At 37.3% G+C, this 1,153,433-nt stretch overlaps 1 protein-coding gene, 1 non-coding gene and 3 pseudogenes across 14 annotated transcripts; 3 read left to right on the top strand and 2 right to left on the bottom strand.

The window, feature by feature from the left end:
• Positions 1-194,629: 194,629 nt before the first annotated feature.
• ADGRL3 (adhesion G protein-coupled receptor L3) lies at positions 194,630-965,185 on the bottom strand. Of its 13 annotated transcripts, none has more exons than XM_036335141.1 (27): positions 965,020-965,185; positions 896,510-896,674; positions 802,760-802,828; positions 696,618-696,843; positions 671,219-671,422; positions 599,083-599,296; positions 530,083-530,192; positions 487,770-487,784; positions 484,848-485,648; positions 427,142-427,222; positions 336,616-336,918; positions 334,315-334,418; positions 326,654-326,839; positions 324,507-324,545; positions 303,669-303,852; positions 302,381-302,503; positions 298,679-298,887; positions 297,817-297,993; positions 281,677-281,886; positions 278,342-278,562; positions 266,732-266,798; positions 265,051-265,142; positions 240,756-240,782; positions 238,035-238,203; positions 230,403-230,528; positions 220,371-220,467; positions 194,630-197,047 (listed from the first exon to the last, which is right to left on the bottom strand). In XM_036335141.1, the coding sequence occupies exons 4-27, from the start codon at positions 696,670-696,672 to the stop codon at positions 196,245-196,247; spliced, it is 4,617 nt and encodes a 1,538-aa protein (XP_036191034.1). In that variant the 5' UTR covers positions 696,673-696,843; positions 802,760-802,828; positions 896,510-896,674; positions 965,020-965,185; the 3' UTR covers positions 194,630-196,244. The 13 variants fall into 13 exon arrangements, with proteins under 13 accessions (XP_036191034.1, XP_036191026.1, XP_036191110.1 ...); XM_036335236.1 differs by lacking the exon at positions 896,510-896,674 and adding an exon at positions 198,905-198,956 and having other exon boundaries at positions 196,854-197,047; XM_036335133.1 differs by lacking the exon at positions 896,510-896,674.
• LOC118660869 lies at positions 605,591-605,772 on the top strand. Its single transcript, XR_004969067.1, has one exon. It is a non-coding gene; the product is annotated as a U2 spliceosomal RNA (small nuclear RNA).
• LOC118660698 lies at positions 768,728-780,838 on the top strand (annotated as a pseudogene).
• A 90,165-nt stretch (positions 965,186-1,055,350) lies between the features above and the next one.
• On the bottom strand, positions 1,055,351-1,056,485 carry LOC118660688 (annotated as a pseudogene).
• Positions 1,056,486-1,073,028: 16,543 nt separating this feature from the next.
• On the top strand, positions 1,073,029-1,079,153 carry LOC118660681 (annotated as a pseudogene).
• Positions 1,079,154-1,153,433: the final 74,280 nt, after the last annotated feature.

Raw genomic sequence — 1,153,433 nt, 5'->3', positions numbered from 1 at the left:
GGCAACCAATCGATATGTCTCTCTCACACATGGATAGTCTGTCTTTCCCTCTCTTCCACTCTCTCTTAAAAAAATAAAAAATAAATCAATAACCAATAGAAAAATATCCTCAGGTGAGGATTAAATAAAACAGAGAGGGAGAGAGAGAGATAAGGCCAAACAGAGGCTAAACAATTCATAACTCAGAAATTTTCTTCAGAAAACTAATTGTGAATGTACTCCACAAAAATGAGGGAGAAAATTAGTAAAGAGGGAGTGAATTCAGAAAACAACAGAGGCAATACCAGTAAAAGGAGAGAGAGAGAGAGAGAGAGAGAGAGAGAGAGAGAGAGAGAGAGAGAGAGAGAGAGAGGAGATGACAATATGTGAAATAAGCTAAAGGACAAACAGTTCAAAGTAGAGCAGGAGAACCAAGTATTCTGACAATACTTTCTGATATAAGAAAATTAAATGGATAGAATATCTGATGAACATTTTCAATTCTATCACAGAATTTAGGGAAAAATTATAGATAGAATGAATAGAAAACTAAGCAAATGAAAAACAAAGTGTTATTGACAATATTAAAAAACTGAAATGTAAAATAAAAAGAAAATAATCATAGTACATGGTACTAGTATATCTCAGTTGAAAAAAATATGCAGTTTTTTGTTTGTTTGTTTGTTTGTTTGTTTGTTTTTTTAATGACTATTAACCAAAAATTGTGGTATAAGTATATTAGAACAATAGGAGGTAAAGTTTTATATATAGAGGAAGGGATGAAGACAGATAAATTTTTATTTTGCATTAGAGAACATTACTTTTTAAACCTACTTTTTAAATCTTAAACTTCCAACAAATATTGTAAGCCTTGTAAACAAAGCATTCAGACTTTCCCAATATCTATTGCACCATCTAATCCCAAAGACTTGACATTCTATGTAAATCCACAAAAGTAAAGTGAATTTCAAATGAATCCCAAACCAGAAAAAATATTTTAGATTTCTTTTCATTCAAAAATTCATTAGGTGTAGTGTACTATACTTACAAATGTTTATATAATTTTACCATGAAATACCAATTACATTATTGTTCTGCAGCAAAAACAATCACCCAAATGAACACAAAAATACTGACATAGTTCTAGTTTATTATACTGTCTTTCACTTGCTTTGTGTGGAAAGATTGCCTGGAATTATTTAAAAGATTTGTAATTTCTCTAAAATAGGGTGGGCACATATGCATCTTGAACTTGATGAAATATTTTTGAAACATGACAAAAATCAAATGTATGAATTTTAAAAAGAAAGAACTATTTGTATTTGCATGTTATTTAGAAACTAGAGGCCCAGTGCACTAAATTCGTTCATGAGAGGGGTCCCTCATTCTGGCCTGCATCCTCTCATAATCTGGGACCCCTGGCTCTTAACTGCTGGCCTGCCTGCCTTCCTGATTGCCCCTAACCACTCTGCCCACTTACCTCATCACCCCTAACAACTCACCTGCCTGCCTGATCACCCCTAACTGCCTCTGCCTGCCTGCCTGATTGCCCCTAACCTCTGCCTCTGCCTCGGCCCCCGCCACTGCAGCTTCATCCAGAAGGACATGCCATTCTATTTATCCTCTGTGCACACCATGAATACAAATATTTATCATATTATGTTGAATTCTTTTAGGTTTTATTAATAACTAGAGGCCCAGTGCATGAAATTTGTGCACTGGAGGGGGGGTCTCTCAGCCTGTCCTGTGCCCTCTCGCAGTCTGGGAGCCCTTGGGGAATGTCTGACTGATGGCTTAGGCCCACTCCCTGTTGCAGTTGAACACCCTTAGTGCTGCCGCGGAGGCAGAAGAGTCTCCTGCCACTGCCGCTGTGCTCACCAACTGTGAGCCTGGCTTCTGGCTGAGTGGCACTCCCCCTGTGGGAGCACACTGACCATCAGGGGGCAGCTCCTGCGTTGAGCGTCTGCCCCCTGGTGGTCAGTGTGCATCATAGCAACTGGTCGTTCTGCAGTTTGGTCAATTTGCATATTAGCCTTTTATTATATAAGATTTTTTCACCTTTGTCAAAAAATGTTGTCAAGTTCTATTGTTTTTTTTAATTCATTATAAATCCTTTATGAAATGATTGATTAACATTTCCACTGATACTTATAAAGGTGCATTTAAATGTCTGAAGTTCATTATTGAGACAATGATAGAGTGACTCTTAATTATGTTACCTACAATTATTACAATGTAGTGGATAGGAATGTGAATTCTGGAGTTTAGTAGCCTAAGTTCAAATTCAAGTTCGATGACTGCTAACAGTGTGACAGCAAGTAATTTAAACTACTTTTTTTTTTTTTGCTATATAAAAAATTATATATAGTCTTATTTTTGCTATATAAAAAATTAGGTTTGAATTGTACTTTGAATTGTATTTTGTCTCATAAGAACATATTGATATCTGCTTGTATAGTTATTTTCTTTATTTTTCATTCTGAATTTGCTTTATGTATTCTTTGCATTTTAGCTTTCCGTGTCACTGTTGTTGTGTTTTGTTGTTATTACTAGAAAATTTATTTCAAGTTCACATTTTCCATTGCTATGATTAGTCTTTTTTTCATTTTTTAATTTATTTTATTTTATTTTAATAACATGGCCTGACAGAGATGTTGTGATGATTAAATAAATGCATTTAAAGTACTTAAAATAGTGTATGGCATATATGATATTTATATAAAGACATGATATTTGTTATTTCAGTTTTACTTTCATGAGCCATAAAAACCTAGGCAACATTTCTTAGTAAAATAAAGTTTTTGCCGCCTCTGTTCTCCAAAATTTCTCTTTCCTCTTATATATTTTGATATTCTCATATGTTCTCTTGTACTTTATAGTGCCATAGAGCTATAGCTTGCTTGTGGTCTATACTGTTTATAAATATAAAAGGCCATCTTTTTTTCAATTTAATGTTTTCTACTTTGAATTGTATTTTGTCTCATAAGAACATATTGATATCTGCTTGTATAGTTATTTTCTTTATTTTTCATTCTGAATTTGCTTTATGTATTCTTTGCATTTTAGCTTTCCGTGTCACTGTTGTTGTGTTTTGTTGTTATTACTAGAAAATTTATTTCAAGTTCACATTTTCCATTGCTATGATTAGTCTTTTTTTCATTTTTTAATTTATTTTATTTTATTTTTTTACAGCAAGCCTTTCTCTTCCTCTGTTTTTATTTTTTATTTTTTTTATTGCTTAAAAGTATTACAAAGGGTATTACATATGTGTCTTTTTTTTTTCCCCCGCCCTTGACAATCCCCTGCCCTCCCCTACCCCCCAGTGTCTTATGTCCATTGGTTATGCTTATATGCATGCATACAAGTCCTTCGGTTGATCTCTTACCCCACTCCCTCCTGCCCCCCAACCCTCCCCGGCCTTCCCGCTGTTGTTTGACAACCTGTTTGAGGCAGCTCTGCCTCTGTATCTGTTATTGTTCAAAAGTTTATAATGGTCTCTATTATCCATGAATGAGTGAGATCATGTGGTATTTTTCCTTCACTGACTGGCTTATTTCACTTAGCATAATACTCTCCAGTTCCATCCATGCCATTGCAAATGGTAAGAGTTCCTTCTTTGTTACAGCAGCATAGTATTCCATCGTGTAGATGTACCACAGTTTTCTAATCCATTCTTCTCCAGATGGGCACTTAGGCTGCTTCCAGATCTTAGCTATGGTGAATTGTGCTGCTATGAACATATGGGTGCATATATCCTTACTGATTGGTGTTTCTGGTTTCTTGGGATATATTCCTAGAAGTGGGATCACTGGGTCAAATGGAAGTTCCATTTTTAGTTTTTTGAGGAAACTCCATACTGTCTTCCATAGTGGCTGCACCAGTCTGCATTTCCACCAGCAGTGCACGAGTGTTCCTTTTTCTCCACATCCTCTCCAGCACTTGTCGTTTGTTGATTTGTTGATGATAGCCAGTCTGACAGGTGTGAGATGGTACCTCATTGTTGTTTTGATTTGCATGTCTTGGATGAGTAGTGACTTTGAGCATGTTTTCATATGTCTCTTGGCTTTCTGAATGTCCTCTTTTGAAAGGTGTCTATTTAGGTACATATGTGTCCTTATCCTCCCACTGCCCCCACCCCTCCACTCATGCCTTCACCCCCCTTGTGTCTATGTTCATTGGTTGGGCTTATATGCATGCATACAAGTCCTTTGGTTGATCTCTCCCCCTTACCCCCACCCTCTCCTACCTTCCCTCTGAGATTTGATGGTCTGATTGATACTTTTCTGTCTCTTTTCATCAGTTTATGTTGTTCATTATATTCTGCAAGGGACTAAATCCAAGAATACACTTTCTGTGTCATTTTAAAAGTAGCCCTGTACACATCACATAGATGAATTTTGCTTTGGAACCTACTCCAAGGAACTTTTTGTTGCATAAACAAGATTAACTGTTTACATTTATTGACAAAGCTAACCCATTTCTTCTACTTCTGTATTTTATTTACTTGCTATATTTGGGGATTCCTTGCTACTTGTTCATTACATGTGTTTTTCTCTGTGTATAGTGTTTTCTTGGATTTTCTTATTTTTGTGATTTATATTATATTAGAGTCCCGGTGCACGTATCCATGCACTGGTAGGTCCCTCAACCTGACCTGTGGGGATCAGATTGAAACAGGCTTTCTGGCATTCTCTGAGCTGGTCCTGAATTGTGAGTGGGTGGTTCTTGGGTAACGCACCCCGGAATCTGGCTCCCTTCTCTCTACTTTTGGGTGCATCATCTGAGAACTGCAGTTGCCAACTCACTGCAGCTTAGCAGCTCCTGCATTGAGCATCTGCCCCCTGGTGGTCATTGCACATTATAGCTACCGATAGGATGATCAGACGGTCGCTTAGGCTTTTATATACATAGATGCATGCTATTTTTACTTTTAAGAGGACTTATGGTTAAGTATTAAATTTATGTTTACATTTATAATTCTCAAGTTGTCACCAAAAGTGAAAGAGTATCCTGCTTCTCTGGGAATGATGAAGAAATTAATTGTAAGTTTCTCATTTCTGTATATATTATCTGGTATTTTATTAACATTTTTACATTTTGTGTATTTTTTTTCTCTCAAAAATTTTGAAATTTATGTTTTGGGTTGATGTAATTTTTCTCAACACAATAACATATACAATAATTATTATTTTAAAAATATCTTTATATCTGAAATTAGTTTCTACTTCAAACTCCCATTTCAAACTGAACCTAGACCTTTTCAAGTAAACTCAGTAATTTCTGAAGTTTACTAATAATTTCAATTTTAAAATCTGTTATTAGAGAATTGTCCTTTACCTTTTCCATGGGATGACACCTAGGAGTAGAATTTAAGGAGGGCAGCAGGCTTATATGGTACCCTGCATCAGGAACAAGCTGTCTCTGGGAGCCATTGAAATCTGTTATTTTTTGAATCAGGACTTCTCTACCTAGAGACCACGTGCTACCATTTCTGTTCCCTCACCATGGCAGAGCAGTGTAATGCAACTCCAGAACACTGGTCACTTTTTGGGCACCACTTGAGAAGTGAGGAGATATTGCATTTGGGTTCTCAAATCCCCACCCTCTCAAAGCTTCTACACCAGAAATTTAAAAAGTCCATTTTAAAAAGCTAAGTCTCAAAAAATTTTATGGCCTGCTCTTTTCACGAGTTTTTCAGTCACCGAGGCCTAGGTACTCAAGTTTCCAGAAAGTGTGGTATAAATATCACATGGGAATGCAAATACCAGGAGCAAAAAATATAACATCAAAAAATTAACTCAGTCACTATTTTAATAATATATTTACAAAAATGTACTGATTTAAGTCTACTTAATTTTTCAGAAGTTATTGCAAGTCCTTTTGTATAGTGATAATTGTGCAATTATCACTATTTGTTTGTGTTTAATTGATTTATTTTAACATTATATTAGTGCTATATTCTATAAGTGAGAAGTTATAGAATATTTTTCACCTCTAAGATCTTTGTAGTCTGCTAATTTACCTTCTATAGCTATATGGACCGAGAATTCAGTCTCTAAACCAAATACATTGTCACAAAAAGTGAGCTACGGTCCTATATGTTTTATGCATTTATAGGCCAAATAAAAAAGATAATTTATGTATAAAAATACATTGAATAATTGTTAAGAAAAACCAAAAGATAGAATCTCTGGCCACTCTTAGACAATGTCCCTTTATTAAGCTTGAAGTACCCACAATAATTACATACATTTTAAAATGTTACTCTGTTTAATGAAAAAGATTAAAAATACAGATTGTGACTATAACCAAGTTTTTGAGTTAGTTCCACTTACATCCATGGACACATTTAAATTTTACATTATTGCAGAAATAAATTGTCAAGCTTAGAAAGTCCATAGTGAATTTTTGCCCAAATAATTTTTCCTTATAAATTGATCAAAATTTCCGGTATGGCTAGTGTGTAATGCTGCAAATAACAAATAGACATAGACCTTCCAATTCCACCTGTCCTAAATGGAGTTATGGAGTTATGATTGAATGCTATCACTGCTATCAGTTCCAAAAATGTATCAGACATTTTCCTCTATTTGAAGGACACAATTGTAAGCAAAAACCATTTTGTCTACCTTCATAAAGGTGAGAGCCCCAGATCTGCTCAAATGTATAGAAGATGACAAAATGGAAAAGAAAAATGTTCTGAGGGCTGAAACAAATGTGGTAATGTTTCAGTGCCTTTAACATTGTTTTTGGAGAATTAAGGGTCTACTCATAGTATATTACTTTATAAAATAATGCTCATTGTCCCATAATCACAACATATGAAAATATTTAGAGGTGTTAAACACCATGAATGGATTTGTTATTTATTTTTCAGTGTTATATTACCGATTATTCTTTATTTTTATCTTATTTATCATTTCCATAGGAAATTGGACATGTGTTCTCATTTCAACCTCTAATAAGGAAATTTATGTTTTTATTTGTTAAATTTTTAAAAATCACAGAATTTTTATTTAAAATTGTATAAATGTTTCTGAGCTTTTATAAGAAAAATGTGATAAGTGTTCAGCAAGGAAGTGGCATTATTTACTATTTCTCATCATCATTAAAATTTATTGAAGTCTTAAATGTGCATACAGCTGTGTGACACAGTAATTTTCATTTGAAAAGTTACTATAGTACATGAGGTTTAAATTTGGCTAATTGTAAAAATTATCTTTTAAAAATATATATTTTTATTGATTTCAGAGAAGAAGGGGAGGGAGAGAGAGATAGAAACATCAATGATGAGAGAGAATCATTGATAAGCTGCCTGCTGCATGTCCCCTACTGGGGATTGAGCTGGCAACCGGAGTATGTGCCCCAACTGGGAATGGAACCATGACCTCCTGGTTCATCGATCGACATTCAACCACTGAGCCACGCTGGCCAGGCAGAATTCTCTTTTAAGAGATTTGATAAATTGATTTTAAAATTTCTTAATTTTTAATATCCCGTTGAGGGCATATGACATTAATTTGTTTTAAGTAATACTATCATATTCAATAAAAATTATTTTTAGCAAATAATTTGTTACTCAATACCATTAATGGGGCCCATATTTGAGTCAGAAATGTTACTGGCTATAAATTATAGCAGAATCTATTCACAAATAACCAAATAAATATTTATCAGAAATAACAAGAAGTCTAAAGATAGGTATTTCCAAGGTTAGTTCAATGCCTCAGTTTCACCAAGATCTAGAGCCGTTATACTCTATCATTTTCAGAAAACTGGCTTTGTGTTTTCAGGCTGTGGTTTCATGGTTGCAAGATTAGTATTACATCTCTGTATGACATCCTCAAACAATAGCATCCAAAGAAGAAAGGAAGTTAAGATGCTACCCTCACAGTACTATCTTTTTAATCAAGGAGAATTATCAGCCTTGGCCAGTTTGCTCAGTGGATAGAGAGTAGGTCTGTGAACTGAAAGGTTTGCTACTCAGTTGCAGGATCGATCCCCCATCAAGGTCCCTGTGAGAGGCAACCAATGATGTGTCTCTCTCACATTGATGTTTCTCTCTGATTCTCCCTTTCCCTTCCAATCTCTAAAAAATCAATGGAAAAATATCCTCGGATGAGGATTGAGAGATTGAGAGAGAGAGAGGGAGAGAGAGAGAGAGAGAGAGAGAGAGAGAGAGAGAGAGAATATCAGATGCCTTGTGTGTGCGCATATACAGGTTTTACACACACACACACACACACACACACACACACACACACATACACACACACACACACATTTTTGCTTTATCTTTTTAGTGGAGTTATAGCCTAGCTTTACTGTAAGAGAGGCTGGAAAGTGATAACCTGACATCCAGCCATGATAATGAGAGGAGAAGATTGGCAAGAAGTAAAAAGGGGAAAGGAAATGGTTAGATTGTCAAGGCAGAGTGTCTGGCATTTTATTACTGCATCAAATATCAGCACTGAAATTATTTTTAAAGTTAATATATCAAAGAATTGAATGGATTAAGGATTGAATTATCAGAATATAGATACTGTGGGCTTTTAACTTATTATTTGGAAGACAAAATGTAATGTTGAGAAAATGAAAACCAAATTCTCACAGTTATAAGTAAACATATCTAAAGGATTATTCTTAATAATGTTAACAAGTTTAGGTGTAAAATGCATTAACTATCATATCCCCCAAAAGACCATAACAAATCTGTCATTCAAACAAAGCTATATTTATTAGTGTTGACTGGAAGGGTGAATACTACTTTGTAAGAATTTTAACTGCATTGCAAAAGAGGGAGATCAAGGAAAGATACTTACACAGTTTGGGAGAACAGGTTAAAGGTTCAAGACAAGAAATTGATTGGTATTGAGCATAGTTTATGGCCTAATAGTTTAGAATTGGTGGGCATGGCAAGGTGAGGATTTTGATGAGTAAAATGTTATATGACATGTGAACTCTTTGCACCAGCGATCGTTCTGTTTTCCTGATCGGAGAGCTATTTGCCCAGAGGAACAAACTGTTTGCCCAGAGAAATTGATTTACAGCAATTTCCTAAAGTAAACAGTAAAGTTTCGTGTGTGTGTGTGTGTGTTTTATTTACACTCCTATCTTCCTGGAAAATAATTTCCTGGAACAAAAAATTGGGCCATAACGTCATAGGTAGCCACAGTTCTGTATCCCCCCTTGTAATTAGTTTCATGCCTTTGCTAGACAACAAATCAATATCATCTGGGAGCATGATCACTCGGATCAATTCTTTGTAGAGTATGATCACACAAGTTTCTGGTTGTAGTGATTTCAATCTTTAGAAAGCTTAGGTTTTCCTATTGTTTTTGTGGTATGATTGCTTGGGGACAGTGGCTGTATATTAGCATTTTAGACTCTGGAGATCACACATTTGAGTACTGCAACATAGCAAATACTAAGAAAGATTATCAAAGTTGTTATGCCCTAGCTGGTTTGGCTCAGTAGATAGAGCATCAGCCTGTACACAGAAGGGTCCCAAGATCCGTTCTGGTCAAGAGCATGTACCTAGGTTGCAGGCCTCATCCCTGGCACTGGTCAAGGAGGCAACCAATTAACGTGTCTCTCTCACATCAATGTTTCTCTCTCTCTGTCTGCCCCCTCCCTTCCACTCTCTCTAAAAATCAAAGTAAAAATATCCTCAGGTGAGGATTAACAACAACAACAAAAATTTTTAGGTTTTGTTTTTTCTTGTAGGCTAGGAGCTAAGAGTGCCCAAATTAAACCAAGAGAGCAGATCCTTTCATCAATTTAAAAAGTTCATAGAGCAAAATTTTTAGGACTAACCAAATCATATTTATTATCTTATGTGTATATCATGTATGCATATATATATATCTTATGGGCTGAATTGTGTTTCCCCACAAATTCATATGTTGAAGTCCTAACCACTGTGACTACATTGTGAGATAGGACTGTTAAAGTGGTAACTAAATTAAAATGAGCTCATCAAATATGACCAATGTCTTTACAAGAAGAGGAGATTCAAACACAGACACAGAGGGAAGACCATGTCAAAACACAGGAAGAAGGTGACCACCTACCAAACACGAAGAGAGGTCTCAGAAAATATCAACTCTTTTTACACTGTGATCTTGAACTTCTAGCCTCCAGAATAGTGAAAAAATAAATTTATGTTACTTAAATCACCCAGTCTCTAGTATTTTGTTATAGCAGGCCTAATTAATATAATATATTAACACTTTTGCATAACTCTTGAACCAGGTATCATCAAATAGTTTATGTTTGCCAGTCCGCATTCCCACCAACAGTGCATGAGTGTTCCCTTTTCTCCGCATCCTCTCCAGCATTTGTCGTTTGTTGATTTGTTGATGATAGCCAGTCTGACTGGCGTGAGATGATACCTCATTCTTGTTTTTATTTGCATCTCTCGGATGATTAGTGACTTTGAGCATGTTTTCATATGTCTCTTGGCTTTCTGAATGTCCTCTTTTGAAAAGTGTCTATTTAGGTCCTTTGCCCATTTTTTGATTGGATTGTTTATCTTCCTTTTATGGAGTTTCCTCAAAAAGTTAAAAATGGAACTCCCATTTGACCCAGTGATCCCACTTCCAGGAATATATCCCAAGAAACCAGAAACACCAATCAGAAAGGATATATTCATCCCTATGTTCATAGCAGCACAATTTACCACAGCGAATATCTGGAAACAACCTAAGTGCCCATCAGCAGATGAATGGATTAGAAAACTGTGGTACATCTACACAATGGAATACTATGCTGCTGTAAAAAAGAAGGAATTCTTACCATTTGCAACAGCATGGATGGAACTGGAGAGCATTATGCTAAGTGAAATAAGCCAGTCAATGAAAGAAAAATACCACATGATCTCACTCATTTATGGATAATAAAGACCATTATAAACTGATGAACAAAAATAGATACAGAGGAAGAGCAGCATCGAACAGACTGTCAAACTACAGCAGGAAGGCTGGGAAGAGTTGGGGAGCAGGAGGGGGGATCAGAGATCAACTGAAGGACTTGTATGCATGCATATAAGCATAACCAATGGACATAATACACTGGGCAGTAGGGAAGGCCAGGGAAATGTCAAGGGGCGGGGGAAAGGAGATATATGTAATACTCTTTGTAATACTTTAAGCAAAAAAACAAAATTTAAAAAATTCTATAAAAAACAATAAAAATAAAAAACAGTGATACATCTACACAGTGGAATACTACACTGCAGTAAAAAAGAATGAGTTCTTACCATTTGCAACAGCATGGATGGAACTGGAGAGCATTATGCTAAGTGAAATAAGCCAGTCACAGAAAGATAAATACCAGATGATCTCACTCATTTATGGAATATAATGAACAACATAAACTGATGAACAAAAACAGACCCAGAGACAGAGAATCATCGATTAGACCAGCCTTGTGAAAACTACGGCCTGCGGGCTGGATCCAGCCCGTTTGAAATGAATAAAACTATTGAAAAAAAAGACCGTACCCCTTTATGTAATGATGTTTACTTTGAATTTATATTAGTTCACACAAACACTCCATCCATGCTTTTGTTCCGGCCCTCTGGTCCAGTTTAAGAACCCATTGTGGCCCTCGATCAAAAAATTTGCCCACCCCTGGATTAGACCGTCAAACCTCAGAGGGAAGGTAGGAGAGGGTGGGGGTAAGGGGAAGAGATCAACCAAAGAACTTATATACAAGTATATAGGCTTAACCAATGGACACAGACAACAGGGGGGTGAGGGCATAAGTGGAGGGGGGGTAGGGGGTAACGTGGGAATAAGGATACATATGTAATAACTTAATCAATAAAAATATTAAATAAATAAATAAATAAATAAAATGTGTTTTATCCTCAAAAAAATAGTTTATGTTCATTTCTAATTTTAGCTAAAATAACCAAGTTTTTGTTTTTTCCAAATGAACTAAAAAAAAATAAAAAAAATGGTAGCTGCCCTAGCTGGTTTGGCTCAGTGGATAGAGCCTTGGCCTGTGGAATGAAGAGTCCCAGGTTCAATTTCGGTCAAGGGCACATGCTTGGGTTGCGGGCTTGATCCCCATTAGGGGACGTGCAGGAGGCAACTGATGAATGATTCTCTCTCATCATTGATGTTTCTATCTCTTTCTCTCGCCCTTCCTCCCTGAAATCAATAAAGATATATTTTTAAAAAAAAACAAAAATGGTAGAAATCCCAAAAAATGTTTTTTCATAAGCAGAAATCTGTTAAATTAATACGTTTTAAGGTAGAGATTTTAAAGGTAATTCTACATATTTTTACTATACAGACATTCTATAAAACATAAAAATAAAAAAGGATAGATATAAGCAATAATTAATGTTTTACATGTTTTTCCTCTTAAAGATTGTCCAAGTATCCAATGATTAAATTATTAATTCAATAAAATATTGCTCTAAAATCTAAACGTTAAGTAATGATATAGAAATTAAAATTAAGTGAATGAATTAAGTCTATATGATTGGTAACATTGTAAATATTCATTAAACACTTGTTATTCATTATTATGAGTTCTTTTAGTAAGTAAAATTGTATATTTTTTAATATTAAAACAATTTGTGGAAACACAGATGACATATATTTTATATATCATATGTATAATTTTAAAATGTAATACATAAAATAAAATTTTTGAAAGTTCAACTCAGAAGTTGTTAAATTCAAGGCATGTACTAATTAAATATTGTGCTAACGTGTGATGGTAAAATCAAGGAAGCAATATAAAGTTTAAACTAAAATTAAAATAACCTTAAGAGTTTTCTCTCTTGTTCTCAAATATCACATGAGCTCAGGATTTTTATAGTCCCAACAGCATTGTATGAAATATCTAGTTTCTCTGAATCCTCATCAGCATTTGGTAGGTCACTAATTTTAATTTTAGCTCTTCCAATAGGTATGTAGGGATATGTCATTTTGGTTGAGATTTGGCTAATGGCTAGTGATGTTGAACATTTTTTTCATGTATTTATTTGCCATCCCTATATTCTTTTGAGTGAAATGTTTCCTTGTTTCCTCATGTTCTTTGCCCATTTTCTAATCAAAATGGTTATTTTGGTGGTGTTTTTGTTTTGTTTTGTTTCCTGTTAAGTTTTAAGAGGTCTTTGTACATGCTAGACATGAATCTTTGTCATTAATGTATTTTGCAAATATTTTATCAGTCTGCAGCTTGTCTTTTAACCATCTTAGCAGAATATCAGAGCAAATGGTTTTAATTTTTATAAAGTCCAGATAATCAAATATTTTTTATGGATCACTAGAGGCCCACTGCATGAAATCCATGCAAGGGCTTGGCCCTCACAGCCATGGCAGCTTGCCTTGGCCCTCACAGCCCCGGCTTCATCTGGAAGGTCATCCGGAAGGACGTACGGAAGGTCATTTCTGCTGTCTGGTCTATTTAGCATATTATGCTTTTATTATTATAGATCCTTTCAGTTTCATGTCTAAGAACACTTTACCAAGTCCTAGTTTTTTTCTTATGTAATCTTCTCATAGTTTTATAGTTTTGAATTATCTACATTTCTACTTTGAGTTAGTCTTTGAATAAAGTGTTAAATGTGGATCAAGGTTCATTTTTTGGTTTGTGCCATGAATGTTTAATTACTTCAGCACCATTTGTTGAAAAGGTGACCTTTTCTCTATTGGATTGCTATTGCATCTTTACCAAAATTTAAATCTTTATTTGTGTGGGTCTATTCCTGGGCCTAAAGTGCATTTAAATAAATTACTGGAATTGGCCATATTAATTTTCCCACTAGTTTTGTTGTTCTGGTATAAATTTGTAATTTCTGTGTTTTATTCACATAATCTTTTAAGACTATTAAAACTGTAAAATTTACAATCATTTTCTAATATAACCTGTTTCACATTAATAAAAAGAACATTTGAGCATTAAAATTTATTTTAAATGTTTATTTAAACTTTCTTTCTTGATTATTCTTCCATCCAAATAATAAAATAGAAATTATATCCTACATCATTAGATTATATGCACAATCTATGAAAGATCTGTTCTCTAATTAGACAAAATATTCAAAAAATTGATTGGGAAAGCTTTCCTACTGTACTAGATATCATTTGGAACATCATAATTAAATACTAGAAATGAGCTATTGTTGAAATGAAAAGACTGTCTAAATGAATAATCTTTAGTTACACAATCTTCACAAAGTTTAAACATTGGTCAGAAAATGTTGGCCTTATAAAAATAATTTGAAATGTAATATCTTCCCATTTAATTCTCTATACAAAATTAGACTAAGAGGAAAGAGAAATGACTTCACTGATGTGACCTAATGTTTGTCATGTAGAATTACCTGCAGCCTCAATTTTGCTGATTTCAGAGCGTGAACTATATTTTGAGTAAAACTGCTATATTTTACTCAACAAATCTGCTATTGATAGAGGTTTGCAATCTTTACTGTTTAACAATGCTGCAGATATTTGTATTTTTGCCAGTATATATACTGAATAGATACCTAGATATGGGGTTGTAGGGCCCAAGAGTACTGCATATGCAATTATGCTAGACATTGCCAAATTCTCTGGCATTAGGGATGTTCTATTTTGCATTTCAACCAGCAATGTTTTAGGATGTTTGCTTCCCCACAGCTTTCACAACAGAATAGATTGTCAAACTTTTGGATTTTAGCCTAACAGTTGAGAAATACCACCTCAATGTAGTTTTTCTTTGCATTTATCTTATTATATGTTAGATTAAACATACAGATAACTTTATGCTGTCACGGTATTAAGCAATAATTTTTGGTTACAAAAACCTATGTCTGAACGACTTTGGATTTTGTAATGTTAAGCTTTGCATTTAGCTTTTCCTCTTCTTCCTTTTTTTCATGTGTGGCAAAGGTAAACTCGATTTTCCCTTCATTTAGGAAGCCCTGTGAAAGCCTGGGGTAGCCAGGGAGAGTTCTAATGGAAATCTGGTACAGAACTGGCAACCTAGGAAAATTTTGTTTAAGTATGCACTGAGAACTACCCAGTCTTTTACTACTTTTAGAATAGCAGATCCCAGAGGTTGGGTAGTCAAGGCTTGATTTACTTTGGACAACTCAGTGGGTCAGAAGAATCCTTGAAAATCACAAGGCTAAGATATTGCATGCCACTCTGAGGAAGAAAGATGGATGGTGTTCCCTGAAGACTTGAAAATGGCTGCTGGTTTAGACTTCGGGTATCCCAACTATTGTTTTTCAATGGAAGCACAATGTATGTTTTCCTCATGCCTATCCCATGTGAGGTTATGAATCAGCTCCTAAGGATATAAAATGATGGTGTCTTTGTGCTGAGAGGCACTAGAGCACAGTGGTTACATGTGTGAATTCTGGAGTGAGATTCTTAAATTTGGGTGATTTTCAGGCAAGTTATTTTAATTTCACTGTACCTCAGTTACTTCATCTGAATATTGTTAATATTAACTGAAAATATTTAGAAAATGCTTAAAATGACACCTCACACATAGTGTATAGTTAATATTAGCCATGATTATTTAAAATAGACCCCATCTTTTACTTTTTCCCTGTAATAATGTGCATCTTCTCTTCACTTTTCTAACATTCCCAGTTCAATTCCTAAGGCCGGGTACAGAAAATCTTCCCTGATCACCTTGAAAAGGGTATCAGTACATATATAATCCTGTTTTTCTTGGTAAATGAAGATTGTGCTTAATGAAATAACCACTTTTTTAGCTATGTAATCATTTCTGTGTCATTAATTAGCTGTGCATCCAGAATAAATGACTCACTATCTGGAGGTTTTAATTTATTCACTTACATAATGTGGGAGTTTATTTTTAAAGCCCATCATACCTATAAAACATCATCATTAATTCATTGTCTTGACATAAAAAATATGCTTTATTGTTAATCAGCTTTATGAAAAATTAGAAAACAATTCAAATATAGTCAAATACTCCCTACCTACTGAAAATCTGGCATTTAGTTACCGCTAATTCTTGGGTTTGGAGGAAATTTTAGGTCTCAAGTTTATAGTCCACTGAGCTTAAAGTTAATTAGAGAGTATTTAAGATTTAAGTGCTATATTTACAGAACTAGCAATTCTCTTTAGAAAACATACCCCAATTGGGTTTGCCACACATGGCAATCAGATAATTTTGTCTAAAATGGGGGAGGGAAAAGCAAGATATAGAACATTTCCAGCACCTCAGTAGGCTTCCTCATGTCCCACTCAGTCCATATACCTCCAAAGGAAATGCCTATTATACAATTACAGACAATCTTCTGCTCATTCTTGAACTTAATATAACTGGAGTCATACAACATGGACACTTGTAATTGGCTCCTTTCACTCAACCTTATATCTAGATGAGTCATTTATGTTGGTATATGTTATGATATTTCATTGTTTTTATTTGTTTCCAAAATGGAAAATACAATTATAATCTAAACATCTATTTTATAAACATACCACAATTTATTTATTCTTTCCATTGATGGATTGTTGCATTGTTTCCAGTTTGAAAGCACGTATGAATAAAACTGCTGCTAGCATTCTTATATATATCCTTTGATGTTCAAATACACTTATTTCTCTTGGGTCAGTAATTAGAAGTGGGATGGCTAGGCCTTATGAAACACATATATTCAGTTTTAATAAATATTGCCGAGAGATTTCCAAATGGGTCATGCCAATTTACACCCACCATCAATGCATGAACATGTCTGTATGAAACTGCCACAATAATCTGCCTGAACTACCTATAATAATCTTCAAACTGATCTCTCTTCTTCAACACTTGGCTTTCTACCATCTATTTTGTTACACAACACTCAGAAAAACAACAGTCTATGCCAGGCAGCCTGAATGACAGATGAATGATTACTCTGACACATGTTTCTGTAAAAGAGAGGGCTAAGGGACTGCTTGGCTATAGGAACCAGTCATGTTCACCTGCCTCCTTAGGCTTTTATTGTAATGACAGCTTGAACTAAAATTACCTATTAGATACTATCAGTAGCGTAAGTATCCTTGAGAAGACACATGCATCTGCAGTGTCTTTTAAGCAAGGACATCTAAAGACTAAACATAAAGATTCCAGTAAAACATACCAGGGCTCAGACTTGTTTGGAAAAGTCAAGGCAGGGGCAGCCGCCTTTGGCCCTTTGGCAAGTCCCCCTAGAGGCCACTGACCTTTTGGAGGTTCCTCCTTATAGACTTTCCAACCAAGTCCCATGCTTCCCCACAAGTCTACCCGAGGAATTAATATTTGAGCATATATATCCATGAAGAGAAAAAGAACCTGTGTGAATAATGGGTAAAAGGGAAACAAATGTAAAAAATCTGAGGCCATCTCATGTCTAACATACTTGAGGAAGACAAGGAGGCCTTTGAGGTTGGTGGGAAGTGAGTATGAAAGAAACGATATGAGAGATGAGATCAGAGTGGTAGTCAGGGTCCAGATGCAGGCCATAGTGAAAATTTTGGAATATTTCTGAATGTGATGGGAAGCCACTGGACATTTTTTAACATGGGACTTACATTAAATGACATTATTTTTAACTCTAAAGACCATGCTTTTATTATTATTATTTCAAAGAGGAAGGGAGAGATAGAGAAAGATAGAAACATCAATGATGAGAGAGAATCATTGATCAGCTACCTCCTCCTGCACATCCCTACTGGGGATTGAACTCACAACTCGGCACCTTTTAGTCCACAGGCCAACACTCTATCCACTGAGCCAAACCAGCAAGGGCCCAAAGACCATGCTTTTTAAAGTAATTTTATATCTGCTATGGTTTCCTCCCCCATGTTAGTTAAATAAATTAGCATTTTCAACTTATCACTATTAATCAGTAGTCCTTTAAAAATGAAAGGGATGAAAGAAGAAAAAAAAGATTGTGGTTATGGAAAATTACCATGAATAGTTTACTGAAAGGGATTAACTTTTGTATTTTTCTCTCATATCAAGCTGGGCAATTACTATGGCTATGGCTCTAATTTCAGTGGAGATTATTAAAATAAAAAAACTTTCTAAAGAATTGTCCCAAAGTGGATTTTCAAAACAATTCTGTGGATTATAAATAACTTTTACTGAAAGTTTGAATTTGTAACTGCTACAGATTCAGGTGGCCTTTCTCTAAATTGTCAGAATACATTCCCCCTGTAAATTCCCACCTGGGCTCTTGGTCAGCAGTTCTTAGAATTTCCTGATTTCCAAAACTGGAAAGTACTTAAAAATAATTTATAGAGTTAAAAAGTTTGTCCTAAAGTTTATGTGGGAAGGAAATCTTTCAAAACAGCCAGGAAAACGTTTAAAAAGAAAGACTTGCTGAAGTGATTAGCCCTGCCAGAAATTAAAGCACGCCTAAAACCTCTGCAATTAAAGCAGTGTGGTGTGGAAGCCCAAATAGAAAATAGGCTAGTGCAATCAAATGGAAATTCCAGAAATAGGCTCAAGTGCATATGAAACCTTTATATGATAAAGGTGACATCTCAAGTTACTGGGGCAAAAAATAAAGTGACTAAAAGAACAATAGTAATAATTTCCGGTTCCCCTTCATACCTGAAACACTTACTTTTTTAGGGTAGAACTTACAATTTTTAAAGCTCCTCAACTACCAGTCTGACACAGATGCTATGTTTCCGATTGCTATGGTCACAAATTACTGCAAAGCTAGTGGCTTAAAGCAAAAGAAATGCATTAACTTACTGTTCTGGTGGTCAGAAGTCTGGATGTTAGAAGTTCTAAAATCCTGACTAAACCACTTCGGCCTATGATTCCATCCTTACATCTTCCTCTTCGACGCTGACCCTCCTGTCTCCCTTTTATAAGGATACTTGTGACTACATTGGAGCCACCTGAATAATCTCCCCATCTTCAAATCCTTAAATTAATCCACTAGCAGTAAAACATTCACAGATTTCAAGGATTAGGATGGATAGCTAGCAGAGTGAAATCTCTTGGGATGTGTTGTTTTGGTTGAAGTATGTAAAGAAAATCTGACATTACAAAAATATGCAGTTAAGGAAGGAAAACACTCTCCCCACCAGACCCATCACCATCCTTGGAGCACTTTAGAAATTCACTGGTGTGAAGGAAATTTACACAGAATTAAGATTAAGAATTATAGGATGCCTTGCCCTAGACGGTTTGGCTCACTGGATAGAGCGTCGGCCTGGGGACTGAAGGGCACCAGGTTCGATTCCGGTCAGGGGCATGTACCTTGGTTGCGGGCACATCCCCAGTAGGGGGTGTGCAGGAGGCAGCTGATCGATGCTTCTCTCTCATCGATGTTTCTAACTCTCTATCTCTCTCCCCTTCCTCTCTTTAAAAAATCAATAAAATATATACTTTAAAAAAAAGAATTATAGGATGCCTTCATTTAGAAGGGAAAAATACAAAAGCAGGAGAAAAATGAGGATAATAGGAGAAAAAAAAGGAAAACAGTCAGAAAAAGGAAGAAAGTAAAAATGGAAGAGTAGACGATAAGGAGACAAAAAGAAAGAAGGAAACTCAGGTGGAAAAAGAGAAAAAAGGGGGGAAATAAGGACAGGGAACAAAAGGAAGTGATGGATACTGCAGAAGAAAATAACCATTGCATTAGATACACTAGAGATATTGAAGAATAAGCATAACATTATAGAACTTAATCAAAGTAATGGAGTTACCAGAAGATTTCAGCAATATTAAATGCCAGAGAAATCTCAAGTGTTTCAGGAAAGACTAATTGATTTGGTGACAAATATTATAATTATTATTATTATAATCAATATTTGTTATCAGTTTCCCTCAGACATAAGTTCCTAAAATGGAATAAAAATAACAAAAAAATAAAATGGCATTTGGCAGAGTTAAGATATAAGGATAAGTAGATTTTAAACTACATTTAATTATATTTTAATTAATTTAAAATGTTCAGTTTCAATTAAAGAGTTGTACATTGCAATTGCTCAGTGAGTAAACTGAAAATAATTTGGCACAACTTCAATATCCAATAATATGGGTTTAATTGAGGTGTAAAATTAAATGTCCAACAAGAGGGAATTAATTGGAGCATACTAAATGTTTTTCACACCTAACCATAAAATGAAAACACAGTCAAACAAGCAGAAGGGAAAGAATTGTTTTATAATGAATTATAATTTTGAGGTATAAATCACCAAGATTCCCACAAATTCACTTATTTTCTCTTTATAGTAAATTTTATTTTTAGGTTAACTCTAAGTTTTCCTTATCACAAATGCTATACTTAGTTCATAAATAAGTGAAAAAGTCATAAAAAAATCACGTGCACCCAGATACTGTCATGTATGCAGACACCACCACTTACAAAATCTTGATGTTTAAATTTCCAAATCCTATCCTATGTTTAAGTAAGTTTTATTTATTTTGGGTACACTACTATATTTGAAGCATTCAATCAATTGTGGAACCTTTAAAGTGTTCCATCCAAACAAACAAATAATATAAATTAAAATAATAATCATAATAATAAATAAAGTATTCTACCCAAGACACTATTGTTAATGTTGCTCCACTCAGAATACGTCAGTTTTCCAACTGAAGTCTTACTGTTTACTATTAAAATTGGCCCAAGTGTTTTATGTTATAAATAGTGTGTGAATAATGGACAAAATTGATTAGAAAAAGTTCAAAATTGAGGTAAATTTTAAAATAAACTAAAATAAATAAAGATCCAGAAAAATTTACAAAAACCACCTTGTAATACATCAAAATTGCCAATGCTTAAAACACTAGTAAATAAAACTCTATTCTCAACAGAAATTATCATGGTTATCAATTTGTTTTCTTTTAAATTGCTTTAGGGAATTAGCCAGGGAAAGAGTCAGGAAGCTGGAAGAAAAGCAAAAATTAACTTCACAATCCTGTTCTCTCCCAGGGACTGAAACAAATGATTTCTCCAGGAAATAGATTTATAGGGAAATAAGTTACATTCTACCAGTCACCAGATTTTATTCTTTTAACCTATGGGCCTTAACAATTAACCCTTACAAATTAAAAGCTGGGATGTGGCTGTGCCCCTGCATGGAGGAGACCACTATTCTCTCAGGTTAGTCCTAATATAATAACCCCATACCAAATACATGCATTTTTAAATATCATCCTGGGACTACTTGATGTGGGGTTAGCTTTCGCCTCAATAAAATATTACATTAAGTCAAAATAATATACAAAATTAATTTCAAGTCTATACTATCCCCACAGGCAAATAAAGTAAATAAAGTAAAATCGCTTCCTAGAATAAGTTCTACCTAAATATTACACCTTGTCACAAAGACTGATATAACTTACTTGAAATTTGGTAATCAGCTCAATGATGGCAGAAATACACCCCAAAGAACACAAATATTTAAATGTCTGACATTATAATGCTATTCATTTCTCTCCCCTTTATCAAAGTCCAGGAAGAAGTTAAAGTTCAAAATTTAATTCCACTTCAAAATTACTAAAATTTCAAGAAATAAATTCCACATTTACCCTCTTCAGTTTCTTTCTCTGCTCACTCTCTGCCAGAGGGGTCTCATGGAATCCCAGGTAATTATTATCTTAATTGGTTTTCCCAGAAATATAAAAAAAAGCTCTTTCAGGCTCTAAAGTTGAATTAATGGAACCCCAATCTATTTATATTTTTGATGATAAATAAGGATCTTAGAACAACAGTGCCTGGCACATACGAAGAATGATCAATAAAATTATTATTACTATTGTATGTATGTACTGTTGTATCTAACGAATATTTAATAACTACAAGGAGTGCCATTGTTATACCAGCCCTATACTCACAAAATTTAGAGAATACAAGAAATTCTCAAGTGTTTATAAGTGATATTACATTCTTTTTTTTTTCTTTTTATCCTCACCCAAGGATATTTTTTCATTGATTTTTAGAGAGCGTGGAAGAGAGAGGGAAAGACAGAGAGAAATAGTAATGTGAAAGAAACACATCAATTGGTTGCATTGTGCATGCACGCAGACCAGGGCCTGGGCCCGGGAGGATCCTGCAACCGAGTTACTTGCCCTCGACCCAAATCAAACCCAGGACATGTGCTAAACTGGCAAGGACATATTACATTCTTAGTGTTATCCATACTGTGTACGAAAGTTGCCAAAGGTTCCTGTTATTGGAGGTTCAGACCACCAAGATACTATGAATAGAGGAAAATTCTTTTTTTTGTTTCACTTCAGCAGGGTGCTAATTAGCCTATGCAGACTGATGGAGCATATGGCCTGTAAGTTTACTATCAACGGGTAGAACAAGTGGTAATTGTCACCGTGTTTACCCTATATGAGGAGGTGGGGAAGGTAGGATGGATCAAACCATTTTTCTGACTTCTTTCCTGGAAATTAACGTTTGTGATGACCTGTCTTCATGTAAAATGTGGATGTCTGCAGTGGGGATGCCCATAGTCCGGGGTCTTACATGGTTTAAGTTCCCTGCTCTCCTACCTGGTATTTTAACACACTTACCATTGCTTCTGTCTCTGCAAATTGCTTAGCCCTGGGAAACCAGCCGACTAAAGAAAAGTTTCTCCTCACTCTATTTTTCCCCAGCTGGAAAATTACCCTCAGCAGCATCTTCAATCAAAAGCACATCTGATCCTTTGGAAACATGTGCCTTGAAATTCTTAAGAGGACCATAAACCTACCTCAGAAATTGTCCTTTTGACAAATTTTCCATTTTCCATACCTTGAATAACTTCTAGTACTTTAACAGTAGCAGACACATTTTGTTTTGCCAATACGTTTTTCCGCTTTAATGGAATATGGCCCTAGTGTTCTGTGTTTTTTGTTGTTGTTGTTGTTCAGCAGATTTTAATCTTCCTAAGTTGTCTCTTTTCTTCTTTCCTAAGTGTACTTTGATTTTTTATTCTTGCTCTTGGATCAAGATATTATTTTTAAAATTATTGTTACTATTTAATGCATAACTAACCCAGGACGAGACTTCATCTGTTAATGTGCTGCCCGGTTTCCCTTTAGTGTATTTTGTGTTCCCTATGTCTTTCCTTTGTGTCCTAATTACATATATTTTCCTGAGGTGCTATTGAAGGATCTTGTCATATTGAAACTAATCTAAAAATAAGATATGTAAATATTATCTTCTCAGGCTCCTTTCAAATCTATCCTATTTTTTTTCTTTCCATGTTAATGTGTCCCATTGCTCAATAGAGGATTAGCCCAAGTGCTTTAATTAACTTCATGTTTAACAGGGAGCCTCTCAGTACTTCTTGGATCCAGGCTTTCTCCAGGGCATTGCTCCAGGTTGTTCCAGGAGGGCAGGCCTCTTCTTTTTTGTTAGGTTTCTCTGACTCAAGTCAACCTAGTAATCACTCACATATTGCTGCCCTTATAATGCCATTTTAAAAGCAGTAAGTTCTCAGTAAATCTGCTAGAACAGGGGCTCTATAAAGGGCAGGAATTTTTGTCTTCTTTTTTTTCTGTGAGGTATTGAAAGTGCTTAAGAAAGCATTTTTTAAATGAATAAATAAATCTATATTTTTAGCCTGTCATATAGATTTAGTTTGGCTTCAATAACCTCTCCTCCTTTTAAGTATGTTTCTCATGTACTCCTTGATACTTCCCCGGTGTGCTTGCGGCTGTTTCCAGAGTTAAAATAATGTCCCAGGCTTTATTCCTCTAACATCTTCAAATTTCTCTGGTGTTTCACGTTCTTATACTGTTTTGGTGCCAACAGACTCTCCACCAACAAAGCACCGCACATGTGAGCTTTCTTTACTGACTTTGACCTTGGGGTGGGGGGTAATGTCATTCTAAGTTTCTCCAACCCCTTTAAAATGGAAGCAATATGTCCATAGAAATAGAAACCCCCTTTCTATTTATCTATTCATTAATAAATATTTACAACTCCTCTATGGTTGAATATGCTCACTGGATCCTGAAGGCCACATCCGTGGTCAGGGCTTATATAATAATAAATCAAACATGATTTGAAACTATGTATTAGGGGAGAGATGGGGTGGCCCTCCAACTGGTGACAGACCACATAAATACAGGAAGTTATCTACTTTACCGTGTTTTTTTTCCTTTAGTCCTGACCATAACTAATGGCAAGATTAAGTGGAACAATGATTTTATGGTTTTGGCTACTGACTGAATACACCAATTAATGTTCAACACCAACATTCTGAGGCAAAGCCTTCCTGCTCTAGCAAAGCTCTCATGCTCTAACGCTCTGTACCCATGGGGACACATAGTTTGTCTTTGAGGTTTAAAGCCACAGCTTGTATGCTTTGTTGAGAAAGTACAGGGAGGAAAAGGTCCCCCAACAGCCAGTGTATACAAAGCCTGTGTACTGCTCCCTTTGAGGCAAACTTCAGTAAGACTCTCTTTTCTTGGTTCTCTGATCCCTGGCTTGGTGGCACCTTCTTAAGTTACCTCTGTTACTCAAGGTCAGCCACAGAGGCGTGGCTAATTGCCTTGGCTAAAAACAGCCATCATTCTCTCTCCCTTTGAAAAACACTACCCTGAATCTTACCACTGAGTACTTAGAAATGTCATATGTATTTATTTATCTAACTGATATTTCTGAGCACAGCCTAAATTACTGGCAGTGCTTTAGGTGCTAGAATTGAAAAGGTTCACAAAAGCCACATGGTTCAGGCCAGCCACGAAGCAGACATTAAATAAATAATAACACAAACAATTAGATATAGTATTTTGTCAGTTTTAAAACATATGTCTTCCACATTTTATTGTACTTCACCATTCTATTGTGTCTTAACAATCAATGGTGTTTTACAATTTCTGAATGCCAGCCAGGCAGCAGTCATCATACAGTTGTCATTGTCAGCATGCGACTGAGCTGTCCACTGTTGGCACTTAGTTTAAATTATGTGTATTGTTTCAAACACACTGGTGAATTTCAGTGACATTTTAAATGCCTCCAAAAGGTAACACAACTTTTCCTCCTGGAATTAAAAATGTTAATTTGAGAGAGAGAGAGAGAGAGAGAGAGAGAGAGAGAGAGGGAGAGAGAGAGAGAGAGAGAGAGAGAACAGGGTAAGGTTGTGTAAGTATAGTATAAGGGAAAATGATGTAGTTAATAGTCAGATCATGATAGTAGCCTATAGGCTATCTTAGTGAATTTTAATTTTATTCTAAATATAATGGTAAACCATTGAAATATTTTTATCAGGTAAATAACATGATCCAGTTTGCATTTGAAAAGATCAGTCTGTCTGCATGGTGTAAGCTGATTACGAAACAATACCGGAAGGGAAACCACTTAAGAACCTACTAACAATGTAGGATGGCGGAGTAGAGTAGAGACTGGAAAAAGGTCTCTACAATTTGGAATATATTTGAAGGTAAATCTATGGGATTTGATGATGAACTGAATTTAGGTGGAGAGAAAAAGGAAAGTGACTCCCAGATTTCTAGATTGAACAGTTGAGTATATGATTTACTAAGGGATATATTTTGTAAGATGGATAAGACTGGAGGAATGTTAAGACTAGAGTCCACTTGCAAACCAAAGACAAGAATACCTGTGGAAAACTTACTACTCCTTATGTCAGTTGGGGCAGTTAGGAGACAGAAGCTACACTGCTTATTGGAAAAAAGAAATGGAATTTTAATATAAATAATTGTTAACCAGTAAAACATGGTTAACTACTAAAAGTAATGAGGATGTTAAGGGGATCTAGAAGCAGTCAGTAGGTGAATAGGTAAGAGAAAGCAGCTGCTAGTCCTAGGGCTGAGGATAAAAAATGATGAGGAATAAAAAAGAACTAAGAACTCTGAGACACCACAGCCAATGTTGAGATTCAAACTTTTGGGAAGAGAGCGTATGGTTGCCACGGGGGATGCACAGCCTGCCAGTGATGAGGGAACTTGTTAGAGGGTTTGGGCTGACAATAGTTTGTAGAAGCAATCAACTTTCAGGGCGTGGGCAGACTGGAGCCTTCACAAGGGCTGTTGGTGGGAGAACATGGCCTGTGGGTACAGTAGGAACTTTTCTGTGCAGGCCTTTAGAGCCCCAGGCTCAATAATAAGAAGGGAGACCTTGGACTTGGAAAGCCTCTTCCTACTGCTATCATCTTGCAGTCACTCCAGTGCCCTCTGCTGATGAACCATAACATTTTGCAGGATGGCAAAGAATTAACATATATCCCAACTCCATTATCACAAAGCAAGGTAAACAAGAGTAAATTTGGAGCTGAAAGACAATGAATTACATGTTAATTCTTTTGATAACTGTAGATATGTTACTTTATTTAGTCTACCCTACTTAGGGGACTGTTTGAAAATAATGCTTTCTTTAACTAACAATTATTGACAGACTAGAGGCCTGGTGCATGAAATTTATGCACAGTGGGGGGGGGGGTGTCCCTTCAGCCCAGCCTGCACCCTCTCCAATATGGGATCCCTCTCACAATCCAGAACTGCTGGCTCCCAACTACTCACCTACCTGCCTGACTATTCCCCCCTAGCCGCTTCTGCCTGCCACCCGATCACCCCTTAACCACTCCCCTGCCAGCCTGATCAATGCCTAACTGCTCCCCTGCTGGCCTGATTGCCCCTAACTGCCCTCCCCTGCCAGCCTGGTTGCCCCCAACTAACCTCCCCTGCAGGCCTTGTCCCCCACAACTGCCCTCCCATGCAGGCCTGGTCCCTCACAACTGCCCTCTCCTGCTGGCCTGGTCATGCCCAACTCCCCTCCCCCACAGGCCTGGTCCCCCCCAACTCCCCTTCCCTGCGGGCCATCTTGTGTCCACATGGGGGTGGCCATCTTGTGTGTTGGAGTGATGGTCAATTTGCATATTACCTCTTTATTATATAGAATGTCAAATAAAACTCAGACATAATTACTATAATAAGTGGGGTGGTTACATTATAAGTTTAAAAATGTTGAATCACTATATTGTACACCTGAAACTAATATAACTAATATAATATTGTATTCCAACTCTATGTATATTAAAAATCAATTAAGTTATCAATTAATCAATTAATTAAAAGAACAGCTCTGGACATTGGTAGGGAAAGACTTTATTAGAGAAAATTATTGAAGAGGGAAAGGGCCATTGTAATGGGAGGAAGGGCTATTGCATTGGGAGAGAGCTCTGACCAGAAGATCTTCAAGTGTCTCAAAAGTCAGGTGAAAAAAGGTTCTTTTCTTTATAAGACGTAAAGAAGGCTAAAAGCAGTGGAGGTGGGGGAGAAAAGGAAAGGAGATAATACAGCAGAAAATGTTTTATTCTGAGGCCTCAACAATAACTTGGAAATAGCTGTTAAGGAAGGTGGTGTTCTGGTTATGGCTGAGGGTATGCCAATGTTTGGGGGCCTGAGGGAAGGAGAGAAACTTAACCAAAGTTTGGTTAAGGAGCATTTTGTTCAGATTGATCAGCTGGACAAGTAGTTTAGCTAATCATCTGTAGGGTCTGTGTCTGGTCTTGTCATAGGTAAACCAGGAAGTACCATGAGTCATTTCTAAGGCATGTGGGGAGGGATGTTCTCAGAGTAAGGCCTTTTCAGATACACAGAAGGGCTGAGGGATCCCATTAACCTTCACGGTTCCAGGAGCACAAGGCTCCGTTAAAGTTTCACATTATCACCACTGACTTGCATGTAAAAAAACATTGTTCTTTTCAGGATTGTTTCTATAATAAACAAATAAACCACTTGTCTTAATTCTTCCTATTCAGCAAATACAAAGTCTAAAGGCTAAAATAAGCAAAATGGCCTCTTCAAATTACCTAAACCGTATAGTCCAAAAAACACAAGAGAAAACAAAAGGCTAGAAGAACAAAATTAAACAGTAAGGCTTGCATATGAAAGCATCTTTTTGTACCAGATTTTAACCAAAAGGACTGGAAGCTAAAGTATTACATAGTCCTTAGGCAAACACTGACATTGCTTATACAAAACAATATAAGAAAATAAATTTGTCATTGGAACTAAGAAAAATAAAAAAGAAAATAAAGTGTGGAGTTTAACAAAAGGAGCTTCTTAACTTACTCGTCCATTGCTAGAAGGCTGAAAGGCAAAGGGATGGTGTACTTCCATGTCTCTCTTTTTGCTGTGCTTTCACTGGCAGAACAGAACAGAGAAAGCCTGAACTGCAACTATTTAGAAGTCTATATCTATCACATGCTGTCAGTATCAGAGTGTTATTATGAATATTTCAGTATAAAATGCCAATGTGAGTAATGTAATAACAATGAAAATGTTGATGAAAGTAATGTTAACAATGATGATGAGAGTACAAAAGAGCTCATGCCCTCAGAAGGCCATAATCTGAACAGGGAAGAAGAGATTTCATCATCAGGCCACAAGCGAATGTAATATTAGTTCTTATTTTTCTGTTATTTTATTTATTTTAAATGCATATCAATTTAAACTCTCATTGATGGGAAAGACAATATCTTTTTTACCGAGAAAGGTTATTGCAATGGAGAATTAACTTCATTTGTGAAGCCTTTTATAATTTCAGGTTATTCTTAAATCATCCCTTTCAACTACTCTCGTAAGGAGATAAACTCAATGTCATGCTTTAAGAGACAATTAATTTTTAAAGTCAGAAAGATATAAAAAGGCATGCGGCTGCCCTGAGAGAATTTTTTTTATTACTCTGCCTTATAGAAAGTTCCAAGTTTAAAATTAAAGGTATGTCTGTAGTATTATCAAAATATTTAAAGTCACAAACTATACTAGTAAATTAGCCAGAAAAAAATGATACAATTAACCTCTCCTTGTCTAATTGTCGGTAGTAGGCTTTTATTCTGTGTGATTGCAAACCATAAAGAACTTGCCTTCTTCTCCTTTATCATTGCAATTAACCATACAAACTCAAATGCACTGATTAATCAGTAGCAAAGACAGAGCCCTGCCCCAGGTTGCGGGGAACATGGTCCATCCTCAGTGACGACCTAACTCTACACCCTCACCCAGACAACACTCAAATAAGAGTATTGCTGCAGTCAATTTCTGAGAATTGTATTAGCTTCCATACTTCATTTACTGGTTATTCCAGCACATTTTAATAACTTATCTTGCTTTAATATTCTTTTAAATAGGTAGCACTTATTCCTTAGTGCATTCTTCCATTCTCCTAAAGAAATTACCACTAAATAACACACATCTTTCATAAATCTTCAGCCCTGGCTGGGTGGCTCAGGTAGTTGGAGCATCATCCCATACACCAAAAGGTTGTGGGTTTGATTCCTAGACAGGATACATGCTTAGGTTTGGGTTTGATCTCTGGTCAGGGCATGTATGGGAGGCAACTAATCAATATTTCTCTCTTACCTCTCTCTCTCCTTCTCCCTAAAAATCAGTAAACATACTTTGGGTAAGGATTTTTTAACAAATAAGATAAAATTCCAGTTTATTCTCCCAGTCTAATGTGCAACTAACCCATGTCCACACAGCAACAACACACCTTGGAATTATTTTTAGTTACAAATGCATCTTGGTTTGAATATACAGACTAGTGTATAGTAAGTTTCAGTATTCACCACATTGTAGATAAATTTATTTTTCCACAAGGAAATCAGTGAAGAGAGTAGGAAGCTACTAATAAGGAGCATAGAGGACTGAAGTAGGATCTTAGAAAAGTTGAATTTTTTAAATATAGGAACAGAGCCCTCCCCAAATAACTTGTAACAACTGCAGTTTGATGAGGAGAAAGTTACAAAACGAACACTGAATGGAAGTTCTCAAACTTCTGATTGAGAGAGGTTGAGTGAAGAGAATTTTGTGTGGGTCAAAGAAGGTGAGGTAGTAGTAGTAGGTAAAAGTGTGAAGTAATGGCTGTAAGACAGGAAATATAACAGAGCGAATTCAAAGCAGTCATTTTTGTCTGAAACCTTGTAATGGCCTTTGCCGATCCCAAAGTTGTGTATCTGTGCACACTGAGCCACTCTGATGTGATCCAATTGACTCAAATGGATCATTCATTCTTTTATAGTTCTGGCCTAGATAGTCCATACCAAATTTTATTGAGCAAACCCAACATTTCATCATTAAAACAACTTCAGAGGAAGGAAAGAATATATTATGCATTCATGAGTATAGTAGTCAAAATTGTTAAGTGCCTAGTAATCTGTTAGGATGAAATGTGCTACAGAATGTAAGCCCATCATTTACATAAATAGATTACATCTACAATTGGTTTGCAAAAGTTTCTTAAGAGATTTCCACCTCTTAATTATTTTCTCTGAGCTCCTTCTTGCAATAACCATTCATTATTGACAACACTGTAATGCAATTCTTTTTTCCCATAAAGGGTTTTATTGATTTAACTAGGAAAACACAGTAACTCAGAGATCCATGGAGAAGCTTCCATAATGATAAAGAGAAAGCAAGCAAAAAGTAAAAAAACAACAACAGATAATTAAATGCAAGTAGCAAACAAGCAATCATGCTCTCTCTTGTGTATTTTGCACACAAAAAGAGGGGTCTTCCAAGTGTAGATAAAATGAAAAGGATGCTCACTTCAGTGGCTCCTTTATTTTCCTTTATTTTATTCTAAACGGTACCTTAACAGAGATTGCAAATACTACTAACAGGAGAGTTGACTGGAAATAAAATCTCTAGGCGGTACATGTTTGTACACATGGACTACAACTCAGTTATTTGAAGCATGAGGTTATTGAGTCAAAGTCTCTCCAGGAGTGTTATTGGGAAAATGATACTCTTCTTGAATGGATCTCATTAATGGAAGAAATCAAGCTTAGCAAGTTATTTCTGGTTGAAGTACACACACAAAAAAAGAGAGTAGATCATATTGATGATGAGTTTTTTGGTTTTGTAGGTTGGTTTGTTGTTTTTTTTTTTGGAGGGGGGTTAAAATTGGCTAGATAGAACAAACAAAATTTTATGTTGATATTTCAAAGCTTTCTACAGATTTTGTTGGTTTGCTAAGAATATATATATATTTTTTTACTGTTGCTATGAATTTTCAGTGCAAATCAAGGGAAAAAAATGAGGGAAAAGAATGATTTCTCTGAGAGGGTAAAGATTAAGGAAGCACAGTTTATACTAAAGTGAGAAATTCCCTGAAGGTTGTTTTTTATTTTCTTGTTTGTTGTTATTGTGTTTTTGCTTTTTAAGAATACATAAGGTAGGAGTTAACAGAACCGTTAAAGATTTAAAAGAGGGCAAACTTCAAACCCATTATTTAGTTTATTATAATTTGTCTCACTTATTCTGAGATTTTGTACTTAGTGTACCCACTATTGCATAAATTCACTTTAGAATTTTTACCTCTATTGATCTTATTATGATAACTTGCACCTTTTCCACACTTGATATTAGCATGCTTAATTAGTAAACAATCTGAGCATACTGATGTTTAATATTATGTAGGTAGTATCTGGATTTCAGATAAGACCAAAAACATGGTATATCTCTTACAAGACAAAAAATCTTGAGGTTAATGAACTCGAAGGAAATATTTTCTGCAGTTTCTGTTCAAAGTCTAAGATCTAAAATCACTCCAATATAAGGAGTTTAAGATTCCCTCTGCAATTTAAATTGATATGCCACACAATATAAAAATGGCCTACATGGCTTCATTGATTTCTACAGCATGCAAACAAAATTGTGGCCAATTACAATTTGTACAAGTTAAAAAGGACAATAATTTTCTTCTCATCTAAAGATGGTTAAGCAAGAATTTGAATGCCCTTGTCGTCTTTCTAACAGTTGTAAATAACTAATATGGCTTTGGAAGGAATCTTGGAAATCATCCAGTCTACCTCTTACTTTCTTACTTTTTTGTTTAAACATGTAAAGCCAAGTCAGGAGAGACTGAGCAACTTGCCTGTTACTCAAGGAAGGACTAAAAGTCAGGTCTCTTGATTACTAAATTCAGACTTCTTTCTACTTAGTGTTTTGCCTTTTCACAAATTATTGTTGGAACTTCAATCCTGCTCCTCACCTTTTTTTTCCCCCTTCTGACAGTTTTATGCATATTTCTTTCACAGCCCATTATCGCTGATGCATTTATTACCACATACCTCAGTGTTTTATAGGCAGCCTCAAATATTTAAGGCAGATTCATTTGGTAATGCTTTGACAGTTTTTCAATAAAGAAAAAGACAGCGGTGGAGGTACAAACCTGTGCTATTAAAAACAGGGCAGCGGGACTATCAAGTTTAAACTACTTTTGATGGCTTCTAATAGGAAGCCTTGTCAGAACAGTGGGAACCCAAATTCTGATTGATTAGTGTGGTCTGGTACATCATAGCTGACTGCCTTAGACCAAGGGTCTGTGTTCATACTGTCTGTGTGTTACTGATGTCTGTCAAAATGTGGTCACACGATTGCTGTTCTGCCACCATCACAAAAATTATGTGATAATTTTTATAAGAGTTTCCCAGGGAACAAACATTTTCAATAAAAAAAAACCTGTGACAGTGGCATGCAATATTTCCAGAATACTGTTCTGTTTACCTACTTATTTTTTTTAGCAATTGTCTTCTAATATGTTTCTACTTTCGCATTTTTCATGTTCTCCACCACCATGTCTACAACAGGAGGAATGTTGAGATTTGGTAAATGTGTTTTATGGTTTTGGTTGTCATTTTGTTTCTGGGAAATATCTGATAATGCGGAGAACAGAGCACTCTACAATTGTTTTTCCTAGGTTTTTTCCTCTCCAAACGTCAACATTTTGTTTCCTTTTTAAAAGCTATGCAAACTCTAATATATAAAGAAAATCCGGTTGTATACATAGTATTCAGGATGCAGTTCTGTTATTCTAACCCCAAAAGTTACTTTATAAATTGTTTACACTTATTTTTGCTTAATTGGTTCCTGTTTTCTTTACTTGTAGTTCTCATGTTGAGTTTAAAAGACAGCAAATACCAAAAAGTCTGAAAAGGAGGCAATTGTTACTTAGAGAGTATTACTTACCAGAGTAATTTATGTACTGGTACTGATCCTAGCTCCTCAAATCAATTCTATCAATGGTGAAGACTTTCATGTGTTCAACAGGATCAATTAGGCCTTAGTGCAGATACATCTCATCCTTCCAAAGTATTTAATATTCATCAATGAGATGCAAATTTAGACAGCTGGCTATCTTCCTAGCATTTTTAATACTTTTACAAATACATTTTACAAATGCTTTAGAGGCAAAACTCATCTGCCAGTCATAATTAAGTTCTCTACTTTACAATACACAACTGTAAGCATGTAATGTATTCATATGTAATATTGACTAGATGGAATTTACCTCTTGGGGATATTGTTTATCTGGTTTTGCCCACTTTAAGTACAAAAGTTTGGTTGTAATAGAGAAATTCCACCTAAATCAAGTTATTTTCTAACTTAATCACTTTATGAAGACAAGGATTAACTGAAACAATATAGATTATGACTATTTAAAATAATATATATATATATATATATATATATATATATACACATATATAGCAGTGTGTGTGTGTGTGTGTGTGTGTGTGTGTGATATTTAGAAAATTATCACATCCATTTTCATTTTCTCAGTAAGGAAACTTATTGATTCTTAACTGGTGGTGTTTAGCTCATTCTCCTTATTCTGTCCTAGTTATGGATTTCTCTATGACTGTTTCAAAGCAGGTTACAGTTTCAAACAGGTTATATATTGCCTCAGGCTGTTTGCATTACGCTATGTGCTTTTTATTTTAGGAGTTTTATTACCATTTGAAAACCTATCTGTTGAAATGACAGAAAACAAGTGCCACTTCTTAAAAAGCTGCTGTAGTCAAAGGACTCTGAAGACTGAGCGAGCATGCCATTCCTCTGCGCCTTTCTCCATGATGGAGAAGGGGAAGGGAGGGCAGGGCTGACATGATTGCGCCTCTGCAGAAAGGAATCAGAGGTACTTACTGCTATCCTTGAGTGACAGTCAAGTGAAACCTGCCTGATCTCCTGAGATGAGTGGCAGCAATGTAGGCATCTTGGCGGAGTCTCTGGTATAGCACATAAAAGATGGCAGGGTGTATGAAGACAATGCTAAAAGGCCACAGGTCACAATCTAATTGAAGAGTTCTTCAGGCATACCTAGCATAGAGGGGTATAACCCTTTACCTTCAAAGGATCATGCTGGTTTCTTCTGGGAATTAGAGCCTAGTCAGACTTCATGCATTACAGATAATTAAGGCTCAGTCATGGCCATATGTGGAAGTCATAACAAAAATGTAACAGAACTCAGAGAAACATAACAAGGTAAATTCACAGAAATATAGAAGGTAGACTTACTTGTCATTTTTTTTGTTAGCCCCTCAGGTTTTCTTGGACAATTAAGCAAGAAGAAAGCCCTACAAGAATACTACCATAATTCCAAAGATGAGCGGAATTTAATTCCATTTAAGCATTAATTAAACAAATGAGACTCGCGTGTAATTCAGAAACCAATATTATTCTTCCCTCCTCGATGCTCATCTAAATCAATTCATAGATCTAGTTCTTTCCTGTCCCTGAGTGAAATCTTGGATAGGCCCTAAAAACTTATCTCTTGACTTCAGATAATAAACGTTCTCTGTTCACTGTTTTTTACCAGCCTAATTTCATTTATATCATTAAAATGTCCATGCTATGTACTAGTAATAGTCAGAATTCTTAATTACATTTATGTTTCTCTCCTTCCCTGACTTGATGTTAGTAGGAAGGTCTTAAATGACTAGTACTGTCATGAGGATCATGGCATACTCTGGACCGGGTAGGTATTTAAAGCTTCTTTCATGGAGCAGTATTATGGTTCTCTGGATTCTCCCCCATTATTTGAGGTGTCTTACACTCTTGGACAGTGTCTAAGACAATCTGATACTGGCTTTCTCTTTGTATATGGCCTATATTTGGTCAACAGGAAACGTATAGCCTTGACTTGTTGTGTTGGGAGTGACAATGCAGTTACTTTCCTCATGCAGCACTCTATCTGCTGCTACAGGCCATTTCAGACAGCCTTTTGGCTCTATTTTTTTTTAAAGAGGAAAATATGTTCAGATATGCATGTGATAGCATAGAAGTCCCCTATGCTCCCAGACTGCACCTACTATTAATCAAGACCCACACACTTGACTTGAAGTGAGATAAAGCATGGTCTCCCTTCCTCGTTTTTAAATCAATAGAAGCCTCTCCTAAGAAATGTTCCCTATAATTCCCAAGAACAACCTGTGAGCTTGAGGTAGACCTTGAACTAAGGATTTCAGAATGGAGCCTTGGCCTCTTCAGTTGCATGTGAAGCATAAGTGTCTAGCTGGCATCTCATTTTGGAATGTTGGAGCCCTTGCCACCTGACATTTCATTCTTGGTCTTCTGCAATCACTTGGACATTCTGGTACATAGACATATAACCAAATACTAAAGGCCTAATGCACGAAATTCATGCAAGGGCCTTAGCCCTTGCAGCTGCAGCAGCTTGCCTTGGACCTCGCAGCCTCAGTTTCGTCCGAAAGGTTGTCCAGAAAGACATCTGGAAAGTCGTTCAGCTGTCCGGTCTAATTAGCATATTAACGCTTTTATTATCTCTTATATAAAAGGCCCGTGGTCATCACACTGTAACGCCATCATGACCAAAGGAGCAGCAGCTCTCATGGCGGGCGGGGCAGGGCATGAGGTACTAGCAGCGGAGAGCTACTAGCAGCAGAGAGCTATGAGAGGCAGAGGGCTACCAGTGGCAGAGGGCAGGGCAGTAAGCTACCAGCGGTGATGGGCAGGGCAGTCAGCTGAGGCAAGCAGAAGCGAGTTACTCCTGCACAATTTCGTGCATGCTGGGCCTCTAGTTATAGATAAGAGCACTCATACCTTAAATCAGTAGAACTAGTCATACCAGTTTTCTTTCTTCCAGTATTTTATCCAAAATGGTGGCTGCCAATTTACTCAACTAAAAAGAGTGACTGGGTATTTTGCTCTCTTTAACCTCAGCTTTCTTGTTTTGTTTGTGTTTATTACAAGCTATATTCTTTCTTCCCTAGTCAGTATTCTTATTGCCATTACAGTATTGCCTGCTGTGATGATGATAGAGATGCTTACATTCCTTTGGCAAAAGATTCTTACTTGAGGTCTGTAATAGGCTGAATTACCTTCCTTAAAAATGTATATGTTGAAGTTCTAACCCCTGGTACCATAAAATGTGACTATATTTGGAGAAAGAACTTTTAAAGAGGTAATTGAAGTTAAACGAAGTCACTTGGGTGGACTCTAGTCCACTATAACTAGTGTCCTTATAAAAAGAGAAGACTTGGACACAGACAGGCACAGCAGAAAGACCATGTAAAGACACAGAGAGAAGAAAGGTACCTACAAGCAAAAGAGAACGGCCTCAGGCTAAACCAACCCTGCTGACACCTTGATCTTGAATTTCTAGCCTCCAAAACTGTGAGACGATCATTTCTGTTATTGAAGCCATTCAGCTGTGGTATTTTGTTATGGCAGCCCTAACGAACTAATACAAGGTCCAAGCAGAAAACACATCCACATCGGCCAGAAATAGATATCATGGCATTGTTTTGTGTAAGTCCATTAAAATAGCCTTCTTTCTCTCTTAGCTTTCACATTACAGAAATTCAGGAAGGGCTGTTATTTATCATTTCAAACTAATTACCATACAGCTATGACAGCAGTGAGTACTCATGTATACCAATATTTTCTCTTAAAGAAAAAAGGAAGACATTTTACTATGAATAAGGTGTATTTTTGAAAAGACAAAAAAAAATGATTTCTATTAAATTAAGGTATTTGTGTTAAGATGTGTGTAATGTAGAAATGTGAAAGAAGAAAATAAAGGTTTATGCTGGGGTCCAACCCCAGCTGGTCCAGGGGTCCCCAAAGGTGTGGACGGAGTCGGTGAAGAAGGAATGACACGGAGACAGCGTTCAGTTGATCAGCAGCCTAGCCAGGATCCCTAGCCAGGATCTCCAGCCAAGTTCTGGTCTGGATCTCCAGTGAAGTTCTGGTTTGCATCTCCAGCCAGGTTCTGTGTCCATGTTCTCTTGCTAGGTTCTCCAGGTTCTCCAGCCAGGTTCTGTAGCCATGTTCCCTCACCAGGTTCTCCAGCCAGGTTCAGGCACCAGGTTCTAGTCAGGTTCTCTTGCCATGTTCTATCCAGGTTCTGTAGCCAGGTTCTGTCTCTAGGATCTTCAGCCAGGTCCTCTCGCTAGGTTCTGTAGGTTCTGTATCTAGGTTCTGTGGTAGGTTCTGTGTGTCTAGGTTCTGTGTCCTGTTGTCTTGTTACATCTGTATTTATACCAGTTGATTTAATCCTATCAATCTCTATTCCAAAGGTTAGGGCGTTTCTTATCTCCATTCCAGGGAGTAAAGATTATGTAGCTTAAGCATGATTGTTCGTAGTTAAAGTGATTAATTACCCGCCTGGCACTTAGTTAAGGGGTTTTATTCCCTCCCTAACTTCAGGGGAAAATCCCTACCTGGGGAAACAACCTTTCTCAGAGAGGTGACCTTGGTTAAAACACATAGTAGCAAGAAGGTGAGCAAACATATTAAGAACAGTATGCCATATATGCCAGGTCCCTTGAAACAGCAAGGATGGACTGGCTCCTGGCAGGTTTAACCATTCAATTGCTGTTTAAATTGTGTATAATATATAAATAATAAGTTGAATGAGGATGTTTTCTAATTTCATGTATTTGATTAATTACAAATGTCTACACAGATTGAAATAAGATTTTTATTTAAATATATTGGTTTGTGTGGAAATGGCTCAGTTTTACTTTCAACAGGTAAGAAAATAGAGTAAATTGGTTTTTGCCACCTTTTTGATAATAGTAAAGATAAATTGTAAATAAATAATTCATGTCAACAAGTAATTCTCTTATCTGAAAGAAGTATTTCATTCCTTCATATATTCAAAGATAGCATATCCAGCAAGTGATCAATTAAGGTATTGAATTAACATTAACTAAAATAAAACCAATTATTTATTTGAGTCAAGAAAAGTTATAATACATTTTATCCCTAAGAATAAAGGCAATTATTCCTTTAAAACAGCTCATAGAATTTAAATAAAGATCTAGTTCTGGCATATAAAATCTATTTATTTCATGAATAATAATAATGAAATTAAAGAACAAGACACTAAATATACATTATCAATTTTCTTATATATTTTTCTGTATCTTCTCTGTGTTAAGGACATTTTATTTTTCTAATGGCAAACATTATTAGAATTCAAAAACAATCATTTCATGTTCATTTTAAAGATAAGAATCCTCTTCTGGAAATAGTGATTTTTATCATAATTGATCCTCCTTGAGATCAATTGCTCTGTTAAGGTAACATTTGTTTAAGTAAGGTCAGACCTTTTAAAGATCTATGAATATTCAATTTGATTTAAGTGGTTTTCTTTTCCAAAATGTAATGATTTCTAAGTAGCTATTAGACTTTTTCCCAGTTGTTGAAATAAAATATGTTCACCTAGACACTCTAAGAATAAATAGAAACCTGAGAACTGTAGAAACCTCTTGGATGGCAGCAAAGCAATAAAATATATTAAGCTCAAATACACTATTGGGAAGAACACAGTAACAAAACTTGAAAGTAGACTAACAGATTTATATATCTTACTAGAGGCCCAGTGCACGAATTTGTGCATAGGTGGGTCCGGCCGGCCCACCCCAATGGGGGCCAATTGGGCCAACCCAGCCGGGGGAGGGGTCATGAGAGGTTGGCCGGCTGTCCTTGTCCCCAATTGGGGGAGGCAATCAAGAGAGGGTAGGCCGGGGGAGGGGCCACGGGAGGTTTGCCAGAAGGCCCTCAATTGGGCCGGTTGGCCAGCCACAGTGCGCGTCATAGAGACCAGTCATTCCAGTTGTTAAAGTCATTCTGGTGTTCCAGTCACTTGGCTTTTATATATATAGATATGTTTTATAAGTACATCAGGACAATGTACTGGATTGATCTATCAAACTTATGATTAAAGTCATGACTTTATATTACCCATGTTGGTGAAGTAATCCACATTATAGATGTGCCAATCTAAAGAAAACCCATCAAGATAGTGTAAAAAGACTTGCCAATTATAAGTCCTCTACGAATTAAACTTAAGGGGTTTTTTGTTTGTTTGTTTGTTTTTTGCAAATGCTGGTGCTTAATTATACTATACTATCAACAAAATATTTCCCAGTTAATGATTTCTTTTAACTTGAACTCCATTGCCCAGTAACTGGCTTGTCATCTATGTCATCTTTCTTTATCACTTTTATTTTAAAAATGTTTCTGAATGTTCAGGTGCTTTCTATGGTATTTTGCCGGGGTCCAGCCCCAGCAGGTCCAGGGGTCCCCAAAGGTGTGGACGGAGTCGGCGAAGAAGAAATGAAACGGAGACAGCGTTCAGTTGATCAGCAGCCTAGCCAGGATCTCCAGCCAGGATCTCCAGCCAAGTTCTGGTCTGGATCTCCAGCGAAGTTCTGCTTAGGATCTCCAGCCAGGTTCTGTGTCCATGTTCTCTTGCTAGGTTCTCCAGGTTCTCCAGCCAGGTTCTGTAGCCATGTTCCCTCGCTAGGTTCTTCAGCCAGGTTCTGTCCAGGTTCTCCAGCCAGGTTCAGGCACCAGGTTCTAGTCAGGTTCTCTTGCCAATTTCTGTAGTCAGGTTCAGTCCCGGATCTTTTGCCATGTTCTCTCCAGCGAAGTTCTTCTGTCTGGGTAGGTTCTGTCTTCTTACATCTGTATTTATACCAGTTGATTCAATCCTATCAATCTCTATTCCAAAGGTTAGGGTGATTCTTATCTCCATTCCAGGGAGTAAAGATTATGTAGCTTAAGCATGATTGTTCGTACTTAAAGTGATTAATTACCCACCTGGCACTTAGTTAAGAGGTTTTATTCCCTTCCTAACTTCAGGGGAAAATCCCTACCTGGGGAAACAACCTTTCTCAGAGACCTTGGTTAAAACACATAGTGCCAAGAAGGTGAGCAAACATATTAAGAACAGTATGCCATATATGCCAGGTCCCTTGAAACAGCAAGGATGGACCAGCTCCCAGCAGTATTTTAACAGTGAGAAAGTTTTAAAATTCTAACAAATTTATCAGTCTTATTCTTGTGACATAATTTTCAGTGAGAAAGCTCAAAAAAATCTTTCTGACTTGAAATCAGCTAATTACCAGAGTTTACTAAATTTTTTAATTCATTGTTTCTTGTTTACTAAATTTTTTAATTCATTGTTTCTTATTTGTTTGCATATATATTAACTCTTAATACTTTAATTCACCTGGAATTTGGGTGTTTGGGATATGACAATGGTCTAACTTGATAGCTGTTTGAAAACCACTTTCCCATGTGTTTATTGGAAATTGTACTTTATTCCTAATAGTTTATAATGTCTTTATTATGTACTATTTATGTGATAAGTACAATCCTATCTAATAAAAGAGAAACATGGTAATTAGCCGTACCTCTGCTACCCTTCCCATTGGCTAATCAGGGTGATATGCAAATTAACTGCCAGACAAGATGGCGGCCGACAGTCAGGCAGCTTGAAGCGAACATGAGGCTTGCTTCTGCAGTGACGGAGGACTCCAACATTCCCCACCTGCCACTGCCGGCCTCTGAGCTTGCAGTTTGAAACATTGTTACAAATATAGAAGCTAAACAAAACCCAAGAAACCTGCTTTCAGCCAGCGGGGATCTCAGAGCTGGAGTTGTAACAGTGTTTCGATTATAAAACCCAAACAAACCAGATACCTGCTTTCAGCAGTGGAGGCCTAAGAGCTGGAGCCAAGCCTCAGAGCTAAAGCTGGCCCAGAATAAAAAAAAAAAAGAAAAAAAGGAGCAGCTGGGAGCTTCAGTCACCCGCCAGCCTGAAAACAGCCCTCAGCCCCTCACCCAGACTGGCCAGGCACCCCAGTGGGGACCCCCACCCTGAAGGGTGTGTGACCAGCTGCAAACAGCCATCATCCCCTCATCCAGGCTGGCCAGGCACCCTAGTGGGGACCCCCACCCTGAAGGGTGTGTGACCAGCTGCAAACAGCCATCATCCCCTCATCCAGGCTGGCCAGGCACCCTAGTGGGGACCCCCACCCTGATTCAGGACACCCTTCAGGGCAAACCAGACAGCCCCCACCCGTGGACCTGGCCTCTATCCTATATAGTAAAAGGATAATATGCCTCCCAGCACCGGGATCAGCGGAGCCGCGAGGCCTCCCGGCACCGGGATCAGCGTGACAGGGGGCAGCGCCCAAACCCCCTGATCGCCCTGTGTCTCTGTGTGTGACAGGGGGAGGGGCCACAACCTCCCTATCCGCCCTGCTCTGTTCGTGACAGGGGAAAGCGCCCCAAACCCCTGATCAGCCCTGCTCTGTGCCTGATAGGGGGGAGCTCCCCAAACCCCTGATCACCCTGCAGCTCTGTGTGTGACAGGGTGTGGCGCCCCAACCCCCCCCCCCTCGGGCCCTGCTCTGTGTGTGACGGGGTAGAGCCATAACCTCCCCATCGGTCCTGCCCTGAGTGTGAGAGTGGCGGCGCCCCAACCCCCTGATCGGCCCTGCTCTGTGGGTGATAGAGGGTGGCGCCCCAACCGCCCCCCATGGGCCCTGCTCTGTGTGTGACGGGGTAGAGCCATAACATCCCCATCCGCCCTGCCCTGAGTGTGACAGGGGGCAGTGCCCCAACTCCCCTATCGGCCCTACTCTGTAAGTGACAGGGGGGAGCTCCTCAACCCCCTGATCAGCCCTGCTCTGTGCATGACAGGGGGGAGTTCCCCAATCCCCTGATGGGCCCTGCTCTGTGCGTGACAGGGGGTGGCGCTGCAACCTCCCCATCAACCCTGCCTTGAGTGTGACAGGGGGCAGCGCCCCAATCCCCCAATCGGCCCTACCCTGAGCGTGACTGAGGGTGGCATCACAACCTCCCGATCTGCCCTGCTCTGTGCATGACAGGGGGCAGCGCCCAAACTCCCCAATCGGCCCTGCTCTGAGCCCGACCAGGGGCTGCACCTAGGGATTGGGCCTGCCCTCTGGACCCCGGGAGCAGGCCTAAGCCATCAGGTCATTATCTCCCGAGGTGTCCTAGACTTCGAGAGGGCACAGGCCGGGCTGAGGAACACTCCCCCACTCTCCCCCAAGTGCACAAATTTTTGTGCACCGGGCCTCTAGTATATATATATTCTAATTTGTTTTATGACAATTTGTTCTTTTCTATTGATCTGGCATCTAATTTTTGTTATTTTCATAATTGCATTAGTTTGTTTTTAATAGCATAATAACATATTTTTATATCTTGTAGGGCAAGTAATACTTGTTATAATTTTTAAAATCTTAATATTTTGTTCTTATACTTTTGAGAATCAAATTGAAAAGTAAAAACACATTGGCATTTCATTGGCTTTAAGCTAAACCAATAAATTAATTTGAGAATAATGGATTTTTAAAAACCACTCTATTTTGCATCCAAAATGTGGTATAATCACTAATTATTAAAACCTTTCCTTCCATTTCTCAGTTGCTTTGTGTAAAGAACTTCAAACTGATATTATGCATTTTTTAGAGTAATCTCTAAGTATTTATGGTTTATTTTTGGTAGTCCTTCTTAATGTTTTGCACATATCAACTTCTGAGTGTAGCTGGCATATAAAAATGAATTTGGATTTTGTGTATCTGTCTTAAACATAATCAACATATCAAATGTTTTTATTATATCCAAGAATTTTTAGTTGCTTCTCTTTGGTATTCTAACATTAAATATAGCAGAGACTACTTTTGTCCTACCCAATGGTCCTCCCCATCTCCCTTACTAAGAGATTCTTATTTATTTATTTATTTATTTATTTATTTATTTATTTATTTATATTAATCCTCACCCAAGGATATTTTTCCATTGATTGTGGTTTTTTTTTAGAGAGAGTGGTAGGGAAGGAGGGTGGGGCAAAGAGAGAGAGAGAGAGAGAGAGAGAGAGAGAGAGAGAGAGAAAGTTAAACATTGATGTGAGAAAGACACATGGATGGATTGGTTGCCTCCCACATTCACTGAAACTGGGTTAAGGATTGAACCTACACCTCATGTATGTTCCCTTGACCAGGAATCAAACCTGTGACCCTTTAGTAAATAGGTCAATGCTCTAACCACTTAGAAACACCAGCCAAGGCCCTAATTTTATATGATGTATCAATGAAACTTTTAAAACTGTCTATCAGCCTCACTTGGAGAGCAGAAATGATCATGGGACATATCTGTGTAAATAGAAATTCTTAGACAGACTTTATAGGAAAAATAGTTAAATAGCAGAGCAGACTCACCTAGCCCTGATCTTTTTTAATTGTTATACTGACCCTTCTTGTTTAGGGTAGACAATGATAATTGGGGTCCAGTAGCTATCTTGAAAACAAGAACAATAATCTTGCTCTAAGAAAGACTGAGCAAAAAATAGAAGGAAATTCATTCTCTAATGATATTAGGAAACTAATACCAACACTCATCTTCCTACCTCCAATATTCTTTTATGTGCAGAAATAATAATAATAATAAATTCTCATTTTGTGTAAGCCATTGTTTTTCAGGTCTCTCAGCTGAAATGCGATTTCAAACAAATACAATAACCCTATCTTTCTAAATAATGAAAAATGTTTTACTACTTACTATGCACAATCTTACAACATTCACAAGATTTTACGGACCATCCTATATAATAAATGCCTCATATGCAAATCGACCAAACAGCAGACCGACTAGTGGAATGACTGATTGCTATGATGCTCACTGACCACCAGGGGGTAGACGCTCAATGCAGGGGCTTCCCCCAGCCTGCAAGCCCCAGGGCAGCCAAGGTGGGGGCCAGCAGGGGCCCCTCCAGTCGCCCACAGAGAGAGGCAACTGGCAGTGGCAGCAGGGCGATCAGGGGGCAGGGCTGGCTGGTGAGCGGGCAACGACACCCCCTGAACACCCCACCCATCACCTCCAAGGAGGGTGCCAGCGGGCCCCCCCCAAGCACCCTGCTGGTCACCCCACAGAGGGAAGTGACCAGTGGTGGCAGTGGGGGGCAGGGCCAATGAGCAGGCAGTGCCAGCAGGGGCCCCCTAATCACCCCACCAGTTGCCCCACAAATGATCCTGATCACCAGCCAGCCCTAGGGACCCTACACATGCACAAATTTCATACACCAGGCCTCCAGTGTTAAATAATAATGGTGACAGCTTTTTGGATCTAGAACATATTTCCAATTTTATTTGAGTCTTGCCTTACTATATACTAATCCCCAATATTTAACATATTTTGGTTCATGTTCTGGTGCACATTCTTAGAATTGGTAGGTTCCTATATTTGTTGCCATACCCAATCCGAAGGCATTGGCTCTCTCTTGCAGAGGTCACACTATTCATTGGTACTCAAAATGATTGCAATGATCTCACTTTGACCCTTCTTTCACTTAACTGCAGTCAGTGTAAAGGAAAGTAACACAGGGCATCATGCTGGAGAATGAGGTGTTCCTTATAATAGTCCATTCAATGGTTTGGAAGTTACACAGACGTCTACTACTATTTGAAGTTTAAAAATAAGTTGCTGAAAGAAAATTAAAACCTGTGATCATAATGTGAAAAATTGAATCAAGTAAGTGAGATAAAAGCTAGCGTTTAGCCTTTTATGAAAAGGCTTCAGGAAATTATATGTGGTCATGAAAATATTATGTTTCAAAAGACCCTTTCAAAAGAATAGTACAAAACTATCTTTGGAGGCACTTTTGTGATTATAAAAGAGAATTATTCCCTATAGAACAATGAACTTAGCATGGCTAAAATGGGAAAATCATTTTTTTACACATAAGTGCTTCTATAATTATCAATAAGAGCAAATATTAAAGTGCATAACAGAAAAATCCCTCAATCAGATAATAAAGCCATTCAGAACTATGGTCTGAAAAATATGAATTTCAATTCAATATCGGATGTACTGTAACTCTCAATCAGCTGCCATAAAATAAATGTAATAATAATTTTATTGTAAGTAAAGAGGTATGATAAAATTATAAGAACCAACTAAAATTACATAACACATTAAGCAATGCATGAAGCCATAGTTTGTTTAGGGAAATAATGATTAAAAGACTATAAATAATAAGAAATTATAGTGGCTAATTATATACATAGAAATGTGATACATGGAGTATTTATAGCAGTTAAAATTTTGTATCAAAAACTAGTTTATTTTCATTTACGTTGAATACTTTTTTCCTGTCCCTCATGAGGACATTGAATAAAAAGAACACTATACTGCAATCTCCAATGTTAAAATAATTCTGTACCAGTGTCAGAAAGAAAGGAGAGGGGAAGACTAGTGATTATGTGTGAATTAAGAAAACTGACTTTTCTCCTCTCAGATACGGAAGAATTAAACTAATCTGAAAATTAGTGAGAAGAGTTGTGATAAGAAATAGGTGAGAGTCCATGTAGTGCTATCTTCTGCTCAAATCTACTCCATCACACTGTTGTCCTCAGCTCCTGCCAGGGAAGAGAAGAAAGGCAAAAATAGACATAAAAAAGAATGTGACCCTGGGAAAGTTATCTGCTGAGTACAGAGAGACAGAATTGGAGTCTGGTGACTTGGGAGATTTAATCTTGCCACCTAGCTGTCTCTCAGTTTGTTGGCCTTGCAGTCTAGTTCTGCATATGATTGAAGACAGCATCCACATTACCAGCCATCTTCAAATGCCCACTCAACACAATGCCCACAGGAAATGTGTCTCTTTTTTCAGAAATCTTCAGTCTACTTCCTTTCATATCTCAATATGAGAATTGTTTCTTATGTCCAGCGCTGGTTTTTTTTGTCGTTGTTGTTGTTGTTGTTGTTTTTCTTATATCCAGAATGTGTTCTTATGTCCAACACCAATGCAATTATTCTGAAGAATGAAATCATGAAGATAGGCCTAAGCCACTGGGGCAAATTATACATTGAGTCATGTCCCAGGGTAGGTGTCTCAGTGAGTTTTGTGTTTGTTTTTTTTTTTCAATAAAATGCTAGTAAACAATGGAATTACAGTAGTAATATTTACTGCCACTAGATCTCATAATAATGATTTGTCTTCCCATGTTGCTTGTCTATGGATACATGCAACTGTAAGACAGATATGCCCTGGCCACTCACAGTTATTCCTCACTCTAAAGAAATAATTTGGCTTGCTGACTGTACCAAAGAAAGATAGGAAGATGCTGTTACAGCCTAGGTACTCCTGAAGCCAGCTTTGTCAAACAACCTCCTCTAAGGACTTTTCCCAGGAGAGTATGTACAAGGTGGGATAGAAAGTAAAAATAACCGTATGAGCTTATTAGGTGGGCCAATATCAAACGTTTTCCAAAACAGAGCTCTAGTAAGGGCTAAATAAAAATCATAAGTAAAGGAAAAAAGAGGCTTCTCTCTAGCTTTAATTTTAAGCAAAAGTACTGGATTTTACCATGTTCTGGTCAGCTCTGTGCTGCAAAAACTTGAAGCTTTGACAAGATTCTTAGAGAGCGCAGCCAGTGTGGCTTAGAGGTTGAGCATCAACCCATAAACCAGGAGGTTTCTGATTTGATTCCCAGCCAGGGCACATGTGCTGGTTGCAGACTAGATCCCCAGTTGGGGTGGGGGTGGGGTGCTGGAGGCAAACGATTGATGTTTCTCTCTCATCTATGTTTCTCTCTGTCCTTCTCCTTTCCTCTCTCTATAAAATCAATTTAAAAAAACATTTAAAAATATTCTTAGAAAGAAAGCATGAATGCCATTAATTCTATACTTTATAAATGTAGGAATATGTATTTAGCTACCATATGTCATTGGATCTAAGAAGCCATTAATTTAAATATACAGTTATTTCACATAGCACTAAGAAAATAAAACTACACTCAGAAAAAAAACTACCAATTAAATCATGACATCATTATCAAGAACTGTAAAGGGAATAAGATTTTACTCTATTTGGAACCTAACAAGTAGATGATAGATGAAGGACAGTTTGTTATTTACCACAACAGCCTGAGCCACACACAGTATCAGCATTCTTATGTTAATTCATTAATTGCCAATTCCCAAAGGACAACATAAAGAGGATCATATGACACCTGTTCACCTAGTGGGCTACGTTACCATAGAGGAACTCTGAGTAATGGAACCTAAACTTTTTATAATGGGTAGTCATTTACTTGACAGCCATGTGATACAGGTAATTTTTAGACCTCATAACCAAACATATATGTTATTTATAATATGATGGCAATAATTCCCAGCTCATCAGATTTTGATCCTTAAATAAAATAAAATGTATAAATGTATGTGCAGGGTAACAGGCACATCACAACAGCATTTAATAAATGTAAGTTTTCTTTTTTTCCATATTTTCTCCTGTCAAATAGACACTTTCCAATTGCTACACTCTAACTCCCCAAATTCCATGTCCACTAGCCGCTTCAAATTTGACTTTCTCTTAACAGGGAAAGATGTGGAATTCCAAAATTACAGATATTGTTAATAAATACTTTCCCTTTGTAAAGTGCTGAAAGAAGAGCAGAATAGGTGGGTTTGAGAATATAAGTGAGTCAACGAATAAAAGGAATATGGGCAAATGGGGAAAAACATTCAGAAAGTAAAACTGGACTCATGAAAGACAAATGTAGTTTATTTTTCAATTTAGATGAGCCCAAACTAGCAACCACCCACATAATCCTATCTTAGCAATGCAGTTTCCTCTATATAACCTCTTTTATCATGTAAGACATGGAAAATTTTTTGCCCAAATTCAACCAGGAATAATTGGGAAATTCCTAACTTAGACTAAAGACATTAATTAACTCAACTAACCAAATGCTCTGTTAACAAGCACAGTGAAATGATAAGTGAGTGAAAGATTGAGTAAATAAATAAACAAATAATTAAGTACAATTTTGTACTTTAGCCTATAAATATTTTATCACAATTTGGAAAATATGTTGTGTTTCTGTCTGAATGCTAGGTATATTTTTTAGTATTTCTGTTTACTATGTCTTATCAAGTTCAGTAGTCTTGAAATAATTAGGAAACATTTCAAAGAAATATGGATCATTTCTAGTCAAATTTTAAATTTCATAATTAAGTAGCTGTTCCATAATTTTTAAAATGTTCACCCCAAATTGATTATATTTTGAATGCAATCTTACATATATCCAAGTTATGAGTTTATTAAACTAAAAGCATAAGGTTGGTGATTTGTTTTATCCCCCTTTATCATTTACATTTGGTGCAAACCCAGAATATCATTTCTTGTTACCTTTTTCTACAATATCCTCTTCTAACAAAAAATATTTCTAGTAGTCTAAAATATTGCTAAATGTCATTTATTTCTACTTTTTCTAATAAATCATCTATTCTGCACCACAGAAAGTAACCTTTTATAATGGGCAACAGCTGTATTTAGAATCTCAATGGTACATTTACAGAAATATGCCACAATAAAATGTCTTTATTCATATATAATATTATAAATACATTGGGAAAAGACTTTAAATAACTAGTCCAATCTTTGTTCGTTATACTCAGCAATGTTTTATGGAATTTTTGAGGAAGTCACTAAGAGTCATAAAAAGTATCATTCATAACTATAGAAACTTTGAACATAAGATTATTTATTCTGAACATAAATGGTGCCCTCAGTTTTTATATATCAGTTGTAGTCTTTGATTATAGTTATGACCTTTCTAGAAAATAAGAAAATGATGCCTCCAATTAATGTTTTCCTTGTTATTTTGTAAATCCATATATTTCCATTATTTTCTTTTTTTCTTTATTGATTAAGGTATTAGAAATCTTCATAAAACTCCGATCTCTAGTGATATACTATCTGTATCCCCTTTTATTTTCTACTAGTATTTCCATCTCTGTCCGTCAGTTATTCTTTAACACAGCCATTCAAAATGGATTTCTTTCTATTTCAACATTGTGCAGTCCAAGAGGGCACAGGTTCCTGTCAATATGGCAATAAAAGAAAATGAAGTAAAGGAGCAGGAAAACACTCGCACATACACACACACACACACACACACATACATAAAACACAGGCATCCACACAAAGTCACAAGCACAGGAGACAATATCAAAAGTAGTCACAGAAAAATTAGTTGTGTTACATCCCCTTCCCCAATATTAAAAATGCCACACTTAGTTGCCTCCTCTCACTAACTAAATACATCCTCAGGCAGCGTGTATGTCAGATGGAGAGGGTGACGAATTGACAGCTTCTACATCAAAAGGTGAGAGAAGGCAATGAGTATATGCTGGCCTATGGCAATAGTAAGAAACTCTTAAGCCAGCCCAGGTAGACACCCTCATGAAAAGGTGCTTAAGGTTTCCCAGATGAAATGCAGGCTAGCCTGATAAGTCCCTGCTGTGAAAGCCACAGCCAGCACAGTCCACAGTTGCTGCTCACAAGGTAGCTGCCTCATCTGTTCTTGTCAGAAGGACAGCACTTCCTTGAACAGAGGCTTACGGAGGGTTTCACTTGAGCACAGAGACAAGTGATGTCTTTATACTCAGTTCCTTCAGGAAGCTGTGGTGTTAGATATCTGGCTTCATTTTCCTAAATAATTCAGGAAAGTAATTTCAAATGGCACTATGTATAAAAGTAAGCATTTAATAGTATTTAAAACTAACTCTGGCCCTGGTCAGGTAGCTCAGTTGGTTAGAGCATCATGCCCATATGCCAAGGTTGCAGATTGGATCCCCAGTCAGGGCAATACAAGAATCAACCAATGAATGAATAAATAAGTGGAACAACAAATCTCTCTCTCTCTCTCTCTCTCTCTCTCTCTCTCTCTCTCTCACACACACACACACACACACACACACACACACACACGTCTAGAACCACTTACAATGTGATAGTTATAATAAATGTAAAAGCACAATAGCATGCTAGGTAGATTCTAGTCAATGAATTATCTTATTTCTTTTTCTGCCTTTTAACCAACTGGAAAGTAATGTACGTCCCTCTATTTTACTATTTCTTCCCTTCTTCCTTCCTATATTTTTCTTCCTTCCTTCCTTCCTTCCTTCCTTCCTTCCTTCCTTCCTTCCTTCCTTCCTTCTTTCCTTCCTTCCTTCCTTCCTCCCTCCCTCCCTCCCTCCCTCCCTCCCTCCCTCCCTCCCTCTCCCTTTCTTTATTTTTCTTTCAAAAAATGTTTCCTTAGCTAAAATAAATTATCAGGATTATTTTAGAAATGCTGCATCCTATAGTTCCCCATTGCATATCCATAATAAATATATACATATTAAAATCTAATATTCCTGAGGTGACAAAATTTATCTCTTTTTATTTAACCCAGCATTTTCCAAACAGACACAACCTGAAAATTGTCAGTATATAATGTCAATATCTAACTAAAGATGATTCAAGAAATGCATGTGGGGACCATGATCAGAGAACTCTAAATATAATTTGCTAATGTAAATGCCTGAACAAATAGCAGCATGTGTTGCCAAATGTTTTGTAAGGAGAACGTGTGTGTGAGTGTGTGTGTGTGTGTGTGTGTGTGTGTGTGTGTGTAGACAACTTTCTATTACCTATTTTAGTGAAGATACAAAAACAGTTAAGGCACTTCTTATGTACTTTTTAATATAAAGTGTCATTTTTTACATAGTAAAATTTATTGTAATTATTACTTTACCTATTTCACTAACTGTTAGATAATTATACACTGATTTTATCTGGAAAAATTCGTATATGTGTTTGTGTATGTGTATGTGTATATGTGTATGTTCACATTGATTTGTCTGCATGTACCTATATATAAATTCACATTGAAGTTTACCTATGACAAAGTGGTAAAGATAAAAATGCTGAAGCTTGTAAAGACACATAAAGGCTATAAAAGATTGGAAGAAAGCTGAGGTTGCAGGCTGCTGCTTTGAGCTGTGGAGGTGCTAGCTATATAAATAATGTTGAAAGATTTCTCCTTTTATACAAATAAAAGGATCAGTGATGCTAGAGGTTCCTGGTACCAGAGCCATAATATAACAAGGCCAAGACTGACGGGTTGATATCAATGCCCTTTGACCAATTAAAACCAGAGCAATGTGGATGGACCAGAAAGATCAAACGATGTTATTCAAAGGGCATCATTGTACTAGTAAGCCTGGAATGTAAAGGGCAGGAGCCATGAAGATCAAGGCTGCTGTCTTCTGACCAGCCTGTCTGCCGCTGCCTTTTTGAGGCAGCCTAGATCTGTACAGAACTAAGTCTCCTCTAGGTGACCTTGCAAGAGGGCTAGCACAGTCACTTTGACTTGGTTGTCTTCACTTTAGACTAAAGTTGTGCAAATTTTAGGAAATTTACTTATTAAGAGGCCAGAGTTTTAGAACAAAATGAATGTACATTAAATATATTTTATGTACCCAATTGCCACCTAATTGATTTATCACAATGCAAAATTACATTTCTTCTCAAAATTACATTTCTTCTCAAGTTATTTTTACTCTTTGGCTTGTGAAAATGATAGGTTGTATAGTCTAGTTCAGGGGTCCTCAAACTACGGCCCGCGGGCCACATGCAAATACAAATATTGTATTTGTTCCCATTTTGGTTTTTTTACTTCAAAATAAGATATGTGCAGTGTGCATAGGAATTTGTTCATAGATTTTTTTTTTTGAATTATAGCCCGGCCCTCCAACGGTCTGAGGCCCCCTGTTTAAAAAGTTTGAGGACCCCTGGTCTAGTTTGATTATACCTAGAAAAGCAGACAGGAGTTTAAGAAACAGAGGCTAGAACTTTCTATACTAATAAAAGCCTAGGTGGCCCTTGCACCCTTGCATGATGCCTTCACGTCATCACAAGATGGCCGCCCCCACGTTGTCATAAGATGGCCAGCACAAGATGGCCGCGACAAGATGGCCAGCATGAGAGGGCAGTTGTGGGCAATCAGGTCAGCAGGGGAGGGCAGTTGGGGGTGACCAGGCCCGCAGGGGAGGGCAGTTGGGGGTGACCAGGCCAGCAGGGGAGGGCAGTTGGGGGTGAGATCAGTCCAGCAGGGGAGATGTTAGGGGGCAATCAGGCAGGGAGTGGTTAGGAACCATCAGTCCCAGATTGTGAGAGGTATGTCTGAGGGGTCTCAGATTGGAGAGGGTGTAGGCTGGGCTGAGGGGACCCCCTCACACACAAACTTCATGTATCGGGCCTCTAGTACTGTAATATTGTCCTTATGGAACATATTTCTAGATATGATATTCCTTTGAGATGATATTCCTATGATATGATATGATAACAAACATTTATTATCTCATAATCTTTAAGGGTTAGAGATTCAAGAGTAACATAGCTGGGCCCTGGCCAGTGTTTCTAAGTGGTTAGAGTGTAGGCCCTCAGATAAAAGGGTCATGGGTTCAATTCCCAGGTGAGGGCACATAGCTCAGTTGCAGGTTCAAGCCTTGGCCTTTTTGGGGGCACATGTGGGAGGCAACCAGTAAATGTGCCTCTTTCACATCAATGTTTCTCTCTCTTTCCCCACTCCTCCATCCCTTCCACTCTCTCTCTCTACAAGATCAATGAAAAAAATATCCTCCAGTGACTACAAAATGGTAGTTATAAAATTGTCATGGGTATTCAAAGTACAACACAGGGAATATAGTTAATAATCCTATATAATAAAAGGCTAATATGCAAATTGTCCCCTCACCTGGGAGTTCGACCATGGGGTGGGGCTGGCCAGCCAACTGACCGTGGCCCCACTCCCTGGCCTGCCCCACCCCTGATCGGCACCCCCACCCTGATCAGGGGCAGGAACTGCCCACCTACTGTCTTTGGCCCCTCCTCCTGACCAGCTCAGCCAGATCAGCCCTGATCAGGGTAGGCCATGCCCCACCCATGCATGAATTCCTGCATCGGGCCTCTAGTATTCTAATAACTATGTATGGTATCAGCTGGGTATGAGATTTATTGGGATAATCGCTTAGTAAGTTATATAATGCCTAATCACAGGGGTGTACACCTAAAACTAGCACAAAATTTTATGTCAACTGTAATTGAAAAATAAAAAAGATTAAATAAGAAAAAAAAAGACATGAAAGTTGGACTTCTCCCAGAATAAGCAATATAATAGAGTGAGAGAGGGCACCCAAGACAGAAACCATAGACTTCTTATAACCAAATTTCAGAAATGACTACCCATCACTTCTCCTTATAGTCTATTAATCAGAAATGAGTCAATTTAAGAATATCTCACAGTCAAAGGGACAGAATTACACAAGAGTGTGAATACCAGTGAGGCCCACTGGGGCAATCACAGTGGCTGCCTACTACATAAGAGGAATTAAGTGGGTTCTCAAAGAGTTAACTGACTTGATCTTTAGAACCCAGATCCCTTGACAAGTCTGCATTCAAGTGTCTATTTCTAGGAATAAAGTATGGCTGCTTAACATTTTCAGACAGTAATTTTGGGGCATGATCTTAAAACTAATTGTTATAAGTAATATCTAATAAGTGAAAAATATGGGAAGTATTGGGTATGATAAACACAAGACATGATTCTTTGAATTTATCATAGTGAAAATTTAAGGTTTCTAAATGGTAACAACAAATGCAATTTTTAAATTCTTTGCTACATGATATAATATAGTGATATCCATATTCATAAATAGTGGTAATTGAATGTATGCTCACATCTTTGGTACTGACATCAATTGTTCAAAATTCCCCCATCAGGAGTCAAACAGTTATTTTGAAAATAGATACTGTATCACTGCAACAGACACTGAGTTCATCACCTTTACTGTATTTTGAGAGAGCATCTGGTTCAATTCCAGTTGTCCCAATGCAATGTCATAAAAATGCTCTTAGAAGTCATTTGGTCTAGTGGTCATTACATTTATTATTTTAGTGCCTGTTCTGGGGAAAGGGTGGGCTAGTCAGAGTGAATAGGAAATGCAAAAACCCTGAAGTAGAAGCATAATTAGCAAGTTTGTGCAAGTAGCAAAGATGCCCCGAAGCCAGCTAGAACAAAGCAAGCAAGAGGAGATGGAAAGGATGACATCAGAGAGATGGTAAGGAGAAGGGGCACCTCACATAGAGGTGATATGAGATACCATATGGGGCAGGTGGTATGGGGTGTAAGCAATACAGAATACCATCAAGGAGTCACTGAGCACAGAAGTGACCTGATTTTACTTATCTTTTTTAAAAGGATTATTCCAGCTGCTCTGTTGAGAACAGAATGTAAGATAACAAAAGGGACCATTTGGGAGGTTATTGCAATAGCATAGGTGGAAAATGATAATGGTTTTGAACATGGTGATTAGCTGTGAGGATAGTAGGAAATGTCAGACTTTTGAAACTAGAAACAGGAAGACTTGAGTCAGATATGGGCTGTGAGTAAAAGAGAGGAATAAAGGTGATTCTAATATCATTATTTTAGTAGCAAGATCTTTTCTTCAATTAAAACACTTTTAACAAGTAGGAGCAAAGTGTTTGAAGCAGGGGTATTGTGCTCATATCCTTCACTCAAGGCACCGTTTTGCCCCTGATGTCACTCTGAGAACCTGAGAGTTTCTGAGTTTGAAAAGCACTTGTAATAGGTACATATTTCTCCATCTACATATGTATGTTTTAAACTATATACTTAGTTTCAAACTTTCATCCAAGTGATTGCCAAAAATATACTGTTATCTTATTCAACCTCAGATGAACAGTGATTTTAGGTTATAATCACACAGTTGAGGATTACAACTTTTTTTATTGCTTTAAAGTATTTCATATAGTATTACATATGTCTCCTTTTTTCCCCATTGACCTCCACCCGGCCACTCCCACCCCCAGCACATTCCCTTCCCCCTACCCCCCCCCCCCTCAGTGTCTGTGTCCCTTAGTTATGCTTATATGCATGCATACAAGTCCTTTGGCTGATCCCTTAACCACAGCCCCACCCATCACTCTGAGAACCTGAGAGTTTCTGAGTTTGAAAAGCACTTGTAATAGGTACATATTTCTCACTGAGGTTTGGCAGTCTGTTTGATGCTTCTCTGTCTCTGGATCTGTTTTTGTTTACCAGTTTATGTTATATATTATATTCCACAAATGAGTGAGATCATGTGATATTTATCTTTCACTGACTGGCTTATTTCACTTAGCATAATGCTCTCCAGGTCCATCCATGCTGTTTCGAATGGTAAGAGTTCTTTCTTTTTTACAGCAGCATAGTATTCCATTATGAAGATGTACCACTGTTTTTTAATACACTCATCTATTTATATTGTTTTCAAATCTTAGTTATTATAAATTATGCTTCTATGAACATAGGGGTGCATATGTACTTTCTGATTGGCGTTTCTGGTTTCTTGGGATATATTCCTAGAAGTAGGATTACTGGGTCAAATGGGAGTTACATTTTTAATTTTTTGAGGAAACTCCATACTATTTTCCTTAGTGGCTGCACCAGTCTGCATTCCCATCAGAAGTACACCAGGGTTCCTTTTTCTATACATCCTCTCCAGCACATGTCATTTATTGATTTGTTGATGATAGCCACCCTGACAGGTGTGAGATGATATCTTATTATCATTTTGATTTGCATCTCTCGGATGATTAGTAAATAAGGACTGTCCTGGGACAACTAGACTATGTAATTACCCTACGTCCACTTCTTAGAACCATCTACCTTCCTTTGTTCTCATGCCATAATGGCCTAGTGAATATCTGCAAGACTGCTGTTTTCCAGACAAATTTAGTGAGCATGGCTTCTTTAAACTCAGAGATACTAAACTTATCTGGCATTTTTAATATAAAAAATGTGAATGCTAATACCCAAGAGTTGAGGGGTTAGAGCACAGACTCTCTACCTTCAATGGGGTCTACTCTCACTTCCCATCATTGCCAGAAGTTTATTCTCATATAGTGTGGGTCAGTTCACCCAGTACCTTAGTGTTTGGGTGCTATATAATAAATACCATAGACTGGTGGCTATAAACAACAGATATTATTTCTCACAATTCTGGAATCTGAAAGGTCCAAGGTCAAAGCAGATTTGGTGTCTGGTGAGAGCTCACTTCCTGATTCATAGATGGCCCCTTCTAGCTATTACATCACATGACAGAAGGGGCAAGGCAGCTGGCTGAGATCTCGTTTATAAGGGCACTAATCCCACTGATGAGGGCTCCACCCCCATTACCCTCATACCTTTGAGTTACTTAGATAACCTCCAAATACTATCACATTGACAGGATTTAGCATATGGATTTTGGAGGACACATTCAGTGTGTAGCATCCAAATCTCTTAATTTTAACTATGCACTATTACTGAAAAGTTAAACGTGTGCTGTTTCTATTCACTGGTTTGGCAATTGTACCATGTGAGCAACTGTGACCTCATGACTCAAATGGGCTCATGCATGGGATTAAAAGGAGAGTAGGGCGGAGTAAAAACACCGTAGAAATGTATACTATCATTCACTTAACATTGATCAAACAACCATTTTATAGATGACATTGCTTATATCCCAGGCCACATAGCTAGGAAATAGCAAAGTTGGAACCACAAATCAGTTCTCCTAATGCTTCCTCTACTAGACTTAATTCTTTGACATACTTTTAAAAGGACTGAATTTGAAACTTACCCTCTCCTTAGGATAGTAAATCAAAACAAAGTTTGTTGTTCTTGCCTCCAAACTCCCACCATATAATATTGTTTCAAGGTTTTAAATTCCTATGCTTTATAATAAGAACAAGAGCTTGAGATAAATGCAACTGTCTACTTGCTCTCAGTATATGTCAATTTCTTGATTTAAGAAACTAAAATTTGCCGAAACCGGTTTGGCTCAGTGGATAGAGCGTCGGCCTGCAGACTGAAAGGTCCTGGGTTCGATTCCGGTCAAGGGCATGTACCTGGGTTGCGGGCACATCCCCAGTGGGAGGTGTGCAGGAGGCAGCTGATCGATGTTTCTCTCTCATCGATGTTTCTAACTCTCTATCTCTCTCCCTTCCTCTCTGTAAAAAATCAATAAAATATATTAAAAAAAAATAATAATAAAATAAAAATCATTTAAAAAAAAGAAAAAAAAAGAAACTAAAATTTATCTTATATCATTGTTTTAAAGGCTACTATAAAATATGTAGTAAAATAATGCAATCATTAGTGTAAGTGGAAAAAAAATCTCTTTTTTAATTCTTTATTGTTAAAAGTATTACATAAGTCTCCTTTTCCCAAAATTGACCTCTCCCCAGCCTCCCCTTCTCTCCCCAGCACCTGCCCTCCTCCCTGCCCCCAGTCTGTGTCCATTGGTTATGCTCATATGCATGCACACAAGTCCTTTAGTTGACCTCTTACCCCCTTACCCCCCGCCTTCTCTCATAGGTTGGACAGTCTGTTCAATGCTTCAATGACCCTGGTTCTATTTTTGCTCATTGGTTTATGTTATTCATTATATTCCTCTAATGAGTGAGATCATGTGATATTTATCTTTCTTTGACTGACTAATTTTGCTTAGCACAATGCTCTCCAGTTTCATTCATGCTGTCACAAATGGTAGGAATTCCTTCTTTTTTACAGCAGCAGAGTATTCCATTGTGTAGATGAGGTACCATCTCACACCTGTCAGAATGGCTATCATCAACAAATCAACAAATGACAAGTGTTGGCGAGGATGTGGAGAAAAAGGAACACTCGTGCACTGCTGTTGGGAATGCAGACTGGTGCAGTCACTGTGGAAGGAAAACAGTATGGCGTTTCCTCAAAAAACTAAAAATGGAACTTCCATTTGATCCAGTGATCCCACTTCTAGGAATATATCCCAAGAAAGCAGAAATACCGATCAGAAAGGATATATGTTCATAGCAGCACAATTTATAGTTAAAATTTGGAAACAGCCTAAATTCCCATCAGCAGATGAGTAGATTAGGATATCTTTATATAAGTTAATATTGTTATAACCATAATGATTTCAGAGATCTATTCAATCCTCAAAATTATAGGAGTTTTATAACTTACGGGCTATAGTGAAATAGATCCACCACCTTACACTGAATTTCAGAAGCTTAAATGTGCAAAACCTTGACATTCTTTAAATTGGTGGCATGTTGGGATAATTAAAGATTTATACAGTTCCATTTATAAACTGACTGTTAACCAATAAGGATCAATTAGGAACATGCTTTGTTTCAAAATATAGATGAATACCAAGGTAAAGCTAGAGGACCCAAGATATAGGACATCAAAAGAAAATAACTCATTTTGTAAATATGAAAAAATAATCTAAGGATAAAACTAAACTTACATTCATATAAATTCCTAAATTCTTACTTATGAGTATATTTAATTTAATTCAAAATGTTTTTTTGATTTTCTTTGAATCTACATAAACAGTAAGAATAGAAAAAAATGTTAAATTGACCAATTGAATTTCCCTATTATGAATAACTTTGCTAACTACCTACTAAAAACGATATGATTAAAAGGTAAAGAAAAGTTAACTATTTCAAATTCATTTACTTATTCATATGTTCATTCATTTGAAAAATTTTTGTTTTAGAATCTGCTATTGCTTAGGTCATATTTTATCTGGGCTAAAGTAGTAAACAGTACAGAATAGCTTAGAATATAATAAGGGAGCTACTTATTTTTAAAAAATATATTTTTATTGATTTCAGGGAGAAAGGAAAAGGAAACAGAGATAGAAACATCAATGATGAGAGAAAATCACTGTTTGGCTGCCTCCTTCACGCCCCCTACTGGGGACAGCAACCTGGGCATGTGCCCTGACCAGTAATTTAACTGTGACCTCCTGGTTCATAGGTTGATGCTCAACCACTGAGCCATATCAGCTGGGCTAATTAGGGATCTATTTAAATAAATTTTTAAGAAATTATTTTTAAAATATAAAGTGGTCTTGAAATATGTAAAAAATAAATAAAATGGGTGAGTAGATAGAATATTAAAGGTGGTAGTGAGGGGGGTGTGCTATTTCAAATGCGGTAGGGCTGGTTTCCTAAAGAAGAACTTAAGTCGGGGATTAATATTCAAAAGACTTATTTAGGAAGTGTTCTCAGGAGAAGGGAAAGACTCAAAGTGGATAAAGTAGAAGTAGAAAGCATAATGAATATGTGGTCTCAGCTAAAGATTAGCTTTGGTCTGATCCCACGGGAAAGCTGGAGGACAACAACTCACCCACAGACATGGCTTCACGTCCTTGCCAGTCAGTGAATGGCTAGTGATTTTTTTATTTACTATCTTGATCAGAGGCTAGATTTTCAGAGCTTCTTCTGGACTTTCTTTCTGGCTCTTACTCCAAGGTCAAGGAAGAAATGTAACGGTTGTGCCAATAGCTAAATATATCCATTTAGACGCCAGAGAAATGAGCATAGACTGGGTCAAAGTGGGTCCAGTGGACCCCCTGTAAGATGGACCTGAGCTCTTTTTATTACCTGATCATATGCATACTTCCTCTAACAGGGAAGCCATGGTAACACTTTGGATCCCAAATATCAGTATCAACTGAGACCCTGCATCCATGAGTCCCCTAAAGATCTATTATTCCCTTTTCTCTATAGTTACCCAAAGAAATGACCATATGACATTTAAGGTCATAGAGCACAATGACCTTAAATGTGCTCTACTGTTAAGGGAGGGAACAGGTAGATTACTTCTGTTCAAGCCATGATTTCTAGGTCTTGGAGTTGGCTCATGTCTAGCAACTAAGCAATTGATCATGACTTTCCAGGTGAACTCCACTCTGCTTGCCCATTCGTGATCTTCCAGTTATGTATTAAGTAGTAATCTGTTAGCTGCTTATCTATCTTGTTCCAAGAAGGATAGATGCCTTCACATCTCATCAAAAGCCACCTGCCATCTAAATTTATTTTTAAGAATTTTACGTTCTACCAATGCTACATAATTAATGTTACTAAATGATGTTTATGTGACCATTTTATTTCAACATACCACTTAATATTTTTAAAATAGAAAATTATTTTCTTTAATAAAGAATGAACATCTAGACATAATGTTAGGCACTGTGCTAGGCGTAGTGTTGATTTAGAACTAGAAGGGTTGCATTTGATTTCTGTGGCAGTTTTGAGGACCAGAGACAAATTCTCTCAGTCTTAGTTTTCCCAGTCTTTACTATGAAAACAAAATATTTGCTCTCCATTACTTATCTGTTTTGAAGTTTAAATTAAATATATAGGGTGTCCCAGAAAATGTATACACACACTTTGAATAATGATAAAGGTAGTGTTTATTAAAATGCATTTCACTTTCAAAATTCAGCCATCTGCTGTTAAAGTTTGTATACATTTTTTGGAACATCCTGTATTTTTTTGAAAAACATAAAAGCCCTATGTACATACATTTACATAATTGCCTTCAGTTGAGCAGATGTCTCCAGTGTGTTCTATTTCAGAATATATATGTTTATATACATATTAATACATAAATGATGACATAAGTTAGAACATTAAAATGATTTGTTCTATTGATAATTTTCTGCTAAAAACCATTTTGTTAGCTCATAGAAGAATGTTACGTTTTTACCCACTTTTTAAAATGTGCTCTACTGTGATAGTCCTAAAATAAAAACCTTTTTTTTGGCTGAAATTTAAAACTGGCCTTTCCAATACATGACTTTTCTTGCTTCCGAAAAGGCCTCCTTATAAAAACTACAAAGGATTCTCACACTTCAAATAGTTCCCTCAGACATTTTGATAAGTGTAAATGAATTTTTTAATCTTCTGGCGCATTCATATGCCTTACAGATATGTCCCTGGCTAAGAAAATCACATCAACGTCTATAAGAGGAATCTGTCCACTAACAGCTGCTATATTGCTTCCAGTGCCTCAAGTGCTTTTCCCAGCTGCCATTTCATTCTTCCTAGAGAGCTTTTATGTTGCAAACTTCAAGTTAGAAGAGCATCTCTTATTACAGCTGTTCAGGAGTGTCTTCCTTCTGACAAACTCCACTGCCTAGGACTTGGGACTTGAATGAGAAAACAGTCATTGAGTTGCTTTCAAGTTAACTTGTCAGGAAGAAAGTTTCGCTGGGAGGGGGACGGGAGAAGGAGAGAGGAAGGGTTTGAGAGAGGTTTACAGGAGCAACTTGTTTCTGTGTTAGAGGTAGAATTAACTTTTTCGCCCAGAGCATCTAAGGAAATATTACTGAGGCATGTTTTTCAACAATATTTGCTCCGAGGAACCTGAAGGGTAGATGGGAAATGGAAGAATTCAATCTGAACATTGCCCAGTGGTACAATTCAAAGTTCTCATCTATGAATCATGTCCTCTCATAAGTTCAGTTTAGAATATCAGATTTTTAAAAAGATAACACAAAGCAGTCTACAATGCTATGGTTTAATCATCTGAATTAAAATAACATAATTACATAGAGCAAAAACATACCTTGAGCTTGGCATTTGATATTTTGTGTTACCTCTACTGTTATTTTTATTTTATCTTAATGAGGCATGGATAAAAGAGGTAAATTCTACAGGTTACCAGGTTTCCTTTTTTTCTCCAAGCATCAGGCATTTTATTTCAGTGCCTTGCCTTCAATTTCTTTTTATCATTATGAAAGTGTATTCATTTTAAAGATCTTCTAGTTTAATAGGTATGCACTTCAGAGGGATTTCTGGAATGGGTTTTCTACCAGAAACGTAATTTATCACATTGAGGACTGTCTCTCAAACTAAAAAGGAAACTGGTACATAAACTTTCTCAAAGAACCCTTAGTATTTGAAAGTGCAGTCTTCAAATTAAGACAGATACAGTTTAAGTAGTTAAACAATGTCAGATGCAGGGACTAACAGGTGTGTACATTTCATCCAAACTATGTTTTGAAACTGGCTGATTTCATTGGCACACTGTAGTAAAGCATTTGTAAAGTTTAAACCTAGCCATGCGAAGCGGTTCTTAACCTGTGGGTTGCGACTTCTTTGGGGGTCGAATGACCCTTTCACAGGGGTCTCCTAAGACAATCAGAAAACACATAGATAATTACATATTGTTTTTGTGATTAATCACTATGCTTTAATTATGTTCAATTTGTAACAATGAAATTGGGGGTCACCACAACATGAGGAACTGTATTAAAGGGTCGAGGCATTAGGAAGGTTGAGAACCACTGCTTTAATGTAACCAGAAGTGCTACTTTTATTTTACGATGCATGTACTCATTACAGATACATTCTAATTTAAGAAATCCAGCTTTCTAAGTATTTATGTATTTTTACAAACAAAAATAATATGTAAGTGGTAAATATGAAATCTATTTACTAAAATGTTCTATTTTTTAAAAAATATTTTAATAAAAATTGACTTTATAACCAAGTTTATACCAAGATTTTAGGAATATATAGATATTTTTTCCATAAATTCATTTTTTTAATCCTCACCTGAGGATATATTTAGAAAGAGGGAGGGAGAGAGAAAGAGTAAGGGGGGAGAAACAGCAATGTGAGGGAGAAACATCCATCAGTTGCTCCAGCACACACCCCTACCAGGGATAGAACCTGAAACCTAGGTATGTGCCCTTTTGGTGTCTGGGATGATGCTCCAACCAACTGAGCCACCCAGCCAGGGCAGGAATGTTAAGGACTGTGTCCAATGTATAAGTTCATGAAAAGCTAGCATTTAAAATGGGTCAGTATGGAAGGCTTGAGGGGAATTTCTGCACCTGTTTTTGTGTCTTAAGTGCCAAATTATGATTTGTAAACATGCAATTGATGGGAGGCTGGACAAAACACTGCAGAATGTGTTGATGGGCTTCCTGAGCCTTCATGGCCATTCCAGTTGTGCAGAAACTACTGCCTTATGCAGGGCTATGGCACCATATGCTGAACCCTAGGTCTAGGCCTCTCCAGAACTTCATTCATTCGTGTTAATACAGACTCATCAAGCACCTCCCATTGGCTATACTGTATGTGATATGAATACAGCAGCTAACAGAATAGTCTTTTCCTCAAGGAACTTCATTCTATGGGAATTTTTCTTTTCCTTTTTTCCCCTTTTTGTTTTCCCTTAATGCAGCGGTTCTCAACCTGTGGGTCGCGACCCCTTTGGGGGTCGAATGACCCTTTCACAGGGGTTGCCTAAGACCATCGGAAAACACATATATAATTACATATTGTTTTTGTGATTAATCACTATACTTTAATTATGTTCAATTTGTAACAATGAAATTGGGAGTCACCACAACATGAGGAACTGTATTAAAGGGTCGCGGCATTAGAAAGGTTGAGAACCACTGCCTTAATGTAAACAAATATTTCAGGTAAGTGCTATCAAGAGTAAATTCAATAAATAAATAAAATCTATCCTCAATGTTTTTTTAAAAAAAAGAAGAATATTAAGCAATGGTGGGCATAGAGACTAACTTTGGGTTGAGGAGTAGGAAATTATTGTTAAATACCATGTCAGAGAAAGCCTCACTGAGGAAAGAAGTAGGAAGAGAGATGGAGTGAGCCACACCAAGATCTGAAAGAGTCCCTTTTCCAGGAAAGGTAAACAACACAGTAAAGGAAGAGGAGATGATAAGAGACCATAAACTTAGATCACATCAGTGGAATCCTGTGAACCATGATTTCTAGTTTTAGTTTTCTCTAGGTGCAAAGGAAAAACATTTTCTTGAATTGTTTAAGAAAGGGTTAAAAATGATGACATTTAAAATTAAAAGCAAACAAAAATCATGTGAGTGAAACAAAATTTTGAGCATTCCCCAGGGCTATAAGCAAATTGATAGCAGGAATAATAGCTAGGGTCTTTGTTTTTGCATCTCCATTGGCCAGCACAGTCCTACATATAATGGCAATTACTCAATCGCTGTATGTTTAATTGCTGATTTCAAAGAAGTTATGAAAATAATCCACAGAAGGCAACCTTAAACCTACTCCTGGTGGTGTCCTAGTTTTTTTAGGAAAGTTTTAAACTGTTGGTCTACTTCTAATTGGGCAAATAAAGTCAATAGTCAAATATATTTGGTTTACCAAAGATTTCCTGTGGGAGGAGTATAATTTCAGTAATGGTGCATTACTTCGACCCACATAGTCTGAAAGGTAAACTTTCTCCTCAGGGGCAACAAGGCAATTTCTTTATACTCACAAAAGCAGCATGATTTGCAAGTATGACTTTCTAACACTTTCACTCACAGTCCACAGAAGACTTGATCTGCTCAATATATACTTTATTTAAAGGGATACAATAGTAATACAAAGACTTCTAAAGAACTGAGCACTCTTAAGACAGAGGAACAAAGAGTACCAGCATTTTTTGTAGTAATCATATAGTCAAAGACTCTATCTAAAATAAAGGGTAATTTCACCCGAAACTTATTATTTGACTAAATGTTTACAAACTTGGACCAGTTTCTGATGAAGCTGATAGCATATATTTAGAAATGATAGGTTTTTAGCACAGTCATTACACAGGCATTCTTTCTTCTGGGAGTGTTTTGAATATGAGTTTCTTTTTCATGCTTCACTCACTTTCAATCACTTTCCACTTTCATTGTTTGGAGAAGAAAGCTCTAATTCATCACCACATGCAATTTACAACGTTGATGTTTGGGTGGACATTTTATTTTTTCTCTCAAAATGTACACACACACACACACACACACACACCGCTGCAGGGTCTACCGTCTTTGAAAGCAATCTCCTAATGATAGCTACCAGCTCTGTTATCAGTCAGAAATGTGGTGACAGCATCTCAGCTCCAGAAAGCATTCTCTGTGTCAGAGAGACTGTCCTTTCTCTCTTCCTTTTCGGTTAATTTGGTCGCTGTGCTTCAGTTTTTCAATTTATCCCAGTTGTTAGTTTATACAATAGATCAGCATCTTTCAAGTGTCTCTTTGTATCAGGCAAGGTGAAAAAAATACAAGCGGTGACCTGATTCTTGAGATCAAAAATATAGAAAACGATACAGTATAGAAAATGATAGAAACAGAAGACGAAAATGTTGAAGATACCAAAAGGATTATAATTAAGGAAAACTTAGGGATAATTACTCTGTCATTAATCCCTGATCTATTAAAAATTGATATGTATTAGAAGAATGGATTCCATAATCTAAGCATTTATTCAGTAACTACAGCCCTCTTGAATGCCTACCACGTGTCATGCTCAACAATAGTGCTACATTTCAAGCAGTGAGCAAGACAGGCTTCCTATTTCTTAAGAAGCTTGTATTTCAGTAGTATATTTACTGGGGAAAAAATGTAATTCCAATTTAATGAGAGAAACATTATCACGGGAGAAGTGTGGGTTAATTAAACAGACAAAAAAAATGTTTTGTGTCGTACCTTAAAGATTTGAAGTGATACCTAAACTGAGACCTTAACTATGAATAAGATTCTTAGCTGAAAGGGCTCCAGGCTAAAATGTCACCATGTACAAAGTACCAGAGGTAAGAAGGAATATGGTCTTTCTCGAGAAATACAAGCTTGGTTGATCTGGCTGAAGCATGGAGTATAAAGGGTGAGCAAGAAAAGAAAAGGATGGACAGGCTAACAGAGGACAGAAGTACAGAAGTAGGTAGAAATTATATTAAATCATGAAGAGAACTTCATTCAATCCCGTGGTCAATGGGAAATGCTGAAGAGTTTATGCAAAGATCATTCTGGGTGTTAAATTGAGGAAGGGTTGGAAGGAATTAAAATTAGGAGGAATGGCAGAAATGCTAATTTAAAATTTTCCTTAGTATTCTGGCCAAGATATATACTAGTATAAATTAATATATTCATAATGCAACTGGAGAAAAGATGATAGATTGGATGGATATTTAGGAGAGAGTGAAAAAAATTATTTTCTCAGGAAAATTCATTAAATATCAGTAGAGTGAAGAGTTATGACTGATTCCCAGATTCTTGCCATTCTTGCAGGTAACACAAGTTACCAGTCAATATAAAACAAACCCTCTTTTCATAGAATATACTATTTCCCTAGTCACTTAGAGTACTTTTTAGAGTTTATCATTGTTTTGTTCCCTTCAATATGTTGAAGCTCTTTGCATATAGCCTTTTAAAGAGGTAATTGAAGTTAAATGAAGGAACAGGGTGTGCCCTGGTTCAATACAACTGCTTTCCTTATAAGAAAATGAGATTAGGAGCTACAGAGTGATACTATACGGAGAAGATGGCCATTTGCAAAACAAGAAGAGAGGCATCAGGAAAAATCAAACCTGCTCACATTTTGATTTTGGACTTCCACCTGCCAATTCCCCCTAGAACTGTGAGAAAATGAATTTTTGATGTTGAAGCCACCCAGTTTGTGATATTTTGTTATAGGAGTTCTAGCAAACTTAACACACCCTAAACCAGAATTTATCTAAAGACCAAAGTTACCATAAGTACATAAGAAAAGTATTGCATTTCTCAGAGATCATGCTGAAGCTCAGCTAGTTCACATGCTAAAAACACACCTGTTAAGGAAGAATAGCAGATACTATTATACAAAATTTATTTCTCAGTTAATGCCACTACAAGTAATTTCAGAATTTGTTCAATCAAGCCAATGGATACTGTTCCAGGAAAGTAATCATAAGAAATTGGGTTATTTAGCCCAGTAAAAACTATTCAATTGATGATCTCATGAAGAGATTATGACATAGTTGGCTTAAGAATGGTGTCCCTCTCCATCTCCATCAGCCCCCTAGAAAGCCCAATACACCTGTACTCTAAGAAAAAATAACAAGCTTCCTAAATAAACATAAGTTCAATAAGTCCACTGATGTATCTTCCCACAACATTTCTGGCCCTAAGATTAATTTGCAAAACCTCTATTCCCACCATGAATCTCCTACAAACTTTTAAAGTTTTCCTTGTTTCCTGGTGGCTATAGCAGTTTAAATAGTATTTGTTTCTGAAATTATAAACAAAATAGAGGCCCAGTGTACAAAATTTGTGCACTGGGGGGTGGGGGTCCCTCAGCCCAGCCTGCCCCCCTCACAGTCTGGGAGCCCTCAGGGGATGTCTTACTGATGGCTAAGGCCCACTTCCCACAGAGAGCGGGCCTAAGCCACAGTCTGGCTGCAGAGGCTCAGAGCAGGTGCCCCGTGTGTGAGTGTGTGAGTGTGTGTGTGTGTGTGTGTGTGTGTGTGTGTGTGTCCGCTGAGAGCCTGCCCCCAGCCATGCCATGGAGGCTCAGAGCAGGCGCCCCATGTATGTTTGTGCGTGTCCACTGGGGGCCTGTCCCCAGCCACACCGCACAGGCTGGGAGCACGCGCCCTGTGTGTGTGTGTGTGTCCTCTGGGGGCCTGCCACAGAGGCTCGGAGCACGCGCCCCTCTGTGTTGATCTCGCAGGCTCTGAGGGAGCCCGGCCCTTCCTCCTGAGCCGATTGTGACTTCATTTGCATATTACATATATATAATGGAGTCTTGACTTCATTTGCATTATATATATATATATATATATATATATATATATATATATATATATCAGCATCTCATTTGAATAGTCACAATATTCTTCAATGAGCTACATAATTTATACCCATGATTTCAACTGTCAGTAATTCATAATTATGGGGAATTAAGGCTCACATATAAGAATATATTTTTGCATGGAACAGACTGATATCTCAGATGGGGGAGAGAATAACAGGAAGAGGTTAACCAAAGAATTTATATACTTTATGAGTAGCCCATGGGCACAGACAATAGTGTGGTGAAGGCCTGGGGTGAGGTAAGGGCTAGGTGGAGGGGAATAAAGGGGGAGAAAATGGGGAACATTGGTAATACTGTTAATAATTATATAGATAGATATAGATAAAGAGTCTCTTTCTGTTTTTATTGATGAGAGAGAGAGAGAGAGAGAGAGAGAGAGAGAGAGAGAGAGAGAGAGAAATCATTGATTGGTTGTCTTCCATAAGTGCCCCAATCAGGGATAGAACCCTAAACCTAAGTATGTGCCCTGACCAGGAACTGAATCCACTACCTTTTGTTGTGTAGGATGACACTCCAACCAACTGAGTCACACTGGCCAGGGCTAAAAATATATACTTAATTTTTTAAAAATAATATTTTCTTTCAAAGAGTTATATACTATATACAGAATTTTCTACAATGTTTGCACTATTTGCTAAAAGCAAGTATAACTAGGAATTATGGTCTCTTGGATCAGAAGCACTGAATTTATAGCCTTTCTTCAAGTATACTTTGAAAATAAAAATGTGGTGACAGCCGAAACCGGTTTGGCTCAGTGGATAGAGCGTCGGCCTGCGGACTGAGAGGTCCCAGGTTCGATTCCGGTCAAGGGCATGTACCTGGGTTGCAGGCATATCCCCAGTGGGAGATGTGCAGGAGGCAGCTGATCGATGATTCTCTCTCATCGATGTTTCTAACTCTATCTCTCTCCTTTCCTCTCTGTAAAAAAATCAATAAAATATATTTTAAAAAAAAATGTGGTGACAATAAAATTTGTAGAAGATGTCTTTAAAAGAATTTTCCATACCAAAACCTGAAATATTTTAGGTTTATTTATTATGTGGAAATAGAATAACAAGCAATGAGAAAAATCCTTTCTCTGTATTCTTAAAATACATTTTACCATTTTTAGAACATTTTCTATGTTTTGATTTTAAAACAGTTATTTGCAACTGTCTTATGTCCCCTAATGTATTATAGTAACTTGAGAGAATTACCATAAATTGTATGTTTTGATTTCTACATTGTATCACTCAAAATCACTCATGTACAATATATACTTCCAGATTGGATGAGACCAAATATACTCATATATCTGAAAATAAAAAGATTTTCTATAGAGAGCCTGAGGATTCCAGAGAGACTACAGAAATATACTTAGTATTATTCATGTCAGTTCAAAAATGAACCACACACTCCAACTAGTCTTCATCATTGATGTAATTTTTATCAGGTAGCTATTGCTGAGAAATAAACTAAGCTGAAAGTACATTGAAGTAAAAAAGTCCACAATGAGTTTTTATTCTTTTTAAACCATTAGCATCAAAGAACAAGTTCAATGGCATTACTCCAGGCTTGAAAGGAGGTATATTAGCTTTGAAAAAGATAGTTCCACAGGAATCATTTTATAAAACCAGTGCAACTAAAAATGTAATACTATTCAACAAATCTAAAACAAAGAAAACGTTGAAAACTGCTTGCATTAAATAATCTCGTCTTTTTCCAAATTAGTGGCTCAGAAAGGCTCATGGAAAATAAATTTAGGGCTCCAAACTACTGTTTAGTGGTGGTAAGAATTTCTGTCCTGTTCCATACTGCTTCCCCAGGTCTAAGTCACTGAGTGATTTTGTGTGTGTATGCATACAAAATGGTTGTAGAATGGGGCTGGCGTGACTCAGTGGTTGAACATTGACCTATGAACCAGAAGGTCTCAGGTTCAATTCCCAGTCAGGGCACATGCCCAGGTTGCAAGTTTGATCCCTAGCGGGGAGTGTGCAGGAAGCAGCCAATCAATGATTCTCTCTCATCACTGATGTTTCTATCTCTTTCTCCCTCGCCCTCTCTGAACTCAATCAATTTATACTAGTATATAGTACTAGAGGCCCGATGCACAAAATTCATGCAAGGGGTTCAGACCTCACAGCGATGGCACTTGCCTCAGCCCTCACAGTCCCAGCTTTGTCCCAAAGGTCGTTCAGCTGTCCAGTCTAATTAGCATATTATACTTTTATTATTATAGATGCTTATAAGTTTATAAGCATAACCAATGGACACTGATAATAGGCAGGTGAAGGCATGGTCTGGGGGAGGGCAGGGGCAGGCTGGGAGAGGACAATGGGGGAAAAGGGAACATATGTAATACTTTCAACAATAAAGAATTTTTAAAAATGGTGGTGGAGCCGAAACCGGTTTGGTTCAGTGGATAGAGTGTCGGCCTGCGGACTGAAGGGTCCCGGGTTTGATTCCGGTCAAGGGCATGTACCTGGGTTGCGGGGACATCCCCAGTAGGAGATGTGCAGGAGGCAGCTGATCGATGTTTCTCTCTCATCGATGTTTCTAACTCTCTATCTCTCTCCCTCCCTCTCTGTAAAAAATCAATAAAATATATAAAAAAAAATGGTGGTGGAAATAAAAGTGGATAACAAAATAAAAATGATAGCAATGCAAAAATTATTTTACTGTTAATGTGACAGTTGTGTGACATCTTCAAAATACAGAAATATAGACATTTGATATGCAAACAATGATATCAAGGCCATGTCAATTAATCCAGAAATTTATGAGTACTTGGGTTGATGGAATTCTTATCCTGAGATACATGGTGGGCTCTCAAATATTGGCCCCAATACATTCAGATATTTGGTTTATTTGGTGCGGCATAGTAAGTTGAAGAGAGAAGAAAGCATAAAATATAGCAAGAAATAGAGCTTGCGCTGAAACCGGTTTGGCTCAGTGGATAGAGCGTCGGCCTGCGGATTGAAGGGTCCCGGGTTCGATTCCGGTCAGGGGCATGTGCCTGGGTTGCGGGCACATCCCCAGTGGGAGATGTGCGGGAGGTGGCTGATCGATGTTTCTCTCTCATCGATGTTTCTGGCTCTCTATCTCTCTCCCTTTCTCTCTGTAAAAAATCAATAAAATATATTTAAAAAAAAAAAAGAAATAGAGCTTGCATGACATGAAGCATTAGAAAATAAAAAATGAGAAAAATGAGGACAATTCACAGACCCTACAGAGAATCTTGAGGTTCCACAGAGAAAGGAGTTCTATGCACTAATAAGGCATGTGTGGAAGAGTGTAACTAGGGGTCAGGAGATGGAAAGCAAAATCAAGGTTATGGCATTTAGGAGACTGTTCATGGGCACCAGCCACTATACAGATTATGTAGAATTTAAAATACCAAATCCCTCTAGCTCCAAGAATTCTGGACATGCTCTAATATTATTAACTTACAAACTGTTTTCTTGCAGAAGCTCACAGAAGTTTTATATTGATGTGAGATGAATTTGCAATTTTGTTTCTGAAACCTCATGCTATTAAAACAACCAATGCACATAGCCTCTTGTCAATGTTCACTTATTCCCATATCAGATATTATATCATATACTAGTATAAGATTTTCCAACATCTCAATGTTCTGCATTTCTTTGACTTTTATAAATATTACTAGCTCACAAGAACAGTGCCACATAAGCAAATGGCAACAGATAACACATTCAATGTAAGCAGTTTGTGCTTTAAATGGGAATATTCGATATAGCTAATTAACCAGTGATTGCGTTTTTAGGATATGTCAGTAGAATACTTTCATGTATAAAAATTAACCAGGTGCCCAGCTAGTGTGGCTCAGTAGTTGAACATGGACCCATGAACCAGAAGGTCACAGTTCAATTCCCTGTCAGGGCTCATGCCTGGTTGTGGACTCGATCCCCCATAGGGAGTGGGCAGGAGGCAGCTAATCCATGATGTTTTTCTCTCATTCTCTCATCAATGTTTCTATCTCTCTATCCCTCTTCCTCCTCTCTCTAAAAATCAATAAAATATATTTTTAAGTTTTTAAAACTAACCTGGCAATAGTGTTCTCCTTTTACTCTTACAAATATGTTCAATTTGCGACTGGAGGTATGGCCCAGGTAGTGTAGCTCAGTGGTTGAGCATCAAACTATGAATCAGAAGATCATGGTTTGATTCCCAGTCAGGGCACATGCCCGAGTTGTGGGCTTGATCACCAGTAGGGTGTGTACAGCAGGCAGCTGATCAATGATTCACACTCATCATTGGTGTTTCTATCTCTCTCTCCCTCTCTTTTCCTCTCTGGAAAAAAAAAATTATATATATATATATATATATATATATATATATATATATGAGAGAGAGAGAGAGAGAGAGAGAGAGAGAGAGAGAGAGAGAGAGAGACTGGAGGTATAAAGATTGAGTTTTATAATGATTCAATTGTGGCTTCTTTTTAGAAGACCAACAAAAACATGACTTAAAGAAACCAAAACACATCCCTAGTTTCTAAAATTAAGATTTTAAAATAGATTGTAATCCTTGAACTTCAAAAACCCTTTATGTTTGGCTTACCATTGCACAGCTGTACAATTGGCATAGATTTTTCTCAATGAGATGTGGTACCATCACAGATGGCAGAGTTTAAGGGCTTGTCTTGCACAGAGAGTAGGTGTTAGAATCACAGTGCTGTACATTTCTGCTAACCAGCATGAGCTTTTTCTTCTTGCAAATCAACCAGGTGATAATTTGAAAATTTTGCACCTGTATTGGCACCTGCAACAATATTTGTCACAAAGTTTAAATAACAATATGCTCCCGGTTTGCATCTTTGTAGTTTGCATGCAATGCTGATGTTTATGGGGCCTCACTTATTACATTAGTAACAAAATCAATACAAGATCTAGTGTACACACACACATGCACATAACTACACGCACACTACATAAGAAGGAATAATTTTATTTTCTAAGCAGATGCCAAGTTTCAGCTACTTTCACTATTTACTTAGATTTTTTTTTCCCCCCTCAAAGGTCCACAAAGGAGATTCACAACTTTTATCAAATGTTTGAAAATGATTCAGACCATTTTCCTTCACAGGAAAATTCTGCACCTTGGATTTGCTTCCTAAATAATTGTCACTTGAGTTTTACTTCAGAGATTTGGACATTTTCCCCGAAAGTATTGTTTTTAAGTGAGAACCATTGGATTTTATATGAGTAATAGATGTACCACTACAAATTCAACTCGACAGTGTACAGAGGCATATATTTTATCCCCTTTGTTATGCTAGAATAGTATACAACATTGTTGATATTTTATTAGATAACTAGAGGCCCGATGCACAAAATGTATGCAAGGGGCTCGGCCCTTGAAGCCACCGCGGCTTGCCTTGGCCCTTGAAGACCCAGCTTCGTCCAGAAGGTCCTCCAGAAGGACATCTGGTCTAATTAGCATATTATGCTTTTATTATTATAGATATGACCAGCTGTAGCATTGACACACTAAATTCAAAGCTGTAAAATTTCTGTAATATCTTTAATAAACTAAAATATTTTCAATTTACTATATTCTGTTTCCCTTAATGCAAAATTCCTTTACTGGCATTAAAATAGAAAGTCTCTCCATCAATTCAGACATACTTCCTATTACTCTGCGATGCCCACGACTGCTTTGGACAAGTAATTTTACCTTGCTGGTGTTAAAATAAGTGCTCTTCTACTTCTGACCTTGATCTGGATTCCACTTCACTTTGGGAATTTACTAACTACCTTCTCTAGGAACCCAAACATCACACTTTTGATAATCCATGCATGTAAATGATACACAATTCCAATAAGAAGTGAATAAGCAAATCAAGAAACATTGCTAATAATAAATGTTCCAATTATCTAATCTTTTCATGTCATATGATTACAGAAAAATTAAAATGTTACAAAATAAAATCTTGTGTAGGTTCAAAGCCTCTTAAAGAAATACCTCAGTAAAGAAAATTGCTAGCATTTTATTGTATACTGACATAGGTTAGAACCTGTGAAAACATAAATAATTTAGCTTTAAAGTGAAGCATTGGGTATGAATGAATATTGTTGCAGGTGCCTATTATTTTCACACTAATTTAAATCAATAGCTGCTTCAGTCTCAGTTGCTAGTCCAGTCCACCCAGGGCAGCCTCAGAATGACAGCTCCCAACTCTAGGACAGCTGGGCTCATTAGCTTTCATGATGTCTTGGCATGTTTATTCACCCTGGGAGAAGTTCTCAGAAAATTTCCTAAGGACAGTTTTGCAGAACATTTGATTAAAGAATGTCTTTTCTTTTGATCTAACGTCTCCCCTTCCTCAGATGAAAGATGAACTTGGAGAGTTGATGGGGTTGCCACACAGGAGAAGGTCGGAGAGAAACGGAACGGATGGGAAGGAGCTTGTATAAAATTAGTGGAAACAAGTGATGAATGGTCTTATATTAAGAGTACCTAGTTTCACCCTAGCCTCGCCAGTTTGGTTCAGTGGATGAAGCGTTGGCCTGCAGACCAAAGGGCCTCAGGTTCGATTCCAGTCAAGGTCACGTAACTCAGTTGCAGGTTCCTCCCTGGCCGGGGCTCATGCAGGGGGCAACCAATTGATGTATCTCTCTCACATTGCTATTTCTCTCTGTCTTTCCCTCTCTCTTACACTCTCTGTAAAAAACCAACAGAAAAATATCTTCTGGTGAGGATTTTAAAAAAATAAAGAGTACTTAGTTTCAAGGTTGACGGAGTCAAAAAGACAATAGGTGGGGGGAAGAAATTCAAAAGGAGAATGGAGTTACTAACGGATAACACACCAACTAAAACAATTTGCGTGTTTTTTTATAATTAAAAGTAGCATGGTATAGCAGGTCTATAATAATGAAAGTAGTATGACAATCATTACTTCAGAAATTATCCTTAAGAATCCAAGCCCTAAGAAAATAGCTTAGTCTATGCTAACTTTGAAGAGGTGAGCCCTGGATTAGAGGCCTTTCAGAGTCTCTCTTTTTTGAGGGGAGGTGAATTGAATCCCCATTTAAGTTGACAGGTGGAGGTTAAGAGAACTCTAATCCAAAAACTCTGTGAATACACTTGAATGTGCGGATTCTACAAACATTTAATCACATTAATGAATTCAATACAGCTGTATGTGTCAAACTCTGCTGGTGCAGGACTGGGGTTGAGTCTGGCTTGCGCTGAGAGTAGCTCTATTGAGCATCCTTTTTAAAAAAGTTCTTTGAATTATATTTCTCCTCTATTGTTCCCAGGCCTTCAGTAAAATCTTGTTAAACATTACAAGCTATTCTCCGTGATTCCCATGGGGAACTGAAAATCCAGCTTTCTCCCCAAACTTAAAGTAGTTTGGACCAGCAACAGTCACCTGGGAGAAGTTAGTCTTAAGACAAAGGATGGATGACGTGATACAAAGCACATAGTAAACTGTGAGTGGAGTGGAGATCAGGATCCTAGGGCCAGGTGGCTGCTTAATGTGGCAATGACAGAAAGATGTACAGGCATACTCCAGAGATACTGCGGGTTTGGTTCCAGACCACGTCATAAAGCAAATAGAGTGAGTCACACACATTTTTTGGTTTTCCAGTACATATAAAAGTTATATTTACACTATATTGCAGTATATTAAGTGTAAAATAGCATTATGTCTTAAAAAAAATGTACATACCTTAATTTAAAAAGACATTCTTGCTAAAAATGCTAAGGATCATGTGAGACTTCAGAGACTTGTAATTTTTTTGCTGGTGGTAGGTCTTGCCTTGATGCTTATGGCTGCTGACTGATCAGGGTGGTGGTTGCTGAAGGTTAGGGTGGCTGTGGCAATTTCTTAAAGAAAGACAAAGAGTCATATCAATGGAACTCTTCCTTTCATGAGTGATCTCTCTGTAATATGCAATGCTGTTTGATGGCATTTTATACATAGTAGAACTTCTTTCAAAATTGGGATCAATTTGTTCAAACCCTGGCACTGTTTTATCAACCAAGTATATGTAATATTCTAAATCCTTTGTTGTTATTTCAGCAGTCTTCACAGCATCTTTACCAAGAGTAGATTCGGCCTCAAGATAGTACTTTCTGCCCTAGCTGGTTTGGCTCAGTGGATAGAGCATCAGCCTGCAGACTGAAGGGTCCCCAGTAGAGGGCGTGTAAGAGTCAGCCAATCAATGATTCTTTCTCATCATTGATGCTTCCATCTCTCTCTCCTTCTCCCTTCCTCTCTGAAATCAATCAATATATATATATATATATATATATATATATATATATATATATATATATAATTTAAAGATAGTACTTTCTTTGCTCATCCATAAAACAACTCCTCGTTTGTTAAAGTTTTATGATGAGATTGCAGCAATTCAATCATATCTTGGGCTCCACTTCTAATTCTAGTTCTCTTGCTATTTCCACCACATCTGCAGTTGCGTCCTCCACCAAAGTCTTGAACCCCTCAAAGTCATCCATGAGGGTTGGAATCAGCACCTTTCAAATTCCTGTTAATGTGGATATGTTCATCTCTTCCCATGAATAATGAATGCTCTTAATGGCATCTAGAATGGTGCATCCTTTCCAGAAGGTTTTCAATTTAATTTGCCCAGATGCATCAGAGGAATCACTATCCATGGCAGCTATAGCCTTGCAAAATGCCTTTCTTAAATAATGAGACTTTAAAGTCAAAATTATCCCGTGACCTGTGGGCTGCAGAACGGATGTTGTGCTAGCAGACATGAACACACCATTAATCTTATACATCTCCATCCATGCTCTTGGATGTCCAGGTTCATTGTCAATGAACAGTAATATTTTGAAAGAAATCTTTTTTTTTTTTTCTGAACAGTGGGTCACAACAGTGGGCTTAAAATGTTCAGTTAACTACATTATAAACAGGTGTACTGTTATCTAGGCTTTGTTGTTCTGTTTATAGAACATGGGCAGAGTAGATTCAGCATCAATCTTAAGGGCCCTAGGATTTCTGAATGGTAAATAAGCATTGGCTTCAATTTAAAGTCACTAACCATGTGAGCCCCTAATACGAGAATCAGCATGCCCTTTGATATTTTGAAGCCAGGCATTGACTTCTCCAAGCTATGCAAGTCCTAGATGACATCTTCTTCCAATACAAGGCTGTTTCGTCTACATTGAAAATCTGTTTAGGGCAGCCTCCTTCATTAATTGTCTTAGCTAGATCTTCTGGATAACTTGCTGCTGCCTCTACATCAACACTCACTGCTTTACCTTACACTTTTACGTTATGGAGATGGCTCTTTCCTTACACCTCATGGACCAACCTGTGCTAACTTCATACTTTTATTCTGCATGTTCCCCTCCTCCCTCAGCCTTCATAGAATTGAAGAGAGTTAGGGTCTTGATTCTGGAATAGGCTTTGGCTTAGGGCAGTGGTCGGCAAACCACAGCTCGCGAGCCACATGTGGCTCTTTGGCCCCTTGAGTGTGCCTCTTCCACAAAATACCACGTGCGGGCGCACACGTACGGGAACATTGTGGAGTGAAAGAAGATGTAGTGTAGAGGATTGAGAAAGGTATGTTGAGATGGTTTGGTCATATAGAGAGGATGAACGAAAGGAGATAGACGAAACAAGTATACAAGACGAGTGTGGATGGGAGAGTTGGAAGGGGTCGACCTCCGCGAACGTACCTCAATCAGATTGAGGACGTTTTTAGCAAAGGCCAGCATAGGAGTACTCTAATTAAGTTAATAACAATGTACTTACCTATACAGTTTAAGTTTTAAAAATTTGGCTCTCAAAAGAAATTTCACTCATTGTACTGTTGATACTTAGCTCTGTTGACTAATGAGTTTGCCGACCACTAGCTTAGGGGAATGTTGTAGCTGGTTTGATGGTCTACTCAGACCACTATAACTTTCTCCACATGAACAATAAAGCTCTTCCGTTTTCTTATCATTTGTGTTTTCATGGGAGTAGCACTTTAATTTCTTCAAGAGCTTTTCCTTTGCATTCACAACTTGGCTAAGAGTTTGGCACAAGAGATATAGCTTTCAGCCTCTCTCGGCTTTCAACATGCCTTCCTCAGTAAGCATCATCATTTCCAGTGTTTGAGTTAAAGTGAGAGATGTGCAACTCTTCCTTTACTTGAGCACTTAAAGGCCATTGTAAAATTATTAATTGGTCTCATCTCAATATCGTTGTGTTTCAGGGAATAGAGAGGCCCAAGGAGAAGGAGAGACCAGGGAATGGCCATTTGGTGAAGCAGTCAGAACACACACATTTATCAATTAAGGTCACCATCTTATATGGATGTGGTTCTTGGTGCTCCAAAACAATTACAATATTAACATCAAATATAACAAATATGAGAATGTAATATATGACATACAAATATGTATGACACCAAGTGTAACAATATAATACACATAAAGCATCATAATATAAATATTTGAAATATTGTATGACTTATAAAAATTGACACAAAGTGAGTAAATGCTTTTGGAAAAATGGTATCAATAGACTTGTTTGATGCAGGATTGCCACACCTTCAATTTTTAAAATACACAATATCTGCAAAGTGAAATAAAGTTAAGTGCAATAAATGAGGTCTGCCTGTATATACAGTCCTTGAAGATTGCTGGAAGTTCTAAAGTAGGATAATCTGGTTTAAAGCCTGGATATTATGTACTCAGGTGGAATTCTGGCTACAGACTGTGCATTAGAGGGAAAGGTCATCTGACATATTATCAACTAGCCAGCATTATCTTTAGATTAATAATAACTGCACATACAATTATATGCTATACATATTAATAACTGCATACATAATAATTATATATACTATGAATGTGTTAATATTATTAAAGAGTAAATGGGTCTAAGACTTATTTTCATTTTGGTACATTCTACAGTATAATATTCCAAGGCTTAAAAATCTTTAAAGGTTACATTGATCTCAAACTAAGTAACTGTAGTTATGTATCTAATGCTTTTTCTCAGTAAACTACTTAAACATAAAGTCATTATTTCACAAGTGCCTAAATGATCTCCTGCTATTCAGTGGAGGGAAACTGATTCACCTTAGTAGCAAATCTAGAATTAAATCTGACCATTATTCTTGGACTCTATGTGAACCTGGGCTGTGCATAGGTGAGCAAGTGCAGCAAGGAGACAAGGACAAAAAACAAACAAACAAAAAAACCCAGAGGAAATCAAATAAAGAAGAGTTTCCTCCACTTCAGACACCAGCGCAACTCTAGGCACATGGACTCTACTCTGGACACCCCGTCAGACGTGTATGCACATAGGAAATAACATGTTATGTTCCCCACCTTTAAAAAAAAAGTTATGTAACTTACACATTACTTCAGAAGGAATAGAACTCTAGAGGAAATTTTATAGTTATTCTTAAGAAAAAAGTGATAGGAGAGTTCTTACCTAAAATTTTGTTGGTAAGGACTGTAATACCATGCATCCCCCACCCCCGCTTTGGCTACACAGTGTTTCAAGAAAATGCAATGCATTTAAAATAAAATATACTATCACCTATGCCTATCATATATGTTACTAGTTTTGTGTTTTGAGGTACATTTTCTAAATGTTTATTTTAGGAATCTTGCAAATCAATAAACCAATAAATTAAGGATTGGGATATTTCTGTGCTTGTAAGATAAATATATGATCCAGTTATAATTATTAAGGTAAATTAGAGTTGCTTCACAAATGCTAAAAATAAAATTGACTGGTTAATGTTTTAATAAGTTCATAGTTATTACCATGTGTGTAGCAACTGATGTGACAGAATTACCACTATTATAACTTAATAAAATAAAGTTATACGTTCTTAAGACTATAAATTTTATTCTAACAAATTCATTCTAGGAATCAGTGTAACTCTAATTTTTGCCAGCAGTCATATAAATGCTAAGACTTTAAAAGTTGTGAATCTTAAATTAAATCCTTAAAACATGTTTTCATCTAACGTACCTCAACAAGGCAGGTAGTTAAATGCATTTCCTTTCACTTGAAAAAACTGAATCCATTTAGAAAAGGGGGTTTCAAATGAGAAGGACATGTGTTCAACAAATGTGGAGAATGAATGAATGAATGAATATATCCAATTGACAGTGAATTATTCTAAATATAAAGAGATATAAAAGTCTAATTTTTAATCTTACTGTGTTCATTTATTTTCAGTGGCAGTTCAGTATAACTTTAACCCTTTGTTGAGAACTAAAATTCATATTTTAAAATGACTTATCTTAAAGTTTAATTTATAACTTCACAAATAGCTTACATACTACTCTACAAAAAAATACCCTCATTACAATTTTTTACAATTATATTATTTTGTAATGTCCTAAAGAGAATATAACATAATAGTATATTATCATATAACCCACAAATGTTCCAAATTCTAGCTGTGAGCTCCATTGGTTAAGAAAAAAAAACATTATTTCCCATGTCCCTCACTTAAACAAAGGTTCTCATTGAATCTGATGTTTCAAATAACACACTTGACAATTTTATTGTTGTCTGTGATAAGAGTGCAACTCAAACAAAACAAATGTCCTTTGCTGCCAAAGACAAGGATATCTCATGTCTTGAATACCATTGCTGACAGGAAATTGCTAGCACCAGTTTGAAATAGGGATTTCGGGAAGGCTTCTTGACAAACTACATTTTTTTAAAATTGTCCATCAATCAAAGAAGGAAAAAATTCTTTGGATGAAATGTTAAGTCTTTCAACACATGCATATGGTTCTGCCAACTATTCTGCAGGCAAAGAGAGCCCAGGAATAGTGTAATCAGAAGGACACATTTTGAAAAACTTAACATGTTTCACTCATTTTGTTGAAATATTGCTAATTAAATCACATGTAATAAAATGAAACTCTATGGAAACATGCATGGCAACTACAACTTTAAATCATGTTGGTTAAACGGCATGGCAAAACATGTCAACTAAACTGGAAATCAATAAACTTTGACTGTGTTAAGTTTTTAAATGTAAACAGAATGCATAATGTATGCATGTAAATAAAATGCATGTGATAAATAAATCACCCAAGTAATTTAAAGAGCACATACTAGGAAGACAGCTGTGGAATGTTTTCTCCACATTCAGCGTAACTGATGTCTTATGTTATCTGGGGTGAAATCTCAATTGACTGACAACTGATTATCCAGGTACTTTTGCTTCCAGAGCAACAAGATGTTTTGTTGCATTTTCTTTCCTTTGCACCTTGCCATAGTCTTTTTATCAAGATAGACTGTTGCAAGTGTGCTCAGCTCATTTTGAAGAAGAAAAGTCTCCACTTTTCAATTGCCTTTGGGATGTGGAAAGAAAATTAATTAAATGTATTCATATATTATTGACTATAAGACTTGGATGTCATTATTTACATGTCTCAAAATATGGCTACATTTCACAAAGGAAAATGTGATTAATGAAACAAATCTTAGCCCATGAGAAGTGAAGTGAAAAAGTAGTTGCTCATAAATGAGTAGGATTTTATCAATAATCCTTGGTAGCCCATCCTATGGTAAGTTATTGCAGAACTCATATATATATTTCATGATAAAAAGATATACAGTAAAAACAGGAGAAAATATCGTATTACTTTGTGTCTGAAATTAATAGAATAAGAACATAAAGATTTAGGAAGCATTTGTATGTTTTGGGCTCTGAGTAAGTGAGGTGTTGGATGAATTGGCTAACAAAGAGCCTATGCTTAAACCTGTAACAGAACTGGAAAAATACTGTCACTAATGGAGAAAAAGGGCAGAGGCTTTACATCTTCCCTGTATTCCATCTCACTGTGAAGTCAATGGAGTGAGAAATATAGGCAAGCACAAAGATTCATGACTGAGAACCTACTGAGAAACAGTTTAACATCTTAGAAAGAACAGAGAAGGCATCCCTAGTCATTAATTATAGAAATGTCACAACAAAAAGCATTGCATGGAGCCTGTCAGCCACCAAACTGGTAGCATTTAGCCGGAGGCAATACTACGTAGGACTCAGCTGAGATTTGGGTGTCAGACAGCATAGGCTCTTTTTCTGGTTCTGTCACTCCAATGTTTTGTAATCTTGGCAAACTCAATTAATCTTTCTTCGCCTTCATGTCTCCATATTGACAAATGGAGCTAATCACGACAGTACTGGAGTATACCTGTGCCTGCGCGTCAATTTCTGCTGCATTAGATGCTGCACTGATGAACCTTGTATATTGACTTACAATAACTTCCTCCAAGTCATCAATGGATTAAAATCACCATGGTACTCCATTACTTACTGATAGTCTCTTAAGATCGCAAAGTAAAGATCTGCTCAACGTCATGACATTGGAAGTTTTACAGTAAAGTTAAAAGGTATGTACTTCCAGTTCTTCTAGGAAAAGGAAAGGAGATCCATGATTTGCCAAAAAATAAAAAATGAATTCTATCTGACAGCCACACTAGGTGAACAAGTTCAAATTTTACAGAAAAGCTAATATAGAGCTTTTTCCCTCCCCTTTTCTATTCTAACAAAAATATTTGAATGGTACTGGCTAGAATTTCTTTTTTAAAATATATATTTATATTTATATCAGAGAGGAAGGGAGAGGGAGAGAGAGTAAGAAACATCAATGATGAGAGAGAATCATGGATTGGCTGCCTCCTGCACCATCCTATTGGGGATCGAGTCTGCAACTGGGGCATGTGCCCTGACTGGGAATCAAACCCTGACCTTCTGGTTCACAGGTCAACACTCAAACACTGAGCCACACTGGCCAGGCACTAGAATTTCTTGCTGCAGGGTGCTGATAGAACTTTATATGCAATTTCTGGATATTTATATCTATAATGAAAGCTATTTCTTATGAAAGCAAGCCTCATTCTACACTTAGAACATATGACTTGATTTTTTAATGATATCTAAGAAATATTTGCAATTTTTCTAATTAATTCTAATAATTCAAATAAAGAAAAAACAATAAAAAATTAAGGAAGGTATATTTTATTGTTATTAAATGCTGAAAAGGCCAAATTGTTTATATTATTACTAGAGGCCCAGTGCACAAAATTCATGAACTCGGGGTGGGGGGGTGGGGGGGTGGGGGGGGAGGGTGTCCTTCAGCCCGGCCCGCAACCTCTCGCAATCTGGGGGCCCTTGGAAGATGTCCGACTGGAAGCTGGCAGTAGAACATCCTTAGCACTACTGCCACTGCACTCGCCAGCCTGGCTTCTGGCTGAGCGGCACACCCCCAATGGGAGTGCACTGACCACCAGGGGGCAGCTCCTGCATTGAGTATCTGCCCCCTGGTGGTGAGTGCGTGTCATAGTGACCAGTCGTTCTGCTGTTTGGTGGATTTGCATATTAGCCTTTTATTATATAGGATAGTCAGACTTATTCTAGCAAATACGTAAAAAGTCATAATACTAACAATTATGCTCTATGCCTCTCAGATGCCCCTAGGACTTCCTTCTGTTCTGCAAACACCTCAGACAAGTTTCCACTTCTAAACTTTGCACTTGATATTACGTTGGATGGTATGCTCTTCCTATGAATGCTCAGGTAGCTAAATATAGTCATCATTCAGATTTCAGGCAAAGGCCATCTTTTCAGAGTCATTGCTGACCACCCTATTCCGAGTCCCTGCCCCAGTCACCTTCTATCACACGACAGTGTTTATGTCCTTTAGAGAACTTATTGCTCTCAAAAATTACCTTTCTTAAGTTCCTGGTTACATAGTTATATCTGTTTCCAGTACAGTCCAGCCAATATAGAACATATGTCTCAAGGTTATCCAGGATTAGAGTGGGAAGATTCTAGATTTAATTGCTTGTGGCCTTTTTTTAAAAATTTTTTTTTAGAGATAAGGATGCTTAGGACCCATTTATCTTCAGAGCTTTCAATCTTATATTCTATTTTAGAACACTGGAGAAGTTCCACATAGCTTATATTTTCATTGCTATTTAACACAAACTAATCTGCAATCATGAACAGGTGAGCTAGATGTGAGATACAGGGCATAGCTTTCCTCATTGCACTGAGAAAACACATCTCATTCCAATTATATATTAATTTATGTTTACAGAGAAAAAAATGTTCTGAACTAATGGCAGAGATTCAAATTTCAGATCAACTAAAGCCAAAGGTAAATGAATAATTGTGTTGGCATCCTGTTAATAGTTTACTTATTTAACTGTAATGTTCAATAGTGTAAAAATATATAAATAGCTTTTTATGTAGATATAACAAATTTTCAAAGTACTTGAGTATGTTAAAGTTAAATAAACTTTTAATAAAAATATCCTTCTCACTTGGCAATTAGTAGATTTACTTCTATCTTTCATTTCTTCCCCCAAAACAATTAGATTCATTGGCTTAAGTGTTTTGTTGTTATGTTTGGTTATGTTTTTTCTTTAGACAAGCAGAACCCAAGTCTTAGGAAGTCAGCAAATTAGAAGGGTTGAAGGGACCTGAGTATGCTCTTTCCATCTCTCATATCTTCTTCTTTCTGATAATGTGCTTAAATAATTTTTTCAACATCTCTGCCATCTCTTCTACTCAGGCTACCTGAAAGAAAGAAGATGACTGCCAACAGTCCTTTACATTCACACAAAAAGTCCCTTACATTCTCGGTCACATGGAGAGAGACAAAATTTCAATGTCTTTTTTTATCTCTCTCCATTTCTTTAGCCCAACTCCAAATTCTTCTTACTCTCCATCCAACCCTCACCCCCACCTCCACCTCTGCAAAAGTTCTTGGGTTGCCTTTTCATTGTCCATTACCCAACCCTGGATCAACCAAAAGAACTCAGCAATGAATTCTCTATACAGTTAAGGGATTCTTTTGATTAGTAGTATGATTCCCCAAGGATATAGTGGGTCAAGATGATGAACCTGGTATGCCTTCCTGAGGTATCTGGACACTTAACAGGAGGTAATTCAGTGTCATTTAAGGCTTTCTATCTTAAGTTTGGCAGTATCATATCTGTTTTGTAACAAAAATTAGTTGAAGAGGAGAGAATCGTTTTAGAGATACAAATACTGGAGATAAGCACCAGAATCAGGAGGCTATTTTAATAGTTCAGAACACAGATGCTGATTTTCTAACATGAAGCAGTGTCAGTGAGGTTGTGATCAGAGCGGACAAATTTGAAAGGTATTTCAGGAATAATATTGATAAGGCTCAATGAGTGATTTAAAAAGTTAATGGACATTGCTGATAATCAGACTCAGGGTAAATCCCTCCCATTGACGTTCTAACAGTAATCAAGGCTCAGCTACAACAGGAGAGTATACACACCCCACACAGGGGAGGGGGCCCACCTCAAGTCCCCAGCTTGTATGCCTGGGGAGGCTGTGCCACTGGTCCTCACAGAACACCTCTAACATAAGGCCACTCGCCCAAGCCCAAGAGACGTAGCAGCTCTTTCTAACACATGGAAACAAACACAGGGGGGCTGCCAAAATGAGGAGACAAAGAAACATGTCCCAAATAAAAGAACAGAACAAACTCCAAAACAAGAATTAAACAACATGGAGACAAGCAATGTATCATGCTGTAAATGTTTCCTTCCACGTCCCATGGTTCAGGGTTCAGGATCTGGAAGAAAAGCCGCACACAAATGAGAGAAAAGACAAGAGATAATTTGGAAATATTAGGGGACCAGGCAGGGTAAGTCCAACTCAGGAGGAAGGATTTCCAGTGGTGCTCAGGCCGGGTCAACCTTTTATTGATTTGGGATATACCCATAGCCCTTAGGCAGGCAATTTCCAGTAACAGGCAGACTAGCCCATCAGCAAGGATTTACATAATAATAAATGGGGAAGTTGCTTCAGCTACCACTGTCTGGACTAGCAATGGGTGCACAGCCCTGCCCTTTGCAAGGGCTTCAAGGATCACCAGCCTTCTGGGTTCCTTGTCCACACCCTCTGCTAGTGAAGACAATAGGCGGTCTCCCACAGTATTAGATGCATAAAAAATCAAATCTCTGCAAAAATTGCAAAAAGTCACACAAATTCAATGCATTATTACTATTACAATTCTGTAAACTTATGTTTCTATTAGTGGTATGTTATATTTGCAAGAGAATAACATAAAGTTATATATATATATCATTTATATATATATTATATATATCAAATATACATTATATAATTTTACTTAAAAATTAACTTATTTCTATAAGATTGCCCTTTGGTACATCTGAAAAATGGCTTTACCCAATAAAGAGTCCATTTGGGCAGAATTTATATGTATTAAAATGAAGTTCTGTTTCAAAAGAATCTTCATATACCTTGAAATCACATTTTACCATTATTTATAAGTGAAATGTGCATTTTAACTAAAAGTACTGATTTCTCCCTTTAGAGAGAGAGAGAGAAAAAAAAGAGAAAGCAACTTAATTTCTTGGAATAGTTTTCACACACCATTGAGTATTAAATTGATGACAATTGATTTCTACTCACTTGATTGTATCCATGTCAAGGTAAGTCTAGCCAGCCTCACCTCTAACTTACTCATTCCCCTAAGCTTTAACGAACTGATTCTTCCTAATAGAAAATTATGCCTATGTAAGGAAATCAATCATTCTTCATGAGGTATGGGCTTGCATTTACTTGTCTGGATCGAGAAGTCTGACGATAATGGGCCATTAAGAACTGTGCTTCCTAGCCACAAAATAGCATGAAGTTTACTGGCAAAGAATGAGTTTTTAGATAAGAATGAAAATCTTAAGAGGGTCAACTTGTTTATAATTCACTTGGAAGACTGCCCTTCCTTTAAAGCCCCACAGTGACAGAGTTGCTTATTTTTACTTCAGAAAATTATTTTAAACTAGGACTATACATTTATGCCGTTACAGACACTGGAAATTTCTCATGAAAAAACAAACAAATTCATCTCTGATTATACATTTTAGCATTAGATTAATAGCCTAAAGCTGTAATGAAAGAAAGAAAATGTGTCTTTGTAAAGTTAATGTCAATTGTATCCAAAATCTGGAGAAAAGTGTAACTAAACATTTAGAGCAGAGTTCTACTTGATTGTTCTCCTCCCCAAACTAAGCAACATATTAGAATTGATAGTTTACTAAAAATTTTTTTAAAAAAAGAAGAAACAATCTTCCATTCCCACTTAAACTCAGCCTTTTGCAAAAGAGAGAGAGAGAGAGAGAGAGAGAGAGAGAGAGAGCATGTGACCTTACAGTTCTAGAAAATTGCTATTGTGAACATGTTTCTCCTCTGTTAGAGCTCTGTCTCTAAGGTCCCCTCTATCTGTGACTTACTATTAACTGTGAACTTAAGATGACCATACTGCAGAGTCATCAAAACAACTCAGGGATTACTTACTTATCAAGAGAATAGTGTATATGAAAACTCACCTGCTACTCTAGAAGCACATGAAGTCAAGCCCTTTGTTCCCCAGACCAGCACAATACCTCGGTCTATGATAGCCTGTTTGTGGAACACTTTCTCTTTAATTACTCTTTTCTCTTTTCAGGCTCAGACCACTCAGAAGCAGCTGCACAATACCTAGATGCTCTTTTTCAGAGAGGCTATTTATTTACGGGGAGGGAAGGCTAACTACACCAATGGGAACAGTTGGCGGGAGATTTGCATCTCACCTGTGCAAGTTAGCCTGGTAGAATCAGGTTTCCCTCTTTCTCAAACTGTCCTACACCTGACAAAGTGACCTGCATTTTGGCAGCTGTTCCTTCAATTTAAACCCTCTAGCAAAAGGCAAATGCCCTTTGAATACAAAGCAAAAAGCAAAAGACATTAGAAGGTACCCAAAAGTTAGCTTTCATTTCTCTTTCTATTGTAGTGTGTTGAAATGGATATAGTTAAAGAGAATAAAGCATTAGACTTTTGCAGTTGAGAAGGCTTTCTGCTGTTATTGGTGAAGGGGATAGACAACCTTCTCTGTGGCTCATGATTGTTTTAAATGAATAATGACTGCTTTCAAAGGTTTCTAGCTAACAGCTATTCTTTGTTAATGAGCTATTGTTATGTGTAATGGACAGTGTCTTATCTGCATTTCTAAGCCCCAGATCCATGGTTTGAATTTATTTTCAAAAGTGTTTTTTTTTACTTTCTCAATAAATCCTTTTTTTATAATTTCATAAATATAAAGTGACACACAGATGGTAAATATAGGACCATAATTTTGTGGGTGAGGAAGCTAAATCCTATGTGCAGATTAGGGATTTTAGAATCCCAGCTGTTGATTCAGCTGCCACAGCAAAAATCTCTCAAATGTGGTATTAGTGGTAGTGACTAGGTGCTGAGCTCACTCATCACTCCTGCATCCAAGAGTGACCTGGGGTGACCCCAATTTGAAAACCAACTTATTAGTAAAGTATCTGTTGCCTGAAGAACAGGATTATATCACTTTCCACGCCTTGACCTCACTCAAAACCTGTGCCAAGTCCAAGGAGAAATCACTTTTCCAAGTCACACAGGAAGGCATCTAACAAATACCACTTAAGCTAAAATCCCTTAAGATAAGGTGCATGAGAGCAAGGACTTAGCCGTTTTGTCCGGTGCTTTATCCCTGTCTAGGTTAACAATGCCTTAAAAGAATCTGTTTGGGATTGGGAAGCTGGGAGATTTATTACTCATTTTCAGGACAAACCAAGTATTTTTCAACATTGGGGTTTGGTTTCTTTTTGAATGTAGTACCCTAGTTGAGCTGAGGCAGAAGCTGCAAGCTTAGTGCATGAGGATGCTTATTCTTTTCTTTTTTAATATATATATATATAGTTATTGATTTCAGAGAGGAAGGGAGAGGGAGGGATAGATAGAAACATCAATGACGAGAGAGAATCATTGATCAGCTACCTCCTGCACACCCCATACTGGGGATGGAGCTTGCAACCTGGGCATTTGCCCTGACCAGGAATCGAACTGTGACCTCCTGGTGCATAGGTTGATGCCCAACCATTGAGCCATGCTGGCCAGGCAGGATGATTATTCTTTATACTAATGAAAACAGGAAGAAAGAAAAACATTTTCCAAAATTATAAAATCATTACAGCATGTTTACTTCTGAAACTTTTCCCCCTTTAGTGTTATAACCATTCATATCTGCCAAAATAAAAAAAAAAAAAATGTTAACTATCAACAGAAAAAAATTTTAGCCATAAGAATGGAAAGACAAATTGCATTCAGCTAGAGAAAGAAATTCTATATTTGGGGCATGACTTACCTGGCGCGGTCAGTGTGTGTTTTAATGTTGGAAAGGTCCTAAGTAATTAGATGTGCACAATAGACAGTCTTATACAAAAGACTGCACTTTTTAATTGCTCACTTATTGGAGACATGCTGAGGTGGCAAAGAAGTTCTTGCATATCTTTTAAAGTAAAAGTGAAAAGTTAATAAAATATGTTTTTTTTAATGGAAGTAGGTCTTCTACAGCTGAAATAATTAGCATTTACCTATACAGGCAAATCATACCCATCTCTCTCACCTTGTCCAATTACCTGAAAATCTCTTTTCAAATTTCCATGACTATTTTAATTCACTCATTTACTAGATTTTTGTGGAGAACCTATAGTGCGTGAGGTGCTTAGCTAATCACTGGACATAGTGAAGAATAAGACCTATATATGTTTCTGTTCTAATATAATTTCTGATATAAGGAGAAAGGAAGAGCTGTCCAATATAAAATTGCTTTGACAACGGAGCGAGTGAATGGATGGACTAATGAATACATGTCAATTTTGATAAAACAATGAATGTTTAAAAGTAAAAAAAAAAATAGAAGGCCATGAAAAGAATAATAGGGAGACTATATGATCTGCAGGTGAGGAAGGCTTCCTGGCAAAAGTGACATTTAATAAGGAACCAGGTGATGCATAGGGTTGACCAGGTGACGAGGCGAGGGAAGCACAGTCCAGCAAGAGGAGACAAGCTCAGGGGGTTGAGGCCAATGGAAGAAAAGTTACAAAGTTTGCACAAAAAAATTATTGCTCTTTCAGAAAAATGTTATATATTTAAACCTGTAAATTTCATGTAAAGATGGGACTTGCCCAGTAAAGATTTCTGCTGCTTGAACAATTCTCAACAGTCTTCAAACCCTCAAGATGTTTCTTTACATAATTCCTAAAGAAATCTTATTTATGTAAAAACAAAAACTAAAAGCAAACATAAAACAGCTTCTACTCCCCATGGGATGACTAACCAAGTATGATATTTTACATGGACTCTGATCCTGAATTCTGTTTGGGAAATTGTAGTTAACATAAGTGAAATTAGGATGGCTTTGTTTTTTAGGACTGATGTTGAAAATTATAAGCTGTTCTCAGAAAACCTACAGAAGAAGCCACACATTCTATACATATATAATTGTAGGGCTTAATTTATAAGACAGACTTGACAAATGAAAAATAGAGAGGCTATCTCTGTTTACTTTTCCAGAGATATAAATGATTTGTATTCTTATATCCATTCAAATTTTCTCTATATGTAGTGCATGTCTACTATCTACTATGCCTTATGCTTTAAACTGGAATTGGAAAAATGATTAATAACCAGTACTAGCCTTCTATTAAGAGGAGAGCTGAACTATCTAAAAACTCAAAACCTTCTTAAACCATCTTGATGTTTTTATCAGTGAAATTAGTATTATAATTCCTCTACATGTGGTTAATATAGATTGTTAAAACCTATTATAAAGAAAAGCACAGAGGCAAAGAAGGGAGAACCTGGTAGAGGAGGTGGTACAATAATTTAGTCATGAAGAAGGATTTGTCAGGAGCCTAAATGGAGATTACATGTTTTATGCAGAAAGAATAGCATGAAGCCACAGAGGTGGGTGGAAAACATGGAACATCGCAGTAAGAATAAGCCAGGGGAGACTGCATCTATGTAATGAAGACAGAAGGAAACTAGGCAATTATATCCTTTACCAAGATATTGACAAGAGATAAATCACAGAGATATGTCCACAGACACAATTCTACTTTTTAAAAGGCATTCATTCCGTTTGGCATTATTTTCCACATTGTAAAGGAGAGTTTCGAGTTTCAAAAGTTTCTCCCTTCATGTGCCACAAGTATCCTGAGTCCCAATCCACAAATATTACCATGGATATAAATTTTGACTGTTAGGTTTTATTACATCACGCTAATCCTAATGAACCCTTTCAAGCTTTGCTTATAGGGTGTTTCTAAAGTGGGGGAGGGGAGAAGAGAGGTTAGTTTAGGGCAGTGGTTCTCAACCTTGGCTGCACATTAGAATCACCTGGGAATCTTTTTAAAATCCTGATTTCTGGGCCTCACCCTCCGGAAATTCTGTTTCTTTGTTAGTAATGTTGTGGCCTCACCCCATAACAAAGAAACAGAATTTCCGGAGGATGAGGCCCAGAAATCAGGATTTTAAAAAGATTCCCAGGTGATTCTAATGTGCAGCCAAGGTTGAGAACCACTGGTTTAGGGGATAGTGGATTGGCTATGACTTATAATTTGAAAATGTAGATGTAAAGTGTTACACACAAATTAGCTGCTTGGAAGGGGGAAAAGAGAGCAGACATTGCCTTAAGGTCAGTCTGATTCCAGGCGAGGTTGGATACGGGATTCCTGAGTGTTTCTCAAGGACCAGATGTGTGCTGTATATAAGACAGAGGTGTCTTAAATTGCACCCATGAGGACCTCCTGGAAGTGTGCTATCAGCCTACAAGAAGTAATATATGTGGGATAGACCGACAAAGGAGGGCAGTTGGCAGCTAGAGAAAAATGCATAAACGATATTATACATGCATAATAAAATGTTTCCAAGAAAGGGGTCTTCAAAATGCCTACAGAATTTCCTGCAATAGAAAAGTTTTAAGCACCTGTGAGTCCCAGAGCACACAAAACCATCCCCTAGAGCAGTGGTTCTCAACCTTCCTAATGCCGCAACCCTTTAATACAGTTCCTCATGTTGTGGTGACCCCCAATTTCATTGTTACAAATTGAACATAATTAAAGCACACTGATTTATCACAAAAACAATATGTATTATATATGTGTTTTCTGATGGTCTTAAGCGACCCCTGTGAAAGGGTCGTTCGACCCCCAAAGGGGTCGTGACCCACAGGTTGAGAACTGCTCTAGAGTATCATCTAGGTTATACTAATACTCATAGTAATTATAGCTAATAATATAGAGGGCTTAACATTTGCCAGATACTGTTCACACACACACACACACACACACACACACACACACACACACACAGTCACGTATGCCTGTATCCTCTTTCATCTGTTTCAAGATGCCCACATTCTCACTTCATAACCTTTCTGAAATCTGGCTGCATCTTACAATCAGTGTGATGCTGATTCGCTAGTAGCGAATGGCACTGTCTGTACATACCTGTATTTCATAGTCCCTATGGCATGACTTGACAACTGCTCCTCTAAACAACTTAATCAATACACTATTTTAAGGATTTTTCAAGAAAAAAATATGACTCCTGATTTTTTCTACCAGTAAAACTCCAAGTAAAACCTCTTCCCCCAACAAGGGGGGCATAGAAAGGTTTTTTGCAGGGTCTTTATCCTGCATCCATTGTTCAAGGGCTTTACCTCAAATCCAGCTGTGCTTCTTTCTCAGGACCCAGTGAAGGCTTCCCAGAGCAGTGCCCTGGCTTGAGCCTGAGTGTAAAAGTCACCACTGCCAGCCTAGTTATTTACACAGAGAAGAGAGAGAGGCAGCTCTTTAAGGAATCACTGTGCTGATTGCTCCCTGGCCCACTCTCATTTGTACTTGTTGATTTTGGCCTTGAAATTGCTAAAGAAGATCTATGCTTATGTCTACGGCCCAGGGGCCACAGTTTTCTTTTGTTTCTCCTTCAGTATTATTACTTGGTTTCTTATCTCTAGGAATCCCTTTACCCTTGTGTTGCTCTGGTAGAAACTTTTCTTGACCTCTAATGATAATAGTCTTTATTTGGGGGAGGGGGTTGTTAAGGTTTTCCTGTAATTTCAGTAGAATCCTCAGGGATGAGAATATAATTGCCTGAGCCTAGTATTCAGAGATTCTTTCAAATGGTTGGGTTCAGCCAGAGAGATATATTTTTCAAGTAGTTGCAGTCATTCACAAAAATATAATTACTGGGTTTATGAAAGAATTTGAATGGCTATTGCCTAGATTCAGCTGAAATCATTCAAATATTTTAGAATTTTAAATTTTTTGTGTGCAGAGATATTGATGGGAAGTAGAGCTATTTTTCCATTTTCTATGAATTGAAGGAAAATTAAAAGTACCTTTTGAATCTATCACATACTTGGGAACATCAGATTCCTTTAACTTCTTTCAAAAAAAAAAATGGAAGAAGAGGGGAGCCTCATTATTGGCTACGAACTGGAGATAGAAAAGAGGAAGCCAGGGCCACCTTCTCTGTCTCTTCTGAACGCACTTCCTCTCAAACACGACTTTTCTGCTCCTCCTTAGTTTTCTTTTACATGTGGCTTGGCTGCCGCAGGCTCCACCTCTACTGAACCTTGCCATTTGGGAACTCGCAGATAAAATCTAGCGGTTTTCATATCATTTATTGTGTTTTCTTTCCTCTGTCTCCTGAAAAAGGCTAATAATCATATGAGATTAGGGGTAGTTGTGGCACAGTTCAAGAACTAACTCAGATGTTCAGCCAGTCATTAAACCTCCAAGCCTCTTTCTTTTCCTGTAAAATGAGATTAGTAAGAAATTTCACAGGGAGAGGTTAGGATCACATGTGTATTAAAACAGATGGGGGGTATTATAAAATCTGTATAAAGCTTGGTTCTTATTATTAATTGGAAAAAATTCTCTTTTATAGTCATAGATAACATCATCTGGCCAAAAACTTAATTTAATATAAATTAAAAACATGGAAAAAAGGACTTTTTTTTCCTTTAACAATTTGAACATAATACAACAAAATTCAAAATATATATCCACTACCTTAGGAAAAAAATACCTGTCATTGTTGAAAATTGCTGGTTCCACTTTCTCACTAGAAAGCTAAGCAAAAAAGGTATACACAGGTCAGATATAACAGGCTAAAAAAAATTATAAATAACCAGACCAGGCCAAGGGATTTGCTTTCTATAGAACAGTCTTTCCACCACTGAAAAGTGAACTTGTTCAGAAGTTCAGAAGTTCAGTTCAGCTAAGCACCCCGAAAATTTGGCAGTTGATCCACATGTTATTTGAGCCTTTAGAGCACATATAATTAGGCTGAAAATCTCATTAAAACAGGATCACTGTCTGATACTATTTCCATGAATTTTGCCTCTCAATATAGACATAACAGAGGACTAGAAACATATGTAAAAGTAATTGATGAAAATTACTCACATTTTTTTAAAATGCAGGACAAGACTAAAGTTGGATCATGCTCAGGTATTAAGTTCAAGTTGTTTGAAATGTATTCCCACATGGCAGTTCAAGGGGGTGAAAAGTGAATGGTTCAGGTGATGTCTTTCTCCTGAAATGAATTGTGAAAGCAGATTACAACAGCCAAGTAAAGAAAACCACAAATTTTTTCACACAAGAATTGTCATTATCCCTGTATAATATTGAAGAATACAGGCTTAGGCAAAAGTAGGTTTACAATTGTATGTGAAATAGTTTATTTTTGTATTATTATTTATTATTGTATTATTTTCCATGCCAACAACTATAAAACTACTTTTGCCCAAGCCTGTATATACATATATACATGTGGGATACTAATCTTCTTATAGGCTGGTGAAGATCTGCTTGGTCAAAGGTTCAAACATTTTTAAAACAGAAATTGTACTGTCTTTAAATAGACATCAGCTAATTTGATTCTTATCTTCATTCAACTGAGAACAACAGGCTTTCCAATGTAGCATATAAATTTAAATATCCCCTCTTCCCAAATAGCATAACAACATGTCACTATCAGTGATTTCATTTTATAACACATACAGAATAACACAACCTTCAAAAAGTCAAAAGAGTGCTCCCAAGTCTATGCAAACTCTGTGAACTCTATCACTGCCTCATTTCCTAAAAGAGAGAAATAGTCCATCTGTGTCAGGTTTTATTTTCTCATATTATTTTATTCATCATCAGCCTACCCTTTGATAAAAAGGGTTGCAGATCATGCATATCCTATGTAATAAAAGCCTAATATACAAATCAACCAAACGGTTGGAACAAGCAGAGCTATGACATGCACTGACCACCAGGGGGCAGACGCTCAGTGCGGGAGCTGCTCCCAGACTGCAGGCCCCAGGCCAGTCAAGGCAGTTGCCACCCACTTCACCCACCCCCCTGATTGCCCCGCCAGTCGCCTCCTATGAAGGGAGAGGACCGGCGGTGGTGGCAGGGGTCAGGGCTGGTGAGCAGGTGGCACCAGGCTGGCCAAGACAGGTGCCAGCAGGAGCCCCTGATCGTCCCACCAGTCACCTCACAGATCAGCCCTGATAGCCAGCCAGGTCTAGGAACCCTACCCATGCACAAATTTTGTGCACCGGGCCTCTAGTAAGTGATAAATACTATTAAAATGTGCTGCAGATAAAACAACTCTAAGTACAAAACCTACAACTTGAAGTCAAGCTTTATTTCTTTTTATTTAAAATATATTTTGGTATACATATATTTATGTTATTTAGATACATGCATATATATCTCCCCATCCAAAACAAGAGGGGTGGGCGTAGAGACAGAAACAGAGAGACCGGCAGAGATAGAGAGAGACAAGCAAAGACAGAGAGAGACAGGTAAAGACAGAGAGAGAGATTCTTGTTATTTGTCCACTCCAACTTACTTGGATAAATGTATTAGTATACTAGTGAACAAATAAATCTTATAAGGTTAAACAAAAAAACTGCAATTCTTCCTATTAGATATTCCAAGGTAGAGATGGTAGCACCATAGTCATCAAGTCTCCAACTTTCTTTTCCCTTTTGCTTCAAAATCCTGCTTCTGATCTTGAGGAAGTCATATTCCTTGGGATCAAAAAAGTCTCAGGGATTAAAATTTCTTGTTAAAAATGTTCTTTTCCATAAAAAATATAAGTGCATATCTGACCCTTATCTTGTATTTAAAGAGATTTTTTTCACAAGCCATTTTCAAGATGTCATCCTGTATATTTTGATTACCACCTAATTCAATAATACTCTTTGAGTTGGAAACTAAAATCAAGTAATCTGACACATAAGGTGCTACCAAGGGTAAGAAAGAAAATCTGTACTCTAAACTTCAGCTCTTTAGGCAGGCAGGGGGCAAAAACTACCTGACTCTTAAACAATTTGTTTCTGAATCATTTTACACAACTCAGTAAAAATGTGGTATTTCTTCAACAAATTAAAAATTAATACAATTTTTATAGAAGAAAAAAAAAATCACTGAATAAAGAAACCTAGACAAGCTTTTCCAAAATCACTTAAAATAAGAAACAAAATAATGATGGAACAGAGAGAAATAACCTCACCTATGTAGTCTTAATACAGAAAGCACACTCTCTCTATATATATATAAGACAACCTGTAGGCTTTTAGAAATCTACCAGATACAATCACTATGGAAAGCAGTATGGTGATTCTTCAAAAATTTAAGAATATAACTACCATGTGACTCAGCAATTCCTCTCCTGGGTATATTCCCTTGAAATCATATATTCCCAAAGATATATGTACCCCTATGTTCATTGCAGCATTAGTCATGGTGGCCAAGACACGGAAACAACCAAAGTGTCCTGCGATAGAGGACTGGATAAAGAAGATGTGGCACATATACACAATGGAAGACTACTCAGCCATAACAAAGGATGAAATACTGCCATCTGCAACACCATGGATGGAAACCTTGAGAATATTGTGCTACGTGAAATTAATCAGTCGGAAAAAGCTAAGAACCATATGATTTCATTCATATGTGGAATATAAAACTGAAACTCATGAACACAAACAGCAGTGTGGTGGTTGCCAGAAGGAAGTGGGTGAAGGGAGAAGGGGTCCTAATACATGGTGACGGGAGGAGATTTGCCTTTGCTGTGATGGGTACATGGTACAATATACAGATCTTGTAATATAGAAACCCACTCCTGAAACATGTTCATGTTGACCAATGTCACCCCAATAAATTTAATGAAAGAAAGAAAGAAAGAAAGAAAGAAAGAAAGAAAGAAAGAAAGAAAGAAAGAAAGAAAGAAAGAAAGATACCAGGGTATGATGTTCCTCAAGGCATATTTTAAATGGGCATTTGGCCTGAAATTTATGTGTAGTACAAATTCTACTCCATTTAATAATTCCTTGATGTTATTTAAACTGTCAAAGTCATTCACATATAATTTATTTTTAAAAATGTCTTTTAAGAATAAGGAAATTATCTGGATGTTGTTATTCTTTGATTCATAACACCATTGCAAATTTTAGATACAGTTGGCTGTCGATCTCTAAGCACTAGCAAAAAGGGCCCTAAGATGAGAAAAAGTCAACCAAAGGACTTGTATGCATGAATATGAGCATAACCAATGGACACAGACAGGTGGGGAAGGGGAAGAGAGTATGTGCTGGAGGGTGGGGGCGGCCGAGGAGAGGCCAATGGGGGGAAAAGGAGACTTATGTAATACTTTAAACAATAAAGAATTTAAATTAGAGAGAGAGAGAGAGAGAGAGAGAGAGAGAGAGAGAGAGAGAGAGAGTATACAGAGCCAGAACTGGCTCTTAAAAGATTATGAGAATGTTTCATGTTGGAGGTCCATATCTACTCATATCAATACCGAAAATAAAGAAATGGCCTAAATATCATTTTGATTTTCTAGCGATTCTAATATTATCCTTTATATCACTTGTAGGACACATCAAATACTATATTCAGTTCAACCATTAAAACCATCACCTCATCTTAAATCTCCCTCAATTGTTTTAACTATATTGTTTTCAAAAGAAAAAATTAAATTTCCTTAACTATTGAACACAGTCTCTGAGGAAAGCAGATAATTCTTACCCATCCTCATTTCAAAAACTGCCTTTCTATTGAATTTAGCTACAAAAGATGAAAACAATATCTGGGAAATTACATAGCAAAAGTGATGCTCTGTTTTTCTTTTATGATAACTGATGTCTTCTTTGCAGATGCCCTAGAAATCCTACTGCAGTACAGGCCTTAAACTGACACCTGTTAGAGACAGCCAGCCCCGCCAATTAACAAATCTTATTGCTGCTAAATCCTGGCCGCCGACCTATATTTCTGTAGAAAAGAGCCTCCAGAAATCTCATGAATTGCTTTCTCCTCAGAGGGCAAGAGAAATGAACCTCTATGTTAGCTGAAAGACAATATTAAACAGCTGCTCACAAGTCTCTCTCCAAAAGCACTTGATTTCTGTAATAAACAGAATTAAATTATGTCCTTTTTTGGTCCTAAACAACAGGGCTGGGCTTTAAAATGTAGACCAGGCACATAAAACACCACTGTAAAATCTAGCCTCTATCATAAATAGGGCAGTCTAGGGAAATTCCAGATTGAAACTGTAAGCCAAAGCTTATTAACCATCCACTTTAGAAGGACAAAGGCACGTTTTAATTATTATCTTTCTTTATTCCTGGCAAAAAAAATTAAAATACAACTTTTTATTTGAAAAAACAACAGGTCCCTTCCTTCCTCCCTTCCTTCCTTCCTTCCTTCCTTCCTTCCTTCCTTCCTTCCTTCCTTCCTTCCTTCCTTCTTTTCTTTTTTCTTTCTTTTTTTTGGGGGGGGGGGTGGTGCTAATTTGGGATGAATATAAAATTAAAATTGCCATTCTTGATTAAATGCTAACACATGTCATTTGTGCCAAAGTGGCTTTATACTGTGTACCAGCCCCATCAATTAAAATCCATACATAGAAGGGAGCAGTTGAGTAGCCAGTGAGCAGAGTAGAGAATTTCTTTTCTTTCATGCGTAATCCCTGCTGGTGACATGAGTGTACACAAACTCCAGTGAGAATAGCTATATCGTTTCTAGACTCCTCACACCTGGCGGAAACCCTTGGAGGCCCAGACACTGTTTTGCTCTGTGTGCTCTGAAGGCATCAGAACTGAGCCCTAACCTCTATACAACTAGGGCACAATTCCTTTAGTCTATTTATTTTAAGTATTCCCTCTTCAAATACTTGAATGAAAGAAAGCGCTAGAAAGCAGAGAAACAAAGGCAGAAATCCAAGAATAAATATTTGAATGTCAAGAGGCCGGAAGACTGGATATTTTGGAAGTCCTTTCTATTGTTTGTTTCTTTTCTCTTTAATTGTGAATAGATTCCACCCTAACTTTCTAAACTGCAAGAGAAATACAATAGTAATTTAAGATTACAAACCTGCACAAGCATTATGCCTCTCGGATTCCTCACCCAGGTGTGAGCCTAATAAAGGCTAAAGAAAAATACCGTTCTACATGGGAACCTGGCCATTCAGGGACAAACACCAGACTGTAAAGTGACCAGATTATTAGTCTGGACCATCTGAACAAATGAAAAGATTGCCTTTGATGGAATCTAGTTGCTTAATAGTTAAAAACTAATGGTTTTAGGTGCTCCCCAATTCACTCAAAATGTGTTTAAATCAGTTACTGAGTATCTTTGGCCTGATTAGCAATGAGAAGAAATCAAGGCAAACATTTACAAGTATATGTTTTAAAAATATAAACTTATTTTTACAAAATAATATGCATCACTAACATCCAAAAGTCAATAATAAGAACTGGGACTTACCAATCACTGAACAAAGAATAAAAACAGTAGTCTCAAACTATTAAAATTATTTTAAATAAAAAATAATGTTCTAAAAGTCATAATGTGATATACACTCTAACATTATTGGTGAAATTGAGAATTTTCTCTTGTTATTGTTGTTTTATTGAGCAGAAATACTTTGAAATTTTTTTAAAAAAATTCTGTAACACTATTTCAGAAATTTCAAGTGGTGATATTGAGAATCTCCTAATCTATTTTTTTCTATCATAAAGATAATTGAAAAAAATAAAGTATTTTATCAAATAATTATAAAATTAAAAATAGTATGAAAACTTACTAGATATTCTAAAAATAAATATTCAGATTGAATTAATTCAGTGTCATACATATATACAAGTGTACATATGTATATCATTGTTTTTCTAGATTGTTTGTCCTTTGAGTTCCATTATGTTTCAGAAGCATATGGTAAATAAATAGAAACAAATGGAAAAAAATTATGTTATCTATGTGTCCAGAAGTATGAGTACACATGCACACATATGTGCACAACAAACACGTGTTATATGTTTATATGTGATTAGTAAGCATTTGGGTTACAGATCATTTTGTATGGACAATGAGAGGTATTGCTCAAAATTCTTCCCATTAGGATATTTATTCTTCCCCACTGTCTTTCAGGAACATCCCTGAGGACTACTGTAACACTGCAGAGGTTCATTTTTCTTATATACCATGGGAATGATCTCTGAACCAACCAAGCTCAATTTTTTTCTTCCTCTGTGAATTAGTCATTGAAAACTTCTTATGAGATCACAAGTATGAATTAACAGATAGATGAACTGACTTGAAGTTGGAGGGTTAGTAGACATCCCTAAATTTACCGCTTAGTATATCAGGTGCCACCCAGGACATGATGGTAGCTCCTCTTCCAAATCAAACTCTTAAATAGATGCTTCTATTGGAAGAACCTTCTAATTCCATGAACTAGTTTCAAGGGAGCCTGGGAAAATAAATTGCTGGGATCTTCTTTAAGAAGACAGGACTGAAAAGGAAGAAAATTTCCCTAAACACGAGGAGTGTTCAAAATGTGGTGGGCAGCTAATCAGTATGAAAAATGGTCATTGTGCCATAACCATAGATCCTGGATGCAAATGGAATGGCATATAATTGAAGATATTGGAAGCAAAAAATCAAATAAGAACTCATTACTTACTTTTTGTAGAAGATAGTGGTAAACAAGACAAAACCTCAGATTTTCTGATCTGGACTATTCTCTCAAAGGAAGTTCCATCAGAGGGAGTAATGCCTTTATCCCTCTTATTTATTTATTGACAGCATATGCCATGATGACTTCACTGCTAAGCACTAAAGGTAGAACAGTGAGCTTGCATTTCAATAGGAAAGCTTAAAGAATCACATAATTTGAAGTCAGACAGGGCTTTATGATATAGACCTTCAACACACAGCCAAACATAAGCCAGTCCCAGAAATGAGGCAGATCTTTGCTGACTGAATAAAAGTGAGCAATGACAGCAAAATTAGAGATAAAAAGAATGAAACATAGAATATCATTTAAAATAATAGAATTTTTATGCCATTATTAAAGTAAGTTTGTTCAGAAATTAGTTATATTGAGTGATCCTACTTTCTAATCCAGCGGTTTTCAACCTGTGGGTTGCAACCCCTTTGGGGGTTGAACGACCCTTTCACAGGGGTCGCCTAAGACCATTGGAAAACACATATATAGTTACATATTGTTTTTGTGATTAATCACTATGCTTTAATTATGTTCAATTTGTAACAATGAAAATACATCCTGCATATCAGATATTTACATTACGATTCATAACAGTAGCAAAATTACAGTTATGAAGTATCAACGAAAATAATTTTATGGTTGGAGGTCACCACAACATGAGGAACTTTATTAAAAGGGTCACGGCATTAAGAAGGTTGAGAACCACTGTTCTAATCCATTCACTAATAGTAATTAAATAGCTTAAGGAGATTTCTTGGTCCTTTCTGTCCTCTAATATTCTGTATGCTTTGCTTCTGCAGTGGTTAACAGTCAGAAAAGATGAAAAATAAAGTGAAAATGACAGTCATTTATTTGTACTCAACAAATTCCAAGTTGACAAATTATTTCCAGGCCAGGCTTCCAGTCATGTAAATTTTTTTTTTTTTTTCTGGCTGAAGTTATTTTTAAAAGCACAATATCAGGCATCACTGTTTTATGCATGTATGCATATGTGTATGTATGTATGTATTGCTTGTGAACTTTTTCTAATCTATCATATTGAGGTATTGAGGATATAATTTACAAACAGTAAAAATCACCCATTTTAGGTGTACAGTTCTATGAGTTCTTTTAAATGTACATACATATGCAAGAACCATCACAATCAAGATATAGAGTGTGTTCATCACCTTAAAGTAATCCTTTCTTTCTCAATATCTCCCTGGACTCCTAGTCATCTGTGTTTTTTGTTTTGTTTTTTCACATAAAAAAGCTAACATTTGTATTTTAAGCTTCTAAATAGAATTTTCCTTGTCTCTCCTTCTCTCTAACCTTCTCATAAAACCTTACAACAGCTTTCACAAGGTTAAACTCATTCTGAATTTGACCAAACTTCATTATGTATAAATTCTTATATTCATATACATCAAGTATTACTGAGAATTTACTTTGTGTCAGGCTTATACTTAGCCCCAGTCTCAGAATATGGTGCTAAAAAAATTAGACACATTCTTTGTCTTGATGTAGATTATAATCAAAGTTGCTTAAATTTACTCTAAACCAGACCCAATCCAATTAAACCTACTGAATCTAATACATCATGTACAATTATAACACTTCAAAATGGCAAATCTGTTTTAGCTGTACAGAAACTCCAAGTATTTTACATTTGTAAAATTAAAAATCCTATCTAATAAGAGTAATATGCAAATTGACCATCACTCCAACACACAAGATGGCCGCCCCCATGTGGACACAAGATGGCCAGCAGGGGAGGGCAGTTGTGGGTGATCAGGCCTGCAGGAGGGCAGTTGGGGGAACCAAGCCTGCAGGGGAGGACAGTTAGGGGTGACCAGGCTGGCAGGGAAGGGCAATTAGGGGCAATCGGGCTGGCAAGGGAGCAGTTAGGCGTGGATCAGGCTGGCAGGGGAGTGGTTAGGGGGTGATCAGGCTGACAGGCAGGCAAGTGGTTGGGAGCCATCAGTCCTGGATTGGAGAGGGTGCAGGCTGGGCTGAGGGACACACCCCCTGTGCATGAATTTCATGCACCAGGCCTCTAGTATATAATAAGTAAGTACTTATACAAATCATAATTGCATATTGATTAAATACATTTTTCATATTTTATTTACTGACTTCATTAAATATTTGAATGAGTTGAAGAATTATGATTTGTATACATACACAAAAGAACAATTTTGAAAGCTAGTCCTAGAATCTTTTTTTTTTTCATTGAAAATAATTAACAAAATTCAGTATATGGCAGAAAAACACTTCCACCAACATCTCTTGATGTTCTTCTCAGTATCTGCCAATGATTCCCAAGCTCTTCTGTTATTTCTCATAATGTTCTGACATTTAAAAAAAAAACTTTTAAAAACTAAACTTTTTAATAAATGTCTTTCTTCTCTGAGGAAAAAAAAAAAAAAAGTAAAATCAATTCTACAACAAAATATAGACATGGCTCAAATGAATGTGTGCAAGCCAGGGAGCAAAACAGGCACAGTCTGTGTATTACGTGTTACTCAATGAAATAGAAATGGACGATAAAGTGAATGAAAAAAGTATACAAGCAAATATGGAATACAGCCAAAGAGCTGGTAAATGGAAGGTTGTAATTAAGCAGGCACCTAGTGGATTAGAGGAAATGAGACTGCTGCTGCTGTGTTTCTGCTGCCAGCACAGAACGCATTTTAACTCAAAATAGTCAACAGCCTACCAAGAGGACTGTAATTATATATTTTTAAATTTATTTCATATGCTATGATTGCAGGCGAGATAGTCAACAAAAATTGAGAAAACTGCATGCTATCAATGATATTAAGTTTGATAAGAATGTCTATGTGAAGAAGAGTTATTAAATTTTAAGTTAAAAAGTTAGATTGTGTATTTGTTTTAATTCCAGTCATACGGCATTTAGTCAAAGCCTTCCAGATAGGAATCAAAAGGTAAATATGTGAAGAATTTCATTGCCAGCATCCTGCACAAGAAACATCTGGCATCATAATCCTAAAATAACATAGAGAGAGAGCAAACGCCTTGAGATGAATATATGAATTCAAGGCATCTCAAGCTAGAGCATCTACATTTTGAAGTAACCCAGTTTCCCTAGAAACTTTGATTGAGACCAGCTTTCAGGGAAACTATAACCTCAAAGGAAGTTTTCAGAGAATGTTCTATTAGCTCCCCTTCCCCTTCTTGCACTGTCCTCCTCATATCAACCCTTCCACCAGCCAACACATCTAAACTCCTATTTAGTCATCTACTTACTATGAGCTCTCTCAGCTCTAGATCCCCATAATATTCCCCAAATTGGCTTCAGTTTACTAGTCTTAATGCCAGAAACAAATCTGAAAACTTAAATACATAGTCTTTATATGCTACCTGTTCTAAAGAACATCTACTTACAGCAAGTGATATTACAACTACAGATTGCAGAGTAAAGGATAACTAAGGCAAAGTCTGGAAAAAAAATTTAGAAATCAATGCCTTCTTGCATAATTTATTTTTTTTCTTGTCCCAAATTATGTTATAGCTTTATCTGCTTCCTTTTCCTCTGCTTGTTCTAACACCAATTGCTGTGGATTGGGAATTCTGATTCAAGACTCTTTAAAAATAGATAGAATAAGTCAGTCTGTCACCATCAAATGGCTTAACATCTACTGTAGGCCATGAGTACCTACAGCTCTTAGATTAAATGCTCATTTAGTTTTTCACAAAATCTTGCATAATTAAAAGTATCAAGAGGTTTGCAAATCAATACAATTGAGATGTAATACTATTCAACATAAAGGAAAATAATTAAGAATCATCTCAGTTACTCTGAAGTGTTTAGATGTGTGATTATTTGGTTAAACCTATAGGTAGTTGAATATGAACTAGTTGAATAGCCATTGACAGAAAAAGAAAAATACTTGCTTTAGAAAATGAAAGCACTTTTGTTATAATTCAATCAACCAAGCTGTTACTGAACACTTAAAATTATATAATATTAAAGTTAGAAGGCATTTTTGGGGATGATTTAACTAAATGCTTTCATTTAAAATATGAACTTGAGTCCTTGAGATATGAAGCAATTTGCATAGGGTAACAGAACAAATCAAAGGCAGAAGACTATGTCTCCCAGTTTTCAAAACAGCATCTTTTCTTGACAGCAATTAAAATGAAAGGTTTTACTCTTGTTCAACATAGCACTGAAAGTACTAGCGATAGCAATCTGACAAGAAGAAGCAAAAGGCATCCAAATTGGAAAGGAGGAAGTAAAAATGTCATTATTCCCAGGAGACATGAGGTTATATACAGAAAACCCTAGACTCCATAAAGAAACTACTAGATCAAACAAATTAATTTGGCAAAGTTGCAGGATACAAAATTAATATTCAGAAATTGGTGGCATTTTTCTATACTAATAATGAACTATCAGGAAGAGAAATTAAGAAAATTATCCCATTAACTACTACAACACACAAAAAGTAAGATATCTAAGAATGCATTTAACAAGGAGGTAAAAGACCTATACTCAGAAAATTATAAGATACTGAAGAAAGAAGTTGAGAAAAATATAAATAAGTGGAAGGATATACCATGTTCATGGGTAGGAAAAATGGACATCATTAAAATGACCATACTACCCAAAGCAATCTACAGATTCAACACAATTCCTATTAAAATACCAATGGTATATCTCACAGATCTAGAACAAATATTTCAAAAATTTATATGGAACCAGAAAAGACCCTGAAAAAAATATATATATATATTGGTTAATTCTCACCAAGGATATTTTTTTTCTATTGATTTTTAGGACAATGCATAGGAAGGGAGAGGGAGAAACAGAAAAAGAGAGAAACATAGATGTGAGAGAGACACATCGATTGGTTGCCTCCTCCATGTGCCCCAGGGGCACAGGAATTGATCCTGCAACCTAAGTCCCTTGACTGGAATCGAACCTGGTACCCTTCAGTCTGTAGGCTGATGCTCCAACCACTGAGCCAAACTGGCTAGAGCATCTCATGTCTCTTCTTTAAGGGCACTAACCCCACTCACAAGGGCTCCACTGATCTCTAGGTTTAAATTATACAGGGTTATATTAAAATTATTTTAAATCTATATTTTATACATTAATCTTATTTTTACTAATGAACATATTTTTCTAAATGTAAGGCATAATACCATATTTAATAAAATATAAGTTACCTCTAATTCTATTTTATGTTTCATGCAGAAAAAAATGTACCCAATTTTAATTAATGAATGTCATTGATTGTAAGATGCCTCCAGGTTTCAGAGATGTTAAAAATGTGAAAAAGTTCATCTTAGAATCAATGAATTATGGTATTTCTTTTTATATTAGACATGAGAAATTGCTTTTACTTCAGATAAATGAATACATGAAATATTAGGTCTTGGAGTCTTTGCCATTTTTCTGTTATTTTCCAAGAACTGAATTCACTTTCCTTCAGAAATTCACACACTTGTACCAAAATTTATTATAGACCTATTACTTCCAAAAGATTATTTTAACATGTCTGACCTTATCCTGCAAGCTTCCAACCTTCTTCTTGCTGAAAATGATATCTCAGGACCTGAGTCTACCCACTCTAGGAGGTAGTGAAAAATGGAGGAGAGGCCAAGTAGCCTGCAAAGTGTACAATTAATCATATTCATTCTCTGATTTCTTAGGTGTGGAATCCTACCTTCTGGTGTATTTGCACTGGTTCTCTTTGAAGTCTAGAACTGAGGTATATGTCAGACCACTTCTACCTAATACGAGTTTTTGGTTCTGTCTCTCTTCCCCAACCTTATGTTAAGGTAAAAGCCTGCTATATCTTGATCAAAGCTTTTGCTTCAATCCAGTGCTATCACTATGCTTCTGATTCATCTTTGCCAGAGCTATCAATAATACCAACATTAACTGTAGGGCTGGCAACATTTTTATTTGAAACAAGGTTTTTGGATATGATAGAGTGTCCTCGTTTCCTCATAAGATGTATTTCATATTATTATCTCCATTGAAATAAACCAAAGGTCAAAAGTCAGCGTGCTGCCCTGACTGGGTGGCTCAGTTGGTTGGAAGGTCATTCTGATTCTGCACCAAAGGGTTTCAGGTTTGATTCTAGTTCAGGGCACACACCCAGGTTATGCATTTGATCCCCTTTAGGAGAGTGCATAGGAGGCAACCTGCTGATCTCTCTCTCTCTCTCTCTCTCTCTCTCTCTCTCTCTCTCTCTCTCTTTCTCATCAATTAAAAAAATAAAATAAAAAAGAAGTCAGTGTGCCAAGAGAAACCCGAAGAAGACTGAAGATGTTAAAGTACTCAGAGCACAAAGCCATACCAACATTTTGCTAGTTTTCAGACAGAAATCACTTGTGAGAATGTTGACAGGAGTTAGGCTCATTTGTGTTTTTATATCTTTGCTTTGCCAAATGCTTAGGAAAGTCATTTGACTGATGACGTCTATTCAACTCATCAGATGTGTAAATAAAAGAAAAATTTTATTTCAATCTGAAGTGTATCCTTGAACAAAGGAGAGCAATTAATTAGATAATTACCTTTCAATGTGGTTAAAAACATAAATATTATACATGACTTGGGCACTAGCTTTTGTAATGAATACTTGAATAATGGATAAGAGTTTGTGACATATCCAAGCAAAACTAAATCCCACAAGTGATAAGCAAATTCATAGACATAAAAAGCTTTTCAAAGTCTGAGCAATTAACTTGAACAATCAATTAGAAGAAAAATGTATAATTTTCCACAGTATCACATTTATCTAATAATGGAAATATACTAAGTATCTTAAAAGTTGAAAGGTGTCAATACCAACACAAAATTTTTATATGTTAGATCTTACACAACTATGATTTCAGCTTTTATATGCATGCATGTGCTTTACAATTTTCAAAATCACAATAGTACTTGTTAATTCTAAAACTACAGAGTGGGGCAAAAGTAGGTTAGTAGTTGTGAGTATGTAAAAGTTTTTTTCTTGTATTATTAGTAATTAATCATTGTATTATTTTCCATATGAACAACCATAAACCTACTTTTGTCAAACCCTGTGTACACATATGTATGTGTATAAAGTCTATGCTCATTATTCTCAGATTTTATATTTGCATTCACCTACTTGCTAAAATTTATTTGTTACCCCATCCCCCGCCCCCCACCGCGCACCAGTCAATACTCACAGCACTTTGGCTGTCATTTACAGACATACTCATGCCCAGGACAGTGACAATTTTCAGCTGCTGGACGTTCACATTGCCAGCAGAGACTGAATGAGATGACACTGCCTTTTTGTTTCAGCTCTCAGACTGCAAATGAGTGTCTTTTTCACAGTTTATTTCACACCACGTTTTCTGCATTTTTGTACTTTTTGTTGGTGGTTTAGCTATTTAAAAAGTCCCCCACCCAGAGTGCCAAAATATTCCTAAGGGCGAGAAGGTTGTGATGTGCCTTACTGAGAAAATACCTTCCTTCAGGCATGAGTTACAGTGCTGTTGGCTGTGAGTTCAGTATTAATGAATAACAATCTACATTAAATAGGATGTCTTTAAACAGAACTACAAGTAAAACCAGGTTATATATTGATCAGCTGATGAAAATGTGACCAGAGGCTCACAGGAACTTAACCTTGTGTTTTTGCCTAGGTACAAGCCCTAGTAGTTACGAATTCGGTGTTTAGGGAGACTTTTTAGAACATAAATACCAAGCATAACAAGAATCAACTGTCTGTATATTATGGAATGCCAAGTTTAGAGGACATCTGTTTTTATTTAGTTTCCCATCATCCAAAGTTTCTTCTTACTTGGTGGAGGGTATGCCCCCACTGTTTAAGCTCAATTGTAGTGTAAATTGGCAAGCTGAAGGGAATCAGATCTTGGCTCTCCATAGCCTTGGCAGCAAGGGTACAGGCACCTGAATATTTCATTGAGCTTTGGATGTGAGGACAAAAGCGTGGTTTTTAATATCATCTCAGGAGGCAACTTTTAGCAGCCCCAGTGTTCGGTCATGGAGACCAGACTAGACAACTTTGCAATGTGACCAGAACTGAGAATCCTGATGCTTCCTTGTTTCCAATAAATTTCTTTCCTGATAAGTTAGCCAGATCTTGTTTTTGCGGCTTACAAACCAGAATCCAAACTGATGTAACTATTATGTGCCAACTGTTTTGCCAATACTATCAAATTATAATAAAAATCCATATGAAGTTGGGATTATTGTAGAAAATGGAAAACATGTAAAGTAAATATGTTTTACCCAAAAGTTTATTGTCTTGTGTCTACCCTTAATCTAATATTTAATCAAAATTACAGTGGAGAAAACCAGGATTATTAAATGGTGTTTTAGATATTTTAAAAGATTAATAAGTACTCAATAAAACTATAAAAAAGATGCTAAAGGCGTAGAGTTACCTAAAACTAGGATCTAGATTTTAAACCATTTCACTAATAAATTGATCTTAATTTTCACTGCCTTAGAAAGATCTTTCAAAATTTTTTACCTCTCTATGATGTTCTGAACTTTAGAGTTTAACATTTTCTTCTGCAGGACATAATTTAATTGCTTTTCAACTCCATCAAAATGGATAAAAATATATCTAATTAGGAATTAAAAATTAATAAAGCCACTGTTTTACAGATTTTTTTACAGATATAAGTTTAAATAATTTGATATTGGTTGGCCACAGACAATTCAGTCTTTATAGGGTTATTCTCCTGGTATAAGGCATGAAGCCTTTCTTTATACTCTCTCTACATGCCTTCATGTCAAGTATCTGAAACCGCCCAAAACATGCAGGCTTTAGTTAATTCTTCTCTTTTACAAACTACTCAGTCCCATGGTGCTCTGGGGTTTGTTTTGTTTATTTCATTTCCACATTTCAGAAGTGTTGAATAATAAAACTGTTTTCACAGATTATATTACCCCAAAACTGTTTAGCTATACTTGCAATTTCTCTCACTTCTTAAAAATGACAGTTCCCGGTCCCTCATGTTGAAGTGTTAAAGGCCCCGGGGGAAGAAATAAGAGCTTTGCTACTCCTAGATGAAGCCCATCACTGAAAACAATAAGAAACACTCCTCACAGGTTGGAAATACAACTGTCAGGTCCTGGAAAGAGCAGTCATCAACCCCACCTGAGAAGCACAGCTGACACAGACCCAAAAGAGCCTGGTGGGTGCTGAATGTCTTGGCAGCTTCTACACACGACATCCCTGGGTGTTTGTAAACCCAGGAGCACACCAAGCCATTACAGAAATATGTAAGCCTTCGAACCAAACCTGTTAAAGTTACAACAGGAAATGTACCTAGAAACACAGTGACCATCCACATTGTCAAGGCTCTGCTTCATCCTATCAACACTCTCCTGATCCTGTCATTTAGATCAATGGGCCAAACACTGTGTCCTCACAATAATGCCACTAATGAGGTAGAGAAGGCATATTTATCACCATTTGATGCTGGGGAGTTGAGAAAAATCTTGCTCAGGATTGTACAAGAAAATCAAAGGAAAGTGCATTCTCTTCTCTTTGTTTTTTGTTTGTTTGTTTGTTTTTTTCAGGTTAATGCCACTTGTTTCTAATTCAAAGGATAAAATAATTGTGCTTTCCATAAGATTACAAAAGACCAGGGTAAGATTGACTATGAAGCCAATACACCTTCAACATCAGGGCCCTCACTAGAGTACATCTCTTCCAAACACATCCCAGTGGTTATGTGTCTATAATTTTGTACTTTATCGCTTCTCGGCCTTTTGGCTAAGATCAAGTGTATAATTTTGTACTTTACTTCTTCAAAAGGACTCCCAAAATTTTACAACCCACAGAATTTGTACTTACCACCCTGCCTAAAATCCTTCCATCTGATGGACATGGAACGAAACAAACATAAACAAACCTACATGCCATTAATTAGTATTTGTGGAATAAATCAGCCCTCATAATATAAAGATACATTTTTAAAAAATATAACCTTTTAAATATAGACAATATCTTTGGAGGGATAGTAAAAGAGTGAAATCTATTATAATCATAACTAGAGGCCCCAACGCACGAAATTCGTGCAAGAGGCTCGGCTCTCATCCCCTTTGTCTGGAGGTTGTCCAGAAGGTCATCCAGGAGGTTGTTAGGCTGTCTGGTATAATTAGCATATTATGCTTTTATTATTATAGATGAGAAACAAAGCTGTAGGTGTATATAACAAACATTCTCAAGTCCGTTCAGGACTCTTCTCTGATTTTAACCGATTAGTTCCATTTAAGTAGAAAACAACATGCTTCAGGTATATGGTAACAATACATAGGTTTTATATTTGGGTACATTAGCCTTCTATCATAAATCCTTGCTATTAGCTCTTAAGAAGACTTCAAACTGGCATTTCTTTATGTGATTGTGCTACTAGTTTTTGTTTATCTCTAAGACTTTCGAATAACATCTATGAATGCCTATATATTTGCCATTGTGCCTGCAAAGCACAGTAACCCATTATATGGGGAACTTGTCATTCTGAGACAAAGTATTATGCGAAACCCGAATTCTCCTGCTCCGTCTGCAGTGACTTGACAACCTTTGATGTGCTCACTAAGCCTCCCCTGACCAGCCCGTGATTTAAAAAGTGGTAACACGGACCAAGACAGAGCTCCACTGAACAGCATGTCGTTTGCTCACAGAGGATAAACTAAAAGGAGTTTTAGAAAATGTGTTCATGGTTTTGTGTGCGCAAATTCAATCTTTTTCTCTCCATCCTCCCAAACCCAAAATAAACAAGCAGAATCCAGCTTTGTTCTGGCACTTTTTCCAAATATTGTCTGTCCCCGCCTCTGTTTTTCTTTCCCAATTCCACACTTGTTAAATAGAGTAGGACTGCAAGTGCAAAATGAAGAAAATCTAATTCTTGTTTTGTGTGAAGCTCTGGGCCAGATGAGTAAACATCCCATCCACACAGGGAATGAAATAAATGTCTCTGAAACGTGTGCATGATGGCGGCCCTTTCTATTCCGTTGTATTTTATTGCTTTACCTATTGACTTGAGCATATTAATGCTCATGCATTTAATGTCTTGCACAGATAAGAGCATTAGGCTGAAAGAATGAAATTAAAAACTACTTTCACACATAAAGTATAATAATGCCAGTCTCTCACTTTTTTCTACCTCACCTTACTATTTTTTTTCAAAGGCTAAGAAACTAGCAGTAGAAAGAAAATGTTATTATTAGGAAACACCACACATATGTGGGCTGTTCTTCTGTCTTTAAAGAATGTGAGACAGAAGCAAGAAGTAAGAAGCAAGTTTCCTATTAGTCCCCATAGACCAAAGTGATGAATGGAGTCCAAATACATTCCTTGTATAATATTACAGTTTCTGGCCCCCAGCTCAACCTTTTCTTTGTCTATGAACAGACTGAATTTTTCTTGTTTATTATTCAAATTGTGAAAATATTCTGAAATTTAAAAAGGAAAAATTTGATTGCTCACCAAATATGTTGCAGACCATTTTAATTTTTTATAAATAGCTAGATAACTATTTTAAATGACAACATGTGTATCTCTGATCTCTTTGGCTCTTTCTCCAGCAACGTGTCTCTGTCTCTTTATTCTGCTTTCTGCAAAAACACTTAGAAATTTTCATTTAAAAAAACTGGATTTGCTCAAAGCAGCAAAAAAGATATTGGGAGAGATGGGCATATAAGATGTGTCATCTAAGCTATGAAACTTAATAAATAATATCAAAACTTAGTAGAGGGAAAGATTTGAGTCAGCTACCCTGGCAATTTACAGCACATTACCCACAATGCCTGGTACTTGGAATAGTATTTAAGAAGTCATCATGATTACATAGGAAAGAATAAAAAGAAAACCCTAACAAATACCCAATCAAAAATCTTGAATCAAACCTGTGGTAATCACCTATTAGGTTGTGCTGAGAAGGGCTTTTCCATGCTGTTTGTACACAAATGCTAAAAAAGAACATGAAACAAAGGTAATTTTGTCAAACAATAAGGGCTTGCATTTTAGTGCAAAGGCAGGCCTCTGCAGAGCCATCAGACAGATTCCTGGAGTGGAATAATTAAGTTTGAGATTGCTGGAGGAGACGGCAATGGTATTTTAGTTGATAGCCTCAAAGCCAAGGGGAACCATTAAAATGAAATAAGTGAAATTGTGTCAGTTCCTTGTAGGCCAAGTACCTGAGTGACGTCACTATCATCAAGGTCACATACTTAGATGATACCAGGCTCAATTTAATAATAGCAGAATTTCAGACAGCCTTTCTGCCATACAGAGTAAGCAGTGCTCTATGGGAAAGGGACCTGATTTAAAAAAAAAAAAAAAAGCCTTTAAAGGAAAAACATTAATTAAAGAATCATTTGGGAGTTGAAAGAGCTGATAAACAGTCATGAAAAAGTCACTCAAATCTGAAATTAAATCCCAGATAGCTGAATTCATGTAGACAGCAATTTCACAGTGTGACTTCTAGACAGTCTGTGTCTAAAAGTTAGTTGTCTCATCTCCAGTAGGAGAAGTGGGGGACATGGCAGCATGGAGTCATGAGGTTTGACCCTGGATGACAAAGTCTCAGTAGTATAAGTGGACCCAAATTCTTCTGAAAATCACTAAGCTTCAAAATGAACTCTGTTATAACCTGAAATAGTATGGCACACACATGAAGCATTAAGCATTCATGTTGTAATCTTTTTAATAGTGGAAATGATGGGAACTAAAATATTTTCATTGTAAGCTAAGTGCTATTAGACTCCATCATCTCTTCATCAATGGCAAAGTTAAAAAAAATTAGTCTGATGCGTAAAAAATGAATCAGTTATCAATATGAGTACTTATCGCCTAGATTCTATTTAAACAGCACATCCAGTATGATGAATAAGCAGGAAATGAGACACGAAAAAACCAACATTTTTTTTTTGCTCTCCTACCATCCCTTTAAGCTTTCCTCAATATAGAACATCTTCTTGTAGCCTTGGATGGAAGTTCAATTAAATCCTGAGGCTTTTTTGCACATTTTTAGGGTATAAATCACAATATTACTTTAACTTGCAAGTACTATTTCAGTTTAGTAATTAGAATATCCACTGTAAGAAACTCAAAACATCCCCATCTTGATGTATAGTAGCTTTAAATCTCTTCCTTCCCCCCAAATAAAAGTTCAAGGGTGGTGGGTCAGGGTTGGTGCCTGATGCTCCTGCTATCTACTACTGGCTCCTCTCTTCCTTCACTTGTACGTGGCTATTTGGCTCCTTAGCAGATTTATTTGAAGGGTTAGCTTTTTGCTCTCTGAGCAAAGTAGACCAGTGAACCTGGGTGCCCTTGGTGCCCCTAGCCGTTCATTAAAGCTGAATCTCATGATCTTTATTTTATGTGTTTGGGATGACTCCCTGTTCCTCCTCTTGTCTGAAATTCCCTTTTTCTGGGTTGCTCTGTCCCTACTGCATGTGGGCTCTTATGACCCTTCTTCCCTAATCCCTTCTTCCCTTCTGCCCCCTTCTCTCACCAAAACAAAACAAAAAACAACCTGATAGCATGGCCTACTTCTGGTTTACCAGAAACAATGCTATGTCCCTTGCCTTGACAAGCCTGGAGAGGGTGGGTATCCCAATGGAGTCACCAAAGCTGTCATTCAGGCCTTCTCTCTTTCTCTGGATTTCCTCAGAACACATTCTGCTTTACCTTCCTTTGTTGTGGTCAGGCATAAGTAATCAAAGTTTCCTGACTGTTTCAGAGGTCTTCAACCGAGAGCCTACATGTTCACCCTTTTCAAACTTGGGATTGGAAAGCAACTTCCCTTCCAATGCCTCTCCTTCAAAAGAGGATGGACCAGCCAACAGGGTAACAGTTCTCTCCAAAGAAATATAAATATAAATATATATAGTAATTATGTAGTGGATGTTCATTACATTTTATTTGGGAACTGGAGAACATTACTTCTTTTTCCATTCATTTCCCTAACTGTTAGAACTAGGTAAGTAATGGATGTTTTAGCTCTTTTAAAAAAACTATTTACTGATTTTGTTTTTTTAGAGAGAGAAGAAGAGACAGAGAGAGATAGTGACCTGGTGTCCCACTCACTTTGCATTCACTGGTTGATTCTTGTATGTGCCCTGACGGGGCTCAAACCTACAATCTTAGTTTATTGGACAATGAGCTGACTAGGGTCAAAGAAATACCTTTACTAATCTCTTTTCTAAAATCCTCTCATGAGATTGTGATCCCCTTGTATATTCTCTAAGTATATGAAAGTGTTAAAGAAATAAAAGAATAGATTCTTAATGTTTCTTTTAAAATCTCCATGGGTAGATTTATCTCACACTCATTTGGACATCTGATATCATCAAAATAGAGTCTAGGTTGACACTGAAGTGGGAAGAATGCATTCCTATCACATACCCTGGAGTCCTATAAACGTCATGTTATCTTTGACTAGAGATAAGCTTGTTAAGCTTACTAAATTTGACTAGAGGTAAGCTTATTAAGCTTACTAAATTAAATCATTAGAATGCACAAATGAAATGTATAACTGTCAAGAATGTCATTCAGATGGTGTCAAATGACTTGGAAATGAAGTGGAACTAGTCTTTATTTGAGCAGAGCCTGTCAAAACCAATAGTGCTAGTGCATTTTTTAATAACCAAAGTAATGTATTGCCTCTATCAGTTAAAGGGCAGGATAATTCATTTATTCAGTGAAACATTTAAAATGGAGGGGAAATTAAGTATTTTCCTGTAGAATTATACAGAGGCAGAAAACTGAGGTTTTAGGGAATCTTAAGGTTTGGAAAATCACAGATCATCAGATTTTAGAATTTGGTAATACCTAATGGGCCACACACACACACACACACACTCAAAGTCACAAACACACATGCATACACACACACAAACAGATGCTTAAAATATTGCATACAATTTCAGCCTTGAACTCTAGGTTAAGCACCCCTGCGGGACACAATAGTTATAGGCTTCTTCAAGCCAGGTTGCTACCTTGTGGAGCAATTTTTGTGTTATATAATACTGTGGTTAAATCATCTGCCAAGCCAACCTTTGTTAGTGGATCCCTTTAATATAGTTCAAAATAGAAACATTTATGAATAGCAATATGAAGGTATTCCTCCTGGATTGTACTACTGCTCATACATAGTGTCAACCTGGGCTTTATTTCAATTTCCAAAGACATCATAAAACTTTATGAAGGAATCAAAAATAATATGAAAATACAAAATAAGGAGAAAGAAGATAGAGAAATGCTAAACTGAAAAACAATGTTAACCAATTCAATAAATGTAATTAAATATTAAAATGTCAATTTTTAAAATTAAAAAAAATGTAAATTAATTGTTTCAGAATAATTTCAGAATAATGGAGAAAAATGACAAGTATAAATTCTGTCATTCTGCACTCTATATTCCTCACAACATCTATATTACCTCTTGAATGTATCAGGTATTTACCACATACTTGCCGAGTAAGAAAGCTGTTAGTTTAAATTTTTGGTAGAAATTGCTGTCTTATTTTTTTCAGTCTTATCTCTTATTTTTCAGTTGTAATGAAAGGGATTTAAATAAATGAGCAAATAGGAAGATTCATTTATAGATAAAAAGGAGAAAATAACTGAAAAGGAAAAGATCAGATAATTGGCTTCCTGCAATTTTATGTCACCTATAATCTCTTTGGGAAAATTTTATGACAAGTGACACGATTATCTTACATAATGAGAATTTTCTCTATAATATATGCACACACATATATATATTTGACCTCATTCTATGAAACATCCATGAATATCTCATTAATATTTTCACCTTTTCCAGCAAGTGCTCACTAATTAGAATTTCAATTAGAAAGATAAAACATTTGAAAATTAAATGATGTATTCTCTTTATAATGTTGGAAATGCTTTACTATTTTACAATGAGTTTATTCAATTTATTAGTTCAAATTTTAAAATCTCCCTAGTCTTGCCCTAGCTGGTGTTGCTCAGTGGTTAAAGGGTTGGTCCATACACCTAAGGGTAGTGGGGTTGATTCCAGATCAAGAGCACATACTTGGGCTGCAGATTTAATCCCCACTCTAGTCAGGACATGTGTAGGAGGCAACCAATCGATGCTTCTCTCTCACATTGATGCCTTTTTCCTCTCTCTCTCTCTCTTTTCCTCCTTCCCTCCCTCGCTTCCCCTCACTCTCTAAAAAGTCAATGGGGGAAAAAAGTCAATGGAAAAAATATCCTTGGATGAGGATTAACAAAAAACTAAAAGAGAATCTCCTCAGTCCCTTAAACATTTTAATCATGACAAAAAAATAATTTTGTGTGTATCTCTCTATATAAAAGGCTAATATGCTAAGTGTCCCTCCACCTGTCCAACCAGTCGCTATGACACATACTGACCACCAGGGGCAGATGCTCAATTCAGGAGCTATCCAACTGCAGTGACTTGGCAGTGGTGGTTCTCAGGTGACACACCCCAAAACCAGAAAGGAGGGAGCCCAATTCCTTGCAGGGCCAAGTAATTTCATTCCACCTGTGACCATGGGTTCTGTTGTTGCTGGGGCACTGTTGCCTTGAATCTGGTTTACTATACACTTGTGTTTGCGTTCCACACCCTGTACAACAGCAACTTTGCAGAGTGCACTCTCACACTCCAGGACCCATTGGGGGATGTCGGAGAGACATTTTTGGCCGATCCCCACAGGCCAGGCCGAGGGATGACCGAGCTCACTCCACAGACAATGGGGAAGGACCATGGGAGATTGGCTCCAGGGTATGTCTGGCCCATCTCGCCCAGTCCTGCCCGTGCCAGCTACCTTCTAATTAATTTCCTTTCAACTTGCACTCAGTCACTAGTCTAAAAATATCCATAGATAATATTTAGGAAGTTGTACTTCTTTCATATTAAGTCTAGAATTGAAAACTATATCTGTTCATCAAACCATCGAATGAACAGGTTCCCTGGCAGTTGGTCTCAGGCTGAAGTTTTCACCATGTTACAAGTAAGATTAGATTATTTCAGAGCCTTAGTGACTCAGAAAAATATATAGTTTTTTAGTCAAGATAGCAGAGTAAGAAAATGTTACGGTTGCCTCCTCAAACAACCACATCAAAATTACAACTACCTTACTGAACAACCATCATGGAGAATCACCTGAAGACTAGCTGGACAGAACTCCTATAACTAAGGATATAGAGAAGAAGCTAAGTTGAAACTGATAGGAGGGGCAGAGACATGGAATGTGCAGGCCCCACACTCATAGTGCAGAGGTCCCTCCTGAGGAGTTAGGAATCCCAGCCCCACACCAGGCTCCCCAGCCAGGGAAGAAAAGTCCCCATAACTTCTTGGCTCAAGCTGCACATTTTTCTAAAATCTCTTAATGGTTCACCACTCCCCCCCCCCCGCCCCCCAACAAGCAGCGTTTGGACTCAGAGTGCCCCATACCACTCAGTTCTCAGCTTAGCCTCTCCCAGATGCCTTCAAGTCTAGCACAGATGGCAATCATTGGCAGATCACTTTGTAACTTCTACCAGGTGGGACTGAGCTGGGCACAGACAACAGCTGACCTTAAAATGCACCAGAGCACCTCCCAAGAGGCCCCAGAACCAACAAACCCAGTGGCCAGCTTCAGACCACAATTGACTACCACTCAACCACCACCACAAAACACATCCAAAGGGCAGAGTCAGCAGGCACCAGAACCCTGCTAAAGCAAATCCCACTCGAGGCAGTCAGCCCTGCATGGTAGCCCTGGTCATTCCCCACAGCCTGTCAGCCTGAGGGTCAATCCCTGCTACTGACATCATAACAGCAATTGAAGTTCAACTCAACAGGAAGGCACACTTACCCCACAAAAGGGACACACCTGGAAGACCCAGCTCAGGTAACCAGGGAGATTGTGTCACTGGGCCCCACTGGACACCTACTACATAAGGCTACTTTGCCAAGACCGAGAGACATAGCAGATCTACTTAATACATAGAAACAAAGACACAGGGAGGCACCACAAATGTAGAGACAATGAACCATTTCCCAAATGAAAGAACAGGAAAACACTCCAGAAAAAGAACTAAACAAAAGGGAGACAAGCAATCTACCAGATCCAGAGTTCAAAACTCTGGTTAAAGTATGCACAATGAGCTCAAGGGAAGAGTAGCTGAACTCAGTGGGAACTTTAACAAAGAGGAAGGAAACACAAAAATTGAGATAGGAAACTTAAAAAAAAAAAGTCAGAAATGAAGAATACACTAACTAAAATGAATAATATAATAGAGAGAATGAACAATAGGTAGACAAAGCAGAGGATTGAGTCAGCAATTTGGAAAATGAGGCAGCAGAAAACACCCAATTAGAACAGCAAAAAGAAAAAACAATTAAAAAACTAAGGATAGTTTAAGGCACCTCTGGGACATCAATCTACCGACATTTACATCCTCCTAGGGTAGAAGAAAAAAAGAGAGAGCAAGGGATTGAAAACCAATTTGAAGAAATAATAATGGAAAACTTTCCTAACCTAGTGAAGGAAATAGACATACAAGTCCAGGAAACACATAGAGGCCCAAATAAGATGAACCCAAAGAGGCCCACACCAAGACACAACATCATTAAAATGGCAAATATTAGCCCTGGTCGATTTGGCTTAGTGGATAGAGCATCAGCCTGTGGACTAAAGGGCCCCAGGTCCAATTTCCAGTCAGGGCACATGCCCAAGTTGCAGGCTCCATCCCCAGTAGGGGGCGTGCATAAGGCAGTCCATCAGTGATTCTTTCTCATCATTGATGTTTCTCTCTCTCTCTTCCTCTCCCTTCCTCTCTGAAATAAATAAAAATATATATTTTAAAAAGTGAAAATATTAAATACAAAGAGACAATCTTAGAAGCATCAAGAGAAAAGCAGTTATTTGTCCATGATGGCGCTTCTGTAAGACTATCAACTGATTTCTCAACAGAAACTTTGCAGGCCAGAGAGATTGGCAGTAAATATTCAAAGTGATGAAAAGCAAGGACCTACAACCCAAATTATTTTACCCAATAAAGCTGTCATTTAGAATTGACGAAGAGATACAGTTTTCCAGATAAGAAAAAGCTTAAGGAGCCCAGATGGTGTGGCTCAGTGGTTGATCATTGACCTATGAACCAGGATGTCATGGTTTAATTCCCTATCAGGGCACATGCCTGAGTTGCAGCCTCCATCCCCAGTGGAGGCATGCAGGAGGCAGCTGATCAATGATTCTCTCTCATCACTGATGTTTCTATCTCTTTCTCCATCTCCCTTCCTTTCTAAAATCAAAAGACATAGGATTGCTGAATGAATAAGAAAACAAGATCCATTCATATGCTGCCTACAAGAGACCCACTTCAGCCCTAACCGGTTTGGCTCAGTGGATAAAGCATCGGCCTGCAGACTCAAGGGTCCCATGTTCGATTTCGGTCAAGGGCATGTACCTTGGTTGTGGGCACATCCCCAGTAGGGGCTGTGCAGGAGGCAGCCAATCGATGTTTCTTTCTCATCGATGTTTCTAGCTCTCTATCCCTCTCCCTTCCTCTCTGTAAAAAATCAAATATATATATATATATATATATATATATATATAGAGAGAGAGAGAGAGAGAGAGAGAGAGAGAGAGAGAGAGACCCACTTCAGATCAAAAGACACACACAGTCTGAAAGTAAAAGGATGAAAAAAGATATTTCATGGAAATGGACATGGAAAAAAATTGGGGTACCACATTTCTATCAGACAAAAATGAACTTTAAAAGCAAGGCTACAACAAGAGATAAGAAAAGATTATTTCAAAATGATAAAGGGATCAATCCAAGGAGAGGATATAACACGTAATCATTTATGCACCCAATATAGGAGCACCTAAATATATAAAGCAAATATTGACAGAAAAAAATATTATAGTCTTGGGACAATGACATGATAAAGGAAATAGGAGGTATATACACCAGGGAATAGGTGACAATCCATAGATGTACATATACATGTAATCTGGAATTCTGATGACCTTTGGAAGTTTATCATTTTTGGCAGTGGGCATACATCTGTGCTATCAAACCAAGTTTCTCTTTATATAGCAAATATTTTGTAATGCATGCTTTACCACCCAAGAATGAAGATAATAGATATGTAGATCTACATAAACATCACTTTTTTAACAAAAGCTATAGAATGCCCCATCTTTAATTTAAATATAACTCATAAGAAAGAAATTTATTAGAAAAAAATCTGAAGTTCATCATGTACACTCTTAGGCACACTACACAAGAAGATTTCATGAAATAGTCAGGTGTTTGGGACTCTATCTGTATGATCATATAAATATAAGAGCACAAATGCTGCCTGATTCAGGGGTGAAGCATTCAGAACTCAAGATAAATACCATATGATTTCACTTCTATGAGGGAGCTAATGAAAAAACTAAACTAACAAAACAGAAACAGACTCATAGATGCAGAGAACACACTGACAGCTGTCAGAGGGAAGGGAGTGAAGCGGGGCTGGGTGAAAAAGGTGAAGGGATTAAGAAAAAAATGAAACCTCATAGACAATAGTATGGTGATTACCAGAGGGAAAGGGAGGTGGGAGAAGGTAGGAGAGGCTAAAGGGGGAATAAGTGGTGATAGAAGGAGAGTTGACTTGGGGTGATGAACACACAATGCAATATGTGGATGAGGTATTATAGAATTGTACCCCAGAAACCTATATAATTTATTAACCAATGTCATCCCAATAAATCCAATTTAAAAAAACAACAACACTCAAGTTCTCTGAATAACTTGCTGTTGTTAAAATGACTTTCTGAAAGGGTGACTGATACTAGATATGTTGGGTAAAACTCTAAATAAAATAAAGTTCAAATACACAGTAATTTTTATTTCTGGAAAAAATTATCTTTATAAAATTATGCAAAAAAGTTGACAATATTTCTCTACCAAAACAGAATTGAGTTTCTATTTGAATAAATATGAACAGATTTTTTTCTGGATGAATGCCCTATGTATCATTTGAAAATTATGTAGGACAAAGGACGATTGCATATACAATATTTCCGGTCCATTTTCACTAGAAAGTCTAGAATTACCCTCTCTCAATCATTATGAAAAGGAAAAAATGCATGGACAATTACATATGAAATGGAAATTAAAGACCATTTGGCATCTATGTTAGTAACTGGCTTCAAGACCTACTATGATTGGTTTGGCAAATGATGTCAATACCTCAGGTGGTATTACACTCTTTTTTTTTTTCCTTCTTTTTTTGTTAATCCTCACCAAAGGATATTTTTCCATTGATTTTTATAGAAAATGGAAGGGAGGGAGGGAGAGAGAGAGAGAGAGAGAGAGAGAGAGAGAGAGAGATATCAATGTAAGAGAGACATGTCAATCGGTTGCCTCCCGCACACGCCCCAACCAGGGCCGGGATCAAGCTTGAAACTGAGATGTATGTGCCTTTGACCAGAATGGAATCCGGGACCCTTCAGTCTGAGGGTCGACACTCTATCCACTGAGGCAAACCAGCGAGGGTGATATTGCACTCTTAACCTGATCTCAGCCCCCATTCACAAAGACTGTTTCCTCCATTTACTTTCCCTTCTAGCTCCTAAAATAATTAGTTAAAAAATCCCTGGTGTTAGTTCAATCTATAATTTTACAAGAAAGTAAATTGAAGAGTTAAGTTGGACATTAAATAGTGAAAGCAAACCTTGATAATTGCTTTTTCACATTATAGATCCAAATCCACAAACTTAACAGCAACTAGTGTAGGGATATCATGCTAAGCACATGTAACTGGACTGAGTAAAATGCCTTCCAATGCCCAAGAATCAGTGACTGGGGTCCAAAGTTGAAGACAAAGACATACTAACTACCCAACATTTTAAAAAGAGCTGGTCAACAGTTAAGGTTAAACCTGTCTGCCTCTACAGTGGGGAGCAAGATAGAAATGTACATTGGGTTGTTTTTTGTTTGTTTGTTTTTGTAGAAACTGTAAGCTCTTAGAGTTCAGGGGACTAGAATAGAATTTCTGAACTATCTTGCCAGTGCACCATATATGAAGACTGACCTCAAGGTAAGAGGATGACAGCAGCCAAATTTTTGGATTTACTTGCTGCTACAGGGGTTAAGAAGAAGAGGGAAAGTTGAACTTAAGTTTGGCCTTCAATTTCAGAGAAATTACAGTGGGAGATTCCCTAAGAATCTCTTATGAGCTCACATATGCAACCTAATAGAATATTTGGATGTCCGCAGATAGAAGCAACAGGATGAGTCTGTATTTTTTTTATAAGGCTTCCATAAAAAATTACCACAAACCAGGTGGCTTAAATCAACAGAAATAAATTAGCAACAGTTCAAGAATCCATAAGACCAAAGTCAAGTTGGTTGAAGTGTGTATTCCTTCTCCAGGATCTGAGGAAGAATTTATTTTTACTTTCTGGTGGCTTCCAGAATTCTTGATTTTCCTTGACATGTAGATACAAAACTCCAATCTCTCTTTCCATCTTTACATGGCCTTTTTCTCTGTATGGTTCTGTGTTTTCTCCTTTTTTTTTCTTTTTGTTTTAAATATATTTTTATTGATTTCAGAGATGAAGGAAGAGGAAGAGATAGAAACATCAATGATGAGAGAGAATCATTGACCGGCTATCTCTTGCAAGCCCCACACTGGGGATCAAGCCCATGTGCCCTGACTGGGAATTGAATCATGACTTGGTTCATAGGTTGATACTCAACCACTGCGCCACACCGGTGGGCTACTTTATTTCTTTTATGATGACAATTGTCATTGGATTGAGAGACTACTGTAAATGCAGGATGATGTCATCTTGAGATCTTTAAATTAATTACATCTTTAAAAATACTACTTCCAAAGATGGTTATATTTGAGGGTACCAGGATCTTAGGACTTGATATCTTTTGGGGGTCACTATCAACAACTGACATCTGTTCAGAGAAGCTCTAGCCAATAAGAGGAAATTCATTACTTCCCACTTAAATATATGTTTTTATTGATTTTTTAATTAATTAATTAATTTATTTATTTTTATTTATTTTTATTTATTTTTAAATCTTTATTGTTCAGATTATTACATTTGTTCCTCTTTTTTTCCCCCCCATAACTCCCCTCCTCCCAGTTCCCGCCCCACCCTCCGCCCTCACTCCCCACCCACTGTCCTCATCCATAGGTGCACGATTTTTGTCCAGTCTCTTCCCGCATCTCCCACACCCCTTTCCCCCCCAGGAATAGTCAGTCCATTCCCTTTCTATGTCCCTGATTCTATTATAATCACCAGTTCATTCTGTTCATCAGATTATTTATTCACTTGATTCTTAGATTCACTTGTTGATAGATGCATATTTGTTGTTCATAATTTGTATCTTTACCTTTTTCTTCCTCTTCCTCTTCTTAAAGGATACCTTTCAGCATTTCATATAATCCTGGTTTGGTGGTGATGAACTCCTTTAGCTTTTCCTTATCTGTGAAGCTCTTTATCTGACCTTCAATTCTGAATGATAGCTTTGCTGGATAAAGTAATCTTGGTTGTAGGTTCTTGGTATTCATCACTTTGAATATTTCTTGCCACTCCCTTCTGGCCTGCAAAGTTTCTGTTGAGAAATCAGCTGACAGTCGTATGGGTATTCCCTTGTAGGTAACTGAGTTTCTTTCTCTTGCTGTTTTTAAGATTCTCTCTTTATCTTTTGCTCTTGGCATTTTAATTATGATGTGTCTTGGTGTAGTCCTCTTTGGATTCCTTTTGTTTGGGGTTCTCCGCGCTTCTTGGACCTGTAAGTCCATTTCTTTCACCAGGTGGGGGAAGTTTTCTGTCATTATTTCTTCAAATAGGTTTTCAATATCTTGGTCTCTCTCATCTTCTGGCACCCCTATAATTCTGATGTTGGTACGCTTGAAGCTGTCCCAGAGGCTCCTTACACTATCCTCGCATTTTTGGATTCTTTTTTCATTTTGCTTTTCCGGTTGGGTGTTTTTTGCTTCCTCCCATTTCAAATCATTGACTTGATTCTTGCGCTCCTCTGGTCTGCTGTCGGGAGTCTGTATAATATTCGTTATTTCAGTCCGTGTATGCTTAATTTCTAGTTGGTTCCCCAATATAAGATCGAGGGTCTTATTAGTTTTCTTGTAGATCTCATTAAGTTTATCGGCGGCTTCTAAACAGTTCTTGAGAGACCTTAAAAGTGTGGTTCTGAACTCTATATCTTCCATTGACAATTTTGTCCTGTTTCTTTGTCTCCGCATTTTGTTATGCTTCCTTGGTGCACCCCCTAGTGGTCTTTGTTCGCAGTCTTATAGTTAAATCTTGATTGTTGTAGCTAATTCCAGGGAGGGTTTGACCTCCAGGCCAAGTGGCTATGAGAATCAGCTGTGTCAGCAGTGAGAGAACTTCTGTCCTCTAGGGAGGTGCTAATCTGGCGTTTGCCTGAGGCTATCCGGCAAATGCCTCTGTGCAGGGCTTGGGCGGGGCGGGTCGCACAGGATCAACAGGGTGGGCCGGAGAGAGCAGTTATGGCAGCTCTCAGTCCTGTCCCCAGGGGCTCTGCCTCTCTGAGTCCCAGCACCCACTGCAAAGCTTGGAGAGAAAGCTGCACTCGCTCTGACCGAAGCCAGACAGTCCCGCTTCTCCCGTTTGAGTCTGGGTCCCTAGAGACTCGCCTGTATCTGGAGCTCAGAGTCTGCGACTCCCTCCCGATTGAAAACGCCAACTGCGCCCTCCGCCGCCAGCCCGCTCCGCGCACTCCGCACCTCAGAATTTGACTTCAGCACTGCGCCTCCTCTGAGTGTCCGTATGCGTTTCTCTTTCCTCCTAGTTGTAGGACTTCCACTCAGCCAGCGTTCCTGTGGTTCTGGGTGATGTCCCTTCCGTTTTTTGGTTTCACTTTTGGAGTAGTTGTTCAAAGCAGCAAACTCCGGCGTTAACCTATGCCGCCATCTTGGTTCTCTGATTTTTTTTTTTAAAGAGAGAAAGGGAGAGGGATAGAGAAATAGAAACACTGATGAGAGAGAAGCATCATCGATTAGCTCCCTTCTGCATGCTCCCTATTGGGAATCTAGCCCACAACTCGGGCATGTGCACTGACCAGGAATCAAACCAGTGAGCTCTTGGTTCATGGGTCCATGCTCAAACATTGAGCCACACCAGCTGAACTCATTACTTCCCACTTAAATAATGACTGCTTTTGTCCCTTAAGCTTTACCCCTAATTCCTGACAGAGAAAATTTTGGACCTGGAAGAGAGAGGTGGAAGATGTATCCCAGAACCAGACTATCCCAGTCGGTGCTCCCTGAAGGTCCTAGAGCCTGAATCTGGTCTACTCTAAGTAAAGGTGAGGAGATGAAATTTAAATAGAGTTTGAGGTTCAATTTTTGAACTGGACTGGTTTGCATAAGTAAGACTGGTCCACTTATGTGCAGTGTATTTTTTCAATAAATACCTGTAATGTTTCTATTCATGGTTATATATAATTTTTTGTTGTTGTTAATCCTCACCTGAGGTATTTTTTTCCCATTGATTTTTAGACAGAGTGGAAGAAAGGGGGAGTGACAAAGAAAGTAACTTCCATGTGAGAGAGAGACAGCAACTGGTTGCCTCCTGCACACCCCTTGATTGGGCCTGAGGATAGAGTCTACACCTAGGTACATGTCCTTGACGGGAATCAAACCCAATCCCCTTCAGTCCAAGGGCTCTATCCACTGAGCCAAACCAGTTAGGACTCTCTCAGATATTATGTAAAGAACAAGAAATGAAAATTTGTTATAGCCTTGATTGAAGAAAAATAAAATTAGCTTTATGTTTTTTTAAGAAATTGAATTTAGAAAGCACAGCAAACTGGTTACATAAACCTTGAATAGTTTAAATAAACATTTGATCTTTGGACAACAGTTTTGAATTGTGCAGGTCCACTTATGTGCAGTGTATTTTTTCAATAAATACCTGTAATGTTTCTATTCATGCTTAGGAATCTGCAGTTGTTATTGTATATAGGGAACTGGAGCAAATGTGGATTTTGGTATCTGCAGGAGTTCCTGGAACCAATCCCACTCAGATCCCCAAAGACAAGTTTGGGAACAGTCAAAATTTATATGTGGGTTTTTGATTGTATGGGGGTCAGCGCCCCTAACACCTAGCATTGTTCAGGAGTCAGCTGTATATATATATATATATATATATATATATATAAATATATATATATATATATATATATATATATATATATATATATTTTAAATGTTTGAAAAGAGTAGTCAAATTGGAGGTGGATAAGGCAGGGCACCAGTGATCAGATGCTCTCTGTGCATGAATTAAACCTCTTGTCCAGGACTGGAACTTGGCCTGATGTATTATCATCTCTTTCTTGAATGATGTATTTTAAAATTTATCAATATGTCCTTTCTCCTATGTCTATTGATATGTTTTGCATGACTATATGAATACATGGTATCTTAGAATAAGGATTTGTAGTAGTCTAAGCTAACATTTGCATGTTACATTTTATGGCTAGAATTTGTGAAAAATGACTAGAAAGTGATTAAAGAGCACATGAAATGCATCTCAAGTTTTCAAAATATAACTTAAGCTCATCTTTGAATAAGTGTAAAAGGCTGAAATTAGTAATAATTGAATATTTTTTTTTACTGGATAAAAGTCTCACATCATCTAATTGGAAAAAATCCATTGGAATCTAAATCAAATTAAATTAAACTCAATTACATTAAGTCTTAATTACCTATATATTACTGTGAGCAGTATCAAGATGTCAAAAGACACAGATCCTGTTTTCATAGAGATTAAAAGCTAATTGGGGAGATTAGATTTGAAAAAAATGAAGAAATTAGATACCAGTGTGGAATATTTTATAAAGGGTATTTGTAAGACAAAAAGTAATATAGGATTTCAGATGAGAGAGGGTTAAAGAGGGTTATTCAGGAAGTCTTCTTTGAAGAAGTGGGATTGAAGGATAGAAGATTATAGGGAGGCACTGCCAGGTGATAGAATCACATTGGAAATGTAGATTCATTCCCCAAATATCACATTAATCAAGAATTCAGCCCAGCTTGTGTGGCTCAGTGGTTGAGCATCAATCTATAAACCAGGAGGTCACTGTTCCATTCCCAGTCAGGGCTCATTCCATGCCTGGGTTGTGTGCTTAATCTCCAGTGCAGGCCAAGCAGGAGGCAGCTGATAGATGGTTCTCTCTCTCATCATTGATGTTACTATCATTCTCTCATTCTCCCTTACTCTCTGAAATAAATTTAAAAATATATATATTTTTAAAAGAATTGAGTATTTCAAAATGCAAATAAAGATTAACACTTTGAAATTATATTAGTCTCATTTTAGAGTCTGGCATGTTTACCAATATATTAAAACTTGGCCCAGTGCACGAATTCATGCACCAGTGGGGTCCCTCAGCCTGGTCTATGGGATCAGGCCAAAACCAGCTCTCTGACATCCCCCAAGGGGTCGTGGATTGTAAGAGGGTGCAGGCCAGGCCGAGGGACCCCACCAGTGCACAATTGGGGGCCGGTGATGGACGTGGGAGTTTGGACAGCCGGGGAGGGACAGTGGGAGGTCTCCAGGGCATGTCCAGCCTGTCTCATTCAGTCCCAATCAGCCAAACCTCAACAGCAAGCTAACCTACTAGTCGGAGTGTCTGCCCACTGGTGGTCAGTGATTGTCATAGTGAGCAGTTGAGCAGCCTTAGCATATCATTAGTATATTATGCTTTGATTGGTTGAATGGATGACCAGATGATCTAACACTTAGCATATTAGGCTTTTATTATATAGGATGTACTCAAAGACACCATGCTCTATTTAGGGAAAAATAATTATTGAACAATTCTTCCAGAATTTTTATTTTTAAAATATTGCATTGGAAAAGTATTAGGAGTATGGGAGAACTTCCATTAATAAATCTCCTGAGATATTTCAAAGGCACTGAATTTTGAGTAACAATGAACCCATATTAAAAAATATATATATATAAGTCAAATTTTCAATTGAGATGTGTAAAAGACTTCAAATAATTATATTATACTAGTGGCCTGGTGCACAAAATTCATGCATGGGGGGCAGGGCTTCCCTCAGCCCAGCCTGCACCCTCCCTAATCGGGGACCCCTTAGGGGATGTCCACAAGGATTGGGCCTAAACCGGCAGTCAGACATACCTCTCACAATCTGGGACCACTGGCTCCTAACTGCTCACCTGCCTGCCTTCCTGATCACCCCTAACTGCCTCTACCTTGGCCCCCACCACCATGGCTTTGTCCAGAAGGAAGTTGGACATCTGGAAAATGGCTGGTCAACCCAGTCTAATTAGCATATTACCTTTTTATTAGTATAGATAGATTATATAGGATAGGATTGCTTAAATGGTGGGGGGGAAGCCTTTTTCAGCAGGAGGAGATGCTCTTGGCAGACAAAAACACATAATCTCTATATCTGGACTGATAGCCAGCCATATGCACTATATTGCCAAACCAGTCATTAAAAATTGAACCGCTTTCTTACACCTTACACCAAACAGCTGTTGCCCTTAAAACCCCTCCTCAGCCCCCACCTTAGGTTCTGCCTTCACAGTTCACCCAAATTTGGTTCTAATTGGTCAGTTTTTATGCCAGTCAGCATCAAAAGCTCCGCCTCCTAGGCAGCCATTGGCTCCTGCAGTTCATCCAGATTTGGTTCTGATTGGTAGGTTTCTAGGCCAGTCAGCATCTCTAGGCCTATCTCTCGGCCTGATCAGAGAGGTGGGGCTCATCAGCAGCCGCACCTAGGCTGCTGGCAAGTGGGCTGAACTGCTGATCTCTCCCTGAGAGGTCAACAGTACAGCCCACTCGCCAGTCCCCGCCCACTGGAGCCTGCTGCGCACACAGCCTGGCGTTCCGTTGAGCCTTCTGTCGTTTTGGATGTTATGGACCCTGGGTTTTTATATATTAGGATATATATTAATTTATTTTTCTTAAACTAAGAGATTTTATACAAAATTTTGAATTTTTTTTTTTAGGTTTTAAAAAAATTGATTTTGAGAGAAAGAGGAGAGAAGAGGGAGAGAGACAGGGAGAAATATCTATGTGAGAGAAGAACGTTGACCAGCTACCTTCTGCACACCTCCTACTACAGACTGAGCCCACAGCCCGGACCTGTGTATGTGATGACACCCAATCAACTGAGCCCACTGGCCTGGGACAAAATGTGGCCAGTTTAATATATATTCTTATTACCCATGTGGTATTCATAACACTCCTACTATTTATGGCTCTTCTTCCTCTATCTATCTACTAATCCCAGCAACAAACTTCCCTGTCACCTTCCGTGGCCTTGTTTGTCATTTGAGAGCTAATTAATACTTACAGGCTCATTATTATGAGCTTTATAGGAAACTATGCCAAAATTACAATTGAAACCTATTTCTGGTTAAGTGACTAAGAGTTCATGTTTATTTAACCAAAAAATATTTTAAAAACTAGTATTGATAAATATTTACCAGGGGTAAATAAACATTTTATGGAGCCAAAAACTCATGATTTGGGGGACTTCATTTAAGAAAAAATACACTTAGATTTTTCAAAAAGCTAATTATAAACATAAAATTGAGCAGCAAAAGTACTTCTATTAGTTAACTGTCTGATACTTTTGTACACCTTTCTTGCATAGTCTGAAAATTATATAAAATTAATGTTATTAAGACTTAAAAATTTTTTCTAGGTTATATTGACCTATATAGTTGTGTAATCAAGTTATTCTTATATTGTTTGAATGATAACAGAATATGCCACCCCCAAATATGCCTCTTTGGCATAAGTATTATTTTGAGCTGAATGCTTTGAGAAACAGCAGACACAAAAGAAGCTCTATAATAAGAAAGGAGAAGTTATTCTTTTGAAAGGGAAATTTACATTTATAAATGTAATCTTTATTTGTAAGAATGTCTCCATCTCCATTCCAGGAAGAGAAGGATGCCTTTAAATCACAAGAGAATCTTATCAATAGAGAAGGCACTAACTTAAATCTGCATAACAAACCTTATCCTTGTTCACTGAGCTTTTCCTGTTAATCTCCCCATAACTGGCCTTTCCTCCACACCACACTCCTAGGCCCCCAAATACACCTGTGTTTCTACTATTTTTAGCTGAAGGTAGTATTTAAGCCTGAGTTCAAAGCCGTCTCAGAAAGTTATTCCCTTTTTCATGGGTATCTTCCATGTATATATAAGGTATGCATGTTAATAACAGTGTTTGTTTTTCTCTTATTGATCTGTTTTTTATTATAGGCAGTCTCAGAGACTCAGAAGGATAGAAGAAAATTATTTTTCTTTCCCTACATCTCTAGTCTTTATTTTTCTACAATAGTATATTCAAAAATACTATCAAATGTCATGCTTACCAACCCCTATGAAACATCTCCCTCCTTCCATTTTTACTTCCCATGTTCCAATATTTAGGAGGGCATGGCAGTGTCAAGAGAGGCTGAAGTAAGAAGGCATGCACTTATGTCTTCATTCAGGGGTATCTTCATTCTTAAAATAAATGAATGAATAAATGAGTGGAATTCCATTTAACATTTAATGATGTTCAACATATTCTAAGCCAGTGGTTCTCAACCTCCCTAATGCCGCGACCCTTTAATACAGTTCCTCATGTTGTGGTGACCCTCAATTTCATTGTTACAAATTGAACGTAATTAAAGCATAGTGATTAATCACAAAAACAATATGTAATTATATATGTGTTTTCTGATGGTCTTAGGCGACCCCTGTGAAAGGGTCATTCTACCCCCAAAGGGGTTGCGACCCACAGGTTGAGAACCTCTGTTAAGCACTTAGGCTGAATTCCCTCAGTATTAAATTGTTCCTTTTTATTATTTCAGATTGTCTTTCTTAATCAAAATAGTCTGTTGCTGAAGAGTCTTAACCGGTTCTTATTATTGATTTGTAGCCCACTTCTTCACCTGGCACAGTGCCTAGAGCATAGCAGGTACTCAATGCTTTTTATACATTGTTTCTTCAGCTGCCCCTAAGAGCCCTTTAAAAGTGCAAAAATCATATATTTTTGTGATTACTTCTTATTCTTACATCACTTTTACTGAACTCATAAATGTAATATTATTTAAGAGATGCAGTTGACAAAAATGACATAATATGTGGCTCCTTCAACTATGGGCAGCCACGTATGATGCTCTTATGTGTGTTTCAGACACAGAAGGGCTGAAATAGAGCACACAAAAATGGGTATTTGTAATTATCAGGTATCTGGTGATGTGTTGCCACATTCCATCACACATCACATATATTGCCCTTGTTCATTTATGTTTTTTCATCCTCTCACATGTTTTGGTAGGCTACATACCCACAAAGCATTCCTTTATTTGACCTTTTCACTTTCTAGTTCAAAACTAAAACAATGTAGAAGAGGCATAATAAAAAGAAAATTGAATAGGTAAACATAAAATCCCAGATCCAGGGCATTCTCCAACTTTGATTGTTTTTCTCTTCCGCAATGACAAAAAGAGCATTATAATCAATATGCATAAATATTGGACAAACAGAACTTGTCTAACCTGACTGTGAAATTTAGTCAGCTTTAATGGGGACTCATGACAATGACACAGCTTCCTTATGTATCATAGACTTAAAATACTGCCAACTGCACTTTTACTGAGTCTGTAAGTCATGTGTTGAGCAGATGAAGGTGAAGGATTCTATCAATTTTATTCTACTTTTTCCTTGCCCTCTACATTGCACATCTTTGAATAGATTTTTCAAATAATTTTACTGAAATGAGGACTCTTAGAGTTCCCTCTGGCAGACCTATAAATCACATACTTTAATAGAGACTTCTATTTTCTGGCCCTTCTCTATTTTTCTATTAGTTTGCACATAAGATTTTGTTGTCTACCTCTCACTTCCATGAAATATAAAATTCTATCCCTAAGCACCGTGTTCTGATTTTCTTCTGGATCAGCTAGTTTAGCGCTTTACTTTTGTCATGAGAGTAACAATAATTTATCTTGTACTTCTATCCACTGCTGCTTCTGAACTTGCAAAATTTTCTCTTTCTCTTACAGACTGCATGCCTATAATACCAATGATCAAAAAACCCTTTCTCTAAGCCTGCTCGCTAACAAAGCAATTGGTAGGCCAAATGATGCAACTTATGATAAATGGTCAAGTGTTTTAGAGTTGTTATCCATATAAAACAAAGAACTCTTCAGATGACCTTGTAGAAAACTCAATACCAGCAAAGGAATAAATAAATTTAATTGCCAAATCCACACTTTGGAAAATAAAGGGGCAGAGGAGACTGAACCATAGACATAACACTGCAGACTTCATGTGGTCATTAGATGAGCTTCACTCCTGCAGTTATCCCCTCTCCTGTTTTCCACAGCGATTCTTGTGACATGTAGTGCATACCACTGGCAAAGGGAATCTGCAGGAGGCATTGGCAGCAAAAGCAATCATCCTGAATAGTCCACAAATAAGATGAGTGTCTTATAAAAATAATCTAAGTTGGTGGCTGATGCATAGATTTCAGCCCTGAAATGTGGCAGAGACCTATTGGTGTGATTTTTTTTTTTAATAATGAGAAAGATGTTAAAAGCAAATTTGAGCCAATGCATAGCAGAGGAAACACATTTTGTAGGATGATTTATTTGACTCTATTTAAATACATGATAAATTAGAAATCTGAAGGAGTTATTTGGCAGATTTTCTGGGAAAAGAAAAAGAACTGCGTATTATAAAATAGAGACAAGTTCTTTTCTAAGAATAGCAACTTTCAAACTCAAAACAATTATTTTTTTTAATTTAAAAGTACAAGCATAAGATCCAATGGAACGTTTTAATATCTTAGTAAAACGTGAATTATGCCAAGAAGAGAATGTGGGCTCTTTTTAAACATTTAGCCAAAAAATTTTACATTCAGATGGATTCAGAACAGCATCCTATTACCACCCTATTATTATTTGAATCACTGCTTCATTATTAGAATTGTATCCTGTGGCTAAAATCCACATCCTCTTAGAATTTTAATACGCAAAAAATATTTTAAAATACTTAATTCTTTACCATTCTTACTCCAACCACATTCACTGTCAACCTAGAGGACTCATGTGGTGACACTCTATGTCCCAATTTCAATCTTAGTCACAAAGGGAAACCTAATTCTGTCACCATTTAATGATAGACAGATAATTGTGTACTCATTTGACCTTTTCCATGGTTTCCTGTTTGATTAGCAGGCTATTCCTGTTCCCTTACAATAAAAGGTAAAATGGATTTAGCCAGTCAGAATTCAGAATATTTAAGCAGCTAAGGCCTAACAGCCCACTGCTGGCATGTAACACAGACATTAAAATTCTAATGACTCATTTCCCTGTCACAGATGAGAAAAGGAATGGAAATAGACATAACATGGATTGTTCTTCTGAAACTAATTATAACAGGAATTTGAGATGGTAAAGACTTCATCCATTCATGTAAGTCAGTGTTTCTTTTAGTTTGTTTAGCCCTTGGGTTTTACCAAATTTTAGGTTTTCTGAGCATTTGAATCAGGCTAGCTTAGCGCTCAGTATTAAAATAGATATTTCTAAGATGAAAGAACAGAGTTGTGAGAAAGAATGATAAAAGGAAGGTTATAGACAAAGGTATACCCTCCTTATTGGAGGCATAATTTAAAACTTTATTTTAAAAAGAAATCATATTCTAAGAAAAAAAGAATCATTTGGATGACAAATGTATATCTATACAAGACATTTCCTTTAATTTTTTTGTGTTGGCATAATATAATCTCAGATATAAACTATTTTTATCCTACACTATAGGAAATAAGTCAAAATATTCCAATAAACATATTTCTTGAATTTAGGGGAGGTGCTTTGCAAGGTGTAGTGATATCACAGTGACTAAATAGAGCATATTTCCTGTCTTCTTGGAGCCCATAATCAAGTTAATAAAAAAGACAGTAACCAAATGATCACACAAAAATATGATATTGCCACTATAACAGCTAATATGGAGGATACCAGAATATGTCACCCCAAAAGATGCCTATCTAGCATACTTTCAACTAAAGGCCACGGAAGACCAGCAGAGAGAGGAAAGGCTCTAAAAACAAGGCATGAGTTTCCTTTTGTAAAGGAAATTTCCATTTATAAGAGAAATTCCACCGGTAAACTGTGTCTCCCTCTCCTAAATCAGGAAAAGGAGGACTCTGAACAACTCTTATGAATGAAGAAGGTATTGCACCCACTGACTCAAATCTGCATAATAAATTATACTAAGAAAAACCTCATTGCCCTGGCTGGTGTGGCTCAGTTGGTTGGAACATTCTCCAGTCCAGTCCATCAAAAAGCAGTGGGTTCCATTCCCAGTCAGGGCACATACCCAGTTTTTGAATTTGATCTCCTGCCACAGTGCATAGAAGAGGCAATTTATTGATGTTTCTCTATCACATCAATGTTTCCCTCTCTCTCCCTCTTCCTTTCTCTAAAATCAGTTTTTTAAAAGACATATCCTTGCCCTAACTGGTTTGGCTCAGTGGATAGAGCATCAGCCAGACTGAAGGCTCCTGGGTTCAATTCCGGTCAAGGGCCTGTACCTTGGTTGCAGGCACAACCCCAGTGGGGAGTGTGCAGGAGGCAGCTGAATAGATGTTTCTCTCTCATCGATGTTTCTAACTCTCTATCCCTCTCCCTTCCTCTCTGTAAAAAATCAATAATATATATATTTTTTTAAAAAGACATATCTTTGAGGGTGACTTTTCCTGGTCACCCACCTTCCCAAAAGCCTAAGACCCTTTTTCCTTTGTTTTAGCCTAGGCTAGTATAGAAGTCTAAGTTCTACATTTGATCTTAGCCAAAAGTCTGAGAAGCAATGAAGTCTAAGTTCTAAACCTTTTCGGTTACATGCCCCTGAGTGCTCTCATGTATAGTTTATATGCACCACACCCTTGTTAATAAACCTCCCTGTTTTTCTCTTAATACTCTGTCTTTGGATAGCCTCATTTACAGAGTCCCGGCTAGCGAACCTAATTCTAATCGAGGAAAATATTTTCCTACCCTACAAATGTGTCAGTGAGGCAGGTTAGTAAGAAGCTAGGAAAATACCTTGGCAAGAGGAATGGGAAAACTGAGACAGATAGAGGAACAAACTGCTGGAGCAATTTATAGCCAGATAATAAATGCAATGTCTTATCTTTCCTAAACAAGGACACTTAGGAGCAAATAGTTTACATATTCTAGACATCCTGGGGCAGCCTCCCCTGGGTCCAGTCCCACTTCAGTGACATTCTTTGAAGGTGAAACTGACTCTATGCTCTCACTTCAGTACATCACCATGTTAAAGAGCGCGCCTGGAAAGCTGATGACTATTCTGCTGAGTTCCTCCTCCCCTAGGATTCCCACCTGAAGAAGAAGGACAAAAGCCCTCAAAACAAATGATGTCATGCACCCTCCTAGGAGTGTACCCCTACCTTTCTCTGGGGCACATACTTTAAAAAAAAATCCCTTACCGGTTTGGCTCAGTGAATAGAGCATCGGCCAAGGACTGAAGAAGGGGTCCGGAATGTGATTCCAGTCAAGGGCATGTACCTTGGTTGCAGCTTGATCCCCAATAGGGAGCGTGCAGGAGGCAGCTGATCAATGTTTCACTCTCATCAATGTTTTTAACACTCTATCCCTCTCCCTTCCTCTCTATAAAAATCAGTTATATATATATATATATATATATATATATATATATATATATATATATATGTATATATATATTTAAAAAAACAACAAAACTCTGGGGGCCCCTATGGGTCTTGCAACCAGGGGAACAGCAGTTAGCAAAGTCCCTGAACCTGTCCCCAAGGCCCCTTTTCTCTGACTTTTCAGTGAGCCAGAGCAGCCCCGCCAAGGCTCCCTCCTGTTGCTTCTTCTATCCTAAACCCATCCTTGTCTCACTGCCCCCAGCTTTAATGAACATGCTCTCAGAATCACCTGCCTCGTGCTGTGAAACCTTGCCTGCATGAAGTCAAAAGCGCACACACCGCTGGCTGGCCTGAGGCAGACCTGCTCCTGCCTGGCCCCTGTCCAATAACATAGGGAGGCACACAGTGGTTATGAGAACTTATAATGTGTAATGACCAAGGTGGGAAGTCCTGGCAATGGCGTGGCCAAGGAAGTGGTGACTGACAGAGAAAGGAAGGAGAGGGAGATTTAACTAGTGTAGGGGAGGGAGGACTCCTAGTAGAGGGAACTGTCTCTGAAAAGGCAAGGACAGGAGGAGAGAGCCTGGTAGTTCAAGGAAATGACAGATTGATGCCGTTGTAAAAGACTGAGGAGAAGGATGTTGCAAGATTTGGAGGGGAAAAGGCCAAAAAATAATATGCAAGGCTTGGTATCTTATATCCCTTTTTAATTATTTTGGCCTTTTAAAGAAGAACGAAATGGGTGTGTGTGTGTGTGTGTGTGTGTGTGTGTGTGTGTGTGTGTGTATCTGTATAATTAGATTTCTCTTTAAAGTACTTTATTGGGTAGAATGGGTTGGTAGGCAGTAATGCAACTGGAGATAAGAGGTGCCTGGTAAGGGAGCTGGAGCCGATGAGAAAGAAGTTAGGGATACAGGTTATTAAGCACTGAAAAGTTCACAACTACTGTCTAAAACTGAAAGGGAATTAAATAGATTTAGCAACAACATGTCATATCCCAAGAAATTAGAAACACCAATCAGAAAGGATATATGCACCCCTATGTTCATAGCAGCACAATTTACAATAGCTAAGATTTGGGAACAGCCTAAGTGCCCATCAGCAGATGAGTGGATTAAAAAACTGTGGTACATCTACATAATGGAATATACCATGCTGCTGTAAAAAGAAAGAACTTTTACCATTGGAAACAGCATGGATGGAACTGGAGAGCATTATGCCAAGCGAAATAAGCCAGTCTGAGAAAGATGAGTATCACATATCTCACTCATTTGTGGAATATAATGAACAACATAAACTGATGAACAAAAATAGATCCAGAGACAGAGAAGCATGGAACGGACCATTAAACTTCAGAGGAAAGGCAGGGGAGGGTGGGAGGAGGGTAAGAGATCAACCAAAGGACTTGTATGCATGCATATAAGCCTAAGCAATGGACACAGACAGCATGTGCTGGGGTGGGGGTGGGGGGGCGTGTGGGAGCAGCTGGGGAAAGGTCAATGGGGGAAAAAGGAGACATATGTAATACTTTAAACAATAAAGAATTTAAGTTAAAAAAAAGAAAAGACATGGCAGCCTGGCCAGTGTGGCTCAGTAGTTGAGCATTGACACATACACCAGGAGATCACCGGTTTGATTTACGGTCAGTACACATGCCGGAGTTGTGGGCTGGATCCCCAGTGAGGAGTGTGCAGGAGGCAGCTGATCAATGTTGATGTTTCTCTCTCATCAATGTTTTTATCTCTCTCTTCTTCCTTCCTGTCCCTCTAAAATCAATAAAAATACATATTAAAAAATTAAAAGACATGACAGTTGTGAAATTTAATATACAGATGATGCTGATAAAAAATAAACGATACAATAAATAAAAGTGAGAATTATTTCACCATTCATATTATCTCTTTTACTCATCACCACTTTTCCATGAAGTGGAATGTCTTGCTTTTTATTTCACATTCACATATGAGGAAGTTCAACTTGAGAAAAGTAAAGTGTCTGACCCATGGTTACCCAGATAAAGAGTAGCACAGATAGATTCTGACTCTAAGTTTGAGGCCTGTTTAATAACTTGTTTGAAATAACTTTTTTTGATCGATTGGTTGCTTAGTTTTATTTACTATTATCTTTATTTTACATTTTCAAACTTGCTTAGAAAGGCCAATATCATTGTGAATAGATACAACAAATATGACATCCTTGCTTGCTACTGATCTTAGCAGTAAACTTTCAGTATTACAACATTCTGATGTTGTCTATAGAGTTTTTATAAATTCCCTTTGTCAGTTTGAGGCAGTTCCCTTCTATTTATAGTTTATGGGTTTTTTAGATTTCTTTATTGATTAAGGTATTACATATGTGAAATAACTTTGCTGGTTGTTGAGGTAAACCATTAGAATTCTTTTTGACCCAATAAGTAGTCCATTTTTTGAGAATGAATTATTGTCATGATTCTTCTCTCCTCATTATACCAACACACTTGCCATACACCTCTTTGTGGGTGTGTTTCAGCACCCCTTGATTTTAGGCTTGGTCAAATAACTTCTTTTGACCAAGGGCGAATGAGCAGAACTAACAATGTAGCAATGCCAAGCCTGGACCTTAGGGGGTCACACATTTTTGTGCTTATTAACTTGCACGTTTGCCAGTGCGGTCAGAGGAAGAGACACACACCTCTGGTTACCTCTCTGACACAAGGAGAATGAAAGACACCGCAGCGGGGCCACCCAGTGCCTCAGTCCTTCACTTAGAACTAGGATGCCAGTCACCACTGCCATCTAGTCAGGTCCCACTGAGACCAGCCAAGCCCCAGGTGACAAACTGACGCTGAGGAATAAATTAGTGTTCTTTTAATTCACTGAATTTTGTTGTGGTTTTGTACCGAGCATTAACACCATTTCTCAGAATCTTTAATACGCTGAGATTCTGAGGATCCCTCCTTTGGAGGACTGCTTCTTTAAACCAGGATTGGGAAATGCCAAATTAGAATAAGATCTATCAATCAGAAATATTACGTTTTCCCTACATTTCTCTAAGTTCAATACTCCTTAATTTTTGTGGGCAGCCATGAGTTTAGTAATGTATGGCATATGTTATAAGGTGTTGGATGGGACATTTCCTATCAACTTGAAGTTCTTGGCTAAACCTCCAAAGCTGCAGACAGTATGTGATATTTTACTCCCACATTCAAAGAAAGCTACAAACACAGGAAACAGAATTTACAGACATGATTTAAATGCTCCTTTAACTATCAACTACCATTACCACTTTCAATCTCTGTTAAAAATGACTGGAAGTCTCCTTGAGAAAATTGCTTAAAGAAAATATAAGAGTAGAGAATGGTGTGTCCTCTCTCTTTCCTTGTTCTGTGTCTCCATCAAGTGAGGAGAAGTGCCCAAAAGAATCGTTCATAATAACGAGTTATCTATAAGGGGGAAGGCTAATATCTTTCTCACTGTCTGGATCTTATGCTTGCTGACCAGCAAATCTCCTAATGACATAGGGCATGAGAGAATTCTTAGGAAAAACTGACACAAGTCCCCAGGATTTGGGGGGTTTTGTGAAGAGAAAGACTGGTATACACTTCTTTTGGGAAAGTCAGAGAATAGGATGTTAGCCTTGGTAAACTTCATGACAAGGTGAAGGGAGAAGACAGTACAGGAAGCAGGCAGCCCTACAGCATTTTGAGGAGCCAGGAGGCATGAGTTACCTTGGGCTATGAGGATGCCATTGTGGGTCAGCAGGCTTGATCTGCACTGTGGACAGAGGAACAAAATTAAGACAAGAGTGGAAAGAGACCGGTCAAAAAGCAGGACCTGTTGTGTGTGAGCCGACATAAACTCATGGACGCCTGACGTGACAGAGTACACTGACAACCAGATTACAGCAGCATCCAACCATTAAAACATTTGCTCTAATTCTTTATTACATTCAAATCCTATTTTGGAAATACATCAAAAGGATTGAGAAAGAGCTGGGTGGAGGGAGGTGGGGGAGACAAGGCTTCATCTCTACTGCAGTTACCAGACCACAGATTTGATGTGAAGAGTTGAGGAAAGCTTTGAAATTTATTTAAGATCAGATAGACTTTTTATAGTTGACAGGAACTGTATACAGCTACAAGACCTGCCAGAGATACTGTCATCAGGGAGAAAGGGGAGTCTATATCAGAAGACAACAAAGGGCAAAGAATAATGAATAAAGCTGTTCATTTACTGCACTTCATTAAGTTAAACCATTTAAAAAGGTAGCTGTATATATGTATGTATGTATGCATGTATACATGTGTGTATGAATTAATATCACCTGTATGATAAATAATTTGGCCTTTCCCCAAAATAGTCTGGCCTCTGCCTTCAGCTTCTACGCAATAATCTGTTTTGTTTACAATGGAGGACTGGTCACACTGGATCTCAGTGTAGAGCTGAACATGCTAGAAAGACCAATCCTGTGGACTGGAATAGAGATTTTTTTGTCACATGTTATCAGTTGACCAGGTTTTATGGATTAAATGTCTGTGTCCCCCACAAAATACATTTTTTAATATATTTTATTGACTTCTTTACAGAGAGGAAGGGAGAGGGATAAAGAGTTAGAAACATTGATTAGAGAGAAACATTGATCAGCTGCCTCTTGCACACACCCTACTGGGGATGTGCCCGCAACCAAGTCACATGCCCTTGACCGGAATCAAACTTGGGACCCTTCAGTCCTCAGGCCAGCGCTCTATCCACTGAGCCAAACCAGTTAGGGCAGCCCCACAAAATACATTTGTTGAAGCCTTAGCTCTTAATGTGATGGCATTTGGAGATGAGGTTTTGGGGGAGGTGATTTGGGTAATACCCCATCTATGGTAGTTTGTTATGGCAGTCCAGGCAGATAATACACTTAATAACTGACCTAAACTACATGGGAATCCAGTCAGGGAAGCCTCAGTGAAAATTGTGGACACTGCCAAGAGAGAACTCGATTGGGAGACAACAGAAGCTTCATGTTTGGTACCCTCATAGACTCCGCACTGTGCATATCTTCCCCTGGCTAATTTTTATCTGTATTCTTTCCCTGTAATAATCTGTGACTATGAATATGCAAGCTTTCACTGAGTTCTTTCTAGCATATTACTGACATTGAGGGTGGTTTTGATTACCCCCCAAACTTTCAGTTGATAGTCTTGGGCAGACTTAGCAGGCTGGGGGACTATGTCCTCAAACCTCACAGTTTGGTTAACTCTGGTAGCACCTGAGAATTAATGTTTGTTAAGTTTAATTGAATTCATATACATTAAGTCATGTTGTCCATACAATTTATCTAATTGTTTAACACATTAAAAGGTATATATTTATGATTTGTAAAAGTAATACAGATAGACCCAAATTTAAAAACAAATTAATACATGTCATTTTAGGAAATTTTAGGTTATAGAACAGAATATAATTAAGAAAATAAAAATCATCCATAATCACATCACCCAGATATATGCAACATGAGTATGTTAACATATTAGTGTATTAACTTATATACTCTTGGTCACCTGAGAGAATATTATTATGATCACACTGTTCAGCAGAATGGTTGCAACTACTTTCCAGGCACAGCTGCTTTTCTGGCTCCAGCGATATCATCATGTCCGAGTCTCTTTCTTTGCTTACTTGCTCTGCTCTTATTTCACCATATGTGTTCTCTATTTTCCACACTGTGGCAAGATGGCCGCAGTCACTCCAATGTCCATATTCTCAGGTTTATGTTCAGTGGAAAAGCCCCCAGAAAGACCCTAACATCTGAATAGATCCTCTTAGGTCACATGCCCAACCTTGAACTACAGATTGGCTTGAGCCCAGATCACATGCTTCACCATTAGGGTTTGGGGTGCAGTCCACAAATAAATGTCAAGGCCTGTTGTTATAGAAGAGGGGGAAATCACTGCTGTAGAATTCAAGCAAAAAAATATGTTTATCAGATGTTTATCAGAATATAATTATAGACTATTGCTATTTCTCAGTGAGATATTTCCAAACTTTGCCTTAGGATTTCTGTGTGTGTGTGTGTGTGTGTGTGTGTGTTTTCTGTTTTTTAAGATTTTAAAATTGTAAACTATTTGCCATAATTCTTAAAAATATAAATTATTTCATTTTCCACATACATTCAATTTGACTAATTCTGTGTATATAATTTTTCTAAGAGACATAAATGGCCATTTTTTATAATTCCTTTCAATTGTTTTGTGCTTTTAAAAGTCCTCCCTGTAATACAATAAAAGATTATTCATTGTTTCATGTGTTGCTTATTATTTTGTTTTTGTTTTTTCATTTTGATTTGCTTTGTAGTATTTGTGAATAGTAATTTCATGATCCTCTGTATAGCATACAAAGAAACACGCATTGGCATGCGGAAAGAGTACTTCATATCTTTCTGAAATTGACCTGCCTAGTTTTCTCTGTTTCAAAATGCAGACAACTGTGTAAACTGTTTATATCCTTTAAGAAAAATTAAAGAATTCTGTCACACTCTAGAAACCCAAGAATCATACTTCCCCCACATTATTTGCAAAGACTAGCAGTGAGCATACAGAGTTTACCAATTTCCATTGCAAGGGAATGAATTCCTAATGACTGCGTTGTGGTCATGTCTGATACAATTTGACAGTATAAGGTCATTCCTCAGAAGGGAGAGAAAATAATCTTTTGGATAAATTTTCTCTCATCTCCTAGTTATGAAAGCTTTTACCCTGCATTTTTCTTATTTGGATTTACTCATAATTTAACACATTGCAATATTCTGCAATCACACCTGAAAACAACCGTGGAAAGAGATGAAGAAAGAAGCGGAGTAGGAAAATGTTGCCTCATTGTCTCTAACAAGACCATCACCTCCATCACCTCTTAAATAGCAGAAGGAAACTGCCAGGAATCTCTCAGCTAAAAGATTCCAAGGGGCTTCACCAAAATGCTGTACTCTCCTAAATATCTAGACTTTCTGACCAATTTTTAGTCATATATTTCTTTTTCTCAACTTGTGACCTGTGAGAATCAGCACCATCTAATTCTATGGGAGGGATTGAGAAACAAATCCAATAAACTGTTAAATAATAATGATTTAATTAAAAGTGTAAACATGCAACAAGAGCTTGATTGAAGGGCCATATCTGAGTACACAATAAACTTTAGTTTATAAACTCTTTCAATACAAGAATTAAGAGTCTTCTTAGAAAACTGTAAATGGACCCTAAAGTTTGACAGTTAAACTTAGAAACTATCAAAAATCTATATGAGCCCTAACTGGTTTGGCTCAGTGGATAGAGCATCGGCCTGCAGACTGAAGGGTCCCAGGTTCAATTCCGGTCAAGGGCATGTACCTTGGTTGCGGGCACATCCCCAGTGGGGAGTGTGCAGGAGGCAGCTGATCGATGTTTCTCTCTCATCGATGTTTCTAACTCTCTATCCTTTTTACTCCTCTCTGTAAAAAATCAATATAAAATATATTAAAATTTTTTAAAAAGAATCTATAGGAGAGGCACCAGGGACTCCTCTATTTCTCTGATTCACGCCAACATCCACATTCAAGCATCACATACTGTGGCATCTACCTCTTAAATGATTCTTAAACGTTACTCTTTCAAAATTGCCATTTTAGGATGAAGCCACCATCACGACTCAATTGTATTTCTATGGTAGGTTCCACACTGCCTCGCTCAGTCCATCTTTAATTTTGCCATGTGCCTTTTATTCATTGCGAAATGTGTGGAAGGATAATTTTGCTAAACACCAATCTTAAAATAGCACTCTACTTTAAGGGTGCTCTTTACTGTTAATATAAAATCCAACCTTCTTAAATGACTCTCAAGGTTCTCAGGATCTGGCTGAGCTCCCCAGTCTCCTCTCTTCCCATTCTCCTGTCTTACCCAATGCTTCAGCCGTTCATGAATTCACTCAGAACTGCACAGATGCCATACTCTCTCTAATTCTCCAAGTCTTTACTATAGGCTCTTCTTTCCTCTTTAAACACTGGACTCTCCCTGCAGCCACCAATCCTGTCCTCTCTTGCACTTCATTAGTCTAAAGAGAACTGATATTTTAAGTCTTGCCCTACAGAACATTTTCTCTAAGACCCCTCCTCAGACTCTCCAAATTAGGGTTAGTTGCCTCTCCCCTGTGTTCCCATCTATAGCACATTGAATGTCATATTTTCAGGCATACCCTACTGAATTATAATTACTTATTTTCTTTTCACCTGTCACACTTAATTAAAAACATTTTGTCCAGAGATTGTGGCTTTCATGTTCACCAACACAGCTCTGATGTATAGTAGGTTTTTAATAATTACACATGTCCTGGCTGAACAGAGAACTCACCATGTGTTTGGCAAATAGAAAGGTTTCATCTTAAATCTATGTCAATGAGGCGGCTGATGGTAATGTCCTTCAATTTAGCCAAAGGAAATTTGCTTGAAGTGCCTTGTGAGGGAAGGTTGTAAGAGACATTTAGATGTCAATTAATCAGAGTGTACAATATTAGTTAAAAAAAGACAACAAAGAAAAAATAGAATATCTGTGGGTAGAGAAGGGCTCAGAACTGGGATCAAATCATTAGAGTGATGATGAGAGAAAGGAGTTGGGCATGTCATCTGTGTTGAGGACTCATGGTGAGTGGAATGAACCCAGTTGCCAGGGACAGAGCTGAGATGCATAGTACCAACATGTCAATGATACAGGAAAATGCCAAGAGTGAAAATCAGGAAAGGCATGAAAGAAGATTTAAAACTGTCATGGAATACAGAGGTGTCTTCTTAGGATCATGTGAGGAAAAGAAATTTGGGATGAACCTGGAATCCCAGTGATGCCACTAGGTGAAGCTCAGAGACAAAAACCATTTCTGCCTTTGTCATCCACATTCTTTGAATAACATATCACACAATAGTATGGCTTTGAGGGGAGAAAATGATATCTATGTGCATAACTATAACTTGGCTATATTTCACAATAATATAACTGTTAGTTAGCATTTACTTAGAACCAGGCAAGATAAAAAGTACTTTGTATGCATCAACTCATTTGCATTAGGCTGAATAATGGCTGCTAAATTTATCTATATCCTAATCTTCAGAACCTTTGACTATTTCCTAGCCTGGCAAAAAAAGGGCGGGGAAAAGAGGGCGTAGAATTTTCAATTCAATTCAATTCAATCAAGTATCTTGAGATGAAAGATGCAGCTGGCCACTAGAAGCTGAGGTAAAAACAACAACAACAACCAAAAAAATAACCACAAAACACACACACACACACACACACACACACACACACACACACACACACAGATTTTCCCCTCAGAGCCTCCAGAAAGAATCAATCCTGTTGACACCTTGGTTTTATTCTAGTGAAACTGATTTAGGACTTGTGAGTAGAACCATAAAAGGATACCTATGTGTCGTTTTATGTCACTAAGTTGGTGGTAATTAGTTATTGCAGCAACAGGAAACTGATCCACCACTTAGTTCTCATGATCACAAACTATTATCAGAAGCACAGGAAAGTGATGTAAGCTGACAGCATTATCCAATCCAGACAGTTTGATTCCAATCTCTTGCCCTTTGCTACTACACTGTATTCCATAGTGGGAAAACTGACTTGCCCAGTATATACCTATGCTTGATCTAACCAAACGTGGGTTTTTGATTAAACAATGTCATAAGAATTCAAAAACAGAAACTTTTGGAAAACTTTGGAAATGGTATCAGCTATTTTTAAGCTTTAGTTTTGTTGGGTCCGAGCCCCTCTGCCAGGGACTGGACCTCCTTCAATACCGGGTATTAGACGGAGATGCCATGAGAAGTTGTGGATATACTAGTATAAGAGAGTCTTTATTTTAGGAGCCAGTGGCCATGTAGCCATTGTCACGACAGGAGCTATTAGACAAAGCAGTTCTTCAAAGCAAAGTCCCATACAGTAGCCTTACACCAGCTAGGTAACAATACATCTTTCCTACAAAGTAGCAGTAGCCTCCAACACAGGAGCTGTACAGGAGCCATCCTTAGAGATCAGCCTCCCTAAGCAGCTGCCTCCGACCTGGCTACCTGCTGGTCAGTAACATTCTTTAATACTAACTTAGACAAAAGAGGCTTCTTGCCAAGTAGTGACCTCAGCCTTTGGGGTTATAGAAGGGCACGCTTGCACAGTGTACATGCAATAAGATAGCTGTGTCCTTGCTTCTTGCACCTGGGTATAGCAAAGTAACCTTGAACACCCTGACTAGGATTCCCACGTGCAAAGTGGCCTTGAACATCCAGCACACTCTAGACAGGGCCCTCACAAGTTTCCAGCTTGTTTCCTATAATGAAATAAATACTTCTATTGTATTAAAGATTTTGGAGAACCGTCATAAGACCTAGTCAATCATTAGTTCTTGTAATCACATCATCATAGTCACACAAATAATATGCTCTATTGTCATTAACACATGATTCCGTTCCTTGGGGGGAGGGGGCGGTGGGGAGTATAAAGAAAGCTCCAAATGTGCATAGTTGAGTCTTAGAGACTTGAACGTACAAGTTAGCAGACATGAACTTTAGCGGCAGGTTTGTTTCTTCGAGTATAACCTTAAACAAGCAACATAACCTCTTTTGATTCCCTTATCTGTAACATGAGATAACACATGCCCTATCACAGATTCTATGAGTCTGTGATTCAATTTGTTACTCAAGCCTGTTAGTGACACTGGATTTTTCCATATAAGATGTTATATTCTGCCCTGTCCTAACATGCTGCTTAAAGTATGTTTCTAAACAGAAACTCATCCCGGTGACCCATTTATAACTGCTCTGCCTTTTGGGAGCTGTGATTTAGCAGCAACTGAGGCATTTTAGGGCCATTATATAGAGAGCCAAAATTTAGTAGAGGCAGTCAGGAAGCATTTATTGATTATGTAATATCTGCTCAATACTTTTGCATATTATCTTTTTAATTCTTAAAATACCCTTCAAAACAAGTATATCCTACTAATTTAATAGATGAAAAATTTGTCATTTGTGAATAATGACAGTTTTATGTCTTCTTTTCCAATTTGGATACCTTTTATTTCTTCTTCTTGTCTAATTGCTATGGCTAGCACTTCCAGTACTATGTCAAACAGGAGTGGTGAAAGTGGGCATCCCTGTCTCATTCTTGTTCCTAGGTAAAATGGTTTTAGTTTTTGCCCATTGAGTATGATGTTGGCTGTAGGTTTGTCATATAAGGCTTTTATTATGTTGAGGTATTTTGCTAAGATTTGGAAACAACCTAAGTGCCCATTAGGAGATGCATGGATTAAAAAACTGTGGTACATCTACACAATGGAATACTATGCTGCTGTGAAAAAAAGAGAATTCTTACCATTTGCAACAGCATGAATGGAACTGGAGAACATTATGCTAAGCGAAATAAGCCAGTCAGAGAAAGATAAGTATCACACGATCTCGCTCATTTGTGGAAAATAATGAACAACATAAACTGATGAACAAAAACAGATCCAGAGACAAAGTATCATCAATCAGACCGTCAATCCTCAGAGGGAAGGTAGGGGAAGGTGGGGGTAGGGGGGAGAGATCAACCAATGGATTTATATGCATACATATAAGCCAAACCAATGGACACAGACATCAAGGGTGTGAGGGCATGAGTGGGGGAGAGTTGGGGGGGGGGGAAATAGGATGGTAAGGACACACATGTAATACCTTAATCAATAAAGAAAAAAATAAAAAGGAAAAGAAAAAAGAGGATAAAATCTAAACTTTCAAACTTAAAAAAAAACACAAGTTGTCAGAGATACTCAGTGATTTAACAAAGATTTTTTAAGTGATAAAATGTCTTGATCCCAAATCTTTGCTTTTTCCATAATTCCATATTATATATATATATATATATACATATATATATATATATATATATGGCCTAAGCAACCATTATGACCAGTTGACCAAACAACTGGTTGACCTGTCACTATGACACGCCACTGACACTCAATGCAGGAGCTGCCCCCTGGTGGTCAGTGCGCTCCCACAGCCAACTTCCCATGGACAGCCAACGTCCCATGGTCCCTCCCCCCAGACTGGGCGAGACGGCCCCAATCAATCCTGATTGCTTGCCAGGCCCAGGAACCCCACCTGTGCATGATTTTGTGCACCAGACCTCTAGTATCCTATCTAATAAAAGAGAAACATGGTAATTGGCGTAATACCGCTACCCTTCCCACTGGCTAATCAGGGAGCTATGCAAATTAACTGCCAGCCAAGATAGCAGCCAGCAGCCAGGCAGCTTGAAACTAACATGAGGCTTGCTTGCTTCAGTGACAGAGGACTCCAACGTTCCCCGCCTGCCACTGCCAGCCTCTAAACTGCAGCTCTAAGCAACTATGTAACAAATATAGAAGCTAAACAAAACCCCAGAAACCTGCTTTAGTCAGCCGGGCTTCAGCCAGCAGGATCGCAACATTGGAAGCAAAGGCCAGAAACCTACTTTCAGCAGCGGAGGCCTAAGAGCTGGAGCCAAGCCTCAAAGCTAAAGCTGGCCCAGAATAAAAAAAAAAAGAAAAAAGAAAAAAAGGAGCGGTTGGGAGCTTCAGTCACCCACCAGCCTGAAAACAGTCCTCAGCCCCTCACCCAGACTGGCCAGGCACCCCAGTGGGGACCCCCACCTTGAAGGGTGTGTGACCAGCTGCAAACAGCCATCATCTGCTCACCCAGGCTGGCCAGGCACCCCAGTGGGGACTCACACCCTGATCCAGGACACCCTTCAGGGCAAACCAGCCAGCACCCACCCGTGCACCAGGCCTCTACCCTATATAGTAAAAGGGTAATATGCCTCCCAGCACCAGGATCAGCGGAGCCGCGAGGCCTTCCGGCACCGGGATCAGCATGACAGGGGGCAGTGCCCAAACCCCCTGATTGCCCTGTGGCTCTGTGTGTGACAGGAGGCGGTGCCACAACCTCCCTATCCACCCTGCTCTGTTCGTGACAGGGGAAGGCGCCCCAACCCCCTGATCAGCCTGCTCTGTGCCTTGTAGGGGAGAGATCCCCAACCCCCTGATCACCCTGCAGCTCTGTGTGTGACAGGGTGTGGCGCCCCAACCCCCCCACCCCCCTACAGGCCCTGCTCTGTATGTGACAGGGTAGAGCCATAACCTTCCCATTGGCCCTGCCCTGAGTGTGAGAGTGGCAGCGCCCCAACCCCCTGAACGGCCCTGCTCTGTGGGTGACAGGGTACAGAGCCCCAACCCCCTGATTGGCCCTGCTCTGTGCGTGACAGGGGGAAGTGCCCCAACCCCCTGATTGGCCCTGCTCTGTGCGTGACAGGGGGTGGCGCCACAACCTCCCCATCGACCCTGCCTTGAGTGTGACAGGGGACGGTGCCCCAACCCCCCAATCGGCCCTACCCTGAGCGTGACTGAGGGTGGCATCACAACCTCCTGATCGCCCTGCTCTGTGCATGACAGGGGGTGGCGCCCCAACTCCCCAATTGGCCCTGCTCTGAGCCCGACCAGGGGCTGCACCTAGGGATTGGGCCTGCCCTCTGCCACCCAGGAGCAGGCCTAAGCCAGCAGGTCGTTATCTCCCGAGGGGTCCCAGACTGCGAGAGGGCACAGGACGGGCTGAGGGACCCTCCTCCCCCGCCGAGTGCAGAAATTTTTGTGCACCGGGCCTCTAGTCATATATAAAAGTAATAATGGCTTCTATATATTAAGAACTATAGAAAATTATATTTTCTTCACTATATAGTCACACAAAATATATACCCCATTCTACATGTCCTTATAACATAATGGAAAACCTTCCCATCAATAGGTGAGGTTCATTGTATCTGGGCACTCTACTTATGGGTACTCTAACCAAAAGAGCATGATTTTATGCCTTCTGAGAGCAGACTCCCTAACGGATGCAGCTTCCATTTGGCACTCTCAGGACACATGCTTAAAACCCACCATGCTGGGATGAAGCCTAAACTAGCCTCATTTGCAGAGGCTCATGTGGAGAGGTACTGAGGCCTCCAGGTGGCAGCTGGCATCAATTCTAGATGTATGAGTTCATTTCTTTAGGTAATTCCAGCCTCCAGCTTCAAGTTTCCCAGCTCAAACCAAGGCCATTGCAGAGCAGATACAAACAAATCATCTCCACTGTGCTTTGTCTAAATTTTGAGCCTACAGTGCCCATGAATGTGTTTTACATTTTTAAGTTTTGGGAGATTTGTTAGGAAGGCCTAATAACAAATAAGTGTCTATCATATACATAGTACCTTAAAACTTTCCCATTTTACAGAAGTGAAAACAGGCTCAGAGAGATCATAGGATTCGCCCTGAGTGACATAATTAGTACAGATATTGAGATTAAAACTCAGGCTGTTTTTGTTTTGTTTCATTTTTCAAAACCCACACTCCATTCACTATACCATCTATCTCCTAAAAATATCGCAATTGGAAGTTGTTAGACTTTATGGATATACTCACCAGTCTACAAAATAAACCACATTTTAATATGATATTACATTTATGATATTTGATAAGTGCAAAACCATTCTATATATGCAATCTGGTATATCAACAAACCGAAGCACATAATATGCTTTTAGGAGACCACATTATTTCCAGCACATTTATATCTTGTACATATTTTATCAGTTTCATTGACTTTAAGGTATATTTTTATTTTGTTATTTTACATTGAAATATTGGTTTTTATAAACTTTTGAGGGTTTTAGCTTTCACAAGAAATAAAGCAATTAATAATTTAATGTAGCAATCAATCTATAATAGTAAAAGTGTAATATGCAAATCAACCGAACGGCCGAACAGCAAAACCATCCGGACGACCACGGTATGACACATACTGGCACCAGGCCAGCCAAGGCAGTTGTGATGCAATTGGTCAGGGGGGCCCCGCCATCACCCCATGATCGCCCCACAGGGGGAGGCCCAGGCCACCAGCCAGAAGGGCAATCAATTGGGGGTGGGGGTGGCAGCGGTTGCGGGCAGTGCCAGGCCAAGGCGAGTGTGGTCAGGGGGGTGGGGCCGGCTGCCGGCAGCCAGGGGAAGTCTGGGTCCCAGCAGCCAGAGGGAAGCCCAGGTGCTGGTAGCCAGAGGGAAGCCAGTGCCGGCAACTGGGGAAAGAAAGGCTTATTCTTGCATGAATTTCGTGCATCGGGCCTCTAGTCCTATATAATAAAACCCTAATATGCAAATCGACCGATCAGTGGAACAAATGGTCGCTATGATGCGCACTGACCACCAGGGGGCAGACGCTCGATGCAGGAACTGCCCCTTAGTGGTCAGTGCGCTCCCACAGGGCTAGTGCCACTCAGCCAGAAGCCGGGCTCACAGCTGGTGAGCGCAGGAGAAGTGGCAGGAGCCTCTCCCACCTCTGCTGCAGGTGGGTAGTAAGGAGAGAGGGGTCCCAGACTGCGAGAGCCTCAGACTGCAAGAGGGATGTCTGACTGCTGACTTAGCCCCGATCCCCCTGGTTTCTATTTCTTTCTCCCTCTCCCTTCCTCTCTGAAATCAATAAAAATATCTTTTTTAAAAAGTTCTTAATCTTTTGTTTAAATTGCAATATTGTTTTCATTTTTCTTGTACTTTAAGGGTAGTTTATTATAAACAGCTCTTTCTTTTAAAAATGAAGTCACTAAAACACTAAGCCAACCCCAAAATAATATTTTGTTCTGGTTATTTATTTTAAATAGTTCCTCATAATATGTCTTTTGCATTTCCTCATTGAAACCTGACTATTAAAAAAAAAAATTTAAACCTCTTTGGAAATAGGTCAATAATTTTACTGTGAGATTAAATGTTGATCTTCCTGGCTTTAAATGTGAACAAATATAAATGATGGTATACAGACTCTCTAAATCTTTGTTATGCCATATCAATTATAATACATAGGCCTTTTTCTTTAAAAAGAGGAAGGCATTTGCCTTAGAGTAAATCAAGTGTTTTGATTGGTGCAACAGATATTTGAAACTTGTTTGAAGATGTTGTGCCTTTTAGTAGTAATTTAATGAATTCAAGTGCCAGCTAACTTCCTCAGAAATTTTGTCATTGATAGAATCTGGTTAACAATGAATGAAATGGCAGGAGATTTTAATCCAAACATATGTTTCTAATAACACTCTTGTGTATGCAGTGCAGTGTTTTCAATGAGATGAGGTATTCTGGTGACATCATTCTTTAAATTCACTTTAGGTAAACCAGATGGTTGAATGTGTATGCAGTAAGAATACTGTTAAACTGTCCTAGAGAGAATAGTTTAATCATCTTTAAGAATGTCACTAATACCCAGCATGTGCATTTTTTAATGGATATTTATATTGAAAAAACTGATGTCTCAAAATCTGTTTCAGATAATTCTCAATTAAACTAAGTGATAGAAGTTGCAGTTAAAAATAAAAGTCTTGAAAACTACAATCTATACTAATAAAAGGGCAAAATGCTAATTAGACCAGACATCCTTCCAAACATCATTCCAGACAAAGCCACAGTGGTGGGGGCCAAGGCAGAGGTGATTAGGGGTGACCAGGCTGGCAGGGGAGAAGAGTTAGGGGTGACCAGGCCAGCAGGCACAGTGGTTAGGAGCAATCAGGCAGGCAAGCAGGTGAGAGATTAGGAGCCAACCCTCCCAGATTGCGAGAGGGATGTCCCACTGCTGGTTTAGACCCAATCCCACAGAAATCGGACATCCCCCTAGGGGTCCCTGATTGGAGAGGGTGCAGGCCAGGCTGAGGGAACCCCCCCAACCCCATGCACAAATTTTGTGCACCGGGCCTCTAGTTAAGATATGACATGTTACATACTAGTTAGCGATTTTTTTGCCATACTACAAAATCAATAGCATTAAAATTTATACCACCCTACAAATATTGTAAATAGTTATATTTGTATGTCTAAAAAGAAAAAGAAAAGAAAGGCTAAAAAGGTTTATAGGTGAAACAAACAGAAAGAGAGAAAACAGGGAAAAAGAGAAAAGGAGAAGCAGAACTCCAGTAGTTTCTATGGTGCAATAGTTAGCACTACAGACTCTGAAAAATAAATCTTGTCTCTGTGGCTTTCTTATGCATTCTATATACACAGTGTCATGGGAAGACATTAGCTTCTTATGATGATGTAATAAGTCTAATTGAGGTTGGAGATGGAGGGATCAAAGTAAATTGAATTGATACAATAAAGAAGAAAAGTAAAAATAAATGCTAAATTTGATACTTGAGATTTCTATCAATGCCATTTGGATCAAAAGCAAATCATAATTAATGATTTGCTTTAGATCCTACCCAGTGAGTGTCCTCCCACCCTGAAACTATTGAAACATTAGAAAGTTAAGCAGAAGAAAATATATGAATTCAGAAGAGATTTAAAAAAGAAAGTGCATCCTTTAATTGTTGAATGTAAAAGGGAATTAACAGTATTTTAATTACACAAAGTTAAAATAAGTTTGAATTCATAGTCCAAACAATGAGCTAAATTTTACTTTTCTGAGGGTATTGTCAATTCCTAGTTAATCTCACATAAAATACAAAGTAATAATTAAAACATTTTGAGTGAACAATCTATCTTCAGACTCTGAAAACTACCCAGAATGTTAGAATGCTATTATTTACCAGTGTATCAGATGTCTTTAATCCCATAGTAATATTAAAGTTTTGTGGTATCTCAACTTGAGGTAAAAAATAGAATAAAGCTCAAATTATCTTCATTATTGAAGGAGGAATAACTTTCCTGATGATAATTCTGGAAGAAGGAACTGAACAACATCAGGTTTTTGGCAACTTTTTTGCTTCCATTTTATCTGCACTGGAGGGAGGCATGTATTCCAGTCTATTTGCTTTCTCATTCATAAGGGATAAGGAAAGAGATCTGGTCTGTCCACTCTGAGACTGTGCAATCTCCCATTATTGGGGTGAGATAGTCTAATAGAGAGATGGATTATTTTTTTAAGAGGAAGGGAGAGGGAGAGATATAAATATCAATGATGAGAGAAAGTCATTGATTGGCTGCCTCCTGCACACCCCACACTGGGGCTTGAACCCACAACCCAGGCATGTACTCCAGACCAGGAATCAAACCATGACCTCCTGGTTCATTAGATCGACACTCAACCACTGAGCCATGCCTTCTGGGCCAGAGATGGGTTATTAATATGCCAATTTACACTTATATCTGATTCACCTTTCCCATTTAGTCATGAGATAAATGAATGTGACTTTTTGCTCTTTGTTTCCTCTAAGTCTCTCTCTCAGTTGCTTCCAAACTTGAGAAAAGAATAAAACTTGACAGAGACATTAAAGGATATTTGCAAAGTTGTTTAAAATTAATTTTTATGAAATCCAGGATTGCCTTTATGTTTATAGAAAAGCATAAATTAACCAAAGTACTTCTAACCTGGAAGTTCTGACCTCTAAAATGCTGCATGGATTATCTGTGAAAATGTAATATTGAATTAGGAAATCAGGAAGCTAAACTCTATTTCTGGAAGGAAGCTCTGCAAAAATATATATAAACATCATCAAACAATGTCTTCCATGTTGACTTTTCTCTGCTTACCTGTTTCTGACACAGCATATATTCAGTGGTGTAAGATTACATGAAGTCAACCCAAACAAAGGATCAAGGTGAAAACTACAAATGGAGTTTATAACCAAATATAAGCAATGCATATTATTTTCTAGAAGGACACTGAATAGCAATAACTATCTAACCCAAACTAGCCACAGGCTGACCAAAAAAGAAAGCTTCACCCCCCAACTCCCTGCCCCCAAGAGGTTAGATAGAATAAAATTGTTTCCAAAAGCAACATGGGAAAACTTGCTTCATGAACCTAATGAAATTAAATAAGGATGAACATAAAATCAGGTAAATAATGATAATAATTAATACTTACTTATGTTAACTATACAGCAAGACATTAATTTTCTCTTTTAATACTCCCAACCCTAAAATAATTGCAATTATTGTTTCTACTTTTCAGACAGGGAAATGAGGCTTAGGAAGCTGATGTAAGTAGCTCAAGTATATAAAAGTAGAAGAGGTTGAACTTGAATTCAAAACCAAGTCAGTCCAACTCCGTATTGCAAGCTCAAGTTAATATGTATACTACAGTGATAAAAGCAAAAATAGAAAACCTAGCTAAAAACAATGATATTTGTAAAAATTTAGTTATGGTAGATCACAATCTGAATATAACTAAGTGTAAACCAGAAACATTTATGTAAATTATTTAGCAAAGTTTTTGGCATGTAATAAACATTAATAACAATTAACTAATATTTTACTCCAGGAAAATTAAAGTATGTGATACCTGAGAGTTCGGTATTTTTGTTACCTTAAACATCTTCACCAAGGTTACCTGGATTACTTATTTCCATCTGAATTGTCCAGTGAACTTTTTTTTTGTAATTACCATAATATGCCATAGCAGTAAAATTAGAAATATTACAAACACATTGTCAGTGGCTTTATTATTCTATGTTTCATATGTAAAATTGGAACTATTGGCTCAAATTATTAGGATCTGAAACTTAAATTGTTTGATTTTTTTCATATGTGGGAATAAAATTTGTCGTGATCTACACACTCTCAGATTCCCTTTTTACTTACATTACATATATATGTATATATATAATGAAATATATGTCATATATATGGCAGGTAATAGGGATTCTGCCAAGGGTTAACACAGGAAATTAAAGCATTGTATCTAGTTAGGAATAAAATGTACCTTGAAATCAAACCTATATTTTATGCCTCTGGTCCTGATTTTTTGACAGACTGGAACCACCACCGTTTTAATTTTTAGCGTGTACACACATCACCTGAGGATCTTCTTAAATGTCAATACTCATTTTTAAGGGATCGGTTGGGGCTGAGAGTCTAAATTGCTAACAAGCACCCTGATAGTACCAATGATGTTGTCCCAATGACCAAACATTGAATAACAAAGAGTTAGAAAATGCAGCCTCTGAACATACACAAGAGACACTTACTATATTGTCTTCCAGGATCTCTTTTCTGGAAACATTCCTCTCTCTCTCTCTCTCTCTCTCTCTCTCTCTCTCTCTCTCTCTCTCTCTCCATCAACAATGGCAGCCATCATGATCTCACACTGGATCACCATTCACACTCCTGCAGGTGAGCCCTTAACTCAACCAATCAGTTCCTTCTCAAATATTGAGAACTGAGACGCAGAGAAAGTCAATTTAGCATTTCTCAATTACCTCATCACTTTACATATATTCCAGAGCAAGTGTTGGTGGTCTTTTTCTACCTAGAGGCAGGGAAGAAAAAACTATTCTGCAAATAAAGGAGAAAAATAAAACACCATATTCGGAGAGAAATAGACATGAGAGGCACCAAGAGAGTAGCTTAATGGATTCTTTAGCGTGTTTCCCTTCAGTTTCTATTCCCATGGCTCAGGTGTATTGCTGCTCTAATAAATTACCTCTTTGCTCAAGCTGAAGGGGTTTCTATTTCATACAACCTAAGGAGTGCTAACTTTATACTTTAAAGTATAATGTACTTTATCTTTGGGCATTTAAAAGCACATGAGTTTGGGAATCATAATCACAGCCTCATTTATGAGAAGTGCTAAAAATCTGTGCTAAGCAGGCACAAGTGTATATATAATAACATATATCACACACATGCACATTATTCTAATGAAATTTCACATCCAATATATTATTTCGGTACATCTGTTACTTTAGAATTTGGTTCTAAATAAATAAAGATAGCTATCATTAGACTTACAGATGTGCAATGATAGAAAAATCTATTAAGTAACATATGAGTGAATATTATATTTCCATAATATGAGCAAACTGCCTCTAAAAATTTATTCATTTCCCTTTCAGCTACTTGGTAGTTAATTACAATGATGAAAAATCTTATATTAAAGACATATGTTGATTGTTAACAAAAGCACCAGAATGGCATTTTCCTTTAGATAAAGGTATTTTAAATTACTCTGATGCTTACATTATTATGCACAGGATCCATTCATATTTAGTGCTTAAAGGTTTAGCCTGATGAAGCAAAATGTTTGCAAATAAGCAATGCCATAAAAACATCTCCAGTTTTTGGGCTCTAGCCAAATAAACTTCCTGTAAACATTCAGTGATAAAATTCTATAACTGAATAGAATTTAACCTTAAATCTTCAACTGAATCCACACATTTGTAGCAATCAGGTCATTTCATTAACTCAGGTGTTATAAAACTATCACAGAAACTAGGATCTGAAGAAAATATCAGGCTTCCTACTACTCAAGTATTTAGACTAACTTCAATGCCAACTCAAAGTATGGTTGTTAATCCTAAACATAACAATAACACTATTCATATGCACTTAATGAAAAAATAGAAATAAATGACTATTCTAAGAGGAAGGGAGACACAAATCCAGGCTTTGTAAGGGCCAGTAGTTTATTTAAATTGGGGTCCTCTCTCTAAAAAAATAAAGAATAAAGAATGAAAAATTAGGTATAAAATTTAACATTTATTAGAATGAGAAAAGAAATTATAATAAATTCCAAGTTTTAAAAGAACTGATAAACACCATAAACCAAAATAAGTAAACATATAAAACTTTTTGAGATTTTCTTTTGGACAAATCTATATCACAGTACTTCCTATATTTGTTGGCTGCATACTTTTTTATTGCTCTTCATACAATAACAATTTTTGAAATTTTTTAGTAAACAGAATAGAAATACAATTCCTATTTTTTAAACATGACTGAAATTTTAAAATTGTAAGTATAGAAAGTTTCAGCTTTATGCCTTATTATTCTAATATGCAGATTTTAAAATTATTTTTATCAACATTAAAAACACCTCTCAGAACTTGTTTCATATCTGAGCTGTGAGATTTCATGGCATTTAAAATATTATTGTACAAGAAAGTAATATTAAAAAATTATATACGTATTTACCAAATGATTGTTGATAGCCTTATTATGTGGTATATTTTATGATATCTTCATCAATGTTCATATTTTGGGTCATATTAGCAGAAACAAATTTTTATCTGAGCTACTTCATCTGGAACTTAAAGGACAAGATGAATCAAATATACTAATACTAGAGGCCCGGTGCATGAAATTCGTGCACAGGGGTGGGGGTCCCCTCAGTCCAAGTGCACCCTGTCCAATCTGGGAGCCCTCAGGGGATATCCTACTGATAGCTTAGGCCCACTCCCTGTGGTTCTCTGCTCTCTGCAGGGCCTGCCTGCTCAACGCTGTGGCCACGGGCAAGCAGGGCCTGCTGTCTGCTCTCTGCGAGGCCTGCTTGCGGGCTCAGCACTGGTAGGATTGAAATTACTGGAGGACTCCTGGGGGTGGGTCTGGCTGTACCACCTGCCTGCCGCAACCCCGGTGGGGCTGAGGGAACTGGGCACTGCCACCTTGTGGCTATGGGTGTTGCCATCTTTATGACTGAGTGATGGTCAATTTGCATATTCCCTCTTTATTAGATAGGATGTGCTCCCATATGTTGAGATGCAAAGAATATGAAACTGAACATACTGAAGTACTTATTTATATCATGTTTATAGGTTAGAAAACACAGGTAGTCTAACAGATTTTATTGTGTAAGATACTTAAAAAAAGTGTATATTTATAATTGTACATGTGAATTACTGAGTATCATGTGAATTACTGAGTAACATGTGAATTACTGATTCAGTGAATTACCTGACAGGAGAGGGCTTCTGTTTTTACTATGCATCAAGAAGAACCAAATCCTCTGTTTGTAATTTTAAATCTCTTTGATTGGAAGAAGTTCCCCCAGATAAATTGCTGCACTCATAATTTTCAAGACTTCGTTCTCCTCCATTTCACACACACTTTTGATGCCAGGTACTGTGCGACAAGTTCATATGGCAGTTCAGCTTCAGGGCCATAAGTTCTGTGTCATGACGCAAGGTGAGTCAGCACGATGCACAGTCCCAGGATTCCTGGAAGGCATTCCTACATGGCAAACAAGAATTAAGTATCCAGAAAATGGAGTCTATAAGTCACATTAACATATCCTTCAACACCTAAAATACTTATCACATTAGCTGAGTCCCAAAATTCCCATGGCCACTGCATTGCCACTCATCAGAAGGGGATGTATGGCAGAGGAAAAGCTGAGTAGAAAAAGTAGCAATCATAAACAATTACAGTCAAGATATCTTAGACTGCAAATTTAACCAAACGTATAACCAATGAATGCATCACTAGGACCTTTCCAAGGGCCTTTTACTTGTAAAATAAACATCTAGAATTGGAAAATAGAGAAGGTGAAAGTAAAACAATTCTTAAAAAGTTAAAACCAGCCAACTTTTAAAATATATATATATATTTCTTTATTGATTTCAGAGAGAAGGGAGAGGAAAGAGAGAGAGATAGAAACATCAATGATGAGAGAGAATCATTGATCTACTGCCTCCTGCACCTCCCCCCCCCTCCAGGGATCGAGCCTGCAACCCAGGCATGTGCCCTTGGCCAGGATCGAACCTGGGACCCCTCAGTCCGCAGGATGACGCTCTATCCACTGAGCCAAGCTGGCTAGGGAAACCAGCCAACTTTTTAATCAAACAAAGCTGGCATAGCTGTATACATACTAGACAAATAGACTTCAAATAAAAAAAGTACAGGGAAAGGTAGTTATTCATGATAAAAGGTAAAACTTCCCAGAAAGGTATAACCATTTTAATTTAATGAATTTTTTATATTTAGGTAATATAATCTTAAAATGTGATAGGAAAAAATAAACTTCTGAGATATAATTTTCATCTATACTAATAAAAGGGTAATATGCTAATTAGACCGGATGTCTTCCGGACAAAGCCACAGTGCAGGGCTGAGGCAGAGGTAGTTAAGGGTGATCAGGCCAGCAGGGGAGAGCAGTTAGGGGGATTATGCAGGCAGGGGAGCAGTTAGGGACATCAGGCAGGCAGGCAGAGCGGTTAGGAGCCAGGGGTCCCAGATTGCAAGAGGGATGTCCAACTTCTGGTTTAAGCCCGAAACTGGCAGTTGGACATTCCCCGAGGGGTCCCAGATTGGAGAGGGAGCAGGCCGGGCTGAGGGACCACCCCCCTTGCATGAATTTTGTGCACCAAGCCTCTAGTATAACATAAAGATCACCTGTCTAAACTATACAATCTAGTGGTTTTTAATGTTCATAGAACTGTGCAAACATAGCCACTATCTAATTTCAAATATTTTAAATGTGATTCCATTTAAATACCATTCAAAAATAGGCAAAACAACATTATGCTTTTTAGGGATGCACAAACAAGTGATGAAGCTGTAAAGAAGAGACAAGAGTTGAAAGAAAGAGATAAAGCAAGAAAGAACATAGAATAGGTATATGAGTTACTGTCATGCTTCTAATTCTTAACTTGAGTATTGGTTAAATGTGTATTTGCTTTATAATTATTCCTTAAACTATACATTTTAAGAATACTTCTGTAACTGTGATATATTTTTAAATGTGTATAAGTAATAATGTGTAGGATTGCATTGTCAGGAAAAAGCCTCTTAAAAGGGAGGGCATGTGCAATCACTGGTTGACCAAGTGAGGAAATAGCAGTAACATACAACCGATTTTCACCAGATACTCATTTAATGAAGTGACTTGCGTGACTAATTAGAAAATGGACTGGTTTCAGCACCATGAAGTTTATTTGGTAGGTGAAGGAACCTGAGTATTATGTTTAATTGTTTAGTTTTATTAATTACATTTGTTTCCCATAAAATATTACAGAGTTCTTCATCTTGCCACTCTTTGAATGCAAAAGTAATATTTCATAACATATCTATGTTGTCTCAGGTTTTATTCCTCCTCAGAGTATAAAAGTGGGTTACCTAGTAGATGCTGGGTATATATTGGAATGAATACCACATTTGCACAGAAACCTGTGTTACATAATGACTTTCTGTCATCTAATCTCTTTTATCCAGAGTTAGGCTAGATACACAAGCTCATCCAAGACAATTTAAAAATATTTTATTTTAATTAAGACTGGTCTCCTTAATGAAGAATGTGTCCTCCGTACTTCAAAGTCACCTCCTGTCAAAAACTTGCCATTCAACACAGAATAAGGACATGTGGCGTGTCTTCTTCCTAAAGGTAGTACTCACGTGCCCTGGCATGAGCACCACAAATTCAATTCTATTGAAAGTAATGAAGTAGGAATGTCAGTACAATTATCTGCAAACAGTTTGTGTCTGCCCAGGCTTTTTCCCAGGTCAGGGACTAACTGCTACAGGCTAATAAAATTTCTGTGCAGCCGTTGCATGGTGTCTGTGTGGACTTTAACTCACAGCTGGCATTTTTTCCCAAACAGAACCCCCAAAGTTCTACCTCAAAGATGATTTGGGTCTGAAAATGACTTACTAGCAATGAAGTAGACAGTGGCCAATCTGCAATATTCAGAGAGACTTAAAAAACATTAACTTTTTACAATGCGGCTGTGGCAATCATGGAATTGGAGATAGGCTGTCGGTTTTTTACTAAATGTATGACCTGGAGCAGTTTACTTAGATTCTCTGTGTCCTGGCTTCCTCAAATATAACCAGGGGAAAGAGTATTAGGTTGTGCCTGTAACCTATGTGAATATTAAATGAGATAAAACTTGTACAGCATTTAGTTCAGGATTGGTCATACAGTGTTTAATAAATGTAAGCTATAGTCAAGTAATAGTAAAAATTGAGAAGATATTGACCAAATTTTAATTCATGCATATAGATGTAATTTTATTGATAATAAGTTATAAATATGTTTCTCTTCTTCTATGACTCTCTATCATGCAGCTAAGCCAGAATGGCAGAATCAGTGCAGAGAGGAGAGTGGTAGACAGACTACTAAGATGAACTCTAATGACTCCTGCCCCCTGTTACTCATGTCCTGTTAACGATACCCCCACTTGCTGCAGGGTGAACCATTTCTAATGAGTCAAATCCAGCAACGGTGATGGGATGGTACTGCCAAAACTAAATTAAGATCTGACCATTTGCTAGCACACCTTTTCTTGTCTTCTTGCTTGCTTGTTTGCTCTGCTGAAGCAGACTGCTGTAGAGAAGTGCAAGAGGCAATGAGTTGAGGACAGCTTCTGACCAGCAGAGGTTGAATGACCAAGGCCCTAAATCCTGCCAACAACCTGGTGAGCGGGCTTGGAAGTAGATCCTTACTCAGTTGAACCTTACAGTAACCGTGATCCTGGCTGACACCTTGATTGCAACTTGAAGCAGAACACCCAGACTAGCTTCACATGGATCCCCGACTTACTGATACTGTGAGATAATAAATATTCTTGGTTTAAGCGGCTGAGTTTCAGAGTAACATTTGATGCAGCTATAAATAACTATTATAAAGAGAAAGAATGTGAAACTGAGATATGTTTTCTAATATATCAGATAATCTTTAGAGGGGAATTAGGGAACATGAGTTAGGAGTTAGGACAGTGATGGTGAACCTTTTGAGCTCGGCGTGTCAGCATTTTGAAAAACCCTAACTAAACTCTGGTGCCGTGTCACCTATGGAAATTTTTTGATATTTGAAACCATAGTAAAACAAAGATTTATATTTTCTATATTTATTTTATATATTTAAATGCCATTTAACAAAGAAAAATCAACCAAAAACATGAGTTCGCGTGTCACCTCTGACACACGTGTGATAGGTTTGCCATCACCGAGTTAGGACTTTTCTATAAAAACTTCAAATGCAACTGTTTTGTAGGAGATACAATACTTACAGTTATTTTTAAAATATAAATATTGCTTCTATTTCTTTTTAAGCATTCATCTCCCATAAAATAGATGCAACTAAAAATTATTTTAGATATTGTCTCTGTGCCCCGCTGATATACTTATTATATTAAAAATCACTACTTTTGTGGATTTAAAAAGCTTTATCAAGATTTATATATGATTTTCTGAAGGGAAATTGACAATACAAAAGGATAACAATAGGATATTAAGCAATAAGCTCTTAAGTCCAGAAACAAAGTAATTTATCTTTGTAGCTTTAGCAGTTAGCACAAAACCTAGCACATAGAACACATCACAGATTATTTTCCTGCTGAATGAAAACAATTGGGTTTTTATGAAAGAAGAACTATGTCAATAGAGGACAAATTTTGGAGCTAAGCAGATTTTATTTCAAATGCTGCCTCTGCCCACCCCAGCTATGTGACCTCAGGCATGCCACTTATTTCCTAAGAAAGTCAAAATTATAGCTAAATTTCTGATAGAAAAAATAAAATAAATGTGTTGAGAGGGGCATAGTTTATATAAATTAAAACATATTTTAAAGATAGTAATTTAAAATAGATGTTGGTAAAAGAGTAAGCAGACAAAATGAATCAGAATTAAATGCCCATTAGACAATCCAAGAGCATTTTCATAATTTGAGTGATAAACATGGGATTTCAAATCATTGAAGAAAACAGAGAACTTTTGGGTAATAGAATGCTTAAATAACAGGTTATTTATAAAACACAAAATATATTGAATAATTATGAAACATGAACTGCTATATTAAAATGTTCTAAATAATCTAATTTATTAATATATTAAAATAATAAACCAACACAAATAAGACCACCACTCTGTTATAAATGTTTTGAAAGTATATAAAGTATTAATTCATAGGAAAAGAAACACATATAATTGCCCAACACATCCATAATAAAAGCTTCTCTCTTAAGTTGCAACCACAAAAGACAATATGAAATAGTGACCTACAACTGTTCACTTGTTCGACCACCAAAGATTAAAAGTAATGATAATATTTAACATTAGCCTTAGTGTAGGAAAACAAATGTCATAAACTCCAGGTGACAGTACAATGACTAAGGTTTTCATGAGGGAAATTTACCACTCTCTGTCAAAATTAAACATTCACACACTCACTCTGTTAAAAAATTCTGAAAAGATGCTTTCAGTGGCATAATGTTGGACCTTCCAAAACCCCATCATAACAACAGACACAGAAACTAGCATAGCAAAACCAAAACATCACATCTAGCAACTACAATAAAAATGACAGGGAATCTCCATGCACTGCAAAATACAAGCAGATGGGAATAAACCACCAATAGCTATAAAAGTGCTGTGTACAGCTTCTATTGGAGGGTTAGGAATTAAGCAAATGGGCATCTGGATGAAAGGAGAATCCCCGAATTCCACAGATTTTCACCCGAAAGCACAGCAGCTGAAAGCGAAAGAGTTTTTCTTACATTACAAATCCTGAGTGCACGAATTCCATGGTAAGTTTTGACAGGATAAAGTAGTCTAATTTCTGTAAATGCCAGGGCTGACCAGCAGTCCCTGAGCGACAGATGAACAGAGGACTCTGACACAGTTTCACTGTGGGGGAGAGGGTAAGGGGCCACCTGGCTGAAGAAGCCAGGCAGCCTCAATTGTCTGCTGTGTTAGGCTTTTATTGGGATTTTTATCTTTAGATACAATCAGTAGGGTGAGTATTCTTGGGAGGACACATGTGTTTACATTATCCTCTAGGCAAGGCCATCCAGGGATCAAGCAGAAGGATTCTAGTAAACACCAGGGGTCTTTATATGCACAGACTTGTTTGGAAAGATCAAGGAATAATTAGGGGTGCCACCTCGACATTCCCCTAAGTCTCCCCTTAGTCAGAATTCCAATAAACAGGGCAGGCATCCTTCCACACACTTCCCTTTTCTCAGAATGTCCTCCTTACAAACTTTCCAACCAAGTTTCATGTGCTCCTCAACATGTAAACATTTAAAACTACTAGTCAAACCTTCCACCTAGGACCAAGTCCCACAACAGGAAGGAATTGTTGGGAACAGAATCCAAGTTGAGTGGGACAGGGGCAAAGAAAAGAGAAGGTCCAAGTAAAAATAGAAGAGGAGGACCAGATCAGGAGAGTTCAGAAAGGATGAAATCATAACACAAAGGGGCCCTAGAATTATGAAGCTAGAAAAAATATTCTGACCCACCTCTCCCTTCTAAAAGTTCAGAAAAATGAATTTCACATAGAAATGGGCTACAGGAAATGCCTGGTTTGAAACCCATACAGTTCTTGGAAGTAACAAAAGAATGTAAAGCAAGAAACCTTCTGTAGACATGAAAGGAGGCTTTTAGAAAAGGTGAAAATTATAACCTCAACATTTTAAATGAAGACATAAACATTTGATAGAAATTATGAAAGAACAATATAGATCAGAATTTTGAAAGTTCAAATAAAGTGAATGAACTTAGAAAAAATATTTAAAAAGAAATTCAGTAATGTAAAACAATTATAAAGTGTATGTGAGCTACTAAAGAGATGATTTCTTCAAAGAAATACAAATAAAAAGTGAAAATTTTTAAATGGGAAAAAAGCAGTAAGAAATTTTGAGGGGAAGGACATAAAAATATATAAAAGTTTCAATATATTTATAATAGTAATCCCCAAGGAAATATAACAATAAAATGAAATAGAAATTTGAAGAACAAATATCTATAAATGTTAAGGCCTAGTTACTCATGAGGAAAAGAAAATCAGATTGTCATCAGATTTCCAAAGCAGTACTTTATGCCAAAAGAAAAAGGGGTAACATATTTACCATATGTTACATACCCAAGAAAGCAAATGTGAGTTAATAATTTCTTATACCCAAACTGTCTTTCAACTTTTTTTTGAACATCTATGAACTCAGCATACACTATTCCTTTGAATCCTTACTGAAAATCTATTACAAAATAAGCTTCAGGTAATGAAAATGACTGGAAAGCCGAGCCGGTGTGGCTCCATGGTTCAGCATCAACCTATGAACTGGGAAGTCATGGTTTGATTCCTGGTCAAGCACATGCCTGGGTGTCAGGCTCAATCCCCAGTAGGGGGCTTGCAGGAGGCAGCCTATCAATGATTCTCTCTTGTGATGTTTCTATCTCTCCTTCTCCCTTCTAATCTCTGAAATCAATAAAAATATATTTTTTTTAAAAAAAGAAAATGCTGGAAATATACCAATGTACATATTGATGTTATTATCAATGTGATTATCATTTGCTACTAAGACCACAAGATGAGAGACAACCAGACATTATTTGATTCCATAGGTGAAGTAAATATCACCTATGAAAAAGTCTTGCCAAACCATTGTAACTGGATCCAACTATTATTATAGAGAAAATTCAAGGAATGGAGGAATCTGGCAATAAACATCACAGTGATTCATCAAGCAAAATCCAGATTGTTCTAAATTTCACAGAGCAAACAACATTTTTTTATAAATATAAAAGGAAAAAAAGCAAGAAGAAAAAGACTTAAACAAACCTAATCATTCTTGATGTTTGAACTATATCTGGTTACTGATTCTAACAAACTACAAAAGAACTGGCAATTGAAAATACGAACTCTGACTGGATATTTGAGTATTTTAAAAGAATTATTCTTTAATTTTAAGGTGTGAGGATTTTAAAAGACGTATTCTTTAATTTTAAAATGCTTTCACAGTTATATTTAAGCTAAAACAGTAGATATCTCTTAGACATTAAAATGTATGTGGACAAAATGACATGATTTACTTCACACAAAAAATGTGAATAATAAAAAGAATTTTCCTCAACAGAAAATGGGTAGGAGATGGATGAGGATATAGAGGAGACAACTCTGGCCCATTGTTGCTAATGTTTGAAGATGGATGGGATTTCATATTTATCTGTCTATTTTAGTATATATTTAAACCATTTCATAACTAGTTAACATGCACTCACTTTGACTTGGCAATTATACTTCCAGGAATTTATCTACAGATACACTTAAGTATAAAAAATTTATGTAAAATACAGTTAACTTAAACTGGAAATTGAACCTGTTTGAAAATGTACTGTTATAAAAATTATATTAACATCTATGTTTTGCAGGAAGCTGTCTGTGGACTACTTATAATGTAAAAAAAATGGTTGTATAACCCAAAATTATTTTTCATTAGTAACATATTAAATATGTATATATAAAGATCAAAAATATAATTATATAAAGTGTGTATATAAATGTATGTAAACATAGATATATGTGTATGTGATAATATATATATACAAGCAGAAATATATATTGGCCTACCCCTAGAAAGTGTTTAGAAGAATGTGCACCAAATTGATATCAGTGGCAAATTTGATAAAATACTATTTAAAATATTTTCATTATTGCTTATCCATTCATTTGCTCATTCATTCAACAAATATTTATTTAGCACCTACTATATATTTTGTATTACTCCAGGTACTAGGAATACATGAATGAATAACATAGGCATAAATCGCTACCCTCATCAATATAATAAAAGCCTAAGCGGCCATTATGGTGGAACCACCAGCATGACAGGTCACTGTGATACACACTGACCACCATGGGTCAGACACTCAATGCAAGAGCTGCCCCCTGGTGGTCAGCGTATTCCCACAGGGGGAGCGTTGCTCAGCCAGAAGCCTCATGGCTCATGGCTGGTGAGCACAGCGGCAGTGGTGGGAGCCTCTCTCACCTCCTTGACAGCACTAAGGAACAGTGAGCCAGCCAAGCATTATGGGCAGTAAGGAGTGAGTGGTCCCAGACTGCAAGTGGGCACAGGCCAGGCTGAGGGACACCCCCCGCCCCCTGAGTGCACGAATTTTGTGCACTGGCCTCTAGTGGATATATAACCTGGAGAGACAAATAATATGTCAAATAAATAAATAAATAATATAGTATGTCATGAAAAAAATTAAACAAAGAAAAAATGGAAGAGATTCCTAGATTTTTAGATAGGTTGGCCAGCAGAAGTCTCACCGAGAAAGTGTGGGAAGCAACCAAGTATTTCCTTGGGAAGGAACTCTGCCATAGAGGGCCCAGCAATTGCAAAGTCCTCTAGCAGCAGCACACTTCTGTTTTCGAGGACTAGCAAGGAGAACAGTGTGGCAGAGAGGAGAGAATGAAGGGAAGAGTGTAAGAAGTGAGTTCAGAGGGAATAGGGTGCCTGATCAAGTCTTAGTAAGGACTTATTTTTTACACTGAAGAGGCCATCAGATGTTTTCTGTTTGTTTGTTTTTTTGTTTTGTTTTGTTTTGCAATGCTAGCTTTGGGAATTGTTCTTATGTAGTTATCTTGTTGTGATTTATAAGTAAGGATTGCTTTCATATGAAAATACTTATAAAAAGACATCTGCAGTTGACTTCATTTAATTTGGAAGTCTGACCATTTCCAGAAAAGTAAAACACTAGCTTGGCTGCAATTGACAGTCATCTGCTTAAGAAGCTATCAAATCAAACCTTGAGTCATCTTTAAGTACTTATGTGTTTATCTCTGTTAATCTTCATTGTTTTTTTCTTGTAACCACTTGCTAAATCTAGTTTCTTCACTCTCCATTACATCTAATTATACTCTTCTTGCTTGCTCTTCTTAATTCCAAGAAGTGGAGGTGCCTGTATGTGGGCAAAAGATGGAGAGTATAGATACATACAGAAATGTCTATCATGTGATTTTACCAATAAGATAATTACTCATCATCTACTAGTGGCACGGTGCACAAATTTGTGCACATTGAAAGGAAATTAATTAGAATAAATATTTGAATATCGCTATTCAACCTTTCTCTATAATAGAAGGGTCAACCAAATTCATGATCAACAATGACAGATGGAAAACACAAACATGTGATTGGCACCAGCGAGAGCTTATATGTATTGCGCATACACGAGTCAATTTAGCCTTTTATAGATATAGAATAAACTTGCTTAATTAGACCTGCTTTATGATTTAGCTAAACTTTCTCCAGCCCAGTGAAGCACCCCAACTTCTCTTTCAGGTAAATGTCAGCAACACAGCAGTAAATATCAATACAAAGAAGATTGTTATTGTAGATCATGCAGGGAGAACAAAGGGTAAAATATTTAACTGCAACAGTGTTTGACTATATTCTGTGCAGTGAGAAAATCTGAAGTCATTTTTAAGACCCACCATTTCTTTCTTTTCAGTTGGGTCAAGTTTCTAAGCTTTCTAAACCTCCATTTTCGGGCTAATGAAAAGAAAATAGGATTCCACCAGGTCTCTTATCTACCTACTCCAGGACTTCTGTGAGGATCAAATGAGATGAGTCATGGGAAAATGTTTCACAGACATTTGGTTAAAGTGTAAAATGTTTGCACCTGGCTATAAAGCAAGTCATGTTCCTAGGCTGAAGAAACTCCAAGGAAGCAAGTCACTAGGGAGAGGAAGCCAGGCATTGCTACATGATGTCATTACCTGGCACCCACAGCCACCATTTCCAGGCTGGGCTGGGCTGTGGGCCACATTTTGTGCCATGGGGTCTCGGCAGCGTCAGCAGCAATTTGGTAGGGTGTCACTCTTGGGTGGTGGCAGGGCCTGTGTCCCACCTGGGGGAAGCCGAGTGTTGCTTTGTGGGCACCAGGTCTGTGGTGTGGTTTCTCTGTAAATGGCCAGTGCACATCATGGAAGCTCCTGCATTGAGCGTCTACCCCCTGGCGGTCAGTGCACGTCATAGCGACCGGTCGAACAGGCACTTAGCATATTAGACTTTTATGTAGAGATAGATAAGTGGTATATAACTCTAGTTAGTGTGTCATGTGTTACTCGAACTCAGGTCTTACAACAAAATGACATGGCTTTATCAAGAGAAAATTTAAATCACCTATGTGGCCATTGCTTCCTTTATAGGATGGATCCCACAGCATTTGTTAAATAGCTGCCACTGTTTGGCCCTTGCTAAGCCTTATCTAGTGCTGGTTTCTAATTGAGTAGTTAAGTGTTGGTATAGACAGTTTTTATGCTGCATGAGTCAAGAAAGAAAAGAAAGATTTGTGTTGCTATCAGGTTCTAATTGAAGTACACTTTACTATCTTTTGACTAAGTACTTCATTGCCATTTTCATAATGATTACAACCTTGAGAGGAAGCTCTTCTGAAACTGCAGGCTAGTAATGAGGAATCATGCAGTGTTGGAACTAAATGATAGCTTATATTTCCCCCACAATAATATATAATCCATGAAGAGACTAGAATTTGTAAAAATGGGTCCTTGCTGCAGTTTAACATTGAAATGTAAAGCCGTGTCACTCTTACATTGTGTTTTTTATAAAAGAAACAACAAAACACACACACACACACACACACACACACACACACACACACACACACAAAAACAGCATTATGATTACCTCTTCCCACTTTGGTCAAAAAAATAAAAATTATAATTTTAGTTGATACACTGCTCTATCAATTGGGAATTATGTTTAGCTTCATGTGACAGAAATGGCCAAACAACTATGACTAAAACAAGATTGCAATTTATTTTTGCTCAGGTAAATAAAGTCTGAACGTGGACAATTCTGGGTCACACAGAAATTGCACACTCAGCAGAAACCTCTGCTCCCTCTGTCTTTTGGCTTGACCTTGCCATCTTTAATATATAGATTTCCGTTTCAAGGTTGCTTGATGGTCCAAGATGGATGTTGGAGTTCTAACTATCATTCCAGTTATATTCTAACAAGAATGAAGAGGACGAGGAAGAAGGTAAAAGACACCACCCCGCTGAGGCAGCCCCATTTAAGAAAACTTCCCAGAAATGTTAGCAACCAGATTCATGTAAGGACTAAGTGGTTCTCATGAATTTCATAATACTCTGTACTGCTCATAGTAAACTCCATCAACAAATCAACAAACGACAAGTGCTGGAGAGGATGTGGAGAAAAAGGAACACTTGTGCACTGCTGGTGGGAATGCAGACTGGTGCAGCCACTATGGAAGACAGTATGGAGTTTCCTCAAAAAACTACAAATGGAACTACCATTTGACCCTGTGATCCCACTTCTAGGAATATATCCCAAGAAACCAGAAACACCAATCAGAAAGGATATATGCACCCCTATGTTCATAGCAGCACAATTCACCATAGCTAAGATCTGGAAACAGCCTAAGTGCCCATCAGTAGATGAATGGATTAGAAAACTGTGGTACATCTACACGATGGAATACTATGCTGCTCTAAAAAGGAAGGAACTCTTACCATTTGCAACGTCATGGATGGAACTGGAGAGCATTATGCTAAGTGAAATAAGCCAGTCAATGAAGGAAAAATACCACATGATCTCACTCATTCATGGATAATAGAGACCATTATAAACTTTTGAACAATAATAGATACAGAGGCAGAGCTGCCTCAAACAGATTGTCAAACTGCAGCAGGAAGGCCGGGGAGGGTTGCGGGGCAGGAGGTAGGGGGGTAAGAGATCAACTAAAGGACTTGTATGCATGCATAGAAGCATAACCAGTGGACATAAGACATTGGGGGATAGGGGAGGCTAGGGGACTGTCTAGGGCGGGGGGATAAAATGGACACATATGTAATACCCTTTGTAATACTTTAAGCAATAAAAAAAAAAAATGTAAAACTTGTTTGTATTATTTGTGGAGGCTCAAACTTGTGAAGGTTAAATACTATGAATTTCCATTTGTTCTGCATTTTTATTCTGAAAAGAAAGCTTGCTTTGCCCATTTCTTTTTTTTTTTTTGCCCATTTCTTATTTAAAAAACTTGTAACCAATAATGAACTCACAGAAAGAGAAAGTAAAAAAAAAAAAATCACATTCACCATTGCACCAAAAAAATTAAGATACCTAGGAATAAACTTAACTAAAAAGGTAAAAGACCTGTACTCAGAAAACTATAGGACATTGAAAAAAGAGATAGAGGAAGACATAAACAAATGGACGAACATACCATGTTCATAGATTGGTAGAATCAACATCATTAAAATGCCCATACTACCCAAAGCAATCTATAGATTCAATGCAATCCCCATTAAAATACCAATGGCATATTTCAAAGATCTAGAACAAACTCTCCAAAAATTCATCTGGAATAAAAAAAAAAAAAGACCCCAAATAGCCACAGCAATCCTGAGAAAGAAGAACAAAGTTGGAGGGATCACAATACCAGATATCAAGCTATATTACCAAGCCACAGTTCTCAAAGCTGCCTGCTCCTAACACAAGAACAGACATTTGGCCCAATGGAACAGAACAAAGAATGCAGAAATCAACCAAAGCCATTAGGCTCAATTAATATTTGACAAAGGAGGCAAGAGCATACAATTGAGTCAAGATAGTCTCTTCAAAAAATAGTGCTGGAAAATTTGGTCAGATACAAGAAAAAAATAAAACTAGATCACCAACTTATACCATACGCAAAAACAAACTCAAATGGCTAAAGGACTCAAATGTAAGAGGGGAAACCATACAAATCCTACAAGACTCCATAGGCAGCAAAATAGAAGACATATGTCGTAGCAATATCTTTACTGACACAGCTCCTAGGGCAATAGAGAAAATAAACAAATGAGACTACACCAAAATAAAAAGCTTCTGCACAGCAAAAGAAACCATCAATAAAACAACAAGAAAGTCCACTGCATGGGAGAACATATTTGCCAATGCTATTTCAGATAAGGGTTTAATCTCCAAAATTTACAGAGAACTCATACAACTTAACAAAATGAAGATAAATGATCCAATAAAAAAATGGGCAAAGAACCTAAGTAGATACTGTTCGAAAAAGGACATACAGAAGGCCCAGAGACATATGAAAACATGTCCAAAGTCACTAGTCATCTGAGAGTTGCAAATTAAAACAACAATGAGGTGCCATCTCACACCCTTTAGAATGGCTATCATCAATAAATCAACAAATGACAAGTGCTGGTGAGGATGTGGAGAAAAAGGAACCCTCGTGCACTGCTGGTGGGAATGCAGACTGCTGCAGCCACTGTGGAAGACAGTATGGAGTTTCCTCAAGAAGTTAAAAATGGAACTCCCATTTGACCCAGTAATCCCACTTCTAGGACTATATCCCAAGAAACCAGAAACACCAATCAGAAAGGATATACTGTATGCACCCCTATGTTCAAAGCAGCACAATTTACCATAGCTAAGATTTGGAAACAACCTAAGTGCCCATCAGCAGATAAGTGGATTAAAAAACTATGGTATATATACACAATGGAATACTAAGCTGCTATAAAAAAGAAGGAACTTTTACCATTTGCAACAGCATGGATGGAATTGGAGAGCATTATGCTAAGCAAATTAAGCCAGCTGGACAAAGATAAATATCACATGATCTCACTCATATGTGGAATATAATGATCAACAAAATTTGATGAACAAAAATAGCCCCAGAGACAAATGGCGGGGGGGAGGGGGGAGGTTAGATAGCAACCAAAGGACTTGTATGCATGATCTTAGCATAACCAATGGACACAGACACTGAGACAGTGGGGTCTTGCCCAGGGTGGGAATGGTGGGGGAGATCAATAGGGGAAAAAGGAGACATATGTAAAACTTTAGACAATAAAAAAACAACCTTTTGTAAATCCAGTTGACTAATGGGATCTATATGAAGTTAGCTATGTCTGAAAGCCCTTCTCCCACAAAATACTGTATAAGAGAACTGTATAAATACAGTGTGCATGTAGTAGTTAACTCTACCCTCTTTGTAAGCTAATGCAATTGTGAGTCACCCATTTATATCTTAATTTTTAATCATGTCAGTTCTTGAATGAGTATCTCCCTAGCCTGCTGATTTCTTTTTTTTTTCTAAAGAAAGTGGGTGGAAAAATTAATTTAGACATTTGTTTGCAATAAAAAGAACCCATTAATAAAAACAAAACACAACTTTCCAGAAACGATATTACCAATAGTTTCTACCTATAGCTCTTTTATCACCTCTAGCTATAATAAAGAATTAGTAATATAGACTTTTAGTTGGGCAAATTGCAACCTTAACACAATATCAGAGTTTTATTAGTAACTAGAGACCCAGTGTATGAAAGTCATGCACGGGGGAATGGGGGGTGGGGGGTGGGGGTGGGGATTAGGGTCCCTCAACCCGGCTTGCACCCTCTCACAATCCAAGAACTTTCAGGGGCTGTCCAACTGCCAGTTTAGGCCCGATCTGCAGTGGAATCCCACTGCGAATCGGGCCTAAACCGGCAGTTGGACATCCCTCTAGCAATCCAGGACCACTGGCTCTTAACTGCTTGCCTGCCTGCCTGATCACCCCTAACCACTCTGCCTGCCTGCCTGATTGCTCCTAACCACTCCCTGGGGGGCGGGGCCAGCCTGGGGGAGAGGCCATGGTGTTCTGGTTTCTGGTCATTCTGGTTGTTCTACTGTTTCAGTCATTGGGCTTTTATTATATAGGATAACTTTATTTATACACATTTTATGTACGTCAGGCACATATGGGTACCACAAGTTCTAAGTGACTTTAATAGATTAATTTGTTTTCATATGAGGTAGATAAAATTGTAATTCATGTTTTGCAGATGAAGCAACTGAGGCACTGAGGGTTAAATAACTTACCTACAATCAGAAATTAGGCAAGATTTGAAACATGAATTTCTATTTCTGGAGTGTGTATCCCTAACTGCTAAACACAGGTTGTCAACCTTTTCTTAAAAAAGGGCAGTTACTCAATATTTTAGACTTGCTAGACAAAAATTCTCTATCCAACTATCCAACTCTATCCTTATAACTCAGAAGCAGCCATAGGCGACACTAAATGTATGGGCGTGGCTGTGCTCGAATAACAGCTACAGGCCATGTGTTACTTATCCCCAGCAAATGTGGATCCTGCCTCAAAGAGGGACAACAGTGGCTGGGTAGGTAATATGCACTTGTTTATTCACTAATGACAGTCAATCCTCTCCACCATCTCACTTTTATAATTGGGCCTGATTAAGATCCTGCTGATCAGGAACTAGGTTTAGAAATCGATGGATCATGGGCATGGTAATGAATCTCTAATGTTATTGCTAATTTGATTTCCTTCTTTTAAATCCCATCATTTATCCTCTTAATGTAGCAGTTTATGCTATATCTGAGGAGGCTCACATTGGCGGTTATTATACCCAAGCTTCTGCGAATCTTAGAGAAATCTTTATAGAAATGCATTTGAATTTGTTTAATCTAGTCTCCTGAGTTAACTTGATACACAGAAAGGCCTCTTTCCCCTCCTCTACATATACAATATCTCAAGGAACATAAGTTTATCAGAATAGTTTGGGAAACACTGACTTAAGTCTCCAGGTAACTTCCTAATGCTTCAGTGCTGTGGAAATGTCATCATGCTAGAGATTCATGCTATGAAACCTTGATAACTTTTTCTAAACTTTTCAAACAAAAAGTGTAACATAAACATCACCTTACTGGGGAACCTCTAAGCTTACTTTGAGCTCAGGTCTTTCTTTCTTTCTTTTTATTTTTAATTTCTTTTGAGGAACTACAATGTGGAAAGTTATCAAAGGCTTTGCCTCTAGTCCAGTGGTTCTCAACCTTCTGGCCCTTTAAATACAGTTCCTCATGTCGTGACCCAACCATAAAATTATTTTCGTTGCTACTTCATAACTGCAATGTTGCTACTGTTATGAATCATAATGTAAATATCTGATATGCTGGATGGTCTTAGGTGACCCCTGTGAAAGGGTCGTTCGAGCGACCAACAGGTTGAGAACCGCTGCGTCTAGTACTATGTGTCTCAGTTTTTAACACAGTCAACATTCTCTGGCCTAGATTTTGGCAGAAAAAATAACCTTGGCAGGATGTGTGGGGAGGAAAAAAAAAAAAAAGACCATTACTTATAAGCCACCCTCTACATTCTTCCATTTCCCTGTTACTTTCCTTCCCCAAACCGGCTTAATATAGTTTGGGGATCAAGTTAAAGTTCTCAGTGGATCCCTATAAGGTTTATTACAAAGGTGATCAGATAAGAGCAGTCTAATAAAATGCAGGGCAGGTCGTCCATCTTCTCATTTCAAAAAAATATTTATAGAATCCCTAGGATGGGCAATGCACTGTTCTGGGCATGGTGTTAAGTGATTGTGAAAAATCTGGAAATAATTATCTGGCTAAGCTGTTTCTATCTAGCAGTAGTTATGTATTTATTAGTCCACCAGCTGTAATGGTGTGCTGTATACTTAATATGTGGTAGTAAATAAATATCTAATGGGATAATTAAATCTCAATAGGGACATAATTGCTGGATGGCATTCTAAAACTCTGGAGACATCAGAGCTTCAGCTCATTTAATCAAAAAGGTTTTATTATTTGCATAGGCAGCAGCTTGTATTTTCCCTGTAAAGGATGGTCTTTACAGTACCTATTTTCTGTACTAGTCACATCAGGATTTATTTGTAGTACAATGTGCTTAGTTACAATAGTCTTGAGAGTTATAATCCTTTTAAGCACTCCCGTCTCTTGAAACCATTTCCAAACACTTTGGGCATGCAGACTATATAAATCCCAAGTGTAACTTAATCCTCAATATTCTGGTTTGTTCTTCAAGTTGTTATTCCTCTGAGAAAAGTGAAAGTACTGCGTATGTTGATTTTGTATGTTGTTAGCATTTATGTAGGATGATGAGAAATGGTTGATCATTCTATCACCTTAAAAACATTCAGTTTCTGAAATCATGCTTTAATATAAAGCCTATCTATATTAACCAAAGAATTGGAATATTTTTTTAATGAACAAGTTGCACATGTCTGAAATCTAGGCTTTTGCATCTAGCAAACTTTCAATAAAGTATTATTATTCAATTAAAATTTAAACTTGGCAAAAGTTAATCTTAGCTGTAGTTAAATCACAATTAAGCTTTAATTATCCTAATGAAAGATTTGTATCATTTCCTTATGAGGGTCTCACCTGTAACTTGTTTTAAATTAAATCTACTGGAAAGAATAAGTAATTCCTTCTGATGTATGTCCAAGTCTCTGCATCTCAGATTTGGAACACTCCAAGCTACTTTTTTTTTTGTTTTAAATGAGAGCACTCAAATAATTTTTATTTTTGTCTGGCTTTTTTATTTTTTTTCTGGAAATGCTTCAAAGTAAAAAATAAAAAAATTAGTGGCACTTCTAGTTTGTTTTTTTCACAGAAATCTCAGTAATCACTTCCACTTAGAATAAACCTGAAGATACCAATAAATATAGCAAAACTCTACAAACATAGGGATCATGGAGTCGAAGAGGCAGAAATGTAATTATTTTTTGCTTCTAATGTTCTTTTGGAAGAGTTGGAAATCTTATGGTATTATTATGTAAAGGGCTGGCCATTCTGTATATGCATTTTTTTTTAATCCTCACCCAAAGAGAGATACATTGATTAGTTGCCCCCCCTCCCCCCACCAGGGTGGGGGAACTTGCATCTGAGGTACTCGCCCTTGACCAGAATCGAATCTGGGAACCTGGGACCCTTTGGTCTGGAGGTCAATACTCTAATCACTGGACAAAACCCACCAGGGCAGGGCTGGGTCATCTTCTTGTCTCAAAGAATGTGGCAGAATAAAAGGATGTGGCAGGCCCCCGGAGTATGTTGCATAAAAATACCTCCTCAACTCTTCATGAACTTGGGGGGAAATGCTAAGGTTCATTTTTTGTTTTGTTGTTAGAATGTGTGTGTGTGTGTGTGTGTGTGTGTGTGTGTGTGTGTGTATATATATATATGGTATATTTTATTGATTTTTTACAGAGAGGAAGGGAGAGGGATAGAGAGTTAGAAACATTGATGAGAGAGAAACATGGATCAGCTGCCTCCTGCACACCCCCTACTGGGGATGTGCCCGTAACCAAGGTACATGCCCTTGACCGGAATCGAACCTGGGACCCTTCAGTCCGTAGGCCGATGCTTTATCCACTGAGCCAAACCAGTCAGAGCAGAATTGTATATATTTTGTTCACTTTTTTTTCCTCCCAATAATTATGTGCACGTGTAGGCATGTGCATGCATGTGTCTGTGTTGGAAGATAAGATGAGCCATCCATATTCAAATAAAATGCTTGAGTGCAACGGTATGCCTTGAGAAAAGTCCCCACAATTTTATCTGAAGACTGTCTCTAACTGGTGGCAGCATCTTTCTTTGAAATGTTTTCTTTTATGTAGATGTATGTATTGTATTGGGGTGTGTCCATTAGTTCAGAGCCTTCAGGCTTGGTGAGAATAACAGCTTTTCTAGCTATCACTTGCTAATCCTGGCTTAAACCTAATAGCATTTCTACCCTTTTATCAGAAAGACTTTTCATCAAAACCAATTTAATTATCTTTCCAAGGACACATAAGTGTTTAGAGAAAAAAAAGGCCTTTCTTTACTTGCAATTTTCAAACTTACAGAGTGAAATTCAGGACCTTGGTAGGAGAGAAAAATGTGTAGAACTAAACATTCAATTCTAGGTTTCTAATATTAACAACTAAGGCTTAGTAAGGAGATGATAGAATGTAATTGTAACCAATGGAAATGGGCTGCTCTGTAATAGATTGAATTGTGAGGTTAATACTTGGCTTTTGATTAGCATTACACTGGTGAGATAGAAATGGAACCGAGTAAAGATAAACAAAAAGTGAAGGTCATTTGGATGTGAAGCCTGGTTTAGATATAAAGAGTGAATTTTAAAAGGCTCGTGTTTCAGATAGACTGAGAAAACTGACGTACTATAAGGATTGAAAGAACGGATACTAACAACTGTGTGTCCATCCACCCTTTCCCTCAAGCCAGTTTCTGTTGCGATTTCGCTGCCCTAGTTGGAGATATGACAAGTGACCTAAGGTCTGTCAATCCTGGTACTCAATCCCCTCAGCAAAACTGGTCTAGGGTAAGGTATCAGAACCAAGCAAGGTGACCCGAATCCTTTATTGTGATCTTTCTAACCAGAGAGCTCTTTCCTATTCTCATGGAGCTATTTGGTTGCAAGTTCAAAGCTGCTGCCAAACATGACTCTATCTACAAAAAGACTTTCCCTGTAGCAAGAACAGGGAACAGTTCTTGTGCAGTTATTATGTGTCAGGCGCTGTTCCAAACATTTTAGTAACTCATGATTTTAACTCTATTATCCCAATGACTCTACTTGGTACCTGTTGTTATTCTCACGCTAAAGAAGAAACTGAGATACAGAAAGGAACTTGCTCAAAATCACAAGGATAGAGGATGGGGATGGGGTGGGTTGGGGAGCAAGCTTTTAACTCGCACAGTCTAGATTCACAGTCTGTCCACTTACCTGCCATAAAGTACTGCCTCTCAGGAGAAGAAAAATTCAGCTAGCACACAGGGAAAAAGAAATAAGTTACAGAGAAAGTCTTTACTGTGTTATTGTCCAGATTTCCTTAGTCTTGGCCTCATCTTTTTCCTCCATGATTGCGTTGATAAATCCCATTAAAATATTTGATGTTTTTCATTTGTTTAGCTTGTTTGAGTTATGGTTCTGAGAGGGCTAATTTGAAACACAGGCAGATAGGACAGGGGTCCAGTGGAAAACAAACACAGATAAAACACAGGCAGGGGCAGACACAGCAGTTTGAGCCAGCCTATCCACAGGAACCAACAAGCAGAAATAATAAAATGTTTTTGGACACAGAGCAGGAGGCATGAGAATACAAGGGAGTGCCTGCAGCAACAAGGTGTACAAACGCACAGAAACATAGAAAGTTCAGGTTTGTTACTGGCCAGAACAATGAGGGAATCAATCAGGTGACAACACAGGTAGGCATAGAGCAGGCTTGTAGCACATATATACCCCTGGAATACAAGGCTTACAGGGCAGGCAGCCCACTATTGGGCCCTCCTTCCTTTGAGGGGAATCTGAACATGCTTCTAATAAATGTCCCACACTTTTGCTTAAATCTTCTGGTCCGCCAAGCTCAATCTTCTGTGTTGCGAGACACAACCCCGGGGGAAAAATCCCTTGGCTCACACTTCCAGTTATCAGTTCTACTATTTAAAACCTAAGAATCTGGAAAAATACTCTAATAAGAGAGGGGAAATTGGATCATACATGAGACAGACATATATATCTGACAGATATGTATATCAACAACAACATAGTAGAGAATGTGCTGATCAGGAAACACTGATCCAAGAATTAGCCTCAGCAAGAATAAGGTATGACACTGAACAAGCACATGTCCTCTGGAGTCCTTAGTTTATTGTCTGTGAAGTAAAGGGATTGGACTAAATTATTTCAAGGGTTGTTTGAGGTCTGCACTTCTGTGAATTTACACTGTGCAGAGAAAACACAAATGACTTAGGGGTGGAAAAGTCCAGAGATATGGATGAATATGACCTAGAAAAAAAATAAAAACCTGGTTAAGCGCTGAGTGAGGCAAAGGTGGACCTGGGAATATTAAGAGAAAGAAGGTAAACCAGGGAAAGGGTTGTCTGATGAGTAAATCTCAAGATTGAGTGAGAACTTTGGGTGGTGAACACGAACTACAATATACGGATGATGCATTATAGAATTGTACACATGAAACGTATATAATTTTATTAACCAATGTCATCCCTATTAAATTCAATTAGAAAAGAAAAAGAATGAGAAGATCCTGCTGATCTATGGAGCAAAGAAAGATCAAATAAGATATAATTGACCCTGTGGCACACAGAAACCAAGAGGGGAAGTGTAATGCTAAGATTAAATGTAAGAGAAAGACTGAAAATGAAACTGATAGGTAGGAAAGATTTTAAAAGTGTTAAGAGTTATCTTATTTCTATGAGATTGGAATGAGGTTAGCCTGGATTTGAGAGAGACTGGTCCCGGATGTGGTTAGATGGAGGTGAACATTGGCTAGAGGAGAAGAAAGATGAAGTGTAACTCTGTGAAAAAATAATAGGAAAGAATATTATTCATGCTTAGCTCAGTAAGTAATATACAGCAATTATGCATACAAAGTGGGATGAATGATATAAACATTTTTTCTGTTCCCTTAGAAAATATTTTTTACCATGACATAACTGAAGTAGTTATCATAAAAAAAGTAAAGCTCTGTATTCAGCTAAAATATGAGTGTCATCCCTGGCTCAGTGGATAGAGCGTCAACCTGCGGACTCAAGGGTCCCAGGTTCAATTCCGGTCAAGGGCATGTGCCTTGGTTGCGGGCACATCCCCAGTAGGGAGCGTGCAGGAGGCAGCTGATCGATGTTTCTCTCTCATTGATGTTTCTAACTCTCTATCCCTCTCCCCTCCTCTCTGTAAAAAAAATCAATAAAATATATTTAAAAATATAAAATAAAACCTGAGTGTCAGATATTAGCATTTATAACTTGTATAGCAGAGAGAGATGACATATAAATGGCACAACAGTTGATCATTTCCCCTTGTGGACCTTTACCCTGACCACAGCATACAAAAGCAATCCATCATGGAACTCTTTCTTATTTATCTTGGGTGAAACCTACTGAAGACAGTGCTCCAAACAGACATTACCACTGGACCAGCTGTCACTAGAGTAAAAACGATTTGTCATTCCATCAGTCTACCCATGAAAGTTGTGCTAAGTAATTAGATAACATAGATGTATTATTTCTATGTGTTATTGCTGACCACTGAAAAAGACTAGTAGGTGTGAGAATCCAGGAGAAGTGGTTTTTGTAGCTAATGAATTGTTACTGGTTTCTCTCTTCCCTTCCATGGGCTCCTCCATACTATATCTATTTAGAGCAACTTTTAAGAATCGTCATTAGTCATTTACTAAAACTTAAAGAATGTGAATCAGATGGCATACAAAGCTAAACTGGGAGTCATACTGAAGAAACTCCATTTATTATTTATTATGCATTTTGGATAATAAATAAAAAGATTGTCCTTCATCAATTTACAGCTTCACTCTATGGATTTACAGGCAATTAATTTTAAAAACAGCAGAATTTGGGATAGCTGTGACCCTGTGTTACATACCAACTAGGTATATGGTCTGATAACAGTCAAATATCCAAGGAAAACTTGAAGAGGTTTTTGTTCCATGTAAATAATTCCTGATATCTGTTTGTGAATTCTGTCTCATGTAAAATGAATCACTAACTTATTACTATGATAATATTCATGGATCTTTGCTGGGGTCCGACCCAGCAGGTCCAGGGGTCCCCAAAGGTGTGGACGGAGTCGGCGAAGAAGGAATGACACGGAGGCAGCGTTCAGTTGATCAGCAGCCTTGCCAGGATCTCTAGCCACAATCTCCAGCCAAGTTCTGTGTCCATGTTCTCTTGCTAGGTTCTCCAGGTTCTCCAGCCAGGTTCTGTCACCAGGTTCTAGTCAGGTTCTCTTGCCATGTTCTATCCAGGTTCTGTAGCCAGGTTCTGTCTCTAGGTTCTTCAGCCAGGTTCTCTCGCTAGGTTCTGTCTCTAGGTTCTGAGGCCAGTTTCTGTCCAGGATCTTTTGCCATGTTCTGTCTCTAGGTTCTGTGTAAGGTTCTGGTCTAGGTTCTGTGCCTCTTGGTTCTGTCTTCCAAGTTCTGTCTTCTAAGTTCTGTCTTCTAAGTTCTGTGTCTTGCTGTCTTGTTACATCTGTATTTATACCAGTTGATTCAATCCTATCAATCTCTATTACAAAGGTTAGGGCGTTTCTTATCTCCATTCCAGGGAGTAAAGATTATGTAGCTTAAGCATGATTGTTCATAGTTAAAGTGATTAATTACCCTCCTGGCACTTAGTTAAGAGGTTTTATTCCCTCCCTAACTTCAGGGGAATATCCCTACCTGGGGAAACAACCTTTCTCAGAGACCTTGGTTAAAACACATAGTGCCAAGAAGGTGAGCAAACATATTAAGAACAGTATACCATATATGCCAGGTTTTTTGAAACAGCAAGCATGGACTGGCTCCCGGCAAATTCCCCCTTTTTTATTTTTTAAAAGCAGGCATTAAAAAGAAAAACCCGAAATGCTCTATTGTATCCACTTTAAGAGTAGGATTGGCGCTTTCCGCTATTACCTGAGTCCTGATCTATCACCCCAGGGAGAGCTTGCCAATCCTGCACTTTCCCAGGGTGGAAAGGCTGCAGTGGGGTTAAGGATAAGGCTCCTTGGGCTTACCTCCTCCCATGCCTTTACATTTACCTTTCCTTCCTCAGAAAAGCATGGACATACTTCTTGTATAAAACGTTCTGTCTGACTGGGAGTAACCTTAATTCCTCTGCTAGCAAGCATATGTGTTAAAAGATCAATACAGTGTCTTATTTCTTTAGACTCAGTATGGCACATCTTCTTAATCTAAAGATCAATACAGAGTCTTCTTTCTTTGGACTCAGTATGGCACATCTTCTCAATCTAAGTTCTGTACTATCCACCTTCTTACCCTACTTATCCTCTATAGGGGGGTCTGCAGTACCCTGGTGGAGTCCTATCCATCCCGAGTGTGGGGTTCTCAATGGGGGGAGGGGGGCTTACCTGGGGAATCCTGTTCCAGGGCTTCCCAAAGGTGTGGACGGAGTCGGCGAAGACTATCCACCCTCTTCCTATGGTGGAGTCCTATCCATCCCGAGAGTGGGGCTTACCTAGGGGTCCCTGTTCGGGCGCCAGATGCTGGGGTCCAACCCCAGCAGGTCCAGGGGTCCCCAAAGGTGTGGACGGAGTCAGCGAAGAAGGAATGACACGGAGAGGGCGTTCAGATGATCATCATAGCGAGGTTCTCTAGCCAAGTTCTGGTCAGGATCTCCAGTGAAGTTCTGGTTAGGATCTCCAGCCAGGTTCTGTGTCCATGTTCTCTTGCTAGGTTCTCCAGCAAGGTTCCCCAGGTTCCCCAGCCAGGTTCGGTCACCAGATTCCATAGCCAGGTTCTTCAGCCAGGTTCTGGCTAGGTTCTCCAACCAAGTTCTGTTGCCAGTTTCTGTCCAGGATCTTTTGTCATGTTCTCTCCAGCGAAGTTCTTCTGTCTCTAGGTTCTGTGTAGGTTCTGTCTTCTAAGTTCTGTCTTCTAAGTTCTGTCTTCTAAGTTCTGTGTCTTGCTGTCTTGTTACATCTGTATTTATACTAGTTGATTCAATCCTATCAATCTCGATTACAAAGGTTAGGGCGTTTCTTATCTCCATTCCAGGGAGTAAAGATTATGTAGCTTAAGCATGATTGTTCATAGTTAAAGTGATTAATTACCCTCCTGGCACTTAGTTAAGAGGTTTTATTCCCTCCCTAACTTCAGGGGAAAATCCCTACCTGGGGAAACAACCTTTCTCAGAGACCTTGGTTAAAACACATAGTGCCAAGAAGGTGAGCAAACATATTAAGAACAGTATGCCATATATGCTAGGTCCCTTGAAACAGCAAGCATGGACCGGCTCCCGGCAGATCTTGAAAATGGTGATAGAAACTCAGATGATTTGAACAAGAATTTTTGTTCTATGAATTAAATAATGAAAACTGCATTTAGGTGATTAGCTAGACTCATCAGAGGATAAGAAATTTTCTATATCAGGCGTTCCTATATATCTTTCATACTTTAAAAAAAGTTTTATAATATTTTAAGAATATTTAAACATGATTAATGCAAATGTTTACCCAATAGTTATTAAATAGCTACCTCTGTGATTCTCAGCCCAAACTGCACATTAAATTACCTGTGGCTTTTAAAATTACTTATACTTGGGTGTCATGCCCAGAGATTCTGTTTCAACTGGTATGAAGTGAGGCATGGGCTATTTTTTTATTTTTTTTGGTATTTTTATGAGAGTTTATTTGAGCCAAAGTGATGACACATGCTGGGGACCTAGATTTCAAATGCTCCTGAGAATGATAGTTTTGCAGCTTCTTTTATGAATTTGAAATTAAGTACAGAATGTAAAGAAGATTACATGGAGTTGGGAGGAAGCAAGGTAGCTGTTGGATTACAGGTTAGTTAAGATTATGTGCTCTCTTGAGGTTTTTGCTTATTTCAAAGGTGTGTTAACCTAGATACACAAACAGTGGCCAGGGCTGGCTTAAGGCAAAGAACAGGCTTTTACTAAAGAAATGATATCCCTGGGGTGTGACTACCCACTATGATCTGCACAGTTAAGAATTTATGATCAGATTACCCAGTGAAGTTATTTCCATAGAACCCCTTTTTTTCATCCACAGTTCTTTCTTTTGTTCATAAATCAACTTGAATCAGGCAACACGGACCAATCATTTGGTCAGATAGTGTGGTCTCACAGTGCTAGTAAGGCTCATTCCTAGGAAGTCTCAGTAGGGATAGGGCAATACTGTAACCCTGAGATCTGAGTTAAGGCTGAATTTTTCAAAAAAGGGAAGGATTAAAAAAAAAAAAGGAAGTATTGTCCGCCTGGGTGGCTCAGTTAGTTGAGTGTCACCCTGTACACCAAAAGGTTATGAGTTCAATTTAAACAAGGCATGTGGCCTGCCGGCCGAGAGTTTGACATGCTTGCTATACACCAAAAGGTTGTGAGTTCAGTTCCTGGTCAGGGCACATACCTAGGTTGTGGGTTTGATCCCCAGACAGGGTGTGTATGGGGGTAGGGGGAGCTGATCAGTGTTTCTCTTGCACATTGATTTCTCTCTCTCTTCTTCTCTCTCTAAAATCAATAAAAAATATCCTTGGGTGAGAATTACAAGATAATAAATAAATAAATAAATAAATAAATAAATAAATAAATAAATAAATAAATGGAAGGGAAGGGAAGGTAAATGCAAGACAATTGGGTCTTAATGGCCTTCACTGTAAAAAACACTCTGGATCATTTCTATCTTTTGAACTACCATAATCTGAGGTTTGCCTTCTGTCTCACTTTTCTGTATTTGGCATTTAGTATAACATTTACATAAACCACAAAAAAAAGTATTAACAGTTATCCTCAGTAATGATACAGTTGGATAATATAGAAGAACCCAAAGAACAAATATAATGATTATTATGACTAATATCATTAGCAGGTAAAGATAATCAAACAATTGGTTTCTGAGTTCAACATTGTTCTGTAGGTGTGCAGGCCTTGGGATGTCTTGGGATAGCTGTCTGCCTCTGATATCAGTGACTTCTCATCCTCAATGAGTCTCTGATGTCCATAGACAGGGGTAGATGTCCATCTGTAGTTAGACGCCTGATAAGGGCCTTTCCAATGAGGTTGCAAAGGGTCTTTTATTTGATGTCATTTCCAATAAACAAAATCCCCAGGTGACATTTAAGGTCTTTGTCTTCTGGGATCTCACTGTAAAAGGAAGCAGTTACCAACTTGGCATTTTCTTGAAGTGACTCTATCAAACAAACCTTGGCAATAGTGTAAGATGTTTCCTTTCAATCATGTCTGCTCATAAATTCCTTCACCAAATTTCAGCTTAAATCTACTGTGATGTATAAAAGAATGCAAAAACAAAAAAAGATGAGGGTTTTCAGGGAGCAAGGAAGAACCAAGTGGCAGACTTGGATTTCAGATAGATTGATTTTTTTTTTTTTACCTATACAATATACACTAGAAATTTTCATCACTTATTTTATAATGTTTCCCATGTAATTTAAAGTCTTTTGAGGGTGTTCCAGGGATATTTTTGAAAGACCACAAAAATATTCCTAAATATGAAATTTTAACCTTTAAAACCTCAATGTCTAATAAAAACTAAGAAGTAATCAATTAGCCTTTTTGGAAGATATATGAAGAAATCTTATAACCTCTAGAAACATATTTTATAGACATCAACGTCAATTATTAAGATGGGATGATTTTTGTAAAACCCAAATAAAATAAAGGCATGTATGTTTTACTTAAACCAATAAACTTAAGCTAGCTTTTATTTACTGAAGATTCATCCTAGACCACATGAAATTGAAAAGTATTTGAATTAGTTTCTAATGCCATTTTTTTCATTGATTTTTATAGAGAGAAAAGAAGGTAGAGGACAAGAGAGAAAGATAGAGATAGAGAGACACTGATTTGTTGTTCTACTTATTTATATATTCATTGGTTGCTTCCTGTATGTGCCCTGACCAGAGATTGAACCCACAACTATGGCATATTGGGATGATGCTCTAACTAACTGAGCTTCCAGGCCAGGGCTAAATTAGTTTCTATATTTCTGAGAATTTAAAAATACCCAATGGAGAAATTTCACCTGTGCAATTCTCTGAGAACATATAGACATACACAGAGAGATACAAACAGGGAACAGTTGTAGCCAAGTTTTGTTTTGGGGGCATTTTACAATTTATATCCATCCTTAACAAGTCAAGTTCCAAATGACCTTCCCAGTTTTAAAATAAGGACAGCCATTTTTAACACCTCAAGGAATGGGGTTAACACCTAACCAACATCATAGGTAGATTCATTTAACTAAATACTTTCTCTTTTTAAAATCATAAATATTATACTAGTAAATGTGAGACAGTTGCTAATGGTGTTTTCCCCCATTAATTCTGCCTGATTTTATAGCCAGCTTGTTCTAACTGTGCACAGGATCAGCTGTGTTACCCATCTTCGTCACTCCCTATTTGGGGTCTGAATCAGCTGTCATCACCCCATTGGCTATTCAGGATGGAAAAGCCAGTGTTCTTTTCTCTGACAGAGCTAAAGAGAGTTCAGTCTCTCATTTAACCAGCAAAAATTTTGCTCAGACTCTCAGTAAGCAATCCAATTAAAAGTTTAAATTAAAAACAGCAACCTTTTTTTTTTTTTTTTTTACTTTTGCCCTCTGGGTTATCTCTACTCTTAACCACTTTGACAATTTTCTAAGAACAGCTCAAAGGAAAGGCCTGCTATTTAAAGCAAGGAGGCCCAGAATTCTGAGAAAGACTCACCCAACTTCACCTGATGCAAAGCGTGGAGCCGGTGGGACATAGTGTGCCCTGACTTGTACCTAGCACCGGTCTGGTCTGCAAGGCGGTCCTGGTTGGGCTTCTTCAGGACCCTGCTGACCACGCCAAGTAAGTGTCCATGTAAAAATGTCCAAACCTATAGAGAATTTTTATGAGTTTATTTGAGCCAAACTGACATATGTGGGGAAATAAGATCTCAAATGCTTCCATACACACACACACACACACACACACACACACACACACACACACACAGTGGCCAGATTATTATGACCACCTGACGTTTGTAGGCAAATTAGAATTTGATTTAGAGGTATATTATTATTCTCTAACCATTATGTGTACAGTGGTGGGGTAGGGGGGCTTTAATATAAACAAGACGATGCATATACACAGAGTCTATTCAGTACTAATACAGAATTTGTTTAAGAATTTTCTGGATGAGAATTCCATGTATGTCAAATATAGTATATATCATGTACAAAATAGACATGGTATTTAATTTAGATTTGAGAAACCTTATTCTTAGAAAAATAATTTGTTCAAGCACCCCTCTATCTCTTTCTTTTTCAAATGCCTAGTAAAATGAACATTAAACTTTGAGCTCCTTAGAAGCAGGCTCCATGTTTTTGCAATATTTCCTTGAATGCCAGTTTTCTCCCCGTATTTAAATGAAAAGGGATGGGTTAATTTCTTCTCAACTAATCATTTAGTTGATGCAATAAAACATGGTTAAAAAGAATAAAATGGACTTTAGACCAAGAGATTTTGGGTTCAAAACTCACTAGCTCCATGACTGAATCTAAATTTAAATTTCTTCTGTAAAGTGAACATGAGGAAATCAATTTCACCATATTATTGGGAAGGTTACATGAAGCAATGCAACATGCCAGGCACATCCTAGCGAGGCACTGCTGAGCTGGAAGACTTCAGAATATTGAGTATATAACGCCTACCTTGGTGATATACTGATACTTACTGTGACCTTATGGAAAGAATGGCATTTCAGAGCAGGGATCTCTGAACTCTCTTTTGGAACAGAAGTTCATTGGTGACGGACTGTCCTCCCCAGTTTGAGATGAGGAGAAATAAGATCAGGCAGCAGATATAAGATTACATTTGACTATACCTCATTAGGGGCAAACAGTAAATTCTCAGTTTAACTTCCTATCTTCCTGAAATGAATTAGCCTTAGAGACACCCTGGATCACAGTAGTTCCAAAAAACATAAAGAAAAAAGAGGCCTCACATTTTATTTTCAATATATGGAGAGGAGGGTGGTAGGGTGTGAAGAGTGAGGAAATATATTAGAAGTCCATGTTTCAGTTAGCATCTGGAAGTTTGAAACACTGTCCCAAAAGCAAAATTTTGGTACTACCATATAATAACAGTGACTACATCACTTATTGTTTACTGACATTTTTTATTGAGTTTTTTAGCTCATGATTTTACATGTGATTGTACAGAGCATTTAAGAAAAAAATGGTTGGAAAGGTTGTACAAGGGAAAAAAATGCAGTAGATTGAAATCTGTAGGTGTATAAGATTAATGCTATGTGTAAATATATGAGAATGGTTAAAAGAACAAAGCCTGCAATAGCTATAATAGCTTAATTAGTTGTTAGTTTTAAAAATAAAGTACCATTAAAAAAAAGAGATATATCTTGAATTAGATTTAATGCTTGAGTGGGAAAACAGTATGAAAAACCTTTGCAAATTATCCTACTTTCCAATGCATTCATAGAAGCCAAATGAAAGGAAATCAAGCTCTTTCTACAATTGTCCTCAATTTTATAGTTCAGAGGCAAAGATACTGTTACAATATACAAAAAGGACTTGTTTACAAATGAGCACTTTCTGATTGTCCAGAGCTGTTTCAAGACATAGCATCTTGTATTACTTAGGATGGTAAAGGAAACCTTTATTCTCAAACGAGGCAAGAAAACCAACTTCAAATGTGTTTTCCTCATCTTTCTTAATTTATAATGTCATCCAAAACATAAGCATTGTGACAACTTGAAATTCAAGGCATTAAAAATATGCTCTGGAGGCCTAGGCAGTGGTCAGCATGAGGACACTGTTCCAGTCTCTGTATTCCGAATTCCATCCCCAAAGACCTCTACCTACTATTATAGAGTTGATGATATTCATGAATTTTGCCAAACATTTTTAGAGGTCAACCATACATTTTATTTTGAAGCCAGGATCTTATCACCAGCTTTACCTTGAAAAGAGGAATTCTTAACTTTAAAAGCTACTTTAGGTATGAATTTTAAACATCTTTCCTTGCAAATGCAGTGTAAAATTCTGCCATCTTGTGCCTTTGAGACAACCTTAAATATCTTTAAAATTTTAAATCCTCTGATATTGGACTAACCCTAAATCTTTATTAACCTCTCTCTTAGATTACCGAGTAAAACATTCTCATTTTAAAATTACTCATTCTGAATGACAGTTTATCCAAATTAGGTCCTTAGAAGTCGGCTTTACTTTCCTCTTCGTTCAGGCTCTTTCCTTTAGCATTCTAGAGTGAAGAAGCACTGGGAATACTTTTAGACACATTTGGATTATGGAGTACTCTGGTAGCATATCATGTGTACAACTGCCTGTAGAATTTAATAAAGTGACTATAATAATTGAATAGAAAGAACTTGAGAGTAATATTTTCAGTAGTGTAATTATCTGTTCAGCTTCAAAGTAATATTCTTATATATAATGAATTATCTGATAATATGAATATTGCTTGGTTGTGAATTATTTTGCACAATGTACATAATTCCAAGTTAATATTAATTTAATGTTTATTAGAAAGACTCATAATAAAGCTCTAAAAGGTACAAAGCTACAAGTCGCATTAACTGTGTTGGTGTACAATAGAGTAAGCAGATTAGAGGGTGAAAGTGAATTGAGGCAAAAATACTTATATATAAGGAACATTGATAAAATATTCATATTTCCTTCAGAGAGGGTGTCACTAGACAAGAAATATCTAGGATGTTAAAAGTGTTTAGGGTTTCCAGTGGAATCAGCAAGGTAAGATTATAATATGATGAACTCCAATTTTATTTTTTCAAAACATCAATAGCATTTGGTACAGTGTTTAAGATTTTTATCACTCTAAATTATTTCATTATTTTTTTCCTGGAAATGTTTTATCTGGAACTCTAACTTAGGACCTGCTACCTTACCATAAATTTGCCAACTTGATTCTGCTCCTCTTCTGTTCGTATTGTGATGGAAAAGATTTGGTTACCACAATAGAGCTTTTTCTCATATTGTCTTCTTGGACCTCATATATAAATCAAAGTTCTCCTTTCACATGACTTCTTAAAAATCATAGTTTGCATTTAACTTTGAAATACTCCAATGGGACATGAATTAAATGAGAAAGATTTGGGTGACATAATATTAACAGAGAGAAAGAAACACTAAAACATAGTTGCTATAAAGACACTTGAATAATAACTTACAGGTCTTAGATGTTAAAGTGCAGACTTTTAATTTTTTTTCAAAAAGAGGAAATAGCAATAACTTTATTTCAAATGACAATATGCAAAACCATAAAAACTACTTTCTTTATTGCAAAAATCATAAAGTTTGTGATGTTGTAAATCAGCTGTTTCCTCTGCAAGCTGTAAATAAAAGGAATCAGAGTAGGTAGGTATGTATACAGTTGAAAGTTAAAAAATGATATCCCTTTTAAAGCAAAGAGGAAGTAATCGGGTTAATTAGGAAACAGAAAAGATTCCTTTTATGGCCTAAGCAGGAAATAAGCAGCTACGAACACTTTTTAATTTCTACTAGCCTAAATAATAATTTAAATATTTAACAATATTTTTCAGATGGTTTAAAAAGGACATAATTGCTAATTACAAAATTAAATTTATAGTTGGGATCCATGACATTTATTTTATGAGCTGAAAGGAGTTTCTCACTTAGAATTCATTTGCACAAAAATGCTTTCAGAAGCTATTTTGCAATGTTGCTGCTTCACTCTCACGCTCCCATGTTCCTAATTTATGGCTGTGTAGAAGTCTAACCTATATGTAAAGTATTAGGAATGCATAGTAATTATTTATATGGTAAGTTATAGTTATAAATTACTAAACATGAACTAATTAAACCTTAATACCTTGGCACTACTACAATATTCTGGGAAGAGCATACATATTACTTTATCTCAAGTATTTTTGTTAGAGAAGAAAGGACATTCTTGTCAATATTTTCAGAATTGCTCAAAATTAAATTAGGAGTTGACTTCTTTTTCTCCCTCTCTAAATTTGAATTGACATGCATAGTAGCTCTGTACTGTTTTGTTTTTTTTCCCTGCCTCAAACATCCTAAGCAATGGCACTTTGGTACAGTACTGAGGGGCAGCTTCTAAAAACTAATTATCCTTTCACTAATAGGAGATGATGATTAATTTGGAGTTGGTCTTTAGACAATCCAAAAAATATTTTTCCTCTTCCTTTTGGACTCTACAATAATAAGAAAGTCAGTCTTTAAAGTTTTTAATGCCATTTTTTAAAGTGAGGAAACTGGTCAGTGGTTCAAACATGTGTAGGGGGAAAAAGTCTAAAATTATTGCCCAAAATTAAGTCTATGGGTCCTTTGTAAATATAAATTAAGTCTATGGGTCCTTTGTAAATATTAATAATTTGCTCATATGCTTACCTCCATTATCATGAAAAGTCTCATCACACTTATTCAGTTAAAAAAGGTAATCTGAAAAATTTTCATCGATATGTCAACATTTTTAGATTAATGGGAATTTAAAAAATACAGATCATAAACTACATTTTAATTTAGAGTCATTGTGAAATTTTTTTATAGGAAGTTAAGGGTATTTCTATTACCTGCATTTGATTAATTTTCCTCGTTATTTTTACTTCAATATATTTGTTCTCATGCCAGTTCTTTTTTTGTCATTATTATTTTAGCATAGCAATTTATTATTCAATTATCATGTTTTTAATTTTAATAATGTGGAAACAAAGAGGGATGATAAAAAATTTCATTGGAACTTCAACCTACTTCTTCTTCACAAAACTTAGATTTCTCCATAAATATTATTATTTAGGAACATGAACTATGCAATATTCCCACAGTTTCTGAATCAACTAAACATGCAGTCAGTTAATGCCCTGATAAGTTATCATGTGAAATAGACCTTAGAGAGAAAAACAAATTCAAGTCTAAAATGTTATTAGAACATTATTTCTCTAGGAAATAATAATTGGTTTGTTTTTATTGGCATAACTTTTACAGCTATCAGATAATGTGTATATCTGTTTGATGCAAATCTACTTCTTAATGGAAAATCAGATAAACACATCAAAAATATGCAGATAATGTCATGAATGTTACAGGGTATTAAAAATATCAACCAAAGGTGGTAAAAAAAAAGGCATCTTTTAAAATTATTAATTTATCAATAGTTACATATGAAAATGTACATAAAAAAGATTCAAGTTCAGGAATGCAATTCTTGCTAGTGTAAAGAGGACTAAATGAGTATGTTAGATATACACAGATTTCTATAGAAATGGATAGTTAACTCCTTTATCCACTCACTGTTTGTTTTTATTATAGTCACATAAAACTTGGGGGAACAATCTCTTCTTGTGACAGTCTCAGGATCTTAAGTCTTTTCTGGTTTACTCTAAAAGCCAGTTATGATGTATGAGAGTTCAAAAATCTTACCCTTTCATCTTAGGAACTTGGTAGTAACTGACAGTACAGAATGGCTTTCTGCTCCCCTTTATGCATTCAAGTGATTTTCTTCAACTTGGTCTATGGAGAGCTGGGGGCGGGGAGTAGAGCGGCGGGGGCTACCTGCTTCAAATTTCCATATAATGAAACACAAAAGATAGCGGGCAGGGAGGTAGTAGCAACATTAGACAATCAGAATTGGCAGCATCAGCAAGCTGGATTTGAGGTAGTTTCCCCATTGATCTTGAAACTAGCTTCTTAATGACAGAGTTGCTCTCATATAGATTACTGTTGGGTTGGCAAAACAAGCATAAGTATCCATAACCTACAGACCACATGAAGTTACCTTAAACATGTCTAACAAGGGTTCTTTCATTACCAAATGTATTCTATGTCCCAAATAGATTAACCACCTTTCAGGTGCTAATGTCGCCATAGTGTGGCATGAGAAAACTTCATCATGTGAAATAGACCTCAGAGAGAAAAACAAATTCAAGTCTAAAAATGTTATTACAACATTATTTCACTAGAAAATAATAATTGGTAAAATATAGAGTCAACCAAAGGTGGTAAAAAAACAAGGCATCTTTTAAATTCTGTTAAAGCTTGTGGTTAACTTCTGTTAAAGCTTGTGGTTCTCCTACAATTTAAAGAAAATATGTAGACTTAAAAAATACTCTGGTCAAGTGACTAAAAAGGAAGGATGCATAAGATATCTTGAGGTGATATAAGGTTAGGATGTACTCTGACCCAGCACAAAACGTTTCCTTTTGTCATATATTTTAAAACTATAGATTACTGGCTATTCTCTAAACTATTCCTTCACATCTTCATTTAAGAAATCAATTTATAGGTGGTAGGTGTTTAGGTTTGGGAGAAATGAAAAGGAAAAAGAAATCACCAAGATATTACATACTGCAAGAGAAATAATAATTTGGCAAATTCATTCTAGCTTTAAAATTAGCATTAAAATGTCTTATACTACCATTACAAAATGGATATTCTCTTTGCTGTTACTCTGTTATTTTGCCAGTTGAGTGAATTTAAATTTCTAACATCAAAATGGAGTTTACAAGGAAGGAAATTATATGATCCACCTCCACTCCCCCCAATTTAATACTTAAATCTCTGATTGAATTGGCTTTTATAATAAGCTCAAGAGACTGTAGCTGCTTTAAAAATAAGCACATAGTAACCTATATATTAACGTGCTCAAAAGTAAGTTATGCATCTTATTTTGGCCAACATAAACATGCCCATCCCATTTTTCTGGTTTACTCTGTCTGCAAAAACTGTGTAATTTTGTGCTTAAGTTATTCATTCCAGCAGATTAATTTCTTTTGCCTGGCTCATTTGGGCCATAGAGGATTAGGAAAAGTTTGTATACTGAAAACAGAAGGAAAGAAAGGTGAGAAAAATAAAAAGAATAATTAATCAATCATATAGTACATACATCAATACAATATCTACTAAATCTCAATCAGTTGTTTATTGGTTGGCAAACAAGTTTCACTTTTACAACAAATATTAGTAATGAGGTCATCCAACTTTGAGACCATACAAAATGGATCGTAAATTTAAAAAGAAAATTATATGTGCTGCTAATTTACCTCTTGTATTCCTATATTACTTAAAATCCTGTCAAATAAATAAATGTTCCTGTTAGCAAACAGAAGATTTTTTTTAATCACTTAAAAATAACTTGACCTTTTGATTCTTACTACAAGGGGTGAATTTCCTTTAAAATTGGTAGTGCAGGTGCCCACTTGTGGATCAGACTGAGCATTCAGCACTTTAATGCCTATGGGATACCATGTTTTGTTTTTTGTTTTCACATGCAGAAGCCCCACTAGTTCTATTGACATCTCTTGACTTCTAGAACCATAGCTACTGTCATGGTGATGAATCGCTTGCCAAATATGCTTGCATTACAACAGATGTGCACCGTAAACATAAAAGTTTGTCCTGCTCTAATTTGCAAAAATGCTCTTGGAAATATTCTGACTGAATAAAGATATATAGTGCGGAAGGAAGTCTAATTTTATTTATTTTATTTTTTTTGTAAAAAATAATTTGTTTGCATTACTAGAAAATGATTCTTATAAAGTGATAGTTCATTTATTATTTATTTTATTATTTATTTATTTTTTTTTTTTGCCCGGTGACATTTTAAAGAAAATAGGCAAAAAAGAAAGAAGAAAAAAGGAAAGAAAAAAAAAATGAAGAAAGAAAGAAAACAAAAGCATAAGGAAGGAAACTTTGCTCTCTTACTGGTAGACAAACTTGCAAGACCAGCACGAAAGAAAAAGAAAATGTATCTCTTTTTTTTTCTTTTCTTTTTTTTGCACTACATTAACAGGACTCAAATTCTGGAGGAACAGAAAGCAGACTATATGTGCAATGCTAGTATCTGTACATTACATAGAAATTGTTCAATTTTTTTCTGCCATTAGTTTTATCATCCGTTAATACAGCAAATCATAAAATATGCATCTAGCATATAATTCTAGAATTCCCCTCCGTTTCGTTATTAATTGTGTTGTTTGATTTTTGTATACCACAGCTATTCCTGCTGTGGTGAACTCAGGTGGTGAGTGACTAAAAACCACTATGTGATTCAGTTTTGCTTTGCTTTTATGTTTGTTTGTGCAGCACTCCAATCTAGACGCAGCATTGTTACTAATTTCAAACAACTCTTCCGGCCTTTCAGAAAAAAAATCAGGTCCTTGTCATTATAGTAACAGAGCATCAGAGATGTTAGAACAAACACAACATGATCAACAAGGCCACAAGGAGCGCCATTTTCTTCATATCTCGTTCATTAACATAATGAAGTCTCCATCTGAGGGGGGGAAGGGCAGGAAAGGACAGGGCACAGGGGGGGTTCAGCAGTGACCTTTCTCCCCTGGGCTGACCTAAAAATCCCAGTTTAAAAAAAAAAAGAAAAAAAAAAAGGTCTGACAGTCCGCGGTTGTCATTCCAGAACAGCATAGAGACTGAGGAGTACACATCCTTCCCACCGCTGGCAGCAGCTCGGGCGGCCCAGCAGGTGCGCGCGGCTCGGTTGGCGTCCATTCTGTCCCCTCTATAGGCTCGTGACCAGGTGAGCAGGTCCTTTGGAGCTGCCCTCGGGCGGCGTCCCGTCTTTGTTGGGAGGGACGATAAAGCCATCGCTGCTCCCGCGACCCAGCTGGTAGTAGGTGTGCAGCTGGTGGATGTGGTTTCGGGAGCCCAGGTTTGGCATGCTTTTGTAGTAAACATCTTCGGCATCGCCCCCCTTGGCCGGCGGGGGTTCGGTCTGGGTGCTGGTGGTCACACTCTCGGCGGCGGGCACCCCGGCCAGGGCGGGCATGCTGGTGTAGCGCGAGTCCCTGTGGGGCGACGGCAGCTCTTCTGTGTGCTCGTTGGTTAGCAAAGGGAAGAAGCTCTCGCTGTGGTCTTGGGGGATCCGCCTTCGCGGGTAGTGGTGTGGCTGGTGGTTCTCCGCGGAGTAGAGCCGTGGGGGCAGTAAGGGGGCGTCCGATTCCTCATGAATGAGTTCCAGGCCCAGACTCTCCTCGTGGCTGAAGGAGGCGGCGTCATCCAGGACGATGGCGTCCGCTTCGCTCCCCCCGCCGCCCAGGTTGTTCACCAGCTTGTTCATCAGATTCCGGTTCTGCTCGCAGGAGCGCTCGTGGCTGTTCAGGTAGGAAGGGATGTAGTTGGAAGTGAGTTCCTTCAGGATCTTTTTCTCCAGGGCGGTCTCGTTGTGGTTGTAGCCTCGGTCTATGATTTGCACACAGTTGCTCAGGTATTCGCCGCTGGCGATGCTGTAGCTGTTGGCATGGTTACCATTCAGTGGTAGAGTATCCATGACACTTGTATCCCTGGCATTGTTCAGAAGCCCCTCTGAAAGAAATTACAAGACACTATGACATTGCTATCCAGTGGGCCATAGAACACACACAAACACAAAAGCAGAAACATAGCACTGTGAAGCATGTATAAATTGCTAGCATTTTTAATTAAGTATAAAATGTTTGGAAGTAAAATACACTAATTTAATGTACACATCTATATATACTTGGACAATTGATAGAAATCTTATAAATGGAAAAGAACTATTTAAAATTAATCTTAAAACGAAAAAAAAAATCTATGAATTTGCAATTTACACACAAACACTGCCTAAACTTATTTGAAGCCTATTTAATTACAATTTTGGGGGGCGAGGGAGCAAAACTTTGGTATAGTCATTCATAACTTTCAATTTATACACATCAAAATCAATTCAGTAATTAGTTACCTTTAATTTTACATGTTGTCTTAACATTGGAATAGGTATAGTAGTAACATAATTCCTGTGTGGTACTTTGAATATACTGGTCCAAGTAAATGAATCAAGTGCTTTCTAATAACTTGATATATAATTCTGTAATATTAAAAGTAATTCCTACATACAAAACCACAAAAGGATTATGTTAAATTTGTCAGAATGATGTAGTCATAAAATAATGTTTAGTCAAATGAGTTGCACATAGGAACTTTCAAAAGAAAAATATTTGTCTTTACTTTCTACTTTTTTTTTCTGCTATAAGCACTTTGGTTTCTATTATAGATTAACCCATTAGTAATTATTTAGGGTCATTAAGATAATAATACAAAAGAATTTGATCTGGTTCCTAAAAACATAGTGTGAAAATTAAAGTTTCCATTTCATAATGAGTGATTACTTTGTGTTATATATTAAACTTTAGGCTTAAGAAGAGATTGATTAAACATTGTATTCTGGAAAGAAACAGCTATAGTGAAATAAATTTGACCACATGCTTATTCAAGGTTTTTGCATTCTCTTGAATGAACAGAAATCCAAGATCTATAATTCCATAAATCTCTTCAAATGCAACCACAAAAGAAAATCAAACACAAACATTCGACCAATAGTGGTAAATAAGAAACGGTATTGCTTTACAGAACAATTAATTGAATAATTCATTAACTTCTCAATGTACTGCTAACTTGTGAAAATATAGCATTCATTCTATATCTGTGACGCAATTGTTTATCAAAACTGAACTATTTCACTGCTGGTTTCAATAAAGTGTCCCAAATTGGTCAATTTTTAGATAGACATCTGATGGATACTCTGTGTTCAAGTAACATGGTTTTCTAAAACAGCAGTGCATAAAATACATTAAAAAGCAGCCATCACAGACATAGGGTGAAGCAATTTATTTTCATGTTATACGCTATCTTGTAGACAAATCCACAATGTTAAGGAAAAAAAAGTAAATGCTTTTTAAAGGGCCGTATGTGATGGGTGATGGCTGCTGCAGAGGCTGCTATGGTAGGCTTGATGGTTATGGTCGCGTGACTGATGCATTGAAACATGTTTATTATTTCTGTTGTCAATGCATTAGGTACGAGTTGAAAACAGCCATAGTAAAATTAAAGTGGGCATGTTGCATATGACATATATTGGTATGATGAAATGTACTAATAAAAATTAAAAGTTTATGAATTAGCAAAAATAAATGCTTAATTTAAAAACAATTTAACTCACACAAACATTACATGAGACTTAACAACTATGTTGATTATGTGACACAGTAAAAGAATCAGACAACAAAAGCGTCTAATCTCTATTAACATATATTTATATAAGTCAATTCATAGGTTCTTTAGTTTTTAAATTGTGAGATGAACTGTTTTTAATAACTACATCATCTATATGTGATGCAATAAAAGTGAACTAAAAAAAATTACATTTGATATGCAATGTTTAGCTTTACTCCCATACTTGTCTCTCTGTAGGGCTCTAAACGACAGCATGAAGAAAAGGAAAGAAAAAACAACAAGTAAGCTTACAGCGACAGTAGAAGAAACATGAGTAAAAAGCAAATTGATGATATGCAGAAAAAAGAGTCAAAGGAAATAATTTCCACTGCCCCCAAATTCATGAGTCTGTGTTACATGGTTTATCATAATTAAAAATACTGAAATGTTAGTCAGAAAATAAAAACCCCACCTTAACACATGCTAGTAAAATGAGTCTTTAATAAGCGTTTTCTACAGTTTGTAAATTTCAAACAAATACACTTTTTTTTTAAAGTTGAGATTATCACACCAACCAAGGAAAATAACTATTTGAGGGCAAGCCATGAATATTTCCATAATTACATTTTAATATTATATATATGTGTGTGTGTGTGTATTTATGTATTTTAGAAAATACCTGCTTCTAAGAAATGTTATTTAACTTTAAAATTTTTCAGCAAAATTATAAAGCTTTTAGCTTATATACAGAGAGGCTATAGTTGAAGGTTTTCATAATTTTTCCCATATTTATTTTCTCTTTGCATGTACAAAGATTATCTTTCCCCTACTGTATCTATATAAATGATTATTATCATTTGTAAATAATACTGATCAATACTGTCATTTCTGGAGCTCATATTCAAAAGTTGTATAACTATGGAGAAAGAAAAAAGGTTAAATCCAATCATTATTCTGTATCAAGAAAATGTGAGGGAGCGGGGGAATACCACCATCAATATAATTTTCTTCTGGGTTGCTGCACAATCATATGCAATCAAACATTTTTGAACTGGTCCATTAAAAACAATCCTAGTGAAATCATGTTTCTAAAAAACCCCATATTTTAATCAGGTCAAAAGAACTGCTCTTTGTGATTCTGTTTACAGGAAGGTTAAATCATCATCACACACACAAATACTCCTGCAAATTCACTGGGCTAGATCATTTCAAGAGATTCTGGCTTGTTAGAATTTAACCACTGCTTTAGAAATAAGGTGTGTGTACTTTAAATGTTTATTTGGTTCTCAGCAAAAGACCAACAATATTTCAAAATGCAGAGGAATTTCTTTTAAATTTTCAAAATAGCTTTAAAAGGGGGAACTGGAAATAGAAAGCCAGACCAGTAAAGCAGAGGGTAATTGTTTGTAGGTTCATTATAGCTCCCTCCTTAAGTGACAGAATTTTAGAACTAGGAAGCACATGAAAGATAAGTTCAATCCCTGCTTCTCAGAGATGAGGAAACTGCAGCCAAGAGAGGCTGAGCCTTACCTAACTACCCTGCAAGGAGTGGCAGAACTGGGACCAGAAAGGAAATCTGGATTTGCTCTGGATACTGCCATCTCGTTCTCTTCACATCTGCCTTGGGCTTTGAATATTTATTTATATATTTTATAATATGACCTTGTATCCTTACCAACTATAATGTATAATGTATTCTTCGCTATATCCCAACCTAAGGATATAACTGTCTTTAAAGTTTTAGAATTGAATTAAATTACTTTAAAATGTACATTATTTTAGAAAATCATGAATTCCTCTCTATATTATGTTGTGTTGACAGGTTTATGTATAATGAAATTGGTCTAACAAAAATTGAATTGTCCAATATTGACAAAAAGATAATGGTCCAGAAATACTATGCATAAAGTTTTAAATATTTCCAAAGACAATCTAAGTCCAACTCATCTTTATTAATAACAATAAGCTTCAGTACCACTATAAACACATCTTTACATATTTTAAATAAAGGCATTACAAACAAAAATGGGTACTTTAAATATGAATGCTTCTTTGCTTGGATGGAATTGGTGCAACTGAATCAGAGGACCCATAGAACAGAATTAAGTGGTACTTCAACATAAACCACTCCAGTACATACCGAGCCACCTATATTTCATGTAAGATTTCACCTTGCCAGTAAGAAAATAAGTGCATTCATCTGAAAGCATAAGATTAGTAGCAAATGACAATCACCAAGATTTATTTTGGGTCAATTGTAAAAAGAATTATTTTAAGCACTACCATAGTTTATTAACATCTTAAAAATATTTAAACATCAAATAGCTGAACAATTCCACTTCTGACTCTGAAAAACATGAATAAAATTATTTGCTATCTTATCATTAAGGAAATTCAGTAGAATTGATTTAGTTTACTGGCATAAACCACAAATCCATTCAGAAGAATCCTTTGTGTACTTATTGATGATCTTAATAACAATATCCAGTAATAAATTCCACAGAAATAAACTTTAAATATATATATATATATATATATATATATTATTATTTTAACTTTTGCATCATGGGAATTTCATTTTGATAGTATTTACGGAAGTGTTTCATCCTTAGAAAAATCTCCTAATTTGGGATAGCAATAAAAAGAAAATAAGTCAAGAAAGCAGATATTAAATCAGGAAAAAAACTATAGAATGATAATTATTAAATTTTTCATTATATAAGACACCAGAAACTATATTAGAATAATAAAAATTGAAACAAAATGCTATCTACATTTGTTGCTAGTTTTAAAACAACTTCCAACATTTCTTTGTGTGAATAATGTAGAATAGATTTAATTTGCAGATATGCTGTAAATCTTCATTTAACATCACTCAAAACTTACTGTCAGCACACTTTAAAATGTTTATGATGACACAGTTATCTGTCACATAGCCCAAATTTTTAAAAAGGCCGTTATGAGGTCTGCTAAACTGTTCTGCCAAACCACATCTGGTGCCTTTGGCAAAATATACTTTATTGAATGCTACAATGAAATAGGAACATTGACAAATGAGAGAAAATTTACGGGGGGGGGAGGGGGTGACTATGAAGAAGGACCTAGAAACTATCTCACATTGATGGCATTGAGTTATTTTCCTAGGGAAATAGAGGACTAAAAGAAGACAGGTTAGCTGCTTTCAAGTATTGAAAGGACTGCAACAGAGAGCAGAATGCTTTGCTCTTTGCTCTTGAGGGCAAATCTAAGCATCATGACCAGAGGCAAATTTCAGCTAGGTGGAAGGAAAAGAATACATACAACAAATGGAGAATTCAACAGTTAAATGCAGTTGACCATTGAACGCCATGGGTTTGAACTGTGTGGGTCCACATATAAATGATTTTTTAAAGTAAATACTGTAAATATGATTTTCATAATAACATTTCCTTTTCTCTAGCTTTATTGTAAGACTACAATATTTGATACAACATACACACTAAGAGTTAATAGCTTGTGTATGTAATTGCTAATGCTTGTAGAAAACAGGAGGCTATTAGCAGTTAAGTTTTAGGGGTATCAAAAGTTATATGCAGATTTTGACTGCATAGGGGGTTGGGCACTCCTAACTCCTCTTGTTCAAGAGTCACTGTATATGAAATCCTGAGCGGGGAAGGGTCATATTAGGGAAAGCACTTCAGCAATGTCATGAGGAGGACCTAATGAACCTATTCCTTCTTTTGATTCTAAAATTCTATGCTTCTTGGATACATGGGCCTTAAAGGAGCAATAAAATGTAACGTTTGCTTAATTATTTTATCCTATTGACAAACAATTTGACTGTATTCCTGAAGTCACTTCTGGATTACTGACTTTGGTATTTAGAAATAATTTAAAAGCATCATTTTTATTTGGCAAGGTCACCTGGAAAGGTCAGATGGTTTTAGATACCCAATGGCCATGCTGAAGCAAAGATACTTTTCTGGAATGGGCATTCACACCAAATTTTAGCCACTCATGCCCCTACTCATTTACCTCTGACTGAGAAGGTAAAATAAACCAAAGCCTCCCACAAAGATTCTCACGGAGGATTAATATACATTTTATTCAAAATCGCCTGGAAATGTTAAATACTCCTAATCTATCACATCTAACTTGAAGGAATCTCGGACGTCTCTGTCTATAGTGAATTTTCTTTCAAATATAATTTTAAATAAGTGCATCTGACTAGGATTATAAAGCTTTTATTTGAATATTATTTTCTTGTGGTCTCTTTACATATGATATATGGATATTTTCAATGTCTTGTCTTTAATATTATAAATTGTTTTAAGAGATTTATGCTTTTTGTTTGCTAAACAATAATTTTTAAAAAGATTATAAATTAATTTTTAGAGAGGGAGGAAGGAAGAGGGAGAGAGATAAGGAAACATTGATGTGAGAGCAGAGCATCAGACGGCTACCTCCAGTCCCAGGAATCGAACCAGCAACCTTTCATTGCACAGGATGATGCCCAACCAACTGAGCCATACTGGCCAGGGCGCAATTAAATTTTATGTCATTTAAAACCAGAGAATGTAAAGGAACCATATTCAAAAGGCTTGTTTTTAACAATAGAAAAAGGATTCGGGGACCTTCATGAACCAGCTCATAGGGACCATATAAAGCTAGGGTAGATCCTGAATTGCTACTGTTCAGTTCACTGTTCTTTCTTCCATGTTTAATGTAATTTTCCCTGGAGCCCACATGAATGCTTTCATCAGTACTGAAGCTTTGTGCCTAAAGTGTGCTTCATTGTATAACAGAATATGATTATTATTAATCTTATAACATTAAGACTAGTGGTTCAAGTGTTCCTTTATCTTACTTACCTTAGGTAAATATTGCATTTCTCAAAATCAATCAACAACAAGAAAAGTACTGACAAGCCACAATACGTTTTATCACTTTACAAAGAAACAAACACATATTGATGAATCAAGCATTTGTTTATCAGAAGAAAGGAATCCATTTCTTACTATGAAAAAAACCTAAGGAAAATGGAAAATAAAAGCACCAAGAGAGGTGGAAGGTGAAAGGAATCTGTGTGTCTGCTTCCAAAAGAAAGAAAAGGCAGGAGGAAGGAAAGAAAAATAGAATGTGGCCATAAAAGCTACATAAAATGGGACTCTGACTTGAAAAAAATTAAGATAAACTCCAGCACACCTTGTGCGTTGTACATGCTGACAGAAGGGTTGTTACAGACCGCCGGTTCCCCAAGCAATGTATTATAGGGATTGTTAGTACCATGCGGACGAAGCAGAGCATTGCTTATAAGATGATTAGCCATGGCTCCTGGAGCAGCCCCATAGAAAGACAGAGAAAAAAACAGGTCAATCAGGCAAATGTGTTTGAAAAAAAGAAAGGAAACATTTAGAATGACAACAGTTGATATAGTCCTGATTACAGGCAGGCAGCTAATTAGACTGAAAACTATATGCCGCTAAAGCACACGTTTCCAACAATGCACATATCCAAGTCAATGGGGAAGAAATAAAATGACTAACAATGTTGATTAAGCCACATTTAGGGTGCTCTCTTTTCCAAAGAATAAGCAAGTATATATTCCCATGCTTGCTAAAAGTAAATTAAAATAAAGCAAAATACAATCTTCCATACAAACAAATCATAAAATAAAGTTGAAAAAAAGTTAAAAACAAAGAAAGAAAAGCTAAAATTAAACAAACATCCCCTCAGTCACAGAAGCCACTGGGTTGTTTTCAATGAAAGTAAAAAAGAATAAAGGCAACATTTAAAACACTCATTTGGAGAGCAGTTGTTGACACAACAGAAGAATTTGACATTTTTTAAAATTTTAAAAAGAGCCATTATTTAAATTGAAATAAAATAAAATAATAACTCTTATTAGTACACCATAGCATACTAATTGGGTGAACTGACAAATATGATAAAATGATAATATAAGTATTATTTTAAAAACATTAACTTCATGGTATCAAGTATAATTATATTTTCCATTTTCCAACTGGTTGTTTGGACTTTGGCAAAGCAAAGTAACAAAACTAGATTCTTCCAACTCTTAGTTTCTAACATAACATCAGTATGAGTTGCAACCTCCCACCCTCCAAGCCATTTAACAATGAAGCAAAAAATCACAGGATCGGTTTTATTAAATATAATTAGGGCATGTATGGAAATGATAGACAGAATGTGTATTTATGGTAGATGATGAAGAAAGAAAAAAATGACTGAGGAAAGGAAAACACAAGTTGTATAGGAATAGGTTCAACACACTAGTATATGCTAATTTAAATATACATATATATTAGAGAATGAAAATATAATCTATAGATGAGGAGAAATATTTGCAAACAAACTTACAAATATTTACAATCCAACAAAGAGCTAGTATATAGAATATAGAAAGAACTCTCAAAGTCAACAATAAAAAAAACAACCAATAACACACACACACACACACACACAGACAACACTTTAATTGGAAATGGGCCAAAAGGATAAAGAGACATTTCTTGGAAGAGGATATAAAGATGGCATACTTAAAATAAAATGCTTAAAATAAAAATGGTGACAATATCAAATGATGGCAAGGATGAAGAGAAACTGAATCTCTCATATTTTGCTGGTGGGATTGTAAAACAGTATAGCTACTCTGGAAAATGGTTTGGCAGTTTCTTATAAAACTAAAAGTACAATTACCATACCATCTCCCCAGTTGTACCCTTGGACTTTTATCCCAGAGAAATGAAACTGATATTTATAGAAAAACCTGTATATGAACGTTAATGGCAGACTCATTTGTTATAGCCCATAATGGGAAACAGCCAAGATGTCCTTCAACTGTGGACAGGTTAAACAGTCTGTGATGCATTCATACCATGGAACACTACTCAGCAATAAAAAAGAACAAATTATTGATACCATATTAAAGTGCATGAATCCGTAGGGAATACTACTGAGTAAAAAAGATAATCTTAAAGGTTATATACTGTATGATTCAGTTATATACATAACATTCTTGAAATGGCAAAATTACAAAATGGAGAACAGATTAGTGATTGCAAGGGGTTCGAAATGGAAGGGGGTATCAGTGGGTATGGTCATACAAGGGCAACATGAGGCATCTTGTGGTAATAGAACTACTCTGGATCTTGATTTGGTGGTGTATACAAAAACTTACTCTTGTGGTAGAATTGCATAGAACTAAACACACACACACACACACACACACACACAAATACAATTAAATACAAGAAATATTGAAGAAATCTGAATCAGATGGGTAGATTGTATTAATGTCAATATCCTAGATGTGATATTGTAGCATAGTTTTACAAGATATTTATTGAGGGAAACCCAATTGAAAGTAGATGATCTCCGTATTATTTCATATAACAGCAAGTGAATCCACAATGATCCTATATAATAAAAGCATAGTATGCAAATTGTCCCCTCAACCTGGAATTCGTCCAGGAGTTTGACCAGGGGGCCGGGCCAGCAGGGAGAAGGGAGGAACCCTATCAGTGCACGAATTTTGTGTACTGGGCCTCTAGTCTCAAAATAAGAAGTAATCGATATTGAATGAATAAACAAAAACATTTAGTCATTTGTAGAAAATGGCAAAAAAGGAGAAGGGAAAATTTGGCCTGGGAGTTTTAACTTTTTTGAAATTATAGCTCTTTCCCACATAGTAAATTCTTAGTCATAAAGCAAATATTTTAACCTCAAAATTGGATAGTGAACACCTTTTGATTTAAAGGACAATATAACTTATCAGATCTCTAGAGCTGGAAAATTTCACGAAATAAGCCATGTGTTTGCATCTTACACAGCCATAATGGGCGACATGCAGTCATAGCTGGAGATCCACCTGTGTTCTGTTAAATTCAAAACCACATAAGAACTTAGAAAAATAACTTAAAACTTAAACATGTTTGTTTTTATTGTTGCTATTAAGGACCCTTTTCTGATAGAAACAGAAGCATACTTTAAGTTGCTTTCTTACTATTGTTCACTTTTATACTTCACCCATCATTTGAAACCAAAGTAATTAATGTCACTGAAACTAACTTTAGTCCTGTAAATGGAGAGTTATAATTCAAGTGAGGGCTCAGTCACAGGAAATCCAAGTAGAATATGAAGTTTGATAATTCATGTTTCGCAAGAAGTATAGTTAGTTACCAATAACCTCTATGGGTTTGCTAGTTCAAAGGAGAGATATGTTGGAGTAAGCAAACAATTGTTCCTCATTTGATTCACTTGGTGAAAGAATTCAATCCTTTTTCATGCTTTACGGACACTCAGGGCTTTCTAGGAAAATTGCACTTTCTGTCTCCAGCCAAAACAAGTGCAATTTGGAGTTATTACCACAGGGTCCCTGCATTCCCCACTCACATTTAGGCATGTCCATGACACCTTGAAAGGTGACACTTATGTGCTTAAAACAACAACAACAATAATAATAAAAACATCTTGTTGCCAATGCCCCGATCTCTTACCCCCAAACTTGCACAGAACCTGTCTTGCGCTGCCTTTTATGTGCAGTTACTTTGGTCTTTTCTCTAGAGCTGCACTGCATTTTGCTTGCCTGTTGAAGTCTATTCTGTTTGTTTCTGGTTGTTTCCCCAATTTACTCAGGTCTCTTTGAATTCCGACTGCAGTTTTCCAAGGTTCTGTCCACGCTGTCTATTGCTCTTCCCTCCAACTAACTTCTGATTTGTAAACTTCCCTTCTAATAGCTGTGAAATCGCTGAAGACTTCCAAGAAGATCAGTGTTTACAGACTATCTGTCACTGTTTTTCAGCTGCAAAGTTAAGCTTATTGGTTAAGTCAATTTGAAGATGTAAGTAAGTTACTGCTGGGGGTGGGGAGGAAGAAAGTTACAACCCTACTTATGTGAGAGAATGTTTATGTGCTAATTTCACTGGAATGTAAGCCCCAGGAAAACGGGGAGGACTAGGTATTTTTTCATTGTTCAATTGTCCAGAATAGTCCCTAGATCTCTATGAAAATTTGCTTTAATAAGGAAAACACTTATGTGAACTCTATGGCATGGAGGGAATCTAAAACAAAAGTCATTTTATGAACTATGAATAGTCTTATAATTTGAGTACTTTTTTTTAGCAGCGTCAATTATGCAGTTCCTAATGTCATTTATTTCCTTCTAACATTATACCAGGTACTATAATATTGAAACATTTAAAGCAGAAATAAACACTCATGACTGTCTAGGGCAGGGGGATAAAATGGACACATATGTAATACCCTTTGTAATACTTTAAGCAATAAAAAAAAGAAAGAAATAAATAAACACTCAATACTAATTGTAGATAATAAGTAGGGTGGGGAAAAACCCATGACTCAAAACATAAAGCTCAAATTGGGCAAAAAAAGCTGAAAGCTCAAAGTGGCTATGTAAAAATAGTTGTTCCTTAATTATCTGACTCACTACATCCTGGCTATAGTCTACTCATACCTGCTTATTTGCTGTAAGAAACAAGGGTTAGTTCTTTAATAAAATTATGGAAAAGGAATTCACACTGAATTTCATTATACACAAATCACCAACAAAGCTGCCAACAGAAGGTCTACAACAAAATCTTTTATTTCTGATGCCAGTGTAATACAACGCAAATGGGACTTTTAGAGTCCATATGAAAAACTTACGACTGTTTTTTTCTGAAAGTCAAACCCTAAAGCTACTGGTAAAGATTACATGTAAAATCATAGCCATTTTTAAAAATATATATTTTATTGATTTTTACAGAGAGAAAGGGAGAGGGATAGAGTTAGAAACGTCGATGAGAGAGAAACATTGATCAGCTGCCTCCTGCATGCCCCCTATTGGGGATTGAGCCCACAACCAAAGTACATGCCCTTTACCGGAATGGAACCAGAAACCCTTCTTCAGTCCACGGGCTGATGCTCTATCCATTGAGCCAAACCGGTTAAGGCCATAGTCATTTTTAAGAAGAGTGTTTTTGTGTGTGTCTTTTATTTTGAGAGAGAGAGAGAGAGAGAGAGAGAGAGAGAGAGAGAGAGAGAGAGAGAGAGAGAGAGCCATCTGTTGCCTTCCATACACACTGGAATGAGGATGGGACCTGCAGCAACCTAGGTACATGCCCTCATGGGGAAATGAACCCGAAACCTTTTGGTCTACAGGACAACACTTCAACCAACAGAGCTGCCCGGCCAGGGTGAGTCTTTTTCTTTTTTCTTTTATTTCTTTGTACATGAAGATAGAGGCTGATGAAAACATTTTTGAATGACTGAAATCTGAATGAAATAATGATTACACTCTTTTCAAATGTATAGTTTTACCACAAAACTGTTACATGTCTTTCCGCATGAAAATAGGTGTTTTGACATTGGGAGGCTCTGAATGACAGCACCTTCTAGGCCAGTTCAGTGTGACACATATAATTGAGGACTGAGAAAAGTATCTAAGGCAGATGGCTGTGCTTTAAAATGATGAAGTAAAGAACAGATCTGAAGAAAGATGACAGTTGGACCTCACCTGAATCTGTATTATATCATTCAGAAACATAATTCCAGCAACATTTCTTCCTGACAGCAGGCTAACAAAGGTGTACTGAAAATCTCTTAAAATAACTTGAATTATCATTCTGCTCTGCTCCTCACACTTCATTAAAAAAACAACAACAAACAAACATACTTACATTCTTATTTGATCACACGGAATGGGCCAAATTTTGTATTTTAAGACTGCAGTGATCTAATGAACCAAATCAATACAGCCATTTTTTTAGCAGTCACATATAAATATGCCTCAATATTCAAATTCTTGTAATTTATAAATATATAGGATGGTCAATGTTCTGTTTTTCCTCAATAAAACACTTTTAATCGGCCAATTATTTCTTCCTTAAGATACATTATCCTTCATTCCATTCCCTCTTGGTTCCCTCTCCCTTGATTTGATGCTTTTCTTTTATGGAGTCGTTTTCATTATATATACATTGGCTGATATACTTAAATCACAGTTATAGATAAAGCGGAGTTATGATTAAATAATGCCTCTGCTTTTGACTTCACACCTTAATTTTGGCCCATAGTGGAGACTTTATTTTGTGCAAGTAAATACAGGTGGGGCAAACGTGGGTTTATAGCTGTGGGTACATGAAACACAGAGCTTATTCTTGTATTATTTTCCATACGAACATTTTTGTTTTTCTATGTAACAAAAAATCTACTGAAAGACAGTGCAAGCAATGATTAGTTAAATTGTAAAGGTCTTTTTATAAAACAGAAACAGCCATTAAATCAAGACTGAGTTGTTTATAATAAAACTAACAGAATCTTCACGCTGTACTTAAAAGTTACATAAAGTGCCCTGCTGGCGTGGCTCAGTGGTTGAACACTGACCTATGAACCAGGAGGCCACAGTTCAATTCCCGGTCAGGGCACATGCCTGGGTTGCAGGCTAGATTTCCTGTGTGGGGCGTGCAGGAGGCAGCCCATCAGTGATTCTCTCTCATTATTGATATTTCTCTCTCTCCCTCTCCCTTCCTCTCTGAAATCAATAAAAAAATATATATTTTTTAAAAAGTTAAAGTAACTTTAAAAACCAGAGAAACCATAGTTTTGTATTTTTTACTCTTTGTATTCAAACAATTGATTCAATTACAGTGTCAAGGAAGAAATATTTTCTTGAAAGCCAAGAACTCTTTCATCATTTTTTCTGAAGTCATAAATTGAAGAGATGACACCTTGATTTATCACACTGTGTACTTTCAATAACCAACAAGTTTGCTATTAAAATTTAATCAACCAGCCTATTAAATTTTTTCCAAATGATTCTGAAATACTTTAGCTTCTTTTAATAGATAATTCATTCACTGGGGATCTATTAATATGGATTTCAATGACATGTTTTCTCCAGAGTACAGATTGGGTTATTGTTAGTTCAATAAAAAATGAAATATGCTGAATCCAGAGGTGTTGCCTCTATTTTAATATATAAATTCAGAGCTTTAGAGTTGTGAACCCTAGAGATTATCTACTCTATTCTTTGTTTTGAACTAACTGTCTTTATACTTGTCTTTTTGTCCAGACACATACATTTTTCTACAATAAATACTTAAAAGTGAAATTACTGGGTCCTATATTAACATATTTTCAAAATGCTACTGAATGTGTTTGTACCAATTCACACTTCCATGAACAGTATATATTTCTCAGATTCTAGGTAGGACTTGATATTGTCAGACTGACATTTTTGTCAATTATATAGTGTTATACATTGCATTACCATTTACCAAAGAGATGAGATAATGTTTCACATGTTTATTGGCCATAAGGATTTCCTATTCTGTGAATTGCTTGTTCTTATCTTTTGCTGATACATACATATACATATATATATATATACACACACACACACACACACACACATATATATATATAGTTGTTGAATTTCATTTATCAATTTTTAAACATTCTTTTATTAAAATATCTTTTTATTGATTTCAGAGAGGAAGGGAGAGGGAGAGAGAGATAGAAACATCAATGATGAGAGAGAATCATTGATGGCTGCCTCCTGCATGCCCCTCATGGGGATCGAGCCCGCAACCCAGACATATGCCCTTGACCAGAATCAAACTCGGGACCCTTCAGTCCACAGGCTGATACTCTATCCACTGATATTTTGTTTGTTAATCTGGGTTGTTTATACTTTCTCCAAATATTTCTTTGTCATAATACTGACCATAAAGAATACTGAACCTAAAGATAACGGGCCAAGTTTCTTTAACCACAGGCAATATAGCAGTAAATCACAATTATTTTAAGTAAGAATATAGTATATAGTATGTGTATGTGGTCAATCCCACAGCTGTATTTACTTGTAAGTCACATATTGCTTATGCATTTTTGCTGAATAAAATAAAACTCAGAACAAAGAAAAGTATACTAACTATTTAACAATATAAAACAACATGAAGAAAATATAACTTTTCATATAATTCTCTGCCCCTGTATTGGCATACTGTCTTATACTGTGCCAATTATATAAGGTTACATGCAGAAGGTCTAGCCTGGCCAAAGTTTGAATTTTAAATTTGAAAAAAGTATGTCTGAGCAAAGTAGATATGAATTAAAATAAGGTGTCTGTGAATAAAGATATTCTTGACAATCTTGTTCAGAGAAGACTTATATAATCATAATCAAATCTGTTCTATTTAGACTGAGGATGTTTTGGGAAACTTAAATTGTTTCTATTTTTTCTATATTGAGATTAACTATCTTCCTTCAATCCTCTCAAATCTTAATTAAGTAGTGGGGTTCTGAGGCTGTAAATTACTTTCTATGAATGTGATGGGTAACTTGTCTTAGTTTTTAAAGCACCCTCATTCCTTGATGATACACTATGATGAAGCCTATTTTGAAAATCGTAGGAGAACTTATCACATAAGCATTTACTTTCAATAGCATGCAGTACATAAAGGTGAGCTATACAAAGTGCAAGCCTTTGTATGCAATTCCTAAGGTACCTTTTTAATTGAATACTACATAATTATTGATAATAGCAACTTATCTTTTTTCTAAATGTAGATTCTTCCAATTTTGTTAAATGTAGATCCTCCTTTCACATTTTATTTTTTATGTAATTGAATTAATTTCTATGCACTTTTAAAAATATCAGATATAAGTTAATATATTTCTTAGGAAAAATAATTTGAAAAGTAATCTCTCTCTTAACTTTGGAAATTATATACCATTTATATCATCATAACCTTTATGTTTATACTACAGTAAGAACATTTTTTCAGATGATTAGGTTTTGTTTTTAAATTTTGAGTTATAATACATGTCCATTTTATTAAAACCAAATTAGCACATAAAAGTAATAAGAAGTTTAATATTTAACATTATCACTATCTATTTGAAATCAGCTCAAATAGATTTTCTACTTGTTCTAGGCATTGCTATGTTGTCCTGACAGAGAACATAGTTTTAAGAAATATACGTTCATGAGCACAATGATCTGGGAAAAGTTGTATCTTTGACTCTATTACTAAGTGATTATAGGCAGAAGTTATTTACCTGATTTATTAACAGAATCTCTTTCCTAATTAAAATGTTCATCCTTTTACTGAAGTATAATGAATTAAGAATTAAGATAAAAGGATTCTACCAACACCTTGATAGCATCCAGGAAAGAATAATTATAAAATTCTTCTTGCAACCTAAGTCTTGCAATTGAACAATAATGTATAATAATTCAGCATCCTCCACATCAAATAGTTGTATAAAAGTAATATGTATTGGCCAATCTATCTCCCCATATATGCATAGTATTTTATTTTATAAATATATTTCTATTGATTTCAGAGAGGAAGGGAGAGGGAGAAAAAGAGAAACCAATGATGAGAATCACTGATCAGCTGCCTCATGCCAGCCCCTACTGGGGATTGAGCTTGCAACCAGGGCATGCCCTGACCCAGAATTGAACTGTTTATAGGTTGATGCTCGACCACTGAGAAACAATGGCCGGGCTCGCCACAATATTCTAAAGCTCCCCCCCTACCCCCTCAAAAAAATGAATACGATAAAACCACACTAAAGGACTGTACTTAGCAAACAAAACTAGTGAAAGGAAAATAAGAAGTTAAGATATGAATAATTGTGCTGCTAATAATATCTTATATCCATGTGAGATGTTAAAAATAATTTTGAAATAATTCTTGGAAAATTTCTTTATTCTAAGCTTCAGCAACCTTCACGAGAAACTGTTATCATAAAAAAAGAATAAAATGTTTTGTTATCATGAGTAGGGCTTTGTGGTCAGAAAACCTTGTTTGGAATCTAGACTTTGCCCTTTACTAGCCATGTGATCTTGGACAAGTTACCAAAAACCCCAACTTCTTCATGGATATAAAGAAAATGGATAATGAATAATGGACAGTGTGCAATATATAAATGATAGCTGTGCAGGCCAAAGAAGAAATCCCTAATTTACCAAGTACTATAAAAGGACATATTGTATTCTATTAGAGAAAATAATACTAGTAATTTCTGATGATAAAGTTGGAGTATTCACATTAAGTTCTAAAAAATATGATATTTTTGAAAAATTATATGCTTCATAACTTATATGAAACAACAGTAATATTTCAAAATTAAGTAGAAATGTCCCATAGCACTATATTTAGAGGTTAACAGGATATCTCATGTAGCTTGTTTGATGATGAAGAGGTAAGAGATAACTGCCAATTATACAAATGACAATAAGGTAATAAACCCTAAAATGAGAAATCTATGCTACATAAAGAATTCTCTTTGTGAAGGAAATAATAAAAGTAATAATAATTTTTATTGTGTAATTGGCTGTGAGAGGCTGGATGATTTGAAAAATATGTATCGAAGAGAAAATTAAAAGCAAAGCACTAGAAGGACACACTGGGCAAGCATTTAAAAGTTTTTTCTTTTTCAGTTTCTGCTAATAAATTATAGCAAGAACATTTGCCTCTGACTAGAAATCAATATTTTGTATATTTCATTTCTCAATGGAGAGTTCATTCTGAAAATTATTTCATCTCCTTCAGTTAGAAATCAGGATAGTTATAGCATTGCTTAATTATCTTGTTGACACAGCATCTTACTTAAGATCTGTACTTATTTTGCTTTTGTGCTAATAAACTGATTTTTCTAACACAGATTTCCTTATTGTACATTTTCTGGTTGTCTTTATTGATGACATGTACAAAGGAAAGAAATTAACAGGGAGCACGGTTGCTTCATTTGTAAATCAAGAAAATAAAGGTAAAAGAATACTAAATATAATGACAAATTTCAAATAAAAAATGTATACATGCCATAGGATACTTACTATATTTGCATTCATCATCATAATACTTGCTCATAACAAAAATTTATTATATAGGCCAATCTGATATGTTAACTATGCAAAGTACTCTTAGGCACATCATTAATTGCTGTTAAAAAATTCACAAATAGGTGTCAGATTATATTAGGATCTAATTAATATTTACAAACAAGGATTTTATAATCCTTCAAAAGAGCAAGGCTTTGGAGCGATATGGCATATATCACTCATATAAACCAAACTATATTTACTGACATTAATAAAGTGCAGTGAATGAATATGAGTGTGTCACCCTAGTAGCTTTAATTTACAGAAATCATTAATCACCGTGAAACACCACTTATACTTTTCATTTGTATTTTCTTTAAAACCATAAAAACAAAATATGCTTAGTAGCTTGAATATTAATGAGGTGGCAGGTGATTTATTGTGGAGTTTCTTCTGTCTCAGTGACCAACCTCCCGGGAAAGACAATACAGGCTCTGAGAAGACATGAGTTTAAAACAGGAATGAGTCGCAGTCCTGCTCTGCTACAGAACTGGGTATTTAGCAGAGCTGTCTGAATTAACCTAGTGTTCTTGGAGGGTAGGAGAGGGTTTGAAGGAAGAGAAGACAGTGTTTGCTTATATCATTATCTAAGGTAGGGAGGAGAAATATTTTACCTTTTTTTCCTAAATGCTAAAACATGGTTACAAATCAAAAGTGAAAAGTACAACTAAAGCATATGTAATTTGCATTTAATTTCTGATTTAGAAGAGATGACTCAGTTTTATCAGCTTATTTCTTTTTGTTAGCCTCAAGGGTAGCGCCATCTTAGGTAAATTATTATTTCTTTTACTTGGCATTCAGATAACAACCTCATTCCTCCCACCTATTACTAGAAAATAAAGATTAAAAAAAGAAAGGAAACCTTTGGGAGCAAATGATAAATTTTAACATCTGATTACTTGAGAGTACTGGCAAGAACCAGTTATTAGGTGTAGAAACAGAAGTAAATTTCTGAATAAAAGAATAATAACAATAATACTTATGTTCCAGGCACTGTTGTAACCAAATAACACATATTAAGTAACTTAGTAGTCTCAGGGCCCTCATTGAGGGGGTATTACTTAGGTCCCTATTGTATAGACATTGAGAAGTTAAGCAATTTACCAAAATCACTGGGTTCAGGCTCCATTCTCAAAACTATTGTACATAACTGCAGTGAGTAAGACAACTACTTGCAAATGTCTATTTGATGGCAGCTTTCCCCGTTGTATTGATAATGTTTCTAACAAGTGAGGTCCCCTTTGAGTAGGTAGTGTGCCACTGAGAGTCAAAATGTACCTTAAAAATTTACAAAAAGATTGTCACAGGCCATCATAATTTTACTGATTACATAAGCTTACTGAGAATGCATGTACAGGTGAATATGACTCTGAACCTCTAGAGCAGCGGTTATCAACCTGTGGGTCGCGCACAATGAAAATACATCCTGCATATCAGATATTTACATTACGATTCATAACAGTAGCAAAATTACAGTTATGAAGTAGCAACAAAAATAATTTTATGGTTGGCGGTCAACACAACATGAGGAACTGTATTAAAGGGTCGCGGCATTAGGAAGGTTGAGAACCACTACTAGAGGAAATGTATTAGCTTTAATAAAGAAGTGCTACCCATCAATAGATCAGTCTTCTGCCATATAGCAAATTTGGCTTAAATAAATTCAGCATTAGTGGTCAGTTCACCATGTATAAAAATCTGAATTGCGTTGTGTGGGAAGTTGATGAGATGGAGGATGGGAAGTGGGGGAAAATAAAAACCCATAATGCTAACCAAGCCATTGTTCTAAAATAAGAAATGCCTTTTTGCTAAATCTGCCACTCAGATGGGGCATATTTTTGCAATAAATCTACAGCTGGGTTGGGGTGAAGGCACCTTTTTATAATTCACTCAACTATAACATACTGATAAGTAGTTACATAGCAAAACTGGATTTTAAACTGACATTTCTGATGTTGATTCAACTAATTAAATAAAAAATGGGTATTACTATTATGTTATTCATGATGAAATAAAGCCTACTAAAGTTTAATTTTAGAAAATATTCCAATTTCTACACAGATCTACAAAAAGAGTGGAAATATTTAACAATTACTTGAAGTACCAGAGAACTTTCTCAGGAGATACTTCATTTGTGGGTCTAACTTATGTTTCAGGGGCATAATCTAAATTGTTCAAGATGAGATTTGGCCAGCAGACACTGAGGGTAGGGGATACAGGTGTACAAGATTACTCTGCCTACAAATTGTTTCTATTATTACCAGTAATTTGGAGTTGCTAGAAATTTGGATTAGGTTTCCAATAGACCTGACAGGATCTTGGGGATAAAGGACTAACTTTAAGGTGCATGAAATAGTAAATATTCAAATGAACAAATGAATAAACCCTAATGTGGGGTTCGTGAAAACTTGGTTTGGATCAGAAGTAACCTTACTTGAAACTTTGTAATTTACAATCATCTTGGGGCTCTTGCAAAACTCTTGATATCTGTGTATATAGTGGCATGACCTCAAGAAGTTCTGGATCTGTGTGAGTGTACAGCGTTGTAGCAATCAAGTTGGCAGGGGGAAAATATTTGAAAATATATAGGGAATATTCAGAAAACATCTTCATAAATATAGCTATTCTAAAGACAAATGTAGTAGACAGTTTTAAAGAGATGCGGTGTCCAAATAACAAAATCCCAAAGAGAATATATAAGAATGAGTACACAAGTTGAAAATGATTAATAAATCTTCCAAGGTTTCCTATGATTTCAAGGAGTAAAATCCTATTAGTAATCACGTCTATCTCATTTGGAAATTTAAATCAGACATGTCAGATGTAACATGTTGGTTCAAGAATAGAATATTAGAAATGGTTTTTAAAAATAAAAACTACTGAGAAGGGATCCTGCACGGCATGGTAAATACTTTATCCTTAATGGATCACAGAGATGATAATGATGGTTTCTTGTTTAGAATAATACTTTTCAAACAATTATTTTTTTGATGAATTAGGCAGTGGTATGAATAGGAAAGAAAACCTACAGTGAAAATAGGGTTAATTTTAGACAATGTTTTGTGGTTTTCAAGGGCCAGATCTGTTGTAAAGGCAAAAATAAGAGATTTAAACTACCTAACTTAGAAAGGGAAATTTAAAAATTGCTAGTTATAAGAAACTAAGAATGAATGGGAAGTTAGAATATATGAAGATGTAAAGATGCAGGACCTAATTTTTTTAAATAATAGAGAATGTAATCTTTTGAATAAACAGAGGTGAATAATTATGTTGCTGAGGTGACTGAAGTGTTTATCTGGAAAGTGAATCTTGGATGCCACCTACCTAAATATGATACACACGCCTGAATGCAGGGAAGATAGGACCCTGGGAAATAAGACAAGATTAAAGAAGGAGGTTAAAGACTATCTTCAGAGATATAATATGAAGAAATAAAATTTTAAAGTACTCCCCTCATCTAAGGTAAAAAATAGTGAGAGGAGAATAAAACGAGGAGTTTCTGACTTGGGGACTAGAAAATTAATATAGGAAATCAAGAAGATCACTGTGATGTCTGCCACCATGAAAGTCACTGAGTGAAAGGAAGAATATATATCCTGAAGGAAAAGATCACTGCCTGCACACACTTCAAATCATAAATTTAATGTCACTCTCTCCCAAAGTCATCATTAAAGTAACTTATCGGCTGTCACAAGAAATTTTATACTTTCCTCAATAACTTTAAGAAATATCTTTAAAAACTAAATATTGTAAACACAGATTTAAACAGATGATCAGTCAATATAAAGTATTATTTTCTTTAAATATAGTTCAAATTGATCCAGTCATTTATATTTTATATATTCCAACTTGATAAAATTCTTGAGAAGGAACTAAAATGGCACAGCAATATTATACTGGTTAATGCAACTGACCTTAAAAATCAAGGTCATAAAATATGCATTTAGAAAGTTTTTGCTAAAAGTTACATACCTTACTATTTTTTATATAAATTTAGATCATGATGATAGGCAAAATAGTTTTACATATTTTATCCATCTTCACAGCAGGCAAACAAACAGTGCACCATTAAAATCATATTATCTCATGTTTTATTTAAACAACAATTATTCTATGGTTTCTATAATCATTACATGTAAGATACTTCTAATAATAAATCTTATTAATAAGGATAGCTTTTTTTCTAGGAGCATACCTATAAATTTTCTATACATGAGATTATTATAAAATTAAAGAAAATATTTCACTATGGAAGCAAATTAGTTCCTAAACTTTGGAGGCGTTTTTAAGTCATTTGTGTCCTGTAATTTCAAAGCTGGTCAAAAAGTTTGAGTATTCATATCTAAACACATTTTTACAAACTAACCATTAAAATTACAAATTCAATGTTAAAAGAAGAATATCTGAGCAATATTATGTAAATCAATATACTACAACAAATAAAAATAAACTAAGAATGAAACAAAATACAAGAAGGGATTTGTTTTATTTTAATTTATTTTCTTCATATTTGAAGGTATATTTGTACTCGCTGTTCTTATTTAAGCAAAAGAGATATAGAATACTTAATATTATCACTCGATGATAGTTACTATATCACTGCCAAGTAACGTATGAAAATCAGTTAAGGTTATATATAACATGGATCCCTGTAACAAATTCAACTTGGACACTACATATCCTAAATTATTTTATATTAATAGGGTGCAATTTACTTGAGAAAAAGTAATTTCAAAGCAGGAACATCTGAATCTTTCTTAATCATAAGCCATAACTGTGTTAACTTATTTGTTTCTAAGTAGCATTTAATGTGACAAAAAACTGACAGAAACATGTTTAGACCAAACTAATAATCCTAGTTTGGTAAGAAAAAATAATAATGTGGATCATAAAAATAAGTTCTGAATATATGCATCAGAAATGTCTTTTTTAGGATGGAGACATTTTTGGAATAAACTTATACAATCACCACCTTCCCAGATAAAACTATATTGTATTCTAAATATTTTCTTGCACTGACTAGTGTATTCTAGCTCTCCACAAATAATGCATCTATGCATTTTTATTGTAGTCAATTTAATTCTAATCACTTGCACACATGCACTATATGAGAGAGTAAGAAAGAGAATACAAAATAAATCAACCATAAACAAAACGGTAGATTAAGTGAAGTTCATTTAAAAAAAAACACCTAAATTATGACCTAGAAACATTTTTACTGAAGCACACACATAGAATAATCATAACATATACATATATGTATATATAAAGATCTTTAAATATCCAATATTATCTGAATAAGGTTTTTAGATATTAAGATGTGATTTTTTTCCCCTCCAAATACACAGGTTGCCTTAAGTATGTATTAGACAGTATATTTTTACTTCCACAAAGACTATGAAAGTGCTCTATACCTGGGACAATGTGGAACTCTATGATGCTTAGCAGACTATATAGCCACATAATTGCTCATTTTCACTGCTTCCAACGAGGCCTGACAGCTCACCAGTTTATAGCAGTGGCGGATGACTAGAAAAAGAAAGTTCTTGTTTTCTAACTTCCTTTCAAAAAAGATTTCCTGAAAATTCAGGATGGAAAAAAAGGCTAATGAATAATGGAACACACTGCTACTACACTCAACCAGGTTTTATATCTTTGCAATATTCCTATCACATGGAGAAAGGTCCAGAAGTTACAAAAAAAAAAAAAAAAGGCAATGCATTTAATAACTTCTTACAGTAACCACAACTATAATAAATATGAAAAATAATTTCTAATTACCTCTGTTGAGTGACGCTGAACTGTTTATATCTCCAGTAATGAAGGAAGACTCTGACTGCTTTCGGACAGTGTCATTCCACATTCTACGAATTCGGCTCTTGATGGGGGAAAAGGAAAAGGAAATAAACTCTCCAAGTAGTGAATTCTCACAAAGATCATTTTTTTTTCTTTCTTAATTATACGAGACCTTTGTTTCTGGCATCTGGCAAATATACAACATCTATATGCTGGCAGTACAGTGGCATGAGAACATCCGAAAATAAATCAATGATAATAATTTGTTCTTTTCCTATCTAATAAAAGAGTAATGTGCAAATTGACCATCACTCCAACACACAAGATGGCCGCTCCCATGTAGACACAAGATGGCCAGCAGGGGAGGGCAGTTGTGGGCAACCAGGCCTTCAGGGGAGGGCAGTTAGGGGCAACCAGGCCTGCAGCTGAGGGCAGTTAGAGGCAACCAGGCGGGCAGGGGAGCAATTAGGCATTGATTAGGCTGGTTGCCTAATTAGGGGAGTGGATAGGGGGCAATCGGGCAGGCAGGCAGGTGAGCGGTTGGGAGACAGCCTAAATGGGCAGTCAAACATCCCTCGAAAGTCCCAGATTGGAAAGGGTGCAGGCTGGGCTGAGGGACAACCCCCCCCCCCCGTGCACAAATTTCATGCACCAGGCCTCTAGTTAACTATAATTCTAAGTGCCTATACACAAAACAATTATAATTGTGAAAAGGAATAAATTTAACATACTATTCCAATTTAAACATGTTGAAAATATATAGAAATGTTCTTGACACAGTTAGAATTTAATAATTTTAGTTTCCAAGGCAAAACAAATTATTTTTATTGTAATTTTAATGGGAATGGGATATTTAAATATCTATTACATTGTCAGTTTTATTAAAAAAAATATTTAGTTCATGAATTAAAAATCTTGTAAGAAAGAGTTTGGTAAGAAACATAGAATATTATTAAGATTCTACTGAACTTAATTAACATTTCCATTTATTTGTAAGAAGACCAATGTAATTTTAAAGGTTACATACTATCCTGACGTTTCTTTTTTAAGAAAGAGATAAAGGAAGTTGATTTACCCTTATTCAGTGTTTCACAGTAGGAAGTTTTATAGAGAACTAAAAATTCTTACATCATTATTTATGTTCTGAAATGCAAAATTCTAAGGGTTGGATAATTCAATAAAGCAATGTGGTATTTTCCCATTTTGGAGGTATTATTTTTCTGGTTTATTTATTTTGTTATCTTATTGAGTTAGAGATCAAAAGAGTATTAACAATCTTGGGAGGAGTAAACAAAATCTTTCAGAAGTGTTTCCAGGGATGAAATAGTTATAAGCACTATTTATTACTACTGCCAGTGGTGAAACCAAGCTCACAAATGGGTTATGTTCCAAATATATTTGCACTCCTTGAATAATGGGAGTACCTAATCTTAAAAATTGGTTTTGTGAATCTTGGGACATGTTTATTCTTCAGGAGTATCATCTATAATGTTATAAAGGTCAGCAAACACACACACACATATACAGCAAAGCTAATTTTAATAAAAAGCATAATAAGAAAACTGGTGCAGGATTTGAGACCCTGATGACTTGAGAATATTTTTACTGGAAAATATTTCAAGGCTTCAAATTGAAATATTGAGAAGGAATATTAAGAACATTGGTTTTATTAGTTAATTAATTAAATATTAAGTACTCTCTACTATATGCAAAATACTAACCTAGGAAGTACAAAGGGGAAAAGCAAACCCAAAATGTCTAATCATGTATCCACAAATCTCCATAGAAGCATTAATTACTACAGCTCAAAACTATAAACAACCCAATGACTATCAGTGGTAGGATAAATGAATAAATTATAGAATAATACACAGCAGTGAAGTAAAAAAAAAAGGAATATAGCCTACTGTAGCAATGTAGATATCTGAGAAAAGAGATGTCATGTGAATCAGTATCAAACATATGCAAAACAAAATGTAATGTTAAATGTTAGGATAATTGTTATATTTGGAAGTGAATGATTGAGAAGGGTTCAAAGGGTTTCTAAGGTACTCCCAAGATGATATTATTCGACTGGGAAGGCATAAGTTTTGTGGACTTTTGTGACTATCTGTTATACTCCATAACTTTAAAAAAATTAGAATGTGCACATAATAAGGGCATATGTCCTTGTCTAGAAACACTGAGGATACGACATTGAAGAAGTGACATCTTAACTGAGAGTTGACAAAATTGTGATTTGTTAGGTGACTTCTAAATGAGCTGTACCCATTATCTCATCTTCTCTTAGTCTCTTCTACCTGGGCTAGCCACACCTATTCTTCAGCATTCCTTACGATGCCAAACAAGCCTCTGCTTTAGGACTTGGTAAACCTGTTTCTTCTGCCATATACAGGTATGGGTAGCTCCATCAATTTTAAGGCTTTGCTCAAAAATTTTCTCCTTCAAGAGACCTAACTCATGACTACCTTATTTAGAACTAGAGGCCCGATGCACGAAATTCATGCATGGGTAGGGTCCCTAGGCCTGGCCGGAGATCAAGGCTAATCTCTGGGGCAACTGGCAGGGCAATGGGGAGGCCCCTGCTGGCACCCGCATTGGCTGGCCTGGCGTTGCCCACTTGCTGGCCCCGCCCACACCTGCTGCCACCAGTCACCTCCCTCTGCGGGGATCATGCCTAAACCAGCAGTTGGACATCCCTCTCCCAATCCAGGACGCTGCATGCACCAGTGACCATACTTTTCATACAGGTGAAAAGCATCTTGCTCTTGTATGGGCAGCTACATTTTTTTGCCTTGATTATAAAAATTAGTACAAAACATGATCCTTCTGAGGCAGCAGTACCAGTTTCAGAAAAACTAAAGCAGAGAGAAGTTAAGTAATTGGCATTGTCACACAGTTATAAATGTCAGAATCAGGGCTGACCACAAAATGTGCAAGCCAGAGTCCATGCATGTCATCGCTGCATCATCCTGTTTTTTCAGTGTTAGAGTAGCCTTGCCAGGTTTTAATTTTTAAATCTAAGAGTTTGTTCCCAATATATAGGGTAGGAACCCTAGGCCTGGCCAGTGACCAGGGCCAATCTGTGGAGTGACCGACGGGCAGGGTTATCAGGAGGCCCCTGCTGGCACCTGCCTTGGCTGGCAGCTTGGCACCACATGCTCGCTGGCCCCACCCCCACCATCACTCCTGGTTTCCTCCCTTTGTTGGGTGACTGTTGGGTGGGGCAATCGGGGGCCCCCCCGTTGGCACCCACCTTGGCTGGTGGTCTGGTGCCACCTGCTGGCCAGTTCCGCCCCCTGATCACCACTGCCAGTCGCCTCTCTCTTGGGGGGCAGATGCTCAATGCAGGTGGGGGCATCTCCTGCATTGAACATCTGCCCCCTGGTGGTCAGTGTGTGTCATAGCAACTGGTCATTCCTCTGGTCATTCCACTGTTCAGTCGGTTTGTATGTTAGGGTTTTATTATATAGGATTGTATTCCAGGTACTCAACTCTACTATCACCTCCCATAGACATTACCATTTACTATAATACTACACATTATAATAATGTACTTGTTTCTTATATTTAACTAGAGACCCCGTGCATGAAATTTGTGCATGGGTAGGGTCCCTAGTGGCTGCCAGCTGCCGGCTGGAGCCTTCCTTCCCTCCTCACCACCTCTGATCGTCAGCGAACATCATAGCGAGCAATCGAACTCCCAGTTGGTCGAACTCCCGAGGGATACTTTGCATATTAGGCTTTTATATATATATATGTTCAACATCTAATGTCTAATATCTACATTATACAAGGGTGGGCAAAAGTATGTTTACAGTTGTGAGTGTGCAAAACAGTTTTTCTTATGTTACTATTAATTTATTGCATTATTTTCCATACAAATTAATCTACATTTGCCTACCATTGTATTGGAGGAACTACCAAAACAGAATTTTGGTTTTTCTGTTAACTGATGTATCACACAATTGAAATAATGCCTGGTACATGATAAATATTATATGTGGATATATAGAATGTATAGTTTATATAAATTCTCTCTGTGTTCTAGGCTATGCTATGAATTTTTCATGTATTCACTCCTTGAGACCTCAGAAGAATTCCTTGAGGTAGGTAGTCTTTTATTCATTGGAAATCTAAGGTTCAGAGGTTAATTAACATGTCCAATGTCACAGACCTAATAAGTGGAATAACCTGTATTTGAACTCAGTTATTTGGCTCCTGTTCTAGGAAATTAACAACTCACTCTACTATATAAAATAAGAGTTGAATAGGAACAGAAGAAAAGGGAAAAGTATTGCATGGCAGAGGAAAAAGTATATGGTATATGACATAAATCCAACACTTAAAGTTCATGGAACTTATGAAGCCTTAGAATATGGAGGTAAAAAAAGCAACTCACAGAAGACTACGTGTAGTAAGGTATTGCTTAAAAGAAAGATTTTACACACATATTTTAAAACTAGCGGCCCAGTGCACAAAAATTTGTGCACTCAGGGACGGTCCCTCAGCTTGGCCTATGCCCCCTTGCAGTCTGGGACCCCTCGGAGGATGTCCATTTACTGGCTTAGGCCCATTCCCTGGGGGATAGGGCCCAGGTAGGCAGTCAGACATCCCTCTGGCAGACCGGCAGCCCTCGGGGGATGTCCACTTACCAGCAGGGAGCAGACCGAAGCTGCAGTTGGACATCCTTAGTGCTGCTGAGGAGGCGAGAGAGGCTCCTGCCACCACCGCTGTGCTTGCAGCAATCAGCCTGGCTTGTGGCTGAGCAGAGCGCCCCCTGTGGGAGTGCACTGACCACCAGGGGACAGCTCCTGAATTGAGCATCTGCCCCCTGGTGGTCAGTGTGTGTCATAGTGACCAGTCATTCCCAGTCGTTCTGCTATTAGGGTCAATTTGCATATTATCCTTTTATTATATAGGATAGAGGACTGGTGCATGGGTGGGGGCCAGCTGGTTTGCCCTGAAGGGTGTCCCAGATCAGGGTGGCGGTCCCGCTGGGGTGCCTGGCCAGCCTGGGTGAGGGGCTGATGGCTGTTTGCAGGCTGGCCAAGCCCCCCAGCGATGGAAGCTCTCAGCTTCTCCTTTTTTTCTTTCTTTTTTTTGTTCTGGGACTTATTTATCTTCTATAATTGAAACTTTGTTGCCTTGAGTGGAGCTCAGAGCTGGCCGCGGCAGGCGGGTAGCTTGGCTTCCTCCATCACTGGAGCAACCAAGCATCCTGCTTTTTCCAGCTCTGTGGCTGCTGGCCGCCACTTGGTTGGGTTAATTTGCACAAGGTCGTTCTGATTGGCTGGTGGGTGTGGCTTAAGGTGTAGCAAAGGTATGGTCAATTTGCATGTTTGTCTTTTATTAGTGTAGATATGTTTTTATTGAATTTAGAGAGAGAGATAGAAGGAGGGGGAGAGAGAGAAACATTGATCAGTTGCCACCCATACACACTTGGCTGGGGAGACCCAACCCACAACCTGGGCATGTGTGCAAATCAGTAACCTTTTAATGCATGGGGCGACTCTCAACCAAGTGGGCCACATTGGCCAGGGATTAAAAGAAAAATTTTATTTTATTCTTTTAAAATATATTTTTATTGATTTCAGAGAGGAAGGGAGAGGGAGAGAGATATAGAAACATCAATGATGAGAGGGAATCATTGATTGGTTGCCTTCAGCACACTCCCTACTGGGGATCCCAGGCATGTGCTCTTGACCGGAATCGAACCTGGGACCCTTCAGTCCACAAGCCAACACTCTATTCACTGAGTCAAACCGGCTAGGGCAAAAGAAAGATTTAAAAAAGTTATACTAAACAATATCTATTTTGGGGAGAGGAAAAACTATTAGAATAAGTCAAGGAAATGAAAAGCAAAAGTTAGAAGTTTTTCTCTGGTGAAATGGCATAAGGATTGGTTAAGAAGAGGTCTCAAGAAGGGGCAAATATATGGGACATGTTCTATTTCCTAACTTGGATGTTGAGTTCACAAATGTTCATTTTATTACTATGCTTCACAATTTAATAAATGTTATATACATTTTAATGTGTCAAATCATATAATAAGTTATTAATTCACCTAAAAAAGTCAATAAAATAAATAAAATATAAATGACAACAATTAAAAGAAGGTCAAAGTGGGAAGGACAACAGCTCAACCCATAGTTTTTACACACACGCGCACGCACGCACACATACACACACACACACACTCTCACACCAAACCTAAATACATCTCAGTGAATACATGTTTATGTGATTATGGGTACTGCCAAACTTTTATTTATTTATTTTTAAATATAAGAAGGAAAGAGAAATAGATACATCAATGATGAGAGATAATCATTGACTGGTTGCCTCCTGCATGCCCCACACTGGGGATTGAGCCTGCAACCCAGGCATGTGCCCTGACGGGGAATCAAATCATGACATTCTGGTTCATAGTTCAATATTCAACCACTGAGCCACACTGACAGGGCAGTATTGCCAAACTTTTAAAAGTGATTAGCCAGGGTGTAGATATAGGGGAGTAACTGGTGTGTAGTATTTTCACATTTTAGTCTTTTCAATGGATTTCCCTCCATTATCTACCTAGTATCCACATTATTTTTATTACATGTGGATGATATCCTGTCACTTACTTTTCTAAATCATCCCATTGGCTTTCTAAAGTAATCTGAATAAGATCTAAACTTACATGTGCTTACAAATACCCATGAGTCTGTCTTTACCCTTCTCCTTTGAATTCATCTCCCAATCACTTTGTCATTCACTTTAACCAATGGCATTCCTTCTATTCTGGAATTTCCAAGTTCTCCCCTACCTTATGGGCTTTGTATTAGATGTTCCAACATCTGGAATTCTTTCCCCCTGAGCTCCCTTCCTGTCATTCAGAATCTTGGCATACACATCATTTTCCAAAATAGTCTTCTTCAGCACTGAATCCAAGAAGCCACCTGGACATTAGGCATCTGTTGGTTTTTTGGCTTGTTAATAAATTTTCTCGCCTCCACTACTAGAATTGAAGCTTCCCAATCACAGGGGAAGTTATTTGTCATTTAACCATTTTTTATTATATGTGGATGTATCTCCAAAGCTTAGAAGATTGCTTGGCATTCTACAGGAGACACTCAATATTTCTCAATAATATATATATATATAACTATTTTAGAAGTTCTATGATGTGAAAAGGCATCCATACTCCTAAAACTTACCTTAACATCAGTATTTTAGATTTTTCTTATGAAAGGTCAGTTAATATAAAATATGTTTATTACTTTTACTTAAACATACTGGATTTAAGTAACTTTCATTTTATGTTGGGTCGGAGTGTCATTGTTAATTAGAATTAGTATTACATTATGCATAGGAATATAATGCATGGTTTTTAGTCAAGATTAGAATTGTGATGTTAAAATTATAAAAGTGAAAGAATATGATACAACTTTAAAATACATATCTGTAATAATGACACTAATAAATGGTAGCTGCTCCAGTTTATTGAGCACACAAAATTTGTTTTAAATATTTTGTATTCATTAGCTCAGTATTCCTAACAACATAAGAAATCAGTATTATTACCACTGCTTTACAGATGAAAAAACTGCGAGTTCAATGATATTAAGTAACTTGTGTCAGAGCAGATATATGGCAAGGATAATATTGACACCATGATCTACCCAGCTACCAAGTTAACGATTACTCTATTGAGCTGCATTGCTCTATCTTATAGCTTAGAAGTATTGCTAAACACTGCACAACATTGTTGTAATATAATAAATGAAAGTCCCCAATAGCGTGTTTTCTTAATGGCAAATTTCAATAAAACGACTACAGGATGATGGTTGGTGAACTCAATTATATGAAAAGCCTGCAGGACCTAACCAAGCTGGATGATATACAGAAACTCAGCAATTTCAATTTAAAAGTTGTGGAAAAGATTACTACAAAAAGAGGAGGCAGGGACAATCAGGTTGACAATAAAAGCATATTATTATAAGGGACTTGTGCTGGAAGCATCATTAGGTGTGCCCCAACTCTTACGTGAGACTTCAGATTTCTAACTGGAAAGTTTCTAGTTCTAAACTAAGATATCTCAGCCCATCTAGTTGCAACATCTGGTCCCCTAACTTACAACCCTAATAAGGCATAGAAATAATACGACAAATCAAATTCAAATGACTAATAATTGTGTATTATATCTATATAATAAAAGCCTAAGTGACCATTACCATGGAACAGCCAGAATGACCAGTTGCTATGATGCGCAATGACCACCAGGGGGCAGACGCTCAATGCAGGAGCTGCCCCCTGGTATTCCGTGTGCTTCCACAGGGGGAGCGCCGCTCAGACAGAAGCCAGGCTCATAGCTGGCGAGCACAGCAGAGGTGGCAGGAGCCTCTCCCGCCTCCAATGCAGGTGGGCGGAAGGAGCAAGGGGTCCTGGACTACAAGAGGGCGCAGGCCAGGCTGAGGGATCCCCCAAATGCACAAATTTCGTGCAATGGGCCCCCAGTGTAGGAATATTTCATGATCATAATATATGGTTAATTTAAGTGATAAGATAGTCTCATCGGTTAGAGAGTTACATTAGTTCTAAAATTTTTAGTTTGAAATTTTAGATTGATATTAGATGTGTGGTTTTATTTGTAAGTTAAAAGAGGATTTCATTAGTTTGAGGAAAGTACTTATGAGAAAGTTCAAGTGCTAGTTAGGTGTGTACAACTGTACAGTGGATCTGTATGAGAGAATCAGATATATTAAATTTGTAAATGATATTTAATGGTTACAAGGGTAGCCCAGCTGCACGGCTCGGTGGTTGAGCATCAACCTATGAATCAGGAGGCTGAGGCTCAATTCCCTTTCAGAACACATACCCAGGTTGTGGGCTCAATCCCCACTGTGGGACATGCAGGAGGCAGCTGATCAATGATTCTCTCTCATCATTGATGTTTCTATCTCTCTCTCCTTTCCCTTCCTCTTTGAAATCAATAAAAATATATTTGTAGGTTATAAGGATATTTTTCCTAAGTGTATGAATTAAACTGTTTAGGGAAATTTAATCTGCTAACTTTATAAACCAATTAAGTAATAATCAAAGAAAAAACGAAGTGATCTTTCTTAACATTATATAAAATTACCAAATTTACAAATAATAATTAGATTTATAGGTTGAGCTAAAAGAGTTAAGAAAATACTGTCTTTATCTATAACTTTATTTAAATTCAAGTCTTCAGAAAATTTTAATCAACAACACTGAAAACATGATTGTTTCTCCCACTGAATAATGCAATCTTAAAAATATTAGCCTGCTAGTCTGAACCCAAACCCAAGCATGACCCACATAATGCTAGGTCTTTTATCTAACTGGCCATTCTAGTCTCCTGAAGTTGCTGAAATTTCTACATAATAACCATTAGACTAACACTGTGGCCTGGGACAAATGGTTGACAGGTTACCTAAAAGTTTGCAGTTTCCCTGGTGAAGGACAGTGCAGCTACTCTATCTAGTGTTGGGCTGATGGCAGTAGCATTTAGACTAGTTTAAATAAGAAAGCTGTTTCAGTATCCTTCCCTCCCCTGACAAGTTCTTCAAGTAATCTGCCAACAACACATTATGAGTTATAACTGTTTTTACTAAGCATACCATTTAATAAGTAAATACTTTTAGTATGTGATAGAGAATTATTACATTGGCTTAAAGAAGCAATTAACTCAAGAATCACATATGTAAAATATGAATGTTTTTAGAATTTTGGTTGAAATGCCCAATTCCTTTCCCACCTCTGTACTCACTCCACTGAACCAATTTGAAACCATTAATTGTTACACAAACTTAGACCCTACATTTCATGATTTTATTGCAATTTTGGTTTCTTAAATTTTTGTCATAATCATGCCTGTTTGAGATACAATAAAAGGTGATGTGTTAAACACTTGGGATAGAAAATAGAGCTGATCAAGAAAGGGCGGCATTCCATAACAAAATATAGGTGAAAGGTATTTCATTTTAATTAATAAATATGGTTTACCTGTGAGCCTGTGGAGTAGCGTCCAGGAGTTCGAGAACCAGATGTTTTCCCTGAGCCAATGGAACTCTCTGTACTTTTGCCACTACAGCAATGTGTCCGCAGGCATTTCCCGTACTCTTTTCGTACCTAGCCAATTAAACAGTAACCTCTATTAGTAAGTCATTCATTTCAGCTAGGAACTATGGTATAAAATACATGAGTATTATTTTTAGATAACATAATTATTTCTTTGCCATATAGACACAAGAAAGTCTGTTCAGCATATTTTTACAATATAAAATAATGATATTGATACCATTTAACTTGAAATTTTGCTTAGAGACTTTTAAAACACACACTTCCAAACACACCATAACAATATACCTCTTAGATCAAAGAACCAAAATGTAAGACTCCTCTAGATGCTATTTTAGGCTCATAAATTTGATATGAAGTACCCTATTGGTGCAACTGGCTTTACCCAAAAGTCTAGCAAGGAACTTATATAGAGAGAAGTGGGGGCGGAGAAAGGGAGGGAGAGAGTGAGAGAAAGAGAGCAGAGAGAAAAAGTGTTTAAAGATAGCAAAAAGGAATGCATTAGGCTTAAGCATTTTTAAAAATTTTAAAAAATGAGTTCAAAGAGAGACAGAGAGAGGGAGAGCGGGGTAGAAACATCAGTGATGAGAGAGAATCATTGATTGGCTTCTTCCTGCACATCCCCTACTAGGGATCAAGCCTGAACTCCAGGCCTGTGTCCTGACCAGGAATGGAATCCTCATGGGCCCACGTTCAACCATTGAGCCCTACTGGCCGAGCAAGCATTTCTTTTACATGTACTATATTTCTTTGGAGTTTATTTCTCCTAAAATATCAAATTTGCAACTTCAGAATATAAGATTCAAAATATTTAAAATGCATTTTCTTGAAATAGTTCTATTCAATAATCACAGAGAAATATGGTTGCTTTTCTTTATAGCACTGATGATTAAATTCTTAATCCAGTTATAGTATAAAACACAGGAAAAAAGGAGAAAATATTTTTAAATGGATGTTTTCAAACAGTAAACTATTATATCAATTATTTGGGGGGAAAATTTTATCATGTTAAAAATTTTTATTATTGCCTACTTAATCAAACATAACACACAAAAATTAACAATAACTGCCCTAAATCATACCTCCACTACCAACATCAACAAAAATAATCCCAACCATGTGTCCATTAACTAAAACACATTCTGGGACATGTTACTGGTTGGCTATACATACATAAATTTATATTCATTACGAAGTAACACGGTACATATGTTCTTCTTAGCTCTTTATATACTGACTTCACATGAGTTCATCTTTCCATAACTTGTGACAATGTAATATTCCAATCTAATTTTATTTCAAAGTAATTATAAATATATACTTTTTGAAGACTGTTATTTATAATAAAAAAAAAACAAAAAGGAAAGTGAATGATATATTAAAATTAGTCATAAAAACTAAAACATGATACCTTAATATTCTAGTTTTATTCTAGTACAGATTTAGCAAATTAGGGAAAGAATGAACTCAGCTTTGGTTGAAGAACTTACATGTATGGAATGACTATTTTGAGATAGGAACAAGAATATGGAGTCAGGTGAGTCAAAACATGGAGTGCCTGCTGTACCAAGCAGCGGACCAAGAAAGACTTCTCAGAACAGAGTACTTCTGAGAAACTCTTCAAAAGATAGGTTGGGATTAGCCAGTTTAGAGGATTAGGTTGAAAGAAAGGATAGATAAAAGAGACAAAGGCATTCTAAGTGTTGAGGAGCATGTGAGCCAAACAGAGAGGCATGATATACTAATCTTTGAGGCCTTTCTCTGATATGAAATGCCAAATTACATGTCTTTAATATACTTAAGATTGTATTGGTCTGTTTTCTAATCAATCTCTTCCATGCTACATTTATTAATAATAAAAAATACTTATTTTGATTCAGTGTTTACCAGCCAATTCATATTTTGTTGATTTATTAAAGGAATAAGCTTTTGCCCACATACATGTGTATCCTGGATATGTGTGAGTTTTGAGGAGGGTGGAATAAAGATGCTTCTAATTTTTAATCACTAATTGACAGGAACTGTACTAGGCCCCTCCCTAATAATGACTCAGGAAAATAATTATTACCTACATTTTACAGATAAATACACTGGAAATGTTAAGTAATAAAAGTAAACTGAAAGAATAAAAAGGTTAAGAAATGTGCCTTATGTGAAAAGAGTCAAAATTTCATGGGTGTTCTGTGATCAGAAAGTTTCAGGAGACCATATTTCTAACATTAATATATAACCAAAGAAGGCATTATATATTATTAATATTATTATTAAAGAAATCTAATAGGGTTATTCCTTCTCTGTACCTGGAAAAAAAATAAAGACAACTGTTTTAATTAGATTTGAGAGACCTTAAAATAATCTCTACACAAAGGTAAGCACTATCAATTACAGTTTATTAATTTGAACTGAATTTATGAAGCATCTCCATGAACCTAAAGTTTGATAATAACCTACATCCTACTGTTTCTTTTTTCCTAATATACTCAGTTCCTAATTTTTCTTTTTAGAAGAGAAAGTATTTTTTTAATGAAGTGATTTAAATCTAAACAAATATTTTTGGAGAGAGAGAGAGAGAGAGAAGAGAAAAGAGAGAAGAGAGAGAAGAAAGAGAAACACTTCCCTTCTTATTACAAGGGCAGCAGTATTGTATAAGCCACAGGAATTCATCATGGACTATTTACATTTTCCAACAAAGGTTAAATGTTCTGAACTGATTATAGAGGTAATCAGCATAACAGGATACCTAGTGATGCCAAGTCCCACATTTCGCTATATTACTTACTGGACCATGTCCGTGAAATATTTTTCTTTAAATTACAATAAGAGTTGCTTTATAGTTCAATCATTTGCATTTTTTAATCTATTATTTCACATGACATTCCACCTTGCCCCAAGAAAATATGTTATTCTTTTAATGTGGGGTTGTTTTAGAATAAGAAGATGGGAAAGAGAATATGCTTTACCAATGGAGCATTTCTTTGATACACTTAAATCAGAAATAAAATAATTCTGAAACTCTGAGATGTAAGACATAATTTAATGCATAACAAAAGAAAAGGTGATAACTTTAATGTCATCAGTGGAAATACTAGTGACACAATCATGCAATCCATACACAGAAAAAAATGACAACTCAGCATTTGATTTTTGTTAATGAGTTGAACCCTATTAAAAATAGCTCAAAAATGAAATAGTCCACATTTCTCTAATGAAAATGTATGAGCAACTACATTAGCAAGGGAATATTTTTGAAATTCAATCAGATGGCTTAAGAAAAACCTCCAAAAAGAATTATTATTTTTAAAATATCCATACTACCCAAAACCATCTATAAATTAAATGCAATCTCTCTCAAAATTCCAATGGTATTTTTAACAGAGACAGAAAAAATATCCTCAAATTTTTACAGATCCACAAGAGACCCTTAGTAGCCAAAACAAATTTGAGAAAGAACAAAGAAAGAGGCATCACACTTCCTGATTTGAAACTATAATATAAAGCTATATTAATACAGTATGGTATTATCATAAAAATAGGCACATAGACCAACAGAATAGAGAGCCCAGAAATAAAACTTTGCATATACAGTCAACTAGTAATTGACAAGGAACCGAAGAATTCTCAATAGGAAAAGGACAATCTCTTCACTTAAATGATGATGGGAAAACCGGATAACCACATGCAGACAAATGAAATTGAATCCCTATCTTACACAACTCACCAAATTTAACTAACAATGGATTAAAGACAAACATAAGGCCTGAAACCATAAAACTCATAGAAAAAAACAACAACACATCGGAATAGCCCTGGATATTGGTCTTAGTAAATATTTTATGGCTAAGACAGCAAAAGCAAAAATTAATAAGTAGAACTACATCAAACTAAAATGCTTCTATCCAGCAAAAGAAGCAGTCACTAGCCCCGGCTGGGTAGCTGAGCTGGTTAGAGCATTGTCCCAATACATCCAAGCTGTGGGTTGGGTCCCTGATAAGGGCACACACAAGACTCAACCAATGAAGGCTTAAATAAATAGAACAACAAATTGATGTTTCTCTCTTTCTCTCTCTCTCCCTGACTCCCTCTCTCTCCATAAAAAAAGAAACAATCAACAAAATAAAAAGGCAATCTACAGAATGAAAGAAAATATTTTCAAATCACATATCTGATAAGGGGTTAACATCCAAAGTATATAAAGAACTCATACAAATCATTAGCAATTAAAAATGGACGGAGGTCACGGATAGTTATTGATCCTAAGAAGACATACAAATAGCCAGTATGAAAGATGCTCAACATCCCTAGTTAGGGAAATGCAAATTAAAACCACAATGAGACGTCACCTCACACTTGTTAGAATACTAAGCTTCTCAAAGATAGGGGATAAGTGTTGGTGAGGATATGGAGAAAAGGGAGCCTTCGTGCACTGTTGGTCAGAATGTAAATTGGCAGAGCCATGAAAAACAATATGGACGTTTCTCACCAATTAAAAATAGAACTACCATATGATCTAGCAATCCCACTTCTAGGTATTTATCCAAAGGAAATGAAGTCACAGTCTTGAAGAGATATTTGCACTCCCCTGTTTCCTGCAACACTATTCACAATAGCCAAGATATGGGAACAACCGAAGTGTCCATAAATGAATGAATGGATACTGCAATGCCGTGCATATATACACCGGAATATTTTTCAGCCATGAGGAAGAAGGAAATCCCGCCATTTGCAACAACATGGATGATCCTAGAGGGCATTATGCTAAGTGAACTAAGACAGAGATAGATACTGAAAGAGATAAATACTGTATGATCTCAAATGTGGAATCTAAAAAAGCTGACCTCATAGAAACATAGTAGAATGGTGGTAGCTAGAGGTCTGGGGTTGAAGAAATGTGCCAATGTGGGCCAAAGGCTACACACGTCTAGCTAGAAGATGAGTAAGTTTTGGGGATCTAATAGACAAGATGCTTATAGTAATGATACTCCACTGTATACGTGAGAGTTGCAAAGGGAGGACATCTTAAATGTTCTCACCACAAAAAAGAAATAGAAATTATGTGAGGTGATGGAGGTATTAGCTAACGCATTTCACAACACATATGTGTATCCAATGAACACACTGTAAACCTTACATTTATAGAATGTTACATCTCAATTTAAAAAAAGAATCAAAGAAAAATCTCCTAAGACCACTTCTGCAATTTCACAGAGAAGTACCTGGTTTGTGTTTTTACATTTTTTTTTCCCTTAGGGAGGACAATAATCCTGTGTTCTTTATGTTCTCTGATTTAGGCCATGTTCTTGATGCCAATAAAAATGCCACAAAAATTTAAAAATTTCAAACACAGAATGGATGAAAAAACAATATGCTATTATACATTATTATAAATCATGAAAGTATGTTTATATATAAGGATTTGACTATTTTATTCATGAAGGGCCAGGCAATCCGTATTTTAAGCTTTGTAACCCAAGAGGCAAAACTAAGAATGTTGTCACATTCTTATTTAAAATTTTAAATATAACCATTTAAAATGTAAAAGTCATTTTTGGTTGATGGGCTGTAAAATATTAAAGGCAGCTGAATACATTTGGCAAAAGAGCCGTAGTTCACTAAACTCTGTTCTAATGAATCATGAAATCGAACTTGACATATTTTTTGAAAATTTCAATGTTAAGTAAGTTAAATATATTAAAAACTCTAGACTTGGATTTGGGTTGTGAGGTTTAATATATCTACCTGGATATCAAACTCAATTTCTAGTTATATCAATGATGTGTATTTGCAAACACCCTTCTCAATTTTTGCTTTACATGCTATCAGTCCCTCAACTGAAAAATTTAAAGAGAGAGATATCTTTACTCTATTTTCCAAAGAAAAATTTTAGGTATTATCTCTTTCTTAGAAAAAAAATTCACATTTTGTCATTTCATTTTCAGACCCACCTCTCAATATCTCATAATTATTACCTCATGTTACACATGAGGAAACTGGGGCATGAAAGGTTAATTACCTTGCCCAAAGTCACAGAAGCTTTGAGAGGAGTAACTAGGATTCAGACATAGTCAGTCTTAGCTTTGTGCTCAAAACTATAAATACCACTTCTTTTTTAAATTTTCACCAGAAGATATTTTTTCCATTGGGTTTTAGAGAGAGTGGAAGGGAGGAGGAGAAGGAGGGAGAGGAGGGAGGGAGGGAGGGAGGGAGGGAGGGAGAGAGAGAGAGAGAGAGAGAGAGAGAGAGAGAGAGAGAGAGAGAGAGAGAGAGAGAGAAAGAAAGGGAAAGGAAGGAAGGAAGGAAGAAAGAGAGAAAGAAAGAAACATCGATGTGAGAGAAATACATTGATTGATTGCCTCCTTCATGAGCATGAACCAGGGTCAGAGACTGAACCTGCAACCCAGGTACTTGCCCTTGACCGAGAATTGAACCTGTGACCCTTCAATGTGCAGGCTGATGCTCTATCCACTGATCAATCTACACTGGCCAGGTCAAATATCACATTTTTAATAGAGTTAAAGAGTATAAGATGAGATAATCAATATTGAGATTAAAAAAATTCAACAAAAGTATTTAGTTGCTAAAATTAACTTTGGAAATGAATATTTTAGGTCCTTGTAGATGTGAAAGAAAAAATCACAAAGTAGACCAGTATAAAATTAAATATTGCATCCTAATCATCCTACTCCTAGATTTTATAAAACATGTTTTTAAAGAAAAGAAGTACAGAGACCATTACTAAGTACTACATTATTTTTAAAAAATATAAATATTGCCCTAGCTAGTTTGGCTCAATGGGTAGAGCATTGGCCTGAGGACTGAAGGGTCCTGGATTTGATTACAGCCAAGGGCACATGACCAGGTTGTGGGCTCCATCCCCAGGAGGGGGCGTGCAGGAGGCAAGCTATCAATGATTCTCTCTCATCATTGATGTTTCTATCTCTTTTTCCCTTTCCCTCACTGAAATAATAAAAATATATTTAAAAATATATAAATATTATTTTATCATGAAATTTTTGTATTTTCTAGTATATAAAAACTAGTTTTTAAAGAAACTAAAAAATATATATTTTCTACGCTATGCCACATATATGTGTGTGTGTGTGTATATATATATATATATATATATATATATATATATATATATATATATATATATATATATATATAATGTGTGTATGTATACACATACCATACCTCTATAACATCTTAGAAAAGCTACTTCCTATGATACAAATTCCATGTATCTGCCAATAAAAATATTAGTATTTATTGGGAAAAAAACCAAAACAGAACTATAAGTTCCAGTCTACAAGAATACAATTTTTGTTCAGTGTCCAAATCAAACTATATTTTGATTTTTTTTCAGTTAAACACATTCACCAACTATTGTGCTTATATTTTGTGCCTGTTTTGTCTTTATTATTTAAAAAATTAAATCAATGAAGTAACATACTTCTTAGAGGAAAACATCAAGAATGATTTGTTATGGTTGCTTTGCTATCATATCTTGCTTTGCTAAGATATAGGCCATTTATTCTGAAATAGAGAATTCTAGCTTACCTTCTTTTGTAAAACACAATGGAAAATGAATATAAACATTCCTTGTAGAGAATTGAAAATAGTGAAGAGATATGCCATGATGACTGTGCTTTCATTAATATACATGAGTCCAAAGGCCCAGGTCAATCCTAACAGGCAGAGAAGAGCTATTGCACCTATAACCCATGACCTGTAGAGAGAAGAAAAAATTAAGGGTTATCAAATCATTGGTTTTTAATGAACACAATCATATCATATCAAGAAAACTGACACTGAAAAAATGTTACAGAAAGTTCTATTGACAGAAAATGCAAGACAGGTGGTATAAGTACTTTAAGATTTTTATGGAGATACGAGTTTTCAAGTTTGAGGAGTTATACATGAAAATGTTATGAACACAGATATTCATTTAAGCAAAAGCAGACTGGCACTATTAGATTTTTCATGTATTTTCAGCACATAGGTAAATGATATGGGGATGTAATTATGAATGGCAAGGGAGAAAAAAGCCTATAAAGCTATGATAGTCTCCACTGGTCTCATTGGTATAAAAACATCTGTTTGATTGGACTCTTTCCATTCGTGCTTCATCTGATATACTTTTACCCCATTTTTCCATATTTCCTCTTTTTCCATAAAATTTTTAGTGTTTACTGATAAAAGCAGAACTATTATTAGAAGGAACCAGTATATGGAATACATGTATGAATTTTAAAAGGTCTATTAGCATATATATATAATATATATATAATATATATATATTATATATTACTTTGGGCTAGATTTCAGAAATCAGGCAACTGGCAGCTTTGTTGAACAGAAGCTTAAAGGCTCAGGCACCTCCATCTCTTTGAAGTGTCTGTGAACTCAGGGGAGAAAATGAAGCTGAGAATGGGGATGGAGTGGTATGAACAAAGTAGTCTAGAATGAAAGACAAATTCCCAGTCTCACTCCATTCCCTAGTTTCCTCCAAGCTGCCATCCGCAATAGTAATCAACGGGTAGCAAAAGTCCACATATTTGTGCTTATGTGTTATGTATTTACTATCAGCATAGAATGAGTACTTCCAATAGATAGGAATCCAATAACTGAAAATGTAATCCTTCTCAACTCCCCTCTAAGAACATAGGAGACTAGGACCAACACAGTCTATATCGCTGTACACTCATGAGCTAGCCCTCTCTTCTCTTTCCCAGCAGCATACCTTCCTCGAATAGGGCACATTAATAGTTCTTTCCACCAGGCTGCTATCCTCCACTTACACTAAGAAAGAACTATTTACTGGGATTAAAACTTTGCAAAATGAAGGGGTAAAAACTCACATATGTTTGCCATAAGCTGAAGCTGGGTCTAATGAACTTTTCAGAGAACTGAATCTTAAGAAAGATATGGTCCCAAGTAGTCAAATATGATTGAAATCTTATTCAAATTAATCTCAAACATTTACCTTTTTGTTTACAACATGAGCCACTATATTTCAGATTTAAAGATCCACTAAATTTAACATGTGTTATTTAAAACATTAACATTCTTTTTTTTTTCATTAAATTGCCTTATTATAAAATATGTAATGATGCCTTTATAATTAAGGAGCTATTTAGCATTAACATTCTTAAATAAAGAATAAAGGAAGCTTGCAATTGTATGTGTCATGCTTATATGGTTTAGAAAACATCTTAGACATTTATATTTTAATCTACAATTTAGATCCAGATATGGGAACTTTCAAGGTAAACTCTCAGCCTCTTACAGACATTGGAAAAAGGAAAAATGGGACGAATTGCCATTAAATCAGGCAAAATGCTACTTTGATTCAGAAATAAAATGATAGAATAAAATACTCAAGTCAGCTATTATCCACTAGAAAACACATTATGGGCCCAACAGTTAATAAGATAAAACTGCAATGAGCCCAATTTCTAAAGAAAAAAAAATAAGCAAGAGCATGAAGAAATAAGTGAAATGGCATTGGAGAAAATGAAAACAAAGGACTCTTCACCAGAAGAACAAACTGAAAGTCCGGAACAAGGTCACCAAGAGGTAGCCAATTTTATGGCTGGTGTTACAGGACATGTAATTTTAAAATGTTCAAATGAGAAAAGCCCAAATATGAACATTTATGTTTACTTTTATTTGATTAGTACAGACTTGTAGCTTTGCTTCAGAAATTTAAAAACTATATTTATAAAAAACGAGATCATTAATCAAGTGACATGTGTCAAACTGAAAGAGATAATATCGCAAATGTAAAATTTAATTTTTCAAGAGGGCATTGTTTCCCTTTTTGGACAGTTAAAATAGAAAGTCATTAATATCAATTGCAATTGGGTAGTTTCATACCCATAGATCATTTTAAAGATACACTACTAAATCGCAAAGTAATTTTAGATGAATGATGTCCAACCAAACAACAGAAATGAGGACACACGGTACAGAGGAACACATCACAATGAAGGGAGACAGCTTTCAAGAGTCTGTACCACATGAGTTACTAATACTGTGGCACTGAATTCAGATGATATCCAATTAAAAAGGTGAAGCAGATATTTTTTTTTGGCAGTACACCTGCAGCATATGAATTCTGCAAAGAAGTTGTATGCCTGAGTTTTTTCCTGCACAGTTTGCTCTTCTGCCTCTATGTGAATGACAGAAGCTCTAATGAATTTTCAGTACGGATCTGACAGCTGGTTCATGGGACCACACTGATAAATGGGATTTATCAGCCATTCAGGTCATTCTTACTTGATGAAGGGTCTGTTATCCTCATAGCTAAAGAATGCATAGACATAAAGACAAGAACACCAACATTAGCATTTTATGACAAAGAATTTCATATGAAAAATATCCTCCTGGTCCCCAAAGGCCTCTGTCCCCCACCTCCCTAAGGGGCATCATAACCTTCCCTTTATATCCAAAAGGTAAATCCTAAAATGACCATGAGAACTTAAATAACAAGGAATAAAGTCAATTTAACAAAACTGTAATATCCCTTATGAGACTGAGAAATTCCATTTTTTTTCATCCTGTGCTCATATTACTTGTGACTTGACAGAGACATTTATTTCTTAGAGATCGCATTTCTCTAGAGAATGAGAAATCTTATGAGCAATCTGAAAAAGGCTTAAGGGCGTACTTAAAAAGAGAGATTCCATGTCACCTAAAGATATCCTTATTCTGTAATATTAGTGGGTGAGATTACTTAATTATGGACAGTATGCACCTAAGTAATTTTAACTTGCAGATAACTGACCTGTCTTAAATCTGAACATTACAGCTCTTTGAAAATAATTGATCCTGACTATTTTAGAATTCTTTCTGTTAGTTTACCAAGAAAATTTTTGAATAATCTTGTGTGGTAATAGGAGCAAACATACAGCACCTGTTCATTATTACTTATATTTACTAATTTATTATCATTCTGATAAAATAAGCCCCAGTGCTAGATTAGCAAAGATAAGGAACATTGTGGATCATCATTTTACAAACACAGAAGCTGCTCAGTGAATTGCAAGAGAAAAGGAAGAAAAACTGTCTGCTTTTTTATCATACCTCTTGCCAGAGGCAATAGTTTCTGATATTATGCATATACAAATAAGCTTTTGGAAAGGCCTCAACTGTGATGCATTTTGAATAAAGAGGACTACTGATGAAAACCTCCCTCTCCAGAAAAATAAAACAGTAAATAATGGAGTGAGAGCTAGAGATTTGAAGCCAGTTTGCCTGGGATTTACATCCTAGCTCAGCCATGTACCATCTAGGCAACATTTTAACCAGTAGTTTTGTCAGTTTATGCATCTACGAAATGGTGATAATTATAATCTAACTTTCTTGTGATAATGAAATGATATATTATACATAAAGTGCTAGAACAGTGCCTGACACATATGTGCTGTGCTCAGTAAATATTAAATAGTGGTTATATTTTTAAAGCTACAGTCGCACTGAAAATATAGAATTTCTCCCCCAAAGAATAAAGCACCAAATAATAAATGTTGAGTATCTAAATCGATTTGAGGACATTTTAGGAGTATTATCATGCAGTAAAAGAGATGTGGTGGAAATGAGTTTGTGGATGGCACAGGCAGTGGCTGTGCTGTCTAATATGGCAAGTACTGGCCACATGGGTTTATTTAGAGCTCAATTCATTAAAATGAAATAAAGTTTAAGGTTCTGATCCTGAGTCACACTGATCACATTACAATTATTCAAAAGCTTCCATAGCTGCCATACTGTCCTCACAGAAACTTCTAATGGGCAATGCTGGACTAGGACACTAAACAAAAAATTTTGGCAAGAAAATGAAATTCCAAGAGATATTTAAATAATGCCATGGATGTGTGAAAGATAAAGAGAAGTGTTTCTAAGAATTGATCATATTGAACAGTTGTGAACTGTGCCTATAGCAACACGGAAAATTTATAGAAAATAACGTGCTATTTATTCCATTGCATGCATTCTCATCGCATCAGTATATCCCATCTGTGATGCCAAGTTCATGATTGGAATGGCTCTTTCTACCTTAATTTGTATAGTACAATGGCAAGCAAAGAAATTTACAGAAGTTAGCATATAGAAATACATACCAAAATGCTCTACAAATCTGTATTAAGCTATGTAAATATTTCAAAAAATAGAATACAATACTTGCACAGTGAGATGTTTTACCTTTAATGTATAATATCAAAAAGAGAGACATCTGGGTGCAATTCAGCAATTTTTGTTGGCATTTGTGGGGATCATCCTGTTGTACCAGTCAATAACAAATATTGTAAATCCACCTCCACCTACAATTGGCTATAGCCATGTATATAAGTAGTGTCCACTGGGATGTGAAGAGAAGTGAATTGTGACATTTTTGGGTCTTGCTAATTAAAGGACTGGAATTGGGCTTCCCTTGCCACTTTTTCCTTCCCCCTTTACTAGAAGAAAGTGACAGTAGAGCCTCAGCCCTATCAATTGAAACTGTCCATTGATGTGGAGCCACGATGTTAGATTTAGACCACCTCCTTCTAAAGTCTTATAAAATAAGGTTGCCGAAACCGGTTTGGCTCAGTAGATAGAGCATCGGCCTGCGGACTGAAAGGTCCCAGGTTCGATTCCGGTCAAGGGCATGTACCTTGGTTGCAGGCACATCCCCAGTAGGGGGTGTGCAGGAGGCAGCTGATCAATGTTTCTCTCTCATCGAGGTTTCTAACTCTCTATTCCTCTCCCTTCCTCTTTGTAAAATATCAATAAAATATATTTTTAAAAAATAAGGTTAAGGTGCTATATTTTAGAGTATTTTTACAGTGGCTTAGCCTGTAATAATTAATAAAGCATTTAATTTTATCTTTTAGCTATATAAAATTCCAAATTAATATTCCATATAAATATTCATGCTAATGGAAAAAATCCATTCATTACTATTACTTCCAGTGTGACATAAATAATATACAATGCTTCATATTCTGAAGATCACTAAAGATTATCCATAATATGTCAGAGCCTTCCATCATTTTGTCAGATATTTTATTGGCTTAGAGAATCTACCTTTATGTCTCTCCATCAAATCCAAATTAAATTGATTGTAATTTTGCCACCAATTATGCTGGCAAAGCTATACACTCTTGATTCATTATTTTAATTCTAAAAAAGAAGTATCTATCTTAAAACTAGTTTATCAAGCTAAGTAATTTTCATTCTGATTTACCAATGCAGGTCAACTGAAATAAAAATCTCATTTCAGGATATATGACTAAATCATTTTTACTTCAGCTTTTCAAAGATTTTATAAAAATATTGACACAAAGGCCTAAGATGCTCTTAGTAGATGATAACAGAAACTTACATGTTATAATTTATAATAGGTAATTTGCTGAAAATAAAATAACCTGTATATACAATTTTGAAGAAACAAATAAAACAGTGCCTTCTTTGGCAAATACATTTTTCTTCTGTGAAACATTTTATTTTATTATTATTAACATCTAAAATTAATAACTATTTAAATATTAATTTCACATAATTTCTTTAAAAGTGACAATTAGAATGAAAATTAAAAATTCTATGGGTCTCTGCATAGATAATAATTATGCATATCTATATATATATAAAGAAGTAATATGCAAATGAGGTTGGACTCCATAACGGTCATGACCAGCTCAGGAGGAGGGGCTGGGCGTGGCCCAAGCCTGAGAGAACAACACACAGGCATGGCCCGGAGCCTGAGGATCAACACAGAGGGGCGCCTGCTCCAAGCCTTTGCGGCGTGGCTGGGGGCAGGCCCTCCGCAAACACACATACACACACACACACACACACACACACACACACACACACACACACACACGGGGCACCTGCTCTAAGACTCGGTAGCCAGACGGGGAGTGGGCCTAAGCCATCAGTAGGACATCCCCTGAGGGCTCCCAGACTGTGAGAGGGGACAGGCTGGGCTGAGGGACCCCCATCCAGTGCATGAATTTTGTGCACCAGGCCTCTAGTATTTATATATTTTATAACAATTCAAAAGCACAAAAAGGGGTTATTGACATCTATCCCCAGGGAAGCATAGCTCAAAATACATCTTTAAGAGAATAGATTTTTTTACTAAAATATTAATTCATAAATTGATACTATGATGTAAAGACTCATAGTATAGCATATCAATATTGACAGATGATAAAGGGACAGGATCGAGTTCGTTATACAATATACTTTCTCTAACTTTAAGAGTTAAAATATTATTTTTCTGAATCTAACATTTATTATAAAGGAGATATGTTATTTTAAGTGGCTTAACACTTTTTTTATTATATTTCCTTCTATTATATCTAGATAGAATAGCTAAATGGGTAAAAATAATAAGATGGGTAAAAAGAAAAGTGAGATGGGTAAGGTTTGGTGTGAAGAAAGATGAGGTGATGAGAGGCATATTTGCATATTTAATCCTCAAGCCAAAAGATCTGGTCACTGATGAGTCACAACAGGTGAAGAAAAATGAATGGCTTTTGGCTCAAGAAGATTTGTTGATCCCATCAATTCAAGATTAATACACTCTTGGGTCCTCTGGAATTGCTGGGGAATTAGCTAACTGGTTTGTTGAGGAGCAAGAAAGAGCGATATCATGATATATATCAATTAGTGTACAAATATTTCCAGGTTCACGGTGCAGCTGAATTTACTTTTCCTGGTATAAAACGAATTATATCAAAGGGATAAAGACATTTCACTTGAATTTGGTATGGGTAGAATGATATAGGCCCATCAGCAGATGAGTGGATTAAAAAACTGTGGTACATCTACAGAATGGAATACTACACTGAAGTAAACAAAAAAAAAAAAGGAAGGAATTCTTACCATTTGCAAATGCATGGATGGAACTAGAAAGCATTATGCTAAGTGAAATAAGCCAGTCAGAGAAAGATAAATAACACATGATCTCACTTATTTGTGGAACATAATGAATGACATAAACTGACGAACAAAAACAGATCCACAGACAGAGAAGCATCAATCAGACCGTCAAACCTTAGAGGGAAGGTAAGGAAGGGTGGGGGTAAGGGGGAGAGATCAACCAAAGGACTTGTATGGATGCAAAGAAGCCTAACCAATGGACACAGACAACAGGTAGGTGAGGGCATGAGTGGGGGGGTGGGGGGCATTGTGGGGGATAAGGACACATACTGGTATGTAATACCTTAATCAATAAAGAAAAAAAAAAGAATGATGAAGGTAATATGGGTGAGCTTCTCAAGATAAAATTATTCTTTATTCTTCAAAGAAGGAAGAAAGGCAATAAATACTTATGTATCTGTCTGTTGAGGGGGATTTCCCTATTGCCCCTCAATCAATAATGAGCCTCCCAACCTGAGGACTAAGAGGGTTCAGTTAACCATATCCTAAAAGGAGTCAGAAGCAACTCAAGTTAATAGACTTCACTTAGAAGTTATCTCTGAGACCTTGCTTTGCCATACTACCCAGGGGTCTGGGAGAGTAAAGACAAGGTCCTTTCGTACTGCAAAGGTCACAGAATATCTGAAACAGAGGAAAGAGGAAGGAAAGAAACACCTTACTTACACTAATCCTCCAGCCACAAATTTCAGCAGGCAATGGAGAAAGGGTGTTTTAATGGATGTTATTCAAGTTTCAAATTGGTCAGGCATTTACTAATCAGAATAGACTGGCAAAGTAGCAACATCTAAGGTAGTATTAAGAAATTTGCTGCCCAGTGGTTAAGAGATATTTAAGATAATACAGCTATAGGAGTAGTGATCAAAGAAAAAACCTAAACATTTTATGTTTGCACCTCACTGTGAGGAAAATGTTCAATTAGCAACATGATAGAAATCCTGACTGCTTTATATTTCTTTCAAATGCATTTTATATTACTGGGACTATACCACCCTAAAATTACATTATTAATTTCCACCCTCTCTCCTTTTTAGCCACTATAAGAAGATTAAAAGAAAAAGTCATTTGGAATATAATTCAGCATTGCTGAAGAAAATGTGAATTATGTTTCACTATGGTCATATGCTTAAATAACTAAATATTAAATATATTAAAAATTCTTAGAAAAATACGAAAGTCGTAACATTAATGTAAAAGTTATAAACAGAGAAGATGATTATATTTCAACTCTGGATTTTATTGATATTAAATATTACTACTAAAAGCTATATAGTGATACATTTTGTTCATATGAAATTTATTAAGAGAATAAAATGAAGCAAATAAATAAAAATGACAAAATATATTACAAACATTCTCATTCCAATGCCTCAATGTCCTGATAATAATATTACAGATTTGAGAGTACACACCAATATTAAATTTTTAATCACAGATTTCACACTGCTGATGAACTGGATATCTGAAATTGGGCAGAATTGAGTATAATAAGTCAGAATCAATAAATACTAAATTAATGACTGATAAAACTTTAATTATATTATATCCACAACTCAAAGTTATGCAAGTTTTTATGACTCAAAAATATGGATAAAGAACTAATTTATATATAAAGAGGTATCAATTATAAGAATGAATAATCCGTTATTATACTGTATGTAGACAGCTACAAACTTATTATAATTTAGTACCTCCATACATTATAAAATGGATTGGTAGGTTTCATGAAAATAAGATATACAATTTTAGAATCTGATGTTGCAAGCAAATAATATCACTTTATGATGATTAATATTAATATCTGAAAAATAGTTTATCATAGTGACTGGATTCATGGACTTCTGAATCAGCTTGTCTGAGCTTTAATGCCAGCTGAGTGTTTTACTAACTCTGCAACCTTGGGATAATTATTTAACCGCTCTGAGCCTCTAATTCCTCCTTTGTGAAATGAGGATAAATACAGAACTTTCTTCATAGAGCTGTTGTGTATATTCAGTAAAAGGGCTTGCACCTTTATTGAATATACACAAAAATAAGCAAATACACACAAATTTAATATGCAAAAATACTATAGAAATATTTGCTATTATAACTTATGTTGTATATTGGTCTTCTGACCTTAAAAAGGGACTATGGGGAAAAATACAAACATTCTATAATTAGGTTTCCTTTTAAGTGTGTTGGAAATTCATATATCAAGTAGAAGTCCAAAGAGGAAGAATGAGTCACTGCCTCTTTCTCAAATGATCTTTAATATTTACATTTAAAAAGCCTCAGATTATATAATGTTTCGTTGTAAGATTTCTTTAAGTTTAGTAAATGCTACGAATTTTTACATTCTCAAATGAAATGAGGTATACCCAGATTCCCAATGAACATTAAATTAGAAACCCAGGTTTTTCTGGATTACATGAAAAATCTAAATTTAATTCATGAACACAGTGTATCCTGAGTGTCAAAAAGTCCACTAAGTTACTGCAATGTTTTTCTAAATGTAATCATTTGACCATAAAGTAAGGGGGGAAAGAAGACATCAAATCATATAGTAACAGTTCATTAAAATTCATTAAGAGGTAAATGTTCTAAAATTGAACTTCATTAATATTTTTCCTTATGAGTTTTTGAACATTTGAAACCTTGAATAAAAACATGAAATAACTGGCAATATATCTATATGAAGAATAAAGTTGTATTTTTTTTCAAAAATTGTCTGATGATCAAAAAAAACTGTGACTTTAGTGAACATTTCAAAATCTATAAAATATTATCAACATGTTGACATATTTACTTATTAATACTTATAATCAGAATCACAATAATTCCTAGCTCATTATTAACAGGCCAATATTTTATAGACTTATATCAAGTCTCAGAATTCACTGACACTTCAGAACACATGACTACAGAGCTGATAAAATGGGGTCATTGGAATGCAGAGATTGATGTACTTTAACAAATATATTACATTCTTTCATGATTTATTTTTTCAACTTAGAAGATGCAGAAACTTTTACATTAAGAAAAATAAGTCAGGAAGTTAATAACTTTTTTTTGTATTTTTGCTGACTGTGCTTTGACGGTTGAACTGCTGTTAAAATCTTTCTCATACCATACGGTATCATCACCCCTCGTTTCCACAACTTGTAACAAAAACATTAATCATACCCCATCTGTGAATAAACACCTTATTATAAACTACTTATAAGAATAACTAAAACATAAAAGAACATGACTATTTAAAACATGTCATTACTTACTAAAGATTCCAATAGATGGAACCAAGAAAGGACCTGAAACACAATTGGAAGCAGACACGTTTCATTTAATTTTGGATAAATAACTCAGCCTTAGTTTACTCGCCTCCACAATGAATAAAGTAATCTCAATAGCATCTTTTTAGGGTTGAATGGAACTAAGAAAAGGTTAGTCTATAACCCTTAGGTTATCATTAATTAGTAAGAGCTATTGAAGAGAACTCTGAATTCTTGAACCTATCATTCAGATGAACAGCGAAAATCCACTGTAAAGAAGTCTTCTGCATAGATCAGTGGTTCTTAACCTTCCTAATGCCGCGACCCTTTAATACAGTTCCTCATGTTGTGGTGACCCCCAACCATAAAATTATTTTTGTTGTTATTTCATAACTATAATTTTGCTACTGATATGAATCGTAATGTAAAATATCTGATATGCAGGATGTGTTTTCATTGTTACAAATTGAACATAAAGCATAGTGATTAATCACAAAAACAATATGTAATTATATATGTGTTGTCCGATGGTCTTTGGCGACCCCTGTGAAAGGGTCATTCGACCCCCAAAGGGATCGCGACCCACAGGTTGAGAACCGCTGGCATAGATGGTGCACAAAAGCATAGATGGTGCGAAAAGCAATGGGAAAAATATCCTCAAGTGAGGATTAATAGAAAACAAACAAACAAAGCTTTAAATAGCAAAATAACAAATCTTAAATTAGTCACATTTTAGGCCAAAGGGCAACCTCAATAAAGTACTAAGAATCAGCATCAATCAGAATGTATACTCTGATGAGTGAAATTAAATTAGAAATCAATAATAAAATATGCATACATATCTGTCTGCTGCTACATTCTACCAAAGTCCCCAGCCTCAATACATTTTACAATATGCTTTTTAATATTCAAGTAACAAATAATCCTTTCCTCATATAGGTTAAAACTAAATAGAAAAGAAAAAAAAACAATTTAAGAGATTACTAGATAAGTGTAGTTTAAGGAATAAAAATAAAATATAAGAATATTTTACTTAAGAACTTAATAAAAATCCTATATAAGCTGCTAAATAGCATCATAAAATGGTACATAAATATCAGGATTAAGATTTATCCCATAATGGTAAGAAATATATCAGAAGAACTTTAACAACTGATTCTGAAATTTATGTGAAAGAATAGTAAAAGTCCATGAGTATAAAGCAATTTTGAAAGACAATCTAAATGGAAGGACTTATTCTACCAAATATTAAACATATTCTGGTGATAATGTGGTAATAGTAGAGGAATAAAGTCTATGTCCATGGAACAGAAGAGAGTGTGCATAAACAAATTCCATAGAGTATAGCATGGCAGCACAGTTCTGGAGAAAAAAAATTATTTAGGAAATGATGTTGGAAATTTGTCTCATTACATAAAGAAAACAAAATGTCTTCCAAAGAGATTAAAGTTCTTGAATTGTAAAACTCTAAGACAAATAAAAGAAACTATCTATACTAATAAAAGGGTAATATGCTAATTAGACTGGACATCTTCCGGACATCCTTCTGGACAAAGCCATGGTGGCAGAGGCCGAGGCAGAGATAGTTAGGGGTGATCATGCCAGTAGCGGGGAGCAGTTAGGGGGTAATCAGGCTGGCAGGCAGAGGTAGTTAGGGGCGATCAGGCTGGCAGGCAGGTGAGCAGTAGGAGCCAGCGGTCTTGAATTGTAAGAGGGATGTGTGACTGCAGGATCGGGTCTCAACTGGCAGTCAGACATCCCCCGAGGGGTCCTGGATTGGAGAGGGTGCAGGCCGGGCTGAGGGACTGCCACCCGCCCCCACCTCCCCAGTGCACGAACTTCATGCACCAGGCCTCTAGTTAGAAATAAAATGAAATAAAGGAAAAAATTTTTTTTCACTCCTAGTTTAAAAGGATTGTTAAAAGACCTCAAAAGCATATACCATAAAGGGAAATGTTGATTATTTAAATTCATATATTTCCCTTTAACAAAGAAAAAATTAACAGAAATATGACACTCTGAGAGATGATGTATGCAATGGCAAAAGCATTCAAATTGTTTATCAACAAGTAAAAGGGAAAGAAAGTACAGGAAAGCTAACAGAAAAAAAATGGAAACATTCAGAAAAGATAGAAAATCTAGTAGAAACAAATGGGCATAATAATTTTACTAGAAGAGCTCTTGTATCAACTGAGATGTTGCATGTTTGCTATTTCATTATATTGCATTATGACATATCTGGCAATTTTAGAAACTTTCTATAGCTAATGGAACAAGATGTGATAAATTCAAAGAGGGCAGAAAAATCAGAGAACTGCATTGACAATGACTAGGACAGAGAAATATGCCATTTCTTAACTATTACATTTTGGTATATATATTAATATCCATTAATGTCAATTCTAGTGCTGATAAATTTTTACTTTTTATGCTCATGGCTTGTTTACTTAATCACATAATTAAAAAGTTTTAAATTATAACCTTAGACTATCAATCTAAGTTCCAGAATTCAGAGGAGTTTTGTGTTAGCACATTGAAGTGTCATTTAAAATCTCAACTTTCCACATTATTCTAGAACATATACTGAAATAGCACATTTATAAAATAACAGGGCCTTTGATGACAGACCTTTTAAAAATACATAATTATATGTAATGCGAAAAACCAACAATTGGTACTCAGCAAAGAGAAAATTAGATTAGGGAAATTTTCAAGTTTGGATTGAGCAGCTCAAGACACCTAACATTCCACTCTACTGTCTGCACTTTTTAATTACAAGTTCAATGATTTAATACATAGTCTTTTAGGCAAAGTAACTATGACTTACATGCTTTCACCAATTTTAATATGAGGTAAAGAAAATAATACTATCTAATAAAGAGGGAATATGCTAATTGATGCCCCACCCTCAAAGATGGCAGTGCCCAGGGCCAATAAGGATGGAATATGCTAATTGACTGCCCCACTCTCAAAGATGGCAGAACCCACAGCCAATAAGGAGGGAATATGTTAATTTACTGCCATGCTCTCAAAGATGGCAGTGCCCAGTCCCCTCAGCCCCACTGGGTGGCAGGCGGCATGTGGTAAGGCTGTAGACCCCAGTCCCCTCAGCCACCCAGACGCCCAGGGCTGGCTTGCGGCGCAGGCAAGGCTTGGATGGCGGCTGCCCAGCCGATGCCTGAGGTGCAGGCAAGCCTTGGATGGTGACTGCCCAGCCGCCTAGGGCCGGCCCAAGGCGCAGGCAAGCCTTGGATGGCAATTTCCCAGTTGCCCAGGGCCACCTGAGACTCAGGTAACCAGGGCTGTCCGAGGCTTGTGCTGCCAGCAGCAGAGGTGTGATGGCAGGTCACCTTCCCTTGATCGCCGTGTTGCCTCCCTGAGGGCTCCTGGATTGTGAGAGGGGGCAGGCCAGGCTGAGGGACCCCTCCTCCAGTGCATGAATTTTTATACACTGGGCCTCTAGTATTTCATAACAAAGAAACACTTCTGTTAGAAAGCACTTCTAGAAAATAGGAATGATAAAAGTTAAAGTCTGAAACGTGTTACCTTTTTGTTGTTTTTACTTAAATGTGGTATTCCCTTGGTATTAGGGCATCCAGAGTAAGTTAAGTTTTTAGCCCATTTGAGTAGCTTATGACCTTAATTTACCAATCGGGGATGATCTATTTATGACCTTTAATCATAGAGCCTGAGCTATAATATCTTGCTATTTTTTAGAATTTTTTGGAGTTAATAAGTATCTAAAGCAGAGTATAAATAGTGTTGTCACCCAACTAGGGGACCTGGGTAGAATGTTATTGACAAAGATGGCAATTAACAGTGAGAAAATACTAAGAAAATAATTGATTACAGGTTATTTCTTCCATTTATTCTCATATTTCTTTGTATATCTCTTAATCTAATCCAACTTTCCACCATATCCCTTCCCTAAAAATTCCATCTTGTCCTTTGAATTCACAGTCCAATATCAACAAATCCACCTACATTCTAAATTTCATCCATGACTGTTTTTTTTCACCTTCAAGCTCTAAGTGAAAAATTTCCCCTGATGATAGTGTTTTCCCTGAAGATTACACAAACTCTAGTATTAGTTCTGTCACAACTTTCAGAGAGTAGAAGTGCCATTACCAAAACTCAATTTACTCTTTCTCAGGAGGCCGTAGGATCTACACTGGCCAATGAGGAAAGTATTAACATGAAGGGGGTCATGTATAGTGAAAAATGGAGAGACAGAAGAGCATTTACAGAAGGTCTAGAGATGTTAGCAGATACCCAAAATAAGAAGGAATAAAAGGTGGTAGCAAATACCTTGATGGCAGGAACCTCAGAGGAGCTGGATAAAAATTGGCTTATGTATTGAATAAATGATATACCTGAAAATAATTCAAAAGTGATTCAAATTCCTTTATTTATATTTGGAATCTATAGTTCCAAATTACTCATTCCTTGTGTAATTATTTATGAGCTGAAACTATATTAAATTCAATATGTTAAAGTGAATGAAATCATTTTAGGATAATATTTGTTTTGCCCATAGTGTGTCGGATTTAATTTTACAAAATAAAATTAAATGAGGTTTTATTAAATATATTTATTTATACTTAATAAAACAGAAGTTTGAACTTTATTGAAATGTTTAAAATCCAAGGAAAATAAATAGCAATTACTTTTAAAAATAAACAAAAAAGATAACTTAGTTTTAAAAATTTTTTATCTCAAAATCATAACTATTATGGCTCCTCCATTAATTTTTAAAAATTATATAAATAAGCAATACAAAACACTCAAATGAGTCATACCTCACAAAGGATTTGGAGACAAATGAGTTATAGTAATTAAATGTTCTCATTTTCATAAGACTTCATTAAATTTTCATTATGTAGCTACCCATAGTAGTACATTCACAATAGAAAATTTGACTTGATTTTGTAACACTTTTTCAGGAGTTAGAAATATAGGATAACTCTTTCAGAAAAATGATATACTTAGATTTTTCTCTCTAATATGTTTATGAACATAGTATCTACCTAAGCCATTAAAAAAAAAAACCCCAAAAAACCCCACCTTACATTCATTATACCAATGTCAAAAAATTCAAAATTGCTATGGTATAATGAAAAATAAATATTTGGTCTGTGTCCCTGTTTCCTGGCACTGGGCTCCTAAAATGCCTGGAATCTTCTAAGTAATTAGAGTCTTTTGTATGCTAATGAAAAATGGGGAGGGAGACCCCATTGGTGTGCTCCGTAGTTGAGAGTCTACCCATGAACCAGAAGGTCATGGTTGATTCCTAATCAGGGCATATGCCCAGGTTACAGGCTTAATCCTTAGTAGAGGGCATGCAGGAAGCAGCCAATCAATGATTTTCTCAAATCATTGATGTATCTTTCTCCTTCACCCTTCCTCTCTGAAATCAATAAAAATATATATTAAAAAAAAAGAAAAAAAAGAATAATGACCCCCTGCCCTGGTGCCTGCCAATCAATCAGTGGAGACCTAGGCCCTGAAAGGACACACCTGGAAAGCTACTGAATATTCTACTGAGATCTTCCCCTGGGACCTCCCCTAAAATCTCCACCCTAAAAACCCTTAAGGTGGAGGGCCCAGTGTGCTCTCCCTCCCAGGAGCATGCCCATACCTTTCACTTACCCTTCCCCCTCCATGCCCCAGGCACATTACCATTAGCTTCCTCATTCCCAAGCTCCAAGGGCCCTTCCTTTATCTCTATAACTTGTTTCCTATACCCATTTATTCTAGGAATTACTTTTTCTTCCTCTATGATTTACCAAATAAATGTTCTCTTACAGTTTGGGTCTTGGCTCTGAATTCTTTCATAGCCATGATGATACAACTGGGTTCATTATTTTATTTATTTATTTTATTTTATTATTTTATTTTTTATTTATTTTATTTTCTTGTTTAAGGTATTACAAATAGTAGTACATATGTCCCCTCTTATTTTCCCCACTGACCTCCCCCCGACCCCCGTGTCTGTTGGTTGTGCTTATATGCATGTATACAAGTCCTTCAGTTGCTCTCTTACCCCCCACAACCCTCCCCTACCTTCCCGTTGTAGTTTGACAGTCTGTTCAATGCTTCTTTGCCTCTATCTATTTTTGTTCAACAGTTTAAATGTTCTTTATATTCCACAAATGAATGAGACATCTGGTATTTATCTTTCACTGAATGGCTTATTTCACTTAGCACAATACTCTCCAGTTCCATCCATGCTGTTGCAAATGGTAAGAATTCCTTCTTTTTTATATCAGCGTAGTATTCCATTGTGTAAATGTACCACAGTTTTCTAATCCACTCATCTGCTGATGGGCATTTAGGCTGTTTCCAAATCATAGCTATTGTAAATTGTGCTGCTATGAATATAGGGGTTCATCTTAACAGAAACATACATTCTATTGACTAGTGAGAGAAACAGTCTGGCTGAAAAATCACTGTCTCAATACTTTGCATCCACATTTGGTCTATGTCCCTGTATACCACTTTTACTATTAGTACTTTTTCAATCATCGTACTCTGTTTTATGTTTAAAAAAAAATATATATCACAATGCCAAATTTAAAAAAAAAACCCCAGAATGTGAAAATGTGCCACTATAGAAAACTAGAGGCCCAATGCATGAAATTCATGGTGGGGAGGGGATCCCTGAGCCCAGCCTGCACCCTCTCATAATCTGGGACCCCACGGGGGATGTCCAACTGCCGGTTTAGGCCCGATTGGGCAGTCGGACATCCCTCTTGCAATCCAGGACCCCTAGCTCCTAACTTCCCACTTGCTTGCTCCTTACCACTTGGCTCGCTGCTCCTTAGTGCTGCTGCAGAGGCAGGAGAGGCTCCTGCCACCGCCTCTGCACTCACCAGCTGTGAGCCCGGCTTTCTGGTTGAGCGATGCTCCCCCTGTGGGAGTGCACTGACCACCAGGGGGCAGCTTCTGCATTGAGCGTCTGCCCCCTGGTGGTCAGTGTGCATCATAACAATCAGTCATTCTGCTGTTCAGTCGTTCCACTGTTCAGTTGATTTGCATATTAGGGTTTTATTATCCTATATAATAAAGAGGTAATATGCAAATTGGCAATCATGCCCTCACACAAGATGGCCGTCCCCATGTGACCAAAGATGGCCACCACAAGATGGCCGACAGGGGAGGGCAGCTGTGGGCGATCAGGCCAGCAGATGAGGGCAGTTGTGGGAGACCAGGCTGGCAGGGGAAGGCAGTTGGGGGGGACCAGGCCTGTAGCGGAGGGCAGTTAGGGGTTAGTGGGCCAGCAGGGGAGGGCAGTTGGGGGCGACCAGGCCGGCGGGGGAGCAGTTAGGCTTTGATCAGGCTGGCAGGCAGAAGCGGTTAGGGGGTGATCAGGCAGGCAGGCAGGCGAGTGGTTGGAAGCCAGCATTCCTGGATTATGAGAGGGATGTCTGACTGCTGGTTTAGGCTTGATCCCACACCTAAACCAGCAGTTGGACATCTGTCGAGGGGCCCCAGATTGGAGAGGGTGCAGGCTGGGCTGAGGGACCACCCCCCCCCCCGCCCCCCAGTGCACAAATTTCATGCACCGGGCCTCTAGTATAGAATAATAAAAATAGATAAAAATAAATCAATGCTGAAAATAAAATATAAAAAAACACTAAACATAAAAATTATGAATAAAACAAAATAGAACAAATACAATTTCTATACTGATAACTCCAAACTTAAATCTCCAGCTTTCACTATTCCAACCGCCTACTCAACATGTGCAATGCAATGTTTAGTAAGTCTTTCAGAGCTATGTTGCAAAAAAAAAAAATCTTTTCTGATCAAACCCTAATGTGTATTTCCCTACAGTTTTCACATTTCAGTAATAACATCTCACTCTTCCAGTACTCCAAGCCCAAAATCTTGGAATTGAACTCCACCCCTTTCTCTCATAGTCTATGTAAAATAAATTAGCTAATTTTGTATGTTCTACTTTCAAAATATATACAAAATTTTAGCACTTCTCATTTATTAAATAAATTATTGAATAATTAAAGGATAAAAATAATATCAAAACTTATTAATTAAAAATTAACCCCTAGCTGGTTTGGCTCAATGGAAAGAGCAATGGCCTGCAGACTGAAGAGTCCTGAGTTCAATTCCGGTCCAGGGCACATGCCCAGGTTGCAGGCTTGGTCCCCAGTGGGGGACATGAAGGAGGCAGCTGAGCAATGACTTTTTCTTATCACTGATCTTTCTATTTCTCACTCCCTTCCTCTCTGAAATCAATAAAAATAAGTATTAAAATTAAATAAAATATGTAAACTATATGAAACATAAATCTTATTTATTTAAAATTATCCTCATATTTCTTCCACTCATAAAAATTGGCACATAACCATTTTGGGGGGAAAAAACTAGAGTCTTATGAACAGTTAATTTAGGTTAATTCTGCTGTTGTGTGTACAAATACTTAAGAAATGTTGGTTTCATAAAAAGTTCTGATTATCAAGCTTTCCCAAAGTCTGAATGTGCATTTTCTGTAGAATATAAGGACATCTGAGTCCAAGCCACATATATTGAATGAAGGAGCTGCTGGTTTGTTTTGTTTTTATTATAAAGAAAAATTATTTTTCCTACAGGTATTGTTTTAGCCTTTCTCAATCTTAGATGAATATTGATTCTCCTAAATCTGATATAAACCTAATTATGTTGTGAAAAAACAATTATTTGATCTTAAGGTACAATGCACAATTCCAGTGTGCTGTGACAGTCATCCTTCTAACTTGTTTTTCCAATGTCAGCTCCGACCATATGAAGTACATTGAATACAGTGATACATAAAACACCTGGTTTCTAGAAAGGTTATATGAGGATTTGGATGCACTTTAAAGGAAAAGCCTAAAAAAAAAGAGATCACTCCTTTTATATTTCAGAAAACTTAGAGCTACAAACTAAATAGCATGATACGATGAGATTTGTAACAACACTTGCAGAATTCTCAGATTTGTGAACCAATAACTAGAATTTATCTTCCAATAAAATGATTGTTAAATGTTGAAATTAGGTTAATCAGCATAGGACTAACTATTACCTAAAAAAGATCTTAACTTGTTTGAAGCAAACGTAATGATGTCATAACAACACACAGAGCTTCAAAAAGTGCTATCTGGATTATATTACACTTCAAATACACCTGGATCATTTATGATAAAAGCTATGGCATATTTCCAGTGATATTTACCCACAGACCAAGGAAATGGAAGAAGACTGGAGAAAATGAGATAACAGACAGATAATATTCATTTTCATTATTAACCACTAGAAGCCCGGTTCACAACATTCGTGCACTTAGGGGAGGGGGGTCCCTCAGCCTGGCCTGTGCCCTTTCGCAATCGGGAACTCTCAGAGGATGTCCGACTGAGCGGGCCTACGCTGTCAGTTGGACATCCGTAGTGCTGCGCAGGAGACAGGTCACTGCACTTGCCAGCCATGAGCCTGGTTTGTGGTTGAACAGCGCTCCCCCTGTGGGAGTGCACTGACCACCAGGGGGCAGTTCTTGCATTGAGCATCTGACCCCTGGTGGTCAGTGTGCATCATAATGACCAGTCGTTCTGCTGTTCGGTCTTTTTGCATATTACCCTTTTATTCTATAGGATTATTTTATCTATCCTATATAATAAAAACTTAATATGCAAATCGACCAAACAGTGGAACGACGAGCAGAATGACCGGTCACTATTATGCACACTGACCACCAGGGGGCAGACGCTCAATGCAGGTGCTGCCTTCTGGTGGTCAGTGCTCTCTCACAGGGGGAGTGCCACTCAGCCAATAGCCAGACTCTCAGCTGGTGAGCACAACAGTGGTGGCAGGAGCCTCTCCTTGGTCTGCTGCAGGCAGGTGGTAAGGACCGATGGGTCCTGGATTGTGAGAGCCCCAAACTGTGAGAGGGATGTCTGACTATGAGAGGGATGTCTTAGGCCTGGGATCAGGCCTAAGCCAGTAGGCGGACATCCCCCAAGGGGTCCTGGACTGAGAGAGGGTGCAGGCCAGGCTGAGGGACCCCTTCGGTGCACAAAGCCTATAGTATATAAAATAATTTGAAATCTGTGAAATTTTCATTTGAATTTAGAATTTGGTGATGAGAGGTAAACTATTATATAATCAATTGAATGGAAATGTAAGCTATATTTTTAAAACTCTGCATGGATTATACAGATTATATTGAACTTCCTTTTAAAAGTGGAAATTTATATTTCAGAATTTTATATTACTAGCTAATATTTTGAAAAAAAAATCAAGACAGTATTAAAATATTTTTGTGAAAATTAATCTAGAAAACTATGAAGTGGATGAATATTTTTATTAAATACAACTTAGAACTAGATGTATTGCCGGGGTCCAGCCCCGGGGGCCCAGGGGTTCTCAAAGGTGTGGACGGAGTTGGCGAAGAATGTTTTACACGGAGACAGCGTTCAAAACTCTCTAGCTTTCCTTAGTCTCCGTGGATCTTCCTGTGCCTGGCTGAGGCCACAGAGAAAGATCCGGAGGCAAGCTGAGCCTTTATTTTATAGTCAGAGGTAAACAAGGTAGTGGTTACCAAAGTTACACTGTTCTTGTGAGTTTCACTTGTTTTGGCCACTTCCTGCACTTCCCTCAGCCCATTAGCTTCCCAGATAAGATCTAGGGAGCCTCATAAGGTCAAGCCTAATTATGCTAAGAGGACTGTGCCCTCTAAGCTGGGAATTGTTTGTGACTTTACCAACAGGTCAGCCCGAGGCTTAACCCTATATCAGCTCCCCACAATGTATGTTTCTCATAAAGGTTCACACTCTTATTAGGATACTAGTAGCCCTGCGCATGAATCCCCCTGTGCCAGTAGCTTGCTGCCACACTTCTGCAGCTCCCCCCGCCTCCCCTCATAGCTTGCTGCCCTGCCCCCTCCTGTAGCTTTCTGCTGCCTGCTTGTAGCTCACTGCTCCACCCTCCTGCTGATCCAGTCATGATGCGGTCAGTTGTTAGGCTTCATGGCGTAACGACTATTTGCATATTATATCTTTATTATATAGGATTACTCTGACTGCAGTATAAAGATGATACATTGTGAAAAGCAGGCTATATATTAAGATATTATAATAAGTGCTTATATATGATATATAATGTACAACAATTATAATCATATTCATATAAAGTAGAAATATTAAAATATTCTTGGGAGATTGTTGCAGTTTTCAAGATTATATCAATTCGCTTTTCTGCCTTCATATTTAAAACCCTATCATCCTTAACTTTGTAAGGAACTAATGTAATACTAGTCAAGCTGAATGGAATTCTGACTTAACTATTTCTACCAATATTTAGACGCAGTCCTCAAAATAAAACTTAGCTTCCAGAGGAACAGAACAAGTTATTATGGACACTGGTAAGCTGAAACATTTCCTATTCATTCCTGAAGGTATTCAGAAGCCATCTTAGAACTCTTTTCATCCTGTATGTATCCAAGTTCATCGAGGACACTTCTTTTTCTTTTTTTTCTTCATAACTAACTACAGAACTTGCTATTTATTAATCAAGTGAGTATTTCACGCCTGGAGCCAATTTTTCATAATACCATAAATTTGGCTTTAATAAAAAAAAAGATTCATGTCATGCATATTCTTAATGATGCCATATGGTAAGCAGAGCCAGTCAAATTTTAATGGGATTTTGATAAGGAGTTGAACAAATTTCATGATGCAAAGCACAAAGAGCAAAGGCAGCAAGCAATATATTTCCACATAGCGAGGTTAAAAATAATGAAACCATCCTATCCAGGCACTAGATTGCATGCTGTATGCTTTACACATATGATCATATTTAATTATTGCACAACTCTAATTAAGTAGATACAATTATTCCCAATTCAGAGGAGATACTGAGACCGCAAGCCATGATGTAACTTGCAAGGTCATATAATCATTACAAAACTGAACAGAAATTCAAATCCAAGTGTGTCTGACACTAAAGTTATTCCTCCTCTCTAATGTCTTCCTTTAGCAAATAAAAGCCCAGGGAAGAAAGAAGGAAAGTGAAAGGTGTTTCTTTCAATCATGTGACAATGTGTTTGCTGACCCATCGCTCCGGTAAAACCTAAGTTAGGAGGGGAGACCAGAAATCAAAGGAAAACATGACCAGGCCAAAATCTGACGTCTGGATACAGAAGTCAGTCCATGGGAAAAAGCTAAGGGAGAGGTACAGAGAAGGCAAGTCTAGAAGATTCCTTGTCCCTCCATACAGGCACCAATTTTCTTTCTTAGCTCTAAAAACCTTTATCATTAATTTTTATTCTTCAAAAACACTTGTGATATTATTAGATATATTTTCCAAGAGTAGATGTAGTTGATAACTACAGAAACGTCAATTTTTATTTTGAAGGTAAATTTCAAGAATGCCCTAAATGCTCCTCAAGAATTAAAGTTTATATATCCTAACACTTCAGTGATACCATCAGTTCATTTTGATAACAAGTCAGTCATTGTTTTATTTATATTTACATATAGATTTTCAAAATTAAGTTAGATTTTTGCTATGATTACTCTAAGCTCCAATTTCAACTAGTCAGAAATTCAACCAAAAATTCAAATGATTGGAATTATTTTATTCTTCCAAATATAATTACCTAGTTTGATTAAAAAAAGAGACAAAGGACAAATAAACAAACATCAAGTAGAAATGTATTGTTTAATTTTAATTACTTTTTTAGTGAAATTAGAAAATTGGCATACCTCATTTCCTTTTTAATCACATTACATAATTCACTCTATTTGTTTATTAATTTTTTCCAGAGTATAGTTTTAGTATAGTAATGAGCATGCCAAATAAATGTTGTATACTTAACATCAAAATGCGTTTATTATGATGACAGTGAAGTAAATTTAGAATTAAAAAGTAATTAAATTAGTTTTTAAAATGATAATTAAGGTAAATTGAAGTCAGCCAGGCACAGTGTTTGGGAAGAGAGCATTTGGAGAAACACATCAGGGATAAAACCTGAAGCCAAGAAGAACACATCTAGAATGGCCAGAGGGGCACACGGCTTAAAAAGCAGCTGAAGAAAGAAAGGGGCAACCAGATAGGGAACGCTTAGAGGGCCATGGTAGAGGGTCTGGACTTTCATGTAAAAATAACAGGAAGCCTAATGGGGGGATGAGGACACATTTGTAATACCTTAATTAATAATAATAATAATAATAATAATAATAATAATAATAATAATAAAATAACAGGAAGCCATTGAAGAGTTTTACTCAAGAAAGTTGCATGGTCAGATTTAAACTTTTCAAGAAATCACTCTAGCTGATCAAGGCAGGGGCAAGAAACAATATGGGAAGGAAGTTAGGTGACTAGAGCAGTGGCTCTGTAGAAGTTGATGGTGTCCTAAAAGGAAATGTTGGCAGTGAATTAGGTAAAGGAGATAATAACTAGGTGTGAAATAACATGTATAGTAAAAGCAATAAAGAGTTGATAAATGAAGGAATTGTTTTAAAAAGATAACAACTTTGACAAGGCCTAATAGGTATTCTTTGCTCTTAATAAACTAAACAAAATGATCGTATTCATCACTTAATAAAATTACAAAAATCAAAAGCAAGTAAACATTATTAACTTTTATGCTATCACCCATGTACTAAAAAAAATACTTTTCAGATGAACCATGTTTATTTATACCTTTAAAATAAATAGTCTCACATCAAACATACCATTTACAAATATAAATCCTTACTTTTTAAAAAAAAAATCAATTTCCAGGTTTTGCATTTTGCTTAATGTTCAAAATCATTATTATTTTCCTTAAACTCTTCTATCTTTTCCGTATTTAATTATGCCCTGCTGATTTCTTTATAAGCAATTCTTAAATAGCTAATATATTTTAAATAAAAATGAAACATCCTTTAGCTTCTGGAAAGTTCTACGAAATATTTTCTTCTTATCTCTCTTCCATAGTCCCTTATATCCTGCAGATGACCATCTTTCCTACTTCATAGAGGAGAATAGCCAGAAATCCCTCAATTTACTGCCCTTCTCTGGTCCCACCACAGGTCGACATCACACTTATTACCTATTTCATCCAGTCTCAGTGGAAAGGGTCCTCCTCCCTGGCTTCAGGTAACTCTGGCCCCATGTTCTCATGAAATCTCATGCAGCGGCACTGCGGGATCACTGTTCCAGTTCTCATTCCCTACAATTCCTCAAGTCACAACTCGAACAAAAATCCGCTTTCTTATATTTCAGACCATTCAGTTCTTTGTTCTTTCCCATTAGCATATCCATGTTGATGTTTCTTCCATCTTAAAACCACCTGCCATAGCCTTTCTAACAAGCTACCCAATTCCTCTTTGCTTTATTGACTTTTTAAAAGGCATCATCAAAGGCTGTTTATATTCCTCTGCTTATGTGATGTTTGGGTATGCTTCATTATGATGCCCATTTTAAATAGGACAGGAAAGCTCAGGAAGGTTAAATAAACTTTCCAAAGTATGACACAGTTTGGATAGAATTCTAATCGAGGTATTCTTATTTAAGGCTTTACTTAGCAATATAAATCTTGATGCTATCAGTGCCATTAAATGTAATTCTTCCCTTTACTTTTATTTTTTTAAAGAGTAATATCATAAAGATTTGATCCATATTTTACTTAAAGGAACACATGTGAATAATGAGAGTACAAATTAATATGTGATTATTCTAAGTACATGACCTTTTACTGATTTTTAACCTGTTAAAAGCTATTACATAAATATCAATGCATTTTTTGTTTTTTTATGGTAATACTTTTAAAAAATAATAAAAGATAAAGTATTACTAGTATATTGTTTTATTCTACAGAATAATAGATTAAAGATGTTGTAATTTATACTAAGGTGAGTAAAAGCATGATATGATAAAGAAAACATATTTTATTTAATTTACCCAAATTCAATTTTATCAGGATCAAATAGTTCAAGGAATTAACACTACATTTTAGAAGGGTAGTCTAATTGTACATAAATCAACAACATAATAACTATTATCTCAACTAAGTAATATTAAGACTTACATAAGACTATTGCTTACAGTAGATAATTCCTAGTTTGCTCTGGTATATATTATGATTTTCTAATTATTTAGCTATCCTTTTCAACTAATTTAGACAGATTATTGCTTCAACAAAAGTAACCATTTAATGTCAATACACCTTTGTCACTAAAGTCTTTCAAGTGTTCATTTATTCTGTAAACATTCAGTGAGGATCTACTATGGGCAAGGAACTATGGTCAGGCACTCAATGTAGGAAGATGGAGAATGGGTGACACAGTTGCTAGCTGAGGTAGTTCCAGGAGAATGTCGGTAGCACATGAACATTACTAGTAACCTCAGGAAACCTCTGAAAGTACATTCATTTAAATATAAACATTTAACCAAGTGAACATATAGGCAAATTATATACAAACGCAATTTAATACGTCATATATATTAATGACTAAAGTACATCTAACATTCCTGTCTTTCTCAAATGTCATAGACTCTAAAGGAACAAGATACCTTCTTTGGTGATACAGAAGAACCACATTTCTTTTCAGAAAATGTAAATCTGCTTCTTCATATAAAGGAAGTACTACTAGTGTGGAAAGTACCATGAATATTTTCCTATCTCTGCACGGCTAGGGTTTTCTGAACATAGACAAGTGGAATTTGGGTTAAAAGTCAAACCTGGGAAGTTAAAAGATGACTGAGTGACTGAACAGAGAGTGAGAGGCATCTGGAAGGATCTACCTCCCAGGAGGTAAAGACGTTAACATTTCAAAAGATGGGGGGGGGGGGGGGGGCGTGTTTAAGCCCAAGGCCATAGATTTATATTCCAAAGGGTTTTACATTAGGAAGCTGAGGTTTCTCTTCCCCTCTCAGGAGAGGAGGAGAGCATCTGTCTAGCAGCTCCTATGTAAATGCCCAGGTTGCTAACCAGGGGCTCTTCTCCGTGGGGTAGGATCTCCCTTCTGCTACTGGCAGAGGCCACCATCTGCCTCTCTTCGCGTTGCTCTGAAGGGGGCATGGAATGCTAAGAAGGGATGTGCTTATTGCTCTAAGTGAAATAATAGTCTGCCTGGATCCAGAAACCTCATAGTTGCCTTCAGAACAAAATAAATAAATGTACATATTGAAATCTTATGCTGTAAATCAGAGCTTGGGGTTGGTGGTGGGGGGGGATAGTTTCTTTGAAGACAGAGCTTCATTATACTCATTTTCAGGCAGATCAAGTTACCTTAATAGTCAATAAATGATCTTATTCAGCAAAAACAACACACTGATTTTCATCATTTTGTCATAAGATTTCAGTGCAATTAAAAGCAAGGGGAGTTTAGTGTACCAAAGGAAGGCAGCCTAAAGAAACAAAGAGAAAAACCACTTACTTGATATTATCAAGACAGCCCGATTCAGGTTTCAGAATGGCAGTATGATGAAACATTTTATATAACGCAATCCCAAGGAAGATTACATTAAGCTGGAATGTAAAAGGTACTGTTATGTAGCACAACTGGACTAGAAAAGAAGTACGTCTATTCAAAATAACAGATGAGTTGCTCTGGGAAATTAGCTCTCACTACACTTTTAAAGGAATTGGATCGTAGATGATTGCTTAGTCTTTTAATAAAGGCAAGAAGCCAGTCTGGGGATTGGAATACCAAGGAGGTACAAAGCACTGTTATGCCAAGTACACACAAATACTAAAATTGATCTGTTTTTGAACCACCAGATAAAAAAAAATAGAAAATTCTGGTTAAATTATGATATTAAAACCAACTAGGCTTAAGGTAGTGGGAACCTCCAATGAGGGTGTTATATTACTGGAGCCAGAGAGAGCTCCAGTACATGATTTAAAACAATACAAAACAAAAAGCTCCAGTGTAAATTCTATATATCATATATACATAAACTGTATAGAAAACCACATGTCAAATTGTCCTTGATCACCTGATTTGTTTATATATTTCAGAACTTGGGATTGGTGGGACTAGGGAAATCCAATTCTAAGCCCCACCTCTAAGAAGTTCTTTTCTGAATAATACGGGGTTATGATCTTTTATTGAATTCAAAAAGTCTGGAAAGTAAAAGGTTAAAAAATTCATTTGGTAACCAAAAAGCCTAGCCCCAACAGAACCCATTTGGTGGCAGAACCTGATGTGAATGGACATAAGGATCTTCATGTCTTTATTCTATTTGATCCTGCTGAATTACTACTGTTTGGTTTCAGAGTCTTGCCTACTCCCTACTGTGAGTACTGGATGCTATGTTTGATTTGGAGCAACTGCTTATTTCCCACTAGGGATAATATATAATATGCAATACAGGTACCATATAACCTTGATAACGTTTGAAAAATGTCTGAATTTCAAAATATACCTGGCCCAAAGGATTTCAGAAAATGAGTTGTAGACTGAGACTTTATTAAAAGTCAAAAGGCTATTTTTTTCAAGAAACAGATTGCAACTTTTTATTTTAAATTGTTGTTTGTAAATGATTCTAACAATTATATCTAACTGAGGAGAAATAATTTCTATTTGAAATCAAGATATTATGCATCTAAAATAAAAAAAAGAAGGTATGACCGTGGAATGCTTGTTTGTGCCTTTTTATATAAAATCATTTTACATTATAAAGTTTTTAAGATTTATATAGTTAAAAAAAACTATAAGGAATAGTAAGATATTTTGCCACTTTCTAATTTCTGGTTTCATTCATAATTCAAATTATCCAAATGAAAATGAATGGAGATGTAACGTTGGTCAAACTTAAAGTCATCACTTTTCAAAATCTACAAAACCAAATGGATTATGTTAGATCAGGCTCCTCAGAAACCGTAGCAGTACATAAACTTGAAAATGCATGTTTTCTTCTCGCAATGGTTTTGATTACATATTTTACAAGTAGAAAAGTAGACTATAATGAGTGTCTAATTGCTTGAGTTTATGGGGTCAAATAAGTACAGGCTTTCCACAAATTAATCTATGTAAATTAAAGATAGTCAGTATAGGGATAGTAACAGTTTCATTTCTTGAACTGGAAAACACATAGTTAATTAGGAGTTCTTACCATAATTATCAAGGTCGCTGGTCCTATAAAACTCCAAATGAAGTAGGTGTCAAGTCGGAGCCAACATCTGCAATGAAACACAAGGGAGAGAAGGCATTCAAGGACTGGGTATGGGACATACATCAAGAGTGAGCGAGTGACAGAGAAGAATGTGAGCTGCACAGCATTCCACTGGGAGAGAGGAAATATTACATTGCTTGTTCATTTAAATGCTGAATTACGTGCCCAATTTCTGACAGCACTATTGATGGAGTAAGATAATTACCCCTGGAGGAAGCAGAAAAAATGGCACTGGGCCTATTTGCTAAGGCCTTTTGTCTGTCATAGAAACCTTAAAAAAAAAAAAGAAAAAAGAAAGGAAAAAGAAAAAGAAAGAGCCATACACATAGTCTTTAAATCGAGTAGCCTTAAGCTATCCTTTTCTCTTCAATTATGGTGCTACATAACCTGTCTATCAGCTGTCAGGCAAAGTGACATTTTCCTGTCAAGAAGATCTCAGGAAATTCGGTACAAAGGAGAAATAAAATTGGTATCAGAAGATTGAAGTTTAATTAGGTTGGGCAGCCAACCTTTGAGAGTTCTTGAATCTTCAAAAGTGCATTGTTACTGCTAGTGCTTCTGGGGTTGCAAATGATCCTTAGCATCCCATGAAGTTGATTCATGACCCAAAAGTAAATTATTAATCACTTAATTTCAGCTACATTTAATACTCCCCCAATTCGTAAAGCCTCTGGGAAATTACATTTTCATTCTCCAGGATGACAGGAAGACAAAATGGAAGTGACTAGCTATGAGAAAGATTAATGTAAATTTTGAACAAATTACATTTGATGTTAAAAATCATATCGTGAATTATTTGCCATTTTTCTATATTTGAGCCATGATTTAAAAATAAAATAGCTCCAGTTGAAACTATTAAAGAGTGATTTGCTAAGTGGTCTAAAACTGCAAGTCTGAAGTATGTAATATAGTGTGGGTTTGAGTTTTTTTTTTTTTTTTAATAAAAATGTTATTTAAATCTCAGGAATAATGGAATACTAAGAAAAGCTATGAAGAAAGGAATTTGTAAATGTCCATCAATAGAGGAATAGGTAAATAAAATATTTTTAATTCATATGGTGCAATGTTACAAAACAGTTAAAAGGGAAGACAGAGCTCTTTATATCAATAGGATAGGTCACAATAATAATTTTTTTTAATTTAAGTTCTTTATTGTTTAATGTATTACATAAGTCTCCTTTGTCCCCCATTGACCTCTCCCCGGCCACCCCCAACTCCCAGCACATGCCCTCATTCCCATATCCTATCTGTGTCCATTGGTTATGCTCATATGCATGCATTCAAGTCCTTAAATTTAAGTGAAAAAGTAACATGAATAATTTATACCACATAGCTTTGAAATGTATATATACATGCCTAAAGGAATACATTTTTGACAGATTCATATATGTATGTAATATTCTTTTAATTGAAGGGAGAAAAAATAACCAAACTCATTTAGTAGTTGCCTCTCACATGAGAGTAGAGAGGATTAGATAGAAGTGGACCAAAGGGACTTTAGCCATATGTTTTATTTTAATAATTCCTGAAAGCAATGTGCCAAAATTCTAATAGTTTTAACATCTGAGTGATAGGGGCCCAGACAGTGTGGCTAAGTGGTTGAGTGTCAACCTAGGAACCCAGGAGGTCACAGTTTGATTCCTGGTCAGGGCACATGCCCGGGTTGCGGGCTCGATCCCCCATGGGGGTTGTGCAGGAAGCATTCAATCAATGATTCTCTCTCATCACTGATGTTTCTCTCTCTCTCTCCCCCTCTCCCTTCCTCTCTGAAATCAATTAAAATATATTTTAAAAACATTTTTTTCTGGACTTTTAATTTATAAAAGGTTCAAAGCTACACTTTTAAGCAAAATAAATAAATAAATAAATAATACCCATATTCCCTGAAAAAATCCATTTCAAAACAATAAAATATAGCCACCTTCTATTGGACAAGGACACATATGTAATATCTTAATCAATAAAAATATATTTAAAAAAAATATATGTAATCTAATTTTAATAGAAGTATAATATTTATACTCCAATAAGAAACTGACTACAACTTCATGTTTTTACACAGATAATTTCTCTATTTAAAATAGACATAATAATCCTATTTGAAAAAAATACTATTAGGGAAACAATCAATACTTAAACTATCAGCCATTATTTTCTTTGAGTAATTGGTAATCTTTTGTTGTGCTGTTGCTCAACAAATTGGGCCACAGAAAATAAGAGTGTCGTGCTGCCAATGAGCAGAAACAAACCAGAGAATGTAAGGTTGAAATATGAACACTGTCTTCATTCTGATAGAGGCTGGTTTGTCACCACCCTAATAAAGGTGGGCACAGGCAGTGGGGAGGCAGGAGGGGGAATATTTATGGGTCCCTAAGTTCTCAACAAAGACCATTTTTTCCCCCTCAAGACAAGAACAATAGAGGACAAGGCATAAGGCATGGACTTTCTCCCAGATTAAAAAACACACACATATACACACCAGGAATGTTGTTGAAATTATAACATGATACAATGCTAATGTTACATTTAAGAATGAATGTCAATTGTACCTGGTACAGACCCTGTCTTTTGTAGGTAGAACAAGTTTTTGACACCTAATCTGAGAACTAAAATACATTTTTAGCCAATTCTTTCTAAAGGAAAATGTTTCAAGAACTTCTGAAAAAGTTATTCTGAAATTTAACAACTTTTTAGGGAAAAAAAATTAACTTACATTATTACAGAGTATCTTGGCCTAAGTAGGGATTTTCAAATTATAAATAATCTCACTAAATGTTTTCTTAATATGAAATATTGTAAATTTTAATCAAATAATTAAATGTTATCATTATAATGCTTTACTTTTAAAAAAAACAGTCTCAGCTTAGCAAATGCTTTTTCTGGAAATTTATATGCTTTTGGCATAGTGATCTCTAAATGTGGAAGTGAAATCACTTTAGAAGTTGTTATTTTTATCCTTTAAGAATATTCTTCAGCCCTGACCCATTTGGCTCAGTGGATAGAGCGTCGGCCTGCGGACTGACGGTTCCCAGGTTCGATTCCAGTCAAGGGCATGTACCTTGGTTGCGGGCACATCCCCAGTGGGGGGTGTGCAGGAGGCAGCTGATCGATGTTTCTCTCTCATCGATATTTCTAACTCTCTATCCCTCTCCTTTCCTCTCTGTAAAATATCAATAAAATATTTTTTTTTTAAAAAAAAAGAATATTCTTCAACATCTATTTGCTACGATAGGTTTAAATTCCCTTTGGAATCGAGCAGTGGACGAGGCAGTATGAAACACTTTGAATGCGTTGAGAAAATCGTCCTTCCCTGAGTGCTGCCTGGGCTTCCCTATCTTCTGAAAGGCCTTGTGGCAAGGATCCCTTTTCTAATTTGATTGCCATATGGCCACACCTGCTGTTGTTTTTGGCCACATGCTGGCTTTCTCAAAGCTTTCTGTATTTCCTCTCTTTCCTATTAACTACCTTAACAGTTTGTATGATTCCCTGTGCGAAGGAAGTGCATATTACCTGCATAGTATGTAACACTGAGGTGTATGTTACATGCCTGGGCACATATATCTCATTTCATAGAATTATATAAGCACAGGCCATTCAATGTCACTTGGATGCAAGGCAAAAACACCGGTTAAGGCAAGACAAGGCCAGATTAGTAAAATGAAAACTAGAGGAATTACTTACTGAAATAAGCACAATAAAGACCAGCTTGCAAATGGCCAGATAGACCTGCTGTTAAAGAATAGGATTTATCTGAAATTTGCCTTTATCCACTAAGTTGCATTTAATTTGTTAAATAATTCACTTTAATAGGCCATTCTTGTTTAATTTTTAAGATGTCTATTTCTTTTTAAAAAGAAATTCAGCCATGTGTATAATCTATAATTTATGTTTACATAGTAGTACATGTCAAGTGAGATGACTTGAAGTTGGAAATAACATGTTTATTTGAAGCAATTGATAAAAGAAAATTTTTTATGATACCAGATATATTCCAGAATTCAAAGGAGCACTTGTCATATACATAACCTTAAGTTTTCAAAAAATGTGGTCTAATACAAAAATGTCATTAAAATTATTTTTGTAGCATTTTTAAAATTATGAAAGCAGCATATATTATTATATATGATGAATTCTTACTGCATTAACACAAGTGTATTATTTTATTACTCTAAAGAAATGGAGCTAATTCACAAGGATTAATTATTATTTTTTCCAGAATTATTCTCCTTCCAAAATAAATAAACTTCATTACAAATTAAATGGTAAAGACGTTGATATCTGGATTAATCTATAAAAATGTCAATACTAATCCTGCAAATACCACCTTCATATTTACTCAAAATGGAGAAAAATTAAATAATGAATCAAATTAAGTTCTCAAAACAAAACAAAAAGTCATATTTCTAAAGTTTATTCTCTTCTACTAGTTAACTACATCTCACCATTTTATTATCATAAATCATTTATGATTCTGTGTTTAGAAAAATGGTTAGGCCAATTACCCCATTTACATACATATAAATGTCACCCAAAACATCTGTTTTACAATGCTTTTAGGTACTAGTTACAGAATGTCATTCCTTCTTCAAAGTTAGCATGTTTAATATGGTACCATTAAGATGCTTTGAAACATTGTATTTTCTTGCCTGTTTAAAACACTCATCAAAGTAAACATCTGACTATGGCCAGTTTTTCTGATGTAATGTAAATTAGCAATGGTATTTGTTTCATCTTCTATAGGACCCTAAATCACAAACTACACTATCCTTGGTGAGTATCAAATGTACCCACTAACCAATTTTTGGTTAGTATTAGACAATGAATTTATAAGGCTTAATTATATTAGGTTGTTCATAAGATGTGTAAAGTAAATTACCTTTTTGTCTATAGTAGATGCAGATCTCTATATTTGTACCTCATATATAGGGCAAGATTTAGAGAGAAAAAGAGGGAATCAAGCTAATTGGGGTCAGAAAGAAGGAAGAGAAGAGTAAAAGTGACAGATACATACTTGAAGCAAAATTACTTGAGTTTTGTTAATCCTCACCCAAGGATATTTTTCCCTTGATTTTTTTTTCTTTCTTTCTTTCTTTTTTTTTTTTTTAGGGAGAGTGGAAGAGAGAGGGAAAGACAGAGAGAAACGTTGATGTGAGAGAAACATAAGCCTAAAGCCTGGGCCTGGGAGAAGCCTGCAACTAAGGTATGTGCCCTTGAGCTAAATAGAATTTGGGAGCCCTTGGTCCATAAGCCAACGTTCTATTCACTGAACCAAATTGGCTAGGGCTGTTAGAAGAATTTTTTAAATGTCATTTTCTTCACAGCACACGCAGGTATCACCTTGAAATACTTTGTGAACAAGTGCATGAACTGGAACAAAGGTTGGCAGAGTGATGAAGGAACAGAGTGTGATCAGCAGTAGGTCAAGACCAGCATTTGTGGTCCGGCTACAGTTTTGGGTCCTAGAATTCAAAACTAGCTCCTATACATCAAATATAGATTATGCTATCTTCATGTCCCAACATGTTATTTTAAAAAACACACACAAGGATTTCATTATTTCTCCAGCAAAATAATCCTACATTTTTATGGTGGACTACAAAGGTAAGAATAGGACTCTCTTAAAATTTGTTAACAGTAAATGTTGGAATTATTCCGATAGTCCCATGTGGTTTAAATTAACGTTCAACTTTATGGCCAATACCTAAATGTAAATAACAAGACAGCAGTCCTGATATTCTCTGACACAGTTCTCATATGGGTAACTTCTTAATACAGAAAATTATGCCTAACCAACAATTCTTATATATGATGGTATTTTTACGTCCATCCATAGGGTTCCTAGATGCTAAAATGGTGTTACAATAAGACCTCAATCTCTATTACACATATACATAAAACATGCTGTTGGCCTTTAATAAAACAACATAGAAACAGGCAGCTGCACTCCTCACATATATACTGAATGATTTTCTTGATATATTTCAATAAAAAATACTTCTCCATCATCTGTACTATTTCCCACTGGCCAAGCTAGATTCGAAGATATCTGGTGATAATATATCAACAAGGTAGATGTTTCACATCAATGAAATGTTATAAGACTAGTTTACATCATATAATAATATGCTTAGAGAAATATTCCAAATGAATATATACTTTTCTATGAGTGGCTTGCAGTGCTTAGAAATTGTGAAATGTATTAAATAAAGCTGTGCATACAGCTTGTAGATAAGTTCAATGTTCCTTGGCTAGGATCTTTCTTGAATACTACTATAATCTAGTATTTTTAAAAATCAATAATCACTTTTCTATCAAATGACTATGCTACTTAGATAATGAAGTGAAAATAAACATTGAGAGCTACCTTTTTTTAGAGCCGTTCTTAAGTTAGTGAGCTGGGGAGACAAATCTGACTTAATAGATGATTTATAACACTTTTCACATCATAAAATTTGATTTCAATTGTTTTTAAGAGCTCGGCTATGCTTTTAGTCCTCAAGGATGTTCTGATCCGTTATAAATGTTCATGACCTAATCGACATCTTTCAGAAACTCCTAACCAATTTTCGAGCCCGTATGTTACCTCTTTGGCTATTATTCGGGCTTTAGTTCTTTCTAGCATGCCCCTTCCATGGAATCTATGTCCAGTCCTTTTCCAGTCTACCCATCACATTAACCACTGCTCTTTCAGTTACATATTTAGATTACAAGGTAAGTGCTATAAACTATAAATTTGATTTTTTTATTTAAAAAAATTAGCTATTCAAACTGTTTGCATTTTGTGGCAATACTGAGGTAACTAAATGAACTGATAGTTTTCAGGTCATAAAATGAAAGTATTTAGCACTGAATTTCAAAATCTGTCCTGTTTGAATTATTGCAAAGTCAGTGCAGGCCTATGTCTTCTCACAGTACCATATTAGGTGGATTCACTCAGTAAAAGAAAGATACACAAACAAATAAAATGGAATGCCAATTATTAATAGTATGATTTAGACCTGTGGTCCACTTTATGGGATTTTAAAAAAATTATTTTGTAGGTGTCTGATTATTGTGATTAAATGTTATTCTGAGTACATTCTCAATAATAATATCAGCACAGCTAAAAATATTTCATTAAGCAACAGCAGAAAATAATAGTAAGAATCTCTTACAAGCAATGCGAATTGATGGCAAACTATGCAACTTCTCAAAATCACATTATGTATTATTTGTATCTCAATACGTGTTTTGTACATAATAATCAATTCAAAAGCCCTAATAACATTTCAGAGTGAAACATATCCTAACCAATCAGCCAAATGGAATAAGATAGTTCCACTATCTGTATCAAAAAATATTAACTTAACCTACAAAAACAATTTTATCTCCTACCATTGATATGATTTTCTACTTTTTAGAAATGTAAGCTATTATCATTATTAAAGATCTCAGAGAAAAAAACCTCACTGTCAGTATAACAAAATACAATTATGTACATTAAGAGTAGAAAAAGGGGCCAAGACCGGTTTGGCTCAGTGGATAGAGCATCGGCCTGGGGACTGAAAGGTCCCGGGTTCGATTCCGGTCAAGGGCATGTACCTTGGTTGCGGGCACATCCCCAGTGGGGAGTGTGCAGGAGGCAGCTGGTCGATGTTTCTCTCTCATTGATGTTTCTGGCTCTCTATCTCTCTCCTTTCCTCTCTGTAAAAACGCAATAAAATATATTTAAAAAAAAGAAAAAAAAAAAGAGTAGAAAAAGGGAAGACATATCTATTATTTAGATTACTGTAATATATTGAATAGTTTTCTTCTCTATGCATTCAAAGCAGTTGAGACTAAGGAGTAAAATATTAACAATAATGAAATTCTAAAAATAAATGAAATAGACTTTCAAGGCATAAAAATCATTAACCTTAAGAAAAATGTACAGAAAATGACTGATAATATGTGTCTGAATTCTTGCTAATTCCAGCTTATTTAAGACTGTGAAGTATACACATTTGTGATAAAAATTCCATGTGGCACATAGGAACACTGGCAAAAACCCCCAAAAACCTCAAGAGAGTAGAGTTACATAAAAAACAAAATCATGTGAAGATGAATAAGCAGGGAGTGAAAAATGCCATTTGAAATGAACAGAAGCTGGAACAACAAAGACAGATTTAATAATAAGGAACAAGATATATATGCAGACGGCCTTCAAGTTGTGTAAAAATTCCTTGCTTACATCTTTCTTTGGGAAGATTCTTGATTAAACTCCTGATGGAACATGATCTGCTCATTTCAGATCCTCACGTAAATGAAAATGACTGAATGATGTTTCTGTTTTCAATACCTGCTTCCTCAACGGGCGAAGCAGCAGTGCCCAGACACTGGGCTGCATGAATTCCCACAGGGTGGAAGTTAAACAGCGCCTCCATGTGTTCTAAAGGTTCTTCTGTGGACAGTTTATTTAAAAGGTGTAATGGACACATTAAGTGTCCTATGCCTGCGTGTGATAGAATGTTAATGCAATTTTCCCTACCCTTTTCTTTCCTCGACCCTCCCTTTTATCTTTAACTGTTTTGCTTTTCTTTGGTTTGGGAAAAATCGTAATTACGAGCCCGAACTATTATTAAAGCTTGTTTTAAATCAGTGCCTGGGAAATAAATTAGCCTCTATTCCCACACAGTAATAATGTCAGTAAATGAAGGCTTCCAGTTATGGTGCAGGAAATTAAAGCAGTGATGGCCAAAGCTTTAACAAAGTCACAAGGGACTTCACATTATTGATTCTAAGAAAAGATAGATTCCTACTCTCCAGAAAATGACATCTATCTCAAAATAAATGACTAAAACACAAAGCAAACAAGGTGAGTCAGTTCCCTAACAGGAAAATTTGAAAATATCCAAAGAGAAAAAAATCAACATAAAATATAAGTAAGAGCAAATCAGTAACTACAAAAGAACAAAACTGAATGACTTAAACACAATATTTGGAGTAGTATATGGTGACAAATAAGTATATCATTAAATTTAATATCTTAGAGAGAAAATATGTTAATTAAAAGGTTAAATTCTATGACCTAAAAGGAGTTACTGCTAATGGGTTTATTTTAGGGGTGATGAAAATATTCTAAAATTAGGTAGCAATGTTGAATACATAATACAGTGAATGTACTAAAAACAATTGAAGAGTGAATTTTATAGTATGTAAATTATATCAACAAAGGTGATTAAAAAAAAAAATCCTGTGATCTAAAGTTAAATTAAAAAAGAATTGCTGCCCTAGCTGGTTTGGCTCAGTGGATAGAGCCTCGGCCTGCAGACTGAAGCATTCTGGGTTTGATTCCGGTCAAGGGCACATGCCCGTGTTGCAGGCTCGATCCCCAGTAGGAGGTGTGCAGGAGGCAGCCAATCGATGATTCTCCCTCATCATTGATGTGTGGGGTTTTTTTTTCTCTCTCCCTCTCCCTTCCTCTCTGAAATCAATAAAAATATGTATAAAAAGAATTGCTATTAGTTACATTTAGACAAATAGCTTTCTATAGCCTGTCATTGTACCCAAGAAGAAAATTCAACAGACGTGAAATGGTCTTCTTTTAATCGAATTGTTGGTGTCTCTGCACCAATATATATTCTGTTTTAACTACGCTCCCAATAACTCTGTAGTCCTCTTCTCATTATTCCCTCCTTAAGAATCCTTTCTTCTGAGAAGCGACCTGCTTTATCACCAGCATATTCAGGCTGCTGATTGATGCTGAAAAGGCATAAAATTTAGCTTATTAACTTCCGAAAAACTGATGTCATCTAACTTCACCCGGTCCTTCACTATTGCTTAAAAATCTTTTTCTTAATGTCTAACTGGCTCCTTACACATTTTTTGTAGTGTTCACTTCAAAGCTTTCAGATCTCCTGTCCTGTCAACATGACCTCACCTGATCACTCAGCAAAAATCAGCATTGCCTACTTGGTAAGAAGAAAAGTTCTTCCACTTCAAAACTGACCTTATAGGGTGGGAGGCAACTGTAGGTTTACAGTTGTTCATATGAAAAATAATACAAAAAAGAATAAATAATAATACAAGAATAAACTCTTTCGCTGAATCAGAACTGTAAACCTACGTTTGCCCCACCCCGTGTGTGTTCTTTACTTCTCATTCACCTCAGAATAGAGGGTTCATCTTATTTCAAAAACATCCTAGTTTAGTGGAAATAAACTTGACTTGTTTTGTCACACGTCTGCCACTATCAAGCTCTATAACTATGGGCAAGGCAATGAACTTATCTGGTCCTTAATTGTTTTCATCTGTAAAATTATTATCTTGGACTTGGGTAATAGAAAAGACACTTTCAGTACTAAATCAAGCTTTTCCTCATCTTATATCCAATCTTAGACTTTTCTACCCCTCTAGAACCTTCCCTTTCACTCAGCCCATACACACACACACACACACACACACATTATAAATGAGGCATAAGATATTTTGTCTAGGAATCTCCTCTTATCAGCATGATGCTTCTCACCCTTAGACAAGGTTAGGACTTCATTTTTAAAAAATCTTTATTACTATTATCACCTGAGTTAATATTTTCACTATTTCTCAATCAAACTTCTTCAGGGTGCAGATAATACTATGAAGGCTACTTTTTACTGACTTATCTCTTTTCACACTTTCCAATTTGGCCTCTGCTTTTAGCACTTTATCAAAATAGTTGCTGCAAAGGTCAAATGATTTTTCCTCACTGCTTATCCTATTTGAGTTATCTTTGACATAAAACACTATGGTTTTGAAACACCATCTTGAAACTTCTCATTTTCCCTGACCCCGATCTTGTGGTTTTCTTTCTAAGGCTCTGGTCACCTGTTATCTTTTCTCTTTTTATTTTCAATTTTCAATCCTCAACCCAGGTATTCATCAAAGATCTACCTTGGTCACACTTCTAAGTTTTTCCTATTGAAATTTTCATTCATGCTCAGGATGCCAACTGTTAAACTGATGTGGATTACAAAACTATTTTTCACTGAGCTCCTTGCCAGTATGCTGGACATCTCTACATGTATCTCTCGCCAATTTGAAGTTACAGTGAATATGCAATTCATCACTATATCCCAATACCCACCTAGGGAAAAATGTAGACTCCCTATGTTACCATAGTCTTTCTTCCTGTTAATGACATAATTATCTCTCCAGTGACTAGAACTGACATGCCTGGAAGAAGAGAAGCCATCAATATCAGGGACGGCACTGCCCTCTGAAAACACAGTTTAATAGAGCTAGTTCTTCATGACAAATGAAGTCTTGATGCTCTAAAAAATATTAAAGTAATGCTCTTCTTATAATTACTCAAGGTTATGATTTACATTTGAAAAAGTTCTGCTGTTTGAAAACCGCATCATACTGATTCTCGGGGCTATTTTTTTTTCTTCTTACAAAAATTCAAACCATGAATTGAATTATCCCCATTTGCTTCTCCAGTTCCTTCATGTATTCTTGTGAGCTGATAAAAAGACCTTAGCTTCCAAGAAAATTCTGTTATTTCAAGTAGATTTACAAGGAAAGAAAAAAAGAAAGAAAACAGCAACTCACACTTTATCTGTTCCATAACTCCTGTAGTCTACCGCAGCCGACACAGCCACAATGAGCGCGGGCATACCGTAGCCCACCAAGTAGAAGTACTTCCTGCGTGAGTGTTCGCTCTCAAACACCTCCACCAGCATGATGTAGAGTTGCACGCCCTCCAGGAACATCCAGGTGAAGGCGGCCAAGAAGAAGAAGTGTAAAAGGGCAGCAAACACCGCACAGGCAATCTAGGAAGAGGAACCAAATGGTTGAGTCAAATTACTACTAAATAAAATATTAGAAACTGCCGTAAAATTAAAATAAATATTTATCAATATTGCAGTGAAAATATAGGTCTGCCAAAGAATAACTTGGGTAAGATTCTTAAAACTCCGATATTAAAACCTAATGAAATATAACCTATCTTTGAAAACTATAGTTAACATTTTACTAATGGCTGAGAGATGACAGCCTAGCATTATAATAAAGATTATAATATTTAGGGAAAAGTTCTAAGAGCCTACTGATAATTATTGTTGAGATTAATCTAAAGATTTCAAAATAAACCTCAGAAATTTCTTCTCTTGGCTATAATTATGTATGCACTAATGTTTTAATTGCTAGAAAAATACTAAAAACAAGGCGAAAAGTTCTTAAAATTTAATAGTATAATTAATTACAGCATTTTATAATTGATTATTCATTCATTACTGTTACTTCTATTTTTTTATATTTTCTTGATATTTTACAGAGAGAAAGGGAGAGAGAGAGGCATAGAGAGTTAGAAACATCAATTCAGCTGCCTCCTGCACACTCCCTACTGGGGATGTGCCCGCAACCAAGGTACATGCCCTTGATCGGAATCGAACCTGGGACACTTCAGTCCGCAGGCCAACACTCTATCCACTGAGCCAAACCAGTTAGGGCACTATTACTTCTAATTTATTTCTTCCCTGTCTTGTTTCAGAAAGGACCTATGGTAGCATTGGGAAATTCATGCTACATAGGTGTATAATTGGATCAGGTCAAAATAATATTCCGCAAGTGCTTTTTCTCTCAGGTTTCTGTTATTGTACTAAATGTTAGTTTAGATAAGCTTGGTCAAAAAAGGCAGCCAATAGTTCAAAACTGCTTGAACTACTTTCTTTGGCATGTTTTATTTTTATTTATTTATTTTTAAAAATACATATTTACTTTATTTTTAATCCTCATCCAAGGATATGTTTATTGATTTTTAGAGCAAGGGAGGGAGAAACATTGATACGTTGCCTCACATATGGGCTGCAACCAGGGATCGAACTGGCAACCTAGGTATGTGCCCCAATGGGAAATCGAACTGCCACCTTTTAGTGTATGGGATGAGGTTCCAACCAACTGTGCCACCCAACCAGGGCTCTTTGGCATATTATGTAAGGTACTACAAGTTTCAGCTGACCACATATTAATTTTATGTCAGTTCCGGAAGTTTTCACTCCTTTGGGGATCTTCATTTCTTATAAAAGCCCTAACTAAAATCTATAGCTCCTACTAGAAAGGGGCAACAAATTTATAGAAATTATCAAATTAGTATGGATTCAATGATGAGTATGGTCCTTGAGAATGAGACAAGGTAAGTCAATTTCTTTGGAGTAGAGAGGTGACAGTGAGAGGGAGATGAGGCAGTCAAATGTCAGAGGGCTAGAGAGAAAGCAGAGCCTACCCACTGTGCGGGATGCAGGAGAGGACAGCAGTCCAGCAACAAGAATACAGGCAAGTTGGGCTGAGCTGGATCCCACTCAGGGTTTCATTTTAATCATTGTTATTTATGCTCTTTGTCAGAAATTAGTTTTATTCAGTATGCAACATTTAGTAAAATTTAACAAGAATAAGGCTTCTAAATGAAAAGAAATAATGGTGTTTGAAGTGCAGGTTAAGAAGAAATAAAATGATTTCTTTATGGAAAATAAAACAGTTTTCCATTTCTTGCTTTTTAGAGTTAGAACTTCAACTATTAATTTTTGTTAACAGGCTGCTTTACTTTCAGGGTGAAAGAAATGTGTAGCTTAATTGCTTATTCACATGTATGGTTTATGGGAAAAGCTGTCACATTTGTATATGATAACCAATAAAAAGTATAATCAGCATAATTGTCCCCTTTACAGCCATTAATCATGAATGTGTAATCACAAATACAAGTGCATTTTTATTGTAAAGTACTCCATACATACCAGAAAACAGCATCAAGTGAATGAATTATTGATTATGCTTAGTCCGAGTTTTCTAAAAAAGAGTTTTCTTCTCATTTGCAGTTTTAGTCCTGAGAACAAACTTTCCTTATGTGCAAGGGCCTCACAAAAAATTGTAACTGGGCATGAAGTCCGTTTAATATATTAGCTATTATCTGTTATTCATATTTTCTTTTTGGTTTTACCAAGAACAATTGGCTAGTACAGTCCTTTTTTTTCCACCCTCCTTCCCTTCCTCACTACCTTTCTGTCTTAATATGATTAAATGTAGGTAGTAGTAAAGTATGAAGTTGGCACTTAGAGATGTGAACAGAACTTGAGCAAATATGAAGTGTCAAACAAAATTTGGGAAGAGTTAGATATTCTGCCCTAACCGGTTTGGCTCAGTGGACAGAGCGTCGGCCTGCGGACTGAAGAGTCCCAGGTTCGATTCCAGTCAAGGGCATGTACCTCGGTTGTGGGCACATCCCCAGTGGGGAGTGTGCAGGAGGCAGCTAATCAATGTTTCTCTCTCATTGATGTTTCTAACTCTCTATCCCTCTCCCTTCCTCTCTGTAAAAAATCAATAAAATATTTTTTTTTTTTAAAAAAAAGAGTTAGATATTCTAAAAATTACCTACAGTTTGAACTATTTTCCAAAATATGTCAATTAGAAAAACTCATTTAGGCATACCATTTATTTTATTTTATTTTTTTATTGCTTAAAGTATTTAGGCATGCCATTTTTAATATAATATCCATCGCTTTTAAATAAAAGTATATTATAAACTTCAAAAAATAATAATTATATCTGTTAGAAATGATACCCCTCCATTCCCCAAAACATTTTACTTAACGTTCTTAATATTCAGCTCTGTAGTTTTTAAAAAGGCGGGGAGGCTATTAAAGAGAGATAATTCTTGAGAAAGATAAGTTTATAAACAGAATTTCTGAAGAAATGTACATTCATACATGCATAACATTCGCTGCTTCTTTATGACATTGGGGTATGAAAAGGGGGGGGGGAAGTGAGTAAGATCTGAAAGTTAGTATCAATCTGAGATAATTGGAAGGGGGGTGTTTTCAAACACGAGTGTTTCCAGTCTTGGACAGCTGGAAGTGCAACATTCTTTACTCATGGCAATGGAAGCTGCTTACTGGTTGGTCAGTTCGGTTGATCCCAATCAGGAAGAGCAGTTCTGCTACAAAGAGGCTGATGCAGAGGTTCTTGTGGATGGTGTTACGGTCACTCTGGAGCCCGCGGAAAAAGCAAAATGTGAAGATGCAAATCAGGAGACAAACAAGGGACAGCAAAATTCCAACCCACGTGATCACATCCAGAAGAAGGTCATGGACCGCATCACTGTGCTGGAAACACAACAGAAAAGCCGTAAGTTGCATTTATGCATAACTGATTATAAAGAGTTATAAGGGCCTGAGGTATAATTTTAATAATTTACTAAATGTTCTCCACTTAGACAACGAATAAGACAAGTGTTTGGGTTTTCTTGTCCATAGGTAAAATATTATATATTCTCTCTGAGGTATACATCAGTTTGGTACTCAAGGATGTCAATAATGTTTACTACATACATTTTCAGAATATAAACACTAGTTAAAACACATCAACTTAAAGCTGGCCAAAGATTTCAAAAGAAAAAAAGCTTTTTGTGTTTTTTTTTAACCCATATCACTTTTTAGGCTAATTTTTTGACAACTCCTACTATGGAAATACTCTACTTCAAATTAAGCTATACACTTAACACAGTGGTATCTCAACTGAAATGCTTTTTTAATCATTGGGGGATTTTTACTAAAAAAATATAGTTCCTCTGTCCTACCTTTGTCCTATAAATACTTGATCAGAGTTTTCAAGATTGAGTTTATAAAAGTATGCATTTTTATAAAGATCCCCAGTTAATTCTGGTGAATGGCCAACATATGTGTACCATTTATTTAGTGGAAGATCTAAAAGAATGAGGACATTCCTGGATTTAAATCCATATTGAATGGCTTAAGGAGATCAGGAAGTTGGATCCTTGAAGGGGTTTGCATGAATAGAGCCTATTATATACAGATGGAATAGAAGTATTCAGAGTTACTATACCCAATAACAGCATAAGATAGATAGTAGTGCTTAGAAAAAGTAAAAGCTCATGAACACTTCTATATGAAACTGCATTTTCTTTCTCTATTAACATAGTCTATAAACTCCATACCTGTCATGTTCCTTAGTCTATCCACTATCTCATTTCTGTACTAGTTCTAAGGTTCAAACTCTATTTGTGCCCTATGGTAATATTTCTATCCTACGGTAATTTGCCTCCAGTAAAAACCACTTCTGTGAAGCTTTAGAATTTTAGTGGGCCAACACATCAGTACACCGAGATGGTGGAGCATAGGTGAGAAATGATCTATGACTGTCAAACCCTCTTTTCTTTATAGGTTTATTGAAAAATCTTAAAAGACCTAACTTTCATCAGCAGGGCAATGAATTAACAAATAATAGTTGATTTATAGAATGATAGTCTAAAGCAGTGGTTCTCAACCTTCCTAATGCCGTGACCCTTTAATACAGTTCCTCATGTTGTGGTGACCCCCAATTTCATTGTTACAAATTGAACATAATTAAAGCATAGTGATTAATCACAAAAACAATATGTAATTATATATGTGTTTTCCGATGGTCTTAGGCGACCCCTGTGAAAAGGTCGTTCGACCCCCAAAGGGGTCGCGACCCACAGGTTGAGAACCGCTGGTCTAAAGAGTAGTAGGAACTCAGTGTTCTGGATATATATATAGTCACACACATGTATACTTCTCAAAAATCTAATATTATATATTTTTAAATGTAAAATGATCTGTGCAGCATGATACTATCTATGTAAAATATCAAAATACATAAATCAATGTCATTTATTTTTATGGATATATGCCTCAATACTAAAATTAGAACACATGCATGGGAGATACCTATTTTAGTAGAAAGCAAAAAGATGTGTTTCTCATTGACACCTTTTTAAACTGTGTAATCATAAAAAATAGATTTTGATTTAGAATGGGAATTGCTTCATTTTGTTGTCTTCCACAATGTCATTTTTCCTCTAAATAAAGATAAATATCCAGGTTTTTCATTTTTACTTGTTTTTATTCAAACTTCACACTTTTATGTTTTATACAAACTTCATATATGGTTATTCTGAATGTGAAAATTCTTTTTACAACCAAGGTACTGTGCTGTAACCTGAATCATAGCACTTCTCATATTGCCAGATATGACTTCACAGTTGTTATTTGATTAAAAAAAAAAAAAAAAAAAAAAAAACTCTGCTAGAACACTGTCAATGAAACAGTTTTGAAATATTCCTGCATAACTCTAGATACATTTCTGGGAAGGAGCTCAAATCATGAAAGAAAACCACATGACATTCTGCTTTAGCTGAATTGTTCTCCAGGGGATACCACTAAAGTAGTGTTGGGTCTCTGATCGCTTAAATTACTTTTACTGTTTGAGAGTTGAGAGTGGTCCATGCTACCTGGTTCCCTGAACAGAGGCCTATTTGCTCTCTACTTTGACTCAAAGGAAAGATGCTGTGACTGAGTATCAAGCACCAACCTTCAGCACAGCAGTCTTCCATAATGGGGAAAATGGCAGATATAATACATTCTCAAATGTGTCCTAAAGACCAAAAATACTTAAAGGCGGGGAAAAAAGAATGAAGAAAAAACAAAAAAAGGAACCCAAAACTCCTCTTTTCTCTGAGTAGCTGCATTATTAGAAACGTATTTACTTTACTTGGTGCCTTCATAGGTCCTTCAAAACCCCCATGAAGTTATTAATAAAAGAATGCCAGATGCCAAAACATTGTACAAAAAGTACATAGCACTCAAAGAAAACAAAAAAGTCTAGTGATTAATTCAACTTTCAGATATGACTGTCTAGCTCAGAAAACATCACTACCAGCACCTTGTGTATACTATACTGGGATAGCAGCATTCTGAATGCAACCCACAACTAGAATGTTATTAGTAACACAGAGGGACAAGAACAATGGAGATGAAATGCCAATGAGAGGTGTTAATATAGCCTTCTTTATAATAGTCTGGCATAATAGAACTTCCAGGGGGCCAAGCTATGAAAAAAAAACCACACCCCCTTCAAGAGGATGGCCATTTGAATAAAACTCGTGGGTATAGTTTTAACAATGTGATCATGGATCAAGTACTGTTTTCCTATTTCCAAGGTTCCATGTTTGTGAGCACTATGCAACTCAATTCCCCATTACATAAACTGTATCCATTATGTGCCTTGAGATATTTTAATCTTATACCTTACTGATATTATTAATATACCTCACCACTCAGTGCTGGGCTGAACACATAAAAAATGCTTTAAAAATATTTGGGTTTGAATGATTACCATAATACCACTCAGACCAAGTTGCCTTGGAGCTAAATCCTCTAGGTCAGTATAGCTTTAGCAATCATTTAATTTCAAATGTTTAAAAAGGTATGGAAGATTATATGTCCAAACTGAGCCCCTAATCTTATCCTGTTTCACCACTCTCCACTTTCCAAATCTGCTCTTCCCTCTGTTTTCCCCATTTCAATAAAGACCAACTTCATTCTTTACAGTGTTCTGGCCAAAAACTTAGGAGTCACATCGATTCCTCTCTTTCACATACTATGTTCAGTCCATCAGAAGATCTGATTCTGACAGCTTCTCATCATCTCAACTGCACCAAATAGTCTCTTAATTGATCTCCCTACTTTATTAACTTCATGTCCCCCTTCTACATTCACCAGAACAGAGAGATTTTTAAAAAAATATGTAAGTCAAAGAATATGACTCATTGCTGAAATCACCAATGTCTCCATCCATCTCAAAAAAATAAAACCCAAAATCTTTACAAAGGTCTGCAACATACTATAACATCTGTACCCCTATGCCTAATTTCCCATGTTCCCCTTTATTCAGTTCATCCTACCCCAGTTGGTCTGCACTGTTCTTTGATTATATCAAACACATTCTAGCCACAGAGTTTTTTGCACTTGGTGTGCCCTGGGCCTAGAATGTTCTCCCAAAAGATATCTGAATGGTTTACTTGCTACCTTCCTCCAGTCCTTCATTCAAAGGTCACCTTCTCACAGAGGGTTTCCTGGTTCATCCTATCGAAAATTGCAAACAACTGCTCCCCATTCTGATTCTCTCCGTTAGTTTTCTAGAACTATTTTTTTCTCCTTAGCACATGCCTAAAGTATACATACTTACTGATATTTCTTGTTTATTGTCTGTGCCCTCCACTAGAAATATACTCTAAGAAAACAAGTTGTCTTATTGCCTGTGATTACCAATGTATCCCCAGCCCCTACCAAAAAAAAATGTCCACCACAAAGTGGATAAATAATGTGCTGACTCAAAAAATGAGTATCTCTTTAACTATACTTTTCTTCTATAATGGATTTAGATTATACACTAAAAGTTGCATCATGCTGCCCATTGTACAGTTTTGGGGACACTTGGTTCTTCAAGCACTGGCTCTAAAAATTTGAATAAAAGTTAAAGAAAATTAGAGCTAAAGAATAAGTTGTTACAATACTATCTTTCATATATGTTGAAATGTCAAGGTATCAAACAATTATGACAATAAAGGTAAAACTATTTATGGAAGCAAGAGGACTGTAGAGTAAATCTTAGCATCTAGAGACATGAATTTAACTTTGTCACTCCAATTTTGCAATTGCTACCTTGAACAAACTGCTTATTGCTTTGACTATGAGAAGCCTCAAACACATAGAGATAAAATAACTGAGGTTTCATGCTACTGTGATAAATATACCTTTAAGCACATTTAATGAAAATAAGACCAAATTCATAGAATAGGAAAATGTGGTTTTTGCCTCATGATTTACAAATAATTTAATGAGAGTTCACCAAGACTTTCTGTGGAAATCTGAATGCTTCTAACTTTATTGTCCAAAAATCAAGTCAGTAAACAATATGGAGAATGATATTTGAAATGGTTTTCATTTTAATTGCGTGTTTCCACATGGAACACAAACGATATGCATTCATTTTGGACCCCTCTGGATGGCTTATTCTTTTTTTAAAATACTTTTAGAAAGTTGCACTTTCCACACACTGGTAGAACTATCACCCTATAATAATTATTAACTCTGGGCCAGTAATGATTAAGAACCTGTTTTACTTTCTGCATAATAATATATTATTTTAATGTTGAGTCAAATTTGTTAAAGCACAGTAATATGAATTTTAATTTGCCTCTTAAACATATCTTGTTCTGAAATATTTGTAATATAGCTAAAATGAGGTGTGGTTTGTTTGTTTTTTCCTTTTTTGCAAACCTATGAACACTTGCTTTGCTACTAATGTATCAAATAAGCATTACTTCATTGGTTTGATTTGTGAATTTCACTGAAGCCAGTAAGGTTAGGAAAGACCTATTTTCTGAAAAATGTGACATGAATTCTGTGAAATAAGTTCCTAGCATTGCTCTGCATCTTGGGAACCATGTCATCAGACACACAGGCCACCCTCCAAATGCTTGGAAAAATAAAGGGCTCAATGGTCAGAGGAAATTTGGATTTACTTGTCAGAACAGGACAAAGTTCAAAGTTGGGTAACAGTAAGAACAATATGGCTACATTTCTTATAATTTTTATAGTAAATTAACCAAAAGAATTCAGCAACAATTTTCAAATTTGTGTCAAAGGGGGGGGGGGGAGGAGCAATCTAAATATATTCAGGCTTTAATTGCTAAGAGAGAAATACTGGCAAAGTAAGATCACATAAAAAAAAAATACATTTGTCCTCTGGATTTAATAAAAGGCATTCAGCAAATCCCTTTGACATCAGAAGCATAGCAGAGCATGACCTAAATTATTGAGATTTTTCTTGCTTTGAATTTTTTAAAATTTATTTTTATTGTTGACACTATTACAGATGTCCCCCATTTTCCACCCTCTTTGCCTACTTCCTCCCACCCCCCGCCCATCTCCCCCGGCCTTCACCACACTGTTGTCTGTGACCATGGACTATGCATATATGCTCTTTGGCTAATCTCTTTACCTTCTTCTATCCAGCCCTCCCACACCACTCCATTCTGAAGTCCCTCAGTCTGCTCCAGTGCTTCATGCTTATGGTTCTATTTGGTTCATCAGTTTATTTTTGGTTTGAATTTTTTAAAAAGTAAACTCTCACCAAATTTAGTGAACCAGATCTTGCAATATCCATAATGAAGGAAACAGAAAAGGAAATAGTAGAAAATGTGGGAATTTACTATCTTACAACAGCTGAGAATTAAATGCAGATACAGGTGGAAGAAAAAGATAGATTAAAGTTGGTAAAACAAAAAAATGATCACTCAGAAATTTCCAAAGGAAATGAGCGGATCAAGCAGTAAGTAAGAAAAAGATTATAGGGGTATCTCAAGTCTTACTTTTAAGTATCTGGGGTGAGGGAAAGAAATGAAACTATGCAGATAGAAAATTCCATTCTTAGCATTTCTAAGGTGAATACAGTGATGGATGATGAGGATGATGATTTTCAAAATGTCATATTCTATTAGGAGTGCTGATTTATTTTATTAGGGTACTCACTTAATCCTATAAAACACTATTATATACTACTAGAGCCCCGATGCACGAAGATTCGCGCAAGAATGGGCCTTCCTTCTTCCCCTGGCTGCCGGCACCACCTCCGCTCTGGCTGGAGCCTCCTTTCCGCCTTCCCTCCAGCCCGGAGCCACCTTTCTGTCTTCGTTCAGGCGCTAGAGCCACTTTTCCACCTTCCCATGCTGGCCAGAGGCCCAGGGCGGCTGGGACGGTGTGGAACGCCTGCGTCATTGCCATTTTGGATTTTGGATTTTGGATTAACTGTTGGGTTTTGTATCAAGACTGTACTGCTTTAATTTCTAACACTGTGATATTGTAATCATTTTTTCTAATAGCTCTATATAACTGAGAGTGACTATAATACAATAACATGATAATACTGAAAAAGAAGTTGAAACATATTTTATTTTAAAGATTCATGGAAGGACATATAAAACTGGGTTTGCAAGATAGCCAAAACAGAGCATACTGCACCACATGCAGGAATGACTTCGGGACCTGGCATGACAGAGAAGGTTGTGTGATTGTGCACACAGAGGCTGAATCTCACAAGTCTAGGATGAGACAGGCAAGTTTTTGTGAAATCAAAAGTTTTCTTTTTGTTGTTGTTGTTCGTGTGTGTGTGTGTGTGTGTGTGTGTGTGTGTGTGTGTGTGTTTAATCTTCCCCCCCAAAAAAACCACCAATGCTTAGTTGAAATTAATGGATTAATGGTGTGGGAAAACCTTGAGTAGACCACAAGAATAAATGTGCACTATTGTCTTGCTCCCTTAATTTTTCTATGTACCTGAGCAAAGTTACTTTTTTCTGGTCCAGAGGATGCATCTAAAATGCCCTGTGGGTAAACAAAAGGGGAAGATTTGATAACCAATATTTTGGCTCCTTATAATGTGAGCTGATTTCTCTCAGATCTTATGAAAGATCATGCTTTCTAAAGTATATCAAGTGATATGTTGAATCATAGCAACGAAATAATGTTTTCCTTAGCTCTTATGTACTTTAATGTGAAAAATAGAATTTCAAAGCAAAATGTTGTTAATACCTCGGTCAGCTATAAAGTAGATTTTGCCCATCTATCTGCATACTTAACAGATAATGCAAATGTAAATTTTGGAAAGTTCCATTGGGCCTATAATCCCTTTACATAAGAAAATGAACAGTTCATACCTACGCAGTGTCCTTTTATCTTATAGACAAGGCTCCTAAAAATGGGTGTGATTTGCTTACTTGTGATAATGAGGCTTAATAATGAAATTTTGGGGTTACTTTTCAGTTTCTACAAAATGTGAAGAAGTATTTAGCAGGCTTCCTAACTTTCTAGAAATGGAAGAAGACAGTCTCCTGAGACATGCGCCTCCAAAATTGCTATCATTGTCTAGCCATAGAAAAATGTTAAAATATTGGCCTTCTATAAAATCATAGTTCCAAAGTATGAGACGAGAAGAATTTATTTCTCTAATCTTAAAATATATGACAGGTGAAAATGAAGAAACAGATTACAGTAGAATAAATTTATATGCTGTTTCTCTAAAACCGTGTGATGAGCTCTGAATAGACTATACGGAACCTGGAAAAATGTGAATTGATTCTACTTGAGATGCATGAAGTTCTGTGTAGGTTCAGGACAAAAACTCATAAACAGAAAAGCATGACTTATTTTGGGGATGTAAGACTGTTTCTAGAATGTAGCACCAGAAAAAAAAAAAAAACAGTCAAGTTAAATAAGACTTTCTCATTTCTTTATTAAAACTGTAATTTATTTGAAATTTAATATAGACTTCATAATGCAAAATTACTTCAGTGCTTTTAAAACCATTTTTCCTGACAGTATTTTACTTTATGTTGACATCCAATATACTTGGAAGTATTTAAAAATGATGAACATTTTGGATATTGACAGACTATATGATGATTCCTAAATGCAAAAGAACTAATTGACAAACAGCTGGTTTACCAGAGCAAGCCTATAGATACAAAGTGGATGGCCATTTTTGGAGAGCTGGAAACTCATTCCTATAAGCCTGATACTATGAATTGTCATGATTAAGTAGTAATAACTTTATGCATATTAAATACACTTTTGATCTGGTAGTGCTATTTCCCAGTTGGCTCTATAAAAAGTTGATCACCCCAACTGGAGGCCAAATACTCCATGCTCTAAATAACTTCACTTATGGTGAAGAGGACCATAGATCCTCTTCTATATTACCTGTTGTGACCCCATTATACTAAGTTTCTTAGAATTGGACAGAGCTAGGCTTTCATGGGTAAAAATTTTCTTCACTATCCTTTTGAATACAGAAATTAGACCCAGTGGTTTTATTAAAACAAAGTTTACTAGGGATCATTCAGAAAACTTGATGGTTCTCAGACAAAATGGGTAATGTCTCCTGATACCAGTTTGGTAGATTGATTTTAATAATATTCAACTGATGCTTAATATGTGTGAGGTACTGAATAAAATATAATGTAGATATAAATATATACACACACGTATACAATCATGTACACACACCCATCCCATTTTTACTCCATATTCCATTTTCATTCCATTTTCCTCGCTAAAGCAATTTCAGGCATAAGAAAAAGGAATGGGGCCTAGGAATGGGAATAGTTGCTTGGTTTTCATTTTTCCATTTTCTTGAATAAACTTATTACATTTTAAACAGAGTGGGAATTTTCCAGATAAAAACCATGGGAACTTTATCTCACAGGCTTAAAAACAATAGGTAGGAGCCAAGATTAAATTTTACAAAACTAACACCTTAAAATTTCCACAGTTCCATGAATTGGACTTTTAAATTATCAAGTAACCAACCACAGAAGGTCTTTAAATAACAATGCTTACACTGTAAGGATACACAAAGTAAACGGGCAGTCCCCTGAATTGTTTATAACAACATAAGAAAAGTGGTTTAGTTCAGCCATATTTTTGTTCAAATGTTTTAAAAATATTATTTATATAGGTTCAACTTATTATCTGCTTAGAATGTTATATAAATAACTTTTGGGAAATCTAGCCTAATTCCTCTAGAGTTCAGTAGTTTTCCAATTTTATCACTTTATTTACTAGACACAGTGGAATGAGACAGGCTAGGGGAAAAAAAAAAATCAGTGAATACTATCCATGTTTAAAAATAAAAGGCCAAATTTTGTGACCTGGAACAAATAAAGTTAGTAAACACATCAACTTAGTAACAATTTAGTGCTTACTAAAAACAGTATAAGCATTTGAAAGTATTTTTAGAACATCAGGATGGAAAGGTTTCATTTGATTGATTGGTTGATTATATTTTCTTAAGCCTGGGTAAACTGGATGAGTAGAGCCATTACAGTTAAAATAATGAAAAAAGTATTTTAGTTGTTAGTTAAATCATGTCACTAATTAAGAAGCAACCCGACTAATGAAAGAGATTACTTCATATTGACTAATGATTGTACTTAAAATCAAATTTGGTGGTGCTGACCAATTTGGTGGTGCTGGAATTCACAATATCTATGTAACCAACATTTTGTAGAGTTGCGAAGTTATATGTCGTTATGATGATACTAGTGACCTGGTGCATGAAATTCACACACGGGAGAGGGGGATGCCCTCAGCCCAGCCTGCACCCTTTTCAATCGGGAACCCCTTGGGGGATGTTCTACTGCCGGTTTAGACCCCATTCCTATGCCAGTCAGTGTCAAAAGCTCTGCCTCCTAGGAAGCCATTGGCTCCTCACACTTCACTCAGATTTGGTTCTGATTGGTCGGTTTCTATGCCATTCAGCATCTCCAGGCCTATCTCTGGGCCTGATCAAAGAGGTGGGGCTGATCAGCAACCCCCATGGAGGCCCAGAGAGAAACAGAGGCCCAGCTGCTGGTGAAGCCCGGAGAAAAAGAGAGGCAACGGCTGATCAACATCTTCCACAGAGGCTGCGGATCAGACCCTGCCTCTCTCTTTGGGTCTCTCTCTGGGCCTGATCCACAGCCCCCTCAGCAGTCAGTGCTGGGTTGCCACGGTAACCCAGCACTGACTTCAGGTGTTAGGTCAAGCCTTCAGTCCTTGTGGATGTTACGACCCTGGCTCTTTATATATATAGATTTTGCTGTAAATCCATTATTTGACAATTTCATTGTAAGAAAAAAGTCTTGCTTTGAAAAATGAGGCAAAACACTAGCCTAAACTTCTCTCAGAAAACTCTTACCTTAATAGAGGTTGATAAATGATTATTTACTAGTAAAAACTCAATTAAATATTTTGACCTTGACAGTTAACTTCTCCTCCTCAAGCCCTACTAGGATCAGGAGCTCAAGGGCTTTGAGGAAGCAAATATGTGAATTTAAAAAATCATATTTTTAAAAAAGTCTATAATTCTTAATATAATTTTGTTATTCAATTCCTAAAATAATCCGGAGATAATGTTAGAAAAAATTTAATAGTGTCATCTCACCAATTAATGGGAAGAAGTAGTTCAGATAATTTGCCCAAGAATAAGAGGAATCCTAATCCTCAATGTCCTGATTTGTTATTCTTTTTTTTCTTTTTTTTTCTGATTTGTTATTCTTAGTCTGACTACCATTCAGATTATAAACTGGGCAAATAAATCATGATGACAATATCTACTGTGATGTGAATTAAATGCAATAGTGTAAGTAGACATTAAAAAAATTATATTCAGTCCTGACCGGGTGGCTTGATAGATTCTCCCTCATATCAATTTCTCTCTCTTTCTGTGCCTCTCTCTCTAAAAATCAATAAAAACATATCCTCAGGTGAGGATTTAAAAAAATAAAATATTCATTCCTATTATTACTAGACATGCTGGACCCTTCTGAGGGTTGAAGTCCTCATCTAATCTCCATTTTTTAGAATCTCCATAAACTGGATTACCTCTTTTTTTTAAATAAAATATAAAATATGCTGAAAAATATATGATGAAAACATAAAAATCCAGCCTTATTTATGTACTTCAACCCTGTCACTCTCATTTGCTTAAGCAGTGCTATCAATTCATCTAGAGAACCTTCCCTGACACTCAAGGTCAAGGCTATTTCCCACGTGTTTCCACATTATCCTCTGCTACAACAATAAGACATTTCTCACAAGATACTGATTTTGCTCATTACTTATCTATATTACTAATTATGTACTTGAGCTTTGCCTGTCACAAAGATGGTACTCAACTACTTAAGGAACAAATAAAGGATGGATGATGAAGTGTGGGAAACTGTTTATTGCCTTCACTATCTGATAAGCATAGACAGAGAACTCCCCAACCCCCCCCCCCCCCCCCCCCAAGGCTGGGTGCCTTTGAAGCCCTAGCAAAGCCCTGAGCTAGGCGCCACCTCTGTTTGTCCAGACAGTGGTAGCTGAAACTACTCCCCCATTTATTATTATGTAAATCCTTGCTGATGGGCTAGTCTGCTTGTTACTAGGGGGTCACCTGCCTAAGGGCTACTCCAGATCAATAAAGGATTGGAGCAGCCTGAGCATGGGTGGAAGTCCCTCTCCTTGAGTTGGACTTGCCCGCCTGGACCTCCAATATTGCAAAATTATCTCGTGTCTTTTTCTCTCATTTGTTGTGCGGCTCCTCTTTCAGGTACCGAACCCTACTCCACGCGGGTCGTGGAAGGAAACACTCGACAATGAAGCACAATGCTTTTTATGTTTTTAAATTGAGATTACTAAAACAAAGTTTTCAGATATGTTTCCACAGGTGCTTCTTAAATACAAAACTTTCAGTGTTCCTATATAATGTAACTTTAACCAAGTCATCAAACTTAGTAATTCCCATAAGGGACCTTCTGATGCCATGATAGGTATATTTAACAATTTGCTGAACAACAGAGAAATAAACCTGTAGATGATGCCCAATAATGGAAAGGTGTTTTTTATTTTCACTTGAGGATATTTTTCCATTGATTTCTAGAGAGAGTGGAAGAGAGAGGGAAAGACAGAAATATTGACGTGAAATAAACACATTGATTGGTTGCCTCCTGCATGCACCCTGACCAGGGGAGAAGCCTGCAACCGAGGTACGTGTCCTTGACTGGAATCGAACCCGGGACCCTTTGAAAAGGTTTTTAAATACCATAAATACTATTTCAGTTTAGTATAAAATCACATTACCTAAATATCTGTAATGATTATTTTTCTGTCTAAAAAAGAAGACAATTAGGTGTTCCTTAGACAACAGAAGTAGAGAGAGCTAAGAAGTTATTAACCAGCTGCGCTGCCACCTTGGAGTAGAAGCATCCCCTTCCTTCTTTTATCCCTAAGCTGACCTCGCTATAATCTCTCTCTCAGTACCACATTCAAAAATCAGTCTAAACACTTTGCTGCCTTGATAAACTATAAACTTGCTGAATCCCTGGGGCCTGGTGTGTGACGTGTTGTAGTCAGAAATTTTATAAAGGATGGAAAGCGTCTTTGAGAAGTGATACTGGAGCAAAGACTTGAAGGAGATGAGAAAGTTGGCCCTGTGACTGTGTGGTGGGGTAGGCGGAGGGAGACTTTCAGTTCCCACTACAACACCCTGATATGTTTATGGCATGATGATGAGGCTGGTGTGGCTGAAGCCAAGTGAGCAAAGGGAGGAACATAGGAAAGGAAGTCAAGAGATGATAATGCAGCTGGGTTTTGGATTCTGCTTTTACTGAGATAAGAAGTCCTTCAGATTGGATCAAAGATACGAACTACCTGGTTTGCATTTTTAAAGAGTGATAAAATTGCTTTTGAGAATGAATCAGAGGAGTGACACAGTCTGACTCACATTTTAAGAGTATCCTTCTGGCCATTATGCTGAGAATAAACTTAAGGGGACAAGGAGGAAAAAAAGGAGGACAACTAAGGGGCTGAACTGAAAAATAGAGATGGGATAGTGGCTTAAATCTAGGTGGCAGTAATGAAAATACTGAGAAGTGGTCAGATGCTGGATCTCGCAGGAACACTCCTAGGACTGGGTGTGAGTATGAGTGGGGGGGAAAAATAAAATATTTGGTTTGGGGTGAAGGCACCTGGAAGGACATCACTAAGAAGGAAAGGAATCAGATGAGAGAACACTGAAAGTGTAGTTCTATAATTGTGAACCTTACTAGAAGTCTAGGTGGACATATCAAGTCTGCAATTCAATCTGAGTCTCGGGTTAAGAAATGGAGATAGAAATCTGGGAATCATGAGATGACGTTTAGAGCCATATGACTAGACTACATGTAGAATTACACCTCAGACCAGAGCAACTATGAGAGGTCATGGAGATGAAAAAGAACAGCAAAGGAAGCTAAGAAAGACCAGTTGCTGAAGAAGGTAAGAAACAGGAGAGAATGATGTACTCAAGGCAAAGGGAAGAAAATGTGGCAGGAATGTGGTAAATGCAAATTGTCCATAAGTTGCTTCACTAAATGCATCCGACTCATCCTTTGGAGCAGCGTACTTTTTTGAAGAGCTGTCTCTGAGCAGGCCTGCCTTAGAGAGCTGATCCTCCTCTGTGTCCCCACACCACAGTGTTGACCTCAATTATAATATTTATCACAGTTAAGACTGCAGCTTCACTTCTCTGCATGAGTTCCTTAAGGGCCAGAAGCCTCCCTGTAATGTGGAATCTAGAAATATCTCTCTGGGAGACGGGGTAGGGGTGGGGGGAGGATTTATGTTTATTGAGAACCTACTGTGTAATAGGCAACTTGTCCATACCTTTACTCGGGTATTTAAAAAATGAAGGAAGTACTGAATGAACAGTAGAGGTCACATAGATAACAGATAAGGACAAATCAACACACAGGCAGAGCCCTGGAGTGAAGACCTGTGACTGGGGAACCACAGTGTAATAACAATAACTATCAAGATTACTCAGCTAACCCTTCTTGCTCCTTTTCCAAGATTGTCAACCAAATTCTCCAATATGATTTTGTTTCTGTTACAGATCAACTTGCAGAATTAGACAGTGAAACTGCCAACATAAATAACTGTTCAATTTGGCTACTGTATTTGTCACTCTGAGGAGTAAATTAGTGGTTTGTTTTAGACATTAGTCTAATGAAGGTTTGGCGAGTGTGTAACTTTTTGGACTTCTGCGTATAACCGGTCTGCTTGCATTCTGCTTTTCAAATGTCAAAATCAAGTTGTGAAATCAAAATGTGACCAACTTAGAGTATGTGATAAAAGAAATCCAGGACATACATACTGTGTGACTGACTGCTAAAGGAAAATATTGATTTCCATTTATTATATCTCTTGTTGACACAATAACGGTCACAGTAGGGATTCTTATATAATAGATGATTGGGTAGATGTTGTCATGCAATGAACTGAACAAAATGATATTTTGTTGTTGTTTCAAATGTGATCCATTTTTTTCTGAGTTTCAATTTATTCCCTAAGCTGAGAAACAGAATCCCAGAGCCATACTAACACATTCCACGTTTAAATCTAACATTTGGTAGTGCAGCCAAATTGCTAAGCTAGATCAATTTGTGATGCCCTGAGAAAATGTGCTTGCAGTAGTTTAAAGACCAAAATTTGAACTGTGCTGACACAGCTAAGGCAATTTACTCTTAAGGTGTAACTGGGCTTGCATTTGGTCTCCCTCTGGGATACTTGTACCATCTTTAAATTCAACAGTGTCAAAGAAAATTTTGGATGAAACTATTTGGATCAATGACAACAGGTAGATAAACCTTTGCTAGTTTTCCCTTTTTAAAATATGGTAGACAGCAATGCTTCCTCTATATTTATTGACACCAGGGAGATGAGAAGAGAATTCACAAGTATATAATTTCTTGTTAGCAACTCATCTATAAATCTCTGTAACCACATTAATCAGCACTTTGTATTTTTATGTCCTATGTATACCTGAAATCTAAATCCTCTTCACACCCACCATGACAGCCAGAGCTGTGCTGGGAATAGATCAATGCAGGCAAGTTAGTGATGTTCCCAACTTTGGAGACTACCAATCACATGGATTTTTCTTTAGGTTGGTGTCTTCTTGAATGGACAGAACCCATCACATGTGTTAGAATTGCTAAGTTCTTTGCATTACTGTGCATTGTGCTTAATGGCTGCTTCCCAAGAGTCATTCTAGTAGAATTTAAACCCACACATAGCTCCTTAGTCTTTAACATATCGTATCCCAGTTTCTAATCTCACCACACTGGCTTTTGGTTCTGGGGTCCTCTCTTGCCCTGTTCATGAGGTCTGACATTTATTCATACAATATAAAAGCAGGGGAGACTAAGGGAAATTTTATGAGCAAACTTTGATTTTTGATTTTAGGAACTACATTAATGGGAAAAAAAAGAAGAAGAAGAAGAAGGAGGAGGAGGAGGACGAGGAGGAGGAGGAGGAGGAGGAGGAGGAGAGGGGGAAGAGGAGGAGAAGGAGGGGAGAAGGAGGATGAGGAGGATGAGGAAGAAGAGGAGGAGGGGAGGAGGAGGATGAGGAAGAGGAGGAGGAGGAGGAGGGGAGGAGGAGGAGGGGGGGGAAGAGGAGGAGGAGGAGAAGGAGAAGAGTTATTCGAATCATCTGGGAGGATACGGATTGAAAACCAGAAAGTTCCTGAATAGAATCATTATGGAAGTGGAGAAACTCTAAAGTGAGCAGTGAGACTGATCCGTAGAGTTAAGACATTTTACAGTTAGTGTCCTGATTGTAAGCATTTTTATTTTATGGTATGTCTCCTACCTTAACTTCCACATGTGCCATCAGTACTGCAAAATTGGTTAGGTGGTTACAAGAGCATGTCGTATGTGTCTTATTTGTTGTCAGGAGCCGGCAGCCTTGAGTTGACCAATAACCCGTCATGGTGCGCTTGGAATAGCTCCAAAACGAACAGTTGGGGTTGAAATTTTCCTCGGACTGCTACAGGGTAAAAATAAAATCAATAAAGCCAATAACTACTTTATGATCACATAAATTAGGTAGACATTTTCTTTACATCAACACAACTTCATACTCTATTACAATTCTTGTGGAGATGTCTGCCAGTGTTTTCCTATGAAGTGGAACTCACCAAGTCTAAGCAAATTTGCTATTATCTATTCCCCCTGACTAGGGGTGAGTTTACTTTTCCAAATATTAATATTTAAGGAATACTTATACCAGTATTTCAGAATCACATCAATTCATTTCAAAGTAAAGTACATTGCAGAGTAAAAATAACTACTCTAATCAACTTCCAAAAGGCAGATGGTTTTTAGAAATCTTTGTTAAATTTACAATGCAATCTTAGTATAACAAAATTATATCTACACACAAAGATATAATTACTTATAGTATCCTATGTGAAACCATGTCCAGTTCAACTGAATATATTGCTAGCTCTTTGTAATATGGAGAAGCATTTATATATCTATCTATGAATATTTTATCATAAGCAATCTACATATTCAAGAAATATTCTCCTTTCTTATTTCAGAAAAAATTACCACTACCATATAATAGGCTTTGAATTGCTACGTATCAAATAATAATAAAATTTTAAAAAATTAATACACTTTGTGTTCTATATTTGTGGACAACTAAACTTAAGAAGCCATTTTCTTACCTTAATATGTTTAACAGTGAATACGACAGGATCAGCCAAATAAACCTTATTACTGAATTCTTTGTTTATTGCTGCTGTAATGACGGGCGAATTGACAATAACCGAATGATTGGTGGACATAGCTTCTGTTCCCAACTTCATGCTGGCATTCTCCGTGGACAAATAAGGACCCAAGTTGTTATATAAAACAAAGGCCACTCTGATCTCTCCTAAAATAAATGCAAATGTGAATTATAAATTGAGGAGAAACTCTGATTACTTTCTGTATGTTCTACTTAAATTAGATAGTTCTAATTAGATTGTAATCAAATCTGTATAATATATACTCACAACAACTTAAGAATTCATTTTAACCAAAGTGCCAAGTCATTCATTGGGAGAGGAAACTCAAAAGATGCTGAAAGAACTGCATATAAGTATTAAAAGAAATGAACCTCAATCCCTATCTCACTCCATACTCAAAGCTTAATTCAAGATGGATCACATACATACACATAAAAAGTAGAACATAAAACTTTCAGAACAAAATATAGAATATCTTTGTAATCTTGGGGAATGCAGACATGACTTGGTTAGGAACCCAAAAACACTAATCATAAGGGGAAAATGGTAAATTGATTTTTGTCAAAATTGAAATTTTATGTCTATCAAAATATAGCATTAAGAAAATGAATAGCCAAGCCACAGACTAGAAAAAAAAGTATGACTCATGAATACATAAAGCATGTCTGCTAATCAACAGCAAAAGAATAAATGCCACACTAAAATGGCAAAATATAAACAGAAACTTTGGAAAAAATAATATATGATAGGCTAAGCAACATGAAAAATTATCAACATCATTATTAATGAGGAAAGTAACTAAAACCACATCAAGATACCCTTTCATACCTACTAGCATCTCTAAAATGAAAAAAGACTGCCCACACTAATGCGGATAAGGATGGGGAACACTTGGAACTCTTGTGTGCTGCACACGGCTGGAAGAAGTATAAAGTCATTCAACTATTTAGACAAACATTTGGTAGGATTTTTTATAAATACATATCTACCCTTCCCAGATAAGTGAAAACATAAATTCATAAAACAAACAAACAAACATGTATAAGAATGTTGATAGCATCTTTATTCATAATAGCACCAAACTGGAAACAACTAAAAACCTATCAAAATGAGAAGAAATTATAGTATATTAACACAATGGAATATACTATGCATCAATAACGAACAAACTACTGACACATGGAGCATCATGACTGAATCCCAAAAATACTGAGTGAGAGAATCCCGACAGGAAAGAGTCCACAGTGTGTGACTCAGTTATAGAAAAGCTCGGAACAGGCAACAGTTGTCTACACAAATAGTAATGAAAAGAAAGTAGTTTCACCAGGTGGGGCAAGGGGTGAGCAGAACGGAAAGAGGCACCAGGGAATTTTCTGGGTAAAAGAAGAGATTCGTATCTTATATTTCAGAGGATAAGTACAACTGTCAAATTCATCTAGCTAAACACTTAAGGTTATGTGAATTATATTACATGTAAATTATATCTCAATTGCAGTAAAACATAAATACAAAGATTCAAAATTTTTATCTGTTTTAAAACTCAATTATGTTTTATTAAGGTAACTGTTTCCATACATCCTTCCACCTTACGTTTTCCCTATGACAATCCTCTGTAAAAGTAACCATCTTTTAATTTTTTTTTCCGTATTTCCTTTCTTAAAATAAGTCAAGTCTTCTATTATGAACTCATATTGGTCCAACAAGAGTCAGATATTGCCCTGACTACTAATGTTTTTAAGAAAAGGAAATATTGTAATTTATGACAACTTGGCTGAATCTTGAGAGCACTATGCTAAGTGAAATAAGTCAAACAGAGAAGGAATACTGTATGACCTCACTTACATGCAAAATCTTAGGATAAAAACAACTCATGGAACTGAAGGGTGGTTCCCAGAGGTGGGTGGTGGGGAAGAGAATAGAAGGGTGGGTAAAAGGGAGCAAAAGGTACAGTACGTGACTGTGGTTAATAACACTGTCTTGCCTCTTTTGGAAGTTGCTAAGAGTAAATTTTAAAAGTTCTCAAAAAAAAAAAACCAAACAAATTGTAACTGTGTGTTGATAGATGTTAACAAGATTTACTGTACTGTTCATTTTGCAATATATACAAATACCAAATCATTATGTTGTACACCTGAAACTAGTATAATGTTATATGTCAATTATATCTCAATAAAAATAAAGAATTGAGACTAGACTGTCTGGATCACAAGGTGCATGCTAAAGACAGGTGTGAAGTGGTGCACATGAGGCAGGAGGAAGTGGACCAGGTAATTACATGTGATAGAATTGGTTAAGTCATTTGATGTCATTCTAAATACAACTGGCAAGATTTATGTTTGGGGAAGAACCTCTGTCAACAGAATTTATGTTTGGGAGCAAGAGTAAAGGAGGGAAACCAGTTAGGAAGCTAATACAGGAATCTGATTTTGTTTTATATGAGATCTTATTGCTGCCTCAAATTTCACATTGTCAAATTAGCAACATAATAAAGATTTATAACTTCAGGCTTATAAGATTTCCAACACTTACAAAAAAATTTTGTTCGGCTGACAACAAACATAATTTGTTTTTCTTGAAATTATTTAATATGCTATTTAAAAAACAAAACAAAAATCTATTCACCCTTCAATCTGAAACCTTAGCTTTGAGTTAATCACTACGACTTGAAGTTATCTTACGATCACTAACAGGTTAAAGCAGCGGTTTTCAACCAGTGGGTCGTGACCCCTTTGGGGGTCGAACGACCCTTTCACATCGGAAAACACATATATAATTACATATGGTTTTTGTGATTAATCACTATGCTTTAATTATGTTCAATTTGTAACAATGAAAATACATCCTGCATATCAGATATTTACATTACGATTCATAACAGTAGCAAAATTACAGTTATGAAGTAGCAACGAAAATAATTTTATGGTTGGGGGTCACCACAACATGAGGAACTGTATTAAAGGGTCGCGGCATTAGGAAGGTTGAGAGCCACTGGGTTAAAGGTTCTCACTTCCTTGGACAAAAATAAATTCTTACATTAGTACTAGGGAGGCTTGATATATACTTTCTTTATGAGATTACTTATTTAATTTTCATCAAATTAAAATTATTAAGTGAATTTATCCCTGTTCACTACACTGACCTCTTTTACCAGTTCCATTCCCCAAAAGCACCAACTCACAGGAAATTTTGGTGAAAGAAAAACATAGACACACCCTCAAAATAAGTAACTAAGGAAAAAACATGTAATTTTAAAATTACAAGTAAAATTTTCATTACAAGTTTTTGAAAGCCAACCTGACAAGTTAGTAAGTTAGTCCTTTCAAGGAAAAAAAAATTATCTGGATTTGTTGTTCATTAATTTCCCTCATATTCAACTTTCTGACATTTTACTGATACTGAAAAGTAACAAAACACTTTCCAAATCTGAGAATTTTGTAGAACAAATATAATTCCTCTATTGTTGGTGCAGGCGACAGGAAGAGGAGGAAGTGCAGGAGGATGAGTACAGTGGATGAGAGGAGACAGACAGCAGATGAGAAGGAGATCAGGTTTTGAACAGCACATTTAAAATTCCAAGCCAAGAAGCAATGCATCGATAAGTTTAATTCTATCAAGCTTAACAAACAGATTCTAACCTACCATTTCGTCCATTTTGCTTTAAAGTATTTGCAGAAAGCTGGATGGTGCTTCCATGACCCATGGATTCTGGAAATTTTAAGTCTTCCAAGTTTCCTTCTGTGCTCAGCCTTGCAACTTCCAACTCTGTCAATGGCAAAGAGATATCAGCGCTTACTGAGAAATATTGCAAAGCTAAGGTGGTTTTCTAGATCACTGAAATAGTGCTGAAGTCAAAACACTGGAATTAATGTTCTATTTGTCATGCTTTATAGTAGTTCAACCTTTTATTTAGAAAGTATGATTTTATAATCATATGGTTTCTTCAAAATAAAGCAAATAAACAATGAATGTCAGGTAAATAAGAATTCAGATGTATCAGTTATAAAGTAAAAAAGAATTAAAATTCCAGCTCACATCTGTATACTTTGTCATTGACTTAAAGTTTATTTTTAAAATATTATCTTTATTTTATGAATTAGATATAAATACCTTTATAATCTAGAGCTGCAGTATTATATCAATATTGATCTATATTTAAATCTAATAAGTTTGAAACAGCTTTATCAATTCTTCTGAAATAAAACTATCAGCTACATCCCTATACACAATAAAAATAGATTTATACTCCTATGAGCCAATAACACAGTTATCAGAAATTGTTTTAACCCCTAACTTAATGAATGATTTCTTTACAGTATGTAATTCAGAGACACTTCCATTATGACTGAAGTAACCCATAAGCCCTGTCTTAGGAGGATAAATTTTTAAATAGTATTATATATATACATATATATACATATACAGTGGGGCCTTGACTTAAGAGTTTAATTCGTTCTGAGACTGAGCTCGTTAAGGAGCTCATTAAAGAGCTCGTTAACTCAAATTACTCTCTCAACTCAATGCAAAAAATTGGCCAAGAGGCAACTGGTATCTCAAAACACTCATTAGTCGGGACACTCGTAATTCAAGGCCCCACTGTGTGTGTGTGTGTGTGTGTGTGTGTGTGTGTGTGTGTGTGTGAGATTACTGTAAGTAATCACACACAAAGAAATATACATTAAAAAAAAAAATTAAATGAACCTCACTGTAAGTGATCCGAGGCTAATATACCCAATACTGGGATGTCCAAAGGAGGATAACACACATGATTATGAGGGCCCTTTCAGCCAATGACAGGTGATATCCTTTTAATGACAGAAAAAGAACAGAGTGCTATTCATAATATCTAGGCCACCACCGACACTTTTTTCTTTTCCCTCTTCTGCTGTCCAAGGGTCTCTGGCCCTTCTGTACAACAGAGGCCGCTTACGAATATTGTCTGTGTTCTCCCTGACGATGTCAGTCTTCAAAAGGTTATCAGCCAGCACAAAAGCACTCTCCTCCACGGTGTCAAGCAACATGGTGGCTGCACGGAGTTGATCGCTTGTCGTCAGGTCTCTCCACGCGTTCAAGGCTTGTGGCTGAAGGAGGTTGTTAACTGTCTCGACCATTGCCTACAAGAGGATGAACACAATGACAGAGGTCTCCAGTGAACCCGCGGAGCTGTCAGAAATCCAGGCGTACATGTTGCCCGGCAAGCAAGGATCAGAGGTGTGCGCGAGTTCAGTATTGTCCCAGCCTCCCCTGTGACATGCTGCAGCAGAAGTGTTCATTATTTTGTTCTGTAAAAACCCGAGCTGAGACTTTGCAAGGCAAGAGGAAAACCTGCTTTTGCTTTGAAAGGACAACAGATACAGCCATGCTTATTTCTTAGAATCAAAAGCAAGGCTTCAAGAAGACTTTAAATTATTTGGCTGGTGAACTGTTGGCAAGTAATTTAAACCAACACCTGTATCACATCTGCCACAGAAAACCATTTTTTTTCTATACATCACCATAAAACTAGATGCTGAACACAACAGAAATTAAGAGGATGCCTATAGATAGGCCAATAAAAGAATGTGTTGCCTATAGGTCGAGGCCTCACTGAGCAAATCAATTTTTTTCTTCGCCAGCTGGTAAAATGTCAGAATGGGGAAAATATCAAAGTATACATGCTCCCAGGGGCTTTGGCTCTGTTATGTGTGGAGAGAAACCTTCACAGTGTTTACTGTTGGGCAGGGGAATAAACAGTGGGAACTTGCTACGTAGGGCCCTCAGGTGTTTTTCCTTAAAAAAAGCAGCGGTAGGTACACTCACACATAGAGATAAAGCACCACATTTCACATGGCTTTATCCAAAAGAATCACCTCTGTAGTTATAACTTGTATATTTCCTGTGGTTAGCTTTATGCTCTAGGTTACAAAGAAAAAACAGTCCTCCCAGTAAGATCTGCTTAAGGTTTCATTCAAACATAGAGGATTGCAAAATAGAAAAATACAACATCTGAAGTTTGAAAGTGATCCTCCCTGAACCCTTTGATTATGAAATACCCATCTTTTCCAGAAATAAAAGTTGAATAAACAGCCAACACAAGCACTTTCTAGGCAGCACACAGGAGCTTTAAAACAGGCCTCCCATTATTGACAAGTTCGTAGAGGGGCTGGGAGAGATTGGAGAAACAGACACTGCATACACTGCAGTGTGTTCTGCTGGCTGGGGTTTTCATAGTAACCAAGGAACAACTGTTAAACATTCAGCTTCATAATGAAACACCTTGGCTGCCAATTAACACCAGCTTCAAAAACTCATTTGCCTTTTGATAAAAGTTGCTTTTCTTGATATTCTTCCCAGCTATTCCAAGTTCTGGCCAAAAATCTATTTCACTAGACTTTTATGTAATAGTCCTACGTGAGTACTATGCATCATTAAAAAAATTTTTTTTTCTCATGAGTCTAAGGAAGGGGAATTTTCACCTAGTGTGCTTAGCTCTGTCATTCTGAGTTTAAAACACGACCTGGAAGCCAGACAAAAGCATCTCCAGATCACAACAAAATGACCTGCTTTCCAGGAAGTTCTCTAACGCCAACGCCAACAGGATATGCCAGATAGGTTGGTGCCAGATAGAACAGAAACAAACAAAAATAAGTTCAGTATTTTCTAAAGCCAAATAGAGAACACCACTCTGTAGTACAAGGAAGTATTCTCTCTGGGATTGGATGATCCTCTGAATTAATTAGAAATGCTCTGAAAATCCCACATGCAACAGGAGTTATGCCTGTTCTTTCAGGAGCAGCCATTTTAACATTAGTCAATAATCCTACACTGATTCATTTTAACCTCACCCTAGGGAATATTTCTCTGAAGATAATAATATTTCTATTCTGGTCTTTATTACTTTTCATTTTTTAAATTAATAAACTAAAGAAAAGGAAACAAGTCTGATCAACTCAGAGAATGGGAGGGTATAGCAACATACGTATTAAATAGTTTGTAATGTGTGTTCAAAAGGCTTGAACAAACTAACCTGTTTTCTGCTAATGATACCCCTCAAGTAAGTAAATCTTAATGATAACATTATAATTAACACAACTTGTTTAAGCTTTCCAACGATTGCTGACATTTCCCGGTTACCAATTTAATGAAGGCCAATTAAATAGTCACAACTCACCAATGGTAAAAGGATATCTATATTTTGTTTTCCTATACATTTATACATTTATAAATTTTTACCCATAAATGATGATCTCTGATCAAAAAACATTTTGTCAAACTAGTCATTTACATAGCTTTTATAAGGTCAACACCATCTCTTTAAAAACAGGTTAATTTTAATTTTATTTGGTTACGAAGAAATGAGTCTAACTCAGTAGTTCTCAACCTTCTGGACCTTTAAATACAGTTCCTCATGTTGTGACCCAACCATAAAATTATTTTCACTGCTACTTCATAACTGTAATGTTGCTATTGTTATGAATTGTAATGTAAATATCTGATATGCAGGATGGTCTTAGGCGACCTCTGTGAAAGGGTCGTTTGACCGCCAAAGGGGTCGCGACCCACAGGTTGAGAACCGCTGGTCTAACTATATATAGAACCAAATTGAATGGGAAATGTTCAAGAAATTTAAAGTGAGGTACTGGGACATCATTTTAATGTTTAACAACTCTCACTGATTTCTCTTTGCTGTTATAAATATTTTTCTGACCTAAAATTTACATTCTAAATTTGGAAGAAAATAAGATCAGTCCAAAATTTATCTTAAGTAAATGTATATTCTCAATGTGTTGATATGAGGGAAAAAGTCACCTAATGGTTTGGACACTTACAGATTGAAATTACCTAAAATTTTGAGAAATAAATTTAATTAACAATGTCCTTGCCGGAAACTAAATACTAACTCACTTTATTATCTCTTTAAATATTTTTTTTACTTATTGCTTTTAGAGACAAACAGAGGAAGGGGGAGAGAGAGAGAGAGAGAGAGAGAGAGGAGAGAGAGAGAGGGAGAGAAACATCAATTTGTTGTTCCACTTACTTATGCATTCACTGATGATTCTTGTATGTGCCCTTATGGGGAATCAAACCCGCAACCTTGACATACTAGGACGATGTTCTAAACAACTGAATTACTGGGCCAGGGCTCATTATCTTTTAAAAATTACCAGCAAGTAAATAGGAAATGGGTGCTGGAAATTTGCATTCTACTTCTGCCACCAAAGTCAGTGTGCCTTCAGACAAATTTATGTTTTTTAACAAATCAACGAAGTGTCAACTACACAAGAAAATTAGTTTCATTATGTTTCAATATGAGGCTAGATAGGGACATCCACTATTAGGTTATACTATTCTCATGATACGTTTTATTGACTAGACTCTAAAGTGACTTTTGACTGTTTCTAAAAATCAAATATAAATTAGAAAGTGTCAAAAATCACTTCAATTCAAACCAAAATCATGGACATACCATATTCTTCTGGGCATATTTTTGCTTTACACAACATTATTGGACCTCTTATAATTATTCAGATCTTAAGCAAATCATTTGACTAGTTTTACTCATATAATTGTATGCTTGTTAACTCATTGTAAACTATATAACCACACTGTACTGTACATATTTCAAAAGGGGGAGGATTTAGTTGTTATAACTATTGTGAAACATTTGGGGAGAAAACTAGCTATATATCTTCCCCCAAACATCTGTTGTCATTATTTAAAGAGCATGTGCTTGTGAAATAGGCTGGGAGGCCTTTGCAAAAGTACATACAAGGATCTATGGTGAGAAACGCCAATGTCACTTCCTACCCAGGAGAGCAGTACATCTCACACGAGGCACGCAGGATCACCTGGGGACTCACCTATCCCTGGCCCTTCACTTGAAAACCAACAAACTTAAGATTCAAATCAAATGAATGCCTTGTGAAAAGATACATAACTTTACCACTGTTGAATTTTTCTAAAGACGAGCTTTTTAATCATAAGCTCATCCAGGTTTTAGCTCAAGTTACCAACTGCTCAATAAGGCCTTCCATTATCGGTATATCTAAAAAGAATCCCCCCACTATTAAATCTATCACTTGGTTTGTTTTCTCCGTACCATGTATTATTACCTGAAGTATCATAAATTTATTTTTTTAAATATAGTTTATTGATTTTTTACAGAGAGGAGGGGAGAGGGATAGAGAGTTAGAAACATCGATGAGAGAGGAACATCGATCAGCTGCCTCCTGCACACTCCCTACTGAGGATGGGCCTGCAACCAAGTTACATGCCCTTGACCGGAACTGAACCTGGGACCCTTGAGTCCCCAGATCGATGCTCTATCCGCTGAGCCAAACCGGTTAGGGCAAGTGCCATATATTTATTTATCAAATGACTATTTTAGATCTGTCCTTCAAGAAAAGTCTGGCTTTTGACTACCAGTGGTCAGCAAACTCATTAGTCAACAGAGCCAAATATCAATAGTACAACGATTAAAATTTCTTTTGAGAGCCAAATTTTTTACACTTAAACTATATAGGTAGGTACATTGTTATTAACTTAATTAGGGTACTCCTAAGGCTTAGGAAGAGCCATACGCAAGGGGCCAAAGAGCTGCATGTGGCTCACGAGCCACAGTTTGCCAACCACGGGACTAGACCATGATGTTCACAGGGAAGAGATCTTGTTCATTTGTGTTTTCCCTGGGGAAATTTTAGTGCCTGGAGATATTTTGGATATTCAATAAATGCCCACTAAACAGATAACCTACATTTACTATCAAATCATTAATGGCCTTATATACAATAAGAAAATTGAAAGCATTCTCTTCTAGATCTGGAACTTTTTGCCAGGTCTCCTAAGAAGTCTTCTGAAAGACTAAAGTGCTCAGATACACCACCATGGTATGGGAAGATAGCAAGCTGAATTAGAGGGAATTAAGGAGACAACCAGAGTTCAAGGAGAAAAGCAGAACCACACATTACTGTAGTTCATGTGGACCACTCTGCACAACAATATATTCCAAAATGTTAAGTGTATCAAAGCTCACTTTCAGTACAATTCAATGAGGTTTTATTAAATATGTAAGATATGTATGCTATGCAAAGAACTAGGGAATTCACCCTTTGATGAAAAGAGATGGAAAACGTACAGTGTACTCTCAGTTTGCCTAAGGGCCACAGGTCAGCACAAAATAGAGCTATAAACTTACAGCAAATGGAACAAAAGAGAAATTCTTGCTGAAGAGGATGAAGAAAAGATCCCAGAGGTGTTCGATTTTGAGTTAGACCCTAATAGATGAATAAACTTGACTTTATTATGATGAGGAAATTTGAGGCTAAAGGACATAAAAAGCAAGTTGATGATTTAAAAAAAAGGATAGAACCTGAGTAGGGTTTCGGATAAGGAAAATGTATGGTTCACAGAGTGTGAATATGGTAGAAAAATGGTAGGTAGAAGCCAGATCTTTGAAGAACTTCAGTATGATAAAATTTGGGGCATTACTATAGAAAATGTACTGTCATTAAAAATTTTTATGCAAAGTAGTTATATGTTTACAGCTCTCTTAAAGCAAAATTTCCTCTAAAAACATATCAAAGAATGATTGGAGAGCTGATATGAAGCCAAGAAAAATAACAAATTGGGAAATAAATTCTATATAAGCTCATTTTTTAACATTCTTATGTGTTAAAACAAAACAAAATTTTATAAATATGCAAAGTATTATTAGGCAGCCTATTAGAAAGTAAAGAACAATGATTTCGTATGAGTAGGTAAATTTAAATAATACATTGCTGGCATTCTTTTGAACACTGCCTAGAAATTTTATTTTACTCTTTATTTCCACATCTTTGTTTTTTGATGTATTCTCCAGAATGCAATATTTCTTTAACAATATACACTGAAATCATTTTGCTGAGCATTGTTTTTAGTTTTACTATATATTTTATATACAGTGCTCTTAAATATTTTTCTTCATGATAAAATCTCAGCATATGTAGAAAAAGAAAAAATAAGTTTTCAGGTGTCCTCTGCTCTTATCTCCTATTTTCTGACTATATTTATATATAGTTTATATTTAGTTATAATTGGAAAAAGTAAAAACAACTTTTCTCTTATTCTTCATTTTTTTAATTCTTGATATGAAGTTTATCTGTTGAGGATAAAATAAAATAGAGCACATGTTTAAAATCATTACTGAATAGGTACAGTGTACTTATGTTTAGATATTGATTCAAATAAAAATTTTAAAGGTTAAGTGTTGGAAGAGTCTTTAAAACAGTTTTGAACTTGCAGGTTTTTTTATTAGAAGTCAAGTTGAGTGACTGATATTTACACATTTGATCAATAAACCTAAGGTTCTTTTTATAATCATTGTCATTTAACATTATTAAGCATCTAAAAACTACTAATCTCTGAGCTCCCTTTTATATTACAGAGAAGTATTGGCATTTTCAAGTCTTAATTAAAATTAGATACAACTGACCTTAACATGATAAGAAGAACCTTTAACAGTGGAACAAGATAAAACTAAAATTTCACAGAAAACACTCTGTCTCTTCAAGAGACCTCTTGTTGTTTAAAAATGTATTATTTTCAGCAAGCTGTAATTGATTTATTTTATAAATCTCATGTAGATTTAAATTGATTGAATGCTGCCAAATAAATCTATATTGTGTTACAGGAATAAAATGGAGCTATAAACTTGATTCAAACCTCTTGCTAACTCAACATTCATTCAACAAATATTAACAAAGTGTCTTCAGTTGGAATGCTGAAAGATAGACAGATACATTCTTTCTCCCTCAAAATGATGACAATATAGAGAGGCCAGACAATTACACAAATAATTAAGATACAGCATGCCAGGCATTATAATAATGGAAACACAGGGTTCAAGCTCTGTCTTGGAAAGCTAATGAAGTATAATTCCAAACTTAAATTCCACATTACCTAGACAAGCAAGGGGTAGATCATGTGCTTATAGGTACAGCGGTGAGAGACAATAGGCACCTCAGAGGAATTGAAAACAATTCCTTACGGAAGAGCAAAGAGTGCAAAGGGTTCAATGGCTAGATTAGTGAGTGAAAGCTCACTTTCAAAGAGGCTTTCAAGCCATGTTAAGTAAGATACTTGCAATTCTTAAAGGTAACAAGTCACTGAAAATTAAAAGTAGGGAAGTGATATGTTATAATGGCTAATTTTTATTGAGTGTGTTCCAGACTCTCATCTGAATGTTTTCTATGCATCAATTCCTTTAATTTTGACAATAACTCAATGAGGTAGATATGATTATTATCCTTATCTTGCAGTGAGAAAATTGAGACACAGAGAAGTAATTTGCTAAAGGGTAATTAGCTAACATAAGGCAGAGCCAGGGTTAAAACCCATGCATTCTGGCTCTGCAGATGGAGAAATTTGATATTCCAAAGATATTTAAAATGATTTGTTGATTAATTAAAGTCAGTTGGAGAGAGCAATAAAAAAGTACGGTGCACAGAATTTGGAAATAGGCAATAAGGTGACACTTAAAATGGGAATAAAGGAAGAGGAGTAAATTTCCATTCATTAAAAGGTAGACAGTATAAGTGCATGTGGGGGAAGAGGGTGCTGAACATGATGAATTCAGAGTGCCTATTTTGAATGCAAAGGACTTGAAGGGTGCTGATTACAAAGGCCTAGATAAGCCTCGTCGGGGAGGAAAAACCTGATCTTTTCCTTGTTATGTTCTGTGACTGGGCCTGAGAATTAAGCTGACATGATACATTAACAGGAGAAAAGCACAAACATTTTATTTAATATTTTTATGTACACACAGGAACCTTCACAGGAAAAATGAAGACCTGAAGAATCGGGTTGGACTGATAGCTTATATACTTTTTAAAACAAAGAATGACAGATTGTGAAGTGGCAAGATAAATAAAAAAGGTTTAAGCTTCTAGCAGCAGTAAATTGTGGGAAAGTGACTAGAAAATACATAGGGGAATCAAATGGAAGATAAGAGTTATTTTAGTATGTTTGTTTTCAAAGATCCATTTTGGCTTTGACTGCCTGTCTCTGGTGATAAGAATGTTCTTTTCTTGCTGGTACGTGGGAAATTTTATGATCTGCTTTTAGACAGAAAGAGGGAGAATATCTACTGTTTCTCAATGGACTTCATCTCAAAATAATCAATGTACCAAAGTAGCATATTTTGGGGTAATGTTCTTAACCCCTTCTGCCTTCAGGTTACTCAAATATCTGACATCGAGCTTTAGGCATCATAAATTTATGTAAGCTTATTAAAGCCATCGATATGTCTGACATTTTCCAGATAAACTGAGTACAGGGAGAAGAACTGATGACCCAGAAATGCTAACAATAGGAGAAAAAATGCAGAAAGAATGGTTGACAACTGAGATGAAGAAAAAGTAGCTAGAACAACAGCATAGTATTACAGAAGTCACAGGAAAAGGGTTTCCATCAGTTTACAAATGAATTCAAACATAAAAGCATCCCCAAAGCCCTTCTTCTTTAAATAATAATAACACCAGATTTTTTTCTGGGTAACTGGTAGAATGATTGTAAAATAAAGAGAAAAACCACAGAAAAGTTTCTTTTGAAGGATAATCATTTCAGTGTTACGTATCTTTACTATGAAGTAGGACATTTTTTTCATTTAGTATGTCTTTTTGGTGTTTTTATTTTTATTTTTTTGAATATGTGCCAACATTGTTTTAAACACTTAGGATACAATTTAAACAAAGCTGAGAAAAATAAATCCTAAAACTAAACATTCTGGCAAGGAAATTAAAAAATAGACAGATGATAGCTAGCTAGATAGATAGACAACTAGATGATAGAGAGAGAGATAGATGATAGATAGATAGATAGATAGATAGATAGATAGATAGATAGATAGATAAAGAGATGATAGATAGAAGCTAAGTACCATGTAAAATAAAATTTAAGAAGGCGTGATAGAGAGATCTAGAGTCAGGGGAAGGATTGGGGAGAAGGTGGCCCATGATTTCATGTAAGATAATCCAGGTGAGCCTCAATGAAAAGATAACAGTTCAGAAAAGACAAAGTTGTTGATAGAGTTAGCCATGCAGATATGTGGAGCAGCTATTCCAATCAGATTGAACAATTGAATAAAAGTTGCCAAGTGAGCACATGCTCTGCATGCTCCAAATCCAAAGGAGACCACCTTTGGCTCAAACAGAAATAAACGAGGGTGGGATGATCCACATTAACCGAGTAGGTGAAGACTGCATGTAAAACTACTTTGCGGGTGGAGATTAGAAATTCAGTTATGGCCATGGAATGTTTGGGGGGCCTATTAGACAACAAAACAAAGATGTTGAGAAGTTAGCTTGAAAATTACTTTAGGAGTTCAGGAGAGTGGTCTGTTCTAGAGATAAAATGTGTGGGTCACAGGCAAACAGGTGGTGAGATCACCAAGGGAGTGACTGTACAAAGAGAAAACAAGAGGGTTAACCACTGAGCTAGAGGGCACTCCAACCTTACGGGTTTGGGAGCAGAGAAGGAACCAGCGGAGGAGGCTGGAAAAAAGCATCAAAATAGAAGGAAAATCAAGAGAATGAATCGTATCAAGGAAGAGGGGGTAAACAACTGTCAGATGCTTCTGACTGGTCAATAAAATGGACTGACAACCGACTCCTGAGTTTAGCAGCATGATGTCATTAATGGCCTCAACAAGTGCAGTTGCAGTAAAGTGGTGGGGGCAAAATACTGGGGAGGTGAATTTAAGGGAAAATGGGAGAGGGATTGGCAATAGAGAGTGTAGATGTGTTTTGAGGGTTTCTACTGCAATGGACATGCCAGTAGGCAATGAGAATGCAAGCCTGGTAAATGGTAAATGTTTAGAAGTCACTTTGTATTGCTAAGTACAATTTAAAAGGCCTTGAGGATATAGAAATAAAAGTAGCACTTTTCCTTCCCAAGGAGCTCAGAGATAGAAAAGTGAAGAGATATTAAAATAGTTTGATAATTGCTATAAGAAGAGGAAAACTGAGGGTGTTGTAAGTTCACATAAGAGGGCATTTATCCAGACTAACTGGGACTAAGAGTGCTTCCTTAGAGTAACTGACATATAAAGAGGGTGATGACAGATTAAGTCAAAATTACTGAGATTAAAGGATCAGAAAGGAGAAAAAAAAACTAGAAGTAATTTAAGCAAAATATATTACTTAATCTGAACTGCCAATACTTACGTGGTTTCGGAGTATAGAATCCAAGGATGTGGGAGGCAATGGTTAAAAGTGTGGGAAATCAACAAAAAAGAGTCAAACTCTCAAACACTATAGTCCTAAAAAGGAAATGTTTTCTTAAGGGAAAAAGAGAGTAATGGAGAGTCTTTGAGTGGGGTTACGTCATGATCAAACTTGCATTTTTAAAACATTATTCAGTAGTAGAGAGAAATGATTAACAGGAGAATTTCTAAATATGTAAAGAAGCTGGTTAATGTTTTTTTGAGCATCACCTACATGAAGGTGATAGCTGATGCTGTAAGAACGGATATCAGAGGAAAACTAAGCTTGCAACCAAAATAATCTTGCAAGAATATGTCATTTCCCTAGTTAACGTTCTTTAATGGCATTCAGAATCTTGACTCCTTTCCATAGTTTTCCTATCCTTGTATCCCCCTTCAACCGATTGCTTCAGGACACTGGCTTTCTTTCTATTTTCGGAACTCTCCAACCACTCCTCCTCAGCTGACCGCCTATGGTCTGGGCAACCTCTGATCCCAGAATGCTTTTCTGCAGATAGGCACATGGCTGATCCCGTAATGCCCAGACTCAGCTTAGCACATCTTCCCCGATAAACACAATCTAAAGTAACCAACTAGTCGCTTGAACTCACATGACTCTATCTTCATTTCTGCCATTATTTTATTTTATTAGTTTGATTGATTTACTGTCTATTTCCAGTTTGCTGAACTAGGATGTGAGTTCTGCAAGAGTAGAAAGCCTTTCTGTCTTCACTCCAGAATTGGTGCACCTTGAACAGTGCATGAAGTATGTCAGTGAATCAAAGAACATTTCTATGTTCTTCTTAAAGTATAGAGGTTAATTATTTTTTTAACGGAAAGAATATTTTCCTGACATTAAAAAGGATAAGCTTGTAGGGAAGTTAGAAAAACGATCACACCTAGAGGAGCCTAAGGAGACATGACGATTGTAATATTATGTATGTATGTAATGCCATGTGACATCTGGTGAGGATCCTAAAACAGAAAAAGGACTTGGGTAAAAACAAGGAAACCTGAATTAAAATATGCACTTTTAGCTAATAATAATATATCAATATTGATTAATTGCAATAAATGCACACCATAATATTAATTATAATAAATAAAATAAATTGTAATAAATGTAAATATGAATGTAAGCTATTAATAATTGAGAGAATTGTATGTATAAGGGGAATATATGAGAATTTTCTCTACTTTTCAGTCAATTTTTCTGAAACTCTAAAACTGTTCCAAACATATTCCTTAGTAAAGAAATAAAAAGTAAATGCTTATAAAGTGTTAAAAAATACAGAAGTATATAAATTAAAATCTGAAAATCTATATATGGAACAATAACTCCCACCTCACCCAAAAAGAATCACTTTGACAGTTTGTTGTATTCCCTCCAGACTGGTAAATATTTACACATACACACAAACAAATGCCATCACTATAATCATGCTGTTCACTGTTGATTTTTGCTTGCTTGTTTGTTTTTACTTCATAATATATCACACCCATCTTTCTAAGTCAATACAAGATCTACCTCATTCTCCCTGTGGCTCAAGAGTATTCTACTTTTTGGTGCAGCAGTTTACTCAATGGGTTTCCTACTGATGTTTTGTTGATATAAACCATGATACAGTCTACCTTGTGATCAGCTCTACATGTTGGTTCTTTTCAGTAGTGCAATGATACCTTATTTGCCACTAGCTAATCCCAAAGTTTTGTGTGTTTTTTTCTAGGCAAGAAGAACACTACCTTGTTATTGTATGGGAAAACTTATAAAGAAACATTACAAAAACATGGGATTGACTTAAAAAGTTTTCCCTGGTAGGATATCTAAGAGGCTGATAATGACTGCTTTGAAGGAGGAAGCTGAATGACCAGGAGAGAAGTGCAATGTAAAGTTGCACTATGGATCTCCCAGGGAATGCCACACAGACAGCACAATGTCAGTGACATGCCCCAGAGTTAGTAATGCAGTTTCCCTACTTTCTGGATTTTAAACCGTGTAAAAATGCTTTCTGAGAATGATTTGAAATATATATTTTTTAATTCTTTAAGCAAAATGATTGCCCTCGGAATATAACTAACTGAATAATTACAAACAATATTAATCTGTAGATAGGGTCCAAATGTAACCCTACGGCATAAATTATCTATGGTATGTTAGTACATCAAACCTGGATGAAGATATCTATCGGTATCATTAAATAAGAAAAAAGTATTTCTGGTTGCATGTACGAATGCTAGTTGTCCCATACTCTTACCATACACACAGAATCACTGGACACAATGCCCAGCTGCAAAGCTATACTTATTAATGTAGGGTTTAGCTGTGCAGAATGACAGTCCATGGGATATTGTCAGAAGTAGTTGGGTAAGACTTCTGTGAAGTTCTAAAAGAGATGCATCTTTGGTTACTTGTCATTCTCCTTCTTCATGCTCAGAGATTAGAATGAAGTGATGATTGTAACCTAAGTAGCTTCTTGTCACTGAGGATAGAAGACCCATGTGCTAAAGATAATAGAGCAGAAAAACATATAAAACTATTTTTAAATGTGTTTTCATGCTAATCCTGTACTGTCATGTCTGCATTTTTTTAAAATACTAGAGGCCCAGTGCAGGAAATTCATGCAGTCCGGTGGGAAGGGGGGGGGGTGTCCCTCAACCTGGCTTGCACCCTCTCACAGTCCAGGAGCCCTTGGGGGATGTCTGACTGATGGCTTAGGCCCACTCCCTGCAGAGGCAGGAGAGGCTCCCGCCACCGCCGTGAGCCTGGCTTCTGTTTGAGCAGCGCTCCCTTTTTGGGAGTACACTGACCACCAAGAGGCAGATCCTGCATTGAGCATCTGCCCCCTGATGGTCAGTGCACGTCATAGCGACGGGTCATTCCACTGTTCGGTTGATTTGCATATTAGCCTTTTATTATATAAGATATTTTTATTGATTTCAGAGAGGAAGAAAGAGGGAGAGAGAGATAGAAACATTAAAAATGAGAGAGACTCATTAGTTGGCTGCCTCCTGCATGCCCCGCACTGGGGACCGAGCCTGTGCAACCCAGGCATGTTCTCTTGACTGGAATCGAACCCGGGACCCTTCAGTCCACAGGCTGACACTCTATCCATTGAGCCAAAACAGCTAGGGCTGCATTTCTTTTTTATGTGTGAGGATAAAGCCCTGGTTTGTTCAAATGCCCACAGTTATGTTGTTACTACCAGCTGTACAAAATTCATACATTTGGTAAGGGAAAAATAGCAAAATTATAACTCTGTTGGGAGCAGTACTAAAATATCATTTGTTGGGTTCCAAGCCATCAGGCAACTACTTTGCTGCAAATTACCCCTTAAAATTTCCATTTCTTTTCTGACCTGTATCAGAAAAGTTAATGATACTTCCAGAAAGCAAGATCTTAAATCTGTAATACTATTTTTAATATCTTTTTTTTTTTGTATTCTGGTTAGCTATGTGATCATAAAGCTGTTAAAGTAATAGCAAAATAAATTGATGTATATTCTCATGTTTGCATAGAAATAATATCTATTTATATTCTATGTATTTAAAACTTTTCTGAAGATAGTAAACTCATGTTCAGAAAGTAAGGACCATTTGAATAGATTTTAAATAAAGTTTTACAATTAAGTAATGATCCAGCCTTTGATCAGGAATTTATAAGAGAGAAGAGTATACCAGCTGGTAAAAAGAAGTGAGAAAATACGTTTGTTTTAGATGAAATGTTTTATTTAAAAAACAGAAGAGCTTTCTTTTTTATTTTATCCTCATTAAATTACTTCCTGAAGCTTCTGAACAACTATGTATATACAAACAGAAGCCAGGATTTGTTTATTTATAGGAAATGTGCAAAACAGAAGAGACAGTCATAAATGACTTTGTAAAGCAGCCATCTTTGCCTGGCCTGACACATTAACTATGGAAATTTTAAGAAATTCCCAGAATGATTTTCCTTGCACGTCAAAGCAGGATTTCCATCACCAACATCTGTCATTGTCCTCTGGATTTATTTGAATCATTACATTTATAAACTGACCTGTCCGAACTCCTAAATAATACCTGTATAATTTACTATGCTTGCAGTACATATGGTTTTATAGACTTTTGAGTCAACAAATGCCTGATAACAGCATTTAACGACTATAACTTATAGAAGAAAATGATGACTTCTTGATCTAAAGAAAACTGGTTTGGATTTGTAGACAGAAGTCACTTTCTTTGATCTCAATGTCTTTTGGCAGTAGGTTCAGGGCTGAAGAAACATGCAGGGTGCAGATTTATATTTTCTCTCTTTCTGACACAAATCAAGTGCAGATTTCTCAAGCTGTGAAATATATTAAGTTCACATGGTTTTAACAAAGGGTTACCAAACCTCTAGAACCTGCTGTGATTCAAACTACTTTCAGATGTCCTTTTAATTATATTAAATGAAAGTTTGGGTTGGCTTTGATGCTTATGGGCAAACATTAAAATCTCTTGAAAGAGCTGCTAAGAGCACTCCCTGTTGCTGTAGTTAATATACTACATTGTATGCACACTGCTAGCCAATTTATTCTAGCCACTTTAACAAGGATAGCCAGCCTGACAGGCCACACTGAAGAGTATCACGAGTCAAGCAAAGCACAAATCATTAGAGCACTCCGAAAGTTGTTTGACATGCACCACGGAGCTCTTTGTCACACAGCCAATTAAGTGACCAAACAAGGAACTCGAAAATACTCATTAATTTCTTCGTAGCAGTATAAATGGAGGTTAGAATCCTTCTTGTCTTATACACCGAAGGCACACGAGTAAAACTGGCATAATTCAATTTGCACATTGTCAAAAGAGCAAGGAGCAACTTTGGTTCACAGTAAGTCTGGATTAAAGACATAAAAAAGGGGACAGATAGGTAAAAATGTTTAGAGAGCACATACAATAATAGATATCCAGGCCTTGGAATTTTTAAATTAATCAACAGTTAACATGACTTTTATCCTTGAAAAGCTGTATCAGCATTTCTGAGCAGATCCAGCAGCACTTGCCATCATGTCCTTCTCTGTGAAACCTGACCTTGAGTAGACTCCTGGAAGCCACCCTCTCCCGGTCTTCCTCCTTCCTTAAGGCTGCTCTTGGGTCTCTCTTGGGTTTCTCCTCTTCTCCCTGACTTCTTACTGTGACAGTGTCCTGGGGCTCAATCCTAGATTCTTTCCTCTTCTCTCCCTACACTCATTCCCTTGATGAATTCATCTAGAACGTTGGTTGTAAAGGCCATATAAGGTGAACATTACCAAATGCTTATTTCAGGCCTGACATTTCAGCTGAACTTAAAGCTTGTATATCTAACTGCATATTTAACATCTAGATTGCATGCATATCTAAGAGGAATCTCAAAGTTAACATGGCCCAAATAAAATTATGTTTGTGCCCTGCCCAATAGATAACAAATTAGAGCATCTCAGTATATGGTGCTTCATCCTTCACGCTGTTCAGACAAAATACTTTTTATCATTTTAAGTTCTCTCTTTTTGACACTTCATATATAATCCCTTAGCAAATCCTGTTTGTCCCATTTAAAAAAACAAACAAACAAAAAACAACAGAATGTGAATAATTATCTCAGCATCCCACACTCATATTCCACTCCAAGTGGTCAACCTGTTTCAGCCCTTAATTTTCCTGCTATAATCTACTCTCCACTTTTTAAACTTATCAGGTCATGTCATCCCTCTGGTCAGAAACCTACAGTGGTTTACATTGTTTTTCTGAATAAAAACCAAGTCCTCACAATGATCTATCAGACCTGGGGCCTTGTCACCCCAGAGAGTCATGCCCCCATTACCCACTTCTCCTTCACTCTTCTCTGGCTGCACTGGCCTCGTGGGACACCACAGGCATAGTTCCCCCTCAGAAACTTTTTTTCTTTCTGCTAGAATTTTCTTTTCTGCATATCTGCATAGTTCATTCCTTCACCTCCTTTAGAGGTTTGCTCAAATATCACCTCAGTGTTGTATTTCCTACTTTTGTAGGAGAGAAGAATTTGTTGCTCCAAAATATATTTCTCTAACATAATATTTTTTTTAAGCTGGTTATTTTTAAGAAATAGCAGACATAGGAGAAGCTCTGAAAACTGAGAAGAGACATTTACATTTATAAAGGAACTCTCTATTGTAAGGGTGTCTCCCTCTCTGTACCAGGAAGACAAGGATGACTCAATCTCTAGAAACTCTTATCCATGAAGAAAACAATTACTTAAATCTACATAGAAACCATGTCCTTGTCTACTGTGCTTTTCTTGGATACTTCCCATGACTGACTCTCCTATTGCTTTTAGCTGAGAATGGTATTTAAGGTGATGGTTTCAGCCATTTTGGTGAGTTACTCGGTTCTCCCATAGATACAGGATGTATACATGTTATTAAACTTTTGTTTTTCTATTGCTGATCTTTTTGACTTGATTATTAGACCAGCGAAGAACCTAGAAGGGTAGAAGAAAAAAATTCCCATCCCCACTCTTGTTTTTTTCTCCTTAGCATTTATCATCATGTCGCATACCATATATTTCTTATACTTAGTGTATTATTTATATTCTGCCACTAGAAATTTTACCGTAGGAAAGAGAGCAGGAGTTTTGCCTGTTATGTGCACTGTATTCCCATTACTGATACGTTTACTGGGCACATGTGCTCAACTATTAATTCTTGAATATTTTTGTTGTTACTAGTGTGTGATATTTTTCCAGTTGAAGATAGAGATTGTTTTGGCCCTGCTGGTACCTAGGAGAAAGATTTCTAGTGTATAATTAAGGTAAAACAAACAAAATGAATAAAAATAAAAAGAGCAAATTATAGTTCCAAATTGAAATTTAAAGAAGGGCTTGCTTCAAATACCTTGTAAGCTTTAAAGAACACACAGGCCATCTTCCTTTAAAAAAAATAGGAATGAAAGTAAGAAGAAAGGAAGTTAGAAAGGAAGGAAACCAGGTGTGTGCACACGGGCACGTGTGTGTGGACACAGGGGAAGATGGACACATGCTCAGTGAGTCAGGCTGACACAGGGAAACTGCCTGTCAGTCAAGCCTGGGACCATGGATTGGCTGGAGTAGGCAGGGCCACTGCAAGACAGCAAACATTTTGGAATATATAAGCCTCTAAACCAGTGGTTCTCAGCCTTCTGGCCCTTTAAATATAGTTCCCCATATTGTGACCCAACCATAAAATTATTTTCGATGCTACTTCATAACTGTAATGTTGCTACTGTGATGAATTGTAATGTAAATATCTGATATGCAGGATGGTCTTAGGCGACCCCTGTGAAAGGGTCGTTCTACCGCCAAAGGGATCGCGACCCACAGGTTGAGAACCGCTGCTCTAAACACAGGAATTCATTCTCTTGGCTTGTGGGGCTCTCTTGTTCCTGCTTCCTCACATTTGCCCTCAAGTTTCCTCCAGAGTGATGTGCCCTGCAGACCCCACATGCAACGGACTGGTGGACTGCAGCTGGGAACACAAGCTAAGCCAGCCTCATGCTGGACTGGGCCCGGCTCCAACATGGAGTGGAAACTCTGGACAGTGGCTCCGATTCCAGCTCTGCTATACTTCTTCCTTGGGGGAATGAAAGGAAATGGGTCCTTGGAAAGTAAGGGGGTTGAGTCCACAGAACTAAAGCTCTCTACAATACCTCATCCTCCCATGCAAGTTTCAAAAAAATTCCTTTTCTTGGGATATCACAAGAACCCCACTCCGACCAGCAACCGGGGTGGTGGAGGGTGGGGGATGACGGACGAGAACCTCTCCCCACTGATAAGAGATCTAGCTAATTCATAAAATAGACACTGTACCTCTAAAACATTGAAAACCAAATGGATTTAGATGGTCAAAATCAACCCTAGACGAGTATTATTTGCACAAGTGGAAAGGTCATGTTTTTAAGAATCTCAATGACTAAACAATCATATATTTGTAAATCTAATACATAAAGTGCTTCAAGTGTATTTCATATCTATTTTATAGAGAGCTCAAAATATGCTCTGAACATAGAAACAATAGGGCACATAAACCAGTCTTTAACATTCAAATAGACTAAAGTTTAAAGTATTGTTCACTCTATAATTCATACAATAATGATCTACATTAAAACAAACAGAAGTAATGCCATGTATTAATATAATAAGCACAGCATTTCTGCTTCACCAATATTCTGTATTTGGTGTTATCAAGATGTTTAGTCAATAGCTGAAACATTTACTCATAGCCAGTCAATTATAACCCCAGGAAATCAGCCACTGAATAAACTGTGCTATTAATTTTCCATCAGAGATTTGTGTTTGAATGACCATGCATTTCATAGATGTAAATACTGAAAGGCTAATTATCTCCAAGGTCCCATTGAGGAGATGGCATAGATTGCAATAAAACCCATCCAAAAATTGCTCAAAATGATCTTTAGCCTTCAGTGCTGAAGAATGCTTTCATTTCTCTGTTACACATACTAAGAGGATAGGTCACTTATACACAGAGTACTAACCTCCAAAAGCAATTTTCTTTCCCAAAACCTTAGAAAAATAAGCTTTTTAACAGTTTCTTATATACAGAAATTCACTATTTTACAAAATATAAAGTAAAAGCTTATCTTCCTAATATCTGTTTGATATTCAAATTATTATTATTTTTTTCCTTTTAAATGTCTCTCTCACAAAATATCCTCATTGTGACTAAACTGATATGGTTTAGTTTCTAGACTGCTAATATAAGAACCAGAAATATGTATCTTGAGGCATCTCTCTTTATAAATGCAACTGGCCTTCCCCTTTAAAATGCTGTGATACAGCCTGACCAGCATGGCTCAGTGGTTGAGCGTCTATCTATGAGCCAGAAGGTCATGGTTCCTGCTTCGGGCACATGCCTGGATTGCAGGCTCCATCCACACTAAGGGGTGTGCAGGAGGCGGCTGATCAATGACTCTGTCTCATCATTGATGTTTCCCTCTCTCTCTCTCTCTCTCTCTCTCTCTCTCTCTCTCTCTCTCTCTTCCTCTCTGAAATCAGTAAAAAAAATATATTAAAAAAATAAAAATACTATGATATTTACACATAAAGAAAAACGTTTACTGGTGCATAGTTTCATATATTTTCTTCTTTCCTGCCGAAGGGGAACAGAATACACCACCCCAAGTTGTTCACATTGGCATGTGGATTATTTTGAGCTCAGAGCAATCAAGACCTAGCACTCAGGAAAAATTTGACCTCTCCCTTAACTACCTAGAGAATTTAGATAGGAAGCCTATACCAGGAAGAGAGCTATTAACAGAAATAACTTTTTTTATCTGAAAGACTTGTCTACATGGCAGGGCAAACATCTGTTTACCAAGCATCTGTGCTCCTTATTCTCCTGTGGATTCCACTCCTCCCTGTGGAAGCCCCAGGGCCCATCTCTTTGCTTAGCCCAGGATGGCATATAAACCTCAACTGCAGGGCTACCTTTGAGTGGCATGTCTTCATGGGGCTCCCATGCATACATTAACTAACATTCTTTTTCTCCTGTTAATCTGTCTTGTGTCCATTTAATTATGAGGCAGCCAAAGAACCTAGAAAGGAAGAAGGGAAATGTTTTTATGCCCTATACACTGCCTTCCTGCCTTCTTTCCTTTCTTGTAAAAGGAACTATAAAGCTTGTTTCTGGGATTTTATTATTATTATTATTTTTTTTTAGGGATTTTATTTTTTCATACAGAACTCATAAATATGTGAATGGATTTACCTTTCTTAAAAACAAACTATAACATGATAAGTGATGAAAATTTACATTTACTTTGGGATTAACACTGACAATGAGTGGGAAAGTAAGATAATGGCAGCATATGTTGAATATTCTGCTATAGAAGCATGATATCCCAAGTACCCTGAGCTTTCTATTGCCTTACATGATTTTGATGGTCATTTTTAAATATATATATATATATATATATATATATATATATATATATATATTTACTTATTGATTTCTGAGAGGAAGGGAGAGGGAGAGAGAGATAGAAACATCAGTGATGAGAGAGAATCATTGATTGGTTGCCTCCTGCACGCTCCCTACTGGGGATGGAGCCCGCAACCTGGGCATGTGTCTGGCCGAATCAAACACAGGACCCTTCAGTGGCTAGGCGGACGCTCTATCCACTGAGCCAAACCAGCTAGAGCTTGATGGTCATTTCTGAATTACTTGCTACTTAAATATTAGCTGGCCCATTAATGAAGTGTTTTCACATACACCTCCATGAAGAAATTAGAGAGTCCTATATCACACCCAACTCACCTTGTAGTGATGATCAACATTCTCACGACCCAAGTTGCACCTCCTTCTTAGTCTGTGTGTCTCTTGTAAGAAGGAGCATTGGCATGGCCATATCTTTTCAGCACATATCCTTTCACGTGATTTTTCTTTTCCCACCCTTCATGCCCACCCTGAAATCCCTTTAATGCAACAGTGTTTAATATCACTTTTTCTCTCAGATGCCCACGCATGCTACCACCAACAGAGACAATTCAACAACTTAACACATTTATAAAAACGCAGAAAGTACCTGGACATAGGCTCTGCAAGAGCGCTCCCTTTTCTGAAGCTGAATCCAATAAGACAGCAGATTAAACACGGAATAGAAAAAACAAGTTAGTGACAGAAGGAACAAGAAAAATCAAAGAACACATCTACACAAAACACCTTACTTTGTTGAGCACCACTTTCTAGAAGAGAATGAAAGCTAAGCAGCAGCAAAATGTAAGCCATGGCTTGTAAAATAGTGGCCAACACACTTTCAGAACAGCCCAAGTGAAAACTGGATGGTGTACAGCTGTTAATGATGGAAGGAAATCTTGGAATAAATTTAGTAGAAATTAGTAAAAATCAACACACTTCATTCATTGTAAATGATTAATTTCACATCAGGTTAGTTACTAATTCATGGGCCACAAATAAAGACATATGAAGTTAAGTGACAAAAACTTGGAACCCGTTTTTCAAAGATAGGATGTTGTTTGTGGTTTACAGACTATGTAGATGGTTAATATGCAACCACAAACTTTGTGTTCAAACATACAAAATTTCTGTTTACCTGAAAAATAGAAATGCCCATTCATTATGACTATTTGATTCTAAGGGACAAATACCAAGAGGTAAGTAACTTCTGATTAAAAGAATATGAACAATATCCTGATTTATCACTGCTTTTATAATTCCCAAATAATTTCTTTTGACAGTTTTGACCAAATAAAAATTTATACATTTTAGAAACTTGTGTGGGATAAGAAGCCCGTATTTATTTATTTATTTATTTATTTATTCATTCATTTATTTGCATAAACAAGGAGGTTTTACTGACCAAAAGGTTAACAGCAAGTCATGTTCATTCCCAAACATCCCTACCCTTCCTAAGAAAAAGAATAATTAATAAGCTTAGTTGACCTGTTTCAATAAATGACCCAATATTTTACAAATTAGATTGTGGTTTCCCTACTCTTTCCTATTTTTTCCCTTCAGTAGCCTTGATTGTTGATGGAGAAAATTACTCAGTTTTAAGAAGCAGTTACTGTGATGCCTTTTGTGTGGCTAACACTGAACTTTTTAATGCATGCATTCTTCATGAGCACAGAGCAGTTACTCCTCTAAAGAATTAAGTGAGGAATGAGTGCGAGCAAGGTAATTGCCAGTGCTGTCATTTGGATCATTGACTCGCATCTCGGTTTTGCAGGACTCTAAAACCCTCCAGAATTTTAATGGTGGAGCACAATTAATTTGTAAGGAGTTGGCTTTGCAAATATGATGGGTTATAACTGCTTCAGGGAACAGTGGGAGTCATAGGAAATGAGAATAAGCCAGCAAGCATGTGAATAACCTTTGCCCTCCCATCTCCTTACCCCACCATGCAAATTAACATATGACAGACCACATTATATAAACAACTGAAAAGAGCCAAATGGGGGGAAAAAGGAGCACATTAAAAAGCTTCCCAGATGGAAATTTGCCCATTATGTCGTTATTTGATATTCAGAGGAGGCAAGCTGATTAGCTGTAGCCAGTTAGAAAATGACATTAATTGCCAGCTTTACCTGATACTGTCAGACAGCAGCACCATTTTTAAATAAAGATACAAAGTATCGCTATAACAAGTAATGTTATGGATATGTAACATTAATAGAAACTACTACTTGCAGTACATTATAACAATAGCTGGCAGCAATATTCATTAATAGCATCCAGTCAGCCTGGGTAATAACACATTAAAATCACAGCATGCCCAGATCACACAGGCAACTGTGGAGCATATTCTACCAGGGGCTTGGCTTGATTTTATCATGGATTTAAGTGACAAAAATAATTCCTTTATGCTCAGCATGAAAAAAAAAATTCTAATAATAATTTGTATCTAATAGATACAACTGAGTATGTTTTCTGATGCTGAAATTGCACAAAAGTCTTTAGGCTTTCCTATACCATACCATCACTACTGTAAAATAGAATTATAAATTCAAAATATATATGGAGAGGTTATTTACTTTGGGGGAAATTAAAAGCTAAACAGGGCCATAATTATAATGAAATAGTGACCTGAACTGTCTCTGCAACAAGCAGTGCACTTTAGAATGATCTGATTTTATTCAAAAGAGAAGTGAACCAAGGAAGTCTCACTGCCTTCGCTGCACCTTTAAAGATGGACATAACTGAGGTCCTTACCTTGTTCAAGCTGCGAGCAGCACTATCTTTTCCACCTGGAGTCAAGTTCCGGAGTTGGACATCCAGGAGGCCTACCAGCTGGTCCATGGCACGGACGGAGTAGGTGATGTCTCCAGCATTCAAATGATTCCTGGTTTGTTCAGCCAGCTCTCTAGCAATGTTGGCAGCTGTCTCTCCAGATTTCAACTGCAATTTTGAAAGCAGAGTAAGAAGGAAAACCATCTTAAATAAGTAATTTTATTGGTCTCTGCGGATAACTCTTTTGCATAGAAGTTATAATCATTGAGCCAAGAAATAGTTATTCAGCTCCATCTTCATCTGGAACATTCCCTGAGTTTTCCTGCTAACCCGTTTTTTTTGTTTGTTTGTTTTTTGTTTTTTTTTTTACAGTACCTGACTTGAAATTCATGTCTTTATGAAGCTCCTCCTGAGGAATCTTACTTCAAAAACGTGTTCTCACCTTAATTAGCCATTTGGGTGGCTAAGTCTATTTGCTGTATGATTTTTCTCTGTGAGCTTCTAAATTGGATGTTGATGAGTCTGCATTATGAATCCCCAACCATATTCTAAGTTCTCAGAGGCAAGGAAATTTTCCATTGTGCCTAATTTGGAACTTAGTATACAATGAATACTCACAGGCTGCTACACTGTGAAAATTTTATTCTAAATAAAATCTCTGCTTTTCAAAGTGGCCTCCATCTTCTTTCCTACTTAATAAGAGATTTTGCTCCCAATGCACTAGGTAGTAAATTATTGCTGTTTCTAGAATTTTCCTTTTCTGAAATTGTATGCTAACTTTTAAAGTCTATTCTACAAGAATGTATCAAATTGCCCAAAAGCCAAAGATATTCAAAGAGATAAAGGCCAATCCCGTAATCATGTGAACAAATCAGATGGCTCTAGGTAATAAGGAGATAGAAATATCTTGCTCTATTATAACTTAAATATATTATTATTGTCAGTATTTAGAAAAAGTGTGTGTGTGTGTGTTTTCCCCTTTTTTTAAGTAGAGTCCAATACAGAACTTAGGATCACAAACGAAAAGGTCCTCTCTATTTAGGGCAATCTCTCTAATGGATATTCAGAAACCTACAAAAGAGCACAACTAAAACTCCCAGTTGTGCCCTGGCTGGTTGGAACTGTGCACTGAAAACCAGCACATGCCCAGGTTGCGGGTTTGATGCCCTGAAAATGATCGATGTTTCTCTCTTTGTCCCTCTCTCTCTCCTGTCCTCTCTCTCTAAAAAAAATCAATAAAAACAATGGGGAACAACATGGTTCCCAATAACATAAGGAGCTTACATACCAGGGAGGGAAAGGGCCGTTAATAAATTAACTGCAGAAGTATTTAATTTCCATTTTATGGAGTGCAATACAGAATCCCGGTTTAAGGGCATTTTAATCTGGTGTATGAAGTTAGGGAGTCATTTAGGAAATGCTTCTCTAAGGAAGAAGGTTTCATTTGAGGTGGGAGGGGAAAGAAGAAATTGGGTTGAGATGAGGGTGGGGCCTCCAGGCAGAGAGCACAGCATTTAGAAGGGAGGGACATGGAGGCTTAGGGGAAGAGGCCAAGGGCACAAGGGCACTGGGATGGGTGTAAGCAGCTGGGGAGGTGAGCAAATCCCTAGCAGGATTCAGAGAACTGTGCTAAGAGCAAGTTAAGGTCCTAGAGCAGGGGTGGGCAAACTTTTTGACTCGAGGGCCACAATGGGTTCTTAAACTGGACCAGAGGGCGGGAACAAAAGCATGGATGGAGTGTTTGTGTGAACTAATATAAATTCAAAGTAAACATCATTACATAAAAGGGTACGGTCTTTTTTTTTTTTAGTTTTATTCATTTCAAACAGGCCGGATCCGGCCTGCAGGCCATAGTTTGCCCACGGCTGTCCTAGAGACTCTAAATAATTAAGGAGTGGCCTAATCAGATTTGTCCTGAAAAACCAAACTCAGGAGTTAGAGGGTTCACGGTGAATGAAAGGAGTCCTGCTGTGCGGCCACTGGGTAGCAGCTGTTGTGATGAGGGCAGCAGCAGAGATTTACAAGTACCAGGAAAGGCCTGCTGTGGGACCAGAGATGGAATGGGAAGGAAGGGAAGGCACCAAGAGCTATGCCCAGGCTTCAACCGGCCAACCCCCCACCCCCCCCCCCCCCTGACTCAGTGGTGGTGCCCTAACTAGATTCTCCCCTAGCCTCTGTCACCTGGACATTCATGGCTCAGTTACAGGCTGCCTTTCCACACCAGGCCTTCACTGACCATATTCTCTCCACTGGCAACTGGACGCTATTCTACTGCCTTTCTGATATTCCTATTTCCTTCTCTCACCACTGTTGTTATGGACTACAATGACCTTATTTCCAGCCCCAAATACACACCTATCTTTGTAAAAATAAATGTTTTTATTGATTTCAGAGAGGAAGGGAGAGGGAGAGAGATATAAACATAACTGATGAAAGAATCATTGATGGGCTATGAGCCCAGGCCTGTGCCCTGCCAGGGATTTGAACCTTGATCGCCTGGTTCATAGATCAACAATTCAACCACTGAGCAACACCAGCAGGGCTATCCACATCTCTTTCATTTGCCTCAAGTCTTCTATGCAAGAGGGCGAGATTGAAATAAAGTTATTCTACATATGCTAGCTTACAGACATCGTGAAAATGTCTGGCTCTAACATTTCTTTTACTAAACTCTTCAAAAATTATTTCTCAGAAATAAGCACATGCACACTGAGAAATCTTATGAGTTTTCAGAGGATTAGTAAACTAATGCTTATAGGTATTGAAATGGTGGGATTATAGCTAGGATTAAATTAGGTGAGAGGAAACCCTGCAGTTTTCATAAAGTATAATAATTATAACAGAGATGGATAGTATTTACATTTCAAATATTGACACAAGTGAAAACAATTTTCTTTTAAATAAGCTTGACACGTTATGAGACTTATTACATCAAACATTGATTGAGCGCCAAAACAATTCAGAAAAGCGTTACGCCTAAGCGTTTAAGTGTAGGGCTGCTATTTCACTAGTTTGCTATAAATTTAAGTCAAGTAGGTGCGTAAACAAATGCTTCTATCTTACAACCGAAAGAAGGTTAGATAAGTTTAAAGTCTTGAAAAGCCCACCAAGCTCTGATAAAATTAAGAAGCAATTTATTTCCCTTTCATATTAGATCTACAGAGTGAAAAGAATGGGAAAATTACAACCTAGGTGATAGGATTCAACCTAGCCTTCCAGGGCAAATAACTGGCTTACTTAAATTGTAAAATCGCAGCAGTATTTTTTAGATCTGCACATCCTTCTTTTAAGATTACAGGAAGAACCCTATTTATCCCAAAATCTGCCAGTAGCTTGTGTACAAACAAAAGAGATGCTACAATTTGCTAGAAACAGAAAGACTATTTCCCAGTGCCAATTCAGGCATTTCTTTTCTGTATAATAGTTGGACCAAGTAATGAAGTAGGAAGCATGCCTCATTTTATGTGTAAATATGGAAGCTATTCAAAACCATAATCCCATAGAATTTTACACTGAAAAAGACTGGAGAGATTATGCAATGCAATAAACTCCTTGAAGGTACCCAAACCAGAAAATATAAACTCCTTTTTTGAAAATCTGAGTCTAAGCAAGAGATGTAGCTGAAGCCAGAGGCTGTGTTTTTCGTAAGCAGTCATTAAGAAAGGGGAGAAATAGGATATTTTGCTACTTAGGTTTGAGAAGACAGAGCTCTGAATTAATGGTTGGTTTGCAATAAAAACAGGAAAATATCTTTAAGACATTAATATAAAGATGTATCTATCTATGTTTCCATCCATCCATTTATTTTTACCTGCCTTCCTTCTATCCATCCTACCATCCATGTATCCCCCCACCTACCAGTCTTCCTCCCTCCCTCTCTCCCGCCTCTATTATTGCTGGGGTAAAGAGTGCTGTACAATTTTTGCCTTTCCCTTTCTGTATAAATTATGCTTTTTATTTCATCTCATCATCACAAAAGGATTCTGGCTAGTTTGTTTGTAATAAATTTCTTCACGATAATTCTGACTTTTCAAGGCTTACATTTTTCTCTAGTGAAATGTAATCTACTCTCTATTACCACACAGAGTTTAATCTATAATGTCACCAGTATGTAAGTGGCCCGAATTCATTTGTGAGGTTAGAAACCATCAAGATTCTTTGCCTGTTTTCTCCCTCCTGGCCTGACTGCAAGGGAAAAAGCATGGCTCAATTCTTACAGAAATGAAAATATACAGTGTGCTCTTCCCAAGTACAGTAAGCATCCAGGTCCATTTATTTGTATACTTGCTGTCTATAATGCCTGAATATGTGAGTCAACAGTATGATCCTCCCCATGGTATAGATGACGCAGAGCTGTTCTTTCCTTTCATGTCCTCAGGACTCCTCAGAGTACCATGAAGCCATAAAGGAGAGGTGCCTCACACTCCAGGTTTCATAATCCCACAATACTTGGGCGGGAGAACCTGAATACACTGTTTAAAGAGAATGACCCTCTCCTTTCTTTTTTCATTTATGCTTTCATTGGGGCTGAAAAGTGTTCCTTTGCTTCATTATTTATTTTTTAAATTATGAATTTATTGATTTTAGAGAGAGGAAGGGAGAGGGAGAGGGAGAGAAAGAGAGAGAGAAACACCAATGTTGAGAGAGAATCATCGATGGGCTGCCTCCTGTACGCCCTTTACTGGGCATCAAACCTACAACCCTGGCATGCGCCTTGATCAGGAATTAAACTGTGATTTCCTAGTTCATAGGTTGATGCTCAGCCACTGAGCCACACCGGCCAGACTGTTTCTTCACTTTAAAAGCCTCCAGTTCACAGAACTGCAATAGAGGAAGGAAGAGGCATGAATCATTAAAGATGCTTGTTTCACTTTATTTTTTCAATATGACATTTAGAAAATCCATTAGAGAAAAGTAGGGAGGCCAGAGCAGAGGACAGGGCCGGGACAAGGAAAAGGAAGAAGGGAGGAGGTGAGAGTGAAGGGAGAAAGGAAGAGTGGGTGATGGCAAAGAGAGCTGGGGTAGGAGAAGGACCTAACACAGACAGAATGGGGAGGCTGGGAAGGAGACGAAACAAGGAGGGAGAGTGAGGTCAGAGATTTACTCCCCTACATCTCTTTTTGAAAAAGTGCTTGAGACTAGGCTGTGTCTCATGTCTATAGGTCATCTTTCCTCTCAAGGACATTCCTCCTACTGCCATTTCTTAGTCATTCCTTGGACCCAGCAACCACAGGCCTGGGTTAGGAATAGCTCTACTCCTATTATTAGCTCTGGGCTCCCAATCAGTCTCTTGCAGTTCACCTTCGCTCTCCCAATACCACTGCAAACCCTCTTCCATCTGTTTATTGTCTGGACTCTGGCCCTGCGGGAGGAAATGAGCAAAGGTATGAATTTGGAGGAAGATGCTTTGGAGAAAAGGGAGAGAAAATACAGACAGATAACTCCTTGAACACTGCATACCCATTATTCATTGGAAGTTTCCAATGTTAATATCTAGAAGTGTTGGAGCTTTGTGGCAAAGAAACCTGTGCAAATACCATTTATATTCAATGAGTAGTATAAACATTTGGAGGTGCGAGGGACACACCAGGCAAAAGGGTAGAAAGTGAAGGGAGACTAGGTCAGTTAGTATGTGATAGAAAGGCAATTATAATTTATTCACAGTTGTGGTGGCTGAGCATAATGTCTGGGTAAAGGCAGAGCCAGCTAATATACCAGCTAACACCGACCTTGGGTTAGTTACATAAGCTGATTTGTTGTGCGCCAAAGCCTCCTGTTACACTTTCGAAGATTTTATAAATTTATAATCAAGCTAAGGTAACATTATAAATTCCAGTTGCCTACATTCTATAATCCTAATAAATTTATAACATAGCATAATGTTGAAGCTCCATAGGATTCAACAGACATGCTCTGGCAGAACGGAACATATTTGTTATAAAACAAAAGCACCCCATCCATAAATCAAATGGGCAACAACAGCTGTCTGGTCTTTGTAAGGAATTATCTCTTTTGTCCTAAGATTAGCAGGTCTGCGGAGGAAAGAGAAGAATTAAGCATCATTAAAGTCACCCAGTAATTTCTGCAATGAAATAGTCCAACCATATTCAGGAATTGTCTTGAAAAACCACTCAGCTTTCTAGGTGAATTATTACTGAATTAATATTAACCCCTGGGCTAAGTACGTAGGGAGTATTTTTTGAAAGACGCTAATGTAAGGAGATAGGCTACTGAACTCTTAATCTGATCACATCCAGCCAGAGTTATTCACCCTGGGGTCTGAGCTACACTGTAATAAAATCAAAGGACATAAAAACTGTGGCAGGAACAGTGCTGAAATTGGAGGAGCATCATTATGAATAGCAACAAGGATGGAGATGCATATGTAAGAGGGTAACTAGAGTCAATGTAACCACTGTTCTTCCATGATTTAGGGTAAATAGATAGTTACGGCTGATCTGCAAATGATCTGCTGCGTAAGATATTTATGGATTATTATACAGTATATTACTGAGGATCAGCCTAGTTAAAAACAAATAGAGAAAAGAGCAAATGGCACAGACAGGCCTTTAGTAAGGCCATCATTTGTAATATTTCTCAGGAAAAATCTCTTTCAGAAATTCCCTGGCATAGCTAATGTGCCATGGAAGGTCTCTCCATTTTGGGAGTGCATAAATCCACACAAATTGCTATAATAAGGATTCATCCCATAGCCCTTTTGGCATAAATGCACATCTGGTCTCTGTTTGTAATGAAATCAATTCAAAGCCCCACAGTGCATTAATAATAAAAATGTTCAACATATTGCAACCAAATAAGCTCTGCAAACTTGAGTCTGCAAAAGGCTGTCACATGTGTGTATACCTTTAACACTGATAAATGATTAGGTTACAGAACATTTACCAAACAGCTTAAGATTCCAAAGGTAGACTTTTTTATTGTAATTTTTATTTCCACAGGAAAGTCTGTGTATGTATGCCAGAAGCTTTTGCTTGCTTGATTTATAATATCTCTTGGACTTTTTTATCTGTAGCTCATAATACCACAGAAATTGTATCCTATATAATACAAGTCTAATATGCAAATCAACTGAACAGTGGAACAACCGGTTGCTTATGACCACACTGACCACCAGGGGACAGACACTCAATGCAGGAGCAGCACCCTGGTGGTCAGTGCGCTCCCATAGGGGGAGCACCGCTCAGCCAGAAGCCAGGCTCACGGCTGGCTAGCGCAGCAGCAATGGCAGGAGCCTCTCCCACCTTCACGGCAGCACTGAGGAGCAGTGAGCAGGTGTGAAGTAAGGAGTGAGGGGTCCCAGACTGCGAGAGGGCACAGGCCAGGCTGAGGAATCCCCCCACCCACAGTGCATGAATTTTGTTCACCAGGCCTCTAGTTAATAATAAAATTATTAGGAGTAGTACTGCTTGGCTTAGAAGAAGTTCTCAAAGTTGCCCTTTAAGAACACAAAATTCCAGAATTAGTTTGTGGAATATCAGAGGTTGTCATTCAATCTTAAATTAAATAAAAATGGGAGAATATTTCCACTTTTTTTTAAAATCTTGACTCCTGTTTAAGGTAGGGATGATCAACAACACAGGGTCCAGGTTTGGCAGACCTTCCTTGTAGGTCACGTAATTTACCTTCTGTGTGATATGGTTGATCCAAGGGGAAGAGCAGTTGCTAAGATCTGGTCCTTGGGGATCCCAGATTCCATCAGGAGCCAGGCATAGATACGTTGATACTCCTAAAATAATGAGAGAAATAGGTCTGTTTTAGAAATTCAAACCATTTTCTCTACCAGGACTGTATATCCATGCTATGCTGTAATATAAGCAAAAGTAAAAATGAGATCATTACACTGAGATAATACCTATCATAACACCATGCCCAGTACTTGGTAAGCAACTGGTTAGGGAGAAATGTAATACAACAAACAAAAATATTCAATATTTTTAAAGCACTTGCTGGCAACTATCCCAGGTGCGGGAAAAACTTCATGAATTAGATAGAGGTGGTACCTGTCTCCAGGGAGCCTACTGCTTGATTTTCAGAGGTGATGGAATAACCGAGTCTTACAGCAATCAGTTTGCAGATTTTTTAGGAAAACAATGCGGGAAAGGGCATTCACTGAAAGTGGAGGAAAAATATGCTGTGTTTGGGTGACTTTAAGTGTTTTGAACTGAGGTCTACTGGATAGGGGAGTTGTTTAATGGCAAAGCCAGATCATCAACTCCTTGTCTGTCTTGTGTGGGTGCTGGAAAAATCAATGAAGATCATTAAACAGATGAGAGAAATGAGCTGATTAAGGTTTTAGAACTGCCACTGTTGCAGCTGCATGGGGGATGAGTTTGAGGGAGAGACGCGGAGGCTGTGAGGGGGCTATTGCAATAATTCTAGTGGGAGACTGTGTGGGCCCCAACAGGAGCAAAGCAGCAGGGTCAGAGGAAGGTAAAAATAAGACCCCGGTTTAGGCACAGTCACGCGGGAGAGCTTCAGAAGGCTTCCTTTAAATCTCTTTTCCAGTTTTCACAGAACCATTAGGACACAGTTCTGGTTTTCAAAGTGCTTTGATATAGAGTACTTCACTAACTTTTACAACAAACGTCAAAAGAAGGGGCTTGTAATAATATCAGTATCTGATTCCATTGCCATAGAAGACTTTAGAACTAAACATCACCCACCTTCATAAAGGCAAGGTAGATTTCTGAATAGTTTTAAACACTTTACTGGAGAAATAAAATTAAATGGAACTTTTGTAAAAACCAAGATACCTCTGGCCTTCCCATTAGTTTATATACCATGGAACTTTTCTCAGAGAAACGTGATTCCTTAATGTAATCAAATCAGTAACACTCAAAGATACAATAATGAAAAATGCTACTATAGTGACATCTATTGTGTATTTGCTTCATTTACATATCTTATGGAATAATGCAAAATTTCTTGAAGATCAATGTATGTAACAATAAGAAAATCAAGCTATTTCTGTTTTAAAAATTGTACGAATAATATGGTTACCACTTGAGGATATTCTGAATCATATCAGTAAAAAAGAAGGAAGAAAGAGCTGCTTAGTTCTTAACTGTCCCTTAGAGAAAACGCCCCACTGCTCTCTCTAGTGCATGTTGAGGGAGTGGGACTTTGGCTCCTGCCTGCAGGATCCCTGACAATGCTACGAGCCTTTGACTATTAAAGGACAGCTACAATGATTGGTAAAAATATAGTCAAACTTCTCTTTTGTTAAAATTTAGGCAGTTTCAATGACTGTCTTCTAACATAGAAGTGCTTAATCTCTCTTTCTGCAATGAACATTTGAGGCTGGTGACAAAAGTGAGCACTAGCCCCCAGCATTCCAGTGATATCTCTCTGGTCGCTGCATAGAAGAGCTGCTGTGGCCATGGCTGGTTAGCTCAGTTGCTTAGAGCATTGTTCTGATAGGCCAAGGTTGTGGGGTTGATTCCCTGGTCAGACACATACAAGAATCAACCAATGAACGCACAAATAAGTGGAACAACAAATCTCTCTCTCTCTCTCTCTCTCTCTCTCTCTCTCTCTCTCTCACACACACACACATACACACACACAGAGAGAAAACACACACACACAACGCACACACGCGCACGCACACACACACAGAAGAACTGCCTCTCTGGAGTAGCGGGACATTCATGGCCTTAGTGTACTAAGTGTAACTCCACCCAGAAACTGCACACTATGGATGAAAAGTACTGATCTCAACGTAGTCCCATCAAATTCTCACCTGTTCCTTCTTCAGAAGGCATTTTGAAACTCTGAAAATACACTGCATTAAATTGTCATTTAGCTGAGTTCAGACTTTAATTAAATGTGCAGTACCAAAAAAAGAGACGTAAAAAAGAATGCTAAAAAAGCAAGCCAAAGTAGTGACACATCTTTAGCTTAGTTCTATAGGGTAGACTTACCTATAGTTCCTGTGGGGCACGGCTGCTTTGCCATCTGTCCTTGACGGGTCTTAAACCACATGATTTCTCGGGCTTCCACAGCCTCACAGCTCTCCTCCTGAGCTGGGATTTGGGATGATGCTGATGGCAGGTGCGTGGTAGTATCATCAAGCACCTCAACAGCTGGAGACGGGGTGCTGGTACTCCGGTTTCTTCTCCCTGATATTGACGGGGTGGTGCTCCTCCCGGCACTCAAAGTTGTGGTCCGAAGGGTGGTACTGGTGGTGGTGCTTCCCATGCCAAAAGGTCCTGTAGTAGAAATTTCTGGAATAAAATTCAAAAGAAAATTCCTACATCGCGTGTTCATAGTAGGATCTCAAAATGTCCTTAGAATGTAGACACCATTCTTATTTGACAGTTCAGAGTCTTACACGTGGGAAAAATAAGCCAATACGAAGGGATCAGAGTGGTGCTTAAGTACCAAGACCGCCATGTGACCAAAGCCAAACATAGACTTGTTTATGACTCTTCTCAACTCAAACCGCAGAAAACAAATTATAGCACAATTCAACTCTTCAGTAAGCTTCTTAATGCTTCCTGCCTTTTATATAATTAGAGGATTAAAACTTAAAGCCCTTTCCTTAGAATTTTCAAACTTGCTATTGACAGGGAGAGAGCAGAAACAATCTCCACATTAAGTATAACCTGTATTTCTAAAGATGCAGCAAAGAGGAGAAAGGAAGAAAAAAAAGGAAGTTAAAGTGCTCCTGAACTAAAAAGGGAAATGCAATTATAGTCTTCTTAACACAAATTAGAGTAGCTCTATGATCTACTCTGATGCACTTAAAAATGACCCATCCTTTCAGAACTTTCAAACTTGACATTTACTAATGTAAAGTCTAAGTAGTTTCCAATTAGTTGTGTCCATAAATTATTTTCTAGGTAGATTATGTAAAAAGTGGGAACATGTATTTCAGATTTACATAAAAGTGATTAGGTTTTTTGCCTTTCCAAATGCACCCAGGCCCACCAGAGGGAGCCACAGCTGTGGATCACTGAGAGCTCCAAAAAGGGTACCCAGGGCCAGTCACAAACAGCACCTGACATTGGCTTACACCAGAGACCCCCTACACACACACACAAAAAAAACAAACAAACAAACAAACAAACAAAAAAACAAACAAACCTGGGAGTCCTTGTAGATCTACCTAGTACACAGAAACAAACCTAAACAGGTAGCCAAAATGGGGAGACAAAACACAAGTTCTAAATGAAATGACAAGAGAAATCTCCAGAAGAAGAGATAAATAAAATTGAGATAAGTAAATGATCAGATACAGAGTTCAGAGCAATGATTATAAAGATGCCCAATACCAGTAGCATGAGAAAAGATACAGAAAGTATGAAAAATGACTAGTTGGAAATGAAGAATGACACAGCAGAAACAAAGAATAGAGTGGAAGGAATAACATCAGATTAAAGGAAACTGAGGATCAGATCAGCAAATTAGAAGACAGGGTAGTAAAACATCATCAATCAGAGAACCAAAAAGGAAATCAATTATAAAACAGGACAGCTTAAGGGAGCTGTGGGACAACATGAAACATAACAATATCTGCATCATAGGTGGGCCAGAAGGTGAAGAAAGTGAGCAAGGAATAGAGAACCTGTTTGAAGAAATAATGGCAGAAAACCTCCCTAACCTGGTGTAGGAAAAAGTCACACAAGTTCAGGAGGCACAGAGAGTCCCAAGCAAGAAGAACGCTTATAGGCCCACACCCAGACACATCATAATTAAATGCCAAAAATTAAAGACAAAGAGAGAATCTTAAAGGCAGCAAGAGAAAAGCAATTTTTTACCTACAAAGGTGCTCCCAGAGAGGTGAAGTAACAACTGATACCACAGAAATACAAAGAATTGTAAGAAAATGTTATGAACAAGTATTTGCCAACAAGCTGCACAAAGTGGACAAAATGGTCAAATTCATAGAAAATATGAATACATTCTTCCAAAACCGAATCAGAAAGAAGCAGAAAACCTGAATAGGCTGAAAACAACTGATGAAATTGAAGCAATAATAAAACCCTAGCAAACAAAAGCCCTGGTCCTGACGGCTTCACAGGGGAGCTTTACAAAACATTCAAAGGAGAACTAACACCTACTCTCCTCAAACTATTCCAAGAAATCCAAGAGGAAGTAACATTTCCAAGCTCCTTTTACCAGGCCAGAATTATCCCAATTCCAAAATAAAATAAACTCACTACAAAGTAAGGAAATTATAGGCCAATATCCCTGATGAACATAGATACTAAAATTCTCAACAAAATATTAGCAAATCAGACCCAGCAATATATCAAAAAGATTACACACCATGACCAAGTGGGAGTTATATCAGGGATGCAAAGCTGGTACAATATTCACAAATCAATAAACATGATATATCACATAAACAAACTGAAAGACAAAAATCACACGATTATATCAATAGACACAGAAAAGGCAGTCAACAAAATTCAACACGACATTTTTATTAAAAAGTTTCAATAGTGTGGGAATAGAAGGATCATATCTCAATATAATAAAGGCCATATATGACAAACCTACAGCCAACCTTATACTCACTGGGCAAAAATTAAAAACATTTTCCTTAAGATCAGGGGCAAGACAGGGGTCTGCTTTCATCACTCTTATTCAACATAGTACTGGAAATTTTAGCCACAGTGATCAGAAAAGAAGAAGAAATAAAAGGCACCCAAATTGGAAAGGAGGAAGAAAAACTCTCATTATTCTCAGATGACAAGATACATAGAAAACCCTAAAGACTCCACCAAAAAACTACTACAAAATTCATTCAATAAATGAATTTTGCAATTTAGCAGGATACAAAATTAACAACCTGAAATTGATGCCAATTTTATACACCAACAATGTACTCTTAGAAAGGGTAAATAACAAAGCAATCCCATTTACCACTGCAACAAAAAATTTAAAATACTTAGTAATAAACTTAACCAAGGAGGTAAAAGGCCTATACTCAGAAAACAATAGGATGTTGAAAAAGAGAGATAGAAAAAGGTATAAAGAAGTGGAAGAATATACCGTATACATGGGTTGGTAGAATCAGCATAATTAAGATACTATCCAAAGCAATCTATAGATTCAATACAATCCCTATTAAAATGCCAATGACACATTTTACAGATATAGAACAAATACTCCAAGAATTAATATGGAACCAAAAAAGACCTTGAATAGCCATAGCAATCCCGAGAAAGAACAAAGTTGGAGGGATCACATTACCAGATATCAAGCTATACTACATAGCCACTGTAATCAAAACAGCCCAATACTGGCATAAGAAGAGGCATATAGACCAATGGGACAGAACAGAGACCCCAGAAATTGACCCAAGGCATTAAACTCAATTAATATTTGACAAATGAGGCAAGAGCATACAATGGAGTCAAGACAGTCTCTTCAATAAAGGTGTTGGGAAAATTGGACTGATACATGCAAAAAAATGAAACTACACCACCAACTTACAGCATACAAAAGAATAAACTCAAAATTGATAAAAGACTTAAATGTAAGTCATGAAACCAAAAAAAAAAAAAAATTCCTAGAAGAAACAATAGGCAGCAAAATCTCAGACATCTCTCTTAGCAATATGTTTGTGGATACCTCTCCTAGGGCAAGGGAAACTAAGGAAAAATAAACAAATGGGATTACATCAAAATAAAAAGCTCTGTGCAGCAAAAGAAACCATCAACAAAATGAAAAGGGAGCCCAGTGTACGGGAGATCATATTTGCCAATGATACATATAATAAATGTTTAATATCCAAATTATATAAAAACTCATACAACTTAACAAAAGACAAACAATCCAGTAAAAAATGGACAAAGGACCTAAATAGACACTTCTCCAAAGAGGACATAAGGAAGGCCAAGAGACATATGAAAACATGATCAAAGTGACTAATCATCTGAGAGATACAAATCAAAACGACAATGAGATACCACCTCACACCTGCCAGAATGGCTATCATCAACAAATCAACAAATGACAAGTGCTGGTGAGGATGTGGAGAAAAGGGAACCCTGATGCACTGCTGGTGGGAATGCAGACTGGTGCAGCCACTGTGGAAAACAGTATGGAGTTTCCTCAAAAAAGTAAAAATGGAACTCCCATTTGACCCAGTGATCCCACTTCTATGCACATATTCTAAGAAACCCAAAACACCAATCAGAAAGAATGTATGCACCCTTATGTTCACAGCAGCACAATTCACAATAGCTAAGATCTGGAAACAGCCTAAGTGCCCATCAGTGGATGAGTGGATAAAAAAGCTGTGGTACATTTATAGCATGGAATACTATGCAGCTGTAAAAGAGAAAGATCTTTTACCCTTTGAGACAGCATGGATGGACCTGGAGAGTTTTATGCTAAGCAAAATAAACCAGTTAGAGAAGGAAAAGTATCACATGATATTACTTATATGTGGGATATCATGAACAAATTAAATTGACAAACAAAATAGATCCAGAGACACAGAAGCATGGAACAGACTGATGACTCTCAGAAGGATGGGAGAAGGGGGAGTGGGGGAGACAGAAAGAGATTAACTAAAGAATTTCTATGTATATATGCATAGTCCATGGACATAGACAATAGTGTGGTGAAGGCCTGGGGATGGGGGGGGGGGCAGGATGGAGGGGGTCAGTGGGAAAGAAAATGGGGACATAAGTAATACTTTCAACAAGAAAAATAAATTTAAAATTAAATAAATTCAATTTTTCTCAGTTCAAGATCCATAATCTATTCATTAAAAAAAAAAAAGTGGTTAGGTTTCTTGATCAGATATTACAGGTTATTAAGCCAGTAATGTATTCAAAGGAATGTCCCACCCATATTGTGGAAGTAATCACCATGGACAAGTCATCTTTCTGGGGAAATATATTCATACTAGAGGCCCAGTGCACAAAGATTTGTGCACAGGGGTTGCGGATCCCTCAGCCCGGCCTGCCCCCTCACAGTCTGGGAGCCCTCACAGGATGTCCTACTGATGTCCTCTGCAGAAGGCAACCGGCAGATCAGGTATATAGATACTTTCTGGAGGCAGCACCGACTCCTTCCTTATTTCTTTCCTCTGTGGTTGGAGACCAGGTGACTAAAAGGTGGAGACAGAACTGTGGCTGGGCCTGGGGCTTTTGTAGGCAGCAGAAAGAGGGAGAGGGCTGGGGAAAGTCTAGACATGTCTCCTTCGATTGTCCTCCCTTCCTCTAGGCCCCTCTCTCCATTTTTTCCTTCTTGTGGTGGATGCTTGGGCCTTGAACCAACAAGAACCCAGCCACAGTGTGGTTCAGCCCCCTCACTTCTCAGCTGAATGTACAGCCGCCTCGAATTCCAAGCGGGGTTGTTTTCAAGTGACTAAAGTGCTGGGAATCCACAGCTCCCAGCCTCTCCCCTCTCGGTTTCCTCCTTGGGTCGGTTGCAAAGTTCACCAAGACACCGAAGCAGCTCTGCCCTGGTAGTTCTGCACTGGCCCCCCAACCGGGCCCTGCCGGGCACTCTTCCTCGAGTCTCCTGGCCCATAGTCTGCGCTCGGGAGGTTGCCCGGAGCCCATTATCCCAACCAGGTGGGGCAGGGGGGTTGGCTTGGAGAGCTGGAGGAAGATGGCAGAGTAACAGTTGGTATGAATCAGGCCTGCTCAGCCAGACTTCCTAAGCTCCCCACCGGGCCCAAGCCGGGCCCCTTCCCTAAACCAGGAGGACCCCCAACTGAGGTCCCCTCTTCCCCTTTCCACCACCAGGGGCGGGAGCAGCTCACCTGCGCAGCCCTGGCTGTGAGCCTCCTCCCCCTGCCTGAAGTGCGGGGCGGGGTCGCGGCCAGCCATGGAGGCAGGCGTGGGGCCGGGGCAAGGCGGGGTGCGGCAGTCTGTGCACACCCACTCTGGCTCCAGGCCACTGGGCTCCTACTGAGCAGCAGCAGCGGCACAGCAGCCTGTGGCGAGGCCCCGCACCCCTCGCAGCCATCCCTGGGCACCGTGCATGGAGACTTTGCCTGACGCTGAGCCACCGTCTGGCCTGGGACCTGAGGGTGCTGGGGTGGCCTCAGGCTCCCGTTGGCCCCGCCAAACCTGGACGCAGGCTTGGCTGCTGCCCCCTGTCCTGGCACACTAGTCCGGAGCGGCCTCCGCCTCCGAGGCAGCGTGTAGTTAGTGCTGGGCAGGCTGTGTGTGCCTGTGCTGGGGGTGGCAGTCTCCGCCCCCATCCCTGCCCACCAGCTGCTGCCTGGTCATTACTCAGACACTGTAATGGACAAATTAGCATATTTCCTCTTTATATGTATGGATATATAGATTTGTTGGGAAGCATGAGACTTGGTTGGAAAGTTTGTAAGGAGGACATTTTGATAAGAGGGAAGTGTGTGGAAGGCAGCCTGTCCTGTTCATCAGAATTCCGACTTAGGGGAGACATAGAGGGGTGTCGAAAGCAGCGCCCCTAATTATTCCTTGACCTTTCCAAAGAAGTCTGTGCTTATGCAGACCCCCGGGTGTTTACTGTAATCCTTATGCTTGATCCCTGGATGCCCTTGCCTAGAGGACAATGTAAACACATGTGTCCTCCCAAGATTACTCACCCTACTGATTGTATCTAAAGATAAAAACTGCAATAAAAGGCTAACGAGGCAGGCAATCGAGGCTGCTCTGGCCGCTAGAGCCAGGAGCCCCTTAGCTCTCTCTTTCACAGTCAGACTGTATCTGAGTAATCTGTTCATCCGTCGTTCATGGGCTGCTGGTCAGGCCCGGCACATATTCCCATCATAGGAAAGCAAGAGTATACGTACATACACTGCATTCCTAACTGTAAATTAGAAACTACTACTCTTGTCCTCACTTACTGGCTATAAGTCTTAGAGACATTAACGCCAGCCAGATTCAAAATAGCTCATGTTTATGGATCAGAAAGAATCCTGGATGCTTGGTATTCATGTCTGCTTTCTCTACCATGTCATGAACTTGACTCTGCTATCCCAGAAGAGATGCCAAATCCATCACCGTGTATTTGGTGTATATGGAGCTTCCAAAAACAGTATGAAGATGGCTGGGGGGAGTAGGTATGAATGTTCGGAACATTAAGTCATTGAAACTGCAGCATTTTCTGAAGTGATGCACTTTGTTACTGCTCTTTCTCTTGTGTTCCCTCTAGGTGAACAGTAATGTTCATAAGTGCATTTATTCAAAGTTCACACATGAAAGCAGAGTACCCTTTCCCCGCTTCTTCCATATACATCATCCATATCCCCCATTTTTCCAAGTGTTATTGATTCTGCCTCACTCCTTTATACTTCTCTCTCCCCAATCACAATTACCTATTCAGCCCACCATCATCACTGGATGAAAATAGCAGTTAACCTTTTTGCTAATGAAAGTAACTGTAGGGCGAAATGCCAATACTGGTAATTCAATATCTATTTTTGCAAAATAAAAATTCAGGATTCATAAAATAAAATTACTGACATTAAACATTTAACATAATTCAAATATAAAATTTAGCAACATATTGTGAAATAAGTGTAATTGAGTTCTTAAAATTCCATACAGCTAAAATATGATTCTAATATATAGTATGCTTATAAAAGTATTGCAATGTTTCTAAAAGAAAACATACAATGAAGACAATTTAATGACAACTTGGATACTAAACTACACCCGGCTGCAACATGGAACGGGAGCTCTGGACACTGTCCTGCTCCTGGAACCCCAGCTGCACCTTTTCCAGGACTGGCTTCTCTCAGTAAACTTTGCTCCCACCAGCCATTTTTGTCCATGAATCCGTTCTTTGGTTTTTTGAGACAATGAACTCGGACTCAAACACCACATTTTGGTCTCAAAACCATTCTCTTTCTTTTGCTAGAGGCACCTCATGGGGTATAAATTGGAATACTAGTATGTGACTCCCCAGATTAAAATCCTTAATTGGTTTCTGCCCGCCCTCCAAAAAAAGGCTAGGCTCCATTTCTTTGTGCCTAAAGTCCTTGATGAGTTTCTCCAGTTCATTTATAATGCTTTTTCATCTTTTTAAAAAATATATATATTTTATTGATTTTTTACAGAGAGGAAGGGAGAGGGATAGAGAGTTAGAAACATCGATGAGAGAGAAACATCAATCAGCTGCCTCCTGCACACTCCCTACTGGGGATGTGTCCACAACCAAGGTACATGCCCTTGACCGGAATCAAACCCGGGACCCTTGAGTCCGCAGGCCGACGCTCTATACACTGAGCCAAACCGGTTAGGGCTTGCTTTTTCATCTTTTAACTCCACTCTTAAAAAACACAAAATGACCAGTCATTTCCCAACTGCACCCTGTTCTTTCTATCTCAAGGCCTTTGCTTAAGCTACAGTGTTCCTGGGCACATCTCCACCAGGTTAATTCCTGGTTAGACTTTTCAAATGTCCATCCAGGGACCCTTTCAAATTTACCAAGGTGGGATTATAGTCACATGTATTTTGCTCAAGACTCTTTCCTAAGAGCCTTGTATCTGATCAAGAGTAAATATGTTCTTAGTCAAGATAAGTGAACATCAGGGATAGGGAAAAGAAGGAAGAAAGGAAGGAAGGAAGGAAGGAAGGAAGGAAGGAAGGAAGGAAGGAAGGAAGGAAGGAAGGAAGGAAGGAAGGAAGGAAGGGTTTGGTTGCCAAATTTCACAAAAGAAAGGAAAGGATAAATAGAGGGAAATAGCCAATGGGGTAGCTAAGAGTCCCTACAGATGATATAAATGCATTTACTCTACGTTGAGAAAACCACCAGTCAACTCAGTCAGAAACAAGCAGGGAGGACACCAAGCCCCCTCTTTCCCGGAATGTCTCCATCTGAGCACGGCCTCATTTAAACTGTCTGTACTCTTCTGAATCAATAATACTGACAAAAAAGATTTTTAAAAAGTTCAATTTGAGCCCTAGCCGGTTTGGCTCAGTGGATAGAGTGTCGGCCTGCAGACTCAAGGGTCCCAGGTTCGATTCCAGCAAGGGCATGTACCTTGGTTGTGGGCACATCCCCAGCAGGGAGTGTGCAGGAGGCAGCTGATCGGTGTTTCTCTCTCATCGGTGTTTCTAACTCTCTATCCCTCTCCCTTCCTCTCTGTAAAAAATCAATAAAATATATTTTTTTAAAAAAAGTTCAATTTGAAATACATTGGAAGGACTTCCCTTAATAGACATCCTCACAGTAAGGCTCGGTATAGAACTCATTTCCTTGGAACTGTGCCATAGAGAGATGTCTACAAGCAGAGTCAGAGCATTCCTTTTGAGCTGAAGCAGAATAAAAGTCAATTTTAAAAGTTGCCCCTGATCCTCATCTCTTCCTTTCCATTTACTGCTGTGTAAGACTCCCCAGGGCTCTGCTCAATGCCAGCTTTTGGCAGAGTAAGTACTGGTGATATACAGGTTGTCACCAGTGCCCCAGAAAGAACCTGTCTTACTGCTAGATACTGTGAGAAGGGATCTCGATTCACTGAAGAGGCGCAGCAAAAACACTCTGGCCAGGTTCCAGCCCATATCCTGTGCCAGAAGAGTCTGTCCTCTATTTCCAGGAAGGGAGAAGTAAAATGACACTTTTTCTGTGACCCTGTTATGGAAGCTTACCTGATAATGTCGCTAGAAATGAAATTATATGGTATGAAGTTCCTCATGTGCTTGTATATCAAACAAAGTTTACTGTGTAAAAGGAAGTTTTCTATGTAAGAGACTGCTCACATAAAAAAACCTTATCAAAATGATGCAATTTTCCTCATCATTCTGTCATTGTGCTTTTACAGATTAGCACTTTTATAAAAGCAACTAAACAAAACTTCAATTAACATGTTCCCCCTTCATAATTAACCTGCTTGCAAGAGAAAATTTTAATTATCCAGTTCCCTGAATTGTATTGCCCATGGCTTATTTCACTCTTTATTTTATTTTTAATTTTTTTCCTTCAGTCTTCCTTAAAAAGAACTGATATAATTTTCAATACTACTACAGGTTATAGTTTGTGGAATACACTAATGAAAAACAGTAAAAATACCCAACATTTCTATAGTGCTTTACATCTTGCAATGTTTCTTTTTACCTTTATTATCTCACTAGAGGCCCAATGCATGAAATTTGTGTAAGAGTAGGCCTTCCTTCCCCTGGCTGTTGGCACCAGCCGGCACCCGGGACTTGGGCTTCCCTCACAGCCCTGGCTTCCTCCAGAAGGACGGAAGAACGTCCGGAAAGATGTCTGGTCTAATTAGCATATTACGCTTTCATTATTATAGATTGAATCTAAAAAATATTCAGAGTAAATGTAACTATGATTTCCTAATTTTATAAATGAGAAAACAGCTCAGCTGGTGTTGCTCAGTGGTTGAGCTTCGACCCAAGCACCAAGAGGTAACTGGTTCAATTCCTGGGCAGGGCTCATGCCAGGGTTGCAGGCTCAATCCCCAGCAGGAGGCCTGCAGAAGGCTGCCAATTGATGTTGATGTTCCACACAGATGTTTCTCTCTTTCTCCCTCTCCCTTCCTCTCTCTCTAAAATCAATAAAAACGTATTTTTTAAAAAAATTGTTGGTATTTGTCAGGGCTCTGCCTAGGCCTCCCTTAAAAAAATACAAACAAACAAACAAAAAACAAATGAGAAAAACAGTGTCCAATGCATCATAATCACACATGTAGTACATACACAGTGTCCTCGGATTCCATATTCGGTGTTTTTCACAATATGCCATCAAAAATGATATTCACGGTGTGGGTGGGTGGGGGTGGGGGGGGCAGGGGGGAACTGGCCTAAGTGGGTTTGGTGGTTCCCTGGTCTTTGGCTTGCTTCCTCTGCTTGCTTCCAGTGTTGGGAGACGGAAGGCTCAGATAATGTATCTGGGAACATGCTGCAGTGATCCTGCAGTTTCATTTCTGTGCTTCATCTCATCTGGATGGGGAGCTCCTAAAGGCCAAGCCAGAGGACACTGGACTAGACTCTAGAGAGCATTGAAAGACCTAAAGGCCAGGCCCAGGCCCTCACAGTGAGACGATGAGAAGGTGAGGAAGTGACTCATGAGAGATTAAGTAATTTCACCCAAGGTCACAGAGCCATTGAGTGACTATGAGGCATTATCATTTCAAAAACGATTTGCCTACACCTTGGAATTTTAAACTGCAATTCCTGAAGGTGCCCTTAATCCCTTTTGAAACTTGGATCTACAGTTGTGATGTCTTTGGATCCTTTGTCTGTTTCACGTTTGAATTCTTTGAAAATGGTAACAGAGGCTTCAATGGTGCATTGGAACCAGCTCCTAGGGCCTCACAGAGCCAGCCGCCTGCCTAATTTTCAGAGAAAGTTTTAAACTGGGATAGACAAAGCTGTTATTACAAAGTAAACTTTATCGCTTTATAGTTAAAGAAATGATACTACAACTTAGGAAAAGAATGATAGTCTGAATTATTTCATGCACTCCATGAGTCCTCCATAATGCTTTAAAAGGAGAATGAGGTAAGAAAGCAATTCTAATGAAACATTGCTATCCTTGAGCACAAAGCATATTATTTGGGATGGACCTTGTTATGCATTTAATTGTTTTCACCCAAAATACCTATGTTGAGGTCCTGACACACATCTGACTGTATTAGGAGAAAGGACCTTTGAAGAGGTAATTAAGATTTCAAGGGTGGGGACCTAATACAATAGGACTTGTGTCCTTAGAAGAAGAGGAAGAGTTAGAGGGGTCCAAGAACATAGAGAAATGGCTATGGGAGGCAGTGAGAAGGTGACTATCTGCAAGTCAAGGAGAGGGCCTTAGGAGGCACCAACCCTGCCAGCACCTGACCTTAGACTTCCAGCTGATGGACTATGAGAAATGAATTTCTGTTGTTTAAGCTGCCTAGTCTCTGGTGTTTTGTTATGGCAGCCCTAGCAGACTAATACAGGCATCGACTATAAATGTAATATTTAAAACAGAATATAAGATTTTGGGATTAAAAATAGCATACAGGGCGGACACTCCTGGGCGGCCAGCACAGGCACGGCGACCACGCCATCTTGGGAAACAGAGCTGCTTGAGACTAGGATCCTGGTCTCAGCACCACCCAGTCTGATCTCAGACGCATACCAGGACCCTGCAGCCACTGGGGACAGAGACCTGTGACCACAGCTACAGACCTGCAGACACCAAAAGTTCAGAAATCCCCGCGGCAGATCCATGAGTAACAGAGCCCATCCCCCCTTCCCACAGGCTTGCGGGCAGCACCAGAGTAACTAACTGATAGACCCACCCCTTGCCTGGGCCTCAGCACTCCAGGAACTTTAGCCTGGAAGTGCGCGAGCACCTTGGAACTGATCCCACGTAGGACCGGGTTCAGGAGTCCTGGGCTGGGAGCAAGCGCGCGAACCCCAGGAACTGAGCCTAGGCGCACTGCCGGCTTCTGAGCCCTGGGATAGGAGCAATCACGCAAACACCGGGAATTTGTCCCAGGTAGCACAGGCCCAGGGAACCCTATGATCTGGGCAGGAGGCAGCACCAAGCACCAGTGACTTGACTGTGTTTCTTTTCACCTGTGCCTGAGATCCTGATTTCCTGTGCATTCATACTAAGAGCCAGTGACTCCAATTCCTGGTGCAAGGGCACACAGGGACCCTGATTCTCAAGGCAAGGTTGTGCGAAGCAACAGAGACTCTTGGTTTTCAACATGCTTCAGGGGGTCCCTGTTCCAGCACGGTGCAGGCAGGGTCCCTGATTCTAAGGCGCGTACGAGGCCACACTTAGCGCTGACAACACTAACTCTGAGCGAGCCTGGTTCCCACCAACCCACAACAACTACACATCTTAGTGTCAGAGCTCTTCAGTGACACTAGGGTGGTGGGAGGCTCCCACTGCACACGGCCCAGGCCCACGCAACTCGTTTGAACCATCGGGTGATAATCAGAATGAAGAGACGAAACAACACCCAGAGGAAAGACAATGAGGAGTCACCAAGAAAGGATATTAATGAAGTTGAAGCATGCAACATGACAGAAAAAGAATTCAGAATAATGGTTGTACAATTCATTCACCGGATGGATGAGAAAATCAACAACCTATGCAAGAATCAGGAAGAAATGAAAAGTGATATAGCTACAATCAAAAACACCATGGAAAGTTTCAACAGCAGACTAGAAGAAGCAGAGGACCGAATTAGTGAATTAGAAGATAAGGCAGAGAAACAAGCTCAATCTGAACAGCAACTGGAGAAAAAAATTAAAAAGCAGGAGGAGAGCCTAAGGGAGCTTCGGGACAACATGAAACGAAGTAACATACACATAATAGGGCTGCAAGAAGGACAAGAAGAGCAGCAGGGATTAGAAAATCTATTTGAAGAAATAATGTCAGAAAACTTCCCAGATATGGGGAAGAAAAAAGTTACACAAGTACAGAGAGTCCCAGGCAAGATGAACCCCAAAAGACCCACACCAAGACACGTCATAATAACGATGGCAAATGTACAAGACAAAGAGAGAATCTTAAAGGCTGCAAGAGAGAAACAGAGAGTTACCTACAAAGGATCCCCCATCAGATTAACAAATGATTTCTCAACAGAAACACATCAGGCCAGAAAAGAATGGACAGAAATCTACAAAGTGATGCAAAGCAAAGGACTGAATCCAAGAATACTCTATCCAGCAAGGCTATCATTCAAAATTGAAGGGGAAATAAGAAGCTTCACAGACAAAAAAAGGCTAAGGGAGTTTATCACCACCAAGCCAGCAATGCAAGAAATGCTAAAGGGACTGGTGTAAAAAGAAGAACTAAAAAGCCCAGAAAGAAAACAGCCACAAAAAAAAAAAAAAATAGAAATGGCTACAAACAAGTACCTTTCAATAATAACTTTAAACGTAAATGGACTAAATGGTCCTATCAAAAGACATCGAGTGGCTGAATGGATAAAAAAACATGACCCATATATTTGCTGTCTACAAGAGACCCACCTCATTAGAAGGGACTCACACAGACTGAAAGTGAAGGGATGGAAAAATATCTTTCAGGCAAATGGAAATGAAAAAAAAGCTGGGGTAGCAATACTTATATCAGACAAAATAGACCTCAAAGTGAAGGCCATAACAAGAGATAAGGAAGGCCACTTCATAATACTAAAGGGATCAATACAACAAGAGGATATAACCCTGATAAACATATATGCACCCAATGCAGGAGCACCCACATACATAAGAAAACTCCTGGAAGATATCAGGGGAGAGATTGACAGCAATACAATCATAGTAGGGGACTTTAATACACCACTGACATCACTGGATAAATCCGCTAGACAAAAACTCAGCAAAGAAACAGCAATCCAAAATGACTCACTAGATCAGATGGACTTAATTGACATCTTCAGAACACTTCACCCCAAAGCCACAAAATATACGTTCTTCTCAAGTGCTCATGGGACATCTTCAAAAATAGACCACATATTGGGTCACAAACAAAGTCTCCCCAAATTCAAGAAGATTGAAATCATACTAAGCATCTTCTCAGACCACAAGGCCATAATATTAGAAATAAACTACAACAAAAACAACTCAAAATACTCAAACACTTGGAAGCTGAATAGCACGTTATTAAATATTGATTGGGTTAACAATGAGATCAAAGAAGAAATTAAAAACATCCTGGAAACTAATGACAATGAAAACACAACAATCCAAAACCTTTGGGACGCAATGAAAGCAGTCCTGAGAGGGAAGTTTATAGCTCTACAGGCCTATCTCAACAAACAAGAAAAAATGGTAGTAAATCATCTAAATCTACAGCTCAAAGAATTAGGAAGAGAGCAACAAGAAAAGCCCAGAGTGAGCAGAAGGAAGGAGATAATAAAGATTAGAGCAGAAATAAATGACATAGAGACCAAAAAAACAATACAGAAAATCAATGAAACAAAGAGCTGGTTCTTAGAAAGGATAAACAAGATTGACAAACCTCTAGCCAGGCTCACCAAGAAGCAAAGAGAAAAGACCCAAATCAACAAAATCAGAAATGATAGAGGCGAAATAACAACAGACCCCACAGAAATACAAACGATTGTTAAAAAATACTATGGACAACTCTACTCCAACAAACTAGACAACCTGGAGGAAATGGACATATTCCTAGAAAAATACAACATTCCAAAACTTAATCAGGAAGAATCTAAAAATCTCAAGAGGCCAATAACTATGGAAGAAATTGAAGCAGTCATCAAAAAGCTTCCAGCAAACAAAAGCCCAGGACCAGACGGCTTCACGGGAGTTTTACCAAACATTCAAGGAAGAACTAAAACCTATCCTCCTCAGATTACTACAAAAAATCCAAGAGGAAGGAACACTTCCAAGCTCATTCTATGAAGCCAGCATCACCCTAATACCAAAACCAGGTAAAGACAACACAATGAAAGAGAATTACAGGCCAATATCCCTCAGGAACATAGATGCCAAAGTCCTCAACAAAATCTTAGCAAATCGGATCCAGCAGTACATCAGAAAGATCATACACCACTACCAAGTAGGATTTATTCCAGGGATGCAAGGATGGTACAATATACGCAAATCAATAAACGTGATACATCACATAAACAAATTGAAAGAAAAAAAACACATAGTCATATCAATTGATGCAGAAAAAGCGTTTGACAAAATTCAACACCCATTTTTGATAAAAACTCTCAGCAAGGTGGGAATTGAAAGATCATACCTCAACATAATAAAAGCCATATATGACAGGCCCACAGCCAACATCATACTCAATGGGCAAAAACTAACACCATTTCCCCTAAGAACAGGAACAAGACAGGGATGCCCACTCTCACCACTCCTGTTCGACATAGTACTGGAAGTATTAGCCACTGCAATTAGACAAGAAGAAGAAATAAAAGGCATCCAAATTGGAAAAGAAGAAGTAAAACTGTCCTTATTTGCAGATGACATGATATTATACTTAAAAACCCCTAAAGACTCCATCAATAAACTATTAGACTTAATAAAAGAATTCGGCAATGTAGCAGGATACAAAATTAACGCCAAGAAATCTATGGCATTTCTATACAGCAATAGTGAATGTGCAGAAAGAGAGACTAAAAAAGCAATCCCATTTACCATCGCACCAAAAAAAATTAAGCTACCTAGGAATAAACTTAACTAAAGAGGTAAAAGACCTCTTCTCAGAAAACTACAGGACGTTGAAAAAAGAGATAGAGGAAAACATAAAGAGATGGAAGAACATACCATGTTCTTGGATTGGTAGAATCAACATCATTAAAATGTCCATACTGCCCAAAGCAATCTACAAATTCAACGCACTTCCCATTAAAATACCAATGGCATATTTCACAGACCTAGAACGTACTCTCCAAAAATTCATCTGGAATAAAAAACGACCCCGAATAGCTGCAGCGATCCTGAGAAAGAACAAAGTAGGTGGGATCTCAATACCAGATATCAAGCTGTATTACAAAGCCACTGTTCTCAAAACTGCCTGGTACTGGCACAAGAACAGACATATAGATCAATGGAATAGAACAGAGAGCCCAGAAATCAGCCCCAACCAATACGCTCAATTAATATTTGACAAAGGAGGCAAGAACATACAATGGAGTCCAGATAGTCTCTTCAATAAATGGTGTTGGGAAAATTGGACAGATACATGCAAGAAAATTAAACTAGACCACCAACTTACACCATACACAAAAATAAACTCAAAATGGATAAAGGACTTAAATATACGATGGGAAACCATACAAATACTAGAAGAATCCAAAGGCAGCAAAATCTCAGACATATGCCGAAGCAATTTCTTCACCGATACAGCTCCTAGGGCATTGGAAACTAAAGAGAAAATAAACAAATGGGACTACATCAAAATAAAAAGCTTCTGCACAGCAAAAGAAACCATGAACAAAACAACAAGAAAACCCACTGCGTGGGAAAACATATTTGCCAATGTCATATCTGATAAGGGCCTAATCTCCAAAATTTATAGGGAACTCATACAACTTAACAAAAGGAAGATAAACAATCCAATCAAAAAATGGGCAAAGGGGGGAAGCAACTAAGATGGCGGCATAGGTAAACACCGGGAAATTGTCGCCTCACACAACAATTGAAAATTACCGCAAAGGACTGAGCAAACATCATCCAGAACAACAGGAAGGCTGGCTGAGTGTAAATTCTACAACTAGAAGGAAAGAAAAGCACGCTGAGAGCCAGAGGCGCTGCGGAGGTGAAATGCAGAGGTACGGCGGCTCGCGCGCGCGCGCGCGAGGAAAGGGGGTAGCACCTGAGGACGCGGCTGTCTTTTTGAATCACAAGCTCCTGACTGCTCTGAACTCCGGTTCCGGGAAGTCTCTGGGGACCCAGGGCTCATACGGGGAGAGGCTGGTCTGTCCGGCAGCGGGCGAACTTGAGGGCGGCTTTCCCTCAGAGGTGCTTGCAGCCGTTACCGGGACACTGAGATGCGCGACTCCGGGCGGAGAATCGGCCATAGCTGCTTTCTCCGCCCTTTGACTCCCTGAGACCCCGCCCCACCCAGGCTGCTGCAGAGGCTTTTGCATGTGAATGTACCTAACTGCAGCCGAACCAGGCAGACCCTGAACTTCCAAGAGAAGGCCCAAGGCCCCGCAGCGGCTTGCATTGCTTCACAGCTGAGCCTCTTCGTGGCTCCTGCTGTGTGGCCTCAGGCAGAGGCTGAATTAGCACCTCCTTAGATCCAGGAGCCACTGTACCCAGTGGTCAGAGGGGGTCCATCCAGACTGCAACTCCTCAGATCCATAAGGGACACACTCAGGGAGCAGACTCAGTGAGCACCAAAGCCCCACTGAAGCAAGTCTTGCCCCAGAAGGGTGTCTTCAGCACAGAAGTTCTCCCACTTTAGACACAGCTGATTCTCACAGCCAATTGGCCTGGAGGTCAATTCCTCCCAGTGATTCTACAACAACCAAGGCACCAAGAGTGCACCAAGAGTGTCCACCCCAGGTAACTGGGGAGGCTGAGCTACTGGGCCCTACAGGACACCTGGAGCACAGGGCCACTCTATCAACACAGGGAAGCTGCCAAAATGCGGAGACAAAGAAACAGGTCACAAATGGCAGAAATGGAGGAAAGCAAACGATTGGATATAGAGTTCAAGGCCACGTTTATAAGGTTTTTCAAGAATTTTATGGAAACCGCCGATAAATTTAATGAATCCCTCAATAAGTATAGTGAGACCATGGAGGACATGAAAAAGGACCAACTAGAAATTAAGCATACACTGACTGAAATAAAGAATAATTTACAGAGATCCAGCAGCAGACAAGAGGATCCCAAGAATCAAGTCAAAGATTTGAAATACAAAGAAACAAAAAATACCTAACCGAAAAAGAACAAAGAAAAGAGATTCCAAAAATATGAAGATAGTGTAAGGAACCTCTGGGACAACTTCAAGCGTACCAACATCAGAATTATAGGGGTACCAGAAGGAGAGAGAGGGCAAGATATTGAAAACCTTTTTGAAGAAATAATGACAGAAAACTTCCCCTACCTGGTGAAAGAAATGGACTTACAAGTCCAGGAAGCGCAGAGAACCCCAAACAAAAGGAATCCAAGGAGGACCACACCAAGACACATCATAATTAAAATGCCAAGAGCAAAAGATAAAGAGAGAATCTTAAAAGCAGCAAGAGAAAGACAGTCAGTTACCTACAAGGGAGTACCCATACGACTGTCAGCTGATTTCTCAACAGAAACCATGCAGGCCAGAAGAGACTGGCAAGAAATATTCAAAGTGATGAATAGCAAGAACCTGCAACCAAGATTACTTTATCCAGCAAAGCTATCATTCAGAATAGAAGGTCAGATAAAGAGCTTCACGGATAAGAAAAAGCTAAAGGAGTTCATCACCACCAAACCAGCATTATATGAAATGCTGAAAGGTATTCTTTAAGAAGAGGAAGAAGAAAAAGGAACTCTTACCATTTGCCACAGCATGGATGGAACTGGAGAGCGGATAAATACCACATGATCTCACTCATTTGTGGAATATAATGAACAACATAAGCTGATGAACAAGGACTGATCCAGAGACGGAGAGGCATTGATTGGACTGTCGGGACTTGGAGGGAAGGTAGGGGAGGGTGGGGGTAAGGGGGAAAGATCAACCAAAGGACTTATATGCAAGCATATAGGCCTAATCAATGGACATGGACAACGGGGGGGTGGGGGGTAGAGGGTAACGTGGGGACAAGGACACATATGTAATATCTTAATCAATAAAAAATATATTAAAAAAAAATGGGCAAAGGATCTAAATAGACACCTTTCAAAAGAGGACATTCAGAAAGCCAAGAGACATATGAAAACATGCTCAAAGTCACTAATCATCCGAGAGATGCAAATCAAAACAACAATGAGGTACCATCTCACACCTGTCAGAATGGCTATCATCAACAAATCAACAAACGACAAGTGCTGGAGAGGATGTGGAGAAAAAGGAACACTTGTGCACTGCTGGTGGGAATGCAGACTGGTGCAGCCACTATAGAAGACAGTATGGAGTTTCCTCAAAAAACTACAAATGGAACTCCCATTTGACCCTGTGATCCCACTTCTAGGAATATATATCCCAGGAAACGAGAAACACCAATCAGAAAGGATATATGCACCCCTATGTTCATAGCAGCACAATTCACCATAGCTAAGATCTGGAAACAGCCTAAGTGCCCATCTGTAGATGAATGGATTAGAAAACTGTGGTACATCTACACAATGGAATACTATGCTGCTATAAAAAAGAAGAAACTCTTACCATTTGCAACAGCATGGATGGAACTGGAGAGCATTATGCTAAGTGAAATAAGCCAGTCAATGAAAGAAAAATACCACATGATCTCACTCATTTCTGGATAATAAAGACCATTATAAACTTATGAACAAAAATAGATACAGAGGCAGAGCTGCCTTGAACAGACTGTCAAACTACAGCAGGAAGGCCGTGGAGGGTGGGAGGGCAGGAGGGGGGTGGGTCATATTTACTATATTTACTAACTATATTTACTCATCCTATATAATAAAAGCCTACTGACCACCAGGGGGCAGATTCACAATGCAGAGATCAACCAAAGGACTTGTATGCATGCATATAAGCATAACCAATGGACATAAGACACTGGGGGGTAGGGGAGGCCAGGGGATTGTCAAGGGCGGGGGGGAAAAAAAAAGGAGACATATGTAATACTCTTTGTAATACTTTAAGCAATAAAAAAAAATAGCATGAAGGTCACAATGAATGTCTACCTTCTACTCATAAAGTGCATGGACTTTCTTTTGGATGATCTGTCAATTTTTTTCTTTCCTCTCTAAAATATGTACCACCCTCATAGCTTTCCCTTTAGAAACCTTTCTTTTGTGTTAACTTTATTGGGCATATGAACTTTGGCTGATTACAGAAGCATTTCCTTCTCCCCATCCTCCAAGTATTTATTTAAATTCAAAATCAATTTTAAAGAAATCTTTCCAAGGGCCTGATAGAGGAAGTAAGAAAACTAAAACCATAACAACACTGCAAGTGGCTGATGGGTACTTGTACCAGGGCTCGGGGTAGAAGAAACAAATTCTGCCTGACCCCATGGATATGAGTTGGTAACAACAGATTTAATTACACTTAATTTTTAAAAAGAAGCATTAATATTATCATCTATGAAATTATATAATTCTTTTCAGAAAACATTTATAGTACTTGGCTCTGTGGTCTCTTGAGACAGTGAAAATTCCACATGTTATCAGCCATGTCAAAGTATCTTTATTTCTGTAATTTGAGCCATTTTTATTTTCAGATTCTCTCACAGGATAGCATCCTTCTTATAAACAGAGGAAACTATCTGTTCTAATAAACATGAAATTGCAATGGCCTCATCATGTAAATTCATAAACTAAAATATAGAATTTGGGGCATCTTATTAAAATATCTGCAACATATTTGGCCCCTATCATGCTAGGAACTGTGTTGTATATGGCATATAAGTGCCCTAATTTAGTATTTCTAATAACCTTTGGGTAGGTAGTCTTCTTCATTTTGGAGAGGAAAGAAATCAAATTGAGTATTTTCCCAAGCTTGCATAACTGGCAAATAATAAAACTCCCTTTCCATTAGGACTGTGTGCTATACTTAACATTTATGCAACACTTAATGACAGAAACACCTGTTAAAACTCTTGATGAATTTGGAAATTAATTTGTCCCAATCACTGCTCACATATACTTTTACCGGTATTACAAGGGCCCAGACCTGTTTGGTATCTGCAGACCACTTATTACTGACTGGGGACTATTCTGAGCACTTTACAGTAACTTGCCCATTTAATTCTGGCAACAAAACTCTTAATTCTCCTCAGTTTAGAGATGGTGAAACTGAAGCACCAAGAGATTCAGTAATTTTTCAAAGATTAAAAGTTTATAACAAAGACATCAAAGAGGAGAAACATGCTAACTATATTTACTCATCCTATATAATAAAAGCCTACTGACCACCAGGGGGCAGATTCACAATGCAGGAGCTGCCCCCCAGCCTGCAGGCTCCAGGCCAGCCAAGGTGGGTGTGTGTGTGGGGGGGTCCTAATTGCCCCGCCGGTGGCCCCACAGATAGGCCCTGATCACTAACCAGGCCTAGGGACCCTACCTGTGCATGACTTTTGTGAACTGGGCATCTAGCTCAATATATATTTACTGGTGTTATTATATTACACTTTGTGCTGGGAATCAAGGATTCAGAAATGAAGCAAAGATTACCGCCTGAAGGAGATTTTAATATACTGTATTTTATGAAAGGTACAGCATCAATTATTCTATGTACCACTTGGAAAGCAAAAAATAACCTTGGCCAAAATAAACTCTGACATGCCTTCAACTGTTAGGCACATTCTAGCTTATGAAATGTTAAAAGGTGAGTGAAATCATGAGAATCTTAGAGTTGATAAAATACTGTAATTTCAAAAATGTCTCCTTATAATCACAATGAGATAAATAATCATTTAAAAGAGATATGATAACTTTGGACAAGTAATACTTCTCTGTGCCTTAGATTTCTATTTTTGTGTTTTCACTAAATGGACAAACAGGCATACCTCAGAGATACTGTGGGTTAGGTTACAGACCACCAGAATAAAGTTAATATTGCAATAAAGAGAGTCATATAACTTTTTGGTTTTCCAGTGCATGCAAAATTTCGTTTAGATTATACTGTAGTCTATTAAGTGTGCAACAGCATTAAGTCTAAAAGAACAATCAATGTACATGCCAGTATTAAAAAATACTTTATTGCTAAATAATGCTCACCATCATCTGAGCCTTCGTCAAGTTGTAATCTTTTTGTTGGTGGAGGACCTTGCTTTCATTTGATAGCTGCTGACTGAGCAGGGTGATGGTTGCTGAAGATTGGGGTGATTGTGGCAATGTCTCAAAATAAGATAAGAGCCCTAGCTGGTTTAACTCTGTGGTTAGAGCTTTGGCCCATGGACTGAAGGTCCCAGGTTCGATTCCAATCAAGGGCAAACACCTTGGTTGCAGGCAGATGTGGGAGGCAACCAATTGATGTCTCTCTCACATTGATGTTTCTCTCTCTCTCTCTTTCTCTCCCACTCCCTTCCACTCTTTCTAAAAATGAATGGGAAAAATATCCTAAGGTGAGGATTAACAACAAAAAAGATAATAATGAAGCTTGCTGCATCAATTGACTTCCTTTTAAGAATGATTTATCTGTAGCATGTATTGTTGTTTGATAGCATTTTACCCACAGAAGAGCTTTCAAAATTGGAGTCAATTCTCTTTAACCCTGCAACTACTTTATCAACTAAGTTTATATGATATTCTAAATCTTTTGTTGTCATTTCAACAATCTTCACAGCATCTTCACCAAAAGTAGATGCTATTTAAAGAAACCACTTTCTTTGCTCATCTATAAGAAGCAATACTTCATTTTAAAAAATTTTTATTATGAGCAATTAAGTCACAGCTTAAAGCTTTACTTCTAATTCTAGTTCTCTTGCTGTTTCCACCACATCTGCAGTTACTTCCTCCCCGAATTCTTGAGCCCCTCAAAGTCATCCACGAGGGCTTGAATCAACTTCATCCAAACTTCTGTCATTGTTGATATTCTGACCTCTTCCCATGAATAACAAATGTTCTTAATGGCATCTGAATGGTGAATCATTTCCAAAAGTTTTCAATTTACTTTGCCCAGATACATCAGAGGAACCACTATCTATGGCGGCTATCGCTGTCAAAAAATGTATTTCTTAAATAAAAAGACTTGAAAGTCAAAATTACTCCTTGATCCCTGGGCTTGGAAATGGATGTTGTGTTAGCAGGCATGAACACATTAACCTTGTTGTACATCTCCATCCGTGCTCTTGAGTGAGCAAGTGCATTGTCAATGAGAAGGAGCATTTTGAAAGGAATCTGTTTTCTGAGCAAAGGTCTCAACAATGGGTTTAAAATATTCAGTAAACCACGTTGTCAACAGATGTGCTGTCATGCAGGCTTTGTTGTTCCGTTTATAGAGCACAGGCAGAGTAGATTTTGCATAATTTTAAGGGCCCTCGTATTTTTAGAATGGTAAATTAGAATTGGGTTCAACTTAAAGTCATCCGCTGCTTTAGCACCTAACAAGAGAGTCAAGTCGGCCTGCCTTTTGAAGCTTTGAAGCCAGACATGGATTTCTCCTCTCTGGTTATGCAAGTCCTGGATGGCATTTGCACCCAATGGGAGGCTGTCTCATCTACATTAAAATCTGTTGTGTATGTAGCCACCTTCATGAATTACTTTAACTAGATCTTCTGGGTAACTTGCTGCAGCCTCTGCATCAGGACTTGCTGCTTCCCCTTGTACTTTTATGTTATGAAGACAACTTCTTTCCTTAAACCTCATGAACCCACCTCTGCTGGCTTCAAACTTTCCTTCTGCAGCTTTTCACCTCCAGCAGGCTTCATAAAATTGAAGAGAGCCAGAGCCTTGCTCTGGAATTGGTTTTGGCTAAGGGAATGGTGTGGCTGGTTTGAGCTATACAAACAGCCAAAATTCTCTCCATATCAGCAATAAGGCTGTTTCATTTTCTTATCATTTGGTGCCTTCACTAGAAGAGCATTTTGAATTTCTTTTACGATCTTTTCCTTTGCATTCACAACTTGGCTAACTGGGACAAGAGGACTAGTTTTTGGCATTTCGGTTTCTTTCTTTTTTTTAAATATATTTTTTATTGATTTTTAGAGAGGAAGGGAGAAGGAGAGATAGAAACATCAATGATGACAGAGAATCATCATTGATAGGCAGTCTCCTTCATGCCCCACACTGGGGATTGCACCCACAACCCGGGCATGTGCCCTTGACCAGAATTAAACCCAGGACACTTTAGTCCACAGGCCGATGCTCTATCCACTGAGCCAAACAGCTAGGGTGGCATTTTGATTCTGACATGCCCTCTTCACTAAGCTTAATAATTTATAACTTTTGATTTAAAGTGATACATGTGACTCTTTCACTTGAACACTTCCAGGCCGTTGTAGGTTTATTAAATGGCCTGATTTCAATATTGTTGTGTCTTAATTAATAGGGAGGCCCAAGGAGAGGGTGAGAGACACGGGAATGACTGCTTGGTGAAGCAGTGAGAACACAGCATTTGTAGATTAAGTTTGCTGCCTTATAAGTGTGAGGTTCATGGTGCCACAAGACAATTACAATAGTGACATCAAAAATCAATAGACTTGGTCAGAATAGGGTTGCCAGAAACCTTCAATTTATAAAAATTTGGTATCTGCATAACATAATAAAGGGAAGTGTAATAAAATGAGGTATCCCTACAATAATACACCTAATTACTTGAGAACAAAATGGCAGTATGAGTTTAAAGTACTTGGCAAAGTAAATGACAGAGAATAACAGATTAATCAATATTTACTATAAGTAATAATATTGCTACTTACTCCTTAATTCAACCAAGAATTGATTGCTTACTGATTGCTAACTGCTATTGTAAATGGTGGAGATACAGAAATGAACTAAACGATGACAACAACAACAACCAATCCCTGTCCTCATAAAGCCTACATTTTGGTAGGAGAGATGAACAATATATATGATGAAATTAAAATACAGTATGTTAGATTTTAAAAAGTGCTAAGGGTAAGAAGAGGGAACAATAATGCAGGGGGAAGTAATAGGAAGTGTTGGGGCAGGGGAATTACCATGTTTATAGGGTGTCAGGCATGGTCTAGCTGTTAAGGTGACAAGGAAGACCTGTTGGAAGTGGTAAGTGAGAGGTGCAAGTAACGGGAACTTTCCAGGCAGAGGGAACAGCATCTGCAAAGGCTCAGACGGTGAAGTGTCTGGAGCAAAGTGTGTGAGGCAAAAGCAGTATGAATGAGGTCAGAGAGATGATGGGGTCAGCAGCACTTAGGACTTTACAGGAATGGTGAGAACTTTGCCATTTACTCTATCTGGTGTGGGAAGTCATGAAAAGTTCTGAGCAGAGGAGTGACATGATCTGACTTAGGTTTAATAGGATCACTGGGCTTTTTATGTTTAAGAGGGACTGAATGGGAGAAGAGAGGTAGGGAGAATAATCATCTACTTGGCTGTAGAGCTGAGGTTGTAGTGGCTGTGATGATGATGATGATAATGTTATGGGACATATCTTATATAATAAAAGCCTAATATGCAAATCGACCAATTGGTGGAACCACCAGCAGAATGACTGGTCACTATGACATGCACTGACCACCAGGAGGCAGACGTGCAACACAGGAGCTGCCCCCAGCCAGCAGGCCCCAGGCTAGTCAAGGCGGGTGCCAGTGGAGGCCCCCTAGTCGCCCCAGAGATGGGCCCTGATCGCAGACCAGGCTTAGGGACCCTACCCATGCACAAATTTCATGCACCAGGTCTCCAGTACATATATAAAAGAGCATGGAGGTGATGAGTGTAAGTAAAAATTGGAGACTCTAGTATATTAAATACTGGAGAGAGGGGGACATGGCTCTTGAATATGAATACTATGATCCTCATTGGCATATCTTAGGTGCTCAATAATTGTTGGTTGAACTGATAATTTTCTTTTCCTTTTCATTTTAATAAAAGAGTTAGACCTTCTCATATAAACTCTTCTTCAGCTCCCTCTCAATTATTGTTATTTATTTAAAATGGAAACAACCACATATATATGTTTCCTTCAAACAGGAAGTTTTATATTTTTTCTATGAGAATACTCCTGGATTCCTGAGTTATAACCAGCAAAGTTACACTGGTGTTCTCATTACTGTACAATTTCTATTAAGTGTTCGTTTATGGGAATATCAAGTAAACCTTGGTGGTGAAAACCATATAAACAAAGTGGGGAATAAATTCAACTGAATTTGAGCTTACTGACTTCTTGACAACCAGTAAAACACTCAAGGAGAGTAAATCGTTGAATCGGTGTTAGAATTTAGAATAATTCCTTACTTCTAGCTTTGATATTGTAATTCATTCCCCCGGCTTTGACATTAATGTTATCTAGTTACTGGAGTTATTGCCTGATATTTGCAGTGACATATGTTTTATTATTAATTTGTGAAATGCAGTTTACCTATGAAGATAAAGTAATACCAAAATGTAGGGGTTATGCGTGATTTGTTTAAAAGTATGAAGTTACATTTAAAAAAAAAAATCCTCTGTTTGGAAATGAAATACTTAAAGTGAACAGTAAAGAAGAGCTCATAATTTAAGCTCCTGTTTTTCAGTGTCTGTGTTTTTAAGAATGCAATTTTAGTAACTTTGATCCATGGTGGATGCTTAAAATACATATATTTATTTGCCCATCCTTTTTACAAATGCATATGTTTCTAAGCATAAAATCTAAGGCCCTATTTGAGGATAGTTTTATTATTATTTGTTTTGTTGTTTATAGTTAGAGTCTAGAAAAAAAGGAGAATATTATATTTCTTTTAAAGTAACTCAAATATTTCTTAAAAAACAAAACTCAAAGAACTGATTTTTCAACAAATAAACTGAAGAGTGACATGAACAGGAGATCCCACTAGCTGCTAGAATGGGAAGAGAAGGTGGCATAAAACATGGTCCCTCTCCACAAAGAGCTTATAGGGTGGGCAGGTTCATTGATTATGGATTGTTGAAAGCCAAATCTTGGCTCTTCACTCTGCCCACCATCTAACACTGGTGAGGCCACTAAACAATTTATTTTTCCAGGTGATTTATCAGTAAGTAATACAAAAGAAAAAGAGCTGCGCCCTAGCCAGGTTGGCTCAGTAAATAGAGCCTTGGCCTGCAGACTGAAGGGTCCTGAGTTCGATTCCGGTCAAGGGCACATGTCAGGGTTGCGGGCTCGATCCCCAGTAGGGGGCGTGCAGGGGGCAGCTGATCAATGATTCTTTCTCATCATTGATGTTTCTATCTCTCTCTCTCCCTCTCCCTTCCTCTCTAAAAACAATAAAAATATTTTTTTAAAAAGAGCTGCATAATTGGCTTATAAATGATTCTTAATTTCAAGTAAAACCACAAAAACATTGTAATTCGTTCAAGATCACTAATTTATCAGCATACAGATTATAAACTTGATAGATAAATCATTCTGACAAAACACATTTATACTCTACAACAGAAATTTGCAAACTTTTTCATTTTATAGCACACACAAACTAGTTACTAAAATTCTATGACACACCAAAATATATATTTTTTGCAGATATGAAAAAATAGGTATAATTTTGATCTACATAAAAATCCTAACAATAGTAATTAACTACCCTTTTTACGCCTAAGTGATTAAAAAAAAAATCAGGTGCCTATACTTGTATTCAAGGATTTCTGGTACCAAGAGTTAACCAATCAGACACGACCTTATTATGCAACTTGACCAATAAAATGCAACTCTTTTATATGATCTACATATTTATGGTTCAAGACAGGGCATTCATACCAGATGGCTATTACCGTGTTGGATATTGTCATTTTTTAATTTGACAACCTAAGGGAAAGGAGGTCAGTGCCCCTGACTACATAGTCAGGTACTGTATGTTTTAAAAATTCTTGTGGCATACCAGTTGAAGATCATTGCTCCTCAACTGTTCCTGACTGCAGAAAAAAACTGACATTCCACTCTGTTTATTATGCACATATGCTACCTGACATACATTAAGCACTCAATAATGCATGATGGGTAAGAGACAGAATAAATATCTATGCTGTATTTTGATGAGTAGTTTCAGGATAACTATGCATACTACTGTATCTCAATCATACTGAAATTTGATTAAAGTTGGATTAAAGAATTTGATCACCCACCTCAGATTAAGAAGACTTAATATACTAGAGTTTCAAATTTTTACTTGCACAATATTAATAGCCATAATAGTAATTATCAGAAATTATAGACCTAGGGGCCCTCAAGAAACTTAAGTATTTATGTAGATACTACTTCTTCATAATTACTTTCACCTAAAATAAAGGAGAGGGTATGAATTATCTATGTTGACCTGAGGATTAAGTGGTTGAGTGATTTGGCCAAGGTATTGTCTGTTTGAGATTCAGAAAGAGAATTGATGACATTTATCTCTAAGCCAATGTTTATCTCTAAATGTTTTCAACGAATCCTCAAGTTGAGAATTTAGCAACATCTCCTCACTCACATATGCACCAAATAATTTATTTTCTTTTAACATTCATGCCAATCATGCCTACTCATCACCTTCCAAATCAATAGAGTAATAAAAACCGCCCCATTTTACTTTCTTTTTTTTTTTTTTTTTTTTAAGGAATGGAGTTGTGTATTCCATAAATAATGAAAACTGAGTCTATGAAGCCAATTGCTTCTGTGGGAAAATCTGCCCACGGGATAATGATTTTCAGGTTTCTCTATAAAAAATTCCACAAAACAAACAAAGAAACAACCCCCCCCCAACAATAATTATAAACATGCACGTCACACGTGTATTTCAAATCTCTAGGGAAATAAGTAAATAAAATAGCTATTGTTTATACTGGACTCTTCTACTCCAAAAGAACTTTGTTCATTTTCCAGATACCTGTGAAGAGACCTTGAAAGCTTTATAAAACTGCATCTATTGTGTTGATAATAAAAAAGGCAGTGAGGTGTCGTCCTAGGAAGAGCATTGACTTTACGTTCAAATATTAGTTAATTATCTACTAGCCCAGTGGTTCTCAACCTGTGGGTCCCGACCCCTTTGGGGGTCGAACGACCCTTTCACAGGGTCGCCTAAGACCATCGAAAAACACATATATAATTACATATTGCTTTTGTGATTAATCACTATGCTTTAATTATGTTCAATTCGTAACAATGAAAATACATCCTGCATATCAGATATTTACATTATGATTCATAACAGTAGCAAAATTACAGTTATGAAGTAGCAACAAAAATAATTTTATGGTTGGGGGTCACCACAACATGAGGAACTGTATTAAAAGGTCACGGCATTAGGAAGGTTGAGAACCACTGTACTAGCCAAAGTGTAGTTTTAGGCAAATTAACCTTCTAGAAAGTAAAAAAATATATATATATATATTCCTTATTTTTAAAAATGTGGATTTCGATATTTACTTTGACAACATTGACATACAATAGATATTTAGGAATAACATTATTATAATCAAATGTAATTATCCCAAGATGCCATCAACTCTATTTCAGGAGAGCTATAAACAGCCATTTTACTTAGGAAAGTGAACTATTTAATGCATTTATATAATAAAAACGGAAGACAGCCAACCAGAAGTAAAAATAATAAAGTTTATCTTTACCTCAATCTCTGAGGGACAATTAAAAACCCGGTAATCTACCACCCACTTTATCCAAACCAGCTTTAGGAAGATATATCAAACTGTTACTTGCACTTCAATGGGAAGCAATTTTTAAGAAAAGAAAGAATAAGGTAAATAAAGAGAAAAATATTTCTTCCAAATCACTGGCCTGCTATGTGGTATTTCAAAATTAAGATAGGATTTGGAGGCATATAGGATATAACACATCTATTTCCAAAAATAATTCAGTATTTAGCTCCCTATCTCCTGGCAACTGCTTATCTATTCTCCATTTCTATAGTTTCCTCCTTTTTAATATGGTTATATGAATACAGTCATAAGCATGAAACCTTTAGAGTTTGACTTCTTTTCACTAATGCTCTTGAAGTCTACCCAGATAGCTGCAGCTGCCAACAGTTAAGTCATCTCCCTGCACCATCCCATGAATGCCTATAATCTGTCTTTCACCTTGTACCTGGAGTGATCTTTGAAAAATGCAAATCTGATCTTGTGGCTCTTTAAAAGCTCCCACCTGATCTTATTATAAATTTGAAATCCTTAAAGATGGCTTAAAAAGCCCTCTAATCCTCACCCTGCTACCTCTCAAGGCTCCACTTAAGCCTTGAGGCCTCTGCTCTCTCCCTTCTACCCACTGTCTCAAAAAGGCCCTTTCTCATCTTCAGTGATGCAAATGTTTCTTTCGGAACCACTCTCTTCTCAATCTTAACTATTTTTTCTTCCACATCTCACTCCCCTTTACATGGTTAATTCTCTAATCCTTGCAATATATGTGATTTATAGTAATTGCAATCAGAAAATGGGAAAGAAATAAAACCATTATTCTGAAATACTCATATTTGCATAAAAATGTGTATTATTTTAAGAGTGTACCTTAGGATAAAAATCCAAGATTTAATTATTCCTGGGAGTGATAATTTTTTACATCACTAGCTAGGCAGAGCCATAGGAAGGGACATCTGCACATGAGTACCAGCTCCTCCACTTTCTAGTGTGAAACTCCGGTGTATCTCTAAGCCAGGATGAATGTTAGTTCCTTATAAAAAACTGGGTAAAGTAAATGTATGAAAAATAATGTAATATTGCACATCCAATACAGTTTCTGGCACATAATGGGTGTTTAACAAATATTGTGTACACTTGTGAGTATATAAGATACACAAATGGTGCAAACATATAAGGAAGTTATTTGAAGGAAATAAAAAATCCGTTTGACTATATAATTTCCATGCCCCTAAGAATTACACATAATGAGTACAACTTATAAAAAATAGGAATTCTGAATTCTTCTATGAAAGTTAAAAGTACACTTGTATCTACCCAAGGGCAATTTTATCAGTCATCACATGTGTTAAATACCACAGAATATGTAGTCTATCTAATAGCTCAAATAGTATCTGAAAGAAACTAGTTATTTGTACACTAAAAAAACAAACACAAATGGATAAAAGATTTAATGTAATCATACAATTTTGGCTCATTAATATTTCTGCCTCCTTGCCTACAATGAATCTCTTTAATATTACAACCTCACCACTGAAACTAATTCCCAACACTGGGTAGAAATTAATCTGGTTTGTATTAAAGGCAAAGGAAAGGTCCAGCAAACACTCAAAGAAAAGTAAACAGAGAAAGTTTCCCAGCAAGGATTTAGTAAACACAATTTATTATAACAAGCTAAACTTAATTTATGGTAGAGATTCAATACCTATTTTTCTGTTATGTAACTTACATTACTTTCAGTTATTGTTATTCCACTTAACCTATTTGTAATATTGTTTTAATGCAGAAGCATCTTTACCTATCAGTAGGAAAAAAGAAGAACCCAGGATAGCTTTTCTGCTCTCAAAATCTCCCATCTCTAACCCCCAAATGATGTGAAATTTCTTAAAACAGAACTAGAAAATGAAACAGACAGAGGAGAAGGCAAACAAACAGTGGTAAAGTACAAGTCTACAGAAAGAAGGGCACTTGGGTGTTAATGCAAAATTCTACACAAATAAAAAGTATGGTGATAGTGATTACATGACAGTCATCTGTAGTCTGCCCTCCAGTTTCCTGAATGATATGTATATCTTACCAGCAAGTTTTTAACACGGAGACTAAGAAATTTTAGTGAATAGCAACATTTTTAAAATGCAAAAGCAAATAGACAAGGACTCCCCTCGGGCAGACAGATTTCTAAGTGTCCTCCATGATTCCTACCTACTGGTGGTCACACTTTAAGTAACTCTTTACCCTTGAGTGTGGGTGAGATCTGTCCTTGCTTCTACCTTACAGAACATGGCAAAGGTGGTGGGATATATGTGACCCTGTACACAACGGACGTTACCTATAACGATTACCTATCATGCTTGTCTTATGAGAAGATGTTCCCTTCTGGCTTTGAAGAAGCAAGCTGCCGTGTGTGAGCTGCCTGTAGAGTCGGCCAGTGGGTCCAAGGGGCTGGGGACAGCAGTCAGCAAGAAATGGAGGCCCCCTGTTTGACAGTCCACAAAGTACTGAATGCTCCAAGGACCACAAGAGCGTGGAAACAGATTCTTCCCCAGTTGAGCATTCAAATGTGAACTCATCGCTCTATGATGCAGCATTATAGAAGATCCACCTAGGCTGGGCCTGGACTCCTGACCCAAATATCTGAGATAACAAATGTGCCACTAAGTTTGCGGTGCATTGTTATACATATACCAGTAAATAATCCAAGCCTAACTCTTTTTCCCCCATTTTGTGAATTAGAATATAAAACTCAGGATATATTTTATCTTCCTATCTTTTTATTTAGAAAATTAATTCCCAACCTTGGTACTACTGACATTTTAGGACACACAATTCCCTGTCATGTGGGTGTGTGTAGCAGGCAGTTGTCCTGGGCATTGCAGGATGTCCACCAATATCTTTGTACTTTATACACTACATGCCAGTGGTACTACCTCCAGTTGTGACAATCAAAAACACCTCTAGAAATTGCCCAGTGCTCTTTAGGGGCAAATCACCTGTTTGAGAATCAGATGTACAGGATTCTCTTTATTTACTCTAATATGTATTTGTTCATGACAGGGCTACTGCATGCTGTTAAAAGTTTTAGGATCTCTTCAATATATATTAATCTAAACATGAAATGGCTGGATGGCTGTTTTTCAATTTGTGAATGTCTCAGAGCCTGTAAATAAAAGGAAACTGAATGGCTTTAAAAAAAAAAAAACCATAGATAATGCCTTTTCAGTTTTCGTGATTCAAATACTTCTAAGACATACTTCTACAAATCACACATTAATATTTAAAAATTGGTTTTCTTTTGTTGTTTTACTTAAGAAGAACATGCATCCCAATTGTATGCTTGAATTGGGTCAAGGGTGGGGTGAGGGAGGGTGAGATGGTGAGAGAAATTGTAATGGCTTCATGCTTTCTGATTTCAGAGATTACACTGCATGGAATGAATGCTGCCAGCCTCTTCTTTACTACATTATATCTGCCTTCCAAAGATGTTCAAATGCCTCTAGTGTCCAGTTGCTTTCTGAGTGAGAATGCTGAAGATGAAACTTCTTGCTTCATTGCCACTCCATTCAGTGATCACAAATTTACAGCTTTCACATGAGCATACCACACAGATGTGTTCTCACGTTAAACGCTTAAGGAAGGAATTATGAAAAACAAACAAATCTGATCTTTGAAACTAGTTTGTATCTTCCCCTTCCCCTTTGTTATATAGTTGGATTCACATCATTAACATGCAAATCATACTGCACCGAAGTGCATTTTAAACAAAGGACTGAAAGCAGGGCTTGTGGTTTCTATATGGACTGACACAAAGATGTTGCCTTAAGAATGTAAAACTTCTGATGACTTTATGTTTACACTAGAGGCCCGGTGCACAAATTTGTGCACCAGTGGGATCCCTTGGCCTGACCTGCGGATATCCCCCGAGGGGGTCCCAGATTGCGAGAGGGCACAGGCCAGGCCGAGGGACCCCAGTGATGCACGATTGGGCCAGGGAGGGACCCTGGGAGGTTCCAGAGTGTGTCTGGCCCATCTTGCTCAGTCCCGATTGGCTGATTGGGGCTGGGGAGGGTCTGCAGGAGGGCGACAGGGTGTATCCAGCTGGTCTTACACAGTCCCAATCGGCTGGACCCCAGCAGCAAGGTAACCTAACAGTCAGAGCCTCTGCCCTCTGGTGGTCAGTGCACGTCACAACAACTAGCCAAATGGTCAGACGAACGGTTGGACACTTAGAGTATTAGGCTTTTATTATATAGTACTAGAGGCCAGGTGCACAAAATTCATGAAGGGGGTGGTCCCTCAGCCCACCCTGCCCCCTCTCACAGTCTGGGAGCCCTCAGGGGATGTCCTACTGATGGCTTAGGCCTGCTCCCTATGGGCCTAAGCTGCAGTTTGGTATCCCTCTGCGGACTGATCTGGGGCTGCTGGGGCTGGGCGGCGGGTGCAGCTTGGACACAACCCCCTGCCTCCACTCCAGGGCTGCAGGGCTGGGCTGCCCCCTGCATGTAGTTCTCCCAGGCTCCAGGCAGCACCTGCGTGTTGTTCTCTCAGGCTCGGGGCTGTATCTGGCCCCTCCTCCTGAGCTGGTCGTGACTGTTACAGCATCCTGGCCTAATTTGCATATATATATTTGGACTAAACTATAATTTTAAAACTGAACAAAGGAAATTAGTACTTTTCTTACCTTGCCCATGGACATTGTTTAAGTTACCCCAATTTTAGTGTGAAAATATAAATACTGCTGTAAACCAAGGTAAACTGAAAAAAAAGTGCTTTTTTAAATGTTTGTTTCTTTCTGAAGATAAAAATATTTTACCTTGAATTGGAATTTCTATTCATTTTTTAAAAATAAGATAAACGCTGAGACTAGAAACTGACTTGAGATACGATTACATAAAAATTTGATCCAAATCATGGGAAAAATAAAAAAGAAATAATAAATAAATATATGTAAATCATCTAATACATTATATATCCTAAATATCACCAGTACCTCTAAGTATATGATAACATATATTAGTATGGAAAGGGTGGGAAAACTAAAAAGTTTCAGAGACCCCATTCTAAGAGACAGAGAGAGAGAGAAAGAGAGAGAGGGGGGGGAATCACCTGCCTCCAAGAAGGAAACACAACTAACAACGATCATTACCTAGCCCTGCTCACCTCCCTTCTATGGTTCTCTCCTCCCTATAGAATATCCCATTAAACTCCTTAGTGTGTCTATAATACATCCTTAATAATGGGGATTCTCCTTTCCTCAATAGCCTTATTTATCGTCACACTCATGAGCTATCCTCTGACTTAGTGTTTCATAGTGTCCACACAGCATGAATCAGAACTTCATTCTTTTGAACTACTGGACAATACTCTATTTATGAATGTACCACATTGTATTTATCTATTCATCTGTTGGTGGGCATGTTGGTTGTTTCTACTTTTTATCTGCCACCAAACGTTTGTGTACACTTTTTATGTGGACATAAGCTCTAATAGTCCTTGGATATACACCAGAAGGTGTAATTTCTGGATCATATGGTAGCTCTTTGTTTAACCATGTGAGGAACTGTCAGACTGTTTTCCAAAGTGCTCACACTGTTCTGTAATCCCCCAGGGGCGTATGAGTGTTTCCATTTCTCCATATCCTTAACAACACTTAAAGTTATCTGTCTCTTCTATTGTAGCCTGTCTAGTCGTTATGAAGTGGTAGCTCATTGTAATTTTGATTTGCAAGTCCATGATGACTGATAATGTTGATGATCTTTGCATGTGCTATTGGATATTTTTAAATCTCCCTTGGAGAAATGTCTATTCCGATCCTTTGACCAATTTTTATTTGGGTTATTTGATTTTTCATTATATAGTTGTAAGAATTTTTTATATATTCTAAATACATGTCTCTTTTCAGATATTTGATTTGTAAATAATCTCTCCAATTCTGTATGCATCTTTTCACTTTCTTGAAAGTGTGCTTTGAAATGGAATTGTTTTCGATTTTGATGAAGCCCAATACATCTATTTTTTTGCTTGTGCTTTTGGTGTCATATTGAAGGAATCAATGCTTAACCCAAGTCCGTGAAGATTTATTCCTATGTTTTCTCCTAATAGTTTCACAGTTTTAGCTCTTATATTTAGGGTTCTGAGTTAATTTTGTATAGGTCATTATATGAGTCAAACTCCATTCTCTGTCATAAGAATATCCAAGCAGCCTAGCAACATTTGGGGAAAAGACTATTATTCTTTTCCCATTGAATTGTCTTTACCTTAACTTCTCATGTGTGATACACACTTGATCATCAAAAGAAACACAAATTCTACTAATTCAAACAATAACTATAGAACTGTGTTGTTTTAAATTTTAATTCAGTACAATGAGTATCCTAAGAACAGAAATTATATCTTGTTTTTCTTTCATTTTTGAAATTCCCAGAGCCTGCTACATAATAGGCACTTGGTAAATGTTTGGTAAATTAAAGAAGGACTTTTCAGATTGCTCTTGGATGACTGGCAGTACTCTGATGACTAATACTACAAATGGAAGGCATTTCGATTTGGGTTGCAAAGCTACAAAGTAAGCTGGAGTGATACAATTCAGTATTTTGAATGCCTTGATAAGGGCTTTAATTACCTACTAAATTAGTTAGAAATAAAAGCTTCTATTGAGGTTTTTAAACAGGGAATGAAATTCTGTTTTAGGAAAATTAATTTGGCTACAGAATATAGAATATAAGAGAAAAAGAAAGAAAAAAGTAGCAAAAAACAGTTGGGAGGTTATTATAATAAACAGTAGGATAAAAAGACATAATGAAACTGGTAATGAAAAAGGTAGTATGCATTTTAAAATATATTCTTATTTTTAGTTTCTTATCCAGAGATATCAAACAGGGAATCAGAAATTCATTACTGGAGCTCAGAAAAAGTTTGGGTTAGCTATGTAAAGCTGATAATTATCTATTCAAATGTGCTAAGGCAGATTGGGGCACAGATGAAGCTAGTTTGGAAAGAAGAAAAGAAAGAGAGAGAGATTTCTTGGTATTTAAAATAATCGTAACTGAAATTTAAGATTTCCTGAAACCCAGAGGGAAAGAAAATATTTAAAAAATGAGAGAAATTAGAGAATTTTGTTGAAAGACTTAATTGCTGAATTACTTTCATAGTTCTAGGACATTTAAACATCAAAGACATATATTTTTTATTTATTTGCAAACAAAGGAAAATAGACATCCACATATCCCTGAGAGCATATACTTTCAATTCTTACTTTTGTTACTTGTGCAGATCTAAGTCATTAGCTAAGCTGGATTTTCTGTAACTACAACGAAAGCAGCATTTACAAAGTTTCCAGTAAACAAAAATATAGGCTATAAAATAAATAAAATCATAAGAGGCTAAAATCCTTTCTCTTTACATTTCCACTTAAGGAACATATCATAAGAAAATTTTACAAAAGAAATTCATATATTTATATAAAGTAATGTATACTTGTGGTATATATTAAGGAGGAGGTGTAAATACTAAAAGTACGCACAGTTTGAGAATAATAGAAGTGGCCTATAGATTGTTGCCACTGAAAGTGATAAATATATATGAGCTACACAGATAGATATTTAAGAGTTTACAAAAAATTTAAAAAGTACAAGACCCAACATGTGCCTAATTGCTACTGCTATGTAAAAATGGAGTAACTGGCATAGAACTGGAATAGAGCATAAATACTAATGCATTTAGTAGACAGAAAGACCAAGGCACATTAAGGAATTAGGAATATAAAGTTATATTTTACATTTCTGGGATCTAATTTTTGAGTATATTTACAGGTAAAACTTTATATACTAATGTATCAAGAATAATATTACATTTGCCATACCAATACAGTAACTTCACTTCCATTTATCATGTATATTACCACTAATTACCCTATATATTGAATCAGAAGATCCTTAAAAAAATCAACCTTACTCTTACATATTACGCTAACCTAAATAAAGAACACATTTATAGATTATAGTTAAGATGTAAAAGTCATTTCAAAAGGTTCTCTGCTACACCCTTTTAAAAAAATAAATTCAATTATATTCCTTTTTTGGAATATGGCCCATGTCCGTACAAATATACTACCATTAAAACCACACAAGAACAGCATTTTAAGTGACATTTCCCATTAAGAAGAAAAGATATAAATACACCTTTATCAAAAAAGCAAATATCCATTACTTCTTACAGGTACTTCAAATGCATTTGGTAAAACTCTAAGATTAGGGTTATTCAAAGGACTTAAAAAACAACAATGAATAATAATGTTCTTCCTTACTGGAATAGCTTCAGACAGCAAACAAAACTCTTTGCTCACATTTTACCATAAACACTGGGTAAATCACCTAGTTTAATGTGCTGCTTAAAAGATTCTGTAGCATTAATGCACTAATCAAATCACACTTTACAGCTCCTACTTTAAAGGACACACACTATCTTATCTTAGACTCCACTAGACCCTCCTTAAAACCAACTTCACTTAAATTTATTTGTTTGGTGATGTTTTGGGAAAATATACTTACTGTCCCATTTTTGAAGGGCAATTCTAGTAACTATCAAAAACAACCACCTAAATGTATTTCAGGGAATCAAAATAAGCTCTGTCTGACTCTGAAGGTGAATCTTCTCTACTTAACTGGGTGAACTTTGGTCCTAAGTCATCTGCAGGTACCCCCTCTCAGGTGTACCTCTGGGGCTCCTGCCTCTCTTTCCTCACAATGGTCTCCCTCCTCAGTAACTTTTAAGTTTATTTAACTAAATAGTGGGTGCTGATATGCTTATCTCAAAAAGTCATTTACATTTAGCTATAAGTTTCTGTTGGTTTAATCTAACCATAATAATGCAAATATTCATCAGTATATCTGTTAAAAAAAAGATATGAGCGGATATCATAATCCCCTTTCTGTTATTTTTAACCTAGGGAACAGAATCTGAAGGCCAAGTACCCAAGAATTTTCCATGTTGTAATCAAAAGAAGGTTGCGACAAAGCCAGTAAGATCCTCATAGAATCTGTACATAATCTCCACTGTAGGCACAGTTGACTCTCAGGGCGTACAGCTGAATGTCATGAGCTTCAAAAGAGCAGAGGATGGAAAAATTAAAATGTATTTTGCAAAAAAAATTTTAAAAAAGAAGAGAGGAGTTCTTCTTTGGTCTTGTTTAATTGTTATTCAACCAGCATGGGCAGGATTGATCAGGGTGACACTACCTTTAATCCGTAACCAGAACTATGCCAGCCATGAGAAAATAATATAATATTCCCTCAGAAAGGGGTGTGCTCAGGGGAGAGAGGCAGTTTCGTTCATGCCAAAAAGTGAAAGGAGTCTTCGGTCAAAAGACAGACTGTACAGGGAGTTCCTTAATTATGAGGTTGCAGAAAGCACATTGGAAAGCTTGGAGGCATTGAAATATGAGTGTTTCCCAGCCTCACCATTGACAGGCAGGAAGAGAATGAAGTAGTCCTGGGCCAGTACCAATAGTATCTAAATTTCTCCTGACACAGAAGACGTATATGCTGAGGACAAGCTGATCCGCTCCAGAGCAGACCCCGTGATGTCACTGAAGATGCAGTCGGCCCGTGGAAGCTCCCTGTACTGGGACAAATGCTGCAACCACAAAGCACCTACCTCAGTGAGATGGGGAGATACCCCACCACCAGATCTACTGAAGTTATTTGAAGGGCCATGATATTTACTTTTCCCTCACTTAAGCCTGATAAGAAAGACTTCATGGGAGCTTAATGTGTATTCCCAAGTTTGGGGACAGAGCAGAGACGGAAAGACCAAGACACATTAGGAATTAGCTCTAATTCTCCTCTAAAGCTGAAAGCAAGGCTGCATGAGTTTCTCTGGGGCCGGGGGAGGGCCTGGTGTGGAAGGGAAAAGGTAGTATCAACAGAAGACTTGTCCAATGGGATTCCCAGGGGCAGAAGGAGGAAATGTAAGTGGCCATCCAGCTGGAAGAACATGCATCATTCATTTTTACACAAAGCACAGTCAAACGTGGCTGGTGTGGCTCAGTGGTTGAGTGTTGACCTATAAACCAAGAAATCATGGCTCCATTCCTGGTCTGGTCACATGCCCAGGTTGTGGGCTTGATCCACAGTCAGTGGTGGGGCATGCAGGAGGCAGCTGATCAAGGATTCTCTCTCATCATTAATGTTTCTCTTTCTCCCTCTCCCTTCCTCTCTGAATACAATACTAATATATATATATATATATATATATATATATATATATATATATATATATATAATTTTTTTTTTTTTTTTAAAGCACAGTCAAATATTTCTCAGTGGGACCTTTCAGCTTTCAAAAATCTGCCCAAGCTGTAGAATCATCTTTAGGCTTCCTAAAAAGAAACTCTTTTTGTACACCATCAAAACCCATTACATAAAAACTTTCCTGTGTGCCGTACCTGTCCTCCCCTCCTATCCTCCCACACTTAACCACTGAGAGGCCAAGGTGGTACAGCCCCATGTGAGCAGCACGTGGGGAAATGGAGAGGAAGCCACTAAGCACCCATTTTGCATTGCAAGCTTCCCACCTTGCTGTACTAAGGCAAAGTTTTGAAGAAATTTTATTCTCAGTACATTTTGCTATCATATGGAAGTATACATTGTATTTTAAATATGGAACTATTATGGGACAATGGGGGCTATATGGGCAAGAAGGCCTGTGGTATTATTAAAATAAAGTTGTTTCATGATTGGATTCTGAATCTTTATTTCACGTGCTGATGACAGTCTAGGTCAGCCGTGGGCAAACTACGGCCCGCAGGCCGGATCCGGCCCATTTGAAATGAATAAATCTAAAAAAAAAAGACCGTACCCTTTTATGTAATGATGTTTACTTTGAATTTATATTAGTTCACACAAACACTCCATCCATGCTTTTGTTCCGGCCCTCCGGTCCAGTTTAAGAACCCATTGTGGACCTCGAGTCAAAAAGTTTGCCCACCCCTGGTCTAGGTGGTTATATTGGTAGACTGAAATACTGAACCACAGCCTTCCAGACACACATGCTGTTTTAAAAATAATGTCTTGAGGACAGACCTACAGGATCCAAGTCTGTGGAAGAAAAAGCCTAATACATTTTTGAAGCTATTGAGATCTGAGGTTGAGGATGTCTTTGTTTGTTTGTTTGATTTGTTTTAAGTAGGTATGTTGAGAGGATGGGGGTGGAAGTCTGGGTGGGGAATTGCTAACTGCTAACATTTACAATTATTAGTGAACCAAACACATCTCAGATACTGCTTTGGTCCAGCGAAAACTGACTATGAAATGAATGGTCTATAATACTGATGATGTCTAAAAAAATCATGCCCAGAAACAACTATTGCAAAAAGAAATGTTAATATAAGTACACTGACCAATATTCCTCTATGTGAAATTACTTTTAAATAATGAAAGTGTATTATCAAACTAATTATTTATTTTCACTAGGGGAAAAAAGGAATTTTTTCATTAGTCTAGGAGTTCAGTGGATCTCAATGGGGGAAAGTGTCACCTAGGGAACAATTGGCAATATCTAGAGATATTTTTGGTTTTAACAACTTGGAAGGATGCTACTGATATCCAGTGGATAGAGGCCAGGGAAACTGATCAACATCCCAATATGCATCAGACAGCTTTCCATAGCAAAGAATTATCCTGCCCCAAATGTCAAAATGCCAAATGGGCACCTGCCCTAAGTGTTGAGGTTGAGAAACCCTATAGTAGGCAAGGAAGAGAAGAAAAAGTCATAAGCTTTCTAGAATTAATTTTTTGCTATCAAATACAGTGCGTGTGTGTGTGTGTGTGTGTGTGTGCGCGCGCGTGTGTGTGTGTGTGTGTGTGGCATGTGTGATTTCAGGGACACTTGGTAACTACCTGTTAACTGGGGTGAGAAAATATGATGTTCGTAAAAATTTTTCTACCGTAGTAGGACTAGTAAAAACTAATTTCCTCTTTGCTTTCTGGGTTGAATATTTGTTGTTTTTTGCTTCCTTGTATTTCTCCCCTCTTCTTGCAGAAGCATCTCAATTTTGCTTTGAGAAACTATCCAGCCTCCTTGCACACAAACTTGTGAGATGCCACTCCAGATGCCTTGCTCCTCCCTGGTCCAGAGGTGAGCCAGGCCAGGCCAGGCCAACCAGACTTTCTGGCAATCTGTATCTTGGGTGAAGTGATACCAGGATATCAGAGAGTTACACTAGGCCCTGAAGAAAATGATGCTTGACTTCAATTGTTTGTTTTTTTGTTTGTTTCTTGGGTAGATTCAAGTTTCTCATCTAAAATATTCACTTTATTTTCATGGCCAACATTTTATTTCATAGTTTATGCTTAGTTTATAGCAACCTCATTCGGTGAGATCTAAGTAAAATACTTAGCATATTACAAATATTCATACACAAATAATTGCTTCTATAGTTTATCCTAAAAGTCACTCAGCTCTGCATCATTAGATATTTGGGACGTTCTGGCTCAAAGTAACAAGCTGGCTCAAAAATGTGACAGTGTACATCCCCCAAAGAAAGCCACAACAAAATCCAATTAAATCAAACATTACAAACTATGCTTCTGATTATTACAATTTATTCCAACAGTTTCACCATTATACCAGTTTTTCCAACCTGTTCCTTTTATTTGTCTTCAGGGCACCATTCACAGAACTCTCTAAGTTCAAATAAATGTATAATACATTTTTTCTCAGTCAGTTCAACAGCAGATTCAAAAGAATCTTGCTTGGAAATTCCATTATTTGCTTCAGGTTCTGCTGATGACCTTCGCTGTGTTTGTTGCCTCTGTAGTATAAAGTTATTCTAACCCCGAATAAAAGGGAATACTAGATCAAAAACCTGACCTTCTGCAGCCGGCATTACTCTGGTTTCTGCATGTGTTTTAGGTAGTAAGTGACTATCACAATAACATCTAAAAGCTTGGCTTTCTGGTGAGCTCAGTTTAACATAGCATCGGATTCTCTGGGGCTTTGAAATGTTCCAATCAAAAGTCAGATAGAAAAGACCCAGGATTCTATGCTAGACATGCCAATATTTACTGAGTCCCATGGAAGGCCTTTGGCATTGAGGAGAAAACTGGTTCATGCGCCTTCTTGTGCTGACCGGGAGATTGGATTCAGCGGGAAAATTATTATTGGCTTAGAGAAGTTACCTTTATAGATCAGTTTCCAATATTTCCTGCCAACTTACTAATACATTAGAATCAATACATTAATTAGAATTAATACATTAGAATCATTCGTGAGTTAACTGATTTGAAAAGAAGATCTAAGTGGATTATTACAAGTTTGTAAAACTAAGGACTCTAACTCAGGAATGGAATTGCCAAGGAAAATCTACATAGGTACAGTTTGTTTCTGTAACCGCTCAGTGCACACCATCTCTCACTTAAATATACTGAGACTAATTTCAAGGTTTTGATGATAACCTAACTGCTAGCTATATAAAATATACTCTATAAAGGGTTGTCTATTTAAAACCACTTCCCTTTTGCTCTCTTGCAAGGCTAGACAGAATAATCAATGCTGACCAAGCCTTCACACGGATGACTGCAGTACAGCATTTCAATCCAAACACCTATTAGAGCACAATTACAATATCCTTTGAAAATCACACAAAAATCGATGGCTACGAAGTGATGCTTCTATGATTTCAACTGCTTCAAACTGTGCCCTCTTGCTGGCAGGGAGGTTTTGTAACTTTTTTTTCTCTTCTCACCAATAATAACTTATTTCCCTGTAGTTACAAAATATCTAAATTCCTCCCACAGTTAATGTGAAATAATCATAAGGCTTGTGTTAAACAAAGTTTGAAAATAATGTCATGTGTACCTGTGTGTGTGACTGTGTGTTTGCTGCTGCTATCATAACAGCCCACGTTATCACACTCCTCTGAAGACGAGGGACAGGGATTCCTGAGAATGAATGACATCCAGGCACTCTCTGCAGGAGAATGTCTCCTCGTCAATAATGCATTGGACGTTGCCAGTGGGTTCAGGATATCATGCATATTACAAATGTCAGAACAGAAAGGGTCACTGTGTTCATCTGGCTCACCTTGCCCTTCTCCGAGCGGAGCCCTGCAATGTCTAAGAGGCAAAGCTGGACTGCAAATACTTTTGCATTGAGGAGAAAACTGGTTAATGCGCCTTCTTGTGCTGACTGGGAGCTTGGATTTAGTCTCTGAAATCCAAGTCCCGTCTTCCTTGCCCCCCCTCTGCCCCCCCCCCCCCCCAATCTGCTCAATCAGAATCATTCTGTTGCTGGAACCAAGGAGGCTGGATTCATTCTGATGTACAATGCATGCTTCCTTTCCCCCGAAAAGAAGCCTTCGGATGCACTCACACTCCCAGGATGAGAACCACTCCCCTAGGTGGATCGTGTCGCGTTGTGCTGTAGCCGTGTTTCTCAGACATTAGCAAACAGCAGAATCACCCGCAGAGCTGTTGAAACAGAGATTCTTGGGTCGCCTCCCAGTGATTCTGAATCAGCCAGTCTGGGATGGAGCCCATGCAATCGTAGTGCTAAGGAGCCCCTAAGGGAGGCTATTAATACAGTCCAGGGACCACACTGTGAGCTGAGCTGCTGTGGAGACCGAGGCCACTAGCGTCTGCAGAGACTTGGAGCAGAAGTTTCCCTATGGGTAGTGTTGGCAGAGATGCTACACATACCACCGGGGACCGCGTGTGAGGGGACAACAGAAGGCTTTGCTTCATCCAGGGCCGGATCACTCTGTATCCTATCACTGGCCAGGTTCCTTCTCTCCTCACCCACATTTGATAATGTCAACAAACAACTCTAGTTAAAAGTGTGTCAGGCCAGCTGAAACATGCAAATGCTTGTGCTTTGGCTGATCTAACTCTGTCACAGTTACAGCCCTGCCCCCTAGTTTCCATCTTTGGTGCAGACTGTATTTTTTTTTTTAATGTGACCTCGACATAAAGAAAGCAATATGTGCCTGGCTGCGGTGGCTCAGTGGTTGAGCATTGACCTACAACCCAGGAGGTCACGGTTCGATTCCCAGTCAGGGCACATGCCGGGGTTGTGGGCTCCATCCCCAGTATGGGGCTTGCAGGAGGCAGCCCATCAATGATTCTCTCTCATCATTGATGCTTCTATGCCTCTTTTCCTCTCCCTTCCTCTCTGAAATCAATAAAAATATATGCTTTTTTTAAAAAAAAAGAAGTGTTAAAAAAGAAACCAATATGTCACCTCGCTGGTGTGGCTCAATGGTTGAGCATGGACTCATAAACCAAGAGGTCAGGACTCAATTCCTGGTCAGGGCGTATGCCTGGATTGTGGGCTCGATCCCCAATAGCGGGTGTGCAGGAGGCAGATGATCAATGATTCTCTCTCACCATTGATGCTTCTCTCTCCCTGCCTCTCTCTGAAATCAATAAAAATATATTTAGAGAAAATAAGAATAAAAATTTATAAAAAAGAAACCAATGTGTCCTGGTTCTACTGGGACACTCCTTGTTTTAAAACTAAAAGGCTATGCCATGGTAAGCCCCTAAGTCCTGGGGAAACCAAGAAGATGGACCACTCTTCCTTGTCATTTCTTCATCAAAAGGGAAAGTCTAATTCATCTCTCTTGACTCTTGGCTGTCCTTTGTGACCGCCTTGTACCAATAGGATGTTCCCGAAGTGATGCTACACCATTTGCAGAACTAGGTCGGAAAGGCTGTGTGGCTACTACTGTCCTGGAACACTGCTGTTCTGAGAGATGTGGGGCACTCTCTGTCAGAAAGCAGGTGCCGTGCCCAGAGAAGTCAGTCCCACATGGAGAAGCGACATGTAGGTGCTGTGGTTGTCAGTTCCAGGAACGTTTGTACTCCAAGTTATCAAGCCCCAGCAGTTGACATGGGATGACGCTTCCAGATGATTCCATTCAAAGTCATTCAAATCACCTCCAGTGTTCGAGTCTCCCCAGCAAGGGCCATAGACATCGTGAAGCAAAAATAAACCAATTCCTCTAAGCCTTGGATGAATGACTGACCCCAGAATTCATGAGCAGGACAAAGTGACAGTTTATGTTACTAAACTTGGGGTGGTTTATTATGCACCAATAGGCAGTCATAACCCCATCTAATGGGAACGCTGTCAACCGTGTGCAGATTTAGACATGGCTCTGTGGAGACTGCTGCTCAAGCCTGCTGCTTCCCAGTTAAATTTAATCTTTCATCCCTTTGACTCTCTGAGTTAATCCAACCCACTAATCTAGTCTTTCAGACCTCCTCAGTCAGGGCACATACAAGCACCAACCAATGAATGCATAAAAAATGGAACAACAAATCGATGTTTTTCTCTATCTCTAAAAAATCAATCAATAAAAATTAAGAAAAAACATTTTTCACAACAAATCCTTATATACACTAACTATTCATCAGGCATTACCTTAAATCAATAACCTATATTATTGTCTGTAATCTTCACAAAACCCAGTGGTGCTATTATTCCCATTTCACAGATGCCCAAAATGATATTTTTATAAGCAACGGATTCTGCTTCAGATACATGCTTCATTCCAAATCCTCGCTTTTTATAATCATGTTATATTCTTCTGCTCCCAAATTTCCCTGGTCCTCCCCTGGTAATCCTGAAGCTGGTTTTCTTAATTGAAAGTATGTTTTAAAAAACAACAAATAAACAAAAACAAGAGGACATATTGCGCCTGTACCAGTGGTCGGCAAACTGCGGCTCGGGAGCCGCATGCGGCTCTTTGGCCCCTGAGTGTGGCTCTTCCACAAAACACCACATGCGGGTGCGCATGTACAGTGCGACTGAAACTTCGTGGCCCAGTCACAGAATTCGGTATTTTATGGAAGAGACACACTCAAGGGGCCAAAGAGCCGCATGTGGCTCGCGAGCCGTAGTTTGCCGACCACTGACCTATCCTATTTCAAAATTGTGTCTCCTATACAGAGAAGCTCCCTGTATCCCTGGTATACTAGAAAACAGATTTCAATAGTTTATATGTGGAAATAGTTGCTAATTTGCCATAAAAGTGTGAGCAATTTAACACAGTGATATTTGGCAGCGTCGCTTAGGGGAAAAAAACAAAGACTTAAGGATCAGACTGAACATGGGTCTTATCCAGGCTCTATCACTTTCTATGGCTGAGTATGTTACTTTACACTTGCCGAGACTCAGTTTTCTAATCTTAATGAAAGGATGATGATGAAAATGATAGCAACAACAACGATCTCTTAACAGTGGGATCATTATATGAGCAAATAAAAAGTACCCACAAGAGTAGCTGCCACGTGACATGCACTCTCATGGCAGCTATGATGAACTTGGAGAAGTCTGTGCTGGATTGGGGCATTTCAGTGATGGCCGGGTAAGTCCCACAGGCGGAGTGGAGTGGTCGACAAGATTTGTATGATGTTGACATGAACGCAGGAGCCCCGATACTGGCATCAGCACGCCGTACTGATTGCCAGCATTGTAAAGGTTTGCTACTCCACCCAGGCTCAGGGAGATAAAAGGATTGGTTGGCAGCTGCTATTATCCTATCTCTGCTGGTGGGCAAATTGCTTCATTTTCCGATCAGCAGCACAAATAACCCCGCATTTCACTCCAGCTCCGATAATGTGATTTTGGACAATGCCAATGAATAAAAGGAAATGTGTTTATCTCCATATTGTTAAAGAAAAAGACAAAAAAAAAAAAAAAGAGTAGAAAAGTGGCCTGTCCTTCAGGCTGGCTGTCTTCAGCTGGATGCAGAAAGGGAACAAAACAACCCACACGGGCACGTGAGCACACGCACAGGCACGCACAGACAAGCACCCGTCTCTGCTTCTCAACTTGGAGCTTCATGTCAGAAAGCACCTGCGAGCTTCTAAAAATCAAGTGCCAGGCCACCCTGATTCTACTGAATCAAACTCTCCACACATGATTCTGAAGTATACCCTGTAGTTAGAAGCTTTGTTCCAAAATAATGAACATAGAGATGCATCTTTAAGGATTCCTACCTTGAAAAATCATCTATTAGCTTTTAGTTCAGTGTTCCTTATCTAAGAGCAATGTGACCATATTTCTCTAACTCAGATAAGCATCAGAAAAAGATAATGTCATTATATTTCTTTCACATGAATCATCAGGCACTAACTTGCTTTCCTTCAAATTGGTTTCTCTGATGATGTAACTGACCCTGTGTGGTGGCTGCCTCCGTAGTGAGAATAATGCCCCTTCAGTACTACCAGGGGCAGCACGGGTCATTATCGTACCTCCATTTTCGCAGTTATGGCCCAGTGTTTAACCAGAACTAAAGGATGAATAACTTCACCGAGTGTTTTTAATGTTTCTGACATTTGAATTTCTACTTCTTACAGAACTGTGTGAGGTTATTGTTGTTTCTAGGTCATGCTTTCAACACCTTACAGACTGGAAAGAAGAAAAAAAAATGTTTTGAGGGAATGTGGAATGAGGTTCACTAAAATCTACTCAATGGTTAGGGTCTTTATTAATAAATGTTTTTAGTTAATCACTATCAATATCAAGGAATTGAGAAAAACAAACAAACAACATGTCACACCATCATAACTAGAGTAGGGAAAATTAAATGTAGCCACTAATTTGCCATATTACCATTTCTAATATTTTTATTATTACTTGATCTGCAAATTATTTCAAAGCTCTAAGCATTTCATTTAGTTACCTTTCTGCTTATCTAAATGGGTAGAAAAAACACACAATTGAGCCCACAACTTCCAGTGTGAAACAGTTCAAAATAGAATATTTAAAACCTTTATTAATCACTCATCCCTTACACGTTTTCAAATGTCAGCTTTATTGCAGGCAGTCCACTAAGCACTGAAAAGTATGCAAAAGAATGAGCCCAGAGGTGCTAACAGTATATTTCATATAATTTCACACATATATTTAATACAATTAATATATGTACAGAATAACAATCATGACATTATTCAAAATAATACAGAATTTGTTCCCAAATCTCATTTACTGAATCCTATCTTGTAAATTCTGGCATTTCCCTAACCATATCGTAGCCAACTCTTTTTTTCATTAATCCACAGACATGACAGTGCTTACAACCATCATTCTGACTTCTCTATAAATAATGATAACAAAAGCATTCCTAGTTCTAAGCCCAACTTCTTTCTAGATCCAGGGTGAGAAATTAAAGGTCTTGGGCCAAATGTGCCCTACAAACTAGTTTTCTACAGTCCATTAGTGCAGATAATTTTTCTAGTTTTTAATAGTTGGGGGAAAGGAAGAATACTTCATGATGTGAAAATAATATTAAGTTCCAAATACAGTGTGCATAAAATTTCATTTGAGTGCAGCCACACTCACTCATTTACATACTGTCTACAGCTGCTTCCCAGACCCCAAAACAAAACTGAGTAGCTATTATAGAGACCTCACGTGACCTTCAAAGACTAAAATATTTACTATCTAGTCCTTTACAGTAAAAGTCTGCCAACTCCTGCTCTAGATCATTTCATAGACTACCACTTGGGAATGTCACCTGTGCATCCGATAGGTATCTCAAAAGCAATATGCTAAAACTTAATGTTTTATCTTTCTTCACAAAACAGCTTTTCGGTTCAATAATGAAAAGTCATTTGTGGCATCTTTTTCCATTTACCAATAATCAAGTTTCAAATGATCCTGATTCATCAATGTTTCTCATTTTTTGTCTTTTTCTCTGTCACAAAGACTATTAAAACAGTTACTTAACACCCTTCTCAGTGGTCTACAATGTTATGCTCCTCCAAAGCCTTCCTCAACTTTCTGTGCTATTACACTTAAGAGGTCTTGTGACAGTACTTTTGGGAATATTATTTCATCAGAGTGGATGACATTAACAGTGCTAGGGTGACAGAAAGTTAAAATACACCCCAAGACATTCAGATTGGCAAGTCATCCTCACTGTCCTTGAGAAAAAGCAACTAGAAAGACTTGATCATCTTATTTCCTTATTTAAAACTCTAGCCAGGTTTATAAACCCCCCCTACAACCTGGAGTATGCCTGCATGTCCAGGAATTTCTTTTATAGGATGGTTTCTATTATAGAATCTCTACACCCAGCATGACCAAGAAATTCTTAAACACCCGTAATTAACTACATTTAATATACTGCTTCAGGCCTCGGGCCATGCCTGTAGTTTCCCAACTCTTTTGGTGTGGTGAAATATGTTGAAGCTCTGGCATCACCTGTTCTACAAAGCTTTTTCCAACTGTCCCTATCCTCTGCAATTGATGACTCCTTCTTCAATGCTCTCAATGGATCCAGACAAACAGTTCACTTAATTACTCATTGATTATATGTTCATTGTTCTTTACTAGACTGAAACCTCCTCAAAATTAGGGACTAAGTTTGTATCTCCAGAGCCCAGCATTTGGCAGGCTTTAATAAATGTTGCCTGGAAAAAAAAAAAAAAAAAAAAAAAAAAAACCTAAGGGAATTACATCTATACCTTTCAGTGACTATTAGGTAAGTATTTTCTTCATTGATAGCTCACAACACTCATAGAACTACTTTAAATGATTTAAGGTGGTTTATTGAAGTCCCAAGGTGGACCAGTTGTGCATTTTATTGGGAACAAGTTGCTGATATCTAAAGGAACGTAATTCAGTCTCTCATTTTTCAAAAGCCACCCCCCCTCAAAATTTAAAAGTGAATAATAATCTTTATTGATACTCTCTATGGATCTCAATATTCTTTAACAATAATCAATTCACTCACTAAATATGTCTTTTATAGCAGAACTCTTAACTGCTGAAAAGCAAGCAAATATGAAGTACTTTTCAAAGTTACTGGATTTGATTGTTTCTAGAAAATATTCTTCAAGACAAAACTTAGTATTTAACTCTTATGAATGTGAAACTTTTGTAATTTAATTTTTATTTTTCATTAACTTTTTACTTTACAATAAAAAAGTGTTTTCTAGCTTGTTACATAAATGTTGCAGAGATAACACTGCAACTCCCATATACCCAGCACTCAGGTTCCCATATTTGTAACATCTTACATCACTATGGTATACTTGTCAAAATTAATAAACCAATACTAATAACTTATTATTAACTAAACCCCACAGTTTATTTGGATATCATTTGCTTTTCCCTTTGTCTTTCTTCTGTTCCAGGATGACATGACATTTATTTGTCAGACTCCTCAGCCTTCTCGGGACTGTGATGCTTCCTTATACATTCCTTATTTTTGAAGATCTTGACAATTTTGATGAATGCTGCTCAAATATTGTGTGGACTATTCCTCAATTTGTGCTCGTCTCATGTTCATTTCTCATGGATAGTCTGGGAATGTGCTTGTTTGGAAGGATAACCACAGTGGTAAAGAGCCGTTTTGATCACCTCATATCATTGTATGTGCTGTTAAGATGTCTCATTGATGATGATGTTTGTATTGGTCATCTGGTGGAAGTGGTGTTTTCCATGTTTCCCCCCTTCTTCCATGCTATATTCTTTGGTAGCAAGTTACTAAGTGTAACCCACACTGCAGGTATGTTAATTGCGCTCCATCTCTTTGAGGAGGGAGTCTCTTCACAAATTATTTGGAATTTTTTTATACAGGAGATTTGTTTTCCTCCATGATTTATTTATTTATTCAATCATTTATTTATATCCATATGGACTCATTGATGATTGTTTCAAACTACAGGTTGTAATTCAGTGTTACATTACTTCATCTGTTGCACAAATTATTTTAGCTTTGGCCATGAGAGCTCTTTGGGGTTGGTTGCTCTGGTCTTCTTTGACATATCCCCATCATTTTATTTATTTTATGCTATTTATTTATTTAATACTAGAGGCCTGGTACACGAATTCATGCACCAGTGGGGGGTCCCTTGGCCTGGCCTGCGGGATCGGGTGGAAACTGGCTCTCCGAGATCCCCCAAGGGGTCCCAGATTGTGAGAGGGTGGAGGCCAGGCTGAGGGTCCCCAGTTCACAATTGGGACCAGGAGGGACATGGAAGGTTGGCCAGCCAGGGAGAGACAATGGTAGGGCTCCAGGGCATGTCCAGCTCGTCTTGCTTAGTCCCTGTCAGCGGACCCCAGCAGCAAGCTAACCACCGATTGGAGTGTCTGCCCCCTGGTGGTCAGTGCACATCATAGTGAGCAGTTGTGCAGCCTTAGCATATCATTAGCATATTACACTTTGATTGGTTGAATGGCCGACCGGACAACCAGACACTTAGCATATTAGGCTTTTATTATATAAGATAATTTTATTGATTTCAGAGAGAGAGAAAGGGGGAGGAAGAGAAAAATAGAAACACCAATGATGAGAGAGAATCATTGATAATCTGCCTCCTGTATGCCCCCTACTGGGGATCAATACCTCAGCATGGGCATGTGCCCTGACTGGGAATTGAACCCTGACCTGGTTCATAGGTCCATAATCACTGAGAAACACTGGCCAGCCTCCATCGTTTTATTTTTTAAACATTTTCTTACTTTCTGGCCTTATAAGATCATCCAGAATTATGTATATTTTCTGTCCCATCCCCAGAATCAGACATATCTCCAAGGAGCCTAGTTCATTTTATTGGAGAATTGCAGTACAAACCAGGACTTGAGTGCTGGATGTTTTTTTAAATTTTTATTTTAGCTTCAAATTTGTGAGAAAGGTATTGACCAGTCAACTTTCTGGATGAACTCCATTAAGATTCCATCACTCCTAATGAGTATGAATACCGGCATATTCACATACATATGGATTTCTACCATTCCCAGATACTGTGGCTTGTAAGTATGCAAAGCAAGAAGATTTCTTAGGATGTGAAACAAACCACATCTGCAAATGATAACTGTAAAGTAAGAATATCCATTACTATCTAAAAGATAAATATGCTCTCAATGTCAAGTAATAGATCTCTTAAATATAGGCTCTAGAAAAGAGGCCATAAAGAAAAACAATTGTGTTCAGGAACCATTAGAGCTCATACTTCCCATACTTGGCTCTCCCTTATTGAATTTTACAAACAAACCTGTCCCATGGGACAGCGACTGGGGATCCTGGAAAGTCTGAATAAATCTCAAATATTAGGAACTATATGTAAACATCAATGTAAGAAATGCAAATTGCGTAAAGAGAAACTGCTCCAGCGGCTGGCTTTGACATTCGGTGAGTAGGAGACAGAGGACACCAGAGCTTATCTCTGAAAGAGATGTTCTCCTAATGCCCAAGGAGAGAAATTGATGTAATACTACTCCTTTATAGACAGAAAGCACTTTTTAATTTCCCAAGGATTTTCATAGCCATTATGCTGTAGCCAAAAGAAATTATGAAGCAGAACACAAGAAAATTAGCCGACGATGGAAGAGTAAACACACTGTGAACCCTTACTGATGGTTTGGTTGAGAAAAATCTGGTAATAATATTCTACTCTCCTCAGAAATGAAACCGTGGTATCATGAAAAATACATTTGGTCTTTGTCTCAATTCCAGTTGTAGAATTCCCAAAACCCTGGGGTAGGGGTGTCTTTTGTTATTCATAACAAGTCTCTTTCTACCACAGAGAAGTTTGTACTAAAGAGGTGACTCAGGGTGGGGCCCCTAAATAGAGCTAGGTAAGAGAGATCAAACGCATGGTTATAGAGTGGGGACTTCCAACTTCACCCTTCAACCTCCTGGGAGGGGAGTGGGTGACCAGGGATTAGGTTCTAAAACTTTTTTGGTTTTGAAAGTCCTCATCTGAGAATATTTTTCCATTGATTTTTAGAGAGAGTGGAAGGGAAGGAGAGAGACAGAGAGACAGAGAAACAGCTATGGGAGATGAGCACATCGATTGGTTGCCTCCCACACACACCCCCTGACCAGACCCTAGGATGGAGCCTCTAACAGAAGTCCATGCAATCAAGCCCGTGACCCTTCAGTCCGTGGGCTGATGCTCTATCTACTGAGCCAGGGGTAGGTTATAAAACTTGTGAACAAGGATATTCCAGGAGCTTCTGATATTGATGTGCTGGGAGAGGGGCCCACCCAGCCAGAGAGCACTGGAAAGTTCTGCTGAACCCCCCTCACTCCACATAATGCCTTATAAATCACTTCCATTTAACCGGTCCTGACTTGTACCCTTAATCACAAAGCTGTAATCCTAACTGGGGTACTTTCCTGTGCTCAGAGTTCTATACATTGTTCTACTAATTACTGAACCTGGGGTGGGGCAGGGAGTCAGGGAACCTCCTGAGTTTGTAGGCAGCTGGGCAGAAGTGTGGCTGCCCAGGCATTTTTTAGTGTCTGGTGTGTGAAGTGGGGACAGGCTTCTTGGACTGGACTTTTAACCTGTGGATCTGCTCTTATTCCGGGAGTTAGTGTTAGAACTGAATTGAATTACTGGACATTTAAATGTCAGAAAACACAAACAATATGGAAACAAACCTTTAATTGCAACTGAGAGCTTCCTCTGTCTTTAATAATAATATTAGGCACTGATAGCATTCTAAGTATGTTTTTAGTAAGAAAAGAAAGGAGCAAACTGAGAAAGAAACACTAGGAATACATTTTTACAGAAATTAAAACACACACACACTGTTGTGGGGGTACACATTGCTAGCTATTTAGAGAGGAAATGGAGCCGCTATGATGCTACAAAATTCTGAACTCTAAATGGAATATTAAAACATTGCATTACTTCAAAATTGTTGAAAACTTGAATGAAAACACTTTTATAAGTATAAAAGCCGGGAATAAGTAATTAGGAAACTCTGGGCAAGACAGCATAGGTAATTGCCTAAAACAGTGGTTCCCACATGCCAGCCCAGGAACACACAACAATCCATTGCACTTTCTACAGAACTCAAAACAGTATCTTTTATTCTGAGATTATGACCTTTATTTTCCTCTTCTACATTGGAGAAGGATTTGAAATATGATTTCCTCTTATTAAATGAAGCCAGTAATAGTTTGGGTAAAGCAATATATACAGGTGATTAATATCCTTACTCAACAGAAGTATAAAAAAATTGTCAACACTGTGTTTCTCATCTCTTATGTATGTATATATGTATTTATCTGGTTAAGGTTGACTAGTACAAGAAGTCCCTGTAGGGCATGTCATTGGGATTGTTAAGGTAGTGTGGGTTAGCTGTGCCAAGGATAACAGATTATGTAACAAGGGTGGAACATGGAGCCGGATAAAAAAATCAGGCATTACTTATCACTGAGAAGCAATGCAATTACCCCAGTTCTTGAAGTTATTTAATAACAGGTAAGCTCAGTGAGGACTGGAGATGGCTGTGCTCATCTTGGAGTGTGAAGAAGTGGTAACTGCCAGGAAAAGGATCCATCACGATTTAGACCAAAGAGTGTGGGGACCTAACAGAAAAGCTGGATGGAGAGCATCTCTGTTTGATTTTTGCATTAAGAATCAGTGTCATTCTAATGAGAAAAATAAATTCACCGTTTAGTGGATGTTATACTTCATGTGTAAAATGTGTATGTTGGATCAACATGTTTGATTATTTTGGTTGCTTCATCCACCTTGTGAAAACCCCTTGGGATCACAATTAATTGTTAAATAAATGTTAAGAGTTTTATTTTAGGGCAAGGGAATTCCATAAATTCACCTATTAGTTTTATAACTTTGGGCAAGTTACCACAATTTCTAGGTTTCCAGTTACCTTGGTTGTAAAATAGGAAGAAATAGTGCCTATTGCATGAAGTGGTTGTAAGGATATAAAAACAGTACTTGACAAAGTGCACACAGTGCTGCCTCGCACATGACATGTTTACTAAACAGCAGGAACACAAACTGTCAATAGAAGTAACATTGGAATCAAGAACAGAGGGCTAAAAGGGCTACAATGATAAAAATTTCCTCTGTTTGCCTAACAGTGCAAATTCTGTCCTACCACCATTAGCCTCAATAATCAGGATCTCAGAGATGGGCCCCAGGAAATGCAACCCAGGTAATTCTTATGCATATGAAAATATGAAGACCACCAGGTCCTTAAATAGATACTGGTTTACATTTATTCTATATGGTTACATTTCTTTAAGGAATACTAATTGCTTAAGGAAATCAATGACTACTAGATGATTAAATTTTGCCCTTAACAGTTCAGACTGTAGACTTGGTGCTAAATAACAATAGGAGAGGAGAGATCACGGAAGGATAAGCAGCTAATAGGGACACTCCTGTAGCATGCAAAACAATTTTTTTTTTTGTTTTTTTTTTTTTTTTTACAGTCAGAAGATCATGATGTCAAAAGAGGGGAGTTAGATGTGTTTTTAAAAATTAAGAAGCTGAGTTCTAAATAGGATTCTTCTTTGAGCAAAACTCTCTACCTGGTAATTCCACATATCTGGAGACTTGACTCATAAAGATTTTAGCATATTTAATTTTATACATTCTAATTGAATGCAATAAACAGACTAAATAAACTAACTATGGCATCTGCACTCGAAACAGGTTATTTATTTTTTTCATTACACTATATAATGCATCAATGTAACATCAATGTTAGCTCACTGGAGTTTAGAGAAACCAAGATAAACACAGTAAAAACGGCCACCCTCAACTTTGTTATTTTCCATCCTGGAGGCCTCCCAACATGTAAACGTTAAATTTTAAATTGCTTTGGAAAAAGTTAGACACTAACAACATATATTTTAGCTTTGACTCTTTCTTCCATAAACATATGCATAACGACATAATCAGTTCCGGGCAAACTAAAAGCTATGCCATTTTTTTTCGACTTGCATGGCAAAACAAGTTTTTACTATTGTATGTTGACAATGTCTTTCCAGATTTAAAAAGTAAACCCATTGCATCCATTTTGTATGCCAATAGCACATAAACAGTTTCACATGTCATTGGAAAGGTTTATTCTGATAATAACTCAAAAAGAAGAAAGAACTTTAAAACTAATTTCTGGAAATACTAGTCTAGAGTAAAATTCTTTAAAAAAAATCTCTACCAAAGTTACTCTGTAGTAACTGTCCTCTAAAAATGATACTCAAATGCACTGAATCAAGAACCTCATATTTTTTTTTGTTTTTTAGTCCTCACCCAAGGATATTCTTTCCATTGATTTCTAGAAAGGGTGGAAGGGAAGGAGGAGGGGAGGTGGAGAGAGAGAGACAGAGAGAGCAAGCAAAACATCAACTTGAGGGAGAAACATGGATTGGTTGCCTTCCGCATGCGCCCTGGTGCCCTTGACCAGAATCAAACCTGAGATCCTTTGGTCTGCAGGCTGATACTCTAATCAGTGACCCATACAGGTCAGAGCAAGAACCTCAATTTCTTATTCACATTATAGGTACCTAATAAATACTCCTGAAATAAATATATATCCCTTTCTGAACTTTACATCTTTGCTCATTCAAGTTACTACTAAAGACTTTCACAATTTCTCTGCATAAGTAGGATTTTTGGTTAAATCACTGTACTTAAAAGGAAACATAAAAAAAAAAAACTTGGATATTAAAGTAATAAATAGATAAAAATAGTAGATAAAAAGATAAAATTCCATCTATTTTAGAAGAACAGACATGAAGCATTAGATTCAAATTTCTATTATTGAATGATTCAAAATGTTATTTGGTTCACTTTTAAATTTACTTTTGTTATCAGGAAATGTGCTCTATCTAAAGTTATTTTTTTGACTTTTCTCTTTTGTTTCATAGGTGATACTATCTAAATAGTATTTTGACAAAATTTTAAGAATTTCCTTCTATATTTAAATTTCCACTAAAATGCAATCCTATATAACATGGAAGATATGTAATGCTGTAATATCAAGAAGTAATAGCCAAGTCCAAATAGAGTATCTATTTTAAGTAAAATGCTGCAAAGAAAATGTTGTCTAGAGAGATCCCTGAGAACTAGTATATTTAAGTTTACATTTTATCTGTCACCTGCACAGTCTGAAACTCTGGCCTAAAACAAAATTAGGCAAAGGGATCTAAAATGGATCAGTACTATTCTCTTAGTCACTAAAGTTAACTTTAGCATCTTGCTAAGGATGGTAATAGCAACTGAAGTCTGATATCAGAATTCATTTTATTCTCTATATTTCACTGATGGTAGGTATTCATTAAATTGGATAATAGCATTTAAAAGTAGTACAAGAAACTTGATTATTTAATTTCTCTAAGATTCAGTGTCTAGACTTTAAAAAAAAAATAATGCCTTGGCCGGGTTGGTCAATTTGTTGGGACCATCATCCCATACACCAAAAGGTTATGGGCTCTGTTTCTGTATTGCGGGTTCCATCTCTAGTCAGAGTGTGTACAGGAGGCAACAGATCAATGTTTCTCTTACATTGATGTCTATCTGTATCTGTATCTGTATCTGTATCTGTATCTCTCTATCTCTACCCCTACACCTCTATCTCTCTCTTTCTCCCTTCCTGCTTCCTCTTTCTCTGAAAAAATCAATAAAAGCATGTCTTCAAGCGAGGATTAAAAAAACACATTAATGATGACAGCTCAAAACTATTGTGAGGAAAAAAGGAGGTAAGCCTAAGGTGCTTAGCAGAGTGCATGTAGCCCACGGCATGAGCGCAATGAATACTGAGAATGTGGACTGACCACCATGTGTTCTGAGTTAAAGAATTCCTCTAGTTATTGTCTTTGTAAAGAGCTAGAACATAGGGCACTATATATTTATGTGGAGTGAAGATTCTGATGTCCACAAGAGGAGAAATGAGGAAAAGAAAATGAGGTTGAAAACCTGCCTGAATATGCTAGACATTATCCCATATAATTCAACAGAATATTTTTCGAGTCAATCTGTTCTTTGCAAAAGCCTTCTGCTTACATGTAATGTGTTTATACCTAAAATACCCATGGCAATGTTTACCGAAATATGAAAATATTTTAAGCAGTCCTCAAATTAGGAACAAACTAAATGTGTTTGGTTATGTTGATTGCATTTTCTTTTTGTTTGTAAGAACTGAAGTTGCAGCTGGCATTTAGATATTAAATGAGTATAATATTTGTAAGAAAGAATTGGAAATTTAACCTAAAGACAATTAAAATCAGAGACAAGGAACAGCAGATACGGAACTGTTTGCAAAGCCCACATGTAAGTTCTATGTAAAATGGATAAAAAGACCCCCTGCCAAAGTGCTGCAGAGAATGTTTAATGGGGTTTCACAGGGAGAGTTAAGATAGGCCAGCCTATGCCCAATGAAAGAAGGGAGAATCCAGGTTTTGAACCACATCCCTCAAAAAGTATATAAAATATTCCTATTTTCACAGAAAAGCAGAAAAGAGTGGGATCCATCCTAAAGATAGAGAAAGTCAGTACTAAGTTAGGCTGGGTAATGAAGACAGCAAACACATTTAGAAATTTGTGCCCTAGGGAAGCAAATACTTCATTGGTAATGCAATGCTAAAAAAATAAAATCATTAGATTTAAAGCGAAATTTGAGCATCGCTATAAGCAGACTGGAACTTTTACAAATAATAGTAAGGGTCTTAAATAAAAGAAAGTGACATTTTATAGTATGCTACTCTGAGAGAAAAAAAATTCACAAATAGAAAAGGATCAATAGAACTTGAAGCAGAGGAAAAAGAAACCATAAGACCAATTTAAAATAGAAACTTCTTTACAATAGTAGCTAAGATATTTTACTAGAATAAAACTGATTATTCTTATCGTATCTTCACTGTGTATCGCTAAAAGCTGAACTTGCTAAATTGAAATACTTCCTATTTAAGTGAGTTGATTTAGTTATTATGAAGCATTTAGACAGCTTCATACAGCATTTCTCTAAATATTGCTATGGACCAAGATTGAAAGAGCTGGAAGTTTCTCCGCTGCTTTCCGTCATGAACTAGACCCCTGTCAATCAGTAGCATGTCTCAGAAAATCCTGTTTATTTTCATGTTGCTGTTATATGAAAATAACATTATTTATAATAATAAAAGTGTAATATGCTAATTAGACTGGACAGCCAAATAGTGGGATGACTGTCCGGACGACCTTCCGGGACCATGCTATGACACCCACTGGTGCCAGGCCAGCCAAGGCAGGTGCAATGTGATTGGCCGGGGGCCAGGCCATTACCCCATGATCATCCTGCAGAGGGAGGCCCAGGCCATCGGCCGGCCAGCAGGCTGCAGTGGGTCCCAGAGGGAAGCTGGTGCTGGCAGCCAGGGGAAGGAAGGCCTACTCTTGCACAAATTTCATGCATCAGGCCTCTAGTTTGTATATAAGAGGATTTCTTAAACAGACAGTAGTCAGAGGATGCTAAGTTAAGGCATTTAGAAAGTTTGGTCCTTCAATTAATTTCTCCTTGGATAAGGAAATAGTATTAAAATGATTAACCTACAAGTAATGCCAGAGTCCATTCATTGTCTTCACTAGCTGAGTTTAGACAGAGACCCCCCCAAAAGCTAGTAACCTTTGAAGTTCTAGCAAAGGTCAGAACTGTGCACCACCAAGTTAATTTAGGTAATAATAGTTGAAGCATCTCAACCTTAGTTCCCTTAATTCCTTAGATACTTATGTAGATCCTTGTTGATTATTGTTAATCAGATACTCTGCCTACTCCGGAAATCTATTGATGAGCTAATCAGATACTTTGTCTATTCCTGGAAATTGTTTGCTGATCTGTGTGTCATTGAAACCTCCTTATCCTAAGGGCTACTCCAGATCAATAAAAGATTGGAGCTGCCTGAGCAGTAGAGGAAGTCCTTCGGGACTTGCCCGCCTGGTCCCCCAATATTGCAAAATTATCTCGTGTCTTTTTCTCTCATTTGTTGTGCGGCTCCTCTTTCAGATACTGAACCCTACTCCACGCAGAACGTGGAGGGAGTCTTACTCGACAAGTAAGGACTACTATTCTCTCATTACTCAAAGTACATTATAATTTGTTGGATAAAACTTAAGATACATGGGGTTAGGGGTTGAAATGTGTCCTCTTCAAAGAGCTTGGGTGAAGTTCTAATCCTGGTCTCTGTGAATGTGGCCTCCCTTAAGAATAGGATCCCTGCAGATCTAATCAAGACAACACGGGATCATGCCTGAGTAGGGTGGACACTAAATCCAATATGACTGGTGTCCAGAGATGGAAACACACAGAGGGCACAGGGAAGGACGGGGGCAGAAGCTGACATGATGCTGCTTCAAGCCAAGGAACTGCTGGGGTTACCAGAAGCCTCAAGAGGCAAAGACGGATCTTCTCCAGGCTCTGGAGACATCACTGTTCGGCTAACATCTTGGTTTTGGATTTTAGCATCCAGAACTCTGGACAGAGTAAGTTTCTGTTGTTTGCAGCCATTAAAATATGCAGTGATTTGCTACAGTGGCCCCAGGAAACCAGGATACATGGTTTCAGAATTAGAAGTAAGAACTACTAAATCTCATTACTAAACATAAGATGATGGTTATAAGATAACATTTTAGATATATGTTTTAGAAACATTCTGCCCTCTATCACTATTTAAATGTTATCTTATTTTCATGTAGCATACATTCTCACTTGGGACTTTTTTAAAGCAACAAAACTCTGAGAAATATGTTCTGATTCTTCACAGAAAAAGTATATCTACTTTTATGTTTCTCTCTCTCTCTCTCTCTCTCTCTCTCTCTCTCTCTCCCTTTAATTTGGCAAACATTTTTTTAAATGGTTCTGCGGAGTTGGTGAGATTTTGGGAAAGTCTACTCCCCCATATACTGCTGCTTAGATTGTAACTGGTATAATACATCTGTAGGACAACTGTCAATGAGTATTTTAAAAGATGTTGTTACCAGGGAGGTAATGAGACCTTGGTTTGGTTCTTGTCTTCTTGAAGGGAAGATTTGAATCAAGAGACAAAGTGTAGCAAAGTAAGTAAGATGTATTGGCCGCAGCAAAAATATACTTAGGACAGTGAAACACGGAAGGACATAGAGGAAATAACAGGAGAGCCTAGGCTGGGCTGCTTTGGCTCATGGAGAAGTCAGAGAAAAGGGGGCCTTGGAGACCGGTTCAGGGGGTTAGCCTGGGATGCGCTGCTGCTGCCCACTGCTCTCCTGGTTGCAAGTCTCCTGGGGTCCCTCAGAAGGAAGAAGGGGGAGGGAATGTCGCGTGCATGCTCCCCTTGGGGAGCGTATGCTCTGCATTCTTCATCCTGCGTGAGTTTATTTCTCTCTTGCAGGTAGAAATCTTAGGGGGTCTCAGTAGAATATTCATCAGCTTTTCCAGGGCGCTTTTTCAGAGTCCTGGTCTCCTCTGATTGGTTGGTGCGAGGGAAGGATTTATTAATTAATGCAGTTGGTCCTGAGGCAGCCACTTGTTTGGTTTTGCTGCTTTTCTGGGCCTGGAGCTGAAATACAACTGAGGCCTAGATGGGATCTTTAGGGAGGAAAAGGTCAGGAGGTTCTAAGCTACATGACTATCGATATGAAAAGTCAGGGGTCCAAACCACATGCCCAGCAATGTGCTAGGGGAGGACAGGTTAAGCTGGGGGTGAGGTTCTTGTTTTCCCAGTTTTGCCGCTTGTAGGCATCTGGGGCTTTCTGACCTATTGTCCTTGCTATGCACACGTCTGTCTAACATCTATAACAATGTTAGAGCATTTTGCTTACTCTTTAATTTAAGAAATTCTATTATCTATGAGTTTAGTCTAAGAACACAATTGTAAATATGCACAAAGATATAATCACCCAATTTGTAGCAATATTCACTGCAGTGCAATTTGTAATATGAACTAATTGGAATTATCCTAAGTATTCCATAATGAGGTTGGTTTAATACATTACCTTACACCAATACAAATGAAATACTACACCAACATTAATAATATTGTAGGAAAATATTCATTGGTGTGGAAAGTTTTTTTCATGAACTATTTTACATAACACAGGAAAAAGTGGTAATATATATATATATATATATATACACACAAGCCTAAGTGACAGTTACAACTGAACAACCAGTCGGCCAGTCGTTGTGACGTGCAATGACCACCAGGGGGCAGATGCTCAATGCAGGAGCTGCCCCCTGGTGGTCAGTGCACTCCCACAGCCAACCTCCAGCCGGCCCGATCAGGACTGGGCAAGAGGGGCCCTGATCAGCCCCAATCGCCTACTAGGCTGAGGGACCCCACCGGTGCACAAATTTGTGCACCAGGCTTCTAGTTGTTAATAAAAGAGAAGAGAAAAAATAAAGTGGGAGACCTGACCACCCACCATGAGTAGTTTCTATTTCTCAATATAAAAGATAGTCCAGAAAAGACTAGGTAAGGGGCATTCAAAGATATTTTATGGCTCACAGAAAATTAAAATGCAAAGAAATAAATTATCAAAACAAACAATAGTAATAAGTTTATTGTACATACTAGATATGTATTTAAGGACTATACCTATCCAAATAAAATTTTTAAGATAAATATAACCATGCCCTGGCCAGTGTGTCTCAGTTGGTTGGGCATCATCCCTTGTACCAAAGGTTGCTGGTTCTATTCTCAGTCAGGGCACATGCCCGGGTTGTGGGTTCGATCCCTGGAAGGGGTGATGCAGGAAGCAGCCTGATTGGTGTTCCCCTCACATCAGTGTTTCTTTTTTTCTCTCCCTCTCCCTCTATCTTTTTAAAAGTCAATAAAAATATATTCACTGCAGTGCTATTTGTAATATGAACTAATTGGAATTCCAGGACAGCTGCCCTGCTTTAAGAAAAACCCCTTCCTTCTTTCCTACCCTCCCTTGTTCTTTTTTCTTTCCTAATATTTAATAAGTAGCTACAATATGCCCTTTACACAGATACCCTGTGTATCTAGATACATAATTCAGTTGTTTTGACTGACATGTAAAGAAAAACTACACAGGGTGTGGTTAAGTGTTAAAGTAATATAAACATGTGCCAGCACAAGAGAATGAGGGATTTGGTGAAAGAAGGGAGAGAAAACAGTCCAAAAGCAGTGAATGTAGTTTGAGTTTGTTGGACTCACACAAACAAGTGATTAAGAGGGTTTGCAAAAAAGCAAGAACAATTGGAATGCACATAAAGCCTTCATCAATGGCACAGTGTTCAAACTCTGAAACTGCATTTATTGCCATTATTCACTTTTAGGCAGGCTTTTCCCAATTTGTAGAGGGGGGAAAAGTAAATATATAGACTTAAATCAATTTTTTTCTGAAACCTAGTATGGAAGCAGGTATCTTCTATCATGTTCTTTCCTTTAGTACGTGTCTACTTTGTGATCTTATATCATGGCGCATATAGCAATCAGCCAGTCAAAAGGATAAAAAACGGCAAGGAGAATGCCACCTTCACTCAAGAACAGTTCCTGGAAGTTGCACACACCATCTCTCTTTATGTATTATTGGCTTAGACATACTTTAGCTGTAAGAGAAATATCTCTTTACTAGAGGCCCAGTGCATAATATTTGTGCACTGTCTTATAGTCCGGGACCCCTCGGGAGATGTCCACCTGTTGGCTTAGGCCCGCTCCCCCCATGGAGCGGACCTAAGCCAACAGGCAGACATTCCCCAAGGGGTCCTTAGCGCTGCTGCAGAGACAGGAGAGGCTCCCTCCACTGCTGCTGGGCTCACCAGCCATGAGCCGGCTTCTGGCTGAGTGGTGCTCCCCCTATGGGAGTGCACTGACCACCAGGGGCAGCTCCTGCATTGAGCATCTGCCCCCTGGTGGTCAATGCACATCACAGTGACTGGCCATTCCACCATTTGGTCGATTTGCACATTAGGGTTTTATTACATAGGATTACCTGTAACCAAGAGTCCAGCTAAATACGAGGGCTCCATTACTGTAGAAGAAAGGGCTAACAGATACTGTAACATCTGGTTGTCTCTGCTGTTTGGATTTTGCATATCTATAAGTTTATATTTATAAATTTAGAAATGACATCAACTTGACCCACTTTCTAAGAATCAAGGAAATTAAAAAAATTTTATAGCATGAAAAATTCATCTGTCTCCATTTCTCTGTCACACCCTTCTCACCCAGGCCCACATTTTGAAATATTTAACCCCCTTGTGGTCTTGATTCCCTTTTCCATTTGAGTCACTCAATGCTTGTAACAGACGAAGTAACAGAAGGATTCTAAGCTGCTGCTTTTCTTTTCTTACCTGTGTTTTCTCCTAACCTACGACCGAAGGCGATTTGTAACAGCCCTTCTAGAACCAATGCTAGACACCTGCTTCCACTCTCCAATGCACAAACTCTATCCGCAGTGCAGCCTGCAGCACTCATGACGAGAAGCCTCCATTCAGCTGGTTTTTTCAAGAAAATTATACTGAAGTCATCAGCTATTGAAAACAGCAGATGATACAGCTTCATACAAAACACAAACTGCTTTCAAGTGGAGTTTATATAGATTCACCCTCTAGTTTAAAGATTAGGACAAAGCTGATGGATTTCATTAATCTGGAATCGATTCATTAATAACATTTTTATTTTCTGAATGATACATGAATTATTGCTTTTTAAAAACAACAACAACCAGGAACACCTGAGAAGATGGTTCTTTGGCCAGATGCTTTTTGTCTCTCTCTCTTTTTCTTTTTCTCCCATGGGAAGATGACTCACAGTCCGCAGCTGTTTTTGTGCCTGTGTAACTAAATGCAAAAGAAAACCTAGCTCACTGGCCTTTTCAATCCAAGTTACCTAAATCTAAACTCTGAAAGCGCCAAAGCAGCATGATGAAGATCTCATAGCCTTTAGAGATATCCCTTCAGTTGCTCCAAAAGCAAATATCTTAGATTGAAAAAAATACATTAAATGAGAACAGAATATAAACTTGGTTATGCACTTAGCTATGTTAAAAAACCCACAGGAAACCAGAAAGGGGGCAAAACAGAGGGTGTAAAAAAAATCTACATAGCACAAATCTGATTTTCTTAGCCATCTGCAAACATTTGCCTCATCCCTCATGTGAATGATATTTTCACCTACATAATTTATTTTCACATGGCTCTCTAACATATTGCTTCTGGTATTAAAAGGTTTAGACTGTGCAAAGTTTTATTCACTGGTGCCTTTTCAATGTCTCTGTATTATGAAATTCTGTCACACACAGACAAACGGATTTAAGTTAGACTTTGGGAGTGTGCCATTTCAGAAAAATTTCCCTTAGGAGTTTCAGCTAATTAAACAAATGATTGTAAAATACCCACAGTGTCAATGTTGCTGGCTCTTCCCATGGACAACTAAAGCCAAATTTCAGTCATCTATCTCCATGCATGCTGGCCTCTTCTCTTACCCTCTCGCTTCCCCACTACAAGCATTAGTGCAAGGATAAGAGTAAAGTTTAGAGAGCAAGGAGACCAAAACTTAAAAAAAAATACCAGGCACGTACAAATTATTTCACTATTCATACAGGTATTCAGCAATGGAAATTACTTTTCCTCATAATAAATAATTTATGTCACTCTGTCCAATAAAAAAAAAATTATATTCTGTAAATTTGAGGTTATCTCATGGTTGTGCTTGTTCTTTTTTTCCTCAGAGAGAATTGGTCCTTCGTGTGTGAAATATTCTTCGAAACAAATCTGTTTGGTCTCCTTTAACCTCTTTTTACTCATCTTTCATTCCCCAAATCTCTATCAACCATGTGGGGTGGACATGCAATTTGGAGTCAATTACAATGAGTGGGTGGATGAAACGCTATGCAGAATAGAAAACTCGAAAAGCACTTCCTTAAAAATACAGACTATTGCCCTAGCCGGTTTGGCTCAGTGGGTAGAGCGTCGGCCTGCGGACTGAAAGGTCCCAGGTTCGATTCTGGTCAAGGGCATGTACCTTGGTTGCGGGCATATCCCCAGTGGGGGGTGTGCAGGAGGCAGCTGATCGATGTTTCTAACTTTCTATCCCTCTCCCTTCCTCTCTGTAAAAAATCAATAAAATATATTTAAAAAAAATACAGACTATTGTGATTTTGACTTGAAAATCACCTGAAAATATCTGTAAGGCCTAAGGCTGTATATGGAAATTTAGAAAATGAAATAATTTATATGCAAATCCATAAGTGAGACCCCCAGATTGTTGGAAAGGTGGCGTGGAGATCAACAATTTTCAGCTGTGCCTGAGGATTATGATAATGTGAGCTTTCCAGTGTCTACAGTGTGAACTAAGATTTTCATTGCTGCCATGGTGGTTTTTGTTTAGGCAAAATAAGAGAAAAAAGGAGAGGACCTAGTGTAGGGAAGGCAAGAGCTGAAGAAAGAAGAGTGAGAGGAGGCTAGCCAATGGTTTGCCTCTTATGGGAATGTGGGGTATGGGACTTTATAAACCTACCCAATGTAAATGTTGAGTGTACACTGATAAAGTACACCTGGAGTTAAGTTACTACACTCCCTTGAGATTAGAGGAAGTTCAGGGAGGAAATTTTTATTAGACTTTAAATAGAAAAGGAGAAGGGAGGAGAAAAGGAAGCAAGTCTGAAAGATAAAATTTAAAACAAAAACAAAAAAACAATCTCCTCTCCTTTCACTAAAGAGGGAAACTTTCCTCTAAGTAGCATGTTTGGGTAGATCATCCAGAAAAAGTAGCCATCTTTTAACTCTTTCCTTCCAAATCCAGATACAAACTCATGAACACTGGTTGTTTCTAAAGTTATCTGGCTATTCTATTAAGGGGGAAAAAATATCACTTTAAGAGGGAGCAGCAAGAAAACTAAACAAACAAACAACAAGGAACACATTTACTACAATCCCCCAAAGCCCCAGGAACTAGTGAAATAAATAATGAACAAGAGAAAAGCAAAAATAGAGAAGTTCAGTAGTGCCGGACTAAAGACAGTACCGATGCTAATGGATTCAGGAGAGTGAGCCCAGAGGTAGATTCACAAAAGTGTACACTCAAAATGTGTTATTGCCATTGTAAATGGTTAGAGCTTCCCTTTTGTTATATGCAAATGAGATTTTATATCACTTAATGTGTATTTGTGAAAGTTAATACACAAACTTTGCCGGGAGCCGGTCCATCCTTGCTGTTTCATGGGACCTGGCATATATGGCATACTGTTCTTAATATGTTTGCTCACCTTCTTGGCACTATGTGTTTTAACCAAGGTCACCTCTCTGAGAAAGGTTGTTTCCCCAGGTAGGGATTCTCCCCTGAAGTTAGGGAGGGAATAAAACCTCTTAACTAAGTGCCAGGCGGGTAATTAATCACTTTAACTATGAACAATCATGCTTAAGCTACATAATCTTTACTCCCTGGAATGGAGATAAGAAATGCCCTAACCTTTGGAATAGAGATTGATAGGATTGGAATCAACTGGTATAAATACAGATGTAAGAAGACAGAACTTAGAAGACAGAACCTACACAGAACCTAGAGACAGAAGAACTTCACTAGAGAGAACATGGCAAAAGATCCTGGACTGAACCTGACTACAGAAATTGGCAAGAGAACCTGACTAGAACCTGGTGACTGAACCTGGCTGGAGAACCTGGATAGAACCTGGCTGGAGAATCTAGCGAGAGAACCTGGCAACAGAACTTGGCTGGAGATCCTGGCTGGAGATCCTGGCTAGGCTGCTGATCAACTGAACACTGTCTCCGTGTCCTTCCTTCTTCGCCGACTCCGTCCACACCTTTGGGGACCCCTGGACCTGCTGGGGTTGGACCCCGGCAAAACTTGTTAATGGTTAATTCCTTAAATAAACAAGGTAACATCATTGTATGCCATTACATGAAACCCTGTATTTGCCTTTTTATTTTCAGACTAATTTTTCACATGTCTTATCTTTAAATCCATAAAACTAAATAACAAGCAACCTACCAATTAAAAAGAAGTAAAGGCCCTAGCCAGTGTTGCTCACTGGATAGAGCGTTGGCCTGTGGACTGAAGGGTCCCAGGTTCTATCAAGGGCATGTACCTCGGTTGCAGGCTCCTCCCAGACCAGGGCCCTGGTCAGGGTGCATGCAGGAGGCAACCAATCGAAGTGTTTCTCTCACATAAATATTTCTGTCTTTCCCTCTCTTTTCCACTCTCTCTAAAATCAATGGAAAAATATCCTTGGGTGAGGATTTAAAAAAAAAAAAAAGAAGTAAAGGAACTCACACATTATGACAATTAAAAAGAAAAATATTACCAGGTTAATTCATTATTTTCTTGTTAATTCAAGAATTGCAATATAACTATAAACTGTGTGTTTATATAAAAACAAAGAATGACATGGGTAGCAACACATATTTTGAAACTACTAAAGTATGATAGTTTTAAATATTCTAACCCATCCTCTTCCCTTTTTTCCCATTCCACTACTCTACCCTACCTACCAAATTTCTTTAACAGAACATCCTTCTATCAACACAACTCTTTATATGATTCTGCAGGTCACTTTTGTGTTAGCTTCACTAGCATTCAACTCAGATTTCTTAAAAGATCAATTGGATCTGCTCTGGGCATTTAGACACACAAATGAGAGTGGAATTATACAATGAGCCTTTTCTTTTTTGTCAAGTTGAACTAATCCCCTTATTTCCTGCACAATACAACAGAGGAAAAAATTAATCAGCATCTGCAGATCTTTTCTTAAAGGAGAAAAGACACAGTCCTTTTTTGTTTTAACTTTCAACTAGAGAAGTTAGTTTTCACGTGATAAAATCTCATTCCTTAGTACAACCAACTTGGTGATTCTTCAATTTTTCTACTGCAAGATGTTAGGCACATAGTTATGTATTAGACATCGATGTCTATATTTAGCCAAAGTGGATGGGTTCAGAACCGGCTTCCCCCTAGTGCAAGCATGTCAAACTCTCGGCCCACAATGAATATTTTTGCGGCCCAGCCAATATAACAGTATGTAAGAAACGTTTTAATAAACATTTTGTGACTTAATTTTTACAATATCCTGTTATACATAATTATTAATAACGACCTACAACATTCGTTAATGACTGATTACTATAATCATGTTGCATTCATTTCCCTTATGCGCCTTACATGCAGGCGCACCATCTCTCTTCCCTAACACTAGCAGCGGATATTTTAGCAGCCAACTGCCACCTCATTAGTCTTCAACTGACTTGTTTGGTGTGCGCAACAGGAAATATTTTGCTTTTGGAAAACAAGAAAAATAGGTTTATTTGTGTTATGCTTATTAATTTGTGCAGTTATTCAGTGTCTGGTAAGTTAATGTCCAAAAAATATTAATTTTTATTAAAATGTTCTATTATTTAATGTTAATTACTCATTTACCGTTATTTTATAGTGATTACCCTTTGTATTCAGCATGTCTCTATTGAAATAAACCTACGTTTCTATGAAAATTGAAGCTTTTGTTTTTTTGCAGCCCACATAAACTTAAACCTTGTTTATTTGGCCTGTGTTAGCCTTTGAGTTTGACATGCTTGCTCTAGTGTTCCATTCTGGCATGTGGTTTATTTTTAACTGAGGCAATCAAGACCCTGTGGACACAGGAGAAATTTCCACCCCTCCCCTAACTATCTAGAAGTCTCTAAATTGGAGGCCTTGCCCACAATAAGAGTTATTACCAGAAATAACCTTTTATGACCTATCTATATGGCAGAGTAAACATCTAATTACTGAACATCTGCTCTTCTTATCATCCTACAAATTACTCTCTTCCTCTCTGAAGCCTCAGGGCTCTCACCTCATTCCTTGGCTCAGAATGGCATGTATACCTCGTTTTACCTATCGCCGAACATCTCCTGAATTGAGTCCCTTACTCTCTGTTGTATGTGGGATTCCAGTATGTGTGCATGTAATAAAATTTGGTTATTTTCTCTTGTTGACATGTTTCATGTCAATTCAACTGTCAAACCAGCTGAAAGAACCTGGAAAAATAGAAAAAGAGCTTTCTTCCCCCAGAAAATTAACTCAATTGTAATGTTCATATATAGTTCTCGTTTACTTCATATAAACAAATTTGAAGTTTCAACAAATAGAAGAATGAACTTGAATTTATCTCCTTGACAATCTACATTAAATAGAATCCTAAATAAGACAAAAGATTAACTGCCATGAGAAAGTCTATAAAAATTTCCTGTTTATTTCTGTTTCCTTTTTATAAAGCTAGGTTCATACTGCTCCTGGTTAATGATTTTAAATCACTGTAAAAACAGCCTTAAAATATCCCTGCATTTTTCAGAAACTAAAACATGAGGTTTCTTGATTTTAAATTTGATATTTGGCTTTCTGTATTATGAGATGGTCAAAGTGGTTCATGAACATTTCTTCCTCTTTCCCACTGTGATAGAATCCAGCAAGTGTGATTATTACTAAGCTAGGGGCCCAGTGCATGAATTTGTGCACCTTGAAAGGAACTGTGGGCCTCAAGGCTGCGATGGGCACAGGGGCAGGTCTTGGCCTATTCTCCATGACCCTGCCCTGCCCCTCCCGCCATGGCCCCAGGTCCCCTGTCTGCTAGCAGCCCCACTCCCACTGCTGCTGCTCCCATGTGCTGACAGCGCTGGTCCCGCTCACACCTGCTGATAGTGCAGAGCAATTTGGGCCAGTGTCATCAGTGGGTGTGAGCAGCAACTGCCGCCCCAATCACCCCTCAGGAGCAGGGGGAGGTGGAGAAGCCCTGAGGGGCAATCGTGGCTGGTGCTGGAAGCAGGTGCGAGCATTCCGCAGGACCACTGCATGCAGGAGCAAAGAATTTTCAGTAACTACCAGAGGCTCACCCTGATGATAGTGACTGGTGCCCCGCCTTGGTCTGGCACCCCCACTCACCTGCTCCACACCCTGCCATGGCCAACGCCCACCATGTTCCATGCACTCCCACTGGTGGTCAGCGCACATCATAGAGACTGGTTGTTTGGTTGTTCTGCCATTCAGTCTATTTGCATATTATGATTTTTTTATATAGATATTATCACAATGTGGTTTACACTTAGCCACAGATTGGGGTCTGGGTAATGTGACCCATAATAATGAGAGTTTGATGAGAAACCAAAAAAGTTTGTCAATAATAAACAACAGTGTTCTAAACCTTACTGCTAACTGCATATAGACATCATGACAAATGAAATTCAATTAATTTCATTTAACTTTAAAATAATAATGCAATGCCTTCCTCCAAGCTTCACCTCTGGGAAACCAGGCTTATTTATTGATAACAATGTGTGATAATTATCATTTTTTAAGTTGTTTTCTAAGAGATACTAGTATTTCTCTATTGCTATCATATCATTCACTGATTATAAGGACATGGTTACTGTTTAGACTCTTTTCCAGAGTCCTCGCTCTACCACTTAATAGCTGCATTACTCGGTGAACCACCTCAGCTTCTTACATGTATAATGAGGATAAAGACCCCTACCTTCCCAAGTATTCATAAGAATTAGAAATACCCTATATGAAGAACCAAATAGTGTATCAGTCTTAAAATTGCCATTCAGTCAGTGATGACCTTTCTTGTTCTTATTTTATTTGCTAACTAGAGGCCCTGTGCACAAAAATTTGTGCACTCGGGGGTGGGGGGTCCCTCAGCCCGACCTGTGCCCTCTCACAGTCTGGGACCCCTTGGGGGATGACCACCTGCTGGCTTAGGCCTGCTCCCCAGGGGATTGGGCCTAAGATGGCAATCGGACATCCCTCTGGCAGCCTGGCAGCCCTCAGGGGATGTCCACTTGCCAGTGGGGAGCAGGCCTAAGCTGCAGTCGGACATCCTTAGCGCTGCTGAGGAGGCAGGAGAGGTTCCCACCACCACCGCTATACTGGCAGCCGTCAGCCTGGCTTGTGGCTGAGCAGAGCTCCCCCATGTGGGAGTGCCCTGACCACCAGAGGGCAGCTCCTGCATTGAGCGTCTGCCCCCTGGTGGTCAGTGTGTGTCATAGTGACCAGTAATTCCCAGTCGTTCTGCTGTTAGGGTCAGTTGGCATATTATCCTTTTATTATATAGGATAGAGGCCTGGTGCATGGGTGGGGGCTAGCTGGTTTGCCCTGAAGGGTGTCCCGGATCAGGGTGGGGGTCCCCTCTGGGGGTGCCTGGCCAGCCTGGATAAGGGGCTGATGGCTGTTTTCAGGCTGGCCACACCCCCTTTAGTGTGGGGGTCCCCACTGGGGTGCCTGGCCAGTCTGGGTGAGGGGCTGAGGGCCGTTTTCAGGCTGGCCAGTGACGGAAGCTCCCAGCCTCTCCTTTTTTTCTTTTTTTTTTTATTCTGGGATTTATTTACCTTCTATAATTGAAACATTGTTGCCATCACTGGCGCTCCCAGCTCTGAGGCCACAGCCAGCTGAAAGCAGGTATCTGAGGTTTGTTTAGCTTCTATAATTACAACATTGTTGCTTTCAGTGGAGCTCAGAGCCGGGCCGCAGCAGGCCGGGAACCTTGGCTTCCTCCATCACTGAAGCAAGCAAAACTCCTGTTCGCTTCAGCTGTGTGGCTGCCGGCCACCATCTTTGTTGGAAGTTAATTTGCATATCGCCCTGATTAGCGAATGGGAAGCATAGTGGAGGTATGGTTAATTACCCTTTTGTCTTTTATTAAATAGGATAACATCTATAACCATGTGTCCTAAATCTTGGATTTCAAATTTGCTTCCATTATTCAGTATTACAGTTATACAGAAGCTGAATAAAAGTCATATTTCAAATTACGTGTTTATAAAGGCAAAGATTTCACATGACAGAATAAGCAGAAATCACCTGCCAATTTCTTTCCTAATCAAGAACATATTAAAAAGTTCAACAGACGTAAATTTGTTTCATGATAAATACAGTTATTTAAAAATAAAATGTTAATAAGTGCTATAATAAGCATTCATGAATAATATTGTTATTCAAGGGAAAATATCAGCATAAGGAAGACATTTGGGTCTTGATTTGAAATTATGGGTACTTCAAATTCACATTGTTTTAGAAATGTACAATGTCTTCAATATCACACATTCAAGTTTGACTGGTAAAATGAACAAGACACTATGGAGTTTCACATCAATCATTTAACACTATCTACTCTAAATCAAAGAGAGAACTCCAAAACCCTAGTGGGTTTTATAATGGGAATAATGCATTTCAATTGTTTCCACTTGGCTTTTCTCCCAAGGTTTCAATTGTTTGCATAACAAATGCTACTCAGCAGGACACACAATAAGGAGTTCACCCAGTTTGTTAGGAACCTAGTTATAGGCCATTTTTCTTAGTTATCATAGAATTTTGGATCTTTATTGTAATGAATAGTTTTTCTAGTTTAGAATATGAAGAGATTAACTTATGTGAAACATATAAAAGGAATAAACTCAGTGACAGTGTGAATTCTGAAAAATCGATAGTTGTTCCCCCACCCCCATTTCATGGTTTTGCTTTCCATGGTTTCAGTTACCTGCAATCAACCACAATGCCAAAATATTAAATGGAAAATTCCAGATATAAGCTACTCGTAAGTTTTAAGCTGTGTACCATTCTGAAATCTTGTACCATCCCACCAAGTCCCACCCAGGAAGTAAATCATCCCTTTGTTCAGTGTATCCATGAGGCATGTACTACCCACATCTTAGTCACTTAATGGCCCTCTAGGTTATCAGATCAAGCGTCCTAGTATCACAGTGCTTGTGCTCAAGTAACCCTTACTTTACTTAATAATGGCTCCAAAGCACAAGAATAGTGGTAGATATGCCAAAGAGAAGCTACAGAGTGCTTCGTTTAAGTGAAAAGGTGAAAGTTCTCAACTGAATAAGGAACTAAATACAAAGTTTATGCTGAGCTCTATGGTAAGAACGAATCTCCTATCTGTGAAATTGCCTAATTTCTAAATTAAACTTTATCATAGGTATGTATGCATAAGAAAAACCATAGTATATACAGAATTCAGTACTGCCTGCAGTTTCAGATGTTCACTGGGGGGAGGGACTACTGTATGCCATTTTTCTTTAGATAAGATATTCTTTAATCAATTTCTGCAAATGAATCTAATTATTGTTCCCAAATTCCCACTGTTTAATGGATCTGATTTAATAATGATTCTAATTATACCCAAGAGGGAAAAGAACTTCCTACGTTTTGAAATTACTCTATTTTTACTGAACTGAACGCAATTTACATTTTGTTGCCCTATGGCTTAAAATAGGCGCTACATCTCAAAATTTTCTATTAAATTCAACAAACATTTATTAAATGATTAGGGTTCAAAGTAAGATTTAAATATAATTCTTTATAGTCTTTTCATTGTGATAGCAGATACACTGAATAAATTTTAATTAGTCCATGGGCTTGCTCCATGTTGCTATTATAAATTTATAAATTACTGTTGAACTATTTTCTACCATGTGCTAGCTCATTAATTTTTTAAAGATTTTTACTTTATGAACATGTTTACTTTTCTTTTTAAACATTTAAAATATTTTTAAAGTATATTTTCTTGAACTTGCTTTGGTCAAGCCCAATTTCAGTGTGTATAATAAGTGCAACTACTTATTAACATGGTCTTTAAAGACCATAAATATAGCAGGAAACAAAAAGGCAAAGGGTTCACCTTTGCACATGTTGAATGTAGTATGAACCAAGTAACCTTGCAAGAATTATGTGAGTTATTTTGCATAAAAATTCAGTGTAGCCCAACTTTTTCCTACCACATATACAACATGATGTATGCTTCTATTCCCTATTCAGTCTTGTCATAATCAGCAAAAATAAAATGAATGTGAGGATAAGGATACAAATAAAAACATCTTTCTTCTTTTTATTTTCAGATGGTGATAGTCCTTAACAGCTTTTATTTTGCCCATAAAAGCACTCAAGATCTTGCCAGCAGATCTTGATACCACAGAAAAATATGTGGCTCTACATACACGTGATGGTCAGAGAGGTGGGAAAAACAATGACTCTGGACTAGTCAAGTGATTATAAAACCAGATTTTCTAATAAGGTTCCAAATGAGCAAGCTAGATCTTCCATATGGCAAATCCAATGGAGATGTGAGAAAAATACATGTAAGACAATAGGGGCGGGAGAGTAAATTACCAGAGGCCCCTGCCAAGAACCAGTCCGGTGGCTTAGAACAGGCACTGAGGTCTAGTCAGCCAGCTCGTGCTTGTACTGGCTCAGGGCTCTCCTATGTGAAGCTTACCCTGCAGGCTTTGGATTTGTTGCCAGCCAGCTGAGCCTTGCTGCCAGCTCCCCTTGGATTCTAGTTACACTTGCCTAGGGGTTCAGGTCTGTAAAAGGCAGCAGTCTTGATCCGTTTATCTGGAAGCCTGCATCCCTGAAACTTCTCAGCCAGAGTCACTCTAAGTCACCTTAGCATGAGTTTTCACCAAATAAACCTTAATTTTATTTGGATTCATCATTAAAAGATCATCGTCTACAACACAAGTTCCCTAATGAGCTTTTCATTCATTCAAGTCAGTGGATGTGTCTATTGACGCCTGGTGTCTAGAGAGAGAAAACTTAGAGACAGCCCTGTCTGTGCCGATTACAAATGTATCCATGTAGCAAGACTGCAACTGCATTCTGTCACAGCACCAGGACTTTTTAAGTCTTTAGGATATTAGGAATCAACTCTCTGTTGTCCCCTTATTTCTCCTTGATGGCATTTTTTGGTAAGACATCCCTTCCAAAATGCATGGCTTCTGTAAGTTTACAACTCCAACGAAGAAGTGAATAATCTGCCACCTGTTTCCAGTGTGAGTGATACCATCCATCACACTGAAAGCTAAAACTGGTGAAAGCCTGCCGGATCGTAACATTATGATATAGGCACCACCTTCTTTTGGGCAGATTCAGCCTTTCAAATTGTAAGACAACCATAATATGGCGTTGGTAATAACGTAGATCCATTTTCATACCATCCAACTGTTTTATCCATTTGTTAATATTTTCCCGTTTGCCACATTCAGTCCCATCCTCTCCCCCCTCCATAATCCGGAAGGCCCAATAGTCATGTTGACTGCAAACTATCTTTGAGATTTCTTTTCCCAAAAGATTTCTTTTCCCAAAGAGTGGGTCTACCCCTGCCCCAGTCCCAGGGTCCTCATTAGATAGCAGCTGAGACGTCTCTGAAAGGAACTTTTTCAGATAGTAATTTCAACCGGGTATCTTCACAATGACTGAAGCTTGCTCTAACGGCGACCTTGAAAAAGGACACGGTAAAGTTCTGACTGAGTGTTCTCAAGTCCGAAGAAAAAAGCCCGAAGGTTCTGAAGATGCTGGTTGGGAACATGAATTCTGAAAGCCTACAAAGCACGAATCCCGGGCTCCTGTTAGATTTCCCTCAGCTCCTTCTCTCCCAAGCCTCAGCTTCTTTTCCTGTTCACTGTCTCTCTTGTCCATATCTTGTTACTGGGGCCACGGTGGAATATATACTTGTTTATATTGCCCAGTGGAGAAGGTATTTTTTGTTGTGGCAAAAAAACGCATCAGATAAAATTTTTTTTCATAAGTTTTGATATGTACCTTCCAGTCTTGTTAACGACATGCACATTGTTGTGCAGATCTCTAGGGAATTTTGTGTTTTTCCCCCAAGAGCATTGTCACTTTACCAAAATCAAACTTAAGTCTTATAGTAAAGGGAACTAAAGAATTGCATTATTATTTTAAACAGATATGTCTCTTAATATATGGAATTTTATATCGTATGTAATTCACACTTGCCCTCTTTTCAAATTTCATAACGATACACAAAACATCTTGTATTCTAAAATCCCAAAGGGGGATGGATAGCAAGTTCATTCCACGTGTTTACAAAAGGGGCCAGTATTAGGAGAAGGGAGTTTACAGTCAAAGTGACAGGAATGGACCATTCATTTGTATGGCCACTAATTCCAGAGGGCAACTGATTATAAATTAAGCGCCTGCCATTCAGTAATAGATGATTATATCTGACATAATGAAGTTATAATGGACGGCGCTCACACACTGCTTGACTATTAAGTGCCCATTTATTGTCCCTGCACCAGGTGCGATAGTGATAGGCTATACAAATCATCCAGAAGAAATGTCACAATAGACTCCTTTGCTGATAAAGCACCATGCATGCTTATTAATATAGCAGCTTGTCTTCGAACTGGCCCATCTGCTCATTTAAAACAAATCTTTTCCCTATAAATATTTTAAAGTTAAGAGCATGACCGCTGGTAATAGTTTTAGAGCAACAGAAATGGGAAGGGAAGACGAAGGAAAATAACTAGCACCTACATGAAAATATTATGCTCTTTCTTTTACCTTGGATATGTTTAACAGAGCACGGGGCAGGGAGGTAGCTCTTAATGTGGCATTAGCTTTAGATTAGCGCCCTCAGGGTGGAGGCCTTCGGAAGTGGTCCCGGCTCCAGCTGTTGCCGGTGCCAGGTGGAAAATGGCAAATTGCACCAATGTTTTCAAAGTACACATTTCAATAAAGTGCAAAATGAAGTACTCCACTAAGCCATTCTCCAGAGGAATAGTTCCTATGCATTCAAACACATCAGAAAACATTTTAGCAGGGGAGATTTTAGAAAGAAAAATGATACCACAGACTTTTTTAGAGGGGAGATTTAAAACTGAGCATTTGCTTCTGCAAAGCCATTTCCTATGTCAACATCACATTTTTATATAACAGGGGATAACAATAGAAGCATGACTTAAATGCCTGCTTTTTTATTTTTTACTGGAAGAAACCAGAAACACAAGGCTAACACACTTTCCAGCTGGTAATCCGGGTTTAATGTGCTTGCAGGGCAGCCAGGACGCTCTGTGTTCTGTCTTCAAGAATGGTTTTGTCTAACAAACAAGTATGCCCTGAGGTGCCCCTCTCGAATGCACACACACATCTGCAGTGAAGTACAACTGTTCAAAACAGTGAAGCAAAGGAAAGGCATGGACCATTGGGGAACCTGAGGTGGTTTTCACTCTACAGCCATGGCTTCATTTATTCATTCATTTCTACCTAAATAAAGTCTGGCAGGCATGACTTTTTTAGGTTCGAGAAAAGAACTTCATCAAACTCACTGTCACATAAATCTACTCGTCAGGCTTTTCTAAACAAATTACCTACTGAAATAACTAACCACCTGGTAACAAAAGGGTCGATCCGATGACCTGTAAAAGGCTAAAGGTCTCAGATACCTCTGAAATTATATTTTGTATCAACTACAGACTGAAATGAAACTATTTCCAGCCACATTTCAAGTTACATTATTTTCCAAGAATTAATAATGGATAACTTTTAACTTGAATATGAATTACTATTGTCTTCCAGAACAGTATCAATCTCTACCCAAATGATGCAAATTAGAAATCAAGGAATTATCTTTTAACTCCCTCTCAACATATCCCACTGATCAGCAAGACTTTTTCCGCCTTTACCTGGAGTGTCTACGACACCAAGTCCACTTTATTTCCATTGCCAGTGTCGTCTGGTTTACATTCTCAGGAAACTTTTCTTGAAATAACCTACTAATTCTCCCAGCTCTCAATCCGTCCTAAACACCGGAGTCATTCAAACATTTCTATGCAGGAGTTGTAGGAATGCCTTCTGTGCTTGAAGACCTTCCAATATCTATCCTCATTTTAACGGGATCAATATTCTGTGTGCCTAGCATGAGAATTTTATCCTTAGGGACTCAGCCTGTAAAATCTTTTCTTTGGTTATCTGTGAGCAGTCAGTGCTCTTACTCCCTGCAGGGAAGGTAGCTCCAGGCCATTAACTGGAATCCAGGCATATGCTCCCTCAGGTCTTGCTTCTAAGGGGTTTAGCACTTAGTTCTGCAGCAATCAGAATTCACCTGTTTCCATATTCTTCTGCTACTTCTGGATCAGAGACAGGAAGTCACACGTTACCAAGAAGCCAGTAATGTGGAAAATAGAGGGAAAAGAAGGAAAGAGAATCTTCAGAGAATTTAAGCAGTAAGGGGGAAAGAATTCCCTCTTGTAAATGAAATTTTCAAGAAAGGCCACACCAATATGATGGGATTTACTTCTCTCTAAGCCATTCTCCACTCTCCCTATAGCAACAGTCATCTTTTGAAAACTGAAATCAGATTATGTATTACTCTGTGTAAAAACCCTTCAGGGATTCTCATAGCTCTTAAAACCCCAACTATTTTCATGGCCCACAAAGCTCACAAATATTCTCTGCTTGACCAAACTTTGATTAGGTTCCTGAACCTTCTCCTAGGCCCATCTGTGCAGTTCCCTGTAAAATCCAGTTTTAGCAAGAATCCTGCTAAGGCAGTTTAACCAGAACCCCCCACCCTGGGTACCTGATAGCCCTGGCTACCTGGTCTGGTTCCTCATCTTCCACCCCTCCTGGTGGTATCTGATCACCCTATCCTGTCTTCAGCTAGAAGCCCATCAAGTGGTTTCAGAATCCCCTTCACTCCCGATTGAATAATTTTCTATCCAGTGACCCACCCTGCCCCCCATCCCAACTCTGTTCCTTGGCTATAAATTCCCACTTATTTGTGCTGTACTTGGAATCTATGTCCATTCTGTACTATTGTATCTTTGAAAAAAAATCTGTTCTTAACACTTTGCCTACTCTCCAGCTATGTTTTTTCTTTGAAAAGGTCCTGCATAATCTGAGTCCTGTCTAAATACTCTCACTATATCCCCAGAACCCATCCACCCACACTGTAATCCACAAATTATCATGCCCATTTTTTGTTATATTTTTATTTTTTTAATTAAATCTTATTGTTCAGATTATTACAGTTGTTCCCCTTTTCCCCCCCCATAGCTCCCCTCCACCCGGCTCTCACCCCACCCTCTGCCCTCCCCCCCCCCACTGTCCTCATCCATAGGTGTACAATTTTTTTCCAGTCTCTTCCCGCACCCCTCACACCCCTTTCCCCCCGAAGAACAGTCAGTTTACTCTCTTTCTATGCCCCTGATTCTATTATATTCACCAGTTTATTCTGTTCATCAGATTATTTATTCACTTGATTTTTAGATTCTACTTGTTGATAGATGTGTATTTGCTGTTCATAATTTGTATCTTTACCTTTTTCTTCTTCTTCCTCTTCTTAAAGGATACCTTTCAGCATTTCATATAATACTGGTTTGGTGGTGATGAACTCCTTTAGCTTTTCCTTATCTGTGAAGCTCTTTATCTTACCTTCAATTCTGAATGATAGCTTTGCTGGATAAAGTAATCTTGGTTGTAGGTTCTTGCTATTCATCACTTTGAATATTTCTTGCCACTCCCTTCTGGCCTGCAAAGTTTCTGTTGAGAAATCAGCTGACAGTCATATGGGTATTCCCTTGTAGGTAACTGAGTTTCTTTCTCTTGCTGTTTTTAAGATTCTCTCTTTATCTTTTGCTCTTGGCATTTTAATTATGATGTGTCTTGGTGTGGTCCTCTTTGGATTCCTTTTGTTTGGGGTTCTCCGAGCTTCTTGGACCTGTAAGTCTATTTCTTTCACCAGGTGGGGGAAGTTTTCTGTCATTATTTCTTCAAATAGGTTTCAAATATCTTGCTCTCTCTCTTCTTCTGGCACCCCCATAATTTGGATGTTGGTATGCTTGAAGTTGTCCCAGAGGCTCCTTACACTATCTTCATATTTTTGGATTCTTTTTTCTTTTTATTTTTCCGGTTGGGTGTTTTTTGCTTCTTTGTATTTCAAATCTTTGACTTTATTCTTGTGATCCTCTCGTCTGCTGTTGGAACTCTGTATAATATTCTTTATTTCAGTCAGTGTATGCTTAATTTCTAGTTGGTCCTTTTTCATATCCTTGAGGGTCTCACTAAGTTTATCAGCAGTTTCTAGAAAATTCTTGAAAAACCTTATAACCGTGGTTTTGAACTCTATATCCAGTAGTTTGCTTTCCTCCATTTCTGTCATTTGTGACCTGTTTCTTTGTCTCCGCATTTTGGCTGCTTCCCTGTGTTGATAGAGTGGCTTTCTATGCTAGGTGTCTTATAGGGCCCAGTGGCTCAGCCTCCCCAATTACCTGAGGTGGACACTCTTGGTGCACTCCTTTGTGGGCTTTGTGTACAGTCTTGTTGTAGTTAAGCCTTGTTTGTTGTAGGTATCACTGGGAGGAATTGAACTCCAGGCCAATTGGCTGTGAGAATCAGCTGTGTCTACAGTGGGAGAACTTCTGTGCTGGAGACACCCTTATGGGGCAAGACTTGCTTCAGTAGGGCTATGGTGCTCACTGAGTCTGCCCCCTGAGTGTGTCCCTTATGGATCTGAGGAGTTGTAATCTGGATGGTCCCACTCTGACCACTGGGTACACTGGCTCTTGGATCTCTAAGGAGGTGCTAATTTAGCCTCTGCCTGAGGCTACCCAGCAGGAGCTATGCAGAGATCTGCAGATTCCTTTTCTTTGTTTGGGGTTTGGAGGTGCCTATATGAGGCCCAGATGTGAAGCAATGCAAGCTGCTGTGGGGCCTTGGGCCTTCTTTTGGATGTTCTGGGTCTTCTTTTGGATGTTCTGGGTCTCTCTGACCCAGCTGCAGTTTGTTAGATAATTTCAGATTGCAAAGGGCCAGGCCATTCATATGCAAAAGCCTCTGCGCACAGCTTGGGTGGGGCAGGGTCTCAGGGAATCAACAGGGTGGAGCAAACAGCTATGGCTGATCCTCAGTCCAGCCCTAAGAGGTCCTTGGTCTCAGTGTCCCGCAGTAATTACTGCAAGCACCTCTGAGAGAAAGCCACCCTTGAGTTCCGACCGATGCCAGACAGTCCAGTTTCTCCCCGTATGAGTCCCGAGTCCCCAGAGACTCACCCGGAACTGGAGTTCAGAGCAGTCGGGAGCTTGTGTCTCCCTCCAGATTGAAAAAGACAACCGCGTCCTCAGTTGATCGCCCTTTCCATGTGCGCCTCTGTACCTCTGCACTTTACTTCTGCACCTCCTCTGAGTCTCAGTGTGCTTTTCTCTTTCGGCCAGCCTTCCTGTGGTTCTGGATGATGTCCGTTTTGTCTTTTAGTTGTATTTTTGAAGTGGTTGTGCGAGGCAGCAATTTCCGGTGTTTACCTATGCCACCATCTTGGTTTCTCTGTTATATTTTTTTATTAATTTATAGTTTCTTTCCCCTGTCTAGAGTCTTGCTTCTTGACAGACTTGCAAACCGCACAATTCCATCAAGGACTGATTCCTAAGAGGCCCTCATTAGTGAACAAAAGAACTGACAAACCAGTACTTTTCTAGTTTAGGACCTTTGGTTACACTATCCTTCAAATTCAGTGAAGGCCAACTTATTTTTATTCCTCTCAGTTCAGCTCAATAGTTACCTCCCTGGAGTAGTTTTCCTTGATCATCCGCCTTACATATCTTTTTTATACCTTTAATCATAACCTGTTCATAATCTTGATTGTCTAACCCATTAGTGATATATGGTTTACCTCCCCCATGACAAGGTAAAGTCCATGAAGACAAACATCTTTTCTCTCTTGTACTTCACTGCACTGCCAGTCTCCTGTAGAGTGCATGGCACACAGTAGTAACTCACTACAGTATAGTCACATGAAAATTAATTTGCCTTACGTTCAAATATATACATTCAAAAGTATTTGGGGGGAAGATTACACTTCCCATTTTACTCAAAGAGCTCATGGCTGGAAGAGTAGGGATAATGTTCTCTCAGTTGTATGTCTCCTCATACCACTCATCACATAAGTATCTCTATGTCCAAAAGAGACATGGGGTATTTTTGTGTGCACATTTTCTGATATTAAGGAATAACTCATTATTGGAAATACCATATTTTAAGGATAATTCAGAGGATTTTTTCTAGGTGGGATTTTAATTTTTTAGTTTTTATCCCCTCCCATTAACTTCGGAACCTAAACCATGCCTAAGATGCAACTACACAGAAAATATTAGTTAAATATAAAATGAAAGTTACTCTTCTAGGAGGTCACAGAGAAAAGCTGATGTATAGTTTTTAAAATATGTACATTTTTATTGATTCTAGAGAGAGAGGAAGGGAAAGGGAGAGAGAGAAACATCAATCGGCTGCCTCCTGCACACCCCTGTTGAGGATCCAGCAGCAACCCTGGCAAGTGCCCTGAATGGGAATCCTACTGGTGACATCTTGGTTCATGGGAGGATGCTCAACCAACTGAGCCACGCTGCCCAGGGTTGAGGTATAGTTTTATTGTTTGATATATGTTTGAGATTTTAAATGTATAGAATATGGTTATTTTACATATAAAACTGTAACATAATTAAACCAACAGGATTTAAAGATGATAAGGACATGGCAAACTCTCTTGAGGACTTATTTTCTTGATCTTGCCATTTATGAGCTATAACCAGTTTTAGACTAGATCTATTAAGTGTTGCTGCTAAATTATATTTGCTGAGCATTCTATAGGGTAGGTAGTAATTTTACATATAGGATTATATTGATATTTGATACTTAAACAATCCTGGGAAAGAGGCTGTTGCTGTGGCTACGGGTTTGTCCATGATCATATGGTTAGCAAATTGGGGTTATCACAATTAAATGCAAACAATAACATACATATTTGGAAAGTATGTTATAACTTACAAAACCCTTACACTTATTCCTGAGAATATTGAAAAAATGTACACTTTACCATTAAGATTATCATTTAATTTCCATTAAATTCAAACCAAATTCAGTGATTACCATATAATATTACAATAGTATGCTCGATGCTAGAAATATAATGATGAACAGTAAGTCTGAATGAAAAAGTGATAGCAAACTTGGTAAGATTTAATGAGACAATATGTATAAAATATATTTTCGTATGTCAGATACAAGATATATACTTAATAAACAGGAGTGGTGCTTACAATTTACATTAACGAGCTATACCCTTTCTATCTCGTAGTTGTTGGCAGTGTACTTTAAACACAGCAAAAATGTTAGGCATTTACAAGTGTAGGAAAGGGGTGTTTATTTAACATGATCAAAGCACTCTGTTATTCTGTTATGTGCACCTTTTTATTTCTTTGGGTTAAGAGTGGCTGAAGCTAGGGAATTATGTTCTAATATATAATGTCTGCTAACCGGATAAGTTATCAAAACACCACACAAATATTAAAGAACAAGCCTGGAAACTCCTCAATAAGAATGCCAGATGTCTTGTTCCTTTTTTATTTTAATCTATTTCCAATGTTTTTACATTTTTCTAGATAATATTGTGTGTTAATGTCTCTAATTTGTGATGCTAAATCTTTGGCTAGAGCCTAATTTTAATATAGATGCACCAAGCAGGACCATCTGTTTATTTCAAACTTTAAAAAATATTTTCAGCGTGTAGATTTGCTGAGTGTAACGCAATTTGCACATGAAACTTCATGCCTGGCATGATTCTAGTTCACTGATTATGTGCCAATGAAACCATGCTTATATTACTCAGTTTATTATAGAAAAAAAGAAAATAAAAAAATAGATGCAGTTTTTCAAATGTCCCCAAATATTTTAGGTTTTTCTCTGACTATAAATTGCAATTGTTAACAATTAGCAATTGCACAAATTATATTTAATATTAGACTTATGATTAAATATAAGACTCTACTTAAGAAAGATTATACAAAATATACAAATTAAATACAGTGCTGTATTCACCAGCTTTATTACTAGTGGTTTACCATATTGGAAGGTGAAGTATAGCTGGTTACTTTTGATTTTTTTTTTTTATGTATCAGAACATAAAAATATCATCTTTAGTAATACAAATGGAAAAATTTTTCAGAAGTTGATCTTCTGTTGCTAAGTAACAGAAATTTATCTAACTTGAATTGCTAGTGAGGTTGTAAGGAATTACTAGGTTGGGTTCTATAATTGACTGCTAAGGTTATCACCAAATTGTATAGGAAAACAATGAAACAAGACAAAGCCAAAAATAAAATAACAAAGTTACAACGGAAGGGCATTCCTCAACTTTTATATTTGATTGTCAAATAATATAAGTCTTTGTTTAGGATTGTGATTCAGCTTCCAACACAAAATCTCATCCAAAATCTCACTTCAATGAGTAATCCTGACTGTAATTCAGACACAATTCTGAGGCTGAATAGTCTTCATGTGGGTAGTGAGGAAGCAAAATAAAGGCCGGGGAGAAAAGGATAGCTGGTGAGGAAAAATGACCTTCAAAACTGCAACTCTTAATGCACCCTTCCAAGAACTCCCTTGTGCTTACTGACAACTCTGCTACAAAAGTACCAAAGTAGTCTTTCATTTCCAGTTATAATATATAAGTTGGGAAATACGTCTGAAAAGTATATAGGACTTATTTGCGTATGGAAATATATAATCAATCCCATTAAGTTAACTACAAAATTATAATGACGTTATTTTCATAATGAAAGCTTTAATAATAATAGTGCTTCCAGATGAAGTTTTTTTCCTGATTAATGAGACATATGGCAAGAAAAATCACTATAATGGTGAATGCTGATTCAGGATCTCACTTTTATGAAGTAGTTTATAGTGAGGGCTGTGACGATTTTCTATTTATAGTGGCAGCTCTGGTTAATTACCTTGTAATGTATTGTGACATTAATGCACTAGTAAACTATCAGAATTTACACCTCTATTCAGTAATAGAATCTGTAAATTGAAGAATGCATATAAAGTCACCACAGGCATAAATTATATGACCAAATGCCATGTATGATCACATTAGACTTAAAGAATAGAATCTCTCAAATTTACTCAACAGTGCTACTGAATTTTGGCTACTTTGAAATTCAGATCACAACTTTTTATTCAAGGCTATTTGGTAACTTGCTTCTACATTTCCCATATGGTTATTAAGAGCATGTTGGCCACAATTAAGATGCACAATACCAAAGAAAAAAATACATTTGACAAACAAATGCAATAATTTTACAAAAGATTTTTTCCCTAAAAAATGAACAAAACTGAAAGAAATCAAGAGAATTGAAAGGAGAAAGGATGGTGACATGGTATTTAAAACGAAAATGTTTCATATATGATATAGAACTTGAGAGGGCAAAAAAAAAGGAATGAAATTGTCATATTTATATCTATGTCTATATCTATATTTTGAATAACTATTTTTAAGAATATGGTTTTAAAACACAATTCATGTTATCAATAATTAGACCACTGTCTCAAATACTCAAAGTACAATCATTACTGTTTAAAAAAATTACCAAGTAATCCAAAATATTTCAGATGAAAACAGAATGAAGTGATAAAACATCTGAAGCAATATGATGTGTTATTGTATGTTAGATAGTTCATATTTTGTATTGAAAAATTCCGTGTGCTAATAGTGATAATTATATTACTATATTCTTAAATGTTATTGTTTTGTATGGTTAGCTTGATGAATATAAAATAATGAAGTATGGTTTTCCTATTAGAATGCAATCAAGTTTATAAAGTACACGAGGAATTTATCTATAAAGCAATAATTCCTAAAACTTTAACATGCCTGTAGACAAGAAAGAAAATACAGAGAGCTACAGGTCAATGCGGGAAGGGGACTATCTAGATATATCGTTCATATTTGCAATATATATAAAACTCTAGCAAAAAATAGAAAAATAAAAGCTAAAATTGCTAGCTAATGTTAGAATCCAGGATATTGCTATATAATGTTACAAAAAAATCATTGGAGATAAAATTCCCAATTATTTTTTAAAAATAATTTATCTTATTGTATTAATTCAAATAAAAAACTATAATATACATGAGAGGTCCTCTCTCTGTTCCTATATTTATACAAAAATATCTATCTCTATCTATATCTGTATCTTCATATATTTGACTGCATATAAATATTGACATCAGCTTACAGTATAATTAAAAATAGTAAATAAAGGTGAGGAGTGATAGTTGAAAGTTGAAAGGAAATATTTTATTGTTCCAAAGTAATGCTATTATGCCAACTCTAACCCATTTTCAAAATATTTTTAGAAATAAAATATTAGGTTTAAGAAAAAAGCACATGATTGTCTGCCATGTTATTTTGGTGATTTATATCAGCCTCTTTATCTAATTAAGAATTTTTTTTTAAAACTGTAGAACTATGGCACATGAGCTAGTGACTACAGCTGCAATTGCATTAATCACCAAGCAGTTTAGGAGAGTCTCTAAGTCAATGTAAGTAGATAAATGATATGAGAACTGGAAGTTATCAAGACAATCATTCTAAGGTCATACAAGTCTGCCTTGGCTTCAAAGCTCAATTTCTTCCCATTTGCCACAGCGATGAACCCAGAAGTACATAGTAACAGCCACATTTTATCTAGGGCCTACCAAATGCCAGACTTTACTCTGTATTACTCCTAATCTTCACAAAGATACTGTGAAGTTCTCATTTCTGATCTGTGTAGTAGTTGAAGAAACTAAAACAAGGACGTTCTAGAACTCCCAAGTTTAACTTTAATAGCTCTAAGTCCTTTCATTTTTATCAGCTAGTTTTTGTCGTATTTCCTTCTAAATTTATTTTACTCTTTATCTGCCCGAAAGTCCTCTCTTTATCTGTATTCATGGTCCTCTGGATTGTAAGATGGAGTCCATTTCCGCTCTCTCAGCCTGGGGCCAGCGGCTAACTTGCTTTGGCCAATGGGACATAGCAAACATGACACAGGCAGAGTCCTGAAAAACATGTGAACTCTGGGACTTGTTTATATATTGCTGGAAATCCTATCACCATGGGAATGCACCTGTGCTAGGCTGCTGGGTAATGAGAGCCATATGGCCATCACCCCCAATGACATCAAGTTGACTACCACACATGCGAGCTCCCTCCCCCACAAAACCAGCCATCTGCCAACTGCGAAGCATCCAAGTCAGCACTCACGTGACTCAACCGACTCTGAGAACTATAACAAATGTTTCTTGTTTAAAGCCACTAACTTTTAGAGTGGGTTATTACACATCCTATGCCAGAGCTTACAGTACTCTTCCCAAATCATACTGAGAGCATGCCTGAAAAATTGAATTATACTGAGGTCACCAACTTGCATAAACAGGCTTACATCTTTCAGAGCAATAGCATTTTGCTAAGAATTAACATATCTAAAACATTGCGTCAATGTAAAACGTACCTATTCCTCATGGTGGGGGATTATGTCATAAGCATCCAAGCTGTTAATCAATACAGAAACCTTGGAGGCAATTCTGTTCCTCCCCCTGTTCTGTTCAGCTGACTGACACGTCTCTTCAACATATTTCTCAGGCCCAGCCATTGCCGCTGACACATTCCTAACTAATTCTCCAGTCATCTTTTACCCACACTGACTTCACAGATACTTTTCTCATATCAAGCACTGATCATGTTACAATGTAGTATCCCACTGACTTAGGGAACAGTTTGTTCTTTTTTAAATTAAAAGTATTCCATCATTCTTTTCCAGCATAAAATACAAACTCCTTTGCATGTGTGATACAGTCCTTCACAATCTGTCTGCCCTGTTGCATCTTTCCAGTCTCTTCCTCTCAAATGGTTCCCATTTTACTGTGTGCCCAGCATATTTCCATAAAAAGATCACCACTTTGACATATCCATGTTTCAATTCATTCTGTTTCCCTCTCTGTGGGATTCTCCTATGGTCCCTACTCCCTTTTCTGCTTGAACACCGAGGATGCATCCTTCAGCATCTAGGCTGTCTCTTTAAATTTCAGCCATGTAGAAATTGTCCTGTGACTGCCCAGTATGTGCCATGCACAGACCAGTGGCTAGAGGAGTATAGAAATTCTGACACTCTCTCCCCTCAAACACCTTACAGAAGAGAAAGGGAAACATGCACACTGAAAAATAAAAGACAATGTCTTAGTTGTAAAAGTGGAGGCAAGTGCAGGGGCCCACCCCCTGCACTTGGGAGGCGCCGGGGAGCACATGGAGAACTGAGACATCCACTTAGCTCCTCCCTAGTACAGAGTCCAGGGAAGCTTACAGAGGAACTGAAGATAAAGAAGCACCTTGGAACACTGGTAGAAACTTAGTGAATAGAAAAGAGAAGGTAAGAAAGTCCTGGCAGGAGAAATAGCATTAGAGAAAACATACTCCTAAAAGTCAGACCTAAAGACTTTTATTATATCAAGTAATTAACACTTCTGAAGGTATAAGAAAATATACAGCAATACTTTGAACCGGAAAATTAACCTTAGGATGTGTATAAAATGTTTGGAAATCAGTAATAAATATTTCTTAAAAAGAGAAAACCACATTCTGTATTTAGATTATGTAATTATAAATGCTATTTTAACTTTTATTTTGTATGACTAGTTTCTTAAAAAATTTTTAAATAAGTGGTATCCATTTAAAATAGACATTTTAATTTATAGATTACAAAATGAACTATTCATACTAAAATAACTTTTTAAAAAATAATATAAAATATCAAATTGTAAGAAAATAAATATATCAATGACTTAGATTAAGCCATCTTAATTTATTAAGAAAATAGGATAATGAAAGAAGAAAGTTCCAATTAAAAAGTAATGGTTAGCTGTTAATCTCTATATCTAGGTTGGTTTTCAACTAGACTTCCACTAGTTCAATCACTATGCAGCCCTATTTCTTATTTTGCTTTACGAACATGTATCAGAACTATAGTTCACATTTTTAGTTAATAAATAAGACTTACTCATTCTGTCATCAGATTTCTTCCACACCATCTCCCCTTGCTTTTTAAACAGATACTGCATTGTAAAATATATATTTACTACCACCTTTAACTTAATGAACTGCCTTATCAAAGAATAAATAGTCTCCTTTGGAATCTCAGAGGAAAGGTGGAGTATGGTGGGTGGGTGGGAAGAGACCAACCAAAGAACTTGTATGCATATATGCACAACCATGGACCCAGACAATAGGATGGTGAAGGCTTGGGTGAAGGGTGGAAGCAGGCTAGAAGAGGTCAGTGGGGGAAAAAGAATAACATATGTAATACTTTCAACAATAAACATTTAAAAATAATAAAAAAAGAAAAAACAAACACTTACCTCTAACAGGGGGTCTTTCTAGCTCAGAGTCCAGGTGAATTGGGGGAGAGATGTAAGATACCTGGCCATGATGTGCCTGACCTGTGGACCCAAAAATAAATGTTAGAGAGACGTAGTTATGTCTTTTTACTTTTCTGTTTTATGATGTCACATGATCTCTCTCCATACTGAATTAATAGCCATTATAGAGTATAGACAGATCTATCCAAACACAGGAACATTATGTGCCATCCAAACATCAACTGATTAAAGCAGTCTTTCTTATACAATTCAGGTTTTTCGTTGTTGTTGCTGTTGTTAAATTACAATTTTATTGTGGAGTGACACTTAAAAACACAGTTAAAGTGATTTAAGAAAAAAATGAAATGGAAAAACTCAAAACAAAGACATACACAATACAAGACCTAATTTTTAATTGCTAGATTAAACAGACATTAAGAACTCTATCAATCTGTTACAAATGCCTCTAAACACTCTCAATTTCTTCACTTATTCGTTGCAGATCAGTAAAAAACAGGGTGCAGACTGGCATCAATGTCCAGTAACACTTTGAGTAGCACCTACTTAGCTAACTTTACAACCCTGATTAATTTTTCTTTTCATGAGTTACTTACATTATTTAATGGAATACTACTCCCACATGCTTACTGTTTTTGATGGAAAAACAATATATAACCACAATATAAAAAGCAGGTAGATGAATTCATTCTTTCTTCCTTACAAAGCATTCCGCTAGCTCATATACAGTATTTGCAATATACTTTCTGTCTTTTGAGTTAAAGTAATAAAGTTGATTTGAATGCTGAGATGATGACTGAAAAAATTGCCAGCTTAAAAACAAAAGAATTTCTAATGCTCAAAGCAGCTATAGTTTGTATAATCTATACGATCTAGTAAGCAATTTGAATTTTAAGGCAGGAAAGCATAATTACAGAGTCAGTTCCACTTCTAAAGCTACTTTATAGAAAGGTTTGGGTCGAAGTGGGGACCCACCACTTTCTTTCTACAATGGGAATATGCAGTCCTATTTTACACATTTACTATAGCAATTTACAGGGTTGTTAATCTCTTTTCCAAACAAGGGAAGTTAATGACACATAGACTATGATAACAGTGAGAGTAACCTTCCCGTTTCAAGTAATATTCGACTTGTAATAAACTCTGCTGATTCCTCTTATGAGGCACATTTCAAATAATTAATATGGCTCCCTGTTGATAGTAGCTGCTGTTGCTCCCAGCATTTTTCCAGCTAACAGCAGACGCAGTGGAGCGGCTGTAATATACAGAGCCCCTCATAATTGTAAGTAAGAATATTGTGCATTCACTGACCATGTTTCAGTGGAACACTAAAGGCACTGTTATAAAGGATATAGACAGCGATTGTGCACTGTTAGCAGTCCACGTGTGATGTAGCTTATTAAAAACTTCAGATGATCTTAATTATAAAAGCATCGGATGTTTCCTGATGCTGCATATTTAGTTGCAAAAACATTTTTGTTTTTAAGTTCCTGTGTCATTACAGGCGAATTGGTCTGAAGTTTTGATCATGTAAATGAAAATAAGATTCTTTCACTTCATATGGGTTCACATAACCTTATCAGATAAAATAATATTGCTTTCCTGTCTAATCCAGGAACATGGCTCTGACCACAAGTAATAATAACTGCCAGGCACTCATACACACATACATCATCTTTTATAAGGACTTAAAGGTAGGCACTGAGGTGATATTCTTATATATAAAAAACAAGTGGAGGAGATTAAGCATCTTGCTCAAGCACAAGCAGGGGGCAAAGAGCAAGGCCAGTGGCATTTTGACTATAAAGTGTTTTCATCTATATCATATTTTTCTCAAAGAACGTCTCACTATGCTAAACCTAGAAGAAATGTGCATAGATTTTAATCATTAAATTCTGACAAGTACAGCTCTTGAAACTGTTAGCCCTACATTCAGGTTTAAGTACAGAATCCCTTTAAAGGCCACATTAGTCTCTCGTCTTGGGATAAACATGTAACGTCAAAAATGCTCGGCATGCATACTTTAGAGACCACAGTGTGCGTGCTCATAAAGGGAACAGGGACATCAAAGAGCCAGGAGAATGCGATGGGGGTTCTTGACAACTAGGTCTTGAACTTCGACTGCCATGATTTTCATTCTCTCTCCAAGGAGAAAGCTAGCAACCTGTAGGATTTGGGGTGTGGCAGGGAAAGCCACAGGGGTAGGGGGCGCGACTGGAACCGTTAGACGTAGAGGACGGTCGGAAGTGCAGCACTGGATTTCAATCTGGTGATTGAGATTTCTGACATACAAAATAAAACCCCAAATTTTTGGAGCTGTTGTTGATCGAGTGCATTAATCAAAATCTTAAAAACATTTCCATTTCACTTTAGATCCGTGGTACCCCACATTTATCTCCAGAAAAACACATAGAGAGAATAAAACCCACTCTCACCCATGATTGGCGAAGGCACTGGTTCTCAGGGATAAGCGCTCTCCTTCAAGGCGAGGATAACAGAACATGGGGAACGGCTGTGCGTAAACAGCCCCAGTGACTGAGAATCCCACCCCCTCACTAAGAATTACTGCAAAATAATAGCAATAAACTAAAGTGCAGTTAAAACAAAAAACAACCTCCGTAAACATTTCTCTTAGACTTGATGGTGAATAATATTCAACAAAAAAATGTGATCAGTTCCAAAAGAGCTTAGGGAGGGAAAAAGCATGGCAGACACATATTGTTTTTAAAGATCTGACTAGAATTCTCTTAGGGAACATACCCATTCTCTCATTCATCACATATTCCCCCATAATCTACTGTCTTACAGCAGCTTTTATATCCAAATCTGTGATATACTGCTTCTCTCTTTGCCCTCATTTTTCCAAATTAAAGAGATATATATTTTCTTCTTTTTCCTCCTGAAACTTACTTCACTTTTCCCATGAATTTTTAAGCAAAAATAATCATATTGACATTTTGATTAGACTTAAATTATCTATACATTGATTTGGAAAATAAACATTTAAAATATTTTGTCTTCATTTTTTAAAATAAATCTGTATTGGTTTAAATTGCCTTTTTAATATATAGAAATAAATTATTTTGGAAGTTTTCTATATTTGTTACAAGAATATTATTTCATGATTTAAGTATTCTATTTTCCCAAATTCAAACAAAATTTTTAAAAATTTCTTGATAACTTCCATTGAACTTTTTTGATGGTTATTGTGAGAATTATTAGTTATCAACTTTTACCTTCCTAACTACTTAGAGCTAGATACATTGATAATAATATCTTAGTTATTTTTGGAGATCTGTCTTCTTCTTATACTAAATATACTCCCAAGTTTAAGATTCATCTATATACTACTTTTATATTTCACTCTTTTGTGATGCATAATTTAAATTTTAAATATTGATTTTATAGGTGTAATTTAGGGGACAGAGTTTCCTGGTGCTGCTATTCACCTATCATTTTATGTTAAGTTCCTCCGCAGTTCTACAAAATAATAAACAATGTTTAATGATCTATTTATAAAATAATTACAATGAAATAAAAGTTTCTTGCTTATTGCTAAGGGGTACAGAAGAAAATGGCAATAGAGAAATGGTTGGGCAGCTTATGGATAAGTTTTTACTGAATTTTTAGTGTAAGTAAGTGATATTTGCATATAGATGTCACATATCTACATTGATATGTCATTTTACATATCATACAATTCACCCTTTGCAAGCATACAATTTAATCATTTTTAGTATATTTACAGATTTGTGCAACCACTGCCACAATCAATCTGAGACCACTTTCATCACCACACAGAGAACAAACAAATGAACAAACATAAAACCCCAAAGCCCATTAGCAGTCATTCACCACTTCCTCCCCCATCCACCCCAGTTCTTGGCAACCACTCATCTACTTTCTGTCTCTATATAGATTTGTCTGTTCTAGACATTTTATATAAGTGGAATTATACAAATATAGTCATTTGTGACCTGCTTCCTTCACTCAATATAATATTTCAAAGCTCATCCATTTGGTAGCACAGATCAGTACTTCCTTCCCTTGTTTGCCAAATGTTTGTTGTCAAACAACCACAAATGTAAGTTGTACAGAATATCACATTTTATGTATCTATTCATCAGTTGATGGATATTTTTGGATCATTCCCATTTTTTTACTATACTAAATAGTCAAATATTCTAATGGTTCTCTGAACCTTCATGTTTTCTGTGGACATGCCAGTATGTTCACATTTTTCTTGAATATACCTAGGAGTGAAACTTCTGAGTCATATAGTAACTATGTATAAACTTTCTTTAAAAAGTATGTTTTTATTAATTTCAGAAGAAAGGGAGAGTGTGAGAGAGAGATAGAAACATCAATAATGACAGAAAATAATTGGTTGGCTGTCTGCCTCTGCACGCCCAACATGGGATAGAGTCTGCAACCCAGGCATGTGCCCTGACCGGGAATTGAACGTTGACCTCCTGGTCTATAAGTTGATGCTCAACCACTGAGCCACTCTGGCCAGGTTTTATGTGAAACTTTTAAGGGACTGTCAGTCTGATTTCCAAAGACGCTATATCATTTTACTTTTCATTAAGAGTGAGTGAGTGTTCCAATATCACAAAGATGTTTTTTTTCTTTGTTTGTTTTTTGTTTTTTAAGGTGGTAGTGTAGTTAAACCAGGATTGATTAGATTCTGACACAATATTAAGACAATTGTGCAAACTGTGAAAGGAACAATCTCCCCAAGTAACTATCTCCCCAAGAAAGGTAAAACAGAGGGTTTGAGTCAGAAGAGCTCTAGTTCATCCACAGTGAGAGAGAAGGAGAAAAATTAAATGAGCTAGCCCTCCCCAAAATATGGACAGCTCATATCCTAAAATGAAAATGCATGAACTATACAGAGTCAGGTATGCAAAGATGTAGAAACTGTAAGGGTGCTGGTAATACAATCAGCACTATAGCAAAAACCCAAAGGCCATTAAGGATTTTGGAAAAACCATTATTTTTCTATCTTCAATCTCTTTTTCAACTTTCATTTAATTTCTACTTCATTGAGGAACCACATGCAATTCCTACTAACATTCAAATATGGAAAAGACTTGACCAGTACTAAGCATAAGAAAAAACATTCCCCGTCCCCTCTTTTTCTACTGTCGACAATTTACTTGCCCATCAGAACACAGAAATGCACTTTTAGAACCACAGCATTTGGAGGGAGAAAGACATTTGGTAGCTTATAGTCCCAACCCCAGACTTTAGAATGAGGAAACTATCTTGAGAAATTGGTGACAGTCAAAAGGGCAATCAGGTGGTGGCTGTCACAGTGAAGTGAGAGAACAGGAAGAGAGGAGTGTTTTAGAGTTGCTTGTGGAAAACTGCCCACCACCCTCATCCCTTTTACCTCTGACACCTCCCTTGGTCCGCCATAGTTTTCAAGGTGTGTGCGGCATGATCTTCCAGTTGTGCTGAGACAGGTTTAGAGCTATTTACTTAGGAAAATATGGGCTTTCTTTTCCCCCTTAGGCTTTGTCTATACACTAAAGGCAGGTTAGCATAACAGGTGACTTCATGCCCAGGGAACATAATTACTTGTGTTTGTATCTGGACTCCACCACTTTTTAGCCATAATTCCAGAAACTATCTAGCTATTTAACTTCTATGTGCCTCAGTTTCCTCATCTGTATAATGGGGATTATAACACGTCAGGGATGTTTTGAAGACTACACGAACTTACGCATTATGTAGTCATTAGAACAGTGCTTGGTACATAGTAAAGTACGTAGAATTTTTTTTTTTTAATATATTTTATTGATTTTTTACAGAGAGGAAGGGAGAGAGATAGAGAGTTAGAAACATCGATGAGAGAGAAACATCGATCAGCTGCCTCCTGCACATCTCCTACTGGGGATGTGCCCGCAACCCAGGTACTTGCCCTTGACCGGAATCGAACCTGGGACCTTTCAGTCCGCAGGCCGACGCTCTATCCACTGAGCCAAACCAGTTTCGGCAGAATTTTTAACTATTATTGTTATTATTAATTCATTTCATTCATTAATTCATTAAATTCATTGATCAATATTACTTGAGTGCCTGATACATGACAAGTGCCTTTTTAGTTGGTTGGCATACATCACACAACAAAATGAATGACGATCCACATCCTTATGTAGGGAGAGACAGTGAATAAGCAAGTAACTCAATAACATTGTGTGTACAGGATGCCAAGGGCAATGGAAACAAATTAGAACAGGCTAAAGGGGATCTGGATTGGGGAGGGCAGGTTGCAATTTTAAATAGGGTGATCGCAGCATTTAAAGAGTTCAAGAGAAGACAAGAGATAATATGTGACTTTCATAGGAAACTAAAAAGATAAAGCTATACATGAGGGCACAAGCCTAAATTTAATAACTAAGAGTAAAAGAAAAAATTTTCTGGTATCAAATGCTTTTCCCTAACACAATTATTTTAAATTTTACACATATTCATAGGCGTTCATGTGAGCAATAGATAAGATATAAATAAAATAGAAAGGTGTGTAATTGGGAAAAAGAACACATGTTTTTTATAAAGTAAAAACAAATTTTACTACCACAAAGTCCCCATGGGTTCCTCCAGTTATACCATTTTTCAACTCAAATTTTCCTTATTTTCCACGTAGTGTTGTAAACAAGTTTATGTCCCTCCTGGCAGAATTTATGCCTTTGTTTTATTTGTTTGTGATAGCAAGTTACATCTCTGCATTTCTCTGCACTACCACCAACATAATTCCATGTAGAATGTGGTACCTATACTAAACTACATTTAAGAATGGCATATGGAATTTTTCAAAGTTTTTCTAATACTCTTAAAGCAACTAAGCCACCAAGAGAGACGGAGAGAGAGAGAGAAAGAGAGAGAGAGAGAGAGAGAGAGAGAGAGAGAGAGAGAGAGAGAGAGAGAATTTTTCTCCTTGTTGAAAATAATCTCAACTACTTATAAAAAATACCAGAGGTCAATGTTTTGTTTGTGCTGATGGAATATTGGGCATGCCTAGCATTATAACATTTTGCCTTTTTTGACTTCAAATCCCAGCCAGATGATAACCATGTGATATTTATAGTCAGCTGTGAACACCAATCAAAAGTAATCATCCAAGAAAAGATTTGTAAAGTTGCTAATTTGATACCTATCTTTTCACTCTCATATCACCCCTCCATCTTATTACTAATCTTATTACTTATTTTTAGTGAATTTAGTAAAATTTGAGGTAACAGAAACAACTATATGCTTGACTTATTGAGGATATGAAGTAAGTCATTGATGGAGGAGCAAAGGTCACTGATGGGCTGCTACCCAGTGGATATTATTTGCCACACAGAAAACAGAGCAATGTGAAACTAAAGTAACTTTCTTGTAGAGTGTGTGTGTGTGTGTGTGTGTGTGTGTGTGTGTGCGTGCGCATTTCAATGAGCAAATCCTTCTTAGTACCCACTTCCACTCTGTGGTCAGTATTAACAATACCATATGAACAAGAAAATAAAATCCCTCCACTGAGAAATTTCAGTCTAGACCAGTTGTTCTCAACCTTCCTAATGCTGCGACCCTTTAATACAGTTCCTCATGTTGTGGTGACCCCCAACCATAAAATTATTTTCGTTGCTACTTCATAACTGTAATTTTGCTACTGTTATGAATCATAATGTAAATATCTGATATGCAGGATGTATTTTCATTGTTACAAATTGAACATAATTAAAGCATAGTGATTAATCACAAAACAATATGTAATTATATATTTGTTTTCTGATGGTCTTACGCGACCCCTGTGAAAGGGCCGTTCTACCCCCAAAGGGGTCGCGACCCACAGGTTGAGAACCGTTGGTCTAGTGATTGAGCATGCTAGAAGCAGCTTCTAGCCTGCTTCCATCATCCCATACCCCGCAGGGAAGCGATTACTGTGAATTATGGTATGTGCCTTGGTAGAGATGAAAGAGAAGAGCACAACAACAGCATCTAACTGAGGCAAGTGAGGGAGTGGCAAGTGGTAGGCAGTCTGGTCAAGGAGTATGGCCAGCATGGGCAGGAGAAGGAACATTACAAGTGGATGCCTACAGATCAGATGAGTAAGAGGAACAGGGTTCAGGGAACCACAGGTTCAATGTGAGGAAAAAAAAAATATTAGAAAAATAAAAATTTTCAAAATGTACAAAAAAGGGAAAAATAATGAATACATGTGACGGGGAGCAGACAAAAAAGGGAAAAATAATGAATACATGTGACGGGGAGCAGAATATGCCACTTGAAAATATTCTATGTTGGCCTATTGATTATTCTGAATTCTAGGTACTTGAGAAAAAGCAAGTGCAAGGAGGACCCTCTGACTGCCCTTTGCCCCTCTGAAAGCAGGAAATAAATCTCCCATGTGAAAGATACCATCCCTGGACCAGGAGGGTAGAAGGCATCCTTATCAACAAGGATAGGGAATCCGGGGCCAAGAAAGCCATATAAATAAATCTTGTTACTTCACTAATTTACTTCCCAAGCCCAAACTCCTTTGTCTTGTCAGTTCTTCGCAAATTTAAGGTTTCTGTGTCTAAAAGTATAAAAGTTTCCATGTTCACTTCTTTTGAATTTCACATTTTTATGCAGCTCCTGTACATTATAAATCAAATATGTTTTTCTCCTGTTAATCTGTCTAATGTCAACTTAATTATTAGACCAGCCAAAGAACTTTGAAAAGGAGACAGGAAAGTTTTCCACCCTACACAGGCCTATCATCAGCTTCACCAGTGGTCAATTGAGGTAAACTGGTATAAACAATGGTATACTGTTTCACCTCCCTTCGCCTCACCTCCTTCCCCTTAAGAATATGTTGAAGCAAATCCCAGACATCATATCATTTCAAGTTTAAGTTATTTGAGTATGTATCTATGAAATAAAATAGCTCTTTTAAAAAAAACATTTTGATACTTAAAAATTAAGAAGATACAGTATGAAAAATGAATTTAATGTATAATTCCATAAAGCAATTGTCAGGAAGAAAATCAACAAGAAATGAATTCTCTTTGCCTGCAAAATAATCACATTGGTCCTGGTGTTGAAATTTTGCTGGACTAAGGAATTCTTTATATTTATGGTGAATTTCAGGAGCATACAAATATAGAGGGAAATCTATATCTATCTATCTATCTATATGTATAATAGAGAAATATGCTAATTAACTGGGACGCCATAATGGGTCGACTGGACAGGAGGAAGTTGCATGCACAGAGTCGGGGGCGGGGCGGCAGGGGCCTCCTCGTGCCTGCGCTGGGGAAGGGCTTGATCAGCAGCAGTCGCAGCTGCTTCAAGAGCCAGAGAGGGAGGCAGGGCTGGACTAGCAGCGGCCATGGCTGCTGCGGGGCCCAGAGAGCGAGGTAGGGCCAGACCCGTGAGTTGAGGGTAGGAAGCGCTGCATGACTTTGAATTGCGCACTGGGCTCCTAGTATCTATATATATAAAGAGCCAGGGGCCGTCACATCCGAAACAACCAAACGGAAGACCAAACAGGCTGAATGGGGCGACAAGGCCGGCAGGGAGGATAGTGAGGGACAATCAAACAACTGAGCAGCAGGCTGCATGGGTGACCAAGCCGGCAGGGGGGTTAGTGAGAGATGACCAAATGACCGAACAGCAGGCTGCGTGGGGCGACCAGGCAAGAAGGGGGCAGTGAGGGATGACCAGGCTGGCAGGGAGCACAGTTGGCGGCAACCAGGCCGGCGGCGGGGGGGAGGTAGTGAGGGGCAACCAGGCTGGCAGGGGGGCAGTGAGGGGCGAACAGGACAGCAGGGGGGAAGTTGGGGGTGACCAGGCCTGCAGAGGGGGCTGTGAGGGGCAACCAAGCTGGCGGGGGCGGGGGGCAGTTGGGGATGACCAGGCCAGCAGGGGGGGCAGTTGAGGGCAACCAGGCCAGCAGGGGGGTGGCAGTTGGGGGCGACCATGCTGGCAGGGCGGGGCAGTTAGGGGTGACCAGGCCAGCGGGAGGGGGGGGGGAGCAGTTGGGGGTGACCAGGCCGGCAGAGGCGGCAGTTATGGGTGAGGTGATTAGGTCAGCAGGCAGAGGCGGTTAGGGATGATCAGGCTGGAAGTGGGGGGCAGTTAAGGGTGATCAGGCAAGCAGGCAGCTGAGCAGTTAGGAGCCAGCAGTCCTGGATTGTGAGAGGGATGTCCGACTGCCGGTTTAGGCTGATACCCAGGATTGGGCCTAAATTGGCAGTTGGACATCCCCCAGGGGGTCCCAAATTGGAGAGGGTGCAGGCTGGGCTGAGGGGACCTCCCCCCCCATGCACAAATTTCATGCACCGGACCTCAAGTATTTAATAAAATCATACAAATGCTTCTCTTTCTTTCACAAGCATGAAAAATAGACTTGTTGATTAAATGACAAAAATTATTCCATGACTTCTAAAAACCTATTGTAGCAAAAGCATAACAACAATAAACTAGAGAAAATGTACAGAAAAATAAATCAGAGCACTTATCTTCCCTAAATTTCTAGTTTTTGTATAATCCATCAAAAATAAATAGGAATTAACACATTAGAAAACTGAAGATCACATTAATAAAAGGTTATTTGCTAGTTGAATAATAGGAAATACCATGTGAGGTAAATATTGTTTTTCATTTAAAAAATTAAGCAATGAAAGCTCCATAAGGTTAAGTGTATTTTCAAGGTTACACAATAGGGTGTGTGGGAATCAAGTTTTAAATCCAGATAAAATGTTCTCACTATATAGCTCACTGCCCCCACATCCTACAAATACATCCACGGGGGTGGGAAGAGAAGACAAATAGACTATAATTTCTGAAACTTAAGAAAATTTTAGTTCTCTATTTCCAGGCCACATAACATTACTAAGAGACTAAATCACAGAACAATCAGGGTTCTAAAATTACTTTTCTTAGACAATGTGTAAAATGTTACATTCTATAAGAGGTTAAGTACATGAGTCTTCTCCTGGCATTTTTTTAAAAAAAAATAAGGTCTTAAAAAGGGTTTAGAAATACGTATCTCCTAGAGTCATTTTGATTTCTGAAAGTTGGAAAAAAATACCTTTGAAGTGAACCCCCTCACATACACTCACATCTTTCCTACTGTTTTAAACTTTCAAATGTATGTTCTTTTTTAGGAGCACAATAACATTCACCAAGATACTTGATTTTCTGGTCCACAAAATCAGACTTAATACATTTCAAAATTATTGAAATCTTAAGTATATTCTTTAACAACAATGCAATAAATCTGAGAATAAAATATCTAAAAACCCCCGATATTTAGAATTTTATTCACTTATAAATAACCTGTGGTCAAAAAGAAATCGCAAGGGAAACTAGAAAATATTTCAAATTTAAAGATAATGAAAATGCATGTCTAATTGTGTAGGATACTGCCAAAGCACAGCTTACAGGGAAATGTATCATTTAAATGCTAATATTATAGAATAAAAAAGGGTTTAAATTGATATTCTAAGTCTACACTTTAGAAAACTGGAGTGTGTGGCTCAGTGGTTGAGCATTAACCTATGAACCAGGAGGTTATAGTTCAATTCCTGGTCAGGGCACATGCCAGGGTTGCAGGTTTGATCCCCAGTAGAGGATGTGCAGGAGTCAGCTGATCAATGATTCTCTGTCATCACTTCTCTCTCTCTCTCTCTCTCTCTCTCTCTCTCTCTCTCTCTCTACCTTCATCTCTGAAATCAACAATATATATGTATTTTTTAAAATTTGTTCTCTTTAAAAAAATTAAGAAACTAGAAAAAAATAGAGGTGGCTCTTGTGAAGGCAGCTGGAATGAGGCTGGTGAGTGCTGAGACTTGTGTGGTGCCCTGCGCTGCCCAGACTAGCAAACTGTACAGTCAGGATGGCTAAAGGGATCCCAGGAAGCCAAAAGACAAGATATCTGCTAATGCCTTCTTTGTGCAGACATGCAGAAAGGAACCTCAGAAGAAAAACCAGAGGTCCCTGTCAATTTTGAAGACTTTTCTAAGAAGTGCTCTGAGAGATGGGAGACACATTTTTTATTGAATTTATTGGGGCCATTGGTTAATAAAATTATAGAGGTTTCAGGTGTACAATTCTATAATACATCATGTGTACACTGTATTGTGTGTTCACCACCCCAGGCCAAGTCTCAATCCAACAACATTTATCCTCCCTTTACTCTCTTCTACCTCTTCCCACCTTCTTTCCCTCTGGTAATCACCATACTGTTATCAGTGTCTATGAGACTTTTTTTCATTGCTTAATTCCTTCATCTTTTTCACCCAGTCCTCCAACCCCTCTCTAGTCTGAAAGCTGTCAGTCCGTTCTCTGTATCTATGCGTCTGCTTCTATTCATTTGTTTGTTTTGTTTATTAGAATCTACATGTAATGAAATCATATGGTACTTGTCTTTCTGGGACTGCCTTAGGTTACTTTCGCATAATACTCTCAAGGTACACCGATGCTGTGGCAAAAGGTAAGATTTCCTTCTTCTTAATGGCATGGTAGTATTCCATTGTGTAAATGTACCATACCCTTTTCAGCCACTCATCTAGAAATGGGCACTTGGACTCCTTCCAATTTGGCTACTGTAAGTAATGGTGCAATGAGCATAGGGGTGCATATATTCTTTTGAATTAGTGTTTCAGGATTCTTTAGCTATATTCCCAGAAGGGAATTACTGGGTCCATTTTTAATATGTTGAGGTATCTCCAACTGCTTTCCACAGTGGCTGCACCAACCCGCATTCCCACCAAAAGTGCAGGAGGGTTCCATTTTCTCCACATCCTCACCAACACGAATCGACAGACATCTTCCCTATTCTTTACCACCACTGTACGAAGCCCAAGTTTGGCATACCACAAAGTAAGAAGAAAATACTTTAATTTTGAATCAGTTAATATTAAGGCCTATTCCACTGAGGGTGTAAGTATTCGGAGTTGGGAGCTGTGAAAAGCTAGATTAGAAATGTAAAAATTTGGGTAACAGAGGCAAACTTAATTAGCAGAACTATGATGTTAGTATGAACCCAGGTGTTCAATAATTTCAGTTGGTCAATTACCACAGGATATTCCTAAGCCTCCTTTCTCTGCAAAAATAAGTCTTATTTAGAAATAAAAATTACCACAACTATTTCGCTTACAACTTATGGTAGGTAGATTAATGATCCCCCAAAGATGCCCACCTCCTAGTCCCCAGGTTCTTTGAATGTGTCATCCCCCCTGGCAGAAGGGATTTTGCAGATGTGAACAAGGTTGAGATGGGGACATGACGCTATCTAATCATGGGAGTTCTTAGAAGTCAAAATGGCAAGCAGAAGAGTCCTTCAGACCAATGCAAGGGGAGAAAAGGAGATAAGCCACTTTTGGCTTTGAAGATGGAGGAGGGGAAGAATCCAGGAATGGGGCTACTTCCAGAAGCTGCAAAAGACAAGGATCCTTCCCAGGGTGTTGAGGAAGAGCTGATTTTAGCCTGAGGAGACCCATGTTGAAGTTCTGTTCTAGAGAAATGCAAAATAATAACTTTGCATTAAGTCTTTAAATATGTGGTAATTTGTTCCAGCAGGGTTAGAAAACTAATACAAATCTTAATAATTGGTATTCATTTTAATTCTAAAAAAATAAACCTCTGTTCTTATTAACTGTACTAATTATCTGAAGAGCTAATGCATGTATATGAGACATATTCAACTGGGACAAAATTATATCATCTATCCAACCTGATGACCTCCCACAGGAAATCTCTCCAGTACCCGGCATATATCTTTCTAGAGGTATTCTATGCTCTTATAATTCTCTCTCTCTCTCTTTTTCAAACATACATATATTTATTTGAATTGTTGCCATATGTAAACATACGGATATTCTGCATTTTTTCCAAGCCTGCTCTTAAAGGTAAATTAGACTTTCAACTGCTTAACCATACCTTTCTAATCTATTTAGATCCTCATATCACAATATTAAAAATGTACCATGTCACCAATAGCACAAATAACACAACATTCTTTTAATCAGAAATAGGACATTTCGCAAGGCCATGCAATAATTTGATGATTACACCTAAATGATAAACATAAAATACAACTACATAGAGTGAGATGATTAGTTAGACAAAACAAAATATCAGAGATGGAATGGTTCCTTCAGAAATCATCTAGCTCAACTTCTGTAATTGAGGAGGAGTAAATAGGCTCAGACAAGATAGAGGACAGGCCTAAGGTCACTTTCTAGCTCAGGGCAGAGGCAGACATAGGATAATAATGATGTGAATCCTAATAATGTATTCTTCCCTCCATATCACTCTGTCTCTTTATCTTTTAAAGCATTATTATTAAGACTTTATTTTCTTAGAACAATTTAAAATTCACAGCAAAACTAAGAGGAAAGGTACAGAGATTTCCCATATATTCCCTGTCCCTGGAACAGCTTCAGCCATTAACATCCCCCACCACCATGGTATAAGTGTTACAATTGAACCTACATCGATACATCATACTCACCACATTATTAGGCTCACTCTTGGTTTTGTATATTTCATGGGTTTGGACACATGTATAATGATATGCATCTATCAGTATGGTATGATATAGAGCATTTTCACTGTTCTAAAAATGCCTCTGTGCTTCCACATCATCCCTCCTCCTTTTTTTAATCTTTTTTTTTAATGATAGAAAATGTAGAAATTGTAGAAACTAGGTTGGCTAACAAAATAAGGCTAGGAATGCTGTATAAAAGTAATATTTAGAATCAATTCACTTTTTTGAAATTATATATGTCAGATTTACTGTAAGAATGAAATTAATAGTGAAATAATGATTATTAGTGTCTAGTAGATAATCAAGTTTCATTACATTTGAGTTTCTTTACCCTTTCTACCCCTTCGATAAACATGTCCTTTTGGTTTACTTTATTGGCATGGTATGCATTTCTGGCATCTTATTCATCAGTAAACAAAAATGATAGACAAGTAATAATAATAATTTTCGGAAAGTTTTTTATTACCTAATTTTCAGAGAGAGGAAGTTAAGTTGAAAATGTTGGGTCGATTTTGGAATCAATCTTTGTCATGATTTCTGACAGTATCTGACTGTGTAGTGGTATATTGAAATATAAAGAAGCGTGGCTAATGATTCAAGCTTTGTTTTATATAAGCTGCATTCTTGTTCATATTCAGATACTTCAACATAATGATATTCTGTGAAGGACTATGATGATGAAGTAGTTATTGTCTTGATGCTATAGCTTGTTCAAGAATGAGTCATTCTGGCCCAGCTGGTATGGCTCAGTGGTTGAGCATGAACCCAGGAATCAAGAGGTTGGATTCCTAGTCAGGGCACATGCCAGGGTTGTGGGCTCAATCCCCAGTTGGGGGCGTAAAGGGGGTACTGACCGATGGTTCTCATCATTGATATGTCTACGTCTCTCCCTCTCCTTCTCTCTCTCTGAAATCAATAGAAAAAAAATTTTTTAATAAATTATTCTTTTTTTGTTAATATATTTTACTGATTTTTTACAGAGAGGAAGGGAGAGGGATAGAGAGCTAGAAACATCAATGAGAGAGACACATCGATCAGCTGCATCCTGCACACCCCCTACTGGGGATGTGCCTGCAACCAAGGTACATGCCCTTGACCGGAATCGAACCTGGGACCCTTCAGTCCATAGGCCAACGCTCTATCCACTGAGCCAAACTGGTTAGGGCAATAGAAAAAAAAATTAAAAAGAATGAGTCATTCTAAATATACCAGTTATTGATCCTGGAGCTTGAAGAGACAGAGTAGTATTACTCTTAAACCCAAATAATGACAGAGAATAAGAAAGGAACTGTGAAGAAGCATCCATTAATTCTCTCTATTACTCTCTTATTCATTAGGACAATCCTATCTAATAAAGAGGGAATATGCTAATTGACCCTCACACTGTCGCAAATATGGCGGAGCACACAGCCAATAAAGAGGGACTATGCTAATTGTCTGCCCCGCCCTCAAAGATGGTGGTGCTCACAGCCAATAAAGAGGGACTTTGCTAATTGACTGCCCCGCCCTCAAAGATGGAAGTGCCCACAGCCACAAGATGGTGACACCCAGTCCCCTCAGCTCCACTGTGTGCCTGCCTCCAGAGTCCCCCAGTCCCTTCAGCCCCCCAGCCACCCAGGGCCAGCCCGAGGTGCAGGCAAGCCTCGGATAGCAGCTGCCTACCCGCCCAGGGCCGCCCAAGGCTCAGGTAACTGGAGCGTCTCGAGGCTTGTGCTGCCGGCAGTGGCAGCAGCAGAGGTGTGATGGGGGCGTCACCTTCCCCTGATTGCTGGGTCACCTCCTGACCCTGAGGGCTCCTGGACTGTGAGAGGGGGCAAGCCAGGATGAGGTCCCCCCTGACCCGCATGAATTTTTGTGCACCGGGCCTCTAGTTTTATAAAGAATATCCTTTCTCTTCCCTAACCTGCCTTTACTGGAATAGTAATCTGAAGACTGCATAGGGCAGTTTAGATATAAGACTCCATTAGGATTGGAAGCATAATGATGATACTTTCTATGTCTTTTCTGTCATTTTAGGACTCAGTAAGATTTCTTAGACATTGTAAGAACTCAATGAATTTTTTTATGAAACTTCATATGAATGATATAAAATAAATTGAGACAAATGTTAAAAGTGATATACTTCAAATCATAAACAAGGCAGATACTAAACTCTGGGAAACTTTCTTTCAAAAACAGAAACAAATCCATAGTGCAACTAATTTTGTTTAATTGAGAAATGTTACAAATTCGATAACTATCTTAATTCTCGGCCTGTTCATTTCTGGCAGAAAACATTCATGGGGTTCTTGATGTCTCTGCCAAATGAGATACATACCAATTCCACCAAATATACTTTCACCAATTACATTTATATAAACTAAATCCTTAAAAAAAAAAAAAAACTCTTCTAAAGTACTTTCATCAATTTTATTTCCCCCCAATAATATAATTATTAAGTAGGTGAGAATTACATCATTATGATAAACAGTGGAAAAACCTGGATAAACTGGCACTGTATTTCCATTATTTATCTGTATTTAAAGGAACTGAAAATACTTGATGCCATATAAGAAAAATTGAAATTATGTGTTTAGAACAGCTTATGGTGCCTGAAAAGTGATATTAGAATTACTTCAAAGGAGAAATAGCAGGTGAAAATTTGCCTTGAATCACAGGGCAAGCAGCAAGAGGAAAAGTATAGACCAGGGTATTCACAACAAAGAGGGTTGTTCCCCAGAGTTCAGAGCCAGGAAGCTGACCTGCTGTGCTTATGTTTTTAAAGTTGGATTTCAAAGACTGTGCTAGCATGCTAAGAAAACATGTTAAATTTTCTTCCTCCTGCTGATAGACCAGAAAACATCCAATAACACTAACTCAAAATAGGAATGGGAAAACATGTTAAAGGCACCCGAAATAGGTGGAGAGCAAGAAAATGCTAACACTTCTCCCTAAGCCTCCACTCCCCAGGAAGGGTCCAGGATGTGGAAAGTAGCAGCCTGAACTTGACCGAAAAAAACACCATCAATGGAGCAGGCTGACAATATAAATATCAAAGTATAAGCTACTCATTGTACATTATTATCAAATGGTGCTATCCAGGTATTTCCCTCTCAGCTCCTGCATCAGTAAATCTTAGAGAAGAATCATAGTCAACTCAATGTATCTCAACTTACTTCAGAGAACAACACAAAAATTCAAATATATCCCTTTTAGGTGCAATGTGAAAATAAGTTTTTTTATGTGTATAATGATACTAGAGGCCTGGTGTACGAAATTCATGCACAGGTGAGGTCCCTTGGGGTGGCCAGAGGATATTAGGCCCTAGATCACGGCCCCAGCCTCGCAGCCACAGTTCGCACCCCCAGCCTTGTGGCCCTGCAGCCCCACCTGGCACCCTGCCTTGGCCTGGTGCTACCTGCTGGCCCCGACCCCCAATGCCACTGCGGGTTGCCTTCTGTGGGGCGACTTATTGGGTTGATTGGGGCCCCTGCTCACACCTGCCTTAGTCTGGTGCTGCTCACTCGCCAGCCCTGCGCCTCCGCCACCACCCCTGGTCACCGTCACCAGCAGCTGTGGTCCCGCTCTTGTCAGAGTCCTTTAGGGCTGGCAGCGCCTCCACTGCTGCCAGCTGCCAGCACTGCATCGCCACCGCCTGCCATGTTCCACACTGGAACCTGGTGGTCAGTGCATGTCATAGCGAGCGGTCAAACTCCCGTTTGTCGAACTCCCGCCTGAGGGGACAATTTGCATATTAGGCTTTTATTATATAGGACTAGAGGCCCGGTGCACAAAAATGTGTGCACTTGGGGGGGAAGGGGGGGTCCCTCAGCCCAGCCTGTGCCCTTTCGCAGTCTGGGACCCCTCGGGAGTAAACGCCCTGCTGGCTTGGGCCTGCTCCCGGGTGGCAGAGGGCAGGCCCAATCCCTAGGTGCAGCCCCTGGTCGGGCTCAGAGCAGGGCTGATTGGGGAGTTGGGGCGCCACCCCCTGTCATGCACAGAGCAGGGCCAATCAGGGGGTTGAGGAGCTGCCTCCTGTCACGCACAGAGCAGGGCCCATCAGGGGGTTGGGGAGGTCCCCCCTGTCACGCACAGAGCAGGGCCCATCAGGGGGTTGGGGAGCTCCCCCCTGTCACGCACAGAGTAGGGCCGATAGGGGAGTTGGGGCACTGCCCCGTCACACACAGAGCAGGGCCGATCAGAGAGTTGGGGCGCCCCCACTGTCACACTCAGGGCAGGGCCAATGGGGTGGTTATGGCTCTACCCCGTCACACACAGAGCAGGGCCCGTGGGGGGGGGGGGGTTGGGGCGCCGCACCCTGTCACACACAGAGCAGGGCTGATCAGGGGGTTGGGACGCCGCACACTGTCACACACAGAGCCGCAGGGCGATCAGGGGATTTGGGAACTCCCCCCTATTAAGCACAGAGCAGGGCTGATAAGGGGGTTGGGGCACCTTCCCCTGTCATGAACAGAGCAGGGTGGATAGGGAGGTTTTGGCCCTGCACCCTGTCAAACACAGAGCCGCAGGTCGATCAAGGGGTTTGGGCGCTGCCCCCTGTCACGCTGATCCTGGTGCTGGGAGGCATATTACCCTTTTACTATATAGGTTAGAGGCCTGGTGCATGGGTGGGGGCTGGCTGGTTTGCCCTGAAGGGTGTCCTGGATCAGGGTGGGGGTCCCCACTGGGGTGCCTGGCCAGCCTGGATGAGGGGATGATGGCTGTTTGCAGCTGGTCACACACTCTTCAGGGTGGGGGTCCCCACTGGGATGCCTGGCCAGTCTGGGTGAGGGGCTGGGGGCTGTTTTCAAGCTGATGGGTGACTGAAGCTCCCAACTGCTCCTTTTTTTCTTTTTTCTCTTTTTATTCTGGGCCAGCTTTAGCTCTGGCTCCAGCTCTGAGGCCTCTGCTGCTGAAAGCAGGTATCTGGTTTGTTTGGGTTCTATAATCTTGAAACACTGTATCAACTCCAGCTCTGAGATCCCGGCTCGCTGAAAGTGGGTTTCTGGGGTTTTGTTTTGCTTCTATATTTGTTACAGTGTTTCAAACTGCAAGCTCAGAGGCCGGCAGTGGCAAGCGGGGAACGTTGGAGTCCTCTGTCACTGAAGCAAGAAAGCCTCATGTTCGCTTCCAGCTGCCTGGCTGCCGGCAGCCATCTTGGCTGGCAATTAATTTGCATATCGCCCTGACTAGCCAATGGGAAGGGTAGTGGTCGTATGCCAATTACCATGTTTCTCTTTTATTAGATAGGATAGTTAGGCAAGATAAAGAATCAAAGGATGTTTTTATAATAATACATATGCACATATGTTGTTTGTGATTATATGTATTTAAAATGTTTTTATTGATTTTTTTTTACAGAGAGAGGAAGGGACAGGGAGAGAGAGAGAGAGAGAGAGAGAAACATCCACCAGCTGCTTCCTGCCTGCCCCCACCAGGGCATGTCCCCTGATCTAGAATCAAACCAGCATGGGAATATACTCAACCACTGAGCCACACTGGCTAGGCTCATTTGTGATATTAACTGTTATTTTTAAGAAAGGCAGGGAGACACTTATTTCCCCCACAATGAGGTCAGATTTCTCCTTTCTTTTCATCAATCCCTGCGATCTGTGAGGATCTCTCAAGAAGCCAGCACAGCAGGAGCTGCAGCATGTTCCCTTAGTTCACAGAGATCAGCATATGCCCCCAAGACCTGAAATGAGAAATGTCCATGCAAGGGCACAGCATGCCTAGGCTTACGAATGACCCAAGCATGATCAGACCAGACTGCATATCGAGAAATGAAAGGATATGGCTATTCACCCAGATGATGACAGTGAATATTACCACCCAATTCTTTTCAACAAACTCTAAAATATATCACTGTATTGAATGAAATTCCTTGTAGTGAAATCCTGACATTTCCCCTCTGTGTGCTAAAAGGCTGTCAGCTGAAAAATCTGAACTCTGTGCGCAAATTGTTCATTTTTGAAAGACTTATCCAATTTTTATGTTTGCGGTCTTAATCAAATGAATTTGAAAAAGTTAGAATTCAGTTTTACACTCAAGGAATAGGAAGCACTATTAGCATAATTTGGAGGTAGTAGCTATCTATAAAGTGTAGTTATCTATAAAGAGTGAAAATTGTCATAGAAGTGAAAATATTTATAAAGTAACACTATAGAGTTTGACTGATTTTAAGATACGGTGTATTAGATTTTAGGAAAAATATACTTTTCAGAGTTCTGAAAAGTGATTTGCCAAGTTGTGTGACAGTTTTATGTTTTCTTTTTTAAAAGACAGAAATATTATTTTCATATTTTTTATAAAAGCCATCCTACTTAATTATTGCAACTTAATGGGTGATTAAATCAAACTCTTGGATCCAATGTCTCAATTTTGGTTAAAATTTTGCATATTGCAGTCTTATTTTTTTTCCTTTAGACTTCAAGAAAGCATCATCTAATAGATATTTCCACTTGTCTCAAGTGAGATTAAAGTATTAATTATTACTCATAAAGAATTTTATTTTAAGACATATCTTAAAAGAAACATGACTTCATATTTTAAAAAAACAAACTCTAGTGTAAATTTAGATGTTTTCTGTTGCGTAGAATAATATGTCTATTTTCTTTTCCAGCATTCCTGTTTCAGGATACATACAGCATTCACTATTCATCTTCCTCAGTTTAAATACTAGTACATGGGGCAGGGCTGACCCTCTACAGTATTCTCTAAAATCTGAGATGTGAGTTCATCCATATTTGCCCACTCAGAGGTTCTACTAAATATATCAGAAGACACAATCAGATTCTTCTCAGAACTTGCTAGTGTTAATAGGGAGAAGAGCCACTCCTTTTATGATAACCTGGGCCCATGAAAACATATAGGCTTAAAGATGGCAGTGGTCATCTGCTGCCATGTGGAAAAAGTGTATCTGAAAAGGTGGCTGGTCAGAAGAAAAAGGATTCAGGGACTAAGTGAGATAGAGACTTGATAACAGAATAGGAACACCATTTTTCTTTATTAAAAAATATATTTTTATTGATTTCAGAGAGGAGGGGAGGGTGGAGAGAGACAGAGAGAAAGAGAGAAAGAGAGAGAGAGAGAGAGAGAGAGAGAGAGAGAGAGAGAGAGACATTAATGACAAGAGAGAATCATTAATCAGCTGCCTCCTGAACAACCCCTACTGGGGATCGAGCCCGCAACCCGGTCACTCCTAACTCCCCTCCCCTGCTGGCCTGATTGCCAACAACTGCCCTCCCCTGCTGGCCATCTTTGACCACATGGGGGTGGCCATCTTTGATCACATGGGGGCGGCCATCTTGTGTGTTGGAGTGATGTTCAATTTGCATATTACATCTTTATTATATAGGATTAAGGTTAGTCTCTGCTAGACTTTTCAATGCTGAGTTGAGATAGGTTTCACTAACTTTAATCAAAGTTGCATAATCCCAGAACACATGAGCTTCAGTGGTGAGACAATGCAAAGCTATGGATAAGAACACTGGTAGAGACACAAGATCTGTGTGTACCAATTGCAGTTATATCACTGTGGCCTTGACTGACTCTTTTTTAATATATTTTTATTGATTTCAGAGAACAAGGAAGAGGGAGAGAGAGATAGAAACATCAATTATGAGAATCAGTGATTGGCTGCCTCCTGTGTGCCCCCTATTGGGGATCGAGCCCACAACCCAGGCACGTGCTCTTGACTGGAATCGAACCTGGGACCCTTTGGTCCACAGGCTGACACTCTATCCAATGAGCCAAACCAGCTAGGGCCTGACTGACTCTTAGTGTCAGTTTCTTCATTGTGAAAAATACACATATTTGTTTAAAAGCATATACATATACAAGTAGCAAAGTGCCTGCCACATAATAAGCACCTTGATGCAGAACTATCGTCATCAACATTGTTTGTAGCATCACTACCTCACACTGGTGTCTTGTGATGCCCATGAGATAATGCTAGCACAGTTCATCAAATCCCTTCTGGCCATAAGGTATGTTAGCCTGGTGATTAGGAGACAGTATTTATAGATGATAATTGCAGCTGAGGATCAAAGCTCTGCCTTTAACAGGAACACTGGGCAAGCTGGCTGGCCTCCTGGAGGCCCTGTTTCCCCATCTGTAGCACAGGGACAGCGACAGATATTTCATAGAACAGGGATCAGCCAATGATGGCCTGCAGACCCAATCTGCACCAGGCCCTGACTGTGTGTGGCCTGTAATCTAAGAATTGTTACTCTATTATTAAAAGGTTAGAAGAAGAAAAAGAAGGAGAAGGAGAAGGAGAAAAGTAGGAGGAAGAGGACAAGAAGCACCAGCACCAGCACCAGCACCAGCGGCACCAGCAGCACCATATGTAGCTGGCAAAACCTAAAATATTTACTATCTGGTCCTTTACAGAAAAAGTTTGCTGATCCCTCTCTTTGAAGTACTGTGAATATTACAGGAGCCAATATTTGAAATATGCTAAGCAGAGGACTTGGCATAATTATAGTTATTATTCTTGCTACTAACCTTCTAAGCCTTCATCTAAATGTCACAGTAAAGGAAGCAGTAATTCTTCTTGTGCCAAATTTAACTGCTGATGTGGAAATATATGGTGTTCTAGACTCATTAGAAAGAAACTTCCAACAGGCTTCTACTTTTTCTGGTTAAAGAAATATGCTAAATAAGGCAGGAGTGGATGTATAATATTATCTTTGCCAGGAATTTTTTGGCAAAAATAGTTTAGCTGCATTTATGGGGAATTAGTCCTATATCAAAGTTCACCATTCAGGCACATATATTCACATAAACACACACACCACACACACAGAAAATATTGTGGGCACTTTTGTGTGTACCTACTGTTTGCTCAATTTTATCATAAGGGACAGTCACATACTACAGGACTCAAAAATAATAAAAGTGATTTAGTATAATTTCAGCTCTGAGAAATGTTTGAACCTAGTCCAGCGGTTCTCAATCTGTGGGTCGCGACCCCTTTGGGGGTGGAACGACCCTTTCAAAGGGGTCGCCTAAAGCCATCGGAAAACACATATATAATAACATATTGTTTTTGTGATTAATCACTATGCTTTAATTATGTTCAATTTGTAACAATGAAAATACATTCTGCATATCAGATATTTACATTATGATTCACATCAGTAGCAAAATTACAGTTATGAAGTAGCAATGAAAATAATTTTATGGTTGGGGGTCACCACAACATGAGTAATTGTATTAAAGGGTTGCGGCATTAGGAAGGTTGAGAACCACTGACCTAGTCATTGTTGATTGTCCCTCTTACTGTTTATTAGTAATTGGTACATACAACACAAGACAAGAGAGTGGGAATTAGTTGCTTCAGAAAATGCATACTCCTAATTCTGTCCATAAGGTACAAAGTTAAGAATGAAAGAGTTTGAATAATAAAGATTGAGATAGCTTTTCTAAGTATCAATTGTTAATCTTCACCCTCCCAATTGCTAAATATAATAGGACCCTATGCCTTCCAATATTAATAGATGGGTGTTCTTTTGACTTTTCTAAAATCCAAACAAGTCCATAGTTAAATTTAACCTAAATAGGAATATGTGTTTTGGGTTCTTTTCCGTAGTTACATGATTATTTGGTTAAATATGTAGCCTTTTTTGTTTTGATTTATCAGTTGGTTTGTGTAAAAATAAATGTTATAAAATAATATGATAATGATAATGTTAATAGTTGTTGACTACAGAGTTAACTCTGAGCTAAATTCTGTTTTTGTCCTCACAACAAATCAGTGATTACTATTTATCCAATGAGGAAACTAACTCTCATTTTAAATTATGTTTTTCACCTCACATACTCTGCCTCAAATCTGTGGTAGTCTTTTCAGAGAAAATATGACCCCAAAATAATACTGAGGACTTTGCTTTAGTTTCCTACTTTTGTAGGGAACTTAATTTCCATATTGGTCTAAAATTGAACAGTTGATATTTAGAAACATTAGTCATCATGTACCATAAAGTCTAAATATTCTTCTGAGACACCAGCGTTCTAACCAAAACTATGATTTTCTTCTTATAAAGTTACCTTGCTTAACTTCTCTGTGAAGATAAAGCTACCAAAACACTGAAAGAAGCAAGTGGTACCAAATTTCTTTTAAATTGTCAGGTAAAGGAAAAAAGACAAGGTCTACTAAGAGATCTCGTTAATTCTTTGGAGAAGCAAAGATGTGTTGTGTTTGTGACGCAAAGGTAGAGCCATCTTGAGAGAAAGTGAAGGCTGTAAATGATGAGCTTTAAAAATTCTAAAGAAAAGGGGAAACCAACGCCACTGCAAAAACATATTTTTCAATTACAAAACCCAAACTATAGAAAGGGTGCAAACTGCTTTTCTGCTTTTGAAATTGGTTTCTACTTTGTTAGAATGAGATTCACTAATGTTTAAACTATTCTAAAGAAAAATTTTGTTATACCTGGTAAATAACTAACAATACTGTGTAAAAACTAACACTACAACAAATACCAAAAAAGGAGAGGAATTTAGACTTAGCATGAAAAAAATTGAGGCAAAAGAGAAATCAGTAAAGCTGCTTTCAAAGTCATAAGAAATTTAATCAAGTATTATTAGACTAGACATCGCTTATTAATTCATCAACAAATATTTATTAACCCTGAATAATGTGTTAAGCCAGTGATTCTCTAGCCCCGTCTCCCTCGGAATCACCTTCCAGGCATTTGCAAATATCTTAAGATCACTGACTTCGGTTTCTACTCTGATCCCTTTGTTTTAAATCCAGAGAGACAACATTTCCATCTCCACCAATAATAACTCTAGTAATGAGGCACAGATACTGATGAGAGGAGGAAGTCCTCAGATATGTTGAGGTGGAAAAAAATTGAGTTTTCCTATTAAAAATGTGTGATAAGAATTCAAATATGATTATGGTGGCATAGAACCCCTCTATAAGATTCCATTCTAATAGGAGAAAGAGGCACGCATCCAACATATAAGTTTATAGTGTGTTCAGTGTCATATCAGAGGTACAAAGCAACAAAAACAGGAAACAGGCAACTCTTTTTTTCCTGAGGTAGTGGGGAGTAAACCATCACAAAAGAGATGAACTCCAGCTGGGTCTTAAGTAATGTGACCATGTGGCCGTATTTTCAGACTTCCTGTTTGGTTAGCTCATCTATCCTCAAGTGTCTCAATTTGAACGATAAACTACATCATCATCCAAATATTTTTTTTTTAAATATATTTTATTGATTTTTACAGAGAGGAAGGGAGAGGGATAGAGAGTTAGAAACATCGATGAGAGAGAAACATCGATCAGCTGCCTCCTGCACACTCCCTACTGGGTATGTGCCCACAACCAAGGTTCATGCCCTTGACAGGAATCGAACCTGGGATCCTTGAGTCCACTCTATCCATTGAGCCAAACCGGTTAGGGCTCATCCAAATCTTTAAAGGTACATTGGAGTTTGCCTCCTGGGTGAAGAGAGAGTGGGTGCTACTTTCATTTTCTTTGCATGAAAGAACACAGGGAACACAGCAGTTCATTTTGTTGGAATACAAACTGCAAGGAGTAAGAAGTGGAATATGAGATAAGAAAGTAAACAGGATATACCCTGGCTGGTGTGGCTCAGTTGGTTGGGCATCATCCTGGGAACCAAAGAGTTGCCAGTTGGATTCCTGGTCAGGGCATATGCCAAGGTTGCCGGCTCGATCCTAGGCAGAGGGCAGTAAATTGATGTTTTGCTGTTACATCCATGTTTCCCTCTCTCTCCCTCTCCCTTCCTCTCTCTCTCAAAAAAATATCCATGAATATAATAGTAAGCAAGATCAGATTAAGGCTGTATTTTCCAACATGGTTGCAGAACAATTTGTTTAGGGAGTGAAATAATAATAACATAAAAAGATCCTTTAGAAAAAGTTGTAGTCCCTCTGGGTTTCTCTCTGAAATTGGCACGCTTCTTAGAAACAGTAGAAGCCCCATATACATCTGAAAATTACTCCTTTGAAATGGGTAGCTGACAAGCTGGAAAAGTGAGTCTTTTTTCTTTATGTGTAGGTATATTTAACTTGAATAGCTGAAAAGTATTCATTTACAGATGGTAGTTGATAAGCTGAAAAAGTGAACATTTTCTTTATGTGTATATATATATTTTATTTTCCAAATATGAATAATATATGTACTGTAGCCATAGTTAAATGGAGAGGAGTCCAAATGATTTCATCACGGTCACAGATGAACCGAAAGGAATGGGCCTTAAAAGAATTCTAATCAGCACTTGCTCTTCATCATCCTTGATATGTTCCTTTTTAAATCTAAGCTCAAAAAGAGGGTTTTTTAATTTCATTTTATTTTAGAAAATAGCTATTATTGTTTCTATAAGGCATTCAGAAAGATCCAATGAATAGCTCTTCAATTTCTCCTCAGTGGCCTGACATAAAACTATTCATGTAAAATGCATTTATCGCATAGGAATTTTTTGAGTTGCTTAGGCATGAAAAGAGGTTAGGAAATAAGAAGTTATTCATGTGGAAGTAATTTTAATGGCAATAAGTGACTTTCACTAGAAAATTTGCACTTAAGATCTATGCTCAAAATGGTCATTAGTTCACAAGCAAACATGACAGAAAACTGAAGGAGCCATCACCTACCAGTTTACCTCATTTACCTCTAGGACTTACAAATGAGCAAGTGCCTCTGGGAGCTCTGCTACCCTATTCTTTAAGTCAATCAATCATCCCAAGTACATCTGAGTTCCTCTTCACTAAGAATATCTCCACAGGCAAGTGAACAATCACTTTCCTTTCCTTTCCAGGAACTTCAATAACAGGAAGCTTTTATTTGTTTCAAATTGAAAGAAGCAGACAACTAGGAATGAATCACGGCTATCCAATTAGCATTATCTCAAATGGAATTCATGGGAAAACATCACACTCATTATTTAGGAAGAGACAGGTGCTCTCTTTACAGATTAATCAGTTTAAAAACCAACCAATTTGGTCTTTTCCAAAAGCACTACAAGAAGAAATTTCTTTGCTGTTCTGAATATATTAGTAAAGGACACACAGAGGTATAAACTCTTATGGTGGAAAAAAATACTAAAGATAGCATGCTGTAATAATTCATCCCTTTATACTTTAACTTGTAAGGATGAAATGACCCAGTGGCAAATGTTCAGGTCACCATGACCCTTCCACCACCACTGGTTAATAAGTTTATAAGTAGATGAAATCGCTACGTGACATCTTGTGTATTCTCAAGAAACCTAGGTCACATGTTTAAGACTCTTGTAACTACGAAAATAAATATGATTGACCTGGCTCTTTCAAGGTAATATAATCGTATTAACTATACTGTTTCTGCAAAATAGGTTATAGCATCATGGAGATGGCACCTAGCATATCCTTTTTTTTTTTTTTGTAAAATAGACTCGCCATACTTCAATTGTGCTGATCATTATATATTAAGGATTTATTCTACCTTCTCCAGCTCTTCAGTGTATTTTAAATATTTTTTACTTAAGTTTAAATTAATAATTTTCTTTTTAGAAATTACAGGGTGGGGCAACAGTAGGTTTACAATTGTATGTTAGAGTTTATTCTTGTCTTTTTATTTATTAATTAATGTATTCTTTTCCATATGTACAACTACAAACCTAATTTTGCCCCCCCCCACCTTGTATAGAAAATATATTCCCATTGATAGCATAAATTTAGGTGAAATTATTACTATACATTATGTATGCCGCAGACTATATGTTGAGGTCATATTTCTCATAAGTTTCATAGGGTTCTTCATAAAAGCAATATGGAGTTAAGAAAACAGACTATAGGATTTAATTATTGTTTTTAAGTTTTGGAAATAGCTAGTAGCTGTGTGAAGAATAGCCCGAGTGGGAATGCTGGAGTGTGCTGACACATAGCTGAGAGTTCAGTTAGTTCTTGCAAGAGAATAGGCAAGTGATTTTGGGAACCTGGTCCAATAGTTCTCCTGCTTCCCAGACTCCAAATACTTAAAGGAAAAACTCACACAGCAGTCATTCTCAACAGGTGAAATTCTGGAGGATGACAAGGTTTCAGATTATTGATGTGCATGTGTTCACGTGATTACCATAATGCCACACCCCCACCACACACACACACACATACACACACTCACTCCAATCTATAATAATAAAAGTGTATATGCTAATCGACTTAATGGCCTAACAGCAGGACAACTGTCCAGACGACCTTCCTGACGAAGCTGGGACTGCAAGGGCCTACTCTTGCATGAATTTTGTGCTTTGGGCCTCTAGTAGAGAATAAAAGGGTTGAACTGAACAATGACAGTGAGGTGCAAAGGGGGATTCCAGGATCTGTGATATAAAAAAATCTAATATGCCAGATAGTTAAGAGAGTGGATGCAAGCTGGGTATTTTACTGTGTCAACACTGTCTAGCTTTTGTTTTTGCTTATTTTAAATAATATGACCAATTCATTAATTCAGTGCTGTCCAAGTAATTTATGATTGCATACAGCCAACCTGTCATAGGAATCCTTAGAACTAAAAGTGTTTATAACAAATATATGTGTTAAATTATGGGCAACTAATTTCCCATAATGGCATAGTATAAATAGCTCATTTATTTTGAAACCAGGAATTTAATGTGTTCTTTTTTAAATTATTGATTTGAGAGAGAGAGAGAGGAAGGGAGATGGATAGAAACATTGATGAGAAACCTCAATTGGCTGCCTCTACTGGGGCATCGAGCCTGCAACCTAGGGATATGCCCTAACTAGAAATGGAATCTGTGATCTTTTGGTGCTATGCTCAAACAACTGAGCCACACAGGTCAGACAAAATCAGAAATTTAAATTTAAATATGTAGGGCAGGTCAAAACTCACAAGCATAGGATAACTGGATTGACCAAGGAAACGTAAAAAGTTAAACTAACTTAGCTTTGCTGTAAAAAAATTACAGAAATGATCTTCCAAAATGATTAAAATGTGTCTTAAATGTTTTAGTGCTTAAGCATTCCCATTTAGATAGAAAATTTAGTTCTTCTGAATGACTCATTTTCTGAGGAATTCAAATAGGAAAACTTTCATTCTATTTTTAATAACAGTTGCTGAGAAAAGGGCATGGTTCATTTATGCATTTGCACTTTACGTTGTCTATGCCAATTCTAATTATGCAACACTTTTTCAGTGTCTTTTTGGGACCTTTAGAATTGGAGTTACATAACGTATGATCCAGTGTGTAAACATATTTTGGCAAAAGTGAAAATAATTAAAAATCACTGTAAATGCACCTGACTGGTAATGAAAACATTTCATTCCTTAGAGAATTCTTTGAAAGCAGATAATCAGTCATTTTTATTATGAAGTACCAATTAAACATTTAAAGTTCAAACTTGTCAGTTAAAAGAAATCTTACTATACTATTACTTGGCAATAATATCCCAAGCATAATTAGAAAATCTAAACAAACAGTAGTACATTTTAACTTCTAAAGAAAAAAGTAAGGCTTAAGATGAATAAGATTATCATATATAATTTTCCATATACTTGATAATCCCTAGAAAAAGAGATTGTGGAATCTGAGACCTTCCTTTGGTAGTCACAAAGCAATTACTTTACTCAGCATATTTGACAATAATTGATCTGTTTTTAAATGTGTCATTAAAACCCTTATAGTATATTAATTCTCTCTGGGAGTTTCTCCTTTTATGAATAAAGACCAACTGATATCCATATTTTCCCTTGTATCTTCCAGTTAAAACTGTTCCAAAAAAACACAAATCCAAATAAATAAATACATACTTTGCATTACAATAGTAAGTATAATCTAAAATCTAATGCATAATTATCTTAACAAAAACATTTTGAAAATAAGTGAAAAACTAAAGTCTAAATAAGTAGCAAACTTTAATGCATGCATTTATGTCATAAATGTATGAATTTCTAATATCATGGCTCCTGTTAAAATTTATTAAAGCCCTAGCCAGGTAGCTCAGTTGGTTACAGCATCATCCCCATATGCCAAGGTTGTGGGTTCGATCTCTGGGTAGGGCACATAAAAGCATCCACCAATGAATGCATAAATAAGTGGAACAACAAATTGATGTCTCTCTCTCTCTCTCTCTCTCTCTCTCTCTCTCTCTCTCTCTCTCTCTCTCTCTCTCTCTCAAATTAGTAAATACAAATATCAAAATTTATTCAAATGTTTCCTATTCTCTACTTCAATTTAAAAAGTGAGGAACTGACTTCATTTAAAATCCCAGAATTTTACTATATTTAAGTTTTAAAACATAGATTTGTATAGACATATAGGGCCGGGGAGGCATAGTTCGATATTTCACCTAAATAAGTCATCTTTGGAAAGCTCTAGTTGGTTTTCTTAACCGTAAACTCATCACGAGACAATAGAAGGATGTGGATGCTTAAACTTTAACTAGACTGAGAGTCTACATTAAAATGGCTTAGTAATCTGAACAAAGTCAGACGTAGATGGAAATCCAGGCTCTTAAGCTTACGTGTAGTTTAAGCTTTGTAACTCCCAGTTTCCTTATCTGTAAAATGGGAAAAATAAAATCATAAAGTTCCTTGGAAAAGCTCAATGAATTTTAGTGGTTACTGTTGATGACAGTCCAACTGCTTCTTCACTGATCACATTATAACTTTATGTTGTGCCTAGTGTTGAAAATGAAAGGAGACAAGGAGATAAGGAGTCTAAAAACCATGTCATAAAATATATGTGGTTGAAAACTAAGGATGCACCGACTATAGGAAACTGAAAAGGGGAAATTATTAAATTTGTGATGGGCTATTATATTTAAAGGGAAGCTGATTTATTGCATCCTGCTCTAAAGGGAAGTGGAAAAAAATAACTGGGTAAAATTGACAGAGAACAATATTGATTTAGTCTAAGGAAGAACTTCTTACACTGGAACAATAGAATCAATTCTCAACAATACAATCCATTCTCCAAATATGGAACCCATATCATACAATGCAGAAAGAGGGTAGCCATCTGCACAGAAATTACAACAGGAATTTCTGTATAGGGAGAAGAGCTCAAGAGAATAACATTTATCATTTTCTCAACTCTAATATTTGATAACTCAGATAAATAATTTTTATAATATTCTTATTTATAGAAACAGGTCCTGTCAAAATTGTGTCCAGATACAAAGTCAAGTAGTATGCATTTTAGCTTCATTACTTTCATCAATTTATTTCATTGTTTGTTTTTCACAGTTTTAATTCATGTGCTGTTAATCTGTTTTATGTACCAGTGTAAGCCTTATCCCTTTTCTGGATTTTTTGGGAACTACTGTGTATCTTGATTGTGGTGGTTAATTTATGGCTGGGTTTGTCAAAATTTATAGAAACCTACACTAAAATGGGTGAATTTTACTGCATAAAATTTATACTTTGTTTTAAAAATATGAAAAAAATTATTTTAGGAGTAAGGTAAGATCTCAATAAAAAATAAAGAAAATATGTCTTAAGGAGTTCTGGAAAGCTTTTAATTAATGGTAAACTGAAAGAAAAATAGAATTGTTTTGAATGGGTTTTGCTTTGTATATTAAAATCCACTAGCATGGTTTTCTACCTTCACAGATATAAACTAATATTGAAATCCCCCCAAACATTCTTTATGTTGTTACTCCATTATATTGTAAAGAATATACAATAAAATTTCAAAGAACATGGTGCTAGATATGATCGGGCAAAATATTAACCCAAATTTACTATCATATGCGCCTAGGTTTTTTTTACCCATGACTTTTATATTTACTAAATGTTGGAATGTTTGAAAAATACTGTGAGAATAACTGGATAGTTTTACAGAATTGTAGAATGTCTAAAATACCTGAATAGTGAATAGCATATGCAATTAGTGGAAAACAATAATTCATCTTAGGTGACATTCAATTAAAGATAAATGACACCTTCCATTGTGATATTAATGAGTTATTCACAAATTTTGTCATTTACAGGATAAAACAGCAACCCTTGCCTCTTTCCTTGCCTCTAACCACCTCCAGGGCATACCTAGTACAGGAAATTTGAAATGTTAATACATTTATTTTAATTAATTAATTTCTGTGCCAGATTTCCCTTCATCTTTTGTAAGCTGATAAATGCCATCAGTATTACCACAACACTTTTTATGAGTTTTCTTTTCTCTTTTTAATGCTGAAGAAACTCATGCAATCAGATTAATACTTCACAAAGATCTAATTTTTGTTTTTGTTACTGTAAAATGAGAGTCTTTAAATATGAAATATTTGCTTTCATCAATAAATTAATAAGCTTTTTCTAAATGTATGGATTATTACAATTGTTATGATTACTTTGGATAACACATGATAAATTCTGTTCTTTTTTTTCCCCAAAAAGCTAAATGGGTCTTAAAGTCAAATCTAACTATGAACTGAGAAATTATGCTACAATAAATGTGTGAAAGCATAATGAGCAAACATTAGAATATTTTTCAGACTGAAAACTAATTTAGGGCAAAATCTCCTATTTGTTCATAAGTTCATCTGTTGGAAAGAACTACAATTTTTGAATTCAATGTTTATATTTTCCAATATCAAATCCTTTCTGAACAGGTGATTTGTTTAAAAAAACAAAAGCAAACAAAAGCTATGGGGAAATGTAATATTTGTTGGTCAAATATTTTACATCTCCTTTCCTATGGTCCCTCATGTCTTTAAAATTTTTTAAGTATTATTTCATCATTTTATGAACGTTTTCTCCATCCTTTCTCTATTTGGTTAATTCATTTAAAGTCTGTGTCCTCCACTAGACTGAATTTATTTTGGGCAAGAGTTATATTTTATGTATGTTAAATCCACACACAGATCCCACCAAATAGCCTCACTCAAAACAAAAGAATCAATGCATTAATGTTTAAACTTTAGGAAGAAGAATAAAATAACTATTTACCAAATGCTAAATAATGACTGCTTACCAATCACAGCCCAAACCTTACACATTTCGGATAAGTAGAATTGGCGTTTCCGGAAAAATAGCCAAAACAACATTGAGTAGCTTTCTACAGGGTTTCCCCCAAAAAATATATACACACTGTAACAGTTGATAGCTCAATTTTGAAAATGAAAAGCATTTTAATAAACACTGCCTTTATAATTACTCAAAGTATGTGCATGCGTTTTTTGGGAAACTGTATTAGCAAGAATGCGGATATGTATCAGTGGAGACACAAACTAACATTCTACAGATAAAGCTGTAAATATTATTCAGCTAGTAATAAAACTATCTTAGGTATATAGCCTTCCAACTTATAAGGAAAAAAAAAACCTCTGTTGTCCAACCATGGAACACTAGAGGCCCAGTGCATGGATTCGTGTACCAGTGGGGTCCCTTGGTGTGGCCTGCAGGGATCAGGCAGAAACCAGCAGTCCAATGCCACCTGCTGCACCTGCCTGCTGCTCCTGCTTATCCTGGCCCTGCTGTGCCTGCTGTGGGCTCATACCCAGTCACTTCCAAACAAGAGAGGCTCGCACCGCCACAGCGGTGAGCCTTGCCTCTGGTGCCAGTTGGTCAGCTGAGCAGCGCTCCCACTGTGGGAGCACACGGACCACCAGGAGGCAGCTCCTGTGTTGAGTGTCTGCCCTCTGGTGGTTAGTGCGCATCATAGGAACTGGTCGTTTTGTCACTTAGGCTCTTATATATATAGGCTAGAGTTTTGATGCACGAAATTCATGCAAAGTAGACCTTTGCAGCTGCAGCTGCCTTGGCCCTCGCAGCCCCGGCTTTGTCCAGAAGGTCTTCCAGGGAGTTGTCCCGCTGTTTGACCGTTCAGTCCATTTGCATATTTCGCTTTTATTATAGATTACACACCCAGTATCACTGAGTCACAGTGTCAGGAGATGTGCTAACACTCTTACTATTATGGATTATTGTGGATAGCCACAAAATAGTGCTAGTGCCAGGAAAAAAAAATTTCCTTTTAAGGAAGTAATTTTTAAAAATGGTATTCTAAAAGTTCCAATCTTTCCTTATAACCAATGGTTTTACTCTGACAACATTACACTAAATTAATGTTAGCAAAAGAAGTTTCACTAAAACCATTAAGAATAATCAAGCACCAAGTGAAGGATAAAGCCACTGCAGTATAATCAGTTACTATAAGAAATCTCTGATAATGCTAGTAATAACACTGCCTTGATGAGATTTTATTTGGTTAAAGAAAAGGAGAGATGAAGGGAATTACTTGAGTTTATTCAGATAATTCCTGGAACAGACTTGACTTCTGGTTTCCATTACAAGTCAGCTAGCTATACTATCACTCAATAGGCAGTCAAGCCTTAACTCGTCAGGGACGGAGATAGGTTCCAAACCATTATTTTGTTTTCATGTTAGGAGTTGATAATAATTCTGAAATGATGTTTAGATTTTAATAACATTGCCACTGACTTCATATGAAAGGTGTCAAGTCACTGAGTTCTTGATGCAAATCCTGAAAAATCCTGCGTCATTTTTGAAATGACCAAAATTAAGGAAGGAAAGCATTGCTGAAATAAAACTGACTGAATTAAATGTTTTAAAATTAGCTCCACTGGCATGGCTCAGTGGCTGAGCATCTACCTATGAACCAGAAAGTCCTGGTTCAATTCCCAGTCAGGGCATATGTTCAGGTTTTGGGCTCAATCCCCAGTATGGGGCAAACAAGAGGCAGTTGATCAATGATTCTCTTATCATTGATGTTTCTGTCTCTCTCTCCCTGCCTTGCTGAAATCAATAAAAACATATTTGAAAAACATGTTTTAAATTTATATTTTATAAAAAAAATATGATTTGTCTTCACTCTGTGTTTCCTGACCACATGTTTATGCTCCCTGTAGGGAAAATGAAATATGAATACTCATACACAGATTATAAAGACACTTCTCTTTTATTTTCTTAAATTGACTTTGAGGGAGAGGGAGAAGGAGAGGGAGAGAGAAAAAAATCAATGATGAGAGAGAATCATTGATCAGCTGACTCCTGCACGATCCCCACTGGGGATCAAGCCCCTAACCTGGGCATGTGCCCTGAGAAGGAATCAAACTGTGACCTCTTGGTTCATATGTCAGTTCCACCACTTAGCCATACTAGCCAGGCTGAAGACACCACTTGATTTAGCTCCTAAACCCTCTTATTTATTTATCAATAACACCTATCTATCTATCTATCTATCTATCTATCTATCTATCTATCTATCTATCTATCATCTAAATATCTATCATCATTTACCTTCCTATCTAGCCACTTATGCACTTTTAGCACATGTATGTCACTTAATCATGTTCCATTCATTGTTTTAAGTAATCTATACATATAAAAGCTTAAGTAACTTAATGACCGAAAGACCATTTGACGGGTTGCTATGACATGCAAGAGCTGACCCCTGATGGTCAGGGCGCTCCCACAGTGAGAGCACTGCTCAGGTGACTGAGGGGCGCCAGATGCTGGGCTCATGGCTGGCGAGCACTGCTGTGGTGGTGCGAGCCTCTCCCGCCTCCTGCCTCCTAGGCAGCGTGCTATGAGCAGCTGTGATGGCAGGCGCAGTGGGGCTGGGATGAGGGGAGCGGCTTGGCATGGCGCCAGGCCTGGGCTGGGGCTCTACCCGGGCGCCTGCTGCTTTGCATACGACTATATCCCCTGGAGGATGTTGGACTGCTGGTTTCGGCCTGATCCCCATGGGCAGTCCAACATCCCCCGAGGGGTCCCAGATTGTGAGAGGGCATAGGGCAGGCTGAGGTACCAGTCTACAAATATTAATACACTTACTTTTCTTGACAAACCTGAGATGTAGGTACTATTACAATTCCCGTTTTACAGATGAGGATACTGATGCAAAAAGAATCCAAGTAATTTGCCCAAAGTCCCAAAACTAGGAAGCGAAGGAGCCATTTTCAAACCAAATTAATTACATTTCACAGCTTTTAGCTAAATATCCTGATCCTCCAACCCTTCACCAAATGAATCATAAATAGTTCCCTGAATATGCAAACCAACCTAGGCACCCTTCACTGGACAAACTTTCACATAGTCACATTCCTCAGAAAAGTTGGTGCCAAGAAGTTCTGAACCAAATTCTTAGGAAATGGGTTGACCAAATGGAAATAGCATGAAATGTTCTCCTTTATTCAAGGAGCCTTATCATCATCTTCCTCCTCCGCCTCCTTGTCATCAACACAGTTGAAGACTTCATTCATCTTTCCCATCCCATCCCATATCCCAAACTATTGACACAAATTTAACCTGTGCCCCCTCCCCCCTGCCCTGCCTCAATTCTGAAAGCTTGTGAAGATAGGGACTGACTGTGTTTGGGTCATTGCCTCGCCAGTCTATTTTGCAGCGACTGAAAAAGGATGTGTCAACTAATAGGTATTTGCTGGCTGTAAATGAACTAAAGGTTTGTTTGTTCGCTTCCACATGAACAACTGTCTAGCAATCTTCTCATTTTGAAATTATATAATAAACAACCAAACTGAAACAGAGGACTTTACTAATACATTTATCTGTGTTAGATTTCATCTTTTCCGTTTTAGATCATCAATGCAGACTGCCCAGAGCAATTTGATTTCTGGTTTTATCATCTGGTCTATTAGTAAATTCATTCTCAGCAATCAGTCATCCAGCAATGCAAATTGTCACATATTCTATATTTTCATCAATGTTATCGATTAAAAATATTAAGTAGGACTGGTGGTGTTGCTCAGTGTTTGAGCATGGACCTATGAACCAGGAGGTCACAGTTAGATTCCAGGTGAGGGCACAGGCCCGGACTATGGGCTTGATCCCCAGGAGGGGGCATACAGGAGGCAGCTGATGGATGGCTCTCTCTCATCATTGATGTTTCTGTTTCTCTTTCCCTTTTCCTTCCTCTATGAAATCAATAAAGATATATCAAGTATGAAAGGGCCAATGACAAAAGTTATTTCATGCCCAGAAATTCACCTTCTAAGCTGACTCTGATTAATCAACATTTTGTTAATTTCACTGGGTAATTCAAGCCACTTATGAAGACATTACATTATATTAGGTCAACTCATATGAAACATAAGTTTATACATCAAAACTGCCAAATACTGGCAATTTTATTTAATTAACCTATGTTAATCCAATCCCCATCACTTCATCTTAACAGTGTCCTATAAGAATTTGCAAAATATCCCATTTAAATGGAAGGAAACCCATGTCAAGAATGACTTTTGCAAGATTTATTATTTTATTTATTTATTAATGTTTATTATTTATTTGGTAAGTTTTATAAAAAACTTACTTGGCATTGTGGTGGGCAGTTAGTCAAACATGAGCAGAGAAAGGATGATGGGCTAGGTACAAAAGGTTACCAGGGTGGAAAGCTCTGGGCGCCTAGCAATGGGCAGAAGGAGGACAACGAGGACCTTTCTCCCAGGATGACCTGTGTTCCCCTGACCTAGCATATCGATGGCCATGCAGTTTGGACCCTCTCCTGACCTCTCCGCCCCTGGCATGTTGCTAGTCATGTGTAGACCCTCTTAGTGGAGGAACAAGGGGATCAGAGAATAGCCTCATAGATCCCCACACAAGCTCTTGGACGGCTGCTCCCTTAAGCATTAAGTCCTAGAAATAACATCTAGGCCTCAGTTGCCTTTCAGCTCCAGGTCCAGAAAAGCAGGGAAACCTGACTAAGGAACTCGTGGCTGACATCAGCACCCGCTGCACTGACTCGTGACCTCCAGCCCTGGCAATGACCTATCAGTGGAGACAATGACCCTGAAAGAATACACCTGGAAAACTAATAAATATTCTAGTGCGATCCTCCCCTGGGACCTCCCTTAAAATCCCCATCATTAAAAGCCCTTAGGATGGGGACCCAGCAAGACTCTCTCTGTGGAGCACATTCCTGCCTTTCCTCACCTCTTTCCCCCAGGTATTTTCCTTGCCTCCCTCTTTCTCCTAAGCCCCAAGGGCCCTTCTTTTGTTTCTGTAACTTGTTTCCTGAGCCAATTTCTTCTATGCATGACTCACTTCTTCTACCTCTGTGACTTTCTAAATAAACTTTCTCTTATAGCTTGAGTTTGACTCTGAATTCTCTCTTAGCCAGAACTCAAGTACAGAGGTTGCTGAACTGAGGTCTAACACCTGGTTCCCTATTACTGCCAAGAGCATAACTTTATTCAAGTGTGTTGCCTCTCTAACTAAATTATAAGTTTATTACCTATGGGACAAGGTCCTTATTTTATCTCCCATAGCATTCAGTAAAGTATTTTGCATATGATAGACACTCTTGTCAAATATATAAAATCAAATTTTTTGAGTGTGGTCACAACTCATCCAACAAAGAATCTCTATTGAGAGGCTTTATATATGATTTCCTGGAACTATCTCTTTTCAAAATATCTCCTACAACGAATCTATCTTCTCTTGGCTTTAATAACTTTTGGCATTTCCCACTCAAATGAGATTCATATTTGACATTTATAAACAAGAAAAAAATACCCTTTCCTCATTAAAAGTAACCTTTCGGGCCTATGGGAACTAAATATATACTGAATCACCTAGTTGGCTTGGCCCAGATAGGAAGACACTGCTGATGGCGTATGGCAAAAGAATAAAGCGATATTGCCTGCCACAATCGAAATGAAATCCAAAAATGAGTTACAACAGTATGCCCTAGGTTACTAATTTCAAGAAATGTTAAGTTTAATCTGTTTGAACCTCAGGCAGAATCGATGCCATATTAAAATACTCTGATGTTAGCGTTTTTATATCACTGTATCAAATACTATATGGCACTCTAATACACGGACAAAATTTTTTAAAGCAAAATACAGAGTTCTTAAGTGGGCTTATGAAACAGCAAAGTCACTTACAATTAGAGGAAAATATCAGCAGTGATTATGGGATTCTTTCCAATTATGGATTTCCTAGTGCTTGAATTAAGACTTCTTTGGCTCTAAAATGAAGCAGACTAACACACTCAGACTGTGTCTGTCAATATTTCTGGGCTGGGAAGCTCATGTAATTCCAGGATTCTTGGTAAGCTGTCTGACTCCTTTACTGGCAGTGTTCTTTTTCTATCAGAGTGAATTTATTATTAAAAGATGATTGCATACGTTTTATTAAAGAAATATTCCATTTTCTACCCTTGTAGTAGTTTGTAAGGAGGAAAAACAAAACAAAACGTGGAAATTACATAGACTGTTCTCGAGTATTTGTACCAATCTTTTAAAATCAAAAGTCAGAGGATTCTAACGTGAATTTTCTTATAATCTGACCATTTTCCCCATTTGTCTGAGGTGTGTTATGTTTATCTGTAGCTGAGTACTGTAATATTGTTAGCACTACTTATTAAAACCTGTCACTTGAAGTCTTGCTCAATATTGCTAATTTACTTCTTCATTACCATAAGCATGCTGCTAAGACATACAACTGTCATAATTTTTTTTAAATGAATAAACAAAATAGTGTAATACAAACAATGATACAGCTGCTCATTGTTTATATAGCTCAACAAATAATGGCCAAGTGCTACAGACTGAACAAGTGAGTATTATTCCTTCTAATTAATTGAAAAAGAAAGAAATCTAGCATAAGCTGTACATGTCAAAATAACAGAGAACTCATGCATTTAGGATGCAGACAGCATTGTACCTCTATCTATAATACCCATCACTACTCTGCCAAATGATAACTATGTCCTACTCATCCCTTTTCAAGCAATTTAATCATTCCACATTAATATTAAAAATGGCTTCTGAGCCCTAGCTGGTTTGGCTCAGTGGATAGAGCGTAGGCCTGCGGACTGAAGGGTCCCAGGTTCGATTCCAGTCAAAGGCACATGCTTAGGTTTCGGGCTTGATCCCCAGTAGGGGGCATGCAGGAGCAAGCCAATCAATGATTCCCTCTCATTATTGATGTTTCTATCTCTCTCTCCCTCCCTATCTGAAATCAATAAAAATATATTTAAAATAAAAAAAATGGTTTTTCTGAATTAAAAAAATCAATTCCATCACCTATTCATTCTAATTCACTTTAGATCTTGAGTACAGAGATGAACACAAAATTAAGAATTCAAGAAGTATTTGTTAACATAGTAGATTATGTAAAACTAGAGGCCCAGTACAAGAAAATTGTGCAGGGGTGGGGGTGGGGGGGTGGGGGGGGTCGGTCTCTCAACCCAGCCTGCGCCCTCTTGCACTCCAGGACCCCTCGGGGGATGTCTGACTACCAGTTTAGAGGTTAGAAAAAAACCTTGTGAGAGAATAAACCAAAACAAAACAGAGGCCACTCCAGTGAGGATGGGTTCTGAGGAGCTAGGGTTAACATTCTCCTTGAAGATTCGCCAGGCCAGGGAAGAGGGAAGAAAGGAGTGAATATGTGTGCGTGTGTGTGTGTGTGTGTGTGTGTGTGTGTGTGTCTAAGAGAGAGAGAATGAGAGGGAGGGAGGGAGGGAGGGAGGGAGGGAGGGAGAGAGGAGAGAGAGAGAGAGAGAGGGAGGGAGTCCAGACTCTTGCTCTAAAGCACAAAACTTTGCTTTCCCCATGTTTATTGCATGTAGAAACACAAACAATCGTGTATTTCAAGCAACATGTATTAGGGAAGGAGAATGCAGCCTTAAAGCAAAGGGTGGGGGTGTCAGAAGTGAGTAACTCTTTACATCCCACCAGCTGAAGCTCCTCGGGGGCCTGCCTCTTTGCAAATCCACATTTATCTCCTGGCGTGTGGGAGGTTAGGGAGCGCAGCATTATCCTGGGAGGGGAAGGTCACGGGGACTGCACCCAAGTTTCATTTCCTCATCCTCCTGGGTCGCTTTCCATCCCACCACTGATCCGGTTAATGGGGTTGGACGTCTGCAGCTGGACATCTACAGGCAGAGAGCGCACTGGAGGCCGGGTGGTCCAGCTCCGAGCCCCTGCGTCCATGCCCCATCCCCGCCAGCTTCCTGCCTGTGGGCAGCAGCTTGGGGTCTTCCACCCCACTGCGTGCCAGACTCAATCCGACTGCGTGTGGGGAGAGATTGGGCAGCTCCATGGCGGGCGGCTCTGTGGCTAGAGCCTTTGAATTGCATGCTGCTGCGGGGAAAAGAAAAGCCTCCCCAGAAAGAGGTTTTTCAAAAGCCTTCAGGGACCAGGAGTTTGGCCAGCTGGGGCCTTCCTTCCCCGGGCTTCCGGCAGCTGGCCCCGCCCACCACCTGCACCTGCCTTGGCCTGGCACCGCCCACATCTGTTGCCACCCACCACCGGTTCCCCATTCCCCATCGGGCAATTGGTGCCTGCCAGCCAGAGGTTGGCCTGCAGGCCCCGATCAGGCAATCAGGTGGTCAGTGTGGGTCATAGCGACTGGTCATTCTGGTCGTTGGGTTGTTCCACCCACCATAATGATTGCTTAGGTTTTTATATATATAGACTAGAGGCCCAGTGTGCAAAATTTGTGCGGGGGGTGGGGGGGACTCAGCCGGCCTGCACCCTCTCTAATCTGGGACCCCTTGGACATTCCTCTTGCAATCCAGGACCACTGGCTCCTAACTGCTCACCTGCCTGCCAGCCTAATCCCCCTAACTGCTCTCCCATGCCAGCCTAATCCCCTTAATTGCTCTCCACTACCAGCCTGATCCCCCTAACTGCTCTCCCCTGCCAGTCTTATCCCCCTATCTTCTCTCCCCTGCTGGCCTGATCCCCCTAACTGCCTCTGCCTTGGCCCTGCCACCATGGCTTTGTCCAGAAGAATATCCGGAAGGTTGTCCGGAAGACGTCCAGTCTAATTGGCATATTATCCATTTAGTAGTATAGATATTTAGCCTTATACATAAAATCATTTAGAAAATCTAAAAGGCCTCTGAATTATCTCATAGAAAATATACTTAGAGAATAAAATAGATAATGATTATGGCTATTAGTGAAATAAGAAATGGATCCATCTTTCAGATTTTTCTTTTTCTTATAGTTCAGAAATGCAAAAACACCCAAGGTATGTGGGGCTTTACAACATTTTATTGCTTTGACTATTTCATATTAAATAGGAAGAAGAGCAGAATTGCTTTACACCCTAATTGCAACAGAGGACAATCTAAATAAATAAATCAAATTTCATGTAACCTGAATGAATGCCTGTATTTTCATCTTTAAATTGGAGAAAGAGTGGGTATACAATTTTTAAAAATTAAAGGAAATTGAACAAAAGCTCTTTGGAATAAAACTACTAATCACCCTAGTCAAGGACACAGATATTTCTAGGGATAACTCTAATAACACATATTTAAAAAAAGAAGTGAAGGGAAAATTGAACATAAAGTTTCTCATGAAATGGTTATTTCATTAAGTGAGTTAGCAGTTCCATGCACAATTTTAATTTAAAAATTAAAAAGAGAGAAAAAAATGAGTCCTTTTAAAGCATACCATGGTGTTTAAGTTAACAAATTCATATTTGAAAACGTGCTTTTAAATTTCACAGTCTCATTTGGTCAGAGCCGCCAGATGTTTCTGTCTTAGGAGAGAAAAGTAAGAGCAGCAGGGGGCTGGGCCAAATAAAGGTTACACATCAGCCTCTGTCAGGATGGGCACATTCTCTGCATTCACTCAGATCTCAGCTGGCAGAGCAGAGTGCCATTCGTGCTGGCCTTGAATAACCAGAATAAATGAACACAGCAGAAAGAGCGACTGCACCCAGGCAGCAGCATTGTATTTCAAAAACAGTTCTGCATCTGCCCATGCTTAGGAAAGTCAGTGGGAATGGACAGAAGGAATCACGAATGGGTTATGGCCAATGTCTTAGGATACTTGGAAAATTATGAATAAATGAAAAATCCAGAATTCTACCTACTCCTGCTGTGGGGTATGAAACATACATTTCCCTTCAATTAAAAGATGGAAGTCTGAGGTACTGCTCATTGTGGGGATGAGAGCCTACTGGTTACTGCATTCCTTGAGCTACATCGACAGGTCCAATTTATCTTCTTGTCCATTTTTCACCTTTTTCGTTGCTGTTGTTTCCCAACACAAGAAGAGACCAGGAGCGGCTGGAAGCCCTGCATGGTTGCCTAGCCTCACTGCTCCGCTCACTGTGTTAATTTACTCCAGCTATTCGAGGTGAAGATGAATGGCACCTGGCCTTGCCAGCACAAGCCTGAGAGGGGACATGTCCATCCTGCATCAGACTGCTGTTCGCTTCTGTCAGCCACACAGGCAGTAATTCTGCGAGGACACAACAGAGTCATTTAATAAAACAAAGTGATGCATTTCACTGCCAGAGCAGCCTGAGCCCAGAGAGTGGCTAGTGAGTATATATCGCCTCACAGATTCTCAATGCATTATGACAATATTCACGCTAAGATATAAATCCTATTTAAACATGAAGGAATCTGGAGTCATGATTATTTTCCAAACCCGGAATCACCTCTAAAACATACTCTCCCGGGGGCCTCACTTCACATTCAGAATCAGTATTTTAGGGCTTTGATTTGATAGGGTGGAGGAAGAGACAGAAAATCTGCATTGAACGGGCTCCCTGAGTGATTCATGCATCCTCTTTGCAGTAGTCACTAGATGGGGGATTGGGAAACACTTACTTAAAGGCAATCAACAAAACGAATCACAGAAATTTAAAAAAGAAAAATCAGTTTAATGTGTTTATTACATTCTGTAGTGTATACTAACTTAGTAGGAATTAGGAATCATGGCCTATACAGTAATTCTCAAATTTAGCAGCTTTTTAAAAATAGATAACTGGGATCTATTCTGAGTTTCTGATTCAATCTGGGATCAGACATGAGAATTCACATTCATAACAAGTTCCTGTTGGACCGCACTTTGAGATCCATTATCCTATATAACTTAGGAATCAGTTACCTATGATTTTTTGCACATACTTAACTAATTATTATACAATAATATAAAAAGGGGCTTCGAATTCACCAAAGTATTTAAAGCCACTTATCACTAGAGCAACATTATTTGCTTCTGGAAATAATTACAAAAAATTGTGGTAGAACATTCTAATATTTTCTCTACAAATGTTTCTCAATATCATTACACCATGAAAATGACCCTTCTCTCTCATCAAAAATACTCATTGGGTATCTTGTTTTAATAATGGCAAGCAGTCAATGTTTAATAAACATACTTACCTACTCTTCCTAGAAAATATTAGCATGAAAATAAAAAGGGTATAGTTGTATAAAAATAATATTGAATATTTCAAATTGGCAAATTTACCTATTTGACTGTCAAAGTAAAAAGAAATTAAGTTTCATCTCTGATTAGAATGGTTGACTCTCCTTCCATTCAAATTCAATCTTGGTATATTGAAGCATTGTTATGTTTCTCCCTTTTCAATTTTTCTCTTTACAAACAACTGGTGAAAATTGATGGTTCGAACAGTGAAAAGTGAAAATCGATAGAAAAAAACATTAAACTAAATAATGTAATAGGACATTAGAACTATCTATTAAGTCTCAGACATAAGAGATGACCCTACTCTGTTATTCTATATTCCCATATCAGAGTAGATTAGATTTTATGTTGCATATACACTGGAGGGCTCTGTAATCAAGGAGTAGAAGCAAAGTCTCTAGGAATACCCAATACTTTTAAGAAGTACAGATATTTCTTTCTAACAAAGAAAACTACACTAGAAATAGAGCAAGGCTCCTCTCTTACAGTTTAATTCTCTCAATAAGACTTTGGCACTTTCTTATTTGTTTGTCCTAGTCACAAGGGTGTTCTAATTAGTTAGCTGGGTAACTAATTAGTTGGGTAATTCTCTTGAACACAATTAGAAGGCCTTTTTACATTCCAGAACAGAATTCTAAATAGATTACCAGTACTCTATTCATGAGGAATATTAGGTTAATTATCAGAACTTTCTTTTGCTATTTCAAAGACTGAACCTATTCACTATAAAAATTTAATAAAACCTGAAAATTCAAATTTTAACCATTCAGAAATTAACTACCATTAAAACTTTGGATTATCTGCTCTTTAGAATGTGTTCTCAATGTAATAAAAATATGCCTATCCTACATAAACAGTTTTTAAAAAACATTTCATAAAAATTTTAAAACATAAGCAAAAGTAGAGAAAATGGATAATGACCTAAATTCTAAATCATTTAAACCTACTTTTTAAAAAATCAGTAATATATAAAGAACATTCACATATCATTAAATATTTTTATACCACATAACTGTTTTAGTTACACTGTTGAGATATTTTATAAGTGATCTAATAATTGTGTATGAGTTTAATGGAAAGTATAGATCAATATATTCAAGAAGAATATATGCAGCCGAAACCGGTTTGGCTCAGTGGATAGAGCGTCGGCCTGCGGACTGAAAGGTCCCAGGTTCAATTCTGGTCAAGGGCATGTACCTGGGCTGCGGGCATATCCCCAGTAGGATATGTGCAGGAGGCAGCTGATCGATGTTTCTCTCTCATCGATGTTTCTAACTCTCTATCTCTCTCCCTTCCTCTCTGTAAAAAATCAATAAAATATATTTAAAAAAATAAAAAAAAGAATATATGCAGTGTTTGGGGAGGAAAGTTTTCACAGCAAGGATTTATCAACAAAGAATACCTATGGAACTCATTTTGTTAATACATAGAAGTTGCATCACAGTTTTTATTTAATTTACATGCATTCAAATAGTTCTGTTATATAAGTAAAATACTGTAAAATTATACATTACAAAGGTACTTTTTACTATATATGATATACATCACAGTAATCTTACCTAATAATAGACAAACATGTAAATTAACCGTCCCTCCACTACACTCACCAGCAAATCAGGAGAGTATGCAAATTAACCCAACAAAGATGGTGGTTAATTTGCATACGTAGGGGCAAAGCGAAGATTGAAGGCTCTGGCTGGAGCAAGGCCTGGGTCCCAGGTGCCAGAGGAAAACTGGTGCCGGCAGTCAAGGGAAGGGAAGGCCTATTGCATGAATATCTTCGTGCAACGGGCCTCTAGTAATAAATAATATTACCTATGTACTCTATAGCAATACATTTTTAAAAAACTCACTATGCTTTATAAACTATTCCAGGAGTTTGAAACATTATTTTGATTGTTTAATTTTTATTTTTTAATATATTTTATTGATTTTTTACAGAGAGGAAGGGAGAGGGATAGAGAGTTAGAAACATCGATGAGAGAGAAACATTGATCAGCTGCCTCCTGCACATCTCCTACCGGGGATGTGCCTGCAACCAAGGTACATGCCCTTGACCAGAATTGAACCTGGGACCCTTCAGTCCACAGGCTGATTCTCTATCCACTAAGCCAAACCAGTTAGGGCTTAATTTTTATTTTAATACATGACTTTAGGCTTTAACTCCAATATACAATTCAACTCCAGTAGATGATTATTTTTGACATTCCTTATGTGAATTCTGTCCTGAAATTCAATATTTTCTGACACATATCTATTCTGATTGGCTTATCTTTTGCAGTAGCAAATCAGAGAACCATAACCCCCACCTTGATTTACATGTAAGTCTTCCTGTTCACTGTTAGGGTTTAAAATTTTAGCTTTTCCATGCTTGCACCCGTGTCATGGTATTTCAAATTCTTAGCTCTGGAATGTAATCAGCCAAGTCATTAGTCTTGTTCCTCTACTGAAATACTTTGCCATGTTCCTGAAAGCTTCAAAATTACAGTTCCACTAAAAACTGTCATAGACTTGAATGTATGACAAGTCAATATATTCATATTCAAGGGAAAATTCTGTGAAGATGATATATATATATATATATATATATATATATATATATATATGAAATACTTTTTAAGCAATCACATCTTAAGAATTGTTATGTATGCACAGCAGCTGAAACACATGCTAGTTACTATTATATGCCACAATCAATTAAAATTTCAGAGCAAAATTTTCCTTTTCTGATAAGAAAGGGCTTCTTTTATTCACAATTTCATGATTTCATAGACAGAGTTATGGTAGTTAAAGGTTGCTGGTGCTTTAGGAAGTTGCAATTCTGGCTTCTGTGAGTTACTTAAGTCAGCTTGAGGCCAAATGAGCCTATACTACGTATATTACTAGAAAAGGGAAATTCCAGTGTAAGATTTTTTCTTATCATTTGATAGATACCAATACTTGGTATATTTCTTTCTATGGGATAACTGATCATATACTACTTCCCTCCAGCCTCCACATTGACCAGAATTTTAAAATCTCTGGAGCCAGCACAGATAGCTGTCTGTTCATCTTCTATTTTGGCTGCTTATTGTCCACAAACTGTGCTGTCTTCCTTCCCTACCACACCCTGTGTTCTTTCACATACTGAGGGACAGTCTGGTATACTCTCTTTTATATTATTTTATTAAAATGTATTTTTATTGATTTCAGAGAAAGGAAGGGAGAGGGAGAGAGAGATAGAAACATCAATGACGAGAGAGAATCATTGATCGGCAGCCTCCTGCACTGGGGATTGAGCCTCAACGCACGCATGTGCCCCGACCAGGAACCTGGTTCATAGGTCGACGCTCAACCACTGAGCCACTCCTACCTTATTTTAAGCATTGCTGTAATGAGCACCCTTGTCCAAGTCTCTCTGAATGCAAATATGACTGTTTCTCTAGGGCAGAAACACAGAAGTGGATCGGCTAGTATGTAATGTATGTTAATTATCTAGACGTAGGTTGTACTAGATGATAGTCAAGTTGCTTTCCAAAGTGGTTATAACAATTTATATTCCAACCGGCAAGGTATAAGCATTCAATACATTGTCCTTAATTTTACCTTTATCCACGTGAAGTAATTAAATAAATCTTGGAAAATAACTTTTTAAGAGTTTAAAATGCATGTTCTTTCATAAATTTTCCTTTGAAAAAAGGGGAACTCTTTCACTTCTTATTCATTTACTTTTAGGAAAAATATATTTGTTTCCCTTTTAGTCCTCTCTTCCCTTACTACTTTCTTCGTTTTACTTTTTCACCATTTTGCCAATCTTGCTCATAGAAAGGAAAGATGAAAGTATTGCTAGCAATATATCCGATTTAAGAAAATAGAAATAACACTTATCAATTATAATTCAGCTTAATAAAGAGCCAGCTCCCAAATCTCTAAAGTCTTTCAAATTGCTCTGAATTTTTGAAAAATTTCTGTCTTCTAATCCTCTAATAAATAATTCAATCTGTTTCTTAAAGCATTTCCAAGAACACACACACACACACACACAGACACACTGTACCAAATCCATGTGCCATTATATCACATTCTATTGTATGGCTGTGTAAGTTACTATTTTTTCCATTGTAAATATAAAAGTGTTTCTGCTTCATGATATATAGTCAAATAAACCTGGGCTTCTTTGAAATCCACATCTACATCTATAAACTGGGTTTTTCTGGGCAGGTAACTTTAAATGTTTGAGTCTTCATGTCTTCATCTGGATTTAACCTGGATAATCAGAAATCTCATTTTAGCCCCTTACAAGATGTTGCTAATAGAGCAGCAGAACTATTCTGGTTCCACCTGCCTGCCCTCTGGTGGATGTGCTAATGAGCAATGACAAGGCTACAGGAAGAACAGCTGGTGTGAATGGGAAGCTTATTCACAGCAAGTCATCTTTTTTTATGATTGTGCCTTACATGCAAAAAATAATTTTGGTTACTTTCCCGATAATTATACATTTATCAGGGACATCGCTCTGTAGGGAAAACATGGATACATTAGTAACATTTGTGAACCTTTTTATCCCTTCCATTTTGTCTCATTTATTGGGAAGGTCACCTAGATGCTAGATTGATGGCTAACGCTGGGCTCAGCTGTCAAAAGCCAGGTCCAGCTTTGCTTGTACATACAGGACCGTGATTTCGATATTCAGAGCCTGAGAAGTAGAAGGAGCCATTCTGGATAGGCTTACCCTTCAATTATAAAGAGAGAAGGATACAAGAAAGGTGCAAGAAACATAAGAAAATGTAGCTGATGGTACGTGGCGATGAAATAGCTGTTGCAAAATTGGCAAGTTTGGTTCTGGTCCCTGAAAAGGCACCAGCAGCAATGCCCTTCAGGCAGCAGCTGTCACTATAGGCTACAAAGAAGCACGAATTGGAGGGAAAGACAGAGAGCTCCTCTGCAGACAAGGAAGCAGCAGATGAATAAAAATACAGACCAGGATGAAATTAGCAACAAGTAGCTGACTGTTTTTTTCTTTCTTTTCCTTTTTGCTTTTTGTAAAGTTCACCCAGAGAGATATAAATTAAACTTTGGAGACCGTTAGGCACCTCAAGTGGAACTGTGAAGCAATCACAACCCAGAGGCTAAGGACGAGTTTGATTTAAGATCCCGCTACCTTCTGGCTCTATTTTGTGTCTAGGGTGCCCCGTATTCAACTAAACCGTTCAGGAAGCAAATTCAAAATACCTATTAAACACGTGACAGTTTCAAAATGTTCAAGATTCTCTGCCTCGCACTCACATTACTCAGCTGTCAAAGTAAAGGGCTCAGATATATGATGTGAATATTACATTTTAACGAGGTGTCATGTGTGTTTAAAGTTCTTATTCATCACTACAGAGCCACAGCTTTTACTGGGGAGACAAATTCACTTATTAGCATATTATAAGGACAGAGGGTTCACCTTATCTGCATTGCTAAACTGTGTTGTGTAGGCTTTTTGTTGTTTTAGAGTCTACTATTATCAGCAGATACAAGAGTGGTTACATTCACAATAATTTCAAAGGGCTTTCCTGAAAATGTGGATTGTGTTTGGGAAGCAGAAGAGCAGGTATAAGAGAGTAGCTACATGTCTTTCTCATTGGTTCATTTGTCCTTATTGCTTGATATATTTCACTAAATCTTAGCTAATAGATTTTTTGATTTCTTACAGACACTAATTTTAGGAAAATTTTGGAGCTGGACTTCTCTGCCTATTCTTGTTATCAACCAGAGCCTACCCCAGCCCTCTTAAGTAGGAAACACTGGAAAACATTTGTATGTTTGACAGGAAAAGTTTAGATTGTTCTATGGAGAGTTTAGAAACAAACTGGAAAAGTCAAAGAAAACACCTCAAGTCTCACTCCTATCTGATAATGAATAATGATCTTGGCATGAGGTGGTTTGGGAGCAAGAACTAAATAGTGAAAGTCAGTCAGTCAATACCAGACACTGATAATAGTTGAAGGCAAGTGATGGAATTCCTTGATTCTCTCACACTGTAGAGATCAAAACAAGATATTGTTTTAGAGTCATGATAACAACATGAGACTCAATCAAGTAACCTGTGAAATAGTCAAGCATCACTTGGTTTGTAATATGTTTCTTACAAAAGATAGCCAATTAAAGGCAATAATGAATGTGTAGTTCATATCATATTTTATGTGATGGGGAAAAGGCTCATTTAAAAGTACTTTTGATTTTTTCCCCCCTTTTGAATAAAACGCTAGATCTGAAAGTTCTAGATTTGGAGCTCTGCTTAGAAAAAATAGAGGAAGCGCCTTTGCGTTTGCTTCCCACTCAGGTGCGAATGCTTACAAGCATGTGTGATATAAGTTTCCAAAACTGAATCACCTGCTATGCACACAAGATGTTATTTTCAACAGAACACAAACTCCTACTCATTTCTGAATACAATACACTTTCCATTTTCTCCAATATGAAGAAATTCTCGCAATTTGTCAACTGAAAAATCTAAGACCATGTTCTAAACCATAAAATTCATTGAACAGCTGCTCACCTTCTTTCCTATTGTAAGACTACTGACTTTAATTTCTTTTAATTACTTTTTGAAAAAAAGTACATTAGGTTTTAATATATATTTCAGAGAGGAAGGGAGAGGGGGAGAGGGATAGAAACATCAATGATGAGAGAGAATCATTGATCAGTTGTCTCCAGCATGCACCCCACTGGGATCGAGCCTACAATCCAGGCATGTGCCCTGACCAGGAATCAAACCATGACCTCCTGATTCATAGGTTGGCACTCAACCACTGAGCCACACCAGCCTGGAAGAAGTACATTAGGTTTTACTGTGCTTTGGATCTTCTCCTTATCATCTGCTAAACTTCCTTCAGGTTACAAAGGCTCACTACAATCTGAGTGAAGAAGGGAAGAAATTATGCGTGGGTGGTCAGAGAAAACTGGGTGATTTTAAATCCTCTGGATTATATTTAATTGTGGCAAACAGTAAAGATTCATCTACTCTTAATAAAACAAAATTTAGAACTAATACTCCCACTCCATAATCTTCTGATTAAGAAGGGTTTTAAACATATATACATATAATTCATTTATTTATTTCTTAAAATAGTCAACAAATCCTGACACCTATTTATTAGGTACTCACTAAGGAATTGTAAGTAATAACAACTAAAACAATATCAATATGATTAGTTCAATATGAATCAAAGTCTCCTTAATTCCAGAATAAAGCTTTTTGTAAACTGAAAATTATTTGCATTTGTATATTCTTGAACACAAGAGATCTAACTCTGTTATTAAAAATTGTTTCTGCAAACAGCGATCAGACTATCAATCTCCTGAGGGAAAGTAGGAGAGGGTGGGGGTAAGGGGAAGAGATCAACCAAAGGACTTGTATGCGTGCATATAAGCCAAACCAATGGACATGGACAACGGGGGCATGAAAGCAAGAGTGGGGGTGGGGTTGGGGGTTAATTGGGGGGGATGAGGACACACTTGTAATACTTTAACCAATAACGAAATTAAAGATAAAAAAATTATTTCTGCAAATATAAGCTATTTGAATAGCAATATCAAACAAGCTCTGATTCATTTCCCCACTAATTTCAATCTGGAAAACTTTTAAAAAAAAGCTGGCAAGCATGCATTTAAGATAATGCAGAATAAGTAAAGAAAGCATAATGTTCTGAAAAATGTTTTTAGAGAAAAATGAGAACAAATTTTAGACTTTTTAAAACTTTGTTCAGAAGAGCAGGCCAATTAAAAAAACTTTTCAGAAGAAACTTACTTATATTCAACAATGAACATCTGAAATACAAGTTTAAAAAAATCAAATTAAAATCAATTTCCTTATAGAGCTATCTTGAAAATAACCATTTTCACAGATTTACCACTCCCCTGATGTTTCACCTTGAAAAGAATACAAAAACATAAATGTCATGTAACTGATCCAACATAACAAAGGACAGGACAATGAGCACTTTGAGAATGGGTGTTGGGAAAAAAAGAACTGGAAGTGAATCACTTCTGAAACTACTATGTAGAATATTCCTGAGAAGCTAAGTATTTCTTTGTATTCCCTTAAAGTTTACAATTTCATAATTTAAAATTGACTCTTGTTATAAATATACATCTGATTTCATGGTTAAAGGGTAGATATGATATTTTAGAATGCAATTCCATAGAAATCATCTTAATTGAAAAACCTACAAATTAGATTTGCATCTAGATGTCCAGAACATGGAGATACTGGGATCACTTCCATCCAATGAATGAAACTAGACACACAGCATCGGTAAGCATACTTTTCCACCACTAGTGTCACAGAAGGGAGCAGGAAATTAAAGTCCAGCTGCACTTGAATAGCTGGGAGATTTCTGAGTAAGTTATATGAACCGTAGTACCTTAATCCCTCATTTAAAAAATATGGATGTCCAGACAAGGATGTCCTGGTTAGAGTGTTTTCCTGATACAACCAGGTTGCAGGTTCAATCCCTGATCATGGTACATACAAGAATCAACCAATGAATACATAAAGATGTGGAACAAATCAATGTTTATCTCTCTCTCTCTCTTCCTCTATCTCTAAAAATCAATCAGTAAAAATTAAATAAAATAAAATATGAATAATAATGGTTTTTGTAGGGTTGATGTGTAGTTATGAGATTAAGTTGTGTTATTACATGCATCATCTCATTAAAATCTAATAATCTTCTGAACTAGGTATTGTTTTTCCCACTTTAGAGCTGAGGAAACCAAGAGTAAGAGGCTGAGCAACCAGCTCACAAAAACTAGAGGTAGAATTCAAAGCCAAGTCTTTCAGACTCGCAAGCCATGCTCACTACTTCCGCACTCTTCACCACAGATTTTTACATATCATAGAGTCGCAGATTTGTCTCTTAACCTCCAACATCCAAATAACTTAATGTACACAATAGTTATATTCAGTAGAAATAAAACACAAATACTCAATTACAAAAAACCTCCAAAAATGTAAATGTTCATTGATTAGAACTTACTTAAAAACAGTGCAAAAGCCGAAACCGGTTTGGGTCAGTGGATAGAGCGTCGGCCTGCAGACTGAAGGGTCCCAGGTTCGATTCCGGTCAAGGGCATGTACCTGGGTTACGGGCACATCCTCAGTGGGAGATGTGCAGGAGGCAGCTGATCGATGTTTCTCTCTCATCAATGTTTCTGACTCTATCTCTCTCCCTTCCTCTCTGTAAAAAATCAATAAATTATATTAAAAAAAAAAAAAGCGCAAAAACACTCACCCTGCTTCTAACAGATGGCATCAGCAAATACATTTTAGATCTACATACTTAGAATTAGTCTTTATGACCTTAACATATTTATAATAAGTTGGTTTCTACACATAGACACATAAGAAGATCCATAATAAGAATTCACTAAAGGCAATTTCTTTGAAAAAGGTCAATGTAATTTACCAAAGAAAAACATGCATCTGGAACTGTTTGTGTGAAAAAAGATTAACGCTCTCTATTAATGCTAATTGAAATTCTCATATCCACACATCATGCATAGAATGTACTTCCCACACTTATTCTTTCCACCTCAAAATTGCAGTATAAATTCACAGCAAAGTACTAGCTTTTTAATTTGAGCATATGTGCATGACAAATGACATTATCTTATGATTATATTTATATATTTAAGAAGAGTGAAAACTCAAGCTTTGCAAAACAGAGGTCTTCATTGTTTAAAAAGTGTAAAATTCCTGGCTTAAGTTAGGAATTTGTTTCAAAAGCTGAACTTTATCATTCCTCAATGTTTTCCACTTAAATAACATCCTTTTAACAAATATGAGCCTAGTACGTGTGGGCAAGATGGTTAATATTTTAACTCCCAGATGTAAACAAATGAAGAAAATTAAACGAGTGTGTAATTTTCCTTATATCCACAATTACAGTGACTTGTTATGTAAAGGGTGTCTCAAAAAAATGTATACACACACTTTGAATAATTATAAAGGCAGTGTTTATTAAAATATATTTCATATTCAAAATAGAGCTATCAGCTATATGCATTTTTGGGGACACCCTGTATATGAATACATACACATATAAATTTATTCATATGTGTTGGATTTTTTTTTTTTTGGCTAGTCTCTAGGTACCCTTTAAAGATAATTTATAAAAACTAAATTAGGAATTTGCCTCAATCCATCCAACAAAAACCTTGGAATGTTAATTAATTTTAAACTACATATTGTTCTAAATAAAAATAATGCATGGTCTTTCCAATAAATAAAACTTAAAATATGTTACTGCCCCTTATTCACTGACTAATCTAAAAATTATGACTTATTATTTATTACTAGAGGCCCAGTGCACAAAAATTTGTGCACTCGGGGGGTCCCTCAGCCCGGCCTGTGCCCTCTCACAGTCTGGGACCGGTCGGGGGATGTCCACCTACTGGCTTAGGCCTGCTCCCCGGGGGATCGGGCCTAAGCTGGCAGTCAGGCATCCCTCTGGCAGCCCAGGAGCCCTTGGGGGATGTCCACTTGCCAGCGGGGAACAGGCCTAAGCTGTAGTTGGACACCCTTAGCGCTGCTGAGGAGGTAGGAGAGGCTCCCACCACCACCGCTGTACTGGCAGCTGTTAGCCTGGCTTGTGGCTGAGCAGAGTTCCCCCTGTAGGAGCACACTGACCGCCAGGGGACAGCTCCTGCATTGAGCGTCTGCCCCCTGGTCGTCAGTGTGTGTCATAGTGACCAGTCATTCCTAGTCGTTCTGCTGTTAGGGTCAATTTGCATATTAACCTTTTATTATATAGGACAGAGGCCTGGTGCATGGGTGGGGGCTGGCTGGTTTGCCCTGAAGAGTGTCCCGGATCAGGGTGGGGGTCCCACTTGGGTTCCTGGCCAGCCTGGGTGAGGGGCTGAGGGCCTTTTTCAGGTTGGCCACACCCCCTTCAGGGTGGGGAGTCCCGCTTGGGTGCCTGGCCAGCCTGGGTGAGGGGCTGATGGCTGTTTGCAGGCTGGTCAAGCCTCCCAGTGGGGTCCCTCACCCCTTGGGGGTGTGGCCAGCCTGGGTGAGGGGCTGAGGGCTGTTTTCAGGCTGGCCACACCCCCTTCAGGGTGGGGAGGGGGGTCCTGCTGGGTTGCCTGGCCAGCCTGGGTGAGGGGCTGATGGCTGTTTTCAGGTTGGCCACGCCCCCCGGCGACCCAAGCTCCCAGCCAGTCCTTTTTTCTTTTTCTTTTTTTTCAGCAGGTATCTGGGATTTATTTATCATCTATAATTGAAACTTTGTAGCCTTGAGCGGAGCCCAGGTCCGGCCAGGGCAGGTGGGAAGCTTGGCTTCCTCCATCACTGGGGCAACCCAAGCCTCCTGCTCGCTCCTGCTCCATGGCAGCTGCCATCTTTGTGACAGAGTGACAGAGTGATGGTTAATTTGCATATTCCTCTTTTATTAGATAGGATTTCTCTGGAGGTGAGTAGAAATTACTTCCTCTTTCAATTAAAAGTAAAAGAAAAATGCTAAGAACTACTCATCAACAGAGTTTCCACTGTCAAAATATAAATTGTGGTTAAAAATATCACAGCCCTGAAGGAAGTACCTTCCCATAATTCTCCAGATGATTCTTGCTTAGGTTTTCAATGGAAAGGCACATTGGATTGAGAAACCTAACCTGTACAGAGGTAAGTCAGATACTGCAGTTGTTAGGAGATTTTTGAGGAATGAGTAATGAGAAGTTGTTTTGATGCTCTTGAATAGTTAGGCTTCTCCTTCCACATACACACACACACACACAAATTCAACATAATATCTGCATTTCTGGTCATGGATAGAATTGCTATCACTCTGACTGCAGTCTCTCAGGCATTAGAGAAAATGCCACCTAATTTGGCATTATATCACAGTAAGAAGTGAAAAGCCATTCATTCCTTCAGTCATTCATCAAAGAGTTATTGAATCTTTATTTGCATATGCCACCTATTACACTAGTGTCTGAGAAGATAGAAATAATGGCCAACTTAAAATCTAATGAAAGGATGGGTAAGACAAGGTTATATGGAACTTAGAATCTAGTTGTATAAGAAGAGATGTATAAAATGACCTAAGCTAGAAAGCAGAATAGTTTGATAGTGAAATAATGGTAAAAGCAAGAGAGAAAATAAAAAAGACAGTCTAATAAAAATGTACAATAAACCTATTGAGAATAAACTGTAAATGTTTTCAGTTATTTCGGTGTTAAGATGTACACACTGAAATAAAAAAATACACTTTGAATTGCTATATTTCTATCAAAATTCAGATGCCTTTATCTTAATTTTCCATTATGCTTTACCATAAGAAAAATATTATTGCTAGTCTGAAATAATTTAGCTTCTAAGCTAAGATAATTCTGCTCAGTTGTGTCAGTAAAATTTAAAAAAAAAAGCAACTTATGAAAATGAAACAGTATGTCCTAGTATTTAAAAGACACTTGTACATAAAGGGAATTAAATATTATCTAAAGTTTACTCAGAGCTGTGTTTTGCATTTTTTTAAATAAAATTAAGATTTTTAAATATTTATCAGTTATGACCATTTTTTTTATATGTATCAGTTAGGGACACTCATACATATTTATAGTCAAACTGACAAAATTAGAGGTGGTCATATATGATGTTTTCTACGAGGTGAATATATTGGTGTAAGACTGTGGGAGCATTCATAAGAGCCAACCCTTTGATGTTTTCCAACTGGAGAACACTTCTGAAGGCAAGTCACAATGAACTAGATGGAGTAGCATTCTATTCAGTAGAGATTCTGTGTACTACACTACCTGAAGAATTAATCAGCTTATAACCAAAATGCCCTTCAAAGAAGGGCTGACTGGAGACAAGCTGCCCAGAGGAGAAAGAGTCAGGTTTTATAGCTGAATGTGGTCAATAGCGGCATTGTTTAGGTGAAAAGACAATGAACTACTTCAGGTACAGTGGCCAGAAAAAGACCACCAAAGCAGTCTAATCAAATGTACAATAAACTTATTGAGAATAAATTGTAAACCTTTTCCCTCTTGAGAACCATCAAAAGTCAAACTTACCTGATCTACTATCCAGAGGTCCGAAATCCAAAGAGTATTTCACGACGTGATAGTTATTCCATACGTAAAGAAGGTTGTCCCTGGGGTTGTAATCCACAGCTGCTATGTACTGGTACGAGTTGGGAAAGGGCACATCCACCACACTATCCTTACTTTGGTCGGTGTTGTAAATGTAGTCAATCTTATTCCCTGTGGCCTCGTTGTCATCATCCTCATATACAGATTTGACCACATACAGAATCCCACAAATCATAAACGCGTTGGAAGCTGACCTTTTATCATAGGCAGTGTCCCATGTCCCTTCGATCCGTAAGGTGTAAGGGTTCAATTGACTAATGACAATTTTACCATTGTTTTGTTCTGTTGCATAGATGACCCATAGCCCATTCTCATCCACTGCTAGGTCTATGTCCGATTTACCTCCCCATCGATAAGGGGAGGTATCGTGGTAGTTGGCATTTGCGATGATAGCCTCTCCACTCTTTATCCTAGTCCGCAAATCAAACTTTACTATGTTCCTGGTACGCTCTTTGTTGAAGAACAAAGCTCCATCATACACTACAAACCCTGTGCCATCCACCCTGTGAGGAAGCTTGTAGGTTGTAGTTGGCCTTCCAGCAATGAAGTCATCCTTGGATGAGTACTCGGTCAGGGTGTCAGTTCTGTAAGGGGTCCAGGGCATATAATAAATCTTGTCAGAAGCCTGCAGAGGGTCTTTGCACCATGCCCCAGATTGGTGGTCAGACTCAAACAAATGTTCACTCTGGTACACTCCCTTTAGTAGTCCAGGACAAAGAAAAACTGTTGGAAGGAAGAGAGTTAAAATAATAAATATATTAATTTTTATATTTTGCCACTCGTTCTTATTTTCCACAAAGTGGAATGCAACTCTAACAAGAGATACCCACCACCACTTAATTATTTTTGCTGCATTCTTCTGAGAACACAAATGTAGTCATACACATTTGACTTTTATGTAAAATCATTTCGATTTCGTTTGCTGAAAAAATTTGGCCTTTTATGAGTAGCTGTGCTTTCCTTTGATTTCCACCTTTGTACACATGTATTACCATATTTTAGGTTATACATATACAAATGAGCTGTATGTCTATGTATCCTATAGACATTACAAATGCAAGTGTGAATACATAATGTTTTTGTTTATCTTATTTAAAATGTTCAAAAAATATTGTTTTTACTCCAATGATATCAGCTATTCAATACTTGTCATTAAGAAATATGTAGAAATCCAATAGTAATTAAATATAATAGCAAAGGGAAAGTAAAGCCCTGCAATACAGGCCACTGAATGTTCTAGTAAACAAAGCTCTTAAAGCTACGATAGCGTACACAGAGCATGCAACCCACACAATTAAAAATGAGTGATGGATGAATACTGGAAGGGAAAGGAGAAAGGAAGAGAAAGAAAGGAAAGAAGGAATAAGGAGAGAAGAAAAGGTGAAAGGTTACAGAGCAGAACCCAAGGTCTAGATTTTAATCAGTTAAAAATGTCCTGTTAAATACAGTAGTATTGGAACTTAAAAACATGTACCTTTTACTGTTACATGAGAAGAGCATTAAAATACTTGCTATAATATTTTGCTGCTCATACTTCAGACTGAACATGGGTAAGAGGTATCTGATTAAGTTGATTTCTATATGATTCAGTAGCACATTGTGTCAGTGGTGGTAAGAAAGCTTGGCTGACTGATCTGTAACAAAGGGGTTATAAAGCAATGTTTCCCAAAGGGTGGTCCTCGGAACACCTTTCTAGCAGTATAGCTAGAAGTTACACAGGAAGAAAAAAGGGTCCTCAGAGTCACGTATAAGCCCGTATCATGCTAGAGAGAGTTGTGGCAGAGATTCCAATTGGTCAGGTACATTAGTGAACCTCCGAAGAAGAAGTGGGCAAGTGAGCAAGTTTTGCCAACTGGTTTGATCAGGGAATCCTTTCTAGAGAGCCTCTTTGCAGTGGAATATTCTTCTGAACCTGCTATGGGAAACACTGCTGTAATGTTTTTGCAAAGCAAACACACTGAAAAATAATCATGCAGTCTACTGTTATGTTTCAAATGATTACACGTGTATTGGGTTGTGGAATTAGAAATTCACAAGGAACTTGGATGTTTACCCAATATTTTAATGATTAATGAAAAAAAGTATTATTTTCTTGATGTTAGTAATTAGATGTTTAATAGAAACTATAAGCCTAGATCCACCAGAAGCAGCCTAAAGTGAAACTGAGCTGGGATTTGGAGGTTATTAAAAAGAAAAGTACATTATTAAAGTGCCCAAAGTTTTACTTTTGGAGAAATAAAAAAATTCAGGGAAAAGCTATCAAACTCTTCCATAACAGGGATAGAGGGCCAATTCAATTTATAAAACTGATGTTAGAAGAATTTCCCAGGATTCTAATATGATGGATATAATTATAAAGGATGGGTAGGCATTATTGTAAAAATTACATATAAACTTTATGTTAATTAATAATCAGCCCCTGGTTTCAAAAGTAATTTATTTTAAGATATTTCAAGAAATCCATCTCTCTTTTCCCCCAATAGTTAAAAATAAAGAAACAGGGGAAACAATAGCAAAGTTATGAAAAATTAGTATAGAAATAAAAACAACTCTAAAGCAATCACTATCCATCACCATCTACTGGATTTCTAACTACTTATTTAAAAATAAAGAGGAATAAAACACACAATTAAAATGTTTACACTATTAAACTGTCTTAGGATATAAGAATCAAACCAGCACTGGTCAAGCCAACAAATTAAAGTGAAGTTGAGCAGCAGAAGTAGTAAATAATTTTTCATAAAATAGATAAGAATTAATAACAAAATTATGTTAACTAAATGTTAAACTGTTAAATAACTTAGCCTATAAATAATATATAATTTATGAAAGGTATTTAATTACCTTTTTGTTCCACTTCTATTGGAGAGAGAGAAGTAAAGAGAGAGAAAGAAGAAAAGAGAACAGATTAATGGTACGGTATTGGCCAAGCACTTTTTATTCACCTCTTCCAAACTGAAAGTATATAATTAATTTCACTCATACTTGCTTTATTGAACATTATATGGCTTATTTTTACAAACCCATTCCTCTAGCAAAATTATTTTCTAAAATATAACAAAAATCATATTATCATCTTAAAGTTACAGTACAAACAGAAAAACTAAGACAAAAGTTCATCAAGCTAAGATTGAATAAATATCCTTTGTAACTATAGGTATAGGAAATACAATATTCACAGTAAGAACACCAAAATTTCCATTTGAAAGGCAGGTCGGTAAAATACACAGAAAACTTTCAAATTGTTTGGCTAGATTCATTTTTGAAATACTGAAGTTTATACCACTCTTTACCATAATAGTCTTGCTTTGTATCCATCTCCAGAATGAATCTCTTCAGAAGAAAGGACTCTGTGACTCATTTCCTGAGGCCTAAGATTTTTTCCATAGCCTGTCAGTCTGATGAGAAATGAACCCCATGAGGCTACCCATTAACAGGGAATGCTCTCACCCTGAAAAATGGATTTAGAATCCTTTTTGAAGATACTCTCTTCCTCCCACTCTTCAATATTTTATATTATTGTGGAAAAATAATGCCTTTTGGAAAAAAATCTGTATTAGAAGGTTAATATAAATAATAAGTCACCTGCTCTGGCCTTTTCTGAAATTCTGAACTGAGTTTTAAACACACTCTTATAAGAATAAATTGATTCTCAAACATGTTATGGTTACATATCTCTCAAATTAGATCCTATTATTTTTCAGGTACTAATCCATACAAATCAGGGAGCATTCTGGGAAGCTATAACATGTTCATGAAGCACATCAAGTAGCATCTTCATTATCCTATAAATATGTGTCTCATCAGAAACAATTTGCTTAGATCACAACAAGAAAAAAAAAGAGCCCAATGGAAAATAGAGGAAAAGAGCCAGGAAAGAATGGGCTCATATCACAAACTTAAAAAACACAAGTTTCAAGTGATGTAAATCAAAGAGAATTTCAGAGAAAGGGATAAACTGGGATATTATGCACAATAAATAAATTTAAAACTAGGAAAGTTTCAAAACAAGGGAGAAATATTATTTTGGGTAATTATACTTGGGTGAGATTTTTATGCTTTGACTTAGCTAAGCTCATTTCTTCAATTATTTTCAAAATTACACTTAATTTATCTTCTTTGACTTTTTGAAACTTTAATATCATTCATATATATATATATATATATATATATAATTATATTTACGAAGTTAAAAAATGGGATTTTTCTTTTTTAGATTCCTGATCTCACTAGTATACAGATCTTACTTTAACAGTACTTCTAGGACTCATAAAAACTATTAAATTGTTATAATTTATCATAATTCTCAATTAATCTTTGCTGAGAAACTGCAATGTTCTTTGGACTGTAAGTATAAAGCTTTACCCAAGAGATGCACTTCCTGCTAAACCTGAGTTAGGGCTGACAACTAGGAGAAGAATAACTAAGACCTTAAGCAATTATTTAATCAACTAGTGGCCCAGTGCATGAAATTTGTGCACGGGGGGGGGGGGGGGAGGAAGTTGTCCCTGAGCCCGACCTGCACCTTCTCCAATCTGGGACATCCCTCTCACAATCTGGGACCGCTGGCTTCTAACTGCTCACCTGCCTGCCTGCCGGATCACCCCTAACCACACTGCCTGCCGGCCTTCTCGCACCCAACTGCCCCCCCTCTGCTGGCCTGATCACCCCCAACTGCCCTCCATTGCCAGCCTGCTTGTCCCCAACTGCCCTCCTCTGCCAGCCTGCTCACCCACAACTGCCCTCCACTCCTGGCCTGATTGCCCCTAACCACCACCTCTGCCCCGCCACCATGGCTTTGTCTGGAAGGATGGCCGGAAAGTCTCCCAGTCTAATTAGCTTGTTATCCTTTTATTATTATAGATCAGTGGTTTTCAACCTGTGGGTTGCAAGCCCTTTGGCGGTCGAACGACCCTTTCACATGGGTCACCTAAGACCATCCTGCATATCAGATATTTACATTATGATTCATAACAGTAGCAACATTATAGTTATGAAGTGGCAATGAAAATAATTTTATGGTTGGGTTACAACATGAGGAACTGTATTTAAAGGGCCAGAAGATTGAGAAACACTGGTATAGATAGAGGCCTGGTGCATTGTGGGAGCTGGCTGGTCTGCCCTGAAGGGGGTTCTGAATCAGGGTGGGGTCCCCTTGGAGGGTGGGGCTGGCCTGGGCCAGGGGCTGGGGTGGTTTGCAGGCCGGCCAAGCCCCCAGCTTTGTCTGGAAGGACATCCGGAAGGTCTTCTGGTCTAATGAGCATATTACTCTTTTATTAGTACAGACAGTCTCAAAAGCTCGGACTTGAGGCCCATTACAACAAGGTGGAGGCTGGTAGTGAAAAGTCATACCAATGTTGACGGTTTCAAAGACTACCCTGCAAAGAATTTCTAGAACTAATTTCATTCCTTGAAACAGCTCTAAATAGATATCCTTTTGAGAATTATAAAGGAAGGTATTCTAAAATATAAAATGTATATTCACACAACTTTAGTCTTATTTCACATAGAATTCTTAGGTGGTATTATAGTTAAAGGCAAATATGCTAATTTCTAGGTGGTTAATGAGGAAATGCAATATGTGATAGAAGGTATTGATAAGGTTTTATATTCTTAAATACTGTTACACTTAAATGCACGAATGCATTGTTTCTCCCCGCAAAGAACTTTCACCTATATTTTCTCAGTTGTCATTAGGTAAAATGTTGTGTTTAATTCTCTGGCCCTAGTCTCATTTCAGAAATATTGGCATAAGCTGTAGCATAAGCAAAGCTTGCTTCTGTTACTTGCGGGTTACTTAAAATTAAGATTTATTAGGCAGTTCTACTTTGGAGAAAATTATTATGGTCTTGCCTATGTCATGACTGGTTGTAGCTCATTTATCATTTATTTGCTATTTTCAAGACGGAAGTAAAACAATCCCATAATTTAAGTTGAAACAAGCACACACAAATCATATTCCCATAATAAAAACTAGCAAGACAAACACAATTTGTCATTGAAAAGCTTAGTAACATTTAGGATTAGCCAGTCATTTTTCCATCATCTTATTCGGATTCTAGAAGTTTCCCTCCCTTGAAATACACAAACAAACAAATTGTATGGATACTAAAGACATGCTTACTACTGTATCCTTTACAACCTCACAGGGCCTGGCACATAGTAAATTCTCAGTAAATAGCTACTGAATTAACATATAATTCAAATAAAAATGGTTAATTCTGCTTCTTGAGATTTTAAGCCAAATAAAAAGAAAAAAGTGGTAAAAGAGTCTGGATTTACTATGTCAAATCATATGCGGAAAACATAAATCTGCATAATATCTTTAAATACTTCAATGGACAAGGAGGGAAATAAACTGTACAAGAAGTTTGTATCTATAACTCATTAAAATAAAAACTGGAAAGAATAAAAAGAAAATGAAGAAAACAATGCAAGAATGATCTTGAGAGTTAGTTTGACAAGAAAAACTTGCTGCTACAAAGTAGCCTGTAATGATCTAAATATTTAGGCTGAAAATACTCCTCTCCTCTCTCTAATAAGATCATAACTAAATGAACTGCAAGATGACAATTGTGTCAGGCCTTCTTCAGGACCTGCTGTCATGTTGTCTCATCCGATATTCTGCATTCTGACATTAGAGCTGTCAGTATTCGTTTCCAAACCTCTTTGGAACTAGTTTCTCTTCTTTTCACTCTTCACCTTTAATCCCCAAACTATTTTCATTGTCCACCAGGCCTCTGTAAATATATTTATATATTTCCTTAAAATGATTTCATTGTTGTCCTTTGTCAAACTTAACGTCATAAGCTATATCCTGGGGTTAGAGCAAATGACACATTCAAACTAAGGGTAATTTTAGTCTGTATAAAAGGAAGAAATGGGAAAAAAGATTAGCATAAGCTGCTTTCATTACCCAACAGTTCATAAAATAGATATAATATATAATCATGTCACTGTTTAGAAAATAAGATGTTATGAGTTCTATCCATATCTGCACCATCTATAATACTTGTGAATTGCATTCTTTAAATTAAAAAGGTATGGATGAGAGAGCATATGCATCTATTGCCAAGCCTTTTCAAACTGCATTGAGAATTACAGTCAAATAAAATGTGTGTGCCAAAAATTGTTAGTGCCATAACCAAGAAGTATGAGATTGTATCCAATTCTAATGTAGCCTAAATTTTCTTTTAAAATGAAGTTATACAACACATTTTCTAACTACAATTTAAATGTTTGAAATGAGGAGAGAGTTATAATCCAATGATACCTCTATGTTTCTGAAATAAATAGCTACTTACAGGAAACATAAGATGGCTATAAGGTATTAAATAATTTATGAATATGTATTTTTTTCACTGAAATATAGCATATTTTAAACAGAATTATTTTCTTGGTTACATTGGCTTAGACTAGTGATGGCGAACCTATGATATGCGTGTCAGAGGTGACACGCAAACTCATTATTTTGGTTGATTTTTCTTTGTTAAATGGCATTTACATATATAAAATATATCAAAAATATAAATCTTTGTTTTACTATGGTTGCAAATATCAAAAAAAATTCTATATGTGACACGGCACCAGAGTTAAGTTAGGGTTTTTCAAAATGCTGACACGCTGAGCTCAAAAGGTTCGCCATCACTGGCTTAGTTGGGTACCCTTACCGCAGGGAAGCTGGGTAGTTAAAAAAAAATGGCAGGAAGGCAAACTAATTAAGTAGTAAAAAAAAAAAAAATCACTCTTGGATGCAAATTTGCTGATGGTGCATCTTCCACAAACAAAAATGTTCAATGTCACTAATCACCAGAGAGATGCAAATTAAAACCACAATGAGATATCACCTCACACCTGACAGAATGGATGCCATCAATAAATCAACAAACAACAAGTGCTAGCAAGGATTTGGAGAAAAGGGAACCCTTCTGTACCTCCTGTTGGTGGCAAAACAGATTGGTGCAGCCTCTGTGGAAAACAGTATAGAGTTTCCAAAAAAAAATTAAAAATTTTGACCCAGCGAGCCCATTTCTGGGAATATATCCTAAGAATGCCAAAACATCAATTCAAAAGAATATATGCATAGCAGTGCTACTTATAATAGCCATGATCTGGAAATAGCCAAAGTGCCTATCAGCAGATGGGTGGATAAAAAAGCTATGGTAATTTATAAAAACTATGTGGTTGTCAAAAATAACAAAATCTTCCCTTTTGCAACAGCATGGATGTACCTGGAGATTATTATGCTAAGTGAAATAAGCCAGTCAGAGAAAGACAAATACCATATGATCTCATTTATATGTGGAATCTAGTGAACAAAATAAAGTTATAAACAAAATAGAAAAAGAGGCATGGATACATGGAACAGATGGACAGCTGTCATTGGAAGAAGGGAGCGAGCAGGGAACTGCATGAAAAAAGGTGAAGAGATTAGCCAAAGAACATATATGCATGATGCACAGACACTGACAGTGTGGTGATGGCCAGAAGGAGGGCAGGGTCGGGTCTGAGTAGAACTGGCAAATGGGAGGGGAGGATGCATGGAGAGATCTGGAATAAGATCAACAATAAAAATAAAGTTGGAAAAATGGATGCATAGAATTGGAATTCAAATCAATGTTTGTTTTTATTTCTGTTTTGTTTTTTGTTAATCCTCAGCTGACGATATTTTTTCCATTGGTGTTTTAGAGAGTGGAAGACAGGAATAGAGACAGAGAGTCACATCAATTGATTGCCTCCCATACATACCCTGACTGGGGCCAGGGATAGAGCCTGCAACTGAGGTATGTGCCCTTGACAAGAATTAAATCCTCGACCCTTTGGTGTGAGGTCCAATGTTCTAACCACTGAGCGAAAACCAGCTAGAGTTCAAATTCATGTTTTGGTCTTATTTGTTATTGCATTGCCAGTGCCCAGCATATATAAATAGTTTAATTGATATTTCTTATTCCTCCATGCAATGATGGATTGCACTGTGGTATTTCCAAAGAAAGGAGCCTGAATGTCATACTTTTCAGTGTTATTAACCCTGAGACCAGTGATGCAATGCATCCCTCCAGAGAAGATAAAATAATTGGGGGAAAATGGGTTACTCATTTCTTTGCCAAGGAAACAGGATTTTCTTATCACCAGAAAAAAACTTGTGCTGAAAACCACATGTCTTATTAATTCTTATTGTTCTGAAACAGAGAAAATTTTCCCTTATTCCATTTCACATCTGCCCCCAAAAAAAAAAATACAGAAGCACTTCAGTAAATAGAAATAAAAAAACCCGTGAAGTTCATTAATTTTTTGTATACTGCATATCAAAAACTGACAGACATCTGTCTCTTTCAGTTAACAAAATACTAATCCTTTATTTAATGAAAGACAGGTAATCGCTGCAGCTCAGCTTCTAAATTATGTTTTCCAAATATTACCTGTGCATCAGTGAATAAAAGTGCCGCTCAAGCACCTTGCATTATAATGGCTTTATATGTGTCTCCAGAATTAACAGCTCCTAATGAATTCCCTTCTGCAGAGTGTAGATTGAAAATGTCAATAATTTATAAAATGCTTTCACCAGACACATTCTAACTTAAACACTTAAATACAGTATCTATAGATGCTGCAGAAACTGAGATTGCCTTTTATTTTATACTCAAACTTTCCATCCCATTGATGGGTCTGTAAAATCTTTCAAAGTGTTAATTCAGCCTTTTAAAATAAAATGGTGCTAATTAGGAGAGACTTTTGAGAACCTGATAACAGCTCCAGTAAAAATAATAATTTGCAAAGTTATTATTGGTAAGAATTAAAGTCAGCATTACATTTCGTTCAAAGATGTACCTTTTTATACTGATTAGTTACCACTGAGCAACAACCACAGGGCATTTAGAATTGCTAAACAAAAGACATAGAGAAAGTCCCCTCGGTATGGCTAAGACTATGTGTGTATACTGACATATTAGACCTATTGAATACATGTGTTACGTGCAAGGCTCTCAGAGCTGCGGGTATAGAGACAATAATAAATCAGAGTGCCTGACAGTTACCGAACACATACTGTGCGAAGAGTCCATCTGTGGATTCTGTTATTTAGTCCTCCAGGACACTGGGTGGATTTGGTGGTTCTTGTATGAATATGAACCTGTCACAGAGGAAGAAACTGAGCTACTGCCTTAGGGATGCTTGTAGCTTAATAACTGAGATTTTTCAATATATTTATTTACCAACGATAAGCTATTTTTAAATGCTTGCAAAGGAACCTGTGGAAAGAGATTAACACAAACCACAATCGAGAGAGGGGGAACTGTTAAGAGAAGCTGAAGCTAAAATAACAGAACAGTGTGAGTAAAATAAAACTTCCTATGGAAATTGTTGTCCATTCGTTCCTGAGCAATATACATTATTTGACTGTTCTTATAACTATGTTCTACGCATCCAGCTCTGGATAGGCAACAAAGTAGATATTCGAAATGAACCTAGATCTAATCCCAGATGTTTAGTAAATACTTCATAATTGATAGATCCAGGGTTTGGGTGCTGAAATACTTTTTGGGTGTCATTTAGTCCCACCTGATATTTTACAAATAGGAAAAATCAATTCAGAGATTTAAGATTAACCCCTAGAACACATTTTTTTTAACTCAATAGAATGTAAAAAATTATTAAGTATGTGCTTTTTTTGATTCACTTAGTTTTATATACTCTGAGGGTAGGAATGACTATCCTAATTTTACTGATGAAATAAACTAGAAGCTGAAAGATTTCAAGTTCCATTACTTCTGGCCAACATTCTGAGGATGGATTAGGAATCTGAGGAGCTACTCGGTATAAGTCTTTCAAATACTCCAACCCACTTAGGACTAGATTCACACTAGTCAAAGAGCAGACTATATTTTATATTTCATAGTAATCTGGTTAATGATAACAAGGTTACTGATACAAGTACAATTTCCACAACTGTAAACAAAAACAAACACAATTAATTTCATAATCCACTAGTAGAAAATACACAATATAATCTCTTGAAAAGTCGATTTAAGATCCTTACTCCTTTATTTTTTTGGTCTTTGATAAAACTAAGATGCTAATAGCAATTCATCTGGATACATTCCAGATCTTTAGATTCATTATTATAACTTTCCAAAAGTGTGTTTCTTACAGTATCTTTGTAAGTGTATGCCTTACTAATCCTATATGCTAATCATATGTTTCACAACAGCTTATCCATTTTTATGGCACACCTATACTTCCTCAACTCTTGCTCTCATGATTGCCCCTGTTCAGAACTGCTCAGGCCTCTTATTTCCTACTTAACCCAAACTCTGTCTTTTGATTATAAATTATTCTCTCATGAACACCACTTTATTCAGTAACCATACTGAATAACGGATTTCAACATAATTTGGGGGGGGGGTGTTCTAGTTCAGGGATTTGCAAATGTTTTCTGCAAAGGGCTGGATTGTGAAACATTTAGGCTTCAGGAGCCACATACAGGCTGTGTGGCACAATGGTGATTTCTTTTGCTTGTTTTTAAAGCTCTTAAAAATGTAAAAGATAGCTCATGAGCCAGTACAAAAACAAACCAGTGGCTGGTTTTTATTTCCCTCGCACTGTCTCGTTTGCTATTCTCTAGGCCAGTGATGGCGAACCTATGACACGCGTGTCAGAGGTGACACACGAACTCATTTTTCTGGTTGATTTTTCTTTGTTAAATGGCATTTAAATATGTAAAATAAATATCAAAAATATAAGTCTTTGTTTTACTATGGTTGCAAATATCAAAAAATTTCTATATGTGACACGGCACCAGAGTTAAGTTAGGGTTTTTCAAAATGCTGACACGCCGAGCTCAAAAGGTTCACCATCACTGCTCTAGGCACTTGGTGTTTTTACCTTCTCTCTGTCCTCCTTCTGGAATTACCTAGAGGTTCTTGAAGGCAGAGCACCTGTATCATTCACCGAGGCTTCCCCGGATTCTGATCTAACTCAATGTCTTATTGTAACCGTCTTATTGTAAATGCTGGCACTGACATGCTTTTAAAATCACAGACAAATGGCTCCAAATATGAACTTGGTTTGTTCAATGATGTGAACAAAGGAGGAGACAAATCTTACCAATGGCAAAGGATGGCTTTTACTTCTGCTAAGTAGGCACATAAAATCGTGCTGAGGCACTACTTCTTATCTCTCTATGGAGTCCATTATTTCTCTCACTACCTACTTATAAATCTACACGGCAAAATATTTATTCTACAATCAACTGCAAAGAAAGATTTCGCACTCTCTGTGGCATTTCTCCCTACTGACATTGAAACAAGTTATTTTTGGTCTTGCTTACTTAGCATTTATACTAAGTCAGTCTATTTGCTGAATACTTTATCCATATTATTTTATTTAATCCTCACAACAACCCTGTTGAGATTATTGTCATTATTACACAGGTGAGGAGACTGACTAGGGAGGTCCTATAACTAGCACTCAGTAGAGTGGGTGTTTGAACTTCTGAGCCTACACTTTTTTTTAAATATATTTTATTGATTTTTTAAAGAGAGGAAGGGAGAGGGATAGAGAGTTGGGAACATCGATGAGAGAGAAACATCGATCAGCTGCCTCCTGCACACCTCCCACTGGGGATGTGCCCGCAACCAAGGTACGTGCCCTTGACCAGAATCGAACCCGGGACCCTTCAGTTCGCAGGCCGACATTCTATCCACTGAGCCAAACCGGTCAGGGCTGAGCCTACACTTTTAACCTCTGTCATGCTCTCTAGCAAACAAGAAAGAGGATGATGACAAAAGTAATGAGAATAACTAATATTAGTGAGGTGCTTACAACTTAGAACTTTTCTCACCTGGGAAATGAAGTAACACAATAGTTTGATGCCTTACTTCAAATGTCTACTAATATGAAAAGTACAATATTTGGAATGAAATCTCAAGTTGTAAATTTTGACTGTATAGTGTGAAGGGAAGTTTTAGAGTTCTTAGATTTCTGAATGACATCGTAACTCACAAATCTCTTAACATCATTTCTTTTGTGACATGCGTAGCATGGATTTCTCAGATCATTGTGAGGTACCAGGCTATACTGCACCTACAAATTTTAGAGAAGTGGGGGTTGTGATGGAAAACTATAACTCATTAGCAACAAAAATAGAAATCAAATGCTTATACCATGAAAGGAAGAACAGAATAAAAAAATTTCGATGTGTGGCAGTACGGTGAGAATGGGTTTTCCTTCTTTTTGAAGCCAAACACATTCTCTTCTACAACCATAAAATGGATGACTTAATATCATGTCTAAGTTAAGTTTAAGCATTTGGAGGAATCAGCAGTCTTTATGAATCTTCAGGTTAGGAGACTATACATTGTCTATTTGAATTCAGGGCCATTAAATTCTTGCAGAGTGTTTACTGCACCACACATATTATTGCTCCTGTCACTGAACAGTGCCCTCTTTCTGTTTTATAGCTAATGTAGCATCTCTCCATGGCATCAATAGATTAAAACATTTACTACCAGAGAAAGTATGTGCAAACCGAACAAGCTCATTTTGCTACAAGCTAACTCAATAAATCTGTCTAGTTCACTGATGCTCACTTTCATTTAAAATTGGTGCATGTTTATCTTGCAAACTTCAAGAAGGCAAAGAGAGAGGTTATTTTTCAAGGCAGCAATGCTATGTTGTTAACCTTAGTCAGTGGCAGTGTAATAGGACCAGTTCTATACTTCTGAAATGTACATGGATATATTTAGAAAAGGGTCAATGAGGAGTTGGTTAAGGCTTTGAAAGATTCTATTGTTTCTTGAGCTACACACTTCTCTATAGAAAAGGAAGGTAGCTTAAGTTAATTATTTGGATTTTATGATGTCAATTGGATGCCTTTTTTAAAATTTACCACCAGAAAAATAGGTCATTCGCAAACCTACTTTACTTCCAGTTAGACAAATAAAAACAGAAGCAAATTTAGCCCTATACATTTTTAAGCTGATAATTGAGAAATAAACAAAATGTTTGAAAATGGTCAGCACTTCTCTTGACAGTACTGTGGAGAAAAATAATTTTATATTCTGAAGACAAACTCTTCCTTTTTCCAGTCCCTTATGTCCCACAGGAAATGATTGTGGGTTAGGCTTATGTAATCAATGCCCTAGAGCCATTCTGACCAAATGGCCAAGCATGTGATATTTAGAATAGATGCTCACAGAGAATATGACCTGCTCTCTCCCAGTCCATGTGACAGTCATTTTATCCTTGCTTATGACAATACAATAGGAGAAAGGTGTTGATGTTTAGTAAACCAGATCATGCCCACAGCTGTAAAATGCCCTACTCTATCTTTTATGTACCTACCACAAATACAACATAACTTAGTAGATATATGCCAGAGTTTTTATTAGGACACATTTGATTTTACTTGTGAAAAGCTATGTATAAATGAATGCATTGCTTTCATTTCAATATATTATTTTCATACACATAAAATTCCCTTTTTGCACATGCGCACACAAAAGTTGGTTCATGGACACTCTCTCCCTAGACATCTCTTCTGGAATGGAACATAATGATTCTCCTATATTTGTGCCCCTGTGCACACCACTTGTCATTTAATACTGCCTTTTGCAATCTCCAACACATTTATCTAAGACTGGGTAAAATCCTGCACTTCCATGAAGTTTTCAACAACTTCCTGTGTGACCCACAGCTTTCTGGAAAGCCTGCTTTTGAGAGATAAGCCTTTGGAAGAAAGTTCTGCTGCAACTGGGAGATTGCCTTGGAAGGTCTGGAGTAAGACATCACTCCAATTAGCATGCTAACAAGAAATGCAGTACCCAGTACAGTGCCAGAAAGGAGCAGGTTCTCTACAATATCAGCCAACTGTTTCAAACATGTGAATCTCACTTCCTCAACAAGATTACAGTCGCTCTCCAAAAGAAGGTAGATAATATATTAAATGTTAAAAGGGGTGGTTAGATGATTAACGTTTTGTCGAACCAGATTTACAAAAGGCTATGTAATATTTTCCCAACAGTGATTATTCTTTAAAATTTATCTTTATGGTGGAAAGTGTTACAGATGTCCCTCTTTCCTCCCCCACTGAGCCCCTCCTCTCAATTCCTGCGCCCCTTAATTAAATAATAGTTGTTAAATACTTATGGATTGATGATGCCTACAAATGTTTTCAGTTACTCAAACATAACCTAAATGTTCCTATGGGCATAGTGTCCTAATTTGGGATCTCCAGAAAGTAGAGGTCGAGATAAGAACTTTAATGTGGGTGGTTTATTTGGGAGGTGATCCCAGAGAAGAAGTATGAAGGAACAGGGAGAGGGGGACAGAAAAGGAAGAACAGCTGCCATATATGGTATTACTGAAGTTGCCTGTTGGCAAGGAGGAATTCTGCCCAGACCTCTGAGCAACATAAAGCTGAGGGAATGGTGTGCAGACCCTTCCTCCATAGAGGTTCAGGCCATCATCACTGGCACAAACTCCCCACAACACAAGCAGATGGCTGGGAGCCAGTAAGCCAGCTACTGGTCTTGGAAAAGGCCTCAGGCCAAACACTAAAGGACAAATAGAAGCAGTTTGAGGTGAAAAGTGGGTAAATGAGGAGGGAGGCATGGTTGCCCAGGAAATAGTTTACTTTGGGTCTGGGCAAAATCAGAGTTGAGGCTACTATATGTGGGCCAGAGGCAACTGCTAAGAGGGTGTGTGTGTGGGTGTGTGTGTGTGTGTGTGTGTGTATGTAAACAAAACAGTGTCTAGATGTTAATCTTTTTCTATTTTCTAATAAAACAGACTTTTATGTTTATTTAGTAGTCACTTTAATTTGAGATACTGTCAAATATATTGTTAATCTCAGTTTTTTACATGGCTGTTTTCTTCACTCTCTCCAATAATTATTTTTTTATTACTGCAATATCATTACCTTATTTTTCTTACATCCTTTCCAGCTACATTGGAGATAGGAGTCTAAAATTTAACACATCCACAGAACTTCCGCTAAAGACAGAGAAAGGGGAAAACTAGACCTTGTTTTAGCTGACCTGTCTATTCTCATGTCAAGAGAAAGATAAATCACTTACAACATGTACCCTGAGTCAAAGCAGCTAAGACTCAGCTGAAGAGTCAAGCTTCATAAGAAGTAATAACTCTTTTCTACTACTTTATTTTATGCTATAACAACAGTCATTAAAATTTAGCCCTATCTTGATAATCCTTCCTATTTTGGTAAGAAAATGCAATTAGATATATATGCATAAGAAACTTAAAATACTTTCTACATAAAAACCATTGCTTATTTTCTATGTTCTTATTTCTTGGTCTTTTAAATACTTCATAGAGTCCTAGCTGGTTTGACTCAGTGGATAAAGTCTTGGCCTGTGGACCAAAGGGTCCCGGGTTCAATTCCAGTCAAAGGCATGTACCTTGGTTGCAGGCTTATCATACAAGCATAATTGGCTGCAAAATATTTTCTCATTGAAGGAAATGAACACTAACAATTGGCCTAATTAATATAAAACCACAGTATGTTTATTAATGTAAAAGTAGGCTTCATAATCATGCCAGTGATACAATAATATATACTCATATTTACATACTTAACTACTGATTAAGTCTCATCATTACATGTATATGTAATTACTATTAATGAGCGGGTTGGCAGTAGCTGCAACATCAGTCCTCATCATTTTTTCACAAACCTGAGTATTGTGCAACTCAAGATACATACCAAGGTTTAATAGACAGATAATCTTGAAAGCATATAATAGTGATTTTTGTCCAAAAGGGCAATTTTAATTTTAAAATGACACATTTCAGTGCAGAAACACAGAACATAAGTGCATATGGAGCAAGCTACACAAGAGACAAAAGGACACAAAACACAGTGAAGAATCAGGCATCCCTTGCCTCCGTGCAGATGGTTGCCATCTCTTGAATTTAAATAGTAACAAGTATGTTTGCAGAGCGAGAGCTGTTATGGAATCTTTTAAATATCTGAATATGCCATCCTAAAATGTAGAGCCTTGGCATCATAAATATTCCCATCAAAAGGGCTGTGAGAAGCAACAAGTGCAGGAAGGACTCTTTGACCTCCCTCTTCTCTCCTGAGCAGGTTATAAGACCCGCTTGTGAGAGGTGTCCTCTCTATACTCTGAAGAAAAGAGCATCCTTCTCTCTAAAGTTGGAGGGATGCTGACAGGGATCCAAGAACAGACCTAAGTTTTCCTCAGTTTACTACCCTTAATTCATACCGTTTGGTTCTATCATGCGTTTCTGCTCCATATCAAACCTAGAATAAAAACACTCAGGTTTAACCATTCCTTTGCGTTTTCATTTCCTCTCCTGTGTCACATAGCATTTATGTTAAATTTTCAATTTCCACTTCGTAATGTCTTTTGTCATTCCATTGGACAGAGCCTTCTAGAGAACACAGAAGGGTAGCAGGGAAAATATTTTTTTTTCCTCTTTTATAACCATAATTAAAAACTTGTGGGACTTGGGATATATGGTAGTGAATTACATTGATCTTTAAATTCCATTTAGCGAAGTGATTTCTTTGTACTTGGCATTGTGTTTAGTACTTTACATACTACTAATTTATTTATCTGTAGTTATTTTCATATTGCAGATGGGGGACCAGAGGCTCAGCAAAGTGAATGGTCTAAGGACACATAGCTCTCTATCAACAAGCTTGGGATTTCAATCCAGATTTGTAGGATTCCAAAACCTACAGGCTAAAAAAATGCTATACCGCTGTTTGTGGATATAACAGGGTATAGAATGAAATGCAAAAATAAAATATGTTACTTTTCAATGATTCCTAAAAATCTCAAATGTGATTTTTATTGATACTGTTCAGTCAGTAGTATTGTACTTACTGACAGAGTGACATCTATTAGTTCTGCAATTGTACCATTATAGCAGAGTTCTAAAACATATGTTTCAATGTGAGAGTCAGAACATCTCCTGTTGCGGGATGGATCTTAGTTTTAGTAATGGACAGAAAGGACATAAAGGAGCACCAATAAGCATTGCATATTCTTTACATAGGAGAAGTTAACACTGCAAACTAAATACCATCTATATAGAGTGCAATACAATGTATTCTCCTTCTAAAACTTGCACAGGCAAATAATATTTGGTCACATTTTCTGTAAATGCTGACAGTGGTGCTACAATATGTGTTTTGTGAGAAAAGCAACCCCTGATGTAAGAAGATTCTGTATTCAAGAAACTCTGTGTCTAGTAGGTCATTGAAATTGGAGATTGATCTTCCCTTAAACATAATGTCCACCTATTGGTAATTTTCCTGGACAGTCCACAAAAGTCCATATAATTCATGATACACCACAAATTTTTCACAGATGTGCTGTCAAATTTTGATCAATGTGCAAAATTTATTATTAATACAACTTAGAAGCATTCGCTGAAAGGAATGGTAAGTTGTATGGAGTCAAGAGGTAACATGTGAAGTATTATTTCTCAACTAGAGGCCTGGTGCACGAAATTTGTATATGGGGGCAGGTTCCTCAGCCCGACCTGCACCCTCTCCAATCCGGGAGCCCTTGGGGGATGTCCAACTGCCAGTTGGACACCCCTCTCACAATTTGGGACCTCTGGCTCCTAACCACTCACTTGCCTGCCTGCCCTAAACACTCTGCCTGCCAGCCTGATCTACCTAACTGCCTTCCCCTGCTGGCCTAATCCCCCTAGCTGCCCTCCCCTGCTGACCTGATCCCCCTAACTGCCCTCCCCTGCTGGCCTGATCCCCCCAACTGCCCTCCCCTACCAGCCTGGTCACCCCTAACTGCCATCCTCTGATGGCCTGGTCGCCCTATTAACTTTTTTTTTAATTTTATCCCCTTCACACACAATTGTATTTGACTTCCTTATTAGCTTCTCCCTCTCACACAATTTTTCTCTTTCCTTTATGTAATACTTTTTCCTACTGACTCATCATTTATAAACTTTTTCTTTCCTCCTTATTTTCTACTTCTGTTCCATCATCCTTCTTCCCATCTTTCTCCTACCCTCCCTCCCTCCCCACATTCCTTCTTTCCTTTATCTTTATGCCTGACCTCCCTCTACTTTTCCTTCCTTCTCACCTTAATTTTTTTCTTCACTTCCTCCCTCGGACCTGCTTTGCTCCCTCCCCCATTTCTTCCTTCTTCCCATTTTCCTTTTAAGCTCTACCAGCTTCCCTTTAAAACTTTTCTTCCCTCCCTCTTTCTCTCTCATCCTACCTTTCCCATACATTCTTCTCTACTTACTTCCATTGTTTTAATATCTATCTATCTACAGGGGGGGGGGGGGAGGGTTGGTGGCGTCCCCAGGCAGAGTGCTTTTGGAGCTTTTGAACTGGGCGCAATGCGTGGGGGTGTTTGTCCGGCGCATGCACTTGGGAGAAAAAGAGGACTCCAGCGCGGGGCAGGGGACACAGCCTCACTTGCCCCGCCCGGCGCCACCTGAGACCCTGTTCAGAAGGTGCCGAGCCACCTGAGGCCAAGTGGGGTGGGGGGTGATTGCTCCCATCCCATGCTGGTGCTTGCTGTCTGCCCAGGTTTCTCTCAATGAGCGAGAAGCCGTTACCCTGGAGCAGGCCACAGCTCAACCCAGCGCCCTCTCCTGCTGTGGGTTCTGACCCCCAGAGCACCAGACTGACCAATCCCCTCCCCCACGGGGGCCTGACTCCCACTGAGGGGGGTGTAGGGGTGCAGGGGTGCAGGGACAGGCAGGGCCCTGGTAAAGCCCCAGGTTTCCACACCTGCCTCTGGCTCTAAAGCGAGGGGTCCCAACCCTCCCGGGGAGTCGGGGTCGGGGTCAGGCACAGAAAGTCCCCCTGCTGTGCGCGCAACCTCCTGCTGGTCTGTCAATATGCAAATTGGTCATTACTGTGATGCCGTTAGGACCAATTTGCATATTGCTTCTTTATTATATAGATGTATTGTTGATGCCAAAAAATTCCAAACATACAAACAAAAACCCAAATCAGTTATATTTATTTGAAATGTATGAACTTTGCTTGCCAACCATGTAAGTATAGCAGGTCAGCAAATAGTTATGTTGAGAGGCCAACAAATTAAATGAATATATAGTGCTATATTTGTAAATTAAATTTAATTCATTCAACAGAACCACCAAGAATCTGGTATTCCGACATGTATTCAACATACACATATAAAGATATAAATTCAGGACCACTGATATATACTCTAAGCCAGCCGTGGGCAAACTACGGCCCGCGGGCCGGATCCGGCCCGTTTGAAATGAATAAAACTAAAAAAAAAAAAAAAAAAAGACCGTACCCTTTTATGTAATGATGTTTACTTTGAATTTATATTAGTTCACACAAACACTCCATCCATGCTTTTGTTCTGGCCCTCCGGTCCAGTTTAAGAACCCATTGTGGCCCTCGAGTCAAAAAGTTTGCCTACCCCTGCTCTAAGCATTACCTAAATTACCCTTATTCAGTATACAGTACATATATTTGATCTGCTCAGGTCCACTGATAGGCACTTTTTTTCCAGTAAATACTATAAATATATTTTCTCCTTATAATTTTTATAACATTTTCTTTTCTCTAGCTTACTTTATTATAAGAATATAGTATATAGTATGTAAAATACACAAAGCACATGCTAATAGACTTATTTGTGTTATTGGTAAGGTTTCTGCTCAACAGTAGGCTATTGACAGTTAAGTTTTTGGGGGGTGAAAAATTACATGGGGATTTTCAGCTATGCAGGGATTGGTGCCCCTAACACCCATATTGTTCAAGGATCAACCGTCATTCTTTCAAAATCCTACTTAGGAATTCAGAAATTCAACATACTGTGGCCCTGATACCTGAACAGAAAAAATCCGTGGGTCCACCATCCACAACAAAGGCAATGGCTCTAGTGGAGAGGTACCTGGAACCCCGCAGGTAAGGATCTCCAGGAGAGTGGGGGCATCATGAAGACAGGCCCCAGAAAGCCAGCATTCCCCATATGTAAATTTACGAATAGTTTAAAGTTCAAGATTAGACCAATGCCCCTGCCCCAACAATGACTCATTGGCTTTTCTTTTCTGTAAATATCACTTATTGTTTCTCAACAACAAAGTCACCAATAAACTTTCTTTTACAAATATAGAAATGTGAAGTTCATAAAAGTGTTGACTCCAAAGCCTGGGGCAAATCTACCCAGGCACTGCCTTCAGAATTGCTTTGAAGGACAGAGTCTATATTTGGATAAGACAAAGAACCTACCACATTTTTAAATGCCCATAAGAGTAGCTCCCATTAAACAATTCCAGTTGAAAAAATAGTATGCACGTTTTCAATGATAATCATTTCAAAGCTTTAGCCCTAGCAAAGCCAAGTTGGCTATAATGAAAACACATGCTTCTTTAAATAACTGTTATTTAGGTGATAGCATGCTCACCCCCCGATAAAAATCACTGGGACTCCCAGTCACCCAGGGAGTTATATGCCTTTGCCTACTTAAACTCCATACTATCATATTGTTTAATCCTCTATGCCCGGGTATTAATGCCCTTGAAAACACCCGAAATTTGTTTGCAACACTTAATCAAGTTTAAGCTAAACTTATTGTCAGAATTCAGATTTATCCATTTAAAAATAATTTCTTCACCAAATATTTCATTGGGTGGTATTTTTTTAATTGGGCAGAGTATTGTAGTGCTTGAAATAGGGTTTTAAGTCACATAGTTTCAGAGGGGTTCAACTTCTGGCTCTATTATTGTAGTATTTTACATTGGGTGAGTTACATAATCTTTCTGTGCTTCGGTTTCCTTGTTGTTAAAAATAAGCATAAATAAAAGTCCTTACCTCTCTGGTTTTGTTGCGAATTCTTTCTTTTCTTTTTAAAAGTGTGAATCTTAAACAGAGTCTGGCACAGAGTAAATGCTTGGTACCTCTTAGATATGGTTGTTGTTATTCTATACAAAATGACTAGCATTAAAGAAGGATCCACTGTAAATACAAAACAAGGAAACACAGAGTTTCCTTGCTTTCACAGTTTTTACAATTTTCCTAAAGAAATGACTTGTACTCATTGAAAATTAAATCCATGGGCCAATTAGGTAATGTTTGAATGTAGAATAAAGTACCATATTAAATATATATTGGCAAAAATAATGGGCTAAGCTTAAGAAGCAGACGCAGAAGAATATAATACCAAGATCAATGACACTTATGAAATGTCCTATAGGAAATGTAGGGCTTCAACTGAAAGTTTAAGAATTGTTAAGAATGAAATAGGTCATTTTTAAAAACTGATGAAAATATAAGTTAAGAAAATCATGTGATTCTTTAAATTTGTATAGAGTTTTCCTATTCCTACTTTTAAAAAAATACATCTAAGAAATTCTGAATTTTCAACTTGCAAATTTTTCATTAAAAAACATTTAAGACCTTAAGAGTTTAAACAACCAGTGACCTAGTAAAACATAGCACCTTTAGAAACAGTAAGAATAATCAAAGTTTTATTGCTAATGATACAGAAAGAAAATTAACAAAAGCGCTCAGCAACTGCAATTAAGGAAAGGAATTTGAAAGGTAAGATTTATGACTTTGATACATTATTTTTCTTAGAATGAGACAATTTATTATGGCTCTAAATCCCTCTACATCCTAAATGACACTTATTGTTGGCACAGCGACCACTTTCTCCCAGTGCCAGTGTAAATTCACATGATATTTTTCATGAATAAACATGAAAATGTCAGCAATGCTAAACAAAAGGGAGATGGCAAGTTGGGAAAGAAGCCAAAATAACGCTGTGCCGAGTGACCCACAAAACGTGAATTTCAGAAGGGAACATCTAAAATTTGGGTAAGTTCAAGGCAGCGTTCTGAAGGAAATTTAGTTAAATTACACATTACAGCCACAAAAGAAGTGAAAGAATCAAAAAGTGAGACAGGATGACCCCCACTGAGTTTGAAATAAATTAATACAAGCAGGGACATGGTGAGTTAAGCCCTGGACAATGCTTGCAGTGGGGTCCTGTTAGGCAGGTAAGCTAGCACATATGGGCCTGTCATCGGGGGGTCTCTGAGCAGTGGATGATCTTACATTCCACGGGGTACATGCTGGGATACATGGGAACAGAGATAAGTACATGAAACTCTGCGGTTTTCATTTCTTTCCCATCATTTTTCTTCATTTGTTTTTTAAAAAAATCTCAGTACACTTACCCATGCTGAAAAGTATTACTAAGATCTGATTAGACAACTAAAAACACTCACATATGCTTGAAAAGGTTAAACTAACACAGCCTTAAGGAAATCAAGATTAAGCAAACACCTTTACAATTAGGTGAATAGGTAGCAATATTAATACATTAAAGAGATATCAACCAACTGTTATTACTCTTTTAAAAGCTAAACTCTCTGTTGTTTTTTTTACCTTTCTTTGCAAGTATTAATGCTCATAAAAGGGCATATTTGATGGAAATGTTTACTTACTGGTAAGTGAAGAAACTCTGATACATTTTTTAATCAATGTTAGATTTGCTGTAATATCAAATAACAGAGGCTGGGCAAACTTGACTTTCTTTAGCAATTACAATTTTTCATGTTCCCATTAAAATCCTTCAGCCTGAGACGTGTTGCCCCATAAAGCACTGATCATTAGATTTTAAAGACTATTATACATTAGGCCTCTCCGAGAGCCTAAGTACTCACTACCCCAAAGAATGAGTATCCTGTTCACTTTTGAAGCCAGGGATTGTGAGCCCACAATGACAACTGACCCCTTCTGGAGCACGGATACTATTCTTTATATTTTCTCCATTCTGGCCTCTACACAAACCTCTTTATGTAAAAAGGAAAGTAGTTAAAATAAACATCAAAGCAAACAACTGAAGAAATACATCATAGGGCGGCATGATTTAGCCTGGTGGAGGAAGGGGATGCGGTGGTGACAGGGTTTGGTCTTTTTTTAGCACCCATTTTCTCTGTCATCTGCCTCTCTGAGTCACTGCCCAGCAAGACCGTCCTAATTCACTCTCACTGACAATAGATAGAACCGTGTGGATGTCTATCTCTTTTATATATTGGTCCACTTTTCCTAAAACCATACTCTATTTTTCCGATACTGGCCATTTTAACTTCAGATTCAGAAAGTTATTTTCAGTTGTTGGATGGAGAAACAGAACTCTCTATTTATGCATATTTTTAACTGGATAGATGTCTCTCACAAGCTGTTTATGCAGAAATAATTAAATACTAAGTTCCCAGCATAACCCTTTCAGTTCTCAAACTTAGTAACTGAAAGACGCTTTTGTATTTATTTAACAATTTCTAGTCCCAAAAGCATTTTCAAACTAAGGTTGTAAATAGATCATGCTTCTTAGTCAAGACTAGATAATGAAACAATAACCACCAAGATTTGTTGAGCATTTACTCCGTGTAAGGTATATTCTCAGATTTAAAGGCATTTAATTTTCACAACAATTTTATAAGATATATACTTCAGTGATTCCCATGTTACTGGTGAAGAGACTGAGAGGCAAATAATATAAGAAAATGACTCATGAATGCAAAGCCATTATGATAAAGCTACTTCACAAATAAAATATTAAAACACAAAGGAATGTTGTAAAGAAGGCCTTTTGTAAAAAGGGAGGAAATGTATGCTTAGAGAAACATATTGGCTATACTAAATTAGGGCACCAGAGAGATTCTAGAATGAATGACGAGATGGCTCCTAAGTACTCCCAAATGAAAATGGGATCACTTATGAACTGTATCAAATTAATATCAATTTATTTATAGATGAAAAATCAAGAAATGTAGGAATAAATATTTTACTGGACTCCAAATGGTTTTGACAAAGTTTATGCTGATAGGTAAGTGGGCAGATTGTAGCATAAAAACTCACAACTGTACCTGCAAGCTGGGCGCAACTATTCACTGTACCCAAAGACATTCACAGGTAAGTTAAAGTTAGACAATGATTCCCAGTGTCTCTCACCAACCTCTGTCTTTATGAAAGGCATGAAAGTAAGAGCTACAATTCACACAGAGTGAGGGGCTCTAGTAAAAAAGAAGTGTGGATGAACATCTGACAAAGTCTTTGAAGGTCTGGCAGGAATAAAAGGCGAGAAGTAATGAAGCATAAATGCACATTCTAAAGTAAAGTTATACAATAACCTTGAAATAATGTTTTATTCATATACAAAAATTGTAAAGTTACTAGAATTTTGTAAATTCACCTACATTGGATAAATTGACCAAAATTCAAAGGCAAAAAGCCCTGATCATGCTGTACAAAGAGATAATACAAACATCACCTTGGAAAAGAAAACTCAAGTACTGTTTCAGTTCTGAGCAGCATATTCTGAGTGCAACATCATCAAGGTGGGCCAGTCCCAAGGACTGAAACCAGACAGGAGTGGGACCTAGAAACCATGAAAAACAATACATGGAAACTAGAATCATTTGCAAGAAGAAATAATTCAGGGCCTGGTGCCCCTATTTGCCCCTGTAGTGAGTCTGTGTTAAGCGCTGTACCCAACCTGACATTAGGGTAACTGCAACTCAAAATCACTAAACTAGTGGCCTTACCCTCTTACTCTAATTCTATAAAATCACAATTTTCAGTCTGTTTCATAGCTGTTTTTTTATTCTTCAACACAATTTTTATGCCCAGGTTTAAACTTTTATTTTATCTCCGTATCATTCCCTTTAATCTTCCTCAGATCCTAGTAACTTGAGTGGCCCCCTTTCAGATTCTTCATCCTTTTCCTAAGTATGATTCTTTTGCTAAAAATACATTCAAATCTCCACTTTCTACATTAAAAAATAAAAGATGATGCCTAAGCTACAATGATATTAATACTCTTCTTTGATTAATTTGCAAATGTATGTTGTGGTCCTAGAAGATGAGGGGAAGGCGACAGTGACAGTGTATTATTTAGTGTCTTTCAAGTTTACTTGACAATAGATGGAATCTTTTCCCCCCTCCCCACCTCCATCAAATATACTGTGTGTCTGATAGTCCAGAGAACAGGCTTTGAGAAATGCTGGTCTACAAAATTCCATAAGCAAAAGCCTGCTTCGTTTTCTTTAAAGTTATTTTTCCTTCTAGTTTTTGTGACATTTGATTCTTTCCTAGATTTCGGATTAGCTACTTTCAACTTTGCCACACCTTCTCTATATAGATCTTCAGCTTGTTTTCTTTCTCCAGCCCTCTATCTTATTCACATTTTTGTTCTATAATTCTTGTTTAGTTATTTTCAGACGAGAGGGCCGGTGCATGAATTCATGCATGGGTGGAGTCCCTAGGCCTGGCTGACAGTCGCAGGGCGTGGAAGGAAAGGACGCAGGATGCTGATGTCTGCGCCCCACCACTGCATGGTTCTCCACCCCCCACCCTCCTCCTTCCCTCGCTGCCGCTGCCGCACCACCACAGCTGCAGGCAGGCAGCAGGCCGATTGGGGCCTGGCGGCCAGGGGAGGGACCACGGGTAGTTGACCAGCTGCAGGAGGTTGGCTGTGGAGTGCACTGATCACCAGGTGGAAGCTCCTGTGTTGAGCGTCTGTCCCCTGGGGGTCAGTGCACATTATAGCGATTGGTCGACTGGTCAGTCCTGTGGTTCTGGTTGTTCGGTCATAAAGGTCACTTAGGCTTTTTTATATATAAATATTGCGACCATTCTCAAAATTTTAATTGCACCTCTATACAAATACTTCTCAAATGTGTAGTTCCTCCTCAATGGCAGCATACCCTGTGGTATAATAACTCTGAAGACGATCAAACCTCAAGTCTCTACTTCCTAGCTATATGATTATGGGGCTCTATAGTATTTGCTCAATAAGTTTTGAGAATTAAATTAGGTTTCAGATAAAATGGCTCAAATACTTCATAGCCATTCTTCTTCTTTCCTAACCCAACCTCTCTTCTGACCCTCATGCTATCATCACTGTTGACCGCTGCATATTTCACCAGCACCTCAATAAGTTTAAGACTTACTTCTAACACCACATCACTGAACTTTATAAAACAACATTTCTGGGTGTTTCTATTTTAAATAACAGTATCAGCACTTATGCAATCACCATGGCTAAAACTCTGTTATAGATGTTTTATTATAGTCAAGTGTTTGTTAGTTCTGTCAAATTTTCTTCAACCTCTGACTTCACTCTCATTTCTTCCCATTACCACCATCAGCAACTTAATTCAGTTAGAACTGCTTGGCATCTAGACTGCAGCATTCATCTGCTAATTCATTGACCTACCTATTCTTTGCAGAATCGAAGGCACCTAAATGCACCAGCCACAGCATTCTCTAAAACTGCTCTGGTAATACCTTTAAATTGACATTTAAAGGAAGATCTGTTCTCTCTTTAACCAAAATGTGCTGTTTTATTTTCTACTACTCTCTAATGTAAAATTTACTTAGGCTCTGTAGTTGAATTAAAATTCTTCTTTCATATTCCCATTTTGTGGTACTTATGGGACTATGCTTAGTACTAGAGTTGTAACGTAATTATTTCTTCCAACAGATCAAGAACACCCTGAATACAGAAACAATGTCTTATATCTATATCCTCCTTATCACTTTCCATAATGTTTGTTAAACAAAAGATACAATATTGGTGAATTTATTTGTATACATTTTCATGGAGTATCTCATATTAGCCTCTTTCTCTGTTTTTGGTAATTTTCTCACCAAGTGATGGTTTCTTCAGAATTCCCATAATACCTTATCTTGCCCACATGATATATATATATGATCTTATTATCTGAGCACAGATCTGAACTTTCCTATCAGAGAATAACTTCTTGCAAGCACGATTTTTCCACAATTCTTTCAGTTAAGCAATTTTCAAGTAGTTCCTGACTGAATAAAAGAGCATATTTTATTCTAAAATTCAATACAATCAACATTACTTATAGCTATATAACTGTATGTATTTTCATAAGTGATAGTTATATACTTAGGAACCACTGAACCTGTAAGAGATAAGAACAAAAAACAACCAGTATACAATGTTAGAAATAAAAATCGTCGTATGTTTTCTGTTTACTCTCTTAAATCCCCCATTTCACATTCTACAAAGAGTAATTTAAAAAAAAATGCAAAACCTGCTTTAAGTCTCTCAAAAAACTTCTTTCATCCCTTTGGGGTATATTTAGTATCCAGTTTATTCCTCTCCTTGATTTCCCCATCATTTTTTAAACGCTCATTACATCATACCAGAGTACCCTCTTAAAATCGCTTTTGGAGAACTCAGCCTTTCTCTACCAAATCTTTTCATTTGTAAAACTGAAGGAATCCTTCTCAGCTTGTGGCTACATCTCAGAGATGTTACAAACATTAATAAGGTCATATTTGAAAGTGCTCAAGACTTCGTTAGATGGAAGATGTTACCAACATAAAAGTACTATTACCATTTCTGATAGGTAGGATTACACTGTGAATGGGAAGTATAAATGGGAGTCCCGAGAGAAGTGCAGTAATGGTTTACGTGAGACACTGAAGCATCAAGATAACCTAATTTAAGTCAAAGCTCTAGAGTTTAAAAGAAAGTAAGTTTAACTGGATTAAACAATGCCACATATTTCGTAAGAACTGTCTGCCATTTACATAAGATAAAATTTAAAAGTGGATTTTCTGGAAGTCTATGTAATTGGCAATTATCTCAGTTTATAAGCAAAGGCTGGAATCAGACTGTGATACCAGTGACTTAGTGGAGAATTATACACAAAAAATGATTCTCTATATTACTTAATCATACATGTTTCTTAAGACAATCTCACATACTACTAATAATTCTGTAAATAATTCATTTAATGTATAATTGGCAGACTTTGAGAATGTCACAGAACTTGAATGACTGTCAAAAGAACTTAAATGAGAATCTCACTAGAACTCTTTTCCACTCTGTAGGATCAGTAGCCAACTATTTTTTCACTTTAACCTCAGCTTTTCACCCATTGTGTCTGGCATATAGCACTGGAGAGTCATAAAACTGTTTTAAATGAATCATAAAGTTTATGAGCATTATTACTGTATAACTTCATATAGTCAAGCAAGTTTTGGTATTAATGTCTCAAAGGAAAAGTCAGAAATCCAACAGAGAAAACTAAGATGAGCAACATTCTCTTCTATGGTTTCTAACTCCTAATTGTGGGAGGCCTCCTGAAAAGTATCTACTCACTCTAAATATTACTCCGTACCTGGGAAATAATGGTATAGATAAAAATAATCTTCAGTAGTCTTATGATTTCTCCTGGGCTTTATGTGGTAGAAATATCTTTGTATTTCAGTGGTAAATAAAACAGTAAAATACAATTATTAGTGAGATTCCATGCTAATAGCATAGGATCTCTGAGGAAGAACTGGGTCAGTAGTTTTCTATCTATCTTATGGGTTTCCAAAAGAGGGCACTGGTTGAAGTTCAAAGACACAGCAAAGTCCCCTAAGCTTAACCAAAGGCTCGCTCCTGGAGAATTAAAAAATTCACAGAAATCCAGTGTTTTCTTGCAAAAACTGCCACCACTTATACTTCTTATAGTGATCTCTCTGACGTTTCATTTCATTTTCTGATGTCCCCACTTTTATTAGTTTTCAAATAATATTATGTTTGATTTAAAAATGTTATTGAGGTCTATTTTTTAATCCACATCACCACCATTATTTGTACTTTAAAATCTTCATTTATATTCATTTTTAAATATTTTTCTCCACTATATACCATGGTGCATGGTTTTTTTATGTTACACATCTAGCACTCTAATAGCTATTTTGCATTTGTATTATCTCACCTATTTGGTGATACGCTTTTTAAAAATATTGAGGTTATCTTTTTAAATTTATTTATTGTCTAAAGTTTTACATATGTCTCCCCCCCCGCTTGATGTCCTCTGCTCCCCCCCACACACACACACTGGCATTCCCACCCCGGGCAAGCCCCCACTGCCCCAGTGTCTGTGTCCATTGGTTATGCTAATATGCATGCATACAAATCCTTTGTTTGCTCTCTAACTCCCCCTCCCCTGCCATTTGTCTCTGGGTTTATTCTTGTTCATCAAATTATGTTGATCATTATATCCCACATATGAGTGAGATCATGTGATATTTATTTTTCTCCAACTGGCTTATTTCGCTTAGCATAATGCTCTCCAGTTCCATCATGCTGTTGCAAATGGTAAAAGTTCCTTCTTTTTTATAGTGGCTTTGTATTTAGTCTTCAATTAATCACTTAATACTACTAAGTATCTACTAATATACACTGAGTGGCAAGATTATTATGATCGGCCAGATTATTATGACCACCCCTTCAGTACTGTGGCAATTCTCTTGGCATTGACTCCACGAGATGTTGAAAGGTGATGCGAGGAATCTGACACCATGCCTGATGAATAGCACTGTCCAGTTCCATGAGATTTGATGGTTGTGGAACCAGCTGTCTGATGGCTCTTTTAACTTCGTCCCACAAATGCTCAATTGGATTGAGATCTGGTGATTGTGGGGGCCACCTAAGCAAGGTAAAGTCTCCCTCATGTTCTTGAAAGCACTCCTGCACAATACGAACACCGTGGCTTGGTGCATTGTCTTGTTGGAAGAAGCCATCTCAATTGGGATACGCCATCAACATGATAGGATGAACCTGATTAGCAATGATACTTAGGTATGTTGTGCTATTCAGACATTTATAATGGTCTGGCCCTCCAGCGACTTCAGCGTGAAATTATAGCTAATTTGCCTACAAACGTCAGGTGGTCATAATAATCTGGCCACTCAGTGTATATGTTAGACAATGTAACATGTAATTGGATATGAACAAAGACAAGAAACATATCATTCCTGACCACTTAGAACTTGAGAAATATATGTTATTGTTCATATGGAAGGCATTTAATGAATATTTGTAGAATATACATGAGAAATTTTTTTTCCTATGGTAGTTGAGATTTTAAGATATAGCATCTGTTGCAATTATAATTGATATATAAGCTAGTTGGAGTTCAAGTCTACTAAATAATTAAATTACTAAAATATCACTCAAATCCATAATAATAGTGGTATAAAAGAAATAAAGTAGATAATTAAAATTATATTTAATCTACCATTCTTTTAAGAAAGGAAAATTAACTTTAAGATTAAGTATCATTTGCAAGTAACTGTCAACTTTTAGGCAGGCAAAACCTATCGTAGAAAGCATCATACTTTCTGAAACAGAAAGTGATTTTGTGGATTGAAATCAGATATATATCCTGAAATGACAAATAATCAAGAAATTCTATCCTTTGCATATATATAATGAAATATGACTCAACAATACAAAAGAAAGAAATTTTGTCTTCTGCAACAACATGGATGGACCTAGAGGTATTGTGCTGAGTGATATAAGTCAGACAGAGAAAGACAAATGCCATATGATTTCAATTATATGTAGAATCTAAAAAACAAAATAAACAAACAAGCAGAAAAGAAACAGACTAATAGATACAGAGGGCATTTTGATAACTGCCAAATGGGAGGGGAGTTGGAGAAATGAGTAAAAAAGGTAAAGGGATTAAGAAGTGCAAATCAGTAGCTACAGAAGATCATGAGGACATAAAATATGGCATAGGGAACATAGTCAATAATATTGTAATAACTGTGTATGGTATCAGATGGGTAGTACCTTTATCAGGGTAATAAGTTATATAAATGTCTCATCACTGGGCTGTACACCTGAAACTAATATAATATTGTATGGCATCTGTAATTGAAAAAAAATTATAAAAAAAGTCTACCCTAGTAATACCCTTTGTAATACTTTAAGCAATACAATAAATTTTTAAAAAAGTGAAGAAAAAAAGAGAGGAAAAAAAAAGTCTACCCAAAAATTTTTACCACCCAACACATATGTTTTGATAGAGGTTTCCTTTGTAACCTATTTATCTTAAACATAATCAATGCCTGTTTATATTTAATGACTTGTTGCTAAACTAGAAAGAAAACATGGTCAAGGCAGAAACATGGGATGATTACATAATGGGTGCCTGGATAACAAGTAAAATGTACAAAGAATACATACTGCTTTGAAGTCATAATCACCTGCTTGGTTCAGAAATAATTTAGAGAATTATATAAAGTATACATTTTTTTTGCTCAATATTTGAAGAATACTACAGATTATCACAAGCCAGTTAGAAAATAAATATCATACTTCAGACCTGCGGACATGATTCAATCTTTTAGCATTAGGAGACTATTAGAAATTATTAATCATCTCAACAAAAACTCTAGTGCTCTCCTAGGCAGGCTTGCAGTATATCTGTTTCATATTACTGTAGATATCTTTACCAAATTTCACAAGATGCTATTTAATATCAACCTGAGGAAAGCTGACACTACTGGTCATTCCTTGCCAAATACTGGAAAATCTAATTAAATAGACATTTGACTTCAAGAAGGTAATGCTTAAAACTAAATAAACTTTATCCTTTTAACCTTATTGACTGACCAAGGTAACACAGAAACATCAATACCTTGTTCACATTGAGAAATCATATTGGATGAACTTTGTCTCTGTCAAGGATATGATTACTAATGGAGGTGGTGGAGCCAGACTTAAAATCAAATTACTCTGATGTGACAGCTTAATCTCAGACTTAACATGATCATTATTTTACCACTTTGAAACTTCTTGGTGATTTAATAATACTGATCTTAATGGTCTAACTATTAGCTTTCAAGGCCAGTTAGAATTCTAACATGTTATATCTTAGGTTTGCCTAAAACACACATAAAAACTTAGAATAAATTTTGGTTGGAGCTAAAGTGAGTCATTTCCTCTGAAGCTTTAGAAAAGTGAATGTGATAGTTTAAAGATTAATCTGGTTGACCTGGTCAGTGTTGCTTAGTAGTTAGAGTGCTGGCCCAAGCACTGATGGGTTGCAGGTTTGATTCCTGGTCAAGGACACGTACCTAGGTTTTAGGTTCTATCCCTGGCCCAGGTCAGGGCATGTGTGGGAGGCAACCGATGGATTGGTTGATTTTCTCCCTCTCTCTTTCTCTATCCTCCCTCCATTGCACTCTTTAAAAATCAATGGGAAAAATATCTTCAGGTGAGGAATAACAAAAATAAATAAGTAAAAATATATGTTAATCTGGTTACTTAATGTAGGAAACTAAACAAACAGTGGATAATAGTGAGTTAAAGCATGATAACAGAACAGCATAGAAGAAAAGGATACCTTTCCTGTTATTATTCCAATTATTGTTTTTCTTTTCACAAAAGTGGAGATCATTAAGTCTTACAAAACCTAGAATGAAAAAATTAAAAACAAACAACAAACAAAAAAACTGTCTTATCTTGAAGTACTCTTATTCATGGATTCTGACATTTTCCCTTGAGTTCTAAATCACTTTCACACAGAGAAGCATAATAAAAGATAAAGGTATACAACAGTTTGGGGATATGCAGGGATGTTAAGGATGAAAAGAATTGGAGCATGATAATTTTCAAGAACTCACATTTTTCCATGTGACTAGTCAAGAACATGATTAGTCAGAAACACACGGAAGCTACCCACTACATGTTGTTAAAAAATTATGATCACTGAATTTTTCAAAGTGTAAGAAATTAAACAAAGTAAAATAATAATTGTAATATGATATTCAATTGGAAAGGGGTTCTTCAAAATTTTTTCAAAAAAGTGTTGACTCTATCAATATGAGATAGAGAGAGAAAGCAAACAACTAAATGACTAATGGTCAGTTAGAAGGCAAATAAAACTCAACAACCAGTACTGTGATTGTATACTTCTTTATATGGGGTTTGAGAAAAAAAGGGGGGGGGGCAAATGAAAGTGCAAGAAAGAGGGTAGGAAAGGATTGTTGAAATGAAATAAAAAGAAAACTGAGAGGTGCAATTAGAGAGATATAATGTAGAAGATAACATGTTCATAAAATGCAGAGGAAGTAGTTAGAAAAGGCCAAGAGGGTAAGTGGTCACATCTACTGCAGAGATATTGAAGAATGAGTTCTGTGAAAATAAAGTTTGACTCAACACAAAGTTTCAGATGATTTTTGACAAAAAAAATTATCAGCAAATTCAAGTACAAAAAGAACTTGTAAGGAACGAAGCTACTACATGCTTAAAATATATAATTCAGATAAAAAGTAAAGAAACTTCCTGCCCAGCTGCCACTATGTAAATTAATTCATATGTGTAACAGTCCCTTCTTTACTGCTTAGTTCAAAGTTACCTTGATTAAGTGAGCTGTACTACCTGTGACAGATATCATGACACTTCCAATATTTATTAAATAAAAACTCTCCAAATCAAGTGACTGGACAGATATTAAAACTCATGCCTCAAATGTTGGAAAAGGCCAAGAATTGCCAATGGTGTGGGTTAGTCACTCTGATGAAGAATGGAAGGTCACAGGTTCAATCCCATTCAGCTTTGCTCTATAGCTTAAACCATTAACTCCTCAGCGAACAGGTTCTCCTGTGTCAAGTGGCAAGTGCCTCACTGCTGTTGGAAAAGATGAAGCAAATACTTCTTAGTAGATCAACAGAGATAACCTTGCCCCAAAAGATTGAAACATCATTCACCTTATCACATACAAAGTAAAATAAAAAATTAATTTCCATTAATTGAAGACTTACTTAATACACTATCCATGTCTACATCAACCCACAAGCTATTATAAAGCCCTTGAAAGGAATCAAACAAAGTTATATTGGCTGACTTGTGTGAAATTCACAAGATACTATACAGCGAGAAAAGCAAGATGTGTGTATAATATGATCAATTCTGTTTTTGTAAACACACACAAAATCTATATTCATGTAAAGGTCTCCAAAGAACACCTGAATATAGACAAAATTGTGAAGAATATACACTAAATTGTGTGTGTGTGTGTGTGCGTGCGTGTGTGTAACTCCTATCCCTGTAAAAAATCAAACTTTGTGTATATATGCATAAAGCAAGTATTAAAAGAATGGTCATTGCAAAGTTAGTTGAATTTATCTCTAGTGGTAAGAAGTCAAATAAACTTTAACTTCATATTTATACACAGTTTGTAGTATTTTTATTTGTTATTTATTCTTTATTTATGCAACCAGAAAGAACAAGATATTTTATCATACAAGAAGAAGGTAAGTGGCTTGGTATTAATTTAATCCGTCAGTCTGAAATCAGCCACGGACTGTCCATTTTCTTCTAGAGGTTGATATGAGTATTATGGGATCATTAACACTTGGTTAGCAGGTGGTATACTTTCTCATTAAAAAAGATCTTTCATGTGTTCTACACTGAATTGTACTTTTTAAGATATATATTTTAGTTAATTAAAGCAACCCTGGCAGAGGCTGAATAATGCCCTCCCAGATTGTTCATGACCTAATGTCCAGAAGCAAGAGGGTCAATTTCAGAGAGGCTATGTAGAGACAGAAGTAGAGGTTAGTAGAGTGATGTGATTTGAAAATGGAGGAAGGGGCCACAAGCCATAGGATGCATGTGGCTTTTGGAAGACGAAAAGACGAGGACACAGATTCTTTCCTGAAGCATCCAAAAGGAAGGCACCCCACAAACATCCTAATGTTGGACTTTGAACCTTTACACCTGTAATAGAATAAACTTGTACTGTGTTAAGCTACTGTGTTTGCGTAGTTTGATATAGTAGCAGAAGAAAACTAATGCAAAAGCTTCACCATTATTAACAGCAACATATCAGTAAAATGAGATTGAGTTCAGGGCAAGTGTTACAGAATAAGTGATAGTGGTCACCCCACTTATCAACTGTAGTTTTTCTCCCTCCTTGTTCCAACACTAGGTTCCTAATAAGGATCCCTACAGCTTTTCGTTTTTTAAAAGATTTTTTTATTGATTTTGAGAGACAGAGGAAAGGACAGGGAGAGGGAGATAAAAATGAGAGGAAGAAGAAGACATTGATGTGAGAGCCAAACATCAATTGGCTGCCTACTTCACTCCCCCTAACTGGGTATTGAGTATGAAACCTGAGCATGTGCCCTGACCTGGAATGGAACGGGCAACCTTTTTTGGGCACTGGATGACACCTACCCAACTGAGACCACCGGTCAGGGCTGATCCCTACCTCTTGCTAAAAATTATTCCGAAGTCAAGCTAAATACAGCACACACAACTTCACTCTTCAGGTACCAGACTAGAGGGCAGCAAAATATGTCACAAAAGATAGGTGTCAGCCTTGTAAAACCTCAGACAAGATGATATTTTTACCTGCTTTCTTTAGCAGAATGAAAAAAAAAGCAAAATCACATGAATCAAAGGGACTTGTATTCCAGTTCCCTATTCTCGTTTCCACTTATCTAACCAAGAATGGAAACTTGGCCCTAGTCAGTTTGCTCAGTGGATAGAGTGTCAGTCTGCAGACTGAAGGGTCCCAGGTTTGATTCCAGTCAAGGGCACATGCCCGGGTTGTGAGTTCAATCCCAGAGGCAGCTGATCAATGATTCTCTCTCATAATTGACGTTTCAATCTCTCTTTCCCTCTCCCTTCCTCTCTGAACTCAATAAAAATATATTTTTTAAAAAAATAGAAACTTGGATAAGCTGAAGACTTAATTTATTTTTTGACTTCCTTATTTTTCTGAGGGAACAAAATGGCGTATACAAAGTATTAAGCACAGTCTTAGCACTCAGAACTTGTTCAGAGAACAGTATCTATTATTAGGAAAAAAGCTCCCATTTTTCTCTAGCAATTTCTCTTTCATTTTTCATTTTGACAAAGAGGAAGAATATCAAGTATAGGACTTATAGTCTATTTCTATTAAACACCCCACGATATTATTTCTCAATCAGTTATTTCCTGGGACATCAGCTTCTAAGTCACTCCAGTTTCCACTCCAATCAGAGAATGAGTTTCTAAATGTTTAATGATTAATTTCCATCAAATCATTACCTAGCAACTATCACTAATATAAAATTAGATCTCAGTTTCTGTAAAAAGTCTATAATCTACTAAAACAATACTGACAAATGTCAGAATTTTAACTCTTGAAAAGACATCTGGAATATATCAGGAGCTTAAATAAGGAGTGTACAATACTATGTATAACTTGGTTTTCAGAATTTTATGATTTAGTGTTTTCAACAATAAACTAAATAAATACCCATCACATGTGGAAAACATCTAAATAATAATAGAAAATTTTATGAAGCACTAATGTGAGCTAGAAACTATTTTAATTCTGTTGTGTGTATTACTTAGTTGAATAGGTAAAACATTTTGAAGTTAGTGCTTGCATTGAAGAAATAAACTAATCATATTTTTAAAGAATTAGATTCATTTGGATTTTTCTAGTAAATAACGAGAATCTTCATCCTATTGCCTATGAAAGAGGAAAAGGTGGTCCTAGCTTTACACTTCTTAGGCAAAATAAAATGGCTGTTATAGGTTGGTTTTAGAACCAGCGGTAACAGGATTTTTAAGGAACAGCTCCTACTGTGCTCAAGCTACTGCCTGAGGATAAATAATGTATTTCAACATCTTAGAAAATATCATCTGATACCTCCAAGAAGTAGCAGTTGATAAATTTCAATCAGGTAATATAAACTCATCATAAAATCTTGAATTTTGTATTGGAATCAGTGCTAATCACAAATGTAGGCCAATATTGAGAAATGGCAAGGATTGCCAGGTCCTAAACACACAGAATAGCATTATGTTTCTTGCTTTACACTTACCACTCATTCTTAAAAAGAGGAACACCTGCCATCTTTTGCAGAGCAGTCATTCATCATTTATGAGGCCTGAGCTTGTATTTGAGCCTATTTCTTATGAGCATTATCAAATGCATGATAGAGTGAAATGAGGAATTCTTAGAGCTTTGCTTCAATAATATCCACAATAATATTGTTCACTAGGTAGGCATCTTTTTAAGTTAATCTTGATGAATCTGGACGAATAGTTCTGGGCGAGTAACAGAGAAGGATAAGAACAAAGCTCTGTCATAAAAAGCAAGTTCTGTTAGACTCTGATATACATAAATAACTGGCTAAGAGTCCTATACGCAATCAATACGCAGTCATAATGAATCCAGGAGGGGGAAAAAAGAAAGCCTTCTTGGAAAAATTAATGTATTCCGTTTCCAACAAATGAGAATGCTGTCTTCCTTCTAAGTTTTCCCTGTTATCTTGAGAAACTTAACTTGGATGGGTTCTCTAACGGTAAGGGGGACAGGGGAGAGATCAAGTCTAGGAAAATCACAGTAAAGTAAATGGTATGTTCTGCTTTTTTGGAGAGATTCATTTTTCTTCCCATAATTCCATGAATTGTTTTTTTGTTTGATTTTTAACTGCAAACAGTTTTGGAACCTGAAAAATCAATGTTACTGAGTACTGTACTTATTTCAAGCTGTTCCAAAAACTGACATCAGAAAAACTTTGCCACAGAAATCTGAACGCATATATGAAGGTTTCCAAAAACAAATGGTAGCATGTAGAGAACATAAAAGCACACTGCATATCCTATGTTCTCTAAAGTGGTTCACTTACTGACAATTTTGAATTCAATTTATGAGAAAGGCCAGGAGGATTAAAATCTAAACACATACACAAAAAGATTGCTCTTTCAAAATATTGAGAAAGTTGTAGATTTTTTGATATCTCAATATACAGTCATTGATTGCAATAATTATAGGATTGAAGGCAAACAAAGACCTCACACAAGCATCATTTTGAATCCAGAATTTTTTCTGTAAGAATTTGAATTAAAATGAAAAGTAATGTTTGAATGCCAAATTTCAATTAAAGAGAATATATAATAATCTTTTATATGTTTGAGAGTAGGTTTTAATCACTCTTTATATCTCTAGACAGAAAAAACTATTTTGAGATTCAAAGAAACAAAGTAGCAAGATGGAAAGAAAACTCAACCAGCAATTAAGAGCCAATAAGTTTTAACTATATAATCACTGACTAGTTCATTTATTCTAAGTCTCATGTTCTCTACCTCTAAAATTTTTAAAAGATGGGTTTCAATCGCTTCATAATTAATTACATTGTTACTGTCTAAAGGCCGTTTGTGAAGATTAATGAAGCAGGGGTTCAACTATTATTTGTTGAGTGAGATCCATGACAGGGCCAGGGTCCACCACTTGAGGAGACATTTGAGGAGATTAGCACCTCCTTATCTATTGCTATCTATGGGGAGAAATGGGGCTGGAGGTAAATAAACTAATACTAAAAGCTAATTCTAGTAAGAAAGTAAGAAACAAAATGGCCAAACTCCATGGCAAGCTTAGATGTGATTCATGTAATTATCAGTACCAGCAGGTAAAGTCCAAAGGGGATGCAGATCAGGAAGTGTAAGTGATAACAGAACCTACAAAAACACAGTGGGATGAGTATGGATTCAGAAAATTTGATGTATCACTGAGCTTTAAAAAGAGTAACCCCTTAAGAGAGATCACATTTAAGTACTATCCTTCCTGGTTTCTAAAGTGATGATTTCAATTTTTATGAAAATATCATATTTTGGGCATACAGACAATGCTTAAATTAATACTAGGTAATCACTGGTACATTTGTAAAAGCTAAATGTATTATCTGTTAGGTATAAGACACTGTGAAGTAGAGAGAAACTATTTGACAGAGAAAGAGCAAAACTAATGGGAGAGAAAAGGGACAAAAAATATTGTTCCTCTTGTTAAAAATATTCTAAAAAAGAGAATTCAGGTAGCTGGCACTCTTTTTATAGAAGGAGTAATACTTAAAGCAAAAACTTGCTATATTATATGGTGGCATGTAGAAGATGATGAAAAACAAATTGGTTACTAGTAGGGAGGGATATAATCACAATCACAAGCAATTTGGAGAAAATAAAATTCATATGATCTATATTTTTATCACAGATCTCCCTTTTGAATTAATAAGGTCTTGTTTGTACAAAATAATTTCTTATATTATCATTTTAGCAACGCATATATTACTTCTGGAGCAATTTAACTAAATTTCCTCTTTCTTTCAATCATTCAATATATGCGTACTTAATGTTTTCTATATATCAGAAACTGAAAAAGGTATTACGGTATATTGGGAATCAGAATACATCTTGACATTTCTGTGATCTTTTAAAAATTAAACATATGGGTTCATTTTAGCACAATGAGTTTTAAAACATGTAATTACTTATTTATAGAATAGGAACCAAAGTATGCATACATTAAAATATGCACTTATTAGAATATTATTTGCAAAATGTAGTTATTTATAATTAAATAGTTAAAGACAATTGTTTTAAATGCTAAAAGTGTAATGCATTTTTCTTATAGTTAAAAACTAAACTAAAATATTATATAATTATTTGTAAATATTAATTTTCTAATAATACTTATCGTACATGTCTTCAGATGGCTAATGTAATGTCTTCAAAAAGTCTCTAAGTGCTACAACATAATATCGGTTTAATCAAAGACTCATTTCTAATATGCGCTCAAAATTGTATGCTTCCTCCCTCCATTTCTGCAGAAAATCCACCATGACAGAAGATTATTAGAATAAGTAATATGTGCTTTGTATTTCTGAAAGGAAGAAACAAAGAACTGAAGAGAAAGGCTAGATTGTGAGAAAAGACAAGCACTTTTAGAGTTTAATGTGCGTGAAATTGTATGCCTAGGAAGAAAGACAAACTGTCAGCAGGATACAAAGTGAAGATTCCTTGCTCAGAAATACCCTAAGTAGGTGGTTAGTTGTTTTACTGTTTTCTCCCTAACACAATTCATCCCAGTAAACTGGCTAAATGAAGGAAGCTCTACTTGAAGATGACACAATTTCAATCCCAAATCACCCCAGAAGGGATGGGGGTGGGGTGAGAAGGAAGATAGAGCAAAAATGTGACATTGGTAAATGCTGAGGTTTAACCTCTGGAATATCTGGGTCATTTCCTGGGGAGAAAATACCGCTAAGGAGAAAAGTCAAACCTCAAAGAAAACGCAAAGGCTATAAAAGTCACACTGGAACTAAGGTGCAACAGGAACAGAGAAAAGTATTGATTTGTCTGTCACAAATTTGGTCACAAACAGGGTATCTGTGAACACAAACAAGACAGTACAGACAAGACGGAAAAACTAAGGACAGGAGAGAATAACTACAGTGATTTCAAAAAAATGAGTACAAAACACTCCCAGCAGGGAGCCTCACAAAATTGTTTACAATCACTAATTTTTCTTAGTTTCTTTCCGATCAGTATCTTTTTTAAAAAGTCATACCGATAACTTAGGAAGTTCTATAAAGTCAAATCACTGAGGTGTACACCTGGAACTAATATAATATTGTACTGTCAACTGTAATTGAAAAATAAAAAAATGATTTCAATAAAAACAAAAGTTATACTGTTTGTTTGATTCAGTCTAAGCTTCTAAAACTGCCATTGTTAAATTATGTACCTACTTACTGACAAAAATCTGTGCAAAAATTATTGCAAGCTTACCTTCAGCATTTTTAACTTTATTTTCTTGTGTAATACAAAGAAGTTGTTGAATTTTTACCTGCAATATGCTTCCGCACCATGAATATTAATATATTTTCCTACATATTTTAGTTTTTTTCTGCATTTCTATGTTTCAAAGTTTTCTATATTTTTCCATGAAAAACTATTCCCTTAAAAATTAGTATTTCCATGGAAATGCACACAAAGAGTATGTATAGAGGAAGAAAATATCAATATATTTCCACACTCCAATATTAAGAAAACATTCATAAATACTAAATAGATCACTAAATACATGAATTTTATTGTCTCCAATTCATAATGAAACTTGGAATTAGTGAATTGTTTAAGAAATAGAACTTAACATTATTTATGTGTTTATTCAGTTGTTTTAATAGAACATGTTCAAACATTCATAAATCTTAAGTCTGAAGTTTTTATTCTAATAATACAATAGGGACTTAAAAATATTTTTATTGATTTTTAGAGAGAGGAAGGGGAAGACAAAGAGAGAAACATTGATATGAGAGCAAAACATCAATCAACTACCTATAGGGGATTGAGCCTGAAATCTGGGCATGTGCCCTGAGCGGGAATCAAACCAGCAATCTTTCAGTACACAGGACTATGTTCAACCAACTGAGAAACACTGGCCAGGGCAACAATAGGGGTATTTTAACAAGTATATTAAATACAAGGGTTTTTTCTTTTTTCTTTAAAATATATTTTATTGATTTTTTACAGAGAAGAAGTGAGAGAGATAGAGAGTTAGAAACATCGATGAGAGAGAAACATCGATCAGTTGCCTCCTGCACATCTCCTACTGGGGATGTGCCCGCAACCCAGGTGCATGCCCTTGACCGGAATCGAACCTGGGACCTTTCAGTCCGCAGACCAACGCTCTATCCACTGAGCCAAACCGGTTTTGGCAAGGGTTTTTTCTTATAATACAGTTAATTTAAACAACTTCTTAATTTGCTACTTTGGTAAGAGCCTTATTCTAAACAGTGGGTAGCATTTTTATGGCACAAACTAGTTTAAATCATAAAGCTTCATTAGGTATTTATGTAAAATAGAAGTTTGCAGTGATTTATCTGCTTTAAGAAAGACACACAAACCGCTTAAAAGTAAATAGCAAAAGAACTGGGCCTGGGTCTTTGAATCATTTGCTTTCACCATGTGCCATTACTTTACTGATGAAGATTATGAATTAAATATTGGATGAGATTTAATAACTCATGAACATATAAAGAAAAATATCTATGAGGAGAACTAGAGCTGGGTCCTTAAGAACAACTACCAATGATAACTCAAATCTTGGCTCTGCCATTTTCTAGCTATTCTACATTTTCCAAGAGATATTCACTTATCCAATGGAGCCTCAGTTTCCTCTCTAGTAAAATGGTGATAAGCCTACCTAACAGAGTGAGGATATTGTGAGAATAAAATAATATAATGTATGTAAACATTTAACCCATGTTGTAAATCACATGTAGTAGGTGTCAAATGATAGCTATTATTAATAAGTGAATCAATTCAGCACTGGAAAATCTGTTTTACACTAGAGGCAAGAAAAAGAGCATAGTGTTGATCAAAATCATAATTTACTACAGATCAGGTTGGGTCTATAAGGGGAAAATTTTAATAGCTTACCTAATGGACCCGGGCCATTTGTTTTGTAATAAGACCATATTCTAAACCCAGGCTTCCTGATTTCTGGTAATCTTTCTACTAAATCAACCTACCTTTAAATGAGTCCCTGTAGGTTTTTGAATGGTTTATACTTTATTTTGGATTATTTTTTAAACAAGTTAAATTTATTAGAGAAATTACCAATTATACTTTTAACTAAAACACATACAAAATATAATTTAAATAAACACAATCATGCTACATCATATAAGTTAAACTGGTGTATAAACTAGCCAAGTGGTTGCCCTTAAGTTTAAAATTCTTACTTAATAAAAAAATCAGATAAATACTTTAATATAATAGGAATACATTTTGAAAGCAATCAGTAAATATTCAATCTACCAGAAACCTACAAAAATAAGATATTCAGCTTTCAAATTGTCCATATCTGGTAGTTTATAAGAGAAAACAGAGATCTGTGATAAATAGTAATCTTTTTATGCAAGTATGAGCAAGTTCTTAATTCTATTGAAATAACTTAAGTAGATACTTTTTCAGAATAAGCTTGACAGAAGATTTTGGAGTAGTTATCTACAAAGAAACTCAGAAGAAACACAGATAATTGAGGAGACAGCTGCAAGATTCTTTAACTTTTAAAAATTATGAAAAAGATCTACAATTTGACATTCCTACTTCAGCTTGATGCCAAATATAAGTTTCCAAAGACTGTCTTTTAAAATGAGGTGCACCTATACCTTAGTGTATATTTTTATAAAATGCCTTGGAAACAGCTATTCTACATTTTTCACAAAGATCACATCATGCACTCCAAATATAATTGCCACAGTTCCAAAACGGACTTTAAATATTATTTCTGTAAATGATTACTAATGAAGAACAAATGGTCAGTATGAGCCTCACATTTTCATAGAAGGATCCCTGAGAACAATGTAAGAAGCATAACCTCAACTGAGATTTCAATCAAACCTACACATTTATGCACTATTAAAACAAGGAAATTAGCTTTATAAAACATCACTACACTTTCTCTAATCAAATGTACTACAAATAAGCAAAAATAAAGCTTTCTCTTGCTTGCTTTCATTATTATTTTAAAATTTCAGTCTATTTCTTGCTGGTCAAACTGCTCCCTTACAGCTCATGAGCAATGTGCTGCTTCTTAAATGAGCAGAAACGAGGCAAGCCTACAGTTATCTCTTGGCACAGGCATCTTGCTGATCCCCAGACACTTTGCTTCTTCTTAGATGTCAAAGGAAGTTGAAACTTTGGTTTTGTTTATGATCTCAGGTGTTTTATACCTCTGGGATAAGCTGAATATCTAATCGGAGAATACAGGATTTCCGGAGTGAGCTTCACTATTGAACCTCATGAATAATGAACTAGATAGCTCAACAATATGTTTATTTGAGATGGGGATGATTCCCTTGAGTAAAAAAGTCAGATAATGTATCATTTTTGATTGTTTGATTCTTCATTATTCCCGAAGAAAAAACAAGTTGTTGGTATACACCATATCTGACATAAAGGTTGCAAAGACCTACTTCTTGTGCTTGTAAAGATGCATTCTGAAGAGTGCTTTAGTTCAAGTAATCCGAGTATTTTCTTTTTAGTATGCTCCCACTTGATAAGTATATTTTTATTCCTGAAATACTGACAACATGGGAAGCACAGCTATAATTGCTTCCATCCAATTCAAATTTATCAATTTCTATAGCACTATATATATGATGATAATATTATTTAGTTTTACTACCTTTTACTTGGACATGAAGGAATGAAGTACTGGCATATCACTTTTCAACTTTCATCCAACTGTTTCATATTCTTACATTAAGAAAAGAGTTTTAGAATAGATATCAATGTACAGAAGTGTATAGTCAAAATTAAAAGCTGCAGGATCATGTAAACAACTTCTAATTCTTCCAATGGTGGAAAGGGTTTATGGTCCTAAAAAATTAAAATTACCCATGTTTTCCACATAATTTATGTAATTGTTTTTATGTTTTCATAGAGAATATTTTGTCAATGTATGCAAAACAAAACTTACTTTATTTTCTCTTTATAAAAAATGATAGGAATATACATACTGTAAGGGACACATTCATACTGCACTTCAAGGTACTTATAGGTTCCCGGACAGGGGTCTGGAAAAACATCAGGACCTGCCACGACTGCACACTGGGTTCTGTTATTGCACCTAAAGCCAAAAGAAAAGAAAAGAAGACATAAATGCTTATGCAAAGTTAAATCCTTATTAAAATACTAGTAAACTTTCTAGATTCAATAATTTATTAATTAGTAGACATTTCTGTGGAAAAATAATGATTCTTCCCACCCAAAATATTGGCACTGAGAGTACAGGATGTGACACTATAGTTATCCTCTACATTCTTGTTTATTCATCTCAGAAATATTATGCCTCAGGGCTATATTTTTGTGTTACTTTCTTAAAGAGATATTTCATCTCTGAAAGAACCTATACTCCGATTCCTTGCTAACACACTGTAGGGAGCATTTAAGGCAGAATTCGTTTTGATTTAGAGTAAAAAGCTTTCTATTTATTGAGTCTACTATTTATCAGGTTTAATGAGGATTTTATTTAGTCTCTAAATTAAAATTGATTCTTTAGAGAATGTCTTAAGCTTAAAAATATATTTTGTAATATCAGTGAAAGATTAATAAAAGTCAATGTTCCATTCTTACCAGGCAATTTTGCATAATGTTAATCTGAGAGTCAACATGTTCTCAGTTCTCTTGTGCAGACTTAATGTCTGAGAATGATTATCAGACAATCATCTAATAACATGAATGTACAGGTGGCTGGCTGCACACATGCACTGCAAAGAGAGAGCTTGCCATTTTGGTGTATTCAAACTTTTGAAAAAATAGCAGCACATCCTACTACATAGAAAACACATTTGAAGAAGTTGTGTCAAGTTGAAAGACATGATTTTTGCAGTTAAAGCAATATAATTTCATATCCCACCTTAAAAAATAAGCTCATAAATCTGATGATTTTCTACAATTAGTAGCTATATAAACTCAGTTATTTCTATAATTGTTATAGAAAATTAGCTATTATCAGGAATAGAAGTAGAAATAACCAAAAATGAAAAACTGTACACAATAAAATTTGATGATATGTAAATATTCTGTGAATATAATATTTTCATTGCTGATCTCCAGTTTTTGGCCCATTATTGTTTCACTTCCTCTTATCAACCTTTTTATTTTCTAAGTACTACAGATATAATAATAAAACTCATTTAGAAGTTGTGTCCATTCTTATAATTTTCAGATATAAATATTTAATTAGAAATCTTTTATTATTTAAAGAATCAATATTTAATATCAATAGATAAGATTACTATTCATTTATGAGCGGGGCATAAAAGTTAACATGTATAATTATGGAAGTGTTTATTTCACAGAAAGCTGTCTTGAATCAAGAATTTCAAGTGCTTATACTATTTTTATACACTAAAAAATCCACTATACATTATACACATCCATCCAATTATCTAAACATGTGCATTGACTAATTTACATATTGTTAAAGTTTTTAAAATACTAATGATTTATGTATATGTAAGAAAAATGAAACAAGCAACTATTTGTTATAAGTGATACACTCTTGTGAGTCCCAAATATCTTAACGTTAACCAAAAGACTTCTAATTGATGAGATGGTGTTTGGGAAGAGCTTTATAAGCCAAAACATGCTATACCAATCTATAATAATAAAAGGGTAATATACTAATTAGACCGGACGTCTTCCTGACGTCATTCCAGACGTCCTTCCTGACCAAGCCAGGCCAGAGGGAAGCCAGCCCAGGTCCCAAGTGCCTGTGGGCAGCCGGAGCGGGGAGCAGCCAGGGTCCTGAGTGCCGGAGGGAAGCCAGTGCCAGTAGCCGGGGGAAGGAAGGCCTACTCTTGCACGATTTTTCGTGCATCAGGCCTCTAGTAACATATAGCACTTATTGTCATCACTGTTTTAAAGAAAAAAAATGCTTTACAACCTTCATTTTCCACAAAAACTTAAAACTATTTCTATATCAAATGCTTTTTGATAAATTAAGATTCTGAGAAATCAAAGAAAAAAGGTAGACAATCTCTGAAATATCATTTCTGCATGATACATTATTTATTATTTAAAGACCAGCTACATTTTTAAAACAGGAGTTTAAAGGTCTGTCTCTTTTTTATGGTTTCAGTTATTGTGAGTAAAAATAAAATTATTTTTAATATTACATAAATATTATTGAACAATTTACACCAGTAAGATTACTTCTACAGTGAGAATAAAATTGTCAAAAGTGAATTCATTAAAACATAATATAGACAATAAAAGTAAAAAAAAAATAATGTTCTCATATCCGTTAAACTCATTTTTCACTAATTGCTTTTTTAAAAATTTAAATTCTTTATGGTTAAAAGTGTTACACGTCTCCTTTTTCCCTCATTGATCTCTCCCTGCCCTCTCCCACCCCCCAACACATGCTCTCACCCCCTACTTGTCTGTGTCCCTTGGTTGTTAATATGCATGCATACAAGTCCTTTGGTTGATCTCTTACCCCCTCCAAACCTCCCCTGCCTTCCTTCCGAGGTTTGTCAGTTTGTTGGATACTTCTATGTCTCTGTATCTATTTGTGTTCATCAATTTATGTTGTTCATTATATTTCACAAGTAAGTGAGATCATGTGATATTTATCTTTCTCCAACTGGCTTATTTCACTTAGCATAATGCTCTCCAGGTCCATCCATACTGTTGAAAATGGTAAGAGTTCTTTTTTTTGTTTTGTTTTGTTTTGTTTTGTTTTTTGTTTTTTTTTACAACAGTGTAGTATTCCATTGTGTAGTTGTACCATCGTTTTTTAATCCACTGTGGAAGGGCACTTAGGCTGTTTCCAAATCTTAGCTATTGTAAATTGTGCTGCTATGAACATAGGGGTGCATATATTCTTTCTGATTGGTGTTTCTGATTTCTTGGGTGATATATTCCCAGAATTGGGATTACTGGGTCAAATGGGAGTTCCACTTTTAAATTTTTGATGAAACTGCATACTGCATACTGGTGCACAGTGACTGCACCAGTCTGCATTCCCACCAGCAGTGCAAGAGAGTTCCTTTCTCTCCACATCCTTGCCAGCACTTTTCATTTGTTGTTTTGTTGATGATAGCCATTCTGACAGGTAAAAAACTTCTGCGCCACAAAAGAAACCATCTAACAAAACAACAAGAAAGCCCACTGCATGGGAGAACATATTTGCTAATATTTAATCTCCAAAATTTATAAGGAACTCATACAACTTAACAAAAGGAAGATAAACAATCCAATCAAAAAATGGGCAAAGGATCTAAATAGACACTTCTCAAAAGTGGACATGCGGAAGGCCAAGAGACATGAAAAAATGCTCAAAGTAACTAATCATCCGAGAGATGCAAATCATGGCTTACTTTTCATGTAAATATAAATTAAAGGTGATTATCAATGTCCCTGATATAAAAATATTTTATCAACCCACAATATAGGATGAGAAAAGACTGCAATAATAAGGTCAAATGCATGATAATCTATAGCAACAGAAAAAAAATCTCATAATCTTCTTTATTTTATCTTTATCCTAGGGTATGTTTATTAATTTTGAGAGAGAGGAAGGGGGAGAGAGAGAGAGAGACAGAGAGAGAGATATGAGAGAGAGACTAGAGATCAGTGTGTGTGAGAAATATCTTTTGGTTGCCTTCGTTATGTGTCCTAACTGGGGATTGTGCTCTGAACAAGAATCAAACTCACAACCCTTTTGGTATATGGTGTGACACTGTAACCAATTGAGCCACATGGCCAGAGAAAATCTCATAATCGTATAGAAATATTAACACTTATTTACATTGATAACCGTTTCAATATTTTTAAATCAGAAACTTTACACAATAAAATTTTCCTACCCCACCAATTGACAAATTAAGAATAAAGTATAAGCAGGTAACACTGCCAACTACCAGATAGAATTCTCAAAGAAGTCTGGACCTTCAGTTTTCCATACATTACATGCGGTCCAGTTACTTTACTACCTTTCCAAGTTGATATGCTTATAAAATGCATTAGAAAAACTGGAAAGTATCAATAAATGTCCAAGATCTACATTTTGTTGCATTTTGTTGCAATATTTATAGGCATTTTATCATTATTAACATCAGCCATCTGGTTCATGATGGGCTGAGAACACTTCATGCCAGACAGACTGAGTCTGTTGGGAGAAACTTACCAGACAAGAAGAGCTCATACATTCTTTTGAGAAACAGGGGAAACAGATGCACATGGAAAACAAACAAACCATAATCTAAGTACTTAGCTGTCTGCACGCTACTTTACCTGGGATACCCCATGGCAAGTCCAAACTTTATAGTAATAGTGCCTATATCTGTGTAACCCCTTAAACGTAGAAAGCATGTTCACGAGTAGTATACTACTTTTTATTTCTCTCTTTTTTAAATGTTTTTATTGATTTGAGAGAGAGGTAAAAGGAGAAGGAGAGAGAGAAACATTCATGTGAGAGAGAAACATCATCAGCTGCCCCTTGCACATGCTCTACTGGGGGTGGAGCCCACAGCCCAGGCATGTGCCCTGAATGATTAGAACCTGTGACATCTTGGTGAGTGGGTACCATACTGGCCAGAGCTGTTACTTCTTTTTTGACATGGATATTACTACTCCCAATTTCAGAGAAGGGAAGAGACATGGAGATATTAAATAACTTCTCAGAGCCTCGGTAATCAAATGATAGTCGCTGTCCAGAAGAGTGAACTAGAAAGCACAATCCTATATCTAGTGACAGCCTGAGTCAGACATTTTAGGGTCGCCCTGGGAAACTGATTTAATTCACTCCGGTTGATTATCAGGAGTCCTGGGATGATCTGATGAGGTAAAGACCAGCTGTGAAATATTTAAGTGGCCCAGGATTCATCAGTCATGATGTGGATCAGACATTCCAAGAAGATTCTGAATTTAAATTAACATGACATAGCCACCCTCTCCCTATCCAAATCAGAAAGATTAATCTCTGAACATAAGGTAGAAAGAGTAATAGGATGAATGAATATTTATTTATACAAAGACTGTTCCAAAAGAAAAACTAAGATAAAAAACATTGTTTTAATTCAAGCCATGCAAGTATAGTTACCACCTATTTATCAAGTTTATTTAATAAATATTATTTAATGTGTTGAATGCTATTGTTAACAGTAATTAAAGCAATACTGTTTAACTTAAATAGATGTCTTATGATGACTGCCAGGGAAGATACACAGAAGCTCAGGATTAGTAATAGGATTCAGAATCATGTGCTGTTAACATATTCCTTCCAATATGGCTCATAACAGCATGAGAACAAACTTAATTAAGTACAATAATGAAAAAGTCATCTCTGGGCGAAAAAGTTCCTCTGTTTGCCCAAACATACTGCAGCATACATCAAAATGATATTGCTGGGTTTATAAACTATTCAGATAAGTTTAAATGAGAACGTAATTCAAAGAGGTTCTCTGATAATAAAACCCTTTCAATCACATACTTTTATTAAATTATAAAAACAGTGTGTGCAACAAGCCATTCCTATGAATGTTTACGAACTTCTCAATTGATGCTTCAGCAATATAAATATATAAAAATTCATTGAAAATCATGGCAATGACAAGATAAAATAGTGCAAAAAAACAAGGGTGCTTTGTGTTTTTTTGTTAGCACAATTAGTTATATGAATTTACATTAGCACTTATCAAATGACATTTATATAAAGGCATGTACGATGAAAAAAAAAACAAACACCCACATTCATTTAGTAGCCCAAGTAATTCAAAGCATCTAGAATGATAAAGCAGTGTTTGAACATATAATAAGTCACTATGATCTAACAAGAAAAAGTTTTAAAGATATTTAATGATAAAAAAAAATGAAAGAATAAAAAAAGACAGCACCATCACAGTACATTAATGTTTAAAATCTGAAAACAGTTTAAGGTAACTAAATAGGGTAACTAGGCGATTTTAATTCTCAGGAAGGCATGTAGCAATAAAAACACACACACAGATACATGTATGTGTGAATAACAATAGCATTTTGCTCAATGCCAATCAAAAGAACATTTCTCTTTTCCTCCTCAAGACAATATAGTACTTTCTTATTTCACACTGCCCACCACTCTGAGGCCAGCTGCATTCATTACGGACTGAGAAGCCTGGAAAGGATAAGGCAACTCTATCATGGTAGAATATGAATATATTCGCCATAAAGAAATCTAGATCCCAAATGGTAAGAAAACTAAGTGATCAGAGAAAAAAAAACAAATATCATCACTCAATATAAGAAAATATTCTCTCATTTTTATATCAGAGCTATATACCTAGAAAGATTGCCAATGTTCTTAACATTTAAGTGGCAATTTAAGAAGAGCAACAAAAATGATAAGAACTCATAATTTTTATCCTAAATCATAAACTATAAAATTATTGCAGGATCTTCCATTGTGACCATGCATGTCACTAAGTTCTATAATGCACAAGGTGATTATCTAGATTACAGGGGTGGGCAAACCTTTTGACTCAAGGGCCACAATGGGTTCTTAAACTGGACCGGAGGGCCGGAACAAAAGCATGGATGGAGTGTTTGTGTGAACTAATATAAATTCAAAGTAAACATCATTACATAAAAGGGTACGGTCTTTTTTTTTTTTTAGTTTTATTCATTTCCAACGGGCCGAATCCGGCCCGCGGGCCGTAGTTTGCCCACGGCTGATCTAGAATGACCTCAAGTCTTACATTTTCTATTTTCTTTTGTATGTTATTTCCAAGAACACAACCAAAGTGGTGAGTGAGGAGGACTCGAGAAACTAGGGTACTAGTTTTCTTTTTGCTTCTGAGACAAAGCACCACAAACTTTGTGACTTAAAACAATGCAAATATACTGTCTTAGTGAACTGGAAGCAGAAGTCCAAAATGAATCTTATATTGCTAAGAGCAAGGTGTGGGCAGGTTTGGTTCCATGCGGAGGATCTGGGGAGAATGTCTCCTTGTTCATTTCCAGCTTCTAGAGCAGCCGTGGACAAACTACAGCCCGTTTGAAATGAATAAAACTATTGAAAAAAAAGACCGTACCCTTTTATGTAATGATGTTTACTTTGAATTTATATTAGTTCACACAAACACTCCATCCATGCTTTTGTTCTGGCCCTCCGGTCCAGTTTAAGAACCCATTATGACCCTTGAGTCAAAAAGTTTGCCCACCCCTATTCTAGAGGCTGTCTCCTCAGTCCTTGGCTTGTGGCCCCACATCACATCACCTCTTCTAACCCTGATTTGACGTGACATCACCTCCTTTCTCCTTTGACCTTCTTGTCTGCCTCTTAAAAGGACCCTCATGATTATATTGAAGGCCCACACTTCCATAAGCCAAGATAATTTTCCCATCTCCAGAGCCTTAACTTCATCACATGTGCGAAGTTCCTTTACCATATTCCATAACATTCCCACCTTATAGGGATTAGGGTGCCGATATTATCGGGTGGGGGGCATCATTCCAACTACTTGAGCAAAAACACATATTGAAACTGTGTCTCCTGAATTGGTCACCTTAAAAAAAATCTTACAAAGTAAAATGCATGGCATTGCACTGAAATATGGCTAAGGGGTTTCATGCCTTCATAACACAAGGGTTTTATTTATTAAAAAGATGTACGGACGACCGCTTACATATTTATCTTTTATTAAAAATAAATATTTCAAATATAATTTGGTTAAAAGGCATTACATATTTGTCTTGTTTGATCACAATATAATTTTCAGTTCCATAGTTCTTAATTTACAATTTTATGAACTTAAGGTCTTATTCCTGAAATTTCTCAAATTAACTTGATAGTATTCTGAAAAATACAGATAGATGTATGAAAATGTATTATTGCAAAAAAGTCCAATTTCCAAATATTCCACATAATCTCTGGGTAATATTTTATAAAACAAATTATCATAATCATCAGTCAACATACAAAGAATATTCATGGAGCCCATTCCCAAAATAAAATGATTAGCTAAGGCAGACACATGAATACAACTCAGAGGATCAGGCATCCAAAATAAATGGAAATATGCTTTTAAAATTAACATGCTCACAAACACTGCTTGATAAAGCATTTTTGTGTCAGTAATTTCTAAGCTGTATTCTTCTAGTCGTAGTTGCATGCCATAACAAAGGCTTTTTAGAATTATGAAAAACCTTTCCTTTAAAAATAAGTGGAATTGCAACTCTATTAGCTTATTACCACCTACTTGTGGCAGTATTTCAGAGCTAAATATTCCTTACTTGCATGTATGGTTAACCAAATAAATCCGACTGTGTGTATCCATGATCAGAAAGTGTAGCAAACAGAGGTATTGCTTGTTTTCTTCTAAGTGAAAAGGAGCAATATTTTGTATGCATATATTCTATATGTACTTACTCTTCTTAATTGAAGATAACATCCACTTCGCTGAGAGTTAGCCAGGATATTAATATATGCATCTATTTTCCAGGACGACTTGTTTATTTATTTAAATCAGAGACAGACTTAATTCACTATACCTCCTGAGAATGCTGCAAGGGAATCTTTTCTTCTCTGAGCTACCAAAATATCCTAGCTGCATGACAGGGCGGAGATGAAGAATGTCATATTGAGTCAATTAGTGGTGTATTTTTTTGCTTGTAAATATGTGGCATTTACAAATCAAGTTATTTATGTATGAGAAAAAATAGAATCAAACCATGAGAAAGAGAATTGGAAAGAGAAAGGAATTTGAGTAATGTTGGCTACTGAAGTTAACATCAAAGTCCATAAAGGAAACAGCATAGGAAATGGGGAAAAATGCCTCTAGTTTCCTCATATTTGCTTTTAATAAAATTCTAAATGAAAGAAAACTGATAAATCTGTGTGTGTGCACGTACATGCACACACATGCACACACAGACTTTATATACACAGACTTCAAGAGCAGGAATATACAGCTAAGAGAAATACGTTTGTGCCTCTGTCCTTATACATAGATTTTGGAAGAAGCACATATTACATAAAAATAATTTTAGTTGTCTTTATGCTTTATAAGTATGTGTAACTGACAAGGTGCTCATAGAAACTGAAAGAAAGCCCACAGGAGCCACTGACTGAGACCAACCACCCTCCTAGTCCCTCTCCTCTTAGATGCTTCTCTCACTTCTGACACAGGTGCTTTTGGGGCTGGCTCTGCTGAATTAAGTCCATTCATGACTTCAGACAGAGACTCATCTCAAGCATGCATCCTGTCTGCCTTGATTTATGGCATCACCAGAAAGCAATAAATACAGGAGAAACTGCAAGGATTTCTATTTGTTTCAGAATGATTTTGCTGCCAAAACCAGCAAATGCAATTAAAGTGGCTGAAAATAAAGGTTCTATTATATCACATATTAAAATTTGGAAGACGGGTTGATTCATGTTGGTAAATTCAGTTAGTTAACGAGGTTATGGCGATGATGTTGAGTCTATGAAATCCTCCTGAACTCTGTCCAAAGATGGTCCTAAGATGGCCACTGCATTTGCAGGTGTTACACAAAGAATATAAAGCCCAGAAAATGTAAAGTCCCTATCTTGTGTCTCATTTTCAGAGTAGGGATATTCTACACATTAAACACTCAGCAGAACATAAGACACTTATACAACATTGGCCAAAATGAGCCAACGACTATGCTTCTGCCTAAAGCAATCACACAAAGGGAATAACCTCCACACAACTGGTTTTACCAGCAAAAGTTCATCATCACAGGGCCAGAGAGGCACCCAGGCTCCTCTGAAGCACCTGGCCACTTCCCTCAGCGTGAACAAATGAGGGTCTGCAAGAGGGACTGAGGAGGAAGGGGAGCAGCTAGGGGAGGGGTCTATGGCAGGCAAACAACAATACCTGAGACATACCAGTCCCTTAAGTTTGCTTCTTTAGCTAAAAGCACCTCATATTTAATATATTGGGAAGTTTGTTGCATGGTTACCAAAGATGACATATTAGTACATCTTTTTTTAAATGTAAAACACAATATTTTACTTTGAAAGTTTATGGCATAAGCATTTTAATGTATAGAATCTGGTTAAATACATTAAAATGCATTCCTTCTATGTGATGCTAGACAACCATTAAAAGGATAGAGTAACTCTTTCTTTATCAAACTGGAAAAAAACCATAAAAATTTAAGATAAAAACATTAATAAATAGTTATTTGGCTATATGTATGCATGCATATAGAGACTAGCCATGAAAGATCTGTAGAAATAGCAATTATCAGTGAAATGTGAGGTAATTATAATTTTTCAGTTCCTTAATACTTTTTCTCTCTTTTAAAACAAAGTGAACATTTATTATGTCACGATCTTTCCAAATCACATTTAAAATTTAAATAGAATGAGTATTTTTTCAGGACTATCCACATTAATTACTTCATATTCTCATACCCTTTTAACTTTTACATAGTAACATCTGTGCAATGCAGTTTTCATATAAATTATTTTTCTGTAAATTTCCCCAAAAGATTATACTATATGTACTGCACATCTCTCTGCCTCTACAACATTACATTATTTTCAGTATTAGCATGAGACATAGCCTCTTTCTAGAGATAATGCACAGGTTAACCTAGGAAGTCTGGCACAATGGGAACCTAGCTTGCCACATATCCATAAAGCTGGTACATATAATTCACAACTACATGACTTCTGCTTCAGTTGCAATGGGCATTAAGATGATGTGTTAGTTGATCCATCTTAAAATGACTCTTATAACAACTTATGCCATCTTATAATGAGGACAGACATTGTCTTCCTCATTATAAGATGAGGAAGTGTTTCACATTTGTTTTTTCAAAGTTGTGGTCCTTATTCCCTATCTTATAGAAGTATTTTGAAGTGGAACAATAACAGTTAATCCAACACCATGAATTAACTAGGACATAATTTATGCACAATTGAGAAACCCACCTACAAGTTAAGAAAAAGAAAAGTGGTAAAAAAATCTGGTATCACCTCCTGCTTTCTAAAAATACTAAGAAACTGTTAAATACAATGTAATTATTTTATTCTTTGCCATTTTCAATGGATGGCATTTGGTGTACCTTCCTGCATTTAGGATGGATGGATAGATGATACATAGATAGATAGATAGATAGATAGATAGATAGATAGATAGATAAGATAAATAAGTATAAATATTTAATAAATATTCTATATAAATTGATGTTTGAGTGAAATAATTTTTATTACTAAACCCATGCCAATACTGAAAATAATCTAATGTTGTAGAGGCAGAGAGATGTGCAGTAAATATAGTATAATCTTTTGAGGAAAGAACCCACACAATAGAAAAAATTGTTTTATTAGTTTTCTTTATGACTTTGAAGTCACACATATGAAACAATATAATATATACTAGAGGCCCGGTGCACGAAATTCATGCACTCAGGAAGGGGGTGTCCCTTTGCCCAGCCTGCACCCTCTTACAGTCCTGGAGTCCTAGGGGGATGTCCGACTGCTGTGGAAGTGGGAGAGGTACCTGCCACCACAGGCTCTGGCTGAGCGTCAGCCCTCCTATGGGAGCGCACTGACCACCAGGGGGCAGCTCCTGCGTTGCGCGTCTGCCCCCCTGGTGGTCAGTGCATGTCATAGTGACTGGTCATTGCATCGTTCAGTTGATTGGCATATTAGCCTCGTATTATATAGGATAGCAAAATGGTGCATAATGCAGAAAAATCTGTAATGATATACATTTAATCATTACTTTACATCTCAAACTTGAGAAATAATAAATCAATCAATATCAATATTATTCAACAGTTATTAGATAGTTCTTTTTAAAAAATCTGTTTCCTTTAGAAAAAAAAATTTCATAAATAGTTCTGATAACAATAAAAGCCAAATACCTACTATGTGCCTACTATGCACTAGAATCTTCACTATTCACATATCCTATATAATAAAAGGCTAATATGCAAAGTATCCCCTCAAATGGAAGTTTGACTGGGAGTTCAACCAGGGGGCGGAGCCACCAGCCCAATGCCCACGGCCCCTTCCCCCAGCTGGCCCCACCCCCATCAGCCCAATCAGGGCAGGCCGGCCAGATCCCACCCATGCACAAATTTGTGCACAGGGCCTCTAGTATCTACACTAATAAAAGAGAAACATGGTAATTGGTGTACAACCGCTACCCTTCCCATTGGCTAATCAGCGAGATATGCAAATTAACTGACAGCCAAGATGGCAGCCGGCAGCCAGGCAGCTTGAAACTGACATGAGGCTTGCTTGCTTCAGTGACGGAGGACTCCAACGTTCCCCGCCTGCAGCTGCAGGCCTCTGAGCTTGCAGTTTGAAACATAGTAACAAAAATAGAAGCTAAACAAAACGCCAGAAACCAGCTTTCAGCTAGCCAGAATCTCAGACCTGGAGTTGATACAGAGTTTCGATTGTAGAACACAAACAAACCAGATACCTGCTTTCAGGAGCGGAGGCCTAAGAGCTGGAGCCTCAGAGCTAAAGCTGGCTCAGAATAAAAATGAAAAAAAGAAAAAAAGGAGCAGTTGGGAGCTTCAGTCACCCCTAGCCTGAAAATAGCCCTCAGCCCCTCACCCAGGCTGGCCAGGCACCCCAGTGGGGACCCCCACCCTGATCCAGGACACCCTTCAGGGCAAACCAGCCAGCCCCCACCCATGCACCAGGCCTCTACCCTATATAGTAAAAGGGTAATATGCCTCCCAGGACTGGGATCAGCAGAGCCGCGAGGCCACCTGGCACCAGGATCAGCGTGACAGGGGGCAGCACCCAAATCCCCTGATCGCCCTGCAGCTCTGTGTGTGACAGGGGGAGGGGCCACAACCTCCCTATCGGCCCTGCTCTGTTCCTGACAGGGGTAGGTGCCCCAACCCTCTGATCAGCCCTGCTCTGTGCCTGATACGGGGGAGTTCCCTAACCCCCTGATCGCTCTGTGGCTCTGTGTGTGACAGGGTGCGGCGCCCCAACCCCCTGATCGGCCCTGCTCTGTGTGTGACAGGGGGCGGTGCCCCAACTCCCCTATCGGCCCTGCTCTGCGAGTGACGGGGGAGCTCCTCAACCCCCTGATCGTCCCTGCTCTGTACATGACAGGGGGCAGCGCCCCAACCCCCGGATTGGCCCTGGTCTGTGTGTGACAGGGGGTGGCACCACAACCTCCCTATCGACCCTTCCTTGAGTGTGACAGGGGACGGTGCCCCAACCCCCCAATCGGCCCTACCCTGAGCGTGCCTGAGGGTGGCATCGCAACCTCCCAATCCGCCCTGCTCTGTGCATGACAGGGGGCGGCGCCCCAAATCCCCAATCGGCCCTACTCTGAGCCCAACCAGGGGCTGCACCTAGGGATTGGGCCTGCCCTCTGCCACCTGGAAGCAGGCCTAAGCCAGCAGGGCGTTATCTCCCGAGGTGTCCCAGACTGCGAGAGGGCACAGGCTGGGCTGAGGGACCTCTCCCTCCCCTCCCGAGTGCACAAATTTTTGTGCACCAGGCCTCTAGTCTCTATATAAAAGAGAAACATGCAAATTAACCATCCCTTGGTGATGCCCACAAGCCACGCCTGCCAATCAATGAGGTATGATGTGCAAATTAACCCAACAAAGATTGTGGGTTAACTTGCATACACAGGCACTGGGCAGCCTGGGGCGGGGCAGGTACTTCCCCTGCATCGCCATGGTGCACACGGGCGCCGGGGAGCCTGGGGTGGCGTGCGTGGACACTGGGGAGCTGGGGTCGGGGCAGGAGCTTCCCCTGTGTCGCCATGGTGATGTGGGGGAAGCTCCTGCCTGGCTGGTGCACGCACGCAGGCCACAGGGAATCAGGGTTGGGGTGGCGCGTGCAGAAGCCGGGGGGCGGGGCTGGAGCTTTCCCCGCATAGCCATGGCTATGTGGGGGAAGCTCCCGCCCCACTGCAGTGTGTGCACAGGCGCCGGCAGAGGTTCTCGGTCCATGGTTGCTTGCGCATGCACCAGCACCAAAAGGCCTGTGTCACCAGGACAAGTGTCCACTGGAGCCAGGCCACCCTGAGCCTGTAGGCCTGCGCGTAGGCCTGGAGTGAATGGGTCTTGAAACGTGACAGAGGGTGCATGTCGGGCTGAGGGGACTTCCGCCCCACCCCCTGCAAGAATTTCGTGCACTGGGCCCCTAGTAGTAGTATAATACTTCATTAGGAGAATGGTCTGATGTAAGGCAATGGTTTCCAATCTTTTCAAGACTAGAATCTCAATTTTTTAAGATAAAGTTAATTGTACTTTAGAGTAGTAGTTGTAATTTTTATTGAAAAAATATATAATGAAAAGTGATCATTTTACCCTTATTTTAAATGGAGTTAGGTTATATTATTCACAATGGATTTTACATGTATTAGGAAAACATGCAAAACCTTCAAAGACATTTTTTAGGTTACGGACAATGCTTGAAATGTGAAATAATTAAAGATACTGAAGCAATCCACAGACAAGAGGTTAGAGACCATGAGAGATATAGAGAGTTTTAGTATCAAACTGAGAAGCCTGCTTTTGAACCCATTAAAAATTGTGAGAAACAAGAAAGGACATGTAACTTCTCAGGATCTCAATTTCTGATTATCTGTAATTATATTCTGTGATTATTTTGTGGCTTTAAAGCAATAACATATAAGACAGCACCACATATAAGCCAGGAGGATGTAAGTACTCAATAAATGTTGCTAATGAAGTATAGATATCATAATTACTACTAACAATAGTGTGAAGTAAATTATTAATAAGTTAAAAATAAAATGTTTTCTTTAAAAAAACTGGTCTTTTTAAAGTCTTTAATTTGGAATTCCAAATAAAGTAGAACAAGTTTAGCCTGGCTGAGGCGGCTGAGTGGTTGAGGGTTGACCTATATGAACCAGACGAGGGTTTGATTCCCGGTCAGGGCATATGCCCAGTTTCAGGCTTGATCCCCAGTAAGGGGATTGCAGGAGGCAGCCGATCAATGATTTTCTCTCATGATTGATGCTTCCACCTCTCTCTCCCTTTCCCTTCCTCTCTGAAATTACTAAAAAGATATTTTAAAAAATAAAACAAGTTTAAATAATCAAGTAAAATGTTCTACCTCTAAACTGTACTGTTTCACTTTTAATCAATCAGGTTCAAGGTAGGAATATAACTGAGCAGAAAAAAGCCACTTAGCACTCTACATCTCACATCTCTTCCTTCACACTGTGCTGCCATCAACTACAATTATTAATATACTAGAGGCTAGGTGCACAAAATTCAGCCTGGTCTGCACCCTCTCCAATCTGGGACCCCTTGGGGGATGTTTGATTTCCGGGTTCGGTCCGATACCACAGGGATTGAGCCTAAACCGGCAGTCGGACATCTCTCTCACAATCCGGGACTGCTGGCTCCTAACCGCTCACCTGTCTGCCTGCCTGTCTGCCCCTAACTGCTTCTGCCTGAGAGCCTGATCGATCGCCCCCTAACCACTCCCCTGCTGGCCCGATGGATGCCTAACTGCTCCCCTGCCGGCCGATTTCCCCCAACTGCCCTCCCCTGCTGGCCTGATCGCCCCCAACTGCCCTCCCCTGACAGCCTGATTGCCCCCAACTGCCCTCCCTTGCCAGCCTGATCGCCCCCAACTGCCCTCCTGCTGGCCTGGTTGCCCCACACAGCCTGCTGTTCAGTCATTTGGTCATCCCCCACTAACTCCCCTGCCAGCCTGGTTGCTCCATGCAGCCTGCTGTTCAGTCATTTGGTCATCCCTCACTAATCCCCCTGCCAGCTTTGCCGCCTCAAGCAGCCTGATGTTTGGTCATTACTGTTACTGTGATGACGTCCCGGACATTTTGCATATTCCTCTATTATTAGTATAGATGGTGATCTTTATATCGCTATGCTGTTTGATTTTATTCATGAACAGCTAAACTAATGTACACTTGATTAACAGGGACAAACATAGAAAACCATTTCTTTGGGAAGAATTGTGCTGCACCATGTCCATCTCCAAAAACAAATAATATTTCTGTCTTTATAGAAAACCTCCCTGAAGATAGATAATGATTAAGAAACATCTCTTGATGCTTTTGTAGCTAAAGGAAGGTAATATATATGGTTATAATAATAGAAAGTAAGATTAAAATTATACACGTACCATAAGAAAAAGAGTCTGAATCAAAAGACTATTTTCAAAACTATAACTATGCAAGCCAACCATTTATGCTTCTAAGTTTACTCTACTCATGTGTAAAACAACTATAACAGGCTTCATCTCCCTACATCAAAGGTAACCTGAAGCGGGGAACACTGAGGGAATTGCAAATATTTTATAATTACAAGGTTTAATAACTTCAGTAGAGGTCTCATTGAAGTAAACATACACAGGCATGTAAAGCCTCCAACATTTATAAAATACATCGTTCCATCAAGATGTGAAATTTTAGTTATCAGCATCTATGGCATCATGCTTGGCATGTGATGAGGTGTTCAATGGTCATTCAACAATGCTCCCTGAGTCTCTCCTCCCTCGCTCCCAAAATCCAATCAGCCCCATGACCAGTGTGTGCTCACTGCCAAGCCCCCTCCATTTCTAGTTTTCCCAACCAATTTCATTACTGCTGCTTTACTTCAGCTTTTCTCATAATCCTCACTTGATTTTCATGACCTTTCATTTCCTCCAGGGTAAAAGTTAAACATGACATACCAAGCTCTTCATAAGTAGCCTCTACTTTCTGATTAAATTAAGTCTCTGGTGGGTCTAGAATGGGAATAACAAAATATAAATATCTGAAAGTGACTCTGTAAGCTATAACTTCTTTCCCTTCTATTTTATAGAAAAGCATGAAGAAATTAAGTGATTTCCCCAAGGTTGCAATAACAATGAGGACCCTGGGAAAAGAATTAAATTCTCGCTGTTCCTGACTAACGGTATTTCTTCCTCTGTTCTCTTTGTAGTAATTGAAAAATAAAAATGAGATTATTCAATATTATGGGACATTATTAATCCTTGTAATCCTTTGTACCACAAGACCTATTTTTTTTTAAAGAGTGAACAATGATTTGTTCATTTAATTGACATGTATTAAAAGTCTACCATGTGCCCTGTGCTAAAGGCAAAGAGAAATTAGATAGATTAGACAAGGCATTTGCTCTAAAGAACTTGAAATCCATTAGAGGAGACAGACACATGAACAGATTACTAACATACAATGAATCAAGTGCAAATGATATATGTATGTATGCAGAAGTAATATGAAAGTACATGTAAGGGTCAATGCTATAAGCTGAATTATGTCTCTCCAAAGGTATGTCTAAGTGCTAAACGCAGTACCTCAGAATGTGACCTTATATGGAATTACACTTGTTGCAAATGTAATTAGATAAAATGAGGTCAGACTGCAGTAGGCTGGGCCCTTAGTCCAACATGATGGGTGTCCTTATAAGAGGGAAATTTGAACACAGATACAGAGACACACCGGAAGAACACCATAGTCTGGCAGAGGCAGAAATTAGAGTGATGCAGCTGCAAGCCAAGGAGGACCAAGGAGAGAGGGCCACCACCAGGAGGCAGGAAGAGGCAATGAAGGGTTCATTCAGAGTCTCAGAGGCAATATATCCCAGCTAAGATCTTAGCATTTCTGGCTTTCAGAACTTTGAAAGAATACATTTGTTGTTTTAAACTATCTAGTGTGTGGAATTTCGTTAAGGTAGTCCTAGTAAACAAACACAGAAACCTAGCCTGGACAAAATAGGGATGCCAGGACAGGTTTCCTGGACTAGGTGACCCTGGGATTGAGTGTAAGAGATAGATGAGTAATAGTCACCTTGATGGAATTAATGAGAGAATAGAACAGGCATGTTAATAAAAAAGAAAGAGAGAGAGAGAGAGAGAGAGAGAGAGAGAGAGAGAGAGAGAGAGAGAGAGAGAGAGAGAGAGAGAGAGAAAGAAGAAAGAAAGAAAGAAAGAAGAAGAAAGAAGAAAGAAAGAAAGAAAGAAAGAAAGGAAGGAAGAAAGAAAGAAAGAGGGAGGAAGGGGAGAGAGAGAGAGAGAAGAAAGAAAGAGGGAATTACAACAGATCTGTAAGCTATTGGATGCTTTTGTAGTAGAAAGCACAGGCTAACAAGAGAGGAGGTAGGAGAAGAGAGGCTCTAATACATAGATTTTGCATAACATGGTGATAAATGATAGTGGGCAGCTAACACATATTGATAGCGTCCTCTGTGTCCTGCATTGTGCAAAGTGCTTTATGTACATTATCTTGTCTAATCATCACAGTGACCCTAGTGGAGCTGTGTACATGTATAAGTGAGAAAACCAAGGCTTTGAGCAGTTATGCGATTTATGTAAAGGTTATCCCACTAGTTATTAAATAGGTCTGGTCTTGATCAATCAGGCTAAGTGAACCCATGGAATGTGTTATAAGCAAGGAAGCAATAAGCTCTCATTGCTTGTGATATAGGTTAATGCGTCATTTCTATAGAAAATCACTCTGTGGAGTGCAGGCCTCCAGGCATAGGGATCCAACTCTCATAACAGTGATGGAGAAAATGGGTGAACTCAAGAAGTAATTAAGATGATAAAATTGGCAGGTTCTTGATAATAAGCTAGAAGTCAGGAATTAAAAGAAGGGCAGACTCTAGTTTGGAAATTAAGCGGCTGGGGGTGCAATCCACAAAGACAGAGAATACAAGAGGGGGCAGAAGTTACAGTGGGCCTAATTGGAAAATGGCAAAGAAAGAACTGGTTGTGTGTCCATGTGCACACAGTAGGGGCTTTTAGTGGCTGCTGGTAATTGTCCAGCAGCCTTCAACAAGCACAGCTCCTCCGCTATCCTGTGCTGCGCTGTGCTACCAGGTGGCTTAGTAGCAGATGACAGCATTCTGGTAAACACACTCCTGTCTTCTGCTCTCCAATGTTTACTATTTCCCCCAAAAAGATTAAGATATAAACCTAAATCTCAGATGTCAAAATAAATAACTTTGATTCTTTCTTTGATTTTAATATTCAGGGTGTTCCAAAAAATGTATACACACTGTAACATCTGATGGTTCAATTACTGTTTCTTTCTTTTCAAATTTAACCCATTGGAATTAATCATTCAAAGTGTGCATACATTTTTTGGGACACCCTACATAGTCTGAAACATTTAGCCATTTCCTATATAATACAGATTTATATAATCTGATTTTTGTTGTTATTGTTTGTTTTTTTCCAAAGAAAGAGACATTTTCACAATTAGAAAACTCAAATTACACAGAAGAGCAAATAGAGTGGTTTACTCAATCGGTTAGCTACAGAATTAAAAAGACAACCTTGTTTCTGGGCTCTTACTGTTATATGGTTATGTTGCACCATATTTTAAAGATTTGAGTCTCCAGAGAGAAAAAAAAATACTTATATGAATAAAATTGTCATACTTTCAGATATTGATTTGAGCTACCATCAGTTGGCAATACATTTAAAAAGATATGCCATTATTTACCTAAGGTGTACATCTAAGTTTGAATGTGTTGAAATGATAGTCCCTAAAGGAGGGGACAGAGGTGGCTGCTTCCTTCCACAGCACTCCCTGAGGTCTAATTATAGAGTGATACTTACGTCAGCTTGCAAGAAAGCTGCTCACATGGCTTTTCAGCTGGAAGCAAGTTACATTAAAATGACTGAAAGAAAAGGAAAGTCCAGAATGGATGAGAGCAAAGGGGGAAAAGCACATATGCCTTTCACTGGTTTCCATATTTCAAGCACTTCAATGCATTTGATAAGTGAACACATTTTAGAAATAAAAAGTATCATAACAGTAGACATTTGGCAAGTGAATACAAACTGAAGGATGTGTTTGCTGCTTTTACAAGGGGCAAAGGATACTGAGAGACTGCTATGAATATCACACGCCTACTTAGAAAGGCAATGGACGATTACAAAGAAGGAAAACAGCAGGGGATAGAAATTAAGTTTTTGCAATGGCTAGCTGAATCTAAAATGCTTAAACAGACATGAAGAAGTAGTTAACTGGTGAGAATGATGGTATATGCTGAGGGAGGAAGTAGATAAAGCTAGGAAATTCATTGTTTCAGATCTCTAAATCTCACATGGGCTTTCTGTTCATCAGTGGAGACCCACACTAGGAATGCAGCATACAACTACTGCATCTCAACTTGACAAAATTTACAAATGGTGAGGCAAAAATAGAATTGTACACCTGAAGCCTATATAATTTTTTAATCAATGTAAACCTAATTAATTCAATATATATTTTATCCCAGCCAGCCTGACTCAGGGGTTGAGCATCGACCTACGAACCAGGAAGTCAAAGTTCAATTCCCAGTCAGGGCACATGCCCAGGCTGCAGGCTCGATCACTAGTAGGGGGAGTGCAAGAGGCAGCTGATCAATGATTCTCTCTCATCATTGATGTTTCTATCTCTCCTTCTCCTTTCCTCTCTGAAATCAATAACAATATTTTAAAAATAAAAATATATACTTTAAAATGTTTTGTTGACTTGCATTTTACCTAGGAACCAAAGAACTCGTTTATATAGTCATTCATAACATTGGTTTTTAAGTTTAGATTCCAAAATTAAGGAGTGTGAGTTCCAATACATATTTATCCTAAACTTCAAGGACTGCCTGAGTTCAGTGCATGCAGCAATGAAAAGTGCTTAACAGAATACATTTTTTGCAGGTTTCAACCAATTTATATACTATCTTTATTGTAAGTTTGCTGTGTTTTTATTTTCACTCACCAATGGTCACATGTAAGTTTAATCTCATGTAGAAAAACAGCTAATGATTCATATTAAGCTTTTTAAAAATAATTTTTAAATTATAGTTGACCTACCATATTATACTAGTTTCAGGTGTACAACCCCATGATTAAACATTTATATAGCTTACAAATTGATCACTACAGTAAATCTGGTGTCCATCTGATACTATACATAGTTGTTATATTATTGACTATATTCCCTATACTGTACTTTACATCCCCATGACTATTTTGTAACTACCAATTTGTACTTCTTAGCCCCTTCATCATTTTCATCCATCCCTCAAGCCTCCTCTCATCCAGCAACCGTCAACATGGTCTCTATATCCGTGAGCCTTTTTCTGTTCTTTATTTTTTGTTTTTTAGATTACACATAGAAGTGAAATCATATGGCATTTGTCTTTCATATTCATCCTTTAAAGACAACAAAAAGAGAATGTTGAAGAACATTTGTAAACGTCCTATCACTGTCTGTGGAATAATGAAAAGTATGCCTCCCCAAAACAATGAAGGCCCCTTTGGCAATAAAGTGAACATTTAATTCTTTATTTTAACATCAAAAAACATGTGATTAAGAAAATGCATCAAAAGCCACTGGAGAAAACCAAGCAGATGGGACTAAGTAAACTGTCAATCTTGATTTCAACATTCACACACTAGCAGGTATTTTTATTTTCTACCAGTGAGTAAAGTATATTTCAACTGTATCTAGAATCTCAGCAACCCAAAGAAAATACATGTTTTAACTAGAAAATCTAAAGCTATAATGACATTATATTTGTTTAAATTAAATTAAATTAAATTAAATTCAGCTATATACTTAAGAGTTCAATAAGAAGGAAACTAAAGTAAAAATTATTTAGGAACTTAACGCACATAGAGGCCTAATTTGCCATTTTATAGCATAACATAGTGGCCAGTATATAGAAATAACTGACTAAAAACTTTTCTGAATGAATCCATCAATCTACAGAAAAATGAAGGCCTCAGTTGCTACTAACCATGACCTCAATTTTGGGACAATCGTTGGTACTAAAACAAATTTCAAATATAATTATTTGCTTAGCAATAAAGTCAGATTCATTACAAAAATTTTCACTACCAGGGATATAAAAAACAAGAAGATTTGCTAGAAGTTTCAAATTTCTTAAAATGACTAATTACTGGAATCAAAATAATATGAGGAATCAAAATTTTACCAAAAAGTCTTTTCCCATAGAATACTTTGACAATGTATATTACCAAAGACAAAAGTTACATTCTTCTTTAGCTCAAGAGATCTCAAAGATATCTTAAGTAATACAAAGAAAGATTCCTGAAGGATATCCTAAGTATATGAAATTAGTGCATATTTAAAAGTTTCTCTAGAACTTTGAAGACAGGATAATTGAAGACAGTTCACATCCCTTTGCCCATCTAGCACGTGATCAGTGACTGGTTCAGGGATAGGCATGCAATGCAAGTCAATAATATCCAAACCTAAAATTTTTGCTGAAAAGAAAAAAACTTTTGTTGGTAACCTAAAACTGAGAGTGAAAGGTAAGCACGTAAGCCTTGTGCTGCAGGAGCACCATGCTAACACCTTACAATGCAGCCCAAAACAAAGGACAAGAGATTTGGAGACCAATTTCGGATTGAGTCACTTGAGAACCTGAATGAAGAGAGACCTAACAATGGTTAAAGCTGCTTTGTTTTGTTTTGTTTTAGTTAAAAGAGTAATTTATTTTTCAGTAAGTCTTTTAAATTAAGCTTGAGCTCCTTGCCATTGAGAGTCCTCAAAACATTTGAGTTTCCTTCAGGCCCGACTACATCATGTCTTATGTATACAACTCATGTGCTGATCTATATTATCTGTGATTCTACCCCTGAATTTCGAAAATATTATTTAATTTTATATCATTAATACTTACTTTTTATTCTTATAGCAAATGTTCGGTAATTGATTAATATATTAATCATTCTATTTTCAGGCAATATATGAAAAATTATCTTACATAACAATGAGGGGGAATTATAATTATGACGGAAATATAAATATATTGGGTCAGGGAAGCATAAAGGGAGGCAATCTGAGAAGAACTTGTATATTCTGTATTCAAACATTTTTCTGCAAAATCATGTTAAAAATACACCATAATATGGTCATGACGTATGTAAGGTTTATATGTACGTATGTATGTATGTATGTATTTCTTTGAGAGGTCAGTATATGTTTTCATTTTAAAAAGTCAGACAGTAAAGCACTAGTGGGTTTAGCTCAATGGATGGAGCATTGGCCCAAGGGTCCTGGGTTCATTCCCTGCCAAGGGGACTTACCTGGGTTGCAGGCCCCGGTAGGGATGCATGCAGGAGGCAACCAATGGATGTGTCTCTCTCACATGGATGTTTCTTTCTCTTTCTCTTTCTCTTCCTCTTCCTCTTTCCCTTTCTCTCTCTCTCTCTCTCTCTCTCTCTCTCTCTCTCTCTCTCTCTCTCTCTCTCTCTCTCCTCTCTCTCTTCCTCTCCCCCCTCTGCCTCTCTCTCTCCCCTCTCCCTTCCTATCTCTCTAAAAATCAATGGAAACATATCCTCAGGTGAGGATTAACAAACAACAACAACATAAAAGATCAGATGGTAAACATTTTAGATTTTATGGGACTGATGGCCTCTGTCAACAACAGAGGCCTGTGTTGATGACACCTATTCAACTATGTCATCTTAGCAAGAATGCTTCACAGACAGTAAACAAACAAATAAGTTTTGCTGAAACAGGCCTAATTTGAAATGAGGGCCATTGCTTTCTGTCCTCTGCTTTACTTAATTAATCCAAAGAATCCTCTACTTTTATTGCAACAATAACAGCTATCTTTAATGTTCAGACTAGGTAAAAAAAAAAAATAAGATGAAAAATAATTATTAAAAGCCAATGAATTATATCATTAAGTAATACAAAAAAATTCCCTAATCTAATCATATAGCTTTACATCTGTAAATACACTGATATCTAAAAACAAACAAAAATACTTTTCTATATTTTGTAATATTCTGATAAAGTTGTCTGTACTATGGGCCATCCCTTGCATGTTTGCTAAAACATAGAATATAAATTGTTTTCTTTTATACATGTTTGCGTTCTATTAGAGGGCATTAAAGAAATTTTTTCAAATTTGCTTATGCAAACTTTGTCAGAAAAATTGGTTAAAAATAAATAATCCAATTGCCACATTTTCTTTGACTCGATAAATATTTTAATATTTATTTTAAAATTTGTGTTTTTAAAAACATTGAAATTATCTTTAAAAAGTAAAAAATAATTTATTTTAAAACCATTACTCAACAAACATTTGAAGCCCTACCTAAAAGAAATACTAGTCTCTCTATGAAGAGTTTCATTTCCAATCTCAAAGCACTACCAGGTGAAATGTATTTTCAAACTTGCAGTTGTAAATAAGGCAACTCTAATTAGAAGTGTTCTCATATGTCAATTAATGACACAGAAATGTTAGGTAATTTAGTTTTTTGTTTTGCTTCTTACTCATTTAAGAAATAGTAGTATGTATTTATAATGCACGTAGTGGTATTTAAATGACAATTATATTGCACTTATAATTATATATGTAGTGATATTATTTTATAATATATTTGGTTATAATTTTAGTGATTTAGGAAACTGTATAAATACAAGGGATTTGTATTCATTGTGCATATTTATCAGTTTTCATCACCCTACTTGTGTTGTTTGGCGATTGCAATTATCCTTTCAATCTGATCCAAAAAAGGAGTCATTTCTGCTTTCTAATGAATCACTGATGATTTGCTAAGACTTCTAAACTCTTTTGTATAAGAAAAGTGCCACCATAAGCTGAAACCTTTCTTTCTAATATTTTTAAACTATCAAATTAGTAGGAAAAATAATTAATTTTGTCCAAGAATCACAATGATTGAGGTTAATTATTTTATTTAAATTTATTTGTCCCTTCATTGATCACAGACTGTATTTTCTATCACTCCTTTTTTTTTTCTTAAGCAGGCAATCAAAAAGATACTCAAGCTATACCCTTCCTAAATTATTTATCACTCATTATCCAAAATAAGCACGGATTTGCCAGCTCATTCACATTTCATATATAAATATAGGAGACATATTAACTTTCATAATTTTGTATTTTATTTTAATTATTTTATATACTATGGTTAAGGTGAAGGAGGATCTCCATTATGCCCCTATGGTCAAAAAGTCAAGTTATCCTCTTCAATTCATAATGACTAAAGTCAAATTATTACTACTTACTTATGGCCAAAAAATAAAAAATAAAAATAAAAAAATAAATCCAAAGTAACAATAACAACAAAAATGTGGAAAACATATTAAAAGATAAACATTTTTATTTTTAAAATTTTTTTTTGTAATGTATTTTTGTTGATTTCAGAGAAGAAGGGAGTGGGAGAGAGAGATAGAAACATCAATGATGAGAGGGAATCATTGATTGGCTGCCTCCTGCTCACTCCCTAAAAGGGATCAAGCCCGCAACCCGGGCATGTGCCCTTGGCCAAAATCGAACCCAGGACCCTTCAGTCAGCAGGCTGGCGCTCTATCCACTGAGCCAAAACAGCTAGGGCAAGAAAAACATTTTTAAAAATTACAAAAACATGAAGGCTAATATTAATAGTCTATTTAAATAAACACTGTAGTAAAAACTGTTATAATTGGAATTTACTTTTTAAATTTTAGCAATATGTCATTATAAAACATATGCAATTGAAAATCATCAGACAAGGTAAGGGTGCTAATAATATGACTGCATAATCAACCTCATAAAATCTTTGGAAGCCTAATAATATGCTTCCATTCAATACATTTTTTTCTACTGATACTGAGTATGTATTAATAGTAATTACAATTAACTTTTGAGAGAGAATCAAAGTCCAATTTTGATTATAATTTCTAAAATTTATTTTATTAATTATCTTAATAAATTTATATTGTACATCCTGATAAAAGATATATGAAAACACTTATTGTTGTTCAAGACAAAAATTAAAAATCTTTACTTCTCTTGCTAGATTTAGTTGCCAAAAATTGCTTCTCTACTTTCACATTGTTAGCTGTTTACAGTATGTATTATTGTTTCCTGAGTATAACACTTTTCTAATCAGACAATAGGATGCATGCAGCTCTACTGCCCATCCCAAAAAAGGTCGCAGTGAAGTCTATTGGTTCAGTAAATCTTTGTCACCTATACTGAAATAAGGGCTCACCATAACAGAAACACACACACACACACACACACACACACACACACACACATATACACACGTAGATCAACATTTTGTAGAGGTGATAACAGACACAGGATCTGTACCATGGGTGCTTGTTCTCTTCCTGAATTTGCTCCTGAGAGGTTGATGAATCTTGGGATTGATGCAATAATTATCTATAAACAAGGGATTGAACTCTCTCTAAAACTCTCATCTTAAACAACAAAGGCTGTAAAATAATAAGATAGCCAATTTTTTAGGATTAACCCAGCAGGTCTTTTGTGTTTTTCTAATTGCTAAAATAAAGGGTAGATCATTAAAATAAACAGATGTCACAAACGAAATACACAAACTATAAATCTAGCAAAAATAAATAAACAAAGGACCTCTAGAACATAAAGAACAATTTAAAAAGGCAAGACAAAGATCCACCTATAAATTTACTGAGGACTGAATGCAAGTAAAAGATAAACACATTCTGAGAATAAAGGGAGATCTAAAGTCTTAAATTTTTATTTGACAAATTTAGTTGTTGCTGTTTTAAGGATGAATTAATTATAGACCTACATTTTATTAGTAAAATACTGAATACTAGAGGGATACATAGCTTGTTACATCATAAAAATTTATGAGCTTGATTTTTTTTTGAGGATTTTTATAAAAATTTATTAGAGCCAAACAGAGAATACACCTGGAAGCAAGATCGCAACTGACTGAGATAAATGCTCCCGAACTTGATCTTTTCATGAATAAATAAGTGATGGCAAATCCACTTATGCCTATTAAAAATAATGAAATAGCACTATATTTCTAGCATGCATTTCTAAAATGTATTTTAACTGAAAATATCTGGTTGCAGAGCAATATACATAGTAATATCCCATTTTCTTATATGTAGTAAATCCATGTAGCATTAAAATATTACTGTTAAAAGTGGTTACTTCTAAGCAGTCAGATTTGATGTTTGAGAACATTAAAATTAAAGAACACAAAAGAGAGATAGTATATAGAAGACTGGAAAGGGATAACTGTAGTCATAGGAAACTGTACCCTTATTGTGTCCCTAGTACTTTAAGGTAAAAACTATAAAAAAATCACCATCCATTAGACCTCAATTCCATCATCACTAAAATTGGAACAATATCTAAATGACTACAATAAAGGATAAGTGGTTGAAATGATATATGTAAGGTGCTTAACAGTGTCGGGCACATAGCAGCTACTAACCAAATGCCAGTTTGCTCATTATCCTCACGGCTTGTCATTAGTGAAAAGTAATAATGTTTCATATTCTATACTGTTTGTTCTCCTCTAATTAGAAAAACAGAAATATAACATTTTAGACATTTGGCCTTACAGACTTGAAAGAAGAATATTCAGCACAGGAAAAGACTTTTAAAAAATAACAACAACAACAAAACAGAAAGCCTAATACCAATGACATCTGTGAGGGATAAGAATGACAACTAGCCAGACCAGTGTGGCTCAGTAGTTGAGGGTGGATATATGAACCAGGAGGTCACGATTTGATTCCCAGGCACATGCTTGGGTTTCAAGCGCAATCCCCATTAGGGGGCGTGCAGGAGGCAACCCATCAATGATTCTCATCATTAATATTTCTATCTCTTTCTCCCTCTCCTTTCCACTCTGAAACAATTTAAAATATAATAAAAAAAGAATGACAATGAGACAAATACTTAACTTGATTAACTTAGTGATCTAGAAAGGAATGTGTTTCATTCCAACATAGTTGCATGGAAAAATCACTCATTGAGGATTCTCTTCTACTGAAAACATAGAAGCAAATTTCATTCCACAACTCTTAAAAACTACTCAATAGAATATTAGGTTAAGTCTAAAAGGTTTAAAACTCCTGCTCTGCAAAAGACAATGCCAAGAAATAAAAAGACAGTTCAGACTGAAAGACAATTTTGCAAAAGACATATCTGATAAAGATTTATCCAAAATACAAGTGGGGCATAAGTAGGTTTATAGATATGTGTATGAAAAATAATACAATAATATAATAATAATACAAGAATAAACTCAGTTTTTAGTACTCACAACTATTAACCTACTTTTGCCCTTCCCTATATACAAAGAACTCTTAAAACTCAACAATAAGCAAACAAACAACAGAATTAAAAGATGAGCCACAGACCTTAATAGACACCTCACTGAATAATATATACAATGCAAATTAGCACATGAAAAGATGCTCCACATCATATATTATCAGTGAAATGTAAATTAATATAAAAAGATACCAGCACACACCTATGTGAATGGCCAAAATCTGGACTAATGACAACATTAGATGCTGACAAGGGTGGGGAGCAACAGGAACTCTTCATATATTACTACTGAACATATAAAATGGTAGAGCCACTTTGGAATACAATTTGGTGCTTTCTTACAAACTACGCATAACCTTACCATAGAATCCAGCAAGAACACTCCTTGGTATTTTACCAAAGAGCTAAAGACTTATGTCTACATCAAAACCTGAACAAAGATGCTTATAGCAGCTTTATTCAGAATTAAGGACACTTAGAAGCAACCAAGATGGCCTTTAGTAAGTAAAGAGAGAAACTGTATTCATCCAGACAATAGAGGGGAAGGGGTGAATGTTGTGCCCAGATCTCAAGGTTCCCAAGACCCCCAGGGAGCCAGTCAGTCCGATGCAAAAGCAGAGTCCTTTTAATGCAAGCCAGTTTGCGCTCCGCGTTCACCAGACCCACCGACACAACGGAGAGTCCAGTGGCCAAGAGAGTGAGGCCTGATGGGACAGGGGGTTTTATAGGGGGGTGGAGTGAGGGCAGGAGAGGGGACTGTGGGCCCCGCTGATTGACCAGGCGCGAGTCGGTACAGGATGTGGTCATAGTGATGGCGAGCACTTCCCTTGATTATTTCTCTGGTTAGTCCAGAGAAATCCTGGGTGTGGCTAGCAGCGGCGTCTTCCAGGAAGAAGCACATGGCTCTGTCCCAAAATGGAGGACCCAAGGCAAGTTGGAGGGCACAGTCCTCGCCCGGCTCCCGCTGCTGTCGCTCGAACACACCGCAAGGCAGGATGGCCCTCCCGCACAGCACCTGCAGCCGGCCTGCGGGCGGACCGGGACTCCCGCAGCGGCGTGTCTGGGCGGCACAGGCCCAGCACACGGGGTGCGGCCGGCGGAGCAGCCCAGCTCCGGAAGAGCAGTATCCGCTCGGAGCAGGCCCGGCCCACGAGGCTGGCGCACTGCAGCACGGCGGCCTCCCCAGGCCAGGGCACGTCCCCCACTCCACTGCCGCCGCTGCCTTGTGGGCCCGGCCCGGGGGGCAGCGTGCGGGTGGCAGCCTACGCTGGGCTCCCGCTGTGGGCCGGGGAGCCGATGCCCGAGGCCGCCAGCAGCACGGCTGGGCCATGCCTCATGGGGCCTGGCGGCCGGCCCACGCAGGCCCCGGCCCCCCTGACCAGGCCCCGAGGGCTGGATGGACCCCGGCCCCAGCGCGGGTAGGGAGCCAACCACGGGGGAAGGGAGGAAAGAGCCAGGCGGTGGGGCCTTCTGCTCCCACGACCTCCCCCATGGTCGGTTGCCGCCTGGCCCCACCCCTCGGCCCGCCGCCAGCCACGCAGCCAGTCCGGACACTCAGACCCGCTCCGGGGAGGCCAGGCCCTATGGCAGCGGGCGTGGAGGGATTCCAGAGCCCAGTGGCCAGACTCCTCCTCCCGCACCGCCTGGAGAGGCGGGCGGTGCGCCTTTCAGTGAATAGACTGTGCTCAGAGGATTTTAAGGCAGTGAAAATGCTCTTTCTGATAAAAATTATATTTTTGTCCACACCCATATAATGTAAACACCAAAAGTGAACCTTAAAGTATACTATGGATGTTGGGTTTTATGATGTGTCAATGCAGGTCCCAAAATGTATCATTCTGGTAAATGATGTTGATAATGGAAAAGGTTATATGGGTGGGGCATGGGGTATAAAGGGAATATTTGTTCCTCTGAATTTCATTGCAAACTTCAAACTGCCTTAAAAATAAAGTCTTAAAAATTTCTAACAAGATGCATCAATTAATCCAAAACACTGAGTATCTAAAAAATTAAATGGAAACATGTTCTCTTAAACTTGAGTTAATTCACAATAAATTAAACATATCCTAGAAAAACAAAACATTTCTGTTTAAAAGAATAAAAAAGAACCCATCCAAGTAGAACTCAAAATGACAATGAGACCTATTAGCCAAATTGTGTAAAAAAATCATTTAAAATGTTCTCTTTTTCTAAGTACTAACTGCTAGAAGTAAAAAATAAAAAATAATAGAAAGTGCTTCATGCAAATTAAAAAAAATGCCTATTGAGTGTCTAATATATGTCAAGGTCTGAGCCAGGGATTACTATCACTGACAGATAAACTAATAAAAAGCAGTTTTCACACTCTTAGAGATGTTACATGGAAAAGAGGTGTGAACAAATAAATCAAAAAGGATGATGGAGATGTATCACAACCATAAGGTCACATGGAGAATAGAGTGAACAAGGCTTTGTTTGGCCTCAACATCCCACAGCATGAGACCGTCTGCCCTTAAAAGGCAATTATGGTAACTATGTATACAGGAACCTTCCGTGGGGTACCATTAACCTTCTTTGTTTCAGCCCACAGAGGACAACGGTAGCCTCCAACAGATATTGTCAATGGCAGAGTGGTGTGTTATGTAACTTACTGTTGAAAGACAACTTCTATTAAAAACATGGAATTTATGTTTAATTACTTTTGCTTTTTTTGCTATTTGAAATCAAGACATATCCAATTATTTCCTAATCTTCTGCTTGTTGAACAGCCTTAGTTGGTGGCAGTACCATGATCTAATCTGATTATTTGGTCATAGTAGTTTAAATGATTCAAGTAGTCAGTGAAAGTGAAAAGGTGTTAACTATTCTGACCACTCCTGGCTTAGGGAGGTAAGGATATTATACTCTGAACTGCTCTTTGGATTTGAGCTGTCAGCAGGAAAGTCAGAAGTAATTTATTCAGACAATTCCACTCTCCTTTAATGAGTGTATCATTAGCCTCTGTGAAATACAGATGGTCTCAATTGTTTTTCATGTAATCTGTAACATGAGGACTAAGTAACAATCTAGATGGGTACAAAAATATTCGAAAAGAAGGTCAAAATTAATTAGAACTTAATATAGACTATATGACTGAAGTTTAGAAATTATGGTGGTGAACACATAATTCTGAATGAGAAATATGTAGGCACATTCTTTTAATTTAACCCACTATTGAGACTAAAATTTAAAAATCATTTCAAATGAGATTTTATGACCTCTCAGCTACTTGGCTTGCTTCAGTGGAGCCTTAAGCAAAATATAATATATTGTATTAATTGGGTAAAATAAATTTCCCTAATGAATCAGTCCTCTTTTGGATAATAAACCTACTTTCCAGAGATTTTAATTTATATTCACCCTTTCCTACCTTGAGTTGCAAATATAACATTTGAAACGTCCTTTCTGAGATCTCACAAGATATAAGTTTTTACAACCAATTTCAGAACACAGCAGTAATGTTTAATCCTATTTTTGGAGAAAGTTTTTCTAATTTCAAAAAATTGTGTATGATCATTTAATTAAGACATTAAGTTATTCACATAAAACATTGGACATCATTCCAAAGTCTTATTTTCTTCTTAAGAAAGTTGGGGAGACCTAAAGCCTCAACAAACTAAGCTCTTTTCATAATCATCATAAAACATCTATCAGCCTTGAGAAGGTCGGAGGAGGGGGAAGGCAGAAAAATATGGTTGAAAAGAAAGGATTTGCAATGTAAGAATGCAAAGACACTTTTGGTTGGCATTCATCCACTTCTGAAACTATTGCATACACATAGAAAAGAGTCTCAAGCTTGTCATTAATCTATTGGTCTGCTTCCAATAACCAGGTTTCATTCTGGGACATGAAATTCCAGTATGACTGGCTTAGAACATATGGTCAATTCAACAGGGCACTAAGCCTTAAGCCACCTGATGCTAAAAGAGACCTACTTTACATAGGAGACATAAGTAATGAGACATAAGAGCAGGTTAAGTGAGGAGGGGTGGGGAGGAACTTAATTTACATACTAGAGCTTTTTAGAATAAATTCCCTGAAGTGAGTCAAAGCCTAAATATTATCATTTAAGATTTGTCTTGGCCACTGATCATCTCACTGATTCTGCATAAATAAACACATGAGCACAAGCAGCCCTCTATTAAGTAGGGATAACCACATTGAGCCTTTCCTGTTTAACTTAGAGTAATTTATAAGCCCGAATAAAACACTATGTATATAGAATACTTTGTAAACTGAAACTCAGAGAGCATAAACATTAATATTAAATATTTATAGTAGTAGTACCAGTAGATTAAACCATGGTGCACATTGGTCACTTTAGATAAACTCAATTAAAAAAAAAGTTTGTATGCCACTCCACTGTGAAGCATGGGACATTCTCATTACCCCGGTTCCCTCGTAGGAATTCCCACTCAATCCCCACTTGGCCAGCACAAAATACAACTCATCTGATTTCTATTGCCAAGAAGTCGTACACTATATCCTTGTGGTGTCTGGTTTCTTTCGCTCAGGAGTTGTCCATTGTGCGGCATATATCAGTAGTTTATTCTTTTTTATTGGTGAGTAACCTCATTGGCTTACTACAGTTGGCTTACCCATTCTCCTATGGATGAACATCTAGGCTATTTCCTGTATTTGGCCATTATCAGTAAAGCTTGTCTACACATCCTTGTACAGGTATTTTTGTGGCAATGTGTTTTCTTTTCTCATAGACAAATATTTAGGTTTCGAATTATTGGTTCATAAAGTTGATGTATATTAATTTTATGAGAATGACAGTTATCCAGCCTGACAATTTCTTCGATTAAATTGGAGTGTTTGGTACATTTATATTCAGTGCAATTATTGCAATGTTTGAATTTAATTCTACTATCCAGGTGTTTCAGGTGATTAATTTTGTTTCATCCGGTCAGTATTCTGTTTCTCTCTTCCTTCTTTTGGCCTTGTTTTGGATATGGGTTAATATAGTATTTTTACTATTCCATTTTATCTCCTCTGCTGACTTTTTATCTGTGCCTGCATAGTTTGCTAGGGCTACTGTAACAAAGTTCCACAAACTAGGTGGCTTAACAGCAGAAAGTGTCTCACAGTTTTAGATGATAGAAGTGGCAAGATCGAGATGTTGGTTCTTTCTGACGGGTTCAGAAAGAACCTGTTCAAAGCCTTTCTTCAGGCTTCTAATGTTTTGCTGACAATCTTTGCTGTCCCTTGGTTTGGTGAAGCATCACCCTTGATCTCTACCTTCATCTTGACATGGCATGCCTATGTCCAAATTTCCTCTTTTTCTGACGCCAATCATATTGGGTTAGGGCTCCAATCCACACCAGTATAACTTCATCTTAACTCATTACACCTGCAGTGATGCTATTTCCAACAAGATCACATTCTGAAGGTCAGAGGGTTAAGACTGAAACATAGGAATCTGGTTGGAGAAGACGGAATTCATTCATAAAAATGCCTCCCGGTGTTGACTTCAGTTAATGCTTAAAACATTACTATATGTGTCTTTAACTTATGACAGTCTTCTTTCAAAAAATATTGTATAAGTTCATAAGAAAAATGATCGCTCTCAGATCTTTTGTACTCTCATCATGTTTTACTTCTGCAAATACAGTACATTGCTATTGTTTTTCCTTAGAGATATGTCTTTAACATTATATATAATCTGTACATATTTACTATATAGCCAACTACAAAGAAGAAATCAATGTGTAATTGACCAACGAGCGTATATAAGCAATGGCTAAGCCACCCTACTTGGAAGAAGAGCTTTGGATATGAATCTACTGTCTCCTTTACTTGATGCAAGTAAACAAAACTGCTTTGCAAAAACCATGTCTGGTTCTTGAATAGAGCATCCTAAGCGGTGAACCCCTTGAGTTCAGTAACACTGGGCTCATGAAGGGGCCCAGGGTTCGGGATTTCTCCCAGTTCTGACCTCAACCTTCAGTGCACTGCTGCACCTCCTCCGGCTCCCTCTTCAGACTTCAATCAGCAGGGTCTCTGCATCTGTGTGTTAGGGGACTTCTCTCTCAAGTCTATTCTCCCTCCTCAATGGAAAACAGATGTTGACTTCCTCTGCGGAGAGTATTTGCAGAGCTTCTCCCAGTTCTCCCATTGCCCTCACGGGTAAGCTCTCTTGGTCCTCCCCGCATCGCACCCTCAACTCAGTGCCAATGCACCTTATATGAGGTTGGGGGTGCGTGGGTGAATCCCTTCTGTCCCTTATACTGTGACAGACTGGCCCTGCCACTTGTTCAATGTAAGGCCCAAAATGCGAACGCATTTCTTAGCTCCCATTCTTGACACTGACTACAGTAGAACTAGTGTGCCTGCTCTTCTTGGATACACTTCCAAGTTCTCGCCCTCACCCCATTCTTTCTCATAAGCTCTCAGTGGAAAAAGATGGGAACTAAGTATAGATTCCCCTTGCATCTAGGAAGCCTAAGAATTCTAAACACCTACACCAGCCTACATTCAGCATTAAAAAATTTAAAAGTTCAGCTGTTTTATTTTTACTGCATCTATAGTGACTTCCTCCTCCTACATTTCAAAAAATGAAAGCAGCTGTAGGTTCTGTATATCCTAGGAGAGGTGTGCCAAAGTTTGAATTTTAATGTATTCAATTGCTTTGGGCCTGATCTTTGATGAGCTAAAATAACTGATTTTGTAGAGTATTCAGCTTGCTTTATGATTAGCTAGGGAGGACACTCTCCTGCAACATTCCACATCCTAAATGGAAACAGCAGACCTATCACTTTTCTTTTTAATCGCCCGTTCTCATGTTCCTGTTTCTTTAATTTTTTGTTTCCCTCCTTCCTTCATGCCTGTGTGTTTTGATGTTCCAGTAGCCTCTATAAAGACTGAAGTTTCCATTTCATTATTTTTTCATAGCTAAAAATTATCAACTGTTTATTAAATGGACACTGTATTAAGGGCATTACACATATCATACCATTAAAAACTCAGAACAACTCTAAAAGGAAAATATTTTAATGGTGCCTCCTTTCCAGGTAAGAAAAATGGGTCTGAAGTAACTTGGGCAAGGGCAAAGAACAGGGGAGGGATAAATTTAAAACCTTATAAGGAGCTCTTGATTTTTATACTATTTTAACTTTCCAGTATACTAATACCTGTTTCTTTCCTATGCATTAGAATATGTGAAATCAACACAGGCCAGTGTGGCTCAGTTGGTTGGGCGTCAACTCATGAACCAGGAGGTCACAGTTCGTTTCCTGGTCAGGGCACATGCCTGGATTTTGGGCTCAATACCCAGTAGGAAGCATGCAGGTGGCAGCCAATGAATGATTCTGATCATTAATGCTTCTATCCCTCTCTCCCTTTCCCTTCTTCTCTGTGAAATCAACAAAAGCATATTAAAAAATAATATGTGAAGTCATATGCTTACAGAGCACTGTAACTTAGAAGTGATTTGCAGTCGGCATTAATATTGGGATTCTGCCCATTTTGGTTTTGCATTATGAAAAGGGGCACTTTCAAAGGTGGGAACCTTTTTTCTACCAAGGGCCATTTGGATATTTATAACATCATTCACTTAATATAATTCATTTAATATAAATTCGTGCTGTAATGACAAAAGCTCCTAGACTTATTGAATTTTGAGTCCCATCTGTGGTTGCCTTGGCAGGGCCAGACCAAATGATTTTGTGGGCCCTACAGTGCCCATGGGCCAAATGTTCCCCCACCCCTGCTTAGAAAGAATAAACTTGGGACTGTACCTGAAATAACGGTGAAGCCTAAGTATGAGTGCCCTAACAATACCTTCCCTTAAAACCCAAAATCACAACATGGGTCCAGTTTTATCAAGTTGTCACTTCAGGAATAAAGGAATAAGAAAAACTAGGATTTGGAGTCCCAGCTCCAAAACGTACTATGTGCATGAGCACGCAATGCATTTGCCCCTCCAAAATGCAGTTCATCCTTTTGTTATATAGAACAATATCTATAGCTCCACAGGGCTGCTGCAAGGAACAAATAAGATAATATATGTGAAGAACCATATAAAAACCTGTAAATGACTTTAAAAATGTAAGATATGAACATCAATGTTATTACTGGGAAGCTCCGAACTTTAAAAGCTATCAAAGTTATATCCTTAAGAAAAGCAATGAGCCTATTAAACTGTCAATAGCATGGACTCGTATTTAGTACATCAATACCAACTATGTATGGGAGATCAACTAAGGTGAAACTCATTCTGGAAAACTAGGAAGGTCATTTGCCTCAGCCAATAATTACAGTGTATTGATAATTCATATTTGCACCGTCAAGAAAGGCAGTAAGAACTATGTGCAATTATCCTTAGCAAGAGAAATAAAATAAATACAAGAACAAAAAGTTGTTTGGGGGTAATGAAGCTCTCAAATGAGAGGCCATAATTAGCTTCCTGGTATAAAACATCAAGGACCGGTATCTAGGTTAGACTAGGACACAAGTTCATTTTTATCATGGACTTAACCAGCATGACACCAGACTGTACATCTAAAGGCTACACAAGGACTCTTCCTGAGCTTCCAGGCAGGGGAAGAAAAAAATTAAAGTGAAAGAGCAACACAGAAGGCAGTGCTCTCATTGATTTTTCAACAATATATGCTTTGATGATGACTATTGCTTCCTTTTATTAACTTAAAAGAACAAGCTAATACTGAGGGGGATTTAAAGACTCAGTAACATGTTTTCATTCTTAATGTGACTTTCCCCATATAGACAGACATTTTATTTAACGTGGGAAAAATAATTACAGCCTTAAAATTTCAAGACGACAAAAATATTTTTTTTCTGGATAAGAATTTAAAAATGGGAAACACTTATTAGTTTCATTATTTTAAATAAAACAATGTAGACAGATATAGGAAATAAAAATGACAGAAGCAATGATCAAAATCTATAGTTTGATTTGTCCTATTAGCAATTATTGAGTTCATCTGTGTTGTATAAGAAGCTGTCTAGATATATTGTTTCATAGTTCCATTATGGGCATCTCACTGATACAGCTATATAAGTCATAGTTTTTAAGTAAAATAATACTTTTCTAAATTACTTTTTGAAATCAAGCTTTTTTTCAGGTAACCAATATTACAGTTTAGCAATTAATTTCTGATTTTAATTAAACTCATGTTCTTCTTCTTCTAGTAGTTATTCTACATAGGTTTAATAACCACTTTCTATATGCCAATTACATGATGCTATTTCATAATTTCTATTTCAGCAATGTATAGAGACTAAGAAAGACAATAAACGGGAGAAAGCAGTTAAGAATCCCTTCTAAATGTCTCCCTCCGCAACTCCCGATTTATAGAATGCCAGTCTCATGAGATGCTAACATACATCCATGAAAACAGATTCATGGTTTAATGCTTTTTAAAGATACTGCCATAATCAACATTAAACATGTTTCTTTGTAACTTCTCAAACTACGAATCTACACTGTAAGTCTCCAAGGGGTGATACAGTATGCAGCTTTCCCAAATTTATTTGACCTTAGAAACATTTTTATTATTTTCCCCCAGAACACTCATTAACATCTCACTATATATGACTATTTCACAAAACCAAATTTAGAAAGTGCTGATCTAGGTGAAGTGTCAGTTTTAGGGAGCGGCCACTGATTGAAAATATTAAGAGATGCAAATTCATTAAGCATGGCAAAGAAAAACCTCCAAGAGTGGTAGAAAAGAGCACAAAAGTACTAGTCTAAGGTAATTGCCACTTTTATTTTATTTTATATTTTTTAGGTTGGGATGTGGGATAATAATGGAATTATCAACATAGCTTAAGATACAGATAGGCATGCCTGTCATCCAATACCGTATCATTTAATCATGCAATAAATATTTATTTAGCATTGCGAATTATTTAGGCTGTGAAGGTGGCTAGTGAAGGAAAAACCAGTATCCTGGTTCAACCATTATAACTTAATGATTGAATGACAATATGCTCTAAAATATCATGTAAGTAGACATCTTTCAGGATACCTGTCCACCTCTTCTTTGAGAACTATGATCTACATGCCTATCCATAAAAAGCACCATAATTCTATATGCACTTTGCACACATTCATACATCTACTTCATGACCAAGATTTACAACCTCGCCCAAGCATTCTTTCCGGAGTGTTTGGCTAGCCAGCCTTGGCAGGTTTTTTAAACTATAGATATGCAAACATGATTTCTTCTGTGACTTTTTTTGGCCACTTGCACACATTAGCTGTACAAAATATTTAACACTGAGAAAATTAGAATAATAAAAAGAGAGGGTTATAAAGAGATTAAGGGAAACAGAGGGAGTGAGAGGAAGGGAAAAATGTGTAACTTTCTGGGTCCCTGATGCCTATATTGTTCTTTATTCCCGGACAATATGAAGTCAGTTGACAACACAATGTGTTTTTTTGTTGTTGTTGTTGTTGTTGTTTTGTTTTAATAAAAAGAACTTTCAATAAGGTATTATTATTTACTAAGATCCTATTCCTTGCAGTAAAAAGACATGACTAATACAGAAATGTCATAGCTATTATAACATATATGCAGCTCTAATGTCAATAGTAAATACATTACTTCAACTTTTAAGTAACATTATATTAGCTTGAAAGGTTAAAGTATGCCAGAAATATTATGTGTATAAATATACTATAATAATTTAATGCCCAATTCAGTTCAGAAAACTGAGATAAAATACTATTCCAATCTCTAGTCTATAGCATACTAAGATCCATAGAAATTATAAGTACCTATTTCACAAGAGTAATCTTTCATATTTAAAAAAGGTGGGTATGCAAAACACATAGATGAAGAGATCTGTCACTTTGCTCTCACTCTGGGGTGTTAAAATGGCAGCACTGGGAGGCATTCGCCCAAAGATTGGCATGAATTCTGTCAACGACTTAGCCTAGTAATTGATGGGAAATCCAGAATGTTTAGACAGAATTGATTAGAATTCGTCTCTACAGAATACCATGCCAACACATGGATACAATTAGGACACATGTTCAATGCAAATGACTCTGATTCTGGCAGTCTGCAATATGATTTTTGGATGAATCCAATTACTTAGACTTTTATCAAAATGGAAGATAAACAAGTAGTTTTGAGACATTAATAATGGATGGCCTTGAATAAAGATGAATGATGTATGTTGTTAAACTACAACTACAAGTCCGCTATGTAATAAAGGGGGTAGAAATAACTAATCTCACTACATCGCCATGAAGACAAACATTAGCTCTGCTAATTTCTAACAGTATCCACATCAATTTTGTGTGAATGTTGCAAGTGTCCCTTTTGGAAAATGAAAATGAATCTGTTCTATCTCTAAACAAGTTCAAGGCAAAGAGTTTTCTAAAGAGTCTCCATCTGTCTATGGTACGTTTCACTCATTCTCACCTTGCTAATCTGCAAATCATATCATTCTCACTAAAGTCTCACTCCTCTTTTCAGAATCAATTTGTGAGTCAAGTAAGGTAGCAAGGTCTCACATTCCAGACTCAGAGGCCATCATGCAGGCAAGTTTGTATTTGCTTTGTAGAAACAGGTGCATGGACACAGAAAATACCGCTAACATGCCTTGGCAGCATTTATTCCCAGGGGTTTTATACACAATCAAAAAGAGCAATGTCCGATTCTATTTTTTTTAATACTTAGATTCGCAAAGAGGACCGTCGATAAGCCATATTTAGAAGTAGGAAGGATTGAGTTTTGGCAATGCAGTTCCCAACCTATTTACAGCTATCACATTGAGAAGCGAACACTATGATTTAAACTTTTATCCTTCATTTATAATAAAGTTACCATCAGTGAGATGCATACTGTTAAATGAAATTACTGAATGGACTCAGCCATGAGTAAACCATATTATAAATACGATTTGTTTTAAAACAAATACTTTATAAAAGAATTTAAAATATGCATTCACATAAAAATCATTTTAAATTATATGCTTGTGTCCTGACCTGTGTGGTTCAGTTGGTTCAGCAGGTCAGAGTGCGTAGTGGAGGCAGCTGATCTATGTTTCTCTTTAACATCAATGCTTTTCTCTCTCCTTCTCCCTCCCTCTCTCTCTCAAATCAATACAAATATATTTAAAAACTATATATGGTGTTACCACACAGCACTGTTTGAACATAATCCCTCCTTTTATAATTATTTTTTTTAGTTACCTTTTGTTTTGCCCACTTTTGAAAGGTCCAAAGCATGCTGACTGGGATGGCCTTTTTGAAAATCAAGATATTGGGGAATAAGTATGGGTTTTATCAGGACGGTTTGAATGGGATAGACTGAGTCAGGGAAAAACAATTTAGGACCTTAAGTTGGAAAAAGAAATCATGTGACGAAGACAAAATGGAACAGCAGAATAAGGTTTGAAGAAGATCAGACTGGGGCATTTCCTCAAATTGCACAAATGTTACTCTAAACCAGTGCTCTTTAACCTTTTTCATGGCACACACAAACTAATTACTAAAATTCTGCGGTACACCAAAAATAATATTTTTTACCCACCTGACCAAAATAATAGGTATAATTTTTATTCATTCACATCAGATGGCTATTGTGTTGAGCTGCTGTCATTTTTAATTTTTTTTATTTGATAATCTAAGGAAAAAGAGGTCAGTGCCCCTGACTAAATAGTAAGGTATTGCATGTTATACAAATTCTTGTGGGAAAATCGCTTCTCTAAGCCACAGTGGGAGAGAGTAATATAGTACTTGGTTAAAAAGGCAGATCATCTGAAGTTAGTTTTTAAAACCTTTACCTATTTGGTAGACTATTAACATGACCTTGATACGATACTAAACATTTTTTTTTATATTTTTTCATTCTGTGATGAAAAGACTGGAGACTGAACAGCCAGTTTTCTCAATTTTTGCTCAATTCTTACTGAGAAGAATGGCCTGATCCCAGCTACTTTATGATATGATAATTGAATGTCACAGAGAGAATTCTTGAAAAGGACTGTTTTGATTTCAATTGGAGCTCCTTTGCTTATGAGTTACATGATTTTTGGAAAACATTTAAAAATTCTATCTGGTCCAGTTTTTTAAATGGAAGCAAAATGTTTATATCTAAGTAAAAACACCAGAATACCTGGCACAGAGCAAATGTTTAATACATGTTAACCATTCTTTTTATTTTCCATCATCCTCATTGTATTATTATTAGTGTTATTTTCATTATTATCATCCTGCCACATACATTTTAATGATCAGACTGAATTTCTAAAGTAAGGCTGAGGGGAAATGGGAGGCAATGATAAGAATGCTAAGATATGAGATCTATTAACACTTAATTAGAACATTCTTTTCCTTTAAGAAGTACTTTTTTGGCAATATTTTAAAGAGATACAGTCCCCAAATTTTCTGTGTTTTGTACACTTGCCTCAAACTTGGTTCTGTTAAGTCCCAGAAAATGCTGAAGGTAACACTGTTTTGATATAAATATCTCTACAGCAGCCACAGACATAAAGGCATCCTCCTGATGAATAATTACTGTGGTCTAATTATCTGACTAAAATTTGCTTACAAGTACAGGCACAGATGAAAACAGCCATTTCTTCCACCCTCGGTTTTCATTTGAATAAATTCTGTAGGTAAAAATTAAATAGCTTTTCCCCCTTTTAAAGCAGCAAAGGAGAGGTACAACTGTTCTTTTCCCTTTAATTTCAAATTTCACTGCAAAAAATAAAACTACATCAAACACACACACACACACACACACACACACACACACGTGTACACATTCTGAAACTGCCTTGTTTCACTCAAATTAATTAGTTCTGATGTCCTGGTGACAGCAATTAAAAGGAAAATGAGCTGTTTGGAAGAATTAACTAAGCACTACTGAGCAAAAAAATGTGATGTTGGTTTCCTGGGAAGAGTTAATATGCAAAGATTTTTTGTTAATTAATGTTAAGAACAGAATTGAAAGATCCAAATTATTTTAGAAACTCAGGCTTTCCTATTCCAGGTATTGATTAAAATTATAAAGAGAATCCCTGTCAACCTAGTAAGCTGTACTCAATAGCTGGAGAGAGATGGTTTCAAAGAAAAGAGGATCTTCCACCAATCAAGCTGTGCAAAGCAAGCCTTCTCTTGCAGTCTTCGCATTGCTTAAAATTCTACGCATCTCGTAAGGACAGCAAAATTTAAATTTCTTTCTCTTGTTTCCTGGAGTGAAAAATCAATCTCTAGTTTTTATGAAATTTTTTTGCTTACTAAACTATTCAGTAGCTTTCACTCTTAAAAATATGAATGACCTTAAATTATACTTTAAAATGTTAATAGTATAAGTTTTAGGCATCCACTATGAATATTTTCATTAAAAACACCTCATTAAAAAAAATTTCTAATGAGGTTTGAGTTTTCAACATATGCCAAAGTCACAGTTATTAGATAACTACTAATTATTCTGTTTAAATAATTTAAGTCCATGTTTTCTTTTCCTACCACTTATATTGTCAACATTTAAAAATAAATATTTTTTGGACCATTTTTTCCTCAATGTTTAGTTTCCCCATAATTTTCAATGTGATCTTTATTGTATTTCTAATGTCTTTCATTTGATTAAAGAGAGCAGCCAGTATTATTGAAATGTATGTTCCCAGATTCTGTGAGTTACAAATGTCTCTTACCCTTCATTTCTCATAGAACAAGTTTGTTCGTTATATCAAGACTAGAGGCCAGGTGCACGAAATTCATGCAAGGGGGCGTTGGGGGGGGGGGGTTCCCTTCAGCCAAGCCTACACCCTCTCCATTCCGGGACACCTTAGGGGATATCTGCCGGTTTAAACCGGCAGTTGGACATCCCTCTCACAATCCTGGACCACTGGCTCCTAATCACTCACCTGCATGCCTGCCTGGTTGCCCCTAACTGCCCCCCCATGCAGCCTGATCGTCCCTATTGGCACCCCCCCCGCCAGCCTGGTTGCCCGAAACTGCCCCCCCTGGTGGCCTGGTCACTCCTCATGCCCCCCCCCCCCCCCACTGGCCTGGTTGCCCCATACAGCCTGTTGTTCAGTCGTTTGGTCATCTCTCAGTAATGCCCCTCTGCTGGCCTGATTGCCCCATATAGCCTGCTTCTTCAGTCGTTTGGTCGTCCCTCACTAACCCCCCTGCCAGCCTGGTTGTAGGCAGCCATCTTGTGAAGGTATGAGGGTTAATTTGCATATTACCTCTTTATTATATAGGATGTTTCTAAAAGGTTTTAAACATAACTCCACCTTGATTGCATTTAATTATGAGGGGAAAAAACAGACTGATAAACTCTAATATATGTCTTCAATTAAGGAAACCTATGATGAGTTAATGCAAGTGCTGTGGTCAGCTTCAAAATTAGGTTTCTCTGTGTATAATAATTTATTATTTAGACTTGCAGAAATTGTTTCACTGGAGTGGACTCACCCTACCTCCAAACTTTAATCCTTCAGCTTTCAGGGTGACACAAAATTGATTTCCAGACCAAAGCTGAAGGTCAAACTAAGAGAATTCCTTGAGCAATGGTAACCTCCTTAAGGTATCCACTTTGAGCAGCAACCACCCAGCCTCTCCCCTACTGATGTTGTCACAGCAACAAGGAAGTATGCTGTGTCTCCTTTTTTTTTAATCCAGGAAATATATTTTGTTTTTTTATTATTATTATAAAAACTGAAAAATAAAAAAATGAGAAAAAAAGAAAACCTATGATAACATTTTTCAGTACAAGCCACACATTTACACAAACATACACAAAAACTAACTCAAGTGTATAAAAGTCTCTTTTTATTAACATTGCTATAGTCTTAGCTGAAGCCCTCATAATTTATTATCTCTACCACTAAAGTGTGTTCCCAAGCATGTTCCTCTCAATCAGGGTCCCATAAAAGAACCGGTCTCTAACGTCCAAAAGCATTCACTGTGTGTACAAAGTTAGCTTCTCTCTAACACATATAGAATGGTACTACCTATGAATCATGGTTGGGAAAATTGCTAAAAGACTCACTCAATTTTCTATAGAAGACTAGCTGAGAAATTCTGACAAAGCACTGGACCTAGTGATAATTCAAGAGTGTCATGTAAGATTGGGTGGGTGGCAGGTGACAGAAAAATGGTTCCATGGACAATCATGTTTAGAAAATTCTACAAGACATGCCCCCATCTGAGAGATTCATCAATCATACAAACATACTGAATTTGCTAAGAAGTCCTGTAATAATGATTACAATAATAATGATATTAATAAGACAAATAATAAACCTCTTTAGCTTTAACTTATTATCTCCTCAACATATCTGATCATGCAATCCTTTTTCATACACACTCAATGAACACCCCCTAAAACCAGTATTCACTGAACAAACTTTGGAAAACACTGAACATCTGAAGTATCAATCTCCTGCCTTGTCACATTGTCTCCCTTTAATCTATTAGCCACATTCTGGCCATATGAAATCGTTTTTAAACACAAGCCCATTCAAATTATATTTTCTTGCTTAAAATTCACTGGCAGTTTCCTAAGACCTAGAGAATAAAATAAAAATGTATTCTCTAATCTGGTATTCAAAACTATAATTTGTTCCCTCTTTCATATACAAATTTTTCTCACATTTTAGCTTTTTTGTATAACCAACTGAAAAAGCCCTACCATATTTCAAAATTCAACATAAATAGTACAACTTTCTCAAAGCTTTACCTTAAAATCGCCTCTTCCCTCCTTGTTCCCACAGAGCTTGTACTAGCTTATAGTGGAGCACATACATTATTGATTAAATATTTTTTAGTTACTCTCCACTCTCTCAATACTGTAAACCCCTGCAGGGAAGGGCATATACTCTATTAATCTTTTTTATGCCTAAAGTTTAGCACAATGTAAGACACATTAAAGATAATTCAGTAATTATTATAAACAAATATAGCACTCATAATTCAAAATAACCATAGATTTCCTAAAATCTTCATCTTTAGTCACACCTCAAATTAATATTAATTTTTGTTTCAAACTGTACTTATCATTCTCTTACAAATGGATAGCTTCCTTTCATTAGAAGCGATTATTAATAAAACTCTCTTTGTATATTCTGAGATTGCCTCTAGAAATTGCCTTACTTTGGTTCCAATGAGAAAAGAGGACAGTACATTTCTTCTCAGTCCAATTTTCCACACGTTTTCATGTCTTTTTGGTTGTTGGCACTGTTTTAAACACTGACATATCACCATAAGCTACAAAGACAAAGCCCCTACTCTCACAGAGCTGACATTCTAGTTGAGTTAGACTAAAATAAATAACAACTTAATACATTATAATGACTGGTCATTTCTGAAAAAATAAGTCAGATGGAGAGAGAATAAATGTGTCTGATGGATGGGGCGGCGGGTGGGGGTGACAGGGAGGTCAAGAAAGAATTCTTTCACAAGGTAAGTGTTGAGCAGAGACTAAAACAAAGTGAGCATCATTCCAGGTGCAACATGTCTTTTCTTGGCACCCTGCATTTTCTTTCTCTATTAGACTTGACAAATGTACCTTGATTCTCTTAGCAATAGGGTGATTACTATGCTAAAGGGTGCTTTAACTCTAGTGTAGCTTGTTGAGACCATCAGAAACTCACCTTTCTATTTGAGTCATCAGGATCCCAATGGATTACTCATATCCTGCAGGGAAAGTATTTGCAGTAGAAATGAATGGGACACAGAATAAGTATCGACCTTAAGCAGCCGCTGCCTTGTGGCAGACAAAGGCAGGTGCTTAATGAGATCAATCACTCTCTAAACTGCATGCTACAAAGTTTGGAAAGAGAGCCTTCTGAAGTTTGCCACTTGGGATAAGTGCAATTTCCTTTTTGGGATTTTTCTCAATGTAAGCATACATGATGCCGTTAGTGAGCGTACTTTTTTGAGTGGTATGCGGGCAGCCTTTGAGACTTCCAGGGACAACGTTCACTTCTGTGCTGCCTGGAGGCTGGGATATTGCAAATCTAGGGAGCAGAAGTACCTTTTCCCTTTGTAATATTTTCTTGAGCTCTAGATATTTTTTTTTCCTTTGTAAAAACTATTTTTCCAACTTTGTTAAAAAGTACACATGTGGAGAATGAATTCATTATCCATAAATTATCCTTGCCAATCAGTTTTGAACAAGCTTACACGGATGATTTTGATGTAGACCATTTAGGAATTTAACTCATGCCGCTTTCTTCACAGTTGAAACCTTGTACTCAATAGTATCTTGTTGCAGTGTTGCTATCACACCATTCATTTTTACCAGTTTGCCTCTCGGTTTATGTTTCATTTAACAATGTACTAACATTATTACAGTGGAATCTACTGCAACATGGAAGTAGGACCCATCCTGGACCAATTTTTTAAACATACAACTTTAGAAAGCAACTGTGAGCATACTCAAAAGAACACAGTTTTATAGTAGATCATTTTTTGTAATAAATATTCAACACAGAAAAAATAGAGAAGAGAAATAAAAATTATGTTCTCATTTAAGTCCGCTTGAAAGCCTCCCCATGCCAATATAAAGAACAATAACAAGAGAACATATTCAGAACCATAAGCACCAGGCAGGTGGAATTTAGTGAGGTGGGGGAACATGGCATGAGATGAGACCAGATGGCAACCGGTAGCTCACATCTCATTGAATCTTGAAGGCCATGGTAAGGCACAAGATATGATTTAATTTTAAGACCTAACTGTTCCTTTAACGCTTCTGCTAAATTAATTCAGCTCTATGAGGACAGGGACTTTATCGCAATTGCATGTAGATATCCTACATAGCTAGTTAGGAAGATGAGGCCAAAGCAAATACATTCCTCTTTTGAAATTTAAAGAAGCTTTAGGATTTCTTCTCCCCAAAGTAAGCAGCAGCTCCCAGTCATGCCCTGAGGGTTACAGCTGCTAAAACCTAACCTGGGGCTGCCAACCCTGTGTTCAAGTTGGCGAGACCAAACTGGTGGGCACACCATTTCAGACATCGCAGAAACAACTGTAAACAATTAAGCAGTGCTCAGAATAGTGAAATCTATGCATGGCCCTTTATTCTGCATACTAGGTTGCAAAAACCTAAACCCATCACCTTTTTATAGATAGCAACATTATCCATTTTTCTGACAATAAAAAAAACACACCACACGAATGACTTTTGTATTTAAGGTGCTTTTAAAAAAATACTTTTTTTTTTTAAATTCTCTCTCAAGCTGTGTTACTGTATCTACCAATGATAGTAACCATCCTCTAAAAGTAAGGAATAGACCATTATCTGAAGGTGAACTCTTTAAAAACTGGTTAAATATATCTTCATATTTTTGGTTGATCCAACAAATTAGTAAAGGTGTATATTTTCAGGACAAAAGACAGAAATACCCACCATTCCTTTCACATCTAGCCTCCAGTGAGTCTTTGACAATTGTTTCTGGTTTTTAATGAGTCTTTTAGCAGACTATATCACCTGGAGACTTTTCAGAGGTGAAGGGAGCAGGCTTTCCAGCAGTAAATGCTTCATTTGATAAAATTCACAATATCCTTGTGGCTGAAAGATAGAATGATATAAAAATCCTGCCAAGTTTTTAACTATATCTGCTTTCATTTCTAAAATACTCATTGTATGCTTAAGTTGGCCATATTTTAATTGGACTAGAATAAAGGGACTCTTCTTCTTCCTTTATGTGAATTAGTGGAGAAATTTTCCAACAGGAAAATTAAGCAAATGATAGTCCATATTTTCAATTTGTATTTTCTTTAAGTGATCAAATTTCCATTTTGTGATGTATTAAGTAAATAGGAAATGGGCACATGGCTTACACTAAAACACCAGGGTGGATGAGTTATTGATTACTAAATTCCTTTCCATTAAATTTATGCATAGAAATTAAAAAATGATTGATATTTAATCAACTAATTCATGTACATGGCATTAATTCAAAATGTTAAAAAGATTTTCACTGAAGACATTTTTCTCCTTAGGGACCCAGCTTACCTCCCTGGTAGTATCTACCACACTGATGGCCTGTTAATAAGTATCTTTGAATAGCTTTTCATTACCAAATTAAATTTACAATGGTTGCTATAGTATAGGCAGCTAGTTATTCAACAAAAATCGTGTTGTTTATTCCAGAATGTGGGAAGTATCACCTATAAAAACTATAGACCAACAGAAACCCTTATCAGGCTATGTGATTAGTTCTTGCCAACAGATCATGACTGGAGGCAAAGGATGACCATTCCAGGCTAGGGTCTTTAGCAGCTGTTAGGGTGCCTCTGCATCTAATTCATGACCCCTGTCTGTCCTGACAGCTGGATACAGGGAACTCCTGGGTCCTAGGGAAAATAATAGTCACAAGTTGAAGGGATCCTATGTTTGTTTGTTTTTAATAACCAATATGAAAGAAAACCACCTGCTAAAGCATCAACTCTAAAATCTTATACAGACAAGAAGTACACATCTCTCTTGAAACCACTGAAATGTTGGGCTTTATTTATGAGAGCATCTAGCATTCCCCTAATTCAGAATAGTCCTGCATCTATAGACATTGTAACATAATGGACTAAAGGATAACCAAAAAAAAAAAAAGAAGAAAGAAAGAAAGAAAGAAAGAAAGAAAGAAGAAAGAAGAAAGAAGAAAGAAAGAAAGAAAGAAAGAAAGAAAGAAAGAAAGAAAGAAAGAAAGAAAGAAAGAAAGAAAGAAAGAAAGAAAGAAAAGAAAGAAAAAGCTAGAAAAAAGAATACTTAGCCTATAACTAAAAATATTACAAGATTTTAATAAATAAAATTTTGTCACGTTTTAGTCAAATTGCTAATGTTGATATGCAAACATCCTTCATTTCACTATCTCTTCAATATTTATTTTTTGACCTCTAGGACAGTGATCAGCAAACTGCGGCTCGGCAAACCGCAGCTCGCGAGCCACAGGCGGCTCTTTGGCCCCTTGAGTGTGGCTCTTCCACAAAATACTGACTTCTGCGCCTGGGCCACAAAGTTTCAACTGCACTGTACGTGCGCGCCCACACGTGGTATTTTGTGGAAGAGCCACACTGAAGGGGCCAAAGAGCCGCATGTGGCTCGCGAGCCGCGGTGTGCCGACCACGGCTCTAGGAAATGAATTTCTGATATAAAATACTTTTTTCTTTCAATGTAATAATGTAATGTTCTGTTTCCCACAGTTAAAACATTTTTTCTTTCCAGTGAAAAGCAGATAACACGTTAATGAGTCTTTCAGCAGACTACATCACCTGGAGACTCTTCAGAGGTGAAGCTGAAAATAAACTGAACATCTGAATGTTTGCCTATAGTCTTGCTAAAAATGAAGGAAAAACATGATATGCTCTAGCAGCTTGGCCATTGCACCATAATCTCTATGATATTCTCTTTAGAGGACATCTCTTTAACAAATACATGGAGTACGGTTATGCCTTTGATCTGCCAGATCATTTACACCACTGAAACATTAAGTTGTATTTCCCAAAGGTTGAAATAATGTTTTCCTCTTCACCACATCCTTTAAAGATCAGTCCAGATATAAGAAGGTGACTTATTATGTCAAAATTTGAAATTACATGTCTTCTAAGCTGTAGTTTGCTGACCTACCCCTGGGCGATTGCTAGTAATAGGACCCATTAGAGATGAAGAAATAATGCATTACTCACATAAGCTTAAAATTTAAGAATGGATTTTGGAAACGTGATACTCGTCTCAAAGACAATAACTAGGTTAGGGAGTCAATAAAACTACATATTAAATTTTTGCATCATAGATTCCCTAACCTTAAAAGTAAAATTGGGTTCTTTTATAAGAGGCATATGTATTATTACTTCTCTTACTTTAACATGAAATGCTCATAAAAATATAATTAATTCTGGTAGCTAGCTTTCATCCACATGCCCTGCTTAGTCCAGTACTCTCTTGGTATACCCTTTAGGATCTTGACATAATTCCTAACACCACCTACTTTCATTTTCAAAAGTGTCCTTGTTTAGACAAAAATGTGTACCACCCTATGTATGACATATCTTTGGTACTTATTATACAGGGAGGGACAAATATAGGTTTATAGTTGTTTGTATGGAAAATCTTATCTAATAAAGAGGGAATATGCTAATTGACCCTCACACCATTGCAAAGATGGCAGTGCCCACAGCCAATAAGGAGGGAATATGCTAATTGACTACCACACCCTCAAAGATGGCGGCGCCCACCGCCACAAGATGGCAGCGCCCAGTCCCCTCAGCCCCGCCCGGGCGGCAGGCATGCGCCTGCCTGGGGAGTCATCCAGTCCCCTCAGCCCCCCAGCCACCAAGGGCCGGCCGAGGCTCAGGTAACCAGGGCCGGCTGAGGCTTGCCCTGCCAGCAATGGCAGCAGCAGAGGTGTAATGGTAGTGTTGCCTTCTCCTGATCGACCGGGGTGGCCTCCCAACCCCGAGGGCTCCCAGACTGTGAGAGGGGGAAGGCCAGGCTGAGGGACCCCCCTCCAGTGCATGAATTTTCATGCAACGGGCCTCTAGTAATATAATAATTAATAATACAAGAATAAACTCTGTGTTTCACGTACTCACAACTGTAAACCTACTTTTGCCCTATCTGTATATTTGTATCATTTCCATTTCTTTTGGGGAGAAACTTTATAAAAGACTTTATAATATTATATAGTTTATAATTATATATGATTGAAGTTTTTAGAAGTATCCATGGATAATTTATACCCATTTTATTCTCTATAGTAGACCTAACTACTCATAGACCATTTTTAGAATTCAGATAAGCTGGAGGATCCTAATTCAATATGTTTGTTATCACAGTATTACACATTTGAAAATAACATGGGGCATGCTCAAGGGAAAGAAGGATTAAGACATAACAATATTAGGTGAAGCTAGGTTGTATAATCAGGATTGGATACATAAATACAGAAAAGGAAATTCAGGAGAGAGAATTCTAAGATACTAAGTACAGAGAAACTGAACTAAATAATGTCAATTAAAATATGAAACAATTTTTTAAAAACGAATCCCAAGTATTTGGGTTGCTTTCATCTGTAACTTTAAAAATAATCCTGTTTACTTCTTTAATTTTCAGAGCTAGGCTATTAAATATTAATAGCCACGAAAATTAATCAGGCACATTCTTACTCATAAGTGACTTTATGAAACCTTAAAATACTCTTCAGAGTGCAGTCCAAACTAGTATATACAGCATATTATACCTTGCTTATTAATTATGTAGTTGCACATGTCTGCAAAGTTAGAATTTATTATTTCAGAAGATAAGAAATAACACACAAATGTAGGTTTCTCTGGGAATATTGATGAGTAAATTTTAATTAATCTCAACATTAAACAAATTGGAACTCATATATTTTTCCATGGAAAACTGGCAAACAGACTAACCAATAAGAAAATTGTTGGCAAATATTTTCCTGCCTCATTCCTGCTGTGACTTCCTCTGTATAGTTAATAGCTTCACAGTTGATAAAGCTTATCAATATCAACACAAACAAATAAGCATTAGCACACAGTCTAACAAAATGCTAACTGTAAAAAACAAAGGGACAATTTTAACACATACCCACAGAGAACTATTAGTGTTTTCACCTAATCCTAAGCAACAAATTTCAAGTAAGTTCACAGTCAGTGAAATAATAATTTCCCACCCCTAAAAAATTTATAAAGTAAAATATCCTATATAATAAAAGCCCAAGGACCGAATGGCGGAACAACCAGAATGACCAGTCAACCCGCTGGTAGCTATGAAACGCACTGACCCGACCTTGCTGCCTGCACCCTGACAGCTCAGAATCTGGTTCACCTGCAACTTGGACCCTGACAGGAGGGAGGAGGGAGCCCGATTCCTCGAGGAATTGGACATTGTTTAGCTTGCTCCCCGTGTACTGACAGCTCGGAATCCCGTTCACCTGCACCCCGGATCGTGACAGAAGGGAGGAGGGAGCCCGATACTTGCATCCTGGACCCTGACCGAAGGGAGGTGGGAGCCCGATTCCTCGCAGAATCAGCAGTTGGTTAGCTTGTGGCTGGGGCCAACCTCCCACAGTCCCTCCCTCTCGCTGGCCAGCCCCCTCATCAGCCCCAAATGGGGGAGGGGGCCGTTCAGCCAACCTTCCACAGTCGCACCCCCTGGCAGGCGGCCTCATCCCCACCCCCCATTGGCCCCGATCACCCTCCAGGCTGAAGGATCCCACCCATGCATGAATTCTTGCACCGGGCCTCTAGTTTTCTCATAAAAGACATAACCCCATAAACAGAAAACAGACACACATTTAAGGATAAAAGTAATGGGTGGAAATTTCACCTCCTCCTCAATCTTATTATATCTTGTGCACACTTGGTTAAATATGAAAAAAGGGCAGCAAAACAGCCAAATATACAAAAAAAATAGGTAAGTAACAAATCTGAGGTGTTTGGCACCAAATAACTAAGTTATATTTGAAAATTTACAAACAGTTATATTTCTATATTCTTCAGCTATGAAAATCAATGATAATGTGTTTTCTGCCTCATTTGATTTAATTAGGCAACATCTCAAATTCCTAATAAGTGAAGGTATACCATTTCTAATGACATCATGTCTGAGGAAAAACAATTTCTCATAAGCCTATAATAATTTATTATTTTACTATGTGGCTCTGACAAAATTTAATTATAAAAACCTAATTATGTTTAATTATAAAAAATATAATTTCAGGATGTGTTACAAAGTGCTGTGATAGTCTTTAACTTCTCCTTTTGAGACCACAACCCAAACGGCCATGGAACACAGTGAATGCTGTGATTTTGAGAGTAAACTGAAACAACCTTTGAAATTGTCTATTCTGTGAATTTGAGATCATTTAGTCTAATTAAGGTCCCTGAATGATTATAATAATTTTTAGCAAAAGATGAAATAGAGCCCCACTCATTGACTTGAAGTAATCACCATCCATGATAATTTATATTTGAATCCCTTGGGATTCTAGTAGACACCAATAAAAGTTACCAAGCTAGATAACCTCTTCAGGTATAATTAGTATGACCCACATAGAATATTCCTCAAGTGATTCAAGCCTAAGAAATTAGGAGCTTTTCATAAAAACCAAATTTCTGACTTCTCTTTAATAATAAAAAGATCTAACTGAGAATGGCTAGCACTCCAACAGGGAAAATCCTCTAAATGGCATAGGTACCTTTGTTTGATTTAAAAGAGTTCTATCTATCTATCATCCTTAGGCTACCAGAGCTTATCTTTGAATCTCAATAATTATATAAACAAGCAAACATAGATTTCATGCATTTGCAAAATGCTCTTTCCTTTTGCATTTCTAAAATATGCCTGCTATTGTTTACTAGCTTTGCAAATTTTTCCTCCTATTATTTATAATACTGAGTGTACTCAGAAGTTTTTTTGTGAGTATATATTTTAAATCATCTACAGTATTTCACTATAAGTTAATGGGAACCACGCTTATGCTGTTAACTTGATCAATGGAGGAATTAGTAGCATGTTTGGTGGTTTGTGTCTGTCATGTTCAAGGACACCATGATGTCTGGATAAGAAGAAGCAAAATTGGAAGTACAAAAAGACAAGATCAAACAGGCAAAGCAATGTGTGCTAAAGTGGGTGGCTGGCTGCAGGGAGCAATGCAGGGATATTGGTCCAGCTTTGTAGACCTTGCAGGTATCATTCCCTTATCACTAGGCTGTTCTTCTAGGGCAGTATCATTATCTATTTTCCTAAGCCAGAAGCTTGGGATTTATGATTCCTGGCACAGCAGTATATGCGGAAGCATCTTTACAAGAGATTATCTCTGTGTTTAATCTGAGGTCAGCTCATTCTATCAAGCCTGGACTTGCTCAGTATCAGCTTTCAATACTCAATTCACATACATAAGCTTTTAAGAATGGTCTACTGGAATAGAGAAACCCTGGACATTTGTTGGATATTTGAAAACTTGCATGTTCTGTATCAACGTAATTTTATTGCCATAACAAAACAAAGAGCCTTTGGCTTTTCTCATAGATTTAGTTTGAAATCAAGAATCTTGAACTGCCCATCGTTTAATGTTATCCCTAGCCTATAAGCAGAATTACTTGCATTTCATCGTATGTATATAGAGCAGGAATGCTTGAGCGTGCATATTCTTGTATTTATTATGATCGACTCAAGTAGAGTTGCCAGATGCTTCTAGGAAACAGCATCACATTAGCTATTACAGTTTGTTGCAGACACACATTTGCTATTGACATTTCTTACAAAACGTCAAGCTTTCATAGAAATAACAATCCTTACTCAAAAAGTGGAAAAGAGTATTTACTTTTTGAGGATGCAAATTCTGTGAAAACTACTTCCTTATTTTCTGTGGAAGTGAAAGTCATCTTAGGATAACATTAAAAGTTGCAAAAACCAGAAACATTAAAGGCTGCAAAAACCAGAATAGTTAACTTCTGATTTCCATTTTTATGTAAGGCAGTTTCTTCCTAAAATGAAAGTGTTCTCATTTTTTGCAGATTTAATAGGCTTCATGTATTTATAATATACTTTTTATTTATTATTTTTACTCATAATGAAGTGGAAAATAATTTTGAAGTGATTGGTTACTGCTAAAAGTAACATATATATATATATATATATATATATATATATATATATACATACATACACACACACACACACACATATAGTTAAAATGAATCATTGCATTTACTATGCAATAGCTAACAATGGTTCATTTAGTATATGTGTTAACAAACTAGAGATGTTGGGACTCTGTAAAAGCGGCAGCAATTACTTTTATAGTGGAACATATGGAATTGTTTTAATGAGTCTTAAAAGTGCAATTTCAACCAGAGGAAAGGGAAGAAAGGATCGTTTGAGATGTTAGATAGTTTTAAGCCTTTTTTTCTGCTAACTCATAATACAAAATTTTAAACATTTAAAAAATCTTGGGATGGGATTGCAAGTTATTTCAATCCAAGAACAAAATGTGATGCCAATTTCTCTCTTTGCCTTTTATGCACATTTTACTTCAGAGCAAACATATTGTAGATTAAAATGTTTAAAGCTAATTTTAAAAGCCAGGGTTAGTATGAAGCTTGGCCTACGCTCCCACATCCAGCTTCTCTCATTAGCTTGACCTCAACAACCGGAGTGCAGGGCAGATGTAACATTAAGGAGGCATCCAGATCTCAGGTCAGAAGCAGCAGCACACACTCAGCCCAGGGCCTCATGGTTCCTCTCCACAGACCAGCAATGAAAAGAAGAAGAATTCACAAAGGCCATAGCTACGAAGCTTGTAACAAAACTAAAATTTGAATTCAGATTTAGTCACTACCAAATATCTCTTCTTTTATATAGGATCTCCAATCAGATCATAGGGCTACGACACTGAAACAGAGAAACACACTGGTTTTCTTTATTTCTAAATCAAAACACTAGCATGGGGGACAAACATTGGTCATCCGCTGGTTATGTTTGGTTTTTGTGGAGGGAGGTGGTGCTGCGGGGACTTGTGTGAGATTCTCAGATTCTTTGTAATTGGATTTGTCATTCCTAGTAAAGGGCAAACCATTTTATGAATTCCACATAAAATACTGAATTGCCTTTGGAGTAGGGGATGGATAGTTTTGCTTATTTTCCCATTGTCTATTTATCTTGTTTTCTGCCAAGAAAGCACAGATTTACCTTCGGTGAACATTCTTGCCTCATTTTTAAGTATGTGCTTTTCTTGGTATTGGAACCATCCTTAGCCATTGGTGACATTAAATTGAATGCCAGATGCCAGAAAAAAAGGGGAAGTTAGTAAGATTAGTTTTCCAAAGGGCTATTGTTGTTCCTTGTTCAGTGTTTCTTTCTGGAAATATTTTGAGTGCTGGGAGATGAGTGCTTCGTTCCCAAATTGGTGGGTATCTGTAAGAGAGCCAACTTAAATAATTCCGGTTCTAGTCTTATGAAGGAGGGTCTCCACCAGCAAAGGGAAACCCTGATCTCATGAGGCTTCATGGTCTCTACGCCCACAAGGTGTTGATCTACACTGGAAAATGCATAGCGATATTTATTTGAAAAGATTTCTTAAGTTCTTTAGACTAGTAGACTGGATTGTCCAAGAGGCATTTCCTTACAAGACTACTTCCTATTATTTTCAACAGTAGCAAACTTTGCATTCAAACCCTTCCCCTGGATGCTTAAGAGTTGCTCTTCCACAAGTTAGCCTGCTGGGCTTAAAAATGCAGCTGGCTCCCCACTGTGTTGGTTGCTTCATTGAGAGGAAAATGTCAAAGTGATAGCATTGCTTATAACCTCTCCTGAAATTCGCTCTGTGCATTACTAGTGTAAACAGTGTGGGCAACTGTTTCTTATGTGGTCTCTCCAGGCGTTTTCAATGACCCTGGCAGAATTAAATGGCACTGGTAGCCTACCTCTGGAAAAGCCTCTAAACCTTCCTCCTCCAAAACACACAAAGAGTATTGTCTGAAAAACTTATTAAATAAGGGATAGAGTCCTGGAACACAAAGAAGTGAAATTCCCCAAGTCAGTAAACAAAAACAAACAACAACAGAAACAAAAATTACTTCCTGTTTTTAAAGGGAAACTGCATATAAGGATTTTCCCAGGACCCAAACTCTTAATCCAAAGTTCATTAAAATAAAAAATAAGTATAGAGAAAAAAATTGCTAATCTGAAAACATCAAAATGTATTTCTTTAGAATATGAAGCTGATGTATTGCTAAAGATATAATGGAGAGAGATTCTTTCTAAGACAGGAATTCTTTAAACACTTCTCCTTTGATTTAACAGAAAAACAAACAATATAAAAATCCATAAACATTCCTCTTGTTTAACAATAGGGGATACTATAAAGTATTTATCTCTAGTCATAATAATAACCACTTTAGCACTGTGGTGCCACGCATGTGGAAAACATGTTTCCATCCTCATCAGAACCTTTCAAGTGCCAGTATGTCTAGGGCACAAGGCTTGCATTTCACACCAATGTGTTGCAAAAATTTCAAAGCACATTCTCTGTGCTACAAGATAAGGCATAAGTATTTGAGGAGTAGGGGGTAGTTTCTAAGCATCTTCCTAGAACTAATTCAATTTTGGAGCTCCATAGGACATCTTTTTCTTTAAGAAGTCTTTACATAACTGTTGACTATGCAATTTTCAATTTGTTTCCTCTTATAATTAGGAAATTTTATTTAAACTAAGTTTCTAAAAATCTACCAATAAAAGATATACTTTTCTCCCAATAACACATGGAATTATTTTTTTTCCTTTCATATGCACTAATGTACAACATGTTAGGTACATATTAGGTACCTTAACTGAGACACATTATTCTATGATTTCGCAGGCGGCTCATATTCCATCCTATTACCCATATGGGCTTATGCTGCTTTTCTGAATCGATGCTTTCCACTTCTATGACTCTCAGTGAAAGATTACACTGCACATGATGTTTGCTGTTACAGTGGTAGTATTTTTTAATGTTACAGCAGAAACCTGCTATTGGAGGAAATAACTGAATGTAAGGTCATTTGAAGGACTCTGTTCTTTTTATAGAACCAAACTTGGAAAGTAATTCAGAATCCTTCTATCTCTTCAGGCAAGGATGATCTACTTGAATTCCTTGGAAACATGAAAGGCCTTTTATTAGAACAAATTTTGCAGAGGCTAATTTACTGAGAAGTATATTTTTGTGACCCTAATTTCTAAAATACCTATAGAGAAATAATCTCATGGTTATAGTGAAACTGATCATAGGTATTTTTATACGATATTATAATGAAAAGACAAACATTTGTGGTTTGGAGAGAGAAATAAGATAATAAAAATTAGTATCTAGATAAAGTTAGAAATGTGCAGGTATAATGTATACCAGCAACACATATATAACATATATGACATATATAACAGAAACACTCAAGCACTGTAGCATGTAGCCAGGGTTTGGTGGGCTTCAGGGGTATAACTCTGAAACTAAAACAAAAACTACTATTATCATAAAACAAAAAAGTCAATATTACTAAATCAGGAATGATAATAGATGTTCATCTTTAATAAGATGTTCACATTGGTAGAGGACTACCATAAATCTTTCACATAAAGTTAATAAAACTATATTTGATAAATAAATTTGAATATCCAGGAGTACATTAGTTAAATGTAAAATATACAGAGTTGTTTAGATGATCAGTGGTGAAGGTGTGGAAACATCAGTGACTCTAAATAATTCAATGATAACAAGAATTTTAAGTGAAAAGGTTCTGCTCAGTTCAATTATCATCTACTCCCCTTCAAACCCATAATCATCTAGTCTCTTTCTGTAACAACCATCTCTTCTCCTGATCCTTTTTATTACTTTTAATGTTTTATTCTTTTATATTGAATATTCCCATGGATTTACATTCTCTTCCAAGTATTATTTCCCCAATACACTAACAAGTCCAAGAAATAGCTCCAAATGTTTACTTTTATATGGTGGATAGCACTAATAGCTATGGATGCTAGCATTTTGGGGAAAAACCTCAAGTCTTTCAAATACATATATATTCAAATCAGCCAATACACATGAAAAAAAACAACATACTATGCTTTTACCACTTGGTAAAGTTGGTTACAAATAAATAAGATTTACATATAGTCATGCTAAACATGTGCTAAAGTAATTACCTAATTTTACAGAAACCAGTGACAAGTAATGAATTGTTTTTCATATTAACAAGCATTAGAGTAATAGCTATTCCCTAAGAATTTTAGGAGTAGCATTTCTCTTAGAGTTAAACTATTCATATCAACATATCATAGTGAGGTTCAAAATGTATTACACAGTATGATTTATTAACTATACTTTATTTGGTAATATTAATGAAACAATGAATTAATAAAAATTGTGTCAAGTAGAGTATTTATGGAGGTAAATTTAGTGAAATGTTTTTAACATAATTGAATTATTGCAGAAAACAAAAAGATAAAATCAGAATACAAACATGTATAAGCTGATCTGTATAGTAAAATAAAGTTACTAGAGAGAGAGTGGTACAAATAAAGATCCATTTTCATTTTTATAACTTACAGTAAAAGCTTTGATTGTGAAGATTTATGCTCTTAATCTCATTATATAAAATAAAACATGAGTAATTTTTAAGCATTTGATTACTTATATTCAAGCTTGATTAAGAAAGGCTGGAATGATACATTTTTTTCATTTACAAGTACTTAAAAGTTATCATTGATGTATTTAGTTTCTAACTCATGAGTGCTCTGTTCCAATGTTTGCACATTGTGACATCAATTTTCCTTTATTTTCACACGCAAATTTCAACTCATTCCCCATTATTCCTGGTGAAGTTCACCTTTACTGAAGTATTTGTATAGATAATTGTAGCCCTGTGAACTTCAAAATGCTAAAATAGAAAAATAAAACCTGATTTCATTGATTTTTTTGGTCTCAAAAAAATTTTATATCACAGAATTTTGAGTATTATTGTCAGAAAATGTATTCCAAGGCAGAAAATAAATGCCAGATAATTTAATAAGCTTCATGCCATATTCTCATATCTGTATGTGAAAATGATAACCAACCACTAATACATATGTATGAGGATGAACACACAGGCACACACAGACACAGAAACACACATGTGTATTTTTCTTTCACTATTAGTGACTGGCTCATATTTGTTTTCTAGGTCAGTCCCATTTATTAAAAACAGTACACATTTTAAACACAACTCACAAGGCAATGGATCGGAGTAGTTATGATGGATTTTGGAGCTGGACTGTCTACCGGAGGTTAAAATCCCAGCTTTGCAAATCACTGTGTTACTTAACCATTCTTTAGTTTCCCGTCAGTGAAGTAAGGATGACAGCAGTATCTACTTCACAGGAGTTAAAGAAGAATTAGCTGCATTAATTTATGTAAAGTGCTTAGAACATTGTCTGGCTTATTGTTCTTGATAAATATTGCTAATTTATGATTATAACTGGAAATATTTAGTAATACAAATCAGCTCTATTGTACCAATGTTTGTTTTCCCAAGAATCATTACAGTATTCAAAACACTTTATAAACATAATTGATTCAAATAAAAAAGGGGTTTAGAGGCTAGAGAGTTTCAAATTCACAATAATATTAAATTATTTCTATCAAAAAATTCAATAATAAAATTTGTGTATGGCTGTAATTGAATATTGATAAAACCTGAGCCAAATCAATCCAATATTTGGTTGAGTGTATGCATGAGAGGAAATGTTTCTTTTTGCACCATCATGATCATGACCAGAAGCAGTTTTTAACTATTCTTAAAACGTTATCATTTAATCACTCTCATTATACTAAACAGAGACCCAAATCTCTCAAATAAATCATATGTTGGGTTAAAATAATCAGTAAGTAAATTCCTAAGTGCTTTAATGATCTCATTGGCACAATGAAAGTAATAATAAAATATATTTTCTTAGTGTTGTGGGGAGGATTAAATAAAACAGTGAAAGGTATATTCTTTACCAGATTATATGACCAATGAAAAACACACAGCAGCCCAGCCAGTGTGGCTCAGTAGGTGAGCACTGACCTACGGACCAAGAGGTCACAGTTCGATTCCAGCTTAAGGCACATGCCTGGATTGCAGGCTGGATTCTCAGTGTGGTGCATGCAGGAGGCAGCTGATCGAAATGATGTTTAACAAGTATTATTAACAATAACAACTGAATATGTTCCGTATTTATTCAAGCACATCATATACTGGATATTAAAACCCCAGCTAATGGAAAACTGCCTAAATAGTCTGAAGGGAAGGAAAGGACAGTTTCCTGACAATGAAGCTAAGGTAGTGGTTCTCAACCTTTCTAATGCCGCGACCCTTTAATACAGTTCCTCATGTTGTGGTGATCCCCAATTTCATTTTTACAAACTGAACATAATTAAAGCATAGTGATTAATCACAAAACAATATGTAATTATATATGTGTTTTCTGATGGTCTTAGGTGACCCCTGTGAAAGGGTCGTTCGACCCCCAAAGCGGTTGAGAACCGCTGAGCTAAGGGGTTATATTGATCAGTTTGGTAAGCTTGGTTTCATGGCTCCATGAAATGTTCACCAACTGCACACACTCATGTAACCAGCCCCAGATCAAGGCACAAAACGTCTGACAAGTCCTCTCTTCCCCCACCCAGCCCTGGTTCTCCTCAATCCTCCAAGGAAAACCGCCACCTGACTTCTAGTGTCAGAGATTCAAACCTGAGTTTTTAATATTTACTAGGGGTATAAAACAGGAAATCTTCACTTCTGCCATCATTTGACAAATCAGATCTGGCAACCCTGGGCATCTATTCCCTCCAAGCAGCAGCCTGCTGAGGCGGGAACCCCTGTCCCTTTGGGAGGCCTTGGCCTCTCCAGGCCCACCTGGCTCAATGCCTTTTGTCACCTTTCTAGCCTGCTGGTGGAAGAGTTTGCAACACTTGCTTTTTTCTATCTCTAGATGCCCATTTCAATGTGTCCTAACTTCCAAACCTCACGCCTTTTTGTACAAGGTGATGTTAGTAAATTAAAAAGGAAAAAAAAAAAATAACCTTACTCTTGTTTAACCAACATGTTGATTTATATAAAATGTGGATGTACTAGTACTTGAATCTTTTACTCGCTTTTCTTGATGTTCTAATAAAAGTAAATAAAGACCTTTCCTCTGTCCAAAATTATTGTAAGTGTCTTAAAAGAAGAAATGATAGAAAACAAAATCATAGACTTTGTACCTAAAGCTAGCAGGCATGTTTGTGCTATCATATCATATCATAATTGAATAATTTCAGGTAAACGCCTTAAACTTAATGCAATCTCCTCTAATTTCCAGAAACTGCTTATCTTTCCTTTCTCAGTAATATCTTATAAATATTTTCCACAAGATATCAAGTTCTACAGTCTGATGTGAGGAAACAACTAAGGCAATCATTTGCTGTAAATGAAAACAAAAATTCTAATGTTTTATCAAATGTGAATGAACACACATTCCAGGAAATCTATCGGACTAATTCTACTGGTATTTAAACCCCTTTTAGGTCAATTTTGCTTAGTTGATTTGGCAATGCATTTAACTAATGGATAAGACTTAACCACCAACACTGATAAATTAATAAGAACTCAGAAGCTTTAAAGAATAGCAATAAAAAGATGCCCCAAACTCCTCAAGCTCAGTCTTTACAATACTGACTTAAAAAAATAAAAATCAATGATCCTTTAAAATTAAAAAAATCCACTATACATACTTATAAATTTAGTTCCTCCAACATTTTTGCATTTAGAATAATATTATGGCAGGGCTCCCCTGTCCCTAATACCATTAATCTATACAGTACATATCATTGAAAAATAAGCTCATCTAAATTTCTGTTGTTTTAGTCATTTTATTTTTTAGTTTAATTAGGTTTTTATAATTTTATGAAAGATTAATCACATGAATGTCTGAACAGAAAATTACTAATTTTCAGATTTCAATGGTCTAATTCTCCATAGGCACTGTATTAACAGAGACTCCTTACTATACAACCTACAGATAGTCTGCTCTTAAAAATAATTCACTCATAGAAAAAGACTAGATGAATTTATGACAAATAGAATGATAATTATGCAATGCAAAAATAATAAGACAAATTATAAATGACTAATTTTCAGCCAACAAGTAGAAATGAAGAAATAATTATATTTGTGAAAACATCAATTCTCCTACTCTGTCTCTTGACCTCTTTAACTCTAAAATTAAGATTCCCTTGCCTTGGCTTCTGGGTAGCTCAGGTGGTTGGCACATCATCCATATACCAAAATGATGTGAGTTCAATTCCATACCTAGGTTGCAGATTTGATCCCGTCAGGATACAACCGACAGATGTCACATCAATGTTTCTCTCTCGTTCTCTCTCTGCCCTCCCCTCCTTCCTCTCTTTCTCTCCCTCAAATCAATAAAAACATAGCCTCCAGAGAGGATTAAAAAAATTAAGATTCCAGAGAATATCCATTTATGTGAGTTATATCTATTGATTTTTACCATATCAAAAATTAAAACAGAAAAATAAAGTACATTGTTACTACCACCTTAATCCCAGCTAAAATACCAGCAGTTTTACCCACTATTGCTTTTACACCACCAGTGCCTACAACTAACAATGAAAAAGGCAAAGAATAGGTCAATGTTGTTATGAAAATAGTTTTAACCTTCTGCTATTCCCAGAGAGCACTCAGGGATTCTAAGTTTCCATGAACTACGATTCAACAAGAGTGGCACAAACTTCCTGTGGAACATAAGAAACAGCCAACACAATGCCCCTTAGCATTCACCCAAAGCTATTCTGAAATATTTGAATCATTTACTACATTTATAAATTTAGAATTACACACATGTAACAATTTCATTCAAAATTAAATTAATAGCTAGGAGGTCTAGGAAGCATTTTAGCAGGATATTATAGAAATATATTCTCAGAGTTGCAATGAGCCAAAATATTAGAAAAAAAGAAACAAATGCCTACTAGATAGGAACTCTCCTGTTCTTCCATATTCTCTACATTCAGGCTTTGGGAATGAGAGTTATCTACCTTCCTTCATTTCCTAGCCCCCTCCCCTTTTAAATAAACACGCATCCAACAGTAATCTTAAGGAACTGAGTTACAGACTATAGTTCCTATGCCTATTTGTTCTTTCCACTACAAAGAATATGGATTCAATGGAAAAGTTCCTGATTTGAGGAGTTGTTTTTGATCTGTTATGATTCATAAGAGAAATACAAGACATAGTGTAATCTGTCAAAGGCGCAAAGGGTAATCCCATTGAAAAACTCATGTATATACACAGTTTTTGCAGAACATTTACTCAGCTACATACATAAAAAAAAATCTCCACTCATATGTCTTCTTCTACTGCTATTGAAAACGTCTTAACTTCACCAGGAATGAATCCAACAGAAGCCAAGATATTTGTAAGCTGTAAAATCCCCTGCAGTGATACTGAAATTACTGCAATATAACTTTTTCAGAAATGTGAGAAACAATTCTCTCTCTTTTCTTTTGTGCATGTTCCTAATGTGACTGTGACACATGAAAATGTAGTATTGCTACAAGAAATTAAATCACTCATTTAAATAGAAAAAAGACTCTAATTTTATACATTTAACATCTCTACTTGATAGAAAACTTTAAAGATGGTATTTTTTAAATGTCTAGATGATCCGTGGGCAAACTACGGCCCATGGGCTGGATCCGGCCCGTTTGAAATGAATAAAACTATAAAAAAAAAAGACCGTACCCTTTTATGTAATGATGTTTACTTTGAATTTATATTAGTTCACACAAACACTCCATCCATGCTTTAGTTCCGGCCCTCCAGTCCAGTTTAAGAACCCATTGTGGCCCTCGAGTCAAAAAGTTTGCCCATCCCTGGTCTAGATTCATGATTTTAGGTTCTAAGAGGATTTAAAATGCAGGCAACATACAGGGTGGGAGAAGAGTAGGTTTACAGTTGTGATCCTGCAAAAAACGGAGTTTATTCTTGTATTATTATTTATTAATTATTGTATTACTTTATTATTTATTAATTATTGTATTGTATTATTGTATAAACAACTATTCTACTTTTGCCCCATCCTGTATTTACCTCCATGTCTCCAGAAATAAATACTAATATTTCTTTGATATTGTTCCTCTTGAAAAGCCCACTAAACTTAACTTCAAATATTCACTTTTTAGACTAAAAATAAGGCACTGAGGATAGACATATAAACAGAAGACAGATTAATCATTGCATGCGGTGGGAAAGGAGATGGAGTATAACAGTTGTGGACATGCAGAACTTATAGTGGTGATGGAAATACTGTAAAACTGATTTATGGTGATGACTGCACCACTTGGTAAATTTACTAAAATTATCTTTATATACTTGCAATGGGTGAATTCGTGGTATATAAAAATGGCTCAATGAAGTTATATAAAAAAGTGAATGCATTGAATGAGAAATGCCAGAAACACAAAAGCAGATATTATTTTAATCCATTTATTTAAATTATAAAATGGGCAAACTAACGTAGTGTTAAAAGTCAGAATAGGAACAATTCTTGGGGGATATATCAGGGCACAAGGTGGGGCATCTTCATCTGGTTTTTAGTTGGATGATCATGGTGAAAAGTCATTGAGTTGTACAGTTACAATATGCACAAATTCACAATTTTCCTGATCTACTCATAAACATATTTGCATATGCATTCACAAAAGCCTTTTATATTAGAAAGCTATATTCCATTCTGTGTAAAGCTGTTATATAACATATTTAAAATATGAGTCATCAAAGATGGCATAAGGATGGCATCATATATGATATTCAAACATTCCACACCTTTGTCCAACTTATAAGAAGGACTTCAAAGAAGGGAATGATGGCATCAAGCTAGTTTATCATTGAATTATTAGGGTTTTTGGGGGAGGACTTGGGGCTATAGATAGGGGTGGGGGGTGGCCTCAAGCTGTAGCACATTTGGAAGACTCCTTAGAGAGACTATACAGATTAGGCGGAACACCAATAAGCTTGTGAAGCCATGATGGAAAAGAATGGTGAAGGGTAACTGAAGGGAGGCTGTTTCCTTGTATTCTGTTTCTGGGGTTAATCCACTTATGAATCTACTATCACTTTGGTCTCTTCAGGTTCCACTAATGCCTTCATCCTTTAAGGACCAGCTTAACACTTCCTTTCCACGAACACCTATATCTCCACAAATATCTAGCTGAAAAAATGTTCCTGCTTTTTATTTTTTAACTCTTCAATAAATGTAAATGAGATAAAAATAAAATACTGAGAAGGTGATACAGCTGTTTGCATTTTATCAGCCAAAACAACCTATAGTCTTTGAGGCAGGAACCATGTCTGACTTACTTATTCAGAGAACTCTAGAGTAACTGTCATGATGAACTGTATATCATGGACTTTCAAGTGTTGTTGGAGTCAAAAATGGAAATGTTTCCATTAATACCCAAGATAACGTGAAACCTCAGCTGAGTTCAAAATGCAAAAGTTCTGCAGTTACCATTACCAACGGTCATTTTCAGATTCTAAAGTTATATGTACTATTTTTTAAACACGTTGAAGTGTGTAAACATAAAATAAAAATCAGTAAAGTTAAAAAAGCTTTTAAGCCCAGCCAGTGTTGCTCAGAGGTAGAGCGTCGACCCATGAAGCAAGAGGTTACCGCGTGGATTTCGGGTCAGGGCACATGCCCAGGTTGTTTGCTCCATCCTCAGTGGGGGTGTGCAAGAGGCAGCTGATTGATGTTTCTTTCTTATCGCTGTTGCTAACTCTCTATCCCTGTCCCTTCCTCTCTCTCCAAAATCAATAAAGACATTTTTTAAAAAAGAAGGTTTTTAAGTAACATGACAAAATTGGACAGCATTTCTTTTCATTTACACATAAAAAGTTCGTTTTAGGTAAGATGAACAGAAAGTCTGGCCTCTAGAAGCCTACAATTTACTTTAGACAAGGCCACCATCTAAAATGTGACAAAATAGATTTATAAATGTTTAAATGCAATAAAGATGGATGCAGATGATCATGAGTGAGGTCAGAAGTTCTGTGAAGAATAAATAAATGTGTTCTGACAGTTTAACAAGTCTTCTAGTAGAATAATGGTGAAAGGCATAGCACAGGAAATTTGCAGGAGGTGCAGACAGAATAGCAGGAGAATACACTTGGATTGAGAACTGGAGGTGCATTCTGAAAGGCAGGGAGAAAACTGACTTTTCTGGAGCAGATATCAGATTGCATTTTTCTACCGGGGAGAAATGTGCCAATAAATTATCACATACTTTTCAATTCAAGTCCCCAATTTTTTTCACATTTACTAACATGTTTGAATACAGTTGTATTTATGCATTTGTTCAATGTGTATGCAAACATCTGCATGGTGTAAAAATGTTTCATGTCTGTCCTTGCCTGCCACATCTGTCTAATTTATGAAGCAGAAAGAAGTTATGAAGCCATTTTAACAAGGTTATGCAAGGATACACAAATAATCTTTTATTAATAATCCTCCTACCTAGAGACATGCTTAGAAAATGTTTACACTCTGATACAGTATATTTCTAGCAGTTGAAATGAAAGAAAAAAATAATTAATCTCTTAGAAAATGTTTTCCATTATGATTAGTTCAAATGCATTAAACTACCTATATCATAATTAGTAATTATTAGCATTATTTAGCATTCTGTCATTGGTGTGGCTGTGAAAGTTCATTATAAAGCAGCTTAAGTAGACATGGTGATTCTATCTCTTGGGAGCTTACAAGATGGAACCTGATTTCTTCTCTCCAAGAGTCAAAAGCATTTATTTTGAACAAGCGTAAATATAGCATATTTAATTGTCCAAATGCAAGTTTGGAACTTGCCTCCATGGAGAATTAACCACAGTTATTTTGGCTAAGTGACACTTGAGAATCCACCAGGAGGGCTTTCACAAATGATTTACTGAAGGTGCTTAAAACAGTTTTACTCTGCAGGATTGTCACTTTATAGATGCATCCCATAAAATTCAGTAATTCCAGAGGATTTTTGTGTGTGATAATTATAAGATTAAGGGCTTATTTGGGGAGTCATTAATAATATCAACGAAAGGATTAAACTAATTTCAATGAAAATCATATAAAGATCAAAGAGTTATGAAGTTAATGTTTCTGCTACATTTTACATGAAAACCTAATCTCAGAAAAGCACAATCTCCTCCTCAACCCACACCCCAAATGGATTCTAGAATTTGGTCATCTGACAGAAACAAATACAGCATCCATTTCTAACTACTCACGGAAAACTACTCCTGAAAGACCACAACAACGTAACATCTGTCCGCAATGGAATGACTAGACTTCTTTTAGGCATAACATTAGAGACTTTAACCATAGTTGGTATCTGTCAAATACATAACAATGAGAGAGATACACAAGAAGAACCAAATGCAACCAAACTAATATCAAATAGTATCCCCAATTTTAAAATCTTATTTCTTATAAACACTCACTACTATATTTCAAGTATATCTCACATACTTTGACTATCAAAATCCTGGCATGTGATAATTTCTCTTATTAATTGACACATCAGAAATTTATAAATATAAGGTATTGACTCTATTAGTTTATTAATCACATACAAACACATATAGAATTTTAAGTATATCCAAAAGACAAAAGGTTAAAATAAAACAGGCTTTCTTAAGCACAATGAAGCAACTCATGAAACCTATTGTTTTTTGCTTTGATATTCCAATTTGTTTATTTTTACATATGCCATGATTTTTCCCATATATTAAGAAACCCTTAAATTACAGAAGAAAAGAAATGCCCAAAAAAGGAAGTCATAATAAAAAAACATATTCACTAAATAAAAATAATTGATTATTTAAAAATTGATTACTTAATACTTAGCTCATTTATCAAGAAATTAATATAATGTAAGCCTTCTATAGTATGGATCTCTATTGACCAATCCCTTTTGAGGTGAAGATCATCTTTTTCTTATCCAGTGATGTTACATTGTACATTAATTTATATTATTTTAATATGGTAACATTTTAGAAAGTTTAAATGTATTAAATGAATTAACCTGTATACTAATTATTAAGAGAATACTTTTTTCATTATTTCCAACGCCAAATAATCTTTAATCAATATTCTTTTATTATACTGCATTTTGATTCATCAGTTCTAGAGAATACACAGTAGACCATGAAACATAATTAATAATGTAATTTTTTTTAATAATTTCCAAATGCGACCTGCAATCCTATTATCATCATTTCAGTGATATGGGGGATAGTTTGATATTGAAATAGTAGCTCAAATTATCCTAAAATAACACAATAGTTCTATGTTCTTACTTGTGCTGAATATGTCACACAGATGCATGTTGAGAGTTTATATTAGCCTATAACAAAGAAAAGAATATTAGAAGTATCCTACCTTTGAGACATAATCTTATAGGCATCTGGCAGATAGCATCGTATATTCTCCATCTGAGCAGGGTCAGAGTCACAGATTTTGTCATCAGTCCTCCCATAGTTGGCACTTTCAATCATGATGACATCTGTTCCCGGACAGCGGAGCTCTATGGGGTAGCTCTCACAGGAAAGCTCTCTGCGGACCACAGCCATCGGGATTGGGGCGCGGCTGAAAGCTATGGGAAGGAGGAGGAAAAAAGGTTAAGCCCTCTTCATTACATATGAGAGAAAAGTATATGTGTTTGCTTTTCCAGTGTTTGGGGTAAACTAATACCACGGAATGAAAGAGTTGCAATTCATACTTTTAATTCAAATAGAATATCTCCAACTTTAGTAACTTCACAGGTATATTTTATTCTAACAATATCTTTTTTCTTAAAAACCTAACATTTCTTTTATCATAAAACAGCACTTTGGATTTTCTAAAACTTTGGCTGGTATGTGAAGTAAAGACTATATAGAAATATCCAATCTGGCCCTAGCTGGTTTAGCTACATGGATAGAGCATCGGCCTGTGGAATAAAAGATCCTGGATTCGATTCCAGGTTGTGGGCAGGAGGTGGCCTATCAATGATTCTCTTTCATCATGGACTAGTGGCCCAGTTCACAAAATTCGTGCATGGGGGAGGGGGGCTGTCAGCCCAGCCTGCACCCTCTCCAATCTGGGACCCCTTGGGCGATGTCTGACTGCCAGTTTAGGGATGAGGCCTAAACTGGCAGTCAGACATCCCTCTCGCAATCCGGGACCGCTATCTCCTAACCGCTCACCTGCCTGCCTGCCTGCCTGATTGCCCCTAACCACTCTGCCTGCAGCCTGCTAACCCCCAACTGCCCACCTGCCAGCCTTCTCGCCCCCAACTGCTCCCCTTTGCCGGCCTTATTGCCCCCAACTGCCCCCTCTGCCGGCCTGCTCACCCCCAACTGGCCCCCCTGCTGGCCTGTTCACCCCCCAACTGCCCCCTCTGCTGGCCTGATCACCCCCAACTGCCCTCGCTTCCTGGCCTGATCTCCCCTAATCACCTCTGCCTCAGCCCCACCACCATGGCTTTGTCCAGAAGGATGAACAGAAGGTCTCCTGGTCTAATTAGCATATTACCCTTTTATTAGTATAGATGTTTCTCTCTCTCTCCCTCTCCCTTCCTCTCTGAAATTAATAAAAATACAAAAATAAAAAGACATATTCAATTTGCTGAGTAAGAAACTCAGATCAACCTCAGGGGTATTGTGTGTGCATTTTGATCTTTTATAAAAACCATTACCAAAAATGTGTACTGTTCTTGAGTGTGTGTATATATATATATATATACACATATATATATATACACATATATGTATATATATTAAAAGTAGTGTTTCAATTTCAAAACAATTATATAGTTTTAAGTAATAACATAATCTGTATGCTTTGTATGTTATAGAAATAGTGAATACTTTTTAAGAAAATGAGATGTATATGAAAAATTAAAAATTTCTTTAGTTCCCTCCCCACACCTTTTCCCAAATGTCAAAAGGCAACCAGTTAACAATGTGGTAAATTTCCTATTATTCTGTCCCACAGAAAAACAAATAGACATTAGATGTTTCCTCCCATTCCTCTTTTTATTTTACTCAAGGAAATTTTACTATGATTGTATCACACTACATATATCATTTCATACTATTATTTAACAATATATGATGGGAATGTTTTCATGTCTATATTGCATTCCTCCTGTTTAATGGCTGCATTATATATAAATACAAAACATTACTTCATTATCTTATGTTGATGGACATATAGGAATATCCCAGTTTTTGTATCATAAAGGTGCAAAGTAATATATTGTGTACCATGGCTATAATATTTTTGAAAAAATATAATTATCCAAATATATTTAATAATATCTTTCTACACATAAAATTGCTGGATCAAATGGGAAATATATTTCAAGTTTAGAAAATATCAACAACTAGATGTCCAAAATATTTAATAAAAATGCATACTTCCAATGGCAGTACTATTCTCTTTGAAACTACATAGTACCAATTTCTTTAAATGTTGCCACTGTGATAGATGAAGAATGATACAATATCCATATTTTTATTTATTATTTTATTTGTAAAATACAATATATTTTCACATGTTTATTGACCCTTCATATTTATTTTATGTCTGAATTTCCTGTTTACGTTCATCCATAGTTAGCATTGTAAAAGGTTTTTGTATAGCTAAAAAATTGAAAAAATCTGTTCTTCATATCTATGGCAAATATATTTTTGGTTTCATGTTTGAATTTAGATGTTTGCAGAATATGTATATTTCGTTTTTATACAGCCAACTATCTTTTCATGTCAAGTTTTACAGTTTTGTATTCTAAGACTGTAAACATAATCAGTGCATTACTGGAAGAAAGTAACATGTGTAATTGTAAAAATGAAACAAGTCTTTTAAAATGCATGTAAGTCAAGTTCTAAGTTGTTTACCAATCATCTAATGAGTTGATTTCCACATAAGAGAATTAATTTTTGAGATACTTATGTGATAGCTATAAATCTACACTGATAGTTTAACTCACTAATGTACACAAACATTAAAATATGTATTTAAATAAATACATGCAATTCTTTTTGTTGCTTTATTTATTCAGCATGAAATGCGAAAGGAAAAGAAGGGAGAAGTGAAACAAGGTAGTAAAAAAGAGCTGGGGCAGGGAAAGAGAAATTGAGAAATTTTATTACAATAAATATTTTCACTTGAAACTTAGAATCTATTGATTTGGTTTGGAAAACCATATCTATTATTTCAACATTGAGAATTACATAAATTTTTACTGTATTTCTATAACATTTTGTAAAAACTATAACTGCACCATAGACCCTAAGTATAACTTGTGAGCAGGTAGGTCACTCAAAGTTCTTAAACTGTACTGCAGTCACTTCCATTCAGGTTGCCATTCACCTCTTGTTCCTTCTTTCTGGGTCTCTCTCTTCTAGCACATTCATACCATTGATCAAAGAGAGTCAACACAATTAGAAGTGGCTGTAACATTATTTTTAAACTGATTTAGAGTCAACACTTTGATAGGGTATTCTCACAATAAAGAAACACTGAATCTCCTAAATGAAATAAAATATCCTTGGTTTCTTTGCCTATCAATCAGAAATTAGATGATTGTTTAACCATACAATTCTTTTAAATATTAAGCATCTATTTTCAAGAGTAAGAACATTTTCATTAATGTCTTTAGTATTTTAACTAATGGAATCACTGAATAATAACAATGTTCCAATTTGAGAATCCAGTTTCATTATGTTGGACAGTTTAAATAGAATCAGAGATTTGTTTGTCTGTTTTGTATAAAAAGTATTTGAAATCAAATTTTCTAGAATGTTTACAGTATATATTTGAGTATTTGCTAAACGACAATTTTCTTCTTAACTCGGTATAAAACATTTTAAAAATCATATTGAAACTGCTTCCAAGCATTGAACTGATCTGGCTATATTTTGTTTGCTGAAACTATCAAGTTAAAATAATTTAACAATGGTACAAAGCAAATCATATAGTCAAAGCATTTATTTGGCTATAAGTGGGCAATTTGGTAGATTAAACCTTGTCAATTTTTTCAAAATATGTATACATAAACATAGATTTAATTTGGGTCTTAACTAACAAAAGTACAATTTAGAATTAGACACTAGACAGTTACAGGGTCAAACAGACTGTTGAAACCCAAATTTTCCATATATTAACTTTGGCCCTAGAAGAAGTGTTCGAAAGTTATGGATATGGCAAACTTTTACAAAGAACTGGAGTTGATTTCTCTATGCTTTCTACCATTTAACATATAATTGTATTTGTATCAGTGACCCAGTGATAAATTGCACTGCTACATGATGGATGCTTTGTTTAAAGGAATGTATTACTGGAAACTATAAAATTATCTAATTATTTAAATTACTTTAAATTATATTACCAAATGCTTTATTCAGCAAGCAAATTTCAATGAAAACATTATGCTTAAGTTTTGTTTTGTTTTACCATTCAGTTATCATTGCTAACAGTGGGGAAACTTGTTTCTCAACAAAAAGACTAAAATGGAAAATGTCAATTATTCAAATGCAGGATAGTCAGTGAAATAGTCCACTGTCTGTTGTAGTGGGGTAATACTGCATTGGGCATTGAGAAATGGCAATGAACAAGTAATTTGGGGTGAAGAAGGCATATTATTGAGTTTCTTCCCATTTTCATCCCATGAGTGAATCTGGCATAACAATGCAGAGTGTCACCTATTAAGTGTGTAATAAATATTAGCTGAATAAATTGAAGGAGGTTTGGATGTGAAATGTGCTAACCTTCTGGTAGAATGCTGCACTTACTACCTATGTCCATGGCCAAAAGCATCATGAAGAAAATGGAGCTACTCTGCTAAAGTTGACCAGACCTCAGCAAGTACCCACGTGCCATGTCAAACACATGCCTAAACACAGTGCTTCTTAGCATGGATGAAACAAGAGAAACAGCTCCCTGTTCTTGCTCACTGATTACTAATAGGTGTTAAAAACATTTTCCTACAGTGACCATAAGGAGAAAACAAAGGTACTTTTGAAAACTTTAGAATGAAAAGGAAACCGATCTGGTTCCCCATGAGAGAAAAGCATTTAAACTACTTGTAAGTCAAGACTAATTATTTTAAAGGAGTTTCTTAATTATGGAGAGGGACACTTACATATCTAGAAGTTGACTACTTTGTACTTATTGTCAATGCCTTCTAAAAATACTTCATTACTTAAATGCTGCCAAAAAAGTAAATATGCCCAGTTTTAAGACTGAGCAGAGCCTATAACATAATTTTCTTAAATATGTGTATTTCTCTGTGCCATTTTACATGCCAACACATTTATATAAGTCTTTTAAAATGTGCTCTGAAAATCTAGTCCAAAATATTTGGCAGTAAAAATAACATTGCCCCAATGAAATATCAACCTATCATCTACTTTCTTTAAAAGTACATCTGCTACCAGTAATCTTCTAATACACTGAATTTCAACAAGTCTAATTCAACAAAAAATACATATTAGTTAAATTATATTTTAGGATTTAATAAAGTATAACACAGTGACAATTAAAACTGAAAAGCAATTATGTTCTGAGGTTAAAAAACAAGAAATCAAGAAATTTAGAAATTATGAAAGTACAGAGGATTTAAAAGTTCTATTGAATAGAATGGCATAAGAATAATTATTGCTCAGCTATCCTTTTGACTTATGAAGCTTCAGCATGAGAGTAACATTAATTATTCTTTTTGAAGATACACACACAAAGTGGTGGCCTTCAAGTGAAATTGTTCACACAGACAATTTTGCTTAAAAAACGTTGCAAGTGTCTGAATAAATGAATTCATACCTACTTGTTACAACTTCTCAACATTTAATAAAATTATACTCCACACTGTATTGCAATTATACTCACGAGGAATACAATTTCTAAACTGCTTTCAAATTTAACATATCACAATTATCCCCATGTTTTTCTAAATGTCAAAAATTCCAAACTTGCTGTTTAAAATGTTCTTAAGAATAAAAATTATAATTTCAAGATAAATAAGAATCCAGTAAAAACAATTACACAATTCAAAAGAAATTGAAAAGATATGCCAATTTAATGCATAGTAATCACCTACAATATGGCTGCTGGGAGATATTAAACATAATATCTGAACATTGTTTACATTCTTGCTCCACATTGGGCTTTATCTCAGGCCTAGGAATAGAATGGGGTTCCAGAATTGTCAGAAGGATCTTCAGAGTCATCACATAGAATCAAGAAAGTAATAAAAACTAATGTGTGATGGTTAATATTGCTTGTCAACTTGATGGGACTAAGAGTTTCCCCATAGCTGGTAACACATTATTTCTCGCTATGTCTGTGGGGCATCTCTGAAATGGTTAGCATTTGCTTCAGGAGACTAGTAAATTTGGGTGGGCATCAACCAAACTGTTGAGTGACAAAATAGGACAAAAGAGCAGAGAAAGTGTAAATTTGCTTAAGCTACCTGGCTGCCGGCCGCCATCTTGGTTGGCAGTTAATTTGCATATCGCCCTGATTAGCCAATGGGAAGGGTAGCAGAGGTATGGCTAATTACCACGTTTCTCTATTATTAGATAAGATTATTATATAATTTTCTATACTAACAACTATAAACCTACTTTTGTCCAATCCTGCATATACAATGGGATGTTATTTAGTCATGTGGAGAGGTGGGGAGAATATGGCATTTGTGACAACATGGATGAATCTTAAAAGCATTATAAGTGAAATAAGTCAGATAGAGAAAGACAAATACTGCATGATATCACTTATATATGGAATTTTAAAAAGCCAAACTCACAGAAACAGAGAGTAGAATAGTAGCCACTAGGTGAAGGACTTTGAGGGAAATGTGGAGATATTGGTCAAAAGATACAAACATTCAATTAAAAGACAACTAATCGCTTCTCGGCCTTTTGGCTAAGATCAAGTGTAGTATCTGTTCTTATCAGTTTAAAAGACAACTAAATTCTGGGGATTTTATGTACATCATGGTGATTATAGTTAAGAATACTGGCCCATCTGATGTGGCTCAGTGGTTGAGCATAGGTGCATGAACCAGGAGGTCAAGGTTCAATTTGTGGTCAGGGCACTTGCCAGGGTTTCAGGCTCAATACCCAATGGGTTCAGAAGGCAGCTGATCAGTGATTTTCTCTCTCATCATTGATGGTTCTCCCTTTCCCTTCCTCTCTCTGAAATCAATAAAAAAGATATATTTTTAAAAGAATATGGTATTATATAGTTGAAAGTAGCTAGGAGAGATCTTAAATGTTCTCAGCATACAAAAAAAAAGGCAACCATGTGAAGTGATGAAGGTATTAACTAACCCTTCTGTGGATATCATTTCACAGTATGTTTTTCAAATCAACATGCTGTACACCTTACATTTATACAAAATAATTAAATCTCAATACAGCTGGAGATATATATATATCCTATCTAATAAAAGGGTAATATGCAAATTAACCATCATTCCGTCACAAAGATGGCGGAACCCATAGCCAGAAGATTGCGGCACCCAGTCCTCCCAGACCTGCCAAAGTTCCCCAGTCCCAGGGGGGTGGCTATTGAGAGCAGGCAGCGTGAGCGGCCTGACGGAATGCTTGCTTCATCGCTGTTGTGAGGAGGCAAGCATTCCACCCCAGTCGCAGCAGGCCTTTGGGCAGCAGGTATGAAGCAGCCGCGGTGGGGGGTGAGGGAGACGCTTGTGTTGTCGCCCTGGTGACAAGGCAAGTGTTCCGTGCCCGGCCGCGGAGGGCCTCTGGCCAGGCAGGGCATGAAATATTTGTGTTGTTGCAGGCTGAGCTGACGGACCCCCCCTCCCATGCATTAATTTCATGCACCAGACCTTAGTGTGTATATATATATATATATTCTTGCAGGAAGATTCCTGCAAGAATAGGGCTTCCTGAGACCAGATCGAAGCAGAGAAGGGAGCGAAGCCCGCCAAGGCTGGCTTCGCTCCCTTCTCCACTGCCTCACTCCCTCCCTTCACCACTTCACACTCGGCTCCCTCCCTTCTCTGCCACCTGGGCTCTCTCCCTTCTCCGCCACTTTGCTCCCTTGCCAAGTCACAGATCCAAGGCCCGGATCCCCCAGGCAGCATCAGGCGCTACCGGCCCCGCCTCGCCGGGTCAGAGATCCAGGGCCCGGGTCCAGCAGGCAGCGTCGTGTGCTGCCGGCCCCGCCTGCAGTATATAAATTAGCTGCCATCTTTGTTGGCAGTTAATTTGCATATCACACTGATTAGCCTATGGGAAACGTAGGGAAGGTACAGTCAATTACCATGTTTGTCTACTATTAGATAGGATACATACACACACACACACACACACACACACACACACACACATACATACACACACATATATCAGGAGCAGAGGAGGCAGAACTAAACAGTAGTCAGATGGAGAGGAATCCTCAAAATCAGATTAAGAATATAGCCCCAACTTTATAGGACAGTGGAAGGTGACATTATAACCTACCATAATAAAATATTTATAACATTAATTTTTAAAAGCATTAGCCAGTAGATTATTCAATCAGATTAGAGTGAAAGATAACAGAGTCTGGGAATTATTCAGGAAGACATTGCGATAAGCTATTTAGGGTGATATGACCATGATAATTGCTAACATTTATCAAGCTCTTCCCATGGTGCTGGTGCTTGAAAAGTATTATTTTGTTTTCAACTCTGAACAATAACAGCTTGGCAGTATTTTCATCCCCATTTCAATATACCAGGAAACTGCAGCATAGCCAAAAATGGTAAGAATGGGAGGTTTGAACAAGAAAGTCATACAGGTGAGAGGTAAGAGGCAAAGATGCTCCTTGTGCATCACACAGAAAAAACAAAGAGGGGACTTAATTCAGGAAATGCATGAGAAATTACCAGAAAAATCACACAAAGTATCAATGATCTTAAAGTTCAGTGAAATGGAGTCTAATTCCTGAATATGAAATGTTAACGGAAACTTATTGTGTCTGACAAGGGATATTTTTAAGAGCACAAAACATCACATACTATTACTATTTTTAGAATTTTAAGGATATTTTTAAACACACTGATATTATACCAGAAAAATTGATATGAAGATTGTCTTTGTGTGAAAATCTACTGCATTAAGGTGTAAAATCATGGCATTAATTTTAAAATGTGACATTAATTGTCAACTGTAGTCATCTACTTTTCTTACAGTATATAAATATATTTTTTTCTTTATTGCAAATCAAATTTAAAATTTGTTCTTATTGTGAAACCAAGAAAATCAGTAGTCATGCAGATTTTAACAGAAGAGACATACTGGAAATTTAATGAAGGATAAATATAAGTTCTAAATAAAAAGCTATGTTCATATTCGTTCTCTCTCTCTCATACAAGCACACGCACGCACACACACACACACACACACAATTAATTAGAAAGAATAAAGAGCTTTCAGCAGCCTATATAACAGTATTTTTGTTTTGTTTTATCCATAAGCAAAGTAATGCTATGACAATTCTTTTCTAATTCAGCAGCATACATTTTCTATAGAAGAGAGAAACCTTGTAAAAATAATATCTTGGGTTACACCTTCAACACTGAAAAACATACACAACACTGAACCCTTTACCCACAAGATTTAAAACAGTTCATATATCCAATGAGTGTTGGATTGTGTCTATATAATCCACCTGTGATTAGAATGATAAGCCTAAGCATAAGGAGGCTGACCAAGTCTGTATTTCCACATTGTTAGGTTTCTAACCTCAGTTTTCTCTGGCCTGTTTATAGCAGCTAGAAGTTAGCATTCATCCCACTAGAAACTATCTGTTAGAAATAAGGTTGTAAGTTGAATATGCTGCTTAAAAATGAAATGCTTAGTCTTTACTTTATTCCCAGTGAAAATATTCAATAGCAATAAATTCAAACAAATAAATTTTCATTAAGAAGTTGACTAGAAGAATCCATAGGCAGCAAAATAGCAGACATATGTCGTAGTGATATCTGTACAGATACAGCTCCTAAGGCAATAGAAACTAAGGAGAAAATAAACAATTGGGACTACATCAAAATAAATAGCTTTTGCACAGCAAAAGAAACCACCAACAAAACAAGAGAGCCCACTGCATGCATGGGAGAACATATTTACCAGTGTTATATCCCATAAAGGTTTATTTAGACTCCAAATTTCATAGGGAACTCATACAAGTTAACAAAAGGAAGATAAACAATCCAATCAAAAACTGGGCAAAGGACCTAAATAGACACTTTTCAAAAGAGGACATAAGAAAGGCCAAGAGATATATGAAAACATGCTCAAAGTCACTAATCATCATGGAGATATACATCAAAATGACAATGAGGTACCATCTCACACCTGTCAGAATGGCTATAATCAACAAATCAAAAAATGACAAATGCTGGCGAGGATGTGGAGAAAAAGGAACCCTCTTGCACTGCTGGTGGGAATGCAGACTGGTGCAGCCACTGTGGAGAACAGTATAGAGTTTCCTCAAAAATTAAAAATGGAACTCCCATTTGACCCAGTGATCTCACTTCCAGGGCCCAATAAATCAGAAACACCAGTCAGAAAGGATATATGCACCCCTATGTTCATAGCAGCACAATTTACTATAGCTAAGATTTGGAAACAGACTAAGAGCCATCAGCAGATGAGTGGATTAAAAAACTGTGGTACATCTACATAATTGAATAATACGTTGCTATAAAAAAGAAGGAACTCATACCATTTGCAACAGCATGGATGGACCTGGAGAGCATTATGCTAAGCAAAATAAGCCAGTTGGAGAAAGATAAATATCACATGACCTCACATATCTGTGGAATATAATGAACAACATAAATTGATAAACAAAAGTAGATATAGAGACAGAGAAGCATCAAACCGACCACCCAAACTCAGAGGAAAGGCTGGGGGTGGGGTGGTAAGAGATCAATCAAAGGACTTGTATGCATGCACAAAAGCATAACCCATGGACACAAACAGTAGGGGGGTGAGGGCATGTGCTGGGGGAATGGCTGAGGAAAAGAAGTCTATAAGGGAAAAAAGGAGAAATATGTAATACTTTAAACAATAAAAATATAAATTAAAAAACACAGAATTTTAGTAACACTAAATACTAAATGCAAATCCTAGCTTTAGAGACAGTGAATCTCACCCTGCCAAGCATGGCTCAGTTGTTAGAGTATTGGCCTCAGCCCTGAAGGGTTGTAGGATTGATTCTCAGTCAAGGGCACATACCTGGCTTACAGGTTGTATCCTGGTCAGGTAGGGGTGCATGAGGGAGGCAATCAATCAATATGTCTATCTCACTTAAATGTTTCCCTCTCTCTCTCTCTCTCCCTCTCTCTCCCTCCCTCCCTCCCTCCCTCACTCCCTCCTTCCATCCCTCTCCCTCCACCCCTCTCTCTCTTCCACTATCTCTAAAAGTCAATGGAAAAAAAATAGCTCCAGGTGAGAATTAACAAAAAGTAAATAATAAACAAATGCATACATACATACATACATAGATACTAAATAAATAAATAAATAAATAAATAAATAAATAAATAAATAAATAAATAACAGTGGATCTCTATTCACTAATTTTGGTAAATGAGGAACGTATTAGCCAAGCAAATATCTCAGGCTATAAAATGCAGATATTTGCCAAATACTCAAAATGTGGAACAAAAAAGAATGGACAGCTAGTTGTGTGGTTTTTAAATAAACACTAATGACATTCTCCAAAGCAAAAAAAAATCAGAATGACAAAAATCTAGCCAAAATGAAACTATAAATCATAGTGGGGAAAACAGTACACATTGGATAATTCTGGACACTGAATATGTTTTGACTGAAAGTGAAATCTGTTGGGCTAGACAGAAACGAACTCTCCTCTCCCCACCTTTGAGTGGAAGCCTCTAAAAATTCTAAACGTTTTTAAAATTTATTGATTGGAGAGACAGGGGAAGAGAGAGGAGAGAGAGAGAGTGAAACATGGAAGAAAAATGGATTTGCTGTTCCATTTATTTATGCATTCATTTGGTTGTTTCTTGTATGTGCCTTGATTAGCGGAGTTACTCTAATCAACTGAGCTACCAGACCAGGGCTAAAATGAACAGATTTTTATCTTCTCTCTAACAGCAATTGAAACAACAGAAATATTCCGAAGGCAGAAAAGCAGGTCACAAACTTTAAGTTTCTAAAGTCTTATGAACTAACTTCCAAAATAATATATATTTTTTAAATCAAAGGAGAAAGGTGATAAAGTCTATCCCAAAGATTATTTCTATATGTAGAAAAATAATCATGACATAGAACACATACAGCCCTCAATTGTTACATTCAACCACAAAATATACTACTGAGGTCAGTAAAACATTGTCTTACTAAAATAAAAATTAATAGAAAGTATCTATATAATAAAAATTCATGGCCTCACTGTAAGTTTTTTGAGATAGACTGAAATAAAAGTTCCAAATATCCAACTGAATCTCTCCTCCAATCGTTACAAAAATAAATTGTGAAATAAAAACTAATTTTAAAAGTGCTGGTCGAGAAATACAAACTCTGACATGCCTGAACGATCAATATCGATCATTCACATCAGTGATTAAGTTCATTTACTCATTTAACAAAAATACAAATTGAGCTCTAGCTGGTTTGGCTTAGTGGATAGACCGTCGGCCTGTGGACTGAAGGGCCCCAGGTTTGATTCCGGTGAAGGGCACATGCCCAGGTTGTGGGCTCGATCCCCAGTGTGGGGAGTGCTGAAGGCAGCCAATCACTGATTCTCTCTCATCATTGATGTTTCTATCTCTCTCTCTCTCCCCCTCTCCTTCCTCTCTGAAATAAATGAAAGTTTAAAATAAATAAACCATATATATATATATATATATACTAGATATGAAAAGCTCTCTTGTGGTTTTTAAGGATGAAATAGGTTAATGAACTTCAAAGTTTCTCACAGTGTCTGCAACATACTATGATTATCCTTTCCAAGTTCTACATTATATACATATCTTAACATATCTGAAATTGGATGCATCATAATAATCTATAGTCTATCAATTTAAATGGCAACATGCTTTTTTCCTCAATGGTACATAAAATTGTGTTATATCTTATAATAAGAGGCATCTTATATTTGTTGAAATATGATTAAGAGATGCCATCCTATCTAATAAAAGAGAAACATAGTAATTAGCCATACATCTGCTACCCTTCCCATTGGCTAATCAGGGCGATATGCAAATTAACTGCCAGCCAAGATGGCGGCCAGCAGCCAGGCAGCTGGAAGCGAACATGAGGCTTGCTTGCTTCAGTGACGGAGGACTCCAACGTTCCCCGCCTGCCTTGCCAGCCTCTGAGCTTGCAGTTTGAAACACTGTAACAAATATAGAAGCTAAACAAAACCCCAGAAACCTGCTTTCAGCCCGCCGGGATCTCAGAGATGGAGTTATACATTGTTTCGATTGTAGAACCCAAACAAACCAGATACCTGCTTTCAGCAGCAGAGGGCTCAGAGCTGGAGCCAGAGCTAAAGCTGGCCCAGAATAAAAAAAGAAAAGAAAAAAAGGAGAAGCTGGGAGCTTCAGTCACCCACCCGCCTGAAAACAGCCCTCAGCCCCTCATCCAGACTGGCCAGGAACCCCAGTGGGGACCCCCACCCTGAAGAGTGTGTGACCAGCTGCAAATAGCCATCATCCCCTCACCCAGGCTGGCCAGGCACCCCAGTGGGGACCCCCACCCTGATCCAGGACACCCTTCAGGGCAAACCAGCCAGCCCCACCCATGCACCAGGCCTCTATCCTATATAGTAAAAGGGTAATATGCCTCCCAGCACCGGGATCAGCGGAGCCGAGAGGCCTCCCGGCACCGGGATCAGCGTGACAGGGGGCAGCGCCCAAACCTCCTGATCGCCCTGCGGCTCTGTGTGTGACAGGGGGTGGGGCCACAACCACCCTATCCGCCCGGCTCTGTTCGTGACAGGGGAAGGTACCCCAACCACCTGATCAGCCCTGCTCTGTGCCTGATACGGGGGAGCTCCCCAAACCCCTGATCGCCCTGCAGCTCTGTGTGTGACAGGCTGCGGTGCCCCAACTCCCCAATCGGCCCTGCTCTGAGCCCGACCAGGGGCTGCATCTAGGGATTGGGCCTTCCCTCTGCCACCCGAGAGCAGGCCTAAGCCAGCAGGTCATTATCTCCCGAGGGGTCCCAGACTGCAAGAGGGCACAGGCTGGGCTGAGGAACCTCCCCCCCCCCCCCGTGCATAAATTTTTGTGCACACACACACATATATATATATAGTTCAACACATATCATATATATATATATATAGTTCAACATATATCATATATATATAATATATATATATTATATATATATTATATATATATACACACACACACATATATATATGATACATGTTGAACCCTGGCCAGTGTCACTCAGTTGGTTAAAGCGTTGTCCCATGCAACAAAGGGTTGTGGGTTTAATCCCAATCAGGGCAAAGAATATGATAAATTTTATTGAGAAAGCAGCCATAAATATAGTATACTACTTTTAATAAGTAACATAGGGGAATTTTCATATTAATAATTAAAAGTATACTAATGCATTTTAATATGAATTTGCCAATCTATTTCTAAAGAGTTTATATAAGTAAAAATACCTTGCAAATTTTAACAAGTCTTCAAATTACCATCTCAGGATTACAAAGTAAAATGAAAGTTGTTTTTAATGAAAGAATCCTTGTAATGCCTAGAAAATTGCCCAGCTACAAGAAACAACCCCATTATTAGAAATACATAAGTCAAAAATTATTTCCTAATTGGACACCTCTTCCTGTCAACCATATTGGATTCATTGAATTGAACTTTAACAAATATCCTGCTGCTCATCTAGTTTCATATTTATTCTCACTTGGATATCTGCTAGTATTTCCAAGGTCCTTGCTCTTATTTATTTATTTTTATATCCTTTTAAATATGTCTTTATTGATTTTAGAGAGAGAGAAAGGGAGAGGGAGAGAGAGATAGAAAAGAGAGATTGATTGATCCACTGCCTCCTGCACACCCCCTTGCCAGGGCTGGAGACTGCAACTCAGGAATGTGCCCTGACCTGGATCAAACCTGCAACCTCTTGGTGCCTGGGTTGACGCTCAACCCTGAGCGACACTAGCTGGGCACAAGATCCTTGCTATTAATCTTGACTACGATTGCTATATTTCCCTATTCTCCAAATAGGATCTCCTCTTAATATCTGAGGAATTTTTTTGTTTGCTTGTTTATTTGTTTTTTGTAAAGATCTTGTTCACTAAATGTATTAAGTGAACAGGCTGCGGTGCCCCAACTCCCCAATTTTGCCATCTTTATTTAAAAACTAAAATATGAACTTAATTATTAAAGTACTAAAATGATACATTAATAAATACTTATGATTGATGATTATATACATATACTTTACAGCAATTACTCTCCCTATTTATACTTGCCTTTTCAATATATACAAGGTGTCACAAATCTCACACACACACACACAGGGTTACTTTATAAAAATGTGAAATATTAAGTTATTTTCCTAGGACTGCTGATGTTTAAGTCTGATGAGTCCATACACTTTCTTATAGTTTGATGTAAAGTATGCTTTCAAGGAGACTGCTTATGAGTAAATACCCAGTCATAACACAGAGTTAAGTTGAATGACAGAGGCCATTTGGTTTGAGAATGAAAGCATTTAATTTTAATCAAAGAGTGTAAAAATATTCATATGTGGTTTTTAATGTTCTTTATTTTTTTCTTTTTTATACACTTATTTGACCAATATTTAGTGTCTGTTTTTTCCCTTCACATACACTTTCAAAAAAGAGAGATCAATGGTTACTTTTAAAACTCAACTACCATTCTGCAATGAAATAAATAATATCTCCTTTTTCACAGTTCATATGCTTTCTCTGGTTATATTTTACATTTGCCCAAACCTATAAAGCAGAATGGAATTTTGTAGGGAGATATTTGTTGAATGTAAGTTGGAAGTATTTTCTAAAGTTTTTTTATATTTATTAATTTTAATTGAAAGGCTTCTTTGTCCAAAATCTCTACAAAAATAAAGAGATTCTAGTTTATAAATTGATTAGAAAATATGAATCATTCAATGAAATTTCTATTTCACAGAAACACAGTATCATATTACATGAAAATCATCAATTTAGAAAAAAGAATATTCTATCATGAATATAAGGGATTTTATTCAGATGACTCATAAATCTTATTTCAGAAATGGTCCAGGAATTTGGCAAATAAAAATTTTGAAGTCTTGGCAAAAGATGCTTGGGGATTCAAAGTGCCAAAAGCATTTCTTTATTTGGGTGGTCTCAAAGATGAGGTCAGATCATAGAATGGGCCTTAAAAATACATGGAACATTCACATCTGTAATAATTATAAATGTCTGTAACATGACACAAATTAATGCAGCAGTATTTATGGGACAAATTGTGAAATAAGTGAGATTTTTATTAATCATGTGTTGCTGGTACAGTATTTAATTCATAGTATTTTAAGATACCACATTGTTTTATATATATATATATATAAATCACCAGTCACATGGTTTAAATTTTCTAAGGATTCAGAAATGTGTTTTTCAACATACATATTAAAAATAGGATCATCTGTGTCTCTTATATAATTCATAATATCTCATAAATTGCTTTTTAAAAATACATTCATTTAAAATGCTGTTTCTTTTCTCACATTACAACATCCAAGTAAATGAAGAATTTTCACTTCTAAGTCTACGAAGAGACTGAGCTATAAATTGGTTCACAGGACAAAAAAAAAAAAAAGACCACGAAAAGCAGAATGAATTATGGTTTTCACTGAAACAAGAGTAACTGCAGAGATAGGCTTTACTAAGAATTAAGGTTTCTTTTGCACTATGGTTCCCTGATAAGTTTCTGTAGAGAAGCTGTCAGCCCACTGGAATAACAGTTACATTTTAAAAAAGTGATAAATTATATGATTATAGTGTTTTATATAGTTTATAGGCTTGTTTATTATAACATTAAATCTATTAAAGCAAGGTTTGCCAAGGAAATTGATTTATAAAAAGCCAAAATTTTTTTAAAAAACTCCCTATCAAATATTAAAATTTTTAAAATACTCCTATAGTTATTTTGGGAAAAATCATATCATGTGAACCTATTATTATTTGTAAGTTAATACAATTTATTTACTTATCTACTCAACCCTTCATTCAACAAATAGCTGCTGAGTTTTATTATATGTCAAGGAATAAGCTTTATTCTCTGGGAGATGAACATGAAAGTACTGAATATAAATATTATGGTTCGTATCCAAAAGCTATTTATTCATGAGCAACTTTCTCAAATTTTTGAAGTTTTATTTTTTTTAAATGTTTTTATTGATTTCAGAGGAAGGGAAAAGGAAAGAGACAGAAACATCCATGATGAGAGAGAATTATTGATCGGCTGCCTCCTGCATGCCCCCTATTGGGGATCAAGCCTGCAACCAGGGCATGTGCCCTGATCTGGAATCAAACCATGACCTCCTGGTTCATGGGTCAATGCTCAACCACTGAGCAATACAGGCTGAGTTTATTCTTTATTAAATGAGGATAATTTGAATCTCCTTCAGAGAAATTAAATCACTCATTAAGTATATAATATGTGTCAATCAAAGTTACACATCTGGTCTGTTTTGATACTGTAAGGCTTGTAAGTATATATTTATTATGTAATAAATATATACAACATAATTCCTGATGGAGTGAAGTAGACAAATACAGGGATAAAGAGCCATCTAGGGGGGCAATGAAAATACATAGAATTCCAATAAAATTATTATCAACCCCCATGCTGCCCCAAACCTCCATATTTTTCTGATCTAAGCCCTTGATTCATCTTGTTGGCAAATGTACTATACTATCATATGTTTGTAGTCTCTTCTCTAATAAATATCATTTAGATTTTATGCTTTCCTTAGATCCTATCTTGTGTCCTTTCCTGTCTTCACTGCTTAAAGATGTCTTTTTGTAGTTGTTATTGTTAATCCTCAAGCAAGGATATTTTTCCCATTGCCACTCTAGAGAGAGTGGAAAGGATGAGAGACAGAGAGAGAAACATCAATGTGAGAGAGACATTATTGATTGGTTGACTCCCCATGTGCCTGGACCAGGGCCGGGGGTCAAGCTTGCAATCAAGGTACATGCCCTTGACCTTAATCAAACCCAGACCCTTCAGACTGTGCTCTAACCAATAAGCAAAGCTGGCGAAAGATAAAGATGTCTTTTGAGATAGCCTTGATTTCAAGACAACTTTGATCAAATGTCTCTCATAATCCTCTACCGTAGCACTTCAGTCCCAGTCTTTCCATGCTCACCCATTTCTCCATTTGGTTTCAATAAACACAGAGGCAAAATACACACACACACACACACACACAGCCAACCAGCATGGCTTTGAACACAAAGAGCCAGCTAGGAGGTCACAGGTGGGTTCCCAGTCAAGGTACATGCCCAAGTTGTGGGCTCGATCCCCTGTGTGGGGCATGCAGGCGGTAGCTGCTCAATGGTTCTCTCTTATCATTGATGTTTCTATCTTTCTCCTTCTTCCTTCCTCTTTAAAAGCAATAAAAACATATTTTTAAAAAAACAAACATACATATATTAGAGGCCCGGTGCACAAAAATTTGTGCACTCGGGGGGGTGGGGGCCCTCAGCCTGGCCTGTGCCCTCTCGCAGTCTGGGACCCCTCGGGGGATGTCCACCTGCTGGCTTAGGCCTGCTCCCTGAGGGATTGGGCCTAAGCTGGCAATCAGACATCCCTCTGGCAGCCCGGCAGCCCTCAGGGGATGTCCACTTGCCAGCGGGGAGCAGACCTAAACTGCAGTCAGACATCCTTAGCGCTGCTGAAGAGGCAGGAGAGGCTCCCACCACCACCCCTGTACTGGCATCCATCAGCCTGGCTTGTGGCTGAGCAGAGCTCCCCCATGTGGGAGCACACTGACCACCAGAGGGCAGCTTCTGCATTGAGCATCTGCCCCTGGTGGTCAGTGTGTGTCATAGTGACCAGTTATTCCCAGTCCTTCTGCTGTTAGGGTCAGTTTGCATATTACCCTTTTACTATATAGGATAGAGGCCTGGTGCACGGTTGGGGACCAGCTGGTTTGCCCTGAAGGGTGTCCCGGATCAGGGTCGGGGTCCCGCTTGGGTGCCTGGCCAGCCTGGGCGAGGGGCTGATGGCTGTTTGCAACTGGCCATACCCCCTTCAGGGTGGGGGTCCCTACTGGGGTGCCTGGCCAGTCTGGGTGAGGGGCTGAGGGCCGTTTTCCAGCTTGCCGGCGACTGAAGCTCCCAGCCTCTCCTTTTTTCTTTTTTTTTTCTTTTGGCATTTATTTACCTTCTATAATTGAAACTTTGTTGCTGTCACTGGAGCTGGGAGCTGGCTCCTGCTCACTGCAGCTCTGAAGCCATGGCCTGCTGAAAGCAGGTATCTGGGGTTTGTTTAGCTTCTATAATTGAAACGTTGTTGCTTTCGGAGCTTAGAGCTGGGCTTAGAGCTGGGCCGCGGCTGGCGGGGAACCTTGGCTTCCTCCATCACTGGAGCAAGCAAGCCTCCTGCTCGCTTCAGCTGTGTGGCTGCCAGCCGCCATCTTTGTTGGTGGTTAATTTGCATATCTTGCTGATTAGCCAATGTTAAGCGTAGCGAAAGTACGGTCAATTACCCTTTTTGTCTGTTATTAGATAGGACACACACACACACACACACACACACACACACACACATATATTATGTTAGCTTATGTTAAAGAGATCACTGAGTTTGTTTTTTTCTTCAACTAATACTTATCAATTTCCTACACATACTCCAAAGAACTAGTGCATAGCAGTAAACTAACAGAAAAAGAAAATACCCTCATGTTAGTCCTCATGAAGCTTAATTCCAGATTGAGACGATATAGAAAATGAACCATAAATTCATGGTGTATCCATTAGTGGTAAGTGTTATGGTGAAAAATATAACAGACTATAGTGTAAGTTCCTGACATTAATTTTTTTATTGTAGTGTAATTCCTTGGCATATTAAACTTTTGAATGCCAAGGCATTCATTTCACGACATCATCTTGAATAAGCATATTGCCACAGCTAAATGACACAGCTACTAGCAAAACAACCAAATAAGGAACTAGACCACTCCTACCCATGAAAGACCCTCTTTCAAAAAGCCCAGGACAACCTACATAACTCACTGCTTGAGCGACCTTGCTTCTCCTTTCCTGAGCCCTAATTCCCAGTCTTATGCTTTAAATTATCCAATAAAGAATGAACTCAAGAAACCCTAGACATCCACCATCTGCTTAGTAAGGGCAGAGTCCTATTCTGAACTCTTTCTCTCTTTCCACCCACAACCTCCTTGTTTGGCTCATGGCTGTGCTGTTTACCCTCCAGGACCTGTGAAAAATAAATCTTTTTCCTCAAAGTTTCCTGATTGCTGTTGCTGAAGTGTGTCCTGAGAGCATAAAAGAAGAACAGTCCACTCCAGGCTCAGGTGAGTGCCTCAGTTGTCCCTGGCTGAGAGTACTACTCTCACAGGCAAGGATCCAGGGAACAGAGACTGCAAGGGATAGGGAGGTGTTCCAGTTATGAGACATCCATATCTTTGAGTGGACTCTTGATTTGGTTGTAACTGCACATTAGGAAGAATAATCAGCCTGAGATGAATGAGATGGATTTGAGAGGATTTAGGGGGTGTGCGGGTAAGTGGTAGAAAGAATAACAAATGATCAAAGGTGATCATTTTAATTACCCCGATAAGAGGAAATAGCAATGTTAGTAAAGATTCTAGAGAATTCAGCCCTAAGAGACTTGTGGAAATCAGTCCAAATTTTGTTAGTTCTCAGGATGTGGGAGGGAGGGATAGGATGGTACCAAAGTTGATAGAGATGGCTGTACTAGCCACAGAAAAAAAGGAGTGTCAGGGTTATTCAAATTTGTGGGGAAGTAGACAAAAATAAGGACACTTATAGGTAAGTCTGTACATATAAAAAGACTCAATAAAGATTTAGCCCTTAAATCTCAAGCACATATATAAATCAGTCTTGAAAGTATAGAGAGATTCTTTGTTACAGAATTCTGACTCCATCACTTCTAAGTGTGTATAACCACACTATACATACTTCTCAATTCCTCAGCACCTCATCTATGAATGTAAACAATCATTTCACAACATTTTTCTTCTACTGTTTCCATTTATGAAAGATTGGTTCTATAGGATAGTGGGAAAGAAAGAAAAACCTGCATTTGGATCCACTAATGATAAAAAATAAATTTAGTTACAAATGATTAGCATGACTTGAAGAAAAAGTAACAAAAGAAAATAGTATGGTGAATAGACTTTTAGAAATTATTATCACTAATTATTTTAGTTTATTTGCTTGTTTGAGCATGTCTTGCGGAGAAGCCTTAAAAATATTTGTAGTTGATTTGCTGAGGGGTCATGCAAAAAGATTAAAAATTAAAGGAGGTAAGATTCTGATAAAGGAGAAATATTGCAGATGGAGAGAGATAATCCTATCAATAATTCTATCAATAAAGAGGGAATATGCTAATTATCTGCCACGCCCTCAAAGATGGCAGTGCCCATGGCCACAAGATAGCAGCGTCCAGTCCCCTCAGCCCTGCCAGTTTGACAGGTGCATGGCATGGCTGGGCCAGCCCCAAGGCAGGTCCGGCTGCCCCGTGAGCCTGCCTCCAGAGTCCCCCAGTACCTTCAGGCCCCCAGCCGCCCAGGGCCATTCCGAGGCGCAGGCAAGCCTTGGGTGTCAGCTGCCCAACCACCCAGGGCCGGCCGAGGGACGATCAAACAACTGAACAAGCAGACTTCATGGAGCGACCAGGCTGGCAGGGGGGATAGTGAGGGACGACCAAATGACTGAACAGCAGGCTGCGTGGGGTGACCAGGCCAGCAGTGGGGGCTGTTGCGGGTGACCAGATTGGCATGGGGGGCAGTTGGGGGTGACCAGGTCGGCAGGGGGGACAGTAAGAGGTAACCAGGCCAGCAGAGGAGGCAGTTGGAGGCGACCAGGACGGCAGGGGGAGGTGCAATTGGGGGCAACCAGGTTGGCAGGGGGTCAGTGGGGGGGTGATCAGGCCGGCATGCAGAGGCAGTGAGGGGTGATCGATTGGCAATGGGGCAGTTAGGGGCGACCAGGCAGGCAGTCAGGTGAGTAATTAGGAGCCAGTGGTCCAGGATTATAAGAGGGATGTTTGACCTCCAGGCTAGACCGGCACTCAGACATCCCCCGAGGAGCCTCAAATTGGAGAGGGTGCAAGCTGGGCTGAGGGGACTCCCCCCACGTGCACAAATTTCGTGCATCGGGCCTCTAGTAAAGTAATAATATAATTAGATATATTAAAGGATAAATGAAAATTGAATGAAAAAAATATAAAGCACCATAATAAGTGAAAACACACACACACACACACACACACACACATACACACACACGGAATTAATAATTAGACTTAATCTACTTTTTGCCCCAACAAGAATAGTGTACAGAAGACATTAATATATCCAGTGAAGGTTCCAAAGTGGCTAAGAAATACCAATATAGCTGGAGTAGATGTTGGGAAGACAAAGAGTCTTGTCCTCAAACATTAATATATCTTTTTCATCTTAATGACTGGCCACTTACTCCAATGCTAGTACAAATTAATCTGTGACTTCAATAGCCTGACGACTGAAGATATTCTCTCTACTTTTCCCACTCCTGTGTGTATTTGCTTAAATATTTTGCTTGTTTTATCTAAGGTCATTTGAAGGTGATGAAGTTCATGAAGGTTATCTAAAGGCCCCTAAACCATCCCTTGGCACTGACCTTCCTTGAACTGATTTAAAAATCAGTGCACTAGTTAAGCTTACACTTCGATATTTACTTTACAACTGAACCTGCTGTATGGCCTTTGATACATTATGTAACTTCTCTGAGACCTAGTTCCCTCATCAGGAAAATTACAAAGCTGATGAACTTAAAGGAAAATTGTGAAATTTGGCCCTAGCTAGGAGGCTCAGTTGATTGGGCATCGTCCAGTATATCAAAAGTTTGCCAGTTTGATTTCTGGTCAAACTTATGAAGGAAGCAACCAATTGGTGTCTCTCTCTCTCTCTCTCTCTCTCTCTCTCTCTCAAAAATCAATGAAGCACTGTGTGGCTCAGTGGTTGAGCAATGACCTAGGGACCAGGAGGTCACACTTTAATTCTGGAGCAGGGCACATTCCCAGGTTGTGGGTTTGATCCCCAGCGTGGGTCATGCAGGAAGCAGCTGATCAATGATTCTCTCTCATCACTGATGTTTCTCTCTCTCTCCCTCTACTCTGAAATGAATAAAAAATATATTTTGGAAAAAAATCAATGAAAACACATTCATGGGTGAGGATAAAAAAATAATAATAAAATTTGTTGAATTTTTACTTTATAAGTTTTGGGTTCTGGCCCTAGTCTTACCAATTGCACAGCATTTGGCAAGTCCCTTCTATGCCTGAGAAATCTATTTCCTTATCATAAAAAATGGGAAGTGAAGTAAATGATTAATAATGTTCTTCAAGCTTAGAGTCCAAGTTGAATGGGTGATTGATGACACAGTATGGGCAATTCCATGTTACATAAGTTAGGCTGTTATAATTTTTTGTTGAGCAAATAGATCAGCCTCCTCTCGGCGCCCCCCCCCCCCCAAAAAAAAAAGTAAGAAAGAAACTTCTTATTTTTTAAAATAATAACAGAGAGAAAAAAATTGGCACAAATATATTGCTAATGATACTATAAATAGTACACATTTTATACTCAGTCTATTATTCAAAATATTTTTTCAGTAAGGCCAAACTTCCTTACATAAACTTTCAAAATTATATATTATGTTTAACTCAATTTTATTTATGAATCATACATGTTTCAGCTTCACCAGACACATTACAAGTATGGAGTCTATGCCAAAACATATTTTGTTAATCTCCTCTAATATACAACAGATACCAAGAGAAAGGGTTTATATTTTAAAAAGTAACTTCAAATAGCAGGTACAGCCCTGCTAGTGGAAATTCAACTTTTCCTCCCTATTATTTGTTGAATTGTGTCCACTGCCAAAATTCCTATGTTAAAGTCCTAACCCCAGTACTTCAGAATGTGACCTTATTTGGAGATGGAATCTTTACAAGATAATTAACTTAAAATGAGGTTATTAGGATAGGGCCTAATCTAATATGACTGGTGTCCCTATAAAAGAAAATTTGGACATAGAGACACACATAGAGGGAAGATTACATTAAGAGATACAGGGAGAAGACAATTATCTATAAGCCAAGGAGAGAGACCTTTCCTCACAGTCCTTATGAGGAACATAACCTATGGATACCTTGATCTTGGACCCATGGCCTCCAAAACTGTGAGACAATAAACTTCTGTTGTTTAAACTCCTGAAAATGGAGTACTTTGGTACTGAAGCCGTAGCACACTATTAAAAAACCTGTTTTGAGCCAAATCCTCTCTTCCCCCTTTCCTAGAGTCAGCATATGCACTTTTACGCTTTTCTATGCAAATCCATAAACTGGAAATCATAAATGCCAAGAAAACAGTTTAGGAATCCATACAAAATCAAGCCAAATGGGGGGAAAATGACTATTTTACAGTAAAGCAACAGATAGTAATAGATTCCCTAAGTTTAAGTAAACAGAAGGGAACACAGGCACAAACTGATATATCTGAGTTCCATTGGTTTGGCCTTCTATTTAAGTTCCAATTTACTGTGGGATGGACAAGATTCATTATCCTATATCATCATTAAAAGTGTTAAAATAGTATGTGATTAAATATAAATTTTAACTTTACATAAAACACTGATAGAGTTAGGGCCATCTTATGGAAAATAAATTTGGATGGTAGCAAGACTGAGGTTTTTAAAACTAGGAGAAGTGATATGACAAGAAAAAACAAACATAGGAATATAAACTGTGTGTGCATGTGTGCATATGTGTGTGTATGTGTGTGTATGGTGAAATGGGATCCCTCAGCTAAAATTAATTTCTAAAGTCAACGTCACTAAGAATAAAAAATATCAATTCTTATTTATATAGATGTTTATGAGATTTACTAGAGGCCTGGTGCACAAAAATTTGTGCACTCAGGGGGGTCCCTCAGCCTTCCCAGTGCCCTCTCGCAGTCTGGGACCCCTCGGGGGATGACCACCTGCTGGCTTAGGCCTGCTCCCTGGGGGATCGGGCCTAAGCTGGCAGTCAGACATCCCTCTGGCAGCCCGGCAGCCCTCGAGGGATGTCCACTTGCCAGCAGGGAGCAGGCCTAAGCTACAGTCAGACATCCTAAGCGCTGCTGAGGAGGCAGGAGAGGCTCCCGCAACCACCGCTGTGCTGGCAGCCGTCAGCCTAGCTTGCGGCTGAGCAGGGCTGCTCCTGTGGGAGCACACTGACCACCAGGGGGCAGCTCCTGCATTAAGCATCTGCCCCCTGGTGGTCAGTGTGTGTCATAGTGACCAGTCATTCCCAGTAGTTCTGCTGTTAAGGTAAATTTGCATATTACCCTTTTACTATGTAGGATAGAGGCCTGGTGCACAGGTGGGGGCCGGCTGGTTTGCCCTGAAGGGTGTCCAGGATCAGGGTGCAGGTCCAACTGGACTGCCTGGCCAGCCTGGGTGAGGGGCTGATGGCTATTTGCAGGCTGGTCAAGCCCCCCAGTGGGGACCCTCACCCAATGGGGGTGTGGTTAGCCTGGGTGAGGGGCTGAGGGCCGTTTTCAGGCTGGCCACACCCCCTTCAGGGTGAGGGTCCCCAATGGGGTGCCTGGGCAGCCTGGATGAGGGGCTGATGGCTGTTTGCAGGCTGACCAAGCCCCCCAGTGGGGACCCTCACCCCATGGGGATGTGGTCAGCCTGGGTGAGGGGCTGATGGCCGTTTTCAGGCTGGCCATGCCCCCTGGCGACCCAAGCTTCCAGCCTCTCCTTTTGGTCTGGAAGCAGGTATCTGGGATTTACTTATCTTCTATAATTGAAACTTTGTAGCCTTGAATGGAGCCCAGGGCTGGCCAGGGCAGGTGGGAAGCTTGGCTTCCTCCATCACTGGAGGCAACCCAAGCCTCCTGCTCACTCCAGCTCTGTGGCCGCCGCCATCTTAGTTCGGTTAATATGCATACTCGCTCCTGATTGTCTGGTGGGCATGGCTTGAGGGTGTAGTGGAGTGGTAGAGTGATGGTTAATTTGCATGTTTCTCTTTTATTAGTGTAGATAGCCTGTAATTTCTAAATTTCTATGCAATAGAAATGGAACAACTGTGTGTTTCAAAATGGAGAGAAACATGTGCAGAGCAGTTTTCCTTTCTCTATAAGGATTTGACCAATAGCATAAGGCTATGGAAATTTCAGGTAATCTAAAATTCCTCGTAAAATAGGTCAAATATTCTGAAGAGACTTTCATTTTTACTTCTTCCTAAGTCCCCTGAATCATCTGTTTTTAAAAAAATGCAGTAAATTACTTATTTTTCTTCCTGAAGAAGAAAAGATATGTCAGGAAACCTTCTATGCATCTAGAGTAATATGAGATCATAAATAAGATATGGGTTGAAATAATTACACCTCAATAAATAAAAGGTCTATCATCTTCCAAGACATGCATTGCTTTCTCCACAATTTTCCTAAACCAAAGGGCAGGGAATAAAATACATGTTCATTGAGAATTATTTTAAAATAGCATTGTTAGCCTGACTGGTGTGGCTCAGTGGTTGAGCATTGACCTAAGAATCAAGAGGTCAAGGTCGATTCCCAGTCAGGGCACAAGCCTGTGTTGCTGGCTAGATCCCTAGTGGGTGGTGTGCAGGAGGAGGCAGCCAATCAGTGAATCAGTGATTCTCTCTCATCATTGATGTCTCTCTCTCTCTCTCTCTCTCTCTCTCTCTCTCTCTCTCTCTCTCTCTCCCTTCCTCTCTGAAATCAATAAAAATATATTTGAAATAGCATTGTTAAATAATGGAAGACAAGCAGAATTATTGCCTTTTTTATCTACTACCTAATAAGGTATTCAACATGAAGCAATGCATCCTAACAGAAATAAGTCTTGAATGGCAGAAATAATTTTACCTGGGTGGCAAAAAAATTAGTAGAAGAGCTTTTGGTATAAATACTTACCAATATTATTAAGAAAGAACACTCATATTCCTTAAGTACTCTGAGAGAAAATTAAAAGACCATGTTTATTTATCAACATAATGCCCTTTCTCTTCAAATATACCCTTTTCAAGTTGTTTGCAACCAAAGCTACCATGAAATTTCACCTGAAAAAAATTTCTACAATCTTAAATAAATCAGAGAATCTCTATTTTAGTGATAATGATAACAAACATATAACTGGAGAACAGGCTTATCTCTTTCCCACTGTCTTGAACAAAAAGTCTACAGCAGTGTGAGAGGCCATATGGAATCAGCCAGATGGAGACAAAAGAGTTCTGTAGGTTGTTATAAAGGAGTATATTACCCTCCATTTTAAAAAAGTATTATAAAACTTTAAGAAAAATTCAATAGATATTGGAATATTAGGCAGATTGGTGGGCAAAGTTTTCTCCATCCTACACACGTAATGACCTCCAAAGGCAGGGATCCACCATAGTTACTTTAGGTACTCAATCTATTCTACCATTTCCCAAAGACAAACCAATCATCACAGCAATTTAAGGACATCATTACTTTACTCTTAGAAATTTAGATTATCCTAGTCACTTACAGGTCAAATACCATCAGATTGTAACTGGTTTTACAATTACTCTTTTGAAATGTAGGAAAAGCATAGTATATTCCAAGTGATAGATGAATACATAAAATATACCTTATTTAACCATTATAGTCAACATGTATTGTCTCATAAAACAAATGATTATTACATATTAAAAACTAATTACCAGAGCTTTAAAACAACAGAATGCATTCAACAATTCTTCCCAGTTTGTATTTCTATTTTGCTTCGAAGCAAATGTTCAATAACAATAAGTTAAGTGCCATAGTAGGATTGTGTAGCCTAGGGAAGGGAATATAGAGGGCAGGGACTTGAAACTGAGTCTTCAAAGATAATTAGGAGTTTGACAAGTGAATCACAGGGAAATGGTTAAGTAACAAAGGGAAAGAAGAGAATTCCATGTGGAGGGAATAAGCATGAATGAATGTGGCCTGTTCAGGGAGCACCAAGTATCACATTCTATGCCTTCAGAGCTAGTTCTGTTCTATACAACATACATAACACTGGACTATAAAAACATGATTATGACCATGCATAAATACCTTATCATTTTCTCTTTAAATCAATAACATTACACACTAATATGGGCACAAGCAAACAGGGAAGAAAGACGCAAATATTTTACTCATGCTTTTCTTGTTTCCTTCAATTTTTAGTCACACTTTCAGGCCCTTATAGTACTGCCAGAAATAAAAGTAACACATAACAAATATGTCCACACACTAAGTACAAAATAATACAAAGCATGAACATTTGTGCTGGAAAAACCTACTGCCAATGTGTCAGATGCACTGACTATTAGTGCACAAGCAAGAGCCAAATTCAGACTAATCATGCTAAACTCTGTGTTGGGTCTGACCCAAGCTTTTATTTTTAAACTTTTTAATTTTCTAATTTTTATTTAACTATCCAGACAGGCAATAACAAAAGCAACTTATACCGGTAAAGGGAGGGCAGTGACAGAAAATGTGCAAGTTGCCACACAAAAATTAAAGGGAACTGAAAAACAGTCCATAAACGGTGACTCATTTTTCTATAGGTTATTTTATTTATTATTCAAAAAATAAATAGTAGGAAGGTGCCAATCCATTACACAGTAGGAAAGTGCCAACATAATGGATAGTGAGGGTGAGGATGATAATTAAGAAACCACCTTTGCAGAGAGCATCACTGTGTAACACAACACTGAATGTATTACGTAACCTTGCCTCATCTATATCTTACATACAGAAAACGTGAAGATAATAACAATCCATAAGCACGACTAGGCATTTATTCTGCACCAATACCTGTGTTAAGCTCCATTCTTATGTAACCCTCAATACAATTATTATTTACACATTATTGATTGTTCTTAAACACTTATGATAACCCAAGGGGTATTGTCATATGGATTTACCAATGGAAATAGAAGACTCTGAATATTCAATCCATGAGCTCACTGTTCAGCTGTATTTTGAAATTTTTAAAGAGGTTTGGATATGTCAAGGTGTCCTTTATAACCTAGAAAATGGTCCTTATTTCTGCCAGAAGCTTAATAGGAGCCCTCTTTAAAATAAAATAGTCCCAATGGGAGGATAAGGACACATATGTAATACATTAATCAATAAAATTTTTTAAAAAAATAAAATAGTCCCATTGTAGCAATCTTCAGATTTTTTAAAAAAACAACTGAATAATAATGATTATGTTCATTATGTTCATTAGGCAGTGAACCTAGGTAGATAGATATGTAGACAGGTAGATATCTAGAAAGAGAATGAGTGATCTATCTTACCTCTGGCACTGGTAAAAGGCAGTGGGAACAAAAGGAACTGTATGGATTAGAGGTTTACCAAAGGGCTAAATATCATTTTCAAAGCGCTATGTTTCTTAATCAGCTGCTAAAATTAGGATCTAAGGCGGACTAGAAAAGTCCATGATGAAAGAAGCCAGGAACAAATAAGAAAAATGATTTAATATACTATAATTCTATCAAAATGTCCATTCAACTGGACTATCATTAGATTTTCATAGTCAGAAAATTCAGGATACTTGAAAGGGAAATAATATATATCAATAACCTCATGTTTTGAACTAACGCAACAGGGGCACTGAAATGCAAGGTATATATTCTGACATTTCAGAGTCTTGGGACACTTTTTAAATCAAATTTAACAAGGCATTATATCACATTGTTTTTAACCCATAAGTTCTACATAGGGTTTTAAGGTAAAGACCCATATTACATCAGCTGTTTTGTACATATTCTTTAAAAAAATATTTTTATTGATTTCAGAGATGAAGGAAGAGTGAGAGAGAGAGAGAGAGAGAGCTAGAAACATTAATGAGAGAGAATCATTGATTGGCTGCCTCTGCACGCCCCCTACTGGGGATCCAGCCCACAACCCAAGCATGGGCCCTTGACTGGAATTGAACCCGAAACCCTTCAGTCCACAGGCCGACGCTCTATCCACTGAGCCAAACCAGCTAGGACTGTACATATTCTTATTCAGGCAGCCTATTACTCCCTTCTCATGAAAAATTGCTGGAATCAGTCATAGTTCTTTAATATTCCTGATAATACACACACACACACACACACACACACACACACACACACACACACAAACGTGTATGCATGTTGAAAATCTGATCAATGCTTTATGGGAAAATTGCTGAAGTATATACCTTCATACTAAAGAAACCACACTCTGTGAGAGATTCCTAAGGTTATTTTTTGAATGTTCTTATTAATTTGCAACTCTAGGGACCTAACGCACTTTAGCACTACAGAGTAAAAGGCAGGCAGGCAGCCTGCTAGCTAATTTACACTAGTAATGGCATTAATGCCACTGTAAGGCAGCTCTACACATTGAAGCTGGCGATGTCATCATTAAGATGCCCAGTTCTATTGGGGGTGCTCATTGATAGCAAATGGGATATTGATGTTTACTGCTTTACTTTTTACTCAAACCACACAGTGAGTCTACAGACTCCAATTCCTGGTGCCTAATTTCTGTGAATCAATAATGTATTTGTAATGCAAATGCCTGTACCATGCATTCATTAGGGATCCATAATGGAATTTGTTTTAGATTAAATTTGTGTATGAGTGGTCCTGCTATTAAGAATGAAGTATTCTAGTGTGTGTCCATGTTAAGAAAAAAAATTTAACGCGAGAGCCAATTCAAAATCATTAAGACAAAAATGCTTCAATTTAGATCATACTCACTTTTGGATTATGTCTAAATATTTTTTTAAAAAAATTTGATAAGACTTTTTCCTGAAAGGATCTGAATTTAGGCACTGACTTTTCTCCATCTTTATCTCACCTCTTAATTACCAGTGTTAAAACTACCTGCTTTATCTTTCCACAGATTAGAGAATACAAACTATAGGCTTTCTATTGAATTCTACCCTTAGAAGTGCTTAATCATCCAAAAGAAAGCAGTATTGGACTGCAGAGTGTTTTAAATATGAGTTAATATCTACAGAGTCATGTGCCTCCTTATGACAAGGATATGTTCTGAAAAATGCACCCTTAGGCAACTTCCTCATTTTGAAAACATCATAGAGTAGACTGATACAAACCTAGATGGTATAACCTACTGCACACCTATAGCCATTTGTTCTGCAGGAGAAGAAAAATTATTTTCTCTCTAGGCTAATGGGTTCTCTGCTGAGATATCTCTGTAATAAAAGACAGATTAACAGCAGAAAAGAAAACACAAATGTTTAATAACATGGAGACCTCCTGTAGACATGCAGGAAACCCAGAAAAACTGAGTAACAAGCTAAAATGGCAGAAGCCATTATCTTAAATACTACCTTCAGCAAAAAACAACAGAAGATGTTGGGGAGTGAGTGTGTGTGTGTAGAATCATTCAGTTATGGGAGGTTACCCGGAAAAGCACAGTAAAGAATAAGGTTGCTATGCAGATTTAAGTTATTGTCTTCTGCAGGGATAAGGTTTTCTACACAAGGGATCGCCCCCACTGGTAGGGCACAGCTGGAAGACAACCTACAAATGGAGATTTCCCTTACAAATGTAAATGTCTTTTACAAAGGGTACCTTTTACTTGGTTTTCAGAGCTTCTCCTGTGGATGCAGTTTCTTCAAACTAACCAGCCTAAAACAATCCTTATGCCAAAGAGACATATTTTTGGGTGACAAATTCTGTTCCCTACAGCTTCTAGCTATAAATCAGCATGGCATGTTATTGTGAACAAAAAAAAAAAAAAAAGAGGCTATGGACAAGTTCAGTGACCAAAAGTAACCTCAACTGGTGCTGTGATCATAAATTCCTAACTGGGGAGATCATGGTAAGTAGTCATGCCTCAGGCCTATAAAAGGTTTTCCTTTGCCTGAAGCAAGCTCTGTCCATTGCTCTTGTGCATCTAGGTCAGTGATGGCGAACCTATGACACGCGTGTCAGAGGTGACACGTGAACTCATTTTTTTGGTTGATTTTTCTTTGTTAAATGGCACTTAAATATATAAAATAAATATCAAAAATATGAGTCTTTGTTTTACTATGGTTGCAAATATCAAAAAATTTCTATATGTGACATGGCACCAGAGTTAAGTTAGGGTTTTTCAAAATGCTGACACGCCGAGCTCAAAAGGTTCGCCATCACTGATCTAGGTTAACATACCTTAGAAATGTCAGAAGCAATACACTTTTTCAGACCCATGAGAGGCATAACCACCCACTAGGGGGCATATAATCATGATAAGGAAACTTTAATCCAATCACAGAGATGTCACCACCTTGCCTTCTCCCACCTTCATGTAATTTTCCTAATCCCTGCCCAGCCAGTTTCCAATGTATAAAAGGAACTGCTACAAATCTCCTCCTCTGAACCATCTGAGATCTTGCTTCCTGCATGTCCTCAGTGTTGCTTAAGTAAACTCATAAAAATTCTCAACAGGCTGGTATGCTCTAAAATTGACTTTACTAAATTCAGTAGTAAATTGTATCACAATGGTAAGTATTTTTGAAGTGCATTGTGCTATACTATCAACAGGCAATAGGAATCTTTCATCTCCATTATAATCTACTAGAGGCCCAGTGCACAAAAATTTGTGCACTGGTGGGGGTGGGGGGTGTCCCTCAGCCCCACTTGTGCCCTCTCACAGTCTGGGAACCCTCGGGAGACAACGATCTGCTGGCTTAGGCCCACTCCCAGGTGGCAGGGGGCAGGCCCAATCCCTCGGTGCAGCCCCTGGTCAGGCTCAGAGCAGGGCTGATTGGGGAGTTGGGGCGCCACCCCGTCATGCACAGAGGACGGATCAGGAGGTTGCAATGCCATCCTCAGTCACGCTCAGGGTAGGGCCGATTGGGGGGTTGGGGCGCCACCCCCTGTCACACTCAAGGCAGGGTCGATGGGGAGGTTGCAGCGCCACCCCGTCACGCACAGAGCAGGGCAGATCAGGGGGTTGTGGTGCCACCCCCTGTCACATACAGAGCCGGCCGATCAGGGGGTTGGGTGCTGCCCCCGGCCACGCACAGAGCAGGGCCCATCAGGGGGGTTGGGGATCCGTACCCTGTCATACACAGAGCAGGGCCGATCAGGGGGTTGGGGAGCTCCCCCCTGTCACACACAGAGCAGCGCCGATCAGGGGGTTGGGGAGCTCCCCCGTGTCACTCACAGAGCAGGGCCGATCAGGGGGTTGGGGAGCTCCCCACTATCAGGCACAGAGCAGGCTGATCAGGGGGTTGGGGCGCCTTCCCCTGTCATGAACAGAGCAGGGCGGATAGGGAGGTTGTGGCCACACCCCCTGTCACACACAGAGCCGCAGGGTGATCAGGGGGTTTGGGCGCTGCCCCCTATCACGGTGCTCCAGGGGCCAGGAGGCGTAGTGGCTCCGCTGATCCCAGTGCTAGGAGGCCTTGCTGCTCCGCTGATCCCAGTGCTGGGAGGCCTCGCGGCTCTGCTAGACACAGGGGCAGAGAGGCCTCGCCGCCCTGCTGATCCCGGTGCCAGGAGGCCTCCTGGCTCGCTGATCCCGTGTTCGGGAGGCCTTGTGGCTCCACTGATCCCAGGCCGGGAGGCCTCGCGGCTCCGCTGATTCCGGTGCTGGGAGGCATATTACCCTTTTACTATATAGGATAGAGGCCTGCTGCATGGGTGGGGGCCAGCTGGTTTGCCCTGAAGGGTGTCCTGGATCAGGTTGGGGGGTCCCGCTTGGGTGCCTGGCCAGCCTGGGTGAGGGGATGATGGCTGTTTGCATCTGGTCACACCCCCTTCAGGGTGGGGGTCCCCACTGGGGTGCCTGGCCAGCCTGGGTGAGGGGATATTGGCTGTTTGCAGCTGGTCACACCCCCTTCAGGGTGGGGGTCCCCACTGGGGTGCCTGGCCAGTCTGGGTGAGGGGCTGAGGGACGTTTTCAGGCTGGCAGGTGACTGAAGCTCCCAACCTCTCCTTTTTTACCTTTTTTTTTTTTTAATTCTGGGATTTATTTACCTTCTATGGCTGTCACTGGAGCTGAGAGCCCACTTTAGTTGTGAGACCTCAGCTGCTGAAAGCAGGTTCCTGGGCTTTGTTTACCTTTTGTATTTGAAACATTGTTGTGACTCCAGCTCTGAGATACCGGCTGGCTGAAAGCAGGTTTCTGGGTTTTGTTTACCTTCTATAATTGCAACAATGTTTCTTAGAGAGCAGCTCAGAGCCCAGCAGTGGCAGGCGGGGAATCTTGGCTTCCTCAGTCACTGGAGCAAGCAAGCCTCCTGTTCACGTCAGTTGCCTGGCTGCCGGCCGCCATCTTGGTTGGCAGTTAATTTGCATATCACCCTGATTAGCCGATGGGAAGGGTAGCAAAGTTACGGCTAATTACCATGTTTCTCTTTTATTAGATAGGATGGGACCGCTGTCATACATAGTTTATCTTTGACTGAAACATTGTTATGCCATGCATAGCTGTACTTCTAAAAAATTAACATAAAATTTAATATTTTAGGCTTTCCTTTAGAAAATTGCAGACCTAGCAACACTTAGGCTTATGTTGCCACATTGTAACTGTTAGGTCGGAGCGAGCCCAACATCAGGCGCATGCAGACGTGTGATGAGATAATGGACCCGCCCTGGCATTTCTAACAGATCAGCGTGCCAGACATAGATACTGGCTTCTCCCTGAATCAACACGGCCCCCACACAGATTCTGACTCCTTCCTGAATACCCCTGCTGACCCCCTGCAGCAGAAACTCCCTCAGCTGAATACCTCAGCTCATGTCCCCGCCCCTCACCCAACCGCAGTATAAAAATAAAGTGCCCCCCTCCCTGTTGGCGTGAATCCATGTGCCCTGTCTTTGGGGTCCATGGGTCTCCCGGGGACGTAATAAACCTTTCCTTTCCTTTTCTTTTCTTTTCTTTTCTGATTCACTCGACTCTTTATTTCTTACGCTGCCTCCTGATCCACCTAACCTAACAGTAATAACTAGAGGTGAGCAATGACTGCCATGGAAAATGGGTACCCTCACCCACAGCACCCATTCGAGGGAGTGATGGGTGCTGCAGCAAATTGAGTGACTTCCTCGAATCCTCATCACTGAGCACCTTCTTGACTTTTATCATCTGAACATCCAGCTGTGTTCACCACATTTTCCTCTTTTACATCATAAGCTGATGAAACCAAAGGCCTTCAGAATTTTGATTTGTGACTATAGCTTTAGAAATCATTGTTTCCCTTCCTCTCCTTCTACAGGCATCACAGACCTAGTCTTTCCCCTTGATAATCATTAACCCTTCAGGAAACAGAGAGTAATAGGCAGGTCCTGACTGAAGATCACAAGGCTGAGTCCCTGGCTTACTAATGATAACATCTTGACCTAAGTTATATCTTAGCACTAGAGCCCTAAGGAGGAATGACCCCCTGGCTACTTTCCCATGAAACCAGAGTAAGGGCCTCTGGATCTGACCTCTGAGCTGTCCTCCAGACCTGAAGAAATGAAATATAATCCCTACTTCACCTGCGAACACGACCCCCAACCCCTAACCCATGTTGTTCTGTAATTTCGCCCTATGAAATCTATAACCTACAAGCCATTGAGGAGGTTGGTCCTTCAAGGAACAAGCCCATGATGTTACTGGAGGAAATAGGTCCTTCAGTGGTGTTGCAGGAAAATAATGTCAGGGACCCTAACTTACAAGGAGTTTTAATTGATGGTGGCTATATTTATTAGAGCAAAAAGTGACAGTATACTCTCAGAGAGGCAGAGAGCGACTCGGTATAGGGCAGCAGCTGCATCAACTCAGGAAAGGAAGTTACAGAGGCAAAAGGGGAGTTGTCTGCCACTGCTCGCTGCTCCCCTGGTTGCCAGCCTCATGGGGACACTTAAGAGTTTAGAGGGGGAAAAAAGGCAAAAAGTATGTGCCCAAGAGAAGAAAGGGCACGGGCATGCTCCAAGGGGTGCACACACTGGCATGGGGTTCTTTGTCTAGCTTCTATATATTTCCTCGGGTTCAGGAAAGAGAGGCTTTCTCTATACTATCCAATCTCTTTCCTGGGCTTGTACTTGGGCCCTCTCCTAGAAAATCTCTTTTTCTCAAATTTTTCCAGGCTAGTGCCCTTCCCCTCTATAGTGGCTATCTTGGCACCTACTGTAAATGCCTCATAGTTCTGCTTCCTCACTTGGCTTTTTCTGTGCATGCACTTAGTAAAAGGAATTCCCTCTCACCATTTTCTTCCTCCCTCCCTCAATCCAGAGAAACGATGCAGGTGAACCCCCAGGGTGGCTGTAAAGCTATCTTCCTGCCTAGTGAACTAGACAGGACATTTTTGCTCCATTTGGCGGAACAATGACAGTTATTTCCCCGGGGTGACTGCCCATGTGGTCCCTCCTCCTTTGTTAATACCTAACTAAATGCCTACTCTAACAATGTGTTCTCCAAATTGGTCAGTCATATAATAAATTCCTCCCTTTCTCCGCTGCAAACTCCCGCTCCTGCTTGTCTTGGGGCTGATGCATAGACACAGATGAACTTCAACACTGAGGTTCAGGAACACTGGCCCAATAGACGTCTGTGAGTTTTAGGTATAGAAAAACTTTCATTTCAAAACAAGGAAGACCTTTCCCAACTGCAATCTATTCTCTCTGCATCAGGCAGGACGAATCTTGGAAACACAGAATTCAAATCACATTACTGCTCTGCTCAAATCTCTCTCATTTTTCTCTTATCTAAAGTCCTTACTCTTCCCAAACTAATCCCCCAACACATGATAACTCCAGCTTCCATAACTCCCCCATTTCCCAATCACACACCCCCTTGCTAATTCTGCTTTAGTCATAGCTATCCCTTTGCTATTCCTCAAATATACCCCTGTATTATTTTTTATTACTCGTTCCTTCTACCTAGAAAGCTTTTTCCAAAGTATGTCAATGATCAGAAATCACCTTTTCACTGAGATTTTTATATCCTTTATATTTGCAACATCCTCCTCACCATTTCCTGACTTATTATTACCATAGCACTGTTGAATATATGACATACCATATTTTTAAACTATATATTTATTCTTTTTCCTCTATCTGTTGGCCCTAACCTTCCTTCCCACGAGGGCAGAATATTTTCCGTTGCTCATTCCTATCCTGTTGCTGTGCTCTCAGCATCTAGAACGGCTTATGGAGCACAGTGGTACTCAATAGTTACTGAAAAGAAATGTAGAATGTTTGTAGCAATGGCTTTATTTTTTCATTTACATTTACTAAGAGAGATTTCTGATAATGTATGTGGGAAATAAAGAGCTAAGGTATTAATATGTTAAAATTAAAACAGGCTAAACAAATTAGGAGAAAATTCTCTTAACGGACATTGAATGGTAATTTAAAGCAAATGAGGGGGATCAGAATATTCCAGCCCAAAATATGACACCTTGGCTATGGATCCTTTTAAGCTGATGGCAATTAAGCAATAGCAAGCTTAGGAAGATCTCTCTGCCTTACCTCTCTATGTAAAAACAGGATACACATGTTCCTTTGGTAAAGGTAATGTTACATCTGGGAACTGTCCCCCTCTCCTTTTCCAGACATTAGAGAACTTCCCTGGAGCAACTCCTATCATCTAAAGGAGCCTTATTACCACACATTTCCTACTCACCTTCCACAGTTACCCCAACCAAAGCTCAAGCACCCTTGACCTTTATCTAGTCTGTTCTCCACACTTTTCACCTTTTGTTAAAATGGTATATTAAGTCTCCAGGTCTAACTCCTCCTTTGTGGGTGTTCACTTCTTTTTTCTTTCCTTTTTTAAGTTTGTATTAATTTTAGAGAGAGGAAGGGAGAGGGAGAGAGAGATAAAAACATCAATGATGAGAGAGAGAATCTGCTGCCTCCCGCACACCCCCAACTGGGGATTGAGGTCACAGCCTGGCTGTGTGATGCCTGCAATGTGCACACAAAACCAACCTTTTCTCCTGTTAATTTATCTTTTGTCAGTTTACTGGGGAATCCAATCGCTGAATCTGAAAAACATAGAAAAGTTTTTCCTCTTCTACACTAACACACAATTTCATTTACCCCCACCACTAAAATTAAAGTGCATGAGTGCCATAAGTATAAAAAAATGTGTTACTCATGTTTTGTTTTGTTATTGTTTCTTTAAACACTTACATTACAAAATCAATTTTCTTCTCTATCCCTTTCTTTGTCTTTCTCCCTTTGTTTGTTCTCTGTCTTTCTCCCCCCTTCTTCCTTCAGATTCTCTGTGGATAAAAAAAGTGGGGTGAGATTCTATGGAAAGTAACCTCTTTCTCCCTCCTTTCAGGTTCCCTGTGGATAAAAAGGGAGGAGGGAATCTATGGAAAGTAACTCACAAGATGATCTGTCCATAAACTCCTAACTGGGCAGGTCATAGTGGGTAGTTGTGCCTCAGGCATATAACTTCTTTAGTGAAACGCTTTAAGCCAGCCTTGTCTATTATTCACGTGCATCCAGGATAAAACACCTTTGAAATTCTGAAATACTATAATACCCCATGAAGTGGGTATTAACCCACAGGGAGCACAATCAACTTGTTTACTGTCCTGTAATCCAATCCCCACCTTGGGTTCTCCAACCTTCCAATCTTCCTTAAGTCCCCTCCTTAATTTCAAAAACATCAAAGAATCTGCAAAACTATTATTCACCAGAGCATTTGAGATCTTGCTCCCTGGTATATGTCATCAGTTTGGCTAAAATAAACTCATAAAAATCTCTATAGATTTAGATGTTGCTTCTCTCTCTCTCTCTCTCTTTCTCTCTCTCTCTCTCTCTCTCTCTCTCTCACACACACACACACACACACACACACACACACACTCAGACACACACAAAGGAACACAGATAGTGATTACAAAATAGGTGGCAGAAAATATAAATATGAGAGGATCAAGCACCTACCAAAATTAGGAGAAAACAGTAAATAAGATCAAACATTTCAAATATAAAAACAGTCCATTTCTAATCTACTATAAAAGTTTGTAGCTAATAAGGATGCTTTTGTAATAAACCTAGTTATTAGTAACAGGAAAGGAGCAAAGGAAAGGCCAAATAGTACAGGCATGCCATTGTTCAGCTTTGCCAGGAAACTGCAGGTTAACACTCCCCAGGTTGTTCCCCATGGATCCTGGTGGAACAGACTGGACAAGGGGAGAATATTGCCTAGTAAAGTCTGGGTGAAATAGGGCAGGGATGTACCTATCAGTCACATCTGGGAACAGGTCCTTGGCCGGAGTAGGTGTGACTACTGTAAGCGGAGAAGATGTGAGATATTTATTAATCCTCAGCTGAGGATATTTGTTTTCTATTGCTTTTCAGCAAGAGAGTGAAATGGAGGGAGGGAGGGAGGGAGGGAGGGAGGGAGGGAGGGAGGGAGGGAGGGAGGGAGGAGAGATGGAGGGAGGGAGGAGAGGAACATCAATGTGAAAGAGACACGTTGAGGGTAGCCTTCTGCATACTCCACAACCAGGGGCAGGGAGTGAACCTACAACCGTTTAGTGAGCAAGCCAATGCTCTAAGCCAGCGGTTCTCAACCTGTGGGTCGCGACCATCAGAAAACACATATAGCATATCAAATATTTACATTACGATTCATAACAGTAGCAAAATTACAGTTATGAAGTAGCAACGAAGATAATTTTATGGATGGGGATCACCACAACATGAGGAACTGTATTAAAGGGCCGCGGCAATAGGAAGGTTGAGAACCACTGCCACAGCACACTGACCTGGGCTGATTTGAGATATTTAATCCCCTAAACAAAGGCATTAATTCTCTTGTCTCTTGGGGTGTTGCACTTGACTTCTGGCCTGCAGGGCTCTCCTCCTGCTCTCAGTCTCCTGCATTCACCCACAAGACCTATAACCATGTCTACCCCACGCAATGGATTAATGGGCTACAACTAGCCTAATGCTAAACTAGACCCAATTGCACCATGGAAAGGAAACTGTGCACGCTGGATTTGCTTTTAGCTCTACTGAATCCCCAGCTGCACATCTTCCAGGACTGGATTAAGGAAATGGGACTTCAGAAACCCAAGTACGTAACCACGAAAATAAAGGTTTCCACCACATCTCATCCTCCTGTGGGGCCTCCGGAAATGCTTATTTCAGTGGAACTCCAAAAACCCCACTCCCACTAGCAACAGAGAAAGACCATCCATACCTTTCTCCCATAACAATATGATTTTGAGGTTCTTATTTTGTAATATATTTTCATTGACTTCAGAGAGGAAAGGAGAGGGAGAGAGAAATAGAAACATCAATGATGAGAGATAATCATTGATCAGTGGCTTCCTGCATACCCCACACTGGGGATCGAGCCTGCAATCTGGGTATGTGCCCTGACCAGGAAATGAACCGAACCGGTACCTCCTGGTTCATAAGTTGATGCTCATCCACTGAGCTATGCTGGCTGACCTGCTATTCTTATTAAAGAGCTATCATTCCAAATTGAGAAAGGCTAAATGTATTTCTTAATAATATGAATTAATGAGAAATAACAATGAATTCCTAAAACAAAGATTGATAACATTGAAAGATTTTTTTTTTCCTTTTAACAGCCTTCATTCAAAATATTTTTCTTATTTTTTAATTGATTTTAGAGAGAGTGAAAGGGAGAGGGATAGAGAGATGGAAACATTGATGAGAGCAGAATATCTACTGCCTGCCTCCTGCACACCCCCTACTGGGGATCTGGCCCACAACCCAGGCATGTGCCCTGACCAGGAATCAAACCAGTGACCTCTTGGTTCATAGGTCAATGCTCAACCACTGGCCAGGCACAAAAACTTTTTTCTTGGTCCTCTAGTATGTAAAGGCTTTGAGGAAGTATTAATTTAAAGAAAATTCCATTAAACATTGATAATGTAAATTCTGATTCCTTCACCTCAAATACTCACTTGCATAAACTAATTTAAAAATGGGCTATTAACTCCATATTGAGTTTGAGAATCTGAAAACCTAAAGATGTCAGTTATACGAGGTAATTGAGAAGTTTAGAACATTTCCAAGTCTAGGAAACATCCTGTTTCCTAGTCACTGATTAAACAAATATTTCCCCTGGTGAGCTGTTTAGAACAACAGGGTAAGTAAGCACTTGAAAGAAAAACGCTCTTGAAAGAAAAATGCCCAGTGACTTAGAATGATTGTGATTTCCTTTTATGTCTACATTTTCCTTTTGCATCTTAATAACTAAATAATCATCCACTTTATTATATAATGAGGTCAACCAATAATCAAATAAGTTTATATGGGGGGAAAAGTTAAATAATGGTTCAAAATCACACAGCCTGCCAGTTATGTAATCAATTGGAAAGTCTGAATCTACTTAATGCTAAATCCTTTAAATTGTTTAGCTTTCTTTATTTAGCATTCTGGGAAATACTGTCTGCTTGTGGGAGCATAATTAATAGTTGTGCTATTTTATCTAGTTAAAAAAAAAAGGAAAAGAAAATTCCTCTCCCTTTCTCCTCTGCCTAAAAATCTATTTTTCTATTTGGTCTACTACATTGAATCTTACTTATACATATTTTTATTGTTATTTCTCATCTGAGTTACATGTTTTAGATACAGAGATGCGTACATTCATAACATGTTTTCTTTGGCTTTGGAATTTCAAACTAAAGGAGAGTGAAAATAGAGAAAGAGCAGTCATTACGTCTTTGTTATAGCCCATTTGTATACGATTGGATTAAGAGAAATCTAGCCAGAAAACTTAGTAACATATCCAAATGTGAAATATACATCTATGATCTATGCTCATTTCTAAGAGACTGAAGTTTACATTTTAAATGGCACAAGTTACCATTAAATGCTCCCATGTGTTGCTTCCTCCTATTAGGCAAAGATTGATAGTATATATCTTTGTTTCCCAGAATTTGTCAGGCTCTTCATAATTATTTATGGCAATAGGTAAGTGCTTGAATGTAGGACAAAATACAAAGAACAAACAAGAAAACCGGATGATAGACAAAGAAGTAATTTTTGATATTTTAAGCATATAAATCCTAATAGTTTTGGCCTTCATATAACAAAGACTTGTGATATAAGTAATTCCGTAGATTAAAAAAGAAAAATATAACTCAGTTTAGTAGTACTGATACTGTTGTTATTTAACCCAATTATTAAATAACAGGAAAGAAGCAAAAGGAAGACCAAATAGTATAGGCATTGCTCTCACATCAATGTTTCTCTCTGTCTTCCTCTCCTCCCTTTCATTCCCTCTAAAAATCAATGGGAAAATATCGAGTGAGGATTAACAAACAAACAAATGAACAAACAAAAACTTAAAAGTGTCTAGCAGAGTCAATCCATGAACCAAGAGGTCACTAATTCGATTCCCTGCCAGGGTACATGCCCAGGTGGTGGGCTCGATTCCCAGTAGGGGGCATGTGGGAGGCAGCTGATCAATGAATTTCTCTTTCATTGATGATCCCGCTCCCTTCCTCTCTCTCTAAAAATCAATGAAAACATATTTAAAAACAAAAAAAACTTAAAAGTGTCTAGTCCAGCCATGGGCAAACTACGGCCCGCGGGCCGGATCCGGCCCGTTTGAAATGGATAAAACTATTGAAAAAAAAAGACCGTACCCTTTTATGTAATGATGTTTACTTTGAATTTATATTAGTTCACACAAACACTCCATCCATGCTTTTATTCCGGCCCTCTGATCCAGTTTAAGAACTCATTGTGGCCCTCGAGTCAAAAAGTTTGCCCACCCCTGGTCTAGTCACACGTACACACACAAGCACACAGTGGAGAACGAAAAGGTCCAGTGACTAGCTTAACTTATAAGTACTGAGATACTTAGGAATTACCTAGATTTATAGTGCCATTATTAACAAAGTAACCACTTAGTTGGCCAGCTCCCTAGAGTAATGATCCATAAATTAATAAATATATTATGGCTTTAAAACTATGCCTTAGCCATCCTCTCAAAATCAATTTGGCTCACATGCAAGAATACTTCTGGAATCTTATTTATATTCCTTCCCTTGTTATCTCTTGTCTACTGCCAATATTGCTGATTCACCACTCACTACAGCAAAGTATATAAACAACCTTGTCTGTTGCTCCATAAAATGAATCAACAAAGATTATAGAACACTGAAGTAATCTGTACTCCCATATTTTATTGTCATATCCAATTAAAACATGGACACATGCATGCATGCATGCATATCTGAATTACTATATGAGCAAGCCTCTTTCTGAGAAAGTACACAAATTCTAAATTCTCTTTTCAAATAGAAGTGAGCTTTTTCAAATAACTTGTGGACACTGTCATTTTTAACAATACTGTCTTTTTTAGCAACTTCCAGTTGTCTTCTCATTCTAGAAGCCATAGAGAAAAAACAACAACAATCTAGTTCCATGAATCTGCTCATCTTCTCAACCTCAACTCAATCTCAACTGAATCCCAAAGTAAAACTATTCTCATCTAAAAATATTTTTCCAAAGATGAAGATAATGTATAAATTTTAAAAATAATTTAATAAAGCAAACATATTTGATGTACTTAAAGCCCAGAATCAGTCCCTAATGTAATAGGTATACTCCATAACAAATATACTAGATAGCTCCTGAAGATCAAGACACAATAAACTCACATGACTTATTTCAAGATACTTCTGTATGTTGCCAAAAAGTAGGTAATTGTACATCTTCCCACAGCATTATGAGATGTACTCAATGAACAATATTCTCAAGTCGATATTAGTCTTGGCACATGATGTTGCCATATTTGAATGGTTTACAGATAATTTAAAAATCAAATTTAATATTTAAATGTACAACTTTCAAGACAGAAAAAATAGAATGTCAAAGAACTTATTGCAAGACTTAAATTTATATCAATATATTACAGTTTTTTGTTTGCTTTTTAAGAAAACCGTCCTTGCTAATTAATCAGAAAAATAGTCTCCATTTTCTTCTGTTAATTATGTAAATACATTTTACATTTAAGTTTTCATACATATGGAATGCTCCTATAATGTGTTTGCTGTTGGTGAAGACCCAACAACAAGCACACTTATTTTTTATATTTTTCTCCAACATCATGTATTAAGCAATCTGTCATTCCTCCATTGATTTGTGATGTCACTTTTGTTGTCTATTAAGTCAATATATTGCTTGAAGAAACAATTTTATCACCTTCTTAAGTAATCACATTATTTAGTATTCATGAGATTCATGATCTAACTAGTTTTAATTATATTATTTAATTTAGTTAAAACTACTTCTTAGTGCTTAATAAATGCTAGATATTGTTCAAAGCCCAATAATTAAACCAAAAACAGAATCCCAAGTCTCGTGCTCTCTTATATTTTACGGGGATGAAACGTGAAAAATTATATCTAAGCTTTGGCAGAGAATAAATAGGACTCTGTGATAAAGAGTGACTAGTTTGCCCTAGTCAGTTTGGCTCAGTGGATAGAGCCTCAGCCTGCAGACTGAAGGGTCCTGGGTTCAATTCTGGTCAAGAGTACATGCCTGGGTTGTGGGCTTGATCCCCAGTAAGAGGTGCGCAGGAGGCAGCCAATCAATGATTCTCTCTCATCATTAATGTTTCTATCTCGCTCTCCTCCCTTCCTCTCTGAAATCAATAAAAATATATATATTTTTTAAAAAGACTGACTAGTTTACTTTTTTTGTCAGAGAAGGGCTCTACAAAGGTGACAAGCTGAGGACTGCAGAAGAACTACCCACGGGAAAAAAAAAGAGAGAGAGCAATGTAGGCAGTGAGCATAACTAATGCAAGATCGTAAAGTGAGAAGAAGGTTAAAAACAGAAGGAAAACAAGTGTGCTAGATCTTAATGAATGAGTGGGAAGTGGATTGACAAGCAATGGTGTGCTGATAAATGTTTAACGATCTTTCTAGAAAAACACATTTATGTATATAGAAACATACATTAAGTTTATTATACACTTTACTGATATAAAAGATGTCTAGCATTCCATTTGCAAATAATAATAAAATAGACAATAACCTATGATGTAAAATCTGTATGGCCAATTACTTTCACAGAATGCTGTTACTGACATTCGCTGAACTGTTGTATCTATAGACAAACTATGGTTGTAACTGATGAATGAGCATAGTTACAGAGTAAATGTTGATTGATTTCTGTTTGGTTTAACGAATAAGATTAAAGTGAAACAACAAAGACATATGTTGGAACTTTACTCATTTGTCAGTGATGTAACTTTGCTATATTGCACAATAGTTTCCAAATACTGAAATATGCACTCAACTTTTCTGTGCTATTCATAATGTAACAGTTAGATACACACAATACACTGTTAACTTTACTTTGGATTAATAAAAATTTCTCCAACACACTCTTTATGTCTACACAATCAAAAAAACACTAAATAAACACTGATTTGTGGTGTTTGCCAACTTCTATGGTGTGAATACTCCCTTCAGGGTTGATTTCAAGCTGTCAACATGACTTCACTGCATATGAAGTGGAAAGCGATGTGCAAAAAGCAAAACATTAAGTAGTATTTCCACCACACAATATACATTAAAATAAAATAACCCAAGACCATAGAGAGTAGTAAAATGCAATAAAATAATTAGGAATGACTAACTTTGAGCATTTATTCAATTTGCTTATAATGCAATTTACTTAATTATAAGGTTACATAATATTTTTAATAATTGGTTTAGTATCAGTTTGAACAATTCCTGAAAATTCATCAATTGGTTCTCACAGGTCAATGCAAGCTGACTCCAACACACTGGCTGAATACATACACACACACACACACACACAATGATATAAATAAGGCAGCAGATGTAAAGAGGGACATAGCTGGCAAGGGCTTTGTAAACCAATGCAGGAGTTTTTATTTAGTTGAATAGAGAAAAACCATTGGAGGGTTGAAATCAGAAGAAAGATATGACTCAATTTGTATTTTAAAATGTTCCCTCTCAGTACTCTGGAGAATTGACTTAAGAAGGTAAGAACAGATGTAGGGACACCAGACAGAAGCTACTGTGAAAGTCTAGGTGAAAGATAATGAGGGTTTAGGAAAGAATGTACTTGTTGTAATGATGTTTAGGAGGTAGAGACAAGACCTATTGATGGACAGAGAGCACAGCCTTGAGAACAGACTACAAAGACCCACCTATCTTTTATATTCTCTCATAGGTCATAAATAAATTTCTTGAAAGCTCAATAACGAACGATCATTACAGGGAGAGGCATAAGAACTACCTGTGCTCTGCAGAGCAGGGGAAGCAAGTCTGAGAACTAGATAGTGGGATGGAAATGGGGAGTGGAATACAAAGACTGGGTAAAAAATTCATAGACTATGCAGCAGAAAATAAGGGCAAAGATGGCCACTTCTGTCTCAAGAACTGTCTTTCTCAAATTACCTAGAGTCAATGTCTAAGCAGACAGAGTTTCCTCTCTCCTCCCTTCTTAGAACAGCCTAGAACTGCTTAGAAATCCTGGAGTGGAAAAGGGAGACATGGAGGGGAAGCACTTCCCACCATTGTCTCCCTTGGGAGTTTATGTCAGTTCTCTCTGGGTGGATTCTGAGCTGAAACCATCTTCCTACCTTTTCACACCACGCAGAACATTTCTCTCTTCAGATTTATTAGTGTTGTCCTTACAAGAAGGGGAACTCATTTAGCCTCCATGTTTCCGGATAAAATGAAAAGTACCGGGGATAACTCAACTTACAACTTATAACTAGGGCATTTAAGATGCAGGTTTCCATTTACACATCTGTTCTAGACACCATAAACATGAAGAGCAATGTGGGAGAGAGAGGAAAAGGAAAAATTAAAATCCAAGGTGATTTCTAGATTTTTCAATGGATATCAGTATGGTTTCCTTGATCAGTTTCACATAAATCAAACTAAATTCAATAAATTTTCAATCAAAATTCAACCATAAGTTTTGGTAGGAATTTGACAATCTGGTTTAAAAATTTCTAAACCAATTTTGAAAAAGAGTTTAAAAAAAAGGAACTTGTTCCTGTAGGTATTAAGCAATATTACAAATCCACTGTAGCATACTGGATTAGATATAGGCTAATGAACCAGTGAAATAGAATAAAGAAGCTATATTTGACATAGAGATGTTAACATCACAAGCCACTAGGTAGAACTTGCACTAGGAAATATAATGTGTATTTTAAATAATGACTCAATACATCTAAAAATGTTGTTTTTCTACTTCATTTTATATGAAAACTTCAGCTTAATCTACTTGCATTTGACTTGTAATTCTAAATGCAAAAGGTTAAATATTAATGACTGGGTGAGGAATGGTTTCTAACAACTGCAGGTCAAAAAACAAAAGAGAGAAAGTGGAATATTCTACCTCAATGAAAGATCTCTGCCCAGAGTATTCTAGGGTAACAGACAGGAAGAAGCTATTTCCACAATTCTAAATGGCAAAGGATTACTATAAAGAGTTCTTACAACCTAGGGGGAAAACATCCTAATAGAAAAATAGGTAGAGAGTTCATTTACAGAAACTATCCAAACAGCTAATTAGTATTGAAGGAGGGTGTTCAATCCCACTAATAGAGAAATGCTCATTAAAACAATGAGATGTCAGTTAGTATCTCTCAGGCAGACACAATAAGAAAGCTGGCTTTCACCATCTGGCTTTGGGGAAGCTAAGAATAAAGGGAGGCTCTTCTCACCTGTGTCTTCAGGTGAAAACTGTGGCAGCCATTCAAAGAAGCAATTTGTCAGTGTTTAGTGAAGTTACCTATGCATGTCATTGGCTCCAAAATATATTCCCAAGGCAAGTCTCAAACTGATCCACAAAGAGGCATCTTGGACAATGTATGGCACATTGTATTTGATCATAAAGAATCTGAATGCTCTGGATATTTTGGCTTGGTGTCTAGAGCCTCAGCCTGGGAACAGAAGGGTCTCGTGTGTGATTCCTGGTTAAGGGAACATACCTCAGTTGCAGGTTTGATCCCTGGTCCCAGTTGGGATGATGCAGAAAGCAACCGGTTGATATGTCTCACTCACATCGATGTTTCTCTCCCTCTCTTTCTTTTTTTTCTTTCTTTCTTTCTCTCTCTCTCTCTCTCTGGAAAAACTATCCTAGGATGAGGGTTTTAAAAAAAGAATTTGAAGCACTCTAAATAGCCACCACTTGATAATGAGGAATGAAACATACATGTGATGGACTAAGATGAGCAGACAGACTCACCAGAATACTAGATTGGTAAATGTAGTATATGCATATCATGAAATACAATGCAGCTATGGATTACTCAAATAATAGAATGTGATGTATAGTCATGTGCTGCTTAACACATTTCTGAGAAATGTGTATTGAGTTCTCATGCTTGTGGGAACATCAGAGCGTATACAAACCTAGATGTGTACTATGTATACCTAGTACACACCTAGGCTAAATGGTATACCACCATGCTATGTGTGTTCCGTCACTGACTGAAATGCCGTTATGAAGCGTGTGATTGCAGTTAGAATCACATGACTGCAGTTAGAATCACTGAGCAAACATTATAATGATATGAATAGAGTTCAATAACAGCACTAAGTGAAAAATCAATAAACAGATAAGATGAATAGCACAATACAATATATGCATTTATGTATATATAAAAAAACACAAAAACATTTTCTACTTTTTAACAATACAGATTTAAGTAAACTTTGAATTTATGACTGAAATAATATACCTTAGATACATTTAGCATGTGGAAGGAGTATGAGAAAGGAGGATATCAGTTTTCTATCACTGCAGTCACAAATTATGAGAAACAAAGGTTTACAGGAAGACAAGTATTACCTTACAGCTCTGTAGCTCAAAATAAAGGAGTCAGTAGGGCTGTGATTCTTTCTGGAGACTCTGCATGAGAATTCTAGCCTTCAGAGGCCCTGTTCCTTCATCTTCAAAGCCAACAAATGTTGCATCTCTTTGTGCTTTTCTTCCATCTCCCTGTGACTATCCCTTCTGTCCCCCACCTTCCACTTTTAAGGCTCCTTAGGATTACCACCTGGCAAGGTCCTTAACTTAATTGCAACTGCAAAGTCCCCTTTGCCCTCTATTCTAAGGTAACATATTCACAGGTTCCAGGGATTAGAATATGGACATCATTGGGGAGAGGGGCATTATTCTGCCTACCACAGAGAAAAATAAATAAAATAAAAACAAAGGTTGAACAAATTGGGAAGAATGATAATATGAGAAATGGAGTAAACTAAATTTTGTGTGCCTGAGGTCCTAAAATAGAAGAAACAGGAAAAAGCAGCAGGTGTATGGGATCGGGGTGTCAATTGATTTTGAGAAGTCAATTAAGATAATGATAGAAGAAACAAACACTAGATTTGGCAAAATGGAAATATTCGGACAAGTTAATGAAAGCAGTGTTAGTGTAGTTGTAGCAAAGAGTGCAGGATTAAAGTTGATTGAAGAGAGAACATGAGGTGAGGAATTGGTGAGAAACATAATGCCACTTCTATAGTATATATTTGCATAGTATGTATTATGCAAAAATCTCTTAATATACGACCAATGAAATGCCACAAAATAGAGAACACATAAAGTAAATTATTTTAAGTGGATATCATACGACTGTAACTATTGTAAAACACTTTTTTTTTTATTGTGATGTGTTCACAATAAAGAAACTGTAAAACCTGATTGGCAATGGAACTGAGCTCCGTAAGTGTGGTCAGCACATTGACTGTGGTGAAGTTATTTGAATCCACTGGGCAAGTTTCCTCATTAGTAAATAATTGGATGGTAGATGTGATCTCAAATGTTTCTTCTAGCTTAAAGGTCTCATGAGAATATCCAGATTCAAATCATATTCTTAATTTCATAGAGATATCTTTATTTACTCTATATAATTCACTTAAAATCTATATAATTCACTTAAATAAAAAAACATGAGAAGAAAGCAAACTCTCTTGGATTACTTCTAGTCCTAAGGGTTTTATATAATTTGGATGAATTTGCCACAACCTCACAGCACAGTCTCACCGATAGTTCACAGACACAAATAGACTAAAACAATCCAAAGTGGTTTCAGAAACTCAACCAGCTCAGCTACTGAAATACTACTGTACATATATCTAAGGCTCAATACATCCATTTGCCTGGTTGGTTAGCTTTCTCTACCGACTGTTTAAAAGGAAGGCCACACTTACAGGCTCAGGGTAACTGGTCATCACCTACTGTGGTTCTTTGGGCAAAGAGCTCCCTCTGTAAATGCTCAGAGGGACTGCTCCCCAGGTAGGCAGCCAAACAGAGCTCACACTCCTTCCAGCTTTCTTGCAAGCAGTCTTCTCTCCAATGACAGCTTCCTGTCAAGATGACTTTGGAGTTTAGCTCTGAGATGGGAGCAAATGAACCTGACTGAAGAATATGAGTCCTTCATTTCCAATCCTTTATTTATATTTCCTTAGATGCATCAGGCCTGAAGGACAAGAATCACAGCTGATGGGCATTAGATGAGAAGGACTCTTGCAATGTGTGGCTGAAAGAGGAAACTACATGTGACCTATCCGGCTGGAAAAAATAAAAACTCCACCAGAAAAATAGCATCTGCTCTCCCCCTGCCCTCACTAACAGCCAGCTGTTTCCAGTTATTCTCACCTGCTGGCCAGGTGCTCTCAGGATGAACTCTCACCGGGGGTGAAGCAAATAAAGAGCGCCCAAATGAGCAGACAAGCTGCTGCGGTGCTTTTCTGTTGGCTGCTGGGGCCATGAACTCCTTCTGCCCATCTTGCCCTGGCCCTTTCATTTCCTAGGACTCTCAGGGCTGCTGGCAGTTTCTGTGAACTTTGGAGCTGCCTCTCTCACTCTGCCTGTGATAACAATGTCCTCCTGGGTTCTGCTTACCAGGCCTCTGGGTCATTACCTCCCCATCCAGTCCAGCTGATCCTAATTACGAGGTGAATAAAGGTCTGTGTGGCTATTTTTTTTTCCTTTTTGGGAATATGCCTTATACCAAATTTAACCATTGATAAAAGTCTAGGAATAAAATGCTGTATATTTCACCTTCTTCTCTACACCTAAGGATGCTGCTTTCTGTCACTAATCATTGGTAGATATCAGTGGTAGACTTCCAGTATACACAGAACAAATCTTTTTTTAAATATCCTTTAAAATAGTAACAGGCATTAAATTCAGGTTTATCTTCAATGAATGCAATGGGACAATTGTGCTGTTTACTCAAATCTCCTTCCTCAATATTTTGCTATATTTAATCCAGTTTTAGGAATGTGTTTAATAATTCTAATGTCTAAACTATATAGGAATCTGAGATGCCTTGAGGAAAGTCCAGTGTATTTCACTCAGTATGACTGTTTTAAAATTTGGTATGAAGGTAATGACTTCAGATTGCCTGGGTTCAAATTCTAATTCCTCAATGACTTTATACAAGTCATTTAGTTTTGTTGCACCTCAAGTTCCTCTTGGAATATAATGCTGCTGACCTCATAGGTTGGTTATGTAGAGGAGATAAGTTAATATATGTAAAGTTCTTTAAAAAATATACCTGGTACATAGTACATTTTAAATTAGTAAGCTATTGCTATTGCTGAAGTTGTTGTTCATCTGTAACTACTTTTTGCTAAAAGTATCAATTATGGTTTCAATTCATCATTATGAAGTTATTTTTTTTTAAGAGAACCTTATTGAGCATTTGAATACAAAGCTATACTTTAGAAACCTTAATCTTAGAAAATTTATGAACAGGGACATAAACACACACACACACAAAATAGATAACCTAACCATGTGATATAAGAAATGGCAAACAAATAATAGTGTTGGTAGAGAGGCTAAGGTCACAGAGGCTAGTAATAGTGGCTCTAGTGAGGAGAGTTAAAATGAACGTGACAGCGAAGTACAAATGCGCCAAGGGAGTAAGAGAAATTACAATTCCAAGAATTGTAGTTTCCCAAGAATCTGATATTATCATCCAACTCTAACTTACTCCCATCATTTTCACAAACAGAACTCAGAAGCACACAGGGCAGAGGTTCTGTCCTGGGTCACATGGCTGGGAAGGAAATGAGTCAGAAGTAGATGCCAGAACGCCTTGTCCTATACCCAGAGATTCCATTTACCACATCAGGATGACTTCACATGTTTGAAATCTTAGGTTGAAACTGCCAAGACTGCATGCTGAAAGCTTCATCATATAAGCATTGCACTTTCAAGACTTCCCAAAGACTACAAGATTTAATTCTGAGACCTAATTGGCCAGAAAAGTCCTTATCGATATCACATTCTATCAACCTTCTTGTCGATTTGCTCATTCTTTGTTTTATGACACACAGCTTTTTCCTAATTAAGCCTCCTTGCAGAATATAGAGATGATGAACTACACCTTGAGAAAGCAAATCCCTTTTTCCTGAGAGCCCCATGTTCTTAAGGAACCGAGGCAAAGAAGCTGAACATAATCCAGTCCTCCTTCTCCAGCTGAGCTTTCATTTCATACTTCACTACAGTTGCTCTAATCCCCACTTTCTCCTTGGGTTGCAGTGTATGCCAAACACACAGCATGTTGAAAATCCCTGCTGATCCGCTGAGATGCTACACAGTGCATGACAGAGTTTGGCAAGCATGTGTACTAAGAGCGTTTTTTTGAAACATCTAAATAAAATCGAACCTGTGTTACCATCAGTTTTACTCTGTTGTTGAGGTCCCAGGAATGCCCCTTCATTGAACAGGCATCACATTCTAACTGGGATCTGACCAAACAGCTGGATTTATAGTGAAGCATTAAACGTGCACTGATTTCCTTACTCACACACACACACACACACACACACACACACACAGCATCCTGCAAAAAGGAGACTTACACATGAGTGCTTGACAAGCCATTTCTCATGCTGACCCGGGGTCAATGATGTCAGAGAAACTATTTCTGAAAAGAGCTCAGAGTGGGAGTGAACAATCAGGCACAACAATAACGAGTAGCTCTTGAAGGTCACAGCTGTTGAGCAGCTAATTGTAACTTGAAAAGCCGAGTCCCAAGTTATTAATGATCTTGCTGATAAACTTTTTTCTCACTCCAAGTCATACAAGCTTTCATTCTAACTTCAGAGATACCAAGAGCTGCTCTGGCCATAAACCCAAGACTTTTCCTGTCTCCATGCAGCCAAGCATGTCTGACTGTCTCCCTTCTCCACACACTCAGTGTAAACCAGTGACCTTCACATAAATCAAGGTACACCTTCTAACTCCAAGATCTCTCCTAAGGGAAAAGATCATCAACTCGGCCAAATACTTTGTTTTAGCTTGTTAACTACTCAGTATTATAAAACAGACTGAAAGAAATGAAATCAGTCATATACTCAGAGAGTCAAAATGATCCTTTCCTTACTTTACATGCTTGTGGTAGAAACATATCACCTTCATTTAAAACACAGACACTGTATTACAGTGATGGCGAACCTAAGACACGCGTGTCAGAGGTGACACGCGAACTCATTTTTTTGGTTGATTTTTCTTTGTTAAATGGCATTTAAATATATAAAATAAATATCAAAAATATAAGTCTTTGTTTTACTATGATTGCAAATATCAAAAAATTTCTATATGTGACACGGCACCAGAGTTAAGTTAGGGTTTTTCAAAATGCTGACACGCCGAGCTCAAGAGGTTTGCCATCACTGCTACATTACATACTTTAAAGTTAAGTTATGGGAGGTGACAATAATACTTCCACAGGATAACAAAAATATACAGAAGCATAAAAATAACTATCTGTTTTTCTCAGAAATGAAGGGTAAAGTGGTGCAGACATAACGAAACATTAGGCGTACTATTAGAAAAGTAGAGAGTGCATCACACATGGCAATTTTATTCCAAAAAGCATCCCCAATGATGATTTAAATCAGGGATGCTCTCCTGTGGGCTTTATTTTATATTTTATCTATTGATTTATAATTTCTTCCCAAGTAGGAGTGAAATCTTCAGATTTCTATTCTTTATCCCAGTGATGGTGAACCTATGACACGCGTGTCAGAGGTGACCCTCGAACTCATTTTTTTGGTTGATTTTTCTTTGTTAAATGGCATTTAAATATATAAAATAAATATCAAAAATTTAAGTCTTTGTTTTATTATGGTTGCAAATATCAAAAAATTTCTATATGTGACACGGCACCAGAGTTAAGTTAGGGTTTTTCAAAATGCTGACACGCCGAGCTCAAAAGGTTTGCCATCACTGCTTTATCCAAACAGAGCCATTTATTTACACACAGTGGGTTCATAATAAAAGTTTGCTGAATGGAGGAAATGAAATGCTTTAATTAGGATGTCTTTCCAAGTGGAGGGCTGTTCACTGCTCTCACCACTGCAAGCCACTAAGGCTCTTGAGTGAACCCCTGAGGCTGCCACAGAATGAGATCACCTTTTTCCTGTCTTCCTCCCTTCAACATCCCCAAGGGAATCAGTGAACAGCTTCCAAAAGGCCCAGAAGCAAACAAGCCAATGGCAGCTGTTAATGCAGTGCAAGTTAGACTAGGGGAAAACCTGTCTCCTGCAGGGTAGAGGTGGGAGCAAGCATATAATTATTTTACTGAGATTCAGGTCTGTGAAAGAACATGTGTGCAAACATGCACACTTGCCCTAGCCATGTTTGCTCAGTGGTTAGAGTGTCAGTCTACAGACTGAAGGGCCTCAGGGTAAATTCCCAGTGAAGGGCACATACCTCAGTTGCAGGCTCAATTCCTGGCCCTCATTGTGGTGCCAGCAGGAGACAACCAATGGATGTGTCTCTTTCACATTGATGTTTCTCTATCTCTCCCCCTCCCTTCCACTCTCTCTCTCTAAAAAATAAAAAATAAAAATAAAAAAAAAATCAATGGAAAAAATATCCTCAGGTGAGGATTAACAAAAACAAAAAAAGCCACCAACAAAAAGACGCACAATCTTTTTATTTGCTTTTATTTCCTTAATAGCCTCATCATGATATGCCACACAAGCATGGCAATACTTAGCTACTTCCTGCTTTCATAGATGGTAGTCTACAGATCATAAATACTTTGCTGTTTGCATTATAATGAACACACAATTAAATAAATATTTTTTGAGTAAGTAGCAGGAGCCATAATGTTAAGAATCTTGGCAAATACATTTCCTTATCTCAAGAATTTTATAACGAAATAAGGAGGAAAAGACATATATATACATAACTATAACATGATAGTGTGATAAGTTCCCTAATACAATTAAGTGCCAAGTATTGCCATCTATACTTATAACACTTCCTAGAAACTGCCAATAATACACAGATCAATACATTTTCACGACTCATCTCTTCATAAACCTACAAAAATGAGGAAGTTTCCATGAAGCCAAGTTATTTAGTCCCCTATCAATCTCTTGATATTTTTTAAATTATTGTGGTACCAAGCAGGCTGGCAGGACCATCCCCACCCCCACTCCCTACCCCCAGTAGTACTGGATCATCGAGGCAGGATGCAGGGAGACTGAATAATGAATAAATGTATTAATCCCATCCCTTTAAAACTGGATCACATAATAAGTGCAAAATTCCAAAAGACAAAATCTGTCTTCCCACAGTCTGTTCACCAAACTCAACACCTAGCTATGGAATTTTCTAGCCATAAAAAACACACACTCTGAAATAAGCAATGTTGCACTAAAAACAATTCAGACACCCATATATTCTGGGCAGATTTTATTGTTGTTGAGGGGGGAGTACAACCAGTTACTGTGTGGTAAAATTTTTAGTGATCAATCTTGAAAGACCCAAGGAAAAACTGACCAGCAGAAACAGAAACACTATCCAGATTTTATTCCCTTCCCTCCATATCCACACTAACCTTTCTAGAACAATTCACACACTGATGCATTTTTCTCTCTATAGGTGATAACCAAATCTGTTGCTAGAGATCTGATTTACTTTCATTCCCATTTTTCTCAAAATCCCTACAGAACTGGCTCAGGAACACCTGAAAATATATCATCATGAAAACTAAAATCATTACCTCCTCAGAAACCAGTATTCCTTGCCAACTATTTAATTCAATGTACAGATAAGGAACATATGCACAGGTTGAACACACAGCTGTAAAATATTTTTAAAAACACATATAATGGTTGCAAAGCCTTTTATTTAATATACTCCATTCAAAAAGAAATTAATAAAAGTGCTTTTAGTTTTTCAACTTTAAAGCCGACAGTCACAATGTCTCAGATATGTCGCCCCAAGTATAAATTAAAACTGTAATTTCACACATTCCAAAGCAGTTAATGCCTACATTTATATTCAACTTCTATTTAGATCTATTTTTAATGGGAAAATGCACTTGTCTTTAGGGTAGTAGTCATGTGAATAGACTCAAGAAAGTAAAAAGCTTTAAATATTTCCCATAACTGTCAAAGAATCTTAGATTTGGCAAGGGCTTTACAAATAACAGCCAATCCACTCATGTTATAGATGGGCTATTATAATAATTTACCTCAATTTACATAGTTCCACAAGTAGCAGATGGTGGATTAATACTAAGGTGACTATATACATTATCAACCAAATCAGGACACTTTTGAGAATGAAAGAGGATACTCTTAGGGATGGCTGCAGGACAACAGGTGTACACCAGGTCTCTCTGGGGAAACCAGGACATCTGGTTAGCCTAACGGTAACACATGCAATGCGTATTTGCTGTTTTAATTGGGAATCTTCAACCTGCTACAGGGACAAGAAACAAATCAGATAGATAATCTCTGTGTATTCAACATACATAATGTATTGGCAAGTAACCCAGGAGACATAGGCAGAATTCATAAGATGTATTAAGAATAGAGAGTAAGTTAGTAACCCACAGACATATGATAGACAAAATGAAATGTAGATCGCTTTAGTATCAATAACAAATTAGAATGTTACTTAGAAATGGATGTAATGACCATAAACCTTAAATATTCATAAAGCTTCTAGATCAGCCGTGGGCAAACTACGGCCTACGGGCCGGATCCGGCCCGTTTGAAATGAATAAAACTAAAAAAAAAAAAGACCGTACCCTTTTATGTAATGATGTTTACTTTGAATTTATATTAGTTCACACAAACACTCCATCCATGCTTTTGTTCCGGCCCTCCGGTCCAGTTTAAGAACCCATTGTGGCCCTCGAGTCAAAAAGTTTGCCCACCCCTGTTCTAGATTGACAGTTATTCATCCCTAAGTCTGCCCTCTTCAGTGACATCCATTATGACTCCTTTTTGGCCCCATATGTTCTCTGCTTGAGAGACACAGATAGAAGCCATAGCGGCTCAGTGTGCTAAACAGTGAGCTACAGGTGTGGTCAGGTGTACGAGTTTCTGCAGTTCTCCAACAAAGTAAGCCAATTTTACTATTGAGTTTCCTTGCTTAACTGGGCTTTGTAACCACAACATCAGCAGAAATAAGTTGATGAGACAGACACGAATCAGGAGATACTGCGTAAAACAGAGTTAACAAAGTGTGATCCTTCCATCCATCCCATGGACCCTATCCTAACCTTGTACACCTATCCAAGAGCATTTTCTTTTCTTTTTTAAACAAACCATATCTTTATTGATTTTAGAGAGGAAAAGATAGGGAGAGAGAGAGAGATAGAAACATCAATGATGAGAGAGAATCATTGATTGACTGCCTCCTGCACACCCCATATTGGGGATCAAGCCTGCAACCCAGGCATGTGCCCTGGACTAGAATCAAACCCAGGACCTTCCAGTCCACAGGCTGATGCCCTATCCACTCAGCCAAATCAGCTAAGGCCAAGAGCATTTTTTGAAGCCCACTATAGAATAAATAAACCATAAGTTTCCAGAATCTTAGCATCTTGGTCTGTAGGCTTTTCAATTCACGACCTCTGTTACAGCTTGCCTGGTCATTTATATAGAGGTTATTATTGTGTTAATAAAAATCACCCCACAATAGCACCTATCTCCAAAATCCCGTTAATTAATATGCTCATTGAACAAATACGAGTATCTTCCACACAGCATGATCAATTCTAGGTGCTTGGAATTTAAAGATGAAAGACACAGCCTTTGTTTTAAAACAGAGTCCAAGATGAGGAAACAGACAAGGTATCATAGTGTTGTCCTAGACCTAGCCCAACCTCCAGAGATCAAGGAAGGCTTCCTTGAGGAAGTGACAGCAGAGAATATAGAAAAGGATAAAACAGAACAGAACAACAAAAAAACCAACTCATTAACATTTATTGCCAACTTCATGCTACAATATTTTCTAATTAACTGATGTGGATTAACTCATGTAATACAACCCTGTGAGTTATTATTGTTGTCAGTCCTATTTGAAAAATAAGAGAAGGGAGGCATGGAAGGGTCACACATCTAGCGAGTGGAGGAGTGAGGACAGAAAGCCAGGCATTGGCCCAAGAAACCATCCTCTTAATTACTAAACTACACTGCCTCACATACCCCAAGTGCCAAGAACTAAAATATAACTGGGAGTTAGAAAGGCAAAAAAGGTGAGAAGTACATGGTAATGAGAACCAAACTAAGACAACTGCCACAGTTTAACAGAACACGGCATGGGTGCCAGGAATTTAGAAGATGAAGCTGCTCAATTCAGCAGGGCCAGAAAATGAGATTACTAAAGCTCTTACCAAAACACACATGCCACATGCCCTCTAAGTCAAAGTCTGCATCACAATCTTATAAGGAAACATAAATAAATAATCATCATGTAGCATGAACCAAAACAAACAAACAAAAAAAAACAAGCCTTGAAATGTTCAATTGATAACAGTTTTCTTTTAATTGACAGCAGCATCTTATACAAATTCCACATTCTCTGAACTACGACACAAAACAAATAACATTTTTAAGAATTTACATCTAAAGTAGAGTTCTAATTCACTCATCTGCTGATGAGCACTTACGCTGCTTCCAAGTCTTAGCTATTGTAAATTGAGCTGCTATGGACAGAGGGGTGCATATGTCCTTTCTGATGGGTGTTTCTGGTTTCTTGGGATATATTCCTAGAAGTGGGATCACTGGGTCAAATGGGAGTTCCATTTTTAATTTTTTGAGGAAACGTCATACTGTTCTCCACAGTGGCTGCACCAGTCTGCATTCCCACCAGCAGTGCAAGGGGGTTCCCTTTTCTCCACATCATTGCCAGCACTTGTTGATTTGTTTGTATGTTGATGATAGCCATTCTGACAGGTATGGTACCTCATTGTTGTTTTGATTTGCATCTCTTGGATGATTAGTGTCTTTGAGCATGTTTTCATATGCCTCTTGGCCTTCTGTATGCCCAGTTTCAAAAAGTGTCTATTTAGGTCCTTTGCCCATTTTTTCATTGGATTGTTTATCTCCCTTTTGTTAAGTTGTATGTATTCCCTTTAAATTTTGGAGATTAAAGCCCTTATCTGAATTAACATTGGCAAATATGTTCTCCCATGCAGTGGGCTCTCTTGTTGTTTTGTTGATGGTTTCTTTTGCTGTGAAGAAGCTTTTTATTTTGATGTAGACCCATTTGTTTATTTTCTCCCTAGCTTCCATAGTCCTAGGAGCTGTATCTGTAAAGATATTGCTATGACACATGTCTGATATTATGCTGCCTATGGATTCTTCTAAGATTTTTATGGTTTACCATCCTATGTTTAAGTCCTTTATCCATTTTGTGTTTATGTATGGTGTAAGTTGGTGGTCTAGTCCAACCTCAGAGGAAAGGCAGGGGAGGGGAGAGGGTAAGAGATCAACTAAAGGACTTGTATGCATGTATATAAGCATAACCCATGGACACAGACAGTAGGGGGTGAGAGCATGTGCTGAGGGGTAGCAAAGGCCAGGAAGAGGTCAATGGGGGGAAAAGGAGATATATGTAATATTTTCAACAAGAACAAATTTAAATAATAAAAATAAAAAATAAATAGAATTCTATTCATGGGTTACCCCTATTTCTACTGTTTAAATCTCATACATACAATTACATATAATTGTATGTAAGCCTATGGATATGGACCATGCATATGTAAGTCAACTAAAAATGAAGTAAATGCAAAACCAAATCTCATACATACATCTCTTAAACAATACTATAGTGTCATAGATGTTTATTTTAAGATGGTAAACAAATTTTATAACAGGAAAAATAAAATATTTTATTTTATTAGATAAGGAATAAACCAACAAAACAGATATATTCATAGGCCATTCAAATAATATCTTCCAATTGTAAATAATCACATTTTCTACTGCTATAAATAATCATATTATTTACTATAGATGAGGCCAAATTTATAAATATTAGATAAACAAGGGTACAATTTCCCTTATAGTAGTGAAACTGTGGAAATAAATTACTTTTACAAGACAAACAGTTTCTAATAAAAATAAGAGTTCAATCTGTTTTTGAATCCCTAGGATTTTTAAAGAATAAAAGTTTTAATGGTTTACTCTTTAACAAAGAAATTAAGGTGGATATAATTATTTTTGTGGCTAAGAAAATGTGTTGCATATAATGTTAATTTATTTTTTCATATTTTAAAGCTAGTTTGAGAAACATATCATTAATAAGAAATATTTTCCCAGAGTACAATACTTTTTTAAATATATTTTTATTGATTCAGAGAGGAAGGGAGAGGGAGAGAGAGATAGAAAGATCAATGATGAGAATCATTGATCTGCTGCCTCCTGCCACACCCCACACTGGGAATCAAGCCTGCAACCTGGTCAGATGCTCTAACAAGGAATTAAACCATGACCTCCTGATTCATAGGTCGACACTCAACCACTGAGCCATGCTGGCCAAGCAAGAGTATAATTCTTGTATTTTAAAATGATTTAATTATTTAAACAAGTCTTCATTTTTTTTGCTATAGTCTATATAAAGATATCTAGAGTCATCCACTTAAAGCTTATTACAATGTAAAATATTTACTTTAATTGTTAATTCCAAAGTCTGATAAAAAAATATACCAGTGTTTTGCCCAGCTGGTGTTGCTCAGTGGTTGAGCATTGACCTATGAACCAGGAGGTCATGGTTCGATTCCTGGTCAGGGCATATGCCCCGGTTGTGTTGTGGGCTCAATCCCCAGTTTGGAGCTTGCAGGAGGCAGCCAATCAATGGTTCCCTCTCATCATTGATGTTTCTATCTCTCTTTTCCTTTACCTTCATCTCTGAAATCAATAAAAACTATCTCAGTATTTTTCTATTAATCTCAAAAAGTATTACAACCTTATAGAAATGAACATTTTAAAATGTTATTATATACTTTTAATGAGTGTTCACACTACCACTACTGTAGCCTGATGATTTACAATTAACCAATGGCCAAAAAAGAAAGTCAACAAAAATTTCAAAAATAGAAGAAATTCACTTAAATTTAGTCATGTTTTCTCAATACAATCATATATACTCATAAACCCAATCCTCTATTATTTGCTCTACTTATATATCTAGCATTTGAGAAAGATGTTTCACTAATTTATCATTGAGACTCAAAAACACTTTCATTTTCTCATGCTCTGTCATCATCTTATTATGTATGGACGGATTTTCTGTGGATTAGCATTAGAGGAAGCTGCAAGAAGGCAATGCATAAGAAAAGTTTGGGATTTCCTTTCAATTTACCAATTTTACCAAACTACCAGTATGATTTGATCACCTTCAGTAGTTTATAATTTTGCCTTCTCTAAATGTAAGTGTATCCCCAGGGTATCTTCTTGCCCATTCTCTTCTCTGCTTTAGCAATCTCATAAATGCCAATGGTTTTAACTATCACCATTATGCTGAAAATTCCTAAACTCTATTCCTAGCAATTACTTTTCTCTTGATATTTAGATTCATATGTTCGAGTTTGCTTCACATTTACACCACTAACTCAATATTTCCTGGACCAAACTCACCATTTTCCGCCCATTAAAAGCCAAAGCTTCCTGTTGAAGTTTAATCCTGTCAATGGAACCACCCCATCACCTAGGCATCTTTGATTCTTCCCTCATCCTCACCTCTTGCATCCAATTAGCAGCCAGGCACTGCAATTTCAGTCTCCGTGCATTTCTCATATCACCCCTCTTCTTTCCATCCCTATTGCTATCTCCCAGGTTCAGGCACTCATTACCTTCTGCCCTACAGTAAGAACCTAACTGATCTCTCCACTTTCAAGTCCCTCTCTACCCTAAAATTTCCCACAAAATCCTCACAGGTTCTAAACTGCAATTCTGATCAGGAGCTTCCAATGAATCCCAACCACAGACAAAATTATGTACAAAGTCTCCCCCTGACATTTAAGACTACCTACAAAATACTTACAACCTCTCTTTCAAACTTTCTGGCTTACTACTTCTTTCCTCATGTTCTTAGTGTTGGGTAACCTAGACTATTCGTTGTCTGATGAAAATGTCTTAATTTTCTCCAGCTATAATGGTTTTCACACATGATTTCAATTATGGAGCATCCTCTTTCTTCCAGCACCTCCCATCTGTGCTTGCAAATGATCCAAGGGATTTCTTCAAGAGTTAGTTAAGGTATCACATTATCCTCCCCTCTTCCCTATCCCCATCCCACACCAAGAATGCCTTTCCTCCTTCTTTAAAGTACTACAGCACTTGCATGACACCACAGTTCACCAAATCAGAGTCAAGTTAATACTGGTTTGGCTATTCTTTCTGTCACCAGCAGTAGGCTATAATTCCTGGAGGAAAGGCAGCCTTATAAAGCATTCCATGTATATTAAAGCTACAACAAATATGTGAATCACATTGAGTTATTTTCTTTCCTAAACATTTATACTAAATGTTCACTTAGTTAAGCTATGAACCCATGAATGTGCTTAAAATATAAAGCTAGGATTTTAGAACATTTCTTTGTCTCTTCCCCAAACTACATTTAATCAGAAACATTAATGAGTAAATCAATTCACTGAAAAAATTTTATGAATTGTCCACTATATATCTCTGGTATGATTATTACAAAACAGAAAGCTAAAAAAAGTGTGTAAATGGTTGTAGGTAACACTTACCAGGCCTTAAGAGCCAAATGCATAATTATATTTAATATATTTATATGTGATAGTAAAACTATATATATGCTTCTATTACACCACTATACAGATGAGATAGGAAATATATCTAAAATGTAAGTCCTTAGTCTTGGTTATAACAGTTAATATGTGGTAAAGCTGTGAATGAACTCAAACCCCTCTGACCCCAAAGTTCATATAGTAACTGCAATTCCACACTACTACCCTCTAAGTAGCAGTAAAAGCAAAATGGTAAAGATTTAAAGATATATCTATTAACAAAAAAAATTGCTTCTTAAGAAGTAATAATTGGGGAAAAACACCATCAATTTAATTAACTATATATACAAAAGAAAGATAGAGTGTCTGACAAAATTTCTGTACTGTATGTAGACCTATATGAAAAATGCAAAATCAAAAACCCAGGTATAAGCCTATCTATGAAAGCATGATGTTCTATACACAATACCTGCTTTCCCCCTCCCTTTCATCTTAATTTGGGGTTAAAGGCTTCTATAAATATAATGGAAGTTTCCTCTCAGTACTAGATAAACTTCAGATCTCTTTTACTACCACATATCTTTTGATTTGAAGGGAAACAGAAGAAAAAGAAAGAGACTTTCTAATAATTAGCTAACTTATTCTGAAAAGTATCTGTCACTGGGAGTGTAAAATTTGCTCCTTTGGAGCATATATACAATTATCAGCATGTGGCAGATATTAATGAAACAACCTACAATACACTCCTAATTAAATCCAGGAAATGAAATGTTTTTTTGTATTAAATGTCAAAGTTTAGCATGTATTTTCCATTATTCATATCCTTTGTGAAAAGAAAGATGTAATGATGAGAAATACACTAATTTCCATACGTATTTCGAAAAGCTATTTCATAATTCTCAGATGGAAAGGGAAAATAAATTGTAATTTATGCCAATAAAAATAAAAGACTTTATCACATTTTCCTTTAAATACTTGAAGGCCAAACTCACTAACACATTATTTTCAATTGGATACATCATTCTGGTATTGATTACTTTTAGGAAAGAAACAAGACCCTAAAGAAATGCTTTTAAATAATGTTTAGGGCTGCAAAGTTGTTTGTTTTTTTTAACCTCAATACTTTACTTCCCTAGATTCCTATGGCCCTTCTTCTCACATGAAAATATAAGGACCTATGTATGCATGACAATTTTAAGAGTGATGTGCAAATAATGTATTTTGCATATCAATTACACCTGACATTTTGTATGAACTGGCAAATCTCTGAAAGACACAAATAAATGTGAACAGGGGCTTTTATCCAAAATAATATTATACTGTCATATAAACCAAGAAGCTAACAAGGACTTTGAAGGCCATGTTATATTATTCTCTTGCAGTAATAGTTACATCAAAAAAGCTGAGCTTGTAAAACGGAAGGTTTTCAATTGCCATAGCAACATTAATCTCTGTTCTTCTGTTACAAGTTCTTTCATCTCCTTACCTCTCCATGAATTCCTAGACTTTACCTATACACTTCAGAGTGTAATATAATAATGAAATTAGAACCAGCTTTTCCAAAAATTTGGGAGTAAGGGGAGTAAGAACATGAGAACATGCCAGAAGTTCAACTCATCAAAGTCAATATAAATGGCTCTAAAAACATATTAAGAGTAATAAGTCTCAAATTTTCTAATAATCATGTTACATCGAATGAAATTATGAAAGCCAAAGGAAGCAAAGATAAATTGTTTACCTCATCATGCACACACACGTTTCAGGCCACTCTAATTCAGAATCAGAGAGAGATTAAAAATTGTTCTGTCAGGCATAGGCCTAGGGATGGGTGAAAGTGGAAGAAAATCAATCCAATTCAACCTATATCGAATTTTTAGCTAAGCTGAAGGGGACCCAGGTGGTATACCACATTCCACCCAGCAAAGATAATACCATTTGCCAATGATCTAGAAGGAAGGGGCCATGGCTTGTCTAGTAAATTAACAGAACTTCCTTGGGGCTGAAGGGTAAAACATGTATGGGATGTGATTTGAAGTAAGAGAAAACTGTATTGCCTACTAATCTTATTTACTGTAAGTATATGTGTGGCTTATAGGCCTCAAAGCATCCTGTATTTCTCTCTCCCTGTTCTTCATTTATTCCAGTGTCCAAAATTATCTAATCACATTGGTGAGTTCACAGGGTAAAAAAAAATAAAAAAACAATTGGCTCCATTCCCAAATCATTGTGTTACCAGTAATCCGACAAATGAGCTTTCATCACCCCTTCCCTGCTTCTATCAGTTTATTATAACACCTTCATGTGTACAATTAGGTGAGCATTCTGCAGCTACTGCTGCTTTCATTTCCTAGTCTCTTAACCAATGAGAACATTACCATTTCCTTAAGATAAAGCATTTTTATAGCATTGCTTTACATTGTCTTCAAGGGATATTGCTATTTTAATAATTAGTTTTAATTAGGCAAGAGTTATATAAGTTAAGATTCATTTTTTGAGGCACTCTCAAAAGACAATTAAGATTATTTTTGTTATTATTTTATTAAACTATATGCTATGTTATGTTGTTAATGAGTGCAAATATGAGCAGATTACTCTCCAGCTGCCTTCCAAATTTTGACATGGAACATTCTACTAAGAACTAAATGAATATGAAATATATTGAGGCCAGCAGATCAACTGTCTTTAACGTTGTTCAATTTCTCTCCTTGCTAAATGTATATGTTGCAAATGCAAATACTATACAATAAGAATCTTTTCAGCTGTTTCATGGGAACACTGGAAAGCTCATAATCAGATCTAATCTTGGCAGAACTACAGCCCTGCTAGGTATTACTGGGAAGTAGAAAGGATTGAATGAAAATCCTCTTTTGTTGCAGAATAGCTTATCACACCTAAGCCAAAATAAAATGGGTAACAAAGAATAGTACTAACTTTTTTTTTCCCTTTGATGAGAATAACTTATGCCTAACAAATAACACTTTTAATTATCTTTTTTTCAGATTTGTATATTGTATTTAAATTATAGGTTCTTAAATTTGGGCCATAAAGTTGAGCTTCTGTTCAAAGGAATACATTAGAGAACTCATTTGTAAATTTTTCTATAACAGCACCATCATTCCTTAGCAATATTTTCTGTCTCCTCTTACCTTCCATAGCTGAGTAAGTGGCAATCTCTCAAGCCAGAAACTTGGTTGCCCTCTTTGGATTTTTCCTCTTCATTATTCACACATCCAATGAATATAAAATTCCTGACATTTGGTCCTCATTAGCACTAATGTCACTCACTACTTGAGACAGGACCGCCATCATCTTAAAAATCTAAATCAACAGGATAACTTCCCCATCTCCAGTCTTTAAGCCTCAAATGCAGGCAGTGGTTCACTTCCTCTAAGATTTCCTTAATTATTCCCTTGCTGCCATCACAAAAATTCTCAACTCCTCAAGATGTTATTTCATGCCACGCTGATCAAGTGCTTGATTACTTCCCAGACCATTCGGGGCTAATGTCCAGACATTATCCTTCAGACTTCTATGCCCCAATCATACTGAACTAGGCATTTCTGCTACTGTTTCCTCTGTCTATAATAATAGTACGTTTCTGCTACCTGTGTGTTTGGCTCACTACTACTTGTCTGTCAGGCCACAGCCTAGATACCACTTTATATTTAGGAGCGCTTTCTCTAAGACTGGTACATACTCCCCCCGTGGTATTCTATACTTTCCCTGAAATAGGTGTTTCTGCTATTGCCTCTGCTACACAGACACTGCTGTGTGGGTGAAGGTCATGAAATGGCCAGTGGCATGAATAATTAGGTCAGGGATACTGACCTAACCCAAGGGGGATTACATTCCCACCTTGGAAATGTAAACTAAAGGGTAAGAAGACAGTGCCAGTTGGTGGTTGGTACTAAGAGGAGTGTGTACAATTTGGTGTGACAGTCACAATGCTCAGGAGCAAAGAAAGCTGATGGGAAGTTAGAGAAACAAAGAAGAATTAGGCCCAATTGTAGCGTGCTTTCCTGATATTATTTACTGATATCCAAGATCCAGTCCTCAAGAGTCTAGATTCCGATAAGAAATATGTATTCTTGCCGAAACCGGTTTGGCTCAGTGGATAGAGCGTCGGCCTGCGGACTGAAAGGTCCCAGGTTCGATTCCGGTCAAGGGCATGTACCTGGGTTGCGGGCACATCCCCAGTAGGAGATGTGCAGGAGGCAGCTGATCGATGTTTCTCTCTCATCGATGTTTCTGACTCTCTATCTCTCTCCCTTCTTCTCTGTAAAAAATCAATAAAATATATTTAAAAAAAAAAGAAAAGAAATATGTATTCTGAAAACACAGTTCCCACACTTAGCACTCCCCCCTAAACACACACACACACACACACACACACACACACACACACACACAAGCTTCTATTAATTACTTTTAAAAACAAGTCTCTTGCCTCTTTGGGTACAGGGGAGAGGTATCCTTTAGCAAGCATTTGCCACATAGTGCTCTTTTCTTGTTTCCCAATACCCACTGAGAGATCAAAATTATGACTTGAATTCTCCATCTTTGTTTTCCTGGCACATAGTGTAGTTCCCGGCATACATTTGCACTCAACCCGTTATTAAAAATAAAAATAATAATAATTAATGAGGGCAAAAATTAAATGGAGTTTTCTCCTTGTTATAATTATAAAAGCATTCCCATCTACAAAAAAACCAAAATGGAGGAAAAAGGGGAAACTTAATTATAGAGTTTTATTTGATTCTCAATAGACTGACAATACAGGAGCCCCTTGGAAAAGCATTTTGGCTCTTGCAAAAGGTAGACTATGACTTGTCAGGGTTGAAATGCCTTAGCTGTATTCTGAGAGAACACTTGTATGGACCCTGCACATCAAGCATGTCAAACTCGTGGCCCAGGGGCCACATGCAGCCCACAACAAATATTTTTACGGCCCAGCCAATATAACGGCAGGTAAGAAATGTTTTAATAAAAATTCTGTAACTTAATTTTTACAACATCCTGTTATACATAATTATTAATAACAAACTACAAGGTTCGCGAACAAATGATTACTATAATCGTGTTGCATTTATTTCCTTTACGCGCAGGCCCACCATTTCTCTCCCCTAATACTAGCAGCGAATATCTTAGCAGCTAATTGCCACGTCATTAGTCTTGGACTGACTTGTTTCTTGTGTGCAACAGGAAATATTTCGCTTTTGGAGAACAAGAAAAATATGTTTATTTGTTTTACTCTTATTAATTTGTGCAGTTATTCAGTGTCTGGTAAGTTAATGTTCAAGAAAAATATTAATTTTTATTACAATGCTCTATTATTTCATGTTAACGATTACTCATTTATTTCAGCCCTTTGTATTCAACATGTCTCTATCGAAATAAACCTACGTTTCTATGAAAATTGAAGCTTTTGTGTTTTTTGCAGCCCACATAAACTTAAACCTTGTTTATCTGGCCAGTGTTAGCCTTCGAGTTTGACATGCTTGCCACACACTCTATGTGCCTAGCAGGAGGGTTATTTGTAGATCATCTCAATGAACTTTATATGCAACTTATGAAAATCACAATTAAAGCATAGGAAGTGCTGATTAAAAAAAAAAAACAAAAAAAAAACCAGTAACATTCTTTTAGCTTCAAGGAAAAGTCTTAATATCTAGTCATTAACTGGGCAATCTGCCCTCAGACTTCCTTCTCCTTTAGTATGCTAAAGAGAAACATGTCTTCTGTGAACAATGCTTTTCTTAAATCCCTTATGCTTTGCTGCTCTACTGTGAAGTCCTAATTCCTCTGAATCTAAACACTCATTAACTCTCAAGAACTATTAGCTATCTGGAGTCAAATGAATGAAAAGAGAGAAAAAAAGACTAAAGTTTAATTTCAAGCCAATGAAAGGGTCTTTATGTGTTTTATTTTTTGTTGAGTTGTTAAGGCTGTTTTAATTGGGTTTCCTACTTGCTGGTTTGGCTATCTGTAGAACAAACAGGGGTTAACAATTTTTAAAGTAAAATCAATTTCATTTTTCAATCAGATTGTATTAATCTCTGTCTTTATTACTTACATTTATTAATGAGTTTTCTGTAACTTTACGTATCTTGTTTTTATAAGACTTGTTTTTGTTTTGAGAAAGGTGTGGAGGGGTGGAGTTTACTGACATTTTCTTGTTTGCATTCTTCCATGTTTTTTCAATTTGAAGAGCTGAAGGTAATATGGTATCTTTTATTTCAATTTCACTTTTAATACCTGTCCAAATACTCTAGCTCTATGTATTATTATTACCATCATAACTAGCTAGTTTATTAATATTAATAGAAAAAAATAAAAGGGAAGGCCAGACATTATAAGCATGGTCATCTGGGCAGCTTCTGTAGGAAGCTGCAACTTTATACTCCAGTATAAAGAAACCACCAGTCCATTTCCCACAGATACTGGGAAAGGGATCAAGCAAAGGGGTAAATGGGCGCATATACAGTGAAGTTGGGGTGCCATAGGGAAGACACTTGCCTGTCAGTCTAGCCTGTGGAACAATGAATTGCCTGGAGGGGTGGAGCCACTGCAAGGACGTGAAATCCTGAAGGATTCATTTGTTAAGCATCTAATTAAAATTCTCCCCCAAAAAAGAAAATTTCTCTGTCTTGCGCCTCTTGTTTCTCTTGCATTGCTCCTGCTTCCTTGCACTTGCTTCTTCAGTGGCCTGCGCTAGCCTGCATGTGGCCCTAGAAGCCGCATGGCCATGACCCCACACTCAATGGACTGGAGCTTGGAGCACAAACTGAGCTAGCCAGATGCTGGACTAGACTGTGCTTTAATATGGAGTGAAGACCCTGGGCAGTGGCTTCAATCCTAGCTTTGCTGAAGATGAAATGGGGCTCTTTCCATGGTGAGATGGAGGGAGAGGGGACCTTGGAAGGGAGCCCCCTTAATTTCACATCATCAATAAAGCTTTTCATGATACCTGATCCTCCCTTCGGGCCCAGAAATTCTTGTTCCCATGGCACCCCAAGATGCCTACTTCCAGCAGCAACAGGTGGGGACAACAGGAGGGTACCCCATAGATAACAGGATCTTCTGTATTAGGAAAGATTATGGCCCTGAAACATTTGCTTGTTCTTCTTTGTTCTTTCTACGGAGCACTCAGAGATGACCTTCAGTTGCCCTGTGTCTCACTGATAAAATTAGTTTTTCAGAAAAGCAACTTCCCAAAAGTATTGTCTCATCATAACAGATTAACACAATTCTGTTGGCTCCTTTTAAATAACATTTACCACAGTATCCATTTATGAGATCACATGAAGGCTGCCTCGGACCATCCTTTCCATTTCTATCCAAAACAGAATACAATGTTTCTATTTTTAAACTGATATAAAAACATAATTCATAACCCATTACTACACTGCAACCTCCCACATACTGGCAAAAAGCAAAATCTCATAATATAGAAAAACCTCATTAAGCTTTAAAAGTTGGGGAATGTTTAAATTCAGCCAACTCTTTACAAAAAGTTCTATAGGGGAAAACTATTGTAAATGACTAATATTCTAAATTTTTTCATAAGACATAATCCCCAGTAGGTAGGGGTGTGTGTATGTGTGGACGGGGGGGGGGGGGGGGGGGTGTATGTGTGTGCCCACATGCACGTGCATGTGTGTTTGTATTTATGTTCATTGCTTATTTAAAAATTCCTATCATCTACTCAAAAATTAAACTTCATTTCTGGATTTCTATTTCATTAGTAATAGAAATTGTGAGAATGCATCTGCATTGGAGTAAATTGTCAAAATCATGGTGAAAACTTTCTGGGAGGAATATAACAACACCCAATTTCTGCAAAACAAAAAGCAAAAATGGGGAAAAAAAAGTTCTTAAAGAATGCTTACTGTGCATTTTCCTTGAATTTTTAGAACACAGAGTCAATGTTACATGCTTCTGTGGAAGTTCATGTTCTCACCCAGCACTGCCCCTTCCCCAGTCATCACCACCAAGGAAGAAATGCTAATCTGAATAGAAAGATTCTCCGACATTAACTGAATGATGTGACTGAGAGTGGACAGTCACTGTGAGTGCCATGTTTCCCATATACTTACTCTTCCTATGTGGCTGGAGTAATTGAGGAGTTAGGTTTGACTCTCACAGGCCTGTTAAATCACAAATGGATTCATGATGCATCCCCCTTATTCCCTGAACTGAAATAAAGTATTCCAGCTTTTTTTTTTTTTTTACCAGAGAATTATCTAATGGGGTTTAGAAGCTCAACTGTTATAGTAATATTTCATGTTCCTTTGCCAATATTTCTTGTATGTATATCCCCTTATAGAAATTAGGAGAGGTGACTGTGTTTTGGGACAAGACTTGATATTTATGGTTCAGCAAGCCAAATGATTCCTAGTATTTTTCATGTTGTGGAACATAAAGAAAATTATAAGTATTTATAATACTCAATAGGTTTATAATTGTGAGTAAGCAAAACAGAGTTTATTTTGTGTTATTATTTGTTAATTATCATTTTCCATATGAACAACTTTAAACAATTTTTGCCCACCATATATTTATATAGTAGTATATTATATTCCCTAGGGGAATTTAGAGGGAAAATAGTACCTGTATGGAATTTAATGAGAAAAAAGAAAAGTTACATTGCCTTAATATATATATATATAGATAAAATAAAATATACAGTATTAGGAAAAAGCGGTATTGAATTTTGTGCAATTATCATGTAACATTCTCAGTGGAGCTTCATGGGCTGTATGGCTCCCATTCTACTTCTCAGCTGCAGAGACAACGTTATAAACAAAGGAATTTCCCACACTTTCATAAGAAAATTACCTTGTTCCTGTAGCCATCACTTTTCTATCCCCTTCCATGCTTTCAAATGTCTATACACAATTCCTAACCAAGATGTTTTCATCCTAATCTCAAAATTTTGGTAGTTTCTATTGATGAGAATGTTTTTTTCAAAAATGATTAGATGTGTTAAAACTTGTATTTTACAACCACTCAAATTCTGTAAGAGTTGAAATTCTCACTCAAAGTAATTTTAAATGTCCTTGTGTTCCGCAAAGACAGTTCAAAATTTAAGGTCAGCATTTTGAAATAATAATGAGGCTCTCATGTAGAATGAGCATGCATTGTTAAACAGCTGGCTCCGATACAACTAAGAGCAAATATCAGCCACAGATATACGAAAAGACACCTGTAAGCCTGCCTGGGCTGAGCTTCCAGGAGCCCCTGCCCAGCCACCCCCAGCCCTCTGCCCCACCTCCCACCGCGGGCCGCACCTTGGGCTGGGATCTGAGCTCCTTGGGCACCTGGACCACGAACTCCTCTGGCGGCTCCACGGGGCCCTTGTCCGCGATGAGCTGTGGCGCGCTCTGCAGTTGGCTGCTGGAGGAGATGTCTGGGTGGTAGAGCGCCTCCTGGGTTGCGCTCAGCATGTCGCAGTGGAGCAGCGAGGGCTGGATGTCTCTCAATGTGCTTGCCACCTGCGGGCACCATCAGACTCCACTCAGCTCAGGGCCGCCTCAGAGGAGCCTGCTACAGGCTATTCCCAAGGCTGCTGTCAGCTGCAGGCCGTAGGCCCCATACACCAGCCACCCCAGGCCCCATGAAGACAACCCTGACCTGAGGAGATCCTATCTCCTAGGCTCCAGTGCGATGATGACTATGTAGTGCTGTCCAAATTAAACACTACCTTAAGTAAGCCAAACACCTCACCCTAATCCCTAATGAGGATTAGAAAATTAGACATAATTATTGAAAACTGAGAAAGCTACTTGAAAAATGTAAATATTGTCTATATTTTTATAGAGTCACAGCATTCTGATGCCAATTATGGGCATTAATATCTATAAGTGTAAAAAAAACATTGGTTATTAAACTAAATATTTTTACACAAAAAGCTTCTTAAGGTAACGAATGAAAAAAGTTTCAGAGGTGGTTTTTTATTAGTTTAGTTTTGTTTATTGTATTGTTATACTTACATGGATTGTTTTATATTTATTTATTTTTCAGGTCATTAAACATTTTTTTTGAAAGATACTGTATTAAGATCCGTGATGGACATTAAGGTGAAAAGGATATACACACATTTTTGCCATTTACATACACAGTGATTTTACTGACAAATGTACATATTACATCAATGAGTAAATATGAAAGACCAAGACAATAATGAAAAAAATAAAATTTCACACATATGATTTTTTTAATAATTCACAAAACAGTCATACATCATATGCTATGAAAAAGAGCTATTTAAGTACAGGATTTTTTTCTGGTGAATTGGCACATAAAATATACATTTCTCTAAACTAATTGCAACTAGTGTAATAAATAGGAATTATAATAAAAATGTCCCTGCCAAAATAAGAAAAAGCTTTACAAGAATAAAGATTTTGCTTTACACAACTATTTTTAACATACTAGAGTATGCATATTTAAAACACGTGAATAATGCTACATGACTATCATTCAATAGTCAGGAGAGAAACTAAGAAATTCAATAATGCAAGAGAATTTTATAATCTTTCTAACACTGGAAGTTTATACAGTGAGGCTATAATTTATTGATAGATAAAATATTTACAAGTTAAGAATGAAAACACATTTTCTTTCAAATCACAAGAAATATTACAACCCTATTGAAAACAACAAAAAATAATATAAAGAAATCTGTCAAAACATCCATTGATAATTAAAAAGTTTAGATTACAACTAAGAAAACAACATGTTTACTTAAGCTCATTACAATGTATGAGTAACAGGCAAAAGATAGTATAAATGCTATTTTGATAGTTTGTGTGAATGAAAAAAAGTGTCAAAGAAGGAAACAAATTTTAAGGCCAAAAAAAGTTGTGAAAATCAAAATATCTAAGTAAGCGCCTCCTTTAAAGTTTAAATCCAGTGATGTCTCTTTTAACTTATGAAATATCCCTCTCCTCGTTGCCTCAAATGACAATGTGAGCAATTTTTAATTATTTTTTACACAGATATATATAGGCATGCTTTCCCTAAGATCTTTATAACTACTCTATGAAAGAAATTTAGCAAAAGATTATAATGCTGTATTAGCCTATAAGCTTCAGATATAAAAACGTTGAAAGATTTCACCCACAGCCAAGTTAACAAATAAGGACATGTGGAGTGAGGAAGTATTGTGTTCCATTCATTCATTCAACAAATATTTACGGAGTTCCCTTATGTGCCAGCTCCTTTTCTGGGTACTGGAGATTTGGGTAAACAAAACAGACCACATATCTACTTTAATGAGTCATCCATTCTTTTGAGAGAGATTATACAAATGGATAGATAATTTTTAAAGGGGACATCTGTAACACATTCAACAATAAAGATACATTCTAAAAAGTAATTTTTAAAAATACCATATAGGAGATGAGAAATTTACAGAAAGTTTAAATAGGGTAACACGTAAGGGTGGGGGGAAGGGGGAGAGATCAACCAAAGGACTTGTATGCATGCATATAAGCCTAACCAATGGACCCAGACACCAGGGGGGTGAGGGCATGAGTGTGGGGGGTGGAAGGGCAATGGGGCCATAAAGGCACATATATAATACCTTAATCAATAAAGAAAATAAATAAATAAATAATTTTTTTTATAAAAAGCTTCTCTGTTTACGTTTTTATGGAAGATTTGTCTATGGGAGTAAAATTTTAACTGAGATCTCAAGTTGCTAGTCATAAGAAGCAGGAGTAAAGAGCACTCCTGGCTGCTGCAAAGCCCTCAGGCTGGAGCCACCTTGATGAGTTCAAGAAATAGCACAACACAAATATCGCATGACCTCACTTATATGTGGAATCTAATAAACACAATGAAACTGACCAACAAAATAAGACCAGAATCATGAAGTCATGGGACAGACTTGGGTTGGGAGTTCAAGAAGAGATAAATCAAAGAACTTATATACTTATATGCATAGCTCATGGACATGAGCAATAGGGTAGTGAAGACCTGGTGGAGTGGGAAGGGGCTGGAAGAGAGGGTAAAATGGGATATATCTGTAATAACTATCAATGATTATATATATAAAAGAAATAGCACAATGGCCAATGAAGCTGTTATGTGTAGTGGACTGGGAGAAGAATGGTAAGACGAGATCGGAGAGGTTAGCAATAAGTAGATCATGAATTTTGTAAAAGAGGGCAAATAGTTTAGTTTGGGGGCAATCAAGCATCTGTTTGGGAAGGAAGAATAAGGTACTATAGTGGGGCGGAGGGATGGGAATAGTGATCTCTACGGAATTATAGATCAATTATTTCAAGAAACGTCAATTTCTAGAGTCCGCAGAGAATAACAACTGATTTAAAATGCATGTAGAGTAGAATTACCTGAAAAAAATAACAGTGTCTGTATTTAATAAAAGAATCTTAACTTAAACAAGAAATAAGAACATGTTCAAACTAGAACAAGAAAGCAAGGCCTACAGACTTAGAAACAGTAGGTATGGATCAAAGAATAAAATTATTTTATGGAGTAAGTTTGAGGAATACAAAATACCAGGAAGTGAAGTAGAATTTGACTCCTGTGTTAAAGGAAGTTAGACTCTGATGTGTTCCATGAAGCTGGAATATATGGTGTCTATAGACTTCTTTAAATTCAACATCTCTATGAAAGGAATCCAGAGTACCTGTCAGTGAGAGCAACAATGGAGGGTTGTTACACTGTCCATATGCAAAAGGGCTATTAGAACAGAGCCAAAATCTTAACATTTGGCATAAAAAATTATTGTATCTGTTAAACTTACGGTACTGTATAACTTTGGGGGAAATATTTGAGTTATAAATATAAATGTAATTTTTCTTCCTTAAGCTATTATAAAAATATGTCTTCAAGATAAATACAGTTTTGAGACTGGTATTCCATTAGGACCATGGAATCTTAAGTCTGGAAGGAATCATTCAACTAGCCTGCTACATGGTAATCCTCAGATCACCCCTGCTAAAAATCTCTGAAATTTCACACGGAAATCCATGATCACTCTCTGTCCTTGAAACACCCAATTCCATTTGGAGCAACAAGTTCCTCATGTCAAGAAAAGTGATATCGACCCCCTGGCATTCTCCACTCACTTACCTAAATGCTACACAAATGGGCTATGCAAAACAGATCAAGCTACTCCTAGAAGGCACTTGTCTTCAGATATTTGAAGCTAGCCTTTACATCATAAATGCCCCATTTTTTATCTAGATGCATAAGGGAAAAGGTTTGTTTAAGTTAAAACATACCTTAGAATGTTATAGCATTAACTATAATTTCAAGGCATCCTCACCCTTATACTATTCTTCTATCTCCATTTGAGACCACAATCTCAAACTCCATCATGTGTAATTCTAAGGTGTCTCAAGTATTTGCTGCTGAGATAGAAAGTACTAATAAGGCCAACGCATCTTGTTCTTCTTTCTAATCTTTTGCAAAGAGAGAAAAACATTGTTATCTCCTTTAAAAACTGTAACACTAACAACAAATTTTCTGAAAAAGAAATAAATTGATCCCATTTACATGAAATAGGAATAAATTAAAGGAGGATCAAGATGCCTACTCTGAAAATTACAAGACACTGATAAGAGAAACAGAGGAAGATACAAGTACATTGTGTCCATAGATTGGAAGATTTTATATTGTTAAAATGTCAATACAACCAAGAGCTACCTATAGATTCAATGCAAAAGATTCCAATGGTGTTTTTACAGAAATAGAAAAAAATACTCCTAAAATTTTATTATTCATTGAATAACTAAAGAAATACTGAGAAAGAACAAAGCAGGAGGAATCACACTTCCTGATTTCAGCTATACAATAAAGCTATAGTATGGTTTTGGCAAAAAAAAATAGTATGGTTTTGGCAAAACAAATTTCTGACAAATATACCAATGAAACAGAATCAAGAGCCAGGAATATATGACTAATATTTGACAAGGAGCCAATAATACTAAATGGAGAAAAGATGGTCTCTTTAATAAATCATGCTGGGATAATTGGATATTCACATCTAAAAGAATGAAACTTAACACCAATCACAAAAATTAATTCAAAATACAATAAAGACTTAAATGTAAGACGTGAATCCATGAAATTCCTAGAACAAAACATGGGAATAAAGCTCCTTGACATGTGTCTTTGTAATACTTTTTTGGTTATGACATCTAAAGTGTGAGCTACAAAATCAACAATAAACACGTGGAACTATGTAAAACCAAAAAGCTTCTGCACAGCATAAGAAATGATGAAGAAAGTGAAAAGACATCCTGCAGAATGGGAATACATTATTTCCAAACCATATATCTAATCAGGGATTAGTATCCAGAATGTCTAAAGAAATTATACGTCTCAATAGCAAAAACAAAGAAACAAACAAAAACCCACAATTGGAAATCACCTCCTGCTTGTAACAATGGCTATCATAAAAAGACAAGAGATGACAAATGCTAGTGTAGATGTGAAGAAAAGGGAATCCTTGTACACTGCTGGTGGGAACGCAAACTGGTGTAGCCACTGTGGAAACAAGTATGGATGATTTTCAAAAAAATAAAAATAGAACTATCATATATCCAGCTATTCCCCTTCTGGAAATATATCCAGAGGAAAAAAAGAAGCCATGAACTTTTAAAGACATATGTACCCCATGTTCATAGCAGCATTACTTATAATAGCCAAGACAAATAAAACCTAAGTATCAACCATTGGATAAACTGATAAAGAATTTGTATTGTGTATATACAATATCATTCAACCATTAAAAAAATGAGGAAACCCTACCATTTGCACTAACATGGATTGAACTTGAAGGCACCACACTAAGTGAATAAAGTCAGACTGATTAAAACAAATACTGTGTGATCTCACCTGTAGAAACCAAACCAAACCAAAACACCACATAGATAAAGAGAGCACACTTGTGATTACCAGAGGTGGGGAGAGGAGGAATTGAAGAAAGGCAATAAAAAAATAAAAACATCCAATTATCAGATAAATACCTAGCAGGGAGTAATGTATAACATGGTGAATCCTGATAACACTGCTGTATGATGTACAGGAAATTTGTTAAAAGAATAAATCCTAAAGTTCTCATCACAAAGAAAAAGTGTTTTTTTCTACTTTCTTTCCATTTTATTGTATCTGTATGAGAAAATTATTATTAGCTGAACCTACTGTGGTAATCATTTCATAACATATGTAAATCTAACTATCATGCTGCATGCCTTAAACAAATACAATGATATGTCAATTATTTCTCAACAAAACTGTAAAAAATTACATATCTAATTAAGACTTCATTTTTATTTAAAAAAAGGATTCACTATTTTTTTTTTAAATTTCAATTGTGCCCTAGCCAGTTCAGCTCAGTGGTTGAAGCATCGGCTTCGGATCTGGTTAGATTTCAGTCAAGGGCACATACCTTGATGGGGTTAATATGGGAGGCAACCAATTGATGTGTCTCTCTCACATCTATGTTTCTCTCTCTCTCTCTGTCTCTCACCATCCCTTCCACTCTGTCTAAAATCAATGGGAAAAATATCCTCCAGTGAGGTTTAACAAAAAAAAAAAATGTGAATTGCTTTAATCATATAATATTTAATATTCATTACAAGTAATATGAGTTATTGTCATAATCAAACTGTCTACATAATTACTTCAGATAGTTTTACTATTTAAACACTTTGATTTTGCTTTACTCAGTGGCAAGTATGCAATATGTAATTAATATTTCATAACCTGCTGAAATGATCAAACTATTTCCCCCATGTTTATGTATAGGCTCCAACATCAAAGAGTATCATAGAATCAAAGTTCCTGGATATTGGTTATGGGAAAATATGAGGCAGGAAGAAAAGGAAAACTAAAAAGCATATAAAAGGCAAAGTATTTCTGATGGTAGCACCAGAGTTTTCATCTTATCTGTGGAACTAAGAATTGAAATAAGTATCAAAAATATCAGATTTCAAAGTATATACCTTCAGAGTTCAATATTTATTTATAAATATTAATTTTAAAATAGTAAATGAGTATTGTTTCTAACCAATTTCAACCATTTCTGTTTTATTGTTCCTTAGTTGAGGCACTATGTAATTCAGTCAACTATTTAGCTTCTTCCTCCAAACATGTACTGCTCATTACATTGAGCTTGGAATATAGGCAAAACAACGCTCTGCATTGTAAGATGATAGGAATAGCAAAAACAATATATCAACTGAGTTAATTTATCAGAATTACAAATGATATCACTTTCGTATATTAATATTTCTCACAAGTGTATTTTAGGGTAATATTTTACCATATCATGTGGAGTTATTTTGTTTTTTTGTGTTGGTTTTTTTGGGGGGTTAATCCTCACCATAGGACATGTTTCCATTGGTTTTCAGAGAGAGTAGAAGGGAGGGGGAGAGACAGAGAGAGAGAAACATGGATGTGAGAGAGACATCGATTGGTTGAGACCCTAGTCCACAGACTGACACTCCAGCGAGCCAAACCACCTAGGGCTCTTGTGGAGTTTAAAATGTACTAAAATTATAACTATGACTTTAACTTACATATTCAATTTTGCTTTTCATTATTACCTTCTTAGATACAATATCTATCCTCCTATAAATACTTGGGTCATCCTTTGTTCAAGTTATCGTTCTTGCTAAGAAACCCTTTTTCCTACTGCTCAGGCTTTCCCATAATTTTCCCAAGCTATTTCACTATATTCAGCTCCAAATTTCATACTATTTCCCTTCATTTCTGTACTACAGTTCAAAATTCTAATAATTTAAAATCTTATTTTTTTATTTCTTAAGGTTAAGCAAACAAAAATTGCTTTCTTTCTGAAATAAAAATTTATAAATTTTGCTTGTTTTATTTTGTGATATTCTAGCTAATTCATACATTACAATGTACATTCCTACATTGCTTTGGTTGGTTTATTTCTAATTTAAATCACAGGTCCACAAAATCAGGCAAACTCTCAGTAAGTTATTAAAATATCTTTAAAAAAAGTTTTCATAAGATGGTTAGGAGAGTCTGAGTTTCTTTTCTAACAACTATTTTAAATGTCATTTCATCATTAGATTGATGGCTCTGAGTCTATTTCCATCCTAAAATTACAGGTACTACAGGGACTACTATCTATGACTCACTGGATTATTATATATATTCATTGAGCTATTGTGTGCAAAAGTGTTCAGCTAAGAGCAGAGTGCTAGTAAATTTAGAAATTATACTGAAATAACAAATGGCTGATTGATAGGGAATGTCTAATCCAACCTCTGTGCTTATTTTCAACTTTTCTTGTAAGTAAAGGTACTTTTTCCAATTGAGCTTCCTTATGCATATGTAAAAGGCTCTACTTTTCCCCCAGCACCTTCCTTTTGGCCATATAAAAATATTATATCTTTCCTGATTTCTCCGTAAGGCATAATTGTTTTTTACAATATATATATATACTGAGTGGCCAGATTATTATGACTGGCCAGATTATTATGACCACCCCATCAGCACAATGAAGTGAATTAGTTATTGCAAATGATAATAACAATAAAACCTTGAGAGTATTTGCTTAGGAAGTTTTCAATATTCCGTATTTTTGGAAGTGTCAATGAAGTACTGATGGGGTGGTCATAATAATCTGGCCACTTAGTGTGCATATATATATTTCATAACCTGCTGACATGATATGAAATAAATATATATATATGTTTATTTTAGAGGGAGAAGGGAGAAGGATAGAGCGAGAGAAACATCAATGAGAAACATCATCAATTGGCTGCCTCCCCTTACTGGGGATTGAGCCCATAATCCAATTCATTGAACCTGGACTGGTAATGGAACAGTTCACCTTTAGGTTCCTGGATTGATGCTCAACCACTGAGCAACATAGGCTGGGCTGCATAATTCCTTTATAGGCTGGGGAGTAATCTCTAACAAAAGTCAAAAAAAGTTCCAATTTAAGTACATGATTTAAGGATGCCACCAGGTACAAATTACAACATGGAAGTTCTAACATGAAAAATTTGTTTCAATTCTGGGCCTCATAAGAAAATGGCTCAGGAGTGATTAAATGTCCACCTGTGTATGATGACGCATCTTTCATAGTATTCCCATGAAAGTATTATATTATTCAATTTAACTCAATAGACTCATTCACTAGAGTTGTTTTATAAAGTGTTGGTATACCCTATGTGGATTATCAATTCTCCCTTCAAAGTAGGTTCCTCACTCTTCTTCTATACATCATAGCTTTTTATAGTAAAATAAACCATATTTTGGCTCAACTTTCGGTCACCAGAAGACTGAACAATCAAATAATAAAAGTTGTATAAGATAGTCTGAGAATAGTGAAGATTCCAACACATGGTTATGAGTAAAGTTATAGGGAACATTAATTCCTAGTGTTAAAAATAAAAGAAACAACATTGAAAGATTAGTTTTAACTGTGGTTCAAGTATGAATCTTAACTTTGTACTAAAAATAGAGGGAAAAACTGTGGCTTTCTAGTTTTAACAATTGCCTAGATTGTAATATTGTGATATAAATATCTCAAACATTGGTTAAAATGAGAAAGCAGAGAATAAACTTTCTGTTATGTGATATAAATTTATAAAATTATAATCAGCTTCTCATAAACATTATTTTCTTCAAATCACACAAAATGCACTTTACATATCTTATTGATCAAAGAGAGGCAAATAATAGTTTTTCTTTTCTAACTAAAAATGCCTCCCTATATGTAAATATATTGCGAATAGATTTAAATTCATGGTAACAAAAATAAAATTCTGAAATTTATTATTTGGAGAATACTGACTTTCTCTTCTTTTCCACTACTCCATTTTTTAAGAATATAAATTCTTAATAAATGAATTCAGCAATGTAGCAGGATACAAAATTAACGCCAAGAAATCTATGGCATTTTTATACACCAGTAGTGAACTTACAGAAAGAGAGATTAAAAAAAAATCCCATTTACCAACGCATCAAAAACATTAAGATACCAAGGAATAAACTTAACTAAGGAGGTAAAAGACCTATCCTCGGAAAACTACAGGACACTGAAAAAAGAAATAGAGGAAGACATAAACCGATGGAAGAACATACCATGTTCATGGATTGGTAGAATCAACATCATTAAAATGTCCATACTACCCAAAGCAATCTACAGATTCAATGCACTCCCCATTATTATGCCAATGGAATATTTCACAGACCTAGAACGAACTCTCCAAAAATTCATCTGGAATAAAAAAAGACCCTGAATAGCTGCAGGAATACTGAGGAAGAAGAACAAAGTAGGAGGGATCTCAATACCAGATATCAAGCTGTATTACAAAGCCACTGTTCTCAAAACTGCCTGGTACTAGCACAAGAATAGACATATAGACCAATGGAATAGAATAGAGAATGCAGAAATCAACCCAAACCACTATGCTCAATCAATATTTGACAAAGGAGGCAAGAATATACAATGGAGTCAAGACAATCTCTTCAATAAATGGTGCTGGGAAAATTGGACAGATACATGCAAAACAAAGAAACTAGACCACCAACTTACACCATACACAAAAATAAACTCAAAATGGATAAAGGACTTAAACATAAGATAGGAAACCATAAAAATATTAGAGGAATCCACAGGCAGCAAAATCTCAGACATATGCTGAAGTAATATCTTCACCTATACAGCTCCTAAGACAGTGATGGTGAACCTTTTGAGCTCGGCATGTCAGCAGTTTGAAAAACCCTAACTTAACTCTGGTGCCGTGTCACATATAGAATTTTTTTTTGATATTTGCCACCATAGTAAAATAAAAATTTATATTTTTGATATTTATTCTATATATTTAAATGCCATTTAACAAAGAAAAATCAACTAAAAAAATGAGTTCACGTGTCACTTCTGACACGCGTGTCATAGGTTCGCCACACTGTCCTAGGGCAATGGAAACTAAAGAGAAAATAAAGAAATGGGACTACATCAAAATAAAAAGCTTCTGTGCTGCAAAAGAAACCATCAACAAAACAAGAAAGCCCACTGCAAGGGAGAACATACTTGCCAATGTTATCACCAATAAGGGTTTAATCTCCAACATTTACAGGGAAATCATACAACTTAACAAAAGGAAGATAAACAACCCAATCAAAAAATGGGCAACAATCTAAATAAATACTTTTTGAAAGAGAACATAAGGAAGGCCAAGAGACATATGAAAACATGCTCAAAGTCACAATCATCCGAGAGATGCAAATCAAAACGATAATGAGGTACCACCTTACACCTCTCAGAATGGCTATCATCAACAAATCAACAAATGACAAGTGCTGGCAAGGATGCGGAGAAAAAGGAACCCTCGTGTACTGCTGGTGGGAATGCAGACTGGTGCAGTCACTGTGGAAAACAATATGGAGTTTCCTCAAAAAACTTAAAATGGAACTCCCATTTGACCCAGTGATCCCACTTCTAGGAATATATCCCAAGAAACTAGAAACACCAATCAGAAAGGATATATGCACCCCTATCTTCATAGCAGCACAATTTACCATAGCTAAGATTTGGAAACAATCTAAGTGCCCATCAGCAGATGAGTGGATTAAAAAACGTTGGTACATCTACACAATGGAATAATGGAATACTAGGCTGCGGTAAAAAAGAAGAAATTCTTACCATTTTCAACAGCGTGGATAGAACTGGAGAGCATTATGCTAAGTGAAATAAGCCAGTCATAGAAAGATAAATATCACATGATCTCACTCATTTGTGTAATATAATGAACACATAAACTGATGAACAAAAACTGATCCTGAGACAGAGAATCATCGATCAGGCCATCAAACCTCAGAGGGAAGGTAGGGGCGGGTAGGGGTAAGGGGGAGAGATCAACCAAAGGACTTGTATGCATGCATATAAGCCTAACCAATGGACACAGACACCAGGGGGTTGGGGGTATGGGGGGGGAGCAATGTGGAGATAAGGACACATATATAATACCTTAATCAATAAAGAAGAAAATAAAATAAATAAAAAGCAAAGTTAAATATATATATATATATATATATTATATTCTTAATGGTATTGAAAGCTGTGCTTTCAGAATGTTGTAAAGTAAACCATTTCTTTAAAAATCTTTATAACTATCATAAGGGGGCACTTTCCCTTAATCCCACTGCCAATTATACTTGATATGTGAAAAAAAATACACATTTTGACAGAGATTTGTCTTTTTAGTGAGTTCCTTTTCTCTATCCTAAAATGATCATAACTGGCATCTCTGAAGATAGTTGAGAAGACTGAAAAATTTTTATCTATATTTTTTTGGTAGCAGAGATTTTCAACTCGCCTATCCCCTCCTCAACACACATACAAATGAAAGCAATATGCTGGTTAACAAGGAAGCAGATACGTTAACAAGCTCACATGCCAAAATGAATGATTACTTATGTTGTTGGTATATACAAAGAGTACGGGTATTATTGGACACATGCTTTAAAAAATAGGCATAATGGTTTTTTATGTGTGTGCAGAGGTGGGGTATCAATACCGCCTCTTAAGGACAGCCTGAAACCTACAAAACCTCTGGACTATCATAGCTATTCCACCTGCCCTGAGCTGTTGTGTCTAAGGCTCCCTTTTAAGCAAATGTGTAGTGTTCCCTGGAGGGACAGCATCATACCAGCCTGTTGCTTTGAATTTTATGTATCATCTGTCTTCATTATTAAATCATGTGCCCATACGGTTTACATGGTTTCACTATCAAAAGGGAAAAAAACAAACAAAGGCTCAATAGTCACCACCATTGTTGATTTGTAACACGAGCTACAGAAAAGAATAGTCCTGATCTCATTCAGGTAGTGTGGAGAATTACTACTTTCATGGTAACTAAGTGCTTAGAGAGAAGCAGGAATGCATGAAAGCTGACTGTTCATTCTTTTTATAAATATATATTGTTATTTTTTATTTACATGATATAATCATATCTGAATCTTTTTCCCATGCCATTTATTATTCTCTAATACAACAAAATTAATCTGTATTAAAATCATCTGAGTCCAACAAAAAATGAATCATTGTAAGATGCTCTTTTGATTTTGCACATTATTTTATCTTTTCATTTTATCAAAACAATGATTTCTCCAACTTTGCTCAGTGTATTTATCCCCATTGAACTTCACATTAAACTAATAATACCAAAGTGAGGGATACGTTTCACTCATTATTCAAGTTCTTCAAACCTAGGGTGAATAGTGAAGACAGAAATTTTATTGGGGTTATAGTCTAATTAAAAGCAACAGGCTTGCACTCTGAACAGCTTTTCCACACTCTTTAACACTTTTTTAATGCTGATCCAAGCTTAAGATATTCATTAGTAACTCATTAAAGACTTAGTTACAGTCCAGTGGGTGAGTCCGGAATATAATGATGGAATGTGTGTACAAATGTATAGGCTCATAATTAGAGAAACTGTCACAATTGGGGATTAAGACTATACAATGCAGTCTTTGAAAAACTCTATGGAGAGCAAGTGACCCCAAGATGGTGTTATATTTTAAATACTGCTTACTACCCAGGTCATTTGTGTGGTTTCAGGTTTTTTTGTTTTTTTTTAGTTCTAATTCCAAAAGGTATGTTTTAATGACTACATTCTCCCAGGATTATGTATGAACCTTTCTGTGAGGGCCATTCTACACATTATTTTACTTAATCCTTATACTATAATAAAGTATGCCTAATTACCCCTTTACAATGAAGGAAACTGTGAAACTGGTTAAGGTCATGTATCTTGAAAGCAACAGAACTGGAATTAAACTCAAAAGCTAGAGATCTTTCTTTTGATTCATCAAGACCATGCAAATTAGGATCCTAAAACATTTTAGATTAGACAATGTTGTAAACTTCAGGGCTTCATGTATATATTACTTTCTACATATATTGACATTCTCCTCCATTCCCAGTTTATTTAACCACAGGAATTATTCAATATCAACATTTGTAACATAACTTTTATTCAAGCTTTCTGTTAAACTTTCCCCTCCAAATGGTAATATTTCAAATACACCTATGTGCCTGAAATAGTGCAGCAATTTTGCTAGGATTCTTGCCATATACAATCTCTTCTTTTCTTCTGATTATCATCTTTGATTGTAGATACAATGTAAGTGGTCAGTAATATACAGTAGGTAGGTTTTATAAAGAGACAAGGAAATGAATAACTTTCTTCACATAGAATAAAAGGCATCCAATGGTTTGCTGAACATATTAGAGAAAGTCTATGGAAATAAAAATTAAAGACTCAATATTTATAATGTAATTTGAGCAAAGATACAAAAAAATGAAAATAAGAGGACTTCCAAAATCTGGAAAAACAAGAATTCAAATGAGAACAAAAATTGAATTGTTTATGGCCACCATAATTAAAGCTTAATGTTCTTTATCATTTTCTTAGGGAGGAGTCATTGTAAGCTAACTAGACCAATGGTTCTCAACCTTCTGGCCCTTTAAATACAGTTCCTCATGTTGTGACCCAACCATAAAATTATTTTTGTTGCTACTTCATAACTATAATGTTGCTACTGTTATGAATCCTAATGTAAATATCTGATATGCAGGATGGTCTTAGGCAACCCCTGTGAAAGGGTCATTCGACCGCCAAAGGGGTCGCGACCCACAGGTTGAGAATCGCTGTACTATACGAACCCAGTTAATGTCACTGCTATATAGTTCATATATAAGAGTGAGGTTTCCAACGTTGCCACTTACTAGATTTTATCATCTTAATAAAAAACTGAATTAATGAATTATTCTTAGGAACCTCAGATATAAGTAAAAGAGGAGGTTGAGTGAAGCTAAGAAAATAGTATATGATTTCAAAATGAATGTAAAATAGGTAAGATTTAAATGGGTAAATCCAGGCAAAAAGCCTCTCTTAGAATATGTAGTCTAAAGAATTATATCTAGCCCTGGCCAATGTGGCTCAGTTGGTAGGGCAAAATTGTGTACATCAAAAGGTTGCCAGTTTGATTCTGGTCAGGGCACATGCCTGGGTTTTGGCCTAGATCCCAATTAGGGTGTGTACACCACATTCATTCTTTCCCTCTCCCTTCCTCTATCTCTCTAAAAATCTTAAAAAATAAAAAACTCTTACGTCTAGAGGTATTCTAACAATATCATGTAGTCTTTTCGAAAAAGAACATGTAGAACTCAATAATAAAAAATTAAAAATCGGGAAATTGTTGAATAATATTTCTCTAAGTAAGATATACATACAAAGGACCAATGAGCACACAAAAAGAAGCTCAACATCATTACATATTAGAGAAATGCAAATCAAAATCAAGAAATTCTACTTCATCTAGACTAGAATGGTTAAAACAAAACAGGCAGTAAGTGTGGGTGAGGATGTGGAAAAATGAGAACCCTCTTATTATTGTTGAGACTGTATTACTCTACAATTACTGTGGAAAACAGTTTTGCAATTTCTCAAAATGCTAAACGTAGTTATCATGTGATTGAGCAATTCTATTCCTAGGTGTGGAAAAGTAAAGATATGTTCACACAAAAGCTTGTAAATGAATTTTCATAAAAGCATTATGCAGAATAGAGAAAGGGTATAAATAATTCAAATACCCATAAACTAATAAATATAATATGGCATATTCATACAACAGAATATTATTTGGAAAAAAAAGAATTTGTTGATACATGGTAATATATGCATAAATTCTTAAATTATATTAAGTGAAAGAAGCAAATCTCAAAAAAAATTTAAAAAATTATGATTCAATTTAGGAAAAATGTCCAGAATAGGCAAACCCATAGAGACATAAAGTAGATTAGTGATTGCCAGGGATGGGACTGAGGGGTACTGGGAGTGAATAATAATGGTTATGAGGTTTCCTTTGGAGGATTAATAATGTTTTAAAATTTATTGTGGTGATGGTTGTATAACTGTTCATACAGTGAAATCCACTGAACTGTACATTTTAAAATGATTAGTTTTATGGTGTTTTTAAAAATATATTTTTATTGATTTCAGAGCATTATGCTAAGTGAAATAAGCCAGACAGTGAAAGAAAAATACCACCTGATCTCACTCATTTATGGATAATAAAGACCATTATAACCTGGTGAACAAAAAGATAGATATAGAGGCAGAGAAGCATCAAACAGACTGTCAAATTACAGTGGGAAGGCTGGGGAGTGTTGTGGGGGGGCAGTAAGAGATCAACCGAAGGACTTGTATGCATGCATATAAGCATAACCAATGGACACAGGACACTGGGGGGGGAGGGGGGAGTAAGGGCAAGTGCTGGGGGGGAGGGGAGGCCGGGGGAAGGTCAATGAGGAAAAAAAGAAGACATATGTACTACTATTTGTAATACTTTAAACAATAAAATAAAATTTAAATATATATATTAGAGGAAGGGAGAGGGAGAAAGAGATAGAAACATCAACGATGAGAAAATCATTAATTGGCTGCCTCCTGCATGCCCCATACTGGGGATTGAGGCTACAACCCAGGCATGTGCCCTGACCAGGAATCAACTGTGACCTCCTGGTTCATAGGCTGATGCTCAACCACTGAGCGACACCAGTTGTGAAATGAAATCCTATCTAATAAAAGACAAAAAGGGTAATTATCCGTACCTCCGCTATGCTTCCCATTGGCTAATCAGGGAGATATGCAAATTAACTGCCAACCAAGATGGCGGCCGGCAGCCACGCAGCTGAAGCGAACAGGAGGCTTGCTTGCTCCAGTGATGGAGGAAGCCACGGTTCCCTGCCTGCTCTGAGCCCAAAAGCAACAATGTTTCAATTATAGAAGCTAAACAAACCACAGATACCTGCTTTCAGTGATGTCACGGTTCCCCGCCCAGCTCTGAGCCCAAAAGCAACAATGTTTCAATTATAGAAGCTAAACAAACCACAGATACCTGCTTTCAGCTGGCCGCGGCCTCAGAGCTGAGGGCGCCAGTGACAGCAACAATGTTTCAATTATAAAAGGTAAATAATCCCAGAATAAAAAAAAAGAAAAAAAGGAGAGGCTGGGAGCTTCAGTCACCCACCAGCCTGAAAACGGCCCTCAGCCCCTCACCCAAACTGGCCAGGCACCCCAGTGGGGACCCCCACCCTGAAGGGGGTGTGACCAGCTGCAAACAGCCATCAGCTCATCATCCAGGCTGGCCAGGCACCCAAGCGGGACCCCCACCCTGATCCGGGACACCCTTCAGGGCAAACCAGTCAGTCGCCACCCGTGCACCAGGCCTCTATCCTATATAGTAAAACGGTAATATGCAAACTGACCCTAACAGCAGAAAGACTAGGAATGACTGGTCACTATGACACACACTGACCACCAGGGGACAGATGCTCAATGCAGGAGCTGCACTCTGGTGGTCAGTGCGCTCCCACATGGGGGAGCTCTACTCAGCCACAAGCCAGGCTGATGGATGCCAATACAGCAGTGGTGGTGGGAGCCTCTCCTGCCTCCTCAGCAGCACTAAGGATGTCTGACGGCAGTTAGGTCTGCTCCCCGCTGTCAAGTGGACATCCCCTGAGGGCTGCCAGAGGGATGTCTGATTGCCATCTTAGGCCCAATCCCCCGGGAAGCAGTCCTAAGCCAGCAGGTGGTCATCCCCCGAGGGGTCCCAGACTGCGAGAGGCACAGGCTGGGCTGAGGGGACCCTCCCCCTTCCCACGAGTGCACAATTTTTTGTGCACCGGGCCTCTAGTATTAAATATATCCCAATAAAGCTGTAAAAATTCTACTTATTCACTAAAATATTAGTGTATTAGATGCCTTTTTGTAAAGCTAGCTGGTATGTTAAATAAACATCTTCTCCCTTTATCACAAGAGGACTAAACTTTTCAGATTCTTTTATAGGTGTGACTATGAGGCTTAGTGTTTTGTGGGGTTTTTTTTTAATAGAAATGGAAACAGAAGTAATGAACACTCCTTCCAAGCATATCTATAAAAACTTTCCAATAGAATCTCCACATTGCTCATTGTTCCTTCCTGCTGACTGGAATGGCAATGGCCTCAGAATGACTTTGGAAGCCTGATGACATTAGCCTAGATCTCTGAATAACTATGAGAGCAACAGGAGTACATCCACCCCTGACACACATACTTACCAGAAACCTTTCTTGGAATGTTTGGTGAACGAGTTAATATTCTCTGGAAGCCATTATTAATTATGGAATTTACCGTGACTGCAGCCTAGCTTATCATAATACATTGTTCAAAATGGAGATTAAAATAGGTAACTCAAAGTAGTGTGTTTTTCATAACATATATTTTGAATTATACACACACACACACACACACACACACACACACACACAATTGGTTTGATCCTAACTTGACTATTTCCTGTTCTAGACACTTGAATTTCTTAGGAGTAATTCCTAGCACACTGAAACACAAATAAATGAACTATAGTGCTGCTTCAGATATCTAATTTCTATAATTGATCAATTTGCTTTAAGATTTTCTTTAATTATTGCATTTTTACAATATGTATTTTGTGATCAATTGGATAAATGCCTTCCTATTACTCTTTTCATTTCTTCTAGCTTTTCTCTTGGTTAATATTCAATATATATTTTAGAATATTTTTGTTGAATTTCTACCTAGAAAAGCTCACATTGGTACTTTGAATGCATTTGAATAAAAATCTAAAGAAATTAATTTGGAAATATGTGTCAATTTTGCTGTTTTCAGTCTTTTCATATAGGAACTTTATATTGCATGTCTTCTTTGATAACTCCTGTAAACTTCAGAGTTTTCTTCTCATACATCCCATATATTTCTTGTTATTTCTTTCTAAGTCATGCATTTCAGTGCCATTTTGAATCAAATTAATAATGACATGCATGTTACTAAGTTACACAAAGTACTAGTAGGTATGTGTGAATCATACAGCTGAACTCAAATGGATCTCAATTCTGAGAAAGTTTTTATGTCTTGATTATATCATCATACTGCTTAAAATAATAATTATCTTATATTTGAATATCTATTCTTCATATTTTGTTTTGTCCTTTATTATAGTAGCCCAAACTTGCAATTTTTTAAAAAAAGATTCTAGTAATAACAACCATGATGGTATTGACTATTTATAAGCATTCATTTAACATAGTTAATTTATGTAGGAAGAAACAGTTCTTTTATTTTCCACTTCTCAAGATATTTTCTTCCACAGGTACAGTGATACTGTCAAATTTATATGCAAGTATGTTCCTTTAAAATGCTATTTGTAATGGTAATATATCAATGACCTTCACTGTTGAGTCATTATCATATGGTTAGATAAACAATGGTTCCTTCATATGAACCAATATTATAATTTTTTAAAAAAAATAATGAGAGCATAGAAATGTCTACATTTAGAGGTTAAGTCAAGTGAAAGGTAAATTTTCTTACATTATTCCAATTTAAAAAAGAAATATGTGCATACATAACACGACAGTAGGGAAATCTAACAAACATTAACATTAAGTATATCACTGGGTCAAGGGATTATTACATTTTTGCTTTCTAATTTAAATTTCTATGAGGAGACTTACTGTGACAGTAAAGTAGGTAACCCTGGTAATGACAAAGAAATATATCAGACTATGTTCTTGTACCTTACCAGTGAGCTACAACCTCGACTTCAGGACATTCAAATCACGACAAACTATAATACGTGTAGATGAAATAAATATGGAAAGCTTATCAAATGCCACTGTGAAAGCCTATTTTTGTACAAAAACATGTATCTATTACTCTTATATGTACAACTATCAGATTTTTCTTGCAAAACCTTAACTAACCTAGCTTATTTGATCAATCTTTCCTATAAAATAGATATTTTTCTTAGAGAAAGACAATTTTCTATATTTAAAGAAACTAATTCTGCTATAATGGCAATATAGGGGAAATAGAGATTCAAATCAAATAAAGATGTCATTATTAACAAAATTTAAAGACAAGATTATTCACAATCTATAGAAAGATAAACCCTTAATCTTTGAATACTAATACAAGAGAAAAAAGACTTTCTGAAATGATCTTTTCCCAGTTCATGTGTTGTCCTTAACTTCACCAAACCACTCAATTTTTCAATTAAAAAGTAGAGGATGAGCTAATTATGTTTATTAACAGGGCCTTCTTCTAAACTGCCAATTTTTTTAAAAAAAGGTCATAATACAATTCACAGTCTCTATTTACATGTTAAATCAATCAGACTCTTTCCTATTGCATTTCCATTTTTAACTGGTCATTAAGGCATAATTTCCCAATCAGAAAGGAGGAAATAAATACATGAAAAAATGTATCATGGCTACCTATATGAAATTATAAATGTAAGAGCAGTCTTACATTGAGAATGAGAGTAAAAAGCAATGTAAATAAAGAGAAAAACAGATAAGTATTTACATATTATATACCTAAAGATTTTTAAATTAATTCAACCTCAACTATACAACTACCCTTTGCAGCCACAGTCCACACCATGTCCAAAAAATTTTTTTAAAAAGCTAAGATAGGGACTTTACCCACCCCACCCTACCCCCGGCACAATATATAAAATCTGAAGATAAGAAAATACCATTTCACTCTTAAGGTATACACAAGTCACTTATGAGTATCACTACAAAACCATTCACATATAATTTGTAGTGCAAATGTGAAAACAAAAGTCTTTTCAAATGCTAACTGCATGCTGAGTGTGTAAGAAAGGTTTCTAAACCTATTCTTACAAAGGAAAGCTTCCAGCCATGCATATTTGTACTTAACCTTGTAATATCAGAGATGGCATAGTTAATGTACAGCAGATATATTTTGAAATTCAGTTCCACATAGCTATGGAAGATGGTGTTGGGTGTGTTGGTAGAAACCTCATATATCATGACCACAACAAAGGTTTTTCTGTTTAACATAACTGACCATAAAAATAGTGATATTATTGAAAATATTACAAATTACCTAGGCTGGAAAGCATTATAAACACATCAAGGATGATTAATTTCTAAATATAAGAAAGTTAAGCAGAGCTTAGAAGTCAACCTGACTTTTTTCACTTATAAAACATAACTTAATAAAAAGAATTATATGGTGAGATGTTATGTAGTAAAATGTAATTATATCCTTTCTCACATCTTATTAGAAGTTAAAATATATATGGACATTATTTTAAATTACTGACACATTAAATAGTATTATAACTGTTAAAATAGATTAATTATGAAATGCAAATTACATAAAAAGGTATACTACTAAATATATAGGCATCTATTGGTTCTTTTGTCCATAATAAGAACTTCTTATTATAATTAACTTATTTGAACATAATCAATGTTATGTCTATCTATATATATAAAAGGCTAATATGCAAAGTGTCCTCTCGAGAGAGACCTGGAGTTAGATCGCTTGCTATAACGTGAGCTGACCACCAGGGGGCGGCACATAACATGGCAGGCAACCAGCGGTGGTGACGGGGCACTGAGGGAGCGAGGGAAGGAGGAGGCGGGGAGACAGGGAACCTGATTGGCCCTGCTTGCTGGCCAGGCCTAAGGAACCCTACCCATGCACAATTTTGTGCACTGGGCCTCTAGTGAATTTATAACCACATATAACTTTCACAACCAAAAAACAGGATTACAGGAAAAAGGTAAGCATATGTTGGTTATAGAAAAAAAAAATACTAAAACCCTATATTCTATGCAAATGTACCATACTGTTTCCCATTACCCAGGGGCTCAATCAACCCTGTTTGTTATCTTTTCAATAAAGACATAATCTGTAAGTACAGTTAAAATAAAATTATATATATATATACACCAAAATCACCTTCTCAACTGCCAACCCATGTGGCTTGGGTAGTCACACCCTGACCAGATCTCCTAGCCCAGGTCCCACACTGAACTGTGGTACTCCCCTTTCTGCCAGTTAGCATGGGCCTGGTGCCCAAGTTTATCGCTGGATATTGTTCTCTAATCTCACTATTTCTCTCATTTCCAACCACATGAATAGAAGGAAAAAATACTTTAACTTCATGTAACCCTACATTAGTTAACAGCAAAGAACTGGCCATCTGCATTCACTGCTTCTCTTTACTTCTGCCAGGTCTCACTACATAATAGATAAGGGTTGTATGGCTGCACAGGAAGGGCATACAGTCATGGAAAACGGAAATACAGAGGCACATAAAGACATAGAGCATGGACAGATAAACAAAGAACTACAGACATTTCCTAATTTCAAAGTATTGTGTATGTATATACATAATGTGGCTACACTGATTAATTTTGTTTTCCTGTACAGAATATTGGCATAATTTTCTAGGATGATGGGCAGGTCATTCAACTAATGTACTTATTATTCAGAATTAATTCTTTAGCTTGGTTTCTAATTTTATACATGTAAAGATCATGCAAAAATGCATCATACACTACCATTTATATATCACTACCACTGACAATTATATACTAGAATCACTGACAATTATATACTATAATTATATTTTTATATACTGACATTACATACTAAGCTTTGATATATATCAATTTAATAATAATGATGTTCAGAGAGTAGTATTAAGAAATATCTGGCAAAACCTGAATACTGATGTTTAAGCAGAAGATTTATTTCTATTCTCAAGGCAAGAATAAGGATAATTATGCATTTTCCTTATCAAACCTTCAAAGGATTCCCTCTATTTCAAGTTAGTTTAAGAGTAGAAAAAACAAATACAAGAAAGATTTACCAAATACCTGCACTATGTTAGAAGCATTATATTATTCTATCCATTCTTAAAATAACTCTGCATGGAATAAGTGTTTATTCTTTCGGATGAAAAGTAGGCTTAATACATTTTTAAGTTTCTGTAAGCTCCTTGAGGGAAGTATTAAGAATCTTTTTGCTCACTGCCATATTTTTAGCTGCTAGCACAGTTTTATGATTCCAAGTAGGTAATAAATGATATTTGCTAACTAGTTTACCAAGTAATAGAGTTACAGAGCTAGTAGACAGTAGGGCTAGAATATTATCTCAGGTTTGTCAGATTTCAAACCTCAGTCAGTGTGTGTCCAGACTCCAGACCATAGTAGAGGCAGGTGATCTGCATTCTGCCTCCTCTCTCCCAATGCCAGGAGAGCTGAGATGGGATCCTGTATTCGGAAGAACGGCCTTCATAGAAATTGATCATCTTACTGGCAGTAATACCAGAGCTCACGAAACCAGGTCCCCTCTGAGTCTCATAATAGCTTGTGTAACATTAGTCAAGTTCCTTTACCACTCAAAATTCAATGTTTGTACCATAAATATTTAATGATAAAGATTATAATAAATATTGTTAAACCCACAAGAATATCGTGATTAATTGTACCAAATATATCTGAAGTGTATAGCTATAAAATCAATAGTTATCATTGTTATTTGCTCAAGATAAAAGAATTGAGACTCAGGTCATACCCAGAAAAGTTAATTCTCCGCGGACATGAGGGCAAATGAAGCTGGGTCTCACAACAGTAGACGAGGAAATGTCAGGGGATATCTAGGGGGAAAGGTACTTCTATAACTGTGATATCCATTTTAAGTCATGGTGTTGAGTTATGTGCTATTCCTTTAAGCCAGGATTGGTAGAGGTCGTAAAAATGTCTACTGAGTAGACCTCGGCCCTGGTGAACGGTTACTGCATGCCTCTGTTTATGAGTAAGCGGGCTCTAAATGGCTGTGCATGTGAAGACCTGGATTTATAAGTCAGAAGTGGCACCACAGTGGAGGCGCATCCTGTAGAAGGTAGACAACACTGACTTGAATTTTCTCTGGTGCAAGTTTTAGAATACCTACCCATGCAATAAGGATAAATTTTATAATTTGAAAGCTTTATGTGATTCAAAGAAAAGATAATAGAAAGGAGTTCACATAAAATGGAAAGGATTACTGAACTTTTTAGCCTAAAATATTTGATATACCAGGTCAATTTTTTATGTGCCCAACTAGGGGTATTAAGATATTTCTCAGAGTTACCTAGAGATTGTGTGTGCGTGCGTGTGTTTGTTTCCACTGAGCATCAACAACAAATGGAATAGCTCTCATGTTAAAATAATTTCTGAGCTAATGCCTGGTTGTTACAATTTACTAGAACCAAAACTGGAGGGACAGATAGTGTGATGAAGGCAATTAACATGTTCAACCACTTAATATTCATCATGTACTATGCTAGATTCACATATGCTATTTATTCAATCCTCAAAACAACCGGATGAGTGAGGTATTTTTATAACTTAAAAAACCTAACAAGACTCATCCTGAGATATATGATGAGAAAAGCACTTGTTTAAAGTGACAAGTCTTTGTCCCATATCACAAATGTCACATATGCCCAAGAATGTGAATGTTTAAGTACTGCATCAGTATATGAATTAAAGAAACACTTTGAAATTTTTTGACAAAATTTATTTATATTATGTATGGGTATATAATTTTACTTTCTTTTTGTTAAAAGAGCACTACCTTACATTATAGTGGTTTGTTACATATAATTGTTAAATCAGGGGAACTTTGGAGAAAACTTTTATCCATTCTTATAATGACAGCAGAATGCAATCCAATTTGAAACTTAGAACATGGGCCAGATTTGGAATTGCATCATTCATGAACTACAGCAGATTTCATAATCAATTAAAAACCAAAAGTGAGTGAAAGAGGCTGAAAATTCATTTCAGTTGCTTGATACATTGAAGTATGCTGAGACCTCCTAAGCACTGGCAAATATAACTGTGTCCCCTTTTCTTTGCTATAATTGCCATTAGCACATGAAATAGTGTCTACATGACACCATTTTTATCTTAGTGCAAAACAAGGGTAATTAGTAAGAAACTTTAAATTATGAAGAAGGAACATACATATAGACTTCAACTTGCCAGGGTTTATTGAGATTCAGTGAACATTATATACTGAGTTGTATAGAAATTGTCTTGCTTACTTATTGAATATTTATATGTTTTATAAAATGTCCAAAGGTATGTAATTTCTTACATATTTGTGTTATCAATACAAAGATGTTTAAATGAACAAGTACATACTCTTTTATGAGTATATTCACGTTTCTATAAAATGACTTTTCTGCATATGTTCACATTATTTTGATGTTGTTGTTTTTTCCCCTATTTTGATTTGAAAGTTATATGACAAAAACAATTTTCCTTTAATGAAAAGTTTAGTTTTTTGTTCTGTGTATTAAAGATTAAACAGAGTAGTAAACACTAACAAAAAAATGATTGCTTAGTTTGAGAAATCAGATTTGGGGAGGGTGTTTTCTTTCAAATGCAAATACTATATTAAAATCATTTTGATTACAAAAATATGTAAACCAAAAAATTCACAATAAGTGATAGAGTTAAGGAGTCAGCTGATTTTCCCTAAGTGTGGTAAAAAATAAAGACTAAAACATGCAAAGTTGTTTTTTAAGCAAACAAAAACTTTGGTTATACATACATTCTAAAAGGTACCTTAAGAAATAAAATTCTAACTCATATTTATTGCAGCTTAAGGCACACATATGACCTTTTCCTCTTACTTCTATTAATATATGTGGGCAAAAGCTGCTAAATCTTAGAGCAAAGATGGAAAGGAAAGGGACTAGTATAAATAACTGAGACAACATTAAGCATCACACAAAGAAACTAATTAAAGGTCTTACCATGGGCTATGGGTGCTAAAAGCATCATGAAGACTAGTAGCTGTGATGGCCACATGGTTGTGAAGTCAGGCCTGAGTGCCTCAAGAGTGAATGTTTCACACGTGAATCACAATAAGCGTTTCTGGTTCCTCTTCTGTACTCCAAGACCGATGATTAAAAAGAAAAAGTAAAAACCCAAAAAGAAATATTCCTCAAAACAGAAATACCAATATCCCAAATTCGAATCCTGCAAACAAGAAAAAAAAAGTTATCAAATACAGGTTTTCTGAACTCTTTTGAAAGTTTATTTCCTGACTAAAATATATCTTATACCTCATCATTTCATTTTAATGAGTACAGGATTCATATATAAAAATGAATAACCTAAAGGACAATATTTATGCATGTATCATCAGTATTTAATCTCTAGACCTCAAACAAACTGAAATAACTAATTCAGTATTATTGGAAAAAATAATACAAATATACTATGTTATTTTTATAATAATTAACTAAGTTTGGCACTTACTGTGTATAAAATATTTCCCACAAATATAACTTTTATTAACTTTACTATAAAAATTCATTATCATTGCTGTGAGATTGAAATAAAAAGTTAAGTGTATGAGTTTTACCTTCATTTTAGCCCCTGATATTCATTCAGAAATTATTCTACATGTTACCTGCATTGCTATTCTAAACATCTTTGTAAGTAAACTTGTGAAGATCATAGATTATTGTTAATTAATTATGCTCAAACATATTTAATTCATTCAACAGAGTTTTATAAAATACCCACTAAACTACAAAGCACTGGACTAGGAAAACAGAAAATGAATACTGAATAAAACATGCCACCTATTTTCCAGGATCTTACAGCTTAAGATGAACAATCTTGCTTAAAAGGGTTAAATACATTTATGGAGGACATTGAAAAAGTCATGGTAGTGAATCAAACTGATAAAGCTGCTTCAGCTTATATATGCACAGATTTATCTTACAGAGCAAAAATATGAAGGGAACATGACCCACATTTTGATAATTCTGTCTTTCATGGTCAGTACCTTTAAAATTGATCAATCTCCAAAATTTACTGGAAACTCATACAACTTAACAAAAGGAAGATAAACAAGCCAATCAAAAAATGGGCAAAGGACCTAAATAGACACTTCTCGAAAGAGGACCTACAGAAACAGAGAGACATATGAAAACATGCTCAAAGTCACTAATCATCCGAGAGATGCAAATCAAAACAACAATGAGGTACCATCTCACACCTGTCAGACTGGCCATCATCAACAAATCAACAAACAAGTGCTGGCAAGGATGCAGAGAAAAGGAAACCTTCCTACACTGCTGGTGGGAATGCAGACTGGTGCAGCCACTGTGGAAAACATTAAGGAGTTTCCTCAAGAAGTTAAAAATGGAACTCCCATTTGACCCAATAATCCCACTTGTAGAAATATATCCCAAGAAATCAGAAACACCAATCAGAAAAGATATATGCACCCCTATGTTCATAGCAGCACAATTTACCATAGCTAAGATTTTGAAACAGCCTAAGTGCCCATCAGCAGATGAGTGGATTAAAAAACTGTGATTCATCTATACAATGGAATACTATGCTGCTATAAAAAGAAGGAACTTTCACCATTTGCAAACAGCATGGATGGACCTGGAGAGCATTATGCTAAGTGAAATAAGCCAGTCGGTCAAAGATAAATATCACATGATCTCACTCATTTATGGAATATACATAACAATATAAACTGATGAACAAAAATAGATCCAGAGACAAGGTAACAATGAACAGACTGTCCAACCTCAGAGAGAAGGCGGGGGAGGGGGGGTGTAGAGATCAACCAAAGGATTGTATGCATGCATATTAGCATAACTAATGGACACAGACACTGGGGTGTTGGGGGTTTGTCATGGGGCATGGGAGTCACGGGGGGTGGGGATCAATCAGGGAAAAAGAAAACATATGTAATACTTTAAACAATAAAAAATGATCAATCAACAGAAACTGCATCTCTCTCTCTCTCTCTCTCTCTCTCATTGTATTCTGGTGATTAATATATATGTAATATAATTTCATATTTGAATGTGAATTTAATTTTTTCTGGGAATGGACATTCAAAATAGAGATAGTTTACTGAAGATTGTATTATAATCCTCATTTTGCCAAAATAAATTCCAAAATACTCTGAAGTACTTGCCTTGGTTATAAGGCAAAATTGCACAAATTTATCTGAATTTTTGCCACTATTATTTATGGCATGATAACTATAACCTTGGGCTAGTCATTGAAGCCCTCAGGGCCTTGGTTTCCTATCAGTTAATAGGGGAAAGTGTTACTACTTCATTCATATGGTTATATGAACATTAAATGAACTATAACTTGTAACGTTTAGTTATATGAAATACATTAACATATGTATTGCCCAGAAGAGTGTCTAGCATGTAATAAGTGCTATATGTCTTTCATTAGTTTCAATTTTATCCTTTTAACATGACTATGTAAGAAGCAAGATCATTTAGCTAAAGAATATTTCCTGAGTCACTAGTGTATAGATGGGTGCCAAAAATACTACATTTGGACATAACATATAAAAATTTTATGCTTAATCTCACAAATATTATAAAACAAAATGAAGCTTATAATAGACAATCTCATAGTATTTTCCTCTTACAAATAGGAAAAGCATTGGCGGGAGGAAAATGTGGTTCAGATAAAACAGAAACTGTGAAAAGGGATCATGTGCAACATTTTTATTTCATTTTTCTTTATTCATACTTTGAGTTCCAAAAAACATTCAGAACTTGTCATAAGTGTATAATTCTTTTCTAAAATAAATTTTAAAAGAAATTGCTAATTTATTCTTTTCAAAATCATTTTTTAAAAATATTTTTTATTGATTTCAGAGAGGAAGGGAGAGGGGAGAGAGAGATAGAAAAATCAATGTTGAGAGAGAATAATTGACTGCTGCCTACTGGGGATAGAGCCAACAACTGGGGAAAGGGCATGTCCCCAGGGACCTTTCATTTCACAGGCCTATGCTTTATCCATTTAGACAAATGCGTTAGAGCTCAAAATTAATTTTTGAAAAGAGTCCAGAGGCATGGATGCATAGAAAAGACTGATAGACCTGAGAGGGGAGGGGAGGGGAGGGAAGTAGGAACAGGAACAGGGAGGGGTTAGCCAAAGAACATATATGCATATATGCATAGCCCATGGACACAGACAATAGTGTGGTGAAAGTCTGGGTTAGGGCAGGAGCTGGGTGGAGGGGGCACAAAGTGGGGGATATAGGGACATGTGTAATACTGTCAACAATAAATAAAAACTAAAAAAATGAAATTATATTATTTAACTTGCACAAGATAATTAATGGATATTTTAAAAAGAATATATAAATTGATTGATAGATCAACAAGCAAACAATAAACCCCAACCTCAACATTCAGTTATTGGGTTTTTTTTTCCTATGACCACTGGGTTTATGAGTGTCAAAAATTGGTATCGGTGAATGTGTGTACCCATACAAAAAAAATACATAAATAAGAGAAATACATACAGAACTATTTAGCTACTGGAAAAAAACTATGGTTAGCTATTCAGGTAAATTATTTATCTTTATTTCAAAAGTATATACTAAATTTCTTGAAAATGCAAATAAAGTAGAAGATGTTTTCTCACGCTGTAGTATAAAAAACACAACACAGGAAATGAAGTTACATAAAGAAGAGAACAATTAACATTTTTTTAGTTTCATGAAGAAGAAAATGTTTCTTTAGCTTCTTGTGCCAACCAATGTTCTAGAAATTAAACAATTTTCTGGTTTAATTCTCAATAGAAATCTTTATTATGTATTTATTTTTAATCCTCACCAAGAATATGTTTTTTAATTGATTTTAGAGAAAAGGCCAAAAGAGAGAGAGAAACATAGATGTGAGAGAAATATTGACCAGTTCCCTCCCATACATGCCCAGACCAGGGATCGAAACCACATCCTGGATATGTGCCATGACCAGAAATCAAACCTGCTACTTTTCTTTTTTTAAAATTTTGTTTTATTGCTTAAAGTATTACAAAGAGTATTACATATGTCTCCTTTTTCCGCCCCCTTGACATTCCCCCGGCCTCCCCTACCCCCCAGTGTCTTGTGTCCAGTGGTTATGCTTATATGCATGCATACAAGTCCTTCGATTGATCTCTTATGGGATAATGCTCAACCAACTGATCATCATCCCATTGCAATGGGCTCCATAGAAATCTTTAAAGCAGATAATGCCCTTATGCTTACTGAGGAAGAAAATCAGATCTGTTACTCAGTGAGAATTTTAAACCAAATATCTCACTTCAACATCAGTGCTCTTTCCTCTCTCTATAGTAGAAATACACAAGAAACTGCATCACAGTAATAGGCTTATTAGTTGTACAAAGGGAAGGAGACAATGTGGCAAGTTTCCGAAGTAGACTTAGGCTTTGCTTAAAGATGTTATTTGATTCTGAAAAGTGGAGAACCTTGACCAGCATAGGAGTAGAGGACAAAAGAAAGAGAGAAAGAAAAAAAAAGATAGGTTTAGAAAACCTAATTACACATTGTACCCTTTGGAGCTTTAGGGAAAATTATTTCCATAGTGAAATATGATTATTACTATTGTGAAGCCTGGCTTAAGTGAAAACTGAAATAGTACATTTTATAAGCTATATATTTTCACATTGATGAAGCAATGGGAGAAAGCTGTTTTATAAAAAGAATAAAAAAATATAGATCTATTATTTATAATAATGGTTATTTTAAGATTTTGCAGCAGGGCATAAAGGCACTTCTACTATGATATTCTACATTTGATTTAGGCATAGGAATTTGTTTTCATGATTACTGTGTAAACAGAGGTGGAAAAGGGATTTGGAGGAGCAGAAGCTATTATTTGAGAAGGGTGACACATTCTCACACTCCAGCCTCACCTCCTGCCTACCTCCCATGCACAGCCACAAAATAATGTGCTACTTTGGGGGCATGTATAACGAAATTCCACCAATTAAACTATATGAATTTTAATAGATAAATGAAAGACAAGATTGCCCATAATCTACAGAAAGATACCTCCCTGAATACTAACATCAAAAACAAGAAAATTTTCTGGAATGATTTTTCCCCCAATTTATATGTTGTCATTTACTTTATCAAACTAATCAGTATTCATATAAAAGGGATTTCCACTCAACTCACTTCTAAAACATAAGCTCTTCAAAAACTCACAGAGAAAAACAACCAAGAAAAGGCATTAGAGACTCATTTAGTTACATATGACAAGATAATTACTTGTTAGGGGCAGAAATAGAATAATGGGGACTAGCTATAGTTATAAGAAATAATAGTCATGTTCTGTGAGATATTAATCATGCTCTGTTAACCGTGATTGTTAGGTTCTGATTAGAGAAAGCACATTCTAACCTGGCTGAGAGTTGTATGCTCTGGGACATGGGAACTATCATCAGAATGCAGTCCATCCTCCTGTTCCAAGAACTGCCTATCATCATGGAAAGATGAACTACCTTGTTGCTAAAACATTCTGTTCCTAGAGGCAGTGGCCCTTTGGGACCTCAGCCCACATTGCCTGTAACCTGTAACCATTATACCATGCCTACTTCTCCATGCCTGCAATTCCTACTATCCCATGTAATCTTTGTCCTGCCACTCCCTAAGCAGCTGGCTTGGAGGAAGGGCAAGAGCAGATTTTCATGGATGACCTGCTGCTCTCCCATACTGCCAGCATTATTGGAATAAACACTCATATATGATTCAACTCTGTCTCTGTTTAACTGGTTCAAGTAGTGACAGGCAGCTTGGACACATTGGTTGTCCAGTTCCATACTCATAAAAAAAGACTTACTAAAGATATAAAGCATTTAACAAGTCACTTTCAAAAAAAAAAAAAAAAGAATTTCCATCTCCAAGAAATATGTGTTAGCCTTCTCTATGTACAAAGCTCTGTGCTAACACTATGGGACAAAATAGGGAGAGTGTGGCTATGGTTCTAAAATGTGTTCACCATTTTAAAACAACTTTCAGTGAAATATGAAAGCAAAAGGTATATTCACCAATAAATTACACTGCTGTGAAAAATGTGGTATATGTTATGTTGAGGTGTTCTAGAAACACAAACTAAAAAAACTGTCAGATTTTCTTTTGTGTATAACAGTAAGAGATTTTAAATCACGCTGACCTATGGTGCGGGGCAGGCATGCCTCTCTAAATCTCAGTTTCTTCAACAATAAGACAGAAAACAATATGCAGCTTGTAGGCGGATTTTGAGGATTAGAGAAAACATACTTCATTGCCTGGTGTAGAGATTGTCACATGAATGCACATGTCTATCAGTACATGTCTGTCTTTCACCAACTACCTTGGTTTCCTTTATTGCTTCAAAATGAGGGATAGACTGTAGGTCCCACTCACCCCTCTCACTTACTTGGGAACTAAAACAGGTGTCTAGGTATGTACACTCTCCCTGAGAATTCTCTAGATGAACAATTCATATCAAATGTGAGATTTTAGAAAGGAGTTTTGGTATGTCACTTTTGTTTAAAATATACTACATTACTTATGCTAATAATTTCCATTAATAAACAGGTTGTTTTCAAAACAATTCTCAAAAGATGGCATTTCTAAATCTTATCAAAGGTCATCACAATATGGCAATTGGTTTTAGCTGTTTCCCTGAGCAAAGCTTAGAAGGCTAATATTTTTAGTATAGTCCTTGATTGGGACCTTGGAGTTTATATCCTCAAACCAAACTACCTAGCTTCACTATTCTTCACAATATTCAAAATTAAAAAGAAAGGTTAATTAAACTATCCTATTTTACATCATTGATATTTAAGATAATTATGAACCTGTGTGGTTTGAATCAAATTGACTAATTAAATTTTTCTCCAAAAAATAAACAATTAAACAAAGAAGAAACACACTAAAGACTTAAATTAGAAGTGATTATAAATATTACATGGGTATTATCTGTATTCTACCAGTGATTTTTGTATATTTTGAAATTAGAACAATTTTAAATTGCAGTCTTTAACAAATCAGGTATTTATCACAATCTTTCCCATACATTACTTTTTTAGTGATATAAAATTTACACATAGGAACTCATGAAGTACGATATAAGTGTCAAATAGATTTATGTAGATACTAGAGGCCCGGTGCCTGAAATTCATGCACTGGTGATGGTGGTGGTGAGGGGTGTCCCTCAGCCCAGCCTGCATCCTCTCCAATCTGGGACCTCTCATGAGATGTCTGACTGCCAGTTTAGGTCCAATCCCATAGGGCCTAAATCCGGGACTGCTAGCTCCCAACCACTTGCCTGCCTGCCAGCCTGATCACCCCCTAACCAATCCCCTGCTGCCTGATCGATGCGTAAATGCTCCCTTGCCAGCCCAATCGCCCCCAACTGCCCTCCCTTGCTGGCCCGATCACCCCCAACTGCCCTTCCCTGCCGGCCCAGTCGCCCCCAACTGCCCTTCCCTGCTGGCCTGGTCACCCCCAACTGCCCTTCCCTGCCGGCCCAGTCGCCCCCAACTGCCCTTCCCTGCTGGCCTGGTCACCCCTAACTGCCCTCTCCTGCTGGCCATCTTGTGGCTGTGGGCACCACCATCTTTGAGGGTGGGGCAGTCAATTAGCATACCCCCTCCTTATTGGCTGTGGGCACTGCCATATTTGAGGGTGGGTCAGTCAATAAGCATATTTCTTCCTTATTGGCTGTGAGCACCATCATTTTTGAGGGTGGGGCCATAAATTAGCATATTCCCTCCTTATTAGCTGTGGATGCCACCATCTTTGTGATGGCATGAGGGTCAATTAGCCTATTCCCACTTTATTAGATAGGATTACACTTTATAATTCATCACTACCTTAAAAAGTAAAGCAAATATCTCTTATCATAACAGAGAATCTAGGTAATTATGATTTATGTGAACACAGCTCACTACATTTATAAATAACACCCATCTAGAGTAACCAGAAAGAGCCAAGTATTTCTGAAAAATATTTAATAAGAATGGAAAATATATTTTACATATAGTAATTATGCATGGATGCTTAAATCAGGGGATTTTAATGTTCATTATTGAAATTTAAGATGGCTATATTTCCATGATTTACATGTGCACAGTAATAAGCACATGCACTGCAATGTTTCATTGTCTATGCCCTGGGAAATGAAGGATGACATATTTTGTCACAAAAATGTCTTTCCAAAGCAGTTCTATATGGAATACTCCTTCTGATCTGAATGGGAGATAAATGATATATTATCTCTCAGGAAAAAGAAGAAAAATTAGATAACTATAATACAAACTTTCTTTCATCTCCATGCTATAATATTTCAAAATATTTGGTGTGATGATCACCAGGTAGAAAAGCAAAATGAGCTTTAGACAAGTTTAGATTGAGTAAAATATATAATTTTTTTAAATGTTAGCTATAACTTACAATGTCTGAAACCCAGAAAAATGCCTTTTCTATAATGCTTTCTTATTGTTTTCTAAAATAATTTGTATTAATTATTTTACATGTGAGTACATTTAAATATACTATGTAAGTATACTATGAAATTAAAAGAATACTATTACTTTGGGTCCTACTACTGATCATACCATTTAAAAAAATAAATACATTTTTTTCTTAACATTTTAACTCTAAAAAATAAAGTTTATTGTTTAAATAAGCTTATTTAAGTTTCTTATTATGATAACATTCAAGGTCCTTTCCTTTCAATATTTATGGATTTAAAACATTATATTACCTATTGAGTCTACTAGCAGTAAGTAGCTGAATGTTTTAGCAATGAATCCTTTTTTAAATAGTGGAAGATACCTTTAAATACTCATCATAGAGGGGATATTCTCAATCATCGTGTTTAATATTTTCAAGAAATACTGAATTCAAAACCACATGTGTTTCTGTGGTACAGTGTCCCAAGAGATCATTATTTAACACAAACAATGTTAACTGGTGTTAACGAGTATATTAGATACTTATAGCATAATGGAAGAGAAGGAAATGGAGGCAGAGGAGAAGAGATAATATAGGAAATACAAATAATATAAATCCAAATATGATAAAGAATAGAGTTTAAAGAAATAGGTTAAATAACACAGCTTGGAAGATCTGGAAGACCTTAAAGAAAAGAATGATAACTGTGCTAGAATTTGAAGAATGAACATGATTTTGCTAACCTGTACTTGAAGGAGGAACATTCTGGGTTAAGGTTTTTTAATAAGAAAGGTAAGGAACTGGTAAAAACAAACAAACAAACAAACAAAACAAAACAAAACAAAAAAAACAGATCCATTACAGAACTGCAATAGCTTTATCAGATCTACTGAGTAAATGAGGAACAGCAGATGATCCATTGGGGCAGAATAGAAAGGATTTTGAAGGCTATACAAGGAAATCTGAATTCAAGTGGGTTAGTTTCAAACCTTGCCATTTGAAATATTTAAATAATAATATTTTATAGTAGTTAAGACAAAAAGGCATAGATATGCAAAAATCAATATAAGTGATGCCTTTTAAGATTGAGGATAAATATTTATAGTGAGTATATTCCAAAAAAATTATAACCCTCTAAATTTCCCCTAAATACTTGAACATATTATTCTTAATTTAATTTGTGTAAATTATTTTTGGCTTGAAATAAAGAGCCTGAGTTAATAGAGGTATTACATAAAATAGAGGTATTAAGTGAATCATTTAATTAATAAACTAAGGATATTTAGCTAGTACCTAACGTGACACTACAAAAAAAAAAATAATGCAGGCTTTGCAGTTTCATAATATGATAGTTTTGTCAGGGTTCCAAACTTGCATAACACTGTTTAACAGTTATTATGCTATTTGAGATCAAATATTGATTCCAGAGAATTATAACACTTATAGATACAATGGTATTGTTATCCATTTGGCAGTGTATTACTACCAAATAACAGACTATAATTGGACTACTTATCTGTACAGATACATATTTTATAATACACTCAAGTAAAATACAACCTGGAAGATATTTCATATACACTAAGTATGCTTTCGTCCTGTCCTAGAACTGGATGCGGCCATGTTTTTTAAAGTCCTTCATTTCTTCACAGATTTTTAAAAATTCTAAACCTTTGTCATTAAGTATTAAACATCAGATAAGTCACATCTATCAGAAGCATCATGTATATAAGGAGTGACATGAACTTTTGAGTGAAAAAAGATGTTTAACTTATCTCTCTTCAAGCTGTCTTTCATATGACCACAGGTACATTACGTAAATTTTCTATGCCATAATGTTCACATCTGAAATTAATACTTATTCCACAAGGTGGTAATAAGATACACACACATATATTATATACATATCACCTATAAAGCGAGATTGGGCATTAATTAAGTGAGAACGATCCCTATTCTCATTTAACAAAGGGTTATTTTTTAAAATATGTTTTTATTGATTTTCAGAGAGAGAGAAAGGAAGAGGGATAGAGAGACAGAAACATCAATGAGAGAAGAACATCCTGGATTGGCTACTTCCCCCCATCCCACTCTGGGGATCAAACGTGCAACCCAGGCATATGCCGTGACCAGGAATCAAACCAGAGACCTCTTGGTTCCTGGGTCAACACTCAACCACTTAGCCACATGGGCTGGGCTAATGAAAGGTTTTATATTCAACAGTAGAGTTATAAATAGTGTATGTATTACATTTGTTAGTAAATGGGACGGAAGAACGCCTGAGAAGCATTTGTGAGCGGCTGGGTGAAAAAGGGAACAGATACGGAAGGTACATCATAAACACCATGCTTTTAGAGGATTAAATTGACTGTGGTCTACAGGGGGAAATGGAAAGGAAAGAAAAATACCTTAGGCTGATGGTGTTAGTAACAGTGTTTGCCAGAGTGCACAGTCACTATAAGTTCAGATGGTGATTTAAAATATAAATTATTCGAAGAAAGGCAAGACAACAATTTTTCAAGTTGTAGAAATATAAGTTCTAGGTTTTGTTGAGGTGGAAGGAAAAATCAGGACCAAAAAAAAACAGATGGAAAAAAAACAGAGGATAGGTACAAAAGATACAGGAAAATTTTAAGTCAAATTGGAACTAGGGAGAGTAGTTGAGGAAGATAACTATATGTACACTAGAACTTTCACTCAAGCTACATTTTTCCTTCACTCTTTCCCTACTATCTCCTCCAAAACTTTCTGAGAGATGAGAGCAATAACCTATCTGTATCCAAGTAATTTTTTAAAAGTGTTATTCACAATACTTTTCAGGCAATGAAATGTTAAATCTCTACTCACTGTCAGAAACACTAACAAACAATATTTCTTTTTGCTAAATAAATCACATATTCCCTTATACTTCAAAGATAATTTGGCTGCTTATACTTCAAAAATAATTTGGATAATTTGATGCTACATTAGAAAACAAGTAATCTAGGAAGGTAATTTTAATAAGAAAATTATTTAGAGTAAAAGTATCATCTCATTGTCTTTCTAATAAGTGTCTATTAATGTTTAGGAACAAATTTGGATTTAATGAACATTGCTATTTTTGGCTTTAGGGCGTCATATCATTTAGCCATAAAATAGATTGATGTTTCACACAGGATCATTTTCTTATGAAGTGTCCTTGAGTCAACCTCTTTCAGGAGATCCCACCAAGCATTTGGTTGGAGTTTGTTTCCATAGGTTTTGAACAAGGTAATCTTTGCTGCCATTGATATTTTCAATATGAAATAAACCTCTGAGTTTGAAGTTAAGCTAAGTATAAATAATTACAATAATGCACCTAGTTTGAAAAACAATTTGATTGCTTAAAATGAGATAATTAAAACTAAAACATGGATCTCATACACTGTATATGATTTGTAAAATAGATGTGATTTGAAAAATAGATCCCTTACTTTGGTCTTCAAAAATCAAAATACTCATTAAACATCAATTTTTTATCATCATTATTAACTGTGTGAAATAAGTCTGGGTGCACAAAGGTATTATATAAAACTATATTAAAAATTAACAATTACTTTACAATATGTAATTTCTGACAATAATTAAGGACTGATTTCTATGTTCTTAGGGAAGCAGAAATTAGTAAGGGCAAGCAAGCTACAGTTAAATTCTGAATATAACAGATTTCTACTTCAAAGTAAGTAATTCCATTTATAAGAGGAATATATTAATCTATTCAAAATCTACAGACCACTCAGCAAATAATAGTGCTCCTTATTACAACAGTTAACATTTATTTAGCTTTTACTATATTAGGCACTGTTATAAGAAGTTCTCACATATTAACTCATTAAATTGATTCTATATATAAACATTATTACTAAACATCGAACAACTCCAAATAAGGGGGCTATTATTATTTATAACTGACAAATAAAGAAACTGAAGGACCAAGAGATTTAAAAAGCTTAGTGAGGTCACATAGCTACAAATAAAGGAGCCCAGATCTGCACCTAAACAATGTAGAGCCCTGGTTTGGGCTTCCATTGATTTGATTGTACTGCTTTTCATCACTTCTATTCCATAGCACACCTACTATAAATTCAAACTTGTGTCCTCCCAGAATTCATATTTTGAATATTAACTCTCAATGTGATGGTATTTGCAGGTGATGCCTTTGGGAGGTGGTTAGATTAGGAGAGCTGAGCCCTCATGAATGGGATTAGTGGCCTTAAAAAAAGAGACCCCAGGGAGCTTTCTAGCCCCTTCCCACATGTGAGGATAAATCTAGAAGACGTCTGTCTACAGTACAGGAAGTGGCCTCACCAGAACCCAGCCACACTGGCAATCACATCTTGGACTTTCAGTCCCCAGAACTGTGAGAAATATTCTGTTGTTGATTGATCCAGAGTATGTACTTTTGTAACAACAATCTGCATGAGGACCAGACTGTATGTAAATGTAAGGAGCTTTTAGCTAGGTGTGATTAGTAGGTTAAATGGAGATGAAGATTTAGGGTATAGGTACACTCTAAAATATTCAAACAAACTTCAGATTGAGAGAATCATGCCATAAACAGCAGGTCTTCATTATCTTCCTTCCCTTCTTAATAATGCCTACCTAGCATCATATATGTGTTCTGTACACCTGAATATATACCAATAACCATTTTATTCATGCCTGTCTTGGCTAAGTGAGGGGCAAGACCTGACACTTCATTAGGACAGTTACCAGGACTGATGAACTTGGATGTTCTTAGGAGCCAAGAAAGTGCTTCTTAAATTATATAAAAAGTTGGAAACACCAAGAAATAAAAAAAAAATACCTCACATATGACATTTTTAAAGGATTCAAAATCTACCTAATTCCAATCAGTGTGACTATTTAATTTTGTTACAGAATTTTTTTTCCAAAAAGGAATTAAGATTATTTGAATGTTATTAATAAGGAAATATATCTTTGAAGTAGAATTATTTGTGACTTTATCATACTTATTTTAACTTCAAGAATCAAACTGACAAATGATCAATCAAGCTAGCCTCAAAACTTTCTTTAATACTTGTTTGATTTTTAATATCTCCAGAGGCTTTGTGATTGGGATTGTCTAGTACTATCTATTTATTTTTTTCTTTTTAAGATTTTTATAACTGAAATTACCTTAGTACTGCATGATTGACAACCATGACAATATATTATATCTACTATAAGTTTGTGTTATAAGTGAAGTTCCAGGGTTTGACTTAAAACCAACACAATCATATATACTCCTGTAAAATTCTATAATTTATAATTATCATTCCAAATAGCACTACAGTTGAGATAGGTGAAAAAGTTATTTCCATAGCTGGGACAATAAACCTTAAATGTTAAATTAGATGACCAGAATCTTATCAAGCAACAATATGGTTTTAGGACACTGAACTCAGAATCACCTCATTTCCTAACCTGATTTTTCTGAAAACAATGACAAATGCTAAATAACTAACTTCAAAATAAAGTCTAGAATGGAGAAACTACAAGAATTGAGGTAATAATGTCAAACTCATTCTATTTCAATTGGTTCAGGCAGATAAGGGGGAAATACTCATCTACTTACACTTTCTTTGAAGACTTTTCAAATCAAGAGGAACGCAGGGGAAGCTAAGCCCATTATGAGCGAGAGGACTATCCCAGGGCTTCACCATGGTGAGTTATCAAGACTAGTCAGCCCCATGCATCTCTTTCATATAAAAAATTTGACTTTAAACCCCGGTATTCACATTTCTTAACAATGCCAATAGATTTATTTTTCAAACCCAGTTTAAACAAGTAATTTTTTTAAATGTATAGCAGACAAAGTCAAAAAATAATTCTTTTAGAATGTCCTTATAGAAAGAGGCTATCTATATATTTTAAATATCATGTTTTTCACATTATAATAGAAATGTGTTCTCTTTTGTGATAAAAGTATTGCAATATAGCTTTCCTGTATTTCATTCCTTGCAGTTAGTATATCAGTAGCAACCATGCAGGAAAGAAAATACACATGTTTTGAAATTATCTCATCTCAGCAGGGTGCACCTGGATAGGTCTCAAATTAAACATCTTCCTTAATGGCCCATTATGGAGTATCAGTGCCTAAAATACCCAACGGGAGTTAGAGACTATTACTGCCAAGGGAGAGTTTCTAAGGTGGTAGCATATGATGCAATATGTCTGCTGTAACTTTAGCCTGACTGCGAGTTTATTTAAATACATATTTATGGTTTTAAAATCAATACCTACAACAATAAGGTTTAGAATAACCACAGCAACAAATTAAAAATATCAGTGAATCAATACATTTTTGTACTAATGCTTTGAAAATGAACATTTATAGGTACCTACCAAATTATGAAAATGGTCATTTTGCAAAAATTAACTTTAAAGAAAGCTACTTAGAATCCAAAGTGTATTCTTCTCAGAGAAGAAAAACCTAAAGTCAATTTAATCTTTAGATTAAAGTGCATATAATATTTAAAAATAATCATCATCATTATAGCTATTTTCTCAGGGGTTTTTAATTGGTGCTAACACACTGAAAACATTCTCATTTTACATGCATTACTTGAATTTACCAACTTTCCTAATATGTAAAAGCCCAGGGTTGTAACAACTGGTCACAACCGAAGGCTGACCAACCCGGAAGTCCTTCAGTCAGTGCTGGGTTATGGTGGGGATACAGCACTGACTGCCCTGCTGCAGCCTGGTGACCCAGCATTGACTGCCCAGGGGGCTGAGACCCAGAGAGGCAGGGTCTGATCCACAGCTTCAGTGGCAGCTGTTGATCAGTACTTGCCTCTCTCTTTCTCTCCCTCTTTCTTTCCAGGCTTAACCAGCAGCCGGGCCTTTTTTTCTCTCCAGTCTCCACAGGGCTGCTGTTCAGCCCGCCTCTCTGATCAGGCCCAGAGATAGGCCCGGAGATGCTGACTGGCATAGGAACCGACCAATCAGAAACAAATGTGGGTGCTGTGAAGAACCAATGGCTGCCTAGGAGGTGGAGCTTTTGACGCTGACTGGCATAAAAACTGACCAATCAGAACTAAATTGGCCAGCAGAGGAGGGCAGTTGGGGGCAAGATCAAGCCTGCAGGGGAGGGCAGTTGGGGGCAAGATCAGGCCAGCAGGGGAGGGCAGAAAGGGGCAATCAGGCTCGCAGGCAGAGGCAGTTAGGGGCAATCAGGCAGGCAGACAGGTGAGCAGTTAAGAGCCAGCAGTCCCAGATTGCAAGAGGGATGTCCGACTGCCGGTTTAGGCATGATCCCTGGGATCGGGCCTAAACCGGCAGTCGGACATCCCCCAAGGGGACCCCAAGGGATCCCCAATTGGAGAGGGTGCAGTCTGGACTGTGGGAATCCCCTCCCCCCCCCTCTGTGCATGAATTTCGTGCACTGGGCCTCTAGTCTATATATATATAAAACTCTAAGCAACAGTTCAACCATTCGACCATTCGACTGGTAGCTATGATGCCCACCCACCACCATGGGGGGCAGACGCTCAACACACAGGCATGGAAACATAAAACAGACTGATGAATCCCAGAGGGAAGGGGGAGTGGGGGTGGGAAGAGATGTAGGAATCAGAGAAGCTAAGAAGGAATCCAGGGGTAGACAGAGAAGGGCAGACTCAGCTGCTGCTTTCACATCCAACATCAGCAACATACTGATGTGCTATAGCAGCAGTTCTCAACCTGTGGGTCACGACCCTTTGGGGGTCGAATGAACCTTTCACAGGGGTTGCCTAACACCATTGGAAAACACAAATATAATTACATATTGTTTTTGTGAGTAATCACTATGCTTTAATTATGTTCAATTTGTAACAATGAAAATACATCCTGCATATCAGATATTTACATTACGATTCTTAACAGTAGCAAAATTACAGTTATGAAGTAGCAACGAAAATAATTTTATGGATGGGGGTCACCACAACATGAGGAACTGTATTAAAGGGTCGCGGCATTAGGAAGGTTGAGAACCACTGCTCTATATGACTTATTTCACTTTTAATGAAAATATATATTCTAATATGTGGTTTAAAATAAAACACAGTGCCCAGCCAGCATGGGTCAGTGGTTGAGTGTCAAATATGAACCAGGAGGTAATTGCTCGATTCCAGGTGAGGGGACATGCCCAGGTTGTGGGCTGGATCCCGTGTGTGTGGTGTGCAGGAGGCAGCTGATCAATGATTCTGTCTCATCATTGATGTTTCTCTTTCTCCCTCTCACTTCCTCTCTGAAATCAATAACAATATGTTTAAAAATAAAATAAAACACAGGAAAACATCTCACCTCAAATTTCTGGATGGTCTGGATAAAGGACCTTATTTAATATATAAATCCTAAACATTCCTAATTTAAAGGTCCTCATGAATTGTATTTAAGGGTTTTTCAAAGCTTGTCATCAGTGTTTTTGATCCTAACACACAGCATCAATATTGCCCACAGGAAGGATATGCACATTTGCGGTGGTTCTTATTGGTCTTTTAAAATTAAATAATTGGAAGGTTCATCGTCCTCTAGCTCCCTGATTACACCTGAGGAGGCTAAAAAAAACCCAAGGCCTACATAATAGCATCATTAATCAGCACATGCTATTTACAGAGCATGATACTACTTTTCTTTCAATTCTTTGCCTTTTCTTGTTATTCTTTTATATGCTCATTTTAGAAATAAAACTTTGTGATCACTAGGTCATTTTGGGTGGAATAAAAAACCTTGAAATCCTTTAATTTGATTAAGTCCCATTATGAGCTTATTATAACATATTAATTAGCTCATTGACAATTATATAATTTGACTCTAGTAGTTTGAAATGACTTCATTATCGCAGCCAGTATATTATTAGAAGAATATACATTGTATAAATTATACAACTTATTATTATATATAAAATACCAAATTGAATACGATACATGGTTCACCAAGTAAGTCAATATCTTTCATAGTAATTCACTCTGACTTAACATTAAGAATTCTGTACACATTAAGGTCTAGAAAAAGAAAAACAAACAAAGCCCAAAGTTAGTAAAAGGAAGAAAAATAAGAAGGGTCAGAGCAAATGAAATAGAGACTGAAAAGACAATAGAAAAGATCACAAATTTTCAAATATTATATAAACACTATATGGCCACATTATCTTTGACATACAATTTTCTAGAGAATTTACACTATATTTTACCCCTCAGATTTCCTTAATTATCTTAAGCTCATCTTATACACCCTGGCATAATAGTAAGCTCAATAAATAGTTTCTGATTTATATTTTCTCCATTTCCCTAAACTTCTCATATTAACTTTTAGTAATACATATTTTTAGAAAGGTTCCTAGAGAACAGCTCCCTTTGAGAATCATTCCAATCAATCACCAGGGAGGGCGATACTCTATACTGTATAATGTTATAGACTTGAGTAATGCCACATGGTCAAATGGTATTTTCAGCAAAAAACACCATAGGAAGGTAGGTAGGTAGGTATGCAGGTAATATAACCAAATACTTTTTAAGTATCTGCCCATCACCTGTGTGTTCCACATATGTAAAGTTTATGTATGTTTAAATATCTTTTCATAGGTCTTTTTTTGCTTTGTAAATTTCCTAGCAAGGGTAGTTGATTTATATTCATGGAGTACTTAGGACTGTCAATTTTCTTCTAATAGAAAGCTCAATTTTCAGGGAAACTAAGATGGTGGCATAGGTAAACACCGGGAAATTGTCGCCTCACACAACAATTGAAAATTACCGCAAAGGACAGAGCAAACATCATCCAGAACAACAGAAAGGCTGGCTGAGTGTAAATTCTACAACTAGAAGGAAAGAAAAGCACGCTGAGAGCCAGAGGCGCTGCGGAGGTGAAGTGCAGAGGTACTGCGGCTCGCGAGGAAAGGGGGTGGCACCTGAGGACGCGGCTGTCTTTTTGAATCACAAGCTTCCGACTGCTCTGAACTCCGGTTCCGGGAAGTCTCTGGGGACCCAGGACTCATATGGGGAGAAGCTGGTCTGTCCGGCAGCGGGCGAACTTGAAGGCAGCTTTCCCTCAGAGGTGCTTGCAGCAATTAGCGGGTCACTGAGACCCGCGACTCCGGGCGGAGAATCAGCCATAGCTCCTTGATCCGCCCTTTGATTCCCTGAGACCCCGCCCCACCCAGGCTGCGGCAGAGGCTTTTGCATGTAAATGTACCTAACTGCAGCCGAGCCAGGCAGACCCGGAACTTCCAAGAGAAGGCCCAAGGCCCCGCAGCGGCTTGCATTGCTTCACAGCTGAGCCTCTTCGTGGCTCCTGCTGTGTGGCCTCAGGCAGAGGCTGAATTAGCACCTCCTTAGATCCAGGAGCCACTGTACCCAGTGGTCAGAGGGGGACCATCCAGACTGCAACTCCTCAGATCCATAAGGGACACACTCAGGAAGCAGACTCAGTGAGCACCAAAGCCCCACTGAAGCAAGTCTTGCCCCAGAAGGGTGTCTTCAGCACAGAAGTTCTCCCACTTCAGACACAGCTGATTCTCACAGCCAATTGGCCTGGAGGTCAATTCCTCCCAGGGATTCTACAACAACCAAGGCACCAAGAGTGCACCAAGAGTGTCCACCCCAGGTAACTGGGGAGGCTGAGCTACTGGGCCCTACAGGACACCTGGTGCGCAGGGCCACTCTATCAACACAGGGAAGCTGCCAAAATGCGGAGACAAAGAAACAGGTCACAAATGGCAGAAATGGAGGAAAGCAAACGACTGGATATAGAGTTCAAGGCCACGTTTATAAGGTTTTTCAAGAATTTTATGGAAACCGCCGATAAATTTAATGAATCCCTCAATAAGTATAGTGAGACCATGGAGGACATGAAAAAGGACCAACTAGAAATTAAGCATACACTGACTGAAATAAAGAATAATTTACAGAGATCCAGCAGCAGACAAGAGGATCCCAAGAATCAAGTCAAAGATTTGAAATACAAAGAAACAAAAAATACCCAACCGAAAAAGAAAAAAGAAAAGAGATTCCAAAAATATGAAGATAGTGTAAGGAACCTCTGGGACAACTTCAAGCGTACCAACATCAGAATTATAGGGGTACCAGAAGGAGAGAGAGGGCAAGATATTGAAAACCTTTTTGAAGAAATAATGACAGAAAACTTCCCCTACCTGGTGAAAGAAATGGACTTACAAGTCCAGGAAGCGCAGAGAACCCCAAACAAAAGGAATCCAAAGAGGACCACACCAAGACACATCATAATTAAAATGCCAAGAGCAAAAGATAAAGAGAGAATCTTAAAAGCAGCAAGAGAAAGACAGTCAGTTACCTACAAGGGAGTACCCATACGACTGTCAGCTGATTTCTCAACAGAAACCATGCAGGCCAGAAGAGAGTGGCAAGAAATATTCAAAGTGATGAATAGCAAGAACCTGCAACCAAGATTACTTTATCCAGCAAAGCTATCATTCAGAATAGAAGGTCAGATAAAGAGCTTCACGGATAAGAAAAAGCTAAAGGAGTTCATCACCACCAAACTAGCATTATATGAAATGCTGAAAGGTATTCTTTAAGAAGAGGAAGAAGAAAAAGGAACTCTTACCATTTGCCACAGCATGGATGGAACTGGAGAGCGGATAAATACCACATGATCTCACTCATTTGTGGAATATAATGAACAACATAAACTGATGAACAAGGACTGATCCAGAGACGGAGAGGCATTGATTGGACTGTCAGGACTTGGAGGGAAGGTAGGGGAGGGTGGGGGTAAGGGGAAAAGATCAATCAAAGGACTTATATGCAAGCATATAGGCCTAATCAATGGACATGGACAACGGGGGGGTGAGGGCATGAGCGGGGGGGGGGGGGTAGAGGGTAATGTGGGGACAAGGACACATATGTAATATTAATCAATAAAAAATATATTAAAACAATAAATAAATAAAAAAGAAAGCTCAATTTAGATCTCTTTTTGAGTCTGGTTCAAAAAAAAAGAAGGAAGGTTGGGAGTCAAGGTGTTAAAGAGGCATCTCCTTGACAATTTTGTCTAGAGTCTGTCTGCTAATAATATATTTTTAAAAGGAATAGAAAAAGGAAAAATCTTTTTCAGTTCAGTGGGTCTGTTCAGCTGTCAATTCAGCAGAAGTATTCTCCAAATCAAACCACAAAAGTATGTTAATTATTTTTGATAATTAGATGACCTATGCTATAGATAGAAAAGCTTTTTTATAGTGTAACTATCTTTCTCTTCACAATGAAAACATATTACCTAAAATAAAATTAGTTCATTTTTATTTTACATGAACATAAATAAAACAAGTACACACAGATGTACATATAAAAATTTTACATAGAAGGGGATGTATATTACAAATTAATAGTTAAGGACAAATTTGCTGAATACTGCCAGTAAGTGCCAAACTGTAAAACATGTTCATTATCCAGATCCAAGAAACAGATATAGTAATAATCCTCTTTTTCTCTAATAGAAAGAGTCAAATAGCCCCGTGATGATTCTCCAAAGTTTTTAGAGATCCAGATATGAAAACATATAGGAGAGGCCAAAAAGAAATGCAATTGGCAATCTGGAGAAGAGCAGTGTTCCCAGTGATTTAAACAGTTAATGTAATGGAAAAGTTTCTTTGAATTCTAAGAAGCATTAAAAATACATTTCAGACATCATTAAACCAAAATCATCCATTAGCTACTCTCAGACATGACCCCATTGTTTTCTATTTTTTTTTTTCTTTTCCTTTTTCTTTCACTTTTGATGACTCAATGTGTAAGCCAAGAAAGCAAAGGTTCACTAACATTATTACCAGGATCACACCAATATCAATGCATATGCTTTTATACAAATACATATCTCAATATGAGCTTGTGTATCTTAAAATTAAACATTAGACAAAATTACCTAGAATGTAGATTAATCCTTCTAGCATAGAGTTCTTCCCAGATAGCCATAAATGTTAGTCTGACATAGATCAACATTTTATTGGCTTTGGGAGATTTTGTGCCAAATGACGTGATTATTATTTTATGTTCTATTCTTCAAGCAAATTTATAAGAACATAAAAATGAAACATGTGACTCTTAAGACATTTTATGGAGAAATTAACTGCAATAGTTTAATATCTATGAAAAATAAAAGCGTAATATGTTAATTACACTAGACAGCCAAACGTCATTCCAGATGTCCTTCTGGATGAAACCTTGGAGGCGGGGGCCGAGGCAGAGGTGGTCAGGGGCAATCAGGCAGGCAGGCAAGTGGTTAGGGGCAATCAAACAGGCAGGCGAGTGGTTAGGGGTGGTCAGGCAGGCAGGCGAGTGGTTAGGGGAAATCAAGCAGTCAGGCAGGTGAGCCATTAGGAGCCAGTGGTCTCAGACTGCAAGAGGGTGCAGGCCAGGCTGAGGGACCCCCCCACCACGTGTACAATTTCATGCACTGGGCCTCTAGTATATATATAAAGTACAAAGTCCATATTTGGCATATCAGAACTAAGGATAACTCTTTTTTAAAAAGTACACTTTTATTGATTTCAGAGAGAAAGGGCGAGGGATAGAGATAGAGACACATCAATGATGAGACAGAATCATTGATCAGCTGCCTCATGCACACCCCCTACTACTGGGGATAGAGCCTTCAACCTGGGCATGTGCCTGGAATCAAACCATGACCTCCTGGTTCTTGGGACGATGCTCAACCACTAAGCAAATACCAGCCATGCCTAAGGAAAACTCTTAAAATCATATACTTCATGTCTTTTTTTAAAAATGAGAAATGTAATGCATCAAACACTATTAATTTTTCCACAAATTCTCTAGTACAAATATATTTTGAGCCAAAATAATTAAACTTTAAAATTAAACTTTTTAAAAAATAATAAAGATAAGGAAAAATCATAGTATTATGGCAGAATGTACTGATTCCAATCCCAAAATAAACTCCAAGATACATTTTCAATTATACACACCCTCTTAAATCCCTTAAGTCAAGTGAGGAGGAGATGTTATATACTTCCCTAAGCTCTCTACATCCTTCCTCTACACATACTTCTACTTCTTACTACCGGGATACATTTGCCAGGTGTCCAAGAGAAAAATAAAAAATTAGAAAAAACAGTTGGGGAATAGCTTTCTGTTTACAATGAGCTAAATGGTATGGTTCAAGTTCTTGATTGCACACATTTTTTTTTAACCAAGCACTTTTTTCCAGAGAATTTACTAATTCAAGGAACATTAATACCATATGAAAATAGTATTTTTTATTTAACTCTTTTCAATAATTTTTAATGTTCATCATTGTTATTTTAAATAAAATATCACCCTTTAAAAAGTAATACAGAAATGACCACCACACCAAACTTTACCTATTACAAGATGGAAATTCTGGCCATGACTATTCTAACAGAATAATGTGGAATCTCATTAATTTCTCTGGTGCAGTTGACTTTTTTAAAATTTTAGATCACTTAAGGCAAAGCCCAAACTGTAGCTGAAATTAGTTTAGATGTACTGAACCTCAAAAATATTGAAAAACTTCAGATTTTTAAAAATATATGTACATATCAGACATATTTCTGCATAATGATTTTCAGGCCACAAAGAATAAGATCTGGTACAATAGCTTTTATTTATTTCTCTATATTTCTTCAATGTTTTCAAATGAACTGAGCTCAAGTCCTTTATTTAATAAATAAATAAAGTAGGAAGTAGGAGGTAGAAAGATAATCCTAATGATAATAATTACCCTTAAAAACTATTGATACCTGCCCTGGACGGGAGGCTCAATTGTTTGGAGCATTGTCACATGCAACAATAGGGTGCAGTTCAGTTCCTGTTCAAGGCACTAAGTTGTGTTTTTGATCCCTGGTCCTGGCCCATATGGGAAGGAGCCCATCAATGTTTCTTTTTAACACCAATATTTTTTTTTTCTTTCTCTCCCCCTACCAGCTCTCTAAGATCAATGAAAAAATATCCTCGACTGAGGATTTAAAAAATGTTGGTATGCAAGAATATTTCTTGAATAACTTATTATGGTGAACAAGGGTAGAAAGAACACTTAATTTAGAAAGGAATTAGCCAGAAGATAGAATAGCATAGCTGCTGTGCAACAGAAAATTTGACTTATAAACACAATGATAAATATGAGGAGTCTTATGACCCAAACTGAGCACAGCCCACAGAGGTGTCCCAGGGCCAGACAGATTGCAATGCGGCCAGTCTACTCTAACTTTTTGAAAAGTCACTTTATCTTTTAAGAGTGAAGTATAAATTCTTAACTAAAATGCTGTGTAGTAACAACATGAACTTTTTAAAATTGAAGGCTGTCATTATTTTTTCATCAGTACATATTTATAAATTTGTTTCATAATGACTATGACGATGCATATAGATTTTAGCATTAAATGCACATAGTATATAATAGAATTTCGAAGTTTCATTTATTCCTGATTTAATATTCTCAAATTGAAGTTTGAATCCTTGAAATATTATCAAAGCTCTTGAGGAATCTCTATAGTCATAGCAGTTAACATGAGATCTTGGCAGGTATTTTATCAAAACAAAGAAAACATAAGGTATATTTTATGAATACTAATCAAGACTTACACTTGGTAGTTGTAATTCATCACAGTTTCAAAAAATGTGAGTAGCTTTGCTAACATTTCCAACATCCACCTTTAAAATACACCTTTGTAGAAAATGTCTTGCCATTAGCATGAACTGTTTCTTGTGTACTTCAAGAAAGATGTAGTACCATGGGGACTAAGTGAGACTGAGAGAAAAGAAACTATAAATCTTTGTCACTTTCAGAAATAAGCTCTGAATCCACCTAGAATGAAGTATTTCCTTTCTTTCTTGGCGAAGTTGCATAGATATTTTGTTAATAGCATCCCAACTTATTTCATCTGTTCATGGTTCTAATAAAATATGCTTAAGACTTTGTGATTCTAACAAATACCATTATTTTTATAATATATATTTTTTTCGATTTATAGAGAGAGGGAAAGGGAGAGGAAGAGAGGAAGAGAAACACTGATACAAAAGCAAAACATTAATTGCTGCCTCCTGCACTCGCCCTATGGGAGATGAAGCCTGCAACCAGGCGTGTGCCCTGACCAGGAATTGAACCAGGAACCTTTGGGTGCATGGGGCAATTAACTGAGTCACTCCAGCCACAGCCAAATATCATAATGTTTTGCACAGAGACTTAAGGGAACCTATGATATGTGAAATATAATAAATCCTGCTATAACACAACAATGATAAAAGAAGCTGTAAAAAATGTTTAAGCTCGTGAAAACTCTGTTCAGAATGTTTAATTAGAGCACAGTCGGAAGATATTTATTTCACATTCCCTTCCACATTCTAAAGCAGTTTGTTAGATGAGTCTAAAATAGTTTGATTGCTTCAGAGTGCACACTCATTTTTTGGTGAGAGATTAATCACTGTAAATTAAAAATGCAATTTTATGCGATGGACAACAGTGACTTAATGAGAGTTGGAGAGTAATTTATATTAATTTAACCAGCAACAAAATCGTGTGGGGGAAAATAATTTATCTCTGGGGAAGATACACTGCATTTGGATAAGTAGGTATAACAAGATAACACTCAAGTGAACTCTACTTATGCTCTAGATATGAAAGAGCTGGTAATTCCTATTGCTAACGCAATGAGATATGTAAGTTTTTTACTGTTAATAAAAATCTATCAAGGTGCTGATGAAGTTAACATATTCATTCCTGTTTAGATTTCAAATATTATAAAAGAAACACAGGAGGAGGTTTCTCACTTTTGGTTTATTTTGCTAATTGAAGTGTTCTCACTGTTCCTTCATGTTAAACAAATAAATATTTTAATTGTTCTCCCTCCAAAAAAATCAACACTTTAGGTAATAATGATACCACTTTGGTTTTATAAATTGTCAGCTAATATTGTATAAACTGCTGTATCAACAAATAATGTAAATAAAGAGAAATAATCTCAGTGTCCTAAAAGAGCTATTCATCATAACACTTACTTATTTCTTAGATGACTTAACTTTGAGAGCTTCATACGGTAGAGAGGCAGAACAAAGCCTCCCACAGAAAAGATGTAAATTGATTTTTTCACTGTCATTCACAAAAGGTGATAGGGTCTTCTTTACATTATTTTCCTTTTCCTATTTAGAAGTTGTTCATGTAAGACACTCACACCTACATGCCAAGACTGCATCTGAATATTTCTGATGGATTTTACAAATTGTCTGAAATTCTTATTGTACACTAAAACTTACTCTTGTAAAATGTTCTGTCTGCCTACTGTAATGTGAATATAATAATGTAGCGGTTCCCTAATCACCTATATTGCTAATCCATTTGTTAATCTCTTCCATCTCAGAATAATCCTTACTTCTAGAATATTCATGGATTTTTTCCCTCTGCAAAGGTTTTCCTGACAATCCTCAAAATGCCTATTCACAATTCTATAAAGACTTTATTATTCTCATTTGTTCATACATGTATGTCTTCTCCTGCACAATAAGACCAAAAAGGGCAAGATCCTGCTTTATTCATTTTTATGTTGCCATCAACTAGCATAAAGGTTGGTACCTAAGAAGGTCATTAAATATCTGCTTCACTAAGTTATAATAAAATAAGCCAATGATTATGATTCCGCATAACAGAGAAATTAGAGTTGGTTAGGTCAGAGATAAAATGCCTAAAAAATATTTTCTCCTGCCCTAACCGTTTTGGCTCAGTGTATAGAGCGTCGGCCTGCGGACTGAAGTGTCCCAGGTTCGATTCCGGTCAAGGGCATGTACCTTGGTTGCGGGCACATCCCCAGTAGGGGGTGTGCAGGAGGCAGCTGATCGATGTTTCTCTCTCAGTGATGTTTCTAACTCTCTATCCCTCTCCCTTCTTCTCTGTAAAAAAAAACAATAAAATATATTTAAAAAAATATTTTCTCCTAAATAAAACTATGTATTAAATTCTTAGCATTTCTTAATGTCCTGTTACAAACACTATATATATATATTGGGTTTGTCTTTGTTTTTTGGGGGGGTTTTTTATTCTCATTTATTTCTTGTAGAGTCTGGAATTATACCCATTTTGCATGCGGAAAAGCCAAGACACGATAACTTTAAAAATCTTGTTCAAATATATGTCACCAAATGAGTAAGTGCTGAAGCCAATGTTCAATCTAGGCAGTACCAATCTCGAGGCTACCTAATCATATATCTGCCTCCAATATCAGAGACAGAAAAGCTGTTTTCATTCATTAACAGACTCCTACCCTATGTTTACTTTGCTCCAGGCACTGTACAAAGTAACTGGAGTACAAAGTGAATAAGACTGAGGTTTCATTTTATCCCTGTTCTCTGTCTTTCTCAGAAATACATGAAAGTTTTTCTTGTTTTACACACACACACACACACACACACACACACACACACACACACACAGTCAAGCACATACAAATAGGTGACTTTTTTCACTTTTTTAGCAAAATTTTCACCTTAACAACCAAGAAATGCGGGCTCCATTACTTCACAGCCACTTCAATCTCTAATTATTTCTAGTGCAGGGTCTGTCTCTTTCACACTGAAAATGATCTCGAAAATTCCCTAATGACCTTATTGTAATTGTCAAATCCAATGTCCTCGTCATAATTCTCTATCTAAATTTATTTGTAGCACTGCTGACCCTGATACCCATTCAAATTCTTGGCTTCTAAAATTTAATCAGATACAAAGGATAAAAGGAAATAACCCCAAATAAAGAAACCTTAGGTATAATTGAAACCAACCCCTCACTTTGTAAAGGGAAAACATATGTCCTAATGAAGGTACATTCTGTCAAGGGCATATATTGAACTAGACAGAGAGCCATGGTTAATATTGAGGACTATCTCTCCAAAGTTTATCAATACTTTTGTCAATATAGTTATTTCTACTTCTATAAAATCTGTATCTTGGCCTTTAATATCTGCAGGTATCCACACTCCTGTGTAATCTATTCCCCTTGAGTGTAGACTGGACTTATTACTCACTTCTAACAAAGAAAATACGGTAGAAGTGGTGGAAAGTCATTTTTGAGATTAGATAATAAAAATATGGTGGCTTTGTCCTCAGCACTCTCTATTTTGTCTGACACTCTGGAGGAAGCCAGCTGCCATGTCATGAGGCAGCCCTGAGGACAGGCACACAGAGTCAGTTAGAAGTGGATACTTCCCCAGTTGAGCCTTCAGAACGACTGCAGCTCTGGCCAACAACTTGACTGCAACCTCATGAGAGACACTGAGCCAGAAGCACTCGCCTAACTAGCACTCCAGGTCCATTACCCACAAACATTATGAGATAATGCCAGTTTTCAGATGCTAGTTATGGAGTAATTTTTCTCATGCAGCAATGGTAACTAATACAATATGTTATTGAAAAAAAATATACTGTAATAGTTGAAGTATCTCTCCACCCCAAAGCATTTTGTATGTTCTACTCTATCTTTCCAACACCATCATAGGCACCATGGTTTTCAATGTCTCATCCTATATAATATAAGGGTGATATGCAAATTGACCCTAACAGGAGAACAACTGGGAATGACTGGTCACACACTGACCACTAGGGGGCAGACGCTCAATGCAGGGGCTGCCCCCTGGTGGTCAGTGCGCTCCCACAGGGGGAGCTCTGCTCAGCCACAAGCCAGGCTGATGGCTGCCAGCAAATCGGTGGTGGCAGGAGCCTCTCCCGCCTCCTCAGCAGTGCTAAGGATGTCTGACTGCAGCTAGGCCTGCTCCCCACTGGCAAGTGGACATCCCCTGAGGGCTTCCGGGCTGCCAGAGGGATGTCTGACTGCCAGCTTAGGCCCAATCCCCCAGGGAGCGGGCCTAAACCAGCAGGTGGACATCCACCGAGGGGTCCCAGACTGAGAGAGGGCACAGGCCAGGCTGAGGGACCCACCCGAGTGCACAAATTTTTGTGCACCAGGCCTCTAGTTAAATATAACAGCAGATCAATGATATGTTAAAAATATTTACATGAGCACTCAAACCCACAGTCATCTACTGTGTGCTAACTGGTTTACTGTTTCTCAAATATACCTAGTAATTTCCATCTAGTATTTATGATCATGACATTAGAGAACTTAGAATTGTTATCTTATAAGATTGCTCAGAAATAGAAAAAGATAATTTCAATAAAATTAATTTCAACAAAAATTAATTTATCTGTTTTTAGAGAGAGTGTGAAAGGGAAGGAGGGAGGGTAAGAGAAAGAAACAAAAACATTGATGTGAGAGACACACACATCAATTACATCAATTGGTTGCCTCCTGCACATGCCCCAATCTGAGCTAGGGATTGAACTTGTAACCCAGGCACATGCCCTGACTAGGATTTGAACCCACAGCCCTTTGGTGCATGGGCTAATAATAACTATATTGACAATTTCTGCAATTCCAATAAATCACTATTATCTAAATGCTTTTGTCAAATCAGATAAGAACTGCCATGTTTTAACCCTGACCAGGTGGCTCAGTTGATTGAAGCATCATCCCAAAAAACAAAAGTTTGCAGGTTCAGTTCCCAGTCAGGGCACATATCTAGGTTGTATGTGTAATCCCAGTAGGGGTGAGTATGGGAGGCAACCAATTGATGTTTCTTCCTCTCTTCTCTCTCTCTTTCCCTCTCTCTCTCAAGTCAATTAAAAAATTAAGATGAGGATTAAAAAAACTGTCCTGTTTTATTGGTTCTAGTATTAGTTACAGTTATTACATAAGTATTTACTACAGTGCTCTTTAAATTCAGGTATTTCTACTCTGAGAATATAGGAAAATCCTCTAAAAGGATAATAATGGCAACAATAAAAACAAAATATAATTAAAAAACAATAGAAATAAAAAATAAAATGTATGGGATTCTAGACAATTTTCATATATAATGAACTTCCAGATCCTAAAATTGAACATTTTTTTAAATGAATCTGCCTTGTAAAGTACTTGGGATCAAGGTTTTCCTCCCCAGCCCATTTAAAAATCAGTTTGTCTGATTAAATAAAAAAGGCTTTCCTTTCAGCTGTCTATTACTAGTATGTACTGTCTTAAAGTGTGAAAATAAACAAAGTGATTAAAAAGAAAAAGTTGAATTTAAATTAGCTTTACCTATTCAGTGTGAATTATCAATAATGAACTAAATAAAGCATCCAGCTTTTAGAAAGCATATCAGTTGAATTACACTATTATTCTTTAAAAACACAAACAAGACACAATGAAATTAATTCTTATTTGGGTACAAACCTCGATTAAAAATACTGACTTATTTTTCTTCCTAGTCATACACAGTTAGGGGCCCTAAAGTTATATTTGACTTCTCAAACAAATCATCTGCACTGATACTTTCAATGAGTCTCCATATTTTATTTTCTCTTGTATTTTGTGAAATATTCTCATGTAAACTATAAATGGCCTTGAAAATGGATAACATTTGGAATGCAAAATATTCACATGGCCAAATGTACTTATTTCTTTTTCTATATGAATCCTCATCAAAAGAGTGAATAAGAATGTTTTACTAGATAAACATTGTTAGGATGATATAAAAACACAAAAAACACATTTTAATATAAAATAAAATTTGAAATATCTAAGAGCATAGGCCTGGGGCGGGGGGAGGGGGTAGGAGGCAGGCGTGGTCTGGAAGGGGTCAATGGGGGGGGGGAAGGGGACATATGTAATGCTTTCAACAATAAAAATTTATTTTCAAAATATAAAAACGGGCATAGGCTTCAAATAAAGACAAACGTGAATCACATTCACACACACACACACACACACACACACACACACACACACACACCCCACACACAGATAACACTACAACTCTGACCAATGCTTCTAAAGAGAAATCTATGGCTCTGAGAGTTTATAAACAGAGGTCTTCACTTAGTCAGGAAGCATTCCCTGTACTGAATACCTACCTATTATGTGCTCAGCTTTGTTCAAAACACTGGGAAAAGTTTAATTCACTTAAACCTTATAATAATTCTTTAAGTTTATCCACTATTATAATAATCTGTTTTTACAGATTCTGGAGGCAAAAAACAAATAAATTCCCAAGAAGACATCAATGTTCACAAAGTCACAGGGTGGGCGAGGGGGAGGATAAAATATTCACACCGGACAGGGTGACTCCAGAGTCAGGACTCCAAACACAAGGCAATACTGCCCTAAGATCTGAGCGCTAAGCAGGAGTCAGTTAGTGTCACGGTAGCTGGACCTCCCATTAAGGACAGAAAAAATTCCAATACTGCAATGCTCCCTGGAGTTAAGACAGAATTAAATGACCAAGCCCAGCCAAGTACAGTGTACAGTGTAGAACTCTGAGTGTGCCTCAAGGGACACAAAATAGGAAGAGTTCAATTAAAACTTTTTTACCATTTGCAACAGCATGGATGGACCTGGAGAGCATTATGCTAAGCGAAATAAGCCAGTCAGAGAAAGATAAATATCACATGATCTCACTCATTTGTGGAATATAATGAACAACATAAACTGATGAACAAAAACATACACAGACAGAGAAGCATCAATCAGACCATCAAACCTCAGAGGGAAGGCAGGGGAGGGTGGGGGTAAGGGGGAGAGATCAACCAAAGGACTTGTATGCATGCATATAAGCATAACCAATGGACACAGACATGGGGGGGGGGGTGAGGGCATGAGAGGGGGGGAGGGTGGGGGGCAATGGGGGGATAAGGACAAATATGTAATACCTTAATCAATTTTAAAAACACTTTTTTATATACTGTAGTAAACTAGTTTACTTCCAACTATTACTTGAGAAATGAGGAGCCCTGTCAGCACATTGGAATAGTTGTGTTAATAGTTAATAACTGAAGTAGAGAAATTAGGTACCCTAATTTTTAGCAGACACTGCTAAAAAACTTTCACTCTCTTTATGCCAGACACTAATGGAGACTTTATTATTAAGTTCATTAAACAAGAAACAATGACTTCTCTGAATACAACCGAAGTGTCCTGCAATAAAGGATTGGATAAAGAAGATGTGGTACATATATACAATGGCCTTAAGAAAAGACGAAATACTGACATTTGCAACAACATGGATGGACCTTGAAAATATTATGCTACGTGAAATAAGTCAGGCAGAAAAAGCTAAGATCCACATGGTTTTACTCATATGTAGGATATACTAGTAAAACTGAAACTCTTGGACACAAATAGTAGTGTAGTGGTTGCCAGAAGGAAGGGGCTGCGGGAGGGTGGAGTTATGAAGAGGGCCCAATATTTGGTGACAGAAGATGATTTGACTTTGGGTGGTCGGCACACGGTGCAATATACAGATCTCATATCATAGAAATGTACAGTTAAAACCTATTTGATCCTATTAACCAATGTCACCCCTATAAATTTAATTTTAAAAAAGAAACAATGGCTTCTCACACCTGTCAAAAATTACCCTAATCCTATTTCCAGTAGGTATTGAAAGAATCTCCCTTCTTGCCCTAACTGGTTTGGCTCAGTGGATAGAGCGTCGGCCTTCAGACTGAAGGGTCCCAGGTTCGATTCCGGTCAAGGGCATGTACCTTGGTTGCGGGCACATCCCCAGTACGAGGTGTGTAGGAGGTAGCTGATCGATGTTTCTAACTCTCTATTCCTCTTCCTTCCTCTCTGTGAAAAATCAATAAGATATGTTTAAAAAAAAAAGAATCTCCCTTCTCTCCACTATTTGCATGCAGATTCACAAGACACTATTATTTTGCCAAAGGGAATAACTTTTAACTCAGTTCAGATTAAGGTTTTGATAAAGTGAAATCTAACTAAACTCTAAACGTTTTGTACACTGCAGAATATTTAGGACATTATATAAAAAACAACTTAGAGAAAAACGGTCCCCTTCAGAGTGATTTAAAAAAGCAGACCCCTTGGGAAAAGAGAGATCTCCCTCTATCCAACCAGCTGGACTCATAAAGATTCACCAAAGCCACAAAGTCAGGAAAACAATTGCTGGAGCCCAGGTACCGGTATTCATATGCCTGGCAGTATAACATAGGCCTGGTTTCACAAAAAATTTACCAATTGTTGCTAACGAGGTGGTGGCAGCTCTATGGGTAAAGGTGTGAGTGAAGGGATGGAAGAAATTATGCCAGTGGTAATCGTTTCCAACAATGGGGTTTTTACTTTGTTTAATTCCCTTTTATGTTTAATTCCTTTGCAACACCTGTTACAAAATATGCTGCAATGATTTAGAGAGCTGTTAGCCTAACGTGATTTTTATAACTATAAAGACAACAGAGAAAAGCCTGTTAGAGCTGGGCTATTTATTGCTTCCCCAGCATACAAGAAAAAGAAAGCTATATGTGTATGAATGTGTCAGAACATAAGTTCATACATGTTAAACGATTTAATCCTAAATTATTGCACACTGTACATACCATAGAACTGTTATAGGTGGAATTTTACAATGAATTATTTTGTGAAGATGACAACAGATTTTTAAAAAGGCAAATAATTTGATATAAGTAGGACTTTTGCACCAATACTCAATGACATTCTTCAGACCATAAATAAATCATCATTAAAATCTGGAAATATTTTGAAGCTCATACAGAATTATGATGAATCTGTCAAAATATTAAAAAACAAACAAAATACCAATCAATGTTAATGAAAATATTATTAATGAGGAGAAACACTGATGTGATTATCATTCAATTAGTTTGCCAAGAAATAAACTAATTTCTACTGAATCCCCTAAACCAATTTGCTGTACTATGGAATTACTTAGAAATGTTTCCATCACACTTTTATTTAACAGAAGCATCAAACGCGTGTTGTTAGCATTCTTTAGCAATAGGGGTTTATACTTCTCTATTTTGTTTGTTTTTTAAATACTAAAGATCTGAAATAGGAAATCAAGTATCTCAGAATAAGTCTATCCAAAGAACACTTTGGCAAGGTCTCAGATCTCTAGTAAAGACCAATTTACTCATCCCAGATCATACCATCAAGGGTTTTAAAGTAGTCAAAAGGTGTCTAGACCAAGTTTTCCCTAACATTTATTACTACAAAAAGTTGGAAAATAAAGTTAATAGCCTCAGCAATATTACTGTAGCTCTTAATATTAGCAAACATTCTCATACAAGACAACATAACAGCATTTAAATAACTGGAGAATATTTTTTATACTATAAAACATTCCTCTTCAAGTCATAATTTTCATATAACTAAATACATGTCACCTTGAAATAGAGATATTAAATGGGTTGATTTTAGACATTCCCCAAAAATTAAAAGGATAGGTAATTAGATTTAAATGAGCTAATGCTATTGAAGTTTTTAAAGTATGTTACTTGGTCCCTAAACTTTGAGTAATCTCAGTCCCTTGAGAAGGTCTACCCCATAATCCCCAACCCAAAACTCTTTGATAAGAATTGCAGGACATTTCTGCTTTACATATAATAACCAATTTCCATAAAAAATAGAAACAAATTAAAGACATATTTCTGGAAATATGGGAGAAAGTTGGTTTTTAAAATGTAGTTTATATTTTTAATTCGGAGATTGACTCACTCATATAAGTGTTCATTATAATTTTCCCAAAAACTCGAGTATACTTACAGTACATATATTTGAGTAAAAAGGAGCATGTAGAATTAGAATCTTCTTTAATTTTAAGGGATGTTTGTACTGCCTATTGTATTACTACAAATATTGCACAGTTTGTTCTATCGAAGATATCAGATTGTCCTTTTAGTTTTTACATAACCTTTAGTAAGTATATTGAAGCGATTATTAATTGTTACAGTTTAGAGGACAAAATGCCATCCACTGTGTATGCTTTGCATATTAGCCTAAGAAATTTTATGATGCCTTGTTTCTATAGCTCTATCTTCCTCCAACAAAAGTAGCATTTTGACCAGCCACAATATTCCAGTTTCAAATATGAGCATTTGTGTCACACAAGATGACTGAGTAATGCTTGATAAATCACCTCTTCTCTGAATGCCTGTGTTCTTCTCCAGGACCCTTTCAATCTGTTACCTAAGATAGCATCATGCACTTGCCTTAACCAGGGTCTAGTCCAGCCTTTCTTTGACAGTGGCAAAAGTGTGACAAAACACATTTAAGTGACAAGAAGATAACTTTTTGCAATGATTACAATTTTCTTCCATGGTGTATGTATCAACTCAGTGATTAACAGACAGAGATAAACAGATAGACATGCAGCCATAATCATAGAGAAGAGAATATATGTGGGTATTGATATATGTTTTCAATTTTTCAAAAATAAAAATTGATAGATAGATAGAATAAGCCTTAGTCAAATATTTTAATGAAAAAGGGAAATTGAAGGAAAACAAGATCTTCAAAATTTACAAATAAAGTAATGAGAAGTCAAATAATTAGAAGGTGATTTAGCTATAGTCACAAGAACTGTGACAGGAAACTAGAGATCACTTCTACTCCAAAGTGTTTCATCAATATACATAAAAGCTAAGCGACTGGAATGATGGAACCACTGGAATGACTGGTTATTATGACGCGCACTACGGTGGCCAACCAGCCTGATCAGGGCCCCTATCGGGCCCCCTCCAACCTCCCTCGGCCCCTCCCCCACAGGCCCTGCCCCTGATTGGCCCCCATCAGTGCGGACCAGCCGGAACCCACCTGTGCACAAATTTGTGCACCAGGCCTCTAGTATTTAAATAAGAGAGCCCTTCATTGGCACACTTTAAAAAATGTTCTCCAAGGACATCTACCTCAATTATCATTTATATCACATACGTATGTGTCCACATATGCAATGCAATGGAACTTCTCATTTATGTGTTTCTTCATTCATTCAAAAGTCTACATTAAATGCAAAAACACATTAACGAGATTTTTGGAGTGCATGGGTATTTTTTAAATATATGAATAAATAGTGCAAACCAACGGTAAATTTAAGAAATTACATTTAAAAACAAAAATATGAAAATCCATTTGACAGAGAAAGTGAACCTGATTTAGCATATACCAGCTAACTTTGAATATTTATATTCCCAGGACAAGCATTAATTACCCCTCATTTAAGTTTCATCCTCATGCTACAAGTCTTTGCACCCCTTATCCTAACATGCCAAACTTAAAAATGAACCATAAGACTTATTTTCAAAATATCAGGTTGCTGCAAAGAAATTGATGTATTTGCAAAACTACTTGAACATAATGCAATTTTTGCATTTGCTTATGTGAGATTTTGCAGTCAATAAATACAAAGATATGGGTCTGCAAACCCATGCAAAACCAACAGGTGGCCTGAATTTGCTAATAAAACTTCATTGGAAGATAGCCATTTTTTTTAATTAGACTGTCTATGACTGCTTTCATGCTTCCAAAGGTAGAGTTGAGCAATCATAAGAGACCATCTCTGGCCCTTTGGAAACATGACTAAGCTACACTCAACTAAACCAAGCTGCAGAGCATTACACAAAATGCACACACTCAAATGTCTACCAGTGACTTCAGTTTACTGTGCATGTTATGAATCATGCCCATTTAAATCTGGTTTGGGAACTTTCCTCCAATTTCAGATAACCCTTAAACCCACGACTTTCTCACAAAAACTCATAAGCTGATAACCACTTCCACAATTGCTGTCTTTTACAAGATCAAGCACCATATTTACTTAATTTTTTTTTTTTTTGCGCGCGCACACACACACTTAAATATATATGTATATATTAATGTCACTGATAAAATTTTTGAATGTCATGCCCCCAAAATAGGTTTGCTAAAGTAAAGAATGTGGGATGATAAGTGATATTTAAAATTCAGATGAACAGCATATACATTTTTAGTATAAGTATGTCCTGAATATTGCAGGTCATTCATCATACCCACCTTCCCAATCTCCCTTTTAATCATACCCATGAAAAGGAAAATTAAGAGGGACTATGTCTGCTCCTTTATGTCATTTCATTTCTACATTCACTTTACTTTTAACCGAATTCACCTTTGGAAGAATATTAGCTCTGTAACTAAGGCTTCTATTTTTCTACCAAATACCCTGAAAGTGGGAAAAAGCAAAGATCTGAGCAGTGGCCTACTGAAACAGCTCTGAATAGGCCCAAATGTGACTAATCTTTAATCTCTTTGGTGTAGGGATCGTGTTATTTAGCTCTGGCCCACTGTCTTTTGCCAACAAGCAGGTACTATACAGCCATTATAGTCACAGAACAATGGCTATTTATCTTGGGTAACCCTGCAACTCCTGGCTTGGCTGATTGGCTCAATATGCTCGGCCAAGTCTAAAACAGAACTCTCAGCTTTCTATCTACTTTTTTTCTCTTTTTATTTCTCTACAAAACTCAGTTCTATTACTTCCTTCTGTTAAGTGACATTTAAGGAATAGTTTGTCAAGAGACAGTAACGCTATCAAGTCATCATATCCTTTGCTAATTATATTTCAGTTCACAAAAAGTTTTTTCTCTAACTTAGTGAACAGGACCAAGCCAAGGTCAAAGTTGCCCAGACTCCTGTACTGTGAAGCTACTGTTTCCACATTAATATTTCCTATTCCCTTCAGAGGTCACTTTTTCTCAACCTCCTACTCCTTCATATCTGCCATACTTAAGAAACAGCATGATCAACATCTTTACTTAAAGCCAGGGTTCAAGTTGGTTATCCTTCCTAGGAACATCTGCATTTTCATAAAAGCGAAGAATTGATCTTATTGGAGATTTCACTCATCAGCAAATTAGGAGATTAGCAGATCCAGGGGCTTTCTGGCACTCTTGAAATGATGATATACAGACAACAATTTATTATACTTTTAAGTTCAAGTCCAAACTGGAAACACTTGATGAAATCATGTTTTCTACTGAGATAACCAGGGCTATTAAAATGAAAGCTCATGAATAAATTTCACTAGCAAGATGCTGTCTAATTGCACATATAAGTATTATATATCATACAGTTAATAATAATTCTTAGGCATTTTTGAAGTATTTATTTGTTTGATGTTTTAATATCTTTATCTTTTAATTAGAAAAGGGAGTCTTTCTGAGTATATTAATAACACAATATAAAGGATGCACTTGTGAGCTGAGTAAATACTAGCTAAGAAGCAGGAAACTGAAACTGCTATAATCTTGAAGTAAATTATTGCTCTAGCCTGGATCGTTTTTATTACATTACAGTGTTTATCCAGATCCATTCAATATGCTGGCTACTAAAATCTTTCACTGTTTTCATGTAGGAATTGTGTTAAAATAAATTGGAATCTAAGGTTAAATTTCAGGAATTTATCGATTTCTATTCCTATTATTTTCCCAATTTCATTCTTCTTAGAAAAATGAAACGATTGAGTTCCTAATGATGTTTTAATTCATCGTTGGTTCTTTAAGTGCCTAAAATTTTAGTGTCAATTAATGAAAATGTACTCAAAATTTAAGATTAAATTTGTGCCCTTAACACTTAATGTGACAAATTTATAAAGGTAATTCATACACAATAGAACATGAGCTAAATAAGATAAACTAAAATTCACTTTTATGATGTAAATTTATCTATTCAGTTTAGTAAATGCACATTTATTAATAACCTACATATGAGGCTCTGTATCTTATTTTCCTCCATAGTATTTTTCAATAACTGTCATATTATATTATTTCTAAGTATTGTTTACTACTGTCTCACCAACTAGAATATAGATTCTAGGAAAGCACAGAAAAGTACCTAAACAGATATCATTAAACATGTGTTAACTAAATGATAACTGAATACAAAAGTAATTTAAAAGGCGATATCTGTGCAGAAATATTTTCCTTTTGAATGCACATTTAGGAAACTTGAGTACGGATTTTTTTTTCTTGTTTCCCTTTATACTTAATAGAATATAAAGAGAAGAATGTACTCTTTAAATCTTGGTGTTGTGTTTAATATTCAACAGAACTCCAAGAAAAAAAAATTAGCATCAGTTGTCAAAACCATTAACATGTTTTTGGACAAATACCTTACTGATTATGTTTACGTGCATTAATTCCTTTAAAAGAAACTGTAATAAATTTAAGAAAGAAAAATAAATAGAATTGAAATTCTGATTCCCTAGTGTTATGCAATAACTTTACAATTTTACTATTTCAAAGTAAATATATTGAGATAACAGGGTTCAAGAAAGGAAATATATGCAAATTTTAAAATATATTTCCTACATAAATTAAAATTAATTTTAGTGGAGGAGGGTATAAGGGATATAAATGGTGATGGAAGGAGACTTGACTGGGGGTGGTGAACACACAATACACATATGATATATTGTGAAATTGTGTTCCTGAAACCTGTATAATTTTGTTAACCAGTGTCACCCCAATAAATTCAATAAAAAGGAAAAAAATAAGTAAAACAAAATTAATGTTAATCAGTAATATTAGGTAATCTAAAAAGTTTGTGTTGAATAATCTGATAAGGTAAATTCAGTTTCTTGACAAGAAAGCACTTTATATATATCATTTAAAAGTTAGAATAAATTGGTATCTAAGACTAAATTTCAGGAATTTATCGATTTCTATTCCTATCATTTTTCCAAATTCATATCTTCTAAGACAAATTATTATTTGGAAGCTAACAAGAATATTTTAAATTGTGCTTATATCTTAAAAAGACTTACAAATAATGGAGGTGATATTTCTGGTCTTATAATCATTCATCCTTTTGACATAACAATTCCTAATACATATTTTATTTATTATTTTATAAATCTTCTTGTATATCAAAGTAATTCATTTAGGTCAAATTAAGAATATAAGAAAAAATGAATAATTATAGGTAAACTCATGATATTTAACAATTGTTTCATCATATTGTTAGTAATTAATATTTATTTGTATTTATGGACCTATCCAATTACTTATTTTTACTTCCAAAGGTAGAAATACAAATCAATTAGCAGTGGTCCAAAACCATAGTGGGAAGTATCCTATCTATTATGACGAAAAGAATGAACTCAGATGAAATCTATTTTTAGATAGTTACTATCTACCAACACGTTAACTTACTGACAAAGCATCCAGAGAAATCTGTGGCAAAAAAGCATTTCATGGCATTTGAAGAACTCCAAAAATAATGAAATTTAATTCTTTATTTGCAAGAGGCCTTTAAAAATAATGTTTGTTTTTTTGTTTGTTTCATTTTGGAGATTAGGAGACCCAGGCCAAAAATCTGCATATATATATATACATATATATATATATATATATATATATATATATATACACACACACATATATATATATATATGTATATATATATATATATATATATATACACATATATATGATTCTATACAGAAACTAAAGGCCTTTAGGAATAACTAAGAAACTGCAACATTATTAAATCTCATTCTATATAATAAAAGGCTAATACGCAAATCAATCAAACAGTGGAACAACTGGTCGCTATGATGCACACTGACCACCAGGGGGAAGACGCTCAATGCAGGAGATACCCCCTGGTGGTCAATGCGTTCCCACATGGGGAGTGCCACTCAGCCAGAAGCCCTAAGTCAGGATCACAGCTGGCGAGTGTAAGGGCAGTGGCTGGAGCCTCTCCCACCTATGTGACTAAGGATGTCAGTTGGGCATTCCTAAGAGCTCCCAGTCTACAAGAGGGTGCAAGCCGGGCTGAGGGACCCCCCCACCACCGAGTGCACGAATGTTGTACACTGGGCCTCTAGTCATTTTATAAGTCAGTAAAATAAGAAATGTTAAATGACTTTCCTAAAATTCACACATATAGCAGCAGACCTTAACAGGGAGCACGTGAATCTTAATTGCCAGTTCAGTTCTCATTTTAGAATAATATACTGAATCTGATATGTCATAAAGACAAGAAACAACTCAGAAGGGATTAAAAATGTAAATTAAAGCCCTATTAATTGGATTGAATTCCCATTATTCAACATTATGTAATTTGCATGAAAACAGAGGTTTTCAAACTAAGCTACTGCAGAACAAGACTGTTACATGATATAAACTCAGAATTCTGCTATTAGAAGTGTATTCACAGAAAAGAATGAGCTAATGAATAGAATTTTTTAATTTTAAATTTGTCTCAAATATTTTCTTAATGTATGAGATGGTGATTTAATTAAAAACATATATTTCACTACTTTATGTTTAATCACAAACTTCTCATAAGCTCCAAATTAAGAACCATGACTACCAAGAGCCAGACTTAAATATTTGAGAATGACTACATACACTTTTGTAAAATAGCTTTTTTAACTACTAAATAATCCTATTTTATATTTTAAAAAATAATTATTAAATTGGGCAATTATATATTTTCCTATTGTGCTTTAATGAAGGGAGACTGTTAAAAAAAAATACAATGAAAACAGCCCAGCCAATGTTGCTCATTGGTTGAGCATTCACCCATGAACCAAGAGGTCACCTAATGGATTCCAGACCAGGGCACATGCCCCAGGTTTCAGGCTTGATCCCCAGTAGGGGGAGTGCAGGAGGCAGTTGATGGTTGTTTCTCTCTTATAGATGTTTCTATCTCTCTGTCCCTCTCTCTTCCTCTATCTCTAAAATCTCTCTCTCTCTCTCTCTCTCTCTATATATATATATATATAGATATATATATATAGAGAGAGAGAGAGAGAGAGAAGGCTAATATGCAAAGTGTCCCCAGGAGTTTGACCAGGAGACTGGGAATTTGATCGCTTGCTATGATGTGAGCTGACCAACAGGGGGCGGCGTGGAACAAAGGAAAGCCCCAGCTGGCAGCCAGCATCTGGGGAAAGAAGGCCCCAGTTGGAAGCCTGAAGGCCACGATCGGCCCTGATTGCCAGCCAGGCCTAGGGACCCTACTCATGCATGAATTTCATGCACTGGGCCTCTAGTGTGTGTATGTATATATATGTATATGTGTGCGCGTGTGTGTGTACGTGTGTGTGTGTGTGTTTATATATATATAACATATATATATATATATATATATATATATATATATATATATATACACACACAATGAAAACAGCCATTGAATAGCATTCTGAAAAATATTTAAGGGCAAGGGGAATACCTTAGGATATATAAATTTAAGTAAAAGATAAAAAATGTTCATGTATTCTGGCCCATAAAAACTATATATTGAAAAAAAATTATAGTACATATTTTTTCAAAAGACTAAAAAATATATCCAAATTATAGTACATATTGTTTAAAAGACTAAAAAATATATCAAAATAAATGACATTCGTTGGTAGAAAACCATCAAAATTATATTTAGGGGGATAAATATAATTTTATTGATTTCAGAAGGGAGAGGGAGAAAGAGAGAGATAGAAACATCAATGATGAGAGAGTATGATTGATCAGCTGCTTCCTGCACATCCCATACTGGGGATTGAGTCTGAAACCCAGGCATATGCCCTGACAGGGAATTGAACCATGACCTCCAGGTTCATAGGCTAACACTCAACCACTAAGCCATGCAGGCTGGGCCTTCTGATAACCTGTTATGAATATTTTGAGACCCACTTCAATGCACTTCATTTCAAAATTTTTAATAACCTCTTCTGAACCCAACAGCATCTCTAGTTTTATCTGAGCCACTTATCATTTTGTTTGTCCTTACTTGTTCCCACAACTCTAGGAACTATGTTTTACTTTACATTTGTTTTGCCTAATTAACACAGCAAATACAGGCAGTAGTGATGGAATGAAGGCTGGTAAAATAACTAAGTCATGAGGCATCTTTAGCATTTGTCTTATTTTATTTATTTTTGATCCTCACCTGAGGATGTGATTTTTCATTGATTCTAAACAGAAAGGAAACAGGAGGGAGAGGGGAAGAGAAGGAGAGATGAAGGGAGGGAGAGATGGAGGGGAAAGCACTGATGTGAGAGAGAAACATAAAGACCAGGGATCAAACCTGAAACTTGGGTATGTGTCCTGACTAGGAATTGAACCCACTACAACTCAGTGCATGGGATGACACTCTAACCATGGAGCTATACCACCCGTGGCTAGCATTTGTTTTATAATTTTTCATTCCAATATCTTGTTTATTTTATTATTAAATATATGTAGAACTAATAAACTCTTAATACCTATGTGAATTTTGGGTTTTTTTTGTTGGACAAACAACTAACCATACTGACCAAATGTGCTTTATGTCTCATTCTGAAATAATAAGTTTATTCAATTTTAAATATTTTGATGTAAAATAATACATTTCTTTCAGTAAAATAAGGCTATTATCTGGAAATATGTTTTTCTTAATTCAAAATCAAGTAAAGAATAAAATGGAGTGAAATGGCTTGATGGAATCGAATAGAATGAAATGGGATAGAATATACTAGTAGCAGGGTAGAATAGCATAGCAGATATAGGAGTAAATACAATAAAGTAGAATAGCATTGTTGAATAGTTGAAGACTATTAATATACTAATGCTATTTATTATAAAGACATGAGTAAGAGTAGGGTTATGGTTGTGAGTACACAAAACACACAGTTAATAAAGGCATTGTAATAATCATAACCTGTATGTCTTTTTCCATACAAACAACTATAAATGTACTGTTGCCCAGCTCTGTACATAATTATCTACTCCCCCCAATCAAATATATATGCCAAAAGATCGTTTTGTTCATACCTACAACCTGAGGGCTTATCACATAGCTGGTGCTCAGTAAATTTGTTGAGTACATAAATATTTAGAATACTATGATCTTAGCATCAAGTCTTAAGATACAGATAAGCTCTTACCAAATTTTTACTTTTTCTGGTTACAACTGCCCTCATCTATAACACTTGTCATAAGAGTACATTTTCAGCTTGGAAAATATTCCAAAGTTATGATTAATTCTCCTTTTTCACTTTTAATAATACTGCTTTGCTTTCCCCACGATGCTGTCCACACCTCCAGACTTCATTTGATCTTCTTTTTGCGTCAAGAGTCATCATTAGTTAGAAAGTAATCTCTTTGAAGTGTTTCAAATCTAAAGAAAAATTTTTCTCCACACCATCACCACTGTGTCTGAGTAGTTACTTTTAGGTACACAAAAGGGAAAATAACTAAAAACTTAGTTCAAGATTTTAAAGTGTTTTTTAAGAGTTATTTTTCATTAAATAACAGGTAAAATGTACTACTCGTCACATAATAGTTCTTTAACCTATAATACCGTTGTGGCTGACTGAGGATTTCCAATGGGAAAGGGATTCGTGTCTCCTATTCAAGTGACCTCTAACGATAAAAAATTTCAAAGATAGATTTCTCCCAATTTCAGAGTAAGAGGGAAATCTCTTCCATTATGACCAATCATATATTTGTATGAGTGTCTAGCTTGTGACTTTAAAAGTATTTGTATATGAGTCTACATAGAAAAAAAAAAAAGACTAAAGAGTATATATTCAAAAAGCCCACTTGTTCAGCCAAATTCATTCTGACGATATGCAAAATAAGGTAGTCTAAGTCTCAGAAGCAGCTCACTGTTGTAATGCATGATTTATTCATATAACTATCCAGGGTTATAAATCAAGCTCTTCACACTCCAGTACACTGTAATAATACATCATACTTTTCACACACAAAATAAAAGAACGTATCCTATTTGCATACAGTCTCATTGTTTTGTTACAAAAATAAATCTATTTTGAAGTAAATTTAAAATGCAAAATATTTGTGTCTTGTCAAAAGATATCTTAAAATTACCATAAAAATGTAGAAATAGAAAACAACTCCAGCATTAAAAGAAAAGTACTTACTTTTCCCAAGTATATCTATTTTTTTAATACTTTTATGGATTTCAGAGAGGAAGGGAGAAGGAGAAAGAATTAGAAACATCAGTGATGAGAGAGAATCATTGATCGGCTGACTCCTGCATGACACCCACTGGGGATGGAACCAGCAACCCAGGCATGTGCCCTGACAGGGAATCGGACCTTGACCTCCAGGTTCATATGTCAACGCCCAAGCTCGGAGCCACACTGGCTGGGCCCTAAGTATATCTTTTATTTTTTTTCCCTCTCCCTCTCTCAGGGAAATCTGAATTCAAAGAGTAGAAGTACAAATTTTCTTAACTACTTTTCCAAGGCCACTAAGTTAAGGTTCACCTTAGTCATGGGAGTTGCTTAATTAAAACCTCAGACTATTCAGAGGGGCAGAAAGAACAATTCAAGAATAGGAAACCATAAGAGCTGAAACCTTCTTTTCTGCCAGGCACTGGGCTGAACACTTTATATATGTTACATCATTTAATGTTCAGAACAACCTTACAAAGTAAGAACTCTTAGTATCCCTAATCTGAATGAAAATAAGCTCAGGAACAGGAAATATACTGACATGGCCAAGGCCAATCAGCAAGTAGATGCCGATGTCAGAATTGGAAACCTGAGCGTTCCATATACATTCTCTTTATCACTACATTTTACTTCTCTATTATAAGTTTTTCTTACAAATTATATATTAGTGTAAACTCATACTGTCCTGCATATTCAGCTCCTTTTCAATAGCTTATATTTTTAATATCTCTCCACAGAACTTTGAAATTTGACATCGTTATGTCTAGACAGGGGTTTTCAGGTCTTTTCATGACCAAGTACTTCTTCCCACAAAAATGTAGCAATATTGGATTGTTCATACCACACGCTTCAAAAAAATTTAAGGTCTACATATCAGATGCTATTCTAAAATGATCCATAAGCTGCAAGAGGAAAGCTATTACTATCTTTAGAAGCCATTTTAAATCCTGAAAGTAATTATTCAATCAAGCCTTTATTAATGTCAAATCACATCATTGTTGGTTAAAGTATTCTATTAAAAACTGTGAGCATTAATAACTTTGTATTCCTAATCAAAATATTATCTAACCTGGCTGGTGTAGCTCAGTGGTTGAGCATCAACCTATGAACCAGGAGGTCACTATTCGATTCTTAGTCAGGGCATATGCCTGGGTTGTAGGCTTGATCCCCAGTGGGGAGCGTGAATGAGGCAGCTGACCAATGATTCTCTCCCTCATTCATGGTATTTCTATCTCTCTCTCCCTTCCTCTCTAAAATCAATAAAATATGTATTTTAAAAATTATTTAAATAAAAATATTAGCTATCATGATTATACACATATACACAGATATATACTATGTATAAGAATAATTGGCTGTTCAGAATAAATATAGTATAAAATGTGTTTCTTTGTTTTTAGGTGAATCTATGGAAAACAGAAAGCCATTATAAAGTTATAACCAGCCATAAGCCCACAGCAGTAGCTCAAGGGGCTGCCATTCACAACTGGAATTGGTTGTGCATGAGGGCTTGGGTGGAATGGAACCACCTATGTCTCATCCTCAAAACAGGTCAGTGCATTTATATTTTAGATTTTCAATTTTAAAATACATGTCATCTATATTTTCTATGTTTGCTATTTTGTTACAAAATAGCTTTCAGAGAAAGAAGTCTCTGTCTTCATCTAGCCTTAAACTCCAAAACTCACTAAGAGAAGGGAAAAAAGCATTGATAACAATATTCCAATCATAAGTTCTTTCCTTATGTCTACCAAGAGTTCTGCCTCCAAAGAGGGGAACAGAGGAAAGAAGGATTAAAAATTTGTAAAAAATTTACAAATAAAAATCTAGCATTTATATAATTCACAGTACAGTATATATGTGGTACATATTATAAATTATAAACAGAATGATGAAATGTTTTAGAATAGTTATTTTTTAAAAAAATTAAAAGATGAGTGTAAAGTCAAGCCATAGTCTTTAATAAAAGTGTCTCTATGGAATAATTATAATTGCCATTGAATAACACTTAGATACAACATAGCTGTGATAGAGAATTCAATTATATTATCTAATGCTATTGTCTCCTGTATTATTAGATAATTATCAGACCCAAAAATTCAGGGCTGCTGCTTTCCAATAGGGTAACTTTATGCAAATTCATGGGAAAAAGATCCCCCCTTTGTGCTAACACAGAGTACAGACTAGAGCACATGCCTTGAGAAGTTACAGCAGAGTCTGGGTTTCAGCTTTATTTGCCTCCTTGTTTTGTACAGTAAATAAACTGTACATCTATACATGTCATTCCTGTAAGTGCTACAAAGCAATGCACGTGAAAAAGTTGTCCAAAAGTACCATACAATTAAATACTTGCTTCATGGCTCTGCAATTATACAGCTACTAGAGGCCCGGTGCACAAAATTCATGCACTGGAGGGTGGGGTTCCCTCAGCCCAGCCTGCCCCTCTCACAGTACAGGAGCCCTAAGTGGATGTCCTACTGATGGCCACAGTCTGGCAGCAGAGGCTCGGAGCAGGCATCCTGTGTGTGTGTGTGTGTGTGTGTGTGTGTGTGTGTGTGTGTGTGTGTGTATGTGTCCACTGTGGGCATCCCCCAGCCGCATTGGAGGCTCACAGCAGGGTGTGTGTATGTGTGTGTGTGTGTGTGTGTGTGTGTGTGTCTGCTGGGGGCCTGCCCCCAGCCACACCATGGAGGCTTGGAGCAGGCGCCTCTCTGTGTTGATCTCTCAGGTTCCTGGCCTCCACTGCGTGTTTTTCTCTCTCTTGAGCTGTGGCCAGGGTGGGGTGCTGCCTGCAGGCTGCACTTTCTTGCTCCTGGATCACCGGATCACTGCAGAAACCAGGGGCAGGCCCTGCTGGGTGCTGCCTGTGGGGAACTCTCCTGCTCTGGGATCCACATGGCGATCCCAGGAGCAGGCCCACCTGGGAGCCGCCCACCCTCCACTCTTGCCTGCTCTGGGAATGCCATGGCGATCCCAGGAGCAGGCCCACCTGGGGGCCGTTCACCCTCCACTCTTGCCTGCTCTGGGAATGCCATGGCGATCCCAGGAGCAGGCCCACCTGGGGGCAGGCCGCCCTCCGCACTTGCCTGCTCTGGAATCGCTATGGGGTCCCAGCTGGCAGTGGCGCTTAGGCGGCACACAGGGATCCCGGCTGGGGGCAGGGCTTAGGTGAAGCAATCGCACCGCCTAAGCCCGACCACCCAGGGCAGCACACGGGGCCCAAATGGCATCTGGCGCTGGCCAGCCCTGCCTGCAGTATGCAAATTAGCCGCCATCGGCACAGATTAGCCGATGGGAAGTGTAGCAAAGGTACGGTCAATTACCCTTTTGTCTTTTATTAGATAGGATGAGCAAAATCAAATAGAACAGCAACAGAGAGAAAGAGAAAAATTCAAAAAGAAAATTATTCTGTAGAGACTTTTAAATCCTTTCTTTTTGTTTCAAGTAGAGGCAACTCACCACTCCTTACTCCATTATTCTTAGTAAACTATGCACTCTACAGAGTATTATTACTGGTTGTCAAAGACTAGAAAATCGTATATTATTTTCCCTACATGTACATTTTTACCTGGTTTGACACATTCAACAATATCATTTCAAATTCTAAAAGTGATTTATCAAGGTTTCTTACTAAATATTTAAGAAGAAGGCTAAGAATCTAGTTATAATTAAACACACACACACACACACACACACACACACAAAATGAAGTGCACAGTTCAATTTAAGTGATTTGTTAACTCATAAACCCCCAAATACCCTTAGCAGTCTGCAAAATAGATGTCATGCCAACTTCAGCTTCCCTAAACACAATGACACTACCATTGTTGCCCTTTAAGACTGCTAATGGTTTACATTTAAATGAAATTTCAACTTAATTAGTTGAAGTTCACAGGACATAAGGTATAACACTCATAAAATACTAAAAATGCTGAGAAGTGTCCTAAGCACTTCATACACACATTTTGTCATTTAAACCTCACAAGCATGTATAAAATAAGTACTTTCATTATTTTCATTCAAACAGAGGTATAGAGAACTAAAGTAACTTGCCCCTAAGTCCCCCATACTCTAATGGACTGTATTCAAGTCAATACAGACTCATTCTTAACTGTTCTTAGAATTATTTCCCCAAGCCTTTTATCTCTGATTATTGGCCCTATTTCCACTTATCTTGCTTAGTTATTTTTTAGCTTTATAACAGCAAACATATTTTTTGTTCTGGCCTAGGCTTACAAGAAGTTAAATAAATACACATCTCGCTATTCATGACTGTGAAGGAATCAGGGGGAGATTTTATCAGCACACCATTAGTAATTTCAACCACTACGTATCACTGCTCCATGGATACCACTGAGCAAAATTCTGTGGATTTAACAAAAACAAGATTGCCCTTATCATAATATAAATCTTTTCTGACTTTCACTATGCTCATCTGTATTTTCTCCAACGACCACAGGCAGGGCAAACAGGAGAAATCCTTTCCTACAGGTGGAGCTGCCAGCATTGAGTCTGTGTAAAGGACTAGGTTTCCTTCCAATATCCAGAACACAAAACATTGAAGGAAATCTTACAGAAAAGCGTCACATTTTAATAATTTGTCATTTGTCAAACCTAGCTCACAGATTTAAGAAACCTAATCTAAAATGTCTGTTCTAAGAATCCAGGGATTACTGAGGAAAAGGAAATTATGAAACCTGGTTCATGATAAGCTTATAACCATGTTGAGGCAACATAGGTCACACTGGGTTGGCTGAAAGCCAATCATAAAAAGAAAAAGCAGGGTAACTGAACAGAGAAATAGTGACCCAAATGGATGTTTGTAATAAAAGATCAAATTACAAAAGTATATAATATACAGAATGCAAAAAACACCAAAAAGTAAGATCCATTGCCAAGATAATATTCCTGGAATTTATGGGAAGATTAGGAAACCAGCAAACATCAGGGGATCCAGTCTTGCACAAACCGGAGTAAGGAAATTGAGAATTAATTCCTTTAGGACCCATTCCTAAGCAAATACTATCTGAGAAAATGCTATCTGATTCTTTGTTACCTGGAATAGGGATATGCTCCTAAGTAGGGGTGACAGTTACTATAATTGGTGACTCTTGGCAGCTGCCCAAGCAAACTTGGGCAACCCACCTTCTATTGTAATCCAATTCTTACTCTTCTGTTGTAAGTGGGGGGGGGGAACCCAACAACAATTAAAATGGGGAAAGGTTCAAACAGGACCATTTTTTGAACACCTACCAAGCATGATGCTGATTTCTGTATATCCATTAATATCTAGCAGGCCTACCTCTCTATATATCCCCAGGGTGATACATTGGACTTGGAGCTCCATATTCATAAACTGTGAGAGCATTTCTCTGGAGAGGCTGAATCCATACAGTTTCTTAATTTACACAATTAAAACAGCTTCACATCAGAGGGACCTCTAACCAGGATCATGGTATTTCAGCCTCAGTGTTGATGTGGTAGAAGGTGTGCTGTGATGCTTAGGGAGAATTTCCTCTCTCTCTTACATAGTAAATTCTTCTTAAAACACAAGACTTTTCACAATGTGACATTAACTTATTAGCATCAAAAGATGAGAAGAAAGTAATTCATCAGGTCAACTGGCCTAGAATCAATAATAAATACATTTGGTAGAAGAAAAAAAATGGGAAAAGCTAAAAGTAGATCAGATAGATATGAGATTGAGGTGGATTGTACATTTTTTGCTACTGATCATACACTCTGGAGCTACACCAGTTTAGTTACCTTTGAACATATACAATAAAGAGGCAGGGAGAGGGGAGAGAGAGAGAGAGAGAGAGAGAGAGAGAGAGAGAGAGAGAGAGAGAGAGAGAGAGAGAGAGAGAAAGAAGAAGAGAAGAGAAGAGAAGAGAAGAGAAGAGAAGAGAAGAGAAGAGAAGAGAAGAGAAGAGAAGAGAAGAGAAGAGAAGAGAGAAGAGAGAGAGAGAGATCCATAAACATCTAACATATATACTTGGTTTAAAGGCATTTATGGAAAATCAATCTGACCTAGTTGGGGGGATAAAAAGAAAGCCTCTCTAAGGAAGTAATGCAGAAGTGAGATCCAGAAGATCTATAATGAAGTAGTGAGGATGAGTTGTAGGCAAATATGTATTGTATTTATAGTACTTACTACAATGGCAAGTGCCTCCTTAACATAGTATGTTCTTACTACATTATCAGTACTCATTGATCTCAAGCTATGGAAATGATCCCTGAAATGATAGTCTTAGTACCCTTTGATGGCTAATTCAACACTTTCTCTCTCAAGGTCCATGACAACCTCCCTCCCCCCACCCCTCACTTTACTACATATTTTTCTCCTGTATACTAGATCCAAATTAGTGAAAATATTGAATAGTGAATAATCTTTCTTATACTTCCTTTTTATTTCTTATGTAATTAGTCTAACTCCATGAATTACCTCAGTTCTTAGTTCATAAGAGAATGTTACTTTGACTTTTATCACCAATTTCAGCCTAACATAGCAGGAATATGATGGGCTTTCTTTTTATCAGATAGGCCTGTGACTAAATCCTGGCTCCGTTTCTAACTTGCCCAATTCTTTGCAGATCTATCATCCTCCTCAGAGCCTCAGTTTCCTCATCTGTAAATGAAGATTAGAAAGCCAACCTCATGTTAGAATTATATAATATAATGTATTATATTTCTTAGAATTATATAATATAATGTATGTAGAATGTCTGGAGCAGTATTTGAAATATTGTAGGGGTACAGTAAACAAATTAACAATTCTCTACTTCTGTAGAGTTTTCTTGTCTAAGCATTCTTAATGTATGACATTAACTAGATAGATTTTTAATGTTAACTTGAAATAGTGCTTTCGATGACAAAAACACCTCATAGCAATAAACAGTCCCACCAACACTCCACTCCAATAAAACATAAATCCAGAGACAGAAACTAAAATGAGTGGGTGAGGGTGTCTGAGACGACTTGGGAGAAAATGGAAAATTGAAAAAGGAAAAAAGTAGTTAAGAAAATACCTAACTTGACCATAAAGTTGTCAGCTTTGAGAATGTACTAAGAAAGGTGGGCCAAGCCCTAACCGGTTTGGCTCAGTGGATAGAGCGTCAGCCTGCGGACTGAAAGGTCCCAGGATCGATTCCGGTCAAAGGCAAGTACCCTGGTTGTGGGCACATCCCCAGTGGCAGGGCGGGGCGGGGGGGGTGGGGGGGTGGGGGAGGGATGGAGGAGGCAGCTGATCGATGTTTCTCTCTCATGGATGTTTCTAACTCTCTATCCCTCTCCCTTCCTCTCTGTAAAAATATCAATAAAATATATTTTTTTTTAAAAAAGAAAGGTGGGCCAAGGTCTAATTCTGAAAAGTAAAAACCAAATTCAATAACAAAAAGCAGGTTGATACAAAGTAAACTCAAGTCAGAGGCTGAGTCCAGATATCAAGACAAAAGCCATTCATCAAATCTGGTAAAAGTTGGGTGGGGTGGGGTGGCCCATAGCCAATCCAAGAGTTTGAAAAGGAGATCAAGGCAAAGGATTCACGAATTGACAAGCTGGAAAACAGCACCAAAGGCCTATGACCACAGCCAAAATAGTCAAAGCTCAAATATTCCTAAAAGCTGCTTATCTGCAGGAGTTAATCACATTATAGCCAACAAATGCACCAAGTGCGGAAGAATGCAAATATGTCTTCATAAATTGAATGGCATTACATCCCTGAAACCAATGACATTAAATGCATAAAACTGACTTGATATTGTGAACAAAGAGTGCATTTTAGTATTCCAGCAAATATAATCCTTTTGCCTATGTTACAAAATATAAAATAAATTCCGGTCACTGTTCTTCATTTAATATCACGCCCTGATTCAGGGATCAGGACCAAATATATCTGCAATGTGATTAAAAGGACACCCATTGAAAATGAAACCATTTAAATCAAAATTCATGAATTAATGAGGTTTTCATATAAATCTCATATAATTTATGGTGGCATTTGTCCCTATACCTACCACACTTTCATTGAATTACAAGGACAGGTTTTGATATTTGAATTCAGTTATGGTTTATATTCATCCTGTTTTTCCTTTGAAAAACTGATATGGGATTTTTCAATTAGGAATAGAGAGAGTACAGAGAGCAAAAAAATGTGTTATGAATGTGTATCCTGCTCCTACACCACAGGTCTAGAGTAAAAACAAAACAAAAACATGATCACATGAAATGTACACATAAGATATAATAAGCAATATTTTCAAATTTAAAGAAATGTGAAAAATACTGAGTTAAGTGTTATCTGTTATATATACTGACTTTATTTGGGCCTTTTTAGTGGTTTCCTAAGATAAGATAACTATAAAAATAGATAATTAATATTTTTGTTAATGACAAAATGACAGGGCTCCAATTGCTTGGGGTAAAAAAGACAACTGTAACGTAGATTAAATAACAAGTACTGAAATATTCTTTAGCATTAGTTCCTGTAAGACTTCACTTAACATTTAAAAATAAAGAGTATTTGCAAAGAGCATAGCTGTGTATGTTGCAATGGAATTTGGAAGATTACTTCAGCTGCTGGTAAACAGACTGTGTTGCATAAAACAAAGATTAAATGGCCTTTAGTTGAGAAAACTATATGAGTGCACTGATATAAAACTGCCTGAATTTGGCCAAGGGTCAGAAAGAGTGCACTAAATTTAGAACAAAATGGTTTTGTATCTGGATTTTATTACTTCTGTTTAAAATGTTATACAGTCCATATTATGTTTCCAAGTTAAATTATATTAAACATAATTTAGGACAAAAATGGATTCAAATTGAAAAATGCCCCATAGCAGTGAGTACCTTGAGCAATAATGTTTTACATTTCCTCTCTTTCTGGCTATTAAACAAACAAATAAATAAAAACAAAACACAACAACGAAAACTTTGGAATAGAGAATTATAATAAGAAATACATGGCCAGGTTGGTTTTTATTTTTAAAGTACAAATTATTAAAATGTATAACCATGTTTTGACTTCAAGGAACCTAGATATCAGCCTAACTATTTCATAAGCTTGTGACAAATTCATCATGCTTGCTCCCTCTCCCACAACTCTCCTGCTTTCTATATCAAATTGGTAGCATAATCTGCCTCCCAATGTTCAAGATGATCATCTAAGTCACCCCCTAAACCCACACTGAGTCAAATACTATTTTCGTTTACTACTCACTCCACCCTCCTTCCATTCTTATTCCCTATCCCAGGCCAAGCATGATATTCTCTCCTAGATTACTGGAAGTGGTTCCTAAATAACCCCCCTTCCCAGTTATTCTCCCTTCAATCTAGCATTCACAGTGATATCTGTCAATATCTAATGCAAATATCTAAGGGCTCTTTACCATTTCCAACCTAGTTTTAAGCCTAACTTCTTGTCAGTTTTCTCCCATGTACCTGATACTCTAACCTCATCAGTTCCACTCATTCTTCCCCTACAGATAGGTAGTCATTCCTCCAAAAACTGTTTAAAACTCTCCCCTTTACTTATAACTTCTTTGACATATTCAGATGTATGCCTCAAGGTTCAACTTAGTTATAACTCTGCCATGTGAAATAACCAGCTTTCTCATCTATTTCCCTAATACCTTAATTGATGTTTGATTTTAAGCATAGACAGAGGGTCTTATTTATCTCCCAAGCTATTTGCTCCCTAGAATTCAAGTTATTTCTTTAGTTGAAACTATTATTCATAATTTTCACTGGGTAGCATACAAATCTCAATTTTTAAACAAGGACATTATGGACATCACCTTGAACTATACTATGTATTCAAAAGAGGTGTTACTAAAAAGAAAGCATATTAAACTAATAAGGTCATAATCAAAATCAATACCAAAATCAATATGATTCAAGCAAAAACTGTGCTTCAAGTGAATGGATAACTACGACATTATCTATATCTTAATAGCCAAGCTTAGAATTTGAATCAGGCTTGTTAAATTCAATAAACATTTACTGAATATCTACAATAAAAACAGAGGATGCATCAGGCATGGCCCATTCAGTCAAGAAAAAGATTCCTTGCTTCCATTGGGAAAAGTAATGTGAACAGAATGAAGGAAGGATAGATTTCAGGAAGACAGTTTATAATGGTGGAGGGAGAACAGAATATACAAGGGAGATGAAAGAGCCATGAACAAGGGCTTAGACACCTTAATAAATAATAAAAAATGTTATTTAATCTTATTAAAGTTTATAATTTGTGAAAGTTCTGGATGTAACCAATATTTGTTGGCATGCAATTATAAAAATATAGTGAATACCAAAAAGGCATTCTATATTTCTTTTTTGTACAATATGTAGTCAATAAATTCTGTTAGAGTCTGAAGAGAATCTATATAATTATTTCAAAAATATTATACAGCAGTGAAATGTAGGAGTAAATTTAAGGCTATTTGTAGAACATTTTGATAGCAATGATATTTAATAGATTTTTATGCATCTGTGGGATACTGTCGATACAGCACAATGGAGGAAACTAGGAAATGAGATAAAAACCAACATATGTACCTCCCGTTTATAGATAGCAATTGAGAGAGAGAATAGAAATAAAGAAAATGGTATGAGTCTGGGTACTTAAAAGGATAATGAAAATATTAACCAAGAAAGATATAGGGTAAATACTGATAAGAAGACAGTTTTATTTCTAGAATATTTCAGGCAGAGGCATTAAGCAGATGTTTGTAGATGCAGACCGGAAGTCGGAAGATATAAAGATACGGGATTATAAGTATTAGTTTAAGAATTAGCTGCAAAGAGATGAAAATTGATGCAACAAGAATGAATCAGTTTGACAAAAAATATAAAGTACAAAAAGCAGGAAAAATTAACTTTAGGTAGTCATTCTATAGGCTCTCAGACTTTAATTCAAACATTCATTTTACTATTTATCAGTTACATAATGTTGGACAAATAATTTAACATCTGTCTTGAAATGCTGTGAGGATCAAATAGAATAGTGTTTAAATTAAATAGCACATGACTTGTTACATTCTAGGAACTCAATAATAGAAATGCAATTCTATTATTGTTGCTGTTCTTGTCATCACCATTGTCATCATCATCATCATCTTCACTACTATTAATTAGGAAGAGAAAAAAGGAGAGGGCAAGGAATAATGAGAATCAGGATAATACAGCACAATACAAATTGCGATAGGAGAAATGAGTAGAACATTCTGTGTTAAAGACAACATATTGTGAAATACACTGTATGTATTTCAATCTTAAACTTTTCAAATAGCAACTAAATTTTCTACCATCTGCAGATGTTAGACTCATAAAATCATGCTCATCATGCTCTCTTAAGAAAAGCCACTCACAAACTATAAGGCATCTACTCGCATGGCTGGTAAATCTGAAAAGCCCCTTGAGACAACAGATGGTGCTTTATAAATAGCCTCTGAATCACCTGTTACATGACTTGAGCAGCCCAATTACTAAGTCTTTCTTCTAAACTTTATCAGTTTCCAAGTGAATTGTGAAAAAAAAATTTCTAAATGCAAGAACCATAAACCTATATAAAAAGAAATACTATATAGAATAGATAGATCATTGGTGGCTATAGATAAAACTGCAATAATTTCATTGCATTTGACACATGTATGCATATTAAACCTATAAATGTGTATATCCACGTATGTGTACATGTGTAAAAGAGGTAATGAAAAAAAGAGATGAATATGTAGGATGAGTTAAAAAAGAAAGAAAAAGTAGATTTTTCTGAAATGTATACTGATAAGGGTCATCCTATATAATAAAAACGTAGTATGCAAATTGTCCCCTCGACCAGGAGTTCTTCAGGGAGTTCACCAGGGAGCGGGGCTGGCTGACAGCAGGAGGCTGGGGAGAGGGGGGAAAGCCCTGGTTGGCAGCTGGGGGAAGGGGGGGAGTACCCAGCCGGCCACTGCCAGCCACTAGCGACCCTACCCATGCATGAATTTCATGCACCGGGCCTCTAGTCTTAAGATAAACAAGAAAGCTGTTTAGAAAAAAAAAAAAAAAAAAATCAGCAAATATGCTATTTCTATCTATTTCCTTAACAGAAAAATGTCACCATGATTTATACAGGGGTCACCCTCAAACAGTACTTGAGACCATATCTTGACAAAATTGTAAGCCAAGAACAAGTTCTTCTTATCAAGTACTATCTTTCAACTTCCTAAAGTCAATTTTACTCTTTCAATAATTTCTAAGTATAGCCACCTCAGAGTTAATACATCACAGAAAGATTTGTAGAGAAGCTTCCCTACCAAATGCAGGCCAAATCAGGAAGATTTAATTGAACACTTTACTGCAACATAACATTGCTCTCCCAAGTATCTTGATTTTGCTACTATACTAATAAATGGGTAATATGCAAATTGGTCAGGACGCCCTCACACAACAACTGAACAGCAGGCTGCGTGGGGCGACCAGGCCGTCAGGGAGGGCAGTGAGGGGCGACCAGACCAGCAGGAGGGCAGTGAGGGGTGATCAGGCCAGCAGGAAGAGGCCGTTAGGGGTGATCAGGCAGGCAGGCAGGTGAGTGGTTAGGAGTTAGCGGTTCCGGATTGTGAGAGGGATGTCCGGGCCTAAACCGGCAGCCAGACATCTCCCGAAGGGTCCCAGATTGGAGAGGGTGCAGGCTGGGCTGAGGGGGACCCCCCCTCCTGCGCACGAATTTCGTGCATCGGGCCTCTAGTCTATATACATAAAAGGCTAACATGATAAGATGTCTGACTGTCCAACTGGTCGCTGTGACATGCACTGATCACAGGGGGGTAGATGCTGCATGCAGGAGTTGTCCTGCTGCAGTGACTTGGCAGCAGCGGTTCTCAGGTGATGCTCCCCAAAACCAGAGAGCGAAAGCCCAGTTCCTCGCAGGGCTGCAAGATTCCACCTTCGGCTGTGGGTTATGTTGTTGCTGGGGCACTGTAGGGCCAGAATCTGGTTTACTACACACTTGCATTTGTGTTCCACATCCTGTATGACAACAACTTTGCAGAGTGCCCTCTCACACTCAAGGACCCCTTGGGGGATGCCAGAGAGCCAGTTTCAGCCTGATCCCCACAGGTCAGGCCGAGGGACCCCACCTGCCGGAAGAACCCTGCTCACTCTGCAGACACCGGGGAGTAACCATGGGAGGTTAGCTCCAGGGCGTGTCTGGCCCGTCTAGCCCAGTCCCACCCTACAGACCACCTTCTAATAAATTTCCTTTCAATGCGCACAAATCCGTGCACCAGGTCACGAGTATAGTATAATTTACTTAGCTCAATATATTTCTCCTGGGTTCCTCTTTCCTTTAATTTAATATCAAGTGAATGAGAGTAACATATCTGTTGGTACTATCTTAGGATATTAACATTACATGTTGTTGCTTAATTGATTACATAATTCAACTATTATTTATCAAGTTCCAAATATTATAGCTGATGCTGGGACACAGTAATGAAGACAAACAAGTCACCTATGGAGCCCAGTCAATACAACATACAAAAGTGCAACATAAGTAAAAAAGTTCCTTTAGTGAAATAGGTAATTGCAAAAGTGATAGAGTGATTCAAATACCTATAGACAGTTTTATATTTTGGTATGCATTTTGCATGCAAATTCCTAAAAATGGTATTAAAATATTCATACCTAATTTCCACTCAGTCATCGTCATATTCTTCAAGTCACTGAGGGCCCATTTGCCTTATCACTCCACCAAAAAGTGCTTACAGAAAAAATATATTAGTATCAAAATGTTGGGTATAAGAAAAAAAAATGTTGGGTATAAGGAATTCAAGGAAGTACGTAATATGCTGTCAGCCCTTGTGGAGTTTTCCCGGTAACTAGGGAGAACAATTTACGGAGGCCTGAGAAGTTTGTACTGAAAGGGGGGTTCATTTGAGGAGAGCCTCATTCATAATGAAAGTAATATTCTACAAGTGCTGGGCCAGTGTGTGGTTTAAATGTGGAGGATGAGAGAGAGCAATTAGAAGGTGATATCTTTAATGTATACTCAAATAGCAGTGTGAATAAGAAAGCACACATATAAAACTGTTACAGAGCAAACAGACAAGACACCATGACTAAGATGAGTAAGTTAAGAATGTGAAAAAAGGGAGTTGTCAGGTTTATTAGCATTGCCAGGAAAACAATGCAAAGTACCTGCCTTGCAGTCAGCAATACATTAAAGATTACTGTTGAATAAACATAGCAATCACAAAAATGCAATGTCTATTTTTTAGGATGTCTTTACATTTTTTTAATCTTCACTCTAGGCTATGCCCACTGATTCTAGCGATATGCGGGGAGGGGTGAACCTAGAGAGAGTGACAGAGACAGAGAGAGAGAGAAACATTGATGTGAGAGAGAACATCCACTGGTTGCCTTCAATAGGTCCCCAGACTGGGGATCGAACCCAGAACATAGATATGTGCCCTGACCTGAATCAAACCTGCAACCTTTCAGTATACAACACAACACTCCAACAAAATGAGCCACATAGGCCAGGGCCACATTTTTAACATATATCCTAAAGGTTTTTAAAAGCATTCATTATGTTATATATGTAATATATATATAAGCCCAGTGACCTGAATGGCAGAAAGACTGGTGGCTATGACGCACACTGCAGCAGCCAACCAGCCTGATCCAGGGCCCGATCAGCCTCCGCACCCCGCCCCCACCCCGACAGCCCAGCCCTCAATTGGCCCCCAACACCCTGATTGGGGGCAGGGCCAGCTGGCCAACTGCCGACAGCCCCTCCCCATGGCCGGCCTGGCTAGATGAGCCCCCATTGGGGTTGGCAGGCCAGACCCCACCCGTGTATGAATTCATGCACCAGGCCTCTAGTATAAGAATATATTCACATTTTCAAATCTTTGAATAAAATTTAATTATAACATACAATTTTTAGTCTTGGACCAATGGTGTACTGGACTTTACTGTCTTCACCTCAAGCATGATTTTTCTATATTCATATGTAACAATATTTTCACAATCTCATCTTCTGTTTTCCTGCTTTTAGGTTCCTATCAACAGTATCTAATCCTAAATTACTTGTGATCTTTAGATGGCTATGCATTACAAAGAAACAAAGTTGGTAATTGTTAAAGGTCTAACAAGTTCAAGGTTGTCGAAAATGTCAATCACAAGTTTTCTCTGTTACCTATTTGCTAATCATTCCCAAATGTTTGTCTCCAGCCTAGACCTCTCTCTTCAACATCAAGTATTACATATGTAAAAACATCATTCTAACAGTCTGTGTATATGAACCCCACCCTGTATTTCATACGAGATGTTATGTTTATCATCTACAAATCTTACCATTAGGGTTTCCAGAAAATTGACCTCAACAGTTACAAGAAGACTGCCCTACTGCCATACTTGAACTCAGAGGATGAAAATATTGTTTCACACCACTGTGCCTTTGAACCTATTCACTCAAACTGGAATAAACAGCTCATAATCCCCTTGTACTTGCTTCTTTCCTCTGTGAACTTTCACAAGTTTCATTGTTTTCCTTTATTTCAGCAATGCTTCATGTACATATATCTCTTAAGGAACTTAACACAGGTTCCTGTAACTATTTATTTACAAGTCAGTCTTCCCAATTTGATCGTGACCGATTAAAATATGACCTACTTGAGAGAAGAAACTATCCAGCCTGATGTGTATCACAAGTACTACAACAAAATACAGTGACACTCAGTAACTGATGATGGACAAAATAAGGGAACAATAATCACCTAAGAATGAGAATGAGCTATCCACATAAGAAACGATCTACTGATCATGGTCATTTTTAGGATGTGGCATTCAAAAACGTCCATTCCATTAATAAAATCCAAATTTAGAAATATTTTAAAATTTTAAAAAGTAAAAAATTAGAGTTATTTGTAAGTTTTCCAAAAATCGCACAATACAGCTTAAAGCAGAAAAGATATAGATCAGTGGTTCTCAACCTTGGCTGCACCTTAGAATCACTTGGGAATCTTTTTAAAATCCTGGATGTGGCCCAGAAATTAGGATTTTAAAAAGATTCCCAGGTGATTCTAAGGTGCAGCCAAGGTTGAGAACCACTGGTACAGATGCTAAAGATGATGTACTAACCAGTACTAAAAATAATATTACACAATAACTACTGACATTTAGAATCATAAACTTTATTCCCTCACAGTACTGAATATCTTTTTTAAGTCTCAGTGGCCATGTAATCTACAAATCAGTTTTGTTTTTTAAATGTAAATCATAATTACTACTGAAAATATCTGCAAAGTCCATTTAGTTTCAACAGTGAGCATAATAATGTACATCTTTAGATTAAAAATCTTATTTTTTTCAAGTTTTATTAGTTAAACCAAGCTGTGGTATGTTTTAAAATCAGCTCTAATCAAAAACTAAAAACAACAAACAAATGAACAAACAAACAAAAACCTGGCATATCTAAAGAACTTTGGTTAATATTGAAATTATTCAATAAATATAAACTTAAATATTCACTAAATACAGACATATAAAGTACTCTTATTGATTCAAAATTATTCTCAAACTTTAGAACAGCTGATTATTCTAAAACAGCAGGATTCAGAATAATCATTAAGGTCTACTAACTGTGAAAAAGGAAACTATTATTTATGTGTCCATTACCTACTCTGATTACAGAAACAAATTAAAAACAGAAACATTGCTTCCTATATAATAAAAGCCTACGTGGCGTCATGCCCTCGTCGATGTTGTCACAGATGGCCGCCACAAAATGGTCACACACACAGTGGAGGTGGGGCCCGGCGGCCACTTGAATCTGTGAGGCCTGGGGGTCCCGCAGCTCTGTGTGGCATGGAGGAGGCGGGTCTTGGCAGAGGAGCCAGGACGTGGCAGGGGAGGGCAGTTGTGGGCAATCAGGCCTGCAGGGGAGGGCAGTTGGGAGGGACCAGGCCAGCAGGGAGCAGTTAGGCATCCATCAGGCCGGCAGGGGAGTGGTTAGGGGGCAATCAGGCTGGCAGGCAGAAGTGGCTAGGGGTAATCAGGCAGGCAGGGAGGCGAGCAGTTAGGAGCCAGCAGTCCCGGATTGTGAGAGGGATGTCCCACTGTTTAAACCAGCAGTTGGACATCCCCTGAGGGGTCCCAGATTGGTGAGGGTGCAGGCCGGGCTGAGGGACACCCCCTGGGGGCTCTGTGCATGAATTCTGTGCAATGGGCCTTTAGTTTTATCATATGAATGCAGGGAATACTATAGTTATTTTTTATATATTTTGAATTTAATATACACATACACAAGGCATTTACAACACTTGCTTTGATCTAAACACTGAGTCATTCTGTCAGAACTTATCACAGTGTTTCCTCGAGAGAGATTTCAGTTAAAAGGTCATTTGAATTTATCTAAAACAGTATCAGAGTCAATTAGGACCAGCACTTCTCCTACAATGGCTGGAGACCTCATTATCAAGGTATCATTTATCAGGGATTGCAGAAGAAACTCCTCCAGGAAGCCCCAATCAATCTATTCATTACACAAATACCTACAGGGAGCCAGATACTGGACTAATCACTTGAAAAATGACAAGAACCAAAACATATCTAATCCCAGCCATTAAGAAGCTTACATTCTAGTCAAGAAGACTGAATCAGAAAAGCAGATGATATTTAGAAAAACAAAAACAAAACGGGATTCATTTGAGACATATTTTGGAGAGTCGGATTAATAAGACCTGATGAAGGAATAGCTACTGGAATGAGAAAGACTGGGCTTTCAAGAATGATTCAGTAGTTTGGGGCATGATGGAAGTCTTATTTGTCGATATGGTGAACAGTGGAGTTTTTTTGTTTGTTTGTTTTGTTTGTTTTTGTTAATCTTCTTGAAAATGTTAACTTTGAGAAGCCTCTGAGACATCCAAATTGATATGTCAAGATGAAATATAAGTCTGAAACTAAAAAAAAAAGAAAAAAGCCCATAAAGATCTAAATTTGAGTCAGTGACATAAGAGTCAGTATTTACAGAAGGGAAATATAAGAGGTCAGGTAGGACAGAAAAGCAAAGCATTGAGCTCAGCAAACAGGTAAAGGAGGAAAATCAAATGACATTGTCTACAATTAAAAAGGAAATGCAAGAGACGTGACTTGGTTCATCACATTAAAAAATAAAAAGGGTTTCAGAAAAAAAAGTGAGTCATTAAATACTTTGAATACTACTGAGACTTAAGTAAGATGAGGCTAGAAATTATTCATCGTATTTGGCAACAGAGAAGTTCCAGCATTAGTAGGGAGAGAAGTGACTTGATAGATTAATTTAAATGAAATTCTATTCACAATCCTGAAATGACAAATTATCAAAAGCCATGCCTTTGTAAGCATTTCACCATCTATTACAAAACCTGAACATCTTATATACTATGTATAAATTAATAAATTATATCTAACAAACTTTTATTAAGATCCTACTAAGTGACAATCTCTTGTGGGCCATTCAAATGGGAAAAATACCCAAGCGGCGATCTTTATGTACCAGTATAATGAACCCAGAACACAATACAAGTATAAATATGAAATACTGAAAATACCAGATATAAGTAATGCATATTGAAAAGTATAGGGGTCATTGGAACACAGAAAAAAATAATCATTTAATTTCTCTATTCAATGCCTTTTGCTCTAGTACTGCCGCTTCTAAATGTTAAAATAGCTCTTCTATGGCTATTGGTATTGTAGGAGACCCTGTTCCTGAGCTTTAGGAAATTAATAACTTTATTCCAAAATGAAGTACCAGAAATACAAAAAACAAAAAACATAAGAAAAGTATTCCAATTAATGAGACACTTGCAATACAAAGGATTAGGAAAAAATGCAGTGTATTTATTACTTATCTGACTCACTTCTCTTTTAAAAGTTAAAGCCTGCCTTATATTATAATCATATTGCAGGAAGGGCAATTTATAGATATGAAATGGGAAAAAATGGATGAGCATGGAATAAATATGCCATGGCAGAACAGTCATAACTAGGTTACTATGATAAAAATAACTTGATTTAAAGACTCAGCTTTTTTATTTTAATAATTAATATAAACAAAAATTTAGGACATTCACAGAATCATAAAAGTGGCAGGGCAATTTCAATTATATCTTGAAATAAGCCAGTATCAAGAACTTGGTCTTACACAAATTCTTCAGGGAAAAATTTGATTGGTTTGTCAAACAAAGCAGATGATTTTGCAAAAGGCTAAAAGAAAGCCAAGTAGGTCCAGTTTGCTATTATTAATAATTTTTAAAAATAGCAAATATTTAACTTACTTTGTGTTAGAATCCTTCTGAACTCAACATCTATTGACACAATTGCTGTAACAAAACTATGAAGTAACTACTGATATTCTCATTTTACTTATGAAGAAATTACATCCGGGATAAATGCGTTTACTTATATATGGTTATTTATGTGGGAAGTATTATTGTTATTATTATATATTATTTAAAGCTTGTTATTTTACAAATTTTGAGTTATAAGACTTGATTAAACAAGTATATTATAAGCTATTATTAACATCAATAACATGACTTAAAATTCCTTCCTATATGAGGGAGATTTGATACTAACCTGCCTTTTCAAATTTCCTGGCTTTCCATCACAATCATTACTGATATGGTGATTTTACAACAGAACTGTGTTCTATTCCAATTAATTTTGGTGATATTTGGTTTGCTCTCTGTGCAACACTAAATAATTTAGAACAGTTTAATTTCAATGGAATTTGTTAGAGGTGACAGCAAACAGGTCGTTACCTGAGAGTGAGCACTCTTACAAAACATAGTTGTCCTCTATCTCAGTAGGCCATCTTCTATTGAGTGGTAGGCCTCTAAAGAGACAACTTCCCCTGAAAAAGAAGGGGTGTCTACTATCCTATGAGAGAAGCCAAATGGGGTGGCCAGGGGTGGGGGTAGGGGTGAGGGTGGGGGCAGCTGCTGCTGCCAGATGGCCCTCACATCTATTGGTCTTGTTGTATAGAGAGATTGTTTAAAGCACCTTTAAGATCTTATTTCATGGTCTGTGCAATTCACCTCAGAGTCCTCACAAAGACAGACTGTTTTAATTAAAATAACAGAAACTATACAGAGACTTCACTCTCAATCCACCTCTTGTCCTTGGTTGCAAGTGATGATAATAATGATTACAATGAGAAGTCATTTATAATTAAGAGAGAGGTAGTTTATCTTACACTGGCTGTGGCTCAGACTTTTGGGGAAAGGCCAAGACTTATGGAAGGAGACTAGATATTAGTGATAATCAATGACTATTTGAATATCAGTCACTGAGTATGAAACTACTATTTAAGACTCATTACTCTTTTAATAACCAACATGAGGCTGTCCTGAGCTCAAGATTTTAATGTCACTAAACTTCGGCTACCATTAATATCAAAATACTCAGTGGAATACATTCTGATGTTAACATATCAAATATGTTGGTTCACGCACAAGAAAAAATTTCGTTCTTCATAGTCAGCTGTATTTTCAATTTCTTAAAACCATAGTTATCTAAGTAAGGGGCATTAAGTAGCATCACTTTTATAAAGAAATAACACCGAATAAAATTAAGTACTTACTTTTTTCAAGTTTTATATATTTTTGTATCTGTTTTATTGATTGTGGGTTTTACGTACAAGCAATGTTAACATGTACATTGCAGTAGGAATGAAATATACGGGCTAAGTGAAGGATGAAAATAGGAATAAATTTTCATTTGAATTTAATATTATAAATGCAAGTTGCATGTACACAGTCTCATTCCTCTACAGAGGTTGTACTCTAAATTGAAATGTCATTGATATACTTTTGCAAATCAGAAGTGCTAGTTCATGTATATTTTATCCTCCAAACCAATCCTTTTAGGACATAATTAAATGCAAACAAACAGAAAAGAACTAATTCAAATCAATGTGTCCTTCTGAATGGCATATCCTTCATACCTGTAAAGCCATCTCATCAGCCAGACTATTGTACTCAGGCTCATAAATTTGACAAGGTTGGTTGATTTCTTGCCAATCCCATTTACATTTGGAAATATGTAGCCATATAACTTATTTTTCTATTAATTTATAAAGTGCTTCAGTTATGATGAAAGGCAAAATCACCTGTTTGTTTTCAAAGCACAGGTTCATATTTTGATTATCCTTTTACCTCATTGTTGATGTGGAGCTTTGGACTATAAACGGAAATATAAGACAGATGTTGTTGTGTTTTAAAAGACAAAGTATACAGTTAGGATACTCCAAAGCTGTCAATGGGATCATCTTTTATTAGGGCCACTTAAGTCAACATATAGATAAAATGATTCATGACTTCAACTCTACAAGCCATTACTTCTAATTAAAAACTACCCCAATATTACCTATTATACTGTGATATTTGTGTGGTAAATAAATTCAAGCAATCAGTAAAACACTCACTAAGGAAATTACCTTAAAAATTACTCTATTTCCAAGTGTATCTTTCTAATTAAAATGACTATTTCCCATTCATACCTCTGAACTGTAATTTATACTAGCTTGATGTGGGGAACCGATATAGGGTTAAGCCTCGGACTGACCTGTTGGCAAAGCCACAAACAAGTCCCAGCTCAGAGGGCACAGTCCTCTTAGCATAACTAGGCTTGACCTTATGACACTCCCTAGATCTTACCTGGGAAGCTAATGGGCTGAGGGAAGTGCAGGAAGTGTAACTATGGTCAAAACAAGGGAAACTCACAAGAACTGTGTAACTATGGTAACCACTGCCTTGTTTACCTCTGACTATAACAGGTTGATGCGGCCTGAGCACCAGTGGAAGTCCTTCCTCTTGAGTTGGACTTACCCGCCTGGCCCCCAATATTCCCAAATTATCTCGTGACTTTTCTCTTTCATTTGTGTGCGGCTCCTCTTCCAGATCCTGAACCACGGGGGACATGGAGGGAAACATTTACAACAGCTTGAGAGTCTCTGACTATCCAATACTTGGGCAAGCTAATGCCCTAATTTCTTAAATCACACTGCCTGCAAAACAGAAACTTTTAAAAACCATTTATTGGCTTTTCAAAAATGTGTATATGAGAATTTATAGAGCTACCTCACATGTTCAAAGACAAAAGAAATAGCAGATAAAACTCCATAATCATTTTCCCCAACTCTAATCAACAGCAGTGAGGGTAAAACCCATTTCAATTAAATTTATTGTAAAACTATCATGTGCAGTACCTGGAAATATTCTGAAAAAAAATATGATACATCAACCCACATATTTATGAAGAATATGGTCCAGAGTCTTCTCTCTCTAATTATTTAATGAATGCTTGATTCTTCTTCACCTTTAACTTTCCAGCTTACTTTTACCCAGACTTTCTGTCCTAGAGAGACAACATGGTGCTGTGGAAAGAACTTAAAGATTATATTTCTTTATATACAGATAGGAGTCTTTGCCATTTACTAGAAGTACTCATGAGGGCAACACCATTTCCTTTGATTATCAGTTTAAAATTGTCAAGACTCAATTATCTTTATTTCCTATGCTTTCAAGTCAACTCTTGGCAGGATGTCATATATACTGCCTCTTAGTAGCTAAATATGATCTGTACTTTCAGACAGCACAGTCTTTTCAGACCTAACTTTTGTACCCTTTGAAATTGATTGCTTTCCTCAAAATATTCTTCAATAGTATCTATTGTAACCTTGTCCTTCCCTTCTGGGATTCCTTCTAAAGCACTAATTAATATTGACCCTTCTCAGCTTCTGTAATTCCTCATCCTCTACTACTTCTTTAAATGGAGGTGTTTATCAAAGTTCCATTTTAGAAAATGTGCATACTCTGCAATTCTTCTTTGGCTTATGGCTACTGTGTACACAGCATGCCCAACTCTTATCTCAAGTTAACATTGGCCCTGCTTCCAAAACAATGCATTTTCAACTGCTTAATAACCAACAAACACAATCAAATTTTCAGCAGGTTTTACAAATCTGAAACATCCCACAATCATGACTGCTCTGCAAGCAATACCAGCTGTTAAATTCCCTGTTATTTCAATATAATAAAATACCATCACTGGCCTTCTAGTCATCCACATTACAAATCCTGCTACAATGTAGGACACCTCCCTCTTCCAAATTCTTCTAATCACATTCACATCTAAGCATGTAAATTCCTTTAAACCCACTTCAAAATACCTCTTAAAACCATCTCCTTCCTCCTATGTCTAGCATTCTACAAGCTCAGGGTTCTGTGAAGTCTTGCTTGGCCTCCTACTTGATCTTCCACGCTGCTGCCACGCAGGCCATTTGAAATGCTCTCTCCCTATGTTTTCATCACGCCTCAGGGGACTTCGTGTTGCTGTAAGTCCCAACTCCTCACAGTGGTATTCAATAGCTCCCGAAACTCAACCTGAATAGATCTTTCAGTTCATCTCATGCTAATCACCTCCATATTGGATTCACATCCTATGGAGTATCAGGAAAGTTCACGGCCTCTGACTTTGTTTATGCTGCTCCCTGAGTCTTGCTCTTACTTATGCCTTCTCTATCAGAATCTGAATAATTCTGCATCTGCTTCTTTACTAAAATGATCAAGTTGCTTTACTGCTGTGGCTGACAATGCACTTCAAGATACCTCTCCTTACAATCCTCAGTTCCTGATGAACAGATATTCTATAGAAGCTTGGTAAGTAAAATTATTAAATTTGGGGAGTAATCAAGAGGTTTTCAACTCAAAAAAACTATATAGTTTTACCTCAAAACTCTGTCTAGTTATGTCAATTTTAAATAGTTTTAGCCATGCCTACCCCCACCAAATTTGATATCAAAACTCATTAAACAGGGTCCCATTAGACCCCCTTGGCAATACCTTTTTATATTAAAGCTAGGAATTAATATTTCCTTCACCTTTATGTTTATTAAAACTTCATTGTAAAAATACTTTTTTTTGTTACCTGCTTAATGAACATGTTATCACCAAACCAAGACAGCAACTCAAAATTTCTTTCTATTGATTTATGCCCAAATATATGTATGCATACATAATCTCATATATACTTCATATATTAAAAATACATAAATTCTTAAGTGTTCATGAAAATGAAATAATAAAATAAAAATGCATGTAACTGAAAACTGTCCTGGCAGGTTAATATTAATTAATAAGACAGTGTGGCCGAAACCGGTTTGGCTCAGTGGATAGAGCGTCGGCCTGTGGACTAAAAGGTCCCAGGTTCGATTCCGGTCAGGGGCATGTACCTGGGTTGCGGGCACATCCCCAGTGGGAGGTGTGCAGGAGGCAGCTGATCGATGTTTCTCTCTCATCAATGTTTCTAACTCTCTATCTCTCTCCCTTCCTCTCTGTAAAAAATCAATAAAATATATTTAAAAAAAAAAAAGACAGTGTGATACGCCCACCAGAATTTATGAATCTTTATAAAACCAACGAATTAGATATTATAAAGCATATATACTAGTACAAATATTTATTTGCATATACTACAGAAGAGTAAATTGGACCAATTTTAGTTTTTTCATATTTAGAGAAAATATCTTGTAAACCCTAATATATGATATAAACAAGTATACAATAAGATACTCCATAATACTTCTGTTTTGTCTTATCCGTATGCATAAAAACAGCATGTTTGTGAATATGTTAGTATTTACAGTTCTGAGAAGCATAGCAATAACATTTGCCACAATTTTAAGTGAAAATAAGAAATCAAAGAAATATTTCTTATTGATAAAAGGCCAAATATTTAAAAATATTTAAGAATATTATTTATTTATTTTATTTATTTATTGAATTTATTGGGGTGACATTTGTTAACAAAATTATACTGGTTTCAGGTGCACAATTCTACAACACATTATCTGGAGACTGTATTGTGTGTTTACAACCCCCAGTCAAGTCTCCATTCATCACCATTTATTGCTCAATAGCATCCTTCACTCCCTCGCCACTTCTGTCCTTCCATGCAATCACCCCACTGTTTATTAAGGAAGATAGTTTAAAGAATATATTATAAATTGGTTACTTTTCAACAGATACTAAAGTTAATGCTTACATAAAGGGTTATACATTAATTTGAACTCTTTGAGGCACTACTGGTTACTTTAAAGGAAAGATCTGCAAGACTCCTTACCCTCCACACATATACACTGAAATCTGATGATGGTTTTCATTCAAACATAGAAAGACACGAAAATACTCACTATGCCTTTGTTGGGACAATTTTCTTAGTACATCATTGTACAAGTTAAAAGTTATGTATGTTAAAAGATAAGTTAGGAAAAGATTCTCAAAGATGACAATATCTTACTGACCTTCAAGAATGATTAGATGTTTTCAAGGCCAAGAAAAGATGATGGAATAAATTATAACTAAAGAAAAACCATGTCTAATTATAAACATTGTGAATTGTATTTAGCTATAAACATATGAGAGATACTTATCCCAGTACCACATTATATCTTTTCTTATTGAAAATAGAGTAATAGCCCTTATCCTCTTATCTGTGGAGAATACGTATGTTCCAAAACCTCAGATGGTAGCAATAATACCAAACCCAATACATACTATGGTTTTTTCTTATACCTTCTCCTTAATCAATTTCTTCTGCTCTACTAGAAATGTTGCAGCAGCTTCTTCAGTGACAGGTGCTGCTTCCAGTATTCTTTATAAACCTACTAGAGGCCCGGTTCACGAATTCGTGCACTGTGTTGTCCCTCGGCCTGGCTGGCAATTGCGGTCAATCGGAGCCATCTAGCCCAGTCTCAATCAGGGCCCGGGGCTGGTCCAGGGGGCCATGGGAGGTTGGGTGGTGGGGCCAGCTGGGGGGAGGGACCACGGGAAGTTGTTCAGCTGTGGAGGTTGGCTGTGGGAGTGCACTGACCACCCAGGTAGCCAAGGGGGATGGACCGTGGGAGGTTGGCTGGCCGCAGGAGGTTGGCTGTGGAAGCACACTGACCACCGGGGGAAGCTGTGTTGAGTGTCTGCCCCCTGGTGGTCTGCACGTCATAGCGACCTGTTGTAACGGTCGCTTAGGCTTTTATCTAATCCAATAAAAGACAAACATGCAAATTGACTGTACCTTTGCTATGCCTTAAGCCATACCTACCAGCCAATAAGAGTGACTGTATGCAAATTAACCCAACCAAGATGGCGACCAGCAGCCACAGAGCTGAAGCCAGCAGGAAGCTTGCTTGCTCCAGTGATAGAGGAAACCAGCCTGCTGTGGCCTGGCTGTCAGTTCCACTCAAAGCAACAAAGTTTCAATTATAGAAGGTAAATAAACCCCAGACACCTGCTTTCAGCAGGCCGTGGCCACAGAGCTGGAGCGAGCAGGAGCCTGCTCTCAGCTCCACTGAAGGCAACAAAGTTTCAATTATAGAAGGTAAGTAAATCCCAGAATAAAAAGAAAAAAAGGAGAGGCTGGGGGCTTCCGTCGCCAATGGGCTTGGCCAGCCTGAAAATGGCCCTCAGCCCCTCACCCAGACTGGCCAGACACCCCAGTGGGGACCCCCACCCTGAAGGGGATGTGACCAGCCTGAAAACAGCCATCAGCCACTCACCCAGGCTGGCCAGGCACCCCAGTGGAGATCCCCACCCTGTAGGGGGTGTGACCAGCCTGCAAACACCCAGGCTGGCCAGGCACCCCCACAGCACTCCCACCCTGATCTGGGACACCATTCAGGGCAAACCAGCCAGCCCCCACCTGTGCACCAGGCCTCTATCCTATATAATAAAAGGGTAATACGCAAACTGACCCTAACAGCAGAACGACTGGGAATGACTGGTCACTATGACACCCACTGACCACCAGGGGGGAAGACGCTCAATGCAGGAGCTGTCCCCAGGTGGTCAGGGGGCTCTCACATGGGAGGAACTCTATTTAGCCACAAGCCAGGCTGATGGCTGCCAGTAGAGCGGTGGTGGTGGGAGCCTCTCCTGCCTCCTCAGCAGCGCTAAGGATGTCAGACTGCAGCTTAGGCCTGCTCCCCGCTGGCAAGTGGACATCCGCCGAGGGCTCCCGGGCTGCCAGAGGTATGTCTGATTGCCAGCTTAGGCCCAGTACCCCAGGGGGGGGTCCCAGACTGCGAGAGGGCACAGGCCGGGCTGAGGGACCCCCCCCCCCGCCACAAGTGCACAAATTTTTGTGCACCGGGCCTCTAGTATATAGATTCCTGAATCTGTGTAACCATCCTCTTCTTCAGTAAATGGCGTGGTGTCACTAGTTTCAGAAGGTCTGTTGCTGAAGTCTCTGTATAAGCTCACAGCTTTCTGATGCAGTTCCTTGCCATCAATAGGTACACATTTTCTGTTCATGTCTTCTAGCCACAACTATAATGCCTTTTCCAACTTAACTAAAAACTCATCACACACTGTGGCCTTAACTTTTGCAATTGAGGTGTGACAGGAAAACTAGCAAAAAATTATTTTTCCTTCTTCAGAATTTTATGAATAGATGCTCTTAGCTACCTCAGCATGATACACTTTTTCCTAATTAAGTCAGGAGCTATCACCTTTTTACTTAAATAAAGCAATTTATGGCTTCTATTGGGAATACTTGGATTGTGGGCATCACTACTCTTATGCTTTTGAAACATTACCAAGTAAAATAAGGGTGATGTTAACACAATAACTGCAGTATTGAGACAGCTCATGTGGTTTCTAAGTGACTAAGGCTCAGGGAGGTACAAAGTGTGGAAACGCTGGACAAAGGGTCAATTTGTGTTCTTGGATAGTTACGCAGAACAACCTATAATTTTACCATTGTGAATTGTTTAGTTCTGGAATTTTCCATTTAATATTTTCAGACAGCAGCTGACCATGGGTAACAGAAACCTCAGAAAGCAAAACAGGAATGAGGGTGAGATACTGTACTTAAATCAGTACAATCAAGGTGTTCAGGCTCACAGGTACCAATCACCTTTGTGAATTCTCTGGCATCATAAAGTACTTAATATTTGGTTATTTGACAGTATAGATCACAATAGTTGTATAAATTAAGTTTAATTTTCAAAATTAATGTTTGTAAATTAAATTTAATCACACTAAGATCATGAAGTAAATTTTCCCACTTGTATTTAGCATCACAGTCTGTAGAAATATTTTGCATGATTAATCTGTATAAAATGTATGAAAAATAAGCAGGTCAAATGAATAAGGAACTAGAGCAATAATAAACAGTACTTTCTAAAAGTGCCATAGAGATATAAATTATTCTTGTTTTTGATACTATTATTAGATAGCTAGTGCTTTTCACATGCCTCTCTTTTGATCTTCACAGCAACTGTGTGAATTTGTTAGTAATCTGGCATTTCCCTGTGTTATAGAAAACTGGTAACAGACGAGTATCTTGCCGAAGGTAATACAATTCTTAAGAGACAGTGCTAAAACTTGAATATAGGTCCTTCCATATATCATTTCAAAATAACTAGAGTAGAATTTCTCATCTGGTAAGCAAATTTCTTGTTTGAGATGGGTGACACCACAAGAAAGATTTAGAAAATGAAGTTCTAATTCATCTCACCAAATAAGTGGCTTTTTCAAGCATAAATTTCTCCATGCTTTAGTTTCTTCGTCTGTAAAAATGACACTTTGAACTAATCTCTAAACTTTCATCAAGTACAAATACATTATTATCACTCTAGGATTTATCATGATAAAAATGTGTAAAGAACCACTAACAAAAGTGTATGTACAGAAACCAAAGTATTTTACAATTGCTAATTAGGAAATCCCATGCATATTCACATAGCGATGCTCCCTAATGTAAATGATAATCATGGAAGAAAAAAATGAAGAGACTAGAAAGGAATAACTTTAATTCTTTTAATTATTTAAGTTAGCCCCAACCAGATTTTAGACTGTTAAAAATTATTTAAAATATCTAAATATATTTTACTTCTCTTACATCAAAATATAGTGATAATGCTACTTGCATGTATCATACATGAATTATACCCACATTCTTAACATAATAATTGTCACTTAAGCTAAGAATTTTGAGAACTATAAAGCCATGAAAACCACAGAACCACACTCTAAATAGAGTAATCTATTGAAAGGTATGACAGAGGATTTCTATTTATAGCCTATAAAATATAAATAATATCTGAATTGAATTAATACTTTTTCCTATATATTATAATGCCTTTGAAATTTACTTGGTGATATTTGTATATTCAATTGTGTATCTCTTATCAAACTCTCTTCATAAAAGCATGAATATGCAACACAGTTAATATAATTAAGTACTGGACCATAATAGTTTCATTAACACCCATTAATGTGAAGGACTAGAACATTTGACTATGAAATGAACAAAACAAATATTGGGCCTTTTTGAGAATTTTCTAAACAGAATGCTATTTCTCTAGTCAAATGGTCTGTTTTAATTCAAAGTGCTCTTTCATTTTATAAAATTTATCAATCTGTACCATTTTATCAACGAATACAGCTCTTAGACCTCTACCCCACCAAAAGTATTCACTAGGAAAACTAAAGTACCACAAGAACACAAAGGATCAGACAATTCTTAAGACAAAAAAATAATGACACAGATCACCCCAAACAACATTTTATCTAAATTTGCTGCCATTTTGAAGACAAAAGGAGGTCAGATGTTCAGAGCTTGAAATATGCTCAATTGTGGAATATCAGAAAACTGACATGGCAGACTACTAGGGGATTACTCAATATCCATTTTCGATTCTTTTTACTCTTGGCAAAAGCCCTATGCTCACCTTAAAAAGAAATTGCACTTCTACTCTTTCAGATATGGAAGAATATGTGGCATCTTTTGGTGGAATAAAATAATAGAAAAAGTTGCTAAGTGCAACATCTATAAAATGTTCAAAATGAATGGCAATCTTAAATAAAATGTGCCTTTTGTTTCTTGTCCTTCTCCTCTTCCAGCCAGAACATGGTGACTGGCACTCCAGTGACCATTTGCAAACATGAAAATGAAGGTCATACATAAGGACAACAGAAAAGTTGAGTAATATTGAAACCATACCAGCTTCCAGCCCATGTCTAGATGAGTCGTGTTAGGAAAAAAAAAAATGTATCTTTAAAATTTTTGACCAAACTCAACTGATAACTGATACACTTGCCTAAAATTTGTTTATCATTAATTTTTCTTAACAAGGGTTTATTAAAAGCCTTCACTGCTCTACCACCAATCGATGTGAACGCTTTGGACTTACTACTTTAGCAAAGTTTTCCCCCCTAAACTCTCTACTTCGCACATGTTGATAAGTCATAACCCTCATTCATGGAATAGACAGAACTTAAGCACAGAATCCATCACATTTACATACACCTGCTCTTAAATAAAAGGAATTTTAAAACATCTGTCATTTTATTGAACATAAAATACTTTTATGCATTTTCTCAAAAATAACCTTACATAAAACAATCATACCACTAAAGGATTATTTTCATTTTCAAAACCAGTGAGTGGTTTACAGACAATCTGTGATGAAGAATTATTTTTAAATACAATGTTATAGGCCACTTTTTTATTAAATCCTAGAGGCCTGGTGCACAAAATTAGTGGGGGGGGGAGTCCCCTCAGCCCAGCCTGCACCCTCTCCAATCTGGGACCCCTTGTGGGATGTCCGACTGCTGGTTTAGGCCCAATCCTGGCGTGAGGCGACCAGGCACCTGGGGAGCGGGCCTAAACCGGCAGTCGGACAACCCTCTCATAATCCAGGACTGCTGGCTCCTAACTGTTCACCTACCTGCCTGCCTGATCGCCCCTAACTGGCCCCCCGCCAGCCTGATCACTCCTAACTGCCTCTGCCTGCCAGCCTGATCACCGCTCACTGCCCCCCCTGCCAACTTGCCCCCACTTCCCCCCATGCTGGTCTGGTCACCCCTCACTGCCTCCCCCGCTGGCCTGGTCGCCCCACACAGCCTGGTGTTCAGTCATTTGGTCATCCCTCACTAACCCCCCTGCCATCCTGGTCACCCCACTCAGCCTGTTTGGTCGTCCATTCGATTGTTTTGGATGTGGTAGCCCCTGGCTCTTTATTATATAGATACCTCTCTCAACAAGTACACTGAGCTTACATTTGGATGTTGCAACAAATATCAAATTGCTATAAAGGTTTCCAAAAAGCATTCTCCCTTTTCCTTGCCTTCTGAATACTGAAAACAATACAGGTAGGGTGTATGTGAAATAATGAAAAAGCAATACTGACAATATCAACATAACAAAAGGAAGATTTCAGAGCAACAAAAGTTATCATAGGCAGAAAGGGACACTATATAATGATAAAAAAGAGCCAATCCAACAAGATATATATATATATATATATCTCCATCCTAAATGTGTCCTGGTATACCAAACAGCAAAGCTTCAAAGTATGTGAAAGTCAGAACTAAAAGGAGATATTAAAAAATCCACAATTATAATTGAAGACTTCAAAATTACATTCTCAAAAATCGATAAAACAACTAGGCAAAAAAATAAGCAAGGACACAGAAAAACTCAATCAATAGACTCTAAATGACATTGTAGAATACTCAACACAAAATAGTAGAATACATATTCTTCTTAAAGAGCCGTAGAACACACACAATGATACGACTACTGGTAGGTCTTGGAATATATAATAAACATTAACAAATTTAAAACAATTAAAATCAAGCAGAATGTGTTCTCTGATGAAATGAAATCAAACTAGAAACCAATAAAAGAAAGATATCAGGAAAATCTTTGAACACTTGTAAGCTAAACAATACACATCTAAATAATAAAAAAGTCAAAGAAGATTCAAGATAAAAAAAATACAACATATCAAAATTAGTAGGATACAGATAAAGCAGTACTTAGAGGAAAATACAGAGTAATAAATGCATGTATTAGAAAAAAATGGCACAAAGATCATCTAAGCTACCACATCAGGAACCTAGAAAAACATGAGCAAAATAAATTCCAAACAAGCACAAGGAAGACCTAATATAGATGAGAGCAGAAATCAATGAAATAAAAAAGACACAGAAAAGTGAGTGAAACAAAAGCTTGTTCTTTGATATGACCATTACAATTGACAAACTTTAGCAGACTGACCAAAAAATGGCACAAATTACCTTTATTAATAATGAAACGACACATATCAATCACTGGAGACTCTATATACATGAGTAGGACAAAAGAAAACACGAACAACTTCAAAGATATAAAGTTGACAATTTAGATGAAGTAGACAGATCCCTCAAAAAAGACAAATTAAGACAAATAACCCAATATAAAATAATTTAAATAGCTCCTTAACTATTAAATAATTTGAATTTATAAGTTAAAAGCTCCCAGAAAATGAATTTCCAGTCCTAGATGGTTTCATTTGAGAATTCTACCGATAGTTAATGAATTAACAATTCTACACAATCTCTTCAATAGGAGAGGGAATATTTCTTAATTCATTTTATAAAGCTAACATTACCTTGATAAGAAAACCATCTACAGTTGAATGCCACTCATGAACACACACACACACACACACACACATATATATATACACACACACACTTAACAAAATATATTAGCAATTAGAATTCACATATGTATATGCTATGTGCCATAACAAAGAAGGGCTTTTTCCAATGAGAGTTCAAGTAGAATTATCACTTCATTAGCTGAATTTTTAAAGTGATTTTTTTTTAATATTTGGTGGAAATAAACAAATCTCTCAAGTATTTTTCCTGAAATTCAGTAAGTAAAATATAAGCAGTCCTTACTGTAGCTAAGCTTAAGATGTGCTTGTAATTTTTGACAGATCATGAATGTGGAGAAAACATTTAATGATGCATAAAAGAGAATTGATAATATTTCTAGCGAAAGACAGACGGAAAGAGTTATTAGCCAAAATTTTATGCAAAAGTAGAAAAATATCATTAATGATTCAAAGCTAGAAGTCAAATAGTGTTCTTAAGTATTAACAAAGGTCATATCCCATTTGAAATAGCCAGTTTTTCATATGAGAGGCAAATAAAAAGTTGGCAAGCTGTTTAAGAAAAAATCCTGCTTATTCTGTTGTTACACAGACTCTACAGAGGAAGGAGGGCTGGCAAATTACCATTCCTGATATCACTGGCCTCCAGAAACGATGCGCTAAGAAGAAAGCGGTATTCCTGCCCAAAACTTTATAATTATGAGAAAACATCAGAAAAACTCAAATCGAGAGATATTCTATAAAATAACTGTCCTATGTTATTTATAAGTGTCACTGTCATGAGACACAAAAGACTGAGAGACTGTTCTAAAGAAATAAAATAAAAGTGCATAGTTAATGCACGATTAGTGATTTTCTTTTGCTATAATGGAAAATTTGGGGACAGTTGACACCTGAATAAAGTTTATAAACAGGGCTGGCTTCATAGCCTTGAAACCTGTGCAGTCATATGAGCCCCACATACAAAAGGACCAAAACTTGGGGTTAAATGTCCTTCACTAATCATCTTGAATTATTAATAACTTTATTTCTGCATTTGTTTGGTGAGTTCTGATGGGATGACAAAGTATGTGTAGCCCCTGAGCTTAAAAAAAAGTTGTCATATTTTTTTTGGCAAATGCTGTACCAGGTAAAATTTTAATATTTTGGGGAATTTGATTAAAAGATATACAGAATTCTTAATTCTTGCAATATGTCAAATAACAAAAATCCTATCTAGCTCACCTCTGAATATTATTCATTTTATAACCTATGTTTATAGAGTTGCAAATATAAATTTATGAAAAACACAAGTTATTTAAAAATGTCTAACACTAATTCTTTTAAAGTAGGAACTGGAAACAACGTAAGGAGTTTTAAATTTTTTCCTTCTCTTACATTGGCCAAAATGCTGATTTAGGCAGTTTTTTCTTTTGTTCTGCTTTTCATGAAAGAGATTAAACATACATGCACACACAAAAACATGCATTCCTTATTGTAAAAAAACTAGTATGTCTGTCTTCATAGACAAAATGAAACTCTACTATGCTATCTCTGTCCTAAAGTTCCCATGCAGGGGTCCCTTAATTAAGCTCCAAACTAGCTTTTAATTCTACAAAAAGTACATTTAAATTCTAAAGCTAACACCTCCTTATAGAGGCAATCATTGTCAATATTTACATTTTAATAAATATCAAACAAAAGAGTACAATTATTATTACTGTGTTGTTGTTTTCACTGTTAATCCTTACCTGAAGATATTGTTTCCATTAATTTTTAGAGAGGGTGGAAGGGAAGGTTGCAGGGAGGGTGGGGAGGAGGGAGAGAAAGAGAGAGAGAGAAGGAAACATGGACTTGAGAGAGAAAAGACTCATATTGGTTGCCTCCAGAAAGCACCCAGACCAGGGCTGGGATCACACCTGCAAACAAACCTGAGGTATGTGCCTTTGACCTGGAATCCAACCTGTGCCCTATCACTTAATTTAGATTTGAACCTCAGTCTAAAACCATTCATGGTAGTTTTGAGAATTTTAAAATGCATCATTACTGACTTTATATAAATACATTAAACAGTCTAAGTTAAAAATCAATTTCCAACTTAAATACTGGTAAGTAAGGGACATTTTTGCTTGCTTTAAGATTGAAAACCAGGTTACTATCCAAAGTCAGTCCGCCATATCAGGAAGAGATAGAAAATAGTTGTGGGGCTTCTGGTAACCTATTCTCATAAGCAGGGAAAGATCAAATGAATCTCTGTACAGTCTGCAACAAAGCAGTTTTAACAAGCAGTAGAGGGAGAAAAATGGACAGCAGCTCATACCTCCATGGGCTGCAAATACCCAGGTGCAGGGTCAGTCGATTAAAATAGCATTCTCATTGGCCAACTGGGGCCTAGCAAGAGAAGTGTGGGCCAAGCTAATAAGTTTGGCACATTTGGAATTCATTGGAGGCAAATAGAAGGGGAAATTTCCAGAAATAGAAAGCATACGATGGTTATTTAATGCAATCTTTAAAATACCCTTGCTGGGATGTTTAATTTTGTGACATTTCTCTGAGATCCAGGGATCCATCTTACAAATAGTACTGGGACCCTTCGTGTTAACATATTTTTCTCTTATTTCCCATTCCTCTTCTCCTCCCCTGCACTACCTTCTTTTCCAAAAAAAGTATGTAATGTAGATTCACCATCCTTCATATTCAAGTGGTTATTTTTCCACATGCATTTCTCATAAATATAGTCTTCAACATGTTTGTTATGAAAAACTAATTTATAATTTTGAGTATATGACTATCAGAAGAATCCCTTCATTCACTCATTCACTCATTTTCTAGTTAATTCACCCATTCAATTATAGGATGTACACATTTATAGTTGAAAATTCAAGTCAAAATCCAAAATAAATTTTATAGCCTTAAATACAGGCACTTGTGAAATTAATGGCATATATTAAGCTAATCTAACCTTCTTCATCTCTTGGGATTTGAATCTCTATTGCCTTTTTTCCAACCTTTAAGATGTTCTATAACAATAACAGAGAAGCTGTTGCTATAGAGTTTTCTTTGGAAGGTAAAACGAGAGGCCATGTAAATTAAAAGTTCATTTACACAGCTGTGGTTTTCTATTGTTTCTGTGGACCACTCTAAGACACCATCAAGATGTAAAGTGAGATTGTAAGACTCTCAAACCTTGAAATTTGAAGGCTTCATAGAACACAAAGAAAGGAAATTAAAGGATTAACTGACATATTGTATTGTACTTTCAGAGTCTGTCAAAATCTTAAAGGTCTGAGACTATTCTCTCACTATACATTTGCGCCAAAAAGCAAATTAATATGTGAAAAATTAATATCCACTTCTGCAATATCAAAGCAAGTTATTTTTCAAATGTATTATTCTAATATAATTCTTTAATACAGTTTTTTCATGTGGCTCTAATATTCGCTTCCTGTTGGAAAAAAACTCAAATTATTCTCATTATTAATTCTGAAAAAATATCAAAGTATTACATGGTTTCATTGAATCAGATTTAGGCATTAAATATAAATTTTACCACTGAAATCAAAGAACAGAAAACCTGCCAAATTACTTAAACAATTACTTGCCCAACTTAGACTTTCATAGGAATTTAATTAATCCTATACAAATCAGATTAAAATAATAGTATCCATAATATTCGATTTAGTTATTTTTAACCTTAGTTGTAATATAAAACCTTAAGCTCTATTTTATGACAGTTGATACCACTGAATAAATTGTGGCATACATCATACTGTTATTAGCTAAAGGAAATACCAATGACATCATTTAGTCATTATAAGAGATAAACTCACCTATTAAGGAACAATAATAACAATGTTTTATATTTTTACTGGCTGACGTATCAAATAAGTTGCACGGAACATTTTCTTCTAAAAAATACATTATAGTTAAAATATTTGAACTTACCCTACCTCTCCAAATATGTGTAATGTTAAAAAAGTTTGATAATTCCTATGACTTATAAGCCACATTTTCTACCCTGATGTGTTTTAACAAATAAGAACAGACAAAATATGCAAATTTAAAGTTATACAAATCTGGAAATGACATATTCACATAATTTTGTATGAAAGTAAACTATCTGACAACACAGATACATTCAAAATAATTTTTAATTACACTTTATTAATTTCAGAGATGGGTATATATCAGTGATGGAGAATCATTGATCGGCTGCCTCATGCATACCCACTACTAGAGGTTGATCCCACAAACTGGGCATGTGCCCTGACTGGGAATCGAACTGTGACCTCCTGGTTCATGGGTCGATGCTCAACCACTGAGGCACACCAGCCGGGCTATTCAAAATAATTTTAAACACAGTAAAATAACTTCTGTATGTTCTCCAGAGAAAGACATTTTAATAAAATGTGTTATCTATCATCCTTAATTGCATGTGTGTGTGTATCATGTAATCCCTATAAAAATTAGGTCATTTCACCTGCCAAATTTAGCCACTCAGGTTATTCTTATACTCGGGGTGAAAATACCCTAGAAACTATAGCATAGTAGATGGAGGGTGTGTTATGTAGCATTTTGGTCTCAACTTGAATTCAAAGCTTAGCTTTCCCACATGCTAACTGTGTGCCCATACAAAATGTATTTTCCTCAGTTTCCTCATCTCTACAACAAATAACAAATACAATGTTCTCATAGAGGGGATGTGAACATTAACAAGGAAATATAGATGCAAATACAGGTGTCCAGGGCCTTCTCAATATATGTTAATATTTTCATTATGAATGATTTTTCCATTTCAGTAAATATATAAGCAGACTAAGGTCTGTTTATTCATAGTAATATATTTTACTTCTTTTTAAATACATTTTGCTGAACAAAATAAAATATAATGTAATCCTAAATCATATCTGGCAAAGTGTATTTGTGGTAGGCTTGGCCTTATAGTAACAACCAGATGTTGAATTATACAGATCAAAATCCATTCTTTTTCTGCTGTGACAGACCACTCCACTGTGTAACGTTAAATACTTATAAACAGTGGTTCTCAACTTGTGGGTCATGACCCCTTTGGGGGTCGAACGACCCTTTCACAGGGGTCACCTAAGACCATCGGAAAACACTTATTTTCGATGGTCTTAGGAACTGAGACACCGCTCCTCTATCCGTCTCCAGGTGGTTCCGCCCACATACGAGTACCTGGCATGATGGCATCATCGTGCCAACCCCATCACATAAACCCCATACAAATACAGGTGTATGTGCCATAATGTGCTTATGCGGACCAGTCACACATGTGTAGAGAGCAGCTATGTGTAGAAAGCAGCTACTGTGTTGAAAGCAGCTACTGTGTTGAAAGCAGCAGTATTGGAGGTAAAACGACACTTCATGAATTATAATTACTGGGTAAATGTAAAATTATGTACTGTAAAATCATCAACTACTATAAAAAAAAATCTGAACCATGGGAACTTAATCTCGATGCTGATCGGTCTTTTTATATTCAGCTGTGGTTGATGTGAATACTGTCCCCTTGTGATAGTAACAGGTATGTAAAAAAACAACACAGAATGGTAAATCATAGGAAACTTTAATGAACTGTACTGACTGAACTATGCCATGTATCATCTTTTGTATTATTAAAGCTATTGTTATATATTATTTTCATTAGCAAACCATCCCATGACAATGGACCATGTAGAGAAGAACGTCAAGAAAAGAAAATATGATGAGGATTTTTTACAGTATGGTTTTACCTCAATAAGTACAGCAGGAATTGAGAAACCGCAATGTGTTATTGTTGTGAAGTTCTATCAGCCGAATCTATGAAGCCTAACAAACTAAAACGCCATTTTGATAGCAAGCATCCGAGCTTTGCCGGCAAGGATACCAACTATTTTAGAAGTAAAGCTGATGGACTCAAGAAAGCCAGACTTGACACTGGTGGCAAGTACCACAAACAAAACGTAGCAGCCATTGAAGCTTCATATTTGGTGGCACTCAGAATCGCCAGAGCTATGAAAACTCACACCATTGCTGAGGATTTACTATTGCCAGCAGCCAAAGACATTGTTAGAGTTACAATCGGAGACAAATTTGTTATGAAATTGAGTGCAATTTCCTTATCTAAGGATGCTGTCCACAGAAGAATGGATGACATGTCTGCTGATATTCTTGATTAGGTAATCCAGGAAATTAAATCTGCTCCACTTCCAATATTTAGTATCCAGCTTGACGAATCTGCAGACGTTGCAAACTGTTCACAGTTACTGGTTTATGTGAGGTATATTAATGACGGCGACTTTAAAGATACGTTTCTTTTTTGCAAACCTCTTGAAACGACAAATACTGCACGTGATGTATTTGACACAGTGGGCTCACTTCTGAAAGAGCACAAGATCTCTTCGGAAAAGTTTTGTGGTGTTTGCACAGATGGTGCTCCAGCTATGCTAGGATGTCGATCTGAATTTCAACGTTTGGTACTGAATGAGTCACCAAAAGTCATCGGAACTCACTGCATGACTCATCGGCAAATATTAGCAACGAAGATGCTGCCACAAAAGTTACAAGAAGTAATGAAAAGTGTCATAAGTTGTGTCAAGTGTGTAAAGGTGAGCATTTTAAACAGTCAACTGTTTTCGCAACTGTGCAATGAGTTGGATGCGCCGAACAATGCTCTGCTATTTCACACTGCAGCAAGATGGTTGTCAAGAGGAAACTTTTTAAAACGTGTTTTTGAGCTTCGTGATGAACTCAAAACGTTTTTTAATCAGAAAGCAAGACCGCAGTTCAAAGCACTTTTCAGCGATAAAAGTGAACTGCAGAAAATAGCTTACTTGGTTGACATCTTTGCCATCTTGAATGAGTTAAATTCAAGTTAAATTTATCACTGCAAGGACCAAATGCCACATGCCTCAATTTGTCTGAAAATATCTGATCATTCCAAATGAAACTTCAGCTTTGGCAAGAAAATTGGATGAAAATAAAATTTACATGTTGCCTACCTTAATCTGCCTTCTCTGAGGAACATGGCATTGAACCAGACAAAAGGATTATGATGATAATTTCTGTGAAAGAACACTTGAACATGCTTGCAGACAAAATTTCATCGTACTTTCTAAATCTACCTGACCCCTCATTTGCACTTGCCAGAAGCCCATTCACAGTAAAAGTTGAAGATGTTCCTGAGACAGCACAAGAGGAGTTCATTGAACTTATTAACAACGATGCAGCGAGAACTGATTTCTCTACAATGCCAGATACAAAATTCTGGATCAAGTGTTTGCAGTCATATCCTGTTCTGCCTGAGACTGTGTTGTGCCTTCTTCTTCCATTTCCAACAACATGTCTTTGTGAAACAGGGTTTCCCAGCTTGTTGGTTATCAAGTCTAAATACAGAAGTAGACTTGTTGTGGAAGATGATCTTCGTTGTGCTCTTGCAAAGACTTCCCTGAGAATTTCTCATCTGGTGAGAAAGAAGCAATCTCAACCTTCGCACTGAGGTTGGCTTTTTACGCATACTGTGGCAAAATGTAGCAATGTAGTTTACTGTTGTTATAGTAAGACTGTTACCCATGCTACACCATGCTTCAAGACAAAATTTCATTTATTTGTAATTAGAAATAAATATTTCACAATATATAATTACATATTGTTTTTGTGATTAATCACTGCTTTAATTATGTTCAATTTGTAACAATGAAAATACATCCTGCATATCAGATATTTACATTACGATTCATAACAGTAGCAAAATTACAGTTATGAAGTAGCAATGAAAATAATTTTACGGTTGGAGGTCACCACAACATGAGGAACTGTATTAAAGGGTCGCGGCACTAGGAAGGTTGAGAACCACTGTTTATAAAGCTTAGCATTTGGCAATGTGAAAAACACTGTTTAGATATAACACAAAGAAGCCCCTCAATATAAGGATTTGGCAAAGTTAGGGTCAAAACCTGTGATCCAATTCCACTTGACATCCCTAAATTTAAAACATATACACCTCCATCTCATAGTCAGCAACAAAATTTACCCATAATTTTACATTTTATCTTTTTTTACTTCGGGATTACAGGAGATCTGAATCAGCTACAGTAAATGATATGAACCAGAATACAGTTTGGAATTCCACTCAGCTTAATGGACAGTTCTCATGCCAAAGAATATTTCAGTCCGTCTTATCTAAAGGTTTAATTTTCATCATAAACCTCAAATTAAAGAATCCCTTTGGATATTATTACAGATATGTATCTAGACTAGGTAGATCATAACCAATATAATTCAGTACCAAAAGTTTACAAATAGTACTTCTTACAGAATTGTGCCCTTTACATACAGTATTGGGATATGTGAGTAATTACTATAATACCAATTAAAATTAAGACCAAGTTGCTGACACATAAAAAAAGTCAAAGCATATGACATTTTTTGTTTCCTTTCCTAAAGGAATCCTTTATGCGCTGTAAGATAATAATTGTTTTTTAACCTGCCAATATTTTTATATTATCCATAGTATACAAGTAGCAATGGTTCCAAAGACTCTTGACATCTACATTCCCTCCTCAGTGAAAGCCATTTCCTTGCAAAGATGTACGTAGCTGCTATGAAGACTTTCCAAGATCAAGTCTGGGAAAGGGTTTAGCAAAGAACTTCTGGCCAAGTGGAGTTCATTGTAAGCATACTCACCACATCTTTGCTTATATGTCAGCTATATATATATATATATATATCCAATCAGGTACTATGTTAATCTTATTAATATTTCAAATATTTTTAGATTTCAGTTTGCAATTTGCAGAAACTTGAAATTTGCAAGAGTTCTAAAAAGACAAAAGTTTGTTATGTCTGGCATTAATTATGATTCTGATATTTTTTCACTTGATTATTGAAAACATAGATTTTCCCTTTTGACTGACATTAACCAAACTTTTTTTTCTTACAAAGAATAAAAGTATCAATTTAGACTAAACTATTTTTATGCAGTATCAAGATTTTTATTTTTCATTCAGGGTGGTGATAAAAAAAAATGATGGAATGAAAGAATGTCTCTACTTCTTAGAAGTAATACCCAGTCGAGTAATCTTCAATATTAATAAATACTAAAGCCAGGATAAAGAAGTGTCAAATGATGTGATTCTAAACTTTTTCCAGGTAAGTTGTTTCAAATTCAAATGAATAATTTTTATAGACCATGCATTTATTCTGGTATGTTGAGCATACTAATACATAAGGTAACTAAAAAGACATGTTGAATGACTGATTTAATAAATGAATGAATAAAACATGATTAAAAAAAACCTTCCCCTAAATTAATTTTTCATGAGAAATCATATTTAATGATTGTCCTTGACATCTGCCAGTCTGTACTCACTCTGAAGTGAAGAAAACGATATCACTAACTGTAAGGAAGGGACCTGATATACCCAGCTAGTTTATTGTCCCTCTCCCATTTGCGGGCAACCAGGCACACACAGGAAACACAGATTCTGGTGTGTTATTCCATCTAAACAATTTATAGTGCCATCACCCTACGTGTATCCTTCTGAGCTTGAAACTGTTTATTTCTGGGATGCGATGTCAGGCAGCCTGTTGTAGCCGTATGTGTGCTACATTTTCCAATCTCTTAATTAGCATTTTTATTTGCATCTACCCAAATTCTTGTTAGCTCTCAGTTTGGTTAAAACTCACATGTGGAGAAAACATGTAATTTATTGACCCTATCAATCCATGTAGATAATGTTACCATTGCTTCAAAAGAGAATGGATCATCAATTATTCAAATTACCAATGGAAACTGTGTTGAATTTATAAAAATAGATGTGAACAGAAAAGTACCTAATCCATGTTACCATCTGAATATATGTTACATGTTTTGAACTATTCCATGAGAATTTTCTGTCTAATTAGAATTTTCTATATATAGAGACAAATTTGTATAAAATTATTTGTCCTTTATACTTATTCTCAGAAAAACTGAGAGGATATAAACTCAAGTAAGTACAAACTTAGCACAACTAAGCCCATAATAGATGCTCAATAAATAATACTATACTACATGAAAATTTCTTATCTGAACAGGCCTTCTTGTTCTACACCATAAACAAGATTTCTCAGCATGCTTGTATAATAAAAATATGTATCTGTATGACACACATTTGCTTTTCATGATATACTAAATATTACATTTCTATAAATAATGCCAAAGGAATATAATGTAATGGTTTAATATTTATTATACCTATTCTTGACTAAAATGTATTCTTGAAAAATAAATCCTGTACAAATACATTTTATCTTTAGTAACTAGTGTCTCCAACTATGTTTTACTGTTACAGTATTTTTATAGATCTGATGATCTACATGCCCTACATTAATTAATTTCATTTCTTGCTTGGGATTCTTTTCATGTTGGTTCTAAAAATTAAGTTAATAAAAATTAAACCTTTAATAGCTTTCTTAACCCAATTATTCAAACTGAAAGCATATAAGCAAAAACCCAGTAGTATAATTCTATCCAAACATTTAAACAACAAAATCAGTAAAAAAAAAAAAAAAAAAAAGAAAAAAAAAAAGAAAAGAAAAGAAAAAGAAAAGAAAGAAAGAAAATCCTCTTTCACATGAATTGTCTTAAGTTCCCTGAAGTCAAATTCAGTAGATAGTTTAAAAATGAAAATAATAAAGTTTTAAAATGCAAAAGGTGCTATAGAGTAATCTTTTAAAACCTAATGAAAACACAGAATCCACATGAGAATTACAACAGACCTTTCAGTGTGCTGCACAAACACGTGACACATTATTAAGCAAATATAATTAAGGACAAGGGAGCTGGACTTTTTTTTTTTTTTTGTAACTTTAGCTGCACATATGGAGTATTTTGTTTCACTTCTGGTTTACTTTCTTTTAATCAAAGACCCCCACTGTAATGCCTTCACACAGGGCTCAGTGTTGTGGATACCATGGAAACCATAATTCTGAATGTCCTAACTTGTGTGATTAAAATTTAGCACAAAGTAACATTGATAGTCTCCCTCATTTCCACTACCACCAATATCCAATTCTAATTAGCAGCACAATAGCGGGTTTGGAAGGAATAAAGAGCTCTGACTACTGTATCCTCACATTGCCAGTTATTCACAGGGAATCTCGTGAACAATATATAGTGATGGTTCTCTTTTACAAAGTGCCGGATTTAAACAGAGGGATTATTTCTAGTTGTCTTTCCAGTCTCCTCTACAAAATAAAGTATATTGTTTTTCTCCTTTTTACATACTATAGATTATTTGTGTTCTATATTTCATTTGCCTGTTCGACTGGAGCAAAAACTTTTATAATAGACTAATAATATACAAAGGAAATAAATGAAACTATATGATATCTTTGTTTCTCAAATCCACTTGTATTAAATATTTTCATTCCTATAATGATAACACTTCTCTCTTCAACATGGAATTAACCCTTCTAGATGCATCATTAAGATATAACGTATGCAAAACCTTTTTACTTAACCGAGGTTTCAAAATTCAACTGGATCTTTTTTCTTCCTTTTTTTTAAAAAATGAACATTCTAATAGGAGCTAATAAGCTCTTGGTACTCCATTAAGGAAATATATGCTCTCTTGCTGCTTATTTTAAGTTGCAGAAAATTATATTGTCTCGGGGGCACACTTGCGCTGATCATGGGCCCTGCTACTCATTGCCTCTACCTATATGTAAGTCAAATTCATTGCATTAGTCAAAACAACATTTTAAATTTGGAAATTATACTCTGTCATTTTGATTGAGCTTCTTGTCTACCTTATTATATATAAGAGCAAACATGAATGACATTCCTCCCCACTCCTAAAATCCCAAAGGAAATTAAGTTTATAGAGCAAGAGGGAATATTTTAATGTTAAACACTCAGAGTCAGGAAGACACCTTCGTCATTCAGCCCAATGCTCTCAAATTGTAGGGGAGAAGTGAGGCCCATAGAGCTTAAATGATACCCTGAATAGGTCAAGAATTACCAGAACCAGTACTAGTAGTTTTAAGTATTCATTTAGAATTTTTATTCATTCACTACAGAAGAGACACATTTCTTTATTATTAGTTCATCCCTTTTTCTACCTTTATTTACCAACCTAAACACCTTAGAGCATTTGTAAAATTAACCTTTAAAATTAATGGGATTAACCCAAAAGATGAAATAGGGATAACTAATAATATTTATAATTTATGTTATTTAAAAAATTTGAGCTCATGCTGAGTATAATCTGCTTTTAAGATTAGATCCTTAGCCATAAAACACACTTTAAAATCATTTCTAAACTACTCTGAAGTACCCTTTACTAATTAATATTAATTCCTACTGTGAATAACATAAATATCACCTCTAGAGTGTCACACAGTTCATTTAATGTTATTTATCTATTAGTAAAGATCTGACTATTAAATGAAGTAAGCAACTTTACTTCAAATACTTTTTTGACATTTGGATAAATACTAATTAAGTAATGTTTGACTCTATGAACAATTTCTATTTCTGTATATGTTTTCTTTACAAACAATGGATTGTCTTGTTCTATAAATACTCCATTCAGGAATTTTATTTGTAATTAGAATGTGTGAATAAATTCAAGTAACCCAGTACAAGTTATTCTTCCTTTACAGTATGAAAGGATAAAGAAAGGACTGGTGTGTGGGAGGGTGTATGTGTGTAGAGGGGAACCAGAGGTTAGGAAGACACTTGTGGAAGGAGAAAAAGAGATGAACTTGTAAAAGAGAAGAAGAAAGGAAAGAGAAAAGGAGATTCCTTTATTTACATGTGTTCTACATCTGATTCAGTTTTAAAATAAATATTAGACTTTGAAAGATCCTTTAACCAGGTTAGTTCATATTTCAGGAGTCTACCAATAAAGTCAAAATGTAAAACAAAACAAGAAAGACAGTGCTCTATACCAGAGGCTCCATAAATACAGTTAGTGGGTAAAAGCCAGGAAAGGCATAGAAGACATTACTTTACAAAGTAATAATAAATCAGATAAGGTTGATAGAACTATCATGAATTAATCTTGCTAACCAAGAACCAAGTCTGGATGAAGACTTTGAATATGAAATTATTTGCCACGTTTTAAGTGTTACTAGATTAGGAAAAATATGATAGCTTATTTCAGTGAAAAAGAATATATCCTTCAAGTGGGACTGTCCTGGCATTTACTGTCAATACATTTACAGTGGCTAATAATTCTCACTGCATGATATCTAAGGAGGAGGGGTCACTTAAAATGGGTATTTTTTCAATCAATCAATATCCAAAATTCAATTGTTCCTTCATTTAAATTTGTGGGTGTATCAAAAAGGACACTGACAAATTTTTAGGATTAAAGTTTTAGTGAAACACTGTTCAATGATCTTTTTTCTCAAGGCAAAGTAAAATATATGAAAGCTAAATCACTTTATTATTTCATCATTCAGAAGTTAGCCTTCTGGGTATAATAAAAATATTTCTAAAATAACATGAAAAATGGATCACTTCAGAAATTTCAACAGAACATCTATTTACAAAATCCAGATTTACGAACTAGTTCAATCTACATAGTATTATTGCTCTCCACTTCCCAATTTATAACTCACCCATTCTATTTCTAGAACTATACACTCAATCCATTTTTTGGAGTAAAATACAGAAGAGTAAAATCTTTAATTTAAACTTTAAAATCTCTTATTTGAAAAAAAAATGATTCTTAAAGGTAAGAGATTCAACATAACCCCACCTATTCCCCGGCCCCCTGCGCCCCCCCGCCCACCCCCCTGCCTCTCGCCCCCAGGAGCCTGAATAGATCCTTTAAGGTTTTCAAAATTTTTTCCCCAGGAGATTAACAAGTCCTGCGTTTTTCACATTTTCCTGAGGTAGGTACTCATATGTAGCACTTGGAAAATTCAAGGAACAAAACAGCACAAGTCTCAGCCAGCATCTTAGAAACACTGGTGTTCTAGCTCTCTTACAAGAGAGGTGAGGAAATAGCATAGCTAACTAAGAACTAGAGAGGTAGGCAGATGCTGGGAAATTCACAGTCCTCTGGAGGTTTATGAAAATATTCCATGAAATCTCCAAAAATTACGTTTTCACATTTCCATATCGCCACATTTGCCCCATTTCCCTTTTGGATAGCTTTTCAAGCATTTGTTTTTAATGCTAACCAGACCAGGGAGTAGAGTCTCTCCTCAGTCATCTGTCTTATTCCTTAATTCTTTTCATAAAAGTATTCGAAATTCAGAAAATTTTGTGAGAATAGCAACAAGGCAAAATTGCTACAGAAAAAAGAAGCTGTATTAATACTCAAGTAAGAAAAAGTTTGTTGTTTAAATGTCCTAAGTTTATATAATTCTATAATACTTGCTGAATGATGATATGACTTAATATTTTGTATAAAAGCAAACTGATAAAAAACTACAGTATTAGTGTTACATATTATAGTTTTAGATACATTTATTATATTGAAAACAAATAATTAAATGTAAAACTTTATTCTACTATATCAAAGTTCCATTCCTCTCAGTAGTGAAAGTAACAATCTTTCCCTAACTAGATTAATGAGTTATCAAGTAATTACATGGAAACATGTTTCATAGGTACAAGAGACATTTAGTGATGTGAATTTGAATGTGAGAGGTATCAAAAGGCCAGTATGAATGCATGTCATTAGTGTACTTATAAACTAATATATTATCTAGAAAACAAATAGATTTACAGTAAATTTTTAGTAACTACATTATATATCCGAATAACAACAATAAATATGCTTCTCCCTTAATGAGTTAAAGTTGGATGTGGCAGAAGAGACAGGACTGGTGTGTTGGTTATTCTTCATTTTTACCTGTCCTGTCTAATATGTTGTCAGAACAAAGACCTTTAAATGATAAAACGCTCAAAAAATCAATTCAAGTGAATCAAGTTGGCAAAATTTGCAAATGTAAGTCAAAATAAGAGTCCCTTCTTCCATGTTAACATAACAAATGTCTTTTAATGTAATTCGATATGTTTACTCCCATCAAGGTAAAAAATACCCAACTTTGGTTGATCAAGAACATTATAAAAGATAGAAATAATTTCTTATTTTAAATTAAAAACTTATTATCTTTAATGGCAGAAATGGACCAGCATTATAATTGAGTTTGCATTCTATATTTTATTATTTTATTTATTTATTTCTTGAGTTAAGAAAGACATCAATTTGTTGTTCTACTTATTTATGCATTTATTGGTTAATTTTTGTGTGTGCCCTGACCAGGGGTCCAACCTAAAACCTCAGTGTACTGGTATTTGGGTAGACACTAAGCTATCTGGCCAGAGCCTGCGTTCTAGTTTTCAAACTTTAATACATATATAATGAAGGGGAAATGTAATGATTTTAATTACAAACTTTATTAACAGTTCCTTTTCTGCTATAGCTAAAGCTAAAAAGAAATACTTGTCATTGGAAATCAAGTATACACAGGAATTGTGAAGAGCATTTGGGTGAAAGGCACACTGTAGGTAGCACTTCACAAATAAATCCTTCCACTCTTTAACTAAAAATAGGCTATAGTAAATGCAATTTAAAAATGATCTCAAGTCAGATGTGGTCTTCAATTTATGGTGAATACAGTTTGGTGGACACCATTAGCTCATTATTTTCTCATTTGCCTCTTAACGTGAGCACAATGTGCTCTCTCAGAAGATGGGATAAAAAAACAACCTATTAGTGTCACTCTTTCAAAACTAACAGTTAAGCTATACCCCTCCATATCAATGTTTTAAAAATTGTTTTACATTAAACACTGTTGACATTCCACTATAGTCCATGCCAGTTAAAAGCTTTTCAGCTACCTTATAATTTTCTCTTTTTTTAACTTTTATTTATTTGTTTATTGATTTCAGAGAGAAAGGGAGAGAGATAGAGAGATAAAAACATCAATGATGAAAGAGAATCATTGATTGGCTGACTCCTGCATGTCAGGGGTGGGGCAGGGAGAACTGAGCCTGCAACCTGGGCATGTACCCTGGCCTGAATCAAACCTAGGACCCTTTAGTCTGTAGGCCGACACTCTATCCACTGAGCAAAACCAGCTAGGGCTAATTTTTTTATCTTTTTCAAATGGGTTACAACTGGATATTTATTACAAGAAAACTTTGTTTTTATATTTTGCTGAATGGATATAATAACATATAATAACCCTCCTATTTGTATTATATTTATTGTATAGGAATAACCTAATAATATGCTTAAACTTCAAGGAGAAAATATACCAACTGAGATAAAATACAACTGAAATAATGTAGTACAGTAAAGCTAAGTTATTAGAAATTATCTATACAACTGTTTGCCCAGGGATAACTTTTCAGAAGCTATATCTATAGCTAAGGTTGTTTTTTTTAATATATTTTATTGATTTTTTACAGAGAGGAAGGGAGAGGGATAGAGAGTTAGAAACATCAATGAGTGAGAAACATCGATCAGCTGCCTCCTGCACACCCCCTACTGGGGATGTGCCTGCAACAAAGGTACATGCCCTTGACTGGAATCAAACCTGGGACCCTTCAGTCCGCAGGCCAACGCTCTATCTACTGGGCCAAAGCAGTCAGGGCAATATAGCTAAGGTTTTTAATACATTTCCACCTCTCTTGTCCTACTAGCAAAGCTTTGCAAAGGTGGTATCAGAGGGAATTATCGCTAAAATAGTAACTGGTAAAGGTGTAATGATCAGTAATGTTAGCTTTCTTTGGATATTTATATATGCTGAGAATAAACATTGAACTTTCAACTACTTATCACTAGATTATCCATAAACTGTCAGTCCAAAAATATTGCTAATCTAGTATATTTAATCAGTGATGAAATTAAATTGAAATGAAAAAATCTATTAAAAACTTCACTTGTGGAATAATTAATAACAAAAAGTATTTCTTTACTTGTGGCTGAGAACACTGAGATGCAATATAACAAAAAGTGTTTGTCTACAAAATTCAATATCTTCACTGAAATTTATAATGGAGAGATTACATGATTACACATGCATTACAACCAAGTTTTACAAAAATCTAGCCATTCACAATTTTTGGCAACAAAACCAGCAAACAATTACTTGCTTCCATTACACTTGTAAGAGGCAATTTGAGAAGCTACTCCCTAGGAATTAAATTTTGTGTATAAACATTTTAGTTAATTGCCTTATTGTTCTCAGAACATTGAAGGCAGCACTAAACCAAACCAAGAAATCCAATTTCTTTATTTCTTTTTTTTCTCAAGCAATTAAATTCTCTTTCACTAACACATTTTAGACCCAAGGAAAAATGCACATATTATATACTAGATGGATTGGACAGATATAAAAGAAACTATTATTTAAGTATAAAATTTATAATGTTTTAAAGAAAAAAAATGCAGTTCTCCCAGGACAAATAATTTCTAAAAGTATATATTTCAAAGATTTATGTAAAAGTGCACTGCTGAGAGCAGTGGTGTTTTGAACAGTTCACAGAATGCTGTAGCTATTCGTTCTAGCCCTCTCTTCATATTTTTTATCAGACTGTCTTATCCACCTTTAATGCAATGAATCTCTCATATACCTAAGAGATGTTGTTCTTTAAAATAACAGTATCACATTAATATCTGTATAATTATAACATGTAATAATGTAAAAATGGTTTGTTAACATGTCCTCAGATTTCTTCTTTAGTATCTTTACCTGATACTCTATCATTCAGGAAAAAATATATTCCCCAGCACAGGTCATTCATTATTCTCTCTTAAAATGTCCATTCTCTCTTCTCTAGTAAAATCAATCCCCTATGCTACCACTTCTGCAAAACTTTCCCAAGGTCTTTTATTCTGAATTAATTGCTCCCTTTTCCTCATGCTTCTATTATGGTACTCAAAATATTACAGTAGAGCTAATTATACATATTGCTGTACTCCCATCTAGTCTTGATCTTCTCGAGGTCAGGATAGCATAGTCACTACTCCAGAACTTAGCAAAGGTCTTATGCACACTACACACTGATATAAGATGTACTAAATAATTACATGTTGACATAAATTACAATTGGGTTGTAATCTTCATCCTCGTCAAGATTTATGATGACATTCCTCAGTCTTTGAAATATGTTAACGTAATGAAGTAGTAGTTATTCTGTATTAAGCAAATATGGAGTTATTAGTTATTAATAACCAAAGGTGATTTTTTTAATCAGATTCCTCTTCTTATGAGTATATAAGCTTGAAATTGTTTAGAATAATGGATATTTACTCTGAAAAAATGGAGAGTTTAGTATCACTCCTGTTTCATAATTAATGAGGGACATTAATTTAAAACATTTTTTGACATTGAAAACTCTGATAATTTTTTTAATAATAAATTTCAAAATCCTATAATACTAACAAATGGGGATATGAGTTTACATTTACCCTTGTATTTAATTAATATAAACCAACATCCAGAATTTTTTAATTATTAAATTTTTGAAAAACAATTAGGGAAATCAATGATTATAATACCTTCAAGCTTTCTGGAATACTTAGTGGATTTTTTCCAAGCACAGAAACTAATTTTCAAAGTCATATATATTTTTTAGGTTTCTGAAAATATATTATATATATCCTTATTTCCTAACAAGTTATATTAAACACACACACTTTTTCTTCTGAATGACCCAAGATCATCATAGAATTGCAGCATCCTATTTTTTTATAAAAAGCAAGAATGTCCTTTATGGATAATCTAATGCTGTTCTCACTAATTGGACAAATGAGAATTCTACAATCCAGAGAGATTATATGATGTGCCCTGGGTCTCACAACAAGTTAATGGCAAGACCAGGCCTAGAGTGAAGGAAATTTGACCCAGCATTCTTCCTAATAAAAAACACATTTGCAAAATGGGTATCACTCAGAGCCTCTTAGATACAGAATGAAACTTTGCTCTGATATAGAATAGATTCAGCCTGCTATATTTACTAAATTTTTCTGACTTTTAATGCTTATTTATTACCTATCTTTAATATACTATATTAGATTCATATTAGTTTTCACTATTTCTTTTTTTTAAATAATTTGGTAAACTTAATCTGCTGGGTCTTAGATGCTGGATGACCACATCTGTTAAAACATATTGTAAATATATTCTCAATGAGGGCCTTTTCTATGTAAATGAGCTTTGGATAGAATAAAAGATCTAAAATACATCTAGAACAGAAACAGTTAAGCTGTAGTTTCTGTGGTTAGTTGTTTTGGGATTATTCATTAAAGGCATCAAGATACACTCCTTAAAAAAGTGAATATCAAGAAAGGAAAACTAATAAAAACTTCTTTTTACACTTAGATGATGTAATTTTTCCTACCCAAATGCAGAGACCAATAAAAGCAGTTCTTTCCATAGTCAAGCTAGTTTTTTTAAAAAGTCACTATTTTACTCAGCACTTGAAGTGTAAAATTTTTGCACAACTCCAATTTATATAATAGCAATGGCACCTAAAATAGAAATAAAGTATAAATGGGAACAAAATATGGTAAGAGAAATAAAACAAAAATAATTTTAAAAATAAATATATACATTTATCACATGACCCAATCCAACTCTTGGGTATTTATCCTAGAGAAATAAAAATGTATGTGTATACACACATGCACATACATACAGCATATAAATGTTTATAGGAACTTTATCATCACCTAAAAATTAGAAACAACCCAAATTTCTTCAACAGGTAGATAAATAAAAGAAATGTGAGACATCCACAAGATAAAGTGCTGCCCAGCAATAAAGAACAAATACATTATTTATATCCTGCCAAACAAGGATGAATCTCAAAGGCATTATGATGAAAGAAGCCAGTCTCAAAAAACTTCCTACTATATGGTTCATTTATAGGACATCTGAAAAATACAAAAATATAGGAATGAAGACAGATACATGGTCGCTAGGGGTTAGGGACAGAGAACTACAAAGGGGCAGCATGAGGGAATTTTTAGGTGATCAAAATACTTTGTACCCTACTTGTGAGCAAACACAATTCTATCAAATCTTACATCTCAGAACTGTACATAGAAAACAAACAAACAAACACAAGCACTGATAGACAGCCAGATACCTAGACAGACAGACAGATGACAGTCACAGTTACATGGGTATATAAGTATGTTAAAATTGCTCAAACATTTACAATGGGTAATTTTAAAGGACCATACTCAATAAAAATTTTTAAATGTGAACACTCAATTTAAAAAATCATGAATTCCCTGTCCTATAAAAAATTTGAGAGTAATAGACTCTTTTTACTTTCTAGCGGTGGCACAAAATCCCCAATCTATAAATATTTACAGCATAGAGCAGCTCTCATTCTATTCAATATAGCACCCCTGGTTCAGGAGAAAATAAGCAGCCTTTTCTGAACCATGATAAAATGTTTCCCATGCCATGGATTAGAGGCAACAGAGGGCAGTTTCAGATAAAGGAGATCTGGTGAAGTACAAGGATGAGGACATAAGTTTCTCTCTGGGCCACTGCGGGTTCAGGGCTTATCCATAAAAATCAGAAATGATGGAATGTGAGCATTGCGATTATCTTAGAGGTTATACGTCCTGCACACCTCGCTGTTTAGCACTTTTCTGAATGAAATACGAACGTTTTAAGTTGAGGTTGATGGCTCAGGTAAGTGGTAAGGAGCATGCTACTATACAAAGAAATTGAAATTTGTAATTAATACACAAAGAAAATTGTATTTTTACATTTAAAATGATTTTCTGCCTTAATTTTAATAAGACATTTCCTAAATGACAAGCTTTCATCAGACATTTAAAATATAACATTTAAAATGATTAAAGAAAGGTGAGGATACAGGTAAAGTGACAGCTTCTGAAAGTGAATCCTGATTTTTTCACATGTGTATCAAAAGCTTTAAAATAACTCCACTGCTATAAGCAGCTATTCCAGGAAATAATCACTTATGTACCAAAAGATTTATATGAATATATGCCTTCCTCAGTAACATTTATGATGAGTAAAATGTAGTGTGATGCTAGCAAAAAGGTACTTGGCCATGTTATAAAGCAATAAATATGTTTATGTTTATTTATTTAAAAGATAACTAAGAATTTACACCAAACTGTTAATCATGGATTTCTCTGGAGATGGGATAATGGACAACAGTAATATTCTCTCTTTGCAACATTTTCTAAATTTTCCATAATGAGTATACATGAATTTTATAACATAAAATATAATATTAAATATTTATGGTTAAACGGTTAGATTATAAAATTTAGTTATAATAAAACATAAAAAAATGTTAGCAGAGACCTTTAGTGAGAAAAGCTATATGCACCAAAAACATGTAATAATAAAAGCATACTATGCTAATTAGACCAGATGTCCTTCCGGATGTCCTTCTAGATGTCCTTCCAGATGAAGCTGGGGCTGCGAGGGAAGCCCAGGTCCTGAGTGCCAGAGGGAAGCTGATGCTGGCAGCCAGGGGAAGGAAGGCCTACTCTTGCACGAATTTCGTGCATCAGGCCTCTAGTACTAATATAAGGATATTCAGTAATTGGTTATACTTCTTTAACTGTTGTAAAATTATTAAAAATAGGTTTTATTTTTGTATTCCTGTGGTTTTGCATGTGCTCCATTTGCTGTTCATTGTTTCATAGTCAATTCTGTGGTGTAAGCAGTGGCTGACAACGTTTGCTCTGCTCAGCTGACTGGCAGCTATCATTCCAATGCCAGACTTATCTTTATGCAAATTTTCCAAAAGGTCACCATTTATGCGTGTAAATTCTGAAGGGCACTAACTCTACAGCTGACAGATTCTGACAGCCACTATTTCTCCAAGAATGGAATAAGCAGGGATAACTGTCTGAATAATTAATGTGCTTTTACTCTGCCCATGGCCAGTTTTTACATTCTGCACTTTCTGACTGTATTTTTTAAAATTAATTAGAAAATATTATCTCATAGCAAACCAAAGCTCTCCTTTTGAATTCAATAAACACTGGGTAAAAAAAAGTGAGATACTTTCAGTTCAAAGTGTTATATCTGTAGTGATCTCTCAAACCTAAATATAAAAATTAACATCTCGCTCTGGATATTATTTCTGTAAAAAACAAGCACTATTATTTCTGCATAAACATTATTATATTGTAAACACACACAAAGAATCCTGCTACCTAAAGGTCAGTAAACTATGCCACCCACAATCAGGGTGGCCAGTTTTAAACCTTACACTCATTCCACTGAGACTTCAACTTTCTCTATTGAAATGCAATCTTCCACTAAGACCTCTTAATTTGACCTCTGAAGAGGCTCAAATTTGTTATTACCTCTAAATCCCCAATCTTAATTATACCTCACCTGAGTTGTTATAAATATTCCCAGATAATCCGCCTGCTTTTAGCCAAACAGTCACCGACATACCTCCAAAGTTAAATCTCTAATATCCAAAACCATGAGGAAAGGAAAAACCAAACAAAACACACACACATAAAACAACAACACAAAAACAGAAACTAAAATATATTACAAGGAAAAATATTTAGAATATATTAATTAATTAATGGGAAGAGATCACCAACAAAATTATATGTAATGTGGTAATATGTGGTCTGGAGAAGAAAACAGGGGAAGAGGGCAGAGGGTGTCTCCAGGCAGTTTCAGTTTTAAATAGGGTGTTCAGGATCGGCTGCCATGAAAAAAGAATTGGCACAGGGAACAAGGGCTAAGGTACAGCGGCTTTGTGTGTTCAGCAAACTACAGTGTACACGGGGCAGCGGGAGTAGACAGAAGGTTGAAGATGAACATGTCTCTGAATGAGGTAAAATAAAGACAGTGGACAACAACAACAAAAAGGCTGTTATAATTCCCCAGGCGAGAAGGGACTGTGATATGGACCACAGTGGTAGCCAAGGAGGTGATCATAAGTCAGAGAGAAAGTGCAGATGTATGTGCAATATGTGCTAAAGAAAATCCAACAATTACTCCAAGGATTTTTGCCTAAGGATTTGGATGAATGAGCCATTAACCAAAACTTTTCTTGGAGTGACGTTTCTGAATAGGCTTTGTAATTTTGAAAACTAGTTTGACACTGAGGTTAAATACATTCCAAGAGGTCATTTACTGTGGACAGTATTTCTCCAGTACATCTTTCCTTTGAGGTTTAAGAAATTATTATAGAAACATGTAATTCTTAGAAATGTCAAACTAACTCTATTCCAAACGCTACGTTGAAGCAGAGGACAAGGTCTAGCTTCAAAACTCCACTTTCCTCTCAGATTTTCTTTTGTATCTTATTAAAATAGAATTTGAGGTTCTTACGATTAATAGTGGTAGGAGGGGTTGACCAGTCTACAAAGGCACATGAGAGAAGTTCTGGGAGTCATGGATATGTTTTTTATCTAGACTTTGGTGGTATCTTACACAATGTGATGTGTTTATGAAAACAAAATTATGAATTAAAAAAGAATGAGTTTATTATGCATAAATTTTACATCAATAAACCTGATCTTTTTTTATTTATTTTATTGAATTTTTACAGAGAGGAAGGGAGAGGGATAGAGAGTTAGAAACATCAATGCGACAGAAACATCAATCGGCTGCCTCCTGCACACTCCCTACTGGGGATATGCCTGCAACCAAGGTACATGCCCTTGACCGGAACCGAACCTGGGACCCTTGAGTCCACAGGCCGACGCTCTATCCACTGAGCCAAACCAGTTAGGCCAACCTGATTTTTTTAAAAAATCCAGCAAGTATTATAAATTGGCACATGTTGGAAAAGCATATATGTTGTCCAAGTGTGAAGTGAATGTCTCATATTACATAATATGTTCTAACACTTATCTCCTCTGATTAAAGCAATGTTCCTCAGGCCATCTTCCAATAGCATTTGCTGACACAAGAATACCTCTTTCTTTGTTGCCATGCGATTTCTCTTGCATGATTTCAGCCATGTTCACCACAGCAGAAAGAACTAGGGTTTCCCCAATGACTTTATTCTTTCCCTGCAGGAAATCTCAAATAAGGCTTCTAAACATTTATCATAAAGTTTGATAGAAACTTGTAGATGACTCAATTGAACATTACTTTAAACATTACTGAAAATGCCAGAGAAGTTTGCATCTGTGTTTCAGATATTAATTAAGAATAATCTTGGCTATTCTTATTGCTGTATACTATCATTCACTTACACCTCAAGACAAAATATGTACTTAGGACAAGTTTAATCACTTATGATATACGAGACAAAGCCCTATTTTACAATCTCCTTGTTAATTTTAAGTGTTTAGCTAGCTCATTAATAAATCTGAGGTTATTAATGTTTATATCATACTAGAGGCCCAGTGCACGAAATTCGTACATGGGTGTGGTCCCTAGGCCTGGCCGGCAATCGAAGCGTGAGTGTCTGGCATGGAAGGGCAGGTCCTAGCTCACCTCTGAGCCCTGGGCAGCACCTGGTCCCCAGGGCTCACGTGTGCCCCCCTCCACCTGAGTCACAGCACCCGAGTTGAGTCCCCATGTGGAGATGCAGTGAGCGCAGCCGGACTCCATGACCAGGGTGCAGTGGGGCCTCTAGACCACCCAGCAGTGCCACACAGAAGCCGGGCGGGCGGCGCACTCTCTCCTGGCCAGCCTGGCAGATCAGCTCCTGCATGAACCCACAGGGAGCCCGAGTGGCCCCTGCAGTCCCAGCGGCTGCAGCCTGGCTCATCCAGGAGAAGCCGCGTGGGTGCGGGGAAGGCTCCTCATGGGCTTCAGGACCTGGCATCCTGGGGGAGGGTAGAGGGTGGAGTGAGAGTGAGCTTGGCGGACACCGCACATTCTGACCGCACCTCCATCCCCGTCACCCATGCCCCCAGGTAGCCGGCAAGAGGTCAGAGCATGTCGCCAACACCCACCATGCTCCGTGCCGCTCCCTGGTGGTCAGCGCATGTCATAGTGAGCAGTTGAACACCTGGTCTCCTGGTCGAACAACCACCCGAGGGGACAATTTGCATATTAGGCTTTTATTATATAGAACAATGAATCTGAAAAATATCCTATAGTAGGAGTAGGAAAAATGTCCTTTTTTTTTTTTTAATTGTAGACTTGGGCAAGTAGTAATCAAACAATCTACATTTTGTAATTTTTATTTAACACTTCATAAAATCAACTGTCTAAATATGAGGACTAGTCTATTTAAAATTGATAATAATTCCATGAATGCACTTATCCAAACACATGCAACATCAATACACTAAAATACTCTTAAAAATAAACATTGTCATCAAAATCCAATGAGATTCTACTTGACATCCATTTGGATGGCTATAATCCAAATGACAGACAGTAATAACTTTTGGCAAGGATATGGTGAAATTGGAACACTCATGTATTTCTGGTGCAAATGTAAAATGGTGCAGCCACTTTGTAAAATAGTCTTGACATTCCTCAAAAGGTAAAATATAGTTACCAGATCACCCAGCAATTTTACCCCATGTATAGATCTAAAAGAAATGAATACATAAAACTACACAAAAACTTATGCATAAATACTTATGCCAGCATCATTCCCAATAGCCAAAGCATGTAAAAAACCCAAAGTCCATCAACTAATAAACAGATGAAAAATGTGATATATACATATCCTGTAATAGAATGTTATTCAGACATAAAAAGAAATTAAGTACTAATTCACACAAGTATGAAACTTAAAAATATTATGTTCAGTGAAAGAACCATACAAAGGGCTACGTATTATATAATTCCATTTCTGTGGTAAATCCACAGAGGCAGAAAATATATTAGTTTGCCAGAGGAGGGGAAAGGGGAGGGAAGTAACTTTTCATGAGTACAAGGTTTATTTTAGGAATGAAAGAAATGGTTTGGATTAGACAGTGGGAATGCTCATACAAACTTTGTGAATATACAAAAACCCACTGAATTATATACATAAAAAAGGTGAATTTATGATACATGAATATTTCAGTTAAAAAACAAGGAAGCAAATACTGCCAATCATTCAACGCCATGCAACACTGTAAAAGTTCCTATGATTCCTACAGAAACTTTATATTTAGGGGACTATAACAGTCATTATATTAAATGGTATAAGACCTTAATTCTTTTTTATTTTCCTCCAGGAGAGGTTCTAAAATGTTCTACTCAAAACTCTATGGGTACCATTAAATTAATAATCCATTCTAGGAATTAGGATGGAAAATTAAGCTTTATTATGGCAAACCTGATATTCCATGGACTGTTCCAAAACTATTTTTCCAGACTCATCTCTTAACATTGTCCAACCACATGTGCCTAATCCTTTAGCCACACCAGACATGTCAATCCTTCATTTGCCATCCCTTGCTCCTTCATGTCCCTTTTCACAAGCTATTCTATTGGCCTGGAATGCATGACCTCACCTTCCCTGCCTTAACAACGCCTCAGTGAATTTCACAGCTTCCATGAGGTCTTAAGAGCCTCCACCAAAAGTGACCTGCACCCCCACCTTTTTGTCTTAGTTTGTCCTTGACTTTTTAAAAATGTATATAATAATTTCCATAGAGTTTCAATTTCCCACCAGCATTTATTTTCTCCAGAGCAAGCAGATCAGATATTGCTTGGCTTTATTTTTTTAAAAAATGATTAAAATAACCTATTTTTGTTTAATTTATTTCTTTCCCTAAGTACCAAAATCCATTTCATATGCAAGTCAGTAACAGAATGTCTGAAAATGTATGTTAATGTATAAATAAGCTAGTAAATATAAATAAAATCAATTCAATCAAATCTATTCTGGAATATAGGAATAATACTAATTTTCATTGTAAATAAATGTGGAAAGAAAGCAGTGACAATAAAACTAAGATAAAAATATCACAAGAAGGAATAACAATTGTACAAGTTAGTGCCTACAAAGGCAAGTGCAGTATTTTTATAGTCTAAGCTACTCATTCCCTTACTCTAAAAAGAAAAATAGAAAACCTTTGAAACAGATTGGTAATAATTTATAAAACATATTATATCAGTAATTCAAAATGAACATGATTTAGTTTAATATGAAGAATAATAAAGTTAATACTTCTAATTTAAGGCTATCTATATATATAAAAGCCAAGCAACCAGAAAGCCAGAATGACCAGAACGTTTGGAACAACCAGTCGCTATGATGAACACTGAGGCCGGCCAACTGGCTCAATCGGGGGGCGGCCCCTCCCCACGGCTGGCCCTGGGTAGAACAGGGATAGGGCCGGAGGCCAACCACCAGCAGCCCCTACCCTCAGCCGGCCCCACCCCCAATCGGTCCCCGCAATCCCAATAAGGGGCAGGGCTGGCCAGCCAACCTGCCTTGTCCCCTCCCCCACACTGGCCTGGCCTGATCAGCCCCAATTTAGGGCGGGCTGGCTGAACCTCACCTGTGCATGAATTAGTGCACTGGGCCTCTAGTCCTATAAAATAAAACCCTAATTTTCAAATCGACTGAACGGCAGAACAACTGGTCATTATGATGCACACTGACCACCAGGGGGAAGACGCTCAATGCAGGAGCTTCCCGCTGGTGGTCAGTGCTCTACCACAGGGGTTACGCTGCTCAGCCAGAAGCCAGGCTCACAACTGGCGAGCGCAGCAGCGGTGACAGGAGCTTCTCCTGCCTTTGAGACAGCGCTAAGGAGTAGCAAGCTTGGCTTCTGGCTGAGCAGGGCTACCACAGGGGGAGTGCCACTCAGCCAGAAGCCGGCTCACAGCTGGTGAGCAAAGCAGCAATGGCGAGAGGAGCCTCTCCCAACTCCACAGCAACACTAAGGACCCCTTGGGGGATGTCCGACTGCCAGCTTAGGCCATCCCCCGAGGTGTCCTGGACTGCGAGAGGGCGCAGGCCAGGCTGAAGGGATTCCCCCCATCCCCCTAGTGCAACGAATGTTGTGCTCTGGGCCTCTAGTATCCTATATATAAAAAATAAAAAAAAATAAAAAAACCCTAATAGGCTAATTAGACCAAAGAGCTGAACGACCTTCTGGACGAAGCCTGGACTGTGAGAGGCTGCAAGGAAATGCAAGGGCCAGCCGGGCTGCAGGGGCCAAGCCTCTTGCATGAACTTTGTGCATCAGGCCTCTAGTTTAAAATAACTGACATTGTAGACAATACAAAGTTGCTCTCCAGAAATTAATTTCAGTAACTTCAAAAAGACAGGAAATTCCAACTTCACTGTTGAATAATTATTATAAAGGCCTAATTTGTCTTCAAATTGAGGAGACAGAGGTCAGCTATGTGGACAGGGACATGGACCAGGGGGTGTAGGAAATAAAACTAGGTGGAATTTCTAAGGCACCCCAACTGGGCAGGGAGGGCCAGAGGCATGAACTTTAAGATGTAGGGTTATTGCTAAGACAGGAAGCTGCAGATAACCAATCACAAAGCAGTATGGTGTATAAACCAATCCCAAGTATGTTGCTAAGGCAAAATTCCTTGAAAAGACCAATCAGGAGCTGGCAAGGCTGTTTCCACTCCCTAAATTAAAAGGTGCTATTTCCTCTTACCCTCTCTCTTACCCTAAGCATGCAATGGGTTCATTCCTGTGGCAGGAGAGCACATCCCTGCACCCATGTGGCTTATGTCCATGTGGGCCTCCACACATGGCCTAATAGACTGTAATTAGCTTGGATGGAAATTACTCTCCACTGTAACATGGAAAGAAACTCTGGACACTGTCCTGCTCCTGGAACCCCAGCTACACCTTTTCCAGAACAGGCTTCTCCCAATAAACTTTGGTTCCATTAATCGTTTTTGTCCACAACTTCATTCATGACAAGAACCAGGCTCAAAACACACACATTTTTTGGTTTCAAAATGATTTTCTGAAGAACATGCATATATGCATGCTGGCCTAAGGTTATGGTCTTCAAAATCTTTTATGTTGAACTTTATAAATATATTTGTAATAAATAAAAACATTTTTTCTCAAAATAATTTACTTGCTAATATTCATACTTCCTAATATTCACATTTATTGTCAGGGATATGTAATTGAGAACTAGATAAATTAAACAAAAATAACTTTTATTGCATTGGTATACATGCAGCAATTAAAAACAAAATTCTGAATACTTATCAGACATTTAAGATAGTATACCTATTGGCCTTTCCAAAGAGGTAGAGAGCCAATAAAATTATTTTTAGTCGCTCATTTATATTTAATATAGCTGGAATATAATTCCTCACCACAGCAAATACTTTGAACTATATTATTTGCATATTTGTCCACAAGAAATATCAATTGATTTTCCAAAACATGTAAAATTTAACTCTAATAACTCATTATACAATATAAATTTTCAATGTGACACTCATAACAGAATATACAAACTTGAATATAAGTATGTTAAATACACTTGTAAGTTACTAACAAATGGATTGGCAACAATAATCTACTAATTACCTTAATGTGGTTTTCAGTTGTTAAACATCCATGTTTTTTTCCTCCAATTTAGTGAACATTTAAACACTTCTGTAAAAACAAACAAAAATACATTAAATTAATGATGAAAAATACTTTATTTTATGGCTCTAGTTGTAGTACTATTTGAGTAGGTTTTTATATTTTTCATTGTTTGCCAATGTAGTTTTCCCCCACAATGTGTAAGGTACTAGTATAGCAGAAAAACCATGGCATAAAAACAAAATTCGATTTATATGTGACACATTTTCCTCCATGATCTACTTGACTATAATGTTTACTCAGAAAAGGTAATGAATGTGGTACATAAGAAATTTAAAATAGTCTCCTAATTAAAAGAACACATGAATTTTTTCAAACATATTCCGAGATTTCCAATAACTATTCTGGTATGTTGCAACAGGCTCTTCAAGCTAAGAACCTAGGATGCATCTAATCACTTTTACCTAGAGAGAACTGCTGTGGAAAACAAACCAACAAAAACACACACAAAAAAAACCCCCGACAAAACACTGGGAAACTCCGTAGTACATTTTGCTATCTAACCATATATGCATTTTGCTATCTAACCATATATGCACACAAACATACACATTAGCACATATTCTCTATGTACTAATGTGTACATACACTGAGGCTGTAATTATAATAATAACCTAAACAAATTCAGATTTTAATCATATTAGAAAGAAAGAAGTAAAAAATGTAAGTTTACTTAAATGGTAGATTTACAAGAGGGATTGTCTTCATTTTCTTTAAATTTCCACAATGTTTTTGTATTTCTTTTATTATTGTTTTCTTACTGAACTAATAATAAACATGTCAGACATTTCACAAAAAAATGGCAAGATGTCATTCAAGTGTTTCTTTGGAATTTCAATGTTTTCTAATGGTTCTATCAACCAGTCATATCAATTTTTAAACTTTCTGGTGAGTCATAGTGCTTCGTGCAAGCATCAGATGCATTAGTTAACTGTGGTACTTAGTATTTATTATGCTATTAGGAATATTATGCTATTAGCAGGAGGTTAATTAACTATATACATGCCAAACAATGACAGTTCATTACCTATGGATAAGGAATTATATTTTGTCAGAGAGTGATTAGCATAAACTAAAAATTAAGTTCTTTTTGCAGAATCACTATTGATTAAAATTATACATACACACAAATAGAGGAACATATTCAGTAATAAATATATATTTTGTTTAAGGATTTGAAAATATTAAAGCAGTGGAACTCACTCCATTTTTTCTAGTTAGTATCCACCATATACGGCCAATTTGTGAGATTTTTTTTTTTTACCACAAGAGCAATCTAAGTCCATATTTATTTATTTTTTAAATATATTTTATTAATTTTTTACAGAGAGGAAGGGAAGAGAGGGATAGAGAGTTAGAAACATCGATGAGAGAGAAACATCGATCAGCTGCCTCCTGCACACCTCCCACTGGGGATGTGCCCGCAACCATGGTACATGTCCTTGACCGGAATCACACCTGGGACCCTTCAGTCCACAGATTGACGCTCTATCTACTAAGCCAAACCAGTTAAGGCTCTAAGTCCATATTTAAAGGCAGGCTTGCTACTAAACAGGCAATTGAAAGCAATTCTTTAGTCACCTTCTTGTATTTCCCTGCACAACCATTATTTCAACAAATGGAGCATCCTATATAATAAAAGGGTAATATGCAAATTGACCCTAACAGCAGAACTACTTGGAATGACTGGTCACTATGACACACACTGACCACCAGGGGGCAGATACTCAATGCAGGAGCTGGCCCCTGGTGGCCAGTGCACTCCCACAGGAGGCGCTCTGCTCAGCCACAAGCCAGGCTGACGGCTGTCAATACAGCGGTAGTGGTGGGAGTCTCTCCCACCTCCTCAGCAGCTCTAAGAATGTCCTACTGCAGCTTAGGCCTGCTCCCCGCTGGCAAGTGGACATCCTCCGAGGGCTCCTGGGCTGTCAGAGGGATGTCTGATTGCCAGCTTATGCCCAATCCCCTGGGGAGCAGGCCTAAGCCAGCAGGTGGTCATCCGCTGAGGGGTCCCAGACTGTGAGAAGGCACAGGCTGGGCTGAGGGATTTCCTCCCCACCAAGTGCACAAATTTTGTGCACCAGGCCTCTAGTATTCAATAAATACCAGCTATTTACCTAAGGTAATTTTCTCTTTTTTTAAGAGCAAGCATATCTCTTCATAATTGATAATCATGGGTAATGACAGTGCAAAGTCTCCTACAGTTACCCTCACCCTTTAAACCTTTTTACTTCCTTTTAGGAAATACATTCTGAAATTCAAACATTAGTATTTACACATGGTTTTTCATATATCACCAGACCCACCACAGACAGAACCAATCAGATCTTCCCTGATGCTCATGCTGAACCCTCTACCGTAACATGAATTGTTTGAGAACACAGACTATGACTGCCTTTTCAATTTGAACTGCTACTCCTTACAGAACTAAGAACTAAGTGAAATAAACCAGTTAGAGAAAGGCAAGTATCACATGATCTCACTTAATATGAAATCTAATGAACAAATAAAGCAATGATCAAAAGAGATCCAGGGACATAGAGAAATGGACCAGACTGTTGAATCTCAGAGGGAAGGCAGGAGTGAGGTTGGAGAGATCAACCAAAGAACTTGTATGCATGTATGTATAGCTCATGGACACAGAAAATAATGTAGTGAAGGCCTAGGGGGAGGAGGGGTACAGGAGGGATAGAAGGGGTCAATGGGGTGGGGAGAATTAAGGGACATCTGTAATACTTTCAACAATAAAGATAAATATTCTTTAAAGGGCCTTAAAATGCTGACTGGGTAAACAAAACATTTACATTTTTTGGTTAAAAATATTATTGCAAACTGTCTATATTGGCTTCCCATAAATTGAAATCAAGAACAAAAATGCCCATTATATGTGTCTTTAAATTTGTTTGGATAGCTGTCTTTAACCTTTTGCTTTCCTTTTTGAATAGGAGAACAGAGTATCTTCAACTTACAGTTTGACTAGTCAACATCTAAGTGATTCATTCTCTGAACTCCATCCACTTAAAGCACTTAAGAGTTAGCAGACAACTCAAAGGAAAAAACAAGCTCACAGAGGGTACCTTAGCCTCCTAAGAGTTAGCAGGCCAAGTCTGATTGAAAACACAGGAAAGGAAAAAGGGGGGAGACAAATAGTAAGAGAAATAGAAAACCTAACAGTCAGAAGAAGGTATCATATCAAATAGTACTATCAGTAGGAAGTAATAAAGTAAATTTCTAATTAACAAAATTACCTACAAGGGATTGTAGAAAGGAGCAGCTATTATTATTTTTTGAGCAATGTGGTCAAAAAGGGCTGACTGAGGATATAAAAATTTGGTGTGTTTCTGATAAAATTAATCCATACAAATATATTTTCATTACTGTTCAAATGACATAAATAGCAATTCCCTAGCAATTAGTATTGTGACCCACTCTAGGTCTTTTGAATTACATGAAAATACTTTGGTTATGAATATTATACTGTTTTGATTAAAAATTAAACTTAAATTGGCCCAAGCTTTAGATTAAAAAAAAAAAACCTTAAAAGCAAACACATCAAAAATGGAAAGTAAAATAAATTTGATTCACTGATTAAAATATAAACACCAGTAAAAATGAATGATCAAGGTAAGTTTCCTAATACTGAGATAGCAAATTTACAAAGTAGAGCAACTTCATTCATTATTCATTCATTCATTCATTCATTCATCCATCCATCAAATATGTGCTGATTGCCCAGGCACAGTTCTAGGTGCTGTGGATCCGGCCGTGAAATGAACAGACAAAAGTAACACTCCGAGAGTTTATACTTACTTTCTAGATAGGGAGTAAGAACAGAATATGGGAGAAAGAGAAAGACAGATAGTAACAGAAACAGAGAGACACATTTTCATTTAAACAAATTTCTAAATTTTAAACACTTTTATTTTTGAATACTTTATATTCTCAGTTAACCATAAAAAGTTTTGTGTTTTGTTTTAAGGATTGAAACACACTTTTGATATCCTCACTTAACTTTTACAAGAAAAAAATTAATATAAAGATGATCTTTATTTTACAAATAAGTACGCCGGGACACTGAGGGTAAAGCCAGAATTTGAACACAAGTGACCCAAACTCAGAGTCTATATTCTCAAGCTTCTCAAAGAGCGCCATACTGGTTATTGCTATGTTAGAGGAGAGAATATTTATAAGTAAAGCAAAAAATAAACTTCCTAAATTTTTTATCAAAAAGTAATCATCAGAATTTCATAACACTTAATACAGTTAAAACACACCTTCCCAGTGTGGTATATAAATGAGATTGCAAAAAATCCAGTAAAAATCAGTCTGGAATTGAGACAAAAAAGATATTGTACTGTCTTTGTAAGACATTAATTACAAAATTAGGTGACTTATTCTATGAACTACCCAATAAAGGTTTATAAGAAATCAGGAAGTGACATGTACAAATATATTTTTAAGAGATCATTCTGATGTGAGTTAAATACTAGATGTTTTTAGCGTAAAATTATAATGAGATTTTCTAAAAGATATCTAAAGACTGAGATTTTTAAAAAATAAAATCAACATTTTTACTCATTCCATTCAAATTATTTTTCCAATTTTTTTTTAGTCTATCTACTTAGTCTATGGGTTATCTTCAAAAACCATCTACCTTCATTCCTTATTGATAATCATCATCATACACTACCATATTATCTCTATGGAGTGTTCAGATCTGTTTCATCGCATTTTCAATACCATAATCCTTATAGCCATGTGATATAGGCAGAGAAGAAATATTTTCTGTTTTATAGATTACAAAGTGGCAATTTATAAAGATTACCATGATGATCAACTGGTAGTGCAAGATAAGACTCCACGGTATTTTCCTCTTCATTTGGTCTCCTGCCACTGTATGTTTTCACCATAGGCCCTTTGCCTGGCATATTACAATGGTATTCTTATTGCATCGTTCTGTGCTCTCTCAAATCTATTCTGGCAAATGTACAGGGTAATCTGAGACCTTGTTTTCCTCATGTAGGTCTTCTGCTCAGCAATCCACAAAAGCACCCTATTGCTATTCAGAGTCTAGTTTTCAAGACCCTCTAGAGCAGTGGTTCTCAACCTTCCTAATGCCGCGACCCTTTAATACAGATCCTCATGTTGTGGTGACCCCCAATTTCATTGTTACAAATTGGACATAATTAAATCATAGTGATTAATCACAAAAACAATATGTAATTATATATGTGTTTTCTGATGGTCTTAGGTGACCCCTGTGAAAGGGTCGTTCGACCCTCAAAGGGGACGCGACCCACAGGTTGAGAACCGCTGCTCTAGAGGAAGAATGTTCTCTTCTGCTGCAAACATTTTTTGGAAACAACTGGACCAAAAAGAATTTCTACATCAGCCAGCCTCTGGTGCTGACAGTCTCCTCAAACCAATTATAATGGACAAGTGGCTTGTTAATGCAATGGCTGTACCAAGAATGCTCTCTTCACTTGTCTAGACTTACACATTGAATACCATAATAATAATACAACACTGAGGTCTCATTCTCCCATGAAATTTGCCTCAACACAATCACATCTCTAAACTCCTGTTGCATTTTAAATTGGGAATGCAACCTAAATGTACCACATTTTCCTTGTGTGATGTTTTATGGGCCCCCAAAAGTAAGCCATTGTAAAAAGGAGAGTGCCTTGGGGCAAAACTTTTAAATCAATGACAAAGCTGGATAAAATTTCCAAAACCAACAGTTTCAGGACTATGGAAAATGACCAGTCACACCATAAATTAAGAAGAGTTTATTCCAGAAAAGCTACTCTACTTCCAGTTATAACAGTAGAGATCCTGTGGAATTTCGTCCTGGAAATTCCTTTAGGTCATACAACAAATCTTTTTGTATTAAGATATAATAACAAAGCTTGATAAATTTAAAATAATTGGAATTATACAAAGTGAGTTGTCTAAACAAATAGAATTATATTCATTTTTAAATTGATTTTAGAAAGAAAGGAAGGGAGAGAGAGAAACATCAATAATGAGAGAGAATCATCAACCAGCTGCCTCCTGCACACCTCCTACTGGGGATTAAGCCCTGACTAGGAATCAAACCAAGACCTCCTGGTTCATGGGTTGACACTCAACCACTGAGCAACACCAGTCAGGCAATAGTTTATTATTAGGGGAAAAGAACGCACATAATAATCATCAAACCTTAATCACTGTATTGCCCAACTTTTTACTTATAAAAGGCTGAACTTTTTACATTTGGTAAAAATGAACGTCGAAATTTTATAGTTAGGATAAGAGAAGAAATCTATTTTGGTGACAATCAGTTTGCTGTTCAACATAGAGAGGATGGGATGGGGTGGGATGGGATGGGATGGGATGGGATGGGATGGGATGGGATGGGATGGGATGGGATGGGATAGGATAGGATGAAAAGGGAAGGGGAGGGAAGGGGAGGGAAAGGAAAGGAGGTGGGAGCGGGGAAAGGGAAGGGAAGGAGAGGGAAGGTAGAAGGAAGGGAAGGTCAGGGATGGGATGGGATGGGATGGGATGGGATGGGATGGGATGGGATGGGATGGGATGGGAAGGTGAAGGGAAGAGCCCTTAATTAGTGTCCACTATATACCCAGCCATTGTGTAATATCAAGGATTGGAGCAGCATATATAAAGTTCTTGCCCTCATAGAGAAAAGCATCTATTTATTAAAATTATAACCAAGGACTAGGCCTTTTACTTATCTCCTTTCATATTGCCCACAGAGAAGTAGTAATGCTTGGATTAATCAGAAGCCCATGGCATATATAATGTCAGAACTCTCATCCCAGCAGGTGTTCAGCTAAGACATTGTACTGGAGTGGTTAATTTTTCCAGGGGTCTGCTTCTGCTATACTCTTCCATCTTAACCAAGATAATAAAGTGCAAGGCCATTATTATCTTCCAAGTATTCAAAACTACCTAAATCTCTCATACCCACAAGCACCTATTTTTTTGAGCCTGGGCTAGGACTGATTCCCAGATGCAGTAGCTTATTCCTATGTAAAGATCTATACAGCTATTGCCCTAGGACATAATAAGGGAGAAAATGTGACCTGCTGTGAACCATGTGCTATCAGCAGGAGTTCTACCATTCTACCATACACAGAAAAAAGAGATGCTACCTCTGATGGGAGAAAAGACGGTAAAATATACAACAGGTGTGACTATTGAAGGCTAGAACCGATACCTAGAAAAGGACTCACTGCATAGAGGAGATTCTGTGTGGGCAAGATGGATCAATGGCGGAGGCCAGAGGATTTAAGCAGCCGATGCTCTAACCCTAAGAGACTCGTTGGCTTCCAGAAAAGCAATTTCCTCAGCCATGTACAGAGTGGTGCAAAAGTAGGTTGATGGTTGTTTGTATGGAAAATAACAAAATAAGTAATAAATAATAATACAAGTATAAACTCTGTGTTTCACGTCCTCACAACTAATTGTAAACCTACTTTTGGTGGAAGTTGTATTTGCCTCTGCATGGAAAACAGCTTTCAAGTTGTCGATGTAAAAAGCAATCATTCAATTTACTACTTTTCCCTCCTCATAAATGGCTATGTTATCACTACAATTACACATAATATATTTGCTTCCTAGTCACGGTTTCCAAATATAATAATAGAAAATATTGAGTTTCTTTCATTTATAATAAAATACTCTTACTCTCTATACTTTTAAATAATCATGTTCTGATAGGATACACTGAAATCTACCCTATTTCTTATATCATAAAATAACAATTGTTTAAAAAGTACATTTATATTTTCTATGACAGAAGAGTCCAAAATAATTTGAACATTTGCTTTAAAAGTAATGAAAATATAACATAATATTTTAGTATTTAAGATGTTAAGAAGAGGATTATATAGATCAGTGTTCATCTGTTTCAATTTCAGTAGCAATATAGTGAATTTTTAATAAATATTTGTCTACGAAGGAGTTAAGAAAAAAGAGTGGTTTCAAAATTCCTGTTAAATAAAGAACTACAATTCATAAATTACATAGAATTTTCCAATTATACCCCAACCAAGTGAAACTGGTTGTTATTGCCTCTTTGAATATGCATTGTAAAGCACATACATGTTTTTATTTTTTAAGGTGGACAAACAAAAAGAAAAAATACACCTTCCTTGTTCTTTATAATATGTATGTTTTTGAAAGGTTGTATAAGAACAAATTCACTTTGAATGTATTGGAGATATTTGCTACTTAAATGATTTCTAAATAATTTTGAAATCCAATGCATAATAACCACCATTTTCTGTGTATTATTTTTTGTCTTTTTTTTCTATTTTTTTGTAAACCTTATATTTTATTTTTTTAATTTTATGTTATTGTTTAAAGTATTACAAATAGTAGTACATATGTCTCCTTTTTCCCCCATTGACCTCCCCCTGGCCTCCGCTACTCCCCAGGACATGCCCTCACCCCCCTGGCCCAGTGTCTTGTGTCCACTGGTTATGCTTATATGCATGCATCCAAGTCCTTCGGTTGATCTCCTACCTCTCCCAACCCTCCCTGCCTTCCCGCTGTAGTTTGACACTGTGTATTATTACACATTGCTCCGTATCGCCTGCCCTTTGACTCCAGAGCATAATGTGGAACCTGGGACCCAAGATTGTCTCAACCAGAATGACTTAGATAGTACACTTTCTGATTCATATGATAATTACTTGAGAATTATAAATGTAGGAAATCTTGCCATGTTTTATTTAACGTTCAAATTTAAGCAAGAAACTTTTAAAATGCATTGAAGCAGAAATGTCAAAGTATAAAAAGGAATTTTTCTTTAAACATTACCCTATCCTTACTTAGCAGGGTTTTTTATTCACAAAAATGTACTTTCCAGTCACGGCTAATTTAGAGAAACAAAACAATGTAAACTCAAACTATTAAATATAAAGAAAATAGCCTAACATTAAGTTATTGTGCCAACACATACTACCAAATATTTTCTACAGACCCAGGATTGAATTTTTAAAAAAGAAGCTATTGATTTTTTATATAGTTAGGTAGTTTCTGACTCTCTGTCCTAGACAAATTATCTTTATCTTCTATGACTAGGAGGCCGAACTGTCAGCTGATATCCATCCTGGAAATCCAATATGCCAGAATCCTGAGTTTTACTGATGAGGAGAACCGTGTATCTAATGAAGTGTTCTCAAAGGTAGAAAAGAGTTCAGACTGCCAAAGCAGACACTGGCTCCCAGATGAGCTTTATCCCCAAATCCTCATTCCTTTGGTCATTTAAAAAAAAATCAATAAATGTATTCTAACTAAAGTTTAAAAAGCTTCTGAGAAGTGACCTCTGCCAAAGTCTTTTGGGGATGTTCCAACTGTGCAGGGGGCAGTGGGAACAAAAGGCAGAAAGAAGAAAATAAATGCTTCTGCACCAAGAAAGAGAAATCTGGCTGGACAACTGAAAAAGATTAGTTTACGTATCAACTATCAGATGACCACAACACTGCTACTCTGCTTTCTCCTCTTGTTCCTGTCCCATTCTTACATTGCCTGTAGTTCACTGCATGAAGCCTCATTTCTCATTTTGTATAAGGCTTTAGGCAGGAAAGCTTCAGTACTAAGATCTTTAGAATAGTGTGCTTTATATTCCACACTAATAAGTCCTTTATCTGAGATTCCAACATCTGGAAATCAAATCAATCTAACATAGTCCTAAATCGGGAAGTACGTTTGTTTTTAAAATTGTGTACTAAAACTCGATGAACTTGACTCATGGAGCGGCCCTCGATCAAGTATTTCCTACAGAGTTCTAACCCTGAGAGTTCAGAAGCAGCAGAGAAAGCAAACTGACATAACAACCACCCCAAATACCTACAGTTCTGAGGAAAACTGAGCCTACCTAGACAGAACTCTGGGAACAGTAGAATTAACTGCCAAACACCTGCAATGTTGCCACTTTAACAGTCTGGGTGTTTGCCTCAAGTTTCTAGAAAAGTTTATTGACCCTAGGAAACTCCCACGCAAATAAGATTCCTTATATCTGAAGTTTTGATCAGGTACAATTCAAACTAATTATAGCCGTGACCAGTTTGGCTCAGTGGATAGAGCGGACTGAAGGGTCCCAGGTTCGATTCTAGTTAAGGGCATGTACCTTGGTTGCGGGCACATCCCCAGTAGGAAGTGTGCAGGAGGCAGCTGATCGATGTTTCTCTCTCATCGATGTGTCTAACTCTCTATCCCTTTCCTTCTCCCTTCCTCTCTGTAAAAAATCAATAAAATATATTTTGAAAAATAAAATAGAAAACAAACTAATTATGAAGCAATAAGCTCAAATTATACTGGTATTACAGACAATTAAAAATTAACACCTTGATGAAGTTTAGACAATATTTTTGTATTTTAACTATAGGTCCTGAATTCATGCTGTAAAATAAATTGGTTATATTCAACTAGAGGCCCAGTGCATGAAATAGTGCATGGGTGGGGTCCAGCCACTGCCCTGATGGGGGCCAATTGGGGCTGGGCCAGCAGGGGGGCATGCAGGATATTGGCCAGCCAGCCCCAACCCTGATTGGGGTGGGGGGGCCAATCGGGAACTGGGCCAGCCAAGGGGAGGGCCCGCAGGAGGTTGGAAGGGGCTGATCAGGGCCCGATCAGGCTGGTTGGCCTCTGCAGTGTGCGTCATAGCAACCCGTCGTTCTGGTCATTCCTGTAGTTCCGGTCATTCCATCGTTCTGGTTGCTTGGCTTTTATATATATAGATAACAATGTGAATTAATTCTATACCAAGTAAATTTTAAAAACTCAATATTTTAATAAAGGTAAGTAATTAAAGTAATTCCTAGGGGACATTGTTTCAAAGGAGTGATAAGCATTCCCCCCTCACGGTTATGTGTTATGAAAATAACTTAAAGTGACATAACCATGATATATAGAAATAAAATAAATGTACTAAGAATAATATCCACAAAAAGGATGGCAAAATACACACACATATACATATTCTTGACAATGTGCAACATTTTTGGTCTGAAACTAATTAACAGCACGAGGGATAATAATAAGAGTAGTAACAACAACTAAACTACAGCAATAATGGCTTCCAAGATCCACTAACTTAATCAAGGCATAATTTAGATTATAATCTGGACAAAGTGTGTTAATAGCACAATGGAGTACAAAGGTAAATACACTAAAATATGACCTAAATATTAAATAGCATGTAAAAATAAAAATCTGTCTCTACACCACCGCAGTCCAAGTCAAATGCAACTTGATCAAATTAAGCCAATTTAGGATACACAACTACTTAAAAGCCTGGGCTATACCAAGTGATGAAGGCTAAATGGATTCAGTCCAAATCTGCTTCATGTGCTTAGATGCTATTTATTATGGCTATATTTTATTATATAGTAGTAAAAATTGCAAGGCGACATCCCATTATTTTCCACTGGGAGAAATGATACGGATGCACTAGGAAAACCCAGCATACACATCGGCCTGCCGGCTGCATTCCACCTGTGCATGTACAATGTATCAGTAGACACTGATGTTTCTGGGGCTGGTGGTAAAGCTAGCCAAACTATTGCCTCTTAGGTGTCCCATAAAATTGTGGCTTTCCAGAAATCTAGAACCTTTTCAGCATCTTTAATGACATACTGGGAGACGAGTTGCTTTAAAATAAAGCAACTAAGCACCATTATTTATTTAAAAAAAATAAAACGTCTTCCTTTTCCCCCCTAAAACTACTGCCCTATTTTCAGGAAAAGTCGCTAGCATACAATCAAACTGCAAATTGTAAGCCTGAATTCAAATCAGTTATCTAATAAGTCATCTCATTTGTTGAGAAAGCGAATGAGCTTCACAACAGAATTAAAATAATAGCTTTTCTAAGCCCTATAAATATCATCTTTCGAGCTTTCATCATTATTCTCATTAATCTGCATTCATCGTATGTTGAAAATGGTGCAGGCCTTACACAGAATTCCAACTACACAAAATAGAACTACTCATTATTTTATTCTGCTATTTGAGAGAAAGAAAGAGGAGATAAGGAAAATTGGCTTTTTGATTAATATTTGCAGCTTCTAAGGACAGTAACTGGAGTTCTGCAAGATCCATACACTTTAGGCAGGAAAACTTGCTGCTGTAGAGCTGGGGGAGTTCCATGAATTGCTTTTCATTTTAAAGTGGAAGCAACTCCAGATTGGCTGCCGTGATACAGCCCCTCAAAACTTCTGCCGACGCTAAAGCTCAGAGCTCCTGACATGTGACAGCCCTGCTGCAAACTCCGCCTGCGCCACCTGACAGTGCAAGCAGGGAGGTGCACTCCCCCTGCCTCCAATGTATGGATGATGTCACTCTTGTTAAAATCCTTTAGCTCTCCTGATCTTAAACATCAAGCAGCCTGTGTTTGCAGAGGGTCTTCTGTATGCCTTCACCATTTTCCAAAATATTAATCCCTTCAGCAGTCTAAGTGGAGCTAAAAAAAAATTAGATTTTTACATTTTTTAGTAATCCGTTAAACTTCTGAATGGTAGATTATATTAAGGTTTTTTGTTTTGTTTTGATGCCGTGATCTCCAAAGTCAAGTAAATTTTATTGAAACAATTCAATAGTAAAAGTTTCCTTTTTTATTTCATTTTTTTCTGGTTAGAGCAAACAAATTCAGTTAGTGGGATGCCTAGGCAGTAGCATCTGCATGATAATCATAATATCATTACCACTGTTTCATGGCTTGGGCATAATGGCATTAGTCTGCAATACCCATCTCATCTTCCAGTCCCTTTACCAGATAAGCATTGAGAGAATATCCTACTGTTTAATGTTCCCTCTAGAAATTCAATCTAAGGCTAAAGCTAGGTTTGTCATAATTGATACACAGTTTTAAGAACATCAGAGCAGAAATTTTCTTTATTACATCTATTACAACATCATGTACCACACAGCTGTTCAAAACTTGAAGAGGATGTTTTGGAATGGTTACCGCTGAAGAGAAAAGACCATTGCAAACCACACATTACAGTAACCATTACTATTACTGAATTTTGGTGATCTCTCAAATCCGAATCTCTAACTCCAACCTTAAGGTGTCCCAAATTTAGAATGTACTCTTCTGTTGCTTCATTTATGTTGATGGCTTCATTTTTTGTTCATTCATTCCACAACATTCATTCAAAACCAGTTGGGCTCTAGCCTCTACACTATTACATGTGTGATACAAAATTAACTCAAGAACACTGCTTTCTAAGAAGCTTAATATCCTGTGGAGGAACAGTTGTGTAAATAAATACTTTAAAATATGAGGTACATAGTGGGTTTAAAAACAAAAAAAGAACTGAAAGCCCTGGAGATGGACCATAGGTTTTTATGTGAGACAAACATAACAAAACGTTGCCTTGTACAGTCAATATTTCACATGTCATGTAATCATCCACCTCATGATAAACCTCTCGAAGGCAAGATCTACCATTTATTGTTTTGACCACTCCCCAGGTATGTATCACAAATTTTACATACTTATTTTCAAAAAAAAAAAAAAAAAAATATATATATATATATATATATATATATATATATATATATATATATATATATATATAATGACAGCAACTAATCCATAAAGCCTGTGCCTGGAGCCAGACTACTTAATTACAAATTCTAACTCTGACACTAGCTGCATGAATTTAAACAACTTAAACTGTGCCTCAACTTGCTTATCTACAAAACTGGAACTATGAGTTAGCTTAAAGTATCATTGAAAAGATTAGAAGTAGTCCAAGTGCAAATTTTTAAAATTTTTAAAATATTTTTTCCTGTTTTCTTTCCTCCCCACCTCCCTTTTTCCTTCCTCTTTGGCCTCTCTCTCTCTCTCTCTCTCTCTCTCTCTCTCTCTCTCTCTCTCCCTCCCTCCCTCCCTCCCTCCCTCCCTCCCTCCCTCCCTCCCTTCCTTCCTTCCTTCCTTCCTTCCTTCCCATTGTTAGATGGAATTAATCAGTGGAATTTCTAATCTAGATATGAATAAAGCCCTGGTAGAGATGTAATATCCTGGGGAAATGAATGGGGCTCAGCTGGGATCTGCTAGATCTACATTTGAAAACCAGAAGTGACACATGGACAATGTTCTGGTGAGAGCACAGAAAGGCAAAAGAGCTTGTTTTGTGGGAGAAGATGTATCAGAACTTGGGGGCTGGAAAAAACAAAGACCAAGCTTAGAAGCAGCTGTGAAGGGGAGGTAATTCACGGAACTATTTGAAGAGTTGGCTCACAGAAAAGATTGTTGACTTTTTCTGTGCTGCTTCAGACTACAAAAATAAAACAAAGAGTTGGAAATTTTTTAAAAAGGGGGAGAAAAAAATAGTCCAAGTGAAAGCCCTAGAACTGTCTCTAGCACATAACAGACACAGAATTGTTTTTAGCTATTAAAGCTATGAATGGCCCTGGCTGGTTTGCTAAATGGTAGAGAACATCAGCCTGCAGATGCAGGGTTGAGGGTTCTATTCCCGGTTAAAGGCACCTCGATCAAAGGCTCCATGCCCAGGTTCAGTCAGGGCGAGTGTGGGACGCAACCAATGGATGTCTTTCTCTCACATCCATGTCTGTCTGTCTGTCTGTCTCTCTCTCTCTCTCTCTCTCTGTCTCGCACACACACACACACACACACACACACTCTCCCATCACCCCCCCCTCCTTCCTTTCCTCCACTGTCTCTAAAATATCAATGAAAAAAAAATATCCTCAGGTGAGGATTAAAAATAATAATAATAAAATAAAACTATAAATGTTATACTTGGTGTTTTATAGTCATGTTTTTAGAAATAATAACTAATAAAGTAAATAACATAATCACCATTCAAAAGATGGTGATTCTGCAGCACAGAGAACATAAAACATTCTCAACATGAGAGAGTTACTCAATGGCAGGGTCACAAGACAATATATATATATATATATATATATATATATATATATATATATATATATCTACAATATTCAAAAATGACAGAAATAAAAGGCCATTATTTCAGGCCTCATAATCGATATGCTTACAGTCATTTCAAGGGATAAGTGAGTATCCTACCAGAAAAAAACCTGGCAGAGTAAACAAAGAGCAAAATTTTTTCAAATGTGAAAAAAAGTCCTAAATAGCTCAATATAACTAGCTTTACACAATTGATTTTTTTAAATTGGGACCTTGCTCTCAGGACTTCTAACAAAATGAAGCATAGATATCGTATATTCTTCATTAATAAACGAAAAAGAATATTGCATAATCACTTCTGGTATTTTTTATTATGCCCACGAGAAAATACTTACTGAAATTTACAACTTCCAGTCTTTTGGCATAAGACTATAATCATATAAAATTTAGAAGAAAACATGGTCACTTAGATGAAATTACGCACTTGATTTGTTTCTTACCCAGTTCATAATAATCATTTAATTAATTTCAATAGTTCATTAGTTAGATTTATGCCGATAGCCTTCTATAGCCTTAGAAAAAATAATTACAAGATTTTTCAACAATACAATGCAATAATTTCAGAACTACAACAATTGTTTCAACAAATGAAACGATAATTGTCCTTGGAGTAGGAAGCTAGGGCCTCTTTAAGAGCACAACTAGGCTTACACGATGATTATCATAGTATTTCCTTTAAAACTGATGTTATTTAGGACAAATGCTGCTCAAACCAACAAACTATGCAAACAGAGAAGCTGTCATTCTAGTATCACAGGAATTCAATATAGTGCTAAAAGAGATAATTCCAATTCACCAAGCTAGACAGTTGTATCAACAATACACAATTTAAACTCAGGGCAAAAGCAGTTAAGGGCTACTCATGGGACAATGATATCAATTGTTATGCTCAGAATTAAAATATAGGAGGATGAGATTTTTATTGGCAAATGGTTATGCAAAACTTTGAAAAGTAAATGTTAACAATAGATATCAGAATATATTACAGCAAAAGTGTCCAGGAAGTAATCCTTTTTTCTTCCATACATTTTCTATTTATAATAAAAATAGCATTTCCAAATATACACTTGTACCATAAAAGAAACTATCCTCCCTCTCTACTTCAGTTTACACACAGTTAATCTCATTATTCCTCTCATTGTTTTGGATATTTTTCTCCAATTTCATTATGATTGAATATATACGTTTAAAATGTATACCTATTTCTAAAAATAACACTGAACTCTCTGGTATTCTTAGAAACATTATATCTTTTTTTTTGCTAATTTTAATTTACAAAAGTCTATCATATTTTTCTATATTTCCTATTCTCTTTCTGCCAATTGATATGGTTTACTGCTTCCAGAATATCTGTCCTAAAATTCAGGTAAATTCATGATAAAATAGCTAACATTACCATGTGCTAAGCCTTGTCCTAAGCCCTTTTGCATACAGTGACTCATCCACTCTTTACAACATTATGAGAGCAGCTCTCAGTACTGTCCTGGTTTTAAGACATAGAGATGGAGACCTAGAAATGTATTAGGAATTGGCAGGGCCGAGACAAGAAATCAAGCCCACTTAACCCCACAGCCCATGTTCTTAGCCACTTCATTTTGCTCTCTACTTTCCTCGTCTGGTTTAATGATATTTGTACTTCAGAGCTAAAATCAAAGGCAGATATTTCAATAAAGCTTTTGGCAATCACGCAACCTGTCAAAACGAAGTTTTCCTCTCCCTTCTCATAACATGTAGCTATTCTTCTCTGATTCTTACTGAATATTCCCTATATGCTGGCCACTATTTCCATAAGAGATCACCTCACAAATGATACAACTAATATAATTACCCCACTTTATGAATATACAAAATGAAGGCCAAAGACATTTTTAAAGTCTTAGGAAGTCACGGGACTGATAAAGAAATCTAACCAGCAGCTGTGCTCCCATATCATCCTTGTCACACAGCACTCTACCCCCTAGCAGAAAGAACAGCACTAGGCTCGTACCTGGGTTTCCTACTCATTAGATTCACAGCCTTTGGTGAGTTGCAGTGCCTCCTAGCCCAGTGATGGCGAACCTTTTGAGCTCAGCGTGTCAGCATTTTGAAAAACCTTAACTTAACTCTGGTGCTGTGTCACATATAGAAATTTTTTGATATTTGCAACCATAGTAAAACAAAGGCTTATATTTTTGACATTTATTTTATATATTTAAATGCCATTTAACAAAGAAAAATCAGCCAATAAAATGAGTCCGCGTGTCACCTCTGACACGCGTGTCACAGGTTCGCCATCTCTGTCCTCGCCTCAGTTTCCTCACAGGTAATCCTATGTAATAAAAGCCTAATATGCTAAGTGTCCAGGTGTTCGGTCATCCGTTCAGCCAACAAACTGTAATATGCTAATGATATGATAAGGCAGCTCAACCACTCGTTATGACATGAACTGACGACAGGGGGCAGACAGTCAACCGGTTGACCAGTTGCTATGATGTGCACTGACCACCAGGGGGCAAGCACTCTGACCAGTAGGTTAGCTTGCTGCTGGGTTCTGGCTGATCGGGACAGAGCAAGAATGGCCGGACACCCCCTGGAGCCCTCCCATGGTCCCTCCCCGGCTGGCCAACCTCCCAAGTCCCTCCCTAACCGCTCCCATGTCCCTCCCTGGCCTGCAACCTCTCAAAATCTGGGACCCCTCAGGGGATGTTGGAGAGCCAGTTTTGGCCTGATCCCACAAGCCAGGCCCAGGGACCCCACTGGTGCACAAATTCGTGCACCAGGCCTCTAGTACAAAAATAAAAACAGTGACTACCTTGGAGTATTGTTTGAAGAACTAAATGTGATAATAAAGGCACATGCTCACAAAAACAAACAAAAAGTAATAATTAAGGTTCAGCCACTATTATTAGTAGTACTATCATATGACATTTTCATCCTCTAGCAGGAGAGCTGTTTGAAAGTGATCATATACTCAAAAAGGCTGTATCACTAATATTTATTGTGAGACAAAAAAATGCACATTTAATGTCTGAAGAATTTTAGCCTTTGCTATTTGTTACTGTAAAATAGAAAAGTTCCATTGAAATATGTGGTGTCTAGTAGACATTTTTGCGCATTTAAAATCCAAATTCCTCTTACAGTTGAGTTTATAGATTCATTCTAGGAAAGAACTTTTGGTTTAAAAACAAACAAACAAAAAAACTACCATGCAAATATAATTTTTAAAAAACATAATTTCACATTTAACAATTCTAACTTAATAGGAAATTTTTACAGTTTGGACCAAAGACAATTTCTTAATTTCTTTTGTTCTGTGTTTGGTAAATAACGAAATTATTTGATCAATGCCCTCTGACATACACTGAAATTTCTCATTTTTCTTCTTTTATTCAGACTGAATAATATCAACTTCTTTAGGAATTTCATATATATCATACTTTCTAATGATATTTTGGTTACTTTTAGATACCTAGCTCTAATAAATAGCTCCTTATACATTGGATTGATTATTATAAATGTATTTAGTTATCTCAGAAATAGTTATAATTTATAAAATCACAACATGGAACCATCTAGCTCCCAAGTCTACCTGAAGCCTAGACTATTTTCTTATTTTTTAAAATATATTTTATTGATTTTTTATAGAAAGGAAGAGAGAGAGATAGAGAGTTAGAAACATCGATGAGAGAGGAACATCGATCAGCTGCCTCCTGCACACTCCCTACTGGGGATGTGCCCACAACCAAGGTACATGCCCTTGACCGGAATCGAACCTGGGACCCTTCAGTCCACAGGCTGACGCTCTATCCACTGAGCCAAACCGGTTAGGGCTAGACTATTTCCTTATGACAACCCTCTCAGGGATCTCTGTGGGGCCCTACACCCCATACATTTTGCTGAATGAAATTAAAAAAAATACCCTCACTTCTATGCCTCTCTCCACTGACAGGAGAATGCCAGGGAGGGAATTTAGGAGATAACTTCTCCCATAAAAATGCAACCAACATGTAGAACATACTGCAGATAAAGTCTAGTCAGTACTTTATAAAAATTATGTATATTAGTTAAAACAGTAGCATGACAGTACAAATTATGAACTGAATATGTACTAAATAATTTAAAATTCATTCGATGAATATTTAATTCAAAAATTTATTTTCTCCTATATGCTAATAAGACTTTTTTTCTAGGTATTGGAAATAAAGCAATGAACAAAATATTCCTAAACTTCAAGAACTTAGGTAACAGATGCTATGTAAAATATATAGTATGTTTTACCATGTGCATGCAAACTGAGAATTCGTCTCGATTTCATAACATGACTGAAAAGAAGAATTTGGGTAGAATGGTCAAATTTAAGCCTGATAGTTATGGTTTTAAAAGAGGATAAAAGAAGAAAAATTATATCTGTACCTTTCACCCACCTAACTACACATAATTCTCTATAAGAATACAGAAGCTAAGTAAACAACTTTCATGTATGTCTTAAAATTGTCATATCTTCATATTTTAATCAAGAGGCTCGCCAGTTATTAATGCCAAATGGCTGCAAAAAACGTAGCTTTTGAAGCCTAAGTAAAACCATCTCCCATATACAAAATGATAACCAGTCTTAGAAATACTTCTAATACAATGTGAACTAAAGAAAGCAGGAAACCAAGGTAGATACACGTAATGTTATGACTGTTTTTAATATAACTACAAAAAAAGAGTAAAATAAAAATATATGAATTATTGTTAAAATTTGGTGATTTTTAAGTAAAAAGTTTTTAATTTCTTGTGTTTTTTTTTGTATCTGTTCCTTAATGGACATGCATTACTATAATAAAAAATATCAACATGCTCTACTATTATCATTCAATATAACTAAAAAATTCTACTGTATTATTTAATTCTAATTATATATACTGAAATCCAGTTTCTTCAAAATTTTTTATTCCACACTATTTTAATTAGCATCACACACAAACTAAAATATATATAAACTTTAATAAGCAACTAATTTAGTACATTCAAATTTTAAAATCAGAACATATAACTATTTGATTAAAGAAGGGTAGGGTTACAACTTTCCCCAAATCAAAACAATAAAATAAACTTTAAACTATCCTAATTCCAATGTATAAAGAACAGACTTTCTAATAACAGGCTATAAAATAAATGCCACTTTAATTGACTAATTCAATCCTCTTTGCACAAATAATCTGACCAACATTTTAATAAAAAACACACTCACAGAGTACCATATTTTGTAAGTGAATTGTATCAGCAAATGGCCAGATACCAATGCTTAAGATGAAATACAACCTGAAAGTGTTCAATGAGGAAAAGTGCCCGATGTATAAAACAGAAAAAAAACACCAATTCAAGGCAGGACTTTGCAGTAATGGTATTTTAATTGGTTATTTTTTTACACTTATCTTTTTCTGCCTATTGATAAATGATAAAATGTATTTGTAAGCTATGGCTCTATGAAAAGAAACTGCAAGGAAAATTTTAATGTTTGTTTTTAATTTAAAATGAGACCAAGTAAAGAAAATTAAGCAAAAACTGAAGAAGCTATTTAATGCAACGACCTTGTCAAATATTCCTTGGAATGAATTGTGTTTGCTTCACTAGAGTATTACAAATGCTTATAAAAATGAAATAAAAACTGTGATTAGCATTATGGAAATGAACAAAAGCTATTGTATATGGTCATTAGTTACATAACGGAATTTTTTCTCTTTAAGAAAAAATAATATTGAATTCTTAGTCTTAATATGTGGAATCATTTTTACCGCATTAAGAGAAACAATATTCCATTTCACTAATGAAGTACCAAAAACAGTGCATTTGATACAGCCCTAAGCATTCTGCAGAATTTCACCCATTTTTTTTCCCCTGGAGCTTCTTTTCAAAAACATTGTTTGGAATGCAGAAAAATCATAACCTTACCTAGACACCAATGAGAATACTTATAGGTTAGCAATCTGTGTAAGCAGTGCCAAAACCTTTTATGTTCTTTTTGAGGTGGGGTAAGGACTTCATCACAGATTTTTTAAAAACAAAATTGTAGGTAAATTTGCATAATCCCCTCTATCACATTCTACATATAAGAATCTAATGTCAAAGTTTTCATATGGAAATAGCATCCACATATATATTTGTGTGGGTCAAATTATAAATTATTAAATTATCATTATTACTAAATTTTAACAAGAGGAACCAGGTTCATATCACATTAACTAATATATTCAAGGATTAAACTTCAAAACTTGACAATTATGATGCACATTATCTCTGAAGCCAAAACACTACTCTTGAAACATAAATATAGTCTTCATTCATTCAACCAACATTTAATGGAATCTGCCATTTCTTTCTTTGCTGGTAGGTACATGTCAACTCCCATAGGAATGCTAGCATGGCTGTGCTGAGAGGAGAAATGGTCAGCAACTAAATACTACATTTAAGCATACATATTTTAAGAGAGAGCAGATCAATATCCTCCATGACTGCCAAGGCATATTTGTCTAAATAGACAAGGACACAAAGTAACGTTTCCTCCACAGATTAAAAATACCCAATTTAATTTTCAAATTGCCAATTGTAGGAAGATAGCTTACATGGAGGTTTCATATTTTGATATATATATACCTTCACCTGAGAACTTAAAAACTTAAAAAAATGCTTCTAAACCAAGTTCAATAGGTGTGCTTACACATAGTAAGAGCCAACTCAATTTTTGTGGAGTGAATAATACATTATTATTTAAGGGTTGAGAAATTATTAAAAGGGTTATGGATTATTCTGAAAGTAAAATACATTTCTCTGAGAGGAAGCCTTTTGAGAAGAGGCTGAAAGTTAACGCAAGAATATTAACAAAAATAAATTATAATAATACAATGCACATAGACATAGGACCTATTTATAGCTGATGAATATATTTTATCCTACTTGACCCTTACTACATTTCTGAACAGTAAACAGATTAGGTTTCATTTTACCGAATTTTAAGATGAGAACAATGAACCTTACTTAGTTTTGTCTCATTTAATATTACCCATAATTCAGTTAAAGAATTGATATTAGAAAAGGTCTTTATACTCCTATTTTCATAAAATGAATCTAGTCTTTATATTTTGACTTTTAAGGACCTCAATAACGGGCCAAGGACAAATTATTCTGGTCCACTGACCTTAAATATTCTGATCAATTCAGACAGTGACTGTAGCAAAAGTTGAAACCAGAGACTTACCCGCTCCAGCAAATACAAGCTGAGAAGAGAAAAGAGGCCATAAAACTACACCACTGTTCAAACCAAGGCAGAACAGAAACTCAAGGTGAATACCAGTAGCTTTTCAAAGAGTCTTAGCAAGGTCGTGCTGATAAATTGAAATGAATAGGACTTGGAACTACTAATAAATCATGCTAATTTCTTCAGAACCCACTGTCCTGGCCTCTCTGAACCCAGAGGTAATTGTCAGCTCGTTCCCATTCACGATTGATAATTTTGAAAAATCTTATATATCTTACAATATCTCACTGAGTCAGAGTTCAAAGTCTGTATTCTATTTAGGTTACTAGAGCACCAAAATATATATATATATATATATATATATATATATATATATATATATCCTCTTAGGTAATAGAGGACTTTACACGAAGTATTATAAGCCTGCATGTTCATCTGCCACATAAACAACATGATATTAAAATTTCTTCTCAAGTTAACCCTTCCTTTATTTCTATAATTATTTGTATTGCTCTTAACATAAAGTTTTCGCAAACAATTTTGTTTTTGAAAGTCCATTTTATATGTCATGTAGTTTACTGAGAACTTCCAGCTATTAGGAACAAACTATTTTCTAGAAGCAGCACAGTTTAGTGGGTAAAGCATAAGCAATGGAGCTACACTGCCTGGCATCCTGTTCTTGACCCTCCCATGTGTAGAAAAGTCACTGAATTGTCTATACCTCAGTTTGTTCCCCTATGAAAAAGAATATATAATTACCTGTATGATAGGGTTGTTATGAAGATCAAGAGTTAATAAAAGTCCATCACTTAGACCACACATACCTCATAGTAAACAGCCAATAACAATTTGATATTTTAGTTATTATTTATATACTACATGTTTCTGAAGAAAAAAAACAAAAAAGAGAGATAAATACAAAGCATGGGATTTTTGAACCAGGGTCAAATAGATGGGGCAGACTCAGTTTATTTCTAGTAATATTAAGCGCTGGTCTGAGAACTAATGGGCATTGAATGTTTTTAATTCATAACTTATTTACGTCATCAGGTGCCTGAAAGTTCTAAAGTAGTAATTAGGAAGAACAGAAAGAGTACTGATCACTGCTTTTAATTTTACACTTCTGACAAAGGTCTGGATTTGCCTAAGCAAAATGAATATACCCTATCAGAATATTTTAGAAGAGGCATACTTTTTCATAAAAATGATACTCTCTACTTGATATGTACTCTTCATTGCAAAATTAAAAATCCATAAAGGACCAGGATGGGCTGTATTAACGTAACTGATAATATTACACATATGGGTCATGCTCCACAGATGTCAGAACTAACAATTATTTTCTCTAATTGATATCCGCATTGTGTTTGAACTTTTTTCCCCTTCTTCCAATCTGATTCCATTATATAACACTAGAGGCCTGGTGCACGGATTCATGCACTGGTGGGGTCCCTCGGCCTAGCATGTAGGGATCGGGCCAAAACTGGCTCTCTGACATTCCCCGAGGGGTCCCAGATTGCGAGAGGGTGGCTCTAGGGCAGCCGTGGGCAAACTACGGCCCGCGGGCCGGATCCAGCCCGTTTGAAATGAATAAAACTATTGAAATAAAAGACCGTACCCTTTTATGTAATGATGTTTACTTTGAATTTATATTAGTTCACACAAACACTCCATCCATGCTTTTGTTCCGGCCCTCCGGTCCAGTTTAAGAACCCATTGTGGCCCTCAAGTCAAAAAGTTTGCCCACCCCTGCTCTAGGGTGACACACCCTGGAATCTGGCTCCCTCTTCTCTGATTCCCGGTGCATCACCTGAGAGCTTCAGCTGCTAAATCACCACAGCTCAGCAGGTCCTGCATTGAGCATCTGCCCCAGGGTGGACAGGGTGCATCATAGCTACCGGTTGGACAGTTGAATGGCTGAACGGTCACTTAGGCTTTTATATATATAGATTTTCTACAACACCTGGCCCATACATATTATGTATTCAATACATATCTCTGAAACTAATAAACTTTAGAAATAACTAAAAATATTCTAACCTACTGATGACGTCAAAGGATGTCTTGGTTCTGAGTGATTACTCAAATAAATATTTGTAGAATAAATATAAGAAGTAATGCATGTCTATGTTTTCAATGTCAAATTCAAAAATGAATAGGAGCAAGGTTTAGTGTGAAAATGCCACCCATGATGTTACATTCATTCATTCATTTACTGATTCATTTAACAAATATTAACTATGGGCAAGGCACATTTCTAAGAGCCTTGGATAAACATCACTGAGAACAAAGCCCTGTTAAGCCCACAGTCTAATGAAAAATAATGACTAACATTTTTTCCAGTGATTTCTTTATAAAGACACTGGTATTTGTTAATTTCTATTTCATTTCAACATATATGTTGTAGTGAGGATTAAAAAAAAAATGGGTTAGCACTTATCGCCTTGTGTATGATGCAGTTAGGAGTTTGGAAATAATCAAAGGGACACTGTTAAACAGTATGGAGAGTCTTACATATGGCACAACATTGAAGAAGCAGAAATTTATGGTTAAAATAACCATGGGTTATTATTGCTGTTACATTTTTGATAACCACTCACAGAGAAACAATAACCAAATAGTTAATTACTTTTAAAATAAAAGCATATAAATGGTTCTCAGTGGAATGAAAATTTTTTTAAATTGCTATTATGTTCTGCTGTTCAAAGAATACCTTTTAAATGTTAAAAACCGTGGAGGAAAGAAATCCACACATTGGTGGAACACATCTCTAAGCATCAAAATAAAAGCCTGTTTATTATCAAGGTTCACTATTTCATAAGATATAAATGCTTTGTGATTTTTTTAAATGGTGCTGCCATTTTATACATGGCAACTAGTAACAGCATAAAAACTTCAATTCTCACTCAACCATGATCAGTTCTTATGGAAATAAAATAATTATTTTAAGGCAGTTAACTTAAATGTATATATCTTAAATAACTACCCCTCAATGCCTTCACCTTCATTTCAATTATTTCTTCTCAAATTACAACAAAAATTTGGCTAAAATAATAGGTTTGCCTTTTTAAGTCCAGAATTTTTTACTTACATTTGAATTATTAATTTGCCAAGACTGAAGATTTCCACATTTCTTAAGACAGATTTAGCTAACTACTACAGTAGAAGTCAAAGGGATAATTTATTTTAAAAATTAAACACTGAATATTTAAAGGCAGATTTATCAGTTTGCCAGATCTTCGAGTTTATGAAACAATGTCTAGTAAAAATGACACAGTCATGATTTACTAAGGTTTTTAAATTCATTTTTACATCTAACATATTTTACACCATTGAGGAGTCCTCTTCTCATATTTAAGCTTTCTGTATTGTTGAAATTTATTTTCGCCCATTAAAAAACCTTAACTCTTAATTGTAAAAGCTTAATTTGAAAATTACGCTTCCATATTCCAACGAACATAAGTTTTGTTAATGTATTTTAAGAACATACATTTATTCTGGCAATACTACTAGGATATCATTTGAACATGCCATGGTTCTTTCCTCAAAACTCTGCTCTGTAATAATAAAGATGATTTATGTATTACATGATCTCATTGAAGTACCCAGGGAAGAATAATTCCAGAATGTTAAAAAAGCAAGCTGTGACAATTTTAAACAAAAAAGAAAAAGATTAACAAATGTCTCAATACACATTTTAAAATTACCCTCCCAGCAATTTCAAATTATGGTTTAAATATATTTAAAATAAAGAATCACTTACAAGGAGAATAATCATAATATGATCATTTTGATTAAAAACATTCATTTGTGCATATGGAAATAAAAAGGGTCTCTGAGTTTGAGGGTTTCCTTTGATTTCGTTTCTTCTTGTTGGTAATCCATGTTTTCTATATTTTCAATAATATTTGCTTTTATTACAAGTTTATAAAAAGTAACAAAATCATCTAAGAGTGCTCTCATGCAGTTTTAGATAATGAGGAAACATTAACCAATCAACTTGTCTGTTTTTAATGAATGATAGACAAGAAATTATTCATTAGGGGTAGAATAATTCACTAACAGAGTCTGTTTTAAAAAATGAGAAAAAAGATCCTAAGATAGCCTGTTAGAAAGATACAGAAAGAATAAAGATATAAAAATTTAGTAACATTTTAATGAGTATATGGAGCTTATGTTTCCCATAAAATAAATGCAAATTCTCCATGTATAAGATGTACAAAATATAGATTAATGAAAAAGATACAATGGATCATACTGGTGAATCCTCTTTTGATTCTGTTTTTGGACATAGAACAAAACTTCAACATTTCTCATCACAGAATATGTAAGATTTTCTAACACGTCACTTAACAAAAAGCAAATGGACATGATAAGTCCTTTCATTTGAATCAAGTTATTACTTTCCCTGGGGCTTTAAATTGTGAAGCAGGGGGTTTAACATAGGCATTGTATCGGCTTTCTTCGCTTCATTGAATTTACACATTATACTGTACTTCAAAACAACATTTTAAGTAACTGTGAGTTGTATACTGAAAACCAGAATGGTATGTTAATAACACAGTGAGCTCTATTATTTGAACAAAGCCTTAAAGAGCTAATGAACCTTCCTATAGCTGTAGAAAGTGACTTGGTCACCAGTAAGAATCACATTTAACATACTTCTACTTGTAGAAAAAAAATAAATAAAACAAATAAAAACACTATCTCCTCCCCTCTCCCCTTCCTGAAGCTGGAAATTTTCATTTGGTGCAATGAAAAGCACACAGAGAGTTTAAAACAATTCTCTACCAATCTAAAAGAGTTTTACATACCAATGGAGATGCTTAAGGTTCCTAAGGTACTCACTTCATATAACTTAGGATGTTCTAAAAATCGCACTGACTCTCACCCTCGAGAAATTTATAGGTGGGCAAAGAATAGTAAGAGCTGGTGTTTAAGGCATCTGTAGACATCTATCCAGAGCTGTCATACCCCCAAGTATTCCCTTCCTTAGGTTAAACATTCTTTCAATATTTCTTTATATAATCAGGTCTAGAACTTCTTCACTATCATAGTTTTTCATAATCAGTTCCTTTTTTTGTTTCTTTCGGTTTGATATAACTATAACTGCCTGATTCTGGATAGTATTAATGTCATTAATGACAACACCACAGTGTCAAATTGTGGGAAGGTAAATGAAACCTCAAACTTCCAAACTGATGCCCATGGTTAAAGTGACTAATTTTGTTCCTATAAAAACAGCCTGTCGACCCAAACCAATATGCTCAATTAATATTTGACAAAGGAGACAAGAACATACAATGGAGTCAAGACAGTCCCTTCAATAAATGGTGTTGGGAAAATTGGACAGATACACGCAAAAAAATGAAACTAGACCACCAACTTACACCATACACAAAAATAAACTCAAAATGGATAAAGGACTTAAATGTACGACAGGAAACCATAAAAATACTAGAGGAATCCAAAGGCAACAAAATCTCAGAAATATGCCGAAGCAATTTCTTTACTGATACTGCTCCTAGGGCATTGGAAACTAAAGAGAAAATGAACAAATGGGACTACATCAAAATAAAAAGCTTCTGCACAGCAAAACAAACCATCAACAAAACAACAAGAAAGCCCACTGCATGGGAGAACATATTTGCCAATGTTATCACCAATAAGGGTCTAATCTCCAACATTTATAGGGAACTCATACAACTTAACTAAAGGAAGATAAACAATCCAATCAAAAAATGGGCAAAGGACCTAAATAGACACTTTTCAAAAGAGGACATTCAGAAAGCCAAGAGACATATGAAAACATGCTCAAAGTCACTACTCATCAGAGACGCAAATCAAAACAACAATGAAGTATCATCTCACACCTGTCAGAATGACTATCATCAACAAACCAACAAACGACAAGTGCTGGAGAGGATGTGGAGAAAAAGGAACACTCGTGCACTGCTGGTCGGAATGCAGACTGGTGCAGCCACTATGGAAGACAGTATGGAGTTTCCTCAAAAAGTTAAAAATGCAACTCCCGTTTGACCCAGTGATCCCACTTCTAGGAATATATCCCAAGAAACCAGAAACACCAATCAGAAAGGATATATGCATCCCTATGTTCATAGCAGCACAATTTACCACAGCGAAGATCTGGAAACAGCCTAAGTGCCCATCAGCAGATGAATGGATTAGAAAACTGTGGTACATCTACACAATGGAATACTATGCTGCTGTAAAAAAAGAAGGAATTCTTACCATTTGCAACAGCATGGATGGACCTGGAGAGCATTATGCTAAGTGAAATAAGCCAGTCAATGAAGGAAAAATACCACATGATCTCAGTCATTTATGGATAATAAAGACCATTATAAACTGATGAACAAAAATACAGAGGCAGAGCACCATCGAACAGACTGTCAAACTACAGTGGGAAGGCCGGGGAGGGTTGGGGGGCAAGAGGCGGGGTGGGTAAGAGATCAACCAAAGGACTTGTATGCATGCATATAAGCATAACCAATGGACACAAGCCACTGGGGGGTAGGGGAGGCCGGGGGAATGTCAAGGGGCGGGGGGAGGAGGAGACATATGTAATACCCTTGTAATACTTTAAAAGCAATAAAATAAATAAATAAATAAAAACAGCCTGTTTCTGACAGAGCACCTGCGATATTGAACTTCAATAATTTGTTTATATCTTTGCTGTTATTCTGATTTCCTTGAGGGTACAGGAACAGCTAAGCCTAACATGTTAGGAAGCCCTCCATCAGTTTTGACAAATAAATAAGAGCCCCTCAGTCTTACTCACATCGAGCAGGTAGCTCCTAACCTACTTCATCCAAACACAGTTATTCCTCAGATGGTTTCTCAAATGAAAGTAAATAAGATACCATGCATATTTTATAACCTACGTAGATGAATTTTGGATTTTGTTTATGAAATTTAATATTTTGCTACCAAATAAGTGTACTCTGTAAAAATGGAGAAATTTGCCCAAACCGGTTTGGCTCAGTGGATAGAGCGTCAGCCTGCGGACTGAAGAGTCCCAGGTTCGATTCCGGTCAAGGGCATGTACCTGGGTTGCGGGCACATCCCCAGTGGGAGATGTGCAGGAGGCAGCTGATCGATGTTTCTCTCTCATCGATGTTTCTGACTCTCTATCTCTCTCCCTTCCTCTCTGTAAAAAATCAATAAAATATATTTTAAAAAAATGGAGAAATTTGTTACTAGTCACTCATGGAATATTAAACATTTTATAGAGGACAAAAATAGACAAATCTAGGATGCCACAGAAAACTTCTTTTTAGACCATACCAATAATGACTACTCTCTAGAGAAAGTTCTTGAATCAGTTACTTATAAATGTAACTAGCTTTGCAGTTGGACCACAAATTTTATTCTTGTCTGGACAATAAACACAGAAATTTGCCATGGGCTTTTTGCCTGGCTTAGAAAATGTTTCCTATAAAACAAAAATCAATAAATTAAGTGAGTGACAACTCAATCAACATCACAGCCAATAAAGTGACTAATTTTTAGAAATAACAAAATATGTAATTATTAATCATAACAGTTATCAAAATTAAACATAATTTAATTGCTTATTCAGAGTCATTAATTATGTAGAGTTGAAAAATTACACTATTGAAGCAATCATTTAATCATTAAAGCTGGAAAAAAATGTCTAAGTACTAATTCATTATTTCTGCTATGCTCTTGGGAAATTATATCCCATATTTATAATAAAACCAACATAATTATTTTAAAATGCATAACTAATGACATTGGCATGAATCTTTAATATGCTAACATAATGTATAACTAATTTCAAATTTAGAAATATTTTATTTTATCAAAAAATAAATTTAAGTCAATGAAACAAGCAAAGAAAGTAAATGGTGGATGTATACAATTTATAGAGCTCCGATTCACATGTAGTACACTTAGTTAACTTAATTAAAAGCTAAATCTCTTAATTACTGGACCAGAAAGGCTCAACTATTATTCTCACCATTCTCTTGGTGCTTTTACTTGTGAAAGAAAGAGGGGAAAAAAGCCTATAGCTCTCTTGACTTCTATGATGCCAGAAAATGCCTAAATTTGAAAATTCTCTTTAAGGGAACAGTAGACAGAAGTAGGACTTTGGCTGACCTTTTAGGGGACATTATTCAAGGATTCATATGGTGCAGAATTACAATTAGTCTCTGACAGTGACTTTTGTTAATCAAGTTTGCTTTTCCTTTGAACTCTACAATCCTGTACTTGCATGTGTCTGTTTAACTTATACATACTCAAGCAACCTATCAGAATCACTAAATTATGCAAAGCAAGTATCTGGCAATTCTTATATATACACATTTCCCACGCCCCTACAAAAAAGTATCTACTTTTTCATTTAAGTGACTTTGAAGTAAGTTTTTTAAAAAAAACCTTCATTTTCACTGAGTGATGACTGTGGAATAAGAGATTACTTGCCACACTGTAGTTAATAAATCATACAAATAGTTACTTTCTCTCTCTCTGATAGAGCACATAAAATACTGCTGATCTCAAAAGAATGCTTCTTAAAGAAGGACAACCGTCAATGCACTATTTTATTTCTGGGTGATATGTAGCATAAATCTGCCTCACTGAATTATGAAGATCCTAAAGTATATCTAGCCTGGATATTCTTAGTGACTGAACAAGCACACAGAATGAATTACAGAATCATGAAATTAAAGATCAAAAATAAATAATGCAAGGACAATCTGTCCCAGCATTTCCCAATGTGTGTTCAATAGGACCCAAGTTCTGCGGATATGAACTAAGTGTGGGAGACTCCCTCCCTAACCAAATAGGTTGAGAAATGGTAGGTTTAATAATGTTAAACTGTGAGTTGTTTGTTTTTTTTTTCCTCTCTGTACAAGAATTCTTAGAGCCTTTAAGTTGTTATTATGACTGTGAATTTGTAAGAGGGAATAATACGCTGTGCTTGCCAAACTCATTTGATTGTGGAACTCTTTTATTGTGTAACATCTGGGTCTGGGGTCTATTATATTTTAGAAAACAGTGACCTAGTTCAAATACTACAGTTTATAGAGCCTAGATTAGTGAAGTAACTTGCCAAGGTCATATTGCCAGCCAACGCAAGAGCAAGGACCACAGCCATATCTGGACTGGGTCCTTCCAACACATCACTTTTGACACAGGCTAGGCATCTTTGTCAGGCTTGTGTGATGGGATGGGGGGAGGAGCAAGGCTTTGAGAGTATTTTCAAGGCTGTATGAGAAATGATGACCCACGAGTCTAACATGGATAGGAAGAAAATCAGTGCACAGTGGCATGGATTCCATGAAGCTATCTGCAAAACTAAGCTGGGACAACAGGAGACTACAGTCAGAGAGGTATGTCTGATTTTTGTGGTTTTGAAAGCTGAAATATATGGTGATCATAAGATTTAGGATAATCATGACAGACAGGTAAAGTAATGAAGTGGTTAGAGCTTAACACTAAGATGTGTTAAAACCATGGCTGTTTGAAGTGACTAGAAGCAAATATAAGGTTTTGGTGAGTGGAAAGCCATGGGACTAACCCTCAAATGTTCCCTGAATGAGAAAATGACAAGATCATGCATGTCAGCAATAAGAAAAGAAGGTGGTGATGACCAGTGGCAAATGTCTCAAAAGAATATAGCCTGTCATACCCACACAAAAAAAAGATAAGTATGAAAGAGGAAATGCCAACCTAAGGAGACAATGGCCCCCTTTTCCCACCAGACATACATGGATGCAAGTGACATGGTCTCCTCAGGAATCACCCAGAAATACACATATTAGAAAGAAATTTTATGAATATGGAATTTTTTCATTATCACTATTAAATTATGTAATTCAATAGTTTATCATTGGTTTCCCCTACAATGCATGTAAAACAACACAATAGGTAAATAGACATTAGATGTCTAATAATTTTCACCAACTAGCAGGCTCTAGAGCAGCCCTGGGCAAACTACGGCCCACGGGCCGGATCCGGCCCGTTTGAAATGAATAAAACTATTGAAATAAAAGACCGTACCCTTTTATGTAATGATGTTTACTTTGAATTTATATTAGTTCACACAAACACTCCATCCATGCTTTTGTTCCGGCCCTCCGGTCCAGTTTAAGAACCCATTGTGGCCCTCGAGTCAAAAAGTTTGCCCACCCCTGCTCTAGAGATTTAACCCAACGTGTAACTTTAGGCCAAAACTATAAAGAAGTGCCTGTAGCAAATAAGAAATAAACCCTGGGACTCAAGGAGGTGAAATGAATTGTAGCTCTTCAGGCATCATAAATACCCTTCAGCAGCAGCATGGGAATGCTGAAATAGGCATCCTCGTATCCTACAGGAGGAACCGTAACTGGTACCATCTTTGTGGGAAATAATTTCACAAAGAGCATCAAAATCTATGAAAATAAAAGTACTATTTAACCTAACATTTCTATAACTTTTAATATGCCCTAAGAGATAATACATAATATAGAGAAAGCTTTACATGGAAGATATTTCATACCTATAGTTCATGATTACCAAAAACTGAAGACATTAAATATCAAAATAAAATATAGACATGTATTGAAAGCATCATGCTATTGATATAAAACAATCTATTAGGTAATCAGTATGTTGGTACTTCAATATCTCTAATGATACCTACATAAAAATGCCATATACCTACATAAATGCCTACATTATAATGCCAAATAAGCAAATCAGGATATAAAATTGTGAGATATCAACACAGTAAAAATAATGCACAGGAAAATGTGGCCTGGAAGTAAATGTATCAAAATAGCAATAGTGCTTGCTTCTAGATGGTAGAATCATAAGTTTTTTTCTTAAAAAACAAAACAAAAAAAAGGTCTTTAGCAGTTTTATAACTCTAAGTTTCTACAATAAATATACATTATTTTATAATCTGAAAAATGTACCTGCCCTGAAATATCAATTCCCTGGTTTTAACATAACCATGTAAAGAAAGAGCTTCCACACTTAGAGAGTGTTTTATTTATTATACACTAGACGCCTAATGCACGAAATTCTGGCAAGGGGCTCAGCCCTCACAGCCCTGGCTGACTCGCGACCCTGGGTCGCCAACTGGTCATTCTGGAAGGTCATTTCGCTATCCAGTCTAATTAGCATATTAGCTCTTTATTATATAGGATTTCAAAATTCCCCCTGTAATTCCTATTTTAAAAATATAGTCTCCCAAAATATGTGCACCAATAAGTATGCCCATGATTTATACTGCAGGTATATATTAAGTAGGAAAAAACTGAAAACAATGCAAAAGTCCATGTACAAGTGATTGAATAAGTAAATTATGGACCTTATGTATAAAGAACTATAGAACTGATAAGAAAGAAAGAACTCTATACATACTACCAGAAAATTTTAAGTTTTGAAGTCACAAAACATCTATAAAAACAGTCTATGTAACTGCTATATTTTCTTTTTAATTAATATATATACACCATAGATATGCATATACTCATATTGCATATATAAAAACACTATCCTATATATGACTCAGTATATACAGAGAAAAGTCTAGGAAAGTACTTATTAAATCATTTACCATTTACTTATTGGCAGTGGGAGGTGTTGGAGGATTATACTTTTAACTTGACATGCCTCTATATTCTTTAATTATTCCCTAAGCATTCATAAATTATTTTCGTAATACTATATTAAAATAAAATTTACCCAAAGAAAAATAGAAACTATTATTCCCATATTAATAAATAGCTCCATAGATTAATAGCTTTGAAAATATGAAATAGTTATTTCTCAAAATTATATTTATTTCAATAGATTATACCTTCAATATAATAGTTTTATAATAAAAAAAGTAACTGGTACCATCTTTGTGGGAAATAATTTCACAAAGAGCATCAAAATCTATGAAAATAAAAGTACTATTTAACCTAACATTTCTATAACTTTTAATATGAAAACCCACACACAACTCATTAAATTGAACATAAGACATAACATACATATATTTAAAACCTTGATGTTACTTTGCATCTAAGAGAGTGCATATAAAGCCAACTATTTTAAAAGAATTATTATTAAATCCATCTTTCACTTCAAAGTTACCATGGTTTCTCAAACTAATATAACTTCCATCAATGCAAAGGCCATCCACGCCTCCATGTACACAGACATAATTCAAAAGGGAGGAAAGAATATATGAAAACTAACCAAACGACCTAAAGATTTTTAGCTCTGGCCAACTGTTATTTATTACTACTCTTGTTGCCCTGGTAAACACGGCTTTATAAAAGGATCTTTAAAGGAGAAAACTGAGCTGAATTCTCCAGATGAGTAGCACTATTTCAGAACAAGAAAAATAGCTGAGGAGAGAGTCTAATGTAAATTAGACTTACTTAATATAGCAAATACAGACAACAGCAGCATTGTTCACGCAACGCCAGTGATACTACATTAATGTCTGCCTTACAAGGCGGGATACAAATCATTCATTCATCCATTCCACTTTGATTAAGCACTTAGTATGTGCCACTGACATTATATGGGGGATTTGGGGGGAAAAAAATAAAGCCATACAGAAAGAGCCCATCCTCACCCTCCTTGCCCTCCAAAAAGTGAGACAAAAAATTAGAAATCACTCAACTATAATAATAAAAGTATAACATGCTAATTAGACTGGATGTCCTTCTGGACAACCTTGCGGATGAAGCCAGGGCTGTGAGGGAAGCCCGGGTTCCGGGTGCCAGAGGGAAGCCGGTGCCAGCAGCCGGGGGAATGAAGGCCTACTCTTGCACAAATTTCATGCATCGGGCCTCTAGTTGCTATAATAAAGAGAAGTACAGGAGATATGTTGGGGGAGAGAAAGGTGAGAAAGGATTTGCTGAGAGGGTGGCATTTTCGGCTGGACTTTAAAAACAAAGATTAATAGGGCTAATCAGGCCACCCGCTAGTAAACAGCAAGCAGTCAGATGTGAGTAGAACAGAATTATTCCCTAGAGCAATGTCCAATTAAGTTTGAATCTGAGGGATGATGACTCTGATGTATGTCCCATCTAGAATACAAGCCACATCCCAGCTGCCAAAGTAAAGCACTGTGTCCTCAGATGGAGTACTTTATGAAGAGCAGACAAGCACAGTTAGAGACCCGCCCCACCTGGGCCAGCTGAAGAGGAATCATCCTGAACAGGATTTCCAATAATGTTGCTTTTCAGTTATTTTGACCAAACTGACTCCTTCTATCTGCCTGAAGAGTTACTGCCAGAGGACCTCCTCTGAGAATAAGCCAGCTGGCAGCAGACTAGCTCCAAAACACCCGAGCTCCCAAACCCAAAGACCAGGAGATCTAAGACTGTCCCTCGGGCTCCGTCATCATGCAGAACCACTGCCAAACTATAGGACCTTCTTTGCCAATTTATATTACTATACAAAGGGCAAGGCAGTTTGAGTAACAAGGCTGTTTAAATGTCTGTGTAGCTAAATGTTATCAGAACAAGTTCAAGACATATTTTGAAAAGTTCAAAAAAGGAAATTTCATATTCCTCCCAATATTTAAAATGCACACAAAGTCTCTTGCACAGTGTAAATTATTATCAAACGGGTGTGATTTGATGACAATGACCTCAAACTCCATGCATTATGGCGTCATAATTTAGCATTCAAAATTATAGTGAGGCTTGAAGATGTGTACCCCATATCTGGATCAAATAAACCAAATCCAATGCCAACTCCTTCATGATTCTGTACACATTTTTCTTTAGTGTCTGAAATGAAAGATAGAAATGAAAGACGGTGGCATGGATGTTTACATATATCTCTCTCAGATCTCTTTTAGTATAAACTAAACTAAATTTAACTACACAGTTGAGGTTAACAAACATCTAAATAAAACAAAACTGTGCTGGTACCCTCAATCAACACATCTGTAGATTTATGTGTTCCCTGACCACCTAATGAATCATTCATGGAAGGCAGAATATGTGTGAAGCGCTGTGCTAAAGGACTGTTCATATAATGTGTTCATCAAGCCTCAAAATAGACCTACGACTTAGGGATATACTGATAATTGTTCCAAAGGAAGTACTGAGAAGTTAATATCCTGAGCAAACACTACAAAAGAGTGAGCTTGGATCACTCAGTGCTTAGAGTCAGTCTGCCTGGAGACAGCACTTAAATAGCTATCCTGGTGGGCCTATGAGGAAAATTTTTAAGTCTTCCCAACACTACTCTCAGTACTAATTAGTGAGTGCAGGGGCACAGGTTAGGAATCCCTGCACATGCATGAAATGGAATAATTCTGAGGCAAGCTTGGTGACACCCAGAAATGGTGTTAATCTGATAAGCTCTATCTAATGTAAAATATACTTCCATAAAACTGTTACATTCCTTTTTAGGAGATTTCTTTTTTTAATTTTATTTTTCAATTATAGTTTACATTCAATATTAGTTTGTATTAGTTTCAGGTGAACAGCATAGTGGTTAGACAATCACATACGTTCCAAAGCGTTCCCCCTGATATTTCTAATACCCACCTGGCACCCTACATAGCATTACAATTATTATTGACTATATTCCCTCTGCTGTACTTTATATCCCTGTGACTATTTGGCAACTACCAAACTGTTACTGTTATTTTCTTTTAGTTTACCTAAAATTTCTTGGAAGACTACGGCAATGTTCATTCATATAAAATGTTTATTGTGATTTACACACTGACTTTCACTTGGTCATTCAATAGTTTTTGAATGAGAATGGAAACCAATAGATGATGTTATCTAGAGTATTTAAATACATAGATACAAAAATAAGAACATATACAGATGAAAGCGTTCATTTGGTGATCACATTTAGAATGCACAGTGAAATCAGCACAGCTGAGGAATACAGCCTCAATGCAGAATGATACTTAGAAGTTTAGATGTCACACATGGTGACTTTTCTCAGAGACCCTCTAACTATGATTTCTGAGTAGCTTCTTGCATGAGAATCAAAATGTTTATTTAACATGCAAATCTCTGCCACAATACCTGCTAAGTCAAATCAAACTCTCTCTCTCTCTCTCTCTCTCTCTCTCTCTCTCTCTCTCTCTCACACACACACACACACACACACACACACACACACACACAGACACATAGATACACACCAAAGAAACACAGTAAAACTAAATTTTGAGCACCACCTACAAACAAAGAAAAACACAGTATTCTTCCATTCTAGATTGTCATGGAAATCCTTAGAGTAATACTCTGAAGATATATAAAAGTTCAATTTTAAAAAGAACTGATATAACAGCATTTTTTTTCTTTTAATTACTAGTTAAAGACCTAGGACCTGCCTTGTATCCATCTGCACTTAATAAGACATTAGCAGACATGGCTATCGAGAGATGAGATGAGAGAGAGAGAGAGAGAGAGAGAGAATATAAAAATTTATGCAGGTCAATGCTCTGCCCAAACAACCAAGGTTCAATAATATATAGAAGTATATGTCTTAAAAGCCAAAGAATCTCCAAAGGATACACCAACTTTCATGGTCACATAAGTTCAGTTAAAATAGAAAACCTGTGAAGCAGAAAAGTTCACAAATGTTCAATAGTATATAACGGGATTACATTTCCCTCTCGGTCAAATATTCCAACAAAACAAAACGGAAAAGGGGAAGAAGAATCCATAGATAAACCTTCCTCACAAAACCTCAGCAAGTTCCCTGGGAGGGGCCGGGAGGGACAAAAGGCAGAGGCCTTGCCCTGGGTTGGCTGTAGGGTCCCAGTGGTGTTGCTCTTCTTCATAACTCAGGGCTTCAATTCTGTCCCTGAAGTCATGGGTGGGCGTGTGGAGGGAAGGAGAGCAAACCTTCTCTGCTGAATCTGTAATGGTCACTTGTTGGCTGAGTGAGGATTCTGCCATTTTTTATTCTGAAAACCACCTCACATACCCACAGAAGAGAGAAAAAATAAAGGAGACTGGGAGGCGGCAACCATGAAGAGGTCAGATGGCAGCTCCCTGAGAGGAGGGCTCAGGGTTAAGGCTCCTACAGCAGGGCTGCGGACAAAGCAGGCGCTTAGGAGGATCAGAGAGGCACTGGGGAAGCACATGCCAAGAATAACCAATGTGGCCGCCTGCCAGGCAAGGTAACTGCAGGAAAACGAAGGGCAATCCCCCCGCCCCTCTACAGGTAGAAAATGAGCCTCTCTGTAGCCCACTTCAGCCTAAGAACACATCAGGGGGTAGAATTATAAACCTCCCCCCTTCCCCATCACGGCAATATGAAAGTGCGACTGCACGGAGTGACTGCCTGCATTTTCCTCCCGATTTCCAGAAAAATCCCCTCTGCAGAGCTAGTTTCTTTAGGTTGTTTTTTCTAAGGGGGATTATAAGAAGACTAAGAAATACAAAGGAGGGCTCTGTGCTCGGCACACTGTTTATACCCAGATATCATGAAGCTTTGCATTCAAACCCCCGTTGTAATGGAGTTCCACAGTAGCATGGGTACAGTGAATGCAGCCACCACGAATGTTGGCAGATTATTATACAAAGAGCAGTTATCCCACCGAGAGGGCTGGCAGGTTGACAGGGGACCAACAAACGAATAAACTGAAAGGCATAATGAGCCTGATTTCCACCCTCACACCTCCCCACACACTTTACACCCTGAGGAAAACAAGGCACTGAAATAACCTGCCGCCCAACTCTGACCAGATAGGCTTTCTCGGGATACCACAGAATAAAATTCAAAGAAAGGAGCAGAGGCTTGGCTTCGCCTACCCTACAGGTCAGCACAGACGCCTCATAATCCCACAACATGGCACGTGGGAAGGTATTTTCAATCCATATGCAGCGTGACTAACAACTGAATCATTCCTCAGGTCCAACTGATTTTTGAAATTGGGTGTGGGGGGCGGGGAGAAGCTACCCTAATTCATTCTCTCACAAGAGGAAAATTTTCCAAGAGATTTGACAGAAAGCTTACTTGGATTTGACTGCCAACTTGAGAACTCTGCAGCTTGTGTAGTCTTTCACTGATCTGAATAACATGCACAGTATTTTTTTTAATTTAAAGGTGTACAATGTGATGACTTAATATATGTACACAATATGGAATGATTACCACAAATATGTTAGCACATTCATAGCTACAGTATTTTAAAGCCATTTCAATGGTGTAGATGTAGTATGCATTTTACATATTTTAATTAAGTACTTAGAGAATATATATCTGTGTCATTAATATATGTAATCTTTGTTCTCTAGCCAACATCTCTTCCACATATAAATGACATCCTTGTTTCCCTCACTGTTAATATGCTTAAAATGAATAAAATTCTAATTATCAATGAAAAACATTTAATCACAGTAGTAAATATTTAGATGTAAATAACACATCTAAAAACGTCCATGCAATCACAATTATACACTGGTTTTCAGTAAAAAAGTCCCCTGAGAGTTTAATATAAACAGTTAGCTGGAATGAAGAAATATTTCTCAAACCTGAAATTTAGGAATCAGATGCAGCTTTTGACACACACACACATACACACATGATCATTCTGATCTGTGCTTCCATTTTACTACATTTGTTGTCATAAAAATATAAACTGTGGGCACCCTGATACATTTGAACATTTACTGCTGTTTCCTCCAATCACCAGGCAGTCTCTGCTCTGATGGTGGCAACTGGCAAACCTCTTGCTTCTTTGCTGGGTAAATTGCTCTGAGTAAAAAAAAAAAGAAAAGAAAAGAAAAAAGAAATGGCATTCTATTCTTAAAAAAACAAAACTTTTGACATTTTGGGGTGTTAAGAGATGGATAAACTGTATTAGTGGAACATCAGTCCTGAAAGAGAATTTGACCTGAATAGCCATACACTGCACTCATGCATTTATAATTACACTGGGAGATGAAGGAGAAAGGATGAAGTGGAACCATTCTTCAAGATGCATGCTGTGATTTCCCATTACAGAGATAATCTTAAACAGTAATGGTATTTCTTTAAAAGCTGAATAATTTAAAGAGTAAAACAGATGAAAAGGAATCTATGCATCCAGTACTGATTTTCTAGGTCGCCCTCATTTATGAGGGACAAGCCTATCCGCATAGCCCAACACACATTCTCCATTAGGACATGTTTCATATATATGTCTTTTCTCAAAACAAAAAATAAAGCACTGGAAATGAACCCAACATTTTATTAGTTTTTAATAAACTAGTTTATTATTCTAAGTAAGCTCTTCCAAGAAAAGCAGAAATCACTAATTTTTTTTTCATAAAGAGTTTATTAATGTGTTTTTGAAAGGAAAGTTATGAATTCAAGTCAAATAAATTATAATAGTCATTCTTTTGTGTTTATCAAATATTGTATCAACTATACACATTTGGAAAATTTTATTCAATATTACAGTAGGATACAACTTAAGACTAGATTATTTTCCCCATTTAACCTATTAGGATGGCAGCTCTCTTAGAATTAGATGAATAAAAAAATCCTACCAAAGTTGTCTCACAAACCTAACGCAACTGACATTTTATAGTCTTATATGGGAATATATATATATATATATGTATACACACACACACACACACACACACACACACACACAAACATACTATATATATAGCATATATCCTATATAATAAAAGTGTAATATGCAAATAGACTGAATGGCCAAACAGCGGAACAACTATCTGGATGACCATCCGTGACCACGCTATGACACCCACTGGCATCAGGCCAGCCAAGGTGGGTGCGATGCGATTGGTGGCGGCCTGGCCAGCGCCACATGATCGCCCCACAGAGGGAGGCCCAGGTCACCGGCCAGCAGGGCAATCAATTGGGGGGCTCCACAATTGCCCCAAAGAAGGAGGCCCAGGCCACCAACCTGCAGGCTGCAGCGGGTGGGTGGGGCCGCCCTCTGTGAGGGAAGCCCAGTCCCAGGTCCCAGGTGCCGGAGGGAAGCCAGTGCCGACAGCCAGGGGAAGGAAGCCCTACTCTTGCATGAATTTCATGCATCAGGTCTCTAGAAAATAATAGAAAATAATCTATTCATGTTTCCATGTTTGTTGTTCCTAACCAAAAAATGAGACTGACATAGTAAAATCCAATTGGAGACACTGCAGAAGGCTTCCCAGGGTCCTAAAATACTGCCAGGGAAACCTGCTTCTAAGGCACACTTCCTAGACCTGTGGAAATGGATGTTTGCATGAGGAAAGGAAGACTGCCCAGACATTTCATGATGGCACTCTTAATAGTGACCTTTTTCTTGGAAAGCATCAGGTATCTAAACTAAATTTGAAAATGCTTCCTCTTAATTTTATTTCAGGCCAAACATATAATTTTAAACTTCCCTACAAGTAATTAACATCTCTCCACCACACAGTATTCTCTTCAGAGTTCCTTTCCTAATTACACCCCAATAAATTTAAAAAAATAATAAAGTATAGTAAGACACCAACAGATTCACTGATAACAAATTTTAAAAAGTGATATGATTTTATAATGTCCTAGTTCTAAACTGATGTGCCTAAGCATTTTAGAAATATTTGTAATACAACTGAAACACTGAGGTAACTAGTTCGCATATCAATTTGAACCTCAGATTTCTTGATCATTCACGAATTCGATTTGTGAGTGACTTTTTATACTTTTGCATTTTAAATATTTGCATTCTTTATAATAGTGGCACAGGTCCACTAAAGTTTTTCTTTTGGGTTTTAATCAAGATATAGTTTACTTTTAAGTCAATTTATGATTATAGTGCAAGATAGAAATAGAATTAACTAAAACATTTCCAAGTGTTCTCTCCTATATAGGGGAGTTTATTCCTATTTCTATTTTACTTAAAAAGTATATGTGATTATATTCTACTTTGATTAAATTGCTTATTTAGAGCCAATTAACTGACTGTTTTTGGAACAAAGTCTTTGCACCGTGCAAATTACAACAAAAAAATTAGCTTTATTAACCCATAAAAGGTGTCTACTGCCAAACTAAAAGATACATTTAAAAATCCATAATGGACTTAAAGTCATATAAATATCTCTTTTGTGAAAAGAACATACACTAAGATTTTACAAGATTCATTCCAGTGAAAAGAATGACAAGACATAATCCACTGGTCAGATATTTTGAATTGGTGCAAGGGACAGGTTGCTGCAAAATCAATTTTACCTTGGTGGCATTATCATCAAGAATAGTTCAAACATTCATTTCAATCCAATTATAGGGAAAGTATTCTGCAATCTTTTATCTACTGAAATAAACATTGTTCCCTATCTTTAAGGAGCTTACAGGTGAGGGAAAATGAGACTTGAATACTGACATACAATGGCAGTGGTCAATGCCTTAAAAGCAATAGGAACAGGGTGTTGTGGAATGGCAGAGGAGGAGCACTCACCCCGACACCTCAGGGCTCAGGGGAAACTTCCAGGGGGAGAATGGACTGAACTCAATAATAAAAAGTGCGTTAGACCTACTGAGGTAAAGGAAAGTGACTGGCATTACCAGAAGAGAACAGAACATGGTCCAAGAGGGGGTAACATGAAAGAGCATGAGGGCAGGGTTCCTTTGGCAGTTAACTATTAACAGAATATAAGTGTGAGGGTGAAGTATTCTGACAGGGAGAATATCAGATTAGATGAGCAGATTATGCTGTACAATTTATAACACCATGAAGGCTTTAGATATTCTCTTAGTAAACAAACGTGGCTACTATTGAAACTCTGGGTTAGATATTTAATGGTGGGAATGGCTATTTTCTCATTAGTATGGCTGCTCCTATGAGTGGCTATGTCCCTAGGAAGTTCTCAGTACATTTATGAAGAAACTAAAGCTAAAAGGCATTGTACATTCTACTAGCAGTGGTACTACAAGAAGAAGAATGTCCCTCATAGATATCACAAGGAAAAAGTGTTTCTCAGTGGGGGTGCCAATGGAAAAATGTGGAGAAAAACTCTTTGCTTTAGGGGCCTGAAGTAGGCATTGCAAAATGTTTAACATTCTTGTACCCCAATCACTAAAAGCCAGTGGCAGCTCCCAGTCAATGTGACAAATGCAGAATGTTCCTGCACATTTTCAAGTGCTCCAGGGTGGTGCCATTCTAGTTATGAACCATTGGTCTGCATAGCAAATAATCATTAAATATAGGATCTTCCCAATTAGAAACTAAGTTTCTAGAGCACAGGGTCTGTATCACTTATGTATGTTATACTCAGTGGAATAAGGAGTTTTAAATTCTGACAGAACTAAATTAACATTACAGTTCAATCACATATTAACTGTATAATGATAAGAAAATTTAGTTCGTTTCTCTAAACCTCAGATTCTCCACACATAAAAAGCAGGCAACGTGTCCTGGCTGTTGTGACTCAGTTGGTTGGAGTGTCCTCCTGTGCACCAAGAGGTTGCTGGTTCAATTCCCAGTCAGGGCACACACCCAGGCCATAAATTCAATCGACAGTGGGAGTGCATGCAGGAGGCAACCAATTAACGTTACTCTTTCACATGGATGTTTCCCCCCCCCCACCTTCCTCTCTCTCTAAAAAAAAAAAAAAATTAAAGTGACCCCAATTTATTTCTTGATTCCAAGTGCTAAAAAATGCCCTACTCTACTGAATATCCTTAATTTGCCAGAAAGGGGCCTGTCCTCTGCTAACACATGCCAATGTGCTAAGACAACGTGAACCGCTCTCCTAACACTAAAAAATGAGTAAGACAACCCAATTCTTCTGCCTAGTTTATGACATTAGAATACTGGAAACATCCCCATCTGCCCACCATTGGAAAATCAGTTAAATAATGAATCCTCTGCAGTCATAAAAATGAGAGCACAGACCTAAAATTACTGTCTTAGAAATTGACTAAAGAAAAGCATCTTCCAGAACACCATCAATTCAATATATAAGCAAAAGAGATATCTAAAAGGTCAGTGACCTAAATTTAACATAAATGTATTTTTAGATATCAGGTGATTTTATTCTCCTCTATAATTTTCTGTATTGCAGGCTTTACATTGGGCATCTATCTTTTTTTTTAAATATAAATCAGGAGAAAACCCAATTTCTACACTTAAAAACACTTAAGAGACACACACACACAAAGAAAAGAGAAAATGGAAGAAAATCCTCAGTGAAACATCAAAGAACTAACTTTTCACTCCAAACAAGGGGTGGTTCTCAACCTGTGGGTCACGACCCCTTGGCGGTCATACGACCCTTTCACAGGGGTCGCCTAAGACCATACTGCATATTAGATATTTACATTACGATTTATAACAGTGGCAACATTACAGTTATGAAGTAGCAACGAAAATAATTTTATGGTTGGGTCACAACATGAGGAACTGTATTTAAAGGGCCAGAAGGTTGAGAACCACTGCCTAGGTGGCTAGTTATTGATAAACAGGAAGAGAGTAAGGGAGGTCAGACCTTGTGGAGCATGGTCAGCTGGGGACACTGAGCCTGTTTGCTTCACCAGGAAGCTACAGCTTCATGCTCCACCCAGGGAACCACAGGTCCACCCCCAGCAGATCACTGGGGGAAGAGACAGAACGAAGGGGGAGGGGGCAGGAGGAAGGTAAGCACATGCACAATAAAGTCACAGTGGTGCAGGGTGAGGTGTTTACCACAGAGGCCTGTCAGTCTAACCTGGGGAAAAGATCAGTGGCTAGTGGGTGAACCCTACCAGAAGCCCCAAAAGTTTTGGAAGTTGATTATGTTGAAAAAGCTCCTGGTTAAACCCCAGGCAAACAAAAGTCCTCTCTCTCTTTCTCTCTCTATCTCCCCGCCCCGGCCCTACACTTACCAATGCATTCACCTGTTCTCTCTCTTCTCTCTATAGCCACATGGCCCTAGCAACTGCATGGCCACTGGCCCTGGGAACTCCAAATGGAGGCTTCTGGCAGGCCTGGATACTGCAGCACAGCAATGTATTACAGCTGGGAACAGTGATAAGCTACCTGGATGGGAACTGAGACCACTTAGCAGCCGCCTGGGACTAAGTTTAATATGGCACAGGGTGTCTGGACTTTGACTCTATTTCTGGCCCCAATTTTCCACGACTAGACAGAGAAGGGACATCAGAGGGGCATTCTTTTGATTTTGCATCACAAATAAATATTACCACCAGACCTCATGTTCCACTGTGGGTCCCCAAAAATGCTTTTTCTTGTGACACCGCAAGACCCCGCATCAACCAGCAACAGAAAATAGCACCCAATGGGCACAGTGTCCCCAGCTGACTATGCAAAACAATGATCTCCATTGTTCTCTTCCTATCCTATCCTATCCTAAATTGTCCCCTCGACCGAGAGTTCGACCTCTCGCTATGACATGCGCTGACCACCAGGGGGCGGCGCGGAACATGGCAGGTGTCGGCAGCAGTGGAGGCAGCAGTGGAGGCGCTGCTAGCACTGATGGGCCCTGGCGAAAGCAGGACTGCAGCGAGATGGTGGAGCAGGTAAGCAGGAGGCACCAGGCCAAGGCAGGTGTGAGTCCCGCAGACGACAACCAGCAGCGGCAGCAGGGGTCAGGGCTGTTGCCCAGCTCCCAGGCACTGGGGGAAATGGGCGGGTGCCTGATGACCCAGGTAGAGGGGGGTGTGCAGGGGTACGGGGCCCAGGTGCTGCCCAGGGCCCAGAGCTCAGCTGGGGACTGCCCTTCCACACCAGACACTTGTGCTTCAATCACCTGCCAGGCCAGCCGTGGGTAAACTACAGCCCGCGGACCAGATCCGGCCCGTTTGAAATGAATAAAACTAAAAAAAAAAAAAAAAAAAAGAACGTACCCTTTTATGTAATGATGTTTACTTTGAATTTATATTAGTTCACACAAACACTCCATCCATGCTTTTGTTCCAGCACTCCGGTCCAGTTTAAGAACCCATTATGACCCTTGAGTCAAAAAGTTTGCCCACCCCTGTGCCCTCCCCAGGGACTGCACCTGTGCACAAATTTCCTGCACTGGACCTCTAGTTTACCAATAACTAGCTACCTACAGTATCCATCTGATTCCGATAAGAAGGAAACACTGACATTACTATCAGCTTTCAAGAGCAGGTACAAACAATGACAAATACAATGGAAAACTTCTTTGGGTTGCAATTAGCTGGGTAAATACGTCTTTTTGTATTATAAAACTTGATTTATTTGATAAAGTGAGATGAAATAAAATCAGAAACACTTGTAAGAGTAGAGGAGTATTGTACTTAAATACTGAAGGGAAAGCTTTTAAATTTGTATCCCATCCTCTAGCTGTTCAGAAGCAAGGGGGGAAAAGAAATCAATAAACACCAGTCCTTCATCTCCGCTCAATTTAGCTCTTTTGGTGAGCAAAGAATTCCTTATGGCAAACGTCCAAAGCATCCAAATTTCAGGCAGCTTGACAGCCCTTTCAACCAGGTCAGTGGTAACAGAGATAGTAATCAACTCTCCCACAGTGAATTTCATTCACAGAACAGGCCTGATTACGGACGGAGCAGGTCGAATAACTGCACACTATTGACTGAAGATCAATTTTCAGGGGCTATGGAGAACAGTACACAATAAGGCAGGAGGAGGACTAGGTGAATTCAATAGTGTAACAAACTGAACCAAATGAGACCCTCTTAGTATAAAGGAAGGCCAATCATATTACCTAACATTTTGACCATATTTGCCAGGGAAATATTCTACTTTAGAAAAAAAAGGGGACTTCAAATATGCAAATGAGGTTTTATCTAAACCTTGGGTGGCCAAATTATATCTGAAAAAATTAGCTGTAAATAAAAAAAACAAACGACAACAAAAACTACCTTTAATCCTGGCTACTTTTCCTTCTTTTTGTCATATCCCTTTATATGTTGTAAATACTTGCCTATGTAAAAGTTGTTTACAATGTTATATACTGTGTTTCTGTCTTTCCCTTACATTGCAAGGAAAATACTCTTCAATATTTAATAAAACAATTGGCATAGGCCTTACAAGTTTTGCCTCCACATTATTACTAAACATGGGGAAAGTGTCGCTGGATCCAGTTACCTCAGGAATAAATGTCACAATATTTCGGGTCTGTATATCATCCAGCTTTCTATGATACCCCAGCCTAGCCACCCAACACATCACAGTTAAAAATCACTAGGCTTAATTCTCTCTACCTATAAATCGGGTATCTATTATATCTTAGTTTGCTGGGCACATTTCCAGTGTATGCCTATTGTCCTGGACTAAATACGAATAGCCCTTTTCACTGTCAGAGGTGAGCCAGTTTGCACTATAAATTAACACATTTTTCTAATTAAAAAGGTATGTGATAGATCCTCCCTTCCCCCAACTGGTGGGCGGGGTATGACGTAACCTGCAGCCCAGAAATACCTGAGTGACTAACCAGGTACCTTATATGGACTATACAATGGACCACCAATCCACACCTGCCAAATACCCTAAGCCCTTGTCCTATATGGACAATGTAGTAAACCACCAATCAGTGTCTGCCGAGTACACTAAGCCCCCACCCCTTCCCATTCCGCCCCTCAAAAGGCGTGCCCACCCTGCACGTGCTGCTGTCCTCCCCTTGTGAGGCAGCCCGGCAGGTGCTTCTTCTCTAATAAAGCCTGTAGTCCTAGTTTTAGGCCTCCGTCTGATCTTTCAGTATGCAAACCTTGCTCGAACCAAGAAAAGTCAACAAAAAATATTCTCCCCTTAATTCTGATATAAACCATAGTACCAATGTAATTGATTCTTATTCTCATGGCCATTTGCTTAATTTTGACCATTCTCATGGCCAACTGACATAATGTTTGAGTCTTAATGACAACTTCCATTTCTTTACTTTTCCATTTACACCTCAACATTTTTAGAGTCTCAGTTCTATCTCTTTCAAACTATTGAACATATCCGTGAATTAATAAATGAATTGACTTTCAGCAGATATGTCAATACACTAGAACACTAGTAATTTGATCACTTCATTAATCTTAAAATAATATTTCTTCCTTGTATATAATTTTCACAATCTCTTCCTAAATCTTCAAATTTTCTTTGTATTCTTTCTCTTATTTGTATTATTTCTTCAGACTTTTCACCTCTTATTTCACTTGCTTTTCTTCGATGATCTACTCTAGAGTTTCAACTACCACTTCTATGCTTGTGACTACAAAAATCAGTCCCTTGAACTGACTTCTCCCAAAACAACAGACTTCCGATTTAGTCTGAATAGAGGATACTTCTTTAAAGCATATAGAGGCATTTGGAACTCAAGAAGTCCAAACTAGTTTATATCAATCTTGAATGTATAATCTCTCTTTAATTCTAAGTACTTTACTAATCTTTCCTTAAAAAGTCTCTAATGGTGAGTTAGCCCTAAATAGTAATATTCAATAACATCATTTGTGAATGAAAGTGTTCTTGACATGGAGAAAGCTAATTTTTGTAAAATAAACCTATTGTGGAATAATTCTATAATCCTTCTACCAAAGTCAACATAATAGATTCAAAACTATCAATTTCCTTTTTCCTATTTTAAAAATGCTATATCATTATGTTATTCACATTTAATATATTTTCAAATTACATTTTCTTTTTGAATTTCTTCTGAAACTTTCTATATCAAAGTTTCTTCAAACGTACAAAACATTAACAATCAAAGCAAAACTTACAATATTCTTTCTTGAATCCTATTAACTGTAAAGTACTAAATAATAAATGTTCTATCATCATTGATCCATCAATGATCAAAATACTATTTTTGTTGACTATAAAGACACAAGGTTCCATAACTAAATAATACCATACAAAAACAACATATAATATGTAAAAACTATAAATTAGGTTTACAATAGGTTTGACTTTCCCTAAATCAAGTATTTAAAAAAGAAGCAATGGAAAAGCATTTTAATGATAAAACATCTACTTATACTAAGATACAAAGAAAAAGAAAAAAAAGAAAAACAAGCCAGGAGCACCCTTCACATGATATATTTATAAGAATTTTGCCTCATCCAGCAAAATGAAGGGAAAAATAATGAGTGAAATTCAATGTCTACCTTACACTAGATAGAATATTTTTGAAGCCTTAGATGTACATAGATTAAAAATAAGGGTAATAGGGGAAAAGAGAGAAGCTCTAAGAATACTCCTAACATATGGCATTACATTAACAAACCCATTGGGTGTTCTCACTTTGTAGAGTAGTGGCTTCTTTTCAGAATCATAGCAAGAAGTAAAATAAGTCAAAATAAAGCATAGCATCTCTGTCTTGTTTGAAGTAAAATGTATAGTTTAGTTCATGAACACCACTATTTTCAATATTAGGAGGTAGTGTATTAGATTGAGCTCTATGTAACAATTCATGTAACCCTATATCAAATATTTTAAAACTATCTAAATATACATTTATACTGTGGACCATAATAACTCTAGTTTAGCATCCATGATAGCCAAAAAACTACTCAAACATTAGGGGGTACATTTTCAGCACAGCATGTGAGGATTTAGCTCAGAGATTCCCATTAACTTCAATGGGAGTTTCATGGTTCAATCTTACCACACACTGCGTTGAAAATTTACCCCAAAGCAGCTGAGGGAAAGCTCCCCAAAAGGAAGCAAATTTTAAATTTGGCAACACAAATCCTTCCCTTTTGGTATAATTACCCATTCACCATTCTTAAAGTTAGAAGATAAAATGGTATTCTTCCCCCTAACACTAGTTGTTTTCTCTTCAAAGTAAAAGCAAAATAGTTTAGAGTTAATTTTTAATTATGATGGCTCTGTTGCCCATTAATATTAACCTCATAGTGAAAATCTTCCAAATATTTTAGAGATTTCACTGAAAATAATGTGCTGTGAGATGCCTTAAGAGTCTTGTACTTACCACAATATGCTTTAACCATGTGGCTCTCTGTTGACTCTTGACACCTTCAGTACAAAAAGAATACTAAACATGTTTTCGTGCCTTTTATCTTCATATCTGTCTTATATATTTTCCAAAGTTTTAGGTCACGCAAATATAAATTCATATTTGAAGTTAGAGCTTATTATATAAAATATGAAAATAGGTTAGCAAAAAATACCATTCTCAGATAATACCAATTCTTAGACTATTCTTGGCTAGATATATTCTAATACAAAGCTTTGATATATTCTAAAGCTAGATATATTCTAATACAAAATACATTTTGAAACTGGATAAGTAGTTAGCTGGATATCAGTACTGATACCATTGTAATTAGCTAGTTATGAACAATAGGAAAGGAACAAAGGGGAAGCCAAACATTATAGGCATGTCATTTGGGCAGCTTCACCAGGAAGCTGCAACTCTGCACTCCCCAGGGACCACCAGCTTATTCCCTGCAAAACACTAGGGGAAGGGGTCCAACAAAGAGAAGAAAAATGCATGCCCAGGAAAGATCGGGTCACATAGGGACGGTTTTCCTGTCAGTCACTCCAGGAACAGGGATCATTGGCCAGAATGGGTGTGGCCACTGCAAGCACTTGAAAATTTGGGAATACATAATGTCCTAAACAAAGGAGTTCTCACTCTTGGTTCTTGGTTCCTGTGGGCTTGTGAGGCTCTCTTGATCCCATCACATTCACCTGTATGGCCCACGGCCGTGCTTACCACACATGCAATGGACAAAGGGATGCCGTATTGGACTGTGCAGATATGGAATGGAAACTCTGGACACTGGCTGTGATTTTAGCTCTACTGAAGCCCCGGCTACACTTCTTCTATGGCGAGACACAGGGAAATGGACTTTGGAAACTCGGGATTTGATTCTACAGAAATAAAGCTCTCTACAATATTGCATCCTCCCAAACAAGTCTCAAAAAAATGCCTTTTCTCGGGATATCACAAGAAATCCACCCCCACTAGCAACAGGTTTGAACAAGGACCTCTCTCTACCAGTAATATAACTACACAAGAAGTGCGGATTGTAAAATCTTGTTTAATACATAGAACTTTTTTAGATTAACATAATAAACTTTTTTTACATTGACAACATTTTTCCACGTATGTGGAAATTAAGGATAAAAAGTTACAAGTAAATTTCTGTAAGCAGAAAATGATTTTATGCTTACAAAGATTCAAAATTAAATTTCGCCATTAAAAACAATAGGTAAGTTTTCCTATACTATTCTCAAATATTTAAGTGCATAGTTCCTAGAATTCCCATTGAGACACGCACAATGAGTCTGATTTCTTACCTGCTTGTGGATTCCAATAGGTTATAATGGTTATGAGGTCAAAGGACTCTTTCTGTGTGCTAAAACAAGCAAACAGTGTGGCCAAGGAGACTTCAAATGCCTCCGAACACAGTCCATACTAACAGCATGCAGACACTAAAACCATCTCACTCAAGCAAACAAGTAACTTACAAACAGATCTGTCAGGTTTCATTTGGGTTAAGAGTTCTTACTAATGTTGAAATGAAGCAGGTTTTGAGCCTCAGTGGGGGGCCCTGCTTCCTCACCTGTGTAAACACAGGCAAACAACTGAACTCTCTAGGTCGCAGTTTCCTTCTAGCCCTATTTCATAATTTCCGACACAGGAGCTATACTTTTCAATGTAATAGGTTCTCATATTCCTAAAGGGACATCATGCTCTGCAATATGAAAGTAATCAATAACATTTAATCCACTCAATGAACCCCTTTCTCTTCCTAGTTCATGGTCAGCTATTTAATCCTATTAGCTTAAAATTTAGGGTTTTTTTTACATAATAATGTATTATATTGAACGTACTTTGACTCCTCTAATTTATTTCATATATCCAGTAATACAAGAATTCTCCCTTAAAATTGCCAGGAAAGAAAAATTTTGCCATGTTAGGAAAAAAAAATGGGCCCCACTATAAGATGTATTGGGCAGAACCTTTTCTATTTTGTTAACCTGTCCTCAGCACTTAGAATTAGTATTGAAATATGCTCAAAAATTATTTGTTAAATGGAAAAAAAAATACAGAAAAACAAAAAGCCTTTTAAATGAGAATTCACGTGCAACTTTCAAAATGACAGTTTTCTATTGAGCCACTGGAAAAGTTATTTCTACCGATATTTCAGTAGTACTTCTGCCCTAGTATATGAGCATGTAAATATCCAAATATTGCAGTACAGCATAAAGATAATCAAAAATACATCATAAAGTTTCTATATGCGACTTATAAGCAATGCATTCAGTAACGTGATCTGTAAAGTCAGAAGTCTACACAATAAGAACTCAATTAACACTATGGTAATAAGGTTATTAGTTGAGGCATTTAGAATTGAGCATTCTACTTCATTTATGTCTTAATAGGTTATATTACCCATGTGCTGGGTAAAAATTTAGCTTTCCCCTACCTATACCAATGTAAAAATTCTATTCACAATATTTTGCGTAAACAGTAATTGTTAAGAGCCAGGACAGAAAATGCAAAAAATGTTTTACATGGGCATTGCTCTTAAAAATCTTAAAATTAAAAATGCATACCTAATGTTTTGTAAATATTCTGAAATTCAATATAAAAAAGATATATCATCTCTGCTGCTTCCATTTCTTCCTGTTGAGCTATCATGACTTACTAGATAAAATATTTGGCAGATTACTTCTCATTTCCAACAATAAAATTACAAACTCAAATCTATGCCTGAAGTCAATGTTGTATTCTAATCTGGCTTTGCTTTTAATTTTTTATGAGACTTAATATTTATTGATAGTGATATATAATCTAAATAATAATCCATCCTACCTTGCCATATCTTTATCTAAAACTCCCAGCTCCTTCTTTAAATCAAGAGAAAGTCAGGACACAATCATCTCCTCCTTCAAACACTCTTATTTTAACATGCTATATAACCTTCTGTTTCCATTTCCAAGTATGAAGTATCTTTTATTTAGTAGCTACATATGTATAGATAGAAAATGTCACTATGTCTCTAGATTGCAAAAATAACTTCAAACTGAAAAAGTGAGGTATCCTGGATTGTGCAAAATCTAAAAAAAAGATAAGGAAGAAACTGATTATTATTATATTGATCTCCTTTCCCCTAAATAATTGTATTACTTTTAATCCTTTAAAACAATCACAATTGAAATCTGTAATCAAAATGATATCAGAAAAATTAGTCAATATCTTTGTATGTGCTAATCAATTACTCTTACAAGTTATCAACTCAACCTCTCAAAAACAATTAGTTCAATGTAAAGATGAGAAAACTGGGGCAAAATGAAGTCACCTGACAGATGAGCTCAGTTAGTGGGGGGATGAGCTGATGCTGCCAGCTCAGGTGGTTTCAACAAAGAAGGTGTGATCTCAAGAATTACAATGAACTTCTTTGACCACAAAGTGAGGTAGGCAGAAGAATGCCCCCTCCTCCTAGGAGATGTCCAATTCCTAAATGCCAGAAGTTGCAAATATTTTATTTATATGGCAAAAGGGAATTAAGGTTGTAATCGGAATTAAGGATGAAAACCTACTGACCTTTACATGAGGAGATTATCTAGGTAGGGCTGACATAATCACAAGGGCCTTTATAAGGGAAATAAGGAGATGAATCAGACAGAATTTACAGAGATGGCAAAACAAAGACTTGGCTTTGAACATGGAGGGCTGAGGCCATGAGCCAAGCAAGGGCTGTGGACAACCTCTAAAAGCTGGAAATAACAAGATAATTTATTTTCTCCTAAAACTTCCATAAAAATCAACATCTTCGCTTTAGACCAGTGAGAACCATCCCAGGCTTCTGACCTCTAGGTTGTAAGGTAATACTTTTGTATTGATTTAAGCCACTGAATTAGTAGTAATTTGGGACAGCAGTGTAATGGTTAATGTTATCTTAACTGATGAGCAACTGTTTGACCAAAAACTAGTCTAGATGTTGTTGTAAAGGCATTTTTTAGGTGGGATTAACATTTACAATCAGCTACCTCTAAATAAAGCAGATATCCCTTCATAATATGGGTGGGCCTCATCCAACAAGTTGAAGGTCCTTAGAGCAAAGACTAAAGAATAAAGAATTCCAGGCTGCAGAACAGAAATTCTGAGTAACCTCTCAGACTGTAACATCAACTCTTACCTGATTCTCTATTCTGAGCCAACTCCTTAAATTCAATCTTTCTGTCTCTCTGTCTTTGTGTGTGTGTGTGTGTGTGTGTGTGTGTGTGTGACTTATTATTAGCAACATACTACTAGTTCTATTTGTTACAACTGTTTTTAGGAAAATTAATATATCAAAGTGGGTATATTAGGGAGCTTGGGCTGCTAAAACAAAACTAGACGCCTGGTGAACGGATTCATGAACCAGTGGGGTCCCTCAGCCTGGCCTGTGCCCTCTCAAAATCCAGAACCCCTCAGGGAGGTCGGACTGCCAGTTTTGGCTCAATCCCCTCAGGCCGGGCCTGCAGGGATCGGGCCAAATCCGAGAGTCCAACCTCCCCGGAGGGATGGAGTAGTGCATGAAGTGGCAGGCAGCCGGGGAGGAGCCCGAGCCCGGGAGGAGCCCAAGCCTGGGCCTGGCGTCATGATGCTCCTGCTCATCCCGGCCCTGCTCAGCAGCACTGCTGTGGATGCAGGAGAGGCTTGTGCCACCACAGTTGTGCTCGCCAGCCATGAGCTGAGCTGTGCTCCTGCTGTGGGAGCGTACTGACTACAGGGGCAGCTCCTGTGTTGAGTGTCTGCCCCCTGGTGGTCAGTGCACGTCATAGCGACCAGCTGGTTGATCGGTTGTTCAGTCGTTCAGTCGCTTAGGCTTTTATATATATAGATATATAGAGAAGATACCACAGACAGTGTGGCTTAAACAACAGAAATATATTTTTCAGAGTTCTGGCCGCTGGCAAGTCCAACATAAACGTTCTTTTGGATTTGGTTCCTGGTGAGCTTCTCTTTCTGGCTTGCCATCAGCTGTCTTCTCCATGCCCTCCCTGGGAGGAGAGAGCTCTGGTGTCCCTCCCTCTTCTTATAAGGGCATTAGTCCTATTAGATTAGGGCCCCAAACTTACGACCTCATTTAACTTTCATCAGTCCTCCCCAGGGCCTATCTCCAAAGGCAGTGACACTGGGGTTAGGGCTTCAATATATGAATTGGGGTTGAAGGGAGGAGTACATTCCGTGCATAACAGAGAAGAAACAATCCTTCAAAACATATACACATATTTTTGTAGTTTTAATATTTACAATTTAAGAAGACATGAGCTCCTTACCTTACTACTCAATTGGTGGGGAGGGTCTACAGTTTGTTATGTAATAATATAATAAATTATTTTAATGATTTATATAGCATTTGATATTTTACAAAGCACCCATACATAGATCCCAAAAATTTTATTAATAGTCATTCTTATGTTTATGTATGATCAAATTTGAGCTCAGTGAGATGCCCTGAATCTCAGTACATTAGTCTCACAAACAGTGTGCTGAGATTAAAACTATGCCCATTCATTCTGAATGTTATAAGCTTTGTATATTCAGATCTGCACAACAGCAACACACGGGATAACAGGGAAGAACTTCTGGATTAACACAGTATGGTAAAGTCAATTTTCAGCAATTAGTCAGACATTACATTCCCATCCTTTTCTTAGCTCTCAGTATATTCTTTTTTTTTCTTTCTTATTGATTTTAGAGAGAGGAAGAGAGAGAGACTGGCATATGGGGATGACACTCTAACCAACTGAGTTGCTCTTCCCCTGCCCTCCGCCTGCCCCCAGGGCTTAGCTCTCAGTATAAACATGTAAAATATGCCCAGGGTTTTTACAGAATAAAAGATAAAGTACTTTAAATATTTGGGGCATATGGGACAGAAAGTAATACTGATATGAAGATTTCTATCAAATTCCTTAGTGATTTATTCCAACTGGTTGTAGTTTCCCCAGAATGCAAGGGAAGTGAAAGATCGCCATGTATTTCCCTTTAGTGTGGGTGTGTGTGGGTGTGTGTGTGTGTGTTCTTTTGTTTTTAAGTTTCTGAAAATGCTACATTTCTACCTTAGATTTTTCTTAGTTTTTTCCACCAAAAAATGACCCTGGGAGGTAGTATAAGATAGTATTTCAGTGCACATTTTAAAAACAGGTTCTTAGTTACACTATTTACCAATCTGTTGTCACCTGGGCAAGTTATTTAATATCTCTAAGTCTCACAGTTTTGCGGCTTTTTATTTTTAAACTAAAATGGACATAATAATGCAAGACTGTTATAAGGACTGAATTAGAGAATTAATTTATACAACTTGCCAAATATCTGACAACTAATAATTGCTAAATAAATATTACATTTAATTTATAATGTGACTATCCACATAATTCTACTTATGATATTTTAAATCCTCTGAATTATTAAATTTGCCCAAAAATGCTCAGAAAAATTTAACTGCTGGAGTTTTCATATTTTCAAAATCCTACAGAGTTTGTAACTGGGCAAAATTGTGGAGTACACTATACTTGTAGTTGTAGTGTATTGAGTGATGAGGGACCCTAATGATGCTATCTAAAGACTGTATTCATAGTGACTTTGTCATTTTGTGGACTGGTGTGGGCTAACTCCATCAAATAGAGTGAGAAGACTTCAGCAGACATTGTATGTAGTTAATTCCTCTGAAAAGGAGTGACGTCTGGAATAATGAGAACTATTATGACACTACACTCCTTCACAATGCATAAACTTTTCCAATCATTACCTGATTTGATCCTCAAAACAAACTTGATATAAAGGCAAAAGCAAATATGAGGGCAACTTTTGCTGCCGGGGGAGCTGGAGTTCGAGAAGGTAAAATGCGGGCCTGTTAGCAAAACCAGAGCTAAAATCCCTTTCTTGAGACTCCTTGTGCAGCGTTGCCTCCAATAATCTTCTTCCCAAGTTAAGTAAATTAAATTTGGGGGGAAAAAACATTTATTTACAATAATATCCTATTTATTTTCTTTTATAGTGCACAGAAATAATAGCTCTCTGAGTTTTTACACCAGGATGGAGAAGATTAAAATGATTTTAAGACACAATATTATTCTATTAACACTGTGACTGTAGCTGATTGGAAGGCTAATATAGTCCCCTGTTACTCCATAAAGATAGAAGCTACAGTCTTCACTTATGCTTTTCCTTGTCCTATCACAAAATATGATTGGGAAACAAGCTACTTCATTCTCCACTAATCTGCATTCACATTTCACAATGTATCCTTACTGTGCCCTTCAAAAAGCACCAAACCCAACACATAAAGAAAAGCCTGCGAATGCAAGAAGAAGAAAAAAACCCACACAAGTTAATAGCTTTTGATGTAGGGAGATCCATTTCCAGCCTTTCTGTAAACCCCTGAAGGACCCTGCCAGCACATAATGAATGTACTCTAACCACTCCTTGAATTATGAGATGGTGCAGAGCCGTTGTAAGGATTCTATTAATCCTTGGGTCAAAAGTGCCTTATAATATACTAAGGCACTTGCATATGATTTCACTAAAAAAATTGGCTTTATGTTTTAAAAAAGTTAAAATAATTGCAGCTACTGGAGCAAGGACCAGAAGCTAGGACAGTAGTCAGCCAGATCCTCTCCCAGATGTGGCTCTGACAAGCAATCTAATGTGCTAGAACTGCATGTAATTCAGCCTTGTGGTTTATAACAAAACAATCACACAATCAGAAGTAGTGACCAAAGTTTTTAAGAAAACTTAGAAATCAATAGTGCTGTCATTTGTAAGTTTTAGGGTTTACTGCTCTCTTATACCTTTCTAGATAAAAAAAATATATATATATACCCACAAAAGGTTAAGTCCTGGGTGGAAGCTTAAAAGTTTCAAAGCCTTAAGGAGAAACTTCAAAAGGAATCAGTTTACACTGTTCAATTTCTGTATCATCAGAAATTCTGCTACTATCTTTTTTTAAAAATGCATCTTTTAAAAGAGACATTAGAAAAGTGGCTTAACATCCTCTACTTCCCTTTACATAGTTCCCAGAAATATGAAGAAGAAAAGAGAGTGAGAAAGAGAGGAGAGTTCCCATTATTTTCAGACACTTCATATGTTGGCAAAGATTTTACTCAAATATTCAAAATGAGCCCAAGGTAAACAACCCTAAAGACATGAAAATGACACAGAAATGAATGGAGCAGTACCAAATCACTTCCTTAATCACACTAGCTCTTTTCACCGTTCAATTCCAGCAACTTATCATTCTCTCTCACCTAGAAAACTGATCCTCTGCCCTCTACTCTTACCCCAACTCACCCAGTTCATTATCCATCCAGTAACCAGAATGACTTTTTATATTGTAAATCAGATGTCACTCTGCCTTTTTATAACTCACCAAAATGATTTGCAAGAGAGTAGAAGACAATGCAAATTTCTTACTGTGGCGTATTGGGCCCTTACCTAATTTAGACTCTGCCTATCTTTCTAAGATTTTATTTTCCCCCACTTGGTCTGCCACACTAAATGCCAGCTATACTGGTTCTGTCTGGCCCTGAAATGAGACAAATGTGTTTGTGTTTCTGGGCTCCTGCATTTGCTATTCTTCCACATCCTCAAGAGGCTTCCTCTTTCTTATCATTTGGGTCTTATCCCGAACCGTACTCCTTGATGGAGCTTTGGTGAGCCTCATTCCCTTATCACTCTATGCGCCTTTACCTTGCACTATTTTAATTAGATTTAACACTATCTAGAATTATTTTATTCAGTAAGTCACTTATAATTTTTTTCATAGTCTGTCTCCCTCAAGTAGAATTACATTTCCTGAAAGCAGTCATAAGCTTTCATTTTACTGTGACGGCCCAGTGTCTCAAACACATTTGCCACATCATAGATGCTCAATAGATATCTATGCATGTAAGGTTAAATTATGATCCTCTGGAACTGTGTTTATATCGTACCTGATACATATATTGAAAATGCAGAGAAAATGAGACAAAGTTGTACTGTACATTTCCTTGGCATTTAACTTGCTACTCAGGAGTACTATCATCTTGAGGAGTCTTTACTAACACTGAGATAGAAGTGAAAATGGTTTTATGGCTGTTTTGGAAACAGTGGTCAAAGCTCCACAAACCCCAAACAAGTCTGGCTCCTGTTATGTCTCCAGGATGATTCCAACCTCCTCTCATGGTTTCCAGCAGTTGCTGGTAAGAGGAAGAGCCCTGCGAAATCTGTATATCCAAGACCTAAAATCAAGCCCAACCTGGTTTCTTGCCTCTACAGCCCCTCCTTTAAGATCACGTGAACTACACTTTTTCTTTTTTTATATTTTATTGATTTTTTACAGAGAGGAAGGAAGAGGGATAGAGAGTTAGAAACATCGATGAGAGAGGAACATCGATCAGCTGCCTCCTGCACATCTCCTACTGGGGATATGCCCGCAACCAAGGTACATGCCCTTGACCAAAATCGAACCCAGGACCTTTCAGTCCGCAGGCCGATTCTCTATCCACTGAGCCAAACTGGTTTCAGCTGAACTACACTTTTTAACACTGTCCTTGGAGGCTGAGTTCCTGACCTCATACAGAGGCCTTGCCTAACATCCTGAGGCTTATTGCCAAAGTACCTGTGGCTGATGTAGGCTGGATGTCAGAACGTCCTCTCAACTCCTAGGGGAACCTATGAAGCACAGTCCTTAATTGTGTCCTAGAATTGGATAGAGAATCAAACACTTACTGTCCATGGCCAACCATGGGACTAGATATCAGATCAGAAGGGTTGGGATTCAGGAACAAGGGCACCTGTGAGTTAAGGTTTTGGTCAAGAATGAGCAGGTTCTCTTCCTGAGAAGTCAGACCTGATTCTCATCAGTCTCAGGGAGTGTTAGCTTGCTTTGAACTCTGTTCCCTCTCCAGACCCTCCCAAGCCACTCCTACAACTTTCACTCTCTTATCCTTCAAAACTCAGCTTAAATATGTTAGGTTAGGTGGCTCAGGAGGTACCGGAAGCTGGTCCATCCTTGCTACTTGACACAGTCGCTGCAGGGAAGAAACATCTGCACAGCATACGTTTCAAGGGACCTGGGGTATATGGCATATTGTTCTTAATATGTTTGCTCCCCTCTTAGCGCTATGTGTTTTAACCAAGGTCAACTCTCTGAGAAAGGTTGTTTCCCCAGGTGGGGATTTTTTCCCTGGAGTTAGGGATTAACAGGACTAAGGAAGAGAATAAATCAGTGAAACCCCCTAGTGTTACAGAAATACCATGTACTACTTATGAAGAACTTGGACTAAGACTGTTGGCAATAAATTTGGGACTTGTTGGGCCCACATCCCCAGGGGTCTGACCACCAGGAAAAGCACCAAAGCCTATACCCCTGGAGACCCACCGACACAGGGCAGTCCCAGGGAAGGCAAGCAGGACATAACCTCTACTGGGTAGGATAATCTCCTTCAGTCACTTCCTTGTAGCTTATCAGTAGAGCAGTGACCTTGGAATAGCCCTTATAATGGAACCTAGACAGGATTAAACTCAGCAGAACTAGATTAACAAATGCCCTAACCTTTGGAATAGAATGGATAGGATTAAAATCAACTGGTATAAATACAGATGTAACAGGACAATAAATATAGAACCTGGCTGGAGAACCTGGCTATGCTGATCAACTGAACGCTGCCTCCGTGTCATTCCTTCACCGACTCCGTCCACACCTTTGGGAACCTCTGGACCTGCTGGGGTTGGAACCCAACAAGGAGGCGGCATAGGAAATAAAGAGAGCCAAACGGTTAAAGAGGAGAAAAGGAAAAGGTTTTAATCTGCGTTCCCCTGGTGACCCAGGAACCCCAAAGACAAGGCCAATGGATTGGCGCCCACAGGGAGGGGGGGGCACTTTGCTTTATACTTCGGTTGGGTGAGGGGCGGGGGCATGAACTGAGGAAGTCCCCGCCACAGGGGGTCAGCAGGGTATTCAGGAAGGAGTCTGTGTGGGGGTCATGTGGATTCCAGGGAGAAGCCGGTATCTATGTCTGGCACTGATCTGTTTGAAATTGGGGGGGGGGGGGGGGGTCCATTGTCTGCATGTATCTGATCCTGGGCTCTCTCCGACCTAACAAAATATTCCTGCCTTAGGTAGACTTCCATGATATCCCTAGTTATATCAAGTCCCCATATGTGTATTTCTGGTTAAAAATATTAATTACAATTTTTATAACAGTAGTTATCCAATGAGTATCCAATGACTGAATTAATGAGTAGGTAGATAATTGGATAATAGATTCCATTCACTTTTCTTTTTAAATTTTTTTTTTTATTTATTTCAGAGAGAGGAGAGGGAGTGAGATAGAAACACCAATGACGACAGAGAATCATGGGTGGAGCTGCCTCCTCCATGCCCCATCCAGGGATCAAGCCCGCAACCCATGCATGTGCTTGACCATGACCTCCTGGTTCATGGGTTGATGTGCAATCACTGACCCACACCGGCCGGGCTAATTAGATGCCATTTCCAACCAAGCATGTAATACAGTAAGGCTAAGAAGGATTTCTTAACCATAGTACTACTGGCATTTGGAAGTGAGCATCTCTTTGTTGTAGGAGTCTGTCCTGCACATAAAATGTTTAGCAGCATTTATGACCTTCATTCATAATCCCCCACCTCAATTGTGATGACCAAAAAATGTTTCCAGACATTGCTGAATATTTCTTGAAGAGAAAAACTGCCCCAGTTGGGAACCTCTGGGCTTGAGTAAACTATTACAGCAATGTTAGAAGAAGCCATATGCTCTATCCCAGAAGGAATAACAACAACACAGAAGCAACCTTGGCCTACACATCACGACTTAGAGGAGTGCCCAAGAAAATCACCCGATTTGCACTGTATACCATCAATAAGCCAATCTTTACTGTTAAAACCTTTTATTTGTTACTGCAGTATGGCCTATACTATCCTGAATAATACACTAAAATTAGTAGGATGGGGTTTGTTTGTTTTTTGTCAGCATCATCCAGCAGTCAAGATGAGACATTTTACCTAATGTTGACATTTGGAACAAAGTAGAATGTCCTTGCCTAGGATCTAGATATCCTATTTTAGTCCTTTCATATTAAAAAAAATACAAGATGCCAAAGATATTAACTACTCATCCTCAATCATAACCTACACTGAGTACACCCATTCCACTCTTTCTGACTACTATCTAACATGCATAATTTATTTAGAGGCATTAAATTTGTAAGGTCCACAAGCACTCAGCCTGAGGTGATTCAATCCTCTTCCCCTGAAGTGGGACAAGTAAAAAGCAGCAGATAAAAGAAAAGGGAACAAAGGGATTCTTAAAAAAAAAAAAAAAAAAGAGCTGATCTTAGAGGGCATGGAAAAGGCTTTCTTAGAAAGCAGTAATTGTAATAAGGATGCTCAGCATTTTCATATGCTATCTTTATTCCCAAAAAGCTCAAAGGATTTTGGATTTAATCTTGCAATTTCAATACACGTGTGGCTGCTTGAGAAAACAAATTATTATTGCAAAATATTCTCTTTGAAGGCACCAAAGAGCAAGATATAATTGTGTGTCCCTATGGTCAGATCACTTGACTACATCCTGGAATAACCCATGCCCTTGGCAAAGAATGAAAAAGCAGTGGTGTTCTTCGCATGAAAAAAGAAAAGAAAAGAAAAAAATAGGCTCTACATTTAAGCAGTTACTGTATAAAGTCAGGGGAGAGAGCAAAACTGTTTGTATATATATATCATAAGCCAGAGCAGTGAGTGTACTTTATCAAGAGTATACGCACTCTATTCCTCTATAACGCTGGTCATTTAATAAGTAATCATTGGGTGGGTAATCAGAATAAGAGTCAGCCAATTCTATATATTTTTTTATTTATGAGGTTTTAAGCCAGGGAAGAGGAAATCTCAACTTTCCTAAGAGCTCTCCTATTCTGCGCACAATCTTAGAAACTGGGCCTATATTCCCTGAAATAGTTTCTAGACTTTAACCATCCCATGACTTTTTGCAATTCAGCAAGAAGACCCTTTAAAAGATACTGCATTTATGTCTAATGTTTAAAGATTAAGCAGTGCACATACACTCAGTACACAATTTGTGCTATGCACCAAGTGCCAAAAAAAATAACAACTTAGGTCCCCAAATGAGTGAGTTCTTTATATGTAAAACTGCTTAGAAAAGAAGAAAAACAGATAAATTAGCATAATTCCCTCTTTCCTCAATATCCTTGGCAGCACAGACCAAAACCCCCCACTGGTAAAAAAGCTGCTCCATCTGCCATCCTCTTGCTAGAACAGCTCTCTTTCTTGGAAAGATGATTTATGGGACAACCAAATCCTATCTTCCATTGTATTTGGGTGGAATATTGTGCGAGTGAGGTTTTCTGTGGAGAATGTCCATCGATGGTAGGTCCACTGGTGAAAACAACTAAATACCAATACTCTGGACCAATGAATTATTAGCAATCTACTGTACCTTCTTTTTCTTTCTAACCTCTTTAAAGCATGAGTTGCTATTCTTATCTGGAGATATTGCTATGCTATACATGATTTATTAGGAGAGCTGTGTACAAAAGGATGAGATTTATTTAAAATAGATAAATGATCACTGCTACATAGCAATATGGAAGTATTATGGCAGAAGTATTGTCTTGCTAATTTTCCCACATAGATAATGAGTAGAGCAGATGCAAGTAACAAACCCCAGTGGTTACTCGCCTCTATTTTAATTCGTAGATGCTTGACAGATACAAAATAAAAGGGGGGGGGGGGGAAGAAGAAGGAGAAGGAGAAGGAGGAAGAGAAAGATGTTCAAACAATTTGACCCAAATCCCCATATCCCCACTGTACAACTGTGGCAGACCCAAAAATAAAGGGCAACGGATGTCTTGACTTCAGATATTGACATCAAGACATAGTAGATCACATAGTAAACCAAGCCACCTCTTAATTTACTGAATTCAAATAGATTTCCAGGAAAGTAACTGACAAATATGATTTCCTTTCTTCCTTCACGTATTTCTCCCCTCTGGAGAAATGAGGAACATTTAAAGCTATACATTTTCATGACTCAAAATAAATTTTGAGCTCTTGAAATTTACTCCAAAGCCACCCAATTTGAAGGAATATTCTTGTCTACAGGGGCAGCAAAAATAAATATGAAGCAGGAATTTGGGGGGAACATAGGCAGGCTTAGGGATTTTTTAGAATTGGGGTCCATGGAAAAGCTTGGGGCTGCAGACTGGGAGAAGGTACATTTCCATAACACAAGGAAGCCCCGTGCAGTTATATTTCCATAAGACAAGGAAGCAGCAAGGGGTATATTTCCATAAGACAAGGAAACTGGAAGTAGCCAAGAAAGGTCTATATTTACAAAATAAAGAGAAGGAAGCCCTTCATGCAGATGGAAAAAAAATAAGCCCAGAGGAATGGAAGGACTATGGGCCTTAGTAATCACTATAGTAATCAATTTGAAGGGGAATATTGACCAATAAGAGGGGATATCAGGACGCGGGAACTGCAGCTTTTATAAAGCATAGGGAAAGGAACCCAGTGGGACTCTTTCCCCCTCCCTACATGGGAGTTTATTCTGTGGGACTCTTCCCCCTCCCTATGTGGGAGTTTGTACTTGTTGTTCTATCTCCACCTTTGCTCTACCACTTTCTGTCCATGGATTCATTCTTCGATTCTGGTGGACAAAAAATCCGGGTTCCAATCCAAAAATTCAATATCAAACATTTTTCCTTTATTATAAAGAAAAGAAAAAGAAAACGGAAAAATAGAATCTTGTTTTTTCAACTGTATTATCTTTTTAAATAAGACGTAAGCTGTAATATCCTTTCATCTACTCAGTAATGATGACTGTGCAATTTCCTCCTTCATTGGAAGCCTGACCTTCAGAATGTACTCTATTGTTGAACGGAAAGTTTAAGAGACCCTTTAAAGGCAAGGTAAATCTTCAGAACTATTATTCGATTCAGTTTTACATATGCATTTTTTTTTTACTTTATGACTCCATTAATCTTTCATTTTCAATAGCCCCCAATTTTTAATTAAAATATAAGATTTGCAGATGTTATTTTTATTAAGGACTGATACTTTCACTAATGGTTTTTATTTTATTGTGAATTTCAAATGCAGTTAAGATACCTGGATGAATTAACACATTAGCAGCAGACTCAAGTGGATGAACAAGCATAGTTAACTGTCCCCTAAGGAAGTCTAGTGGACTTAAACGTCTAGAAAATAGCTACAAAAGTTTGAAGATGGAGAACTGATTGGGAAGAGTCAGTGGGGAACTTTTTGGGGTGATGAGAATGTTCCAAATCTTGTTTTAGGTGGTGGTTACACAGTTGTATATAAGAGTAAAAAATCTTGGGATATTTAAGAAGTGTGCATATCACTTTATGTTAATTATGTCTCTTTTAAAACCTAGACTGATCTGAGAGAAATAAAACCAAAAGACTTTAGGGAAAGATATGGCATATCGTTTATTTCTATGAACCGTTCATTATTAAATATAGAAAAAAGTTTCACTTAGTAGGAAAGTTCACATGGAAATCTAGATACCCTACTACTTTTTAAAAATCAGAACATCTTGGAAGAATGAACCTACCTACCCTCAAGGAAGAAATCACTAAAGCTTTCAGAGTTTGCCCAGACATTACCAACTCTAGTGTTTCCTACACCAACCACACATACTTATGCAAACAGAAGCCTCAATGATATTACAATCCATTCTACAGCACCATATGTAATACAGTGTTTTTGATACTTTTAACCTTGAACTCTCCTCAAAAGGGGAACACAATTAAGATGCAAGTTTTGTAAGGATATACTATAATACAAAGACATTCTAACACAAGAATTCTACTGCTGAAAGCCCAAATGTGAACTAAAATTCATTTTTCCAAGGAAAATATTCACAGTTTAAGTGTTGTATATCTAGTTGATTGTAGACTTAAAGTAAAATCATGCAAGGCACAAGGTTTATGACTGCTGGTAAACACTAGTTATTTAGTTTTGAATAATACAATCTTCATAATCTATTCAATCTTGTCTCACAATTTAATGAGCTAGAACTATTCCCCAGAACTCTGCTTTCTTTGACTACAATGTGAGAAGTGGTATCCAAGGCACAAGGTTCACATGCAGACCCCACCGTTCCACTGGCTAAATTCACTTCATGGTGATTCTCATCTTAAGATGAAAGAACCTTCCTATCAAAGGTTTATAATGCGCTAGGATTTCAGTAAGCACTCACTATAGTAGTGATACTCCTTTATGCAGTTTTAAGTCAATGAAAGGACACCCAGGAGAAGTTACTCCAAAGCCTTTGGAGCTTGTTAAGACAGACATACTCAGAACCAAGGAAACATGTTATAAACACACACACACACACTTCTAAAATTAAAAAAAATCTGAAAATCATAACAACCAACACAAGAATAGAAAATAAATAAGTATGCAAAAATCCCCAATATTCATACAGTATTAAGTGTGAGAATTTACAAAGTAAAAATCTTCAAGTATAAAGTTTTAAAAAAAAATTTAAATGCCCCTTCAGTGCCTGTTGCCATTCAGCAGTTTATTTTTTGGTAACATAACTAACAGTGGAGTGGGGTATGTAATCACTTTATCCAATATTATAAACAAACAGGCTGGGAGCCTCATGACCTGAAGCACACAGAGAATTTCATCTACCACAGTGCAGTGGGTATTCCCTTGAGAGTTGTACAACTATTGGATGAATATCAAATGTGTTTCACTAAAAAAACGAGAAACAAGATCTGAATCAATTACCTGAAGGCAAAACCAATCACACAATGAAGTCTTTGCCATCTTGAATGCAGGCGAAGAGCAAGGTAGGAGGGCGACTGCACAAATATTCCACCATTATCAGCAGAGGCTACACAAACAGCACTGCAGCTCTCATTTACCTGGAGTCTGCCACATCTGTGCACAGCAGCCACAGCTGCTACCCAAGGCAGAGAACGAGGTGTTCACACCCTTAAAAAAACAAGCTATCCATTATCATCTGCTAATACCGAACATGACTCCTAGTGAAGAGAGCAGAGATTCTGTGTCAGTTAATACAATTATTTAAATTGTGGGTTTCCTCAAGGGTTAATATATCCTCCTTTTTCTGTCAATCCAGGCTTCCTGTAACCATGCAAACTGGTGTGCAATCTTTAGTATTTATTAAATGAGAGAATCAAAGTATATTTTATACTTAAGTTTAAGAACACAAAATTCGGTGTACAGATCATGTGTTATGGAATTGTGCACCTGAATCCTATGTAATATTGTTAACCAGAGTGACCCCAATAAATTCAATAACGTGAAAATAATGTACAAAATTAACTTTAAAACCCTGAGGAAGAAAGCTGTGCTAACCTTAAAAATTCCACATTTCAGACACTTTATGCTGCCCCCGATATAGTAAAGATATAAACATCTGATTAGTTTTTATTATAAAACTGTAAGACTCCAAACAATTAATCAAAGAAAATGACAGATTTAGTCACATAACAGTACTTTTCCAGAAAGTTTCTGTCACAACTACTTTCAGGTGAAAATCACAAATAGGACCATTTAATATTAAATGTGCTAGTGAGGAAAAACAAGACTGGCAACTCCTTAATAACTGTCAACATTTAGATAACATGTCCTGTGTGCACAGCCCCACTTTAAGCACTTCACATGCACTCATTTATTAATCTTTAAAACAACCTATAAGGGAGACACCACTAATATTCCTAATTTACAGATGAAGAAACCGAGGCACAGAAAGATGCAGTGATTTTCCCACTAAGGCCATGCGGCTATAAAGGCTGAAGCTGGGCCTTCAAAACAGGCATTCTGTCTCCCAGGCTCTCAGTCAAACTACCAATTAGTATCCAAGCTACTCTCCCAAGAAGCAAATGTTTGCTGTGTTAACTCCATAAGGAAATGATATATGTATTCTGGTTTCTCTTCAGAGTCTATAAATCTTTTGTCTTTTACTAAAGACTTGCAGGGAAAGGAAAAATTATAAGTTTGGTTACTCACCTGAGTTGATATTTAAAAATAACATAAAACAATAAAAGAAAAGAAAAGAAAGATAACAATTTCTGACCTTTACTTGTGGTAAATAAATAATAAAAAACATAAAGCACATAAAAAACAAACAAAAAACGTATTTTAGCTTTTTTTTTTTTTTTTGCAAAACATTGGAACTTTCTTATCCATTACTGTTTATAAAGACAATTCCAATGAGAAGTTTTAAAAAATGATTCAGCAATATCTCATCCTCATCACTAGTGTTAAGTGTGACATAGTTTAAAAGAGTACCTAACTTGCATTAATCTCACTAATTCTGGATTTTTTTTAAATCACATTACCTTGTAGTTATATATCATAATCTAATATGAATAAGTTAGGATTTTATTTTGTGAATATTATTTAAACACTAATAATATGCATAATGAAATGTTAGCCATTTTCGAACCTGAATAGTAAAAGTTCACAAAACTTTAGAGGTGATCTCAAATGTTTAAAAAAAAAAACCTCTCCATGACTAAAGGAATTTTCTTCAGTGCTATACAAAAAAATAAAAAGAAAATTGTTCAAGTAAACAATGCAGAGTTCCATAAATTGTTCAACTTTTAATAAAAATTTCCCAATTACCCATTTGTTAGGTAAAAATACACAAGGACAAGATGGATTTTTCAACCATTTGCTTCCATGTCCAAGAGTAGCCTTTATTTAGCTCAGAGCAAAACTCATTCTCCAAGCAAACAAGTAACCTCTTATCTTATACATGACGTTCATCTTACTGTTCCTTCATCTCTCCCACTCATCATCCTCACCCTATTACCCATCATCACTGTTAGAGTAAAATCCTCCTAGTTTAGAAAACAATGTTATATCCAATCTCATCTCAAGCACAATCATTTGCCAATTTTTCCCTCTCTATTTATATCTGTGATAATATCATGCGCTTTTGATTCTTATCTGCCTTAAAAAAAAAAAAACTCCTTCAGACCACAGATTATGATATAATCTATAGGCTGTAACCTAAGGGTCAAGCAGTTGATTATTCTCCAGTTTAAATGTAATAGATACCTTAAAACTAATTTCTAGGCATGTATTGTTTGCCCTTACCAATCTTGATTTGCAAGTTTTTGAAGGTCAAAATCTGAACTTTCCTTCTTAAAAAAAAAAAAAAGAAAGAAAGAAAGAAAAAGAAAAGCTTTAGCAACAAACCCTAAATAAGTAAATTCATTATACACGTATTTGCTAAAATAGTCATCCGTTACATATTATTTTACATTTTTATTATGGTCATCAATGTTTCTGCTATTTCAAATTTGTCCTTACCAACAGATTGAGATTAGTCCATATTTCTAATATCCAAAGAAAGCTTTTTCTCTACTAAAAGGGCTTATTAAGGCAATTTCACCACTAGGGGAGTAAAAGGGAGGCAAAGCTTCAAAAAGAGTTGTCTGTTGGCCTTTTGGGGGAAAGAGAACGTTTTACACCAGTTGAGATGGTTGCAAGTGAATTTAAAATATTGACACAAGATTGGCAGCTGCTCACATTCTGCCTGAAAGGTTCAGTCCTGGCAGGAACTCCCAGCAGCTGCTTGTTTGAAACGTGAGAAAACATTTGGACAGTTAGGAGAGCCCGATTTCCCCCTGAAAATCTGCTTGGCACAACTTCCTGGCATTTAATATGATCTTGAGAAAAGGCTTCTTTTTTTTTTTTTTTAAGTGTTCACATTTCTTCACAAAATTTGTTTTTCCAGAATAGAACATATTTTAAAAAAAAACACACAACAACAACAAAAAAAACCTCATGATCTTTTTATTGCTGGCTAATATTTTTCTTCTTTTAGCCAAATGTAAGTGTAAAGTGGATGGCGAGGTCCATTTTTATAAAATAAAATGAGTACATGGTCCATACTAAAATATATTTAAGAGATTACCAGCAACCTGCATGAAAGTTGATTTTCTTACACCAACCTGAGATTAGAACAGAGACCATGGTCTGTAGCTCTACCAATGACTTCAAAATCTTTTCTAAGAAACGGCTTTAACATTGTGATTTAGAGAACCTCACCGGAGGATATTTTTCCATTGATTTTTGGAGAGTGGAAGAGAGAGGGAGGGACAGAGAGAAATACTGATGTGAGAGAGTCACATCTATTGGTTGCCTCCCGTATGCACCCAGACCATGGTCGGGGACCTGCAAACAAGGTATGTGGCCTTGACAGGAATCGAACCGGGGACCTTTCTGTCTGCGGGCCAATGCTCTATCCACTGAGCCAAACGGGCTAGGGCTAGAGAACTCTTTCTTAAGCATTTGGGCAAACTTGCAGGAACAAGTCCAATATCTTAACTCAATTCTGTAACAGTCACATTGTGAAAACCAGAATGAGCCATTTCATTCATCCATGGGCTCTGCCCAGGGATGTGTAATTTGTGTCCTCAACTTTTATAATAATTTTCTGAGCATTTCCTTCCCTTAATGGGTGTTCCTCCCTCGCTTTAACTGCTTTCCTCTAATTTACTTTTAAGTATGCCGTGGCCTCTGCAGCGCTACCCTTTATCCAAGGCAGAGCAACCTAAAGGATATTGATTTATGATGGCTTTGTAATTTACATACTCTGCAATTTTCTTGTATGATTTATTCAAAAAGTAGATTGTACATTAAGCTTGGCATTCATTAGAGTGGCCAGATTCATATTAATCCTATATCAGGTTTGTTTGGAAGATTTATGCCTTTAGAGCATGTGTAGTTGTTTGGCAGATTTTAAAGTATTTGCAAAAATCATAGTAACCCTTTAGAAACATTTGCAGTGAAACAATAAGTGAAAGCCATGACACCAATAAACAGGGGTTACATGGAAATAAAATCTTGGCATTATACATGAGGATGAGGTACTTAGTGAATATGACGTCTAAAAAGTTGTTAATTTTCAACTAATTATTTCTTTCATTAAAATAAATAGGAGAATTGTAAGAATGATCCCTTATTAAGAAGTGAAAGAAATATATTCTTGCCTGGCTCAGTGGTTGAGTAATGACCTATGAACCAGGAAGTCAGGGTTCGATTTCCAGTCAGGGCACATGCCTGTGTTGTGGGCTCGATCCCCATTGTGGGGTGTGCAGGAGGCAGCAAATCAGTGATTCTCTCTCATCACTGATGTGTCTCTCTCTCCCTTTCCCTTCCTCTCTGAAATAAATAAAACTATATTTTAATAAAAGAAATATCATTTAAACCTAAAATAAATACACTCTTCAGAATGCTGCTATTTTTTGTCTTAAAAAAAGGAAAATGGATCCCTCCCAATATTTGATGATAATTAAGACAATAAGTGAAAACTTGAAAGGAAAAAATAATAATAATAGATGCCATATGCATTTTTTTTTACTATAAACAACAAAAATTTGGGGTACCCTTTTAGGAAATTATTTCTATTACTTTGGATTTGCTAATTAGCTAACTGCTAATTATTAAGCTTGTGTCAATACTTGAGAAAATATACAACATAAATGCTTAAAGAAAGTTATACAGATTCTTACCAATAAGCCTCACACACATCATTTTTTCCATGTAACTCAAACTGAATTTGAATTCATATACAGTCCCTCATTTGTTCAAGTTGACAATGACTCCAAAAGTAAATCACATCTTTTCTAAGATGAAAAGTGTTCAGCAGAAGGTGGCAATATTGTGCATAGATTGATGCCTCTAATTCCTTATGTGACATTAAAGCACACTGCCAGCAAACTGATCATCTGAGTCGGCATTTACATCTCATTTCCTTTATCCTTAGAATAAGAAGGAAATTAAGCGAGAATGCTGACAGAAACGTGGGCTTACATTTTAGACACCTAGTAGATTATAACATGACCAAGGATGTTTAAAATAACAAGAACCTGACATGACACAACTGAGTTCCAGGAAAGGGTCCCTGATGTAGCCTCACGATGATGCTGTATAAATTAATATTTATATTTTATTATAGTATCTGAAATGCGAATTCAATGTTCTGAACATTGCCATGGAATACCAGGACTGACATATCACAGAAAAGAGGGAGGAGAGATGGGGAGGGTGGACGGGGCAGGAGAAGGATAGAGGGGAACTGACACTGAACCTGTACTTTAAAGTAATTACTTTCTAATTTCATCACACATATATTATATCACATATTCAAAAGCAAGCTAAAGAGTCAACCTGTATTATACTTATTCTCTCTAATGTAGGAAAGTGGACTTGGGATATTCGTGAGCATTAAAGTTATTTCAAAATTTGTAATTATTCAAATGGTTGGAGATTTTTGATTGCTCAGTCACTGAACTACAAAAACAAAAGCCGACCCTTGATTAAGTTATGATAGCCTGTAATAAATCATTTGAAGTCATTTATTTGGAAATGAAACCCTCTGTAACCTTTCCTATTATTAAAACATATCAATCTAATCAATTTTATTTTCAACACAGATATTGCTTTTCCCTGTCAAAATGTACAATTGGGATTTCTATTGAATGGAAGTAATTAATATTTAACTACAGAAATAAAGAACTCTGTTATTTAAGGATTTCATTTTACTATTATTTTTAATGTAGCAGTGGCTGTCCTGATGGTTATTATTTTGCTGAATGAATTGAAGTGAGACTCCCTGGGCAGCTGCTGACATAATGACTGATTGTGTATAGAGCAGAGAATGTGAATGATAAATTTTGAAAGGCTCTGGAATTTCTGAATAACAAAAGTAGCTACACGTCCTAAAATCTAACCATTTGTTCTAAGCAACAAAAGAAGACTCAAAGGCGTTTGTTTAATGAAATTATTCGAAAACAGGGTACAGAGGAATTAACAGTTATCTCTACCTGCACCATCCAGCCCGCAGCCTGTATCCCCAAGAAGATGGATCACAAACCTGTGCTGTTTAACATGGAATAAATGGAACTAACTTGATAATATCCCCCTTAATGTTATTATGATATTCCCATAACAGCTTTCTTGATGCATTCATGCTTTTTGAAATAAAAAGGAGAGCACACAGAAATAGAAGGCATTCAAATGTCTTTTGCATGGACAGGTTAATAATTAATTCAAGAATATTCAATATACTCAGTTTGTAATAAAAGTGGCATAAATCATTAAAAATATTTAAAAACTAGCTAGAATCCTGGCTAATATATATAATGCCTAGGTACACTTGAGGAGCTGATTCTTTATAACTCAGTTTCCAAGAATATAAAATGCCTATTTGGCGGATTACACAAGATTCTGCAAGTAAAACACATAATAGAAAATTTGGCAAATGGTAAGTGTTCTAATATTGGACAGTGGAGGCAGTGGTTGGGGTAATAGTGGTGACCAGTACTAAGTACAATTTCAGAGTATATCTTATTTCATCCTAACAAAATCTCCCAAAGTAATTAAAACGAACCACCCAAGGGTAGCAGAATATGCCACCCCAAAATATGACTGTAGGGGTTCAGGACATCCCACCCCAAAATATGCTGCTTTGGAATACTGATTATTTTGAGCTGCATGCACAGAAAAAACAGCAAATGCAGGGAATGGCTTTCTCCAAATGTCTGCTATCTACCTAAAGACAGAGCTTCCATGGGGAACTCAGCTGTCCTAAATCCCTCCTTGGGAATTGCATCAGCCAGGGAAGATTGACTCTTATCACAAGAGAGGAGACTAGAGCTGACACCACACCCAGATGCACTATCACAAACTATCATACATACCTCTTCCTCTGTTCTTCCAGAGGCCTGCTCATCTTTCCTAAAATTCATTCACTCTCCCCTAAGAGGCCTACATCCTCCTACTCTTTCACTATTAACATGGTACTTAAGACTAAATTCTTAGCCACCTGGAGGAGTTACTCATTTTTTCCTGGGTATCTCCCATGTGTACACTATATGTGCATCTTAAACTTCTGTTTGTTTTTCTCTAGTTAATCTGTCTTTTATTACAGGGGTCTCAGCTAAAGGACTTAGAAAGGTAGAAGAAAAATTATTTTCCATCCTTACACTCCACATCAATAACAACAGAATAGGGTAATCTGACTAAGTTAAAAATTTAGTGACTTCTCTCAAAAGGCCTCTTTTTCCCCAGGATATCCTATGCTTTCAATTAAAGGGACATGACTTGAGTGAAAACAGAAGGAGGTGCGGGAAAGCAACTTTCCTTAGGAAAAAGAACTATATCCTAAAGCTTTGCAAAAGCTTAAGGTAGAAACTAAAAATACAGCAATATTTTAACATTACTATTAATAAATTAGAAATTAACCTTCAGTGTTTTTCATTTTTCCAGTTTTTCAAAGTACCTATAACACCCACATTCCACTGACAGGAGCTTGTCCAAAAGAAATGTAGCATCTATAAGGCAGTGTAAAATCATACACTGACTGAGTGGCAGTCTATTCAATACAACTGAAGGAACACCAAAAAAAGGACTCCCTTTTCCAAAAAGTATCTGTAGGATCTCCTCAGTAATGGTCTTCAGTGTTGCCACTCAGAGATCAGAATCTTCCATTTTATCCAGAAAATAAAAGAGAACAGTTTTAAACTAGACTGTTACCTCTATAGTCAAAAAGTTCTACAGACAGTATCAGATTTTAAAACAGGCTCAATGATTTGACTTAATAAGTCAGATAGACATATAAATTATATCTTTGAGCACTGCTACTTTCACAAAGTAATATTTTATAAACATAATTCAACAAGATTTGCCTTGTGAACAAGCAAGCTACTTACTTTCAGAAACAAAGGTACACAAGATCATATCTTATAATGATAATATATTTTGGAAATATGAGAGTCTTCATTTCCAAATGAAGTTTCAAGTAAAGCCTTTGTTATTTACACTTTCTCAAGATACTGTTTTGACACGAACTAATCTTAGTTTTCTGGGAAAAGAAGACCAAATAAATCCCTTAATTCTAATTCAGTATGTATCATCCTTACTGCAGATGGATTTTAAATCCTTAAGCAATTTATCTATCAAAATTTAAAGCAAGAAACTGACTCCCAACTGCTGATTTTGATTTCACAGATCTACTGAATTTGCAAATCTGCTGAAAGGCACACTAGGGCATCAAAAGCTCCCTCAGAACTAGGTTTGCAGACATTTACCAGGAAAGGGTTATGAGTTTGTCTTTGTTCCCAGCCCCAGACTTTCAGTTAACCGGAGAGATTTGTTCTGCGTAAAGAGTCTCTTTAACCTTGTGTTTCATTTCCTGTGACTTCCAATATGTCATGTTCTGTTTCTGATTTTCATAGCTCCACTCCCACACTGGTCTCCCTCATCACGAGTTGCCGAAGCAACAGGAAAAAACATTGCTATTGGGCTAGTTTTGTTTTGGTGTCTTCTCAGAAAAATGAAATAGCCCCTATTTCACAACATTCTTTAAGTACTACATATGTAAATTATACACATCCATACTATTTAGCCACAAAAACTGGTTTACCTTAGATGAGAAACTATAGGAATATCCCTTTAAAAACACATAACATATACTACCAATGCCATACTGGAGTCTTATTTTTTAAAAACTCTATGTATTATAACAAGATCAACTATTTTATAGAAAACTTGGTGAGGCGTGAAAATAGATTTAGCAAAATCACAGCAATTATTAACGTGATGTTCAGTTACAGAAATTCCTGTACTTTTATTATTTGTTTTATATTTGTGAGGTCTATATTTTATTTATCAAAACTAATTTATCAATGGGGGATAAGGACACATATGTAATACCTTAATCAATAAAGAAATTTTAAAAAACAAAAATAATTTATAACTATGTACATATAAGTTTATTCAATTAGAAAACAAAAGGAGTCTAGATTGATACTTAGATAGCCACTAGTATTAAACAATGGCTAACAACACTGAAAAATAGCTCCACAGAAAAGGAAAGGGAACCAACAGGGAGCCCCTATTCCCATACTCATATGATATTAAAACACCTCACATTAAAGGGCAGAATATTATTTTATATGGCATCTCATTAATCATATTTCAACAAATATAAAATGCCTCTTATTAGAACACAATTTTATGTACCATTGAGGAAAAAAGCATGTTGCCATTTAAATTGCTAGACTATAGATTATTATGATTCATCCAATTTCAGATATGTTAAGATATGTATATAATGTAGAACTTGGGAAGGATAATCATAGTAGGTTGCAGACACTGTGAGAAACTTTGAAGTTCATTAACCTATTTCATCCTTAAAAACCACAAAAGAGCTTTTCATATCTATGCAATGGAGAAACTGGTGGAAAGAGATTTAGTTACTTGGTCTAGTAACACAACTCGGAAGACCATAGCTAGGATTTAAAAGTAATCCTACATTGGTTAACCCCTTCTCAATGCTTACTACTGCTTGCTAGATCTGAATTCTTATTAACACACTTGAAATTAGATTTGCTTATTAAAAAGTGAGTAAACGAACATTTGGAACCAATAGAATATGCTTCACTATTTGGTCACTGTCTTCTAGGTGTTATCAAACCAATACAGCATTAATCAGAACATTCTTATCTGAGTCTATTAATTTCTGATCAATGAATGAGGTTGTGATGTGGAACACATAGGTAAAGCATTTGTTCAGATTATATTCAGCACAAATGTGTGTATCGTAACAAGCAAAATAAGTCATAAGTCTGAATTCTGAGTACCTCAGCTATTTATATACTTCCATTTACAGGAAAAGGTAGACTTTTAATATCATTGTGAGGAAATGAAAATAAATCCATTTAGGAATGTCTGAGCAACTGCTTTAAATTATATGGTTTGCAGGTAAAATCAAGAAGACTTTATTCAATAGAAACACAGCAGAAATTGTGTTTTATGCCGATCCCTTTCAAAATGCTCCAGGTATCTGCACTCTTTCTGCTGGAGAGTCAGCTTGATAGCTCTTTCCCCCTCAACACATCTAACACTTGAACTTGACTTCAGTGTCTTCAACTTCACAAAACCTCCAGCTGCTGCACAATGTGTCTCAGCAATTTGACAACTGTTTGCAGCTAGTTCCTGCTCTCCCGAGGCAAGTGTTCTGTGCCTAACAACTACATGTAGATGGGACTGAACAGAGGAAGCAGAGAAGAGGGTGCACCTGAGCTGTTGGTGAAATCCATCCTTATTGTTCTCTGGGGCCTCACACTGAACAGGTGATCTTAAGAAATCACAGGTCAGAGATACAGTCAAGCCACTCACGCACACATTTTGTTAAAATGATCCTAAGTTTGTTGGTCAAGGAGATTCTATTTGCCTTTCCAGTGGAGTAAGCTGAAGAAAGGAGAACATTTTGAGACAGGCTTTTCTATGCACAGAAAAGCATCTAAAACTTTCAACCTGGGTAGGGTATTTCTTGCCTTACTGCTGGCTACCTCCCAGCTACCAGGATTTTCTCTGTTTAACTCAGGTCTCTGACTGGTATGAACAAAGAAAAGCCTCCGGGCAGACCTTCTGCCATTTGTATCAGTCACTCCAATACCATCATGCATTGGAGGCAGAGCATAGTCATGAACGGACTGTCGTAGACAATTTTAAAATCCATAGTTGTTTTTTTTTAAAAAAAATGTTCAAGTTATGCATACACAGTTATAAATACACACACATTTCTATGTAGAGACAAGATAATTATAAAAATGTACAAGCTCACTATTTAGTAGTAAAACAATAATCTCATTTCCATACCACTATCAGGGCCTTCCAGATAAGCTGTAGTAAATGCTATTATTCTTATAACTACAGCCAAGAAACTTCCCAGGACTGTTTTGTTGTTATATTACATTTTGTCATCAAATTTGAAGAATTTATCTTTGAAATGAACAAACCAGGTTAAATTTACTTTCTTTCCTATGATAAAATGTTACTAGAGGCCCAGTGCACGAAATTCGTGCAGGTGCGGGGCCCTCAGCCTGACCTGCATCCTCTTGAATCCGGGATCCCTCAGGGGATGTCCGACTGCCTCTCTCAATCCAGGACCGCTGGCTCCTAACTGCTCACCTGCCTGCCTGATCGCCCCTAACCACCTCTGCCTGCCTGCCTGATCGCCCCTGACCACCTCTACCTGCCTGATTGCCCCTAACCACCTCTGCCTGCCAGCCTGATCGGCCCTAACTGCTCCCCTATCAGCCTGATCGCCCCTAACTGCTCCCCTGCTGGCCTGATCATCCCTAACCACCTCTGCCTGACTGATTGCCCCTAACCACCTCTGCCTGCCTGCCTGATCACCCTAACTGCTCCCCTGCTGGCCTGATCATCCCTAACCGCCTCTGCCTCACCCCACACCCAGAACCCAGGATTCCCTCCTCTGGCCAGTCACAGGCTCCCGGGACCTGGGCTCCCCTCACCCCGGCCAGCCGCAGGCACCCAGGACCCGGGTCAGCTTCGCCCGTGCCGGCTTCACCTGGCCACAGCTGCTGTTGCCCAGGACCGCGGGGCAGGCGGCTTGTTCCTCTCCTGGGCCACAGCCTGACTGGTCTCCATTCCTCTCTGGCGTGCTCATTTGTGCCTGGCTGCTCCCCATTCCTCTCTCCCCAGTGTTAAGCATCTGAACCATTAAGGTGTGACAGCATGAGGGTGTGATGACCATTTGCATATTAGCTCTTTATTATATAGGATACTTCAGCCATAATGAAAAATGAGTATATGTCAAAAGTATTAAGGTTATTTTAGTTATAAAGAAACTAGAGGCCCGATGCATGAAATTCTCCAAGGGCCTTGGCTCTAGCCCCTGCCCACCGCTGCGGCCGAGGGCCTCTGCCACCTCTGCCACCTCTGCTGCGGCCCCTGCCTGCTGCAGCTTTCTTCGGAAAGGACATCTGGACATCTAATTAGAATATTATGCTTTTATTATTATAGATTTTGGCCTCTTTATAAGTTGTACCTGTTTACTTACTGAGGTTCATGATGACTTCAGTATCAACTGTGGTTTTATACTTCTGACTATAAACTATACAGGTCAACTGGCACTGTAGAAAAAAACATTTACATCACATTTACTCCAATGGGAGCAATATTTGCTCCTCCCTTATTAGCTGCATGATTTAAAAATTAATGATTAAAACTGCCATTTTTTTACATCAGAGCTTAAAAATCAATGCTTCCCACAAAGAAAAGCAGTGTGTTGTCAACTAGCAAAAATTAAACGATGACAAGCTCTAACAGTTACTAAATGTTTACCATATTTTAAACATTATGCTAATTACTTACATAGATAATTTCATTTAATCTTCACAACAGTCATTTTACAGAAAAGACCAAGGAAGAAAGAACTCAACTAAGTGACCCAAGGTCACAAATCCCCGAAGTGGTGAGCTGGATTTGCAGCTTAGACATTCTGTCTTCAGTCTCCTAGTACTATATCCTTACATTGTATTGAAGTCACTAAATTTGCCTTTATTCCTTTTTAAAAATGTATCCAATCTGGCCCTGGCCAGGTAGTTCAATTGGTTAGAGTATCATCCCGATATGCCAAGGTTGTGGATTCGATTCCCAACCCAGGGAACACATACAAGAATGAACAAATGATGTAAGTATGTGGAATAATAAATGGATGTTTTTTTCTTTCTCATCCCTTCTCTCTCTCAAACCAATAAAAAAAAAATTAATTTATTTTATTGATTTTTTGCAGAGAGGAAGGGAGAGGGATAGAGAGTTAGAAACATCAATGAGAGAGAAACATCGATCAGCCACCTCCCTCACACCCCCCACCAGGGATGTGCCCGCAACCAAGGTACATGCCCTTGACTGGAATCAAACCTGGGACCCTTCAGTCCTCAGGCTGGCGCTCTATCCACTGAGCCAAACCAGCTAGGGCTAAAATTTGTTTTAACTACCTAACCTGAACAAAGATAATAATCATGAGAGAATCTTTGGTATATCAGTATTCAAATATTTTCCCAGTTCAAACATTTGAAAAAGTTGATTTAAAAGTTTTAATTATCATGACATGAGAAAAAAACAACACTATTATGTTAGAATTTGTAAATGGGTGTCTTAATATAATACAAATTACAACCATGCCATAAAGATAATTATTGCTATAATATATATCGCTATAATTTACTATGCAGCATGCTAATAGTCTTCTAATGTTGGAAATGACCAGTGAAACAAATTATTTATGTCATCATTATTTAATTCTGGTACAATGATAAGTATCTCATTAGTCAGAGATAAAGTATGAAAAGGAGAAAGATAGTACGAAATATAATAAGCAAACATTTCTCTGAGAGGACGCTAATATTCTCTATGGATGAAAATAGTTTAAAGCATTCCTTGCTAATAGCCTATACTGTTCACATAATTCAAATGGAAAGATAGTGGTACCGACTTGCAGAAGAAAAGCTTGGGAATCAGGAAATGAAAACACAATGAGGCTATTTTAAATTATTAGAATTCCTCAGCAGTGCTACATCATGAAAAAGTATACTTCCACACTGCGTGATAGCACGTACATATATCTAAATGTGTACACTATTGTGTTTATGTGCATATATAGGTATAATTTTAATTTTGCACTATTTATTTATTTTGACCCATCCTGTTTTTAGTACTAGTGCCCTAGGTGAAAAAGCATGTGAGGGTAACAACTGTGGCATCGCTAGCTCCTGTTATATGAAATATTCTATTAAAATGACACTGCCCTAAACATTAAGAACCATTGAAAAAAGTATAACAACTAAAACAGAGAAAGTGAAACGCAATACAAAGTGTTCAACATGGGACTGGCCTGGCCCCCTCCTTCAGTGCCTCTACACAAATCAGAAGGAGCTGTCTCTGATTTACTTCAGTTGTGGAAGACACTGGCCATAAATCCCTAGTAGAGAGAACCTCATGTTTGTTGGTGATGCTGAATCATTACACATGAACTAGTGAAAGTAAAGCTGGACATTGCTTTTCTTCTAATAAACTGAGAGAGGCCTTTGACTTTCATAATTACTAAAAATATAGACATCCTGTTTACCCAAAAAGAAAAAGCTTCAAAAAGGAAATGTACAAAAAAACTAGTGACCTCTAGTTAAAAAGAAAAATGATGGATTTTATCATTTTTAAAGAAATATTTTTCTGATGTATCTTCTCAGGCAAGGGAAACAAACAGAAAAATAAACAGATGAGACTACGCGATACTAAAAAGTGTTGTACAGAAAAAATAAATAAAAAATCAAACAAGCAAAAAGACAACCAACTAATTGGAGAACATATTCACCAATGACACATCCAATAAAGGGTGAATACCCAAAATTTAAGAAATGCCAATTAAAACCATAATGAGATCATCTCACACCTGTCAGAATGGCTATCATCAATAAATCCACAAACAACAAGTGCTGGAGAGGATGTGGAGAAAAGGGAACCCTAGTGCACTGTTGGTGGGAATGAAGATTGGTGCAGCCACTGTGGAAAACAGTATGGAGGGTCCTCAAAAAATTAAAAATAAGCAGCGGTTCTCAACCTGTGGGTCGCCCTTTGGGGGTCGAACTACCCTTTCACAGGGGTCACCTAAGACCATCGGAAAACACATATATAATTACATATTGTTTTTGTGATTAATCACTATGCTTTAATTATGTTCAATTTGTAACAATGAAAATACATCCTGCATATCAGATATTTACATTACGATTCATAACAGTAGCAAAATTAGTTATGAAGTAGCAATGAAAATAATTTTATGGTTGGGGGTCACCACAACATGAGGAACTGTATTAAAGGGCCATGGCATTAGGAAGGTTGAGGACCACTGAATAAGATCCTGGCTGGTGTGGCTCAGTGACTGAGTGTGAACCTATAAACCAGGAGGTCATGGTCCCATTCTTGGTCAGGGCACATGCCTGTGTTGTGGCTTGATTCCCAGTGGGGGGCGTGCAGGAGGCAGCTGATCAATGATTCTCTTTCATTATCTCTCTCTCTCTCTTTCTCTCTCTCTCTCTCTCTCTCTCTCTCTCTCTCTCTCTATATATATATATATATATATATATATATATATATATATTTCTCTCCCTCTCTCCCTTACTCTCTGAAATCAATAAAAATATTTTTTAAAAATTCAAGAAATATAATGAATTTACAATCATCTACTAGGTTTTATTTTCCTACACATATACAAAAAAGGGAAAAAATTAATGTCAGACAATTATTATATTTAACTACTTGCACAGTTTCCTAATTCACTGGATAATTATGTATAATCCACCAATATGCTTTAGTTACATAAATACTGTGCCATCTTAGAGTGTCACACTGAATTTATCTTCTCTTATTTAATAACTTCAGTCACATATCTTAAATGTTCTTAAGTATTCTAAAAATAATTAAATTTTACTTCCAAAAACAAAATAAATGACTGTCAAAAATCAAACATTCTTTTAAAATTTCATTGTCAGTGCCAGCTAGCTTTCATAACTAAGTGAAAATCTTAATTGTTGGAAAAATACTAAACAAGTGACTCCATACTCTAATAAAAAAAAAATGAACTTTATTGTTTTTTTGAGGATGACATGAATTTGGCATTGGAATCCATATGAGTTATTCTATGGGCTCAAATATTTGAGCCAAAAAATAAATCAAATTTCAAATAAGTATATTTTAAAAAATACATTATAAATCCCTATGCCAAGGTATTGTGAAATAGTTGACCACAAAGAGGATTAATTTTACAGCAGAATAAATCAAAGTATTTTAATATATTTAAGATATAGTTTCATTTTTTTAAAGGATTCTGAGAGAATTAAACACTCTTCTGCAGATCTCCTATAAATGACTTGGAGAAAAAAGAAAAAGGAAAAAAACAAGAAAGGTAAAGTAGAAGCCGAAGTCAAAGCTATCAAGTAAAAGCAAGTGACTTTTTTTTAATTTCCTAATAGGAACTAGTCTCCTCTCTATGCTTTTTTGGTACTGTATTATGAGTTCAGCTTCACCTGAATGTAAGGAGAATCCCAAAGCAAGCCTTCCGCAAAATCTATAACACTTTCCAGTGCAGTATCAGGCTCAAAGTGTGTTCTTTTAAGTTCCCAAGAAAAGCAAGAATAGATTAAAAATAAGGTTAGAAAACACATAGTTTTTCTTTGCTTACATTTACAGTGGTGGGGAATGACCAGCCCAAGGGCCGTATAAGGCACACAAAATCATTTAGTCTAGACCTGCCAAGGCATGAGGGGTGAGTTAATTAAATATTGACCAGATATTAGCAGGCTAATCTTTAACTTGATAATTTTGTATGGCCCAAGAATGATAGTATAAATAGCCAAATGGCCCTTGGCCAAAAAAAAAAAAAAGGTCCCCTACCTCTGGTACAACAATGAATGACTATCCTTCTTTACCATCCCTGGAACACATTGTACCAAGTGCTGAGGAAGATACTGACACTGGATTTGCAAAGTATGACTTTTGGACAATGTTGCTCAACGAAAACTTAAATACATTGTAAGGGTCAAGTCAATGGGCTCGTCAGCAACCTAGGTGCATACAAAGTCAAGGACACTGAAAGAAAGTATTGATAAGCATTTGATACTTTAGAAAATATATTTAAGCTTAAGATCAATAAAATTACTAAACTACTTCTAACCACCATCAAATTATAGGCTATATACACATCTTCCCCTCATTCTACCTCCCTCTTTCTTATATAAACAAATGATTTGAAATTCAGCAATCTCCCAGTGATGAGAAATAAAACCCTATGTGTCTGCTCTCCCATTTGTTGATAAATATTCTGTATTTTTACTTAAGATAAATTTCTAATTTATTTTGGAAAGTTGTTTTAATTGGTGCAGGTGGTAAACCTTTTGTTGCAATTAACAACTAGAGGTGTGTGTGTGTGTGTGTGTGTGTGTGTGTTTACATGTGGTTAAAGCATTATACTAAATAAGGCATGGGTCACATTTCTTTCTTTCTCTATAGATTAAGTAGGTTCTTTTCCATTGCCAGAAACCAAACACAACTACTTGAACTCGTGAAAACACATCTTTAAAATTATGAGACTTACCTATTTTAATCCTCTTTAACTAAAAACTATTATCAGCTGTCAATATTTCAGAAAAAGAATGAAGGCACATGAATGACATTCTTTACAGACTACTTCTGAAACCTTCTACTTAGCACTTCAAGGTATGCAAATTATCCCAAACCTCATCTCATTGAATGATTACAGGAGACTGAAGTTACCACTTTTTATTTTATTTTAATGTTCCATTTTAGGAAGGCAAGCAAAAACAGCAACCACCCTAATTTAGAATCTAGACAGAAAAATGAAAAATAGGCTGTATATACTTCCCAGAGTTAGAAGACCTGCGGGCTAAGACAAAGCACAGAAAAATAAAATGGGCAGTTTCAATGGTATATTCACTTTGGTGACTGTGGACAGGTGATAGTGACTGTAATAAACCGAAAGGATTTTCTAACTTTGAAAAACACCTACTTTCCTAAACGAATATTTCCTATTAAAACCTTTTTGTCACAAATCAATATAAGAAATGGAATTCTGTACAAGACTGTAACTTGACAAACAACTGAAGCTCAGTCAAGGTCAGCCAACATCTGATCTGAAAGTGAAATTCTACACTATTACTTTGCCCCATTCTCTCCTGCCCTAGCTTCCTTGGCCTTAAGGCATTTAGAAGTAATCAAAGGCAAGGGGTACTTCAGTCAGAAGTTTCTGAAGTCTAAATCTTGCTTTCTTTTCCATACCTGTTCATAACTTAATGCTTCATCCAGGAATCACATCCACATAGTTATTCTTTTTAAAAAATATATATTTTTTATTGATTTCAGAGAGGAAGGAGAGGGAGAGAAAGATAGAAACATCAATGATGAGAGAAAATCATTGATGGGCTGCCTCCTGCAGGCCCCCTGCTGGGGATTGAGCCTGCAGCCTGGGCATGTGCCCTGACTGGGAATGGAACCATGGCCTCCTGGTCCATAGGTCAATGCTCAACCACTGAACCACGCCAGCTGGGAGCACATAGTTATTCTTTTTTAAAAAATATATTTTATTGATTTTTTTACAGAGAGGAAGGGAGAAGGATAGAGTCAGAAACATCGATGAAAGAGAAACATGGATCAGCTGCCTCCTGCACCCTCCCTACTGGGTATGTGCCCGCAACCAAGGTACATGCCCTTGACCGGAATCGAACCTGGGACCCTTCAGTCCGCAGGCTGACGCTCTATCCACTGAGCCAAACCAGTTAGGGCCATAGTTATTCTTAATGATGATTAACAACTTCTACTAAAAAAATCTATGAGTATATGAATTATCTTAAAATACTTAGGTCCTCATTAGAATACCACTTGATGTGCAAGAGATTTTACTCTCCAGGTGGCAAAAGTTCAAGCCAGATTCATAACAAATGGAAGCTTATGGGGGTAAAAAAGCAATTCATGTAACTAAAATCTGGTTTTCACTATTATGATCTTACCTGTCTTCAGAATATCACCTTATTTAGACAATGTAGTTTGAATAATCCTATCTTTAAAAAAAAAAAAAGCTGAAAACAGCTTTATTGCTTTGTCTGACAATAAATAGTATTTGCTAACTTTCAAGAGTCTAGACATATCTAAAGACAAATATAAAAATATAATTTCTGATATTTTTAACTGAAAGTAGCATCTTGATGTACAGTGTCCCAAAACTTTAAATGATCATGTCTATCAATATGTTTTATTAAAAAGTTGGTCATATTATGTGACCCATTTTTCTTATTCAGTAAAATATTGCACCTATTTTCCAGGTCAATATGTGTCAATTTTACAACAACACTTTCAATTGTTACAAAGCATTTCACTGAGTGGAACTATCATAATATATTTAATTAATCTCTTTTTGTTAGTTACATAAATTGATTCTGAAACCTTCCTATTAAATGATACACTGAATTTACATGGTTACCTGTCTATTTCCTTTTTAATAGGTATAGAATAGGTTTTAATCATTAAACAATAAAAAACACTTTGTAATTTAGAAAGCCAACTACTCTGAAGTAATTTTCTCAAGAAAACTAGTCTCAGATAAAAAGCTATAATTTGGCGGGGGAATTTAATTTATTATCCAATATTTAACCCTTATTACTGTGTCCCAAAGTGACAGTGTATTTAAGAGCAACATAGTATTAGATGTATCATGGATGGAAAATAACACCTTATACAGAAAACTCTTTTACTTCTTTTTCTTAAAAAAATAAAATAAAATAAATGTAAACTAATTGTAAAGAGCAATAAATCAACTGGGTTCTGGACTTATATAGCCTCTAATAGTGTCAGCCTTTTCTAGGAAAATAGTATTTGCTTTCTAATACCCATGAAGTTGTTACAGCACATAATTATCCTCATTTTACAGATGAGGAAGCTTTGGCCAAAAAGAGGTTAAGTGACTTGGTCATAATCACACATTTATTAATGGAACCAATATAAGAACAACACATTGATCTCCAAATCCAAGTGTTTTTGTCATGAGGCAAGAATGGAGGTGTTGGGGGAAGAAAATGAAATAAATAATAGATGGAATAGGAAGGGATAAAAACAGCAGCAGAAACCTGGAAAGCCCTCAAACTAGAAGAGAAAGCCGTGAACAAACATGGTAAAGCCAGCGGCGGGAGATCATTATGGCACTCACACACACACATGCCGTCACAGATGTGACCTTAGAGATCCTAACGTCCGTCCTTACACAGAGGAAAGACTAGCTGTAATGTTTTAGGTGTGAGCTTTAATGTCGTCTATTTAAAGATGTTTCCCTCCATCACACTCTCAACAGTGTCCTGTTAGATCCTGTACAAGGAGCTCCATGAATGTGCTCAGAGTGGACGAACCGGAAGACAGTCACCCAGCTGAAAGGAGAAAACCAATCTTGTTCAGGGAACCAAACATTTTAATCTAATAATCACAAAACACCACTCAAAAATCTTAATGAATACCCAGCTTCAGATACAGCAGTTCTGTTACATGCCAGTAGACTATGTTTCAGATGTGATATCTTTTTGGCTTCAAGATCCAGGACAAATAGATCTATATTTTAAAAGGAGCTGCCTCTAACTTCCATTATCAAATAATGCAATATCCTTTCTGAGACTAGTCTAGACAGACACGATCTGCTGGAGTCTGACAGTATTTTTCTTTTATGATCATGAACAGACATGAAGCAACAACGTTTAAGGCACTAAATTGTAGCCACATAAGGACTTTATTATTAAAGAAGTTTGGTTCAATGAACTACAGTTGGCTTGTCTCTGTGCAAAACATACAAAACCAGCAGCATAAACTGGCTGTTGATACTGTACTGTGCTCATATCTGCTCCTTTCCATGTATGTGCTCAGAACAGTCTCTACCGTGTTTCTTGTCCCTTTGAAACATCACTGCACTGTTTCATAAACTAGGTTGCAAGTTGATGTCATGATTCTGATTTTCAACCCAAAGACTACCAGAGATATCATAAGAGATATCTTAATAGTCTTAGAAAAGCTAAAATTAAACTTGTTACTTGCTCATTAATATGTTTCCTCAGGACTCCAGACTTTTGATCTGAGAAAATACCTCTGAGAGAGAAAAAAAAAAATACTTTTAGATCTTAGCTGCATGTCGGAAGGCAAGAGAAAGGGCAGATGAAAGAGACCATCTTTTCAGAATATAAACATGATTCATGCCATAACTACAGGCAGCCAAACTCAGCTGCAATAGTTTTAAAAAAATGAAAGGATCAGCTGTGTCTCAGTGGAAAAACTTCAAGTATAAAGATCCAGGGGAAACATTACCCCATTTTACTTTAATCTGTTCTCTTAATTTCCTGACCAGCCCTTTGGAAATTGTTGACTGCTCACAGTCACAAAGCCTTACAAGTGAGAATTTACCCAGCAGGTATAAATTCTTGGCTGTCTTCCCTCTGGGGATTAGACCATTACTGCTTCTTCTACAGATTTGAAGCTCTATCTATCTTCTCCCTTGGGCTTCTCTCCTAATATTTACAGTGCTTGGCCTAAGATGAACAATAGCATTGTTTATTTTTATAGTGCAATCGCACTTATGATACATTTTGACATGTATTAATTTATTTGATCCTCACAAAACTCTTTGCTGGTACATAGGCTAACTATCATTATCCCATTTTTATAAATGAGAGAGGAGGATTTCAGGAAGGTTAAATAAATTGTTCTGAACCACACAGCTGGCAGATGTGGCTCTAGGACTGGAATTAAGTTTTTTGTTTTAGGGTTTTGTTTTGTTTTTTTGTTTAATCTTCACATGGGGATATTTTTTCCATTAATTTTTTCAGAGAGAGGGGAAGAGAGAGGGAGAGACACATGGAGAGAAACATGAATGGGGATCTAGCCTGCAACCAAGTTACATACTCTTGACTGGAATCGAACCTACAACCCTTCAGTCATAGGGCCGGTGCTCTAACCACTGAGCAACCAGTTTGGGTGGGAATTAAGATTTTTGAGACTCTTTTTTAAACATTCTTTCCACTATATGCCTGTTATTTTAGATTTGGGCTTCTAGGCAGTCCTATGCCAATATATTGACTCTACGTAAGCAACTGAAACTGTTACAAAAAGCAAAACAAAGCAGTATTTAAAGTAAATATATATACTATAAGTTAATGAGAAGGGGAAATGGAACTAACATTGATGTGTGTCCACATGAACCATGCCCTATGCTGGGCACTTTAGACGGTATGTGCATTCATCAAGATAAAGCAATAGCAACCATTCACTACAATCATTACATTTATGAACCTAAGAAGTTGTAAAGATCAAAAACCATAACTGGCTATACATATGGATGACATGGCTTTAGTGGGGTTAGTCAGGAAAGCTCTGCAGTTACAATGAGGTAAGAGCCCTCTTTGTTGTAGAAAGCAACATTTTGAAGATGCCATAAATATATATTCTTTTCTGCCAAGCAGCATGACCTTTATTTAAATGCACTGGTTTGCTGAATAGGAAAATCAACTTCTTTTGTCAAACAGTCTTTGCACTCAGGCACCTACACCTCATTTTGCAGAATAAATCTCCATCTTTCCGCTTTTGGCCCCCACTCATATCATGAACTCCAATGCCAGCTTATTGTCTTTTCCCTAACACCTGCCTTTGACCTGTGTTACAGTCTCAGCTGTAATGCTTAAAAGAAAAATGTAGACTTCCAAATGTCTACTTCTTTCACCTTTATTTTGTTTTCTACTTCTATTTTTAAGAACATAAGTAGGTTCAAACAGGGTCTCCCCCGAGGCCAGCAGACATCACTTTTATTTTAGATAGGTAAGCAACCAAATGCAGTCTGATCTGTCTGGACGCAGTTCACACTCAAGGGCCTGCAGGAGCAAGGCAGGTTATGTAGATGAGTCAAGAGGCTGGGGAGAAGCCACGGTGAGGGCTATGGTGCATGAGGACTCACACGTTCCTCTATTGTGATCCAGTTCAAATCTGTATAGAACCCTGACAGAGGAGCTTTGCAGACTAGAGAGATCATGCAGGGCATGCTGAGTTCCTGGAGAAATAGAAGAACCAGTGCTTCCCTTGGGATAACAGTGTCAGGACAATCAACCCCTAGTCAACATGAACTCTTGCATGCACATCCTATCAGAACAGAAGCAAGTACCCTTCAGCTGCCACAGCAGTCAGGTGTCCTTAGAAACGTGGTTATTAATAAAAGCTACTTTTTTGCTGTTACTAAAGAAAGTGTTTCCTCCAGTATAGAAAGCATGACAGATGCCATTCCAAGCTGATAAGGCAAGATCCTACCCTCAGATAAACTTACAATTTTCTGAGGGTAGTTATCTGATAGTTATCTGATCATACAAGGAAGTGAAGTGCAGGGCTAAATAGTGCAGCAGGCAACAGAGGAATCACTTTGTCCCAGCTCTATTGACAATATGTAGCACCTGGGAACAGTACGGCAGGTTCACTCTATCCTCTTTATAAAGTTTACGGCTAAAAGTGCACCCTCAGTTGTAACTCCAGGCCACTGTTTTCCAAAAAGGAGAATGAAGCCCAGAAAAAAGAACGTGACTTGCCCAAGGCCACAAAACCGGTTACTAGAAAAGCCCAGAGCAGGTTTCTACACGCCCAGTTACTGACTAGCACTCTGCCTTGGACAGCCAAAGAACCCGGCAGAGAGGACATAGTATGAACCCTACCCATGTCACTTGTAAATCCACCACTGCATTCTAGTAAATACAGTTTTCGTTCAAGACATTTACTGAGGAGTTCTAGATATAAGGGTTTAAGTTGCTAAATAAAGCACAGATAGTTATGCCCTCATGGAAATTCAGTGTCATGGAGACTTAGATATTTGTAATTCTGGGCCCACTTAATTTAAAGCTCATAACAAGTTTCTTCTCTTCTTGTCTTCCACTAATGGGATACAATTTGGAACGCCTCAATTTCATACTGGAGATGGCAATCACTCCTGTGGCTTCTATAATAATGTTAACATTTATCATTTTTATATTTGTTACTTAAACTCTTAGGGGTTCTTCATGATGAAAGGTAGGAAAAATCTACATATGCCAGGACTCTGTCATCAACTATCTGTCAGACTTCCACACTTTAGCTAACTTTTTCTTGCCAAAGCTATGCAAATTGCCGCATCTTCTTCCCCCAATACTGCTACGTGCGCACTTTAAGGTTTCTTAATTCTGTGCTCGTTCATTGTGTTGCAGCCAGATTCACCTTTTAATAAAAAGAAGGTCATTTTAGCATCCTTTATGATAAAAAGATGGCTGAAAACAATAGATTTTCCTATTATTCTGAAAACAAGTCCGATTTTCCAAAACTTTTCAAATGATTAATATTTATTATGTCGATTTCTCCTCAAACGGCATTCTTTAGGCTTAGGAATAAATATAACTGTGGGAAGAAATATTTTTAAAATACTTGTTAAAATATAGATTAGGTAAATATCAAAGCGCCATTAAGACTTGTACCACAAATTCCCTTTTGGGGGGACAGACATTAGTGAACAGAGAAAGTATTCATTAAAACCTCTAAATGTTTGTATAATAGGCAGCTGGGAGTTGGTAAATTTGAAGGAGTGAGTGTGGAAGCCATTTCCCTCTCATATGCCACATGTTGGAAGGCGGGGGTGGAGGTTATAAACAAGACTTTTACCACAGCTTCTATAAAACGAGGCTCCATTTTCTAATGCCACTCCTTCTTTTTTCTTTGTCTTTTAACATCTGCTAAGAAACAGATGGTAGCGATTCAATGCCACAGCCCATGCCACAGGCCTTTCCACATGAGCCTATTTTTCATTGAGCACAGGGCACCTCTACATGACTCTGCAGAAACGGTGGGTAGATGGGCACATGTGGGGAACGGGTGGCGACTGCCACTCACAGGGAGTCGAGGGCACTGGGCGAGCTCTCTCCACACCCAGGAGAGGACAGCAACTCATCTCTCTGCCAGCTGCAGAGGCCAATATACTGCAGAGTCTCCTTCAAATGACCTATTTAGGAAAAGAGAGCTTCAGACTAGTAACAGCGGTCCTATTTAAATATTTACTTTCTTTTCCACATCAAATAAATTCAACCCGGTAAACTAAAATCTGGTCCTGAGTGAGCCAATATGTGTTCCTTCTCTTTGTTAGAAACAACAGCAGCTTCAAAACTAAGTGAGGATCTATTTTGTCCAGCAGTTTACTCTGTTCATTAGATTCCACATGTGAGATCATGTGATACTTGTCTTTCTCTGAATGGCTTATCTCACTGAGCATAATACTCTCCAGGTCCCTCCATGCTGTCACAAAGGGTAAGGGATCCTTCTATTTTAATGCTGCGTAGTATTTCACCGTGTAAATATACCACAGCTTTTTTTTTTTTATCTACTTATCTACTGATGGGCACTGAAGGCTGTTTCCAGATCTTGGCTATGGTAAATTGTGCTGTTATGGACATAGGGCTGCATACCATCTTTCTGATTGGTGTTTTGGGATTCTTAGGATATATTAGTGGCTGCCAGTGGCTGCCACAGTCTGCATTCCAATGAGCAGGGTACTAGGGTTCTCAGAGACATGGAAGCATGGAACAGACTGATGAATCTCAGAGGGAAGGGAAATGGGGGGAGGTGGAAAGAGATTAACCAAAGAACGTATATGAATATATGCATAACCCATGGACACAGATAATAGTGCAGTAGGCGGGGAGGCGGGGCAAGGTGAAGGGGCTCAATGGGGACAAGAGTGACATCTGTAATACTTTCAACAATAAAGATAATTTTTTTTTAAGTGAGGAAACACTCATGCCAGAAATTGTCTTAAGCATTTACATGCACTTTCTCATTCCATACCCAATACAAACAAATGAACAAAATAACAGAAAACAAAAATAAGTAGCTTTTTATCATCCCCTGTTTACTGATGAGGATATTGAGACTTAGACACTATAACTAACTTAGCCCAATCCTATAGCTACAAGCAGAGAAAGGAAGCTAATCCCGGCCAACTGACATTAGAATCCATGGTATTATAAACTACACAACTCGAGAATGCCACAGAAGAGCTTAACACAACTTCATTACCTTCGATTGCTACTATGTGGAGTATACAGTCCTTTACTGCAATCTGAATGCTCTTCAATGGGCATTTGACAATACAGAATCTCCCAAAATTTTACTTTCAATGAAGATTCTCTCCTCACAAATTATCAAAATAAATTAAATATTGTTGACAATTATGGCCATTCAAAACATGCTTTTCATTCTAAATATTACTCATGCCACTACAAACAGCGGAAATTCGTGTTGGTTTTAGTTAGCAATGCCATGGTGTCTCTGCAGCAGCCACGGCAGTATCCTCGCTAGCAATCTATCCCACGCTGTCTGAGGAAAGGTTAACCTGGGGCATTTCCACCTAATACAAATCATGACTGCATTTCCCGTTTAAAGAGGATACTCAAAAAGTAGAATCCGCCCTATACTCCTCCTTATGTAGAAGACAGGGTTTGCACAGATACTTGATTTATATAAGTGAATGCAACATTATTCTTACCAATAAATTAATTTGCATTTCACTTGAAAAACGTAAGATAGTATCCTATTCTTGAGGTTCACTTTTTTGGCTTATTTTTTCTGAACAAACTATATTTCAGAAGATATATTTTTTCATTAATATTTTAAATGTCACTCAAATACAAAAAAAAATGGACATACAAAACTTAGAAACTCAGTATCATAGGTCACATCTTTTTTTTAAAAAGTTTGTAGCTCTGCTTCAGCATAATGTCTTATTTATATGCAAAAGTAGTCTTAGTGTTCCATAAGAAGCATTACTTAGAGAAATCAGATGTTCTAAATAATTCTCAAATATCCAAATTGCATGGCGTTGACTATGAATTCATTCCCTTCTCTAAAGACCTCAGATAGATCAAGCATTAAACAAACAATATATATTCACCACTCATGGTAAATTTAATATACACTAAAGGGTTCTTTGTGAATTGGACACATCCTTTTCTTTCCTCTGACTTTGTATTAATAAGCATTACACAAATGAACAGCAAGAATCTAGAATGAGGTGGAACTACGTATCACCCATCCATCCTCTAATGGGAATAAATATCTATGGGAAGGAAACTGTGCTACCATTTGACTCAGAAGCAAGAGACATTGGTGACACCTAAAAACCTACCTCCTCTTCCATGATAAGTGACGTTATCTTCTGTCCCAGTTCTGAGAAAGGTCACTTACACATTAATCCTGGGCTGGCCACGAATGCCGCTTCTGAACAATCCGAAGCTCCGAAGCAGTGAAAACTGTTCCGTAGATCAGCGAGCTCTGGGGCACGGCAGGCTGCCTTTAGTAATGAGACCAGGAGAGGAGTGGGCTCTCTAGTTTCCTTACCCAGTTCTGCCTTCCGCCCTGTATTTCTTTTCCTTAAATGCCGCAAAATTCAATTTTATAAAACACCCACTTCACACTGATGTGTACATAAAAGTACTATGCACATAAGGCAGATTTTGTTTAGTAAGTTTTTCCCATTTATTTTAAGATCTGAAATACTGAAGTCTTGAACAAAATTATTACTTTGAGCCACCAAAAGCTCTAGGGTAACTGTACAGGGTGGGTCAAAAGTAGGTTGACAGTCTGTCATATGGGAAATAATACAATAATTATTAAATGATCCCACGAGAATAAACTGTTTTTGCGTAATCACAACTGGAAACCCACTTTTGCCCACATTCTGTATTTCTTAATGCCACCGCGTACCCTCCTGTGAGATATGTCTGAAAAATTGGGTAATATTTGATGCTGTCAAATACTGAAGAGCACGGCCTTAGATATCCAATGCAATGCAACAGTGAAAAGCAAATATTTACAGCCCACTGCAATTTCACAATTTTACTGTCTATTCTTGTTGCCTAAAGACACGAGTTTACAGTCCTGACTTGGATCCTAAGACCCTGGATTTGAATTCTGGTTCTACTACTTCTTCACTGTATTCCCTGAGTGTTAATTTTATAGAAAAGGGACACTAACAGTTACCTTCAGCAGTTTCTTAGAAAAAGAATATTCCTCTCATATAAAAGATACTCTAATATTCCTAATGGAGTATTCTCTAATATTCCTCTCATATAAGAGATACTCAATTACTGTCATGGCTTTTTTGCTGTTTCCTATACCCACAGGTTTCCTCAGTTTATTATGAGTTAGTTTTCTAGGAAGAAATGTACCAAAGAAATATTGCCATGCATGATATAAAAAGAATTTAGAAGCCACCAGCATCATATCTTCCAAGTCTTTTTTTTTAAAATATATTTTATTGATTTTTTACAGAGAGGAAGGGAGAGAGATAGTTAGAAACATCGATGAGAGAGAAACATCGATCAGCTGCCTCATGCACATCTCCTACTGGGGATGTGCCCGCAACCCAGGTACATGCCCTTGACCGGAATCGAACCTGGGGCCTTTCAGTCCGCAGGCCGACGCTCTATCCACTGAGACAAACCGGTTTCGGCCCAAGTTAAGTCTTGATCTAACTATGGTCAGTGAAGGCATTGATTAGAAAAGTCATAAAAATAAAATCAGGTGTTTCTGGCATAGCAAGCATCAGACTCCATATTTAAGGAAATGCTGTGTTTTCTTAATGTATGTATTACCTATTATAAATAGCAGGTGTTTTGGATATCCTGCATGTCTTGGCCACTCTTACATTTCATCTGTCAACTTGAAGCAATAGTAAAAATATGTTTCTTATTAACATTAATTTCCTGACAACCACTCCAACTGCCTTTGCATTGAATCTTCTTTCCTCTGACCCAGTGTTACCAAGTCTAACCTACTTTCCTGTGATGCTCAGGACCACCCTGATTAGGCAGATAGATGTGGCCAAGAATGTCTAATCTCAGGTAAACAGATTGTTTTTCTCATTAGCAATACTGCCTGAAAAGTCATCCTATATAATAAAACCCTAATATGCAAATCGACCAAACGGTGGAACGACCCGGTTGCTATGATGTACACTGACCACCAGGGGGCAGACATTCAATGCAGGAGTTGAGCACCTGCCCCCTGAGAGGGAGGCGACCAGCAGCAGTGATCGAGGGGTAGGAACAGCCAGCGGGCAGCACCAGGCCACCAGCCAAGGCAGGTGCCAGTGGGGCCCCCTGATCGCCCCACCCACCAGTCGCCCCACAGATCAGCCCTGATCACCAGCCATGCCTAGAGACCCTACCCTATATATTGGGAACAGACTCTTCGATTTAAAAATTAAAACCTGGCAAGGCTACTCTAACACTGAAAACACGGGATGATGCAGTGATGACATGCGTGGACTCTGGCTTGCACATTTTGTGGTCAGCCCTGATTCTGACACTTATAACTGTGTGACAAAGCCAATGACTTAACTTCTCTCTGCTTCAGTTTTTCCACCCATAAGATGGGGGAAATGGTACTTCTGCCTCAGAAGGATCATGTTATGCACTACTTTTTATAATCAGGGGAAAAAAATGTAGCTGCCCATACAACAGCAAGATGCCTTTCACCTGTATGAAAAGTATGGTTACTGGTGCATGCAGCGTCCCGGATTATGAGAGGGATGTCCAGCTGCCGGGGATCAGGCTTAAATCAGCAGTCAGACATCCCCTGAGGGCACAGGCCTGGCTGAGAAATCCCCTGCCCCCATGCACCAATTTCTTGCACTGGGCCTCTAGTACTAACAATATGATTCCAGTGTGAAAATATTGGTGCTAATCACATGTAAAATGCTCTTAAAGTCCCACCGTCCGTCCCCCCCCCGTGGAATTTAATCAGTCATGCAACAACATTCTGTAAGTACTTTAATCTTTATGGCTTTGTTTTAAAAAAACTATAGAAGTAAATAGTATCCGTGCAATCAGAAGCCTACATTTTACATGTAGGCTTAGAGGCTATATCTACTATTTCTGGGCTCCTAATATTTAACCTTTATATATTCTGACCTTTAAATGTGATTGTTCTTGCAAACTCCACAGGTTTGCATTATTTGTACTGTGATCATTCTAAGTAAATTTTGGTCTGAAAACAAATTGGTTTACATAAATTTTAAACAATTACTGTTTCTTATAAACAGTAACAAATCTCTTTGACATTATATTTTTGAAAAGAAAACCGAAAGTCAGGGGAACTAAATTTCTGGCAACATTTTGATTTTTATAAATTTATCCTTGCCACTCAATTTCTCTTCGTCTCAGTTTCTCCATCTGTAAAACATGGGAGCAGAACTAAATGATTTGTAAAGGCTCCTGCCAGCTCTCAAATTGATGATCTCACTTAAATCTTTTACTTAGATGAATTAAATGGCAAGTTAATAAATCATCTATTAGATTAAATGTGATGGTCTGAGCAAGTTTTGCTGGGGAATGACAGGAACTTACTTGCATTGTTGGTTTAATTTTTTAAATAATGGTTCTAGCCAAATTTAGAGGTAGTCAAATCTGACAGCTTATTCTGCAAATGACATTATTACTTGAATACAGCATTAGGCCAGATTTGGAAAGTGCTTGAAGCAGAAAAGCAAAATAGATTTTATGATGGCTTTATTTAATGCCATGTTTCTGAAAAATCACAAATCAGTTTCATTATATTTAAACACAAGATACATTCAAAGTTGGCAAATCTGCCTATAATAAGGAAGAAAGATTATTTCTCTACCTATTTGGTACAACCAGTCTGTAGAGCACTACGGTAAGATTTAATCTATTCAAATTGGAAACAAATGGGCTCTGTACAGAGTTGAAATTCATGACAGTTAAATTTCTCAAAATCAGGCCTATAGTTCTCAAATTTCTCTTTCTGGAAGGAGCACACACAAGAGAAGAGGGAAGAGAATGTAAAATGCACTGACAAAGCATATGTGCTATTAAAAAGGGAGAAAAAAATGTCTGAACTCTCATTCCCCATTGATGTTATAATTAAAATTAGTCATACAGCAGACACTGCACCTGCCAGCCAGAAGTTTATAATGAACAGAGAGACTTACTACAGTCTCTTATCAGTGTGGCTCCCTTAGGGCCAAAAATATTGATCCCTTTCATTGAATAAATACTAAAGTAACAACAAGAATCCATTATGTCTGACCTAACAAGAATTTTTAATTGAACAAGTTACTATCTGAATGCCTAAGAAACAGTGGATAGACTATCACTTACCATTCACTTCCTAAAGTTCTTAGTAGAAAGGGCATGTAAAGAATAAGTTGAAAGTATTCATTTTCCCAAGATTGCTCTCCAAATAAACGTCCTTAGTTTTAAAGAATTAATATAGTTTCGCCATGTGAGAAACTCGATCATATACTTACTATAGCATAGTATCAATGTTTCTCAAGAAATTATCTTGCCCAATTAATAAATGATGTATTACAGCATTAACATTTAATTTTACAGAATCTCTTTTTCCAAATGCACGTCACATTTTAATATGACACACACAACTGGAATAAAATGAAAAGGAAGGAAATTTCTTTCTCTTTAGAGGAGGTTATTAGCACTGAAAAGGCATGCAAGAAACTTGATGTTAAATATTTCATAGAGCATTTTTATAGGAAATTAAGATACATTAGTATCTTCCTTACACTTCCTTAGAATTTACCTTTAAAAAAAGGCTGAGTACAATAAAGACATATACATTTTATTAGATCCTTGGCCAAAACACAACTGATAGTACAGAGATGTAGATTTGGTCAGATTAATCAACTAGTAAACAGGAAAATTATTCTGGAGATGAAGTTTATACTCATATTCTGCATGTACATAGAGAAAAAAAATAAATTCAGTAGAGAAAAATGCCAATTGTTTCAAAATTGGAATATTAAGCCTGTGATTTTTACACTAAGAACCTGCCCACTCCAAGTACAAATAACTTTCAAGAGAACTGAAGCAATATTAACTTAGGGAGACATAATTTCTTTCCCTTAACTACCTCTATTTGATCAGTTAATAAACTGAACTCATAAGAAAAGCAAAACACATCTTAGGGACTCTCTAAAAAGCGAATCCATATGTTTTAGAAAATCAATCATACATTTACATGAGATCACAAAAAATTGCATGAAGGCCAATCTCATAATTATATGCATTCATGAATTTAAAGGTCAGTAATCAATTTTCCTCACCAAGATTTTGGACTAAGAGGATGTCCACATTCTTCCACAAAATTCACTGGATTAGGATTTTGTGCTTTTAAAAGCACTTCAATACCTCCTTGTAGGTACATTAGTACTACTCACTGTGTAATTACAAAACTTTAATCAAAATATTGACATAGGAAACGGAAGACAACTAAAATGCTCCATACCCTATTCCAATTTAAGGCAGATGTTGCTTTCTCTGAAATAGAGATTCAGCTTGCATTTTAATCGAGTGGCATAAAGGTTTTATGAGGCAGTACCTGAGAGAGAGGGAAGGAGAAAAGAAGGCATCTCTGTTTTAACTCTGACTGAACCATGACATTAGAAGTGGAATAACATCTTTATTGGCCAAACTTATAATATCAAGTCATGCTAAGTGTTCTGTCAAGTCTGTGCTGGAACACTGAAGGTAGCTTTTTGGGTAAGCTAAAATCAAAATAAGGATAAGAATACTGGCACCAGGTACAAATTAATCAACCTGGGCCTTCTCCAGTCCCCAGGGCTGGCGTAGCAGTGAGAAGTGGGAAGGTGTCTGCAGGTTGGCCAGTCTCCAAGATCAGTGATGACACACTGGTGTCCTATGTACTCTCTGTATGTGACTCTTACTTAAAACATATCAATCTAGCGGGGGTTGCGGGGAGAGCACAAGGGGACAGAGAATTTTACTCAGGCTAAGCTGCAGCTGCGTGAATAAGTCACATGGCAAATATCTTTAAAATTCTAATTGATGCTTCTTAAATATCACATGCCAGTAATTTATTAGATGAGATACTTATTTCATTTTAAGAGAAAGTTATAAATATATTCCAAAGTTATAAATATATTCTGGAGTTAAAGGAGTCATTTTAAAACTATAAATTTAACTGCATTCATTTATACAACTTGTTAAAGTTTGCTTAAATCTCTTAAATACATTTTAAAATATGGTATAAAATACATCAAAATTATTAAGCTCAGTATTATCCTATATAATAAAAGCCTAATATATGCAAATTGTCCCCTGGACCAGGAGTTTGACCAGGGGGCAGGGCTGGCCCGCCAACCGCCAGCAGCCCCTCCCCACACCCGGACCCTACCCGTGCACAAATTTGTGCACTGGGCCTCTAGTAATACTTATAAAATATAATACCGAAAAATTACAAAATATTTGCAAAAATACTATTCAAAACTAAATTAAAATTCATTAGCAATAGTCCAGCACATTTTCTTTACTGAAAATATAATTGTGAACACTAACTCTCCACTATCTTACTTCAGTAATGTTCCTATGAACATGGTTTACTTTAATTACTGGACTACTCTAATTTTGACCAAAATGATGTTTGAGTCAGTTGTAAATTTTTTTTTGGTAATGATGAGTTTTTCTTACACATAAAACCATTTTAATTCTTAAAAATAAGCATTGAATCCTAAATGACTATTTATAAAAATTACTTCCTCAAAATTCTTATTCTTATTTTTAATAACAATCTATAAAAATGTATGTACCACAAATCTTAATGTGGAAGACACTGCAGAAAATCCCCTGTCCACAAATTGTCCAAAAATATCCAATAAGATTTAGAGAATCAAAACAATATTTGACAAATGTCTTTTGCCAATAGAAAGAATGTTAAAATTCAATGGCATGCTCTCAAGAGTCTAGAATCCCTATTCTCAAAAAAAAAGCATTCCCCCAATAAAAGAATCAGCACTATATTCTGCCGTATGAAGAGTATGAGCACAATTTAATCTTTCTAAAGTATAACTAAATGCATTCAAAAGGTAATATAGTAGTGAAGCACAGAAAAAGCCTAGAAAACAAAGCTCTGTCTAAAGTAGTCCCAAGCCAAAAAGACCATATAACGAAGAACTGAGTCCAGGGACAGATATAGTTGTGCAATGTCCGCTGAAAGAGGGAGCCCTGGAAACCTCTCTGGAAATGGAACCATTTTAGACTCACTAAAAAAAAATAGGCATCTAACTCGAAATGGTCCAAATTACCAGTGAGTTTGTTATCAAATTGTAACTGCCTTCATAAAATTCTAGAATTGTAGCAAAACTAAAAAGATGTGAATTTCAGCCCGGCCTGCGTGGCTCAGTGGCTGAGCTTTGACCTATGAACCAGGAGGTCACGGTTCAATTCCCGGTTGGGGCACATGTCCAGGTTGCAGACTCAATCCCTAATGTGGGGCATGCAGGAGGCAGCAGATCAATGATTCTCATCATTGGTGTTTCTCTCTCTCTCTCTCTCCCTCTCCCTCGCCCTCTCCCTCTCCCTCTCCTTCTCCCTCTCCCTTCCTCACTCTAAAATCAATAAATAAATATATTATATATATATATATTTAAAATATATAAATTTCAAAAGTTAATAGGTCAGAATTCCTGATTAAGTTGACACTACTGTGGATAATTTTTCCAAAACATCTGTGTGCATGGATATATACATTTCTGCAAGGACTTGAAAAAAGATAAATTTCAAAATGCATATTTTGAAGATCATTTTTAGGTTAATCTTTCTTAACTTTGAATGAAATTGCATTGAAGATCAAAAATCTTAGCTTGAAGTTATTTTTTTCTATTATCCTACTATGTGTGCCAGGACCTTTCACTTACTGGACTGACCTCCACAGTATGTTATATTGCTTTGATTCAAAAGCCAGTTTGATTCAGCACTTTTCATCATTGTTCAAGGCTAGTACATTTCAAGACTTTTCCATTTTAGCCAATTATCTCACTTTTTCCTTCCTAACAAAACCCTGATGTTACACACTTTTTCATCTTACATTAGAGCTTTTGCCCACAGAACTGGGGTTATTTACAACACAAGGTATACCTGTTCCATTCTTGTGCCACTGTTCAAAGCCACCTTATTAACTACTCTCCTTTGGTTTAGCCCAAGGGAATAGGAAGTAACCGCTGCTAGCATGGAGTGAACATAAAACCAGAAGGTACAGCCTAGAATCTTAAGGCATATGCCAACCCCGCCCTTGTGCTGGGGAAAAGTCAGTCCCTCAAACCACCTCGGAAATAATTTTTTGAATTGTGAACATGATGAGTTAAGGTCATCAACAGATAATGAAGTTCCACATATTAAAACCCAGTTATCTGTAGCAATGTCACACGGATGGTTTTTAGCAAGTTTTTCTTAGGTAGATTTTAATTTCCCAGAAATATACAAATATTAATCAAGTTGATGCAATTAACAAAAGTAGCTCAAATATTCTGTATATGAAGATGGTATCTACTACTGCTCATTAAATGAGCATATTTTGAAGAGTTTATCATTTTGTCTTTCTATCTTTCCCAGGTTGAGAAGGATGGTTGTGAAAGTCCACTAATACTTTCTTGCCTCTTACTAGCCTGATCAAAAAAACAACTTTGCAGATGACTGGCTGTAGCCATGACACATAGATGCCTTTTATTGACACACCTGGTTAGGGAGACCTGCGACATTGGCATTCTTAGCTTGTATTGGTTACTTGCTCAGAAAGTTTTGTTTACTGAAGGAAACATTTTTTCCCCAGACATAATGTATACTTTAAACACACTGTGTTTTTCCCTTTCCCATTCTGGAGAGCACAAAAGGTAAACAACCCAATTTCAGTGCTAAAAGTATTGGTCATACGTCAATCATTCTAGTCTGATAATCTTCATTTAATTAGGAAAAATCATTTCATTAGAAAAAACTATGTTTGATCAAGTTTCTGAATAATCTTGCAAGCACAATATATAGCAGTATGGATTTATAATGTGACATAAAGAAAGCAAACCTTTGTATAAAACACTCTGGTTTTATCTTTGTTGAATACACACAATAGTGATTTTAGGAAAGGGAGAGAGGATCTGAATTTTAATGTGATTTAGAAAGACAACATCCTTCATACTCTTACTATATGTCTCAAACATCCTATATAATAAAGAGCTAATATGTTAATTAGACCAGACAGCAGAACAACCTTCTGGAACGACCTTCCGGAATGACCAGTGGGCAGGGCCATGAGGCAACCAGGGCCGTGGGGCTGGGAGGCAGCGAGGGCTGCAAGGGCCCAGTCCCCTGCACGAATTTCATGCACCAGGCCTCTAGTATTTTATAATGTCTTTCCAACTTTATAATTTTTCTGAGTAAAATCTGAATCCAAATAACATGGTCTTTTGCAATGTTTGCCCACTTGGAGTTCTGTGTAGAGAGGGTAGTTTAAAGAAAAGGTTAATTAACACAGCTGTGGCCTACATGGAACATTTTCTAGGCTAAGACAAATTCAATTCAGTTCCCCTAGAAATCAGTTGACTGGAATTCTTGGCTTTCTCCCAGGCAGTTTCTTAAAAAGGTTACCAGCTTAATTGAATGAAATCAGTGTCTGCAACCATCAACAATTATCTACAGAGCAATACTTGTTATTGGATTGAATAAAATCAAAGTTAGAAACCAACCACAATTATTTATGGAGCAGTAATTCAGAATATTGGACAGTTTGCATCTGAGACTATTATGGAAACTTCCTGAAATCTACTTGTTTCTTCTTTTATGCAGACACCACATAAAATAATCAAGGATACCAACAAGTTTATCTCAAAATGATTTCCATTTATTTCAAAGAAATTTAAAATTAATCTGGAACAAATTTTAAAATCTGCCCTAAATGTATAAATCAACACCACCTATTTTACCCACAACCATGAAGCTCTCTACATCTACATTACATCTGCTATTGGCTAGTTACTTCTACTTCAGTACTTACGTCTTCCTGGATCTGGAAATTTTTTTAAATTATTTGAGAAACAAGTGCCCACAGTTTTGACAGACAGAACTTGAAATGTCACAATCATAGTCATAATCACATCGCCCTGAATGCCTCATTAGATGACTGGTACATCACATACCATTTAAGTCTTTTTCTAGCACCTCACAGTAGACAGACATTCCATCCAAATGGGAAACATTTAGAAGTATTTATTCTTCCTACAAAATTAAGGTCTAAAATTATACATAAAAATTAATACACATCAGACATTTCCAGGTTTTTTTTAATGTACTATATATAAAGAAAGCTGCTTAATAATTTATATTCAACTACAGATAATATTAAAAATATTAAACCCCAATCATCATAAGGAAGAGCCCATTTAAAAAAATGCCAGTGAATTAACACATTATTTTAGATGCCTTCTTTCTGGGAACATCAAGGCTACCTTTACTACAAACCTCAATTCCTATTAAATAATATTTTACATATTATAAATCTCATCCCAATTATTTTTATTTAATAATGTTAATGAAACGGTATACACTGCATTTAGAAACTAATACATCATAGAGCAAATTAATGATTAAATGTTTCTGCAATGATTATACATTTATCTAACTTTTTTAATGTAGCTATCTATTATCCTCCTGACAGAGTCTATCAAGACTGCATTCAACAATTTTCAGAATTATCACATATGAAACTTTTCACCTTTGCACTGGAGTCTAAACTCATCTATAAATACATATGTACATATCTGTGCACTATTTATAAATGTTCCCTTTCACTACATGAGGCCTGAGGTGCTGCTAGTTTGTCAGAAATATTTTAAAATACATAACCTTTTGTGGTTGAGTTATAGCAGTTTTGATGAGTTGTGGTAGTACATCACAGGACAAAAAATAATGAACTGATTTCTCTTTATTCAAAATAAAGAAGGTAAGAGTCTATGGTTCTTGGTGAGGAGGTGACATTGCATAAATTAGAACAAAATTAGAGAGAGGAGACAGAGTCCTCAACTCCCATTTTCCTTCTCTTTTCTCAATCAAGGCAAATGTTCTTACTATTGACTACAAACATGATAGGAACCCAGGGTCCAAAATAAAGATGATGGGAAGAAACCGAGGGAGGTATGTTAAACAAGTTCAGGATGTTGGCTCCAGCAAGAAGCAGCCCAGATTAGTCAGAGATCTGACAGTGGTGATCACTAATGTATTGTTCAGAGAATGTGAAAACACACATTGCAAAAAATGTTTTCAAGGGAGATTAGAAATAATTGTGAGATTAATGGTTCTTCCTGGCAATAAAACTGAAATAACTATAAAACAGAATTTGCCCTTACAGAAGAAAAAGGTAATTCCTAGGAAAGTTATGTCAAACTAACTTCCTTTTCTAATTTTAAGAGTTATTATTATCAGGCAGAATTCAGATACTCAGCATACTGAATTTCACAAAGAATTTTATTTAAAAATAATACACACACTGCATTAAAAAAGTATTATCATTAATTACATAGTTATAGAGAGCAGACTGACCACACCACAAACATATTAATGGCCACAGATTTCCCAGAATCTACGGCACTGCTAAAAAATAAAAATAATTTATGACCGTTGCATATTAAAATGATTATCATATACAAGTCTTGATTCCTTCAATGTGGATTGCTGGAAGTCAGAGCTTCTAATCACAGCTTGCAAAGCCTTTCCCTGATCTGTTTTACCTCTTCAACTTCATCTTCTCCTCGCATCTCTACCTGCCATAGAAGTCTAAGATCTAGCCCCATTGAACTAATGCGGTTGTTTGGAAGAACAATTCCCTGCACATGCTTCTTTCTGCCACAAATACTTTTGTCCTCTCACTCTGCTTGTTAAATCCTAGTGTTTAGAACTCAATTTATATGTTACTTCTTTTCAAAGGAGATGCTCTCCTTGACCTCCCTGGCTGGTTCCAGTGTCCTTGTAAACACTACATTGAAACACTGTGTTATGCTTTGTATCATACTTTACTGATATTCTTTATTCTTTATTCTGTTATTTAGCACTAAGCTTAAAAAACCAGCTCTTGAAAGAATAAAGATCCCTGATTTGTAATGTTTGTTCTTTTTGTTGTTGTTAATCCTCACCCGAAGATATTTTTTCCTTTGATTTTTAGAGAGAGTGGAAGGAAAGAGAAGAGACAGAGAGAAACATCAATGTGAGAGAGACACATCAATTGGTTACCTCTCACATGTGCCTTGCCTGGGGCTGGGGATTGAGCCTGCAACTGAGGTACATGCCCTTGACTGGATAGAACCTTTGGCCATTCAGTTGACTCTGGCCAATGCACTACCCACTGAGCAAACCCAGGCAGGACACAGTTGTCCATTTTTATGGCAGATATTCCCCACCACTGCCACATACATACCATGGCCAATTTCAAAATACCAATCATTTAAATATTTAAAACAATCTCAGTAAATTGCTATTTTTCTCTTAATACAGAAGAAGAAACTAGATTCAGTTGCATAAGAATACAAAGGACCTAAACAAGTGTTTTAATTCAAGTCATAGTTAAATATTTACGTGCTGAGGTGCATTCTATGCCAGACACTCTGCTAAGCACTTTTTCCTTAACTATTTCTCACAACCACTCTGAAATACATATTTGTGAATGCAAAAAAAAATGAGATTCCGTGATATTACTTTTCCAAAATCAGAAAGGTAGTAGATATTAAAAATAAAATTCAAAACCACATTGTCTATACCCAAGCCTTTGTTCTTACCTTTACACTCTATTTATGACATAAACTATATTACTACACTGTCTTTAGTAATTTCATTGCTCAAATGTAAATCAAGCAATGCCCAAGGAAAAGAATAACAGAAATGATTCTTCTTAAGAACAGCTGTTGAATAAATGCTTTGGTAGGAGATATTGAAATTTATAAAGTTCATTTGCGTCTTTATTATATCCCTCAACCATATAGTATTAAGCAACCAAACCATTATTAGGTATTAAATAGCCTTCAAATGTTTCTTGTCTTTATAGGTTAATATTTTATGAAACCAGCTTCAAATATCTGAATAATTCTGATCCCACCTGACTCCAACTTCGTATGGTATTAATATCTCATATGTTTGTCATATATTTTGACATTTAATCATACACATCTCATAAACACCAATAAAATCTGAAGTTCCTTGATTGTAAGAAAGAGTTTTATACTTCTTTAGGAATCCCTGAAGCCTCTGGCACAGTGTTAGATACCAAGAACTTATTCAAAGTTTTCTAAATCAAATCATAAAATAATGATTTTTTGAAATTGTAGAAAAAAAGGAAATCTAATATATCACTGGCATATATCTTGGTAACCTATTTGAGTCTGCATTGATTTACATCACTTTATAATAGAATCTCATAGATTTCCAATGAAAGTGAGTATTTTAGAATATAAACATAGTCAAAGCAAAAAGAAGAAAAAGCACAAGAGAAAGATGCAGAAGACAACACTTGGGTTTTCCTCCCTTCTCTCGCCATGGCAATGCGATTTTGAGCAATACAGACACCGCGAGGACAGAACTGCAGAGACTCTCAGCTGTGGGAAAAGTGCTTCGCTTAGGTCCTAGATTTAGGAAGAGGCCTAACCAAGTACGTGATGGTCTTCTATTAAATTATTATGCCATTTGCCTTGTTTTAAAAAAATAATAATTAAATATGGTGACAATAAGATGATGCTGGTGAAAAATTTTATTGGAATACAGCATCAATTAGTTTTGAGATAAGATCAACTGATGGAGAAGCTTTTATGAAGTGATATTCAGAGCTAATGAGGCATATATGGGAATACTTTAAAATCGTGGAGAGAGGGGAAAGGCCAAATCAGTATCTTCCTACCTTACATATGGAATTTAAGAATGTAAAGTTGAGGAAAACTATTTATATTGCACTTTCAATATTCAATAGTATCTAATTATACTTCCAAAACTGAGTTACTTCATTTTGATGATATATTGCTGAGGTAGTTAAAGTTACAATGAAACTTTAATGTGATTGTTTTAAAAGCTACCAGGGATGAGTATGAATAGTACTCTCTGTGTATTGGTTCACTAGGTTAGACAGCATCTCAGAAGTGTCGACGACAATTAACTGATTTCAATAACAGTGATTGGGCACTTACAGAACTAAGCACTTTGTGTGCATTGTGTTATTGAAAAAAACAGAATAATCAGGAGGCAGGTACTATTTGTATGGCCCTTCAACCCGGAAGGAAAGAGATCAGGGAAGTAAACTAGCATCACATATCCCAGAGGAGTCGATCAAACTCTTTGCCTTCCGGCACCATGAACCACCCTAAGATTATGTAATAGACATCACATGCTTACACAGCACAGGAGGTCACAGTGGGTCCTAAATATTTCAAGAGCAATACGTAGAGAGGAGTCTAGTAAAGTATGTCCTCATTTGGGGATTCCCTGCTATTGGAAGAAGAAGGAGGACTTTTTCACTGGAGCCCACACTACAATTTATCAGGGGACCTGGTCTGTGAGTCCATTCAGTGCTAACAAGCAAGATCCCTTTGGATTTCTAGTATTTAGTCTTGGTGGGATAGAAAAGCTAACACCTAAAGTTTCTTCTATCATAATAAAAGGGTAATATGCTAATTAGACCAGGCATCCTTCCGGATGTCCTTCCTGATGAAGCCAGCCTGGGTCCCAGGTGCCTGCGAGAGGCCCGAGGGAAGCCAGCCGGGGTTCGGGTGCCTGCCGGCAACTGGAGGAGAGAAGACAGGGTCCCAGGTGCTGGATGGAAGCCAGTGCCGCAGTCCAGGTCCCAGGTGCCAGAGGGCAGCTGGTGCCGGCAGCCAGGGGAAGGAAGGCCTACCCTTGCATGAATTTTCGTGCATCGGGCCTCTAGTCCAGGGAAAGCAGGCCAGTGGTAGCTAAATGAAGACCTTGGGGAACCCTAACTTGTACATACTCACCTCTCCTTATTCAAAGAGTATTACTTTCAAGTATTGCTGTGCTATCCTTGTTAGTATGTCTAATACCAAATTCAAAAAACACGGATCTTTTTAAACACTCATCTGGCCTATGAAGTTAAACAAGATGGTTCACTCGCCTACAAAATATAAACATGCTACCAAAGGAATATAAGGTGTCCCCCAAAAATGTATACACACTTTAAAGCTGATAGCTTATTTGATGTTTCTTTATTTTCAGATTTAATTCATTGGAACTAATAATTATTGAAAGTGTGCTTATATTTTTGGGACACCCTGTACAGTGATTTTAAAAATAGCAATAACAAATAGCACTAATTAGAAAGCATGAAAAATTATTTAAACTTTTTTTTTAAATAACTGCCTTTAGTCTTCACTCCAAAATTTGGAAGCAAATGAAATTTCTATTTCATCCAACAGAGTAAAAAATTGGACCAGGATCAGTTTCTTGACATTGCGATCTATCACAGACTATAATGATATTATTCATAGGAGGGCAAATGTGTCAAAGGATAGACTTGGGAATACTGATCTAATAGAAATACCTTATTTCAATCCTGAAGAATTCAAGATATTAGAAGGTGAAGTGAAAGTATGGAATACATTTTACAATGAAACTGATTCTAAGAACTATGGCCAAGATTTGTCATTAGCTTAGTATAATGTATATTAAAACTTTTTCAGTATGCTTTTGTGTTCAGCTGGGAAATGCTGCTTTATAATTTTCATGCATGCTAAAATTTAATTTTGTGTATGTGTGAGTGTGTATGTATAAAAGGTCTCAAACATTAAAAAAAAGGGAATCAAAAATGTTAGAATTTTCAATAAGATAAACATTAAATTCAGCTTTTCCAAAAATACAAATTACAGAATATGAGACTACAGAGTGCTAGATGCGCTACAAATTTAACTGGGTTTGAACGTTAACCATGTGATTCCATCCTGTTCTCATTCATCCTTAGACTTAGAAACTCAGTTTATTCCTAGATTATACTTGATCAGAGGTAAAAATTAACATCAAGTGAATCATTGACAAAGCTAAAATGTGCTTCCTGTTTTCTATTTGGTGTTCATTAACTCTCAATACTTCTTAAAACACAGAAATAAACAAAAGAAGCTAACCTTTGTGGACTTATCTTGAAAGATAATAATGATGTTTCTGAAAATGTCAAGTCCTTTTACTGGCTCATGTTGAGAGGGAAAAAAAATGTCGGTAATTATTGGTACCAGCTCTTGAAATTTTTGTAAAATCTACTCAGATTTGCAGAAAAGATTCCTTGTGATTTACTTTTAAGGTCTTTACCAGCTTCATACAAAAAAAAAAAAGATAAAATTCTGCAATAATTTAAGACAATACACAAATATCCACAAACAAGGAAGGAAATAAGACATATATTTTGAGAGTAGTGATATAAAAGTTAAAGGATAATCTGTAGCCAAAGAATTGATGTTCATTTGGTCTTGGAATTTTCTGTCAAAGAAAATGACCACTTGACTGAACAGAGCAGATTTGAGGCTGGTCAGAAGGAAAGTGAAGCTCCAGATAAGAAAATGTGTTTTGAGAAATCCCTCGGTTGGCAGAAAAATATTCCATCTCCTGGACCATTTGATTAAGGACCTGGTTTTTTTTTGAGAGTATTTGCTAAATAGATCCGACAATGGCAGAAATCTTTGAAGGAACTTAAGATTGGAGGTGGGCCAGAATAGTACAGGCAGACAGACAAGTGCATTTTCAGTTTAGAAAACAGAGCAGTAAATTTTTCAAAATATTGACAGAAGAGTTCTACATTATTCTTTAAAAACCTTCCATGGCAACTTATTAGGAATTGATTTGTATGGTGCTAGAAAGGGATTTATTGTTTACCAGGGGGTACGCTGGCTACACTAACCATGCATTATCTGAACTGAAGAAATGAGAGACACACGGTACAGTGGAATGGTTCACAGTGAGAGCTCTGTGTTCAACCTCCCAAGACTAGCTTACCACCTATGTACCATGAGCAAGTTATTTGCACTCCTTGTATCTTGGTTCCCCTCAGTAGAAAAGGAATCATAGCACCTCTTCATAACATTCTTATAAAAAATATATGCATTTCATAGGTCCTTGGGAAAGTATAAGATAAGTGCAAGTCTCTCGTAGAGAAAATAATCCAAATGGCATCTCTAACTATAATATCATCTTTTCTGATCATATGGGACATAAACAGCAGGGACATGCAGAAGGAAGTATTTAACTCAGCAGTTCTCAACCTGTGGGTCACGACCCCTTTGGGGGTCGAACAACCCTTTCACAGGGGTCACCTAACCATTGGAAAACACATATATAATTACATATTGTTTTTGTGATTAATCACTATGCTTTAATTATGTTCAATTTGTAACAATGAAAATACATCTTCGCCCTGACTGGTTTGGCTCAGTGGATAGAGCGTTGTCGGCCTGCGGACTGGGGGGTCCCAGGTTCGATTCCGGACAAGGGCATGTACCTTGGTGCGGGCACATCCCCAGTCGGGGGTGTGCAAGAGGCAGCTGATCGATGTTTCTCTCTCATCAATGTTTCTAACTCTCTATCCCTCTCCCTTCCTCTCTGTAAAAAATCAATAAAATATATTTTTTTAAAAATACATCCTGCATATCAGGTATTTACATTACGATTCATAACAGTAGCAAAATTACAGTTATGAAGTAGCAATGAAAATAATTTTATGGTTGGGGGTCACCACAACATGAGGAACTGTATTAAAGGGTCACGGCATTAGGAAGGTTGAGAACCACTGATTTAACTGTTTTCAACAGGCAACTGGAAAGATCACTCATGACAGTCTTGTCCATACGATGGCAAATACAGAAATAAAATCTCCTCGATGTTTAGTGAGAGAAGCATTTCACACCGGAGCCCCCGTGCTCAGACTGTGTACACTGTAACTTCGGTGAGGAGAGCTACTTCAGAGCAGAAGCTCCTATCTTGAGAACATTCCACTCTGGGTTTTTCTCTAATACTTACCATGGACATGGTTTTCATTGATTTTAGAGGAAAAGGAGAGAAAGGGAGAGGGAGGGAGTGAGAGAGAGAGAAAGAGTGAGAGAGGAAGACACATTGATGTGAGAGAGAAGCATGACTAGGTTGCCTCCCTTACACGCCCCGACTGGGGATCAAACCTGTGACCCTTTGGTGCATGGGATGACACTCCAACCAACAGAGCCGATTGGGCCAACGTGCAAGTTTCCACTGCAAAATTTCGCAGAAATGAGCAAGTCTGTGTTTATGAACAACAGATATCAACACAAATGGACTTAGCAGTCAGGTAATGTCATTCTGACAGCAGCCCATAGCATTGTTCCTTAATCTTATGTGTGGTCACTATATCTACGCAGCAGGTTTGAGTACTTTGGTGGCATTATAAATCCCTTTCTTTCCGTCAATGCAGAAAGAAATGGGCAAGAGTGTTAAAAGCAAAGAAAGAGCATCTGATGACAGAAATGAGGGGCCGATAAAAACCAAGAAAATCACTGGCGCTGAGATGTGCACTGAGCGAAGAATAAATTGGAGAGCATGTGGAAAGTTCTGGGCTGACCCACAAGCTGGAAAAGTGACTGGCCGAAAGAAGAAGTTTTGAGTGTGAGGATAACCAAAGGATCAGCATGGATCCGGGGTGCCTGTGGACCTGATGTTCAAGAGGTAGAACTCTGCCCAGGAACTTAATAAGCATGGTAGCCATTAATGTGGACTTCCGTAAAAACCAAGGGATGATTGCAGTTTCCAGGCAAGTTCCCACTTGTACACCAGAGCAGTGAGGAGTGGCGATCCCCAGGGGAGGGTCTATTTGAGGGAATGACTCACAATAGATTATCAACAAGAAACTGAAGAGCACGGCTGGCTGTAAAGTACGGGTGAAAGACCCTGGTCTTGGGGAGCCATATTGCTTTTATTCCTTTTTTTTAATTCAAGGTTATAATATAATTTCAAATAGCACCAAGGAGGTGGAAAATTTAACAATAAAAATCTGAGTTTCTGGTTTCTTGAAAAAGTCTGAGGACTTGGCAACACATGCACACTACATGCCTAACTCATGACTGACACCCACATGATCCTCCCTGTAAGCTTCTAAGGCAGAGGTTCTCAACCTATGGGTCGCGACCCCTTTGGGGGTCGAACGACCCTTTCACAGGGGTCGCCGAAGACCATCGGAAAACACATATATAATTACATATTGTTTTTGTGATTAATCACTATGCTTTAATTATGTCCAATTTGTAACAATGAAAATATATCCTGCATATCAGATATTTACATTACGATTCATAACAGTAGCAAAATTACAGTTATGAAGTAGCAACGAAAATAATTTTATGGTTGGGGGTCACCACAACATGAGGAACTGTATTAAAGGGTCGCGGCATTAGGAAGGTTGAGAACCACTGCTCTAAGGTTAGGATCCCAGTTTACAAACTTCGGAAGGACTGAACCTCGCTTCAACATGATGGGCGTGAACAGGGACTGAACAGGGAACTTTCTTAGGCAATCTGACCAAACACAAAGGTTCTGCATGTAAATGAACCCCTGAAACTGGAAAGGAAACATGCACAATAAGGTGGAGAAGTGGTTGGAGTAGAAAAGGCTTAAGGTAGAAAGCTTTCCTTTTCTCAGCCGTTAATGTGGGCGATGCTGCTTGATCAAACAGCACTTTGATCCTGAGGATATTTAGAATTAAGCAAAGGTAACAAATAAAATTAGAGGTTGAACTTTGGAAAAATAGTCAGGATCACAGACTCATCGGGATTTAGAGCTGCAAAAGCCTCTGGAGATCCTTGGGTTCCATCCTGCCAGTGTTAGACGTAAATAACTTGCATGCAAAATGTCAAAGCATTTGCAGCTTTGATTATGAGGTACATAATAATTCTATAAATAAGCTCCTAATTTATAAACTTATCAAAATACTGACTACATGCTAAATCGCAAACCCGGGTGAAACTGAATATATAAGCAAAGCGGTATACATTTCTCACAGTAGTAGGCTCCTCTCGGCTCTGGGGATCTCACCCCCATGACCCAGTGGGATGTTTTAATGAATACCCCAGGGGACCCTGCAGCACACTGTATTCCCCGGCCTGTTTGGGAATCAGACAACAGTCCTTCTTGGAGTTAAATCTTTGGCTCAAAGATTTTCCTCTGTTTTCCCCCAGCAAATGAAAAGTCGTTCACTCCTAGAGTAAGAGGGGGTGGTTACCTGCTTCCAATAAATACTACACACCCACTCAACGCCCCAGAGGTTTGAATCAGTCAAAGCTGACAATGAATGTCCTATTCATAGAGTAAAAACAAAAGTAAGTTACCAAATAATAAGTGCTGAATCCTTGGAATTTGGAATAGCCACCATTAAAAAAAAAAAAAAAGAAAGAAAGAGAAAAAACGTATTATGCATGAGTCAGAAACATTAACATAACATTGCTGTGTCTGCAAATTTCTGGCAGGTTAATTTTTGAGAGCTGGGGAAGAGCAAAGCTTCCAACCAATTTTCTAAATCATCTTTAGGCAAACATCCAGGGGCAATCACCTGTGGAGTCCTGCCTAAAGGCCCAGGTATGTTTTGAGAAAGCAGTCACATTCCTGAATGTTTTACAAGGTGAACTGTCAGAGCTGCTCACATAACTGGCTGAGACTGAGAATGAGTAACTAAAAGAGAAGCCTGACACACTTTCACCTCAGTGTCCTCACCTCACTCAGAGAGGAAGAGCATCAGGAGCAGGCCTATGCACCCTGGCTAGGCAAATCATTTTTAGACTTCCTTGCGCAAGGGGCGCCTAGTTTGAGGTCATTATAAATAAAAAGGAAATAGCGGGCTGGATGCTGAGCAGAAGAGAATATGGTCATTTAGATGTACATATATATTTCCTTTTTGCTTTTAGGAAGTTTAGAATAGGATCATTACCCACTGGTCCTATAATCTCCGGTTATGAAACCAGCTATCAGGGCCCTTCATAAAACTGCTCATTTCATTTTAGACAAGTGAAACACAAATGAGAAATGATCCAAAATACAACAATCCGAACCATCAAGCTGTTAATTACGTTTGATGATAAGCTCTTGCTTCCAAGTAATAACAGAGATCAAGTGGGAAATTAATGAGACACAAACACCCGAAATATAATTGTACCCACAGCCCCTAGAAGGACTATCTGTTCACTGTCATTGAATAAAAAAGAATCACTAATTAGTTGACAATGAATTTTAACCTTTAAAAGTTATTTTTCACTTTTGTTTTTCAAATCTTTGGACAAACTATTTTAGTGATAATCTTAATGGTACAATATTGATAAATATTATATTAACTTAAGAATAATTTATTTCCAATTATTCCTTATGCTATTTTAAAAGTGAGATTACACACACACACACACACACACACATATTTACATTGAATTTATGGAAACCTATACTGTTGTTCTAAGCATTTTAAAAACAGGCAACTTAATCTTCATAAAAACCTTGGGAAGAAAAAACTTTATATATGAGAAAAAGAAAGTATGCCTGCCTGAGAACCGCAATTGCTTTTAAACATTTTTAAAGAAAGATTTATCCTGGAGTTAAGTGTCCTAGATTAGCAGGATTAAATCCCAGGATTCCATTTACAGAGATTTTAGACCTTTCATGAAAACCTTTAACTGCTTGCCCATATTAGATGATGACAGGTTAGAGTTAATACATTATTTTTGAGAATAGTTAATTGAAAAACTATTTCCAACCCAGATTATGTTTATTCTTTGTCACCTTTCATCTTTCTAGAGGGAGCAGTGGGGCGCCAGAGATGGCCCCAAGTTCTTTGACATACAAGGTCTTCCAATGACATACAAGGTCTTTCCCTTGAATCTGGGAAGGCGTATGAATGCTTCAACTAGTGGAATGGGGCAGAAGTGATGCCATGTGCCTTCTGAAGTGGTCATGAAATGCCATATAGCAGTAACGAAGGGGAATCTCTGAGTGTCCCCCTCCAAACACAGCTGTCATGCTGGGAGAAGTCCAGGCCACAAGGAGACGACACGTGTAGGTTCTCTAGTCAACAGTCCAGCAGGACACAGCCTTCAAGTCACTGCAGCCTAGAAACCAGACAGAGGAGTGAAGGGGCCTCCCGGTGACCTAAGCCTCGGGCCTGCAGCGCCCCGGTCTTTGGAATCTTCCCCACTGAGGCCCTAGACACCTGTGGAGCAGAGTCAAGCTGTCACCTCTGTGTTCTGTTCAGAATTCTGTCCACAAAGTCTGTTACCAGAATAAAATGGTTGCTGTTTTATGCCATCAGATTTGGGATAGTTTGTATGGACTGATAGACAAATGGACCATTACCCTAGTTAAATTAGCTAGTTATCTAAGTCCATTTCCATAATAGGAGTACCTGTAATAAAATAGCAATTGTCATACTTTCTTGCTTCAGATATATTGTTAATGCTTCACATTCATGATTTTATTTAACTCTCTCTCATAGATCTATAAAACAAGTATAATAAACGTTCCCATCTTTACAGCAGAGGAAATTCGTCTTTGAGAGTATAAGCACTCTCCCAAAGACAGAGAACTAACAAATGACAGAGCTGGTATTAATCTGGAGTTACTGGAGAACTCCAGAATAACTTGTAATGCACTACTCATTTGGGACGAAAAATAGTCTAGTTCCTTTCATAAAAGTGCATGTTGAAATTTTGAATGTAAAGAAAAATAATGCATAATCCTATAGCCAGTTTACAAAAAAGGTACTACTGTATCACTAAGCTATTTCATTTTCAGAAATATTTATTTAGAGTAGTTCAAATCTGAATAATCTGCAATTTTTAGATCTTAAGAGAGGGAAAAAGTCTGTATCAGGCAGTAAAACTCACATGTGTGAGATTGTAAGGACTCCTTAAAGCCCAGCAGATTAGCCCATGTCCATCTTCATATAAGTGGTAGCAAACACAGCAAGAACTTACATGTATCTGAAGAGAATGGGATTCCTACAAATGCATTATTTAATAAGTAAGAAGGACCTCCAAGATCAGTCAATCCAATCCCTCCTTTGACAAGGAGAACAGCCCTGTAATTTGCCCAAAGCAGCCCTTCTTTTCTGACTCCCACTCTGCCCTTTACTAACCAGCAGGCTACTTCTGTTTCAGTGAACTCTGCAGTCCCCCAAATTTCCGAATAGATTAATTGCTGCTGTGGCTAATCTTTTTCCACATCAAAGAGTGACTAATCCCCAGTTCTCAGTGATATATAGGGCACAAAGATGGAAGGCACCCATGCTGTGTAAGGCATTACCGAAGAGAGGCAATAGAAGGAGACACCAATTGCAAACAAAGCACATATCAGCCCTAAAAGTGAAATAATTTACAAGGTAACGTGGGTCATCATATCACAAGACCCCATAAAGCTTTGAGACTTCCTGCTGCTCTAATGTTACAATAATTACAAGGAAAGTTGAAATTAGCAAAGTAACCACAGTCGTGTTCACTGTGTTCCAGGATTAAGTATCATTAATGATACTCTTTGGCCCATTTTACAGATAAACTGAAAACTGGAGAAGTAACCAATGGCATATATAATGATAGCAACTACTAGTTGCACATAAAAATCTTTGTCCCCTCTTTTCTTTCTTTAAGGGGGCAAGGCACCCAGATAAAGACTAGGTTTCCCAACTACCCTCTCAGCTAGGTGTGGCCATGTTATTATGTTCACTCTAATGACATATTAAAGCGCAAGGTGGAATTTCTTGGAAGGCTTGTTTATTCAGCTGAAAACAAAAATGCATTGCTTTTGTCCCCTTGCTTTGCTTCATTCCTTTCTGCAATATGGAATGCAGATGAGATAGCGACAGCTCCAGAAGCCATCTTGTAACCTGAGGTGACCCTGAGAACGAAAACCGAGAGTTAAATACTGAAGGAGGCGGCAGGATCCCTGGCCTCTGATCATGGAGACAACATAGAGGCATGTGCTGCCTACTGATAAACTTCTTTTCCAAGAGTGAGAAATTTCTATACTGTCTAAGCCCCTAACATGTTGGATTTTCTGATAAATGCTGGTAGACACAGCTAATCCTTCCTAATGTATTACCTTTACAGAAAAAAATGTTGCCAAACAAAATGTTGAAAGCACCTTAAAAAAATCAATTTATACCTAATAGTCTACTTTGCTGTAATTTCTATTTCATCCTGCAAAGGACCTATACGTCATTTCAAGACTGGATGTACACATTTAAAGATAGACACCGAAGATTGTAATTGCCGAAATGGCATAATTCTGTTTGGATCATATTGCAGGCAGGAAGGTTAGATGGGGAAGGGAACTTGGCAAGAAAAAGACAGCTTAAGAAAGAATCAGAAATGCTACAGCTAGCTGACTCTAAGCTGTATGCTGTGCACGTAGAACACAACCAACCAAGAAATTCTACCTATTATTTACACAGTGACAGATAAAGGAAAATGAGGTGTAGCTCGATAAACAAACTCGCTCCTAAAGCAGATTTAGACACTATTCATCCCTTCTTTTCAGTCTAGAAGCCTGCTTAGCTGGGACTATCAAATAAATTCCAGCGCTCCGATCATTTTAAGGAGGAATAATTTTCAAAACTGAATCAGGCTTTATTTGTCTTCACTTTGAAATTGATTAGATGTGCTGTTAAAAGAAAAATTGGTTAGTGTCTCAAAGAAGAGTATTTTAGACAAATATAAGATAGATCATTTTAGATGCTTTAGCATTAATCATGTCTGCCCATGTGTCCAACCCACAAACAAATCATGTCAGAGTCAGTTTTTTTGCAGATCAAATTGTTTACCAAAAGGTAAAACAATCAATATTTTTATATTAACTCAGTGTTTACTATTGAGTCAAGTGATTATAAAATAGCAGTGAAAATTTTAAAGTACTTTAAACAAACAATAAATGGACTAAGGCAGTAGAAGTAAAATCACTGATGAGTTGCTTGGTAAATAATGGAAATCAAACTCAATACTTGGAAAGAAACGTTACATAAGCAGTAATTTAATTTAACTTTTCAATTTAGAGCATGCCTAGTCATATGTAACCTTCTGAAATGAAGCATTTCAACAACTCGCCATGGGTCTGCTTTAGAAGATAATGTGAAAATCTATAAGAATGACAAAAATTTTTTTACAGCAGCACTTGATCTAACTGCTCAGGAAGCAAAGGCAAGTAAATGAGAATGCTTCAACCCAGTGAGTCAACACTGCATTTCACACGTATAGCAGTTTGCCCCTCAAACTTTCAAACGGTGCTCAACCGAAGTTACTGCTACATCTCCTTGTGGGGGAGCCTAGAGTGAAGAGAATAAATATAAAGCATAAAGCAAACTAATCTATTTTAATGGTTTTATGTTTTTAAAGCATTACTAATAAACTAAAAATTTAAATTGGCTTCCTTGCTATTAACTCTATCAGCAAGGGAACAATCATGGGAATAGAGTCATCATGCACTACTGTATAATTTTCAAATGAATCGTGAGTCAGGGGCTGGCGCAGCGGTTGAGCGTTGACCTGTGAATCAGGAGGTCACAGTTTAATTCCTGGTCAGGACACATGCCTGGGGCCTAGGCTGCAGGCTTGATCCCTAGTGTGGCACATGCAGGAGACAGCCAATCAATGATATCTCTCATCATTGATGTTTCTATTTCTCTCTCCCTCTCCCTTCCTTTCTGAAATCAATAAACATACATTTTTTTAAAAAAATCAGAATTATTAAAAAAAAATTAGTGAGTCAGGGAATGATGTACCAGATTGTGCTCCACAAGATCTGTATATTCCCACTCTGATAATAACTGGCTGAATGATTTGGGTTAATTCACACAAGAGGGACATAATAGTATGCATTGCAGAAAGACATTCCAAGGAAGTATTAGCAGCAGATCTTGGTTCAAATCTAACATAGCCAAGCAACAGGGAAGATATTTATCATGCCAGAACTTCAATGTTCTCAACTGTAAAAAGAAGTCAATAAGTTATTCCATGGCTACTATAATGTACAGTTCCCAATATTGTTCCTGACAAACATTTGTTCCTGATCCATAAATGAAAGCTATTGTTATTATCATTATTATTATTGGCATCTTTGAGCATAATTTTATTATCTAAGAAAGGGGGATAATAATTCTGCTATACCTAAATTACAGGGGAGTTGGGAGGATGCAGTCAGATTTTTTTAAATGTGAAAAAACATTTAAAATCTAAAACTCTAGAGAATATAAATGATAGACAAATTATTCTTTTATTATTCAACTGGAAACCCCTGCAACTGACTGAAATATGACAGAAAAGTCAGTGCTTAAACATCATCCTGTGGCAAGGAAATAAACAACTGTGAATTATATTAATAAGTAGGAAGTATGGTAAAATAAACCTTTTGAAATGTTATAACTCCCATCACAAAATTTAGAAACTTACCTAAGTTTTATAATTTGTACTATGTAAAAGTGAATGTCCTGTAAACTGTTAGAAAAGAGCTAAACATTTTATGGAATTCAGAAAACACAAATTGCCATATACAACTTAGTCTGGCTATAGGAGAAGGTATACAGGCAAGATTTCTATTTATAAAACACCCTTGAATTGCAATAGAATATTAAGAAGGCTTTTTTGTGTATTGTACTCAACTCTCTATCCCAGGATATACAGCTCAGTGTCTGGAACATTGTAGGAACTCAATAAATATATGTTAAATTAATGGCTAAATGAATACAGCTAAAACTAAAAGTGATTGCTTTTCATAATGTTTTGAAAGCCAATATGTTCATGACCATAAGTATTTATTTTTCTTTAAAAAACATTTCAATCTCACATTGCTATACTATTACATACAGTACGTGCTTAAAAGATAATCTATTAGCAGTAGCATTCAATTTGTCGTGTTACATATTGTAAATTGAGTATCTTTCCTGTAATCACATGATAAAACTTGATGCCACACAATGGGTAAAAATCCTAATAAAACGCATTCATCCAAATTCTGATTACCAAAAAAAAAAAAAAAAAAAAAAAAAAAATGAAACCTCATTTGGATTTCATCAATCTATTATTTAGGGCACAGTGAATCTTCATTTGTTCTGTACAACACAAAATTCAAATAAGTAACATGCCAAAGATAAGACAAATACAAATAAAAACAAGTAAAATTTGCATCTAACTGGGACATCTTCAAAGACAATATTCCTAAGTTCCAACCTAAATTATATATTTAACTATGGAGAAACTCAACAACTTCCGGCACATGAAAAAAATTAGTTCTTAAAGATTGGTGAACTTTGTCATAAAACCATACTCTTTAAGAGTCCCAAATTGCAGCAGTATAGTAGTAACTCAGCTTACTCCTCAGACTGATGCTCGATGCAAGTTCTGTTGGATCCCACCTTCCCCAGAACGAGTCCCCTTAGTAAACATGCTAAGGAAACTCTTCTCTGGTCACCTGTTACAAGACAGATAGCAGCTGGGCGTGTTTATGTAATCAGGAACTTGGGTTTTCAAGGTGGTGAGGGAGAAGGACCAGAAGCTTGGCAGCTGTGAATCAGTGGCCCCACCCTTTCACTTGATAACAAAAATCAGCTGTTCCCTCAACAGCTGGCAGGTGGCTGATGAAAAGGAGATCTGAAAATAGCTGTAGAATTTATGCAGAAGAGCGTTATAGTTAGATGGCAACAGAGAGCAGAATAAAGAAGAGGTGTTGGAGCCTGGCCAGTGTGGCTCAGTTGTTGAGTGTCAACCCATGTACCAAGAGGTTGCTAGTTGGATTCCTGGTCAGGGCACATGCCAGAGCTGCAGGGGGTGTGCAAAAGGCAGCTGATCAATGCTTCTCTCTCATCAATGTTTCTATCTCTCTATCCCTCCCCCTAAAAATCAATAAAAGTATTTTTTTAAAAAAAAAGAAAAAAAGAAGAGGTGGTCAGGGTAAAAAAGAAACATTGAGAAAGCTAATATATGTGGTAGCACATGAATACTAACAAAGTGTAGCAGGAACTACTCACAGAAGTTAAGGGAGCCTACAACCTGGGAAACTTTGTTTAAAAAAAAAAAAAAGAACAGAAAGAGAAAGGTATCTCCCTGAAGGTATGCTATTGCCCTACCTGAAATTAGAAAACTGGATTATATTTTCAACAATTTCCTTATCCATATGTTTATCACTTCATGGTATTACTATATAGTGATAGGTTTAAAATAAAATATGATCATCATAAACAGGAAGATGTTTGTGATGACTTTGGTGATGATGATGATGATGATGATGATTCTGGCTTCTCCAATGGGCTGCATTTTGAGACTGACAACATTTCACAGGCATTGATGTTACTTAGCAGATCTATACAGATGTCAACCATGCGCCATGCACTGGGCTAGACAAAAATTAATGAGGCATGGACATGGCCTCCAGTGATTACATGTGGGGTAGGAAGGCATGCACCACTTCTGACAATGCGACTTGTGATATGCTAAAAGCACCCAAAAGTTAGGTAGTAATTCTGCTGGGGACAAGACCTGGAGAAAATGGGGCAGGAGGAAAGGGCAGACTGAGAGCTTCCTAAATTAATGTCACATTCCAGCTGGTCTTCAAGGATGACTAGGGTTTATCTAAGAGGATCTTCTTAAAAAGGTATTTCAGGAAAGAATAGGACATGCAAATATAAAGACCATGACAGATGGGAAAGGGCGCTGCCTGGGAGCCAGCGAAAGGGATGTGCTGAGCTGTACTCAAGGTTTGGCTGGAGCTAAAAACCTTACCTATGTAATAACACTGATCCACAAGTCTATTTGCGTTTTCTTCAGCTGTTCTTGACAGTCTGCCACAGAAAGCAGAAGTAAGGACAGCAAAATTGAATGTGCTTCAGAGAGACGAGGGCGAGAAGGAAGGAGGAAAAATGCCCAGGATGCTGTTTCTCCATTTCCCACTGCATAAGCTACTCACCTGACTATAGCCAGTTCTTCTCGGCAGCAGCAAGGAGAGGACTGCGTGGAGAGGGCCCTTTCTTAGTAAACCTTTCACTTCTCTAAACGTTTTATTTTTTTGAAAACTGTGTGGCACAATAAGCAAAGTGAGTGGGGAAATCAGAGCAAAAAAGCAGACAGACAGGACAGGCCTTCCAGGGAAGTCACGTTACAATGTTAAGTACAAATATTTAGGGGAAGGTTGTCCGGCTGCTTCCTTCTCCAGCCACTGTAAAACATCCCTAATACCCTTCTATCTCTGAGAGTCCATAACTTTGAGCCTGGCTTTTATGGGGCTGATTCCATCTGTGTGTTCACAATTACTGACTCAGGGTACATCTGCTCCATAGCAAGAAATCCAAGAATGGGTTTTATTTGGCTATATTTTATGAGTTTATTTTGTTATTGCACAAAAGAGTAAATGCTAGGCTTCGTTTCTCAGCACTATGGATTGAAACTCACATAACAGAACATACCATTGTGATATATTTAACACACGCGTGCATCTGAGAGAGAGAGAAACATCAGTTTTATGTTTATTACTTGTGTAGTTTTTAGGCCTTACAAAGAAGGAAAAAAAAAAAAAAACAAGTTCAGCAACTCTTCTATAATACCATTGCAGTGACTTTTATTTCTATTCTATCATATGGGCATTTACAGCATTAAGACATTTTTATAAGGAGACTATTCCCCAGAGATTAAATGACCTGAAATTCAAGTTTATTTCCCAATCTGTTTTCTGATAAGTAAAACACAATCAATCCCTCCCCTTTCATCATATTTACTACCGCATAAATCATTGTAACTGGAGTCAGCTAATAAACTTTCATAGCCAAAGGTCTTACACTGAAATCCACAACCCACAAATATTTGCTCTATAAAATATGACAGGTTGGGAAAGTTAGGTAGATCTCAGATAGCAGCAAATGATCCTAATCTAATCATTCCATTGATGACTTGTATTGCAAATGTCCAAACAAACACCTTCACTATAGAAAAACAAAATCCGTAAGTCCAAGGATAGTAATTCATTAAAATATTTTCGTAAAGTAAAATTGAATTTAAATCAATATTAACAGTGTGGTTAGCTTTATAAGATAGCACTGTGAAATAATGTCCTTTAACTTATTTTATGCTGACAATATTAAAACCAACCTTGGGCTTCATTCAGAAATCAGACATGATAGCCTTTTAATAGTATTTGCCAAAGATTTCCACTAATACAAACCTGATTTCCCTTTAAAGGTCTTTAAAGGAAGAGGAACCAGAATGGATATTAAATAGTTTTCCTTCAAAACAAAATGATAGAGCTTTAAAGAAAATCCAATATTAGAACTAAAAAAGCCTTATTTAAATATTACAAGTACATATCATTTAAAACTTGAGCCAGTCTCTATTAAAATATATACTGTTAGGGGGAACCCTAATCTCCTTTCTCATGTTAAAGCTGTGCTCCCAAAAGAAAAAAACATAATTTGAGCATCTCTTCATCCCTTAAGTCACTGCTACTCAAAGGAGAAGCAGAGCTCACTCACATGGTGGGTAAGACCTTGAGATTCTGGCATTGACATCTGCATTCAACTTAGCCAGAGAAAAGTGTGAAAAGTCACAGCTTGCCCATGAATTGGTCTCTTTTCTCTCTTGGTCTAGGTTAAGTTTAACTCCTGGGGAAAGGTTTTAAAAACCATGTGGCTGCAGGTCTAGGCAGTGGTTTTTAATTGAGATCTACCAATAAAAAAGGACATACATAGTTTGATATCTACCTGATGCTTGTGTGTAATTCCCACTCAATTTGAAATTCAACCCCCTACAACAAACATACAATGGGGTCAAGATGTTCTTACAAATCCACCTCCTGAAATTCTACTCATCTTTAAATGTTCGTGCCTAATATTACCTATTGCAATGAATACTCAAGCAGTTGTTGAAACTGTCTCTCCTCAATGTTCCCATGGCACTTCCTAGTTTGCTTATAGCACTTTACCGAGTGCCTTACTAGCTTACAAATAAACTCCTTCAAGCCAGAGGCAATAAATGATTTGTATGCTCTTTAAACAGGGTTTTGCACAGGACTATTCAGTTATAATTTGTTAAACTCTAAAATTCATATATTCCTTAATGTTAAAAATATTAAAATTAAAGAACATGTTCATGAAGTAGGGAGAGAATGACAGTGTGCAAAAATAAATTCATCGCATAAATTCTATTTACCCAACAAAGAAGAGCATATTTCTAAACAGTTCTGGAGAAACTGTTAGCCAACCGCCTTCAGGCAACTTGTACACTGGGAGTTTCTATGTATTTGCTTCTCTGCGAGTTCTAATGTTCATGAAAAATGCAAGCAATGTTTCACTGGAAAGATCTTCACTGATAAACTGAGGCCCTAGATTTTCTTGGGATTTCAGACATTAATCCTACTTTTAAGCTTATATATAGATGAGAGACTAATGTTTAAAATAATGCAAATGCCCTTTGATTCAAATATAAGTCAAATTATGAAATAATCGAAAAAAAAGAAAGGAAAATTACAGAAGCACTCTAATAGCTATTCACAGGCAATTAGGCAATTAACAATCCTGTGCGTTCAAAAAAACACTGAAGTACCTGGCTGATGTGGCTCATTGATTGAGCATTACCTATGAGCCAGGAGGTCATGGTTCGATTCCCAGTCAGGGCATATGCCGGGGTTGTTGCCTTGATCCCCAGTAGAGGGAGTACAGGAGGCAGCTGATCAATGATTCTCTATCATCACTGATGTTTCTAGCTCTCTCTCCCTCTCCCTTCCTCTCTAAAACCAATAAAAATATATTTTAAAAAAAAAAACAAAACAGCAAACACTGAAGCACAACTTCATAGGTCTGGAAGACATTCATTCACCTCATTTGACAAATATTTACTGAACACCAACTACATTCCTGGTCCTCTGCAGGACTTGGATTTACAGCTGTGCAACATAACAGACACCATCCCCATTCTCAGGTTACAACTGCTGCAAAGAGTTCGATATTACAAATAATCAAGCAAATAAAATCATAACTGTTACCCAGGAAAAGAGGGGTTAGGTGAGAGAGGTAAGCAAGGCATTACATCATCAAATACATTCTGACAATCCAAATATGCTACATACACTAGAAAATTTAATAATTTTCAACATTTATATGTTATGAAATATAAAATATATTTTACTAAAATTTCAGAAAAGTTCAAGTTGAAGAAAGGTCACTCCCAATTCAATCTACAGATTCTATTTGTAAATAACTTCCAAATGTTCTAAAAAATCAAATACACAAATCACATTTTAAAAATGTTATAATATTTACCCAAAAAATAAGAAAGGTAACCTCCTTCAAAAGTATTTCCAAGCCACTTATGGATTATTTTGCTAAAATGGGTAGTATTGATGAAAGTAGTTTCAATATATTGATGCCTAATTCAAGAATCTATATGGCATCCAATTTCCTGATAAAGTGAAAATCCTATACTGTCTTTCAATATATCTTGACCTACAGAGTCTCTTCCAAACTTTTATACTAAACATTGATAAAAGCTACCATAGATATCATAAATAATCTTATCTCATTATGCATTTCATCTCTAAATTATTTCTATCCTTTAAGGCCCACTACGAGCTATATGTTCTCAATTAGGTGACTTATCAAGTTACTCCTAGAAATTATCAAATACTTATATGCACTATAAATCTCACCACATATGTTTTCTCTGCCTATGTATAGACACAGATTTTATCTAAAAATAAGAATTACAGAACACAATTAGTGTGATTTAAATTAAATAACAGGTAATAGTACATGCTCAGTAAGTATTACTAAATGCATAAATATAATATTCAGAAACCATAACTATCATTTGTTTTAAGAGTCCTTTCATTAATTACTCAAACAAATATTTATCAAGCATGTACTATGTATAACATTGTAATGAACAAGATAAATCAAATTTATCTCATAAAACATTAAACAGGTAAAGTCATGAAGAAAAACGTCACTTCATTTGGTGAATATTAAGAAATGAGCATCTATGAAGAAACTCCTGGTAGCTCATTAACATCATATAAAAATATATTGTACATACTTCTATATATTCACTAACTTCCCTAAAATTTGCTAATAAAATATGAACTTAGAAAACATAGAAAAACTGTCACCTAGTCAACTAAATTTTATTACAGAACTAAAAGAGCAAGAAAAAAAATTACAAAGACCTTTACATGTTTTATATATGGTCAAGCAAGCTCTACTTCTTTTAAAGAAAACTGGACTTTTCTTTATAATGAACTGTGAAACAGGAGGTCCTGCTTAGAGATGGGCAGATAAGGAAATCTGATGTTAAATGGGTTTAGTTACTCTACAGATATTTAAAATTTTTTCCCTGCTAAGCTTAACTAAGCTAAAATAAGCCATTACTCTATATTTTTAAAAATGTAGGTCATAATGGGTATTACTTAATATACATAGCAGTAATTAGTCACTAGTTATTTAATGTACTCTATGTGCTTTATGTAAAACTAGAGGCCCAATGCACGAAATTCGTGCAAGGGGCTTGGCCCTTGCAGCCCATGCTTTGTCGGAAGGTCGTCCAGAAGGTCATTTGGCTGTTTGTTCTAATTAGCATATCACACTTTTTTTTATTATAGATACCAGTTTCAATCATAACAATAATTATATTACAAGTTTAATGTTACAGAGAAGGACACTGAGAACTGAAGTGGCAGAGTAAGGACCTGAATTTAAATTTGCCTGAACCCAAACCCTTCATTCTACTGTCTCTAGTTGGGGCTCATAGATTTTAAGCTGATTCTCATAATAGCTTTGGAAAGAGCATTAGTGCTACTGAAATAAGTACAACATGGAAACCAACACTTTGCATTTTTTTCAGATAACTACACATGTGTGTATATAAATACACATGTGAATAAGAAATCACTTTCACAAAAGTGTTTAAATTCCATGATGAAATATTTAGTCAGCTTTGAAAACAGAACCCTGTGTATACAGAGATAATATAAAGGGATTGAAAATATTTTTCGATTATGTGAATCCTCCATTTGTGGAAATGCTTTTAGTGCCACAAGGATGAAGTATATCGATAATTTTTAACCACTCTTATAAAGAAGCTTAAAGAGTAACGTAAAGGAGACACTGTAGCTCTATGTGCTGTGCTCTTGTACTATGAGAACAAATGCTAATTACTGTTCAGCCCTAATGCTAATCTCAGCATCTGCTAATTAAAAGATCACATCTTCTGCAAAGTCAGCATTACCATTCAAATGAAAACATTAATCAGTTTGAAAAATCCAAAATCAATCGGCTGAAAGGAGAAAGTTGGCCTTGAGAGCAAGCGCAGAGGAGTGCAAGAGAGCCAGTCAGCACGCATGCCTCAGCCAAAGGTTTACATTGGTACATGTTGCTCCCAAACTGTGTCCCCTGAACCACTCACACACTGCACAACGTCTTTAGATGCAGTACCACCACATCATCTGGCTCTTAAAGAGACCGAGTTTTACAGTCAATGCACTACAGATGTGATTACTGACCAGATTTTCGAAATAGATGTTACAGAGTTTTCAAAAAACGAATACAATTTAGTGAGATATTTCCAGAATAGTAATACTTGCTGAGAAGCTCAGCTGCATAAATTATTTCACACCTTTGTTTGTTTGTTTTTGCTTTTTTTAAAGCTAACAGATAGGTCTTTTTTTGTGATCTTTATCAACAACCAGAACACCTAAAATGCAGACTGGTGTTATAATTCAGGTAAAAGAAAAAAAAATAGCATGTTTCCAGTGTTACTCATGAAGTTGTCACAGACAAAAGACTTGGGATTTGTTAGCAGTGATCTCTTCCGTCTCATTTGTTACTCCTCCCCATGTCAAAGAATAGAAATTAACAAGAATCTTCTCTCTCTCCGATGAAGGACACACAGGTACCCTAGCTCTGTTAGCTAAAAGATATTTAAATGGCCAATAGAAAAATCACCCTGCAAAATTAAAAACTGTGACATATGTATAGATAAGAGATGGCAAGATACAGGAAAAATCTTATGTAATGCTTTCAATTTCTTAAATTTGAAAAATTTAATATATATAAAACTTCTGGCGACCCAGATGAATATACACACTTGGAAAATGTAAGGGTTCCTAACATTTTCAGAATCTTATTGCTCAAGAATTAAAAGAAAACACTTTAGGGAAAAATAATCTATGGTGACTTTTTACTAGTCAGCAAAAACAATAAAGTAAAATACTAAACTACAAACTAAGATGGACTACAACTACAAATAAGTAAATAACATTTCTCCTCATCTTGAAAAAATGAGTAAAGAATTACATGTAAATTCATATGCAGTACAAAAGACATTAATGTAGCAATAACTGAAATAGGAAGCCAAAGCCATAGTCCTGGTTATCTAAAAAGATGGGAAGAATGCAGGCTTGAAGAGATTTACAATAATGATTTCATTGGGCAGACAAAGAGTTTTGATATATACCACACTGAGGAAATTTAGCTCTAATTCACTTTACTGAGTTATGAAATAAATATTACTTCTTCCAAAACAACTTCATGTGACAATTTCAAGTCAAAGGAATTATTACTAGCACTTACCATGTTTTTCTTAAACTTATGACAGACAACCTGAACCTATATATCCTTCACTGACCTCAGTTATAAAGGCTAAAAATAGTTTGCTATTCAACAGCATACTGATGCATGTTCATAAAAATTACTTCATATATAACCCCTAAAAAGCTTTATTACAATAACATTCATATGTACTAAACATTTTTCTATAATACAAAAGAATAAACAAGAAGAGCTTTGAATGGTATAAATTCTCATCTCCATGATGTATAGAGTAGAAAAATGGTTGATGTGTTCTCCAAAGTAGAAACTGTAAGGTGTCTCCTCATTGACCACATTCCCCAGAAAAGGATTTCCACATGCTTAATACATTGGTGAAAGCTACATACATAGAAAATCAATGATCTCTCAAGAGCAGACTCACTATTTCCAAGCCCACAGAGACAGATACACATAAACAGAATGCCAACTTATCAATGTACAAGGAGATATAACCTTCACAGTGACAATATAGAGATGTCGTCCATCAGTCTATTGTCTCCCCAAAGACAGGGGAAGTCAAACAAACTAGGAATCAGAACAAGAGCAATCAATGGCCTTCAATTGGTATTTAAAGTATTTGATAGTCAATATTTAATAGTCAGATGATCTATCTCACAAAAGTGATGGTCTTAGTAACGAGAGCATAATTGATTTTCTATATGTCTCCAGTCAACCAGCTCTTCTGGAGTGACACATTATTTCGTCCGATCTAGTAATAATTCAACCCAGTCCTAAAAACCTTCAAGCCAGGGAGCAGCTCAGTCACTTTGAGATGGCTTTACACACCTAGGTTTCTTTCATTCTCTGCTCATCTCACTGTTTGAAGAATTTTTATTTCCTTTCAGTGTGACTTCTCTAAGCAACATGTTGGTCCACAAGCTCTAACATTCTGAACTATAAGCATTATTATATTAGTAAAGCTGTATACAATCAGTAACGTAGCCAGAAAAACATGCGGTTTGAGAAAATTAGCCTAATCAAAGGTTTGGGCACAGCCAGCGTGGCTCAGTGGTTTTATCGACCTATGAACCAAAAGGTCACAAACAGTTCAATTCCCAGTCAGAGCACATGCCCAGGTTGTGGGCTTGATCCCCAGAGTGGGACTTAAAGGAGGCAGCCAATCAATGATTTTCTCTCATCACCGATGTTTCTATCTCTTTATTTCTCCCTTCCTTTCTAAAATCAATAAAAATATTTTTTATAAAAAGGTTTGGGCTGCAAATTAAAAATTACATTGTTCAACCCTTTTAAAACTATCATAAATGCAGGTGAATACTTTCAATACTAAGTGCAAATTAGAGATCAGCAAGGCTCATTTTATAGAGTGAAGATCTGGAGGCTGAAAGAACCTGTTACTGCCTGCGACTACTAGGCATTTCACTAGATACACAAGAACATATTTCCTCTCTAATTCCTTACAGCCATAAGAAGTTACTGACATCTCCGCATGCAGAAGACCAAGCTAAGGCTTCCTTCCATCTCTTCTGGGACCTTACTCTGTTGAGAGACCTTCTTCTGCTTGTATTTTCACTTCTGACTTCTACAACTGAATCACGTCCCAGCCTCTCAGATCCTGAAAGCACAAGTGAGCAAGGCAATAAACATAAAAACCCACTCTCACAGGGGTCTATAATTCTCCTCTGAATAGAGCCAAATTTTCTCTTTTCCTTCCCAACAAATGGAGAAATAATTTATACTTGCTGTCTGTTCTTCCCCTCATTCAATCACCAAACCAGTGCAGTCATCTTTCAGGCAGCACCACTTTTCACTAAAACTGCTCTGGAAAAGGTCACTACATTTCAGGGAGAACTTCTGAAACTCTCTCTTTGCCGCCATTACTAAACTGAAAAAATGAAGTATTTCTCTTCCAAGCTCTTTGACCATTTCTTTGTGTTTCCCTTTAATATTTTCCATCCAGCAGTGTGAGAATTCCCCATGGATTTGTCCTTGGCCATATTCTATGCACACACTTTATGTCTTCTCCTAGTAATTTAATCCATAATCTTGGCCTCAACCTCCACTCAAAGATGCCAAAATCTATTTCTCCAGCCCCAATCCTCCCATTAGCTCCAGAACACTGTATCCAGCCCATACCTTCGTGTAAAGGGAAGGAAGTCCTTTACTGAATGCTGTACCTTTCCCACCAATTTCTTCATGGTTTTGTAAGACCATAAAATGGCATCACCATCTTCTCTATCCCCCAATTAAGCAATATGCAAATCAACCTTGACTTCTCCCTTACTATCCACCTGTAATTTAATCATCAACTCCTGAATATGTTACTTCCTTAGAATCTCATACATCAGTGCCCTTTTCACCATCCCCATGGATACTCCTGACTCAGTCCTCAGCATCTTTCTAAGAGACATCTATCCAGCCTCCCTTCTGGGACAAAAGCTCTCCATCCAGACCCTACAGCTGCCAACTGCAAGAAGTGCAAACTCGTTTTCAGAGTGGCAAGGCCCAGGAGCATGCTCAGACCTACCTCTCTAGCTGTAATACTCAGAATTCCTCCTGACTCCTCCTAAAAACCACCACAATACACACACACACACACACACACACACACACACACACACACCAAATTTATTCACAAGTTCATACTCTTTCTGCCACACCATATAGGACAATATTCAGATCAGTGTCACAGTGAGCCAACACTTAATGCAGTCTTCCTTGTTGACTGACATGACCCACAATGTGTTTTAAAACCAGAGTATAATTATTAAAATTGCCAAGTTCTCTTCCCAGGTAAGTGTCAACAGATAATTCTCACTTTGCCAGTTAAAGATGGGCCTTACAACTCCCAAACCACAACACCTACCATAACAAGAATCTTGAACAAAGTGTAGTATGACAATATTCTTCTCTGTCACAATTTAAGAGCTTTTCTGTCAACATCCACCACTATTAACAGAGATCACTCTTTACCATACCAGGACTTCTGAAATACTGAGCAGTTTTAGCTCACCATAATGATACACGCCTATACCTACAACATGGTAGTAATGTTACTTAAGTTGGGAATTCAGAATATGTGGCTGTATCGCTCAGAGGTATCAGAAAACAGTTCTGATATTTTATAGCTTCCAGTGTCAAGAAAAAATTTGAATGTGCTGCTGAACCCTTGCATTCACTCAGATAACACTTTCGTATAAAACTGTATACCAAAATTGATGCAAATATAATTAAAAATATATTCAGTAACTATTATACCAAACACATTTATAATATAATAAACTTATTATAAAACTAATGGAAATTTAATTTTTCAAAATGAAAAATGTTTTCTTCCCAAAGGAACTGTTCTCATTGTGTAACTAAAGATGATGCTAAAATTCTTAACCTAAACAGGTCACTCATATCTATCATCCTCATTCTGTCAGTAAAAGTTACTTCGCTCCTTATTAGCCAAGTAAAGTTTTCCCTGAAATTCTACTAGTTACCTACAAGGCAGGGTTCATATCTATAACTATGGATTATATGTCACAATGCCCAAAAGGTAGAGACAATGAGTAATAAATTTTCATTTCCTTATTCATTTTCTAATTTCTATCCAATTGAAAGCTGTACAGAAAGTTGATTTAAATTTCCTTATATCTACTGAAATCCTTCAAGTCTTTGTTCAACTGTGACCTTCTCAATGAAGCCTACTCCAGCCTCCTATTAAATATGACCTGCCTTCCATTCCCCAAACCTATCACTCCAATTCCCTATCCTGCTTTGCTACTTTTTCTATAACACTATCTATACTAATAAAAGGGTAATATGCTAATTTGACCAGGAGACCTTCCGGATGTCCTTCCAGACAAAGCCGTGGTGGTGGGGCCAAGGCAGAGGCGGTTAGGGGCAATCAGGCCAGGAGGGGAGGGCAGTTGGGGGTGGGCAGGCTGGCAGGAGGCAGTTGGGGGTGGGCAGGCTGGCAGGAGGCAGTTGGGGGTGGGCAGGCTGGCAGGAGGGGGCAATTGAGGGCAAGCAGGATGGCGGGGGGGGCAGTTAGGGGCAATCCAGCCAGCGGGGGGCGGGAAGTTGGGGGCAATCAGGCTGGCAAGGGGGGCAATTAAGGGCAAGAAGGCTGGTGGGGGGGCAGTTGGGGGTGAGCAAGCCGGCAGGCAGAGTCATTAGGGGCAACCAGGCCAGCAGGGGAGGGCAGTTGGGGGCAACCTGGCAGGCAGGAGAGGGCAGTTGGGGGGGACCAGGCCTGCAGGGGAAGGCAGTTGGGGGTGATCGGGCCAGCAGGGGAACAGTTAGGCACCGATCAGGCTGGCAGGAGAGAGGTTGGGGGTGATCAGGCTGGCAGGCAGGCGAGTGGTTAGGAGTCAGCAGTTCCGGATTGTGAGAGGGATGTCTGACTGCCGGTTTACGCCCGATCCCACAGGGCCTAAACCGGCAGTTGGACATCCCCTGAGGAGTCCCAGATTGGAGAGGGTGCAGGCTGGGCTGAGGGACATCCCACCAGTGCATGAATTTTGTGCACCGGGCCTCTAGTATAAAATAAAAATGCCTCTATGGTAGCATTTTTACTACTATGATAATTATTTCATCACTTTGTCTTTTCTTATTGTCATATCACTCCTAATTTATTCCCATTAATCTACTTATCCTATTGCTGCAAACAATGGTATGACTGTTTGATTATCTACCCATTCTTGTTTTGTTTTTGTTTTTTCATTTCTAAAAATTCTTTATTTTCCTGTTGACAAGATTACAGATGTCTCCATTTTCTCCCTCTTTGCCCTCTCCTACCCAGCCCCTCATGGTTATAAACACTTAGAGATCAGACACTGAAATAAGTTTTTTAAAGTATATTCTAGAATTCTATTCACAAAGTCATTTGATGTTAGCCTGACTTTACTTCACACATTTACAAAATTAAAATTACCCATATAGTTGAAAGAAAAAATTTAAGTGAAAAAAAAAGCAATACTTCCAGAGTTAACCTGAAGATCAACAAGTATTTTATTTAAAATTCAAATCTATATAATCCTTGCTAAGAAAGAATTCATAATTTCTCAAGATAATATTACAAAGCTAATGACTAGATAGGGCTACCAGAGTAATTCTTTCCATTGTCTTATTAATAAGTATTTGCAAGATCGACAACAAAAAATTTGCTATCTATACAACTCACTGAGGATAGGCCATTTTATAATTGCTCATTATTCGTTCACAGATAAACTAGGTTCTGCTGAGCACGTAAGGAAAGACACAAGCACATGAAATGCTTAGCATACTGGGCAGGCAGCTGGTAGTATAATATCACTGGGTAGAAGTGAGAAATGTACTAGAAATCACCTTAAAAAATGGTCAGGAACTGGGTCTACAGGCTAGAAGATAACAGAGCAGGTCTCTACATCACCATCTCCCTCAAGTAAACAGACATTTATTGTGTCTGTCCCTGTGCCAGATACCACACTCAGCTACAGCACATAAAGATAAATAGCAAATGAACCTTCCCTCAATGAACTGACAATCTATTAACTGCTGTTGACAAAATAAGAGGGATTTAATTTATGCTGCAGCATACATTTAGGCATAGAGACAAATTTCTCCACAAAATAGGTTGCTAAACATATTAAGGACTAAGGAAGGCCTTTTAAAAATAATCCAAATTTTCATCAATCAGGGTTTACGATGCATAAAGTTCCTTTCAGTCCTGTTTATTTCTGGAAAATTTACATTTTATCACTTACTGTCTTCTACTGTAAGAATAATGGTTGTTATAATTGATAAAATTAATGAAGTATGTAACTTTTATAGACTTACAGATCTAAATGACAAACTTGAATATTTAACTTGACTCTATCTGCAACCACTTGGAAATATCATACTAAAATAAAATCATTTCATGGGATTATAAGTAAAATGTTAATATCAGCAATATTTAAACATTTCCTAAAATAGTAATGATATTCCTTTTCTCATATGCTAGCATACAAATGTGTACTTCAGAATAAGCAAAAAGGAATACCATTCTCATAGCATCATGCATTAAAAGAAGCTTGCTGAAGTTCGGTCACTACTATTCTAACAATGTAAATAATGCCCCCAAATTATCAATCTTATATAGCTCCACAGAAAGACTGTCTCTCTACATTTAAAAATATCCCTAGTACATCAGTTAAAAAAAAAAAAAACACAAGCAAATTTTGAACACACTCTGCAATTCAGAATTTATTCAATGGTGTTGTATCAGTGTTAATTTTCAAGATTGTATCACCATATTACAGTTATTATTAGTCTGTTCAGGCTGCTATAACAAAACACCAGAAATGGTAGCTTATAAACAACAGAAACATCTTTCTCACAGCTGGGGAGGCTGCAAGTCCAAGATCATCATGACAGAGATACAGTGGTTGATAGGGCTTCCTGGTTCGTGGGCTGCCTCTCTTTCCAGTGCCCTTGCCAGGCAAGGGGAAGATCAAGGATCCCATTCATGAGAGCTCTACCCTCAAGACCTAAATAGCCCCAAGGGCCTGCCTCCTAATACTAGTACCATCACATGGGGCCTTAGGATTTTAGTACATTATTTTGGGGAGACACATTAGGCAAAGCTGATGAAGGAATTTATTTACTATTTATACTTTTTTCTAAGTTGAAAATTTGATTTGAAACGCATGTGTGTGTTTTCTTTTTTTAAAATCTCAGATCTTTTAACATAAAATTTGAGAGTGCTAAGCAGTCCAGATGTCACGGGACATCAAATGATGACCATTTCAAATATTCAGAGCTTTAGAATATCAGCATATCACAGCTTCTACTCACTGTGTTTAACAATTAGGGCTTATTAACCTGTGAATTTTGACAAAAGAGTGGTTTTACAAAGATAGATCCATGAATAAAAAATTAAAATCTACATTTGAACTTGAAAAGAGAAACATTGTATTTCATTAGTTATAAAATTCCAAAGCACAGCTCAGTCAAGGGAAGAATTAAAAATGGATCATTCTTTTCCATTATGACTGTACTGTAATATAATTCAGAGAGATAAGAAACACTTTACGGGGAAATGTGTTGCCAGAAGAAAAAGCAAAAATTCTCCAAGTCATCTTAGGCAGACGTCTTTGTGAAGGCGAAACTTTGTTCATGCTACATGCATTTGTGAAGCACATACTATGTGCTTGCTAGGCACTGGAATTAATGTTAAGCTCCAAAAAAAAAAAATTAAATAGAAACATTTTATGATCATTAAGATATATAACTTACCCATAAAACATATTAGTAAAATAATCTAGTTCTAAAAGAAATAGCTAAAAGAAATCAAATAGGATTTCTCAGTAGGATATCTTTTCCAATTCTTGAGAGTATATAGTTGAATTTATCATGAGAATAAAATTTCATATACTATTATTTACTCTGGGAATAGTAGGAAAGACTTGGGTTTTATAGTTTTTCTTTTTCCATTAGGTTTTTCTTTTCTTTTTAATCTCCAACTAACACCTAACTATCTCCAGAGTGGGGTAAAATTACAACTTCATGACACAGTCCTACCTAAATTGTCCCTCAAGTAGTCTGCTAGGTAATTTGAAATGGAAGTAGAAAACCTCTCAGGATTTTCACTTCCTCCTTCTTCCCATAAAGTACGGCCAATAAACAAAGGTCAAATATATTGTTTTATAGTTAAGAGATTATTCACCTCAGTAGTGCTACATGTATTTCATCTAAGGCCAAGAATCTGAAAAGAGTCTCATAAAATGAATGTTCTGCTATCCACTCATCAAATCTCAATGCTGCTATTAATGGCCCTAAAGTGGAAATAATCACACTGCACAGAGAAAAAGGAGATTTCTGACATTGTGGGAAGCAATGCAACAGCTAGGGGAAAAAATATTATTGTCTCCAACATTTCAAAATGAAATTATTTGCTCTTACAAATTTGAAAGGTTATCTAGTTAATGGTAAAATAAACTGGTATTTTCTTGTAAAGAAGTAGTCATCAATCTCAGCCATGTGGGTAACTATAGATTCTGAGACAGTCCCCACCAAGCTAGGAGGAACAGCTATGCTAATGCCTGATGGGAACCCTGATCATTGTAATTGGGCTTAGAAATGTTAATGTTTATGTTAATATTTAAACTGAAAAGAACAATAAAAAATGAAATCGAAGCTTGGCAAAGGTGACACACCCCTCACCCAAGAAGAGTCTTCATTAATTCTAGATGGTAATTCTTGGAAAGACAAGGCGGGAGGGGGGGATGCTTCTGAGAGGCTGTTACAGCAAAATGAAAACCTGAGAGCTTTTAGGAAAAAAATTCAGAGAATAAGAATTGTAAAAAGCAGTGATGGAAAAGATATCAAGGGAGACTAGGGAAACAGTCACTGGATTTTCATTCTGACCATGAGCCAGGAAAGAAAAGAAAACCAAATCCAAAGAATGTGGTGCGCTAGGGTATTTATCACTGAAAGGACAATTTGACTGGTGACCTGGCCTCTCCAGGAATGAAATAGGCATGCTTAGCTCTGGAATTAAACTGCAGAAGGAAGTAAAAAGAGAGAAGCTTATTAAACAAATGCCTGTTAAAATATAGTAATCTATATTTTGCTAATTTGAACAACAATGTAGACTTCGTATTACCTGGACAGATAAATCCTGACAATGGTATTTTTAGGCTGGTTTTCACACATCTTGCAAAATGAATCATATTAGTTGATAGTTATATAATATTGTGTTTATGCCCCTAAGGTCAGCACTGAGGATAAAGAAGAAGGGAGGAAAAATGATGTCTTCATCCGTATAGAGACAAGAAAGGAGAGAAATGGAAAGGCCACACATTGGCCCCCGTAGCTATCACATACTCCAGGAAAGTGTGTTTGGTCGGAAACCAGCCCACAGTACCATTCAGAGAACGTTAGATCACAATCTGGTATCCAAAGAAGGTGGCAGTTCCCACTCCCGGGGTCACTGGGTTGGACTTCCACTCAACTAGAATGCAAGTACCAGTGCAAACTGCCAAATTCCAGGGATGAATTATAACCTGGGGATGAAATGATAAACCCGATACTGTTTTCCTTCCGTTTGCTGAGGTATAAAATACAAAGCAGATTCAGGGCTATAAGTGAGAGGTCTGGAGAAGAGATTGAAAGTGGCATGAAAGATAGCCACTTTGCCCACCTCCAGGCTCCACAGTGTCTGGGAGTTCCTGCAGAAAGGGGTGTCTGGTTACATGTAGAGGTGGAGTTTGTTTATTTGTTTGTTTATTGTAGAGATAGAAAAGGAGAGAGGGAGGGAGGGACAGACAGACAGACAGACAGACAGGCAGACATTGATGTGTTAGAAAAACTTAGAAGGTAGCCTCCTTCATGCTCCTGGATGGGGGATTGACTTGCAACCTAGGTATGTGCCCTGACCTTTTGGTGTATGGGATGACACTCCAACCAACTGAGCCACAGCTGCCCGGGCTGGAAGGTGGAGTTTAATGAGTAGGAGGGCCATTCCCTTTTTGTATACAGACTATTTCGAGCTCCACTGGCCTTACAGAAGGCATCAAAAAGGTTAAGTGTCACTATCTGGTCGGAGTGCTTGCAGACCCCTGGAGTCCACCCGTCCCCGGTCAGGTGCCCTGACAAGGGTTCCTAAATGACTGTGAGCCTAGGGTGGCACAGAAGTTAGCCAGGCCACTGATCACGGACCAGGTCTGCAGAGGTCAAGTAGGTGGCCTCAAGTGAGCAGTTGTGTGTTCATTTTTGCATCTCAAAGTGACCACTGTGAATTTTTAACCTCTACTCATGCATTTTAAACACAACCATTCCCTAGGTACACACTTTTTTCTGGCTGTAAAAAATGTATGGTTTATAACACAACTTTGTGTCCTCCAGAGAGACTCTGAAAGACTCAGTCCATTCTTTTTTCCTCCATACAAGATGCTTTTGTAAGAAGCAATAAATGTGTAATTTGGAAACTTTTAATTTGTGCACCAAAATAAACCTGCACATTGAAAGTAGCTGGTCACAACCATATCAATATTGCAATAAGTTTTAAAAAATAAAGGAGTGGTTCCCACATTTGTGAAACATACATTTTGATGTCAATAAAGACCCAAATAAAGGCTTATAAACACAGCTTAGATATTTATGCCTACCTAAAAAAATTATAGCTATTGAAAATAAATGCATTTAAAGATTTTTGAAAGCTGGAAAAATAATAATGAAGATAGTTCATTAGATATAAAAAGTTCATTAAATATGAATTTGAGACCTACTCAAGTATACACAAAGATTAACTTTGGAAATAAAAATTAAAGTATAATTTTAAAAATTATTCCAAAAATAAGTTCTCACTTACCAAGATAGAGATTTTCATGAGTAGAAAAGTATAGGCCGAGTAATGCAAAGGTTAACAAATTAAAAGACACTTACCTATTACTTTATGAACTCACATTTCCGAATGTAATATGTGGCCATGACCACAAATCATTCATTTAAAGTCTGGGACCTGTTAGCATTTTGCCCTTAGAAGCTGACAGCTTTCTTCCTAAGTTGTCATTTCTTCGCAAGGCATAGGGAGGCAGATAGAAACTAAACAAGGTGAGAATGACAAGGTAACTCAAAACAACCTTCCACTTCTGCACCGATAAACACTAAGTCACCAACACTGAGGCACACATCCTCAACACTAAGAAAAAATAAATAAAACTCAAATACATGTATTACCCCATAGTGTGTGGGCAAAACACCCACGATGCTGACATAGAAATCTTAAACACAAGTGTGCATTTGAGTGACATCACTGCTCACCAGTCTGGTTTTACACCTACATTCAAAACCACTGTGTTCCAGAAGAACCTAAGAGAATTGTTTTATTTTTAACTCATCAAGTCACTGAAGCAGGAAGGCCAATGAGAAATCCATAAAAGGACAATTCTGCATCACTCTTTTCTCACTGCTCAAATTGTAAGTAGTGTCCGTCTGTAACAGCGCAGAGAGCCAATCTCTGTGGTCTACTCTTTCCTCCAAATGCCTCCGTAAAAGCAAGAAGAAACAAAACTGTATCTATTATTTTCCCCCTTTCCCTTCTCAGTCTAATGTCTCTCCAAAAAGAATTTTGTGAAATGCACCCAACCAACCAATGTTCTGTCCACCAGTTAAGAAGAACCTTTTCAAAACGTGCTTTCTGAACAGGACATGAAAAAAACCTTGAGATGACAGAGAATCTGACTTTTTAAAAAAAATTCTGAGACTCATTCTTAAGATTTATTCTTAAAGGTGAAAATAAAATTTCAACTTCAATCTTTACATCTTGTATGACCTCAGTAAATATCCTAGACAAACATCCACATAAGCTGGAACAATCAATTAGCTCTGGTAATTATCACAGCTCATTGTGGTTTTCTGCTATGCTAACAATTTTCCCTACAAGCTTTCCAAAAAAACAACAATTACACTCATAATATCAAACACCTGATAACACCCCTTATATATAACAATATTGGAGGCCCCTGAGACAATTTAAATTCAAATCTTATTAAGATAAAAGAGGTAAGGTTGTTGATACTATATTAAAGGAAATACTCACTTTATGGTGTTTTCCTTTCCGCCTTTCTTGACTGCACAATAAGCAGACTAGAATATGCAAACTCATTCCTTACCAACTAGGTACCTGTACCTATCACCATTCCCTGCCATTCTTCTCATTGGCATTTCTAATGGAGCCTGAAATTAACATTATTTGGGCCTTATACCTTGTTTTACTTTGTTTTGCTAGTCTGGGCTTTGTTTTCCTTTAGTGTTTTATGTTATGCACAATTTTCTGACAAGTAAGCACAGCTCTGGAAACAGTTTGTCTTAGCTAATGCTGTAGGACAAAACAGAACAGGGGATACATAAAGTATTCATATTTAAATTTCCCCCATGAACGACAACACATTTAAAAGAAAGGTAAAGATGGAGGTTTAGGGTTGGGAGGAAAAAGAATCTTGACTACGTACAGTATTACATTTGGAGAATAAACTATGCAATAGTGTCTCAACAAGTAGCTTCAGGATACTTTAAGATTAGCGCAAACCTACATGGTCCTATAATCTAAATGAAAAGTAGAATCTAATTCAATGCCTCCAGAAGGATAAAAAGAAGTGAAATTCATAAAAATAAAAAATCTAAAAGACTTCTCTGCAATTCTGGTTATGATAGAATTGGCACAGCATGATTTTAACCACATAGAAGATGAATAGTTATTTTCAACAAATGTAGCTAGAAAAAATGTTATTCTATCCCCCCCCCTTTTTTGCACTAGGAACATGCTGATTGAATGGATTCATTTATCCAATCTGACAGCCAGACAAAACTATATTGAGAATATGTTTTATCTCTAATTAAGTAAGAATTTAGCAACATCTGGTTTGCTACAATTACCCAAAATCATTCAAAATAAGTTTTTTTTAAGTATGTTTAACTATATCATGCTGTGTTTAACAATAATTTTTAAACCAACATTCGGAAAAAAAAAATAAGACAATTTAATTATGGAAGTGTTAATTCCAATAAGAGGCTCAAAAACTCATGGAAATATTACTAATTCACTGTTAGAGAAGTTAGGATTATAAGTAAAGTTTGGTTAGCCAAAACAATAACTTAAGGGTGTTTATGTTCTTTCAAAAAGTCCTTTCAGCTGTCAGAGAGGTTTAAAACTGTATCTCTTCTACAGACTATAATTAGAGAACAGAGAATATCTTATACTGAAGTAGCAGTTCTTCAGAGGACACAAATACTGACATCATATTACATGAGTAGACCTAAACAAATGAATAGCAAGCTCTCACAGGCCAAGCGCAAAGGGCACCAAGTCCCGGTTCACACACATCTGAAACTGCTTTCAAATAGTTTTTAAAACTATACCACTCTTATTATGCATGTAAATGGTATATTTTTTTCTAAAATTGCCAATAAATTTGCTAAATATTACTTAATTAGTATTCCTCCTTGTGTCATATGTGTTTGAACTCCATTCAACATGAGAGAAATTTATTCAAGATAAAGGAAGGACTCTGAGCTCATAATCTATCCTCTGTAACATACTTTTTGTGATGGTAATAGTGTTTTTCTTAAATTGTCTTTTTTTAAATAAGCAATTTTCTTCAAATCCTAAATATAGTTGATTAAGGGGTAATGCAAATTGGGGTAAAGGAAAGATTATGTCTGACCTGAAACACTAAGTATACAAATTATACTTTATTTTATACACACACACACATACACACACACACACACAGAGTAGGTCTTTGGGTTACATCAGAGATCCGTTCCTACAGTACAACGTAACGCGATTTTCACCATATGTCGCAACCCACCTACATAAGCACCTACGTCACTCACATGGAGCACACACACAGCAGTAATGAAGTGAAACAGTAAAAAAATTTAAAAGATAACAATTCCTGACCTTTACTTGTGGTAAATAAATAATAAAAAACATAAAGCACATATGTACATATGTCTAAATGACAGAACTTTTTTTTTATAAATACTATAAATGGGAGATGGCGACGTAACCATGAAACGACATACGTCGTAACCTGAGGACTGCCTGTATATGTGTATGTATATCCATACATATGTGTATGTGTATGTGTGTGCGCGTGTATATATAAAAGCCCAGCAACCAGAATGGCAGAACAACCAGAATGACTGGAGCAACAGGTGGCTATGACACGCACTGCGGCAGCCAACCAGCCTAATCTGGGCCCCGATTACCTCCCACCCCACCCCACCTCGGGGCCGGCTCGGCCCCTGATCAGCCCCCAACATCCCGATCGGGGGCAGGGCCAGCCGGCCAACTGCCAGCAGCCCCTCCCGACCACCAGCCCAGCCAGATGGGCCCCCATCGGGGCTGGCTGGCCGGACCCCACCCATGCACGAATTCATGCACCGGGCCTCTAGTAAATAATAAAGGCGTTTCTGCATCCTTATTTGACAGTGCCTGTAAGTGTTCAGGCTTCCATTTGTATCTCATAAGTTGCTAGGTAATCATTCCTTTCAGAATATGTCAGAGGTAGAAAAGATAGCATGGTTTACATGAAGTAACATGACAAAATGTTTCCAAATGGAAGACCATGAAGACTGAAGGCAACAGATATAAAATGTGGTGTCAATCACAAAAAGTTGGGGAGCAAAGGAAAAAAGGAAATGAGTTATTGTTTTCCACTCCTTGTTTTTCTCATTTGATTCTCATAAATAAAAAACAAAACTACGGCAGTGCATTATATTACAGGAACTAACTTAATTCTCACAGCCCCACTATGAAATAGATTAGCATTAGCCCAATGATACAGAGAATAAACCTTGACTCTGAAAATTACCAAAAGTCACACGTGTTACATAATAATTCCAAGATTTAGGCTCCAGTTAATTTGACCCTAATGCTCATGTTCTAAATTACTGTCTCATGAACAAAGACAAGTTATTAGTGTCTGTGCTATTACTTTTTGAAATCGCACAAGATGTGCCCTAGCCGGTTTGGCTCAGTGGATAGAGCGTTGGCCTGCGGACTGACGGGTCCCAGGTTCAATGCTGGCAAAGGGCACATGCCTGGGTTGTGGGCTCGATCCCCAGTAGGAGCCGTGCAGGAGGCAGATCAATGATTCTCTCTCATCACTGATGTTTCTTTTTCTTTCTCTTTCTCTCTCTCTCTCTCTCTCTCTCTCTCTCTCTCTCTCTTCCTTCCTCTCTTAAATCAATAAAGAAATATATTTTAAAAATAAATAATTGTACAAGATGCATTTCATGTACAATGCTTTATCTAACATATTATACACCCCATCTTAAAAAAACAACCGATCAACAAAAAACACAAACCTCATTTACATAACCTGGTACTCCAGGTTATGAAAAGAGTAAAAGCAGTATCAGCCTTCAATGAATTTACATTTCCAGAGAGGTATAAAATAAGAGAAATAATCAAGAGCCATGATAGTCTGTCATAATTCCATAAAAGACATATAACAAAGGGCTACGAGGAATTAGAGGACAGAACACAAGGGGAAGATAAAATATTTAAATTATTCTTGGGATCCTCTTTTCTGCTGCTGGATCTCTGTAAATTATTCTTTATTTCAGTCAGTGTATGCTTAATTTCTAGTTGGTCCTTTTTCATGTCCTCCATGGTCTCCCTATACTTATTGAGGGATTCATTAAATTTATCGGCGGTTTCCATAAAATTCTTGAAAAACCTTATAACCGTGGACTTAAACTCTATATCCAATCGTTTGCTTTCCTCCATTTCTGCCATTTGTGACCTGTTTCTTTGTCTCCGCATTTTGGCAGCTTCCCTGTGTTGATAGAGTGGCCCTGTGCGCCCGGTGTCCTGTAGGGCCCAGTAGCTCAGCCTCCCCAGTTACCTGGGGTGGACACTCTTGGTGCACTCTTGGTGCCTTGGTTGTTGTAGAATCACTGGGAGGAATTGACCTCCAGGCCAATTGGCTGTGAGAATCAGCTGTGTCTAAAGTGGGAGAACTTCTGTGCTGAAGACACCCTTCTGGGGCAAGACTCGCTTCAGTGGGGCTTTGGTGCTCACTGAGTCTGCTCCCTGAGTGCGTCCCTTATGGATCTGAGGAGTTGCAGTCTGGATGAACCCCCTCTGACCACTGGGTACAGTGGCTCCTGGATCTAAGGAGGTGCTAATTCAGCCTCTGCCTGAGGCCACACAGCAGGAGCCACGAAGAGGCTCAGCTGTGAAGCAATGCAAGCCGCTGCGGGGCCTTGGGCCTTCTCTTGGAAGTTCCAGGTCTGCCTGGTTCGGCTGCAGTTAGGTACATTCACATGCAAAAGCCTCTGCCGCAGCCTGGGTGGGGCGGGGTCTCAGGGAGTCAGAGGGCGGAGAAAGCGGCCATGGCCGATTCTCCGCCGGAGTCGCGCGTCTCAGTGTTCCGGTAACGGCTGCAAGCACCTCTGAGGGAAAGCCGCCCTCAAGTTCGCTCGCTGCCGGACAGACCAGCCTCTCCCCGTATGAGACCTGGGTCCCCAGAGACTTCCCGGAACCGGAGTTCAGAGCCTTCGGGAGTTTGTGATTCAAAAAGACAGCCGCGTCCTCAGGCGCCACCCCCTTTCCTCGCGCGCGCGCGCGCGCCGCCGTACCTCTGCACTTCACCTCCGCAGCGCCTCTGGCTCTCAGCGTGTTTTTCTTTCCTTCTAGTTGTGGAATTTACACTCAGCCAGCCTTCCTGTTTTTCTGGATGATGTTTGCTCAGTCCTTTGCGGTAATTTTCAATTGTTGTATGAGGCGATAATTTCCCGGTGTTTACCTATGCCGCCATCTTAGTTGCCAAATATTTAAATTATTAATGAAAGATATAAAAGTAAAATGTCTTAGAATTTCTTAAAAATATACAGTCAACATTTTTGCATCTGTCACTCAGACTATAAGACCACTGTAGCGTTTTAAGAAGTGTGTTACTCTCTTTTCAGATATTGTTAAAATAAAATTGCTTTAAATGACTTCAATAATGAGGATTTATAAGTAAGTCACTTTGGCCAAAAGGAAAGAACTGTAGTTTGAAACCTCTTAACCAAATTAACCAACATCTGACTGTTGGATTTGTATGCAGCATTTAAAATACAAACATATGCTATCAATCGATGTTTCTCTCTCACATTGATGTCTCTCCTTCTCTCTCCCTCTCCCTTTCTTTCTAAAATCAATAAAAACATTTCCTCAGGTGAGGCTTACAAAAATGAAAAATAAAGTAAAACACAAACATATAATAAATATATATTACAGGCCTCCAAAGAATTTTAACTTTCAGATAAAAAATAAACCTGATTAAACAATTGGATACAGCATTACAACTGTATATCAACAGGAAGATCAGTAAAAACAACAAGTTCAGATAAGGTCATTTGAACACTGATCACTATCACTTAGCTCCTCCATGTCTTTCTAATGAAATTAGGGTCCAGTATATCAGAGTTGAAAAGGATATTATTGAATACAAACCTCTTTATACATGAATCCACCGAGGCCAGAAAAAAGCAAGCTCTCTCCTCCACTTTGCAGCTGAGAAGGGGCATGGCAGGATCTTGGGCACTCATCTAACTGGTCTCCCCTCATCCCCAATCAATGCCTCCTCCAATTACATGTACACAGAACAGCTAACTTGATCTTTGTAAAATGAAAATCTGATCTTATTATTGCCCTGCTTAAAACCTCTAATGACTTCCCATTCCTCCTAAGATAAAGTCCAAAATAATTTACCTTAAAAAAAAGCACTACCAATCCTGGACTCCCATTGGCTTTCCCAGTCGAATTTCACGCCACTGCCTCCTTCGATCCTTTCATTCTAACTACTAGGACCTTCTCTAAGTTTCTCACATGAACCAAGTTCATTCTTACCTAAGGCCTTGACTAATTCCTACATATCCTCTGGGGCTTAGCAGGATGAGAAAACCTCTTATCTGGAAGGTCTGAGATCTCTGAGTCAAATGTTCTCATAAAACTCAGAATTTCCCTTTTCTAATATCTATCACACTTGTTTTAATATGTTTAACATAGGAAGCATGCAATGGATATTTGTTGATAAATGGATGAAAAAGATTGATTCCAAATGTACTATCTTCTCACTATAGTATTTTTCGTATATTAAGAATGTTATTCCAGTAAGACAATGTTCTTAAACCACACTTACTCATCATGTCCCTCAAACTCTTAAACTAATATCATCCCTTTTCTATACCATAAATTACCATTATTTTATTAATATTAAATGATTTATTCTAAATAATAATATAATCAGCTGTTTCATGACATTCTGTGGAAAGCCTCCTAAAAATTTAAATAATAATTTCAATACTAGCAGTGGAGAGATGACAAAGTCTACTGTCTCTACTAAATGGAAATACCACATTTCTCTTAACAAAAGAGAGAGAGAAAAACACCAATTTGTTGTTCCATTTATTTATGCACTCATTGGTTAATTCTTGTATATGCCCTGATCTGAGATCAAACCTGCAAGCTTGGCATATCAGGACGATGCTCTAACCAAATGAGCGACTGGGCCAGGGCCCAGATTGATATTTTACTACTGTCATTTGACAAGTAGAAAGTCACAACTATAGCACTGCCAAACTTTAGCAACGGTATTCCTAAAGAGTTCCTCCAAGTCTGCAGAGTTCCTCAGGACTGAAAGACAGGTGCATAATAAGTGAATGTGGATGGGGAGAAGTCAGAATAAGAATGAATAGAAACCAATCTTCTAGACCAGGGGTGGGCAAACTTTTTGACTCGAGGGCCACAATGGGTTCTTAAACTGGACCGGAGGGCCGGAACAAAAGCATGGATGGAGTGTTTGTGTGAACTAATATAAATTCAAAGTAAACATCATTACATAAAAGGGTACGGTCTTTTTTTTTTTCTTTAGTTTTATTCATTTCAAATGGGCCGGATCCGGCCCGCGGGCCGTAGTTTGCCCACGGCTGTTCTAGACTCTAGAATCTAGAGTAAAACTCCCTCTCATTCACAAACACACAGATACATATCTCCAAGACTAAACTAAGAAATCTTGGTTTCTTTATCGATAGAGTGTCCCCCAAAAATGTATACACACTTTAACTGCTGATAACTCACTTAAATTTTCACTCCTTTTCAGGTTTAGCTGATTTGAAATAATAGGTGAAGCCAGACCAAGCTTAGAACAAAGAAAATTTATCCTAAAGTGCCACTAGACTTCTTTTTATGGTGTTACATAAAAGATAAAGTTTATGGTACAAAACCAGCAACAGTCGATGAACTGATGGCACACAAATACTGAGTGAAATGATTCCCGATGTTTGCAATTCCATTGCTTCCCATTATCAGTAGTGCCTGGACCAGAACAGTCATCAGTTTGAAAACAGGCTTTGGAAAAAATTCATTTCTGTAGATTCTTTTACATTTTGAAAATGAACTGTATGTTAATAAACACTGACTATATAATCACTCAAAGTGTGTATACATTTTGGGGGAGCACTCTTTATAGATATTAAGAATTTTTCTCATCTCAAATGTACTGTGTCTGATCATTCTTTATGGTCAGCTAATAGTTTATTTTATGATTTTTATGATAATTCTGAAATTTAATATTGCAGGCAGGAAACTGATATTAAAACATACCATGTTAATTCACTTTCTCTGTAAAAGGACAACTGAAGGTGCGTTGTCTTGATTGACAAATCAAGGCAACTATGCTCAAGTTTCTTCCCTTTACTCAGCTCTATTAACCTCCCTGACTAGAACATGCTTGGAACTGGGATCAGCTCTTCCGATGACAGAATTTGAAGGGAGCAGTGAACCAGCACATTCTCGAGGGCCGCCTACTCAACCTTCTGATCTCAGTTCAAATGTTATTTGATCTGGGATGTATTTCCATATCCCTCTCACCCCCCAGCTCAGACAAGGTCTGATCCTGCTGCTATAACTCTCATAGCATCCTGGATTTGACCTTTGTAGCACTTGCCACGATTTTAACTAAATAATTAATGGTAGATACACTGCTTGATATCTCTTTATTTCCATGATTTTATAGGAATAAAATCAGAGGCTCTTTTTGCCATGCTCTGTTCCATATCCCCAGCATCCTGCAGGCATTTGATGATAACAAGTACACAGTGAATGAAAAATAAAAAAATACACAATGATTTAACGAAGCTGATCTTTAGAGAACTGCAGGAAAAAAGCAGAACAATTAGAGGCCCATTTGGGAGAGGATATCTGTTTCAACAACAGATTAAAAAATTAACGCAAACAATAAAAGCTACCAGTGTGCTATATGATTTATGTGCATTATCTCAGATAATCTTCACCATAACTCTGAAGGGGAAGCATAATTTGTATTCCCAGTTTACACATGAGGAACCTGGGGCATGCAGAGCTGAGTCACTTTTCCAGGGTCATACAGAGAGGGGGCTTAGGCTTCCTTCTACTTTACCTCAGGTGAGGATTTTTTAAAAATGTAATAGTAGAATACTATAATGTAGAGGAATGTGAGAAAACTTTATTAGAATATTAATTTTTTAATGTATTTTTATTGATTTCAGAGAGGAAGGGAGAGGGAGAGACAGAAACATCAATGATGAGAGAGAATCATTGCTCAGCTGCCTCCTGCATGCTCCCCACTGGGGATCAAGCCCACAACCCAGGCATATGCCCTGACCAGGAATGGAACCATGATCTCCTGGTTCACAGGTCAACACTCAACCACTGAGCCACACTGGCCAGGCTAGAATATTAATTTTTTAAAAGAATGTAAAATAACTTAGTGTCAATTTATTTTTAAACTTCCACCAAAAGAAATGTCTAACCTATTTTATCGTGTTAAAATATGCTATCACCACGGGCAGTACTGTGTATTAGCTCTTTAAGAAGGACGTAATATGAATTTTTTTAAAAAATCAACTGCCCATTAAGATTTTTGATAAAGTAAACTTTCAACCAGAGGTATTCTACTATAATGAGCTTTATTATTTTACAAAATCAGTGCACTTGGGGGGGGGGGGCGGGGGGTGGGGAGCGGGGGGTGCGGGGGGGCAGGGGAGAAGGGTCCCTCAGCCAGGCCTGCGCCTTCTCACAGTCAGGAGCCCTCAGGGGATATCTGACTGAAGGCTCCTCTGTGTGGAGCGGTCCTAAGCCGTCAGTCAGACATCCTTAGCACTGCTCAGCTCCCTCTGTGGGAACTCACTGACCACCAGGGGGCAGCTCCTGCATTGAGCGTCTGCCCCCTGGTGGTCAGTGCGCATCACAGTGACCGGTAGTTCCACTGTTTGGTCTATTTGCATATTACCCTTTTATGATATTGGATTTTATCTTATGGCTGTTTTAGAGAGAAAGAACCCCAACGCCTATACCCTAGTTGCAAAAGAAACTGAAGAAGTTATATGATCAGTGTGATGTAGCTATTTAGTGACAATGCCATGCCTGAAATCAGAAATCGGAACCCTCATGGGCAAGACAGAAATTCCTTGAAAGAAGGCAGCAGAAGCTATAAACCAACCATGTCCCTTTGGGCAAGTTACCACAATTCTTCTTGAAACATTAGTTTTATTTTTATTGTGATAAGAACATTTAACATGAGCTCTACCCTCTTAACAGATTTATGAGCATACAACACCATACTGTTAACTACAGGAACAGAATTATACAGCAGATTTCTAGAAATTACTCATCTTGCATAAATGAAATTTTATATCTCTTGATTAGCAAATGGGGACATTTTTAAATTTTAAAAAATATTTTTAAGAATGTTTAGGAAATGAGTGTGCAAGTGTGTGCCTTTTAAGATGCCTTCCATGCCTTTATTATTTCACAAGCAGGTGCAGAGCAGTTTTCAATGGCACTTGAATTTATCTTGAAATAGTAACTTCAAACACTGCTTTCACATTCAGTTGTTTCTTTTAGGTCCATAAAGCACATCCACACAGTTATACACTCATTTCTTAATCAAGCATTAAACTGCCCTCATATGTTCTGATGCAGATTTAAAGAAAAAATAGAAAGAGAAGAATAATAGACTTCCAATCTGAATATTGGAAATATACCTTAAATACATGTCTTTATAATTGAAAGCAGAAGTCACAAAGATGCTGTTTAAAATATAACTGTTAGTCTCTTTGGCCAAAGAATGAATTAATGAAATCAAATACAGTAGGTACTTCATTATTGTAGAAATGATAAAAAGTTACATTATACACCTGCTGTTTTTCTTTCCCATTTGACTTACGAATTACTAAACACCTCATAGGTTGTACCTCACTCTTATTCCTATGGGTAGATCTCTAACTAAACTTACACTTAGCAAAAGTTGAGTCATATTTACTAATTATAAGCCATGATGTTCTGTTTAGTTAATTTTCTTTATGACCTCTCTCTCACTCTACAGACAACCTTCAATTATTGCTGACAATTTACTCCTACTTTTTGTACTGAAATTTTAGAACTGCCCAAACAAAGCCCACCAATTTCCTTATTCCACAAGCGCTTTGGGAGAGAACTTTAAGCTCATGTTTTAGTAGATGAACTTAAGAGATAAGAGGACCATTCAGAGCAGAGGACTTAACTGTGAAAGTTTATAGGGACATAAAGTGGATGGTGGACTTTTTAATTCTTCATAAATCAGTTTCAGTGTATAGTTGTGTTTTAACATTATGTTAAATTCAAAGACATTAGGCACCATCCTATTTAAATGTTAACAGCCAGCAAATTCCACTTAAACTACTATTTTACTGATCTCAGCTTTTATATATTGATACATATGAGTTAGTAATTCTTAAGAATTGCCACACCATTATTAAGTTACTAATCTTTACTACCTATACATAACTGAGAGTTAGCATTCTTTAAAATTTCCAAAAAGTTAGGAGGACCAAATATACACAGAGGACACTGATTCATGGGAATCACTGTAACCAAGTACTTAAAGTCAAACTAATTATTTACTCTCTGTCCCAGTAATTGTACTTCAAGGAATCTGTGCTACAGAAATCACCAGAGAATAGGCCAAGCTTATCCTTGCAAAATACAACAATTCACACGAATAAAGAAAGCTTAAATAAATGACAGTATATCCACATAATGAAATATTTTACAATATTAAAAAGGATGCTTTCAAAAATAATGGCATGCGGAAATAGGAGAGAATTATAAGAACTGGGTATATATCTAATTTAACTTTAATTCCACTAAAACAAACATAAAATACAGATATTTCATGAATAAAATACAGAGATAACCAAGTTAAAAATATGTGTGAAATCATCTTTGTGAACAATGCAAGGTACCACTGCATTGTAATATACTGGATGATTTGTTTTGCTGAATATATCTCTATATTTCACAATGATTGAACATGAGCACTACGACAATCAGAAATAAAAGATACTCAGCTATGATCATTCAACTAGAATAAGCTGCATGGAGAAGAATGAATGGGAATCAAAACTCAACTATTAGTAGCCCCCAAGTAGAATCAAAAGAGTTACATAAATGATATATACCACTGGGATAGTAGCAAGAATTCCAGAGTAATATCTACCAAGCTAAGAGAGAGTAGCAGTAAAGGAAATAACACAGAAAGATGATTAACACAAAACAGATGGACTAGCATACCATCCTCTGACGTTGATACTATGAGTCCCTACACAGATTGATCATTCACTTGTAATAAAGTAGGTTAAGTTCTCATTTTTAAACCTAATATTTTCTTTCATACCCCATTACTTTTTTGTTGTTGTTGCTCTCTCTAAACACCCCTATATTCAAGGAATAAAACACACACACATAGCACTGCAATCTCACTATCATCCATTATTCAAGAAAGGTCTCCTTGAATAAATGTCTGCTCAGAGGCTCTCAGCAAATTTCATTTCTGAGCACTACTGTCGGCAGCCCAGCAGGCTATTCCACCAAGATAAGATCACACATTTAATCAAATGCACCTAAAAAAAGAAATGCTCGCAAAGTTTGCTTAATAATGCCAGATCATGAAAGTACAATGTTGACAGCCTTCTAAATTTTAGTGCTCCTTCTTTTTCAAGGATTTGCAAGGGAGGTACATGGGAGTTCTACTAACCTTTGAAAATTCACCAAATTATATTATGTGTTACTTTTTACTAGTACATTGGGTTAGCACTTACAAATAAAAACGAAAAGTCAACACAATTTTGTAATAAAAAATAAAAATAAATAAATAAGTGCAGAAGGTTTCCCAACTTATACAAATAACATCTCTAAAACACCATTTCACTTCGACTAGTCAAGTGTCAGCAAGAAACACTACCCAGACTCTAGATTTTATAATAATGGGTCCATATTAGAGGTCTGCCATTTGAATAACACTATTACTAGATAGACTGAAGTATGTTTTCATTGGATTCTTTAGACAACTAATAAAGTTATCCATACTCAATTATTTAAAATATCCTACTTGATGTACTTTTGAGTCTTCTGTTTCTAAACATAAGATTAACTTGAACAAATACATATGCCCGTCAGAAGCATGACATAACAAGTACACTAGCAGGAGTAAAATAGATATCTCAGACAGATTCATACCTACAAATCCATTTTTACTGCTTTTACTTCTATCCGCATTTATTTTATGCTGCATTTATTCTTATTCAATAAGATTTTGTTTCTCTAGTTTCATCTGGGGTAACTTTTTCTTCTGTGCAACCTCCACTTCTGGGTGCTCCTTTCCATCAAGCATCATCATAAGTTGGCTGGTGGAACTCACACATGATTTAATTAAAACATGAGCTCTACAGCCAATGGTATATCTCAGGGGCTTTGTTCACCTGGAGGTACTCAATGCCTAAATAATCCACATTTAAACCTGTAAGACCAGCATTACTCACTGCCTTTTTTAGCATGAGTAGCAAAAATTCAGCACTCTGTGCACCAACAACCCTGTGTCCAGTGCCCGCTTGGCATTGTACAATGGCAACTCCACTGTCTCGTGTGTATATGTTGTTATAAAATGACATCTTCCAGCTATTTCATGGCTTTTCAGATATGCACAGCCTCCTTGATAACTTGGGCAGTTCTTTAGGTGTTTTTGAACCTGAAGATTTGAATCCCTTGATTTGCATGTTTTTGTTGGATTTTCTGGGTCAAGTGAGTAAGAAAACATTTTCTAAGATCACATTGGCTGCTTACAGGAAAAGAGTAAACCCATTTGTAATGGTTTTCCTAACCAATTCTTCTAGGGCCTGATCTGTCTCAGTTAACAAAGGATTATTGTACTAGACATTCAGGTTGTATCTGCCCCTCTGCCTTTTCCTGTGTACAAGATCCCTCTATTAATTGAGCCTTTCCTCCTCCAACCTATTTGTCCATCCACAGAGGAACTGCAATATCCTTACCCACTCCACTAAGCTGGTGATAATAGATGGGTCTAAGACTGGGTACCTAATCCAGGCTGTGGTGAAAGGGAAAGAATCCAGTAGACAGAGGAAAGGAAAAGTGGGTCGAGACATGCAACTGGAGCAAAATCCTAGTGATAGTCAAGGGGCTATTTTTATTTTTGATGCCTAGAAAAACCTCCATTATTCACCAAGATTCTTCAGGTGAGAAAAAAAATAACCTCCCAATAAATTGATCATTTGGCTAAAGCTAGTTGGAATTGTCTTTGCAAGTAAAAGAGGAACGTGAATTATCCCCAATCTATCAAATCTCTTAAGTTGAATTTAAGTCCATACAACAACTAAGATGTTGCAGCATTCTGGAATGACAGTAAAATAATATTTAACTATCATGCATAAAAAATACTTGAAAAGTAAAGTAAAATTTAACTATTGAAAGTGCTTAAAATTTTTTAAAAAATGTGTATTATTTTAAAAGAAAACAGTTGCCTAAGGCCTCCTTCCAAAGTCAACTTCAGTTAATAATATGATTAAAACTTGACAGATTCAACAGTTAAAGTCAATATAAAAAAGAAAGTCTAGATATACACATGCCTCATGTTAACACAAAACTATTTCTCAATGGACTCTTTGTTCGCTTCCTGAAGTCACGATCAGTATTCTGAGTCAAGATTCAGACAACCACCATCAGCCATTGACAAATCAAAAACACTAAAAATTAGAAAAAACTAAAAGATATCAATGTAAACCATTTGAGCCCTTCCATTCATGCCAGACATAAAATTGCATACAAAAGATGCCCATCAGGACCAATTCCTCTTACCCAACAGAATTTGGAAGAGTTCTGAGGAAAGGAAAAGAGGAAAGAAACCAAACCAAAACAAAACTGGAGACTGTTGAAAAACCTCTTCCAGGGTCAGCTGTCAATGGAATGCATTTTAGTATTCAGGTTACCCACCCATGCAGAACATCAAAAACTGGGCTCCAGTCTCTCCCCTATTCTCACAGGCTCAGGCTACTGTGGAGTTGCTGGGGCTGTACTGAATAGTAACACACTCGGCCTCTGTGGGACGTATAAACACCAACACAAACTGATCAAACAGAAGGGGGTATCATTTCTACTTGACTTTCATTTTCTTGAATTATACTTTAAAACACTTAAGTCTGGCACAATTTAGCAAGTCAGCTGTCCAATGTGCAGCTTATGTTTTCATTCATTTTTACCACCTACCACGTTGTACACTTTCCATTTTAACAGAAATGCTGGGTAATAATAGGTAAAAGTCAAACATTTCAGGAACTTCTCGATTGGCAACTGTCACTGAAATACAGATGTTAATTCTAAAATTCAGACTTATTTATCACCATGTCCCTACTTGTACTCTTTTAAAGCAACTTTGGGGTCTGAATTTTAAGGGTTCATCTGCATTTAGAACACTCTGATGAAGACATGAATTTTGGAATTATAAATTTTTTAAGTGTTGGAATCCTTAAGTCTTAAAAGTTTATGATGACTTGATTTGGTGACGATATTGTATAAAATTCTGATGCAGTTCAAACTTAAAGAGCTACTGATGCCATGAGAAAAGATGATCAGGAGTTTAATTTAAAATGTCTTAAGTTAAATTGCTATTTTCATCTTATATGTGATTTAAGTCAATCTTCAGACACGATACTTGGTGGCTGTCAAAAATATTTTTCTGTCAGGATTATGATTTTTGGTGGGGAATTAGTAGCAGAGCATAACTTTTTAAGATTAAGATTAGGAGCTCAGAAATAGGTACTCAAGAAAAGGTTAAAAAAGGAAATTGGGAAAGACAAAAAGACATAAAACCTTTCTCAGCTGTTTAAGAAAATGCTATTAATTTTCTTGGCTCATCAAGAACTCTTCAATTAAGAAAATAATATTTGACTTAGCTATTTTTTAATAATGGTAGTTAAGGACATTTCAAATAATACTATGACTAATAATGACAGGTTCCTTTCATTAAATGCTCAATCTATCAGGTACATTTCTATTTACTTCCTATTCCTCACCCCAAACCAGCACAGAAGATGCCATTATCTTTACTTACAGACAAAGACAATTGAGCTAGAGAGTTATGGAATTGGGATTGTCTCTCATTCCAAAGGCCATTTCTGACAAGTTCATAACTAGGGACAATACCCAGCTATGCCCACCTGAAGAATATAATTTTGTTTTTACAACTTTTAACAGGATTAACCAAAGAGCTGGAAAAGACAAGTGCTATGGTACTTACTGTGGCAGGGATAAGGGAAATATCTAGCCATGAATATACTCAAATATAATATATAATTTATAAATATATATAGAAATTTTCAAAAAGATGTCAAAGTCCTATTCAGAAGTATTACAGTTCACTTTTAAACTTAAGATTCTGGTAAAATTAATCTCTATGTGGGAGCTTCTGTCATTAATTAGGCATATTACCACTCACAAATAAACTGAGCCACAGTATATAATTACCCCATGGGTCCTTCTCCCTGAAAATGGCCTGTTGTGATGCATCAATAGTGATTAACAGACTAAGAATGCAGTGAGTTGTCTTGATATCACTTCAGAAAAGTGATTTCCTTCCTAATAATTCCCACGATACATAAATATTCAATTAGGGTCTTTGAAATCTAGATTTAATTGGGCATTCATACTCTACCCAACTGCAAACTTAGCCCAAGTTATGAAAGGTATTTTATTAATTCATAGTATTTTAAAAAATCCCAACAACTCCTCATTATTTTTAAAGTGGGAAGGTAAAAATAAAGCCAAGATTATCTTTTATTTGAAATTTTCAAATTTAATAATGTTTTAAATGTTGCTCTAAAGCAATGAGGTGAAACATAACCACATATCTAAATCCCATAGGGAGTTGATTAATGTTTCTTGGAGCCCTCATGAGACCTAGTAAATAATAATGATAATAATAAAACTAATGACAGTAGCAAATAGGGGCCTATGTATTATGTGCCCAGAACCATTTGGGGCAATCTGCATATATCTTCCCATTAAATCTTCACAACAACCTATGAATTAGGCACAACTGTTCCCATGAAAGCATATCAGGAAATTGAGGCACAGAGAGATCTGGTATCTTGCCCAAAGTCAAATAACTGATCACCAAAGTCAAATACCTTATCAAACCTAAGCAAACACACCCCAGAGTCCCTTCTCTTCACCACCACCCCATTCTGACTCTCCAGATATCAGGATTTCAAGACCTGGGGCCCGGATGTTAAATTCTCCCTGTAGCTCCTTTGCTACTGTCAGGACATCAGGCTGGAGATGTGGCAGCTTTAAAGCTTCGGTTTCACTAAGTGGGGATCAAAACAGTTAAAGACAAGCTTTCTAGGATGGGAAGAAAATAATGAAAATGTCAGAAAATTATAAAAACCTCCAACCTACTAGTGTCTTTTTAAAACTTGAACCATCCACTTGTTTTCTCATTCCAGATGGCTTCTTATATGGTTACACGGGGTGAGTCTTGTGAGTACAAGGAGGCGGATCTTGGAACGCTTCTCAGACTCCCTGGTCCCAAGACCCTATTACATGCTTAAAAACTGATGACCTAAAGCAACTTTGGAGTATGTTGGTTTCAACTATCAATACTTACACATTCATAGTGAAAGTGTGGAAACTTTTAAACACATGCCATATGCCCTCAGAGCAATGATGTCATCACATACTAGTATCATGTACCTTCTGGAAACCCCACCCCGCCCTGCACACTTGTTCAAGTATGAGAGCGAAAGGCCAATCACATCTTAGCATTGTTATGACAATGTTTTCTCCTGACAGGCCTGAAAGGGTCTTAGGGGGACCCACAGGTTTCCCCAGAACACAGATTGAGAAGAAGAGTAGTCTGCTCTACAAAAAAACTGACATAAACGTTTACCAGAAACATTCAGTTTGGTGATTTATTTTTCCATCCCAGAGATAATCTTCATAATAAATAAGATTACCACCAACAATATTCTATTTAAATTCTTGAATAATATGGACCAAATATTAACTTCTTCTAATATATGTAGTCATTCTTATGAAGACATTTAACATTAAATTCTTATTTTCAGTGTCAGCAAGACATGAATAAGACATGAGTTATTAAGAGCTACAGAATCTGTCATAATCAAATATAAGAAGAACTCTCTCCTTTCACCCACTCCCTAAAACAGTGGAGAACTTCATTAATTCAGAGTAGGACAGCTAATTTTTAAATATATTTTGTACTTTTGAATACATAAACACTCTTCACAATTCTGAAAAAAAAAAAAAGTACACCTGCTACCTATGCAGTAGTAGAGTTCATTTAATTGATCCACATAGACACTCAGACCAGGGTAATATCATTAAATGGTTGTGAGAAATATACACATCTTAGGACTTATAATGGATATCAAGAGACATACCTATTTTTCTCAAACTGATGAATAAACAACAATATCAAAATCACAATGAGGGAAAAATCTGGATTTTTCTCCCCACTGATGAACAACTTTCTAACAACACATATGCACACAAACAGATAACAAAGGGGAAACAAATGTCAGAAGGACCTTACTCAAATTTGAATGTTTTACATTTTATTATAAAATTGGATATTCTATAAAGAAATGCATTTGCATAAAAGAAAAAGATGCAATAGTAATCTAAGCATAAATATGTCCTTGAAGGCAAACAAATGCTAAATTACAATACAGCTTCTGTCAATGTGAGCAAATGCATATTTTGAATGTAATGCAAATCTAAGGAACCAAAGGGAAAATAGCCATTTGCAAAATTGGAGGAAAGAGCATCTTCCTTTAAGTCTAACTGCTCTAGCCATTCATACCATGCTAAATTAAGGCTGAACAGCATTTCTCAAATCACTCTTTGTTCTTAAATACAAAAATCACAAGCAGTTTTCCTGAATTCTAGGCAAAAATGCCCCACTTCTAATAGTAACTGTCACTTCTTCTTGACAGTCCTTTTCAAAAACAGTTTAAAAAGTGGTTAAAGTGGTCCAAATGAAATCTGAAAACCAATTCAGTTTAGCATTTTGTATATTATTTGACTAACTTCAATCCTTTTGACCTTATAAGCTTTTTATTTTCTAGTTAAATTTCCTTTGCTATATAGTTAACCAAGGAATCAAAGGCAAATCAAATTCATCAAAATTTTGCCTAATTACCAGAAACAATGCCAGGCACAGTAGCTGGAGCCAGTGAATCTCATACTATTATTCCCAGTGAAAAGGAATATTTAAATCTTCAAAATGTAAGAAGATCATTATAAAGACAACCATTTCTAAAATATCCTCCATTCATATTTTGAGGAGAGCTCTCAACCTGAAGGATAATCAGATCAAGCAACTTAAAATGAGACATCAAAAAGCATTTACCCATCATACAAATCCCATGTTGGCTTATCGCTCTTCAGGCCAGGGATGCCCGATGCAACCTAACATGTCTATCAAAAGGATTTAAAGAGTTCACATAAACCTTTATACTAATCATTCCTTGTACCCCGAGTTCATAGAAATAGTCCAGTTACCCATGTACACCAATAGAGCAGGCTATTGGATATTTAGTGATAAAGAAGTGCTATGGAATGGCATTCAAGCACTCTGGCATGTTCACCTTCAGCTAAAGACAGCACCATACACTGACAAACACAGTCCTAATGACATCAGGACCTGTGGAATGTATGACTGCTAGGAAACAAAGAACAGATCTGACCAAATCTTCTAATATATGGACTTGGAATCATGGCAATTAGATCTTCTAAAAGGAGAGGACAAGTATCCTTTCATCTTCAGAAATGATTGCAAGTTTAAAGACTTAAACATATACCCTCCAGAAGTGAAGCAAATATAGGACGCTAGATTCTCATGAATTAAATCACAATTCTCTAAGTTTTCTTTTAAGGTGACCACCACTAGCAATAACTCATAAAAATATAACAATCAAAATCGGGGATCAGGGATTCTGTATCCCTTTTTGTTTGTGTTTTATTTTTTGCAACCTAAGCTTTTCAAGAAGATCTTAAAAAGAAAGAAATGTAGACATTATAGTACCTAGAAACAAAGTATCCTTTTACATTCGCAGTGCTACATTTTTAGAACAAAATAGAACATAGCCATTTGCAACAAACACCCAAGCAGTCAGAGCTAATCTACAACTAAGGCATTTAATCTTTTAATTATTGAAACTAAAAAGCAGTTTCAAGTTTAAAAAAAACAAACTGATTATCTTTGTATATTGTTAACCCTTGCTTTGATTACAAAAAAAAAAAGATAGTGTGAAACAAAGCTGAGAGATATTTCAATGAAAATATCTTTTTAACTTCCACACAAATTATCTGAAAACCTCTTCGGGTTCCACTATAAAAGAACTGACAGGTCTATCTGTAATCCGCGTACAGACGAACTGGGCGCTAGGAACTCCTGGTAATTTAGTATCATCACCGCTTGAAAAATGTACCGGGGAAAACTGGCCCAATTCTGTTTAACCTCTTAGGGAAATAAAGAACATTCTCCAAATGAAAAATTACTAAAGAAGCGTGTCTTTGTAGATTCTAAAATGGCATTCCTTAACTAGTTTTGCTAGCCCAACATGACACTAAATTAGCAGACCGCCTAGTTACTTCACAGCACAACCCAGGAGGCAGTTTTTCCTTCCAGCCAGAGTCTATGCGTCTCCTCGTTTCCCCAGCAGCTGGCTGGAAGGATGTAAAATCAGAGGTGCAAGAAGACTTAGACTTCCTAATGAGTAATCCACCCAGGAAAGTAAACACAACTCACACCACTAGGTTCGGCGGAAAGGAGGCTGTGGCGGGGCTGCTGACACCCTTGTTTACAGTGTGCTCCAACTGCTGCAGGCAGGATCACACACGGGCACACGCAGGAGACACCCGGGGGTGGCTCGCCCGCTGGAGTTCGCCCAATGGCTAGGCTATCTCTGGCCATAAATACAGCAGCACATGTTTCCATCTGAGCGAGGAAAGTGGCCAGAACATTCCAGGGACCAGGGCTTGTGCCGGCTTCGCTCGGTTACTTCAATCTGCCAGGGAGATGACTACACGCTCCCCTGGTCCTCATCGGGGCCGATCTGGGGCGCGAAGAGCGCTGCACCAGAGACTCTCACGCGCCGCGCGCATCCCGCGGAGGTGCTCCTCGCCGGCGGAAAGGGGACCGGGGGACACCGAGAGGCTTCCCCGCAAACCCTACGGGCCCCCGCGGCCTCCTCAAACCAGATTTTCCAGTTAAGCGGATCCCTGGAGATTTCGATAAGCAAGCTCAAGTAGCATCAGCTCTGCCATCCCCGCAAATACCTCCCGGCCATCCCCTGAGCGCACGAAAACGCACACACACCCGCACACGCCGCACCACCGCCAACTAACCCTTTTGCAGGGAGGTCGCCCCCAGAAACACACATACACGCCCACCCACCAATACTGCTGGGGGAGGGGGGCGGGGAGCACGCTTAGCTCCAGACTCCAGCGGCGGGGGCGCAGCGGCACCCTCGCTGCGAGGCAGACTGGAGCCTCCCCTCCTCCCGAGAGAAGCTCCGAGGCGCCTACCCTCCTACCTGTAACCCAGCCGACCGCGGCCACCAATACTCTCCCCATCCCGCCCCGGTGCCCCCGCCACCCCGATTCCTTCAACAGCCAAACCGTGCCCACTCCCAACACCGCGCCGCCGCGGGCCACCCAAGAAAGTGGCACCTTTCTCCAACCAAACCGCCTAACAAAGCCTGGACAGGCATGTCTAAACCCAACTGCCGTGAAGGGGACCCAACGGGCGGGGTGCGGGGAGACAGCTCGGCTCACGGCTCAGGGGCGCGACCTGGGCACCCGCCGCCGAGGATGCTCCGAGGCAGGTGTCTAGGGAGGGTCGCGGCAGGCGGGCCACCCCGTGGTCCCCACAACCCCGGAGCCGCGCTCCTCACCCGGTGTCTGTGGGTCCGCTAGCCTGCTCCCGCCTCCAGCGGCACCCGCTCCGGGCAGACGGGGAGAAGGCGCCCCCTGGTCAGCTTTCAGCCCCCTCCAGAGGATGACACTGGGGAGAGAGACGAGGGAAAATCCCCGGGAACCGTGGAAACCGTGCCGATTCCCCCGCGTTTTGGACTGCGAAGGCGCCGGGTCTGCTCTCCCCTTCATCCCGCTTGGCCGCCAAATCTCCCAAGAGCTGGAAAAACCTCAAGCCGGTGCCAAACCCCAGCGCCCACCAGCCAAGAGACTCCCTTCCCGCCCCGCATCACAATCGGATGAGTGTGTGTGTGTTTGTTGGGGGGGGGGGGGGTGCAAGTGTGCGAGTGGGAGGATGAGGGTGCGTGAATCCCCCACGACCCCCCCACCCCCCGCCCCAGGTAGCCCGCCCCGCGGACGCCGGTCACCACTATTAGGAAGTAAGAAGAATAAATTACCTTTCGTAACCGCGGGTCCCTGAGATCGTCCCATCAGCGGCTCAACAACCTGCAGCTGGGTGCCGTCTCCACCATCCAGCCATGGAGCCCGGGGCACCAGCCCGACCGGCCCCAGCGAGGTCGCCCCCACCGCACTCGGCAAAGAAGGATATAACCCAAGCGCAGAGAAGGCAGCAGGAGGGTGGGAAGCCCAGGCGAGGAAACAACAAAAAGTCTCTCCTTACCCCTTTCTTCTGCTACACAGCCATGGAAGGAAAAAAAAAAAAAAAAAGGAGAGGGGGGGGGGGGAGAAGAAGAACCAAACGCTTGTCTTCCTTTACGTGTCCTGGCTCCGCACACACCGAGGAGCTCCAGACCCGAGTCCGGAGAGAGGGGGGTTCAAATGCCTCCCGCGGTCCACAGTTGCACAACTTCGGAGTCAAGCTCTGGCTCCCGCAGCAGCCGAGGGACCCGAGCGGCCGCGATTAACATGCGGCAGTCAGATCTGGGGCCGCTTCTCCGCCTGCTGCCGCCGCTTCGCAAAAGACGCTGCTGGAGGGACCAACAATCTTCCACCATTCCCCGCAGCCGATCTTTACATCCAGTTCCCCCACCCCACCCCCTTCTCTTTCTTCTTCTTCTTCTTCCTCGTCCTCCCCCTCCGGTCTGGGAGCGGGAGCGATGGAGGAGGTAATGGGAGCCGAGAGGGCCAAGGGTGGCTTCCCCGCCTAACCCTCCTCCGCCTCCTCCACTCGCAGTTCTCTCCCCGCCGAGGGTCTCCTTTCGCTCCCGCAACCTGCGCCACGAGCCGGAGCGAGGGCCACGCAAACTCCTTCCCGGGTGCACAGCGGGGGCGCGCGGGCGGAGCGGGCGCCCGGCCTCCGAGGGCTGCGTCCCGGGGGCCGCGGAGCCCCGAGCCCGGGGGGTGGCTGCTTAGCTCGCCGGGCGGGCCGGACAGCTGTGGGCATGTGGGCGCTTCATGGCGCGGTCCCGTGCTCCGCGCCGCCGCCGCCTCTTCGCTTCTTTCTCTTCTTCGACTCCGGGGGGAACGAGCGAGGCGCTGGCGCTCTCCAGACACGCACGCTCACCCCCGCGCACACACGGGAGAGCTCCGGCCACGGCCGCGCGCGCCGCGGGAGAGCGAGGACGGAGGCGCGAGAGAAGAAAGGAAGGGGAGGGGGCGAGTCACAGGCGGCGGCGGCAGCTGCGGGAGCCGAGGCCACGAGCAGTCCGGGGAGAGCCGGCGGCGGCGGCGGCGGCGCCCACCCGGGCCAGCGGCCGCATCTGCATCCCCGCTGCTGGGCACAGGGACGGCGGGTGCCGAGCGGGCGGGCGGCCGGGCGACGCTCCGAGAACCGGTCGGGGCGCGGACTCGCCGGGACCGTCCAGCCTGCGCGCGGCGGGTGCAGCCGGGGCCGGAGCCAAGGCCGGAATGAGCCGCGGGCGGGCGAGCTCGGAGAGCGCCCCGAGCCGGGGAGGGGGCTCGCGCTGGGGGAATGGGGGCGGCAGGCAAAACCCGGATCTGGAGTCAGCTCGGGCTCCGCCGCGCGGGCTCCACCTAGCAGCTCGGCAAACGCTAGGAAGTGGGAACGGGAGGGCTGCTGCTAGAGGCTTCCCTTTCAGGGTTTGTCAAACAAAGGGTACCTCTCCTGGCGGTTTTGAGGCATCCCTCTATCTCCCCCCCACCTCCCCAGGTCCCTCTCCTCCCCCTCGCCCTCTCCGTCACCATTTCCCCCTCTCCTCTTCCGCCTCCACTCCACCCCAGGTGAGTAAAGGACATCAGATTGAAAATACTGCTGGCGTCTCCTTTTCCAGGTGCAGGTTATTCCATATTTTCATTATGCAAGTACCGAGTCCCCAAGCGTTTTCTGCCTTTGGTCCATTTTATGTTCCTTCAAACTTATCCCAACGTGCAAGTTCCTTGCAGACTTTAAGGTGTGTTTCTCGGATAATCGAATGTAGGGATTCCATGCTTTTCTTTCACAATATCACCAAAAATTATCCTAATGGACATAGAAAGGTGCCAACTCCAAAGTAATGCCTTCCGATGGAAGAAGTCTGCCTAAAGTCATTTAGTGAACGGCTTTGTCCCTTCTGTGTCAATGAAAGATAATTTCTACGGTCTTTTCCTGATCTAAAATTTCACGGTCTGAAATGGCTAAGGTGTTACTTTCTATATCAGCAAATTCTAGTTACTGGTATGATTATGAGAGAAACTAAGATTTATTATATGCATACAAGCACATTATATCCAAGTTGTATTGGAATATGTATGTTCTGTATGATCTAATACCCTTCCAGAGCTTTTAGGGAGGGAAGTGCAGCTTATCTGAAGAACCTAAAACCTCATTGGAATTCACAGACCACACACAATACAAGCGACCATCAAAATCCCATCCGCTCTTCAGAGCTCAATCCCAGTGCCAAGTGTTCCAAAAAGCCTTTCTCATCACCCCAATTAAAATCATCACCTCTTCCATTCTCCTCCCATAGCACTTTGGTGGTATCTCTACAATAACCACCTATTTCATTCTACCTTTTTCTTGAAATAGCTGCATGTATATATGCCTCCTCAGATTATCGAATCATCTTGATAACATCATATTACTCGGTATCCACAGTATTTTGCACATTGTCATTCCTTTTTTAAAAATATGGGAGGGGGGGTTTATAATATTATTGAATTCTGACCAAGTAGATTTTCACAGGCTCAAGTTAGCCTATTTGAATCTGCCTAATATAGGGCATCCATGAACTCTCCTGAGCACTTAAAGAAAATACAAACTGACAGCTAGAGTCACTTGTTACTTAAATTATTTTGGAAAGAGGAGACTCTAGCCAATTGTGACAAGAGGCTCTTATTTGTAAAGAAAGCAACATGGGAACTACTCAATTCATTTCCCAAATGGATATGTGTAGAAAAGTATAAAATAATAGAATGTAGAATGAAAGGTGCTGTATAGATATTAAATGTTATTACAGGTAGCAGCTGAAATATAAGCCATACCTATAGGCCAATTTTTAGAATCAACCTTATCACAACTTTACAGGTATGGAAAGATATGGAAAAGGAATGAAAGTTCAAAATGGAATTAATATATGTATCAAAATATGTAACATTAACTGAAAGCTAATCATATTAAGTTAAATAATTAAATATGAAATGTTAACTGAAAAGTAAGCATTTAAGTTAAATAAGTAATTAAAAGTATTCACCAAAGAGGAATTAACCACAAATAAGCAATTAAAAAAAAAAGATCAAACAGAATAAAGAAGGCGAAAGCACCAAAAATGAGTAAAAAATAAAGGATGATTAAAAAACATCAGGAAAATAAGAAAGAAAATAAGTTAATTATTTATATGGTTTAATCAAATATTAAGATAGTAATTTTTATAGTAGCTATCTGTATGTTTGGCTCAAACTTACTACTTTTTCAAATCATTTGTAATCTGATGAGCAAAGTCTTTAGTAGTTAAGATATAAAGTATCTCACTTTATTGTCAGTAAATCCTTTATTCTTGCCAATATTTTTTAAGGCAAACCTTCCACAAAAATAAAATTAAGTAAATCCTATGCCTTCTTTGCTACACAACTATATTTAACACCTTCTCAGGGACAAGAAAGCATCACAGGTGTTTGAGTAAAGATGCTATTATCCATGGTAGCTTTGTGTGCTAGAATGATTTTTGAAAAAGATGCCACTGTTGGTTTTAACTCCATTGAAATTGAAAAAAAATTAATTCCTACCAAATAGAAAAGAACTTCCCCAAATTTAAAAAAGTCATTTTAATCAAATAGGATTATCAAAATTAAAATATTTTAATAGCTATCAAAATTTCCTAACCAAATAATTTTTTTCATATTAAAAGAAATGCACTAAGTTTTCCAAATGCATGAAAGTTAGAAAAAGAACATGGATATCTGTTTACAAAATAAATTCAAATGGCCAATAAAACTAAGGAATTATGTTCTACCTATACAAATCCAATACATAAAAAGATATACAATCAACAGATTCATCATGTTTCATGTTTCATCCATTAAGATAGCTGAAAAGGAACTGCGCCCTAGTACTAGACTAAAAAGTATGTTGAGACAGGTATACCAGCTGTACATCAACATGCTGTTGATGTATACTGACACATTTTTTTCTGAAAAGAAAGTTGACAATATGTATCAACTGCCTTATAGAATATATGTCATTAACCCAGTATTTCTATTTACAGATATCACTTCTACAGAAAAAAAAAAAAAAAAAAAAACCAGAGGTATGGACAAAAAGTTTGTATAGTGCTCTGCATCTCAGTCATAATTGTTATGTAAGTGGAGTGAATATGTAAGGTATATAGATATTCCAAGTGATCTTATTTTTTCCTACTCAGTAAAAGCCTTCTTATCTGATTGAAATTGGTGGTTATTCTTAAGGTAAAAAATATTTTTTAAATGTTTCATTTGGTATTAATTAGGATTTATTTTGGGTGCAAACAACAAAAACACAAAATAACAACAAGCTAAAAAAAGGTGGAAGTTATTTCTTTTTCTCAAGTGAAAGTCTAGCAGTTGGTGATCCAGGGTGGTTATGGCCCTCCAAAGCATCACAAAGTGCAACAGACACGTCCTTTATCTTCTTGCTCAGCCGTCTATGGCCTTTATTCCAAAGTCCAGTTCTAGCAATCATGTCTGCATGGCAGGAGCAGAGAAGCAAAAGAGGAAGAGAAAGTCATACTCACATCCAAGGGCATTTTTGTACATCCCATTTCCCCTTTCATTTCATCCTGGGAAATGGTGAGGTGGTGACACTTAGCTACAAGGTTAATGGGAACAGTTGACTATTCCAGGAAGCCATGTGTCCAAAAGAAAATGAAGACTTTTTTCCTGATTTAGCCCTTCTTCAGCCTATGACTTAACATCATGTTCCACCCTGGGCTGAGCTTGCATACATTAGGTTTTCAGAAACCAAATGAATGGCTAATGGAGACATAGACAATGCCATCTTCTCACAAAATGACCTTCAACCAGATATAAATGTTCACAAGATTTATAATTACTGAGCTTTTTCCAACAAGAAAAATGCTCCCTAATACCTGATCAAATATTAGCAGACAGCTATTATTTTAAACGTTACTGGGCCTAGCTACACTGACAAACCAAGGCAATAAGGGTTAAACCACATCTGCAAAGCATGGTACTCAGATTCCAGTATGCCATGGCAAAATTAGAATTATAAAGGGTCTTGAGTTCACTAGAATAATAATTCAAATATAGATTAAATAGACTAGAAATAATGACTCAAATATAGATTATATAGACCATCAGAACATATTTGACTTCCCTATGGAAAAGCTTACTTCTAAGAATTATCCAGAGATGCACTCTGTACCCCGGAATATACATCAAGGAACCATTTATAAAGATTGTAAAATTTTATCCAGATATTGCTCTAGCTAATTTGGTATCACCTATTGGCTCCTTGCTTCAAGCAATTTACCCTTATTCTTTTTCAATCCAAAAGAGGATCTGTGTATTCTATGTTCTTTTTGATATATATAATTTAAATGTTTTTATTGACTTCAGAGAGAGGAAGGAAGAGGAAGAGAGAGAGAGAAAAAGAGAGAGAAAAAAGAACAATAATGAGAGAAAATCATTGATCTGCTTTCTTCTGCAAGCCCCACACCAGGAATTGGGACTGCAACCCAGGCATGTGCCCTGACCAGGAATCGAACCCTGACCTCCTGGTTCCTGGGTCAAAGCTCAACCACTGAGCAACACCTGCTGAGCTGTATTCTATATTCTTAAATACCTGGAAGTTTATCTCTCTATAGACCTAGGTAAGGTGAATCTAGATCTAGATTCTAGTTTTTTAAAACAGCTTCTCCTAACTAAATGGTTAACTTCTTTCACATCCTGACATTTTTCTTCCCAATGGGAGCATCTCCATTAAACTCTTTATCCTAATTTCTCTAACATTTGCACACATGCATGCCAGTTCTGGATGACTGTGAAAGGAACAATGAGCTTCATCTTTTATTTTTTTTTTCTGCAACTTTTCCAGCTTTGTCTAAGATCCACAATTAAATTACCTTTTATAACTCCAAGTTAGGTTCAACACTGAATGCTTTCAGCCACTTACTGTAAATGTTAGTGATAGAACACTGGCTTTTGCAGAAGTAGCACTCACAAACATTGTGGACTTAAAAGCATCACATCACAGTGTCTAGATTCTAGTCTCTAAAAATATGAAAATATTTAAAAACCCAACACTTTATAAAAGCAAATGAAATGTCATGAGCCATCAGAGATAATCAATAATGGCTGTCATGGCTTAGAAAGGAAGGAAATAGACTTACTTGTTCCTCTGTAAATTATTGTCATTTTACTGGGCTCTGTTCCTCAGCCCTGGTCTTTTAAGACTATACCAGATACCAATAGTAGATATATACCTGACTCATAATTTACTTCCCTTCTCTGAGAGTGGTCCCTACACATACATGTATGAGATGACTCTCCATATTATTTTGCCTTGCCCTTGCCCGTGGTTGATTGGTCCAGGCAAAGGCAGCTGACCCAAGCTTGGCTAATCAAAATCCTTCCCCAGGATTTTTCAGACTATACCGTGCAAAGGGTCTTCATACATCCCTGATGGTGGAAGAGGCACAGTAGCTATTCATGGCCACATTTTCTGCTATAACCAGCTATCTAAACATGACTTGGTACAATATTTTCCTGAAAAACACAATCAGATTTTAATAACCCTGCTAACCTTAATCAGAAAATTCTCTTCTTTTGCATCCATATCTGAGCTCCAACATAAGCTGTGGTATGGCCTTCTTCTCCCTGCTCTATTAATTCAAGAATCAGAGGTATTTCACTCTCAGTGGGGGACAAGGACTATTCTATGATCAGTAGAACTTGCTTTTAGATACCCAGCAGAAGTGAACAAAATGCTAATCTGAAGAAAGAAGCATAAAACGCATGCACTGGCAAGAGCTTAGATGAAATGCAGACAGAGATTTTGGCTGGCTTTCTGGACCCTACTTCCATTTCCTTCCCGAGATCCAACTACATTTCTGTACTTTTTTCTGAAAAACAGCCTGGTGCAGCAGGACACTCTCCTTTCTGAGGAAGCCAGCACAACTTTGTAGTAGTTTGTAGGGCGTGGCTATAGGGTTAAGCCTGGGACTGACCTGTTGGCAAAGCCACAAACAAGTCCCAGCTTAGAGGGCACAGCCCTCTTAGCATAATTAGGCTTGACCTTATGATGCTCCCTAGATCTTATCTGGATAGCTAATGGGATGAGGGAGATGCAGCAAGTGCTGCCAAAACAAGTGAAACTCATAAGAACATTGTAACTATGGTGACCCCTACCTTGTTTATCTCTGGCTATAAAATAAAGGCTCAGCTTGCCTCTGGATCTCTCTCGGTGGCCTCAGCCAGGCACAGGAAGATCCACCTAGACCAACCGTGAGCAAACTACGGCCCGAGGGCCAGATCCGGCCCGTTCAGCTGTTCTATCCGGCCCATGGAGCCAGAAGAACGGAGGGTTCTCTTGCTCTCCCCTCCGCTCCTTCACCAGCAGCAGTGTTAACATGGCAACGTCGGGAAACACGGCCGCAGCTCCTTCTTCTGAGTCCAGTTTAAGAACCCATTGTGGCCCTCGAGTCAAAAAGTTTGCCCACCCCTGACCTAGACCCAGCTTATTCTCATCTGTCATTTCTCCATCCTTCACCGCCCCCCTCAGGCTCATTGAACCCTTGGCTGAGCTGGCTCGGCAAGGTAGTTATCAGTAGGGTTTGTATGGTCATTCCTCTCTTCCGACTTCTGGAAAAGGCATGCCTCTTCGTTGGGTGACCTTTCTCTCTTCATTTTATATATTGGTGATGGTCTATCCATTGTGGTATCCAACCCACATAGGGAAAGGGAATGATGAGGCCAAATTAAATATAGTAATCAGCTTTACAGAGTGATGTGTTATTGATGCCAGATAACTTCTGCCAGCCTATCCATGCTTTAATATCAACACTGGAATATAGGTATTTTCTCTCTTTTTCTAGTGTGTTTCCAAGTGGGAGTGGTGTACTAGTAAATCTGAAGTATGTATGTACCGATATATATAATTTACAAACTGTCTCTTAGGGATTTAACAAGTAGAAAAAAAGAATAAAAATTTTCTTCCACTTCATCTCACAAAATGGTGAAAAGATTAAATATATACATGCCAACAGCTTGGTATATTTTTACCTTAAGTTATTTGATTTTAGATTTAAATAAAATATATTAGTTATACATGTCATGAAATAAAATTCTAACTTTATACTGCACATCTTACACTAAGGCATTCATACTGTGTTTCTGATTCTCTCGTGATTAAGATAATCTGGGATCAGGACTTTAAACCGGAATTGGGAGGGCTAATAAAGATTCCTCTGTCTTTATAAAACACATGGCTTTTGATGTTGTACTGGGCAGATCATGGGGAACAGGGATGATTTCTTAGCATTTTATTTTGGGACCTGCATGATTCATCTCACTTCCACTCAGGTTCCATTCATAAGAACTCAGACATATAGCCACATCAAACTGTAAAAGAGGCCAGCAAATACAGTATAGCTTTGGATCCAGGAAGAAATTGATGTGAGTTTGACAATCAACTACTATATACAGTTCTTGCCACATGCTTTCTTGGTGGTTTGGAAATAATGAAGTATACAAGAATATGCAGGATTAGACCAATAACTGGTACATAATTGACATAATGTTTAGGCTCCGTGACATGGTACAAAGAGCTCAGGACATGGATTCAGAAGACTGTTCTTCAGTCTTATCATTATTACTAAATCATTGTGTTTGGGGCAAGCCACTTGATATTTCTAATCTTTATTTGCCCTATCAGTAAAATTGGCATGTTAAAATATCTGTCTTGCCGAAACCGGTTTGGCTCAGTGGATAGAGCGTCGGCCTGCAGACTGAAAGGTCCCAGGTTCGATTCCGGTCAAGGGCATGTACCTGGGTTGCGGGCACATCCCCAGGGGGTGTGCAGGAGGCAGCTGATCGATGTTTCTCTCTCAGTGATGTTTCTAACTCTCTATCTCTCTCCCTTCCTCTCTGTAAGAAATCAATAAAATATATTTTAAAAAAAATATCTGTCTTATCTATGTGACAAGTTTATTGTGGCCACCAAATTAAGTATATTATAAATTTAGAGTGTTATTTAAATGAAAGATCCTTATTAGGATGTACATACACACAGACACGCGCGCACACACACACACACACACACACACACCCCTACACCATATACCAGCGGTCGGCAAACTGCAGCTTGCGAGCCACATGCGGCTCTTTTCCCCCTTGAGTGTGGCCACGAAGTTTCAATTGCACTGTACGTGGTATTTTGTGGAAGAGCCACACTCTATTTTGTGGAAGGGGCCGCAGTTTGCCGACCACTGCCATAAACACACACAGAATTCCATGTGCTATCCCCTATTTTCCATATTTTCCCACACTACTGCCTATAAATGAAATATCTATAAATGCAATATCTTCTTTCAGAGATGCTACAAAGCATCGTGCATATTCCTTCTCCCCAGGCCCAAAGTATTCATTTCCACCACTTGAGGAATGTAGGGTGCTCACAGGTGAGTTCCTCAAGTACTTCCCCCCCTCTGCTGAAGGGAGATGACATACTCAGATTATGTTCCTGCTCCTGGCAGTCAGCCCACATTGGATACCTGCCCTCCACAGGTTACTGCAGTAGTAGGTCCATTTCCTACTTCTAGATGACCCTGAAGGGCCTTTCCAGCTCAGTGAGCCCCTGCTGGATTGCCTGAGGGCTCTACTTCAGTTTTCCATCTGCCCAAGACTGAGTCCCTCATTTCCCCACCTCCCCTTGCCCACATGTGTTGTTCCTGAGAGCACTCTGCAATAAACCTGTTTGCAACTCTCTGTCTTAGAATCTGCTTCCCAGGATACGTCACCTAAAGTAGCCTCCTACTTCCTACCCATGCTTTGCTATAGTTCAGGGGTGCGGAACACCCAGCCGATGGGCCGTATAAGGCCCGAGAAATCATTTGGTCTGGCCCTGCCAAGGCAACTGCCGGTGGGACCAAAAATTTAATAAATCCAGGAGCTTTTTTCATAGCAACATAAATTTACATTAAGTGAATTATATTAAGCAAATGATGTTATAAATATCCAAATGGCCCTTGGCAGAAAAAAAGGTTCCCCACCCCTGCTATAGTGCATTCTCAGCCCAAATGATGTTGTTAGAACAGAGTGACTGTATTCCTTTTCTAGAGCTACTGTAACAAAGTACCACCAACTGGGTGGCTTAAAACAACAGAGATCTATTTTCTCACAGTTCTGCTAGAAGTTGGAAACCAGGATATCAACAGAGTCATGCCGCCCCTGAGAATGAATAAAATCCTTCCTCGCCTCTTCCTCATTTCTGATGGTGGCTGTCAGTCCTCTGTTTGCAGCTCCATCACTCCAAACACAGCCTCTGTCATCACGTGGCATTCTCCCTATGAACCTCTGTCTTCAGTCATACTGAATTAGGGCCCTATCTTAACTTGATTGTATTTACAAAGACCCTATTGAGAAATAAGGTCATATTTACAGATACCTGGGGTCAGGACAGCAACATAACTTTTGGGGTACACAGTTCCACTCATAACAGTGACTCAGCCCCCAATCCTCCGCGTGCTCCTATGTCACTCAGAATAAACCAAAAGTGGCCTGCAAAGCACCCTACAGTCTGAGCTTGGCCCTCCATGGCCTGAGCTTCAGCTCTGCTCCCCCAGATCACTGTGCTGCAGCCATAATATCATCATTGTTCCTCCTTCCACATGCCAGGTACTCGCCAATCCCAGGGCTTTGCTCCTGGTGAAGCATGGTAAGCAACCATGCTTGGGTAAAAATTGCTGTTTAATGTTTTAACCCTGCTGATTTGGCTTCTGTAATTATTTGCTTGCTAAAATAATAAAAGTTATTTTGATTTTCTGAACTTATATAAGTTATCCCATTCGATTGAATACCCCATTGATTGTGATCTTACTGGTCTTTTGAAACACATTCCTCTGCACCTGGAGACCAGCACAGCACAATTACTCTCAATGGCTCCAGATAATGTGTATCCGTTGACTCAGTGGTCCCAAGACCTGAAACTATAATTAATCTTTGTAGATAACTAACGTGTTCAATCTAAGCTTCTATAACAAACTGCTTTTTGCAAACCAGTTTCCTCATTCCAAACCTCGAGATGTAATCAATACCTTTGTGATATTTGCCTATATAAGTCTGATGTTTTGGCCAAGGGGACACTACGAGATTTGGAGAGCATTGCCCCCTCATAGTCCCGGCTTTGAAGTAAATGTGGCTCCTTAATTCGACTTCTTGAGGCATCCTTGTGTGATACATGGGGTACATTACAACACTAGAATGCTCTTTACCTAGAGACCTGCACACAGCTCTTTGCCTAACCTCCTTCCATTTTGTGCTCAAAGTTTGCTTCTCAGTGATGCTGTCTCTAACACTGCTTAAACTTACAATCAACCTTACCCCACACTTGAGCACACTTCCTTTTTATTTTTCCTCCACAGAACTTCTCACCTTCTAACATACCACATAACTCCCATATTCATTGTGTTTATACAGATTTACAATATGACTTCTGTGGTCTCAGTGCATTTTTGCCTTAATGGGCCTCTTCCTCCATAAAAAAATAATACCTAAAATTATATTTTATGGTTGCATTGACATAAAGAAAAATATCCAGGATGGATTCATTATTAAAATAATCATTTTCTTTTGCTCTGGTTTTTAAAAATTAAAACACTTTTGTGGGCCCTGGGAAGTATCTCGGGCCGTAGGCTCTGCGTATAATGGATAAGTTGGCCCTGGTTCATAACTGACTCCCCATCAGAATGGGGGCTCTTGGAGGATGAAACCTTTGTCCTTTCTTGCTCATTGATATTTCTCCAGCAAGTAAAACAGGTCCTGGTATATTGCCGGGAGCCGGTCCATGCTTGCTGTTTCAAGGGACCTGGCATATATGGCATACTGTTCTTAATATGTTTGCTCACCTTCTTGGCACTATGTGTTTTAACCAAGGTCTCTGAGAAAGGTTGTTTCCCCAGGTAGGGATTTTCCCCTGAAGTTAGGGAGGGAATAAAACCTCTTAACTAGTGCCAGGTGGGTAATTAATCACTTTAACTACGAACAATCATGCTTAAGCTACATAATCTTTACTCCCTGGAATGGAGATAAGAAATGCCCTAACCTTTGGAATAGAGATTAATAGGATTGAATCAACTGGTATAAATACAGATGTAATAAGACAGCAAGACACAGAACTTAGAATACAGAACCAAGAGAGACAGAACCTAGGCACAGAACCTACACAGAACGTTCTCTAGAGACAGAAGAACTTCCCTGGAGAGAACATGGCAAAAGATCCTGGACAGAAACTGGCCTCAGAACCTAGAGACAGAACCTAGCGAGAGAACATGGCAAAAGATCCTGGACTGAACCTGACTACAGAAATTGGCAAGAGAACCTGACTAGAACCTGGTGACTGAACCTGGCTGGAGAACCTGGACAGAACCTGGCTACAGAACCTAGCGAGGGAACATGGCTACAGAACCTGGCTGGAGAACTTGGAGAACCTAGCAAGAGAACATGGACACAGAACCTGGCTGGAGATCCTAACCAGAACTTCGCTGCAGATCCTGAACAGAACTTGGCTAGAGATCCTGGCTAGGCTACTGATCAACTGAACACTGTCTCCAAGTCTTTCCTTCTTCGCCGACTCCGTCCACACCTTTGGGGACCCCTGGACCTGCTGGGGTTGGACCCCAGCAGTATATCATAATGCTCAATAAATATTTGCTGAACATCTGGATAGATAAAAATCATTTTAATTTTCCATTAGAATTCATTTTTCATCTCTTAGTAAAACAGGTTTGTGTGGCCTAATCTAGAATGCTCTATTTCTACTTCAACACTTAAAACTTCAAGAATGATTCTGTAGGAGGTTAACCAACCTGTGAACGAACCACAGGCCTCCAGCCACACACAACTCTTGGGAACCATGCTTCCCAAGCTTATAATAAGCTTGTGGTAAGTGAGCTGGAGAAATTACTTCTCTGTAGCCCACTTTGGTCCACTGAAGAGTTCTATGATCTGGCAGGAAGTTATTACAAATATTGTGAGAAAATTTGTTTTATAATTTTAAAAGAATTTCCTTAAACAATTATAAGAAAAAAAATTGCTGGTACTTTGAGATCAACCATAATGTTGAAATATCTTCCACGTAAGAAAATACATTAGGAAAAAACCTTAAAATAATATTACAGATTGCAGTTGCCACATTACAGAGGTTATTTTAATGAAAAAAAAATTGTTAAACTCTCTGAAAGCTGGTGGGTCTCAGGTGGGAGAGTGAGGATCAGAGAATGACTGAATTTGATTTGTATTTATGAGGAAAGGAAAGATCATACCTTCTATTTGATTTGGGAAAACAGAAATGAAATTTGCAGGGGTATAAATATTACTTATTTTGTATTAAAGAATCATGGTACTCAGGAATTTCTTTGGATAAAATGTGACCATTGAAGCCCTGTGGAGAGGAAATATAATTTTATGGGAGGCAAAACATCATTACAATGTTGTGTATATTTAATAATATGCAGACTATTTAAATGTACAGCTGATCAGGAAACATCATGGTTATTTTCTGCCCCTTTCTGGAAATGCTGTGAAATTTGCCATCTGTTCTACCTTCAACAGTATCATGTTTTCCTCTGAACTTGACCAATACTCAATATTTTGTTACATATGTCTGTCCTTCATTAGACTGTTGGGGAAGCATGTACAATGTATTTTGTACATATATTACCCAGCATGATGTTTTCATATTGAGTAGATATTCAATGAATAAACTGTTGAATGAGGAACAATAAAAAAACTATAGACATAGGTTATTTTGTTAGTTTTTTTTTTTTTCATTGTATAAATACTTAGGAATTTTTTTTGAAGGTCTCTTTGTTACTACTGATATGTACATGTCCTTTACCTATTTAAGATGTGGAGCCTAACCCCTCAGAGCAGAGGATAAACCCATTATTCACTACTTGCCTAAAAATTTGATGGGGACATTAAATAGATGATCTCATTTATTAACAATTCAGAGATGTGAGTTATTTATTCCAAATTATAAGTAAAACAACAACAACAGGCTGACTCACTCACTCAAAGTCAAACAGCCAATAAGCTGAAGACCTAAGTTCATTCCTAGATCTAATTCCAAACCTTACCTTCTCTCTCCTACCTCTTCACATGGGCCCAAGATCAACTCTGCAAAGTAATATGACATTTAGGTATGAAGCAAGACATTGAAAGATAACATAATGAATTTTTATAAAATAGCTTAAATTTTTAATTCAGAAACCACTGCATTAAAACAAGAATTCTGAACCATAATGATTCCTGCCAGAGAGACCTATATGAAAATGATGAATACATTTTTACGGAAAATGTAGACATGTACAGTGACAGATAGTGTTCCATGGATTTTACATCATTTTTACACCTGTATTTGGCCATGTCCAGGTCGACTGTGAAAATAATTCTACCACTTTTATCTTCTCTGTGTTTCTTTACCTTTTGTGATTATTTTCACCTGTCTCCTTTAGTGTTGTAAGTCTCATCTTCACTTGCATTGATGATTTTTTCTATCTTATTTCTTTGAATTCTTTATTTCCCCAAAGTTTCTTTATATCTTTTTCTTTTTTGGTTCTCCTCAAAGACCTTACCACAATATTATCTGTGTGAGTCAAAGCATCCTATTGTAGACCCACTGTTTCTTCTCCGACTTCAGAGCTAGGGAAATATCTCTTTCCTGATAACTTAGTTTTCTACCTTATTGGCTATCGAGATCAACTTGTCCTATTATGTTCCCCTTTTACTGTGAATGCCTGAAAGATAAGCATTTGGTTTTGTGCACAGTAGAAATAGTTTTTCTAGACTCCATTGTCTGGGTGATTCTTATTCTCATCATTACTTGTCCATTGTCATTGTTTAAATGATGTTACAGTTTTGTCATGTGTGACCTTAATTTATGAGATGCCTCCCTTTCTCATTGAAGGTAAGAATGAAAAAGAGAGAAAGATGAGAAAGAGGCTGAAAGAGAAAGAAGTGAGAACATTAAACATTTCATCAGTTTTGCTTCAAGTCTGGCTCTGCCCTGTTTACTTCAGTTTACCTTAATGATTTCTGTCTTGATTCATTGAACAAGTCCTTGCTCTGTATCCAACTTGGAGAAGCTGGGATAGCTGCAGGCCTCTATAACTCATTTCCTCTGGGATGGAGCATTCCGTTATTTTGACAAACTTCTTAAAAGATTTATATTTATTGAGGAAACACTAAATAATAAAATTATATAAATTTCCGGTGTATAACTAGATATCTGTATAAATATTATGAGGAGCATTTTTAATTTTAAAAAAACTGCCTTAAACAATTCTAAGAAAAAAATTTTGCTGGTAATTTAAGGTAATCATAATATTGAAATTTCTTCTAAGTAATAAATCAGGAAAAACTATTGTATGTTCACCTCCCAAAGTCTTGTTTCCTTTGGTTACCATATATTTGACCCATTTTACCTAATTCATCCTTTCCCCAACCCCTTCCTCTCTGGTGATTACTTTTCTGTTTGACAAACTTTTTCTACAGTTTCTGTTCCTCCCAGATTGGAGCAGTCCTTCTGAATGCCATATCTACATCTGGGATCTTGTTACCATTGAGCTGATGCCACCAAATCTAAATGTATAGCCTCTCTGCTCATCTGTCTATTGCTATATGTACGAATACACACCTGTATGTACACACATTTTCCACAAGCGTGAGTATTAATAGAATTAAGAAAGTTCATTAGGAAGTGCTGGTATGCATTTACATTAATGCTAACCACTTATCTGCTCTGTTTCTGTGGTTTGTCCCATATTTTAGTTGACAGACTTTTACTTATTATTTTCTTTGTGAGGTACTGTTTACATGCCCATCACTGCCAGCTTTAACCCATGGCAGGTAGTCTTCATGTTTTTACATAATCTGGTTTGGTTTTAAATTATGTTATTACTTTATAGCCCTTTGGTTTAGAGTTTGATTTTAAATTTACAGCAGATTAAATGAGCCTGTATGGATGTATCATCCTTCTCTGATTCAACTCATCGGGCCTTTGCTGAAATTAGCTGTGCTGCTAACATATCCTTCCCTGATCCAAGTCATCAGGCCTTTACTGGGTCACTAGTAGATGCCACTGAGTAGACGGCACTTGGTATGAATTCCACATGGTCTATTCTTTATGGAGTCACATCTATGCTGGAGACAAAATTATCTATAATATGGCTAAAAATGTTTGCTAGGGGCACATTCAGAACCAAATCTGGGTGAATATAAGGAACCAATGGCTGCCTAGGAGGTGAAGCTTTTGATGCTGACTGGCATAGAAACTGAGCAATCAGAACCAAATTGGCTGGCAGAGGAAGACAGTTGGGGACAAGATCAGGCAGGCAGGGAAGGGCAGTTGGGGGTGAGATCAAACCAGCAGGGGAGGGCAGTTAGGGGCGATCAGGCAGGCAGAGGCAGTTAGGGGCAATCAGGCAGGCAGGCAGAGAGGTTAGGGGCAATCAGGCAGACAGGCAGGCAGGTGAGCAGTTAGGAGCCAGCAGTCCCAGATTGTGAGAGGGATGTCCGACCGCCAGTTTAGGCCTGATCCCACAGGAATCTGGCCTAAACCAGTAGTCAGACATCCCCCGAGGTGTTCCCGATTGGAGTGGGTGCAGGCTGGGCTGAGGGAACCCCCCTCCATGCATGAATTTTGTGCACTGAACCTCTAGTATATAGATAATAGCATATTTGAGAGGTTATTTAATTCAATATATTCATTTATGTTTATTTGTAATAAAGAGTGCACATTTTCTTGCATCATCCAAGAGACAAGGTGTTTGATTTGGCATTGCACTATTTCTCCAGTCTGGCAGTTAAAACAAGCACCAGTTCCTCATATGCTGTGTCCTAGGTTTTAAATCACTTTCTGGCTCCTCTGTTATTCTCTGAACTTAATAAGGACATTGTGACTATGTGTTTTCCAGATCTCATAAAGCGTACGGAAATATAACCGAAGGTGTTGGAGTCAGTAAGTGCCTCAGAATGGCCCCTTTTACTGATCACACCGAGTGGGATGTTAACATTGATCTATGCTCTTCTCCAGCAGCCAGACCCCAGGGTAAATTCGGAGAAATGCTGACCTCTGGACTGGCTTTATACAGAGATGAAAGAAATGTGTGTGTGTTTTAAAAGCAATAATTAAGGATTTGTCAGGCTTTCTGCTATTCTTTCATCATTTACCCAAACCTATGAGTGTGACATATGTGTCACTTGAAGGCTTTTGTTAAAATGTAAACAAGTGAGATATGCTTAATGATGTGTTAAGGAGTTTCAAACTAGTAACTTTTAAATTGGTTTGCTCAGTGAGAAAAGCAATGTTTGTGAAGGTACATATATTAAGCCTCAGTTTACTTATCTGTAACACAGGAGCAATAAGAGAGGGCCCTTGTGATGATTAAATTAGCTAATATATATGAAGTGTTTAGAAAAATACTTGACACTATATTTTTTCTAAGTTGTTGAAAACTGGAATACCTAAGTAATTATAAAATAGCTGCTTGAAGGATATACATCAAAATGTTAATGATAGATCTCTGGGTTATGCAATCACATGTGGTTTTTATTTTCCTTTCTTACTTACCTGCATTTTCTAAATTAACTATGATCAATATGAAGTTTACTTATATGATAATAATATTATTGAATGTACTTTTAAACATTAATGGCAAAGATAATGTATTAAGAAATATTAAATATATTATCATGGAGGGTCAGGCACAATTTAGATAGTTTAAGAACTTAAAGGGGCAAGATAAAAGACAGGAGAATTCCTGATTTAGCATCCCAGTGCTTTTTGAAGGGCAGGGAGTGAGCTTTGCCAAAGGGAAAATACAAGTAGAAATCCAAGTAAAGCTTTTTTGCTGCTTCTTTTTCCAGAAGGGAGTTATCTTCCATCAGAATACCAGTTTTGGAAAGAGTAATATCTTTGCTGTTTGCCAATCAGATATTGTATTATTTTTCTACTAGAAGCCATGAACATCCCCTGGCCTGGTCTGCGGAGATCAGGCCGGAACCAGCTCTTTGACATCCCTCTCAGGGGTCCCAGATTGTGAAAGGGTGCAGGCCAGGCCAAGGGACCCCACTGAGGTACGAATTTGTGCACCGGGCCTCTAGTATGCATATAAGATCTTTGGTTAATTTCTTCCCATCCTCCTCCCTCCCCCATTCCCTCTGAGATTCATCAGTCTGTTCCACGCCTGTGGTTTCCACTCCTGCGTTGCGCATCTGCCCCTGATGGTCAGTGTGCATCATAGCTTCCGGTCGGATGGCAGAATGGTCGGTAGGTTGCTTAGACTTTTATATATATAGACTAGGGGCCCGGTGCACGAAATTCGTGCACTGGGTGTGTGTGTGGGGGGGAGTGTCCCTCAGCCCAGCCTTCCCCTTCTCACATACTGGGAGCCCTCAGGCGTTGACCCCCATCACCCTCCAATCGCAGGATCGGCCCCTTGCCCAGGCCTGACGCCTCTGACAGAGGCGTCAGGCCTGGGCAGGGGACCCTCATTTCCCCCCATCACTGGTTCTGCCCCCAGCCCAGGCCTGATGCCTCTGGCCCAGGCATCAGGCCTGGGCAGGGGACCCCCAGACCCCTCCGATTGCTGGCTCTGCCCCTTGCCCAGGCCTGATGCCTCGGCCAGAGGCATCGACCCCCATCACCCTCCGATCGCCTGATCGGCCCCTTGCCCAGGCCTGATGCCTCCGCCAGAGGTGTCAGGCTTGGACAGGGGACCCCCATCTCCCCCCAATCACTGGCTCTGACCCCCGCCCAGGCCTGAGGCCTCTGGCCCAGGAATCATGCCTGGGCAGGGGACCCCCATCTCCCTCTGGTCGCTTGCTCCACCCCCCGCCCAAGCCTGACGCCTCTGACCCAGGCTTCAGGCCTGGGCAAGGGGACCATCATATCCCCCCAATCCCCGGCTCCCCCTCTCCCCCCACCCAGGCCTGATGCCTCAGCCAGAGGAGTTGACCCTCATCACCCTCCGATCACCAATCACCGGATCGGCCCCTTGACCAGGCCTGAGGCCTCCGGCAGAGGTGTCAGGCCTGGGCAGGGGACCCCCAGCTCCCCGCGGTTGCAGGCTCCGCCCCTGCCCAGGCCTAATGCCTCTGGCCTAGGCGTCCGGCCCGGGCAGCGGGGACCCGCAGTGGCAGTGGGGGGGTGCCGCGATTGCGTGGGCTCCGGCCCTGCCCCTGCAGGACACCTCTGGCAGCGGCCCCGCGATCATGGGCTCCGCTTTAGGCCCAGGCAAGGGACCCCTAGCTCCCGGGACTGCCAGCTTCGACCGTGCCCAGCTCCCATCGCTGGCTCCACCCCTACTTCCTGCTATCACTGGCCAGGGCGGCAAAGACGCCTGATTCTCCGATCATGGCTGGGGGGCATGCCCCCTAGCTCTTAGCTCCCCCCTGGGTTTCCGATCACTATCAGTGGCAGGGGGCTTCTTCCTGCTTTCCCTTTCGTCTCCCTGCATTGTGCCTACATATGCAAATTAGCCGCCATCTCAGTTGGCAGTTAATTTGCATATAGCTCTGATTAGCCAATGAAAAGGGTAGCGCTGTATGCCAATTACCATTTTTCTCTTTTATTAGTGTAGATTGCTGCATAACAAATTACTCCAAACAACAGAGTCTTAAAACAACACATATTTATTATCTCCCAGTTCCTGTGAGTCAGGAATCTGAGTTGTTAACCCAGGTCCTCTGACTCGGGCTATGTCATGTGGGTGCAATAATGTTGCTAACTGGTTCTGAGGTCATCTTGAGGCTTGAGTGGAGTAGGACATACCTCCAACTCATGGGCTGTTGGCAGAACTCTGTTCTTGCCGACTGTTGAGTGGAGACATCAGTTCCTTCCCATTTGTGGGCCTACATGTGGCTTTTATAGCATGGTGCCTTACTTCCCCCAGAGAGGGGAGAGAGAGAGAAAGAGAGAGAGAGAGAATCAGAAATTCAGAATTCAGGATCCCGTGACTCAGAAAGGTAGGAGGAAAAACAGAACAGTATGTTTTTGTGAAACCAAGAAAAGTGAATGTTTCAAAGGGAGAGTAATCAAGAGTGTTAAATATTGCAGAGAGGGCAAATGAAGTAGGATAAAATGAGAAATTTCTATTGGAATTATCAGTAAAAACATGACTTTCTCAGGAGTCATGGAGGTGGGAGGTGGGTCATTCTTGTAGTGCAATGAGCTGTAAGTTGAGGTGAGACAATGAGGACAGTGAGAAGAGACAACATTTTGAAGTAATTTGACTTGGGGGGAAGTGTAAGGCAGTTATTGGAGTAGACTGTGGCACTGAGTATTTTTATTTGGGAGAAAACATTGTGACGAAATCAGTAGAGAAGAAATGTCTGATAATGCAGAATAGAAAACAGATAAACAAGTGAACATGAAGGACTCCTGAGAAGCCCAAAAGAATAAAATCAAATATGCAGGACAAAAATTTACATTTTAATCTGAGGAAAAGTGAAAAGGAATGATGGCTATACAAATAAGATGTAGAATTATTTTAGGTAAACAAGTTAAGATACTATTTTTCTCCAAAGAAGAATGTAGAGTCAGCTGACTGAGATGAAATAGAATTGAAGATTTAAATAGAATGGTCATGATTTAATCATCTTAAAACACTGGAAGGGGAGCTCATAGTAAAATACAAACATAATACAGGTATGCAGCTTGGAGGACAGAGTCAGGTTGGAAGTCAAACACTTATAGGGGTCAAAAGCACCAGAATTTTGCATACTATTTGATCCACTCTGTTTGGAGTAGAAATTTATCCTAAAGAAGTAATTACAGATGTACCCAAGATAAAGCCATGAGGATATCCATGGCACAATTTTTGATAGTGAAAAACTGAAACCAACTTAAATGCCCATTAATAATGTTAGTCTAAAAAATTATGGTACATTCATAAATAGAATATCATGAAGCCATTAAAAATTGTTTTAGAATATTTAACAGCCTAGAAATATGTTTGCACTGTATATAATAAAAAATGGAGGTTATAGAAAAGAACATGCAGTGTGATTCTTCTTTTATAAAAATTAAAGTAATGTGTACAAAAATGACACAGCGTTAAAAATGGGATTACATCTGATTTAAATTTCTATTTGTTCTTGCCTGTATTTATACTTTTTTTTATTATTGACTTCAGAGAGGAAAGGAGAGGGAAAGAGAGATGGAAACATCAATGATGAGAGAGAACCATTGAACGGCTGCCTTCTGCACGCCCCGTACTGGGGATCAAGCCGGAAACCTGGGCATGTGCCCTTGATCGGAATCACACCTGGGACAGACACTTCAGTCCGCAGGCCAACGCTCTAGCCACTGAGCCAAACCGGTTAGGACTATTTATACTTTTAAAATAAACATCTATAATTTCCTTCTTTAAAAACACCTTATTTTTTGAGGATTTATTGAGAGTTTACTGATAGTCTAAACTATAATTCATGACATAGTATTTCCATATCCTAAACCATTGTTCTGAGAATTATTATTTCATACTGGTAATAGGTATCTGTGGAGGAAAATGCTCACAAAGGTTTGAAAACTTTATCTTAAAATTTCACAAGTATGAATTTTAATCATACATGGAATACACGGAACTTCTAATATTCTGATTTTCATTGAGAATCTTTTTTCCCAATTTTAATTGATGCAGAATTCTTTTTGCATGAAGTAGTTATCAGCATTCTTTAAAATGGGTGCTTCTTATCATACTTTGATAGATGATGTCTTAGCATAAGTTTCCTTAAGACCATAGGCAATCTCTACATTCTGGACGCTTATTGTCATGGCACTGATAAGCAAGAGCAGAAATATGAAATTTCATGGGCTGAAAAAAACGGTTGTTTTTTAGAAATCTATTCAAGAATACACTACCCAATATTTGGAGTTTGCTTTTTCTCATTTCAGAGATATCATTTTTTCAGGTGACAGAACTTTTGCACTGCTTCAGAAATGCCACCCTTGTGCCTTTACCCAATTTAAATCAATAAAACTATGTGACTGAACAGGGCACATAAAAGTAGTTTCTGAGAGATAGGCTAACCAATGTATAGAAAATAAAAATATAAAAACTGTGCTGGCTGGCATAAAACTTTAAAATTTAAGCTCTTTTTTTTTAATGGCTTCTTTCTTCATAGCATTTGTGAGATCAAAATGAAGACTTAATTATACATTTGATCTTGAAATGTATTTAAGATGCTTTATCTTGAAACTGTGGTGGTATATTCACTCTCTTCCTGCTTATTGAAGCATATTTATTCTTCAAGTATTGTACTTTTCATAACCTACTTATATTTTAAAGGAACACATTTTAAAAATGCTATATAAATTATTTAGCAATGAGTGATCTAATAGGATTTTATAACCAGTTTGCAAGAGAACCCGAAGAGCAACCCATAATGAATGTTCAATAAATTTGCTTATTCGATGTAAAATTGGTCACTATCCACAGAGCAATAATTACTTACATTCCACCAAACTTAATTAATTTGTACTTCCATGGTCACGTATTGTTATTAAGGTCACTGAAGAAGGAATGCACCGAGCACAAGGACTTTCAAGATGAGAGGACTTTTGAGAAGTCAGTGAGAATGAGTGGGCAGAAGACGAGAGACGAGGGAAATTGTGGAACGGCGCTCACCTAGAGAAGACTGGCCAGTGTGGGATGGAGGGTCAGCAATGGAGAAGGAGAGGTTCCCCATCCAGCGTCCTCCTTGGCTGACTGGGGGAGGGGAGCTACGTAAGGGAGGGAGGCCTACCTGAGGCCTGCGATCATGTCACTGGAGTAGGATTCGGAGGTAAGCCCAGGGTAAACTGCTGCTGCCTACTGTTCTCTGAGTGGCAAACTCAGGGCGACCAAAACTCAGGGCAAGGCTCCCCTTCCTCATGGAACCCTCCCAGGTTTCAGCACCAAAAGTTAGGGTCACCGAAGGAGGAATGCAGAAGGCCAAAAGTGGAAGGGATGATAAATTTATTAGGTCATCTGGATACCAGATGGGCTGAGCCCCCAAATGGTGCCAGCACCCAGGAACTGGGAGTCAGAGATTTTAGAGAACTCTAGGTGGGTTTTTTTCTGGGTGGAGAATTCTCTGGGCAGGTCCAGAATCTGGGAAGGTTCAAAGGGGGAATGATAATGGTTTTAGCAAGTGGAATGTGATCTAAGCAAAAAAAAAGAATGTTCCTTGTGAAGTGGTCTAAAGGTCAGTTTCCAGGGGCGGTGTTACCAATTCAAAAATTTTTTTAATCATACTAAAATCATTTTCATTATTTTGATTTTCTAAAATTTATAAAATTATAAAATACAGTTGCCCTTCCTTATCCACAGTTTCACTTTCCTCAGTTTGTTACCCGTGGTCAATCACAGTCCAAAAGGATTAAGTGGACAATTTCAGAGCTAAACAATTCATAAGTTTTAAATTGCGGCCATTCTAAGTAGTGCGATGAAACCTCAGGCTGTCTTGACTGGCCAGCTACATGACTCCTCGCTTTGTCCAACGTGTCCACCCAGTACACGCTTCTGGCCCCATAAGTAGCAGAGGGCTTTCAGATCTGCTGTCTGGGCATCACAGTGTTTATATTCAAGGAACCCTTATTTACTTAAGAATGGTCTCAAGAGCAGTGATGGTCGCAATTCAGGTATGGCAAAGAGATGTAAAGTGCTTCTTTTCGGTGAAAAGGTGAGTACAATACAATAGGGTATTTTGAGAGAGAGAGACCGCATTCACATAACTTTTATCATAGTACACTGTTATAATTGCTCTAGTTTGTTACTAGTTATTATTATGAAACTCTTACTGTGCCTAATTTTTAAATTAAACTTTATCATAGGTGTGTGTGTATGTATAGAAAAAACAGAGTATGTATAGGGTTTGATACTGTATGAGCTTTCAAGCAGCCATTGGGGGTCTTGGACCGAGGATGACAATATTCCCTGCTGGTAAGGGAGAAATACTGCAGGTCAAAGACAATGAAAAGTGTAAACCTCATAGAATCAGATCCCCAGAAGGCTGTGCTATAGACAGTACATAGGTTTTCATTGAATATACCTAGTAATTTTTGTGGTACCTTTTATTTTTCTTTTAAACATATTTTTATTGATTTCAGAGAGAAGGGGAGAGGGAGAGATAGAAACATCAATGCTGAGAGAGAATCATTGGTTGGCTGCCTCCTGCAGGAATTGAGCCTGCAACCCAGGTATGTGCCCTTGGGAATTGAACCGTGACCTCCTGGTTCATAGGTCAATGCTCAACCATTAAGCTATGCTGGCTGGGCACTGTGGTACCTTTTAAATTCTTTCACAAGTTTCCCCTTACCAAGAAAATCAAGATTTTCTTGATTTCAAAATAAAACTGGTCTCACTAGATTTGTTCAGATTATTTACATAGGTGCTGTAAGAGTATTAACTTACCACACAGGCCTTCTTAAACTTTTTGCTAATCATTATCCATATAATATTTAACAATTACAAGCACCCAAGGTTAACTTTTGTCTGGAAATTTTCATCAGTAATCGCAGATTTGACTCTTATACGATCCCAAGATATTCTCTCTACAGTATCTCACCTGTAGTAGGTCTAACTCTGGTTGATTTTTTTCTCTAATGGTGCTCCAAATTTTCTAAGATTCTTGACCTAGCATGAAGAAAACTTCCTTACAATCTGTAAGGGTGGACCCTGCAACAAGGTATCAGGCCTTTGTTTCTCAAAAGCAGCTTGTCATCTCTGACTCAATGAGCATTGCTCTTGCCATAAAGCCATGGTTTCACAATCACTTTATTCTATTACTAGTAGCCCTGCACACGAATCCGTGTGCCAGTAGCTTGCTGCAGCCCTCCTGTAGCTCCCCCCACCCCCCATCCTCCCCTCCCCATCCCCCCACCGTAGCTTGCTGCCCTGCCCCCTCCTGTAGCTCTCAGCCACATGCTTGTAGCCCTCTGCCCCACCCTCCGGCTGATCTGTGATCCAGTCTATGCTGTCGGTTTTTATATAATGACGATTTGCATATTATATCTTTATTATATAGGATATTCTGGTAAGAAGTAAGCTTTTTTCTGAGCAAACCTATGCCAATAAATATTGCCATAAAAACTAAGGAGAAGTAGGAAGAGTTTCTGAATTGGGTGATCAATGAGAATAAGTATGATTTAAAATATTTTATTTCAATTTACAGAAGCAGAGTTTACTCAGTTGTTCTGGTTTCAGATATCTTAACAAAGAAAAAAGACTTTCTTATATATTTAGGAAAAAGAACATTAAAGTAATATTAATAATATTCACTCCCCCCCCAAAAAAAGAATTACATTAAAATTTCCCTCATTAGTTCAGTCAGTCCTATGTCATTAATTCTTATTCTTTTGAATGTTGTGTCAACATTTCCATGAAGCTATTTGTTTCTTAATTAAAAAGAGTTCTGGGAATCCTAAAAGTCCACTGGTAAAGTCTAAAAGTGATCTAAATAATGTCAGGTCAGAAGTGTTCCCAACATTCTGTTCTTTAAAGTAACAATAGTTTGAAGTACCTGGCACAGTCCTTTTCAAAAGCATTTGAGACTATCCTTTGTTGAAAGAGACTGATTTTTTGTTTGCTTGTTTATTTTTAAAGAAGTCAGTGACTGTCTTATCTGATTTTTAAAAAATGGATGGGTGTTTTTTATAGAAGAAAGAAATCTTGAGATGTATCATATAATAATCTTCAAACATAGCATACATATCAAGAGTTTACCAAAAATATCAAGTAAACTGTGGAGTAGGACCTATACATCTGTATTTATATAAAACATAGATTCATCTGATGTGTATCACTCTTGAGAACCACTAGCCCAAAAGATGCTAGGTTCAAATTAAAGAAGAATGATGACGGCCTATGGACCTTTAAATAATAAGTTAAACTCTGACTGCTAAAATCATATTGTTGTTGACTAATCTATATATATCAAAGCCTAAGAGATCATTACACCAGGTCGACCAGTCGCTATGATGGTCACTGACCACCAGGGGGCAGACACTCAATGCAGGAGCTGCCCCCGGTGGTCAGTGCACTCCCACAGCCAACCTTCCACAGCTGGCCAACCTCTCTCCCAAGGGACCCCACCTGTGCACAAATTTGTGCACTGGGCCTCTAAGTATTTAAATAAAGCACTATCTCTGACAAATATAGGAAAACTTGTAAAAGCTGTTTCTTGAAAGTTTTGATCAATGTTTTCCTTGAAGTTAAAACATTATTGAAAGCAAAGGCATTAACAAATACCCAAACACTTCCCATAGAGCATGATATTCCTAAAATATTTACATTAATAACATTTTCTAATATCAGTTTAACTTCAAGAAGACCTAGTATAAAAAAACCCCCACAAAACTTTATCAATAAGCATATATATATATATATATATATATATATATATATATTAAAAATAAAGAAGACCTAGTGTAGCGTCTCTTCTGATTTGCCTATAGTTCCCATACAATTCATCAAATAAACCTAATTAGATACTTCTAGCTTCTATTTTTAAGAAGTGAAAGAACAAATCTTTGTAATTTCCCAGGGCACCACTGATTAAAGCCTGATATGGTAGTTTTAGGTGTAAAAGGATCCAGAAATTTTTATCTTATGTTTTTATATGCAGAATTGGATTTTCAAAGGTAAAAAAAAAAATCAGGAGAGGTATGGATGCATGATTGAATAAAACATATAAACTTTAAATTATGAGTACGAATCAATGTTTTAGATGTTTCAGTATTCTACCTTACAATTTAATTAGGTGACCAAAATTAAATAGGTATCCATTAACTCAATTTAATATCAATCTAAGGTTTTAAGTTACCGTAAACAATTTTGGAAACTACCTTTAAGTTAACATACCATAAAACATAACTACTGTTGAAATCAAAAGTGTCAGAATAACAATTTATTTTAGTTTAAAACAAATTTACATTTTAATAATCTTAAACATTTTGTAGGAGTAAAGTTAGCTTTTTTGACCAGCTTTTAAAAAGTAAAATTTTATTAGGAAAAGCAAACCCAAGTAGAATAAAATGTATCCTTGCATTATACTTAAAACAGAGAATACTTGAAAACTGTGTCAGAGAAAAAAAGATAGTTATTTTTATTAAATCAAAATTATTAAACTAGTCTTGTTTGCCAGAGATTTACCTTAAGTTTACCAAGTTCATATACTTTAAGTAAACCTTAGTATATGAACTTGGATTCTTAAAATATTACCAGTTAGTTTCTGTAAGAAGACCTGAAAGTCTAGCACCTTTAAGATAATGAAGTTAAATTTTCTTACTCTTTTAGAAATTTTAGTAATATTTAATTTGTATGTTCCCTTTTTTATCTCTATAAACCAGAGCAGGCAGAGCTCCTTTAAATAATTTATAATCTAATTATTTATACTCCCTGGAAATAGAAAAATATTTCACACAAGAAAGTAAGTTCTTTCAGAATTGCAGACACATAAACAGGCAGAGACATTTTATAGCACAAAACTTACAGTTTTAACTTCAGGTAAAGAGACACAAGAAACACAAAATACAACTCAGATATCCATATACAAGGTGTTGTTATCCCTTCTGGTGGACATGAAATACTTATTTGAATTCAGAATAAACAAACAAATAAGGGAAGAGATATGAAACCTAATTCTCGGTCAACTCTCACCCAACAGAGAATAAATCTCTATAATCTATTAATCCACTTTTAGAAATGATCAAACTATAAAACCAAATTTTCAATCATTGCTGCCCTCAATGGGTAATAATTTATCCTCTGTGAGCAAACTGAAAACGAAACAAAACATAAATTTAGCAGAGAAGAAGAGCTAGAGAATAGAAAAATTATACTGATGCTCGTGATTTACATCTGGGATTTAAGAAAAGCTATGTCTGGGTTTAAGCTATGTATTTGGTGTGCAATTGTCTAGCAGCACTTTTTTGCCTGTCTCTTTCACTTGAAACCATTGGGCATCTTGGTGGAGAGTTTTTAAGAGTATAAATTTAAGACTGTCAGGGAACTATAAAATGAACATGTGTCAAATATTTTATCTAACTCATTAACTGATGAAAGACCCAGTAAAATGTTAAAATTGATTCATACACTATTCTTTTTACTTCTTCATGTTAATTTGCCATACTTTTCTGCAGATCTATATAATTTACTACTTTTGCTTCCATGTTTTCAGTCCGATTTCCTACTTTTGTCACTTGACTATTATTTAGCTTACTTCAACAATAATTAAAATGAATCTATTTTAAACAGGGATTTTCTATATTACATTGAGGAATAGCTCGCAGTGATTTTATAAAAATTGGATTTTAAATTTCCAGGATGACAACAGTTACATAAAAGAGAAAATAACTTTGTCCATTTTTGTTATTTCACTGTTTTCTTCTGAGTCATTATTTTGCTTGTAACACATCATTGCTAAAACATTGTTTTGACTTAATATCTGGAAATATTTTGCATTGTAATTAAGTGGGACTATATAATGCCTTTTGCTTGCTATTCTCAATGAATTTCTACTGGGATGACATGAGGATGACTAGCATTCAGAAAATAACAGAAAGGTATTGTAAAATCCAAGTTCTCAAGTATACAAAGTGAGGTAAAAATATTGTTTCATTTCTTTTCTTTTCCCTTCCCTTCCCTCCCCTCCCCTCCCATCCCCTCCCTTCCCCCCCTCCTCTCCTTCCCTTTCCTTCCCTTCTTCCCTTCCTTTTTTCCCCCTTTCCTTTCTTTCCATGGGGAGTGGGCCTAAGCCAGCAGTTGGACATCCCCTGAGGGCTCCCTGACTGCGAGAGTGCATGAATTTCATGTACCGGGCCTCTAATTTACAAATAAGGTCAAACTGACATGTATCACGAGTTAAGACTTGAACATATCTTTTGGGGGGGCATAATTCAATGCACTAAGACTATCTTCACTCTGGAGGTTTGATGATACTTTTCTCTTCATCTCAACTTACCCAAACATTTATACTTGCTTTAAGACTTCACTCAGGTACCACCCTGTTTTAATCTTTTCTCATCTTTCATCTAGAGATGCTCTTATTTTCAGAACTCATGGAGTACTTTGTTCTCTGTCTACCTTATAAGTCAACAGCTCCTTCATATAATATTCATTCAGTTACATTTAAGTATTTCACTTAAAATACAACTGTTACCTATTAAATATATAAAATAATTATTTCTTTTTTTAAAAAATGTATTTATTCTAGAATTACTTTAGACATACACTATTATATTAGTTTCAGGTGTATAACATAGTGATTAGACATTCATATAACTTACAAAGTGAATATGATCATTTCTTATATGTCTTTATGGCCTATAATGTCTAGCACCTAAGTAAATATAATAGGAATTTAAGAACATTTGGTTGAATGGATTAAAGTTTTTTCACTTACTAGTGAAACTTTTAATTTTTTCTTTAGGTGTTTCTGGATTTTGTTGTATAATACATAACATAAATTTCATTTAAATTCTCTTTTAATGTCAATAAATTATCTATTGAAATTTAAGAATAAGATCAATTTCTACAAATGCCTGGAGAAAGAGGGAAAAATCTTCAAATTATTTAATGTGGATAGTGAATATTAGGACTTTTTATTATGATCTTCAAATTCTCAATATCTGAAAAGGTAAATCACTGAAGATTGCTGTGAAAAACCAACTTTGCCAATATTTTTTTTTTTGGTAGAATGCTATTCAATTTAATTCTATTTGATTGATTTGTTTTTTTAAAAAGATTTATTGTTGAAAGTATTACATATGTCCCATTTTTTCCCCATTGACCCCTTCTAACCTGCTCCCACACCCTGCCCCCGGCCTTCACCACACTATTCTTTGTGTCACATATATGCACACAAGTTCTTTGGTTGATCTCTTCCACCCACACACTCATCCCTACCTTGATTTTACATGATTAAACAAACGTTCATTGAAATACCATTATGAAAAAAAGAATAAAGATGTAATTAAAATGTGGCGCATAGACGACAAAGGACATAATGTTATGTACAAGAAGACTGGGAACTTGGGAAATAAGTAGGTCTGAAGAAAACTAGGTTTTAATTGGGGTTTGGGATAGAAGATAGACCAGTATTTACAGCATACACATTAAGTTTCAGAAATTAGTGTAGATATTCTTTTAATAAAATATCACACTTAACTCCTACAATAAACCTAAAGAGAAGTGCCATCATGCATATTATGAAAGTTAAAATTTAGATAGCATAATGATACCATATATATATATATATATATATATATATATATATATATATATATATATATATATATGTATGCCTAAGCAACCAGCTGACCGACCAATCGCTGACTGGCCAGTATCTATAATGTGCACTGACCACCTGACCACTAGGGGACATAACTGCAGCTGCCAAGTCACTGCAGGAGTTGCCAAGCTGCAGTGAATTGGTAGCTGCAATTCTCAGGTGATGCACCCGGAACCAGCAAGGAGGGAGCTTGATTTCTGGGGTGGATCACCCAAGACCCACCCTCTTGCAATCTGGGACCCCTTGGGGGATGTCCAAGAACTGGTTTCGGCCCCATCCCCACAGGCGAGGCTGAGGGACCCCACTGGTGCACGAATCAGTGCACTGAGCCTCTAGTTATAATATAATATTGTCATTATTAGTATAAAAGCTAATATTTTATGCACTTACCATGTATGAGTAACTATTGTAAACACAATAGAAAATATATGATTTATTCATCCTAACACTTGTATATTAAAAAGAAAACTATTGTTATCTCCATTTTACAGATGAGGAGACCAGGAAACAGAGAGGTTAGCTGTCATACGTAAGTGAGCAATTAAGCCAAGATGAATATTAAGGTAACTATTTTAAGGCCACATAGTGACTGTGAGGCTGAACTCTAACCTGAGTTTGTGTGACATCCAAAGTCCAGTGTCTTTCTTCCCCCTCCTTCTGTTCCCACTTACTTGAAACAGCAATAACAACAACAAACCCGAAGCCATGCATATAAAAAACTACAAGTATGATGTCAACTGAAAGTGCTATAAATTGCTATCAGATTCAGAGAAGGGCTGGACTGATTAAGGAAACATATGTTTGAGTTGACCTTTTCACTGAAACTCGGTGAGTCAGATTTAGCAATAACATATATTATTCATAAGTTCATTCATGATGGTCCCTAGAAATTTTGCACTTCTTTTGTATGGATCCTCAATCTGGAAAATGAACTCCAAATCGGAGATAAAAACCATGACAGAAATAAAGTAACATACACTTTAAAGTATGCCAAGAAAGGTGTTGAGGAAAAATGATTTTCCTTGAAAGGGAAGGTAAAGACTGGTATTTGTGATGGAAGAGGCTGGGAAGGAGAAATACACTTAGATATACTTCCCATTTTCTAATTTTTATGAGCAAGGAATAGAAAACAAAGGTATCCAGTAATGTTATGAGACAAAAAAAAAAAAAAAAAAAAAAGGCTTCCCTCATCTAAGGCTGAGATGTGCTCCAGGTAAAAGTGTCTTGAGTTGCCTAATAGCACGAGTCGTTTCTAGGGTAAGACCTGGCAGGGCTCACAATGAAAGTCATTGTGGAGAAATTCGTAAGTAAGATGAGAGATGTTCCTTGTGGGACTGGTCCTAGGAGGCAGAGCATGCGGTAAATTTTAGGTTTAGTCATCTTACACATACCTCAAATTACCATTGGTTAATGTTTTTAGCTAATTAACTTTTTTGAACCACTGAATAGAATCCTTGTCAGTGAAAGGTCATGGTGTCCAGGAATCTCTATCATCTATTGAATGCCTATTAAGGGCCAGGAGCTTTAAACATATTACACTAGTATCTATTTATATACTAGAGATCTGGTGCACAAAATTCCTGCACTCAGGGGACGTAGGGGTCCCTCAGCCCGGCCTGCACCCTCTCTCAGTCTGAGAGCCCTTGGACATTCTTAATGGTGCTGTGGAGGCGAGAGAGGCTCCCGCCACCACTGCTGCGCTCGCCAGCCATGAGCCTGGCTTCTGGCTGAGCGGCGCTTCCCCTGTGGGAACACACTGACCACCAGGGGGCAGCTCCTGCATTAAGCATCTGCCCCCTGGTGGTCAGTGCACATCATAGCGACTGGTCATTCTGATGTTTGGTTGATTTGCATATTAGCCTTTTATTATATAGGATAGGTGGGAATACATACATGTATATAATTTTACCAATAAAGAAACTCAGGTTAAAACAAATTAACTTGTTTAGTTTCCAGAAATAACAAGGGGCAGGATCAAGAGTGGAACAAAGATCTGTCTCTTCCACAGCTCATTCTCTTTCATCTGTATTAAGCTGAATCCAAGGAAATACTTTTTTCCCTAAGTGTTGAAAGAGGCTCAGGCTAACCAAAATGTCATTTTTTTTTCTTCATCTCGCCTACTGTAAAATAGAGTGCAAGCCCCAGGCATCTCAGACATGAAAGTTACATAAACCATACACCATATTTAATCATGATAAATATGGGTAATATGTTTCTTGGATATTCTCTCATTTATTTAGTGTTTATTAGTCATTCTTCAACCTGGCAATTAGAATCTGGGAAGCTGAAAACCTCAGTGTTATTTGTTTTGCCAAGTCATTTTTAGCATACACCTGTGGTACACAGTTTAAGATCTAGTTCAGAAATGAAAACCATTCACATACCAATGTGAAATTTTACACTGGCCAACCTTGAAATAAATACAAAGTGTTGAATTATAGAAAGGGTCCAAAATTCAGAAAAGGTAATTCATAGTGATGTCGAAAGCTCGGATCTTAAATGTTTCACAGGTTTCTTTCATTTTAATGACTGCTACTGAAAAAGGAAGCATTGGCAGAAAGAGTTCATTTTACCCCATTTCAGAGACTTATCTGTGTATTCAATAATAGCTTTAAAGAGAAAATATTGGCTGGTTTTAAGGGTAAAGGCTTATAATTCATATATATGAACACATCTGTCATCTAATTATTTCATAACAATTTACTATAAACCTACATTTGTTATGATTCCTAAAATTATTTTGTTTCATTTCAACTTGATTATTGTAATATCTTTTACAATTTTATTTTATATAAAATATGTTTTAAAACCCTGTGGGATAAAGTTGACTAAAAGCCTGCAAATATTTTATTGGTTGATTGATTGATTACTAAATGTCAATAAATTGCTGCCCAGATTTATTTTTATTTGGATATTAATACTGTCTAATCTGTAATAATAATAGTAGTTAATATCCATTATTAGCACACTATCTCAAGAATCCTGCAACAAGTAGTTTTTTACTCATAAAAACCAACCCTTCAAAAGGAAGTTGAAATCATTTTGGCTATATAAAAATGTCTGAATTAGAAATGAAAGAAAAAGTTTAGTGTACATATGTTCTTGTAAGCCTATGTAAAATGTTTACCTAGATAACATGCTTGAGAAAAATGTCAATGTTATATTTAAAAAGAAAACAAAAACAATTAGTATATAAGTGGATTTAGTACCTCATAGGTAAATGAATATCTATGTTTTCTTGGATCAAGTAGAATATAATTTCATGGAGCTGCTTATTTATTTTTAAGCATTTTCTGAATTCTTTTATGACTGGGCATTAATCTTTGGACCAGTTTCTCACATTTCTGAGGGAAATGAAATAAGAGATATTTCATAATAGGACCCTTGTGACAGGCTTTATGAATTTGAAAAACAGTTATTAGGAGTATCTTTCAAGGTAGCCATTGAATATTTAATTAATTGATTGATTGATTGATTTTTTTATCTGAAGACCCCAGAAAAGCTTAGCTTTAGACTTATAAGACTTCCTAAACCTTACCAATATATGAATTCTTGTGCCTCCTATATTCCAGTAACTTTAGTGGTAAGGATTGGATACTCTCTTGGTTAATTGATATTTTATTTTTCAGATTTGAAGAACAAAAAAGTAAACTTTTCCCAAGTGTATAGTTGGGCAGAAATCATTTAACTAACAACCACTGTTGATCCTCTTGCCATGAGAAATTGTTTCTTAGGGGGCATTTGGTAAAATCACATTATACAAAGCATGAACAGATTATTGAACCTCAGAGGGAAGGCAGGGGAGGGTGGGTGAGAAGAGATCAACCAATGAACTTGTATGCATATATGCATACATAACCTATAGACATAGACAATGGGGTGATGAGGGCCCAGGAAGGGGGGGGGGGCGGAGGGAGGGCTGGAAGAGGTTAATGGGGGGGCAGGAAAGGAGGAAATATGTAATACTTTCAAAAATAGAGATTTTTTTAAAATGACACAGTCAAGTTGAGAGATGGCTATTTGGATATTTTTAACCATTTTAGAGAGCTCTGACATGAATTTTCTCATAGATAATAGAAGACCATCTATAATGCTTTATTTTGGTTATTGTATGTTTTTAAGTTAAAAACTTCTACATGATTATATTTTTTCATAGTTCAATTATCTGGTAAAATTCTTCACTTTATCTTTTTCATTAATTTTCTAGAACATACTAATAATGGTTACTTTAAATATTTTTGTTAACTAATCAACATCTGTATCACTGTTGGATCTTTTTAAATTGTCTATTGTTTTTCTGTTGTTTTTTTTAACCAAGTAGTCCTGACTTTTGGGATGACTAGTTATGTTTGATTGATTGCTGGATATTGTGCAGATTCCAAGTGATACTATCTTTCTCTGAAAAAGGGTGTAACCTTTCCATTAGTTGAAGAAAGTGGTTCCTTAATTCATCAGGGATTTCACTGAGTAGAGGCGGGTTGTTACCCTGATAAGGCTCCATCTGCCTTTGGTTCACCGTTAAGGCTTACCACTTAATTAGTACCCTATCCCCCACAGAAAGTAGCTACACATTTAAAGAGCTATAAAGTCCCCACCAAACACTTTTTTGGTTTCTCTGTGCAATGGCTCTTCATCAGTATAAATAACCAGATTCTCAGCCGTCTGTCATTGCTTAAAATTTTTGCAAAACAAATTCAGCAGCTTAAAACAGCACCCCCTTAATGAGGTTATATTTCTGTAGTCAGATGTGTGGACACAGCATGACAGTTCTCTGCTGTTTCCCCAGGCTGCCATCAAGGAGTCCGCTGGGCTGTGTGCTCCTCTGGAGGGCTGAAAGGAAGGATCAGCTTTCATGCTCATTCAGGCTGTTAGAAGAATCTAGTTGCTTGCAGTTGAAGGTCAGAGGTCTCTAACAATTTTGCCCCAGGTACTAGTATTTGCCCAGGGGTTGCTCTTAGTTCTTTGAGACTGCCTGGTGGCCCCTCCATTTTTAAACACAGCAAAGAAGCCTAGCCGGTATTTTCAGTGGTTGAGCATTGACCCATGAGGTCACAGTTTGATTCCCAGTCAGGTCACATGCCTGGGTTTCAGGCTGGATCCCAAGTAGGGGGTGTGCAGGAGGCAGCCAATTGATGATTCCCTCTCATCACTGATGTTTCTATCTCTCTCTCCCACTCCCTTTCTCTCTGAAATCAATAAAAACATAACAAATAAGTGAAAAACACACAGCATAGGAGAATCTTCCTCATTATCTCTCACATCTGGATTCTCTAACCAGGAACAGATCATCCTTTTTATTTTTTATTTTTATTATCTACACTAATAAAAGAGAAAGATGCAAATTGACCATACCTTCACAACGCCCACCAGCCAATCAGGAGTGCGTATGCAAATTAAGCCAACAAAGATGGTGAGTTAATTTGTATACACAGGTGCCGAATGGCCGGAGGTGGTGCCAGACACAGGTGTTCCACAACGCCCTAGCCACTCAGGGCCTCTGGGCAGTGTGGGTAGGTGGAAGGGTGAAAAGGCGGTACCACCAGCCAGGGAAAGGAAGGCCCATTCTTGCACGAATCTTCGTGCATTGGGCCTCTAGTTTTTAATATATTTTTATTGATTTCAGAGAGAAAAGCAGAGGGAGAGAAAGATAGAAACATCAATGATGAGAGAGAATTACTGATTGGCTGCTTCCTGCACTCCCCCAACTGGGGATTGAGCCCTCAACCCACGTATGTGCCCTTCACCAGAATTGAACCCAGGACCTTTCAGTCTGCAGGTGGACACTCTATTCACTGAGCCAAACCAGCCAGGGCAGCTCATTCTTTTTAAGGTTCACATGGTTAGATGGGGTCCATCAAGAATATCCTCCTCTTCTTAAAGTTGGCTATCCCATATAAATAACCTAATCACATGAGTGATATCTGTTATATTCAAGGTCCTTCCTACATTTAGGACGGACATGTGCTCCAGAGTGAAAATGGCTGTTGAAGTAAACTTACCCTTTCCAGCTTCTCTCTCTGGAGTTTTAGCCACTCTGACTCTCATTGCCTAAACGAGCTGTCTGAGTTTTTCATGTTGTCCAGGGTTTTTGATTGTTCTACAGAGAGCACTGATCTGTGGCAAGCTGCTCTATTCCACTTCAAAGCACACATTCCTATCAAGTTTTTAAAATCCTTGAGCTACAAATTTCTAATTACAATGATATCAGTGACCAGTGATTTAATTCTATATGTGCATAACCTCACAGTTCACTAAACAAAAACTGATTTTGCATACACATCTCATGATTACTTGGCTTGGTAACTGGCTCCGTATAACTCATATCGGGATGCTGGTTTTGTCAGATATGATTGTGTTGGGCTTTAGGGCATTTATTTTTATATAGTTGTGTAATGTTTTAAAAATGAATGTTGATCATCACAAACACATATGTATAAAATGATGTTGGGATTTTGAGACTTTGGGATTTAAAATAAATTTCAGTTTCAACAAATTAAATTGAAGCCTCAATTAATAATAAAAATATCTCTAATTGTATTTAGAAAGCAGACAAATATTTAAAAAAGATGAGTACTAACTGGGATAAATGAATTCTCTCAACAAACTCAGAATTCCTTAATACGCTTTTAGGAAATGTGCAAAATCCTACAGTTATAATACAGTTAGAAAATATTAATTTTTTCTTGCATTTCCCCAGGTTGTGTGGGTGGAAGCTTCTATACCTCTACTGCAGCCTGTAACATTTATTAGCCAGAAATTTAGGGTTTTTTGACCTTATTTTAAAGTTCTAAAGTAGTTAGTCCTAAGGAAGTTGCCACAATATTTCATCCCATATACATACAATTAATTAGAGAGGGAATTGAAAAAAAAGAATAACTAAAAAAAATTAAATTTCTTTTCCAGCTATGTAGATCCTTATAGCTCAGTTGAATTCAGTGCATTATATATGAACATCTGACTTTTGTACTGTGTTTAACTATTCATAAGAATATATGCCAAATGCCTTATGTGCATGAAGGCAATTAAAAAAATATATATCATTCAATCCTAGTTGCACTGGAGCACACCATAGAAACAATACTTAAGCAGAATAAAAAAATTATGAAGATGTTTTATAAATCTTAAAGTGAGGCATTTAGGTGACAATGACATAAGCAGATATAAAATTTCCCATTATTTATAGCAAGCCTCATTTAAATTCATTGCAAATCATGGTATTAAAATAGTATTTATTAAGTGCTACCTGCAAATACTAATCTAGAAAGTATTTTAGACATTGTCTTCTTAAGACAAATGATATATTTTTTTTAACTTCGGATCCTAAGAAAGATTTCATTTGGAATTTCCATTTACAGAATTTCTTAATCTTCTCTCATGGATAACCATCATAATGCTAAAATATTCAATTTATCCCATCTCTTCCCCTCCCCTCATCCACAAAATATTTGCGGAATTAAGGAGAGGTTTTGCTTTTAGTAAGACTGCAATAAGAACAGGGACAGATCCAAAGACAGAGAAACAGCGATCAGACTATCAATCTCCTGAGGGAAAGTAGGGGAGGGAGGGGGTAAGGGGAAGAGATCAACCAAAGGACTTGTATGTGTGCATATAAGCCAAACCAATGGACATGGACAACAGGGGGATGAAAGCATCAGTATGGGGGGGAGAGGTTGGGGGTTTATTGAGGGAGGGGGATGAGGACACACTTGTAATACCTTAACCAATAAAGAATTAAAGAAAAAAAATTAGGGGGGGGGGCGGGGAAGAACTATCCTCATGTACACAGATTTTATTTTAAATTTATTTGAGAAGAAAGTATAGATATTCTGTTTGTAAATGTAAAAACATACTTGTAAATGTGTTTTGAAAGAATGGGCATGAAATCATGCAGATAAACTATAGTTAAGAGAAATCTTAGCTTTTATTTGCCTAATATATATATATATATATATGCATAATACCAAAGACAAGGAATATATTGATGAGCAATACAAATGTCTCATAGTCACAATAATATGTAATAATAATAATACAAATATCTCATATGATCACACTAATTTTCAGCTTATCCTTTGTGTTATTCTTAACTTCAGGAGATTGTTCATTATTGAAAAGATCTGAGAGGTAAACAGTTTCTTATATTTGCTGTCTTTGGAGCAGTGTAATATTACAGTGGACTGAGAGCCAGAGCTACAGACCATGGAATCAGTTTTTCATCTTTGCGCCTTCATAAAAATAGGAAAGTAAGGCCCACTTGAAGGGCTGTGAACATTCAAATATATTTAAGTAAAGCAGCTTGGCCAAAGCTCTACACATGTATTTGCAAAAGATAATCCAAACCGATTATTACTTAATTGAAAGTTTTGGTAAATGGACATTTTGGGAAAATAATTTTGGTTCAAATTTAAAATGACCACTGTTCATTCATTGGACAATTAGATATATATCCTTATAACATAAGTATTCAAAAATTTTATTTATTTTTATAAATTGTTTTAGGTATCTCACTGCAATAATTCCAGGAACCAGAATTAGTTTCTGAATACATAACGATGCTTATAAATAGTCTCATTGTACTTAGCATAACCAGAATTTTAATTGACTTGTTTTCATTAACTTATTTAATACGTTGATTTAAGACTGAAAATTGATGTTTCGGAACTCTCAGTTCCTCTAAGAATAAAGCTATACATTTTTTGTGGCCAATTTTCTCCTTTATTTCTGGAAGACTGAGAAATTGAGGGCATGGTTACAAAGACTATGTATATTTTTATATTTTTATTAGAGACCCAGTGCATGAATTTGTGCACCAGTGGGGTGCCTTGGCCTGATCTACGGGATCGGGCTGAAACAGGCTCTCCGACATCCTCTGAAGGGTCCCGGATTGTGAGAGGGTGCAGGCCAGGCCAAGGGACTCCACCGTGCATGATTGGGGCTGGAGAGGGATGCAGGAGGTTGGCTAGCTGGGGAGGGACCTTGGGAGGGCTCCAGGACATGTTCATTTGGCCTATCTCGCTCAGTCCTGAACAGCTGGACCCCAGCAGCAAGCTAACCTACCGGTCAGAGCATCTACCCACTGGTGGTCAGTGCACATCATAGCGACTGGTTGACAGTCAACTGTCTGCCTCCTGGTTGTCAGTGCATGTCATACTGAGTGGTTGAGCGGCCTTAGCATATTGTTAACGTATTATGCTTTGATTGGTTGAATGGACAACCGGACATTTAGCATATTAGGCATTTATTATATAGGATTGTATCACTCACTTAAATCTGACTGTACCAAAATGACAGGACAGGGAAGGAGGGATAGAAGCTCCTACTAAAGTTAAGTTTGAGTATGTTTATAATTCTAAGGTTGATTTTTACCTTTTTCTATTCTCCATGCAATTAAGTTCTGTAAATATTTCTTGAGGACTTACTATGTGATAGGTAGTATGCTAGATTGGGAAGAAAAGAGAATTGATACACTATTATTGCCCTCTTTATTTAACAGCCAGATAGAAACAATTGAAAATATGCAACTAGTTATTCTGGCTTCTAGAACTACTATAAGGTGCTTATCTATATATATAAAAGCTCCCTCCTGTCTGGATCAGTCCTGCAGGGATCAGGCTGAAACTGGCTATCTGATATTCCCTGAGGGGTCCTGGATTGCGAGAGGGTGCAGGCCAGGCCGGGGGACCCCCACCGGTGCATGAATCAGGGCACTGGGCCTCTAGTAAAAAATAATGTTAGGAACACAGAAAAGGGAGTGATTACTTCTAATTTGATAATTGAGAAAAGTCCAGTGTAACAAAGGAGGTAATTGATCTTAAGCAAAATTTGCATCTTGGATTTCTTCATTAAATAATATATGCATTTCCTTTCTAATTTCAACATTTCTCATATTTCAGTCCTACATCTAGTTTAAGCTCTGACAGGAAGATCTGAGAGTAAGACTCTCTGAATGTCAGCATGGATACCTCTGTAAACTACCTTGGAAAATGCAATGCCCACCCGGCTGGTGTAGCTCAGTGCTTGAGCATCCACCTATAAACCAGGAGGTCACTGTTCGATTCCTGGTCAGGGCACATGCCCAGGTTTCTGTCTGGATCTCCAGTAGGGGGTGTGCAGGAAGCAGTCGGTCAATAATTCTCTTTTGTCATTGATATTTTTATTTCTCTCTCCCTCTCTCAAATCAATAAAAATATTTTTAGAAAAGAAAATGCAATGCCTGTTTTCCTCTCTTGTTTTCTTCCCTTTTTTCCTCTTCTTCTTTCCCTCCCTTCCTTCCTATTAAAGGAATATATTTAGCAATTATTCAAGGGTTATAATTTGTTCAGTTTTAATGTATTAATTTGACATTTATTCTTCACCTCCGATGTCTCTGGCACTGTTTTAGGCACAGAAGATATAACTGTGGAAGAAACAATAACAGATAGAAACCTTAGCCTGATGAAATTGCATTCTAGTGGAGAACATTAAAATGTAAAATGGAACAAAGAAAAGCAGAAAAAGTACATTTCATGTGTGAGGAAGGAGATTAAATTTTAGACAACAAGACTTTGGTATGCTCACTGAAAACAAGAAACTTGAGTGAAAGCTTGAATGAAGTGAGAGAGTAAGTAGAGGGACACCTGGGGAAAGGTCATTTAATGCAAAGGAGACATCAGTGCAAAGGCTGTGAGGTAGGGATATGCTTATTGCATTTGAAATATATCAGTACGTGGGAGTGTCTTCCTGGAGTGATTCAAGACAGAAAGGTCCGAGAGGTCTTTAGGGCCCTAGATTGTTGGGAAGACGTAAGGTGTTCACTGTGATCGGGTTGGAAAGCTAAAACTAAAGAATAACTAGACTGGATTTTTTATAAAAAAAATCGGTCTACCTGTTGCCCTGGGAGCCAGAGAAGGATCAGAGAGACCATTAGGATGTGGGGATGTGAGAAAATCAGATTTTAACTTTTTTTTTGGCTGAGCAACCAGAACAATGAAGGATCTTGAGAAAAAAGTGGTTATGCACCCTACCTGGTTTTGCTCAGTGGATAGAGCATTGGACTGCAGACTAAAGGGTCCTGGGTTCGATTCCAGATAAGGGCATGTACCTTCGCGTCCTGCGTGTGCAGGAGGCAACCAATTAATGTGTTTCTCTCACATTGATGTTTTTCTTGGTCTTTCCCTCTCTCTTCCACTTTCTAAAAATCAATAGAAAAATATCCTAGGGTGAGGATAAAAAACACACACAACATGGTTATGCTAAGAGAGAGGGAGGTAAGTCTATCAGCAAAATTGTTTTGAAGCCCCAGTTGGTTTGGCTCAGTGGATAGAGCGTTGCCTGTGGACTGAAGGCTCCCGGGTTTGATTCTGCTCAAGGGCATAATCCCGGGTTGCAGGCTCAATCCCCAGTGAGGGGTGTGCAGTGCAGGAGGCAGGTGATCAATGATTCTCTCTCATCTTTGATGTTTCTATCTCTCTCTCCCTCTCCCTTCCTCTCTGAAATCAATAAAATATATTTTAAAAAATTATTTTGAATATCATGAGTTTGAAAACAAGTAAATATAATAAATAGACAATTTTATGTACAAGTTTGGAGTTCAAGGGCGTGGGGTGGGGTGGAAACCGTATATTGAAATAATATATAGTCTTTACTATACTGTTACCTACCTTAGTCTGATGAGAAAGATTTTTTATTGCAAGTGGTAGGTGCGGCTGTTCAGATAAGGATGGGTTTAGAAATACAGTCAATGCAGGAGCATTACCTTGGAGTGGTACCCTGATGCTAGTTCTTAGCAGGATGTGACCAGGTCCATAAAGAGGATGGCTGACAAAAAAGAATGAGATGACTGGATCATCTTTTTAAAGAGTTAGCCCTGCCTTCATCCTGAAATCAGCCTTTTCTTCTCAGATGGAATTACCCACTCCCTTCCCATTGCCTTTTGCACATAACTTTTTCTTTAGGAGACCACGTTTCACATTGATTTGTAGTTGTGTGTTTGCAGCTCTAACTCTACCATTAACTTGACATCCTCCAAAGAGTGGGGTCAGGTTGATTAATTTTTATACTTTCTGTTTCCACTGTAGTCCCTGATTCGTTATGGGTACTCATTATCTATTCAGGAATGAATAATTAAGTGAAATGTTCCAGAGACTAGGATTTTAACTGCTTGCTAGCTGTTTCCAGTTGGAGGTACTAGTCACCCCAAATATGTTCAAAACAGAATTGATTTCCTTATCCTGAAAACTTGCCTTTTATTCTGAATTTTCAGTATCACTTAATGACATTACTTTGCAGAAAGCTATAGTGATTCTTTTACCCAAATCTTATGCCACTATGGTGCATGCTCTATTAATTCAATCTCTGAAGTGTGTTTGAAATTAGTTCCTCTAGTCCATTCACATCTATACTCCCTACCTCTTATCCTTTGAACTTTTCTTCTTATGCTCCATTTTTTCTACTTCCCCTCCATGTCACAGTTAGTTACCATTCTTAAAAGACCCAGCTTAAACCCACCTGTGGCATGAAGTTGTCCTCAATTCCACAGTCAGCATACATTTTCTCCTTCTTCAGTAGCACACTGTGGCACTCTAGTACATTTGTCATTAACATGGAGAAACTGACATGTTAATTTCACATTAGCTTGTGATTTTCTCACCTTTGCACCCCAATACCTAGTACATTGCCTTTCATAAAGAAGACACTCAATACATGATTGTTGAATTGAATGTGTGCATGTGGATCCCGGTTTGCTGATTCTTTGATATAATAGTTCTCTTCAGTGAAGGAGTGATTGCTAGTCATCAAAAGTTATTCCATTTTATATTGCTCTTCACTTATATTAACCCTTACATTTTAGTAGCAGGATACCTCAGAAAGAAAATTTTTAAAACAGTATTTTTTCAGGGTGGAGAAAAAAAAATGTTTATCTTTGAGTGTAAATTATCTTCTCAATAGTGGGAGGTCTACCAAGGGGTGATTCGTTTGCCTGCAGCACCAGCATCTGACAATGCCACCCCAAACGGGCTAGTCCTTGGCATTTTAAAGATTTTGTGACATACTCTTTGTCTGGTTAGGGAAACACAATGCTTTAAACTTTTATTTAAGTGGAGCTCACAGATATTTTGATAATGCATTAGAAAGGGAATTGCACACATAAATATTTCACTGTGTATTGATTAGATTTGCCATCCTTCTGGAGCCTAAGAGGCAAATATGCTGTCAAGATAAGCTCAAGAGTAGAGAAAATTCACTCTACTGTCTTTCCAGAGAAGTGAATAGTCATTGTGCCACCTGAAAAATGAGGATTTATTGCTACATGTCTACACATTAGAGGGAAAGTTATAGAGAAATAGTTTGATTTGTCAACACTAATATAGAAAGCAATGGAATGCTCAAGAAGGCATGCTAAATCAGCTCAACCACAAATATTTAGTGTGCAGTAAAACCCTATGAACAGTCACGTAGGCCGTGAATCAGACTCACTCCTGTGAATGAAGTGCTATCCCAAGTACAGGATCAACTTTTTGATCCTAGACCTCTAGATCTCTTCTTATTCATGGTCATATTCAAATAGGTATCCGGGTTCTTAAAAGGAATGATTATTTCTGTTTTTTTAAGTTCTGGAACTCTTCTCATTTTCTCTTCCCTCCAATTCTCTTCAACTTTACATGGCTCAGAAGTCTATCTTCTGCTCAGATTAATGCCTCAAAATATATCTAAAATATATCTGAGTGTAAATAAATTGCACTTTTTTCTTCTTTTCAATTCTCTTGCACTCTTTATTGCTTAGAAGTCTGTCTTCCTCTCAGATTAATGCTTCACAACACATCTGATTGTAAATAAACAATAAACCCTTTTTTCAATATCTCACAATCAATGCAGCTTTTTTTTAAAATTTTCCAATCTCTGATTACTTTTGAAGGTAATTAGTGTTTCATAAAAGATTTCCCCCTACTTTATCTGCTTCTTTCTTCTTTTTCCCTATTATGTGATTCTGCATCATGATACTCTGACAAAGACATACTTTGTGAGAGAGTAAGTGGCAGGGAGAAAACTAAACAGGGAAAGAGAACATTTTCTTTATTTAATGAGGTTAAAAAGACTGGGAAATTAATGAGTTAAAATTTTCACCCTTTTGACCCTGGTCAGTCTTACAGGCAAATCCAATATGTAAATGGGACTTTCAGATGGTCCTTATATTGACAAACTATCACAGACTGACTAGCCTTCTTTTCATGCTTTCACTGGGGGCTAGAGAGGAGGAGGGCTTGGCGAGGGCTGTGTGATTCATCTGGAAAATCTCCAGAAACACTGTCAAGCAGATCCTTATTGGGTTCCCCACAGTCCCACTCTTCTAACTTTAGGCTGGGAAGGGGGACTAACCATTTGTTTCCCTCATTTCCAGGTGTCCCTGAACAGCAGTTTGACAAAGACATTTTAATTTACTCTGTAATGATATTAATAGTTATTTGCCACTGAAAGATGCTTGTCTTTGCAAAAGGAAGAGAAAATATGTTACTAATTCTGCCCTCGCTGAGTTCCGAATAGACAGCAAAGCGAGCCTGGTGATTCTTTTTAAGTCTAATCCTAACCTGTAACTGGTGGAGTCCACTGATTAAGGCTGCAGAACCTGTTTGTTTCAGCCCTCTGGGATATTTCATCCTTCAAAGCGAAAGACAAACTTATATCTCTCTTGGTTTATCAAATTTGACCCTGTATCTCAGTTTGAATTTCTTTAGTTGACTCAATTTCCTGATAGCTTTGAATTTGTTCCCATGATCCTCTTCTGCTCTGCTTTTACCGACAATGAGAATTTGAGAGATTTTGAAAAGAGTCATGAATTCTAGTTGAATTTAGGAATTTGTTACTCCAAATCACTTCCATTTTAACTTAATCTGCGCCTCCATGTCATTCTCTGCTGTCTCTTGTGGAACTGCCCACCAGAGTTATACAGCCTGTCCATGAGACTGAACACATTTCCCCTGGTTTTAATGTTCATCCATGGAACTCACGGAGGCGGAGGGGTCTTCTGTTATATTTTTGCTCTAGTGCTGTGGTTGGCAAACTTTTTCTGTAAAGGGCTAGAGAGTAAAAATTGTAGGCCATACAGGCTATATATAATCTCTGGCCTGTAGTGTGAGAGTAGCCATAGACAATACATAAATGAATGAGTATTATGTCACAACTAAAGTTTACTACAGACATTGTAATATGAATTTTGCATAATTTTCACATGTCACAAAATGTAATTCCTTTTTCTGGTATTTTTTCCAACTACTGAAAAAATGAGAACCATTCTATGAGTGGTAAGAGAACATGTAGGAGCCAGATTTGGCTCTTAGGCCATAGTCTACCTACTCCTGTTCTATTGTAGTGAGTTAATGCTTTTATTAGAAACACTAGAGGCCCGATGCATGAAAATTCATGCAAGAGTAGGCCTTTCTTCCCCCAGCCTCCGGCACCGGCTTTCCTCCAGCACCCGGGACCCAGGCTGGCTTCCCTCCAGTCCCAGCTTCATCAGGAAGAACGTCTGGAATGACATCCAGAAGACATCTGGTCTAATTAGCATATTACCCCTTTATTATTATAGATGATTTTTTGCAGATTTGAGTCCCAATGCAAAGCTTGGAAACTAATTAAAAACAGTGGCTTTTCTCTATTTGTAATTTTATACATTTTTATTCAATGTCTGTGATATATTCCATTTATGCCTTAGCATCTTATTCACTTTAGAAAATACTATTTTTTTTGTCTATTTTCCAAGTTCTTTTGGCAAATACCTTGCACAAAAAAACTAAAAATGTATTTTAATTCTAAGTCCCCTGTTAGCAACAACACCTCTCCCCCCTCAAAGATTTTATCTTAATCACAGAGAGATGGGAAGAAGCCATTCATTTATCCATGAAAGGTGTACATGGAACTCTCCTTCTAAAAAGGACTCCAATTTCTTAAGCAACTGTATGTGTGGATGTGCTTGTCAATGGGTTGCAAAGACTATATTCTATTTCAGAATTTCCTAATGTGATATTTTTAGTTTTCTCAATGTAGTGGACAATGTAAGGCTGTGTTTCTTTCTATGGCTGGTATATCTACTTCTAAATAGTTATTTTTTCAACTCTGTATCCTGACTTCATTGTATTGTCATCTTCATAATAGTTCCGTGACTTTCTAATTCAGAGAAACTTAATTGTGTCATTATTGTTAATCCCTAGTAGTTTTGATTTTTGTCTCAGGATTAGTTCAGAATCTTAGATGAGCCCTCTAAATAGATCTCTTTTGATTCCTGGACCCATGTATCCAGAGAATTCCAGGATTGGAATGATTAAGCTTTCTCTAATTAAAACTCAGTATATAGCCATCATCTGTTTTCACTCTATATTTCAGTTATCTTCATCACCAAATATTAAAAAATATTCCTCTGTCTTCATGCTACTCTAGCCCAGGTGACTTTTTCCTTCCCCTCTCCTCCTTTTTTCCCCCAGGTTCATTATGCCGGGTTGGGTGTGGAAAATAATACAATCTACTCTAATAAAAGAGAAACATGGTAATTGGTGTATGACCACTACCCTTTTCATTGGCTAATCAGCAAGATATGCAAATTAACTGTCAGCCAAGATGGCGGCCGGCAGCCAGGCAGCTTGAAACTAACATGAGGCTTGCTTGCTTCAGTGATGGAGGATCGTTGGAGGAAACCAATGCTCCCCGCCTGCGGCTGCAGGCCTCTGAGCGGGCAGTTTAAGAAACATTGTAACAAATACCGCCGGACTTCAGCCGGCAGATTTGCAATGTTGTAAGCAAAGGCCAAAAACCTACTTTCAGCCCTGGAGGCCTAAGAGCTGGAGCCAAGCCTCAAGGTAAAGCTGGCCCAGAATAAGAAAAAAAAAAAGAAAAAAAGGAGAGGTTGGGAACTTCAGTCACTTCCAGCCTGAAAACAGCCCTCAGCCCCTCATCCAGACTGGCCAGGCACCCCAGTGGGGACCCCCACCCTGATCCAGGACACCCTTCAGGGCAAACCAGCTGGCCCCACCCATGCACCAGGCCTCTACCCTATATAGTAAAAGGGTAATATGCCTCCCAGCACCGGGATCAGCGTGACAGGGGGCAGCGCCCAAACCCCCTGATCGCCCTGCGGCTCTGTGTGTGACAGGGGGCGGGGCCCCAACCCCCTGAGCAGCCCTGCTCTGTGCCTGATAGAGGGGAACTCCCCAACCCCCCCCCCCCCCCAGACCCTGCTCTGTGTGTGATGGGGTAGAGCCATAACCTCCCCATCGGCCCTGCCCTGAGTGTGACAGGGGACGGTGCCCCAACCCCCCAATTGGCCCTACCCTGAGCGTGACTGAGGGTGGCATCACAACCTCCCAATCTGCCCTGCTCTGTGCATGACGGGGTGGTGCCCCAACTCCCCAATCGGCCCTGCTCTGAGCCCGACCAGGGGCTGCACCTAGGGATTGGGCCTGCCCTCTGCCACCCAGGAGCAGGCCTAAGCCAGCAGGTCGTTATCTCCCGAGGGGTCCCAGACTGCGAGAGGGCACAGGCCAGGCTGAGGGACCCCCCCTTCCCCCCGAGTGCACAAATTTTTGTGCACCGGGCCTCTAGTAATTAATAAACAATTATACAAGAATAAACTCTGTGTTACATGTACCTACTACTGTAAACCTACTTTAGCCACATCCTGTATGCATCTACTTGGTCTTTTGTGGCAAGTTTTTCTTGTCCCATCAGCACAGTGTGAGATTCTACAGCTCAAAAGTGATGAATTATGCAACATTATTTGTGGTGGATGGGACTTGATGTGTATAAGATGCTGGACCATTTGTATATTATTAATTTTGGAATTTATTATAAAATCAAGAATTACATGAAGAGAAAACCAACAGTTTCTATCAGTAACTAGAGGCCCGATGCACAAATTTTGTGCATGGGTAGGGTCCCTAGGCCTGGCAGGCGATCAGGGCCTATCTGTGGGGTGACCAGTGGGGCAATCAGGGGGCCCCCCTCCGGCACCCACCCCCCACTATCACTGCCAGTTGTCTCCCTCTGTGGGGCCACCAGCGAGGTGATGGGGGGGGGGGCACTGCTGGCATCTGCCTTGGCTGGCCTGGGGCCTGCAGGCTGGGGGCAGCTCCTGTGTTAAGTGTCTGTCCCCTTGTGATCAGTGTGCGTCATAGTGACTGGTTGTTTCACCTGTCATTCCACCGTTTGGTCGATTTGCATATTAGGCTTTTATTTTATAGGATGATATCAGATTATAAATGTTTCTGTTCTTCGATAATATTTTCTTCCAGAAGACTATCTTTGATTTTAGAGAACATTTTGAGATGTTCTAACTCTAACTTTTTAGTTCAGAGATAGGTACTCATGTTTAGGTAAATAGTTTGTTTACTTGTTATCAAAATACAAATGCTAAGATGTTTCATTTATTATATTAATTTTTTTCTAGTTACAGCAAGAATATCATGTGAACAAACTCTGAGAAACAATTAAAATGCCTATATTCTCTTTCTAAAATGGAAGAAATGTTAATTCATGAGAGCTAAGATGAATCTAAAGTTAATATTCATTGAATATTAAATGAAATAGATAGTTGTACTACTTAGAAGCTTGGAGGACTCTGAAAAATTGTCCAAATTGCAAACCCAGACCTTAAGATACTTAGTTTACACTTTCTCCTCACACCTCATACAAGCGTCTGCAGCAACTTTTTGCTTTCAAATGTTAAAGGTTTGTAAATATCAAGCAACTTGAACGTTAAAAGGGCACCAATAGTACCAGAACTTTATTTTGTAGAATCTGTGCTTTAATGTTTTAGTTCTTAAAATTAGCATTTGAATATAAAAATGCTAATTTTTATATTCAAATTTTTGAGGTTGCAAAAATGTCCTTGCATTGGCCAGCATGGGACCTAGCTACTTTTTCAATCATCCTCTTTGCAAGTGTCTCAGGGTAAGTGGCCTTCAGTATTCATGCATTCTGTTCCTGATCAACTTACCCTGAGGTTACTTCAGCATCTTCAGCCACAAGTCCCTTTCTCCTATGGCAACCAATCCAGTCTCAGCCAGTAATGCTTCTTGTTGGTCTGCAGACTGAATTGTCAGGCAGATTTTTCTAGTGTTTCTTCTTCTATCTCAGCAATGCCAACATATGTTATTTTTCACTTTTCCTGGACCTTTTTCTGGGGAAACTTTCTTTTTTTAAGTCATACCCACAGTTCAGATTTATTACCCTGAAGGTCACAAAACAAAATCAGCAAAGGGAAAAGGAGCACAGGGCAAAGTCCACAAGAAATGAAGAGCATACTTCCAAGAGTCCTCTCTCCAAGAAGTCGCACAGGATGCACTTAATTTCTCCAGCATCTGATTGTGACAAAACATAGAAAGTGCTGTCCACAAGAGAAGCTCATTAGCAACCCAGCCTCTGATTTTTATTGAGGGTTAGTCACAACGGCACCCTTTGCCTAGCATGCACCAGAAAACAAATTTCCAGATTCCCAGGAAGAAAGAAAGAACTCAGCACAAATCCTTTCGAACAGCGAGCCACTCGAATCAATTAACGAGTGGTGGAAATACCAAGCTCCTAGATGACAGCCGATGGCCTTGCCCACAGGCCTTTGTAAGGGTGGCAGTCTTAGGCCTGCTGTGTGAACACGTTTTTGCACACCTCCCATAACTGTTTGAAATCTGCACCCCCAGAGCCATCCCACACAAAAATGGATTCTATCATTGTGGTTCCAGATGGCCACAAGCTCAGCTCCAATACTAAATCCAGTAAATGGGTGGACAGGTGAAAGACAGGGAAATGTCTGTCTTTATTTGCACATAAGGAAGTGTACTTTATTAGTGCCTTCTATAGTATTGAGTTAGATTGAGTTCAAAAAACATTATCGAAAACTCAGTCTATATATAAAGGAAGAAAAACACCAACCATACTGTATAATAATAATAATAGATGAGATTAAGGCTCCTAGAAGCCCAGGCTTCATTGGTTTTTAGAGAGCACTGATTCAAATGGGTATTTACTAGTAATAGAGCAAGTATTATTTATCAGAAGACAGAATGAATGGTTTCCCAAAAGAAGCCTCTGGTCCAGCAGAGGTTGGAAAAGAGCTTTTGTGGCCCCTTTCAAAATTCACTTCTGATAACAAAAATCAATATGGGGATGTTTACACATCTCTTGGTTTTGATTTTATATTTAAATAGGGTAGAAACTCTTCATTGTTGTCTGAAATTGATTTGTTAGTAGATAGCCTACAAGTATAACACCCAACTAATTTATGTCAATCTGCTAGAAATATAAAATAATTTAGGAATAGAAAACCAATGTAGCATTTTATTTTCAAACCAAGCCACCAACTATACATTAAAGTACACCAAGTTAAATTCTTATTTTAAGTCAACACTTCTAAAACTCTATGGCAAAGTAGAATTGACCTTCAGGTCAAACTAAAGCACTATCATAAATCTGCATAAAGAGAGGGGTACAATGTGAATTTGGCTCAAATGAAAATTAACCATTATAGTTCACTGAGCACTTACTATGTTAGGCAAACGTTTTTCTTACATGAGGCTGGATGGCATGGTGAGGTCAGAGAATCCTGGCTACACAACAAATACTTTTGTATTGAGCAGGCTTTCCATGAATGATTTCCTTTTTCTTGCTATGACTTTAATAGGTAGGTGCCATTTAATCTTTACTTCAAAATGAAAAAAAAAAGATGCTTAAAAGGGTGATGTTTCTGGCTAAATGTAATGTAATAATAAGTGAAGGAGACTGGAAAACTTTTCTGTAATTATAATCCTGCCACATCTGACAGGCTGGACTCATGTTTGAACTTGATTCATGAACTTGCCCTAAATTCCTTAACTTTCTAATTTTCTAGTTTCTGATTCCTAAGTAAACACTTATTTTCTTCTTGCTTCATATGGAATCAAATTGACTACAAAATAATATGTAAATATTCATCAAATGTAAAATATTTCTGCCTCGTTTTCTAGTCTTCCCTTTATCCACAGAATATACTAGTTCCTTTTATGTCTTAGTGAAAAAGAAAGAGAAAATGGTTTCTTACCCATGTCAAAAAAGAGAAGTCTTACTATTCTGTTTTTTTTTTTTAAATATATTTTATTGATTTTTTAAAGGGAGGAAGGGAGAGGGATAGAAAGTTAGAAACATCGATGAGAGAGGAACATTGATCAGCTGCCTCCTGCACACCCCCCACTGGGGATATGCCCACAACCAAGGTACATGCCCACAACCAAGGTACATGCCCTTGACTGGAATCGAACCCGGGACCCTCAGTCCACAGGCCGTCGCTCTATCCACTGAGCCAAACTGGTCAGGGCTATTCTGAATTTGAAATCATAGCAAACAATATCTTGGGCCCTTAAAAATACCAGTAAAAAGAGGTGACTCATAACTTGCTTAAAGTAACATGGCAAAAAAAAAAAAATGGATGAATGAATTAGTGATTGAATGTTCTGTGCTGATTAAATTAAATGATAAGGAAATTTATTGTTGAAAGTTTATTGTGATTGAGATTTTAAGTCATCGGAAAGTGAGATAATTTAAAAAATCCAGGATGAGTCAGATGATAGCTCTTTTGTTCTGTAAAGGGATATTTGAAGTAAGACTTTAAAGTTCATGTTCTTGAGAACTTTGCTGTTGAGTTCAAACCTGGCCACTTCCCCAGGCTCAAGCTACCTCTGTTGGCTTCTCTGACTCTGTCCCAGGGTGTGGATACAGGACTGGACGTATGACTTTAACCCCCAGTGGACCACACCTCTTTTAAGAATTTACAAATGGTCAGTTTGACCTTGAGGTTCTTGAATGTAGGAATTATCCTTGACAGAGAAGATGAGTCATGCTTAATCACTCACTCAATCATTCATGCACTTATTTATTATTCTTTCATCTGAACTGCAGCAAGCCCTGTTAGAGAGGAGCAACAAAGCTCACATTTCAGTTATATTTCATGTCAGTACACACCTTCATCATAGTGGGAATTTTCACATTAGAAACAAGCAGCTTTTTTAGTCCATAGAAGACATTGGTAGGTACAACATCCTTTATTTCCCTTCCCCTCTTGTTTATGTCCTTTAAACAGGATCCACTATTATTTGAGGGTTATATGTGGTGTTATTTCAAATACCACAGGGAAGAACATGTGATCCGACCCTTGCCAATCACAATGTGCCATTTTCCACGGTCACATTGATTGGGTCAGGAAAAGACAAGTATGTCTTTTGGCTGGGACAGTCCAAATTTCTCTGGGACACATTTTCTTAAGCTATTGGTCAAGGGGCTGTTTTGCTCTTTGGTGCCTAACAGATAAAATGTAAGCTTAAAGCTATTATAGGATATCATTTTTGTTTCATGTAGAGAATCTGCCTGAGACTAAAGCCAACAGAGGAAGAAACAGAGATAAGAGATAGAGATAGAGACAGAGATAGAAATAGAGATAGATAGATAGGAGAGAGAGAGAGAGAGAGAGAGAGAGAGAGAGAGAGAGAGAGAGAGAGAGAGAGAAACTCCTGGATCTAGGTAAATATATTTAGATTTCACTGCTGGACCTATTTCCACTTTTTTTTTTTTTTAAACCTTAGTTTAAGCTGTATTTTATTCTTTGCAAGATTATTGACAACTGCAATACCTAAACTCCGCTTTGATGATGAAAACAGAACTAACCCACCTCTTTTTCTTTTCATAGTAATTGTAAGGAAGAAGCACTCTTCTATTCAGAACCTTAGCGGGGGTGGGGGGAGCGGGTGGAGGAGGAGGGATATTTTTAATGTGTGTTTTTGGTTTTGGTTTCTAGGGCTGCATTTTCGATCAGTGTAATTTCTCAATATATTTGAAAAACTATAATAGATTTTAATCACAGGATGAGTTACATTGGCATCTGATTCTTTAAGGGTTTTCCCATGTTTTTGAATTTTATTAAATTCAAAATTTTATTAAATTTCATAATCAGCTGTTATGATTAGTATTGGGATTGCCAGTAAAGAGGTGAAAAAGTTAAATATGGAAAAGAATGGTGATACTTTAATAATAAATATAGGTATGCAAAGATGGAACTAAATGACATTTCAGAAAAAAATTCTTGAGGATTAAGAAATGTAGAAAAAGCCTAAGAAAATAAGGAAAGCTTCATATGTTGTTTAGGTCTGTATGAGCTATGCCTATTTTGTTTTCATGGTGGAATAATGGACATAAGGAACAGGAGAAGTGACACTGAGTTCAACAAAGACCTAGAAAAAAAAGTAAAGGAGCAGAGGTTTAAGATCACTGCGACGAAGATCAAAGTTTCCCCCTGGCTTTCTGGGATCAGAGACATACTGGAGGCAATGGATGGAGTAGCGGGGACCTTGGATCATGTACCAGTAAAACTGAAGGCTAAGATGAAGACATAGGTTAGGTTAGCAGCTACACAAAAATAAATATATACAGTGCTGGGGGGAGGGGGAGGGGAGGAGGAAGTAGAAGGGGCAAAATCCACAGAATGGAGAATTGTGTTACACTGTTTTTTATTTTTCTGGGACATTATACCAGGGTCTGTGAGCTTACTATCTGCTACTAATTAAAATATTTCTAAAACTGCCAGATAAATTTAGGAAACCAAGAAGTGGGGAGCCAAGCACAAGGATTGGGATAAATGTACATGAACCTTATTCAGGGAAGAGTAAGGGTAGCTTCTCTTGTCACAGGTAAACAAAGCAAAGATGTAAATGCAATTGGTAGAGTTTTGTATTATTAAGGCAGAAAATTCACTCAGCCTAATTTAACACAGGGATTGACAAACTTGTTCTGTAAAAAGTCATAGTGTAAATATTTTAAGGTTTGGAGGTCATAAAATTTGTGTCCCAACTTCTCAAATCTAACTTTGTGGTGTGAAAGCAGTAACAGGTAATGCATAAATGAATGGGTGTGGCTGTGTTCCAATGAAACATTTTTGACAAAAATGTGACTGTACACTGTGGGTCCAGAGAGAGCAGATAAAAATATGAGGGTGGTATTCCTAAGGGGAAAAAAAATTAATTCCCTAATGGGAAGTGTTTGCTGATTACCATGACCAATTTCAAACCACCAATGATTTGAAAACCAACTTCCCAAACTCCTTTAAATGAACAATCATCACTTGCGAGCCCATGCAAGGTAATTGTAGGACACCACAAAAAAGGTCCTACTTATGCAGAAGTAGAGGAGGATGTGTTTTTAAATGTCTGCAATCTTACATTACTTTTCGGCCTTCCATGTTTCCTTGTCCCTGCCCCTCAGATCTGCTTCCTGGAGTCACATTCCCAACAAACTATCTGCAAGCAAGCCTTTGGCTTGAACAAAGCTCAGCCTCATGTTTGTAAACATTTATATTTTATATCCCTTTTTTTTTTTTCATTTAATGGCTTATCCTATATAATAAAAGGCTAAAAAATGCAAATTGTTCCCTTGGGAGTTCAACTGACTGGGAATTCTACTGCTTGCTATGACTTGTGCTGACCACCAGGGGTGGCGTGGAATGATGGAAGGCCCTGGCCAGCAGCCAGAAGGAAGGCCCCGGCCTACAGCCAGAAGGCCCCGATTGGCCCTGATCGCCAGCCAGGCCTAGGGACCCTACCCCTGCACGAATTTCATGCACTGGGCCTCTAGTTTACTTCTATTTCCATAATATGAGTAATAGGTTTTGAGTGAGCACATCTACACTAATAAAAGACAAAGATGCTAATTGACCGTGCCTTCGCTATGCCCACCAGCCAATCAGAAGAGTATGCAAATTAACCCAATAAAGATGGCAGTTAATTTGCATACACAGGGACCCAGCGAAGACTGAAGACAGTGTAGAAGGAAGCCAAGCACTGCAGAAGGGAGCAAAGCAGCGGAGAAAGGAACGGATCGGAGGTAGCAGGGATGGGAGCGGAGCTGAGGCAGGGGACATGGGAGGGAGAGAAGTGGCAGAGAAGGGAGGGAGCCGAGGCGGCGGGGAAGGGAGCGAAGCCAGCCTCGGTGGGCTTCGCTCCCTTCTCTCCTTCGCTCCAGTCTCAGGAAGCCCTATTGTTGCAGGAATAGGCCCGAGGAAGCCCTATTCTTGCAGGAATCTTCCTGCAATGGGCCTCTAGGGTATTATAAATTGTCAATGGGTTATCTAAGAAAAGGAGAGATCTCTAGGTAGAGATAAGTTGATGAATTTATAGTCAGAACTGCAACAGAAATGACTACATCTAATGAGAAATTCACAATCAAAGAAAACAGTCCAAAAGAGAGCATGTTTAGAAGGAGATCACAGAATAGGCTGAAAGAGAACATAATTACAAAACAAAGAAATGATGAGAAACAAGGTTGGGCTCATTTAGGGATGGATAAAATCTGAGGTCCAGCTACTTGTTATTAGACTATTTTCATAATGAACCTGTTTCACAAAAGTCTAAGTGGATATGCACTTGGTGCTAAATGACTTAAGAAATAAAACAAAGCTGCAAAAGCCTTTTATCCTCCTTCAAATTAGAAAACCAAGTAGGTCTTTGTTCTTGTAATAGTCTATTTGCTTAAATACATAGATAAGTGGCAGGGGAATCATTTAAATGTTTGCAGGCAGTCAACTGCATTAAAGAATCACAAGAAAACAGGCTGAACTCTGCAGTCAAACCACCAACTTTATTCTAATTAATAACCCTAAATTATGTAGCTATGCACGGATTGCTTACATTTGGGAGATATGAATGTTGAAGTTAGAGGCTAAAATAAATGGTCAAAATAAAACAAAACCATCACCATATGTGAAATTTTTGGTAATCCATCTAGAGGTAAAAGAGACTGAACATCTTTTGAGGTTTAAAAGAGGTTATGAAATGAATAGTATATGATAAGCAAAATGCTTTTATTCACAGTTCTCTCACAGTCCTATTTTCATGTTGATTTATCCCTCACTAGTCTGTCATGGATTCACTGTTATCCGTCTAGCAGAAATTTCCCTCCTTAGGTTGCTTATAAATGCAAGATATAAGAATGGGATACACGGTGTATAAAATATCACTATTTAGTCTTTTTACAAACTGTGAAATCCTGAGTATTTAAGGTGGCAAGATTCAGTCCCAGTACTCTAGAAACGTACAGTTTCAGCCCCCCCACTTCCTTTGTTTCACTTTAATGGGCAGGTCTTGCTGCAAATTTTACTGAAATAAGTAAGGATTATCATAAAGCAGATTGGAATTTTAAGTTGCAATTAATAATTATTCCTGACTTAGTCAATTCAAGCTGATGTAATGAAAATACCACGATCGGATGGCTTACAAACATTTATTTCTGACCGTTCTGGAGGCCGGGGAGTCCAAGATCAGGGTGCTGGCAGATTCACTGCCTGATGAGGGCCTCCTTTCTCAGTCACAGCCCTATTCTCCCTGTAACCTAACATGATGGAAGGGGGTAAACTTTCTTGGCCTCTTTTACAAAGTCACTTATCCCATTTATGAGGGCTCTTCCCTCATGACCTAATCACCTTGCAAAGGCTCCACCTACTAGTACTATTACTTGGGGGTTATGAATTTTTTGGGGGGCGGGGGGGGCACAAACATTCAGCCTATTGCAATTCCTAAGGGCTGATAATGTGTCAGCTCCTCCTCCCCACTTTTGGATACTCTGTCTTATCAGAGTGTCTGGCCTATGGTGAGAAATTAGTAAATAGTTTTCATTGCAATTTATAAATATTACAAATATATTTTTATATATAAGAAATACATTATTTTTGAAAAGTTAATATATTTTAATGAATTTTGAATAAGTAGTTGGGGGTTCAAATAAACAAGCAATTATAGTGCAATGAGATAAAAGATATACCTTTTCCAAATGAGAGGTTTTAAAGTAGCATGTTCAAGATCATAAGGCTATGCGATGCGACGTTTAGGATTTCCCCTAATTTTATGACTCTCCTTTCTACCTTTCCACACCAAAGAAGAAATGCTGAGAGTAATTTGACAGAGAATTGGTAAATTTTGATGAAGGAAGTGTGAGAGTTGTAAAAGGATAAGGGATTGAAACAATGAAGTTTCTAAAAAAAATAATAATAATGTGCCATTTAACAGACAAAGAAACCTTTACTGTCTGTTACGGAGTATGTTGGAAGCATGTACTTAGCCCACAAGTGATACCCTCATCTTTCTTCCACAGAGAAGGCTCCTGCAGCTATCTTTGTTCTGCATGATCCTCGGCCTTTGTCCACAGTCAGCTGGGCCAATGGGACTCCCTCTCCTGGGAATTTGAAATTAACATTCAGGAATAGCTAGTAAATCTCTCAAACATCTGAAAATAGAATATGTATTACTGCGAACCACGGGGAGCCTTTGTCAACTATGTGGAGAGAGGTCTGCAGGAAGAAATAAAGCAGAGGAGCAGAGGGAAGCAGAGGGGAAGGATGGACAGACATAGCACTGCCCCTGTTCTTGGAGGCTTTCCAGGTTGTGATTTTAGCCTTCCTGACGCTGAGTTAAGGCCCTTTCCTGGGTTTTGTGAGATTCCACTTCGTTCTTACCTTACTTAGTTAGCTATAATTGGTTCTCATTAATTTCAAATTTGGTTTTTATTACAAAGTTGCAACTTAAGTTGCTTGTTTTGTAAATTATCTCCTTCATCCCTTCACCCAAATATTACTTTTCATTGAACCTCAACTTGACCATTCCATTTCAAATTCCAATATCCCTTTATGGGCTGAATTGTGAGCCCATCCAAACTTAAATGTTGAAGTTCTGAACCCTAGTATCTCAGAATGTGACTGTATTTAGAGATAGGATCCTCAAAGGGGTAATTAATTTAAAATGAGTTCATTAGGGTGAGACCTAATCCGGTATGACTGGTATCCCTGAAAGAAGAGGATATTTCGACATAAATGAATGTATAGGGGGAAATGATGTGAAGACCCAAAGAGTAGGTGGCCATTTATAGGCCAAGGAGAGAGGCCTAGAACAGATTCTTGCCTCATGGCCCTCAGAAGAAACCAACTCTGCCAACACTTTCATTTTGGACTTCCAGCCTGCAGAACTATGAGAAAAAAAAAGTTCTGTTATTTAAGCTTCATAGTTTGTGGCACTTTTTATGGCAACCCTAGAAAACTAATATGCACCCCTGAAAATTGATTTCCCTGACCTTGTATTATTGAATTATTAAATATATTTCTTATTTATTTATTTTTGTCCCATCACTGTATTGTCAATTTCATGAAGGCAAGGAGTTTTGCCTATTTTGTTTATTAATGTTTCTTCTCAGTTCTTTGAACAATGTTAAACACATACACACATCTTACCTAATAATAGACAAACATGTAAACTGACCATCCTTCCACTACGCTCACCAGATAATTAGGAGAGTATGCAAATTAACCCAACAAAGATGGTGGTTAATTTGCATGCAAAGACTGAAGACTCTGGCCAGAGTAGTGAAGACTAAGGCTCTGGCCAGAGCAGAGAAGGCCTGGGTCCCAGGTGCCGGAGGAAAACCAGTGATGCAGCCAGGGGAAGGGAAGGCCTATTGCACGAATCTCTTTGTGCAACGGCCTCTAGTGTATACATAAATAAGAATTTTTATTCATGCATAATCTTTTAGGGTAGATACTAAGTACCATATAAAGAGTGGAAACCAATATGTATCACTGGGTAAATCAACTCAATTTATAAGAATCTTAATTATCCTATATGTAAAAATAAAATGTCTGGACTCTGTTAAAATATAGAAAATCCCATCATTCTGTGAAGGGTTGAATATTCAGGTTTTACCTTTTTGCTACCAGAAAAAATTTTAGCTTTTCTACTGTGAAGCCCTTAGATAAACTTCTTTGGATCCAGACATTTAGTTTCTTCTATTTTTCTATAAGGAACTTAGGGCATATTTGTGTATCTCCTAACTTTTAGAAATTTGGCAGGGACTCTACTACATGGTGACTTCAAAATGAAACAAAATTGCTTGTATTCAAGTTTTATAGTAGGTTGAAAATTCTTGTTAGATTGAGTAAAACTTTAATTATTTTTCATATAGATTTTTAAATTAAAGATTTTAAAAATTTCTCTAATTTTTTTCAATTACAGTTTACATCCAACATTATTTTTATATTAGTTTCAGGTGTAGAGTATAGTGGTTAGACAATCATATACTTCACAAAGTATTCCCTCTAATATTTTCAGTACCCAAACAGAACTGTAATTGTTCTTGAAGGAAATATTTAAAGGCTATTTGTAAAAAGAAATGATTATTATAGAAAATTAGTTTTCATAAACCTACATAAGTTCCTAGTCAGATTAATTGGAGTCCCTATCTTCTTTTTATTCTGCAAATTAGCTAGTTAGCAGATATTCCTTTAAGCTTATCTAACAATATATTGGAAGGAGTTATAACTTGCATTGCAAGGTTAGTTCAAATTTCATTATTCATTTTATCCTTGACCTCAGTGGTTAAAACTATTAACTAAAGTAATGCTAATTGTGGTGGTGTTTTTTGATTTAGACACTTGTCCACTAGGAATTGGACTGAGACCAATTCATTTCATCCTGGCTGCGGAAAAGACATCAAGCTGTAATGATTTTTGGTCACTGTTCAAGAGTTTACATTAATATAAAGGGCACATAGGGTAAAACACAATCATAAATACTACCCTAATATTTAGGTGGACATTTATGTACTAAGCTGTGTGAAGTAATGAGAATCATAAGTATATTTTAATATTTTTCAATTTAATATGAAGCATTATTATATATTTTTAACGTATTATCTTTTTCATCGTGTAAAAATGACAATGCATATAAATTTTTTATAAAACAACAAAAAATATTTTCTTACATCAACAAATATTTCATTGCCTAATATTTCTTCGGTATCATAGAAAGAATAATAAAAGAAACCTAAAGTGAGTAAGGCATTATGACGGTCCTCAGGAGGTTTATAGTTTAGTAAAGGTAATGAGATAAATAAATGGGTAATAAATCGCAGACTTAAGATAATTGATAACATTTATTGAACACTCATCATGTGCCAGGCACTCCGCTGAGACATATCTGTGTACCTCGCCAACTGAACCTTTTATCCAATTTGATTTGAATATGTATTTTTTATGGATAAGGAAACTAAGTCGCAGAGAGTTAAAGCAAAATTCCAAGGCCATGAAGTTTATAAGTAAACCTGCTGGAGTTTGAAATTGTGATGTTGGTTCCTGAATCACATCTTTAACCTCTCTATTTTGCCTTTAGGGTAAATTCCTTAAGAGCAATGTAAAAACAAAATAAAACCCCAGAGATTTGTGTAATGGTTCACATATGGCAGAAACAACATCTGTGTTGGGGAAGCCCAGAAAGCTTCTTAGGGAGCTTGTATGTGGAGTGGTCCTCAAAACATGGATATGTGGAACTCTAGAACGAGATATTCACTTCAGGTAGAGAATCTATGTCTCAGGCTGGAGACTCTGTTTGCAGATCCTCTGGTGCTCAGAGTTAGATCGCTCTTCTCATCTTCTCTTGTATATAGGGGTGAACATGTAACATGTAGCCAAAGGGATGTATATTGCAGATACACTGTAATGTATACAATGTAGAATGTATATGTAGTAGAAATGCTGCCAGGTCAGGTGTATAGAGCCTCCCATTTATGATATTTTTTCATGCTGTTCACCTTGTTGCAGATGGTCCATAGATCGAAGAAGCCAAGTGAAGAAGATGAAAGAGCCCATTCACAATAAGTAAGAGGCCTAGGTCCCTGGATCTCAGCTTAAAGAACCACCCACTAATTAGGAAAACCTATTTGAGGCATTTTGAATGAGAAAAAAATGTTCACTGTGGTAAGCTGCTGAAATTTTGACATTTGTGGACTATGCAATTAGCCTACTTTCACAAATATGGGAAATATAAGAAGCAGAGTGTCTTAGGGAGAACAGATTAAATGTGCTTCTCACTAGTGAATAGGAAGTATAATGTTAGGTGCTAAGCCACTATGAGAGGTTGAAATTGTGCCTGGCAAAACTATTCTTAAAGTTCCTTATACAATTTGATATATACAACACAATACAATAAAAAATATAGTATACATAGTTGATCTTATACAAACCTATTGAAGATTATGTCAATTCTCCTCACTTCTGCATTGTTAATGTTTTTCTTGTGGCAATTTATTATTCAATTTCTTCCTTTAGGATCCTGATGATGCCGTTACCACTTAGATTTGTCTGGCTACCTGACCCATATGTTCCATTTGTTTTTTTTTCTTGTTTTTTTGTTTTCTTTAAATATATTTCATTGGTTCCCTATAGAGGGGAAAAGAGAGGGACAGAGAGTTAGAAACATTGAGAAACAGAGAGAGAAACACAGATCTGCTAACTTCTCCACACTCCCCACCGGGGATGTGCCTGCAACCAAGGCACATGCCCTTGACCAGAATCGAACCTGGGACCCCTGAGTCTGCAGGCCGATGCTCTATCCACTGAGCCAAACCAGCCAGGGCTGTCCCATTTGTTTTTAATGGAAAAGAAACATAGTCTTTCTAAAGTGTTTGGCTAGCTCAGTCTAGGTCACTACCATTATCTCAGACAAACTTTCGTGATGTGATTTAATGCAACTGATGTAACCGATTTTGTTTGGCTGCCTGACTCAAGGAAAGCCAAACTCCTGCTTGCAGGTGCTTGTACAAAAGGAAAAAGGTTTTATTCAAGAGCCACAAGACCTGGGAGAATGGTAGACTCCAGTCTCAAAGACCAGTTCCCTCATCGTGCTCAAGCCCGTCCCCTCTGATAGGGTTAAGGAGGGGAGGGCTTTTTTTTCTATCCAATTATCTTACTAACTTTTGGGTCCTCAGGCCCGTATGCATTCATCTTCCCAGCTTTCTGTTGCTCTGATCCCGTCCTTTCATATATACAGCTTTTGGAGCACTCAGGTCCTATCCATTCATATTCTAGCTTTTGGTGTGCTCAGTGTAAGAACCTGCCCCTGCCACTATCTTGGCCAATGGGGAGGGGATTCCCCAGCACTCCGACTACCTTTAGTAACAACTGAGAGGCAGTTTATTATCTTAGAAAAAAACACAAATTTATTGGCAGAGGACTTGAGTTCGAAGCCCAACCCAACATTATTGTAGTTCTCCTGTGAAACTTGGGTAACTTACTTAAATTTTCTGAACTTCTGTTTTCCAATTAGTAAATTGGAGATAAAAATAAACACATTGTAAGATCTGAAGATATACCTTCATAATAATGACTATCGAGTACTCACCATGTTGCATTTTCTAAAACAATTGCTCTATCACAAGTTTATAATATTTTCCATGTTTCAGTTATTAACATTGGTTTTGGTCTGTATAGGTCACACATTGGTTTCAGTGTTTATAGAATTCCAGGTTCAGGAATAGATGATGTTTTTATTTATCCTCTCCCATTCTTATTTTCTTCTTCTCATATTTTTCATATGCCATTATACCTACTTTTAACACCATTTTTTAAAATCCTTACCTGAGGATATTTTCCCATTGACTTTTAGAGAGTGGAAGGAAAGGAGGAGGGGGAGAGAGAAACATCGATGTGTCTCTCATCGATCCATTGCTTCCCACACAGGCCATATGTGGCCCTGCACAGGAATCCAACCCATGACCCTCCGGTCCAAGGGCTGAGGCTCTAACCCCTGAGAAAAACAAGCTAGTGCCTTTTAACACATTTTAAACTCTATTTCCTTTGTTTCCTTTAAGACTGATGACTTATATTTAAAAGATACTTTTAATTTAATATGTAAATTATAAAAATTTAAAACTTTGCTCTGATGGTGTAACTGAAACCAAGTTTCAGCTGCCTGATGCTTCAAAAGCCAAACTTGTGAGACAGATGCTGGGAAGAGGCTTATGGAAGCGTCAGCCACCTGAGAAGCTGGGAGACTCTTGTCCAAAGCCCATGTCAGCATCTCTGAGGAGCAGAGCTTTTCATAAGGAGGGAGAGGGAAAGCAGAACAAAGAGATCAAGGGGAGGGGTGTAAAAAGCTCTCTATGTGCAGACCAGCACAGTCCACTCTGATAAGGATCTCAGACTGGTCAAGGGACAGGCTGGTGTGCGTCACCCTGGTTTTCATAATCCTGGTTTTATTGTTGAAGTTGAGCAATTCTCCTAAAACTGAGATGGCTGAAGGTCAGAGTCTGTATCTTTTGAACCTAGTTCCTTGGATTCTTATACAAACATGCTATTTATCTACAAGCTACATATTAGTCAGTTTCTGCATTTACAAAAACAATGTCAAAAGAGTGGTGGGGTTATAACTCCCTACTGGGAACAAGAGAGAGTCAATGACTTGCCTGATGATCCACATTATTTAGTGACCAAGCTGGACAAAAACACCAAGTAGCGGTTACTGAGCATTTGCAAGTTGTCTAGCACTTTTCATAGACTAACTAATTTCATGCTCATAAAAACTGTGTGAGTTAAGTACTATTATTATCACCAAATCATACAGGAGGAAAAGTAGGCACAACGAGCTTTGAGTAGATTGCCATGGTTACATAACTACTAAGCGATGGGTCTGGTATTTGAACTCAGATATTTGCATGTCTGAACCATTCTAATATGCTGATTTTCATGAGAGTATATACAAGAGACATTGTCATTGGACTATTAATCTGAGGTCAATGTAATTGAATCATCCTGTTATTGTACAATAGAGAAAAGTTTAGGCAGGAAGATTTAGTAGGCATGCTCATTGAAGACCATAAATGGTATATTTCGCATCATATGCTTAAAAATTGAACATTACTATTGTTTAATTTTTAAAAGCCAACATTTATAAAAGATAAACAAATTTATAACACACACAAAAAAGTCTTCAAATCTAGGACTGAACCTAAAAATAAAAGTAAAATATCCATCATATATTTATTAAAAATGGTTTTTTTCCTATGTAATAGGATATATTTCAGCTTTTGGGGAAAAGCATGAAAGTAAAGGCAAAAATAAATGATTTAAATAATTAAATTTAAAATTTTGATATGCTAATTTTCTGCTGTATACTGAATATTTATATTATGAGAATCTGTAACTGCATAATATGTACCAGTTTAGTGAGATTATTTTAGACAGTTATATGCACATTGGTAGGCAAAAAAAATTTTTCTGTTATGTTACAGGTTCCCTTTCTAGCTTTGGCTGAAATTTGAACTGTATCAGAAAATAACGTTTTCTATTTATGTTTTCTAAGTGGTTTATATAGAAGGAACTCATTTAAAGGTTAACTCTTATCATTTTCCAACTGACACTGTGTTCTCAGCTGATGGCTTAGCAGTGAGGCTGTGCTCCCTTTCCTCTCATATAGTTATGAGAAACATGAATTCTGTAGCTGGAATTCAGCTGACAAATTTGGTTGTGATTCAGTCATCATAATTCTGGAAAAAGACGGCAATAGGTATGGTCACAGAACTAACTATGCTTATTATGAATATGCTGTTTTAAAAAAAGCGACCTTTGTCATAGCTTTGTGTATAATATATAATCCATTTATTCATGACAAATGATTAATTCTTTCTGCTCTTTTGATCTGTCTATAAATTAATTCTGTATTTTATATAAAGTATCTAAATTAGACTACCTCTATGCTTACATATACTCTCATCCTACAATCTTGAATAAACACTTGTTACATAAACCCTAATTTTCAACAACTTGTCATCTGACTAGTAGGATGATTAGTTGTGGGCCAATGAGAATATTTGAAGAGTAACTTGGTAGCTTTTTGCTTCAATAAAATTTAATTGAAATGTTTACTGTTTATTATGATAAAAAAACACTAGAATTAGAAGTGATTCCAGAATATACATGGGTTGTGCTTACTGGTTGCAGTCAGGTGAGAAGGCAGGGCCAGAAGCTTTGTCTTGATACTGTTTTTGCATAAAAATTTTGCTTTCTTCTTAGATTATAAATTGAGAGAGTACAAATGGGGAGCAGTGAAAAAATCACTGTAGGGGCTACAATTCCAGCTACTCGTGGGTACTGCCATAAATTAGTAAATAGAAAAATAAATAAAATACTTCCCCCCCCCAATTCTTTTTGCTGTTGTTTTTAATCCTCATCCAAAAATATTTTTTCCCATTGATTTTTTTTCTTTTGTGAGAGATTGGAAGGGAAGAGAATGGAAGGGGTGGGGGTGGGGAGAAAGAGAGAGAGAGAAACATCAATGTGCTCCCACCAGGGCCAAGAATGGAACCTGCAACCCAGGTACCCACCCTTGACAGGAGATCAAACCAGTGCATGGGTGAAGGCTGTATCCATGGAGCCACACTGGCCAGGGCTTTTTCCTGTTCTTTAATCTGCTGGTGGACAGCAGATACACACAACTAACTCTAAGATTGTGAGTTCGTAATTAAAGTATAAACTGATTGCCTAAATCAGCACAAAGTAAAGAAGTGATTTTAACTGGTGCCTTATGAGGGGTGTCAGCAAAAACACTATATTGAACTGAATGTTGAAGGTAAATAAAATTTCAAAAGATAAAGAAGAGGAGGAAGGATTTCCCAAGCACAGGCAATAGCATGATCAGAGGCCTAGAGGCAGGGCAGCATATGTTTGTGCACAGTAAACTTTTATTACTAAAGGAAGATACTAAGTTGGGCTGGTAGCAAAATTCTGTGAGAGACAACCAAAAACCGGGCATAGATTAGACTGTAAAGCTTTAAATGCCACTCTACTATGGATGTTTATTTTCATTCTACCCATTAAAACTCTCTTTATTTAACAAAAGCACCTCTTTTTTTTGGGGGGGGGGCGGGGAGGTGGTTTCAGAGATTATTTTACAGGAACCAGCCAAGGATCTGTCCTGAAGACAGGCCTTTCATTGGAATGTCCTAGGTATCAGTAACTTAGGCCTGCTGAGTTAACCCTCAGTAGGCCTGCTGCCCACACATAACTCCAAAAACAGTAGAGAATCACTAGGGTTCAAAATGCTAGAGTTTATCAGCCAACAAGAACAAGAGGGGTGAAGTTCAGAGGCGTCTATTCAAGTTACCATTAGGAATCAAGAATTGGAACCAGGAGCCTATCGTGAGATGAGGCAGGCTAGGAACTGCACTTGGAGAGGGAGGCAGGGCTTGCATCATTGCCTAGTGGTCATCTGTGATTTGCTTTTATGAGCTTACAGTGACTTGATGCAAAGTTAGCTGCATAGGACCAAGAGCCAAAATTAAGTCAGGGATAAAATTGAAATCACTAGAGAAGAATAATGAAAAGTCTAATATTTTGCTCTCTGCTATTTTTTCCCTGGCTCTTGTTTATTTCCTCTTCCCAGGATTCCAGATTCCCCCAAAAAGAACAAGATGCTCTGAGTTGGATTATACACTTTTCCTCTTTTTTAAAAACATTTTTTAAAAATATATTTTCATTGATTTCAGAGAAGAAGGGAAAGGGAGAGAGAAATGGAAATATCACTGATGAGAGAGAATCATTGATCGGCTACCTGCAGCATGCCCCATCCTGGGGATTGAGCCTGCAACCTGGGCATTTGCCCTGACCGGGAATCGAACTGTGAACTCCTGGTTCATAGCCCCCGAGCCACACCGGCCGGGCTAAACATTATATCTTGAAGGCAAAAGCAGTCAGACCTGAGGTGGTAGGATCAGAGGGTGTTCTTTACATTATACATCGATTCAGCTCCAGCATTTGCTTGACAAATGGGGTAGAATGTGAAGAGATTTATATTTTACACCTTAAAGTGAAGGAAGTTCTATTCTTTTGAAGAACAAATTTTCTTAGTGGGTGGATAGTGAAATGCTACTTATGTGAAGTAAGTGAAAAGGAATTATTGTTTCCATGGAGCCAAAGAGAATGCAACTTGGAGTGGCAGACACCAAAATTGCACCACGTCATGCTTTTGCATGGGATGGGTTTGTCTCTTCTCCTCACCGGGTCAAACCCAGTCCTCCTTTGTAATAGTCCCATTCCACTCCCGTGTTACCCTCTGACTTGTAAGCGCCTAACGAGCGCTTACTCCTGACCTTTTTGTTGCCCTCCCCGTTTACTAAACATTGATTGCTCTGCAGATGCAATGCTGGTTGTTCTGTATCGTATTTTCAGGAGCACAGAATTCATCAACTGAGCAGGTACAGATTCTGTTTCATGTGAATGAATGTTCCAAGCGGTTGGAGAGATGACAATCCTCAGAGGGATTGGAAGTAGGGGGTCTAACTGGGTATGTTTGCTTTGGACTCTCTTCTTTGAAAAGTGTTATTAATAAAGCACCTGACACATAGCTAAGGCCCAGTAAATGTTAATTGTTAATCAAGGCCAATGACTTCTCAAGTAGTTTACGGAATAAAAGAACCAACAGAGGAAAATACATGGATTGTCTAATTGTCCTTAGTGGAGAAACGGACCAGCTGTAGCATGAGTATGTAGCACACAAGAACAAAATAAAAATATTATTTTGAGATTTATTTGGGAAATAGCTATTTTCCAAGGCCTTGCAGATTGTGGGCCAGATTTTAGCCTTTGAAATTTTGTATGACAGCTCTCTAAGCTGCAAGGATCAAAACATAATGTTTCAGGACACAGCTTTGCTATTATATATGAGAGCAACTTTCATTGTTAATACTTTACACCCTTGCAGAGTAGTGGAGTATATGTGAATCAGTATAGTCTCACCACTGTGTAAATACTAGGATGACTAACAGATAGATTTTTAAAGTTTTATATTAGGAAAGAGAAACAGATAGAAAATAGGATGCATAAATTGAATTTTGATTCCTTTCTTCAATCACTGATTTTTTAAACACCCTATTTAATAAAAGAGTAATAGCAAATTAACCATCACTCTGCGACAAAAGATGGCGGCGCCCATAGCGGTGGGGCAGGACACTGGTGGCATCACCTGACAACGTGAGCCCTGCAAGCATTGCCTCAGGGACTGGTGAGCAGGTCACGTGGCCCTCGAGCAGGCAAGTGCGGCCTGCAGGCAGCACCCAGCAGGGCCTGCTCGCAGGTCGATCCATGAGCAGGAAAGCACAGCCCACAGGCAGCCCCCAGCAGGGCCTGCTTGCGGGTTGCCGTGGCAATCTGCGAGCAGGAAAGTGCAGCACACAGGCAGCACTCCGCCCTGGCCACAGCTCAGGGGAGAGAACAACAGCAGGCAAGACCAGGAGCCTGAGAGATCAACACAGAGGGGTGCCTGCTCCAAGCTTCCGTGGTGTGGCTGGGGGCAGGCCCCCAGCAGAAACACACACACACACACACACACACACACACACACACACACAGGGCACCTGCTCCGAGCCTCTGCTTCCAGACTGTGGCCGTCAGTAGGACATCCACTGAGGGCTCATGGTCTGTGAGAGGGGCAGGCTGAGCTGAGGGACCCCCACCCCCCAGTGCAAGAATTTCATGCACCGGGCCTCTAGTACATTTATAATTGATAAGCATCATTATCTCAATCAAACACTTTGGAGGTTTTCTCACTAATGTTCCTTATGGTTAGAGATTCAAAGTGTTCATTCAAACCATCCAACCAATAAAACACATAAATTCAAATAAGACTATAAAATCTTTTTTAAAAATTTAAATTCTTTATTGTTTAAAGTATTACATATGTCTCCTTTTTCTCCCATTGATCTCTCCCTGGCCATTCCCACCCCCAGCACATACCCTCACCCTCCTACTGTCTGTGTCCATGGGTTATGCTTATATGCATGCATACAAGTCCTTTGTTGATCTCTTAAACCTCCCCCTGCCCCCCCCCCACCACCTTCCCTCTGAAGTTAGACAGTCTGTTCCATGCTTCTATGTCTCTAGATCTGTTTTTGTTCATCAGTTTATGTTGCTCATTATCTTCCACAAATGAGTGAGATCATGTGATATTTATCTTTCTCCGACTGGCTTATTTCGCTTAGCATAATGCTCTCCAGGTCCATCCATGCTGTTGCAAATGGAAAGAGTTCCTTCTTTTTTTTTTTTTACAGCAGTATAGTATTCTATTGTGTAGATGTACCACAGTTTTTTAATCCACTCATCTGCTGATGGGCACTTAGGCTGTTTCCAAATCTTAGCTATTATTAATTGTGCTGCTATGAACATAGGGGTGCATATATCCTTTCTGATTGGTGTTTCTGATTTCTTGGGATATATTGCTAGAAGGGGGATTACTGGGTCAAATGAGAGTTCCATTTTTTATTTTATGAGGAATCTCTATACTGTTTTCTACAGTGGCTGCACCAGTCTGCATTCCCACCAGTGAAACCTTCTTTGTCACTTACTAGATGTGACAGCCCCAGCAAGTTGCAATAATTTCATTTAGTTTGTCTACTCCATCACTTTACTATCTGGATAGCCTAGCTAATAAGACAATCTCTTAATTAGTATAAAGTTATTAATTTTCCATCATAAACTCATTTTATGGAGTTGTCCTATATTATAAATTATTATACCCATGATTTTCAATCCATTTTATTTTATTTTATTTATTTATTTTTTTAAAATATATTTTATTGACTTTCTACAGAGAGGAAGGGAGAGAGACAGAGAGTCAGAAACATCGATGAGAGAGAAACATCGATCAGCTGCCTCCTGCACATCTCCCACTGGGGATGTGCCTGCAACCCAGGTACATGCCCTTGACCGGAATCGAACCCGGGACCCTTCAGTCCGCAGGCCGACGCTCTATCCGCTGAGCCAAACCGGTTTCGGCATTCAATCCATTTTAAAAGATGAAACAAAGGTCAATGAAGTTGGGGTGACTAGGGAAGGTGGTTGCCAGTCAAACTTGGAAACAGAGATCATCGGCCAGAATGGGCAGGGCCACTACAAGCCCCTGAAAATTTTGGGATACCTAATCCCCCAAACAAAGGAGTTCACTTTCTTGTGACTTTGGCTCTTGGCTTGCGGGTCTCTCTTGTTCCTGCTTCCTTGGATACACCTGTGTTTCCTTCGAGCCATGTGGCCCTGTGGACAGTCTATCAGCCCATCTCACCTGTAATGGGCTGATAGACTGCAGCGGGAACACAAGCTAAGCTAGCCTGATGCTGGATAGGACTGGCTCCAACATGGAAAGGAAACTCTGGATGCTGCCTCTGATTCTAGTCCCATTGAAGCCCCAGCTACACTTTTTATTGGTGGGACAAAAGGAAATGGGACCTTGGAAACTCAGGGGCATAAGTCCACAGAAATAAATCTTTCTATGATAGCTCAAAAAAAAGTCATTGGAAATCCTTTTTTCCTGTGTGTGTGTATGTGTGTGTGTGTGTGTGTGTGTGTGTGTGTGTGTGTAGCCAGTGACCAGAACGCCGTAAGGACCAGAATGAATGGTCACTATGACACCCACTGAGGTCAGCTAACAGCCCGATCTGGGTGTGGGGCTAGCCAGCCAACTCCCTGTGGTCTGTCCCCCAGCTAGCCCCACCCCAATGGGTCCCCACTATCCCAATTGGCCGGCCAGACCCCACCTGTGCATGAATTTTGTGCACTTGGGGGGTTCCCTCAGCCAAGCCTGCACCCTTTCGAAGTCCGGGAGCCCTCGGGGGATGTTCATCAGCCAGACATCCTTAGCATTGCTGTGGCAGGAGAGGTTCCCGCCACCACCGCTACACTTGTCAGCTATGAGCCTGGCTCAGGGCTTCTGGCTGAGCAGCATTCTCCCTGTGGGATCACACTGACCATCAGGGGCAGCTCCTGAATTGAGTGTCTGCCCCCTGGTAGTCAGTGTGCATCATAGTAACCAGTAGTTCTGCCATTCGGTCAATTTGCATATTAGCCTTTTACTATATAGGATATATACTAGTATATATATATATATATATATATATATATATATATATATATATATATTTTCCCTTTAAAAACTGGATTAGAGAAAACAAGTTCACAAATAAGGGATAAATTCTTAGGGGAAAGCTTGTCCTTACTGTTATAGAAATATCCACTTATATTTAAAAAGAACAATAAATTAATATGCTATGTGAATTATGCCTTTTTGTTGTCTTGCTATTCTAAGTGAAGAATGGATTAGCAATTAACATATGGCAGCTCCCTGATGCCTTAATAAATGGAAAGGAGCTTTGGTCAAAGCTGTTGGAGCTCTTTCACAAATTAATTGACCCTAACATGTGGATGTAGTGTTGCCCCATCTGCCAAAGGGGGTGGATATAGCCAGTTCAAAATAAATTCTGAAGTTGTAAGACATATCTAAAAGATAAATACTACTGAGAGGTGAACTGGGGGACAGCTTTACATTTTCCTGTCTTAGTCTGGTGACAGATGCCCTCATTCTATCCTTTCATTCTGCCCTCATGTATTATAGAACTAGTCGTATCTTTAATTCCACACCTGTGAGCAGACATTTAAGCTATATTTCCACAAAGTTACTTTAATGACTTCTATATGATTATAGTTATGTTGTGTGTGTGTGTGTGTGTGTGTGTGTGTGTGTGTTTGTGTGTTTTGGTTACTCTTGTTTGTACCAATATACAATATTTCACGTGTAAAGGTTACGTACCACATATTTCATTTGTATGAAATTCTGAAAAAGACAAAGCTGTAGTGAGAACAAGTCAGTGTTTGCGTGGGTTGGGGCATGCTGTGACTACAGAGGGTAGCTCAAAGGAGTTTTTTGAGGAGCGATGGAACTATTCTGAATCCTGATTGCTGTGATAGTTACCAGAATCTGCATGTGTGTTACAAATGCCTTGGAATAAACACCAAAAATTTCCTGAAGTAAATTTGCAAAGTAAAAGAAAAGGTTAAAAATATGATTTGATTTTTAGTTCCAAGTCTTAATTTTTGTTCTTATTTTAAGTGGTAAAATAATGTTTAAATGATTTGTAGAAAGAGTTGAGAAAATATTTTTGGAAGTATGAATAAATTCAGGAATCTTTAAATATCTGTTCATTTTATTGATGACTGAAAGGGTACTGTGAAATTTTCCTATAACACAGGCCTAGAGGGATCAGAGCAAAAGATAACTTTAGGTTTCAGATTCTTTTTCTGTCTTTACCTTTCAAACTTCTCTGGGGAAATGCAGGATAAACTTTTTCTGTGAGTTTTCAGGATTAAAGCGTTATAGTGAGATTTCAGTGTATTTTGCTATCCATTTTTCATATTTCTGCCACTGTGGAGGGTAGCATGTTCAATATTTTTAAGTTATGTTTTGATTAATTTTTTCTATTCTTGTATATCTAGGTTCATCTTATTCAGCTTCGTAAAACTATAGTTTATAACTCAGATCTCTATTCTTTAAATTCCAATTCATATATTTCATATTAGGATAAATTATATAAAAGTGAAGGAAGCTTATAAACACTAAAAATTATCACAGAAAAATAAGGAAATGTTAATCTGCTCACCTGGGCAATGAATCTCAGTGTGCAGCTTTCAAGTTCTAATTGAATTGGATAATTCAGCACTTCTTTATGCCTGCCTGCAGAATGCACCTAAAAGCCCATCTCTCCCTTGAATAGTTTTGATAAACAATTAAATATTTATACTGTAATTTATACCATGCTGAAATTAGATGATTGTTTCATCAAAAATGGCAACTCTAACTGTGTCTAAAGATTTTTATTTTTTATTAGCCTTAGAACCTTTTTACTCATATTCAAAAATAATGATTTCCTTCATCATTTAGCATTTATCAATGTTCACCCTCATGTATTTCTACTAATGAAAGAAAAAATTGTTTCAGTGATATACATATTTTTCAATATTAAAGGTTATCCTAAGAATTTAAAACAAAAGAAAATAAATATAACTTTGGAATTTGCTGAGCATTCAGATTAAAACACAAATTCCAGGATTTTACATTGGTTGGAGTATGATTAGGGTTGCCAACTCATATTCTTTCTCCCTCTTTTATTGATTTGTTTGCTTATTGAAAATCTACAGTGCCCTGAGATGATAGTTTTTACTAATTTCCATGTCTTCAGGGGTTGCTAGTGGAGATTCGCCATGTTGGGGTTCCTGCAGGATCATTTCTAGAAGAAAGTTCATAAGTGAAAGGACAGGACTGAATTGTAGGAATTTGTGAGAGTGGAATGATTAAAGAGCCAATATTAGTTCCCTTTTGGACCTCTTTGTTTCACTCACTATTTATAGTAATTTTTTTTTTAAATATAGGTTTATATGAAGTGAGGTTTTCATTGTAGATGGTTTCTCAATATGGTATATATTGTGATCTTTTTCCCCCTCAAGGATCTCCCAGGCATATCACTTGTCAAATTGAACTTATAATTAATTGTGTTGAGTTTAATTTGTATTTTTATGCTTTTAGAATGTTAAGTGAACCAGCAGGGCAAGTTATAAAAAAAAAAAGTTAAAAAAATTATAACCATTTGTGGCCAGAAGAGGTCTAAGATGGCCCCGAAGAATCATTGCCTGCCCTTGCATGTGGGAAGGACCTGTGAATGCGATGGGCTATTGTTCTGATTATGTGGCCTTATATGGCAAAAGAGATTCTGCAGATATAAATAAGTTTTGTAATCAGGTGACTTTGAACTAATCAAAGAGATTTTTCTGAGTAAGCCTGATACAATCAGTTGAGCTCTTAAATGAAGTCAGAGAGTCAAACAGTAGATTATCCTGCTGCCCTTGAAGAAGCAAACCAGGATGTTGTGAACTGCTTAAGAGGTGGGGGCATGTGGCAAAGTCCTGAGGGTGGCCTCTGGGCGTTCTGACCTACAGCTAGCAAGAAAATGTCCCCACAGCCTCAAAGGTTTGAATTCTGCCAACAACATTTGGAATGACCTTATGCCTAAAATGAGATTGCAGTCCTGGCTGCCACCTTAATTTTGGCTTAGGGAGACTGAGCATATGTGCCAGCTAACCTGTACATAGCTTTCCGACCCAAGGAAAATGCAAGACAATGAATACATATGGTTGCAAATAGCTAAATTTGTAGTAATATATATAGCAATAGAAAGTGATTACAGTACAAATGGGTTATTTTTAATGGGACATACTTAATGAAAACAAACTTTCATGGAATAAAACTTACAAAAACAGGAATTTATTAGTATGGTTAAGGTATTTTTTTTTTAGAAAGATTAAAATTCCTGTGCTTGGGACACTTTGATCAAAGAGGAGGTGTTCAAATTTCTAGAGAGACTGGTAAAACTCCCAGGAGGACAGATCACTAGGCACATTTTTCAATGGCAAGGAATCATTGTATATGGGTTTAGAAAGTCCCTCATCATTAAAAAGTACACAGTCTGGAGAAATTATTTACTTTAGTCAGTACACATATTTTTATTATCTATCTCTGATGAAGTTAAACTATAAATTCTCCAATAAAATATGATTCATATTTTAAGTACCAAATGATTATGCTCACTATGTTCTTGAATCAGCTACATTTATTTTATTAGAAGAGGTTGGCTAAGTTTTAATGCTGATTTACATGAGATAGTGCTGTATGGGATAAAATAATTAGAGGAAAGCCCTAATAATTCTGGTGATGAAATATTTAAAACTAAATTGTTTGCTGTAGATGAAATACAAGTATAAATACATATGAGTCACGAATGCAGGCTTTGAAATCTGTTTGCTGAGATTTTTAAAATTTTGTTTTCTTTTTTTATTGGAATATGCATACTTTGTAAAGTTGTCATATGCCTTCAAATTATTGCTTGAAGTAGTCATCCTTGAATACCTCTTCTAAATGCTTAATTCATGATAAATCTACCACCTGTATCTTTATAACTAAGTAACAAGCAAGGTGATTTGAAGAATGATATAACCTTGCTATATAATCTTGCTTTTATTTATTAGAGTTGCAACAGTGTGCTGCAACCATGATATACATGGGTATATCATAAAATCCTCTGTGCAGATTAATTGTTCCTAACTATGCTCTTCCTTCTTTAGTGAAGGATTATACATCGCCCCTCTTATCCCCATGCCATACCTGTCATCTGGTTAGGTACATACACTTTCTGAAACTTGACCCCTCTTGGCTGTGTGACTAGTGGGAGCCAATGAAATTGGAGCCGAAAAGATCTTGTTTCACTTTCTGCAGATGCTGAAGAACACTGTGGGCTGCTGGGAGCTATGTTTGATGTGCCACAAGAAGAGTATGTCCCAAATAGGAGTTGCTCCTCCAGCCTGATCTAAAAATGAAGAACTCTTGGAAAGCAGCCTGTAGCCTGACAGCCAGAACTGAGCCACAAGTGACCAGCAGCCATTCACATACAAACACTTGGCTGTTTTGTAAGCTTTTAATGTTTGTTTTCACAACAAAACTGAGCAATGTATTCTGAAATTTAATCTTCTCTGAGATGAAAACTGAAGCACTTAATTTCTCTAATTAGCACTTCAATTGTTTCTGTTGCCTTCTAAAGCCTAAGCTTTTACTTGTTTACCAGATCCTGTATGTTTGGGCCCCTATTGGATTTTTTTAACAGTTTCTAGAATTTACCATGCATTCTCTTTATGTCAGGAATTTTTTTTCTATCCTTCTTTCCATCAGCAGGAGCAACATACGTAAATATCGTATGGTAATATATAATTATATATATGATTAAATGCTTAGTGTCTTTTTTTTACTTCATTTTTCCTTCTAAGATAATAGGGATTGTGTGTTTTTCACTTTTTATTCACAGTACCGGTCATAGTACCGAAACATAATAAAAGGCTAATAAATATATGTTAAATGATGCAAAAACTGAAAAAAAAAAATTTGATGTGCCATTCTTACCCTAAGAAACATCAATTTTGTCTTCAGTTTTAGAGCTATGATTTCTTCATAAAAAAAATTCCAAAGACTCAGAATGTAATGTTTCTATAAGAAATGTGCTTGTAAATATTACTTAAATATTACTAGAATATTTATGAAGTAAAATGCAACTACTATGTTGCATGTCCCTCTTTAAGATTATTTCTCATAGAGCAAGAATCCATTTTCACTTTTCATAGCCTAAGACTAGTTAAATGCTTTTCTGTTGCCATAGTAACACTACTCAGTTTTTACAGTGGTTTTCCCCATATTTTAAACAGTATATTATTTCATTACCGGAACTTAAAGAATTTTGAGGCAAATAATATTGTCTGTTCTTGATGGCTAAAATACACATAATTTCAATATGCTTTCTGCATATATTTAAATTTGACTTTTAAATTATACTCATTTTAATGTAACTCCATTCTCTTTTGTGTTATGAGCTTTATGTGTTCAATTTTCAGAGCAATCTTTATTCTTCCTTAAGTTTATATTTCTCAGTATGTGTTTTTAATAAAAAAGCATTGCTTTAATCCATCAACTTCAACGTTTAGCTATTAAGATCTGAAAGGAAACATGGCTTAGTACAAGGTGGGTTCAGAATAGACCAGCAGGCAATTCTGTCAGGCTTACTCAGAATTCCATTACACTAATCAAAGATGGGGGGACATCTGGCTAAGGCAATGATTTTCAACCTTTTTCATCTCATAGCACACAAACTAATTACTAAAATTCTGCAGCACACCAAAAAATGTTATATTTTTGCTGATCTGACAAAAAGAATCGTAATTTTTATTGATTTACAAAAAATAATAATAGTAACAATTGCCTACTTTTTTTGCTCCAAAGTGACTTTAAAAAAATCGTATGTCTGTACTTGTATATAAGGATTTCTGCCACCAAGAATTGCAACATGCGAGTCTTCAGGGAAATTTACGAAATCTCTGAGCTTCAGTATCTTTGGATAATACTAAGTGTATGGCAGTAATGCTTAATAGTTCAAACATTAGGCATATTAAAAATTTTCAATCATGCTAGCTCTCTTCTTGCCAGCTCCTTCACTACTTGTTTGATCTCTGCTGTTTTAGAAGTCATGTCAGAATCTCTATTTTTTCCTCTTTTCTCATTTTTTTTATTATCTCAAAAGGCATGGCTTCATTCTTTCTCAAAACATTTCAATGGTATATTTATATTCATGTAAAATTTGATGATGCATTAAGCCAGTTTGGTTTCTATCTTATACACTATCCTTGAAAAATTCAATAGAATTAACTTGTTCCACCGTGTTAGATGGGAGAAGGGGAGGAGAAATGCTTACTCCATATGTAGAGTTGACAGGGAGGAGAGCAAAAGGCAAAAGTGAAATAGAGATGGAGATGGAGCTGGAGCTGGAGATGATGGAGAGGGGGAGAGAGAGAGAGAGAGAGAGAGAGAGAGAGAGAGAGAGAGAGAGGAGAGAGAGAGGAGAGAGAAAGAGGAGAGAGGACAGAGAGAGGAGAGAGGAAGAGAGACAGAGAAGAGAGAGAGAGAGAGAGAGCGAGAGAGAGAGAGGGAGACCTACATGTTGACCAGGAGCAGCTCCCATCACTGAAAAAGATGCAAGAAATGTAGAAATGTGAGTGGGAAGCTTCTGAGACTTAATTGCAGTAGGAATAACAATACATGAAATGGATAAAAACTTATTTAGATAAACTGAGTAATTAATTCTTTGAACAAAACCCAGGCTCATTTGCTGTGAAGTTGCTTATTTCAAAACAATTAGCTATTTTCTGTCATATGGTTGGACACAGACCAGCTATATAGCAAGGCTGTTTGGTGTGTTTCTGAACATAAGGACTGATGTTTAACTCTGACATTACATCTGGAACAGAAATCATGTAAGATACTTAGGCGAAGGGGTAACAAAACTGCCAATTTTTAACATATATTTTATTTATTGGAAATTTATGTTAATATGTAACCTATTTTCAACAAATTAGATAAATTATATCCCTAATTTGCTAATTAATTTTTTTTTCCATTTGTGTGAATGTTTGACTATCTGATTTTTAAGAGTTCTCCAGTAAAAAAAAAGCTTCAGGCAGCTAACTTAAGCTACTAAAACACCAGCGGTAATCTTTAACCAGGAACCTTTGTATTCAGAGAAAAAATATTTCTAGATTGTTGATAGCTAATATCATAACAATTTTCTTTAAAGAATTTCCAACTTTCTGTCAGGCATTGGGGTAATAGGTTATCTTATTTAATTGCTTTGAAAGCAGTCTCTTAAAATCCCTGCAATGGCAGGAGAGAGGTAATCAAGGTGATTGGCAGGAGTATTTTAAGAGGGAAGAAAAATGCAAAGATATTGCTGTGTTCTCAGAGTTTCTTGGTACTTTAAAATACTTTGCTTAAATGTTTATCTCTATCCCCAAATTTCAGGAGTACTTTTGTTTGGCTGTATAAAGACATAACTATGCCAAGAACAGATTAGAAGCCATTACCCATTTTGAAAATCGTTATACCAGGTATATTTTCTTGATGCTTATGCGTAAGTTCCATTAGTGTTAATGAGAGTTGCATTCATGCATGGAGTAGAGAATAGATCCATTATCTCTAAAGGGCAGTTTCCTTTTTAATACATTACTCAAGTTTTATTACATGTTTCCCTTTTGTTTATATTATGGAGATTCGCTTTTTCATTTATAGCAAGGGACCTACAGCTGTAGGATGAAACAATGCCTTTGTTTGGGGTTCTTCAGGATAGTTTTAGTCCAAGAGAGCGTGGAAGTGTCATCTTTTAAAGGCCCTATTTTTATAAACTACTAGAGGCCCAGGCATGAAAATTCATGCGCGAAGGGGGTTTCCTCAGCCCGGCCTGCACCCTCTCCAATCTGGGACCTTTTGGGGGATGTCTGACTGCCACAAGGATCGGGCCTAAACCGGTAGTCAGACATCCCTCTCACAATCTGAGACTGCTGGCTCCCAACCACTCACCTGCCTGCCTGCCTGGTCACCCTTAACCCCTCTGCCTGATTGCTCTGACCTTGCCCCCCTGCCTGCATGATTGCCCCTAGCCTCTCTGCCTGCCTGCCTGATCACCCCAACTACCCTCTCCTGCCAGCCTGATCTTGCCCCTAACTGCTCTCTCCTGCCAGCCTGATCACCCCTAACTGCCTCTCCCTGCCTGATCACCCCTAACTGCCTCTGCCTGCCTGATCACCCCTAACTGCCCTCCTCTGCTGGCCTGATCTTGCCCCCAACTGCTCTTCCCTGCCGGCCTGATGTCGCCCCCAACTGTCCTCCCCTGCCAGCCTGATTGCCCCAAACTGCCTTTGCCTCCTTCCACCACCATAGCTTTGTCTGGAAGGAAGTCGGATGCCTGGAAGATGGACAGTTGAACTGGTCTAATTAGAATATTACCCTTTTATTAGTTTAGATTACTATCTTGGATTCATGTAGAACTAAATAAAAAGTTTAGATTTAAGCCCGGCCTGCGTGGCTCAGTGGTTGAGCATCAACCCATGAACTAAAAGGTCATGGTGTCCTTCCTGATTGGGGTACATGCTCAGGTTGTGTGCTTGATTCCCAGTAGGGGGTGTGCAGGAGGCAGCTGATCAATGATTCTCTCTCTCCTCATTGATATTTCTGTTTCTCTCCCTCTCTCTTCCTCTCTAAAATCAATAAAATTATTTTTAAAAAAGTTTAGATTTAAATTTTAAAAAAAGATCCCAGTAATTACTGAGACAAACATTGACATTTGCAATTATTTTTAAACCTACAAGAAGTAATTTCCCCCAGCAACTTAGTTTGAATAGAAGGGAAAGGAAGCTAGTAGTAAAAACTTAGGTGTTTCTATACTATTGGGTCAAATCATACAGTCCCAAGTAAAATGTTTGGGATTTTTAAATGTAGGTTAATAGTCTTGAAAAAAAAAAAGGAAAGTAATGGGGATTTTTTTTGACAATTGTTATAGGAGTAGATTTAAATAATGGTAGAAGGGGGGAGGGGGAGGTTGGGGGTTAATGGGGACGATGAGGACACATTTGTAATACCTTAACTAATAATAATAATAAAAATAAATAAATAAATAAATAAATAATGGTAGAAAATAATCATAAAGAAGATTGTCCAGTTACCGCCTATATTCTCCTATTTTCATATGGATTTTGTCTTAGTCCCTCATCATTGATATGGATAATGAAATGAATAAGTCTTGAATGAAATAATTCTTTATTGATACAAACCATAAAATATTAATCTTCTCTTTTCCATGTAGAAGCACCCTATTTCACAGTTGATGAGCAAGAAAGAGATCTTGCAGTAATGGTAGTGATAGCAGGGGCCCACTGATGCCTAAAACTGAGAGGGACGGGAAACTTTCTCTTTGATCAAAAGAATTGTGCTCTCAAAAGAGAAGGGAAATCCTTGTTGCTTTGGATATCTCTTCATCCTACATTGACTCTCCTCCATTCACAGGAAGTGTGTGGCAGAGGAAGATAAATATAACCCCAGCTTTCTGTATGGAGAACTGAAAGGGGGAGCTCTAGGGAGCTGGCAAGTATGAGGGAGATCCTGAAGAGGAAGGAACCTGAAAAACCAACCCACATAAATGTGTTATGAGCGTTTGGAATCACCCCTGAGGTGTGTATGCATAGGTCTGATCTTAAATAGCATACCAATGACTTTGAAAACTGGACTAAGAGACTCCCACTCAAGTCCCAGGCTGACCAATAAGTAGTATTCACATAGGGCCGATCCAAATAGCATTGTAAAGGCTTTCAAAATGGAAGCTTTAATGCAACCATAACCAGTGGAATGTTGGCCAGTGCTTGTTCTGGATAATAGACCATTGTCATATACATAATTTTCAAAGTTTTTTCCATTCTATGTGTTGTCTTTTCACTTTCTTGATAGCATCTTTGAAGCATGAATGTTTTGATCAAATCCAGTTTATTTTTTTCCTTTAGTTTGGGTGTCATACCTAAGAACATTATTATCTAACCCAAGGTCATAAAGATTTATACTTATGTTTTCTTTGAAGAGATTTATAATTTTAGCTCTTACTTTTAGGTCTTTGGACTTTGCTCCATTTTGAGTTAATTTTTGCATATGATGTGAGATATGCGTTCCAATTTATTCTTTTGAATGTGGCTAGAAAGTTGTTCCAGTATCATTTATTGAAAAAAAATACCTATTCTTTTCTCATTGAATTGCCTTGTAGAAATCAATTAACCATAAATGTATGAGCTTACTTCTTGACTGTCAATTTTATTTCATTAATCTATATGTATAATACTTATGTTAGTAGCACACAGTGTTATTTACTGTAACTTTGCAGTAAACTTTTAAATTGAGAAGGGAAAATTCTCCAACTTTGCTCTTTCAAAAGATTTTTTTTTTTTGTTATTCTGGGTTCCTGGCATTTCCTTTTGAATTTTAGGATCAGCTTGTCAATTTCTACAAAAAAAAAGTCAGTGGAGTTTTGATAGAAGTTGCATTGCCTCTACAGATAAATGTTGGGATCTATTTTTTTTTTAAAGATTTTTTTCTAACCTAGTCTATCTCATGGACTGATATGCTTTTTAAGAGTATTACAATTTCATTACATAGGAGTGAAAGGAGACAAGCTGTGGGGGGATAATATGAAATAAATGGTAGCTTACAAGCGGCATGTGAGGGGTAGTTAGGAATATACTCTTGGCTGAACGTCCTAGAGCAGTTTTTCCCCAAATGCTTGTGGAACACCATTTTCACTATAAAAATTGTTATCTTTGCCATGAAGCTAAATGTCATAAATGTAAAGATATTTCTAATTCAGAATTTTGTTTCTTACTTTTTTAGTATTATAATGTCATATAAATTAATATTACATTGAAATGTCCTATTCAAATATCATGATGTGTTTGCCAGATCTACATTGATTGTATGCAATTTTATTTTCTCTTTTTCAGTGGCTTGAAAGGTTAAAATTCTGGAATGTATTTTTAAGAGACCCTGTGTATCAGTCAAAATTCTCACTGCTAAGAAACAGCAATAGCTCTGGATAATTGAAAAAGGGAATGGATTTATTGAAAGGATACTGGACATTCTAGGAGGACTAAAACATCTTGGCAGGAAGCTTCCATTGTTACCACACTGGTCACAGATACTAATTATAGCCTACACCACTGGAAGTTTCCAGAAAGACCCTGGTAATCACATTCTGAGAATATGATCACAATCTGCCACCACATCTTAGTGTTAAAAGCTGGTGCTTATAATGGAAACTTTTTTTAAAGCCCCAGTTGAGTTTAAAACTCTCTGTGATCATTCAATTAAATCAGACAAAGGTGCCTTGACCACCCACTCTGAGCACTTGGCGAGGCTCCGATCATGAGCGCTGCTGTGTTTGACTTGGCTTGCAAACAACTTAGCCATGTTAAATGTGCTTCTGCCTACCGGTGAATGAGTGAGGGGAGTTCTCCAACTCTGTTGGGTTTTGATACTAAACAGCACATCCCTGAGAGCCCTGCTGCACCTGATGCCTACACAGAGAGCAGGAGCAAGAATAATTACAATCAGGCTTCTGCTGGCTGTGCTTAAGCTCAAGTCAGCAGAGTGCTAATCAGTGCATTTCTGCACAAGCTCGAGATGGGAGCTTCTCTTTATTCACAGCAAGATGGACAGTTTGTGGGAAACAAACAACCCTTGCATGCTTTTCCAATCGGTAGTGCCCCCACTTCAAAAAAATTACAACAAATTGGAGGTGCAAAAGTGGTTTCCTGTGGTGTTAAATATAAGGAACGTTTTCAAGATGTTGCACTTTGGAGTTCTTTGTGGCAAGCAGGCAAACCAGCCGAAGCAGGAAAAACAACCCACTTTTATAAATTTGTTGATGTACTATGGGAAAGGCCTTAGCCAAGAAGCGTAATGTGTTGACGGCAAACTAACCTACATGTTTAGTGTCAGGTGCAAAGTGTTGTGTGGTTCCCGAGACTACCTTTATGTGTGTCAAAATAAGAAAGTCTCTGTTGGAAGCATAAACTGTCTGAGTCATGGGAACACCTAATGTCTGAGAGAGTGAAAATGGTTTATTTTTTATTGATACATTTATGTAATAGAGTTCAGGCTTATTATTCTTGGTAAGTAGTTGCCAACTATTAGATTAAATTCAGTTTTGTATAATATACAAATATTTAAACAGTAGAATGAACTCCTGTCTTTAAAAAGCAATAGTTTTAAGATATCTTAGCAATGTTTAATGTGTATTGAAAGTAATTAAGAGGACATTTAGAGAATGTGAATATTTTCTGAGTGCATTTGGAGTAGAAAAATAATTTTTCAAATATGCTTTCCATTTGTATGTGTACAAATGTGTGTGTACATGTGTGTGTGTGTGTGTGTGTGTGTGTGTGTGTGGTGAGGTAGTAATGACAAGATATTTTTTATAAATAAAAGGTCAAAGGTTATTAATCTTGCTGCCTAAATTTTAAATATCTTAATCACTAATTTAGAAAACCTGGAAATTTAAAAATATTTATAACTAAAAAGAGGACCTGTTATATGGGAAAACTTCATGAAGTAACTTATTACCTATTGCTGCCTAAAAAATTACCCCTTAAATTAGCTAATGAAAACTATACACATTTATGACCTCACAGATTCCTGAGGTTCAGGAATCTGGGGAAGTTTAGTTGGGTGGCTCTGGCATGGGTTGGTTTCCCAGGAGGTTTCAGTCAAGATGTCAGCTGGGTTTGTTGTCATCTGAAGGCCAGATTATCCACCTCCAGGGTGGTTCATCCAATACAACTCTTGTCTGGGGATCTTAGTTCCTTACTGGCTGATGACAGGTTGTTTCATCTTTTTCAACGTAGATCTTTTCATAGGCTGCATGTGTACCCTCACAAGGTGGCAGCTCGCTTCTCACAGGGTAAGCAGTCTAAGAGAGTGTAAGACAGGAGCCACTAGGCCTGTTGTCAGCTAGTCTTGACATTCGCACTGTCATATCCTTCATACCCATTGCACACATGTGTCAGCTCTATCCAGAGTGGCAGGAGCTAGACAAGGCCAGGGACACCAGAACCTGGGAATCCTTTGGGGTCATCTTGCAGGCTGACAGTCACCATAGGTATAAGTGGTTCTCAACCTTCTGGCCCTTTAAATACAGTTCCTCATGTTGTGACCCAACCATAAAATTATTTTTGTTGCTACTTCATAACTGTAATGTTGCTACTGTTATGAATCGTAATGTAAATATCTGATATGCAGGATGGTCTTAGGCGACCCCTGTGAAAGTGTCGTTCCACCGCCAAAGGGGTCGCGACCCACAGGTTGAGAACCGCTAGGTTTTAACAGGGGCTTGATATCCTTTCACATCTGTGGGTTATCCATTTTGCCTAGTCTGAAGATGCTTTTCGCTGGACTAGTGAACCAAATTGTTTTGCTGAAAAAAGTGAAAGGAATAATCAATCTTAAACCAGTCTATGTTACACAAAGAATTGATTGTGCTGCACTGTCTAAATGAATGAAAAATAGCTCCGATATCCTCACATTGTAAAATAACTATTTATCTCTCTGTGGAAAACACATAATATTGCCAAGCATTCATTTGATTGAGAAATATCTTATATAAAATTTCTGGAACTACAGGACATAGTGTCTGCTGTTTGGTATAACTTTATTATTTTAAGGGGAAAAAACCCATATTACTGTCTGATTTATATGTATTAATAAACAAGAAAATTTAAGCAACAAGAATAACTGTGTGGCAGGGGCAACAAAGCTGTAACAGAAAGAAGTAACTAATTAGTCCATTGTCACAATAGCTGAAAAAGTTTATAGTAAAATAAAAATAAACACAAACACAGCAAATAAAACTATGTGTTGTGCTTATTAAATATTATATTAAAGAGGGCAGTTTTCCTTCCTCAAATACATATGTTTTATTCCAAATTAGTCAAAAACACAACTACAAACATTACTTTATGAAGTTTCACATATAATTGGTCTTCCTTTTTAGTTACAAATATTTTAAAATTTCCAGGTTTCCTAAATTAGTTTTTAAGACATTTAAAGCCCTTGCCGCATATAAAAATAGTCTTGTCAAAATACTAGATTATTATATTATCATACAATTTTATCAGAGTCTATCATTTTGGCATTGGACATCGGAGATTCAGGGTGTAAGGATTGTAAACAGTGAGCAGCTGACCCAGGACTAGCACTAAAGTGGTTTCTGACTGAACTGAGTTTTCACTCCTCTGTTAGGAATATTTTTCCTTCATTCCTATTGTACAAACCATTTTTAGGCTAAGCAAGCCTGAAGATGTTGTGCCATGATTTAGTAGCACATTAATTATTCAACTTACATTATTCACATCCTATTCCCTAACATGTTGCACTTATTTCATGTATCTAATCTATCATTAACATATAGTAAGGTGTGGTCTTCTCATTTACATTGAACAAAAAAACTGCCCCAAACATTGAGATATATATATATATATATATTTTTTTTTTAAGTTTTTTAAGGACAGTGATAATTCCTTCCCCCAAATAATGCAGTTTGGTTGCAAGGACCCACCATGCAGATTTAAGAAGAATAGCAACTTACTAGCTAGATTTTTCTTTTATAAAGACGAGCTAGAAGACAGGTATAATGGCATGTTTCTGGGGAAAAACTGCAGGACAATCTTACTTTTCTTCCATTCCTGTTCTTCTCCTACTAGAGAAAGGATAAATTGGGAATAAAATATCTGTATTTCTTTGGGAAAAAGTCTCACAACATAACTCTTTAGAGAGGACACAAAAATCGCCTAACTAACCTTGAATGTGTTCTTTTAAAGTCTGTTACATTATTTCCAAATGGAAAGCTTTTTTTCCCCCTTGCTTGATAGCTTTGATTTTCCAATATTGTATATGATTGCTAGCCTTAGTGTGCAAATTCAAATTTCAAAAGGCATTCTATTTTTCTCCAAGAACATTCAGGTTGTGTTTTGCTTTGTGTTTTAACCTTGGTTTCATTTGTAGTCGGAATATTTGTATTTTTAAAACATGAGTTTAACGTGTTTAGACTTTGCAAGTTTTTGTTCACCTTAATATAATTTTATTGATAATATTTCTTTTTAATTGAAGAACATGGAAGCTTAATGTGGTATAAAATGTACTGTAAGTTACTCAATTTTATGGCTTTTTGCTATTTTTCATCTTAAAGTAAGTTATATGTTTAAATTTATTTATTACAGGTAGAAAGCATTTATCAACAAACAGGAGTGAATTCTAAGATATTGTGATTTTGAGTACTGCTCCTTTTAGGATTCTTTATCCTTAGATAAAAGTGGAATAATTCTAATGTGTAAGGTAAATCTTTCTTCGTCAAATGCTTTGAACCTAATTAATTCCAAAAGCATCATTGAACATGGATCAGAACTATTCAAAGTTGAGGATTTTCTGCACTCTGAGATATCACAATTAAGATGGCAATAAAAAGGATATCCTTTAGAATAAGGATCCTGTCAGAATCTGGTTGGAGTTTGTATGGCATATTCTTCTAACTGAAAGTTACCTCCAGTGTACTTGCAAATTGTGAGTGAAAGAGAATGCAATTTTAGATGTGGCTATAGGGTCAGAGTTGGGGGATAGATCTCACAAAGTCTTAGAGGCTCTACTGAGAAATATTGTCTTCCATACGATAGCCTTGCAAAGCCATGGCGTATTTTTAATTCAGAATAAAATGATCAGATTGATCTTTTAAAAGTGGCTCTGGAGTTGCAGAGAGATGCAATTAATGGGTGGGAGTGTAGCTGAGGAAATTAGAAACCATTGCACTATTTCAGGTAGGAGATGACAACAATTTGGGCATTGATGATGTCTCTGGATATGGAGAGAAGTGAATAGATTCCTCAGGAAATAAACTGACAGAATATGGAGGTGGATTTGGTAAGGGAAGAAAGAGATGCTCAAGATTGCTTCCACAAAAGCTCCAGCTTTTGTCTTGTGTAGCTGGTTTACTGATCATATTAGTCACTGAGGTGTGGCTTCTGGAACGGACTAGGCTTGTTTACTTCTTATAGGAACAAGTCTGGGAGGCTCTACATCAAAAAGGTAAACTGGTCTTTAACATTATTTTGTTTTGACAAACGTTCAAAATGTACCCATGTTGTTAGCATAATATATGAGAAATTCATAGGTAGGCTATACTTTGGGAGTTTCCAATTTACCTTTAAACTGTATTAAGTGGTTTAATTCAGGCACACAATGACTTTTTCCCCCCCAAGTAACTGCTGTTTATCTGATCTGAGGCTCTGTAATCTTTCTAGAAGTGGCAAGCAAATCTTATCCATTATTTTTTATTGTATTTTTTAATGTACACAATGAAATTCAGAAGGTTGCTAGATATAATTGTTGCTTATCATTTTAATTTGTCATTATAAGTGTTTACAGAGCAAGTAAACTGCATTTTATTTTATTCATAACTAGAGGCCTGGTGCATGAAAATTCATGTACTGGGGGGCAAGGGGGGCCCCTCAGACCGGCCTGCCCCCTCTCACAGTCCAGGAGCCCTCAGGGGTGGGAGGCGACCCGGCGATCAGGGAAAGGCACCACCGCCATCACACCTCTGCTGCTGCCACTGCCGGCAGTGCAAGCCTCGGCCGACCCTGGTTACCTGGGCCTCGGGTGGTCCTGGGTGGCTGGGCAGCTGCCATCCGAGGCTTGCCTGTGCCTTGGGGTGGTCCTGGGTGGCTGGGGGGCTGAGAGGACTGGGGGACTCTGGAGGCAGGTGCATGGTGGGGCTGAGGGGACTAGGCGCCGCCATCTTGTGGCTGTGGGCGCTGCCATCATTGAGGGCATGGCGGTCAATTAGCATAGTCCCACCTTATTGGCTGTGGGCACCACCATCTTTGAGGGTGGGGCAGTCAATTAGCATATTCTCTCCCAGCTTGGTATCCCCGAACTACTCTCCCCTGACAACCCGGTTGCCCCTAACTGCCCTCCCCTGCTGGCCTGGTCGCCTACAACTGCCCTTCCCTGCTGGCCATCTCGTGGCTGTGGGCGCCACCATCTTTGAGGGAAGGGCAGTCAATTAGCATATTCCCTCCTTATTGGCTGTGGGCGCCACCATCTTTGCGATGGCGTGAGGGTCAATTAGCATATTGCCCCTTTATTAGGTAGAGGCCTGGTGTACGAAATTCATGCACTGGGGTGGGTGGCCCTCGGCCCAGCCTGCACTCTCTCCAATCTGGGACCCCTTGAGGGATGACAAACTTATTGGCTGTGGGCGCAGCCATCTTTGCGATACTTCTTAGATATAATTTTTGATTCACAATGATTTTGAGGAGTTTCTACATACATAAGAGGGTATATACAGGGTGGGGCAAACGTAGGTTTGCAGTTGTTCATATGGAAAATAATATAATAATTAATAAATAATACAAGAATAAACTGTTTCACATATAAATGTAAACCTGTTTTTGCCCTACCATGTATGTTATTATGTTATAACTAGAGGCCCGGTGCACAAAATTAGTGCATGGGGGGGGCGTCCCTCAGCCCAGCCTGCACCCTCTCCAATCTGGGATCCCTCTCACAATCCAGAACCACTGGCTCCTAACTGCTCACCTGCCTGCCTGCCTGATGTCCCTAACTGCTCCCCTGTCGGCCTGATTTCTCTAACTGCTCTCCCCTTATTGCCTGATCCCCCTGACTATCTGCTCTCCCCTCCTGGCCTGATTCCCCTAACTGCCTATCTGCTCTCCCTCTCTGTGCCCTTCAAACCCGCAGCATAGGTGGCCCCGCCCCCATCCTGATTGGTCATTACATGACAATGTTCCAGCCAATTTGCATGTTCTTTTATTAGTAGTATAGATAAATACTATGGGCCCAGTGCACGAATTCGTGCACCTTGAAAGGAACTGTGGGCTGTGAGGCTGTGGTGGGTACAGAGGTGGGTCTCGGCCCATCCTCTGAACCCCCGTCATGGCCCCTGGTCCCCTCTCTGCCAGCAGCCCAGCTCCCATTGACGCCACTCCCACAAGCTGACGGCGCTGGCCCCGCTCGCACCCGCTGACTGCACAGAATAATTGGGGCCAGTGCCAGCAGCTGGTGCGAGTGGGGCCAGAGCCGTCAGTGGGTGTGAATGGCAGCTGCTGCCCTGATTGCTCCTCAGGAGCAGGAGGAGGTGGAGAAGCCCTGAGGGGTGATTGGGGCCAGCAGCCACCACTCACACTCACTGATGGTGCCAAGTGATTGGGGCTGGCGCTGGGTGCTGGCAGCAGGAGTGAGCAGCAACTCCTGCACTGGCAGAAGGTGCAAGTGGGGCCAGCACCACCATCAGGTGTGAGCATCTGGTGGGACCGCAGCACGTGGGAGCAAAGAATTTTCAGTAACCACCAGAGGCTCATCCGAAGACAGTGACCAGCACCCCACCTTGGTCTGGCGCCCCCACTCACCTGCTCCACCATCCCACTGTGGCCGATGCCTGCCATGTTCCATGCTCTGCCACCTGCTGCCAACGCCTGACATGTTCTGCATGCGCCCCCTGTGGTCAGCGCATGTCATAGTGGTTGGTTGTTTGGTTGTTTTGCCGTTTGGTCTATTTGCATATTAGGATTTTATATATATAGATAAGACTTTTATATAAAATTATATATTCTTAATATTGGGGTAGAGAGGCAGGCTGTGGTCCCAAAACTTTCTCCTGCAGCTGCTATAAAATCTGGCTTTTTTGTCTTGTAATGTGGATGCCTAAAAGCTTCCTTGAAGTCCTTATATCTAATGTTCTTGCCTTCAAGAATTTTTCTCCCAACTCTAGTGTGGCTTGTTGTCACTCTTCTGCGTATCTAATGAGCTTACAATCTTTTTTTTTTTTTAAATAAAAAATTGTATTTACTTAGAAGCACTCAGAATGTCAACAAAACAGCTACAATGTTTTTGTTTGTTTGTTTGCAATTACAGTGTGGTATTCAATCAATAGAAAAACAATTATTTTGTATAAGCTGCATCAGACACAACTGAAGATTAAAAAAAAAACCCGCCATCCCCATATATATCTAATTTGTGCTGTGCACCAACAAAAATCTGCATTAAATTTCCAAGCCAATTTACAGCCCCCGTACTGCAGCAGGCAAGGTTAGTGACTATGGAAAATACCACCAGGACAGGGCTATCAAAAGACACATTCGGTAGTGTGCTAGCTATATAAGAAAAGACACTGTACAGTTTAAAAGCAAATCTTACACAGCCTGACAGTTCAAGATTTTTCTTTAAAAGGAGTGAGTTGTGTATAAGGGGGGGTTAAATGCTTTATACATAAGAAAAAAACTGCTCTAGAATCATCATCATTTTCATCTTCTTCATCTTCCTCCTCCTCCTCCTCCTCCTCCTCCTCCTCTTCAACTTCCTCGTCTTCCTGCTCTTCCTTCTTTTTTTTTTTTGCTTTTATCAGCCTTGCTGGCGCGTATCCCCGCCTCCCCCGCCCCCATATCAGGCTCTCCTTTAACTCAATACCCAGCAACCGCCTTTCTGTATTTCTCCTTCAGCTTCGCCTTCTTCCCATTAGGCACCTTGTCACCTGCAGCCGTGACTCCACATCTCCCCAGCTTCTTTGCACCATCACCAAGGGCCAGACGGTGATGCTCTCCATTGTTTTGGGCGATACTCAGAACAGAACAAGGCCAAAGAAGACTGCTGGGGTGCTTTGGGATCCTGACATATCTTTTTTTTTGTTGTTGTTTCCCCGTTAGGAGGGACACAAGTTGTCGTTTCTCTTTCAAGCGGGCCTTGTCTGCCTTTGCCATGTCTTCACGTCTTCTTTTCTCTTTGCAGCGGGGCCTTCCACCTCTCAGCACTTCTTAGAAACCCTGGGGCGTTGGCTGAAGCATCTGGGAGCTTCTTCCTGTGCTCCTCCCCGCAAGTTTGCACAAAGAGAGCATATGATGACAGCTTGCCACTGGGCTTCTCCGCAACTCCTGTACCCGAGTCTCCTTACTTTCCTCAGCGGCCACAGAGTCGCCCGGGGCTCATCTGACTTGCACTTGCCCCGGTGCTGCCTCTATGGCGCTCCATGTACCACAATGGCTGTGAGAAAGCCAGCCAGACGCAGCCGAGCTTGCAATCGTTACCACACGTTTAAACGGTCTTGTTGAGAAATGATTGATGTATCTATTCAGCAATATTTAAAGTGCCATATAGACAGGAACCATTTACATGTTTCTTTCATATTTTATCCAGCACCTAGTACAGCACCAGATGTAGATGGGTGTTCATCAGGCATCTGTCAGAATCAGTTCTCTCCATATCTGAACAGAGGGAGACCCAGCTTTGCAGAAAACAAAAACTTGTGTCTTTTCACTTGACTTTTCCATCCCTGTTAGAAGCATACCCATTTCCCATAGCTTTCAAACATGAACACTCATATTAGCCTTTGCTTCTTGAGCTTTTACTTTTGCATTGATTTCAGTCAAATTCAATTCTTCATACTTCTTAGAGCCTGAGTCTGAATAACATCATGCAGGACGTGTCAAATTAATTTGTTGTGGATTATCTTCTAAAAATTTTGTTTTGTGCTGTAAAATTATAAAAAATACTTTCTTGGATTGGCAAAGTCCCCATCTTCCTTAAAATCCTATAGTTCCTCCTTATCAACATCTGAATCAAACCTGAATTTTGCACAATTTAATTTCCAGCCTTCTCATTGCTTTTCTTTTTCTGTTTTTTTTTTTTTTTCTCCATATTTTATTCTTAACCTTATATCTTTGAACCAAACAATATGGCCAGTGAGGGCTTCTGGTTTCTGTGTTCAATCTTCTTTTCTAGATCCAAGAATATCAACTTAATAATTTTCAATGATAAATTTAATTATTACTTGGTGAGAGCACCTGAGTTTGCATGATCATAGCAGTTTTCTCCCTTAGCAATGGGCATGAGAACTCACTCTATAATTTAAGCCACTTATTAATTTTGCCATAAGGAATTACTGCAACCATAAATACTCTAAGTCCTTTAGATCACCACATTTTCCTCTGTTGTAGAATCACGTGGGAAGCCAATTCATAACCAGAAAGTTGCTTGGTGAGTGTGGAATTAGAACAAGTCACTTTATATGACTCAAGTATTAAGTAGGGTGAGGCTCAGATTGCTTCTGAGCAACGCTGTGCACTTGCAAGGTCTTGGAACAGTGTGTTCTGCAATCTGGGTAGGTAGAAGCTATAAAAGCTGTCATGTCAAGGCTACAAGCAACTTCTGTTATGGGTAAAGACATGAATACTGCTTTGAAGGTGACTGTTCCTCCGTCTGGGTAAACCTCCTGAATGGGTCTTTCGTTGCACAAAAGTAAAGCAAGAACCACTTATGAGTTATACATTGGTCTTAGAGAAAAAAATGTGATGTAATTGTTCATCCAAGTAAACACGTTTGGGACTGTGCACTCTTTGTCAATGTGTGGCTTTGTCTCAGCTTGTGCTGAGCGATCTTCTCTCAAGCCCAGTTTCCTCTTCAGGAGAATGGGGACAATATCTGGGAAGATTAACGTAACACAGTACAAGGAAACCTCTTTGACTTGTGTCTCACACCCAGAAGGGGACTTAATATTAGTGATGATGATATACTGAAATCTCACTGCTTTTAAAAATAAATATGTTATTTCTTTTTCTTGATTGAGATGACACTGTGCCAGTAAATGCATTTTTGTTTTTCCCAGAGATGTGGGTCCTGGAGAAGGAAGATGGCAAAATGAAATCCAAGTTTGATCCTTGCTGCTTGCAGGAGGACCAGGTATAACGGACAGGGCTGCAAGTGCAACATGGAGCTGGCTGTTGAGTCTCCACATGATTATTCTCCACAGGATGGACCTAGAATTTTGCACTACTCTGCTCTGATGTGTTTGCCTGTTTCTGAACCTTCCCACCTACAACTATCATTAGAAGCAAAAGTTAATATAAGCATTCACGTGTGAAGCGATAGGAAATGGGTATGCTTCACTTTATTTTTTAAAATATATTTTATTGATTTTTTACAGAGAGGAAGGGAGAGGGATAGAGAGTTAGAAATATCAATGAGAAAGAAACATCGATCAGCTGCCTCTTGCACACCCCCTCTGGGGGATGTGCACGCAACCAATGTACATGCCCTTGATCGGAATCGAACCCGGGACCCTTCAGTCTGCAGGCCGATGCTCTATCCACTGAGCCAAACCAGTTAGGGCAGGTATGCTTCACTTTAAGTGAAGTAGAAGGGGCATTGCTTTTTTTTTGCCCTGCCAGAAGGACTGTGGGTGCCTAGTGGTGAAAGCGGATTGGCACCCTCCTGTGCGGTGATGGGGTGTAAGTCAGTCACTATCACATGTGAGTAGGCTGGGGTGGAGCTAAGGCCTAGTAGGATGTGGGCAATATTGTTGCCTGTTAACATACATTCTCCCCTTTTGCGTTGGAATTGAAGTGTTGGGCAAATGAGTGGCCAGCTAACTACATTCCCCAGCACTTTTGCAGTTAGACATTGCCATATGACTGAGTTAAATCTGGTGGAAAGTGAGCAGAAGTGATGTGACCCACTCCCAGGCCTGGCCTATAAGCCCCCTGAGCATTTGCCAGGCTCTTCTCCTTCTGCCTAACTGGCATGATGGTAACCAGAGAGATCTTGGAACTTGCATGTGATTTAAGTGGCAGAGTCAGCATCAGATTAATGCCCGAATGGCTGCATGGAGAAAAGCCAGAGTTGGCCTGCAACCCCTTTTATGTGAGAAAGACATATTTTTAAACTGAATTTTTGGTGTTTGTTTCAACCAATTTGCCTGTTGTAACCAATCCAGAACGTAATGTTTGGGCAGTGGTGTCACCGGCTGAAAAGTTGGAGAAATACATGATATCATGGCAAAACAGTGACATTTATTAAAACTATCTCCAACTAAGACCTGGAATGCGGACTACATTCTCATATAGTTTTAGGTGTAGTGGTTGGAAAAGAGCTGGAATGTTTATACGTTTTGGCTGCTATTCATTGCTTCAAGTAAAGCACTGTATTGCAAGAATTGGCTCGCTTGCACAGAGATGGAAGGGGAGGGAGAGAATTCACAGGCTTCACAGGGTTGGAAAACCAACTGCTTCTGAAACCCAAACAGGAAATGAGACTTAAAAAGGCTTCAAATGCAAAGGCCCAATAAGATGTCTAAGTTCAAGTCAGGTACATAACCTTCAAGCAAAAATCTGATCTCTTCCCACCCAACTCAAGGTAGCTGTTGTCCGTTATATATATACATAGGTATGTGTGTGTGCGTGTGTGCATACACACACACACACATGCACACACACACGCACACACACACGCACACGTGCACATACACCCACACTCCTCAGGGTAGTTAAAAAAGGAGCAGAATAAAGAATTATGTCTAAGAAATTATTTTGAATATAACCACCGGTACTTGGAAGGGACAGGAAATAAATTGTCCAAAATTTACTTAGTTTTTTTTTTTTTAATATATTTTTATTGATTTCAGAGAGGAAGGGAGAGGGAGAGAGAGATAGAAACACCAATGATGAGAGAGAATCATCGATTACCTGCTTCCTGCATGCCTCCTATTGGGTATGGAGCCCACAACCCGGACATGTACCCTTGACTAGAATCGAACCTGGGAACCCCCAGTCTGCAGGCTGACACTCTATCCACTGAGCTAAACCAGTCAGGGCAAATGTACATAGTTTTTGCAGGAGTTGTACTGCCAAAAAATACTATAAGCCTCACCCGAGGAAGCTTCTGACTCCTTGACCTGGAAGAAGGGCATACACTCAGTGTTCATTACAGATGTGCCATGGAGGATGGCGGCGAAGGAGCAACCTCTCAGAGAGCAAACCCAGGGGCCTTGAGTATGTTGGACACTGAAGCCTCACCCAGAAATGAGAATCATGCCTGTCTGGGATGCCCTGCAATACCAGGACAGGGTCTTACAAAATGTCCTCCCAGCAGGAATATATCATTTCAAATATTATCATTGCTGTATTTTTGCTGGTCTTGCCTTAAAAATAAGTTTCTTTTTCCCCCCATCAATTTGAGGTTTACAGAAAAATTGAGTGGAAAATGTAGATAGTTCCCATATTCCCCCTCACTTCAACTCCCAAACCCACAGTTTCCCTTATTATTAATACCTTCCATTAGCGTAGTACATCTTTTACAATTGATGAGCCAAGATAGATACATTATTAACTAGATTCAATACTTTACCTTAGGGCTTGCTCTTTGTGTTATATATTCTATGGGTTTTGACAAATCTGTAATGACATATATCCATCATTATGATATAATACAGAATAGTTTCACTGCAATAAGAATTCCCCATATTCCACTTATTCATCTCTCCCTTCCGCCTCAGGCCACCACCCAACCTCCTGCCCTGCCCCAGCGCCTGGTAACCACTGATTTTCTTATAAGGTTGCCTTTTCCGGAATGTCATGTAGTTGTAGTTAGTCATACAGAGTGTAGCCTTTTCAGATTGGCTTCTTTCACTTAGCAATCTGCACTTGAGGGTTCTTCATGTCTTTTCATGGCTATATAGTTCCTTTTTTCAAAATCACTGGATAACGTTCCAGTTGTATAGATGAGTGGCAGTTTGTTATCCATTCACCTTTTGAAGGACATCTTGTCCGTTTTAGGCAAGTATGAATTATTCATGTGCAGGTTTTAATGTAGACATAAGTTTTCAACTCATTTGCTAGATCATATGGTAGGAAGATGTTTACTTTTGGAAAAAAAACCTGTCTTCAAAATGGCCTTACCACTTTGCATTCCTACTAGTAATGAAATAGTTTCTGTTTCTCTACACATTCTTCTCCTTTTCAACAGGAATTTTTATTATTATGGTTATCCGGCTCCATCAACATATAATGACTGGGACTCAAGCAGAGTCACCTTCATTCCGGTTTCTGTGCTATGGGGGGGAATGCAGCCCTGGCAGATAAAGTTCACATTCCAGAGATATGGGACTTTGAACTGGATGCAGCAACTGGATAAGACTTTGAATTGTCTCCTTGGGAAGGGAATGAGTCTACTTCACCTAGATACAGACATTTGATTGTCAGAGAGGTAGGCTGTGTGAAGATTGCTATCTGTCCCTGAGAATCTACTTCTTCTTTCTTTCCTTGAAACTGAAGGTCTGGACATACAGCTACACAGTGTTTCCTAACTTTCCTTACATTTAGGTTTGGAGAGTATGCTCTTGCAATGGTTCCACTGTTCTTCTGTATGAGTACAAGTAATGTGTGCCATTTCTGAGGTTGGCTATAAAAGCTTCCAGACATGCCCCTCATGTCCTTTCTCATCTTTGTTGTTGTTGTTATGGAATGTTGATATTCAAAGGTGAGTAGAGGTACATTGAAAACCCTATTGTTATAAATGACCAAGCCCTATCAGTTTGGGTCCCTGAGTAACAGATTGAGGAGATCTGCGTAGCTGACTGAAACTCTTCCCTCTGGACTGTTAAGTGAGTAAAGAACTTCTATATTTGAACTAAGCTTGGTCCTATTTGTAACAATAACTTGGTTCTAGTTTTACCTATTTTAATTAATACATATGCATAATATGAAGTAAATTATTTAATCTTGCCCTAGGCACTCATAATGTTGCCTGTTTGTTTGTTTTTAATAATAATGGTGATGGAGAAGGGGTCATGATATCATTCTAAACTGATTCTTTCCTCATGTCATTGATAGTCTGAGAGGCAATGTAAGATATAAGTAAATAAATTGGCATCTGGTAGTTTCTTTATTACCTATACCTACCTATATTTAAAGTCAGATTTTGTTAACTTGGTAAAATTCATTTAGCTTTTAAAACTTCATTTTACTTACTAAATAAGGAGGATCATAGCACCTATTTCATAGGTTTGCTGTGGAAATTAATTGAAAGAAATCATGTGAATCATTAGCATATTATTTGGCACTTAGGTGCTCAGGCAACATTAGCTATTAGCTAGCTCTAAACTCCGTGAAGTTGGATTTTATACCCACATTTAGTGGAAAGACTGGAGCTTAAATAAAATAAACAAATAAATGTTCCTGCTATGCTCATAGCCCCTGGGTGAAATACCTTTTGACTCTAGTCAGAGTGAGAAAATGAGGAAGTATAAAAGACAAGGGCTTTGTTTGATTTCCTGGGGGAATAGCCAATTTCCCCAAATAAAGTAAAATAATAGCACCTCCCACTGGGCAGAGAGTTTGTAAAGAGAATTGCTGAACCTCTCCATACAGGAAAATCCAGCAGTTAGGGCAGATGCCAGGAACAGCATGAAGGGGGTAACACAATGAATTGCGAATGTGTACAAAGAGTTCAGCAACTGGCAACCGGAGTGAAAACTGCAGTGAGCATGTGCTGCATGGAAGTTATTGGCAGATTACGTTCAGAAATCCAGCAGCAGCTGAATCAGTGAAGACAATAAATACTTTAAATTGGCAACCAACACTTTTACCTAACACATACACGTAATGAGAACAGTACAAGAGAGAGTGTGAAGGAGCGTGAGAATGGGGGTGATGGGGTGACTGGGATTCTTAGGGAGGCCACAGAGCCCAAATGTCAGGATTAACTAGACTATGCATCACTGTCAAGGGTCTCTGCAAACCTCCTACGTGGCACCAAGACAGAAAATAGAACAGAGAAAGGAAGAACAATAAACCAAAACTTACTTTCAAAAAGAGGACAGTGAAAAAAGAATTGGCAGGAAGAGATTTTTCCAACTTCCCAAGTAAGGAGAAATTGATGGTCATCTCCCCAATTTTAAAATAGTATACTTTTTGCATTGTAAATTCATTGACAGTATGCTTGAGATATTCTTAATTAATTTTCTCTCTGTTAGAATTCCCAGTTTATAATTCTCACAGGGAGTTATTCTGTATTCAGAACAATGCAGAATTTGGAGCATAACAAATGTCTGGCTATTATAATGCCTAGTCAGTGACTGATTATATTGAGTTGAATCCATCACTTCCTACCCTAAAAAGAAAAAGGGGAAACAAGCTTAAACGATGTGGAGTTTAAATTCTTCTCTGGTACTTTGCCAATCAAGTGATGGAGGGAAATGAATCAAATTTAAGTGCAGAAAAAAAAATCTGTAGGCAAATGACTTAAAGAAGCAAGGATGGAATATTCTTCTTAAAATATTATCTTTCTCTAAGGAATGTACCCTTTTAGAGATCAGAGATAGTCCTTCTTCTGTCTGTTTTACAGCAGGACAGTCTAATGAATGCTATTCCTGTTTTAGCCAGTCTATCTTTCCTGCTGTTTCTGACATAAAGCTTCTAGTCTGGGCTGGCTGGCCTATCACTCTGTGTCACATTGACCACATGCCTTACTTCTGAGCCCACCTTCTGCACTCATTCCATTTTCCGTCTTTTTGTAATGGTTTCCATTTTTCTCTTGTTCCTCCAAAACCTTGCTTCTCTTTTAGAGCCCAGCTTAAATTCTCTGATCTCCTTGTGTAGCATATAATTCTTCAAATCACAAAATTTAACACATTAATTTATGGCTCTCTAATCATTTCATGTATGTAAATCATATTTTGCCAATAAGATGATCAAGGGCACAGGTATTCTTCGGGAACATGGTAGATATTCAATAAATATTTATTGATTGATTGTTTAGTATGTTTCCTAATGCACCTATGTTTCTCTTCAGAAGTATTTATACAGTGGAAGACTCTTACTAAAAAATAAATGATGCAAAAGGAAGTTGAGCAGAGAACTGGATAAAAACAAACTTACATTAATGGTAGCAAATGACATGATTAACACCTTTTCTGGCAGCCTTGCAGCTTGAATTTGATAAAGGAAAGTAATTTCTCTAAAGAATCAAAAGCTAAATTGAATGATTGAATTTAACTCCATAGTGTAAGGCTGTGTTAGTAGATTTTTAAAGAGATGACATTTGAGTGTAATTTAAGTGCAATACATCAGTCTGCCATTGAGCTAATAAACTTCAAGTAAAAAAAAATCACTGAAGAATTTGGTACAGATGACTCCTTCAAGAATCCTTGGGGAGGTGAGATGCATAGATAATTGAATGAAAATCTATCTTGACTGACCCCAATGACAACAATGTTCAACTCACATTACAAATCACCTGTAGTTGTTAATAGACCATTTTTAAATTGCTTTAAAGGTATCAATGGTGACTACAAGGGAGCGGAGTGCTTCCTATTTATCTATTCCTCCTTAATAAAATGAATTTCTAGTGCATTTTTTTTCTTTAACACTGGCAGTTTACAATAAACTTCAGTTGCTCTAGTTTAAATTTCATCAGGTGGGGGTCGGGGGGAAAACACATTTGGTTGTCTTTTGTTTGCCTAATCTCTCTGTCTTTATGAATGCCTTGAGATTATGGGATCAAATTAGTTCAACCATAAAACGTGGGAATAAATGGGTAATTGGTGACTGTAAACTAATAAAAAGGAAAATAAAACAGAGAAACACCTTTTCCTATGAGCTCTAGTAGGCTTGCATCCAAGTTCACAGCTCAATTAGAATATGATTTTCTGTTTTTCTGAAGGGAATCATAAATGTTTAGAGATTGTTACATAAATAATGTATTATAAAACTCATAAAATGAGTACATTTTTTAGAAAGGGTGAAAATGTAGTAACTGAACAATATTAAAACATGTAGTAATATTAATAAAAACATAGAACCCATAGCTAGGATATTTCAATTAGTGCCTGACCAAATGTGGTCTTGGAATTGATCATCAGAACTACTGGATACTTGAAATACAGATTTTTAGATCACACCCAGATCTACTGAATTAGAATTTCTAAAGATGAATCACAACAATCTATGTTGTAAAACAGAATTCCTGATGACTCCTATAAATGTACAAATTAGAAAACTATTAAAATTCACTTGAATTCTTAATTCTTGACTTTCAAAAATATGTCTAGAAAGATAAAAGTCACACCGTCAGAGACCTGATTGCAAGGAGGAGGGAAAACTCTCACTTTTTAACTAGAGATCTTTGCATTGCTTTCTCCCAAAGATCTGGCATCCTTTAGTAACAAAGAAAATACATACAACCCAATAAATAAATAACAACTTTTTTAAAAAAGAAAATACATGTAATTTGATGGTTTCTGATATTATGAGTTGTGTTTTGTCTGTGAACCCCCTTCCCTTTTCCATATTTTGCTTAAGAGAACCATATTGGGAAAATTATGGGGTGGTAGAGAGAAATTTAGGTGTGGTGTTTCAAGTCCAGGACTGCCTTAGTTGGCCCAGGCTGCCATAATACAATACCACAGACTGGGTGAAATAAATACCAGGAATTTGTTTTCTCATGATTTTCTAGGATAGACATCCTGGATCAAGTTCTGGCAGGGTCAGTTTCTGAGGAGAACTCCCTTTCTGGCTTGAAAACAACCCCATTGTTCTCAAATGTCCTTTCTTTTGTGTGTGTATGCAGGGAGAAAGAGCTCACTCCTGTCTCTTTTTAAAGGACACTGATCCTGTTGGATCAGGGCCCCATCATTATGATCTCATTTCACCTCAAATACATTTTTACTTCAAATATAGCCATTATGGGGGTTAGGGCTTCAACATATTAATTATGAGGAGCTCAACATTGGATGAACTAATGTATTTGAGTGAACCATGGAGGGGAGTAATGGAGTGAGAATCTTTGTTAAAATCTTGAAGGGTCAAAATGTAGAAAACAAATGACAAAGTTTAAGGGGTGGAATGAAATAATAGAAGTAAAATAGATCAGAGATAAAGAATTGCAAGGAGTAGGACTGAAATGAGAAGTATCCAGAAAGATGATGACAACTGATGACAAATACTCCCCTTCAGAGGACAAGTGAGTCCAGCTAACTTAAAGTTCTATTGCTAAGGCCTCAAGAGTCAGAGATGGTCCCAAATGTGTTAACCTTTTTTACAAAATAAAGATAATATTTAATTCATTTGCATTTTAAAGAGAACTGTGCTGCTTAGTTTAGTATGAATGCTGTGAATTAAATGTTTTTGATTATTAACATTTTTGACTAAAAAACAGTATGTTAACAAGAGACACAGATATAATATAACTTAGAAATATCACTAGTAAAAGTCTGGAATGATATGGATATATCCAGGGATATGAACCAACTGGCTAAACTTAGTTCACCTAGGAAAAAAATCTATAATGAAAAAGAAAAAATACAGAGAAGATGGACACCTTGAATTTCTTACTTTCCTCTTCTTCTATCACTTTCTCTCTTCCTCTGGATGTAGGTTTATGTGATAAGAAGGATCTTCTGACCTCAAACAAGAAAAGCTTTTGTTATAATGTGGGCTGGTGGCAATTTCTGCCTTTCCTATTCCTACTCAGCTATGCTTTTTCCTCTGCTCTTTATGAAGATGTAACTTCTGAGCTCATGTTGATGAATACCAGGAACACATGTGTTATTTTGATCTCACCAATGTGGTAGGATCTAGAAATATTTTCATATTATTCATTCAGGATTTTATATTTCTACAATGAATTTCTTGGGCCTACCTGCCTACTCAGTCAATATCTTCCATAGGGGTGTTATCAGTTGGCTCAATTCTGCCTTCATGTACTGGTAAATACTACATTTCTCTAGGACTTAAGTTTTGTACCTAAAAAGAACTCTAACACGTTGATTAGCTTTTGGTACTGCCATAGCATAAGAAGCTATATTTTGTTCCTGGTATAGCCATTATCCATTTGCTATCTTTTGAATGGCTAGATAGCCTGCTACCAGAATCCTGTTATAGACATGATTTCAGGTCTTGCCTGCTTCTTTAAACCATTTCTGTGTTCCTATTCTTCTGGTTGGAGTCCATTAGTTTTTGTGGTTATTGATACAAACCATGGCCTCTTTGGACACTATTCTTTGTACACTGGGCCCTTTGTCAGAGCCTTGCCCTAAGAAAATGTCAGGGTTTTTCTTTTTTCCTTTTTAGTTCCCTCTCTTTCTCTTTTATAGGTTTGTTTCCTACTCTTGTTCCATGGCCATGCTTCTTGTTCATCATTCTTACCTTGAGGACAAGCTCATTCAACATGCAGTTAAAAGAATTTTTGGGTTATGTTTCCAAGAAATGCAATGCATGATACAAGGCATCTAGTTTCATAGGAAGAATATATGTTCTTGAATTATAGACAGACCGGTAAAAGGATTCCCTGTAAAGTTCCCCCAGGGCTTAGCAACCTCATATTGTTATCGATGGAAGCAGAGCTCTTGGGATGACTTCAGAAAAAGAATTTCCTGAGGCCACCATCTCACCATGGAAGAAGTAATCTTGTCTTCAGCAGGGCCAGAGTAAAGGCCACTGACCATAGTTTCTGCTCCATATTAAAGTACAGTCCAGTCTAGCATCTGTCTAGCTTACGTAGCTTGTGTTCTCAGCTGTAGTCCATTGCCTGTGGAGTCTGCATGGCCATGGACCCTGCAGTCGCTAAGGCCACTTGGCTATGGAAAGAGAACAGGTGAGCACACAGGTGTGGGTCATGGAGCAAGAGGGAGCAAGAGCAAACATGAGAGTGAAAGCTCTTTTGTCTGGGTTTTAATCAGGAGCTTAACCAATGAACTTTTCACGATTTCTCCTGCTTATGGTGGGTTCACCCCTTAGCCAATCCATTGTTCTCCCCAGCTAGGCTAGCAGACAAGCACCTTCCCTACATCACCCCAACTTCTATTGTGCATGTGTCTATCTCCCCTTCTCTCCCTGTCTCTTCACAATCCAGTACCAAATGGGGGAAGGGAGGGGTGTTAATCTCCTGGGAGGGATAATACTATATGAAGCTGTAGCTTCCTCATGAAGCTTCCTTGGTGACCATGCTTACAATGTCTGACTTCCCTTCACTTCTTTCCTTTTATTACTAACTAGAGGCCTGGTGCACAAAAACTTGTGCACTTGGCAGGGGGGTCCTTCAGCCCAGTCTGCTCTGTTTTGTACTCTAGGAGCCCTCGGGAGATGTCTGACTGCCGCAGAGGCGGGAGAGGCTGCGCTCGCCAGCTGTGAGCCTGGCTTCCGGCTGAGCGGCACTCCCTCTGTGGGAGCACACTGACCACCAGGAGGCAGCTTCTATGTTGAGCGTCTGCCCCCTGGTGGTCAGTGCGTGTCATAGTCACCAGTCATTCTGCCGTTAGTCGATTTGCATATTAGCCTTTTATTATATAGGATAACTAGCCAATTATGTGGATAACAACATCATTTATGGAATGAGATGTTTAACGTTAAAAATTCTGGGGGGAAATATTTTCTTGAGGAGTCTAACCACCAGAAAATATCTTTCCCTCTAGACCAGTGCTTCAGGAGAATGGCACTGTTGATTATTTCTATTTTTGAGAGCATGATGCAAATGTGCATTTACCCCCTTCCTGAGCAGTTTGAGAGTGAGAGAGAGAGAGAGAGAGAGAGAGAGAGAGAGAGAGAGAGACATACATTGATTAGTTGCCGCCTACATGCACCCTGACTGATGATTAAACCCAAAACCTGGGTATGTGCCCTGACTGGGAATCAAACCTGCGTAATAACTTTAGGTGTAAGGGATGATGCTCCCCCCAACTGAGCTACACTGACCAGGGCTATATAAGAATGGGATGTTTTATGCTCCAGTGCATTCTCTACTCTGCATTTCACAATACATACCTGGAATATAAGAAAGCAAGCTGTAAATATAATTTATATGAGTCTTCCATAATATTCCATTGTTGTAATGCCATTCTCCTTGGATACAAACATATCAATCCTAAATGATTCCAAATAAGCTACATAGTTTTACATATTCACATTGAAACAATGCCACTGGTAGCATCTCTTATGTGTGAAACCAATTATACTGTAATGTGCTTGATATGTACTTTTGCATGCAGCTTCCTGCTGCAATGTAAGAATTTGTGTGAACTCCATTCCTCTTTTTTCATCCTTTTTAAAAACCTGTCTTATTTATTGATGTTGGGTACCTTGAGCTACTGTGTGAACTATGTTCCCCTGGCCTTTCTCACAAGGAATCATTTTTAAATAAACTTCTCTAAACATTACCTTCTTTCCCTTACTTTCTTTCTTATAACTGATGGCTAGCTTGCTGGTCTGTCTCCTTTTCCTTAGGCTTGTTTTATAGAGAATTTCAGCAGAAAACATTGAGAAATATTGTTATTTATCTGCTTTTTATGTCAGTGCTTTTTAGATTGCAAAAGATTAATTTTTTAAAGAATGAAAAATAAGTGAGCTTCAGAGAGCTTTAAGTGACTTCCCTAAGGCCAAATGACTAACAAAAGATGAACTCAGATTTAAAAAAACAAACCAACTCTCTGATTTAAAGTCCAATTCTCTTTTAACGATATTGTGCATTAATAGATGGGTATCTTCTCTTTTACTCTTTTATTGGTAGGAAAGTAAAAACATGAATTTATAAGCACTCATTGACTTTTTAGGTAGTCATTTTATGTAGCTTCTGGACTCATTGAAGGATGGCAACAAAACCTCAAACTGTAATCCATAACTGTCTTCAATTTCATCATGATTTTTCTTTGCTGAGGTCTTGATCTAATTAAATTGTCATCACCCTGTTAAAGTACTGTTAGAGGGCATTTTATGAAGTTTAGTTGAAGAGGAGAAGAAAATTAGGGATTAATTATCTGACATAACAGCAACACAGATTTTTTTGTTGACACATAATTTGAAAGTTAAACGATTTTTAGAAAAGAGCAAGAGACATTTTAGTGTGATTTAAAGGGGATCACACTGGGGAGAAAATCATTACACATAAGTGTAGAGTGTAAAAATTCAAGTAATATTTAAAATTTTCCATTTTTATAGTCAAATTTTTATAGAGTGAAGAACTATTGGAAAAATGTAAAACTTATGACCTATTTATATATTTGATTATGACACAAATACAGATATAAGGGTTCAGCTGGAACTAGAATTTCAGAGGAGTTAGTTTTGCTGAATATGTATTTATTTATTTTTATTAACTACTAGAGGCCCAATGCACGAAATTCATGCAAGAGTAGGCCTTCCTTCACCCCGGCTGCCGGCACCAGCTTCCTTCTGGTACCTGGGACCGGGGCTTCCCTCGCAGCCTCAGCTTTGGCTTTGTCCGGAAGGTCATCCGGAAGGACATCTGGAAGGATGTCCAGTGTAAATAGCATATTATGCTTTTATTATTATGTGCAAAGTTAAATCTAACTAGAGATATATAGTACTTATTATACTAAGATTTCTATGGAACTAAGTTGTGGACTGGACTTAGTTCTGAGTAGATTTTAGCCTTTTAACGGCTTAGGTGTGGTATTCTACATAAGTGGCATAGTTAATAAAATAAACATGATATTACCACTGGTAGTGATTATTATTGAAATTGCTTTCATTTCAGATTTCAAACTTTGAAAATAATCTAATCATTCTATTCTTTAGACTTGGTATCTATCAGATTTTTCATTAGATTATTCCCTAATCACTTTAATCTGGATCACAGCAATAACTTCCTAACTGCTTCCAGTCTCCCTTCTTCAAAACTATCTTTCACACTGTTGTCAGATTAAGCATGCTAACATATCACTTTCTTCATGTCACTCAATTAAAATGATCAATAATATATAATGAGTTTAGGTATCTATAAAAAACCAGGTGGCAGTATTGAAAAGTTGGTTGTGAAATTCAGGAGAGAGAGCTGCCAAAGAGATAATTAGGGTGTATAGATAGTTAGAAGAGAAGAGAAAATCAATATTAAAGAGGAGGGTGTAAGAATAGGAACTAGCAAATTAAACTGAGAAAAGAGCTGTACAACTATGGCTTGCAGAATTGTCAACAAGACTTGAATGGGAAATATATTTTATATTTTGGCCAGGAATATACAAACACACAGTAACCCATCTATACAAACATATATGCACATACTCCCCCCACATACCTGAAATAAATGTCACCAAACAATTTTTATTATAATTAGTATGATATATCTGATTTCAAGTCAATTCTATTTTATTTTATTTAAAAAATAAATTTGTGTCGATGATCTACTAATTGAGTTCACTAGTAAGTCTTGACCTGTATTTTGAGAAATACTTCTACAAAGGAAAATAGCTGCAAGTGTAGTGACATTAAGACCTGGGATGAATGAGTTTCAATGAGTGATTAAAGGAGTCAAAGAGGTGGCAGAGTCAAGGGGAGTGGGGGGCAAGGGGGACCTATGTAATACTTTCAACAATAAATATTTAATTATCACCGCCCCCCCCCCCCCAGAAAAACAACAAAGAAGCAGAGAGATAAAGATAATGGTCAAAAGACCTCAGATTCATTTAGTCATAAAGCGCTAATTAAGGGATGCCTATTGCATTGCTAATTCCAGTGATCAAAAGTGGGATGAAACCAGACCTAGTGGGTGTGGCTTGGTTTGTTGGAGCACCCTTTCCTGCACCAGAAAGTTGTGAGTTCAATTACTGGTCAGGGCACATGCCTGGGTTGCAGGTTTGATCCCCAGTTGAGACACATACAGGAAGCAACCGATGCATGTATCTCTCTCACATAGATGTTTTTCTCTCTCTCCTTCTCTAAAATAAAAATAAAAAAATTATAAATGTGGGATGAAACCAGACTGGTAAGAACTAGGAAATGATCAAGAGAAGAAGGTTGTATCCCTACAAGAAACTTTAAAAAGGCATGTGAATATTGTTTAACTATACAAATAAGGAAGTGAGTCCATAGAGTTTAAGAAAGTTACCCACTCGCACAAGTACTAACAAAATCAGCATTCTTAAATAAAGATCATACTCTGAAATTCAAGATTTTCTATCATATCACAAGAAGGGCTGCTGCTGAAGCCCATGGCAGGACTGATACTTTGCCTCCTATCTTGTTCTTCATTACACTTTCTTTGTTCATCTAGCTACATCCTACTTTTGAGCATCTATTGAAGACTATTTGTTGTAGTCATTAGACAGTTTTGAAATACTGCCTTTTATTATAATTATTTTACTTCTCTTATTTGTCCTACTAGGATTTAAGTTGCAGTTCAGCAGAAATAATGTCCTATTCTTCTGATTTTGTTGGTGGTGGTCAGGGGCTAGATATGGTGTGTTATTCTATCACTCAGAGCACTTATCCTAGTACCGTAGACTTAGCGAATATTCAATAAACATTTGTTGAATAAGCAAAAACACTAGATGCTACCTAGTCTTTGAAAGGACTTTCACTTTAGGAACCAACATGGATCGGCTATTTCATAATTAGGGTGATTGGCCACATGCCATATGACTGCTAAATTATATGAAACTCTTTGCTGTTCTTTCTATTTTTTCAAGGACTTTATGAACATTTAGTCTCTTGGGAACTGTTTTTCAAAGAAGCATATTTTATGTTTTCTGTGTTTTTTTTTTCTGAATGTACCTCTAACTCAACTTTGTTTAAGTAGAGCAGTGACTTTTCGTTTTAATGAGCTAAATAATACCTTTTTGCCCTGGTTTTCTATCGTCACCATTCTTTTCTACCAGATTGGAGAAAATCTGTTCTAAGAACTAAGCAAGTCAGCAAATGTCTCATAAATATCCTTACAATAAAAACATTTTTTCATTATGTGTGTATGGGAAATCCAGTGATAATTTGACATAGTAAAACTGCATGTTTTTCTTCTTTTTTCCTTTTTTGGGGGTGTGTGTGTGTTTAGTATGGCTTCTTAAATAAAGATCAGTTCATCTTTTACATTCTTACCCCTATTCCTAAGAAGTTGCCTCTTTTTATAAGTATGGAATGAAAGAGCAAACCTTTATTGAGTAGCAATATCTGTGGAGTGAGAGCATTATTTGGCTCTAAAACAATTCTTTCTCGGAATTCTGTATCCTATTGGAGATATTTCCCATCTTTGAGTAAAAAGAGGAGCTTTCTGTGATAACCAGAGGGGGGTGTGACACTGTTCTGGGTTCCCCTTGGCACTTAAAGGGAAACTTTCACAATGTCCAGAGACCTTGCTGTTCTGCGAATGAAGGAGCAGGAGGTCCTGAAATTCCTTGCAGCAGGAACCCATTTAGGTGGCACCAACCTTGACTCCCAAATGGAACAGTACATCTGCAAAGGGAAAAGTGGTGGCACCCGCATCGTAAATCTGGAGAAGCTGGGAGAAGCCTCTGCTGGCAGCTCGTGCCGATTGCCATTGAAAACCCTGCTGGTACAATTCACCATAGCTAAGATTTGGAAACAGCCTAAGTGCCCATCAGCAGATGAGTGGATTAAAAAACTGTGGTACCTCTACACAATGGAATACTATGCTGCTGTAAAAAGGAAGGAACTCCTACCATTTGCAACAGCATGGATGGAGCTGGAGAGCACTATGCTAAGTGAAATAAGCCAGTTAGAGAAAGATAAATATTACACGATCTCACTCATTTGTGGATTATAATGAACAACATAAACTGATGAACAAAAACAGATCCAGAGACAGAGAAGCACCGATCAGACCGCCAAACCTCAGAGGGAAGGTAGGGGAAGGTGGGGGTAAGGGGGAGAGGTCAACTAGAGGACTTGTTTGCATGCATATAAGCCTAACCAATGGATACAGACACCAGGGGGGTGAGGGCATGAGAGGGGGCAGGGAGGGAAGGGAGGGATAAGGACACATATGTAATACCTTAATCAATAAAGAAAAAAATAGACTAGAACAGTGGTTGGCAAACTGCGGCTCACGAGCCACATGCGGCTCTTTGGCCCCTTGAGTGTGGCTCTTCCACAAAATACCAACTTCTGCGCATGGGCCACGAAGTTTCAATCGCACTGTACATGCGCTCCCACTTGTGGTATTTTGTGGAAGAGCCACACTCAAGGGGCCAAAGAGCCGCATGTGGCTCCCGAGCGGTAGTTTGCTGACCACTGGACTGGAATAATAAAAATAAAACCTGCTGGTGTCGGGAGTGGCATAGTGTCCAGCAATACTGGCGAGCTGTGCTGAAGTTTGCTGCTGCCACGGGGGCCACCCCTCCTGCTGGAGGCTTCACTCCTGGAACTTTCACTAACCAGATCCAGGCAGCCCCCCGGAGCCGGAGCCGAGACTCCTGGTGGTTACCGATCCCAGGGCTGAGCACCAGCCTCTCCCCGAGGCGGCTAATGCCGACCTGTCCTGTCTGCCATTGCTCTGTGTGACACGGACTCTCCGGGCTCTGTGGAGCTTGCCTTCACTTTCAACTACAGTGGGGCCTTGACTTACGAGTGTCCCGACTAACGAGGTTTTTGAGATACTAGCTGTCTCTCGGCCGATTTTTCGCATGGAGTTGATAGAGTAATTTGAATTAACGAGCTCCTTAACGAGCTCGGTCTCTGAAGGAATTAAACTCGTAAGTCAAGGCCCCACTGTACAAGGGCGCTCACTCAGTGGCTCTGATGTGGCCAAAGCAGGGCCAGGAAGTTCTGCGCATGTGCGGCCCGTCTCCTGTGAGCACCTGCGAGAGGTCCCACCTGACCTCTATTTCTGCAGAGACCCTGAAGAGATTGTAAACGCAGGGCTGACCGCTACTAAGAAGCTGTGATTGCTCCAGTTCCCAAATGTGCCGCTGCTCGCCCTGGGCTCGCAGCCTGGTCTGCAGCGCAGGTGCCCTCCGCGCACGTCCAGCGGTTCCCACCCGGAGATGGGGCGCTCAGCCTGCTCCTGAGCTCGGCTCTGCAGCCCCCACTGCTCAGCCCACTGAACAGGTAGGAGCGACCACGGGGTGGTCAGACGCTGTTCTTCCACAAACTCTTAAATACAAAATAGAAACCAGGTTAATAAAAAACAAACAATTTCGCCGAAACCGGTTTGGCTCAGTGGATAGAGCGTGGGCCTGCGGACTGAAGGGTCCCAGGTTCGATTCCGGTCAAGGGCATGTGCCTTGGTTGCGGGCATATCCCCAGTGGGAGATGTGCTGGGGAGATGTGCAGGAGGCAGCTGATCGATGTTTCTCTCTCATCGATGTTTCTAACTCTCGATCCCTCTTCCTTCCTCTCTGTAAAAAATCAATAAAATATATAAAAACAAACAAAAAAAACCCCCAAACAGTTTCAAAGAAAAAAACAGAAAAAGGGAAGGGCCGCCCTACCTGGTTTTCTCAGTGGTTACACGTTAGAGCGTTGGCCTGCAGCCTGAAGGGTCTTGGCTTTGATTCCCGTCAAGAGGCAGGTGCCTGGGTTGCAGGCTCCATCCCTGGACCCGTGCTGGGGCTGGTGTGGGAGGCAACCAGTGGATGTGTCTCTCTCTGCCTCTCCCCCTCCCTTCCACTCTCTTAAAAAATCAGTGGGGGAAGAAAGTATTCTCGGGTGAGGATTAACAAAAACAAAATTAAAAAAAGAAAGAGAAAAGGGATAGGCCATTTATTAAGTGCTTCCTTTGTGCCATTTACAATGCTAGATATTTCAGATTAAATATATCTTTTAAAATTAATGTTTTTAGTAACTAACATATTGATCTATTGTAGAAAATTCTAAAACTATAAACTACTGTAGTGAAAATGTCATTTTATATACTAATCTCAGACACACTTTTGTTTTCTTAGACTCAAAACTTCTTTATGTTCTGTGGGCCTTCTGAAAATACTTTGTGTAAGTGCTAAATATGACACTGTGTCTTTTTCACTGCAAAGTTTTTATTGTCTTTATAAAATTATGCCTCTCCAAAATATTATTTTACATGTCATATTTGTTTTAGATATCATAGCATCAAAATCTGAGAAGAAAAAAATATGATTATCTTTAAGTCAAAATTTTGTCTGCTTGGGGTTGCAAGTACTTAACCTGTGCAGATTAAAGAAGTCGTAAGTAGTACATGAAGTTTGGTATGCTGCATGGATTGAGTTTGGAAAACTAGTCTTCGGCCCATTAGTTGTGGGGCTGTAGGAAACTTGTTTGAATTCTTGAAATTTCAGTTTGCTTTTCTGTAACTCCATTGTACAATGTTATAACCTACAGGATAGAAGGATTATTTCTGGGTCAAGCATCCCAGGACATGCATTTTGGCTTCATCACTTTTTGCCACTGGGAAGATGACTTAATCTTTCTATGCTTTACATTCTTTATTTATATTATGAGGATATTAGTATTGACCATATGGGTTTATTAATAAAAAGAAAATACTGTGCTGGCTTGTGGTACCAAACACTGTTTGATAATTTTTATTTATTGTGTTGATTACATTAGATGATTCCTGAAAAGTACTTAGCACATAGTTAATAATCAATAAAATTGCCTCTTTTTTCTATACATCAGTAATGAGTTGCATTACAGATCAAGTGGGGCATAATTTTATATCGGGGATTAATATAGATAACATTTTTTGTATGTGAAGTTAAAACAACAGGAAATCAATGTAATAAAAAGCTTAGAGTTAAACATTTTATTTTTCTTCATTGTTTCATGAGAAAGGTGATCATGACATCATTAGAATGTAATGGTTCCCTAGTTTAAGCTGTGGCCATAAAATATTTGTCTTATTTTATATAAGGTGGGGAAAAGTAGGAAGAGAGAATATTTCCTTAGGTAGATTATGGAAGAGGATGCATTAAATAGTCAAAGTTTATGTAGAAGGGTAACAAATAATTATCTTAGTTGCAGTTCTTAGGGGAAGAAATGTTTTGTTAGAGAAAACTTATTTTTTTATTTTTTCTATTATATAACCTTTTTTAAATAATTATTTTTCTTGAAAAATGTTTTTCCAATTACAATTTATATTCAATATTTTTTTATTAGTTTCAGGTGCACAACATAGTAGACAACCATATACTTTACAAAGTGTTTCCCCTGATATTTCCAGTATCCAACTGGTACCATATATTGTTATTACAATATTATTGACTGTATTCCCTATGCTGTACTTTACACCTCTGTGACAATTTTGTAACTACCAATTTCTACTTCTTAATTACTCCCCCTCTTTCACCCAATTCCTCAACCTCCCTTCCCTTTAACTATCATAGTCTGTTCTCTACATCTATGAGACTGTTTTAATTATATTTGTTCATTTGTTCTCTTATTTAGATTCTACATATAAGTGAAATCATGTGGTATTTGTCTTTCTCTGACTGACTTGTTGCACTTAGCATTATATTCTCTAAGTCCATCCAGCTGTTGCAAATGGTAAGATTTTTTTTCTGGCCAAATACTATTCCATTGTATATATGTGCCACAGCTTTTTTATTCACTCATCTATTGATGGGCATTTGGGTTGCCTTCATATCTTGGCTATTGTAAATAATGCTGAAATGAACATAGGTGTAGATATATCCTTTTGAATTAGTGTTTTGGGTTTCTTTGGATATATACCCAGAATTAGAATTGCTGGGTCATAAGGCAGTTCCATTTTTAATTTTTTTAAGAAATCTCCATACTGTTTTCCACAGTGGCTGCACCAACCTGCATTCCCACCAACAGTGCAAACTTGTTTGTTGATTGACTGATGATAGCCATCCTGACAGGTGTGAAGTGATGTCTTATTGTGGTTTTAATTTGCATTTTGCTGATGATTAGTGATATTGAGCAGCTTTTCATAAGTCTATTGGCCATCTGTATGTCCTCTGGAGAAGTGTCTATTCAGGTCCTCTGTTCATTTTTTAATTGGATTGCTTGTTCTTTGGTGTTGAGTTGTATAACTTCTTTATAAAATTTGCATGTTAGCTCATCAGATGTATCATTAGCAAATATGTTCTCCTATTCAATGGGTTGTTTTTTCATTTTGTTGATGATTTCTTTTGCTGTGCAAAAACTTTTTTAGAGAAAACTCTTGATAAGGTGGAGAAAAGAGAGCCCAAACTTGAGACTTATAAGGTTCAGTAGGATAAAGGGCCACACACTACTCTAGAATAGGATTTGATAGAAGAGAAACATGACTCGATTCTGAAATTTCAGTTGAAGAAAAGATAAAGGAATGTTTTTGAAAAAACATCTGATTTTATTTGGTTTGTGTTTCTGTAGCATAAAATTTGTGTCTTCAGTAAAATTTTTATACAAAATAGTTTAGTGGAAATATAGGACACAAAATACATTCCACTTGGGTCTGTGATGTATAAAATGGGAATATATGAGAGAAATGATGAAATGGTTCCTATGCTGAATTGCTTTAATAGGCACAGATGGCGATGACCATGAGAAGCGCCCTTGGGAAAGATCGGCTCCTATAGACAGTGGACTGGGGATCTGCACTTATAATCTTGATTTTAAGAGGCAGGGAGATCCCAGGTGATAGCTGGTGTATAGTTAGTGAGAAAAATATTTCTAAATCAATACTGTATTTGCTTTCTATCATTACCATAACAAATTACCACATATTTAGTGGCTTAAAAGCAATATAGATTTATTGTTCTGTAGGTAGATCAGAAGTCTGACATGGGTCTCCTTGGGCTAAAATAAAGGGGTCAGCAGGCTGGGTTCCTTTCTGAGGCTCTAAGGAACAGTTTGTTTCCTTGCCTTTTCCATCATCTATAGGACAACTGCATGCCTTGGCTGGTGGCCCCTTCCAACATTTTCAAAACTAGCTCTAATGGATAGAGTCCTTTTTCTGTCTCAATGTTCTGACCCTATTTCCATAGCCTTGTTTTTTTTTTTTCCTGACTAAAGCTGGGACTAGGTCTCCACTTTTAAGAACTCATGTGATTATAATGAGTTTATGATTATAATCCTGGATGATTGCTCTTCTCAAAGTCCTTAACCTTAGCCACCTCTGAAAAGTCTCTTTTCCCATGTAAGGCAACATATTCACAGTTTTTGGAATTAAGACTGGGACATACGGGGGTTAGGGACAATGTTCTGCCTACCACATATACAAAAGCTAAAATAGTAGAGAATGAGTACATTATGTACTCAATATTACTAATTAAGGAGAACCGTGGCCTTTATTTTAAAAATATGTTAAAACCTTAAAGTATGAAAATAATTAACTATTATTCTGTCAGTGATAATGCCTTGTCAGCAAACCTATTAAAGCATAGTTTCCCAACTATCAGGAAACGCTGCATTTTCCACTCCGGGGCCTATGTTGTATGTGATGTACCTTCTCTGTGTAGAAACAGCAGAAACCTTTTGGTGTTTGTATACAGAGCTGGTGCTGTGGTGTCTTCAGTTCAATGAGTTAAAATCTTGTGAACTGTTTCATACAGGGGTACTTTTATGAGTGGTGATTAGTTGCTGTAATACTGTTAATGTTGAACTTCGACTGAGTTCTAGGTAAATACACTTACATTGAATTACTTGCCTAGAGGCATAATATTATTTTTCCAAGGAGAAAATGCGCAGTTCCTTCACAGTTGCATTGCACACAAACACAAGCTTCTCATCAGTTAACAACAGCCGCGTTCATAATCCCTGTTTGTACATGTAAAGATGGACATGCACCTAAGAAGAGGCAGTAGGGGATAATGGGACTAGCCCTGGGTTGGAAGATGTACCTGAGTTCAAGCTCCACTCCTGAATAGTTATGGAGGATACTTAACCAGATGCTGACTCAGCTCTTCAGTGGGAGTATTCTACTCTTCTATTTTACTTATTTAGTAGCAGAAAGCAAGGGCAGTTTTTAACTCTATTTGTAGTGAGATCCCTAAGGCTTCATGAAGAGCAGCAGTTGCAAATTGGTCACCTTTTAGAATAATTGTTAAGTTCAGCACCTCAATAGAGCACCTATCTTTTATCTTCTTAGATGACCCATAGGTTGAGAACCGCTGCTTTAGATGATTAGGGTACTGGGAATGGAATGGAGGCTATACCAGAGTGATCAGGAAGGACTTCTTTTAGAGAGATATATTTGAACTTCACTCTGAATCATGTTAAGGAAGATCTGGGGGAGAATATTCTTAACACATGAAGTGCAAAGGTCCTGAACAGGGAAACTTAGAAATCTTGGTGAGAAAGAAATATGAAGTGTGGCTGCATTGTACCAGGTTAGGAGAAGTACTGTGCAAGGTAAGATTGAAATGGCAAGATGGCCTGTGAAGATCTTTTTTTTTTTTAATATGACGCTTGTGACTGAAATAAAATTTTATGACAGAAACAATATGATCTTATTTGCTTTTTAGAAAGATTACTCTGGTCATTGTATGTAGGATGGACCAAACAAGGCAAAAGTGGAAGCAAAAAGACCAGAGAAAGAGGCTTATTACAGAACAAGAATGGCAATGGTGAGGGTGTCGGCAGCTGAGATGGTGTTAGTGTGAAATATATTTTTGAGTACAGTTGATAGGATTTTCTGTCTTTGCTTCCTTATCTTCCCCTCTCTGCCTTCTTGCTTCCTTCCACAAGCACTGAATAGCAGGGCACTGGTACTGGGGATCCTAAGATAATTATGATCCATTTCCTGACCTTAGCACAATCGAGACGGTGGTGGGAAAGGGGTTAAAGTGGAGAGAGAGTGCAAGAGCAGACTTGTAAATGAGGATGGGCGCCAGGTGCTAACTGTGACATGATGATATGTACACCATAGATGGGAGAGTCCACTGGGGTAGACAATCAGGAGGGCGGGGTCTGGAAACGCTTCATAGAAAAGATACTGTATGAGCTGAGTTTTGAAAGACGAGTAGGTGTTTGTTTGCCTGGCAGAAGAAGCAGTGGCAAGGCAGCTGAAATATCCTGGCATTTTTTTGAGGAACTGCAAGTCCTGCAGTTTTATAGGGTCTGAGATTGAGAAGTGTAGGTGGGTGAGGGGGTGGAAGGAAATGAGAAGCTAGATGAGAAATGCAGCTGAAAAGGCAGGCTGGCACTTGGACACTGAATGTCTCCTCTGCTCTGATAAGGAGTTTGGGCTTTGTCCCTTAGGCAAGTGAGAATCATTAATGGGACATACTAGTATAAATAAAGAAGCTCTTGACCAGGTTTTTATTTTTTTTTTTTTAGAAATGTCATAGTGTTAGCAGCATAGGGAATGGATTAGGAAAAAGGCAAAATAAGAGATATGTAGGAGATTTTAAAAAAATTAGTAATTTAGTAACGAGTTATTTCAAAAGCAATTATTAAACTAGTTAATAATTGATCACAAATCACACAAGAATCATTTTTTACCTTCTTTTTCACATATTCATGTAATTCAAATGCAAACCAAAGTAACTTATTTTTGTGTCCATGTGTAGAATTAATTTATGGAAAAAGTGTAGTTTTTCTCAACATTTTTAGAAACTTTGTGTAGCTGTGCAAGTCCCATGTTGGAACCTGCCAGCTAGGCAGTCTCTCAAGTCCCTTCAACACTCTGTGAGCTGTGACTGAAATCAACACATAGCCCTTTCTCCCTTCACTGATGTTAGAGGGAGATCCAATTAAGATAGCATCTATGCTGCTATGATCAACTACAACCTTAATAAATTAGACCTCAGTGAGTCAAATGTGCTTTGAAGTGGCAGCAGCCGAACTCTACCCATGGCCGGCAGGGTTGAGGTATATCATATGAATAGCATGTGGAGATACATGTCTTGTCTAATGCTGCTGTGTTATCACTGAAAAGTAGAGAGAAAATTGACTCGAAGTAGGTTTGTCCTTTGGAAGTTCAACAGCATAATGATGTTACTGTACCTACTCTTTACATTCGTATGAAATTTTTTAGTTTGCAAGGTACTTTTAGTAAGTCCCATATTAAGGAAAACATCTATAAAGCAGTCATTTTTGCTCATCATCTGCGTTTCCATGACACCAAGTTCTTTACACTTCGGTGAATACCAAGTGATAAGACAAGATCAATGAAAACAACAACTTGGTCCTAGAACAGCCAATTTGCGATCACTGAAATCTCCATGTTTATAATTCTCATACGCTGGGTGAGGCACGTGTGAAAAGTGGAGCACAGCAGACTCTCTGAGCACCTGCTTTGTTCTAAGTTCAATTTGGACAATTTCAGAAGAGGCAGGAGAGAATGTTAATGGAAATTTGAGTTGCACAATCCTAAGCCATAAGGCACAGCTCTAGGTAACTCAAAAGCAAGTGCTGCTGGAAAATCGGCCAGTGCAAGTCAGGATCAGATCTATTGGGAGAAAGGACCAATCTTGAGTCTCGAAGGCAGCTTCCCCAAGCATGATTGAGGCGCTCACCAAAGTATGATCAATTTTTACTTGTCCACGGGATGGAAAGGGCTGCTGGTTTTCTCCTACACAAATATGTATGTTCTTCTTGAAAGACCCGGACACATGTTGTTATTTCCACATTCCAATCTAACAAGAAGAAACAAATTCTGTTTTGTCACGACAGGTAGGCACTCTCTAAATGTTAAGTGAGTAAATTAATGTCATCTTGAAAAAGATAAACAGACATATCTGCTCAGATATCTTTAACTTCACTTTTATACACGTATTGGACATTTAAATCTGAATACAGACTTACCAATTTGTACTGTGTTAAACTTTATCTTTTTCTGATTCCATTTTAGTTCTCTTTCTTCTTTTAAATGTTTCCCTTTTTCCTAAACACTGTTGCCAGACAGTTATCATATTCAGATGTGTAACTGAAGATTTTTATTTCCATTTGCATTCTCTGGTCAATCTTGAGATGCGTGTCTGCTTTGCTGTGATTAGTATGGAGAAGAAGCAGCTGTGAACAGGGAAGTGCTGGCAATGAGAATTTTGCTTTTTTTTCCCCTGCTGTTGGTAGAAATTGTGTAAATAACAGGTGTCAATCATTATAAGTGTGTGAGCATGTTATTTTTATCACTATGAGGGCCAGCTCCAGCCTCTTGATCCTCATCTGAACTCAGAAAAGTCATCTGTACTCAAAAGCCCTGGAAGTAGATTTGTCCTATATGATTCTGTTCTGCCCTTCAATTGCTTCCGTATGCAAAAATTACCCTCCTTAAGCACTTCTGCCAACCTTTGCCATACATCTCATAAATATAAACATACTTTTGGCTTTGACATAATGCAAAACTTCCCTTCAAAATGAAAACAGACTATTGGCATTTAACACCTACAATTGTAAGTAGTGGATGAGGTCATTTCAGTCATGGAAAACCCAAACCCTCTGCCGCTAATCTCCCACCCAGCCCCCAAAATGCTGCATGCTGAGTTGAGACACTTTCGCATTCCAAAGATACATTTGACGCATTGCTATGCTAGTGGCAACGCACCGTTAGCAACATGTGAGATACTAAAACCCTTATTAATTATTTTAATATAAAGTGACTAATTATGTGGAATGGGAAATCCTGGTGCATGAATGCGCAGAAAAGCAGAGCGGTGCTCCATGCATGACTCCGCTCTGCACACTCAGAGTTCAGGTGGCGTAGCAAATTACTCTCTCTCCGATCATTTAGGTCATCAGAATCCACTTGCTGTGAGTGCATAGCCTTTTAATTTAGCAGTGCAGCTTCTCTACCTAAAACAGCATGAAGCAAGCAAACTATGACTATAAAGAAAACAATGTGCTGATTGCTGTAGTCCCTTCAGTGTGTTTTGCTGAACCATCACATAAAAGTGGAAAGGAATATGGCTACTAGGTATCATTGGGCAAGTAGAGAGATGGATTTGGAAAATGACATAATGATAATTCCCAGCTTATTAAAGATAGAATGGTTAGATGTATACTTTATAATCTCTGATAGCTAATTCTGGGAGAAATTGTGTTTTTAATTTCGATTTTAAATTACTTGCCACCAGTGGCACATTTTGTTCATTTGTGTGTAAGCACCTTTTATTCTTAGCAGCACCGCACTACCAGTAAGCATTCAATAAATGTTTTACTTGATTTGAAAGCATTATCTAAAATATAGTTCTCTAGTTAATTATATATCTCCTATTTTCAGTGGTTACTGAGAGCACAGATGACATCTTTTGTGTCATCTGTCAGGCTTATCAAAGTGCTTTGCACATAGTAGGCTCATAACATATTTTTGAATTGAATTTTATTGTATTAAAATCAAAAGAGTTTTTTTTTCCAATAGGTCTAGTTGAATAAGTGACTTTAATATGATCTAGGTTTTTTTAAAATTTTTTAGTTTTTTGACAGTTATATAAATTCCATTAATTGACTGGGATTTAGAGTTAAACTTGATTTTTTGCCCTCCCCCATCTAATACAAAACAAGGTCTGTTTGCTCTACCACCAAATGTAGACTGATTTTTTTTCCATTTTTCTCTATCCCAATTCAATTCCTACTACCGTGGTCTGAGCCACCTTGACACTCTCCCTGAGAACGGCAATAGCCTTCTCACTGGTCCATCTTACCACTCCTGACCTCCTGCAATCTATGCCTTACGCAGAAGGTAGAATAACCTTAAAAGAAAACAGGGAATTTCACTCTCCATCTTAGCATTCTCCACTAGCTTCTGCTGTAACTCAGAATCATATCTGAGTTCTTTAGCAAGATCCAAAAGCCCTACATCATTTGGCACATTCTTGTTTCTCCTTGGTCACCTTTTTGCTCACCTCCTTGGTCACTATGCCATGGATGCATTAGCTTTCATTTAACTCTTCAAATCTTCTAAGCTTGTTCCTACTTGGAGGACTTGGAATTTGCTCCTCCTTGAGCCTGGAGTGCTCCTCCTTCAGATCCTCGCATGGCTAGATCCTTGGTGAAATTCAGGTCTCCTCTCAGGTCACCTCCACAGAGTGGCCTTGCTGCTCTCTGAGATGGGCCATCCCATCATCCACTCATTGTCCTGTCACTGTGTTTCCTTTTCTTCAGAGCACCCATCCCCATATGATATTTATTATTGTACTAGAGGCCCGGTACATGAAATTTGTTCGGGGGGGGGGGGGGGTGTCCCTCAGCCCAGCCTGCACCCTCTCCAATCTGGGACCCCTTGGGGGATGTCTGACTGCCGGTTTAGGCCTGGAGTAGGCAGTCAGACATCCCTCTCAAAATCCAGGACTGCTGGCTCCCAACCACTCACCTGCTTGCCTGCCTGATTGCCCATAATCACTTCTGTCTGTGAGCCTGATCACTCCCTAACCTCTCCCCTGCCAGCCTGATCGACACCTAACTGCTCCCCAGCCAACCCAGTTGCCCCCAACTTCCCTCCCCTGCTGGCTTGGTCACCCCTAACTGCCCTCCCCTGCAGGCCTGGTAACCCCTAACTGCCCTCTCCTTCAGACCTGGTCCCCCCCAACTGCCCTCCCTCCCCTGCAGGCCTAATTGCCCACAACTTCCCTCCCCTGCTGGCCATCTTGTGACCACATGGGGGCGGCCATCTTGTGTGAGGGCATGATGGTCATTTTGCATATTACCTCTTTATTATATAGGATTTGTTCATTCCCCCCCCCCCCCTTCAATTAGAATTTAAATTTCATGTAAGTGAAGACTTTGTTGATCTTGTTTGTACTGGCATATAGAAACATTAAACAAAAATTTGACTAATAAATGAATAAATGATATTTGGAGAGCAGATTTGACTAGTAAGAAAATATAATAAAAGCACACTATTTTTGGTAGTTACCTTTAAATGGAACATGCTGTAATGATCATGGATTTAGAAGGAATTCTCAGTTGTTTTCCTTAGATGTGATGGGAATCATCCTATTGATTAAAACTTCCAGCCCTAGTCAGTTTGGCTCAGTGAATAGAGTGCTGGTCTGTCAAGCGCACATGCCCAGGTTCCAGGCTTGATTCCCAGTAGGGGGTGTGCATGGAGGCAGCCAATCAATGATTCTCCCTCATCATTGATGTTTCTATCTCTCTTCCCCTCTCTCTTCCTCTCCAAAATTAAAAAAAAGTGGTATATATATATATATATATATATATATATATATATATATATACATATATATACATATATATATATATATATATATATATATATATATATATATCAAAAAAACTTCCAAAATATACTTCTGAAGACTTTTATGTATTCTGAGATATATAGAAAAGTTTTGAGAGTTTTGGCTTTGAGTTTCCATGTATACAGTCCTATTTTTCAGCCTAGAAAAAAGGAATGAGACCAACTGCTCTCTGAATTAGTTTGTTTTAAAATACGTTAGTGAATGATCCAGATTTAAAGCTGAAGAATATATTAATGACTATATATATATTAAGGTATTTACATATTTAAATTATATATATTTACTTTCATATACAGGGTATAACAAAAGTAGGTTTACAGTTGTTTATATGGAAATTAACACAGTAATTAATAAATAATAATATAAAAATAAACTCTGTGTGTTGTGGACTTACAACTGTAAACCTACTTTTACGCCAACCTGTATATATTTTCCTTATTATCTTGAAGAAATGATCATAAACAGATTAAAATTCAGCAAGTAAAGGTATAGAGCAGTATGTTTTAGTAATATATGAGTTGTGTTATCTTTTTACCCATTTAGTAGCCCAAAGCATTCTAAAATATTTTATGCCAGATTTATGTATTATGGTAGATAGTTACATGCATAATGTAGTTTGGGTTTAAATATGTTTTACAGAATAAGAAAATATAAAGCCTTCCTTACTACATCGCCCCATCCCAATATATCTCCGTACTGTGTACTACACTGTCTGAAATTGCACCATTGCAGTGTTATTATATTTGGCTTGTTTTATTATTTTAAGCTCTCCATTGAAAATGCAACTTCTTTCTCTTCTGAAGTAGTTTTCTGAGTTCTGGGGTCCCAACCTTAAATTTTGAGGAAAGTTAACAGAGAGCTAGAGAGCCAAATGGTATTTATTGCAATGTGGGACAGCGCCAGGCCGTGGGCCACATGTGGCAGTACTGAGTGCTAACTACCTTCAGGGGATAAGCTGGGTGTGGAAAAGTTTGGTCAGCAGCTGCTGAGGCCAAATTCACTACCTTGCAATTGTGCCTTAGGCACGCCCTGTCATCACTGTTCTTTTGATGCTAAGCCCAGATCTGATTAATGCTGAGTACCTTATGGTTCTTACATTTTATGATCCTACTCATGTATCCCACTATCATCTTCCCCTTCTTAACTACAGTCCCACACTGGTGACCCATTGTCATCTTATCTACTATGACTCCTAATCCTTTTTCTCCACAGTCATACATCTGGTCCTATTTCACCTTGTAATTGGGGAGCCCTTTTATCTGAGGCACCAGAGTTTTTTTCTTTTATATATTTTTTAAAATGAAAAGACCTTCATAGATGAGTCTGTCAGTATAATTTCTGCTTATTATAAACAGAACTGACAACCACAGTGAAACATCCATGTAAGAACTTAAAGATCAGAGTTTGAAGTGGGCAGTAATATATTCAACCAGTTTTTGAATGCTGGGGATTGGCATCAGGGACACAGCAGATGACAGTAGAAACAATGGTGCAGGGATGAACAGTGAGAAGCAGCAGACAGCTCATGTAAGGTATCTGATAAGAGAAACCCAAGCAGGTGGCAAGTGAAGAAAAGGCAGAAGACCATATTCACTTTCATCCATCTCCCATTAAAAATCAAAAACCAAAAAACAAACAAATAAAAAAAGATTAAAGAGGAGAGAGCTAAGACCTTACTTTAAAAAAAAAAAAAAAAAAGAGTGAACTTGAGATGCAAAAGTAAACTCCTTCCTGGCCTCATTAATTCCATTCTACCAACTTCACAGTATCTATTTCTACCAAATTAATCTTTCTAAGTCACAACTATGAATATGTCTCTCGCTTGCTTACAATGCTCCTGCGTGCATATGTGCAAGTGCTTACTCTTACATCACACACACACACACACACACACACACACACACACACACACACACCCTAGCATTTTACTTAATAATTTCCTTTCCATTGGGTGTTACTGGTCTTGTTGGCAAAACTTCTCTACTTGTTCTTCTCAGGTTGTTATCAGACTGTGAACTCTATAAGGTAGAAATTCCTTAATATTCTTCATTTTATTGCCAGTGCAAAGTCTAGTGTCTGGCCCACAGTAGAATAAGAGTGCTTAACTCTTTACTGCTTCTAAGCTTTGGCTCATTCAGTCCTCTGTTTAGAATACTTTTAATCATTTATCTGTAGATAGCATAATTATATCAATATTTCCAAACCCATTTCAGTTAGCTTTTTGTGATTCTACCCAGATGAATATATTTTGAGTGAATCATGAAAAATGATTAGTCTTCTCTAATCATTTCTTTATCACTTAAAACATGTTTTAGTGCCTGCATCTGCATTCTATCTTATGGTATAGTTATTCCTATTATTGTCTTTCTGCCTAGGAGACTAAGTCTTTGAAAGCTAAAGTGTATTTCTTACTGTTGATATCTAATATAGTTCTTTGTACAGACAAATGTGCTCAGTATTTTTCATAATGAACCAATAAATTGACCAATACAGAAATAGGGAGAAGAAACTCTCAATTTAAATAAATTATTGTGGCCCTGGCTGGCATTCTCAGTGGTTAGAGCACTGGCCTGTGTACCAAAGGGTCATGGATTGGATTCCTGGTCAAGGCCATGTACTGTAACTGGGTTGGAGTTCCATCCCAGCCCCCAACACCCTACCCTCCCTTTGGAGTACATACAGGAAGCAAATAATGTGTCTCTTTCACATAGATGTTTCTCTCTCATTCCTCACTCTCTCTCTCCCTCTCTCCCCTCTCTTCCACCCTCTCTAAAAATCAATGGAAAAAATATCCTCACTCCTCAGGTCAGGACTAAAAAAAATTAAAAAGAAATAAAAATGAAATAAATAAATTATTGTGTTCTGAAACCACTCTGATTTTTTTAAAAAATTGGATTTGCTTATCTATCACCTAGTAATTAAGGTTTCTAAAGAAATAAATATATTTGAGAACTCTACTACTTATTTATACATAATTAGTTATTGAAGATGATTTTTATATCTTCCAAAATAAAAGACTGTGATTCAGTTCTCAGTTGCCATCCTGGGATAAAATATTGTTCCTGTTAAAGATAAAGCACTATAAAATGATCACTCTTGAATTAAGACAAAAAGCTAACTAAAACAAGACACTGGAGAGATGCTACTCAGTTTAATACATATGAAAATATATTCCACACTGTTTTGTAAGTTTTTGGAATACTGTTTAATTTGGTAAGCTGATAAAGAACTTATAATTTGCCGAAACCGGTTTGGCTCAGTGGATAGAGCGTCAGCCTGCGGACTGAAAGGTCCCAGGTTCGATTCCGGTCAAGGGCATGTACCTGGGTTGCGGGCATATTCCCAGTGGGAGATGTGCTGGGGAGATGTGCAGGAGGCAGCTGATCGATGTTTCTCTCTCATCGATGTTTCTAACTCTCTATCTCTCTCCCTTCCTCTCTGTAAAAAATCAATAAAATATATTTAAAAAAAAAAGAACTTATAATTTAAAACAAAACAAAAACATCAAATCTGTACTTTAAAACATTAACTTCTAAGGACTCCAGGTAGTGGACTCAATAACGGAGTGGGAAGACCAACATAGACATTGTCAGAAAATATTATGCTAATGCCATGGGGAGACAGAGCACCATTCGGGAACACTGATAGAACTGAACTCTACGATCCACAAACCAATCTGTGCTGCCACCATCTTGTCAAGACAAGACAGTAGTCCTCCTCCTCAGGGTGTGTTTTTGTTTTTCTTTACACCAGTGTTTCTCTGTACTGCTGTTTCCCAGTGTTTCTCAGCCTGTGAAACATCTGTGACCGTGCCAGGACTGGCAGAGAGATGGCATTTGGATAAAGGAAAACTGAGAAAGGAGATGACAACCAGCAGGCACAAAGGCCTGCAAGAAGATACACATACATTCAGAGACAGCTGGGTCCTCCCTTCTCACTGCATGGTGGTTACCACCACTGCCATTGTCTACATTGCACCCTCCACCTTCTTGGTAAAAAAAAAAAAAAAAAAAAAAAGACAAAGAGTATGAGGAAATCCAGAATGTCAATAAAACAAACTGTCTTAATATACTTCTTAGTGAGAATATTAGTCCCATGAGTAATAAAAAACAAAAACTAAAACTAAACAAATCTTCTAATTTAAAACAAAACAAAAATAGGATCGGAAGAGATCAACCAAAGGACTTGTATGCGTAACCCATGGATGCAGACAATAGTGTGGTGAAGGCCTGGGGCAGGGGGGCAGGGGTGGGGTCAATGGGGAAAAAGTGACATATGTAATACTTTCAACAATAAATATTTTTTAAAAATTAAAACAAAAACAAATTAGTACTTGCTATTATTAAGAAATATAAAAATCATTAACTTCTGAGGACTCCAAATAATGGATTTGGAAAATATAAAATGGAAATCCCGACTTCAGGTGGTACTTACTACTATCTTTTCTGAAGATAGCTATTTTATATCTGGGTATCTCTCTTCCTTTTTGGAAAATAAAAGCTTTGAAGTGAATGAATGCAATCTTACAAAGTATTTTTGAGTCCTTTAGAAAAACAAAATGGCACATGAACTTAATGAGTAACTACATTTTGAGTGGACACATTTTAGAAGTTCTTTGCATCTAAATATTTTCTCAAAGTATGTCAGGTGATAATGGAAGAGGCAGTGCCTATTTGTTGTGTTTATCTTTATGCTTTTAAAAATGTACTAGTTTTATTAATCCCAAGGTAATTTTGTTGTGTGAAGTTTAGGATATACTCTATATGTCAGGGGAAGGTTTTAACATCCGCTTTCTCATCCAGCACTAGATATATAGATATTAAACTAGCGATGATAAAATAAATGTTTTCATGATATTTATGAATTGATCAGTCTTTCAAAATACAAATATCTGGATGCCCCTCTTTGACCATAGAGGACTGTTTAATATACACTCTATTGGCTCAAAATTTTAAGCCATTGAATGTAGATGCCTGGATACTACGCATTTGCTGTTCCAATCCTTGCTCTTTCTTTTACAAAGTCTCTTTTCAACAGTTTTAGGAGGATTAAGTGACTTGCTCCAGGTACTACAGTTGATTTGTTTTCAGAGCCCGTCTGCAATCTGTGTCTACTGACTTCTAATCCAGGGCTTTTTTGACTACATCCTTTTGCCTCCTACTTTGTAAAAGAGAATATATACTATTTTCTGGTGAAAGACCCAAAATATTAAACATTTCTCCAGAGAAATGTCAGGTTCTTAAAAATTAAACTTTGCCAGTAAAATCTGAAGCTCTTTCTTTTTTGTTGCCAATATTTGTTTTGTTGGCAGGAGCTCTGTTTTCATCCAAAATGTCTGGAAATTTCATTCATTTTGAACCACGTAAAATAGTATATAAATTGTGTGCTTTCAGCTTGCAAGAAACCAAGACAGGCTTAGGGCACTTCAGATGTCGGGGCGAGTCGGGCAAACAAGGTGAGTGGTGAGATAGCATTCAGAGAACAGACCCTTTGAAACTGGTTTTCTTGAGGAAATTCACAGAGACCGGAGCCACTGTTGTCTACTGTTGACAATCACCTTCAAGGACAGCAAACCAGACCTGTCATTGCCAGAAGTCTGAGGTGGGCTTGTTAAATGTCCTGATTAGGAGAGATCACCACTCCCTTCCACTGCGTGCACGATCAAGGGCTGGGATGCAATGTCAACAAATGGCAAACCCTGGTCTTCAGCCTATTCCATCATTGCAGTGGGGGAGACCCAGACCCTCTCTTGATGTTATCAGGGAGGCTGTGTTCCAGCATTCCTGTCACAGCTTTTCGGCACTAGTGAGTGCACTAAGTTCCGGGTAGGCCACATCCACATTCTACCAGGATTAATTGGTTTAGGCACTCAGCTGGAGCTAGGTTCCCTGGGGCTCTGGGAGCCCTGCCTGAAGCTGAATGGGCAGTTTAATCCTGACCCCTCATGCAAGTAAGAACAGAAAATGCGTCTGAGGTTACCAAGCTAGGTCTCATCAGTCCAACCTTGTTTAGGTAGAGCAGAAAGTTTGGAGATGAAAGGGCAAGTCCAATGGCCATCCTCAACTTGCGTGTTCGTAATTTCACAGGCAAATATGTGATTCAGATTATTTGTGTGTTCGGAATATAAAGTTTCTGAGAGAATTTTCTTTTTTGAAAGGTCATCCTGATAACCTTTCGATATCCTTAAATTACCTTTATCAAGATTGTACAGAACAAGGACTAAAGGTGATTCTTAGACTGATAATTCTCTTATCTGTAAAAAGGATTTTTTTTTCATATGAGTTAATTACAGTCTCTCAGAAAATATGTTTTGAGGTGTTTAAAATAACTGTCCCTTCCAAATCATCCAAATCTACTCCTAGGCACAGTTTAATTAATTTTAGTTTATACACGGCTGGAGGTGGAATTACTTAGATCACTCAAGTCTCCACAGTCAGCCATGTCTTTCAGTAGCTGCTGATTAGGACGTCAGGTCCTGGTAAAACCATCCATTTTAGCTATTGTTATGATTGCTGTAGGTTACATCAGCCTAACAGTGGTTGATATCAGCTGTTATCCTGACTGAAATAATGGATTGATTGCCGCAATTCATTTATTTCATACGTAAAGACAGGACTTTAAGTGATGTAAACAGAAGAGGGGTTAACATTCCAGGCTAAGGTAAAATTGAAGCAATCATGATAAAAAACTTTCAATTTAGAAATGAATGCCTTTTTCTGCTCTATTGTCACATTTTTGTTGGAATATAATATAATGTAATACCTATCCATCTATCTATAATGTCTTTAATTTGAAATTGTTTTTTGGTACTTTTTTTTGTTTTGTTTTCTGGTACTATTTTTAATACTATTATTGTAGCATTAAAATGCTTGAATACTGGGGCTTTTGTCAATAATGAGTTCAATACAATTTCAATATTTAATAACATTTATATTTACAATATACTTGTCAAAGTGAACTTTTGAGAGAGGGCCTGGTGCTCCCCCACTACAGCCAATAAATGTTTTGTTATACAATCTAGAATTGTAAAATGAGTCCAATGGCAGAAAGAAATTGTAGTTGAAAGTTTTGTCTTTCAATTGTATTAATCTCCTTTAGAAGAAGGCAAGGCTACTGTAAAAAAGCACATCATGGAATAGATTTTCATTTTTATGATTCCCAGTTTGATGCATTGGGCTTTAAGTTATTTTATAAATTAAAATTAACATTTAATAGTCTAATGAATAGACCAGATTGATGTATTGTTTTATTTAGTTCAAATTAAACTTCTCTTGTTGAATGAATGTTAGAGTAAAAACAAACTGAAGTTTTAACTATAAAGAATAGTGTAAGATTTTGAATCTATATCATTTAACTTTCCTTTCCTAATAGAAATCGTCATGCGTGTTGGAAGAGACAAAAATAGGAAAATATTGTCTATTGCTTTTGGTTCAGTATTATCACCTTTTGAGATGTTATAAAATTCTCAACCTTTAGAATTAGACACTTTAGTGACAAATGTTATCATGAGATCTGGACATGGATTTTTATAAGTGCTTAACTTATTGGTATTATAATAATATTTCTGTACATATATCAAGAAACAAAAAATTGTCACCAAGGAAAGGTTAAAGATAAATGGTTTTGTGGTTTGATATTCTTGAAAGAACAAACGGACACGCCATGTTATAGTCTGCTCCTTTAGCACATTATCCTTTTGGCATTATTACTAACCATATGGCCTTTATAATTGCTAAGTATGTTGATCATTTTATGATTCTTTCTACTAAGAAGGTTTATTGATTCTTCTTTAGCATGGAAAAAAGAGACTCAAGCTAGACAAATGAGAGTGTTTTGCTTAAGATGACAATACCTTATTTTATTCCAGAGCCTATTAAACACACACACACACACACACACACACACACACACACACACACACTTTTCATGGGGAAAAAAGAAGCTTCTGAGCTCAAATAATTTTGAGAAAGATGAAACCAAATTGTGTTTATAAAGTTTATTTTTGCAGGATGTCTTTGAGTTTTTTCTATGCTCATGTAAACTGTGAATCACCAGTGGGGATTGTCTCTCTTTTAATTTATTTTATAATCGTGCCCATCACCACAAAATATTTGTTGGTAATGGTGTTCTGAGCAACATCACTTAAGGAAATATTTGTTAAGTTTAAGAAGTAAAGGGACTTGAGTGGATTTTCTTATATTTTTAATGAATGACTCATTTAATTAAAGTTTGCTTTGTATGCTTCTCACAAGCTAGACAAAATGTTAAATGCTGGTACATTAGTGTTCTATTGCTGTCATAACAAATGACAACAAACTTAGAGGTTTAAAGCCATACAAATTTGTTATCATACAGTTCTGCAGCCCAGAGCCTGACATGGGTCTCCCTACACTAAAATCAAGGTGTTGATAATATTGCCTTCCTTGCTGGAAGCTCTTGGGGAAAATGTCCCTTGTTCACTTCAGTTGTTGGAAGAATTCAGTCCTTGCAGTTGTAGGACTGAGATTGCCATTTTCTTGCTGGCTATCAGTTGAGGGCTGTTCTCAGCTTCTTGAGTCTTCCTACATTCCTTAGCTGCCTTTTGTGTTGGAATATCTCTATCACAGCTTTCTGAATCAGGAAAGGTTCTCCACTTTTAAGGACTCATGTAATTAAATTGGACTCACCTACTTAACCCACAATAATCACATCTGTAAACTCCCTTTTGCTATGTAAAATAACATATTAATAGATTCCAGCTATTATTCTGCCTACCACAGCTGGAAACAATATTGAATGGGATTCAGATCCTGCCCTCCAGTGAGTGGGGTGCCATGCTACCTAATCTCATAAAGCAAACATTAATCAATCAATTAATATTATATTTAAGAAATTTATCATGAGATCCAAATACTACATTACTCACAAAATTCCTCACTATTAGAATACTTGAGAAACTGATTAAATTATCTCTCTTTCCTGCACTCTCTCCTCTCTCTCTCCCCTTTCTCCTTCCTCCTCCTCTCTCTCATTCTGATAGTCTAATACAGTAAACCCTCAATATTGCAGACCTTGATTTAATAGACTTCAGGTTTAATGGACAAAATTTCCAGTCTATATGCCATATATTAAAATTAACACCTTGTTAATTTTAAAATGATTTTAACCAAGATTTGCTTATAATTAAATTAACAGGTTATTTTCTGTTATTAATTCACTGTTATTTTTAACAAATTTTAGCGAATGGGCCATATGTTGGGGGAAAAACAACACTGTAGTAATTTTGCTGACATAAATAAATATTGCATAACTACACCTATAGTCTACACATTCAAATCCAGGAGTCACCACTCATAAACAATGCTCGGGGAGGATTAGCACATGACCACACTGCACCCACCCTGCCTCTCTCGGTGATTGCTCTGTTGTCACATGGCATGACTTTCTGCAGCAGCGTTTGTTTTTTAATTCTCACAGGACGATATTTTTCCATTGATTTTAAGAGAGAGGGAAAGACAGAGAAATATCAATGTGAAAGAAACACATTGATTGGTTGTCTCCTGCACAAGCCCCGACTGGGGCAGGGAGGAACCTGCAACCAAGTTACATGCCCTTAACTGGACTCGAACCCAGGACCCTGTAGTCCGCAGGCAGACGCTCTATCCACTGAGCCAAACTGGCGAGGGCACTGCAGCGGTTTTAATGTGTGCAGGCCGATGTTTCCCTGTGCACCAAGCCACGCCCCACCCGTGAGCCTTTCTTTAGTCACGGTGACTGGTGAATGCACCGATTTACTAGACCTACTCAGTATGTATTTAAGATTACAGTAATGCATATAGAAAACATCTCATACATACATCATTTTAATTATACAAAATGTGTCTACATAAGTAAAAACAAGTAAACTCACTAATTTGTCAATTATTTTAACATATGCATTTGGAAAACCTACTTTATTTTATAATGGATTTTCTGCTTTAACAGATACCTCCTCACCCAAATTAGTCCGTCATATCGAAGTTTCACTGTACATGGGTTTGGACCCAGTATGTTTGAGGGTGAGGGGATGTCCTTATATATATAACACTCTATTCATAACCTTTGAATTACATCTTCTCTGTCCAGGTAATAGAAATAGGATGTAAAGACAGGTGCTGATACAATTGTATTGAAAATATACTACTTTCTACCTCATTGCCTGCTTTTTGGAGTTAGACACGTCTCACTCTGCTGCTGCCAAATGCATTTTTGGTTTCTAGTCATTTACTTGCTCTTAGTTTCTTTTAATATGATGACTCTTTCAGTTCAAAGCAGTGGTGTGGCCTTTGGGTAAAATTAAAGACTGCATTTCTCTCACCCTCCTCTTTATTTTAGTAATATTAACTTGCTAACTCTTTGAGTACTGGTTTTACATAAAATAGGGTGAAAACTTCTTTGAACGTGTGTTTTATTGACTAGAATGAATTCTTTCTCTAGTCAGATCTAGTTCCCACTTTCCCTGGGAAACACGGCATAGATATGCCAACTTCTCTTTCTCTAGGTTGACCTTTCTAAACTACGCAGGCCATCTCCCTGGGGTTAGCACATTCTTCTCTCAGCTTTAGACTGGAAATTGGTTTAGTTATCCTCCCTTGAGAATATCTCCTGGTCACTTTTATTAGAATTTGAGTTTCCCCTAGTGTGTGACCCACCCTTTTATAGATTATTCCTCAGGATGGTTTACTCCGACATACCATTAAGCCCAGTGGGTACTTATATAACCAACTTCTGATCATAGAGTGATTAATTCAGTCTCATTCTGTTCATGAATATAGCAGTCTCGATTAGGCAGGACTTTTTTCATGTCTTTCAAATAATGTGATCTCTCCAGCTTCCACCACTTTTGTTCTCTAGGGAAAAAATAAAAGCAGTCTTCTCTGTGACAGAGATCCATACATTGATGGATTTTTCTGAATCCCACAAGGTTAGTTATTGCTAATGAAAATGATAAGAAATATTGTTTCTGATAAGGAATAGAACAACTGTACTACAAATAAGTCCTCAATATTGGCAGTGTTTAAAATTAATGTTTTTAGAGAATGGGCAAGCTATATCTATTCCAGATATTCTCACCTAATACTGTTATTCATTTTGATTAGACCTATAATTCCCATGCAAGTTTTGGAAAGTATTTATCTGGAACACATAACCAAAGTGAATCTTGTTCAGTGGAGAAAATCAGCAAAGTTATGGTTATTTAAGAAACAACTACTTGCTATAATTACTGGCTTTTTGAGATCTATCCATTTGCTGGTAAATTATTATCCTATATAATAAAAGGTAAATCGACCGAACAGCAGAACGACTGGTCACTATGATGCACACTGACCACCAGGGGGCAGACACTCAATGCAGGAGCTGTCCCCTGGTGGTCAGAGCGCTCCCATAGGGGGAGCACTGCTCAGCCAGAAGCCAGGCTCATGGCTGGCAAACTCAGCGGTAGTGGCGGGAGCCTCTCCTACTTCTGAGGCAGTGCTAAGGAGCAGCGAGCAGGCAGGCAATAAGGGGCAAAGGGTCCCAGACTGCGAGAGGGATGTTCGACTGTGAGAGGGCATAGGCCAGGCTGAGGGACGGCCCCCCCCCCCTCCCCTAAGTGCACGAATTTCTTGCACCAGGCTTTTAATGTTTCATATTCGGAAATCAAACTGGATAAATGTCCTCAACTTTCTTGATTAATTCTGAACTATTTAAAGCTTCACTCTCTAGATATATTTAAAAATACCTTCTTTTTATTTTTGATAACTGATTGGCATCCTTAAGGAATATTTTTGACCAATTATTATGACTAAAGAGAACTTCCTTGTCTTCAGTGTATGTTATCAGAAACACTTCCTGCTCACTAGGTGCCAGCAACTCTAATTAGCTTCAGGGAAAGAGTCCTGGTGAGACTCTGGGGCTACGGAGAGGAAAGGAGGCATCTAGGTGATTAGATGACCTTATGAACAAGGAGCCCAGAAATATCAAATCCTGCTGCCCATTCCCAGGAAGAAATATAACAAAAACAGATTTTCTAATTTGTCTTTCCCCTAAATTCCAATGCAGGAAAGTTGGTTAACTTTGAGTCAGGATAGTAAAAAGCTAGGAAAATTCCTTGGCAAGTGGAATAGGGAAACTGAGACATAGCTAAACAGCAGTTTGCAGCCATCTAGTAAATCCTATCTTCCCTAAACCAAGGACACTTACGAGTAAATGGTTTGCACTTCTCCTCCCCAACCAGAGGGTAAATAGCTTAAATCACCCTACTCAGGGAGACAACAGAAAACCTATTAATGACATTTGCCAACCACACCCAAGGACAGATGAAAAGAGAATACATCTCATTTCGGCACATCAGCATAAAACTAATGAATATTCTGTTGAGGTCCTCCCCTAAGACCTCCCCCAAACTTCAAGCCTTTAAAATCCCTCAAAACAAAGCTTCCAGTGTGAGCTCTCCCAGGAACACACCTGCACCTTTTGCACCTTCCTCTTCTCTCTCCCTGTCTCCTTCGCCCACAGGCTTGCATCTTCTAGTCTCTAAAGAATCTTATGAAGCTTGCCACCAGGGAAGAAATAGTCAGCAGCAGTTCATACTGGTTGGACCCCTGAACCTATCTCTAAATCCCCCTTTTTTTCTAACTTCTTAGTGAGCCAAAGCAGACCAGCCGAGGCTCATTTCCCCAGCCCTTTCTTGTTTCACTATCCCCAGCTGTAACAAACATCCTCTAAAAATACCGTGGACTCGCCTTCTAATCTGCAACCTTTCAGTTGTCCAGTATACCGAAAGGTTGCGGGTTCGATTCCCAGTCAAAGCACATGAGGAAGGCAACCAATAGATGTTCTCTCTTACATCAGTGTTCCTCTCTCTTTTTCCCTCCCTCCCCCTTTCTAAAATCAATAAGCATATCCTTTGGTGAGTATGAAAAAATTAAAAAAAAGTAAAATATAAAAACAGATCACCTGGCCTTGTATTGTGAAATCTTTCCTGCACTGAGTCACTACCAGCCAGCCCCGGAACTGCTAAGGGCCAGAGCCCTTTCCTGTAATAACTTGAACTGGATCACTGGAACGTTACTTTTTACTAAGGTAGATATTTTCAGACCGAAGTAATGGGATAATGCCTGCTTTATTTTACACCTCCTTCCCCCATTCTCTCCACATAACATGGGTCTCAGATCTTGCCACATTTTGAGAGGAATTAGCTTGATGTGCAGGCAGGGCAGGGGTCTGGTGGAAAACTCAGGCAGGTGGAACACAGGCAGAGGCAGACACAGCAGTCTGAGCAAGCCTGACCACAGAAACCAACCATGCAGGAAGAGCAAAATGATTTTAGACTCAATGCGGGAGGCATGTGAAACTAGGGAGGGTCTGCAACAATAAGGTGAACGGATGCAAAGAAACAGGGAAAGTTCAGGTCCCTTGCTGATCAAGAACAACTGAGGGAGTCAATCAGGTGAGGATACAGGTAGATATAGTGCAGGCTTGCAGCAAATATATACCCCTAGACTATAAGGCTTCAGGGGGGCAGCCCATTATTGGGCCCCTCTCTCGATACGGAATCTGCTTATAATACATTTTCCACACTTTTGCTTAAATCTTCTGGTCTATGGAGCTCATTCTTCGGCGTTTGGAGACATGAACCTGGGCAAAAACACTTCAGCCCACCGTTCCGGTTATCAATTTCACTGGGTAGAGGAAAAAGGCACCCCAGCTTATCTCCTTTCTGTGGGAGCCCTCATTCAAGACCAAATTTGTCTGCATAAAAAGAAAGTAGAAAAATAACATTGATGAACAGAGGTGATGTCAGAAGAATGGCAGCGTGATAGATCCCTTGGCCTCTCCTCTTGAAATTTCAACAAGTTAACCAACTGTAATTCAATAAAGAATTCCCTACTCAGTACAGAGGAATGCCTGAAAGACCCACACATTGAAACTTCTAAAGGTGGGCAACTGGGAATAAACAGGGAGACAAGAAGGGAGGAAAGCTCAGGTGACCCACAAACGCAGCCCTGCAGTAGGGAGCTAGATGTTTGGCCTGAGGGGTCGGGGGGAGCCAGTGGTGGAAGGTGTTTCCTTCAGCCAGGAGGAACAGGTAGCTGCAGGGTGGTGTGTTTAGGGGCGGGGGGGGGGGGGACGGGTTAGTCTAGCACAGTGAGCAGAGCACACAGCGACTAAGCAGAAGACACATGACAGAGCACAGGGGTTTCTGCCACATAGCTGTGCACTATTTGGTGGTGGTGTTTCAGACAAAGAAACAGAACCATAGAGCCATAACGCCCCTGGGGCTGCCAAAACTCATCTCAGATAGCTCTTGGTGTCCAGTTGAGGAGCACATTACCTGTAAACCAAGAGCTATTACAGTAGAACCAGTTTCCCTCTGTGACAGATCCCCAGGTCCAGCACTTAGGGCAGGACCCCATGGAGGTCCAGGGTCACCATTACGATGAGGGCAAAACAAACCCCACACCCAAACAACGCAACTGTACTGTCTTAAGGAAGCCATGGAGGTCAGGTCTGGGAGATCACAGAGGTAAATATCTTCTAATTCAGTACCATCTACTGGAAAATAGTAGAAAGACCTCCTCAGAGAAAGCTGCTATAGAAGGGCCATTCATATAGACATAATTATATGCCTAGATAAAGGAGAACCCAAATACCATGAATAACCATGGTAATGAGAATGCTCAGAAAAAAATGAAAAATCCCCAGGAAGCAAACTGAAACACATGGAAATATGTGATATAAATGACAGAGATTTCAAGATTGTAGTTCTGAAAATACTCATTGAGATGTAGAAAAATACAGACAGGCAATTCAATGCACTCAGAAAATCTAAAATAATAAAATTGTAATATGCTAATTAGACTGGATGTCCTTCTGGACGAAGCTGGGACTGTGAGGGAAGCCTGGGTCCCGGGTGCCAGAGGGAAGCTGGTGCCGGCAGCCGGGGAAAGGAAGGCCTACTCTTGCACAAATTTCATCAATCGGGCCTCTAGTAAACCAATAAATAAGATGAGTACTTTTCCAAAGAGATTGAAAATTTAAAAAAGAATCAGTTATAAAACCTGGAAATGAAGCATGCAATTAAGGAGATTAGGAGTGAACTACTGAACATAGAAAACAGTCAACCAGATGGAAGAAAGAATTAGTGATATTGAAGATAGGAAGAAGAGAGAGAGCTGAGCATAAAGAAAAATGAAAGAGCCCTACAAAACTATCTGATTCCATCAGAAAAAGCAATATTAGAATAATAAACGTTCTGGAAGAAGAAGAGAGGGAACAGGGAATGGAAAGTCTATTCAAACAAATAGTGGGTGAGAATTTCCAAAAATCTATGAAAAGAGCTAAATTCTCAAATACAAGAAGCAAACAGAACACTTAGTTACCTCAATCCAAAGAGGCCTTCTCGAAGGCACTTGGTATTAAATCTGTCAAAAATTAACGACAAAGAAACATTTCTCAAAGCAGCCAGGGAAAAGAAGGAAGTGATCTACAAAGGAAAACCCATCAGAATATCATCTGACTTCTCAACAGAAACTCTACAAGCCAGAAGAAAGTGGAACCAAATATTCAAACATGTGAAACAAAAGGGGAAGAGACATTTATTCCTTGCAGCCGAAGATTGTGATAAAGCTTTGGCTTCTCAAGGACTCTCATGTAACAACAGTTTTGGGAAGGGGAACATCAACACATGCTAGAAGAATCAGTTTTTTCTTAAATATTGATGGCATTTAACGAAGAGGCAGCAGTATTTGGGTGAGGTGATTGTATAGGATCCAGAAGAAGAGGTGGAGGTGGTCTCAGAATGGGTAGTGGCCTGTGGAAGTGGTGATATATCAGAGGCAGGAGCATTGCCTAGAAGAAGCATGGAGGTAAGTATGCACTCAAAGTGGTGACAATGCCAAGTGGAAGAGTGTGTATCAGGCAGAAAAGGATGAAAAGGTGGAAGGCAGCTTTTCTCTAACTCTGGGAAGCAGTGGTAGTAGATGCTGCTGGCACCTTTCTCAGCTTCTGTTTACTGGTTAGGACACACATCTCCCACTTATCTGATTTCAGCTCACAGATGCTCCCTTACTTGCAGAATTGCCCTCAGCCAAACATATTCCTCATTATTCCTAATATGCAGGTGCAGATGAACAGTAGTTCATAATCACAGGCAATTATTGCCCATATGGTAACTCCTTTCTTTTGCTTTCTGGAAGCAAATTCCTCATTTGTGTCACTGCAACTTCTACCCCTTGGTTCCCAGACCCATGTATTCTAATTACTAGGGACACATCACCACATAATTGCCATTGGTTGAAAGTATATACTAGATTCTGAGGAGTAGCACCTGTCCACTCTTTGTGAAAAGTGGCATGGTCTGAGGCAAATGTGTATATAGATGCCCGAGCCGTCTCAAATTGCTTAGCTTGTGATCGGTGGCTTAGAATAGGAAGATTGGAAGATTAGGTCCAAATGGATCCTGGGAAGAGGCATGTGGATGAAAATCATACGAGTCGATACAAAGGGTGAGCATCTTTATAGCAGATGCTAATGCCCACCAAAAAGGATCCACTACAGAAGAGCCATTTAAGAACCCAGTGGAAAAAATGTCTCAGCTAGTAGATATCAGCCAGCCTCTGTTCTAGGCCAGGCCAGTGCTGGTACCCTACAGTGGCAGTGAAGTGAAGGGGACTATGCATAGGCCTAACAACATTGGCTACCTCTCATGAAGGCTGAATATTCAGCCTGCCCACAAAAACAGATAACACTGAGCCCTCATTATGGCACAATTCCTTTTAAAAAAATATATATTTTTATTGATTTCAGAAAGAAAGGGAGAGGGAAAGAGAGACAGAAACTTCAATGATGTGAGAGAATCATTGATCGGCTAGTTCCTGAAAGCCCCTGACTGAGGATCAAGTCTGCATCCCGGGCATGTGCCCTGACTGGGAATTGAACTATGACCTCCTGGTTCATAGGTTCGATGCTCAACCATTGAGCCACACAGGCTAGGCTGGTACCATTCCTTGAAGAGACCAGCAGTGAATTGGTGTCAAGTGGTTTATAACAGACCTTCCACACTATGGAAATGTTTCTGACTAGGATTGACATGATCCAGATATGGATTTGCTTTTCTTTCCTGTAGTGCCTCTGTCCACAATACTATTTAAGGACTTATGGTGTCTGATCTAACAATGTGGGATTTTGTAGATCACTGTCTTGGACCAAGGGACTTATCTATACCTATAAAAGGGTAATATGCTAATTAGACCAGACATCTTCTGGACATCCTTCCGGACAAAGCCATGGTGGCAGGGGCCAAGGCAGAGGCAGTTAGGGGCAATCAGGCAGGCAGGCAGGCAGAGGTGGTTAGGGGCAATCAGGCAGGCAGGCAGGTGAGCTGTTAGGAACCAGTGGTCCTGGATTGTGAGAGGGATGTCTGACTGCCGGTTTAGGCCCAATCCTGCAGGGGTCCCAGATTGTAGAGGGTGCAGGCCGGGCTGAGGGACCTCTCTCCACATCAGTGCACCAGGCCTCTAGTGTTATATAAAGAATTTGTAGCAATGGACCCTGACCATGGCATCCATTGAGCACACCCCCCAAAAGGTGCTGGCCTGACAGAATCACTTTGGAGATGAGTCCTTGAGATGATACCTTTAGATTAAGGTATAATCTAAAGACTAATGTGTGGACTGTATATCCAATAGTTAAAATACATGGTTCCAGGAAACATGAGTGCGTACCTTTTTCCCTGGTGACTTATTTACGGATTTGAGATTTTTATCCCTGCAACTTTAGACTCCATGGATCTTTTTTTTTTTTTTTTCTCTTCTTAAAGAAAATATATTTTTTTTAATTAAATCTTTATTGTTCAGATTATTACATTTGTTCCTCTTTTTTTCCCCCCCATAACTCCCCTCCTCCCAGTTCCCACCCCACCCTCTGCCCTCACTCCCCACCCACTGTCCTCATCCATAGGTGCACGATTTTTGTCCAGTCTCTTCCCGCATCTCCCACACCCCTTTCCCCCCCAGGAATAGTCAGTCCATTCCCTTTCTATGTCCCTGATTCTATTATAATCAACAGTTCATTCTGTTCATCAGATTATTTATTCACTTGATTCTTAGATTCACTTGTTGATAGATGCATATTTGTTGTTCATAATTTGTATCTTTACCTTTTTCTTCCTCTTCCTCTTCTTAAAGGATACCTTTCAGCATTTCATATAATCCTGGTTTGGTGGTGATGAACTCCTTTAGCTTTTCCTTATCTGTGAAGCTCTTTATCTGACCTTCAATTCTGAATGATAGCTTTGCTGGATAAAGTAATCTTGGTTGTAGGTTGTTGGTATTCATCACTTTGAATATTTCTTGCCACTCCCTTCTGGCCTGCAAAGTTTCTGTTGAGAAATCAGCTGACAGTCGTATGGGTATTCCCTTGTAGGTAACTGAGTTTCTTTCTCTTGCTGTTTTTAAGATTCTCTCTTTATCTTTTGCTCTTGGCATTTTAATGATGATGTGTCTTGGTGTGGTCCTCTTTGGATTCCTTTTGTTTGGGGTTCTCCGCGCTTCTTGGACCTGTAAGTCCATTTCTTTCACCAGGTGGGGGAAGTTTTCTGTCATTATTTCTTCAAATAGGTTTTCAATATCTTGCTCTCTCTCATCTTCTGGCACCCCTATAATTCTGATGTTGGTACGCTTGAAGCTGTCCCAGAGGCTCCTTACACTATCCTCGCATTTTTGGATTCTTTTTTCATTTTGCTTTTCCAGTTGGGTGTTTTTTGCTTCCTCGCATTTCAAATCATTGACTTGATTCTTGCGCTCCTCTGGTCTGCTGTCGGGAGTCTGTATAATATTCGTTATTTCAGTCCGTGTATGCTTAATTTCTAGTTGGTTCCCCAATATAAGATCGAGGGTCTCATTAGTTTTCTTGTAGATCTCATTAAGTTTATCGGCGGCTTCTAAACAGTTCTTGAGAGACCTTAAAAGTGTGGTTCTGAACTCTATATCTTCCATTGACAATTTTGTCCTGTTTCTTTGTCTCCGCATTTTGTTATGCTTCCTTGGTGCACCCCCTAGTGGTCTTTGTTCGCAGTCTTATAGTTAAATCTTGATTGTTGTAGCTAATTCCAGGGAGGGTTTGACCTCCAGGCCAAGTGGCTATGAGAATCAGCTGTGTCAGCAGTGAGAGAACTTCTGTCCTCTAGGGAGGTGCTAATCTGGCGTTTGCCTGAGGCTATCCGGCAAAAGCCTCTGTGCAGGGCTTGGGCGGGGCGGGTCACACAGGATCAACAGGGTGGGCCGGAGAGAGCAGTTATGGCGGCTCTCAGTCCTGTCCCCAGGGGCTCTGCCTCTCTGAGTCCCAGCACCCGCTGCAAAGCTCGGAGAGAAAGCTGCGCTCGCTCTGACCGAAGCCAGACAGTCCCGTTTCTCCCGTTTGAGTCTGGGTCCCTAAAGACTCGCCCGGATCTGGAGCTCAGAGTCTGCGACTCCCTCCCGATTGAAAACGCCAACCGCGCCCTCCGCCGCCAGCCCGCTCCGCCCGCGCACTCCGCACCTCAGAATTTGACTTCAGCACTGCACCTCCTCTGAGTGTCCGTATGCGTTTCTCTTTCCTCCTAGTTGTAGGACTTCCACTCAGCCAGCGTTCCTGTGGTTCTGGGTGATGTCCCTTCCGTTTTTTGGTTTCACTTTTGAAGTAGTTGTTCAAAGCAGCAAACTCTGGCGTTAACCTATGCCGCCATCTTGGTTCTCTCCATGGATCTTGAGATTCTGATTTATAGAAGGGCTCTCTTCTACTAGAGCAGTGGTTCTCAACCTTGGCTTCACATTAGAATAACCTGGGAATCTTTTTAAAATCCTGATTTCTGGGCCCCATCCTCTGGAAATTCTGTTTCTTTGTTATGGGGTGGGGCCACAACATTAGTAACAAAGAAACAGAATTTCCAGAGGATGAGGCCCAGAAATCAGATTTCCAGGTGATTCTAATGTGCAGCCAAGGTTGAGAACCACTGTACTAGAGGATACAGTAAGATTTCCACCAAACTTAACCATACAGATACTACTAGGTCTCTTTTCACAACTCAAGACAGTAAATAATAAACAAATACATGAAGTAAGCTACTTGCAGGGATCATTGATCCTGATCACGAGGAGGCCTAGTTGCTACTAGACACTGGGCATCTCTATCGCTGTAACTGAAAATGGGCAAGTAAAGGGAACATGGTCTGAAAAAGGTGTAATAACCAAGGGTCTTGGAGCCTTCAGGAATGGTAGTCAGGGTCATCACAAGGCTAAGCAGAGATGCTGACAAGCAAGAGGACCTGGAAATGGTGTTTGATCTAACACCCTTTCTAGGTTCAATTATGATTCCAGTTATGGGTTCAGGGTCAGCTACAGCAGCAGGAGAGGCAGTTCATTCCAGTAACCCTTCTTTTATAAGTTTTCTCAGAAAATTAAACTAACCAGAATCCTAGAGAAGCTGTGACCACATGGAGTACATTTAATGTGACAAACAAGTGGATCTGAGTCATGAAAGGAATGGGTGTTGCTGGTGCCTCACCCGGTTCCCTTTGCTATCACATATACCCATCTTCCTGCTGCTCTGAATGTTGGCTAAGAATAACCCACAGCCCTCCCTTTCTCCCAGGAATCATTATTGTCTAAACAGAAGCCACCTCCCGCAACATCTTGCAAGTAGACCTTGGCCAATGACTGTGGACATGGGTGCTCAGAGGGCAGCTTCTTGCCTGACGGTGGGGCTACCTCAGTAGTACAATTCAAACTTTAGAACTTCACCGAAGGAAGCTAGTCTCCAGCTGAGACACTTCCTTGCTTAGTTTTTCCTCATGTTCTGTCCTGTTTTTCTTATTCTACTTCTCATAAAAGTACTCTCCCAAAACACCACTAAAAAGAATCTTTAACTTGGGTTTTGCTTCTTTGGAGCACATCCTAGGAGAGCGGTGAAGTGCCTTCAGCAGGGAGGGAGGTGTTAACTCCAGTCATGATTGGAGGCAAACCAAAACAAATAACCACAAATGGGGTCGTCACATGGTTCCTGAGGAAAATTGTGTGTGAGCACATGAAGACAGCTGGAGCATTCCCAATGTAACTAGAAAAGTTTCTGTCAAGAATTAGAGAAAGTGAAGGTGAGAACAAGAATTAATAAAATGTACTGCTAATATGTCCCCATTTTATACCCAGGAGTTGAGGGCCTGGGAAATGTATTACGTTACCATATAAAACAGGCATTTCCTGACACTGGATTGTTTTTCATCTTCTATTCAGATAACAGCACCTCTCGCTATATGTGGGAAGTAATTGTGGTAATCCAAACATGGCTTATTATGCATAGATTCAACTAGCACAGTAAACGATTTGGAAGATATTTCTTCTGGGCCATGGCTAACTCTGATGAGTGATATCTACTCGATGTTGGAATTTACTTGCACAATAACTTTGTAAACACTACAAACTTGAGTCTTGTTTTGGAATAATTTTCCTATATTCTGCTATTACATTTCTCTCCATCAAATCTTTTTCTATTTTATTTGAATCCCACTTTTTAAACTTGAAAATTACAATTCAACTTCTCTGAGATATCACTTGGTTGTGTGTGTGTATGTTTTTCCTTTTATCATTTACATATACACACATATACAGACAGACAGTCTCTGGGTTTGTTTCCACCAAAGCTACTGACATTTATTTTGTATGGATTTTATTGTTGGAATCTTAGAGCAAATTTAATACCTTCAAGCACAAGTTCTAAGTGTACAGCTCATTTTTTCCCCTTTTCAAATACCACCTACCCCTTTAAAAAACTGGGCAGAGTTTAAATAAATAAATGACCTAAATATCAATCAATAGCAAAATGCCAGTGCATTTTATCTTAGAAAACTGATCATAAGGATTTTTAAGGCTCTTAGTCTATCTTCATGCTTTCAGGCCAGTACTAAATCTAACGGTTGAGAGCCTAGGATTTAATCTCCTTTTAGTTTATCTTTAAACTAAAAATGATTACTTTATATTTCAGGATTAGTCTAGAAGCTAAAGATACCACAATTCTCTCAAAATCACTATCATTTCATAACTATATAGCAATCAGGAGATCCTTAACACCTAAAACAGCTTGGATATATTTCTATTTATCAGAGCATTGATGTTTATCAGTTAGGGCCCATAGACTGCTGAATCTAGGACTACCAGTCATTTTTAGGACTAGGAAATTTCTCTTATTGTAAATACTTCCAGATTTGCCCCTCAAAGTCGCTATGAGATTTGTTTATTTGGCTTAGGGCTTTGCTTCTCTGTGATTCATTTTAACAACCTGGATGTTGGGCTTGGAGGCCAAATTTGCTTGCATCCTTATCTGGGAGTATTTTGCACAGGGGGAAAATGGTATTTTCCTACTGGCTCCATTCTTCTTTCTTTATAAGACTTTAAATCAGAACAAATAAGATTCCTAAGGACAGTTTTCCCTCCCTACGACATAAGACTGGTCCAGTATTTCCCAAATTGTGTTCTGTGGAGATGTTAATAAATTATATGGTTTTCTTTGAATAGATGGTACTGTGGTTATTCTACACCACAGCAAAGAATTATAGTGCAATTAGAAGCTTTGAAAAAAATGTATCTTTGTTCAAACTTTGTTTAACTTTGTTTCTCAGATTTAAATAACCAATAAATAATTTTTGGAAGCACATCATATAATCTCATAAAAGCCACTGATATTGGGGCTACTAGTTGGGAAACACTAGTTTAGTATAAAGTCAGGGTATTTACATTCCAAATCAAGGTCACATTCTATCTCTGTAATGTGTTTCACCTGTCCAGCCCTCATATAAGGACTTCCAACATGAATGTGAATATGACCACTGCAGATTCCTATACTAATTTTAAAATGAATACATACATATATATTCAGCACTAGAAATATAGAATTAAGGATAGTTGTATCGATTGAGGTATAGAATTAAGAGTAACTAACCTGTATTAGTTAAAATTCTTAGTTATAAGTTCCAGGAAAGCAGCTCAAACTTGCTTATCCAAGGCTATTTATCAGCTGATGAAATCTGGGCATGTCAGACATCAGAACGAGAGGCCTGACACTGTCAGTGCTCTGTCCAGCTTCCTCTCATCAGGGTTTGCCTCTGCTTTGCTCCGTTTTCCCTTCTTTCAGACAGCTTTTTCCCGTATGGAGTGAAAGGCAGTGAATGCTAGTAGCCCCCAATTCACATTCTTCAAACTCCATGATCTCAAGAGGAAGGACCCTTTCTTCTTGTTAAACAAACTAACAAAACCCCAGGAAAGAAATCTGTTTGGACTGTATAGATTATATAACAAACCTGAATCAACCACTCTTGACAGGCCAATTGACAAAATGAATCTAGACCTGGATCATATGCCCACCTTTCATTTATTTATTTTTTTAAATATATTTTTTATTGATTTCAGAGAAAGGGAGAGGGAGAGAAAGATAGAGACATCAATGATAAGAACCATGGGTCAGCTGCCTCCTGCATGCTCACTACTCGGGATCAAGCCCAGAACCCTGGCATGTGCTCTGACGGGAATTGAACCGTGACCTCTTGGTTCATAGGTCAATGCTCAACCACTGATCAATGCCGGCTGGGCATATGCCCACCTTTTAATTAATTAATTAATTTCTTAAAATATATTTTATTAATTCTTTTACAGAGAGGAAGGGAGAGGGATAGAGAGAAACATCGATGAGAGAGAAAAATCGATCAGCTGCCTCCTGCACACTCCCTACTGGGTATGTGCCTGCAACCAAGGTACATGCCCTTGACCAGAATTGAACTTGGGACACTTGAATCCACAGGCCAACACTCTATCCACTGAGCCAAACTGGTTAGGGCATATGCCAACCTTTTAAATGTGGAAGGTGGGCTATCAAATTCCTTTGAGGTAAAGGAGTAGTTCCCAAAAGGAATGGAGATGGGACAGAAAGGGGAGGGGAGACGTTCCTAAACTGGTAAAAATAAAAGTAGACATATTTATACCTTTTCACCCATACATAAACTTGCAACAATGCCCATAGCTAAGATAAGACAATTTATTCATATGTAACTGAAAACACATTTACTCTCTTCCCTTGGAACACCACGTACAATCTTGTTCAGTTACTGAATTTAGAATCTCTGGATAATGTTAAGTTTCCTTAATCAGGTCTGGATGTGCCACTTTGTGATCTGGCCATTTATGGGGAAAATGATAAGTAAAACCACCTTACACATATCCATTTCAAAATAAAAGCCAAGGACAAACACAATTAGACCTTCATTTCAGAAACAGGAAAAATGGAAAGCAATATGTGATGATAGGAACTTCAGAATACAGATTTTATTGTAGTAGATAATGGTCGCTAAATTATTTTTCCCCTGGCTGAAGAGTGAGCTCTACAAGAAAGCAGCCATAGTTATTATCTAAAAGTGAAAAGGGTCAGAGCCTGCTCACCCAAAGTCCTCCATGAGGACTCTTCAAAGGGAAATGAGGACGATTCCCCACTGTGCACAATGCCACTTTGGGAGTTCTTTTCTTATGTATGGATTTGGGAAATTTTGAAATTGCTTTGGGGGATTAAGTCTTCAGAGGCTCTGATAGTCAGGCTATCCCAGGGGGCAAATATTTCACTAAGATAACTGATTGGTTGCCAATCAATTGGATTTTCTCCCTCCATCTACACTTACTTGCTAGTTGATATCATGTATTTTCATGGACTTAAATACAGTTATGAGGCCTGATTAATGTCTTTAGCACACACGTTTTCTCTGGGCAACAGACTTGCATTTCAAACTTTTTAGAACCTCCACATGGGAAGTATAAATTTAATGAGGCCAAAACGGTGGGTCTTTACACATCTTTGTATCTGGCTCTGTGACTGAGGCTGAATACTCACATAAGTCATATCCATAAATCCAACTTTATTCCGAAGCTGACTCCTTACAACCACTTTACACTACCATCACCCAGGTTCCAGCCAGTATAGGTTCTTGCCTGGAATCCAAGGTTCATATGCAAAAGTTTCAGACTAGCCTCCCACCTTTGCTCCTGACCTAGCACTGTCCTAGTAATTTCATTACATAGCAGCTAACATAGATTTTGTTTAAAATCTACTATCGGATTAAGGACAATATCCTGGTCTCACAAGCCTGTCTTCTAGTTATTTAAAGCAAAATTAGAAATCCTGACCATATCTTGCAGGACTCTATGTCTGAGCCAAGACCTTTTCTGAAACGTCATTCTCTCTGGTGGGCTTCACCTGGCTCTGCCCATCTCACCCACATTGCTTTTCTTGCTGCTCATCAAAGAACACTTCAAGGTCATGGTGCCTCAGGGCTTTTGTGCTGCTGTTTCCTTGGTTCTGTGTGTTTCAAGCTGTGAACATGACTCTCCTTACGTCTTTCTAGTTGCCCCTCGAATGTCACCCTCTATTTCTTATGTTGTGTGTTTTTTTTCATAGTGCTTATATTTACCTGATATTATATTTTTGTTTACTTAATTTCTGTAACCCCACTAATGCTAGAATGTAATCTCTTTCACAATAAGGCTTTCTCTCTTTTGTGCGTTGTTTTCTAGAGAGGTGTCTGAAATATTTCATCTACCGTAACACATGTAATTATAACACATATTATAGTGCATGCAATTATACACTTTATACAATGCATGAATAATTATTTTTATAGCTAGTAACCAATGCTTAACTAATGATCATTTAATGTTGACCTACATTTTTGGTTTTCTAGCAACAAGCTATCACAGGCTCTATTTTTAATCTTATTTCTTATTAAAATTGGGGTCAAGTACTGTTTTACATGTCTTACATTCATTCATTCTTCCTCCTCAACACCCCTACGAGGTAGGTAAAATAGTATTATCCTCATTTTAGAATAGAAAAGTGAGGCATAAAAGAATTCACTTCCTTTCACCAACTTCTAGGGCTAATTAAAGGCAGTGGCATTGTGGCTCCTGAGTCTGGGCACGTGACACTGTCCTGACACTTTGCCCTGGCTTCTTCCTCAGAGCAGAGAGCAGTGAGCAATGCTAAGTTGGGAGTGGGGTCTAGTGGAACAGTATCCCAGGGTGAATCTCAGGGAGGCTTTGCGTTGTGGTCTGGGCCAGGAGCTTCAGACATCTTCACTTTCTTGGCACCATCAAGGATCCAGTTCTCACTTCTGTTTGAATTCCTTCTTCCTTGTTCTTGCTCACATGGAGTTTGAAATGATACGGGGAATCGAGCTCCTATCATCATCCAAAGTCATAATTGACCTTCGGCAGTTTTGTGTTGTGGATCACAGACAGAAAAAAAAAAGTCCTTTGTAGTGCATTTCCATTCTGTTTCCATTTCTGCTTTCAGTTTGGATTACCTCAGTTTTGGTTCTCAATTCTGTTTGTGCATTTGAATCACCTGGGGAGCTTTTAAAAATACTTGCCCCTACAACATAACAATTAACTAAAAATCTCTGAGGATGGAGCCATGGCAACCCTACTTTTTATAGTTCCCTTGGTAATTCTAATGAGCAACTAGGGTGGAGAACTATTGCCTTAGACCAGTGGTTCTCTACCTTGAGCATGTGTCAGTATCACCCGGAGGGCTTATTAAACACCGACCGCTTGGCCCCACCTCCAGGATTTCTGACTCAGTAGGTCTGGGTGGGGCTGGAGAATTTCCTTTTCCAACACGTTTCCAGGTGATGCTGATACTATTGGATCCAGACCACACTTTGGGAACTCCTGCCTTAGAACAAAGCATGGTGCTTTTGCAGCACCTTATGGAGGATTTACAAGTGCCAACTGCTCTGATACTTTGATATTTCCTACCAAGTTTCTGAAATTTCTGGCCTCCATAGGCACAGAACCTAAGCACCAGTATTCTACAGATGATGTTTTAACTATTTGTTCCAATTTTACTTAAGTTACAAAATAAACGTGTCAGTTAGGAAAAGCTAGGTGATGCTGTGATAACACACAATCTGAAACTCTTAATGGTCCAGAACAGCCAAGGTTTATTTCTTGCTTATGATTCCTGTCTATTTATGGACAGGAACTACTACTCATGTCTTCTGTCTCCACGCCAGGGCTTCTCAGCAGTGACACTATTGATATTTGGGCTGGATAAGTTTTGGTTGCCCAGAGTGGGAGGAGTCAGGGTTGTCCTCTGCGTAGTATAATATTTAGTGCAGGCCTGGCTACTACTCACTGGATATAGGTAACAGCCACCCCACCCCTCTGAGTCATGCCAACCAAAGAGTGTCTTCAGGCATTGCCCTTGTCCCCTGAGGTGGCACAGGCAGGTTTGAGAACCACTGCTCTCCAAATGCTGCTGGTGTCAGGACAGAGGGAAAGAGCACAGGGAAAACCTCATGTTGTCCTTCAAACTCTACCCGGAAGTGATTCTCACCACCTCTGCTTATATTTGTTTGGTCAAAACATAGCCAAATTTAACTCCAGGAGGCAGGGAAGTATAATTCTACCATGTTCTCTAGAGAAGAATAAGAAATATTAGAGTCCACACTAGTAAATACTAAAATTATATTGTACATTTTGATGAGGAGATAAATATTTTTTTTTCTTAAAAAATAGTATATTTTTGACAATGGATCACTGACTTTAATCATCAATAGTTTCAGAAAGACACATTAAATATAGCAACTACTTGAAGATCTTTGAAGAAATTTTAGAAAATAATTACTAAAGAACTAGTGATAATACACCTGTGAGAATGAAATTTACACAGCCCCTAGGGCAAGGGAAACTAAGGAGAAAATAAACAAATGGGACTCAAAATAAAACTTCTGCACAGCAAAAGAAACCATCAACAAAATGAAAAGGGAGCTCACTGCATCAGAGGACATATTTGCCAATGATACATCTGATAAGGGGTTAATTTCTAAAATATATAAAGAACTCATACAACTTAACAAAAGGAAGACAAACAACCCAATTAAACAATGGGCAAATGACCTAAATAGACACTTCTCCAAAGTGGACATACAGAAGGCCAAGAAACGTATGAAAAAATGCTCAAAGTCACTGATCATCGGAGATATGCAAAAAAAAAAAAAAAAAGAAAAAGAAAAATGACAATGAGGTATCACCTCACATCTGTCAGAATGGCTATCATCAACAAATCAATGAAGGACAAGTGCTGGTGAGGATGTGGAGAAAAAGGAACACTTGTGCACTGCTGGTGGGAATGCAGATTGGTGCAGCCACTGTGGAGAAAAATATGGAGTTTCCTAAAAAAATTAAAAATGGAACTGCCATTTGACCCAGTAATCCCACTTCTAGGAATACATCCTAAGAAACCTGAAGCACTAATCAGAAAGGATATATGCACCCCTATGTTCATAGCAGCACAATTTACCATAGCTAAGATCTGGAAGCATCCAAAGTGCCCATCAGAGATGAGCGAATAAAAAAACTGTGGTACATTTATACCATGGAATACTATGCAGCTGTAAAAAAAAAAAAAAAAAAAAGGATCTCTAACCCTTTGAGACAGCATGGAGGGACCTGGAGAGTATTATGCTAAGAAAATTTAAGCCTGCCAGAGAAAGATAAATATCACATGATCTTATTCATATGTGTAATCTAATGAATAAAATAAACTGATGAATAAAACAGACCCAGAGGCATAAAAGCATGGAACAGACTGACAAATCTCAGAGGGAAAATTAGGGTAGGGGTGTAGGGAGAGATTAGCTGGAAACTTATATTCATATACATATAGCCCATGGACACAGACAGTAGCGTGGTGAAGGCCTGGGAGGGGTAGGTGTGGGTGGAGGGGGTCAATGAGGAAAAGGGGGACATCTGCAATACTTTCAACAATAAAGATAAATTTAAAAAATTACAAAGAAATACTGTATCGTTCTGAGTACAGTGCTTAACATTCGAGGAACTTCCCTAGGACCTTAGGTTTAATCCTTTGAGGAAAGTGTGATTGCATACCTTGCATCCTTGAGCAACTTGAGGATCAGAGAGTTTGAGTGCATGACCACATTTATTGAGGTGGCAAGAAACAGACTCTGGATTCAGATTCTGCAACTATCTACCCAGGTCTGTGTTCCCTTTATTGTGTTAAATCTTACCTTTGCATCCTCCACAACCAAGGAGTTTAGAGTTTATTTAGATATGGCATATATGTAAAATTCTAGCAATGAGATGTTTAGAAGAGTTACTTACCTGCACTTGAAGACATGCTGGAAGTTGGAAAAGTTTGTTGTCTCTTCAAGTCAGGGAGAATATTAAATGTCATTCAGTAAAATTGTCCATCTTAAAAAATGTAGATGGACTATATAATTTATAATCTAAATTTCTGCTTACTCAAATGAAATGTATAATGTTAAAACATAAAAATATCACAACGTATAATTATACTACCTGATTTATTTTTTTATAGCTAAATATATTTTAATAGCAAACTTACAAGAATAGCACAGAAGAAAGACAACATTGAAAATATCTACTTACATATGTAGAACAGCTCAGTTAAAAAAATGTACAGTGAAGGAATGAAATCTACTATATGATAAAATTGCGATAAACACCATTTGATTACCACCAATAGGAAATTTACTTAAAAAAATAATCCAAATGCTGGCATTGTCCAGGAAAATTAACAGGTTTATTTATAATTATCAGAAAGTTGAACTGCTGAACCTTTTTCACAGAAATATTTTGACTTGCATGAATGCCTATATCTATACATTGATATTAACCATCCACAAACAAATGAAAATGGGTAAACTGCCAATGCCTGATTTCTATCTCCTGCTTTTTGCATTTGCAATCATAAATACATAGGTACTTTTTGATTACATGGGGGAAAAAAGCTATCTAATGTTCAGAACTGCCCATAACAGGAAAAAGAGAAAATTGTTTTTGAGAACTTGATCAATCACAGAGATTAAGAGTTTCTCATTTGTAAGGCCTCCCCTGACAGGTGCAGAAAAAAAAGCTACTCAAGCAACACTACAGCTGTCATCTGGGAATCCTTTAGGGTCAGATGGATCAGAGAGAGTTGACATGCTAGCATTTGCAAGTATTTCAGAGACCGATTTGTCCACTCTAATTTAACATGAGACCCATGTTGGAAGACAGTTTGGTTGCTCCTCAAAATAATTACACATAGAGTTACCATCTGACACATCCATTTCACTCCTAGATATGTGCTCAGGAGCATTGAAAATAGGGCCACCCAAGAACTTGAATATGAGTATTCCTAGTAGTATTGTGCATAACACTCAAAAAGTAGGAAACAAATAAAATGTTTATCAATTAATTTATAGATAAACAACATTTGGTGTATCTACACAATGAAATATTATATGTTAGCCATGAATAAGATTTATTTATTTATTTTTGTTTGTTTGTCCAAGCTTTGCATTTTATTGGACATTATTTATAAAAAGGTCTGACTGCTATTGTTTTGCTCTCTGTCAACACTTGGAAACACTCTTTGTATAGTCGTGTAGTTAGGGCTCTTTGGTTGCTAAACATTGGAATTGACTCATCTAATTTAAGTAAAGGATTAATTTGTTGAAAATACATAGAGAAGCTCACAAAATTGACAGAAAATTTGTAACAACCAAGCTGTGGGAAGAATAGAAACTAGGGCAGTTTCAAGTATCAGGAAAGTCTCACGTTCTTTTCAACTTGTTATGGTAAGATGCTAGTGACCTTAATACAACATAAATAATGTGCCATTTATATATAATTCCCTATAGAGGCAACTTCTTTTCCGACCTCTTGTCTTGTTGTTGTATGCAATTTCATTACTAGTTTTCATCTGAATTCATTGGGGAATAGGATGATTCTGCTTTTATTTGTTGTCCAGCAATCTCTAGTTCCTGAAAGTCTCATGAGAAGACATAGTGAAGAATGGAATCAACCACACACACCTCAGTGGCAGAAAAAAAGCAACAACTTCAACTATGTTTTTAACGCATATCCTTTTGCTCAAGTCACAAACACTCAGGCAAGAAATTCTGATTGGCCTGGTATAGAGCATATGCCAGTGCTTGTCCAAAGGAGTATGACTGTCTCACCTAAATTGCATGAAAGAAGTGGGTGGTTTCAGAGAAAAGGAAGCTATACCCCAGGAAGGTATCAGGTGACAGAGCTGCTTCTGAATGGGCATCATCCATGTATATGTTATATCATTTCCAAGCTCACCTAACACCAGCAGCAGCCACTAATCAACAGGAGAGGGGCAATTTCACTAGTGGGAAAAATGAATCATATCTTCTTCTAATTTCACTTTGGTTTACCAATTGTCCACAATTAGAAAGGGTACTTTCTATCCTCCAAAATTTAGGGAAGTGTACAACAAAGAGTTTTAGTGTAATTGGTTCAGAGTAAAGAGATTTCTGTATGGTTCATAAAAATAAAACAAAATCAAGCAAAACACATTGTCTAGAGCACCAGAGCATAAATTCTAGTAATAACTCTTTGTGCTGAAAACAATGCATTTTGCAAGGACTTAGCTTATATATAATTTGGTGTACTTTCACCTTTACCCACATACACAGGGAGTTTTGTTCTGCTATCAGGTAGTGACACCACTTCACTAAAGAAGGAGGAACCAAGACTTATTTACTTTGTCATTTTCTTCTTTACTTATATATTTTTTAAAATGATGATATTTAGGGCTCATGAGTTCATTGATGATAGACTATTTATTTTTTAAAATACATATATCTTCTTATGGAAACCAGAATTTTTTGGATATATAAATACTCAACTACTTTAATTCTTCTTATATATCCTGCTTTTATTCATGTACTTTGTACTTAATATGTGCTTATCTATATTTTTATTACATATATTAATAGTACTAGAATTTACAAGATATATTTTATGGGGCCTGGCAATTTTAATAAATATATCATAAATATATAAACTATATTTTTATTGTGATTTCTTGCTTCATTCAGGCAGAAAATTTCTTGAAGGCAGAAAATTTTCATACAATTCTTCAATATTAAAAAACATTTTAAGTGATAATAATTATAACTCTATGTAAAATATGTATTACTCCTATGAATTAGGTAATACCATAATTTCTATTTATAGATGATTATTTTGGGGCTTAGAAAGCTGCTTATTTACACATGTATTAAAGAGAAGTGTTAAATTTCAAATATAGGAAGTTTGGCTCGAGGGCCTTAACAGTTTTATAATTATGAATACTTCTGCCTCTTAACACGATTCTAAACATGTATCAGATATTTCATGAATACCAGCTGAGTTGAATGGAGTGACTTTAAATGCCCATCAATCAGAACATTTGGTAACTTGACAATTTCCATCACTCAGAGTAAAGAAAAGTTTGCAAGCTCTATGAAAATCCAGCTTTTTTATCTAAATCAGTCAGTATCCTGTTAAAAGCTCCATATCCTGAGAAGAGCACTAGCCAGTAGTAATGATCTCTGAATGTATTTTGGAGGGAACCACTTCATCATTAAGAAAAGGAACACTTTCCCAGTAGGACCTGCACAATTCCCTGGATGCAGCAGGGAGTTCCCAGAGACACAGGCATTCAGTAGTTTCCAGAAGTGCACACAACAGCCAGTCTCCCACTTTAGAGACTCCCAGCAACAGGAAAGGAATCAGTTGCCTCACATGCCTAGGGGGTAAAACAAAATCCAGTACTTACCAGTTTTTCAGGCTTCCAGTCTCCACCTGTGACAATGAGAAACAAATACCACTACAGGCAAGACTGAGCAAAAAGCAGGAGTGACAGGAAGAAGGAAGGAAAAGTGAATTGTTTGGGGAAAGGAAACATGAGGTAAACACAGGTTCATGTAGTAATGGGCTTTGAAGGAAATATCTGAACCCATGTGTATAGGTTAAAAAGGTGTCAGTAATTGAGTAGAAGGGCCACTTATCATAAGGTACAAATTGAAAGTATTATCTCTTGTTAAATGATCTCATATTATTTTCAATTATATTTACAGAGGAAATATCTCTGCATCAGGAAGAATCAGTAAACTTGAACACTGGCTAATGCAATTATATTGCAGTTTATTATTCACTTTATATATGTTATATATAATATTTATATATAAATTATATATACATGTACATAGTAAAATATATAAATAGACATATGCATAAGTTGTATTAAGTTATATAAATTCAAATGCACAGAAAAACATATAAAAAATAATGAACTGTGCCTGTGTAGCCAGTGGGATGGTAACAAGTGGTCAAATATATACGTAGTCAGAATTTCAAAAAGATAAGAAATAGAAATGAAGCAGAAAATTATTTTTAAACATTTTACAAATTTGAAGAATAACAACACACAGATTCAAGAAGCTCAGCCAAACTCAAGCATAATAAGTACAAAGAAAGGTACATATAGAAATGCCAGATTCGAGAACTGAAGACCAAAGATACAGAGAAACACTTGAAAGCAGCCAGAAGGATAAAGGACATATTACCAGGGAGCAATGAGAAGAATCGTGTTTGACTTACCATACAAAAAGAAAATGGAAGCCAGAAGACAATCGAATGACATCTTTACACTGCTAAAATAAAAAATTAAATTACGTATACTGAACTTTTGTCTTCTACAAATAAAGACTTTTCAGGTAAATGAGATTTAAAGATTAGAAATGCATTCCAAAGAATGTTTATCAATCTGAAAAGAAAGATGTCAGAAAGGAAAATTCAATCTATAGGAAAAAATAACTTTGGAAAAGGTAAATATTTAAGTAAATATAAAAATTACCTTCATATAATTTTAGACTCTTTAAAAGACAGTTGACTATTTAAAGAAAAATAACAATAAAGTATTGTGGGAATTATAACACATGTAGAAGTAAAATGAAAATATGAGCCAAAGGATGGGAAAAGAAAATGAAAATGTAATGTAAGGTTCTGACAATGAACCTCAAGAACTACAGTATAATTTAAAGGGAGACTATAACAAGTGTATTTATTGTAATAAATAAATATATTTTTATATATTACTAGAGGCCCGGTGCACAAAAATTTGTGCACTCGGGGGGAAGAGGGGGTCCCTCAGCCCGGCCTGTGCCCTCTCGCAGTCTGGGACCCCTTGGGAGATAACGACCTGCTGGCTTAGGCCCGCTCCTGGGTGGCAGAGGGCAGGCCCAATCACTAGGTGCAGCCCCTGGTTGGGCTCAGAGCAGGGCTGATTGGGGGGTTGGGGCACCACCCCCTGTCACACTCAAGGCAGGGCCGATGGGGAGGTTGCGGCACGACCCCCTGTCACGCACAGAGCAGGGCCAATCCGGGGGTTGGGGCACTGCCCCCTGTCACACAAAGAGCAGGGCCCATCAGGGGGGTTGGGGCTCCGTACCCTGTCATGCACAGAGCAGGGCCCATCAGGGGGTTGAGGAGCTCCCCCCTGTCACTCACAGAGTAGGTCCGATAGGGGAGTTGGGGCACCGTATCCTGTCACACACAGAGCAGGGCGGATCAGTGGGTTGGGGCGCCACCCTCTATCACCCACAGAGCAGGGCCAATCAGGGGATTGGGGCGCCGCCACTGTCACACTCAGGGCAGGGCTGATGGGGAGGTTATGGCTCTACCCCATCACACACAGAGCAGGGCCTGTGGGGGGCGTTAGGGTGCCGCACCCTGTCACACACAGAGCAGGGCCGATCAGGGTGTTTGGGCGCTGCCCCCTGTCATGCTGATCCCGGTGCCAGGAGGCCTCTCGGCTCCGCTGATCCCGGTGCTGGGAGGCATATTACGCTTTTACTATATAGGGTAGAGACCTGGTGCATGGGTGGGTGCCAGCTGGTTTGCCCTGAAGGGTGTCCTGGATCAGGGTCGGGGTCCCCACTGGGGTGCCTGGCCAGTCTGGGTGAGGGGCTGAGGGCTGTTTTCAGGCTGGGGGTGACTGAAGCTCCCAAACGCTCCTTTTTTCCTTTTTTTTTTTTTTTTTTTTTTTTTTTATTCTGGGCCAGCTTTAGCTTGAGGCTTGGCTCCAGCTCTTAGGCCTCAGCTCCTGAAAGTAGGTTTCTGGCCTTTGCTTACAATGTTGCGAATCTGCTGGCTGAAGTCCTGCGGTATTTGTTACAATGTTTGAAACTGCAGGCTCAGAGGCCTGCAGCTGCAGGCAGGGAATGTTGGTTTCCTCCGTCACTGAGGCAAGCAAGCCTCATGTTAGTTTCAAGCTGCCTGGCTGCCGGCCGCCATCTTGGCTGACAGTTAATTTGCATATCTCGCTGATTAGCCAATGAAAAGGGTAGCGGTCGTACGCCAATTACCATGTTTCTCTTTTATTAGTGTAGATGTGATATATACTAGTAAATTATGTAAACATTATAATACATACATAAAATTTATATAATGTAAAATTATAACAAAATAATATAATCAATGTAACATACAATTGAAAATATTACATATATATTACAAATGCAAGGACAATCACTAAAAACAAAGCAAAACAAGACAAGAAATAGTGTATTACTAATAAGAGAAAAGTGGAGAGAAAAATAAGACCCAAGTCCTCAATTTATCCAAAGGAAGACATAACATAAAGAATAAAAAGGCCAGAGTTCAAATGGTATGAATAGAAAACAAATATTAGGATGGTAAATTGAAATCCACTCATATCAATAATTACAATAATATAAAAGATCTATGATTCCAATTAAGAGGCAGAAATTGTCAGATCGGATACAGAAAGCAAAATCTAGCTGCTGCTAGAAGAAATTTACTTTACATATACAGACATAGATTGAATGAAAAGGAAAAGACTGAATGAAAATAAATGACAGGAGAGGGTATACAAAAGGAATCTGGAGTTGTTCAGACTAATATTGGGTGAAGAGGACAAGACATATCACCATGGATAAAGAGGAATGTTTCAGTATAATAAATCAATTCATCAAGAAAACAATACTAAATAAGTATGCATAGAAATACGATTTCTTTGAAATATTTTAAGAACTATGAGAAGTACCTGTACACTAAAAATGCAAAGTATAGTTGAGAGATATTTTTAAAAACCTTACCAAACCGAGATATATCCTAGGTTCATAAATTGGAAGATTTACTATTATTAGCATGTCATTCTTCTGCAAATTGATCTATAGATTCAAAGAAATTCCACTAAAAATTTAAGCAAGTTTAAAAATAGAAATTTATAAGTACATGCTAAAATGTATGTGAAAAAGCAAAGGACCTAGACTTCGCAAAATGATTTTTGGAAACTAAGTCAGAGGACTAAAATTCTGTAATTCTAAGATTATTTCTAAAATAAAAAAAAATAAAAGTAAATAAAATGATAGTATTCTAGGTTGTTTGGCATTGGTGCAAGGATACCATAGATAAATGGAAAAGGACAGACCCACACGTGTATAGTTAAGTGTTTTCTTTTAAAATAAATGTGCCAACTCAATTTGATAAGGAAGTAGTCTCTGAAAAGCATTATTATTTTTTAAAATATATTTTTATTGATTTCAGAGAGGAAGGGAGAGGGAGAGAGAGAGAATCATCAATGAAAAGAGAAGATCATCCTCGTGCATGACTCACACTGAGGTCAGAGCCTGCAGCCTGGGCATGTGCCCTGACCAGGAATCCAACTGTGACCTCCTGGTTCATAGGTTGACACTCAACCACTGATGCTCTTATTATTTTAATAAGAGACTCCAAACATAAGAAATTCTAAACTGTCTGATTGCATTTATAAAATTCTAAACCAGTCAGTGATGAACAGAGCATGACGTGAGGGTGGAGTTTGATGATAGGAGTGGAGGGGGCACAAGACAACTTTTGGGATCATGGGAAGGTTCTATATTATTATTGTAATGGCTGCTGTATGACATTTTGAGTTTATCTGATCAAACTAATTAAATTTTGGATTTTTGAAAAGTAAGTTATATCTCAGAGTATATTCATATAATGTAATTCACCACATTTACAGAATAAAGAAGTAAAATCATATAGACATTGTAATAGATGCAAAAACACCACAGAAAACAACCAAAAAAAAACCCCCCACATCTAAAACAAAAAACTAAACTATACCAGAAAACCTTGAGATTTGATAAAATTCACTATATTTTAATAATAAAAGCTCTTAGCAATTTAAGAATAGAATGAAATGTCCTCAATATGATAAAACTCATCTATAACAATTTACAATTTGCATAATTCTTAATGAAATTTTCAACTCATATCCCTAAGATCAGGAAAAAGGGCAAGAATATCTGCTTTTATTATTGTATTCAACATTATTCTGAAAGTTCTACTAGCCCAATAATTCAAAAAGAAAAATGAAGAACATAAAGATTAGATGCAGCATCTTCCCATGATGTAAAATCAATTTATAAAAAATAATTGCATTTCTATATACCAGCAACAGTACATTGCTGCATTGCCCAGTACTGTATAGTACATTACTGAGAAAAATTAAAGAATAACTGAATAAATAACGAGATATACTATATTTGTTTTAGGAAGACTGAATATATAAGGTATAAATTTATCTCAAATTTAGCTATAGTTTCAAGGAAAACCCTATAATCTCCTAGTAAATGATTTTTTTTTCTTTAGAGAATAAGCCAATACTAGTATGTATAGGAGAATGCAAAAGCCCCAGGTTAAACAAAAAATCTCAAATAAAAACAAGCAAGAAGACTTATATTACCTAATTTTTATGTTTACTTTAAAGCTGCAGTAATTAGGACAGTGTGATATATGATACTGGCATTAGCACAGACAAGTAGATCAATGGAATATAGTAGAAGTACAGAAATAGATCCACTATATAGGATCAAATTATTTTAAACAAATGTACCTATACAATCCAAAGGGGAAAGGGAAGCTTTTAAAACAAATGTTTCTGAAATGTTTCTGTAACTATGAAAAAAAGAAAGAAAACAAAAGAATGTTGACTCTTGAATACCAGTTTCAATATTTAACTAAAGACAGATTATAGGCCTAACCATTTTAAACTAAAAAAAAGTTTTAGGCCTTAGATTAAACAAATATTTCTTAGGAAAATTAGATAAAAAATAAGTGTATTTAATTAACCTTAAAAACTTCATAATCAAAAGACACCTTTACAAAAACAAACAAAAAAACCCAAACACCCAACAAACAAAAATAAAATCAGAACCCAAATACAACCTATATATCTGACAATGAACTTTTATAAGTATTTTTAAAAAACTCTACAAATCATTAATAAAGAGAAAGCCACATCAATAAAAGAATGGGAAATGGCTTGAGCAGATTATTACAAAAGAAAGTATAAAAAAATGGCCAATAAACCAAGAAAAATGCTTAATAGACCACAGAAGACAACACTTAATATTTTTCTAGATTGTTAAAATTTAAAGACTGACAAAAACAAATGCTTGTGAGGTATGGAACACCTGGAACACTCGCGTATTTCTGGGGCCTATTGGACAACTGCTTTAGAAAAGTGTGTGATAATTTCTTATGAAGTCAAACACCCCATACCCTTTTGACTCAACAATTTCATTGGTGGTTATTTATCTATGCGAATGGTAGCATATGTTCTAAAAAAATGTAGACAAAACGTTTATGGCAGCTTTATTCATGACAGCCTTAGACATGAAATAACCCAAATGTCCTTCAACAAAAGAATGAGCAATTTCAATGTCATACAAAGGAATACTTCTCTCAGAAAAGAAGTTTCATTCTAGACTAGACCCTGAATAGGAGAGAAAGATAGTGTAGAGCACATAATGGATCTATTAACAAAGTCAGAATATGGTGCACCTCATTAAAGAACGTTATTGCCCGGCCGGTGTTGCAGAGTGGTTGAGCATTGACCTATTAACCAGGAGGTCATGGTTTGATTCCCGGTCAGGGCACATGCCCGGTTGTAGTCTCAATCCCCAATTGAGGTTGTGCAGGAGGCAGCAGATCAATGATTCTCTCTCAACATTGATGTTTTTCTCTCTCTATCCCTCTCCCTTCCTCTTTGAAATCAATACAAATATATTTTAAAAAACCTTATTGATGTTAAATTTATTAAATATAATGTTATAAGAGACTATCTCTTTTAGGTGGGTTACTGAGTATACACTGGTAAAGAACCATGATTTGTGTAACTTCTCAAATGTTTGAGAAAATATATGAAATGTATATACAGTGTTTCTATACAAGCATGCATATGTGTTTATATGTATGTGTGTGTTTGTATAAAAACAAGAGAGAGAGCCCACACAAATGTCAAAACAAATAGATAAATGCCATCAACAAATGAATCTGGCTAAGAGGTATACAGGTTTTTATGTTCTTACTATAATTCTTGTAAACTTTCTATAAATTTGAAATTATTTCCAAATAAAGAATTTTTTAAAATAACAGCTATAAAACACAAGGATAAATCTCAAAATATTATCTTGAGTGAGAGAAGTTAAGCACAAAGATGTGCTTACTGTATGAATCTATTTAGATGATGTTCTTCAATAGATAAAGACAATCTATGATGTTAGAAATCAGAACTGTGGTTGCCTGGTAAGCGTGTGCAGGGGAGGTGAAGGGAATGTTAATTTTGTTGTTAGTTGTATGGGTTACACACCTGTTAAAAGTCATGAACTGTATTAGGACCTGTGCATTTTACTCTACGCAAAAGATATGTAAAATAATATTAGTATAAAAAGTGCATTTATAAACTATTCTAGCAAACAATGTAGATAAGCAAAAATCAAGTGCCTTTTTGCTCACATTCATGGTTTGTATTAAAAGTTTGCTTTCTGCCCTAACCGGTTTGGCTCAGTGGATAGAGCGTCAGCCTGCGGATGCAAGGGTCCCAGGTTCGATTCCGGTCAAGGGCATGTACCTTGGTTGCAGGCACATCCCCAGTAGGGGGTGTGCAGGAGGCAGCTGATCGATGTTTCTCTCTCATCAATGTTTCTAACTCTCTATCCTTCTCCCTTCCTGTCTGTAAAAAATCAATAAAATATATTTTTTTAAAAAAGTTTGCTTTCTGGGCCTAATATTAACATCATTAACTAGCATAGCCTGCCACAAATTATTTTCTTGTTCTATACTTTATTTTATCCATCAGAAGAATCTGTATATCTGAATATATAGTTCACAAAAATATAATTAAGTTTTAAGGCCTGTACTGATAAATTAAATACTCTTGCCATGGACAAGTTCTAGCTGCCAACATAATGTCGCTAAAGAGGCAGAGTTAGAAAGTGATAGTCAATATCAATAGTCATGCTGACTTCTGCACTCTACTAGGTTTAACGATATAGTACCTATGTATGTGTAGAATGCTTTTATAACACATAACAAGATCTGAAATGGTAAATTGAAGATCACCATCTACTGCCTGCTATTTGACAGTTTGGAACCATTGATTATTGGTGATCACATATCCTATTTTGATTCTTTTCTTTTTTAGCTGAATTTCAGCTTCTTGATCTCTGTAAATCTTGCAGTAGAAATCTGAGTAAGGGTCATTTAGGTCCATGACTAGCTGAATAAGCATTGGATACTGCTGATGGTGATTATTTTTTACCTGGTGGCATTAGGAGATGTTTGCAGACACTGACATTGTCAGAATACTCACCCTTTGCTGCAGGTATTGCCCTGAAAAGTCTTGATTTTGTGTCATCTCTGATTAAGGAGAGCCTATTTGCTCCTCAGACTGCAAGGCAGTTCTTCATCCAGTGGATTTCAAACCTAGAGCTTCTTTGAAAAATGTATGGAAAAGACAGCTTCTTTCCCCATCTATTCTCTTTTTTCTTTCCTCTGGTTTGTCTTACTTAAAGAAACATAGGCACTGATCTTAGGCCAGTGGAAAGATTCAGCATTTTGTTTGTTTGTTTGATTTGTTTTTCAATTCTTGGTAATATATGCTGATGAACAAACTCTAAATGCATGTATGATTGTAAACAAGAATTTTGCAATATGTTATTGGATTGGCAACTTAACTTTATATTTCTTTCTTTACTGTGTGTTTCTTTTTTAAACCCAAGTAATTTAAAAATACTTATGTAGGTCCTGCTAATGTCTCCTGTGTGCATATTTTAGCACAGTATCATTCTCCCAGACTATCTAACCTGGTCATTATATCTGCACTGTTCTACTATATTGTAAAAAAAAGAAAAAAAACAGCTATTTTATGATGTATACAAATATACCTTCTCCCTTAAATTTTTTAAACAATAAGTAATTCATTTTCATTTGATTGTTGAATTTTTGTATTTTATACTCATATGATTGTGACTCAGAAGATAAAATAACATATAGTAAAAATAAATCTTTGAATTTATCCTAAGGAAAAATCATGCATACATATAAAAACTTAATTTTATAAAAGTTCATCGTAGCATTCTTTATATTTGTGAAAATTATAACTAATTTAAATTTAAAACAATGGTAAGTATAACGTAATTCATTTTGTGTGAAATAAACTGCAGACATGAAAAAGGCGGGTATAGAAGAATATTTAAAGACATAGAATATTATAAATATCTTAATAGGTTACAAATAATTCTGGCTAGTATGATTTCACTTTTATTTAAAAGGCATGCCAAAACATTACCAGTTTTCACTTGATGGTAAGATTATGGTAGGTTTTGACTTTTTCTTTGTGCTTTTTTATACTTTCCAAAAGTGTCAACATGGACATATTTTTATATTAAAGAGGAACTTAACTAGATGAAATAATTTGTGTGACAGGATAATAGAAACTAAAAACATATATAATTATTGAATTTTTTTTGTTCTTGTTAATTAGTGAACAAATAAACTAGAACCATTTTATCCCCTAAGTGATCAGTTTTTCTCTGCCATTACTGCTATGCTTATAAGGGTTTTTCTTCTTTCACTAAGAAGGAACTGAAACGTATACAAGATAATTCATATACCTGTTTATTCTAAAGCTTAATGTTAATCAGATAACCAGGAAAATATGATCAGGTCCCAGACAAAGCAGGAATTGCGGAACTACAGAAAAATCCAAGGACTCTTAGAGGAAAAGCAGAATCTACAATAAAAGAGACTCCCTTTAAATAAAAGCAGCACTGGGGATTTCTTCAAGAGGAACTTCTTTCCTTCTTCCTCATACTCACCTTCCCTCACTTTCTCCCTCCCTCCCTTCTTCCTTCCCTTCACTTATTTCATTTAAAGAAATTGATGTTTCTTAAATATTTTATTGAGTTCTTACCATGTTCTAAGCACTGGGGATACAGGCAAGGTTTCTGCCTACATCTTGTGGAGGGGAAAGCCACAGACCTTAACCAGCACACAACTAAGAGAACTGCAGCTTGGGACACGTGCTCAAAAGAAAATAAAACCAGGTGATAGGTGAGTGACTATGAGCGGGGTTGAGGGGTATGGAGGGTGCCTCAGAGTAGGTGATCTGGAAAATCCTCTCAGAAGAGCTGACATTTTATTAGATCTCTAAATGAGGAAAAGATCTAGAGATAAAACATTTCAGGTACAATTGCTAAGCCAGCAAGAGGGAAGTGTGGTGCAAGATGGGTTGAAGCAGTAGGAACAGGGTAGCTCATGTGGGACCTTAGGTTTTATTCTTGATACACTGGGAAGTTCTTGGAGGATTTCTAGCAAGGGTGTCAAGTGGTAGGATGTGCGACATAAAAGACTACGCTGACTGTTGTATGGAGAATGGGCGGATCCTAGTGAGCAAGCATAACAACAGGGCTACAGTAAGGATGCTATTGCAGTAACCCGAATAGGAAAGGGCATGCATCGTCTGTCTAGTTATTCACTAGCTAGCTTCTATTTATTCTCCTTATTTCTGTTCTTTTTTTATTTTGCTTTGACTCAGTTTTCATTTCTGTTCTTCCACTCCTCTTTTTGGTACCTCATAGCTTCATTGTTCTCATGAATTTGGCTCTCTGTGATGCTCATTTCCAGATTCAACTTCCCTACCTCTAAGCCCTGATCATAAATTCTTGATCAGTTGTAGGCAATTGTTCAGCATTAGTCCATTCATCTATTGTTCAGTTCTCTCAAAGCTGACATGCCAGAGAAAAACAGATTAATTGACCTTACCTTGAATAGCAGCAACCTCATGGGTTACTAAGAGCTTATTGATTATTGCTGTACTTGAATTAAATATCTGCTTCTGGTTCAGCCAAGAAAGAGCTAAGGCAAATTGTATAATTTAAGGCCATCTTGGAGCCTTGGGAGTATTGGCCATCAGAACTGGCATGCTGGCACAGCTCTGTAGCATTTTTCCTTTGGTTGATTAGTACATACTTCTACTAAGAAATTTTAAAAATCAGAACACTTGAGCATAAAAGAGGCATCCTGCCAGGGAATAAGAGGAAATGGGGATGTGTGTGTGTGTGTGTGTGTGTGTGTGTGTGTGTGTGTGTGTGTTGTGCTGTGTGTGTGTGTGTGTTTCTGCTTATTAAGCTGTACTATTGAAGAAAAGCACGTATTGTTTCAGAAGTCTGAAATTCTAGGCATAGGATAGAAAATAGTTTTCAGTTTAGAAAAGTCTGTAAATTCCTCCTCAATTTGTTAAAGGAAAAACTATTGAATAGCTGAATTGATTAAAGGTATGTTCATGATAGTTGAGAAGTAACTTTGGTAAATTTTCAAATTCAAAAAAAGCTAGTGTTAATAATGCTTAGAAATGTTAACAGTCTTGAAAATATCTTTGAAACCTGCATTAAACCTAGTAGTGTTTTTTAACCAGATTAGCCAGTGAGGGGGAAATGTGAGGTACTAGCCATTCAACATACACTTTACATAGCTCGTCTCTGTGAAACATGATTAATGATTCTAGTCAGTTACGTTTTTCCGTATCATTGGGATTTCTATTTTAAAGACTGTATCTCTAAGTACAGGTAATAGCAGTTAAACAGTTTTCTGATAAATACATAATATATGAAAATAAAAGAAGCCAAATGATAGATTATTTATCCTTACATTTAAAAAATTTTAATACTCAAAACTTTTTCATTTAATCAAAAATATATAATTTATATATTTTATATTACTTTGTATTAGTTTCAGGTGTACAGCATAGTGATTAGACGATCATATACTTTACTAAGTGTTCCCCCTCATATTTCAGTATCCAGCCAGCACCATACACCGTTATTTACAATATTATTTACTGTATTCCCTATGCTGTGCTTGACATCCCCATGACTATTTCGAGAAAGATGGTTTTTAAAAGTACTGGTAATTTGCTTAATGTGATATTTGGTAACAAATGTTGCAACTTATTTTTAAAAGCAATTTTGTCAAGAAAATGGTATCTTATCTTGAGCCCAAAACACAACTGAAGAATTCCACGCAAACAGAAGAAAGTATAAGTCTAACTCACTTATTATTTTCTGTTTCTTAGCCAAGATCTGGGCTCGGCAATGTACTCTTTCAACAACCAGCATTTTTGCCTAAGAGGAAAAGCATTGTGTCATCCATTTTAATTACACATCTTGTGTCTGGCAGTAATGCTACTGTTGGTACTGCCAAAACTGTGAGTCTCTTTATAAGGATATTCCTAGGGATTATGTTCAGTGTTTTGCATGATTGGATCAGAATTGTGACACAGTGAATTTTTGGCAACATTTGAAAAGTTCATACAGATAAAAGGAAGAGAATTAAGTTATAAGTGTTTGCCTACTTTGCTCTATGGAACTGATGGAAATAATGGGTAAAAAGAATTGATTGAAATCTAAAAAGGCTAAACTGATCTACAGAACGTACAGCTGAGTCTGGAGGGGTGCGGAGAGAGCGTATAACAATAAAAGCCAATGCTGATGCGCCAAAGGGAGTTTTGGAAGGAAAGATTTTGGGAAATTAATATAAGGTCAGAAGAGAGATATGAGATTTTCTAAGCGAGCCATTGTGGATATTTGGGGACAAAAAGTAGCAAAGAGGATCTTCAGAGCATATTGCTCTGTGTCCTGCAATGTATGTCTCATCTATTTTAAGAAGCTTGAATAAAAATACATTTCAATGCATTTGTAATGTAGGCCTAGTATCAGTTGAATGGGGCTGTGTATGGGAAAATGCCATAAGGCAGAAGCCAAAGGCCCAGTTGTATTCAGGTTACTTAGGAAAAAACACTAGCACTGGAAGGCACTTCAGTTTTTCATCCTAATCCTCTCATAAGATAAGTATTTTGACCAAGGTCACACAGCTAAGAGAGAAAATCCATACTAGAATCCAAACGTTCTTGATCATGTTTTAGTAGCTATGTATAATCTCAGTTAATGCTACACAGTTGCATGGTATTAATATAGCCAGTTTACTATTTGTGTCATTAAGAAAATTGATATTAGGTATGAGAAACAGTTTTAATTGAATGTTGGTATATGAGGAAATAATAAATAACAGTAATAGAACTTTTGCCAGGCGCTTTAGGCAAAGATTAACAATGACAACAGATTAGTAGGTTACCAAGATACCATTGTGCAATTTTCAAAATACTATCCTACTGGGGAATGTTACTGTTGGTTTAATTAATAGAAATATTCAGTTACCTGCTTTACTGACATCTTCAACACTTGATAATTGTCAATTATCGATATTTATTAAGCATTTATAGTATAATTATTTATATGACATTTTCATTTCGCTTGATTGAAATTGTATACTTATTGAATAGAAACTCACTATTTGCACTCCCCCAACCCCCAGCCCTGAAAAGCTCTGTTCTACTTTCTGTTTCTATGAGTTTGACTACGCAGAGACTTTATATAAGTGGAATCTTGCATTATTTGTCTATTTGTGACTAGCGTATTTCGTTCATCCATGTCATAGCATATGACAGAATTTCCTCCTTAAATTTTTTTTTTAATTTATAGATTTTGGAGAGAGAGAGAAACATCACTTTGTTGTTCCACTTTTTTATGTGTTCATTGGTTGCTTCTTGTATGTTTCTTGACCAGGGATGGAACCTGCAACCTCAACATACCAGGAGGATACTCTAATCGACTGAGCTACCTGGCCAGGGCAAAGATTTCCTCCTTTTTTTTTTTTTTTTTTTTTTTTTAAAGGCTGAATAATATTCTATTGTCCATGTATACCACATTTTCTTTATCCAATAATCTATTGATGGACATTCAGGTATTTTCTACCTTTTGGCTATTGTGAGTAATGCTGCAATGAAAAATAAATGCAAATATCTCATGGAGAATCTATTTTCAATTCTTTTGAGTAAATACTCAGAAGTGGAATTGTTGGATCTCATGGCAGTTCTATTTTTAATTTTTTGAGGAACCTCCATACAGTTTTTCATAACAGCTGTACCATTTTATATTCGCACAAACAGTGCACAAAAATTCTAATTTATCTACATCTCCACCAACACTTGCTATTTTCTTTCCCTCCCTCCCTCCCTCCCTCCCACCCTCTCTTCCTTCATTCATTCTTCCTTCCTCCCTCCCTCCCTCCCTCCCTCCCTCCCTCCCTTCCTTCCTTCCTTCCTTCCTTCCTTCCTTCCTTCCTTCCTTCCTTGATAGCTATCCTAACAAGGGTGAGGTGAAACCTGATGGTAGTTTTGATTTACATTTCCTTGATGATTAGTGATGTTGAGCATCTTTTCATATATCTGTTAACTATTTGTGTGTCTTCTTTGGAGAAATGTCTATTTGATTCCTTTGCCCACTTTTTAATCAGAATATTTGTTTTTTTGGTAATTGAGTTGTAGGAGTTCCTTATACATATTGGATATAACTCTTTATCAGATGTAAGTTTTGCAAATATTTTTTCCTATTCTGTTGGTTGCCTTTCATTTGTTGTTTTTTCTTTGGCTGTATAGAACTTTTTACTTTTTGTGTTACCTGTATTCTTGGTGTCACATCTAATAAATCATTGCTAAAGCCAATGTCATAAATCTTTTCCTTTGCTTTCTTCTAGAAGTTTATATTTCCAGGCCTTACATTTAATTTTTAATCAATTTGAATTGATTTTTGTATGTAGAATGAGATGTGTCCAACTTTTTTTTTTTTCTTGTGGATATTCAGTTTTCTCAACATCATTTGTTAAAGAGACTAGCATTTCTCCATCATGTAGCCTTTGTCACTATTGTCTAAGATTATTTGACCTTAGTGGTATATGTATGTGTTTGTTGCTGAGCTCTCTATTCTGTTTGATTGGTCTACATGTCTGTCTTTATTCCAGGATCACAAAGTTTTAATTACAGTAGCTTTGCAATATGTTTTGAAATCAGGAAGTGTGATGCCTCCAGCTTTGTTCTTTCTCAAGATTGCTTTGACTATTTAGATCCTTTGTGATTACCTATGAATTTAGGATTTTTTTTCTTTTTTTAAATATATTTTTTATTGATTAAGATATTACATATGTGTCCTTGTCCCCACGTTACCCTCTACCCCCCCACCCCCCCGCTCATGCCCTCACCCCCCCCCCCCCCCCCGTTGTCCGTGTCCATTCGTTAGGCCTATATGCTTGCATATAAGTCCTTTGGTTGATCTTTCCCCCTTACCCCTACCCTCCCCTACCTTCCCTCCAAGGCCCGACAGTCCAATCAATGCCTCTCCATCTCTGGATCAGTCCTTGTTCATCAGTTTATGTTGTTCATTATATTCCACAAATGAGTGAGATCCTGTGGTATTTATCCGCTCTCCAGATCCATCCATGCTGTGGCAAATGGTAAGAGTTCCTTTTTCTTCTTCCTCTTCTTAAAGAATACCTTTCAGCATTTCATATAATGCTGGTTTGGTGGTGATGAACTCCTTTAGCTTTTTCTTATCTGTGAAGCTCTTTATCTGACCTTCTATTCTGAATGATAGCTTTGCTGGATAAAGTAATCTTGGTTGCAGGTTCTTACTATTCATCACTTTGAATATTTCTGGCCACTCTCTTCTGGCCTGCATGGTTTCTGTTGAGAAATCAGCTGACAGTCGTATGGGTACTCCCTTGTAGGTAACTGACTGTCTTTCTCTTGCTGCTTTTAAGATTCTCTCTTTATCTTTTGCTCTTGGCATTTTAATTATGATGTGTCTTGGTGTGGTCCTCTTTGGATTCCTTTTGTTTGGGGTTCTCTGCGCTTCCTGGACTTGTAAGTCCATTTCTTTCACCAGGTAGGGGAAGTTTTCTGTCATTATTTCTTCAAAAAGGTTTTCAATATCTTGCCCTCTCTCTCCTTCTGGTACCCCTATAATTCTGATGTTGGTACGCTTGAAGTTGTCCCAGAGGTTCCTTACACTATCTTCATATTTTTGGAATCTCTTTTCTTTTTTCTTTTTCGGTTGGGTATTTTTTGTTTCTTTGTATTTCAAATCTTTGACTTGATTCTTGGGATCCTCTTGTCTGCTGTTGGATCTCTGTAAATTATTCTTTATTTCAGTCAGTGTATGCTTAATTTCTAGTTGGTCCTTTTTCATGTCCTCCATGGTCTCACTATACTTATTGAGGGATTCATTAAATTTATCGGCGGTTTCCATAAAATTCTTGAAAAACCTTATAAACGTGGCCTTGAACTCTATATCCAGTCGTTTGCTTTCCTCCATTTCTGCCATTTGTGACCTGTTTCTTTGTCTCCGCATTTTGGCAGCTTCCCTGTGTTGACAGAGTGGCCCTGCGCGCCAGGTGTCCTGTAGGGCCCAGTGGCTCAGCCTCCCCAGTTACCTGAGGTGGACACTCTTGGTGCACTCTTGGTGCCATGGTTGTTGTAGGATCACTGGGAGGAATTGACCTCCAGGCCAATTGGCTGTGAGAATCAGCTGTGTCTGAAGTGGGAGAACTTCTGTGCTGAAGACACCCTTCTGGGGCAAGGCTTGCTTCAGTGGGGCTTTGGTGCTCACTGAGTCTGCTCCCTGAGTGTGTCCCTTATGGATCTGAGGAGTTGCAATCTGGATGGTCCCCCTCTGACCACTGGGCACAGTGGCTCCTGGATCTAAGGAGGTGCTAATTCAGCTTCTGCCTGAGGCCACACAGCAGGAGCCACGAAGAGGCTCAGCTGTGAAGCAATGCAAGCCGCTGCGGGGCCTTGGGCTTTCTCTTGAAAGTTCCGGGTCTGCCTGGCTTGGCTGCAGTTAGGTACATTCACATGCAAAAGCCTTTGCCGCAGCCTGGGTGGGGCGGGGTCTCAGGGAATCAAAGGGCGGAGCAAGCAGCTATGGCTGATTCTCCGCCCAGCCCTAAGGAGTCCCGTGTCTCAGTGACCCGCTAATTGCTGCAAGCACCTCTGAGGGAAAGCCGCCCTCAAGTTTGCCCGCTGCCCGACAGACCAGCTTCTCCCCGTATGAGTCCTGGGTCCCCAGAGACTTCCCGGAACCAGAGTTCAGAGCAGTCGGGAGCTTGTGATTCAAAAAGACAGCCGCGTCCTCAGGTGCCACCCCCTTTCGCGAGCCGCCGTACCTCTGCACTTCACCTCCGCAGCTCCTCTGGCTCTCAGTGTGCTTTTCTTTCCTTCTAGTTGTAGAATTTACACTCAGCCAGCCTTCCTGTTGTTCTGGATGATGTCCGCTCTGTCCTTTGCGGTATTTTTCAATTGTTGTGGGAGGCGGCAATTTCCCTGTGTTTATCTATGCCGCCATCTTTTCTTTAATCCCATCATACTCGGATTTTTTTTTTTCTATTTTTTTTGAAAATTGCCTTTGGGATAATGACATAGATGCCATTGAATTTATAGATCATTTTGGATAGTATGAATATTTTAACAATATTAAATCTTTTGGTTCAAATACACAGTTGTCTTCACTTTATTTTGTATTTTCTTTCATTTCTTTCAGCAATGTTTTATAGTTTTTAGTGTATAAATCTTTTATCTTTGTTTAAGTTTATATATAGGTATTGTTTTCTTAATTTCCTTTTTTTTTAAAATATATTTTATTGATTTTTCTACAGAGAGGAAGGGAGAGATACAGAGAGTTAGAAACATCGATGAGAGAGAAACATCGATCAGCTTCCTCCTGCACATCTCCCACTGGGGATATGCCCGCAACCCAGGTACATGCCCTTGACCGGAATCGAACCTGGGACCTTTCAGTCCGCAGGCCGACGCTCCATCCACTGAGCCAAACCAGCTTCGGCTTAATTTCCTTTTTGATGGTTAGCTGTTAGTATACAGACGTGCAACTAACTTTTGTTTTATTTTTAATCTTTATTGTTGAAAGTATTACATATGTGCCCCTTTTCCCCTTATTGACAGCTTCTAGCCTACCCCCACCCCTTGCCCCATGCCTTCACCACCCTATTGTCTGTGTCCATGGGCTATGCATATATGCATACAAGTTCTTTGGTTGATCACTTTCTACCCACCCACCCTCCCCCACCTTCCCTCTGAGATTCCACAGTGTGTTTTATGCTTCCATGTCTCTGGATCTATTTTGTTCATCAGTTTATTTTGTTCATTAGATTCCACATATGAGTGAGATCATATGATACTTGTCTTTCCCTGACTGTTGTTTCGCTTAGCATAGTGCTCTCCAGATTCCTCCATGCTGTCTCAAAGGGTAAGAGATCCATCTTTTTTACTGCTGCATGGTATTCCATGGTATAAATGTACCACAACTTTTTTATTCACTCATCTACTGATGGACACTTGTGCTGTTTTCAGGTCTTAGCTATTGTAAATTGGCAACTGATTTTTGTATGTTCATTTGTTACATGACATCTTGCTGAATCTGATTATTAGTTCTAGTAGTTTCTGATGGAATCTTTAGGGTTTTCTACATATAATACCATGTCATCTGCAAATTTTAAACCTTCTTTCAAATTTAGATGCCTTTCATTTCTTTTTCTTACCTTATTGCTATAGCTAGCAATTCCCAGTACTATGTTGAATGGAAAGGATTAGAGGGGGCATCCTTGTCTTGTTTATAATCTTAGAGGAAGAGCTTTCAGCTTTTCACTGTTGTGTATGATATTAGTTGAGGCTTGTCAGATAATAACTTTATTATGTTGAAGTGGTTTTCTATTTTTAGTTTGTTGAGAATTATTATCATATAAGGGTGTTAAATTTTCTCAAATACTTTTTTGCATCTCTTTAGATTATCATATGGTTTTTATCCTTCACTTTGTTAATGTAATATATCACACATTGATTTTTATGTTAAATCATCCATTCATCCAAGGGATAGATTCCACTTTATCATGGTGTATAATGCTTTTAATGTGTTGTTTAATTCAATTTGCTAATAATTTGTTGAAGATATTTGCATCTATGTTAATCAGACTTAGTGGCCTATAATTTTCTTTTCTTATAGTGTCATTGTCTGGATTTGGATAGGTGTAATGTTAACCTTGTAAAATAAGTTTAGAATTTTTCCTTCCTCTTAAATTTTTTGGAAGAAATGCAAAGGATTTCAATTCATTCTTTGAATATTCGGTAGAAATTTTCAGTGAAGCAATTAGGTCCTGGGCTTTTCTTTGTCAGGAGGTTTTGGTTACTGTTTCAAATCAGTTATTCCTCTTTAGATTTTCTATTTCTTTATGATTCAGTCTTGGGAGGTGGTATGTTTCTAAAAAATTTTTCATTTCTTCTAGGTTAGCCAACTTGTTGGCATGTAATTGCCATAGTAATCTCATAATTCTTTTCATTTCTGAATTATCAGTTGTAATGTTTCCTCTTTCATTTCTAATTTTATTTATTTGAATCATGTATTTTAGTCTAGCTAAAGGTTTTATAATTTTGTTGATTAACATGTCTTATTGGTTTTCTAATGTTTTCTTTTGTTTATTTCTGCTCTAATCTTTACTATTTACTACCTTCTGATTAATTTGGACTTAGTTTGCTCTTTTTCTAGTTTGTGGAGCTATAAAATAAATATTTGTTTATAAATATTTTATTATAATATTTAATACTAGAGGCCCAGTGCACGAAATTTGTGCACCTGGCTGGTGACCACGGCCAATCTGTGGGGTGACCAATGGGGTGATCAGGGGGCCCATGCTGGCTCCTAACTGGGCTGGCCTGGGGCCTGTGGACTAGGGGAAGCTCCTGCATTGAGCATCTTCCCCCTGGTGGTCAGTGTGCCTCATAGTGACCGGTCATTCCACTGGTCATTCTGCCATTTGGTCAATTTGCATATTAGGCTTTTATTATATATGATGTAATGTAAACAATATGATTTACCAATTAACTTATTTTTAATATAATTATTACAGTATATTTTATTTATATGTAATTACACATTACATATTAGAGAAAGAGCTTCCAGCTTTTCACTGTTGTGTGTGATATTAGTTGAGGCTTGACAGATAGTAACTTTATTATGTTGAAGTGGTCTCCTATTCCTAGTTTGCTAAGAATTTTTATCATAAAAGAGTCTAAATATTCTCAAATACTTTTTCTGCATCTATTTAGATTATCATATAGTTTTTATCCTTCACTATATGTAGTTACACATTACATATAAATAAATAGTAAAATAGTATTTATAGTTTTGTATTATAAATCTGTTATGAATTTAAGATTTCATTAGTTGTATATTTCCTAATCCTATAATACAAAGAAAGAAAATAAAAGCATTTTCAATTAATATAACACAGTACTTTCTTATTGCAAAGAAGTGTTACATTATATTTAATGAAAAAGCTATTTTAGTTTAGTTTTTGACAGATTTTTTCATATTTTAGTTTTATGTTTATATTAATGCAAACATTTAAATTCCCATATTTCTTTAGTTATTTCTAAAAATGTCTTCACATTCTGACTCTCGGAATCACAGTTAGCCCAGAAAAGTGGGATCTAAGTTTTCCACACAATATTGTACTCTGTGGCTTTAAGAGAATTGGTGATGCAGTAATTATCAAATAGCCCTTCATTATTGTCTCCAGAACTTTCTACCAAACAGCTGCTGCCCATTCTGAAACTTTCCATGTTGCTCATTTTGATGCTAGTAAGAGTTGGCAATGAAACTACACCATTGATCGTTGCCCAGCCAAGAATAATTATGAGCCACAATTCTGGTTTTGGATATGTTAAGATGTGAAAAAATATAGGTCTCAGAATTAATGAAATATGGTAGTTGAAACGCTTTCCCTAGAGGGTCTGATTAATATATGAAGGCCAGCTTGGAAGGAATTGTTAATGTAATTACATTATGCCACACAACTGTGCCCTTAATCATTAATATCCTAGATTATGTATCAAAATTACATCCTATATAATAAAAGTCTAATATGTAAATTGTCCCCTTGGGCAGTTGTTCGACTGGGAGTTCGACCAGGAGACCTGGAGTTCGACCACTCACTATGATGTGCGCTGACCACCAGGGGGTAGTGCGGAACATGGCGGGTGTCGGTGATGCTGCGCTGGCAGTGGAGGCACTGCTGGCCTTGATAGTTTTTTTTTTTTTAATATATTTTATTGATTTTTTACAGAGAGGAAGGGAGAGAGAGAAAGAGTTAGAAACATCGATGAGAGAGAAACATCGATCAGCCGCCTCCTGCACATCCCTCACTGGGGAAGTGCCCGCAACCCAGGTACATGCCCTTGACTGGAATCGAACCTGAGACCCTTCAGTCCACAGGCCGACGCTCTATCCACTGAGCCAAACCGGTTTCGGCGGCCTTGATAGGTTTTGATGAGAGTGGGACCACGGCTTGATGGTGGAGCAGGTGAGCAGGTGGCACTAGGCCTAGGAGGGTGTGAGCGGGGGCCCAGATGCTGCCCAGGGACCAGCTGGGACCTGCCCTTCCATGCCAGATACTCACGCTTTGATCACCGGCCAGGCATAGGGACTGCACCCATGCACGAATTTTGTGCACTGGGCCTCTAGTATTATATGAAGCTGGAGAGAATAGTCAGTAAAATAGTCTTTATTATCTAATAACACAATCAAACAGGAAGAATTTAATAGGGGTCTACTCTGGTGTTGTGTGCACTGCTGTCTTTGCTCATAGTGAGAATTGATTCAGTTTAGTTTACCTTGGTGAGGGGCAAGATCCTTCCTTTAGAACCTCAATCTAACATGCAATATCCAAGTTCAAAGTTTTCTTAGGGCTCTCATGGAAGATTTTCCATCACACTTGATTAGCAGATTGTAAACATATGATGAGTTCCGATACAAACTCTATGCTAAAGGACAACTTCAGGGACATTTTTTCCCCCCTCACAGTATGCCAAAAGTTATTTGAAAGAAAACACCCTGTTTAATAAAACCCTTTTCCTTTGCATACTAATCTGAAGCCCTTTTATATTTTCAGTGTCAGTGAGTCATCCAACTGGTTCTTCACCAAGTACTTTGAGATTTGAATATAGATTGACATCTTACTTTGATATTTGACACTTCTTATCTTAGAGTCTTAGCAAAAGCTTCAATTTTAGCATTCTATTAGAGGGATGCACTAAAGATGCTGCACTGAAATATATAGACTATTACTATCAAAGTAGAAAAATGACTGATTAGACATCCAGAAACTTCCCGTTCTGAGCTTAAATCTACAATAAATTCTTTATATTAAAGGTTCTCAACATTTTTGTTTGTTATGTCAAAATGTACACAGTAAATAAAAATTACATTCTCACATGCAATTTTTAGCATCCTAGTCATAAAGTTAATATTTTGTACATACTCAAAATAGCATATTGACTTTCAGGTGAAAGAGAAATATATGTGTAGATATAAATTTACAAATTCTTTGCTCTATACATCTGAAAATCATTAACACATTTTAATGTTTTCCTATTATTAATGGCACATTTCTTGTACTATGGTTCAAAACTTCTAATGACAACAGTGTATTGAGACTCCTTGTTGAGAACCCTTGTTCTTTGTAACCTTGAGGACATTATTTTGATCCTTAACTTTTCCCTTAACTAAAAATAAGGAGTGCTGAAACCGGTTTGGCTCAGTGGATAGAGCGTCAGCCTGTGGACTGAAGGGTCCCAGGTTCGATTCTGGTCAAGGGCATGTACGTGGGTTGTGGGCACATCCCCAGTAGGAGATGTGCAGGAGGCAGCTGATCGATGTTTCTCTCTCATCGATGTTTCTAACTCTCTCTCTCTCTCCCTTCCTCTCTGTAAAAAAATCAATAAAATATATTTAAAAAGAAAAATAAATAAATAAATAAATAAAAATAAGGAGTGAACCTGAAGTTCTCTTTAGTCCTAAGATATATATATATATATATATATATATATATATATACATACATATACATATACATACATATATATGTATATATATGTATATGTATATGTATATATATGTTATAGTTAATTGAAAAACATGTAAAAGGCATGCATTTTAATTGAGTTATATGGATACACAATAAAAATATTGTAAAAGTAAAAAAGATTATATAGCTTTTAGTTTTTATAACAATATAAATATTGGTTTTGAAAGAAGAAAAGATCTGCAAGATAAATGTAAGATTTCTATATATATAGATATATAACTTTGATTTCTCATTTTAAGGTTGTTTAAGTAAAACTTTGAATATTCTTAAAAGAAGGGGAGAGGAAAAAGTACATGTTGTGATTGAATTTACTTATTACTTCTGAAAACTGCTCATTAAGAACTATTACCTCATCTTGTTTGATGGTGCAGCTTCTCTTATCTATTGAGAACCCTCTAGGTAAGTTAGTTATTTATAATTCAATCTAGCTGATAACAGATAACACAAGGAAAATAATAAAAAGTTGAAGGTTTACTCCTTAAGAAACTATTATTAGGCTATTTTCATTCCATGTTTTACCTCTTTGTATGATATTTTGCATTCTAAATTTTCATGTTTAATATTCTTTTGTGTCATAGAATAGCATCCTTGTAACTTTATAATATACTAGTAATGAGATATGATGTTACTTTAATAATATGTTGTGGTTTTTTGTTGTTGTTTTTTCTATCTAATTTGATAGGTCTCAACCTTGCCTGCAACATTGGAATAGCCTGGGAAATCTGACAAAAAAAATAATATATCCCCACCTCAGAGATTCTAATTCTTTTGATTGGGGATGTGTACCAGACATTAAGTTACTTTAGAAAAGTTCTTTAGGTGATTCCATTATAGAGTGTGGCTGAGATCCACTTTTCTAAATATTATAGACTAGAGGCCCAGTGCATGAATTTGTGCACCAGTGGGTCCCTTGGCCTGGCCTGTGGGATCGGGCTGAAACCAGCTCTCCTACATCCCCTGAGTGGTCCTGGATTGCGAGAGGGTGCAGGCCAGGCTGAGGGACCCCACAAGTGCACAGTGGGGTGGGGAGGGACATGGGAGGTTGGCCAGCTGGGGAGGGACCATAGGAGGGCTCCAGAGCATGGCCAGCCCATCTTGCTCAGTCTTGATTGGCCAGACCCCAGCAATAAGCTAACCTACCAGTTGGAGCGTCTTCCCCCTGGTGGTCAGTGTATGTCATAGTGAGCGGTAGAGTGGCCTCAGCATATCATTAGCATATTATGCTTTGATTGGTTGAACAGACAACCAGATGAATGAACACTTGGCTGTTATAAGGCTGCTGTTATATAGGATTCTATAATCTGTCATCATTATTTGCCTGCTTATCATGAGAACTGTTTATATATTTCACTACCTACTAGCCCAGAGTCAGATTGTGAATAAAGTATGAAACATTTCTTAATCAGATGTGAATTTAATTGAAAACATATAGTGTTAGAAATAGTCAATTTAAGAATAGAAAGAAATGAAAAAATTGATATTTATTGGTACAGTAGTTTGCAGTACCAATGGTATTGTTCCAGATCCACGATGTCCTATTACTTCCATGACTAAAAGATCATTTTGCAATTTTAGCTAATGAAATTTGAGGAGAGCTCAAAATGGATCTACCTGTGATTGAATTCTTCATGTAAAGTCTTTTTTGGATTATCCTGGTATTATTATATTTTGTAGAGGATATCTAAGTTTCTCCCAGAGCTAATTTATTCCAAACTAAATACTAGTCCTTTTATTTGGTATTGGCATGATGATAATGACTCACAGAGGTGGCCAGGAATATCATGTCCACATGTAAACAAAATCCCCTTAAGGACCTAATTTTAGGGCAGGATCTGAATGATAAAACTCAGCAGGAGTTGCTTTCTTTTAAAATATCCTTCTCTATGTTTGTATTATGAGTTTATGTAATAGTATTTTTATCATTATGTTATTGTTACTTTATTATTCACTGTCAGCGACTTCCATTTTCAGAGATAGGATTTACGACTTTATTCATTATTCATTGTGAGTGAATTTTAAAATGGTAGATCATTGTCAGTGTTGCAAACCTTAATTGAATACTCACTGAGAACAATGGGTAGATTTTTCTCCATGAGTATTAGAAAGGTTATACAACTATCTTGTCCTCAAATGTTTTATAATAATAGGAGATACATTGCAGTATTAATATGTACAGATCAGAATGCGAGAAAACTGTAATAAAGGCATGATAGTTAATATTAACTCTGAAACCATACTTGTCATATTTTCAAAAGTACTAGAATATGCAGTTTCTGCCCTTAAAAAGTGACTGCCAGATAAAATTGGTTTTGACTAAGCAGAATATATTCAAGCCAATCATACAAATATCTCATAAATGTTAAAATATTTTGATGGTTTTTGGACATTTGTTTTTAAACATGAACATATATGAAATGCATATCTTGCAGGAGCATTCTTTTGATATTGTAATTTTATGCTAGTTATTAATAAGAGACAAACTTTTCTAAGTTAAAAAAATGACATACAAATGAAACCCCCAAAATGATCATTTTTGCCTGTTGTAAATATTGTTGGAGTCCCATATCTCATTGACTCACCTGAGATTACCAGCAAAAGCAGTAAAATTTCCAGTGTGCTGTTGGCTTCCTACTTCAATTGTATGTGATTCTTTTTCTCTTTGCCTGAGGATGTTCTGTGGCATGGTGCAAGCTTCCTCTGTGGCACATGGCACATGAGAACGTGAATATTCTTACAGGCAACACTCATCTAATGGGGATGGGTGTGGGAAATAAATGCCTCAGCCTCTTATTCTCAGACTAGAGGCCCAGTGCATGAAATTCATGTACTGGGGGGAGGGGGTGTCCCTCAGCCCAGCCTGCACCCTCTACAATGTGAGACCTCTCGAAGGATGTCTGTGGGATCTGGCCTAAACTGGCAATTGGACATTCCTCTCACAATCCAGGACTGCTGGCTCTGAACTGCTCACCTGCTTGCCTGCCTGATTTCCCCTAACAGCTTCTGCCTGCCAGCCTGATAACCCCTAACCACTCCCCTGCCAGCCTGATCTACACCTAACTGCTCCCCTGCCGGCAAAATTCCCCAACTGCTTTCCCCTTCAGGCCTGGTCCCCCCAAAGGCCCTCCCCTGTTGGCCTGGTCCCCCCCAACTGCCCTCTCCTGCAGGTCTGGTTGCCCCCAACTGCCCTCCCCTGCCAGCCTGGTTGCCCCCAACTTCCCTCCCCTGCCAGCCTGGTTGCCCCCAACTTCCCTCCCCTGCCAGCCTGGTTCCCCCCAACTGCCCTTGCCTGCAGGCCTAGTCGCCTCTAACTGCCCTCCCTTGTGGCCTGTTTGCCCACAACTGCCCTCCCCTGCCAGCCATCTTTTGACCACATGTGGTAGGCCATCTTGTGCAAGGGTGTGATGGTCAATTTGCATATTACCTCTTTATTATATGGGATGGGATGACTCTGAGGCATGCTTCATTTTGTTTCTCTGAGTGTACCCAAAGGACTAGAACCCCATGGTCCATAGAAGTGAACTGCTTACTGATGCTTTATTATTTTGAGGTTTTCTTCTTACTTTTACCCTTGTCCTTATTTTTGCTTCCTGGGATCACTATCTAAAATCACCTTCTGTATCAGCATTTATTTTGGGGGAAACCAAAACAAAGAAACAATATCTATTACTATCTACTCTCTCATAGGATAGAAATCATGATTTGGATGGCCAGGGCTTTTCACAATAATCACTAGATTTCTTTGCCCTCTTTGAAGCCATATATGATCATGTAACAAATCTTAGCTAAATAAAGTATGAGCAGAAATTGTGGTTCCACCTTCCTGGTTGTGCTTTAAATGGTAGGTACATCCTGTCATTTTTCCCCCTTTCTCCCTTCACTTGAGTATACAGAAGAAAGCTTACCACCTCTGCATATTTGGGAAACAGAAGCCTGGATACCAGACATGGCAGAGGACTCTGTACCAGTGTACAAGCTTGTATTTTTGGCTATTACTTAAAAGAGAAACAAGCTGCTACCTCATTTTGGTATATCTCTGTTATAGCATCCTAAATTATATTGTGATTATTATATTGTCTACAGTAATGAAATACAGGGGCTTGCGTGCGGTGCCATGGCACTAGAAGTGACCGAGTTTGCAAGTTCCTCGGGTCGCTTCAGGAGAAATTGAGGCCAGCTCGTTCAAAAGAGATGGAGGGGGCCATCAATCAAGTAGGCTGGCCTGGGTCAGTGGGCACAGAACTTGGCCAAGAAGACCTTTCGCATCTGGAAATGACTTGGCCAATGAAGTGGGTGGGGGGTGTGTGTGTGTGGCCCCCATGGTTTGCTGGGCTTCAGCTCTTTCTCTCCCTTCAGAACCTTATCTTGGCTTTGGATCCCAGAAGGCCACCACTAACCAGAGTCCAGACTCAGTAAGTGAGCACATGTTTTGGACCAGGAACCGGTGGAGCCCGCCTCTATTACAAACATGACTTAGAGCACCCGGGAACTGGTGCTTGACTTGCTCTCCTACGAGCTTTCCCAGAAAGGATGCAGCTGGAGTCAATGTAGTGATGTGGAAAAGAATAGAACTGAGGCCCCAGAAGGGACTGAATTAGAGATGGAGACCCCAGGGCCATCGGTGGCAACCTATCCTGGCACCTGGCGGACAGCCCCGCTGTGAAGGGAGGTGGGGCTGGCCTGGGCGAGAGGCTGTGGGTGGTTTGCAGGTGAGGATGTGGAGCAAAAAACCCTCATGCACTGCTGGTGGGAATGCAGACTGGTGCAGCCACTGTGAAGAACAGTATGGAGTTTCCACAAAAAATAAAAATGGAACTTCTATTTGACCCAGTGATACCACTTCTAGGAATATATTCCAAGAAACCAGAAACACCAATCAGAAAGGACATAGGCACCCCTATGTTCATAGCAGCACAATTTGCCATAGCTACAAACATGTATCTATCAATATTAACCTTAAACATAAATGGACTTAATGCTCCAATCAAAAGACAGAGAATGGCCCTAGCTGGTTTGGTTCGGTGGATAGAGCATCAGCCTGCGGACTGAAGGGTCCCAGGTTTGATTCCAGTCAAGGGCACATGCCTGGGTTGCAGGCTTGATCCCCAGTAGGGGGCGTGCAGGAGGCAGCCAATCAATGATTCTCTCTCATCATTGATGTTTCTATCTCTCTCTCTTTCTCATTTCCTCTCTGAAATCAATAAAAATACATTTAAAGAAATAAGACAGAGGGTGGCTGAATGGATAAGAAAACATGACCCATATATATTCTCTTTACAAGAGACCCACCTCAGAACAAGGGACTCACACAGAATGAAAGTGAAAGATGGAAAAATATTTTTTTGTAGCCATTTCTATTTCTTCTTTTTTCAACAGTCCCTTTAGCATCTTTTGCATTGCTAGCTTGGTAGTGATAACTTCCCTTAGTTGTTTTTTTTTTTTTTTTTTATCTCTGAAGCTGCTGCTTTCATCTTCAATTTTGAATGATCACCTTGCTGGATAGAGTATTCTTGGATTCTGTCTCTTGCTTTGCATCACTTTGTATATTTCCATTCCCTTCTGGCCTGATGTGTTTCTGTTGAGAAGTCATTTGATAATTTAATGGGAGATTCTTTGTAGGTAACTCTCTGTTTTTCTCTTGCAGCCTTTAAGATTCTCTCTTTTTTTGTTAATGTTTGCCATTGTAAGTACGGCCTGTCTTGGTGTGGATATTTTGGGCTTCATTTTGTTTGGGACTCTCTGTGCTTGTATGACTTTTTTCTGCCCCCACATTAGGAAAGTTTTCTGTCATTATTTCTTCAAATAGTTTTTCTAATCCTTGCTCCTCTTTTTGTCCTTCTGGCAGCCCTATTATACATATGTAACTTCGTTTCATGTTGTCCTAAAGCTCCCTTAGGCTCTCCTCCTGCTTTCTAATTTTTTCTGTAATAGTTGTTCAGATTGGGTGTGTTTGACTCACCTCTCTTCTAACTCACTAGTTCGGTCCTCCACTTCTTCTAGTCTACTGTTGAAACCTTCTATTGTGGTGTTTTTTTTTTATTGTAGCAATATCATTTTTATTTCCTCTTGATTATTACATAAATTGTTGCTTTTCTCATCCATCCAGTTTATTTTGGATTGTTTTTCTGACATATATATGCCTCTGTTTTATTTAGTTCCTTTTCTGGCAATTCTGCCTTTTCTTTCCTTGGGGGATTGTTTCTTTTTCTCTCCATTTTTGCTTTTGCTTTCTGGCCCTGGACACCCTGCTTGGGGTTTGAGAGTTTGAACACCTGATCATGGCAATGGTCTGGAAATCATTAGCCCAGAGGCCAGGTCTGCCTTGAGTCTCACGCCTTTATTGTCTCTGCTCTGAGTTGTATCCCCTTCTCCCACAGATTTGATCCCTCAGTTGTCTGCTTCAGATGCTCAGGGTGGTGGGAGTGTGTGCACAGTTCCCCTGGTGTGTGACTTCCTGTGAAGACCCAGAGCTCTCTGGCGTGCAGTTCTCTGTGTGGCCCAAACACCCGTGTCCGGGTTACACCCTAGGTTCCTCTGGCAGTGCATTTGTGGCACCTGGCTAGGCACACCGGCTTGCTCTGGGTTGCCTGGGCAGCGCTCTCCTGTGGCTTGAGTGGGGCACATGCTGGGTTACTCCAGGTTGCCCCAGCAGCAAGGTCCTGGGCTCGGGTGGAGTGGGCGCAGGTTGCTCATTCCTTATTTTCTTGTCACCCGGAGTGAAAGGCATGTTGGGTTGTTCTAGTTTGCTCCCCCCCAGTGTGGAGTAGGAGCAGGTTGCCTGGGTCGCTTAGTTCGTGCTCTCCTGTCTCCCAGAGTGAGGTGCACGATGGGTTGCTCAGGATGCCCCTGTCAGGACTGTCCCAGGAGCCGGGGTGGAGCGGGTACAGGTTGCCCTGGGTTGCACAATCAGAGCTCCCCTGTGGCCCTGAGTGAGGCCTGCATTGGGTTGCTCTGGGTCACCCCTCCTCAGTCACACCAGCAGGGCTGTTTGGGGACCTTGGTGAAGCATTCACTGGTTGCTCTGGGTCACACAGTCCATGCTCTTTTGTTGCCTGGAGTGGGGCATGCTCTAGATTGCTCTGGGTTGACCTGACAATAGGTCCTGGGTCTGGGGGTGGAGCAGGTATTGGGTGGCTCCCAGTTATGCTAGCAGCACAGTTCTGGGGTCTGGGGCGAGGGTGGGGCACAGGGTTCCCCCTGGCTTACACTCACTGTGGGGTCTTGGAGCCGGATTCCAGCGGGCTGGTGAGGAGGCCTGGTGCTGTAGCTCACTCTGGCAGCACGTGCGCTCCTTGCAGACCTCTGGAAGGCTGCTGGGAGGTACTGCACCACTCACTGCCAAGGCACAGTGGTGGTTCCACGTAGGTTATGGCTGGCAAGAGGCATTCTCTAGTTGTCCTCTGCCCTTCCTTATTGAAAATTGTCTCATCAGCTGTGTCTAATTTGTTAATTCAGGGTGGATGTTCTCTGATTCAGTTGCTTTTCTGGCCTGGCCCAGGAGGAGGTGCACAACACTGCTGCCTATTCAGCTGCTATTTTCTATTTCAAAATATTAATAAATCTATTTTTTAAAAGATCATCTCCAGGCATTTGATGAACACTGGAGGATGAGAAGCAGGGCATTAATCAGCAGTTCTGAGGGTCTTTTCTGAATTGTCCATGCTATTATTTTAGGATTATTATTTTCAGTTTTGTAGCATATTTTTTGTCTCTGATAATATTTTATTTCAGGCATGGAGTTTTTATCACAAGTTTTCCACGGATATTTATTCCCTAAGATATTTCCTGCACAGTGCCTATGAATATTTAATTTGAGGATGGCTGCTTTCTGATGGGAGTGTACTGTTCAGCATTTGTGTTGTTATTTTCTGTATCAGTGTGCTCTTGGACTAATCAGGATTATATTCATTGATTGATCCACCCATCCATCCATCCATCCACCCATCCATTCATTTATTCATTACTATTTCAGGCACTGTAGGAAGCAATGTCACTTTCCATTTGGGGATCAAACTAAAGAGAGTTGCCTTCTTTGGAAGCATCATGACAGTACATGGATTAATATTCCAAGCACCCACCTTGTGGCACTAGTTATGGTAGTATTATCCATAACCATCTGATGGCCATGAAATGGACTTCATTTGTTCATATATCCCTGCCTTTGGTGGTTATATTGCCACTATATCATATAATGACAGTATTATTCTATGAGAACATTAGGTATTATTTTGCAATAACTTAAAGGTAAGCTTTTTTATTTGCCCTGGATACATTCTCCAATTTATTAGTAATGACTCATTTTTACCTTAACATATTAGAGATTTATAGTATATCTGGCTTTGCTTTTAAATAAAAAGGTGATTGTTTTGGTCCTTCTAAACAAGTTGAAGAAGGAAAATGCAGAGCCTTTGTTGCTAGAACAAAGCTTTGGAGAACACACAGAGCCATTAATACAGAGAAATTTTATGTTTTGATGACTTACATTGGCTGATATTATTTTGAGCCCTGGTTTTCTTTATCATTAAGTTCTCCTGAATACATTATTGTTAATTCTCTTTGTTAACCTAATGAATTATTCTATATATAATGTTCATGTTTCAATAGTGTCATAGGGGTAAAAGAAAAAGGCATTTTGTTAACAGAAATGTGCAAACTAAAATACAAAATGAAAAACAAAGTATTATCTTTCCTTTTGGCTTCTTCACTGATTTCAGTAAAAAGACATCAAAAGTTTAGTGCTATCTCAGTCCGTCTTTTATAAAAACAGCTCCGTGTCTCCTATTTGAATTTAATGTAGAATTGACATCCTGAGTGCAGCCAGAGAACTTTAGGATCATGAGCACTTCAGTTTTAAAGTCATGTCTTAAACTATATATAGAAAGATAATTGACTTAAATGATTTATTCATCATTTCCTCATTATAGTCTCCTTCAGTCTGATAGGAGGAAGTGTGTGTCCATTAAGTAATGTAGGAATGAAGAGTGTGATAAACATTCGTATTCTGTTCTTTACGCTACCTGCAATTTTTTTCAGTGAGGAGACTCTGAAGTGCATGTGGTAAAAGAAATTCATCTTCTAATACACTTAAATCAACTTTTCAAACAGCCGGAAATGGTATGCATCTCTTCTCCAGAGTTTGGCAAATTGGGCTATTTTAATGTGATAAAATATAGTCTTGATGAAACCTTTTATTTTTAGTTTGGTATCTTATAAAGGATGCTTTCAAAATCACTGTGTCTGTATATGTGTCTGTCTACCCCCGTATGCTGTCATAGACAGTTGGCATCCCCTTGGCAACTTTACAGGATCAAATTCCTGCGTTCAGTAGTCAGTGCAAGGAAAACCAGCACTGCCTCTTCTTCCCATCTGCAAATGGGAGAAAATCAATCTCTGTACACTTGAGTCTTTTGTTGTAGTCATATAGTTATTCACATTATTCTTCAATATTGACTCATTGCTACACATTTCCTTCCAGAAAACTATCTTCATGGGGGAGTCAGTAAGGTCTACTACCTGACGCCTCCTTTCTATAGATAGGAGTACATGTTTTGGAGATTGGTATACGAATTAATGTAATAGGGCATCAGGAAGACTAATGAGTTGAAAGATTTGTTCTACAAGCTGTTATTCACTCATCAGGACTTAGGTTTCTATGGTTTAAATAAACAATTTATTTTCTACCTATTCCATTTTATTTACATTCATGATATTTTATAGTTCCTATCTCAATTATTACATATTCATTTTATTTGAACTCAATTTATCAATGTTTATTGAGCGTTATACTAACAAAACTATATCATCCCTCCTCTCAAAAATTTGCAATTTAGTTGTCAAAAGAGATGGAAAACTAAAATTTTAATATTTTGGGTGAAATATTTGCATAGAGATGACCATTGGCTGTGGTAAAAAATATAAACTAAAAATGTATTTTATTTACAGTTGAAGAATATGTTATTCAGTGTATATACCTATACCTAGTAATAATTAAAAGGCTCTCAATTAATGTGTAATACATTGATGAATACATTCTGAGCAATATTATTAGTAGTAATGAACAATTAAAAGTATATTTTCTATTGATCTAATTGTCATGTGACATAATTTTAAGAGCCAATTTTAAATGTTTAAGATGGACACATTTCTATACTAAATTCTTCTGAGTTTATCTGATATACTCTCTCTATATATGTTTCAGGTATACAACATTATATTTTGACATCTGTATATATATTCTATTTTTTTTTAACTGAGGTTCTTTTGTGGCCAGCATGTTAAAACCCAGCACTGCTTCTATAGTAGAGGTAAATTAGGAAGTTTGCTTTCATTCTGTGGTAGTGATGTGTCGGAGCCAGCAGCAAGAACACCACTCAGCTCTGCTGGTCTGACTGGCTCTGCATGGCTGTGAGTCCACATATTCTTCTAAACTCTCCTATCCGACTATGCCAGGGCTGGTTCCTGCTTGAACCCTGCCCGCTGTACTAACTGTTGGGAACTTAGTCCAGGTTCCTCCTTTATCCTCTGCTCACTGGTAACAGGTGTTGGGTCCGAGCCCCTCTGCCTGGGGCTGGACCTCCTAGGACGCCGGGTCTTAGACAGCGAAGCCATGAGAGGTTGTGGGTTTATAGGAATGAGTCTTTATTGCAGAAGCCAGTGGCCAAATAGCCATCAGACAAAAACAATCCTCAGCAAAGTCCATACAGGCAGGCAGCCGGACACTGGCTGGTGAACATATATCTTTCCCATAAAGCAGCATCAGTCTCTGTACCCACAGGTATTATTGAGCAGCCGCATGCTGCCTGCTAGACTCACCGCCCCATGTCATAGCAGTACCTGAGCTCTCTGGCTCAGCCGCTTCTCCTGTCTCTCCTGCCCAGCTGCTCTCTCCCGCAGACTTCTCTCACTCCATCCTCAGCCGACTCCAGCCAACTAGATGGTCAGGTCAGTAACTTAATTTTATACCATTTAGACAAAGAAGGCTTCATGCCAACAGTGACATCAATCATGTTGGCTACTGAAGGGCACAGTATATCATGTGTCCTAGCACCTGCTCATGGTATATTGGCTCAGAGTCCTTGAACGTTCTGTTTAGGCACATGCTCAGAGCGGCCTTTAGTTATTCTGGTGTATTGATAATAAGGCCTTTGTGCTCCCATCGGCCTTGACTATCCGGGGACCTGGCGTGGTTCCCACATGATGGAAGTGCAGAGTTTCCATGCCTTTGAAAATTGGTTCCCCCTGTGCTCCTATGGCGACCTCCGCTTCATGTTTCACTCTGAAGATACTATTGGAAGCAATTCCCTGGATTTTTCAATGGGTGGGCTCAAATCTAATTCACGGTATACCCAGAATAAAATTTGCCCCACTTGAGTAAAAGATTTTACTGACTGTTAGGTACTCTCTTGACTCATCATTAACTCATAACTGATTCATGTTCCCGACATATCACACCAGATTCCTACAGCTTTTCTTCCCACAGCACACTCCTAACTCCACATGGCACTACACCACCGCTCCTCCAGCCGACAGGATCACTGTAATATATTTTTACAAAGATATGCAAGAAAGAACACACATGGCTCTCCCACACATCTCAAAACAATAATACAGATCATGCAGAAGGAAGTACAATTTATTTTAGTTTTATATCCCTGTTTTTAAAACATAAGTAGGCAGATACAAAGTTGATGATGCTGCTGTAATAATCTTTATGGTCAAAAAAGATCCTTTAAAATGTTCAGCAAATACATTCCTAGGGTTATTCAGTTTCTAAAATTAACTTAGTTTAGTTGATAGGTATCAATTCACCCACTGCTTTTAAAATAAATTTTAGGTCTTTTTTTGCATACATTCTCCATTACTATTATTCTCCTCCTTATAAAGGTACCTAATCTAGATGGTCAATAAAAGTCTACTCTTGCATTTCAAATCTCAGAGAGCTTTATTATTGCCAGCATTTGAATCCCTGTTAAAAATAAAACAGAACCAAGACAATAAATTGGGGCACATCCAAGTCAAGATGCATCATAGATACCAGAAACAAGAAGGTAATTGTTATAATGTGGGAGGATATCCTTTAGGCATTCAGGTTTTTACAGGCTACCTCAGTTTCAGCATTGATATTTCATGGGTGCTCTGTAGCAATAAACTGTCATCCAGGAGACCTGGATCTACATCTCAGATGCTTTGTGTTTGTGTGAACATGAACAAATCATCATTTTTCTTGGTCTCAACTGTCTCCTAGGTAAAACTGGGTGTCTACGTTTATATTATGCTTTGTAAATGTAGTACAACTCAACTGGAAAACACACACACACGCACACATTTTTATTAGATACAACTCTAGAGAAAAACCTCAGGAGGGGTGTGTGGGGAGTAAAGTGAAGGTCTCCTATAGCCATTTTATATAATCTTCAAAACTACTACAGTGTTAAGCTCTCCCCTCTGCCCCATTACTTACTGGAAAATAGAACCCAGAAAGCAGAAGCACTATGTATAATGTCCCCAAACTAGTAAATGGTGTAGCAAAAAGCTTAATCTCTTATACTAAACTATGCAAAATTACATTCTTTAAAAAGGTGGTATTTTAGTTGTGC

The sequence above is a fragment of the Myotis myotis genome, unplaced genomic scaffold (genome assembly GCF_014108235.1).
Source record: "Myotis myotis isolate mMyoMyo1 unplaced genomic scaffold, mMyoMyo1.p scaffold_m19_p_1, whole genome shotgun sequence".
In the NCBI taxonomy this organism is placed as follows: domain Eukaryota; kingdom Metazoa; phylum Chordata; class Mammalia; order Chiroptera; family Vespertilionidae; genus Myotis; species Myotis myotis.
Note: the sequence above shows the minus strand (reverse complement) of the source record. Positions and strands in the feature narration are given on the sequence as shown.

Excerpts from the sequence above, each read along its gene's own strand:
- ADGRL3 (XM_036335141.1), bottom strand. The coding sequence starts at position 696,672 with ATGTGGCCATCACAGCTACTAGTCTTCATGATGCTTTTAGCACCCATA. Across the intron at positions 599,297-671,218 it reads AGCTCAGATCCCAGCCCAAG|CTTTCAGCCGCGCCCCAATC; the intron begins GTGCGGCCCGCG and ends TCCTTCCCATAG. Across the intron at positions 302,504-303,668 it reads GGAGAACACAGACAATATTC|AGTTGGAAGTTGCAAGGCTG; the intron begins GTAAGCGGCCTC and ends TGCCATTGACAG.